General features: G+C 44.3%; 6 protein-coding genes and 2 non-coding genes across 13 annotated transcripts; 3 read left to right on the forward strand and 5 right to left on the reverse strand.

The window, feature by feature from the left end:
* Positions 1-46,740: 46,740 nt before the first annotated feature.
* On the reverse strand, positions 46,741-496,657 carry CFAP61 (cilia and flagella associated protein 61). The gene is made up of 27 exons (XM_040351184.1): positions 496,558-496,657; positions 487,709-487,871; positions 481,600-481,753; positions 475,976-476,052; positions 468,252-468,319; positions 465,442-465,568; positions 459,567-459,699; positions 447,128-447,278; positions 421,045-421,139; positions 411,897-411,980; positions 400,253-400,431; positions 398,647-398,686; positions 390,599-390,738; positions 377,975-378,101; positions 374,130-374,207; positions 353,750-353,956; positions 347,694-347,828; positions 289,909-290,036; positions 245,416-245,517; positions 242,564-242,732; positions 215,748-215,922; positions 184,617-184,909; positions 181,610-181,937; positions 177,013-177,104; positions 167,240-167,445; positions 80,955-81,045; positions 46,741-47,111 (listed from the first exon to the last, which is right to left on the reverse strand). Exons 2-27 carry the CDS (start codon positions 487,849-487,851, stop codon positions 46,911-46,913), a joined length of 3,723 nt encoding a protein of 1,240 aa, XP_040207118.1. The 5' UTR covers positions 487,852-487,871; positions 496,558-496,657; the 3' UTR covers positions 46,741-46,910.
* Positions 496,658-496,972: 315 nt separating this feature from the next.
* On the forward strand, positions 496,973-531,730 carry CRNKL1 (crooked neck pre-mRNA splicing factor 1). Its single transcript, XM_040351185.1, has 14 exons — positions 496,973-497,119; positions 502,130-502,282; positions 506,248-506,339; positions 506,876-507,034; positions 507,138-507,304; positions 508,590-508,768; positions 510,723-510,893; positions 510,995-511,186; positions 512,741-512,800; positions 513,038-513,118; positions 521,089-521,328; positions 524,490-524,591; positions 526,865-527,113; positions 531,430-531,730. Exons 1-14 carry the CDS (start codon positions 497,072-497,074, stop codon positions 531,613-531,615), a joined length of 2,079 nt encoding a protein of 692 aa, XP_040207119.1. The 5' UTR covers positions 496,973-497,071; the 3' UTR covers positions 531,616-531,730.
* Positions 531,731-541,398: 9,668 nt separating this feature from the next.
* MGME1 (mitochondrial genome maintenance exonuclease 1) lies at positions 541,399-560,010 on the reverse strand. 3 transcript variants are annotated; one of them, XM_040351186.1, is made up of 5 exons: positions 559,892-560,010; positions 553,586-554,181; positions 545,486-545,708; positions 544,585-544,717; positions 541,399-542,011 (listed from the first exon to the last, which is right to left on the reverse strand). In XM_040351186.1, exons 2-5 carry the CDS (start codon positions 554,127-554,129, stop codon positions 541,865-541,867), a joined length of 1,047 nt encoding a protein of 348 aa, XP_040207120.1. In that variant the 5' UTR covers positions 554,130-554,181; positions 559,892-560,010; the 3' UTR covers positions 541,399-541,864. The 3 variants fall into 3 exon arrangements, with proteins under 3 accessions (XP_040207120.1, XP_040207121.1, XP_040207122.1); XM_040351187.1 differs by lacking the exon at positions 559,892-560,010 and adding an exon at positions 559,800-559,883; XM_040351188.1 differs by lacking the exon at positions 559,892-560,010 and adding an exon at positions 559,788-559,883.
* A 12,876-nt stretch (positions 560,011-572,886) lies between these two features.
* TRNAF-GAA lies at positions 572,887-572,959 on the forward strand. The gene has a single exon. It is a non-coding gene; the product is annotated as a tRNA-Phe (tRNA).
* Positions 572,960-588,255: 15,296 nt separating this feature from the next.
* Positions 588,256-592,526, forward strand: LOC120935439 (serine/threonine-protein kinase sgk-1-like). Its single transcript, XM_040347514.1, has 3 exons — positions 588,256-588,424; positions 590,593-590,731; positions 592,166-592,526. Exons 1-3 carry the CDS (start codon positions 588,324-588,326, stop codon positions 592,373-592,375), a joined length of 450 nt encoding a protein of 149 aa, XP_040203448.1. The 5' UTR covers positions 588,256-588,323; the 3' UTR covers positions 592,376-592,526.
* A 38,312-nt stretch (positions 592,527-630,838) lies between these two features.
* Positions 630,839-769,845, reverse strand: RRBP1 (ribosome binding protein 1). 4 transcript variants are annotated; one of them, XM_040351189.1, is made up of 24 exons: positions 769,750-769,844; positions 728,376-729,611; positions 707,692-707,840; positions 704,382-704,504; positions 694,911-695,063; positions 690,168-690,286; positions 687,346-687,499; positions 683,234-683,372; positions 679,189-679,376; positions 678,863-678,991; positions 678,112-678,240; positions 674,625-674,717; positions 670,124-670,216; positions 666,487-666,576; positions 665,248-665,337; positions 663,040-663,132; positions 659,627-659,698; positions 657,848-657,943; positions 653,483-653,566; positions 652,189-652,263; positions 648,017-648,085; positions 644,590-644,679; positions 642,171-642,314; positions 630,839-631,340 (listed from the first exon to the last, which is right to left on the reverse strand). In XM_040351189.1, exons 2-24 carry the CDS (start codon positions 729,589-729,591, stop codon positions 631,302-631,304), a joined length of 3,627 nt encoding a protein of 1,208 aa, XP_040207123.1. In that variant the 5' UTR covers positions 729,592-729,611; positions 769,750-769,844; the 3' UTR covers positions 630,839-631,301. The 4 variants fall into 4 exon arrangements, with proteins under 4 accessions (XP_040207123.1, XP_040207124.1, XP_040207126.1 ...); XM_040351190.1 differs by lacking the exon at positions 674,625-674,717 and having other exon boundaries at positions 769,750-769,845; XM_040351192.1 differs by lacking the exon at positions 642,171-642,314 and having other exon boundaries at positions 769,750-769,842.
* A 174,726-nt stretch (positions 769,846-944,571) lies between these two features.
* On the reverse strand, positions 944,572-944,644 carry TRNAF-GAA. Its single transcript has one exon. It is a non-coding gene; the product is annotated as a tRNA-Phe (tRNA).
* Positions 944,645-982,609: 37,965 nt separating this feature from the next.
* SNX5 (sorting nexin 5) lies at positions 982,610-1,060,448 on the reverse strand. Its single transcript, XM_040351194.1, has 13 exons — positions 1,060,278-1,060,448; positions 1,021,230-1,021,334; positions 1,019,753-1,019,863; positions 1,016,717-1,016,838; positions 1,012,019-1,012,142; positions 1,010,413-1,010,508; positions 1,007,524-1,007,629; positions 1,004,695-1,004,770; positions 996,419-996,458; positions 996,228-996,314; positions 995,966-996,125; positions 992,320-992,405; positions 982,610-982,983 (listed from the first exon to the last, which is right to left on the reverse strand). Exons 1-13 carry the CDS (start codon positions 1,060,425-1,060,427, stop codon positions 982,933-982,935), a joined length of 1,314 nt encoding a protein of 437 aa, XP_040207128.1. The 5' UTR covers positions 1,060,428-1,060,448; the 3' UTR covers positions 982,610-982,932.
* Positions 1,060,449-1,084,303: the final 23,855 nt, after the last annotated feature.

The raw sequence follows: 1,084,303 nt of genomic DNA on the forward strand, positions 1-1,084,303 counted from the left end.
CGGTAGGATGGCGCGACTTTGTGTGATGTCAAAATTTTTTTTAAAGGGTGAACCTCCGCTTTAATAATAAGTGTTGTTGTTGTTACTATTATTATTATTATTATTATTATTATTATTATTATTATTATTATTATTAAGTGTTATTGTTATTATTTTTATTATTATTATAATTATTATTAATGATAATAATATTGTATGTGTTATGTTCAAACACTAAACTGCACCAACAAAACCCCTTTTATCAGTTTAGATTCCAAATATGCAGAATCATATTTTTCCAGCTGAATGATTGGAACTTCTACAGGTGAGATCTGGTTGGAAGACAATCACATAGGAATGGTGTAGCGATTAATGCTTGTTGTGTTTGCATGTTGTTAGTTGTATGAGCTGCACTAATTAAATAGTTCCTAATTAAATGACATCTGTCTTTAGATACATCAGTCACAGCATTTCCTGCTGCTCCTGATAGTGAATTTAGGGTACATGAAGTAACAGTACAAACTAATCAGTGATCAGAGTTTTTTGTACCTTTGTATGCTATCAGTTGAATACAAGGCTGGTCATACATGATACAATGATTGGAGAGATGCTAATCTTCAGATAAGGAATAATGCACCAGGGTGGGCTTTTCCTGCCCACTCATTGTTCCACTTGTAAGGACAGATGTAAGATGTTTACTCTCCATCAATTGGGAAACCTCAGGCACCAATGAAAGAATCATTTCTACAACTCCTTAGACAGCTGTGGACATGGCCACATTTCAGTAGTCACAGCCTTTGAATGCACTCTTATTATTTTTAGGGCGTACAAGCGATTTTTGCCTTTGTGAATTCTTCTGTGTGATCCTTTTTTTTCCAGATTAACAAAAAAATGCGAGAAAGAACATTTTGAAAGATTAAACTCTACATATATCTAGCGCCTGTGTACTTTATAGTACCGGTGCTAATTAAAGTGGAGTTCCACCCATAAATATAACATTACATCAGTAGTTTTAAAAAAATGTCATTAGTCGTTTACAATTTTTTTTTTTTTTAGATGCCTTTAAAGTGTTGTTGCTAGGCAGAATAGTTAATCTTCCCACTTCCTGCACCTAGGTGCTTAAAGCGGATGTGCCATGGGAAAAAAATATTAAAAGCCAGCAGCTACAAATACTGCAGCTGCTGACTTTTAATATTAGTACACTTACCTGTCCTGGAGTCCAGCGCCGATCGCATGAAAGAGGATGAGCGATCGCTCGTCTCTCTGCTGCTCCCCCCGCCATCCACGCTGAGGGAACCAGGAAGTGAAGCGCTGCGGCTTCACTGCCCGGTTCCCTACGGCACATGCGCGAGTCGCGCCGCGCCCGCCGATTGGCTCCCGCTGTGTGCTGGGAGCCGAGTGTTCCCAGCACACAACGGGGGGGGGGGGGGGGGGGGGGGCGACGGGATGTGACGGAATGACGGAATGTCCACTTTAGGGTGGAGAACCGCTTTAATGCTTCCTAACCTACACCGCACAGACTCCTGGGAATGTAGTGGGTGTAACTTTCCAGGAGTCTGTGCACTCCCCAGTCTCAAAGAATCATGTGACTTGGACAGCACAGGTGCTGAATCCTGATCTGACACTGCTTTTGCAGCACTGAGCATGTGCGAGAATCTGCAAGGCTGAAATCCAGGAAGTCATACAGTCTGGCTTCATGATGCCCACACTTAAGATGGCCCCAGTCAATTTCTATTTTATAAAGTGTCTAAATGCTGTAACAACCTAACAAAACGGACCTTAGTTTACAGACTAACTTTACTAGAATACATTAAGCTTGTGTATTACAGGGGTATTTATATTTAAAAAGTGAAATTGTGGCCGGAACTCCGCTTTAAATTTAGAGGGAGATCAGAGTGTAGTTAGACTCTGATCCAAATTGTCAAGTGCAAAACAGGGTCTCTGTCTCAGCTTGGCTGTGCTGTAGGCTATTCTGTTGCGCTGGGGTGTTCTTCCAACCCCGGTGCTGCAGGTGGCAGCAGTGGAGTCAAGGTTTGGGTGCTCTTTCCCAGCAGCCAATCAGGAGGGTTTGACCTCGCTGTGCATGCTGGGGAGGGGTATTTATTAGGCAGACGCCATTGGTTCTGGGTCTTCTTCTTCGAGTGTGGCACCCACCTTTAGGGTGACCACATCACGGCGCCCCAGCGTTATGGCCCACCTGGCCGGGGCGTGCGTGCCACGCAGTGTTCCTGGTTTCCCGGAACCATGTTGGCCTGGAGCATCTGAACAGCTACAGGGACCCAGTGAGTGACTGGGTTCCCACCTTTGAGGATCCCAAGCTGTATTGCTGTTCAGTGGAGAGTCCGTCTGAGGAGCGCCATTGAGAGGCTGGTGATCCAAAAGGGCCTGGACAAACCACCGGGGATCAAGGTAGCCGGACACTGAGGGATTGATCACCTGTCAGTTGGTACCTGGGCGACAAGTTGAAGGAGATCCAGGCGTAACTCATCTAAGGAGGATTATCTCCGTAACTACCAAATCAGAGAGGGCCTGTGGCAGGGGTGTCTCTCTGAAGTTCACCAAGGAGGGTCTGTGGCAGAGACTTTTCCCTAAGTTCAAGTTCACCAAGGAGGGTCTGTGGCAGAGACTTTTCCCTAAGTTCAAGTTCACCAAGGAGGGTCTGTGGCAGAGACTTTTCCCTAAGTTCAAGTTCACCAAGGAGGGTCTGTGGCAGAGACTTTATCCTACAAACGTTCGAGTGATACTCCGGCTGCCAGGTCTGTGAGAGAGGCCTGTCTGGGTACACTAAGCCCGCTCCGGCAGGAGTGGCGCAGAGAAGTGTTACATTTGGGAGCAGGACTGTTTCCTTATCCTCACGCCTGAATCTGCTGTTCTCTTTCTTCTTCAACTTTACTTTCCTCACTACAAATTTATTGTTTTTACCCGGCTGGGTAATAAAGAGCACAGCAAAGAGCACCTGTCTGGACATTCCTTAACTTCTACTAAATGCAATACGCATCATTCACCCCTAGGAATTAGGAGGAGCCATGAGGTAAAACAACTGCCCAAAACAACCAGCAGCTCCTCCGGGGGTAATGCTACATATATATTTTAAGTTGGCAAATATCACCCATCACCCTACAAAAACAATCTAGGTGACACTTGTAGCATTTGGAATAGTGTTACCTAGGCAGAAATTAAAACACTACTGTTAGATTGAAAAAATAAAACATTTAAAAATCTTTCAAGCAATTTCTGTATTCTCTAAGGGCTGGATCACATCACAAAAATGCACTGCAGATCCGTTCTGCATGCGTTTCTGCATGCACATTTTTAACGTGTTTTTGTTGCATTGCAGTGCGTTTTTTTTTTTTTTTTGAGGCCAGTTCACACCACATGCAGTCCAGTGCATTTTTGTCTGCATCAAAAATGCATGAAAAGTAAGTTACAGTAAAACTTTGGATTGCAAGCATAATTCGTTCCAGAAACATGCTTGCAATCCAAAGCACTTGTATATCAAAGCATTCTTTTTACAGGGTATAAAACAGAAGAGAGGCGCCTCTAAGTGTAGCAATAAGTTGCTAAATGTTGTACCTTCATTAAATGTAACCATATTGCTACACTTAGAGGCTCCTTTCTTCTCTTTTATACTCTGTTATGACGTGACGCTACTCTTATATCAAGACATTGTTTGTATATCAAGTCAAAATTTATAAAAAAAATTGCTTGTCTTGCAAAACGCTCTCAAACCAAGTTACTCTCAAACCAAGGTTTTACTGTATATGGTTTGCAATGGCATAGTTCACACCAGTGCGGTCAGTTCCAGGGCTTTCCAGTTGCAGAAAAAAAGTAGAACATGCTGCATTTTCCCTGCACTGGACTGTACTGGAACGCAGTAAAAAGCAATAAAAATGCACCGGAAGAAAAAAAGCACCTGGAAAGCATCCGGAAATGCACCGGAAGGCGACAAAAGTCGGAATGAATTTGGGGTGTGTTTTTATGGTGTGAATCTCCTGTTTTTTTTCCACTGTACTAGGGTCTGTTGCATTTTTGATGCATTTTTAAAACATTCCAGTGCATTTCGGTGCATTTTTGATGCATTTTCCTGTGTTTCAGTACAGTCCAGTGCAGGAAAAATGCAGCATGTGCTACTTTTTTTTCTTTCTGGAACTGAAAAAGCCCTGAAACTGACCACACTTGTGTGAACTATGCCATTGGAAACTATAACCTACTTTTCATGCGTTTTTGATGCAGAAAAAAAAAAAATTATACTGCGTGGTGTGAATGGCCCTAAGAAATCACATTTATTTTTACTATTTTACAATTTTTTATTTTTTTTTAAACTATTACAATTTTTTTATTATTACTTTTTGTCCTCTATTTAATTAAAAAAAAAAGTTAAGCAAAAAAAAATATTTTTATTTTATTTTTTATTTATTTTTTTGCCAAAAAATAAAGTTACACCTGAGAATCATAACATCTTGAGGCCCTGGATCCCCCACATATACACACACGTACAAACAAATGTGAACGCACGCATGGGGGGAGACGCTTTTAAATTCTCTGCCTATAGGCTCCTGAGATGTAAATCCGGCCCTGTTGATACAACTGCAAAATCTTCATTTTCTTTGCACTCCTCTATGAAAATATGTCAGCAAGCAGCTTGCAAGGGTGATATACAATGCAGTGATCCAAACATATCAAATCAATAATGCTTTGCTGAACCCATTCACTGTGGTAGTGCCAGATATAATAAACGTGAGCTCCACCCAAAACTACAGTTCACTCATTCGATTGTTTGACCTCAATAATCAATAATAAGTTAGTAAGCACTTGTGGAAATAACTTCCCAATTATGATGGCCTAATGAGAGTCTAGAAGGTTAAAAGAATTTGCATAATACATTTTTGTTTCCATATGCAATCTCTTTCTTAGCAATATCTAACATTAGGCCAGTCCAGGGCATGTTTTTGCATTCTTTAATTGTGACTACTGTTAGAGACTCTTCATTGCCCAAAATGCAAAATTCAGCAGAATATTAAGTTGTTTTGCCTGCAGTATCAGATTTTACCACAAGATGGTGCCAGTGGTAAATTTACTGTCTTTGCAGCAACCAGAAGCTGTTCACCTTTAATAAAACGTCCCGTCATTCTTCGTTCTAAGGAAGAGAAACAGGTGCATTCTGGGAACTCATTCTTCCACGGGCCGGCGGGACCTGACTTATTTGAGTTCTCCTCATTGCAATATTATACAATTTTTACTTGAATAGTTGAATTGTATATGGTGCAGATTTACATCTCATGTAAAAGTATATACAGTAATACTGTACCTCGGATTGCGAGCAACGCAGTTTATGAGCGTTTCCCAATACAAGCTTTTTTTCTAAATGCTGACTGGATTTGCGAGCGTTGTCGGTGTGGTGCATTTCCTTGCCTCAGCCACTCCTCCCCTTCATATGTTCTATGGTTAGCTCCCAACTCCATCCACTAGCTTGATGGAGTGTGGCTGTCACATTATCTCAACCTGAACGCTTGTGAAACGCGTCACGAACCAGTGGCGTCATCTCCCCTCTCTTGCACATCTGCGCTCCGGGCCTCGCTTTGCATCCATGTGAGTTGCCTGTAAATATACTTGCTATTAAAAATTTTTACTTCTCCCCTTGTGTTTTTCTGCTGTGCTGCTGAGGCTGCTGAGTGTGCAAAGAAAAGGACTGATAAACCTATGTCCTCAGTCTCTTTCTGCCTGTAAGGGGTTGCCCTCTTAAGTAGGCTGTATGGGGCCCCGTTAGGGTGACCCCATTTCCAAACTACCATTCAGGGACACCCCCCCTTCCCAAAAATCAGCTTGTGCTGTAACGAATCACAGCACAGTGATTGGACACAAGACGCAGGATTTATGATTTCTCCAATCACAAGCGGGGGGGTGGGGATTGTGCTCCTCCAGGCATTCCCGGCCAGGGCAAGTACTGTCAGTGAGTAAAGCGGTGACGTGGCAGGCTTTTTTGGGGGCATCAGATTGGCCCAGGGGGTAGCTGTGTGAGTTTCATTCCGGGACACTGTATTGTCCTGGAATGAAGGTGCCCGGGACAGACCTGCAAAATGCGGGACTGCCTCGGGCAATCCGGGACACGCGGTCACCCTAGGCCTTGTGATTTCTAACAACAGCCCTGCTGGTGGCACTATGCTCTCCTCCCTGTCTGAGTTTCGGACATGCCGTACAGGGAGTTGCAGAAGGTTGTTGTAATTACAGATCAAGGTTCTATTAAATTCTTATTTTTCGAATCAATACATAAATGAATGAAATGTGGGTTCTTTGACTTGTGCTTTCAGGATCTCCATTGTGCAGTGCATTTATTGAAGTACAGATTGCCCCCCTTGGCACTGCTGAATATAATAGCTGCTCCAGATACATGTGGGTAGGAAAGGCATTTTAGGTAATGTATGTGATTCCACATAACAGAACCGGGCAATGACACATTTCCCTGCTTTCCCCACTTAGTACTCAGCACCTCTCCAAGCCCTGCAGCTTCTGTGATCATCAAAATTCCCAGCTATTACATATTATTATGTAAGTTAGTATTTGTGAAATGAGGGGGAGAGAAGTGTCTGCGCAGCAATTTGACCTGGTTATATGTAATACAACACTCACATGCATTTTCCTGAAGGCTGTCACATTATGGCGCACAACTCTGACATCTGGGATGCTTTTTGTCTGATGATGCATTTTGCAGTTTTGGAAATCAATAGCAGGCTGACGGCTGATTCTCCGTGTGTGCCTTTGTTTTATTTGTGATGCTGTCAATAAAAGTGTGCTGCATTCTGAGATTCCTCGCCTCTATTATCACACTGAGCAGGGAGAATGGGAAGTGTATAAGGTGCTTGGCCCCGGGGCCGCTGGGAGACAAGGAGATCATGTGTTTGGAGGAACTAGTGAAAAAAAAAAACACCTGTGAATTTAGATTTAGATCATATGTATGATAAGATGCCAATTATGATTATTTACATTTTTGTTTTTTTAATTACCTTATTTTCCGGCGTATAAGACGACTCGGTGTATAAGACGACCCCCTAATTTTGCAAGGTAAAAAAGTTTTGGGATATACTCGCCGTATAAGACTACCCCCTTCCTACTAGTCTTTCTGGAAGCTGAGGGTTAGCCAGAACAACCGCTGACAGAAACAACCGCTGACAGAAACAGGCTTTTTTCAAGCCTCACTATGCCATTACATGCCTCACTGTGCCATTACATGCCCCCACTTTGCCATTACATGCCCCCACTGTGCCATTACTTGCCCCCACAGTGCCATCACATTACATGCCCCCACAGTGCCATCACATTACATGCCCCCACAGTGCCATCACATTACATGCCCCCACTGTGCCATCACATTACATGCCCCCACAGTGCCATCACATTACATGCCCCCACAGTGCCATCACATTACTTGCCCCCACAGTGCCATCACTTGCCCACACAGTGCCATCACTTGCCCCCACTTTCCCCCCCACTATGCCATCACTCACGTTTTGCAGGCCGGTGACAGTCTCCGTCTGCTGCGAGCGTCCATGATTTCAAAGCCGCGCCGTCTTCTCAGCGTGTCCTGTGATTGGCGGAACACAAATTTTCCCAGTAGCGCCTCTGTTCTGTGTTCCGCCAATCACGGATGCCTTCTCATCTTGTCCGAGGATGAGAAGGCATCCGTGATAGGCGGAACACAGAACAGAGGCGCTGCTGGGAAGATTTGTGTTCCGCCTATCACAGGACACGCTGAGAAGATGGCGTGGCTTTGAAATCATGAACGATCGCAGCTGCACGGAGACCGTACCCGGCGTATAAGACGACCCCCGACTTTGGATGCATTTTTTTGCATCCAAAAAGTCGTCTTATACGCCGGAAAATACGGTATGTAATATGTAGCAACCCTACCTTAAGCAGCTGTGTCTCTAATACATTTCGTGTTATTACTAGGTTGTAACAGGCCTGAGATAATGTTCACGTTTTCTGGAGGGTTGATTGCTTCAGACTGTTTCTGGAAGGCGGTTCCAGTAATCAGCATCAAGCCCTGTACACACAGCCGGGATTCTCGTCAGGAAAAAAACTTCCTGGCAAGATTTTCTTGATGGTCCGAGTGTACAGACGTACGATTCAAAAGAACAGCTGTTCTTTTGAATGGCACGAACGCGGTGATGTCATCGACTACAACGAGCATGTGCTCGTCACATTCGATGCCGTCGCCGCCATCTTGCTTCACCCTACCTATGCCTTGGAAGCTACCGCGCATGCGTCTAAGTCATTTCGAGCATGTGCGGGTTTCCATGGAGAGGTAAGTATGCACACGCTCGGGTCTCGGAAAACACTGCCGAGAATCACGACGAGAAAATAGAGAGCAGGTTCTCTATTTTTCTCGTCTAGATTCTGGGCAGTTTTCCCGACGAGAAACCTCAAAGCCTCGTACACACGCACGGTATACTCGGAAAGAAAACTCTGCCAGCAGTTTTCTTGCCGAGAAAACCGTGCGTGTGTACGAGGCTTTAGAAGGAATAACTGCTAGGTTATAAATATACACTATATTGTCAAAAGTATGAAGACACCTTCCTTTACACGCACATGAAATTTAATGGCGTCCCAGCAGGGCTGGTGCAAGGATTTTTGACACCCTAGGCGAAAACCTCATTTTGCTGCCCCCCCCCATTGGCTCCACCCCTGACCCCACCCCCTTTGCCCTGCCCATGTATACCCCACCTTTTTAATGAAGCGCCAATTAAATGCAGCCCACCAGCAACCATCGAATGCAGCCTCACCAGTGGCCATCAAGTGCAGCAGTGTACAAAGCAGAATGGTCAAACATTCCCATAGACACACTCCTAAACCTTGTGGACAGCCTTCCCAGAAGAGTTGAAGCTGTTATAACTGCAAAGGGTGAGCCAACTCAATATTGAACACTACAGACTAAGACCCCATACACACTATTAGATTTTCTCCTTTTTTTTTGTCTTCAGATTTACCAAAACCATATAATATGAGGTCAAACCTTAAGAGTTTAAAGTTGTATGCAATCAGGCAGGTCCTTACACTACATGGTTTTGGTAAATCTGAAGACAAAAATCTGCAGAAAATCGAATAGTGTGTCTGGGGCCTTAGATTGGGATGCAATTAAAGTTCATGTGTGTGTAAAGGCAGGCGTCCCAATACTTTTGACAATATATAGCTAGATTCAGTAAGAGTTAGGTCGGCGTATCAGTAGATACGCCGACCTAACTCAGAATCTGCGCCGACCTAGGTTTAAGTGTATTCTCAAACAGAGATACACTTAAACCTATTAAAGATACGACGGCTTGCGCCGTCCTATCTTAGGTTGCAATATTTTGGCTGGCCGCTAGGTGGCGTTTCCATTGCGGTCGGCGTAGAATATGTAAATCACTAGATACGCCTATTCACGAATGTACGCCTGGCCGACGCAGCACAGATACGCAGTTTACGTAAGAGATAGGCCGCCTAAAGTTATTCCATCAAATAGATGGAATAGTAATGTTAAGTATGGCCGCCGTTCCCGTGTCGAAATTCAAAAATGTTGTAGTTTGCGTAAGTCGTCCGTGAATAGGGATTTACGTCGTTTACGTCCACGTCAAAATCAATAGGCGCATGCGCAGTTAAAAAAAAAGGTCAATCACGTCGGGTCAAAGCTCCATTAACATAAAACACGCCCCCTCAGCCGAATTTGAATTAGGCGCGCTTGCGCCCGCCGCATTTACGCTACGCGGCCTTAAGTTAGGAGGCAAGTACTTTGAGATCACAGTACTTGCCTCTATGACTTAAGGCGGCGTAGCGTAAATACGCTAAGCTACGCCGCCTTAAAGTTAAGGCAATATATGTGAATCTAGCTAATAGTGTATATTTGATATAGTCAATCCCTGAACAGTGACATTCGGAGGTAGAGATAAAGTCATACCTCACAACTTTTTGAGATTGGAACGAGGGACACCTATTAGCAAAAGTATGTAGGCATAGGACACACCCCTTGCCACACCCCCTTAAAGGAGAATTATAGAAAAAGAAAGAATAGTTAAACCCACAAGTGCTTTTTTTTTTTTTTACCACTCCTGTTTCTTTTGAAACTTTAAAATGCAGCAATTTAGAAATTGGATGAAAGGTTTAGCACTGTGAAACACTTTTTGAAAGATAAAATAGTACATTTTGTATACAGTACAACTATACAGATCAGACCAAAATGAGGAACAAATATGAAGGAAATAGGGACAGAGGGACTTTGTTCCAAATCAGAGACAGTCCTTCGAAATCAGGGACAGTTGGGAGCTATGCTATGATATTGGGCACACATGGGCCGAAAATTGTCTGAAAAGCAGTTTTGTTCGTCAGGGACCCGCCGACCTTCGACCCATGTGTACAGCTTTTCATCACCCTTCTAGAAACAAGTGGGGGGACAGTGATTCCTGTCTCATTCCTATAAGTCTGACCCTGTGTAACCACGTTTCTTTAAGCCTTGGCCAATGTTCTGAGCAATTAAAACACGTCCCATATTTTCAGGGCATATTTTTATTCACAGCCCAGGGGCCCAACTTATGGTTTTGCACACAGACCCACTGCTTTCAGAAAATGTCCCAGGTGCAGAAACGACGCTCCTTTATATTTATATGGTTCTTTGTGGCAATGTGAATGAGGCCAAATTGCACGTGGCAAGCAATTCTGAACAATAGGAACTTCCTATAGAGTTCTGTGTATACACCTGTCCTAAAGAAACAACTAGAAATGTAAAGGATATTGCAAATAGTTTTTAGGAAACATAACAAAACATATAGTGGGGGCTTCTCAAATCTGACTGCAAAAGTGGAAATATGCTTGAAAAACAGAGGGGCAGATTCACGTAGAAATCTGTTACGCTGCGGCGGCGTAACGTATCCCATTTACGTTACACCGCCGCAGGTTTACAGCGCAAGTGCCTGATTCACAAAGCACTTACCTGTAAACTTGCGGCGGCGTAGCGTAAATCCGCTCGGCGCAAGCCCGCCTAATTCAAATGGGGCGGGCACCATTTAAATTAGGCGCGTTCCCGCGCCGAACGTACTGCGCATGCTCCGTCCCTAAAATTTCCCGACGTGCATTGCGCTAAATGACGTCGCAAGGACGTCATTGGTTTCGACGTTAACGTAAATGGCGTCCAGCGCCATTCACGGACGACTTACGCAAACGACGTGAAATTTAAAAATTCGACGCGGAAACGACGGCCATACTTAACATTGCTTAGACCACCTAGAGGGCATGCTTAGTTTTACGCAACGCATCTCTATGGAAACAACGTAAATTTAGATCGACGGGCAAAGCGGACGTTCGTGAATCGGCGTAACTAGTCATTTGCATATTCTACGCCGACCGCAATGGAATCGCCACCTAGTGGCTGGCCTAGAATTGCAGCCTAAGATCCGACGGTGTAACACAGTTACACCTGTCGGATCTTAGGGCTATCTATGCGTAACTGATTCTATGAATCAGCCACATAGATACGACAATCCTATCTCAGAGATACGATGGTGTATCAGGAGATACGCCGTCGTATCTCTTTTGTGAATCTGGCCCAGAGTGCTTACAACAGACTCATACTTCCTATTACATGTATCCAGCCCGGGGCTTTAAGGTTGGGAGCCAGTACTATACGTGAGAGTGACCCCATTGTCACTGATGTATCAGGCCATCAGCTAAATACATGTGTGCTGTATGTTACCGGTCTGTCTGCGATACGTCTACTATTTAACCACTTCAGCCCTGGAAGATTTGCCCCCTTACTTACCCTTGCCATTTCTGCATCACTTACTACTGACCCCTGAACTCTAAATCACTTACTACTGACCCCCAAAATCTGCATCACTTACTACTATTCATTACTACTACTACTACTCATAGGTGTGCACAGCCTACTGCATTAGGGTGTGCACCCCAAAGCTCAAACACACACTACCAATCACTCACAGTGTTCATTCAGAAAGGGAAGGGGCCCGTAAATTACATATTTAACCACTTCAATACAGGGCATTTTCACCCCCTTCCTGCCCAGACCAATTTTTCGTTTTCAGCGCTGTCGCACTTTGAATGACAATTGCACGGTCGTGCGACGTGGCTCCCAAACAAAATTGACGTCCTTTTTTCCCCCAAATAGAGCTTTCTTTTGGTGGTATTTGATCACCTATGCGCTATAAACAAAAGAAGAGCGACAATTTTGAAAAAAACACAATATCTTTTACTTTTTGATTTAATAAATATCATAATTTAAAAAATAAAATAAAAATGTTTTCCTCAGTTTAGACCGATACGTATTCTTCTACATATTTTTGATTAAAAAAAAATCGCAATAAGCGTATTTGATCGGTTTGCGCAAAAGTTCTAGCGTCTACAAAATAGGGAATAGAATTATGGCATTTTTTTTTTTTTATTTTTTTTTACTAGTAATGGCGGCGATCTGCGACTTTTATTGTGGCCGTGACTTTGCGGCGGACATATCGGACACTTTTGACACATTTTTGGGCCCATTCACATTTACACAGCGATTAGTGCTGTAAAACTGCACTGATTACTGTGTGAATGTGACTGGCAGGGAAGGGGTTAACACTAGGGGGTTAAATATGTTCCCTAAAGTGTGTTCTAACTGTAGGGGGAGGGGGACTCACAAGGGGAGGAGATCGATGTGTGTTCCTCTGTACTGGGAACACACATATCGGTCTCCTCACCGCTGACAGGACATGGATCTGTGTGTTTACACACACAGATCCATGGTCCTGCCGTGATTGCGGGCAATCGCGGGTGCCCGGCGGCCATCGCGTCCGCCGGGCACACGCACCGGGTCCCGAGTAATGCGGCGGGGGCGCACGCCCCCTAGTGGCTGGTAAAGCAAAGACGTCATATGACGTCCAGTCTGAAGGACAAAAAGGTCCCTGCCGACGTCATTTTACTATGACTCGGTAGGGAAGAGGTTGATGGCCCCTTCCCCACTCCTAAAACATCCCAGTAGCAACAGCCTATAGAAGAGGAGGGAAGCTGGCAGCGCTGCAGGGGGGGGGGGAGATGGGAGCCAGGGCAGTAGCGGGAATCTGTGCTGCACAGGGTGATTAGGGTGTGCCTGGGCACACCTGGCACAACATGTGCGCACGCCTATGCTACTACTACTACTACTACTACTACTACTACTACTACTACTACTACTACTACTATCACTACTACTTAGTGTTGCTTCTTACTTACTCTTGATCCCTGAAATCTGAATCACGTACTATTGACCCCCAAAATCGCTCACCCTTGACCCCTAAAGTCTGTTTATTTACCACTGACCTCTGAACCCCAACCCAGGAACTAAAATATCTATGGCCCTGTCCAAACGGACACATAAGAAGTAGCTGGGGGCAGATTTTATTTATTTTTGTTGCAGTGCTACTTAAGAGCAGCTGATAGAGGAATTTATGAATCATGCTGCATAATTATCATAAATCTGTCTCTTTGCTTCTGTTTAGCATTGCCCCGCTGTGAGACACAATTAATACATGTTCCCCTCTGTATGTAGATTAGTATCATACAAAGGTAAATGGTATGCAGTCACCTATATCATCCAATTGTAATTCAGCCGTACAGAGACAGCAGTAATAAAAATAATTTAATCCCCAGCTGAATGACCCTTAGTCTAATACACTGTGTATCCTATATTTTAATTTAAAAAAAAAAACTTGTTTTACATACAAGTGTGGGGGGCGGAAAAGTCTAAGTGGTCCATCAAGACTGCCCTGTTTTTGTACCTTTTTGTCTGAGTATAGATATATATTTCACTTTTTTACATCCTTTGTTACAGCTGAAACAGCCACTTGTAGTCTCCATTGAAAGTGCATGTGACAGTGTGACAATGCAGGAGCAAGGACAAGTACAGAGTGTTGTCACTCCATAACAGAGAGTGTGGACAAGGACCTTCATGGTAGGGTCTGTATGTATTATTTGAAGAAAAAATGCAGATTCAAACAGAATACAAAAAAAACGATTAAAATAAAATTGAATTGACATGTTAAAGTGTACAAAAGATTTTATTAACATGTTTATATACTATTGTAAGGGTGATTACTATAGTGTTACAGCACACAACTATTTTTACTCTATAAGATACATTGACCCCTGCAACCATTATATGCACACCAATACCGATACCACAGTTTTTAGCAAAATATATATTGCTATTCTTTTTAAAAGTGTAAGGCCACCCAAAGCAGAGATTTTTATGGTAGAAGTTGTCTAGCTGACTCTCTTAACCTTCTTGGACCTTGAGGTGCAATCAAAGCATCTCCCTCACTGCACTTGTGTCTCATTGTCTTCCCTGCTGTGGACATTACAAGGGTGTCTCCGTCTCCGAGGTCTTATTTTCCTTTATAATGCAGAGAGGGGAGCAGGTGGAGTAGCTGTGCTCCGAGGCATCAGGAAGACGGATTGGTGATAGGGAGTTTTTTTCACCTCCAGAGTGATACAAGAGATAAAAAAGGAACTGATGGGTCATCCAACTCACCAGCCTGTACCAAAAACATGCCAGCCAAGGATCTTTTTTTTTTTTCAAATATCAATTTTATTCGTTTTTTTTTTCCACAATGAAATACAGAAAAGTACAGAACAACTGTGGTCTCACTAGACCATATCACAAACATGTAGGCTTTGCAATGAGAGTCACATTCCGACTGCATAATCAAGCATCTAGACCATAGGAGGCAAACACAAGGCCCGCGGGCCGGATGCGGCCCTCCAGGCCATTTCATGTGGCTCTCGCACCTCTCCTGCAGCCCTTCTCTGGTCCTCCTTAAGACCTTTACTTTCTGCTTTTAAGCAATGCATCCAGCTTCTTCCCAGCAGCAGCATAAGGAAAGGGGGGTGCACTGTGATGTAAGGAAGAGTGGGGAACTCAACTTCTGATGGTGGGGTGGCTCTTGACATCTATTGTAAGGAGAGGGGAAGGGCTGGACATCTAATCTTACAGATACAACCGGCCCTTTTGAGGGCAATCATAATGCTGATGTGGCCCACGATGAAATCGCGTTTGACACCCCTGATCTAGACTGTCGCCCCAGACAGGTACAGTACCAGGGCACTCCTATAGTTAGACCATAGACAACTCCGTTCCAGGGAGCTAGCACCTGCAATATCAACCTTAGCAATCTATCTCTTGTTTGGTCAAGAGTATGTTGTAGTCGGAATGGCTGCGTCTCTAACCAAAACTCGGCCTCCCAATGACTTATTATAAGACCATCAGTCGAGGAAACCACAGATAGAAAGAGCGAGGAAGCCAAAAAGAAAAGGAAAAATTAGGAGTAAATGGGTCGATGTCGGAAAGTCCATTAAGAGTTCAGCAAGGATTGCCCTTCATCAGAATATATGTATAAGTTCCACAGCCTCCAAGCTTTAGAGTGTTTTTCTTGTTTATTCTGGGCTGTAAGCACTAGGTCCTCCAGATGCTTAATTTCCTCCACTTTACGCAACCACAATCCAACGGATGGAGGCGTGGTTTGTTTCCAGGTAGCCGGAATTCAAGATTTTGCTGCATTAAGCAGGTGCCTCACAATGGATTTCTTGTAAGATCGTGCCGGGACCATGGAAGCGTGAAGCAGGAAGAAAGCTGGGTCTTTTTGAATTGTGTGATCAGTGAACTTTTGTGTGGTCATCTCTATGGTTGTCCAGAAATGGAGCAACAATGGGCATGACCAAAAGATATGGAGAAACATTCCTTTATCTCTTAGGCCGCGTACACACGGTCGGACAAAACAGATGAGAATGGACCGAGGTTTCATCGGTTTAAACCGACCGTGTGTATAGCCCATCGGTCTGTTTTCCTTCGGTCCAAATTTTTAAAACATGCTTCAAAATCGAACCGATGGCCCGCTGCCCGATCGGTCCAAAACGATGGTTAGTACAGAAAGCATCGGTTCAAAACCCGTGCATGCTCAGAATCAAGTCGACGCATGCTTGGAAGCATTGAACTTCATTTTATTCAGCACGTCGTGTGTTTGACGTCACCGCGTTTTGACCCGATCGGTTTTTGGAACGATGGTGTGTACACACATCAGACCATCAGGCCACTTCAGCGGTGAACCGATGGAAATGGCCTGTCGGACCATTCTCATCGGTTTGGAACGACCGCGTGTACAAAGCCTCAGACATTGCCCGCAATTATCTGTTGTGGTAGGGAAGAATTTATGTAGGAGCTGAGGCGTATAGTACCACCTGGTTAGAATCTTATAGTTCGTTTCTTGGATTCTTGTGCAGATGGACGATTTCAGAGAAAATCGAAGGATATTTTGCGTCTGTACGTCAGTAAAAGTCTGTTTTAGGTCCTGTCCCCACGTTCGCAGAAACACCAGGTCGGGTTGTGCAGACGGAGTGTTTAGTAAGCCAAGGATCTTTTATAGCCTTTCTCAACCAGGGTTCTGATGAATACTGGTCAGTGTACATATTTGCCAGCGCACCATGGATCTTCAAATAGTTTCCAAAGGTTTTATTTAAGAGGGATCACATCACAGCAGAGAAGTGAAACGTTTTGTAGGGCGCGCAGAACTCCTTCGTCAGGGCATGTGATCACATTCCTGGGGTAGGAGCAGTAGTGTACTGTGTTTAGTAGTGTACCCCCTAATTTAAATATGACCCACCCCTTCCTGTCAAGGCCACACCCATTTATGTTTAAGACCCACCCTGAAATGTTCAAGTGGGGACACTAGTTCTGAGGGCCTGTGGGTGAGGGGGCAATGTATTCCCTTAATTTGCATAGATTTCCTCTCACTTCCTGTTTGTCTAGTTCTACTTTAAAATGGTGTTTTGGGAAAAAAATGAAAAGCCAGCAGCTACACATACTGCAGCTGCTGGCTTTAAATAAATGGACACTCATCTGTTCTGGAGTCCCTTGATGTTGGCACCGCAGCTGATGTATCCATCAGCTGTCGGGTGCTGCCGCCTCCATTCCCGGTAAGGGGACCCTACTGCGAATGTGTGAGGCCCCACTCCTCTCTCCTATTGGCCCTGCGGCCGGTGGAGTTTGAGGACGGAGCCCCGCGATGACGTCACGGGCCGCTGGCCGTGGCCGGACTCCCAGAAGTAGGAAAGGATACCTGTCAAAGGCAAGTATCCTGTCCCCCCTCCCCCCGAAAGGTGCCAATTGTGGCATCGGAGGGGGGGGGGGGAATCAGATGAGTGGAAGTTCCACTTTAGGGTGGAACTCCTCTTTAAGCACACATTTCTAAAAGTTTTATGGAGAGGACTAAGAAGATATAACCATGCCAGTGTTGGGTAGGAGTCCTGCGTGGCTCCAAAACATTGCACTTTTCTGCTGTGATGTGATTAGTCTTCAAGAAAAAAATGTTTAGACACTATTTCAAGATCCGTGGTGTGCTGGCAAATACTGGTGGTGGTGTGCTGGCAAACACTGATCTGTGATGTTACCAGTCTCCAGCTGGCTGTTGCTGCGGCACCTGCTGTCCCTAAGCCTATTCCAGGAATGTGTGCAATGGGAATATTGACCTAGGCTGATGAATACTGGGGTACCTTCAAAGCTTGCTGTTTAGAGTCGGGTAGGTCCCTCCCCTCAATGTCAAGGGTATCTCTATAATCATGGTAGCTAGAGTACCTCAATAATCAGCCGTTTCTGATCCTCAGATTGTAGCAACTAATGCCAGTTATTACTTTAGCTATCTGTAACAGGGGCATTTATCCCACTGACCACCAATGTAAGGGGCACACTTCCCAATGATCACCAATGTAAGGGGCATGTTTCTCACTGACTCACCAATGCAATAGGCATGCTTCCCACTGATCACCAATGCATTGGGCATGCTTCCCACTGATCACCAATCTAAGGGGCATGCCTCCCACCGATCACCAATCTAAGGGGCATGCTTCCCAATGATCACCAATGTAAGGGGCATGCTTCTCACTGACCACCAATGTAAGGGGAATGCTTCCTACTGATCACCAATGTAAGGGACATGCTTCCCACTGATCACCACTGTAAGAGGCATGCTTCCTACCGATCACCAATGTAAGGGACATGCTTCCCAATGATCAACACTGTAAGAGGCATGCTTCCCACTGACCACCACTGTAAGAGGCATGCTTCCCACTGACCACCACTGTAAGAGGCATGCTTCCTACTGACCACCACTGTAAGAGGCATGCTTCCTACTGATCACCAATGTAAGGGACATGCTTCCCACTGATCACCACTGTAAGAGGCATGCTTCCTACTGATCACCAATGTAAAGGGCATGCTTCCCACTGACCACCAATGTAAGGGGGATGCTTCCTACTGATCACCAATGTAAGGTACATGCTTCCCAATGATCAACACTGTAAGAGGCATGCTTCCCACTGACCACCAATGTAAGGGGCATGCTTCCTACTGATCACCAATGTAAAGGGCATGCTTCCCAATGATCACCACTTTAAGAGGCATGCTTCCTACTGATCACCACTGTAAGGGGCATGTTTCCCACTGATAACCACTTTGGGCACCACTGCAAATTAACATTAACATGGCATACGGCGGACTGGCGTAAGGTTACCCCTCATATAGCAGGGGTAACCTTACGCTTACGGAAACGACGTAAGCGACGACTACGCAACGCAAATTTTTTCGGGAATCGGCGTATCAGGCTCATTTGCATAGTCAAATGAGACCTGAACGTAAACGCCACCTAGCGGTCAGCGTTGTATTGCATTTAGGATCCGACAGTGTAAGTGACTTACACAAGTCGGATCCTAGCCTAATTCCGGCGTATCATGTTTTGCGAATACAAAACAATGATACACCGGCGGGAATTTCGAATTACGCCGGTGTATCAGTAGATACACCGGCGTAACTCTTTTGAGAATCTGGCCCCCTGTCATTCGAAGCATGGGGACAGAAAGGACTTTTTATTTAGACAGGTTTTTATCTGGAAGTCTGTTAATTTTCACTGAAAAATAAAAGAGGATTGCTCAGAGTTGGATTAACTATATGTGGCAAGACTGTGCACAGATGATAGGAAATCTTATTCTCTACATTGTGACATCAAATTTTTGTAAATTCTTTATTTAAAGTATCCAACATCCACAGAGCAGTAAATCACATTAGAAGGATACATACATGAAGTGACCCCAAAAAAGGTCTTAGATAGATAATGCAAAGTGCAGGGGCGACCTATTGGGAACACCTAGAAATACTAAAACCAGCAGAACTTAAAAGGGTTCAGGAATTTTGACTCTGCTGAAAAAAATTTAAGATCATTGAACTTTATTGAACTTTAATGATAAGCAGATACCAGACAAATCTCTACTTGAGTTTTCTTCTTGGATCAATTTCAGAAGGTAAGTTATGCTGGGCCAGTGTCCATAAGTGCAGAACTTAGCACTGACGTGTTCTGCCTTCTGAAATTGTTCCAATAAGAAGCCACAGTACAGATTTGTCAGCTATCCACTGATCTGAGTCTATTTACGCACAGGCAAAATTCCTAAGCCCTGGTGAAGCGGGAGTCAGCTTGGTCTTAAAACGTTTGATTTTTTTTTTCTTTGCTATGAACCAATTTTGTTATTATAAAAACTTTGGACTCTTGTACACTTGTTTGGCGCTCTTATTGGACTTCCCATAAACAAATGTAAGGGGACCCTTTAATGACCATCAATGTATGCAGACATTTCTTCACTGACCACCAATGTGAGGAAACACTACAATTTTCACCCTCTGCCTTTCTTTTTGGCCATTATTATTATCTGTTTAATTAAATTAATAATAATAATAATAATAATAATAATAATAATAATAATAATAATTTTTTAATAATAATCATTTTTTAATAATTTTGTCAAATAGCGTAACCTTCATGTAAATATATTAACATGTTTCCCCTGCTTGAGCAAATTGGATCATCCTTTTTTTTGGAGGGATTTTGCCTTTCTCTGGATCAACTTTGGGTACAGCATTCTGTATATGGATGTTTTTTGTTTATTTATTTTATTTCCAGTGGTTAGACTTTAGCTGTAGATCCGAGCCGGTTCACACAGGGGCGACTCATCAGGCTACTCAGCCGCCTGACAAGTTGCGTCCCGTTTTGTTTAATGGAACCGTTCTAATAGGAGCGACTCAAGTCGCTCTGCCTTAGAAAAAGGTTCTTGTACGACTTTGGGGGCGACTCGGTGCGTCTTGCATTGACTTCAATACAGAAGTCATTTTGCAAGTCGCCTCTGAAGTCGTCTTGAGATCGCCTTGCCGAGTCACCCCCAAAGTCGTGCCGCCCCTTTGTGAACCGGCTCTCAGCATGGGTTCTGTGAGACCTGAAAATAATTTGAAGGATTTCTGCGTAATCTAAAGGTTGAGAAAGGCTGATCTAATGCACAGACATCTTTAGCAGCCTAGCCACTTAAGGACCCATTCACGCCGATATACCTCGGCAGAATGGCACGGCTGAGCACATCCATGTACATGTACGTGGCTCTTTAAGCCCAGCCGTGGGGGCGGGCGCATGCACGCGACCCGGTCCGAAGCTCCGTGACCGTGGCCGCGGGACTCGCGGACCTGATCGCCGCTGGAGTCCCCCGATCGGTCCCCGGAGCTGAAGAACGGGGAGAGCTGTGTGTAAACACAGCTTCCCTGTTCTTCACTGTGGCACTGATTGTGGTTCCCTTTTATAGGGAACCACAATCGATGACATCAGACCTACAGCCACACCCCCTACAGTTAGAAACACAAATGAGGTCATACATAACCCCATCAGCGCCCCCTTGTGGTTAACTCCCAAACTGCAACTGTCATTTTCACAATAAACCATGCATTTTAAATGCATTTTTTGCTGTGAAAATGACAATGGTCCCAAAAATGTGTCAAAATTGTCCGAAGTGTCCGCCATAATGTCGCAGTCACGAAAAAAATCGCTGATCGCCACCATTATTAGTAAAAAAAAAAATTATCAATAAAAATGCAATAAAACTATGCCCTTTTTTGTAAACTCTATAAATTTTGCGCAAACCAATCGATAAACGCTTATTGCGATTTTGTTTACCAAAAATAGGTAGAAGAATACGTATCGGCCTAAACTGAGGAAAAAAAATAATGTTTTATATATTTTTGGGGATATTTATTATAGAAAAAAGTAAAAAATATAGCATTTTTTTTCAAAATTGTCGCTCTATTTTTGTTTATAGCGCAAAAAATAAAAACCGCAGAGGTGATCAAATACCACCAAAAGAAAGCTCTATTTGTGGGTAAAAAAGGACGGCAATTTTGTTTGGAAGCCACGTCGCACGACCGCGCAATTGACTGTTAAAGCGACGCAGTGCCAAATCGCAAAACCTGGCCGGGTCCTTTAGCTGCCTAAAGGTCCAGGTCTTAAGTGGCCATTTCTAATTGTTTTTTTTTTTTTTTTTTACACTTGTTTATGAATACGTTACATTTTTGGCAGTTAAATTCTTCAAGCTCCTTCAAATTTTACGCTAGCGCCCGGCTTTAAGGGAAATGTAGTCACCATTATTTCTCATAAATTGTTTCATCTCATTATTTTTTTTTTCTTCTTCCAAACAGTTATATTAGTTGTCACAAAACAGTTACTTTTACGATGCACAGCAAATCCCTTGAAAAGCAGTAAACAGACCCTTCACCCTAAACTTTGATTTGTCAGTGTGAATGTGAGTACAATTTATTATCTAGCAGCACGTAGAAAATTGTCTCACATAATCATGCACACACACATAGACAACCCCTGTGCTCTCCTTCCCGAGCCCCCCTCCTCCTGCCTTCCAATTTCATTTCTTTTGCGGTTCACCTTACCCCCCTCCCCAGACCCCTCTCTTTTGTTCAGCTCATTAGCATAAAGCTGCAATAGATCTCCCGTTTAAATAATTACATTCATAATAGAATGGAATGAACAGGGAAAAGGGAGAAAGGGAAATTAATAGGCAGAGACAGAGAAATAAGGAATGAATGAATAAAAAAAAAATCCAATGAGGGTCTCTATTGAAAGGGGGCGGGGGGGGAGTACATTAGGAATTTGCTGAACAATACACATTGCAATCTGTTGCCTCTATTCAGACCTTCCTATGAAATGAGAGGTCCAGCCTTAGCCCCAGTCATAGGAAACCTATTTTAAAAAAGCGTAAAGTACATGTAAACTCTAACTCGATGACATTTATTATTCTAATGCACAATTAAAAAAAACAATTTTTTTAGGACATACTGGGCCGGATTCAGAAAGAGATACGACGGCGTTTCTCTGAGTTCCGACGGTCGTATCTATGCGACTGATTCAGAGAATCAGTTACGCATAGATATTCCTAAGATCCGCCAGGTGTAAGTGTTTTACACCGTCGGATCTCAGGCTGCAATTCCAGGCTGGCCGCTAGGTGGCACTTCCGTATTTTTGCGCGAGGAATATGCAAATGAGGATTTACGCCGATTCAGAAACGAACGACCGCCCGGCGTTTTTTTTTTACGTCGTTTGCGTTCGGCTTTTTCCGGCGTATAGTTACCCCTGCTATATGAGGCGTAGCTAATGTTAAGTATGGCCGTCGTTCCCGCGCCGAGTTTTGAAATTTTACGTTGTTTGCGTAAGTCGTTCGCGAATATGGCTGGACGTAATTTACGTTCACGTTGAAACCAATGACGTCCTTGCGATGTAATTTAGAGCAATGCACACTGGGATATTTTACGGACGGCGCATGCGCCGTTCAAACAAAACGTAAAAAACGCGGGGTCAACAAAAATTTAAATAAAACACGCCCCCTACATCTCCATTTGAATTACGCGGCCTTACGCCGCAACACATACGCTACGCCGCTCTAACTAAGGGCGCAAGTTCTTTCTGAATAAAGAACTCGCGCCCAAAGTTAGAGCGGCATAACGTATCTCAGATACGTTACGCCGGGCGGACAGATACGCCAATGTATCTGAATCCAGCCCACTGTTTTCACATGTTGTCATACTTTTTGCCTCTCGGTGTTGCTAATCTCCTGCTTCCCCTTTGCGAACACTTCTTTTCTCCAGCGTCGGTTGCGCGGCTTTTCTCTGAATGGGTTTGCAGTTGGTGACAATAGCAGAACATGCCTATGTGATAAGCGTTGGCATGACTGATTATAACTGTGACAGGGTGACAGCACAGGAGCTCAATTAGAGGAAGAGACAGAGCGTTGCCACCCCATTAACCACTTCAATACCAGGCCATTTCTGGCACTCCTCTCCTACATGTAAAAATCAGCAGACACTAGGGAATAAAGTAGCGGTCATTGCAACTTTTTATCTTGCACGGTATTAGCGCAATAATATTTCAAACGCCTTTTTTTTTTGTTGAAAAAAAAACGGTTTAAAAAAAAAAAAAACAGTAAAGTTAGCTCAATTTTTTTGTATAATGTAAAAGATGATGTTACGCAGAGTAAATAGATACCTAACACCTCACGCTTTAAAATTGCGAACACTCATGGAATGGCGACCAAACTTCGGTAGTTAAAAATCTCCATAGTTGACGCTTTATTTTTTTTTACAGGTTACCAGTTTAGAGTTACAGAGGTGGTCTAGTGTTAGAATTGTTGCTCGTGCTCTAACGCACAAAGCGATACCTCACATGTGTGGTATGAATGGCGTTTACAAAAGTGGCGGGACTTACGTGTGTGTTCGCTTCTGAGCGCGAGCTACCGGGGACAATAGGGTTTGAATTTTTTTTATTATTTTACAATTTTTATTTTTATTTTTGCACTTTATTTTAACATTTACATTTTTTTGATCACTTTTATTCCTATTACGAGGAATGTAAACACCCCTTGTAATAGGAGTCTATCATAAAAGGGTCCTTTTTATGAAGAGATGCCGGTCAATAAGAGCCTACATCTCTCCTCCAGGCTGGAAAGCATGAGATCGAAAAAAAAAATCACCGATTTAATGCTGACAACCGCGATCGTGGCTTTGTTTACATCCGGGAACGCTGGGCGTGACATCATAACGTTGTGCCCGAGCCTCCGCCGGTCATAGAGATGACTGGCGAGCATCTGGTCACCGGAAATCTTTATGATCCTCATCCGGCGCCGGGCGATTTTTTTTTCCGGGTCCTCGATGGCACGGGAGAGCCCGGAGAAGCACCGGATGGTGGCTGGAGGGGGGGGGGAACGTCCCCTCCAGCCGCCTATAAGAACGATCAAGTTTAAAAAACAAAAAACTGCGCCAAATAAAAATTTATAATAAACCCCCTAGTTAAAAAAAGCAGAGATTAGCAGGAAGTCCAAAAAAGTCCTTATGCTCATATGCAGAGGCTACTGATGTAATTTTCAAAACATTCAAAGACATTGGTTCCTTAAGATGTTGCTAGTGCTGAAAAGGTGGATCTTTCAATCACCCGGTGACATGCATACATATCGTGAAGTCCCTCCACCGAGAAAATGAGCCTCTTACCAGATGGCAAGTAACCAGAGCAGTTGGCTATAGCCCAGCCACGGCCTTTGGGTTCCCCAGGGATCACAGGTAAAAAGTCAGCAGCGTCACGACTGGGAGGCTACGCCAGTGACGTCACCACGCTCGGGAGGAGGGCTCCTGTATGCCGGCCGGCATTTACATTTTAAAACACCTGCTGTTTTTAATTCATCCTGCTGTAAGTACATTACTTTTTATTAAATTCTGTTACCCAACGGTATTACGCTATATGCGTCCTTTCTTTTATACAATTCATGCATTGGAGCGATTGATTTCAAAACGGTTGTGACGCTGCTGGCTTTTTACCTGTGATCCCTGGGGAACCCAAAGGCCGTGGCTGGGCTATAGCCAACTGCTTTGGTTACTTGCCATCTGGTAAGAGGCTCATTTTCTCGGTGGAGGGACTTCACGATATGTATGCATGTCACCGGGTGATTGAAAGATCCACCTTTTCAGCACTAGCAACATCTTAAGGAACCAATGTCTTTGAATGTTTTGAAAATTACATCAGTAGCCTCTGCATATGAGCATAAGGACTTTTTTGGACTTCCTGCTAATCTCTGCTTTTTTTAACTAGGGGGTTTATTATTAATTTTTATTTGGCGCAGTTTTTTGTTTTTTATGTTTATTGTGTACTTCGCACGTTAGCTGCTGCCTTAAGATTATTGTGTTGTAGCGCAGTTTTTTGTTTTTCCAAGAACGATCAAGTGGTGGAACTGCCGCTATGATTGTTCTTATCGCCGGATGGAAATAATGATATCTGAATGATGCCTGTCATATGACGTCCTTGGGCTGGAAGTGGTTTTTAAAGGAAGTGCATCCGCAAGGACTATCATGGCAGTATTACCAGGTATTATCTAATAAAAGCTACAGATTTAAAAAAAAATATTGATACAAACTTTTTTTTTAAATGACTTGTAAGAAATGAAATGAGATGTTAGTGATTGGATTAAGAACTGCCCTAATATATCTAAGAAAAAAAAATGGGTGTTTACCCTCGCCAGGAAAAATGATTAATTCAACAGTAGAGAAAAAAAAGACAATGATCCCCACTCAGGGAGAGAGAATCAAAGTCACTTGGCGCGTCCATTAGTCTGAAAGGGGATGGAGTGGACAATGCCTTCACAATGTATCAAGAATTGAGGCATGTGTGCCTGTGACACGTTGATTGTTCTTGTCTTGTGCATGGAACAGGTTGTTGAGGCTTCACAATTTAGATCGTTTACCGGCTCCTCAATCACTATGGAAATTCAAGAACAAACATGGCCACATGCAGGCACAGAACTGCTGGTGCCTCGGCCTCCCTCTCTTGTTCCCTTTCCATGCTTCCCCTGGCTGTTTGTACATTGATGTTATTTCATTTTTCTCCATTCCTAGGACTCTATGTTTGTTCAATGATGTGTGCTCCTAGCGCCTGCTTGTTTAATGTAGGGAGGCAGTGGATTTTTTTTTTTACCCTATTAGCATACAGCTGCAGGTTGGCCCCGAACACCCCCCCACCACCACCGCCGTACTATACACACTCCCTTAAGCCATGTATACTTTATCCAGCTTTATCATCACTTCTGCTTGCAGGCGGCCAGAAGACAAATCAGCATCTTCTTACACATGGCTCCTCTGGGAGGTAGGAAACTCAGGTGTAAAGACAAAAAGATGGTTCAATGTATAAGAAACTCTGCACTATAACACCCAAGAGTACAAAAAAATGACATCAAATTATATTATGGTACAAAAAAATTAGCCACACATACATATAAGAAACTAAGGGCCAAATCCACAAATATCGGGCGCAACTTAAATCTTCCGATTTAAGTTACACCGCCGCAAAATTTCTCCCTAAGTGCCCGATCCACAAAGCACTTACCTTGAAATTTGCGGCGGTGTAACTTAAATGTGTCCGGCGCAAGGCGTGCCGAATCTAATGGGGCGAGTCCCATTTAAATTAGGCGTGCTCCCGTGCCGGACGTACTGCGCATGCTCCGTCGGGTAACTTACCCGACGTGCATTGCGCTAACTGACGTCGCTCCGACGTCATTTGCTTAGACGTTAACGTAAATGGAGTCCAGCGCCATTCACGAACGTCTTACGCAAACGACGTTGAATTTAAATTTTGACGCGGGAACGACGGCCATACTTAACATGGCTTAAGAGAACTAGGGCTCAGCCCTAGTTTTACGCGGCGTAACTCAACGTAAACGACGTAGATTTAGAGCGACGGGCCCGTCGGAACGTTCGTGGGTCGCCGTAAGTGTTCATTTGCATATTCTAGGCCGGCCGCAATGGCCTCGCCACCTAGCGGTCGGCCTAGAATTGCATCCTTAAGATCCGACAGTGTAATTCAATTACATATGTCGGATCTTCTGCCTAACTATGGAAAACTGATTCTGTGGATCAGTTCCATAGTTAGAAACAGGTATACGACGGCGTATCAGTAGATACGCCGTTGTATCTCTTTTGAGGATTTGGCCCTAAAACACATATAGCCAGATTCAGGTATAGTTACGCCGGCGTATCAGTAGTACGTCGTAACTCCGTCGTAACTCTTAATCCGCGCCGTCCTACATTTAAGCGTATGCTCAAACTGAGATACGCTTAAATGTTGCTAAGATACGAGCGGTGTAAGTCTTCCTACGCCGTCGTATCTTAGCTGTCTATTTACGCCGGCCACTAGGGGCGTGTACGCTGATTTACACCTAGAATATGTAAATCAGCGAGATACGCCTATTCACGAACGTACGCTCGCCCGTCGCAGTAAAGATACGCCGTTTACGTAAGGCGTTTTCAGACGTAAAGATAAACCACCAAAAAGATGGCGCAGCCAATGTTAAGTATGGACGTCGGAAACCGCCGTCGAATTTCACGTCGTTTGCGTAAGTCGATTCAGAATAGGGCTGGGCGTAGGTTACGTTCACGTCGAAAGCATTGACTATTTGCGACGTGATTTGGAGCATGCGCACTGGGATACGACCGCGGACGGCGCATGCACCGTTCGTTCAAAACGTCATTTACGTGGGGTCATGCTTTATTTACATAAAACACGCCCACCTCTTCACAATTTGAATTAGGCGCGCTTACGCCGGCACATTTACGCTACGCCGCCGTAACTTAGGACGCAAGTGCTTTGTGAATACAGCACTTGCCTCTCTAACTTGCGGCGGCGTAATGTAAATTACATACGCTACGCCCGCACAACTTTAAGCCGCCGTACATGAATCTGGCCATTATAATGTAGAAAGAGAAAGGGAAGGGTTTTGGGACTTTAAATGAGGCATGTGCATGCACATGAGAAAGTGGAGGGCATCTAGCTGTAAAGCCCTGTACACACGATCGGTTTGTCTGATGAAAAAATAGCGATGGACCGTTTTCATCGGACAAACCGATCGTGTGTGGGCCTCATCAGTTTGTTTTGAATCTGTGCAAAAAAAAAAATAGAACATGTATTAAAATCTTCCTATGGATAAACAACCGATAGAAAAAAACGATCGTCTGCGTGGAAGTCCATCGGTCAAAAATCCACGCATCAGGATCAAGTCGACGCATGCTCGGAAGCATTGAACTTCATTTTTCTTAGCACGTCGTAGTGTTTTACGTCACTGCGTTTGACACGGTCTGATTTTTGACCAATGGTGTGTAGGCAAGTCTGATGAAAGCCAGCTTCATCGGATATCCGCCGAAAAAATCCATTGGATTAGATTCCACCAGATATCCGATCTTGTGTACAGGGCTTAAGGATACATGTTGTACCGTATTTATTGGGGTATAGCGCGCTCCCGCGTATAGCGCGCACCCCTAAAGCTGCCCCGAAATTCCTGTGGAAAAAGGATTTTTGTACTTACAGTTTTAGTGTCTTGCGCGGCGTCCCTCGTCGGGTCCGGCGTCCGTCTGCGGCTTCGGGTGTCCTCTTCGTTGGGTCCGGCGTCCTTCTGCGGCGTCCTCCCCACTCGTTTCCCGCTTTCCCGCGCCAAGTTTGAATACTGCGCCGGCATATACAGAGCGCAGTACACTCGGGCAGGCTCGGCTACTGTCGCGCTCACGTCCTGTACGTCCAGGACGTGAGCACGGGAGGAGCCGAGACTGCCCGACTATACACGAGTGTACTGCGCTCGGTATATGCCGGCTCAGCATTCAAACTCGGCGCGGGAAAGCGGGTATCGGTGTATGTCGCGCACCCACGATTTTGCCCTGATTTTCAGGGCAAAAAAGTGCGCGGTATACGCCGATAAATACGGTAATTCCCATTGGGAGCAACATGTAACCATGGGATTATTAGTTTAAATTCATAACTCCAATCAATTAAATGTAATTGATAAATACAATACACTATATGATATATGATAAATAATATATAATACATGATTTCAACAGAAAGAGACATAATAAATAATAGTCTTATTTAATATTAATGACTAATAAACATGATTGGTACAGGCAAAAGCAAATAATGAATTAATTAGATACACATGCAGGTCCAATAAATATATTGAACAGCGCTATTTATTACAACAGTGCACAACACTAAAGCCGCGTACACACGACCATTTTTCATGTCATGGAAAAAAACTATGTTTTTCTCAACGCGATTCCTCTCAAGCCTGCCTTGCATACACACGATCATGATATAAAATGCTCAAGCTGCAGGGGTAAAGTGCATATAAGTAGATGGTGTCCAAACGGCTCAGCTCCTCGCCTGTCCGTGTTCTCCAGGTAGATCCTCTAGTCTAGATGGTGCCGATCTTCCTGGATGTCCAAGTCCCTCCAGGGAAAAAAACTCTCATAGAGTAGTAGGTTCAAAGTACCAGGGGTTAATTTTATTATTAGTGCAGCCGTGTAACTGGCTTCCACTTAAGGCAGGTTATACAAAAATAAAAATATAATATAAAAGAAACTGGGACCAAGTTCCAATAAAAATGAATAAAAACAAAGCAAAATAAATATAAGTGGGCAGCTATCCAATGATAGCAAGCTTCCCTGCACAGCACTCGAGCCAATATCGAAAGTCAGCGCCAGCCTGGGAACGGCGTGCGTTCCACCAAGTGATCAGCTGGTTGACCAGGAAGTGCGTGCCGGCGTGCGTGTATCCGCTTTACGCACATTTCGTTCTATTACGTCTTCTGAAGCGGGTACACGCATACCGCTACTGATGATTTAAATAGCCGGCGTCATCATGGAAAGAACCCTCCCACTTAACGGTGATAGCCAATCAGGGTTTTAATGAAAATTTTCCCATCCAATCGGGTCAGTTTGGTAAATGTCCCTAGGCGTCTCTAGTTTCCATGGTGAACGCTTGCTTAGACAAACATGGTTAGACAATTCATGCAACAACATCCTGGTTTGCTAGAAGGGGATTGTGTAAACCGAAAGTTTGTATGCAGCCCGTGCAGGCAGTGAATAGTCCCGAATGGTGCAGTCACAGCTGCAATGGGTAGACCAAACGGGGGCAGCATACAGTATGTGTAAGTATGTAAAAATAATAATAAAAAAATAATAATAAAAAAATAATAATAAAAAAACAAATATACTAGTGCGCGGTGTGGGCGGACCATACATGCATTTGTCCAAAAATATATTAGACATCCAGCGTCATCCATAATTCAGTGGACAAGGGTGGTTAAATGATATCCCATAGATGCCATTACCCATGTTGTATACCAAATCAGGGAAGGGGAATTACGTACCCTGACCCAAATGTTTCCACCTGGGGGTCAGTGAGTACACTCAATATGACAGTGATTTAGTGCAAGGGGCATGATTGGTCATAAGTGCGCGTAGAGGGGAGTAAATGTCAAAATTGGGCAAAGAAAGCCATAACTACCCTCATAGGGTGAGCACCCTAGGGGTACAGTAAGTGTGCACGCTAGCTATGAGATAACTCAGAGGGCAGCTGGGTCAATAATATACCATACAATGAAATATGGGGGACAGAATGGGTACAATGACCCATTGCTAGGAACATAAGGAAGAGCAAGGGGCTGTGTGGTGTGGCATATGCATATATGAATCATGAAGCAAGTAGGAGTGGGTTTGTGATCAATGTAGGCAGTACATCTCCCATAAGGAGTGCAAAAACTGGACACACAAGCCTAAAACAATAGAGAGTAGAGCGTCCTAGACAGTATATATACTCTAGGAGGTAATTAATAGAGATGGATTAATATAGGAGAGCCTGCCCTAATACAAGTAGCATCTACATGTAATAGGCCAGCATAGGTAGGTGATGAGGCAGGGTAAGTGTGTAAGGTATCCTCGTATCCCTGGGTAGATAGGGTTAAAATTCTAAGGTGCCCTAATGCTAAGGGTTGGCGAGAAAGCAATTTAGATCAATGTCTTTGTTCAGCCCATAGGGTACAAGTGACCCCAGGCGATAGATCCAGCTGGTCTCGTTTTGGGATATAGCAGTGGTCTTATTTCCGCCCCTCCAGTTGTCTTTTATTATATCAATGACATAGAAAATCAGGCCGGTGGGGTCTTGCTGATGGAATTCTTTAAAGTGGCGTGAGAGGTGGTGTTTAGGAAAACCTGCTTTGATCCTGTTGATGTGTTCCCGGATTCTTATCTTCAAGGGTCGGGTGGTTCTACCCACATATTGCAAGTGGCACGGACACTCGATGACATAGGTCACGTGCGTGGTATCGCAGGTAATGAGTTCCTTGATTTTGTATTCTTTAAAATCATTCCTAGATTTGAAACTCGTTTTTCTTCTCGGTTGCTTTTTACTGACCCTACAACCCAGACATCTCTGGCATTTAAAGAATCCCTTGAGGTCAGGACAGATACTGACTGGTTGAGGTGGATTTATGACATTGTGCACAAGGTGGTGACGAAGAGAGGGGGCACGTCTGTAGATGAAACTTGTTTTTTTACCCAGGACTTTAGTGAGGGCATGATCTTCCTGTAAGATCGGCCAGTACTTTTTAACTATGTGCTCAAAGTCTTTATATTGGGAATTGAAGCCAGTAATGAATGCCACATCAGTTTTATTCTTTTTGTTCTTTCTGTTATGTGACAACATATTATTCCTATCCATATTCAACACTTCATCTTTTAGTTTCACCAGGTGTGCCTCTTTGTACCCTTTCTCTTTAAACCGGTCCACGATTATGTCAGCTTGAGCTTGGAATTCAGTAACAGAACTGCAATTCCTCCGGAGTCGCATCAGTTGCCCTTTTGGTATATTAGCTTTCCACCTAGGGTGGTGGCAGCTGGTAGATGGAATATATCCATTGCGATCCGTGGATTTAAAGTGGGTTCTGGTATGTAATTTCGAGCCCTCCTTGTAGATCTGTAAGTCAAGGTAGTCTATGCATTCTGCATTACATTTTCCAGTGAAGGTGAGACCGTATCTGTTGGTGTTCAGGTTAGATAGAAATTCTTGGAAGGTATCGATCGTTCCATCCCAGAGGATGATAAGATCGTCGATATATCGCCTATACAGTTTAATCTGTGGGATATTCTGGCTGTATACATATTCCTCCTCCCAGCTGTCCATCAGTAGGTTGGCAACACTGGGGGCATAACGAGCCCCCATTGCTACCCCCCTAGTTTGGACATAGTAATTTTTCCGGTACCAAAAATAATTGCACTCCATTGCCATCTTGAGGCCCTCTACAATAAAGTTAATCTGTGCTTGTTTTTGGTTTGTGTTTTGATGTAGGGCTTTTTCTACCCCCAAAACGCCATCTTCCTGAGATATACTGGTGTAAAGAGAATTGACGTCAATGGTGGCCAGGAGTAAATTTTCCGCACCGTCAACCTGTTGCAGTTCGTTAATCAGTTGTAGACTGTCACGAAGGTGGGATCTTCCCAGCTTGACAGTGGGTTGCAGAGAGGTGTCAAGGTACTCTCCCAAACGGGAGAAAATAGAATTAATCCCACTGATTATGGGTCTGCCGGGGGTTTTTTCTAGTCTCTTATGTATATATACTGTCTAGGACGCTCTACTCTCTATTGTTTTAGGCTTGTGTGTCCAGTTTTTGCACTCCTTATGGGAGATGTACTGCCTACATTGATCACAAACCCACTCCTACTTGCTTCATGATTCATATATGCATATGCCACACCACACAGCCCCTTGCTCTTCCTTATGTTCCTAGCAATGGGTCATTGTACCCATTCTGTCCCCCATATTTCATTGTATGGTATATTATTGACCCAGCTGCCCTCTGAGTTATCTCATAGCTAGCGCGCACACTTACTGTACCCCTAGGGTGCTCACCCTATGAGGGTAGTTATGGCTTTCTTTGCCCAATTTTGACATTTACACCCCTCTACGCGCACTTATGACCAATCATGCCCCTTGCACTAAATCACTCTCATATTGAGTGTACTCACTGACCCCCAGGTGGAACCATTTGGGTCAGGGTACGTAATTCCCCTTCCCTGATTTGGTATACAACATGGGTAATGGCATCTATGGGATATCATTTAACCACCCTTGTCCACTGAATTAGGGATGACGCTGGATGTCTAATATATTTTTGGACAAATGCATGTATGGTCCGCCCACACCGCGCACTAGTATATTTGTTTTTTTATTATTATTTTTTTATTATCATTTTTTTATTATTATTTTTACATACTTACACATACTGTATGCTGCCCCCGTTTGGTCTACCCATTGCAGCTGTGACTGCACCATTCGGGACTATTCACTGCCTGCACGGGCTGCATACGAACTTTCGGTTTACACAATCCCCTTCTAGCAAACCAGGATGTTGTTGCATGAATTGTCTAACCATGTTTGTCTAAGCAAGCGTTCACCATGGAAACTAGAGACGCCTAGGGACATTTACCAAACTGACCCGATTGGATGGGAAAATTTCCATTAAAACCCTGATTGGCTATCACCGTTAAGTGGGAGGGTTCTTTCCATGATGACGCCGGCTATTTAAATCATCAGTAGCGGTATGCGTGTACCCGCTTCAGAAGACGTAATAGAAAGAAACGTGCGTAAAGCGGATACACGCACGCCCGCACGCACTTCCTGGTCAACCAGCTGATCACTTGGTGGAACGCACGCCGTTCCCAGGCTGGCGCTGACTTTCGATATTGGCTCGAGTGCTGTGCAGGGAAGCTTGCTATCATTGGATAGCTGCCCACTTATATTTATTTTGCTTTGTTTTTATTCATTTTTATTGGAACTTGGTCCCAGTTTCTTTTATATTATATTTTTATTTTTGTATAACCTGCCTTAAGTGGAAGCCAGTTACACGGCTGCACTAATAATAAAATTAACCCCTGGTACTTTGAACCTACTACTCTATGAGAGTTTTTTTCCCTGGAGGGACTTGGACATCCAGGAAGATCGGCACCATCTAGACTAGAGGATCTACCTGGAGAACACGGACAGGCGAGGAGCTGAGCCATTTGGACACCATCTACTTATATGCACTTTACCCCTGCAGGGGTGAGTGCCTCTGGTGAGTGGGGACCCAGGAGGGGGAGCACCGGACCCACTGCGCAAAGCTACACAACTGTATATTGTGACTACTCACTCTGATTGGAAAACACATGGTCACGAATAACTTTTGATTGATTTTGCATGGACTATTGTTCCTATTTTTATTCACTGGACTACTTACCTAGCATTTGCCTATTTCCATCATTTTGTTATTGGTATTTTTATTTAATTTTTGGATACATTTTCATTTTGCCGGTTTAGACCTATAGCATTACTGCTGATAGGTGGATATTACTAATCATCACCTATTATTGTACATACACTCAACGTTTGGTCACTTTCTATTTAATTTGAATTGCACGTGTTTATGTAATGTTTACCTAATGTGAATGTAACTACATAGTAACACTTGTGACTGGGAGTCACACTCATTTTACTTTATCACTGGTATACCTTCATTTTAATTTACTGCTTTATACATGAGCAGTACACTGAGGCACTATATCGTCACAGACCCACCAGCTATAAGCTCCATAGGGGTCAGATAACAGTTAGTCACATACCAACTTCCTGGTACTCTTAGCCTCCACTAGAGACAGCGCCATCACCCCCACACCTCTACTACACCATATGATTTGACCCCAACGCTAATCGAAGGTCAAAAATACAATTTATATACAGGATCCCAATTCCTTTGACCGTGATGACGTATCTAGACCTCGCCCCTGGATACATCATCTTTCTACATCAACACAGCTAATTGGAACAGTTAGGAATCCGGTGTAAGAAACAACTCAAATAAAATGTATACGGTTTCAAAGACTTCCATGGACCAGAAATGTATACTGAAAATTCGAACCCAAAATATCTATAAAAAATAAGGGCCATAGTTCTGTTTTTAATAGTTTATAGATAGTTGTCTTGGGTTTGAACTTTCAGTATAAATTTGTGGTCCGTGGTAGTCTTTGAAACTTTTTTGAGATGTTGTTAAACTTAATTTACTAGAGACTCCAGACAGAGTGTAATGGGTTTGTAGGTCCAATTTTTTTCAGGTTTTCAGGTGTATATATATATATATATATACTGTATATAGGCACGTATAAGTTGAATTTGTATGTAAGGTAAATTTTCTACGTTTTTTTTTACGTATTCGATAGCATAGGGAAGGGGTAACTGTCCATGCAGTGATATGGGATTGCTGACAGGTCCACTGGACAGTAGGTGGCAGCATGCGGTGGCGTCACGCTGCTTCCATTGGAAGTCCAGTGGAAGTTCACCAAAAAATAAATTTCTAATAATGCCTTGAGCTGACTGGTTATTCTGCGAGGATGCTTTTTTTTTTTTTCATACATACCTTGTTAGCGGTGTTTCATCCCTCGGCTTCCGGGTACGATTCTAGCGGTGCTGGTCGTTCCTAGTTGATTGACGTTCCTCCGACCGGCGCATACTGTGCGTCATGACTTTCCGAAAGAAGCCGAACGTCGCTGCGCAGGCGCAGTATATAGCCGACTCCCCTAATATATCCCCTTTTTTGTAGACGCTATAACGTTTGCGCAAACCAATCTATATATACGCTTATTGCGATTTTTTTACAAAAAAATATGTAGAAGAATAAATATTGTCCTAAACTAAGGAAAAAATTGGGATATTTATTATAGTACAAAGTATTGTGTCAAATTTGTCGCTCTCCTTTTGTTTATAGCACAAAAAATAAAAACCGCAGAAGTGATCATATATCACCAAAATAAAGCTCTATTTGTGGGAAAAAAAGGACATCAATTTTGTTTGGGTACAGCATCGCACGACCGTGCAATTGTCAGTTAACGCGACACAGTGCCGAATCGCAAAAAATGGCCTGTTCATTGGGCAGCCAATTCTTCCGGGGCTGAAGTGGTTAACTGAAGCAACAAAGAAGATGTATAATATAAGCCTAATACACTGAAAGGTGATCAGTGGACAATATCAATCTCTACATAGACACATTAGCTTGATTCATATATTGATATATGGGTACCCAGCAGTTATCCTTGCCACTTGCCTTAGGGAAGACTAATCTATCAAAAAGAAAAATTCACACTGGTTGATTAACTTTCCCCAAATCGATGTATTATAAGCCTGCAAGTTGCACATTGACATCCTGTTCATCTTGCTGAAATGATCTAATAAGACATCAGCGTTCAGTATGGGATGGATTGGAGACTCGGGTGTAATGACTGGGTCCAAGACTTTGGGCCGGATTCAGAAACGAGATACGACGGCGTATCTCCTGATACACCATCGTATCTCTGAGTGCGGGCCGTTGTATCTATGCGCCTGATTCAGAGAATCAGTTACGCATAGATATCCCTAAGATCCGACTGGTGTAAGTGTCTTACACCGTCGTATCTTAGGCTGCATATTCACGCTGGCCGCTAGGTGGCGCTTCTGTATAGTTAGGCGAGGAATAAGCAAATTAGGTATTTACGCCAATTCAGAAACGTACGTCCCGCCGGCGCTTTTTTTTACGTCGTTTACGTTAGGCTTTTTTCGGCGTATAGTTACCCCTGCTATATGAGGCGTAGCTAATGTTAACAGCGCAGGAGTTTCACCTATTACTAATGTTAAGTATGCCCGTCGTTCCCGCGCCGAGTTTTGAAATTTTACGTTGTTTCATGCCCCGTTAAAAAAAAACGTCAAAAACACGGGGTCAAGCGAAATTTAAATAAAACACGCCCCCAACATCCCCATTTGAATTAGGCGGCCTTACGCCGCCACACATACGTTACGCCGCCGTAACTAAGGGCACAAGTTCTTTCTGAATACAGAACTTGCGCCCAAAGTTACAGCGGCGTAACGTATCGGAGATACGTTACGCCGGAAGAAAGATTCTCTCATCTTTCTGAATCCGGCTCCTTGTATACAGCACTCTGGAAAGTTTCAGACCTTTTGGGCTAGATTCAGCATTGATTTACGCCATCGTATCTATAGATACGCCGCGTAAATTCAAAGCTGCGCCGGCGTATCTTCTTTCTGTATTCAGAAAGCAAGATACGCCGACATTAGCCTAAGATCCGACTGGCGTAAGTCTCTTACGCCGTCGTATCTTAGGGTGCATATTTACGCTGCGTAGAATATGCAAATGACCTAGATACGCCGATTCACAAATTTACATACGCCCGGCGCTATTTTTTTACGTCGTTTACTTTAGGCTTTTTCGGCGTAAGGTTGCTCCTGCTATTATGAGGCGTACGCAATGTTAAGTATGGACGTTGTTCCCGCGTCGAATTTTGAATTTTTTACGTCGTTTGCGTAAGTCGTTCGCGAATAGGGCTGATTAAAAATAGGGATGATTAAAAATAGATAAAAATCAATCATATAATGTACCTACATTTCATTTTCGTTTTTTTTATGTTGTTTCCTGCTTCTGTGATGTACAGAGACTCAGAGCCAATACAGGGCAGTGATGGTTTGTAAAACAAAACTGATTGGTGTTGAGGGGTTTTAGACACACAGTAATCACACCTCCTTGATTAGTGACCACAGAGAGAAAGCTCCCATGACCTTTTCCATCAGGAAACAGACAACCAGGAAGTGTTCAGAACAGAGAAGGATTACAGCAACATCAGAGCAAAAACGAACAATGAGGACATGAAACCAGGACTGCAGTAAGGTAAAGGAAGCTATTTAGCTAAAACATTTTTTTCCTTTAGTGACCCTTTAATCCTAGTTATTTTAGTAGAACATTCATACTAAAGCCAACAGAGGAATATCAGCCAGTATGTTGTGTCTAAAAGGAAGGGCCGCGTCTACGTTTCTGGTTAGTACCCTTTATAACTGGGACGTCAATGGAAACCAGCACCACAATGACAACTTGTAAATGACATGAGTTGTCAGTGTCTGTTTATTGATTCTTTTCTCTTGCAACCCTGTTTATACACACAGATGTTTTTCTAGGGTGACAGCAATTTAATCCTCACCTATCTGCGCAATTATGTTTCTTTTTCTGTTCTCCTAAGTAAAGAAGCCCTCTGCAGAGAAGATGACTGCTTTGAACAATGTGAACTATAAGAAAAGGCTGCAAAGCTGCCTGTTAACGACATACCGCAGTATAGAAAGAAAGCAGAACAGAGGATGTCGGTACCTACTCGTTATAATTAAAGGTGAGAATACATGTGTCTGACACTTAGACATCCACCATCATTAAATAATAAGTAAAGGCTAATGATAGGCAGGGGAGCAGGCAACTAAATGTGCATGACACCCCTTTGGATAAGAAATCTTTCTGAAAAAATGAAGCTACTAATTACTGAATTTTCTGGCCAAAATGTAATATTTATAGAATGTAGTTTGAATTTACATACTTGGACGTTTTGGTAAATAGAACATTGAAACTGTGGTTGCCAAAATTATATAATTATTTTTATTTTATTTTTACTTTATATGTGTATAAAAAATGTAGGTCTTACATTTGCATTATTATATGAAATTCACATTATATGTGATTTTTTTTTTATAAAATAAGAATGAATCAAATGTCAGTATTACTCAACAAAAAGGCAAACCATAGATACACTAGTGTCAGTACCACCGCCCACGACTCCTGTATGAACAATGCAAAAATATATCAAATAAGTTCCACCACAGTATAAAAAGATTCTACTTTAGCGCCACAGATCTTGTGATTAAATCACTATCACTAGCCCGTGATTATGTTCACTATTGAGTTCCACACAGTACTTTACAGATTGTATGGACTATAAAAATATATCATATATGTGTTGCATCAACCGTGACAAATATAAAAAATTGTGTACGGAATTTAACTATTTAACAAAATAGTCCCATGTGTCCATGTATAGTCATGCATATATTCATTCATGATGCTGGATTTATTTTCAAGAGTGTTCTGACTCTCCACTGCGTATAAAGTCCTCTATTATTCTTTCAACACATGTATATATCCCTTCACCGACATACATATGCGCTTACCTCATAATTTGACCCAGTAATAAGTCTCATGCGCATGGGGTCTCCTATGCTACAGTTGCGTCATCAAATCACGTGACTTCATCAGGGAAAAGAAATGGCTGCACATCCAGGAATTCCGATTGCCTTTTATTGTTCAAAGTGATAACACCAAAGACACCAACACGAGGTCACATAGACGCGTTTCACACAAACATCTTGTGCTTAATGATTAAGCCCAATATTTTTGTGTGAAACGCGTCGATGTGACCTTGTGTTGGTGTTATCACTTTGAACAATAAAAGGCAATCGGAATTCCTGGATGTGCAGCCATTTCTTTTCTTATGAGTTTCCCATGGAAATGGGCCGGGGTGGCACTCTTTGAGAGATTCCACCTCAGGTAATCATCATACACCTGGAGCAGCGGCTCTTTTTCTTTGTATATTGACTTCATCAGGGGATTACTAGAGAGGCCACTCTATATGTATTACTGCACAGTGCTCTTTTCACTTATCTCTTTGTAGCTCATCCTGAGGTGCAAATAATGGTAACAAAGATAAATCCGCCCTTTCTGTGTTCCCACCACTGCGCTTATGAACAAATAGTGATAATCAAATTGGCAAAAGAGTGAAGCAGCTACTTTTAAAAAATCAAACTGTGAAAAACATATTCTAAAACCCTAAAATTTGTGTAATAAAATATAAGCAGCGCTGTAAACAATGTAAGATGAAATATCCGTTTTCACAGGTATTCAAAAATAATGCTAATGTCCATAAACATCACCATGTGACAAAAGTGAATATGTGCACAAATTCCAAAAAATATATATATATATATGTGTTTAAATATTAATTAAATATAAGTCCATAAAACACATTAAGTAGGTTTGTGAAAAAATAATGAACCGAAAACCGAGTATATTGGTCACAGCAGACCCAAGGTGTCAATTGATCGCTCACCACCTCCCCACTGTTCCTTCCTGGATCTCTGCTTCCTTGATCGGCCTTGATACGTCACACATTCACTTCAGATGGTTGCCGCACAGCCACGCCCCGACATGTTTCGTCATAAAAGGAACGAACCCCATGACTAAGTCTTTTATGACGAAACATGTCGGGCTTGGCTGTGCGGCAACCATCTGAAGTGAACGTGTGACGTATCAAGGCCGATCAAGGAAGCAGAGATCCAGGAAGGAACAGCGGGGAGGTGGTGAGCGATCAGTTGACACCTTGGGTCTGCTGTGACCAATATACTCGGTTTTCGGTTCATCTCTGAACGAGTGTTTGCTGTGCAGTCTATTGCTCTATTTTTTTTAGATTCATGTGAGTGCTATATTTGAAGATTCAAGTGTGTTATTAAACTGATTTTACGGTATCACACTATTTTGAGAACTTATTTTATTTACATGCAGAGCTTTCTGGCAGTGAATTGGTTGGAACTGGAATTATCTGCTATACCTACCAGTGCAGTCTTTTTGTACACGTTTACACGCCGAACACGAGAGTGTAAGGCAATTTGAGTTGCTGAGTTTTGCATCTGACACCGGTGTGGTGGAATATTTGAAGCTATTATCATTATTTTTTCACAAACCTACTTAATGTGTTTTATGGACTTATATTTAATTAATATTTAAACACATTTATATATATTTTTTGGAATTTGTGCACATATTCACTTTTGTCACATGGTGATGTTTATGGACATTAGCATTATTTTTGAATACCTGTGAAAACGGATATTTCATCTTACATTGTTTAAAGCACTGCTTATATTTAATTACACTAATTTTAGGGTTTTAGAATATGTTTTTTACATCCTGCGGTGCACCCTCTTTAAGTGATGTAATGGTTATTTTCTGCCCTGGGGACTGGTCACTTCACCCTGCTTCTTCTGGGACAAGTACCTTCACCTTGTTAATTGTTCTGGGGCCAGTCCCTTCACCGACCCCAGATCTCTAGAAACATCTGAAAGGGTCCTGCTCAGGGATGGACTGGCCATTGGGACTACAGGGAGTTTCCCGGTGGGCCGATGGCTCAGTGGGCCGGCTTCAGTGACAGTGGACCGCCGCCCCCCTCCGCTCCTCTGTCTCTCCCTTCCCGCAGCTCTCACCTCCTCTCCCTCCCCGCAGCGCTCACCTCGGGGGAACAAAGAAGCAGGGGGAGGACCAGAGGAGCAGGGGGGACGATAGAGGAGCATGGGGGAGGGGACAGACAGCTGACTCAACAGCTATGGCCTGGAAGTTTCTCACTCCTGCCTAATCTTGTTCCATAAGGGGGGGCACCAAACTGATTCTTTGCCCCGGGTGAAATAATGTCTAGCTTCCCCACTGGTACTGCCTATAAGAGTACCAGTACCAGCCGTTCTACTCTAATAAAGTAGAACGGCTAGTGGCTAGTGAAGGGGGAGAGGGGGCTTGGGTGGCCAGGGGGGTGCGGGAGTTGTCTGGCCGCCGTGGGAGAGACCTGTCAAAGTGGGCCAGTCTGGATGAAGTCCAGGGCCAAATTTTTGTCCCAGTCCAGCCCTGGTCCTGCTGCTGAAAGTGCCACCTCCACCAATAGCAGGAGTCCACATCCTGCAGACAGTGAGAAGGACCCTGCTGGAGAACAGAGGAAGACTTAGAACATGAATGTCTCTTGACCGTGGCTTCAGGTAGGTCAAAAGGAATTATTTTTTGTTCATCTCCACTTATTTAGCTTTAAATGAAGTGGAGGAAGGATAGAACAAATTTTTTATTGCAGTTTGGGTCTCCATTGGAGATCTTTCATGTACTTGTAAAACTCACATGAAATTAGAATCAACCTAGCAGGGACTTACATGGCAACCTCTCTCCACCTTGCTAAAAAATCTCTTCTATTTATGTTTCAGCTTAGGTTGCCCTTCTGTGACCACACAGGAAGGGAATTATCAATGGAGTCACAGGAAGCAACAAAAACTCTAAAAAGATTCTGGCCCTTCCCCACTCTATACAAAACTGACTTAAACAACTGTTTTAAGTCTACATGTCTTAATGATTCCCACTCTCATTTACTCTTCCCTATGCTTTTCTTTAGCAACGCTTTAGCAAAAACTCAATAGAGATGTGACTTTTCAATCACTCTTCACTTTAATATGACATTCATTTTTACTGCAGCCAAATAAACCATGCAAAAAGCGTGGCAGTATGCTACCCTCAACTCACAAGAATTCAGAGCCAGAGTATCATTGACAAAATGGCTGCTATACTGGATGACAAAATGGCCCTCTTTGAGGCGCTTTGGTCTACATGGATTGGATTCAAAATAACTTACCCTCAAATTTTGATCATCGCCTCCTGAACCGTTGAATTAATTTGCAATTTTTTTCAGATAGCCCTAGGTGACTTAAAGTGACTCCCAGACAACAAATCCCCTTCACTTCCCTATCCCTCTCCTTTTCCTACTTCTACACCCTCCCCGAGGTTCTTTACCTCTTTGCCAACCGATAAATCTTTTTTTAGTTGTGTCCTATTGTCTCCCTCAACCATTACACTTTGCATTGTAAAGTTGAAGAAACCACAACCTTGACCATGTAGCTCTACAAATTGGGGTCTCTATACTATGTTTAAAATGTCAATAAAAATAATTGCACTAGAAAAAAAGTTGTAGGCTAAATCCTGATTTTATGCCGTCATCGAACAGTCTGCAGGTGCTGATCAGCTAAGAGTAGATCTACATTCCATTGAGGTAGGTCTTATGGCATCATGACCTTTATCCAGTCTGGCAATTAAATAGCCTATTGTGTACACATAGATTTCCCTATGTAGGCTCTCCTCCTTGGAAGCGTATGTATTCAGATACATGATGTCCTTGCTGTTACCACACCGAGAGCCCTATTGACAGCGAAAAGACCGCAGACCCTCTATCTATCAGAACCCCCTACATAAGGTACAGAACACTCTGCCTCTGAACATCTCTCTGCCTTTCTGATTACAATTACCTGAGCTTAGTCAGTGAGCTCTTTTGAAGGGTTTGCTTAAATGTCCCATGGTCTAATCAGAAACGTAGACATGATCATGAGCAGAGTGTTCCTAACCTTCTGTAGTGGGTCAGGTTAGAGGGTCTGACTCTGTGAACCAACGAATCTCAGTTGCTGCTCAGTCATTTGACATCGATAATCTGACAAGCAATGTTGCCCAAATATAATAAATATGCCCTACCATTCAGGTGGCTAAGCACTGTATTTTTTTATTATTATTTAGACACATATCTTATTTTCACTATATATTTTTTTCTATGTTTATTATATGCTATTCCATAATGTAACCTACAAAATATAAATCATCTAGTATTATTACGCCCTGTATGTATAACTGAGAAACATAGCTTTGATGTCAAATACATTTGCATTATATTTCTAATATTCACATTTTTTTATTATTACTGTTATCATTTTCTATATTATTTTCATAGTTGTCTGGGTTGGCTAAAATCATATCAGCAGCAGCAGCGTGTTGTATGGTATTGGCTATTGACAAAGTTATTACAAAATATAAATCATCTAGTATTATTAAAGTGGAGTTCCACCCATAAATATAACATTACATCAGTAGTTTTAAAAAAATGTCATTAGTCTTTTACGAAATTTTCTTTTTTTTTAGATGCCTTCAAAGTGTTGTTGCTAGGCAGAATAGTTAATCTTCCCACTTCCTGCACCTAGGTGCTTAAGCTTCCTAACCTACACCGCACAGACTCCTGGGAATGTAGTGGGTGTAACTTTCCAGGAGTCTGTGCACTCCCCAGTCTCAAAGAATCATGTGACTTGGACAGCATAGGTGCTGAAACCTGATCTGACACTGCTTGTGCAGCACTGAGCATGTGCAAGGCTGAAATCCAGGAAGTCATACAGTCTGGCTTCATGATGCCCACACTTAAGATGGCCCCAGTCAGTTTCTATTTTATAAAGTGTCTAAATGCTGTAACAACCTAACAAAACGGACCTTAGTTTACAGGCCAACTTTACTAGAATACATTAAGCTTGTGTATTACAGGGGTATTTATATATAAAAAGTGAAATTGTGGCCGGAACTCCGCTTTAAGCCCTGTATGTATAACTGAGAAACATAGCTTTGATGTCAAGTGAACTTGCATTATATTTATAATATTCAATTTTGTTTTATTATTACTGTAATTGTTTTCTATATTATTTTCATAATTGTCTGGCTTGGTTAAAATCATATCAGCAGCAGATTGTTGTATTGGCTATTGACAAAGCAGACGGTTGGATTTAGGATGATACCATTTATTGGCTAACTAATGGCTTTTGTGGCATGCTGGCCTTGTGTATAAATGATATACAGCATATAGGACACATAGGGGCAGATCCACAAAGAAAGTACGCCGACGTATCTATTGATACGCCGGCGTAATGTCAAAATTCCCGCGTCGTATCTTTGTTTTGAATCCTCAAAACAAGATCCGACGGCATCTGGGTTAGATCCGACAGGCGTACGTCTTCGTACGCCTTCGGATCTTAGATGCAATTTTTTGGCGTCCGCTAGGTGGCGTTCCCGTCGTAATCCACGTCGAGTATGCAAATTAGCCATTTCCGACGATCCACAAACGTACGAACGGCCGTCGCATTTTGTTACGTCGTTTCCGTTCTGCTTTTTACGGCGTATAGTTAAAGCTGCTATCTGGTGGCGTACTCAATATTAAGTATGGCCGTCGTTCCCGCGTATAATTTAGAAAATTCTACGTCGTTTGCGCAAGTCGTCCGTGAATGGGGCTGGACGCTGGACGTTCACGTCGAAAAAAATGACGTCCTGGCGACGTCATTTGGAGCAATGCACCCTGGGAGTTTTGACGGACAGGGCATGCGCAGTTCGTTCGGCGTGGGGACGCGCTTCATTTAAATGAAACACGCCCCCTACTCGCCGCTTTTTAATTCCACGCCCTTACGCCACGAGAGATACACTACGCCGCCGTAACTTACGGTGCAAATTCTTTCAGGATTCAAACCAAAGCCAAGTAAGTTACGGCAGCGTAGCGTATCTCAGATACGCTACGTCTGTGCAGATCTTTGTGGATCTGCCTCACAGTGTATATATATATATCTATATATATAAAACTCAACGTGTGTATGTATGTTCCAGCATCACGTCCAAACGGCTAAAGATATTAACATGAAACTTGGCACACATGTTACTTATATGTCAGCAACAAACATAGGATAGGTGGTTTAACCTCCCTGGCGGTAAACCCGAGCGTGACTCGGGGTTGATTTTTTATGCTAGGATCGGTAACCCCGAGTCACGCTCAGGCTGGACGTGCAGAGTGTGCAGCGGCGCGGCTTACCTTTCGCTGGATCCACAGGCAAGTTACTTACCTTGTCCCTGGATCCAGCGATGCATCCCCGCTGTGTGAGCGAGCGGGACCTCCTCGCTCGATTCACAGTCTCCCCGTGTGCCGCCGATCTCCATTCCCTGCGACGTTACGACGCACGGGAGCGGAGAACGGCGCCAAATTCAAAAAAGTAAACAAACACTTTACATACAGTATACTGTAATCTTATAGATTACAGTACTGTATGTAAAAAATACACACCCCCCTTGTCCCTAGTGGTCTGCCCAGCGCCCTGCATGTACTTTTATAAAAAAAAAAAATGTCATTTCTGCCTAAAAACTGGAGATTGTCCAAAAGTGTCCCTTTATGTCAAAAATGGTTTTAGATCAGCTAGAAAACAGCGATAATAAATTATAATCACTTGCAGAAATGTGCGATAGCGATTTGTGGGGAAATTCGTCATAAAAAAAAAAAAATAATGACAGCGACAATTCTGCAACTGAGCACATTTCAGTGATTTTGAGTTGATTACATTATTGAATAAATTTTATTATAATTATATTATTATTTGTTATAATTATTTATAATTATTTATTATATTATAATTTATAATTTTGTTTTAAAAAAAAAATCATACCCGGGATGCCTATTAGACTCTTGCTTGGTCAGATTTAAGTGAGTTATTTCTAAAAATTACAGGCCTACAGTATAAAACGCCAAATTTCCTTGCAAAATAATTGTACCGCTTTTGGTACGTAATTCCAGACAGAATCATACCGCCAGGGAGGTTAACCCTTACCCACCCCCATTTGCCATGGTCGGGGTTTTTCTTTAAAGTCCCATTCAACTCTATGGGAAATACATGTTACTTCATAACTTCCAAACGGCTGTACATATTTCGATAACACTTGGTCACATGTTACTTATATGTCCACTTAAACTATAGGATAGTTAATTTATCCCTTAACTACCCCCATTTGTGAGGGTCGGGGTTTTTGTTTAAAGTCCCATGCAAATCAATGGGAAATGTATGTTCCCACATAACTTCTGTACGCCTGGGGATATTTCAATAATACCTGGTACACATATTACTTATATGCCAAATAAAAATATATGACACTTAAATTAACCCTTACCTACACCCTTATATAAAAGATGGGTATATTTATATTACTATGATTTTCCTCCCCAAAAGGTTAAGATAGGAAGACCGGGCAACGCCGGGTATTCAGCTAGTATATATATACATATATATATATATATATATATATATATATATATATATATATATATACACACACACACGTGTGTATATATATATATATATATATATATACACACACACACACACATATATATATATATATATATATATATATACACACACACATATACTGTATATATATATATATATATATATATATATATACACACACACATCTGACATACATAGTTTCAATTATATATTAAAGTGTTATTAAACACTCTAAACTTAGACACAATCATAAAGAAGCCATTCAAGTGTGAAAATTCATATGACTACACGTTAACCTGTGCATCTGTTACCTAATCACATACATACATCCAGCCTAAGTATGCTCATTTTATACATCCAATTTCCTCTGCATTTCAGAGAAGGTGGAAAAAGGACACCCAAATCACTCACACACAATACTATACAATAATTGACAGAAAGAAAACACTCATTATCTTTATTAATGTTTGTTTAATTGATTTCTTTCCCGTTTGTATGTACAAGGAAGAATAGGCATTACTGCCCCCAGCAGGACACCATGTAGAACTGCGTGGTAATAAATCATTTATAAGACAATTGTAGATACAGTCAGAAAAATCATGTTTACTCAGAAGCAGAAGACTAAACAATCCCCGGCATGGCAAACATGGACAGGTGGTTACTGTTGTAATTAAGATAATTCAGGACTTTTTTCTCAATGTCCTTTTGATATCCGTTTTGTTGAAGAACACGCTTTAGATATTTTTGCGGGGTTTCTGCAAGGTTCAGTTCATCTTCTGTGACTTTCTGGGCTAGCTGCTTCATCGATAGCTGGTCGTGGACCTAGACAATTGAACAGTATTCATTAGAAAGGTCAGATTAGTGCCTAGCCCAATAATTCTTTCACGATCAGCCCAATTTTTCCATATGTCACAGACTAGAAAAATGCATTTATGGCTTAAAAATGTATGAAAAAACACCAAAACATGATATGCTTTATTAAATCAGAATATCTGAAAAAAAAAAATAGCCAGTTGTCTTTTTATGTTGAATGATATTTGCACAAATGTATACTTTCTGAAAAAATACCTTACACTTAATTTTAATGTTTACAATCATAATGTAATCTACAGTTTTTGTAAATTTGATTAAAGATAAAGATTACACTGTGTTGAGTAAATATATTCTTAAAGGGGTTGTAAAGCTTCGTGTTTTTTCACCTTAATGCATCCTAAAACACCTTGCTGTCTCCGCCCCCCCCCCCCCCCGAGCCCCCGTTTTACATACCTGAGCCCCGAATCTCCGTGGGCGCGATACCGAGTTGCTTTCCCCCAGCTCCTGTGGACTCTTCATTGGATGATTGATAGCAGTGCAGCCATTGGCTCCCACTGCTGTCAATCAAATCAATGACGCAGTGCGGCGGGGGCGGGGCCGAGCGATACACTCAGCGGCTATGGGCGCGGCTTTGCGTGCCCGCAAGCTAACCCCAGAGGGGTTAGTTCTTGTGGGGAGGAGCCACGAGAGCCGCTGGGGGACCCCAGAAGACGAGGATCGGGGACACTCTGTGCAAAACGTACTGCACAGTGGAGGTAAGTATAAGGCCTCGTACACACGGCCGAGTTTCTCGGCAAAAACCAGCAAGAAGCTTGCTGGTTTTTTTTTTTTGCCGAGGAAACCGGTCGTGTGTACACTTTTCAACGAGGAAACCGCCGAGGATCTCGTCGGGCCAAAAAGAAAGCATGTCTTCTTTTTCCCCGACGGCAATGGGAAAATTTGGCTCGCCGAGATCCTCGGCGGCTTCACAAGGAACTCGATGAGCAAAACGATGTGTTTTGCCCGTCGAGTTTCTCGGCCGTGTATACGAGGCCTAACATGTTTGTTTAAAAAAAAAAAAAACTGAACCCATACAATCCCTTTAAGCCTCATACACACAATCCAACTTTATGGCCATAATAATCTGACAGACACGTTGTCGGATAATCCGACCGTGTGTATGCTCCATCAGACAATTATTGGCTGAATTAACGACAACAAAAGTTGGCTGTTCATGCTCACCAATTGTTGGGCAATAAATCTGTTACATCGGTTTATCCGATCGTGTGTACACAAGTCCATCCAACTAAAATCAAAAGTACAACCAATGTGTGTATGCAAAACGAGTTAACGGCCAACGCCCTTCGGACCAAAATCCACGGAAAAGTTGGTTGGAAGTCCGATCGTGTGTACAAGGCTTAAGACTCAAAATCATGTGCTTCTGTAAAACAATGTAAAACTATTATACCCCAAATTTTACATGGGTAACATAAAGAGTTACTGTAAGTGATGTCAGGAGAAATATTCCTTCTATTCTAGCCAACGTGGAGATGCATAATATGTGTGAGCAATCAGCATTTTTAGCTTAATGGGTGGAGGGGGGACTTTTATATTTTTTGTCTGAATTAATTTTATTTTGTAAACACAATTTGTTTTTGTTTTTTCAAAGGGGGGCTACTATGCCTTCTTTGTGATAGTATTCTGTTTGCAACCAGTTCTCTTTGTGGAGACTTGCACTGTGTCCAAGATAGATAGATTCCTGATCTGCCTCCTGCCCAATGGGAGTCAGATACACACTAGCACACACTTCCTCCCAAACGGTGGCTCTGCATGTCCATTCACACACAGAGCCACGGCTTGGCCCTGTCCCCGCCCTCTCCTGATTGGCTGCCTGGCTGCAATTGCACCAACGGTTACCACTGCTGCCTCAGCCAATGAGGAGTGAGAGTCACCGGAGAGCCAATGCTCTCGTGCCCATCGCTGGATCGATATGGGGCTTAGTTAAGTATTAGAAGATTTTTTATAGAATGCAGGAAGGTAAAAAACCTTAAGCCTTTAGAACCACTTTAAGGTGGTATTACGCCTTTCATTTTTTTTTAAGTACTTTTAGCAGCTAGTTTAATCAATTACTGGTATGCAGCTTCTTCATCTTTCAGGCTGGGTTCACACTACTACACTACTTTCATCCTACTTTGCTCTGCTACATCGGTCCTACATTTATCCTACATTGGTCCTACATCCATCCTACTTTCATGAACAGAATACTACTTTGGTCCGACTTCAATGATATTCAATGGGCCTGAAGTAGGATCAATGTAGGACCAAAAGTAGTACAGGGAGCATTTTCAAAGTCGGACCGACTTGTATAGGACGCTACAAGACGCTCTCATAGGGAAACATTGAACACAGAGCAAAGTAGGATGAAAGTAGTGTAGTAGTGTGAACCCAGCCTAATCCTTCCCTATGTTCCAAATTTAAACTGCTGCCGTGACTGCTGCCCCGGGTCTCCTGTTTCAGTGTGGCTCCTTTCTTTTGTAGCATTCTATGGAGTCACCAGGGACTAAAGTTGTTTCTCTCTTCATCAACACAAACACACAGCCTCGTAGCCTATGGTGGCAAGTTTACTGGGGAATGTTTATTTTGTTGTATTCAATGTGTTTAAGTACAGTTTGGCTGTGCTCCTTCTATAAATCACAGGAGTGCAGTTCGTTCTGCATTCCTGTGACGCGTTTTTTAGCAGAAGCCCACTGTTGGTTGATGTCACAAAGTCGCTCCAGGCTCGAGAAATATCGCAACCATATGGTCGGGATCCGCCCACATGCCTGGACCGACACACAGCTCAGCCTTTCAGCAAGATGCTGAGAACGTGAGTCGGCCACTCCCATCCCTCCACAGCCCAGAGCTCCAGTGAGCAAAGGGGGGAGGGGGCAGAGCAGAGAGTCGGTGACTGACAGTCACCAGCTCTCTGCTCGGGGATCTCTGAGAACCGAGTGATTGGTGGTGTTTGATCGCTCAGTTCCCAGCCTTAGAGCCGGTGGGGGACCGATGCTGCATCCACCTAGGTAAGTATGATTCTAAAATAAAAAATAAATCCCAAACTTCTCTTTTAAGTCTCAGGCCTCGTACACACGACCAAGTTTCTCTGCAAAAACCAGCAAGAAACTTGCTGGGAGATATTTTTTTGCCGAGGAAACCGGTCGTGTGTACATTTTCGTTGAGGAAACTGTCGAGAAACTCGACGAGTTCCTCGGTCGTGTGTACGAGGCTTTACACGGATCCATCTTCTCTAAAGTCCATCAATTCCCCCATTCACCATAATAGCGTGGATGCAGAAAGACGATTTTATTTAGGCGCTCTCAAGCAGTGACTGCATCTCATAGGCTGAGTTGTTATTTTGGTGGAGTTACTTTTGATTTAGTATTTATTTTTTGGTATTAATATAAATAATCTGATATCCCTGCCACATGTAAACTATTTCTAACTAGACATACAGCCTTCATATGTTAAAGGGAATCTGTCTCTTAGGCTTAGCCTTGGCTGTAATTTGTCCCACTATTTACATTGACCAGTCGCCCCCCATATTTCTGGGGTGTCAGAATTTTTGGAGCCATTGGCACAGTACACACTAGCACTCAGAGAAGCATTTGCTGTATACAGCCGCTCCTCAATGACTTTCATTTAGAAGTGGGGCAGAACACTGCCCGGGGCCTGCACTTACCCATAGCACTTTATCCAAGCCCATGTGACCTCAATTTAGACAAAGCCACATACTTTCACTGAGCTGATTGTGTAATGTTAAATGTTACAATGCAGACATGAATTGTATTTGGGAGCAACTGTGTAATATAAAACACTAGAAAAATATGCTTTAGGGACGCCTGATTCTATGCAGACGACTGACTACTAATGCTAGAAGTCCAGTTAGTAAAATGGAAGAACTTCTGCTACATGAGGAGGATTTTCACTTTGTGGGGATATGAGAAACTTGGTTTGACAGCTCACATGATTGGCTTGCGACTATCCAGGGGTACTCATAGCTCCCAACTGTCCCTGATTTCGAGGGACTGTCCTGGATTCAGACCAAAGTCCCGCTGTCCCTCTTTCCTCCTCCCTTGTCCCTCATCTCGGTCTGATCTATATAGTTGTATATAAATGGACTATTTATCCTCTAAGAAGTGTTTCCCAGTGCTAAACCTTTCATCCAAATTCTAAATTGCTGCATTTGTCAATTTGAAAAGCTAATATAAAGGAATAGTCACTATACGCTTATTGCGATTTTTTTTTTTTTTACCAAAAAAATGTAGAAGAATATGTATCGGCCTAAACTGAGAAAAAACATAAAAAAAAAAAAAAAATTGGGGTATTTATTATAGCAAAAATTAAAAAATATTGGGCTAGATTCAGTAACACATACGACGGGCTTATCAGTAGATACGCCGTCGCAAGTCTGAATCCCCGCTGTCGCAACTTTAAGCGTATGCTCAAACTGAGATACGCTTAAATGTTGCTAAGATACGACCGGCGTAAGTCTCCTACGCCGTCGTATCTTAGGGTGCATATTTACACTGGCCCGCTAGGTGGCGCTTCCGCTGATTTCTGCGTAGAATATGCAAATGAGCTAGATACGCCGATTCAGAAACGTACGTGCGCCCGGCAGTTTTTTTTTAACATCGTTTACGTAAGGCTTTTTCTGGCGTAAAGTTATGCCTGCTATATGAGGCACAGCCAATGTTAAGTATGGACGTCGGGACAGCTTCGAATTTTACGTTGTTTACGACGTTTGCGTAAGTCGTTCGCGAATAGGGCTTAGCATAAATTATGTTCACGTCGAAAGCAATGACTATTTGCGACGTGATTAGGAGAATGCGCACTGGGATACGTTCATGGACGGCGCATGCGCCGTTAGTTAGAGACGTCATTTACGTGGGGTCATGTTTTATTAACATAAAACACGCCCACCTCTTCACAATTTGAATTAGGCACGCTTACGCCGGCAGATTTACGCTACGCCGCCGTAACTTAGGGCGCAGGTTCTTGGTGAATACAGAACCTGCCTCCCTAAGTTACGGGCGGCGTAGCGTATCTGAGATACGCTACGCCCGCACAAAGTTACGGCGGGCTATCTGAATCTAGCCCATTGTGTTTTTTTTTCAAAATTGTCGCCTTTTTTTGTTTATAGCGCAAAAAATAAAAACCGCAGAGGTGATCAAATACCACTAAAAGAAAGCTCTATTTGTGGGAAAAAAAGGACATCAATTTTGTTTGAGAGCCACGTCGCACGACCGCGCAATTGTCAGTTAAAGCGACGCAGTGCCGAATCACAAAAAGTGCTCTGGTCTTTGACCAGCAATATGGTCCGGGGGTTAAGTGGTTAAGTTAGGGTGACCAGACATCCACGGTTTCAGGGGACAGTCCCTGGATTGAGGACATTGACCAAGTCTGTCCCCGGTTTTGTCCCTGGATTGGATTTGAACAGGGGTTGGGGCAATTTCAAAGACAGTCAGTGCAGAATAAAAAAAAAATATGATTCTGAATTACGACCCCCCCCCCCCCCCCCCACTCCGCCGTTCCTACTAGCTTAGGGGGGATGTATTTTTTTCCATTATCTGTGCCCCTTTCTGATGATCATGTGCTGGTCGGAGTGAAGGGAATATTTCTTCAGTTTCGGGTGCATGCCCATTCAGCTCAGGCCGCATGTTCGTCTACCTTGGCTCAGGCCACCTGCCTGTTTACCTCCTTGCCTTCCCTGGCCGAGTGATCTTCCTCCGCTCCCCACCCAGAGTAAGACTTTACAGGCTGTCAGGCGGGCAGCGGCAGTGACGGGCAGAGAGTCGCTGATTGCCGCCATTACTAGTAAAAAAAAAATATGTCCCCGGATTTAATTTTAAAAATCTGGTCACCTTACCTTAAGTGGTTAATAATACTAATAATAACAATAAAAATTAATTAATAAATAATTACCATATTTTCCGGCGTATAAGATGACTTTTTGCATCTAAAATCATGCCCCAAAAGTCGGGGGTCGTCTTATACGCCGGGTACCTGTCTGTCAGACGGCGGCCATCCATTATTCAAAAGCCGCGCCTCCTCCTCAGACTGTTTCGTGATAGGCGGAACACTAATTTTCCCAGCAGAGCCTCTGTTCAGTGTCCTCTCAGACGAGAGGACTTTCGTGATAGGCGGAACACTGAACAGAGGCTCTGCTGGGAAAATTTGTGTTCCGCCTATCACGGAACAGCCTGAGGAGGAGGCGCGGCTTTTGAATAATGGATGGCCGCCGTCTGACAGACAGGTACCCGGCGTATAAGACGACCCCCGACTTTTGGACGCTTGCAGCCTGAGAAACTCTGCAAACAGGAGAAGGTAGGAAGATCGTCGAGGCAGGCATACTGGCACAGTGAGGCAGGCATACTGGCACAGATAGGCAGGCATAATGGCACAGTGAGGCAGGCATAATGGCACAGTGAGGCAGGCATAATGGCACAGTGAGGCAGGCATACTGGCACAGTGAGGCAGGCATACTGGCACAGTGAGGCAGGCATACTGGCACAGTGAGGCAGGCATACTGGCACAGTGAGGCAGGCATACTGGCACAGTGAGGCATGTATAATGGCACAGTGAGGCATGTATAATGACACAGTGAGGGGTCGTCTTATACAGTGAGTATATCCCAAAACCAGCATTTTAGCTGGAAAATTAGGGGGTCGTCTTATACGCCCAGTCGTCTTATACGCCGGCAAATACGGTAATTATTATTGAATCTTAATGTTAATAGAGTCTGAAAGCAAATGTTCTTTTGTTTACTGAATCTAGTTTGCCTTTAGAAAAGGGTGCATCTGATTGGCTTCTGTGTTGCAGTCAGACATTGATAAATAAGGCTTATCCTTCTCGTAGGAAACTCACAACTCCCTGAGGGGACCTAGGATACCAATGCTGGCCACATTTATAAAATGTGTTTTGATAGGCTGGTGTGAAAATTCCTTATTATAGAGGAGGAAACCTATCCAGAAACAAGTGTAGATCATACAGGGCCAAGAGACTTCATCAGTAAGCAGGATGTGCTGCTAATTGAAATCACAGTACAGATCAGTGCTGTGTTTGCACCCCAGGGCTATGTTTAACATATCTGTAATAAAACATAAAGGAACATCTAATCCGCCTAGTTTAGGAAAATGAGGGATATTTCCACAGAAACAACATCAATGTCCAAATCCATTACTGCCCCTGACACCATTCACAAGGAAAGGACTTGTTTCTGGAAAAGAAGTCATATGCTATAACCAAAAACTGAAAATGTACAGGGATGTGTGATGGGGTGTTTTATGAGAGTTTCTGTGTATACTGTATTTTATTTATTGTGTTCACTTTTGAAAAGTTTTTTTTTTAATTAAAAAAGGTAATTAGTACTGAGGCAGGCTGCTGTGATGTTTTCAGGAAGATATCTACACCACCTTGCCTTGACCCACCAGCTGTGATCTGACTGCACTGCTTAAAAAAGCAAAGAAACATCACTGGGTGTAAAATAAGGTATGTAATAAGAACGGAAAGGTTGTATTTCAAAATATCATTAGCATGTTGATCAGGGGAAAAGCAAAATATAAGCAGATAAAACCTCAACTTTCTGTATCTGGACCAGTGTTCTGACGAGAAATGCCCCCTGTCGAATAATGCCCGCCCGATACTGCGCATGCGTAGTGCTTACGTAGTATGGAGCCGCCGAAAGCCTCCGAACATCGGAATTGCCGATCAGCTGTTGACGGAGCCTGCACACAATAGCCGACATTGTGCCACACGCTCCCGATGCTCGTGCAGGTGGCAGATTTCTTCATAATGGGCGCGTGTGAGGGGCAGATGCATACAGAAGGGGGCGTATTTTGTAATGGTGGGCAATGCTATTTAGTTCGGAGGCTTTCGGCGGCTCCATAATGTGCAAGCGATGCACATGCGCAGTACCGGGTGGGCATTATTCGACATGGGGCATTTCTCGACAGCACACCGGCATATACACTATATTACCAAAAGTATTGGGATGCCTGATTTTACACGCACACAAATTTTAATAGCATCCCAGTCTTGAGTGCATAGGGTTCAATATTGCATTGGCCCACCCTTTGCAGCTTCAACAGCTTCAACTCTTCGGGGAAGGCTGTCCACAAGGTTTAGGAGTGTGTCTATGGGAATGTTTGACTATTCTTCCAGAAGCGCATTTGTGAGGCCAGGCTCTGATGTGGACAAGAACGCCTGGCTCATAGTCTCCACTCTAATTCATCCCAAAGGTGTTCTATCGGGTTGAGGTCAGGACTCTGGAAGAATGGTCAAACATTTCCATAGACACACTCCTAAACCCCGTGGACAGCCTTCCTAAAAGAGTTGAAGCTGATATAGCTGTAAAGGGTGGGCCAACTCAATATTGAGCCCTACAGACTAAGACTGGGATGCCATTAAAGTTCATGTGCGTGTAAAGGCAGGCGTCCCAATACTTTTGGTAATATAGTGTACCTTATGCAGTCCATGAACACCATTACAAAATGCTAAACTAATCTGATTTTAAAAATATGAATTTTGCTCTTTCAATATCAGTAGGCCATTTGTGAATGTGAAGCCTGCCCCATACACTTCTAACAGTCTCCACAGCTTTGTCCTACCCTCATCTCTAGGACTGAGCAGCCATTAGGATGAGTGTCACCTAGTGGTACAAGAGTAAACACTGTCCTTCCTTTGTTGCCGCTGAGTTCATCTGCTCAGTGGGGAGCACAACGCCTGTGTGCAGCCTTGGAAAAAGGACGGCACTCACTCCTAAACTGCTAGAGGGCGATCGTCCTGACAGCTGCTCCATCCTAGGAGAGGACAGGACTGAGCTTTTGAAAACAATAAGAAGCATTGGGGACAGGCTTCACTAACAAGCTCACAAATGGCCTACATGTATGAGAAGAGCATAAATACATATTTGTAAAATTGGATTCATTTAGAATCATGGAATGGTGTTTGTGGACTGTATAGAGTATTTTCTTGTCTTGGACAAGAGCCATTCTAAAAATGTACCCTAAACTGCGCAAGCTTACCTCAGTGTACACAAGCTCAGACATGCAGGGAGAAAGATTTACGGCAGAAGACACCAATAGGGTCACATAAATCCTGCCTGTCATTTTTTTTTTTTTTTTTTTTACATTTAATCTCACTTTAGGTTACCCACTGGTTGCTTCCATGCAAGTGGGTAATGCTATTTTTCATATTAGAAAACCCAGAATGCATTGTAATGGGTGTCATTGACGTCCCCTCTATTAAAAATGTATTTTAAGTTAAAAAAAAAAGTAAATCATTAAAATGTATTGAATACCAGTTTGTTACTTGTAAATATCCCAATAAAAATAAAAATTAGTATTATACTTTACCATACAAAAGGCAATATAGCATTGTACCATTTTCTTAGATACAACTTAATCTTCGTAGTCCTATGGATATGTATTAACTTTGTTTTTTATCTATTCAGCAGATATTTATATAGGGGGAGTCATTTTGATCTTTAAGTACAGTGGAACCTCGGATTATGAGCATAATCCGTTTCAGTAATCCAAAGTACTCGCATATCAAAGCGAGTTTCCCCATTGAAGTCAATGGAAACGAAAATAATTTTTTCCACATTGACTTCAATAACATGCAATACCGCATGCGGCCAGAGGACACCTCGGCTGACCTCGGCAAACCTCGGAAAGACTTAGGCCCCTTTCACACAGGGGCGGATCAGTAATGATCCGCCCCGTGAACCTCTGCTTGCTCAGCAGGGATCGCTCCGTTGATCCCCGCTGAGCCAGCGGATGACAGGGGGGTCCCCGCACACTGTGCAGGGACCGACCTGTCTTTTCTCCGCTCTCCCCTATGGGGGGATCGGATGAACACGGACCGTCTGTCCGTGTTCACCCGATCCGATCCGCCAGACGGATGGAAAGGTAGGTTTTTCCTTCGTCACACTTTGGCGGATCGGAGCGGGTCGGATGTCAGCGGGCATGTCACCGCAGACATCCGCGGCTCCATAGAGGAGCACGGAGCGCCCGTTCAGGTCCGCCCAAAAAATGGCAGGCGGACCTGAACGGCGGCCCGTGTGAAAGAGCCCTTAGTTCCTGAGCTGTCCTCAGGCCTTTTCGTGCATTTCTGCTCTGCTCGCGCCCCCCCGCCTCAGGCCAAACGCGGTACTGCATGGCCTGAATCCTACTAGTTTTGCGAGACAGCACTCGCAAAACGAGTTAAGATTTTTGAAAATGCAGTGCCCGTATTGCAAAATGCTCGTCAATTGCGTTACTCGCAATCCGAGGTTCCACTGTATTACTGCAGATTGAACATAGGATTAATAAGTCTGTAGTGGAACAAAATAGCATTCAACACATTGAGATATACAGTAAAACCTCGGATTGCGAGTAACGCAGTTTAGGAGCGTTTTGCAATATGAGCTGTTTATTTTTTTCCGTTCTAAATCCTGACTCGATTTGCAAGCTTTGTCTCACAAGCCGAGCAGGATTCAAGCCTCTGGGGTGTGCAGTACTGCATGTAGCCAGAGGTGGGGGGGGCAAAGACACTTGGAGACCACTCGTGGACGCTTTGAAGGCCCTTACACACGGGCATGGGCGTTGCTAGGTGCCAAAAAGACCAGGTGCTTCAGCCCGAAGCCAAGCCAACACCGGGGGGGGGGGGTGTGGGCACGGTCAGTAGAGTGGCGCAGGGTGACCTACCTGACACACATACCCTGACCTACGTGAGTTTTTTTTACATAGTTAGTCAGGTTGAAAAAAGGCACAAGTCCATCAAGTTCAACCACAAGAAATAAAACAATAATAATTTTGTACAATCACACACACACACACACTGACATAACCTGCATACACTAACACTGATATGACCTGCATACACTGACCTGACCTGCAAACACTGACCTGCATTCACTGACCTGACTACACTGACCTGACCACGCTGACCTGACTACACTGACCACTGACCTGACTACACTGACCTGACCTGCATACACTGACCTGACTACACTGACCTGACCTGACTACACTGACCTGACTACACTGACCTGACCTGACCACACTGACCTGACCACACTGACCTGACCTGCATACACTGACCTGACCACACTGACCTGACCTACACAATCGCTGACCTGACCTGCATACACTGACCTGACTACACTGACCTGACCTGCATACACAATCACTGACCTGACCTGCATACACTGACCTGACCTACATACACTGACCTGACTACACTGACCTGCCCTGCATACACTGACCTGACCTGCATACACAATCACTGACCTGACCTGCATACACTGACCTGACCTACATACACAATCACTGACCTGACCTGCATACACTGACCTGACCTGACTACACTGACCTGACCACACTGACCTGACCTGCATACACTGACCTGACCTGACTACACTGACCTGACTACACTGACCTGACCTGACTACACTGACCTGACTACACTGACCTGTCCTACATACACTGACCTGACCTACATATATACACAATCACTGACCTACCTCAGCCGTGGTGTGCGGCGCTGGCACGCCCAATGTGACCGTCATAGTGATGCAGCCAGGGAGGCTTAGGAGCCAAGGAGGAGATGAGAGCCGCCGAGCAGGGAGCGGGGATGTAGCGTGGCACAGCGGGCAGCCGTGGTGTGCCCGTCATACATATGCAACCACTGCAGCCAGAGGAGGCTCAGTAGCCGTGGAGAGCTGCCGAACCGATAGGGGATATCGCATGGAGCGCCAGGCGGCATTGTAATTCCCACCTTCTAAGCTTGCGGCGCCTATGATGGACGTCACACGTCCCGTGGTCCCGGATTAGACCAGTGGGACGTCCATCATAAGCGCTGCAGGCTCCATAAGGCGGGACCTGCTGTGTCACTCGGCGGCACTCGGCAACAAAATGGTCCCTGCTCGGCAGGACTTGGGGCTAGTTATTAAATACTTCATGTCCCAGACTCAGGGCTTTTCAGTGACCCATTCGGGGCTCCAGCCTCCCCAGCCCACCCCTAAAGACGCCCCTGCACACGGAAATTGTGTGATGGTAGGCTGTTGTTGGAAAATCTGACTGTTTGTATGCTCCATCGGAAAATTGTTGTCGGATTTTCTGCCAACAAATGTTGGATAGCATGCTTTAAAATTTTCCAACAGCAAATGTGTGTTGTTGCTCAGAAGCAATGCTAACCATAACACATTAGCAGAAGTTGCCCAAAGGGTGGCGCTAAAGAGCTGAAAAACCACGTAGTTTCGTGTTTGTTGGCTGACAATTCTTTGCCGTTTGTATGCAAGACAAGTTCATGGTCAACGCCCTTCGAACAAAAGTCCTACACTTTGCCCGCGGAAAATACGATTGTGTGTACTAGGCTTGAGACACTCGGTTCCTGAGGTGTCTATGTTGCCTTTATGGGGCCTGTAGCTTACACATGTATTTGCAAATGTGTGTAAACGAAACCCCTGTTTTTAACGCATACAGTTAGACAGGACATTTTGGTTGGTTAGCAGGCTGGTTGGTAAGTTGACTTGGGAAATTCTTTGGTTTTGTTTTGCATGAGTTGCCCTTCCAAGTGCTCCTTGCTGCAAAGACCAGTTATAGGTGGGGGCAGTGGCCATTTGTTTGTACTGTGGTGATATTGGTGAGGGGACGCACTGGACACCTTTACTGCCACGGTGCTATATCCTGGGTGTCCAGTGTACCCTTGTGCCTTTAGGGAGGGGTGGGCTCCCTCCAGGCTCACCTGCCCTCTGCCTATTATAATGCATGTGCTTCTACTATGAAGGCTCCCAAAATTTTGACTTAGGACTACAGATACCAGGTTGCCTTGACAAGGCTCTGTAGCTTACGCATGTATTTGCAAACGTGTGTCAGTAAGTTGAGCCAGGAATTTCTTTGGTTTCGTTTTGGAGTAGTGACCCAGGAAGTTACAGAGCTGCAGAAGTGAATTGTGGTGTCACCAACTTATCTATGCAGTATGGCAAGTGTGTGCCCATCCCAATGGAATGGGTGAATCGAATTAGAAATATTTCAGCAAGTGAAACATTTGACTTGATTCACGGGCTGTAATTATTTTTGCCAGCTTTGTCCTTCTGCTGCAATCTCTACTAAAATTAGGTAAACATGTAGAATTTATAGAGATATGGACACGTTGACACAAGCACATTTCATGGAATTTCCGCCGATATTTTTCCTCAATTACTTGAGAACTTTACCGCTGTTGACGCACAATAAAACCATCTAAATCTAATTAAATCAGCAGACAGCCTTAAATGAATCATGTAAAAATCTACAGAAAAAAAATTGCATTAGCACACATTGGAGCCATTGCTGGCCTGACTAAAACCGGCCTGCCATTAAAAGTGACTGGATTAGTGTGGTAAGCAGAGGCAGGATTGCTGCTTTATTGTAAAGGCAATCATTTTCTGCTGAAAAATAAATGGGATGATGCAGCCATTTCTGAGGGGGAGAGAAACAAATGTAATTCATCTTTGTCCTCAGGATAGCAAATGCTCAGCGCTGCATTACAAATGTAGAGATTTGGGATCACGGTCCGTCTAATAAAGGACGCTTGGCTGCTCTGTAAAAATGACTGGGTCCCCGGGGAGGCGGCAGGCTGAACATCAGCATGTACTACCCAGAGGATTCTTCTTGGCTGGCATCAGACATGGAGGCAGCTGGCCCACCAGGCTCACAGCGGGAGTTAAATGTGTTTGGTGGTTGTGGCTATCTGAGAGGATTAGCTGAGGTTCTTGTGTCTGCACATGGGCACCTTCGCTGCTATATTATCGAGGGCTAGAAACAGCATTCCTCCCCCCCTAATCACATAAGAAATGCACCTTTCTGTCACCTCATAAACAACGGACTAATATACATTTGTTATGGCTTGTCAGAATTAATTAAGCATAAGTCTTCTTCAATTATTAGTCATGGCCAATGAATTGTAATAGATTGGTATGGTATTGTCATGGCTGCCAAAGGCAGTACATAGGATTGTTGAAGTTCTTGTGTTAACTTATTCCTACACAGCCCACGATCGATTCCCTCATCCATCCTAACAGCATACATACTGGAATCTACACTGCCAGACGTTGTATTCAAGGAGCCCCAGCACCCGCAGCTGCCTGAATACAATGACTCAGCACCTGTGAGGATACAGTCACTGTTCAGCCAATACATTTCCACCCGACTCAATAAACTTGAAAATCAATTGAGCTTGGTGGAAAATTATAAGACTGTATCAGATGTAGTCACTGTGCTGCCGTGCCATTGTATTCAAGCAGCAAACGGGTGCCGCTACTCCCTGAATATAGTAGCCGGTGTTCTGTCGAGAAGTGCCCGCAATAGTGCCCGGGGGGACCTGCACATGCGCCGAACATAACAGCACAACAGCTGAGTTTACGATCAGCTGTTGTCTTGCATTGCCGAGGCACGTTCATGTAGGTGAGAAGCGGATATTTACATGAAGGGGGCAGATTTTTCAATGATGGGCAGTGCTGGGGACGAAATTTTTAACGACGGGCAAAACAAATCTTTATCTGCTATTCTTCCGGGAAGCTTGTGGGGCGTGTTTAGTCAATTGAATGGCAGCTTTTTCTATAGCAGATAAAGATTTATTTTGCAGATTTGTTTGGCCATCGTTAAAAATTCTGCCCCCAGCACTGCCCATCATTGAAAAATCCACCCCCTTCATGTAAATATCCCCCCCCCCCTCACCTACATGAATGTGCCTCGGCAACGCAAGGCACAATCTGACTGAAAGAATGTCTTCAGTTGGCTATTGTGCGCAGGCGCCGTCTAGCCGACACAACAGCTAATCGTAAACTCAGCTGTTGTGCTGTTACGTACAGCGCATGCGCAGTTCGTCCCGGGCACTATTTGATAGCCAGGCACTTCTCGACAGAACACCAGCAGTAGAGACTCCTCTGGTGCTCGCACGGTCCCCCACTACTCAAATTTTGGGCGGTTCAGCAAGGATTGCCTGAAATGTGACCTGTCTATGGGGGGGCCTTTTGCTTAAAAAGACAGTTGAGGGACATTTTTAAAACCTGTACAAATAGTGAAGTTATTCATGTAAATTTCTGTATATTATCCATATTGTATCCATATTGTAGAAATGCATACTGTTTGCTGCTCTGTGAAATAATTTGCTAAGAATTTTTAAATAAATAATGCTGTCTAAATGTAAAGCAGAACTGCAGCCAAAAATAAAATAAGAATGAATCCTTTTGCTGCCAGGGCTATTTTTTTTTTTTTTTGTTGTTTAACACATTTATTTTATTTTAGGCCTGAAGATTAGTTACAACTGTCAGAAATTATATATTTTCTGAAAGCAAGTGTATCGCCCCCTTGCTTTCAGTATGGGCACTACGCTAAAGTTAGTGGGGAATGGGAGAGTTATTTTGCTCCCATTCACAATTTGTTTAAATTGTGACTTCTGTCGTTTCAGAAATGTCCACTGGGTCAGTCTGTATTCCAGGGATGTGATACCATCCCTGGCTGGCAGTTGACGCCAGAGGGGTTCTGGCAGAGCAAGTTCTCCCCAGCAGCCAATTAGAGGAGTTTTTCCCTCGCGGGGCGTGCTGGGGAGGGGTATATCTGTGACAGGGGTCATGTGTTCTAAAATCTTCGCGGGGTCCCCGTTCCAGGTGCGGCATCCACCTTCAGGGTGCGCGCATCCATGAACCCCGCCGGCGTGGCCCACCTGGCCAAAGTTGCAGACTACTTGGAACCTCATCCGGAGGTACAAGGGGACCCCAGTGACTGGCTGGGTTCCCGGTTCTATTGAAAGGATCCCAGGCTGGGTGCCGTTCGATTGGGGAGTCGGTTTGAGGAGGACCTGGAGGCAGGTTGTCCAACAGAGCCTGAACAAACCAATTGGGGATCCGGTGACCAGAGTACTGACAGGTATGCTTGCTGTCATCTGGTAACCAATGCAGAAATCTACTGGGAGGATTCGCTCCATTTATCCATCTAGCTCAGTTATTGTAATTGGCCTGTGGCAGAGGCCCGAGCTGGGTCTGTGAGAAAGGCCTGTTCCTCCCAGAAATCCTAAGTGACATCTCGGCTGCCAGGCTCTTGAGGGGGGTCTGTCCGGGAGCACTTTACCCACTCTATTTGGAGTGGCGACGAGTTACAACTTGGTACTATACAGAGCAGTACTGACTGCTCAATTCAATATCCAGGCCTGATACTGCAAGGTTCTCTCTCTCTCTCTTCATCAACCTTGTCCTTCCCAATTTATGTTGATGTTGGCCGTGTTGGCCTGGAAAATAAAGCATTGGAAAAAAACCTTTATTCACTGTCTGGACCTTCGCTCACTGTTTTGACTCACTGCTATCACCCCTAGACATACTGCAGGGTAACTTAATACGCCGATCCCAAAACAAATCAGCGGCTCCTCCGGGGGTAGCGCTACACAAGGGATACTGGGCAAAAAAATAGTGGTCGTTCCAAATTTTTATGTCACACAATACGGTTTACCAAGCACAAAATTCCAGTACAAAATATATTAAAGGTATTTTATGCCACAAAAACTCAATGAGGTTAATTTACTAAAGGCAAGTATTCCGTGCACTGCAAGTGCACTCGCAACTGCAGTTGCGCTAGATCTGAGGGGAAGCTCTGAAATGAGGGGAAGCGCTTCTGATTTCTATCATCAAATCATATGTAGGCAAATATTGTGTATTTTTTTTCTTTGCATGCTCCCCTCAGAACTAGAGCAACTGCAGTGCACAGACTATTTGCCTTTAGTAAATATGTACTAATATATTACCCAATGTTTAGGCAATATATAAAATATGAGCTGAGTTGAGCTGAAAGTAAATAGATACCCAACATGTCAAGCTTTAAATGTGCATACACGCGCAAAGCAACAATAAACACTGGTACCTTTCACTTCAGCATGTGCGGCAATATGTAAAATGCGTATGGCAAGTGACAATTTTGTACAAAGAGGCCCCCAACAGGTGCAATTAGGTTCATGTATGTGTGTACATGGGGGAAGGGTGGGCTCCCAATTTTTTATAGTGCTTTTTTACATTTACTGTTAAACTTTGTTTATATCAGATATGTGATATATTATTTTAAAAGGTTCTCTTTAATGAGACATCAGGGGCTTTTAGACCCCTGATATCTCACCTGACTTCCACTGAAGCGAATGGAGCACAGATTGAGCTTCATTCGTTTCTTCCCCGTCCTCAAGGTAAAGTGACACTAGAAACTGCATTTGTCACCCCCCCTCCACACATTGACACCCTAAATGCAGGTTCTGGGCCTACATATGGTACAGAGGTGGCCAGAAAGCATGGTGGGGAAGGGGGCACCAGGGCGGCACACTCCAGGGGTGACAGAAAGTAATTCAGCAGCTGTACAACCACCGGATTGATTTCTTTAGAAAGCCGACAGCCAGCTTGTGGAGTGTGTTGAACCCCCGTTGCTGTCACTGCAGTATGGTAGTGGCAGTAAAAGGGTTAAAAGCTAAAATAACAAAACCAGCTTTTGCAATAGTTACCTTTTAGAGATTTCCCAGGCAATACTTCCTTCTTCCACTACATGTCCTTGGTCTGATGGCCAGCATCATTCAACCTACTTCATTTGAGCCCAAGTCATCCTGAACCAGCCCCAGCTGGTGACTGGACAGAGAAGCAGTGGGAGCGCAACTCAACTCTATGTTACTGCCAGCGGCGGCACGTCCATAGAGGGCGCTGGAGCGCCGCCCCCTCTGGCTCCGCACCGCCACTGAAATAACATACATTCATGCATTACATGAATGTATGTTATTGTTGCCAGCTGCCGCTGGTCTATTCCGGTGGCTGGAAATTGAGCGCTGACCACCTGAATAACGGCAGCTGGTTGGCTGTGCGGAAGTGCCTATCAGAGCCAGCGGCCCTGATAGGCTTTTCGAGTACAGCCCTCGTCTCCCGGATGTCTTATCCAGGGAACGTACGGGGTGCGTTCCTTGGATAAGACTGACGGCCGTCTCAGCCAATCAGGTTCGCCGATTCTGGTTATCGGTAACCTGATTGGCTGAAGCGTCACCAAGGCGGGAGAAGACATCGAGGGACGTCAAAGGATTAAGGTAAGTGCATTTTACAGGGCACAGCAGCGACAATGGGCATAGAGGCGACAAAGGGCACAGTGGCATCAATGGGCACAGTAGTGACAATGGGCACAGTGGCAACAATTAAAGGGCACAGTGACATACACAGTGGCAACAATGGGCACAGTAGTGACAATGGGCACAGTGGCATCAATGGGCACAGTAGTGACAATGGGCACAGTGGCGACAATTAAAGGGCACAGTGGTGACAATTGGCACAGTGGTTTGATGGCATGGCACAGTGGCTGCGTTTGATGGCATGGCACAGTGACTGCATTTGATGGCATGGCACAGTGGTGCGAATTGATGGCATAGTGACTGCATTTGATGGCATGGCACAGTGGTGATAATTGATGGCACAGTGGCTGCGTTTGATGGCATGGCACAGTGACTGCATTTGATGGCATGGCACAATGGTGCGAATTGATGGCATAGTGACTGCATTTAATGGCATGGCACAGTGGTGATAATTGATGGCACAGTGGCTGCGTTTGATGGCATGGCACAGTGGTGACAATTGATGGCATAGTGGCTGCGTTTGATGGCATGGCACAGTGGTGACAATTGATGCCACAGTGGCTGCGTTTGATGGCATGACACAGTGACTGCATTTGATGGCATGGCACAGTGGGGACAATTGATGGCACAGTGGCTGCATTTGATGGGCACAGTGAGGCTGCAATTCAAAAATGTTGAGCACCAGCCGCCACTGGTTACTGCTTTCTTTTCCCATCAACATGCTTCTTCAACATATGAACTGATTGTCTACTTGTGTTGCTTCTTCCTCCTATACCCTCTTTCTCTCACAGAAATAATGAAGTCAGGCAGTCCGGCAACTAGGAATTTAAAGAATTCAGCAGTGGTGGGCCACATATTGCAGATTAGACTAGTCACCTTTTTTTTTTTATATATATATATTAGCATCCAGCAATTTCTGATGTAGCGATCCTATTATAACCAGACAGGTTTTGGAGAGGAACCAAAAATCCTCTCACTAATCCAGTGTGAAACACAGTACCTTCCTAAACAGGCGTTATCTGCATCACAAACCAAGAAAATAAAACATTTATTCGTCATGTTAGGATAGTTGTCATGTTAGGATAGCCATACAAATAATTCCATTATGCTTCTTGGTCGGATTTACATCCAGAACTTCTGGTGTACAGCCGAGATACAATCTAATATCACAGAACTATTTATTCCAAGATGTAAGCAGCTGTTTCTGACTTGTTAGTCATCATCAGTGCAGTGCATAAAAACCATGGCTACACAAAAGTAGAACTAGGAAGGTTATAAAGACGTGATTTTTTTGTGCTAAAATATTATTTTCAGTTAAAAAAAGGATCAAAACTGCACTATTTTAGAGAACTTTCAAAATGACAATAACAATGTTTATTTTGAATTCTAAGAAAAAGAACACATAACTAGACTAGATCTTTGTGGGTGAACCTACTTGCTACCTTATACTCATACCTCCTACGTTTGCCCTGTTTGGGGAGGAGTGTCAATGTAGACCAGGCATATCCAAAGTCAGGCCCGGGGGCCAATTGCGGCCCCCGTTTCCGTTTAATGCGGCCCCACTGGTAATTTGGATATATATCTCTTTTGTAGCCCCCAAAGAATCCCCAAGCGCATTCAGAGGCTGCATTCATGCCAATGGTGAGGCTGCATTCATGTCAATAGTGGGGCTGCATTGATGGCAATAGTGAGACTGCATTCAGAGGCTGCATTCATGGCACTGGTGAGGTTGTATTCATGGCAATGGTGAGGCTGCATTAATTGCAATGGTGGGGCTGCATTGATGGCAATAGTGAGACTGCATTCAGAGGCTGCATTCATGGCACTGGTGAGGTTGTATTCATGGCAATGGTGAGGCTGCATTAATTGCAATGGTGGGGCTGCATTGATGGCAATAGTGAGACTGCATTCAGAGGCTGCATTCATAAAACTGGTGAGGCTGCATTCATGGCACTGGTGAGGTTGTATTCATGGCAATGGTAAGGTTGCATTCATGGCAATGGTGAGGCTGCATTCATGGCAAAGGTGAGGTTGCATTCAGAGGCTGCATTCATGTCGATGGTAAAGCTGCATTAAAGTCAATCATGAGGCTGCATTCATGGCAATAATGAGGCTGCATTCATGGCAATGGTGAGGCTGCATTCATGGCAATGGCGAGGCTGCATTCATGGCAATGGCGAGGCTGCATTGATGGGCACTGACCCTTATTTTGGTTCACAGTTCTTTATTTTTTTTCCTGAAACTTCCCTCTTAAAGGTGGGTGTTATAAGCCTGTGCATGTTATACACCAATAAATATGGTATATCCAAATAAAATGCCCAAGCTCATCCTTAGACTCTTCAACACACACACACAGCCACAAAAGGTAAGAGAATTGTTGTTGGGCAGTGCATTTCATTTTAATGGTTCAAAGAATGTCAGGCAAAATGGTCGGCCCTCACGCATGTTCACTTCATTAAATCTGGCCCTCTTTGAAAAAAGTTTGGACACCCCTGATGTAGACACTTGAATGATTACAGTTTAGTAAATATGTATGTAGTTCTAAAAAAATATGTCTGGGCTTAGGTCAATGTGAGTGATGTTTGTTGATGTCACTGAAGCATAGTTCTAAAGCAGACATACTCCTAAAGTAAACATTATGCATAGTTCTAAAGTAAACATATTCCTAAAGTAAACTTTGGCTTCGATCCAAATTGGAAATACCGTATTTATCGGGGTATTGCGCGCACCCGCGTATAGCGCGCACCCCCAACCTAGAAGGGAAATTTCAGAAAAAAAAAATACTTACAGTTTGAATGCCCCTCGTCGGTGTCTTGCCCGGCGTCCATCGGCGGCCTTGTCTGGTCCGGCGTCCGTCTGCGGCCTCGGTGGTGTCCTCCCACGCTGTCTCTGAGTCGAATCCCCACTTCCCGCACTGTGTTTGAATGCCGCCGCCGACATATACCGAGCGCAGTACACTCGGGCACGCTCGGCCACGCTCGGCTTCTCACACATAAAGGCTAGGAGGCGTCACAGAGCGTGACTGCGAGCGAAGCCGAGCCTGGCCGAATGTACCCGAGTGTACTGCGCTCGGTATATGTCGGCGGCGCAGTTCAAACTCAGTGCGGGAAGCGGGTATCAGCGTATATTGCGCACCCACGATTTTCCCCTTATTTTAAGGGGAAAAAAGTGCAGCTGAATGACAGCTGAATGCTTCGTTAGAAGACTCTCTTTACAGTCATATGTTGAATGTCTACCAATTTCATACTTTTTAAATCCATTTGCCCAGATCTTTTAATTTTTGCCCTTCGTGAGAAATTGTTGATTGTGCTTAAAGAGGAACTGCAATCTGCACACATAATTTGTAATAAAAACATCTTTGTATATTATTTTATATATACTGAGGCTTAATTTTCTGGTATGATGTCCCAGAAAAAAGAAGCACTGTCCATTGGTTGGTGCAGTCATGTGGTCCTCACTTGCCATTGCGAGAATTATGTTGGATTCTCACTTTGGTGCTGTGTATTGCAGTGTATGGTGTACAGACCGCTACATTGGCAGCATAGGGCATAACAGCCTCTGCAGCCAGAGTGGTGGCAAAGATACATAGCATTAGTTCACCTTTTCATTATTCGTGAAATGATGAACTTACCCATTAACAACTCAACATTGATTTCTACAAAAACCTGCTGCGCTGAATCCCTCTTGCTTGTCAATGGACACTTTTTTTAGCATAAAATCCTCATTTACATATGCCAATGCTAATCTTCTGCACACCTCTAGTGAACATTATAAATGTTGCAAAAAATGAACGTAAAAGGCAATAAAAGAGATTTAAAGTGGATGTAAACCCCCAATCTTTTTTTTTTTTGATGTCACAATGTAGAGTATAAGATTCCCTATCATATGTGCCCAGTCATGCCACACAGAGTTAATCCAGCCCTGAGCAATCCTCTTTTAATGTTCAGTGAAAATTAACAGAATTCCACATAAAAACTTGCCAAATTATAAAGTCCATTTCTCTATTCTTGCTTTGTGTTACAGGTTATTTACATATCCTGGTAATATACAATGAACTTTGGATCACCTCATATTATGATAAACATAACATAACATATGATAAACATGTCAAAGCTCTAGATATGTAAATAACCTGTAACACAAAGCAAGAACAGAGAAACGGACTTTATAATTTGGCAAGATTGTATCTGGAATTCTGTTAATTTTCACTGAACATTAAAAGAGGATTGCTCAGCGCTGGATTAACTCTGTGTGGCAAGACTGGGCACAGATGATAGGAAATCTTATACTCTACATTGTAACATCAAAAACAAAAAAAAAATTTTGGCGGTTTAAATCCACTTTAATATTTTTGGATCTGAAATGTTAAAATGAACATGCTCAGGACAAAGCTATCGGCAGACCTGTTTACATATAATGCTTGTTGCAGCATCAGGACCATCCAGCACCACCCAGGGCCTCTGCTGCTTCTTCACCCATCCTACATACAATGCGTAGTGCCAGAGTAACCCATCAGCAGGCATAAGCTGGGTGGTGTGACTATTATTATGCAAATAGTGATTCAGAGAAAGTTTTCAGCTGCTAAATCATGAGCCCAGGGATAGCACCAAACTCTACTTTAGCTAATGCTGTCAGTTGCTCCTGCTGATGTTGGTTATTTGACAGATCCACAGGTTCGGATTTAATCCTTGTTCACAGCCCACTACGGAGAGCATGTTATTCTACATACCCAACTAGTCTCATGGTTTGCTACTGTTGCATTTGCAGTGAGCTTATATTACTCAACAAGCATTAGTTAATCATTTTCTAGTAACTGTATGTAAATTAATATTCATAACAAAAGATGCAAACTACGCTGTTTTTTTTTAAGCTACTATGGGTATCTGCCAAAAACTATAGGCCAACAGTGTTAAGCTGGTCATACACATGGGGATAACCAGGAGAAATCACTTGATTTCCCCATCCATGTTAAATGGCGTGGGAAGACGAATCTGCCGTGCCGGCTATTGTATTCTGACAGCTGGCACCCGCAGCTATCAAAATACCAGAACAGCGCCTCCACCTGAGTAACTGCATGTGCTGTTCATCTGAGAATTTTGCACCCAGCTTCTTTGAAAAAAAAAATTGGTTTAAAAATCAAATTTAGTCAAGCCAGGGGGGGTACGACAAACTAATTTTGGGGGTCATTTACGAATGCAAATTATTTTGCACTACAAGTGCAAATTTCAAGTGCAAAGAGCACTTGAAATTGCACTGAAAGTGCAGTCGCTGTAGATCCGAGGGGGACATGCAAGGAAAATAAAAAACAGCATTTTAGCTTGCACATGATTGGATAATAAAATCTTCAGAGCTTTCCCTTATTTCAGATCTACCCCTCAGATTTACAGCGACTGCACTTCCAAGTGCACTTTCAGTGCAATTTCAAGTGCACTTTGCACTTGTAGTTTGCACTTGTGGATTTGCCTTTCATAAATAACCCCCATTGTTCAAAATGTGTATATTTTGTTACAACAAATCTTACCATAAGAAGGTGAGTATTAATTATCGGATCCTGGGCAGTGTCTAGTCACAAATAGGTAGATTCACAAAGAGCTAGGCTGGCTTATCTACAGATAAGCCAACCTAACTCTGAATCTACGCCGGCGTTTGTTTAAGTGTATTCTCAAACAGAGATACACTTAAACAAAGCTAAGATAGGCCGGCTTGCGCCGTTCTATCTTAGCTTGCAATGTTTCTGTTGGCCGCTAGATGGCGCTTCCATTCACGAACGTACGCCAGGCCTACACCGTCGCATTACGTCGTTTCCGTAAGGGATAGGCCGCCTAAAGTTATTCCACCTATGAGGTGGAATAACAATGTTAAGTATGGCCGCCGTTCCCGCCGCGAGGTTCGATTTAGCCGCAATGCGCACTGGGAATAGTAGTCGCCCGGCGCATGTGCAGTGTCCAAAAACTTCAAATAACGTGAGGTCAAGCCTCATTTCAATACAACACGCCCCCCTCCTAGTCATTTGAATTAGGCCCCCTTACGCCCGCTCGTTTGAGGCTACGCCGCCGTAGATTAGCAGGTAAGTGGTTTGAAAATCACTACTAGCCTAACTAATTTACGGCGGTGTAGCCTAAACAGGCTAGGCTGCACCGTCCTAAATTTAATCCTATGTACGTGAATCTACCTAAAAGTGCTTAGGAAGCTTTGTGCTTCAATGATGCATGCTGGGAGATTGCTATCATCAGGCATTTTCTTTCTAATAATATGTCCAGCCCTCTTTTTTTTATAGGGGACAATCTTTCCTAAAACTTCTGCATCCCTGTCGCCCTCCAGTCTAGCTTCTTTCCTGATTTTTGCATGGCTGCGATCCAGAAGAATATAGGTAATTTTCTCATAAATTCCAAAACAACAGAAATGTATATTCTCAGACAATTAGTTGTATGGGTGTAAAAAAATAAATAGTTTTTCGAATGTCTCAGAATTCAAGCCAAAGGAACAAAAAAAAAAAAAAGGATGGCCTAGCACAGTGCCAGATAGCTAGGTCTGTGCTACTGTATGTCACCTTGTAGTATATTGGTAGGTGAACCTGTTTATTACAATAGAGTTTACATACAGCTCTTATTTTACCACTATAACAATGTTAATCCTGTCCCTTTTGGTCTGGGATTCTATAGTAAGTTTTAGCTTACGGCTTTATAACCAGCATAGGCTAGAGCCAGGCTAGGCATCTGACAGCCACTTGTTAGAGGTCCAGTTGAAGGACAGATTAGAAACTACCAGGGACTAAGACACGAAGTACATAGGCTGACTCTGAGTTCCAGGGCCACACTACGATTTCGACCGGTGAGAATCTGCATTCCAGGCTGGTTGGACAATTGTTGGAGAATCTCACGTTACACGTTACTTGTCTTCAGGTCTCCAACACAGACAGATACTCCACCCAAATCATCATCAGAGGCACCTGCAAGTGAACTATGCTGCAGTATTCATCTAGAAGCATCATTTTTAATAACTACATATACCGGGTATATGTGCACAATTCAACCATAACTCTTGTTGGACCCTTTGTTGATAATACTGTACATTGGATGTATGCAGTGGCGTATCCACGGTATGGCAGCCATGGTACGTGCCATGGGCGCAATGGGGGGTGGGCGCCAAAAAAAACTGCCAACAAAACGCCCAAAAAAATCCCACCCGTCCTCCTGCGGCTGCGGCTGCCTCCCGCACTATAGCCCCGGCACGGCACTTCACCTGAAAATACTTCTACTTAGCTGCTTGGCAGTATGGACTGGAGTGTGACAGGCGCGCCCCCCCATACTTGTTGACGAATGTGACCGGCCACTCGGCCAGGTCGTCATTCGTTTAACTGGAGGAGGCTCCGCCTAAAGCTCCGCCTACCCTCCTCTGCGCGCCCTCATCTTTCCCCCCTAGCAAGCGGGTCGGTGAGTGACGTCTTCTTCTGAGGAGGACCGAGAGGAGACCCGAGAGGAGACCTGCACCATTAGGGGAACCCCCCAGGCAGCAGCACTGCAGCAGCAGCCAGGCCAGGTACCGTACTATAATCAGTGATGTGAAGTCACAACGTACCTAATCTACATATCATGTGCATTTATGAAGTTGTGCCAAGTTCCAACTGCCAGTGCCAAGCAGCCAATCAAATATAATGCTTGCTTGCTCAATATGGATTAAATAAATAGTAATTATACAAAACCATAGATATCAGAAAGTGATTTGTGCAAGTAGTACCTGCTGTTGCACAAATCACTTTATTTATGATATCTATGGCTTTGTATAATTACTATTTATTTTATCCATATTGAGCAAGCAAGCATTATATTTGATTGGCTGCTTGCTTCTGTTTGGGCATGTGCCTGGCACATGGTGACTTGGGCTACTTTGACACTGGGGCGTTGTGCCGTTGGCAGTAAAGTGCCGCTATTTTAGCGGACACTTTACTGTCATTTTGGCGGCGCCAATCGGCCGCTAGCGGGCGCCTCAAATACTTTTTTTAGCGTCCTGCCAGCACACTGCTAGCGGCCCAAAAGGGTTAAAACCATCTGCAAAGTGCCGCTGCAGCGGAATTTTGCTGGCTGTTCAGCGCCGTTGCCCATTGATTTCAATGGGAAGGGGCGCTTTGGAAGCAGTGTGTACACCGTTCCTACAGGACCTCAAAGATGCGGCTAGCAGGACTTTTTTGAGCATCCTGCCAGCGCACTGCTCCAGTGTGAAAGCACTCTGGCTTTCGCATTGGAGTGAGAAGAGAGGCTCTTTCAGGGCGCTTTGCAGGCGCTATTTTGTAGCGCCTGCAAAGCGTCTCAGTGTAAAAGTAACCTAAGACCCCTTTCACACTGAGGCGCTTTGCAGGCGCTATAACGATAAAAATAGTGCCTGCAAAGTGACCTGAAAGAGTGGATCCATTCACTCCAGTGTGAAAGCCCAAGTGCTTTTACACTGGAGCAGTGCGCTGGCAGGACATTAAAAATGTCCTGCAATCAGCATCTTTGAGGCGTTGTTGGAGCGGCTCCTAAGGCGCCCCTGCCCATTGAAATCAAAGCAGCGCTTTACAGGCGTTTTTTTTTAACCCTTTCTCGGCAGCAAGCAGGGGGGGGTTAAATAGCGGCCCTTTTCTTGTCGATGTCCCTGCCCCAGTGTGAAAAGGGGCCTTAAAGTCATCATGATGTGCGTGTGTGCTAAGACAGGGCCGCTGGTGATCCCTCTCTCCCCTTGTACAGTGTCAGAGGCACTGGCGCAGCATTGGCGGAGGACTGTATCCATTACAAGGAAACATCCCCTGCACTGCTGCGTGTCCCTGATCATCACAGTGCCACTGCCAGTGAGTGTGACCTGTATGTGTACCACTGCGCACAGTCACTGTCTGATGTTCCATTCCACTCTGCCTTTCTGCTCAGTGCTGTGCCCGTACACCGCACGATTCCTCTGCATTTATGGGTGCTGATATTACTGCAATTATGGGTGCTGGTAAGGCCGCAATTATGGGTGCTTGTAAGGCCGCAATTGTGGGTGCTGGTATTACAGTATTTATGGGTGCTGGTATTACTATATTTATGGGTGCTGGTATTACTATATTTATGGGTGCTGGTATTACTGCATTTATGGGTGCTGGTATTACTGCATTTATGGGTGCTGGTATTACTGCATTTATGGGTGCTGGTATTACTATATTTATGGGTGCTGGTATTACTATATTTATGGGTGCTGGTATTACTGCATTTATGGGTGCTGGTAAGGCTGCTTTTATGGTTAATGATATTACTGCATTTATGGATGCTGATAAGGCCGTATTTATGGGTGCTGATATTACTGTATTTATGGGTGCTGGTAAGGCCGCGTTTATGGGTGCTGATATTACTGTATTTATGGGTGCTGGTAAGGCCGCGTTTATGGGTGCTGATATTACTGTATTTATGGGTGCTGGTAAGGCTGCATTTATGGGTGCTGATATTACTGTATTTATGGGTGCTGGTAAAGGCCACATTTATGGGTGCTGGTAAGGCCGCATTTATGGGTGCTGGTAAGGCCGCATTTATGGGTGCTGGTAAAGGCTGCATTTATGGGTGCTGATATTACTGTATTTATGAGTGCTGGTAAAGGTCACATTTATGGGTGCTGGTAAAGGCCGCATTTATGGGTGCTGGTAAGGCCGCATTTATGGGTGCTGGTAAGGCCGCATTTATGGGTGCTGGTAAGGCCGCATTTATGGGTGCTGGTAAAGGCCACATTTATGGGTGCTGGTAAAGGCCACATTTATGGGTGCTGGTAAAGGCCACATTTATGGGTGCTGGTAAGGCCGCATTTATGGGTGCTGGTAAGGCCGCATTTATGGGTGCTGGTAAGGCCGCATTTATGGATGCTGATATTACTGCATTTATGGATGCTGATATTACTGCATTTATGGATGCTGATATTACTGCATTTATGGGTGCAGGTAAGGCCGCTTTTATGGGTGCTGATATTACTGCACTCATGTGTGCTGGTAAGGCCGCATTTATGTTTTGACAGGGGCGCAATTTCAGTGCTTGCCATAGGCGCCATTTTCACTAGATACGCCTCTGGATGTATGTACTGCTATTAATGTCCTCTTATATAAAGCTTGCATTGTTTCTATTCTGATGTGCATCTATATACTTATGGTTAATGTTATATGCTGGTTGCACCAGTTCCTCTGCTTCCCATTACTTTGATTAGAATACATGTTAGATTCCCAGGAAGGGAATCCCTTTATCCCCCTTTATTATCAAACCCACTCTGCCACTTAGCAAAAGTTCTAGTTCTCTTATTTACCTACAGGTTTAGTGCAATATCCTGTTTGGGGAGGGCCATTTCTCACAACCCCCCAAAAAAGAGGCCTACAATAAACGGTTGTAGAAAAGTGGACTGGCATCTCCTCGCAGATTGGATATATTGGCTTATGAAAAGGCGTACTCAAATACAGTGGGAATCGAAAGTTTGGGCACGCCAGGTAAAAATTTGTAGTAATGTGCATAACGAAGCCAAGGAAAGATGGAAAAATCTCCAAAAGGCATCAAATTACAGATTAGACATTCTTCTTCTATGTCAAAAAAAGTTAGATTTTATTTCCATCATTTACACTTTCAAAATTACAGAAAACAAAAAAATGGCGTCTGCAAAAGTTTGGGCACCCTGCAGAATTTATAGAATGCACTGCCCCCTTTGCAAAGCTGAGACCTGCCAGTGTCATGGATTGTTCTCAATCATCGTCTGGGAAGACCAGGTGATGTCAATCTCAAAGGTTTTAAATGCCAAGACTCATCTGACCTTGCCCCAACAATCAGCACCATGGGCTCTTCTAAGCAGTTGTCTAGAAAACTGAAAATAGTTGACGCTCACAAAGCTGGAGAAGGCTATAAGAAGATAGCAAAGCGTTTTCAGATGTCAATATCCTCTGTTCGGAATGTAATTAAGAAATGGCAGTCATCAGGAACAGTGCAAGTTAAAGCAAGATCTGGAAGACCAAGAAAAATATCAGACTGAACAGCTCGCAGGATTGTGAGAAAAGCAATTCAAAACCCACGTTTGACTGCACGATCCATCCAGAAAGATCTGGCAGACACTGGAGTTGTGGTACACTATTTCACTATAAAGAGATACTTGTACAAATATGGTCTTCTACGTCCTCACCACAAAAATCTGCGTTTGAACTTTGCAAATGAACATATAGACAAGCCTGATGCATTTTGGAAACAAGTTCTGTGGACCGATGAGGTTAAAATAGAACTTTTTGGCCGGAATGAGCAAAGGTACGTTTGGAGAAGAAAGGGCACAGAATATAATGAAAAGAACCTCTGTCCAACTGTTAAGCCTGGGGGTGGATAAATCACGCTTTGGGGTTGTGTTGCAGTCAGTGGCACATAGAACATTTCACGAGTAGAAGGAAAAATGGATTCAATAAAATGTCAGCAAATTTTGGATGGTAACTTGATGCCATCTGTGAAAAAGCTGAAGTTAAAGAGAGGATGGCTTCTACAAATGGATAATAATCCTAAACACACCTCAAAATCCACAGGGGGTAAACTGAAGGTTTTGCCATGGCCTTCACAATCTCCTGACCTCAACATAATTGAAAATCTATGAATAGACCTTAAGGGCTAGATTCACGTAGATCAGCGGATCTTTAGATCCGCTCGATCTATCTGTTTTAAGATACGATGCCACAAGTTTGAGAGGCAAGTGGGTAATTCACAAACCACTTACCTCCAAACTTGCGGCGGCGGATCGTAAAACCCCCGACGGAATTGAAATTCCGCGGCTAGGGGTAGTGTACTATTTAAATCAGGCGCGTTCCCGCGCCGATTTAAATGAGCATGCGCCGTCCGCGAAATTTCCCGGCGTGCATTGCTCCCACTGACGTCACTAGGACGTCAGTGGTTTCGACGTGAGTGTAACTTGCGACGCGCGGGTTTCTGAATTGGCGTACGCAAACTACGTAAAAAAATTCCAACTCAACGCGGGAACGACGGCTATACTTAACATTGGCTGCGCCTCATAGAAGCAGGGGTAAGTATACGCCGGGAAAACCGCTACGGAAACGTCGTAACAACACTGCGTCGGGTCCGCGGACGTTCGTGAATTCGCGTATCTCGCTGATTTACATATTATTCAGCATAAATCAGCGGGAACGCCCCCCGCGCCATTTTCAAATTGAAAATAAGATCCGACGGTGTTACACAGTGTAACACTGTCGGATCTTAGCCATATCTATGCGTAACTGATTCTATGAATCAGGCGCATAGATACGAACAGTGTAAGTCAGAGATACGACGGTCTATCACGAGATACACCGTCGTATCTCTTTGTGAATCTGACCCTAAAAGAGCAGTGCGTGACAGACAGCCCAGAAATCTCAAAGAACTGGAAGACTTTTGTAAGGAAGAATGGGCAAAGATACCTCAAACAAGAATTGAAAGACTCTTGGCTGGCTACAAAAAGCTTTTACAAGCTGTGATTCTTGCCAAAGGGGGCAGTACAAGATATTAACTCTGCCCAAACTTTTGCAGACGCCATTTTTTTGTTTTCTGTAATTTTGAAAAAGTGTAAATGATGGAAATAAAATCTAACTTTTTTTACATATTATAAGAATGTCTAATCTGTAATTTGATGCCTTTTGGAGATTTTTCCATCGTTCCTTGGCTTCGTTATGCACATTAATACAAATTTTTACCTGTGGTGCCCAAACTTTCGATCCCCACTGTATGGTACCAGCAGGTTTAGAAGAGTTTTAAAGGATTACGTCTGTTACATAACATTAATGAGGTTAGTGCACTGTGGGAGTCACATTATGCATTAAGATTCTATAAATTGCTTTAATGAAAAATGAGTTTCATAACTTTATGTTTGACCATTCAGGGAAAAACAACAGGTTTTCTTTAGTCTCTCTACTTGTTGCCAGCGTGCACTTACTTTTCCTTCACTCTGATTAGTATCAGGAGTTAAAGGAATACTCGGGGTACTTCTATTTTCAACTTGTTCAATTAAAGTGATTCAGAAGGTTAAAATAAAAAATAAAGAAAAAAAGAAAAATAAAGAAAAGAGGTTTTCGAGTAGCTTCGATCATCTCCTTTTTGGGTCTACGGCCGGTGAGCCTGGCTCCTCCCTCCTGCTGAGTGCCCCCATAGCAAGCCTCTTTCTATGGGGGTACTCAAGCAGGCTCGCTGCTCCTGACATTGTTCATTCACACACAGGGCGTGACTGTTATTGACAGCAGCAGGAGCTTCCACTCCAACAACCTTTAGGCCTCATGCTGCTGTTAAACTCAAATTTGTGAGTTTGGGCATTTTTTTGCCCTTAAACTCCCTTCTATGTTATCCTATGTGTCTATGCACACATGGACGTTTTTAGCAGTTTATCAGCAGGGGAGTTTATGGGCTATTGTCTGAACGCCTTAAAATCGCATTCAAGAGCAGTTCTTCTGGCCACAAGGAACGTTGAACGCTCATAAACGCGCATAAACTCTAGGAACATTTAGCACTTCTTCAAGTCTGGCCAATGTAATAAATAAACTCTCAAACTCTGCTAAGCTCACCTAAACTGTTTTATAAAAATTAAGCTTAGGTGAGTTTTGACTGATTTTCTCTTGTCGGGATAAACAGCATTTACAAGAAACCAGTGTGCATGATGCCCTAGCTTCTACAGCATATTTGGTCACTGCCGATGGCTAGATGGTGGGGACAAAAAATATATGCTGCTAGGGGGTAAGTTAAAGTGAGCCTGTTGCTTTGCTTTCCAAATCACAGGTTCACTTTAACCACTTTCTGTTAAAATCAGCATTTTTTTGCTGGAAAATTACTTAACCCCCCCCCCCCCCCCCAAAACATTATATATTTTTCAAAGCAAAGGCCCCAAAAAATAAAATGGCGGTTGTAATTTTTTAAGGAATAATTCACTAAAATATTTTTTAGTGCACAGATACACAATATAAGACCACATTGTTTGGTAAAATATGAAAGATGATGTTGCATTAAATAAGAAGATACCAAGCATGTCAAGGTTTAAAATTGGGCAGGCCTGTGAAATGGCAACAAACTTTTTTGCCTTCCTCTGTGGGTATAGGACAGTGATGGCGAACCTTGGCACCCCAGATGTTTTAGAACTACATTTCCCATGATTCTCCACTACACTGCAGAATGCATGAGCATCATGGCAAATGTAGTTCCAAAACATCTGGGGTGCCAAGGTTTGCCATCACTGTGTATATGGAGGTTTTCGATTTGATTTGTGTGTGGGGCTTTTTTTTTCTCTGTTGGTTGAAGTGGCTGGACTTGTGTCTTTTTTCAATTAGATTAACTGTATGTAACTATATGCATTTGCGCATGATGAGTTGGAGAGGGGGGGTGCTTTAAAAAAAAAAACAGGCAGGTGATCAAACAGAGATTTGTTTAAATGGCTGCTTTGCTAGCTGTACCAGCCAGGAAAACACATCATCAAAACCGGAAGTGGCAATCTCCTAATTGCCTTTTGGCTTCATTAGTGACAGAATGTTCTTCCTCCTCCTCTGTGTGCAGCCGACCCGACCGCTTACACTCCATGACTAAGCCCTGATGGGAATGGCGAAATGCATCAAGGTGTGTAGTGTGGTGGAGACATGTAGGCTGAGGCCGCTCCTTGATATTTGTTAACCTGGACTGGTCAGAAGTAGCAGCAATCCTTTCTTTTTTACATTTACTAGTCCTCTGGATTGGTATCAGGATATGCCTGCATGGTGCACTCCATGTTCGGGGATACAGAGATATACTTTCACCTCTACTTCAAGCGGCGCCAAAAGCAATATAACAGGTCACCAGATATATATATACAGCCTAAGGATGGGAAATGGATTAGGCCCCTTTCACACTGAGGCGTATTTCAGACGTTTTAGCGCTAAAAATAGCGCATAAATAACGCCTGAAATACTCAGTGCCACTGCCTACCAATCAGTTCCCCCTATCATTGCCCATAAGTACCACCCATAAGTGCCACCTATTAGTGCCCATAAGTGTCACCTATCAGTGCCAGCCATCAGTGCCACTTATCAGTGTTGCAAATCAGTGCCCATCAGTCAGTGCCACATGCCAGTACCACCTATCAGTGCCCATCAGCCAGTGTCACATATTAGTGCTGTAAATCAGTGCCCATCAGTCAGTGCCACCTATCAGTGCTGCATATTAGTGCCACCTATCAGTGCTGCATATCAGTGCCCATCAGTCAGTGTCACCTATCAGTGCTGCAAAGATATCATTAGTCTGTATTGTGCTTTGAAAACGGTCACATGACATTAAAAAAAGTATTGGTAATCGTTATTGGCGAGTACTTGAAAAAAAGTATCGGTACTTGCACTCGGTCTTAAAAAAGTGGTATTGGTGCAACCCTAGTTCTAACCCTTTCGTATTCTGTACGAAACAAAAATAAGTTTTGACTACGCATTGACTTTGACTTTGAAGAAGTGGCCACAAGGGCGATGTAGGCCAGCAAATGCTGTTTCTTCTGTTAGAAAGAAGCAGACACGCATTTTACTTATCAGCAATAATAAACACAAGTCATCTGTCTATAACGGTTTATCTCTGCACGTTTTTGAATCCCACAGCAGCAACCATGTATAATTATGTAGGGCTCACACTAATACATTTTGCTTCGGGGCTGGCAAAATCCACAGCAAAGTGGCCAGCCGCAACAAACTGAGAAGTGCCAGACCTTGTTAAGAAAAGAAGGAATTAATGATTTTCTTACTTTCTTCGAAGCCGGGATTTCACGCACCTCTTGCTGGAAATCGATAAAGCGATCATGGTAGATGGCCATGCACCACGCTTCCATGAAGTAGCTGTTGTAAGAGGAAAAAAAAAATTGAGTTATCCAGTGAACCTCTCATTAACAGCTAATAAAGTATTTACCTGTCCCCCTCCCCCCCTTTTTTTTTTTGCTTTTCGTCATTTATAGCTCAGGGCCCATCAGGATCGTTTGTTCATAAAATGCCTCCCCATAACAGCATGGTCAATCAATTTTTTTAATGGATGTTCCTGATGTACAGCCAGCTCTGGTAATTACATTTAAAGTGGCTTAATTCAGAGCTGTGGCAAGGCCCAGTGAAGAATCCTGATTTTATCAGAATTTAAAAGCCTGCAGACCTGTGAGGGACCATGACTCCATTATCCGGCCTCATTTGAGAAAAGCAGATTGTAGGATTAACTGAACTGGTGCATAAACAAATTAAATTTGTGTAGACAATGACACAAATGTTGTTCAGCATTAAGGTCTAAGGATTAATACATGACAGGAAAACAGGCCATCGCAGTGTTGCAGTGCGGAGACTAGATCACTACTCTAATGCCCAAAGTTCTTGTTTTGTCCTAGCAAGCCTCTTTATAAGCATTATAATTCATGTACAAACATGTGTGCCTTTCACTTCATAACTATACGTTTTGTCTTTGGGTCATACATTCTGCTCAACTCTGACAGTGAAATATTAACCGAACGCTGGTGTGCAAACATGAAGCCTAATACTGGAAATATTTATCTTCTGCTTTTAATGACTGCAATTTTGTACCGTTTCTCAGTTAATGGAAAAATGTTATATCAGGATTCAGTGCAATGCTCAAAAACAGTTTATAAAACACCCCCTGTGTTATTTCCGGTGTCATTCCCTGTAATCTATACTCTATTTACATCAAAACATGCTGTTTACACTGTCTGACAACTGTCAACCTGCCACATTAGGCCACACCCACTGCTACATTTGGCCACAGGCAAGTTCACCCAATCCAGATAAAATCGTATTCACTTTTGGGCAGTTTTCCCTAATGTGGGAGGTGGTTTTAAAGGTGGGAGTGCGTTATATTTGCTACAGGTGGAGTCCAATTTTTTTCCTGTCACCCTATAGGACAGAAAGAGTGTTGCAGGATCCACAGGTGAAAATAAAGAGAAAATAAAGAGAAAAAAAGCTTGAAAAAGGGAAGCAAATGCAGTCACCACATCTAAGGCCCCGTACACAGGAGGGGATCTCCGCTGGAAACGGTCCGCCGGACCGTTTCCAGCGGAGATTCCTCCTCCGGATTTGGATCCGATGGCTTGTACTCACCATCGGATCAAAATCCGCGCGGAATTCATCCGCGGTGACGTGTCGCGCCGTCGCCGCGATGACGCGGCGACGTGCGCGACGCTGGAAGGTAAGTACTTCCACGCATGCGTCGAATCATTACGACGCATGCGAGGGAGCGGACGGATTGATCCGGTGAGTCTGTACAGACCACCGGATCAATCCGCTGGACCCGATTCAAGCGGATACATTTCTTAGCATGCTAAGAAATTTATATCCGCTTGAAATCGATCGGGCCGAGAAATGTCCGCGGATAAATATCCGCTAGGCCGTACAGACGACCGTATTTATCCGCTGGAACTGATCCGCGGATGAATTCCAGCGGATAGATCCGGTGGTGTGTACGAGGCCTTAGGAAGAGTAAACTGCAACATTTTGTTCTTTAAATCAGTCTGTACACTTGTTTCAAAAATGTTGAATGCATAGATAGATTTAGAAGGAGGTTAACAAGTTCATCATTGTGTTTTAGGGCCAGTTCCCACTGGAACTGCGGGAAACCCACGTTCTGTGCGCATTTCCTACACCACGTTCAAAAAGCACTGCAGTTTTGATCTGCTGTGGGTGTCAATGTTAGCTTAAAAGAGAAGTATGTTTTTTTTTATTATTATTTAATAATAATCATACTTACCTAGGTGTATCAGTCATCAGTATCAGTATCGGGCATCGATCTGATGCTGCATCTGTCCCCTGGCGCCACTAAAGGCACGTACACACGATCGGATATTCCGACAACAATTGTGTGATGGACGTGTTTTGTCGGATAATCCAACCGTCTGTATGCTCCATCAGACAATTGTCTGAATTTCCGACAGTAAATGTTGGAGTTTCATGCTCTCAAATTGTCCGACAACAAATGTGTTCTGTCAAATTATCCGATCGTGTGTACTCAAGTCTGTTGGACTAAAATCCAAAGTACAAACAAGCATGCCCTGAACAATGCTAACCATAAGACAACATTAGCAGAAGTTGCCCAAAGGGTGGCGTTAAAGAGCAGAAAAAACATGTAGTTTTGTGAAAGTTGGCTGAAAAAGTTCACGGCCAACGCCCTTCGGACAAAAATCCACAGATTTGTCCGACGGAAATCCGATCGTGTGTATGAAGCTTTAGACTGAAAACTAAACAATCTAACACAGCCGATCGCTCAGTTCTCAGAGCTCCCCGAGCAGAGAGCTGATGACTGTCAGTTAGCAGCTCTCGGCTCTGTTGCCTTGCACTCACTGGAGCACTGGGCTGTGAAGGGGGTGGGAGCGACTGGCTTAGGTTCTCAGCGGCTCACTGGGAGGCTGAGCTGAGTGCCTGTCCAGGCATGTGGGTGGATCCGACTCCATTGTTGCGAATTTAAAGTCAATGAACACCGCTCTGAGCAGTTATCCAATAATTACACCTTCCTCGCCAATGATGTCATCCCATCAGCAGGGCAGGGGGCGGGATACCTGGGAGAGAACACACAGGGTGGTAACTGAATCTGCCTTGTGAAAGGTAGGTCTGTGCAGGAGATTGAAAGGGGGCACTGTGATGTAAGAGAGGAAAGGGAAGTCATGACTGCAAGGGGCACTGTAATGTGAAAGAAGTAGAGGTGCACCGAAATGGAAATTTCAGAACCGAAACCAAAAAAAAATAAAAATGTCAGGCCGAAACCGAAAACCGAAAATTACTTTTCTTTTTTTTTTAAATAATAGTATGTTAAAACAGTACAGTCGGATTGCAAACATTTATGGAGCATCCTATCACTGTCCCCCAATTGCCCCAATTACTTTATCACTTTTTTTTGTAGCTTGTCGTTTTACTTTTTTTATTTTTGTATAATTTTCTTATTTTTAATATTATTTTTCTTGTTCTTTACTTTTTAATTACTTATTTTATTAATTTTATTATTATTATTTTTTTTTTTACACTTAACTTTATTGCTATCACACAGGAGAAAATAATTCCCTGTGTGATAGCAATTGGAGGTGACAGGTTCTCTTTATTAACCCTGTCACCTCCAAAAACAGGAGTGCATTGGCGGCAGGGACAGGAGCCAGACTAGGAAGCTGGGGGGAGGAGGGGGACAGAGTGCCGAAGATAGAGCCAGCCGAGGGAGGTGTGGGGGGGAAGGACGGATGGCTGCACAGTGCACACATGTTCTACTAGAAAAGAAAGCAACTCACCGCCCGAATGCTGAAACTGTCTTCACGCTGCTCGCACACAGCCCCGCCTCCTCCTAACCCCACGCTGTGATAGACAGAACACATCTCAGCATTAGACCCGCATTCTGTCTATCACAGCGTGGTTAGGAGCAGGCGGGGCTGTTTGCGAGCAGAGCAGAGACAATTTCAGTGTGTGTTTTACAGCTCTGCAATCCCGAGTTGCACCACTAGTCATTATCGGCAATTTTTAAGTTGTTTCGGCATTTCACGAAAACAGCTATTTTTGGCCGAAATATCGGTGCATCCCTAAAAAGAAGCACAGTGATGTAAAGGGGGCACTGTAATAATTACAATGCCCCTTTATAGAGAAGTCCCCTTTATGTCAAAGTGCCACTTTACAGTGCGGTCCCCTTTACACTAATGAGCATTGTCACCCTACAGGACAGAAAGTGTGTTGCTGGTAGGATCAGCAGGTGAAAATTAAGAGAATGGGCCAGATTCACGTAGGAGTATCTCTGAGTCTGAGGCGTCGTAGCTTGGCGCCTAGAATATGTAAATCAGCTAGATACGCCTATTCACGAACGTACGCCCGGCCGTCGCAGTACAGATACGCCGTTTACGTTAGGCTTTTTCCGGCGTAAAGTTACCCCTGCTATATGAGGCGCAGCCAATGATAAGTATGGACGTCGGGCCAGCGTCGAATTTTCCGTCGATTACGTCGTTTGCGTAAGTCATTCGCGAATAGGGCTGTGGGTCATTTACGTTCACGTCGAAAGTATTGGCTTTTTGTGGGTTAATTTGGAGCATGCGCACTGGGATACTTTCACAGACGGCGCATGCGCCATTCGTAAAAAGCGTCATTTACGTGGGGTCACAATAGATTAACATACAACACGCCCACATGTTCCATATTTGAATTAGGCGGGCTTACGCCGGTCTATTTACGCTACGCCGCCGCAACTTTGCTTCGTGAATACTGCACTTGCCTGTCAAAGTTAGGGAGGCGTAGCGTAAAAAGGATACGTTACGCCCACTCACAAGTACGCGCTCCCTACGTGAATCTGGCCCAATAAATGCAGCAACCACATCTAAGGAAGAGTAAGCTGCAACATTTTGTTCTCTAAATCAGTGAAGTCTGTACACTTGTTCCAAAAATGTTGAATGCATAAATAGATTTCAGAAGGACAAGTTAACAAGCGCAGCCTACATAGTCCACCCACAATACAAAAAATGTCTCCAGGGTTTTATTGTTATTTTCCAATTAAACAATAAATACAGTCATAATTAGATGGATTACAACAAGACTAAAGCCGGTCATAGATGGATCGAAATCTATCTGGTTCAGCAGGGACTGGCCAAATTTTGATTAATCTATAAGTAGGTTGGTCATATAGTCAATCCTTTGCCTGTTTTTTTTTTTTCACCAGATCTGTGCCACTGCGTATAGTCGGTAACACATATCATTGTATTCTGCTGGTGGGGAAGGCTCCCGCTGGCAGAACACAATAGCGCTGCGGGAGTGATTCCCCCATCAACATTGAATGTGTGGATGGGGTAATCTGCACATTTTTTGGGGTTCAATTAGCGAAAATGCATAATGTCCGGCCTGCCTAAGAGCCCTCTACTGTTTTCAGTCAAAGACATATGGAATATAACTTTTGCATTCTTCTGTTTATAAAATGCATATCTCTTTGCAATATTATATTCCATAGAGCAATAAATATTTCCTTTAGTATATAAGAAGATTAATTATTTCTGATTAGCTAAATGAAATTATTCTGAATTGGCCCAGACGCTCAATTTGTAGAGGAGACGTGTTTAATGAGGTTTTCTGTTTCCAGACTTGGAGCTGATTTTTTTTTTTTTGGCATCTTTAGAAGGTAATTCGAACAAAACCTCTACTCAGACCGATCTGTTCGTTTAACACTGAACATCACACAAATTGCTAATGTAGCGCCGGGTTACTTCTAGGTACCGGTGCTGACAAAATTTAAGGGGTGATCAGAGTGTAAGTGACTCTGATTTCAATTTGAATTCTGAAAAGGGTCTCTCTTTCGGCTTGGCTGTGCTGTGTGCCCATTCTGTTGCGGCTCGGGGCGACAGGGGGCAGCAGTGGAGTTGAGGTTTGGGTGCCGTTTGCCAGCAGCCAATGAGGAGAGAGGTTCTCTCGAGGGGCATGCTGGGAAAGGGTACTTCTGGAACAGACGCCATTGAGGCGGGGTCTTCTTCCGTTGTGGCACCCACCTTCAGGGTGTTTACATCTCACGGCCCCCGGCGGAATGGCCTACCAGGCCGGGGTGCGTGTGCCACACGTTGCTCTTGGTTCCGTGACCATGATGGTTTGGAACGTTTAAGTTGTGGCGGGGCCCCAGTGATCTACTGGGTCCCCAAATTCTGAGAAGATCCCAAGCGTTGTTCCTTTGAGGGGAAGCTGTTCGTTGGGGAGTCCGTCTGAGGAGAGCCAAGAGAGGCTGGCGATCCAACAGGGCCTCGACACTCCATCGGTGATCAAGGTAACCGGACACTGAAAGGTTGGATGTTGGTCACCTGTCAGTCGGTACCTAATTGCAAAACTACCTGAGGGAGATACAGGCCCAAAGCATATTAACCTGCCTGGCGGTATTCCCGACTCTGACTCGGGGTTAGATTTTCCTGCTGCGAGCGGTAACCCCGAGTCAGACTCGGGCTTGCCTCGCTAGATCCACAGGCACTGTTTACTTACCTTGTCCCTGGATCCAGCGATGCCACCGCGCTGTGTGAGCGAGCGGGACCTCGCTCGATTCACACAGCGTCCTCCTGTGCCGCCGATCTCCGTTCCCTGCGACGTTACGACGCACGGGAGCGGAGAACGGCGCCAAATTCAAAAACGTAAACAAACACATTACATACAGTATACTGTAATCTTATAGATTACAGTACTGTATGTAAAAAAAACACACACCCCTTGTCCCTAGTGGTCTGTCCTGTGTCCTGCATGTTATTTTATATAATAAAAACGTTTCTTTCTCCCTGCAAACTGTAGATTGTCCATAGCAACCAAAAGTGTCCCTTTATGTCAAAAATAGTTTTAGATCAGCTAGAAAACAGTGATAATAAATTATAATCACTTGCAGAATTGTGCGATAGCGATTTGTGGGGAAATTCGTCATAAAAAAAAAAATAATGACAGCAACAATTCTGCAACTGAGCAAATTTCAGTGATTTTGATTTGATTACATTATTGAATAATTTTTATTATAATTATATTATTATTTGTTATAATTATTTATAATTATTTATTATATTATAATTTATAATTTTGTTTTTAAAAAAATGTCATACCCGGGATGCCTATTAGAATCTTGTTTGGTCAGATTTAAGTGAGTTATTTCTAAAAATTACAGACCTACAATATAAAACGCCAAATTTCCTTGCAAATAATGGTACCGCTTTCAGCATGTTTTTTCTGAAAGAATCATACCGCCAGGGAGGTTAAGGAGAATCGTCTCCGTGATCTACATTACAGGAAGGGTCTGTGGCAGAGACTTTCTTCCCTTAGTATTCCGAGTGATACTCTGGCTGCCAGGTCGGTGTGAGAGGCCTATCCAGGTACACTATACCCACTCCGGCGGGAGTGGCGACGAAAGCAAAGTGTTGTTGGAAGCAGGACTGTTTCTGTATCGTTATGCCTGAATCTGCTGTTTCTTCTGCTCATACATCTTTACTCTGTACCTCAAGTTTTACTGTTTTACCTTGTTGGGTAAATAAAAGCACAAGATAAAAACACCTGCTGTGTGGACATTCCATTTCTACGGCTCTCATCAACTACCCTAGACGGCGGAGTCACAGAGGTAACAGGCCATCCCATTCAATAACCAGCGGCTCCTTCGGGGGTGAGCACTACACTAAATACAACATTCAAAGGCATATACTGTACTCATCTGCAAAGACTTTCTAATTCAGTTTAACCTGCCATGTGATCCAATGTCCTGCTTGTTTTGTAAACTATGCAGCAGTTGAGCAATACAGCCTGATCTAGGACCCTGCCTAGCCTGGGATGACAAGGAAGGAGCAGCAGTACATTAATGAGGTCATCATTCTGCTCTCTCCCAATCTCATCAAAACATACATATTCAGAGGTGTTCTACTTGAAGCAGGGGTGCCAAGTCGCTTACGTGGCCCTTGCTTTTCAAAAGGTTGGGCACCTCTGACTTAAAGCTAATCTTCAGGCAAACTGTTAAACACATTGATAAAAAAACATCTAAGGGGCTGTTTTACCTGCCAAAGTATTCTGTCTGTCCATTGAATTCTGAGATGTCCTGTCCCACTGGGGAGGAGACCTTATATTTCTCTCCTCCAATTCAGAGGTCTCCTCCCTACTATAATACACTCTAATACAGGAGGGGTGTACCTGGCCAGATCACCAGGTGAAAAGCCAAAGAAAAGAAAATGAATGCAGCCATCACATGTAATGATTGGTAAGCTGTGATATATTACATTTTTGGTTTTGGGTTTAACCTCTTCACACTGTCTGTACGCAAATATGCGGCCCCACTGGACTGGGCTTTTTTCCGTGGGGTCAAATATTTGCATATCTCCCTTTGTGCTGGAGGCACGCCGCATGGCACGCTCCTGGCACAGAGGCCGGAGTCTCACCAAGAGCCCTGGGCCACGTTCTAAGGATCAGGACCCAGAACGTCTGATTCCGGGTCACCTGATCGTTGTGATAGCCTCTGATTGGCTGTCACAGTGATCAGTCTCTGAAAACCCACTCTTGTGTTTTCTGTCTCTGTAAATGGATGAGACAGATACATTATTGGCCCGGATTCAAAGATATCTGCACTCTATTTGCGGAGGCGCAGGGCAACGATTTTGCCCTGCGCCCCCGCAAATATTTTGCGCTGCCCTCGATTCACGGAGCGTAAGCGCGCACAATGTAAATGATCCCGCCGGGGGCGGGAATCATTTAAATTAGGCGCGTTCCCGCGCCGATCGTAAATCGCATGCGCCGTCGGGAAACTTTCCCGACGTGCATTGCGGCAAATGACGTCGCAAGGACGTCATTTGCTTCAAAGTGAACGTGAATGGCGTCCAGCGCCATTCACGTATCACTTACGCAAACGGCGTGAAATTCAAATTTCACGACGCGGGAACGGAGGGTATACTTTAGCATTGGCTGCCCCTACTATTAGAAGGGGCAGCCTTACGCTAAAGACGCCGTACGGAAACTCCGTAACTTGCGTATGCAGGGCCCGCGCAACATTGTGAATCGGCGTAAGTATGCAATTTGCATACTATACGCTGACCACAATGGGAGCGCCCCCTAGCGGTCAACGCAAGAATGCAGCCTAAAATCTGCGTGGCATAAGAGCCTTATGCCACACAGATTTTAGGCTGCAGTCGGCGTAACGAGTTCTCTGAATCAGGAGAACTCGTTACGCCGGCGCAAGTCAGCAATTGCGCTGCGTAACTATGGTTACGCAGGCGCAATTGCTTACTGAATCTGGGCCAGTGTATCTTTCTCTGTCCTTGCAGAAATAGAAAAAGAAAAGTTTGTGTAGAAAAAAATAAAATAATAATAATAATTAAATATAATCAAAAATAATAATAATAATAATAATAATAATAATAAAAAAGACAACCTAGATCAAGGTTTGATCTAGGTTAGCCCCAGGGTTAGTGTTTGGGTCAAGGTCAGGGTCAGTATTTTTTGGACAGGATTATTTTTTTCTTTTAATTAGTATCAGTGTCAGTGTGTTTTAGGTAGGATAACAAAAAGGAAAATGCGTAATATGGTTTCTGGGCTGTACTACGGGTACAAACAACAACTAACATACAATTTATTTTGTTTTGTTCTTTGGTGGTAGGTTATGGTAGTAGCAAGAAATATACAGTTAAATTTAAAAAATAATTATTATATTTTTTTTACTATTTTGGGACAGTTTTTCTTAGATATTAAAAAAAGAAATCAGGAGATATCCATTACAATTTACCACCAAATGAAAGCCCAATTTGTCCTAAAACAAAAACAAAACGAGGTATAATTCACCTGTATGCACAAAGTAGTTGTGATGATATGTACAGTTTTACTAATATATGTCAAAGTTGCAAAATTGGGCTTAGTCATTAAAGCGGTGTTCCAGCCGCAAATCTTTTTTTTAAAAGTCAGCAGCTACAAACACTGTAGCTGCTGACTTTTAATAAGGACACTTACCTATCCAGGGCGCCCACAATGTTGCCCCTCCCCCCCCCCTGGCCGATCCATCCATCGTATCGTGTGCTGGCGCCGCCATCCTCACTAAGGGAAATAGGCAGTGGAGACTTGCTGCTTCACTGCCCATTTCCTACTGCGCATGTGCGAGTCGCGCGGCGCTTTGTGAATGACCAGCTGTCTTCTGGGACACACAGGTCCCAGAAGACAGCGTGCCCAAATTTCCTAGAAGACAACGCAAGGAGGAGAAGAATGAAGACTACTATTTTTTTTCAAATGTTTTTTAATGTATTTTAAGGAACGTGTCTATGTATTTTTTTTTTTTTTAGGGTGGACCTCTGCTTTAAGATTTGTTTTACCCTTAAAGTGGTTGTAAACCCACATTTTTGACTTTTGCCTACAGGTAAGCCTATAATAAAACTTACCTGTAGGTATAAAGAATATCTCCTAAACCTGTACGGTTTAGGAGATATTCCCCTCACAATGCGCCACTGATTGCAGTGGCGCATTCGCAGGGGGGATCCTCGGCTGAAGGGCCGGCACGCCGGAATGAAATCTCCCGCGCGCATTCATTGCATAGTAGTCCATTATGTGTCACTTACCTGAAACCGAAGCCTGCGATATCACCGATGTCCTCTCTTCCACGAAGCGTCCATCTTTCACCCTCTTCCTTTCGGGTATCACGGCTCCGGCGCATGCGTGCGGGAGCCGGCAGTCACGGCACGATCTCCTTTAGAAACAGCATGATCGCTGCTTCTAAAGGTTGTCTACGGCGCATGCATCTTAGACATCAGCGCTTGTCTCTTTTGTAAATAACGCCTAAACCGTGGAGGTTTAGGAGATATTTCGAGCACCCAGTGGCATATCTAGGGTATGGCAGCCATGGCGCCATATGAAAGGGGCGCTGTTGAGTGGTTGGGCAGCAAGGCACTTACCAGGGTCTGAGGGTCTCTTCTTCCCTCCTCCTGAGCATAGGCAGGATCTCCTTTTCAGCACCTTTGCTAATGGACAATGGCAGCGCTATCTCTGCTGCGTTCAGGCAAAGCCCTCCCCTGTTCTCCCAGGCTCTCCCATTCCATCTGGTCATGCACAAAGAAGGAGGAGGAACATCAGTTTCTCGCTCTCCTCTGTGAAAACGGAGGCCTTAGGTGATGAAGATTTCCTTGGAGGGCAGAGGAGGGATCAGGGGTCTAATAAACGCCAGATTTCTCCATAAAGAGGATATGTCACTACCTAAGGTATCACAAGGCATGATAAATATTACTCATTTTGTTAGCTGTTTTTTTTGTTAAGGTTATCTGAAAGATGGGTTTCAAATGTTTCGACAGGGGCGCAGTTTCAGTGCTTGCCAAAGGCGCTATTTTCACTAGATACGCCTCTGCGAGCACCTACAGGAAAGCCTTAATTTAGGCTTACCTGTAGGTAAAAGTGGTTGTAAAGGGTTTACAACCACTTTAAGTGATCGGGTTTGTATGTACTTTACCAGTTTTTCCATCACATAAATAAATCTAGTAAACATTGCATTTAGTTTTATTTAGTGAGGGAAGCACCTTATTTAACCACTTGCCTACTGTGCACATACTGCCCAGATGAGATTTTAGCTTCCGGCACTGCGTCGCTTTAACTGACAATTGCGCGGTCATGCGACGTGGCTCCCAAACAAAATTGACGTCCTTTTTTTCCCACAAATAGAGCTTTCTTTTGGTGGTATTTGATCGCCTGTGTGTTTTTTAGTTTTTTTTGGGGCTATAAACAAAAAAAGAGCGTCAATTTTGAAAAAAAAACACTATTTTTTACTTTTTGCTATATTAAATATCCCATTTTTTAAAAAAAATATATATTTTTTTCTCAGTTTAGGCCGATACGTATTCTTCTACATATTTTTGGTAAAAAAAAAAAATCGCAATAACCTGGTTTGCGCAAAAGTTATATTGCCTACAAAATAGGGGACATACCGATTTTTTTAAAATTTTTTTTTTTTACTAGTAATGGCGGGGATCTGCGTTTTTTTTTTTTGGGACTTCGACATTATAGCGGACACATCGGACACTTTTGAAACATTTTTGGGACCATTCACATTTATACAGTGAACAGTGCTATAAATATGCATCGATTACTATATAAATGTGAGTGGCAGGGAAGGGGTTAACCACTAGGCGGCGGGGAAGACTTAAATGTGTATCCTGGGTGTGTTCTAACTGTGGGGGGAGGGGGGTGACTGGGGGAGGTGACCGATCTGTGTCCCTATGTACAAGAGACACAGATCGGTCTCCTCTCTCCCTGACAGGACTTGGAGCTCTGTGTTTACACACGGAGCTCCACGTCCCTGCACAGTTACTGGGCAATCGCGGGTGCCCGGCGGCCATCGCGGCCGCCGGGCACGCGCACTGTGTTCCCAGTGACGCGACGGGAGGCTTTAAAAGACAGGACGTCATATGACGTCTTGTCGGAACAATAGAGCATTCCGCCCGCCGTCATTTGACGGCGGGCGGATGTTAAGTGGTTAAAAAAAAAATAGAATTTGCTTCTAAGTTGAGCAGAGTTTTTAGAAACCAAATTTGCATTTGCATGGATGAGATATAACAAAGGGTAAAATATCTATACAAAATCTCCAGTGATGAATATCATAACGTTAGAGAGTTATCAGCTCATCTCTTTACTCACCTCTTTCTACATCACGGCCTTTTTCCATTATACCTTTCAGGTTTTAAATAGCTCTTACCCTATTGATAGATAACACTTCTCTGCATTCAAAGCTGCAGCACAGACAGGTGTTCTGAAAGGACAGGTGTGCTGAAAATGAACCTGTACTATAGCTTCAATTACGTCTGTAAATCGGACCTCGGTGGTGTACACAACATTCACAGAAGAAAGCAAACACGCTGGAACCCGGGTCCAGTTACCTTGTCTTTTATACTCCTCAATCTCTAAATTCATGTATATAATCCGCAAGTCTAGTTTGTAGACATACATCACATATTCTAAATGTAATTTAGTAAAAGAGGCCTTAAAAGGCTGAAAATAAGAGAGAGTATTACAGCGCTGTGCAAATGAATTGTTTAATGGTGATGTTTTATATCGCAAATAAAAACGGTATATCATGCCGAATCCAGATTATTATAGGAGCGTTTCTGTTGTAGTGACATAAATTATATTTATCTTGTACATACAAAGGGACCATTACATGGGATTTCTGCCCCAGGGAAAGGTTCTTCCAGGCAATCTATTTTTTGCCTATAAAGTTACATTCAATTTGATAAATGTCACACGAGACATAAAAATGTACTCAGGGCCTTTGCAGGATTGTGCACAGCAACACACATCACGTGCACTGCTGCATTGCAATGCCATTCATTTAATACTGGCACCTCAAGGTTAAGGTTATGAATAGGGTTGTTCCGATACCGATACTAGTATTGGTATCGGGACCGATACCGAGCATTTGCGTGAGTACTTGTACTCGCACATATGCTCCCGATACCTGACCCGATACTTGGTCGGTGGTGAGCGGACTCTGGGCGGAGAGGGTGGGCGGCGTCAGTAGGTGGATCGGGCTGCCTCAGTGGGTGGAGCGGTCGAACGGATTCAGTGGGCGGGTCTGGCATCAGTAGGCAGATCGGGCGGAGTGGGCGGGCGGCCTCAGTGGGCGGAGCGGTCGCCATCATCTTGGCACACCCTGCACTTGGCCACAGTAAGCCAGAAGCTGACATCTTGTTACACCCAGCCCATGTAGTTTGGGCTGGGTGTAACAAGATGTCTGCTGATACTTACTCATGCCGAGTGCAGGGTGTACCAAGATGGGCGCTGCAGCATAGAATTTCCTTGTGTCATTTATTGCTGCATTTCAGTGCCTGCCCATAAGTGCCAGCCACCTGTCAGTGCCCATAACTGCCGCCTATCAGTGCCAGCCACCAGTACCATCTAACAGTGCCAGCCACCTATCAGTGTCCATAACTGCCGCTATCAGTGCCAGGCACCTGTCAGTGCCAACAGTGCCCATAACTGCCGCCTATCAGTGCCAGCCACCTGTCAGTGCCATCAGTGTCTATAAGTGCCGCCTATCAGTGCCACCTGTCAGTGCCGCCCATTGGGGCCAGACACCTGTCAGTGCCAGTGCCCATAGGTGTCACCTATCGGTACCCATCAGTGAGTGCCATCTATCAGTCCCCATCAGTCAGTGGCACCTATTAGTGCCCATCAGTCAAACTGTCACATGGCATTAAAAAAAAGTATCGGTAATCGGTATCGGCGAGTACATGAAAAAAAGTATCAGTACTTGTACTTGGTCCTAAAAAAGTGGTATCCGGACAACCCTAGTTATGAACAAGTGTTGCTGTGTGTTACATTAGAAATTTTATGACACATCCATTTTCTGGGACTTTTTGGTGTGTTGGAAGCTTTTTGGTTTCAATCAGCTGCCTTAAAAGAGGAAGTAAACCCTGATGGGTTTTACGTCCTGTTTATTCCCCTGCAAAGTAAAAGCATAATGGGCTAGTATGTATCGCATACTATTCCATGATGTGGCACTTACCTGCAAACAAAGCCTGTGATGTCCCTGCCGGTGGAAGCTCCATCTTCACCCCTATTCCTTTCGGGGCCACAGACTCCGGTTCTGTGACTGGCCAGAGCCGCATGACCTGACCATTCAAACAGCCGGAAAGCACAAACCCAGAAGGAAGACTGGGCAAAGATGGAAGCAACGAAAGTGGTGACAGCTAACTACTGGGGGCTCTGAAAGCTACGGTCCGACATCGTTTACCCCGTTCTCATTGATCCTCAGGGTCCTCCTTTACATTACGAACCTGAGAGCATCAGTCGTGTGGTTCACTCCGCGGTGGCCGACACAACCATGGTTCCGGATGACTGTGGATCTCCCCAGGTTGCTTCCTCACTCCCCTCGTCTCCTCGCCAGTCCGAACGGGGATCTGCACCCTCTACTCATGGCACACATCCTTCCTCTCCTCGCATGGCGGGTTTCGGGGTGCCGCTCGCGGACAGCGACCTTTCATGTACGGCTGGAGATCTCCTTGCCTTGGCCTGGGCCCCGGGACTAGATAGACATCTCGATCAGCCTGGGAACTCTAGGTTAGGTGGTATGATCAACGACGGGTTGATCCCGTACAGGCGTCTACCGGTAGTGACCACCTATCTGGCGGATTCTTTTGTAGCCAGGAAGTCCTATATCTCCCCTAACGTCTATCGCTCTGCGATTTCAGCCTACCGCTCCCTTGTAGACTTGCTACCGGTGGGTAAACATCCATTGGTGTACCAACTGGGAAAGGCGTTTAAGTTTCCACGCCCACCACACCCAAGGTTTCAGCACTCTTGGGAGGTGACCGAGGTCCTGACCACGTGCTCGGACTGGGGGGACAATCTCCCTCTGTCTTGAGGTTATTGTCCTTTAAGCTTACTGTCCTCTCGTGTCTGATTCCGTCAAACGTGTGTCAGGCGTCTCGGCGTTGGACATATCCAGGCGTCGGATCTCGCCTCGGAGAGTCAGGCTTTTCCGTCGTGCGTGGGACAGCGACGGGACTCAATCGGTTTCTACCCGTTCTTCTCCGCGCATCCACAACTGTGCGTGCTCCACTGTATACAGGCTTCTGAGTCCTTGACGGCCCCGCTGCGATCTTCGCATTCTCCCAACTCCTCATTTCCTACGTTAAACCTCAGCTTCCGGATTCCTCGGCTACGTTAGCCAGAGGGCTACGGTCGGTCATGGAAATGGCAGGGTTTGACATAACCCCGTTGGTTGCCCTCTCCTCCATTGGAGCGGTGGCTACTATGGTCGTCACCTCGGCCGGCTCCCTCTAGGACCTACGGCTAGTGGCGGACTGGTCGTCCCGATCATCTTCCGCCAATTCTGCTTCAGACCGGAGGAACACATATCTATGTCAGTTTTGTAGTTGTTTCATTTGTTATCATTTATATATATACATGGTTATAGCTTTGAACTTGCATAAGATATGAGCCTCCTGTCTGATATATAATTCGAGATTTTCCTAGCTTGTGACGGAAAATATTAATTATATGAAGACAGGAGGCGAGTATCTTCCCTCCCGACCCAACCCTATCACGATGTTGTTTCTCTCTTGTGCTAGGCTGTTGAACCACACATCCCGCAAGTCGGAGGCTGTTACGTCCCGGAAGTTCGTTTTTTCGCTATCCCCGTTGGGATTGATGTTCCAGTTTCGATCCACGGGTTTTAGTTCACCGCAGACCGAATATGGAGGCTCCTACTGCGTTCCAGATCCGGAGTCGAGATGCCGTCGGCTGAATCCTGTACCGAAGTTCCAGTTTGTCAGGCCCCGGTGTTTCGAACTGTTTGCTGTTCCAGGTTCCCTGCCGTTTCGCCTCAAGAAAGAGGAAGGTTCTAAGGGGGCAGCCCCTTATATACCGGCTGTCCTGCCTCATGATTGGCAGACCCAGCCTGAGGGCTGCTGGGTATTGTAGTTTTTCTTTTTCTTCAGTTAAAACGTTTTTTGTACTTGAAATCACTGAAATCACTGAAAAAGTTGTATTTCTGCTATGGGCATTACTAAAGAAAGATAATGCATAAGATATGAGCCTCCTGTCTTCATATAATTAATATTTTCCGTCACAAGCTAGGAAAATCTCGAATTGCACCTGCTAATTCCAGGTCTTTCTGACACATTTCGTGGGGCTTGCCCACTCATCAGGAGTATGGTACAAGAGATACCTATAAATGAAAATAATATGTGCAAGGCAAACTTGTTACTGGGCAATGTGTGATATAGATCTTCCTGGTTTTACTAGATACAAAATACAAATTGAAAAATAGAGAACTCCACGCTATGGTAATATATTAAAGAAGCTGCTCCCCTAAAGTGGTGTGAAAACAACTTTAGCAATGTGGGGGGTGTATAATAATAAGGGGAGCGCTAATAGTAGGTGATAGATGAATTCCAAATTCTAGCTTGAAACAATATATTAACTATAAGATCAACAATGCAATAGTGATTTAAAGTGCAAGTGCTTATATAATAACATAAAAAAATAGGTGCAAACAGGTCCAAAAAATGCAGCAATGGTCACTAAATGATAAGCATTGGTAAGTCCATGCATCAAATGGTTGACTTGAGAGTAGACACCATTACCACGGAACAGATATCAAACTGACAACACCCGGTGAGAGGTAGAGGTAAGTGCCTACTTACCAGACCACCATGACCCTTCCTTTGGAAAAAGGATCAGGTGGAGCTTTAGTACAGTTGGTGGCCTAAGGTCTGTACTGGTACCTGGATGGGACTGGCCAAGAATGGACTCTTGTGCAAGTGCAGAGACCTTGGCACTAAGGAATCCAGCGTGTTACAGCTAGATGTGACGTGGAGCACCAGCTGCACTGTGTCTCACTCGCGTGGGTAGGTGTAGCGTGCGTTCCACCGCCTCTCTGTGCCAAATCTGGAAGAAGCTGGACTTGACCAGGAACGCCTAGATGACGTTTCATCTATTGATGTCGTCAGGAATTAGCGCCCCCTTATTATACACCCCCCACAAAATACAAATTACTCAGCACTCAGCCCTACAAGGTAGCAAAGATAACTTGCTTAATATGTTTCAAAGAACAATAAAAATGCAAATAGACTTTTTATTATTGTTGTATGCTGTGCCAAGACAACTCTCCATTGTGCAATCCTCTAACCTGTGGGAGCCCTGACAATTGGACATACATAGTAAAAGTAACATTGAGAGCAGGTTCATCAGGAGGCTAATCCTTTCCTCCAAATGATATAGTAACTAATGCAAGATCCACTGAGTGAAGGCAGAGCAAGACCTCTCCTGTGTGTGCACTAAACAAAGCTAAAACATAAGCCGCTCAATCGATTTATAACTAGCAAGGGAGATGCACAATGGGAGGACCTATTCATTAAGTACAAAATGTCACTGGCAAATGCTGACTGTTATGTTAATGGTATGGTTGTTGGCACAAAACACATTTATACAGTACTTCACATATTATACATTCACATCATTCCCTTCCCTAAAGACGCTCATAATCTAAGGTTCCTATTGTACATTCAGATCAGTCCCTGCCCTCAAGGAGCTTACATGAAAGACCCCCATCTCACATGCATACATACACATACTATGGTCAACTTAAAGTAAGGTGACCAGATTTTTTAAATGAAATCCGGGGACATTTTTTTTTTTTACTAGTAATGGCGGCAATCAGCGACTCTCTGCCCATCGCCGCTGCCGCCTGCCTCACAGCTTGTGAAGTCTTACTCTTCGAGCTCTGGCTACTACTGGGTGGGGAGTGGAGGAAGATCACTGCGCCAGGGAAGGCAAGGAGATAAGGAGGCAGTCGGCTGGCCGGGGCTTGAGCCAAGGCAGAAGAACATGCAAGTGGAGCTGGATGGGCATGCACCCGAAACTGAAGAAATATTCACTCTTTCCCCCGACAAGCACATGATCATCAGGAAGGGGCACAGATAATGGAAAGAAATAGACCCCCCTAAGCTAGTAGGAGCGGCAGAGCGGGGGTGTGTAATTCAGATTTTTTTTTTAGTCTGCACCAACTGTCTTTGAAATTGACCCAGCCTCTGTTCAAATCCGATCCAAGGACAAAATGGGGACAGATTTGGTCCGGAAACAGTGTCCTCAATCCGGGGACTGTCCCTGGAAAACGGGGATGTCTGGTCACCCTAATTTAAAGCCTAGTACACATTAAGCCTAATGTCGGGCAGCATCGGCCGGTTCAATAGAAACCACCCGGCATTCGGCCTGTGTGTACTGCAGCTGGTCCGACAGAAGTTGGCCTTCCGGCTGGCTTCTATCGAAGGGGCATGACCGAAATAGGTCGGCTGATCGGCTCCTAGTCAGCCAGGGTGTTCTGGTGGGAGGGCCATCCCCCTGTAAAAACACAATAGCACAGGAAAAAGAGAAAACAAGTGACATCTCAGAAGGAGCCGCTGTACTACCTATCCTGAGTTAGTACAACGGCTCCTTCTGAGATGTGAGGTAACAAAAATAAAACTGGTATTGTGTACTAGGCTTAGACAGAATCAAATTTACCTATCAGCATGCTTTTGGAATATAGAAGGAAAGCCATGCAAGCACAGGAGGAACATGCAAACTCCAGGTAGTGTCCTGGTTGGAATTCAAACCGAGGACCCCAGTGCTGCAAGGCAAAAATGCAAAACACTAAGCCCCCCTCCTGCCTTAGCTTATTGCTAAGCCCTAGGCCCACAACGCTTTATATGCTATTCTACATACACTATATTACCAAAAGTATTGGGAAGCCTGTCTTTACACACACACACGTGACCTTTAATGGCATCCCAGTCTTAGTCCGTAGGGTTCAATATTGAGTTGGCACACCCTTTGCAGCTATAACAGCTTCAACTCTTCTGGGAAGACTGTCCACAAGTTTTAGGAGTGTGTCTATGGGAATGTTTGGCCATTCTTCCAGAAGCGCATTTGTGAGGTTAGAGATGGCCTGGCTCGCATTTTCAGCTCTAATTTATCCAAAATTTGTTTTAACGGTTTGAGGTCAGGACTCTGTGCAGGCCAGTCAAGTTCCTCTACTCCAAACTCGCTCACCCATGTCTTTATGGACCTTGTTTGTGCAACGGCGCGCAGTCATGTTGGCCATCCCCAAACTGTTCCCACAAACTTGGGATCTTGAAAACAGTAGATTCAATGCATGCTGTGATTGATAACTAAGAGGCCCTGTACACGCGTCCGAGAAACTCGACGAGCAAAACACATCGTTTTTCTCGTCAAGTTTCTCGTTCCGCTGTCAAAAAATTAGTCGAGCCAAATTTCCCCGTTGCCCAACGAGGAAATAGAGAACATGCTCTCTATTTGGCTCGACGAGTTTCCCGACGGGTTTCTCGGTGAAAAGTGTACACACGACCGGTTTTCTCGGAAGAATATGTCTCCCATCAAGTTTCTTGCTGGATTCTGCCAAGAAAACCGGTCGTGTGTACGGGGCCTCACAGTTGCATGTGCTTTCAACTTAACTGTCAAGCAATCAAATAGCTAGGGTCATAACTGATCACATGTGATACACCTTGGCAACAAACAGAGGCTAAGATAGCAGCTTTCATGGTCTTAAAGGATAGGAGCATCTATTCCAATTTAAAGTCCATCTAAAGGACCCTGAGAGGCAACAAGAAGGGGTTAATATAAAAAGAATCCACAAAAAATCGTATTAGTTGCTATGGAATACCACACTTTACAATTTATTGGTGCCTCTTGTGCTTCCATTACTGCCTTGGACACGTGGGTAAAAAGAATACACTGATGCAGGACTCTTTATAGCTCACTGTGTATGATACATGAGAGATCAAGAGATAGCAGGGGGTTTGGAGTGGGCCTCACCCGTGATTATTTTACTTTACAGCGATTTGCATGAGTATTTCGCCCCCTTGGACTTTTTCACATTTTGTAGTCTTTCAACATAGAATTACCAAATATTTTTTATTAGGTCACAATGGTAAAGGGCCAGTTCAGGCTTGCCTGTTACCCTGCAGTAAGATCTCGTTCAAACCTGAGCATATTGGAATCATAGGCAGAATCTCCTGATTCTGCCTGCAATTCCAGAATCACAACAAAAAGTCCAACGTGTTTACAGTGCCATTATTTCTTAATGGCAACCCAAATGCAGTTCGCTATTGCTGAGATTGATGCGCAACAAAACGTACAAAAATCATGGCAAAACGCGTAATGCCAAACACACAAGTAAAAATTTGGTATATGTGCTTCTTTGGACCATTTGGGGAGTGGAGGGAGGCCCATTCAAAATAAATGGCGCCGCTTCAAAAATGAGCCACAAAAAGTGCAAACATTTAAAAGATTAAATATACTTGCAGTGCTGCCCCTATAATTTGATTACAGTGTGCAGTGGAAAGCAAGCGGACTCATCGGCTCAGATTCAGATATAATTGTGTATCTTTAGGCGGACGTAGCGTATCTCCTATGCACTACGCCGCCGTAACTTTGAGAGGCGAGTATGGTATTCAGAAAGATTATGCGCCCGAAGTTATGGCGGCGTAGCGTATAAGGGCCGGCGTAAGCCCGCCTAATTCAAATATGGAAGATGTGGGCATGTTTTATGTAAATTAAGTGTGACCCCACGTAAATTACGTTTTGTAACGAACGGCGCATGCGCCGTCCTTGAAAGTATCCCAGTGCGCATGCTCCAAATTACGCCGCAAAGCTTCATTGGTTTCGACGTGAACGTAACTTACGCAAAGCCCTATTCGTGAACGACTTACGCAAACGATGTAAACGACGCAAAATTCGACGCTGGCCCGATGTCCATACTTAACATTGGCTACGCCTCATAGAGCAGGGGTAACTTTACGCCGGAAAAAGCCTTATGTAAACGACGTAAAAAAATGCGCCGGGCGGACGTACGTTTCTGAATCGGCGTATCTACCTAATTTGCATATTCAACACGGAAGTCTAGGGAAGCGCCCCTAGCGGTCAGCGTAAATATTGCACCCTAAGATACGACGGCGTAGGAGACTTACGCCGCTCGTATCTAGGCAACATTGAGGCGTATCTGATTCTATGAATCAGGCGCCGAGATGCGACGGCCCGCATTCGGAGTTACGTCGGTGTATCTGGAGATACGCCGACGTAACTCCTTTCTGAATCCGGGCCCTAAACTTTATCATCTGGCTAATATACGCTGGATGGAGGAGGATAAAGGTTGCTTTATGAGCAGTGATATGGGTTGGGATTTTTGTATAGGTTATCATTGCTGCAACTGATTTTTTTTTTACTACTTAGTTCTACTCAAAGGAAAAAGCTTTTTGAATCAATATGCCAGTCTTGATAACCTTCTAAAGCTTATGGTGATGTCATCACATCTTGCGTTTCCCCTGCAGGTTCAAAGTCTTGTAGCATCTCCCTAAACACAAGCTCAATGAATGAATGAATCAATGCCACAATCGACATTAGGGTGAACAGACATCCCCGATTTCCGGAATTGTATTCGGATTGAGGACACTGTCCCCGGACCAAGTCTGTTCCCGGTTTTGTCATCGGATTGGATTTGAACAGGGGCTTGGGTCAATTTCAAAGACAGTCAGTGCAGAATAAAAAAAAAATATCTGAATTACACCCTGCCGCTCCTACTAGCTTAGGGGGTGTATTTTTTTTCCATTATCTGTGCCCCTTTCTGATGATCATGTGCTGGTCGGAGCGGAGGGAATATTTCTTCAGTTTCGGGTGTATGCCTCTTCAGCTCCAATCGCATGTTCTTCTGCTTTGGCCAAAGTCCCGGCCAGCTGTCTGCCTGCTTATCTCCTTGCCTTCCCTGCCGGAGTGATCTTCCTCCACTCCCCATGCAGTAGTAGCCAGTACCAGGAGAGTAAGACTTGACAGGCTGTGAGGCGGCGGTGACAGGCAGATAGTCGCTGATTGCCGCTATTACTAGTAAAAAAAAAATATGTCCCGGATTTCATTTTAAAAATCTGGTCACCTTAACCGACATGCAACAACATGAAATATGCATGGTTGTGGTGTTTGGGGTTAATACAGGCGGAGAAGGAGACTACTTATTGCCTCCTCACTGCCTGTCTAACACCCTCTGAAATGCAGTCCGACCTCTGATCAATCTCCAGAGGGCAACGTACATGTAAATGAGCCCTTAGTGCAAGTACACTTTTTTCTGAGACCCCCCATCTTATATTTATTAGTTTTTAATGCAGCGAGATCCCAAATACGGTATCAAGCCCCCTCAACACCACACAATCTATTGTCACAAGATTCTCCATTGGGCCTGCACATGTGTGCTGTTATCTCCCTTCTATCCTATAGTGTACAGATTACTGACTCTCCATAGGGTTCATGGAGAAGGAGGTGCACATGTGTGGGCCCGGTGGAAAGGATTCTGACCAGAGACCGCGCATTGTTGTAGAGGCCTCATAGCCAAACTCTAGCTGGAATGGGGGCTGGTGAGTATAGGACTAGGATTGGCATATGGGGAGGGTCTCAAAAATAAGTGTACCAACACTAAGGGGTAGATCCACATACAAATACATTGGCGCAGCGTATGTGAGATATGCTACGCCGCTGTAACTTACATTAGGCTGGTTAGAATCCCCAAAGAATTTGCGCCGTAAGTTACGGCGGCGTAGTGTATCTCAAGCGGCGTAACGGCGCGGAATTCAAATCGGCGATTAGGGGGCGTGTTTAATTTAAATGAAGCGCGTCCCCGTGCCGAATGAACTGCGCATGCTCCGTTTCTAAATTTCCCGCCGTGCATTGCGCTAAATGACGTCGCAACAACGTAATTTTTTTAACTTAGACGTGAATTACGTCCATCCCGATTCACGGACTTAAGCAAAAAAAATTAAAATTAAAATTTTGCGGGAACGACGGCCATACTTAACATGGCAAGTCTAACTATACGCGACAAAATAGCAGCTTTAACTATAATCCGGAAAAAGCCGACTACAGACGCCGTAAAAAAATGCGTCGGCCACTCGTACGTTTGTGGATCGTCGGAAATAGCTAATTTGCATATCCGGCGCGGAAAAGGACATGAACGCCACCCAGCGGACGCCGAAGTATTGCATCTTAGATCCGAAGGCGTACGAAGACGTACACCTGTCGGATCTAACCCAGAAGCCGTCGTATCTTGTTTTGAGGATTCAAAACAACGATACGACGCGGGAAATTTGAAAGTACGCCGGCGTATCAGTAGATACCCCGGCGTACTGGCTCTGTGGATCTACCCCTAATACTTACTTACAATGGCATATAAAAATGAGTTGGTGATAAAGGTTTAATGGACTATTTAAAGCAACTCCACTACTACGGACATGGCAGGGGTGACATAATGATGGAGCCACTGCAGCCAGTGGTTTTTACTATTGGCCCAAACAGTGCAATGCCCATGCCTACAGTAGCCCAAACTGCATAGACTTTTGGGAAATGTAGACCCTACATCCTGTCCACCGCCATACCACAGAAAGGAGAAGAATGGGACTGGAGTAGTCCACTATATGCAGCTAGAAATGTAAGAGGAATAAAGGGTGTACATTGTCCAGGGGTAGAGGAGGGTACTGGGGGAAACAATTACTCTGATGCTTCTTTGAGCCTTGCTTTAATGAGAGATTTGCTTTAAAGTACAAATCCAGATTAAGTTTTTATTTGAAAGTGTTCAACATAATTGGACAGCAAACCTACATACGGCGTTGAGCTAAGTTAATTGTATAAGTGGCTGGAGAAACAGATGAAAGAAGAATGCTTTTTAAAGACCAGACAAACACAACAAGGCCTTTCACTCCAGGTCACTTCAAGACGCCCAGACAAAATGAAAGGTGACACCTTGTGCTTTGCCAGACTCCGTATGAAAGGGTAAAATGAGCCGCCGATAAGGAGAGCACAGTAACCATGACTTCAGCATGAAGCCCATTTATGTAATGGACAATAAATGACACTTTTGTAAACCTCTCAAATAAAACGTAATGCCGCTTAGCTTGGAAATCAAACAAGAATTCCAAAGGGCAGCAAACTACGACCCAATTAAAGAAGCAAGCTAGAATAACATTACTGATTAGAATAAACATAGAAGGCAGAGGCTGCTAACACACTAAATAAAAGGATGCTGCCAGGACAGGTGTCTCTGGGGAAACCACGTGAAGTCAGATGACACAGGCGAGATACAGAGCCAGATGAAAAGGAAAAAATAGCAGCATGTTTGGGAATGGAAATTACCCATAAACACTACTTTCCAATTTCTTTCAGCCTAGAAGCAAATACATTATTGCTTTGAAGAAAAGATGCTGAATAATACAAATGTATTATAAAATTGAACAATATATTCTGAGTTGTTGGATGCATAAACAGCAGGTACCAGTCCAAGCCCAATGATAGTGCTATATGCACAAAACAGTAGGTACAAATATAAATACCATTAACAACACAATGCAAACAAATATATATACCAATAATAATATAATGCTTTAAATATACCATACCCCTCACAATTCTCACATTTCTAACATAATCTTATAGTAAGTCCAAAATAGAGTAATAATGAGTTAATGAGAACCCAATCCTTGTATGAGTCAGGCCATAAACCCAGAATAAAGTAATAATTCCAGCCAAGATTCTCAATGAGAACCAATTTCATGTATGAACAGGGCCATAAAGCCAGAATAAAGTAATGATGCCAGCCTGGATTCTCAATGAGAACCAATTCTTTTATGAGCCAGGCCATAAGCCCAAAATAGAGGAAAATTGCCAGAAAAAAAAAACAACCCGTCTCCATCCCCCACCCTCTGCGGTGCCACCATCCCCCTCTGCGGTGCCACCATCACCCCCTGCCTCCAATCACCCCCTGCCACTAACACCCCCTGCCTCCAATCTCCCCCTGCCTCCATTGCCCCCTGCCTCCATCCCCCTCTGTGGTGCCACCGCAGCCACCATCACCCCCTGCCTTCAATCTCCATGCGCAGTTCCGAGCCGAACCAATCTCGGCTATTTTTACTGGCACATTTCCGCAACCACTGACATTTATGAACAAGGGAAAAAAGTGCCAGTTTTTACGAACTGTCCATAAAAATACGGATGGTTGGCAACACTGGCTACACCTTTGGTTCACTTTACTGGAAGAAACCACTCAAGCACATTCAATCAGTATTGACATTGGACCCGTGTGCCTTTCTATGTCATACTTTTCTACCATGGCCTCATCCAAACTCCCAGATTAGAGCTGTATGTGAAAATGTGCACATCATTTTGGCTTATTTGAATAAACTGTATGAAGAACGATACTAATATGCAAAGTGAAGGAATGATGCCAGACATTTATGTAAAGTAAAATCAGATAAATTGCTGTGGGTTACTGCTCATAGCACTGTCCATATTATAAACCCATTGATATAATTTATTGAAGGAAGCCGTATGAAACACACTGATAAAATCTAGCACAGTTATAGTTGGATTTATTGTTCATTCAGTATAAAAGAAAATCAAGTTAATTTGTTTAACAGAGTCACCCAGCAGTAAATCCATGCGTCATCTAACTCAAATGGTCCGCAAATTATAATGGCATTAAACCGCTCTAAATAAGACAAAGAAAGATGTGATCGCTCCTAGATATGAATGAGCATCCATATTACTGTAGAACGTAATAAGATTCTTTGTCTTATCACTCGTGGCCAACTTCTTAACGGCGATTACTTTGGAATGGAAAGCCCAGGGTCACCCCCTCGTGATTTCTACTGCTACACCGTTCATGTATGTTCAGTTATATTTAAAGTGATATTAGAGCTGTCCTGCAGATCGAGAGATTGGCCCAGGGGACGGGTCTCTACAGTTTATCTGCTTTTAACAGATCTTAACTGTAAGCTCTCCTACATGTCACTGTGGGATAGGGATTTGCAGATTTCCTGGGACTCCTCAGATCGGCAGGACATCGTCAAAGATTTTAATTAATTCTATCTTGATAGAATCTAATTATAAAATCCTTTTATGTTGGTATTTAGTACCAACTAGGATAGCTCAGGCCTCGTACACACGACCGAGTTTCTCGGCAAAAACCAGCAAGAAACTTGCTGGGAGATATTGTTTTGCCAAGGAAACCGGTCGTGTGTACATTTTCGTCGAGGAAACTGTCGAGAAACTCGACGAGCCAAAAAGAGAGCAAGTTCTTGATTTCCTCGACGGGAATGGAGAAACTTGCCTTGTCGAGTTCCTCGACAGCCTAACAAGGAACTTGACGAGAAAAACTATGTGTTTCGCCTGTCGAGTTCCTCGGTCGTGTGTACGGGGCTTAAGATGCACCTGACTGCCTCTCCGAAATCTTTTCGTCAATGCCAACAGCCAGGAACAATATTTTCATGCAGTGGAAATGCCCCAAGGTGTTCCAGTTTTGGATGAGGAATTTTTAACCTCATACACTCAGTCACAGAAGTCAATCTTTCTAGGACCCCAGAAACAGCCTTGTTTCAGAAATTTGGCTCTGATATCCCAAAATGGGCTTATTTCGTTCCAGAAAAAAAAGCCACAAACATCATGTACAAATATGCAAAACCTGCCAAGTGGCAAACCAGGTTAACGTTTGAGATAAGGCACAACTCCAGGCAAAATAAAACAAGATAACAATGAACAGCCAATTAAAAGGTAAAATGAAAAAAAAAATAGCTTTTTTGCCATACTCCCCTTTAATCAAGAGATTTCCCTGCAGTTTTTTTTCTGCCACCAGATGTCCTCAGTCTGAAAGACAGCATTATTTAACCCACTTCTTTTGAGCCCAGATAGTCCTGGACCTGCTGTAGGCTATGTCTGGACAGTAAAAAAAATAATAAGCAGCACAGTAATGAGCTCATCTTTGTGCCACTCTGCTTTCTCCTCTTATCAGCAAACTGATTGCCAGTGCATGATATGATTGGCTGTTTTTTAGTCCCACACTCCAGCCCTGCTAGCTCAAATGCAGGTATTTACAACACCTTGAAAAAGTATTTAACCCCTTAGAAATTTTCCACATTTTGTCATGTTACTACCAAAAATGTAGATGTATTTTATTGGGATTTTATGTGGCGCATAATTGTGAAGTGGAAGGAAAATGATAAATGGTTTTCAATTTTTTTTACAAATAAATATGTGAAAAGTGTGGCGTGCATTTGTATTCAGCCCCCCTGAGTCAATACTTTGTAAAATCACCTTTCACTGCAATTATAGCTGCAAGTCTTTGTAGGGATGTCTCTACCAGCTTTGCACATCTAGAGAGTGACATTTTTGCCCATTCTTCTTTGCAAAATAGCTCAAGTTATGTCAGATTAGATGGAGATCGTCTGTCAACAGCAATTTGTCAAGACTTTCCACAGATTCTCAATTGGATTTAGGTCTGGACTTTGACTGGGCCATTCTAACACATGAATACGCTTCGATCTAAACCATTCTACTGTAGCTCTGGCTGTATGTTTAGGGTCGTTGTCCTGCTGGAAGATGAACCTCCACCCCTCTCTCAAGTCTTTTGCAGACTCTAAAGCCCTGTACACACGATCGGATATCTGATGGAATCTAATCCGATGGATTTTTTGTTTGGATATCCGATGAAGCTGACTTTCATCATTCTTGCCTACACACCATCGGCCAAAAATCCGACCGTGTCCAACGCAGTGACGTAAAACACTACGACGTGCTGAGAAAAATTAAGTTCAATGCTTTCGAGCATGCATCGACTCGATTCTGAGCATGCGTGGATTTTTGACTGATGGACTTCCACACAGACGATCGTTTTTTTCTATCAGTTTTTTATCCATAGGAACATTTTAAAACACTATTTTTTTTCACCGATGGAAAACAAACCGATCTGGCCCACACACGATCGGTTTTTCCGATGAAAATGGTCCATCAATCTGTTTTCATCAGACAAACTGATCGTGTGTACAGGGCTTAACGTTTTTTTTTCTAAGATTGCCCTGTATTTGGCTCCATCCATCTTCCCATCGACTCTGACCAGCTTTCCTGTCTCTGCTGAAGAAAAGCATCCCCACAACATGATGCTGCCACCACTATGTTTCACGGTGGGGATGGAGTGTTCAGGGTGATGTGCAGTGTTATGTGCCTCTTTGTGTTGGTCGATCATATAAAATCACAATAAAATACATTTACGTTTTTGGTTGGAACATGACACAATGTGGAAAATTTTAAGGGGTATTAATACTTTTTCAAGGCACTGTACATTGCTTGCATTTAAAGTGTACATTTGTTTCTGTATTTTACATTTGCCTAGAGTACAGTTTTAAGTCAAATCATATAATTTTAAAATCATATAAAACCTATATTATATATACTGTGCATTAGTTAGGAAATGTGTATTACACATAAATACCTTTATAAGTAAATGAACATAATGATATAACACTGTATATGTTTTTCTTATTTGGGTGAATGGTCTTTAAAGCATTGTTGCTACGAGGCATAAAACTTTCTTATGAGGACAAGACCTGTTAAAAAATAGGTCATATACCTCATGCCTTTATGTGGCTGCCTGCTAGTTTCTACCATTATGTATATGAAATGTCCTTTATATGACTCTTGTCTTCTATCAATCTTCATACAAGAAGATTCAGAACATTATTTTATACTGGGTAGTTCTGTAATGTCCTCCTCTTTGATTAGAGTCATTTTGATTGCATTATGTTATCTTGAAAATGCCTGCAATTTGTTACCTCCCAAGTTGCCATCTATGTGTTCTCCTCTGGTGTTTAGGATGATGGACCTTAATACTATCTGGAGCAGCCTTAGGATACTTTTTAGTTCAGCATCTCCTCATAAGAGATCATTTATGTGCAGCCCATAGTGAAGAGATTTTTGCCTCTTGTAATCTTAGCACTAGAGGTGTTTAGGACATTTATTTTAAGATAGCATTTCCACATAGACTAATGTGCAATGATGTGCCAATTACAGTCTTTGACCTTTGCAGAGATTTTACAAAACATTAATGATGCCACGGCTCTTTTCTCTATACGGATAACCCAAATGTTCAAAGATTTGGCTTGGAAAAAATCTTGTGGTGCACATAAACCCAAACTCCAAAGGTGATTGTGTGTGCATACATGTATATGTAGTCTATTCCCTCACAGAGATTATAATGTTTTGTAACACTGGTTTTACTATTGTATAGGCAATTTCCCTTACAGGTACATTGGGCCAAATCCTCAAATTTCCTGCCTAAATTAACTTTTCCCATTTAAGTTACACTGACTTAAAATTTCTACCTAAGTGCCCGATCCACAAAGCACTTACCTAGAAATTTCAGGCCGTGTAACTTAAATGTCTCCGGCGCAAGGCGGTCCTCTTCTGCAGGGGGCGATGACAATTTAAATGAGGCGCGCTCGCGCGCCGGCCGTACTGCGCATGCTCGTGACGTCATTTTGCCGACGGGCAGCGCGCGAAATCACGTTATGTCGGGCTTTGTGGATTGCGACGAGACAATAAAGTTGCGTCGGGTAAAAAAAAAGTTATGCGCCGGGAAAAAAAATTCAAAATTTAAAAAAAAACGCGGCGATCGAAAAAAAGATCTGTTTTTACAAGGTGTTAATAGTTTACACTTTGTAAAAGCAGAACTAATTTTACGTATGCAAACGTAAACTTACGCAGAAAACACAAAGCTGAAAAGCTTTGTGGATCTCCGTAAGTCCTCATTTGCATACGCAAAGCAGCATTTCGACTCGAAATGCCCCCAGCGGCGGATGCGGTACTGCATCCTAAGATCCGACAGTGTAAGTCTCTTACAGATGTCGGATCTTCTGCCTATCTTTGGAAAACTGCTTCTGAGGATCAGTTCCAAAGATAGGCACAGGGATACGCAGGCTGAACAGCAGTTCCGCCTGCGTATCCCTTTTGAGGATTTGGCCCAATTTTTTATTTTTTCTTACAAAACATTAAAGTGGATGTAAACCAAAAAAAAAAATTTTTTTTTGATGTCACAATGTAGAGTATAAGATTTCCTATCATCTGTGCCCAGTCTTGCCACACAGAGTTAATCCAGCGCGGAGCAATCCTCTTTTAATGTTCAGTGAAAATTAACAGAATTCCAGATAAAAACTTGCCAAATTATAAAGTCCGTTTCTCTGTTCTTGCTTTGTGTTACGGGTTATTTACATATCCTGGTAATATACAATGAACTTTGGATCACCTCATATTATGATAAACATAACATATGATAAACATGTCCAAGCTCTAGATATGTAAATAACCTGTAACACAAAGCAAGAACAGAGAAACTGACTTTATAATTTGGCAAGTTTTTATCTGGAATTCTGTTAATTTTCACTGAACATTAAAAGAGGATTGCTCAGCGCTGGATTAACTCTGTGTGGCAAGACTGGGCACAGATGATAGGGAATCTTATACTCTACATTGTGACAACAAAAATGTGTTTTGGGTTTACATCCACTTTAATGAGGGTTGAAACTTTCTTTGTAACTCAACAGGAAATGTACTTGTAACCCGGTAATTAAGTTATATGCATGTTTCCAGAAATAGTATAATTATTGTAAAGAAGATTTTCAAATACAAAAAATTACAGGAACTTGAGCCCATTATAAGATCAACTCACTCCATCAGTCTCCTCATGCATCACTAATTTACTAATGGACTTATTAGCCTAGATGTCACACCACTTCCCCAAACTCAATCTATACAAAACAAAGATCATAATATTTCCTCCTCTTCCCAACTTCAACTATCAACCCACATGCCAGGATGCGAGGTGTTATCATGGCTTTCCTTTCAGCCCCACATCCAATCACTGTTCAAAGATTGCCACCTAAACATATGCAACATCTCCAAAATCTGTCTCTTCCAAACCAATGACACCACAAAGCTTATAATTCAGTCCCTGGTAACCTCTTGCCTCGACTACTGCAACTCCCCCCTCATTAGCTTACCTCTACATAGGCTATCTCCCCTTCAGTCATTAACCACTTGCCTACTGTGCACATACACCCCCTTCCTGCCCAGACGAGATTTTAGCTTCCGGCACTGCGTCGCTTTAACTGACAAGTGCGCGGTCATGCGACGTGGTTCCCAAACAAAATTGACGTCCTTTTTTCCCCACAAATAGAGCTTTCTTTTGGTGGTATTTGATCGCCTATGCGGTTTTAATTTTTTGGGCTATAAACAAAAAAAGAGCGTAAATTTTGAAAAAAAACACAATATTTTTTTACTTTTTGCTATAATAAATATCCCATTTTTTTTAAAAAAAAATATATTTTTTTCTCAGTTTAGGCCGATACATATTCTTCTACATATTTTTGGTAAAAAAAAAAAATTCGCAATAACCTGGTTTGCGCAAAAGTTACATTGCCTACAAAATAGGGGACAAAATGATTTTTTTTTTTTTTTACTAGTAATGGCTGGGATCTGCGTTTTTTTTCGGGACTGCGACATAATAGCGGACACATCGGACACTTTTGACACATTTTTGGGACCATTCACATTTATACAGTGAACAGTGCTATAAATATGCATTGATTACTGTATAAATGTGAGTGGCAGGGAAGGGGTTAACCACTAGGGGGCAGGGAAGGGGTTAAATGTGTATCCTGGGTGTGTTCTAACTGTGGGGGGAGGGGGGTGACTGGGGGAGGTGACCGATCTGTGTCCCTATGTACAAGAGACACAGATCGGTCTCCTCTCTCCCTGACAGGACGTGGAGCTCTGTGTTTACACACGGAGCTCCACGTCCCTGCACAGTTACTGGGCAATCGCGGGTGCCCGGCGGCCATCGTGGCCGCCGGGCACGCGCACAGTGTTCCCAGTGACGCGACGGGTGCGCGCGCCCTAGGGGCTTTAAAAGACAGGACGTCATATGACGTCCTGTAGGAACAATAGAGCATTCCGCCCGCCGTCATTTGACGGCGGGCGGATGTTAAGTGGTTAAAGGGGTTGTAAAAGTTTGTTTTTTATTTTATAAAGAGGTTCCTTTAAGCTAGTGCATTGTTGGTTCGCTTACCTTTTCCTGTGATTTCCCTTCTAAATGTTTTTTTTCTTTGTCTGAATTTCTCACTTCCGGGTTCTCCTCAGTAAGCTTGCCCCCATCATCCGAGCCGTAATGGCTGGGGGTTAGTCAGTGACCTCGCCCTGTCCCTTGGTACTATATCCCTATGGGGAAACGCTGTGTTCACAGTGTCTCCCCGTAGGGATGTAGTCCCAAGGGAGGGGGCGAGCACGCTGACTAACCCCCAGCCAGAACGGCTTGGATGAGGGGGGCAAGCTTACAGAGGAGAAACAGGAAGTGAGAAATTCAGACAAAGAAAAAAACATTTAGAAGGGAAATGGAAGGAAAAGGTAAGTGAACCAACAATGCTCTAGCTTAAAGGAACCTATTTAGAAAATAAAAAAAAAACCTTTACAACCCCTTTAATGAATGCTGCTGCCAGACTCATCCACCTTACCAACCGATCAGTGTCTGCTACACCTCTCTGTCAATCCCTCCACTGGCTTCTGTTCACCCAACAAATTAAATTCAAAATACTAACAACTTAGAAAGCCATCCACAGCTTGGCCCCCGGGTACATCACTAAGCTAGTCTAAAAAAAAACAACCAGATCGTTTTATCCATTCCTCTCACGACTTCCTGCTCTCCAGCTCCCTTGTCACCTCTTCCCATGCCAGTCTGGCAACAGCTGGAGGGTCGCCAGTTTGAGTCCCCTGATTTATAGGCAGACTGGTTGCACTGAAGTCAATCGATCAACTTCAGTAAAACCAACATGTCAGGTTTTTTTCATTCGATCACTGCCAGCAGCTATAGCTGCCATCAGTGATCATTGTATTCTGAAGGCTGGGAAACCTCCCACTGTCAGAATACAATAGCTCAGTGGGAGGGAGTCCTCCATCAAACACTGACTGTGTTGATGGGGGAATCGAGCAGTTTTCTTTCCTTCAACCCATGGTTAAAAGGAAAGAAAATTGCATAATGTATGGCCTGCTTAAGCCTTGCTCTACTGACCGGAAACAAGCATACTAAATGTATATCAACTGCAGACGTTTGGGATAAATAAAGCACTAATTGTGAGCCAAGTCTTTTTGTTCACCATTACAAAATGACCACACAAATGCTTTTTAGCTGAATTGGCAAAACCTCCCACGGGCTCATTCGAAAATCTTGTGCAAAGCCTTCCCAGAAGTGTGGTAAAGCCAGAAAACAGTAAGAACAGTTCTAATTGTTGCTCGTGGTTTTAGAATGGGTTGTCCACCAAGGTTTGGGGGTAAAGTACCCAAAGGCCGCGTACACACGGTCGTTCCAAAACGATGAGAATGGACCAAAGTTCAGTTTCATCGGTCCAAACTGACCGTGTGTATGGCCCATCGGTCTGTTGTCCTTCGGTCCAAAATTTTGAAACATGCTTTAAAATCGAACCGATGGACCGATGACTGATCGGTCCAAACCGATGGTTAGTACAGAAAAGCATTGGTTCAAAACCCGCGCATGCTCAGAATCAAGTCGACGCATGCTTGAAAGCATTGAACTTCGTTTTTTTCAGCACGTCGTGTGTTTTATGTCACCGCGTTCTGACCCGATTGGGCCACTTCAGCGGTGAACCGATGGAAACGGCCCATCGGACCATTTTCATCGGTTTGGATCGACCGTGTGTACACGGCCAAAGACTTTTGGTCCTACAGTATATGTGGTTATTGGTGGTCAGCAGTAAGCAATATGGGCCAGATTCAGGTACAATTACGTTGCTCCCCCGCGGCGTAACGTATCTGATTTACATTACACCGCCGCAGGTTTACAGCGTAAGTGCCTGATTCACAAAGCTCTTACCTGTAAACTTGCGGCGGTGTAACATAAATCCGCTCGGCGCAAGCCCGCCTAATTCAAATGGGGCGGGCACCATTTAAATTAGGCGCGTTCCCGCGCGGAACGTTCTGCGCATGCTCCGTGTTAAAATTTCCCGCCGTGCTTTGCGCGAAATTACGGCGCCCTGGCGTTTTTTGGAACGGCGACGTGTGTTACGGCGTTTCGTATTCCCGGACGTCTTACGCAAAAAAAAATAATCGAAATTCGACGCGGGAACGACCGCCATACTTTAACATGGCTGTTCTAAAGATAAGCCATGTTAAAGCAGGTGTAACTTTGCGACGGGAAAAACCAACTAGCGACGACGTACGAAATTGCGGCGAACGCGCAGATCTTCGTGGATCGCCGTAACTAGTCATTTGCATATTCTACGCCGACCGCAATGGAATCGCCACCTAGCGGCCGGCCTAGAATTGCATCCTAAGATCCAACGGTGTAAGTCAATTACACCTGTCAGATCTTAGGGCTATCTATGCGTAACTGATTCTATGAATCAGCCGCATAGTTAGGACGGGCGGATCACAGAGATATGATGGCGTATCAGGAGATACGCCGTCGTATCTCTTCTGTGAATCTGGCCCTATGTTCTGTGTAGGACTTGCCTTATTTAAAAAGAAAAAACGAAAGGTTCCAAAGAAAAACTCTAGGAATACTGAAACTACCGCTAGCATATAAATATACCGCTGTCAGTCACTTCCTACATTATTGTATCCAGGAAACACCTTGGTGCAGTGTGGTTAGTGACATTGACTAATACTGTACCTTAGCCAGCGTAGAGCAAATAATTTCTTTTTAGTGCTATCATAATATACTCCGGTTATTAAATGATGTGACTTTTATTGCCATTTACAAATCCCAGAGCCAAAAGTCGTTTAAATCTTGTGGCTAATGGTGTCATCATAAACCCTTGATCTTGTGATTAATACTTGCTCTTTAATTTATATTCCATAGATCAGAGCAGGATAATTCAGTTTACTTCAGTAATTATCTAAAGACCATTAGGGCTTGCACTGTATTAACTGCTCATTTTCTCCACAATGTCTTGGTATCACGTTGGTAATTTTCCACTCCTTGCGGACCATTTTCCTTTGCACATACAAAATGTTTTTTAACAGGCAGTGTAGATTTATAAAAAAAATACTGTCATGAGAGAGGCTTATTTAAGGTTTAGGGATAACATCAGCGGCTTGTAAAGTCTCAGACAATGCTTTTAAAAGACCACCAGCAGTGAGGAGATAGAAGCAGCAAACACGCTGCCATATGTCACACTTTGTCCTGGGCTGCAATAAAATTTATTGGGATGGACTGAGTAGATAACACAGGAAAAAAGGTTAAAGGTGGTTACTGTTGGTAGTAAAATTCTTTCTATAATTTAACTTAAAGAGATTGCATTTTTGGGTATACCACTGAGCTATGCTCATTTCCATTCTGTTCAGAATGCCACAAACCACATCAAAATCCATTCTATTTTACACTCAGCATGCATCATAAGTACAAATAAAAAATGTCAAAGACTAGGACTTTGTTTAATACCATGGGGCAAAAAAAAGGGACAATATGCATTTTTTCTAATACAACCAATCAGATTTTAGTTTTTACGGTTTTGCGTATTCTCGCCAAAGAAAGGTTACCATTACTGCCCACGTATAGAGTAGTAGATCTCAGTCCCCATTCACATCTAGGCGTTTTGTCGCCTGTAGTGCGACGCCGCTGCCGCCAGAGGGATGAAAAGACATTGCCCTCTATGGAGATGGTTAACATCTCCACGCCTGCCGCCTGCCGCCTGAAAAAAAGTCCCGGACCTTTTTTTCAGGCGGCTTTTGGCGTTCGGGAACCATCTCCATAGAGGGGCACATCTAGGGGCACATCTAGGCGGACAATCGCGGCGTTTTGTCGCCGCAAATCGTGGTACAAAACGCTGCTATTTGCCGCCGCAATTCGCGAGACAAAACGCCGCGAATTTGTCTGCCTAGATGTGAATGGAGCCTAATGCCGCGTACAGACGGTCGTTTTTTGTGATAAAAAAAACGTTGTTTTTGAAAACGTCATTTAAAATGACCGTGTGTGGGGAAAACGTTGTTTTATGTCTTCTGAAAAACGAAAAAAATCTATTTGAACATGCTTGAATTTTTTGTGTCGTTTTTCAAAACGTCGTTTTTTGTGTCAATTAAAATGATAGTGTGTGGGCAAAACGACGTTTAAAACAACGTTTTTAAACCCGCGCATGCTCAGAAGCAAGTTATGCAGCTAGCTTCAATGGAAAAGAGTGCTGAACGTAACCGCGCTTTGGTTTGAACGATGGTTTGTAGGCGACGTCGTTTTTGAAAATGAAGTTTCAAAAACGTAGTTTTATTTCATGATTTAAAACGTCGTTTTTTTTCATCACAAAAAACGACCGTCTGTACGCGGCATAAGTCCTAACTGGATACCATTTATGGTTTATATGGTTTATAAAAAACTTCAATTTTTTTTTGGGGAAAATATTGTTTCCACCTATTTTACATAGTTTTTGCATCTCATTTGGTTTATTTTCTCCAGCCTCCTTGCAGTGACTTTCTGTCTGTAAGCATGTCGATCTTGTGGCAGATGCATGTTATTGCTTAGGGCTGGCTTCCCAATGGGACAACACTGGAACATGTCTGCACATTGGACATCGGCACAGTCAGTTATGTTCTCTATTGAAAGCACATGCAGCAGGGTGACAATGCAGGAAAGCAACTGCAGGACATGGACAGAGCGTTGTCACCATATTACAGGAAGTGCATGAACCTTTTTTTTAAAGGATTGGCAGTAAATATTTTAATAAAGTTGCAGATTTGCATTTATAAACCCACCGTCTCTCTAAAGCCCAACATCACCCATTGCCCCTCCCACCCTTTATTTACTCTTCCTCATCTGTATTTGTTCTATAATTTCCTCTAGTCCATTTTCCTCCACTTAAACTCCTTTCACACAATTGGACCGCTCAGTTTTGACGGCGGACCTGAACGACTACTCCATGCAGTCCTATGGAGCGTCGGATGTCAGCGGAGACATGTCCGCTGACATCCAAATCCGATCCGATCCGCCAAAATCGGACGGATGGCGATACGTCCCCATTCGTCCATGGCGGGTCGGATCGGGTGAGATCTGATGAAAACGGACATGCTGTCCGTTTTCATCAGATCTCCCCAAAGGAGACAGCGGCGTTGCACAAGCCCCTCCCCACTCAGTGAGCAGAGAGGGACTTGTCATCTGCCGGCTCAGCGGAGATCAGCGGAGAGATCTCCCGCTGAGCTGGTGGGAGCCCCCCGTAGCGATGGAGTCCGCCTGTGTGGAAGAGTCCGACCTTATGCCGCGTACACAAGATCGGTCAAACCGATGAGAACGTTCTGATGGACCGTTTTCATCGGTCCAAACCGATCGTGTGTGGGCGCCATTGGTTATATAACCATCGGTTAAAAAAAAGCCAACTTGTTTTAAATTTAACCGATGGATTCCTAACCGATGGGAAAAAAACGATCGTTAGTAGGCACAACCATCGGTTAAAAATCCACGCATGCTCAGAATCAAGTCGACGCATGCTTGGAAGCATTGAACTTCGTTTTCTTCAGCACGTCGTTGTGTTTTACGTCACCGCGTTCTGATACGATCGTTTTTTTAACCGATGGTGTGTAGGCACGACTGACCATCATTCAGCTTCATCTGTTAACCAATGAAAACGGTCCATCAGACCATTCTCATCGGATGGACCGATCGTGTGTACGCGGGATAAGTCCTAACTGTATACCATTTATGGTTTATATGGTTTATAAAAAACTGCCATTTTTTTGGAAAATATTGTTTTCACCTATTTTACATCTCATCTGGTTTATTTTCTCCAGCCTCCTTGCAGTGACTTTTTGTCTGTAAGCATGTCGATCTTGTGGCAGATGCATGTTATTGCTTAGGGCTGGCTTCCCAATGGGACAACACTGGAACATGTCTGCACATTGGACATCGGCACAGTCAGTTATGTTCTCTATTGAAAGCACATGCAGCAGGGTGACAATGCAGGAAAGCAACTGCAGGACAGGGACAGAGCGTTGTCACCATATTACAGGAAGTGCATGAACCTTTTTTTTAAAGGATTGGCAGTAAATATTTTAATAAAGTTGCAGATTTGCATTTATTAACCCCCCCGTCTCTCTAAAGCCCAACATCACCCATTGCCCCTCCCACCCTTTATTCACTCTTCCTCATCTGTATTTGTTCTATAATTTCCTCTAGTCCATTTTTCTCCACTTAAACCCCTTTCACACGATTGGACCGCTCAGGTCCGCCTGTCAGTTTTGACGGCGGACCTGGACGACTACTCCATGCAGTCCTATGGAGCGTCGGATGTCAGCGGAGACATGTCCGCTGACATCCAAATCCGATCTGATCCGCCAAAATCGGACGGATGGCGATACATCCCCATTCGTCCATGGCGGGTCGGATCGGGTGAGATCTGATGAAAACGGACAACTGTCCTTTTTTATCAGATCTCCCCATAGGAGACAGCGGCGTTGCACAAGCCCCTCCCCGCTCAGTGAGCAGAGAGGGACTTGTCATCTGCCGGCTCAGCGGAGATCAGTGGAGAGATCTCCTGCTGAGCCGGCGGGAGCCCCCTGTAGCGACGGAGTCCGCCTGTGTGGAAGAGGCCTTATAGTTTCATCAGATTAAAAAAACAGCACGTTCTGCCAGCAGGTTGTAAAAAGATTGTAAAAAAGCCTCTAAAAGGTAAAATATTCCGGCACTGTATTTGATTCAACAAAATCATCGAACACTAAGGCCCCGTACACACGGTCGGACAAAACCGATGAGAATGGACCGAGGTTCAGTTTCATCGGTCTAAACCGACCGTGTGCATAGCCCATCGGTCTGTTTTCCTTCGGTCCAAAATTTTAAAACATGCTTCAAAACCGAACCGGTGGACCCCTGCCCGATCGGTCCAAACCGATGGTTAGTACAGAAAAGCATCGGTTCAAAACCCGCGCATGCTCAGAATCAAGTCGACGCATGCTTAGAAGCATTGAACTTCGTTTTATTCAGCACGTTGTGTGTTTGACGTCACCGCGTTCTGACCCGATTGGTTTTTGGAACGATGGTGTGTACGCACATCAGACCATCAGGCCACTTCAGCGGTGAACCGATGAAAACGGTCCGTCGGACCACTCTCATCAGTTTGGAATGACCGTGTGTACAAGGCCTTACATAATGTTTTATTTATAGTACAGAAGCTGTTCAATATACTGGCACCTTTTCCAACCAGGGTGCCTTGAGGTTTCTTCAGGGGTGCCTTGGCAAAATGCCAAAAAAATTCCCAAAAATGGTATACAAACCAGCAGGTGGAATAAGCCTGCCTTTTAGTTACACACAGCCAAAGGTTTCATTGTGCACCATTACAACCTTCTAGCTGTTGGCATCCTAAGGACCATTGGCATCAGTTGGTAAGGAGGATGTTAGTCGCCTGCATAGCATCCTTGTCACATTAGCTGAGTGATGGAGCAAAAACAGAGAGAAAAGAAACATTGGAATACTCGTCAGTACCAATTTGCAAAATAGTATTTCCTGTTTGCTGTGGAAGAATAAATCACCTCAAATTTTGGGCATTCTACGTGTGTGGATGTTGCTGCATTATGTAAAACTTTTAGAATGGTGTTTACATTTTAGAATGGGGTGTGTCAAGACTGTCAATCATTTTTAAAGGGTGCCTCAAAATTTTACATAATTTTGAAAGGGTGCCTTGACTATAAAAAGGTTTAGAAACACTGAAATACTGTATAAACATACTGGAGCAGATTCATGTAGATCTGCGGATCTTTAGATCCGCTAGATCTACCTGGTTTGCGATCCGCCGGTGCAATTTAGCGAGGCAAGTGCATGATTCATCAAGCACGTACCCCGCAAACTGCACCGTCGGATCCTAACTCCCCACGGCGGAATGCAAATTCCGCGGCTAGGGGGAGTGTACAATTTAAATCAGGCGCGTTCCTGCGCCGATTTAACTGCGCATGCGCCGGGGCAAAAAAGCCCAGTGTGCATGCTCCAAATGACGTCGCTACGACGTCATTGTTTGCGGCGGGTACGTCATTTGCGGCCATCGGTATTCCAGATCGCGGTACGCAAACGACGTAGAAAATGTAAAAATCGGCGCGGGAACGTCGGCCATACTTAACATTAGCTACCCCTCATAGAAGCAGGGGTAGCTATCCGCCAGAAAAACCCGAACGCAAACGACGTAGAAAACGAGCGACGGGCGGGCGTACGGACGTGAATCGGCGGTTTTCCTCATTTGCATATGCGACGGGTAAAAAATCGCGACGACACCTAGCGGCCGGCGGGAGATTACAGCCTAAGATTCGACTGGTGTAAGTCACTTACACCAGTCGGATCCAAGGGAGATCTATGCGGAACTGATTCTTATGAATCAGTCGCATAGCTCCGACGGTGGGATCTCACAGATCCGACCATCGGGTCTCACAGATACGACGGCGGATCTGGAGATCCGCCGGCGTATCTATTGATGAATCTGCCCCACAGTATGCTGTCTCATGACTCATACTTGCCGATTCTGCATCTGTCCCCCGCCGCCTCTGCACTGAGAACTGAGCCACTGAACACCGCGATGGCTGGGTTCTCTCACCTCCCCAAGCGGAGAGCTGCTGACTGTCAATTAGCAGCTCTCCTGCTCTGCTCGTCCACGCTCACTGGAGCGCTAAGCTGAGTGGCTTAAACTGCCATCAGACCAGGCACCTGGCGGATCCAGACTTCCGAAGTCGGGAGGACGCGTTGCCTGGACTGATCTGTGTGACGTCAGCAGAGAGCAGACTTCAGATCGCTCTCTGCTGAAAACAGGTCAGAGGATTGCACTCCTTTGACCAATAAGAGAAGTACAGCCGAATGAGCTCAGGCTGCACTTCTCCTTTAAGTACTTTATACAGTATTTATATTGGAACCTTACAGGTTTATAGCATATATGATGAAATAGATGGAAAAAGGAAAAGGGGATGCAAAATAGACCATGCAGGACTCCATTGCTGAAGAAAACGCATGTTGAAGCTCGTTTAAAGTTTGTTGCACAACATTTAGACAAGCCTGTGAAATACTGGGAGAATATAGTCTGGTCAGATGAGACCAAAATTGAACCATTTGGATGCCATAATACACACCATGTTTGGCGGTCAAATGGCACTGCACATCACCCCAAAAACACACCCATACCAACAGTGAAGTTTGGAGGTGGGAACATCATGGTGTGGGGCTGGTTTTCAGCATACGGTACTGGCATACTTTACATCATGAAAGGAAGGATGAATGGAAAAACCAAGATATTCTTGATAAAAATCTGCTGCCATCTACCAGAATGACGAAGATGTAACGAGGGTGGGCATTTCAGCAAGACAATAATCCCAAACACAAAGCTAAGGAAACTCATTGGTTTCAAAGAAAGAAAATAAAGCTGCTAAAATGGCCCAGCCAATCACCTGACTTGAATCCAATAGAACCTTCAAGATTTGAAGACTTTTTGTGTGGAAGAATGGGCCAAAATCAAACCTAAGCAATTAATGCAACTAGTTTGTATCAATAAGCGTTTCAAAAGGCATATCTGAACTGAGTGAAATACAGAGACAGAAATCACAATATGACCATTAATAGGATATATCCTTTCTTAGTGCAAGAGTATTGTTACTCTGTTTCCTGGAAAATAAGCCCTACCCCAAAAATAAGACCTAGCTTGATTTTCGGGGATGGCTGCAATATAAGCCCTACCCCGAAAATAAGCCCCAGTCAAAGTCCTATTACAAACCTCTAATCCATTTTGTAAAAAGATTATATAATGTGCAGTGTCTCCTTTCGTAAATTTATTGTGGAAAATAACATTTTTACAGCACTGCTGGATGCTCACGTGACCCGCCAGAGATCTTCTCCTCTCCTCTCGCCTGACATCAGCGGCCCCTCCCTCTGCAGTGCTGAGTGGAGCTGCCGTCAGCGGGTCACGTGAGCGCCCAGTTGCGCTGTCAATGAGGTATTTTTCCACAATAAAGTTACACAAGGAGACACACTATATAATCTTTTTACAGAATGGATTACATAATTTTACAAGGACTTTAACCAAGATTTTGGGATTACAGAATTTGATAATGCTGACTCCTGAGCTGATAGGGGGAGAGAAGACAGGGGACACAGGAACTTCTTTTAAAACATGTTATTGTTTTATGCCAGTTTTCTTTAGAACATAGAGAGGGGTAAATGACACAGCACAGGCACTGTGCTGCCTATCATGCTTTAAGGAATCAGGATATTTTATTTTTTTCCAGAAGAAGATGACATGACTGTATTTGAATAAATGTAGATCACAGGTGTCAAACACAAGGCCCGTGGGCCGAATCCGGCCCACCAGGCCTTTTTTATGTGGCCCTCGCACCTCTCCTGCAGCTGCAGGAGAGCTCCAGCCCTCCTCTGGTCCTCCTCAAGACTCCTACTTTCTGCTTTCAAGCAATGCATCCAGCTTCTTCCTAACAGCAGCATAAGGAAAGGGGGGTGCACTGTGATGTAAGGGAGTGTAGGGGACTCAACTTCTGATGGTGGGGTGGCTCTTGACATCTAATGTAAGGGGAGGGGATGCACTGGACATCTAATCGTACAGATACAACCGGCCCTTTTGAGGACAATCATAATGCTGATGCGGCCCACAATGAAATTGAGTTTGACACCCATGATGTAGATTATTGTACATACCGTTAATAAATAAGACACACCCTGAAAATAAGCCCTAGTGAGTTTTTCGTAGCCAAAATTAATATAAGAACCGGTCTTATTTTCGGGGAAACATGGTAATAGTAGAGTGACATGTATGAACAGGCAGCTTACTTAAGGAATTTTCAAACATCACAGTTCTCACCAGTTCTCACAAGATTAAAATTGTAGGTGGGTTGTCATATTAAATTAGGCATGGTGTAGATAGTACACATATATGTCACCCACAATCTAAGAGCAGTATGACTAAGATTCTCAGAAACTGGTCAATTCAATTGATGAAAAAGAGATAGAAAATTAAAAGAATAAAAAAAAGTGGGAAGAGGAAGTCAAGAGCAGTCAGGGTAACTCCCCCAGGTATAATTTGTCTACTGACATATACGATATCCATGGTTGCCATGTCTTATCTAACCTAGGATTATTGTGGAGGTGCAAGTCATTTTGTCATTATTCATGATTTATTTGAATTTTTGTTTGACATAGTCATGTTACTATCGACTGGTTCCAACAGCGTGCAAAGCTTTCCTGGCAGCTAGAATCATATAGTAAATCAAGTGTGAAATGTTTTTAAGAAGATCTTTATCCTATTTTTGAAAGAGAGCAATATCCAGGGTTCTGATAAGGTTCACACCCATAACTGAACAGATTACAGTAAACACTTTAATCCAGAACCTAGTTACTTTGGGGCACCGCCATCAAACATGCCCCTTCTTGGCCACAATGTCAAACCGTGGGGCCTGTGAGTTCATTTTAGTAATCCTGGACTGGACCATATACCATCTCAATGGTGTCTTGTAATTGAATTCCATCAGGAGTGTATTAATATAAATTTTAGAAAGATTATTGATTGTTTCATGTCACTCTGGTAACTCCCAAGAGATGTTGAGGTCTCTTTCTCAGTTTCCATATAAAAGAGCTTACTATCTGAATCAGCTAAATAGCTATACTATTGAGATACGGCTCTTTACTGGGCTTATCCTTTTACAAAAGCTTTCAAAAGATGACATTGTTAAGGGCCGATTAATTTTTTTATGTTTGTCCCTCAGATAAGAAGCGATCTGGTTATATCGAAACAATTCCGAGCGAGGTAGTTTCAGCAAAGTTTTATAATATTCCAAAGAGTGCAATTTATCTCTTGATGAGAAGTCTCCTATACACAAAAAGCCCTTAGTCTACCACCACTGGAAAATCTATGCAGAGGGTCCCGGAGAAAACTCTGGATTATTTAGCCAGGGAGATAGAAGTGTATGTGCGGTGAACAGAGCTTCTCCCTTGTCCGATGTCTGTCTAGCGAATAGGAAAGCGTAGATCATAAAATAGAGGTATGCAACTAACTAGGGATCCACATCATGGCTGCAAAGGAACCCCTAGAGCATGGTAATGTTTCCATAGCAACCTTTAATTGTTGTAAGTGCTAATTGGGCTATAAGTGCTGCATGATGATAGGCTGATATCCTTGAATCTTAGAAGTATATACCATCAATTTATTGATTCTGAGGCCCTGTACACACGTCTGAGGAACTCGACGGGCAAAACACATCGTTTTGCTCGTCTAGTTCATTGTGAAGCCGCCGAGGATCTCGGCAAGCCAAGTTTCCCCGTTGACTAATGAGGAAATAGAGAACATGTTCTCTATTTGGCCCGACGAGATCCTCGTCGGTTTCCTCGGCCGAAAGTGTACACACGGCCGGGTTTCTCGGCAGAATACAGCTCCGATCGAGTTTTTGGCTGAATTCTGCCGAGAAACTCGGTCTTGTGTACGGGGCCTAAGGTGTTTATTTCCCGAAATGAAGCACAGATTTTTTTCGCTGAAATCTCAGCAAGTCTCACTTGGGCATTGCAAGGAAAAAGTTTCTAAAAAGTAATATGGGGTTATTTACTAATACTGGAGTGTGCAATATCTAATTCAGTTCTGCGTAGAAAGAAACCAATCAGCTTCCAGGTGTTATAGTCAAAGCTTAAAGCTAAAGTTGGAAGCTGATTGGCTACCATGCACAGCACTGGATTCTGAGTGCACCAGTGTTAGTATATCTATCCCATAGTATTCTGCAAAGTATGTTCATCTTGACCGAATTAATCCTGCCGAACCAAGAAAGAGTTGGTCCAGACCACATGTCTATATCCTCCGATAGTTTTCTAAAATAGGTGAGTAGTTTGCAGAGTAAAAAGTATGTAGAGAGGAGGTCAAAATAATCCACAAATAAGGAATAGTTTGAGAGACCCACTGAAATTCAAAGTTGCGTCCCAGCAACGCGACCGTAGATTCAGGTAAATGTAAAGTTTGTTCCTATTTACTGTTAGTATTGAAACCTGCAAAAATGAGGTTAAGACTTTTACTAGATTAGGTGATATCATATGGGGAGCGATTAGAACATCATCTGTGAGCAGTGCACATTCGTGTTCATACTGTCCACAGTGAACGCTCTTGATATCAAGCACGAATGGTGACGATAGCCAATGGTTACATTGTGATCACAAATAAAAGAGGCAATAAGCAGCCCTGTCTCATGCCTCGTATGTCTATTGGGTCCAATTTATAGCCTTTATGGCTGCTCTCTTGCTCCCGCGGGGGTGCGCAGCACTGTGATCGCAGCCTTGCCTTATTTCTAGGACACAACGCGACCCCGATCTCTGTAAAGAGCTGCGTCCACGGCTCTTTAACCATGTGATCGGCTGTGTCCAATCACAGGTAAACACAGAGATGTCGGTAATCGGCTCTCCTCGCCTCACACTGACAGAGTGTGTGGGGAGGAGAGCCGATCAGCGGCATCTTCTCACAGGGGGACATCTAAGAATGTAATCAGGGCACTGATCATCAGTGTCCTGATTACTGTATAGCAATTTGGTGTCACCAATCAGTGCCCACCAGTTCCGGCAATCAGTGCCCACCAGTGGTAGCAATCAGTGCCCACAAGTTCCACCAATCAGTGGCCATTAACAATGCCAGTCAGTGCTGGCTGTCAGTGCCACCTATCAGTGCTGCCCATCAATGCCCATCACTTCTGTTGATCAATGTCCATCAGTGTTGCCCATCAGTGCCACCCATCAATGCCCATCAGTGGCCATCAGTACCGCCTATCTGTGCCGCCTATCAGTGCCCACCAGTGCCACCTTAACAGTGCCCTCCAGTGCTGTCTATTAGTGCCCATCAGTGCCACCTATCAGTGCTCATCAGTGCCACATATCAGTGCCACCTATCAGTGCCCATAAGTGCAGCATATTAGTGCCTCCTCATCAGTGCCACCTAATCAGTGCCCATGTGAAGCCTCATCAGTGTCCATAAGTGCCATCTCATCAATGCCCACCAGTTCAGTCTATCAGTACCCATCAGTGCTGCCTCATCAGTGCACATCAGACATCAGTGAAGGCGGAAAATTATTTAGTTACACAATTTACTGACAGAAACTAATCAAAATCTTTGGTCTTTTTTTGTAAAAAATAAAAAACCCTTTAGTGATTCTATACCACCAAAAGAAAGCTCTATTTATGTGAAAAAAATTGTTTGGGTACAGTGTTACTTGATCGCGTAATTCTCATTCGACAGCGCTGAAAGCTGAAAAATGGCTTGGGCAAGAAGGGGGTGTAAGTGCCATACGCAATACGTGTAAGAAAAGGAGCCAAAACCCATAGGCCCAGATTCTCAAAGGACTTACGACAGCGTAGCGCCAAGTACGCTGTCGTAAGTCCGAATGAGAGCCGTCGTATCTATGCGGCTGATTCTTAGAATCAGTTACGCATAAATTCAGCTAGGATACGAGCGGTGTAAGTCTCTTACGCCGTCGTATCTTAGTTGCATATTTACGCTGGCCGCTAGGTGGCGCTTCCGTAGATTTCCGCGTTGAATATGCAAATTAGCTAGATACGCCGATTCACGAACGTACGTGCGCCCGGCGTAAGCAAGATACGTCGTTTACGTAAGACATACGCCGGCGTAAAGTTACCCCTCATAAAGCAGGGGTAAGTCATGTTAGGTATGGATGTCGGAAACGTACGAACAGCGTCGTGTTTTACGTCGTTTGCGTAAGTCGTCCGTGAATGGGGCTGGACGTAATTTACGATCACGTCGAAAGCATTGACTATTTGCGGCGTCATTTTGAGCATGCGCACTGGGATACATTCACGGACGGCGCATGCGCCGTTCGTTAAAAACGTCAATTACGTCGGGTCACGATACATTAACATAAAACACGTCCACACTAGCCTACTTTGAATTACGCAGGCTTACGCCGGCACAGTTACACTACGCCGCCGTAACTTTGGGCGCAAGTTCTTTGAGAATACAGGACCTGCCTCACTAAGTTACGGCGGCGTAGTGTATCTGAGATATGCTACGCCCGCCTATAGATAGGCGCTTTTTTAAAAATCTGGCCCTTTGTCTCTAACACAAAATACAACTAATAATTACAGGACAAACTGTCAAAAGGTTGCATGGAGGTCTAATGGCAATAACATAACTTGTCTGGTCAAAGGGGAGTCTCATTGTGAGTAGTCTGACTAAATAAGATTCAGTGATCTGCGTATTTGGTCTGACGTTTGTTGAATTTCAGAAAACCTCTAAGCACCTTTTTCCTAATCAACATACAGCTGTTACATGCCCCTGCTCTTTCCCAGCCTGTCTGCAAGGAAACAAAAGCAGGAGGAGCAGGAGTCCTCTGCTGCTAGTCACATGTTAAAAAAAAAACTGCATTTGCAATACAGAGTAAAAATAAATAATTAATATCAATAAACTGTTTTAAATTGTCATACAAATATATATTTGAAATCAAATCTTTATTATTTTATGCCAATAACAGTGTGGGTGGATTTCTGCCAGTCACAGGCTGTGTCACGCCCCTCCAGCCTGTGTCTTACAATAAGAGGGAGGTTAAGCCTCCATCAATCTACATGTAATAACCTACACTACTTTAGTGGCCCCACAAATAAATATAGAGCCATTTTGATAGCCTTAATTAATAAAGGGGCAAGCTTAGGGGCATTTACTCTCAAAGAAGCACAAGTGCTAGTTCAAGAATTTCCAATATTGCCCATCTTTCACCACCTCCCCAAAGTTCATATTGCCCATCTTTCACCACATCCCCAAAGTTCATAAAGGTTTTGACCCACTGTGTGGTAGACCCATAGTTTTGGGCATTGGGTCTCTCAGTGAGCAATTGGTGGATGGACAGTTCCAGCCACTAGTACAAACTTTACCTAGTTATTTGAGAGACACTAATCATTTATTGTCAGCAATGAATAAATTCACTTGGTGTGAGAACTATATCTGGATTACGTGTGACGTTTCCAGTCTATACTCCTACACACCACATACACCTATCTAGTTTTTTTATTAAAAATTGCATTGATTTGTCATCCGAAATTGTACCTTTATTTTGGAGATTCTAGATTATTTATTGACTCACAATTACTTTGTTTCTGATGGGGTTCACTATCTCCAGAGGTGTGGGGCCGCGATGGGGGCGAAATGTACGCCCTCACCGGCTAACCATTTCATGGGTTGGTGGAAGCGGTGCCACAACATTGGAGAGGGAAACCCCTTTAGGAGTCTCCTTGTTGTAAATTTTCTGTATATAGACGATCTTATTTTTGTCTGTAAAAAGGATATTGATTTTGTATCTGTTTTTGTATCTGAATGACAATCAGCGCAATTTTCATTTTACAGGTACCAGTGATCCCAAAGAAATTTCCTTTTTGGGTGTACTATTATGTAGCAATTTGCAGAGTCTCTACCCAGCTATATAGAAAACCATTAGCAGGGAATAGCCTTCTATTGGCTGGATCAGCAATCCACATCACACTATAAAGGGTATCCCAGTGGGACAGTTTCTTAGATTTAGAATTTGTAGTACCCAGTTGGATTTTGAAAAAATAATCTTCTTTAATGTATGAGAGGTTTTTGTTAAGCGGGTATCCAAGATTGTCCCTGGATAGGGCTTATTAGATTGCCCTTAACAAGAAAAGGCACGATCTATTACATGCTTGAAGTTCAAAAATATTAAACATATTGTACAAAAATATTGTCCAATGAATCTGTATGTGCACAGATTTTAGATTATGGCATTGTTTTTGTAGCCAAAAAGGCCAAATCTTTGGGTAATTATCCAGCCCCAAGTCTGTTTCAGCCTGATAATACATGTCCTCAGTCGATTACCTGGTTACATTTTAAAGGGAACTTTAAATGTGGCTCTTCTGAGTGTCTTTGTTGTTCCCATGTGCAGCCGGGTCAGAACTTACACTCTAGTGATGGCAGGATTTTCAAAATCAACATCATTATGTGTGGTGCCTATTCCAAGCAGTACGTGGGAAGAACTATCTGAAGACTCAGATATAGGTTTAGGGAACATTTGAGTGACATAAGGGATAATAAATCCACCAATGTTGCCTATCACTTTAACAACATACACAGTGGAGATCCGTCTCTGGTCAAGGTCCAAATCATAGAAAAAAACACCACGGGAGGATGTTTTCCGCCTCCTCTGTAAGAGAGGTATTTTGAATCTTTAAACTTCAAAGTAGGATACCGAATGGGTTGAATTTCGAATGGGTTGTGACACACTACTATAAGTAGTTGTGGTCACTTTCATTCATCCCATTTGTTAGACATAATCTAGTATTTTTGACTGTCACATTATTATCACATTAGATATATGGCTTTAATAGACTATATGTACATGCACTACATGTTTGAAAACAATATAATAAGATTACAAGATTTTTTTCAGCAGTAATGTATATTTATAAATACAAAAACCCTTTTCTATTTTTCTTATGAATTTTTTCCATAAACATTTTTTACATATGCATTTTCTATGCGACTTTTCTACTATACCCCTTCTCCCTGGGTTTTATAGAGTATCTATAGGTGTGCAGGTGTTCTCTTATGTTATAGGCTATTAATTATTCCCTTGCACATTTGTATTAGATCCCTATATATTTCAAATAGAACAGGGAAGGTGTGGATTTTTGTTTAGACAAATATAATAGTCATTTATATGTAGTCCCCTTTTTTTCCCTTTTGTTATATATAAAAAAAAATACTAAAAAACAGAGTATCAAATATTAAAAAAAACAAAGTTCAAATGATAAAACAGCGCTAAAAGAGTGGTAAAGGAAAGCTCATAAAAAAGCTTAAAAAGGGGAATGTGAAAAATGATGTGTTGGGTGATCATGTAAGAGGTGTTAGTGCACCCTACACCAATCAAATGAGTACACTCAAAGAACTGTGGAATACTCCCCCTTCTGGGGTGCAGGCTTACACAGACAGGAACAACGAACAGCTATTGATCCTTTGAACACATCACTCACAATCCTCAATCACTGTCACGGTTGGTCTCAGGGAGGACACATGAAATTAAAGCAAATAGACACAAACACAAATGATAGTGTAGTAGCCTAAATAGATAACCCCAAATGTGTCAGAGAGTAATCCCCAATAATAATGCCCGTACAGGAATGTACACATGTGAATGAGCCAAATATAGTAAGCAGAAATATCACCGCAGTCACCGCCGTCCTTTGAACACCAGAGGCCGCAAGAGGTACTATGTAGCGTGGTATCGATGGTCAGATCCGGCTAGTCGGCTGTGGAACGCACTTCTGCTTCCTTGTTGCGCTGCTGTAGCCACGCCCTGACGCGTTTCGTCACTTCGTTTTAGTTTTGTGTTTTTCTGAAATGTTTGTCTGGAGCAAGCCAATTAAGCACTTTAACATCACTCAGCTGTATTGTGGACATTTAGGAAACTTGGGGCCAGATTCACAAAAGGGATACGACGGCGTATCTGCCGATACGCCGTCGTATCCCTGTTTCTATCTATGCGACTGATTCATAGAATCAGTTACACACAGATAGGCAGAAGATCCGATAGGTGTAATAGTTTTACACTGTCGGATCTTAAGATGCAATACCGCGGCTGCCGCTGGGGGGAGTTCACGTCGTAAACCAGCGTTGGGTATGCAAATTAGGAGTTACGGCCGATCCACGGCGGTTTTTCACGTTCGATACGTCGCCGCTAGTATAGTTTCCCGTCGCAAAGTTACACTTTTTTTTGGTGCCTTAACTTTAGTCAGCAAGTGTATTGCTGTCTAAAGTATGGCCGTCGTTCCCGCGTCGAAATTTAAAAATCAAGGTCGTTTGTGTAAGCCGTCCGGGAATTACGCTATGCACGTCGCCGTTCAAAAAAATGACGTCGTTTGCGTAAGCCGTCCGGGAAGTACGCTACGCGCGTCGCCGTTCAAAAAAATTACGTCACGGCGCGCAAAGCACGGCGGGAGTTAGGAAACGGAGCATGCACAGTAGGTCCGGCGCGGGAGCGCGCCTAATTTAAATGGCACACGCCCATTTGAATTGGCCCGCCTTGCGCCGGAGGCCACGGGCGTAGGTTTTCATCGCAAGTGCTTGGTGAATCAGGCACTTGCAATGAAAAATTGCAGCGGTGTAACTTATCTAGGATAAGTTACGCCGCCGCGATTCTACGTGAATCTGGCCCTTGGTTGCTAGTGCTTATAGGTTATGACTAAGCAAAGAAATTTTTGAAACGCGTCAACCAGGCTGCACGCTGTGCATCTTGTGATGTTGTTGTGAACTATTTTTGATGTTGGATGTTTTTACACAATAATGCTTTTTCCCTATTTTTTGGAGTGCGGTCATATACTTTGCTATCAGAGGGTGGGGGGGGGGGGAAGCTAGTGTTTTTTTTTTTTTTTTTCCTCTGAGCATGTTTATTAGTTCATCTAAATTTTATTCATTCATTTATAAAACTGATTTTAGATTTTTTTGGGCTCACAAATAATTTTAGATTATATAATGTGGCCCTCGTACCAAAAAGTTGATTTAGGGGTTTTCACATTAGACACTAGAGTATTTTTCCCAAAGTAGCTCAGTAAAGGTGTTAGTTGTGTTTGCTGATACTAACAGCTTCTTATCTATAAATATAATACCCAGCTTTTTAGCTAAACTGGAATTTCCAGTAATAATCTGGTAAAAAAGTCATGCAATCCTGACAGCAAATGATTTTTGCTTCCACATACCACAATTATTTTATCCTCTCGTAAGCTCCCACATTTTTATTTTATATAAATGCTCTCTATTTTTTTTTATCCTTATGAAGAACAATCTATTTCTACCACAATTCAAGCTTCCCTCTGCGAATTTATTCCAGCTCCTAAATTAGCCGTCTAGTCTACACGCAGGAACAGCAAAATGACAGAGGAAATTAAATAAATAACATGAAATATCTGAAATCATCTTAAGTTGTCAAGCGATTTTTATTGATTTAGTTCCACGAGATAGAATTAGTAGTTTGAAGCCTGGCTGCTATTTAATTCCAGTACAAAAGAAACATGCTCGATCTCTTGCTTGCCTTCATATATTCCTCCTCTGCTATTCTGTTGCTGGCTTCATAAAAAGCACACCTATTTACCTCTAATTAGACTGCAAAGTGTACTGAGTTGCATTAGTCCCACTCAGCTGCTCAGTCAATACCATAGTCATTCCCATTTTCCAGTGTTTGGCTGAAAAAAAACCCCTCTCCCACTATTTGAAGGGGCGAACAATAAGAACAAGATGATACATCTTTTATGTAATTGTGGATCTATTTATCCTAGTACATTCCAAAGGCAGGTAGATTTTTTTTAAACAAATGTGCCTTTCTTAATGTGCACATAACATATGCATCTCACATCTAAGCATTATCTGATTAGTAATTATTATTGTGTAAAATCTTTTGTCAAACATATTCATTTCTTTTTTTTCACAATTTTGTTTAAAAAAGGCACTACTCATATTATACAGGATCTGTAGCTATTCTTCTGCCCTAATGTCTCTATTCCCCATTATTGGTTTAGCATTTATTATAATTATCTCATTACACATGCAATTTTATCTTGGCATCTCATTAAAATTGCCATAATTATTTAATCACTTTTAGCCTGATGCAAACAATGGCCCATATAAATTGGGTCTAAGTGAAAAGGCCAGAGGGGTCAAAACATTAGCTGTGCCGTTACTTGGCTGTAAATATCATCTTCGGAGCGTTGCCTGCCTGGGTGAGTGCCGCTACAAGATTATAAGCGGTTAATGTGAATACAAGAGGCAAGGACTAAAAAGTACAGATGGGTCCATTTCATGTCTGAATCTACCTCAATTACTTCTCCTAAATGCTAGTCCCATTCTTGTACTAGGCAATGTTCTCTCCGGTACAAATGGCATGTTATTTCATGACACAATTATCTATTTCGCTATAGGAATTACAAACAAGACTAATGAATATCCCATAGTATAGTAATAATGCTTGTATAATTGGCTGAAGGCATGTTGACTATAAGTGATCTCATTTTAGCTGTCTGAAGACATGAGTTCATGAGTAATAAAGGCTAAGCTTAAAAATATAATAAAAATAATATTACAATATAATATTCAGTTGTTATCTTTTTTGTAGCATGAGACTAGTGCTTATTTTGAAGAAGCTGCCATATCAAATATAAAAGCATCTACAGACTGTTGGAAAGCTGCTGAAGATATGAGGCCGCGTACACACCATCGGTCCAAACCGATGAAAACGGACCGAAGTTCAGTTTCATCGGTCCAATCCGTCCTTGTGTACGCCCCATCGATCTATTGTTCTTCGGACAAAAGTTAGAGAACTTGCTTTAAAATCTAACCGATGGACCGCTGACCGATAGGTCCAAACCGATGGTTAGTACACAAAAGTATCGGTTCAAAACCCGCGCATGCTCAGAATCAGGTCGACGCATGCTTGGAAGCATTGAACTTAGTTTTTTTTCAGCACGTCGTTTGTTTTACGTCACCGCGTTCTGACCCGATCGGTTTTTGGAATGATGGTGTGTACGCACATCAGACCTTCAGTCTGCTTCAGCGGTGAGCTGATGAAAACGGTCTGTCGGACCATTCTCATCGGATGGATCGACCGTGTGTATGCGGCCTGACACTTACCAGTCGAGATTATGCTGGACACATGACTGAGCCCTTCTTGATTTGATTGGAAAACAACAGAGACAGGAAATTACATCATAACAATGGAGCTCCACAAGGGAGAACAATATATCTTACAAGGACACTGCCACCTGGTTGCCGAAAAACACTAATTACAGTATAATATATGAGAGTGGTTGTAGCACCTATGTCTGTACAAACAGCATGTAAAAAACAAAAGTGCAGCGCCTAAGTGATCAAGAATGAATATAAGGCTCCATGCACACTGAAGCTGATAAAAGCTATAAAAAAACGCCAGTAGCTTTGCAGGGAGCCTTTCAACGTTTTTTAGTGTTTTTGCAATAGCTTTAATCAGCGTTTTTCAGTGTAGCTTTTTTTTTAAACTTTTTTTTCAATGGATTAAAAAACGCTAAAAACGCTGGCACCGGCGGTTTTTAGCGTTTTTGAGAGTTTTTCAGCGTTTTGCATATTTGAGCATTTTCTCCTGACAAAAAACGGCACTTTGAACGCAAATTTCAGGCGTTCAGAAAAAAAACAATAAACTCCAAAGCTCATTAACACTAAAAAACGCCCAGGTGTGCATGGGCACATAGGCTAACATAGAGTTCAGTTTATGGGCTTTAAAAAAAAAAGCCAAAACGCCAATACACTGCAGTTTATCAGCTTCAGTGTGCATGGAGCCTAACAATCTTATAAACAACAAAAACAAAGTGAAAAAACTAAGTGTAAACAATATACAAAAACAACCAACAAAAACATGACTTTGAGAAGTGCATAAAGAGTCTCACAAAACATGTGACTCTTCTTAATGGTAATATCACAAATCAAGAGAAATGGGATTTTTAAGGTGCCGACAAAACACAACCGAATAAAGATATATAAAGATATCAACATTTTATTAAGAAAAACATCCTAAAATTCAACATATTGATGTCGAAGTAAGGCCATACTGCGCTGGGAGTATATAAAATAAAATAACATAAAAGCAGCTGACACAATATGCAAGGATAGCACAATAGATTATATAATGGATGGTGTAGCGCTAATAAGAACTGTATTACGGCACAGTGGTGTAGTGGCGGCACAGTGGTGTAGTGAGTAGCACTCTTGCCTAGCAGTAAAAAGGGTTGTTGGTTCGAATCCCGACCACGACACTACCTGCCTGGAGTTTGCATGTTTTCCCTGTGCCTGCGTGGGTTTCCTCTGGGTACTCCCGTTTCCTCCCACACTCCAAACACATGCTGGTAGGTTAATTGGCTTCTGTCTAAAATTGGCCCTAGTATATGAATGTGAGTTAGGGACCTTGGATTGTAAGCTCCTTGAGGGTAGGGACTGATATGAATGTACATTGTATATGTAAAACACTGTGTAAATTGACGGCGCTATATAAGTACCTAAATAATAATATTAAAGTCCAGCATGAACTCTCATTGAGTGCATTAAATAGATTATGAATCAAATCCACTTAAAAGTCTATAATAACAACAGTAATAAATCTTGCAAAATCCACCTGTGAGGACACTGCCACCATCACCCAAACACACTGCCTCTTATCCTCAGGTAGATTATACAGCCTAAGTATTTCTCAATATCCTCAGCAGCATATTGGTTGCACTCACATTTCAGTAAGTTATAACAGGCAAACAGAGGAAACGTCCAGCTTTTTCAACCAGCAAAATGGCTACTGCGTTCCAGCACACAAGTCACGTCACCAGCTCCTTCCTATGCGTTTTGTCATCACATCTGCTAATTTACCCTGCTATTGTGTGAAGATGTCCTGTGTTTACACTTATGATAATGTGTATTGTATAGCAGGTGAGCGAGGAGACGTGACGTCTACCCTGAAAGGTCATATCTATGAGTCACCTAGTCTGGGGAAATGATTAGTTAATTAGCTCATGTTAATTTATATTCTGGTTACCTCCTCTTTAACTGTGTATAAGGTTGTATTCTTGGTTCTAATAAACACTCCATGTTCAGCAGACAAACAAGTATCGTCTCGTTGTGTGCTTGTGAGCAGCTGGAATATCTGATATCTATATCCAGACTGACAGGAAGCGGTATATGACGGAAGCACTCAAGCGGAGTGTGGGACGTTCCATTACAAGCGCCATCTTGAGGTGGGCAGATATATGGCTAATCACATTAAAAAAAAGGGAGGGTAAAACTGCGCTAATGGTGTTTCAATGAAAGGACAATTTGTGAAAAAGTAGTAAAGCTGTGACACAAAAACATGTGATAATCATGTGAACAATGTGAAAATAATATTATAGTCGTGCTAAAATGGTGAATCTAAATGTAAACTAAATAATATGAATATAAGGTTTACCTTGCTGAATATGCAAAATAAAAACAAAAAATACTTCACAGTCCTTTGACATCAAAACCTTTATTATTTGTTCAACTACTCATGTAGTGTACCTCCTAACCTGCCCATGTGGGCTTCAATATATAGGGCGTTCGATTAGGCCACTACAAGTAAGGTTAAAAGAACATATACGTAATATCAGGAAAGGTGTCAAGGAACACTCAGTATCTAGACACTATAGAGAGGTACATAATAGAGACCCTACGGGTACTTCATTTATAGCTATTGACCAACTTAAGTGCCACTGGTGAGGTGGCTCCAAGAGGAGGGCAATTTCCAAACTCGAAATGAGTTGGATTTATAAAGTCAAATGTTTAAAACTGTTGGGTCTCAATGTAGATATCAAGATTAATGCTTTTATTCATAACTCTTAAGTGCATTTAATCGTAATCTATAGGACTATGTACCAACATAGGGTGACTCTATATGATATGGCTTAATTGATATATATACATTTTCTTTAGTACTTTTAATTTATTATTTTTAAGCTGATTTAATTGCAATTAAAAGGACTATGTACAAATAGAGGTCGGGTCAGACTTTGTGTGCCATATTTACTATGCCAAGGGACCTTCCTTTTTTAATTTTTTTTGGGCAATATACTGATATTAGGCATGAATTTGGCTTTTAAATAAATATTATATGGCTTGGTACAAATATTTTTGAATAAATATGTATGTTTATTTATATACATATATATCTTATTTCTTATTTTCTATATTTATGCCTATGATATTTTTGTTTAAATTTAATATCATTACATCTTTTAATATAATTAATTATTATTATGTTATTTAGATGTTGATGAAACATGGTGATACTATATACATCGCCCGAGAACCCCCATATATGAATTGAGGTGGGGTAGATGCAACATTCTATATAGGCCATATAACACCTACTTTGATCGGAGGTCTGTTTTTTCCTTATAGGGCTTTGTATGGAATTTACCATCTTACTATGTTTTTCCTGTGTTTTTTTAAAGTTCTTCATTCCCATATATTTCTCCGTGCTGTTTCAATCAGCCGTTGCGGAGAGATAAAGTTGGGCTCACTAACGGGTTAAGTAGAGGGGAGATCCCTGTGTTGAGGAGTTCCTCCCCTTTGCTTGTGTTTATTGCTCAATGAGGAAGTTTTGGTTTTACCGCCATCTCCCATTGGACGCCATGTAATGAAAGCGAGGCTTGGTTTAGCCTCTCAGTGTATTTCTGTGGTGATGTCGATACGTCGCCCGTGCCCTTTGATAAAGTCATTTGTGACAAAACTGGTCAGGGCGGTGCTACGTACCGACATCACCACGTCCCCACGTGACCCCGGAAGCATGGGTGTACGGAAATTTTTAGCTGTGCCGGCTGTTTTTATGCTGCTGTTTGTTTGCCTGTATCGTTTTTTTTCTCTATGATTATACAGCAATAAACAATATATTTTCTAAAAGATAACACACTATCGCAAATCCTATCTTTTTTAATCTTTATACTACTCGAGGAGTGGTATGTTCAGGAGAGAGTGTCCCTTCCATGCTACGTTTGATATCTGTGAGGATGGAGATGAGATGTTCTGGAGGAGGCTATTAATCTAAACCTGGCAGAGGTATACCTGCCAAGCTCATATGACCTTGTGACCTGAGGTCCAACGGATCTGGTAAGGGTTCTCCCCTCTCCCCTCTTTCACCTGTGGAACACGAGGAAGAATGCATTGCGGTGGTGGTGGATGGCTGTTTGATCCCTTACACTCTTCACTCTTTTTTCCCATTTTTTCCTGTGGGACTGGACTTTATTTATTTATATTTATTTTGCTTGCGGACATTGATTTCCTTTGATATGCTGTGTTGCATATGCAGCGATACCATGGATGTTTAATTCATATCCACTCCTGATTGAATTTAGAGGATATGGGGCAGATCCACGTAGCGTGGCGCATTGTTCCGTCCGGCGTAGTGTATCTCTGATACACTATGCCGCCGTAACTTATAGCGTATTTTCCTTATCCTGAAAGAATTTGCGCCATAAGTTACGGCGGCGTAGTGTAACTTTGGCGGCGTAAGGGCGCGCAATTCAAATGGATGAGATGGGGGCGTGTTTTATGTTAATACGTCTTGACTCAACGTAAATGACATTTTTTTTAACGGCGCATTCGCCGTCCGTGGGGGTATCCCAGTGCGCATGCTCAAAATTAACCTGAAACAAGCCAATGCTTACGACGTGAACGTCATTCTACGCAAAGCCCTATTCGCGAACGACTTACGCAAACAACGTAAAATTTTCAAAATTTGACACGGGAACGACGTCCATACTTAACATAGGATACGCCTCATATAGTAGGGGTAACTATACGCCGAAAAAAGTCTTACGGAAACGACGTAAAAAAATGCGCCGGCCAGACGTACGTTCGTGAATCGCCGTATCTAGCTAATTTGCATACTCACCGCGGAAATCAACGTAAACGCCACCTAGCGGCCAGCGTAAATATGCACCTTAGATCTGACGGTGTACTAAGACATACACCAGTCGGATCTAGCCCAGCTTCAGGCGTATCTTGTTTTGTGGATACGCCAGCGTAACTCCTTTGTGGATCTGGCCCTATGAGTCATTTATATCACTGTTCATATCACTATATATCACTGTTTTTGTGAACATAATTTTGTTTTTATTTTGCATATTCAGGGAAACCTGAAAGAGTCATCCCAGTACCTAATCTTTGGAACCAGTAGATTATCCCGGATTCTCTTATTAGGCCCTCGTGTAGTATCTTCCAACTCCAATGGTTGATATCCCTTCTCCAAGAACTTCAACTTTAAGGCGCCTTTCACACAGACAGATGTTTTGCCGCAGTAAAAAGCATGTAAATGTTCTGTGAAATTCAAGGCTCCAGGCACTGCGATTAGCTGTATTTGTACACTGCGATTACTTGCAGTTACATGCGCCCGCGTTTAGCTGCGGTAGTCATTCCCATAGCAACCCTTTTTATTTTTTTGATTATGATGTGCTTCCCGTTGTTCTTTTTTTTTTCTCACGCTGCTATCCGCAGTTGACACAAAAGACTGATTACCTGCGGTTATGTGCATATAGCTGCGCTAAATCGCTCCTAGACGCATTCAATTCAATTTTTTCTATTCGCACCAAACCGCATGTAACAAAATCGCAGCTAAACGCTGTATGTGAATGGAAAGCATTGTGTGCATTGTGTGCTTTTAGCTGTGGTAGAAAACTAGAAAATCCGCAGCTAAAAGGGAGGAAACAGAAGCCGCTGATGCCCATGGAGAGCAGAGGAAGGGAAAGCTGTCGCTGCTGCATAGCAAGGTCTATAGCCTATTGGGCTCTTACGAGAAGGGAGGTCCTGGTAGAGTCCATCATATACAAAGAGAAGCAAGACTAGGTAGATGTTATTATGATTTTTTTAATAGTTTACCTTCAAAGAAATACTATTAGAGGTTGATCTTGACTGTCATATAAACACCACAGAAATGGCCTAACAGGGACTGATGGCTAGTGTACCAGGCATAACTAAGCACAGGACCCTTCTGCAGTGCGCTCCGCAGCCGCATTGGAGATGTGTGGAGTTGGTCACACTCTCCTACCATGCAAATTGGATGCAGGGAAACTCACATCCACTTTGCATAATGTGAACCCGGCCTAAGAGTCAAACATGTACTCTGGAAAATACCTATACCTTATGAGTGATCACCATAACAGTAACCTCTATACTGCATATGCTTGCGAGTGAAAAAGAAAAGTTATGTTTTAGCTGCCCTGCATTTGTGTTAAAGAATGGTTGACATAACTGCCTAAAGTTACAAGTAAAACTGTGCGCAGTTATAGCCCTAAAGATATTAAATGGCATGACCCAAATTTACCCCAAAACATTCCCCTGACATTACATTTCCCCTTGAATTTGTGCCTCTGTTGAGAACTGCTTTAAATACTCCGTGTGACATTGTCTCTGACCTAATTTTTTTTGCAGGAGTAGCTGCTGGGAGGAGGGATCGGCAGGGTGCCCTAGGTCAGTTTCTATTGGTGTAGTAACTACAATTCCCAAAAGCTTTTTCCCTAAATACAAGTCTGGGCACGCTCTTGTGAATCAAGAAAGCAGCAATGTTTGTTGGACTAGAATTCAATGTATGCATGTGGAGAGAGATGGAGGTGGGCAGAGTTTTGTAGTGCAGCAGGCAGAGCTGACAATGTAGGTGCTCACTGGATTTCTGACAGGATCCCCAGGTATTTTTCTGTACTTGAAGAGTTTTTAAAGGAATAAAACATGGAGAAATGTGCATATATTGTAAAGATGTACTGGATGTGGCTTTTTTGATTACCTGGTATGTCAATATTTAATTTGTAGAGATATTTTTGTACATTTTCTGTGTTCTGCTTTTTTTTGTGCAATCGTTCAAAACAAAGTGTAATAATAAACTATGCAACAAATGATAGTGCTCATTTACACAGGCACAGAGGCCCCTACAGCTAGTGATTTTGCATGTTTTTTTGCACACAGGAGTGCCAAATGTTCAATGCATCAACAAGAGGATTTGTTGTATAGAAAGGCACGGAGCAACGCAGTGGGGGAAGGGCCGCATGACAGGGGGGGACCGTCAGTGCTGATAGGTCAGGGGGAAGTAGGGGATGGGCTGGCCGGGCAGAGGGGGCGTGGTCGGCAGAGGGACAGACGTGGAGGAAGTGACGTGGGTCACTCCTCCATCTTACAGCAGAGGAAAAGCTTGTCTGCTCGGCAGCTCCTCTGAACATGGCGGCGGTAGCGGAGCTAATGGCGCAATTGCGCGCGGCGGCGGCCACAGAGGGGGCCGAGTGGGTGAGACAGCAGGTGGCTGCAGCGTTAGAGGCGCCGGCCGCTGAGGGGGGTAAAACAGCGCGCGCTAGGCGGTCAAAACCGCCTGAGCGGTACAGTCCGGGGCCTTCCCCAGGCACAGACCGGAACGCACGGAGACCCGCCAGGGGCCCTCCAGCTCCATCCCCGCAGCGGTCTACAGCTGGGCCCTCGGGGGGGGCTGGGAGGAATCCGCGTCGCGGACGTTGCGCCGCAGTGGGGGGGTCAGACAGCCCGCCTGGGCCCTCACCACCAGCTCGACGGAGATGCCCGGACAGCGCGGTCGGGACTGCAGGGGACGGTCGTGGCAGTCATGCGACCCAGCGGGTGGAGTCCAGCCAGCGGGCCCGGGGCCACTCTCCTACGGCGGCCAGGGGCCCGGCAGCGAGTGGAGGGAGTTCGGAGCGGAGGATGGGGGCGGCGAGGAGTGAAGGACGTGGTCGGGGAGCGGAGGCCCGGGCCAGTGGGCGCTCACGGAGCCCATCTGCGGAGGTCGCGAGTGGGTCTGGTGTTCCGGGACAGAGGGGTCGGAGTTCAGCGCAACACAGGCCGTCTGCAGCTGCGTCACGACAAGACGGGGACCGGCAGAGAGACTTTTCGCCTGCGCAGAGTGAGGACCGGTCCGAAGGCGAGCTGTCCGGGTCAGAGAGTGATGATGGTCCGGGACATCGAGCAGCGGTGGATTCCATTCCGGCGGCGCGTGGACCTAGTCCAAGGCGGCCTGGTAAGTCACAATCTACTTCAGTTTGTAATTTATTGCAGGATTTGTTAGTACAGAGTGGTGCGGGGGGGGGCTCTGGGAAAGACAGGGCTCAGGAGACGAGGGGGGTTGCCGCGGGCGGGGCACTGTCAGGGGGTGAGGCTCAGGATCTCTGGGCCGGGTTGCGGGACTTGGTTAGGAGGTTTGAACCAGGGGCTGGCAGCACGCCCTCGCCAGCGGTGGCGTGGTCCCCGCTGGGGGGGGGGTCGGGTCAGACGGAGGGGGTTCAGGCAGCAGGCCCGGTGGGGCAGGAGGGCCCGAGCGCGGGGGCGGCGTCGGCAAGCGGAGCGGCGGCTACGAGTGTGGCGGGGGCGCAGGTGGTTGCGCCGGAGGCGGCAAGTGATAAGAGGGAGGTGGTCCGGTTAGCAGATGCCGCGCAGAGCGAAATGTACACTTGCTTTGAGGCGACGTTGGGGGCTCATCTGAAGCCGGAAGTTAGGGAAAAAATTTGGAAGGGGGAGTACGTGGAGATTTTCACGTTACTTCCCCTCGAGAAATTTAATCTAACCCGGGTGAAGCCAGAATTGAATAAGAAGGAGGACGAGGAGCGACGGCGGTATCGTCTGATACCCCGTACGTTTACCAATTGGCTCCAAGCGTTTTCGATCCTGGCATGCGTGGTGGGGGAGAAAGCGCCTGAGCACTGTTCGGGTTTATTTATATACCAGGAGGCTATACGGTCGGCGCACCAGACGTATGGCGGGACGGCGTGGTTGCAGTATGATGAGCAATTCCGTCAACGGATGTCTTTCCGACCGACACTGCGCTGGAACCAGAAGGACATCAACCTGTGGATGACCTTGATGACAGCGGCGCGGGCTCCACAACAGTTTTTTCAGGGAGGGGTCGGGGGTGCTTCTGCCTCAGGACTACCGGCCGAAAAGAGATGGGGCTATTGTTGGCAATTCAATGAAGGGACGTGCAAATACGGCACAAACTGCCGATTTAAGCACACGTGTTCAGGGTGCGGAGGCACCCACGCGTTGGCAAAATGCTTTAAGCGGAACAAAGGTCGTCCCGGCGAGTCTGGGGGAAAAGGGGGTGACTCCGGTGCGGGTGGCAAGGATGCTTCCCTTCCTCAATAGATACCCTGACAGGCGCGCGGCAAAGTTGCTGGAGGAGGGCTTTGCCAGCGGTTTTAGGATTCCATGTTCTCTTTCAGTTGTCCCCCCTGAAGCGAGTAATTTGAGATCGGCGGTGCTGCATTCTGAGGTGGTTTCGGAGAAACTCACCAAAGAAGTTAGTTTGGGTAGGATGGCCGGGCCGTTTGCGACGGCTCCGGTTGATGACTTGGTCGTGTCCCCGCTGGGGGTGGTCCCCAAGAAGGAACCGGGCAAGTTCCGGTTGATACACCATTTATCCTTCCCGAAAGGCGGCTCGGTCAATGACGCCATTGCGCCGGAGGATTGTACGGTGTCCTATACGTCATTTGACGCAGCGGTCTCGTGGGTGCGCAAGTGCGGCCGGGGTGCTCTCATGGCGAAGGCAGATGTGGAATCGGCTTTTCGGTTATTGCCGGTTCACCCTGAAAGCTTTCGGCTGTTGGGATGCAGCTGGGATGGGGCATACTATGTGGATCGTTGTTTGCCCATGGGTTGCTCCATCTCTTGCGCGCTGTTCGAGACGTTTAGCTCCTTTCTGGAGTGGGTGGTGCGAGACGTATCAGGGCTCAGCTCCGTCATTCATTACCTGGATGACTTCTTGTGCATTGGCCAGCCCGGGGCGAACACATGCGCGGTACTGTTGGGCACGCTGCAGTATGTAGCTGATCGGTTCGGGGTTCCGCTGGCGCCGGGGAAGACGGAGGGCCCCACTACCTCCATTGTCTTCTTGGGTATCGTGCTGGATTCAATGAGGATGGAGTGCCGATTACCGGAGGACAAGCTGGAGGCGTTGAAAGCGGAAGTGCGAGGGACCATTGGGCTACGGAAGATTCAGCTGCGCAGTATGCAGTCGCTGCTGGGTAAGTTGAACTTCGCCTGCAGAATTATGCCCATGGGGAGGGTGTTTTGCCGCCGGTTGTCGGGAGCGACAGCTGGCGTGCGGAAGCCCAAGCACTTTGTTACCCTTACGGGGGAGCACAGAGCCGACTTGAGGGTCTGGCAGGAGTTCCTGAGTTCCTTTAATGGCCGTGCGTTGTGGATGTCCGGGCCCGTGAGCAACTTCGACTTGGAGTTGTTCACGGACGCTGCTGGCTCGACAGGGTATGGAGCATTTTGTCAAGGCAGGTGGAGCGCTGAGGCGTGGCCGAGGCAGTGGCAGGAGGCGGGATTCTTGAAGAATCTGGTGCTCCTAGAGCTCTTCCCGATTGTGGTGGCGCTGGAATTGTGGGGTGAGACGCTGCGGAATTCGAAAGTACGTTTCAATTGCGATAACCTGGGGGTGGTGCAGGTAGTGAATCGTATGTCGGCGGGATCCCCGCCGGTGATTTGTTTGCTGCGCCATTTGGTGCTACGTTGCTTGCACTTGAATGTCTACATGTATGCTGTACACTTACCGGGGGTCGAGAACACCTTGGCTGACGCTTTGTCTCGTTTTCAGTGGGACAGGTTCCGGGAGTTGGCACCAGCAGCGGAGCAACGCGGAGTCCCCTGTCCCGCCTGGATGTGGGACATTGTTTTCACAGCGCAGCAGGGTGGATCCAGCGGTCGGTGAGCAAGGCGACATGGTCGGCTTACTCCAAGGTATGGCGAGAATGGGTGGAGCTGGCGTTAGGACTGGGTATCTCCCCGGTGGGGCAGGAGGCAGGCATCGCTGTCCTCTATTTTCTCACGCTGAAAATGGAGCAGGGGGTGTCGGTGTCTGCGATCGATCGGGTTTTGGCAGGCTTGACGTTTTTCTTTAAGTGGCACGGGGTGACGGATTGCACAAAGGAATTTTGGGTGAGGCAGACGGTGAAAGGGTATAGGAAGGGCAGGAAGGCGGCTGATTGCCGCCGGCCGGTGTCGTTTGGGATGCTTCAGAGCCTTTTTCTGCGTTTACCGGTGGTGTGTTCAACGGCGTACGAGTGTGCACTGTTCAAGGCAGCTTTTGCACTGGCCTTTTTCGGAGCATTGAGGGTGAGTGAACTGGTCAGTTCCTCGCGAGGGGTGCAGGGTGGTTTGCTGACTCAGGATGTGGAACTAATCGGGGGAAGTCTAGGAATCTGGGTGCGTAGGTCTAAGACGGACCAAAGGGGAAAAGGAATGCGGCTACAGTTGTGTAGGGTCCCGGGAGCGGATATTTGTCCAGTGCGGGCGGTGGAATCGTTTCGATCCATGCGTCCTGGGGCGGCAGGGTCCTTCTTAATGCATCAAGATGGGTCTGCATTGTCAAAGTTTCAGTTCGTGGCGGTGTTCCGGAGATGTTTGGAAGAGGTGGGGTATGACCCGAAGGATTATTCGGCGCATTCGTTCCGGATCGGGGCGGCTACAGAGGCCGCCCGGGCCGGTTTGGCTGCGGACGTGGTGAAAAAAATCGGGCGGTGGGATTCGGAGAGGTTCAGGATCTACATCCGCCCTCAGTTGATGCAGGAGTGAGTTCAGGGCAGGGGAGTTAGCTGGGGGGCAGTTGTTTTGTACACAGTGAGAGGGCGAATGGGGATTGCTGTTAGAAGTTATATGTGTTTTACTTGATGTTTTTCAGGTGGTGAGCCTTGCCTGGTATGGATACTAGGTCACTCATACGTGCATTGGGGGGCCAGACAGGTGGATGGGCGACCGAACGGCAGGCAACTGGGCATCCCTTTTCAAGAAGCCCTGGTCAGGTGGATTGGGTTCCCGGGGTTGGTGTGGAGCAGGGTCATGCCGGAGGTACTGAAGTTTGTGCGTTTAGATAGGGCTCCGGACGTTCTGGTACTCCATGCAGGCGGGAACGACATGGGTTCTAGGTCCATGCATCAGCTAATACGGGACATAAAGTACGATTTTCTTAGGTTGCGCTCTTTGTTTCCAGACATGATTATTGTCTGGTCGGAGATGGTGGGACGTACGGCGTGGAGATGGGCCTGGTCGGTGGAGAAGGTCAACAAGGCGCGGGTTAAAGTGAACAAGGAGGTGGGGAGGTTTTTTATGCGCAATGGTGGAGTGGTGGTGAGACATAGAGAGTTGGAAGTTGAGACATGGCGTTTTCTGCGTAGAGACGGGGTCCATCTCAACGAGGTGGGCATCGCCCTATGGGTGCTGGGGCTGCAGGAGGGAATCCAGAGGGCCCTGAGGGTGTGGAGGTGCTCGCAAGGGTAAGGCTTTATCCTTGTGAGCGGTGGCGTGTTTTTGGGTCTCGGTAAGACTAAAAGTCTGGCTAGTTGGGGTAAGTTGAAGTTGTACCCATACGTGGTATGGGAGGTTATGGTGTACCTTGTGGTTGGCGGGTGTTAACCAGGAAGGGGTTAAAGGGTTAAGGTCACTGAGGACGGTTACACTGCCTCCGAGTCGGTGTCTTGCGGCTGAGGCCTAGTTTAGAAGTATTTGTCCCAGTGTCCAAGTTCGAGAGGGGTGGTCCTTTTGACCACCAGGGGGTTGTTGATAGGGTTATATAGTATTTAAGAGTTATTTAATACAGTTATTTATATAATGTTATTGGTTTTAATAAATAAGGCCTGATGGCCAATTTTACTCCACAACGTGGTCTTTGGCTTTATTGGGGTTAGCAAGGGGTACAAAAGGGGGTGGTAACATGGTGGTTTAAGGTATTAATTGGTCACTAAGATCGGTCCTTAACATGTCAAGAAAGGCACGGAGCAACGCAGTGGGGGAAGGGCCGCATGACAGGGGGGGACCGTCAGTGCTGATAGGTCAGGGGGAAGTAGGGGATGGGCTGGCCGGGCAGAGGGGGCGTGGTCGGCAGAGGGACAGACGTGGAGGAAGTGACGTGGGTCACTCCTCCATCTTACAGCAGAGGAAAAGCTTCCCACCCACCCTCCCTATTTTTAGGCAGGCTAGTGGGGCGTGTTTTTGGGTCTCGGTAAGACTAAAAGTCTGGCTAGTTGGGGTAAGTTGAAGTTGTACCCATACGTGGTATGGGAGGTTATGGTGTACCTTGTGGTTGGCGGGTGTTAACCAGGAAGGGGTTAAAGGGTTAAGGTCACTGAGGACGGTTACACTGCCTCCGAGTCGGTGTCTTGCGGCTGAGGCCTAGTTTAGAAGTATTTGTCCCAGTGTCCAAGTTCGAGAGGGGTGGTCCTTTTGACCACCAGGGGGTTGTTGATAGGGTTATATAGTATTTAAGAGTTATTTAATACAGTTATTTATATAATGTTATTGGTTTTAATAAATAAGGCCTGATGGCCAATTTTACTCCACAACGTGGTCTTTGGCTTTATTGGGGTTAGCAAGGGGTACAAAAGGGGGTGGTAACATGGTGGTTTAAGGTATTAATTGGTCACTAAGATCGGTCCTTAACATGTCATGATCTTCCTGCACATTCAGGCATTTACATCTGTACAGGGTTTAATGCATGGCCCTGGATACAGTCTGTCTGCTGCTGCCAATGACTGCACAGAACATTTGTCACCCTCGGGAACATGAAAGTACGCAAAGTACGCAAAAAGAAGACCTTTGTACAGGCCTCTACATCGGAGTAAATGAGCCCTAAGAAGATTTCTCTATGACAGCTGAGAAGGAAAATCAGTCAACCTCTAAACCACCTTCTTTGCTTAACACAATGTACACAACTTGACATGAGTCAAGTACTTCAGTTTATGCAGGCCTAGGGATCTATATATCTTTGCTTGCTCTGTCCAGTATATTAGTGCGGGGTTGTATGTACAAACATCTTAAGAATGCATTTTTTTATGCCGAGGCCTGAGCAGAAAAACAGTAGGTCAAACAAAGGTAAACTGGCCTGATATATAATAAATAAAATAAATGGCGCTGCGCTGTTATCTAATGAAAGTTTGATAAATGTGCTAGTAAATGTTCAAAGGAACGCAATACAAAATGATGATGAGCACTGCCAGAGCCCTACAAAAATGACCTCCAGCAGCCAGTGGTGTGAATGTCTCTGACCAAAAAATCAGAAACAGACTTCATGGGGTGGCCTGAGGGCCCGACGTCCTCTAGTGGGCCCAGTGCTCACTGCCCGTCACTGTGAAGCTCGTTTGGCATTTGGCATTGAACGCCAGAATTGGCAGGCACTGGTGCCCCATGCTTTTCACAGATGAGAGCAGGTTCACCATAAGCACATGTGACAGATGTGAAAGGGTCTGGAGAAGCCATAGAGAATGTTATGCTGCCTGCAACATCGTTCAGCATGACCGGTTGGTATTCATTCCCCCCCTCCTGGTGCTGGAGTCACTGTCCCGGGTGCCGTATTTGCTGATCACTTCCTGTATTTACAAGTGTTTCAACAATTTACCACTTCATATTGGCGAACTACTTGATTGTTTTTTGCTTACATGAACTTATTTATTTAGGATGTCTATTCTGTTATGATTATCCATCCATACCAAGTGTGATTATTGTATGGACACATTTTTTACAGAACAAAACATTTTTGCACATTTATGGGATTTATATTGTGTCAGATCTCTTATCTGACTCTGATCTAAGCACTACGATATCTAATCTGTTCACTACAGATGTTGTTTTCAACAACCTTTAGTCACGTACATTGGTTGTCACTTACTTCTTAGCGCTACATTTTTTGTTTTTCAAATTTAATAAGACACCATTCACTAAAATTAGAAGAAAAGCTGTTTAACCTTAAATTGCGTAGAGGGTTCTTTACTGTAAAGCCTCGTACACACGATCAGTCCATCCAATGAGAACGGTCTGATGGACCGTTTTCATCGGTTAACCGATGAAGCTGACTGATGGTCCGTCGCGCCTACACACCATTGGTTAAAAAAACGATCGTGTCAGAACGCGGTGACGTAAAACACAACGACGTGCTGAAAAAAACAAAGTTCAATGCTTCCAAGCATGCGTCGACTTGATTCTGAGCATGCATGGATTTTTAACCGATGGTTGTGCCTACTAACGATCGGTTTTGACCTATCGGTTAGGAATCCATCGGTTAAATTTAAAGCAAGTTGGCTTTTTTTTAACCGATGGTTAAATAACCTATGGGGCCCACACACGATTGGTTTTGACCGATGAAAACGGTCCATCAGACCGTTGTCCTCTGTTTAACCTATCGTGTGTACGAGGCCTAAGAGAGGTAAGAATGTGGATTTCGCTTCCACAGGCAGTGGTTTCAGCGGGGAGCATCGATAATTTAAAAAAACTATTAGATAAGCACCTGAGCGACCACAACATACAGGGATATAAAATGTAATACTGACATTAAAATAATACAGATAGGCTGGACTTGATGGACTTTTGTCTTTTTTTCCAAACTCGCCTACTATGTAACTATGTAAGATGTGCATTCCCAGTAGGCAACTAGCATTTTCAAAAATAGGTCAACTATGGCAGCTTCAGTTGCATACCTGGAATATTTGCCATGTGGGGCACTTCCCTCTCCCCACACTCCTCTATCCACTTGCCATACAGAAGAGTTACCCCTCTTCATGATCAGGTCATTTTTTTGCTTTTTGGCATTATACTTTAACGGACAACTGCCCGGTAATGCAACGCTGTAGATAAACAAAATTTATATCTGTTGTCCCCACAAATAGAGCTTTCTTTTGGTGGTATTTGATCGCCTCTGGGGTTTTATTTTTTTTTCTCTATTTTAAAACAATGAAAAAACAAAAACAAAAAAAACAATACTTTTTACTTTCTGCTATAAAACATAAAAAAATCTAATTTCTTCATAAATTTAGGCCAATATGTATTCTGCTACATATTTTTGGTAAACAAAAATCTGAATAAGCGTATATTAATTTGTTTGTGCAAAAGTTATAGGCCCAGATTCACAGACACTCACGCCGATGTATCTTCTGATACGCCGCGTAAGTGCACGGATGCGCCATCGTATCTCTGCGCCTAATTCTTAATAGAAGATACGCCTGAATTTTGGCCTCATCCGACCGACGTAAGTCTCCTACGCCGTCGTATCTTGGGCGCATATTTACGCTGGCCGCAAGGGGCGCTTCCATTGATTTACACGTCGAATATGTAAATGAGCTAGATATGCCGATTCACAAACGTACTTACGCCTGTCGCAGTAATCTACGCCGTTTACGTAAGGCGTACGTCCGTCGTAAAGTTATTCCACCATATAGGAGGCGCATCCCAAGCAAAGGTATGGACGTCGGAACAGCCGTTGTATTTTACGTTGTTTACGTAAGTCGTATGTGAATGGGGCTGGGCGTAGGTTACGTTCACGTCGTAGGCATTGAGCCGTCGTATCTTAGGGAGTATATGCGACGTGATTCTGAGCATGCGCGCGCATGCGGCGTTCGTTTGGCCCTTCATTTACATGGGGTCATGCTTCATTATAATAGATCACGCCCACTACCTTCCTACTTTGAATTAGGCGGGCTTACGCCGGCCAATTTACGTTACACCGGCGCAAGTTTGGGAGCGAGTGCTTTGTGAATACAGTTCTTGCCTCACTGATTTACGTCGGCGTAGAGCATATGAGATGCGCTACGCCGGTCTAAAGATGGACCGCTCTACGTGAATCTGGCTAATAGAGTCTACAAACTATGGTATATATCCTGTTTTTTTTTTTACTAGTAATCACGGTGATCAGCAAATTATAGCAGGACTGCGATATTGCGGCAGATAATCTGACACTAACTGATACTTTGTGGAAACCAGTAAAACTAATACAGCGATCAATGCTAAACATATGTACTGTCACTGTACTAATGACACTGGCTGGGAAGGGGTTAAACATCTAGAACGTTAAATGTGTGCCTAACTAGTATTTATGTGTTTACTATGTGCTGATCTAAGGGATGTGGTGTATTTTATTCCTGCTTTTTAGGGAAACAAAATCCATCACGTCCCTGATGCCTTGTTTACATAGACAGAGCTCTGTTCTGTGTCGCTCCTCTCCGATCAGCGGGTACCAGTGGACATCCATTGGCCAGCACCCGGTGATCGGCTTATGCTGTGTCTAATCACAGTGTTGGCATGCACGTGTACCCCCTACTCACTAGTGTGAGATCACATACTAGGTACGTGATCCTGCGCAGGAGAGCCACTCTGCCACCTTACTTCTACATGAGGCAGTCGGCAAGCAGCTATACATAAAATTATTTTCAGGAATAATAATGAGATAAAACAAATACTAATAATGAAAACAAAACAAATATTGAAAGTTAAGATTTTGTTTATATGAATGCTGACTATATAATTATGTTTGCATAGAATAAAATTCAAGGTTTTAGTAGTGAAGCACTTAGTTAAACATGAGGATAAAGGCATGCTAATAAATTCAAGGGTTTTATTGTGGGTACATAGTGTATTGTAAAAAAAACATGAGGATAATGGTATTAAAATATAATAGCCACAGACCTTCAATGTACTAAACTATAGTAAAATTGTCCTCTAAACAGAGGTGACTTGAAAAAACGTAGGTATTTTGTGACGCACTAGAGTAGAAGGAGCAGCTGTCAATCATCAGTGTGTGGCCTCTTTCTCTGTGTTTGCTGTGCTGTACTGAGCGGGATGGAGGAATGCACAGAAGGCTTGGAACAGCTCTGCTTTGTTTGAGCCACAATCAGACAAACCAGGAATTTACTAGGAAGGAAGAGTCATGGTACATATTGATACAAATGACAAAGTCAGGCAAGGGATGGAGAGTCCTTAAAAACAAATTCAGGAACGCAGGTGCTATATTAAAGTAATAATCTCTAAGGCCCCGTACACACCATAGAATCCATCCGCAGATAAATCCCAGCAAATGGGTTTCAGCGGATAGATCCTATGGTGTGTACACGCCAGCGGATCTGTTTCCGCGGATATATCTCCCCTGGGATGGATTCCAGCAGATCGAATATTCGCTGACATGCAGAACATATCCATCTGCTGGAGTCCATCCCAACGGATGGATCCGCTGGTCTGTACAGACTCACCGGATCCATCCGTCCGAAGGGATCCCCCGCATGCGTCGTAATGATTCGACGCATGCGTGGAAATCCTTATATGACAGCGTCGCGCACGTCGCCGCGTCATAATCGCGGCGACGGCGCGACACGTCATCGCCAGAGGATTTCGGCGTGGATTTCAATGCGATGGTGAGTACACTCCATCGCATTAAAATCTGCTGAAATCCTCGAGAGGATTTATCCGCGGAAACGGTCCGCTGGACCGTATCCGCGGATAAATCCTCCCGTGTGTATGGGGCCTTAGTTAAAATTCTCGAAAATAATGCCTGTGCCTCAAGCCACACAAGACAGGGAGCAGGAACTTAGAGTGGTGTCAGGACCTGAATCTGACCCTGCAACCTCTGCTGTGTCTGGCAGTATCTCTTCTTGCCGAGTCACCTGAGATGCTGGACAACTCCCTTGACGATTCCTTAGACCAGTGGTTCTCAATTCCTTTCCTCACGATCCACAAACAGGCCAGATTTTAAGTATTACCTTGAGGAGATGCAGACTAAAATACTGAAATCACTGAGCAGCAAATGAGCTCACCTGTGAGCCATTTCAGTTATCTTGCAAACCCGGCCTGTTGGTGGGTCCTGAGGACAGGAGTCAAGAACCACTGCATAGACAATCTTGCCTTGTACCTTTTTATGGTGAACCTTGAACTCTTTGCTTCTCCCATGAACCTCTTATTTAAAGTGGTTGTATACCCAAATGTTACACTTTTACCTACAGGTAAGCCTATAATAAGGCTTACCTGTAGGTAAAATTAATATCTCCTAAACCTGTACAGTTTAGAACAGTGTTTGTCAACTCCAGTCCTCAAGGCGCACCAACAGGTCATGTTTTCAGGATTTCCCTCAGATGAAATGGCTGTGGTAATTACTAAGGCAGTGAAACTGATTAAATCCCCTGTGCAAAATAATGGAAAGCCTGAAAGCATGACCTGTTGGGGCGCCTTGAGTACTGGAGTTGAGAAACACTAGTTTAGAAGATATTCCCTTTGCTTGCAGCCGCTGAAGGTCCGGCAGGTGCTGCCGGACATTGCTGGAAAGACAACTCCAACGCACATGGGAGGGATTGACATCATCATGACTCCGGCCACTCTCAGCGCCAGAGCCTGCGAACCCCAAAGACACTTAGAGGGAAAGATGTCAGCTCCCTTGGCATGGACTGGGCTCCGATACAGGGGGTTTCGTTCTGAGGTAAGTATTTCATAATGAGCTAGTATGCACTGCATACTAGCTTATTATGCCTTTGCCTTGCAGGCTTTTTTTTTTCCTCTTTTTTTATTGTGCGGGTTTACTACAGCTTTAAGCTATGCCTTTACACTTCCTGCTTGCTATTGCTATATATTGTGCTCTCTCCAGCCAGCGTCTTGCTCTTGTAACTCCTGCTGCCCTTCGCTACCACTTTTTACTACCACTCATGACTTTTTGCTTGTTCCTCGACTACGCTTCTACTTGGTAACAACCTGAAAACATTTGTTACCGACCTTTGGCTTGTTCCTTGAGCACGCTTCTGCTTAATCAATATTCTGCAATCACTTGTTGCTGACCTTTGGCTTGTTCCTTGATTACAATTCTGCTTGATCCCTACCTGCTATATCTTCTACTGAAGCCTGGCTTGCTTACATCCTGGTGGGGTGATCCTGGGGACTGTGACCTGGTACTAACACATAGCAAAACCCATCACCACCATCAGGAGCCATGGTGAATACCGGTTAGTGCTTAGACCCTGCACCTCTGATGTGCCTGCGTTATCCACCAGGATGACCTGCTTGAATACCTATCCTACTGGTCAGTGGGAGCCTCTCTACTGCTATAGCTACTGTTCTCCTAGCCTGACCTCTGACCATGACAAGAGGCAAACAAGTGGCTGAGGAACTGGTATAAGAAGGAAGGCTTTGGGTTCATGGAGAACTGGCCTGAGTTTGTGGTCAGCTATTGGCTCTAGAGCATGGATGGACTGCACATAAAGGGGGAGGGTGCTGTTGGGGGAGAAGATGGCCAGAAGGTTGGAGCAACTTTTAAACTAGGATGTAGGGTGGAGGGACCAGAGCAAACCAGATAATAGAGAAACAAAAGTTTCCATGGCTAGCAGGAATGAAAAGGTGTGCAAAGATAAAATGTTTTAGTGTACAAAATAAAAGGCAAATGCTAGACGTCTGGTTAATAAAATGGAAGAACTAGAACTTCTGATACATGAGAAAGATTTTGACTTAATGGGAATATCAGAAAATGGCCTGACAGATCACATGACTGGTTTGCGACTGTCCAGGGGGTATTCCCTGTATTAGAGGGACTGGGTGGGTAGAAGAGTGGGAGGGGAGTGATTTTATAGTAAATATGTCGAATGATATTGTGTGGTGGAGTATTTGTGGTTGGTGTACACTATATGCCTCCTAACATTCAGGGGGAGGAGGAACTTTGCAAGAAATCCTAGTTAAAATAGAGAGGTGGACAGCTACATACATATATATGGTAGATGAGGTTCAATGTAAGAAAATGTAATGTAATACACTAGGGAGCTAAAAAAAAAAAAAAGGCTTGGCAGTTATAAGCTAGAGGGAGAACCTCCTTCGGAATCTAAGATGGAAAAGAATCTGCGGGTCCTAGAAGATCAGAATCAGAAATAGCATGCATTGACAAGCTGCAGCAAGCAAGGCTAGCAGACTATTAGCGTGCATTAAAAGGGTATTTACTCAAGAGATAAAACTATAAATCTACCATTTTACAAAACTCTGGTTCAGCCGCATCTTGAATATACCATCCAGTTCTGGTCACCAATCTTCAGGAAGCATGTGCTTGAACTGGAGATAGTCCAGAGAAGGGCAACAAAGCTAATAAGGGGGCTGGAGGACCTCAGTTAAGAGAAAGAACCACAAACATTAAACGTATTCTCCATGGAAAAGAGATGCTTAAGAGGGGGTATGATAGCGATATACAAATCCTTGAATGGTGACTCTATCATTGGGGGGGAAACATTTTTTAGGTTTCTGAAGAGAACACACAATGAAGTTGGACAAGAAACCGTTCATCCTCAAATTGCGCAAGGGGTTCTTTACTGTTAGAGTAGTGAGGATGTGGAATTGTTATGATATTTTTGGAATCTTCAAGTGATTTATTGAAGGCAAATTTAAATACAGAGAGGATGTGGAACTTTTTTTTCACAGTTGGTGGTGTCAGTGCAGAGTTTAGATAAGTTAAAACAACTTTTAGATGTGTTTCTTTGCAAACACAATGTATAGGGATATGGAAAATAGTAGTCACACACGCATTCTCAGGTTGAACTGGATGGACCGGTGTCTTTATTCAAACTTACAAACTATAAATATAGTTATGATGGAAATGTTAAAGCGGAGGTTTCCGCCGTTTTTTTTTTTAAAGTCAGCAGCTACAAATACGGCAGCTGCTGACTTACCTTTCCAGCGCGCCCGCGATGTCAGCAGCCGAGGCTGAGCAATCGCTCGGTCCTCGGCTGCTTCCGCCACCATCCTCAGTGAGGGAATCAGGCAGTGAAGCCTGACGGCTTCACTGCCTGATTCTCTACTGCGCATGCGCGAGGATCGCGCCTTGCCGTCACTGGTCCCCGGAGGGGAGTGACGTCACAGGCTGGATTCCCCGCAGGGATCAGACCTGGAAGTGGTGCAAATACCTGTCTGAGGCCCCGTACACACGACCGAGGAACTCGACGTGCCAAACACATCGAGTTCCTCGGCGAGTTCAGTGTGGAAGCCGCCGGGGAGCTCGGCGGGCCGACTTTCCTCATTGAACAACGAGGAAATAGAGAACATGTTCTCTTTTCGGCCTGACGAGTTCCTCGACGGGTTCCTCGCTGAAAAGTGTACACACGACCGAGTTTCTCGGCAGAATCCAGCTCCGACCGAGTTTCTGGCTGAATTCTGCAGAGAAACTCGGTCGTGTGTACGGGGCCTCAGATAGGTATCTGCACCCCATCCCCCCTGAAAGGTGCCAAATGTGTCACCGGAGGGGGGGATCCAAAAAGCGGAGGTTCACTTTTTGTGTGAACCTCCGCTTTATTCAGTTTCAATACTTTGATTTTAAAACAAACAAATGACAGAAGAGGAAATCCACCTTACATTGCATTACAGGTATATGTCAATATTCAGCTTGTACATTTCCTGCATCATATAACCTCTTCTTCCTTCTATATATAATATACCATCTCCTGACGTCAAAAGAAAAAAAGAATCTACCTATTATTAATCGTCATTAGTCCACTCCTACTCATACTATCATAATTTGTCATCCTTAGATTACCCCCTTATACCCCTTGGGGCATCTAATTCTCCCGCCGTCGGTGCATCCTCTTGTCCACCTCCGCTTTAAGTGCAAAGAATATAGTTTGAAAGTCAATGGTACAAAATAATCTGCGATTTACTGACACTGTAAGATGATGCTATCTATAATACCAACAATGGCTCCAAAACATATATTGTGCACAAATAATCACACTGACCGGCACATGCTTTACAATCAATCCAATGGGTCACAAAATGTTGTGTCTAACTCCTTGTTGACCTCCGCTGTGCCTTAGACAGTAGTGGAGAAGATTTCCTGACATACACTGAATAATGGAAGTGCATATCAGATATTCCTATGTTTGTTACCAATTTCAGATTATTCAAAAGTAAAGATGCAAGCAGCTGTAAAACCAATTACTGGATAAAGAACTTTTTTTTTCTCTTATATGCGCACAATCCTCTCATCACTTTACATGTAGATAACATTTCTGCACTGAACATAATATGCCTCTGCCTCTCCTAATTCAGATGCTAGCTTTGACCAGGCATTTTCCCCATTCTCTGTTCTACATACCATATTGGCTTTTAATTTTTGTAAAAGTGCTTCTCTAACCATTCACAGTCATTTCTAATCTTACAATAGCTAATGTTTGCTGAAACCTATATCACAACGCATTCACTCCATATAGAAAAGCACTACAGAGCAGCATAACAGTAGAACAATGTCACCTATTTATTAATATTTCAAATGAACATCTCTGTGGTTCCTTTTATGTTTCTTTTGCCGCTCATGACAGTGTTTGTTTCAAGATGCTTTGAAGCATTACTGCTTTCCACAAGGTCAGCGTGCTTGACTGTCAGGAGAGACAAGCACATGAGTAGCTGGGTAATGCATGTTATCACGTCTATCTATTGACTTGTAAGTAGCACTTACAATCCTTGTCCTAGGGAGGTTCAGGCTGATGACACTGGTGACCACAAAAGCGAGACTTAGACACAAAAAGTCCTCTTTCTTTTTCAGCTCTTTGTTAAAGATTTCTTAGAAACATAAAATGATTTCAAAGTGTTTTCTCCTGCCTTATGCCACTTAGCTCCAGACTCTGTTTTAGTTTCTAATGTTTTTTTTAGAGCCAACATGGCTTGCTATAATATCTGTAGTACTTTAAAGAGACAGTTCTTTTTTCAGCATTAATAGGCTTTATTCATGAACTTTTCAATATGACATACACGAACCCACTCTGTCCTCCTGTTTGTAGGCTGAATATAATTCTACAAACTGATCTTATTTCTTCTGTTTACTATGAAGAAATGACGGAAAATGCAAGCAACATGTTTTCTGTAGACGACGAAAGGTCAACATCTAAAGGCCTGTTCAATTTGAGCAGCGCACCATGAGTATTAACACGGAGTTCAGAGTACTGCTGTGATCAGTCAAACAGTGGGGCTGGCCAAGGTGACCAGGGCTTTGAGTGGATTATTTTACCACTGTGGCAAGATCTTAGCTATACAGCGATGCTACTATAGCTTTAACAGCCCACTCGGCTGCTGTGGGGCCCAAGGATGGTAGGCAGGTCTGTTGAATCAAATAATTTGTATGTGCATGTGAACATAACACAGATTAACACAACCATTATCTACACTTAATCCCCATTATTTATACACAGGTCCCCTCCTGGGGTTATCACTTTCACCCTGGATCTGGGTATTCATGTACACCTACCTGCCTTGGACCTGCCTTAATGGATGTTGCTGCCCTTCTGGGCCACCCTATGCCTTCACTATGTGCTGACGGCCTTGATCGTGTGCTGCAGCTGCGCAGATGCAGATGTAAGTTGAACACAAAGGCTCTCCCCCCTATAAAATTTGCTTCTATTTTAATTTCAATTACAGTTATTTTGTCCCCCCCTTCCTCCTATATCCCATTACAATTATCTGTAAATATTTAGACAAACCTATATCCCTTCTCTCTAGATAAATTCCATGGTTTTTGCTCCTGATGAGCGGTTATCAGGTCATGAAACGCGTCGAGCCACCAAACTCTCTCCATTATTTAGTTCCATGGATTAATCTCTATCACCCAATCAATTTTTTTAACTAATCTAGCATTCAATTTGTATTACCTGTTTCTTCCTTTTTTTTCTCCCTATTTTATGTATAGAAGGAATTTTCAGACCATCAAGGCTCTTGTTCTATGTATATATGATGATACCAGCTGTTAATTGTTTATGTATTGTAATTGTTTATTTGACTGTGGATCGCTATGTATTTTGTATCCAAAATGACTCAAAGGTTAATGCTTAGACTTTTTATGAGTTATAAAAAAAAACATAAACATGATTTTCCCAGTCGCTTGACTTCATATTTTTATAATTTACTGCCGTGTGCTTCATTTAAAGTCCCACTACCCATTCTCCCCCTTTTTAACAAATGATAATAGGGATAGAGGCAGTTACCCCTTTGGTTCTAGCCTCATTTAAAGTCCCAAAAACATATTTTTTCTATTGAATAAACAAAGATTCAGTATTGTATCATTAAAGGATTAGTCCACCTTTACAGAAAAAAATATAAGGCTGAAAGTGATTGTAAAGGCTTGTTTCCGATAAAAATAATAAACATGTTATACTTACCTCCTCTGTGCAGTTGGTTTTGCACAGAGCAGCCCGGATCTTCCTCTTCTAGGGCCCCTCTTCTGTGCTCTGGGCCCTTCCCTTCTGTTCAGTGCCCCCACAGTAAGCAGCTTTCTATAGGGGCACCCAAGCTGAGTCATAGCGCCCTGTGTCTATTCAGACACTGAGCCTGGCCCCAGTCCCACTCCCTCTCTTGCCTGATTTGCTAGCTGACTTTGATTGACAGCAGTGGAAGCCAATGGTGCCGCTGCTGTGTCTCAGCCAATCAGGAAGGAGAATCCCGGACGGCTGAGACACTCGTGGACATCGCTGGACAGAGAGGGACCTCAGGAAAATGTTAGGGGGGCTCAGGGGGCTGCTGCACACAGAAGGCTTTTTATCTTAATGCATAGAATGCATTAAGATAAAAACAACTTCTGCCTTTACAACCCCTTGAACCAACACCAGACATCCTAGCCACCTCCTACCTCCCCCAGTGCCCATTGTACTTTCATACATGAATTTTACCTATAGGTACTGTAAATATCTCCTAAATGTGCACCGTTTAGGAGATATTTACTGTACATGCAGCCGGTGACATCACTATTGCATGCGCTCTGAAGGAATGGCTACCCTGGCCATTCCTTCAGAGTCCTGTGCCATAAACGGTAGCTCCAGCCACTTACACAGCTGGAGTCCGCAAACCGACGGAAGACTGCTGGAAGGGCTTCATTCTAAGGTAAGTTTCACATAATATGCTAGTATGTGATGCATAGTAGCACATTATAACTTTGCACTGCAGGTTAAAAAAAAATCGCCGGCAGTTTACTACCACTTTAATTCCCGGGTTGTTAAGCTGCCAGCACCCCCGCAGCCACTCCAGCGGTCTGGAGATTTGAAATCCCAGGTGTTCTCCCTCTTCTTCATCAGTGCTTTTGCAATGGACCAGATAGATTCTGATTAGTCAACATCGTCAATGTGACGGTTGTCAGTTCACCACATGCTGCCCAGCCTTTACATGAGACCACCCCATACATGAGACTACTGCCCCCTCGACCCATCCCCCATCCCAGGCCTGGTTGCAGCCCTGCCAGCTCTCTAAAAGTTAACCCTATATTCCCTCACAGTTTTCCTGAGGCTGAAATCAAACAAGTCTCCTCTGTTTAAACCTAACAAGAGAGGTGAAGTTTGTGGTTCTGCATGAAGCAGTTTTAAAAAGTTTCTATTAGTAACTAGCATTAACAAGTATATAACAATATAAAATCAAATACAGTAAAACCTTGGATTGTGAGCATAATTTGTTGCAGAAACATGCTTGTAATTCAAAGCACTTGTATATCAAAGGGAATTTACCCATAAGAAATAATGGAAACTCAAATGATTCGTTCCACAACCATTTATTCACAGTACCTTCTGTTTATAGTCCATATAAAAAGATTATAGCAATGTGACCAGGTTGTGTAACCATAAAATTTCCATCTACAAATGGAAGCCTCCACAAGGGGATTAGAAGCAAAATCTAGCGGGAGCTATAAAAGAGGGGCCTCTAAGTGTAGTAACAATTTTCTAAATGTTGTACCTTAAATGTAACCATATTTCTACACTTGGAGGCCCCGCTCTTCTCTTTTATACTCAGTTGTGACATGTTGCTACTTGTATATCAAGACATCGCTTGCTTGTATATCAAGTCAAAATGTCTAAAAAAAATTAGCTTGTCTTGCAAAACGCTCTTGCAGTGGGGTTCCAGGTGTGATGAACATTAGGATGAGGATGACAGGGGTAGGTAGATAGCAGCAAAACCGAGTTCTGCTTTAGTTCTGAATGCTTATTCCTGCCAAAAAATGAACTGTATCCTTCCCTACATTTAGTAGAGATGGTGGCTTAGGGTAATTTTTCCCTCATATACTGTACATGCAGAGTAAATGATTATGTAGCTTAATTATATACACAGTTAATGTACTCTTGGGCAGCTTTAGTTCTCAAGTGCTCTGGAATGAACATGATTTTGAATGCTGAGAGCTGCTCTTGCTCTTCTTTGCTGTATTTTAGATGCTTTTAGCCATGATGCATTCAGAGCAGAATAGAAAGGAAAATACTTTAAAGCACAACTTTTTTTCCCAAAAATTATTTCCACTTATATTTAGGCACAAACAACAAATACATTTGTCTAGAGAAATGCTTTATATTAGCAGAAATTGTGTGTGTGGTAGACATACAGGCAGAATGCAACAGAGTCAATTATTATGGATAGCCACTAGTTCAAATGCAGAATGGAAGGTACTCAGAATATAGTATAGTCTAGGACTGCTCAAATGTAGCCTAAAGTGGGGTACACACTATAAGAAAATCAGGTGAACAATCGCCCGATTTTCCTTAATGTTTCACAGCAAGTCGCAACCAAAGAAGGAAATAATGTCAAATTCTTATACGGCAAAGGCTTTTTTTGTATCTTATGGTTCCTGACCTTGCGCAGTCTTTTGTTTCAGATTTCTCTCATACGAAAATCGTACGAAAATGGTACACACTAAATGAAAATCATAGGTTCTGTTCCTGTATGAGAAAAATTGTGGAGTTTGTCGCTTTGGAAATTTTCATTTGGAAAGTCAGAATCGGCTGCCGAAAGTTGTGTACACAGTATCAGAAAATTGTACAATGTTTGCCAGATTTTCTTATAGTGTGTATGTGGCTTTAACAAAATGTTCCACATGAACAACACTTGAAAAGGTTAATTTCTAGAATTACAGACTAATTTATCCAAAAGTAAAACTGAATTTTAAAGTCCAACTGAGCTTTCAGTTTATATCAAGTACATTCCATCGCAGTAGAAATGCCTATCCTATATGCATGCTGCAGAGAAGGACCCTTGCACAGTGTGTGGGAGCAGTGGTCTACCTGCTGAGTCAGACCTTAAGGCTCCATGCACACTAGCATTTTGTATAAACGAAAAAAAAACCCGCTAGAAATAAATGCTGGATGAAAAATGCCGGCTTGCAGTACCGTTTTAGTAGTGTAAGGAGCGTTAGCAATAAAGCCGATGGAGTTTTTTAATAGCATTTAGCGTTTTTTTTTTTCTGCTGGACAAATGCTCCAAAAACTTTTTTTTTCTGCTCCTAGATGCTAAAGATCAAAAAATGCTAATAGCCTAAAGAATTGTGCATGGACACATAGGATGACACTATTTAGCTTTTAGGAGCAGGAAATAAATGCTAATAGCAGCTTCTAGGAGCTAAGAAATGGTAGTGTGCATGGAATCTTAGCTTTGCAATCTGAAAAGCTAAATTTCCCTGCTGACTAAAGTAAAACAAAAAATAGAGGTATTATCTATCTATCTCAGCTGTTTGATAAAAGCTTTTTTATCTACTATGAGGAGAAAAAAATTATTTATACCAATTTTTCCTTTGAATACCTTCTACTGCATCCCACTATTTAGACTCCGCTTGGGGCAATGAAAGTGGAAAAGTCCACGTATCATTTAGGTAATTTATTATATAGTTCAGATCACATCCAACTCAACACAATGTCCTATGAATGCTTGCAAGCTAAAGGATCTGATCTATTTGTTTGAAAACACTCGCAAGAAATGGCTCCAGTGTATACCTGATCTTATGGAGGATAGATGGAACAAAGTTACTGGTACCTGACTTTCTGATATCAGTACTGTGAACAAGCTCACATAGTTCAAATTCATTCACCATCTTCATTATACACCATCCAAGTTATTCCATAAGAGACTTGGAACTTGTGCCAGATGTCCCAGGTATGGTGCTGCATCAGCAGATGTGTTAGGGCCAGTTCACACTGCTGCGAATTCTATTGCAAAGTTGATCCGTTGCGATTGATCAAATTCGCAAGTAATTTTACTAACATGAGTGCCGTTCACATCAATGCGTTGTGGATCTAAGTTGCATTAAAAAAGGGTCCTGTGCGAGTTTGATGCAAATTCAGCTCTATAGACTGGCATTCCCTGAAATCGCGGCCGCGAATCGCTGCAAAATCACGGCAAAATCTCAGGAAAATCGTGAACGCGATTTTGAAGTCGCAGTAGTGTGAACCGGCCCTTAGACATGTTTTGGATTTGTTCACAAATCGTTGTTCAATGTACTGGAATCCCATTTGGGTCTTCAGGACCCAAAGACCCCTGGGGTCTGTATCTTGGGCATTTTCAATTACCGTATTTATCGGCGTATAACGATAATTTTAGGAGGGAAGTTTTAGGAAAAAAACTTTCAACAGCCCCTTTTATATTCCAAAGCCCCCTGCACATTACATACAGATCCCAGCACATTACACATAGATCACATGACAGCACATTACACATAGATCACATGACAGCACATTACACATAGATCACATCCCAGCACATTACACATAGATCACATCCCAGCACATTACACATAGATCACATCCCAGCACATTACATATAGATCACATCCCAGCACATTACACATAGATCACATCCCAGCACATTACACATAGATCACATCCCAGCACATTACACATAGATCACATCCCAGCACATTACACATAGATCACATCCCAGCACATTACACATAGATCACATCCCAGCACATTACATATAGATCACATCCCAGCACATTACACATAGATCACATCCCAGCACATTACACATAGATCACATCCCAGCACATTACACATAGATCACATCCCAGCACATTACATATAGATCACATCCCAGCACTTAGATCACATCCCAGCACATTACATATAGATCACATCCCAGTACATTACATATAGATCACATCCCAGCACTTAGATCACATCCCAGCACATTACACATAGATCACATCCCAGCACATTACACATAGATCACATCCCAGCACATTACATATAGATCACATCCCAGCACATTACATATAGATCACATCCCAGCACTTAGATCACATCCCAGCACATTACATATAGATCACATCCCAGCACATTACATATAGATCACATCCCAGCACTTAGATCACATCCCAGCACATTACATATAGATCACATCCCAGCACATTACATATAGATCACATCCCAGCACTTAGATCACATCCCAGCACATTACACATTTTCAAACTGCCTGTGAGTGCTGTATGGGTGGGGGGGGGGATACTCTGCCCTCCTACCTGCTTCTCCTGTCACAGCATGAGCCGCTCCACTCACCCAGCTTCAGCTTCGGCGCCAGCGTCTGTAGTCCCGACGGATCAGGTCTCCGGGTGTTGATACCCGTTCCGTTCCGTGTTGATCTCCGGGTGTTGGTACAGCGCCGCATTGGGTCCCCACGGATGCCCGCAAAGCCGATCAGGTCGGCATCTAAAAACCACAGTCTCCCGCTCAAACCACACAGTCTCCTCCTCCTCCTCTCCTCCTCCAATCTGAAGCTATACTCGGAGGGGAAGGAGGAGCAAGAAGAGGAGAGAAGAGACTTTTTTTAATCTTCTTAGTACGCCATCGGCTGTCCCATGCGAGGTGGGACGGCCGGCACGACACTCCCGCCCAATCCCCACCCCCCCCCCCATTGTAAACGATAATGACATCGGCATATAACGCGCACCCACGATTTCCCCCTGATTTTAAGGGGGAAAAAGTGCGCGTTATACGCCGATAAATACGGTACTTCATTCTTTCTATTTATACTCACATTATGTTTAGACTCATTCTCTTTCAAGCCAAGACTCATTCTTCTCAATTTGAAAAATGCTGCTCCCTCTAATTCACAAATTTATCAGTGAATTAAGCACTTCTAAAATATAAAATATTTTATATAAGTAGGGCCTGTCCCCAAAAAATTCTAAGATATGGATAATGGCAACCCCAGATGGACGTGTACAGTCCAGTTGTCTGACTCTTTACCATCATGATTATTAGTGTAGTTCTTAAGGGTGCATCAATAGATATATATCTGTCTTTCATTATAGTACAAAGTTAAAGTGTATACCTTGCTGTTTGCTAAAGGGAAAAAGCAGTGTGGTTGTATGTATGTTGTGCAAGACTGGGTGTATGAATGTTAGTGCAATGACTTTATTTTTACCTTCAGGCTCCATGTAGCCTCGACACAACAGTTACTGTGTCTGCAGTTATATCTATGTAGTTATTACAAAAAATAAAATAAACACCTTAAAATAATTATAGAAAACAAGTTTTGTTTTGATTAAAGTATTGATAAAAGGTAAAAACTATTTTTAGTCTTGGATTGAGTGAAGAGAGATTGGATCCCTGTCCATTTTTATTGCGGTCTTTGTTGAGAATTATACTCTCAATTTGTCCTGGTAATGTTTATTACAGAGAGTAAAAGTGAAAAAAATCCCAAATCTTGGGAATAGAGGGGAAATCTCTCCATGGGGACACTAGTTCTGGTCACTTTGGTGACAACCAGGGATTCCTATTGGAAGGATTACCAAACACAAAGGGGGTTATTTAAGAAAGGCAAATCCACTTTGCACTACAAGTGCAAAGTGCACTTGAAATTGCACTGAAAGTGCACTTGGAAGTGCAGTTGCTGTAGATCTGAGGGGGACATGCAAGGAAAATAAAAAACAGCATTTTAGCTTGCACATAATTGGATGATACAATCAGCAGAGCTTCCCCTTATTTCAGATCTACCCCTCAGATTTACAGCGACTGCACTTCCAAGTGCACTTTCAGTGCAATTTCAAGTGCACTTTTAGTGCAAAGTGGATTTGCCTTTAGTAAATAACCCCCAAAGTGTTTTGACTATAGGACAGAAAGTGAAGGTAAATTTCCCCAATGAAAAAAAAATGGCAGGCATTATACCCCTCATTTATGCTATCCAAAATTCCCACAATCTTTTTTCTTTTAGATCTTCTGTAAAAGTTGAATGAACTATTAAGTCTGACTCTGCTATGTAAGGCAAATGTGCCTGCAATCTTATGTATATGCTTCTTACATTACATACTGTGGCCCGGATTCAGAGAGATCGGCGCATCTTTAGATAGGCGTAGCGCATCTCATATGCACTACGCCAACGTAACATTGAGAGGCAAGCTGAGTATTCACAAAGCACTTGCTCCCATATTTACGCCGGCGTAACGTAAATGGGCCGGCGTAAGCCCGCGTAATTCAAAGTAGCAAGGCAGTGGGCGTGTTGTATTATAATGAAGCGTGACCCCATGTAAATGCATGGCCGAACGAACGGCGCATGCGCACGCATGCTCAGAATCACGTCGAATTTACTCCCTAAGATACGCCGGGTCCATTCATGCGACGTGAACGTATCCTACGCCCAGCCCCATTCATGTACGACTTACGTAAACGACGTAAAATACGACGGCTGTTCCGACGTTTCCGACGTCCATACCTTAACATGACTTACCCCTGCTTTATAAGGGATGAACTTACGCCGGACGTACGCCTTACGTAAACGGCGTAGCTTACTGCGACGGGCGCAAGTATGTTCATGAATCGGCGTATCTAGCCAATTTACATATTCGACACGTAAATCAACGGAAGCGCCCCTAGCGGCCAGCGTAAATATGCACCCAAGATACGACGGCGTAGGAGACTTACGTCGGTCGTATCTTGCCAAAATTCAGGCGTATCTGGTTTCCTGAATAAGGGTATAGATACGACGGCGCACATTTGGACTTACGACGGCGTATCTGGAGAAACGTCATCGTAAGTCCTTTCTGAATCCGGGCCTGTATGTTTATATATATATAACCTTTTTGAGGACTCAACCATAAAAAAACAAAAAGGTGGACAAAAGTGCCTCCAATAACATGTACAGTATTTGTATAGTAGCTGTGTGGATTTTCTGTACGGTAAATATGTTTATGTATTACCATTTTTAGGCCTTACCTGTAGAGGTCTTTGATGAGTCCTTCTTGAAATCTAGAACACAGATTGTTCAGCAGTCGTTCATGCTGTCCATACAAGCATATAATGTTGGATGCAGGAAAAGGTTTCAAAGACAGACACGTTATGGTTTCTACCATATTGTATTGATTGATGTGCAGCCGGAAGTAATCACCATTCGCTGCATTTCCTGATACTATTTCTTGTCCCTGAAAAAAGTAATAGCATGCATTAGTAATAAATTATACACGTTTGGACGCTCTATAGTAATGTATGTACAATAAATGCAAAACTATATATGTTCAAAAAATCAGCAACTTCCTGAGAGAAACACACAGTAACTAACAATTTTACAAATAATAAGTTGTGCTAATCATTTAAAAGTTTGAAATAAAAAGAGTAAAAAGTGACAACAAATAAAGTCCATCCAATGTAGTGACATCAGTGTGGCAATGACGAATAATACACCCAAAGAAACGTGATGTGAAAAGAAGAGATGACTTCCACCACTAGATTCACTGCCGCTTACCGACTCCCTATGATCTCCTTTTATGGGAGATCACAAGTGCTTTCGGCTCAATACCCAACCAGGGCCTTTACCATCAAGTGCTTTGAAAAATGATCTGAAACTATTATCGGCAACTTCAGACTGTTCCAAATTGTCCAGGTGCGATTCCACTACAGATTCATCAGTATATATATATATATATATATATATATATATATATATATATATATATATATACACACACATACATACACGCTGCTCAAAAAATTAAAGGAACACTTTGAAAACGTATCAGATCTCAAAAGGCAAAAATCTCATGCTGGATATCTATACTGATATGGACTGGGTAATGTGTTAGGAATGAAAGGATGGCACATCATTTGATGGAAATGAAAATTATCCACCTACAGAGGGCTGAATTCAAAGACACCTCGAAAATCTAAGTGAAAAAATTATGCAGCAAGCTAGTCCATTTTGCTGAAATTTTTATTGCAACAACTCAAAATGGTCCTCAGTAGTTTGTATGGCCTTCAAGTGCTTGTATGCATGCCTGACAACATCAGGGCATGTTCCTAATGAGACGACGAATGGTGTCCTGGGGTATTTTCTCCCAGATCTGGACCAGAGTATCACTGAGCTCTTGAATAGACTGAGGTGCAACCTGGCGGCACCAGATAGACCGAAACATAATGTCCCAGAGGTGTTCTTTTGGATTTAGGTCAGGTGAGCGTGGGTGCCATTCAATGGTATCAATTTCTTCATCCTCCAGGAACTGCTGCATACTCTCACCACATGAGGGTGGGCATTGTCGTGCACCAGGAGGAACCCAGGACCCACTGCACCAGCGTAGGGTCTGACAATGGGTCCAAGGATTTTATCCCGATACCTAATGGCAGTCAGGGTGCCATTATGTAGTATGTGCATCCCTCCATGGATATGCCTCCCCAGACCATCACTGACCCACCACCAAACCGGTCATGCTGAACGATGTTACAGGCAGCATAAAGTTCTCCGCGGCTTCTCCAGACCATTTCACGTATGTCACATATGCTCAGCGTGAACCTGCTTTCATCTGTGAAAAGCATGGGGCACCAATGGCAGACCTGCCAATTCTAGTGTCCAATGGAAAATGCCAATCGAGCTCCACAGTGCCTGGCAGTGAGCACAGAGCACACTAGAGGACGTCGGACCCTCAGGCCACCCCCATGAAGTCTGTTTATGATTGTTTGGTCAGAGACATTTACACCAGTGGCCTGCTGGAGGTAATTTTGAAGGACTCTGGCAGTGCTCATCCCGTTCCTCCTTGCACAAAGGAGCAGATACCGGTCCTGCTGATGGGTTAAGGACCTTCTACGGCTCTGTTCAACTCTCCTAGAGTAACTGCCTGTCTCCTGGAATCTCCTCCATGCTCCACTGTGCTGGGGGACACAGCAAACCTTCTGGCAATGACACGTATTGATGTGACATCCTGGAGGATTTGGACTGCCTGTGCAACCTTTATAGGGTCCAAGTATCGCCTTGTGCTACCAGTAGTGACACTGACCCTAGCCAAACACAAAACTAGTGACAAACAGTCAGAAAATATGAGTAAAAAACCTCCTGTTTTCGAGGTCATCTCATTGTTGCCCATCTAGTGCACCTGTTGTTAATCAGTTTCAGCTGCTTTGCTGTTAATTGAAATAAACAACCCCCTTCTGTATACACCCTTCACCCTCTGCTACTTAACTGACCAGATCAATATAGTAGAAGTTCTGATTCAAAATTGTTCCTTTAGAGGAGGGCCAAATTAAATTTCTTTGAGCTTTCATTGAACCTGCCTGCTTTTAGTATTACAGTTGTAATGTGGAAGAACCTCATACTAAGCATTTTAAGTGCTCAATTCCAACTGAGTTCTCCGCTTGTGATTGGACAGTGCAAGGAGTGTATGTAAATCAGGAAACTTACGTCACATGTTGGATGCGTAAACAAAGACCAGTGTGCATGTCATAATTTCTCTGTGTCAAGCATGCTGCGCCCTAAAAGTACTGGCTGTAAGTGGAGGATTAGGAGGAAGGAGGGAGAGGAGGAGGAGCTGTGGGGGTGAGCTGACCCAACAGGTTTCTATTGGCAGGAGCAGAGACATTGGTAACTAAAGATGCCAGCAGAGAATAAGTGTTTGTGTATACAGTGTGTATGTAAGTGTATTGTGACAGTGCCACTTGATAGAATAGTGGCCCTGCCTGAATAGACAAAGGGGACAAAAGGTTCTCACAAATGCAGAATGAGGAGCATCAGAAATTCAGTTAAGATTGGAGAAAACTAGTCTTTTTGGTTTTCTATTTTTTGGATCAAGAACCAGAGTCCAGGTAAGGTGGAGTTCCTTCCCTCGGCACTGGAGAGTTTATTAAAAAATTAGGAATTGCCCAAAACGCTGTCCACGGTATATAAGTCTCTGTTCACCAAAATGCCTCTTGGAGTTTCTAGGTGTAGGGAAAGGTAGGAGAGAAAGATTCCCGACATTCAAGGGGAGGACTTGGAGGATATGTGGGATCGCCCCTTCAAACACCTGGTCTCTGCTAGAGATCGTCTAATTCAGTTTACATTTTTACACCGCATTTACTACACCCCAGCCAGATTGTCTCGTATCTACCCATCCAGTACTGGACAGTGTTGGTGGTGCAATTTTTTCCCCGGCAGACTCGGAGCACATTTTTTGGACGTGTCCCCACGTCCGGAACTTTTGGACAGGGGTGGTTGAGTGTCTGTCGGGGGTGCTCAGTGTTCCGGTTCCCCTGACGCCGGGGTCTGCCTTATTGGGTTTGTTGAGGAGGTTGTTGCCTCCCTGGCACATCGTACTTTACTGAATATTGGGCTGTTCTATGGCAGGAAAGCTATCCTATTGAAATGGAAGAACTCCACTGCTCCAACGTTATCATTTTGGAAAGGGTTGGTTAACTTCGTAATCCACATGTACAAGGCTACTTACAGGTCAATGGGTTGTGATAAGAAATTTAAGCAGGTTTGGCAGGCTTGGCTAGACTCTTCGGACACGGTGGGTTAGAGTTGTAGTTTAATCTCGAGAGGTTTCCACTACTCCCTGGGGATTCTTCTGAATAGATATGTTTTATAACATGTAGTGTATCTCTGACATGTGAGGATGTTTTCAGTTTATTTTATTTCTTTCTCTACACTTGTGTTACAAGTACCTTGATATGACCTAATCTGAATTAATTGAGCTAATTTTGCTTGGGGTCATTATATTTCCTGGATTGTACTTGGTGCTTTGCTATTTGGCTGCTATGGGTTGGTGGTTGGTCAGGGATGGGGCTGGGGGGGGAGGGTAGGGGGGTATAAGGTGGTAGGTTGTAATTGTTACTTGTTGGTGTGTCGGCCCTGCGTGGCCTCTGTCGGGGTAGGCATGTTGCCTACCTTGTGTTTGTGTTGTTTGTGTAAAAAAAAAAAAAAAAGAATTTATAAAAAAAAAAAAAAGAACCAGAGTCCAGAAGCTTGAAGCAGCTTTGGTAGGGAAGAAACCTCTAATTCTGTTTCCAGGTTTTGCAGGAGACCAGAAGGGTGTGTAGGCAGGTGTTCACAGCACTTATAATCTAGGACCTGGCAACAGTGCAGGTCTCCATCCTCCTGAGGGGTCCACGAGGCTGAAAGTGGGAAGCCAGAGCTGTGCATGTCGGCACAGGCCAGGTGTGGTCTGTGAAGCAACAGACAGAGGTCCTAAGCCTGAGGACTTGAGTATACAGGGTGGGAGCAAAGATTAGCCAGTCTAGAGGACCAAGGCAAAAGGCCTGAGAAGAGATTGTGATAAGATGCCAGGAAGCTTGATAATGTTTTCTTTCATATTTGAAAGAGGAAACCCCTGTGCGGACAACTGTTTGGGTTGAACTTTTCTTTCACTTTAAATAAAAGTGGGTCACCAAGCCTCGAAACTGTGTTTTTGGATTGGACTGAACTCACAGGGATGCTCTACACTTGAGAAATACCCCCTGCCAGCAGTTTGATAGCATTGTTATCCCTCCGTACAGACGTTCGGAAATTCCAACAACAAAACCGTGGATTTTTTTCCGACGGATGTTGGCTCAAACTTGTCTTGCATACACACCGTCGCACAAATGTTGTCGAAAATTTTAACGCCAAGAACGCGGTGACGTACAAGAAGTATGACGGCACTATTAAAGGGAAGTTCAATACCAGTCGTGTTAGTAGTTTGTTCAACAACAAAGAGCACCTGTTCAACAACAAAGAGCACTGAGAACGAAACACATTGGGGCAGATCCACGTAGTGTAACCTTGGTGGCGTAAGGGCGCGTAATTCAAATGGATGAGATGGGGGCGTGTTATATGTTAATACGTCTTGACCCAACGTAAATTACGTTTTTTTTTATTGGCGCATGCCGTGGGGGTATCCCAGTGCGCGTGCTCGAAATTAACCCGCAAAAAGCCAATTTCTTTACGACATGAACGTCATTCTACACAAAGCCCTATTCGCCAACGACTTACGCAAACAACGTAAAATTTTCAAAATTCGACGCGGGAACGACGTCCATACTTAACATAGGATACGCCTCATATAGCAGGGGTATACTATACGCCGAAAAAAGCCTTACGGAAACGACGTAAAAAAATGCGCCGGCCGGACGTACGTTCGTGGATCGCCGTATCTAGCTTATTTGCATACTCAACGCAGAAATCGACGGAAACGCTAACTAGCAGCCAGCGTAAACATGCACCTTAGATCCGACAGTGTTCTAAGACGTACGCCAGTCAGATCTAGCACAGCTTCAGGCGTATCTTGTTTTGTGGATACAAAACAAAGATACGCCGGAGCAAACTAGAAGTTACGCGGCGAATCAATAGATACGCCAGCGTAACTTCTTTGTGGATCTGGCCCATTATGATAGTTACCAGAGAAAGAGAACATATAGAATCTCAGATGTACAAGATTACTGGAGTCACTAAGTGGAGTAACTGGTAGAATATGCAGTATGTCTTAAGTCCATCCACAATGAGATTAATGTGAACACAAATTGCAATAATGCATTTGTGCACAGATATTGCATTGTGAGGCTCCACTTACATTTGGGCAGTGCAAAAAAGCACAAGCCATAACGCACATTAACCCCATTTGCGTCGCCATTTAAATGGGCTTTAATGCTGGGAAGCAGTGTGGTCTGTATATCAAGTGCCCGCTGTCAAAACAGTCACATGATCAGCAGCCTATCCCGCTGGCAGCTATGACCGAGATGTCGGAGACGGCTTGGTCAGCGTGCTGGCAGCACGCAGTGAGCACACTTTCAGCACACTACATGAGGCCGCTGTTTGGTGGTTGGGCATTAAAGCCTACTTTTCCTGCTTCCACATACTGTATAGTCATTATGTGGTTGGCAAGTGTTTAACATGTTGCATGTAGGCAGCCCACTGAAAAAAAAACAGGCTGTCAAAGCACCAATACATTGCAAAAGTTGGCCGAGCCACCAAATTTTTGATACAACACACTATGGTGCATTGTCATTTGTGGCAACAAAGGCCCCATACACACGAGAGAATTTATCCGCGGATACGGTCCAGCGGACCGTTTCCACGGATAAATCCTCTCAAAGATTTCCGCAGATTTCAATGCGATGGAGTGTACACACCATCGCATTGAAATCCGCGCGGAAATCCTCTGGCGATGACGTGTCGCGCCGTCGCCGCGATTATGACGCGGCGACGGGCGCGACGCTGTCATATAAGGAATTCCACGCATGCGTCAAATCATTACGAAGCGTGCGGGGAATCCCTTTGGACGAATGGATCCGGTAAGTCTGTACAGACGAGCGGATCCATCCGTTGGAATGGATTCCAGCAGATGGATTTGTTGTGCATCACAGCAAATATCCAATCTGCTGGAATCCATCCCAGAGGAGATTTCTCCGCGGAAACAGATCCGCTGGCGTGTACACACCATAGGATCTATCCGCAGAAACCCATTTGCTGGGATTTATCTGCGGATGGATTCTATCGTGTGTACGGGGCCATACACTATATGACCAAAAATATTGGGACACCTGCCTTTACACGTACATGAACTTTAATGGTATCCCAGTTTTAGTCTGTAGGGTTCAATATTGAGTTATCCCACCCTTTACAACTTAAACTCTTTTGGGAAGGTTGTCCACAAGGTTTAGGAGTGAGTCTATGGGAATGTTTGACCATTCTTCCAAAAGCGCATTTGTGAGGTCAGGCACTGATGTTGGACGAAAAGGCCTGGCTCGCAGTTTCTGCTCTAATTCATCCCAAAGTGTGTCTATGGGAATGTTTGTCCATTCTTTTCATTTGTGAGGTATATTGATATTGATATTGATATATACACTGATATTGGACAAGAAGGCCTGACTCGCAGTCTCCACTCTAATTCATCCCAAAGGTGTTCTATCAGGTTGAGGTCAGGACTCTGTGCAGGCCAGTCAAGTTTTGGAGTCCAAACTTGCTCATGCATGTCTTTATGGCCCAAATCTTTTGGTTGAGGGGAGTTACGGTGTTGTTTAGGGGTTGGGCTTGGCCCCTTAGTTCCAGTGAAGCAAACTCTTAAAGGAACACTAAAGGCAGAATTTTTTTTTTTTTAAATAATAAACATGTTATACTTACCTCCACTGTGCAGCTCGTTTTGCACAGAGTGGCCCCGAATCCTGTCCTCTGGGGTCCCTTGGTGGCTGTCTCGGCTCCTCCTCGCAAAAGCTTTCTACCTTCATGCAAGCGAGCTTGCATGGTGGAAAGCTTTTGCGAGCGTGCTCCCGTGATACACCGGCGGCCATAGCCGCCGACTGTATCACTTGGCCCTGCCTCCGGGCGCGCCGCGTCATCCGCTGCATAGATATAGATTGATCCCGCAGAAAATCGGAATAGCATTATGGCAGTAACGCACAGATGTAGTTCTGGTCACTATATAGTTCCAAAACATCTTAGGTGTTTGCTCTTTGGAATCCTGATCTCAAACTTCTCTGACTAACTCAGTGCTCCTTAACCTTATTCCAATCACAATACCCTTTAAAAGTATGTAAAATCTTTAGGCACCCCTGACATACATGTTACTTACCATTAAATCTGAGCCCAGGATGATGCACACAACCTCCTTTTGAAATTAACTGCATATCAGAAGCCCCCTTCACATCAAAGGTCTCTCCATCATATCATAGTCCCACATAACATCATCAGCCTCCCCCATCATATGATCCTCTCACTACTTCAGAGCTCCACCCTTGCCATCAGAGGCCCCTCTATACATCAGGGTCCCCATTCACAGACCCCTGATTCCCATCAGAGCCCTACATTATTCCAGCAATATGGAGGAGGATGGGAAGCAGAGCAGGTCTGGATGCAGGTGCATTTCATTCTCTCCTGAATGCTGGGGGCATCTCTGCACTCCGTCTGCCTTGGATCAGGATCATCCGTTGCCATGGTGCGGGTTGGGCACTGTGCATTCTGGCCCAATGGTTGCTACGGCGTTGGTGTTTGGCCTACATCATGGCAGCACATGACACTGATCCAGAGCAAACCACATCCTCTGTTCATGGCACCCCAGGGGGAAAACACTGGACTAACCCACCCTGAATACATTTTTTTCATAAATTCTGTACACCCTGAATACTTTTATATTTGTCCTAGAGGAAAGAAAAAATAATTCCTCGCCTGTCTTATCTGGGTAAAGTGTTTTCCACTGGAAACAAGAAGACAAGACTGGTTTCCGAGGGAAAGATGCACAGCCTCTTTATTAGGTACACCTTGCCTGTACCTGGTTAGACCCTCTTTTGCCTTCAGAACTGCCTTAATTCTTCGTAGCATAGATTCAACAAGGTGTTGGAAACAGGGTCTTGGCAATCTTCTTATAGCCCAGGCCATGTTTTTGTAGAGCAACAATTATTTTTTTCAGATCCTTGCCATGAGGTGCCATGTTGAACTTCCAGTGGCCAGTATGAGAGAGTGAGAGCGATAACACTAAATTTAACACCGAAGGGTGGGACTACAGCGGCGATCCGGAAGTGACGAGTGCGCTCCATCTGTGCGCTCCACTGGCGTCCTATCCAGGAAGGAATTCGGCGTTTCGAGTGTAGATCGAATCTCAGGGGATACGGACACCGGTCGGAACCTACTCACACTTTCCTAACACGTGTATTGTCATCTACTGTACGGTACGTGCATTGAGAGCGGGGATCCTTCTGTGAGGGGACTGCTTTATATATTTTTTTACAAATTAAACGGGTTCGCACTATGTTTGGCATCCTTTTGTATTTTTACATGGAGTTTTAACCTCACTGACCCCCATCTTGGAACGGAAGATCCTGTGTAAAGATACCTTTCAGTGCCCATATTTTCTATCCTTCTGGTGAGTGAATACCCCAAAGGGGAGTGTGCCCCACGCATGGTGACTTGTCTGGGAAAAAGGTGTAGGATCTACTATGGACTATCTGCACATCTAAGATTTACAAACCGGCACCTAACGAATGCACTTTATGTAATTGGACATTATAACCAATATTTAGCGCTGTTTTTCATTTCGAACTTTATTGTTCTGTATATTTGATCTTTTATACAACTAAATTTAACACGCCTGCTCCCCATTCACACCTGAGACCTTGAAACACTAACGAGTCACATGACACCAGGGAGGGAAAATGGCTAATTGGGCCCAATTTGGACCATTTTACTTAGGGGTGTACCAAGTAATTTTGAGGGGACAGCAAATTTACACTGTTATACAAGCTGTACACTCACTACTTTACAATGTAGCAAAGTGTAATTTCTTCAGTATTGTCACGCGAAAAGATAAAATATTTACAAAAATGTGAGGGGTGTACTCACTTTTGTGAGATACTGTACATATATATTATATGAATTACTCCCATCTTGATCAGCAAAGTGTAGTGTACCCTCAGAACACCTGTGACTATAGTGACACCAATAACAATGTCGGAGCTTGTTTTCACAAAGTCTCTCTCAAAGTCTCTCAAATCTTGTGATTTATGGATTACACATTTAAAAAATAGTGTAAAATCCATGCATTTCATACATACTTGTGTTGTACTTAATAATCTAAGGCTGGATTCACACCTATGCATTTTTAGTGCTTTTTGCATTTTGCAGATTTGCACTACAGCCCAATTAACATGGTTTCCTATGGAATACGTTCTGTAGTGCAAATCTGCAAAATGCAAAAAGCACTAAAAATGCATAGGTGTGAATCCAGCCTTACAGTAGGCAACATTTTTATACATGCAATCCAGCAGATTCAGATACTTACATAGTTGGGCTGCAGCATCTTTGCTTGTAATGGACAAGGGAGTGCAGGCTTACTCACATGTAAATAGTGATAACCTCCAGGTACAATTCCACCTATCAGAGAAGAAATCATTACAACAAATATCATAACCTTCTTAGACTTAACAAATTATAATTATTATAAAATGTGGGTATAGCAAACATGTACGACCTTGTTTGTATGCCCAATTAATATAAAGGAATTCTGGCAAGCATGATTTACATTTACACTACTAATTTTAACAAATGATGTAAAGTAAAAAAATAAATAAAAAATAGACATGTTTTATGTCATAAAAAAAATAGTGTTGTATGTTTTGTGCTTTATACACAACCCCCTCTAATGACAACTATACAATATATCAGTATATACCACTATTACTTCACTATTACTGTTAATCTATAGTAAAACTATTTTATTGCCACACTAGCTGAAACCACTGTGGAAATCTTGTAACATAGAGAACTTCCACCTAAGCATTTTTCTAGAATTTATAAACTCAATATATACTTCTGGAGCAAAAATCGAATAACATGTAGTGGGTATGGGAAGTAAATGGGAGGGAGGGCATGCACAGGGCAGAGAACTGGTCCGGGGAGGCTGTTATTTTGCACAGTGCTAAGCACTGCTACCTTGCTGGGATGGGAAACATCCCAGCAAGGTATATGGTTTGTAGGGCATTGTTCCAGAACTCCCAGGCAGCAGCCAGCCAGACAGAGGGCGCATACGTCTCTAAGCCAATACAGCTTGTCAGGGGTCTGAGACTTTAACAGACAGGCAGAGTTTCGAGGAAAGTTTTTGGTAGGTAAACGTATCTCAAAATAGATTTTCGTCATAGTTTTCGTCCATTGACTTAATTAGAATTTTATTTTTGTTTTGTTTTCGTCACTGAAAATATTTTCATCAACCAAATTAACACTGTTTGGTTGCCTTTAAAGGAGTTGTAAAGTCTTGTGGTTTTTCACCTTAATGCATTCTATCCATTAAGATGAAAAACCTTCTGTAGTGCAGCTGCCCCCTAGAGCCCCCCTTTTACTTAACCCGATCTTTCCAGCGATGAGAATGAGCCCAGCAGCTCCAGGCGCTGTCTCAGGTCCTCATTGGACAGATTGATAACAGCGGGAGCCATTGTCTCCCACTGCTGTCAATCAAATCCACGGGAGCCAGTGGGCGGGGCCGAGTCCTGCTGTCTGTGTCAATGGACTCAGCAGCAAGACTCTGGAGCGCACCCACATGGGTGCCCCCTTGGAATGCGGGTCTCTATGGGGGCACTCTACAAAGGAGCCAAAAGCGCTGCCGGGGGACCCCTGAAAAGGAGGATCGGGGCCACTCTGTACAAAACCCTTGCACAGAGGAGGTAAGTAGAACATGTTTGCTATTTAAAAATTACTTTAAGGTGGGATAGCTTGTGGAGTGGCTTATGCCTCTTCATCTGTGATGCCAATCACTTTACATTATAAAAAACTATAACCATTATTACTCGGTAAACACCTATTTGATATTGCAAACACATTGCAGAGATACCATCCTGCAAAAACAACACACAAGAGTGCATATGGGGATCCCTTTGACTTTGGTTGCCAACCTTTTATGTTTTGTGTGCTTTTTCTTTTCTGTGTTCCCAGAGGGTAACACCACTTTAGTGAAAAAAAATTGCAAAAATAAAGAAATAATAATATAGCATATACAACTGCGACACAGATAATATTGTAATTGGATGTTATTAAAAAAATACTTTTCCTTTTTAATCTGCAGCTCTGTAAAATGAAATGCAATATGGCTACCTGGAGGTGTTCTGTACACAGAATGTGTACAGAACGCTCCCCAGATATGTATTTCCTGATTGTGTGATTGGCTCCCAGATTTACCCAGAAGTCTGCACTAAGCTACAAGTCCGAATTCAGGCATCCCCTGCAACAAAAAAATATTTTTGGTGTGATACCCCCAATAGGAAATCATGTCTAAAAGGGATGCTGACTCTGCAATTTTCTTCATTAGAGGCCTGCAGGTGCAGCAGCTGGTTGATAATTATGAAAACACTCCCATTAGATTCACTTTCCACATAAACACAGAGAAACACACATTGATTTCTTCAGACTAACAAAAAGGTAGGAATCTGCTATAAAGTTTGTTAAAATCCCTGCAATGTACATAGATCACCCAGAGGGGAATGTTTTTTTTTTCTCAACAAAAGTGGAGTTACTTTACAAGCCTAGGTAAGCTCAATAGGCTTTGTTTTGTATACCTCAACTTTAAAATTATAAGTGCATATAGGTAGAGAGGAAGGGGTAGGAGAAAAAAAAACACAAACTCAAAAAAAAGGAAGGCAACACAGAGCAGATAAGCCTAATAAATTCAGATTCTATACAATATAATAAATGACATAAACAGTATAGGTTTTTACTTTTACTTGTGACCCCCAAAAGAATTCCATGTAGCTATTTATGAACATTTAGAAGTATTGAGTCTAACATAGCACAAAATGTTCCTCAGAGAATTCTACCTGAATGTGGTTCTTATTCCATTAGGATGAATAAACATTAACTATATGATGAAGGGCATGGCATTAAAAATAGAGAATATAATCATCTTTTAAATGAGGAATGCTATCTACTGTATGTAATGTACGATTCTTCCTAGGAACATTTTTGTAGAGTAACTATTTAGAAAACTATTCAATTGTATTTATTGCCATGATAAGAATGTTTTTCTAGTTAACTAGAATGATTTTACTGAACCTGGGGAAGTTTAGGTCATGAATTTTAGAAAGGTAATCTTAAAGTTAACCATGGCTTAAATGCAGACATAGGTTAGTTTAGATTTCCGGTCAGCTGCTGGTGTAAGGGACACACAAGCCAAGTATTGGGCACCAGGCAGTCTTTAAATTTACTGAATTCAGCAAGATATTTAGGTACAGGTTATTTTTTGCAGCTTTAAAGGTTTAGAATATGGGCTTCTCTATGGTATGTTATTGAATGAAAGCTCAGTCAGTTCTTAGCCTTTCTCTTGGGACAGGCCAATACTGATCTTGCAGTCAGCCATGACACCTTTTTCTAATAGTGAAGAAGGAAAAGAGGTCCCAGGAGCCACGCATCACCCAAAACCCTCATGTAAAGAGTAAGGCCTCGTACACATGACCGAGGAACTCATCGGGCTAAACACATCGTTTTCCTCGTCGAGTTCCTTGTTCGGCTTGTCGAGGAACTCGACAAGCTTGCTTTGCGTACACACTGTCAAGACAAAATCTCCTTGTTCTCAAACGCGGTGACATACAACACATACAACAGCAGGGGAAGTTCGATTCCACTGGCACAACTCTTGGGGCTGGTTTTGCTAATCTCATGTGTTTGCATGTTAAGTAAAAGTTTGGTAAGAGACGATTTGCACTTTTCAGTCTGTTACAGCTTGAAAAATGTGTTATCTCCATTACAAATGCTACTTTTACTCCCGTCTCATACTTTATTCTGAGCAAGCACGGATTTCTTAGCATACACACGCTCGAGTTTCTCGTCGGAAACCAGCCCGACCAGGAACTCGTCGAGCCAATTTGAGACTCCCGTCGAGGAAATTGAGAACTTGCTCTCTTTTTGGCTCGTCGAGTTCCTCGATGAAAAATGTACACACGACCGGTTTCCTCTGCAAAAATCTCTCCCACCAAGTTTCTTGATGGAGTCTGCCAAGGAAACCGATCGTGTGTACGAGGCCTAGAAGCATCCTCAGCCTAGATTCCATCCAGGTCATGCCCCTGATACATTTCACCCTGCCCACGGGGCTAGCCATGGGAATCATCAAAAAAAAATCCAAAAGGTAATCATTTTTTTATATGATTTTTTAGGTTTGCTGTGTGAATGAGAACACACAACAATCATATAGTAAGGTTTTCCCAAACCTGACTGCAAAAAAGTCCTACACCTTAAAGCTTCTACAAGAATATGCTGGAGTTAATCCTGAGTATCCTTTTGAGATTTGCTGGGGGTGGCACATCCAGTGGGGGGGGGGGGGTATTAGTGAATGGCAAAGCAAACGAAGTGGGCTTAGAAATGACTCAAGCACTGCTGTCAGCAACTGCAGTCTCACTAATCTGTACTACCCAGGAAAGTAAACTAAATTTGAGCTAGTTTATTAGGATTTCTCCTATTTATTTAAGTATCCCATCTCAGCTGGATTTTGTACAGGTTTTTTAGCATCACTAGTTTGGCACATAAAAAATAGGCACCAGAACATTAAAGCGGAGCTCCATCCTAAAGTGCAACTCCCGCTGATTGGATCCCTCCCCCTCTCCGGTGTCACATTTGACACCTTTCAGGGGGGAGGGGGGTGCAGATACCTGTCCCAAACATTTTTATTTCCTTGACCTTGATTAGATGTCTGAAGTGAACAAAAGTAAATCAGGCTAGGAACACAGGGGTGGATTTACTAAAACTTGAGAGTGCAAAGTCTGGTGGAGCTCTGCAGAAAAACCAACTGAACAAGCTGAAGTTAGAAACTGATTGGCTACCATGCACAACTGCACCAGATTGTGTACTCTCCAGTTTAGTAAATCAACCCCACAGTGTTGACATCACTCCTTAGTTCATACCTTGAATGACAGGACCTTTGTAAATTGTGATGAGCTTGTCTTGTTCTTGTGTAGGCTCGCTCATTGGTTCCAGTGTTGGGTCAAAGAGAGGCAGCATACAAGCAGCTAGCTGACAGCCAATTTCCTTTGAGCTGAAGTAACTATGAGACCATTCATTTGCATAATACCTATTAGAGTACTTGGTCAATGGTCCTGCTGCTCTTATAGATATGTCGTTTGTGTGAAATGTGGTGTCAATGACCAGCCTCCTGTCATATACTAGACATGCATCATTTATTGCTAGGAAGGCCTGATGATCTACTCCTTTCTGGAAAAAGCTAAATAGCACCTACAGAAAAAAGATATTACAATATTAGATCAATAAGTTGCAGTACTAATTTTAAAGTTATATACAAGTCCACTTAAACATGTAGCACAGGGATATGCAATTAGCGGACCTCCAGCTGTTGCAAAACTACAAGTCCCATCATGTCTCTGGCTCTGGGTGTCATGATTGTGGCTGTCAGAGTCTTGCTATGCCTCATGGGACTTGTAGTTCTGCAACAGCTGTAGGTCCGCTAATTGCATATCCCTGATGTAGCATATACTGTACATAAAGAAAAGAACACAACCTACTTGTCCAGAATTTTACTTACCGTACATTTTTTTCATTCTAGTTTCTGTTATTTAAAATCTTAACCTGGTGTTTTGAGAATATATAATCTAGAGACAGATTTTGCAGGAAAATGTATATAATTCTACCAAATGAAGTCTCTCCATAGTTAGTTTATGGATATATCTGACAGCATAGTTGCCCATGTTTTAAAAAAAAATTCCAGGGACAACTTTCAAAGTTGTGGGAAAAAATAGTGGGAAAAAAAATATGCTTTGAAAGTTGGTGCACCAAGGTAATAGACCCCCTTCCTCGACCTCCATCCTAAAATGATTAGCCTCTCTTTTCTTTCCCCTACAGATGACCCCCAGTTCCTGCACGTGCATAGAGGAGCAGTATCTCAGCACTCTCCTCACCAGCTCATTCAATGCCCCCCCTGACCCAAAACTCAGATGTGCCCCCTAAGGAGGAAGGGCCAAAGGTGAACAGATACAGTACAGACCAAAAGTTTGGACACACCTTCTCATTCAAAGAGTTTTCTTTATTTTCATGACTTTGAAAATTGTAGATTCACACTGAAGGCATCAAAACTATGAATTAACACATGTGGAATTATACATAACAAAAAAGTGTGAAACAACTGAAAATATATTTCATATTCTAGGTTCTTCAAAGTAGCCATCTTTGGCTTTGATTACTGCTTTGCACACTCTTGGCATTCTCTTTATGAGCTTTAAGAGGTAGTCACCTGGCGCAGCACCCCATCACTCTCCTTCTTGGTCAAATAGCCCTTACACAGCCTGGAGGTGTGTTTGGGGTCATTGTCCTAATGGATGGAATAGCATGCCGCTGCAAGATGCTGTGGTAGCCATGCTGGTTCAGTATGCCTTCAATTTTGAATAAATCCCCAACAGTGTCACCAGCAAAGCACCCCCACACCATCACACCTCCTCCTCCATGCTTCATGGTGGGAACCAGGCATGTAGAGTCCATCCGTTCACCTTTTCTGCGTCGCACAAAGACACGGGGGTTGGAACCAAAGATCTCAAGTTTGGACTCATCAGACCAGAGCACAGATTTCCACTGGTCTAATGTCCATTCCTTGTGTTCTTTAGCCCAAACAAGTCTCTTCTGCTTGTTGCCTTTCTTTAGCAGTGGTTTATTGGCAGATATGCTACCATGAAGGCCTGATTCACACAGTCTCCTCTTAACAGTTCTAGAGATGTGTCTGCTGCAAAAGGTGGCTACTTTGAAGAACCTAGAATATGAAATATATTTTCAGTTGTTTCACACTTTTTCATTATATATAATTACACATGTGTTAATTCATAGTTTTGATGCCTTCAGTGTGAATCTACAATTTTCATAGTCATGAAAATAAAGAAAACTCTTTGAATGAGAAGGTGTGTCCAAACTTTTGGTCTGTACTGTATCTGCTCTGAAGACACCCAATTTATAATTTATGTTAGTACTTGGCATGTTCATTTGTGGCCCTCTCTGTTTTGTGGGTTAATACAGTTGCCAGTTAAACACTCTTAGTCCACCCCATGCTCCAAGTTAATTTCGTTTTTACCCTCGTTGAGTATATAGGTTGTGTTTCCATCTTTAAATGCAAAAACAAAAACCCATTAAAAAAATATTTTTTTGAATAAACTAACTTGGATTTTACTTCTTGGTCAGTGGACGCTGCCTGTGGATCTTGGTAAATTTTTTTATTGAAAATTGAAAAAAAAAAAAAAAAAAAAACCCTGACATCCTTTGACCGGTAAGTCTGTCAAATGTACATACCAGCACATTGTGGCAATATCCTGCAGGGGACCTGTTATAATTTATTTTTTTGTGACATTTAACACAACTTTAAGTCAACAAGCTGCCATACTGTCTACACCAAAGGTGTCAAACACAAGGCCCGCGGGCTGAATCCGGCCCCCCAGGCCATTTCATGTGGCCTTCGCGCCTCTTCTGCAGCTGCCAGGGAGATCCAGCCCTCATCTGGTCCTCCTTCAGACCCTTACTTTCTGCTTTCAAGCAATGCATCCAGCTTCTTCCCAGCAGCAGCTGGGGGGTGCACTGTGATGTAAGGGAGAGTGGGAGACTCAGCTTCTGATGGTGGGGTGGCTCTTGACATCTAATGTAAAGAGGAGGAAATGTGCTGGACAACTAATCTTACAGATACAACCGGCCCTTTTGAGGGTAATTATAATGCTGATGCGGCCCACAATGAAATCAAGTTTGACACCCTTGGTCTACACAAACTGTGTCTCAGGCGATATGCCTCTTGCATAAGGAGGCATTTCAAATAGAACACTTACTTAAAATAATGGAACATGTAAATTATTTTAATTCATCCAACTTGTAGAACAATATCCAAGATGTAAAACAATATATATATATAAATGTTAGCTTTGTACTTACAGAACACTGTAGCCTCAGTGGCTTTGTGTCAGTAGTAAATGAAGCACAATGTATAGGGTCAGGATCAGCCCCGTCATTCCACTGTGCCAGCTTGCAGTTGTAGTAGGTAGTAACACCAGCTGCCATCAATGCTTTCTGCACAGTTTCTTCTATCGTGTAGTTGTTAAAACAAGTGATATTCGATGTTAGTGGCGGCTGTACCAAATGAATGCGAACACCACTAATTCCTATTGACAAAAGAGTGCCAACTGTTGCGTATGCATCAAGTGTATTCCCATATACAATCACATTACCTGAAAAATACACAAAAATATAAAAACAATCATTAAAAGGCAGAGAAGGACCACATTGATATAACAGAATTTTTATGATACAGGTTTGCTCTCGGTGACCCTATTATTTATCTGATGTTGGAAGCAAACAGTGTTGCCTAGCAACTCCAAACTAGAAAATCTAAAGAAGAATCTGAACAAAACATCCCACAAAAGTAGAGTGTGCTTAGCCTAGATGAATAGCATTTGGTAATTTCCAAAATAAAAAGAAATATCCTTTTCAAAAAAAAGAGTACAAATTTTCATGGATTGTACTGATAAACAGACCAGTTTAATAGATGCATTTGGATCTATAGAAAGGGTGCAGCTCAACTAGTGTACATTCATTACAAGCAGGATGATTGACACAGCAATGGGCAGTAAGCGCATACTCCCTGCAAAACAATGCAATATGATCATGGTCCTCTCTACAAGAAAGTCACATGTATTATCTTGCACAATATACCGTACTTAAACATACCTGTGCCCCCCCCCCAAAAAAAAACATGCCTATGCTCTACTATTGAGTGAGGTATAGAGATTGGAGTGGCGCTACCTTAATTAATATGTGAATATAAAGTGCAATACTGATAATGTGGGTAATAGATTTATCCTATTTGGTATAGAGTGCACCTGTGCTTATTATATGAAAAAAACAATAAATGCAATGTAGTGATCAAATACAGATGCAATAGTGTACATTAATAAAGTCCTTGTGCTTTGTATGAGTTATTAGCGATATCCAGTCCAAAATGACAGAAAAAACAGGTATAAAAATAAGAAAATATTAAAATAAAATAAAAATAATGAATGAATAAAAATATAATAATATAAATAAATAATTAAAGGTGTTTCGTGCTTTGTGAGCGTCTAGTTCCTCATTTCACACAGTGACCAACTCAAACTGTGCTCCTATGTGGCCCACACTCACAGGATTTTCACCCCCTCTTGGGGTTTACAGCATTCTCAGTGTATGCCACTGTGCAGCACTCTGGCAATGAAACGTCCTGCTGTGATCCTGGTGGTGCTCCCAGTGGTTATCCCATATGGAGGAGAAGAAGGATCCCAAATAGTGTAATAACGTTTTAGAAATTATCAACTTTTATTAAATAGTCAAATGAGTACTCACAATTTAGTAAATTCAGCAGAGCATATCATATACATGCAAAAACGGAAGGGGTGCAGCATGGGTGCAGTGAAGGTAAGGTCTGCAGCTTGGGGATTGATGGTATTGTCAGCCATAGCCGGCCATGCTACAAACTAACAATACCATCAATCCCCAAGCTGCAGACCTTGCCTTCACTGCACCCATGCTGCCATTGTTGGGGACACCCTGAAGATATCTTCCTCCAGGTCACCCTACACGGAATGCCATTGCTGCTAGATACTGCAATACTCGTCCTCTGCAAACGGATAAGTAGCATTTATTTCTATTGTACTGCTCTGGAATTTCCTGCTTCATATATTGCTTCTATCAAGTACTATATTTAAATCTGGCTTATTGAATACTAACCTACTGCTTGGAATTACTTACTGTGTGTTCAATTGTTCACTGTGGAATATCTTAAAGGGACATATACTCTCAACTCAGCTGAGCTATATTTGCCTCTCTTATGCAATTATTACTTGCTTACAGTATTCCTATTTTCTACGTGCTTGACATACGTTGTTAAATGAAATTGGGCTTAGTCCCTAACTTATTTAACATGTTTGCTTTAACTTTTCTATGCTAAGGTTGAGGGTATTTTATACCTGCACCTTTAGTGGCCTAATGCATTCGTTTATGTAAAAGTGATATGATGTAGAGAACCCCCAAACTCCTGTTCTCTGATTGGAGTGACGACTGGGGTCCCGTACTGATAATCACTTGCATAAAGAAGTGCATTGGAATCTTTAACACACTTGTGCTTACTTACATTTATCGTAATCTTTTAACGCTAGCGATTGGAGGCATGTTGTAATACCTCCATCCTTAGTAGCTCAACGCATTCCTATATGTGAGACAGATGATATAGTGAACCCCCAAACTCCTGTTCTCAGATTAGAGTGACGCCTGGGGTCCAATACTGAAATCTCACATAAAATAGAGAGTTGCATTGAAACCTAACATTTCAGTGCATTTCTAACCGCAGTTGTGGTTCACTCCCGTTCACCATAGATTGTGACAGTATGTATTGAAACATATAGAGGATAATAAACTATTATGAAATATTAAGAAATGTAGTAGTGATTGGAAATTAAGGCTTGGTTTGTAAAATATAAAAAAGTGGTCAAAAAAAAAAAGTCTATTTATCTTTCTTTAAAAATAACATACTTGTTATACTTACCTGCCCTGTGCACTGGATTTGCACAAAGCAGCCTCGATCTTCCTCTTCTCGGGTCCCTCTTTGGTGCTCCCCCCTCCTGTTGAGTGCCCCCACAGCAAGCAGCTTGCTATAGGGGCACCCAAGCTGAGTCAAAGCTCTCTGTGTCCATTCAGACATGGAGCTTTGGTTCGGCCCCGCCTCATTTCTCTCCTGCTCGGCTAACTGACTTTGATTGACAGCAGCAGGAGCCAATAGTGCTGCTGCTGTGTCTCAGACAATCAGAAGGAGAGTCCCAGATGGCCAAGGAACTTGTGGACATCGATAAAGAGAGATGAGGCTCAGGTAAGTATTAGGGGTTGCTGGGATGGCTGCTGCACACAGGATTTATTTTTATCTTAATGCATTGAATGCATTAAGATAAAAAACCTTCTGCCTTTATAACCCTTTAAAGGGCGAGGAGAAAAATAAATGATACTCCAGCCAGGAAATGAGGCAGGCTCTATCTGACATATCTGCAGATAGAGCCTGCCTCATTTGCAGCACATTGTGAATAGCTTACAGTGTGCACTGAAATTAGAGTTAACAATTTCAGTACAGGAAAGTAGACTGCACAACTTTTCAAGATGGAAAGTAAATCTATCTATCTATCTATCTATCTATCTATCTATCTATCTATCTATCTATCTATCTATCTATCTATCTATCTATATATATATATATATGTATGTATATATACATACACACACACACACACACAGTGCATCCGAAAAAGTATTCACAGCACTTCACTTTTTCCACATTTGTTATGTTACAACCTTATTCCAAAATGAATTAAATTAATTATTTTCCTTTCCTTCTACAAACAATACCCTATAATGACAACGTGAAAGAAGTGTATTCACAGCCTTTGCCATGACACTTAAAAGTTAGCTCAGGTGCGTCCTGTTTCCACTGATCATCCTTGAGATGTTTCTACAACTTGATTGGAGTCTACCTGTGGGAAATTCAGGTGATTGGACATGATTTGGAGAGGCACACATCTGTCTATATAAGGCCCCACAGTTAAAAGTGCATGTCAGATCACAAACCAAACCATGAAGTCCAAGGAATTGTCTGTAGACCTCCGAGACAGGATTGTATCGAGGCAGAGATCTGGGGTAGAGTGCAGAAAAAATTCTGGAGTATTGAAGGTCCTAAAAATGGAAGATGTTTGGAACCACCAGGACTCTTCCTAGAGCGGGCTGTCCGACCAAACTGAGCAATCAGGGGAGAAGGGCCAGAGGGGGGTGAACCCGATGGTCACTCTGGCATAACTCCAGCATTTCCCTGGGGAGAGAGAAGAACCTTCCAGAACAACAACCATCTATGCAGCACTCCCCCAATCAGGCCTGTATGTCAGAATGGCCAGACAGAAGCCACTCCTCAGTAAAAGGCACATGATAGCCCACCTGGAGTTTACCAAAAGGCATCTGAAGGACTCTCAGACCATGATAAACAAAATTCTCTGGTCTGATGAAACAAAGATTGAACTCTTTGGCCTGAATGGCAAGCATCATGTCTGGAGGAAACCAGGCACCGCTAATCACCAAGCCAATACCATTCCTACAGTGAAGCATGGTGGTGGCAGCATCATGTTGTGGGGATGTTTTTCAGCACCAGGAACTGGGAGACTTGTCAGGATTGACGGAAAGATGAATGCAGCAATGTACAGAGTCATCCTTGATGAAAACCTGTCCCAGAATGCTCAGGACCTCAGACTAGGGAAAAGGTTCATCTCCCAACAGGACAACGACCCTAAGCACACAGCCAAGATAACAAATGAGTGACTACGGGACAACTCTGTGAATGTCATTGAGTTGCCCGGCCAGAGCTCAGACTTGAACCCGATTGAACATCTCTGGAGAGATCTGAAATGGCTGTTAACCGATGCTACCTATACATCCTGGATAGGAGCATGGAGCTTGAGAGGTCCTGCAAAGGAAAATGGGAGAAAGTGCCCAAAATAGGTGTGCCAAACTTGTAGCATCATGCTCAAAAAGACTTGAGGCTGTAATTGGTGCCAAAGGTGCTTCAACAAAGTATTGAGCAGAAGCTGTGAATACTTAAGTTCATGACATTTTTATTTTTTTATTTTTTATTTTTGATAAATTTGTAAAGATTTCAAACAAACGTCTTTCACGTTGTCATTATGGGGTATTGTTTGTAGAATTCTGAGGAAAATAATGAATTTGAATGTATCCGTTTTGGAGTAAGGCTGCAACATTACAAAATGTGGAACGTGAAGCGCTGTGAAATCTTTCCAGATGGACTGTGTGTGTGTGTGTGTATATATATATATATATATATATATATATATATATATACATACATACATACATACATACACACATTCACACATCTGTTTAAAAACATTTATTTAAAATTTAAAATACTGACCCAGAATGAATAAAAATGTCCTTTAAACCTCTCAAGCACCTTGTATTTTCATCAATTTTTTGATACAACTAAACACCACAGAATTTCATAAATAAATATAATACCATCTTTTCAATAAATTATACTGCTTACATTCTGGGAAATAATGCTTTATTCATTAGTGGTAATTATAACCTGGAGAGAGCAATTGAATTCATGATATAAACTGTGAAATTTAGACAATAATTACGGCATTTATAAAGAAAAGAGATTCAGCCTTTTAAATATCTAAGGTTATTAAATGGCACTACAAATCACATACCAAATTACACTCTGCATTAGCACTGGTTACAATCTTTAAGAAAGAAAAAACACGTCAAAGGTATCAGCAAATCTGGAGATATAGATGTATATAAGTGTCCTGCCTGACCATCTCTATCAGTCAAAAAGGCAATTTTTCACAATAATGAATGAGAAAGCTTGGGAATTGTAAAGGGCGGACCAAAACTAAGTTTTGCATGAAGTTTTGAGAGGACTATATCTTTGTATCTGCTGATCTTAACCTGCAGTTTTTACTAATGCCTCATTTACAAAGAAATAGATGTAAATACTACACACTCCCCCACTAAAGAATCTTTGTTCCCCAAAGGAGGGACTGAGTCCAGCAACAAATATCCATAGACTGTTAGATAACTTGAATAGTTAATGGAAGGCAATATTAGGTTAACAGTTACACAAAACCAAATGATTCATATTCAAATAAGAATTGTTCAAGGGAACCTCCCACCATTTGTCAGAGGAAGAGGGATTGCCTTGACCATAGGCCAATATTGGTAGAGAACACCTAGGTGTGTCAGAGGGTGAGCCAGAGTCACCGTCCAATGAGGGTGTAGTGGGAAGGATTGACATATGTTAAGTCCTTTAGGAGTTGCATATAGTCTCCTCTGAACTCTCGTCCAATGAATGATAAGTCAATCTTTTTGGAGGGCAAATTACCCTTTTTGGTATTTGTTCTTTTGGTTCAGATAGCCCTTATTCTGTAGGCTGCTTATCTAGCGCCAAGGGTGGTTGGAAAGTCTCTGTACTTTCAGTTCACAGTGGGATCAAAAGGTCCTGACATGTGTGGTTCATACGTCTGGGGCCTCGGGCCTGAGGGTCCCTAAATTGGTTTCTGCAGAAGAACTGGGTGGGGATGGCATCCATGGATGCAGATGGCCACAACCAGTCCATGTAGACACCTTCCTCATCACTTTTTTCATTTTCCTCTGCAGTAGGGGGAGAAGACTGTGACCTAGCCACTGGTCATTACCTCAAAGAAACTGTCTGCATAGGAGGTGGACTTTATCGCTGTGACACCTGAACACCTTTGGCTAGAGGTAAAAATGAATGTGGTGCCAGATCTTCAGTGGAACCATCTTCCCTTCCAGATGGATCCGATATGCCAGTAACCCAGGTAACTGCCTGCAGATGAAATAAAGCGGAGATCTTCACTAGTCAGCTAATTTATGCTTCCTAGGGATACCCAGATTTCTCGGTAAAACCCAATTACCCAGCTGTAAGCCCTGAACTCTTAGATCAAAGTTTTATTTGGCTGACCTTAAGCATCTAAAGCCGCTAAGATTTTTCATAAGCCATTTGCAAACTCTTTCTTAGGCGATCCACATACCTTGTATGAGATGTCATAGATGTCTGATCCAGCAACCAAGTCAACTGGCAATTGGGCTTTCAAACATGAGCATATATGTGGAGTACCCTGTGGCATAATTTTCGGTGCTGCTGTAAGCATGCACAACCACTTCTCCAGTGTTGTTTCTTCTCTGTGTTGAGGGACCCAAACATGTTAATAAGGGTGCGGTTGACCCTTTCAGGCTGTGGACCCCCTTGTGTATGACAGAGGGTCATTCCGGATGTTTGAACACCTAACAGATCCAATATCTTCTTTAGAAGTCTGCTTTCAAAGTCTCTACCTTGACCAGAATCAATTCTTTAAGGCAGTTCGTAATGAACAAAAAACGTTTCCACCAAGACATTGACTACTGTTAATGATTGTTGGATAAGAAGTCATTACACACTAACTCTATCAGCCCTTGGCTTGGTAGGCAACTCATTGGAGCAGCTTTCTTTGTATGAAAACGTAGACAGGAGTGACAGTAGCTTTCATCTGCAGGTAGCATACAAGGCCAGTAAAATAGGTTTCTCACTATCCTAAGGCCCCGTACACACGATAGAATCCATCCACAGATAAATCCCAGCAAATGGGTTTCTGCGGATAGATCCTATGGTGTGTACACGCCAGCGGATCTGTTTCCGCGGAGAAATCTCCTCTGGGATGGATTCCAGCAGATCGGATATTTGCTGTGCTGCACAACAAATCCATCTGCTGGAATCCATTCCAACGGATGGATCGGCTCGTCTGTACAGACTTACCGGATCCATTCGTCCAAAGGGATTCCCCGCACGCGTCGTAATGATTTGACGCATGCGTGGAATTCCTTATATGACAGCGTCGCGCCCGTCGCCGCGTCATAATCGCGGCGACGGCGCGACACGTCATCGGCAGAGGATTTCCGCGCGGATTTCAATGCGATGGTGTGTACACTCCATCCCATCGAAATCAGCGGAAATCTTTGAGAGGATTTATCCGTGGAAACGGTCCGCTGGACCGTATCTGCGGATAAATCCTCTCGTGTGTACGGGGCCTTAGTTACTATGATCGTCATGAAGGGCAGTCACAAAAAATCTCTATGTTTTTCTAGCAGAAACAGTTGCTACTTGTCTTTGGGATTGTCTGAGGGGCCCCTCCGGTAGCCCGCCCCGTCATGTAACTGTAATTGATTGCATTCTCTATAGACTAGGCATGCTTTCTTTGGAAAGTTATCTAGCAGCATGTTTGAACTCCCACTTTCCAGAGCTTTCAGGGTCAGACTGTAGAGAGGATCTTCCATCTGATCTCTTCCTAAAAAACTTAGGCAGACCTTCCTCTTATTTGAGTGAGGTTACAGTAGAGCTTAAGAACACCTGCAGCAGAGATTCCAATAACTTTAGCCCCTGTCACTTCTTTTCCACGATGCTCAACTCCTTAACACAAAGCATGTACCCAATCTGATGTCAGTTTGGAGCATTCATCTGATGAAGTCTCAGGTCATAGGGGCTCCTTGACAGGGCCTCAGCATCTCTGTTTCCAACCCCTGGGCAATACTTCAGGCTGAAACAAATCACCATGGCTGCTCACAGCTGAACTTGATTGAAGCTCGTAAACATGCCATCTCTCCTGACTACAGTATCTTCTTATCTCTGCCTAGTCACCACAACTTCCCTACTCCTGCCACTGGGCCTTCTGTTGTTGTACCATAAGCTGATACACTTATCACAGCATGAGGTGTACACTCTTGGCTGCTTTGTCACTCTTCAAGACAAGGGCAGTGAGTAGTTTTGCTGATGAGATCTGTATTTGTCCCTACTATCAAGGAAATCTTGCCGGCTTCATGGGGATAGGGGAACACGATTGCTAAAGTGTCAAATATCTCTGACTGCCCAACCACAGAGGGGTCAGAGGCCAGCTTAATAGGAAGATACCTATCAAAAGGGGAAATTCTGAGTTCCAAATCCCCAATTTTCCAGCTCTTCCAATGTCTAGAAGGGTAAGCGTTTTAGATGTTCGTCGTAAAAGTCCAGATACAGGATAGTTACCTGTGCTCTCATGTCCAGAAGGGCCTTTATGTAGATGGCGTCTACTTGAACTGGTACGATGGAACAAGGCTCTACTAACTTATCATGGGTTTTGCTTGGAGCAGTGGGACAACAGGTCCTATGGTCTGTATTTGCGCTCCCTTCTTGGTTGACGTTTGATTTTGCTTAAGTCTCATTTGAGCCTCAGGAGTTTGGTGTGAATTGTTTTCTCATGTCTTTGGATTTATGCCGCATACACACCATCACTTTATGTGATGAAAAAAAACGACATTTTCTGTGAAGTAAAAAACTACGTTTTTGAAACTTCAATTTTCAAAGACGAAGTTGCCTACACACCATAGTTTTTTTACAATGCTCTAGCAAAGCGAGGTTACGTTCACCACGTTTTTCCATTGAAGCTCGCTTCATAACGAGCTTCTGGGCATACGCGGGTGTAAAAACGTTGTTTTAAACATCGTTTTTTGCTACACACGGTCAATTTCTGTGAAGTAAAAAACGACGTTTTGAAAAAACGACACATAAAATTGAAGCATGCTTCAATTTTTGTTGTCGTTTTTTACAAGACATAAAACGACGTTTCCCCCCACACACAGTCATTTAAAGTGACGTTTTTAAAAACGTTGTTTTTTTTCATCACATAAAGTGATGGTGTGTACGCGGCATTTGAGCTAACTGTTGTAAGTGGGCACCCAGTTGACTCCTTTACTAGGGGCTCTCTGGAGTTTCCTGCCAGCCTTCAGGGTACCAAGTTCTGTAGTGCCTTCAAAAATTCCTCTTCTTGGGCATTGTCGAACAAGATGGTATTTGGGGGGGGGGGGGTCTTTCACAACAGCTCAGCATCTGACTCATCATCCTCTGAGAAGCACACTCCCACCTTAGCAGGACACGTGAGGATCTTCTCTATTTGCTTTGTTCTGGTTTTTGAATCTTGGATTTTCTCCTTCAAAAGCTTCTTCCTCCATAACCTTTACCAATTCTGAATAGGTGGGAGAGTGTCTGAAACCTCTCAGAAGAATCTTTAGGATAACAGGATGATTTGTGCAGGCTCTTTATAGAATGCGGTCCAGATGGACCCTTGTCATCATTTCGTAGATCTATCCTTTTTTATGGATGGCAGAGTGCCCCTGATGACGTCAGTGTGACGAAACAATCGTTGGGCGACACGCACATGCATTGCGCATGCGCGGTTTTTCTTCCCCATAGGCGGCCTGACGCCAAACGGAGCTATTTTGCTTTTTACCTCCTTGCAAAGATATTTTTATCACCTCTCGCTGATACGAGAGTTTGTATTTTATACCAAATAAACCCTCTTGATTTTTAAACATCTGCACTATGGAAATCTTTTTCTGTTTCTTTTCCATTGTGGCACATCCACCCCCACTTTGAGTGTGCATTTCAACACCATATGCACCCACCTGTGATACTCCCGGAAGGACCTGTGAGCCGTGGTTGGAGCCATTGAAGGTGTAAGAGACGGAGGATTTTCTCAGCTGCTCTGCATGATAACCTCATCATATAAGCCTGTTTTGACCCCCCTGAGAAGGGCGGTCACAGGCTTTCTGGTAAGCCTTCAATTTTAATATCAGGTGATGGGCTGATTTCACGTTTATCTGGAACTACTCAATACACACTGGATGTTCATAGCCACCTTTTGATTTTTTAACTTTCCTTTCTGGATTTACATCTGCTAATTCATTGGACTCATTGTTTTTCACTGATTATTCACCATTTGAATATTCACCATTTGAATATATTATATGTCATTAGCATATATCCTAAGATTCTCACTTCATTGTTTTTGAATGTCAAGTATTTTTCATTTTTACGTTTATTGATTTACTCTAATTAATTTACTCTAATTTCCAGCACTACACTGTTTTTTACACATCACTGTAAAGGGACATTCTTCCTACTGACCCCTGGTAACTTTATTTCAGCAGGGGTTCCCAGAGAAGTAAAAATTATTTTAAGGTTTCCTTTGGGGGTATAAAATATTAAAGTGGAACTTCACCTAAATAGGGAAGTTCAGCTCCTCCTCCTCCCCCTTCTTCCCTTACATTTGGCACTTTTTTTGGGGGGGGGCGGGTACCTGATTTAGACAGGTACCAGCTCCCCCACTTCCAGTCAGATCATCACCGTTCGGCCCCCCTTCTTCCCTTGCAGCCTTCTGGGACACATCACAGGTTCCAGGAGACTGCGGGACCAATCACAAATCGCAGCATGGCTCGCGCATGCGCAGTTGGAAGCCCGCTGTGAAGCCTTAAGGCTTCACTGCCGATTTTCCTTAGTGGAGATACCAGCCCCTGCACTCAATGCCTTTTGAAGATTTGGCTTGGGTAAGGATAGCACTGGATTCAGGGTCAGGTAAGTGTGCTTATATTAAAAGTCAGCCGCTACAGTATTTGTTCTTGTATATTTTTTGGGGGGAGCCTAGAGCGCTTTCTTAAGAAAGACAAAAAAAACTAAAAAGTCAAGACTAGGTTTATGCAAGAACCCTAATATTCAGTCTTAAAACAATTATGCAAGCCTACTCATGTTAAATCTCCTTGTCTATGTATGCCCATTAGCCTGGAGAGTAGTTACTTAAAGTTGTTAGGTCAGGTGATACACAGAGGTGAAACAAATCCTCCTACATACGTTGTACCTGTTTATCTGCAGTCTTCTCTTTTCAACAGCTATATGTAAAGAAATAATATATACAGTGCCTTTGTTGGTGGGAAGGGAATTTTTTTATTTTTGTATATATGCACTGACCGCTGACACTCAAATAATGGTGTTATACCAATAATAAATTATTAGAAAGAGAGAGTTGTGGTGCTGGTCTATGATTCTTTGCGAGCAGAGAGCTGAAGTTACGCTGCAGAGCTCAGTGAGAAGAGCTTTAAGAGCGGATTGGAGGAGAGAGAAGAGGCATAGGAAGGGACAACCCCCCCCCCCAAAAAAAAAGAAATAGGAGCAAAGCTGAGGCTGTCATCTTTTTTCTCTTGGTTTCAGGAAAACTTGTCAGAAGTGATTTATGTTGATAGCAGAAGAACAAGGCAGCGGATAGAAAAGACACTTATGCCTTGTACACACAAACGGTTTTCCCGGCGGTAAATAGGCCGGCAGGAAAAATGAGGGTAAAACAGAGAACAGGCTCGGTATGCTTTTTCCTCCTCCACACGGCCGGGTTTCCCAACAGGAAAACTGGCATTAGAGCTTTGGTTGGGAAACCCGGCCGTGTGTATGCTCCACCGCAGGTTTTCCCCATAGGGAAACTGCCAGCTTAAAACCGCCGGGATTCCCGGCGGTTTTCCTGTCGGGAAAACTGCGATGGAGCATACACACAGCCGGGATTCCCAGTCATAAGCTCTCATGGCAGGTTTCCTGCGTGTGTACGAGGCATTAGTGCTCTGGATTGAGACAAGTACACACTATAGAGGGATATGCTTTGTTCATATTTCATGTCTGAGGTTTACAGCCACAGTTTGTTGTTGCTGCCTTGTTGTCTTGACAAATAGTTGCTATGTGCCATGTACTACATCCTTATGATTTTGCTGACATTACAGAGTGCAAGAATTCTCACCCAATACATTTCAGTAGCTGTAAAAGTGGGACCACCAATGTGTCAGGTGAAGGGACTTCCTGTTGGGAGACCTATTGTACATTCATCGACAAACTGCCAACTGGTACTTTTGATTATTATTTACCTAGTTAACTTCTACCCCAGGTAAATTGACTATTTCTTTATTTGGTTAATTTCTGATCATATCATGTCTCTTCTTTAGCATGTGATGATCCTGTATATATCTCTCCACTGCTGACATTCCACCAAACACATCGATTTTTTATTTGAATGAAAATGTAACATTTTACCCTTTTCTCTGATTAGGAAAAAAAAGGGTTCATTACATCAATGCAAATCCCACACTTAGTGGGAAATTACAAATAATACACCTCAAAGATGAACAAATACTATAATTAATACTCTGTGCACAGTATAATTAGGCAGCTGGAAAAGGAATACTAAATAGGATCTAATATTATAATAATCTAAAAAGCACTATGTATGAAATAAAAGAGCTTTTTTTCTAATATTGGCAGCCTTCATGACAGCTGCAGACAAAATAATTATTAAAATTTCTCATTTCAACATCTAGTTAACAATTACAGGTGTCACAAAATGCACAGGGTTCATGAAACACCTTCAGCAGAAGTGCCAGCACAGCATGTACAGGGGCAGCATCCGGAGGGCATTTTCTGGTGTCTAGAACTAGCAAAACATCCCAATTTCCAGTGCTGTGCCATCGACATTGGTGTCGCTGGACCATGAAAGCTGATTTGCTGCTGGGTGTCCCCAGATACCCAACTGAACTATCTGAAGGGAAACAATCCACAGGACAAGAAAGTGAGGTCATACAGATGCAGTTGAAAGACTTAAACTATAACTGGAAAAGATTGGTGAGGGGTTAGAACCACTGTAAGGTTTATATTGCTATCTACAGTATGTGATTCACTCTTCCTAATTGTCCTGTCCACCAATGTCACCAAGGAAATAGGATTAAAGGTATATCCAAAATTCTGAGTTGCCACCTGAACAGCAGTAGATAGGAAATCCTTCAATACTGACACTTCTTCTTGTGACAATTGTCTAAAATGAGATTTCCCTCACATTAAAAAGATATCCTCTCACTTTTTGTTGAATCTACAGGACAGCTAGTGAAAAAATCTCCCCAGAGAAACACAGATGGCCAAATTTGTATAAAACTTTCAGAAGAATGCTTGTATTTCTGCCAATAAATACAAAACTTCCTCTGACTGGCCAAGGTAGAGATCGCAACGTCATCTGTCGACCCCTCCACATTTGCCACTCAGAGGTAACCTTGTACTGATAGAAAAAAAAGGCTCCTCCTGAATGGAAGAGAAGCGCTGTACTAAAACAGAAAAAGAAAATAGGGATCTGACACCAACCAGTGACCACAAAGCATGTTTTATTACAAAAATTGTAATGATACAAAAAAGTATAAAAGGAAATGCTAACACGAAAACCTAATCCTGAAACCACTCCAGTACCTTCCCCCCCATACGCCCAGGAAAGGACCAACCCCCCTCCCAATCCCCTCTCCCCCCAACCCAGCACCTGACCCCCACCACCCCCACTAAAATCCCCCAAACAAACTAGGACTCCCACCTGCTGGAGAACTACAAAAGCTTTGACCGCTACAAGGGAGATGGAAAGGTGATAGGTAAGTGTGATGCATTTGCCTATATGTCTCAGTCTAATTCTCCCTGCTTGCCCTGTGTAATTCTGTCCTCGGCTAGCAGGTTATTGACGTGCTAATGTCCCCTCACTATTTCTAAAGGTTAATTGATCTATTGTGTTGTGTGAAGGAGATCTGTGTTTAAGTGGCTTGTGTTAATTATTCTGATTGCTCCAGTGTGGTAATTATCTCTCTATATGCGGGGTCGAGCGGTCTAGTTAATGTATTTAGTACAACTAGTAATCAGCGTCCTTGATGTCATTGTCTAAAGAAAATGTGTTTTCAGCATCGGCTCCTTCGTGTCTGCCTAATCATCTGTATGGAAGCCCCAGTGTGAGGGGGCGGAGATTTGTCATTGTAACAGTTTTGGAAATGACATATAAGCTGTGTGATATAACATTAAAGTCTGTCTTGTTCTAGCAGTAAGCCTGGACTAATGTGTGGCTTAATGGGCGATCTCAGGAATATTCCTCCTAGTGGAATATTGGGTGATGTTCTTATGGAAGAAGGGAATCTTTGACGGGGATATCATTCTAATACCGTCACAATTGGTTGGTAGCAGTGGGATTTTCCCTTCTATTCCCCTTTACACCCGGATTCCAAGCAGACACTGGAAGAACTACTGGAAGTTCGTGGAAGGATTGCTAGCAACAAAACCAAGTGGGTCATCATAGCAGAATTAATGGAGCTAGACCAGGAGGACGGGATTGCAGCAACGCCAGCAGTACAAGAGATGGAGACACCAGTGATTCAGGAGGAGGAATCGCCAGCCAACAAGCTAATGAGAGAGAAGCTAGCATGGTTCGGCCCGAACCCAACGCCGGATGTGGTGCTGAAAGTGATGGACCTGTTAGCGAAGGAGGCTAAACAAATAAGAGACAAACAAATAAGAGACGCAGAACTACAGGAGGCTAAACGAATAAGAGACGCAGAGCTACAGTTAAAACTGGCAGCAGTCCAACAAGCAGCCGCACATCCTCCAAACAGTGAGTACAGCACAGCAGACACAAGGAAGATCCCGTTTAGCGCTTTTAAAGCTTTTGATGAAAAGGACTGTGAGATTGATAACTACCTGGCAGATTTTGAGCGACAATGTAACCTGCACCGAATAGCTAGAGGAGAGTGGGTTGCAATATTGTCAGGCAAACTGTCAGGCAAAGCTTCTGATGCTTTCCGGACCGTGCCAGATCAGGATATCCATAGCTACGCCCGGGTTAAAGAAGCGCTCCTGGCTCGTTATGCAGTAACCCCAGAGTCCCACCGACAGAAGTTCAGGGACTCACGCAAAACCACAAAAGACTCTTACGCGTAATGGGCATGCCAGTTGTCCCTGTCGGCCTCTAACTGGGTTAACAGCAGCCAGGCCACCACCGCAGAGGACATTTTGCAACTAATGCTCCTGGAGCAATTTTACAATCACATCCAGACGGATGTCAAAGATTGGGTGAGAGATCGCAGGCCCATGACTCTACCAGAGGCCGCGAAGTTGGCAGATGAATATGCGGATACTCGCAAGACAAACCAGGTCACACCACGGGTACAACCTCCACGACCAACGGCGCCCTCACACCCACCAGCCGCTAGATACCAACCACCTAACAGACCGATGACATCTAGCCCTCGCTATCCACGCCAGGAGGACAACGAACAACGCTGCTTCCGGTGCAAACAGCTGGGTCACTTCAAGCAGAATTGCCCCATGAACGACAACACCAGGCCAAATTGGTCTCAACCTGGGTACCGCCCACCAGCAGCAGCCCATTGTGTAGACTCGGCTTGGGATCTCCAGGAGCTGGGTCCGGAAGAACCATCGGACACCATTTACGAAGTCCTCATGGTACAATCTGGTATTACGGACAACAGGGAACACCATTGTCAGCTGGTCATGGGCGACAGCCCTGAGCCGGAGGGGCCCTGGAGGGAGCGGGGCAGAAAGAGGCACCGCCGGCTACCCCCCAAGAAGAAGAGGTCCTGGAAGCCGTATAACAAGCTGACCTGGGAGGAGAAGAAGCGACTGGAGGAGAGGGAGTCGCAGCGGGCGTCGCAGATGCGGGCCGAGATGTTCGCCAAGGGCCCACCGGTGGCCCCTTACACCACCACCCAGTTCCTGATGATGAAGGACCACGTGGAGAGCCTGCAGGACATGAGCAAGCAGGAGCTGATCCGTGAGTACATGGAGCTGGAGGAGTGCATAAGCCGCATGGAGGAGGAGAACAACCACCTGAGGTCACAGCAGGCTGACCCCCCCAGGCTCCATGAACTGGAGATGGAGCTGGAGAAGCTCAAAGAGGAGAACTGGCGGCTGCGGAGGGAGCAGAGGGTGGCTGACCCTATGGGGCCCTGATTCCCCCCCCCCGAACTCTGAGCACCGGTGCTACAGCATTTCAACAAATATAACTTTTTCTTTTTATGAATCTCCTGTGACTGTCACTACAGAGCCATAACCTGCCCCTCCCATAGCGGGACACCTAGATGGCGGCGCACAGACCCATTCGCCGTCTTCACACTGACTTCTGGTGACTTTGCAGATCGCACAAAGACTTGGGGACTGACCGGCGTGTGATCTGACGACCCGGTGGCATACCTGAGTCTGAAGCAGTTGCCAAGGGAGGTCAGTCACGCCAAACGGAGTTAACCTCGGACTAAAAGCTCTAAACCCGTCAACCCTACTGGACCAGGGAAGGTCCAACCGGGTTTGCCGTAGCAGGGAGAAAAAGGGGGGCCATTGTGATGCATTTGCCTATATGTCTCAGTCTAATTCTCCCTGCTTGCCCTGTGTAATTCTGTCCTCGGCTAGCAGGTTATTGACGTGCTAATGTCCCCTCACTATTTCTAAAGGTTAATTGATCTATTGTGTTGTGCGAAGGAGATCTGTGTTTAAGTGGCTTGTGTTAATTATTCTGATTGCTCCAGTGTGGTAATTATCTCTCTATATGCGGGGTCGAGCGGTCTAGTTAATGTATTTAGTACAACTAGTAATCAGCGTCCTTGATGTCATTGTCTAAAGAAAATGTGTTTTCAGCATCGGCTCCGTCGTGTCTGCCTAATCATCTGTATGGAAGCCCCAGTGTGAGGGGGCGGAGATTTGTCATTGTAACAGTTTTGGAAATGACATATAAGCTGTGTGATATAACATTAAAGTCTGTCTTGTTCTAGCAGTAAGCCTGGACTAATGTGTGGCTTAATGGGCGATCTCAGGAATATTCCTCCTAGTGGAATATTGGGTGATGTTCTTATGGAAGAAGGGAATCTTTGACGGGGATATCATTCTAATACCGTCACAGTAAGTACCAAGTATACACAATGGGGGAAATGTCTATATCACGTCACCAAGCAAAGTCAGAGCCGATGGAGCACTCAATGTGTCCGTGGACAGCAGGATGGGCTAATACACTCTTAAGCTCTGTACACACGGGCGAGAATCCCGTCGTAAAAAAAACGTTGTTTTTCTCGACGGGATTCTTGTCAAGCTTAACAGGATTCTTAGCTAGCTTTCCTTGCATACACACTGTCAAGCCAAAATCTCGTTGTTCTAAAATGTGGTGACGTACAACACGTACAACGCCAGTATAAAGGGGAAGTTCGACTCCACTGGCGCCACCCTTTGGGCTGCTTTTGCTAATCTCGTGTTACCGCGGGTTAGTAAAAGTTTGGTGAGAGACGGTTCACGCTTTTCAATCTTCGTGCTTTTCAGTCCATTACAGCGTGACGAATGTGCTATCTCCATTATGAACGCTAGTTTTACCAGAAGGTGCGCTGCCGTCTCATACTTGATTCTGACCATGCGCGGGTTTTTAAGACTCAGAAAAGCATACACACAAACGTTTTTCTCGACGTAAACCAGTCAGACGAGAATCACAACAAGAAAATTGAGACACCTGATGAGAAAATAGAGAGCAGGTTTTCTATTTTTCTCAGTTTCATCAGTGTTTACTCAAATATATTAAGCTGGAGTTTTCCAATTGTGGGCCAATGTCAGGTTTATTGCTGTAAAGCCTCGTCTCAGCAAGAAAACTGCTGGCAGAGCTTTTTGCCAAGAAAACCGTTCATGTGTATAGCCCCATACACACTATCAGTTTTCCTGACGGTTTTCTCATCAGGTTTACCAAAACCATGTAGTGCAAGGGCCTGCCTGATTGCATACAAATTGAAACTCTTGAGGTTTGACCTCATATTAGATGGTTTTGGTAAACCTGAAGAGAAAACCGTCAGGAAAACTGATAGTGTGTATGGGGCTTATGGTTTCTTTTTTCTTTTTTAACAGGGAAGTGTGCATGGTTTCTCGTCGAGAAAACTGTCGCGAATCTCGACGAGAAATCATACACACTTCCCTGTTAAAAAAAAAAAAGAAACCATGAACGGTTTTCTTGGCAAAAAGCTCTGCCAGCAGTTTTCTTGCTGAGAAAACCGTGCGTGTGTACAAGGCTTTACAGCAATAAACCTGACATTGGTCCAATAGTTGACCACAATTGGAAAACTCCAGCTTAATATATTTGAGTAAACACTGATGAAACTGTATGAAGAAAGTCTGTGAATAACAGTATTCAAATAAGTAGAAATCTGGCTTGACCCTCGAAATGTGTAATGGACTCTTTGATGTCTTCCCATGCCATGCACACATTGAGTGCGCCATCGGCTATGACTTGGTTGGTGACCTGATATATGCAAATCCAACCATTGTGGTTAGCTGGTACTTACCAATTGCCTTTCTAGGTCTCTTGTAGCAGTCTGAGCTTCTGTAGTTCTTCAGCAGGTGGAAGTCCTAGTTTGCTTGGGAGGTTTTTAGTGGGGGTCGGGTGTTGGGGAGAGAGTGGATTGGGGGGGGGGTTGGACCTTTTTCTGGGTGGGGGGGTCAGTGCATGTGGTGGGGCGGGGCTGGAGTGGTTTCGGGATTGGGTTTTTCGGTTGCCATTTCCTTTATACATTTTTGTATGATTACAATTGTTGCAATAAAATATACTCTGCTTAAAGTTGGTGTCAGATCCCTATTTTCTTTGTTCTGTTTTGGTAAATTTAGCCTTAGGGGACACTCCCCATCATTGGGGTAAGACACCACATTAAGCCATGATTAAGCACTAGCTCAGTGCGAAACGCGTCGGCTGTTCCCCTGTTCCTTTGCTGTGACCTTGTGAAGTGATGTATTTGCTGTTCGTTTGAATAAAAATATAACCTTTTTGATTATTGGCGTGCGGCTATCCATTTCCCTCTTCGTATCTCATGCAAAGACACCACATTACAAGGAGGTGAATATCAGAACCATCTTCTCTTTTTGGGTTCAAGAGAAGCACTCTACCTGACTCTAATTCCGGCAGTAGGCAGGAAGTTGCCTGAAAAAAGTGATACATACAATCGAAAATTCCGACAAGAAAAACGTGGGTTTTTTTGGGTGAGAGATCGCAGGCCCATGACTCTACCAGAGGCCGCGAAGTTGGCAGATGAATATGCGGATACTCGCAAGACAAACCAGGTCACACCACGGGTACAACCTCCACGACCAACGGCGCCCTCACACCCACCAGCCGCTAGATACCAACCACCTAACAGACCGATGACATCTAGCCCTCGCTATCCACGCCAGGAGGACAACGAACAACGCTGCTTCCGGTGCAAACAGCTGGGTCACTTCAAGCAGAATTGCCCCATGAACGACAACACCAGGCCAAATTGGTCTCAACCTGGGTACCGCCCACCAGCAGCAGCCCATTGTGTAGACTCGGCTTGGGATCTCCAGGAGCTGGGTCCGGAAGAACCATCGGACACCATTTACGAAGTCCTCATGGTACAATCTGGTATTACGGACAACAGGGAACACCATTGTCAGCTGGTCATGGGCGACAGCCCTGAGCCGGAGGGGCCCTGGAGGGAGCGGGGCAGAAAGAGGCACCGCCGGCTACCCCCCAAGAAGAAGAGGTCCTGGAAGCCGTATAACAAGCTGACCTGGGAGGAGAAGAAGCGACTGGAGGAGAGGGAGTCGCAGCGGGCGTCGCAGATGCGGGCCGAGATGTTCGCCAAGGGCCCACCGGTGGCCCCTTACACCACCACCCAGTTCCTGATGATGAAGGACCACGTGGAGAGCCTGCAGGACATGAGCAAGCAGGAGCTGATCCGTGAGTACATGGAGCTGGAGGAGTGCATAAGCCGCATGGAGGAGGAGAACAACCACCTGAGGTCACAGCAGGCTGACCCCCCCAGGCTCCATGAACTGGAGATGGAGCTGGAGAAGCTCAAAGAGGAGAACTGGCGGCTGCGGAGGGAGCAGAGGGTGGCTGACCCTATGGGGCCCTGATTCCCCCCCCCCCCGAACTCTGAGCACCGGTGCTACAGCATTTCAACAAATATAACTTTTTCTTTTTATGAATCTCCTGTGACTGTCACTACAGAGCCATAACCTGCCCCTCCCATAGCGGGACACCTAGATGGCGGCGCACAGACCCATTCGCCGTCTTCACACTGACTTCTGGTGACTTTGCAGATCGCACAAAGACTTGGGGACTGACCGGCGTGTGATCTGACGACCCGGTGGCATACCTGAGTCTGAAGCAGTTGCCAAGGGAGGTCAGTCACGCCAAACGGAGTTAACCTCGGACTAAAAGCTCTAAACCCGTCAACCCTACTGGACCAGGGAAGGTCCAACCGGGTTTGCCGTAGCAGGGAGAAAAAGGGGGGCCATTGTGATGCATTTGCCTATATGTCTCAGTCTAATTCTCCCTGCTTGCCCTGTGTAATTCTGTCCTCGGCTAGCAGGTTATTGACGTGCTAATGTCCCCTCACTATTTCTAAAGGTTAATTGATCTATTGTGTTGTGCGAAGGAGATCTGTGTTTAAGTGGCTTGTGTTAATTATTCTGATTGCTCCAGTGTGGTAATTATCTCTCTATATGCGGGGTCGAGCGGTCTAGTTAATGTATTTAGTACAACTAGTAATCAGCGTCCTTGATGTCATTGTCTAAAGAAAATGTGTTTTCAGCATCGGCTCCGTCGTGTCTGCCTAATCATCTGTATGGAAGCCCCAGTGTGAGGGGGCGGAGATTTGTCATTGTAACAGTTTTGGAAATGACATATAAGCTGTGTGATATAACATTAAAGTCTGTCTTGTTCTAGCAGTAAGCCTGGACTAATGTGTGGCTTAATGGGCGATCTCAGGAATATTCCTCCTAGTGGAATATTGGGTGATGTTCTTATGGAAGAAGGGAATCTTTGACGGGGATATCATTCTAATACCGTCACAGTAAGTACCAAGTATACACAATGGGGGAAATGTCTATATCACGTCACCAAGCAAAGTCAGAGCCGATGGAGCACTCAATGTGTCCGTGGACAGCAGGATGGGCTAATACACTCTTAAGCTCTGTACACACGGGCGAGAATCCCGTCGTAAAAAAAACGTTGTTTTTCTCGACGGGATTCTTGTCAAGCTTAACAGGATTCTTAGCTAGCTTTCCTTGCATACACACTGTCAAGCCAAAATCTCGTTGTTCTAAAATGTGGTGACGTACAACACGTACAACGCCAGTATAAAGGGGAAGTTCGACTCCACTGGCGCCACCCTTTGGGCTGCTTTTGCTAATCTCGTGTTACCGCGGGTTAGTAAAAGTTTGGTGAGAGACGGTTCACGCTTTTCAATCTTCGTGCTTTTCAGTCCATTACAGCGTGACGAATGTGCTATCTCCATTATGAACGCTAGTTTTACCAGAAGGTGCGCTGCCGTCTCATACTTGATTCTGACCATGCGCGGGTTTTTAAGACTCAGAAAAGCATACACACAAACGTTTTTCTCGACGTAAACCAGTCAGACGAGAATCACAACAAGAAAATTGAGACACCTGATGAGAAAATAGAGAGCAGGTTCTCTATTTTTCTCAGTTTCATCAGTGTTTACTCAAATATATTAAGCTGGAGTTTTCCAATTGTGGGCCAATGTCAGGTTTATTGCTGTAAAGCCTCGTCTCAGCAAGAAAACTGCTGGCAGAGCTTTTTGCCAAGAAAACCGTTCATGTGTATAGCCCCATACACACTATCAGTTTTCCTGACGGTTTTCTCATCAGGTTTACCAAAACCATGTAGTGCAAGGGCCTGCCTGATTGCATACAAATTGAAACTCTTGAGGTTTGACCTCATATTAGATGGTTTTGGTAAACCTGAAGAGAAAACCGTCAGGAAAACTGATAGTGTGTATGGGGCTTATGGTTTCTTTTTTCTTTTTTAACAGGGAAGTGTGCATGGTTTCTCGTCGAGAAAACTGTCGCGAATCTCGACGAGAAATCATACACACTTCCCTGTTAAAAAAAAAAAAGAAACCATGAACGGTTTTCTTGGCAAAAAGCTCTGCCAGCAGTTTTCTTGCTGAGAAAACCGTGCGTGTGTACAAGGCTTTACAGCAATAAACCTGACATTGGTCCAATAGTTGACCACAATTGGAAAACTCCAGCTTAATATATTTGAGTAAACACTGATGAAACTGTATGAAGAAAGTCTGTGAATAACAGTATTCAAATAAGTAGAAATCTGGCTTGACCCTCGAAATGTGTAATGGACTCTTTGATGTCTTCCCATGCCATGCACACATTGAGTGCGCCATCGGCTATGACTTGGTTGGTGACCTGATATATGCAAATCCAACCATTGTGGTTAGCTGGTACTTACCAATTGCCTTTCTAGGTCTCTTGTAGCAGTCTGAGCTTCTGTAGTTCTTCAGCAGGTGGAAGTCCTAGTTTGCTTGGGAGGTTTTTAGTGGGGGTCGGGTGTTGGGGAGAGAGTGGATTGGGGGGGGGGTTGGACCTTTTTCTGGGTGGGGGGGTCAGTGCATGTGGTGGGGCGGGGCTGGAGTGGTTTCGGGATTGGGTTTTTCGGTTGCCATTTCCTTTATACATTTTTGTATGATTACAATTGTTGCAATAAAATATACTCTGCTTAAAGTTGGTGTCAGATCCCTATTTTCTTTGTTCTGTTTTGGTAAATTTAGCCTTAGGGGACACTCCCCATCATTGGGGTAAGACACCACATTAAGCCATGATTAAGCACTAGCTCAGTGCGAAACGCGTCGGCTGTTCCCCTGTTCCTTTGCTGTGACCGTGTGAAGTGATGTATTTGCTGTTCGTTTGAATAAAAATATAACCTTTTTGATTATTGGCGTGCGGCTATCCATTTCCCTCTTCGTATCTCATGCAAAGACACCACATTACAAGGAGGTGAATATCAGAACCATCTTCTCTTTTTGGGTTCAAGAGAAGCACTCTACCTGACTCTAATTCCGGCAGTAGGCAGGAAGTTGCCTGAAAAAAGTGATACATACAATCGAAAATTCCGACAAGAAAAACGTGGATTTTTTTCAGACGGGATTTTTGACTCAAACTTGTGTTGCATACACACGGTCACACAAATGTTGTCTAAAATTCCAACCATCAAGAACGCAGTGACGTACAACACTACAAGTAAAATTATTCTGAGCACGCGTCTAACTGATTCCGAGAATGCATGTTTTTTTGTGCTTCGGAATTGCATACAGACGATCGGAATTTCCAACAAGAACTTTTCTTGTCGCAAAAATTGAGGACCAGCTCTCAAATTTTTGCTGCTGGAAATTCAGACTGAAAATGTCCGATGGAGCCTACACAGCCGACGGAATTTCCAACCAATAGCTCATATCGAACTTTTCTTGTCGGAATTTCCGATCGTGTGTATGCAGCATTATTATTTGTAGCTAATGCTGCAACCATGCATTGCATACAGTGGCTACATTGTTTAGTAATGGAAATAGTTTGTTTGGACCTGCTTGGCTGAAACAAAGTATTTAAAGTACCGGTACATTGAAATCTGGAATTCTATTTTAAATGGAAAGAAAATAATGGAGCGGATATCTGCTAAATGAATAGAAACAAAAGCATTGGCAGATGAGATTGCAAAGGCATACTTTGCACACCTATTGAGGATTAAATATTTGCCATAATTTATGACATGAAAGAAATATGTAACCAATGTTTTCCAACAACATCAATATATGTATTAACTAATTAAAAATCTTTAACTGACCTGACTATGGCAAACCAACACTGGAAGTGTCAAAAGAGCCTTGAACTAATGCAAAGAACATACATTCAATGCTACTGTCATTCTTGCCTGGAATGCGTGTGCTACTTCACAACAAAGGCAGTTTTCTAAGAAAATAAAGGAGCCGTAATGCCTATAATTATTAATTATGTGGAAAATGCATTGTATGATTCTGCCTTTTACAAAGCTTGATCTGAATGCTATACAGGAGTCCTACACCTCCATCTGAATACTTTGCATTTGCTTAAATGCCCCCCCCCCCAAAAAAAAAAAAAAAAATATGATGCATACAGTACATGCCTGTATACACACTATAAATTCACACTACACTACAAAAAACATCTGAATACCATTTTTCTAATGACATATTTAAATATGCATTATCAAATCAGCTTTTTATTGATACTTTGACTACCCTAAAGTGTACTTCCAGTTTTTTGGAGACTCCACAAATATTCAGGCATGGTCTCTGTTCTTCCACCCTCTAACTTCTAGAACCATCCAGCAAGTCCCAAAAGCCAGGGGAAGGTAGCAGAAACCCAGCCCTTGGAGCTCTGCCAACTACAAACCTGGCTCCTCTGCCTACAAAGAAGCCCAACTAAATGTTCCTACTCTGTAAACTGAGGGTGCTACACACCGTTTTAGTTCTCAATGCTTACCCACCCGTCAAGAATAAATGATTTAGCAAAGACCACAGCAGAGGAGCATGCTCTGCGTTCAGGTATGCAATAACATATGTGGTCATACCTTAACTGTCTACTTGCTTTGGTGGTTGCAAAATAATGGTTAAGAGTATGAAGAAATAATGAAAATGGTAAAGGTCTTGCATTTGATCGATAATGTTCAATAAAAAGAGGTTTATCTGCAGTATTTGAAGAATAAGAAATGTTTGTTTGTGTTACGTCCTCAGAGATGTGGCTAGCCATTGTTAAACAATGCCGTTTCTTATTTTAAATGTTACACAAATACACAGTAAAGTATACAATACTTTAACTAGAGGTTACAGCTTTAAGGGATTTAGTCCATTGACAATGATACAGATCAAAAATATAACAAAAAAATCAAACCTACAAAAATAAACTGTAAAATACAACTGATGTGTTTTCACCACATAAAATGGCAAAGAAGAGATTCAGTAAAACATTTGCAAGTAATAATGTGATATTATAACTTAAAGTGGAGTTCCACCCATTTTTTCATCTTTGGCTGTGCTGCATGCCCTTAGCGCATAGTTTTTACAATGGGCAATATTTCTATTTTTTTTGGCTGGTAAATACCTTTTTTCCCCGTTTTTCTACAGCTTCCTGGTCTTATTAGAGTAGGCGATTAAGCAAGGGTTCCTGGGAGATAGGCATAATGAAATCTCATGTTTTTTGTACCTGTTGTGTGTGGGGAGAGAGAGGAGCTTTCAGAATATTCAACGGCGACGTCAGGGTGGGCGGGACAGAGCGGCTATTGAACACCAGACAATTATTTGTGTATGCGGCTCCGCCCTGACCCCATCCTATTGGCTTACGTTCGATAGCTGCTCTGTCCCGCCCACCCCGACATCGCAGATGAATATTCTGAAAGCTCCTCTGTCTCCCTCCAGCGTGGGCTAGACATTTCTCTCTAAAGTGACAGGTGTGTGACACTGTCTTGTAATCTAACTGTGTGCAGGGAGAGAGAGAGAGGAGCTTTTAGCATTCATTGGCGATGTCAGGGTGGGCAGGACAGAGCAGGCTTGGAACACCAGCCAATTATATGGCGTCTTAAGAAAGGGGGCGGAGCCGCATACACGTAGCGGCCCGCCCTGACCCAATCCTATTGGCTGGCGATAGATAGCTGCTCTGTCCCGCCCACCCCTACACCACCGATGAATATTCTGAAAGCTTCTCTCTCTCCCTGCACATATTGGATTATAAAACAGTGTCGCACAAAAAAGAGCTTCCAGCACCAATATCTTTCTCAATGCTATATTACTTCAGCCAGCAAGAGCTAGACATTGCTGTATAAAGTGACAGGGCAGACTCAGGAAGTCGTTAGTGAACAGAAAAAAAAAACAGCCAGGAATGTCAGAGGTGTAATATTAAGTCATGATTTATAACACCATCAGGATGGTGTCACCCGGTTTCGGACCACACCCCCTAGTGCTGCCGATGCATTCCTTGTCTAATCTGACTTCTCCTTTACTCGCCTGTGTTGTGATTGACAGGCTGCTATAGCATGGGTGCGGGAACATTGCCATAGCAACCTGTCAGGAAGGACGGCCTCCCTGAGCATGTGCGAGATTTGGACAGAAATCCAGGAAATTAACACGAGAGGGCTTCAGATGCCCACAACTAAAATGAAAACTGCCTGCTTCCGAGATCAGTAAGTAAATAACTATTTTTAAAGAAAGTAAAAGCGCAAAAAGTATGACAAGTTAGAAATGTTCATTTACAGGTTTTGACAGTTACAGAGCAGTGTTAAAAAAAAATGTTTGGGGACTGGAACTCCCCTTTAAGTGTGTTTTTGTGTATAATTCAGCACAAGATGAGTTTCCCCCCCTTGTTTTCACCTGCTATGATTCGGGAACTTGGCAATGCATAACCAAAATTTGAAAATATTTTTACATCCAGATAAAACATTTTTTTGTAGATTTGCATATAGTGAATGCCCTGGATAATACTGTTTTTTTAGCCGTACACTGTGTCCAAAGTTAGTAACATCTCTGCAGTTAAGTGCTGATCACTACTGATTTGTAAGTGTGACTTAGGCACTGCACCCAACTACAGAACAACTTTCAAGTATGCAGAGACTTCCCCACTTGTTGGAAAACTGCTCAAGCAGACAATTATTATCTATGGAGCAGAAGAAATGGGAGTGTTCTGACATGTGTTTTGTAACCAACCTATAACTGAATCAAGGATAGAGATGAACTTATCACTTATGCATTTGTACATGGGCCCTGTGATCTTGGAGTTCCTTAAAGATAGGTTCTAACATGCTTTTACATACTCCACTCTTGGTTTGATTAGGGTTTATAATATGCCTTTTCATGGATCTTTCGGCACCCCAGGTCAGGCTTATAAAAACTAAGCCACAGTCTCTGACTGGATGACAGCACTTAAAGTACAAGCCCAGAACAGAGTCCTGCTTTATTAAGGCCACCTAAAACATGCCAGCCCCACCAGCTGGAACCACTGAGACAGAAGTGAGCACTTAAATGACTTGCAGCTTATTGTACTCAAAACATGGTGCCTTTATAGTAGTCTGGTTGCCACCATTTCTCAATATAATTGTTTACTTTAGAGGTGTTATCAGAAGCTGTGGGGTCATTCAATGACAAAACTAGGAATTTTATAATATGTCTATGTATAATCTCTTTGAATACGTTCTAATTAAAAACCTTAAAGAGGAGGTTCGGCCGATTTTTTTTAAAAGCTAGCAGCTACAAATACGGCAGCTGCTGACTTTTAAAAAATGGACACTTACCTGTCCAGCGCGCCCGCGATGTCAGCAGCCGAGGCTGAGCAATCGCTCGGTCCTCGGTGAGGGAATCAGGCAGTGAAGCCTTGTGGCTTCACTGCCTGATTCCCTACTGCGCATGCGAGAGGATCGAGGCGCGCCTTCACTGGTCCCCACTCTCTCCTGGGAACAGTGCTTCCCAGAAGACAGCTGGGGGGGGTGACATCACTGGCTGGATTCCTCGCGGGGATGCGAACCTGGAAAGGGTGCAAATACCTCAGACAGGTATCTGCACCCCCCTCCCCCCTGAAAGGTGCCAAATGTGACACTGGAGGGGGGGAGGGATCCAAAAAGCGGAGGTTCACTTTTTGTGTGAACCTCCGCTTTAACGATTTTATATGGTCTACCTGTGTGCCTTTAAAGTCCACTTCCCTAGTTTCTAGTTTTCCATACAGCCTTTATAGTAGTTTTAAGGAAAATCTGTCAATTGATATACTTTGAGGACAAAATAAATAATATAATGTTACACTGTGAATTTCTGTACAAAGCATACATACTGAACTTTGGAATATGCGAAAAAATATTAAAATTACATACAAATCATGCAGTTTGATATTTCTGAGCAGTACTGTCTAATTTTAAAAGTATTGATGTCTTAGTAGAGTGTACACCCCAGTATCTTTTACAGGCAGATTTACAATTTGAATTCATTAATTAGTACTCCATATTCCACAAAGCTATACAGAGAACACTAACCCATTTACACCAGTCTTTGCTCCACAGGAGCTTACACTCTGAGGCCCCGTACACACGACAGAGGAACTCGACGTGCTTGGCACGTCGAGTTCCTCGTCGAGTTTTGGGATGAAGCCGCCGAGGAGCTCGGCGGGCCGGCTTCTCCCATAGAAGAACGAGGACAACGAGAAAATAGAGAACATGTTCTCTATTTTCTCGTCGAGTTCCTCGGCGGCTCCATCGAGCCAAAAGTGTACACACGACAGAGATTCTCGGCAGAATCCGGGTTTTGACCGAGTTTCTCGGCGAATTCTGCCGAGAAACTCTGTCGTGTGTACGAGGCCTCACACTTCCACTCCTATACATACAAATTGATTCCATACAAGAGGAAAAGAGATGGACAGCCGCACTCTAAAAAAAACCTTTAGCTTGTCTTTAATATAAAAAGGATGAAAAAATGCACTACAAAAAACAGAAAATGGGAATAGCAGTAGATCAGTGCTTATTAATGGCTATCATGCAAATAAAACACACTTCAAATATATGTGATTTCTACCAGAGACACATGACTAACACTAACCATCTCTGCTATTCTCATTTTCTGCTGGTTTTTGTAATGCATTTTTTCATCCTTTTTATATTAAAGACAACCCAAAGGTTTTTTTTGGAGTGCGGCTGTCCATCTCTTATCCTCTACAATTTGCCTTGTGCATTGTCGGCACCCTTGATCTTCTGAATGGTCACTGAATGTTCATCATACCCACCTGGAGCGGTAACTCCCTTTCTCTCCTATACATACAAAGTTCTAACTAGATTCTATGACTTGTTTATTATGATATTGATTTTATATATATATATATATATATATATATATATATATATATATATATATATATATATATATATATATATATATATATATATATATATATATATAGATATATATATATATATATATATATATATATATATATATATATAAATATATATATATATATATATATATATATATATATATATATATATATATATATATATATATATATATATCATAATAAACAAGCTAGGTAAGAAGAACAACAGGTTAAATAAGAAAGTCATTAAGGGCTCATGAATACGACCAGTTTGGCATTTTTGGGCACAATGGAGGTACAGCTTCAATGTACAGCCCGCTGTCAAAAGCCTATAAACATCAATGACAGGCTGAAATATTCAGCAACTATACACACCTGAACACTGTTCCTAACAGTGCGTGTGTTTAGGACCCTATGGGCTAGATTCACATACCTGCGCTTGTTCTTACGGCGGCGCAGCGTATCGTATTTACGATACACCGCCGTAACTTACAGGAGCAAGTGCAGTATTCACAAAGCACTTGCTCCGTAAGTTGCGGCGGCGTAGCGTAAATGGGGCCGGCGTAAGCGCGCGTAATTCAAATGTGGAAGGGGGGCATGTTTTATGTAAATCTATGATGACCTGACGTGATTGACGTTTTGTACGGATGACGAATGCGCCGTCCGTGTACATATCCCAGTTTGCATTGCTCCCAAGTACGCCGCAATGACGTATTGGTTTCGACGTGAACGTAAATTACGTCCAGTCCTATTCGCGAACGACTTACGCAAACTACGTAAAAAAATTAAATTTCGAAGCGGGAACGACGTCCATACTTAACATTGGCTGCGCCTCCTAATAGCAGGAACAACCTTACGCCGAAAAAAAACTAACGTAAATGACATAAATAAATTGCGCCGGCCGTACGTACGTTTGTGAATCGGCGTATCTAAGTAATTTGCATATTCTACGCCGAAAACAACGGAAGCGTCCCTAGCGGCCAACATAATACTGCACACAATTATACGCCGCCGCATTCAAGTTACGTCGGCGGAGGAAGCCTATTTTTTGAGCGTATCTGCCTTTGAGAATCGGCGTAACGATACGCCGGCGCAGATTTGAAATTACGGCAGATACTCTGCCGTAATAGCTACCTGAATCTAGTCCTGTGTGTTTAGGGACGTATGCCCCAAATCCAGAATTCCAACCCCTTATCATTTTTATCTAAAACTTAAATATGCCTCCAGATATACTCTGAAGGGACATAATTATAAAGCAGTGAATGCGACTTTAATGAAACATTCACTACTAGTGGTGAACCAATTACTGTCATTTAAAGCATATGTACCTGAATGTTTCACCTGCAGTGACTGTTGACTACTTCATAAATATGCCCCTAAGCATACAAGCAATAGAACTTTACAGTCTGCACTTTTAAAAGCAAATCAGCAATGGCAGTTCCCATAGTTCTATCCTCCTCATTTCCCTTTAAATAGAAGTTATTTAAAAATTCAGTTGCCCTAAAAGGAAGCGAATCATAAGGAAGCAGGTGATTGCGCAAGACAGAGTAGCTTCAAGGGCAATTTAGATAAACAATGAATCCTAAATGACTCACATTTACTATTTGTCCCTTTATTAGTGTAAATGACTCCCAGCCAAAAAAGACATTATAAAAATGATTTTAAATACTTTGGAAATTATTTTTAAATTACGTATCCTTTCGCTCCGCACAGCTTTTTAGAGTTCATAATGATACATATTTTTTCACATAATTGCAAAGCGTACTTGTTAATTAAATTATTCTTTAATTAGTTAGCTAATGATTTTAGCCATACATTGCTTTCAGAACTTTCAATTCTTGTTTTATAGTAATTATATATAATTAAACTACATCTGGGCTTTTTTTTTTCTCTTGTACATATGCTGATTATTATTATCCCCTCCTTAAAAAAAAAAAAAAATCAACATGCTTTCAATGAAGTAAGAAAACAAGACATGGCAAATACAACATTTTGCAGTGGTTAATTAGACACTAATTATATGCTGAGGAAGAGGGGAAGAATGGTATTCATCGGAAATGCAGAGTTTTGCAAACAAAAATGAGATACTGGAGTGTTTTTCTTACCATCTTGCTTGAGTACATTGTCTTTCAACCAATTTATTGCCTTAAAACAGTCCTCCTCATCTTGCAGAGTAAAAAGGTTTGATGGAATTTTGCCTGTGTACCGCTGTTTGGAGCAATCAGGCACTTCATGGTTTGTCAATAGCTTGTTTAAATCTGCTCCACTGGGACAAGGTATCTATAAAAGAGGACAGTACAAAATTCTGAGTTGTAATACATTTTTTCCTCAATACAATTTATATACAGTAAAAATAATTTGACTTCAGTAGAAAGGTCCCCAGTTGCCAACCTGCCAGCTAGCTGTATGTATAGTGTATGTTGTGAAAAAAATATGCTCACACTATCAAATAAGGCAGCCCCATAAGGATCAAATGCTTGCTTAGTCTAGGGGGAATTTAATACAGGGAATAACTTAGCTTTTTCCTTGGTCCTGAAGGCTTCGTCCTCACTGGTCCCAGTACTGAAAACTGATTCAACAAAACCACTATGCATCTCGAGTCATGTGGCCACGTCCTTACTGACATCATCACATACAATGCAGATCTAGGATCCATCACTGTTTCTGCATTGTACATGATGTTGAGGACCTGCCCATATTCTGGGACTGGAGCGAAGAAGAACATCGTCTGCCTGAGTACCAGATCGATCAAGAAATAACATACGTATTCCTCCTTATTACATTCCTCTACATAAAATGGGATTTAGATCGTTAATATAAAAGGGTATGGTGGAGAGAGCTACATGTAATTTTTTGTGAGCTAACTGGAGTTCAACTTTTAGGCCCTGTACACATGATCGGACAAAACCGATGAAAACGGACTGAAGTTCAGTTTCATCGGTCCAAACCGACCATGTGTGGGCCCCATCGGTCCGTTATCCTTCGGTCGAAAAATTTAGAACTTGCTTTAAAATTGAACCGATGGACGCCTAACCGATCGGTCAAAACCGACGGTTAGTATGCAAAAGCATCGGTTCAAAACCCGCGCATGCTCAGAATCAAGTCGACGCATGCTTGGAAGCATTGAACTTAATTTTTCTCAGCACGTCATTGTGTTTTACGTCACGGCGTTGGACTCGATCGGTTTTTAAACTGATGGTGTGTAGGCACATCAGACCATCAGTCAGCTTCATCGGTTAACCGATGAGAACGGTCCTTCGGACCGTTCTCATCGGATGGACCGACCGTGTGTACAGGGCCTTAGAGAAATGTACAAAAAGTAAGGTTTATGTGGTACAGTTACCAACAGTGTGAGATAAAGCACTTAAAATGGAAGCAATTGTCAGACCTTAAGTGCCTCTTAGTTTGAACTTTCTGTGTTTCTGTGCTGACTTTATGTTTGCTTTTTCAAAGCTTCATCAGACTCAAAAAGTTTACCAAGGTCCAATGTTCCTGAAATCTGGAGGTAGTGTGTTTTTGTTTCAAATGATTGAACATAATTACAATATGTATTCCCTATCGCCCTGGTTCACACTGGGCTGCGGGAGTGAAGCCGTGCGAGTTCAGGCTTCACTCCCGCTGGCAGTCCCGATTTCGGCCGCGATTTAAGAGACATCTGTGCAGGTTTCTGCACAGATGTCAATGTAAATCGCGGCCCAAAATCGCAAAAAGTAGTACAGGAACTACTTTTTGAAATCGGTGCAGCGCCGCAGGTGCCATTGCCGACAATTGCCGCAGATTAGAGATGCGATTTCACATGTGAAATCGCATCTCAAATCGAAGCAAATCGTACCCAGTGTGAACCTGGGCATCCTCTGATTCACTACACACATTTCATTCCAATTTTTTTTCTAAAGGACTGAAACCAAACGTTGGAAGCAAAAATTTAAATGGTGAAAAAAATAGCACCATGAACCTAACTTCTTCCCAACACCCCTACTTATAGCGGTTCTCCAGGAAAAAAAACATTAAAAGTAAGCAGCTACAAATCCTGTAGTTGCTGCCTTTAATAACAGGAGACTTGACTGTCCAAGGATCCAGCACCATCCTCACCCAAGCTAGTTCTTAACTAGCATTCAATGTTCTCGGCACCAGAAATTGTGGTATCCCAGCCGGCTGCCCGCTGCTCATGAGCGAGCTGCGCTGCACTTTGTTAATGGTCCCGTAGTCTTCTGGCACTCGTGATATGTCACATAAGACTGCAGGGAGTGATGGAGGGGGAGAGGAAAACTTTCACCTAGGTGATTCGAGTCAAAACTAGGTATCCGCACTCCACCCTGAAAAAATTACCTGCCAAATGTTGCAGAAGAGGGGGAAGGAGGACTTAAAGCAGAACTTCCCTTTTGGGTGAAGCTCTGCTTTAAAGTGGTTCTAAAGATTTTTTTTAACTTAGCTGGTACCATCTGGAGCAGGGGTGCCCAACCAGTGGCCTGGGGGCCACATGTGGCCAGTGAAGCCTTCTGATGTGGCCCACGACCTCCTGCTCTGGGATGGTGGTTTGGTAAGCCCAGATCGCAGGTTGTGAATGAAGCCGGCAGTAGAGAAAGCAAGCAGCTGCAGAGCCACATAAGCTGATGCTTCCTGTATAGTGCCAGGTCCTGTCACAATCGTTAACAAATGCACTTTGCCTGGGCCAGCAACAGCCAGGGAAAACTGAATGGAAGCTTGTTATTAAAGGTACATGTATTACTTATATTACAGTGTATATATGGACATATCTGTTTCGCAGTGGTTACTGGGCTGCTTTCAAACTAACCTGCAGGTGCAGCGCAGTGCACCTGAAGGTTACCTGCACTAAGCCATAGACTTCTGTTACCTGTGGGTTTGGTGCGCTTTCAGAAATTGCACAACATGCAGGATATAATAGAAGTCTATGGCAAAGTGCAGCTAACCTGCAGAAGAGCCACAGGTGCATGTGGTGCATCAGTGTGAAAGCAGCCTTAGGACCCAGTCAGACCCTCCATTCACCTCTATGTCTATTTACCCCCACTTACCTCCAATCCGATCCGCTAGAAAAAAAAAACAGAAGGGGATCCGTCCCATTCCGTCTGGGCGGATTGAATTGGAGGGCCCAAAGAGTAGTGTGGGCTGTGTCCGTGTCTATTCAGCATATGCAGCGTGGACACAGACCTGTCATCCGCCCATTCCACTCATTTTGGCCCACGACCGGTTACCAAGTCGCTTCAATGGCCCTCGCTCTTCAAAAGGTTGGGCACCCCTGATCTGGAGCATGCTGAACAGATACAATCTCTGGATACATTTTACTTACTGTTGGGCCTACAGAATAGGACATGAAGGAAAATCTCCCCAATTAGATAGAAATAGTTAAAAATTGTTTGGCTTTAGATATGCTTTAAATTTGGAAATTGGTACACAACACTGTGACTGTTGTGGAACATATATAAATCAGTTTGAAAACAGTAAAGTACAACAGGATTAATTATTATTGCAAAAAAAAAAGCAAAATCAGGGGCCAAAGTGCCAACACAGCTAATTCACATTATGTAGACATACTTTATAATCAAATGTAAAAAGAAAAATATAATTAGGAAAACAAAATATAAATAAAATGAAATAAAGTGTGAATGATCATAGCTGTGATCAACAGAAAGACAACTGTTTATTTCCTTACGCAATCATGTTTCCTCTACAGATATTTAAAACTTACCAAACAATATATAAACAATGAATAAACTATGAGCCTCCCAATCCTGCCAAACAATTTATTAAAAGACCACAGTGATTGGGGTCATTTACCGTAAGGCCCCGTACACACGATAGAATCCATCCGCAGATAAATCCCAGCAAATGGGTTTCTGCGGATAGATCCTATGGTGTGTACACGCCAGCGGATCTGTTTCCGCGGAGAAATCTCCTCTGGGATGGATTCCAGCAGATCGGATATTTGCTGTGATGCACAACAAATCCATCTGCTGGAATCCATTCCAACGGATGGATCCGCTCGTCTGTACAGACTTACCGGATCCATTCGTCCAAAGGGATTCCCCGCACGCGTCGTAATGATTTGACGCATGCGTGGAATTCCTTATATGACAGCGTCGCGCCCGTCGCCGCGTCATAATCGCGGCGACGGCGCGACACGTCATCGCCAGAGGATTTCCGCGCGGATTTCAATGCGATGGTGTGTACACTCCATCGCATCGAAATCTGCGGAAATCTTTGAGAGGATTTATCCGTGGAAACGGTCCGCTGGACCGTATCTGCGGATAAATCCTCTCGTGTGTATGGGGCCTAAGTCTAATATTTATAAGTAGTAAAACCAAAACTAAAATGTAAGTTTTTGATTCCTTTAACTTCCCTCCTAAACAATTTTTCCTTAAACTTCCCTCCTAAACTTTCTCTGAATACATGAAACCCTTCTTCACCTCAGTCCACATAGGTTTTCCTCACATAAAATGTATGGTTTTCTAAATCACTTGCCAGCTTTTATTTTAAACATTCAATGACAGAAAGTACAATGTGCCAAAACAACTATTTTCCGAGTGATACAGTGGGGCAAAACAGTATTTAGTCAGCCACCAATTGTACCGGTTCTCCCACTTAACCACTTTCCGACCACGCCATAGACAAAAGACGTCTACAGCGCGGTCGAGTTAATCTGGAAGGATGTCCCTGGGACGTACTCCCAGTATCCTGCTCCCACGCGCCCCCTGGGGTATAACAGATCGCGGAAAATTGTCGCTGATAGCGGTCGTTTACCACGTGATCGCTCCGTCAAATGACGGAGTGATCACTAGTAAACAAACCTGCGTCATGTGATGGAAATACCCTGCAATACTCTGCAATACTCCAATACTCTGCAATACTCCAATACTCTGCAATACTCCGCAATACCCTGCAATACTCCGCAATACTCCAATACCCTGCAATACTTCTCAATACTCCAATACCCTGCAATACTCCAATACCCCGCAATACGCCCCCCCTCCCGCCACCCTCCGGTGCTTCTGCATATGCTGTGTGTGAGAAATAACCTGCTAATATGAAAATTCTGTTAAAAAAAAAGAAAAAGAAAAAAAATCTTGATTTTGCAAAGAATTGTGGGGAAAAAATTACAACTTCAAAAAACTCACCATGCCTCTTTCTAAATACCTTGGAATGTCATCTTCCAAAAAAGGGGACATTTGGGTGGTATTTGTACTTTTCTGGCATGTTAGGGTCTCAAGAATTGAGATAGACCTTCAATACTTCAGGTGTGATCAATTTTCAGATATTGGCACCATAGCTTGTGGACTCTATAACTTTCACAAAGACCAAATAATATACACCAATTTGTACTTATTTTTTAGTGGAGAGACACCCCCGATGATGTGTGAATAACACGAAACGCCGTCGGGTCGCCTCCACTGCCGCCTCATACTATAGAATATGCAAGTTTTTATCCAGATACATGTGAGTACACTTGTTATCTTTTTACAATAAATACCCAGTTTTATACCGGTTTATACTATGTGGCCCTTCTCTTTCCATTTTCTTTCAACTATTTAACCCCTTGCTGAGCTGCAAAGATCCAAGGCTATCCATTTATGATCATACACTGATTGATTACTTCTAGCAAGTTTCTTGGTGATTGCTACTTTGTGTACCCTGTCTGGTACTTGAAGCTTGTTATGACTTGATTGACGTACGTCATTTCAGGTCCACCATCTTCGGTAAGCCTCCATTTACTACCACTGGTGGCGGTGATCACTCACTACACAATTTGTCTTGATGGGATTCTAATCAAGTTCCCTCATTTTGCACGTGGTGTCTACAGATATATGGACTTTGTGTTTACAACCATTGGACTTTATCTTTCACGAGAACTTCTTTATTGCATTTGTTACTTTATTTATGTTCCCATTGTTCCCATGAGGAACTACCATTATAGATATTAATTTGCCATAGCGCTACACAATTTTGTTTCTGTACTTATTTTTACCAAAGATATGTAGCAGTATAAATTTTGGCCAAAATGTATGAAGAAAAATTAAAAATTTTATACATTTTATAACAGAAACAAGAAAAATTCTTTTCTTTTTTTACAGAATTGTCTGTCTTTTTTCTTTTATAGCGCAAAAAATAAAAAACCCAATGGTGATTAAATAATCATTTTGGTACAATGTTGTATGGCTGAGTAATTGTCATTCAAAATGTGAGAGCACCGGAAGCTGAAAATGTATCTGGTTAGGAAGGGGGTTTAAGTGCCCAGTGGTCAAGAGGTTAAAAAGATGAGAGAGGCCTGTAATTGTCATCATAGGTATACCTCAACTATGAGAGACAAAATGTGGAAACAAATCCAGACAATCACATTGTCTGATTTGGAAAGAATTTATTTGCAAATTATGGTGGAAAATAAGTATTTGGTCACCTACAAACAAGCAAGATTTCTGGCTCTCCCAGACCTGTATCTTCTTCTTTAAGAGGCTCCTCTGTCCTCCGCTCATTACCTGTATTAATGGCACCTGTTTGAACTTGTTATTAGTGTAACGGTCACCACCGTTTACGACCTTCCATCCCATCCAAGACAGCTTATCGACACTCCACAATCAGGCAAACGAACACGACCCATAAGAATTCCCCCCAGACATGAGACCCACAGCTCTGTGCTTCTGGTTTCAAATGTAATGCAACTTTAATGGTTCACTCTCAGATTTTATACAGTTTTCAAGGCACAGGAACAATCAAACTGCCCCCCCCCATCACACCATGGGGGGCTTCAATCACATTATTTTACATAATGATATTCAGAGTTAATTATCCCCCAGACGTTGCGTCTCCGACAAGTACATTCCACACATAAACAGTATACATAATGAGAGGGTCTAGGAGCCAGCCTGACTCTTAGTTTCAATCCACAGAAGCAGTCTTAGTTAGCATCTCAACAGCCTCACACAATGGAAGGCCTTTCAAGAGCCAGCCTCATTTAACATGTCACTAGGCTATCCAGAGAGATGAGTCACTATTGACTGGTTGGGTCACAATTCACCAACAACTTGCAATCTCTCAAGATCCTGCAATATGAACTATTATTAATGTCCCATCTCATGTAATACATGAATTATGATTCACTTGCCACCCCATGCCCAAAGGGCACAGGGTGGACTCAGACCCAAGAGTTATCAGTGACGCTGACACAGGAGTATCCCCCATCCTCACAAAGTCTCTGGGTGTCACGGGTCATCCTGTTACAATCAGTATAAAAGACACCTGTCCACAACCTCAAACAGTCACACTCCAAGCTCCACTATGGTGAAGACCAAAGAGCTGTCAAAGGTCACCAGAAACAAAATTGTAGACCTGCACCAGGCTGGGAAGACTGAATCTGCAATAGGCAAGCAGCTTGGTGTGAAGAAATCAACTGTGGGAGCAAAAATTAGAAAATGGAAGACATACAAGACCACTGATAATCTCCCTTGATCTGGGGCTCCACGCAAGATCTCACCCCATGGGGTCAAAATGATCACAAGAACGGTGAGCAAAAATCCCAGAACCACACGGGGGACCTAGTGAATGACCTGCAGAGAGCTGGGACCAACATAACAAAGGCTTCCATCAGTAACACACTACGCCGTCAGGGACTCAGATCCTGCAGTGTCCCCCTGCTTAAGCCAATACATGTCCGGGTCCGTCTGAGGTTTGCTAGAGAGCATTTGGATGATCCAGAAGAGGACTGGGAGAATGTCATATGGTCAGATGAAACCAAAGAAGAACTGTTTGGTAGAAACACAACTCGTCCTGTTTGGAGGAGAGAGAATGCTGAGTTGCAACCAAAGAACACCATACCTACTGTGAAGCATGGGGGTGGCAACATAATGCTTTGGGGCTGTTTCTTTGCAAAGGGAACAGGATGACTAATCCGTGTACATGGAAGATTGAATGAGGCCATGTATCGTGAGATTTTGAGTGCAAACCTAGTCCCATCAGCAAGGGTATTGAAGATGAAACGTGGCTGGGTCTTTCAGCATGGCAATGATCCCAAACACACCGCCCGGGCAATGAAGGAGTGGCTTCGTAAGAAGCATTTCAAGGTCCTGGAGTGGCATAGCCAGTCTCCAGATCTCAACCCCATAGAAAACCTTTGGAAGGAGTTGAAAGTTGGTGTTGCCCAGCGACAGCCCCAAAACATCACTGCTCTAGAGGAGATCTGCATGGGGGAATGGGCCAAGATACCAGCAACAGTGTGTGACAACATTGTGAAGACTTACAGAAAACGTTTGACCTCTGTCATTGCCAACAAAGGATATATAACAAAGTAATAAGATGAACTTTTGATATTGACTAAATACTTATTTCCCACCATAAATTTCAAATAAATTGCAAATTACAGGCCTCTCTCATATTTTGAAGTGGGAGAACTTGCACAATTGGTGGCTGACTAAATACTGTATATCAAACTACTGTAACTACAATTTTGATCAGCCATATATGGAATACATACAATTTCATATTTGAGTACACCAGCCCCCTCTAAAAGTGTATAGGTGAGTGTATAAGTACTGAAAGGCCTATTAAAGTGAACCTGTCAGCCAGTTTACATTTTTTAAAGACTCACCAAAGAAAGGGAACCCAAAAAAAGGCCTAGTGTTACATTAGTAAGCCTCTTCACCTTTCTCTACCCAATGAAAGCACCTTAGTGGCAAAACATGTGCTCTCAATGGGGCTGCTTGATAGACAGGGTCAGTTGAGTCCTTAGAAACAAAGATAAATTATGACCAAGCTTACATAGCTATTACTCATCTAATTTGGCAAGGAAACTTATTGCATGTTTCTGTCTCTCCCCTCTCCCGCCAAGCCATACATAATGGATTGAGCAGGTAAATTACATTCTTCTTAGAGAATAGAACACCTATCAACATAGAAATTGGCTTGACGTCCCTGGCTAAGACCCTCCACAGCTCACCCTAGACAGAATATTGCAAATGTATGTTGAATTATTGCGATATGGTTCAAATAGTTGATTCTGCTTGCTGGCCTAGAACTTCCTTACGATTGTACTTTTGCCTAACGATTGCTATACACCGAAGGAATATTCCTATCTAGTCGTGTCGCAACTTGAAATACAGAAATATTCATTACCTATTATGGATGACCTTGATAGGTATAACTATAAATTACACTACCATCATTTTCATCATTTTTTAGATACTGTTGTTCTACACCCCGTTCTGTGGGGATCACTAGGGTCCAACAGCTCTACAAGAAACCGGATCTGACTCCCGTTGGGGGTGCATTCTCCTCATTGGCTAAATTGTCACCTTTGGGGTCACCATAGGCCTCGTGCAGTTTACAAACCAGACTTGACAGTTTTGGTGAGCTTATATACATTATATACTATGTAAGAATACTATTATCTGTGAAATGTTTTTTATGCCCTGGAACACTAATATATGTAAACAATTTGTTTTGTTTTTTGCATATTATTAGATGAAGATATGAAATAGATGGATGCGGCGCCCCAACGACGCTAATTTATGCGAAACATGTTGGCGACCAGCACCACCCCCATCTAACCAATCATAGCATCTACAAAACTAGCATCTATCAGGGCAAACAATGGATTTTATTTATTGTTTTTATGTATTTAAATAAAATTTGTTATTTTGTTTATAAGAAATTCTCTGTGAATTTACTATCTCACCTACTATAGACACAACGCCCCAACAAAGTCCTATTTATACTGGTGTGGCTAAGACCCAATCAGTTTGTTCTGTTCAAATCCTATCTAGTTAAATTATGACATTTTGAGTACATTTATGATTTTTCTTATGTCTCCAACAAATTGTTGCCTTATGGTATGTTATTTGTTACTACTCTGCTCTGTTTCTCCATTTTATTGTTACCTGAGATGAGGGTGTCTGGATCTGTTGTATGACGTTTTGATAGTCTTGATGAATATTTGTAACACTCTATACCTTTAATAAACTTCTACCTTGATTTTAAAAAAATGGAAGAGGTTTGATTTAGGCAAATTTCTAAATGTTATAGTTTAATTGCGTACTGCAGTTTATAGTGAAAGCCCTGAAAAATCAGAGCTTGCCAAGCCATCCATTTTATTACAGATAAATATGAATTACATAGGTACACATTTAATTTGAAGTTCAACATTTATATCTTCAGTTTGTTTTGTAATTATGCTATGTGTTTTGAGAAAAGATTTCAATTCCGTTCAAGTGAACTGCATACATTTCAAGTTTTTTTGCTGCAGATTCCAATTTGCATTTTTATTTGAGTTACTGACAAAGTATGTCAAAGTATTCCTATGCCCTTAATTAAACATAATACTAGATGTGAGAGTTTGTCTTTTTATGACAATCTAATTTTAGTCACAAAACGAAAACATCTGCAATGTTTGAATAAATTATTGCACGCATCCGTCATTTCAGCGAGAAGGACCGGCGTGTCAACATCGGGAGAAGAAGAGAAGTGAAGAACATGACGTCACAGCACGGAAGAAGAACTCACAGCACGGAAGAAGACGTACAGCACGGAAGAAGGGACCGGACTGCGAGACGAAGAACCGGGGTGCGACGAGTCAACAGCGGAGAGCGGCGAACATAGAAGGAGTCCCCCCGGATAGCGGAGAAGACCCGTCGGGATAGCGGAAGAAGAAGAGCCCCGCCGAAGACGCCGGAGGAAACCCGCCGGGGGGTGGGGGCTTTTTTAAAAGCCACCCCCCCCGGCGGTGGAAGAGAACCAGACGGCGGCCCCCACCCACCCGAAGACGTCAAAGAAGAAGCCCCCCCTGGTAAAAGAGCTAATAAAGAAGACAGGGGGCGGCCTCCGGAGCAGACTAATAAAATATTTTAATACACTGTGTGGTTTATTTGTGTTTTTACCACTTTTCTTGCAGGTGAATGGGTAGGGGTACGATGTACCCCATACTCATTCACTTAGGGTGGGGGGCCGGTATCTGGGGGCCCCCTTATTAAAGGGGGCTCCCAGATTCCGATAAGCCTCCCGCCCGCATACCCCGACAACCAACGGCCAGGGTTGTCGGGAAGGGGCCCTGTCCTCATCAACATGGGGACATGGTGCTCTGAGGTGGGGGGGCCGCAGTGCGCCCCCCTGCCCCAGAGCACCCAACCCCCCCATGTTGAGGGCATGCAGCCTGGTACGGCTCAGGAGGGGGGGGCGCTCGCTCGTCCCCACTCCCTTCCTGGCTGGCCGGGTAGCGTGCTTTGGATACGGGTCTGGTATGGATTGTAGGGGGACCCCCTACGCCGTTTTTTTCGGCGTAGGGGGGCTCTCCTTACAACCCATAACAGACCTAAGGGCCCGGTATGCTCCTGAGGGGGGGACCCATGCCGGATTTTTATTTAAAATCCGGCGGGGACTTCCCCCTCAGGATTCATAACAAACGCCGCACACGTGTAGAATTGGCGGGAATCCAAGTCGGATCTCCCGTCGCTTCTATGACGCGCTTGCTGGGATGTGCTGTCACTATTCCAGTGAGTGCGAGATCTCGGCACCATGTCGCCGAGTATCAGCGCGACGCTGTCGTGCTAAAAGCACAATATCACAAACACCTACTGTAGTACTAAATGTGTAAAAATAAATAAACACCACTGTGCAAATATAATAAAAGTTTATAAATAATGTCCTGTGCATTAATCCTAAATAGTCTTGATCATTTTCACCACTGTGCTCCAAGTGATTTTCACTCCCCATAGGACACCGCACTAACCGATTTCACTTGCCTCTGCGTCTTATGGGGAGTGGAAATCACTTGGAGCACAGTGATGAAAGTGATCTGAAGGCCAAGACTATTTTATGGATTGGAACACTTGAAGCATGCTTTGGATTTATGTACGGGACATTATTTATGAGCTCATAATAATTTTCACAGTGGTAGTTATTTATTCTTACCCATTTAGCACTAGGTAGTTAGTGCTTGGAAAATTAAGTAACATTTTGGGATAAGGAAGAGCTACCTAGGGGTGAATTCTATTTTGCTCTTTTTGGCTACGATTAAGATTTTCTTCTACTGAAATGTATTGAATTTTGCAATAAAAAGAGAAATAGAAGCAGTATATGATTGAAGAAACATATGGTATTAATACACAGTGTACAGATATTCCTCCCTAAATGTCAGGCTGGTATGGCAATGGCCTACCAACATAGTATAACATGGATAGAGAAAAACTTACAGAGAATCCATTTATAACAGGTAATTCATTGTTTGTAATATAGAGATCATACATTCACAAGAAATGCCATAAAGAAAACACCAGGGCAATCAAGTCAGTATTATGCTTTCCAATCCACTGGCATCTTGACAATTCTGTAACCCAAATAGAAGGCCTGGCAAAAAAAAAGGGGGGGGGGGGCAAGGGGAGAAGTTGACCAAGGACTACATTGCTTGTCCAGAGCCTGCAAAAGCCCCCTAAAAAAAAGGGGGAGGGGTTGGGCAGAGACATGGATTATATTTTTATGTTATGGTGGCAGCACACAATTTAGATTAATTATTAGCGTGGGGTATTGGGTTTGAGCATCGCTAACATATTTCCACTGCCGTCTTTGCAGTACAAAAGTGAAGGTATTTAGGGACACAACTAGAAAAAAAATTACAAGAAAAATGTATAAAATAAAAACAACTTAAACCAATCTGAAGCTCTGAACACAATATAATCCTCTGTGCCTATGGAAAACCAATGTGTAATTATTGAATATAATAAGTTGCCGTACACCTCCAATTTGTGCTTTTTGGTATTTGTTTAAAGCGCTGCACCAATTTTAGTATTCATTTGTAACCACTTGCACAAGGAAAGCATATGCAAGGATTTTTTTTTTATTTTGTTTTTTGGTTTCTGTTTAAAGCGCTGGACCAATTTTAGTATTCACAATCTGAAGCTCTGTTTAAAATGAAACCTACATAAAGAAAACATGTAGGAACTAAAGGCTAGGTTTGTCCCAGGTTCCCGTTAATGAATGTTGTTGTAAACCCAACCATCTACTTCACCGGGAAGTCAACGTCTGGGGCATCTAATGTGTTAGAAGCAGATACAGCGCTTGCATTCATAGTTATGCATTAAGTCAGCTCAGTGGCAGCCTAACAAAGGCTGCAGTAAAAAAAAAACAACCCTAATGCACACAAATAGCTTTGTGGCTGTACATGTTGCTCCACAATTATTTGTGTCATAATATGTGAAAAACATGCTTGCCGTTCCTTTTGCACAAAAGTCCAGATGTCTGGAGGCTGTAAAAGCCTACTGTAAATAAACATAATGGGTCAATAAGCATGATACGTGCTATCAAGAACATTGTTTAAGCAACTTTGGTTGCTAGCAAACCATATCTATGTTTATTCAATCTGCACTGTCACACAAGATATATTGGTAATATTTTAGTAATAGAACATACAGCATGTTTAATAATGGTGTTTTTCTCGTCTAAATGTTGTGTCGTATTCCACTACTTAGTCTAAAAACGAAATGTCACCTATCCATCCCTCCTTGGCAGAGATCACGCAAGCAATGGTGGACATACTGCACATCTGGACTTTTAGAGAGGAAAAAAAAAAAAAAATCAGAAAAAAATTGACTTTTTATGTTTTAAACATATAAAAGAGAACAGCGTGCTGTAAATTTTCTTATTATTAAGAGCCCATTCACACCTCCGCGACAAAACGCCCGACGCTCGTGCCGCTGGAGGGGAGAATTCCCATTGCTGTCTATGGAGATGGTTCACATCTCATAGACGCCGTACGCCTGCCGCCTGAAAAAAAGTCCCGGACCCTTTTTTTCAGGCGGCATTGGCGTTCGGCCATACAAAGCAATGGGAAGGCTTTGTTAAAAAAAAAAAAAAAGTTACACACTCGCGGCAAAATACGCCGAGGTGTGCATGCAGCCTTAGTGTTAAGGGTTTACAATCCATGTTTCTGTTTATAGTTATTTATGTACTTATGGGCAGCCCCATTTTGTGCATTGCACACATATTGTAACAATCAGTCTTGACTCTTGAGCCTTTACAAGCTGCTGGACTAGAGGAATAGATTGCTTAAAATTCAGTCTATGCTTGATCAACAGGTCCTCTTTGATTCTGTCTGTCTGCATTTTTCAGAATCACTAATTTGGAATGTAGTGGAACTCTGTTTTGTATCCATTGGAACTATCTCTGTGTTGTTGCCTGCTGTCTTCTCACACCATTTGCCTGTGAACTTTGCTCATAGTCATAGGTGTGCACAGAAAGCCACCTGCTGCCACATGAAGGAGGCTCTGATGGTGGGAGACAGTTGATTGGGGGCATATTATGCTACACTCTAAACACGAGTGTAGTGTAAGGTGACCAGATTTTTAAAATGAAATCCGGGGACATATATTTTTTTTTTTACTAGTAATGGCAACAATCAGCGACTCTCTGCCCGTCGACGCCCGCCTCACAGCCTCTTAAGTCTTACTCTTCGGGCCCTGGATACTACTGGATGGGGAGCGGAGGAAGATCACTCCGCCAGGCCCCCTAGGATTCTCCCCACGTCGCCCCTGTATATCCTCCGCCCTCCCCTCTCGCTGTCCCTGTACCTCAGCCCCCGACTCGGGCCTAGTTCTGGTCGGCGGCCATCTTGGAACACCCATTCAAGCAAAATCACCACCCTCACTCACCTCCCCCTCCAAAGCCTGCTTTTCTGCCTGAAACCAGGTCCTATCGGGTAATCCAGGGGTACGTACCCCCCACCCACAAAGCTATTGATCCAGGGTTTCACCGATCGCCAGCGAGGGATCAGGAAGGAATTTTTTCCCCGGTCGCTGCAGATTGGCACAGCACGCCTGGGGTTTTTTGCCTTCCTCTGGACCAATTGGGGGAGGGAAGACTGAGCGAGTGACGGTTCACTTGCTCATTCTTCCTCCCAGCACCTCCAAAACATCGCTTCCCTGCGTCTTTTCTGTAACCAGGGGTTATCTAAAATACTCTGCAGAAACCATCTGGGAACTAAAACCATTCGCCTCTACACTTCCAGCGGTCACCAAAAAAGCTCTAAAGAATGAGCAACTGTTAAGAATCAATCGACGATTGACAGTAAAAAACAGCACGCAGGTACACCAGCCCAAACGCATATCATGCGCTTTGGTCAACACAAGATCGGCAGTAAAACACTGTCAAGAAATCTATGATTTCATCCTTCAACACGATCTAGATTGCCTCTTCATCACAGAAAGCTGTCTTACAGCACACTGCAACACCATTCTGGGAGAACTGGTGCCAGCAAATTATCGCATTCAAATGCAGAACAGAGTGGGGCAAAGAGGAGGAGGCCTGGCAGTGATCCACAAGACTCATCTCTCGATCACCAAACCAGTCCTTCAAAACTCGCTTCCATTCATGGAATCTCTCACTCTACAGCTGAAAACAAATCCCCAAGAGATGGTCCATATTCTACTCAGCTATAGACCACCAGGCCCACAAATGCACCCCCTCACGTCGTTGACAGAATTCATCTCCTCATACACCCTTAGCATCAAACATCTTTTGGTGCTTGGAGATTTCAACCTCTGGGCCAACTCCTCGCTGGACCCCGTCGCCGACACCTGCATCGACCATCTGGAAGGATTAGGTCTGCAGCAACTAATACTAGGCCCCACTCATGCCTCAGGTCATACGCTCGATCTCATTTTCAAACAAGATTTGGAAATTTACGTCCTGGATAATGAGCCGCTACCATGGACTGATCACCATGCCATTAAATTCAAAATCACCAATAACGCCAGCCCAAAAAAACGACTAAACCGGTGACAACTCACTGGACTAGATCTCAAAAGAAGCTCCACTCGGAACTCTTCAAAACAACACTAGGGAACAAAATAAAAACAATCCAACTAAAACAAACAGCCACAGAAACACTTGACGCCATCAACAAGGCGCTGCTACAGTCAGCTGACTTGGTGGCACCAAAACACAAAACTTGCATCCGGAAAAAACAACTCCAGCTGGTTTAATGACCAGCTGACGTTGCTAAAGCAAGAGCGTAGAAGAGCAGAAGGTGCTTGGAAAAGGAACTCTTGATTTTTCTGAAAAAAAACACACCATTCACAAGACAATAACAAAGAAATACCACAAAGAAATCTTTATAGCCAAAAAAAATCATTTCTCCAACATCATCGCAAATGCCCTAAACCGCCCCCGCAAACTCTTCAAGCTTGTTTAGAAGCCCCCAATTCTGATTCACAAGAATTTTGCAACGAATTATCGGATTATTTCATTAATAAAATTGAAAAAATCCGTGAAAGTATTCAGCAAAATGGAATCGTCACTAACCTTTCCCCAAATCCCAAACCAAATACCCACATAAATCCGCCGCAACCACCAAAATTCACTCTAAAACCCATCTCCATCAATGCCACCAAAAACATCATCGGGACTCTGCGTAACAGCACAGGACCTAATGACATCATTCCCACTAAACTGCTGAAAGAAAGTGCCGATATACTGGCACCAGCTATCACGCAGCTCATAAACCAATCATTTAAGGAGGGCACGGTGCCCTCCTTGCTGAAACAAGGTACAATAAAACCAATTTTAAAAAAACCCACCCTTGACCCCAAAAACCCAAACAACCGGAGGCCCATAACAGGTTTAAATGTTTTCTCCAAGGTAATGGAGAAAGAAGTTGTACAAAAGCTGCAACGGCATTTAGACACCCATAAATTACTCGACACATTTCAATCAGGCTTCCGTCCGGGTCACGGAACAGAAATGGCGCTGCTCAAAATATGGGATGACGCTTTAGAGGCCGCAGACGTAGGAGCATCTTGTCTCCTGATCCTGCTGGACCTAAGTGTGGCTTTCGACACGGTAGACCACGGACTACTACTAGCTAGGCTAACTGAAGTGGCCGGAGTCGCGGAAGGTGATTTACCCTGGTTCTCCTCCTTTTTGGAAAACTGATAACAAACAGTGAAACTGGGATCTTTCACTTCTGGAAAACGTACGGTATCATGCGGAGTCCCTCAGGGATCCCCCTTGTCATCCGTATTGTTCAATATCTATCTTCGCCATCTTTTTGAAATCATCAGTAACCAGAAGCTACTTTACCACTCCTATGCAGACGACACTCAACTGTATTTCCGCATCTGCAACAAAAAGGATCATTCTCTTGGACTAGAGAAATCCCTCTCTCTAATAGATAACTGGATGACATCCAGTTATCTTAAACTCAACGGTTCAAAAACAGAACTTCTCCTGTTTCATGCTAACCGAAAAAGTCACCCCGCGTCAACATGGACTCCCCAGCCCATTCTGGGTAAAACTATCATCCTTAGCACCGAAGTCAAAAGTCTCGGAGTCGTTTTCGACACCTACATGACAATGGATGCACAAATAGGGTCAGTAGTCAGCGGATCGCACCATCTGCTGCGCCTACTACGCAGACTCACCCCCTTTATCCCGAAAGAGGACATGGCAGTCGTGGTGGGAACAATCATCAATTCCAGACTGGACTACGCAAATGCCAAATCACTCGTCTGCAAGTCGTTCAAAATACGGCCGCTCGATTAGTGACCGGCAAAAAACCATGGGAATCAATCTCACCTTCGCTGAGATCCCTTCATTGGTTGCCAGTAAAAGACAGAATCACTTTCAAGGCACTCTGCCTAATGCATAAGTGTATTCAAGGCAACGCCCCCCCCATATTTATGCAAAAAAATAAAAGCCCATAACCCCAATCGCATTCTGCGATCCACCAATCAAAACCTACTCCAGATACCCAAAGCCAGATACAAGTCCAAAGGAGATCGAAGATTTGCAGTCCAGGGACCTCGGCTGTGGAATGCACTACCAACCACCATCCGACTGGAGTCGGACCACTTGGCCTTCAGGAGAAAGATTAAAACCCATCTCTTCTGAGGTCAAGGGGTTCTTTACCCATGAAATAGATAAAGCACCCAGAGGCGATTCAGTTCGCATGTGTTGCGCTTTACAAGTTTCTCACTCACTCAGTGCCCATCAGTGCTGCATTTTAGTACCTCATCAATGCCTATCAGTGCCACCTATCAGTGCCTGTGAGTGCAGTATTTTTTCCGTTTGTTTAGCACAAAATAAAAACTCAGTGGTGATTAAATACCACCAAAAGAAAACTGTGTCTGTTTAAAAAAGAAATGATAAAAAAAACATTGTTTCGGTACAGCATTGCATGACTACGCAATTGTCATTCAAAGTGTGACACAGTGAAAGCTGAAAATTGGCCTGGGCAGAAAGGAGGTGAAAGTACCCTGTATTGAAGTGGTCAAGGAATCCATGCCCGCTTACTTACATCCAGTAGTCGCTATTTCTAAAAAGGCAACTAGACACACTTGTCACATTTTTTAATCCTTTTGGCTGCCAAGATATGTATCACTCAAGCATGGATGAATTGAATTTGTTTAGTGTATATAAATATGCTAACACATTAGGACCTTTAGCACTCCCCTCCCAGACTGACAATGCTGCTGTCTTCTGTGCCTCTGTGTTCATTCATCCAGAGTGGGGGCACTCTAATACAGGTGAAAACAATGGGAAAAAGCCTAGAAAAGAAAACTAGGTCTGCCACCACATCTAATAAATGGTCAGCTGCAATATACAGTATTACATTTAAGGTTTTGTGTTTAATACCGCTTTAACAAAACCTGGGCTACAAGCACTATATCTCTGTAATAGTTTATTTTTATTCCAATTGTCAACATTATCAATCTATCCTTTTTTTCCTTACTTCCCTCTCTCTCGTTCTCTGCCTCTCTCTATTGTTCTCTGTCTCTCTCTCTATCGTTCTCTGCCCCTCTCTCTCTCATTCTCTGCCCCTCTCTCTCATTCCCTGCCTCTCTCTCTCTCCCTCTCTCTCTCATTCCCTGCCTCTCTCTTTCTCTCCCTCTCTCATTCTCTGCCTCTCTCTCTTTCATTCTCTGCCTCTCTCTCTCTTTCGTTCTCTGCCTCGCTCTCTTTCGTCCTCTGCCTCTCTCTCTGCCTCTCTCTCTCATGCTCTCTGCCTCTCTCGCGCTCTCTGCCTCTCTCTTGCGCGCTCTCTCTCATTCTCTGCCTCTCGTTCTCTGCCTCTCTCTCATTCTCTGCCCCTCTCTCGCTCTCTGCCTCTCTCTCTTGTGCTCTCTGCCTCTCTCTCTCTCGCGCTCTCTGTCTCTCTCTCTCGCGTGCTCACTCTCTGATTCTCTGCCTCTCTCTCTCTGCCCTTCTCTCTCTCTCTGCCCCTCTCTCTTGTTCTCTGCCTCTCTCTTGCTCTCGTTCTCTGCCTCTCTCTCGCTCTCTGCCTCTCTCGCTCTCGTTCTCTGCCCCTCTCTCTCTCTCGTTCTCTGCCCCTCTCTCTCTCTCGTTCTCTGCCTCCCTTTCTCTCGTTCTCTGCCTCTCTCTCTTGTTCTCTCTCTCTATTTCTATTTCTTTCTTTCTTACATTCACTTTCTATCCCTTTCTTTCTCTCCCCCCCCCCTTAATTTTTTCTTCCCATCACTTTTTTCCCTCTCTTTCTCCCCCTCTTGGTTTCTCCTTCCTTATCTCCCCCAGCATCTTTTTCATTGTCTATTTTTCTTCTCCAACAGTGGCAATAGTAGAAGCAACATGCTACTTCGAGTCTGGCAGAAATGTAAAAATACACAATATATACAGTCATAATTTTTTTAGAACTATTTAGTTTTTAAGGTACACTTTAAAATATTACTCTTTATATCAACAAGTAAAAGTGAAGAATTAACTGCTTTCACAGACTCATTATCTTTTTTTTAACCGTTAACATTTAATATAACAAAATAAAATTTAACAAAATATCAGCACAAGATTTTCAAGATGCTTTTGGATATTAGAATATTTAAACAATACAATAAATACAATCAAAAAGCTAATGAAGCTCATTAAAATGAACCTAAAATAAACCTAAATTAACTTAGCACATGAAGGAGGCAACAGTTTAGTTATGCAATAGTAACAGACTTGGGTTATCACTAGTGGGTAAAATGAATCATAACCACTTGACCTCCGGAAGATTGACCCCCTGTTCATGACCAGGCCATTTTTTGCGATACACCACTGCGCTACTTTAACTGACAATTGCGCCCAAATAAAATGTATGTAATTTTTTTTCCATAAATAGAGCTTTCTTTTGGTGGTATTTTATCACCTATGTGTTTTTTATTGCTTTTATTGCCCTCTTAAAAGGGTTAACATAGGTACCCTAATGGTACAGGAATTTTACATTTTGCACATTTTCTTTACCTAGCAGTGTTTACATAGGCACAATAGCACTTTAATTTGCACAGCACTGTGATATATATTTTATGTAATTTTTTTATTTATTTTCATAGCTGCATTTAAGATATTCACAATTATGTGCCACTTTGTGTTGGTCTATCACATAAAATCCCAATAAAATACATTTACGTTTTTGGGTGTAACATGACAAAATGTGTAAAATTTCAAGGGGTATAAATACTTTTTCAAGGCATTGTAAAAATACTTTGGTGTGCATGATCTGGGCACAGGTTCACTATAAAAGTCATCTTCACTTTTAGTAAAATCTTTCTTTACAACACACATCCAACCCGGGGATCGAATGCGGCCGTCCTTTTCAGGATAAGCCGTGGCTTTGATCCCGGGAAACGGACGACTTATACCCCCCATCTACACCTCCATCGCATCCCTCACACCGCACCGCCATCTCCCACTTTCCCCCCGCTACCCCCCCCCCCTGCCATCCTCTACCAGCTGGGACCCTCAAAACGCGGCTGCCGCATCCAGGAAAGTCCGCGGCTCCAGCCACTAACACGGAATCAGCTAAAGCAGCCCAAAGGCGAATAGAACTTCCCCTTTAGAGTGCCGTCGTACGTGTTGTACGTCACCGCGCTTTTTTCATCATTTTTAAAAAACGATGGTGTGTGGGCAACGTCATTTTTTTTTCTCTCTTTAAGTGTATTTTGTGCGTGTACTCGAGAGAGGAGCCGGACTGCAGGAGTTGGGAGTAGGCAGGCCTCCCCCAGAGGCAATCTGCCACCTTTCTCCATGCCCCGGGTGGCAATGGTGGGTGTGTGAGGGGGTCCTCCCACACAGCCCACCCTACCTGCTCCGCTTTGAAGCCCAACGGGGCAGAGGGACTCCCTATAAGGGAGTGAGAGGATTTGCCCGCTCAACCAGCCCCGTTAGTCCTTCGCCTCTCTTTTTTAGAGACCGCGTGGTCAAAGTGCGTGCATGTTAACCAAATTTCGAGTGTGTGTAAGTGTGGTGGTTTTTGTGGGAGGGGGGTGGGCGTACTAAGCGCAAGCTTACCTCGCATAGCACACCCACCGGGAGCCGGGCTGAGACCACTAAACTCAATTCACATGTAGCCGAGACCGAACCCCTAGCTGCAGAGGTCGTCGTTTTTAGTGATGTAGTTGGAAAAACTTTGGGGTAGATCCACAAAGAAATTACGCCGGCGTATCTATTTATACGCCGGCGTAATTTCAAAATTCCCGCGTCGTATCTTTGTTTTGAATCCTCAAAACAAGATACGACGGCATCTCGGCTAGATCCGACAGGCGTACGTCTTCGGACGCCGTCGGATCTAAGATGCAATTTTTCGGTGGCCGCTAGGTGGCGTTCCCGTCGTAATCCGCGTCGAGTATGCAAATTAGCTATTTACGGCGATCCACGAACGTACGTCGGCCCGTCGCTTTTTTTTTTGTCGTTTTTGTTCGGCTTTTTCCTGCGTATATTTAAAGCTGCTATACTGAGGCGTACTCAATGTTAAGTATGGCCGTCCTTCCCGCGTAATATTTTGAATTTTTTACGTTGTTTGCGTAAGTCGTTCGCAAATAGGAATTTGCGTAGAATGATGTCACCGTCGTAAGCATTGGCGGGTTCCGGTTTAATTTTGAGCATGCACACTGGTATACCCCCAGGGACGGCGCATGCACAGTTCCAAAAAAACGTTGTTTACGTCGGGTCATGACGTATTAACATAAAACACGCCCCCATTAGAACCATTTGAATTCCACGCCCTTACGCCACAAGAGATACACTACTCCGCCGTAACTTACGGCGCAAATTCGTTGAGGATTCAAACAAAAGCAAAGTAAGTTACAGCGGCGTAGCGTATCTTACATACGCTGCGCCCGGCGCAGCTGTATGTGGATCTACCCCTTTGTTTTTTGGACATGCTGAAAACGCCGTTTTTTTTCATGCCGAAAAATTATCGTGTGTACACGGCATAAGGGAAGCTGTAAAGAACAGCTTCACCTAAAGACAAATAACACTGTTTTCTTGATAGCTTTGGCAGTGCAGTAATTCAGTTTACTTGTCACCAGGATTTATTGAAGTCCACAGAAAAATTAAAAATTTTCGTACACATTACAATCTGCATTTTTTTGCTAAAAAATTACTTTACTACTTAAATGGTGGCTGTTGCTTTTTTTTTTTCATTATATTTTTTTGTTAGTTTCATATTCTCTGGAAAAATTGCAGTAAAATTAGTTTTAATGCACACAAGCAGAATTTAATACCTACTGTTTTGAACAAATATAAAAGATGGAGTTGTGGTGAGTAAATAGACATGAAACATGTAAAGCTTTATGATTGCGCAATCCCGAATAATGACAAACAAAAAAACAAAACAAAAAAAACTGTACCCAAAGTTGTTCATAGACAATGTTTTAAAGTTAAGCATGAATTATTCTTCTCACATGATATTTATGGTGATATCTCACATGTGTGGCATAAATGCTGTTTACATACATATGCGCACCTACATGCCTGTTGTAGAGTTTCTTTAGCATTATTTAACACCTTTTTTCAGTTTAGCTTTTTTTTATTAACCACTTCGTTACCGAGCCTGTTTTTCAGATTCAGTGTTTACGAGACTAAAACAGTTTTTTTTGCTAGAATATTACTTAAAACCCCCAAACATTATATATATTTTTTTTTCTAACACCCTAGAGAATAAAATGGCAGTCATTGCAATACTTTTTGTCACACCGTATTTGCGCAGCGGTCTTACAAGCGCACTTTTTTTGGAAAAAATTCACTTTTTTAAATTAAAAAATAACACAACAATAAATTTGGCCCAATTTTTTTATATATTGTGAAAGATAATGTTACGCCGAGTAAAATGATACCCAACATGTCACGCTTAAAAATTGCGCCCGCTCGTGGCATGGCGTCAAACTTTTACCCTTAAAAATCTTGATAGGCGACGTTTAAAAAATTCTACAGGCTGCATTTTTTGAGTTACAGAGTAGCTCCAGGGCTAGAATTATTGCTCTCGCTCTAACGATCGCGGCGATACCTCACTTGTGTGGTTTGAATACCGTTTTCATATGTCGGCGCTACTCGCGTATACGTTCGCGAGCTCGTCGGGACGGGGCACTTTAAAAAAATATTTTTTTGCTTTTCGCATTTATTTTTAATTATTTTACAATTTTTAACACTGAAATAAAAAAAAATAAAAAAATTATCACTTTTATTCCTATTACAAGGAATGTAAACATCCCTTGTAATAGAAAAAAGCATGACAGGTCCTCTTAAATATGAGATCTGGGGTCAAAAATACCTCAGATCTCATATTTGGGCTTAAATGCAAAAAAAAAAAAAAAAAATTGGAAATGTCATTTTTTCAAATGACAAAAAAAAAAAATGTCTCTTTAAGAGGCTGGGCGGGACTGACGTTTTGACGTCACTTCCGCCCAGCAGAGCTATGGGGGACGGGCGAAGGAGATTTTTCCTTCAGTCTCGTCCCCGCTCAGCTGCCGGATGGTCGCGATCCCCTCCGCCGCTACCGACGGCTCCGGTAAGCGGCGGAGGGCGCGGGACAGCGGTGGGAGGGGGGGGGGCCCTCTCCCGCCACCGATAACGGCGATCTCGCGGTGAATTCGCCGCGGAGACCGCCGTTATCGTGTACAGGACCGTCGGCACTAAAGATGGATACCTCAGTTGTGGCAGCAGCTGCTGCCGTTACTGAGATATCCATCTTTAAAAACAGGACGTCATTTGACTATGGGCCAGTAACGAAGTGGTTAACAACGATCCCCTATGTCAGGGATCCTCAAACTACGGCCCTCCAGCTGTTGTAGAACTACACATCCCATGAGGCATTGTAACACACTGACATTCACAATCATGACTAGGCATGATGGGAATTGTAGTTCCTGAACAACTGGAGGGCTGTAGTTTGAAGACTCATGCCCTATGTGATAGCACTGTTATGCCGCGTACACACCATCACTTTATGTGATGGAAAAAAACTAAATTTTCTGTGAAGTAAAAAACGACGTTTTTGAAACTTCAATTTTCAAAAACGACGTTGCCTACACACCATCTTTTTTTCACAATGCTCTAGCAAAGCGAGGTTACGTTCCACTTTTTTCCATTGAAGCTCGCTTCATAACTAGCTTCTGGGCATGAGCGGGTTTAAAAATGTTGTTTTAAACGTCGTTTTTTGCTACACACGGTCAATTTTTGTGAAAAAAAACTACGTTTTGAAAAACGACACATAAAATTGAAGCATGCTTCAATTTTTTTTTTGTCGTTTTTCACAAGACATAAAACAACGTTTTCTCCCACACACGGTCATTTAAATTGACGTTTTTAAAAATGTCATTTTTTTTCATCACATAAAGTGATGGTGTGTACGCGGCATAAGGTGACTGGCTGTCTTTATGGAGGCATTAGGAGTTTATTAGACCTCGAATATCACCTTTGCCCTCCACTACACCTAATCAAGCAAAGGTCAAACTTGATTAGCTGCTTCCTGGGCCATAGGAGTTGGGGAACTCCAGCTCTGAACCAGGCTCTCTATCCTGATAAAGTTTACTGTAGTTCTGCTCCAAAGATATTATATATGTGGTAATTATGCTATATTACTGATTTTGTCATTGGGAGGGTTTCATCCCCTAGTAGAACAATTCAAGGATAGGAGTATATATAATGGGACTAATGCCCCGTACACACGATCGGTTTTCCTGTTGGAAAACGTCTGATAAGAGCCTTTGCCTTGCAGTGCACCACCATCTGATTTTAGCAGGCAAATTTCCCTACCCCAGTTACTGAACTGTAAAAAGAAATCATCTAAATGCTAGCTTGGCCAAATTGCTAGCACTGGAACTGCTGCCTTTTCAGCTGGTAGACTCTGCCCCCTTTTGTGAATTTGTGGAATGTGCTGTACCTCAGTGGCATCAGACTTTTTCCAACGGAAAAACTGCTGGAAAAAGATAGAGAGCAGGATCTCTTTTTTCCCGTCAGGAAAAAAACTGATCGGAATTTCCGATCGTGTGTACAAATCCCAACGGGCAAAATTCCTACGCATGCTTGGAAACAATTCGACGCATGCTCAGAAGAATTGAACTTCATTTTCTTGGCTCGTTGTAGTCTTTTACGTCCAGTGTTCTTGGCAGTCAAAAGTTCACCGAACTTTTGTGTGGCCGTGTGTATGCAAGGCAGGCTTGAGAGGAATTCCATCGGAAAAACCATCCAACATTTTTACGACGGGAAAACCAAATCGTGTGTACGGGCATAAGAATACCTCTTCAATAGACAGATATACACAACAGTATGTGTTGAAAAGTTTACATGTCTTTATTGCATTGGTTTAAACATTTTTAAACCAATGTAATAAAGGCATGTAATATTTTTAACACATACTGTTTGTGTATATCTGTCTATTGGAGAGGTATTCATAGGGCCAGATTCTCAGAGACTTACGTCGGCGTATCAGTAGATCCACCGTCGTAAGTCCGAATCTGCGCCGTCGTAAATTTAAGCGTATTCTGTAAACCAGATATGCTTAAATTAGGCTAAGATACGAGCGGCGTAAGTCTCCTACGCCGTCGTATCTTAGGGTGCATATTTACGCTGGCCGCTAGGTGGCGCTTCCGTTGAGTTTGGCGTAGAATATGCAAATGACTAGATACGCTGATTCACGAACGTATGTGCGCCCGTCGCAATTAGTTACGCCGTTTACGTTAGAGATACGCCGCCGTAACTTAGGAGGCAAGTGCTTTGTGAATACAGCACTTGCCTCTCTAAGTTGCGGCGGCGTAGCGTAAATACGGTACGCTACACCCGCGCAACGTAGATCGGCCGTACCTGAATCTAGGCCATAGTCCCATTATATAGACTTCTATCTTTGAATTACTGTAGTCCTGGGCTCACTGGAGGAATGGGAGAGCTCAGAGAACACAGCGGGCAGTTACTGTGAGCTTATTTTAACTTATGCCCCGTACACAGGGTCGGAATTTGTGAGATTTTGGTCAGAAATTCCGATCGTGTGTAAGCTCCATCGGACTGTTCCTGTCGGAATTTCCGCCAACAAAAATTTAAGAGCTGGTTCTCAAAATTTCCGACGGAAAAAAATTCCAATCGGAAATTCCGATCGTCTGTAACAATCCGACGTGCAAAATTCCAAAGCATGCTCGGAAACAATTTGACGCATGCTCAGAAGCATTGAACTTCGTTTTCTTGGCTCTTCGTAGTGTTGTACGTCACTGCTTTCTTGATGGTCGAAAGTTCATGTGACCGTGTGTATGCAAGCCAAACTTGAGCGGAATTCCATCGGAAAAACTATCCAAGGTTTTTCCGATGGAAAATCCGATCGTGTGTACGTGGCATTAGACATTTTTATACATTCTATAGAAGACAAGTGGTTAAATAAAGAATGCATATTTATTTATTAGTATAATATAAAATATGATACCCTGTATTGAACTCTTTAATTTTACAATGCTTTCACTGTCTGTATATCCCTATTCAAATAGGACTTGTATTCTTTTGTGGGCTTGCTTCAAAATATGGTTATGGAGCAGAGACTGCCAAACAGCAAAGTTCAAATTCAAGCTCAGGATTAAAAAAGAAAGGTTTTTACTGGCTATAATACCATTTTCGCTAAGCCAAATTTTAAAACACAGTTAAAATACATACAATCCCACAATGGAAAGCTGTGTCTTACCTGGTATTGTTGGCCAGTACAAAGAATGAGATGGTCATAAGGCACTTTTCTGTCATTGGAAACAATCACAAACTTGGCAGCTCTGTCTATGCCAGTCATTTTACCAACCACAACATTAACCCAGGATCGAAGTGACATCAGTGCGTAATCTTTATCATTATAACAGTGGCTGGGAAGAGAGAAAAGCCGTAAATGACATTTTAGCAGCTGACAGCAGGCATTAATTAGACATCTGCCGGTATAGTAGAGGGTCTCTAGTGGTTTAAGCCTGTTGTCTTCACTGAGCGTTCCAAAAGCCTATAGCAAGGGCTTGTTCATAATTCTGCTCAGTGTGGAATAACTGACAGCCGTGAAATAAAACAGTCAATACCTCAAAAAAGGCCACATGCAGCAATTGTTTCTATTCCTACTGATTTCTGATGGGTTTCATAGAAACAGAAATCTTTTAGTTGTAACACTGATTATACACAAATGACAACAAGTTACAGCATTTGCACAAACTTTGTTCTGCTAAGAAGTTAATTTGGCCTAATCTGAATGGGTCCTCATAAACCATTTTAGGGCTAGCATACATGGGATTTTAAAATCAGTTAAGGTCATAGTGTGTACTTTCACCTGTAGCCAGTGGCGGTGCGTCCCTCTCTCCTGCACCCATCAATCAACAATATATAGATTCATGCATTGCATGAATTTATGTATTGTTGCCGCTGCCGCCCACTATTCATACTTTTTCAAGGCACTGTAGCTGCACATGATTGGATAACTGATGGGAATCTTAATTCTTTTTTGTATGAACATTCTCCATCCGTTTATTAATTTCACTTGTATATGTCCATTAAAGTATGCTATCGGCACATAAGTATCTGGTATTTTACGCATTAAATTTGGGACTGTCGAAAGAGTGATCACTTTGACACAGCCGACCAACTTGAACATGTATTGCAATGTATGTGATACAAGAATCCCCCCGCATTTTACACAAAATCACACTTGGCTGTGTATGTGTATATTATATATATATATATATATATATATATATATATATATATATACACACACACAATGTGAGGGGAAACAAGCATTTGATCCCCTGCTGATTTTGTACGTTTGCCCACTGACAAAGAAATGATCAGCTTATAATTTTAATGGTAGGTTTATTTTAACAGTGAGACACAGAATAACAACAAAAATATCCAGAAAAATGCATTTCAAACAAGTTATTTGCATTTTAATAAGTGAAACAAGTATTTGACCCCTTTGCAAAACATGACTTAGTACTGTACTTGGTGGCAAAACCCTTGTTAACAAAAACAGAGGTCAGACGTTTCTTGTAGTTGGCCACGAGGTTTGCACACATCTCAGGAGAGATTTTGTCCCACTCCTCTTTTGGCCCAGTCCATCATCCCTTTGATGCAGTAAAGTTGTCCTATCCCCTTAGCAGAAAAAAAAACCCAAAGCATAATGTTTCCACCTCCACCCATGTTTGACGTTGGGGATGGTGTTCTTGGGGTCATAGGCAGCATTTCTCCTCCTCCAAACATGGGGAGTTGAGTTGATGCCAAAGAGCTTGATTTTGATCTCATTAGATCACAACACTTTTGGGGACTATGTTCCCAGCTGCCTTGAGATCATTGACAAGATTCTCCCTTGTGGTTCTGGGCTGATTCCTTACCCATAGGTGTGCGCAGCCTATTGCATTAGGGTGTGCACCCCAAAGCTCCAACACATATGCATTTGACATATTTACCGGCCTCTTCCCCACTCTCCATCCTGAAACAATGAAGGGGGAGTAAGGGAGCACATGGGGGGCCCGGGCAACAGAAGGAAGAGTAACAGGGAAAGGAGGGGTGGCATATATTATTACCATCCCCTATATTTTCCTCCTGTGGCGCTGAATGTTGACAAAGGAAGAGGAGGAGAAGCCTACTTTCAGCTGCCGCAGGAGGAAAATACAGGAAATCCCACCCCGCCACCTCTCCTGTCCAGGTTCTGAGGGTCAGCAAGGAATGATTGCGGTTTACCTGTCACTTACCCACCATTGACAGGTTGCCAACCTCAGGATTTGGGTGTGCCCAGGCACACCTGGCACACCCCTTGCGCACGCCTATGTCCTTACCGTTCTCATGCTCATTGAAATTCCACAAGGTGAGACCTTGCATGGAACCCCAGACCGAGGGAGATTGACAGATATTTTGTGTTTCTTCCATTTGCGAATAATCACACAAACTGTTGTCATCCTCTCATCAAGCTGCTTGGCGATGGTCTTATAGCCCATTCCAGCCTTGTGTAGGTCTAAAACTTGTCCCTAACATCCTTGGACAGCTCTTTGGTCTTGGCCATGGTGGAGAGATTGGAACCCGATTGATTGCTTCTGTAGACAGGTGCCTTTTATACAGGAAACAAGCTGAGATTAGGAGGACTCTCTTTAAGAGAGTCCTCCTAATCTCAGCTCGCTACCTGTATAGAAGACACCTTGGAGCCAGAAATCTTGCTGATTGATAGGGGATCAAATACAAATTTATAACTTTTTTGAGATGCGGTTTTCTGGATACTTTTGTTGTTATTCTGTCGCTCACTGTTACAATACACTTACCATTAAAATTATAGACTGATCATTTGTCAGTCAGCAAATGTACAAAATCAGCAGGAGATCAAATACCTTTTTCCCTCACTGTACAATGTGTATGTATATATATATATATATATATATATATATATATATATATATATATATATATATATATATATATATATATATATATATATAAAATATGTAAGCTATTTGGGTTTGAGCACAGACACTCTCCATTTGTAATGAGTCCCTGGTCTACTTACAGTCATTTTATACCTACCTGCTGGATAAAAATGCTGTGTTCATACAAGTGGCAGAGGGGTTGTTTCCAGGAAGGCCATGGGTTGAAACCAGAGTGATATTGTTGAACTTGAGATGTGGGCTAAAAAAAAAAAAAAAAGATGCAATTAACTAACCAATACCATTAGAAAAAGTAAACCTGCAACAAACCTAAGCAATTCAAACTGAGTATATGATGAAAAAATATATATAGGCGGCTAAAGTTATATTCTTATGCTGCGTACACACGATCAGAAATTCCGACCAGAAAACCGTGGATTTTTTCCCGACGGAATTTTGGCTCAAACTTGTGTTGCATACACACGGTCACATAAATGTTGTCGGAAATTCCGACCGTGAAGAACGCAGTGACGTACAACACTACGACGAGCCGAAATAAAATTAAGTTCAATGATTCCGAGCATGCGTAGGATTGGTTTCCGAGCATGCGTAGGATTTTTGCACGTCGGAATTGCATACAGACGATCAGAATTTCTGACAAGAACTTTTCCCGTTGGAAAATTTGAGAACCAGCTCTCAAATTTTTGCTTTCGGATATTCCGACAGAAAAAGTCCGATGGGGCCTACACATGGTCGTAATTTCCGACCAAACGCTCACATCGAACTTTTCTTGTCGGAAATTCCGATCGTGTGTACGTGGCATGATTCTATATACTTGACGTTTAGTGAGGCTCAGAGAAAGGACTAGGACAAGTTTTTATTTTACATGAAAAGTCAATATTTGCATATAATTACAGTAAGAGCCGGTTCACACAGGGGCAACACGACTTCCAGCAAGACTTTGGGAGGCAACTTGGACACGACTTCAAGTTGCCTCCAGGACAGTACAGGACAACTTCAAGTCGCCTCCAGGACAGGAGGCTTTCCAGTGGCCAATCAAACAACAATCAGCTCTGTGGGAGGGGGGGGGGGAGGGAGGGGTTTTATATATATATATATATACACATACACCCTAAACCTGAATATTTAAAGTTGGTGCTGCTATAGAGATCTGTGTATATAAATAGAACCACAGAGAATAGCGCACACATACAAAAATAAAAAAGAATTAACTTTTAAATCTTACAAGGCTGCTTAAAAGCATCTAACCTTAAAGAGGTTGTAAAGCTTTGTGTTTTTTCACCTTAATGCATCCTATATATTAAGGTGAAAAAACACCTTGCACTCTCGGCCCCTCCCCAGCTCCCCCTCCCGTTTTACTTACCTGAGCCACGAAACTCCATGGGCGTGATCCTGCAATGGTTTCCCCCAGCTTGAGGCGGCTTGTCATTTCTAGATTGATAGCAGCACAGCCCGCTGCTGTCAATCAAATCAATAATGAGGTGCACCGGGGGGTGGGGGCGAGTGATGCAGTTGGCGACTGTATCACGGGAGCCCGCCCGCAAGCTAACCCCCTTGGGAGAGCGCTTCCCAGGGGGATGGCTGTTGCGGGGAGGAGCCGAAACAGCCGCCGAGGGACCCCAGAAGATGAGGATCGGGGGCCACTCTGTGCAAAATTAACTGCACAGTGGAGGCAAGTATGATACGGTTGTTATTTAAAAAAAAAAAACTTTACAACCCCTATAACCCCCCTGGCGGTATCCCCGAGCGTGACTCGGGGTGAGTTTTTTTTGCTATAATCGGTAACCCCGAGTCACGCTCGGGGTAGCTGTGCAGAGCCTGCAGCGTGCGCTGGCTTACCTTCTCCTGGATCCAGCGATGTCACCGCGCTGTGTGAGCGAGCGGGACCTCGCTCGATTCACACAGCGTCCTCCTGTGCCGCCGATCTCCGTTCCCTGCGACGTTACGACGCACGGGAGCGGAGATCGGCACCAAATTCAAAAAAGTAAACAAACACTATACATACAGTATACTGTAATCTTATAGATTACAGTACTGTATGTAAAAAAAACACACCCCCCTTGTCCCTAGTGGTCTGTCCTGTGTCCTACATGTACTTTTATATAATAAAAACCTTTTTTTCTGCCTGCAAACTGTAGATTGTCCATAGCAACCAAAAGTGTCCCTTTATGTCAAAAATGGTTTTAGATCAGCTAGAAAACAGCGATAATAAATTATAATCACTTGCAGAATTGTGCGATAGCGATTTGTGGGGAAATTCGTCATAAAAAAAAAAAAATTATGACAGCGACAATTTTGCAACTGAGAAAATTTCAGTGATTTTGATTTGATTACATTATTGAATAATTTTTATTAGAATTATATTATTATTTGTTATAATTATTTATAATTATTTATTATATTATAATTTATAATTTTGTTTTTAAAAAAAATGTCATACCCGGGATGCCTATTAGATTCTTGTTTGGTCAGATTTAAGTGAGTTATTCCTAAAAATTACAGTCCTACAGTATTAAATGCCAAATTTCCTTGCAAATAATTGTACCGCTTTTGGTACGTAATTCCAGACAGAATCATGCCGCCAGGGAGGTTAAGGAGTAAATGTGTGGATTTAGTCACATCACATGGCCATACCATGCTTAAGCTCACCACTGCGCCAAAGTACCCCATTTTCAGTTGCTCCTACACTATTCATAAAAAAAGAAAGGTAAATCCCACTTCTTTTAACCATGGGAGATGTGTGCTAGCTGCAGACTACACTGCTTAAACTGCACTATTAAGGGACTCTTCCTAGAGCAACTAACTAGTGGACACTGATAATGAAGTACTAGTGTGGGAGGGTGCTCCACCCCAGGGAGTCTGGTCAGGACAAACAAACAAAGGGTTGGGGAGGAACACCCTAAACCTGAATATCTAAAATTGGTGCTTCTATAGAGACCTACTGTATTTATCTGCGTATAACACGTACAGGCGTATAACACGCACCCTAACTTTAATGCCGCGTACACACGATGATTTTTCGGCATGAAAAAAAATGACGTGGGCTTCACATCGTTTTTCGGCTTCTGAAGGACGACAAAAAAAAAATTCGAACATGCTGCATTTTTTAACGTCGTTTTAAAAAATTTCGTTTTTCGGGGTTGTAAAAAATGATCGTGTGTGGGCTAAAACGACGTTTTAAACCCACGCATGCTCAGAAGCAAGTTATAAGATGGGAGCGCTCGTTCTGGTAAAACTACCGGTCATAATGGAGTAAGCACATTCATCACGCTGTAACAGACGGAAAAGCGCGAATCGTCTTTTACTAACAAGTAACCAGCTAAAAGCAGCCCAAAGGCGAATGGAACTTCCCCTTTAGAGTGCCTTTGTACATGTTGTACGTCACCACGCTTTGTTCATCATTTTTTTAAAACAATGGTGTGTGGGCAACGTCGTTTTTAATGATGAAGTTGGAAAAACGTTGTTTCTTGGACATGCTGGAAAACAAAGTTTTTTTTTCATGACGAAAAATAATCGTGTGTACGCCGCATAAGAGGCAAGTTTCAGGAAAAAAAAAATCCACAGCCCCCTGCGTATAACACGCAGGCACAGTTTACCCTCTATTTTCAGGGTAAAAAAGTGAGTGTTACAGTATATGCCAATAAATACAGTGGGACAGATTTTCAGTGGAGATACGACGGCGTATCTCCAGATACGCCATCGTATCTCTGCGTTGCGCCATCGTATCTATGCGCCTGATCCTTAGAATCAGTTACGCATAGATATCTGTTAGATCCGACAGGTGTAAGTCTCTTACGCCGTTGGATCGTAACTGCATATTTACGCTGGCCGCTAGGTGGCGCTTCCGTCGAATTCCGCGTAGAGTATGCAAATTAGCTATATACGCGAATTCCCGAACGTACGCCCGGCTGATGCAGTAAAGTTACGCCGTTTACGTTAGGCTTTTCCTGGCGTAGTTACCCCTGCTGTATGGTGGCGTAAGTGCGGCGTAACAATGTTAAGTATGGCCGTCGTTCCCGCGTCAAAATTTTAAAAAGTTACGTCGTTTGCGTAAGTCGTCCGTGAATGGGGCTGGACATCATTTACGTTCACGTCGAAACCAATGACGTCCTTGCGGCGTACTTTGGAGCAATGCACACTGGGAAATTCCACGGATGGCGCATGCGCCGTTCGGGAAAAACGTCAATCATGTCGGGTCACAGTACATTTACATAAAACATGCCCCCCTGATCCAAATTTGAATTAGGCGGGCTTACGCCGGCCGATTTATGCTACGCCACCGCAGTTTACGGAGCAAGTGCTTTGAGAGTACAGCACTTGCCCGTCTAAGTTGCGGAGGCGTAACGTAAATCGGATACGTTACGCCGCCGCAAAGATACGCGGTTCTATGTGAATCTAGCCCAGTATATATAAATAGAACCACAGAGAAAAAAAAAATACTAAGACATGGATGAGCAAGTTTGGAGTGGAGGAACTTGACTGGTCTGCCCAAAGTCCTGACCAACCTGATAGAACACCTTTGGGATGAAATAGAGTGGAGACTGCGAGCCAGACCTTCTTGTCCAACATCAGAGCCTGACCTCACAAATGCGCTTCTGGAAGAATGGTCAAACATTCCCATAGACGCACTCCTAAACCTTGTGGACAGTCTTCTGAGAAGAGTTGAAGCTGTTATAGCTGCAAAGGGTGGGCCAACTCAATAGTGAACCCTACAGACATGTAGCTAGATTCAGGATGGAGAGCGCATACTTGGGGCGGCGTAGCTTATGGCATTTAGGCTACGCCACCGTAAGTTCGCGAGGCAAGTACATGATTCACAATGTACTTGCCTGCTAAGTTACGGCGGCGTAGCCTAAAGCGGGCGAGCGCCTAATTCAAAATAGGCTGAGGGGGGCGTGTTTTATGTTAATTAGGCTTGACCCGACGTGATTGACGTTTTTTTGGAACTGCGCATGCGCCGTGCGCCTATATTTCCCAGTGTGCATTGCGGCTAAGTCCGCAGCACGGGCCTATTGATTTAGACGTGGACGTAAACGACGTAAATCCCTATTCACTGACGACTTGCGCAAACTACGTAAAATTTTCGAATTTCAACACGGGAACGGCGGCCATACTTAACATTACTATTCCATCTATTTGATGGAATAACTTTAGGCCGCTAATGCGTTACGTAAACGGCGTATCTGTACTGCGTCGGCCGGGCGTACGTTCGTGAATAGGCGTATCTACTGATTTACATATTCTACGCCGACCGCAATGGAAGCGCCACCTAGCGGTCAGCTTAAAAATTACACTTTAGGATACGAGGGTGTAAGACACTTACGCCACTCGTATCTGAGCCTAATTTAAGCGTATCTGGTTACCAGAATACGCTTAAATTGGCGCGGGCGCACATTCAGACATACGCCAGCCTAAGTCTCTCTGAATCTGGCTATAAGACTGGGATGCCATTGAAGTTCATGTGCGTGTAAAGGTCCCAATACTTTTGACAATATAGTATATTTTGCATATACAGTATGCTGCATTATAGGTACCCTGACCTGTAAATCCAGTCTAAGGATTTCATTTTTGAAGTACTGTATGTAATGTAGAATTTACTTTCTTTGTTTTGTAATGGTCCCCACTGGCTAGTGATTTTATTGCCGCATGCCAGAAAAAAAAAAGCATATTATCTTAACTGAGTGTAATGTAAGTCAATCTATAATGCAGAAAACAGCAAAGCCTGATTTAGCCAATTTAATTAATTAGCTAACAGTTGATAGTCATATAAGAGAATGGAGTTAAGCGCATGTGATGGCTCCTGTAGTTATAACCGCTCTCATATTTCTTGTTTACGTGTCGCTTTTAGAGGAAGGGTTCAAGGCAGGAGAACAATGCTGCTAAAACATTTACTGAGAGCACCTGCATTTTATCAGCAGTGCCTAATTCCAGCAGGGATTTTATCTTGCTGCGGATACAAAAAAGACAGAGAGCTGCTCAAAAGATTCTCTTACCGCAGGAAGGTATTAGGGTATCCAGGGAAATAAGTGAAAACGTTATTGAATTTCATTGCTTGGTGCTACTGAAGGGGATGTACATGGTATGAGAGCTAAATGCCAGTGTCCTTGAAATACAAAAGGTCACAGACGCGGAACGCTTTTGAATCAAATGAAACTGAACATACCTTCTCCAGGATTGATTGTCATATGAAGGTTTCTTATTGTTTAATGTATCACATCTTTCAATATGATGTTATAATAACTTACAGTACATCTTAATGCAGTGAGCAGAGTGTAACTGGAGATGATTTCTTACCATTTGTTTCCCTTAACATTCTACACTGCGTTTAAAGTGTTACTAAACCCACAACAGTAAAATCAGTCTGTATATGCGGTAAAGCATGCTTGTTATACTGTGGAACCTAAGGAGTTAATCTTCTGTACTGTGTAAAATGGCTGTTTGATCCTGTCTTCTCTGATCCTCCCATTCTTCTACTTTTCCCAATCCATCTCCTGATAGTATAGAGCCTTTAAAGCACACTGCACATGCTCAGTTTGGTGTGTATTGCTAGAGAGTTATTTTTTTCTTGGGAGGGTGCATGTGATCAGCACAGGGCCAATCAGCACTACCCAGATAGAGGGTCAAGGGTCCTGCAGCTTCATAGCACAGTCAGAGGAGAATGAAAACTCCTTTTGAACATTGGCACAGGCAGCAAAACAAATGTTACAGGGGTGTCAAGCCTTCTCTATGCTATCCCAAAAACCTAAAAAATATTTTTTTGGGCTGGAGCTACACTTAGGGCTCTTTCACACGTCCGCTCAGTTTTTTAGATCATTTTTTTTTTCATCAGTTGATCCGTTTTTTCATCCGTTTTTCGTCCGTTTTCCGTCCGTTTACATCCGTTTCCGATCCGTTTTTCGTCCGTTAACGTCCGTGTTTCGTCCGGTTTTCCATCCGTTTTTTTTTTTTGGGGGCTTTTTACATATTTTGATGAAAAACGGATGTTAGCGGATTAGATAGTAAACGGATCGTCCGCTAACGTCCATTTTTCGTCCGTTCCGTTTTTTTGAAGGAAGAAAAATAGGGTTTTCTTCCGTTCAAAAAAACGGAGCTTAACGGAGACGGATGTTAACGGACGTTAGCGGATGCTCATCCACTAACGGACGCTAACCCATAGGAAAGCACTGCGGACGTCCAAAAAACGGACGAACGGAACGGACGTGTGAAAGAGCCCTTAAAAAATGTACCTGTTCCGACTTGCATACAAATTAAACTTAAAGGGACACTAAAGGCAAGATTTTTTTTGTTAAAAAATAACAAACATGTTATACTTACCTCCGCTGTGCAGTTTGTTTTGCACAGAGTGGCCCCGATCCGTGTCTTCTGGGGTCCCTCGGCGGCTGTCTCTGGTCCTCCTCGCAAAAGCTTTCCACGTTCATGCGAGCTCCCTCGCAGGGTGGAAGGCTTTTGCGAGCGTGCTCCTGTGTTACAGCGGCGGCCATAGCCGCCGACTGTATCACTCGGTCCCGCCCCCGGCGTGCCGCGTCATCCGCTGTGATTGACAGCAGCGCCAGCCAATGGCTGCGCTGCTATCAATCCGCCCAGCCTAGCCAATCAACGGCCAGGCTGGGAAACAAATAGGTCGACGAGAACGCGCACGGGACTTTCGAGTGGAGAGGTAAGTAAAACGGGGGCTCGGATAGGATGCATTAAGGTAAAAAAACTTTTACCTTCACAACCCCTTTAAGAACAAACCTACAGACCTTATCTTGTTTGTAACACGAGGACCGCATTTATCTTATAGCGAGCAATCAGATTAGTGTTTAATAGCTATACACCTTAGATCAGCCTTTCACAACCAGACTTCAGTGGAACCCTACTTTTTTTCCCAGCGGTTGCTTAGAGGTTCCTTGAGCAGTGGTGGATAGATACCCTCCCTGATTGTGCTTGAGTAGTTTGGCAAAGCTAGGCATGGGACCACTGATTTCATTGTACCAACCACAGATGTAAAAGGTAATTCTTTTCACTGACCCCCAACGTGAGGTGGTCTTTCTCCCACTGACAATCAATGTAAGATAGTCCATCTTCCACTAACCACCAATGCAAGTGGAACATTTTCCTACTGTTTACCAATGTAAGGAGGCATTATACTGACCTCCAATGTAGGGTGACTCTTTTCCACTGGGCATCAATGTAAGGAAGGCGTGCTACACTGATCACCAATATAGGGGAGGCCTTCTCAACGGAATACCAAAATAAATGGACTATACACCGACCAACAAATGTAAGTGGGCCCTTCTCCTATGGATTAAAAATGTAAAGGAAGCCTACCAATATAAGGGGGCTCTTTTTCACATGCAATGTAAGGGGACATTTCTGTCATGTGTAGGGGTCTGTACCCAGGGCCAGGAGAAGGCAGGGATTGGGAGGGCAGCTGCCCCTGGGGCATTCTTTTCAAGTTGGTGGAGGGGCGCTGCGTGGCTGCGAGTTGGCAGCTTTTGCTGCTCTGCGTCATTGAGCTCACATCGGACTCATTACTGCCACCTCTGGCAACTTCCTGAATGTAGAGCCGTCGTGTGTGCTGACTGTATTCTGTAATGTGCTTGGCTGCAGTTTCTCTCTGTCTCAGTGACATGTGGAAAACAAGAGCTGGAAAGGATGGCTAGGGAAGACTTAGATGCTTGCAGTAGACAAGGTAGAATGGGGACGTATTAGTGTTGGCACAAAGATGGTTATTGTGAGCAAATTCTGCCCAAGGTATGAGTGTAATTTTGATATGATCAAAGAGATATCAGCCACTTTAAGAGTGAGTAGTTCTTTTGCCCCGTACACATGATCGGTTTTCCCGTCGGAAAAAAGTCGGATGGTTTTGCCGACGGAATTCATCTCAAGCCTGCCTTGCATACACACGGTCACACAAAAGTTCAGTGAACTTTTGACTGCCAAGAACGCAGTGACGTAAAAGACTACGACGAGCCAAGAAAATGAAGTTCAATGCTTCTGTGCATGCGTTCAATTGTTTCCGAGCATGCCTAGGAATTTTGCGTGTTGGGATTTGTACACACGATCGGAAATTCCGATAAATTTTTTTCCCGACAGGAAAAAAACAATCCTGCTCTCTATCTTTTTCCATTGGAAAAAGTCTGAAGGAGCATACACACGGTCGGGATTCCCAACCAAAAGCTCTCATCAGACTTTTTCCAACCGGAAAACCGAATGTGGGTATGGGGCAGATAGACTAATTTTTCTTTGCTGGAGACAATTTTTCAGAACAGAAGGCTTAGGGGCTTCTAGCACCACAGAGGGTCTGGAATACATTGGCTCAAATTCCAATTACACATCAACCTCAATGCAAAAGGTTTTAGTGATGTCCGGGCGCATTAGAGCAGGACTTTACTAAAAAAAGGCTCCCCTCAAGGCATGGAAGGCTTCAACATCAGAAGGCTCCTACTTGAAGTTGGCATCTTTCTGGGTGAGAGTGGTAATGTGAGAACAAGAATTAAGTACCTGTTGATGAACTGCCAATAGTAGTTAGTGAATTAAAAAAGTGTAGCTGTGTAGCTTTGGGACCGCTGGTCAGGGGCCAGTTGGAGATTGCTGCAACTTCCTCATGGTCCATGGAAAGACCACCCTTAAGTCTAATACACACTAGTATAATTTTGTTTCCGTTCAACCCAGCAAGGCTGAACGAAAAAACAAAATTGACAGCCCAGGAAGAGCCGTTGTACTAACTATGCAATGTTGGTACATCGATGTCCCCTTCTGTGCTATTGTGTTTTAACAGGGGCACTACCCCCCATTAGAACACTCTGGTGCCTGAGAGCGCTGATCAGAGCTGATCGGCAGACCTTTTTCGGTTCCAATGAACAGCCGGCTTCTGTAGGACTGACACACGGGCCAAATGTCATCCGATTTCTATTGAACCAAACAATGCCATGCAACATTCAGCCCGTGTGTATTAGGCTTTAGAGACTGTATAGTCTGGGAAAGACACCTGTGGAAGTTCAAAAAGGCATGTTTCAGCCTTAGTATAAAGTCCATTTTCAAAGAGGTATTGCAAGACTTAATGGACATGAGATCTGTGTGTGGGGGCTGGTCCAAGGAGAAAATTACTATATTGTCCATTATTATTTTTGCACACTCAAATAGGAGATGTCAGAAGATTTTATTGATAAAGTGCTGGAAGACAGCCGTGGCGTCACTTGAAACTAATTAGGCTTTATGCAGTTCATAGATCTATATTAGTGAAGACTCCATGAATGCAGTTGAAGAGCTCTGTAATAATGGGCAGCAAGTAGCAGTTTCTTGATGTTGTTGATGGTAATTAGTCCAATGTAATCAAAATAAGAGTGAAAAGAACCATATTTTATTTTCTACGAAAAAGAACACCGTCCCAGCTGGAGATGTAGTTTCAACATGGCCTTAGTCTTTGGGAGACTGAGAGGATATACCCATCCTCTATGGGCAGTAGAGATCAGACTTAGGTTGATGATGCAATCATAGGTACATTGTGGTGGTAACTGATCCATGTGGTGGGTTGGAATGGTATAGGTGACCTCTGAAATTGCCAAAGGAGAGGCCTTTCTGATGAGGGATGCTGAAAAACAGTTGCCAGCTACAGCAGCAGTACAGGAATTGTGGGACGTTGAGAAGAAGGGGTGAGTAGAAGGGTTCAGCAGGCCCTTATCCAGACATACTGGATGTTGGAGGTCCAGGCTGCTGTGGACACTGTTTAAAGACGAAGTCTCACTGAATTTTTTAAAGTCTTTTTAACCCTTCAGGAGGACCAATAACCCCAATAAAATACATCCTACCATTGCTAAGCAGTGTGGTCATACAGTTTGCCTCCAGCTAGCCAACAAAAGCTGCAAGCAAGGAGGTGGATTTCTGAAAAACAGCACTAGTCCCTGGCAGCAGAGGCTGCTCTGGAGACCAGTGCTGTCATTCACACAAGATTACACAGCCTGTGACACGTTGTGAGCTATCTATGGCTGTTTATAAACGTACACAACCCAACAATTCTCAGTGATCTTCCAATTTTATGAATGAATGAATGATCAGTGCTGCAGGGCTATGTCATACACAGTACTGCCCCAACAACACCTATTGCTTATTGATAAACATGAAGGATAATTCAGTGCTGTGGAAATGTTTGATCTCTCTACTAGGACTGTATTTATTTTAGGGCTGTTACTGATCAAAATGTTTCTGTTCGATTAATCGTTTTGTTTTTTTAATCGATTAATCGACTAACTTTGATTAATTATAACGCACATACAGATCCAACTACTTTTAGCTGATCTCCTTGCAGGCTGATTCCCAGTGCAGCTACCAACAAATGAAAAAATGGATACAAAAAACACACAAAGGCAGCGCTCGATGGGAATAGTATTAAAACTTTTATAGTCTTCAAGTAGGTAACCAAATATTGCACTGGAGATAAAATCGATTGAAGCTACATAAACTGCAAAAATGGTGCGAGTAATACCAAACGGTACCAAAAGCAGTCAAAAACATGTAGCGAAGTATGATACTGGTATAAAAATGTGTACAACGATACCACTGCTGAATCCAGATGAGGATAAGTTAACATCAGTCCGTCGGCATGTAGATGTCCCATGAAGGGAAACTATCACAACTCCCAGTGGATGGTTGTAGAATCCCAGGTTGGTAGAAGGAAGTGATAGAGGGAAGTGTAACAGCCCTTGCATGTGGCAGATAGTAAGGTCCCGCCGGCATGCAGATATGAAGGCACAGCAAAGGAGCCCTTGAGATGGACACGGCAAGCCCTGCCGGTGTCCGTGACGTTACTGGATCTCCGACGGAACTCCCTGAAGGCCCAGAAGCCGGCGGAGAGGTGAGTACCAATCAAAAGAATTTTAATCGATCAAAAAGATTTTGATCGATCAAAAGAATTAAAGATTAATCGATTAATTAAAAGTTAATTTGCACAGCCCTAATTTATTTAAAAGCAGTCATCTATAGTTCACACAATCCTGCAGTACTGAGTTATCTTTCACTATTATGAATGAACAATCGGCACTGTCCATTTATTCACAATAGCAAAAGATCATTGAGTGATGTGGGGCTGTGTGATCTATCTGTGACTGCTTGTAAATATCCATGGCACCCGCAGATAGATCATAGAATGATCTATACTCCTAATGGTAACAGCATATTCAGCTTAGAGAATGGGTTGGGACTCAGTGCTAGCTGCACCTCCCCTCACCTGGACACACATGAATTGGGCTTCAGACTAGGGTGGAGCTACAGTTAGCATTAACATGCAGTAAATAAAAACAGGATTTTCCTCTGTCGATCAGAACAAGACCATGTGCTATATACACTTGATCCCCTGGGGTCTAAATAAAACTTTTTACCAAATGAATTAATAATTATGTAGTTATTAGTAGTTTTTTAGAACCTACAGTAGCATCACTATGTCTTGGAAAATACATTTTTGTCCATGGGCTAAAATAAAACAAAAAGAAAATCTCAGGTAAATAATGGCTGTATTTTTATGTCGAAATATTTTAGTGTGGATTTCTGGTTTAAGTTATTCATTAATGCGTACAGGGGAAGCGCCAGTCCTTGCCATTCACTGGTTGCTCATTACACAGCAACAAAATGTTGTTAGTTTCACATGGTGAATGTCAATGCATTCCCTACCTGAAATACAACTGCACATTTTCCGGGATAATAAAACTGTTGCCATAAAGCAGACAAATACAGATGGCAATGGAACATTCATCCGTGTCGGAAAATAAGATAGATGAAACTTATAACTTGACCTGCGTAATATTATTTACGTAAAAATCACATCAATTATCTGGAAGTTTTTAATGTATTATCGTTATTAGGACTGTTTATCCTGGCCAGTCAATGTATCATGGTTCTAATTAGTTATTTGAAATCTTGTTCAGTAATTAAAGTGGATGCCAACAAAATAATTTTGGTCATCAATCAAGCTTTTCAGGTATCCCTCCAAAACTACCCCCTGACCTGTATTCTGGGTTTTCTTGATGAAGAACTATTTATACCTCATGCCCAAACTGTTCTTTCTCGCCTGTTGTATCTGGCTCATAAATTCATTCTGTTAAACTGGATAGCGCCTCTCCCTGCAACACTTAAGGAGTGGCACATCCAAGTAAATACTACCTTACTCAGGGAAAGGCATATCCTGAAATCAAGAGGTACCCCTTTTAAATTCAATAAACTATGGGACCCCTGGTTACAGGTAATGGGGTTAGCTCCAATAGCCCTAGTCTCTCTGCAAATCCTGCAAGGCCTATAATGTTGTTTGAGGTAAGCTACTGTAGGCATATTCAAGATAGTTGTTGGTATGACCTGCCTGCAAAACAAATGGGTATAACTGTCAGCCTTACATTACAGCGGGAGAGATCGTCGACATCGGAAGAAGAGAAGAGGGAAGAAGACGACGCAGAAGACCGGGACGCTGCTAGTAAAAGAGCTGGAAGAAGATAGTGGAGGAACCCGGCAGAAGGCACCGGAGAGCGGGATAAGACGCTGGAGAGAGCGGAGAAGTCAGAAGAAGACCCCCGAATTCGCCCAATAAATTACTTTAAAAACATGTCTAGTGTTTTTTTTTCTTGACACTTTTTCCCCCAGGTGAATGGGTATAGGGGTACGATGTACCCCATACTTATTCACATAGGGTGGAGGGCCAGGATCTGGGGGCCCCCCTTTAAAGGGGGCTCCCGGATTCCGATAAGCCCCCCCCGCAGACCCCAGCAACCAACAGCTAGGGTTGTTGGGAAGAGGCCCTTGTCCTCATCAACATGGGGAGAAGGTGCTTTGGGATGGGGGGCCGTAGGGCCCCCACCTGCCCCAAAAACCTACCCCCCCCCCATGTTGAGGGCATGTGGTCTGGTACGGTTCAGGAGGGGGGGCGCTCGCTCGTCCCTACCCCCTTTCCTGACTATTGATTTTGGGGGGGGGGGATTTTGGGGGGGGTTTCCCACACCATTTTTTCGGCGTAGGGGGTTCCCCTTAAAATCCATACCAGACCTAAGGGCCTGGTATGCCCCTGGAGGGGGAACCCATGCCAGTTTTATTTAAAATTTGGCATGGAGGGGTTTGCCTAAGAAAACTGGTTTCTCTTCCTGTAAAGTTGCTTCAGTTAAGATAGTGATCCGACTTTGGAGGCAACTTCCATTGAAATCAATGGGCAAAAGTTGCCTAGAAGTCGGATTGAAGTAGTACAGGAACCTTTTCTGAAGTCGGAGCGACTTCAAAAGTGTACATTAAGACGGCTCTCATTCACTTACTTGATTTTCTCATGTCGCGTGACTTGGGGCGACTTGAAGTCGGATCCCAAGTCGCCCCTGTGTGAACCGGCTCTAACAGTGTAAATTTGCTGTCCCCTCAAAATAACTCACACAGCCATTAATGTCTAAACCGCTGGCAACATAAGTGAGTACACCCCTAAGTGAAAATGTCCAAATTGAGCCCAAAGTGTCAATATTTTGAGTGGCCACTATTATTTTCCAGCACTGCCCTAACACTCTTGGGCATGGAGTTCACCAGAGCTTCAAGGTTGCCACTGGAGTCCTCTTCCATTCCTCCATAACAACATCATGGAGCTGGTGGATGTTAGAGACCTTGTGCTCCTCCACCTTCCATTTGAGGATGCCACACAGATGCTTGATAGGGTTTAGGTCAGGAGACATGCTTGGTCAGTCCATCACCTTTACCCTCACCTTCTTTATCAAGGCAGTGGTTGTCTTGGAGGTGTGTTTTGGGTTGTTATGTTGGAATACTGCCCTGTGGCCCAGTCTCCGAAGGGAGGGGGATCATGCTCTGCTTCAGTATGTCACAGTACATGTGGGCATTCATGGTACCTTTCAATGAACTGTAGCTCCCCAGTGCTGGCAGCACTCATGCAGCCCCAGATCATGACACTTCCACCACCATGCTTGATGGTAGGCAAGACACACTTGTCTTTGTACTCCTCACCTGGTTGCCGCCACACACGCTTGACACCATCTTAACCAAATAAGTTTATCTTGGTCTCCTCAGACCACAGGACATGGTTCCAGTAATCTATGTTCTTAGTCTGCTTGTCTTCAACAAACTGTTTGCAGAATTTCTTGTGCATCATCTTTAGAAGAGGCTTCCTTCTGGGACGACAGCCATGCAGACCAATTTGATGCAGTATGCGGTGTATGGTCTGAGCACTGACAAGCTGACCTACCCCTTCAACCTCTGCAGCAATTCTGGCAGCACTCATACGTCTATTTCCCAAAGACAACCTCTGGATATGATGCTGAGCACGTGCACTCAACTTCTTTGGTCGACCATGGCAAGGCCTGTTCTGAGTGGAACCTGTCCTGTTAAACTGCTGTATGGTCTTGGACACCGTGCTACAGCTCAGTTTCACGGTCTTGGCAATCTTCTTATAGCCTATGCCATCTTTATGTAGAGAAACAATTCTATTTTTTCAGACCCTCAGAGAGTTCTTTGCCATGAGGTGACATGTTGAACTTTCAGTGACCAGTATGAGACAGTGAGAGCAAAGTAAGGCTAACGCATTAAGCCTTGAACAAGGCTTTTTGCCGAAACGCGTTAGCCACCACTTCTTTTATATGGTCATGTTGCAATAAAGATTATAGAAGATTTCAAGAGTTGCTGGCATTTGTTTTCTTATGTTTGAGCTACGGCTATTGGATGCAAGTAGGACATCCGAGTTTGAGCAACTGGAGTAGGAGTATCGTTTCCATTATCCTACATGTGGTTTCACAGTTCAGTGTGGTGCTTTCTATGTATGCAGTGTACCAAATTTAACACACCTTCTCCCCATTCTCACCTGAGACCTTGTAACACTAACGTGTCACATGACACTGGGGAGGGAAAAATCGCTAATTGAGCCAAATTTGGACATTTTCACTCAAATGTGCTTTTGGAAAAATGGTCAAACATTCCCATAGACACACTCCTAAACCTTGTGGGCAGCCTTCCCAGAAGAGTTGAAGCTGTTATAGCTGCAAAGGGTGGGCCAACTCAATATTAAACAGATTAAGACTGGGATGCCATTCATGTTGTGTTCATGTGTGTAAAGGCAGGCGTACCAATACTTTTATAACAGCTGAATATAAACAGAACAGAGCTGCTATGAATATGTAGAACATGTAACATATATCCTCAAACTAAATATTTTTACAACCTATCATTACAGCCAGCCCCACTATGTCTTCAGTCTCCAAGAATTGTTCTGTAATATTTTTACCTCTTGACAGCGAACTGTTCTTAAAAATGTATTTAGACTGATAAGACATTACATCAAATTTTATGTGCATATTGATTATATTTCAAGTAAATTAAAACACAATAATTCTTCTCTATAGTAAATCCACAGGTTCTTAAAAGGATAAGGAGTGCCATGACTACAGAGTAATCATAAAAGGTCAGGGACCTTATGTCAGTAGCAGAGTTAAATCAATGTATACTCCATGTGTAATTTACAATTAAGCTAATGCAAGAGGTCACCGAGTAAATATTAAAGTACTGGTGCTGTCAATGGTCTTTCTACTGTGTGATCAGAGCAGTCTCCAGCATAACTCAGTACTAACAGAGAATCCCACTGAAAGCTGAACTCTGGAAAGTTATAAAAGATATACAATATTGCAGGAAGGTATTAAAGAATAAAAAATGGAATGCATTTTTAAAATGCAACCGGTATAAGTAAATTAACTTGACTTTGTATTAGCCTCTTGTAATCCCCCAATACAGCAGCACAGATGGGAGGAGAAGGGCCAGGGGTGGGAATCAGTCATGGGTGTTGCATGCAGATCTACTGATAAGGGATATGGCTAGGAGGAGAGAGTAGAGTGAGCAGAGTGATAACTTTATCAGTCTGCTGCTGTTCTTTCTAAGTCCAGTCAAAAGGATGTGGACGAAGGTGGGGTCTGAATTAGGGTGACCACATTTCCAAACTACCATTCAGGGACACCCTCCCTTCCCAAAAATCAGCTTGTGCTGTAATGAATCACAGCACAGTGATTGGACACAAGAGGCAGGATTTATGATTTCTCCAATCACAAGCAGGGGGCGGGATTGTGCTCCTCCAGGCATTCCCGGCCAGGACAAGTACTGTCAGTGAGTAAAGCGGTGATGTGGCTGCCTTTTTTGGGGGCATCAGATTGGCCTGGGGGGTGGCTGTGTCAGTTTCATCCCAGGACACTGTATTGTCCTGGAATAAATGTGCCCGGGACAGACCTGCAAAATCCAGGACACGTGGTCACCCTAGTCTGAATATATGAACTTGTGTTTTGTATTTTTGTTTTTGTATGTTTTTCTAGTAGAAAAGGGAATGTTCCACCACCTAAAAATTCAAAAGCTTCTATGTGGGTCTCTACTTCTCAAGCCCTCAGCCATTATTATATAATGTATGCACTCAAACTAGACTATCTTTGCAGCTTACTATACAGTATGTCAGCTTTCTAAAATTAATGTTATATGACAGCTTGTGTCATCCAAGTGACTTCTGCATGCCTAGTGACCATAAGGCCGGGTTCACACTGGTACGACAAACACTCCGACATTATGAGCTCATGTCGCATGACGTGTGAAAATCAATGTTTCCCTATGGGAGCCGTCTAAACTGGTCCAACACAAGTCGGTCCGACTTTGAAAAAAGTTCCTCCCTACTTTGGTCCGACTTTGATCCTACTTCAGCCCATTGAATATCATTGAAGTCGGATCAAAGTAGGATCCTTGTCCTAACCATCCGACTTGTGGCATCCGACATGTGATTACAGCAGCAGTAAAAGAAATTTATCTCACTCTGGGATTGTTTCGATTGGTCAAAGAACAAGTCAGACTATCACAAAGTCGGATCAAAGTAGTATCCTGTTCATGAAAGTCAGATGGATGTAGGACCAATGTAGGAGAGATGTAGGACTGAAGTCTCAGAGCAAAGTAGGATGAAAGTCGTAGGACTGTCCTATTGTACCAGTGTGAACCCAGCCTCAAAGATTGCTGATATAGCTGGTGTAACATGCCCCAGGAGGAAGTCATTGGACGAAACGACGTAGGGAGGAACGGTGTGCTGACGCCACTACTATACTCTTCGTTACCATCCGGAAGGCCGGCTCTTTTTATGCTACTTTTATTCTGCCTAACTGTGAGTGCAACTTGTATTTTTAATAAATTGACTGTTTCTACGTTACTACTCTATGTTGGCATCCTTCTTTTCTTTATTGGCCATCCACTGCTGAGAGACTGGAGACCCATCTATCTGAAGGTGGAGTGTACACAGAAACTAATGTTGGGAAACTGTAGGGCTGACACAGCCATACGCGCAAGTGATCTCATTAGAGATCTATGGAGTCGGTAAGCAGATAGATAATAGGAGGTGGAGGCTCTCTTGTCTATCTTGCTATCGGATATTTTCTTCCTGGGATCTCTTTTGTCTGCACATTTCTATAATTTATTTTTTATTTTGGACTCACATGGGATTTGAATTTTTTATGGACTTATTTTTTAATTTCAAGTCACTGATTTTTTCATTATACTGTTATCACTTTGGATTATCATTTTTTTGGCACAGGTGTTGTCACAATATGTTTATAGCTATATTAAAATTAACACATATGTGTTAATTAGCTTATGCAGCGCAGCAAATTCACTTTTATATCGGCACGTGTTTATATCTAACATTTATTGCTGCAGCAGCGTTTTTCACTTTGCAAATTAATTTTTTCAATTTATTAATTTGTATCTATTCTATTTAAGATTTGCGCAGTATTTATCCACAATTTTTGTAACTGCACTTTTGTTTGTACTGAGCAGTCACTGAACTGCAGAGCACATGCACGGGCCTGGCCAGGATGGGCTATCAAGGTAGGGATATCTTGCTGGATTGAGGACAGCTAAATACAAGACAGGAAGGGGGTTGGGAACGTTCTTGTATAGGTGTAACTGCACATTTAGAGGGACTTTAAAAAAGAAAAAAAAAAAGAAAGCTGCTACCAATTTTAAAGTGTAGGCACCTAGAGACGCCTACCTATACCCAATTTCATTGCTGTCTGCAATGCCCAAATACCATGTAGTCCTAAATAGGCAAAGCTCCAACACAGTCCCCCTTCCTCCCAACTCCAATTGACCCATCACTATGAAGGACTCCCCTACTCCAAGGACTCCAATAGGAATATGTGTGAGACAACATGAGAAAGAAATATAAATGTCTAATGTTATGAACTATAAGGCATGTAGAAAAAAATGTCAGGCACTTGTTGGGACATCGTGGAAACATAGACAATGACTGTGGGCACATAACAAGATGGTAGGTGAGTCCTCTGTGGTCAGAACACTGCAAGATTTTTTTCTGCAACTTTATAGAACAATACATTGGTTATGTATAGGCAGTTTTAAATATGTTTATCTAAAGGAGTACAAATGAGGTTGCCACATAAAAAATAAAGCAGGTATGAAACAAAATAGATAACCTCTCTGAAAAGATAATTTTGCTTTGTCCCTCCCTTATGTTCTACATCAATGAGAGCAGACTGAACTAATACAGCATGGCTATTTAAGCCAGTCAATGATATCATCTATCCCCAGTAACAACATAGCATTCCTCCAATCAATTTTCACACATGATGCAGGCTCCATTCACTTGTGTCAAAGGAAGCAAATAACTTTGAAGTGATGAGAGGTTAATGACAACATGGAACAAGTGCTCCACCATAATAATGCCATTTTCTGTCCAGCTTCCCTGCTTAGGACAATGCAATCAGGCTACAAGGAAATGCTTTATCAGCCTGCAGTGGAGGCCACAGATAGCACCATACAATAAAGACCCCCAAAACCATTTATTACTTCTTTGGTCTGTGATCAGCAACTAAGCACTAACTACCTAATTAGTCAACTAATTAGTGGCAGGCAGTGTTGGAAGGCTTCAGATGTCCTCAGATAAATGTAGAGATAAAATGCCTAATTAAACAGCCAGCATTGGACTGGTGATTGCCAGGGAGGACAGATGTACAGGATATTGTGTATTGCTGTGACAGATAACAGAAGTTATCACCGCACTGTCATTATACTTGCTCAGCCTGATAGATCTGCATCCGGTGGTTAGGCGTTTTCATAAATTTTTGAATGCATATCTCATTTTTGCATATTATCACATAATAAATTCTACAGATATACCAAATCCAATATTCACAGGATAACTTTTTTTTTAAATATATACCATTGTACTTTGTAAGAATTATTAAGTAGATGTATGCAAGCTTGGTTAAGATATGAATGTGAATACAGAGATATCATGTTGCAGACTGTTCAGCCGCACAAAGGCCCTTTTGGGAGTTAAAGGCCCTTTACACTTAAATGTGGGCTGGTTGGGTGCCTGTTCTACTGTCAAAATCTATCCCATACTCAGAGATTGACATTTTTTTGTTAGACACTAACCTCCCTGTACTGGTAGTTGCCAAAATAGGAGCTAACCTGGTCAGACCATGCCCCAACTGCATTTTTTTCTAGCCTAAAATCAATCCTCACCACATAGAGCATGGCAATGGCACCTAAACAAGTCTCCTATATGACCTCTTGATCAGAGAAATTAATTACTTACTAACTGATGCGACACCAGACTGTGGTCCATCTATAATCCTTCAATTACTACAAGAGATCCATCCCCTTGAATCCAATTAGGCTCGATTCACACCTATGCATGTTGCTTTTGAGCGTTTTTGCAGGGCTTTCTGCGGTGCTTGCTGCGTTTTGCGACACGCGTTTCTACCGCGATTTTACCGCGATTTGGATTATTTTGTTTATAATTTTTTTTTTTTTTTAGCCGCCAATTTTTTTTTTTTTTTTTTACATTTCCTTTAACAACCAGCTATAAACAGGTAAAAAAAAGCAAATCGCTGCAAAAACGCTACAAAAACGCGGTACTTGCATTTTGAATGCGGGTCCATTGAATTCTATTACACGCAAAGCGCTGCTTTTTGTGTTTTCTTTGTAAAGCACTTTGAGAAGCTACCTTTAGGCTGGCCATACATTATACAACTTTATTGTACAAAATTCCTTTAGATTTACCAAAACCATATAATCAAACCTAAACACTTTCAATTTGTATGCAGTCAGGCAGTCCCTTGCACTACACAGTTGAAGGTAAATCTAAAGGTAATTGAACAAGAAAATTGTATAATGTTTGGCCAGCTTTAAGAGTGCTATATAAAATAAAGTTTATTATTATGATTATTATAGGTAAAACCCCCCAACAGGACACAAGCAGCAACGGAAAAAAAAACCTGATGCACTTTAACCACTTGCCGCCAGCCGCACACAAATATCTGTCTGCAGCATGGCACGGACAGGCAAAAGGACGTACCTGTACGTCCCCTTTAAGAAGTGGTTGTTGCAGGCGCGCCCGCCGTGATCTCCATGAGCAGGCCCGCGGACTCTATCACCGCGGGCTTACCCACCGGGATCGCACGGAGAGATAGAACGGGGAGATTTTAGTGTAAACACAACATCTCCCCATTCTGCCTAGCTGACACTGTCACTGTTCCCTAAAATCTGGAACACGATCAGTGACATGTCACAGCAAGCTACGCCCCCCTACAGTAAGAATCATGCCTAAAGCCTCGTACACACGATCAGTCCATCCGATGAGAACGGTCTGAAGGACAGTTGTCATAGGTTAACACACCATCGGGTTAAAAAAACTATTGTGTCAGAACGCGGTGACGTAAAACACAACGACGTGCTGAAAAAAACGAAGTTCAATGCTTCCAAGCATGCGTCGACTTGATTCAGAGCATGCGTGGATTTTTAACCGATGGTTGTGCCTACTAACGATCGGTTTTGACCTATCGGTTAGGAATCCATCGGTTAAATTTAAAGCAAGTTGGCTTTTTTTTAACCGATGGTTAATTAACCGATGGGGCTCACACATGATCGGTTTTGACCGATGAAAATGGTCCATCAAACCGTTGTCCTCTGGTTAACCTATCGTGTGTACGAGGCCTTAGGGGACACTTAACCCCTACAGCGCCACCTAGTGGTTAACCCCTTCACTGCCAGTGTCATTTTCACAGTAACCAGTGCATTTTTATAGCACTGATCGCTGTAAAAATCACAATGATCCCAAAAATGTGTCAAAAGTGTCTGATGTGTCCGCCATAATGTTGCAGTCACGATAAAAATCGCAGATCGCCGCCATTACTAGTATATAAAAAAATAAAAATAAAAATGCTATACAACTATCCCCTTTTTTGCAGACGCTATAACCGATCAATAAACGCTTATTGCGATTTTTTTTACCAAAAATATGTAGAAGAATACTTATCGGCCTAAACTGAGGAAAAAAAAATTTTATATCTTTTTGGGGGATATTTATTATCGCAAAAAGTAAAAAATATTGCATTTTTTTAATTATCGCTCTATTCTCGTTTATACCGCAAAAAAAAAAAACGCAGAGGTGATCAAATACCACCAAAAGAAAGCTCTATTTGTGGGGGAAAAAAAGGACGTAATTTTTGTTTGGGAGCCACGTCGCACGACCGCACAATTGTCAGTTAAAGCGACGCAGTGCCGAGTCACAAAAAGTGGCCCGGTCATTTAGCAACAAAATGGTCCGGGGCTTAAGTGGTTAACAGCCAACAGAATACATTGTTTCATAGATCCTTCCCTGACATAAAAAAACAGTACACTACATTGTGCATTACAAAAATGGCACTAGTAACTGCAATGCATGAATCCACACAATATTATAATTATTCCTGATCCAACATTACTGCATCATCTTTTTGTTGAATCTAGCTGGGATATGTTTGCTGATCTGTATAAGGTATAGATATTATTTGTGATCTTTCAGCCGAGCTGTACCTTGATTCATCTTCCCAAGAAATACAGAGCCTTTCCTTCCCTATACTTGTATTTCACAAACACTCACTACAATCAGAGCTGCTTGGATACCAATAAATAGTATTGATTTCTTCTCCCTTTTTTCGTGTAGAAAAACCAACCTGCCCCTACAGCAATAGAACTAATAGACCTTAAGTTGTTAATTTAATAAACAGGACTGGATTGCAATTATGTGCCACTGGACAACTTTTTCTTAAGAGACTTGCACTGACTGCAGAGATTTGTTATCACTCAATTTATTACACATCAACCAATATAAATACTTGTATTCCATGCAGGACACAATGCAAATACTTTTCTAAAATAGTGTAAGAAAGATACTACATAAACAAATCTTCTAGTCCTAGGTTGGTCCAGAAATATTTAGACAGAATAAAGGTGGATAAAGCACCTGGATCAGATGACATACACCCATATAGCTAGATTCATAAAGATTTACGCCGGCGTATCAGTAGATATGCCGACGTAACTCTGAATCTGCGCCGTCGTAAGTTTAAGTGTATTCTCAAACTGAGATACACTTAAACCTATCTAACCTACACTTAAATCTATCTACCTATCTAAGATACGATGGCTTGCGCCGTAGTCAATGTTAAGTATGGCCGTCGTTCCCGCGTCAAAATTTGAAAATTTTACGTCGTTTGCGTAAGTCGTCCGTGAATAGGGCTGGACGTAATTTACGTTCACGTCGAAACCAATATGTCCTTGCGGCGTACTTTGGCGCAATGCACACTGGGATATGTACACGGACGGCACATGCGCCGTTCGTAAAGAACGTCAATCACGTCAGGTCACCCCCCATTAACATAAAACACGCCCCCTCATCCTAATTTGAATTAGGCGCACTTACGCCGGCCCCATTTACGCTACGCCGCCGGAAAGTTAGGAGGCAAGTACTTTGTAAATACAGTACTTGCCTATCTAACTTACGGCGGCGTAGCGTAAATACGATACGCTATGCCGCCTTAAAGATGCGGCGGTCTTTATGAATCCAGCTAATAGATCCTAAAAAGAATTGAGCCTTGTCATTTCAAAGCCATTGTTTCCAATTTTTTAAACTCTTTAACCACTTCAGCCCCGGAGCACTTGGCTGCCCAATGACCGAGCCATTTTATGTGATTCGGCAATGCGTCGCTTTAATTGTGCCGTCGTGCGACGTGGCTCCCAAACAAAATGTACTTCCTTTTTGATCACTTATGCAGTTTTTATTTTTTGCGCTATAAACAAAAAAAGAGTGACAATTTTGAAAAAAAAAAAAGCAATATCTTTTACTTTTTGCTATAATAAATATCCCCAAAAATATTTTTCTCAGTTTAGGCCGATATGTATTCTTGTACATATTATTGGTAAAAAAAAATATCGCAATAAGAGTATATTGATTGGTTTGCACAAAAGTTAAATATGTAGATTCAGGTACGTTGGCGTAACTTTGCGGCGGCGTAGCTTAAGGAATTTAAGCTACGCCGCCGTAAGTTAGCGAGGCAAGTACATGATTCACAATGTACTTGCTTGCTAAGTTACGGCGGCGTAGCCTAAAGCGGGCGGGCGTAAGGGCGACGAATTCAAATGTGTGTAAGGGGGGCGTGTTTTAAGTTAATAAGGCTTGACCTTACGTTTTTCACGTTTTTTTTTTACTGCGCATGCGCCGGGTGCCTACATTTCCCAGTGTGCATTGCGGCTAAGTAGGCCGCACGGGCCTATTGATTTCGACGTGGACGTAAACGACGTAAATCGCTATTTGCGGACAACTTACGCAAACAACGTAAACATTTTGAATCTTGAAGCGGGAACGGCGGCCATACTTAAACATTGTTATTCCACCTAATAGATGGAATAACTTTAGGCCTGAAAATGCCTTACGGAAACGGCGTAAATCTACTGCGGTGGCCGGGCGTACGTTCATAAATCGACGTATTTACTAATTTACATATTCTACGCCGACCGCAATGGAAGCGCCACCTAGTGGCCATCCGAAATATTGCAATCTAAGATAGGACGGCGCAAGCCGTCGTATCTTAGATATGTTTAAGCGTTTCTCTGTTTGAGCATACGCTTAAACATAAGTCGGCGTAGATTCTGAGTTAGGTCGGCTTATCTACTGATAAGCCGGCCTAACTCTTACTGAATCTACCTAAAAGCGTCTACAAAATAGGGGATAGATTTATGGCATTTTTATATATATATTTTTTTACTAGTAATGGCGGCGATCTGCAATTTTTATCATGACTGCAACATTATGGCAGACACATCAGACACTTCTGACGCTATTTTGGGACCATTGTAATTTATACAGCGATCAGTGCTATTAAAATGCACTGATTACTGTGTAAATGACACTGGCAGGGAAGGAGTTAACCACTAGGGGGTCAGTGTGTCCTAGGGAGTGATTCTAACTGTGGGGGGGATGGGCTACGAGTGACACAACATTGATCACTGCTCCCGATGACAGGGAGCAGTAGATCAGTGTCCTGTCAAGAGGCAGAACAGGGAAATGCCTTGTTTACACAGGCATCTCCCTGTTCTGCAGCTGCGCGACACGATCGCGGGACACCAGCGGACATCGAGTCCGCGGGTCCCACGTGCACGGTCACAGAGCTTGCGGCAGGGGCACACGTGTGCCGCCGGCGGTGCGCGCACGGCAACAAATTCAAAGGGACGTACAGGTACGTCCCTTTGCGCAGCCACCGGCCATTCTGCCGAGGTAAATGTTTGTGCGGTAAATGCTTCTACTTTTCAAAGGTCCGATATTGTTCTATGTACAATCCTTGTTTTATTGATTGCATGTAATATTCTAATTTTCTGAGATTGTGGATTTGGGATTTTCATGAGCCGTTATCCATAATCATCACAATTATGACAAATCACGGCTTGAACCATCTTGCTTTGCCTGTAATGAGTCTATCCCATATATTAGTTTCACCTTTTAAGTTGCATTTGTGAAATAAATGAACTTTTACACAATATTATCATTTTTCGAGTTCTACCTGTATGTACATAATGTAACTAGGTACTAACATTTATAGGAAAAGTTGATCCGGGGAATATTATAATGCCTCTTGGGGGATCAGAAGGGAATTCCTTGCTGGAACAAATTGGATCATGCCTTGCTGGTTTTTTTTTTGCCTTCCTCTGGATCAACTGTGGGTATAGGATTGTGTATAAAACTTTGTACGATTTTTTTTCACTTTTATTGGTTAAACTAGATGGACTTGTGTCTTTTTTCAACCAGACTAACTATGTAAATATATGTACCGTATTTGCCGGTGTATAAGGCGACCGGGCGTATAAGACAACCCCCAAATTTTACAGTTTAACGATTTTTTGCCTGTACTCACCGTATAAGACGACCACCGCTTCATATTTCTTCCTTCTGGAGCCATATTTTTCTTCATTCTTACTGGAACCATATTCTTCTTCCTTCTTCCTTCTTGCTGGAGCCAATCACATTGCGCAATGTATTCTATTTATAAATACAAAGCCTGCTTGGATTGGCAGAGCCTGTAACATCATCAGCCCACGCCAGACTCTCAGGCCCCGTACACACGGACGGATAATCCACTGAAAACGGTCCGCCCGGAGATTTCTGTCTGATGGTTGTACACACCATCAGACAGAAATCCGTGTGTAAACAATACGCGGGGCGTGGCCGCGCCATCGCCGCGCCGATGACGCGGCGACGTGCACAGCCCTGGAAGTTCAATGCTTCCACGCATGCGTCGAATCAGTACGACGCATGCGAGGGATGGCGGTCGGTCGGACGTGTCCGGTGAGTCTGTACAGACGACCGAACACGTCCGACGGACAGGTTTCCAGTGGACAGATTTCTTAGCATGCTAAGAAATTTTTATCCGCTGGAAACTGTCCAATCCGCGGGACAATTGTCCGCTCGGGCCTACACACGACCGGATCTGTCCGCTGGAACTGGTCCGGCGGACCAGTTTCAGCGGATCGTTCCGGTCGTGTGTACGGGGCCTCAAAGCCAATCCGAGCAGGCTACTGTATGTAGCCTGCTCGGATTGGCAGAGGTTGTTACTCCAATCCGAGCAGGCTCTGTATTCATTTTAATACATCGCTCACCGGGATTGGCTAAGCGGTATATACTGTATGTAGCTTAATACTGTATGTAGCTGAAGCTACATACAGTATTACTGAACATCCAGCAGGCATCCGAGAAGCTGACCCGGCGTATAAGACGACCTCTGCTTTTTGGCCATTTTTTTTAAGTGTAAAAGGTAGTCTTATACGCCAGCAAATACAGTAGTCTTTTCAAAATTCTGGGCATGGCTATTTTGTAGGATGGTTGCACAATGTCATACCCGGTTGGAAAATGACAGTGCCGACCAATCATGATAAAAGGTACAATTCTTCTTGCATTATTATTGTCAGTGGCTTGCCCTACATAACTCACATAGATAGGTGTCTGCTTATTGTGTGATAAGGTAATTGATTTTCTACCACTATATCATGATTTCTTAAAAAAAAAAAAAAAGTGTCTTTACTCTGCTGGTATTTTTTTTTACACCCTTGGTAGTATAACAATTTCAGCTTCAATATGATCCTTCCAACCCCCTTCAGAATACAAATACATTTAATTAGAGACCTCGGACTGCAGCTTGTACCACTTTGGCTGACATTTTCAGCCTCTTGGGAGTTGTACCTTGTCCACTACTTCATCAGTAGAGATAACTAGAGATAAATTGACTGCCTGTCTCCTTTCACTGAAATGAGGATCTTGTTGGGCACCAATCAGCATCTGCACTCAGAAATGTATTTTATGTCCCACTCTTTGAAGGCTGATGTTGATGTCACTTAGAAGACAGGTTCTATTATAGATCTTCCGGTATTATGAAAAGTGTTAGTTTGAATGAGAGACAGAGTCTTACAATACAGCCTCCTGTCTGATAGTCAGGTAAATTAGACCAGTTTGTGACTTTAGCTTGCTACCAATTACATAATACTTCACTTTCTCCTTTAGGATGATATGCATAATTCATTTTTGTGTCATGAAAGACATTGTAAACAATCAGCTATCATTTCTTTAAAAAAGATGTATGGGTTTTTGTTTTGTTTTTTTAGAATCATACTTACCTAGGAGACTGCATCTGTCCCCCGGCGCCTCTAACACTGAGAACTGAGTGATTGAACACAGCCGATCGCTCAGTTCTCACAGCTCCATGCGCAAAGAGCTGATGATTGTCAGTCAGCAGCTCTCTGCTCTGCTCCCTTCTCGCTCACTGCAGTGCTGGGCTGTGGAGGGGTTGGGAGCGGCCGGCTCAGGCTCTTAGCGGCCTGCTGAGAGAGGCTAAGCCGGGTGCCAGACCAGGGATCTTGGCAGATCCTGACTCTATGGTTGTGATGACACTCGAGCCTGGACCGACTCTGACGCCAGCAGAGAGGAGATTTAAGCCCGTTCTGCCGAAAACTGCTGCTCTGCAAATGTTAAAGCGGGGTTTCCACTACATTTTGCATTTTTTAAAAGGATGTTCGTTCATTATTCGTTGTGGCTGTATAAATCGTGTCACTTACTATGTCTAAATGACCTCCCGTTCCGCAGATCCTCAGCAAAGAACACTTTATATTTTCTTGTTCCGATGGATGTCATTTTGCTTGTGGGCATAATGAATCCGACATCAATTACTTCCTGGATTTCTGGATTGACGTATTGTAAAGCGCCGCCCGTCCTGCAGCGCCATGCCGTCAACCAATTGAGTTTCACAGGGGAGGTGCACGGCATCATCTGACTACATTTCCCAGGAGCAATAGCGACGAGAGCCGAGGGAGCTGACGTCAGGATCCTCGGTGGATAGGAAGGCAGATTTCGCGGGACCGCATAGCAACAGGCATTTCAAGGTGGGTAAAAACATTTTTTTTTTTTTTTTTTTAGGTGTAATCTACATTTTTAAGCAAAATTTTTTGATGGAACCTCCACTTTAATGAATAGTGTTATATTGATTTTTTGTCTACAAAGTACAAATTTAAAGTGGTATTAAACCCAAACCCCCAAATGTACTATATTGCAGCTTACCATTTATTAGATATGGTGGCTGCATTCGTTTTCTTTTTTTTAAAGCTTTTTCCTTCTGTTTTTACCTTGTGATCTGGACAGTAACACACTTCCTGTATTAGAGTGTACCCTACTGTGGATGAAGAACACAGGGGGCACCTTTGGTCAGCAGCTTTGTTAATCTGGGGGAGGGGAGTGTTAGATGTACTAGCAGATTTAAATAAACTAACAACTTGAAACCAAAGTTTGGAGACCACTGCTCTATACCATTAAAGTAGCCCTGAGCTGACCTTAATTTTTTCCTAAGTGCTAAAATGCCTGTGTTAGTTCTGAAATGGATTCCTCTGTCCCAGTGGAGCCCACCTAAAACTTAGAAACAAACAGCAGACTTGGACCAGGCTTTAAATGGAGACTTAACATCTACACAAAAAAAGTGTAAACCCTGTTGTCTCTTGGCACTAAACCTTGCCCACGTTATTCAGTTGTCAGAAATGTAGTGGGCAATAGAAGCTCTGACAGTTGAATACCAGAGGTAGGGTCAACAGACTCAGCAGGAAATGTGGCACCTGGTCTTTGGTCTTTCAAGGCCCAGTGGGAATCACCTGAAGTGAGAATGTAGAGCACCAGTGGCTTAATCTGGCCATAGATTGATCGAAATTCAGCTGGTTCAGCTGGTTCAGCAGGGACCCATTCCAGAGAAGTCCATCTAATGATTGACATCTCTCAAACTGACTTTTTGGAAACATTTCCTTTAATTAGCGCTGCAGCCTATCAGTGTATCCTGACAGCAGAGAAGTCCCTGCTGTCAGAATACAATAATACAGTGGTGAGGATTCCTCCATCCACCTTGTGTGTGTGGATTGACAAATCCATTCAGGTTTTCTCAATCTGCCCACTGACTGATCTAAAAAACTGATCCATATATGGCCAGCCTTAGATACTATGCTTTAGGGAACACTTCCGTAGAGAATTCAGTGTTGGTGACAGTGCGGACTGTCCATAGGGGGCACAGAACATGTCCCTTTAAGTGTGTGTGTGTGGGGGGGGGGGGAGGGGCGGAGCGCCGGCCACAGAGGTGCTATGGGAAGCATTACTTAATCGCAATCATGTGATTGCGGGCAAGCAAATCTATCGGCTGTCTTTTAGACTGCCCATGGAGCGCAAAGCTTTGCGCTCTGTGCTCTCCGCACTACCACTCTGTGCTGGATGTGTCCTGTTGAATGAATGAGTGACTTGTATAGCGCTACACATGTGAACTGAATCGCCTCTAGGCACTTTTTGCAGCCAGTGTCTTCCTGGCTGGTGCGGTCATTTACCCCGTAGGATCTCGACAAGCTTTGGACACACATATAAACATATATACTGGGCCAATTTAGACAGGATCCAATTTAACTACCAGCATGTCTTTGAAGTGTTGGTGGTTAGTGAGTGAGTGAGTGAGTGAAAAACTTGTATAGCGCTACACATGCGAACTGAATCGCCTCAAGGTTAGTGATTGGCTGGTCCATAGGACTTAGGGCGGTGCCTTTATCGGACCAGCCAATCACTTCTCGTTTTCTGAGTGACTCATCCTGGCTGGTCTGAAAACAAGGAGAGGATTCGGCCGGTGATCGGGACATCTCACTGAAGCTGCTAGCAGGTAAGATTAAGCAGAGAACACTGTGTTGGGCTCCCAGAACCTGCAGCAGCTGCCTGTGTACTTTGTGTAGTGGATATGGGGGTTAGGAGGAGAGGGGAGTGCAATGAAGGGTTGAGAAGCTTTTAGCACATTCAGGGGACAGTACTGTACATCTGGATGGGGCTGCAAGTGTTAAATATGTGGCAGGTATGAGGGAGGGGCAGCCTGGCACGCAGTGGATAATATTATGCTAGTTGTTCAGGCTGTCCTCTCCTCTCATCCAGCTGAATTTACTCCCAGTCTGAGAGCAGAGATTAGAGCTTCTCCTTGGCAGGGGGATCAGATCATACTGGATGGCATGGTGACATTTTGCTGGGAACACAGGAGGAGGGGAAGACAAGCTTCCTTCACTGTACACTGATCTGTGCTGGATCAGAACACCGACAGGCAGATCTACCATCTCCTGATCATTAAATATCTCCTTCATCGCTGTATCCATCCACCCACCCCATCCACCGCATCCATCCCATCCATCCACCCACCCATCCCATCCATCTACCGCATCCATTCCACCCACCTCATCCACCCACCTCATCCACCCACCGCATCCATCCACCGCATCCATCCACCCACCCTATCCATCCATCGCATCCATCCACCCATTCCATCGATCCGCCACATCCACCCACCCATTCCATCCACCACATCCATCCATCCATCCACTGCATCCTTCTATCCATCCACCCACCCACCGCATCCATCCACCCACATATTCCATCCATCCACTGCATCCATCCACCCTCCCCATCCATCTATCCTATCCATCCACCCACTGCATTTATCTATCCATCCACCCATTCCATCCATCCGCCCACCGCATTCCATCCATCCACCCACCCCATCCATCCATTCCAACCACCCACTGCATCCACCGCATTCATCCCATCCACCAACCCCATCCATCCATTCATCCACCCCATCCATCCAGACAAGCTTCCTTAACTTTACACTGATCTGTGCTGGATCAGAACACTGACAGGCAGATCTACCATCTCCTGATCATTAAATATCTCCTTCCTCGCTACATCCATCCACCCATCCATCCACCATATCCATCTATCCACCGTATCACCCATCCATCCATCCACCGTATCACCCATCCATCCATCCACCTATCTATCCCATCCATCCATCCCATCATCCACCCACCAACCCACCTATTCATCCATGCATTTTCCCACCCATCTATTGACCCACCAACCTACTCACCTACCTGTCCATCCATCCCTGTACACCCCTTCCTGCTGGTTGTGTATATCGTGACTATCCCTCCTCTTTCCTATATGAAAGCAGTTTATTTATTGGTATTGTCCTAAAGCTGACCATACTCTGTCCAATCCCCTTTTTCATCAGGCCATACACGCCATACACAATACACTCTGTGCAATATGCCCACTAATATGTAGTGCAAGAGCCTGCCTTGGTGTGGGGGGGGGTGTGAGTGTGAGGGGGGCCAGTTCTGTTTTGCACCCCGCCTAAAATTTTGACCACCAGCCGCCACTGGTTGGTGAAGTAGAAGCCAAAGAACCTTCTTCTTTAATGATATGGCATTTCCATCTCTATGTGCTCATGCAATTTTACAGACAAGACTGTAGATGTCACCTGTCAGTTCTAATGCTTTAATGGTCATCGCGGTGGCAAAAGACATATCACAAAAACAGACAGTGTGATTTCTACTCATAATAATATTTCCATTTATACCGAATAATTCAGTGTTTCATAATTAATTTCCCTTCCAGCTTCTCAATGGCTAATCAGCTATAATTGAACTCCTAGCGACACTCTGAGACACATTAAAATTACAGTGACATGAAAAAGATACGGATGTAAAAAGACAAAACAGTGATCAGATGAGGGATAGGAGAAAGCAATATTCAAATGTGGCTTTCAAAGAGACAAGGTCTCATTTCAAAGATATCAGCACATTTGCAGCGCAAATAATCCTCTGCACATATGAATGATCAATCAGATTCCTTAATCCGCATAGAGCAATGTCACTTTATTTCATTTCTGTTCCTAGGCTCATGTAATTTTGCTTATCTCTATAGTATTTACATTACATTTCCCCATCTCTTTGAAACTTACTTCCAGTACCGGATGGATTAAGAAGATATTTCCAATCATGGGATTACAAAGGATATTTACCCTTATCAAGAAGCAATTACATTACTTCCACCTGTATACAAAAGGAAGGATTATTTCCAACTGCTAAACTGAGGTGCAGGCAAGATATTGCTGTCAACTTAAATTTAGCTGCTGTTAAAAACCTCACTCCAATTAACAGAGGTCATGTGTAAATTATGGAATATACAATGTCATGTCCAAAACTGACAAAAAAAAAAAGAAGAGACCATGGTCTGTCAATGTTACATAGTTACATAGAAGGTGAAGTTGAAAAAAGACACAAGTCCATCAAGTCCAACCTATGTGTGTGATTACATGTCAGTATTACATTGTATATCCCTGTATGTTGTGGTCGTTCAGGTGCTTATCTAATAGTTTCTTGAAACTATCGATGCTCCCCGCTGAGACCACCGCCTGTGGAAGGGAATTCCACATCCTTGCCGCTCTTACAGTAAAAAACCCTTTACGTAGTTTAACCCCCCTGGCAGTATTCCCGAGTCTGGCTCGGGGTGGAATTTCAGCATCAAAAGCGGTAACCCCGAGCCAGACTCGGGATCGCCTCGCAGCAGCCACAGGCATGGTTTACTTACCTTGTCCCTGGATCCTGCGATGCCGCCGCGCTGTGTGATCGAGCAGTGTCTCCTCGCTCGATTCACAGTGTCCCTGTGTGCCGCCGAGCTCTGTTACCTGCGACGTTACGACGCACGGGGTCGGAGATCGGCGCCAAATTCAAATAAGTAAAAAAAAACAATACATACAGTATACTGTAATCTTACAGATTACAGTACTGCATGTAAAAAATACACACCCCCCTTGTCCCTAGTGGTCTGCCCAGTGTCCTACATGTTCTTTTATATAATAAAAACTGTTCTCTCTGCCTGCAAACTGTAGATTGTCCATAGTAACCAAAAAGTGTCCCTTTATGTCAAAAGCGATAATAAATTATAATCACTTGCAGAATTGAGCGATAGCAATTTGTGGGGAAATTCATCATAAAAAAAAATAAAAGTAATGACAGCGACAATTCTGCAACTGAGCAAATTTTAGTGTTTTTGAGTTGATTACATTATTGAATAATTTTTATTATAATTATATTATTATTTGTTATAATTATTTATTATATTATAATTTATGATTTTGTTTTTCAAACTTTTTCATACCTGAGATGTCTACTAGACTCTTGTTCGGACATATTTAAGTGAGTTATTCCTAAGAATCACAGGCCTACAATGTAAAACGCCAAATTTCCTTGCAAAATAATGGTACCGCTTTCAGCACCTAAAATCTGAAATAATCATACCGCCAGGGAGGTTAAGGTTAAACCTCTTTTCTTCTAATTTTAATGAGTGGCCACTTGTCTTGTTAAACTTCCTTCCGCGAAAAAGTTTTATTCCTATTGTGGGGTCACCAGTACGGTATTTGTAAATTTAAATCATATCTCCTCTCAAGCGGCTCTTCTCCAGAGAAAATAAGTTCAGTGCTCGCAAACTTTCCTCATAACTAATATCCTCCAGAGCCTTTATTAGCTTTGTTGCCCATCTTTGTACTCGCTCCATTTCCAGTACATCCTTCCTGAGGACTGGTGCCAAGAACTGGACAGCATACTCTAGGTTCGGCCGGACCAGAGTCTTGTAGAGTGGGAGATATGTCATTTTATCTCTGGAGTTAAACCCTTTTTGATGCATGACAATAATCTGTTTGCTTTGTTAGCAGCCGCTTGGCATTGTTCATTTAGTGGCTCATTTATAAAGATAGCAGATATCGCTATCTGCTCTCTATTTTATTGCGCTTTGCTAAGCAAATTTCAGTCTGCCCATTTATAAAAACCCAGGCAGCAGAGTGTAGAAACCCCATGGAATTCTCTTTACTTAATGAAGCAGAAAAAGTTTGATTGGAGGATAGCTAGTCATGTGACTGACAGGTCACATGACTGGGATCCTCCTGGCTTAAAAAAATAAATAAAAATACAGTTCATTTTTACTGGCACTCCACTGGCTTTATAAGGGCATTATGACACCTCCTCACTGCCTCACCCTTTTAACCCTTAAAAACCTGCAAATGCTGGTTGCATGGCTGTCACACTAATCTAATAGTTTCAATGAGTTAAGTGTGTGGAACATGTGTGTGGCAAGTAAAGTAAGATCTGAACAATTGTTTGGAGTCAAGGGCTCAGGATGTATTGAGAGAATGTATTGGCCAGAAGATGAATAGCATTTTTAGAGGGAGGGGCCAGTAATTACTTTATTTCAGCCCTTTGTAATCCCCTGTACAACAGCAATCAGACTGGGAATAAAGGGACAGCATTGCAGAACAATCAGGAGACCTGCAGGCTAAATTTAAAAAAAATCATCAAAGTTGGGCATTTTTTACTGAGTTACAATATGAATGGCAAAAGTGGGCCTGCAAAAGTGGGCTATTTAAAACAGAGTTCTGCATAGGCTTATTGCTGAATGGTCTTTTCTGCTTAAAGGGTCACTAAAGGAAAAAAAATAATTGCTGAAATGACTGTTTACAGGGTATAGAGACATAAAAGTTAACTGATTCCTTTTAAAAAAAAATAGATTAAATTCAATCATATAATGTGCCTGTACTTTCACTTTAGTTTTTAAACTGGTTTCATGTTTATGTGAAGTAAAGAGACCCACAGAACAAAAACAAACAAATCCAGGGCAGTGTTTTGTTTTTAAAATTAATCTGATTGGTTCTGAGGAGTTTTAGACACACAGTAATGACAGCTTAGACCACAGTGAGAAGCTTCCATGAGTTTTTTCATAAGGAGCCAGACAAGCAGGAAGTGTGGAGATCACAGCAGAATTACAGCTACTTCAAAGCAAAAACGAACAATGAGGACATGAAACCAGTACTGCAGTAAGGTAAAGAAAGCTATTTAGCTAAAAAAAAAATTTCCTTTAGTGATCCTTTAAGCCACATTTCACAGAAGGTAAAATCAGTCATGTCTCAGCTAAATCAATTTTCCAAAATTGAGCCTGGGTATGGGCATGTACCTTACATCAGCTGCATTTCACGACTGTCAGAATCAGAAATATTATGATGATTATATGAATGGTGCTACTGCGCTACCGGTTACGCCCCATCACGTGGCTTCATCAGAGGTCAACTGATGAAGCCACGTGATGGAGCGTAACCGGTAAGGATCTGATGGACCAGGAAATAGGAAGAGCCTGAACACCGCTGTCACTGCTGCTTTGTTTTTACTTTGATGTAAGTTTCTACAGCTTTATTTATTAAAAATCCCTTGCTGTACTTCACGATGGAGTGTCTCTTTTGATTTTACTGGGGCTCAAATCGAGGAGAGAACTTGTGAGGCTATCTGTACCCGTGGAGACAGACAGTAGCTGGGAATCTATGTGGAGGAACCATCCCTGGACGTACCCACACTCATACAAGTCTGCATATACCTGCCTTAAGGTAAGCGCTCTGTGAGCACAGCACCTAGAAGATTTATACAGAAGATTGTGAAGTTCCTTTAAGATTTGGATTGCACAAGGATCCTCATAACTTATTTTTTGCCATTTTCTGTTCACTTATGTTTGCACTTTGGGACTATTAGCATTTATTGCACATTATTGTCACTTATCACTTATTTTGTCATACATTAGTGGTTTTATCATCTATATTATTTATTTATTGAACTTTATGCGCTGATCACTCTTATCAATATCAGAAATATTATGAACCATGGCCGTCATACTTTCCCTTTAATGTGTCCTTTACTGTTACACTTGACAGAAAGAGACATAGGTTGAGTACGTATCTATCTATCTATCCTTCAAATACATTTACTATCCTCACACATGACTATACAATCATATGTTAGTTAACAAAGTCCTAGCAGCAGGCGAAAAACAATCAGTTTCTTGTCTAATATGGAACTTCTATTTTGTTGGAACAAACGCTTACATTTTTGCATACACTGATTTAATTAAACAGTTATATTCCAAGAATATTGTAAAATGAAGCAGATCTACTTGTGTATCCATGGATACAAGCTTTTCACAATAATTACATAAAAAATTATAAGAAAATTACTTCCCTCTTTAAAGGATTAACAGCTCTTAAACTGCTTCAATCACTCAATTTTTTATGAAAGAAACCTTTGAAATGTACAGCAAATGTGTCTCCATAATTATACAAATTGCCAGTAAATGTTTTTATAGTGCTTTACTTAATTTATTAATTTTTCTGCATGTCAATGGCATACTTATAAATGGCAATTTTCTTCATAGCTTTATTACACTTTAAAGATATTTACAATAAAACAAGTTTTCACTAAAGAACCCCATGGTGGATTATTTATATTTATGATGTCTTCAATGTACAGTATGTGCAGAAAAAAAAAACCTCAGCTATTTCTGCGGATTCACATATTGCAATATATTTTCATAACATATTGTTTGAAAATATGCAGAACTGCATAATAAAATCTAATAGATACAATCTAATAAAAGTGACCTAGTAAAAGATGCTTTTAAAGTGAAATTCAAATTTTAGTTAAAAAGAAAAGGAAAAATAAAACAAATAAAGCGCAACCTATTCTACATCAATTATATTTATTGCAATAATTTGGCAAACTGCTTTGGAAATTTTCATCTCCTTCTCTGGACAATAAAAAAGCTACTTAGGCAAATAACAAAATGTTAGTGCCAAGATATGAGCACTGTTAGAGCCTGCCTCATTGGAACTGTAAGGTCATATTCACAACATCTCATCAACAACTGCAACATAAATTACTCCACAGTGGCTGTAGCAACAGAGATCAATGGCATCCTGTTTTAAAGCTTAGCTACTGCTTGTAAGGTCTACCATACCCAACCAGATTTACCTTGTTTTAGCCTGCAGGAAACAGTCAAAATCTGATCTGGGTATGGCCAGCTTAAAGAGGATGTAAATCCATTCTGTAAATCATTTGTACCTACAGGTAAGCCTATAATAAGGCTTATCTATAGGTACTATGCATATCTCCTAAACCTGCATAGTTTAAGACATATTCACGTTTCATGCAGCCAGTGATGTCACCGGCGCACGTGCTCTGAAGGGACGATATACCCATGCCATCCCTTTAGAGCTCCGTGCCGTGGTCCGTGGTGCTTCATCATGATTGGGCCAATCAGACAGCCGGTGGACGCGAACCTGGGAACGAATACCGGGTGAAGATGAAAGTGTCTGTCAGAACTCACAGCATGATGGTACAGGGCTTCATTCTAAGGTAAGTATTTCATAATGTGCTATTATGTGATCCATACTAGCACATTATGGGGTTGATTTACAAAAATTGGAGAGTGCAAAATCTGGTGCAGCTCTGCATGGTAGCCTATTAGCTTCTAACTTCAGCTTGTTCAGTTAAGCTTTGACAATAAAACATGGACGCTGACTGGTTTCTATGCAGAGCGGCACCAAATTTGGCACGGTTTACTTCTTCTTTAAGGTAGAATGGGGCCTTAAGTGTAAGTAAACCCCCCTATTGTTTTCAGCCAAGGAAGCTGCCATCTTTGCCTCTGTTTATTCTACAACTGCCATGATGCTGCACATGTGATCAGTTATGACACCAGCCATTGGATGGTTTGACAGTTTGGTTGAGAGCACAACCAATGAGAGTGTTACTTTTCCAGGAAAAGGGCCGAAACTGAAACTGTTTTATGGATGGGTTTTACTTCTGCTTTAGGTAAGGCTTTGCCGCTCCCACCCTTTCAATTGGAAATGATACATATTGCAATAGGTACTGAGAAATCACCTCATTTGCATTGTCTCTACTGACATGGCCCCATCAAACATCAATTGCCTACAAGTGCTCCCCCTTATGAAGCGATAGGCAGATGTATAGATTTGGCCAACTATGAAATCACTCTGGATTACTGCAGGAGCATGAAGGTTGTAGTTGTGCCCACCATGAACAACCAATGGGCCCTAGCCTCCTGCCTAGGTGACCTTTTGCGTGATCTTTCTCTAAATAAGTCTTAATAAGTGTTCAAAACAGCGTGATGATAAATCACTGCAGAGTCAGCTCTAAAAGTACCTATTCATACATGCATTGTTTTACATGTAATCTGAGAACAGACATGCCCATGACTTTTGAGGCTGACAGATTCTTTTGAATTTTAAAGGGCTAGTATGATAGATGCAATTACATGTTGTTGACAGCAGACTAACAATACTGAACACCCACATTTGGCCATCTGTCGGCATGGTCATTGTAGCCGGAGTAGGTTACAATGGCAGTGCAAAGTGCATTAACCTATCATAAAATGTAAAAGTAATGGCTGCCATACCGCCATACATTGTTGCAGGATAAAGATCAAGCGTTCTTAATCCTATTGCTGGTTAGTTGGGAGGAGGGGAGCACGGAGTGGCACCTGAATCTACACAAAGGACCTTGTTTGCATGGATGGACTTTTCACTTATGAATGCACCATAATGGACTAATGATTGCACATGCACTTTATAAATGTTTATTTGGCACTTATATTTGATGTATTTGAAGTTTAGTTTTGTTGTTTTGTCATTTATAAGGTCAAAGACCTTACACAATAGCAGAAGCTTCAACTAACATTAAAAAAAATTGGGGGTTGGTGCTGTGTTATTCCTTATCAGTATTGAGCCACTAGGGCTAGTATGTAAATGTAGTGCAAGGCGTAGCTAATACAAAGAACTCATATAGAAGTAAGAACAAACATTGATGCTGATATAATAAATAATAGAAACGGTAGAACCAATGAAGTTGGACTGTAGTTGGTTGAACTGTGCAAACTAGCAAAAATAAATTAATAAATATATGTGCAAACAATCACAATGAGGTATGCAAATTTGCTCACCTCATTGTGGTTGTTTGCACATATATTTATTTATTTTTGCAAGTTTGCACAGTTCGTTTGTGTTGTTTGCACCTTTTTTTGGAAGATTGCACTGTTTGTACTCATTGTACATTTATGTATGCACGTAGCACTTTATCACTACATTGGTTCTACCATTTCTATTATTTATTAGATCAGCATCAATGTTTGTTCTTACTTCTATATGAGTTCTTTGTATTAACTACATTATGCCTTGCACTACATTTACATGCTAGCCCTAGTGGCACGATACTGATAAGGAATAGTGCAGCACCAACCCCCACTTTTTTCTACTGTCTTATGCCACGTACAGACGAGCATACATGTACGATGAAACCGGTCCGCCGGACCGTTTTCACCGTACATGTATGCCCAGGGATTTCTGTATGGTGGCTGTACTCACCATCATACAGAAATCCGCGCGTAAACAATACGCGGGGCGTGTCTGCGCCGTCGCCGCGATGATGACGCGGCGACGTGGGCGGGCCTGCCAGTTAAATGCTTCCACGCATGCGTCGAAGTCATTCGACGCATGCGAGGGATGGCGGGCGCTCGGACATGTACGGTAGGTCTGTACAGACGACCGAACATGTCCGAGGGGACAGGATTCCAGCGGGCTGTTTTAAAACAAGCCCGGAAATATTTGCCCGCTGGGAAAAGGCCCGGCGGGCAAATGTTTACTGGAATCCTGCCCGCTCGGGCCTACACACGACCGAACATGTATGCTGAAACTGGTCCGCGGACCAGTTTCAGCAGACATGTTTGGTCGTCTGTACGGGGCCTTATGGGTATGGTCTGACCCTTTTCCGGTGCCTGCAGCAGCTCCCTTGCTCTCTGTTCACACTTGGTAGCGCAGGAATGAGAATTGAAAGGGGAGAGGCGCTTAGGCCCCCCTTTCCTCATGGGATCATGGCATTAGAAGTAGGATAGGTTATAGGTATAGAATATTCAGGGTTGGTTAAGAAGGATCAGGTGGTACAGGGTTATTAGTTCATGAGGTTAATTTAGGATAGGAGAAAGGTGAAATTCAGGTGAGTTAGCAGGATTGGTCGGCTAAGTCAGGTGATTTAGAGGGTTCTGGAAGGGTGCTCAAGGATTGGTTAAAAGGGTCAGATGACTTTGGAAGAATATGCTGGAAACTGGTATCAGCCTATTTAAAGGGCAGTGAAGTATGGGTTAGCACCAGTTCCAGTCTGAAGATTTCAAGAGCAAGGAAATATATATACAAATGTACATATGTCACCGCGCTGTTCAATAACGTGAAAATAGCAGCCAACACCACAAAATAGATACATTTTGAAAAAATGGAAAAGAAAAAAATAAAGTGTAGCGCTAGAAGAAAAAACCCTATTAAGGGGTCTTTAAATAATGCAAAATATGAAATGTCCATGAAGATGAAGATTTCAAGAGGACTCCTTGCCCTACCCCCCCCCCACCCCCTTTGTCACGGACGATTAATGTGGTGGCTCCCTCCGATGTTTATACGGGAGGAGAGGTTTAAGTAAAGGTTGATTTAAAATACTGAATCAGCTCAAGTCTAAGTGGCTGGGCTGAATATGGCCATTTGTGAGAATATTTGGTTAGAGTTAGGTTTTATATGCAGAAGTTTTGATGTCATAAGTTATGTATTAAAACCAATGGATCAGGCCATGGCCAATACTATTCCAAAAATAAATGAAGTAAATATTTGTGACAGATTGAAATATGTGAGATTTAAATAAAATTATTGTTGTTAAATTTCTATGGTGGTGTGGTTAAAGCGGTTGTGCCATGGGAAAAAAATATTAAAAGCCAGCAGCTACAAATACTGCAGCTGCTGACTTTTAATATTAGGACACTTACCTGTCCTGGAGTCCAGCGCCGATCGCAGCAGAGGACAAGCGATCGCTCCTCTCTCTGCTGCTCCCCCCGCCATCCACGCTGAGGGAACCAGGAAGTGAAGCACTGCAGGTTCACTGCCCGTTCCCTACGGCGCATACGCGAGTCGCGCCGCGCCCGCCGATTGGCTCCCGCTGTGTGCTGGGAGCCGAGTGTTCCCAGCACACAACGGGGGGGCGACGGGATGTGACGGAATGCCCGTCTTTTGCCCGTGAATGCCGGGCCGGAAGTGAGTGCAAATACCTGTCTTTAGACAGGTATCTGCACCCCCCTCCCCCCTGAAAGGTGTCAAATGTGACACCGGAGGAGGGGAGGGTTCCGATCAGCGGGACTTCACTTTAGGGTGGAGAACCGCTTTAATATCTCTATGCATGTTGTGTGGTTTGCATAATGCCTGTGATCCCATAACATATATACTACATTTTGAAACTTCAACTAACGTTGTCATATATGTTTTATTATGTTTTATCAATTAAAAAAAAAAATATTTACATTTTTTTTTTTTACCACTTTGGATGTTTATTTTCACTCACAATTAGTGAATTATACACCTGAGCCCAGATTCACGTAGGGCGGCGTAACTTTGTGTGGGCGTAGCATATCTTATTTACGCTACGCCGCCGCAACTTAGAGAGGCAAGTGCAGTATTCACAAAGCACTTGCGTCCTAAGTTACGGCAGCGTAAATGGGCCGGCGTAAGCGCGCGTATTTCAAAGTAGGCAGGTCGTGGGCGTGTTGTATTTAAATTTAGCGTGACCCCATGTAGATGCATGGCCAAACGAACGGCGCATGTGCGCACATGCTCAGTATCACGTCGAATTTACGCCCTAAGATACGCCGGCTCAATGCCTGTGACGTGAACGTAACTTACGCACAGCCCCATTCACGTACGACTTACGTAAATGACGTAAAAAGATACGCTTGTTCCGACGTCCATACCTTGCAAGGGCTGCGCCACCTAGAGAGCAGCTTTATCTTTACGCCGGCGTATGTCTTACGTAAACGGCGTAACTAATTGCGACGGGCGTACGTACGTTCGTGAATCGGCGTATCTACGACATTTGCATATTCTAGCCGTAAATCAACGTACACACCCCTAGTGGCCAGCGTAAATATGCAGCTAAGATACGACGGCGTAGGAGACTTACGCCGGTCGTATCTTAGCAACAGATAAGCGTATCTCAGATTGAGAATACGCTTATAGATACGACGGCGCCGCATTCGGACTTACGACGGTGTATCTACTGATACGTCGTCGTAAGTCTTTGTGAATCCGGGCCCTTGTGTGGGTACACTCCTTATTTCAATGGCTACCATACGTTATTGCTCTTCGCATTTATCAAATAAAGCAAAACATTGCACTGAACACCAATAACCACAGAAAAAAAGAGAATTATAATGTAAAATTGGTTCATGTAATAACACAAAAATGTGACCAGAACACAAATGATTACATTTTACAGATATTAAAAATATGTGCAAAAATATGTACATAATACCATACAAACAATATTTAATAAAGCATTAAAGAAATGCCAGGCAAGCAATTTTTGAAGTAAGGTAAAACTGTGGCCTCCGATAACAAAAAAAAAAAAGATAAATGTGCTACAGTACTTAATTAAAGTGCATCTTTACTTGCAGCTTTCTCTTTACTCCCCTATAAAGTCTCCCAAATATCTGTCGAGCCTGCCACCGCCTAATGCAGCTTCCTGTGATGGTGTGGCAAGGATGCTGCACTGCTCCTAAATTCAAAGCAGAGTTGCCACTCTTGTCTAGGCTGTGATTTTTTGCAGTACAATGGTATGAAAAAAAGGGGCATGGCTATAAGTATTAACAAGCCTGTGAACGTTCACAGCTTATCACCGCAGGGTTGTAGTCCAAAGGGAGGGGGCGAGCACGCTAACTAACCCCCAGCCAGAATGGCTCGGATGATGGTGGCAAGCTTACTGAGGAGCAACAGGAAGTGAGAAATTCAGACAAAGAAAAAAAACATTTAGAAGGGAAATCGAAGGAAAATGTAAGTGAACCAACAATGTACTAGCTTCTGGCACTTCTCTCCTTCATGTAAAAATCACAATGTTTTTTGCTAGAAAATTAATCAGAACCCCCAAACATTATATATATATTTTTTTAGTAGACACCCTAGGGAATAAAATGGCGTCATTGCAACTTATTTTCTCGCACGGTATTTGCGCAATAATATTTCAAACGCCTTTTTGGGGAAAAAAAAACGGTTTCATGAATTAAAAAACAGCAAAACAGTAAATTTAGCCGAATTTTTTTATATAATGTGAAAGATGATGTTACGCCGAGTAAATAGATACCTAACATGTCACGCTTTAAAATTGCGCACACTCATGGAATGGCGCCAAACTTCGGTATAAAAAAATCTCCATAGGCGACGCTTACATTTTTTTTACAGGTTACTATTTTCAAGTTACAGAGGAGGTCTGGTGCTAACATATGTGGGTGGGACTTACATGCATGTTCGCTTCTGAGCGAGAGCTACTGGGGACAGGGGCGTTTAAAAAATATATATATTATTTTATTTTAATTTTACTTAATCTTTTTTATTTTTACACTTTTTTAAACTTTTTTTTATCACTTTTATTCCTATTACAAGGAATGTAAACATCCCTTGTAATAGGAATCACTGTGACAGGTCCTCTTTATGGAGAGATGTGGGGTCAATAAGACCCCACATCTCTCCTCCAGGCTTGAAAGCATGAGAATGTGAAAAAAAAATTCACCAATCTCATGCCGACAGCCGCGATTGCAGCTTTGTTTACTCCTGGGTACCCGGGCATGACGTCACAACGTCGCACCCGGGCCTCCGACTGTCATAGAGATGACTGAAAATCTCTATCGTCGTAAGCCGGCGCCGGGCGATTCGTTCTCCGGGCCCCAGATGGCGGCGGGAGGGGGTGGGACCCTCACGCTGCCTATAAGAACGATCAAGCAGCGGAACTGCTTCAGGCCTCATTCAGATATCACCGCACAAAGTCAAGGACGTCATATGACGTCCTCGGTGGACAAGTGGTTAAAGGAACCTATTTAGAAAATAAAAAACAAACCTTTACAACCCCTTTAATGCAGAGAATGCAGGATTAAGGTAAAACAAACTTCAGCCTTCAGAACCACTTTAACAAACCAAGGAGGAGCAAATATGATAAGTTCATTGTTAGGACTTACATACATAAAATTTTAATATTATAGGAAAAATCTTACCAAAAAACAAGAGTTTCCAGAAAAGATATTCCAACATCAGAAGCTCCCACCACCACAATGCGTGCATTGACTGTCATTTTTGGCTCAAAGGTGAGCTTTCGGTTGAAATGGTATAAAGCATAACCAGGCTGTAAAGGAAAACAAAAATCATACTGAGATAAAAAAAAGAAGAAAAGAAGCAATAAATGGAAAACTATAAACACAACACAACAGTAACTATCAAATGTAACGGATTTAAAGTTTATCTAAAGCCATTTTTTTTCTTTAATTTATTGGATACAATAGGAATTTAAATTGAAACGTCTCCCAATTTTTGTATGGCTATGATGTTTGGTTTAAACAGCTTTGCCATTTTTACTACGCTAAGTGAACATTTACGTTACAAAGCTAACTTTCAATTCTCAGCTCCTTTTTATAAACTAGTATGAGCTATGTCTGATTTGTTTGAAAATAATGGACTTGCTTTAGGACTAACAGCTTATTTCAGAAGTCTTTACAGTACATCAATCAGAGGTGGAAGCTGGAATCTGCAGCCTAGGAGTCTAACCTTACCAGTGAAAGTCTTTTTGTGCACTATGGAAGCCCTGAATACTAGGCCACTATATTATGCAAGTAACTACGCGCTCCTTTTTTTTTAGATCAAGTCGTTTTTTTATTAAACATTTTTTTTTAAATACAATATAAAATATAAATCAATGTAGGGGCAACCCGAAAGGATGCTCCCTATAGTATTCATTGACTTACATAAATTAAATCAAATTAAATTAAACAAAATCCATTAAAAAAAACATAAATAAATAACGCAAGACATACATTTAGAATAATGAAAATATGATCATAAACATATATTTTGGATCAACATTATCAACTTTTGTTAATAGGGACTACTCATTATAATCTGTGAAACAAAGGTATAGCAGCAACCCTAAGACGACACCTAAAAATCCTATCCAACAAATCTGTTTCTTTCCACCTAAACTATTTAAACCTAAAATCATTTACTTGTATTTTTAGCTTCATTCCTCTGTAAAACTGGATACGCCATTATGTAATAAGTTACTGGGATCTATCCAATAGGAACATATTTTTTTTCTTTTGGGGGGATCCCCTATGTTTATATGTTAACTTCTCATATATACATACACACTCTTTATCAGTGTCAAAAACGGACTTGCTCTTGACCTTTCCTGGTGGCCCATCACTCTAGGGCAAGGGTGTCCCCATTTTTTTCAAAGAGGGCCAGATTTGATGAAGTGAACATGCGTGAGGGCCAACCATTTTGCCTGACATTCTTTGAACCGTTAAAATTCGGTCTAAGTGTGTTCATTCGAGAACTAATACACCGCCCAACAAGAGTTATCTTGTCTTTGTGGCTGTGTGTGGTGACGATGAGCTCAGGCATGTTATTTGTATATATGTATACAGTATATCTTGTGTGGCCCCAATGAATCCTTGAGCGCCGCTCAGGACCAAGGATGAGCTTGGGCATGTTATTTATATATAACAAATTTATCGGCACCCATGAATGCAGCTTAATCAGAGCCCATCTGCAGCCTCACCATTGCCATGAATGCAGCCTTACCATTGCCATCAGTGCAGCCTGATCGATGCCCATCTGCAGCCTCGAGGGGACAGGGAGGGGGCGGGACAAGCGCCAATAGATTACATACAGGAGAATCTCCTGTTTACTCGGCGGCCTCTTTGATACAAAGTCCTGCCTCATATGATAGACAGAACAGTCATCCAATGGCAGTCCAGGAGACGGGACATCCTATTACAGAGGCCGCAGAGTAAACAGGAGATTCTCCTGTATGTAATCTGATGGCACTCGTCCCGCCCCCTCACTGTTCCCACCGAGGCAGCACTAATAAATACGGTATATATCTTTTGTGGCCCTGGGGGCCACAAAAGATATATATATCCAAATTACCAGGGGGGTCACATTAAACGAAACGCGGGCCAAACTTGGCCCGCGGGCCGGACTTTGGACATGCCTGTTATAGGGCCTTACTTGACATTAGTCAGAATTATAAGGCCCCGTACACACGAGAGGATCGATCCGCTGAAATTGATCCGCGGATCGGTTTCAGCGGATAGATCCGCTGGTGTGTACGATCCTGTGGATATTTATCCGCGGATATATTTCGGGCCGACCGATTTCCAGCGGATAAAAATTTCTTAGCATGCTAAGAAATCTATCCGCTGGAATCGGCTCCAGCGGATCGATCCGGTGGTCTGTACAGACTCACCGGATCGATCCATCCAAACACATCCCTCGCATGCGTTGTAATGATTCGACGCATGCGTGGATATCCTTATATGACAGCGTCGCGCACGTCGCCGCGTCATCATCGCGGCGACGGCGCGACACGTCACCGCAGACGGAATTCCGCGGGGATTTTGATCTCCTGGTTAGTACAACCAGGAGATCAAAATCCGCCAGAGGATTTATCCGTGGAAACGGTCCTCCGGATAAATCCTCTCGTGTGTACCCGGCATTAGGGTTGGAACAGATTGTGGAAGTGTGTTATATGCTATGGGATATGGGGCTCCCAAGACACTTAAGATCCTTAAAAATACAATATATGTAGGTAGGGATAAACATATGACCACTAGGGCGCATTTACAAATCTGTATGTGAAATAATATAATCAAAATATGCAAGCAAATGACAATGTGAAATTCATAATATAAATATTGAAGATCACTAGAAAGTATAGAAATGTTGGCAGCTATAGACACATCTTGTAATAACAATTAAAGAGCTAATCTATAACTTAAAAGGATTGTAAATGATAACTTCGTAAAACAAGCCATTCAATTTAAAATAGAAATGAAAGGCAAATTGTTTTTGTATAGATATGAAAAAACATTATAAAAATACCTTTTTTCCCTTTTTTATAAATGATTACATTCCCTCTGTTCTCAGCTGCATAAGAGCTGAGGGAGGAGAAGCAGAAGCACACTGAGCTTCCCAGTGAAAGGCTTTGCAGGGAGGGCATGTTAGAGCCTAAAGTCTGATCATTGGAGAAGAGCAGGCTGAGTTCCCAGCTCAGCTGAAGAACCAACCACAGTTTTCTCTCCTGCTTAATGTGGTCAGTTTTTAATAGGAAAGCACTGGGACTGACAGGAACACCAGGGATTTAACATGAAAGAAGCAACACAAAGAGAACAGGATACTTTCTCAGTTCATGGTACAGGAGGCTCATATCAGGAATTTGAAATGTTGGGGTAGCAAACGCTTTAATAAATAATATTAATACACTACAAATTAGGTTCTAGTATGTTTTGCAATAAACTTTGTTCTTTATCACCAATGCAAGTGTTATGTTTAAAATGTGATTTTCTAAATGGATCTCAAAAATCCTTTTTGTGTAGATAAATGTCCTCAGTTTTGTTTAGATGAATTGTGACATCCAGTGGCCAGATAAGGAACCTTTACAGAATTTTATGGTAAAAGTGATCTTGAATGTTTTTGGAGACAAAAATAATTCAACACTCCGCACCCATACCCTTGCGGTAATGGAAATTCCTGGGTTAATCAGTCTGTTTTGCTCACTGCAAGAATGCTTTCATGCAGGGAAAAACCTCTATTGGTTTTATTAATGCTCTTAACGTATGTGATCTATTGGTATACTAACATATATTTTATAACATCCTGGAAAAAACAACATATTTTAACCACCTTATCACCTTCCACAGAAAACAGACAGCCCTGTACACACGATCGGTTTGTCCAATGAAAACAGACAGTTTTCATTGGACAAACCGATCGTGTGTGGGCCCCATCGGTTTGATTTCCATTGGTGAAAAAAAATAGAACATGTTTTAAATTTTTCCTATGGATAAAAAATCGATAGAAAAATCTGATTGTCTGTATGGAACTCTATCGGTCAAAAATCCACGCATGCTCAGAATCAAGTCGACGCATGATTGGAAGCATTGAACTTCATTTTTTCCGGCTCGTCGTAGTGTTGTACATCACCTCGTTTGGACACGATCTGATTTTTGACTGATGGTGTGTAGGCAAGACTGATGAAAGTCAGCTTCATCGGATATCCAATGAAAAAATCCATCGGATTAGATTCCATCAGATATTCGATCGTGTGTACAGGGCTTTAGAGGTCTACAGCAAACACTTCATCCATCCAATGGCACCAAAATGTTCTTAGGCCTTTTACAAAACGTTCTGCCCATCCTCTCGGTTGTGAGCTGCTATGCTCCTAAAACCCATCTTCCCAGTTTAGGTCTTGCTTTTAGATTTCTTCCTTTAGGCTTAATCTAAGTTTATCGAAGGTTTATATGTTAGTCTTTCGCTGCTTCCCAACTGTGCACACTCCCATGTCTATGAATAATTGGAACCTAGCCAGTCAGAGCCATCCATGGGCTGAGTAATTACTGAAATATCCCATCTCTTTTAATCGATAAAGCATTTCTTGACATTTAAAGACCAACACGGGGACTCTGGAGGTGCGGCACAGCTCAGCCTTTAATGCTTCCCACACACACTTCTGTTTTACTGCATGATTTTGCTAAACATATGTAATATTATGCAATAATATTTGCATTGTGTTGTGGTGCCATTACTTCTCGACGGCGCCCAAAGGCACACATTGGAGGGAAAAAACACTCCTGAGGACGTGCATGGCGCGAAACAGTTGCGAGTCTATTTGTACAATGCCTGAGGTCCTGCCGCCAATCTAATCTAGACTCTACTAATCCATGGGCCAGATCCACAAAGAGCCGGCGTAACGTAAAATTTCCCATTTAAGTTACACTGCCTTAAAATTTCTACCTAAGTGCTCGATCCACAAAGCACTTACCTAGAAATTTTCGGCTGTGTAACTTAAATTCCGCCGGCGCAAATGGGGGCGATTCCCATTTCAATTAGGCGCGCTCCCGCGCCGGCCGTACTGCGCATGCTCGTGACGTCATTTTCCCGACGTTCATAGCGTGAAATTACGTTACGCCGAGCTTTGTGGATCACGTCGGGTCAATAAAGTTGCGTCGGGAAAAAAAAAGATACGGCAGGAAAAAAAAAATTTAAAACAAAAAAAAAAAACGCGTCGCTGGACAGAAGGGTCTACTTTTACAAGGTGTAAACAGTTTACACTTTGTAAAAGCAGCCCTAATTTTACACATGCAACTTAATACTTACGGAGAAAAAACGAAGCGTAAAAGCTTCGTGGATCTTCGTAAGTGCTAATTTGCATACCCGAATCGGCATTTCGACGCGAAATGCCCCCAGCGGCGGATGCGGTACTGCATCCTAAGATCCGGCAATGTAAGTCTCTGATGCCGCGTACACACCATCACTTTCTGCGATGGAAAAAAACGTCATTTTCAAAAACGTCAATTTAATTGACCGTGTGTGGGCAAAAACGTCGTTTTATGTCTTCTAAAAAACGACAGAAAAAAATTGAAGCATGCTTCAATTTTATGTGTCGTTTTTCAAAAGTGCACTTTTTACCTCACAGAAATTGACCGTGTGTAGCAAAAAACGTCGTTTTCTAAGACGTTTTTTCATCTACGCATGCCCAGAAGCTAGCTTCAATGGTAAAACGTGGTGGAACGTAACCTGACTTTGCAAGATCATTGTGAGAAAACGATGGTGTGTATGCAACTTCGTCTTTGAAAATTGAAGTTTCAAAAACGTCATTTTTTACTTCACAGAAAGTGTCGTTTTTTTTCATCACATAAAGTGATGGTGTGTACGGGGCATTACACATGCCGGATCTTCTGTCTATCTCTTGGAAACTGATTCTGTGGATCAGTTCCATAGATAGAAACAGGGATACGACAGCGTATCAGTAGATACGCCGGCGTATCCCTTTTGAGGATCTGGCCCCATGTCTTTATGGACCTTGTTTGGTGCACTGGTCCAAATCATTTGGTGGAGGGGGGATTATGATGCAGGGTTGTTTTTTAGGGGTTGGGCTGGACCCCTAAAATGCAGAGCGTCCTGACTCTCCCGTAGTCCAGGGGGGGGGGCGAGCACAACACTCCACACCAGGGAGAAAGCCTTGCATTACTGTGTGGAGTTAAAGACAGAGTAACAGGAAGTGAGGATTTCTCAAAAAAAATTAGGACATTTAAAAGCCAAATCGAAGGATGAGGTAAGTGAAGCAGGACTGCGCTAAGGTAAAGGAAGCTATTTAGGAAAAAAAAATTGTACCTTTACAACCCCTTTAATGATATGTTTCTGATTGAACCATTTAGATTTGTCACAGGTTTACTTTAAGTAAGTCAGCCAGGGACAACTCACTGGAAGACATGCACTTCAGGACATCACTCAGAGCACCAACGGTACAGAAGCGTGACCTGACAGTCAAGTAATCAAGTACAATGCATCACAATATCAAAGACTGTACAATTTACGTAAGTTCCCTTGTATCAACAAGAGCTGACTTTTTGTTGCTGATACAATAGCTCTAAATCCAACAGCTGTCATGCATGTGAAAGCACCTTTCTCATACATAAGTACACAACCTGGCCCCAGGGAGCAGGAAATTAGGTGGAATGGTCCCATACCAACAACCTTTTCTTCAGGCTGTCAGCACAAATAACTACATATGTTTCCCTGAAGAGTAATCAGGCATACCATATGACAGGACAGTTATAACCGCAATCTGTTTGTCTTTGTATTTCTGACACAGCCTACCTCACTTAGGGTGTAGATCTCTCTGTATGCTGATGAATAATACATTTTCTGTATAAGAAGGGCATGTCAGGGCCCAAACTCTACAGGAATTCAGGAACATAAACCATGGATTCATTTACATAGGCTGTGATAAAATTAGTAATACTGAGAACTAAAGGGAAATTATACAACAGGCACTTAATCAAGTTCCAGAAAACATACAATGTATGTGAATATTGGAAGTGAAAAAAATTGACTTTTTAGGCACCAATTACATAAAGATAAACAGTTTTATTACGAGTTTAATACAAAAATATCATAAAGAAGAAAACAAAAAAGCAATACATTTAAAAATGCAGTATGAATACAGTGACAATTAAAACCCTCCAAAATTGGTCATAGAGGTCAAGACACGTCGCAATGAACGTGTATGACTGGGCTATGATGTAAGACTTTTTAGCTCTACATGTTTCGCAAGAATCGCTTCTTCAGGAGCTAGCGTAATTTCTTATCCAAGAGCATTAAATGTTTAGAGACTGAACGTATTTTAATTGTAGTATGTGATGGGAGCCTTCAATTATAGACTTAGGGGCAGATCCACAAAGAAGTTACGCTTTCGTATCTATTGATACGCCGCGTACCTTCTAGTTTGCTCCGGCGTATCTTTGTTTTGTATCCACAAAACAAGATACGCCTGAAGCTGTGCTAGATCCGACTGGCGTACGTCTTAGTACGCCGTCGGATCTAAGGTGCATATTTACGCTGGCCGCTAGGTGGCGTTTCCGTCGATTTCCGCGTCGAGTATGCAAATTAGCTAGATGCGGCGATCCACGAACGTACGTCCGGCCGGCGCATTTTTTTACGTCGTTTCCGTAAGGCTTTTTTCGGCGTATAGTTACCCCTGCTATATGAGGCGTACTCAATGTTAAGTATGGCCGTCGTTCCCGCGTAGAATTTTGAATTTTTTACGTCGTTTGCGTAAGTTGTTCGCGAATAGGGCTTTGCGTAGAATGACGTTCATGTCGTAACGTCACGGCTTGTTGCGGGTTAATTTCGAGCATGCGCACTGGGATACCCCCACGGACGGCGCATGCGCCGTTAAAAAAAACGTAATTTACGTCGGGTCCAGACGTATTTACATAAAACACGCCCCCATCACATCTATTTGAATTGCGCGCCCTAACGCCGCCAAAGTTACACTACGCCGCAACTTACGGCGCAAATTCTTTCTGGATAAGGAAAATACGCTGTAAGTTACGGCGGCGTAGTGTATCAGAGATTCGCTACGCCGGACGCAACTATGCGCGGAGGTACGTGGATCTGGCCCTTAATGTGTGCTTTAGTGGCAACACGTTACCATCTGGCAGATAATCCAGGATATTGTGAATACTACTGGCAATGGTTATGCCGAGCATACATTAATCAGTAGAAAGAAGCTAATCATAACAGGCTTCTCAGAAGAGAGAACACTAAACTTTTAGGGCACAACAGGCCAGAAAAGGACAAAGATTGTGAACCATCAAAGATAAAAGTAGAAACAAGGATCGTCCAAATAGAAGAGTCCACCGATGGCGATATACCTCCATCCATGGACTCTACTACCTGGACGAGCCTCCTTTCTGCCAGATGGTAACGCGTAATGGATAAGAAATTACGCTAGTTCCTGAAGAAGCGATTGTCACGAAACATGCAGAGCTAAAAAGTCTTACATCATAGTCCAGTCATACACGCTCATTGCGATGTGTCTTGACATCTATGACCAATTTTGGAGGGTTTTAATTGTCACTGTAGTCACACTGCAGTTTTTTATTTATTGCTCTTTTTTATTTTAATTTTAAATTATATATTTTTGTATTAAATTCATAATAAATTGTTTACCTTTATGTAGTTGGTGCCTAAAAAGTAATTTTTTTTTTCACTTCCAATATTAAACTAATATTGGGCACCCACAGTTCCATCCTGTGTTGGTGCTTTGAGAACTTTTAGGCCTCGTACACACGATAGGATAGCCAGAGGACAACGGTCTGAAGGACCGTTTTCATCAGTCCAAACCGATCGTGTGTAGGCCCCATAGGTTATTTAACCTTAGGTTAAAAAAATGAGAACTTGCTTTACAATTTAACCGATGGACGCCTAACCGATAGATCAAAACCGATCGTTAGTATGCAAAAGCATCGGTTAAAAACCTGCGCATGCTCAGAATCAAGTCAACGCATGCTTGGAAGCATTGAACTTCGTTTTTTTCAGCACGTTGTTGTGTTTTACGTCACCTCGTTCTGACACGATCGGTTTTTTAACTGATGGTGTGTACGCACAAAGGACCATCAGTCAGCTTCATAGGTTAACCGATGACAACGGTCCTTCAGACCGTTGTCCTCTGGTTAACCTATCGTGTGTACAAGGCCTTAGATTCATACAATGTAAGTGATCAAAATGTGCCTACAGATGCTAGAAAGTGGCCACCCATGCATGCATGATCCAAAAAGGACTAGTATTACAAAATATTATTGTACATTGGGCGAGTTTGCATGTTTGTGCCTATGAAGAGCAGAGAGGCACTACTGCAGACACCAGCTTGTCACTGGGGAAAGCAATAGCAAACAGCAACGAAATTCCATCTCAGCCAATCAATTCTTCCTCATAGGCTTGATCATCCAGAATCAAGGAAAATCTAGAGATATACAAACATTGCCCAATCTGGCTATTACAGCTCTCTAATGTCTGAAGTAACCTAAAGGGTTCCTAACATGACTAAAATACAAGGGCTGCAATTGCTGGTCTCCTGCTAAAAAATGCTAGTTGCCCGGCTGCATTTGTTTTAAATCTTTTTTAACCACAGAGATGTCAGAGAAATCTTCTAATTCCTTATCTTAGTACTTGTTCTAGGGTAGTGACTCAAAAAGCAGGGTAGCCAAAGCATTACCTTGACAGCCAGGGGACTAGCATTTTAGCATGCAGGGGTCAGAATTGACAGCTCACATACAACTTTTGTGAGTGGTGTACTTTATGACTACTCATTGGGTATGTAATGCGGCAGAAACATATGAGCCAAAAAAAACACTTTTTAGCACACTTTTTTGCTCACAACAGAAATGAAAATCCACATAGAAATACCAAGTTTAAAGGTTTTATTGTGCACTTTTGTTCTTTAGCAGCAACACGTAATACAAAGTCTTCACTTACTGCTCGTACATGAACAACAGAAATTTTATAGCACTTTCGAGCTTTGTTTATAGCTTCCTGTTGGGTAATTCTAAACATTTACCAGCACCCTGGCCTGCTGAACTTCATATGGGGTAATCTTCTAATGACCTTTCCTTAGTAGCACAGCAAAATAGGGCCTCAAGCCCCATGTATTGTCTCGGTTCCCCATTCACAAAGCCTTGTGTGTCAAGTGATTGAAGATTTTAAGGTCAATCCCATTTCACTGGCCCAGTATGACACACCTATAAGGCGTATGTTAATATTTCTATTCCTAGTCAACACTCAATTGAAGCGACTTCAGTTGGATCCATATATATATGAAGGTAGAATAATCTAGAGCACCCTTTTTCAACCAGGGTGCCAAGGCACCCTGGCATGTAGGGGTGCAACGGATCAAAAAACTCACGATTCGGATCGTTCCTCGGATCAGGAGTCACGGATCGGATCATTTTTCGGATCAGCAAAAAAAAATCTCCCACACTGTAATATACACATCCCCCCCCCACTGTAAAATCCACAATCCCCCCCCCCCCCCACTGTAATATCCACACCCCCCCTTACTGTAATGCCGTCACTAGGGTTGGTGTCACCCGGTTCCAAAAAAAAAATGGTGTCACCCCCCCACCCACTATGGTCCCCCACTCAGTACAGACCCCCCCCTCCTCAGTACAGACACCCCCCAGTAGTGCAGACCTCAGACAGTAAACCCCCAGTAGTGCAGACCTCAGACAGTAACCCCCCAATGCAGACCTCAGACAGTAACCCCCCAGTAGTGCAGACCTTAGACAGTAACCCCCCAGTAGTGCAGACCTCAGACAGTAACCTCCCAGTAGTGCAGACCTCAGACAGTAACCCCCCAATGCAGACCTCAGACAGTAACCCCCCAGTAGTGCAGACCTCAGACAGTAACCCCCCAGTAGTGCAGACCTCAGACAGTAACCCCCCAGTAGTGCAGACCTCAGAAAGTAACCCCCCAGTAGTGCAGACCTCAGACAGTAACCCCCTCAGTGCAGACCTCAGACCTGTGTGTCCTTCGACCGCGGGCTCCTCCTCCTCTGTGGGTGTAAACAGAGAGAAGGGCCGCCGCCGGGTGTACCAAGATGGCCGTGGCTCCGAAGCTAGGTCGAAGCCGCGGCCTTTCCTAATGCTATGGTCGCGGCGGAAATCCGCGGATCGCATAGTGTGCCAATCCGAAGGGGGTGACCCGTTCGGATCACGGATCAACGGTGATCCGTTGCACCACTACTGGGATGCCTTGAGTTTTTTCAGGGGTGCCTTGGCAAAATGCCTAAAAATTGATAAAACATTGTATACCAGCCATCAGGTGGATCAAGCCTGCCTTTTAGTTATACAAAGCCTTTCTAGACACTGGCATCCTAACAACCAATGACATCAGTTAATAAAGAGGATGTCTGTTGCCTCCACAGAATCCTTGTTTGACCCTCCTGTGCCCCTTTACCTCAGTACTGGGGTGACATTAGCTAACTGATGGAGAGAAACTGAGGGAGAGGAGAAACATTGGAATATTAGTCAGTACCAGTGTGCATAAGTGAATTTGCTTTGGAAGAATAAATCACCTCTAGTGTTGAGTGTCCTACATGTGGATGTTGGCGCATTATGTAAAACTATTGGAATCGTTTTTTACATTATAGAATGGGGTGCCTTGAGAGTGTCCATAATTTTAAAGGGTGTCTTGAGATTTTCTATCATTTTTAAGGGTGCCTTAACTGAAAAAAGGTTGAGAAACACTGATCTAGAGGACCAACACCATCTCTGTTGTCCAATTCTGTAGGGGAAGAATTGCTCAGCCACACTGGAATGATTCAGTTTCTCCGTGATAAGGCAGTCACCAGGAGTGTCAACATATGTGTAACAAGTTTTAATCATCATGACCTCTTGGCATGCATATTTATCCTTCAATCATTGTCAAGAATTGAGAGAAGACCAATACAGGCCAAATTTAAATTAGGCAGCAGCACACTAACTAATGTACCCATATACACAATTTAGCCAACTTTGTTTGGATTGGTAGACAATCATAAGCCTATGTGGACTACAGTGCATTCATAAAATATTTGGACCCCCTTAACTTTTTAAAATGTTGTTATGTTGCAGCCTGATACTACAGTTGTTTACATTTGTTTTTTTATTCTCATTATTTTACACTCAGTACGCCATAATGACAAAGTGAATATAAAATTATAGAAATGTTTACAAATGCCTTTAAAAGTAAAAACTGATATACGCATTGCCATAAGTATTGAGCCCCTCTGCAACAACACTTGAAATCTAGCTCAGGTGCCTCCCATTTCTCCTGATCGTTACTGAGATGTTTCTACACCTTGACTGGAGTCCATCTGTGGAAAATTATGTAAATTGATTGGACATGATTTGGAAAGGCACATACCTCTATTTAACCACTTGCTTACTGGGCACTTAAACCTCCATCCTGCCCAGACCAATTTTCAGCTTTCAGTGCTGTCGCACTTTGAATGACAATTGCGCGGTCATGCAACACTGTACCCAAATGACATTTTTATAATTTTTCCCCCACAAATAGAGCTTTATTTTGGTGTTATTTGATCACCTCTGCGGTTTTTCTTTTTTGTAAAAATAAAATAAAAAGACAGATTTAAAAAAATATATATTTTTTTTATATTTTGTTATAAAATTTTGCAAACGGGTAATTTTCCTCCTTCATTGATGTACACTGATGAGGATGTACTGGTGGGCACTGATGGGCACCGATAAGGTGGCACTGGTAGGCACTAATAGGCGGCACTGGTGGGCATTGATAGGCAGCACTGGTGGGCACTGAGAGGCGGCACTGATGGGTGGCACTGAAGGGCATTGATAGGTGGCACTGTTGGGCACTGAGAAGTGGCACTGATAGGTGGCACTGATAGCTGGCAGTGATGGGCACTGATAGGTGGCAGCGATGGGCACTGATGAGTGGCAATAATGGGCACTGATCGGTTACACTGACAGGCAGCATTACTAGGTGGCACTGATTGGCATCACAGGTGGGCATTGATAGGTGGCACTGTGGGCACTGATAGGTGGCAAAGGCAGGTGGCACTGGCAGATGGTTTTTATGGGCACTGATGAGGCCGATGTGCCTCCTTCGTCTTCGGGACCGATGTCCCTTGTAAACAAGCCGGTGATCGGCTTTTTTTTCTCCTCTGATGATTACGATCCTTTGTTTACATCATGTGATCAGCTGTCATTGCATTTTTATAGCACTTTTTGCTGTGAAAATGACAATGGTCCCAAAAATGTGTCAAAATTGTCCGATGTGTCCGCCATAATGTCGCAGTCACAAAAAAAATCGCTGATCGATGCCATTAGTAGTAAAGAAAATTATTAATAAAAATGCCATAAAACTATCCCCTATTTTGTAAACGCTATAAATTTTGCGCAAACCCATCGTTAAAAGCTTATTGCGATTTTTTTTTACCAAAAATAAGTAGAAGAATACGTATCGGCCTAAACTGAGGAAAAAAAAAGTTTATTTATTATAGCAAAAAAATATATATATTGCATTTTTTTCAAAATTGTCGCTCTATTTTTGTTTATAGCGCAAAATAAAAACCGCAGAGGTGATCAAATACCACCAAAAGAAAGCTCTATTTGTGAGAAAAAAAGGACGCCAATTTTGTTTGGGAGCCACGTTGCACGACCGCGCAATTGTCAGTTAAGACGACGCAGTGCCGAATCGCAAAAAGGGGCCTGGTCCTTGACCTGCATATTGGTCCGGGGTCTTAAGTGGTTAACATCCTTTAGGTCCTCTAATATGATAGGGGACCTCAAAGACGAATGGAGAGGCTTGGGATGTGAGACAGGGGGCATGCTTGACTTTTACAGAAAAGTCAAGATTTGCATAGAACTTCAGCTGCCTAAATCATTGGATCTACTTTCATTTTGGCCTGCAGATCTCACCAACAGTAACCTGTGCTTTTGATTTTTGTTATATTTTTAGTTTCAATTGCCCTTGTTTGTAAAAGGTTTACTTTAAGCCAACAACAAGCTCCAGTACTAATGTGAGTTCACTGGGGTAGATTCAAGAAGCAATTGCGCCTGTGTAACCATAGGTTACACAGCGCAATTGCTTACTTGCCCCGGCGTAACGAGTGCTCCTGATTCAGGAACCTCGTTACGCCGACTGCAGCCTAAGATCTGCGCGGCATAAGGCTCTTATGCCCGCATATCTTATGCCGCGTACACACCATCGCTTTCTGCGATGGAAAAAAACGTCATTTTCAAAAACGTCAATTTAATTGACCGTGTGTGGGCAAAAACGTCGTTTTATGTCTTCTAAAAAACGACAGAAAAAAATTGAAGCATGCTTCAATTTTATGTGTCGTTTTTGGCCGACGTCGTTTTCTGTGTTCTAAACATTGACCGTGTGTACGTAAAAACGTCGATTTAAGCCCGCGCATGCTCAGAAACAAGTTAGGAGACGGCAGCGCTCATTCATGTAAAACGACTGTTCAGAATGGAATCAGCACATTCGTTAAGGTGTTTTTCAGCTTATAGACAAGAAAATAAAGCGCTTCTTTAACCCCTGCTTTTAACTGCTACCCAGAAATGGACGTTTGTTGCGGCTGATCTTGTTACATAGTTATGACAAGCTTTTAATTAGTTTCTTTCTTGTTTGATAATGTTTATGTTTGTGTTCTGTTATTTAGTTGTATCTTCCATCTTAAACATTTTAAATATATATATTGGTCCACCTTGTGTTTTTTTTTTTTTTTTTTGTCACCAATTTGATTAGTAATCTCTATTTTGTGTTTATTTAGGAGTGTGTGAAGTGTCTGCAACAACCTAATTTTTTAGTTAACTCACCCACAAGCATGTTTTTTTACCTTGTTAATGTTTTCATTATTTATTTTGTAATGGGTCTGCCCACTCAATAATGATCTCTCAAATCTACAATAAAGAAACATGTTGAAATTTGGCTGAAAAATTAACATTTATTTTAGTCTTCCTAAAAATTTCAAAAAAAAAAGGTGGCAACCCAAAAACACAACATAATAAAAACAAAGATGCCAAGGTAGGCAGCACTTTAGAGCATGCTTGATTTTTTCTGAAAACAAGGGTCCCCGAAGCCACAAATACAGCCTGTGAGTCCACATTAAAATTCCATCAGGGGCACTGTATTATTTCTTGGCCTTTTTCTTCCCAGCAGCCTTCCCTGCAGTCTTCCCTGCAGCCTTCCCTGTAGCCCGAGTCCTTGGGGGCTGGGTTCCTGGAGGAGATGAGGTGGCAGGAGCCAGAGCAGCCTCATGAGGTGGAGGAGCAGGAGCAGGTGCAGGAGCAGGAGCAGGAGCAGGAGCAGGAGCAGGAGGAGCAGCAAGGACAGGAGGAGCAATCCGCACAATGTGGGTGTTGTCATCGAGCTGCCCCAGGGATGCCATGGTTATGGCTTGGAAGATGAGGAGTTCGCAGCGCACACGCTGGCTCTGCTCCAGATTGTACATCTTGGCTGCAATGAGCGCTGCGAACCCCTCAACTTCACTGGGTGGCTCTCGGATGGCTGCAGTAGCTTGGCGAAGCAGGCCCTGGGTCTCTTCCTCCATTTGTCGCATACTCCTGAGCCGTTTATTGGGATTGCGGAATGGAGGGATCCGGGAGATGGTATCCCGCCGGCGTGTCTCCTGGGTCCCACTGGGGCCTGCCACCTCCTGGCTCCCAGTGGGCTCTGCCACCTCCTGCCTTGCAGTTGGCCCTGGCTCCTCCTGGCTCCCTGTGGGCCCTGTCTCTTCCTGGCTCCCTGTGGGCCCTGGCTCTTCCTGGCTCCCTGTGGGCCCTGGCTCTTCCTGGCTTGGGTCTGCCTGTGTATCCAAAAAAGGAACATATGTTATTTGTGTTTGTCATTAATCACACACATTTTTACAATCATGAGTGATGCAAATTGAATGTCAATATATATTACACACAGGGTCGCCATCCCTAATTATGTGGCCCCTTAAACACCTTCAGACATGGTCCCCCTGGAATTATGTGGGTTGTTGCAAGCCTAATTTAGTAAATAAGTGGCCTTTTCCCCAAAAATTATTTTATTCAATTTAGTGTCAACTAGATAGTACTCAAAAAGGGTGTCTTCCATCTGGGACCCCTTGCAGGTGTATTGCGTTACTCCCCCCTACTGGCCTATCTGAAAATGCCACCCACTCCTTCATAAACATTATTAATTTGCCCATTTTGACCCCATCATGTTTTCCCACTACTGACTATTGATCCTATCCCTAAACTTACGAGATTCACATAGAATTTAGAACAATAGTAACATACATTTACCATTATTACTATACTTGTCATATACTAACTAAATTCATACAAAAAACACATACCATTCTCCATGGCTCACAATTGGGGTCCTCCAGGAACTCTTCCTCTTCCTCCGAGCTTGCCTGCTCTTGTCTGCAGGGAACACTGGAGGATTGGCTGCTGGGAAGCTGGGAGCTACCTCTTGGGGGAAGGGTAGACATGGATGTCCTGGTCTCAATGTGGTCGTCCAGGAACTGCAGCTGACTATAGTACCACAGGGTTGGTTTGTATATGGAGTCAGCTGCAGCCCCAGACCTCATTGAGGCCAGAACTTGGACCCGTTGGGCCCTGTAGGTGCCCCTGATGGAATTGATTTTGCTTTTCACAGTGGCTGTTGTGGCGTTGGGGACCCTTGTTTTCAGAAAAACAAGCATGCTCTGTCTAGCTTTCTCCCTGGCATCTTTGTTTTTATTTATTGTGCTTTTGGTTTGCCACAGAACAGGATGTTCCTTCCATTTTTGTATGAATTCTGTCAGGAACTCCGCATCCTTGAAGGGATCCATTCTTTCTGCACATGAAACAGAAGCCAAAACATAATGTAATTAAAGCCACTAGCTTACTTCCCCTAACTAGCCCACAAACTCATTCCCTATTCACTATAATAAAGTCGGAATAAAAAACTTACGTCTCGTCGTTAGGAAAGATCGTGATTTACGCCTTCTTCCACAGACTATGCACGCCGTTTACAAACACGTCCCATCCCTTTTACACTACGCACGCGTGACGCTCCGCACGACACCCCGCCCCTGACGTTCGGTATCGTCCTTTCCACGCCCCTTCTCTGTCGTTTGGTGAGTGAGAAAAGATGGACAACATGGAGGTGTATTCTAGCTCAAGCCAGGAGGCAGGCCAGGCCCAACCACGCCGCAGATTCCGCTGCAGAGCCTCCAATATGAGTTTTCATGAAATGGTGGAGATGGTCACCATATTGAGGAGGGAGGACTATGATGCCAAGCATGGGCCCTACATGCATCCCAATAAAGTAAAAGCCCAAATTATGGAGAAGGTCATCCGTAGGCTCCAGCGGAAGTTTGGGAAAACCAGGAGCAGAGAGCACCTGCGCAAAAGGTGGTCGGATTTAAAAAAAAGGGAACCCCACCAACTTTACAGAATTAATAGGGTGATTCGAAGAAGAAGTAAGTTTTTTCCATGTGTATTAATTATTTTGGTGTGTTCTTTGTGCCATTTTTTTTTTTTTCCAGGTTGACCATAAAAAGAATATTATGAATGTGGACGCATGATGCAGTCGTCGTAGTCGTCGTTCATTCGCTGACTTTCAATAATCCAAGACCATATTAATGAGAAATGGCATCATGCCTAGTTTGCATGTGCAAAGGGGAGTTGAAGCACTGTATCTGAACAAAAATCGTAAATTTAGGAATTGTGGGCGAATGAACGACGACTCCTATGACCAATTAGTCGACACAAATATGAAAGTTGTGACATTTTTGGGGCTTAAAAAAAAGGTGTATTCAATTCTGGAATTGATGGAAATGTGTTTCAGCTTATTTTAGAAGAAACGTAAATACCTTGAGATTCACAAAAAGGAGCGTTTGCTACTCCTTTTTTTATTGAACATGTGTACTCAGTAGCACAATTGTTTGTCACAATCACAACCTATGTTGGGTCACACACAGGGGTGAGCAGATCCAGGGGAGACTTGGTTAGCTTACATATCTAAAATTAAAAATTTGGTTAACAGATTTGACATTACTTTGTGAATGGATTAAATACTGGTCTTTTTTCTTGATAATTGTTTAAAAATCAACAATATTGACCTTTTGTTTATAATTTAGTAATTTTTGGGTGTCATTTCAGGCCGCTCGTAATGTTTGAACCTCATGTTTTCCCTTTCTTCAATCTTGTAGGGCACAATGAAGCAGAAAGGCAGGAGGCACAAGCCAATCAAGCCACACCCCCGAGGGATGTAGAGGAAGAGGAACCTGCCTCAACATCCGGTAAAGTAACATCTACCACATTTTCTGTGAATATAGATATAGGCATACAATCTTTTAACACATGTTTTGGTTCCACATTTCAGGAGGAAATCGGGCTGGTCAGGGACTGGACACGTATAGTGCCCAGCTCCTCATCGGCGAGGTTCTCACCTGCAGGGCCCAAGTCGAGGACATACGTCTGGCCTGCCGTGAAATACGCCACAAAGCAAAGACGCTGGAACGGCAGCTTAAAAATTTTATTAATGTTTTGGGGAGGGTTTAATTGTTTGTGTATTTTATTTTTTCCTTGAATTTGAAAAAAAAAAAAAAAAAAAAAAAAAATTGTTGTACTAATCAAAAAAAAGACAAAAAATAAATAAAAAAATGTTATTTTGTACTAATCAAAAAAGACAAAAAAAAATTAAAAATATTATATTTTCTACTAATCAAAAAAGACCAAAAAAAAAATAAAAAAATTATATTTTCTACTAATCAAAAAAGACCAAAAAAAAAAATAAAAAAATTATATTTTCTACTAATCAAAAAAGACCAAAAAAAAAAATAAAAAAATTATATTTTCTACTAATCAAAAAAGACCAAAAAAAAAAATAAAAAAATTATATTTTCTACTAATCAAAAAAGACCAAAAAAAAAAAAATATTATATTTTGTACTAATCAAAAAAGACCAAAAAAAAAAAAAAAAATTATTTGTTGTACTAATCAAAAAGAAAAAAGTAACAAATAAATAACATTTTGGACTCCAAACAATTTGTGTGTAGTTATTGGTATCAATGCAGACTCATTCAATTACTCAGGCATATTTGTAGAGTTATTAAGATTTAACACTCATGGGAATTTATGACATCCCAAACACATGGCTGGATGAGAACCTAGGAAAAAGAAACATTACCCCCCAAAACTTACAAATAAATAAAATCAAAAAAATAAACACTGTTTCATCAAACAAAAAGTAAATTTTATTCTTTAGTCAAGATCAGGCATTTCAATGGCCCCCCTCCCCATAAAATAGTCCACATATGATTGACGCACTGCACGTGCGGTTTGGGGGGCCAAGCCTCTATGGCTAGCCTGATGTCCCGGCTCCGGAGCCACAACATCAGCCTCATCAGGCAATACCGTCAGGTAAGTTTGTGAATTTCGTTTTAAAAAATTGTGCAAAATGCAACAACATAGGATGATGTAATTCCACTTGTATTCCGCCAGGTTTATTGCTGTTAAAAACAATCTGAATCGGCTGGCCATGATTCCAAAGGCATTCTCTACCACACGTCTTGCTCTGGCCAGCCGATAATTAAAAACCCTCCTCTCATGGGTGAGGGTGCGTACGGGAAATGGCCTCATGAGGTGGGGACCCAAACCAAAAGCCTCATCTGCAACAAACACGAAGGGCAGACCCTCTTCGTTCTCCTCCGCAGGTGGCAATCCTAGGTCCTCCAACCGAAGCCGTTGGGCGAACTCCGTCTCCGCAAAGACACCGCCGTCCGACATCCGGCCATTTTTCCCAACATCCACGTACAAGAACTCGTAATTTGCAGAGACCACCGCCATCAAAACAACGCTGTGGAACCCCTTGTAATTGAAGAAATGGGATCCACTATGGGGTGGGGGCACAATGCGGATGTGCTTGCCATCAATGGCTCCTCCGCAGTTCGGAAAGTTCCAACGCTGGGAGAAGTCCGCTGCCACAGTCTGCCATTCCTGTGGCGTGGTGGGGAACTGGATAGAAAGAAAATAAAAAATACATTAAAACAAAGATTTTGAACAGAATATAGCTAAAATTACAAGGGATCCCACCAACAATTCCACAAAAAAGGTTAGTATTAAAAAATAACATGTGAACACTTAAGCATATTAATCACCCCCCTCTGATGTTGAAAAAATATATTTAGGGGGAGTGGGGCTCAAGATGAGTTTCTCACATGAGAAACAACCCCCCAAAAAATATCTAACTAAGAAAAATAATTATTAGTATGTAGTTCAAAAATCTAGGGGGGGGGTTTGGACAATGGAGGCCACAAATAAACGGGGATATAGGGACACACAAAATGCAGCACTACAATGGAGGCTACAAATAAATGGGGATATAGGGACTATGCTAGGTGGGTTTGGCCACAACATAGAATGATGGACAGGTTGGCTAAATTAAATAAACATGTAGGGCTTTACAAATTGTGTAGGACAGCATACATAGAGACAAAGTGAGCATTCTGAGCATATTAGAAAAGTTATTTTTTTTTTTTTTGGGACATAGTTTGACCATTGAAAGAACAACACTTACCTTAACATAGTCCTCCTGAAGAACCTGAATGATGGCCGAACAGGTCTCCGGGATTATGAGGCCCAGAGCCTGGGGGGAGATGCCCGTCGAGAACTTCAAGTCCTGCAGACTTCTCCCTGTTGCAAGGTAGCGCAACGTAGCAACTAGCCTCTGCTCAGCAGTGATGGCTTCCCGCATAACGGTGTCCTGCCTGGTGATATATGGCGACACCAAAGCCAAAAGCTGCTGAAATACGGGGTCAGACATCCTAAGAAAATTCCTGAAATCATCAGGGTTATTTTCTCGGATCTCCCGCAGCAGAGGCATATGAGAGAACTGGTCCCTGCGTAGCAACCAGTTCTTGGTCCACAACCTCCTCCTCACCCTGTTCATGGACCGTCGCTGGGATGCAGCACACATCCTAACAACAAGCACAGCACGATCTCGGCGACGAGTTCGTACCCGCAACATGGCTAGAAAACGGTCGTCAAATCAGATCAGACTAAAAATTACGCCCTGAAGTAAAGAATGGCCTTTGAAGAACGACCTGCTAAACAGCACCGTGCACACAAAACGTAATGCCAAAACAAATACGTCCTTAGTACAAGCACTGTATCACAGATCCGACAACAAATAGACAAACTGTACGACAGAAAACGAAATTTAAAGCACAGTCACTGAAAATCACGAATCGTATCTCACCAAACTTTTACTAACACGCAGCAACACGATATCAGCAAAAGAGGCCGTCTTCCGCATGGAAACGACCCTTTATAGTGACGTCGTGCGTGATTGACGGAACTGCGCTGTGCTAGAGCGTTGTGAAAAAGCGATGGTGTGTATGCTACGTCGTTGTTCAAATTGAAGTTTGAAAAATGACGTTTTTTTAAAGCACATAAAGCGTCGCATTTTTCCATCGCAGAAAGCGATGGTGTTTACGCGGCATTAGGCTGCATTCTTGCGTTGGCCGCTAGGTGGCGTTCCCGTTGTGCTCAGCGTATAGTATGCAAATTGCATACTAACACCGATTCACAACGTTGCGCGAGGCCTGCGTACGCAATTTACGTCGTTTACGTACGGCGGTTTTCGCGCAAGGCTGCCCCTGCTATTAGCAGGGGCAGCCCATGTTACGTATACCCGTCGTTCCCGCGTCGCGAAATTGGAATTTTACATAGTTTGCGTAAGTGAATCGTGAATGGCGCTGGACGCCATTCACGTTCACTTTGAAGCAAATGACGTCCTTGCGACGTTATTTGCCGCAATGCACGTCGGGAAAGTTTCCCGACGGAGCATGCGCTCTACGATCGGCGCGGGAACGCGCCTAATTTAAATGATTCCCGCCCCCTACGGGATCATTTAAATTACCCGCTCTTGCGCCGGGCATTTTGCCGGCGCGCCCGCGCAATTTATGGAGCTTCTGCTCCGTGAATCAAGGGCAGCGGAGCAAATTTGCGGGGGCGCAGGGCAAAAACGTTGCCCTGCGCCTCCGTAAATAATGCGCAATTCTCTTTGAATCCGGCCCACTGTGTATAATGAACTCGCTGAAACTATTGTCTCTCATATATGCTAAAACTGAACCAACCACATACTGCTTTTGAGTGTTGACCTCACATCTTGCTTTTGTCTAGGTAAATAAAAATGCACATTAGCTCCTATTTTTGTATAGCATCCTCTAGAAAGAATATGGAATTCATCTTAATGAGAGAATTATGCATTCTATGAATCCATAATTCAGGACAAACAAATAGCTGTATGTCAATCTGCTCATACCTCGAACATTAATTATGCCAAGGGAAAGAATATCTTATCAACTATTCTTAATAAGCATATTAGCAACATTCTTTTGTTAATGAAGAACAATTTATCTCATAGACGCCTATAAAACAGTGTAAGGTCTAAAAGGTCTTTGCATATATTATCTATGCAGAGGCTTATTTTTTTTTCCACGTGAACAAGACGGGCAAAAATTGCCAGGGTAACAGTTGAGTATTTTAACCTTTAACACTCGCAGTGTTTAAGCAGATAAAAGGCTGCTATCACAAACACATAGTTACAGTTTTTTTTTTTTTTCTCAATAGGCCTAGAAACGAGAATTCTGATAAGTACACTGATGAAGAACACAAGCATTATACAACTTCAGCACGCATTAGCAGAAAACATATGGGGTAATACTTATCAATCATGGCACTAAAGTATCTGCTGGTAATGCTTGACGGCTAATTAAACAAAAAGGCAAAGCGCTAAGGTATTTATCAGCTGTTGTCTGCTTTTTTTCCAAGCCATAATCCCCTACACTGTGTCAACTCATTAATATTGTATAAAGTTTAACCAAATATTTCACAGAATACAAAATGTACTTGCACATGCCTTTGAGGGTGTCAGCTGGATGTAAACATGCTTTCAAGAAGTTGTCCCATTCTTGTTTCTAGTGTTTTACTGTGGCTGTAGTCTATAACGCCACTTTATTTTTGTTTGTTTGTGGCAATAAAGTTTTATATTTTTTACATATATACATAAATATGTTTGACTTAAAGTGGGAGTTCACCCGAAAAAAAAAATTTAACCTTAGATTGATGCTCATTTTGTCTAGGGGAATCTGTTACGGAACCATGAACCAGACGTACAACAAGAGATAAGTGAAAATAAGAAGGCTTTATTGAAAATCAAGCTGTAAAGCAAAAGTCCAACGGATGGTGAAACCAGAGGTCAGGAACCAGAAGAGTAGTCAGACGAAGCCAGGATCAGGAACCAGCAGGGAAGTCAGACGAAGCCAGGATCAGGAACCAGCAGGGAAGTCAGACGAGGCCAGGATCAGGAACCAGCAGAGAAGTCAGACGAAGCCAGGATCAGAAGCAGAAGCAGCAGCAGTCTTAGAAGCATGTGCACACAGGAGGACCAAGCAAGGAACTGAAGTCACAGACCTCCTATATATGTGAGCCAGGTATCCAGCTCCTCCCAGTGGGAAGGAGGAGCCGCAGGGTGGGAGGCTACAAGAGACCTAGAAACCAAGATGGCCGCCAGCACATGTCAAACGAAGGAGACAGGAGAGAGGTAAGACCATGACAGTACCTCCCCCTCAAGGGCCCCTCCTCCGCGGTGCAAAAAACGGTTTCTGAGGGAAGCGTGCGTGGAAGGCTCGGAGCAAGGCAGGAGCATGGACATCTGCGGAGGGAACCCAGGAACGCTCCTCAGGACCATAACCACGCCAGTGGACCAAAAACTGCACCCGACCGCGAACCAGGCGTGAGTCCAGGATATTGCTCACCTCATACTCCTCGTGATTGCCCACTTGGACCGGACGAGGCCGAGGAACCGAGGAAGTGAAGCGATTGCACACCAGTGGCTTCAACAGGGAGACATGAAACACGTTGGAGATCCGCATGCCAGGTGGAAGCGCAAGGGCATAGGCTACCGGGTTTACCCTGCGAAGCACTCGGAAGGGACCAACAAAGCGAGGAGCCAGCTTGGGAGTGGGCACTCGAAGGTTGAGGTTGCGGGTGGACAACCATACACGGTCTCCGACCTGGTAGGAAGGAGCAGGCGCTCGTCTGCGATCAGCCTGGAGTTTCTGGCGCTGCGCAGAGACCTCAAGGGACCTCTGGATCTGTACCCAAGAAGCACGTAGAGCAGAAAGGTGATCCTCCACAGCCGGAATATCCTGGGGAGAGAATGCCTCCGGTAACACGGCAGGTTGGAACCCATAATTGGCCATGAAGGGAGACGTCCCAGAGGAAGAGTTCACAGCCGTGTTCCTGGCAAACTCAGCCCAAGGCAGGAGGTCAACCCAATTGTCCTGGTGATCGGAGACATAGCAACGAAGGAATTGCTCCAAGGCCTGATTGGATCGTTCTGCGGCCCCATTGGACTGAGGGTGGTAGGCCGAGGAGAAGGAGAGATGAATCCCCAACTGGGAGCAAAAGGCGCGCCAGAACCTGGACACAAACTGACTCCCCCGATCCGACACTATCTCTTTGGGCAAACCGTGCAACCGGAAGACCTCCCGGGCAAAAATCGTGGCCAACTCTTGTGCAGAGGGTAACTTCTTGAGAGGAACACAGTGGCACATTTTGGAAAACCGATCCACAATCATGAGAATGACCGTAGGGCCTCGGGATGCAGGGAGGTCCACAATGAAATCCATCCCCAGGTGTGACCATGGGCGCTCCCCGGTGGCTATGGGTTGCAGCAGGCCCAACGGAAGGTGCCGAGGGGACTTACTTTGGGCACAAACGGAGCATGCCGCTACATATGCGGCGATGTCGGAACGTAGGGAAGGCCACCAGAACAGACGTGAAACAGCCCAGGACAGCTGATTCTTACCAGGATGCCCCGCGGTCTTGGAGTTATGGTAGGTTCGCAACAACCGAGTGCGCAACTCCTCAGGCACAAAACATCTGCCGTTGGGTGTCCCAGAGGGAGCACCAGACTGAGCCGCCAAAATCTGCTCACCAAGGGGAGAGGTCAGGCTGGTGCGAATGGCGGCCAGGATCTGATTCGGAGGTATGACCGAAGTCGGTATAGATTCCTCCCTGGACAGCTCGGAGTACTGCCGTGATAAGGCATCCGCCCTGATGTTCTTGGAACCAGGTAGGTAGGAGACCACGTAATTAAAACGTGACAAGAACAGAGCCCATCTGGCCTGACGTGGTGTCAATCTCTTGGCCTCAGAAAGGTAGGTCAGATTCTTGTGGTCCGTCAGGATGAGAACCGGAACCACCGAGCCCTCGAGCAAGTGCCTCCACTCTTTGAGAGCCTGCACTATGGCCAATAACTCCCTGTCACCAATCTGATAGTTGCACTCCGCGGATGACAGTTTCCGGGAGTAAAACCCACAAGGAAGCAGCGGACCCTCTGGTGTCCTACGCTGAGACAGAAGGGCGCCTACTCCCGTCTCGGACGCGTCCACCTCGAGGACAAAGGGCAACCCTGGGTTGGGATGAGACAGAATCGGAGCTGACACAAAGGCGGATTTTAGGGCCTCAAAAGCCCGGATGGCCTCGAGCGGCCAGACCTGGGAATTACTGCCCTTCCTGGTCAGATCCGTGAGAGGCTTGGCCAGCATGGAGAAGTCCCTGATGAACTTCCGATAATAATTGGCGAAGCCCAAAAAACGCTGCAAGGAACGAAGACCACTGGGCTGAGGCCACTGTAAGACAGCCGAAACCTTCTCAGGATCCATGGAGAACCCCTCAGCGGAAATGATGTAACCTAGGAAGGTTACCTGGGATCGGTGAAATTCGCATTTCTCAAGCTTACCGAACAGCTTGTTCTCTCGTAACCGTTGCAAAACTCGTTTGACATCCAGAATGTGGGCCTCCCTGGATTCAGAATATACCAAGATGTCATCCAAATAGACCACCACACACTGCTGCAACAGGTCACGGAAAACATCGTTGATGAATTCCTGAAAGACTGCGGGCGCATTGCACAACCCAAAGGGCATAACCAAGGATTCATAATGACCGGTCCTGGTGTTAAAGGCGGTCTTCCACTCATCGCCCGCCTTGATCCTTACCAGGTTATATGCCGCCCTCAGGTCGAGTTTGGTAAAGACCGTGGCCCCTTTAAGGCGATCGAACAGCTCGGAAATCAAGGGTATCGGGTAAGCGTTCTTGATCGTGATGCGATTGAGACCCCTGTAATCGATGCAAGGCCTCAACTCACCGCCCTTCTTTTTCACAAAGAAAAATCCAGCCCCTGCCGGGGACGAGGATTTGCGAATGTGACCACGGGACAGCGCCTCCATCACGTACTCCTCCATGGCCTCATTCTCCGCAACCGACAGTGGATAGACCTTGCCGCGAGGAGGAACGGCACCAGGTTGTAACTCAATGGCACAATCATATGGGCGGTGCGGAGGTAGGGCAACTGCGCGTACCTTATCGAATACATCCCGGTACTCCTCGTATTCAGGAGGCAACAGAGAGTCCGAGGAAGTACACAGCAACTTGACAGGCCCATGGATGCACTTAGCCCCACACTGTGGTGACCATGAGAGGATCTCGGCCGATCTCCAGTCAAAAGTCGGATTATGCTTCTGGAGCCAGGGGTACCCCAAGACCACCGAGTAGTGTGGAGACGAAATAACTTGGAAGCAGACCGACTCTCTGTGAGCGGCACCAATGGCTACCCCCACTGGAAGGGTCTCATGAGTCACGTGTGACGGTTGGAGGGGTCTGCCGTCTATCGCCTCTAGAGCCAGCGGGGAACCTCGAGCCTGTAGAGGAATGGAATTGGCGGCAGCGAACTCACTATCAATGAAAAAACCACCAGCACCAGAGTCCACCAACGCCTGGGTCGTCACCGAGCCCCCGACCCAGGAGAGGACAACAGTGATCAGTGGTTTATCAACACGGGAAACCGGGGACGAGGAGACTCCACCCAAGATCTGCCCCCAACAGGATCTCAGGTGCGAGCGTCTCCCGGACGGTTCGGACATGCCAACCGAAAATGCCCATCGAGACCACAGTACATGCATCGGCCCTCGCGTCTCCGGAGTACCCTCTCCCCCTCGGACAAGCGAGCAAACCCCAGCTGCGAGGGTTCACCCCCAGACAAGTCAACACCAGGAGGCGTGGGAGGAGAGGGAGGCACGGGTGGGACAGCAAACGTAGGCGCCAAACTGTTAGGAGGCCTCCGCAGGCTCACCTTAAAGGAAGGTCTCTCCCTGAGTCTGGTGTCAATCAAAATCAGGAAAGAAATAAGAGCCTCGAGCTCCACTGGTAGGTCCTTAGCTGCAACCTCATCCTTCAAGGCATCCGAGAGACCATGAGAGAAAGCAGCGACCAGGGCCTCATTATTCCAACCTACCTCTGCTGCAAGGGTACGAAACTCAATGGCGTATTCGGCTACGGATCGTGAACCCTGTCTGACGGACATAAGGAGCTTCGCAGCAGAGGCGGCGCGAGCCGGCACATCGAATACCTTCCGAAGAGAAGCAACAAAACCGGAAAACTCGGCAACCACCGGATTGTTGTTCTCCCATAAAGGACTGGCCCAGGCCAAGGCCTTGTCAGAGAGCAGCGAGATCAAGAACCCCACCTTTGATCTCTCAGTGGGAAAGGCATGTGGCAGCAACTCGAAATAAATGCCCACTTGGTTAAGGAAACCTCGGCACTGAGTTGGCTCTCCCCCAAATCGCTGTGGAAGGGGGGCAGAACCGGACATACCCCGAAACACCGCAGGCGCAACAACAGGTGTCGAGGTAGACTCTGGCGCAACAGTCGGATCGGCCGTAGGAGCGGGCCCAGGAGCGACGACCGACCCATCGGCAACGGGAGCGAAATGAGCCGTGCGTTCAAGCAGGGTTTGCAACGCCACGGCGAACTGACCCAACAGGGACTCCAGCTGATCAAGTCTGGCAACCAGCGTGGGTAGCGAGGATGGCTCTGTACCGTCAAAATTCATGGCTTGGTCCTAATGTTACGGAACCATGAACCAGACGTACAACAAGAGATAAGTGAAAATAAGAAGGCTTTATTGAAAATCAAGCTGTAAAGCAAAAGTCCAACGGATGGTGAAACCAGAGGTCAGGAACCAGAAGAGTAGTCAGACGAAGCCAGGATCAGGAACCAGCAGGGAAGTCAGACGAAGCCAGGATCAGGAACCAGCAGGGAAGTCAGACGAGGCCAGGATCAGGAACCAGCAGAGAAGTCAGACGAAGCCAGGATCAGAAGCAGAAGCAGCAGCAGTCTTAGAAGCATGTGCACACAGGAGGACCAAGCAAGGAACTGAAGTCACAGACCTCCTATATATGTGAGCCAGGTATCCAGCTCCTCCCAGTGGGAAGGAGGAGCCGCAGGGTGGGAGGCTACAAGAGACCTAGAAACCAAGATGGCCGCCAGCACATGTCAAACGAAGGAGACAGGAGAGAGGTAAGACCATGACAGAATCGGGTAGTTTTTTTAAAATCGAAGCAGTACTTACCGTTTTAGAGAGCGATCTTCTCCGCCGCTTCCGGGTATGGTCTTCGGGACTGGGCGTTCCTATTTGATTGATAGCCTTCCGACGGTCGCATACATCGCGTCACGAGTAGCCGAAAGAAGCCGAACGTCGGTGCGGCTCTATACAGGGCGCCTGCGCACCGACGTTTGGCTACTTTCGGAAAATCGTGACGCGACCGTCGGAAGCCTGTCGGAAGCCTGTCAATCAAATAGGAACGCCCAGTCCCGCAGCCCATACCCGGAAGCGGCGGAGAAGATCGCTCTCTAAAACGGTAAGTACGGCTTCGATTTTGAAAAAACTACCCGATTCCCCTTGACAAAATGAGCATCAATCTAATGTTAAAAATTTACTTTTCGGGTGAACCTCCACTTTAAGGCAGGGCTTTTTTTCTCAAAAAAAAGGAGCAGGAACTCCATTCTTCCAAGTCACCTCTTGTGTCCACCCCTACCCACCTCCGAGCACCATTCCTTGGTTCCACCCCCTACCCTCCTTCGAGCACCATTCCTCAGTTCCACCCATAACCCACCTCTGAGCACCATTCCTTGGTTTCACCCCCTTCCCTCCTTCGAGCACCATTCCTCGGTTCCACCCATTACCCACCTCTGAGCACCATTCCTTGGTTCCAACCCCTACCCACCTCCGAGCACCATTCCTTGGTTTCAACCCCTACCCAACTCTGAGCACCATTCCTTGATTCCACCCATTACCCACCTCTGGGCACCATTCCTTGGTTTCACCCCCTACCTTCCTTCAAGCACCATTCCATGGTTCCACCCATTACCCACCTCGGAGCACCATTCTTTGGTTTCACCCCTACCCTCCTTCTCGCACCATTCCTTGGTTCCAACCCCTACCCACCTCCGAGCACCATTCCTTGATTCCACCCCCTACCCACCTCTCAGCAATGGATACAGAACCAAGTATCAATTCATGGTGCTAAGTAATTTGTATGTAATTTGTTAATGATAGGAAGTAAAACACATCCCCTGTAGCCAGCAACAATGGAGCACCCTCAGCAACAATAGACTCTGAACAGCTAGGAAACAATAGACCCCTCCCTCAACAGTTGTTTCCCAGCAACGATTGTCTCCTAGTAGCATAAGAGCCCCCCAGCAACAATAGAACCACCCCTGTAAAAAGAGATCCCCTCAGGCAACAATAGATCCCTCAGCAGCCAGCATCAATAGACCCTCCAATACACCCCAACACTCCTTGGCATTACATATATTCAGAGCTGGAGGTGCCGGAACTGCGTTCCCCCGCATTCCTGCTGAAAAAAAGCCCTGACTTAAGGTAAATAATCCTATCAATAATGTCTTAGGTTGACTTTGCCCATAAAGACAAGCAGAGTCTAAAGAGCTAGTCATTGGCATAGCTCCCAACTGTCCCTGATTCGGAGAAATGTCCCTCTGTCCCTCTTCCCCCCTTATTTGTCCCTCATTTTGGTCTGATCTATATAGTTGTATATAAAATGCACTTTTTATCTTTCAAACAGTGTTTCCCAGTGTTAAACCTTTCATACAATTTCTAAATTGCTGCATTTCTAAATTTTAAAAGCCAATATAAAGTAATAGTAGTGGTAAAAAAAAAAAGCCTTTGTGGATTTAATTAACCTTATTTTTGGTTAACTCTCCTTTAACCACTTGCCAAATGCCACACGCCGATATACATTGGCAGAATGGTACAGGCAGGCAAATGGGCTTACCTGTACGTCCCTTTAAATTTTCCGCCCAGCGCGCGCCCGCGCGCCACGCGTGAGTTCGCCTGCAGGTCCCAGGAACTTGATGTTCCCGGGCGCCCCGGGATTGCGGTCGGCAAAGGCAGAACAGGGAATGCCTTTGTAAACAAGGCATTCCCTTGTTCTGCCTTGTGACATGTCAGGGATCTACTGTTCCCTGTGATCGGGAACAGTGATCACTGACGTGTCACTGGTAGCTCCTCCCCCTAACAGTTAGAATCACTTCCTAGGACACACTTAACCCCTTCAGTGCCACCCAGTGGTTAACCCCATTCACTGCCAGGGTCATTTTTACAGTAATCAGTGCATTTTTATAGTACTGATCGCTGTAAAAATGACAATGGTCCCAAAAATGTGTCAAAAATGTCCGATGTGTCTGCCATAAAGTCGCAGTCACGATAAAAATCGCAGATCGCCACCATTACTAGTAAAAAAAAATGATAATAAAAATGCCATAAAACTATCACCTATTTTGTAGACGCTATAACTTTTGCGCAAACCAATCAATATCTACAAAAACATGTAGAAGAATACATATCGGCCTAAACTGAGAAAAAATTAGCTTTAAAAAAAAAAAAAAATTGGGGATATTTATCATAGCAAAAAGCACAAGATATTGCTCTTTTTTCAAAATGTTCGCTCTATTTTTGTTTATAGCACAAAAAATAAATGTCGCAGAGGTTACCAAATACCACCAAAAGGAAGCTATATATGTGGGAAAAAAGGTAGTCAATTTAAATTTTGTTTGAGAGCCACGTCGCACGACCGCGCAATTGTCAGTTAAAGCGGTGCTGAATCGCAAAAAGTGGCCCGGTCGTTTCGCAGCCAAATGGTCCGGGGCTGAAGTGGCTAAGAGGTGTGGTGGGGGGGTGTCCTAGTATGGTCATTGGTATAGGCTGTAGTCTTCCTGTAGACAATCTTTTCCCTATTGCTAACTACGATGCCTTGTTCTGCACTGCATTTCTGCGTGGTGGCTGTCATCCCAGTAGAGGAGCAGGCTTTGCTTACTTATGTTAGAGCAGCCCCTGATGACTGGTGGTCTGGTGGCTGGTGAGGAAATATTCAAGAAGTAGCAGGAGAGGTGGCTGAAGCTCAGATCTACAAAATAAATGAAGTAAAAGCATCCTTCTTCAAGCAGGGTGCCCAGACAGACACCCCGGGGTGCCAAGAGGTTTCTTCAGTGATGCCTTGGCCAAATGCCAAAAAATTGCCCGAAATGTGTATACAAGCCAGCAGGTGGATCAAGGCTGCCTTTTAGTTTTTTATTGTGCACCATTTTAACCTTCAGCCACCGGCATCCTAACAACCAGTGATGTCATCATTTCCAAACCCCATTTCTAGGGTTTACAGGGAATGGTCCAAAAAAGATAAAATATCCAGTGAGCAGCAGTTGTGTGGGCAAAAATGCCTTGTTAATGTCAGAGGAGAATGGGAAAAACTGGTTTGAGATGATACATAGAAAGGCAACAGTAACTAAAAAAAACACTTGCTACAACCAAGGTATGCAGAATACCATCTCTGAGTGCACAACACATGAAACCTTGAAGCATGGGCTACAGCAGCAGAAGGCCACAACCAGTGCCACTCCTGTCAGCTAAGGACAGGAAACTATAGAAGACTGAAAAACACTGCCTGGTCTGATAAGTCTCGATTTCAGCTGCGACATTCAGATGGTAGGGTCAGAATTTGGCATAAACAACATGAAAGCATGGATCCATCCTGGCTTGTATGAATGGTTCAGGCTGGTGGTGTCATGGTGTGGGGGATATTTTCCTGGCACACTTTGGGCCCCTTCGCACCAATTGAGCATTGTTTAACCACTTCAATACAGGGCTTTTATACCACCTCAATACCAGGCCTATTCTGGCACTTCTCTCCTACATGTACAAATAATCATTCTTTTGCTAGAAAATTACTCAGAACCCCCAAACATTATATACGTTTTTTTAGCAGACACCCTAGGAAATAAAATGACGGTCGTTGCAACTTTTTATCTTGCACAGTATTTGCGTAATAATTTTTCAAATGCCTTTTTTTTGGAAAAAAAATGGTTTCATGAATTAAAGAATAACAAAACCGTACTGTAAGTTAGCCCAAAATAAGTTAGCCCTAAAATATGAAATATGATGTTACGCTGAGTAAATAGATACCTAACATGTCACGCTTTAAAATTGCGCACACTCATGGAATGGTGCCAAACTTCTGTACTTAAAAATCTCCATAGGCGATGCTTTGAAAATTTTTACAGGTTACCAGTTTAGAGTTACAGAGGAGGTCTAGTGCTAGAATTATTGCTCTCACTCTAACACATGTGGCGATACCTCACATATGTGGTTTGAACGGCGTTTACATATGTGGGCGGGACTTACGTGTGCGTTCGCTTCTGAGCACGAGCTACCAGGGACAGGGGCATTTTTAAAAAAAAACATTATTTTATTTATTTTTTTACTTATTTTTTTTTTATTTTTACACTTTTTTTTACATTTTATTTTTTTTGATCACTTTTATTCCTACTACAAGGAATGTAAACATCCCTTGTAATAGCAATAGTGTGTGACAGGTCCTCTTTATGGAGAGATGCAGGGTCAATAAGAACCCACATCTCTCCTCCAGGCTGGAAAGCATGAGATTGTGAAAAAAAAATCACCGATCTCATGCTTACTAGCCCCAATCGCGGATTTGTTTACTACTGGGAACCTGGGCGTGACGTCATCACATCGCGCCTGGGCCTCCGACGGTCATAGAGATGACTGGTGACCAGAGATGACTGGTGACCGGATGGCAGCAGGAGGGGGGGATGTTCCCTCCCGTCGCCTATAAGAACGATCAAGCAGCAGAACTGCCAATATGATCTTTCTTATTGTGCACAGAATCGCCGCCGGCAAATAATGATATCTGAATGATGCCTCTAGCTGCAGGCATCATTCAGATATCCCCCCACAAAGCCCAGGACGTCATATGACATCCACCCAGGATGGGAGATCCCATCTGTGGACGTCATATGGCTATGGGCGGGTACTGAAGTGGTTAAACACCACGGTCTATCTGAGTATTTTTGCTGACCATGTCCATCCCTTTATGACTACAGTGTGCCCATCTTCTGATGGCTCCTTCCAGCAGGATAATGCACCATGTCACAAAGCTCCAATCATCTCAAACTGGTTTCTTGAACATGACAATGAGGTCACTGTACTCCAATGACCTCCACAGACACCAGATGTGGTGGAACGGGATATTCTCATCAACTCTGCAGCAACTTCGTGATGCTATCATGTCAGTATTAAGGATGAGCTCCAGCGTGTTCACATAGTACATGTACAGAGCCCGCCAGGAAGTCTGCACGGCGCTGTGCTAATCACAGCCAGGGAGACATTTCCCGATGCTTGGCTGCAGAGATCGGGAAATGTCTCCCTGGCTGTGATTAGCGCAGCACCGTGCAGACTTCCTGGCGGGCTCTGCACATGTACCATGCGAACACGCTGGAGCTCATTCTTAGTCAGTATGGACCAAAATCTCTGAGGAATGTTTCCAACACCTTGTTGAATCTATGCCAGGAAGAATTAAGGCAGTTCTGAAGGCAAAGGGGGGTCCAACCCAGTGTTCCCAATAAAGTGTCCGGTGAGTGTATAATTTAAATGTGACCTTAAAATAAGCTTATGATAATCATTTTAAGCCAAAGCCAGCAAAATAAGAATATAAAATTATCATCAAATGGTAAAATGTATGGGGAAACACTGAATAGGCCTACTTCAACATCATCATGATTATTCCGCCATGTGATTACTATGTAACACACAACACAAGGCATCTGCTAACATTCTGCTGTCGAATTTGATGTTCTTTTTAATTGTTTTTCGAGATGTCTAGCGCTCAACTGCCTATTTTGCAGTTACATTCCACTCTCATTAAATCTTCTTGCTGCCTTTTATTTCGGAAATGTCATGCTTTCATTTATTTGAATAGCAATTTGTTAACCAGTCTTAGGGTGCTAAAAAAGAAAAGTCTTGTCCTTTACATAAAATGATCACTCAGCCTCTCTACAAATGCCACTAACACCTGTGTGCTGCTGACATCTTGCTTTCAAGGCTAGGTAGGTCATCTTCCTTTTAATTTCACAAAAGCGCAAAAGTGACAAACATCAGGGACATTCCTGCTAACAATGCCATCTGCTGCCTGCCATGGCTGGGCAATAGTCAGGCACTCAAATGAAACGTAAATGGAACAGCACAGGAAACCTGCTGACATTTACACTAAGGAAATTTACTGGCGGCCATCACTTTACATGTAATGTGTTTGCACTGCAGATTTGTGTCATAAATTCAGTGGTCTGAACGTGGAAGCATGATAAACACTGCAGTTAGGTCAAGCATTCAGCCCAGTTATTCAGTAACAGTAATGCATTATCATGAAACAGGTGCTAGAATCAAAACACAACTGAAAATAAAGCTCTGGCCATAGGTAAGAACCCATCATTTAGGCAGATTCAGAGCGAGTTACGCCGGCGTATCAGTAGATACGCCGTTGTAACTCTGAATCTACGCCGGCATTAATTTAAGCGTATTCTGGAAACCAGATCCGCTTAAATTAGGCTAAGATACGAGCGGCGTAGGAGTCTCCTACGCCGTCGTATCTTAAAGTGTAATTTTTAGGCTGGCCGCTAGGTGGCGCTTCCGTTGAGTTTGGCGTAGAATATGTAAATGACTAGATACGCCGATTCACGAACGTACGTGCGCCCGTCGCAGTACAGATACGCCATTTCCGTAAGAGATACGCCGCGTAAAGATAAAGCTGCCCCTAGTTGGCCTAGTCAATGTTAAGTATGGCCGTCGTTCGAAATTTGAAAATGTTACGTCGTTTGCGTAAGTCGTCCGTGAATGGGGCTGGACGTAAATTACGTTCACATTGAAACAAATACGTCCTTGCGGCGTACTTTGGAGCAATGCACACTGGGATATGTACACGGACGGCGCAGGTCAAAAGTAATTAACATAAAACACGCCCCCCCATCCTCATTTAAATTAGGCGCACTTACGCTGCCCGCATTTACGCTACGCCGCCGTAAGTTAGGAGGAAAGTACTTTGTGAATACAGTACTTGCCTCTCTGACTTAAGGCGGCGTAGCGTAAATACGATACGCTACGCCGCCTTAAAGTTGCGGCGGCGTCTCTGAATCTAGGTAATTGTGTCTAGATATGAATTTATTATTAAATTAATAAATGTGTGTGTAAAGAATGCTAGTATAATTACATAAAATTATTTTCCTTGATCGTCATGAAAAATTGTGTACTGTTGATACAATGCACACCAGAACAAAGGCTGTAGTACAAATGTTGACACTGAGCCAAGTAGGCTCTACTGCACATGTGTCAAACACAAGGCCAGAAGGCCGAATTCGGCCCGTCAGGCGATTTTGTGTAGCCCTGGCACCTAGGTTTTTTTTCAGCTGGAACATGGTGGAAACTCAGTTTCGCCAACTCCAACTCTCGCCCTCGGCTCCCCATTCACCAATGTCATTTAACCCCTGAAGCCTGAGATTTGACAGCCTGTGAAAGAGAGCTGAACCCTGCACACTGTGTATAGCACACCCCTAAACTTTGCTCCCTGTATATCAGGAATCAAGTACTCACCGAGACCGAACTGCCGAGGGTGGTTCACCTTTACGACCAAGCGCGCCCGCCCACTGAGTTTTGGAACAGGTGGCGGAAGCACGAGGCGGTACCGGTGCCAGTGGAGAAGCGTTGACCGGTGACGGTTGTAGATGACAGGTGCTTCTGGGTGACTGCAGACGGAAACAGGGACAAACGATACTGAAGCCGGATAACCGGTACTGAAAGAGTCCAAGAAACAAACTGGAAAGTCCGGGGTGCAAGCCAAGGTTCGGGGAGCAGAGAAGACAGCAGATCCGGGTCACAAGCCAAGAGGTTCACGGGCAGGAGAAACAACAACAGAGTCCAGGTCACAAGCCGAGGTCGGGGTCAGAAGAGTTCAATAGAGTGGTGAAGCAATCCGAAGTCAGGTTCCAGGTGAGAGGTGAGTCGGACGGAATTCCAACAGGAAATGGTTTCCAGAGACACAGGTTCAGGAAGTAGCTGACGATAAACCAGCAATCTGTCTACTGACAGGAGCTGGTTTAAATAGGGCAGTCACGCTGGTGATTGGCCCCGAGAGGTCACATGCGTATGCGCACACGCCTAAAGTGCCCAGTTAGCCGCCGGGAAGCCAATCTACTACGCTGGTGTGTTAAAGGAGGAAGTACAGCGCTTTGGCCCTGACAGTGCCCCCCCCCAAGGGGCGGACTCCGGACGCCTAAACTGGCCATCAACTCCGGATGCTCCTGGTGAAAAACACGAATTAGCCGAGGGGCATGCACATTTCTTGAAGGTTCCCATGAGTTGTCTTCTGGAGGGTAGCCCCTCCATTTGATCAGGTATTGGAGTTGTCTCCCCTTTTTTCTACAGTTCAAAATGGCCTCGACCTCAAACTCCTCTTCTCCATCAATCTCCACTGGTGGTGCAGGAAGAGCTGCCCTTCCCTGAAAAGGGTCGGGGATGGTAGGTTTTAGGAGGGAGGCATGAAAAACCGGGTGGATTCTAAAGGGGTTGGGTAATGAAAGTTCAAAAGCTACTTCGTTGATCTTGCGTTTGATTCTAAACGGGCCAATGAATCTCGGACCTAGCTTCCGGGCAGGAACTGGCAACTTCAAATTAGCCGCGGAGAGCCAGACCTCTTCCCCAATTTCAAAAGAGGGACAGTCCTTCCTTCCCTTATCATAGAATTTCTTATAATCCTCTTGGGCTTGCTGCATTACATCCCTGAGTTTCCGAAAGTTAGACTGTAAGGTGGTTATACGTTCCTGGGCAGCTGGGACAGGTATCTCCGGGAGAGGGTCTGGCAGGAAGGCCGGGTGAAAACCGCAATTAGCCCAAAAGGGTGTTTGGTTGGTGGTAGTGTGAACAGAATTATTGTAGGCAAACTCCGAGGTGGGCAATAGAGATGACCAATCATCTTGGGAGGCGGAACAAAAACATCTGAGGTATTGTTCAAGAGTTTGGTTCGTCCTTTCCGTTTGCCCGTTGCTTTGCGGGTGGTAGGCCGATGACAAACATGTTTTGACTTCCAGGGATCTGAAAAGCTCTCTTCAAAATTTAGAGGTAAATTGGACCCCTCTGTCTGAGACAATGGTTTTGGGGACCCCGTGAAGCCTAACGATTTCTTTGAAGAAAATTTTCGCCGTTTCGGCAGCAGAAGGGGTTCCAACCATGGGTAGAAAATGTGCCATTTTAGACAGGCGATCCACGACTACCAGGATTGTCGTGAAGCCCTCCGATGGAGGTAAATCTACGATGAAATCTAGAGCAATATCAGCCCACGGACGTTCTGGAACTGGCAGAGGCTTAAGTAACCCCCAGGTCTTGGTTTTAGGACCCTTGTTGCGTTGACAGATTGCACATGAAGAAATGTAAGTTTTACAGTCTTGTTTCCATTTTGGCCACCAAAAATAACGGGAAAGTAGTTCAGAGGTCTTCCTTGCCCCAAAATGACCGAACCGTGACCTGAAGGCGGTCTTCCATTCATCCCCGACTCGGATTCTAACAAGATTGTAGGCACCCCTCAGATCCAATTTGGAAAACACCTGGGCATCTCGAAATCTCTGAAAAAGCTCTGGTATGAGAGGCAATGGGTACCTATTTTTGATGGTGATCCGGTTAAGTTCTCTGTAGTCGATACAGGGTCGTAACGAGCCGTCTTTCTTTTGAACAAAAAAGATACCTGCCCCCGCTGGAGAAGAAGAAGGTCGGATAAAGTTCTTTTGTAAGTTTTCGTCGATGTATTCCTTAAGAGCCGCAAGCTCGGTTTCAGATAACGGGAAGATGCGGCCGAAAGGTATTTCAGAGCCAGGTAAGAGATCAATCGGGCAATCATAAGGCCGATGGGGAGGGAGAGAGTCAGCCTGCTGTTTATCAAAAACGTCTTTAAATTCATGGTAAACAGAGGGGACGTGAGGTGGAAGTTCAGGTGAGGTTACCACAGTTGAACAGGTGGCTACCGTGGGTGCGCAGCAGTTTTGGGCACAAAAGGAAGATGTAAAGTTGACCTCTTTCTTCAGCCAATCGATGCATGGTTGATGTGTTTGCAACCAGGGAAGTCCTAAAATAATAGGAAAAAGCGGTGAAGGAATGAGATCTAGTCGTAGAAATTCCTGATGACCTGAATCGGTAATGGCTAGAAGAGGCACAGTTTCCTGTGAGACTAGTCCCGATTTAGGAAGAGAGCCATCGGCCAAATGTATTTGCAGGCGTTGATCCTTATTGCGAAGGGGTATGTGGAGTTTAAGGGCTAAATTGGAGTCCAGAAAATTACTGCATGCACCTGAATCAAGGATGGCCGGGAGGCGGATGGTCTTTTCCGGTAGCTGTAAAGAGACGAAGAGTACAAGATGAGTTTGAGAACTATTTGAGACATGAAGGTTGAAAACGGGTTGAATCGGGAACTTACTTATGGGGCAGGTGCGAAGAAAATGACCGGTGGCACCGCAATACAGACACAAGTTATTCTGGCGTCTACGCAGTCTTTCCTCACTGGTGAGAGGAGTTCGAACCAGTCCGAGTTGCATGGGTTCCGGGTCTGGAAGACTGCCGTGTTGAGGAGCCACAGGAGGGGATGCAGCTGGAACTACCCTGGGTGGAACCCAAGCAGGGCGTGAAGTCTGGAAGCGCTCAGTGCGTCGTTCTCGTAAACGTCGGTCTAGCTGGGTGGCGGACTGGATCAAGGCCTCTAACGAAGCGGGAGCCTTGGTTCTTGCCAACTCATCCTTGAGAGTTTCTGAGAGTCCCTGGCGGAATTGGTATTTTAGTGCTGCGTCATTCCAGCCAGTGTCAGCTGACCATTTGCGGAATTCCGCGGTATAATCCTCTACCGGACGCCTCCCCTGGGTTAGATTATGGAGGACGGTCTCAGCAGAAGCCATACGCTGCGGGTCATCATATAACTGAGCCATATGATCAAAGAAAGAGTCCAGTGAATCTAGGATCGGACTTCGTTTTTCCATTAGGCTGTGCGCCCAAGCCTGGGGTTCTTCGGACAAGAGGGAAATAACAAATCCAACTTTCACGGCCTCGGAGAAAAAAGTTCTAGGCTGGAGGTCTAAGTATAAAGTACACGCGTTTTTGAACGCCCGGTATTTTCGGCGTTCGCCAGAAAAACACTCCGGAGGAGGGACCCGAGGTTCCGGGTGGATCAATCCGACAGCTGAACTGGGAATGGACTGTGATGAGGAAGTCCCGACAGCAGATGCAGCAGGTGGGGATGCTACCCCAGGAGACCCAGTTAACTGTTGTAGACGGCCATCGACTTGGACATATCCCTCCTGAAGTTTCTGCACCGCCTCGGTAAGCGCGGACACCTGCTGGCAAAGTGTCTCGAAAGGTGAACGCACCCTGTCGGTCTCGGACATTTTTTTTTGTTTTCGGCTGGTTTATACTATCAGGAATCAAGTACTCACCGAGACCGAACTGCCGAGGGTGGTTCACCTTTACGACCAAGCGCGCCCGCCCACTGAGTTTTGGAACAGGTGGCGGAAGCACGAGGCGGTACCGGTGCCAGTGGAGAAGCGTTGACCGGTGACGGTTGTAGATGACAGGTGCTTCTGGGTGACTGCAGACGGAAACAGGAACAAACGATACTGAAGCCGGATAACCGGTACTGAAAGAGTCCAAGAAACAAACTGGAAAGTCCGGGGTGCAAGCCAAGGTTCGGGGAGCAGAGAAGACAGCAGATCCGGGTCACAAGCCAAGAGGTTCACGGGCAGGAGAAACAACAACAGAGTCCAGGTCACAAGCCGAGGTCGGGGTCAGAAGAGTTCAATAGAGTGGTGAAGCAATCCGAAGTCAGGTTCCAGGTGAGAGGTGAGTCGGACGGAATTCCAACAGGAAATGGTTTCCAGAGACACAGGTTCAGGAAGTAGCTGACGATAAACCAGCAATCTGTCTACTGACAGGAGCTGGTTTAAATAGGGCAGTCACGCTGGTGATTGGCCCCGAGAGGTCACATGCGTATGCGCACACGCCTAAAGTGCCCAGTTAGCCGCCGGGAAGCCAATCTACTACGCTGGTGTGTTAAAGGAGGAAGTACAGCGCTTTGGCCCTGACACTGTATGTAATGCACTCCTCAACCCTGCACTCTGTACACAGTGCACCCTTGAACTCTGCACTTTCTATATAGTTCACTCCTCAAGCCTGCACTCTGTACACAGCACGGCTCTGAACTCTGCACTGTGTGCACAGGGCACCCCTGAAACTGCACTCGGTAGGCAGTGCACCCCTGATCTCTGCACTCTCTATATAGCTCACTCCTGAACCCTGTACTCTGTACACAGTGCACCCTTGAAGGCTGCACTCTCTATATAGCTCACTCCTTAAGGCTGCACTCTGTACACAGCACAGCTCTGAACTCTGCACTGTGTGCATAGGGCACCCCTGAAACTGCATGCGGTAAGTAGCATACCCCTAATCTCTGCACTCTCTTTATAGATCACTCTTCAACCCTGCACTCTGTACACAGTGCACTCTTGAAGGCTGCACTCTCTATACTGCTTACTCCTTAAGCCTGCACTCTGCACACAGCACAGCCCTGAACTCTGCAATGTGTGCAAAGGGCACCCCTAAGACAGCACTTGGTATGTAGCACACACCTGAACTCTGCACGCTGTACATAGCTCACACCTGGTATTTATTGCCCCTTTAAGATCCTTCTACTGTTAGTGCAGTTTGGCCACACCCACCGTTCGATACAGTCCGGCAGGGGGCGTGGTTGAGTTCCTGCACCTATTCTGAGAAATAAAGCGCTGGATAAATGTATATATTCTTACAGATACAAGCGGCCCTTTGAGAGCAACCATAATGCTGATGCGGCCCGCAAAGTTGAGCTTGACATCCTTGCTGTATTGCATTGTACAGCACTGTGGCCCTAACATGTTTCAGGACGATTAAGTTTGCATTTGTTGCGCTATATAAGTTTCTCACTCACTCACTCACTCACTCAGGACCAGTCACACCACTACACTAAAGTAACGCACGTTTCCAGAATTAATATTCCAGCATGTTATGTGTGCAAAGTGCAGGATTGAGATGGGGCTCAGGTAAGTATAAGGGAGGATGGAGCTGTACCCAGAAGGTTTTTTGTCTTAAAGTGATACTAAAGTCTCTTTTTTTTGTTTAAAAACATGTCATTCTTACCTGTCCTATGCAGTGGTTTTGCACAGAGCAGCCCTAATCCTCCTCTTCTGGGGTCCCTCACCAGTGCTCCTGGACCCACCTTCCTGCCGAGTGCTCCACAGCAAGCGGCTTGCTGTGGGGAAACCAGAGCTGAGCTGCAGCTCTGTATCTCCATTCAGATATGAAGCTGTGGCCTGGCCCCACCCCCTCTCTCTCATCACTGACTTTGATTGACAACCAATGGCGCTTCACTGCTGTCTCAGCCAATGAGGAGGGAGAGTCCCAGACAGCCGAGACTCTCGTGCAACATCGCTGGATCGATATGAGGTTTAGGTGGGTATTAGGGGGCTGCTGCACACAGAAAGCTTTTTATCTTCAAGCATAGAATGTGGTGCTGGTGGCAGAGGGGGATGGAGCAGGTGGTGCTGGTGGCAGAGGGGGATGGTGGCAGATGATGATGGAGCAGGTGATGCTGGTGGCAGAGGGGGATAGAGGCAGGCGGTGTTGGTGGCAGAGGGGGATGGAGCAGGTGTGCTGGTGGCACAGGGGGGGGTGGTGTACAGGGTGGTGGTGTCTGCGCTGTGGAAATTATCTAAAAAGGAGGTAGTGCAAAACTCACTGTGTGAGTGAATGAACCATAGGGAATGGTGTGTGTCCTAAAATAAGGTGCGTGGTAAACAAATACAAAACAGAACAGCATGAACTATTGGTATAAACTTGGAAGATGCTCAAATAAGCATCACTTTTTCTGGCAAGGACAGACCACCGGGTGTTTGCAGCAGTGCCCCCTAGCTGTAGTCCCCAATAGCGCAGGAGCTTTCTCTATACACAGATGGCGGCAGGGTGTGATGGTGGCAGTTTGGCAGAGGGGGATAGTGGCAGGTGGTGTTGGTGGCAGAGGGGGGTGGTGGCAGGTGGTGTTGGTGGCAGAGGGGGATGGAGGCATAGGGGATGGTGGCAGAGGGAGATGGAGCAGGTGATGCTGATGGCAGAGGGGGATGGTGGCGGGGGGATAATGGCAGAGGGGGATGGTGGCAGAGGGTGTTGGAGATAGGGGGCGATGGTGGCAGGGGGTGGTGGGGGCAGGGGGTGATGGGGGCGGTTGGTGGCAGGGGGCGATGGTGATAGGTGATGGAGGCAGGAGGTGATTGGACTAAATAATTTGCCCTTATGTTGAAAATAACAAAAATATGTTTTTTTACCTTAATATCTACCTTAAATCACATTGCTATTTCTTTTGTAACTTTTGAGAAATGCCAGGAAAAACTTGCCAGTGCCAGTAAATTTTGGGTGTTGTGTCAGTAAATTTCAATCTGGTAGGTTTGCAACACTTCTTGCTACTATTATTCACTTAAAAACCAACAATTTCAAGATAGCAGATGCCAGACAAGACACGTTTACATTTCTTCAAAAATTGGTTAATCCATAAACAATCATCTAACAGTTAGATACAGCTTTTATTGAGTTAAGATATTCCTATACTATACACTTATAATCCACACAAGGAATAGTATACCAGCTTTAAAAAGGTTAACATTCCTAATGGCACATGCTTGTGGAACCCCTGTGGCAGTGAAAGACAAAACCCATACAAAAATCCTTTTGCCTATCTCTAAAGCGAGCGGATTATGAACTCTCTTGTCTAATGACATTGACATCCACTTGACCTGATGTCTCCACATTCATTACTTTACAAGAAGTCTTGATGTAACCACTGTGTGACCGGTTTGGGACTTAGTGTAAGAAATGAGAAAATTCAAGAGCTTGCTAGCTTCAAAATGCATTCTGCCCCTTTCTCTGGAAAATGTCATGGCCAATAACTATACAACATGCAGATTGTAAGCATTTTTTCTTTATTGCCATTTTTATTTCAATATATGAAAAATTTATATGAAATATAATATTTCCCCTCATAAATACATCACAGGCTAATGTACCCTTCTGCATGTGTCAGAGTCAAGAACTGACCTTTTTCCCCCTGCTAAATGCCACATAGTCTGTATCTATGCACTATGGGCCAGATTCACAGAACAGATACGACGGCGTATCTCCTGATACACCGTCGTATCTCATGTCGTATCTATGCGGCTGATTCATAGAATCAGTTCCGCATAGTTAGCCCTAAGATCCGACAGGTGTAATTGACTTACACCGTCGGATCTTAGGATGCAATACTTCGGCTGCCGCTGGGGGGAGTTTGCGTCGTATTCCAGTGTCGGGTATGCAAATTAGCAGTTACGGCGATCCACAAAGGTTTTTCCCGTTGTTACGTCGGCGCAAGTCTTTTTTTCCCATCGCAAAGTTAGGTGTGCTTTAACATGGTGTAAAATTACTCCACCATGTTAAAGTATGCCCGTCGTTCCCGCGTCGCTTTTGAATTTTTTTTTTTCGGCGTAAGTACGTTACGCACGTCGCGATTCACAAACACATCGGGCCGCCGTAAGTTCGCGCAAAGGCACGTTGGGAAAATTGCGAACAGAGCATGCGCAGAACGTCCGGCGCGGGAGCGCGCCTAATTTAAATGGTACCCGCCCCATTTGAATTGGGCGGGCTTGCGCCGGACGACTTTACGTTACACCGTCGCAAGTTTCCAGGTAAGTGCTTTGAGGATCAGGCACTTACACTGAAAACTTGCGGCGGTGTAACGTAAACGGCTTACATTACACGGCCGCAAATTTTCGTGAATCTGGCCCTATGCCACCATTTAAAGTAGAACTCCAGCCAATCCTTTCTTTCTAGTTATGGACAGAATGAGGACGAGCTGGGACCTCTATCAGGTTTGCCCCAGTTAACAGAAATCACCCCATCTGTCCTAGTTACCGATGTGACCAGAACTGAAATTAAGGGAAAATCTAGAATTTATATTTGTCAAATCTGCAATGGTCAGGCTATCAAAGCGTAATTTGCCCTCACTTTGGGGAGACATATTGTCACTTGTCTTAGTTAATATTCCAATCGCACACCTTCCTGGAAAAACAGCCAATAAGTGCAAAAATGGGTGCTGAAGCGATCGCCAGCTGGGAACTGGAACAACAAATCATACAAACATATTCGCCAGCACAACGCGGATCGTACAAAACGTTCAAAAGTTTAATGCAGTGAAAACATCACAAGGATTCCAACGTTTCGAGGCCGCGCAGGACCTCTTCGTCAGGCAAGTGTCACTTGTGTCTTTGGGACAAGACAAAGGGAAATCTTCCCAGTGGAGAAACAGAGAGGTCCACACTTAGTTGTCACACATCAAAAACTGAAAAAAATTCTCTAGAAACAATGGTCAGCAGATTTAGGGCTAGAGTTGGACAAGATTGGTCCCAGATATGGGAAACAACTAAATCTACTCCACCAATATATTAGTGGTAGACACAAACTTTAAGGTCATGGTGAGATAGTACCTGGTCCCTTCCAGAATCAAACTCTATATTTCAGGCAATTCCACGGTGTGATGTAGGGGTCGTGGCCAGGTGGGAACCTTCTTTCATGTGTGGTGGACCTGTCCTATAGTTGTGCTAGATCTCCGAGCTAATAGTCTCTTCAATCCCCTTCCTAGCCTAACATGCCCTTTTGGAACCTTAAAGTCGAAGTCCATGCTAAAACTAAAATCCCTGCAACTATAGCCACCAACATTCTAACACTAACCTATCTAGCCCTGTAAAGAAAAAATCTGTATACATACCGTTTCTGCAGGCGATCCGACCCCGTCTACAGCGGTGGAAGTACACGTCCGACAACGACTGTGAAATGAATGGGAAGTGACTTCACCCATACACTTACTATGGGGTTTCCATTGTCGGACCTGTCCTCTGTACCCACCCTCACAGTGAAGCAGAGGCTAACACCTCAGTGTGGGATCAGAGCTTTTAGGTCGGATCGCCTGCAGAAAAGGTATGTATACTGATTTTTTCTTTACAGGGCTAGATAGGCTAGTGTTAGAATGTTGGTGGCTATAGATGCAGGGATTTTAGTTTTAACATGGACTTCCACTTTAAGCCCCTATGGCATGGCTTTGACCCGTTACTTCATATTTTAACAGCAGCAAAAAAATCCCAAAGGCCTGGAAAATGGCCAACCTCTCCTTTGGACAGACCAAGTCCAGAATAAATTCAGTCCTAGTGCATGAAAAAAAAAAAACAGAAGCTAAACTCACCAATAAAGTGGATAAATAACTTTCCATTTGGCATCCCTGGACTTCTCATTTTCTCCCCTTGGGATTTGACCATATCCTCCTTGCCCTCTAGAGATGGAAGCAATCTAGCTGGTAACATTGTTTCTAAAGCTTCCAAACTATCACTAACCAGTGATGGCCCGTCCATACAGGGCATAGGGGCACTGTCCCCCCTAATCCCCCTAATCTACATGCAGGGCGCCGGACGCATGTTTTTTTTTTTTTAAGCACATGATTAGAACCGGATGCTCTAATTGGCTTCAAGAAGGGTGAGCTTGGGGTGCAGTGAGCCCACCCACTTGTGTGACAATAGCAAAATAATATTCACTATTGTCTTCCTGATTCTCTTCCTGGCCAATTAAGAAGCGGGTCCTGAGACCAGATTGGCCAAGAGGAGAAGTGACCGTATTGGCCCACGAGGAGGAAGCCACAGAGCAGAAGAAGCTGCCATTAAGCCACCGAAGAGGAGGAGACGCAGGAAGGACCTGGTGGGCGGACAGATGAGCGACAGGGGGGACCAACTGACCGTGGGGAAGTGGTAGGTGTTTGCTGCCCCCCCAAAATGGAGCACCAGTCGCCACTGTTGCTAACTATGCTTACATTTGCTCCTATCCTCCTATTCTAACTACCCTGTGAAAGAAAGATGCGTATACTTTTTATAGCACTTTTTGCTGTGAAAATGACAATGGTCTCAAAAATGTGTCAAAATTGTCCGATGTGTCCGCCATAATGTTGCAGTCACGAAAAAAATCACTGATCGCCACCATTAGTAGTAAAAAAAACAATATTAATAAAAATGTAATACAAATATCCCCTATTTTGTAAATGCTATAAATTGTGCGCAAACCAATCGATAAACGCTTATTGCGATTTTTTTTACCAACAATAGGTAGAAGAATACGTATCGGCCTAAACTGAGGGAAAAAAACGTGTTTTTTATATATATTGGGGGGTATTTATTATAGCAAAAAGTAAAAAATATTGATTTTTTTTCAAAATTGTCACTCTATTTTTGTTTATAGCGTAAAAAATAAAAACCGCAGAGGTGATCAAATACCACCAAAAGAAAGCTCTATTTGTGGGAAAAAAAGGACGCCAATTTTGTTTGGGAGCCACGTCACATGACCGCGCAATTGCCAGTTAAAGCGACGCAGTGCCGAACCGCAAAAAGTGGCAAGGTCCTTAACCTGCCTAATGGTCCGGGTCTTAAGTGGTTAACAGAGCATTTTGTTTCTTATTAAACAATGTTGCTATTATTCACCTTGCTAAAAATACAAAACTGTGAAATATAACAACCACCACTACAGGAAAAATGCATCCAGTTTTATTAAATGCTCTCAATAGCTTATAAATTTATAGCATATTGATGATTATTGTTTGATAAAAATCATTTTGAAACCAGAAATAATGTACCCAAAAGGCCAAGCTGTCAAAGCAGGTCAGTTATTGCTTATAATTATTTCACCTATTGACTCTCGTATCAGTAATTACATAATTACAAAGAACAGATGGATTGCAGAATACTACCAGATGGTGAGGAAGTAAACAGGCTGAAATAGTTTTTTTTTGTAGACTTTATGAAAAAAAGTAAATTGATCTAAATATAGTTTGGCACAGTAGAAATTAGCCAAACTGCAACTTGACAGCACAAAACGCTTTAGGGCAAATCCTGTATTTGTGAAATGTGAGAGTTAACAGTTCTCAACAGCCTAATCGCAGCCGTCAATAAATTATTTTGCATTTGCAAACATCAATGTCTTGTTAAGTACAACAGTTCAGGGAATATTTGTGCACATATCCTGTTAGATGGAAACTGGCAGGTGTTAATTCTGATTCACAAAGGGTTTGCTGCAAAAAAATTCTATACAAAGTGCTTTTAGCAATATATTTTAAAATGCATATAAACAGTAACAATGCACATCTCCATTTTTTCTCTCATTTGGTCCGTTAAATGCACCATTAGATAGGTGACATAAAAAAAAAAAAAAAGACCTGTTGTTCCTGTCAAAAATTCAGAGCTGTTCTTTGTGCTGTGCACTCTGGGCCAGATTCTGGTACAATTGCGGCGGCGCAACGTAACCCGTTTACGTTACACCGCCGCAAGTTTTCAATGTAAGTGCCTGATCCACAAAGCACTTACCTGTAAACTTGCGGCGGTGTATCATAAACACGTCCGGCGCAAGCCCGCCCAATTCAAATGGGGAGTGTACCATTTAAATTAGGCGCGCTCCCGCTCCGGACGTACTGCGCATGCTCAATTTTGAAATTACCACCGTGCTTTGCGCGATGTGACGTCATTTTTTTGAACGGCGACGTGAGTTACAGCGTTTCGTATTCCCGGACGTCTTACGCAAAAAAATTAAAAAATTGAAATTCGAAGCGGGAACGACGGCCATACTTTAACATGGCTCGTGTAAAGTTAAGGCATGTAAAATCATGACTAACTTTGCAACGGGAAAAAATTACTAGCGACGACGTAACGAACGCGAAAACCGGCATGGATCGCTGTAAATGCTTATTAGCATACCCGACGCAGGAAAACGACGCAAACTCCACCCAGCGGCGGCCGAAGTATTGCATCCTAAGATCCGACAGTGTAAGTCAATTACACCTGTCGGATCTTAGGGATATCTATGCGGAACTGATTCTATGAATCAGCCGCATAGATAGGACAAGAGATACGATGGTGTATCAGGAGATACGCCGTCGTATCTATTCTGTGAATCTGGCCCTTAGTCTGTGTCAACTCAAAGAAGTCAAACAGCCTTCCCTAAGGCGGTGTTCTGTAATTTAGTGAAATAAAGTGGGAAAAGCTGACAGCATTACAGTAAAACCTTGGTTTGAGAGTAACTTGGTTTGAGAGCGTTTTGCAAGACAAGCAAAATATTTTAATGAATTTTGCCTTGATATACAAGCGATGTCTTGATATAAGAGTAGCGTCATGTTACAACTGAGTATAAAAAAGAAGAGAGGAGCCTCTAAGTTTTCCATAAATAGCCGAGCTGCGAGACGGCGCTATAGGGCGCCTGCGCAGTCAGCTCTACACGGCGGGCGCAGGCGCCGTATAGCGCCGACTCGCAGCTCAGCTATTTACGGAAAACTGGTGACGCGCCTTGTGCAACATGGGAACTTTTTCACAACAGGTGAATCATCTAACCCAGGGATAGGAACGCCCAGTCCCGCGGGAATCAGAACCCGGAAGCCGGGGAGAAAATCACACTATATTGGTATGTACGGCAAAAAAAAAAAAAAGATCTGCATACTGTAAATGTCGTTCGTATGCTGGATGTAATGTTAGAATTTTTTTTTTAGGGTGAACCCCCGCTTTAATAAAGGTACAACATTTAGAAACGTATTGCTACACTTATGCCGCGTACACACGCATGAAAGAAAACTTTGTTTTTCAGCATGTCTAAAAAACGAAGTTTTCCCAACTTCATCATTAAAACGACGTTGCCTACACGCCATCGTTTTAAAAAAATTATCTAGCAAAGCGCGGTGATGTACAACACGTACGACGGCACTTTAAAGGGGAAGTTCCATTCGCCTTTGGGCTGCTTTAGCTGATTTCGTGTTAGTAAAAGACGATTTGCGCTTTTTTGTCTGTTAATGATGAATGTGATTACTCCATTATGAACGGTAGTTTTACCAGAACGAGCGCTCCCGTCTCATAACTTGCTTCAGAGCATGCGTGGGTTTTTTACGTCGTTTTAGCCCACACACAATCATTTTTTACAACCCGAAAAAACGATGTGCAGCCCACACACGATCATTTTAAATGACTTTTTTTCATGCTGAAAAATGATCGTGTGTACGCGGCATTAGAGGTGCCTCTCTTCTCTTTTATACCCTGTAAAAAAATGCTTTGATATACAAGTGCGTTGGGTTACAAGCATGTTTATAGAATGAATTTTGCTCGCAAACCAAGGTTTTACTGTATTTGAAATTTCAATGATTTAATTAGTAGTGAGTACTTTTTGCTAGGATTAACAGATATTTTCCTGTAAATGCAGGGTCAATACATGGGGAAATGTGCATGTACTGCAGAGAAGTAATGCATTTTTATTATTTTTGGCCTGACATACACTTCAAATCAAACCTTGCACTAAAACGCTGTTAAAACATTGCCATTACAGAAAAACCAGGTTGAGTGTACAAAGAAAAACTATCACAGAAAATGACTGAAAGTAATACTCAGGGGATTATTTATGAAAGGCAAATCCACTTTGCACTACAAGTGCAAACTAGGGGCTAGATTCAGGTAGCCGGGCGCATTGTTACGGCGGCGTAGCGTATCGTATTTACGCTACGCCGCCGTAAATCAGAGAGGCAAGTGCTGTATTCACAAAGCACTTGCCTCCTAAGTTACGGCGGCGTAGCGTAAATGGGGCTGGCGTAAGCGCGCCTAATTCAAATGAGTATGAGGGGGGCGTGTTTTATGTAAATGGGTGGTGACCCGACGCGATTGACGTGTTTTACAAAAAAGTGTACATCGCTGGACAAAGATGGGGCTGCGGTAAGTATCTGCCTTTACAACTTCTTTAAGAGCATCTTTGCACCTAACAACAGTCCCGGTTAGCCTGCATGCAGTATAGGTACAGTATAGGTATGGTCGAGTCTCAGCACAGGTATAGGGTAGATGTGGTTTAGATGCGGTAAAGGGTCGGTATAATGCAGTGTAAGGTTGGTATAGGTGCATTCTAGGTTTAAAAAAGGAGCAGTAAGGGTGTGGTATGAATTGGGCACACTTGGCATCTTGCTCTCAGTGGCTCAGTCTCTGCTAGCAATGTCAATAATGGGCGTTACATTCCTTTAACTCTACCACTAGACCAGTGATTGCAGCTGTTAGGAAAACCTTAAAGTGGATGTAAACCCAATTCATGAAATATGAGCTTGGGCACATATATCTGCAGTATTTTGTTATCTCTCCTTAAAGAGCTAAGTCACATAGCTCTCTCCTGAACCGTTCTTTTGTTATCAACCTGATAACTGCTGACAAATTATCGGACACAATCAGATAAAAGCAGCCTGAAATTTCTATCAGGGAAGGTTGCTATAAATAGATTAGCAGGCAGCTGGCCCTGTTACAAAACACCTCCGAGAGTCTCGGTCTATGATGAGAGGGGGTGTGTGCCTTTCCTCCAATCAGCAATTTTAGCTATCTTGGCTGTATGCCCAGACATCACACTAAACAGGAAGAGAAAATTTCCTAACACATCTGAACTTTCTAAACATTATATAAATGTGAAGACAGCAGATATACATGTAAAACCTATGTAGGGAGATTTGGTCCATCTCTATGCATCATCTGAGGCTGTTCACTTCACTGGGTGTATGGAGGGTTTACATCCACTTTAAGCCTCATACACACGATTCGATTTTTGGCCAACCAAGAGTCAGACTTTTGTCAAAAGGGCGTGTGCCTGAATTTTGTCTCGCATATCAACGACACACTATTGTCGACCAAAAAACACGAACGTAGTGACGTACTACGTGGAGGCTCTTAAGCGCCACCCTTTGGGGACCTTCTGCTAATGTTGTGTTTGGTGAGCATTGATTCTGAGAATGCGTGTTTGGACTTTGAACTTTTGTGTGATGAACTTTTGTACAGATGATATGAAAATCTGACAACATTGGACATTTGTTGGCCGAAAGTTGGACAAAAATTGTCTGAAGGAGCGTACTAACGGTCGAATTTTAGGCCAACAGTCTGTCATCACACAATCCCCTGCCAACAATCGGATCGTGTGTACAAGGCTATATGTCCTACTAGCCAGAACTACATCAGCTAAGGATATGGCTGGGTATGTTAGGACTTCTACAGTTGTGGTAGATCTACTAGTACTACATAATTTTTACCATATGGGATCATCTCCAAATCTGACGGATTTTGCTTTCTATTCTATGGGCGCTTTGGATTATAACAGATACCTCAGGGTAAAAAAGACACTTGGCTAGGTTGGAATTCTCCAGCTACCAGGCTAGTATTTCCCTGTATGGTGTGGCTAGTGATGTGCATGTACAATACAACTGGTGAAATATCTTTTATTTTAAAAGCCTTTTTCATAAAGATTTAGGCTGGGGCCACCCAAGTGCGCATGCTAATTTCAATGCTTGAGGGAAAACAGCCAAGCAACTCTAATGCCGCGTACACACGATCGGTCCATCCGATGAGAACAGACCGATGGACCGTTTTCATCGGTTAACCGATGAAGCTGACTGATGGTCCGTAGCGCCTACACACCATCGGTTAAAAAAAACGATCGTGTCAGAACGCGGTGACGTAAAACACAACGACGTGCTGAAAAAAACGAAGTTCAATGCTTCCAAGCATGCGTCGACTTGATTCTGAGCATGCATGGATTTTTAACCGATGGTTGTGTCTACTAAATTTAAAACAAGTTGGCTTTTTTTTAACCAATGGTTATATAACCGATGGCGCCCACACACGATCGGTTTGGACCGATGAAAACGGTCCATTAGACCATTCTCATCGGTTTAACCGATCATGTGTACGCGGCATTAGGCTCCATGCACACTGGACGCTAAACAAAGTTATAAAAACGGCAGTAGCTTTGCAGGGGGTCTTTTCAACGTTTTTTAACGTTTCTGCAGTAGCGTTTATTAGCTTTTTTTTTTTTACGTTTTTTTTTTTCAATGGATCAAAAAATGCTAAAAAACGCTGGTGAGCTGCAGTGTGGGGCCCAAAAATCAAATGACTTCTTGTTTCTGTTTCACTTTAAATCCATAGGAAAGCTCCTTGCCTTGCTTCCCTCCAAGGACCGGGGAAGTCCAAATATGCTAGATAATGATCAGACTCTGGTGGAAGCGGCCATTCCCTGGGACACATACTAGTTCTGGGGCAGTGATGCTAATCCTAGTTACTAACTCACAGTATCTATCCCACGCATAGGCGAGCGCACAGGGTGTGCCGGATGTGCCTGGGCACACCCTAATCACCCCATGTACATTAGCATTATCGTTCTGTGTCCCAGCAGGAAGATGGAAAAGATCTCCCTCTTACCAGCTCTGCCATGATAGAAGTGTTTATGCAATTCTCTTTCACTGTATCGACAGGGAGATCAATGTGCCGGGGTCATATATATATATGTAGACACACACACACGTGTGTTTGAGCTTTACAGTGCACACCCTAATGCAATAGGCTGCGCACACCTATGATCCCACGTTAGTTGAGCAATGGCTTCATCCATCAGAGCCAAAATAAACTGTGGTTTTGTTTCAGAAGATTCTCTTTAATATTAATCATTCATATCTTCCATCCATGGCTTCCTACCAGTGCAGTAACCTAATGCAACCAATAAAAAAGCATTAATTCTGTTAGATGTTCATAATTAATAAGAACTGAAATCTGGCTGATTGCTGTGTGTTACCACAAACCGCTGTACAGCTTTAAATAAGCGCTTATAAGACAGCGGGGAACAATGGTAAGTTTTTATGCTATTCACTTAGTAGAAAGTTGTTTTAGCCACAATTATCCAATTGTGCAACATCAGGCAGTATGTTAAAGGAGAAGTACAGCCGTTTGGCTGTACTTGTCCTGTGGATCACAGGAGTGCATTTCGTTCTGCACTCCTGTGACCTGTTTTCAGTGGACAGCGGGCTAAAGCGGTCCAGACTCGGGCAAGATTGGAGTCAGGATCTGCCCACATGCCTGGATCGGCAACCGGCTCAGCCTCCCGCCCCCTTCACAACCCAGTGCTCCAGTGAGTAAAGGGTGGACAGGAGCTGTGAGAACTGAGTGATCGGCGGTGTTTGATCGCTCAGTTCTCAGTGTGAAGCCTCGAACACATGACCGTTTTCCTCGATAGAATCCATCAAGAAACTTGGTGGCAGAGCTTTTGGGCCGAGGAAAACGGTCGTGTGTACCATTTTCATCGAGGAAACTGTCGAGGAACTCGACAAGGAAAAAAGAGAACAAGTTCTCTTTTTTCTCGACGGGAGTCTCAATTTCCTTGTCGTGTTCCTCGTCGGGCTGGTTTTCGACGAGAAACACGAGCGTGTGTATGCTAAGAAACCCGCGCATGCTCAGAATAAAGTATGAGACGGGAGCGCACCTTCGGTAAAAGTTGCGTTTGTAATGGAGATAACACATTTTTATAATCTCATGTTACTGCGTGTTAAAAACGATTGTGTGTAGGCTCCAGGGCATTTTTCTCGACGAGAAAAATGGGCATTAAAAATTTAGAACCTGCTCTATTTTTTCTCAACGTTTCTCGACGTTTTTCTCGTCGTTGTTTTTCTCGTCATGAAAAATGGTAGTGTGTAGACTTTAACGACGGGGAAAAAAATACGCATGCTCAGAAGCAAGTTATGAGAAGGGAAATTTGCATAATCAAGCCCAAATGGTGGCGCCATTTGAATGGAACTTCCCCTTTATAGTGGCGTTGTACCTCACCACACTTTGCTTGAGCATTTTTTATCACGATCATGTGTATGCAAGGCAGGCTTGAGGGGAATCACGTTGAGAAAAACTTAGTTTTTTTCCATGACGTGGCATAAGAAAATAGAAGGCTACTTTTCCCTCTTTTGCAACTTTTTTTGTCTTTAACATAATGGGGGTCACAACCCACAATAGGAAGTTTCAAGAGATGGGAGGAGGTGAAGTAGCCCTTGACATTCTGTCTTTCCAGTATTAAAATGCCATAAAGTTTCAGGTCTTATGCCCTGTACACATGATTGGTTCATCCGATGAAAACGGTCTGATGGATTTTTTCATCAGATATCCGATGAAGCGGACTTTCATCAGTCTTGCCTACACACCATCAGTTAAAAAAACTATCGTGTCAGAACGCGGTGACGTAAAACACAACGATGTGCTGAGAAAAATGAAGTTCAATGCTTCCGAGCATGCGTCGACTTGATTCTGAGCATGCGTGGATTTTTAACCAATGGATTTCCCCATAGACAATCGTGTTTTTTTTTTATAGGTTTTTTAACCATCAGATAATTTTAAAACAAGTTCTAAGATGGGGCCCACACACGATCGGTTTGTCTGATGAAAACGGTCCATCAGACCATTTTCATCAGACGAACCGATCGTGTGTACACGGCATTAGAGGGAACTTAGAAGATGACCCTCTGAAGATGATAAAAGGGTATACACATATGATTCAGGGTGTCTGCACTTTTCTACAACTGACATTCAACAGGCATTTAGGGGTGAAGGTTTTGTTCATAAAAACATTTAAACCTTAATGAAATTTGCATTTAGTTTGCTAAAGTATTATAGGTTATAAATAATTGCCATCTAAATATATATATATTATTTCACTTCTCTCATCCTTTGTTTCATATCAGTAATGTTGAACTTCTGTAACCTTTTTGCTGCCACTTGTATATGCATTATGCATGTTTTTTTTTCTGGGCGAGTTCCTTGATGGTGACAACAGTGAACTATTCCCGTGCAATAGTTGTTGGCACGGACCTTTGTAGTTTCCATTGGTAGAGAGCGTGACAAAAAGGACACATGCGAGCAACTGGGAGATAGGAAGAGAGCGTTGTTACCCTATAACAGGAAGAGCCTGAACAAAGACTATTATAGCAGGTATATACAAGTGACCCCGTGATGACAGTGCCCCTGTACTGCAGTATTCATTTTCTTATTTCGACAAACTATGCAATTTCCACAAAGAGGTTTACAAGCTTTTAGTCAGTTTGTACAAACTTTTTACTTAGTGTCAAAATAAATGTTAATGAAAATTACGTCAAAAGCATTTAACTAAGTGCCAAACTTCCTAGAACTTTCTTCTAGGTCACAGGCCAGATGTACAAAACACAACTATGCAAGAGGACTGTATGTAAGGCTGTTTTCAATGTACTTTTACAAGTATCTTAGATGGCACAGTAGGCACAGCTGCAACCAGGCATTTCTGGGGGACTAACAAAGCTCCCTAATCTTTATTACGCCATGAACATTCTGCAGTCTTCAGTTAGCTTAAGACACATATGTCAAATGCAAGGCCCGCAGGCTGAATGCGGACCTCCAGGCCTTGTCATGTGGTCCTCATATCCAGTTTTGCATAATCTAAACTCCATTCCGCCATCTCCAGCTCCCACCTTCCGCTCCGATCCCCACTGTTACTTGTAAACACAGACACCTTCTGTTTTTACAAGGGACAGCTTTGCCCTCAGCGGATCCCGGATCTAACAGATTCCTGCATGCACTCACGGTTGGGCACAGTGGGGACAGATCTCCAGAATTTGAGAGAGAGAATGATGTCACTGCAAGTACATGGGTAGTAAAGCCACCTAAACAGAGAGGTAATAAAGCTGGGCCGGGTAGGTGAAAGAGATGAAGCTTTGTGTGGGGGGGTTTCAAACCCCTAAACCCTGCACTCTGTACATAACGCACCCCTGGAACCTGCATGTTGTACATAACGCACTCCTGGACCCTGCATGTTGTTCAGAATGCACCCCTGGATCCTGCACTCTGTACATAATGCACCCCTGGACAGGGCAATCTGTACATAACGTACCCCTGGACCCTGCATGTTGTACATAATGCACCCCTGGACCATGCACTCTGTACATAAAGCACTCCTGAATTCTGCACTCTGTATATAGCACACCCCTGGACCCTGCACTCTGTACATAACGCACCCCTGGACAGAGCACTCTGTACATAACATACCCCTGGACAGGGCACTCTGTACATAACATACCCCTGGAACTGCATGTTGTACAAAATGCACCCCTGGACCCTGCACTCTGTACATAAAGCACTCCTGAATTCTGCACTCTGTACGTAGAACACCCCTGGACCCTGCACTCGGTAGCGTAGTCCTGAACTCTACACATAATGCATTCATGAACCCTGCACTCTGTACGTAGCTCATCCCAGATACCACCAGCACGTTGAGGGCAGCCATACTGCTGATGCGGCCCACGATGAAATTGAGTTTGACACCCCAGGTGTAAGAGTTCCCACAATAACATTTTTTTTACGTAACCCACTCTAGAACTGCAGTTTGTATTATTTCCAAGCTTACTCTTTAAAGTATATTTAAAATTAACTTTTTTTTAGCTTTGAACAGATTTGTAAATGGTCAGTGACGTTTCTCCAAAGTCAGAGCAAATCCACTCTTGGGAGCTATTGCCCTGAACAGGCGCCCCAGTTGGTAGATTTCTTCTCACGTCCTGTTCTGGGGATTACTGTAAAACTTTGGAATTCCCATAACTGTCACTTTCTGACAATGGTCACCATGACAGAGATGGAGGGTAAATCAGCAGGAACACAGACAGTAATAAAAACCTAACACAGGGTTCAATAATTATCCACTCCATCCTAACCAAACCCATAAGTTTTGGCTTTTTTTGGTGGAGTTCCACCCTTTCTTACACCCACGGCCCCACTGGTAGCCAATACCTGTGCTTGTAATCTTTGGCTATTGTTTTTTTCTTTGTTTAGTTACCTTTTTTATTTATTTAAAATTTCCTCCACTTCACAAGATGTCATATCTTGACCCCCATTGACTTCTGGGATTGATGACATGGACATCCCAGGAGTCAATAGGAGTCAAGATATGATTGGCATCCTATGCTGCCATTGCATTATTTCTGCAATCCACACAGTGAGCTGCACTGTCCTGACTGTACAGGCACGAGACCGGGAGGTGCATGCAGGGTAGCCAGCTCCACCAAATCCCGGAAACAAGTATGAGCGGGCTTCATATGCCCACAGTAGCAATGGCCACTGTCTGCATCCCAGGGACATTGAATAAACAAAGATTTATAGGGCACATCAATGATCACACTAATAACAGTTTACACTTTCGATTGTACTAGCAAAGAAAATAATGGGGGTGCTTTTTTTTTTTTAATTGACAAGGAGACTGGAACTCCGCTTTAAATACAGTTTAACACATACATTCCCCAATAAGAGCCAGAAAATTTACCAAAACAATCACTGGGGTTGATTTACTAAAACTGGTGCAGCTTTACATAGAAACCAATCAGCTTCCAGTTTTGTCAAAGCTTAATTGAACAAGCTGAAGATAGAAGCTGATTGGCTACCATGCACAGCTGCGCTAGATTTTGCACTCCCCAGTTTTAGTAAGTCAACCCCATAGTGTATGCCCAACAGACAAATGTAATAAAATCTGATTACTTTTTTATAGGGCATTTCTCCTAACAGCCCATCTACTAGTAAAACAAAGCAACAAATTATAGCAGTTCTGCCTGTAAGGGTATGAGCACGGGGTTCTGTGTAATTAAGAAGCAACCTATTGAAGCTAAGGCAGTAATTCTATGCCATCTGCCAAACCTTGTAGAGCCTGGCATGGTGCCTGTTGCCTGCTGTAGCTTCTGTTACCCACCTGATCCTTGGAGACCTGCTTTGATGGAGCATTTATGCCAAGCTTTTCCAGAGGATAGACAATCTGTCGTCTTGGTCGCACGGGAACCATGTAATGAAGGGCAGATGTCAGTGAATGGGCACAGGGATTCTTAAACTGAAAGACAGCGATCAACACTTTAGTTTGGAGAATGTCAGCTCTGCGTCTCGCAGATGTTTAACAAACACAGAATTCTTAACAGACTTGGCAAATTGTGAGAGGCGGGTTAGGGAAAATAATAACAAATAAACATACTCCTGGAGCAGCGGAATGAATTTCACATAATACCCATCACTAATGAAGATAATTATGAGAGTAATTACATTACCATCTCAGTGGGAATGACAGATAAACAAGTGGCTTGGTTTATGGCATTTTGTTGTACCAGTATGTTTCCCAGGAGCTCGTTTTCTTAGCACTGTCATAGATCAGCTAAATCCAAACTCCCTTCATTTTGTTATATGCTTGATAACAACTATTCCACATTTGGAATCAGCTGTTACATGAGATGGCGAGCAAATAAAATAGCCCGTGGTTATTGTTCCATAATTACCATTGTTAGAACCCAATGATGCAGGAAAGTAGAAGTGAAGTTGAAAAAGAACATCATAATAAGGAAATACGAGGTGACTTGGATGTCACTGGGTACGGACAAGAGAGAAAACACTTCTAAGGCCTCGTACACGCAACCGAGTTTCTCGGCAAAAACCAGCAAGAAACTTGCTGTTTTTTTTTTTTTTGCAGCGGAAACCAGTTGTGTGTACACTTTTCGACGAGGAAACTGTCAAGGATCCCGTTGAGCCAAAAAGAGAGCATGGCCCATATTCTCTCTAAAAATCCGCGGGCTGCGCTTAAGGCACTTACACTCCGCTGTCCCAACTTACAGGAGCAAGTGTTGTATTCCCCAAACACTTGCTCCGTAAGTTGGGACGGCGGAGTGTAAATGCCCCGGCGTAGCCTGGCGGATCTCCAAGGGGTCGGCTTGTATTCAAATTAAGCGCGCCCCCGATTCTAATGAACTGCGCATGCGCCGGGCTTCAAAAAGCCCAGTGAGCATGCTCCAGTTCTCGGCGGAAAACGTCAATGACGCCGACGTGTGCGTCATTGACGTAAAGTCGTATTCAAGAACGACTTAGTAAAACGACGTACCCGACGAAAAAACACGACGCGGACCCGACGCCATCTGTAACATGGCCTACTTGGGACTTGCGGAAACGTACTCCTCATATAGCAGGAGTAAGTTTCCGCTTGCGCAAACGACGTTAGCGACGGTTACGCGACGCAAACTCGTTCGGGAATCGGCGTAGAAGGATCATTAGCATACGCAAATGAGTCCTTCACGTAAATGCCATCTAGCGGCGGCCGGCGTCATTACATTTAAGATCCGCCAGTGTAAGTGACTTACAGATGGCGGATCTTAAGTGTATCTATGTGAAAATGATTCTAAGAATCAGTCGCATAGATACACGGGCCAAAAAAGGGAGTTACGATGGAGTATCCTGAGATACTCCATCGTAACTTCTATGAGAATATGGCCCCATGTCTTCTTTTTCCTCGACGGCAATGGAGAAATTTGGCTCGCCGAGATCCTCGACAGCCTAACAAGGAACTCGACGAGCAAAACGATGTGTTTCGCCCGTCGAGTTTCTCGGTCGTGTGTACGAGGCTTAATGCCTCGTACACACGAACGGTTTTCCTGTTGGGAAAACTACCATGACAGCTTTTGGCCGGGAAAACTGTCCGTGTGTACGCTCCACCGCAGTTTTCCCAACAGGAAAACCGCCGGGAAAAATTCCAACATGTTCTCTTTTTTCCCACCGGGATTCCCGGCGGTTTTTAAGCCCGCAGTTTACCTATGGGGAAAACCTGTGGTGGAGCATACACACGGACGTGTTTCCCGACCAAAGCTCTCATGGCAGTTTTCCTGCCGGGAAACTGATCGGTTTTCCCGGCGGTAAAAAGCCCCCCCGGGAAAACTGAGAGCTAAACCTCAACCGTGTTGCTGATCCTCACTTCCGGGTGTGTCCAACTCCTGCTCCTCTGCCGCATACTGTTGTTCCTGGCTATACTATACTGCACACAGCAGCAAGCCGTCTCTTGAGTTTCTATCAGAAGAGAGGAAAACTTTGCAACACCAGATGATCTCCACACATAACCTGGTCTGGTGAGCGGACCTATGGTCCTATTTCCATCTGCGTCTCCTTGTATTTGATCATGTTGGCACTGTGGACTTAACTACATTGCTCTGTGACTGTTGCTTCATTCAGCTGACCATCTATTTGCTATGCTGATGAACTTTATCTTCATGCTGCATCTTTGCTAACCTGCTTCCTATTTTTATGACTTAGCTCCACAGTGTCCCTGACCTCTATGAATGCTATACCATGATAGCCTTCTCATATTGGACTATATGTCATTGAGTTGTGAAATTCAGGACACATTAACCTCCCTGGCGGTATGATTCTTTCAGAAAAAACATGCTGAAAGCGGTACCATTATTTGCAAGGAAATTTGGCGTTTTATACTGTAGTGTATAAAATAGTGCAGCGCAAATAATATCTAAGACAATATAATAATAATTTAAATATTGAAGAAAGTCCATATAGTGCACAAGTGAAAAATCCAAATAGTGCTCCAATGTAAAGTGATTAAGTGCAGTTGATCAGAAATTCTGTGATCCACAGGTAAAGAATCCTCCACCGATAAACTAAATAGATAGATGGCCTCTCACCTCAGCCATTCGACCATGGCTAGGTCACAAAGCGTTTTACACCTCCCAGGTGTGAGCAAGAAAACCTTCAAATCCCAATAGGCAGGCAGCTACCAGCAACTCAGCTCAGCCAATATCCAGGTCAGCAGGAGGGTATATGTGAATAAGAGAGGAAACAGACTAGTGCTCTCTGTCTGATAGAACTAGGTATTTATTGAAAAACAGGTAACAACTTACAATTAGTGGCACTCAAAGCCGAGTGTGAAGCATCAATAGCGTGTATCAGAGCTGCAGGCTTCCGATTCTATGATCTGTTCACACACCAGCATGTGAGACGGCGAGCGCGGGTGACGTCACGTAACTCCTCCCTCTTTCGTACGTTACGTCCCAATAGGCGGGACTTCATCAGCATAGGGTGGGGAGTCCCCACCCTATGCTGAGGAAGTCACATGATAGTGACGAATGCGCATGAGTCCACTGAGAGGTATCGGAGGTGACGTTGGCGACAGATTGCCCCTCTTTTTTACATGCTCAATTGTATTTTGGATTATGTGAGTACCCCTGTCTATTTTCTTTGAGAATTAAAATTTTTAAAACGGTATCACACCATCGATGCTTTATTTCTTTGGGGCGAGAAACTGACCAATCTGGGACGAGAACTCCAAGGAGGACCTGCCGTTGTTGGATCAGAGCCCATCGAGTGAACCATCTAATGTGGTTGGATCTATATGCTGTTACCTTACAGCAGTAAGGTAAGGGGACATCCTTACTTACCCTAAAAGGATCACTGGATACCCATTTTCCTCTCACTCCATATTGCGGACCTACACTTGCACTTTTGCTTTCTTGGACTTTTGAAATCTTACTTATACTTTTTGCTAATATTTTTCAAACTCTGTTGATGGACTGTTTATCACCAATATAGGAGTGTCACTTAGCACAGTTACCTGGGATTTTTTTGCACCATTACTTATAGTGTATTTCATCACATTAAGAGGAACCTGTGTAGTTATATGATTTGCACCATTACTGTTATTGTTCACTGATCATTTATATTTATTTTTATGCTGATGCCATTTGGGCTATATTGCTCCTCATTTCAATTACACCTACTTTCATTCCCCTCCCCCACCTGTTTATTCACTTATCCATTCACCACTGATTAGCGCAGCACTACCCTCCCCATTTTCAATTGCTTATGGTTTGATACACCTTCCAGTGCCGCAGCTGTACCTCCACTTCTCATCACTTTCATTTCCCCTCCCCCTTTCTTCCCCTCTCTGTTTCCCCTCCTTTGATAAGCGCGGTAATATCCATTTTTCCACTAATTGTAAGTTGTTACCTGTTTTTCAATAAATACCTAGTTCTATCAGACAGAGAGCACTAGTCTGTTTCCTCTCTTATTCACATATACCCTCCTGCTGACCTGGATATTGGCTGAGCTGAGTTGCTGGTAGCTGCCTGCCTATTGGGATTTGAAGGTTTTCTTGCTCACACCTGGGAGGTGTAAAACGCTTTGTGACCTAGCCATGGTCGAATGGCTGAGGTGAGAGGCCATCTATCTATTTAGTTTATCGGTGGAGGATTCTTTACCTGTGGATCACAGAATTTCTGATCAACTGCACTTAATCACTTTACATTGGAGCACTATTTGGATTTTTCACTTGTGCACTATATGGACTTTCTTCAATATTTAAATTATTATTATATTGTCTTAGATATTATTTGCGCTGCACTATTTTATACACTATTTGACTCTGGGACTTTTTATTTGAATTTATCCTGAGTGCTGGCTTGCAATCTTTTGTTTTTTGTTTATTATTCCAGCGCTGAATTTTTCTTTACATCACAGTTTTATACTGTAGGCCTGTAATTTTTAGGAATAACTCACTTAAATCTGACCAAACCAGAGTTTAATAGGCATCCCGGGTATGACATTTTTTTAAAAACAAAATTATAAATTCTAATATAATAAATAATTATAAATAATTATAACAAATAATAATATAATTATAATAAAAATTATTCAATAATGTAATCAACTAAAAATCACTGAAATTTGCTCAGTTGCAGAATTGTTGCTGTCATTATTTTATTTTTTTATGACGAATTTCCCCACAAATCGCTATCGCACAATTCTGCAAGTGATTATAATTTATTATTGCTGTTTTCTAGCTGATCTAAAACCATTTTTGACATAAAGGGACACTTTTGGTTGCTATGGACAATCTACAGTTTTCAGGCAGAAAGATAGGTTTTTATTATATAAAAGAACATGTAGGGCACTGGACAGACCACTAGGGACAAGGGGGGTGTGTTTTTTTTACATACAGTACTGTAATCTATAAGATTACAGTATACTGTATGTATTGTGTTTGTTTACGTTTTTGAATTTGGTGCCGATCTCCGCTCCCGTGCGTCGTAACATCGCAGGGAACGGAGATCGGCGGCACAGGAGGACGCTGTGTGAATCGAGCGAGGTCCCGCTCGCTCACACAGCGCGGTGGCATTGCTAGATCCAGGAGAAGGTAAGCCAGCGTGCGCTGCAGGCTCTGGCCAGCGTGCGCTGCAGGCTCTGCACAGCTACCCCGAGCGTGACTCGGGGTTACCGATTTTAGCCAAAAAATTCAACCTTGAGTCACGCTCGGGGATACCGCCAGGTGGGTTAACATTCATTGGTCAACCACAGCTTATAACTCATTTATTTATTTAATTACTCTGATATATGTCCTGATTGGACTTGATCAGTTCAGAGGCTGATCATCCAACTAAATGCTGGGTAGTCGGCTGGATAAATTCCAGCTGATTTTCCAGCTTGAGTAATTTTGCATGCATGCATCCCACACGTAGTCAGTGTTTAAATAGAGAACGTTATCTAACTATTTTAATTTTTATATTGGGTGATGGTGATGGGTGTCAAAGTGTCTGAATATATGTGATTGCTAAATTTTTGTATCAATAAACCCCTTTTTTATGCGGCACGGCCCAACATTTGGCATCTTTATCTCCAGGAGGATACATTTCTTTTGTTTTCCCCCGGGGGGGTCTTTTTGTATCGCATACTGTTGTTCCTCCTACTGGCCCATAGGTCACTACAGGGCATATGAGCTTGAGAGAGGAACAAGCGAGTATTTGGCACATCTGGAAGTTTCACATACCCGCATTAGATGGGCATCTGCTAAATAGAAGAATTTTAATACACAAACCCCTGGAAAGTTACTGTAAGTGTATGGCATCTTGTTTTACAGACTGTCTTTATGTTAATTTTGACCCTACGATGGCAGGGTCATACTAGTAAGCAATGATACACTGGCAAAAACACACTTACCTGACTTTCATCAGAGGGTGGGTAGATAGGGTAGTAGAGAGAAGATTTGTGTGATAACCGCAGAATCTCTTTAAGGAAATATTTGCTGAAATGTTTAAATATTGGATTTAATGCATAATGGTGAAGATGTCCATGTTCATCCCGTTGATGGTGGTTGTAGTAGATAAAGTCTTCAATGTTGTAATGGGAACGAATGTATTCTATGTCCTGGATCAATGACAAAACACACACTTGGTGACAGAGGTAAATTGTTCTGTGTCGGCAATAAAAGAAATACAGAGCTAACAATGATGGAGTAATCCATGTGGCTGAATAGTCACAGGGAATTTATCAGTGATAGTTTTCTGTAGTTAAATTTATTTTATTATGAACTCCAGAAGCGACTGTACAGAACAAAAAAAAAAGTTCTTGACATTAGGCAGAGTTTTGTATGTATTATGATGAAAATTCAGATTAAAGTATAATCAATATAGATAACATAAGGAATGCATTAAGTATTAGCTAACATTCCATGCATAAAAATCAGCACTGGACCCAAGTTACTTCCAGGGACTTAAGTTAGTATTGGATTTATTTACTAAAGTTGGAGAGTGCAAAATCAGACTCACTTCTGCATAGAAACCAATCATCTTCTAACCTCAGCTTGTTCAATCAACCACTTACCCTCCAGAAGATTTACCCCCCTTCATGACCAGGCCATTGTTTACGATACGGTATTGCGTTACTTTAACTGACGATTGCGCGGCCGTGACACGCTGTACCCAAATAAAATGTCCCTTTTTTTACCACATATAGCACTTTCTTTTGGCAGCATTTGAACACCTCATTGCTTTTTTTTGAGCTATAAACAAAAAAAGACCAACATTTTGAAAAAAATATATATTTTTTACTTTCTGTTATAAAACATATCCAATGCAAAAAATGTAATTCAGATTTCTTCCCAGTTTAGGCTAATATGTATTCTGCTACATATTTTTGGTAAAAAAAAATCACAATAAGCGTATATTGATTGGTTGGCACAAAAAAATTATACCGTCTACAAACTATGGGATATTTTTTGTATTTTTTTTTTTTTTTTTACTAGTAATCGTGGCAATCATTGACTTATAGTGGGGCCCCGATATTGCGGTGGATAGTCATGACACTATCTGACACTTTTGGGAACCAGTGACACTAATACAGTGATCGGTGCTAAAAAATATGCCCTGTCACTGTACTAATGACACTGGCTGGGGAGGGGTTAAACATCAGGGGTGATCAAAGGGTTACCTTTATGCCTAATCAGTGTTTTCTTACTGTGAGGGAGGTACTTTTACTAGAAGGAGGCATTGGTCCATGTTCCTGCTTTACAGGAACACAGGATCAATGCCTTCCCTACTGACAGAATGGTGATCTACCTTATTTACATAGGCAGACCACCGTTCTGGCTCTCTGCCTAATGATCGGTGGGTGCCAGCGGACATCGAGTCTGCGATACCCGCAGATCAGCTCCTGTCGGTCACTGATGGCGCACATGTGCGCCCTAGACCCGGAAGAGTCGGGAAAGCGTAGTAGGTATGTGATACGGCGCAGAGCAGTATATCTGCAGTGGGTGGTCGGAAACTGGTTAAGCTTTGGCAATAAAACCTGGAAGCTGATTGGTTTCTAAGCAGAAGTGAGCCTGATTTTGCACTCTCTAGCTTTAGACACAATGGAGGTTATTTACGAAAGGCAAATCCACTTTGCACTACAAGTTCTGCTGATTTTATCATCCAATCATGTGCAAGCTAAAATGCTGTTTTTTGCTTTCCTTGCATGTCCCCCTCAGATCTACAGCGACTGCACTTCCAAATACACTTTCAATGCAATTTCAAGTGCACTTTGCACTTGTAGTTTGCCCTTGTAGTGCAAAGTGGGTTTGCCTTTAGTAAATAACCCCCAATGTGCTTATTCTTCCTCTCTCCGCATAAATGTTCTTCTGTCCTAATCACCACCCCATGCAATCAGCCATCCACCTGTCCTCCAATCAGAGATCCTGTGTCATTCTTTGAAGCTGTACTACAGCTTCTATGAATGGTGGATCTGACAGGAAAGGGTTGTCATATTAAAGCTCTCCTGATGCTAACTCCTAACCGCCCCTTAGCTGTTGTAACCTCCGCCACACCTGAGAATTACAGGGGATAGGACAGAGGAAGATTTCTACAGAAAAACAAAGAATCAGCACAAGGGACACATCATACTAACAATAATTTATGTCCCTTGTGTTGATTTTTGTTTTTTGAATTTCAGCCAAACATAGGATTTAACCAGTTTTTTGGCAATCTGTGTCCCTTCAGAGAGATTTTTCCTTTACTTCCTGTCCTGTAAACACAGAATATGAAAGTTCATAGTGAGAAAAACCCCTGTTAGGATGTTGTCAAGGGAACAAATGTCTTTTGGAAGATTTTTTTTTTTAATTCTCCTTCTCTTTCAATTCTGGTGACAATGATCACCATAGAAATAAAGCGACATGTGCCAAACGTATAGTAAACACAAGTCAACATTTTTTTTTTTTTTTACATGCAAGGTCTTCTTAAGTTACTGTAACGGAATGACCCGGGACACCCAGAGACTTTGTGAGGATGGGGGATACTCCTGTGTCAGCGTCACTGATAACTCTCGGGTCTGAGTCCACCCTGTGCCCTTTGGGCATGGGGTGGCAAGTGAATCATAATTAATGTATTACATGAGATGGGACATCACTGATAGTTCGTATTGCAGGATTTTGAGATACTGCAAGATGTTGGTTAATTGTGAGCCAACTAGTCAATAATGACTCATTCTATGATTAGCCCTGACTAGTGACATGCTAATTGAGTCAGGGCCTGGAAGACATTTCATTGTCCTTGTGTAAAGGTGTTAATCCAGGTCTGCTCCCAGACCTCTAATTATGAATGCTAAATACTGTTTATGTGTGGAATGTACTATGCAGAGACGGAACGTCTGCCTAGGGAACTCAGTGTGTGATGGTGTTTTGTTTGTTATGCTGTTAATGAAGGAATGTTTAGTAATTAGCTCAAAGAATGTGATTGAAGCCTTAGTGTGTGATTAGGGGGGTGGGGAGTTGATTGTTCCTTTAATGCCTTGTACTGTATATAAGACTGAAAGAAACCATTAAAGGTATTACATTTGGAACAAGTACAGAGCTGTGTCTCGTCTTGATTCTGGGAAAATGGGATGCCTGCTGATTTGTCTGTGTGTCAGATGAGCTGTCATAGTTGATGGAAGGTCGTAAACGGTGGTGACCGTTACAGTTACTTTTTTTATTTCTTCATAAAAGGTAATGCAAATGCATTGAAAATTCGTAGTTAACGTGTGGAATTACATTTATATGGGCAAAGGCATTTTAAATGCCCTTTGAACACCCATGTACATAAGCTCATGTACAGCAATCTGGACAGGTACAGCATACAAGAGTTATCGCTTGTGAATTTATCAGACAACCTAGTTGTAGGATTAGAATATTCTTTAATAATGTGTTGCAGATTGGCTTATTAGACACCATAGTTCTATAACTGCACATGATGTAAGACTCAAACTATGCACATAAACATATGTACAGTAATCATGGAACAAGATATATACAGCTTTTTTTCCATCCACTTAAATAATACATAATTGGATAATAAACATAATATGTGGCCTGGTCCAAGCTTAGTATCAGAGTGAATACAGTAGTGCTGTGATAGCCACATAAAATGTCAATGGTTTCAATGTTATTATCACTTTAACTGGCAATGGTGTGCTAATGACTTATAAACAAATTTTACGCCTGGCTTCAATTTGAGATAAATCTCCTAGCTGCTAGATGGGTTTTATGTTTGTGAAATCATCTGAGATCCTCTTTATATGAAAATACAGTGAGGCTGATACAAGCAATGAAGGACAATCGCAAGCCTATAAAACATTAAACAACACAGGCGAAGGCTTTTTTTCAGTGGGAATGCGGGGGGGGGGGGTGCAGTTCTGGCACCTCCAGCACTGAATGTATCTAATGACAAGGGGTGTGCTAGAGGGTCCTTTGATGCTGGCTGCTGGAGGATCTATTGCTGCTTGGGGGGGATCTATTGTTGAGGGAGGGGTCTATTGTTGCTGGAAGGGATCTACTGTTGAGGAAGGGGTCTATTGTTGCTGGCTGCTGGAAGGTCTATTAATGCTGGCTGCTGTTGGGAGATCTACTTTTGCTGGTGGTGGTCTATTGTTCCTGAGTTTGATTTGTTGTTAGGGGATCTTTTGTTGCTGGGGGGTCTATTGTTGCCAAAGGGATCTCGTGTTGATGGCTGCAGGGGATCTATTTTACTGCTATTTATATTGGGCCAGATTCAAGAAGCAATTGCGCCTGTGTAACCATAGGTTACACAGCGCAATTGCTTACTTGCTCCGGCGTAGCGAATGCTCCTGATTCAGGAACATCGCTACGCCGACTGCAGCCTAAAATCTGCGTGGCATAAGGCTCTTATGCCACGCAGATTTTAGGCTGCATTCTTGCGTTGGCCGCTAGGGGGCGCTCCCATTGTGATCTGTGTATAGTATGCAAATTGCATACTATCACCGATTCACAACGTTGCGCGAGCCCTGCGTACGCAAATTACGTAGTTTGCGTACGTCGGGTTTCGCGTAAGGTTACACATCCTATTAGCAGGCGCAGCCAATGCTATAGGATACCCACGTTCCCGCGTCGCGATATTTAAAATCTACGTCGTTTGCGTAAGTGAATCGTGAATGGCGCTGGACGCCATTCACGTTCACTTTGAAGCAAATGACGTCCTTGCGAAGTCATTTGCCGCAATGCACGTCGGGAAAGTTTCCCGTCGGAGCATGTGCTCTACGCTCGGCGCGGGAGCGCACCTAATTTAAATGATTCCCGCCCCCGGCGGGATCATTTACATTGCCCGCGCTTACGCCGGGCAATTTTGCCGGCGGGCCCTCGCAATTTACGGAGCTACTGCTCCGTGAATCGAGGGCAGCGCAAAATATTTGCGGGGGCGCAGGGCAAAATCGCTGCCCTGTGCCTCCGCAAATAAAGCGCAAATGTACCTGAATCTGGGCCATTATCCTTAACAAATTCAATACAAATTACTTAGCACTCCAAAATTATACTTGGTTCTGTACTTCTCTAAAAAGGGTGGTATTGGGAGATGGGTACGTGGTGGAACCAAGAGATGGTGTCCATAGATGGGTAGGGGGCGGAGACAAGGGGTGACTTGGAAGAGGGGAGTACCTGCACCTATTCTCTGAGGGAAAAAAAGCTCTGACACAGGCTAACATATGCAAAGACAGTGCAAGAAGCAATGGGGATGTGCAAAGTGTAGTAACTCATAGCAAGAATTAGTTCTTAAGTGGCTGATGTCAGTTTACCTAAAGCAGAACTCTGGCAGTGGCGGTGCGTCCATAGAGGGCACCGGAGCGCCGCCCCCTCTCGCTTCCGCACCGCCACTGATATAATACATAGATTCATGCATTGCATTTATCTATGTATTGCCATCTGAATAACGGCAGCTGGTTGGCTGTGGAAGTGCCTATCAGAGCCAGCGGCTCCTTGGATAAGACTGACAGGCGTCTCAGCCAATCAGGTTCACCGGTTCTGGTTACCGGTAACCTGATTGGCTGAAGCGTCATCGAGGGCGGGAGAAGACATCGAGGGACCATGGAAGGAGGTTGGCCGACCCCAGAAAGGTAAGTGCCGTGCCGGGCGGGGGGGGGGGGCAGCATTTTACAGGGCACAAAGGCGATAATTACTGGGGCACAGTGGCAATAATTACTGGGGCACAGTGGCGATAATTGGCACAGTGGTGACGATTGGCACAGTGGCGACAATTGGCACAGTGGCGACAATTGGCACAGTGGCGACAATTGGCACAGTGGCGACAAAGGGCACAGTGGCGACAATTAAAGGGCACACTGGCGACAATTAAAGGGCACAGTGGCGACAATTGATGGCACAGTGGCGACAATTGATGGGCACAGTGGCTGCGTTTGATGGCATGGCACAGTGGCTGCGTTTGATGGCATGGCACAGTGGTGACAATTGATAGCACAGTGGCTGCGTTTGATGGCATGGCACAGTGGCTGCGTTTGATGGCATGGCACAGTGGTAACAATTGATGGCACAGTGGCTGCGTTTGATGGCATGGCACAGTGGCTGCGTTTGATGGCATGGCACAGTGGCTGCATTTGATGGGCACAGTGGCTGCATTTGATGGGCACAGTGGCTGCATTTGATGGGCACAGTGGCTGCATTTGATGGGCACAGTTTGGCTGCAATTGTTTTTTTTTATTTCTTCGTTTGTTTGCGCCCCCCCCAAAAATTTTGAGCACCAGCCGCCACTGAACTCTGGTGAAAATAAATAAATAAATCAAACTTGCAGAGGGGCTCCCCCAGAACTGCAAGGGCTACATGCTCATTTAATCTAGGGGGGACAGGTAAAGCAACTATACTTTCCTTATGCCTCACCTTCTCTCTATGACACTCCTGATTGTGGCTGGGTGCTCGGTGTCCTTACTTACAGTGCAGGACTGCTGGTCCTGCATTGTACATAATGACGTTAGATAGCCTGAGACCGAGGTAAGTGAAAGGGTTTCAAGGAATGGTCATGCAACTGGGAAGAAGCCTGCAGGAGCGAAGAATAAGGTAAGTAAAGTTGCTTTTCATTTTTAACCTAACCTAAACGAGTATTTAACTTTTGCATTGCCAGAGGGTAAGAGCCCCTCAGCATGAGGATTTTTTTTGCCCAAAGTTCAGAAACACTAATACTGCTCTGTGAACATTGCTTTTTGCTTTGTTTAGTAAGCCTGAAAACACAGTGAAGGGTAAGGCTTGGTAGACACTGTCCTTAGTTCTTCCATTGATGATGGTTTGAATGCATTCTGTAGCAGCATTTTAGGCTGGGTTCACATCTAATGCCAATGCGGCTCCCTGTTCTCCATTTCAGGGATGAATCAGGCCTGTATTTTTGCCTGAATTCGGACCTGGAACGCACAGGACTCTTGTGCAATTCACTCGCCACGCAGATGTGTGAACTGGTTCCATTAACAGCCGGTCACAATCTCCTGCCATGCAAATTGGATGCAGAGAAAAACCGCATCCAATTCGCACTAGTGTGAACCCAGCCTCAAAGTATTCCAGGTATGGATATTTTATACATAGTTACATTGGCCCAGCTTGATTGATGAATCTGGAAGCTGGGAATCATTGAAGTAGACATCATCGCAACTCCAGTGATCTCCACATCTTTCTGGGTCCCATGCTGAAAAGGAGGAGATTGGAAGCTGGGCATGGGAGTTTGTAAACCTCGGAAAAAAAAAAAACTTGCAAGACAAATAATGAGCTAGTATGCATTGAATTCTATCTCATTATGAAATATTTACCTTAGAACGATGCTGGTCACGGCATGGCTACTAAAGAAATGGCACCAGCGGCCCTTCAGTGCGCGTGCGCCGATGTCGGCAGCAGCACATATACGGAATATCTCCTGGACAAACTAACAAGTTTAGGAGATATTCATGGTACCTACAGGTAAGCCTTGTTATAGACTTACCTGTAGGTAAAAGTGGTGTAATTAGTTAAAAAATGCACAGCATTCTCTGAAAGGCACCGGTGCCAAGCAGCCAACTCCTGTGTTCAGAATGCATCGGCCAGCCGCTCACCGCGGGACCCGAAAGCAAGTGGAGATCACTGGAGTAGCAGTGTTTATTTCAGTGATTTACAGCTTCAGATATGGTATATGCATAGTTACATCACTTGTAGCTGGACCAATGTAACTACCGTATTTATCGGGGTATTGCGCGCTCCGGCGTATAGCGCGCACCCCTAAAGTGGACCCGCATTCCTGTGAAAAAAAGATCGGCGGCCTCGTCGGGTCCGGCGTCCGTCTGCGGCTTTCGGTGGTGTCCTCGTCGGGTCCGGCGTCCTTCTGCGGTGTCCTCCCCGCTCGATCTCCGCTTCCCGCGCTGAGTTTGAACTACTGCTCGTCTCCTCTCGCGGTCAGATCCTGTACGTCCAGGACGTGACTGCGAGAGGAGCCGAGTCTGCCCGACTATACACGAGTGTACTGCGCTCGGTATATGCCGGCACAGTAGTTCAAACTCGGCACGGGAAGAGGGTATCGGCGTATATCGCGTACCCACGATTTTGCCCTGAATTTCAGGGCAAAAAAGTGCGCGGTATACGCCGATAAATTGTATAAAATATCCATACCTGGTATTCATCTTTAAGGCTGGGTTCACACTTAGGCACGGAGGGGCTCACAGCAGGGGTCCGGCATGTCCCCATTCAGGTCCGATATCAGTCCGATTTTTTGTCTGAATTCAGACCTGAAATGGACCAGAAGACGCACAGGACTCCTGTGCAATTCGCACCGGAGCCGCCCCGGAGATGTGTGAACCGGCTCAATAGAGAGAAGGTCACAGTCTGCTGACATGCGAATTGGATGCAGGGGAAAACCGCATACAATTCGCACTAGTGTGAACCCAGTCTAAGATCTATTCCAGATTTAGCATCATGTAGAAGGCAAAGTCTCCTCAGGCTCCCTGCAGCGTCCCCTGCTACTGACTCCGTGCACAGACAAGAGGGGAATTGGTTACAGAGCTCATTGACTGTGACTGACCTTGCCAGTGTATGTGTTGCTTGGAACTTAGAAGCACAAAGGACTGGTGGCAATGGCATGGATGTGTCAGATTGACACAGTGAACCACAATTTCGGTATCACTGCTGATCTTCAATCACACAGAACCTCTGTAACTCTGTGTTCTAGTTTGTTATGTGGAAATCAGAAGAACTTTGATTGAAGGGGACTTCTAATCAGAAATGCATAGACAAAGTTGATTAAGTCAACTTGACCTAACCCATGCCATGTTGTGACTTCTGATACACTCTCCTGCGCATACTGGGGTAGATTCACAAAAGAGATATGATGGTGTATCTCCATATACACCGTCGTAGCTCTGAGTCTGGGTGGTCGTATATATGCGCCTGATTTATAGAATCAGTTACGCATAGATTTCTATTAGATCCGACCGTCGGATCTTAACTGCATATTTACGCTGGCCGCTAGGGGCATGTACGCTGATTTACGCCTAGAAATATGTAAATCAGCTAGATACACGAATTCACGAACGTACGCCCGGCCGACGCAGTACAGTTACGCTGTTTACGTTAGGCTTTTCCCGGCGTAAAGTTACCCCTGCTATATGGTGGCGTACATGCGGCGTATCCTGTGTTAAGTATGGACGTCGTTCCCGCGTCGAATTTTGAAAAATTTATGTCGTTTGCGTAAGTCGTCCATGAATGGGCAAAAAATTTACGTCGTTTGCGTAAGTCGTCCATGAACGCCATGCGCCGTTCGTGAAAACCGTCAATCACGTCGGGTCATGGTTAATTTACATAACACACGCCCACCTCTTCACAATTTGAATTCGGCGGGCTTACGCCGGCCTATTTACGCTACGCCCCCGCAACTTTCTTTTGAGAATACGGCACTTGCCTGTAAAAGTTGCGGAGGCGTAACCTAAATAGGATACGTTACGCCCGCACAAAGATACGCCATTCTACCGCCGTGAATCTACCCCATGATCTTTTTTTTTTTTTTTGAAAATTCTTTTTATTAGTTTTTGCACACAAAAACAGTACAGACAGGCAGGCAACATACCCACCACGACAGTGGCCACGCAGGGCCAACACACACAAAACAGAGGTAAAAAACCACCCCCTGCACAACTCCTTAACCCCCTCCCCCCCCCCACCCAATCCCGACCAACACCCTACCCCACAATCCCATCATAAAGGTATTTGTCATAAGTGACATTAAATGCACTCAAGGTACAGCACTTTGCATAACTGGAATCTCGACACTCAGTCCCAGTGACCTAGGAACTTATCCCACCGTTTCTGAATTGTCAAGCCATGCCTGCCAAACTTTATAAAACTTTTTACCACAACCCCTGGATTTGTACGTGGCCTTGTATAAGTGTAATACCGAGTTGATCAGCCCCTTCCAGTATGACACTGTGGGAGCGGCAGTTTTCTTCCAATTTAGCAGGATGGCCTTCCTGCCATAGAACAGTCCTATATTCAATAGGGTACGATGTGCCAAGGAGGGAACAACCTCCTCAATCAACCCAAGAAGGCATACCCTAGCCGTTAGGGGGACTGGAACGCTAAGTACTTCTGTTAAACATTCTACTACCTCCGACCAAAAGGTTTGAATGTGAGGACATTTCCAAAAAATGTGTTCTGAATCCGCTGGAGAGAAAACACATCTCCAGCACTGACTACTAGTTGCAGGATACACACGGGACAATCTGGCAGGAGTATAATAAATGCGGTGCAGAAATTTGAAATGAATTAGATGGTCCCTGGCTGAGACCAGATGTTTAAAGGGGTGATCCCACATATCTTCCCAGTCCTCCCCCTGAATGTCTGGAATCTCCCTCACCCAACGCTCACGGCATCTGGTGACTCCCAGAGGTGTCTTCGCAAACAATGATTTATACACCGTGGATAAGGTTTTGGGCAACTCTTCATTCCCCAGGAGGTTCTCCAGTGCGGAAGGAAGGTATTCTACCCTTCTAACCCCGAACTGCGCCCGAAAGGCATGACGCAGCTGCAGGTACCGAAAGAAGAAGGAGTTTGGCAGACCATGCCTCTCCCTCAGCTGATTAAATGAGATAAGCTCACCCTCTCTAGTGATATGCTCCAACAGCTTAACTCCCCCACAAGCCCAAATCATCGGGTCCGGAAGGGAGCAAAGGTCAGGTAAATTCGGGTTCAGCCACAACGGAGCCGAGGGGGAAACACCCAAATAGGAAGGTGACATCATGGTAGTGGCGGACTCCCATGCTCTAATGGTAGCTTTCATGGAAGTTGTTAAAGGTAAGGAGGATTTTGGTCCTCTATAAAGGGCTAACCGTAGACTCTCATAGGAACCTAATAATGCAGCTTCCAGTCAGGGCCAGATTAAGAACATCATGGGCCTGGTGCTGAGGATTTTGGTGGGGCCTTTTAGGCTGCATTCACACCTCCGCGACAAGTAACGCCGCGTACGCGGCGTATTTTGCCGCGAATAGTGTAACTTTTTTTTTACAAATCCTTCCTATTGCTTTGTATGGCCGAACGCCAATGCCGCCTGAAAAAAAGGGTCCGGGACTTTTTTTCATGCCGCAGGTGTACGGCGTCTATGAGATGTGAACCATCTCATAGACAGCAATGGGAATTCTCCCCTCCAGCGGCACGAGCGGCCGGCGTCGGGCGTTTTGTCGCGGAGGTGTGAATGGGGTGTAATAAATAATAAATAAATGCGTGGGAATGACATGAACGCAGCCCAGCCAAGGCAAGTGACCAAAGGCACAGAACCCAGAAGGAAGACCGGGTGAAGATGGAAGTGTCCAGGCCCCGCCTGATTCATCGCAGCACTGGAGGGCTCAGTCTGAAAATTTAAGTGTACCCTAATGTGCTAATATGCTGTGCATACTTGTACATTGTGGCATAACCTACCCCAGGGCCTCTAAAAAGTAGTAATGTCAGGAAAGTTTACTACCGCTTTATTATCACAGGATCCCAGGAGCCTCTCATGGGGGCCCCCTACTGACCCGGTGGACGGTGGCCCTTGGGCAGTGCCTAAGTGCACAGTTGCCAACATTTAAAAAATATTTTCAGGGCCACTTTTTTATATAAGTGCTATATTTAGAGTAGCTGAGATCCCCGATGTTCCTCTATACATCATAGTAGTAATCACAAAATTAAATGAGTACTAATAATGGGGCAGAACAAATATGAGAACTGATATTTCCTTTAGTTGAACTAACAAAAGTGTGTCCATTCTAGAGCTGGTAACATTGAGGATATTCAGTATAATTTTAAAGAACTGTTTTTGTGGGTAAGCGACATAGGGGAGGAGTATGGACGGTATATAAGTGGGAAGTATGTGCAGGTGAGGGAGAGGAATGTGGAGGGTCTAACAGTGGGCACTATGTACAGGAGAGGAGTACAAAGGGTACGGAAAAAAGCACTATGTACAGGAGAGGAGTGTGAAGGGTATGACAATGGGCAGTATGTACAGGAAGAGTGAGCGGGTTTGACAGAGGGTAGTACGTACCAGAGAGAAGTGTGGAGGGTATGATGGGGCAGTATGTACAGGAGAGGAGTGTGGAGGGTATGACAGTGGGCAGTATGTACAGGAGAGGAATGTAGACGGTATGATAGTGGGCTCTATGTATAGGAGAGGAGTGTGGAGGGTATGACAGTGAACACTATGTATAGGAGAGGAGTGTGGAGGGTATGACAGTGGGCACTATGTATAGGAGAGGAGTGTGGAGGGTATGACAGTGAGCAGTATGTACAGGAGAGGAGTGTGGAGGGTGCGACAGTGGGCACTAAGTACAGGAGAGAAGTGTATGACAGCAGGCACTATGTACAGGAGAGGAGTGTGAAGGGTATGACAGTGGGCGCTATGTATAGGAGAGGAGTGTGGAGGGTATGACAGTGGGCACTATGTACAGGAGAGGAGTGTGTAGGGTATGACAGTGGGTACTATGTATAGGAGAGAAGTGTGGAGAGTATGACAGTGGGCACTATTTACAGGAGAGGAGTGTGGAGAGTATGACAGTGAGCACTATGTACAGGAGTGGAAGGATATTTCGGGACTGAGTAGTGGTTAAGCGGGTCATACATGGATTGAAATTACGCCAATTATGCAGAGACCAGCCATAGTCAATCTATGTATGGGCTAGCTGGTTTTACACAAGTCAATCTATTAATCAACTTGAGTACAACCAGCCTGTTTTTTTTTTTCTTAAAACAATCAGTGCTGCCAGCTAAAGTTAGCAACACTGATCATTGTACTCACTGGCAGAACACAATAACACTGCAGGAGTGATTCCCCCATCCACAGGTCAGCAGGTGAGAGGGTGTGTGGGGACAGGCTGGGGAGAGATACTAGTCAGTGGCTGGGTAGGCACTGGTACTATCAGAGCCAGATACACACAGGTTACATACGCCACGATCGTTAGAGCGAGAACAATAATTCTAGTACTAGACCTCCTCTGTAACTCTAAACATGTAACCTAAAAAAATGTAAAGCATCGCTTAGGATACCAAAAAAAATTGTGCTAACTTAACTAACTAACTGTTTTTTTAATGAATGAAACATTTTTTTTCCAAAAAAACATGTTTGAAAAATTGCTGCGCAAATACCGTGCTAGAGCTGCACAATTAATCGTTAAAAAAATCATGATCTCGATTCAACCCCCCTGACGATCTTCAATGCAGAGTTTGCTGATTCTTTCATATAACAAGTGGAGAGACTTTCAGCTGTCAAAAGAAAATATCTGGGCATCTGCCAAGTTTTTAACAGGAAACATTGGGCCAAATCCTCAAAAGAGATACGACGGAGTAACTGCTGTTACTCCGTCGTATCCCTGGTCCTAACTATGGAACTGATCCACAGAATCAGTTTCCCATAGTTAGGACGAAGATCCGACATGTGTAATTGAATTACACTGTCGGATCTTAGGATGCAGTACCGCATCCACCGCTGGGGGCATTTTGCGTCGAAATGCCGCCTCGGGTATGTAAATTAGGACTTACGGAGATCCACGAAGCTTTTCAGCTTCGTTTTTTCTCCGTAAGTTTTATTTTGCAAAATTAGGGCTGCTTTTACAAGGTGTAAACTGTTTACACCTTGTAAAAACAGACCTTTCTTGCTCGCTACGCAATTTTTTTTACATTTCACATTTTTTTTTTGGCGCCGTATCTTTTTTTTTACCCGACGCAACTTTATTGTCCCGTCGCAATCCACAAAGCCCGACGTAACGTAATTTCGCGCTATGCACGTTGGGAAAATGACGTCACGAGCATGCGCAGTACGGCCAGCGCGGGAGCGCGCCTCATTTAAATGGTAATCGCCCCCTGGAGAAGAGGAACGCCTTGCGCCGGCCCGATTTAAGTTACACCGCTCAAAATTTCTAGGTAAGTGCTTTGTGGATCGGGCACTTAGTTAGAGATTTTTTTTTTTTTTTTTTTTTTTTTCCTAAAGATTTTATTGAAAAAAGACAAGTTTTTACAAGCATCTTCAACATCATCAACAGGAATAAGTCAGTACATACCGACCAAGAAGCTTCAATTGCATGTAGGACATAGGTACATTTAGTGCATTTCAAATAACTCCAATCAGGACTTGCATTAAATAGCATGAACATCAGCAACATATGTAACGTAGGAGTTAGGTACCCTACCCAATAATGAGACTTATGCAAGTTTAGTTAGAGATTTTGCGGCGGTGTAACTTAAATGGAAAAAGTTACGTTGCGCCAGTTTTTTGAGGATTAGGCCCATTGTAACTGACGCTTCCTTCTTAGATCAAAGGGATACACTTCTGTGTGTAAAGAACAAATCTGGGCAGTCTGCAAAGTTTGTAAACAAAATGAAACATTGTAACTAACTAACATTGTAACTAAATGTAACCACTTAAAGTCCAACACTTGTTTCTTAAGTTAGAAAGCAATATTATTTGCTAGAAAATTACTTGGAACTGCCAAACATTATATATATATATTAGCAGAGACTCTAGGGAATACAATGGCTATTGCTGCAATATGTTATGTCACACTGCATTTTCCCACTTCAATGAATAATAAAAACCATAAAAACAAAACAGTGAAGTTAGCCCATTTTTTTGTTTGTTTTTTTTGTTTTAATGTGAAAGATGATGTTACGCCGCAACAATCGTGAGAGAATCGTGATCTATCTTCTAAGCAAAAAAATTGCAATTCTCATTTTAGCCAGAATCGTGCAGCTCTGTAACCCTGCAACATAAAAAGTGCAAAGACCACCATAGAGTAATTTTCTAGCAAAAAACAAATGATGATTTTTACATGTAGTAGAGAAGTGTCAGAATTGACCTGGGTGGCAAGGGGTTAATTACCATGAGTAATATACAAATAATTATTATAAGCACTGTGATCCTATCAGTCTGCTGTAGTGTGTCAGCTTGTATTTATATTGGCCGCTCTGAATGTAGCTTCTGACAGGCTGTGCAAGCAGGCCCGTATCTCCGGAACCATAAATGATAGCTGTCCCATATTGACCAGTTGTGGGGTAGCTCTTCCCATGCCTACCCCCAAATGTGGGGTTTCTGTGACCTCTGGTCATCGAGCTACAACCCCCCAAATTCGATCTTAGAAAAAAAAAAATCTTAAAAAAAAAAAACATTTTTTTTTTTTGGGCAAATGGGCCTATCTTGAGAAAGAGGCCTGGAGCTGCAGCTCCATCAGCCCCATTGTTAATCCGGCCCTGCTTCCAGTACCGTGGCCGTGTCTCCTTCATCAGCCAGCAACCACCGCCTGGCAAACACCATCTGGCCTGCCAGATAGTACTTTTGCCAGTCTGGAAGCGCCAACCCTCCCTGTCCCCATGGCTCCTGAAGAACCTTAATGCTTATTCTAGGTGCCTGCGGCGACCAGATAAACGCCCCAATCAAGCCATTCAGCGTGATGAAATTTTTTTTGGGAATCCACGTGGGAGAGTGACGCAGGAAATATAATAGTACCGGCAGAAACTTCATTTTAAGCAGACTAACTCTACCGATTAATGAAAGGGGTAATTTTTTCCATGCCTGTATCTTCTGTTTCAAAGACACCACTTGCGGGAGGAGATTCAGTGACATGTAGTCAGCTACATTAGCAGTAATTTTCACACCCAGGTAAGTGAGAGAGGAGACCCAAAGTAATGGCAACGTGTCATCCCTCTGCAGCTGGGCCTCCGGGCCCAGAGGAAGGATAGATGACTTGCTCCAGTTCACACGCAGGCCTGAAAAAGAGGCAAACGTGTCCAGGATCCGCAGGGCCACCCGAAGTGACGACCCCGGATCCCGAAGGAACAGGAGCAAATCATCCGCATATAGCGCCACAGATTCCACAATTGAGCCGACCTGAATCCCTCCCACCTCCCCCGATCTCCTGAGTGCCCTGGCAATGGGTTCCATCATCAAGGCAAAGAGGAACGGGGAAAGAGGACACCCCTGTCTTGTGCCCCTACCTATCGTGAAAAACGAGGACACCTTAAAACCCAAACGGACAGCCGTCCGCGGGTTTGCATATAGAAGTCTTATCCATTGGCGGAAACTAGGGCCAAAGCCCATTTCCTCCAACACCGCGTGCATGTATTGCCAATCAACTGAATCGAATGCCTTTTCTATGTCAATGGAGACAATTACCTTGGCCGGAAAATCAGCACTATCCAATTGAATATGCGTGAATAGCCTCCTTAAGTTCGTATCCGTTGACATGCCAGGCATGAAACCCGTTTGATCAATGTCCACTATAGACGATATAACTCTTGCCAACCTCGACGCCAGAACCTTGGTTAGAATTTTTAAATCCATGTTTAATAACGCTATAGGACGATAGGAGGAACAGTCTACTGGATCCTTACCTGGTTTCAGAAGGAGGACCATGTAGGCCTCCATCATGGAGTCTGGCAATGCCCCCCTCTCCCAGCAATGACGAAAGAGCCGGTTAAGTCTAGGTGCCAATTGTGAACCGTACGTCCTATAGAAGCCCGCCGGCAACCCGTCCGGGCCCGGCGCCTTCTGTGGGGGAAAGCCTGTATCGCCGCCTCAATTTCCAGCACCGAGATAGGCTCGTCTAAAGTCACCGCGTCCGAGTCCGACAGTCGCGGTAGAGCCGTATCCCTCAACAATTCGCCCAAGGTAGCAGAATCGTATGCCGGAATGGGTGAGTATAAGGCCGAGTAGTAACTCACAAACTCCTCCAAAATTTTCTCGGGTCGGTGATCAAGTCCCCTCCCTTGCCCCTCACTACCGGGACGCTGACCGTTGTTTTACGGTCCGCCGCTAAGTTGGCCAACAGCTTCCCATTTTTGTCCCCCTCAGCAAAAATATTTTCCGCCTTTTTCCTAACCTCGGTGTGTGCCAAATTTGAAAAATGCAGGGTGAGTGAGCGCCTAGCCTCTAATAGGGAAACATAAGAGGCCTCCGAGGGAGAGTCTGCATGTGTTTTAGCACTCTCCCGCTCTTTGGCCATCAAAGTCTCCCCCTCCTGGTTATGGTACTTCCTGGCAGATTTTATGGCCGAGATACATTCACCCCTCGTCACCGCCTTGAAAGCATCCCAAACCACTGAGGGTTCAGCTGAGTCCTCATTGGTCTCCCAATAGGTAGATATAGCCTTTTGTAAGTGTTCTGATACCTGGTCCTCCGCTAACCATCCCGGGGACAGTCTCCAACCCCCCCCCCTTACGCCACCCTCCGGGAAAGCCAGAGTGGCCAGAAGTGGGTTATGATCCGAGGGGCCCCCGGACAAATATTCCATTGCATACACATGTTGTAAGATAGAGCAATTGCCAAACGCTAGGTCAATCCTAGCTGAGGATCTGTGGGTGGTGGATAGATGAGAGTATGAGGTGACACCAGGGTGTTTCCATCTCCACAACTCCGTCAGACCCGCCATCGACACCCAGGAACTGAGATCCCCCGAGGCCGGCCTAGCAGCATTGGAGGAGTCCAGAACCGAGTCTATAATAGCGTTGTAATCCCCCATAATAATCGTCGGAAGGTGTAAGTGTGGGGCCAATGTTACCAATAGGTCATATAATAATTTCACCTGGAAAGGTGGGGGCAAGTACACATTAACTAACAGGAGTTTATGTGGCGGATACTTCTAAGAGGATTGCCACATATCGGCCCCCAGGGTCTGTAAAGACCTGGTGGATTACACAGGAGAGGGCCTTGCTGATCAATATAGAAACCCCCCTTGAATATGTGGAGTAAGTGGAGTGGACCGCCCTCTGCACCCATTGCCTCCGTAAGGCCAAAATTTTACTCCCCTCCAGATGGGTCTCCTGAAGGAGGACGATATGTGGCTTGACCTGCTTGAGGTATTGGAACATAGCCGCCCTCTTAAATTTGTTGTTTAAACCCCTGACATTCCAGGACAAAATCTTAACACGACTATCCATGACCATCATTAATAACAAAATAAAAAAACCTCAGTAGCGAGGCAGTCATGCAAAAGTAGACAAGCAAAGACATCCTACATGAGATCATAAAAGCATCCAAGTTCCAAGGTGCATTGTGAGAGTAGGTCCCGTGGTGTTGGTCAAACATCCCTCCCCCCCCCTGCTGTTATACCAGAACCCCCAACTAACGAACAAAAAAAGAAAAAAAACAGTCCGGTATGCAGCTTGAGCCCTGTAACAGACAAACCTGGAAGAGTTCCACCTTCCGTGATTATAGTTCGGCATTTAAAGATAAATAAAATCCACGTCTGTCACCAGAGCTCCATTGGCTAATCTAAAAAAAAGAATTTGCAACCGACCGACCTTGAGACAGGAGATTGGTCACTGCAATTGCAGCACCTTGCCGAATGAAGTGTGATGTTTAATCATTGGACTTGCACCACAGCCCCACCGGGTCCCAGTCTTATCAACTGACATGTTAATGTGTCTCAATGGAAAAACTGGGAAAACAAAAACCCCAATGGGAACAGTCAGCGGAGCCGTGTGGCAGCAGCAAAAGATAAACATAAGAGGGAAAAAAGAAAAGAAAAAAAAAAAAACATAAACGGAGCACAAACCAGTCGAGGAACCAACAGATCCAGGCGATTTTGGAAGCCTCAGGGAAGAAGGTCCTCACGGCATCCGGTCCAGCCATTCACAGGCATCCTGCGGACGTTCAAAGAATTTCACCGATCCCTTGTACTGTACTCGAAGACGACTGGGGTAAAGCATGCTGTACTTTAGCTCTTTATCTCTGAGCCGCCGTTTCACATCCGTAAAGGAGCGACGCCTCTTCTGCGTCTCCGCCGAGAAATCGGGGAACAACATTATGCGGGCGTTGTCAAATTTCAGCTCCTTTTGTTGTCTCGCCTCCGTCAGTAGCATGTCTCTGTCCCTATAGTTAAGGAACCGGACCAGAAACGGGCGTGGAGGAGCTCCCGGAGGCCTGGCAGCAGTGGGCACCCTATGTGCCCGCTCCACAACATAGGTTGGGGGACGATCATTTAGTCCCAGAAGCTCCACGAAGAAGCGCTCCGCAAAAGTGGCAGTGTCTCTTCCCTCGGCCCCCTCCGGCAACCCCACCACTCTTACATTATTCCTGCGTTGGCGGTCTTCGGCGTCATCTGCCCTGTGTTGTAGGGACCTGACCATATCCTGCAGCTCTGCAAGTTGTGAATCGTGGGCATGAGAGACATCCTCGACCCCCGAAATGCGGTCCTCAGCTGTAGTTAGCCTGCCCCTGATCTTCTCTAAGTCATGACGGATGAGGTTGCATTCCGTCGCAAGGCTATCTATGCGGCCCATCAGCTCAGTCTTTGAAGCCGCTATGGCCTCCAGGATCGGCCCAGTTATGGCTGCCGTGTCCACCTCGATCTCCTGAGGCAAGGGAGAGGAGGCCACAGGGATCCCCGGGGGAGCGCCTTGCTGCGTCGCCATCTGAACGGTGACCAATTTAGCGCGCGTTACGGAGGAGCTGGGAGACAAGATGGCGTGGGCGGAGCTAATCGCCATGCTGCCTTGCGAGCGGAGCTGCCGCTGCTCATCGGAGGGCTGTGAACTCCGCTTCCCCTGCTTTTTAGAGGACGATGAGGGCATCTGCTTGATCCTCGGTAGTTCCCCCAGCCAAACGCTGCCACCACGATGCGGACCGGTCGATCTAGCCGCCACAATCAGGATAATATACCGGAGGAAAGCCGGAGCTCTGAGAAGACAGGTCTTGCCGCGATCACATCCGGCCACGCCCCCTTACACCATGATCTTTAACTTACTATGTCTGCTGTGCAGCACTCAGAGGCACATTGGGTATGAGAAAAAGAACCAGAAGCAACAGTGTGAGTATGGATGCTGATGTCAGGCTAACGTCATCAAGCACAACCATGCCTTCATAATAACCCAACAAAGGTTTTATTCTTTCCATTTCTATCCAAGAGCTTCACTTAGGGCAGGGGGTCTCCAAACTTTTCAAACAAAGGGCCAGTTTATTGTCCTTCAGACTTTAGGAGGGCCGGATTGTGGCCAGTGGGGGTGGAAAATATCCCTGGCCCAGCATTGGTGAGAATAAATATGGCCTCAGAGTTTGCAGTCAGTAGGATAAGGAGTAGTGCCCCTATTAGTAGGAGTAATTGTATCCCATCATTGGTATCAGTGAAAGAAATTGTGCCCCCTTGTTGATGTCAGTGGGAAGAATAGTGCCTCATATCAGTGGGAGGAATAAAGCCCCAAGGGCCGGATAAAGGCTAGCAAAGGGCCACATCTGGCCCGCAGCCGCAGTTTTGGAGACCTCTGACTTAGGGTAATTACAGGAAGTTCATTAACTGAAAAATATTTGCAGAATTAGAAAAAAAATGATACCTCTTCATTTCTTAGTACTGAAATTCCAATAATCTGACCAGCTACTTCAGCAACAAATGCCTGAACGGGTGTTCCATCCTATTAAAAAAATAAGAGCAAAAGTTGTAGTATGTAAACTCTAATCCACAATTGCTGCAATATTACAATCCATTATTCTCCCACCTATATCATCCCACATTCTTCCACATAGCATAGTAATGGACAACTTTGGGCCTTATTTACAGTGCCTTGCAAAAGTATTCACCCCCCTTGGCATTTTTCATGTTTTGTTGCCTCACAACCTGGAATTAACATGGATTGTTTGAGGATTTGCATAATTTAAATTACAGAGCATGTCCACAACTTTCAAGATGTGTTTTTTTTTTTTATTATTGCAAACAACAAATAGGACAAAATAACAGAAAAAGTCAATGGCCCGGATTCTCAGAGGACTTACGACGGCGTAGCGCCATGTACGCCGTCGTAAGTCCGAATCCGACCCGTCGTATCTATGCGCCAGATTCTTAGAATCAGTTACGCATAGATATCCATTAGATCTGACAGGCGTAAGTCTCTTACGCCGTCGGATCTTAACTGCTTTTTTTTTTTTTAACCGCTAGGTGGCACTTCCGTCGAATTCCGCATCGAGCATGCAAATTAGCTAGATACGCGAATTCACAAACGTACGCACGGCCGACGTAGTAAAGTTACGACGTTTATGTTAGGCCTTTCCCGGCGTATAGTTGCCCCTGCTATATGAGGTGCAGCCAATGTTAAGTATGGCCGTCGTTCCCGCGTCGAAATTTGAAAAAGTTACGTCGTTAGCGTGAATGGGGCTGGACGTCATTTACGTTCACGTCTAAACCAATGACGTCCTTGCGGCGTACTTTGGAGCAATGCACACTGGGAAATTCCACGGACGGCGCATGCGCCGTTCCGCAAAAACGTCAATCACGTTGGGTTACTGTGATAAAACACGCCCCCCTGATCCAAATTTGAATTAGGCAGGCTTACGCCGGCCGATTTACGCTACGCTGCCGCAACTTACGGAACAAGTGTTTTGAGAATACAGCACTTGCCCGTCTAAGTTGCGGCGGCGTAACGTAAATCAGATACGTTACGCCGCCGCAGAGATACGCCGCTGGACGTGAATCTGGGCCAATGTGCATAACTATTTACCCCCCTAAAGTCAATACTTTGTAGAGCCACCTTTTGCGGCTATCACAGCTCCAAGTCGCTTTGGCTACGTCTCTGTGAGCTTTTCACATCTTACCACTGGGATTTTTGCCAATTCCTCCTTGCAAAACTGCTCCAGCTCATTCAAGTTGGATGGTTTGCGCTTGTGAACAGCAATATTTATGTCTGACCACAGATTTTCTATTGGATTGAGGTCTGGGCTTTGACTAGGCCATTCCAATACAGCATTTTCTTTGATGGCCAAAAAGTACATTTTTAGTTTCATCAGATCGGAGCACCTTCCTCCATACATTTTAGGAGTCTCCCACGTGCCTTTTCGCAAACTCAAAACGTGCCATTTTGTTTTTTGTTGAAAGTAATGGCTTTCTTCTGGCCACAATGCCATAAAGCCCAACTCTATGGAGCGTACGGCTTATTGTCATCCTATGTACAGATACTCCAGTCTCTGCTGTGGAACTCTGCAGCTCCTCCAGGGTTACCTTAGGTCTCTGTGCTGCCTCTCTGATTAATGCCCTCCTTGCCGTGAGTCTTGGCAGGTTTGCTGTTGTGCCATGTTCTTTCTATTTGGTTATGATAGATTTGATGGTGCTCCTAGGGATCATCAAAGATTTGGATATTTTTTTATAACCTAACCCTGAAGCCTCGTACACACGACCGAGTTTCTCGGCAAAAAACAGCAAGAAACTTGCTGGGAGATATTTTTTTGCCGAGGAAATCGGTCGTGTGTACATTTTCGTTGAGGAAACTGTCGAGAAACTCGACGAGCCAAAAAGAGAGCATGTTCTCTATTTCCTTGACGGGAATGGAGAAACTAGCCTTGTCGAGTTCCTCGACAGCCTAACAAGGAACTCGACGAGGAAAGCGATGTGTTTCGCCCGTCGAGTTCCTTGGTCGTGTGTACGAGGCCTGACTTGTACTTCTCAACAACATTGTCTCTTACTTGTTTGGAGAGTAAACCCCGCTCACTGTTACAGGGAGGGGGCTAAGGTGGTGGAAGCCAGGTGATTACAAGCATGTTACACTCTAATCACTCTAAATATGGGTGTAACATGTAACATGTTCCCACAGGTGAACCTATCCTTTAAGAACAATTTCTGCCATCTACACCTTCCAAACACAAGAACATTGTAAGGTGCTTTAAATTACAGTTGGGGGATCTTAGTGCCAAAGCTGACAATTGCCAAACCTAGGCACCTTCACATGGGAAGCATGCATAGCAGAGTATAACAATTTATTATAAGGGATGTACATTTTTGCATTGATCTTTGCAGTCTGCAGTGTGACCTGAGTGCCAGAACCGAGTGATGGAATGGAGATGGGGTGTAAGCGTGGTCATTGGAATATGCCCACTGTACAGTAGGAGGCTGGTATGTGTTTGAGCATGGGAGGGGGAGGGGGTTCAGGTTTATTAGTAAAGGTCCATTTTAAAAGTTTACAAGGGATGACAGATTTGCAATATACTTAGGCCTCTTTCACACGGAGCGGACCGTTTTTGTGTCCGCTCCGTGTGTGTCCGTCGGCTCAGCGGGGATCATCCGTAATCCCCGCTGAGCTGTCGGCGGACAGGGCGGTCCCCGCACACTGTGCAGAGACCGCCCTGTCTTTCCTCCGCTCTCCCCTATGGGGAATCGGATGAAGACGGACCGTCTGTCCGTCTTCATCCGATCCGTTTCGCCGGACGGAAGAAAAATAGGGTTTTCTTCCGTCCGAGAAACCGGATCCCGACGGACGCGGATGGTTGCGGACGTTAGCGGATGCTCCATCCGCTAACGGACGCGATCCCATAGGGATGCATTACAAGTCCGTAAACGGACTTGTAATAAACGGACGAACAGTCCGCTAATGTGAAAGGGGCCTTAGGTTCTGTCAACCCACCATTAATATTACATTTACCTAACATGCTCCAGTGCCAAGGTCTCTCTGCCACAGTTTCAAATTCTGCACCTCTGCTTAAAGAGTCACTTAATAATTGTGCAGCATAGTTAGCAGTCCTCCTGCTCTTGGACACTGCACACTCATGCACCCAGCTTTGTGTAAGTTCCAAGTCTCTCTCAAGAGTGGTCAAATGCAGGGCAGTCAAAGTGGTTGTAAGCCCTTACAAACATTGGCCTCAGGTGATACACACAGATGAAACAAATCCTCCTACATACTGTTGGTTGTACCTTTTTATCTCCAGCCCTCTCTTCTCTACATCTGTACAAAGTGCACCACTTACACAGCATTTCTAAGCTTCAGGAGATGGGGATCTGACATAAATTGCACAGCAAAGAGCAGGGAACTGAGTGTAATCTGAGACCTGAGTGAAAGGAAAAGACCCTCTATACAGTCTTAAAGGGAAATGTGCACAGCTAAGTCTGTCAATCACCTGCTGTGTGCTGGAGGTGGGGGGGGCAGGATTGCTTGGTGTCCAGATTACCTGTCAGAAGTGACTCATACAGGTAGCAGAGGAAGGAGAGAGTACACACGATTAACCCTAGGTGCTTTGGATTGAGACAAGCACACACCATAGAAGTATATGTTAAATGACCTATTCAATGCAGAATACAATGAAAAAGGTTGAGGGATTCTGCTTTTACAATAATGGATTATCATGTAATCATTCCGCCATACAGTGCCATGATAACATCCTCAGCCAAGAAAAACTAGAGTTTCTGAATGTTCTCACTCACAGCATCTCTCCGGGCATCATTGTAGATTTTCAGGTCTTTCAATATGCTTTCATGGAGGTGCATCGTTCCTATGAGCTTTTCTACAGCCGGTACGTCACTGGACTTTGCCGCCCTCACCTGTAAAAAGCTGAAAATGAAGGGGAAACACCCATGCAAATGATTAGTTTCTGACTGCATGAAAAAATGTAATTGCAGATTAACTGTACTAATGCAGCCAATTATAAAGCGGGTGCTGCTAGACACGTATTGTTCAATGTAAAAACCCGCAGGAGCTGTTCTTTCAGCACCATTATTCAGAGGCAGGAAGCAACACCGAGAAGCTCTGGGAAATGCAGCTACAATACCATTAGCGCATTAATCCCTCTGGCTTTTCAGTACTTGAGCACACAGTCTGTTTTCTATCTCCGAGAGCACAGAGTAAAGCGCGGCACTGGGATATTATAAAACCCACACTTTCATCCCTTATCAAAACACAAAGAATTCGCTCCAACAAGATTGAGCATTTTACTATATGCATTCAATTTGTAATTATTAAGCTTAAAACATTTCTACCACACTCAACACAAAAAAACAACAAAAAAAAACAACAAAAATAAACATATTTTAGGGAAAAAAAAAAAAAAGTGGGGTTTTTACTTAAAGCAACTCTGGGCTGGATTCAGATACAATGATGTATCTATCCGCCCGGCGTAACGTATCTCAGATACGTTACGCCGCCGTAATTTAGGGCGCAAGTTCTGTATTCAGAAACAACTTGCGCCCTTAGTTACGGCGGCGTAACGTATCTGTGTCGGCGTAAGCCCGCCTAATTCAAATGTGGATGATGTGGGCGTGTTTTATGCATATTAACTGTGACCCCGCGTATTTGACGTTTTGCGCCGTTCGTGAAAAAATCCCAGTGCGCATGCTCAAAATTCCGCCGCAAATCGTCATTGCTTTCGACGTGAACGTAAATTACGTCCAGCCCTATTCGCGAACGACTTACGCAAACGATGTAACATTTTCAAAACTTGACGTGGGAACGACGGCCATACTTAACATACGATACGCCTCATATAGCAGGGGTAACTATACGCTGAAAAAAGCCTAACGTAAACGACGTAAAACGTATGTACTATTGACGTCCAGCAGGATAACATGCCAGTGCGCGCCCGTTGATTGGCTCTTCCTCACTCGCGTCTGACAGACGCGAGTAGAGGAGAGCCGATCGGCGGCTCTCCTGACAGGGGGGTTCGCACTGATTGTTTATCAGCGCAGCCCCCCTCGGATGCCCACACTTGGCCACCAGGGAAGCCGCCAAGACCACCAGGGAAGGGGGCAACATGTGGATGGCCAGGTACATCCCCCATGGCCATCCACATGTAAAAAAAATAAACACAATAGATGCCAATCAATGCCCACAAATGGGCACTGACTGGCAACATGGGCACTGACTGGCAAAAATTAGTAAATAAACAAGTGATGCCCAGCAATGCCATCAGTGCCACCCCTCAGTGTCCATCAGTGCCACCCCTCAGTGTCCATCAGTGCCACCCCTCAGTGCCCATCCATGCCCAGTGCCCATCTGTGCCACCCATAAATACCCATCAGTGCCACCCATAAGTACCCATCAGTGCCGCCTATGAGTGCCCATCAGTGCCGTCCTATGAGTGCCCATCAGTGCCACCTATGAGTGCCCATCAGTGCTGCATACCAGCGCCGCCTATCAGTGCCACCTATCAGTGCCACCTCATCGGTGCCCATCATTGCCACCATATCAGTGCCCGTAATTGAAGAAGAAAACGTACTTATTTACAAAAAAATGAACAGAAAAAGATAAAATTGTCTTTTTTTTGTTGTTGCTCAAAAAATAAAAATCGCAGAGGTGATCAAATACCACCAAAAGAAAGCTCTATTTGTGGGAACAAAATGATAAAAATATTGTTTGGGTACAGTGTAGCATGACCGCGCAATTGTCATTCAAAATGCGTCAGCGCTGAAAGCTGAAAATTGGTCTGGGCACGAAGGGGGTTTAAGTGCCCAGTAATGAAGTGGTTAATGTTTTAAAAACCTGGTATTTGAGTACATTTCATAATTGTATATGTATAAAAAAAAAACAGTAAAAATTTTCTTATTGCATATGTAAATTTTCTGGTTGTGCTGCACAGTGAGCGTACCGTTACATATATTATATACATCTTATATATTGTATGTTAGTTACTTCTGAGTCTTTGCCATGACTTTGTAAGTGACCTGTGCCTTTTTAACAATAGTTCACAGCTCGTCATTTAGCAAGTGACCAAGTTCCATTGAGTAGCATTGAAATACAGCTCAGCTATACAGCAAATAGAAAAGATTGGCCCGGATTCAGAGAGCAATTGCGCCTGCGTAACCATAGTTACGCAGCGTAATTGCTTACTTGCGCCGGCGTAACGAATGCTCCTGATTCAGGAACCTCGTTACGCCGACTGCAGCCGAAGATATGCGTGGCATAAGGCTCTTATGCCCGCATATCTTAGGCTGCATTCTTGCGATGGCCGCTAGGTGGCGTTCCCGTTGTGCTCTGCGTATAGTATGCAAATTGCATACTAACGCCGATTCACAACGTTATGCGAGCCCTGCGTACGCAGTTTGCGTACGGCGGTTTTCGCGTAAGGCTGCCCCTGCTATTAGCAGGGGCAGCCAATGTTACGTATACCCGTCGTTCCCGCGTCGCGAAATTAAAAATTTACGTAGTTTGCGTAAGTGAATCGTGAATGGCGCTGGACGCCATTCACGTTCACTTTGAAGCAAATGACGTCCTTGCGACGTCATTTACCGCAATGCACGTCGGGAAAGTTTCCCAACGGAGCATGCGCTCTACGCTCGGCGGGGGAACGCGCCTAATTTAAATTATTCCCGCCCCCTACGGGATCATTTAAATTGCGCGCGCTTACGCCGGGCATTTTGCCGGAGCGCACACGCAATTTACGGAGCTACTGCTGAATCGCGGGTAGCGCAGAAAATTTGCGGGGCGCAGGGCAAAAACGTTGCCCTGCGCCTCCGTAAAAAAAGCGCAAAAGGTACCTGAATCTATTCTAGCCCATTGTGTGCAAATGTGCTAAGTGTGTGTTTGTGTGTCCCATTGACTAAACATGTGCTTCTTTATTAGCTTTAGGACACGACCACAAAGACAGAATCATCAGTAGACATAATATTAATTAGGCTCGATGTTCTAATCTTTATGATCTGTGCTCATTAATTAAAGCTTTACTCCCATGGCACTGATGGATGTCTGGATTCTATTATCTGTTTGTCTAAGTTCATTACTATTTTATATCTATGTTCTGTATATAAATACATTATTCAAACAAACACATTATTATAAATCATCACCAAAAATATATAAGCAGTTATTTTAGTTTTTTAATTAGACGTCTAATTAAAAAAAACAAAAAACTGCTTATATATTTTTGGTGATGATTTATAATAATGTGTTTGTTTGAATAATGTATTTGTATACAAAATAAATGAAAACACTGGATGCTTTTGGAGTAAACAAATAGCAATTAATTATTTTTGAGTTGAATATTTTAAAGAAAAAGAAGAAAATAAAAAGATCCCCAGATCAGCATGGAGAGGGGTGCAAATTAACCACCAGACCATTTTGGTGGTTAAGGACCAGGCCCCTTTTTGCGATTCGGCACTGTGTTGATTTAATGGACAATTGCGTGGTCATACGACGTGGCTCCCAAACAAAATTGACGTCCTTTTTTCCCCACAAATAGAGCTTTCTTTTGGTGGTATTTAATCACCTCTGCGGTTTTTATTTTTTGCGCTATAAACAAAAATAGAGTGACAATTTTGAAAAAAAAGCAATATTTTTAACTTTTTGCTATAATAAATATCCTCAAAAAATATATAAATGTTTTTTTTCCTCAGTTTAGGCCGATACGTATTCTTCTACATATTTTTGGTTAAAAAAAAAACCAATAAGCGTTTATTGATTAGTTTGCGCATAAGTTATAGCGTTTACAAAATAGGGGAAGGTTTTATGGCATTTTTATTTTTTTACTACTAATGGCGGCGATCAGCGATTTTTATCGTGACTGCGACATTATCGCAGACATATCAGACACTTTTGACACATTTTTGGGACCATTGTCATTTTTGCAGCGACAGTGCTATAAAAATGCACTGATTACTGTAAAAATGACAATGGCAGTGAAGGGGTTAACCTCTAGGGGGCGCTGTAGGGGTTAAGTGTGCCCTAGTGTGTGATTCTTATTGTAGGGGGGCGTGGCTGGGTGTGTGATGTCACTGATCATTGTTCCCTATGACAGGGAACAGACAATCAGTGACAAGCCACTAGGAAGAATGGGGAAAGGTTTGTTTACACTTACCTCTCCCCGTTCTTCAGCTCTGTGACCCGATCGCGGGACACCGGTGGCGATCGGGTCCGCGGGTCCCGCGGGCACGGCTGGGTTCTTAAAGGGGACGTACCTGTACGCCCTTGTGCCCAGCTGTGCCATTCTGTCGACGTATATCGCAGTGCGGCGATCCTTAAGTGGTTAAATACTCATTCTCATAGAAAGCATGCAACTTCCTTATAACAATTCAATGGGTCTGTGAGTTTAACATAGAACTATAGTCAAAGCTTCTTTCTTTTTTTTTGTATAGAGCAAGGGAGGGTTATAACCCCTGTCAGATTTTTTCCTGCCATCTGTGTTACATTGCAGAGATTTCCCTTTACTTCCTGTTCCATAGCCAAACAGGAAATGAGAGGAAATTGTTGAAAATTAAGGGAGTTCCTTGGGGACCCCCAGGTCACCAGAACTAGTGCCCCCATTGGAAGATTTACATGTATATATACATGATCCTGCACTTCCGGGTATGGGACATGAGTGTCTGCCAGCACCCACTGATCGTTCGGTACATAGGCATGTAAACAATGCAGATCATCATTCTGTCAGTAGGGAAGGCAATAATCCTGTGTTTCTGCATAGCAGGAACATGGATCAATGCCTTCCCCTAATGAAAGCACCTCCCACACAGTTAGAAAACACTGGCTAGTCACACAGTTAACCCTTCCATCACTCCTGATGTTTAACCCCTTTCCAGCCAGTGTCATGCGTACAGACAGTGACAGTGCATGTTTTTAGCACTGATCACCAGTGTTAATTTTGACATCAAATTTGGATTTCGTTTTAGTTATAGTCTTTTGACCAAAATGCCATTTGATTTTTAGTCGTATTTTAGTCATGTGAGTTGTTTTAGTTTTAGTCGTATTTTAGTCATCTGAGTTGTTTTAGTTCTAGTCGTATTTTAGTCTACTAAAATCCCCAGTAAATTTAAGTCTATTAAAATCTGATGGGTTTAGTTAAATTTTAATGTATTATTTCTTTAGAACATTATATACAAATCTAATAAGATGTTTATTATTTATGGTATTAAAGGGTTTGTTAAGGTAAAAAAATCTTTCCCTAAATAGCTTCCTTTACCTTAGTGCAGTCCTCCTTCACTTACCTCATTCTTCCATTTTGCTTTTAAATGTCCTTATTTCTTCTGAGAAATCCTCACTTCCTGTTCTTCTGTCTGTAACTCAACACCGTAATGCGAGGCTTTCTCCCTAGTGTGGAGAAAGCCTCTTGAGGGGGGAGGAGGCGAGCAGGAGTGTCAGGACACTCTCTACTTTGCAGATAGAGAAAGGAGCTGTGTGTTAGTGGCCACCCCTCTCCACCAATCCCTATAATGGCTTCCGATCGCCCAGTGTATAAAATATACTAAAATCATCATACAAAAAAATGTATCACTTCCATCAGCTCATTCCCCACAGTTACAACCTCCTTTTATACCATTTGCCCCACCTTATTAGATTGTAAGCTGTTCTGAGCAGGGCCCTCTTAAAGCGGAGGTTCTGCGGCGATTCGTTTTGTTTTCTTTTTGGACCATTATGCCGCGTACACACGACCGTTTTTAATGTCATAGAAAAAACAAAATTTTTCTCAACGTGATTATTGTCAAGCCTGCCTTGCATACACACGATCGTGAAAAAAATGCTCGCGCAAAGTGCAGGGACGTACGTGTTGTACGTCCCTGCACTTTGCTCGAGCATTTTTTTCAACGGCACTATAAAGGGGAAGTTCCATTCGGATGGAGCCACCCTTTGGCTTGGGCTGCTTTTGCTAATTTTGTGTTAGTAAAAGTTTGGTGAGAGACGATTCGCGCTTTTCAGTCTTCGTGCTTTTCAGTCTGTTACAGCGTGACGAATGTGCTATCTTCATTACAAACGCTAGCTTTACCAGACCGAGTGCCGTCAACACTGAGGGTTGCCATCAAAACGAGCGGCGTCGTAGAAAGTTCCCGCCCCGTTGTGATGGCAACGGTAGTAAATCTTGCGGGATTTCGAAGGACGGCTTTCCGCATTGTCTCTTGGGAAGCATGACACTGTGCTCCCAGGAGACATTGCGGAGAGCTCCCAGACAACACTGCGGCACCGGGGAAAAGGAGTAGAGACGCCTACTCCTGCGGGGGGCAAAAAATGGAAGTCAGACTTTAGACTGCTCTATTACAGTAATTAAAAGATAAAAAAAATCTTATGGCAATTGTATATGTATGTTGTGGGATGATGTGGATTGGATAGTGTTGTTATTGTGGGTGAACCTCCGCTTTAACCTTCTTGTATTTTATTGTATTGTAACTGTACTGTCTCCCTTTTATATTGCAAAATGCTGTATAAACTGTTGGCGCTCTATAAATCCTATAGAATAATATTAATAATGCATGTTCTATTCTAGACAGTGAGACCTTTTTTTCCATTTCCAACGATCCCTGAATGTATCCTGACGAAGCTTAATGACGAAACGCGTTGAGGCACAGGGGCTCACTTCTTATCATATATTTTATATATATAAATATATATACATATATATACACACACACCTTTTTAACTCTCTCTATGTTCTTTTTGTACCTTGTACTGTATTTAATAAATATTATTCTAACTAGTTTGTATATTCTCCACTGCTTATTGTGCCTTTAAAGTCCGACATCGGGTTAATTCTGCCCCTTTTTTTCTTTCTACAACATTTTCATACGGATGTGGCCATAGGAGGAGTGCTTTCCTTCTATTTTTAATAATAATAAATCAGATGACAAGCTACAAGACCACATAATTAGACACAGGGCCGGCCCTACCATGGGACCCGATGGTACCATTGTACCAGGCAGCACTTTCAGGGGGGCAGCAAATTGCCGCCCGCACGCCATCCCATTCCGCCAGCTCCGCTCTCCACTGTGGGGCTAATTGCTGCCCGTCCGCTCCTCCCGTTCCGCTCTCCGCTCCACTGTGGGGTTAATCGCATGAATAGAGCCATAACAGGTAATTTTTATACTCCTATATACATGTATAGAGCCATGATAGGTCCACTTTAGTTATCATGATATAAAATAATGGATGTTTGGGCATTTCGGTGGGCGTAATTTTTTTTTTGGGGGGGGGGGGGCAGCATTTCATTCTTGGTACCAGGCAGCACAATGTCTTGGGCCGGCACTGATTAGACATATAGTAGAACTGAAATGTTAATACTGTATATTACTCCAAATGCCCCTCTTGTCTTTTCCCGCTCTTAAAAAAAATACAGATTTCCCAAATAATCATACATTGCACTTTATTTCATATACTAATAGACCTGCAGCAAGCCAATTGGGCATACATGTTATGTACTTCCATAGACGTTTAGGCTACCTAAACTTCAAATCATGACGTAACAATGGGTAGCCTATTAAAGTTGGAACGGATGGCTTATGCTTGTGCGGTATTGCACACAGCTGGCTCAAAGAAAGACTAAAACAACGCCAGAACATAGTGCGTCTACCAGCTGCAGGAATGAATGCGTCTAATGTGGCTCTGCATGTTTAATTACCCAAAGTGCTGGGAAGAGAAAAGGGGGATATAGTTATCATAATCTGAGAACCACTTTAAATGAGGAATTACTCCAGTGTGCGTAAACCAGCCTTTTTCAACCAGGGTGCCAAGGCACCCTTGACAAAATGCCCAAAAATGTTATAGAAACCAGCATGTGGATGAATTCTGTCTTTTAGTTACACAAAACCACATGTTTTCATTGTGCACCATTACAACCTTCTCGCTGCCAGTGTCCTAACGACCAATTGCATAATCAGTTGATAAGGAGGATCACATTACACAAATCTAGTAAATAGTTTAGACACTTTATTGTGATTGGGCATGAATACGTTTGTAATAAATATATACTAACCAATTACAGACTACTTTTTTCTAACATGACAAAAGGTCTAATATTTGTCTATAGTAAACAATTACAGACAGCCACATTTATCAAAGTGTCTATTTTTATTATTCTATTGTATTATTATTTCTATTATTCTATATCTATTATTTTTATTATATCCATTTATTTTCATGCCTGCAGTGAAAATTACTACTATATGATTGGCTGATACAGAGGCAACAAAGATCATTCTTTATTCAGATACTTTGATATTGATACCACGGTTTTATTCAGTACACGGTTTTCTAGTAAAAACAGTTTTCAAATCTGTTCATGTAAAACACATGGAAAAGATCAGCAGCTTATGCCTTGTACACATGATCGGTTTTCCCGGCGGTAAAAAGTCCGCCGGTATAACCGAGGGGAAAACCGAGAACCTGCTCGGTAGCTTTTTCTCCCAACACACGGCCGGTGCATTGCCACGAAATGAGATTTGCCATGGAATGAGATGGTCCGCCTCCATCACATCCTATTGGCTCACTCCTGTCACGTGACATATTTAAACGTCAAGTATTGACGCAAACATCAGTCTCAGCTAGGCTATCATAGGGAGAGGATCTCCTCTCCCTGTGATAGCTGAAGCTGCACGGAGCTGGTGCACGGAGCTCACATGGCCTCTGTGGCCCGATTCCGAGAGCGGAATCGATGTTCTCCTTCATTACACCCCGCAACTACACCCCGCGCCCGCAGCTCTACTCCCCGTCCCCCGTTAAGGCTCAGGGAACGGGACCTAGCGTAGGCTACGTTAGTAGCGTAAACCTGCGCATGCGCATTAGTAAATTTAGCTTACTCGCGCCTGCGTATGGCACATTTAAGAGATTGTAAATACTTTACAACACCAGCCCAGGGAGGTCAGCCCTTAAGCTAAATTTACTACTGCGCATGCGCAGGTTTACGCTACTAACGTAGCCTACGCTAGGTCCCATTCCCTGAGCCTTAACGGGGGACGGGGAGTAGAGCTGCGGGCGCGGGGTGTAGTTGCGGGGTGTAATGAAGGAGAACATCGATTCCGCTCTCGGAATCGGGCCACAGAGGCCATGTACAAATATGTCACGTGACAGGCGTGAGCCAATAGGATGTGATGGAAGCGGACCATCTCATTCCATGGCAAATCTCATTTCGTGGCAATGCACCGGGTTTCCCGACAGGAAAACTGCCATGAGAGCTTTGGTCGGGAAATCCAGCTGTGTTTATGCTCCACTGCAGTGTTTCCCATAGGAAAACTACCGGCTTAAAAATCACCAGGAATCCCGGCGGGAAAAAAGAGAACATGTTCTAATTTTTCCCGCAGGAAAAGTGGAATTGACTTTATTAGGGATTTTAGAGGCTGGAATTCTGCATCTATAATTCCATTCACTTCTGCTAATAAAGCAGAGATAATTTGAACCTTCCATTACTGCCATTGTAACCTACAGTAATGTACACTATATTGCCAAAAGTATTATAATGCAGTGAACTTCAATGGCATCCCAGTCTTAGTCCGTAGGGTTCAATATTGAGTTGGCCCACCCTTTTCAGCTATAACAGCTTCAACTCTTCTGGGAAGGCTGTCCACGAGGTTTAAGAGTGTGTGACTATGACCATTCTTCCAGAAGCGCATTTGTGAGGTCAAGCACTGATGTAGGACGAGAAGGCCTGGCTCGCAGTCTCCGCTCTAATTCATCAGAAGGGTGTTCTATCGGGTTGAGGTCAGGACTCTGCAGGCCAGTCAAGTTCCTCCACCCCAAACTTGCTCATCCATGTCTTAATGGACCTTGTTTTGTGTACTGGGTCCAAATCTTTTGGTGGAGGGTGAGGTTTATGGTGTGGAGTTTTTTTCAGGGTTGGGCTTATTCCCTTATGCTTCGTACACATGATCGAAATTCCGTCGGAGTTAGAAAGAGAACGTGTTCTCTTTTTTTCAGACGGAAACATTTTTTATCGGAAATTTAGTTCGTCTGAATGGAACTCCAACGGAGAAAAAAACATGCATGCTCGGAAACAATTTGACGCATGCTCGGAAGTATTGAACTTAATTTTTATAGACTCGTCGTAGTGTTGTACGTCACCGCGTTTTTGACGGTCGGAATTCGGGGTGTGTGTGTATGCAAGACAGCTTGAACGGAATTCCGTCAGAAAAAAACGAAACTCCGATCATGTGTACAGGGCATTAGTTCCAATAAAGGGAACTCTTAGGGCGTCAGCATACCAAGACATTTTGGACAATTTAATGCTCCCAACTGTGGGGAAACAGTTTGGGGATGGCCCCTTCCTGTTCCAACATGACTACACACCAGTGCACAAAGCACGGTCCATAAATACATGATCTGCTGAAGACCTGCTTCACACCAGCAATCATTAGATCTATGCTTTACAGGCTCCAAAAAAAGATATACAAATTTTTTACCAGCAGAAAAATGTGCATTTATTATTTTTTTTCAAAAAAGTGAACTTATCCTTTATCTATTCCAAAAGATAATGTAGCTTAACATGTATTTGCAAATGTACATAACAAAAACCCTTATGCCCTGTACACACAATCGGTTAATCCGATGAAAACGGTCTGATGGATTTTTTCATCAGATATCCGATCAGTCTTGCCTACACACCATCAGTTAAAAAACCGATCGTGTCAGAACGCGGTGACGTAAAACACAACAAAGTGCTGAGAAAAATGAAGTTCAATGCTTCCGAGCATGCGTCGACTTGATTCTGAGCATGCGTTGATTTTTAACCGATGGACGTGCCCACATAAGATCGTTTTTTTCTATCGTTTTTTTAATCATCAGATAATTTTAAAACAAGTTCCTAGTTTTTTCACCGATGGATAAAAAACCGATGGGGCCCACACACAATCGCATCGTCTGATGAAAACGGTCCATCAGACCATTTTCATCAGACGAACCGATCGTGTGCACACGGCAATAGTTGCCAACAGTCCTGATTTGCCCGAGCCATTCACGGAATTTAGACTCATGTCTCGGTCTGAGCCTGTCTTAGTCAGAATTCCATAAAATAGGCTTTGTCGCGGGGGGGGGGGGGGGGGGTCTGATCCCCCCCAAAAAAGCCACACCGCTTCACCTCCACCTGGTGCGGTGTGAGCATGGTCGGATGGTTGGCAAAGGTGTCATCCCAGGCCGCCCACATAGTAAGCTGGGTGGGCTGGGAGTTGGGACTGGGTGATGAAGGGAGAGGGTGGGTAGTAACAGATAACTTCAGGCACTCTCTCTCTCTCTCTGCAAAGAACCAAGTGTATTATGGCTGAACCTGTATTTAGTAGGCAGCAGGGGCAGTCTCTCTCCCTTTCTCCATCCCTCTTTCTCTCTTCCTTGATCCCTCTTGCTTTTGTTCCTTCTCTCTCCCTTCATCCCTCATTTAATCTTTCTCCATCTCTCTCTTTCCTATTCATTCTCTCTCCCTCATTCCCTCTATTTCTTTCCTTCTCTCTTTCTCCCTCCATCCTTCCTCTATCCCCCTTTCTTTATTTCTTTCTCTCTCCATCCCTTTTTCTTTCTCTCTGCCTCCCCCCATCCCTCTCTCTTCCTCCATCTCTCTTTCTTTCTTCTTTTCCTTTCTTTCTTTCAAAACGGAGCATGCGCAGTACGTTCGGCGCGGGAACGCGCCTAATTTAAATGATACACGCCCCATTTAAATTAGGCGGGCTTGCGCCGGACGGATTTACGCTACACCGCCGCAAGTTTACAGGCAAGTGCTTTGTGAATCAAGCACTTGCCCGTAAAACTTGCGGCGGTGTAAAGTAAATGCAATACGTTACGCCGCCGGAATTCTACCTGAATCTGGCCCACTAAATCCAATTTAGACAAGAGCCAATTAACCTATCAGCATGCCTTCGGAGAGCACAGTGCAGTCATCGTTCAAAACTGCTGCTATCATTTCATGAAGAATCATTACCCTTGTGTATGGGTACCTTAAGATTTGTCCTTTCTGTCTAAAACTGTCACATCTGTGACCAGTATTATTCTAGCCAGAGGTTTCCATCACTCAGTTGTAGTGACTTTAAATGATCAAAAATATATATACTCATTGATCGTCAAAGCCATGACATTGTTATGAATCAACCAAAATCTGACTGATAGTACTAGCATCCATTATTTAGGAGATTGATTCTCTTCCTACTTTCATAACACTAACCATTTAAATAAAGACCGCTCTAATATATAGGGGCCTCCAGCTGGGTGTACTGCTTTATGGATTTTATTAATTAAGTTGCCAGAAAGCTTCAGAAAATAAATGAAAGCAGCCTCACTAGACCCTGGAGCTGTGCACTGACATGAGAAGATATGGTCGCACTATATTCGCAAGACTGCGGCTTTGAAAAGACCGTCATAGATTGGAGAGCTGATTTTCCACTTACTTGATCAAGCCGGCACGGTGGAAAATATAAAGCTCCTGAGGCAAGGTGCACGTACTCAGAGGGATGGCGCGCACAAAGCTTTGCAGCAGAGGAAATTCAGGGGTCAGGTGAGGAACAGTAATGATGCAAAAGTCTTTATCCTGGAGCAATGAAACACAAATCATATTACTGGAATCCATGCATACCATCCACCTGGGAATTAACACTAATTAATTAAAATGTTTCATGCATCAGAGCTCACGGTATTAGCTTGGAATGATTTCATGCACTAGAGGTGGAACAGGCTGGCACCGGGACTTATAAATAAACAATACCATAACATTACATGAGTGACAATATTTTACCTCCATTAATTCTGAGGATAGTTTAATTGCAATGCTTGTTTTTCTCGCATATTTAACGTAATCATTACTGGGAAACAATAAAGTTAAATGAAGGTAAAATTGCAAGAAATGAAAAACTGGAGCCATCCTTCATTTCTTCTAAGAGTGGCTAAAAAATGAAGCATATTAGTGGAGGTCTTATGGGAACACCGCCATATGACTCCAGATTACATCACTTTGTTCTACAAGAAACACTTACTGCAAGGTTAGATAACGAATACAAGTTTAAAGGAACATATAGGGTGTCCTAAAATAGTATCTATACAGTAAAACCTTGGTTTGAGAGTAACTTGGTTTGAGAGTGTTTTGCAAGACAAGCAAAATGTTTTAATACATTTTGACTCGATATACAAGTGATGTCTTGATATAAGAGTAGCGTCATGTCACAACTCAGTAGAAAAGAGGAGAGGCGCCTCTAAGTGTAGAAATATGGTTACATTTAACCACTTAAGGACCGCCTCCTGCACATATACGTTGGCAGAATGGCATGGCTGGGCGCAAGCATGTACCTGTACGTCCTCTTTAAGTGCCCAGCTGTGGGTAGCGGGCGCGCGCCTGCAGCGCGCGCCTGCGACCCAGTCCTAAGCTCCGTGACCGCGTCCGCGGGACCCGATCACCGCTGGAGTCCCGCAATCGGTCCCCGAAGCTGAAGAACGAGGAGAGCTGTGTGTAAACACAGCTTCCCCGTTCTTCACTGTGGCGCTGTCATTGATCGTGTGTTCCCTGATATAGGGAAGCACGATCAATGACGTCACGCGTCCAGCCCTGCCCCCCTACAGTTAGAAACACAGATGAGGTCACACTTAACCCCTTCAGCCCCCCCTAGTGGTTAACTCCCAAACTGCAATTGTCATTTTCACAGGAAACAATGCATTTTTATAGCATTTTTTACTGTGAAAATGACAATGGTCCCAAAAATGTGTCAAAATTGTCCGATGTGTCTGCCATAATGTCGCGGTCACGAAAAAAAACGCTGATCGCCGCCATTAGTAGTAAAAAAAAAATTATTAATAAAAATGCAATAAAACTATCTCCTATTTTGTAAACACTATAAATTTTGCGCAAACCAATCGATAAACGCTTATTGCGTTTCTTTTTTTACCAAAAATAGGTAGAAGAATACGTATCGGCCTAAACTGAGGAACAAAAAGTTCTTTATATATTTTTGGGGGAAATTTATTATAGCAAAAAGGAAAAAATATAGAATTTTTACAAAATTGTCGCTCTATTTTTGTTTATAGCGCAAAAAATAAAAACCGCAGAGGTGATCAAATACCACCAAAAGAAAGCTCTATTTGTGGGAAAAAAAGGACGCCAATTTTGTTTGGGAGCCACGTCGCACGACCGCGCAATTGTCAGTTAAAGCGACGCAGTGTCGAATCGCAAAAACTGGCCGGGTCCTTTACCTGCATTTTGGTCCGGGGCTTAAGTGGTTAATGAAGGTACAACATTTAGCAAACCCACATGGTTGATGATCAAAAGAGGCACATCGAAGTATGCAGGCATCCGGGGTAAAGATGTCCACATAGACCATCCTCCTCACTGCCATTGACGTCATATCTTCCACTCTGCACTCCACGAGCGATTCAAGCCTCACTTTCAGATCGCTCTACTGCAGGGTAGTCTTTACGATCACGATTGCAAACTGACAGCGATGAGAGCTGGCGGTGCGGAGGATGGTACAGCTTTACCCTGGATGCCTGCATACTTAGATGTGCCATGTGAGTTGCTAAATGTTGTACCTCCATTAAATGTGGTAACCATATTGCTACACTTAGGCCCCTTTCACACTGGGGTGGTTTGCAGGCGTTATTGCACTAAAAATAGAGCCTGCAAACTGACCCTAAACAGCGGACTTTCACACTGTAGCGGTGCGCTAGCAGGACCGCTCCAAAAGTCCTGCTAGCAGCATATTTGGAGCAGTGAGAGGAGCGGTGTGTTTACCGCTCCTCCACTGCTCCTTCCCATTGAAAGCAATGAGAAATCGCAGCTATACCGCCGGTATTGCGCCTCTGCAGAGGCGCATTGCGGGCGGTATTAACCGCACCGCTAGCGGCCGAATACCGCCGCAATTCCGACGGTATATCGCCGCTAAAACTAGTGGCGCTATACCGCCACTGCACCGCCCACCCCAGTGTGAAAGAGGCGCCTCTCTTCTCTTTTATACTCTGTAGCTCCTGCTGGATTTTGCTTCTAATCCCCTTGTGGAGGCTTCCATTTGTGGATGGACATTTTATGGTTACACAACCTATCACATTGCTATAATGTTTTTATTTGGACTATAAACTGAAGGACTTATGAATAAATGGTTGTGGAACGAATCATTTGAGTTTCCATTATTTCTTATGGGGAAATTCGCTTTGATATACAAGTGCTTTGGATTACAAGCATGTTTCTGGAACGAATAATGCTCACAATCCAAGGTTTTACTGTATAAAACAAATATAGCTTTTATAGTTAAACTTGAACAATAGGCAAAACAGATAAATACACAGAAAAAATACATATATAAAAGCTGTAATAACTGCCAAAAAATTAGTAGTTCTGTCCATCCAGTCCTAAGATTTTCACCCAGCACAGTACTGCCTAGCAGTGGATGGGAACTGCAGTTTCACTTTCACTCTCAGGCCTCGTACACACGACCGAGTTTCTCAGCAAAAACCAGCAAGAAACTTGCTGGGATTTTTTTTTTGCCGAGGAAACCGGTCGTGTGTACATTTTTCGACGAGGATACTGTCGAGGATCCCGTCGAGTCAAAAAGAGAGCATGTCTTCTTTTTCCTCGACGGGAATGGAGAAACTTGCCTTGTCGAGTTCCTTGACAGCCCAACAAGGAACTCGACGAGGAAAACTATGTGTTTCGCCCGTCGAGTTCCTCGGTCGTGTGTACGAGGCTTCAGGTCTCCTCTCCATCCTGTGACTGGACAGTCATGCTAGTCACAGAAAAAAGAAACAGCATGTCATGGTAGTTCACCTCCTTTATCTCCGGGGACATAGGCACTTCCAGGATTTACCTCTGTGTTGTAACTGTCCAATCACTAATCTACCTGCAGCCAATGCCTCTGCTGCACCCCTGTCTGGTATTTGCTGCACCCACAGCCACGCAAATGCTGCACCTCAGCCTGGTTTCTTCTTTTCGATGGAGACTGGCTGCGCCTCAGCATCTGCTACCCTTGCATCCTCCACTGCACCTTAGCTACAACCCTGCAGCATTCACAGTCTGAACCTCTGCTGTGCTGTCTCTGTACTCACAGCTTCCAGCTGCCCTCTGCTTTGCACCTCTCTGTTGCTCCACTTATCCATTACCAGGCACCAACCCTCCTCCATGTCTGCATCTACCTGTATGGTGACTTGGGGGTAGCCAGCATTTAAGTGGTGGAACATCAGCTACCCCTAAACCAGTGGTCTCCAAAATGCGGCCACGGGCATTTTATCTGGCTCTTGGGGGGGATCATTCTCCCCCACTGTTGCTGACATAGTTCCTGGTACTGACACCAAAATTGGGGCACTATTTCTCCCACTAGCTCCAATAATGGGGCACTATTCCTCCTATTGATTCCAATGATGGGGCACTAATCTCCCATTGACACCAATGATGGGGCACTATTCTTCCCATTGATACTAATGATGGAGCACTATTACTTTTCTTCTCCCACTTGCCACAGTGCGCCCCCCTCCCTAAAGTTTGAAGGACAGTAAACTGGCCCTTTGTTTAAAAAGTTTGGAACCCCTGCTTTAGACTACACTCACAGGAAGTCATCACACAGGGAAGCAGGGTCCACATCTTGATCTATGACATAGTCAGGGCTGCTATCAGGAATTATGGGGCCCCTTACAAATACATACACAGCTTCAGGCAAAATTATAAAAAAGGGGGGTAGCCATCCGGGGCCCTGGGGACCTCTGAGCCCTTTACAAAAAAGAAATAAAAAATATATATGAATTTTTTTTTTTTATATAAAAAAAAAGGGTGGGGGGTTGCCACATGGGGCCCTGGGGACCTCTGGGCCCTTTATTAAAAAAATATATATATATAAAAAAAAATTAATTTTTTATTAAAAAAAAGGGGGGGTTGCCACCCCGGGACCTCTGGACCCTTTAATAATAAAAAAATATATATATATATATATATATATATATATATATATATATATATTTAAAAAAAAGGGGGGTTGCCATCCGGGCCCCTGGGGACCTCCGGGCCCCTTACAGGTATACTGCCTGTACTTCCCTGATGGCGGCCCTGGACATAGTAGACTACTGAACTCATCTCTTGGTCACTCTTTTCTCTCCTCCTATCAGCATAATGCTTTGCTGCAGCACAACTGATTGATTGGCTCCTTGTGTTGCTTCTCCCCCCCACTTTCTCAGCTCTGCTGTACATGGACTCCAAGAAGCTGATACCAAGTCAAATTCTGGTACTTACACTGCTTCCATTTGAAAATATATACGTATAATAAATTATTAATGCATGCAACGCTCCAATAATAATGTATTTTATATCTAAATTTAAATCTCCAGGAGTTCAGCTTTACATGCCTTTTACAGAAAAATTCCAGCCAAAACTTAATTTAGTTTGGAATGGGGAGAGAAGGGTTAGAGCCTCTGTGTCCCTACTGGGGAGATTTTACTTCACTTCTTGTCCCAAAGAAATGACAGGAAGTGACCAGACAATCATCCAATGTTTAGGGAAATCTCACATTTGAAAGCTGTCATCAGAACAGGTGACCCCACCAGAAGATATCCCCTTAATCACAGGTGTCAAACACAAGGCCTGCGGGCTAAATCCGGGCCTCCAGGCCATTTCATGTGGCCCTCGTACCTCTCCTGAGCTCCAGCCCTTCTTTGGGCCTCCTCCAGACCCTGTACTTTCTGCTTTCAAGCAATGCATTCTTCTTCTTCTTCCCAGTAGCAGCATAAGCAGGGCCGCCATCAGGGGGGTACAGGCAGTACACCTGTAAGGGGCCCGGATGGCAACCCCCTTTAATAAAAAAAAAAAAAAAAAATTTAGGGGTCCGGAGGTCCCCAGATGGCAACCCCCTTTTTTTTTTTTTTTTTTTTTATAAAAAAAAATATATATTTTTTTAATATATTTTTACTTAATTTTTTTTTAGGGGTCCGGCGGTTCCCCAGGGGCCCGGAGATTTTTTTATATTTATTTTTCTTTATTTCTTCTTTTTTTGTAAAGGGCCCCCCCGCTTCTCAATTCGCGGCAGCACTACCCCCCCCCCCCCCCCCCCGGTTCTCTGCTCCAGGGGGCCCATGCCTGAAGCTGTGTAAGGGGCCCCATAATTCCTGATGTCGGCGCTGAGCATAAGGAAAGGGGAGTGCACGGTGATGTAAAGGAAGGTAGGGGACTCAACTTATGACGTGGGGTGGCTCTTGACAACTAATGTAAGGGGGGGGGGGATGCGCCGGACATCTAATCTTACAGATACAACCGGCCCTTTTGAAGGCTATCATAATGCTGATGCAGCCCAAAATGAAATTGAGTTTGACACCCCTGCCCTAAATCTTTCTGGCCGATTAGAACCATAAAATGATGGATTTCCTTTCTCTTCCTGTCCTGGTGACAAGACATGGTGGTGAGTGGTTCTTCCCTGACACAGACAAACCCCCCAAAAAATGATGAGGTTCTAATTCTTTTCAATTCTATACAAAACGGAAAAAAAGAAGGCTGCCTTTCTACTTTACATTACATCTGTAACACAGTGTGGTGGTGGATTTACTAAAACTGGAGAGTGCAAAATCTGAACAAGCTGAGGTTTAAAGCTGATTGGTTACAATGCACAGCTACACCAGCTTGTGCACTCTATGGTTTTAGTAAATCAACCCCTTAATGTCATCTTTGCATCCCATTGAGGCTGATTAAGCACAGATCAAATTGTCGTGTCCCCAAGCCACAGCAGCCATGGAATGACAGGCCTGAAACCAGAGGTGACAAAATGCTTGTTGCTTCCCGCTTCATTTACCAGCAAACTGATGTACAGTATGCTGACTTCCCTCTGCTGTATCCGACTACAAGCAGCAACGCCAAAATAAATGGTGGGTGTTTGACACCTGGGATGGGGGGTGTGGGGTGGCAGCACATTTCAGGGTGTGGAAGTGATTGGCTTAACAAGTGTGAACAGAGCCCCAGCCAGGAGTGTGTTTAAAAGCCTATGCTTCCACCAACGTAAGCCCTACATGCAGAGATGTATTATGGCCTAGGCCGACACATCCCACCCTGTGCTCATCCCACCCTGTCCCCCTGTGCTCATACCACCCTGTCCTCATCCCACCCTGTCCCCCTGTCCTCATCCCACCCTGTCCCCCTGTCCTCATCCCACCCTGTCCTCATCCAACCCTGTCCCCCTGTGCTCATCCCACCCTGTCCCCCTGTGCTCATCCCACCCTGTCCCCCCTGTGCTCATCCCACCCTGTCCCCTTGTGCTCATCCCACCCTGTCCCCCTGTCCTCATCCCACCCTGTCCTCATCCCACCCTGTCCCCCTGTGCTCATCCCACCCTGTCCCCCTGTGCTCATCCCACCCTGTCCCCCTGTGCTCATCCCACCCTGTCCCCTTGTGCTCATCCCACCCTGTCCCCCTGTGCTCATCCCACCCTGTCCCCCTGTCCTCATCCCACCCTGTCCCTCTGTCCTCATCCCACTGCGTCCCTCTGTCCTCATCCCATTAAAATGACAGGACGGGTCTTAAAAAGGAAGGGGTGCATCATATATAAAGTAGGGGGTGCGCGAGTTTCACCAGGCCTAGGGCAGCACAAAACCTAAATACACCCATGCCTACATGTGTATCAGTGAAATGGTTAACAACTGATAATCTGCAATATATTAGGTGATAGTATGGAATGAGACTTTCACCAAACATTATCTGGTGTAGAGTCAAAACAGTCATTTAACACATACACCTAGAAGATTCACCTACAAAGAATGTTTGCTGAATATCAGATTTGCTGCTTCATAAACATTACTGTATACTGTCTCATACTGTTTCTCATACTGCTGGCCAGAAACTCATTCACAGTAGTTGTCCAGTGTTCACAGAATAAGTTGTATATGACAAAAACCCCTGATAACGTCTTGGTATGACAAAACCAGATGGGTGGAGCCTGGTCACGTGACATTGCCAGGCACGGAAGTCGGTCAATTTGTCGGTTGGAGACTTTGACACTTCTTGGGGATTGATATGCATGTTATGCTGTGCTGCTTGTGAGTAATTTAATGAGGCTTTGTTTTACCCCTCTGTGCAGCATTGTTTAAATTTGCCACTGTTGGAGAATTCAGGTCCTAAGGATTCTAGCCTATCAGGAAGCAACTCAAGATGCATCGATTGAGATTGATGCTTAATTGAGCGCTGCTGACCATTCTATTTGGGTGGTCCACAACAGGGGGTAAGGCTTGAAGTGCTGTGATACCGGTGGAGGACATCCTCATATGACCCTCTTTGTGAAAAGTGCACTTGTGGTGTGTCTACCAATCCTTGGATTTCATAATGGGATTTTGATAGACTTATTTATTGTGTGAAAGCGTTGCATGTGTACCCCTTTGTATTTGTATTATTTGTTACCAGCAAATTTGTGCTAGCCGCTTTTGCCAACATTGACTGTTTTATTACTCTGAGCGCAGGACAATTTCTCTATTCTACTAATACGTTGGATATACTTACAGGAATAAGGCTGAAAACATGACTTAAAAAGTCAATAGACCTAAAACAAAATAAAGAACAAATGAAAGTAAATTAATGTTTCAAAAAACAAAAAGGGGGACTGCATTGTACTTCATAAATATTATCACAATAAAGGAAACATTTTCTATGCATTTAAAAATCTGATGTTTTAAAGGGGTTGTTGAAACCTACTTAGCACAACTTAAAGCGGAGGTTCACCGGTACAATATACCTTTTCCCCTTAGCTTCATGCTCGTTTTGTCTAGGGGAATCGGCTATTTGTTTTAAAATATGAGCTGTACTTACGGTTTACGAGATGCATCCTCTCTGTCGCTTCCGGGTATGGGCTGCGGGACTGGGCGTTCCTATTTTGAGTCTTCCGAGAGGCTTCCGACGGTCGCATCCATCGCGTCACGATTTTCCGAAAGAAGCCGAACGTCGGTGCGCAGGCGCAGTATAGAGCCGCACCGACGTTCGGCTTCTTTCGGCTACTAGTGACGCGATGAATGCGACCGTCGGAAGCCTCTCGGAAGACTGTCAATCAAGAAGGAACGCCCGCTCCCGAAGACCCATACCCGGTAGCGACGGAGAAGATGCATCTCGTAAACGGGTAAGTACAGCTCATATTTTAAAACAAATAGCCGATTCCCCTAGACAAAACGAGCATGAAGCTAAGGGGATTGTTTAAAAAAATATATTAATGGGTGAACTCCCGCTTTAAAGCCTACTAAATCATGCTATGGGCAAGTTTAAGGCCCCTTTCACATTGAGCTGTTATACCGCATGAAAAAATCATGCCCTGCAGGCTTCAATGTGAAAGCCCGAAGGCTTTCACACTGAAGCGGTGTGGTAGCAGGACCGCTCCAAAAGTCCTGCTAGTCGCATCTTTGGAGCGGTATAGGAGCAGGGTGTTTACCGCTCCTATACCGCGCCTTCCCATTGAAATCAATGGCAAACCGCGGTAATACCGCCCGCTATGCACCTCTGCAGAGGCGCATTGCGGACGGTATTAACCCTATTTCGGCCGCTAGCGGGGGTTAATACCGCACCGCTAGCGCCCGAATATCGCGGTAAATACGACGGTATAGCGGCGCTACAAATAGCACGGCTATACCGTCACCGCGGCTCCACTGCCCAATGTGAAAGCAGCCTAATAGGACAGCCTGCATTCCCATTAGGATCCGTGTTTAACATCCCTAGATTGGAGCTGAGGGATGCCACTGAAAAGGTGCTGGAAGCCAAACACCTCAACTCACAGATGGTGACTGACGTCATTTGATGGCAATCATCTGACAAAGACAAAGCGTTGCAAAAACAATGCGTTGTCATCAAAATCAGCCTCCCTCTGCTCCTAACTGTCGAGGGGGCAAAAAGACAGTTGCTGTCCGTGTAAGGGAAACACATCTTAAAATAAAAAGAGGCCACTAAATAAGAATGTTTATAAAGAGTTTTAAAGAGGCATTTATATATATATATATATATATATATATATATATATATATATATATATATATATGGAGAGAGAGAGAGACACACACACACACACACACACAGAAAAGTACTTTTTCATATAATCAGAGGGTCAATGATCGTGCTCTAGACTTGCCTTGTTTCATGCTTCTCATCAATGCAGAAGAGCTGTATACAGAAGGCAGAGACGTCTCCTCTGTAAATGGGCCAGAAAGGCTGGCTCTGTGCTTCTGTCCTTGGTGTCTCTGGGGTCTTGCAATTCACACCTCTGATGGCATCATCTGTAGTAGATGCTCTGCTATGTGGCAGGCTTTGCTACAATAACAGACATAAAGCACAAGATTAAAAATATCCTTTTTTTTTTGTTTGTTTACTTCAGGCAAGCAGCTAAACAGACAGTTGAGATGCATATTTAACCTCATCAATACATGGCATTTTCACCCCCTTCCTGCCCAGGCCAATTTTTAGTTTTCAGCGCTGTCGCACTTTGAATGACAATTGCGCGGTCATGCAACACTGTACCCAATTTATTTATTTTCCCACAAATAAAGCTTTCCTTCGGTTCTATTTGATCACCTCTGCGGTTCTTATTTTTTGCGCTATAAACAAAAGAAGAGTGATAAGTCTGAGAAAAACACAATGGGCCAGATCCACAAAGAACTGCCTATCTTTAGGCAGGCGTAGCGTATCTCAGATACACTACGCCGCCGTAACTTAGAGCGGAGGTTCCTTATCCGGAAAGAATTTGCGCCGTAAGTTACGGCGGCGTAGTGTAAATGTGTCGGCGTAAGGGCGCGAAATTCAAATGACTAAGATGTGGGCGTGTTTTATGTTAATTCATCTTGACCCCACGTAAATGACGTTTTTTTTGAACGGCGCATGCGCCGTCCGTGGGGGTATCCCAGTCCGCATGCTCGAAATCACGTCGCAAATAGTCAATGCTTTCGACGTGAACGTAATTTACGCAAAGCCCTATTCGCAAACGTTTTACGCAAACGACGGAAAATTTGACGCTGTCCCGACGTCCATACCTAACATTGCGTACACCTCATAGAGGCAGGGGTAACGTTACGCCGAAAAAAGCCTTACGTAAACGGCGTAAAAAAAATGCGCCGGGCGGACGTACGTTTGAAAATCGGCGTATCTAGCTAATTTGCATACTCTACGCGGAAATCAAGGGAAGCGCCACCTAGCGGCCAGCGTAAATATGCACCTAAGATCCGACGGCGTACTGAGACGTACGTCAGTCGGATCTAGCCCACATTCAGGCGTATCTTGTGTTGTGGATACAAAACAAAGATACGACGGCGCATCGTAGAACTTACGCAGCGTATCAATAGATACGCCGCCGTAAGTTCTTTGTGGACCTGGCCCAATATTTTTAACTTTTTGCTATAATAAATATCCCAATTTTAAAGAAAAACATATTTTTTTCTCAGTTTAGGCCGATATGCATTGTTCTACGTATTTTTGTTAAAAAAAAAAAAAAAAAATTGCATAAGTGTATATTGATTGGTTTGCCCAAAAGTTAGTGGGCCAGATTCACGTAGCTCAGCGGATCTATAGATCCGCTCAATCTACGTGAATTAAGATCCGCTCCCGCAAGTTTAGGAGGCAAGTGGCTAATTCACAAACCACTTACCTCCAAACTTGCGACGGCGGATCCTAAATCCCCCGGCGGAATTCGAATTCCGCGGCTAGGGGAGTGTACTATTTAAATCAGGCGCGTTCCCGCGCCGATTTAAATGCGCATGCGCCGTCCGGGGAATTTCCCGGTGTGCATTGCTCCCACTGACGTCACTAGGACGTCAGTGGTTGCGACGTGAGCGGGACTTGCGACGCGCGTGTTCGTGAATCGGCGTACGCAAACGACGTAGGAAAATTCAAATTCGACGCGGGAACGCCGGCTATACTTAACATTGGCTGCGCCTGATAAAAGAAGGGGTAAGTATACGACGGAAAACCGCTACGGAAACGACGTAAGAACACTGCGACGGGTCCGCGTACGTTCGTGAATTTGCGTATCTCGCTGATTTACATATTATTTATCGTAAATCAGCGGGAACGCCCCCGGCGCCATTTTTAAATTGAAAAAAAGATCCGACAGTGTAACACATTGTAACACTGTCGGATCTAGCCCTATCTATGCGTAACTGATTCTATGAATCAGGCGCATAGATAGGACCAGTTTACGTCAGAGATACGATGGTGTATCTGTAGATACACCGTCGTATCTCTTTGTGAATCTGGCCCATAGCGTCTACAAAAAAGGGGATAGATTTATGGCATTTTTTTTTATTTTTACTAGTAATGGCGGCAATCTGAGATTTTCATCGTGACTGTGACGTTGCAGCGGACATAGAGGACACTTTTGACACTATTTTGGGACCATTTACATTTATACAGCGAACAGTGCTATAAATATGCACTAATTACTGTGCAAATGTCACCGGCAGGGACAGGGTTAACACTAGGGGGCACTGAAAGGGGTTAAATGTTTTACATAGGGAGTGATTCTAACTGTAGGGGAAGAGGACTCACAAGGGAAGGGGACTGATCGGTGTTCCTCTGTACGGGGAACACACCATTGGTCTCCTCTCACCTGACAGGATGTGGATCTCTGTGTTTACACACAGAGATCCACATCCCTGACTCTATTACAGGCAATTGCGGGTGCCCGGCGGACATCGTGGACACCAGGCAAGCGCACCGGCTCCTGAGTGATGAGGTGGGCGCTCCCCCCTCAGGAGGCCAGGAAGGGATAGGAGATCCCTCCTGCGGACGTCATTTGACAATGGGCGGGTAGGGAAGTGTTTAAAAAGCTGTTTTACCTACCAAAGTATTGGTATTTCTCACAATTTAGCCCTGCCAGGCAGCATAGCCAGATCAGAGAGCTGCCCTTTTCTATAGTACTGCCCCAACCCTAGGGCTGGACAGTAAAGATTCACCAGCAGGATGATGATGTTGTCACTCTAATCTCTCCTCCTGTCTGCAGATGGGCTCCTAGTTGTTTCCCTCTCTCTCCCTTTCAGAAGTCAGATTTACAAGGGGTTACAAAAGGCAGATACCAAGGCTTTGTTCCAAAAAGTCAATATAGCTCCTTGCACTCCTTTACAGAGATAGCTGTAAAATAGACAGTCCTCAGGAAATTACTTGCATAAAGGAATTCAGCAGTTCATGCAGCACTTGTGAGTCCTTTTTTCTGTAGTACAGGTCATTGCTAGGAAGTCTTGGTTTTGAACATGTCCTCTAAGGCCGGGTACACACGGGCAAACATGTACGATGAAAGCGGTCCGTCGGATCGTTTTCACCGTACATGCCTGCCAGAGGGCTTCCGTACGATGGTTGTACTAACCATCGTACAGAAGTCCGCGCGTAAACAATACGTGGGGCGTGTCCGCGTCGTCGCCGCGACGATGACGCGGAGACGTGGGCGGGCCTGCCATTTAAAGGCTTCCACGCATGCGTCGAAGTCATTCGACGCATGCGAGGGACGGCGGGCGCTCGGACATGTACGGTAGGTCTGTACTGACGACCGTACATGTCCGAGCGGGCAGGATTCCAGCGGACGGTTTTAAAACACGTCCAGGAATATTTGCCCGCTGGGAAAAGGCCCGGCGGGCAAATGTTTGCTGGAATTCGGCCCGCTCGCGCCTACACACGACCGAACATGTATGCTGAAACTGGCCCGCGGACCAGTTTCAGCATACATGTTTGGTCGTGTGTACGGGGCCTAAGAGGTCCCTTTACAAGCAAGGTGCCCCACCGCTGGATTCCAGGAACCGGCTAGTTGCCCTGCCACCAGTGTCCAGCTAAGTGCCAAGTGCTAAGTGCTGAAATTTAGCGACAAGCCATCTGGATTCACCAAGACGCATTAATTCCCATTCTCCAAATCCTTAGGCAGCCGGTATCCCAGTGCTGGGGTACCATGAGCCATCAGGAGATTTAGCACTGGGGTCTTTTGCCAACAATGGCATCCTGATACCAAGGAGTTTTAACACACAGACAAGGACACATCACATCCAGGTAGATTGTATAATCTAGAACAGGGGTCTCCAAACTGCGGCCCGAGGGCCAGATGTGGCCCTTTGCTAGCCTTTATGCGGCCCTTGGGGCACTATTCCTCCCACTGATATGGGGCACTATTGCTCCCACTGATTTGGGGCACTATTCCTCCCACTGATTTGGGGCACTATTCCTCCCACTGATATGGGGAACTATTCCTCCCACTGATATGGGGCACTATTCCTCCCACTGATATGGGGCGCTATTCCTCCCACTGATTTGGGGCACTATTCCTCCCACTGATATGGGGAACTATTCCTCCCACTGATATGGGGCACTATTCCTCCCACTGATATGGGGCGCTATTCCTCCCACTGATTTGGGGCACTATTCCTCCCACTGATATGGGGAACTATTCCTCCCACTGATATGGGGCACTATTCCTCCCACTGATATGGGGCGCTATTCCTCCCACTGATTTGGGGCACTATTCCTCCCACTGATATGGGGCACTATTCCTCCCACTGATTTGGGGCACTATTCTTCCCACTGATATGGGGCACTATTCTTCCCACTGATTTGGGGCACTATTCCTCCCACTGATATGGGGCACTATTTCTTCTACTAATATCAATGATGGGATACTTTTCCTTCTACTGATAGGGGTCCTGCTCCTCCTCCTCCTGACCACCAACTGAGGCCACATTTATTCCCACTGGAGCTGGGTCCGGGACATTTTCTGCCCCCTGACGCTGGCCACAATCCGGCCCTCCTAAAGTCCGAAGGACAATAAAGTGGCCCTTTGTTTGAAAAGTTTGGAGACCCCTGATCTAGAAGCTTGCTGCTTACATTAGTTGCACTGAATAATACCTTCAAATATTATTTTAATGAATGCATAGCTCCAGTAACCTGGCATTACTTTTATATCTGCCCGATATTCAGTTGTAATAGACAATATAAACAACCCATTTACCTGCTGTGCAAAATAAATCCAAAATTTGGGTTGACATCAGAACACTTATAGAGGGGAAATCTTCCAATGGGAGCACTAGATCTGGTAACTCTGGTGACCTGGCAATGACGGTCCCCCCAGCCCCCCCCCCCCCCGTTTTACTTACCTGAGCTTGTTCACCTGCTCGGCTCGTCCCCCGGCATCCTCTTCTCCACTGCTTCTCTGCGTTGATTGGATAGATTGATAGCAGTGCAGCCATTGGCTTGTGCTGCTGTCAATCAAATCCAATGATGCAGCGACTGGCCGAGACATCCACTCTGTGTCTATGGACGCAGAGTGTATGAGACGGGAGCGCGCCCGCAAGGTAACCCACTCAGGAGACAGTTTCCAGAGGGAGTTAGCTATTGCGGTGAGGAGCCGAGACAGCCGCTGAGGGACCCCAAAAGAGGATGATCAGGATCACTCTGTGCAAAACGAACTGCACAGTGGAGGTAAGTATGATATGTTTGCTATTTTTAAGAAAAAAAAGGATGCTTTACAACCCCTTTAAGCAGGGTATACAGCAGGTACCGGATGAATTTCGGTCCATATGTACTGCTGTCTGTTCAATAGAAGCCGGACTAATGACCAGCTTCTGTTGCATGGTCATAATTCAAAACCAGCATTCGACCAGCACTCGCAGCCAATAGCTGCAGCGCTGATCTGTGTATTTTGATGGAGGGAGCTCCCGCTGTCAGAATACAAAGGAAATGCAAGAGAGACCCCTGCATCAACATCACTTTGGTTGATGTGGGGATCTGTGAGTCTTTTTTTCATTCAGCCCCCTGAAAAAAACTCAACGGGCCAGATTCAGAAAGATCAGCGGATCTTTCTGCTGGCGTAATGTATCTCATTTACGTTACGCCGCCACAAGTATTTCAGGCAAGTGCTTTATTCACAAAGCACTTGCCTGTAAAGTTGCGGCGGCGTAGCGTAAATCACTCGGCGGAACTCAAATTCGCCGGGTAGGGGGCGTGTATCATTTAAATGATGCGCGTCCCCGCGCCGAACGAACGGCGCATGCGCCGTCCGTTAAATATTCCAGGGTTCGCAAGGACGTCATTGGTTTCGACGTGAACGTAATTGACGTCCAGCCCTATTCACGAGTTACGCAAACGACGTACAATTTTCAAATTGCAACGCGGGAACGACGGCCATACTTAATATTGGATATGCCACCTAGGGGGCAGCTTTATCTTTATGCCGGCATAGCTCTTACGGAAACGGCGTATCTTTACTGCGACAGGAAAGCGTACGTTCATGAATCGGCGTATCTACTAATTTGCATATTCTACGCCAAACTCAATGGAAGCGCCACCTAGCGGCCAGCGGAAATATTGCACCCTAAGATACGACGGCGCAGGCCGTCGTATCTTAGGCAGGTTTAAGTGTATCTCAGTTTGAGCATACACTTAAACATGCGACGGGCTTAGATTGCAAGTTACGTCGGTGTATCTACTGATACGCCGGCGTAACTCTTTGTGAATCTGGCCCAACATGTACACCCTGCTTTGGCAACCCTAAGCCAGCTACAAAGCAAGTGATGTCTAAACTGGTGAACTGAAAATACCATTATTCTCTTGAAAATATGCATGAAGATCTGTCCAGTCTGCAGAGCATCACACAATTTATGAATACTGCACTGTGACGCGCATCTGATTTGGCAAGTAACCCGATTCCTATAACCGGTATATCACCTGAACGCACCCAAAGCTGGCACAAGCTGATGCAAGATCAGGAGATTCTGACACATTCACACCACAGGGATAAGCAAGCTGACTATAGACATGAGAGGGTGGTCAGACATGCAGGCACCATCTGATCGCCCTCAGGCGTCTGTGCCAGCCAAAGTGTACCTAATTACGACAGCTGCATCGGTACGACCGTTTATGTTTAGGCCTATGGGGAGATTCAAGGGAGGCACACTGCAGACAGCTAATGAGGGCAGAAAACAATTGTGATCAGACAACCTTTTCTTATGTGTTTGATCACTATTTCCCTTCAGTGAACCTCAGTCAGCAGTGTCTGTGGTTGCTTTACAGAACATGTCTTTGGGCGCCTTCAGTGTATGGATACTAAATTATCACATCTGTTTAATGCCAACATCAGTTATTTGGTTGGACAGGTTATAAAATGAACTAGTGATAATCAGTATTGTTCTCTCTTAGTTAAACTGTGTTAGGACAGCCCCTGCCTACTTCTATATGAAATACTATAAAGTAGAATTATAATTATACTTTTTTCATTTTTGATAAAGTAAGGGAGGGTTATAACTCCTGCCAGGTTTTTATTTTGTCATTTGCTTGTGGTGGCTGAGCCATGTTTTTTTTTTTAACTGCCCCGGCTGCCCATCTAAATTCTAACATCACAGCCAGGCGGGGCTGTAAACAAGCTTTGCATAGGGGCATTTTTAACTCGGTTTGCAGAGTTAGGTGGCACTGCCTGTCAAACTTGCACACATAGGTCAATGGGAGCGTGCCGCAACCACAAGCCAAAGCACTGAGCTCTCGGTTGTGGTATTTTAATACAAAATCCTCCTAGAGATTAAAAAAAAAAAAAAAGCAGATATTTAGGAGGTGTCAGGATGGTCTCCTGAACGCCTGGCAGCTGCTTCTATATTGCCTTATGAAAAATGATCCACCGCAGATCTTACTGCATGCACTGTCTAGACCACTGTTTTTCAGTCCAAGCTCCATTTAAAATTCTGCACAATCTTGAGGTACCCCATTCTAAAATTTAACACTAATAGCTAGATTCAGAAAGAGTTAAGCCGGCGTATCAGTAGATACGCCGTCGTGACTCTAAATCTAAGCCGTCGTACATTTAAGTGTATTCTCAAATTGAGATACACTTAAATGTAGCTAAGATACGACGGCATGTGCCGTCGTATCTTAGCTGTCTAGTTCCACCGGCCGCTAGGGATGTGAACGCTGATTTACGCCTGGAATGCGTAAATCAGCGAGATACGGCAATTCACGAACGTACGCTTGCCCGTCGCAGTAAAGATACGCCGTTTACGTAAGGCAATTTCAGGCGTAAAGTTAGTCCAACAAAAAGCTGGCCTAGCTAATGTTAAGTATGGACGTCGTTCCCGCGTAAGTCGTCCGTGAATGGGGCTGGACGTAATTTATGTTCACGTTGAAACCAATAAGTCCTTGCGGCGTACTTTGGAGCAATGCACACTGGTATATGTCCATGGACGGCGCATGCGCCGTTCGTTAAAAACGTCAATCACGTCGGGTCACGATTCATTAACATAAAACACGCCCCCTGTTCCTCATTTGAATTAGGCGCTCTTAGGCCGGCACATTTACGCTACGCCGCCGTAACTTAGGACGCAAGTGCTTTGTGAATACAGCACTTGCCTCTCTAACTTATGGCGGCGTAGCGTAAATACGATGCGCTACGCCGGCTGAAACATATGCCGCCCTACGTGAATCCAGCTATAAATCAATAGTTTTACATATCACAGCAGTATATACACACGTAGGACCCCCAATGTTAGAGGTGATTTATCCCTCCACTTTTGCACATTGGTACTGACTACTATTCCAAACTATCTCTTCCCTCTTAGTTGCTCCCCCTCACCCTGCTTATGTGACCTCAGTGCTGACAGAGAACAGCAGCTAAGGGCTAAACAAGGATGCCATCAGGCGCCCAACATCCTCATTATCAACCTATGGCGTCATCAGTTGTTAGGATGCCAGCAGCTGGCCCACGTGGTGCTAAAGGGTAGACAGCGAAAAGCGTTGACGCACAAGGACTCACTACTATGTACACTATGCATGCTTATTTTTGTTGCGTATTATGTTTTTAACTCTTTACACCTTTTTTGCTTTATGTACCATGTATTGTTATACATAAAATTTATTTTTCTATATATTTCCCACTGTCTATGTTGCCTTTAAAGTCAAACCTTTGTGGCTATCATATGCCCAATGTTTCCTTCTATATTAAATGGTGCTAAAGGGGGTAATTCTGCACAACAAAAACCTGTGGCTTTGTGTAAAAAGCAGACTTGATCATCCCACTAGTTTGTTGAGAATTTTGGGGCAATTTTAGCCCCCTGTAACCACTTAAAGCAGAGTTAAAGCACCCAAAAGTGGAACTTCCGCTTTAAGCACTCCTCGCCCCCTTACATGCCCCATTTGGCATGTCATTTTTTTGGGGGGGGAGTGGGTACCTTCTTTTTAGTGGGACTTCCTGTCCCCCTTCCTCTTCTCGGCCGCCTAGGCGACTATTCCTTTCGCTCTAGGCGGCCCCTCCCTGCCAGCAATCTTCTGGGACTTGTGCCTGGCCAATAGCAGAGTGCATCGCGACTCATGCTTGCGCAGTGCGCGCACGGCCGTTAAGCCTTAAGCTGTCATGGCCGGGTGCCCACAGTTGTTATGACCACGACAGAGGAACGAGTCTCTGGGTGCCCGCATTGCTGCACCATGGGACAGGTAAGTGTCTGTTTATTAAGAGTCAGCAGCTACACTTTTTGTAGCTGCTAACTTTTAATAAACTAAAAAAACGGGTGGAACGCCGCTTTAAGGACCGGACAGATTTAACTTTTTGCTATAATACATGTCCAAAAAAAAAAAAAAATGTCTTCATTAGTTTAGGCCGATTATTTTCCTACACAATTTTGGTAAAAAAAATACCAATAAGCGAATATTGATTGGTATGTATAAAAGTTCAGGTGCGATCAAAGGGTTAGGTGTGTCCTAGAGAGGTGCTTTCTAACTGTGAGCGAGTGAGTGAGAAACTTATATAGCGCAACACATGCGAACTGAATCACCTCTGGGCGCTTAGTATCCTTTCCCTACTGTACTTTTGCCCTCAGTAAAAGATGGGTTTTTAGTTTTTTTCTGAAGGCCAGGTGATTCACCTCCAACCGGATGCTGGTTGGTAGAGCGTTCCATAGTCTAGGTCCTCGGATTCCAAATCTTCGTTCTCCTTTGGACTTGTATCTGGCTTTGGGTATCTGGAGTAACTGTGTGTGGGATAGACTGACAGGGAGTACATAGAGATCGCTGTTTCTGATTACTAGGAACAAACAATCTCTCTGTACTCCCCTAACAGAATGGGGATCTGCCTACGGGTATATCGTTTCACATAAGAGCCGCTCTGCCATAGTATATCTTAAGTGGCTAAGGAACCCGGATGGCACCTCAGGGTGCCATGGAAACCCTGGTTGAAAAAGGCTGGCATACTGCAACACAAGAAAGTCATGTTGCCTCTTGATAGGCATTGCCTTGCCCTGAATGGTGACTCTGAGTGGTGCCTCTCCTGGTTAAAGGAGTTTTTTTTATCTTGACCATACATTTTTCCCCCAAATTTTCTTGGACAATCGGGAACAGGCGCTTTGCCAAGAACCCAGAAGGCACCCTGGTTGAAAAAGGTTGGTCTAGACATGCCTAGTCAAAGGTAAAGATTGTCCAACAGTTAGATTTTTAGCATTTAGTGCTACTAAAGAGTCCTTCATGCTATACAGTGTAGATCAGTGGTCTCAAAGTACCGGCCCGCGGGCCATTTGCGGCCCGCGGACCAGTTATAAATGGCCCGCAGGCAGGTGGTGAGCCGTTGGTATTACAAATTATTACCACCAGATGTGAGCTGGCGCCATCTGGTGGTGGCCGTTGGTATTACAAGTTAAGCATTACAAGTTAAACAGCAATTCTAATGTCATTTTACACTATTTTCACTGCCATCTTCTTCCCTCTAATTAGAACCCCCAAACATTATATATATTTTTTATCCTAACACCCTAGAGAATAAAATGGCGATCGTTGCAATACTTTCTGTTACGCCGTATTTGCGCAGAGGTCTTACAAGCGCACTTTTTTGGGAAAAAATTACACTTTTTTTAATTAAAAAATAAGACAACAGTAAAGTTATCCCATTTTTTTTAAATATTATGAAAGATAATGTTACGCCGAGTAAATTCATACCCAACATGTCACGCTTCAAAATTGCGTCCGCTTGTGGAATGCCGACAAACTTTTTTACCCTTTAAAATCTTCATAGGCGACGTTTAAAACAATCTACAGGTTGCATGTTTTAAGTTACCTTAGGTCTAGTGCTAGAATTATTGCTCTCGCTCTACCAATCGTGGCGATACCTCACATGTGTGGTTTGAACACCGTTTACATATGCGGGCACTGCTCGCGTATGTGTTCGCTTCTGCACGCAAGCTCGTCGGGACGGGGTGCGTTTTCTGGCTCCTAACTTTTTTAGCTGGCTCCTAGATTCCAAGCAAATTTGTCAAACCCTGACTTACACCAGTGCTGGTGGTAATAATGCGCTTGCTGACACCAGTGCTGGGGGTTAATAATGTGTTCGCTGACACCAGTACTGTTGTTTTTGAAGTTTGAAAGTTTGCATGCGGCCCCCCATGGCATATGAAAACTTGTCTTGTGGCCCTCAGGTAATTTGAGTTTGAGACCCCTGGTGTAGATGAACAAATATCCCACAGCGGCTTTTGTATTCTGACAGCTAGGAACAATAGCTGTCAGAATACACAGACAGCAGTTGCAGCTAACTGGATGAACAATTTCAATCAAAGAATGTTGGGCAGGAGGGTGGCGACAGGTCCACCCATGTAGCGAATTTTGTCCAATTTATCAGGAACTGGCCAAAGAAATTGTATAGCGTATGGACAGCTTTAAAACATCTGTTGAAGCAAAAGTTCCTTTAGAACATACAGTCTTAGAGAGAGACTCTAGTGACATCACATGGTGATATTATGAAATTTCCTACAACATATATCACAATACGGAGAGACCACTTAAACACGTACATCTAGATCAGTTTGTGCCTCTGTCATCTCTGATGTGTTGTTTTCATTTGCAGAGGTGATTATTTCATCTTGATTTAGATCCACCTGAAAGGATATGAATATCATAATGAATAAACACGGGAGCTGAACAGGAGTTTAAAACAAAGCATTATAATAGTGGTAGAGGGTAGTGTAATATGCAATATAACCTGCAAAAACATTTCAAATCAATAACTTACAAAAAACGCAAGGGAGATTTTTATATAAAAATAAATGAACTAGGGCTGGGGAAATTAAAGATTAATTCCTCGATTAATCTTAAATTTTTTTGATCGATCAAAATTCTTTTGATCGATCAAAATTCTTGACGTCACCAGACAGCCTGGACGGTGAGACTTACCCTGCTGGATGCGAGCAAACTGCACCCATTGGATTGAGGTACCTTTGCATCTGTGGAGCAGGAGGATGCATCAGGCTCCATCAGGGGAAGGGGGCAAAAATAACCATCGTTTTCCTGTCCTAAGCAGTTTTGTGCAGACAATTCTTTGTGTATCAGCAACATCTGTTCCGTGCGAAAGACTGTTCAGTTCTTCAGGGTATATTGTCATTAAAATGCGATCATGTCTGGCCAAAGTGATGCCTACTTGCCTACTATAAAGTGACAAGTGACTGACAGTCAATATACTAGATACGTTTTATAATTAAAGTTAAACTACCGTAATTTTCTAAGTTTTTCTTAAAGTTTAATAAGAAAAAATTACTTATGTCAGTGCTACAGTTTGAATTTAAAACGTATTTGTGTGAACGTTGAAGTTAAGTCATGGATTGTGGAAGCTAACTAGTGTCGGGTGAGTGTATATAGTGTATACCACATTTACCACTGACTAATGCAGAGTTGCAATGCAAGGAGATCAGCTAAAAGTAGTTGGATCTGTATGTGCGTTATAATTAATTGAAATTAATCGATTAATCGATAAAAAAAAAACGATTAATCGAACACGAAAATTTTAATCTGTAACAGCCCTAAAATGAACGTATCAGAAGAATATTTTTAAGCTGAACTCCTGGCAAACAGCAAAATACACGGTGTAAACTGGTGTGTTTAGTTCTCATGGTAGATGCGTCTGTACAGTGAGTCCACAGCAGACATGAACTATAGTTAAAGCGGAGCTCCAGGCTCCATCAAATACTGTAGCTGCTGACTTTTAATATTAGGACACTTACCTGTCCACGAATCCAGTGGTGTCTTTATCCCAGCCGATTTTTCGGGTGCTTCATTTCTTGTAAGGGAAACCAGCAGTGAAGCCTTGTGGTCTCAGCCAGTTCCCTACTGCACATGAGTGAAGAGCTTTGCACTTTGTGAATGGCCCGGCGGCGGGGGAAGGAGGAGGGAGGCCGAACTTTCGGATGACTCGTGATTGACATTTTTCACGAACGGCGCATGCGCCGTCCGTGGAAATCTCCCAGTGTGCATTGCTCCTAATACGCCGCAAGGACGTATTGGTTTTGACGTGGACGTAAATTACGTCCAGCCCCATTCACGGACGAGTTACGCAAACAACGTAAACATTTTTAATTTCGACACTAGAACGACGGCCATACTTAACATTGGTACGCCGCAGTTATGCCTCATATAGCAGGGGCAACTTTACGCCGGGAAAAGCCTAACGTAAACGGCGTAAATTTACTGCGGTGGCCGTGCATACGTTCGGGAATTCGCGTATCTTGCTGATTTACATATTTTGCGGCGTTAATCTGCATACACGCCCCTAGCGGTCAGCTTAAAAATGCAGTTACGATCCGCCGGCGTAAGAGACTTACGCCTGTCGGATCTAACAGATATCTAGACTTACGCCTGTCGGATCTAACAGATATCTATCCATAGGCGCATAGATACGACCGGCCGGACGCAGAGATATGACGGCGTATCTGGAAATACGCCGTCGTATCTCCTCTAAGAATCCGGTCCTTTGTCTACTGTTGATTGCAGTGTTGTATGAATTTTTGGATGTCATACAGCTTTGGATTTTATCCATTGTTTATTTTGTTTCAATAAATCGCCTATCAGAGTGTGGCGGTCCAGGATCATTTCTTTTTTCCACGGCTCTTAAACTCACTTAGCTTTAATTGCAGTACCTCACTGCAAAGGCCCACTCGTGACCTTCAAATATGGTTCTCCAGCCCTCCCTAAGTTTTCTCACTCTCTCTCAGACTTCCTCCAGCCTTCTTGGACTCGCTGGCCACCTCAGCTTTCCCAGCCTCCAAGACCTTCTTTTGGTCTACCAGGCCTGTTTAGCCGTCCCAATTTTCTCAGTCCTTTGGCAAGAAGCCCCCCACAAGGCATGCAGTCTCTGACAGTAGCAACTAGGTCTCCTGACAGGGGTCTGTCTCCAAGTGGCAGTAACTGCAATAAATCCAACTCCAGCTGCCCAGAGCTATGCTCAGATCTGCCTTATAATGACCATTCACACCTGTGCACTCACACAGGCCGCAAGAGTCAAGCAAAGCCTGGACACCAGATTGAACATTCTGTCCCACGGACTCCCACCCAATACTCTTTGGAACTGTCAAGCTCCTGGCCCTCATCCAGAACTACCAAAGCTTAGAACACTGCTTTCTCCTCTCACTATCAACCTGCCAAAGCTTCTCAAACTGCAGCTTTGAGAATTCAGTGTCACTTTTATGCCCATTTACATAGTGGCAGGGTCTTACACTGTCACAACAGATAAAATAAATAGAAATGGACTGTTTCACCTGCCAAAGGCTTTGTTTTGCTGTCCGTTCAGTAGTAATATTTACACAGCTCTACCTTAGAGCATAGCCCTGCAATTAGGTACCACTTACAGGTCATGTCCCTCCCCCAGATTGTGGCTTAAGGCTCCATTCACACAGGATTCTGCTCGCGATTTCGAATCGCTGCAAAACATGGGACGCGTTTGCAATGCCATTACTTCTTAATGTGTGTGTAAAGGCAGGCATCCCAATACTTTGACAATATATAGCTAGTTTGAGAGAGACTTAGGCCGGCGTATCAGTAGATACGCCAGCCTAAGTCAGAATTTGCGTCGGCGCTAATTTAAGTGTATTCTGGTAACCAGATACGCTTAAATTAGGCTCAGATACGAGCGGCGTAAGTGTCTTACTCCCTCGTATCCTAAAGTGTAATTTTTAGGCTGACCGCTAGGTGGCGCTTCCATTGCGGTCGGCGTAGAATATGTAAATCAGTAGATACGCCTATTCACGAACGTACGCCCGCCCGACGCAGTACAGATACGCTGTTTACGTAACGCATTAGCAGGCCTAAAGTTATTCCATCAAATAGATGGAATAGTAATGTTAAGTATGGCCGCCGTTCCCGCGTCGAAATTCGAAAAATTTACGTCGTTTGCGTAAGTCGTCCGTGAATAGGGATTTACGTCATTTACGTCCACGTCGAAATCAATAGGCCCGTGCGGCGTACGTTGCCGCAATGCACACTGGGAAATGTAGGCGCACTGCGCATGCGCCGTTCCAAAAAAACGTCAAAAACGTCAGGTCAAGCCCCATTAACATAAAACACGCCCCCTCAGCTAAATTTGAATTAGGCGCTATTACGCCCGCCCAGTTTACGCTACACCGCCGTAACTTAGCAGGCAAGTACTTTGAGAATCATGTACTTGCCTCGCTAACTTACGGCGGCGTAGTGTAAACAAGCTACGCTACGCCGCCGCAAAGTTAGGACAACCTGTGTGAATCTAGCTAATAGTGTATATATGATGCAGTCTGTAATTGCCATTAACAAAGAACATGTTTATTTACATTCTTTAATTTATTTTACACCTAAATATTCAATGTAGAGTATGTCTATAACATACAGTTTGCAAAGCATGCTGGCCTTTCTAAGAAGAAAGACCAGCAATGGCTATATACAGGTTGCTAGCCTGTGTATAATTTATGAATCAGAGGGTTCCAAAAAGAGGAGGGGGTCGCCTCTTTGAGCCATTGACAGTAGAGGTCGGCCGATATATCAGCCGATTTTTGGCATTTTTAAATGAATCGGCATAGGCCAATAGTTTTTTTTAAAAAGACGATTTTTCTTCAGCGCGACTTGCAAATAACTTCTGTATCATAGAAGTCAATACAAGTTGCCTGAAGTTTCCTGTGGAGCGACTTGTCTCTGGGCAGCCTTCCAAGTGTGAGAAAAGAGATACAGGTGTCCTTTTATGAAGCGGTGAAATCTATTCACTGCTTCGTTCTCCGGCATTCACGGTGGAGATTTTTCTCCTCTGGTGCCTGTTTATGAAGCGGAGTAGATCGCTTCACCCTTGGAGGAGTGAAGTGATCTTCCAACGCTTCAAACAGCGGAGAACAGCCCCTGATACTGGAATCTCGTGAGACTTTACCAGATTACAGTACCAGAAATTCAATGAAACACCGAGATGGAAGTTAAAAATCTTCCTCCTCAGAACCCCCGGGATTTCCTCTTCACTCCCCGCTTCACCAGCTCTGAGATGGTGAATCAGGGAGTGTGAATTCTAAGGCCCCGTAGACACACGACCGGATCTATCGGATGAAATTGGTCCGACGGACCAGTTTCAGGGGACAGATCTGGTCGTGTGTAGGCCCGAGCGGACATTTGTCCGGCGGAGCGGACAAAAATTGCTTAGCATGCTAACAAATCTGTCCGCTGGAAACCTGTCCGTCGGACGTGTTCAGTCGTCTGTACAGACTCACCAGACACGTCCGACCGACCGCCATCCCTCGCATGCGTCGTACTGATTCGACGCATGCGTGGAAGCTTTAAACTTCAAGGCCGCCCACGTCACCGCGTCATCATCGCCGCGACGGCGCAGCTACGCCCCGCGTATTGTTTACGCGCGGATTTCTGTCTGATGGTGTGTACAACCATCAGACAGAAATCCGGCAGCCGGACGCAGCAGATCTGTCTGCTGAAAACGGTCCGGCGGACCGTTTTCAGCGGACAGATCCGATGGTGTGTACGGGGCCTAACACAGATCACCAGTGAAGCCCTCAGATCACAGCTTCATAAACTGTCCGTTACTGTGTCAGTCTATGAGGATTCTCTGTGTGTGGAGATAATCGGCGGGAGAACAAGTTCAAACACTTCTCCCCCCGATTATCTCTGTTTCATAAACTGTTTATGGGCTGTGATCAGTGGTGATCCCTGGGATCACCGCTCTTCACTGCTTCATAAATGGACACCACAATGTTTCTACTTATCAATGAACTGAACTCCGTGTGTAGAAGTTCTCAGTTTAACCATTTAAAGGCTAAGGCCTGGATTCACAAAGCACTTACGCCGACGTATCTTGAGATACGCCGCGTAAGTGTAAATATGCACCGTCGTATCTGTGCGCCGTGCCCACAAAACTAGATACGCCTGAAAATAGGCTTCATCCGACCGATGTAACTTTCCTACGCCGGCGTATCGTAGGCGCATATTTACGTTGGGCGCATTTGCCGCTCCCATTGATTTTCTATGCACATATGCAAATGAGGGAAATACGCTGATTCACGAACGTACTTGCACCCGGCACATAATATACGCGGTATGTGTAAGTCATACATCCAGCGTAAAGTTAAGCCCCATATATGAGGCGCAAGTCATGCTAAGGTATGGACCAGGGAACACAGCCGTCGTATTTTACGTCGTTTAAGTAGTACGTGAATGTAAAAGGAGGGCACTAATTGGGGCCCTCCTGCTTGAGAGTGTGGCCAGCACACACCTGTAATTATTAAGCGATAGCTAGGCTGCTTAATTATGTACAGTTTACCTTACAGGTGTGTTTGACCCAATAGGAACCCAGGGAAGGTACTGGAAGCCCTCAGGTAGGCCTATAAAGATCCAGCTACTGTGGGGCTCATCCTCTTCCCCCCTGGACCAGATCAACAGGAAATGTGCTCCCTCCCCCCCTCCCCAGTCGCGTGTACCTCTTATGTGGTATGGGTCACCCCGGTATCCGGGGGGGACTATTTGTTGTTAAATAAAATGGTGTTTACTGTCTGCCCGAGTTCTGAATAACTGGGCAGGATGCTTGGTGTTTATTGAGAAGATCTTTATTGAAAAGATGAGTTTAATAAATAAAGTGTTTTTGTTATGATGATTAAACCAATAAAGGTACTGCGGCCAATATATTTGCCAAAAGAGTTAAATGGTGTATGTTTCTTTTATTTACTAGTTATAATAGGTTATTAAGATGGGTGCTGGTGTGTGTGTGGCCTACAGTCTGGGCGTAGGTTACGTTCACGTCGTAGGCAGTGATCCGTCATATCTTAGGGAGTAATTCCGACGTGATTCTGAGCATGTGCACAGGGATACGTCCACGGGACAGCACATGCGCCGTTCGTTTTAAATACTTGTCTGGTGCTCGACCCATCATTTGCATGGGGTAACGCCTCATTAGCATGGTTCACGCCCACTTCCATCTACGACGGCTTACGCCGAGGGAACCCAGCGCAGTTTGGGAGGCAAGTGCTTTGAGAATTCGGTGCTTGCCTCTCTGCGCTACGTCGGTGTAGCGTATATTAGATGCGCTACGCCGGCATAAAGATGTGCCAATGTATGTGAATCCAGGCCTAAATCTTTTCTGACACTTGTTGCTTACAATTAAAAATCCTGTATTTTCTGCTAGAAAATCACTTAGAAACCCCAAACATTATATATATTTTTTTAGCAGAGACCCTAGGAAATAAAATAGCGGTTGTTGCAATATTTTATGTCACACGGTATTTGCGCAGCTGTCTTTCAAACACAATTTTTGGGGAAAAAATACACTTTAATGAATTAAAAAAAAAAAATAAAGTTAGCCCGTTTTTTTTTTTTCTTCGTCCGAAGGTTTTGATTACCCGTTTGTGTGCCTGCTTTCTGATTCCCTTACCGAAGATGGCCAGGGCAGCACCTGAGAGCCGAGGGAGAGATCGGCTTCGGGTGCTGACAGTATTTGTAGCTGCTGACTTTTAATATTTTATTTCGGCGGAACTCCGCTGCTTTCACACTGGAGCGGGCAGGAATTGATAGTAAAACACTGTTCGTTTTAGCGGCACTTTACCAGCATTTTAGCAGCGCTATTCGGCCTCTAGCGGGGCGCTTATAACCCAGCTAGCGGTCGATGAAGAGGTTAAATGCACCCGTGTAGCACCGCTGCAGAATCGCTTTGCAGGCACTTCGGCAGCAGTGCCCATTCATTTCAATGGGCAGGAGTGGTGGAGGAGCGGTATACACCGCTCCAAAGATGCTGCTTGCAGGACTTTTTTTAACATCATGCCAGCGCACCGCCTCAGTGTGAAAGCCCTCGGGCGTTCACACTGAGACTGCAGGGGAGCTGTTTTGCAGGCACTTTGCAGCTGCTATTTTTAACCCAAAAGCGCCTGAAAAACACCCAGTGTGAAAGGGGTCCAACTGTTAGATTTTATGAGATGAAGGGGAATTTTTTTTTTTTTTAATCGGCCTAACATATCGGCCCAAAAAAATCGGCATCATATATCGGCCATCGCCTGCCGCAATTTCAAAATATCTGCAGCGGCCAAAGAAAAACCCATATCCGTCGACCTCTAATTGACAGTCAAAAATCAAACATGATTACCTTATCATATAAAAAAAAAAAAATACAACTTTAAAAAAAATATTTTGCACTTTGAACAAAATAAAAAAAAAAAAAAAAAAACCTCACTACCTTTAGCAAGATGTAGAGCCTACAAGAACATAAGGGACCTAGAGGAGGACTCATGCCGCGTACACACGATCATTTTTCGGCATGAAAAACAACTTTGTTTTTCGGCATGTCCAAAAAACAAGGGGCCAGATTCACAAAAGAGATACGACGGCGTATCTCCTGATACACCGTCGTATCTTTGAGATACGATTGTCGTATCTATGCGCCTGATTCATAGAATCAGTTACGCATAGATAGCCCTAAGATCCGACAGGTGTAATTGACTTACACCGTCGGATCTTAGGCTGCAATTCTAGACCGGCCGCTAGGTGGCGATTCCATTGCGGTCGGCGTAGAATATGCAAATGACTAGTTACGGCGATTCACGAACGTCCGCTTTGCCCGTCGATCTAAATTTACGTAGTTTCCGTAGAGATGCGTCGCGTAAAACTAAGCATGCCCTCTAGGTGGCCTAATCAATGTTAAGTATGGCCGTCGTTCCCGCGTCGAATTTTTAAATTTCACGTCGTTTGCGTAAGTCGTCCGTGAATGGCGCTGGACGCCATTTACGTTAACGTCGAAACCAATGATGTCCTTGCGACGTCATTTAGCGCAATGCACATCGGGTAATTTTACGGACGGAGCATGCGCAGTACGCTCGGCGCGGGAACGCACCTAATTTAAATGGTGCCCGCCCCATTTGAATTATGCGGGCTTGCGTCGAGCGGATTTACTCTACGCCGCCGCAAGTTTACAGGTAAGTGCTTTGTGAATCAGGCACTTACGCTGTAAACCTGCGGCGGTGTAACGTAAATGGGATACGTTACGCCGCCGCAGCGTAACGTAATTCTATGTGAATCTGGCCCAACGTTTTTCCATCTTCATCATTAAAAACGACGTTGCCCACACACCATCGTTTTTAAAAAATGATGAAAAAGCGCGGTGACGTACAACACGTACAACGGCACTCTGAAGGGGAAGTTCTATTCGCCTTTGGGCTGCTTTTAGCTGATTCCGTTTTAGTAAAAGACGATTTGCGCTTTTTTGTCTGTTACAGCGTGATGAATGTGCTTACTCCCTTATGAACGGTAGTTTTACCAGAACGAGCGATCCCGTCTCATAACTTGCTTCTGAGCATGCGTGGTTTTTTTTTTCGTCGTTTTAGCCCATACACGATAATTTTTTACAACCCGAAAAACGATGTTAAAAAATGCAGCTTGTTCAAAAAAATGTTGTCATTTTTCAGAACCTGAAAAATGATGTGAAGCCCACACACAATCATTTTAAATGACGTTTTTAAAAAAACTTCGTTTTTTTTCATGCCGAAAAATGATCGTGTGTACGCGGCATCAGGCTTAGAAGTTTATGTAGCTGTCACATGAAAGGATAGAATCAGAAATGACCTAAATTATGCAAGACAGCTTCTTCTAAATGCTTTTTTATAGGCTCATATTGAAAAGAGGACTAGAACACATGCAGATTTCAGTATGAGATGTATTAATGCAATTATTATTTACCTTCTCATCTGTCTCGTGAACACCAATGACGTCTGACAGCTGCGATAATTTGGATTCTGACCTTTGACTTGCTTGTCTGCTTATTATTACATCTTCTGGAAGACATTCATGATATATACATCAAACAGTGAGAAGCAACTGGTAATGGGTTAAGGATAATTAATTAAGAAGTGATTTCATGTTTACTTTCAGAAATTAATTAAAAAGAAGGCTAGGACATTATGAGTAGCATAGGAGATGCTGGTTTCTATCAACAATTATGGATGATCTATGTGTAATGTTCCCACTACAAACAAGGATAACAACATTTTCTGTGAATTACATACAGTATATCTTTTAGGTGATTAAGCTGTAATGTCTGTCTATTTAAGTAAGGCATATTTAGAAATAGGAGATCTACAGATCTTGCCCAGACAGCTCCAAAAAAAGGCAGGTCTGAATACAAATTAAGATTGTGCACATTATAAGAGAAACCACTCAAGCAGAAAGATAAGAAGCATGTATAATAACAGTAAAATCTTATTACCAGATGGCAGCATTTATATTTACCATAAGGCACTCTTGTGTCAATGACCACATGAAATATTAGAACTAAGAATGTATTGTTTTAAATACATTTTTAACCATTGACTGCCCAAAATTCTACCGTGGGTAGACCCCAGGGCTCAAGTCCTGCGGGAACGCGTGGGAACAGAGTTCCTGCACTTTTTTCGCAGCAGGAACTCAGTTCCCTTTGCAGGACTAGAGCAGCTGAGAGCAGCTGACCTGCCCGAGCCAATCCTTCACTAAGTGGCGATGCCCAGCTCGAGTCACTGTCAGGGGCAGGTGAACCTTAGTAATCCTTTATGTTACTGGCCGCTTCCTGTATATGGATTCATCGGGTAGTGTGCGGGTATTCCGTCACTTCCTCGATGCCGCAATGTCTCCTGGGAACTTTTGTCATTGTTCCCAGGAGACATTGCCGGATTTAGAAAGAACTTGCTTCTTTCTAAATCCCGCGATAACTCGCGGCAGACCTCCGCAATGTCTCCTGGGAACAATGACAAAAGCTCCCAGGAGACATTGCGGCATCGAGGAAGTGACGGAATACCCGCACACTACCCGATGAATCCATATACAGGAAGCGGCCAGTAACATAAAGGATTACTAAGGTATAGTGGATCGAAAAAAACAAAAAAACGTGCGGTTTAGTAATTATGCATATGAGCGTATAATTTTGTATGCCTAAGGCCCCATACACACGAGGGGATCTCCGCTGGAAACGGTCCGCGGGACCATTTCCAGTGGAGATTCCTCCTCCGGATTTGGATCCGATGGCTTGTACTCACCATCGCATCAAAATCCGCGCGGAATTCATCCGCGGTGACGTGTCGCGCCGTTGCCGCGACGATGACGCGGCGACGTGCGCGACGCTGGAAGGTAAGTACTTCCACGCATGCGTCGAATCATTACGACGCATGCGAGGGAGGGGAGCGGACGGATTGATCCGGTGAGTCTGTACAGACCACCGGATCAATCCGCTGGACCCGATTCAAGCGGATAGATTTCTTAGCATGCCCGAGAAATCTCCGCGGATAAATATCCGCTAGGCCGTACAGACGACCGGATTTGTCCGCTGGAACTGATCCGCGGATCAATCCCAGCGGATAGATCCGGTCGTGTGTACGGGGCCTAAGGGCTTGGTCACAAGTGTTTTTCTGCACCAGAAAAATGTCAATCTCCACAAGTTCACACATAACATTGTTTTCTATGTGCCCTATTTACACTTACACACAGCCCTCAGGTGGGCTGTGGTGCAGTAATCTGCAACATGTCTGCATTTTTCTGTTCTGCTCACCTGAAACACTGTTTCCGTCTGAGTTTTTTTGCACCTCAGCTCAGCGCAGTACACAGAAATTAATACTATTTCACCCTGTAACATTTTATTTCAGAAAAATAAAAAAACTGTCTTCTGTGTTTTCAAAACACAAGGCACTGCCAGCAAGAACCAAACACAACTATAGTGGCAGCAGACATTAAATTAGGGCATCTAGGGCAAGGGTCTCAAGCTGGTGTCCCTACAAGTCCCATGAGGCATTGCAAGGCTCATGCCGCATACACGCAATCATTTTTCGGGTTGTAAAAAACAGAATCTGCGGGGGTCTACGTCACTCCCCCCCCCCCCTGCTGTCCAGGAGACAGCAGGGACCAGTGAGGACGCGCAGCGTGACTCGCGCATGCACAGTAGGGAACCGGGAAGTGAAGCTACAACGCTTCACTTTCTGATTCCCTCACTGAGGATGGCGGCAGGGGCAGCTGAGAGCTGAGCGACTGCTCGGCTTTGGCTGCCGACCATGGACAGGTAAGTGTCCATTTATTAAAAGTCTTTTGTATTTGTAGCGGCTGGCTTTTAATATTTTTTTTTTTAGGCAGACCTCTGCTTTAAAGCGGTTGTAAACCGCATAAACTTTTTTTTTTTTTCCCAAACCTGCAATACAAAAGGCATAATAGGCTAGTATGCACCGCATACTAGCCTATTATGAAATACTTACCTCGGAACGAGGTGTGTACCACTTACCTGGTCCACGCCGAGCAGGATGTCATCTTGCTCCGGCGTGTCTTCCGGGTATCGCCGCTCCAGCGCTGTGATTCGCTGGAGCGGCGATGACGTCACTCCCGCGCGTGCGCGCGGGAGATTTAAAATCGTCAGGGTCCGGCGGATGCCGGTCCTTTAGCCGTGGATTCCCCCCTGCGCATGCGCCGGCCGCATTGCGGGGGGAATATCTCCTAAACCGTGCAGGTATAGGAGATATTCTCCTTACCTACAGGTAAGCCTTATTATAGGCTTACCTGTAGGTAAAAGTCCAAATAGTGGGTTTACAACCACTTTAAGTAAAAAAAATTGGATTAATCCTAAAGCCCTGGTTCACATTGATGCTACTTTAAAATCATGCTACTTCACTTGAAGTAGTGCAATTTCAAAGTAGCAAGGTCAGCGCGATTTCAGCTGCTACTTGATAGACATCTGTGCGGCTTCATACACAAATGTCTATTGAAATCGCACCTGAAATCGGCAAAAGTAGTGCAGGAACTACTTTTGCAAATCTGTGTGGCACTGCAAAACCGATTGGAACAGTGCTATTGCCTCCAATAGGCTGCGACTTGTCATGCGATTCGATCTCTCAAATCACACGACAAATCCCTCCAATGTGAACCTAGGCTAAAGCCATAAGAGCCAGAAAGCTGCCCCCTGCACAATTCTTGGTTATCAAGACTGTCTCATGACAAGCACTATCCCAAGGACAAAATAGTTCTAGGGGCCCAGGGGAGTCCGCTGAAATTTTTTCGGGGGGGGCGCTTCCGCAGTGGCGATACACAGTCGCATTTAACCCTTTCTTCAAACGCTAGCAGGGGTTAAAATCACCCTGCTAGCGGCCAAATAGCGCAGCTAAAACAATGGTAAAGCGACGCTTTACCGATAACGCGGCCACCTGGCAGTGTAAAATTGCACTTGAGATAATTTAGCTTCACTCCATGCCCATATAAATATAGCCTAGAGAATGTACAGACCCCCCTTCAGCACAGACCCCCCATTCTGCACAAACCCCTCCATTCAGCACAGATGGACCCCCCTTCAGCACATCCCCCCCATTCAGGACAGACCCCCCCTTCAGCACAGATGGACCCCCATTCAGCACAAACCCCCCCTTCAGCACAGACGGACCCCCCCTCCCCCATCCCATTCAGTACCTCAGATCAGCCATCAGCACGGCATGGGCACAGCAGGTTCCCTCCCCCTGTACACTCTGCTCGCTGTGTCTGTGTGACATCCGGCCTGGGACTGCTCAGACAGCCCAAAGCTGCGAGACACTTCAACACCTTCCTCGGTTTTCCAGGGGGGGGGGTCAATTGCCCCCCTTTGCCCTATGGAGCGGACGCCCATCCTAGGGGCTATAACATTATCAGATGCAGTTCTAAAATGAAGAAGGTTTCTTAGGCACCCATTTAAAATGGTACTCAGTCTAAAAGGGGCCCTATTTTACATACACCACATATGGAAACTTCTACATATTTTTACTAGTGATGGTTTTATTAGCTTTTTTCTTCTTCTTTTTGAAACAATAAATCTATATTTACCTTTTAAAATGTGGGCGGTTAGTTATTCTTTTAGAATAAATCACATTTGGAAGTGGAAAATGAGTCAGCAATGTCTTTTCTTTTTCTTTTATGAAATATCTTTATTGCTAAAAGGTACATTTATTTTGCCATAAGGGTCAATCTATTGAAGCTCGTAATTAAGAAAACTGTTTCATGTAGTTTGAAGCCTGCAGGCATTCAAACATTCAAACATTTCCCATTAGCGGACAGAGGGATTTTCGCTTGACACTGCAGTTTTAGCGGCTGGCTGCTGTATAAACGTCCTTTAATCCTAAAAAGACACTGAGATGTGAGCGCATTACAGTTTATATGAATCGCATTCAGCGTAGAACATTTCTATGAAAATACAAGCAGCTGTTGTATTTTCCATTGAAATGATGTGAAGGATCCCATGCAGAACAGGGTGTAGACACACAAGTGACTCATGTATCTGTGCTTATCAGTCCTTGTACACTTTCCAGGCTCCAATAAAAAGGACTGAGTGACATGCAAGCTGTCCCATTGTTCTTTGTCAGCAATGGCAAGACACACATATCATGAGCCTGTCACTGGTGTCCTTTATCGCTCCAACCTGTACAAGGTTATCAGTTGCTTAGGGCCCTTCCAGCCTGTATGCAATGAACGAAAGGTTACAGGATATAGCGACATCAATTTATTTATTTTTTTGCTCTTAGTAATTACGTTTTAGTCCAGTTTTGCTGGCCTGCTATTAATGTAAAACATTGCGGGACGGATTCAGCAAGAATTTACACCGGCGTATCTATAGATACGCAGCGTAAATTCAAAGCTGCGCCGGCGTATCTTCTTTCTGTATTCAGAAAGCAAGATACGCCGAAATTAGGCTAAGATCCGACTGGCGTAAGTCTCTTATGCCGTCGTATCTTAGGGTGCATATTTACGCTGGCCGCCAGGTGGCGCTTCTGTCGTTTTCGGCGTAGAATATGCAAATGACCTAGATACGCCGATTCACAAACGTACGTGCGCCCGGCGGAATTTTTTTACGTCGTTTGTGTAAGGCTTTTCCGGCGTAACGTTGCTCCTGCTTCTATGAGGCGTACGCAATGTTAAGTATGGACGTCGTTCCCGCGTCGAATTTTTAATTTTTGACGTCGTTTGCGTAAGTCGTTCACGTCGAAAGTAATGACGATTTGCCGACATCATTTGGAGCATGTGCACTGGGATATGTCCACGGACTGCGCATGCGCCGTTCGTTAAAAAACGTCAAAAACGTGGGGTCACTACTATTTTACATAGTACACACCCCCAACTAGCCTATTTTAAATTAGGCGGGCTTACGCCGGCTCAGTTACACTGCGCCGCCGTAAGTTTCAGCGCAAGTTCTATGTGAATACACAACTTGCTGCTCAAACTTACGGCGGCGTAGTGTATCTGAGATACGCTACGCCCGCCTAAAGATAGGCGATTCTCTCTGAATCCGGTCCTGCATTTTTAAACATACATTTTATAATATGGAAGCTGACTGTCAAGCTAATTGTAGCTTTCTACCAATGTGTTGGGCATAGATATTGGCACCAAAAGGATACTTGCTCACAATGTCTACAGTACTTCAAACATAAAAATGTATGTCAGGATTACTATGCACATAGTCAGAACAAAGGAAAATAAATTGATAAATGCAGGTTATTTAAAGTTTTGAGTTATTGCGGCAAGATGACAACGCTATGTCGGGCACCTCAACCCTTGGGTAGTATATATAGAACTGCAAGTATTTGATAGGATTATAATGATGTCATAAATCAAAAAAGAAATTCACAATATAAAACTTACATGATTTATTTAGTACATAGTTAAAAACAGGCCATTCAAAATTTTACTACACATGCCAGTTATATGGTCATAGTTGTGTGTTGAGTGGATGCTCGCAGTGTAGCGTCTGATTCCAACATGTTTCACCTGTAATAGCTTCTTCAGGGGATTTGAAGACCACTACTAGTTAACAAACTACTACAAAGCAAAGACATAAATAAATGGTATTCAAATAATAAAATCATACAGTGCATATCAATACATTTAGTATAATTTCTCTAATATTCGCTCTGTCAACATCATCCTCAGCGTACTAAAGCAATCACCAATGAGCACAAATCAACTGTTCGCACCACTCAGGGAGGAGGGTATCATGTGGCCACAAGAGGCACATATAGTCCAGGCTAAAGTACACAATGTAAAATTGTTAAATCCCAAGTATTACACGGACAAATATATGTCCAGCAAATGGCTGGATCAGCCTGGTTGTATTACCTAATTTATGTGTAGTACACAAAAGGTTAATGCGAGGGCGCCTAAATCTGCAACCACTGCCAATATCCAAGATGGATAGGCTGAAAAAAGAGAACAATACTAATATAACAAAATGTTGCTATTCTGCCAAATAACTAGATATAGCCAATATCAGTTGTATACAGTATATTTTTTAACGATAGGGACACACCTGTCTTCTCTTTTTTCAGCCTACCCATCTTGGATATTGGCAGGGGTGCTGACGGTTGATTTGGTGCTCATTGGTGATTGCTTGGGTAAGCTGAGGATTGTGTTGACAGAGGGAATATTAGAAAAATGTTACCAAATGTATTGATATGTACTGAATGATTTTATTAATTGTATACCATGTATTTATGTTTTTGCTTTGTAGTAGTCTATTGACTAGTAGTGGTTTCCAAATCCCCTGAAGAAGCCATTACAGGCAAAACATGTTGGGATCAGACACTACACTGGGAGCATCCACTCAACACACAACTATGACCATATAAAGATGTGTGGGATGCTAAAAAAAGATACACATACTCACCTCACTGCTGCATCATCAGTCTGAGCTGCAGCTGTCCCCCGTGGGTTCTAACACCAAGAACTGAGCGATCACATGACAGCTGATTGCTCAGTTCTCAGTCTGTTCTAAGAAGAGAAAAGCGACTGTCAGTTACCGCTATCTGCTCTGCTTCTCCCTCACTCGCTAGAGCTTGGGCTGGGGAGGGAGTGGAAGCTGCCGAGTAAGGCATCTGTCTAAATACAGGTGGCATGTGTAGTCTTTTTTTTCAGTAGAATTGCATGTGCATTCTTATTTAAATCTTGGTGTGCTTTGTACATTTCAGATCTGTGCAGTAATCCAGCATGAATCTTTTCCTTTGTGCAAAAGTTTCCAAACATAAAGGCTGCTCTCTCTCCTTGTGCAGGATGACTGGTCTTGTATCCGCCCCCTCCTGTAGTTTTCCGCAGGTAGCCTGTAGCGGAAAGGCCCGTTGGTACCCACCCACAGCTCTCATCAGGCTATGTACAGTAAAGTGATGATGTTATTGCTCATTTTTCAAGGTAATATCTGGGTTTACAAGGGCATTTTGTGCACACAAAAGGGAATTTATATTCTTTGTGGCTATTGAAGAACATTTTAAGTTGAGCAAAAAAATTATAATTTTACGACTGGAGTTTATCTTTAATTATTAAGAATACAAACATTAGATTCAATTAAACCTACATACCAATAATCTGACATTTTAAAAAGAAACCACAAATTATCTTATTAACATTTTACCCAAAACACCCCCTTCTTGTCACCCCATATCACTGTAAGGCTTCTCGCGGAAAAAAAAAAACAGCCGCTTGCGGTAAAAAAAGCATTGTCCTAAATTCAATAATCAGAAAATTAAAAGCTATTTGGAGAGACAGAAGACATTAGGTTTTGAGTATGGAAGAAACCAGCAGGGCCCACAGTGTGTTACCTAGACGAAAAGATCTTTTTAGTACTTTGAAAACGCTATTCTCAAGCGACTAATTCCTGACCCCACGTAGAGTGGCATCCAAATAACTGTAATTATCTCCTGACATAAATGGTATATCGACTGTATAGTTACAATTGATTTTTGCCTAATTATTACTCGTTGTTGTTTAACATGGAGTTCTAAGAGGAAAACAATAACTACCTGTGGACAGTGCAGGGATTAAGGAAATGAAGCTGCTGGGAAGGAAAAATACATGCGGCGATTATTAGAGACTTGAACTTTGAAATTAGTATTTTCTTTGATATTAACATAAAACATCCTGCTGAAACGAGAACTATTGGAAGAGAATGAAATGCAGCAGTCCCACCGGCACCTAGGCTGGTGAGTTGCGACTGCTTTATGGAGAAGATTGAAGGCTTTCGCAGGCAGGCGTTGTTGTAGAGCTCTGTGTAAAAAAAATGGGCTTTTCTATGATGCTCATTTTGCAATGAGGATAATAGACCCGCCGGGCCTGATTTACTTAATTAGGAATCGAAACAAGCAATCAGTGGCGGCTGGTGCTCAAAATTTTTGGGGGGGCGCAAACGAAAAAAATAAATAATTGCAGCCTCACTGTGCCCATCAAATGCAGCCACTGTGCCATCAATTGTCACCACTGTGCCATGCCATCAAACGCAGTCACTATGCCATCAATTCGCACTACTGTGCCATGCCATCAAACGCAGTCACTGTGCCATGCCATCAAACGCAGCCACTGCGGCATCAATTGTCACCACTGTGCCATGCCATCAAACGCAGCCACTGTGCCATCAATTGTCACCACTGTGTCATGCCATCAAACACAGTCACTATGCCATCAATTCGCACTACTGTGCCATGCCATCAAACGCAGTCACTGTGCCATGCCATCAAACGCAGCCACTGTGCCATGCCATCAAATGCAGTCACTGTGCCATCAATTGTCACCACTGTGCCATGACATTAAACGCAGCCACTGTGCCCCTCAATTGTCGCCACTGTGCCAATTGTCACCACTGTGCCCTTTAAATGTCACCACTGTGCCCTTTAATTGTCACCACTGTGCCCATTGTTGCCACTGTGCATGTCACTGTGTCCTTTAATTGTTGCCACTGTGCCCATTGATGCCACTGTGCCCTTTGTCGCCACTGTGCCCTTTGTCACCACTGTACCCATTGATGCCACTGTGCCCTTTGTCACCACTGTACCCATTGTCGCCTCTGTGCCCATTGTCGCCGCTGTGCCCTGTAAAATACCCCCCCGCCCGGCACTTACCTTTCTCCTTCCACGTCCCTCAAAGTCTTCTCCCGCCCTCGAAGACGCTTCAGCCAATTAGGTTACCGATAACCAGAATCGGTGAACCTGATTGGCTGAGACGGCCGTCAGTCTTATCCAAGGAACGCACCTCCCGTACATCCCGAGGATAAGCTTCCGGGAGTCGCTGGCTCTGATAGGCACTTCCGCACAGCCAACCAGCTGCCATTATTCAGGTAGTCGGCACTCACCGTCCGGCCATCTGAATAGTTGCGGCAGCGGCCGGCAACAATAACATAGATTCATGCAATGCATGAATCTATGTTATTCGCCCTCTTACATACTCTCACCGGACACTTTATTAGATACACCTTGATAGTACCGGGTTGGACCTCATTTTTTCTTCAGAACTGCCTTCATCCTTCATGGCATAAATTCAAATAGGTGTTGGAAACATTCTGTAAGCCCTGTACACACGACCGGGATTCCCGGCGGTAAAAAGTCCTGGGGGAAAAACCAAGAACCTGCTCGGTAACTTTCCCCCTGTACACACCAGAGGTTTTCCCGTTGGGAAAACTGCGGTGAGAGCTTTGGCCGGGAATCCCGGCCGTGTGTATGCTCCACCGCAGTGTTTCCCATAGGGAAACTGCCAGGAAAAAGACCGCCGGGAATCACGGCAGCAAAAAAGAGAACATGTTCCAATTTTTCCTGCCAGGATTCCCGGCAGTTTTCCTGACGAGAAAACTGCCATGGAGCATACACAAGGCCAGTTTTCCCGGCAAAAAGCTGTCATGGCAGTTTTCCGGACGGAAAAACTGGTCGTGTGTACGAGGCATCAGAAACTTTGGTCCATATTGACATGATAGCATCACTTTGTCGGCTGCACATCCATGATGCGTATTTCCCATTCCACCACATCCCAAAGTTGCTCTATTGCAGTGGTCCCCAACCTTTTTGGCACCGGGGGCCGGCTGTGTTGAAGAAAATTATGCCAAGGTCCAGTTGGTTGGCACGTGGGGGTAAGCGATTTTTCATGGGATAATTTGTCAGCGCATTATTTCTATTGTTAAAAAGAAGTAATAGATTAAATAGTTCAACTCATCATAATGTAGAATTAGTGGGAGCCCTGAGTGTGTCACTTGCCACGTCGCCTGCGACCAGATGCGGAATGTTACTTGCCACGTCACCTGCCATGTTGCCTGCCACCAGATGTGGATTGTCACTTGCCACGTCACCTGCCATGTTGCCTGTCACTAGATACGGAATGTCACAATCCTATTTAAATGGATCCAATATTCAGTGCACACCACCACCTGCTAAAATGCCTGCTCACCTCAAGGAGGGGTATAAAACTCATAGACAGATCACTCTTTGTGTCCACCACGATCAATCCACTTTACCAATGGTAGTAATTCCTGCAGTCCCCAGACTGCACCTCTGTGTGGGTAATCAGCATTTGAATTGTCTCCAAACACCTCCTTGCTTCATTTGCTTTTTAATAATCAATTCAATTTATATTTCCAGGGGTTAAGGACATGAAACAAAAACACAAGTACCATAGTGTTCTCTGCTTTTAAATTTATTAAAAAAGCCCCCCCTAAAAAGTTACACTTATAAGAAATAACAATAAAAAGAGCATGTATCAAATCACCAGCTCATTCACCGCAGATCTAGACTCACGGTGCTTCACCTGACATCACAGATACGACTCATCCCCTCTAAACGCGTGTCGGCCTCTCATTGGCCTTCATCAGTAAACCCCATTGTGTTGTCCACTTGATAAATATTCACTTGTGCAACAGATGGTTTGGTCTGTCGATCTTTAAATACTTGTTATTCCCTTCCTGTTATGTTAATTACTGTATTCTCTTAAAAGTTTTCAATAAAATTGTTGTGAAAGGAAGTGCAGGGAATATAGCATCCGTCCTCTGTAAACAGGGGGAATGGTAAAGTATACTTTAAAGAACAGACATTGGCAAGTGTCAGGGAATGCTATTTTCACCAAGGGAATGTTCATAACATGTCTAGGTAATGTACTTAAAAGAGAAATACAGCGAAAGCTCATTTAGCTGTACTTCTCCTGGGGATCACAGAAGTGCAGTTCATTCTGCGCTTCTGCGATCTTTTTTCAGCAGACAGCAGGCTGAAGCCCATTGTCAGCTGAAGTCACAGATCCGATCCAGGCTTGGGCAAGATTGCGACAAAGGAGTCTGGATCCGTGAGCTGATGAAAGCCTGAGCCGCCTGCTGCCTCCCCCCTCCACAGCCCAGCGCTCCAGTGAGCGAGAAGGGGGCAGAGAGACAGTTACCAGCTCTCTGCTCACTGAGCTCTGAGAACCGAGTGATTGGTGGTGTGTGATCCCTCAGTTCTCAGTGTTAGAGGCGTTGGGGGACAGATGCAGTATCCACCTAGGTAATTATGATTCTGAAAAAAAAACATACATCTCTTTTAATGAGGTAATGCAAGTAATGTACTTGAATTTATTTAAAAAATGGGGTGAATGTTGCCGTTAATGATAACCAAATTTTGGATAAATGTTTGATAAAATTATGTAGAATTTCCAACCGACTTCTTTATATATACACAACACTTCAATACGATCCAGGCTACCTAGGCTTTAGGTCATTTTCGAAAACATTATTTTTTTTGTTTATGTCCTTTTTTGTTTTTTATACCCAAAACTAACACGCAGACTCTTGATTCAATGAATTGTGAATTTTAATGACAGGCCCACTTTATTAATAGCATTGTTGTCCACAATATTTCAAATACCTTACCACTCATAGGAGGAATTTAAAGGTTTGGTAAATGTGTAAAGAATTTACAATGCTGTGAAAAAGTATTTGCCCCTTTATTTAAATTTTTTTTGCCTAATTATCACACTTAAATGACTAAGATCATCAAACTGTTTTTATTATTACACAAAGATAACCAGAGTAAATACAAAATGCAGTTTTTAAATAATGGTTTCATTTATTAGGGCAAAAAAGCTGTCCAAACCTGCCTGGCTTTATGTAAAAAAGTAATTGCCCCCTAAACATAATAACTGGTTGTGCCACCCTTGGCAGCAACAACTGCAATCAAGCATTTGGGATAACTGGCAATGAGTCTTTAAAAATTTTGTCCCACTCTTCTTTGCAAAATTGTTTTATTTCAGCCACATTGGAGGGCACAAAGAGCCTGTGTAAGGTCATGATAAAGCATCTCATTTGGATTTAAGTCTGGGCTTTGACTAGGCAACTCCAAAACCTAAATTTTGCTTTGTTTAAATCATTTGAAGGTGGACTTGCTGTTGTGTTTCGGATCATTGTCCTGCTGCATAACTCAAGTGCACTTGAGCTTGAGGTCATGAACTGATGGCCGGACATTCTCCTTTATGATCTTCTGGTAGAACTCAAAATTCATGGTTCCATCAATTATGGCAAGTCGTATAGGTCCTGAAGCTGCAAAGCAGCCCCAGACCATCACACTACCACCACCATGTCTGACTGTTGGTATAATGTGCTTGTTATGAAATGCTGTATTACTTTTATGCCAGATGTAACGGGACGCACACCTTCCAAAAAGTTACATTTTTGTTTCATCAGTTCACAGAATATTTGCCTAAAAGTCTTGGGGATAATCAAGATGTTTTTTGGAAAATGTGAGATGATCCTTTGTGTTCTTTTTAGTCAGCAGTGGCTTTGGCCTTGGAACTCTCCCATGGATGCCATTTTTGCCCAATCCCTTTCTTATTGTTGAATCATGAACAATGATCTTACCTGAGGTAAGTTAGGTCTGCAGTTCTTTATAGGTTGTTCTGGGTTTATTTATGACCTCCTGGATGAGTCATCGTCATGCTCTTGGAGTAATTTTATCTCCATTTGTGGATAATGGCTCTCCCCGTGGATCACTGGAGTTCCAAAGCCTTAGAAATGGCTTTGAAACCCCTAATAAAGACTAATGCCGCATACACAAGATAATTTTTCGGCATGAAAAAAAACAAAGTTTTTCCAACTTCATCATTAAAACGACGTTGCCCACACACCATCGTTTTAAAAAAATGCTCTAGCAAAGCGCGGTGACGTACAACACGTACAACGGCACTCTAAAGGGGAAGTTCCATGCGGATGACGCCACCCTTGGGGCTGCTTTAGCTGATTCCGTGTTAGTAAAAGACGATTTGCGCTTTTCTGTCTGTTACAGCGTGATGAATGTGCTTACTCCATTACGAATTGTAGTTTTACCAGAACGAGCGCTCCCGTCTCATAACTTGCTTCTGAGCATGCGCGGGTTTTAACGTCGTTTTAGCCCACACACGATAATTTTTTACAACCCGAAAAACAACATCATTTAAAACGTCGTTAAAAAATGCAGCATGTTCGATTTTTTTTTTCCGTTTTTCAGAACCCCTTAAAATGATGTGAAGCCCACACACGATCATTTTAAATGACGTTTTTTAAAAACTATGTTTTTTTCATGCCGAAAAATGATCATGTGTACGCGGCATGATACATGTTTGTTTCTAATCTGTTCTTGATTTTTTTTTTTTTAGATTGTGGCATGACGTGTGGCTTTTTGTGATCTGTTAGCGTGCTTCACTTTGTCAGACAGCTTCTATTTATGTGATTTCTTGATTCAACAGGTCTGGCAGTAATTAGACCTAGGTGTGGCAAGTACAATTTAACTCAGCTTTCCAAAAAATTGTGGTTAATCACAGTTCATTGATGATTCAGGATGGGAGGGGGCAATTACTTTTTTTACATAGGGCCAGACAGGTTTGAACATTTTTTTCCCCTTAATAAATTAAATAATAATTTAAAAACTGTATCTTGTATTTACTCGGGTTATCTTTATGGAATATTACAATTAGTTTGAAGAGCTGAATCACTTAAGTGTGAGAAATATGCAAAAACATATAAAAATGTATATAAAAATGACAGAAATTCAGATGCAGGGAGGTAAGTGCAAATTCCACAAATTTCTTCTTTTAGAGGAACTACTCTACACATTTTCCTGGGTGTGTTTTGTGTCCTTTCAGTAGTAGCTCTACACAAAAGAAACAAAACTGGCTTTATCACAGGAGGTTTTCTGTGGCTACCTTGCAGCTGTTGGCCTATTGTGCTCGATGGGTAAATGGCTCAGGAACAAATGACTGAGACAGGACTGTGTTCAACGGTTTCCATAATTGGCACCCTAGGTTGTAAATACAAATTATGCATCTAACCCCTTCCCTGCTGAATGTCACACTTCTTCTGTGATTTTGATAACGTCTAGTAATGATAACAGTATATTGGGCTCCACATGCCTGTAGATTGTAATCTTGTAACAAAGTCACAGGAATACATTGGCTTATACTACAAGTCCGTGTTACAGAAAGAATCAGTGTTTAGTCAGAACCTACTAGGTTTAACATTTAATAATTAGATATTATGTTGTGTTGTTACTAATGTTGAGCATTAAGTCACACATTTATAAAGATTTGTTTTTCCTCTTTATTTAGGATTTTTAAGCTTTGCAATAAAAAGCTATCAAAAAAGCTTAAAGTTTAAAGTTTAAAGTGCTTTAAACCCTTCTGTATTCTATCCAAAAATTAAATACAGATTTTGCCTTTTACTGTAAACGTTATTATATGTAGCAAAAAGTTACAAGAAACCTTTAATGAAAATATATAATGGTTTTAATAATTTCAGAGACACTTGATATGAAACAAGTACGTGGAAATGGAGTTCTGCACTGTTCAGTACTGTAGTACTTGAGATGTAGGGTTTGTCCTGGGCTTAGAGGAAGTGAATTGAATGGTCATCAAACAACCCAGAAAAAGATGTGCCATCTGCTGAAGGAATGGGCTTTCTGAGGGGGGTAGCAAGGACTGAAGGGGAGAACTGCAGTAAAGGCAGTTCTAATATTTTTACAAGTGCTGGGCTTAGTTTCTTTTACTTTTTTTTTTAAAGCTGGATCACTGCCTTAACTCTAGAAGTCTACTCCATCTGCTTCTTTAGATTGGTAACTCATAAAGTATTGGTGTAGGTTTTAAAATGACTGCTAACTTGCCCAGTACTGGGAAGCCAATCATATTCATTCAAGACCCAAGCATGTGATGCTATTGGCATGCTGTATTGCAATGTTTCCTGGGGGGTTGGTTAAGGCTGTAATCTCTCTGGGTGCTGTCCTGAAACATACGGTTGGTTACCAGTAAGTCTAACTAAGGTTTCTTTTTTTCGTTGAACTGGATGGACTTACGTCTTTTTTAAACCAGATTCACTATGTAACTACCGTATATATAAGAAGTCTTCATAAATCCCAAAAAGTTATCACGGATCTGCACGTACTTCTTGCATAAGTTGTTGTAAATGTGTAAATGTACATGTATCTACAATCTTAAAGGGATGGCCCCAATTTAACATACATGGGAGGTATACCAAAAAAAATATTTGCTGTACAAAGATAATTTTAGAGCAAGTCTTCAGTTTGGGATTGAACATATAGGGACCAGGCAAGTGCTGTGAACAATCAAAGTGTGTTAATGGTAACAGTAGACATGTTTGGTACAAACCGAAGAGAGCATTTCAGAAGAAGAACCTCATACCAACTGTAAAGTATAGTGGTGGAAATGTTGTTTGGGGTTGTTTTGCTACATCAGGGCTTAAGCAGCTTGCAGTCATCTAGTGAACTGTGAATTCGGCATTGAATTAAAATATGTTTAAAGAGAATTTGAAATAATTTGTCCACAAGCTTCTAAGAGATCATTCAACACAATAATGATCCAAAGCACTCTAGCAAATTTACCAAGAAATGGCTCAGAATTAAAAAAGGAGGATTTGGTCTGGTCTAGCCTAAGCTCTGATTCAAATGTCATTGAAATGTCGTGAAGGGATTAAAAATATGGCAGTTGATGCAAGGAAACCCACAAACTTCTTGCAACTAAAATAATTTTGCATAGAGGACTGATCAAAACGTTGCCATGTCATGGCTGGTGGGCATCTCTGATCATTCAACACAATAATGATCCAAAGCACTCTAGCAAATTTACCAAGAAATGGCTCAGAATTAAAAAAGGGGGATTTGGTCTGGTCTAGCCTAAGCTCTGATTCAAATGTCATTGAAATGTCGTGAAGGGATTAAAAATAGGGCAGTTGATGCAAGGAAACCCACAAACTTCTTGCAACTAAAATAATTTTGCATAGAGGACTGATCAAAACGTTGCCATGTCATGGCTGGTGGGCATCTCTGATCATTCAACACAATAATGATCCAAAGCACTCTAGAAAATTTACCAAGAAATGGCTCAGAATTAAAAAAGGAGGATTTGGTCTGGTCTAGCCTAAGCTCTGATTCAAATGTCATTGAAATGTCGTGAAGGGATTAAAAATAGGGCAGTTGATGCAAGGAAACCCACAAACTTCTTGCAACTAAAATAATTTTGCATAGAGGACTGATCAAAACTTTGCCATGTCATGGCTGGTGGGCATTTCTGCAAAAAGCCTACAAGAAGTAAATTCTGCTAAAGGGTACAATACCAGATTTTGAAGCCAAGGGTGTACTTGCTTTTTCCACTCTACACCATTACATCTATTGATATTTCTCTAATTTTCCTTGAGCTTTTATTTGAATATATTAACTTAAAATTGTAGGCACTGTTGAATGAAGATCAGATGTTTGCTTGTTCAAATACATTACATAAAGTAAACAATTTCGCTGGAGTGTACTTACTTTTCACATGATTGTATATGCAGAACACATGTGATAATAGTTTTCAGAAAATGTATTTTAATTTATTTCACATGTGTTTATTTATTTTTCTGCACATTTACATGTATGGGAAGTTACCCTTACATGTATGGGAAGTTACCCTACACTTCTGCAGTCACTCATTCTAGGAGTGAAATGTCAGTATTGTGTTCAGTTGACAAAATTGTATAAAGGAATTCTCTGTGTAAATTAACTAATGCATTGCACAACACTGGCAGACTGGTGAAAAGTGAGCAAAGTGGGCTGAGTAATACCATCATAAGTGTACAGTTATGCCAGACAATCGGCACTTTCCGAGAACAAAACCGTGGATTTTTTTCCGATGGATGCTGGCTCAAACTTGTCTTGCATACACACGGTCACACGAATGTTATCGGAAAGTCTGAACATCAAGAACGCGGTCACGTACAACGGCACTATTAAAGGGAAGTTTAATACCAGTCGTGTTAGTAGAAGTTTGGTGAGAGACGATTCGTGCTTTTCAGCATTATGCTTTTCAGACCGTTACACTGTGACGAATGAGCTATCTCCATTATGAACGCTAGTTTTACCAGACCGAGTGCTCCCATCTCGTATTTGATTCAGAGCATGTGTGGAATTGTGTGCGTCAGAATTGTCTACACACGCTCGGAATTTACGAGAATGGATTTTGTTGTCGGAAAATTTGAGAACCAGCTCTCAAATTTTTGTTGTCGGAAGTTCCAACAGAAAATGTTCGATGGGGCCTACACAATTTCCGATAAAAAGCTCCCATCGAACATTTGTTGTCGGAAATTCCGATCGTGTGTACGCGGCATTACACTGATATTATTTCCAGCACTTTTGTTTTATATTCAATATGCAAGATAAGAAAATTAGGGTTGGTGTACCCAATCAACAACTAAACTTGAGTTTAGGAGCTCTTGACGTTTTTTTGCCAATGTTCCTAAACTCAACGTCATAAAAGCCTATGTGTCAATGTACACAAAGACTTTTAGCAGAGTTTAGGAGCTGCTGTGGTTAGGTGAGCTTCAATCTGCCTGTCCTGAATGTGGAAATATCGCATTCAGAATAGGAACATTTTGACCGCCAGCCGCAGGAAAACCGAAATTGTGGAAAAACTGTGGCAAAATCGCAGTAAATGTAGGCAGGGTGTGCATAAAGCCTTACTTTGCTAACCACGTGAAAAGCCATAGCAACATGTTTTCTATACAGTGCATGCTTTCAGTGTAGTGTTTGTAATCATGTACAAAAATGCATACAAATAAGTGAAATTGTAAGAACCTTTGAAAGAAGGGCATCATACCTCCCACTGACATCAATGATAGGGTACTATTTGTCCCACTGACAGCAGCAATGGGGCATTATACCTCCCATTACTTACTACAGGTACTAGGTAATATCTTCATTCCAATGGCCACCAAGCCTGAGACATTGTTAACTCACTGATGCCGGGGGGCATTTTGTACTCCCAATGGGAAAGGTCTAGATACCCTAATGTTTTTCGAAAAATTAACTAGCCCTTTGTTTAAAAAGTCTGGGGACCCCTGGTTTTCTTTACCCTGAGAAGCATACAGCTCATATTTGGGCACTTAACCAATACGATAACATCAATGAAAAAGTTTATGATCAAGTAATTATTCTACCATACCTGTGTTTGTAAATCTGGCAAAGCCTTATTTTTCAGAGGAATGTACAGAGCATGGCCATTTCTAACATGAGCTTCAGGGTAAGAGGAGGAATAAACAATGGACTTATTTAGATTATTTATAAATTACATTTTGAAGAAAGAGTGATTTAAATAGCTGGCTTGGACTTTGTTTTTGACTGCTTCCATATTTTTGTATTAAACCTATCCTTCACATCACACGACGCCACTACACCCAAGCCCAGCTGCACGGCACTAGTGCTTAAGCATCTATGCCAGCTCTAATCATCCATCTCTAGCAAGCACCAGCTGCACAATATCAATGCTAAGCATTGCCAACGTTTTATCTTTTCACTACAATGCAGGCACCCTTTTCTGAACATCTAACAGAAATTGGAAGCACAACACACAAATCCCCGAAAAGGTCGAGGTGAAACCCCTTAATAAAACTCATCAGTATCAGTGTTACAAATAAGCTTGCTCATATTTTAATAAAAATACTTTTGTACTATAATAAGGCTGAAAATGCACATTCCCTTTGCCATCAGCAAGCTCACTAGTAAAACCCAAGCTACAAAGGCTTCCCCCAGTCTGAATGCTGTTCTACGTAGAATTGCATGAGGCTGATACCAGGTCAAATTAAGGTACTTACACTGCTTGCGTTAAAAAAAAAAATTGCATTTTCGTTCTCACCATAAATCTTTTTTTATTGTGTCCACTGAATAACACAAAATTGTTTTAGACTGTTGGGTTATACTGCTGCCTACAGTATTAATAAACACTGGCAGCAGAAAATGGCCAGCACAGGATAACACCATCCACAGCCTTCGTGCCTTCATGTTTTATAAGAAAGTAGTACCTAAAGCATGAAAATAAAATCAGAGGGGAGGGATCTGTGTCCCTCCCAGGACTCCAATAAAATAATTTTACAGTGAGTACAGGAATCCCATTTTCTTTCCAGTCCATTGAGGGCCACAAGAGTTTTTAGCGCGCCAGGACTTCAAAAGGCAGCCCAACAGAGAGGTGGGAAACACAGCGACAAGGCTAACAGAGCCAAGAAAAACAACAAAAACTGGGGACTGCCTGCAGTTAACAGAGCTGACTGAAGGATCTAATGCACAGATGTCAACAGAAAAGATGTCAAGAGATAAGATCTGAAGATTTGACTGGCAAAACTTAAAGTGGTTCTAAAGGCAGAAGGAATTTTATCTTAAAGGGGAGTTCCAGCCAATTTGTATGTTTATTAAAAGTCAGCAGCTACAAAAAGTGTAGCTGCTGGCTTTTAATAAACAGTCCCTTATCTGCTCCAGCGCTCCAGCGACGCGCCAGCCGGGGCTCCGCTCCTCTCCCCCCCTCCCCGGCCGGCGTCTTCATTCTCAGTGTGGGCACCCGGCCGTGACAGCTTTCGGCTTCACGGCCGGGCACCCACTGCGCATTCGCGAGCGGCACTGCGCATGCGCGAGCGGCGCGGCCCGGCGCTGTGCCGTGTAATTGGCCAGGAGATCGCCTAGGACCTGTGACGTGTCCTAGGCGATCGCCTACAGCAGCCCCTTCCTGAAGGCGATTAAGCTTAATCGCCTACAGGAAGGAGGAAGTGGGACAGGAAGTCCCACTCTTCCTGAAGCCCCCACTCCCCCCCAAAAAAAATTACATGCCAAATGTGGCATGTAAGGGGGAGAGGAGTGGGTTAAGAGGAAGTTCCAAATTTGGGTGGAACTCCTCTTTAATGCATTCTATGCATTAAGATAAAAACCTTCCGTTCACAGCAACCCGCTTAGCCACCCTAATACCCAAGCCCCATCTCGATCCAGCGATGTTTCATGAGAGCCTTGGCTCTCTCGTGTCTGTTCTATGCATGAAGGTATAAAAAAAACTTGAGCTTTTAGAAGTACTTTTTTTTATAGTCTTTTTTTTTTAGAATGTTTTACATTTATACAACCAATCAGCATTTAACAAAAAATAAAGAAAATAAAAAAATAAAGAAAATAACACCAATGCTAATCCACTATACACATGTTATAATAATATATACAAAAACATGCACTCTTAAGCTTTTATCCCTTCATTGACCATAACAGGAGATATACTGAGCACTGAAAGAATTCTACATAATATCTCACAGTATCACTTGTCAAGCAGCCTCCAAGCTATCAGTTCTAATTTGTCATGTGCAAGGGGAACTTTCAGCTCCACTGCCGAGTTAACCACATTGAGATAAACTAAGAGAAACCCAATAAGGGTGGGGCCAGACCTGGAACCGATATCCACGGTTCCCACGGTTTACATTCGGTATACCCCTATTATGATAGATCTGTTGTTCCATCAGAAGAGTGTCCTTTACCTAAAAATGCCACTCTTCAAATGAAGATATACTAGGGGACAAACCTTTTTATAACAATTCGTTTATGGGCTATAAACAATAATTTACTAATTGGTATTAGAGTCTCAGTTGGAAATAGCTCCCCATCAAGACAACCCAATAAGCAAGTCTTAGGTTCCAAATCAATTTGAGTAAGATAAGCTCCATTAATGGTGGTCACCACCTCCCGCCAGTATATAACTAGTTTGGGGCACTTCCACAACATGTGTAGTAAGTCAGCCGAAGATTGTTAACACTGTGGGCATTTCGGGGTATCTCTCCTGCCCCACTTAAATAGCTTTACCGGAGTCCTAAATTTAGAACCACTTTAATGACAAAAAAATCAAGAAGTACTCACAGATCAACTGGAGTGCACCTTGACACAAAAAGATCGAACTTAATCATTAAGATCATAAGTTTAGATTATGGTCTGCTAGAGTCACATAGATAATTTAGATCAAGAAGCTGGTATACCCTTGCTGAGTCTATTAAGGAGCAAAAGTGCAACAGTCTTCCAGAAAGAAGCAGTGGCTGAGAGATAGACTCTCACTGCTTAAAACACATCCAGAAAATGGTTTCTGAAATGCAGAGAGAACCAGATTTAGATTGCTAGGAATCAATGAAGAGTGAACAAGGAAAGCTACCTGAACAAAGTTCTGAGTCAAGTGAAAGACATACAAGCTTTGGAACAAATTAAACAGGGCAAATTGGTTGTTTAAGTGCTGAGAGCCAAACCCTTGTCCAGATCCCTCTTCGGGAAGCAGAGCATGTCCCACAAGTAACAATTCCTTAGTGCATGTAATAGCAAGTTAAAGTCAGTCAGAATAACACCTTCTTCAGAGCATACATAGAATCTATATCTAATAATGATACTTAGGTGGAACCAGAGAAGTCCAGTGTGTCTGTGTCAAATCTAGCAGGGGGGATGTTAATGACTATCCATTATTCCTCTACTCTCTAAATCACAGAGAAGCTGTGCTGTATGCAGGGCCGATCTGCCCTATACGCACTCTACGCAATATGCGTAGGGCCCTGCAAATGACTCGGGGGGCCCCGATTTTGCTTTGTCGCCGCCGCTGCCATCCGCCGCTGCTGCCGCTAGAGGTCCGCGGCCGGGCACCATCTCCGGCTGGCCACCATTTTCTTGAAGACCGCCACCGTCACCGCCGCTAGAGGTCTGCGGCCGGGCAGAGACAATGTCTCCGCTGGCCGCCATTTTCTTGAAGACCAATGGCACCACTGTCCACTCTGTTCTGTAATGGCGGCAGAGAGAGTCTCTGCTGCTGGGGATTATACCCGATGTAAGGGAGGACTCCGCTGGAAATGCCTGGTGTAAGGGGGGACTCCGCTGGGAACGCCTGCTGTAAGGGGGGACTCCGCTGGGAACGCCTGCTGTAAGGGGGGACTCCGCTGGGAACGCCTGCTGTAAGGGGGGACTCCGCTGGGAACGCCTGGTGTAAGGGGGGACTACGCTGGGAACGCCTGCTGTAAGGGGGGACTCCGCTGGGAACGCCTGGTGTAAGGGGGGACTCCGCTGGGAACGCCTGGTGTAAGGGGGGACTACGCTGGGAACGCCTGGTGTAAGGGAGACTCCGCTGGGAACACCGGTTGTAAGGGGGGACTCCGCTGGGAACGCCTGGTGTAAGGGGGGACTCCGCTGAGGACACATGATGTAAGGAGGGGCTCTGCTGGGAATGCCTGGTGTAAGGAGGGGCTCCACTGAGGACACCTGATGTAACGAAGGGCTCCGCTGGGAATGTCTGGTGTAAGGGGGACTCTGCTGGGATTGCCTGGTGTAAGGGGGACTCCGCTGGGAATGCCTGGTGTAAGAGGGACTCCGCTGGGATTGCCTGGTGTAAGGAGGGACTCCGATGGGAATACCTGATGTAAGGAGGGGCTCCGCTGGGGACACCTGATGTAAGGAGGGGCTCCGCTGGGGACACCTGATGTAAGGAGGGGCTCCGCTGGGAATGCCTGATGTAAGGAGGGGCTCCGGGCTTCCACTGATTCTGCATTATGGTGAGTTGAATGATTTAATTCTGTATTACATTGTAATAATAGAAATAATGCGCTTCAATCATCCTGACACCATAACAACCATGGTTCCGGGATGATTGAAGCGCCAACCCCAGGTGTTTGGAGTATCTTTATCTGCTGATTTGTTAAACTTCCTGGAATACACAGATTTCTATTGTGGTGTTGGATCTGGGCCTGCTGTCTGTCCATCCCTCTTTCTTTCTTTCTTTCTTTCTTTCTTTCTTTCTTTCTTTCTTTCTTTCTTTCTTTCTTTCTTTCTTTCTTTCTTTCTCTCCCTCTTTCTTTCTTTCTTTCTTTCTTTCTTTCTCCCTACATCCCTCATTCATCTCAGACTCTAACCACACACCCTCGCCCATATAAGCCACGCCCACCATTCCGTGTAAACCACTCCCATTTTTCGCTGCCGTAGAGGGCCCCTTAGCAGAATTTTGCTTAGGGCCCCAGGGAGGTCAGAATCGGCACTGGCTGTATGGCACTGACATGGTTATGGAGGCAATGAGCAACAGTCTGGATATGCTTTACTGTCAACCTGTATATATTATTGTAGATAGATTTATAAACCACAGGCAAATGCCTGAACTGTAGTTAGGAACTTTGTGAAAGGTGCATTTGAATTCACTTCTGTTGAGTAACAATCTTCCAAATCTTATTTGTGTGTAGTCTTTCCTGCATTAGAGCCTCATTATTATTATAAGAGAAGGATGAGGTAGGCTTTTTTTTTTTAAACAAAAATAAAAAAAACAATTTCTCTCATTTAGCCTGAGAAACAAAGAAGAGAGCTTCCCAAGAGGTCAACTTGCAAAGTACGGTATATAAAGTACAAGGCGGGCCATAGATGGAGCACATTTCTTTCCTGCAACCACCAGTGTTGACAGGGGGATCCCTCCCACTGAGCTATTGTGCTCTCCCGTTGGGAGAGTCGGGGGAAGCTGCCCTCGCCAGGAGAACCTCAGTGATTATAGCTAGTGGCTATAGCAGCTTCTTGCAATAATCGCAGGTAAAATCCAGCAGGCTGGTTGTACCCAGACGTATAGAATGCCCCCTTGTCCTCTGTGACAACCTTAAAGTGAATAACACCAAGTTCACTGTATGGACCACTTATGTATTTGTACAGGTTGATTATATCCCTCCTTAACCACTTGCCGACCGGATCACGCCAATATACGTTGGCAGAATGGCTCAGCTGGGCAAAACCCTGTATGGGTACGTTGTTCCCTTTAAGAGGTGCCAGTGGTCACGCGCGCCCATTGCTCGGCGGGGGACCTGATATGTAAACACATAAATCCCTGTTCTGTCAGGGGAGAGAAGACATATCGTTTGTTCCTACTAAGTAGGAACAGCAATATGTCTCCTTCCCCAGTCAGTCCTATGCCTATACAATCAATATACGCTTATTGCGATTTTTTTTTTACCAAAAATATGTAGAAGAATATATATTGGCCTAAACTGATGAAGAAATTTGTATTTTAAAAACATTTTTGGGGATATTTATTATAGCAAAAAGCTATATATTTTCAGAACTGACGTTTTTTTAACTTATAGCGCAAAAAATAAAAACCGCAGAGGCGATCAAATATCACCAAAAGAAAGCTCTATTTGTGGGAAAAAAGGACGTAAATTTTGCTTGGGTACAGCATTGCATGACTGCCCAATTTCCAGTTAAATCGACACAGTGCCAAATTGTAAAAAGTATTTAGGAAAGGGGTAAAATCTTCCGGGGCTGAACTGGTTAATCTCCTCTTCTTAAGAGAGAATAAATTCAGTTCCTCCAACCTATTCTCATAGCTGAGATCCTTCATGCCTCTTATCAGTTTGGTTGCTCTTCTCTGCACTTATTCTAGTTCCCCAATATCCTTTTTTTGTGAACTGGTGCCCAAAACTGAACTGTATATTCCAGATGAGGACTGATGATTTGTACTGGGGCAACATTATATCTCTTCCTCTGGCGTCTATATCTGTCGTAATACAAGAAAAGACTTTGCTTGCTTTTTAAACCACAGTTTAATGGCATTGCATGCCAATATTAAGCTTATGATCTACCAGAACACCCAGATCCTTCTCCACTATTGATTCCCCCACATGGCATGGATCTACCAGATCTTGTTGGCTGACTAGAGAGACTTCCAGGATTTAACATATCCAGTATGAATCTACCAGAACACCAAGATTCTTCTCCACTATTGATTGCCCCCATACGGCATGGATCTACCAACCCTCATTGGCTGACTAGAGAGACTTCCAGGATTCAACATATCCAGTATGAATCTACCAGAACACCCAGACTCTTCTTCACTATTGATTCCCCCCACATGGCATGGATCTACCAGCCCTCGTTGGCTGACTAGAGAGACTTCCAGGATTTAACATATCCAGTATCAATCTACTAGAACACCCAGATTCTTCTCCACTATTGATTCCCCCCATCGGCATGGATCTACCAACCCTCATTGGCTGACTAGAGAGACTTCCAGGATTCAACATATCCAGTATGAATCTACCGGAACACCCAGACACTTCTTCACGATTGATTCCCCCTACATGGCATGGATCTACCAGCCCTTGTTGGCTGACTAGAGAGACTTCCAGAATTTAACATATCCAGTATGAATCTACCAGAACACCCAGACTCTTCTCCACTATTGATTCCCCCCACATGGCATGGATCTACCAGCCCTCGTTGGCTGACTAGAGAGACTTTGAGGATTTAACATATCCAGTATAAATCTACCAGAACACCCAGATTCTTCTCCACTATTGATTCTCCAGACACGGCATGGATCTACCAGCCCTCGTTGGCTGACTAGAGAGACTTTGAGGATTTAACATATCCAGTATGAATCTACCAGCATCTGTTGATAGTAAAAGAATCTTCCAAACGAGCAAAGAACAGCAGAGCTGAAGAAAACACGTTCACTCTCCTTAGGACACTAACAAAAAAAAACAGACATGATGGTTGTGGGTGGTGTTTTCCTGTGTTTGCCAACAGTTATTTGTTGCCAGTGTCTCTTTCACCTGTAGGCATCAGTATAACCTGACAATCTAAGAATTCTTGTGCCCCTCAATGCTTCAAAGATCAAGAAAGAGAATACATTTTTTTATGATCAATTAACCAATACAGAGCCTCAATAATTTGTGTATTCTACATCTGCCTAGAGTTCATTTTTTTGGGCTAGCAGATAGTCATACCTTCCTCCAAGGTTTCTTCCTTTTCCTTTATAACATCTTCAGGGTGCGGCTTGCAGAGACCATGGAAAGGTCCCAGGTCAAAGGAATCTTGCAGCAACTGGACGTTGACCTCAGAACTCACACTCATGAAACCCACAGCAGTGCCATGATCCTAGGGAAAGAATCAATAAGACGAATGCTGTTAAGTCTACCTACAAAAACATATTAACGGGGAATTCATGCCTCCACGTGACAAATATCAGTGCAGACGACAGATTCATGTACATGTTGGACACTTCATTCTCAGTGCAGCTGAGCTTTTTTTTAACAGAAACATGTATATTTATCAGATACAAATACAAAACAATATAGCAAGGCACACATTTTACCATATTACAGAAAACAAATTGCAATATACATAAAGGCTCTTTAACAGTGTATACCATACATCCGCAAAGGCATCAGACCGTTAGGTCAGATGAGGTAGAGCTTTAGAGAACAAGAATAAGCGTAATGAGTAAGTGGGGCAGTACTAGGAAGAGGGAGGGGGCAGGGGGGAAGAAGAAGAATGGAAAAAGGAGGAGACAAGGGGGGCAATTAGTATGTGGTGGGTGAGAACAAGAAGGGGGTGGGGGTAAGGGGGGGGTAAAAATTCCTGGATCAGAGCACACGACCAGACTATGTGCATGAAGGTCTTCATGTCACTCAAGCATTTCGGGCAACAGTCAGATTGTGTAGGGTAGATCGTACAGAGTCTCTGAGGGGTATAATATGCTCTATGAAGAAACTTGAGTTGGATATATCTATCCCTAGCAGATATCACCAATGGGATGTACTGTTGAACCCCTTCATCCCAATCTTCTGAGTTGAGGGTAGGTATATCTCTCTGCCAGATGTTAACTAACTGTGTATTTTTACCAGAGTCACCGGCTGAGATTCTGAGGTAAAGGGACGACAAGACCCTATCAGCATTGCTAGAAGTAAGGAAACGCTCCACAGTGTGGGAGGTAACATTTGGGAATTGTGATAGGGCCGCATGATAGCAGATAGCAGACAAACGTCCATGAGAGTAGATGAAACGTGGCTTTTAGTATGTTATATGACAACAAATGACCTTCTGGCATTGTATGTTATATTTTAATTATACAAAAACGAGCCCATACATTGGGATCAGGCACAGAGCAAAAGTGTGGTAATCAAGGATTACCCCAAAGTGGGGCATGTGTGTCGCATACCAGCTTTGTCATCTGACCCGACACTTTGACTGTAGTACACATAGGGGTGGTCATGCTAGCATGTGCCTTCAGGCCTCTAAATACAAAATTGCTTAGGGCCTAGTATGAGCCTAGTATGGCTGTCTCTAGGTTGACTGATGGATTTGTTTTTACCTGTTCAAACCACCAGCGAACCGTCACTAAGAACACTGCCCAATAGTATTGACGAAAACAGGGCAGAGCCAAACCCCACAGTGACAGCGGCATCTGCAGGGTAGATTTCGTTATTCTAGGGGTAGATCCAGCCCAGATGAAGTTGCTGACAATCTGGTCTAGTTTAGCGAAAAAAGAGTCAGGGATAGGGACTGGGGTATTATGAAACACATAAGAACTTAGGAGAAAAGTCCTTTTCTTAAGGTTTATTCTGCCCATCAGGGAGAGTGGTAATGACTTCCCTGCCTGACATTTAAGAGTCATTTGGTGCAACACTGGATACACATTATAAAACAGATAGGAGAGAGTATTCTGAATTTCAATCCCTAAATAGCGGAATTTAAATACCCAAGATAGGGGGGACTTGACTGGGGGAGAGTGGGGGGGGGGGGGTAACTGGGATAGGAAAAACAACATGGACTTGCTCCAATTGATCCTGACCCCTGAGAAAACCCCAAAGCGGTCTATAATTTCTAGAGCCGCATTAAGGTAGCCTAATGCATCAGGTAGATATAGTGGAGCATCATCCGCATATAATGAGATTTTTTTCCCTCAGTGGGCCTACTTGAATACCAGGCACCTGTGGGGAGGGCATAGGCAGTTTTTAGTAAAGCTGAACTATGGGCCAGATTCACAAAAGAGATACAACGGCGTATCTCCTGATACGCCGTCGTATCTCTGAGAGTATCTATGCGGCTGATTCATAGAATCAGTTACGCATAGATAGCCCTAAGATCCGACAGGTGTAATTGACTTACACCGTCGGATCTTAGGATGCAATACTTCGGCCGCCGCTGGGTGGAGTTTGCGTCGTTTTCCAGCGTCGGGTATGCAAATTAGCTTTTACGGCGATCCACGAAGGTACGCGCGTTTGTTACGTCGTCGCTAGTCGGTTTTTCCCGTCGCAAAGTTAGGCCTGCTTTTTCATGGCTTAACTTTAGACGAGCCATGTTAAAGTATGGCCGTCGTTCCCGGGTCGAATTTACATTTTTTTTTTTTTGCGTAAGACGTCCGGGAATACGAAAGTACGTTACGCACGTCGCCATTCAAAACATTACGACAGGCGACGTCATTTCGTGCAAAGCACTGTGGGAAATTTCAAAACGGAGCATGCGCAGTACGTTCGGCGCGGGAACGCGCCTAATTTAAATGGTCCCCGCCCCATTTGAATTAGGCGGGCTTGCGCCGGACGTCTTTACGTTACTCCGCCGCAAGTTTACACTAAAGTGCTTTGTGAATCAAGCACTTACGAGGAAACCTTGCGGCGGTGTAACTTAAAGACGATACGTTACGCCGCCGCAGTTCTCTATGAATCTGGCCCTATGTCTTTAGGAACTACCTGTATACCATATGTGTTAGTAAAGCTATCCAAAGTAGAAGCAGAGATTTTGAATCTGGTTAAAGTCATTTTAAATGGCCAGACCTTATATCCAGTATAAGTTAGACATACTTAGGTTTACCTAAGAGGCTTACAGTATCTACACAATGAAAAGCCAAAATAACTGTACTGATTACAAACGCCATCAGTCTAATAATATATATTAAAGTGGAGGCTAGCTGTAATTGTAGAATAATTACTGTTTCATTTTAAATTTAAAGGTTAATTTCACTCAAACCTGTTAATCTAGTCTTTGGTAGACACTGGAGACTTACACCACCTATGGGTTTCTTGTAATCCTTGAAGAACTCCTGAGATCTCTGCACTTGAGTTAAAAAGGCCTTCACGGCTGCTATGGATATGTGTATCACTTTTTACCTAAAGGATTTGTAAAAGGATTCCCTTTTATTTTATACTATGAAGTGAGGACACCCCAAGATGGACAGAAACAGTTGAAACACTACAAGGAGGGCTGGAAAAGAGACAGCAACTATGGCATGAAAATATACAAGTAGCCAACAGACAACACAGCAGAACACACTATCTATAAATGCAATATCAGATGATCTGAGTGGACAGCCCTTTTAAGTGTAACTCCAGAAACCCCCCAAACAATCTTTTTCTCTATATGGTCGGTGTACCCAATCTTTGTGTTTCAGTTAACAGTTGATTTTGACTGAATCACAGGTTACTTTGTATACCTTTTGGAGACAGATAGATGTTCCTATGAGAATTCTTCCCTTCCAATTCATTGTTTTCATAAAATATTTAGAATTAAAAATTCAGAGCAAGAGCGAAACAGAACATAATGGCTGCTGCAAGTGGGTAGAGCTGGAAATATGTGTGCAGAAACAATTGTACAGTACTGGAGACTCTCGGAGCTAAATTAAATCAGTTTTAAAGTGGTTGTAAACCCTTACATATACCCAGTGAAATGACTGGCCTTCAAAACTGTATGGCGTCGCAAAGGTGAGGCGTACAAAAATAATGCATGGCGCCTACATTGAAACATGGTGGTGGCAGTGTCCTTCTGTGGGGCTGCATGAGTGCTGCTGGTGTACAGTAAATGCATTTCATTGATGGTATCATGAATTCACAGATGTACTTCTCTATATTGAAAGAAAAGCATCATTATACCCTTGGTCGCCGTGCACTTTTCCAACATGACAATGATCCAAAACACACATCTTAGGCCACTGTTGCATTTCTGAAGAAGAACAGGGTGAAAATAATTCAGTGGCCAAGTATGTCTCCTGATCTCTATCGAACACCTATGGGGAATTCTGAAGAGACAAGTTGAGCATCGCTCTCTATCCAGCATCCAGGCTGTAAAGAGGTCGTTCTTGGAGAATGGAAAAAGATAGATGTTGCAATATGTCGCCAACTTGTTTATTCCATGCCATGCTCTCCGGCGCCCCCCCCCCCACATCTGGCCGCATGTGGTATTGCATGCCATTGAAGTCAATGCGGAACTAATTATTTTCATTTCCATTGACTTCAATGGGCAAACTCGCTTTGATATGCGAGTACTTTGGATTACAAGCATTCTCCTGGAACGGATTATGCTCGTAATCCGAGGTTCCACTGTACAGCTTTTTACGTCTTGTTGGCTATTGTAAGTGCAATTCATGGACACACTGGCTACTATCGAGTAGGCCTTGGGGATCAATGAAAAAGTAAGAGGTTATGGTGAGGTAGGCCAAAGAAACCAAGTACCAAGTATCCCTTTTATTAAACCTGTGTGAAGCGCATTAGACCTTCCTAAAATAGAAGTTATCTGCATGTCTCACAAATTCCAGTCCGTGAACTGAAATGCTGATGGCCAAAAAGCCTGAAACAGATGTATGCAGTTTGGAATTCACAGTAATATAATATTGGCCTCTATCTGTGCTATATGTGCTAATTGTCGGTTCTAAATTTACAGTTGGCCCATAATAATAATTTATTTGCATAACTTTACCCACTATCCTAAAATGAGGAATAAACCACTTATTTTAGGGATTTGTAATGGAACTGAGATATGTAGATGTCTTCTGTTTTAAAGAGGCTGTTTTGTGCTGGTTTATTGAATAGCTTTTTGCTTCCTTTTGGCCTACCTCAACATAACCTGTCTGGTTATGGTGCAAGTTCATAGACTCATGCACTGTACACACGATGGACCGTTTTCATTGGACGAACCGATCGTGTGTGGGCCCCATTGTTTTTTTTATCCATCGGTGAAAAAAAATAGAACCAGATTTAAATTTCTCTTATGGTTAAAAAAACGATAGAAAAAAACGATCGTCTGTGTGGAAATCCATCGGTTAAAAATCCACGCATGCTCAGAATCAAGTCGACGCATGCTCGGAAGCATTGAACTTCATTCTTCTCAGCACCTCGTAGTGCTTTACGTCACCGCGTTGGACACGATCGGATTTTTAACCGATGGTGTGTAGGCAAGACTGATGAAAGTCAGCTTCATCGAATATCCGATGAAAAAATCCATGGGATTAGATTCCATCAGACGAACCGATCGTGTGTACAGGGCTTAAGCATTCTGTTAAAGCTCATTCCAATTTTATAGTAAACAAGCAAGCAGCCTGTGAATGTACCCTATCAGCATGGGTGTCCGCTCCATAGGGCAAGGGGGGTCGTTTGCCCCCCCTTGAAATTGCCAGGGAGAGCCAGGAGCAGTGCCGAACTGGCCCTGGGGACAATTTAAGCGGTGACTGCATTGCTCCCCTCCCCTCTAATTAAGAGTGCCTGTCCCTCTTCTTGAATAAAATCCATTTGTCCCCCTTTCTGAAAGGTTTCTCTTTTAGACCTGAAATAAATATACTGTCAATATAGTGTAGTGTTCCAGTCAAGGGAAAGGGGTGCTGTGTAATGTGAAGGGGTCCAGTGATGCAGGATGCTGTGTAATGTAAAGGGGGCCAGTGATGCAGGGTGCTGTGTAATGTAAAGGGGGCCAGTGATGCAGGGTGCTGTGTAATGTAAAGGGGGCCAGTGATGCAGGGTACTGTGTAATGTAAAGGGGGCCAGAGCTGTGGGGTGCTGTGTAATGTAAAGGGGTCCAGAGGTGCAGGGTGCTGTGTAATGTAAAGGGGTCCAGAGCTGTGAGGTGCTGTGTAATGTAAAGGGGACCAGAGCTGTGGGGTGCTGTGTAATGTAAAGGGGTCCAGAGGTGCAGTTGGGGAGAGGGGGTATACGGTAGTGACAAAGAGATATTGAAAGATGCAGGGGACACAGTGGGGTGTTTTTACATTTTAACGTGGGGGGGGCGCTTTTAACCCCCGCTAGCAGTCGAAGAAAGGGTAAAATGCGACTGTGTATCGCCACTGCCGAAGCGCCCCCCCCTGAAAAAATTTCAGCGGATGCCCTTGCCTATCAGTTCAACATTTGTGATATCATCAGCATAAGGCACATGCTGCAGTGATGTCATTATTTCCTAGGGATATGACTGGCTGAAAACTGAGCTACTCTACCGAAAAGGAATATGTTATAATGGACCAAAAATCTGATAAAGATGGCCATCAGAACAAATGTGTAAAATCACTTCCCACATTTATACTATTACATATTTTTATAACCCAAACAAGTAACAATCTGGTTGTAATAGAAACAAATGAAATGTGGAATCCAACCCAAGAATGTTGACTTTATGTCCCTCTCTCGAATAAACTGACTGGTGGTTTGTGCCCAATGTGAACAAAGGCTAGGGTGTAGCAGTTCTTTGGCTATTGTGTAATTTAAGGCCAACACTCAGCAAAGGCTGATTAACCAATCCATATGTGAAAATAGGACTTGCCAGCTTTATACTCGGCAAGAAATACTGGCATCAGCTTTGGCTCACTTGGGCTAATCTATCCAATTTACAACTGTGGTGGCAAGAGTCTACGGTTATTGCCTAAAATGTCTTTTTCTGCCCATTCCAGATCTGGAAGCTTGTGACATGAATCTATTATTTACTGTGTTGCTGTTTGCAATTAGCTAGTAAGCAAATGGATAATTTTCTGTTATAATTAGCTCCAAAACAAAATGCAAAACATATATGGCCAAGAAGTCACTAGTAGGAATGTATTTGGTAGGAAAAAAAAAACATAGAGCAAAAACTACAAAAGCAGCAGTACTGCACATAAATCTTGTAAGTGCTTATAACATAATTTTAGATAATAGAAGTTAAATGCATATACAGTATTAGCCAGATTCAGAAAGACTTACGACGGCGTATTGGTAGATACGCCGTCGTAAGTCTGAATGCGCTCCGTTGTATCTTTAAGCGTATTCTCAAACTGAGATACGCTTCACTGGCCCAGATTCAGAGAGCAATTGCGTCTGCGTAACCATAGTTACGCAGCGCAATTGCTTACTTGCGCAGGCGTAATGACTTCTCCTGATTCAGAGAGCTTGTTACGCCGACTGCAGCCTAAGATATGCGTGGCATAAGGCTCTTATGCCCTCATATCTTAGGCTGAATTCTTACGCAGGCCGCTAGGTGGCGTTTCCGTTGTGGTCAGCGTATAGTATGCAAATTGCATACTAACGCCGATTAACAACGTTACGCGAGCCCTGCGTACGCAGTTTACGTAGTTTGCGTACGTCGGGTTTCGCGTAAGGCTGCACATTCTAAAAGCAGGGGCAGCCAATGCTAAGGATACCCGTCGTTCCCGCGTCGCAAGGTTTAAATTTTACGTCGTTTGCGTAAGTGAATCGTGAATGGTGCTGGATGCCATTCACGTTCACTTTGAAGCAAATGACGTCCTTGCGACGTCATTTGCCGCAATGCACGTCGGGAAAGTTTCCCGACGGAGCATGCGCCCTACGCTCGGCGCGGGAACGTGCCTAATTTAAATGATTCCCGCCCCCTACGGGATCATTTAAATTGCACGCTTACGCCGGGCATTTTGCCGGAGCGCCCACGCAATTTACGGAGCCACTGCTCCGTGAATCGCGGGTAGCGCAGAAAATTTGCGGGGGCGCAGGGCAAAAACGGTGCCCTGCGCCTACGTAAAAAATGCTCAAATGTTACTGAATCTACCCCACTGTTGCTAAGATACGACCGGCGTAAATCTCCTACGCCGTCGTATCTTAGCTGCATATTTACGCTGGCCGCTAGGGGCGTGTACGTGGATTTACGCCTAGAATATGTAAATGAGCAAATGGGATGCGCTACGCCGAACTAAAGAAGCGCCCGTCTCTCTGAATCTGGATATATATGTATAAGCATAGTTATCAATAAGGGCTTGTTACCACTGGGCACTCTGAATCTGCCCTAAACTTTTTAGGATGAATTGCTCTAGGGTGCCTTTAGCTACAGAGGTCAATCATGGCTTGTTTTAAAGAACATTTACTGCTTGTTACACACACATAAATACTTGAATGTTCAAGTACTTACTTAAAGTAAACCTGTCTGTAAGCAGGGTTCAAGTGCCATGTCCAAAACTCTTTCCCTGCAGTTACCAGTTCCAGACAGTGGAATGTACTTCTTACCAAGAAGTGCAATAAGGTGGTGTCAGTGTCTCTTCCTTTGTTGGCCTTTCTGCACAAGAAGCTATGTAACTTCCTCTTTGTGCTGGAATGATGGAGCGGTCAGGTGGCCACTGCTGTGTCGTTACTGCATTTTAACCTCAGGTATGCTGAGACTGCCACTAGAGGGAACTGGTTTGTACGACCCCTATTGACATTTTTGGGAAACTAGTGCCTTGCATGGGTCCTGGATCCCAGTGATACTGCAGTAGCCATCTTAGGTAGAGATGCACCATAAATAGTGCAACATGCGCCATAAAGGGGCTTGGTGCGGGAGTATAGTGAAGGACAGTACCTTTTACTCAGTAAAAAGAGACAGATCTTTGGGGCTGAGCTCCTACCACCCATTCTGTTATGAGGCTGTTAAAGTGTATGCATCTTAACAAGTTGAAAAAAGGTGAATGCAACCACCACATTGTTCTTGGGTTTAGAAACCTTTATAAGCACAAACTCTTGTTCAGCAAAGTACTGTACTGTAGAAAAGGGGTGGGGACAAGGGACAGTGGCTAGGGCTGATCCTCTAAAATTCCCTTCCCCCCAAAAAGGGGCGATTGATGGACTATCTCGGTACTGGGTAAAAAATGACATACATATAAAATAAAATAATAATATATTTTATTGCATAAAATTGTTGAACAAAGAATACATGATAAAAGTTGGAAAAACAGGACCTCAGGGATACCCCCGGGCAATTCTGTTATTACAAATATATAGACTGGTCTATGCCTCGACTAGTTTTGTGGTATAACCGCTTCCTCAAGAGAACCAATCCATAATTAGGTGGTAATGTGTGGTATCAGGCCGCCCAGGTAAAATAACCCCCTGGGGCGGACAAGGGGGATAGTGCGGAGAACTAAAGTAATTGAAAGATAGTGGTATGGATGCCAAACCATCTGTTGGTTCACTGTGATGCGGGGACAGTGAGGCAAGTTGAAGGCGGGAACATCCCAAAGTACTCCTGACCAGGATGGTGTCATAGGTAAAAATAGGTAGTATAGGGTCCATCATTGCAAAGGACTGCCCAGCAAGGGGAGGTCTGTGGGAGTACCCCCTCCAGAGAGTGGTGAGCCTCAATGCTGTAATCCGCATGTAGGAACCATGGGAACACAACCAAGACAACACCATTGCATCATGAATACTGCCAAACCTAGATGCTGCTCCCAGTTTTGAAGGTTGCCTGTTTCAGATGAGGCTGTGTGGGGGACTTTCCAAATGAATGCAACTGTAATGCTGCGTACACACGATAGGTTAGTCTGATGAAAACGGTCTGATGGACCGTTTTCATCAGACCAAACTGATCGTGTGTGGGCCCCATCAGTTATTTATCCATAGGTTAAAAAAACAAGAACTTGTTTTAAAATTATCTGATGGATAAAAAACCTATAGAAAAAAACAATCGTCTGTAGGTACGTCCATCGGTTAAAAATCCACGCATGCTCAGAATGAAGTCGACGCATGCTTGGAAGCATTGAACTTCATTTTTTTTCAGCACGTTGTTGTGTTTTACGTCACCGCGTTCTGACACGATCGTTTTTTTAACTGATGGTGTGTAGTAGGCACGACTGATCATCAGTCAGCTTCATCGGATATCTGATAGAAAAATCCATCAGACCGTTTTCATCAGACTAACCTATCGTGTGTACAGGGCATAAGATATATTCATTTGACATTTTGCCATGCTGGGAATCTCAGCAACAGGAATCATCTGGGATTGACAGCTGCGTGCAGATAGCAGCAACCGGTGAAGCCGTACACTGCAATGATAGGCTGTCGGTGGCCGCAGGTATTCATGCCTGTTCGCACAGTCAGTGATCATTTGTGGTTATCATGGTTGGACACACTTTGTCATTAGGAATAGATTCCTGCCGTGTGGATTACAACGTTCTGTCCCTCTCTCTCTGGTGTGCTCTTTTGTTATCAACCTGTCTACAACACAATACACAGCCATGATCCACTGCATTGCCGAATTGCATGTATTTAGACATGAACTGGTTGTAAAGAGGCTGAAGGAGATCAACTGCAATCAGATGCAACATACAGTATCTCACAAAAGTGAGTACACCCCTCACATTTCAGTAAATATTTTATTATATCTTTTCACGTGACAACACTGAAGAAATTACACTTTGCTACAATGTATAGTAGTGAGTGTACAGATTGTATAAGAGTGTAAATTTCCGGGCCCCTTAAAATAACTCAACACACAGCCATTCATTTCTAAACCGCTGAGTACACCCCTAAGTGAAAATAGACAAATTGGGCCCAAAGTGCTAATATTTTGTGTGGCCACCAATTTTTTCCAGCACTGCCTTAACCCTCTTGGGCATGGAGTTCACCAGAGCTTCACAGGTTGCCACTGGAGTCCTCTTCCACTTCTCCATGACGACATCACAGAGCTGGTAGATGTTAACGAGTCACACAGGGGAGAGAACATTGTGTTCACTTGCAGCCCTGGTCCTCTTCTTCTGGGGTCCCCCGCTTGCACTCCAGGCCCCTCTTCTTCTTCGGGTACCCCCACGGAAAATGGGAAAATGTATAAGAAAGAACCGGGACGGCCGCACTCCAAAAATAAAAAACATATCCATGTTGGTCACACCATGGATATGTCACAGCAAAAAATCAGGAAATAGGGCTAACGCGTTTCACACTCTCATACAGTGCTTATTCATAGCTGATGGCTTATTCAGCTATGAATAAGCACTGCATGAGAGTGTGAAACGCGTTAGCCCTTTTTTTCCTGATTTTTTTCCATGTTGTGACCAGTTTTTATTAAAAGGAACACATTTTTATTTTTGGAGTGCGGCCGTCCCGGTTCTTTCTTATACATTTTTGCATACTATTGCAGTGCCTGCACCCAAGTGTTTGGACTCCACTTTTCAGTTCTCTGGGACCTCTGAGCGGTAAACTTTCTTTCTTTTCCCATACTTCACTTTCCATGGGGGCACCATGCGGGCTCGCTCCCGAGTCCTGCTGCGTCCATTGATATAGACAGCAGGACTCCACCTAGCCCCCTATCAATTTGATTAACAGCAGTGGGAGTCAATGGCTCTGGCTGCTATCAATCTGTCCAATGAGGAGGGAGACAGCAGATGGAGCCGCTGCGTTCATGCACATCGCTGTATTGGATCAGGCTCAGGTAAGAAAAAAACAACATTTAAAAAAAAAATACCTCTCAAAATGTTTATTTAAACTACAGATATAAAGAGGTGAAGCATTGCTATAAAGTGAGATGTCCATCCTACTGCAAACAAAGATAGAAATAATAATTTTGCCACCTACAAATGATTGAATTTCCTGCAAGAAATTACGTCCAATCACTAGAGTGACTTCCTGGCTCTAGAGTGCTCTTCCCGGGCAATCCAAAGAGTATCCACAATTTTCAGGGGGTCCTAAAATATTTTGCTCATCAGGGCTTGATTGAACACAATGTAAATGGACTAGATGTGAGTAAGGATGAGCTCAGGCATGTTTTCAAGTCCATGTGCCCGTGCCCACCAGGAAGCTGACACTCCGCATTGCTAATCACAGGCAGTGAGACATTTCCCGATCCGTGGCTGCACAGATCAGGAAATGTCTCACTACCTGTGATTAGTACTGCAGAGTGTCAGCTTCCTGGCGGGCATGGGCGCGTGGAAGGAAACCTTGTTAAATGGACTGTAGTGTGTTTCTGCAAACCTGAAAATGCACTACAAAATGCATAGGTGTGAACCAGGCCCTAGGGAGATTCACTCTCTTTACTTGTCATATTTGCCATTAACATCCAACGTGAAAGTGAATGAAAATCCCAAATTTTGGGTAATAGAGAAGAAATCTTCCAATGGGGAAACTGGTGACAACCAGGGATTCCCTCACTTTGGAGGGATATCTACTCACTTCCTGTTTTGGCTATGGAACAGGAGGTGAAGGGAATTCTCCCCAGTGGGGGCACCGGTGGAAAAAAAAACTGACAGGGGTTGTAACCCTTTCATTCTCTATCCAAAATGAAAAAAAAATAAGTTATGCCTTTAGTTCTACTTTACTATAGCAGATCTTCAAGGAAGATACAGTAGTTTTGGGCACATTCCACTATTCCAAATAAAAACATAAAAACTGTGGAAGAAGAAGCAGACAGATAAATAAATTACAACAAACAACAGATAATCAAGCTGACCTCACAGACGACGGCATGGTTCTGTTCATCTTGAGCTTTGATTAATTCTGCAAGGAAATATTCTCCATAGGTGGCTTTTAGGGTATCATTGTGACGCATAAAAATTGGCATCATGTCATCATAATCTTCCACCCTGAAAAGAACAAATAAACTTGGTAAATATTTAAAGTGCTTTCTCACACGACAATAAATCTAGGACACCCCAACCAACTCAACATTGGTCGAGTGCCCATTGTACCTATTTATATACAGTATATATACAGTGAGTAAAATAAGTATTAAACACATCACCAAGTGAAAATGTCCAAATTGGGCCCAAAGTGTCAATATTTTGTGTGGCCACCATCATTTTCCAGCACTGCCTTAAACCGTCTTGGGCATGGAGTTCACTAGAGCTTTACAGGTTGCCACTGGAGTCCTCTTCCATGCCTCCATGACGACATCACGGAGCTGGTGGATGTTAGAGACCTTGTGCTCCTACACCTTCCATTTGAGGATGCCCCACAGCTTCTCAATAGGGTTTAGGTCTGGAGTCATGCTTGGCCAGTCCATCACCTTTACTCTCTACTTCTTTAGCAAGGCAGTTGTCATCTTGGAGGCGTGTTTGGGGTTGTTATGTTGGAATACTGCCCTGTGGCCCAGTCTCTGAAGGGAGGGGATCATGCTCGGCTTCAGTATGTCACAGTACATGTTGGCATTTATTGTTCCGTCAATGAACTCTAGCTCCCCAGTGTTGGCAGCACTCATATAGCCCCAGACCATGACACTCCCACCACCATGCTTGACTGTAGGCAAGACACACTTGTCTTTGTACTCCTCACCTAGTTGCCACCACAAATGATTGACACCATCTGAACCAAATACGTTTATCTTGGTCTCATAAGACCACAGGACATGGTTCCAGTAATCCATGTCCTTAGTCTGCTTGTCTTCAGCAAACTGTTTGCCGGCTTTCTTGTGCATCATCTTTAGAAGAGGCTTCCTTCTAGGACAACAGCCATGCAGACCAATTTGATGCAGTGTGTGGCGTATGGTCTGAGCACTGACAGGCTGACCCCCCACCCTTTCAACCTCTGCAGCAACGCTGGCAGCACTCATACATCTATTTCCCAAAGGCAACCTTTGTATATGACGCTGAGCACATGTACTCAACTTCTGTGGTCGACCCTGACGAGGTCTGTTCCGAGTGGAACCTGTCCTAATAAACCACTGTATGGTCTTGACCACCGTGCTGCAGCTCAGTTTCAGGGTCTTGGCAATCTTCTTATAGCCTAGGCCATCTTTATGTAGAGCAACAATTCTTTTTTTCAGATCCTCAGAGAGTTCTTTGCCATGAGGTGCCATGTTGAACTTCCAGTGACCAGTATGAGAGAGTGAGAGGAATAACACCAAATTTAACAAACATGCAACCCATTCACACCTGAGACCTTGTAACACTGATGAGTCACATGAAACCGGGGGAGGGAAAATGGCTAATTGGGACCTTGTAACACTAACATGTCATGTGACATCGGGGAGGGAAAATAGCTAATTCGAGTGTACTCACTTTTGTTGCCAGCGGTTAGACATTAATGGCTGTGTTGAGTTATTTTGAGGGGACAGCAAATTTACACTGTTATACAAGCTGTACACTCACAACTATACATTAAAGCAACGTGTCATTTCTTCAGTGTTGTCACATGAAAAGATATAATAAAATATTTACAAAAAAGTGAGGGGCATACTCACTTTTGTGAGATACTGTATATATACACAATACATTTAATTCTTAAAAAATAGCACCCATGCAGGAAAAGACATGCCTGTAAAGTCTTCATAGTGCATGGGGCAAAAAAGGGGGCAAGGGGGTTCCGTAGATCCTTCATTAGAATGACGCCAGTAATAGTGAGGTGTACAAAGTGATGTTCTATGGCAGCCTTTCTCAGCCTTTTTAACACAGAGTAGATTCTAATAAGTATATAAACAATAATATAATCCCTCTTTTGGCCAAATGTAAAAGTAAAATCGAAATCTGGCGTCGGCTCCCCTTATCGGTAGCAGGGAAATGCAATCTGATCAAGATGTGGTGGATGCCGCAATTACTATATCTATTGCATAACACCACGGTATAGATACATAAGAAATGGTTAAAAAAAATAGAAACATAGGCCCGGATTCACAGAGAGCGGGCGCACATTATGCCGCCGTAGCGCAAACCAATGTACGCTACGCCGACGCAGCGCAGAGAGGCAAGCATGGAATTCAGGAAGCCAGTGCTCCCAATGCTGCGTCGGCGTGGCGTAGGTTTCGAAGGCGCAGGCCGGCGTAGGTGGAAGTGGGCTTGCCCCATGCAAACCCATGCAAATGAGGCATGACCCCATGCAAATGATGGTTTGAGAGCCAGACATGTACGTTAAACGAACTGTGCATGCGTCGTGACGTGGACGCATCCCTGTGCGCATGCTAACAACCACGTTGGAACATCTACCTAAGATACGCCGGATCACTGCATACGCCATGAACGTAACCTACGCCCACCCAGACACACGTCCAACGTAAAATACGCCGGCTTGGCCGGCTTATGTTCCCTGATGCAGACCTTTACATGTCTGCTGCTGAGTTACACCTCCTTTATGGGGCTTAACTTTATGCCGGACGTACAACTTAGGCGCACCTCTCGTAGCCTGCGTCGGGCGCTCGCAGGTTCGTGAATCGCCGTATTTTCCTCATTTGCATATTTGAATGGCTAATCAATGGCAGCGCCACCATGCGTCCGGCGCAAATGTGTGCCCACCCTACGCCGGCGTAGGCAAGTTACGTTGGCAGGTTGAAGCCTGTTTTTAGGCGTGTCTTACTTTGTGGGTCCGGCGCACAGATACGCCGGCGCATATTTGCACTTACGTGGCGCATCTTGAGATACGTTGGCGCAAGTGCTTTGTGAGTCCGGGCCATTGTTTAGAGAACTAATATGAAAGGGAGGTCAGCCCAGGATAAACTTACAAACCTTAGGCCTTGTACTCACGGCAGGACATGTCCGATGAAAACGGTCTGCAGACCGTTTCCATCGGACATGTCTGGCCGGGGACTGCCCGGGGACTTCTGTTCGATGGCTATACACACCATCGAACAGAGGTCCGCGCGTAAACAATACGCGGGGCGTGTCCGCGGTGTCGCCGCGTCGATGACGCGGTGTCGCCGCGACAATGACGCGGCGACGTGGGCGGCCCGCCTTTAAAATGCTTCCACGCATGCGTCGAAGTCATTCGACGCATGCGAGGGATGGCGGGCGGCAGGACATGTACGGTAGGTCTGTACAGACGACCGTACATGTCCGGGCGGACAGGTTTCCAGCGGACTGTTTTAAAGCAAGTCCAGGAAACAGTTGTCCGCTGGAAACCTGTCCGATCCGCCTGAAAATGGTCCGCTCGGGCCAACACACGGCCAAACATGTCTGCTGAAACTGGTCTGCGGACCAGTTTCAGCAGACATGTTTGGTCGTGAGTACGGGGCCTCACAGTTACCAACAAGAGAGGGGGGCATGGCGGTGCCACACCCCCGGAGTTACATCCTGGCAGCACAACTTCAACATCTAGGGGTTAGTGAAGATCCAGGAGGGGGCATGAACGGGGGATGAATGACACTAGGGGCGCCCCATAAGACAGTAGTAGAGGTATTTGAGACAAACTCCTTTGTCAATAGAACCCCCACATTAAAGCTGGCTATAAAGTTATGGAAAGCAGTAAAGCCATTAAAGGGCCAGGGTGGTGTGACAGGATATGCCCCGCTCTGGAATAATAGGAACCTTCGGGAGCTGGCAAAGATATGAAAGATTAAAGAATGGGAAATAAAGGGGAAATGAGAGATGAATATGGTATATCCAAAGACTCGTTTTATAAATATCTACAAATCAGACATGCATTAAATGCGCAGTTTGAGAAACAAGGCCTGTGTCCCGCGATCGGGTCACAGGAGCTGAAGAACGGGGAGAGGTGAGTGTAAACACACCTTCCCCGTTCTTCTGTGTGGCAGTGACACTGATCGTCTGTTCCCTGATATAGGGAACGATGATCAGTGACGTCACACCTACAGCCACGCCCCCCTACAGTAAGAATCACTCCTTTAGGGCACACTTAACCCCTTAGTGCCCCCTAGTGGTTAACCCCTTCACTGCCATTGTCATTTTCACAGTAACCAGTGCGTTTTTATAGCACTTTTCGCTGTGAAAATGACAATGGTCCCAAAAATGTGTCAAAAGTGTCCGATGTGTCCGCCATAATGTCACAGTCATGAAAAAAAAAACACTGATCGCCGCCATTACTAGTAAAAAAATAAATTATTAATAAAAATGCCATAAAACTATCCCCTATTTTGTAAACGCTATAACTTTTGCGCAAACCAATCAATAAACGCTTATTGCGATTTTTTTTACCAAAAATAAGTAGAAGAATACGCATCGGAAAAACTGAGGAAAAAAAATGTTTTTTTATATATTTTTGGGGGATATTTATTATAGCAAAAAATATTGCATTTATTTCAAAATTCTCGCTTTATTTTTGTTTATAGCGCAAAAACAAAAACCGCAGAGGTGATCAAATACCACCAAAAGAAAACTCTATTTGTGGGAAAAAAAGGACGCCAATTTTGTTTGGGAGCCACATCGCACGACCGCGCAATTGTCAGTTAAAGCGACGCAGTGCAGAATCGCAAAAAGGGGCAAGGTCCTTAACCTGCATAATGGTCCGGGTCTTAAGGGGTGATGTGTGCTATGTTTCAAGTATGTAACAAGTAGTGCAATAAAACCAAAGAAGGATGTTAACATTATTGTGTTCTGTTAAAATGTTGTGTTCTGCTGCAGACTACAGTTTTTATGAAAATTTCTGAAACTTTCAAGTAACGTGGGATTGAGTATTACCACCTTGTCATTGTTTGTATGAATTATTTTATGAGCTACAGTGACCTCTAGTGTTGAGATTTATTTTTGAAAATTGGAATGACTAAAATTGGGCACTGGTGGTCATGGTAGCGCTTTACTAAGCAGAACCTGTAATCTATAGAGAACAAAACTGAAACCCACACGGCAGGTTAACAGTTGTTAACAGTAGCGTCTGATTCACACCTCATCACACAGCAATACAGAGCACATAACTCATGTGTGCTGCTGTGCTCTGTATAGGTGCCCTGCAATGCAATGCTTGCTACGTTTTCTTATTTTTCACCTCTATGTTAACACTATGGGGGTTATTTACTAAAGGCAAATCCACTTTGCACTACAAGTGCAAACTACAAGTGCAAAGTGCACTTGAAATTGCACTGAAAGTGCACTTGGAAGTGCAGTCGCTGTAGATCCGAGGGGGACATGCAAGGAAAATAAAAAACAGCATTTTAGCTTGCACATGATTGAATAATAAAATCAGCAGAGCTTCCCCTCATTTCAGATCTACCCCTCAGATTTACAGCGACTGCACTTCCAAGTGCACTTTCAGTGCAATTTCAAGTGCACTTTGCACTCGTAGTTTGCACTTGTAGTGCAAAGTGGATTTGCCTTTCGTAAAGAACCCCCTATGTACTGCAGTGCATTGTAATGTGTTGCAGCACGCTGTAACACACTGCAGTAAAATTATGTCTGCATCATTTTATGTCTATGCACACCAACCCAGAACATTGGTGTGGATGGGTCCTATACAACCAAGCTTTTTGCCCTCTCTTTGTGTTGAGACTGTTTGACAATACTGCCTAATGCATCCCAATGGGGCTGGTGCCAACAGGTATGTACTACAGATAAAATACAGGAAATTCTATCTTTCTTACACACAAAGATATTCAAACTCAATGCATGGTTGGAGTTTTGTCTAACTAACCCTCTAATCTTTTCCTGTTCACTGGGCATGATGCTTACCTGGCTTTCCTGATGAAAAGCTGGGGAGAGTATTTGTGTCTGGGACATATGTACATTGTATATTCTTCAGTAAGTCTCATCTCGGCAATTTTCTTCATAGGCTCAAATGTAGCTGCTAATTCACTAGCTAGATAAAAAAAAAAAAAAAAAAGAAGAAAATGTATATTCCATATACTATATATCCATATTATATATATAAAATGTAATTATTTTGTATTTGAATGGTTAGGTACAATTGCAATAAACGTGGTTACATCATCTGCATGGTATATGTTGCCATCATAAGGTGAAGTACAGTTTTTTTTTGTTTTTTATATATATATATATATATATATATATATATATATATATATATATATATATATATATATATATATTAGTGCTGTCAAACGATTACAATTTTTAATCGCGATTAATCGCATTAATGTCATAGTTAACTCACGATTAATCTATCTAAATTTATGACGAATTTCCCCACAAATATCGCACAATTCTGCAAGTGATTGTAATTTATGATCGCTGTTTTCTAGCTGATCTAAAACCATTTTTGACATAAAGGGACACTTTTGGACAATCTACAGTTTTCAGGCAGAAAGAATAGTTTTTATTTTATAAAAGTACATGTAGGACACTGGGCAGACCACTAGGGACAAGGGGGGTGTGTATTTTTTACATACAGTACTGTAATCTATAAGATTACAGTATACTGTGTGTATTGTGTTTGTTTACTTTTTTGAATTTGGCACCGTTCTCCGCTCCCGTGCATCGTAACGTCGCAGGGAACGGAGATCGGCGGCACACAGACACTGTGAATCGAGCGAGGAGGACCCGCCGAGCGAGGAGGACCCGCCAAGCGAGGAGGACCCACTCGATCACACAGCGGGGTGGCATCGCCAATCACACAGCGGGGTGGCATCGCTGGATCCAGGGACAAGGTGAGTAACTTGCCTGTGAATCCAGCGAGAAGGTAAGCCGCGCCGCGCCGCTGCACACTCTGCACGTCCACCCCGAGCGCTCCCGCGTTAATCGCGCGATAAAAATATTGACGGCGTTAACATGGGTTTGCGTTAACGCCGTTAATATCGCGTTTAACGCACAGCCCTAATATATATATATGGAATACTAGTGAATAAGAGAACCTTGCATTTAATGCTTTGATGCAAGGTCTGCTTTGAGGGGGCTATTTATAAAAAAAAAAAAATCTGAGAGAGGAAAAAAGGAACACAAATTGAGTTACTAGTTGTAACGGAATGGCCCGTGGGACCCAGAGGCTCTTGAAGGATACGGGGTACTCCTAGTTCAGCTTCACCAATGACTCTTGGGTCTAGGGTCATCCTATGTCCACTAGGGGGCATAGGATGACTGAGAAATGATATCATGGATTCCATGAGATGGGACAGTAAGGATAATTCATGTATTGCAGGATATCTTGAAATATCACAAGTTGTTCATTCTGAACACAACAGGTCAATAGAGTGTCTCCTTCAATGTGGAACATAGACTAGTGTTGAGATGTTAATTGATGTTAATCACCTCCAACTACCTGGCTGTAGTGATGAAAGCTTGCTGTGATTGCATTCTATTGTCTATTGTGTTAATTAAGCCTGTCTCCTAAGATATTTCATGGTGCTATGCCAACTAACCCTGTATTGTGTGAAAGTTCTATTGATGCTAATATGTGTTGTGAGTTAACACACTCTAAAGATCAGACATCTGACTTATGTTGACTAAAGGAATGTGTATTGTGTAGCAGGTGAGAATAGCTTATCACGGAGTCAGAAAGTCTGTTTAAGATGTGGATTGAGGGGGACTCGTTAGCACCCATTGTGTGATGTTGGGGGTGGAGTGTGTCATTGTCCCTTTTGATTACTGCAGCATGCTTTTTAACTGTATATAAGAAACCTAAGTTTACCATTAAAGTGTCATTCTGTTTGGAACCAGAGAACAGAGCTGTGTCTTGTTATTCTGGGGGAAAATCCAATGGGTCCTGTCTGCTGGATTGTGGAGTGTCGGAAGCTGTCTTGGGTTGGTGGAATGGAATATTGTAACGGCGTTAACCCCTGACCATTACACTAGTCACTGTGATCAACCAGGTTTCATCTACTAATCTGTAGGCCATAGACCAAAACAAAACTTGAGAGTGGTTTTAACCAATCCATGCTCTAGGGGTCTCCAAACTATGGCCCTCCAGTTGTTCAGAAACTACAATTCCCATCATGCCTAGTCATGCCTGTGAATGTCAGAATTTTACAATGTCTCATGGGAAATGTAGTTCCGCAACAGTTGGAGGGTCGTAGTTTGGAGATCCTTTAATAAAAAAAAAAAGTTCAATTTTAGATATATACTAAAGACTGCCATACATGGCTCAAGTTTTAACTTGAGCAAACATTTAGGACATGGGTGTCCCTGTTGACACCATCCAGCTCAACAAAAGTCCATTTCTCTTTGGAGTTTTGTCAAAGGAGCTAAAAGGAAAATATTTAGCCAAACAGTGAAGTCATCCAATCAGATTAAGCCAATGATCTAGTATTCTGACAGCCGCAGGTACGAGCTATCAGAATACAAAAGCCAGCAGGGGATAGTTGTCCATCCACACCATTTAGCATGGATGGAGAAACAGATCTCTTTTGGTCAGCCTGCACCTTTAAAGTAATTAGATAGGTGAGAAGGTATAATATAATAGGCAATTTTGGCTTTTTTTAGGAAGTGATGGCAAAAATGCTTTGTTCTAGTGAGTCAGAAAAAGTTTTTTAGTGTAATTTCTAAATTAGAAATAGGATGACATTAAAAAAAAAAAAAGTGAAACTTACATAGAGTAACGTTGCTCGGTACGACTAGGCAAATAAAGTGCACATCTGCAACTGCATTAAAAGCAGATCTGTGAATGTAAAAGAAATATCATTATTGGACAAGTTTGTGGTATCCCCCCCCCCCCCCAACATGATACAGAAGCCGTCAGCCAGTACCTTGAGAGCTCTCAACTGTCTATAATACAAGGGCTGAATTGAAAATATTGCACAGACTTTAAGCAGTACAAAAATATGAAAAATAGCGCTCTATAAAACTTCTATATTTAATCTTAAACATTATTTTTTAGATATATTGTTATAAAATGATATAAACTAAACTATCTCAGCTTAGCTCCAGCCTTTGGAACAAGTACGACACACTGCAGTAGGAATATACAGATACAGGATACGAGGGTTGTACCGAAAGTCCTGCAAAAGTGGGCATAGCATTTTTTTATTAACCAACATAGGTCGCTTAAATTTCATATGTAGCAGGGGTATCAAACTGTTGGAGGGTCCTGCCCTATAGTATCTCTTTTTCTTTTTCATTGCAGGTAAAAACATTGGATTCCAAGCAGAAGCAATGTGCTGCCATTGAGTTCCTAATGAAGAAGGTGAGCAGGCTGTCTGACATCCACAGAAGGCTGCAGAATGTTTACAAAGATGATACAATAGACAAAAGCAATGTGTTGTCTTCTTGTGAGAAATGGAGTCATGTCTGGCTGTAATTCTTCTGTTCATCACAGGAGTGCAGTTAATTGCAGTCCTGTGATTCGTTTTCAGCAAGCAGCAGGCTGAAATCAGCTGTCTGCTGACATCAAAGAGCCAGTCCAGGCTTAAGCAAGTTGGCAACAATGGGATCCGCCCACATGCCTGGACTGGCACCCGGCTCAACCTCTCAGCGAGCTGCTGAGAGCCTGAGCCAGCCGCTCCCACCCCTCCACAGCCCAGCCCCTCCAGTGAGCGAGGAGGGGGCAGAGCAGAGTGTGGTGACTGACAGTCGCCAGCTCTCTGCTCGGGGAGCTGTGAGAACCGAGCGATCTGCGAGTTTGATTACTCGGTTCTCAGTGTTAGAGCTGGAGGGGGGACAGATGCAGCATCGGCCTGATGCTGCATCCACCAGCTAAGTATAAATCTATAAAAAGTAGGAAAGATCATTTCTAAAACTAAGCAAAAGCAGTTATGGAACCTGAATAATATATAAGGTATAACTGTAATAGAAAGTGTCTATAACATTGTATGTTCACAGCTACTTTAAAGTGCCACACTGATCAGCCAGACGCAAATTTATTCCAAAATAAGATAAAAGATTTTATTGCAGAACCAATGTGTTTGGCTTTGCAGGCTTAGCAGCCTTAATCAGACACTGTGCTTCTATATCAGGGGTCTCCAAACAGTCTAAACAAAGGGTCAGTTAACTGTCTCAAGTTGAATCCCAATGCGCTAGGTCCTCAGGTTGAATCCCAACCAGGACACTAATTAACTACAGGAGTTTACTTGTAATTGCATGGGTTTCCCCAACACTCCCAAGATTACTTGATAGGTAATTGGCTCCTTTCAAAATTGGCCATCTATGTGTAGGATAGTAAGTAAGGTAGGGACCTTAGATTGTGGCTCTGAGGAAGAGGTTCCACCCTCGTAACACGTAAGCCATGATTGATGCCATCTGGTTCCCCCGGTCATCTGGTCCTGGTCGCAGGCATTTTGAGACATCAATTTCCACTGTTGGAAGGTTGCTAAGTCAGATTTTAAGCTCGTTTGTGAGTAGTCATTTTATCTGTACATTTTATGAATAAAACCTTGCCATTGGTAATGTACAAGGTCGGTGCGCCCTTCTATTCTTTTTTGTTTTAGCCTCAAGAATACCCATTGTTCTGAGGAGGGCAGCAAGACTATAGTCATCCCCTATTTCATTGGAAGGCTCTGGTTGTGCCACTTAGGGACTGGGCTCCCGACCGCAGGAAAAAGTTTGTATTAATGTGAATGTACAATATGTAAAGTACTCTATATTTTCACATATACTGTATATACCTTTAACAGCTTGCCGACCAGCCGCCGTCGTTTTACGGCGGCAGGTCGGCTCCCCTGCGAGAGAGCACGTAGCTATACGTCGGCTCTCATGCAGGCCACTAGGTCCCGCTCTCCCCTGACTCCCGTGCGCGTGCCTGGTGGGCGCGATCGCCGCCGGGCACTCGCGATCGCTCGTTACAGAGCGGGGCCCGGGAGCTGTGTGTGTAAACACACAGCTCCCGGTCCTGTCAGGGAGAGAAATGCTGATCTTCTGTTCATACAACGTTCAAGATCAGTCATTTCCCCTAGTGAGGCCACCCCCCTACAGTTAGAACACACCCAGGGAACATACTTAACCCCTTCCCCGCCCCCTAGTGTTAACCCCTTCACTGCCAGTGGCATTTTTATAGTAATCCAATGCATTTTTATAGCACTGATCGCTATAAAAATGCAAATGGTCCCAAAAATCTGTCAAAAGTGTCCGCCATAATGTCGCAGTACCGGAAAAAAAAATTGATAATCGCCGCCATTACTAGTAAAAAAAAAATATTAATAAAAATGCCATAAAAATACCCCCTATTTTGTAAACGCTATAACTTTTGCGCAAACCAATGAATAAATGCTTATTGCGATTTTTTTTTACGAAAAATATGTAGAAGAATACGAATCGGCCTAAACTGAGGAAAAAAATATGTTTTTTTATATATTTTTGGGGGATATTTATTATAGCAAAATGTAAAAAATATTCATTTTTTTCAAAATTGTCGCTCTATTTTTGTTTATAGCGCAAAAAATAAAAACCGCAGAGGTGATCAAATACCACCAAAAGAAAGCTCTATTTGTGGGAAAAAAAGGACGCCAATTTTGTTTGGGAGCTACGTCGCACGACCGCGCAATTGTCAGTTAAAGCGACGCAGTGCCGAATCGCAAAAAGTGCTCTGGTGTTTGACCAGCAATATGGTCCGGGGGTTAAGTAGTTAATAAATAAATGCATTAAAAAAAAAACACATGAGGTTTTGGTCAACAACTACTCTAAAATGCAAATACTTTAGGAGAGGACTTGGCCTTTAAAATTTCCAGTGATGGAGTTAACATCAGTGGCTGTGTCTGTGTGACTAACAATGGTACATGCCTTTCATATAAGATTTAATTGTGCCATGAATTGTTTATTCTAAGAAAACGAAATTACACAGGAAAATGTCACATAATGCATGATAGGGACAAGTGCTTCAGACATGGAACAAAAGCAAATATTGCAACAGATGTTCCTCTCCCATAGAGACAGTACAATGTGTTCTGTCAAGTGTATACATATGGAGATTAAAAAAGGTGAGCTAGGAGACACTGAAAATAACCCTCTGAAGATCTTTCATGAATTATACATTCTGAGGGTACACATATTTGAATATAGTAATGTTTATCAGATTCAGATTGGTTCTGTCATGTTTTTAGAGGGTTGGTAATTTCCTTTGATACTTCTTTTGCTTAGATTTTGGAAACTCTGTGATGATTTTTTTCTTTCATTAAGCTGCTCCCATAGCAACATTTTTGTTCCTGACTTCACCGATATCAATGCAAGCTAGTTGTTATGGGCCATTTATTCTGTTCTCATTCTGATCTTCCAATTGGCCTCTGAACATGACGATTTTTATAGATCTGATCATGGTGTAAGTTGACTTGTAAAAGAAGTTATAAATGTGAATATCCGACACTAAAGTCAAGAAGCAGGATTATATATTGTATGATTATTTGCAACTTTTATTTATGTTTGTTAACAATATATCACACACCATCTTGGTTTCTCAAAGTGTAGGATGTGTATAGGCTTGAGTAGTAATTCCACAGAACCATCAGAATGCTCATGAAAAGTTTTAGCCAGATTCAGAAAGACTGGCTTAACTTTGAGGCGGCGTAGCGTATCGCATATGCGCTACGCCGCCGTGAGTCAGAGAGGCAAGTGCTGTATTCACAAAGCACTTGCCTCCTAAGTTACGGCGGCGTAGCATAAATGGGCCGGCGTAATCGCGCCTAATTCAAATGAGGAACAGGGGGCGTGTTTTATGTTAATGACTCGTGACCCGACGTGATTGACGTTTTTAACGAACGGCGCATGCGCCGTCCGTGGACATATCCCAGTGTGCATTGCTCCAAAGTACGCCGCAAGGACTTATTGGTTTCGACGTGAACGTAAATTACGTCCAGCCCCATTCATGGACGACTTACGCAAACGACGTAAAAATTTCAAAATTCGACGCGGGAACGACTGCTATACCTAACATTGGCTAGGCCAGCTATTTGTTCGACTAACTTTACGCCTGAAAACGGCTTACGTAAACGGCGTATCTTTACAGCGACGGGAAAGCGTACGTTTGTGAATCGGCGTATCTCGCTGATTTACGCATTCTAGGCGTAAATCAGCGTTCACGTCCCTAGCGCCCGGCGGAACTAGACAGCTAAGATACGACGGCGCAGGCGTATATATATATACACACACACACACTATTTTGCCATTTGGCAAGGAATGCGTTAAGGTAAAAACTGTTTAGGCTTTAGAACCACTTTAAATGAGTTTCTATCAAAAGCCACCTACAGGTCCTTGCGGGTCCAATTTCCATTTCAATGGTCCATCTCAATTCCATATTTGGGCATCAATCTTACCCCTTCCTACCACTCATTATATGTAGCTACTGTAATTATCCTCCCCTCAATAAATCCCTTAATCGTTTGGCAGACACCTGGGATAGGTCTCAAATCTCATGGATCGGCTTCATGCACATGATTAAAATGTCCTTTCTCCCAAAATTACTGTATCTCATTAGATTCGTATCAATCCCTGTTCCGCCCCACATCCTCTGTTCTCTGTAACAACTTATTCTTACGTTTACAAAGCAGCCCAGATCAGCCCAACTAAACACAGGTAAAGTGGCACCCCTATGGACCCTTATTGATGTGCTTGATACTAACCCTATCCCCTTTTCATTTATGCCTTGGATAACCCTCATTGCTCCCCAAACCCCTCAACCTGGTACTGATGCATACTTTACCAGTCTGGGATTCAACAAATATTCCACCTGTTTACTGTCCCCACACCTCCCAATGTTGCCAATATTTAATTGTCCTCTCTCTTTACCCTGAGGCTACAAAAATCAAACCATTGGTGGTACCAAGAGGGCCTCACGACAGTCTGATCTCTTTTGACCACATGGGGCATTCATTCCTTTAAGCCACTTCTGGACATACCTGAGTATCAAAAATTTCATGACTGGTCCACAACCACAACAGTCTTTGGGACAGATCCACAAAGAAATTACATCGGCGTAATTTCAAAATTCCCGCGGCGTATCATTGTTTTGAATCCTCAAAACATGACACGACGGCATCTCGGCTAGATCCGACAGGCGTACGTCTTAGTACGCCGTCGGATCTAAGATGCAATTTTTCGGCGGCCGCTATGTGGCGTTTCCGTCTAAATCCGCGTCGAGTATGCAAATTAGCTATTTGCGGCGATCCACAAACGTATGTCTGGCCGGTGCATTTTTTTCCGTCGTTTGCGTTCGGCTTTTTCCGGCGTATAGTTAAAGCTGCTATACTGAGGCGTACTCAATGTTAAGTATGGCCGTCCTTCCCGCGTACAATTTTGAATTTTTTGCGTTGTTTGCGTAAGTCGTTCGCGAATAGGAATTTGCGTAGAATGACGTCACCGTCGTAAGCATTGGCGGGTTCCGGTTTAATTTCGAGCATGCGCACTGGGATACCCCCAGGGACGGCGCATGCGCAATTCAAAAAAACGTTGTTTACGTCGGGTCACGACGTATTAACATACAACACTTCCCCATCACAGCCATTTGAATTCCGCGCCCTTACGCCGCGAGAGATACACTACGCAAATTCTTTCAGGATTCGAAATAAAAAAGATAAGCTACGGCGGCGTAGCGTATCTTAGATACGCTGCGCCCGGCGCAGATTTATGTGGATCTGCCCCTTTGAGTCTAGATATCGTTCATGCCCCACAACCCAGAGCCTCATCTCCCTGTTATAGTCCTCCATTCAGGGCAATACTAACACGCAAGGCCCAATATATTACTCAAGATAGGAACGTGACTTTGATACTGTCCTAACTGCTGAGGATTGGAGTAATATGTGGAAAGCCCTGTTTATAATGTGATAGCTCTGGAAAATTGTTTAAAGTTATGTCACGGTTGTAGATCACCCCAGCTAGGATCACAAAGTGTCTACCCACTTACTCATTGTTTGTTTCCCGGGGCTGCCCAGACCTGGGAGGCATGAAACATATCTGGTGTATGTGAAGGACTTTTTGCCTATATGCTTCAGTTTAATTCTCCCTGCTAGTAATGCTGTGTGTGTTAGAGGTAAAAGGTGATTTCATGTGTGACTCATTCCTCTGTGTAACAGACTGTTGAAATGTTAATGTCCCTTCCCCAGCCAGCTCCCTATTGTTAAGGGTAATTGATCTATTGTGTGTGTGAAGAAGACCTGTGTTTACCCTTAAGAAATGTGTCTACAGGGTCGGCTCCGAAGTGTCTGCCTATAATCTGTATGGGAGCCCCCACTGTGTGAGGGGGGGCGGAGATTGTCATTGTAACAGTTTGTAACTACATATAAGCTAGGTGTTGTACCATAAAAGTCTCTCTTGTTCCAGCACTAAGCTTGGCTCATGTGTGGATTATTATGGCGATTCCAGGATGGGATGTTCTTTTATGGGAAGAAGGGAATGTTTGACGGGGATATCATTCTACTACCGTCACAGTGGACATTCCCCAGGGTCAAGAAACTGTGGATACGGTATAAACTATTGTCAATATGGTTCTTTATAATAACTTGTGCAAAAATATCTGGGAAGCACTTCTACATAAACTGATAGAAAACATCACCTGATGTGAACGTACACTTATCACTCACATTTTCATGGCAACAAAGCAGTCAATTACAAGGGCGTGGAAGTCACCAACACTTAGTTTCAAAGAGGTAAAGAGTCGTGTACATGGCACGCCTAATAATGACAAAATGAATGGCGATCCTCAATGATACACACAATAAATTTTATCACTCTTGGCAACCTTGGCTCGATCAATTTACATTATCACGGTTGGCCATCCATTTTTTTGGTAATAAAAGTGTCATGGAATTAAGTTTGGTATACACGAGCCTCTAGGGTATTTTCCTCTGGATCCCAACCCTATCCTCCCTTTTTCCTCAGCTCTGCCTGATTTTTTTTCTTTTTCCCCAAGTGCTCTAGCTTTTCTTTTTTTCCCTCACAGCCTCTCCTCTTGGCTGTTTTCTTCAACATACATGTGGTCCTCCTCTCGCACAGCTAGCTGTGCTAGAATCCCTTTGAGTAAGCTTTACCTTGCTCCATGACAGCCATCTATTTATGTTTTATATTTTTTTTGTGACATTACTTTGTAATGTCACAAAAAGTTTCTTAAACCTACCACTTTCAGTTTGTTGGTACAAACGGAAGCCCCACTATTTCGGGGATAGCTCTTCCAATACTATCCCCCATTTTGACAAGGGTTATAACTTTATATGGCATTTCTGTATGTACCATTGTGTATGTGTACAACCTTTTGCTTTTATTCCAATAAAAACCAAGAGAAAGAAAGTAATTTGGGCCCATTCCTTTACCAAACATGCTGCAAAACACACCACACAGTGACAGAAGGTAGTGATTTTAGAAATTTCATGGGTATATACAGGAAAATAAAATGGTTTACCTAAGGATCTCTTGAATGCTCTGTAGTGTAAATTCCTCCTTAGTCACAAAAAGGTGCAAAAACAGTGTGTTCAGGGGCTGCAAATAAGAATGTATAGTTATTAGTAAGATGGATTTTTTTTAAGTTAATTTAGTTAGATGAAACTGTACATATTAAAGTATTAAAATATTCTAAACAAACAGTAAAACACTTTAAATAAGCCCTTATCCAACTTTTATGCCGCGTACACACGATCGTTTTTCTGGTTGTAAAAATTTAGTTTTTTTTTAATGTCATTAAAAACGACCGTGTGTGGGCTTCAGAGCATTTTTCGGGTTCTAAAAAATGGGCAAATTTTTTTCCGAACATGCTCTATTTTTTCACAACGTTTTTAACGTTGACGTTTTTAAGGTTGTAAAAAATGGTGTGGGCTTTAATAACGTGAAAAACCCGTGCATGCTCAGAAGCAAGTTATGAGACGGGAGCGCTCGTTCTGGTAAAACTAGCGTTCGTAATGGAAATAGCACATTCATTACGCTGTAACAGACTGAAAAGCACGAATCGTCTTTTACTAACACGATATCAGCAAAAGCAGCCCCAAGGGTGGCGCCATCCGAATGGAACTTCCCCTTTATAGTGCCGTCGTACGTGTTGTACGTCACCGCGCTTTGCTAGAGCATTTTTTTTCACGATCATGTGTAGGCAAGGCCGTTTTAATGATCGGGTTGAAAAAAACATAGTTTTTTCTAGAGCCTGAAAAACGTAATTTTTTACAAATCGAAAAACGATCGTGTGTACGCGGCATTATATCTTCAAAGTATGCAACAAAGGCGTTAAGAACTTAGCTCCCTGTTCTTTTATTTTAAAGGAGAAGTATAGCGAAAGATCTTTTGGCTACATGTCTCCTTTGGATCACAGGAGCGCACTTAGTTTTTGTTGTGGAAGTTTTTATTAATGTATGCTGTCAGATGTCCCCCAGAGTCAGTTTTGCTGTAATACGCTCATGCGAGCGTATTCACACATACAGACGTTGGTGGAAGACCACTGGCTGCGGAAACCTTCCCGTGGACATGGCAGATCTGTTTGCTCTTAAAGGGATGTTCGTTCATGCCTCACCAAGAGACTGGCCACCTCATGGCGACTGCATTAATGCTCCTAGCAAACAGATCTGCGTACATGGGAACCATAGCATAACCATACAAAAATCAGGGGCAACTGAACCATGATAGAGTAGACTCGCGTCAGCAGTAGCAGTGGGAATGTGCACCCGATCGAGTTCAGAGCCCTGTAAGTAGTGTTCACATTGTGAGACACTTTGGGGGTTATTTTCTAAAGGCAAATCCACTTTGCACTACAAGTGCAGACTACAAGTGCAAAGTGCACTTGAAATTGCACTGAAAGTGTACTTGGAAGTGCAGTCGCTGTAGATCCGAGGGGGACATGCAAGGAAAAAAAAAAAAAAAATTTTTAGCTTGCACATGATTGGATGATAAAATCAGCAGAGCTTCCCCTCATTTCAGATCTACCCCTCAGATTTACAGCGAGTGCACTTTCAGTGCAATCACAAGTGCACTTTGCGCTTGAAGTTTGCACTTGTAGTGCAAAGTGGATTTGCCTTTTCGTAAATAACCCCCAAAGTGTCTCCGACAATAAAGGATTTACCCAGATGTCGGCATGCCAGCTAAAGGAGCCAGCTGCTCTTGCCCCACCACAGTCCGGTACTCCAGTGAGCGGCAGAGCACAGTTCGAAGTACACATCTTCCCCCCACACCAAATCCTCCCTCCTAGCACAAACTGCCCCCCCCAAACAAAAATGTCCCCCCTAGCACAATTCTCCTCCCCCTTCCCCATATCACCTCTTCTAGCACAACCCCCCAATTCCCCCCTCCTAGCACAAATCCACTTCCCCATCCCCCTATCCAACACAAATTGCCCTAAATCACCACTATTTTTACCCCCTGCCACCCCCCAAATTGCCCTTCTCAACATAAATCCCCACTCAATATCCTCACAGCACACCCCCCCCCACATGAAACCACAGTGCCCAGGGCACTCACCCACCCTGCCCACCCCTTCCCAGCTCCGGCTCACTGCAAACTGCAAAGGAGGACATTAAAGCGGAACTTCATTCTTTCAGTCAACATTGACTATTTGAAATCCTTATCCATAGCTCCCAACTGTCACCTGATTTCGAGGGACTTATTTGGAACAATGTCCCTCTGTCCCTCTTTCCTCTTCATCTGTCCCTCATTTTCGTCTGATCTATATAGTTGTATATAAAAAGCACTATTTATCTTTCAAAAAGTGTTTCCCAATGCTTTCATCCAATTTCTAAATTGTTGCATTTGTAAATTTCAAAAGCCAATATAAGGGAATAGCAGTGGTTAAAAAAAACTAATCTTTTTTTGTATAATTCTACTTTAAGGGGGAGCGACAGGGAGTGTGACCTATGCCTACATACAAGTTGGGAGGTATGCTTATGCTGTTAGAATTAGTAGATAGATAAGGAAGTATAACATATTCCCTTGTTTTAACATATATTTTTTTCAGTTACTTCTTGGATCCAGGCCTAGGCAAATTATGTCATACATCCCAGGAGTCTTCAGGAAGGGAGTAGGGTGGGAGGGGTTTTCTCAGCTAAGTACACCCTCCTGCCTGCATATCTGAGCTAAGGGCAAAGGGTTTCCAGGAAGGAAATGCTACATGAATCATCTGCCCTTACTCAAGATGTCCACAGCCAGAAATTCTAGGGGGGGGTGTTTTCCAATGTGAATCCCCAGCAAAATAAAGCATAGAGAGACATTCATGGATGGGGGCAGGGGCGGACTGACCATTGAGTCACTCAGGCACTGCCCCAGGGCCCCATGCCACTAGGGGGCCCCATCAGGGTTGCCAGGGACAGTATGTAAAAATCTATGGGGTAGATTCACGTAGAATGGCGTATGTTTGTGCGGGCGTAATGTATCCTATTTACGTTACGCCTCTGCAACTTTTACAGGCAAGTGCCGTATTCTCAAAAGAAAGTTGCGGGGGCGTAGCGTAAATAGGCCGGCGTAAGCCCGCCTAATTCAAATTGTGAAGAGGTGGGCGTGTGTTATGTAAATTAACCCTGACCCGACGTGATTGACGTTTTTCACGAACGGCGCATGCGCCGTCCGTGGAATTTCCCAGTGTACATTGCTCCAATGTACACCGCAAGGACGTCATTGGTTTCGACGTGAACGTAAATGACGTCCAGCCCCATTCACGGACGACTTACGCAAACAACGTAAATTTTTCAAATTTCATCGCGGGAACAACGGCCATACTTAACATTGGTACGCCGCATATACGCCTCATATAGCAGGGGTAACTTTATGCCGGGAAAAGCCTAACGTAAATGGCGTAACTGTACTGCGTCGGGCAGGCGTACGTTCGTGAATTCGCGTATCTAGCTGATTTACATATTCTAGGCGTAAATCAGCGTACACGCCCCTAGACTTACGCCGGTCGGATCTAATAGAAATCTATGCGCAACTGATTCTATGAATCAGGCGCATAGATACGACCGGCCAGACTCAGAGATACGACGGCATATCTGGAGATACACTGTCGTATCTCCTCTGAGAATCTGGCCCTATGTTTTTTTTACATCTGTCCCTGATATGCCCGAAACCGACATACTTTTGATGTGAAAATCACGATATTTTAGCTGCCCTGCCTCCTGGCGTGGTGGACATCTGTAAGCCCAGGGGCCCCATAATCTTCTATTGCCCGGGGGTCCCATGAGTTGTCTGTCCGCCCCTGGATGGGGGAGTTTGCTTTCAATATTAAAAATGAATTAAATAGCATTTTTGGTTTGTGGTGCTCAGATGCAGTGTAGTTCTGCTTTAAGGGGTCCATTCATAAAATATTTGTTATACGAAGGTCAGAATGAGGATGCCACCTTTTCTTCCAGCCAAACCTGAAAATGTAGCAGTGCACCGCAATTTTTTTTATAGTGTACACTATTAGATTGTAAAAGACCTGGGACACCTTTGAGTAGATTGACGTGGCGGACAGTGGGTGTGGCCAAATTGTGAGTGTTATGCACAGAATGCAAGTATCAGGAATATTTCATGTACAGAATGCATTAGGCAGGAATGTATAATGCATAGTAGGAGTCTAAAGATTAATCTTCACCCTCACCTTCTTCCCAACAAAACATTATTTCTCCCCCTCCCAGAACAACCCCCCCCCCCAAAAAAAAATCTTCTTCCCCCTTGCTTGGCACAAGTCATCCTCCACTATCCCCAAAATCCCCAGTCCTAGAACAATGCCCCCTTCTTTCCCATCCCAGATGTTATCCAAATCTCCTCCTAACACAATTCCTCTTCCCCTACCAGCACAAATCCTCCTTCCCCCAATACCCCTCTCAGAATAAATTCTCTTTCACCCACCAAATCCTTACCCCCGCACAGCCCCCCATTCCATATAACCCCCTCCACCCCCAAAAAAATCCTCTTTTAGTACAAATCTTAATTTTCATTCATGCCTGTATTGTCAGCTCCATCTACTAAACAAAATGCGATCTAGTTTTCTGAAATGCCTCAATGAAGGGTTCCTCCAAAGGTTGCTAGGGGTTTATTGAGCAATGAGCAACTTCTGCCTTTCAGATTAGTAACCACTGACAACAATGGCCCGGATTCTCAAACGAGTTTCGCCGGCGTATCTCCAGATACGCCGTCGTAACTCTGAGTCGGAGCCGTCGTATCTATGCGCCTGATTCTTAGAATCAGTTACGCATAGATTTGTATTAGATCCGACCGGCATAAGTCTCTTACGCCGTCGTATCTTAACTGCATATTTACGCTGGCCGCTAGGGGCGTGTACGCTGATTTACGCCTAGAAATATGTAAATCAGCTAGATACATGAATTCACGAACGTACGCCCGGCCGACGCAGTACAGATACGCCGTTTACGTTAGGATTTTCCCAGCGTAAAGTTACCCTGCTATATGAGGCGTACATGCAGCGTACCAATGTTAAGTATGGACGTCGTTCCCACGACGAATTTTGAATATTTTACGTCGTTTGCGTAAGTCGTCCGTGAATGGTGCTGGAAGTAATTTACGTTCACGTCGAAACCAATACGGCCTTGTGGCGTACTTTGGAGCAATGCACACTGGGATATGTCCACGGACGGCGCATGCGCCGTTCGTAAAAAGCGTCATTTACGTGGGGTCACATAACATTTACATAATACACGCCCAAATCTTCCACATTTGAATTAGGCGGGCTTACGCTGGCCTATTTACACTACGCCGCTGCAACTTACAGAGCAAGTGCTTTGAGAATACTGCACTTGCCCGTCTAAGTTGCGGAGGCGTAACGTAAATAGGATACGTTACGCCCCCGCTCAAAGATACGCCGCTGTACGTGAATCTGGGCCTATATCTTTAGCCATCTGTAAGTGGCGATTCTTCCCAGTTACTACAAATGTAATAAGCATTCTTCCCAATGACCTTTACATAATATAATGTGAGCTGTAGATATAGTAATTATTAGAAAGCGTTTCCTGAAATCAGAAAGTTATTTGTGAAGGTTCCTCCATATTAAAACGTTTGAGAAAGGCTAATATAGAGTTCTTAGAACTAGGTTTCTAAATGCTCATTGGTTATACTCACTGTGCACTCACTGCTCTGCTCATAGTGTTTGTGTATCCAATCCTCCCACTCTGATTGGTCCACCGCATCCCAGCTTGGATAATCCAAGAAAGCAGCATGAGCGATGACGCTGTTCTGATCATCACTGATGGTCACTGCCAGGCTGGATTTCTCCCTGAAATCAGACAAATCATTTTTGCACTTTTGTATTTGGATTGAGTGCTACATTAAATAGTAAGTTTTTCTCGCCATTAGGCACATGTAATATTGTTTCTTTGTCAGCAATTTTCTACTTCAGTTAGTCTGTAACTCACTAGGTAGTAAAGCCAGAATAAGGATAACAACCATAGATGTGCGCAGCCCAGGGCTTTTTTTCTGGGGGAACGTGGGGGAACGCAGTCCCGGCACCTTCAGCAATGAATGTATGCAATAGAAAGGAGTGCTGGGGTGTGCTGGAGGGTCTATTGATGCTGGCTGCTAGGGAATCAATTTTTGTATGGAGGTCTATTGTTGTTGGGTAGGTTTGTTATTGCTGATTGGGGGGGGGGGCGTGTAATGTTGCTGGGGGGGGGGGCAATTGTCACTGGGAGGGGTCTACTGTTGAGGGAGAGGTCTATTGTTGCTGGCTCCTGGAGGGTCTATTGATGCCAGCTGCTGGGGGTCTATTGTTGCTGGGGTGGTATTTTGTTGCAGGGGTCCATTGTTGCTGGGGGGGTCTATTGTTGTGTGGTTGATCTATTGTTGCTGGGGTGAGGTCTATCATTGCTTACTGCACTCTATGTTACTGTCTTTCTTGTTATTAACAAATTCCGTGCAAATCACTTAGTAGCACAAGATGATACTTGGTTCTGTATTCTCTAAAAGAGTTGGTACTGGGAGGTGGGTAGGGGGTAGAACCAATGGACAATGCTCAGGGGTGGGTAGGGAGCAGAAACGAAGGGTAACCCAGAAGGGGGGGAGTTTCTGCACCTATTCCCTGAGGAAAAAAGCCCTGGCGCAGCCTATTGCATTGGGTGTGCACCCCAAAGATCAAACACACATGCCTTTCTCTGCAGCCTCAGCCTCACGAGACTGAATGGCAAATGCTCTGTGCTGAGCGGCTTCCTGTTCATTCACACAAATGAATAAAAACTGTGAGTGAGTGTGTTCACTGTGTTCATTTAGAAAAGGAAGGAGCTGGTAAATTACATATTTACTAGCCCATTCCCCTACTCTCCATCCTGAAACATCCACCGCATGAGCCAGGGGGGAGAGGGGGGGAGCCAGCAGCACTGCGGGCGGGGTCCAACACGACCGGAAACCTGGGCACGTAGTGATTCGGCTGTGTCCAGGCACACCTGACACACCCCCTGTGCATGCCTATGATAACAATCTCAGATCTTGCCCATGTAAAAAAAGCCAGCAATGGCAGCTCCCATATTTTTATCCTTACAGGTTGTCTTTACCACAAAGAAACTGACACTAATTTTATGTCTGTAATTATTCCTTGTGGTCTAAAGCCAGATCTGGCAACTTATCTGCAGTGCACAAAATTCTGGGAATTTAATTATGATGAGAATTAAAGTATTACACATACTTGAATTTATAAATCGCATACTAAACATACATTTTCTTACAGTTGCATGGTGTTTTCTTCATTAAACTGTACACCAAATAGATTATATTCCAGTATGATTATAAATAGAGCAAACAAAGCTCCAATAAACGCCAAAAGGTTTCCTTAGAGCTCCTTTACCTTTAAGCCCCCATTCACACCTAGGCGTTTTGTCGCCTGTAGTGTGACGCCGCAGCAGCCCCGAGACCCAAGAGGGATGATTTAACATGCACCTCTATGGAGATGGTTCACATCTCCACGCCGAACGCCGTACGCCTGCCGCCTGAAAAAAAGTCCCGGACCTTTTTTCAGGCGGCTTTCGGCGTTCGGCATAGGAGATGGGAACCATCTCCATAGAGGGGGTCAAGGCTGCATTCACAATCACGGCGTTTTGTCGCCGCAAATCGCGGTACAAAATGCCGCAATTTGTCGCCGCAATTCGCGGGACAAAACGCCGCGATTTTGTACGCCTAGATGTGAATGCAGCCTAAGGAGAGGTGGGCTTCCTTCAGGCATACCTGCCCTTAATTTATCCATTATTAATTATGTGCTCCAACTTTGGATACTCTCAAAATATATAGAGTTAGGACTGCAGTACATTGGAGTGCCGTGACATGACTTACGCATGTATTTGCAAATGTGTGCAAATTTAAAGTGGCTGTAAAGTCAAAGTTTTTTTTAATCTTATTGTAATCTATGCATTAAGATAAAAAAAAAAAAAAAAAACGTTTTGTGTGCAGCAGCCCCCCTAATACTTACCTGAGTCCATCTCGATCCAGCACAAGAGAATCGGTTATCAGGGACTCTCCCTCCTTATTGGCTCTGAGACGGCAGCATTGCTGTCAAAGTCGGTGAGCCAATGAGGAGTGAGGGGGCGGGGAGGGTCACTGCTCTGTGTCTGAATGGACACAGGGAGCTCCGGCTCGGCTTGGGTGCCCCCACAGCAACTGCATGCTGTGGGGGCACTCAACAGGAGAAGGGGCCAGAAGCACCGAAGAGGGACCTAAGAGGCATCTGGGCTGCTCTGTGCAAAACCACTGCACAGAGCAGGTAGGTATGACATGTTTGTTATTTTTAACAAAAAAAAAGGCTTTATCACTTTAACCTCTTGTTTTAATGTGAACTGTTTAGCCTGGTACACACAGGCCTAATATTGGCCAGTTCAAAAGAAACCAGGCATTCTGACAGAAGCCTAATGAAGTGCCAGCTTCGGTTGAACGGGCATGCTGGAAAACCAAAATCTGATCAGTGCTGGCAGCCATTTCCTGTGAGCGCTAACCGGTGTGTTCTGGCAGGGGGGGCAGTCCCCTAGTAAGGACACAATAGCTCAGCGGGGGAGATCACTGTACTAACATCACATAGTTAGTAGAGCGACCTCCTCCCTAGCGCCTCAGTTTTTTTTTCCGTTTAGCCCCCTGGGTCAAATTAATTAAAACTGACAGTGTGTACTAGGCTTTAGACAGGGTTAATTCGATTTGTTGCAGGCTGGCTGGTAAGTGAGTTGGGAATTTGTTGTTTGTTGTTTTTTGACAAGTGTCGCCCTTCCGTGCGCTCCTTGCTGCAAAGGCCAGTTATAAGTTGGGGCGGTTGCCACCTGTTAGTACTGTTAGAGCTCAATAACCCTTAAAATGCAAGTAAACCCCCCTATCGTTTTCAGCCAAGGAAGCTGCCATCTTTGCCTTTGTTTAATCTACAACTGCCATGATGCTGCACATGTGATCAGTTTAGACACCAGTCATTGGATGGCTTGACAGTTTGGTTGAGAGCACAACCAATGGTAGTGGATGAAAACGGTCTGATGGACCGTTTTCATCAGACGAACTCATCATGTGTGGGCCCCATCAGTTTTTTTCCCCATTGGTGAAAAAACTTAGAACCTGTTTTAAAATGATCTGATGGTTAAAAAAACGATAGAAAAAAATGATCGTCTGTGGGGAAATCCATCGGTTAAAAATTAACGCATGCTCAGAATCAAGTCGACGCATGCTCGGAAGCATTGAACTTCATTTTTCACAGCACGTCGTTGTGTTTTACGTCACCGCGTTCTGACACGATCGTTTTTTTAACCAATGGTGTGTAGGCAAGACTGATGAAAGTCAGCTTCATCGGATATCTGATGAAAAAAATCCATCGGTCCGTTTTCATCGGATGAACCGATCGTGTATACGTGGCATTACATTTCCGGCATGTTTTATGGATGGGTTTACATCCTCTTTAATTATACTATGGTTCGTATTTTTTTTTTAGATTAGATTGTATGTGATGCTTTTGATTTCAAAACATTTGTATCATGTTAAAGTGGAGTTCCACCCATAAATATAACATTACATCAGTAGTTTTAAAAAAAAATCATTAGTCCTTTAAGAAAAAAAATTTTTTTTTAGATGCCTTCAAAGTGTTGTTGCTAGGCAGAATAGTTCATCTTCCCTCTTCCTGCACCTAGGTGCTTAAGCTTCCTAACCTACACCGCACAGACTCCTGGGAATGAAGTGGGTGTAACTTTCCAGGGGTCTGTGCACTCCCCAGTCTTGAAGAATCATGTGACTTGGACAGTACAGGTGCTGAAACCTGATCTGAAAACGATTACATTGCTTGTGCAGCACTGAGCATGTGCGAGATCTGCAAGGCTGAAATCCAGGAAGTCATACAGTCTGGCTTCATGATGCCCACACTTAAGATGGCCCCAGTCAATTTCTATTTTATAAAGTGTCTAAATGCTGTAACAACCTAACAAAACGGACCTTAGTTTACAGACTAACTTTACTAGAATACATTAAGCTTGTGTATTACAGGGGTATTTATATTTAAAAAGTGAAATTGTGGCCGGAGCTCCGCTTTAAATACCTATATCATGTACATCGTGATAGTAAAATGTGAAAAAATCATAATATTTCAAATACCTTTTTTCTCATTGTTTTTTATAAAAGTCATGTGGCTGCTATTTGAAGAGTTATTCTGGGGGGATCTGAGGACTGGGGATGTGGAGTCCTTGTGATGATTGGCAACTGCTGTCAATGTCACATATCAAAAGTAAAAGTAGAGTCCCCGTGCTGTGGGTGGAAATCCCTGGACACTACTTGTGTTGGCACGGCATGAAGCTATCAAGTTAAAAAGGGAGAACTGACAATGCTAGCACAAATCTGTTTCCGTGTCAAACATGGTCAGAAAACAACAGGGAGGGGAACTAGCAGGATCACCAGGTATTTCCTAGTGAACACTGTATGGAGGCCTAGGAAGGTGCAAGTACCAGTCAGTAGGGATGAGCTTCGTATTCGAGTCAATTTCATGTTCGACTCGAACATCGTATGTTCGATCGTTCGTCGAAATACGAACAAAACGGGTCGTTCGTGCCAAATTCGAGTTACGTTTCACAGACCATAATTCACTGCGGCATCGCTGGTTGACGATTGGCCAAGCATGCACTATGACCCGCATGCTTGGCCAATCACAGCGCGCAAAAAACGGAGAGCCATAATTGGCCAATGCCAGGGTGGCTTTGGCCAATTATGGCTCAGGGGGTTTAGTACACGTCCCACACTATAAAAGGCCACCTGCAGGTCGGCCTTGTGTAGTGTGTTGCGGTAGTTAAGAGAGGACAGAGAGAGAGTGTCATTTTTTGCAGGTAGATAGAGCAGGCAGGCAGGCAGGCTAGTCAGTTAATGTTACAGTGTGTAGAGGATATATATACATCCCAGGTGTTGTACATATATTCATACACTGTATAGTTTAGCTAGATCAGTTCTTCCTAATTTACTGGCAGGCAGGTGATTGTGCTAGCTGCAGTATTCTTACGTGGTTTATTGCCTATGTCCTCTGTAGTTTGCACCTAAAGCTACTTGGTGTGTACTGGTTGTGTGCTCTGTAGTTTGCACCTAAAGATTCAGGAGCAGTGATTTTAATGATGCTTAAATAAAAAATAAAATGAAAAATTCCTTAAAATATTATACCTGCTGGGTGTCTATAGTATGCCTGTGAAAACGTCTTTGAGAACCCGGGTCTTGCCCCAGGGAACATGTATCAATGGAAAAAAAGTTTTAAAAACGACCTGGGTTCTCAAAGACGTTTTACGACAATAACTTGCATATTAGGCTTTAAAATGAGCACTTTTGAATTCGAACGTTCGAGTGCCATAGACGTCACTGGGGTTCTAAATGTTCGCGCGAACGTTCGGTCCGTTCGAAGGTTCTGATGCGAACCGAACGGGGGGGGGTGTTCGGCTCATCCCTACCAGTCAGTTTGTAAAAAAAAAAAGGCACATGAACAATCAAAATCCCTCTGATCCATGTTGGAAGTAGACTGCGGCTTTAAAATCCCTGGACCCCTGCAATGGGCAACGAAAGCTAATGGGAAAGGCGTATTGTGTTGGTTTACCTTTTAATTTTTTGTGAAAACGTGCACTAAAATGAATTACCAATTAATTTGTTTAATAAACAACATAAGCCCTAAAACTTTTTAGGTAGTATATTTTTGCTACGCCTATCTTCCTTTTAACCAGTCTGACATGCAATAACAGACACATTAATTATAAGAACTTACAGTAAATATATGACATTCACATTTCCAAATATGCTTTGTGTGGACGATGTTTTGAGCTCAGAAATACCATGAACATCAAGAGATTCTGTCCTCCGGATAGTCACTTCTTGTGTTGTGCCACTTGCTGAAGTCAGGATAGTCATGATGACTGGAGGGGGTTGCGCTGAAATATAATAAAGACAAAGGGGGTTATCCTCAAAAGAGATACTCCGACTTAACTGCTGTTCAGTCTGTGTGTAACTTTGGAAACGATCCTCAAAAGGCTTTTTCCAAAGTTAGACAGAAGATCCGGCATGTGTAATTGAATTACACTGCCGGATCTTAGGATGCAGTACCGCATCCGCCGCTGGGGGCATTTCGAGTCGAAATGCCGTTGCTAGTATGCAAATTAGCACTTAAGGCGATCCACAAAGCTTTCTAGCTTCCTTTTTGCGCCGTAAGTGTTATTTTGCAAGTGTAAAATTAGGGCTCGTTCTACAAAGTGTAAAGTTAGTCACACCTTGTAAAGGCCCATTCCAGCGACGGCATTTGGTATGCTTTCCCGAGGGAGAACTCCACGTCAATTTGTAAAAACAAAACCGGCATGGGTTCCCCCCCAGGAGCATACCAGGCCCTTAGGTCTGGTATGGGTTGTAAGGGAACCCCCCCTACGCCGAAAAATCGACGTAGGGGTCCCCCTACAATCCATACCAGACCCGTATCCAAAGCACGCTACCCGGCCGGCCAGGAAGGGAGTGGGGACGAGCGAGCGCCCCCCCCCCTCCTGAGCCGTGCCAGGCCGCGTGCCCTCAACATGGGGGGGTTGGGTGCTCTGGGGCAGGGGGGCGCACTGCGGGCCCCCCCACCCCAGAGCACCCTGTCCCCATGTTGATGAGGACAGGACCTCTTCCCGACAACCCTTGCCATTGGTTGTCGGGGTCTGCGGGCGGAGGCTTATCGGAATCTGGGAGTCCCCTTTAATAAGGGGGCCCCCAGATACCGGCCCCCCACCCTAAGTGAATGGATATGGGGTACATCGTACCCCTATCCATTCACCTGGAGGCAAAAAGTAAAAGTTAATAAACACACAACACAAGGCTTTTTAAAATATTTTATTATTCTGCTCCGGACGCCCCCCCTGTCTTCGTTATTAGCTCAATTACCAGGGGGGGCTTCTTCTTCCGCTCTCCGGGGGTCTTCTCCGCTCTCCGGGGGGGGTTTCTTCTTCCGCTCTCCGGGGGGGGGCTTCTCCGCTCTCCGGGGGGGGCTTCTCCGGACTCCGGGGGGCTTCTTCCATCTTCTCCCCTCTTCCGCTGTTGACTCGGCGAACCCCGGTTCTTCTGCAGATGTCCGGTGCCTTCTTCTTCAGCGCTGGCTGCCTGCTATGTTTGTGTGTTAGCTCGATTAGTAACAGGCAGCCAGCGCGGTCTTCTGTGGCGTCAGGGTCTTCTCTTCCTTTCTTCCGATGTTGCCTCGTCGCCTGTTGTCGCTGTAATGATGGAAGCGCGCCTTGCATCCCATTTATATAGGCATCACCGTCCCATCATGCTCCGGCAGGTACCCACGTGGTGGGTGCACGTGGGTAGGCACCCACCACGTGGGTACCTGCCGGAGCATGATGGGACGGTGATGCCTATATAAATGGGATGCAAGGCGCGCTTCCATCATTACAGCGACAACAGGCGACGAGGCAACATCGGAAGAAAGGAAGAGAAGACCCTGACGCCACAGAAGACCGCGCTGGCTGCCTGTTAGAAATTGAGCTAACACACAAACATAGCAGGCAGCCAGCGCTGAAGAAGAAGGCACCGGACATCTGCAGAAGAACCGGGGTTCGCCGAGTCAACAGCGGAAGAGGGGAGAAGATGGAAGAAGCCCCCCCCGGAGTCCGGAGAAGCCCCCCCCGGAGTCCGGAGAAGCCCCCCCGGAGAGCGGAGAAGACCCCCGGAGAGTGGAAGACCCCCGGAGAGTGGAAGACCCCCGGAGAGCGGAAGAAGAAGCCCCCCCTGGTAATTGAGCTAATAACGAAGACAGGGGGGGCATCCGGAGCAGAATAATAAAATATTTTAAAAAGCCTTGTGTTGTGTGTTTACTAACTAACTTTTTGCCTACAGGTGAATGGATAGGGGTACGATGTACCCCATATCCATTCACTTAGGGTGGGGGGCCGGTATCTGGGGGCCCCCTTATTTGAGGGGACTCCCAGATTCCGATAAGCCTCCCGCCCGCATACCCCGACAACCAATGGCAAGGGTTGTCGGGAAGAGGTCCTGTCCTCATCAACATGGGGACAGGGTGCTCTGAGGTGGGGGGGCCCGTAGTGCGCCCCCCTGCCCCAGAGCACCCAACCCCCCCATGTTGAGGGCATGCGGCCTGGCACGGCTCAGGAGGGGGGGGGGGCGCTCGCTCGTCCCCACTCCCATTCCTGACCGGCCGGGTAGCGTGCTTTGGATACGGGTCTGGTATGGATTGTAGGGGGACCCCCTACGTCGATTTTTCGGCGTAGGGGGGTCTCCTTACAACCCATAACAGACCTAAGGGCCTGGGGGGTGAACCCATGCCGGTTTTTTCTTTGAAAATTGGCATGGAGTTCTCCCTCTCAGGAATGCATGCCGAGCGACGCTGTAATTTTTTTTTTTTTTTTTCCCGACGCAACTTTTTTAAGCCGTCGCGATCCTCAAAACTCGGCGTAACTTAACTTCGCGCATGCGCAGTACGGCCGGCGCGGGAGCGCGCCTCATTTAAATGGGACTCGCCCCATTTGAATAGGAACGCCTTGCGCCGGCGGAATTTTAGTTACACAGCCTGAAATTTCTAGATAAGTGCTTTGTGGATCAGGCACTTAGGTAGAAACTTTAAGGCAGTGTAACTTAAATGGGATTTTTTAAGTTACGCCAGGTTTTTGTGGATCTGGCCCGTTGTTCTTAGGGTCATAGTCAGCATTTGTCTTCCTCCAAACATGGCAAGTCGAGGTAATGTCAAAGAGCTCAATTTTGGTCGCATCTGACCACAGCACTTTCTCACAATCCTTCTTTGAATCATTTAAATCAGGGGTGGCAAACACAAGGCCCGCGGGACCTTGTAATGTGGCCCGCACAGCAGCCTCCTCATTTTGCCAGGTTGGGATTCCAGCGAGCGAGCGGAGCAGCCAGTCTGAGCACAGGCATTAACATATTCCCCTTACTGTGCCGCTCTGTCTCCGCCTTCGCCCCCGCCTCCAACGCTGCGTCTCAGGCTGCCACTCTGGTCTCTGCCTCCGCCCTGTCTCCGCCTCCACCACTGCCTCCGCTCTTTCTGCAGCCATGTCGGCTTACAATGCTGCTCTGGTGTCCGCCTCCTCCTCCACCCTGTCTCCGCCTCCACCGCCGCCTCCGCTCTTTCTCCAGCCATGTCGGCTTACAATGCCGCTCTGGTCTCCGCCCCGTCTACACCTCCACCCCGCCTCCCCAATCCTTCCAGCCAGCGATGCCGGCTTTTTTGCATGCCATTGTCTGTTCATAGTGGCAGAGATTGCTGGCAGTTTTTTGGGCATTTTTTTCCCCCATCCAGCGGGCTGCGTCCTGTGGCTCTTCTTAATAAACTGTGTGCTGCTATTTTACAGTTATGGTGAAAAAAAAAAGCAAAGTACTGATAACACAGGAGATTTGCCCACAGAGGGATGGTACCACTATAGCCCAATAAAAAAAAAGGTACTATAGCCCAATACAAAGGAAAAGAGCCACCTATACAATGAGGTACCAGAGCTGGTCCAGGTAGGAAGGTAGGAGAGAGTACAGATGTGAGGAATTTTTAGGCGCAATCCTGACCCATGCACTGTGTACTTAGCGCAATCCTGACCCATGCACTGTGTACTTAGCGCAATCCTGACCCATGCACTGTGTACTTAGCGCAATCCTGACCCATGCACTGTATACGTAGCGCAATCCTGACCCCTGCACTGTATACGTAGCGCAATCCTGACCCATGCACTGTATATGTAGCGCAATCCTGACCCATGCACTGTATACGTAGCGCACCCGGCCCTTTGAGGGTAACCATACTGCTGATGCGGCCCCCGATGAATTTGAGTTTGCCACCCCTGATTTAGATGTTCACTGGCAAATTTCAGGCGGGCCTGTGCATGAGCCTTCTTGAGGAGGGGGGCCTTGTGGGGCGCTGCAGGATTTTAATCCACGGCCCCGTATTGTGTTACTAATGGTTTGTTTGGTGACTGTGGTTCCAACTGCCTTGAGATCATTCACAAGCTCCTCCCGTGTAGTTCTGGACTGATCCCTCACTTTTCTCAGGATCATCCTTACCCCATGAGGCGAAATCTTGCATGGAGCTCCAGATTAAGGGTGATTGATGTTTTTTTTTTGTATTTCTTTTTTTTATTTGCGAATAATCGCTCCAACAGTTGTCTTCTTCTCAACAAGCTTCTTGCTGATGGTCTTGTAGCCCATTCCAGCCTTGCGCAGGTCTAGAATCTTGTCCCTAACGTCCTTTGACAGCTCTTTGGTCTTGCTCATGATGGTGAAATTTGAATGAAAGAAAGATTCTGTGGACAGGTGTCTTTTATACACATAACGAGTTGTTGTTAGGAGCACCTTCTTAACCCCCCTGGCAGTATTCCCGAGTCTGACTCGGGGTAAGATTTCTGTACCAAAAGCGGAATCCCCGAGCCAGACTCGGGCTCGCCTCGCTGCAGCCACAGACAAAGTTACTTACCTTGTCCCTGGATCCAGCGATGCCACCCCGCTGTGCGAGCGAGCGGGACCTCGCTCGATTCACACAGTGTCCCTGTGTGCCGCCGAGCTCCGTTCCCTGCGACGTTACAACGCACGGGGGCGGAGAGCGGCGCCAAATTCAAAAAAGTAAACAAACACAATACATACAGTATACTGTAATCTTATAGATTACAGTACTGTATGTAAAAAATACACACCCCCCTTGTCCCTAGTGGTCTGCCCAGTGTCCTACATGTTCTTTTATATAATAAAAACTGTTCTTTCTGCCTGCAAACTGTAGATTGTCCATAGCAACCAAAAGTGTCCCTTTATGTAAAAAGTGATTTTAGAGCAGCTAGAAAACAGCGATAATAAATTATAATCACTTGCAGAATTGTACGATAGCGATTTGTGGGGAAATTTGTCATAAAAAAATAAAAGTAATGACAGCGACAATTCTGCAACTGAGCAAATTTCAGTGATTTTGAGTTGATTATATTATTGAATATTTTTTATTATAATTATATTATTATTTGTTATAATTATTTATAATTATATATTATAATTTATGATTTTGTTTTTCAAACTTTTTCATACCCGGGATGCCTACTAGACTCTTGTTTGGACAGATTTAAGTGAGTAATCCTAAGGATTACAGGCCTACAATGTAAAACACCAAATTTCCTTGCAAAATAATGGTAGCGCTTTCAGCACCTAAAATCTGAAATAATCATACCGCTAGGGAGGTTAAAATGACAGGACAAATCTGTGTACCACATGAGCACACACTGTAGCCATTCTGTGGGAGCCAGAATTATTGTTGGTTGGTAGGAGGATCAAATACTTATTTTTCTCACTGAACTGCAATTCAATTATAACATTTATATTGTGTTTTTTCTGGATTTTTGGTTGATAAAAAGTAAGTTATATCTGGCGATGTATATAAAACTCCAGACTGGTATATATCCTTCAAAAAGGGTAATCAAATGAATCTGTATGGAGGCTGATAGACAGTGCAGATCCTGCAGGCAGTTCTGTCCCCATCCGGATGGGGACAGAACTGCCTGCAGGATCTGCACTGTCTATCAGCCTCCATACAGATTCATTTGATTACCCTGTTTGAAGGATATACTGTATACCAGTCTGGAGTTTTATATACATCGCCAGATATAACTTACTTTTTGGTAAGTGTGTACCCCAGAGGGGGCTCATTTAGTCCCACGCGGTGTCTTTTAAGGAGTTCGGGTGGAAGGTGCTACGCTGTCTGTCCTTTCTTAAAGTGAACCACATCTTTTTATGGGACTTTACCTCTACTGACTGATTTCCTTCACGCAATATTGTTTTATAGTGTATTAGTGGTGCCTTGAGCATTTACACCAGAATTATCACTTTTAGCGCTGTTTGTGATTGTTTTAATTGTGCATTTATGCTCTTTTAATTGTGATCATTTTTTTATCATGTCTTTATTGTTTTAAACGGCTGCTCCCATCATCGTAGTATACAGATTCTCTGTCATCTACGTTCTTTCAGTTATCAGCTTATTGCAATCAGCTTATATCCGGGTTTGGCGCTGGGAGGTGTTCTGTAGGCCTTCAGTACACTTTTTTTGTTTTCAATCATGCTAATTTACCGCAAAAACAAGGAACAGAGGGCACACCCAGGGCTGCTGCAAGAATTTTTGACACCATAGGTGAAACCTCATTTTGCCGCCCCCATTTACTCCACCCCCTTTGACCTGCCCATGTGACAGGAGGTGGCGCTATACAGGAAGCATTGACTTTGCTTTCTCTAGTGCTGGCTCCAGTACTGCGCTGCACATCTAATTACACAGCAGCAGTGCGCCCTAGGCGGCTTCCTAGTTTGCCTAGTGGTAGCACCAGACCTGGGCGCACTAACCTAGCGCATTACCTTTGAGATAGCTTTATTATATTAAAAGAGCAGGGGTGTACTAACAAACAACATCAGCAGCAATAAGGCACATCAAAGTTCATAATGTATTTGAAGCGGCCTGGTCACCTAGACAATTCCCAAGCACAAGAAGACCTTCCAAAAGTCTGCCGCGTTTTGGTGTCAGGTAAACCTGTCAGAAGTAATTCATGCTGATAGCAGAGAAATGAAGCAGCAGACAAAAGTAACACTCAAGCCCTGTACACACGATCGGTCCATCCGATGAGAACGGTCTGATGGACCGTATTCATCGGTTAACCGATGAAGCTGACTGATGGTCAGTCGTACCTACACACCATCGGTTAAAAAACTGTTCAATGCTTCCAAGAATGCGTCGACTTGATTCAGAGCATGCATGGATTCCTAACCGATGGTTAGTAGGCACGACCATCGGTTAAAAATCCACGCATGCTCTGAATCAAGTCGACGCATGCTTGGAAGCATTGAACTTTGTTTTTTTCAGCACGTTGTTGTGTTTTTTACGTCACCGCGTTTTGACACGATCGTTTTTTTAACCGATGGTGTGTAGGCATGACGGACCATCAGTCAGCTTCATCGGTTAACCGATGAAAACGATCCATCGGTCCATTCTCATCGGATGGACTGATCATGTGTACGCGGCATTAGACCCCTTTCACACTGGGGCATTTTTTAGGCGCTTTAGTGTGAAAGCACTCAGGCTTTTACATTAGGATTGCAGATGCAGCTTCTTTCAGGCGCGTTACAGTCGCTTTTTTTAACGCTAAAGCGCCTTAAAAACGCCCCAGTGTGAAAGGGGTCTTACGCTGATGACATTTATCAACTGGATCAACTAAGAAGGAACATGTACTGTGTCCATGATTGTTTGTTGCAACAAAAAAGATACGACACATGGATACAGTGCTGTGAAAGTTTTAAAAATTGTTGCCTTATAGCAATAGTTAGATATTTGTAGCCATTATGGTATCAATAACTAAGCCAGGATAGTGCAATGTTTTTGTAAAAAAGTATGGGGGACCCCATTGGTAGCATAAAGAATAGTACACATGGGCCGAATGTCAGGCCGTTTAATAAAAACCGGCTAACATTTGGCCTGCATCCCATCCATGGGCAGCCGGCTGTGGGGCTTTTGGCTTTACAGCTGGCTACCCACTGCGCATGCGCAAGCGCAAGCTACACTGTGCTTTGTGAATGGTCCCAGAGGACTGCGGGGAGAGAGGGGGAAGATGAACTTCTGCTCAGATTGCTTAGGTGATCGGAGTGGTAGTGGGTACCTGCTAAAATCAGGTACCCCCCCACTGTGCTTCCAAAATTACAGGAGGGGGGATGATGTCTAAAAGCGGAGTTTCAGCCCCTAAAAAAAACAAAAAAACTATTAAAAGTCAGCAGCTACAAACACTGTAGCTGATGACTTTTACTATAAGGACACTTACCTGTCCAGCGATCCTACGGTGTCGCCCCCCCCCCCCCCCCAGCCAATTTGCCCCTTGGCCCGGGTGCAGGCGCTGGCATTGCAAGTTAGGGAAACTGGCAGTGAAGCTGCGCATACGCGAGTCACGCTGCACTTTCTGAATAATTGCGTCATCTTCTGGGGGACACACAGGTTCCAGAAGGCAGCGAGGAGGGGCAGATGCAAATGTGGAAATGATGTACCTCACCGCAATAAGGTAGGACGAAAGTCCAACTGGAGAAGAACAAAAAAAAGTACAAAATGACAAAAAAAAAGACGATATGCTAAAAATAGGGGGGGGGTACTCTATTGATCAAGACCTACTTTCATTTTAGCCTGGAACTCCGCTGTAAAGTGGAACTTTCCCTTTTGGGTGGAGCTCTGCTTTAACTCTCATGAATAGCTTTCCATTGATAGATGGGGGTTACAGATTACCTGTTTAAAAGTTTCCATCTTTTTTATTTATTTTTTGCAAAAATAAGAAACACCAGTGATGATCAAATACCACAAAAAGAAAGCTCTATTTGTGTGAAAAAATTATATAAATGTAATTTGTGTACAGTGTCGCACAACTGCACAATTACCAATTAAAGTAGCGCAGTGCTAAATAGTAAAAAAAACACCCTGCTCATGAAGGGGGTAAAACCTTCTGGAGGTCAAGTGGTTAAAAAAAACACTGAGCCATGTGCATGAGCCCCCATAGTGAAGGTGGTAGATGATAGGGACACAACCTGGGAATGTTCTGGAAATCAGGGTACATCTGATCCCCCCATCTTGTGCAGTCTTACCTTCTTCTCCCGGACTGCAGACAAATAAACAGAGCAGCCCAGTTCCAGGACCGATAGATAGGACGCTCTGGTTACTATAGGAACAGAACCCGACGTCATCTATCCCCAACCAACACAGAAAAGAGAGCAGCGGCTTCTATCTCTCCTAATGTCTTCATTTTGGTCTACGGAAACATGGCCGCCCGCCATACCCCCTTCCAACCTCCTTCAGGGCTGGTTTCGCTAAACTATTTGAGAGTTATATATTAAAAAAAATTAGAAGAAGCACAAAATAAAAAAAATGATGATGTGCTGTTAATCGTTTTATTTTTTCTACACATTCCTAACCCTCATAGCTGCAGCGCTGCAGACATTGTGGGTACACTATTTCCCCTCTAGTGTTGGGATTTGAAACGCATGGGTAGCGTACGCTCCGACGTCAGCACGTTGACTAAGACGTACGGTGGCACGTTCTCCCTGGTTTGGTTTCCTGTCGGTGTTCGGTCTGTAGGGGAGTGTGAGAAGCGGAGGAGTCATGGCGTCCACGGCGGCGGGGAAGCAGCGGATCCCTAAAGTGGCCAAGGTCAGTCCGGGGCCGGCTTGTCACCGCCACACCCCCCCGGATACCTCCATAACCGGAGACCGCGCTGTGCTCCACACATACAGGGAGCTCTCCGCTCGCCTCATAGTCACCTTCTCCTAGGGTTCTAATCTGTATTGGAGAGCGGAGGGTTTCCAACCCACGTGTGTGACAGGACAGTGGATGGTGATAGGGGGAGGGGTGCTCTGATACTATAACACAGGCCTTGGTTGTAGGGTCACTCACTAAGCCTGGCCATAATTATACAACTTTCCTTTAGATTTACCAAAACCATATAATATGAGGTCACTCCTAAACACTTTCAGTTTGTATGCAATCAGGCAGGTCATTGCACTACATAGTTGAAGGTAAATCTGAAGGAAATGAACCGCTTCTGGGCCAGCCGCCGCAGTTGTACTGCGGCAAGCTGTCCCAAGCCCCTCCCCTGTGTGAGCCGTTGTAGCTGTACGTCGGCTCTTTAAGAACGCCTCCAGCGGCGTGCGCACATGTCCGAAGTGTGTTCCCGGAGACGATGCGCCGGGCACCCGCGATTGCTCATTACAGAACGAGAATGGGGGTGTGTGTGTGTGTGTGTGTAAATACACGCATCCCGGTTCTCTCAGGAGCGAGAGGACTGATCCGTGTGTTCATACTATGTTCATGATCAATGTATGATCTCTCTCTTCCCCCTGGTCAGTCCCATCCCCCTACAGTTAGAACACACATTAGGGAACACAGTTAACCCCTTGATTGCCCCCCTAGTGTTAACCCCTTCCCGTGTCATTTATACAGTAAGGCCCCTTTCACATGTACGTATCCTGTGAGGATCTGTACATGTCTTATCCGCTTGCTCAGCGGGGATCGCTCCGTTGATTCCCCGCTAAGCCGGCAGATGACAGGGCGGTCCCTGCACACTGTGCAGGGACCTTCCTGTCAGATCTCTGATCTCACCTATGGGGGGATTGGATGAATACGGACCGTCTGTCCATGTTCACCCGATCCGCTTTGCAGACGGATGGAAAAATAGGATTTTCCTCCGTCTGCAGAATCGGAGCATTGCGGACACCGATGAGAGAACATCCGCTGACACCCGCTATCTCATAGAGATCAATATATGTCCCTTTTTAATCCGTAAACCGATGGATAAAAAAGCGTACATACGGTCCGCATTTGTGAAAGGTCCTAATCAGTGCATTTTTATAGCGCTAATCGCTGTCACTGGTCCCAAAAATGTCAAGTGTCCGATTTGTTCGCCGCAATATCGCAGTCCCTTTAACCACTTCCAGACCGCCGCATGTATATGTACGTCGGCAGAATGGCACGTACAGGCACATTGGCGGACCCCCCCCCCCCCCCCCCCGCTACATGCGGCAGTCGGATTCCCGCGGGGAGCGATCCGGGACGACGGCGCGGCTATTCGTTTATAGCCACCCCGTCGCGATCGCTCCCTGGAGCTGAAGAACGGGGAGAGCCGTATGTAAACACGGCTTCCCCGTGCTTCACTGTGGCGGCTGCATCGATCGAGTGATCCCTTTTATAGGGAGACACGATCAATGACGTCAGTCCTACAGCCACACCCCCTACAGTTGTAAACACACACTAGGTGAACCCTAACTGTCATTTCCACAATAAACAATGCAATTTAAATGCATTTTTTGCTGTGAAAATGATAATGGTCCCAAAAATGTGTCAAAATTGTCCAAAGTGTCCACCATAATGTCGCAGTCACGAAAAAAATCACTGATCACCGCCATTAGTAGTAAAAAATAAATAAATAATAAAACTATCCCCTATTTTGTAAATGCTATAAATTTTGCGCAAACCAATCGATAAACGCTTATTGCGATTTTTTTTTTTTTACCAAAAATAGGTAGAAGAATACATATCGGCCTAAACTGAGGAAAAAATTTTTTTTTTTATATATATATATATATATGTTTTTGGGGGATATTTATTATAGCAAAAAGTAAAAAATATTGCATTTTCTTCAAAATTGTCGCTCTATTTTTGTTTATAGCGCAAAAAAAAATCGCAGAGGTGATCAAATACCACCAAAAGAAAGCTCTATTTGTGGGGAAAAAAGGACGCCAATTTTGTTTGGGAGCCACGTCGCACGACCGCGCAATTGTCTGTTAAAGCGACGCAGTGCCGAATTGTAAAAACCCCTTGGGTCATTTAGCAGCATATTGGTCCGGTCCTTAAGTGGTTAAAAATCGTTGCCATTACTAGTAAAAAAAAAAAATTAAAAATGCCATAAATCTATCCCCTATTTTGTAGACACTATAACTTTTGCGCAAACCAATCAGTATATGCTTATTGCGATTTTTATTTAATTTTTTTTTACCAAAAATATGTGGAAGAATACATATCGGCCTAAACTGAGGAAAAAGTTAGTTTTAAAAAAAATTGGCATATTTATTATAGCAAAAAGTAAAAGATAATGGTTTTTTTTTTTTTTCTAAATTGTCTCTCTTCGTTTGTTTATAGCGCCAAAAAAATAAAAACCGCAGAGGTGATCAAATACCATCAAAATAAAGCTTTATTTGTGGGGAAAAAGGACGTCAATTTTGTTTGGGTGCCACATCACACGACCGCGCAATTGTCACATAAAGTGGCGTAGTGCCGTATCGCAAAAAATGGTCTGGTCATTCAGCAGCCAAATCTTCCGGGGGTGAAGTGGTTAAATTAAATAATTGTATAATGTATGGCCAGCTTAAAGTGGAGTTCCACCCTCAAGTTTTTTTTTTAACCAACTCAGCCCCAGACCATTTGGCTGCCCAAAGACCAGAGCACTTTTTGCGATTTGGCACTGCGTCGCTTTGACAATTGCACAGTGGTGCGACATGGCTCCCAAACAAAATTGACATCCTTTTTTTTTCACACAAATAAAGCTTTCTTTTGGTGGTATTTGATCACCTCTGCGATTTTTATTTTTTGCACTATAAACAAAAATAGAGCGACAATTTTGAAACAAAAAGCTATATTTTTTACTTTTTGCCCCCAAAAATATATATAATTTTTTTTCCTCAGTATAGGCTGATATGTATTCTTCATATTTTTGGTGAAATAAATCGCAATAAGCGTTTGGTTTGCGCAAAAGTTATAGCGTCTACAAAATAGGGGATAGTTTTATGGCATTTTTATAATTAATACATAATATATATATTTTTTTTAATAGTAATGGCAGCGATCATCGATTTTTATCCTGACTGCGAACACTTTTGGCACCATTTTGGGACCATTCACATTTATACAGCGATCAGTACTATAAAAATGTACTGATTACTGTGTAAATATGACTAGCAGTGAAGGGGTTAACCACGAGGGAGCTAGGAAGGGGTTAAGTGTGTCTTAGGGATGTGTGAGGGGTGAGGCTTACTGCGACACGACAGTGATCACTGCTCCCGATGAGAGGGAGCAGACGATCAGTGTTTACACAGGCATCCCCCGTTCTGCAGCTCCGTGACACGCGATCGCGGAACACCGGAGGACATCGAGTCTGCGGGCACGATCCTAGCGGTGCGCCCATTTTCCTGTCCGTGCCATTCTGTCGACATAAATGTTCGCGCAGCTGTCGGCAAGTGGTAAAAGTATTTGTAGCTGTTGACTTTAAATAAGTGCTAGTTCACACCAGATGCAGTTGCGTTTTTTTCTGCAGCAATACAGTCAGTTCCGATCAGCTTCTGCACCGGAAACTGACTGCACTGCTGTGAACTAAAGCCATTGGAATACATGGAAAACAATGTTCATGCATTTTTAGTGCAGAAAAAAGCACACTGAACTGCGTCTGGTGTGAACTAGCACTAAGGACACTTGCCTGTCCAGGGAGCCCGCAATGTCAGCACCCAGGGGCCAATTTGTTCATCGGGTGCAGGCGCCACCATTGCAACTAAGGGAAACTGGCAGTGGAGCCTTCAGGCTTCACAGCCAGACTCCTATTGCGCAAGTTGCGCAGGTATCACCCAGATACCTTTTTTTTTTTTCTTTTTTTTTTTTTTTTTCTTCTTCTTCAGCCTGCGTTTCCCCACATTATAAAAGCCATCATAGCAGCTGTTTAGCCACTTGATTGCTTTTACAGGCAGTAAGAGGGGGCGGCAGCGGGCATTTACCAGATGGTCCCCGGCCCTCTCTATGACCCTCGGAGGCCAAAAGCGATGCAGATTTAAGCACTATTTTTATTTTATTATTTTGCTGGAAAGCCTGAGATCAAATTTTTTTTCATCTCCGGCTTTCCAGCATAGAGGAGAGATGTGAGGACTTATAGACCCCAGATCTTTCATTAAAGAGAACCTGTCATGCCCTATTTCTATTACAAGGGATGTTGACATTCCTTGTAATATGAATACAAGTGATCACTAAATTTAATGGAAAGTGTAAAAAAAAGTGTGTGTGTATGTATATATAATATATAAATATATATATGTATATATAATATATAAATATATATATATAAATTATATAAAGTGCCCACCCCCTTGTGCTCGCACGCAGAAGCGAACACATACGTAGGTTGCGCCCGCATACTTAAAAAACTTTCAAACCACACGTGAGGTATTGCTCTGATCGTTCCAGCAAGACCAATAATTCTTGCACTAGACCTCTTTTGTAACTTTAAACTGGAATCCTGAAAAAAAAAAATGCTGCCTATGGAGATTTTTAAGTACTGTCGTTTGGCACCGTTCCACAAGTGTGTGGAATAATATCTTTCATATTATTAAAAAAAAATGGGGTAAATATTATTATTATTATACAGGATTTATATAGCGCAAACAGTTTGTGCTGCTCTTTAAAACAGGGAAGACAGTACAGTTACAAAGTTACAATACAATTCAATACAGGAGGAATCAGAGGACACGGCTCATTAGAGCTTAGAATCTAGATTTTCTCACATGTTACATTGTCTCTTTGTTTGATTTATTTTGCACTGACAAGATTTATCAGGGAGTCTAATAAAGTTAAAAATGAATCCGTATTTATACATGAATGTCTAACATGTTGCCTTTCTCTGAGCAGGTGAAGAATAAAGCCCCTGCAGAGGTGCAGATAACAGCTGAGCAACTGCTGAGAGAAGCCAAAGAAAGAGAACTTGAGTTACTGCCTCCTCCCCCAAAACAGAAGATCACCGATGAAGAAGAACTTAATGACTACAAATTAAGGAAACGAAAGGTAAATGAGCTGTGTAACCTGTGTGCTTCTTCACCCCGAATGCAAAAAGACATTGCAGCAGCTTATTGGTCACTGACTCAGCAGGATACTCTTATGTTGTTCACTAGCCCAAGCACTAAGGCCCATGTACACATGTTTGTTTCAATAAAATGCAGGAAATGTGTATTGGCACCCCATTGAACTAATAACACAACCGCACTCAAGTGCGCCACAACCCATTAAAAAAGTCATAGTGGCACTCCTGCGTGCTCGAGCATTTGTTTAGACACACAGCTCAGCTTGTCCCTGCCCCCAGCTCTCTGCTCACAGGTTCTGATTGACATAAGCAGGAGCCAATGGCTCCTGCTTCTTTCAGCCAAGCCCCTGGGAGAGGGGAGAAGAGTTGCTGTATATGTGCAGAGCGCTAGACCAAGGTGTTTAGGGGGGGCTGGGAGGGGGAAGCCACTATTTAAAAGTTTTTTTTACTCTAATGCAGAGAATGTATTAAGGTAATAAACTGTCTACCTTTAGAACAACTTTAAAGTGACCGTAAACCCTCTTCTATACCCAGTGAAATGCACAGAGATGAAAAAAAGCTCCCTACATAAATTTTACATGTATATCTGCTGTCTACAACTTTCTAGACTCTTTAGATGGTGTACATCTTGTTGGAAATCGTTCTTCCTGTTTCAGCGGTGGGAGAGGAGTCTGGGCAAACACTGCGTGAAAGCTAATTGGAGGAAAGGTACACACCCCCACTCCACATAGGCAAAGGAATGAAGAAACATGCAGAGCTGTGCTGTGAATTGACAAGCTCTCTGCCTCCCTGACACACATTTCCAGCTTCTTTTATCTCCTGTGTCGGAGAACTTGTCAGAAGTTTTGCTGATAACAGGGCACTTAGTGCTTTGGAGAGAGCTAAGTAAACACTACAGATATGTGCTCAGGTCAGATTTCATGAATGGGGTTTACAACCACTTTAAGCCAAATATGTTGTTGCACATGTCTCGCTAATGCCAAAAAGTCCTATCCCCTTTTGTTTTGTTTTTGTACTCTTTTTTTTTTTTTTTTTTTTTTTTTAGTTGAGCTGCTGTAGTCACTGTAGTAAAAATGTGACGATCAGATGCTTGTCTTTATAGAGTTCCCAAAGGGCCTGCAGTAGAGAGCACCCTTTAAGAGAACTTTTATTGAATTTTTTAATGCAGTCCTGTTTTGATTGTGATCTACAAAACTTTAACTTTTATTGCTTTAAGAGTTAAAGCGTTTAACCCCCAAAAAAAGATCCTGTTCCCTGAAAGCATGTTGTACAGTACCTGAAATACCTGGCTTATCCTGCCTGGCTATACCATCCCCAGTGTAAACTAACCACGATTATCACCTGACACTATGGTCCTTTTTTCTGATTCTGTCATCCGCGGCCCTGCTCTCTTGTGTCTGTCTGCCCGCTTCCCTTGCTCCTGCTGCTCTTATAACTTCTACTAAATCATCTTATCCCCTCTGTACCATAATAACAAGTGTCCCTGTGTCTGCTGATCTGTACCTAATATAAGCGTGGCTCCCAGCACTCAGCTGACTGTCGGCTCTCTGCCCTCTCCCCCCTTCTCCCCCGCTGACTTCACCAGTAGTGCTCGGCCCCGTCCACTGGAACTGTGAGCCGGAAAGAGCATATACCTGACAAGTCAGCTGAGCTCATATAGGTACAGATCTGCAGATTTTTTACATCACACAGACACAGGGAAACTTGTTATTATGGTACAGAGGGGATAAGACGATTTAGTAGAAGTTGGTTAACAACCACTACTAAATTAGAATTTAATTCTACTTTTTTTAATGAGATTCATTTTTTTTTTTTCTTCTGTAAAATCATTTTTGTGACTTGGTAAAGTTTTGAAAATCCATGGAAAGATTCTCTCCTTCAAGTAGGGAGCCACGGTGATATATTCTAGTTTGAAGTCTTTTATTCTGTAAGAAAATTCTGGATACCATTGGCGAATCTGAGCATATTGGCATAATGAAAATGTCATATTTGTTCAGAGGGGACATTGGAACCATTTTCTATTTTTAAATGTATTCACTTATTAAAGTACAACTAAAATTTCACACAGATCAATTCTAAAAGTGGTTTTAAAGGCAGAAGTTTTTTTTTATCAATGTGCATTCGCTCCCAGACCTCCGCTTACTTAAGCCCAATCTCAATCCAGTGATGTGCACAAGAGCCAAGGCTCTCTCACTTCACATTGACTTAGAGACAGCAATCTGTGTGTGAGCACGCCCAAGTGCCCCCATAGAAAGCAAAGAAGAGGAGGATCGGGGCTGCTCTGTACAAAACCATTGCTCAGAGCAGGAAATTATTACATGTATGATATTTACACTGCTCAAAAAAGTTTCAAGGAACATTTTCAAAAACGAGATCTCAATGGGGAAAAATATCATGCAGGATATCTATACTGATATAGACTGGGTAATGTGTTAGGAACAAAAGGATGCCACGTCGTTTGATGGAAATTGAAGTGATCAACCTGCACTTGGCTAGGGTCAGTGTCACTACTGGTAGCACGAGGCGATGCCTGGACCCTATAGAGGTTGCACAGGCAGTCCAACTCCTCCAGGATGGCACATCAATACGTGTCATTGCCAGAAGGTTTGCTGTGTCTCCCAGCACAGTCTTAAGAGCATGGAGGAGATTCCAGGAGACAATGCAGTTGCTCTAGGAGAGCTGGACAGAGCCGTAGAAGGTCCTGAACCCATCAGCAGGACCGGTATCTGCTCCTTTGTGCAAGGAGGAACAGGATGAGCACTGCCAGAGCCCTACAAAATGACCTCCAGCAGGCCACTGGTGTGAATGTCTCTGAACAAGCAATCAGAAACTGACTTTATGAGGGTGGCCTGAGGGCCCGATGTCCTCTTTTGGGCTCTGTACTCACTGCCCGGCACCGTGGAGCTTTATTGGCATTTTCCATTGAACACCAGAATTGGCAGGCACTGGCGCCCTGTGCTTTTCACAGATGAGAGCAGGTTCACCCTGAGCACGTGACAGACGGGGAAGGGTCTGTAATAGCCATAGAAAATGTTATGCTGCCTGAATGATGTAACATTGTTCAGCATGACCGGTTGGTGGTGGGTCTGGGAGGCATATCCATGGAGGGACACACAAACCTCTAGAGGCTAGACAATGGCACCCTGACTGCCATTAGGTATCAGGATGAAATCCTTGGACCCATTGTCAGACCCTTTGCTGGTGCAGTGGGTCCTGGGTTCCTCCTGATGCATGATAATGCCCATCCATCGTCTCATTAGGAGCATGCCCTGATGTTAGGCATGCATACAAGCCCGTGGGCCATACAAACTACTGAGTCAATTTTGAGTTGTTGCAATGAAAGTTCAGCAAAATGGACTAGCTTGCTGCATAATTTGTTTGACTTTGGTTTTTGCGGTGTCTTTGAATTCAGCCCTCTGTAGGTGGATAATTTTCATTTCCATCAAACGATGTGGCATCCTTTTGTTCCTAACACAGAACACGATCTCCAATTAGAGATTGTTTCCCATCGTCTTTTTCTATTGAATATTGGTGGATCATTGGGAACCCACCATGACACTGCTCCAGGAAAACACAGATAAAAGGGAAGTAATTTGCCCCATTTTTTTTTTATGTATTTATTTTTTTACTACCATTAGAACCACTTAAAGTCGAACAGATACCTCTGAATAGAAATGCAAACCAAGTTATCAGCCCAGTCTGCTACCTGTGTTTACATTGGCTGTCTGTCTATGAGCCAGCTGGGTCTAGTGTTGTGCACTGGTGAGCCACATAGACGTCTCTGTGATATAAAAGGCTTGACTAAATGTGACATCAGGTCTATTGAGTCATGTCTGTTGTGAATCGTTTTGGTTGAGTGATTTTTGGCTTATTACAACCATCCAATACACCATATTGTTTAATGCTTTTAAATAACATTTAAAAAGTATGTTTTTGTTTTTCCTTGCAGGCCTTTGAAGATAATATCAGGAAAAACAGAACTGTTATTAGTAATTGGATAAAATACGCACAATGGGAAGAAAGTCTAAAGGAAGTTCAGAGGTATGTACAGTACTGTAAGCCCAAAATAAAGTTGGTACAACGATGGTGCAGTTCTTAGTGGACCCAAGTCAAAACTCTTATAAATTTGGATAGTATTGGGAGAGTCTCAGGTTTTTGTGGTCTTTGTCACTTTCATTTTCTTCCTTCTGTTCCTATGGCAGTAAGAAGTGACACTGAAAGCAATAGAAACCTGAGCGTTGTTCTACCCCATAAGGTTTTATAGAAAACTTTAATGTTTTGGCTAAAGTTTCATAAGATCTGTGTACAGTCTAACACCCTGTGCAGAGAATGACCTAAAAGGAGAAATACCGGTGGAATAAACAGATAACAAGTGCTGGAAGTAAACAAAGCTAAGCCTTGGGATATATACAGCGAGAAACCCTGGAGTATTGTTTGTATGATACTGCAAATAAAATGATTTCCATTAAGTTCCAATTTTAGTTTTTCCATCGTGAAATGATTATTTTGATATTCATGGATCTCAAGACATACTTATCATAGTTGTAAATAGACTTTTTTATATGTCACCTCTATAGGGCAAGATCTATATACGAGCGAGCGTTGGATGTAGATCACAGGAGTATCACACTATGGCTGAAATATGCAGAAATGGAGATGAAGAACCGCCAGGTTAACCATGCCCGAAATATCTGGGATCGAGCTATCATCATCCTACCCCGAGTCAATCAGTTCTGGTATGTAAGCTAGTTTGGCATATAATGAACTGTTTTCACATTGACTTCTCTAGACAGCCTCTTACACAGAACATCTGGGCCAATGTTGATCTTCTCTTAAAAGGTACAAATACACCTACATGGAGGAGTTGCTGGGCAATGTTGCAGGTACCAGGCAGGTATTTGAACGTTGGATGGACTGGCATCCTGAGGAACAAGCATGGCATTCCTACATCAATTTTGAGCTCCGCTACAAGGAAGTGGACAAAGCACGGTCCACTTACGAAAGATATATCCTTTTTTTTTTCAAGACTTGTTTAGCACTCTGTTTAATTATTCCAGTTTTATTGCTGACAGTAATCAGTCTACAGGAATGTGTGTGTGCCTTTGTATCCTCGGTAAATGAAGCAAATCCTCCTACATAAGTTGTATCCGTCTATCTGCAGTCTTCTCTACACCTGTTCAAAGTGTGATACATTTATAAGCTTGTCTAAGGCCTTGTACACACAATAGGATAGCCAGAGGACAACAGTCTGAAGGACCGTTGTCTTAGGTTAACCTATTAAGCTGTCTGATGGTTCGTCGTGCGTACACACCATCAGTTAAAAAACCGATCTTGTCAGAATGCAGTGACGTAAAACACAACAACGTGCTGAAAAAAACGAAGTTCAATGCTTCCAAACATGCGTCGACTTGATTCTGAGCATGCGCGGGTTTTTAACCGATGCTTTTGCATACTAACGATTGGTTTTGACCTATCGGTTACCAGTCCATAGGTTCAATTTTAAAGCAAGTTCTCATTTTTTTTATCCTAAGGTTAAATATTATTCCCCTTAAAAAACCTATGGGGCCTACACACGATCGGTTTGGACTGATGAAAACGGTCCTTCAGACCGTTGTCCTCTGGCAATCCTATCATGTGTACAAGGCCTAAGAGTTCAGAAAAAGGGGGGCAGAGAGCTGAAGTTACTCTGCAGAGCTCAGTCTGGAGAGCTCTGAGAGCTGATTGGTGGGAAGAGTGACACTCCATCAACAGAGCTGAGGTTGTCAATCTGCTGGAGGTCTTTTCCCTGTCACCATTTTTCTCTTGGTGTCATGAAAACAAGTGCACACTATAGAGGGATATGCTTTAATAATTTGTCTGAGGTTAACAGCCATGTTAATTCACAGGAAACTGTTTTCAAAAAGTGACAGTGGGTACAGGGAGAAGATCTCCCACCCGCTGTCGCAGAGCAGGAAGCGCTGGCTACGGGAGGTGGGTGTATAGGAGCATGTTACTTGTTACACCCCAAATATGGGTGTAACAGATAACATGCTCCTGAAGGCGAACGTGACATTTAAAAATCACTAATCCCCGTCAAGTACAGTCTCCTGCATCTTTTACAGTTTTGGTTTAGAGAAGTTGCCTGTATGTTTGTGACTGTAGGCACACTGTATTGTTGCTTAGTAGTGGAAGTAGAAGTATGCTAGTTGGGATTAAACCACGCAAACTCCAGTGAACATCTGTAAATGTTGTGTTTGATTATAAGGACCAAAAGTTATTTTGTACTAGAAATTTCCCTTAACATCCATGCACTTGTCATTGTACACCCTGATGTGAAGAACTGGATCAAGTATGCCCGCTTTGAGGAGAAGCATGGTTACATCGCACATGCAAGGAAGGTGTACGAGAGAGCAGTGGAGTTTTTTGGAGAGGATCATATGGATGAGAATCTTTATGTTGCATTTGCCAAATTTGAGGAAAATCAAAAAGAGGTGATATTCCACTATCTGTCTTTTTAATTTTTCTCTGGTAAGAGAAAAAATGCGTGCAATAACAGATTGCAATGAAAACAACTTTAATAGGGTGTTGCCACCTGCCCTATTTCAGCATTCAACCTATTTTCTCTGAGCCCAGTCTGTTATGGACCCACTCTAAGCTTGTGACTTCAGAATAAAGGAGAAGCATCACAGTGATTCTCATGTGTTTGTACTTTGTACTCCTGTCGGTATGCTCCCAGTCAGCACATAAACTGTGTGGCTCCTTGTACTGCTTCTTCCTCACACTCTAGCCTCCCTCTACAGGGATTGCAAGAGGCTGATATTGGGTCAAATTCAATTTAACTATTATTGAATACAGAAATGCATTTATTTGTGCATTCATCTGCCTAGAGTTCAACATTAAGTACTGTAGTACTATAATTTTATTTTCGTTTTTTAACCAATTCTTGCACCCATAAAACCAGCATGCACTTTTTCAAATAGGTTCTTGCCAATTGACTTCTGGGTATTGTAGGAAAGAACAACATTGGAACCAGTGTTAGTCTTCCAACCGACTCTGATACTTCTATTATAGTACATTACTCTGTTATCCAAGATAAAATCATTTATTAGTGTGGCCTTTTTAATTCTGAAATCCATGCAGATAGATATATATATAAAAAAATCTATGTGTGTGTGTGTAAATACTTAAATGTGTCCTAATATCCGATTCCTGTATATGCCCTGTACAGCAGCGATCAGGTTGGAAGTGGGACCATATGGGCCAGCCAGGATCTGCTGCTGTGCACATGTAAAACCAAACCAAAGAAAATTCCCAGCCCAACTCTCCAGCCAGTCTGCAACCAATCAAATTATCCTGTCTAACAGTTTGCATTAAAAACAAGGGTTTAGTTGGCACACATTTGCAAATACATGCGTAAGCTGTAGAGCCACTCCAAGGCACCCCAGTATTATTTGCAGTCCTAATGCTTGTACATTTATGAGAGTCTACATAGAAGTACATGCATTATAATGGATAGGCAGAGGCAGTTGAGCCTGGAGGTAGTCTACCCCTCCTTAAAGGCACACTGGACATCCAGCACATAGCACAATAGCAGCAAAGGTGTCCAGTGTGTCCCCCATACCAAATTTTACATCAGTAACAAACATCTGGCCACTGCCCTCACCTATAATTGGCCTTCACAGCAAGAAACACATAGAAGGGCAATGTATGCAAAACAAGACCAAAGATAATCTGCAGCTCAACTCGCCAACCAGTCTGCAACCTGCCAAATTATCCTGTCTTAACAGTTTGCGTTAAAAACAGGGGTTTAGTTGGCACAGTCGTGCATGTATTTGCAAATGTGTGCTATGTGCTGGGTGTCCAGTGTGCCCCTGTGCCTTTTAAGGAGGGGTGGGCAACCTCCAGTCTCACCTGCCCTCCATCTATCCCATTATAATGCATGTGCTTCTGCTATGTAGGCTCTCATAAATTTAAAGAGTTAGGACTGCAGATAATATTGGAGGGCCTTGGAATGGCTCTGCATCTTACGCATGTATTTGCAAATGTCTGCTTACTAAACCTGTTTTTAATGCAAACTGTTAGGATAATTTAGTTGCAGTGAATTTTCCTTGGTTTGCTTTGAAGGCCAGGTGTAGGTGGGGGCAGTGGCTAGTTGTTACTGCTGTGCACATGTGCAGATAGGGGAAAATGCTAACGGAAGGCGAGAGCAGAATGATGAACAAATCTGTGTGCTGCTGCTCCTTCACCCTTCAGCAAGCAGGTTGGAGATGTGAACTTGACTAAGATGTAACGATTTACAGCAGAGGTTTAAGGCTCTGGATTTGCTGTCTGGCAGAGGTGCCTTGATCAATGCAAAGGCTGAGTACAATGACCTCCCTTCTCAGACATCCACAAAGTAGAAATATAAAATTACAAATCCACTAAACTGACTTCTTCTTTTTTTAGTCTGAAAGAGTACGAGTCATCTATAAATATGCCCTAGACAGGATCTCAAAGCAACATGCCCAAGAACTGTTCAAGAACTACACCGTTTTTGAAAAAAAATATGGAGACCGAAGGGGGATTGAAGATATCATCGTGAATAAAAGGCGATTTCAGTACGAGGAAGAAGTCAAGGTGAATGGTGTTATGAATTACAAACATGTACAGTGTATTGCTAGATCTTAGTTTGAGTGATATAATATTGGAACTAATCATTGTTACCCTTTTTGTTAAAGGCCAATCCTCATAATTATGATGCTTGGTTTGACTACTTGCGGTTGGTGGAAAGTGATACAGATGCTGACACTGTCCGAGAGGTGTATGAACGCGCGATCGCCAACATCCCACCCACTAAGGAGAAGAGGCACTGGAAAAGATATATATATTTGTGGATTAACTATGCATTGTATGAAGAGCTAGAGGCAAAGGTATAAACAATAGTTATTTTTTTATTGAAGAGCAGAGGGTACTTCTAGTCCCAGGGGTTACATTTATTATAGTTTGGAGTTATTTGGCAGCACATGGAGATTCTGTTGTCGGATCATACATTTCAGCATATATGTGTATTTGAACTGGACCTTCACGTAAAAGTAAAAATACCACTCTCAGTATCTGTAGCTGCTGATGTCATATATTTTTATTAATTTTTTTAAGACTAGAGTTCCTCTTTAACATATCTTATGCATGTTTTTACCTGTAAAAGCCTCCCTTGTGTAGACACACAAAGCCTCAGACTAGTACTAGGCACCACCAACTTGTATGTGATGTAGGTGACCCCAGCTGACTCAGAGCAGTCACTAAAGTGACATTATTTAGTATTCCCCTTCACTCTTCCATCAGCAGCTGCATAAAAGTTTATGTAGGGGAGGAAAAGCCGGCTTGGCACATACAGTATTTAGGCACTCCTAGAAGAGAAGAGGAATGTGACATGCAAGGAGGGGGAAGGCTGTGCTAGAGAATTGTCTCTTCCTGAAATTGTCTGATTCCATAGCATATTTAGAGGCACATTGCAAACGAATAATAATAAAAAAAAAAGTTTACTGAAAAAAAAAAAAAAAAATTTTTTTACTGCAGTTTTTTTTAAGTGTGTGATGGGGTCTCCAAGTATTTTGCCCTCTTGCAACACAGAGGTCTTAAAAGGTAACTTCACCTTAGTGGGGGGGGAAATAGCATTAAATTGCTACACAAGTCATATTGTAATTGAATGTTATTAAAAATATTTCCTTTTCAATCGGCAGCTCTCTAATTTTCTGTAAAATGCAATATGGCTACCTGAAGGAATTCTGTACACAGATGGTGTATAGAGTCCCCCATAAATGTAATTTCCGATTGTGTGATTGGCTTACTAATTATGGATCGTTTTTTGAGGACCGATACCGAATTTTCGGCTGCATTTCAGGCGGACAGTTGATATTGGGTGCAGATATTCTGTAGATTTAAATTTTATTTGTACACTGTCCTTTTAAAAAAAAAATTCTGTCGAACATGCCGACTGGTTGCTCGGGCCTCCCAATGGCACAGTCTCCATACGCCTCTCCTGGAACCTTCCCACTGAGGAAACGTCCCTTGATAAACTCTCTATCATCTACCCTATACACTGAGAATTTCCCATAACTGTAGAACTGTATAAGACTATCGCAGTGTATGAGGTTACGAATAACTAGGGAAATTTAAGAAATGGGAGTTTTCAGAGGACATTAACATTAAACCAGTATCCTATTAATCACTGTTGTGCTTTTCTATTGCAGAGATAACATGACACTGTGGTTCACAAACTATTGGGTGCATGTGTAACATGCTAATAATAGTAATAATGGTGCAAGTGGATCCGATTACGAAAAAAGTCTGATAATTTGCAAATTAATATTCATAAATGTCTGTTATGTTGTATTGATTTTAGACAGTTGTTTATGGTGGGGTTTTTTTGCTCACATTGGAGGCTTACAGATAATTAATTGGTATTTTTAATTATATTTTGACAGGATCCAGAAAGGACCAGACAAGTATATCAAGCCTGCTTAGAATTAATACCACACAAAAAGGTAAAATGAAAGTATAAGCTGTATACATTAAGCCCAAAAACACTCCAGACCTAACATGGTCTTCGCAGTTCAATTAGCGAGTTAAGAGGGTTTAAAGGCACCTATCCATTTAATCAGTGGGTGATGCAGACCCCCAAGTAATGGTACTTCTGGAGTACTGGCTCCACACCCACAGTGGGGTAGTGCAATAGCTTGTTTTGAATTCAGACCTCATTATTATTTTTTCTTCCCTTCCAGTTTACGTTTGCCAAAATCTGGTTAATGTATGCACAGTTTGAGATACGACAGAAAAATCTTCCTATGGCTCGAAAAGCTTTGGTAAGTTTGAGTAAAATTCAGATTCTTTCTGCGCATTTGTTTTCTTTGAACACTGTGAAAGTGAGCTGAACATTATATATGCGATAAATAAAAAAAATCTAATTTAATGAAACTTCAAAATGCACATCTAAAAGTTTTTTCTTACTTTATTGGTTGTAAATTTTTCATTTTTGGTAGAGGGGCTTGCAAAAACACTTTAACCACTTGCTTACTGGGCAGTTATACCCCCTTTGTGCCCAGGCCAATTTTCAGCTTTCGGTGCTGTCGCACTTTGAATGACAATTGCGCGGTCATGCCACACTGTACTTTTTTTTTTTAGACAAAGATTTTTCTTTATCGTACATCACGGGACACAGAGCGGCATATTCATTACTATATGGGTTATATGGAGTACCTTCAGGTGTTGACACTGGCAATCTTCAAACAGGAAATGCCCCTCCCTATATAACCCCCTCCCATAGGAGGAGTACCTCAGTTTTTACGCCAGTGTCTTAGGTGTTAGTCATGGTTTAGCTTGCCTCCGCATCCTTGGGATTAGGTGAGCTAACCGGTTCTGTCCAAAAAAGCCTCAGCGCTAAAGTGGTCAGTAACCGGACCCCAAACCCTTGGGGTATAGCCCATAATGCTTTTCTTTTTAGAGAGCTGGACCCTGGGCCCAGAACTTAGAAACCTTTGGGTGCCTAATGTTTCTGTTGCCAGAGTGCTATATGGGCCCAGGACAGTGGATCCTTCATAGGAACCCAGGGCCTGAAGGTCTAGACATCCCCACCGAGATGGGGGAAGATTGGGCCTCTTGCTTGGCAAAGTCCTGCGGCATGGAGCAGGTAAGTGAGGGGAAAACTTGCGGAACTTGGTTCTTAGCAGGTTTTTTCTGGGGGGTCACAGGGGACATGCCTAAAGTTATGCACTGCATCTGGCAAACTAGTCACATATCATAAAGATAGGATGGCTCTATATGTATATTCCCCATAAGATGTGACCTCCCTTGTAGTGTTGGAAAAGCATTGAGTGGGGCCTGTGTGATATAAAGATATATGTGTGTGTCAGAGAGCTATGCTTACCTGCAAGCCTCCAGGCAATGCTCCATTCAGTCTTCCTCCTCAGTGCCTGCCATGCAGGCAAAACGCTGACCTCCTCGTGTGTTCCAGGCTGCAGGCTGCAGTTTGCTGGAGCAGAGAGGCTCCCCTCCCCCCATACCCCCCCCCCCCCGGCCCTTCCTTGTTTGTTCCATTCAATACTTTGGAACTAGGGAGGAAAGACCAGAACGGCAAGCACGGGGCGCCGAGGACACACAGTGGCCAGAAAGAATATTGCAGTCTTCAGAAAGACTGTTTTTCAAGCCTAGGAATAGGCTGTTTCTTTTCCATCTCATAGTTTTTCTTGCAATACTACTCAGGGGGACAGAATGTTTTTTCTTTCCTAGATTTGAAAAAAAAGATTTTTTTTTTTTTGAAAAAAAAAAAAAAAAAAAAGAAAAAAAAAAAAAAAAGTGTCATCTAGGGGAGAGGAAGCATTTTTTTGTCCCCCAAACAGGTGTTTGGGCATTTAACTATTTATAAGTCCCAGGTACCAATAAGTAGCGGGTGTACCTCGGTATTGTACCATGGCATCAAAGAACAAGGGTACAAGAGGTGGGGATTCCCCCAGAGAGTCTGAGGCCTCGGACAAAGCTATGCCGCTGCTTTCCCCACAGGGAGCCTTGGGGCCATCGGGATCTGGGGCTGGAGCTGACGCGAGTCAGTCCAACCCTAAGATGGTCACGGAGAAGGTATTACTCACCTCTTTAAAAGAGATGCAGAAAAGCATGGGAAAAATGATAGCCGCAGCTATGCGGGGCAGTAAGCGGAATAGATCTCCGTCGCCCGAGCGCGGACCCTCAGAGGAGGAGGTCCTTTCCTCAGGGGAATTGGACGACCTCTTGGACAAGGACCAAGTAGGTTCAGGGATCGAGGATCCGGATACAGAGGAGTCTGGGGCAGTCTCCCTGAGGGAGAGCTGGTGGATTCAAGGATTGTCGGACTTGGTCCATAAGGCATTCAACTTGCCAGTACCAGATCTCCAGGTATCGACGGTTTCAGCTTTGGGCTCACTGAGGGCGCCTCAAAGCAATGCTGTGTTTCCGATCCATCCTCTATTAGAGGGAGTTTTTTTGTTCCAAGATTGGAACAAGCCAGATAAGATCTTCTTACCACCTAAAAGATTCTCTGTCCTATATCCTATGGAAGATAAATTTTCCAAAAGATGGGCTACTCCTGCAGTGGACGCAGCCATCTCATGTGTTAACAAATCGTTAACATGCCCTGTAGAAAGCATACAGGTGTTCAAGGATCCAGTTGATAAGCGCTTGGAAGCACTACTTAAGAACTCCTTCACTACTGCTGGGGCAGTAGTACAGCCAGCTGTGGCTGCGATTGGGGTTGCTCAAGCATTATCGGATCAATTTAAGCAGATGCTTAAACTTATTCCTGCCCAGCAGGCAGAAGAATTTCCGGATGTCCCTAAAGCCATTTGTTTTACGGTAGACGCAATCAAGGATTCTATCCAGCAAGCGTCACGTTTATCGTTATCCCTTATCCATATGAGAAGACTCTTATGGTTAAAAAGCTGGGAGGCTGAGCCCCCATGCAAGAAGCTCCTGGTAGGGTTCCCCTTCCATGGAGGACGACTCTTCGGAGAAGACCTAGATAAATACATTCAGACCATTTCAAACGGCAAGAGTACTCTCTTGCCAACTAAGAAGAAGGTTCAGGGGCCTGCGTTTAAACGACAGTATTCCCCTGGGCAGGGGCCCTCTAATACTAAGCAGTATCAACGGCCTCCTGCAAAAGCAAGCTTCGGCTTCAACAGCAGATCACAAGGACAGGCTGTTAGAGGCAAAAGGCAGTGGTTTCGCAAACCAGCAAAACCAGCCCCCAAGCCAACCTTATGAAGGGGCGCCCCCACCCACGAAGGTGGGGGGAAGGCTGCGACTCTTTTCAGAGATTTGGGAAGCCAGCATTCCCGACGAGTGGGTACGGTCTTCCGTGGCCACAGGCTACAAACTAGATTTCCTAAGGTTTCCTCCTCCTCATTTCCAGGAGTCGAGGATTCCAAACGATCCGGAGAAGGGAGCCGCATTAAGTTCGGCATTAGATCATCTACTTTCCCAGGAGGTAATAGTAGAGGTACCAGTCCTGGAACAGGGGCTAGGTTTCTACTCCAACCTATTCATCATCCCGAAGTCCAATGGAGATGTCAGGCCAATTTTGGACCTAAAGATGGTAAATACATACCTAAAAGATCCGCTCATTTCGGATGGAATCCGTGCGGTCAGCAGCTACCACACTCCAAAAGGACGACTTCATGGCGTCCATAGACATAAAGGATGCCTACCTTCATCTTCCAATTTATCAGCCACATCAAAGATATCTACGCTTCATGGTGGCTTCGCGTCACTTCCAATTCGTGGCGCTTCCCTTCGGGTTGGCTACGGCCCCCCGGGTGTTCACGAAGGTCCTAGCTCCAATCCTAGCCAAACTAAGGATCCAAGGGGTCACGATCCTAGCATACCTGGACGACCTCCTAGTCATAGATCACTCGTCTCCTGGCTTGGAGCGAGCAGTGGCCCTCACGGTCCAATACCTCGAGAGGTTCGGCTGGGTCCTAAATCGAGAAAAGTCAGCTTTCCTGCCCACAAGGCAGTTGGAATATCTCGGCATGAGATTAGACACAGAACAACAAAGAGTGTTTCTACCTCTGAGGAAGGTCAAAGCCATCAAGGAATTAATCCTACTGGTTCTAAGCAAGAAGGAACCGACTATTCGCCTATGTATGAGGTTACTAGGCAAGATGGTGGCCACATTCGAGGCGGTACCATACGCCCAGAGCCACACTCGCATCCTGCAGGCAGCCATCCTGTCAGCATGGAGCAGAAGGCCACAGGCCTTGGATATCCCGTTGCCGCTCTCATCAAGAGTCCGACAAAGTCTGTGTTGGTGGTTAGACCCTCAGAATCTACTGAAGGGGAGGTCTTTCAGCCCAGTGGCTTGGAAGATAGTGACCACAGACGCCAGCCTGACGGGCTGGGGAGCAATTTTGGATGGTTGCACTCGCCAAAGTACTTGGGCAACGCCAGAGAAGCAGTTGCCCATCAACATCTTGGAGCTCAGAGCTGCTCGACTAGCCCTCAGGGCTTGGACGTCAAAATTGCAGGGGTTCCCGGTGAGAATTCAATCAGACAATGCCACGGCCGTGGCATACATAAATCACCAAGGGGGGACCAGGAGTCAAGCCGCTCAGAGAGAGGTGAGCTTGATTCTCCTATGGGCAGAGGCTCATGTGCCCTGCATATCGGCAATATTCATTCCAGGAGTGGACAACTTTCAGGCGGACTTCTTAAGCCGCCAGACTCTATTGCCGGGGGAATGGTCTCTGCATCCACAAACCTTTCAAGCACTCTGCCAAAGATGGGGAGTGCCGGACGTGGATATCATGGCATCGAGACTCAACAAGAAGCTAGACGGGTTCATGTCCCGCTCAAGGGATCCGATGGCCTGCGGAACCGATGCGTTGGTTTACCCTTGGCATCAGTTCAAACTTCTTTATGCGTTTCCCCCGCTCCAGTTACTACCCCGCCTGCTGCGCAGGATCCGGGTGGAGCACATACCAGTCATCCTGGTAGCTCCAGCATGGCCCAGAAGGGCATGGTACTCACTAATCTTAAGGATGGTAGTGGGAGACCCTTGGACTCTTCCTCTACGGCCAGACCTGCTATCGCAAGGTCCGATCCTCCACCCTGCCTTACGGCATCTAAATTTGACGGCCTGGAAGCTGAATCCCTGATTCTCAGGGGTAGAGGTCTGTCTCAGAAAGTAATCTCTACCCTAATCAGAGCCAGGAAACCGGTCTCTAGGGTGATTTATTACAGGGTCTGGAAGGCCTATGTAGGCTGGTGTGAGTTCAAGCGATGGCTTTCTCGCAAATTCACCATTGATAGAGTTTTAAGTTTTCTCCAGCTAGGAGTGGATAAAGGATTGGCATTAAGCACAATCAAAGGACAGATTTCTGCTCTGTCAGTGTGGTTTCAGCGGCCGCTGGCCACCCACTCGCTGGTTAAGACCTTCCTTCAAGGGGTCTTACGTATTAAACCTCCAGTTAAATCCCCGCTTTGCCCGTGGGATTTAAACCTTGTTCTGTCAAGTTTACAGAAACAACCGTTTGAGCCGTTGGCTGAAATTCCTTTGGTTTTACTGACAAGGAAGTTAGTATTTTTGGTCGCCATAGTTTCCGCAAGAAGAGTATCGGAACTGGCGGCCTTATCCTGTAAGGAACCATATCTTATTTTTCACAAGGACAGGGTCGTTCTACGCCCTCATCCTTCCTTCCTACCGAAGGTTATATCCAGTTTTCATTTGAACCAGGATTTGGTATTACCATCCTTCTTCCCTAAACCTACTTCCAGAAAGGAAGGGTTGCTGCATACCTTGGATATCGTCAGGGCCATGAAGGCCTATCTTAAAGCTACAAAGAAGATCCGGAAAACAGATGTGCTGTTCATTCTACCGGATGGGCCCAAGAAGGGGCAGGCAGCTGCAAAGTCCACCATTTCTAGGTGGATTAAGCAATTAATCACTCAGGCCTACGGCTTGAAAGGGTTGCCTCCTCCAGTATCATTAAAGGCTCATTCTACTAGGGCCATGGGCGCCTCCTGGGCAGCACACCACCAGATCTCTATGGCTCAAGTTTGCAAGGCGGCAACCTGGTCTTCTGTCCACACGTTTACAAAATTCTACCAGTTGGACGTAAGAAGGAATACTGATACTGCCTTCGGGCAGGCAGTGCTGCAGGCTGCAGTTTGAGACCCTCGGATTCCGGGGGCTCCTCTTTTTTGAGTTAAATTTAAAATTTAAGATTATTTTTCTCAACTAAGTTGGATTTATTATGATTTGAGTATTTCTCTAAATTAAATCCTTTTGTCTTGGAGATGTTCTCCCTCCCCTCATTGTGAGCATTGCTTTGGGACATCCCATATAGTAATGAATATGCCGCTCTGTGTCCCGTGATGTACGATAAAGAAAAAGGGATTTTTAATACAGCTTACCTGTAAAATCCTTTTCTTGGAGTACATCACGGGACACAGAGCTCCCACCCCTCTTTTTTGGGGACCATTTTGGGAGGCATACTGCTTGCTACAAAACTGAGGTACTCCTCCTATGGGAGGGGGTTATATAGGGAGGGGCATTTCCTGTTTGAAGATTGCCAGTGTCAACACCTGAAGGTACTCCATATAACCCATATAGTAATGAATATGCCGCTCTGTGTCCCGTGATGTACTCCAAGAAAAGGATTTTACAGGTAAGCTGTATTAAAAATCCCTTTATTTTGGTGGTATTAAATCACTGCTGGGTTTTGTATTTATTGCTAAATAAACAAATAGAGAAAATAAAAAAATAAAAAAAAAATTTCTCTTCCGTTCATGGACGGACACAGCAGCCTTTGACCGTAGGGTATTATGTACCTTCCTTCCAGGAGAGATTAGGCAGAAAACAGCACTTTAAGTGTTAAACACTTTCCTCAGTACAGCTCCTTCCAGGGGGCGTGGTCCTCCGGGTATAACCCACACTCTGCCTCAGCAGCTCCAGTTTTTTTCTGCCTAACGTCAGGAGAGACATGGCCTTCTGGAGTCCCTGTACTCTGGAGATTTTTTTTGCGATTTTTTTTTATTTATTTTTTGCTTTTATTTTGGTTTGTTCCTGCATTTTTGAATCCTGGGATTCTACTATCAACTGCCGACTGGGTGACAGGCTGGGTCTTGACTCTTGTAGTCCCCCCATGTTCGGCCATCGAGCGTGTGCCGGCCCTCAGCTCAGCTCTGGGTCGTCCACGTCATGCCCCGTTGCTCCAGGGGTGGCCGGGGAACTACATGTTCCAGGGCACACATATGACCGGTCTCTATGGCCTTGTTACAGTGTGTCTGGCTAACAGCCATGCCGTTTTGCGGACATTGGTTCTGTCAGGAATGCCTCCAGCCGGTGGTCGCAGGACGGGTAAGTAGGCCCCTTGCCCTGGCAGGGTGGTATGGCTGGTGCTTCCCTGGGGAGGTCGAATGAGGGTCCGCCCTGCTTATTTTTTTGTTTAGTTTTTGAACTAAAATTTAGCAAATATTTTTTTCCTGTGCTGGTGAAGAGGCACTGATGTCCCCTGTTAGGATTGCCAGTTACCGTCTCTCCTCACACTGTCATAGCGTGTGAGGAAAGTACTGCCAATAACCGGCAAATCTGTGATCAGTAGTGATTGGACACAGCTGATCACGTGGTAAAGGGCCGCTGTGATTGGCCCTTTACCACAATCTGTAATTGGCCATAGGACACAGCTGTCACAGAACACACCATATGCGTGCATGAGCAGCATGGTTCCGGGGAGGATGTTCCTGACATCCTCCTGGATCAACAGCCACGCTGTAGCTGTCTTTCATCTATAGCGTGGTATGGAAGTGGTTAAAGTGTTTGCCTGTTATCATGGCCCATGTTTGCTGTACCATAACTTTTGTATGGAAATGTTCGCTAAAGATTGCCCTTCACTTCCTGTTCCAGATACAGGAAATGAAAGCAGATCTTCACTAAAGAGGGTGGAATTCCCCTCTTATACAGTTGTCCACATTGGAATATCTACCCTCACACCTTGTTCTGGTGACAACTCCAAAATTTGCGATTCACCATTACTTTCTATTTCAGTGAAAATTGTCATCGCAACAAATAGAATGAATCTTCCCAGCTGGGATCCTAAATACAGTAAAAACTTGACAGGGAGTCTAGGCCTTCTGCACTTTTATTTTTTTAAATGGTTTTGCTTTTTACATATCCGCAATTTTTTTTGGGATGTTTTGGGGGGAGGGGGAAGGGGATTTGGTACCCAGTTTTATCAGATTATTTTAACTTTTAGACAGCACCTTCTGAATTATAGTCAACGCCTCTGTTCTTTCTCCGCTGTAGGGCACATCCATTGGCAAAGCACCAAAACTGAAGCTGTTTAAAGGCTATATAGAACTGGAGTTGCAGCTTCGAGAATTTGATAGATGTAGAAAGCTGTATGAAAAGTTTTTGGAATTCACACCTGAAAACTGCACAACGTGGATTAAATTTGCAGAACTGGAAACTATTCTGGGTGATGTTGACAGAGCCCGTGCTGTGTACGAGCTTGCAATTGGACAGCCACGTCTTGATATGCCTGAAGTAAGTCAGTGTTTTTCAGGGGGGTTTTTTTGTCTAGGAATGCATACTTTTGTATTTCTGAAAATGCTGCAAGAAAATATTTTTACCATGTTTAAAAAAAAAAAAAAAAAGTCTCTAGTACTTTAAGACAAAAGTCCGTTAGTGGCCTTTTCCGAACCAAGCCATTCTCCCATGGCCAAGTGGCACATGGACCTTTTTAAAGTGTTACTAAACACAGGACGCTGCATTCACTATATCTGGTCTCCCACAGTACACAGAACATGGAAATTCAATAATTTTAGCAAATATAAACTGCTATACTCATCAGCAGTATATAGTAGTCTTGTAACTTCTATCCGTGTCTGGCCAAGCCCTGGTTAAAGATTGCAGGAGGAGTTTTTATTCCCCTCTAATTTTCCTTTGAGGCTTCATGACTCCTGACTTTCTGTCTGGACAGTGCCGATTGGCCCTGTGCCGATCAAATGCACCCTCTCAAAAAATACACACCAAACTGAGCATGTGCAGAGTGCCTCCTAGGTCTCTATTCTAGTAGGCAGATGGACTGGGGAAAGTAAAAGGGGAGGATCAAATGGCCTTTTTAAACAATGCAGGGGATTAACCCCCTTGGGTTTCACAGTGAGTATAACAAGCATGCTTTACTGCATATACAGACTTATTTTACTATTGTGGGTTAAGTAACACTTTAAGACTGAAGTCAAATCCAGACTTCGCAACATATTTTTCAATTACAAACTGACAGCAAAATGAAAAAGTTCCAGGTTGTAAAAATTTTTTTTTTAAAGTCAGCAATATTTAATACAAGGACACTTATCTGTCCAGGTATCCCGCGATTTCGGCACCCCTAGCCGGGTTATCAATCGGCTTTGGGTGCAGGCGCCGGCATCTTCCTACTGTGCATGTCTTGCTTTCTGAATGGCCTGTGTCTCCCAGAAGGCAGCCGGGAGAAGGAGGAGCTGGACATTTTTGTACCTGGTTTGGATAGGTTTTCCTATGTGCCAAATGTGGCAGTGGAGGGTACAAACAAGCAAAGCTTCCCCTTTTGGGTGGAGCTCCACTTTTACTGATTCTATGCCAAAAAGTGAGAACACCTGGCACCCATGGATCACACACTTCTTACCAGCATAGTTTGATCAGCGCTTGATTGACCTCTCTCTTGTTGAGCCTGATGACTTCCGATTGCAACCCCCTGATAAATTCCATTAACTTCCCCCACCCTCCCTCCCTGCATTCCACCATCTCCAGTTTAAAAAATAAAATATTACTTCAAACCATCTGGATTATGGTTATTAGTGACAATGCAAAAACTACAAATAAAGACAAATTGTACTTTTGTTCAAGTCTCTTTAATAAAATATATTGAAAGAAAACAAAAGTCCATCTTTAGTGTTTTTAGAAAAAAGGCATCGCATTGGTCTGACCATCAGACATGCGATGCATTTAGGCAAGCTTCACAATGGTGCTCTTTATGTGCAATCATATGATGAAAATGTATTTGAAATAAATCTGTGCAAGTATATTTAAAACACCAATACCAGCAAAAGTATAAAATGATTGAAATAGGTTGAATTCAAGGCGATCAATGGACAGCTGCCTCTACTAATTGCGTCCAGCTGGAGTGGAGCAAGAAAGTATAGAGAAGATAGCAGAGTTGGCGCTAGTCCCTTGAGGCCCTATGGAGCATTATTGTACAATTAGTACAGTGGTTTGAACAGGCACATTGGCACTTTGGATCATAAAGTACATTTGGTACATTACGAAGGTACATTTGCACCCTGCACCTCATACTAGGACCCCCTTTTTGGGGAGTACCTGGCTCCATAGGGCCTCAAGGGACTAGCGCCAACTCTATCTTCTCAATAATGTGAAAATGCCAATATGATAAATTTTTGCCTTTTTAGATGGAAACGGTTGTGTTTTTTCAAAAATGATTTAAAAATCATTTTTGCAAAGTATTAAAAGTCATTTGCAATATGTGCCCCATTATTTCATGTTTTTATTCCATATATAGACTTGTAGATGCTCGCTCTCATGCCCTGGCACAGAGCATCCTGCACCCAGTTGCCCATCACAGCCTCAACTCAATTTGCCTTATGTCTTATAGCATCAGTTCACATCACAATACTTGTATTAAATAAAAATGTTGGGACTTTATATGAGACGACTGCTGAAGAGTTTGTGTGTCTCCATCCCTGAGTTCTAATGAAAAGAGGGGGATGGGAGAATGGGGGAATGTTGGGGCTTTGTGTGAAGCACAATATGTAACCTAATATGTATTACCTATATGTAAACCCTTAAAAGCATTCAAAACCCCAGTGTTTTTGAATGCTTTAGATGTTTTAAAATGGCGGTTAAACCGGAAGTGATGTCAGGCTATCTCTTCCAGGTGACCATAGTGGAAAGCCGATCAAAGCCGGTCCCAGCATTGTACGGCCAGCCGGCGGATGGCCAGCTTGCTCGGGCCTCCTGGTGGGACTGGAGAGCCCGAGCAGGGCGGCGGGAGGAAGTCCCCCTCCTGCTGCTTGTAAGAGAAGTCCAGCGGCTAGTTAGCCACTAGGATTGCTTTTACACCTCGCTCTCAAAAAAAAAAAAAAAAAAAAAACAGTCCCGGGGTGATGCCTGAGGCTGCAAGCATTATCCCAGTATAACCACTGAAAGCCCAGTAACGTACGGATATGTCGCTGGCCTGGAAGTGGCTATATAGCCACCTGACCATCACACCTGTATGATTTTATTGGATTCCGAAACAACCTTCAACCCTCCTTACAGCTTTAACAGCTCCCACCCTTCAAGGAAGACTTCCCAGTGTGTATGTGGGAATTTGTATCTGTTCATCCAGAAATAATTTGTATGGTCCCAAAGGTATTCAATAGGGTTAAAGTCAGGGCTTGGTTGAGGCCACTCAAGTATTTCCACACCAAACTTGATAAATGAGGTCTTTATGAAGCTGGCTTTGTGTACAGGGACATGGTCAGGTTGGAACAGAAAATGGCCTTCCCACAGGAGTTGGGCGCACACATTTGTCAAAATTCTTTCACAAGCTGTAGCATTAATAGTACCCTTCACTGGAAAAAACTGAACGCAAACGTTTGGAGGGCTGTTCTCCGCGTAATGTAGTATTCATGGCTTGGTTGCTCCATTGCTTTGTCTTCTCTCTTTTGCAGGTTCTTTGGAAATCATACATTGACTTTGAAATAGAACAGGAAGAGTTTGATAAAACAAGAAATTTATATAGAAGACTTCTGCAGAGAACACAACATGTTAAGGTACATCATTTGTATAAAATAGTCATTGGCAAAGTTTTGATTTACTGTAAAAATCCAAACGGGATTAGATAAATAAAAAAGAAAACTTAATAGATGTACCTTGGGCTTTTTTTTTTATTTATTTTTTTCATTGTTTTTGCTTAACCTCTTAACTTTTTGTCTCCTTCCTCCCTAAGATTTCTATGCTGATTTTATATTGTCATATCAATTGTATAAGGATTTGCACTTCAACCACCAGATTTACTGTTACAAGGCAGCGATGCTGCGCAGAATTGTGTGTGTAACATATGTGATTCTGCACTTCTGGGTAGGGGGGCATTGCTTCTGCTGTGATTTGTCACAGCAGAAGGCGATCAGCGCTAGCAACCGCTGATCATCTTAAAAAAACGCACTTTTATATACAAGGCAGTTCCATTCGGACAGGGGGGGGGGGTTGGGTTGATGATGGTGATGGATTTTCGTTGCCTGCAAGGGAAAGAAAATCCATCACATCCCTTAGTAAAACCACCTCACACAAACACTGGCTTGGCACATATTTAAAGTGTGTGAGAACTATAGGCAAAACTTGTATGGAGCAAGGGGGGTTATAACCCCTGTCATATTTTTTAGCCATCTGTGTTCCATCGTGGAGATTTTCCTTCACTTCCTGTACCAAAGCCAAACAGGAAGTGAGAAAATCCCAGCAAATTAAGGACATTCCTTGGGGACCCCCAGGTCACCAGTACTAGTGTCCCCATTGGAAGATTTACCCTCTATTACTTAAAGCGGTTGTAAACCCTCCTATCTTTTTCAGCCAAGGAAGCTGCCATCTTGGCCTTTGTTCAATCTTCAACTGCCATGAAGCTGCACATGTGATCAGTTATGACACCAGCCATTGGATGGTTTGACAGTTTGGTTGAGAGCACAACCAATGTGCAGTTAGCATTCCCGGCATGCCGGGAATGTTAACAGTTTTTTTAAGTGTTACATCGATGGGTTTACAACCGCTTTAACCCAAAATTTGGTATTTTCTTTTACTTTCAATGATCATGATAGAGAGGGTGAATCTCCCAAACAAGGGCACAGACAGCAATACAAATTGACAGGTGTTCTAATCCCTTTGGACATCCAAAACTGAAAAATAAATGTTGCCTTTAGTTATACTTTAACCCTTTGATTACCCTAGATGTTTACCCCTTCCCAGCTAGTGTGATTAGTACAGTTACAGTGCATATTTGTAGCACTGATCACTGTATTCGTGTCTCTGGTTTCCATAAAATGTCAGAATGTCCGCCGCCATAACGCAGTCCTGCTAAAAGTCACTGACCGCCGCCATTACTAGTATAAAAAATAAAAATTCCAGTATATATCCCATAGTTTGTAGACACTATAACTTATCCGCAAGCCGATCAGTATATGCTTATTGAGATTTGTTTTACCAGACATGTAGCAGAATACATATTGGCCTAAATTTATGATTTTTTTTATATGTTGCATATGTTTTGTAGCCGGAAGTAAAAATATAGCTCCCCGAAAAAAAAAATTGTCAGTCGCACAAAAAATAAACGCAGCGGTGATCAAATGCCACCAAAAGAAAGCTCTATTTGTAGGGGGGAAAAATGCATATATTTAATTTGTGTACTGCACTGCATGATCGGGCAATTGATAACGGAGTGCCATATCACAAAAATTGCCTGGTCATGAAGGGGGTAAATCTTTCGGAGGTCAAGTGGTTAATGCCCTAAAGAATTTATTTTTATTTTTTTCCTTCTTCCTGAAAAAGCACTACGTTACATTATTGCGGTATCATAAATGACTGGGTTGAATTAATAGACCCATAGTGTAAATGTAAAAATTACTGGTGTGTGAGCTAAACTGGTTTACAAGTAAATGCTTCCAACATAAATGTTTGTATTTTACCTGGTGAACCTGAAATGATCACCCCATGAGATTACTATAATGAATTTTGAAGTGTCCCAAGCCATGTGATTTTTCTTCTATGTACATGCCTAAAGAAACTAGCAGCAATAATAACTTTAATCACTGAAATGATGATGCAGGGACCAATGTAGGGCCATATGACAACCTACATGGGGGAGAGTCTTCTGTTACAACCATGGGTTGGAGATGAAAATCGCCCCCTTTAGGGTCTGCACACAAGTGCATGAGACCCTTCCCAACAGCCAGCAGTCTGTTGGATAGGATTTTCCTACCTATACATATTTCTATAAGATGGCAAGATGTAATATTTGGATGTCTGGTTATAAAATTTAATTCTCTCCTCGCTTCCCCAGGTTTGGATCAGCTTTGCGCAGTTTGAATTGACAACTGGAGCTGAGGAGACGCTGGTTAAATGCAGACAAATCTATGAGGAGGCGAACAAGACTATGAGGAACTGTGAAGAGAAAGAAGAGAGATTGATGCTACTTGAGTCCTGGAGGAGCTTTGAGGAGGAATTTGGCCCTGAGAGTACACAGGAGAGGGTAGCCAAGCTGATGCCAGAGAGAGTCAAGAAGAGGAGAAAACTCCAAGCAGAGGATGGGGTAAGACTCCTTAAAACTTTTCCTATCTTAGCAGGGGAAGGGCGATAGATTGACTAGGCCTATTATTATTGAAACCCAGTAGTGCAATGACTATGGTGCTGCAGTTCTTCTGTCGGTACCAGTGGCGGCCCGTCCCTAGGGACGCACGGGCGCCGCCCCCCCTCCCACAGTCACACAAAAAAAAAACGGGCCCTTTAAGAACTTTTATTCGGCTAAAATGTCATTTTGACATTTTAACCGCAGTTCTGGCGGCCGTCTATAGAGGGCTCTGCAGCGCCACCCCCTCTCGCAAATAACACACATTCGTGCATAAATGCACGAATGTATGTTATTGGTTGGTTGCCAGCTGCCTTGTCTATTCATATAACCGGACGTGGGACGCCGGTTACCCGAATAGTGGCAGCTGGTTGGCTGAGGGGAACTGCCTATCAAAGCCAGCGGCTCTGATAGGCTTTTCTCCGACTCTCAGATGTCTATATTTGGAGCGCAAGCAATCTGCGCTCCTTGCATAAGACAAACGCCGTTTCAGCCAATCAGGTTCCCGGATTCTGGTTATCAGGAACCTGATTGGCTGAAGCTTCACCACAGCGGCAGAAGACATCGAGGGAGCACATGGAATCCTCAGGTAAGTGCTTTTTACAGGGAAAGGGGCACAGTGACATCATGGGGCACAGTGGTGACAAAGGGCACAGAGACATCTGGCACAGTGGTGACAAAGGGCACAGAGGTGACAATTGGCACAGAGGTGACAATTGGCACAGTGGCATCATGGGGCACAGTGGTGACAAAGGGCACAGAGGTGACAATTGGCACAGTGGCATCATGGGGCACAGTGGTGAGTGGCATCATGGGGCACAGTGGTGACAAAGGGCACAGAGGTGACAATTGGCACAGTGGCATCATGGGGCACAGTGGTGACAAAGGGCACAGAGGTGACAATTGGCACAGTGGCATCTTGGGGCACAGTGGTGAGTGACAATGGGCACAGTGGCATCATGGGGCACAGTGGTGACAATGGGCACAGTGGCATCATGGGGCACAGTGGTGACAATTGGCACAGTGGCAACAATTGAGGGGCACAGTGGCTGCGTTTGATGACATGGCACAGTGGTGACAATTGATGGAACAGTGGCTGCGTTTGATGGCATGGCACAGTGGTGACAATTGATGGCACAGTAGCTGCGTTTGATGGCATGGCACAGTGGTGACAATTGATGGCACAGTTGCTGTGTTGCATGGCACAGTGGTGACAATTGATGGCACAGTTGCTGTTTGGGATGGCACAGTGGTGACAATTGATGGCACAGTGACTGCATTTGATGGCATGGCACAGTGGTGACAATTGATGGCACAGTTGCTGTGTTGCATGGCACAGTGGTGACAATTGATGGGACAGTTGCTGTGTTTGATGGCATGGCACAGTGGTGACAATTGATGGCACAGTGGCTGCATTTGGTGACATGGCACAGTGGCTGCGTTTGATGGCACAGTGGCTGCATGTGATGGGCACAGTGAGGCTGCAATTTTATTTGTTTTCCGTTTGCGCCCCCCCCAAAAGATTTGAGCACCAGCTGCCACTGGTCAGTACTTTACCCTCTGACAGGTGGTGATTTCCTATGCTTACTGGGTTTTAAAGCTTTGCAGGTCAAGGGAGCTTGTCTCACAATTAACCACAATACATCTGATCCATACATCTGATGTCACAGGTGCCTGCCCCTGTGAGACTTCCAAAAACAAAGACTGTGCCACTGCCATTACCAAAAACCTTTCAAAAGTGGCATTTGCCCTTCAGTCTAGTTGGGTGAACAACAATCCGTTATTTTATTAATATTGATGTGAGATAAAATATGATGTTGGGATGGAGGAACCCACAAAACTGCCACCTAAATAGGTACACTGGGTAAATTTGGATAAGTTTATATGAAATATTTCACAATAAGGAAATGTATACTACTACCCCCTGTCTTTTGGTTTTACAACCTGGATTTAAAATATATTTTTGGGACTTTGTACCATGTAAGGTACACAACATGCCTAAACATTTGAAGGTGTAAAATGTTTTATTATGACATAAATAATCAAATTACACAGAAATGTACATTGGTGTCCATAAATAATGAAGTCTCTTGGGGTATGTCTCTATTAGCTTAAAGCAGAACAAGGCATACCATGAATAACCACTTGTAGACCAGTAACGTACCTGGTTGATGCCTGCAGCTGGTACTGTTTTTTTAGAGCCCACAGTCGGCTCTCTTGTGAAAGCAATCCTAGTGGATAATTAGCCGATGGATTACCTTTACAAGCAGTTGGAGGGGATGTCCCGCCGCCTTCTGTGGCCTTTACCAGGATCTCCTATTCCACCAGAAGTCCCCATCAACCAGCTGGTGCTACCGCTGGCTGATTAGAGTGCCAAAGACCGGATCAGCTTTGTTTGGCTATGGTGACCCGGTGATCTGGCATCACTTCCGGTTTACCCTGGATGTCAACACCACCATTTTAAAAAATCAAGAGCATTCGAACACACCAATTGTGGTGTGTTCAAATGCTTTTAACCACTTCCCACCTGCCCGACGACTTTTTACGGACACAATGTGGCTCTTAATTGCCGGGAGGCCGTCTATATACGGCCTCCAGCCACTGGTGGGCGCGTGAGCACACCGCCTCACTCAGGTGCTGATGGGCGTTCCGGGCGGCCACGATGTCCGCCAGGCACCCGCGATCGGCAGTCACAGGGATCTCTGTGTGTAAACACAGAGATCCACGTCCTGTCAGGGAGAGGTGACCGATGGTGCATCCCTTGTATATAGGGATAACCATCGGTCACCTCCCCCAGTCAGTCCCCTCCCCCCACAGTAAGAATCGCCTAGCAGGGCACACGTTAACCCCTTCCTCGCCCCCTAGTGTTAACCCCCTTCCCTGCCAGTCACATTTATACATTAATCAGTGCATATTTATAGCACTGTTCGCTGTATAAATGTGAATGGTCCCAAAAGTGTCCGATGTGTCCGCCGTAATATCGCAGTCATAATTCTATTCCCTATTTTGTAGGCGCTATAATGTTTGCGCAAACCAATCACTATACGCTTATTGGGATTTTTAACTTTTACCAAAAATATGTAGAATACGTATCGGCCCATTTTTTTTTTAATTGGATATTTATTATAGCAAAAAGTAAAAAATAGTTTTTTTTAAAAAAAATTTACGCTTTATTTTTGTTTATATCGCAAAAAATAAAAACGGCAGAGATGATCAAATATCACCAAAATAAAGCTCTATTTGTGGGAAAAAAGGACGTCAGTTTTATTTGGGAGCCACGTCGCATGGCCGCGCAATTGTCATTCAAAGCGTGACAGTGCTGAAAGCTGAAATTTCGCCTGGGCAGGAGGGGGTATATGTGCCCAGTAAGCAAGTGGTTAAGGGCAGAAGATCTCTCCATAAAGATTACCTGTCACATGCCTATTGCTGACACAAATAATGTTTACATTCCCTGTCACAGCAATAAAGGTGATCAAAACATTTTTTTTAAAGAAATGGTGTAAAAATAAAAGTATTCTTGTTTCCTTATGATTATGCGCAAAGGAGAATTTGCACATCGGTCTCGCACGCAAACAGCGATCATCCCACACATGGGAGGTATTACTGTCAGATCATGGGCAGTAATTCTAGCACCAGGCCTCCTGTGTACATCTAAAACGGTGACCTGTAAAGGCTTTTTAAAGCAACGCCTATGGATAGTATAATTTACGACGATTGTTGCTGTCGCACAGGCTTGTGCAGTTTTAAAACGTGACCTGTTTGGTACCTATTTATTTGGTGTTACATCTTTTTTATATTTTACCAAACAATTGGGTTATGTATTGTGTTTTGTTGCATTAAAATGAAAAGTATTTTTTTCCATAATTTTTTGGACATAAATTGCAAAACCCACCATATTATTCTCTAGGGCCTCTGCTTTAAAAAAATATTTAATGTTTGGGGGTTTGAAGTAATCTTCTAGCAAAAATTCTGACTTTTACAAAAAAAGTCCAGAAAATACTTCCCACAAGTCACTGATTTCTTTGCTCCTAGCAACAACCTGCTGCATGAACCAGATTTGAAGTTACCCTGTTGCTGGGCCCTGCATGGGTTTGTTACCCTGTTGCTGGGCCCTGCATGGGTTTGTTACCCTGTTGCTGGGCCCTGCATGGGTTTGTTACCCTGTTGCTGGGCCCTGCATGGGTTAAACAAAAAAAACACTAGGTTTCCCCACTGGGGTATGTGGTTGGAAAAGTAACTGGTATTAATAGTAAACTCTCTTGTTCATTTCCCCTTTCTAGTCAGATGCTGGCTGGGAGGAGTACTACGATTACATCTTTCCTGAGGATGCTGCCAATCAGCCCAATCTTAAACTTCTCGCCATGGCCAAGCTTTGGAAGAAACAGCAGAAAGATGATGATGACGAGGAGGAGGAGGAGGAGGAAGAACAAGATCCCGACAAAGACATTGATGAGAGTACTTCATGACACAACATTTTACAAACTATTATATATTTTTTTTTATATATATATAACTGTCCTTCATTCTTGTACATACTTGTCAGATTGGACATATTTGCTAATTAAACATTTTGGAAATGGACAATGCTTACTTTTCAGTTTATTACCAGATCAATAATAATTTTTTGCTTTCAGTCAAGTTTTGTGATCAAAGTTGTATTTTTCTCTGATGGTGGATGCTCCGCATTCCAGAGAGCGGCGACTACTGCATTGCATCATTACACTGAGTACAGGGAGTTTGTAATGATGTCCTCTCAAGAAGGTGGGTTCATGATTCCTTGCATTCACTGTATGTCCTCTGTCTCAAACTAATGATAAAAATCAATCAGTTTGGGTGCAGTGATGCATGACCGTGCAATTGTCAAAGTGAAACAACACTGAAAGCTGAAAATAGGCCTGGGCAGGCAAGGGGTGAAAGCGCCCCGTAGGCAAGTGGTTAAAGGAGCTCAGCAATGACTGCTTACACTTTCGCACAGGGCAGGTTTCCAACATAAGTAGTGGTTGATAAAAACCAACTTCCTGTATTATTTTTTCAGTCATTTGTTGCTGCACAGGACAGGGCCTTTCTGTTTTAACGCAGGTAAGTCCACTACGCAAATGCATCAGTGAATGCAAGATTTCCAATGAACCTGCAGAATTCCTGCTTATAGCTAAATCACCTATTGCAGTGATATGCAATTAGCGGACCTCCCGATACCACTTTTTTTAGGACCGAGTACAAGTACCGATACTTTTTTTTATGTACTCGCCAATACCGAATACCGATACTTTTTTTTAAATGTGTCCCCAAATGCAGCCATGTCCCCCCACATACGCAGCCATGTCCCCCCACATACGCAGCCATGTCCCCCCACATACGCAGCCATGTCCCCCCACATACGCAGCCATGTCCCCCCACATACGCAGCCATGTCCCCCCACATACGCAGCCATGTCCCCCCACATACGCAGCCATGTCCCCCCACATACGCAGCCATGTCCCCCCACATACGCAGCCATGTCCCCCCACATACGCAGCCATGTCCCCCCACATACGCAGCCATGTCCCCCCACATACGCAGCCATGTCCCCCCACATACCCAGCCATGTCCCCCCACATATCCAGCCATGTCCCCCCACATGCAGCCATGTCCCCCCCCCCCCACATGCAGCCATGTCCCCCCCCCCCCCACATGCAGCCATGTCCCCCCCCCCACATGCAGCCATGTCCCCCCCCCCATATGCAGCCATGTCCCCCCCCCCCCACATGCAGCCATGTCCCCCCCCCACATGCAGCCATGTCCCCCCCCCCCACATGCAGCCATGTCCCCCCCCCACATGCAGCCATGTCCCCCCCCCCACATGCAGCCATGTCCCCCCCCCCCACATGCAGCCATGTCCCCCGTACCTACTGTGATGCCGCCACCGCCGCGTTAATCACCGCGCGGGGAATATTACAGCCAACGTTCGTTTGAATAGCTGTTTTCCCCGCCGCGCTGTGTATAGAGATACTCCCCCTTGCTCGCGATTGGACAGATCCGTCCAAGGGGGACTGTCTATGCGCGGCGGGGAAAACAGCTATTCAAACGAACGCTGGCTGTAATGTTCCCCGCGCCGCGGTGATTAACGCGGGGGGGGGGGGGGGAGTATTCTATTTTAGTATCGGCAGTATTAGCGGGAGTACGAGTACTCCCGCTTAGACCCCATTCACATCTAGTCGTTTTTACGCCTGTAGCGCTACGCCTCTGCCGCCAGAGGGCTGGAAATACATGTCCCTCTATGGAGATGGTTCACATCTCCACGCCGGACGCCTGTCGCCTGCGGCGTGAAAAAAGGTCCCGGACCTTTTTTTCAGGCGTCTTCGAGCGTTCGGCTAGGAGATGGCAATCATCTCCATAGAGGGGTCATCTTGGGGCACATCTAGGCGGACAATACCCGCGTTTTGTCGCCGCAAATCGCGGTACAAAACGCCGCTATTTGTACCGCGATTTGCGGCGACAAAACGCCGCGATTTCGTCCGTCTAGATGTGAATGCAGCCTAATACTCGGTATCGGTCCCGATACCAGTATCGGGACAACCCTACTCCAGCTGTTGAAAAACTACAAGTCCCATCATGCCTCTGCCTGTCATGCTTGTGGCTTGCTATGCCTCATGGGTCTTGTAGTTCTGCAACAGCTGAAGGTCCGCTAATTGCATATCCCTGACCTATTGTATCCAGAGTAGAGCTCATCAATATAAAAGAACCGCTACCAATGTGAGCCGCTACAGCAATTTAGAGAAACAATACAATTTACAATAAATCACAGAAGCCGGTATAAACGCAAAACACATTTTTCAATGGACAACTTGGCTCAACTTAAAATCTGCAGCTGGGCCTAGATATAAATACTGCCAATTCCCTCCACCATCCCTGTTATGTTATAACAATCAGAATTCAGCTCCAGTCATAATTTGGATGGATGTTGGCTCTCTCATGTTCTCTCTCCCTGTACAATACTTTATCTTGGTCTCCTATGAAGAAGCGTCATCTCCTAGGTCTACACTGAAGTCCATGGAACAGAACTTCATATGTACAGTACAGGGGCTCCTGGAAGAGAAATGCCATCTCACTTGGGTTACAATATAAGAACCTGGTTATTGTCCGAGCTGAGGTCTGTTTTTCACTATTTTTTACTCACTTCTATCTGGCTGTTATGAGGCAGATTTCGTAATCTGCCTAGTTCCTGGTCCTAGGACCCCATTGCCTCCTGGCAAATATTGCAAAGGTTAAGACAAAATAGAAAGAAAAAATAACCACTCAGTAGTATTCAAAGAGCCTCCTCACTGAAACCAAACCATGGGTGCCGGCAATGCAATGGTAATACGAAGGGAACTTGGACAGCCGCACTCCAAAAACGTTCCTTTTAACCACTTCCTTACTGGGCACATATACCCCTTCCTGACCAGGTGAAATTTCAGCTTGTGGCACTGCGTCACTAACTGACAATTGCGCGGTCGTGCGACGTGGCTCCCAAACAAAATTGACGTCCTTTTTTCCCCACAAATAGAGCTTTCTTTTGGTGGTATTTGATCGCCTCTGCGATTTTTTTATTTTTTGCGCTATAAACAAAAATAGAGCGACAATTTTGAAAAAAAAAACAATATTTTTTACTTGTTGCTATAATAAATAGCCCAATTTTTAAAAAAAAAATTTTCTCAGTCTAGGCGATACGTATTCTTCTACATATTTTTTTTGGGGGGGGGGGGGGAATCGCAAGAAGCGTCTGGTTTGCGCAAAAGTTATTGCGCTTACAAAATAGGGGACAGAATTATTATTTTTTTTTACTACTAATTGCGGCGATCAGCATTTTTTTCGTGACTGCGACGTTATGGCGGACACATCGGACACTTTTGACGCCATTCACATTTATACAGCGATCAGTGCTATAAATATGCACTAATTACTGTATAAATGTGACTGGCATTGAAGGGGTTAACACTAGGGGGTGAGAAAGGGGTTAAATGTGTACCCTAAATTGTGTTCTAACTGTAGGTGGAGGGGGGTGACCGATCTATGTCCCTATGTACAAGGGACACAGATCGGTCTCCTCTCTCCCCTGACAGGACGTGGAGCTCTGTGTTTACACACAGAGCTCCACGTCTTGTCCCTGTATCCGCCGATCGCGAGTCCCTGGCGGACATCACGGCCGCCAGGCACTCGCATCGGCATTTCTCAGCGATGCAGCGAGCACGCGCGTGCCGCCGTCGGACGCGCCCGAGCCGCTGGATGCGCGCGTAGGCTGTGTTTTTACGGCCTGTTAGAGATTGAGAACCACCCCGCGGCCGTATAAAGTCGTACGGCCGTCGGGTAGTGGTTAAAAAAAAAATAGTGAAAATGGTAATCCCTGTTTTTTATTATAATTTTAATAATCAATGGATACCACAATATACATTTCCACACCTCATCGCATCATATTACGCACATTATCACCCCTTTCCTTTATTTTTATGTTTTAGGTCACATCCACATATTCTTTTTTCACTGGTGGTGTAGTGAGTAGCACTTTCGCCTAGCAGCAAAAGGGTCGCTGGTTCGAATCCTGACCACGACACCATCTGCCTGGAGTTTGCATGTTCTCCCTGTGTGGGTTTCCTCCGGGTACTCCGGTTTCCTCCCACACTCCAAAGACATGCTGGTAGGTAAATTGGATCTTGTCCAAATTGGCCCAGTATATCTGTGTGTATGACTGTGTGTTCCAAGCGTGTCACGATCCTACGGGGTAAGATGACTGCACCAGCCAAGAAGATACTGGCTGTAAAAAGCGCCCAGAGGCGATTCAGTTCGCATGAGTAGCGCTATACAAGTAAGTCATTCATTCACTATATTTGTGCATTTGTCACATGACATTTGCGGAGATCACTTCATCACAATACTTAAAATCTCATTCATACAACATATTAAGACACAATTCACATTTATTACCACACTATTTATTTGTTTATAACATCCAAACAAAAAAAATATATATAGATTTGCAGGAAGTGTATGGGTGTGTTGAGGTTTTCCAATCGCATGTCTTGATTCACCTGGGTTCACAGGAGACACTAGTTTACTGCTCATTCACTAGGTCTCCAATTATCATCCCGCTGATCATGTGACCATTGAGGTGAAGTATATATTCTCAATATTCATTTGGTGTGTGTACTAGCTATGACTAAGCACTGAAGCTACAGTGCGAAACGCGTTCTTTTGTTCCAATTTTTGCTGTGGCATGATTATTTTGTAATCGATTTTAATAAAAGGAACGTTTTTGGAGTGCGGCTTTCCAAGTTCCCTTCGTATTTTTGCGCCTCCTGGCAAATGATGCCCAGAGACTTCTGGGAAATGTGTCATTACTGTGCCTAAAAAATCACCCAGCATGCACCTCTCCCTGAAAACCAGAAAGAAAAAGGAACTGGGCTTCACATGCCCACACATATGATGGCTACGGCCACAACATGAGCTGGCAGATATAAGGCAAGTGTTTGCAATGATTTCTGGAACGATTGAGGAGCTATTAATATTAATGTGATTAATTTTAGCTTGAAAAAAAAAAATTATGCCCAGAACCCTACTTTAAAAAAGAACTGCAGTCTGCTCACATAATTTGTAATAAAAACATCTTTGCCATTCTAAAGCTTCCCTCCAACCACTTTGCATAATATTTTATATATACTGGGCTAGATTCAGAGAGGAGATACGCTGGCGTATCTCCTGATACGACCGGCCGGCCTTGGAGATACGACGGCGTATCTATGCGCCTGATTCATAGAATCAGTTACGCATAGATATGCCTAAGATCCGCCAGGTGTAAGTGACTAACACCGTCGGATCTTGGGCTGCAATTTCAGGCCGGCCGCTAGGTGGCGCTTCCATATACTTCCGCAAGGAATATGCAAATTAGGTATATACGGCGATTCAGAAACGTACGTTCCGCCGGCGCATTTTTTTACGTTTGGCATTTTTCGGCGTATAGTTACCACTGCTATATGAGGCGTAGCTAATGTTAAGTATGGCCGTCATTCCCGCGCAGAGTTTTAAATTTTTACGTTGTTTGCGTAAGTCAATTCACAATTGAGCTTGGCGTAAGTTACACTCACGTCGCTTTCATTGACAAATAGCGACGTGATTTGGAGCATGCGCACTGGGATTCAGTCGCGGCCGGCGCATGCGCAGTTCGTTCGCCACGGGTACGTGCTTGATTTAAATTTGACACGCCCCCTATCCGCAGAATTTGAATTCCGCCAGGGGATTTACGCTACGCCGGCTCAACTTTACAGGCAAGTGCTTTGTGAATAAAGCACTTGCCTGATAAACTTGCACCGGCGTAACGTAAATGAGATACGTTACGCCAGCAGAAAGATCCGCTGATCTTTCTGAATCTGGCCCACTGTGATTCTGTACTTGTCAAATATGCTGCAGAAATCTCCCTCCACTAGTTGTGGCTGCAGCCATTTTAACTCTGGGCAGCTGAAGCTGCTGTCTGTTCACTTCCTGGATTTACACAGAGACATACCTCCAGCTTTCATTGGCCCTCTGACTCATCCCCCTCCCTTGCTGGTTAACTCTCACAAGAGTGGGAGAGAGCTGTGCATGTCATAAGCCTAGGCTAATGACCAGACAAGAAACAAGAAGTGGGCTGTATAAGGTATTTACCGACAAAAAAAATATTTTACTATCTAAAGTTAAAACAACAAGGGCAGAAGATTTAATAGATAGAAATATGAAAAACTGACTGAAGGTCCGCTTTAAGTACTTATACTCGAATATATACGGTACCTTTTGAGGACAAGCCGAGTATTTCAGGCCTTTTTTTTTGGGCTGAAAATGACCCCCTCGGCTTATACTCGAGTCAGTACCTTGCCCATTGCAGAATCCGATCTGTGACATAAACGGCGGCGGCTGTGCAGTTTTAAAAAAAAAAATCACGCTCCTCCTTGTGCTGTTCCGTGATAGGCGAAACACTCGGTTTCCCAGAAAACACTGTGTGCAGTGTTCCGCCTATCACGATCGCCCTCTCGTTCGTGATAGAGAGGGCGATCGTTGGGGGGTTCTGCCTATCACGGAACAGCACAAGGAGGAGCATGATTTTTTTTAATACTGCACGGCAACCGTCTGTCGCAGAGCTTTTCTTTTTTTTTTGCAGGAAATTTATATAAATATTTAAGCTAATGTTTAAAAGAGTGAGAGGAAGGTCAGCAGGCTCTATATGCATATATGAAATCATTATTAACCACCAACGAACCGCCTGCCGTCATTATACAACGCTACTTTGAAGAGGAATACCGTTATGGTAGCAGCTAGCTACCATAACCCCGGTACCGTACCTTCAAGAGCAGGCAGTCCTCTTCCAGATAAGTGGTCTCTGCGGTGGATTCGCCGCAAGATCACTTTTAACCGGTGGCAGGAGAGGGGTCCCCATCCTGCCGTCGGCAGCATCGGAGGTAATCGGATCCTCTCACGTCAGTGGCCTGGAGACAAGCGAGTGGAAGATGGCCCCTACCCATCTCCATACCACTGCAGGGCGGAAGTGACGTCAAAATGTCACTTCCGTCCAATGCTCTTAAAAGGGCCGTTTTTTTAATTGTATTTTAGTGTAAATATGACATCTGAGGTCTTTTTGACCCCAGTTCTCATATTTAAGAGGACCTGTCATGCTTTTTTTCCTATTACAAGGAATGTTTACATCCCTTGTAATAGGAATAAAAGTGACCCAAATTATTATTATTTTTTTTTAAAACCCAGTAAAAAAAAAAAAAAAAAGTAAAATAAATAACAAAACATTTTTTGTTTTGTTTTTCCCAAAAAAGTGCACAAAGACCTCTGCGACAAAGTATTGCAACAACCGCCATTTTATTCTCTAGGGTGCTAGAAAAAAAATATATATAATATTTGGGAGTTCTAAGTAATTTTCTAGCAAAAACAAAAACAAAACTGTTATTAACTTGTAAACACCAAATCTTAGAAAGAGGCTCGGTCATTAACTGTTTTTCCACTTCTTGGTTGAGTGAGGTATTAGTGATGTAGCCTTGGTACAGCATCCTTGGAAGGCTATATCACCAGTGCTTCTAAGAAATTTCATCTGTAAATATCAAAATATCCAGAGATTTTGGAAGAAAGGCATATTTACCCTTTTAGATGATTTGCACCGTCGCATGCTCCAGGAGGCTATTCAAAATAAAATACCCTCCATGGGTGTGGGGCTTTTAAGGCAAAACAATCACAACATTTGAAAAAATTATTACATAAATGTATTAGATTTTAGGTTAAAAGCTATGGGAACACATTTCACCATATATTGTCCAAAAAGAACCGTAAAAAACAATGCAGTTAATACAGTTCAGAGATGTGTGTGTTCTGCTCCAGGAGGCAGACCCAGAGTTCCAGGAAGTAAAAGGAGCTGGAATTGTCTGCCAATAGTGTATATGACCAATGTGAGAGAAAAATAAGGTATGCCAAGTATAAAAAGAAAGCAATTGTATAAAGATTTGTTTTGTAGATTGCCAGTACTAAACATTTCTAAAGGTGCCATTGTTGTAATTTTTAAGATAAGGGTGACGTTCCTCTTTAAAGGGGCTGTAAAGGTTCGTTTTTTTTTTTTTTTTCTAAATAGTTTTTTTTAAGCTAGTGCATTGTTGGTTCACTTACCTTTTCCTTCAATTTCCCTTCTAAATGTTTTTTTTCTTTGTCTGAATTTCTCACTTCCTTTTCCTCCTCAGTAAGCTGTTCTGGCTGACTAACCACTGCTCGGATGACGGGGGCAAGCTTACTGAGGAGAAACAGGAAGTGAGAAATTCAGACAAAGAAAAAAAACATTTAGAAGGGAAATTGAAGGAAAAGGTAAGTGAACCAACAATGCGCTAGCTTAACAACTTCCCGACCGCCGCATGTATATGTACGTCCACAGAATAGCACGTACAGGCAAATGGGCGTACATATACGTCCTTGCCTTCTAGCGGGTGGGGGGTCCGATCGGGCCCCCCCCCCCCCCGCTACATGCGGCGGTCGGGTTCCCTCGGGGAGCGATCCGGGACGACGGCGCGGCTATTTGTTTATAGCCGCTCCGTCGCGATCGCTCCCCGGAGCTGAAGAACATGTGTAAACACGGCTTTCCCGTGCTTCACTGTGGCGGCGTATCGATCGAGTGATCCCTTATATATGGGAGACTCGATCGATGACGTCAGTCCTACAGCCACACCCCCCTACTGTTGTAAACACACACTAGGTGTACCCTAACTCCTACAGCGCCACCTGTGGTTAACTCCCAAACTGCAACTGTCATTTTCACAATAAACAATGCAATTTAAATGCAATTTTTGCTGTGAAAATGACAATGGTCCCAAAAATGTGTCAAAATTGTCCGAAGTGTCCGCCATAATGTCGCAGTCATGAAAAAAAATCGCTGATTGCCGCCAATATTAGTAAAAAAAAAAAAAATAATAAAAATGCAATAAAACTATCCCCTATTTTGGAAACGCTATAAATTTTGCGCAAACCAATCGATAAACACTTATTGCGATTTTATTTTTACCAAAAATATGTAGAAGAATACGTATCGGCCTAAACTGAGGAAAAAAAAATGTTTTATATATGTTTTGGGGGGATATTTATTATAGCAAAAAGTAAAAAATATTGCATTTTTTTCAAAATTGTCGCTTTATTTTTGTTTATAGCGCAAAAAATAAAAACCGCAGAGGTGATCAAATACCACAAAAACAAGCTCTATTTGTGGGGAAAAAAGGACGCCAATTTTGTTTGGGAGCCACGTAGCACGACCGCGCAATTGTCTGTTAAAGCGACGCAGTGCCGAATCGCAAAACCTGGCCTGGGCATTTAGCTGCAAAATGGTCCGGTGCTTAAGTGGTTAAAGGGGTTGTAAAGGTTCGTGTTTTTTTTTTCTAAATAGTTATTTTTAAGCTAGTGCATCATTGGTTCACTAATCTTTTCCTTCAATTTCCCTTCAAATTTTTTTTTTCCTTTGTCTGAATTTCTCACTTCCTGTTCATCCTCAGTAAGCTGTTCTGGCTGACTAACCACCGCTCAGATGATGGTGGAAAGCTTACTGAGGAGAAACAGGTGAGTGAGAAATTCAGACAAAGAAAAAAAAACATTCAGAAGGGAAATTGAAGGAAAAGGTAAGTGAACCAACAATGCACTAGCTTAAAGTACCAATTTAGAAAATAAAAAAAATAACCTTTACAACCCCTTTAAGCGATAAATTATTCTCATCTGAATTTTCACTGTTAAATAACTGTAAATGCAGCCTAAACCTGGCCTTAAGCCCTTATATGTTTTCTCAATCTCCTTAAAGTCCAACTCAAGGAATTAAGAAAAAAAAGCAGGGTCCCTCCAGTGCTGTGATCAGTCCCTTGCAGCCTGCTCTGTAAGCTGCGATTGGATCCGTTTGCATGCCAACCTCAACGTACAAGCCAGGGATATTAGCCCTGTATTGTATGAAATGACACTGAGGCTCTGCCCACAGATCAGAGCTTTGGGCAGAGGAAGAGAGCACCTGAGTAGGGTTAAAAGTGTGCACCCCTACACATACTGAGCATTTAACCAATGCAGGGCCCCACTGCTTTTCTAAAGTTGGGCTTTAAAAGCATCACATGATGGTAATTCATTTATAAACGAGCGACAGCTCTCTAAATTACACCCGTTATGTAGCTAAAAGTCACTGTAATCTCAAGTGTCCAGCACAGAGAACATCCATCATTTCTATTGTTTTTCCTCCTTTTTCTCCTTATATTCTTCCAGACGCAACAGCCACTTGTCCCAGTAATGCGTGCACAGCTCAGGGTCCATAAAATGTGCGTGTGCAGGGGATCCATCTTTATAGGCCACCACTACCAAACCACAATCAACCTGAAAGACAAAACGGTTCGTTTAGAACCTCGGTTTATATAAAATACATATACTAAAGCATATTTGGTTATTGGATTTGTATTTAGTTTATGCTGCTAGAAAAGTAATACAGATGAGGTCACATTTTAATTGCTAACTTTTGTAAATATTAATTTAAAGTGATATTCCATTCAGTTCCCAGAGGTTGTGATAGCCAATTACACAGGACTACACAAATGACAGATTTTTTTGTTGCACAGTTATCCAACCACCTGTTTTTCTACATTGAGGTAGTTCTATAGTTTGCCCCTAGTTGAATTGTAGCTCATTGACCTTTATGATATACATACATGTAGAAACAAAAATAAGCCTGGGTGTTATATTAACCTCTTGACCACCGCCCCATGTCAAAAAGACGTCCTCTTTTTTAAAGTTGAATATCTCGATAACGGCAGCAGCTGCTGCCACAACCGAGACATTCATCTTTTCAGGGGGCGGTGGTGTACACGATAACGGCGGTCTCCGCGGCGGATTCGCCGCGAGATCGCCGTTATCGGTGGCGGGAGAGGGGCCCCCCCCCCCTCCCGCCGCTCTCCCGCTCCCTCCGCCGCTTACCGGAGCCGTCGGTAGCGGCGGAGGGGATCGGATGTGTCCGGCAGCTGAGCGGGGACGGGACTGAAGGAGAAATCTCCTTCACCCGTCCTCATAGCTCTGCTGGGCGGAAGTGACGTCAAAACGTCAGTCCCGCCCAGCCTCTTAAAGAAACATTTTTTTTTTTGTCATTTGAAAAAATGACATTTTTTTATTTATTTTTTATTTTTTGCATTTAAGTCTAATTATGAGATCTGAGGTCTTTTTGACCCCAGATCTCATATTTAAGAGGACCTGTCATGCTTTTTTCTATTACAAGGGATGTTTACATTCCTTGTAATAGGAATAAAAGTGATCAATTTTTTTTTTTTTTTTTTTCAGTGTAAAAAATTATAAAACTAAATAAAAATAAATAAGAAAACCAAAAAAAAATTTTTTAAAGCGCCCCGTCCCGACGAGCTCGCGCGCAGAAGCAAACGCATACGCGAGTAGCGCCCGCATATGAAAACGGTATTCAAACCACACAAGTGAGGTATCGCCGCGATCGTTAGAGTGAGAGCAATAATTCTAGCCCTAGACCTACTCTGCAACTCAAAAAATGCAACCTGTAGAATTTTTTAAACGTCGCCTATCGAGATTTTTAAGGGTAAAAGTTTGACGCCATGCCACGAGCGGGCGCAATTTTTAAGCGTGACATGTTGGGTATCATTTTACTCGGCGTAACATTATCTTTCACAATATATAAAAAAATTGGGCAAAATGTATTGTTGTCTTATTTTTTAATTCAAAAAAGTGATTTTTATCCAAAAAAAGTGCGCTTGTAAGACCGCTGCGCAAATACGGTGTGACAAAAAGTATTGCAATGACTGCCATTTTATTCCCTAGGATGTCTGCTAAAAAAAAATATATAATGTTTGGGGGTTCTGATTAATTTTCTAGCAAAAAAATTGTGATTTTCACATGAAGGAGAGAAGTGCCAGAATTTACCTGGTGGGCAAGTGGTTAATTTTGGCAACAAAACACACAGTAGGGCTTATTTTCGGGGTAGGTCTTATGTAATGTGCTGTCTTCTCTCCCCCTGCCTGACAGGAATCCTCAGTGTGAACGAAGTTAAAATGCTTGTAAAATCCTATAATCTACTCTATTACAGTAGTATATAATGTACAATGTGTGCGTTTCTGTAATATAATTGTGGCAAATATGTTCGTTAAAGCGCCGTTCTGTGCTTCTGTGACTCGCTGGAGCTCTCTTCCCCGCAATTATATTACAGAGACACACACATTGTACATTATATACTACTGTAATAGTGGAATAGTGGATTATAGGATTTTACAAGAATTTTTAACTAGGGCTTATATTGCAGCCCTCCTGGAAAATAACACTAGGTCTTATTTTCAGGGAAATGCGGTATATATTCTTTTTTTTAATAACAAACATGTTATACTTACCTGTTCTGAGCTATAGAATTGCACAGAGTGCCCTTGATCCTCCTCTTCTGGGGTCCCCTCCTGGCGTCTCCTCTTCTTGGTGTGCCACCATAGGAAGTCGCTTCCTATAGTGGCACTCCTGCAGGATAAATCCCAAGCTGTGCTGCCTGCATCCATCCATAGACACAAATAGAGCAGGTTGACCCCACCCCGCCACGGAATCTGACTGACCGCAGAAAGAACCAATGGCACCTGCTGCCCTGGCAAAGCCTGTAAGAGTGGAGTGAGCCGCTGCGGACAGGCACAGTGCTGGATCGAGTGAGGATTTATATGTTTGGTAATACGAATACCTAAACATTTTTTACCTTACTGCAGAAAATGCATTAAAAGGTAAACAATATTTAGGCTTTAGAACCACTTAAATTTTGCTTTGTAAAGAGTTTTCAGATCTCAAATTGTAAAGTCTACAATTTTCAAGAAGCGAGGTGTGCAGAAAATGTCATATAGAGAGCATAGAAGTGTTGGGTTGGTTTCAGAATGTCTCAGAAACACATAAAAGTATTGAGAAGTACCTACTTGAAAGTTATAATTGGCATCATGATTAAGAGCGCCAACATAGGCAGCAACCTGCAGTGGATTGTCAAAGGTTCTCTGTATGTGTGTCTTCTGCTTCTCTGAGGTTTTCCATTCTATTATGCAAAGTCTTCCCCTGCAACAAATTAATACATGACATTTCATTTTTACTGGAATGCACTAGAAAGGTTTAGAATAAAATAAATAAACCAACATCTTGTATATATAGCACCAACAGGCAATAGTGTGTCCATTCTGATGATAGGTGGGATTGTTGTTGACAGAATGCATATTATAGGAACCCTATGAACAATCTGCTCCAGCTGGATGTCCCTTATCCTCAAATCACAGAGACCGCCTAATAAGAGTTCTACTGAGCTACAATGTAGTTGGGCTGAACGTCTCGAGATTTGCCTTCCATACCGACAGAACGGTGATTTGCCTTGTTTACATAGGAAGTTCACCGTTCTGCCAGTTCACTGAACAATCAGTGGGTGCTGGCGGACAACGGGTCCGTGGGACCCGCTGATAAGCTCCTGCTGTGTAGAATCACAGCAGCTTGCACCCAATACCTGGAAGTGCAGGGTCATGTGTATATATATACACACACACACACACACACACACACACACACACACATCTAAAATCGCACAGAGAACAGCAGAGCTGAAGACAACACATACACTCTCTGATAGTCATAGGCTAAAAACTGAGGCACGTTGGTTGTGGCCAGGGTTGTTCTGTGCTATCCAAGAGCTTTTTTGATGCCAGTGTGCATGTCTCCTGTAGGCAACACTATAACCCAACAGTCTAAAACATATTTAAATCCAAGACTTTTTTGCTAGTCTACATAGTAATAGTTTAAACAGTTTTTTTTTCCCCCAACAGTAATATATTTTCTCACCTATAATGAGCAACACAATCTACGATGCCCAAGTACTTTAGCTCAGAGTGTTGAACTGTACTTTCCAGTGTCCTCAACTCTGAAACTTCAGAGAGGACATGATCCACACTGGCCAGGTACCCCAACATCTTATCAGTATCTTCTGGTCTTTGAATGCTGTCATCTCTAGATACAAGCAGATCCTCCAGCCTTGCATGGAACAACTTTCCCTGTGAGAAAACAGCTGGAGAACAATTGGAGAAATGTTAGGACTGTGATAACGTAGTGAAAGATTCAAATCACAAACATTTGGATGTTAATAAAAACAAGATTATGATTTTCCACAACATGTTAAAGGGGTTGTAAACCTTTGTGTTTTTTTACCTTAATGCATTAAGGTAAAAAAACACCTTGCAGTGTCCGACCCCCCAGCCCCCCCCACCCATTTTACTTACCTGAGCCCCGGATTTCCGTGGGCGCATCCCCGCCATCCTCTCCTTGGAGTCCCGGCTTTGATTGGATAGATTGATAGCAGCGCAGCCATTGGCTCCCACTGCTGTCAATCAAATCCAATGACGTGGGGGGGCGGGGCTGAATCATACACTCAGCATCTATGAACGCTGAGTGTATGACACAGGAGCGCACCCGCAAGGTAATCCCCTCGGGAGAGAAGAGAGCTTCCCAGAGGGGGTTATCTAATGTGGGGAGGAGCCGAGAGAGCCGCCGTGGGACCCCAGAACAGGCGGATCGGGGTCACTCTGTGCAAAACTAACTGCACAGTGGAGTTACGCAAGTATAACATATTTGTTATATAAAATAAAATACAAAACAACACAGGAACCTTTAGTGTCACTTTAACTTGTTTTCAAAGTATTTATATAGATTTCAACAAATACGCAGCTCCTTGTTCATTTTTGATCACACCTAGCGTCTGGATTGCTTTTACAAGTGGCGGGAGGAGGTCCCCCACTGCCTTCCCAGGTTCTCCCATTCCACCGGGGAACCCGGGATTGCAGCTGGCTGACCATAGAGCTGATCGGGGACTGGAACACCGAGTATTTTGTCACTTCAGGTTCCCCTGGTTGTAAACAAACCATTAGTGGTTTGTAAAAAGCATGAAATCATACTTATCTTATTATGAAGTGAAGCTTTTAGAGGGCAGAGGAGTAAAGAGGATCTGTCACGTCTACTGCTAACACAAAGCATGATTACATTCATTGCAATAAAAAAAAATTAAAACAGAGTAAATATATATATATATATATTTTTTTTTTTAAAGCGCCCCCATGCTCACGCGTATAACCACAAACATCAGATCATGTGCGATATTTTTTGTACCAGACTTCCTGTGTAAATCTAAAGTGATAACCTGTAAAGGCTTTTAAAAGGGACACCTATATATAATATAATTTACATAGTTTGCTGCCGTTTCATACTGTATGAGCTACACACAGACATAAAACCCCTTCCTCACAACCAACAACAGCTGAAATGTGTGACCATTTTATGTCTACGTTAAGGCATCAGAACCACCATAAATCAGGCAGGCTATTTTTCTCCTTACCCCCTGAAAAATGCTTTTAAATCAGAACTCCAGGCTAACAACTATATAAAGAGTTTAGGTGGCACACTAGTTCAGCAATACAGCGTCACCTCTCCCCCTCCATAACTATGACCAAGCACTAGATTTAGTGTGAAACGCGTCAGCTGCCCAGGTTTTTTGTTTTGTTTGCTGTGACTTGTAGTGCCGTTTTTAATTCAATAAAGGCAACCATTGTTCAGAGTGCGGCTGTCCAGAAACATCCTTTCTTTATCGTACATCACGGGACACAGAGCGGCATTCATTACTATATGGGTTATATGGAGTACCTTCAGGTGTAGACACTGGCAATCTCAAACAGGAAATGCCCCTCCCTATATAACCCCCTCCCATAGGAGGAGTACCTCAGTTTTTACGCCAGTGTCTTAGGTGTTAGTCATGGTTTAGCTTGCCTCCGCATCCTTGGGATTAGGTGAGCTACCGGTTCTGTCCAAAAAAGCCTCAGCGCTAAAGTGGTCAGTAACCGGACCCCAAACCCTTGGGGTATAGCCCATAATGCTTTTCTTTTTAGAGAGCTGGACCCTGGGCCCAGAACTTAGAAACCTTTGGGTACCTAAAGTTTTCTGTTGCCAGGGTGCTATATGGGCCCAGGACAGTGGATCCTTCATAGGAACCCAGGGCCTGAAGGTCTAGACATCCCCACGGAGATGGGGGAAGATTGGGCCTCTTGCTTGGCAAAGTCCTGCGGCATGGAGCAGGTAAGTGAGGGGAAAACTTGCGGAACTTGGTTCTTAGCAGGTTTTTTTCTGGGGGGTCACAGGGGACATGCCTAAAGTTATGCACTGCATCTGGCAAACTAGTCACATATCATAAAGATAGGATGGCTCTCTATGTATTATTCCCCATAAGATGTGACCTCCCTTGTAGTGTTGGAAAAGCATTGAGTGGGGCCTGTGTTATATAAAAATATATGTGTGTGTCAGAGAGCTTTGCTTACCTGCAGGCCTCCAGGCGATGCTCCATTCAGTCTTCCTCCTCAGAGCCTGCAAGCAGGCAAAACGCTGACCTCCTCATGGTTCCAGGCTGCAGGCTGCAGTTTGCTGGAACAGAGAGGTCCCTTCCTCCCAAAATCCCCCCCCCTCCCCCTGTCGGGAGGGGCATTTCCTGTTTGAGGTTGCTGGGGGGGAAGGGCGGGTCAGTGGCTAAAGGAAGGGGCGGCCCTTCCTTGTTTGTTCCATCAATACTTTGGAACTGAGGAGAAAGACCAGAGCGGTAGCACGGGGCGCCGAGGACACACAGTGGCCAGAAAGGATATTGCAGTCTCCAGAGGACTGTTTTGTCAAGCCTAGAAATAGGCTGTTTCTTTTCCATCTCATAGTTTTTCTTTGCAATACTACTCAGGGGGACAGAATGTTTTTTCTTTCCTGGATTTGAAACAAAAACGAAAAAAAAAAAAAAAAAAAAAAAAAAAAAAAAAGTCATCTAGGGGAGAGGAAGCATTTTTTTTTATCCCCCAAACAGGTGTTTGGACAATTAACTTTTATAGTTCCAAATACCAATAGGTAGCAGGTGTACCTCGGTATTGTACCATGGTATGCCGCTGTTTTCCCTACAGGGAGCCTTGGGGCCATCGGGATCTGGGGCTGGAGCTGACGCGGGTCAGTCCAACCCTAAGATGGTCACGGAGGAGGTATTACTCACCTCTTTAAAAGAGATGCAGAAAAGCATGGGAAAAATGATATCCGCAGCTATGCGGGGCAGTAAGCGGAATAGATCTCCGTCGCCCGAGCGCGGACCCTCAGAAGAGGAGGTCCTTTCCTCAGGGGAATTGGACGACCTCTTGGACACGGACCAAGTAGGTTCAGGGATCGAAGACCCGGATACAGAGGAGTCTGGGGCAGTCTCCCTGAGGGAGAGCTGGTGGATTCAAGGATTGTCGGACTTGGTCCATAGGACATTCAACTTGCCAGTACCAGATCTCCAGGTATCGACGGTTTCAGCTTTGGGCTCACTGAGGGCGCCTCAAAGCAATGCTGTGTTTCCGATCCATCCTCTATTAGAGGGAATTTTGTTCCAAGATTGGAACAAGCCAGATCTTCTTACCACCTAAAAGGTTCTCTGTCCTATATCCTATGGAAGAAAAATTTTCCAAAAGATGGGCTACTCCTGCAGTGGACGCAGCCATCTCATGTGTTAACAGATCGTTAACATGCCCTGTAGAAAACATACAGGTGTTCAAGGATCCAGTTGATAAGCGCTTGGAAGCACTACTTAAGAACTCCTTCACTACTGCAGGGGCAGTAGTACAGCCAGCTGTGGCTGCGATTGGGGTCGCTCAAGCATTATCGGATCAATTTAAGCAGATGCTTAAACTTATTCCGGCCCAGCAGGCAGAAAAATTTTCGGATGTCCCTAAGGCCATATGTTTTACGGTAGACGCAATCAAGGATTCTATCCAGCAAGCGTCACGTTTATCGTTATCCCTTATCCATATGAGAAGACTCTTATGGTTAAAAAGCTGGGAGGCTGAGCCCCCATGCAAGAAGCTCCTGGTAGGGTTCCCCTTCCATGGAGGACGACTCTTCGGAGAAGACCTAGATAAATACATTCAGACCATTTCAAACGGCAAGAGTACTCTCTTGCCAACTAAGAAGAAGGTTCAGGGACCTGCGTTTAAACGACAGTATTCCCCTGGGCAGGGGCCCTCTAATGCCAAGCAGTATCGACGGCCTCCTGCAAAAGCAAACTTCGGCTTCAACAGCAGATCACAAGGACAGGCTGTTAGAGGCAAAAGGCAGTGGTTTCGCAAACCAGCAAAACCAGCCCCCAAGCCAACCTTATGAAGGGGCGCCCCCACCCACGAAGGTGGGGGGAAGGCTGCGACTCTTTTCAGAGATTTGGGAAGCCAGCATTCCCGACGAGTGGGTACGGTCTTCCGTGGCCACAGGCTACAAATTAGATTTCCTAAGGTTTCCTCCTCCTCATTTCCAGAAGTCGAGGATTCCAAACGATCCGGAAAAGGGAGCCGCATTAAGATCGGCATTAGATCATCTACTTTCCCAGGAAGTAATAGTAGAGGTACCAGTCCTGGAACAGGGGCTGGGTTTCTACTCCAACCTATTCATCATCCCAAAATCCAATGGAGATGTCAGGCCAATTTTGGACCTAAAGATGGTAAATGCATATCTAAAGATCCGCTCATTTCGGATGGAATCCGTGCGGTCAGCAGCTGCCACACTCCAGAAGGACGACTTCATGGCGTCCATAGACATAAAGGATGCCTACCTTCATGTTCCAATTTATCAGCCACATCAAAGATATCTACGCTTCATGGTGGCTTCGCGTCACTTCCAATTCGTGGCGCTTCCCTTCGGGTTGGCTACGGCCCCCCGGGTGTTCACGAAGGTCCTAGCTCCAATCCTAGCCAAACTAAGGATCCAAGGGGTCACGATCCTAGCATACCTGGACGACCTCCTAGTCATAGATCACTCGTCTCCCGTCTTGGAGCGAGCAGTGGCCCTCACGGTCCAATACCTCGAGAGGTTCGGCTGGGTCCTAAATCGAGAAAAGTCAGCTTTCCAGCCCACAAAGCAGTTGGAATATCTCGGCATGAGATTAGACACAGAACAACAAGGAGTGTTCCTACCTCTGAGGAAGGTAAAAGCCATCAAGGAATTAATCCTACTGGTTCTAAGCAAGAAAGAACCGACTATTCGCCTATGTATGAGGTTACTAGGCAAGATGGTGGCCACATTCGAGGCGGTACCATACGCCCAGAGCCACACTCGCATCCTACAGGCAGCCATCCTGTCAGCATGGAGCAGAAGGCCACAGGCCTTGGATATCCCGTTGCCGCTCTCATCAAGAGTCCGACAAAGTCTGTGTTGGTGGTTAGACCCTCAGAATCTACTGAAGGGGAGGTCTTTCAGCCCAGTGGCTTGAAAGATAGTGACCACAGACGCCAGCCTGACGGGCTGGGGAGCAATTTTGGATGGTTGCACTCGCCAGGGTACTTGGGCAAAGCCAGAGAAGCAGTTGCCCATCAACATCTTGGAGCTCAGAGCTGCTCGACTAGCCCTCAGGGCTTGGACGTCAAAATTGCAGGGGTTCCCGGTGAGAATTCAATCAGACAATGCCACGGCCGTGGCATACATAAATCACCAAGGGGGAACCAGGAGTCAAGCCGCTCAGAGAGAGGTGAGCTTGATTCTTCTATGGGCAGAGGCTCATGTGCCCTGCATATCGGCAATATTCATTCCAGGAGTGGACAACTTTCAGGCGGACTTCTTAAGCCGCCAGACTCTATGGCCGGGGGAATGGTCTCTGCATCCACTAATCTTTCAAGCACTCTGCCAAAGATGGGGAGTGCCGGACGTGGATATCATGGCATCGAGACTCAACAAGAAACTAGACAGGTTCATGTCCCGCTCAAGGGATCCGATGGCCTGCGGAACCGATGCGTTGGTTTGCCCTTGGCATCAGTTCAAACTTCTTTATGCGTTTCCCCCGCTCCAGTTACTACCCCGCCTGCTGCGCAGGATCCGGGTGGAGCACATACCAGTCATCCTGGTAGCTCTAGCATGGCCCAGAAGGGCATGGTACTCACTAATCTTAAGGATGGTAGTGGGAGACCCTTGGACTCTTCCTCTACGGCCAGACCTGCTATCGCAAGGTCCGATCCTCCACCCTGCCTTACGGCATCTAAATTTGACGGCCTGGAAGCTGAATCCCTGATTCTCAGGGGTAGAGGTCTGTCTCAGAAAGTAATCTCTACCCTAATCAGAGCCAGGAAACCGGTCTCTAGGGTGATTTATTACAGGGTCTGGAAGGCCTATGTAGGCTGGTGTGAGTCCAAGCGATGGCTTTCTCGCAAAATTACCATCGATAGAGTATTAAGTTTTCTCCAGCTAGGAGTGGATAAAGGATTGGCATTAAGCACAATCAAAGGACAGATTTCTGCTCTGTCAGTGTGGTTTCAGCGGCCGCTGGCCACCCACTCGCTGGTTAAGACCTTCCTTCAAGGGGTCTTACGTATTAGACCTCCAGTTAAATCCCCGCTTTGTCCGTGGGATTTAAATCTTGTTCTGTCAAGTTTACAGAAACAACCGTTTGAGCCGTTGGCTGATATTCCTTTGGTTCTACTGACAAGGAAGTTAGTATTTTTGGTTGCCATAGTTTCCGCAAGAAGAGTTTCGGAGCTGGCAGCCTTATCCTGTAAGGAACCATATCTTGTTTTTCATAAGGACAGGGTCGTTCTCCGCCCTCATCCTTCCTTCCGAAGGTCATATCCAGTTTTCATTTGAACCAGGATTTGGTATTACCATCCTTCTTCCCTAAACCTACTTCCAGAAAGGAAGGGTTGCTGCATACCTTGGATATTGTCAGGGCCATGAAGGCCTATCTTAAAGCTACAAAGAAGATCCGGAAGACAGATGTGCTGTTCATTCTACCGGATGGGCCCAAGAAGGGGCAGGCAGCTGCAAAGTCCACCATTTCTAGGTGGATTAAGCAATTAATCACTCAGGCCTACGGCTTGAAAGGGTTGCCTCCTCCAGTATCATTAAAGGCTCATTCTACTAGAGCCATGGGCGCCTCCTGGGCAGCACACCACCAGATCTCTATGGCTCAAGTTTGCAAGGCGGCAACCTGGTCTTCTGTCCACACGTTTACAAAATTCTACAAGTTGGACGTAAGAAGGAATACTGATACTGCCTTCGGGCAGGCAGTGCTGCAGGCTGCAGTTTGAGACCCTCGGATTCCGGGGGCTCCTCTTGTTCGAGTTAAATTTAAAAATTTTATTTTTCTCAACTAAGTTGGATTTATTATGATTTGAGTATATCTCTAAATTAAATCCTTTTGTCTTGGAGATGTTCTCCCTCCCCTCATTGTAAGCATTGCTTTGGGACATCCCATATAGTAATGAATGCCGCTCTGTGTCCCGTGATGTACGATAAAGAAAAAGAGATTTTTAATACAGCTTACCTGTAAAATCTTTTTCTTGGAGTACATCACGGGACACAGAGCTCCCACCCCTCTTTTTTGAGGACCATTTTGGGAGGCATACTGCTTGCTACAAAACTGAGGTACTCCTCCTATGGGAGGGGGTTATATAGGGAGGGGCATTTCCTGTTTGAGATTGCCAGTGTCTACACCTGAAGGTACTCCATATAACCCATATAGTAATGAATGCCGCTCTGTGTCCCGTGATGTACTCCAAGAAAAAGATTTTACAGGTAAGCTGTATTAAAAATCTCTTTTTTGTTTCTGTCTTACCTCTCCCCCTCCAACCTGAGCACTGGGCAATGAATCAGCATCATGCCCTCTAACCAATGGGCAGGAAACAGTAGAGCAGAACCAGAGAAGTAGTAATGTGGAACAGCTGTGTATTGAATTTGAGGCGTTTAAATGACAAGGGGGTTGCACAGAACTACAAATCCTTTAGCAGGTAAAACAGTAAATATACATGTAAATAAGTTGTATATTTAGCCGTTTGCCTGAAGTTCCTATTTAACATACACAGGAATCTTATCTAAAAAGACAATTAGGATGTTCTTCAGATTTGGAAAGACAGGAATACATACCCGCTGTGTACTCAATGAACCCTTCTTCTCCTAGTTCCATTATCATTCTTTGCTTCCACCTTTCCAAATAAAAGGCTTGCTCCATTGGCATGGTCTGTTGAAGGATACGGGTGACACTTGGCAGTCTGTCGTTTGCCATCTGATCTCTGGCTGGTAAGGCAATTCTCACTGGTATACTGGGGTCCGTCTTCTCCGCAGACAGTATCACTTTGTTGGAATTTAACATCAATGAACGATTCTGGGGCGCCCTAGTTTCAGGTTCTTGTGATGATGCCTTTGATTTTACCACTTTACCATACAAGAAGCTGTCTTCTTCAAATATCCTCTCTGGAGTCTGACAACTAGTCTTAGAGGATGTAACCGTCCGAACTAGATTAGCGTACTTCTCCTGGTCAATGTCTCCATAGCCATTTACTTTCTTTTTCTTGCTGTGTGCGGTGCAGGAGGTAGACAGGAAAGCTGGATTGTGCCCATACTGGAACAGAACATTTGGCAGCGTTCTGCAATTTCTGCATATTAGATGCAGCGTCTTCATTGTCAGCATCACAAATAATTCAGCTTTTGTTCTCCAAAATGGGACAATTATAAGGACATACCTATCGAGAAATGAATACAATTTACAGGAAACTCAAATTCATGAAAAAAAAATCATACAATACCCACAAGAGGATACAATATTCTGAATAAGGAAACTAATGTTGCTACATTTAGCATTGGCATGATTTGCGTAAAAAAATTAGACTAGCCCCCAACCTAGCCAAGCTTACTTACCTCTTCCAAACGGGATGAACTTCCCTTTGTTTACAGCCTTGATGTCCATTCAAGTCTCCATAGACCTGAATGGGGGCTAGTCATGCTCCTTATTGATTGAAGAGCTCTAGATCTCACTAAGCAGGACCTCTATAGAGAGGCGACTACTTCCTCACAGAGAATTATGCCCAGTACACGATCCGAAAATCGGACAACAGATCGTCAGTTTTTTTGCATGCTAGTCGTATATCGAACCTGAAGAGTTTACGAAAATTCTCATACGACAGAATAAAAAAAAAAAAATCCGAAGCGATGTCATGTGTTGTAATGTATTTGTATTGTATTTTCGGATGACAACTGTACTGATTAAATGAAAATCATACAATCTGGTATTGTTTGAGAAAAATGTTCGTGCATGTCCGATAAAATAATAATCGGATGAACTGTCGTGATCGGCTCTCGAAAGCTCTGTACTAACGATCCGATTATCGTACGATCGCGCTGAAAGTGGTATTTTGCATCCGATTTTCGGATCGTGTACACAAGGCATAAGGGCCCTCCTCTACGGCATTCTGGCAGAAAACAATAGGGTTGTCCCGACACCGGTATCGGGACCGATACCGAGTATTTGCGGGAGTACTTGTACTCCCGCAAATGCCCCCGATACCTGAATAGAATACTTGCCCCCCGCAAACCGCGTTAATCACCGTGCGGGGAACATTACAGCTTTCGTTTGAATAGCTGTATCCCTGCCGCGTATAGACACTCCCCCTTGCGCGGGATTAGACAGATGATCTGTCCAATCCCGAGCAAGGGGGAGTGTCTATACACAGCGCGGCGGGGATACAGCTATTCAAACGAAAGCTGTAATGTTCCCCGCACGCTGATTAACGCAGCAGCGGCGGCGGCATCATCATCCAGGTATGGGGGACAGGGCTGCAATATGTGGGGGGACAGGGCTGCAATATGTGGGGGGACAGGGCTGCATTATGTGGGGGGACAGGGCTGCAATATGTGGGGGGACAGGGCTGCAATATGTGGGGGGACAGGGCTGCAATATGTGGGGGGACAGGGCTGCAATATGTGGGGGGACAGGGCTGCAATATGTGGGGGGACAGGGCTGCAATATGTGGGGGGACAGGGCTGCAATATGTGGGGGGACAGGGCTGCAATATGTGGGGGGACAGGGCTGCAATATGTGGGGGGACAGGGCTGCAATATGTGGGGGGACAGGGCTGCAATATGTGGGGGGACAGGGCTGCAATATGTGGGGGGACAGGGCTGCAATATGTGGGGGGACAGGGCTGCAATATGTGGGGGGACAGGGCTGCAATATGTGGGGGGACAGGGCTGCAATATGTGGGGGGACAGGGCTGCAATATGTGGGGGGACAGGGCTGCAATATGTGGGGGGACATGGCTGCAATATGTGGGGGGACATGGCTGCAATATGTGGGGGGACATGGCTGCAATATGTGGGGGGACACGGCTGCAATATGTGGGGGGACACGGCTGCAATATGTGGGGGGACACGGCTGCAATATGTGGGGGGACACGGCTGCAATATGTGGGGGGACACGGCTGCAATATGTGGGGGGACACGGCTGCAATATGTGGGGGGACACGGCTGCAATATGTGGGGGGACACGGCTGCAATATGTGGGGGGACACGGCTGCAATATGTGGGGGGACACGGCTGCATATATGTGGGGGGACACGGCTGCATATATGTGGGGGGACACGGCTGCATATGTGGGGGGACACGGCTGCATATGTGGGGGGACACGGCTGCATATGTGGGGGGACACGGCTGCATATGTGGGGGGACACGGCTGCATATGTGGGGGGACACGGCTGCATATGTGGGGGGACACGGCTGCATATGTGGGGGGACACGGCTGCATATGTGGGGGGACACGGCTGCATATGTGGGGGGACACGGCTGCATATGTGGGGGGACACGGCTGCATATGTGGGGGGACATGGCTGCATATGGGGACACATTTAAAAAAAAGTATCGGTATTCGGTATCGGCGAGTACATGAAAAAAAGTATCGGTACTTGTACTCGGTCCTAAGAAAAATGGTATCGGGACAACCCTAGAAAACAAACTGTCATTTTCTGTACTGAAAGAGAATACCTTAAGAGGAATTAAAAACTAGAGCAGACAGAATCTGGAACAACTGTGCATGGCAACCAATCAGCTTCTATCTCCAGTTTGTTTAGCCACTAGCCGCCGCAGTTATACGGCGGCAGGTCGGCTCGGCTGCACGAAATCATGTAGCTATACTTCATTTCGCATTCCAGCCATTAGAAGGGAGCGTGCGCGCCCCCTGCTGCCGACGCGTGTGCCCAGGGGGCGCGATCACTGCCGGGGACCCGCGATCGCTCGTTACAGAGCGAGAACCGGGAGCTGTGTGTGTAAACACACAGCTCCCGGTCCTGTCAGGGGGAGAAATTACTGTTAGTCTGTTCATACAATGTATGAACAGCGATCTGTCATTTCCCCAAGTCAGTCCCACCCCCCCCCCCTTCCGTTAGAACACACCCAGGGAACATACTTAACCCCTTCCCCGCCCCCTAGTGTTAACCCCTTCCCTGCCAGTGGCATTTTTACAGTAATCAATGCATTTTTATAGCACTGATCACTAAAAAAATGCCAATGGTCCCAAAAATGTGTCAAAAGTGCCCGAAGTGTCCGCCATAATGTCGCAGTAGCGATAAAAATCGCTGATCGCCGCCATTACCAGTAAAAAAAATAATATTAATAAAAATGCCATAAAACTATCCCCTATTTTGTAGACGCTAAAATTTTTACGCTTATTGCAATTTTTTTTACGAAAAATATGTAGAAGAATACGTATCGGCCTAAACTGAGGAAAAAAAATTATTTTTTTGGGGGGGATATTTATTATAGCAAAAAATATAATATTTTTTTCACAATTGTCGCTTTATTTTAGTTTATAGCACAAAAAATTAAAAACGCAGAGGTGATCAAATACCACCAAAAGAAAGCTCCATTTGTGGGGAAAAAAAGGACGCCAATTTTGTTTGGGAGCCACGTCGCACGACCGCGCAATTGTCAGTTAAAGCGACGCAGTGCCGAATCGCAAAAAGTGGCCCGGTCATTGACCAGCAAAATGGTCCGGGGCTGAAGTGGTTAGCTTAGCTTTGAAAATGAAAACGAGAAGCTGATTGGTCTCCATGTACAGCTGCTCCAGATTTTGTCTGTTCCACATTTGATAAATTCCCTTCATCGTATACATGGATAAGTATTTAGTTGATTCACCCTGACAATTTAGTCAGGTTTTAAACTATGAAATGGTAAAAATGATCTGGGGTATTGCATCCAGGGTAGTATCTAACAGGGGTTCACCTTATCAGAAAAAAAATATATATATATTAGGACCCTTTAAAGTGGTTGTAAACCCTTTGAAACAAGTTTATGCTACAGGTAAGTCTATATTAAGGCTTACATGTAGCTACCAAGGATATCTACTAAACCTGTAAATTTTAGGAGATATCTCCTGTATGTGCCAATGTAATCGGCACATGCGCACTGGGGCAAACTGAAGCAATGGCACCCAGGTGTCGTTGCTTCAGTCTGTGTGCCATTATCAGCGGCTCCCACGCGCATGTGCGGGAGTGACGTCATCACGGCTCTGGCCAATCACAGCGCCAGAACTGCGATACCCGGAAACAAGCCACAGGCTACATGTCGGAGGCCGGAAGAGGAGACGAGGACCGTGGCGGGGGCTTCGATGTGAGGTATGTAATACATAATGAGCTAGTATGCTATGCATACTAGCTCATTATGCCTTTGTCTTGCAGGATTTTTAATTCAGGGTGAAAGCACTCGGCTTTCACACTGGGATTGCAGATGAGGCTTTTACAGGTTAGTGCAGGGGTCTCCAAACTTTCTAAACAAGGGGCCAGATTACTGTTCTTCAGACTTAAAGCGGGGGTTCACCCCAAAAAAAAAAAAATTTGTAACATTACATCTAGCAGAGCCAGCATAGTAAGGGCATTTACATTCGGCTGTTTTATTTTTTTTCTCCGTACATACCTTTATATTCTGTTTTTGTCCAGGGCTTCCAGGTTCCGATGACTGCGGGACTGGGCGTTCCTATCCTTCCGTTCGATGATTGACGGCTTGTAAAACAGGTGACCTGTCACACAACGCGCGTCACCAGATGTCGGGAAATAGCCGAGCTGCGAGTCAGCACTATACGGCGCCTGCGCAGTCAGCTCTACACGGCGGACGCAGGCGCCGTATAGTGCCGACTCGCAGCTCGGCTATTTCCGGAAATCTGGTGACGCGCGTTGTGCGACAGGTCACCTGTTTCACAAGCCGTCAATCATCGATCGAACCGAAGGATAGGAACGCGCAGTCATCGGAACCCTGAGGCAGGGATAGGAACGCCCAGTCCCGGAGTCATCAGAACGCGGAAGCCCTGGACCAAATCAGAATATAAAAGGTAAGTACGGAGAAAAAAAAAAGAAAAAAAAACCCGCCGAAAGTATATGCCCTTACTATGCTGGCTCTGATGTTAAAAATTTGTTTTTAGGGTGAACCTCCACTTTAACGGGGGCCGGACTGTGGCCATTGGGAGTAGAAAAGGTCCTGATTATCAGTGGGAATAAACAATGCCCCATCATTGGTGTCATTAAGCCCCATTGCTAGTAACTTTGGGAGGAATTGTGTCCCATCGTTTGTCTCATTGGGAGGAATTGTGTCCCATCGTTTGTCTCATTGGGAGGAATTGTGTCCCATCGTTTGTCTCATTGGGAGGAATTGTGTCCCATCGTTTGTCCCATTGGGAGGAATTGTGTCCCATCGTTTGTCCCATTGGGAGGAATTGTGCACCATCAGTGGGTCGAATTATGTCCCATTGTTGGTATAAGTGTTTGAAAATAGTGCCCCAAGGGCCGGATCAAAGCAAGCAAAGGGCCGCATCTGGCCCCCGGGCCGCAGTTTGGAGACCACTGGGTTAGTGCTAAAGCGCCTGAAAAACACCTCCAGTGTGAAAGGGGTCTAATGCAAGACAAAATGCACACGAATGCAAGAAAACGCATGCCAACAACACGTCATAAAAAGCAACGTACTGCACATGTCTTAACAGATGCGTTGTGGTGTGAATGAGCCCTGAAGTATAATTGCGCCATAATCAAGTCACCACGCCCCCTGAAGCTGTGCCTGGGCATTGGGTGACAGCGCTTGGTTCAGGTATCAGCAATAGAATTACACGGAAATGTGTCCAGCAATGAAGAGGCGCTTCTAATCACTGAGGTGTGAATGAGCCCCAATGATGACAGTCCTCTGTGAGAAGACCCGGGGCTCCTGATAGGACAAAGGTCACATGACACAAACAAAGCCCGCCCTGTCCCTACCTGGCACAGTCACTATGACAACTGTTGCCCCCATCCCCCTGGAGGTGCTCTATGTGACCCACCACAGGCTCTACCTAGTCTTCCATGTTCTAGTATCCAGCAGCTTCTATTCTCCGCTGCCCTAAGCCCCATTCCTCGCTCACTGGCCCGCAGACAACTTCCTCACCTTCCGCTCACAGCCTCTGAGTTCAGACTACACACATGTGCAACAACCAGCGAGAATAGACCATCTTGCTGTACGGAGCTCCTCCGGACAGCGCCACCTGCTGGTCAGCCTGGAGTAACGCAGCTGTCCCTGTATGAGGGGGAAGACAGCAGTCATGCTTTGGAAGTTGCTCAGGACAAATATCTGCGATACCACTGTTAGGTAATGTTTAAATTATATATGCTACTTTTAAACCTTCCTGTGCTGCCACAATTATTTGGGGGAAAATCAATAAACATGCTGAAAAAGAAAGTGCAGGTTCTATGGAAAAGGTCGCATGGCACGCCTTTATTTACAAGGCTTTATAATAGAACACAAAGCAAAACTTTGTTTTATTTTTCATTTGACCCCATCAGGTTTTTTTCTTTTTATGCCACTGAGAGATTTCCATTCACTTACCACTAGGCAAACTAGACAGCCGCCTAGGGCACACTGTTTCCTAGGGGCCCCCGGCCATCAGTGTTCCTACGCTCCCACGCAACTTACAGGAGCAAGTGCAGTATTCACAAAGCACTTGCTCCGTAAGTTGCGGCGGCGTAGCGTAAATGGGGCCGGCGTAAGCGCGCGTAATTCAAATGTGGAAGAGGGGCGTGTTTTATGTAAATTTATGATGACCTGACGTGATTGACGTTTTGTACGCATGCGCCGTCCGTGTACATATCCCAGTGTGCATTGCTCCCAAGTACTGCGCAACGACGTATTGGTTTCGACGTGAACGTAAATTACATCCAGCCCTATTCGCAAACGACTTACGCAAACAACGTAAAAAAAATCCAAAATTCGAAGCGGGAACGAAGTCCATAATTAACATTGCGTGCGCCTCATAGAAGCAGGAACAACGTAGGGCGCACGTACATTTGTGAATCGGCGTAACTAGGTAATTTGCATACTCTACGCCGAAAACAACGGAAGCGCCCCTAGCGGCCAACGTAAGAATGCACACAATTATACGCCGACGCATTCAAGTTACGTCGGCGGAGGAAGCCTATTTTTTCTACGTATCTGCCTTGGAGAATCGGCGTAAATATACAGATTTGAAATTATGGCAGCGTATCTGGAGATACGCCGCCGTAAATGCTACGTGAATCTACCCCACTGGGGTAGATTCAGGTAGCTTTGCGCTTTTCTTACGGAGGCGCAGCGTACCATTTTGCCGCTGGGCCTCCGTAAATTACCTGCACTATGCTTGATTCACGGAGCAGTAGCTCCGTAATTTGCGTGAGCGCTCCGGAAAACTGCCCGGCGTAAGCGCGCGTAATTTAAATGATCCCATAGGGGGCGTGGATCATTTAAATTAGGCGCGATCCCGCGCCGAGTGTAGTGCGCATGCTCCGTCGAGAAACTTTCCCGACGTGCATTGCAGCAAATGACGTCGCAAGGACGTCATTTGCTTCAAAGTGAACGTAAATGGCGTCCAGCACCATTCACGATTCACTTACGCAAACGACGTTAAATTTTACATTTGCGACGCGGGAACGACAGGTATACGTAGCATTGGCTGCCCCTGCTAATAGCAGGAGCAGCCTTACGCAGAACCCGACGAACGGAAACAACGTAAACTGCGTACGCAGGGCTCGCGTAGGGTTGTGAATCGGCGTTAGTATGCAATTTGCATACTATACGCTGACCACTACGGGAACGCCCCCTAGCGGCCATCGTAAGAATGCAGCCTACGATACGACGGCATAAGGAGCCTTATGCCAGTCATATCTTAGGCTGCAGTCGGCGTATCGAGGTTCCTGAATCAGGAGCATTCGAGACGCCGGCGCAAGTAAGCAATTGCGCTGCGTAACTATGGTTACGCAGACGCAATTGCTACCTGAATCTACCCCCACTGTGTTTTAACCACTTCCCGATCGCCTTACGACTATATACGGCGGCACTTTAAAGATTGATATCTCGGTAACGGCAGCAGCTGCTGCCACAACCGAGATATCCATCTTTAGTGTGAGCGGTCCTGTAAAAGATAACGGTGGTCTCCGTGGCGGATTCGCCACGAGATCACCGTTATCGGCAGCGGGAGAGGGGCCCCCCCTCCCGCCGCTCTCCCGCGCCCTCCGCCGCTTACCGGAGCCATTGGTAGCGGCGGAGGCGATCGTGTCCTTCAGCCTGCTGTGTGGGGATGCGAGTGAGGGCAAGATGGCCCCCACCCGTCCCCATAGCATAGCAGGGCGGAAGTGTCGTAAAAACGTCAGTCCCGCCCATGCGTCTTAAAGGCAAATTTTTTTGTTGTCATTTTTTCAAATGACAAAATTTCCATTTTTTTTTTTTTTTTGCATTTAAGTCTAAATATGAGATCTGAGGTCTTTTTGACCCCAGATCTCATATTTAAGAGGACCTGTCATGCTTTCTTCTATTACAAGGGATGTTTACATTCCTTGTAATAGGAATAAAAGTGATCATTTTTTTTTTCCAGTGTAAAAAATAATAAAATAAACAAAAATAAATAAGAAAAAAAATTTAAAATGTAAAGCGCCCCGTCCCGACGAGCTTGTGTGCAGAAGCGAACGCATACGTGAGTAGCGTCCGCATATGAAAACAGTGTTCAAACCACACAAGGGAGGTATCGCCGCGATCGTTAGAGCAAGAGCAATAATTATAGCGCTAGACCTGTTCTGTAGCTCAAAAAATGCAACCTATAGAATTTTTTAAACGTCGCCTATCGAGATTTTTAAGGATAAAAGTTTGACGCCATGCTACAAGCGGGCGCAATTTTTAAGCGTGACATGTTGGGTATCATTTTACTCGGCGTAACATTATCCTTCACAAATATAAAAAAATTGGGCCAAATTCATTGCGGTCTTATTTTTTAATTAAAAAAAGTGAATTTTGCTGGTGGAAATTCCGCTCGTGTGTATAGGGCATTAGTGTTATGGGGACTTCCGTAAAATTTTAGACTTCCTTTAACTTTTCTATCCTGGTGTTGATGGTCACAATCAGGCCCGTCGGAAGAAGACAGGCAAAGCAAGCAACTGCTTGGGGCCCCGAGCTGGACTGGGGCCCCAGCAGCCGCAGCTTCCTTTAAATGTTGCAGCCTGAAGCGTGGCCAAGCTCCTCTTGCTTCCTCCTGCAGTCCGGCCGGGTACCATAACCGCGCGGTACTGGAGATTTAGTTTCCTGTTCCCGGCCAGACTGACATGAAGTGCACACACTGAGTGCTCACTTCCTTTCAGTCCAGCCCGGAAACAGCAAACTGAATCTCCTGTACCGTGCCGACACTAACATTTTCCATGACCGTCCCTCATCATGACATACAAAATTCTGTACAATCCACCCCCCCCCCCACTTTGAAAAAATAAATAAAAGTCAGTAGCCAGCCCGGCCCCCCCCCCCCCCCCCGCTTCTCTGCTTGGGGCCCCCAAATTCCTTCAAACTGCCCTGGTCACAATACAGAGGATGGAACTCTATTCTGATCAGATATGTCTGCCTGTCCATGCCTCTCTTACATATTTATCCTCACTTCCTGTCTGGGGAACACATTGACACTGCAAAATCATTTAATGGCACAGACCAGTCGCGGGCAACCAGAAAATTACAGGGGGCCTCAAGTGCTGCCCTCGACACCTTCAGAGGGCCACACAATAGCAGGACATTTTTGTACCTCATCACCCCCAGCATTGGTGTGAATGAGTGCAATAATATGCCCAAGGTGTCAATACAATATACCCCCCCCCCCCCCCACATTATTAGTGGCAGTGCAATGTAACCTTCCCTGCACTGGTGGTTTGTGGCAGGATTTAACCCCCACTTCTGCATTGTGGATTGGCAGTAAATACCACCCCCCCTCCCCCTGGTTTGTGGGTTGGCAGTGAAACTTAACCCCCCCTCCCCCATACACACTTCCACACCACTCTCTCTCTCCCCAGGTTGGGATTTTGCTTGTACTGTGGGCAGAGATAACTCAGCATAGTCTCTCTCTCATTCAGTCTTGGGTCCTGGAGTACAGTACACAGCGCATTCCAGGACCTGGATGCCTGCTGCCACTTTGCTTTCTTTATGGTGCCCAATAGCCTACGGGCCGCACACAGATGGCCAGAGGGACGCTTTTTGGACACCAGGGGCATTAACTGTTCACACTACATGCATCGAGCTGTACTAAGAATCCTTGACCAATGCAGTCCTAAGGCATAGACAGAATGATTTATCCCGACTTCAATTCCCACATGCTGAAAAAAACTAGGGCATGCAATACTTTTTTACTTTTATTTTTTGAATAAAGATCTATGAAATGTCACTTTGTGACATTTCAATAAAGTTAAAATGCGATGCATCATTTATGATGTATCAGCATCACTCTCGTTCGCAGTGCATATCAGCAGCCGTGGTGTAATGTAGTCTCCGGAGTGAAGTAACTTCTTTAACAGAGCTTGGGATAGAAGTAAAACCAGACTGAGGTTCTGACCCCTCTTAAATTGAAAAAAGAAAACTATACATACTATACATATGTACACTTTAGGGTTCATTCACACAGATTTTTATAGGCATTTTATGCACCTAATGTAAATTTCTGGGTGCTTTCCTGCTCAAGATGCACCATGCAGCCTGTCATACAAGTGAGCCACACTTATATAAACACCAATGCCTCCTTGTGTTGGGAAAATACTTCAGACCTTAATGTGCTTCTTCTTGAGCCACACCTTTGTTGCCCTGGCCGTGTGCTTTGGGTCATTGTCATGCTGGAATACCCATCCATGACCCATTTTTAATGCCATGGCTGAGAGGAGTTTCTCAGCCAAGATTTGATGGTACCTGGCGCCGTCCATCGTCCCCTTTGATGCGGTGAAGCTGTCCTGTCCAATTGGCAGAAAAACACTCCCAAAGCATAATGCTTCCACCTCCATGTTTGCCGGTGGGCAGGGGCGTACCTAGAGCATTTGGCACCCGGGGCGGATCCTACATCTGGCACCCCCCCCCCCCCCCAACGTTTACCTGAAAAAACCCTGAAAAAAACATTGGAAAATAAGTTATTAACTTACTTAAACCTATTTCAATTATTTATAACATTTACTGAACAGATAATACATGTCTACATTCTGCACACTGTAAATCGCACATGTCTACATTCTGCACACTAAGTCGCACGTGTCTACATTCTGCACACTGTAAGTCGCACGTGTCTACATTCTGCACACTGTAAGTCGCACGTGTCTACATTTTGCACACTAAATCGCACGTGTCTACATTTTGCACACTGTAAATCGCACGTGTCTACATTTTGCACACTAAATCGCACGTGTCTACATTTTGCACACTAAATCGCACGTGTCTACATTTTGCACACTAAATCGCACGTGTCTACATTTTGCACACTAAATCGCACGTGTTTACATTTTGCACACTAAATCGCACGTGTCTAAATTCTGCACACTGTAAATCGCATGTGTCTAAATTCTGCACACTAAGTCGCACGTGTCTAAATTCTGCACACTGTAAGTCGCACATGCCTACATTCTGCAACCCTCCCAATCAGGTCAGCTACAGTGTTACACTATACACATGGCAGGGGGTTGCGGACACAGTAATCACCCCCCCCCCCCCCAATCAGGGCCGTCTTAATAGCATCATGGGCCAAGGAACAGCTGCTTTGGGTAAAAAAGCAGGGGCCCCCATGCAACTGGGGCCCCTGGGCAGTGCCCAGTGTGCCCTCTCATTAAGACAGCCCTGGGGCAGCTACATACAGTGCTAGTACACATGGCAGGGGGTGGCGGACACAGTAATCACCCCCCCCCAAATCAGGTCAGCTACCTACAGTGCTAGTACACATGGCAGGGGGTGGCAGACGCAGCAATCACCCCCCCCCCCCCCAATCAGGTCAGCTACATACAGTGCTAGTACACATGGCAGGGGGTGGCAGAAACAGTAATCACCCCCCGCCCCAAATCAGGTCAGCTACATACAGTGCTAGTACACATGGCAGGGGGTGGCAGACAGTAATCACCCCCACCCCAACCCCCCCCAAATCAGGTCAGCTACATACAGTGCTAGTACACATGGCAGGGGGTGGTGGACACAGCAATCACCCCCCCCCCAAATCAGGTCAGCTACATACAGTGCTAGTACACATGACAGGGGGTGGCGGACACAGCAATCACCCCCACCCCCCCAAATCAGGTCAGCTACATACAGTGCTAGTACACATGGCAGGGGGTGGTGGACACAGCAATCACCCCCCCCCCCCAAATCAGGTCAGCTACATACAGTGCTAGTACACATGGCAGGGGGTGGTGGACACAGCAATCACCCCCCCCCCCAAATCAGGTCAGCTACATACAGTGCTAGTACACATGGCAGGGGGTGGCAGACGCAGCAATCACCCCCCCCCCCAATCAGGTCAGCTACATACAGTGCTAGTACACATGGCAGGGGGTGGCGGACACAGCAATCACCCCCCCCCCCCAATCAGGTCAGCTACATACAGTGCTAGTACACATGGCAGGGGGTGGCAGACGCAGCAATCACCCCCCCCCCCCAATCAGGTCAGCTACATACAGTGCTAGTACACATGGCAGGGGGTGGCGGACACAGCAATCACCCCCCCCCCCCCAATCAGGTCAGCTACATACAGTGCTAGTACACATGGCAGGGGGTGGCAGAAACAGTAATCACCCCCCCCCCCCAAATCAGGTCAGCTACATACAGTGCTAGTACACATGGCAGGGGGTGGCGGACACAGTAATCACCCCCCCCCAAATCAGGTCAGCTACCTACAGTGCTAGTACACATGGCAGGGGGTGGCAGACGCAGCAATCACCCCCCCCCCCCCCAATCAGGTCAGCTACATACAGTGCTAGTACACATGGCAGGGGGTGGCAGAAACAGTAATCACCCCCCGCCCCAAATCAGGTCAGCTACATACAGTGCTAGTACACATGGCAGGGGGTGGCAGACAGTAATCACCCCCACCCCAACCCCCCCCAAATCAGGTCAGCTACATACAGTGCTAGTACACATGGCAGGGGGTGGTGGACACAGCAATCCCCCCCCCCCCTCAAATCAGGTCAGCACATGGTGGCAAAGCAGACACACACACACACTCCTCCAGGCTCTTCTTCTTACAACCCCCCCCCCTCACCACTGTTGTGCCTCAGGCTCTCAGACTCTGCCTCTGCTAGGGAGTAACTTGGGAGGTCCGGATTAGATCCCTGATCCTGCCTGTGTCTCTGTGTGTGATAGCAGCAGCTGAGCCGCCCCAGCGGAGAGAGATGACAGACACAGGCTGATACCGCAGTGGTGGGTGGAGGCGGAGCTATCAGGAGGGAATTCAGTCAATGAATGAGTGGACGATCTGGACTAGTCCATTGCGGCCGCGGCGATGGGGGTGTTCTAAAAAACACCTAAAGTAAAATGGAGCAGCCAGAGCCAGCAGGGATGCCCTTAGGGTGATTGGACAGTGTGACCCGACTCGGGTGCGGAGCGCACCCCATATAGCGAAGTAACTCGGCCACTGACACCCCCCAATGTGTGGTACCTGGGGCGGTCCGCCCCCCCCGCACCGCTATTGGTACGCCCCTGCCGGTGGGGATGGTGTTCTTGGTCTCATAGGTAGTATTCCTCCTCCTCCATACACGGCGAGTTGAGTTTATGACAAAGAGCTAGATTTTGGTCTCATCTGACCACAACACTTTCACCCAGTTCTTCTCTGAATCATTCAGATGTTCATTAGCAAACATCATATGGGCCTGTACATATGCTTACTTGAGCAGGCTCTGCAGGATTTCAGTCCTTCACGGTATAGTGTGTTACCAATTGTTTTCTTGGTGACTATGGTCCCAGCTTCCTTGAGATCATTGACAAGATTCTTCTGTGTAGTTCTGGGCTGATTCCTCACCGTTCTCATGATCATTGAAACCCCACAAGGTGAGATCTTGCATGGAGCCCCAAATCGATGGAGATTGACAGCTATTTTGTGTTTCTTCCATTTGCAAATAATTGCACCAACTGTTGTCACCCTCTCACCAAGCTGCTTGGCCATGGTCTTGTAGCCCATTCCAGCCTTGTGTAGGTCTACAGTCTTGTCCCTGACATCCTTGGACAGCACTTTGGCCGTGGTGAAGAGATTGGAATCTGTTTGATTACTTCTGTGGACAGGTGTCTTTTATACAGGTAACAAGCTGAGATTAGGAGCACTCCCTTTAAAAGAGTGCTCCTAATCTCAGCTCGTTACCTGTATAGAAGACACCCGGGAGCCAGAATTATTGCTTAGTTGTAGCGCTACCCCCGGAGGAGCCGCTGATCAGATTTGGGATTGGCGTATTTAAGTTACCTCTGTGATGTGTCTAGGGGTGATGATGGCAATGAGAGCAGTCAGGGCCGGATTAACAATGGGGCTGATGGAGCTGCAGCTCCAGGCCCCTTTCTCAAGATAGGCCCATTTGCCCATTTTTTTCTAAGATCGAATTTGGGGGGTTGTAGCTCGATGACCAGAGGTCACAGAAACCCCACATTTGGGGGTAGGCATGGGAAGAGCTACCCCACAACTGGTTAAAATATGGGACGGCTATCATCCATGGTTCCGGAGATACAGGCCTGCTTGCACAGCCTGTCAGAAGCTACATTCAGAGCGGCCAATATAAATACAAGCTGACACACTGCAGCAAACTGATAGGATCACAGTGCTTATAATAATTATTTGTATATTACTCATGGTAATTAACCCCTTGCCACCCAGGCCAATTCTGACACTTCTCTACTACATGTAAAAATCATCATTTGTTTTTTGCTAGAAAATTACTCTATGGTGGTGTTTGCACTTTTTATGTTGCAGGGTACAGAGCTGCACGATTCTGGCTAAAATGAGAATTGCATTTTTTTTGCTTAGAAGATAGATCACGATTCTCTCATGATTGTTGCGGCGTAACATCATCTTTCTCATTAAAAAAAAAAAAAAAAAAAATGGGCTAACTTCACTGTTTTGTTTTTATGGTTTTTATTATTCATTGAAATGGGCAAAAGCAGTGTGAAATAAAATATTGCAGCAATTGCCATTGTATTCCCTAGAGTCTCTCTCTGCTAAAATATATATAATGTTTGGGGCTTCCAAGTAATTTTCTAGCAAATAATATTGCTTTCTAACTTAAGAAACAAGTGTTGGACTTTAAGTGGTTACATTTAGTTACAATGTTAGTTGGTTACAATGTTTCATTTTGTTTACAAACTTCGCAGACTGCCCAGATTTGTTCTTTACACACAGAAGTTTATCCCTTTGATCTAAGAAGGAAGTGTTAGTTACAATGTTTCCTTTTAAAAACTTGGCAGACTGCCCAGATATTTTCTTTTGACAGCTGTCCACTTATTATATGAAAGAATCGGCAAACTCTGCATTGGAGATCGTCAGGGGGGTTGAATCGAGATCACAATTTTTTTAACGATTAATTGTGCAGCTCTAGCACGGTATTTGCGCAGCAATTTTTCAAACATGTTTTTTTGGAAAAAAATGTTTCATTCATTAAAAAAACACTAGTTAGTTAAGTTGGCACAATTTTTTTTGGTATCCTAAGCGATGCTTTACATTTTTTTAGGTTACATGTTTAGAGTTACAGAGGAGGTCTAGTACTAGAATTATTGTTCTCGCTCTAACGATCGTGGCATATGTAACCTGTGTGTATCTGGCTCTGATACTACCAGTGCCTACCCAGCCACTGACTAGTATCTCTCCCCAGCCTGTCCCCACACACCCTCTCACCTGCTGACCTGTGGATGGGGGAATCACTCCTGCAGTGTTATTGTGTTCTGCCAGTGCGTACAATGATCAGTGTTGCTAACTTTAGCTGGCAGCACTGATTGTTTTAAGAAAAAAAAACAGGCTGGTTGTACTCAAGTTGATTAATAGATTGACTTGTGTAAAACCAGCTAGCCCATACATAGATTGACTATGGCTGGTCTCTGCATAATTGGCGTAATTTCAATCCATGTATGACCCGCTTAACCACTACGCAGTCCCTAAATATCCTTCCACTTCTGTACATAGTGCTCACTGTCATACTCTCCACACTCCTCTCCTGTACATAGTGCCTACTGTCATACTCTCCACACTTCTCTCCTATACATAGTGCCCACTGTCATACCCTACACACTCCTCTCCTGTACATAGTGCCCACTGTCATACCCTCCACACTCCTCTCCTATACATAGCGCCCACTGTCATACCCTTCACACTCCTCTCCTGTACATAGTGCCTGCTGTCATACACTTCTCTCCTGTACTTAGTGCCCACTGTCGCACCCTCCACACTCCTCTCCTGTACATACTGCTCACTGTCATACCCTCCACACTCCTCTCCTATACATACTGCTCACTGTCATACCCTCCACACTCCTCTCCTATACATAGAGCCCACTATCATACCGTCTACATTCCTCTCCTGTACATATTGCCCACTGTCATACCCTCCACACTCCTCTCCTGTACATACTGCCCCATCATACCCTCCACACTTCTCTCTGGTACGTACTACCCTCTGTCATACCCCCACACTCTTCGTGTACATACTGCCCATTGTCATACCCTTCACACTCCTCTCCTGTACATAGTGCCTTTTTCCGTACCCTTTGTACTCCTCTCCTGTACATAGTGCCCACTGTTAGACCCTCCACATTCCTCTCCCTCACCTGCACATACTTCCCACTTATATACCGTTCATACTCCTCCCCTATGTCGCTTACCCACAAAAACAGTTCTTCAAAATTATACTGAATATCCTCAATGTTACCAGCTCTAGAATGGACACACTTTTGTTAGTTCAACTAAAGGAAATCTCAGGGCTCATATTTGTTCTGCCCCATTATTAGTACTCATTTAATTTTGTGATTACTACTATGATGTATAGAGGAACATAGGGGATCTCAGCTACTCTAAATATAGCACTTATATAAAAAAGTGACCCTGAAAATTTTTAAATGTTGGCAACTGTGCACTTAGGCACTGCCCAAGGGCCACCGTCCACCGGGTCACTAGGGGGCCCCATGAGAGGCTCCTGGGATCCTGTGATAATAAAGCGGTAGTAAACTTTCCTGACATTACTACTTTTTAGAGGCCCTGGGGTAGGTTATGCCACAACGTACAAGTATGCACAGCATATTAGCACATTAGTGTACACTTCAATTCATCCAGTGCTGCGATGAATCAGGCGGGGCCCGGGCACTTCCATCTTCACCCGGTCTTCCTTCTAGGTTCTGTGCCTTTGGTCACTTGCCTTGGCTGGGCTGCGTTCATGTCATTCCCACACATTTATTTATTATTTATTACACCCCATTCACACCTCCGCGACAAAACGCCCGACGCCGGCCGCTCGTGCCGCTGGAGGGGAGAATTCCCATTGCTGTCTATGAGATGGTTCACATCTCATAGACGCCGTACACCTGCGGCATGAAAAAAAGTCCCGGACCCTTTTTTTCAGGCGGCATTGGCGTTCGGCCATACAAAGCAATAGGAAGGATTTGTAAAAAAAAAGTTACACTATTCGCGGCAAAATACGCTGCGTACGCGGCGTTACTTGTCGCGGAGGTGTGAATGCAGCCTAAAAGGCCCCACCAAAATCCTCAGCACCAGGCCCATGATGTTCTTAATCTGGCCCTGAGAGCAGTAACGGAATGTCCAGGCTGTTGGTTGACGTTTTTCAATGCTTTATTTCTGGTCCAACACGACCAACAGTCAACTTGAGGTAGACAGCATAGGTTGGTGAAAGAAAGATAAACTTTGCAGACCCAGGTTATGGATAGGGAAACAGTCCTGCCTCCAATAATTGTAATTGTCACGTCGCCACTCCAGCCGGAGTGGGTAAAGTGCCCCTGGACAGACCTCTCTCACAGGCCTGGCAGCCAGAGCGTCACCTAGAACTTCTAGGGAGGAACAAGTCTCTGCCACAGACTTGGCTCTAGTAGAATTAAGATTGTAGGATGAGACCTCAGCCACAGGCCTAGCACTTGAAAGTTTGGATGATAGAGCGAATCCTCCCAGTGTATCACTTGGGGTCACCGACTGACAGTTTGCCACATACAACCTGTCAGTGTCCGGTACCCAGATCCCCGATGGTTCGTTCAAGCCCTGTTGGATCACCTGCCTCCGGGTTCACCTCAGACCGATCCCCCAACGAACAGCACAACTCGCTTGGGATCTTCTCAATAGAGATGGGGGACCCAGTAAATCACTGGGGCCCCTGTAAGGCATCAGATGCTCCGAGCCGTGAGGGCCCAGAGTCAGGAACTCCGCGTAGCACATGCGCCCCGGCCTGGTAGGCCATATCGCCAGGGGCCGTGATGTGCGCACACCCTGAAGGTGGGTGCCGCACCTGGAACCAGGAACCCGCAAAGAACCCCGAGCAATGGCCTCTGCCACAGAAATACTCCTCCCAGCATGCTCCGTGAGGGAAAACGAATTGGCTGCTGGGGAGAAGCGGCTCCGCCTGGACCCCTCAGGCGCCACCTACCGTCCAGAGATGAAACGGCATCTCCGGAGAACAGAATGACCCAGAGAACAGTTCAGGGCTGGCGACAGCCGAATTTAGATAAATCAACACAGATGAGAGCAAATAAGTCTCTCATCTAACTAAATTTAACATAGCACCTGTACTGATAAGTACACAGGTGCTACACAGTGATAGGGGATTAAATACTTATTTCACTCATTAAAATGCAAATCAATTTATAACTTTTTTTAAATGTGGTTTTCTGGATATTTTTGTTGTTATGCTGTCTCCCACTGATAAAATAAACTATTAAAATTATAGACTGATAATTTTTTTGTCAGTGGGCAAACATACACAATCAGCAGGGGATCAAATAATTGTTTTCTTCCTTCTTGTGTGCAGCACCTGCAGCTCCTTCGGCAGAGGAAAGCACCCAGAAATGTATTGCCAAGTTCATGAAACAAATGAATAAAGTGCAGCGCTCAAAAATCCACAATATCCCACCTCTAAGCAAGCTCAATGTCTAATTAATAAAATATATGCCCCTTAACTTGCCAAAATAGCTCAGTTGGGAGAGCGTTAGATTGAAGATCTAAAGGGCCCTGGTTCAAATCCAGGTTTTGGCAGCTGTTGACGCATTCCCAGGCGTTCGAGGAGGTAGACTCAATCTGTATTCGTCATATAGAGAGTAATATATGGAGACCTGATGAGCGATCAATTTGCCTATGAAACCATGACCATTTCTAAACGTTTATTGTAATAAACTTTTTTTTTAATGGAAAACACAATGATGTATGTTTTGGGCCCCTTTCACACGGTGTGAAGTCGGCAGTGTTTTGACATCTGTCCACCGGGCAGAAACTGAAGGAAACCTCCTAGCAATTGGGACACCTCAGCTAAGGATGATCCCAAATGGAGGATGATATTGCTAAATTAAACACTCAATAGGATAGGAATGGCAATCGATCTCTGGTAATGATATCTACAGTGAATATAATAAACCACCAGTAAAAAGTCTTTGAAAAAATGCAAAAGTGATAAAGAATTGTGGAAATGATGTGAGGAATTTGTGTTGCTTGATTGACACAATGAGGTGAGCACAGTTCATAAGAGATTAACTTCACAGAAAACTTCAATAGGTGATCATGCAATCAGTCCTGATGATAAATGCAGCCTCCACCATTAAGTTTCACCCGATGTGCTCTACTGAGGGAATGAGGGGAAAAGGGGAAAAGGACTGTTTTAAGGCCCCCCTTTTCCTTATGGGATTCCTGGCAGGGGAAGTTTCAAGGTTTCTGGGGATAGTTTGAGCGGGAACAGCAGGGATTGGTTTTTGAAAGCTGTTGCTAAGGGAAAAAACTAAAGCTAGAATTGGCTGGTAGGGCCCTTAGGCGGGAAAGGCAGGGATTGGTCTAGTTAGCCAGGTTACTGGGGAAAATTCAGGAATTTTAGGGTACCTGATAGGTCAGCTAAGGTCATATGACAGGTAGGAACATTCTAGAAGCTGTGAGCAGGCCTATTTAAGGAGCTGTTGGAAGGGGTCCGGGGCCAGCCGTTCCTGAGGAGGACCTTTCAGCAGAGCTTACCACCCACCCTCCCTTGTCGCGGCAAAAAACTATGTGGATAAATCTCTTTGTGGTAACAAAGGGGATGGTTATTAAAGTCTTTTTTATTACAGCTCTAATAAAATGACATTTTAAAACAAGCTGATTGGCCCCTTACTTGTAGAAGTGCCTGCCCGGCACTAGGACTGCAAGTGTGACGTGTACACTCGATCGCACAGAGAGTCGTGTGACTGGACGTTCCGATCGTGACTGCAGGGACTGCAAGCGGGATCAGCTGGGGAGCAGAATGTCAGACCTGCGCCTCCGACATACTGTATGTTTCGTGGAAATCCACGTCATCAGGGGGTCAGTCCCTGCAGTCACGATCGGAACGTCCAGTCACACGGCTCTCTGTGCGATCGAGTCTACACGTCACACTTGCAGTCCTAGTGCCGGGCAGGCACTTCTACAAGTAAGGGGCCAATCAGCTTGTTTTAAAATGTCATTTTATTAAAGCGGTATTATACTATAGCCCTTTTTTCGTTTTTTGTGGATGTTATCTGGGATATCACGAGTACCAGTATCGTGGGAGTGACAGCGTTTGGTGTATAGTGTGCAGGCACTGAAACCTGCTCTGCCCTTCAGACCTTCTTTTTCATTAAAGTGGTCAACAATATCTGGTAAGCGCATTCCCTCAGTAGAGCACATCGGGTGAAACTTAATGGTGGAGGCTGCATTTATCATCAGGACTGATTGCATGATCACCTATTGAAGTTTTCTGTGAAGTTAATCTCTTATGAACTGTGCTCACCTCATTGTGTCAATCAAGCAACACAAATTCCTCACATCATTTCCACAATTCTTTATCACTTTTGCATTTTTTCAAGGACTTTTTAATGGTGGTTTATTATATTCACTGTAGATATCATTACCAGAGATCGATTGCCATTCCTATCCTATTGAGTGTTTAATTTAGCACTATCATCCTCCATTTGGGATCATCCTTAGCTGAGGTGTCCCAATTGCTAGGAGGTTTCACATAGGCGATTCACCTTACTAGCGCCCTCTTTCACATTTTTTATCCACGGCACAGTATATATTTATATATTTTGTTCTCAGAGGAGCAGCTTTGCATATAAAGTATTTTTATATTATGTAATTATTCATTAATATTGCTTAATTCATTGGCGCGGAAACACACCCCACTTTTAGAAACTGAAGGTGCACAGGAGAAGACCCCTGTCAGCTCTATGGGCAGCCGGGTGTAAAACAAACTCTGCTATCAGGTATTGTTAAATTTGGAACGCTACACTTTATTCATTTATTGGACTATCTAGACGGCAGGGGTAGACAACCTTAGAGACAAGGAGATCTACCTAACAACATGGGAGAAGTCAGAGATCACAGGGTGCAATATCGTCCACTCACCACCTGATTTAAACCTAGAATTGTTGTACCACCGCATCACAATCACCACCTCACTAGCTGTAAAACATACCCGGATTGCTTTTCAGTGGAGCAACAGTGCCTTCTACACTTGTGAATGAGCCCTTAGTTGGATTTGGTGGCAGAGCCTTTAGGGCTCATTCACACGTATGGTCGGAGGACAGTAAAATCCTGCAGTTGAGTCGCAGTTTTACTGCCGTCAAGCTGTACCCCCTTCAGCTGCAAAAGCCTAGGGTGTACAGATGCTGCAGCAGGAATTATACTCCCTGTCACTTTCAGTGGGCACTACCGCCCGCCAAACACAACCTATTCAAGTAAATAAGGCTACTCTGCAAGCGCCCAGCAACTACATACTTGTGTGGGGTCCAAGGGGTTAAAACGGGTGGTGAGGAGGCGATGCAACACCTCCTAACCCCCCACTTTAATCCCTTGGTCGCTGAACTGTACAATATTGCAGGGCGCTTGCAGAGTTGCCTCATACATTAGAATAGGTCACACTTGGCTTGCTATACCTGCCAAGCGTGACAGGGTATATAATTCCTGCAGCAGCTACAACAGGTGTACACCCCTGGCCACTATAGCTAAAAAGGTGCATTTTTGGGGTAGTAACCACTCTGGATAATACTAGCAGGGATAAGAGACGGAGTGCAGTTGATATCACTCCGCCTTATACTAAGGTGACCAGATTTTTTAAATGAAATCTGGGGACATCTTTTTTTTTTTTACTAGTAATGACGGCAATAAGCGACTCTCTGCCCGTCGTTGCCGCCGCCCGCCTCACAGCCTGTTAAGTCTTACTCTCTGGGCCCCAGCTACTACTGGGTGAGGAGCGGAGGAAGATCACTCCGCCAGGGAAGACAAGAAGATAAACAGGCGGGTGGCTGGCCAGGACTTGAGCCAAGGCAGAAGAACATGCAAGCTGAGCTGAATGGGCATGCACCGAAACTGAAGAAATAGTCCCTTCACTCTAACCAGCACATGGTCATCAGAAAGGGGCTCAGATGATGGAAACAAAATACATTTTTTTTTATTCTGCACTGTCTTTGAAATTGCCCCAGCCATTGTTCAAATCCAATCCAGGGACAAAACTGGGGACAGACTTGGTCCGAGGACAGTCCCCGGAAACCGGGGATGTCTGGTCACCCTAGTTTAGGTAGAACTTCCAGTCCTTCCCAGCAATGCACAGCTTCTGCAGACAGGTTTACTCCCAACCTCCTTCACACCCTCTATCAGCACTTCCTGTCCTTTAAGCTGATTTCCTGGGAGTTCTTAACCCCCTGTGTGCCTGAAAGCCAGGGGTCAGAAGGGGAGGCTCTCCTGAATCCTACACCACTGCTTTAAAGGGACCAGACTCCAAAAATTGGCGCAACATAGCGCAACCCTGGCGTCCTGTACAATATATATATATATATATATATATATATATATATATATATATATATATATATATATATATATATATATATAGCCGGATTCAGGTAGAGCGGCGCTTCTTTAGGTCGGCGTAGCTCATCCCATTTGCACTACGCCGACGTAAGATAGTGAGGCAAGTACTGTATTCACAAAGCACTTGCCTCCTAAGTTACGTCGGCGTAGCGCAAATGGCCCGGCGTAACCCCGCCTAATTCAAATTAGGCAGGTAGGGGGCGTGCTCCATGTAAATTTGCCGTGACCCCATGTAAATGAGGGCCGTTGGTATGGCGCATGCGTGCGCATGCTCAGAATCACATCGCAAAGACTCCTTGCGTTCAACGTAAAATACGACGGCTGTTCCGTTGTCTATACCTTGCATGGGCTGCGCCATCTTTTTGGTGGTTTATCTTTACGCCTGAAAAACGCCTTACGTAAACAGTGTATCGGGCGCAAGTACGTTCGTGAATAGGCGTATCTTGCTAATTTACATATTCTAGGCGTAAATCAGTGTACACGCCCCTAGCGGCCAGCGTAAATATGCAGCTAAGATACGACGGCGTAGGAGACTTACGCCGGTCGTATCTTAGCAACAAAGAAGCGTATCTCAGTTTGAGAATACGCTTATAGATACGACAACGCCGCATTCGGACTTACGATGGCATATCTACTGATATGCCGTCGTAAGTGTTTCTGAATCTGGTTATTAGTGTTTGGGAGATCTAAGTAATTGTCTTGAAAAAAATACGGATTTAAACTTGTAAATAACAAATGTCAGAAAAAGCCAAGGTCAGCAAGTGGATAAAAAAAAAAACCCTATTTACTGATTGATTCATCTCAATGTGTTTTGAGCAGCCCTAATGACAACTGTCTATGTCATTGGAAATAACCCCAAAATCAGGCTTATATAAAAGCCTCATCTGTGTTAGGAGCTCCACAGATTTATCTATGTATTGGATTTCATACGTGCAGAGTGAATACTAAGCTCTCTTATTTTGAAAATTTGAAAATCACTGTGGATATTGTTAGTTTGAATCTGATTGGCTGAGGGGAGGCACTGGCAGTTGGAAGCGGAACTCTGGCTGTTCTGATGGTATCCTAGCAACGATGATGTCTTAGCTCAGTCAATGTAAAGCAGCTCTGCATCTGCGGAAGAGCGGTGGGAGGGGGGGTCCCTCTCCCGCCGCAGATAACGGTGATCCCACGGCGAATCCGCTGCAGAGACCACCATTATCGTTTACAGGAGCGCTGCCTGAAGAGATGGATATGTCGGTTGTGGCAGCTGCTGCTGCCGTTACCGAGATATCCCTCTTCAAACTAAGGAGGTATATAGCCGTGCGGCCGTCCTTAAGTGGTTAATCTCTAGGGTCACTGTTAAAATATGGGAGATCTAAGTAATTTTCTTGAAAAAAATACTGATTTAAACTTGTAAACAGTTATATTTAGAATTACGATTGCCCTGGGGTGGTAATCAAACACCCCTTAGTATAAAGGTGCCACATCCTTGATAATGTAGATATGTAGAAAAAGACCGTGAAGTCTGAGACTAAGAAAGAGTGGACTTTGTAGGCACCAGATTTAAAAAAATATAAATATTTTAATTTGAACAGTACAAAAGCACAAAAACACTAAACAATTGCTCAAAAGATAATGAAAGAAAAAGAAAACAAAAAATATACAATAAGATACACAGAGAACTCAATTCATATCCCTTTCTGAAGACACCGCTGATAGCCACAGGGCTGGATGTATAAAATACACAATGAGCGCTGGGTGGCGTTGTAACTTCGAGAGGTGGTACAGGATGAGTTTTGATAAAATCTTATCAAAACTCATCCTGTACCACCTCTCGAAGTTACAACGCCACCCAGCGCTCATTGTGTATTTTATACATCCAGCCCTGTGGCTATCAGCGGTGTCTTCAGAAAGGGATAGGAATTGAGTTCTCTGTGTATCTTATTGTATATTTTTTGTTTTCTTTTTCTTTCATTATCTTTTGAGCAATTGTTTAGTGTTTTTGTGCTTTTGTACTGTTCAAATTAAAATATTTATATTTTTTTAAATCTGGTGCCTACAAAGTCCACTCTTTCTTAGTCTCAGACTTCACGGTCTTTTTCTACATATCTACATTAAACTTGTAAACAACAAATGTCAGAAAAAGCCAGCATGTGGTTAAAAAAACCCTATTTAATGATTCATCTCAATGTGTTTTGAGCAGCCCTAATGACAATGGTCTATGTCATTGGAAATGACCCCAAAATCAGGCTTATATAAAAGCCTCATCTGTGTTAGGAGCTCCACAGATATATCTATGTATTGGATTTCATACATGCAGAGTGAATACTAAGCTCTCTTATTTTGAAAATTTGAAAATCACTCTGGAAATTGTCAGTTTGAATCTGATTGGCTGAGGGGAGGCTCTGGCAGTTGGAATCGGAACTCTGGCTGTTCTGATGGTATCCTAGCAACGATGATGTCATAGCACTATACACGTTTCTCACTCACAGCTCAGTCAATATAAGCAATCTGCAGCTGGATTGAGTCAGTTTGATTTTGCTAGAGGTGGTAAACACATCGCTTTTCTAGTGCTCTGTGCATTTCATTACAATATATTATTATGAAGTGGCAAAGGAGAAGACACACTTTCAGATTTCATCCATATAAGATCAGGGATGAGATTACTTGGAAATTCATCCAAGAGCAATATTCTATGGATGATTTGGATAAGCCCACTTTATTACATAGTGGGTTAAAGGTGGAGACACCTCAACACCCCAAAAATGGGGAAACTAAGCATAGGAACTCTGATGAGGGGAGGGATTCTGAAGAGAGAACGAGTTCCAGAGAGGAGAATGCCAAAGGAAAAAGGCAAAAGCTAAATTTAAAATATCATCCATATCAGAGGAGACATGAGGTTACTTGTAAAATCCTCCAAGGGGGACCTTCTGTGGATGATTTGGATGAGCCCATTTTATTAGGTGGTGGGTTAAGGGTGGGGACACGTCAACACCCCAAAAAAAGGAAAAACAAACATGGGAACTATGATGAGAGGAAGAATTCTGGGGAGAGTTCCAGAGAGGAGAGTGACAAGACCAGAGGAAAGAAGCAAAAGAGAGATAATGAATCTGACCAATCAGCTGATAAAGAAAGGACAGCAAAAAAGGGAAGATATACTGCTATAGTGCCCAAGAGGAACAACAAGAGACCAGCATCAGATGAGATTTTCCCTGCACCTCCAAATAAGAAACAGTTGACCATCACAGATGAGACAATAAAATATAACACGATAGAGAAGAGTGACAAGACCAGAGGAAAGAAGAAGAAGAGAGATAACGAATCTGACCAATCAGCTGATAAAGAAAGGACGGCAAAAAAGGGAAGATATACTGCTATAGTGCCCAAGAGGAACAACAAGAGACCAGCATCAGATGAGATTTCCCCTGCACCTCCAAATAAGAAACAGGTGACCTTCGCAGATGAGACAATAAAATATAACATGATAGAGAAGAGTGAGAAGACCAGAGGAAAGAAGAAGAAGAGAGATAATGAAACTGACCAATCAGCTGATAAAGAAAGGACGGCCAAAAAGGGAAGATATACTGCTATAGTGCCCAAGAGGAACAACAAGAGACCAGCATCAGATGAGATTTTCCCTGCACCTCCAAATAAGAAACAGATGACCATTGAAGATGAGACAAGTAAGAATGATGAAAACAATTACATAAAATATAACACAATTGTCACTGTTTAGATATTTTATGAGGGCTAAAACCATAGTTAGGCCAGTGCAGGGGGGCATTACCATATCCACTTTCTGTTATAAATGAGCCCCTTAGAGCGTGTTTCTGTTAGAAAGCAGCCACAAGCTGAGTAGAAAAGCCTGTCCCCTGCCAACAGCTGTAGAGTAGGACCCCCACCTTGCCTTTAGAAAAGGGAATGTTACCCTCTCTTTGCTGAAGCACAAAATCTAATGCTATACTCAGCTGAATAAATGGGTTTGGGTGAGCTGCAGCTATAGATAGATCTGTCCTCCTATATTGGATCAGGCATATGAATGTGTATGACCACCCCTGCAGTTCTCCCTGATATGATAATATTCCTTTAACCCTTTTTCTGCCACAACAATTTTCTCACACATGGTAAATCACATTTTTGGGCCTAAGGATTAAAGTGGACCTGTACTTCAAAAGTGAAGATTTGTTACATTATAGGGAACATCTAGAAATAGTAATTGCACCCAAGTAGTACCCAGAAAGAGTTAGCATTTCTCTGGAGTTAGGGGGGCTATAATATGTGGGGGGGGCTGTAATATGTGAGGATTTAACTTATGATCTTTCATACTGGCCCACTTTGTTCAGAAAATGCCCCTGGGACAACCCGTCTCTTCTAGCCATGGCTGGCTGGAATCTAATGGCAGGGAAGTTTTATGGTCCCGGGCTCCCAGGAGCAGGTTTTCCCAATTTAGAAAGGTGTAGTGGATGGGTGGTTTTACATCTACCAATTCTGAATGGTATAGAAGTGGTTGGGCCTCTTTATAACCACCCTGATTTCTTGTACAATATGCAGCAAATCGGGCAGAATTATTTTAAAACCAGTTTACTGCTTCTATTGGAGTCTTGAACTTGTTTGACCCTTCGACTGCCATGATGTACAGGTCATATCCTCGCAGGTCATAGGGTTAAGTCATCTACTGTAGATACTGACATTATAAATATTTCACAAATGAAAACATGCTGCAATCTATTTAGTAACATGAAGCTATTTCACTTTATTTGGCCAAACTACTTCGCACCTGGGAGTCATAGTAAACAGTAATATCTCTTTTCCATGTGTTTTCCACCATTGTCATTTAGTGTTTTGTGAAGTAGGTGTTCTATTGCTATAAGGTAATAACATGTCATAATTTATTTTTATCTTGTAGTCAACGAGGCAATCAGCAAGCCAATCAACAAGGCAGTCAGCGAGCCAATCAACAAGGCAGTCAGTGAGCCAATCAATGAGGCTGTCAGCGAGCCAGTCAACCAGGCTGTCAGCGAGCCAATCAACGAGGCAGTCAGTGAGCCAATCAACGAGGCAGTCAGTGAGACAGTCCACGAGGTTGTCAGTGAGCCAATTAACGAGGCAGTCAGTGAGACAGTCCACAAGGATGTCAGTGAGCCAATCAACCAGGCTGTCAGCGAGCCAATCAACAAGGAAGTTAGTGAGGGAGGCAACAAGGCAGTCAGGGATGTGCCCGGAACCAACGTGGGATGCAGTCCACCTGCCGACCTTAACCTTGACAGCTTTATCTTTCATAACATTCTTGGTCAAGGTAACTACGGAAAAGTAAGTAATCAAAGATATATGAACAGCAGGTTTAATGTATTGCATGTTGGTGGTTATTAATATTGTCAGTGGTCTAACAGTAGGCTGTAGGTGGAGGTCACACCACTGTATTCCTTACCACTTCCCATTTACACTACACACACTGAGCTGTGATACTCAATGAGAAACTGAAATCTATTTTTTTATTATTTATATCTTTAGCTGACAATTGCGTGGTCATGCGATCATGTTCCCAAACAAAATTGGCGTCCTTTTTTACCCACAAATACAGCTTTGTTTTGGTGGTATTTGATCACCTCTGCCGTTTTTATTTTTTGCGCTATAAACAAAAAAAGACCAATTGAAAACATGTATACTTTTTTAACTTTCTGCTATAACACATACCAAAAAAAGATATATATAAAAACAAATTTATTCACCAGTTTAGGCTGATATGTATTCTTCTACATATTTTTGGTAAAAAAAAATCGCAATAGGCGTATATTGATTGGTTTGCGCAAAAGTTATTGCTTCTACAAACTACGATGTAGCTTTAGGGTATTTTTACAGTTTTCAATGGTAATGGCGTCAATCTGCGATTTTTAGCAGGACTGCAACATTGCAGCGGACAAATCTGACCCCAAATGACACTTTTTGGGGACCAGTGATATTATTACATTGATCAGTGCTATAAGATTTGCACAGATCAATGTAAAAATGACACTGTCAGGAAAGTGGTTAACACTAGGGGTAATCAAGGGGTTAACTGTGTTCCCTGGGTATGTTCTAATTGTAGTGGGGATGGGCTTGCTGGAACATGACAGAGATCACCATTCCCGATCACTGGGAACAGTAGATCTCTATCATGTCATCTGGCAGAATGGGGAACCGCCTTGTTTACAGTTCCCCTGCTCTGCCTCTCCTCACTGCGACCGCGGGTTGCCAGCGGACATAGAATCCGCAGTACCCACGGGCACGCCCGCTTATCCTCCTTGCACGGACCGATGCACAGGTACGTCGGTTCGTGCAGGAGAGGCGACCTGCCGCAGTATATCTGTGTGAGCAGGTCGGCAAGTGTTTAAAGAAGGAACAATAAAGTTATTTTACACCATTGTTAAAAAAAATTGCATGCCAACGCACATCATCTCAAATGTGTTTAGTGTGTATTAACCAGTTCCCGACCCCCGCATGTACATATACGTCCACAATATGGCACGTACAGGCACATGGGCGTACATGTACGTCCTTGCCTATTAGCGGGTGGGGGGTCCGATCGGGACCCCCCCCCGCTACATGCGGAGGTCGGGTCCGCTCGGGGAGCGATCCGGGACCACGGCGCGGCTATTTGTTTATAGCCGCTCCGTCGCGATCGCTCCCCGGAGCTGAAGAACGGGGAGAGCCGTGTGTAAACACGGCTTCCCCGTGCTTCACTGTGTCGGCGCATCGATCGCGTCATTCCCTTTATAGGGAAGACACGATCGATGACGTCATTCCTACAGCCACACCCCCCTACAGTTGTAAACACACACTAGGTGCACCCTAACTCCTACAGCGCCCCCCTGTGGTTAACTCCCAAACTGCAACTGTCATTTTCACAATAAAGAATGCAATTTAAATGCATTTTTTGCTGTGAAAATGACAATGGTCCCAAAAATGTGTCAAAATTGTCCGAAGTGTCCGCCATAATGTTGCAGTCACGAAAAAAATTGCTGATCGCCGCCATTAGTAGTAAAAAAAAAAAAATTAATAAAAATGCAATAAAACTATCCCCTATTTTGTAAACGCTATAAATTTTGCGCAAACCAATCGATAAACGCTTATTGCGATTTTTTTTACTAAAAATAGGTAGAAGAATACGTATCGGCCTAAACTGAGGGAAAAAAATGTTTTTATATATGTTTTTGGGGGATATTTATTACAGCAAAAAGTAAAAAATATTGCATTTTTTTCAAAATTGTCGCTCTATTTTTGTTTATAGCGCAAAAACTAAAAACCGCAGATGTGATCAAATACCACCAAAAGAAAGCTCTATTTGTGGGGGGAAAAAGGACGCCAATTTTGTTTGGGAGCCACGTCGCACGACCGCACAATTGTCTGTTAAAGCGACGCAGTCCCGAACTGTAAAAACACCTTGGGTCTTTAGGCTGCATATTAGTCCGGGGCTTAACTGGTTAAATGAATGCAAAGCGAGTGGAGTGCATCTAGCCTAAATCATGTTGGTGGTGTACTGCCTGTCGGAGGTGTAATACACAAAAAGCAGTTTGACACAATTACAAATCCGTTGGTAGAGAAGGCAATAAGCTAATGTGTACTTAAACTGTATTTAGCAGATTGTAAAGAGTTTGGCTTCAGAGCTTCATAGCCTTTACCCTCAATATAAGAATTCTGAACACAGACTTAAGTGCGAGTGCTGGCTGTAGTTTTCGCTAGGTTTGCTAAAAGCCTATTTAAAGCTATCTCCATTCACTAAGTTAGTGACTAACAGCCAAAACCACTTACAACTTGCTAAAAGCCTGCTGAGTTCATGCTCTATATACTTGTGTTTTCAAGCTAAGACTAATGCCCCGTACACACCATCACTTTATGTGATGAAAAAAAATGACGTTTTTAAAAACGTCACTTTAATTGACCGTGTGTGGGGGAAAACTTTGTTTTATGTCTTCTAAAAAACGACCAAAAAAAATTGAAGCATGCTTCAATTTTATGTGTCGTTTTTCAAAACGTCAACTTTTACTTCACAGAAATTGACCGTGTGTAGCAAAAACGTCGTTTAAAACGACGTTTTTTCACCCGCGCATGCCCAGAAGCTACTTATGAAGCAAGCTTCAATGGAAAAACGTGGTGAACGTAACCTCGCTTTGCTAGAACATTGTGAGAAAAACGATGGTGTGTAGGCAACTTTGTCTTTGAAAATTGAAGTTTCAAAAACGTCATTTTTTACTTCACAGAAAATGTCGTTTTTTTTCATCACATAAAGTGATGGTGTGTACGGGGCATTACAATTGTAGCCAGGCTGGGGGTTGCTACTGGGGACCCAGAGGTAACCTTTTCAGAACCTGGTGCTGAATTAGCTCTAATCATTTGTGTCCTATGTTTTTTTTATTATTTTAGGTCGCCCTGGCATCCCATCCTGCCACAGACCAGAAACTGGCAGTCAAGGTGGTAAAGAAAAGGCAATTATTAAAAGAAGATCCTAAAAGTGTCCTTATAGAGAGACAAATACTTGAAGCAGTTGGAGAGAGTCTGTTTTGTACACACGCCTATGGAACCTTCCAATCAGAAGTAAGTGTCACATTTCTATCAATCACTCATCAAATCACATGCATTTGATCTCCAAGTCCAGCACACACCTAGAAAGAAATCCCCAAACCAGAAAAACATTAGAGATGGTCCGGCTTCTCAGAGGCTCGGACATGGGAGAATTATGGCGGCTGCCATTGTAGAATGGTGGAAAGTCTAGTTCTCTCCCTGCCTGTCTTGCTCTTACTTTGGCTTTTCTGTCACTGAATTGGATCAGGTTTAGCCCCCGTACTTCTCTCATGACAGAGTCACTGTAATGGTAGCCTGGTAGAACATTTTTGCATGTTATGTGGCTCTGTATATTGCTTACCCAATAAGGAAAGATGCATATATTTAACCACTTAAGCCCCGGACCTTTAGGCAGCTAAATGCCCAGGCCAGGTTTTGCGATTCGGCACTGCGTCGCTTTAACAGACAATTGCGCGGTCGTGCGACGTGGCTCCCAAAAAAAAATCGACGTCCTTTTTTCCCACAAATAGAGCTTTCTATTGGTGGTATTTGATCACCTCTGCAGTTTTTATTTTTTGCGCTATAAACAAAAATAGAGCGACAATTTTGAAAAAAAATCAATATTTTTTACTTTTTGCTATAATAAATATCCCCCAAAAACATATATAAAAATGTATTTTTTCCTCAATTTAGGTCGATACGTATTCTTCTACCTATTTTTGGTAAAAAAATCGCAATAAGCGTTTATCGATTGGTTTGCGCAAAATTTATAGCGTTTACAAAATAGGGGATAGTTTTATTGCATTTTTATTATTATTATTTTTTTTACTACTAATGGCGGCATCAGCGATTTTCTTTGGTGACTGCGACATTATGGCGGACAATTTTGACACATTTGTGGGACCATTGGCATTTTCACAGCAAAAAATGCATTTAAATTGCATTGTTTATTGTGAAAATGACAGTTGCAGTTTGGGAGTTAGCCACAGGGGGCGCTGAAGGAGTTCAGCTTCACCTAGTGTGTGTTTACAACTGTAGGGGGGGTGTGGTTGTAGGTCTGACGTCATCGATCGTGTCTCCCTATAAAAGGGATCACTCGATCGATGCAGCCGCCACAGTGAAGCACAGGGGAAGCCGTGTTTACATACGGCTCTCCCCGTTCTTCAGCTCCGGGGAGCGATCGCGAGGGGGCGGCTAGAAACTAATAGCCGCGCCCTCATCCCGGATCGCTACCTGAGGCTTACCGACCGCCGCATGTACCGGGGGGGTCCCGATTCGAGCCCCGACCCCCGACAAGGCAGCAACGTGCGGGCACATCATTCTGCCTGTCCGTGCCATTTTGCCGACGTATAATTAAATGCGGCGGTCGTTAAGCGGTTAAAGTTCCTACCAAAAAATTGTATTCTGACTGTAATGTGAACTTACATTTAAAGTGTAAAATGTAAACCCAACAGTGACCATCTCTTGTTTGTTCCCACTTGGTCTAATAAATATACAAATCAAAGTATTTTGTTATATCTGTTCATTAAGAGCAGACAAATACCTGTTGATCCTGCCAGAAATCTAGTGCTGTCCTTTGTTATCATAAGCCCTATATTTCTGCATTTCTGACAAAACACAATCCTCACATCCACTTTCCCTTTTTGAACTTATATATTTCTTTGTCTTTTACAGGAAAATCTTTTCTTCGTTATGGAGTACATGAGAGGAGGAGAACTATCCGACCAGATCAAGTCTTCTGCTCCATTATCAACTGCTGCAATAAGGTAAGTATCACAAAGGTATGATCTAAGGATGTATTCACACCTGCGCCACGCAACGTGTTTATTTTTCCCTTTTTTACATGTTTTTTGTGCAACAGCACAAGGCAGCCTATTCATTTGTATGAGCTGCCCTACTTGTGCTAAATGTGCCAAAGTAACTCATGGACTTTTTTGGGCAGTGAGCCTCATGCCCTTTTGCAATGTAAATTTTGGTGCATTTTTTCAGGTAACTGCTACCTGCGTTTGAGATGCCATTAACCACTTCAGCCCCGGAAGGATTTGCCCCCTTCCTGACCAGGCCACTTTTTGCGATATGGCACTGTGACGCTTTAACTGACAATTGCGCGATCATGCGAAGTTGTACCCAAACAAAATCAATGTCCATTTTTTTTACACAAATAGAGCTTTCTTTTGGTGGTATTTGATCACCTCTGCGTTTTTTTGTTTTCACTATAAACAAGAAAAGAGCGTAAATTTTGAAAAAAAAAACAATATTTTTTACTTTTAGCTATAATAAATATCCCCCCAAAATATAAAAATTCTTCCTCAGTTTAGATCGATTTTATTATATTTTTTTTTTACTACTAATGGTGGCGATCAGCGATTTTTATTGGGAATGCAACATTGCGGTGGACAGATCAGACACTTTTGACACTTTTTTTGCGACCATTGACATTTATACAGCAATCAGAGCTAAAAATAGCCACTGATTACTGTATAAATGTCACATGCAGGGAAGAGGTTAAAACTAGGGGCAATCAAGGGGTTAAATGTGTGTCCTAGGGAGTGATTATAACTGTGGGGGGATGGGACTGCCTGAAAGAGGAGACCGATCGTTGTTCATACTTAGTATGAACAATAGATCGCTCTCCTCCCCCCTGACAGAGCGGAGATCTGTCTTTTTATACTGACAGACCTCCATTCTGTCTCTCAGGAGCGACCCACTGGTGCCTGGTGAACATCGCAGCCGCCGGGCACGAGAATCGACTCCTTTGTCACGCCCCCCCAAGTAGTCTTAAAGTGGCTAACGTATACCCAGGCGAGCAAACCTGCCGCAGTATACCCACGTGGTTAAGAATTAATGGCACCACAAGTGTGATATGCATTTTGCCACGTTTTTCACGTACAGTGACAAATCTCTATGGGCTGGTTTAGGACCAACAAATGTATTATTACCCCAAAAACTGAACAGTGCCCATCATTCAGTCAGTTCCTCTGACTTGCACGGCTTGGAAGAAATCATCTATTAATCATTTATTTACTTATTCTGTGAGATGTGTGATATTAACAGACCTTTTCTCTTTTTTTACAGATTTATTGCTGCTGAACTTCTCTGCGCTCTGCAAGATCTGCACGGACGTGGTATCATTCATAGGTAAGTGTTTCCATCATGATTTTACATCCATATTCACCATTTCTTATTAAAAGACAACACCACCCAACACTGGTACTCTAGTTGTGGATGGGTGTACAAGGGTTAAATTGCCCTCTGCCAGTTCTGTCCCCTGCTGCTGAAGCTTTTGTGCATCTACTGTAAGTAAGGAAGCCTCACTTCCCCATACTACATATATTTTAATTAAATATAACATCAAGCTAAGAATCTCTCTTATTATAACTGCAGTAATTAACCACTTGCTTACTGGGCACATAAACCCCCTTCGTTCCCAGGCGAAATTTCAGCTCACGGCACTGCGCCGCTTTAACTGACATTTGCGAGGTCGTGCGACGTGGCTCCCAAACAAAATTGACATCCTTTTTTCCCCACAAATAGAGCTTTATTTTGGTGGTATTTGATCACCTCTGCGGTTTTTATTTTTTGCGCTATAAACAAAAAAAGAGCGACAATTTAAAAAAAATATATATATATTTTACTTGTTGCTATAATAAATATCCCAACTTTTTTTTAAAAAAAACTATTTTTTTTCTCAGTTAAGGCCGATACGTATTTTTCGACGTATTTTTGTAAAAAAAAAAAAGAAAATCGCAATAAGCGACTGGTTTGCGCAAAAGTTATAGCGCCTACAAAATAGGGGACAGAATTATGATTTTTTTTTTTTTTTTTTACTAGTAATGGCGGCGATCTGCGATTTTTATTGGGACTGCGATATTGCGGCTGACGTATCGGACACTTTTGACACAAATTTGGCGCCATTCACATTTATACAGCGATCAGTGCTATAAAAATGCACTAATTACTGTATAAATGTGACTGGCAGTGAAGGGGTTAACACTAGGTGGTGAGGAAGGGGTTAAATGTGTATCCTAGGTGTGTTCTAACTGTGTGGGGGGAGGGGGGTGACTGGGGGAGGTGACCGATGCTGTGTCTCTATGTACAAGAGACACAGATCGGTCTCCTCTCCTCTGACAGCACGTGGAGCTCTGTGTTTACACACAGAGCTCCACGTCCCTGCTGTCTTACCGATGACCGCGTGTACCCGGCGGACATCACGGCCGCCAGGTACACGCATCGGCTTCCCAGCTATGCGCCGGGACAGTGTTTACCTGCTGCGCGCCCCCCAGTGGCGCGTGCGGGTAATGCTTTTAAATGACGTCCAAAGACGTCCAGTTGGCACTTGAGAGCCGCGCTGTTGACGTCTTTTGTCAATAGCGCGGGTCTCAAGTGGTTAAAGATGTTCCCTTCTAACACGTCCCATTCAGCAGCCCCACAAAACTGGCCACAGATGTAAAGATTGCTCGGGGCCTCATCAATAGAACCAATAGAAGAAACAATATTCAGGCACACTTTGTCAATTCACAATGTGTCTATAACCAGAGCTTTTTTTCTCAGAAAATAGGTGCAGGAACTCAACCACGACCCCGTTCAGATTTCACAAACAGTAGAAGGGTCTTAAAGGGGCATTAAATACCAGAATTGCATTACATACAGAGTGCAGAGTTCAGGGGGTTACAAAGCTGTCACTTGTAAACACAGAAACCAGACTTCTGTGTTTACAAGTGATTGTGGTGAGCAGGCACCAAAGGGTCTGAGCCAGAGGTGGTGGAACTGAGTTCCCCCAGGTTCCCCCTGAAAAAAAGCCCTGTCTATAACTATATTATTACATGTGGATAGAAACACTCCCCAGGTTGTCTCACTCTAATGCGTATCGCCCCCTAGTGGGACTTAAACATGCCCCACTAGAAGGGCAAAATGTGACAGAGGAAGACAGCCTATGGAGTTTTTCTGCTCCCTTGTTTTCAATAAAGATTTTAAAGTATTGCAGAATAACAGACCGGGACGTGACATGGTTTATTCAACTGCAATAAGCTGGGAACTGAGCCCATGAGGTTCATGCTGAGATTCATAAAGTGGTGCAGAAAGTTAGTAGGTGATCTAACCCGTTGGCACCCATTTAATACTGACCTATTAGGTTTTAAACATTTGACTAGGCCATCAAGGCCCAAACAAATTCTATACTATATGCCTTCACAGTTTACTGTATTACAATGTTGTGTAATATGTGCAGCAACTTTTTTTTATGTTCTTAATTAATAAAATAAAAAATTTATTGATCTGTAAATATAATGCTCTCTTTTCTTTTACAGAGACTTGAAACCCGCCAACATACTGCTTGACGGCACCGGCCATGTAAAACTCGCAGACTTTGGCCTTTCTATAGTTGATGTGTTTGGATCCAAGAAAGTGTATAGTTATTGCGGTAGTGAAGACTATATGGCACCAGAGGTAAGTATCTACCACCCTTCATTTGCCCTTTTAACACTTCAATCTTTATATTATTACCCTATTTCCCCGAAAATAAGACCTAGCGTTATTTTTGGGGATGGCTGCAATATAAGCGCTACCCCGAAAAAAAAACCCCTTAGTTAAAGTCGTCGTAAAAACGTAATCCGTTTTGTAAAAAGATAATATAATGTGCATTGTGTCTCCTTTTTGTAACTTTGTTTTGGAAAATACCTTACTTACAGTGCCGCTGGGTGCTCACGTGACCGGCTGGAGATCTTCTCCTCTCCAACGTCAGTGGTCCCTTCCTCTGCAGTGCTCAGAGTGGAGAAGAGCTACGGCGGGTCACTGTGCTGGCTATCATGCTTTAAAGGATCAGGATATTTTTTTTTCTTTTTGGGGTTACAACCACTCTAAGATGACATGACTGTATTTGAATAAATGTAGATTATTGTACATGCCGTAAAGAAATAAGACATGACCTGAAAATAAGCCCTAGTGTGATTTTTGTAGCCAAAATTAATATAAGACCCGGTCTTATTTTCAGGGGAAACACAGTGGGGCAGATCCACAAAGAAATTACGCCGGCGTATCTATTGATACGCCGGCGTAATTTCAAAATTCCTGCGTCGTATCTTTGTTTTTGAATCCTCAAAACAAGATACGACGGCATCTTGGCTAGATCCGACAGGCGTACGTCTTAGTACACCGTCGGAACTAAGCTGCAATTTTTCGGCGGCCGCTAGGTGGCGTTTCCGTCGAATTCCGCTTCAAGTATGCAAATTAGCTATTTACGGCAATCCACGAACGTATGTCCGGCCGGCGCATTTTTTTACGTTGTTTTCGTTCGGCTTTTTCCGGCGTATAGTTAAAGCTGCTATTATGAGGCGTACTCAATGTTAAGTATGGCCGTCGTTCCCGCGTACAATTTTGAATTTTTTGCGTAAGTAAGAATAGGAATTTGCGTAGAATGACGTCACCATCGCAAGCATTGGCTGGTTCCGGTTTAATTTCGAGCATGCGCACTGGGATACCCCCACGGACAGCGCATGCGCAGTACAAAAAAAACGTTGTTTACGTCGGGTCACAACGTATTTACATAAAACACGCCCCCATTAAATCCATTTGAATTCCGCGCCCCTAACACCGCGAGAGATACACTACGCCGCCGTAACTTATGGCGCGGATTCTTTGTGGATAAAAAAAAATAATAAGTTACGGCGGCGTAGCGTATCTTAGATACGCTGCGCCCGGCGCAAAGGTACGAGGATCTGCCCCAGTATGTTTATGATTTCATGACAAGAAGCCTAAAAGAAAGACAGGGGCCACACCGTGACCTGTAATTTCTATCAACTATTTATTACCTATTATTACTGCTCTGTGTATGGCTGATCATGTGCTTTATTTTAAAGTTACCCTTACTCTTTGTTTTATCAGATTCACCAAAGAAAACCCTACGATGCTACGGTCGACTATTATGCACTTGGTGTTATCCTGTTTGAAATGGCCACAGGAGAAGAAGCAGAATTAGCCAAATGCAGGAAATCACTCTATCCAAAGAACATTGACCCTGACCTTCGAGATGTCATTGAGAAAGTAAGTATAGATAGTCTAGAATTAGAATTATCCAAGAGCTATAGGTCCTGAGCGTTGTTTATTAAAAAGGCTCTTCTGCATTGAAGAGGGAAGCTTGCAGAAAGTTCTCTAGCATGTAGTACATTACCAGATCCTGTATGTCGGCTACCTGGTCCCCCACTGTGCTCTGTGATTCCTTTCACCAGCCCCCACATCATTACTATTTGCTATAGTGATGTAGGGGTTCGAGTCAGGAAGCACAGACGGGGTATCTGACTTCTGGAAGTGTGAAATACAGATTTTATGGCAGGATATTCACCACACAGGAGGTCAGCATTACATCTGAACTACCCATGTGACATCATGAAAACATGAGCTGTTGGAGGAACTCCTAGACCGGTTCAGGAATGCTACCTTAGATCCTTCCAGAAGACATATCTTAATTTAAAACGACACTAAGAAATTAAAATATGACTATTGAGTATTTTTTTTTTTTTAAATGCCCGAAACTAAACTGACTGATTTATCATTTTCTATTATTGACAATCTACTGTATGCTAAATATATCTTTTTCATTACAGCTTCTTAAAAAAAATCCAAAAGTTCGCGGGACTGCAGTAAAAAGACTGCGAGAACACCCCTTCTTCAGATCAATTGAGTGGAAGAAGCTGGAGAAAGGAAAGGTTACCCCACCATTGTGGATGCCAGAAGTAAGTCCATTGGAAGTGCAATTAATATTATGTGTGCACATACAAGGAGATCATTTCACTGCTATTTATTATTTATAAAATTTCATTATAAGTTCATAGAAGAAACAAAATATCAGTTATAATGGTAACATTAGGTAGTGTAGTGTTACATATGAAAATCCATCTCCTGGTTGGTATGTCCTGTATTTAGGGTTGTCCCGATACCACTTTTTTAGGACTGAGTACAAGTACCGATACTTTTTTTCAAATACTCGCCGATACCGAATACCGATACTTTTTTTTAAATGTGTCCCCGAATGCAACCATGTCCCCCCACAAATGCAGCCATGTCCCCCCACAAATGCAGCCATGTCCCCCCACAGATGCAGCCATGTCCCCCCATATACAGCCATGTCCCCCCATATCCAGCCATGTCCCCCCAGATCCAGCCATGTCCCCCCATATCCAGCCATGTCCCCCCATATGCAGCCATGTCCCCCCCATATCCAGCCATGTCCCCCCCATATGCAGCCATGTCCCCCCCATATGCAGCCATGTCCCCCCCATATGCAGCCATGTCCCCCCCATATGCAGCCATGTCCCCCCCATATGCAGCCATGTCCCCCCCATATCCAGCCATGTCCCCCCCATATCCAGCCATGTGCCCCCCATATGCAGCCATGTCCCCACAGATGCAGCCATGTCCCCACAGATGCAGCCAATCTATGCCCCCCCCCATATGCAGCCATGTCCCCCCCATATATGCAGCCATGTCCCCCCCATATCCAGCCATGTCCCCCCCATATGCAGCCATGTCCCCACAGATGCAGCCATGTCCCCCCATATGCAGCCAATCTATGTCCCCCCCATATCCAGCCATGTCCCCCCCATATCCAGCCATGTCCCCCCCATATCCAGCCATGTCCCCCCCATATGCAGCCATGTCCCCCCCATATGCAGCCATGTCCCCCATATGCAGCCAATCTATGTCCCCCCCCATATCCAGCCATGTCCCCCCCATATATGCAGCCATGTCCCCCTTACCTGCATGCTGCTGCGCCGCCTCTTGGTTAATACGGGCGGGGAACATTACAACTTTCATTTGAATAGCTGTAGTGATTCGCGCCGCGCCACGTATAGACACTCCCCCTTGCTCGGGATTGGACAGTTCACCCGAGCAAGGGGGAGTGTCTATACGCGGCGCGGCAGGAAACACTACAGCTATTCAAATGAAAGCTGTAATGTTCCCCGCCCGTATTAACCAAGCGGGGATGTGGCGTAGCGGCGGGATGCGGCGTGGCGGCTGCGGCGGCGAGCGAGTATCGGATCTGACATCGGGGGCATTTGCGGGAGTACAAGTACTCCCGCAAATACTCAGAATACTCAGAAATACTAGTATCGGTATCGGGACAACCCTACCTGTATTGAATGATAGGTCTGATTTATGTATTTTCTTGTTGCAGTGCCCAGAAAAAGACACAAATGAGCAAATAGGAGTGAAGGAACTGATTTGCTACAGAGGAAAGAACGAGAAGAAAATTGCAAATGCGAAACAGAGATTGTTTGATGGCTTCAGCTTCATAAGCAGGAAATGGAAAAAAGATGCTGAACAGGAAATGAAAGAATGAAGCGGCTGACTTTTGAGAAACACTCACTAGTCCAAGAGTCCTGTACTGTCTTCAGCCGGGCCAGTCCTTTGCTGGTCTTCGGATCCCCGGCATTACCATCTAGACTTGCTGTATAGGGCAGGTTAGGGTGGTATAGGGCGGGTTAGGGTGATATAGGGCAAATTGGGGTGGTATGGGGCAGGTTAGGGTCATATAGGGCAGATTGGGGTGTTATAGGGCAGGTTAGGGTAATATAGGGCAGTTTGGGGTGGTATAGGGCAGGTTAGGGTGCATTTGGGCATCTATGTGGTGGTATAGGGCAGATAGGGTGATATGGGGCAGGTTAGGGTTATATAGGTCAGTTTGGGGTAGTATAGGGCAGGTTGGGTTGGTATAGAGCAGGTTAGGGATGTATAGGGCAGATTGGGGTGGTATAGGCCAGGTTGGGGTGGTATAGGGCAGGTTTGGGTGGTATAGGGCAGGTTGGGGTGGTATAGGGCAGATTGGGTTAATATAGGGCAGTTTGGGGTGCTATAGGGCAGGTTAGGGTGCTTTAGGGCAGATTGGGGGGTATGGGGTAGATTAGGGTGGTATAGGGCAGTTTGGGGTGGTATAGGGCAGATTGGGGTGGTATGAGGCAGGTTAGAGTATTATAGGGTATTTTGGGGTGCTATAGGGCAGGTTAGGGTCGTATAGGGCAGATTGGGGTGGTATAGGGCAGGTTGGGTTAATATAGGGAAGTTTGGGGTGGTATAGGGCAGGTGAGGGTGCTTTAGGGCAGATTGGGGTGGTAAAGGGCAGATTGGGTGGTATGGGGCAGGTGGGTAATGTAGGGTAGTTTGGGGTGGTATAGGGTAGGTTAGGAAGATATGGGGCAGATTGGGGTGGTATAGGGCAGGTGAGGGTGCTTTAGGGAAGATTGGGGTGGTATAGGGTAGGTTAGGGTGGTATAGAGCGGTTTGGGGTGGTATGGGGCAGGTTAGGGTAATATAGGGAAGTTTGGGGTGGTATAGAGCAGGTTAGGGTGCTTTAATGTATATATGTGGTGGTATAGGGCAGACTAGGGTGGTATAGGGCAGATTTGGGTGATATGGGGCAGGTTAGGGTTATAAAGGTCAGTTTGGGGTGATATAGGGCAGTTTGGGGTGATATAGGGCAGTTTGGGGTGATATAGGGCAGGTTGGGGTGATATAAGGCAGGTTGGGGTGATATAGGGCAGGTTAGGGTAATATAGGACAGGTTAGGGATGTATAGAACAGATTGGGGTGGTATAGGGCAGGTTATGGTAATGTAGGGCAGTTTGGGGTGGTATAGGGCAGGTTAGGGTGCTTTAGGGCAGATTGGGGGGTATGGGGTAGGTTAGGGTGGTATAGGGCAGTTTGGGGTTGTATAGGGCAGGTTTGGGTGGTATAGGGCAGGTTGGGGTGGTATAGGGCAGGTTTGGGTGGTATAGGGCAGGTTGGGGTGGTATAGGGCAGATTGGGTTAATATAGGGCAGTTTGGGGTGCTATAGGGCAGGTTAGGGTGCTTTAGGGCAGATTGGGGGGTATGGGGTAGATTAGGGTGGTATAGGGCAGTTTGGGGTGGTATAGGGCAGATTGGGGTGGTATGAGGCAGGTTAGAGTATTATAGGGTAGTTTGGGGTGCGATAGGGCAGGTTAGGGTCGTATAGGGCAGATTGGGGTGGTATAGGGCAGGTTGGGTTAATATAGGGAAGTTTGGGGTGGTATAGGGCAGGTGAGGGTGCTTTAGGGCAGATTGGGGTGGTAAAGGGCAGATTGGGTGGTATGGGGCAGGTGGGTAATGTAGGGTAGTTTGGGGTAGTATAGGGTAGGTTAGGATGATATGGGGCAGATTGGGGTGGTATAGGGCAGGTGAGGGTGCTTTAGGGAAGATTGGGGTGGTATAGGGTAGGTTAGGGTGGTATAGAGCGGTTTGGGGTGGTATGGGGCAGGTTAGGGTAATATAGGGAAGTTTGGGGTGGTATAGAGCAGGTTAGGGTGCTTTAATGTATATATGTGGTGGTATAGGGCAGACTAGGGTGGTATAGGGCAGATTTGGGTGATATGGGGCAGGTTAGGGTTATAAAGGTCAGTTTGGGTGGTATAGGGCAGTTTGGGGTGATATAGGGCAGTTTGGGGTGATATAGGGCAGGTTGGGGTGGTATAAGGCAGGTTGGGGTGATATAGGGCAGGTTAGGGTAATATAGGACAGGTTAGGGATGTATAGAACAGATTGGGGTGGTATAGGGCAGGTTATGGTAATATAGGGCAGTTTGGGGTGGTATAGGGCAGGTGAGGGTGCTTTAGGGCAGATTGGGGGGTATGGGGTAGGTTAGGGTGGTATAGGGCAGTTTGGGGTGGTATAGGGCAGATTGGGGTGGTATGAGGCAGGTTAGAGTATTATAGGGTAGTTTGGGGTGCTATAAGGCAGGTTAGGGTCGTATAGGGCAGATTGGGGTGGTATAGGCCAGGTTGGGGTGGTATAGGGCAGGTTGGGGTGGTATAGGGCAGGTTGGGTTAATATAGGGAAGTTTGGGGTGGTATAGGGCAGGTGAGGGTGCTTTAGAGCAGATTGGGGTGGTAAAGGGCAGATTGGGTGGTATGGGGCAGGTGGGTAATGTAGGGTAGTTTGGGGTGGTATAGGGTAGGTTAGGATGATATGGGGCAGATTGGGGTGGTATCGGGCAGGTGAGGGTGCTTTAGGGAAGATTGGGGTGGTATAGGGTAGGTTAGGGTGGTATAGAGCAGTTTGGGTGGTATGGGGCAGGTTAGGGTAATATAGGGCCGTTTGGGGTGGTATAGAGCAGATAAGGGTGCTTTAAGGTATATATGTGGTGGTATAGGGCAGACTAGGGTGGTATAGGGCAGATTTGGGTGATATGGGGCAGGTTAGGGTTATATAGGTCAGTTTGGGTGGTATAGGGCAGTTTGGGGTGATATAGGGCAGGTTGGGGTGATATAAGGCAGGTTGGGGTGATATAGGGTAGGTTAGGGTAATATAGGACAGGTTAGGGATGTATAGAACAGATTGGGGTGGTATAGGACAGGTTAGGGTAATATAGGGCAGTTTGGGGTGGTATATGGCAGGTTAGGGTGCTTTAGGGCAGATTGGGGGTATGGGGTAGGTTAGGGTGGTATAGGGCAGTTTGGGGTGGTATAGGGCAGATTGGGGTGGTATGAGGCAGGCTAGAGTATAATAGGGTAGTTTGGGGTGCTATAGGGCAGGTTAGGGTCGTATAGGGCAGATTGGGGTGGTATAGGCCAGGTTGGGGTGGTATAGGGCAGGTAGGGTGGTATAGGGCAGGTTGGGTTAATATAGGGCAGTTTGGGGTGGTATAGGGCAGGTGAGGGTGCTTTAGGGCAGATTGGAGTGGTATAGGGCAGATAGGGGTGGTATAGGGCAGGTGAGGGTGCTTTAGTTGTTGTTTTATTGTTCTCTCCCTCTCTATTCTCTCTCTATTGTTCTTCTCTTTTTTACTGTATTCTATTCTGCAATGTTGTATTGTTGTATTTTTTCATGCTTGCTTTTCAGGCATGTCATTTTTTTATACTTTACTGTTTTCAGGTACGCCATTCAGCTGTTGCGCAGATTTATTTATCTTGACAGCAACATCGTTTGCTCCCACGATACATAAAGCCGTGACTCCAGTGCTGTAGGAGGTGATTTCACCACCACAGTTAAAAAAAGAGCATATATGCTGAAGCATGGGGGCAGCAGGGGCGGAGGAGGGATTTTGCTCCTAATGCCATGTACATACGGTCGAAATTCCGACGGAGGCTTGCCCGTGGAAAAGTCAGACCGTGTGTTCGCGGCATAACTTTTTTGCGGGAGGATGCCCCCATGCTTTGGCATATATATATATTTTAGGCACAGGTTGCGTTAAATTTTTTTTTTTACTATGTTTTTTTGGTATTTGATTTGCAGGTATGGTATGATCTTACTGTAATGTTACTTTGTTTTAATGTTAACCATCATTTGCTTAGCAGGTACATCATTCAGTTGCAGCGCGGATTTATTTATCTTGACAGCAACGGCGTTTGCTCCCACGATACATAAAGCCATGACTCCGACGCTGTAGGAGGTGATTTCACTACCACAGTTAAAAAAAGAGCATATATGCCGAAGCATAGGGGCAGCAGGGGCGGAGAAGCGGTTTTGCTCCTAATGCCGCGTACATACGGTCGAAATTCAGACGGAGGCTTGCCCGTGGAAAAGTCCGACCGTGTGTACGCGGCATAACTTTTTTGCGGGAGGATGCCCCCATGCTTCGGCATATATATATTTTAGGCACAGATTGCGTTAAAAAATGTTTTATTTTTTAATATGTTTTTTTTTGGTATTTGCTTTCCAGGTATGGTATGGTAAGGTCTTACTGTTATACTGTAATGTTACTTTGTTTTAATTTTAACCATCATTAACTTAGCAGGTATGCCATTTAGTTGCAGCGCGTATTTATTTATCTTGACAGCAACAGCGTTTGCTCCCACGATACATAAAGCCGTGACTCCAACACTGTAGAAGGTGATTTCACCACCACAGTTGAAAAAAAGAAAGAGCATATATGCCAAAGCATGGGGGCAGCAGGGGCGGAGGAGCGATTTTGCTCCTAATGCCGCGTACATAGGGTTGAAATTCCGACGAAGGCTTGCTCGTGGAAAAGTCAGACCGTGTGTACGCGGCATAACTTTTTATGCCGCGTACATATGGTCGAAATTCCGACGGAGGCTTGCCCGTGGAAAAATCCGACCGTGTGTTTGGGGCATAACTTTTTTGCGGGAGGATGCCCCCATGCTTTGGCATATATATATTTTAGGCACAGGTTGCGTTAAATTTTTTTTTATTTTTTACTATGTTTTTTTGGTATTTGCTTTGCAGGTATGGTATGATCTTACTGTTATACTGTAATGTTACTTTGTTTTAATGTTAACCATCATTTGATTAGCAGGTACGTCATTCAGTTGCAGCATGGATTTATTTATCTTGACAGCAACAGCGTTTGCTCCCACGATACATAAAGCCGTGACTCCGACGCTGTAGGAGGTGATTTCACCACCACAGTTAAAAAAAGAGCATATATGCCGAAGCATGGGGGCAGCAGGGGCGGAGGAGCGATTTTGCTCCTAATGCCGTGTACATACGGTCGAAAATTCCGACGTCGGCTTGCCCGTGGAAAAGTCCGACCGTGTGTACGCGGCATAACTTTTTTGCGGGAGGATGCCCCCATGCTTCGGCATATATATATATTTTAGGCACAGATTGCGTTAAAATTTTTTTTATTTTTTAATATGTTTTTTTTTTGGTATTTGCTCTGCAGGTATGGTATGGTAAGGTCTTACTGTTATACTGTAATGTTACTTTGTTTTAATGTTAACCATCATTTACTTAGCAGGTATGCCATTTAGTTGCAGCGCGTATTTATTTATCTTGACAGCAACATCGTTTGCTCCCACGATACATAAAGCCGTGACTCCAACACTGTAGAAGGTGATTATACCACCACAGTTGAAAAAGAGAAAGAGCATATATGCCGAATCATGGGGGCAGCAGGGGCGGAGGAGCGATTTTGCTCCTAATGCCGCGTACATAGGGTTGAAATTCCGACGAAGGCGTGCCCGTGGAAAAGTCAGACCGTGTGTACGCGGCATAACTTTTTAATGCCGCGTACATACGGTCGAAATTCCGATGGAGGCTTGCCCATGGAAAAGTCAGACCGTGTGTATGGATGCCCCCATGCTTCGGCATATATAAATGGTGCATGTATGCCCATCATTAGAAGTGGGTGGATGAAGGGAAGTATTATAATGGTGGGCATACCCACCGATCAATCTCTTTTTTTCGTTCAGCCAATAGGCTGCATGAAAAAAAAGATTACAATACATGTCCAACAAGGACCATCAAAGTACTGGTATGTTGCTGGACTTTGAATGATTATACCAGAATGATGCCTGCAGGTTTAGGTATCATCTTGGTATAATTCTTTTCCACCAGCGGTCAGGTTTCATGTAAAAGCAATCCTAGCGGCTAATTAGCCTCTAGACTTTTACAAGCATTGGGAGGGAATTCCCCCCCCCCCCCGGATATAAACAGCGATATTGGGAAATTGGGAAAGCATTTTATCACACCGATCTTAGTGTGGTCAGATGCTTTGAGGGCAGAGGAAAGATCTAGGGTCTAATAGACCCCAATTTTTTCAAAAAAAGAGTACCTGTCACTAACTATTGCTATCATAGGGGATATTTACATTCCCTGAGATAACAATAAAAAATGGTAAAAAAAAAAAAAAAAATGGAAGGAACAGTTTAAAAATAAAATAAAAAATATAAAAAAATAATAAAAAAAAATAAAAAAAAGCACCCCTGTGCAGGGGAGCTCTTGCACAAAGGCGAACGCAAGCGTCGGTCTGGAGTCATATGTAAACAGCAATTGCACCATGCATGTGAGGTATCACCGCAAAGGTCAGATCAAGGGCAGTAATTTTAGCAGTAGACCTCCTCTGTAAATCTAATGTGGTAACTTGTAAAGGCTTTTAAAAATGTATGTAGTTTATCGTCACTGCACGTTTGTGCGCAATTTTAAAGCACGTTGTGTTTGGTATCCATGTACTCACCCTAAGATCATATTTTTTATTTCATCAAACATTTGGGCAATATAGTGTGTTTTAGTGCATTAAAATGAAATGTGTATTTTTTCCCCCGAAAAAAAATAGTATGAAAAATCGCTGCGCAAATACTGTGTGGAAGAAGAAAAAATGCAACACCCACCATCTTAATCTGTAGGGCCTTTGCTTTAAAAAAATATATAATGTTTGGGGGTTCAACTTAATTTTCTTGCAAAAAAAAATGTTTTCATGTAAACAAAAAGTGTCAGAAAGGGCTTTGTCTTCAAGTGGTTAGAAGAGTGGGTGATGTGTGACATAAGCTTCTAAATGTTGTGCATAAAATGCCAGGACAGTTAAACCCCCCCCCCCCCCTCCAATGACCCCATTTTGGAAAGTAGACACCCCAAGCTATTTCCTGAGAGGCATGTTGAGTCCATGGAATATTTTATATTTTGACACAAGTTGCGGGAAAAAAATACATTTTTCTTTACTTTCTTCATTTTCAAAAACAAATGAGAGCTGTAAAATACTCACCATGCCTCTCAGCAAAAAGCTTGGGGTGTATACTTTCCAAAAGGTCCCAAAAGGGAAAAAATATTCAATGGGCTCAGCGTGCCTCTCAGCAAATAGCTTGGGGTGTTTTTTTTCTTCCAAAATGGGGTCATTTGGGGGGGGGGTTCGTGCCAACTTGGCATTTTATGGCCTTCAAAAATGTGATAGGTTGTGATAGGCAGTGAGGAGTGAAATCAAAAATGTATGCCCTTAGAAATCTTGAAGGCGGTGCTTGGTTTTCGGGGTCCCGTACGTGGCTAGGCTCCCAAAAAGTCCCACACATGTGGTATCCCCGAACCCAGGAGAAGCAGCAGAATGTATTTTGGGGTGTAATTCCACATATGCCAATGGCATGTGTGAGCAATATATCATTTAGTGACAACTTTGTGCAAAAAAAAAAAGTTTGTAATTTTTCCGCAACTTGTGTGCAAAATATAAAATATTCCATGGACTCAACATGCCTCTCAGCAAATAACTTGGGGTGTCTACTTTTCAAAATGGGGTCATTTGGGGGGGTTTTGTGCTATTTGGGCATTCTATGGCCTTCGAAACTTTGATAGGTAGTGAGGAGTGAAATCAAAAATGTTCGCCCTTAGAAATCCTGAAGGCGGTGCTTGGTTTTTGGGGCCCCATACGCGGCTAGGCTCCCAAAAAGTCCCACACATGTGGTATCCCCGTACTCAGGAGAAGCAGCAAAATGCATTTTGGGGTGCAATTTCACATATAACCATGGCATGTGTGAGCAATATATCATTTAGTGACAACTTTTTGTCATTATTCAATCACTTGGGAAAAATATCATTTGTTTCTAAATTTTCGGTCTTTTTCTGTATATAACGCAAAAAATTAAAATCGCAGAGGCAATCAAATACCATCAAACGAAAGCTCTATTTGTGGGAAAAAAAGAACACAAGTTCTGTTTGGGTACAACATTGCATGACCACGCAATTACCAGTTAAAGCAGCGCAGTGCCAAATTGTAAAAACACCTCAGGATCCTTAACCTGCATAATGGTCCGGGTCTTAAGTGGTTAACAAAGGTTGTATTCTCAATGTTAATATTTTAGTCAGTATTTTAATGTCTATATTTAATTATACTATTGGCCTGTATGAAGAGCATCATTTTGGATCCTTCATTTCTTTATGTATAAGGGTTATATGTAGGGTTGTCCCGATACCACTTTTTTAGGACTGAGTACAAGTACCGATACTTTTTTTTATGTACTCGCCGATACCGAATACCGATACCTTTTTTTAAATGTGTCCCCAAATGCAGCCATGTTCCCCCACATATGCAGCCATGTCCCCCCACATGCAGCCATGTCCCCAACATATGCAGCCATGTCCCCCCACATATCCAGCCATGTCCCCCCACATATCCAGCCATGTCCCCCATATACGCAGCCATGTCCCTCGTATATCCAGCCATGTCCCCCGTTTATCCAGCCATGTCCCCTGTATATCCAGCCATGTCCCCTGTATATCCAGCCATGTCCCCTGTATATCCAGCCATGTCCCCTGTATATCCAGCCATGTCCCCCGTATATCCAGCCATGTCCCCCGTATATCCAGCCATGTCCCCCGTATATCCAGCCATGTCCCCCGTATATCCAGCCATGTCCCCCGTATATCCAGCCATGTCCCCTGTATATCCAGCCATGTCCCCCGTATATCCAGCCATGTCCCCCGTATATCCAGCGATGTCCCCCGTATATCCAGCGATGTCCCCCGTATATCCAGCCATGTCCCCCGTATATCCAGCCATGTCCCCCGTATATCCAGCCATGTCCCCCGTATATCCAGCCATGTCCCCCGTATATCCAGCCATGTCCCCCGTATATCCAGCCATGTCCCCCGTACCTACTGTTATGATGCTGCCGCCGCCGCTGCCGCGTTAATCACCGCGGCGCGGGGAACATTACAGCCAGCGTTCGTTTGAATAGCTGTTTTCCCCGCTGCGCTGTGTATAGAGACACTCCCCCTTGCTCGCGATTGGACAGATCCGTCCAAGGGGGAGTGTCTATGCGCGGCGGGGAAAACAGCTATTCAAACGAACGCTGGCTGTAATGTTCCCCGCGCCGTGGTGATTAATGCGGCAGCGGCGGTGGCGGTAGCGAAGGCGGGGTCGGCGGCCGCGGGGGGGCGGATGGGGGTGGGGGGAAAGTATTCTATTTTAGTATCGGCGGTATTAGCGGGAGTACGAGTACTCCCGCTAATACTCGGTATCGGTCCCGATACCGATACTGGTATCGGTATAGGGACAACCCTAATTATATGTGCCTGTCTCATTGAATCTGGAAGAGTCCTTTTTGACAACCTATTTGTGAATATTTCTGCAAATTTTGGGGCCAAGAATTGCCCGTATTTTATATAATATTCAACAGGGATTCCATCGTATCTGTGGGACCTGAACTTCCTGGCTAGAGCACCGGATCACTGCAGTGGAGTTGGGGGTAACAATTTGCTTCTCTCATCATTCAGATATCGGCTCTTTCAGCCGGCGATTCCCTACACCAGTGATGGTGAACCTTGGCACCCCAGATGTTTTGGAACTACATTTTCCATATTGCTCATGCACTCTACAGTATAGTTGAGCATCAAGGGAAATGTAGTTCCAAAACAGTTCGCCATCTCTGCCCTACACCATAAGAACAATCATATCGGCTGGTCAATCAGGTTGATCGTTCTTACGGGCGGCGAGAGGGGATGTCCCCCCTCCCGCCACCCTCTGGTACTTCTACCGACTCACCGCTGCCATCGGTGAGTCGGAGAACGGATCTGCCGGCCCTGGATGTTTACCATAGAGATTTACGGCGGACCAGGTGGTCGCCGGAGTCTCTATGATCATTAGGAGGCCGGGCACAATGTTATAACGTCACGCTCGGCCTCTGCATTCAAACAAACGGCGCCACCTCGGCTGGGATGCTGAGATCGTTTTTTTATTATTATTTCAGCTGTCTCAGCCTAGAGGTGAGATGTGGGGTCCTATTGACCCCATATCTTACTTTAAAGAGGACCGATCATTCCAATATTCCTATTACAATGGACGTCTGCATTCCTTGTAATAGGAATAACATTTTAATTTTTTTTAAATGCCCCTGTCCCCATGTGCTCGCACGCAAAAGCGAATGCATATGTAAGTCACATAATAAACGGTGTTCAAACCACACATGTGAGGTGTCACCGCAAACGTGAGACGGAGAGCAATTATTCTAGCCCTAGACCTATAACTCAAACATGTAACCAGTAAACAATTTTAAAGCATCGCTTATGGGGATTTTTAAGTACAGAAGTTTAGCGCCATTCCACGAGCATGTGCAATTTTTAAGTGTGACATGTTAGGTATCTATTTACTCTGCATAGATTCATCTTTCACATTATGCATTATTTATAGCAAAACAAATATGATTTTTACATGAGAGAAATGTCAGAATTGGCCTGGGTGACAAGTGGTTAAAGGCTAAGTACACCTTTAACCACTTGAGGACCTCCGCACGACGATATACGCCGACAGAATGGCACCGGTGGGCACATGGGTGTATATGTACGCCCCTGCCTTCCCGCGGGTGGGGGGTCTGATCTAAGCCCCCCCCCCCCCCGGTGCCTGTGGTGCTCCGTTTCGGTCCAGTAGCGACCCGGGATGAGGGGGCGGCCATTGGTTTCTGCCCACCCCCTCATGATCGCTCCTGGCGAATGAGATGCTTGTGCCAGTCTTTTCGTCTGGATCGCCGAGGAGAGAAGACATCCAAGTAAGTTGCACACAAGCACTACACTGACACCAGTACACATAGGCACACAATCCCCCCCCCAGTCACCCCCAGATCACCCCCCTTTAGGTCCAGGGTAGCCCCCTTCCCCTCTAATAAAGGTTTAATCCCTTGATCGCCCCCCCCCCCCAGTTAACCCTTTCAGCCCCTATCGCTAGTGTCACTAAGCGATCGTTTTTCTGATCGCTGTGGTGCCGCTGGTGCCGCTAGGTAGCCAGTTATGTTTTTTAGGTTCGCCGCCAGGTTTTTATAGCATCAGGTATCCCCCATATATTATCTAATAAAGGTTTTAACCCCCTGATTGCCCCTAGAGTTAACCCTTTCATCAGTGATCACTGTATAAGTGTCACTGGTGACGCTGGTTAGCCAGTTAGTTATTTAGGTTTCCCTGTCAGGTTTTTATATAGCGTCAGGTTCCCCCATATATTAACTAATAAAGGTTTTAACCCCCTGATTGCCCCTAGATTTAACCCTTTCACCAGTGATCACCGTATAAGTGTTACGGTGACGCTGGTTCGTTAGTTTGCTTTTTATAGCATCAGGGCACCCGCTGTATATAACCCAATAAAGGTTTAACCCCCTGATTGCCCGGCGGGTGATATCAAGTGCCAGTAACGCTAACACCCACACACAAAGCGTACACCTCCCTTAGTGGTATAGTATCTGAACAGATCAATATCTGATCATATCTATACTAGTGTACCCAGCAGTTTAGGGTTCCAAAAAATGCATCCTTGGTGGGATCAGCCCAGATACCTGCTAGCACCTGCGTTTTGCCTCACCGCCCAGCCCAGCCCAGCCTAGCCCACCCAAGTGCAGTATCGATCGATCACTGTCACTTACAAAACACAACACACATAACTGCAGCGTTCGCAGAGACAGGCTTGATCCCTGAGCTAACAGTTGTTTTTGGTAGCGTTTTATACATTTGCTGACAGGTCAGGTGCTTTTTTTACCTGTGAATCCTTACTAGTGTATCACAAAATTTAGAGCCCAAAATGGCAATGTACACTAGTAAAGAGGCCTACGAGTTTCTGAGCATGACAGATAGTGAAGAGGAGGTCACGCATCTGTCAGCTTACAGATTACATAGGGGGCGCTGGCAAGATTGTGTGGGACTTGGTGTCGCCCTTATTCGGAAAGGGGTACTATTTGTATGTGGACAATTATTACACGAGCGTGCCACTTTTTAGTCACTTGTTTGATCATCAGATTGGAGCATGTGGCACCGTGCGACCTAATCGCCGGGGCTTTCCCTAGTGGCTTGTAGAATCCCGTCTTAGGCTGGGGAGAGAGACTGCTTAAGGTGTAATAATTTGCTCGCTGTGAAGTGGAGGGACAATAAGAATGTTTTCGTTCTTACCTCCCTTCACGCAGACACGACAGCAGGGCTCAAGTCCTGCGGGAACACGTGGGAATGGAGTTCCTGCACTTTTTTCACAGCAGGAACTCAGTTCCCTTTGCAGGACTAGAGCAGCCGAGCCGCCCGAGCCAATCCTTCACTAAGCGGCGATGCCCAGCTCGAGTCACTGTCAGGGGCAGGCGAACCTTAATAATCCTTTTTGTTACTGCCCGTTTCCTGTACATGGATTCATCGGGTAGTGTGCGGGTATTCCGTCACTTCCTCGATGCCGCAATGGGAGCTTTTGTCATTGTTCCCAGGAGACATTGCGGAGGTCTCCCGTGAGTTATCATGGGATTTAGAAAGAACTTGCTTCCATCCATATACAGGAAGCGGCCAGTAACATAAAGGATTACTAAGGTACAGTGGATCAAAAAAAATAAACATGCAGTTTAGTAATTATGCATATGAGCGTATCATTTTTATTTATATTTTAGTGGGGGAGTGGATCTTGGTGGGAGTTCCCACACTTTTTTCCCCAGGACTTGACCCCTGCACGACAGTCCAAATTCGTGTGGTGGCTGGTGTTATGGAGAAACCCCTCTGTGTCCCCGAATATAACCAAAATATGGGAGGTGTGGACCTCAACGACCAGTTGTTGGCGCTGTATCATATTGCCCGTACGGCAAGACGCTGGTACGAAAAAGTGTCTCTATACTTATTTCAATTGGCTTTGCTGAATGCTTATGTGCTATACAGAGCTTCAGGACAGACTGGATCCTTCCTTCAATTCCAGGATGAGATCGTTACACAACTCCTGTAACCAGCCGGTTCTGCACCTCACCATTCCCAACCAAATGCAGTAAGCCGACTGCATGAGAGGCATTTTCCGTATGTTCTCGAGAGTACCCGTACCCAACGAGCCCCCCAAAGAAAATGTCATGTCTGTAGAAAGCGCAGATATAGGCGTGACCAACGCTGTATCTTGGCCTAGGCCAACAAGGCCAGGCCTAGGGCAGCACTTTGCAGGGGGGCAGCATGAAAAGAGTCCCCATCGGCTTATTAGGTGGACTGGGCCACAAGACAAATCGGTCTGGTGCCCCCATAAAGCGGCCGCACTACTGCCGGTATGATGGTGCAGACACAAGGGACACTGACATGTTCACCTATACCTGGCAGGTAGGTAGTAAGACTCTCCTGCAATCCTTTGCTTGTGTCAGTTGTACATATTAAGGAATCTTAATTTTATTTTTTTCTGTTGATTACTGATGAACGTTTATTTACTGACACACACTGGACTGGCATGCACTGACCTACACTAAGGCTCCATTCACATCTAGGCAGACAAATTTGCGGCGTTTTGTCCCGCGAATTGTGGCGGCAAATAGCAGCGTTTTGTACCGCGTTTTGCGGCGACAAAACGCCGCGATTGTCCGCCTAGATGTGCCCCTCTATGGAGATGGTTCCCGAACGCCAAAAGCCGCCTGAAAAAAAGGTCCGGGACCTTTTTTCAGGCGGCAGTTGTTCGGCGTGGAGATGTGAACCATCTCCATAGAGTGCAATGTCTTTTCATCCCTCTGGCAGCAGCGGCGTCGCACTACAGGCGACAAAACGCCTAGATGTGAATGGGGACTTACAGAGGACGTCCAGATGTACATAAACTGACCGCTCCATGCTTTAGAGAGATGCACACAGACAGACAACCAAATTAGGAGAGAGTAGATCGCACACACAGATTATAGGAAGAGGCCTACTACAAACATACATCCAACATTAGAAAAATGATGACTAGCATCCAGTAGGGTAGCTTAGTGTAGTTAGTGTAGGTCCTGCCCTAGAAGAGTCTACCTTGCCGTGGTGGGCAGGCTTGGAATCTCTTGTTCAAAAGTGTGTCAGCAAATGGGCGAGAGGATCACTAGATCTTCACTTCTGGCCAATTGATTTTACCAAAGGACTCTTGGTTTATTCAGAGTATATATAGTTGGAAAAGGAAAAAATGTGTATAGATCCATAATTATACTTTCATAAAACACACAATAAAAAATTGGTATATTTACATTTGAATTGCTTCCTCTTTTATTTAATCCTTTCATGACCACTTGGATGCACAGGCCACATTTGTAAGGCTGGAAGGGGCTCTATGGCTACTTCTTCCACTTCTGGTGTGTGTAGGGATGTTTAACCACTAGCCGACCAGCCGCCGCAGTTATACGGCGGCAGGACGGCTCGGCTGCGCGAAATCACGTAGCTATACATCATTTCGCATTGCAGCCAATAGGGGCGACTCCCCCTTCAGTTAGAACACACACAGGGAACATAATTAACCCCTTCCTCGCCCCCTAGTGACATCACCTTCCCTGCATTTTTATAGTAATCAATGCATTTTTATAGCAATGATCGCTATAAAAATGCCAATGGTCCCAAAAATGTGTCAAAATTGTCCGAAGTGTCCGCCATAAGCTTGCAGTACCGATAAAAATCGCTGATCGTCGCCATTACTAGTAAAAAAATAATAATAATAAAAATGCCATAAAACTATCCCCTATTTTGTAGACACTATAACTTTTGCGCAAACCAATCAATAAACGCTTATTCCGATTTTTTTTTAAGAAAAATATGTAGAAGAATACGCATCGGCCTAAACTGAGGAAAAAAATTGTTTTTTGATATATTTTTGGGGATATTTATTACAGCAAAAAGTAAAAATTTTTCATTTTTTTCAAAATTGTCGCTCTATTTTTGTTTTTTATAGCGCAAAAAATACAAATGCAGAGGTGATCAAATACCACCAAAAGAAAGCTCTATTTGTGGGAAAAAAAGGACGCCAATTTTGTTTGGGAGCCACGTCACATGACCGCGCAATTGTCAGTTAAAGGGACGCAGTGCTGAATCGCAAAAAGTGGCCCCGTCATTGACCAGCAATATGGTCCAGGGCTGAAATGGTTAATAGGTGTTTATGTATTAACATGTGTCCTAACCATGTATATATGTATGTACTGACAAGCCCCTTATGTGACAGTAGTGACAACAAGATCCTCTCAATGGAGACATCAGGGATCTTCTAGCTTCACCCCAAGAACAGGATATACAATTAAATCCTGTAATGAAACATTCCTCTTAAAGCGGGGGTTCACCCTAAAAATTTTTTTTTTTTCTAGCATGCCATCCAGCATACTAGCGCGAGCTACAGTATGCCTTTATTTTATTTTTTGGCGCCGTACTCACAGTTTAATCCCGTAGTTAAGTTTCAGACTCCCCGCGGGGAATGGGCGTTCCTATGCAGAGGGAACGTGATTGACGGCCGGCTATGGCACGTCACGCTTCCCGAAAATTGCCGAAATAGGACTTGGCTCTTCACGGCGCCTGCGCAGTCAGCTCCAATGTCTGTGCACAGGCGCCGTATAGCGCCGTGAAGAGCCGAGTCCTACTCCGGCTATTTTCGGGAAGCGTGGCGCGCCATAGCCGGCCGTCAATCACGTTTCCTCTGCATAGGAACGCCCATTCCCTGCGGGGACTCTGAAAAGTAACTACGGGATTAAACTGTACGGCGGCAAAAAAATAAATAAAGGCATACTGTAGCTCGCGCTAGTATGCTGGATGGCATGCTAGAAACTTTTTTTTTAGGGTGAACCACCGCTTTAACTAGGAAAAGATATCAAGTTCTCAGGGTATTTTATATACATTTTTAATAAATGTTATATTCCTACACATTCTCCTCACAAAATATATAGGGAATTCTTTCCTGTTATCCAGGGCTAGAGGATCTGCTTTATTCAGAAAAAGTGTTTTTCTGCCCTCACAATCTGTACTTTAGTATTAAGCCTTTCTCTAGTCTCCAATATAATTGTAAAATTCTCAATTTTAAAATCTCTTGCTTCTTAAAGTGGAGTTCCACCCTATTTTTCAACTCCTCTTCATCCCCTGCTGCTCAGTCCCCTTAAACGAATTTGGCGTATATATAAAAAAAAAAAAACTCACTGTTTTATTAGGTTTATAATTCTCCCTGAACTCTCCTCCCCCCTCCGCAAAGCCTCCTGGGAGATGTTTGGCATGAATCCTAGAAGGCAGCCGATTTCCCTAAGCCACGCCCTCCCGTTTTTCTCATTGGCCAGTCATTCCTAGAGGGGGCGGCTCATGTCCTGTCCTCCCTGTTACCATGGAGCCGGACGCTAGTGAGTGAAGCTCCACTAGCCACTTCACAGTAGCACACGCAACCCCTCAGTATTTTTCTAAAAGTCCCGCGATTCGCGGCCCCCCCCCTTCTTTTAATGTCACTCAATCGCGGCACTAACGCCCCCTCCCCCTTCTCTGTTCTCTGTATTTTTTTTAAAAGTCCCGCGATTCGCGGCACTAACGCCCCCCCCCTTCTCAGATCTCAGTAGTTTTTTAAAAGTCCCGCGATCGCGGCACCCAAAACCCCACCCCCCTCTCAGTATTTTTTTAATGTCCAGCGATCGGCGGCAAACACCCCCCTCCCCCCCTTCTCAGTGTCTTCTATGATGGTTGATCGGCGGTCCCCCCCCCCGCTTCTCAGTGTTTATGTCCGATGGCAGTGTATGATGGGTGCCGCCGATCGCCCAGTGTATGTTGGGCGATCGGCGCCCCCCCGCTTCTCAAGTTAGAGTGTGCGATGGCAGTGTATGTTGGGCGATCGGTGCCCACCCGCTTCTCAAGTTATAGTTTGCGATGGCAGTGTATGTTGGGCGATCGGTGCCCCCCCCGCTTCTCAAGTTATAGTGTGCGATGGCAGTGTATGTTGGGCGATCGGCGCCCCCCCGCTTATCAAGTTATAGTGTGCGATGGCAGTGTATGTTGGGCGATCGGTGCCCACCCGCTTCTCAAGTTATAGTGTGCGATGTCAGTGTCATTTATATTCGGCGATCGGCAATGTCATTTAATGTAATTTACTTTCAGCGATCGGCGGCATGAAATTTTATAAGTTGTCATTGTCATATATATGCGATCAACGGCACCCCCCTCCCCTGCTGCTCAGTACCCTTAAACGAATTTGGCGTATATATTTTTTTAAAAAACTCAGTTTTATTAGGTTTATAATTCTCCTCCCGCCGCGGCGGAGCCCTGAACTCGTCCTCCCCCCTCCGCAATGCCTCCTGGGAGATGTTTGGCATGAATCCCAGAAGGCAGCCGATTTCCCTAAGCCACGCCCTCCCGTTTTTCTCATTGGCCAGTCATTCCTAGAGGGGGCGGCTCATGTCCTGTCCTCCCTGTTACCATGGAGCCGGACGCTAGTGAGTGAAGCTCCACTAGCCACTTCACAGTAGCACACGCAACCCCTCAGTATTTTTCTAAAAGTACCGCGATTCGCGACACCCCCCCTTCTTTTAATGTCACTCAATCGCGGCACTAACGCCCCCCTCCCCCTTCTCTGTTCTCTGTATTTTTTTTTAAAAGTCCCGCAATTCGCGGCAGCCGCTGCCCCCCCCCCCTTCTCAGATTTTTTTAATGTCCTGCAATCGCGGCACTAACGCCCCCCTCCCCCTTCTCTGTATTTTTTTAAAAAGTCCCGCGATTCACGGCACTAACGCCCCCCCTTCTCAGATCTCAGTAGTTTTTTAAAAGTCCCGCGATCGCGTCACCCAAAACCCCACCCCACCCTCTTAGTATTTTTTTTAATGTCGATCGGCGGAACACTCTGCCCCCCCCCCCACGCTTCTCAGTACTTTTATGTCCAGCGATCGGTGGCACGCGTCGCCCCCCCCCACCCCCCCCCTCCCACACGCTTCTCAGTATTTTTTATGTCCGCCAGACACCCTCCCCTAGTTAGTATCTTTTTATGTCCGGCGATGGCAGTGTATGTTGGGCGATCGTCCCCTGCTTCTCAGTATCTTCTCTGATGGCTGATCGGCAGCCCCCCTTCTCAGTGTCTTCTATGATGGGCGATCGGCGGCAAACACCCCCTCCCCCCCTTCTCAGTGTCTTCTATGATGGTTGATCGGCGGTTCCCCCCCCCGCTTTTCTCTGCAGCACTCCCCCTCAGTGTCTTCTATGATGGCCGATCGGCAGAACCCCCCCCCTGCTTCTCAGTGTTTATGTCCGATGGCAGTGTATGTTGGGCAATCGGCGGCACCCATCATGTCTACTGTCTTTTATGTTGGGCGATCGGCTTCTTAAGTTATAGTGTGCGATGGCAGTGTATGTTGGGCGATCGGCGCGCCCCCCCGCTTCTCAAGTTAGAGTGTGCGATGGCAGTGTATGTTGGGCGATCGGCGCCCACCCGCTTCTCAAGTTATAGTGTGCGATGTCAGTGTCATTTATATTCGGCGATCGGCAATGTCATTGAATGTAATTTACTTTCAGCGATCGGCGGCATGAAGTTTTATAAGTTGTCATTGCGATGTCATTGTCATATATATGCGATCAACGGCACCCCCTCCCCCCCCCGCTTGTGAACCTTTTAATGCACGATGTCATTGATTGTCATTTACTTTCAGCGATCGACGGCAGATGTCATTGTTTTTTATTATCAACTTTTAATGTCATTTACTTTCAGCGATCGGCAATCCCTATCCCCTCCACATATCAACTTTTAATGGGTTATTTCAGGAGAGGTTTGCATAAGGGGCGGCAACTTCGTCTGACACTCCCGTTGCTATGGAAACTTGACTGAAACCTATTACATTGCGTGTGCAGCACTGAGCATGTGCGAGATCTGCAAGGCTGAAATCCAGGAAGTCATACAGTCTGGCTTCATGATGCACACACTTAAGATGGCCCCAGTCAATTTCTATTTTATAAAGTATCTGAATTCTGTAACAACCTAACAAAACAGACCTTCGTTTACAGACTAACTTTACTAGACTACATTAAGCTTGTGTATTAGAGGGGTATTTATATTTAAAAAGTGAAATTGTGGGTGGAACTCCACTTTAACCACTTAACCTCCGGACCATATTGCTGCCCAAAGACCAGAGCACTTTTTGCGATTCGGGACCGCGTCGCTTTAACTGACAATTGCGCGGTCGTGAGCCGTGAGGTAACACGCCGCCCAAAAATCCAGCAGCTCCAATGGGGGTAATGCTACAAATATTTTGCTACATTTTACGGAATTACACTATGTGCCTTCCTTTTCCTTCTTCTGTTTATTTGAATGGTTTGACCGAGAGTTGGTTTTGATTACAGTTTGACATCCATCATCTTAAATCACCCCTCTGGAGGCCGTGTTCGTATAGTGAGCCTGAATCATCTTTGGTACATCATATTACAAAGCCAGATTGACTCAATAGGTGTACACCTACGTGAGTTCAATCTCTCTAGTAAGAGACTTGTGCTATTGGTGGTGGATCTTCTATCAACGTTTTTCACTAGATTTTGATGCACAATTTTGATTTGATTAATTGTCACTAATTATTGGACTTTTACACGTTCTAGACAGGACTCATCGTGGGCTTTTTCACGACTCATGGACTTTTACACGTTCTAGACGTTCATCTTTACAGGACTTTTTTTTCACATTGTTTCATCCATGGACATTTATATGTGATCTAATTATTGAGTTTAATGTCACTTCATATATTTAATTTCTTCACACAAATGTAATATTGTTCACTTATTAGCTCTGCACTTTCCTTACACACTTATTTATTACTACATATGATTCCTACTCTTCTGCTTGTAAAAACTATGAGACTATGGTCAAAATCAAATGCTATACAGTATATCATACAGTCAGTGACTAGAATTAACATAGGAATGTATGGTTCTCTAAGCTTCCATAACATACAGTGCCTTGATAAAGTATTCATACCCCTTGACATTGTCCACATTTTGTCACGTTACAACTGTGACGGTATTAAAATGATATCCCCGTCAAGCATTCCCTTCTCCCCATACAAGAACATCCCCTCCTGGAATCGCCATAATAAGCCACACATGCCAAGGCTTAATGCTGGAACAAGAGACTTTAATGACACAAAAACTCAGCTTATATGTGGTTACAACCTGTTAGGAACGCCCCCCCTCACACAGTGGGGTTTCCCATACAGATTATAGGAGACAAGTCGGAGCCGACCATGCAGACACATTTCTTTAGATAAAGACATCAGTGGAGTTAATTACCACACTGAAGCAATCAGAATAATTAACATACCACTTCTCTAATCATTTAGCCTGATGATACAATACACATCTTTTAAGGGTAAACACAGATCTTCTTCACACAACACAATAGATCAATTAACGTTTAGAATAGTGAGGGGACATTAGCACTTCAATAACCTGTCAGGCCCCGTACACACGACAGAGGAACTCGACGTGCTTGGCACGTCGAGTTCCTCGTCGAGTTTTGGGATGAAGCCGCCGAGGAGCTCGGCGGGCCGCCTTCTCCCATAGAACAACGCGGACAACGAGAAAATAGAGAACATGTTCTCTATTTTCTCGTCGAGTTCCTCGGCGGCTCCATCGAGCCAAAACTGTACAGACGACAGAGTTTCTCGGCAGAATCCGGGTTTTGACCGAGTTTCTCGGTGAATTCTGCCGAGAAACTCTGTCGTGTGTACGAGGCCTCAGAGGAATGAATCACACATGAAATTCCTTTCTACCTCTACAGACATGGCTAGCAGGGAGCATTAAACTGAGACATATAGGCAAATGCATCACAACAACCATAACATTTTTGTCCATTTTTCTTTGCAAAATAGCTCAAGCTCTGTCAGATTGGATGGAGAGCGTCTGTGAAAAGCAATTTTCAAGTCTTGCCACAGATTCTCCATTGGATTTAGGTCTGGACTTTGACTGGGCCATTCTAACACATGAATATGCTTGGATCTAAACCAGAGGTCTCCAAACTGTGGCCCGAGGGCTAGCCTTTATCTGACCCTTGGGCCACTATTCCTCCCACTAATATGAGGCCCTATTCCTCTCACTGACACCAACAATGGAGCACTATTTTCTTCTACCAATACCAATGATAGGATACTATTCCTCTTAGTAATAAAGCACACTACTCCTCCTCCTATTGACCACCAACCCTGAGGCCATTTTTATTCTCACTGATGCCAGGCCCTGGATACTTTCTGCCCCCACTGGGCACAATCTGGCCCTCCTAAAGGAAAAAAAATGTCCCTTTGTTTGAAAAGTTTGAAGACCCCCGATCTAAACCATTCCATTGTAGCTCTGGCTGTTTGTTTAGGCTAGTTGTCCTGTTGGAAGGTGAACCTCTGCCCCCAATCTCAAGTCTTTTGCAGACTCGAACAGGTTTTCTTCTTTGGCTCCATCCATCATCCCATCAACTATGACCAGCTTCCCTGTCCTGGCTGAAGAAAATCATCCCCACAACATAATGCTGTCACCACCATGTTTCACAGTGGGGATGGTGTGTTCAGGGTGATATGCAATATTAGTTTTCTGCCACACACAGCGTTTGTTTTTAGGCCAAAAAGTTCAATTTTGGTCTCATCTGACCAGAGCACCTTCTTCCACATGTTTGCAGTGTCCCCCACATGGCATCTCGCAAATTGGAAACAGGACTTTTTATGGCTTTCTTTCAACAATGGCTTTCTTCTTGCCACTCTTTCATAAAGGCCAGGTTTGTAGAGTACACAATAGTATACTATATACTATATATTCTTCCACCTGAGCTGTGGATCTCTGCAGCTCCTCCAGAGTTACCATGGGCCTCTTGGCTGCTTGTCTGATTAATGCTCTACTTGCCTGGCCTGCCAGTTTAGGTGGACGGCCATGTCTTGGTAGGTTTGCAGTTGTGCCATACTCTTTCCATTTTCAGATGATGGATTGAGCAGTGCTTCGTGAGATGTTCAAAGCTTGGGATATTTTTTTATAACCTAACTAAACTTCTCCACAACTTTATCCCTGACCTGTCTGGTGTGTTCCTTGGCCTTCATGATGCCGTTTGTTCACTAAGGCCCCATACAGACGACCGAACATGTCTGCTGAAACTGGTCCGCGGAATGTGATGTCACATGGGTTGAGGTCACATGGTGGCATTGCCCTATATAAGTCAATGCCCACCGCTCAGACTGCATTTCAGCGCGGGACCTCGTGTCAACATCGAATGGAAGAGAAGGGAGAAGAAAGCAGAAAGAAAGCCATGAAAGAAAGCCATGTCCCCCGGAGGAGACAGGCAGAAGAGGGAACAGAGAAGAAAGCGGAAAGAAAGCCCTGGCTCCACGGGGGAGACAGGCAGAAGAGGGAACAGAGAAGAAAGCGGAAAGAAAGCCCTGGCTCCGCGGGGGAGACAGGCAGAAGAGGCAACGCCAAGACAGCAGAGAAAAGACCGAGGGCTTGGCGCACCCCCGGCAGAAGACGAGGAACAAGACCGGAGCCCTGGCAGAAGGCACCGGAAAGACCGGGGGATAGGCTCCATCCCCCGGCAGAAGTCGCCGAAGTCCGGATGCCCCCCCCTAATGTAAAAGAGCTTAAAGGGGTTGGGGGGCCCCGGCGGAAGGCACTGGATAAGACCGAGGGATGGCGCCCTCCCCCGGCAGAAATCGGCGAAGCCCAGGGTCCCGGCGGAAGAGAGAAAATCGGGAGAGAAGACACCCCCCTTCTAAAAGAGCTTAAAGAAGAAAGGGGGGGGGGCTCCGGAGCTGACTAATAAATTATTTTATAAATCTGATTGATTGATTGATTGATTGATTGATTTATTGGATTTGTAATGCGCCAAATACTGACCCGTCAGGGAAGCGTCTAAGCGCAGAAGACATACCTGTAAATAGATAAATCAAGTCAGGGAAAGAAAATAGAAGGAAAAGAAAAAAGGAGAGCACAAAAAAAGCAAACTACCAAGGAACAACAGGGAAAACTAACGTGACTCAGCCTGCTTTTCCCTCAAAAAACCAAGTTTTTATCCTTTTACGAAAGGCCATAATGGAGGGGAGAGACCGGATAGAAACAGGGAGACTATTCCATAGGGCCGTTGCTCTCACAAATCTGTGTGGTGTGTTTTTTTTTACGTTACATTTTCCCCCAGGTGAATGGGTAGGGGTACGATGTACCCCATACTCATTCACATAGGGTGGGGGGCCGGCATCTGGGGGCCCCCTTATTAAAGGTGGCTCTCAGATTCCGATAACCCCCTGCCCGCATACCCCGACAACCAACGGCAAGGGTTGTCGGGAAGAGGCTCTTGTCCCTATCGACATGGGGACAAGAGTGCTTTGGGGTGCGGGGGCAGTGCCCCCCTCCCTCAAAGCACACACTCCCCCATGTTGAGGGCATGCGGTCTGGTACGGCTCAGGAGGGGGGGGGGGCGCTCGCTCGTTCCCCACCCCCATTCCTGTCCGGCCAGACTGCGTGCTTGGGATGAGGGCTTGGTCTGGATCTGGGGGGAACCCCGCGCTGGTTTTCGGCGCGGGTCTAACCCCTTACGTTCCAGACCAAGCCTAAGAGCCTGGTATGCACCTGGAGGGGAACTCGCGCCGGTTTTTGCTTTGAAATTCGGCGCAGAGTTCCCCTTCATGGTCAGCGCAGGCTGAAAACAGGTTGGAGATTCCTGTGCGCCGCGTCATGCACAGGAATTACAACTACGCCGCTTGGTATTTACCAAGATTTTCTCGAAGTACTGACAAGGCGCACGGGAATCTCCGAAATTTCTCTGTATGCATGCCCAGTATGCAAATGAACCTCCCGAGGTTCAGGCGTACTGTGTAAGCGTACAGAGATCGGTTTTCAAAAGTTACTTTCAATTTCAATTCGGCCCGCAACACACATTCAAACACATGTCACTACACTTCCCCCGCAGCACCCCACCTCCCCCCTAATAAACTCCCGCCCAAATCCCCGCTATTTACATTTCAATATGCCGTGCGCCAGGTCTATAGTAGTGCTCAATGTACCCTCTCCTGGGCGCACTGAGCACTTTAGTAAATAAAGATATACGCTGCACTGACAGCGTATTTCTTTAGTAAATGTCAAAAACACTTTTACTCTTTACCCTTCTGTGACACTAGGGGGCGCTAGTTGCAATGGTTACTCCCGTTTCTACAATAACTCGAGAAAGCAAAACATCAGAAAACAGTTAAAAGAGAAGTTTGTTTTTGAGATTCATACTTACCTAGGTGGATGCAGCACTCTGACTGGCTGGGCAATCATCTGGGACCCAGATAATTGCCAAGAGGAAGGGGGGAGAGGTGAACTTCCTTCCAGCGCCGCGGTGCCCCGGGAGGAAGTGGGAGGTGAAACCCTTTAAAAAGAGGGTTTGCCCCCCCCCCCAAAAAAAATGACATGACAAATGTGGCATATCAAGGGGTCACCTTCCCTTAACGCAAAAGTTCAATTTTTGGGTGGAACTCCGCTTTAAATCAATAAAATTAAAAGTCACCATAAAGTGTCCTGTGCAGTACTTCTATCCTTTATAGTCCCCGATATGTTTTTCTTTTTCCTTCTTTCACATATGATATCAATACATGTAGGTGTGTGCTGTGTACCTGTATTCAGCCTTGTATTGCCCTCTGAAACCGCATGTGATTCGGATAGGAATCGCACCGCATTCCTGTTCAAATCACTTGCGATTCTTTGCAGTGTGATTTGAGCCCACTTGTATGGGTTCAAATCCCACCGCAAGCATATCCGTTTCAGGTTTTGGAGAATTTGTACTCATGCAAATGCTTAGTATCGGCACCGATATCGGTATCAGTGCAACCCTAATACCCTAATAGTCACAACAGGAAGTGAGAGGAAACGAAGGTAGTGGGTCTTCGGGCCAAACCTGAAGTCTAGGTGGAAGATGTGTAGACATAAGGGCCCAGATTCAAGAAGCAATTGCGCCCGTGTAACCATAGGTTACACGGCGCAATTGCTTACTTGCTCCGGTGTAACGAGTGCTCCTGATTCAGGAACCTCGTTACACCGACTGCAGCCTAAAATCTGCGCGGCATAAGGCTCTTATGCCACGCAGATTTTAGGCTGCATTCTTGCGTGGGTCGCTAGGGGGCGCTCCCATTGTGATAAGTGTGTAGTATGCAAATTGCATACTACCACTGATTCACAAACTTGCGCGGGCCCTTCGCAAGCCAGGTACGGAGTTTCCATACGGCAACTTTAGCGCAAGGCTGCCCCTTCTAATAGTAGGGGCAGCCAATGCTAAAGTATAGCCGCCGCTCCCGCGACGTGAAATTTGAATTTCACGTCGTTTGCGTAAGTGATTCGTGAATGGCGCTGGACGCCATTCACGTTCACTTTGAAGCAAATGACGTCCTTGCGACGTCATTTGCCGCAATGCACGTCGGGAAAGTTTCCAGACGGAGCATGCGCTGTACGCTCGGCGCGGGAGCGCGCCTAATTTAAATGATTCCCGCCCCCGGCGGGATCATTTACATTGCACGCGCTTACGCCGGGCAATTTTGCCGGCGCGCCCTCGCAATTTACGGAGCTACTGCTCCGTGAATCGAGGGCAGCACAAAATATTTGCGGGGGCGCAGGGCAAAATCGTTGCCCTGCTCCCCCGCAAATATCGCGCAAATGTACCTGAATCTGGGCCAAGGTTCCTTCCTCTCCTGCCTTGGTGGGGGGTCTCTCAGGAGAGCACTCATTGGTTGGCTTTCCCTAGTAATGAGAGGAGCAGGGTCTGCTGAGCTTGTTGGATAAGTGGACCTGAATGCGTTTTTTACCCCCATCAGAAGTCTTGCGTCCTGGGGGGTCCTTTCTCTTCAGGAGGGTACTATAAGACATACCCTAAAGCCTCGTACACACGATCGGATTATCCGACAGGAATTGTGTGATGACAGGCGTTGGACAAAACTCCAAAGTACAAGCACGCATGCTCAGAAGCAATACTCACCATACCACATTAGCAGAAGTTGCCCAAAGGGTGGCTGAAAAAACACGTAGTTTTGCGTTTGTTGGCCAACAATTCTTTGCCGATTGTATGCAATACAAGTTCCTGGCCAACGGCCTTCAGACAAAGATCCTACGCTTTGTCTGCAGAAAATCTGACTGTGTGTATGAGGCTTAAAGGAGTTGTAAATGACATTTTTTTTCACCTTAATGCGATCTATGCATTAAGGTGAAAAAACAAAAAAACATTGCATAATGCCGCCCCCCCGATCCCCCGTTATACTTACCTGACCCCTCGAAAGTCCCGCGCTCGGTCCCGAGATCCTCTTTGGCGCTCAGCCTGGCCGCTGATTGGCTAGAGCGGATGGGATTGAGAGCAGCGCAGCCATTGGCTGGCGCTGCTGTCAATCACATCCAGTGACGCAGCGCACCGAGGGGCTGGGCCGAGTGATACAGCGAGCCGCTATGGCCGCTTGCTGTATCATGGAAGCGCGCCTGCAATTAGTGACCACCATGCGAGCTCTCTCACATGACTGTGGTTACTAATTGCGGGAAGGACCAGAGACAGCCGCCGAGGGACCCCAGAAGACGTGGTGGCATTGCTGGGCATCACAGATTTAAGGTGTTTCAAAATGGTGCCAATCAGTGCCCATTTGTGGGCAATGATTGGCACATACTTGGTATAAATTTGCATATGTGGATGGCCATGGGGGATGTACCTGGCCATCGACATGCTTGGGGCTTCCCTTGTGGTCCGGTGTGGGCATCTGTGGGGGGGGGGGGTTGCGCTGATAAACAATCAGCGCAAAACCCACCTGTCAGGAGAGCCGCCAATCGGCTCTCCTCTACTCGCGTCTGTCAGACGCGAGTGAAGAAAAGCCGATCAACGGCTCTTCCTGTTTACATCGTGATCAGGCGTGATTGGACATGGCTGATCACATGGTAAAGAGCCTCCGCCGGAGGCTCTTTACCGAGATCGGAGATGCAGGGTGTCAGACTGACACCCCGCATCACCGATTGCCACGCTGCGCATCAATAGACGTCCAGTCGGGATAACAGAACCACTTCCCGGACGTCAATTTGCTATTGACTGGGCGGGAAGTAGTTAAAGTGGTAGTAAACCCTACTTTGTTATTTTTACCTATAGTAAGGCTTACCTGTAGGTAAAATGAATATCTCCTTAAATTGATAAAAAAAAATAAAAAAATGTATTGATAAAAAGTAAAATGAATATCTCCTAAACGTGCGCTCTGAAGGTCTGGCTTAACATGCCGGACCTTCAAAGTTTCTTTCCGGAACCGAGGGTCATCGCGGCTCTGGCCACTCACAGCACCGGAGCCCACAAACCCGCAAGAAAGGCTGGGGGAACATGTCAGCCCTCTCAGTGGAAGGGCTTTGTTCTGAGGTAAGTATTTCATAACGTGCTAGTATGCGATGCATACTAGCACATTATGTCATTGTCTTGCAGGGTTTTTTTTTCAGCTGTTTACTACCATTTAAAATAAAATGATAGACTCACAATAAAGTGTTTATACCGATTCATTGGGATGTGGAACTGAAGATACAGTATGTGTAATCACTCTATAGTTCTAATATGTGTGATGTTTTCATGTTTTTTTTTTTTTGCACTTATAAGTATAAATACACTTGCTGCGCAGTACAAGAATGATTGATTTGTTTATTTCCTTAATGACACTTTAAGGAGCGTGGGTGAATTTGAGTGCATCACCCCCCAACCCAGTCTCCCATCCCATCACCCCTCAACCCAATCTCCCAGAATTACTTTTTGTAGTGCAGTTTCCTCCAAACCCCCCCTCCCAAGACTGGAAACCGCTTGGCACCTCGATTAGGTGCTTCCTTCTGCCAGGGGCGTCTTTAAGGCAGGGTAAAAGAGGCAGCTGCACTGGGCCCTGTCATTGTTGTGGGGCTCAAAGCAGCTGCCTCCTACTTGCCAACTATCCCAGTTTAAATTCCCTTGTCGCTTGAAGTTTTAGTCCTTTGCTGTGTCCTGATATCTCAGTGTGAAGTGCTGCTACTAATGCTGCCCAGCTCTGCCCTATTGTTGTGTACATATGACTAAACTGCAGACCATGGCCTAGATTCAGGTACGGCCGATCTACGTTGCGCGGGCGTAGCTTACCGTATTTACGCTACGCCGCCGCAACTTAGAGAGGCAAGTGCTGTATTCACAAAGCACTTGCCTCCTAAGTTACGGCGGCGTAGCGTAAATGGGCCGGCGTAAGCGCGCATAATTCAAAGTAGGCTGTAGGGGGCGTGTTGTATTTAAATGAGGCTTGACCCCATGTAGATGCATGGCCGAACGAACGGAGCATGCGCGCGCATGCTCAGTATCACATCGTATTTACGGCCAAAGATACGTTGGCTCAATGCCTGTGACGTGAACGTAATTTACGCACAGCCCTATTCGCGTACGACTTACGCAAACGACATAAAAAGATACGCTTGTTCCGACGTCCATACTTTGCATGGGATGCGCCACCTAGAGACCAGCTTTATCTTTACGCCGGCGTATCTCTAACGTAAACGGCGTAACTAATTGCGACGGGCGCACGTAGGTTCGTGAATCGGCGTATCTAGTAATTTGCATATTCTACGCCAAACTCAACGGAAGCACCACCTAGCGGCCAGCGTAAATATGCACCCTAAGATACGACGGCGTAGGAGACTTACGCCGCTCGTATCTTAGCCTAATTTAAGCGTATCTGGTTTCCAGAATACGCTTAAATTTACGACGGCGCAGATTCGGACTTACGACGGCGTATCTACTGATACGCCAACGTAAATCTCTGAGAATCTGGCTGTAACGGAATGACCCAGGACAAACAGAGACTTTGTAAGGATGAGGGGTACTCCTGTACCGGCGTCACCAAGGAGTCTTATGTCTAGGGTCACCTTATGTCCGATAGGGCCATAGGGTGACTGAGAAATTATATCCTAAATTACAGGACATTACCGATAGCTCATATTGCAATTGGAGATATTGCAAATTGTTAATTGTGACCCAACCAGTCAATAGTAACTAATTTCTATGATTAGCCCTGGCTAGTGAGTTGTTAATTGAGTCAGGCTTCTGGAAGACCTTTCATTGTGTGATAACACTGCTTAAAGCCTATTGATGCTCAGAGGTGTGAATACCTTTCTGTCAAGCTGTATGCGGAGACAGAACGTCTGTCGAAAGATGTGGTTTGAGAAGAAATCATTGTGTGATGGTGTTTTGTTTGAATTCTGTTAATGAAGGAATGTGCAGTGATTAGGTCATGATAATTATAGCCCGGCGCCGAGATGTCTAGAATGTTTAGCAATTAGCCATCTAAAGGTGTATTGAAGCCCCCCAGGGTGTGGGTGGAGAGTTTGATTGTTCCTGTTGAAAACTGTATAAAAGCTGAGAGTGAACCATTAAAAGATGTCTTCATTTTGAAACCAGAAAGCACAGAGCTGTGTCTCGTCTTATTCTGGGAAATGGGATGGATCGGGTCCTGTTGGTTGGAGTGTCGATAAGCTGTCTTGGGTGGAATGGAATATCGTGAACGAATTTAACCCCTGTCCCATTTGGAGTTTCGTTACACTGGCCCTAAGTGTTTACATGTTATTATCGGTGGCATTCATATGTAAATAACGGTGGCATTCATATATAAGTAAAGGCGCCATTCATATGTATATCATGCCCCTCAGCAGTGAAGAAATTATGTGCTGTAACCTCTAGCAACCAGTGAGCAGTATTACTGTACAGTAATCTCTAGCAACCAATCAGCAAGAAGAAATCATGTGCTGTAACCTCTAGCAACTAATCAGTGACCTGTAATGTGTGCTGTAACCTCTAGCAACCAGTCGCAATCACTGCCTGATCTGATACAATAAATATCAGCTAGACTTAAAATCTCAGCTAGACTTAAAATCAGTTTACTGTATGTCTCAGAGCAGGTGGAGAGCAAAATTGCCCAGGGTCCAATCAACATTAAAGGTGGTCCTGCCTTCCGCCAAAGAGTGCCTCCTGCCCTCCAAACCGTTCCGAGCAGACCTTTCTACCAGACCTTTTTACCCCAATCATCGTACACAGACAAGATGTGAGGGAAAATCAAAAGCAATGACTGTTTATTGAAACTCAGACACATACTTTATACCCCACAGGAGGATATTCCCCTCCTGATCATATTAACCTTAATAATGCAAACTGTAAACAGGAATATAATTACCATAGCCAACGACAACCAACATATACTAGAAGCATTAAATTAACCACTTCCATACAGGGCACGTATACACCTTCCCGCCCAAGCCAATTTTCAGCTTTCAGCACTGTCGCACTTTGAATGGCAATTGCGCGGTCGTGCTACACTGTACCCAAACAAAATTGGCGTCCTTTTTTCCCCACAAATAGAGCTTTCTTTTGGTGGTATTTGATCACCTCTGCGATTTTTTTTTTTGCGCAACAACTAAAAAAAGACTGGAAATTTTGAAAAAAAATTACGTTTTTATTTTTTTCTGTAAATTTTTTTGTAAATAAGTAAGTTTTCTCTTTCAATTATGGGCACTGATATGGCGGCACTGATGGGCACAGATGAGATGGCACTGATGGACATCGATGAGGTAGTACTGACGGGCACAGATGAGGTGGTACTGATTGGCGGCGCTGGTATGCGGCACTGATGGGCGCTGATATGCGGCACTGATGGGCACTCATAGGCGGCACTGATGGGCACATGGGCGGCACTGATGGGCACACATAGGCGGCACTGATGGGCACTCATGGGTGGCACTGATGGGCACTCATGGGTGGCACAGATGGGCACTGTGGGGTGGCACTGATGGACACTGTGGGGTGGCACTGATGGACACTGTGGGGTGGCACTGATGGACACTGTGGGGTGGCACTGATGGACACTGTGGGGCGGCACTGATGGACACTGTGGGGCGGCACTGATGGACACTGTGGGGCGGCACTGATGGACACTGTGGGGCGGCACTGTTTTCCTTTTGTTGCCAGTCAGTGCCCATTTGTGGGCACTGATTGGCATCTTTATTTTTTTTTCCAGACTTATTTTTTTTTTTTTCAAACTTTTTTTTTTTTTTTTTTTAGACTTTTTTTTTGCCCCGTTTTTTTTCTTCCTGCCCTTCCCTGGTGGTCCAGGATGGGCTTCCCTGGTGGTCCATGTGGCGATCCGAGGGGGGGCTGCACTGATAAACAATCAGCGCGACCCCCCCCCCCGTCAGGAGAGCCGCCGATCGGCTCTCCTCTACTCGCGTCTGTCAGACGCGAGTGAGGAAGAGCCATCGACGGCTCTTCCTGTTTACATCGTGATCAGCCGTGATTCGACAAGGCTGATCACGTGGTAAAGAGTCTCCGTGAGAGACTCTTTACCGAGATCAGTGTTGCGGGGTGTCTGACTGACACCCCGCAACAACGATCGCCGCGATGCGCGCCTCCGAGGGCGCGCAGCGGCTCAGAATCTTGAGGACGTCATATGACGTCCGGTCAGGATTCTACAACCACTTTGCCGCCGTCAATATGTCATTGGCGGGCGGCAAGTGGTTAAACAACTAGCCACCCAGACAATGTTGTGAATAATCAAAGATCTCACTACAGGTCATACTTCCGGTGCTCCAAGGTCACAACATAGTACAATGATGATACAATTGGACAAAGACACATAACACCTTAAACAGATTATATCAGGAGACCTCAAGAATCAGGTTGCCTTTGAGCTGATGACATTAACATCCGCTTCCTAGGCCTCGTACACACGACCGGATCTATCCGCTGGGATTGATCCGCGGATCAGTTCCAGCAGACAAATCCGGTCGTGTGTAGGCCCGAGCGGACATTTTTCGGCGGAGATTTCTCCAGCCGACGGATTTCCAGCGGATAAAAATTTCTTCGCATGCTAAGAAATCTATCCGCTGGAATCCAGTCCAGTGGATTGATCCGGTCGTCTGTACAGACTCACCGGATCAATCCGTCCGCTCTCCTCCCTCGCATGCGTCGTAATGATTCGACGCATGCGTGGAAGTACCTACCTTCCAGCATTGCGCACGTCGCCGCGTCATCGTCGCGGCGACGGCTCGACACGTCACTGCGGATGGATTCCGTGCGGGTTTCGATCTGATGGTGAGTACAGCCATCAGATCCAAATCCGCCAGAGGATTTATCCGCTGGGAACGGTCAGGCGGACCGTTTCCAGCGGATATCCTCTGGTGTGTACGGGGCCCTAGAGTTTCTGTGTTTTGGGGAGACAAGAAACCTGAATCAGAAACAAGACCACTCCAAGGGTCCCCCAGGCATTCACCTCCCAAAGAGTGGTGTTCCCTTAAAAGCCAGAGCCTATAGATTTCTTAAGGGATATTGTTGATAAATATTTCTGTCCCATTTGAAGTAATCTAAACCACGCTTTCAGCATCCATTAAGTAGTTGCCCCATCATTTTCTTGGTCACCCTATGCCCCCAATAGACCCATTGTACACAGAGGGGCCTTGGGAACTGAAAAAGGAGTTTCCCGACCTCTCTAAGGTAAGCTGGGTTCCACGATCCCACCGCCCAAAGTGACTTCCGTCACATTTTCCATCTTCCCCCTTTCACCCATCCCCTCCTAGGCTGTCCATTTCAGGGCATTCTTCCATCTTCCACCTCCCACCTATTCCCTCCCAGGCTGCCCTTTTCAGGGCTGTCTTCCATCTCCCACCCCTACTCACCCCAGGTTGCCTTTTTCTGGGCAGTTGTCCATCTCCCCACCCGCTCCCAGACTACCAATTTTCAGGGCAGTCTTCCATCTCCCACCCCTTCTTCACTCAGGCTGCCCTTTTCAGGGCAGTCTTTCAACTTCCCCCCGTCAGGAGCCTGTAAACATCCTGGTTTTGGTATGATGCATCACTATCTGTCTGTCCACCTGAAAGTTGATTGTTGTGGCCAATCTCTGGGTGGAGACCAATCCTGATTTAAAGTGGAGGTTCACCCGGAAATTGCTATTTTTAACCTTAGATTGATGCTCATTTAGTCTAGGGGAATCAGCTAGTTTTTTTTTAAATCGAACCTGTACTTACCTTTTTAGAGAGCGATCTTCTCCGCTGCTTCCGGGTATGGGCTGCGGGACTGGGCGTTCCTATTTTGACAGTCTTCTGAAAGGCTTCCGACGGTCGCATCCATCGCGTCGCGATTTTCCGAAAGTAGCCAAACGTCGGTGCGCAGGCGCCGTATAGAGCCGCACCGACGTTCGGCTTCTTTCGGCTACTCGTAACGCGATGGATGCGACCGTCGGAAAGCCTTTCGGAAGACTGTCAATCAAAATAGGAACGCCCAGTCCCGAAGACCATACCCAGAAGCAGCGGAGAAGATCGCTCTCTAAAACGGTAAGTACAGGTTCGATTTGAGTCCCCTAGACTAAATGAGCATCAATCTAAGGTTAAAAAAATGTTTTACGGTGAACTCCCGCTTTAAGCCATCCAAGCCTGCAGTCTCATGCATGCGATATTGTGTTTCTTACATGTGTTCCAAGCTCACGGTTTGTCTACTCTTCTTTGCTAGATTGGATTCTACGTTGACAACCTTGGATCAGATATCGACTACTCTCTGAACACTGACTGCCTTTTGACCAAGGATGTGACCCCAACTATTGTGAACCTTGCCTGCCTTAAAACTAGACTGACATTCAACCACTCTGCCTGTCTGCCAACTGCAAGTACCTGCTCACTATGCTCAGTTTGCGCTTGCCCCGGCAATGAGGCTTGGCATTATAGCATTGTGTATCTGTCCTGGGAGCAACCAAGTACCGGTAGGTCTGCTTGCCTTAATACGGTAGTGCTTGACCACCTGCGTTAAGGGTAAACGCAATACCCCCCACCCACCTCTTCCTCACCCAGGCTGCCCTTTTCAGGAGCATGTAAACACTTCTGTTCTTTGACAGCCACTGGTCTCATTCCAGCATCCTGGTTTTGGCAATGATGCATCCCTGTCTGTCCATCTGCAAATTAATTGTTGTGGCCAGTCTCTTAAACCTGATTTAAGCCATTCAAGCGTGCAGTCTCATGCTTGTGATATTGCATTTGTTCCACGTGTTTTAAGCTCACCGGTTGTCTCTGTTAGATTGGATTCCACGTTGTCGACCTTGGATAGGATCTCAACTACTCTCTGTCTTTTGACTACAGGTGTGACCCTTGCCTGTCTTGAACCTGAACTCTGATTCAATCACTCTGCCTGTCTGTCAACCGCAAGTACCTGTTTGCCTTGCTCACTTCACTCCTGTCCCGGCATGGTAGCCAGGCACTATAGCATTGTATACAAGTCCTGGGGGCAACCGAGTACTGGTAGGCCTGCTTGCCTTTTAGGAAAGGAGGCTGCTATAGGCGAAGAACACAGATGCTAGAAGACCTGCGTTAGGGGTAAGCATGACAGTACCCCCAACTCTCCCCTGTACACCTTTGTCACTACTGTACTATTCAACACCCTCTTAACATCGTAAAACTGTGTTACACTTGAACCCCCATCTCTCCTCTATACTTTGTCACCACTGCCCCCCTTTTCACTTTTTCATCACAAGTCATTTCTCCAATGCCAGTGTAAACGTAACTTCTGCCATCCTGTCTGTGTGCACAGTCTTGACTGTATGAGGGGGGGGGGGGGGCGGCTGGACCCCTTTTTACGGAGGACAGATAGCAGGGACTGATGGGGTGAGCTGAAAAACTTTTAACCAGAGGCAAAGGGTATGGAGTACATATTAAGGAGATTTACTACAACTGGGACACTCAGAATCTGGTGCAGCTGTGCATAGTAAGCAATCAGCTAACTTTAGCTTGTTCTATGAGGCTTGGGCATTAAAACTTGGAAGCCGATTGGTTTCTATGCAGAGCAGCGCTCTCCAGTATTAGTAAATAACCTCCAAATGTTGGCGGTGGCAGTGGTCAGAAAAATCTTATGTACAGAACAGGGCACCACTGCTTCCTCCCATCCCTAAATTATTCTTCTATTGCCCTACCTCCCCATTTCACTCATTTTACCCCTGTACACCTTTGTCACCACTAAACCCACCTCACCTCTTTACACCTTTGTCACCCCTATACAACCTCTACTTACCCATATACACCTCCCCTCATCTCTGAACACCTTTTTCACCCCTTTACCCCTTTCTCACCACTGTACTATCAACCTCCCATTTCACCCCTACAAATTTCCGTCACTGCTCTACTCCGCCTCTCCATTTCCCCCTTACACCTTTCTCACCACAACCCTGTACCTTTCAGCAGTGTATAAAGGCCGCTGTTCTTTGGCAGCTGCTGATCTCATTCCAGCATTCTGGTTTTGGCTATAATGCATCCCTGTCTGTCCACCTGCAAGGTCCATAAAGACATGAATGAGTGAGTTCAGTGTGGAGGGACTTGACTGGCCTGCAAAGAGTCCTGACCTCAACCCAATAGAATACATTCGGGATGAAATAGAGCGGAGACTGCAAGCCAGGCCTTCTTGTCCAACATCAGTGCCTGACCTCACAAATGTGCTTCTGGAAGAATGGTCAAACATTCCCATAGACACACTCCTAAATCTTGTGGGAAATCTTCCCAGAAGAGTTGAAGCTGTTATAGCTGCAAAGGGTGGGTCAACTCAATATTGAACCCTACGGACTAATGCCGCATACACACCATCACTTTATGTGATGATAAAAAACGACGTTTTTAAAAGCGTCACTTTAAATGACCGTGTGTGGGGGAAAACGTTGTTTTATGTCTTGTGAAAAACGACAAAAAAAAATTGAAGCATGCTTCAATTTTATGTGTCGTTTTTCAAAACGTCATTTTTTACTTCACAGAAATTGACCGTGTGTAGCAAAAAACGACGTTTTTACACCCACGCATGCCCAGAAGCTAGTTGTGAAGCGAGCTTCAATGGAAAAACGTGATGAACGTAACCTCGCTTTGCTAGAGCATTGTGAAAAAACGATGGTGTGTAGGCAACTTTGTCTTTGAAAATTGAAGTTTCAAAAACGTTGTTTTTTACTGCACAGAAAATGTCGTTTTTTTTCATCACATAAAGTGATGGTGTGTATGCGGCATTAGACTGGTATGCCGTTAAAGTTAATGTGCGAGTAAAGACAGGCGTCCCAATATTTTTGGTAATATAGTGTATATACATACACACATAACAGACACAGACAACATATACACACACAGACACACACACAGACAAAAATATATCCGCTGGTCCAATAAAATACAAATGAATGTTCATGGCTATATCAATATTTTATTGGCATTTAGGCAACCAACAATTCACATGACTTTTATACTGGAGACCAGTTACAGTATGGCATCTTCTTCATATAAATTGCCAGGTTTATGTCCATTCATTCTTCGCTCACTCCACAAAAATATATATATTTAATAAATTGCACCGATTCCTATAGCAGAGTACGCAGTCTGTCCCTTTTTTTTTTATTCCTAGTAATCTCTTCAGGCTGTCAGTCGAAAAGGTGGAAATGTTGGTATGGCGTACTGACACAGTCAGTGGTTTTATATTGGAATGTCATTTTTGTTAAAAAAAAAAAAAAAGTATGCCATTATAAGTAAGACATTAACTTCAGGAGGCTTTTGGCTCACCAAATTATTTTTGGAATCTCAGGAAAGGAATGTTTAAGGCATTGTGGTTTAAAAATAAAAATAAAGCCCTAACCGAAAAGTTATTTAGGATCAAACGGATGTTCCACTATTGATGGTTGGGTCTTGGTCCTAGAAAACAAAAACAATTATAGAGTTAACAAATGTTTTTTTTTTTAGCATTCACTGTAATCAGAGCTTTTTTTCTCAGAAAATAGGTGCAGGAACTCAACCACGACCCTGTTCAGCTTTCACAAACAGTAGAAGGGTCTTAAAGGGGCATTAAATACCAGGATTGCATTACATACAAAGTGCAGAGTTCAGGGGGTTACATACAGAGTGTAGAGCTGTCACTTGTAAACACAGAAACTGGACTTCTGTGTTTACAAGTGATTGTGGTGAGCAGGCATCAAAGGGTCTGAGCCAGAGTCTGAGTTCCCCCAAGTTCCCCCAGAAAAAAAGCCCTGACTGTAATTCAGTTACTATACAAGATCTTCTATGTCATCTGTTCTCAGCCATTTCACACAAGGTAATTTTAAGTGCAAGCTTAGCGTAAAGTGGACCTAGACTTAAGTCGATCATACATGGTTCGATTCTCGTTCCGTTCAGCAGGGACCGGCCAAGATTCGAACCATGTATGGGCAGACTAATTGTACCCAAGATGGTCAGTCAATCAGATCGGAGGACATAATAGCTGCGCGTTTGGTTGCAGGAATGGAAATAGTACTGTCTATGGTCAGCTTAAAGTGGATGTAAACCCGATTCATGAAATTTGAGCTGTGCACATATATCTGCAGTAGGGATGAGCTTTGTATTCGAGTCGAACTCATGTTCGACTCGAACATCGACGAATTACAAATGTTTTGGGCCGTTCGCGCCAAATTCGAGTTGCGTTTCAAGGCCCATAATTCACTGCGGCATCGCAGTGCATTGCTGGCTGATGATTAGCCAAGCATGCACTATGACCCGCATGCTTGGCCAATCACAGCTTGCAAAAAACGGAGAGCCATAATTGGCCAAAGCCAGGGTGGCTTTGGCCAATTATGGCTCAGGGGGTTTAGTACACGCCCCACACTATAAAAGGCCGCCTGCAGGTCGGCCTTGTGTAGTGTGTTGCAGTGGTTAAAAGAGAGAAGACAGAGAGAGAGAGAGAGAGAGAGAGAGAGTCATTTTTAGTAGGTAGATAGAGCAGGCAGGCAGGCTAGTCCGTTAAAGTTACAGTGAGTAGAGGATATATATGCATCCCAGGTGTTGTGTGTGTATATATATATATATATATATTTATACATTGTATAGTTTAGCTAGATCAGTTCTTCCTAATTTACTGGCAGGCAGGTGATTGTGCTAGCTGCAGTATTCTCACGTGGTGTATTGCCTGTGTCCTCTGCAGTGTGCACCATAAAGCAACGTGGTGTGTACTGCCTTTGTCCTCTGTAGTGTGCACCTAAAGCTACGTGGTGTGTGTACTGCCCGTGTCCTCTGCAGTGTGCACCTAAAGCTACGTGGTGTGTGTACTGTCTGTGTCTGTGCTATTTTTCTCAATGATTTTCATCCATATTGCAGGGACCAGACATTACATTAAAGCCGCAAGCAGTTTTAAATTACTTTTTTCTTATAGTAATCTCATTTTGTGCAGGGACAGTTCTAAACACGTGCCACTTCACAGGCATACTATAGACACCCAGCAGGTACGATATTTAAAAGGAATTTTTCATTTTTTTTATTTAAGCATCATTAAAATCACTGCTCCAGAAAAAAATACATGTTCCCTGGGGCAAGACCTGGGTTCTCAAAGACGTTTTACGACAATAACTTGCATATTAGGCTTTAAAATGAGCACTTTTGAATTAGAACGTTCGAGTCCCATAGACGTCAATGGGGTTCTAAATGTTCACGCGAACGGTCGGTCTGTTTGAAGGTTCTGGTGCGAACCGAATGGGGGGGGGAGTTCGGCTCATCCCTAATCTGCAGTATTTTGTTATCTCTAAGTCACGTAGCTCTCTCCTGAACCGTTTCTCTGTTATCAGCCTGATAACTCCTGACAAATTAGACAAAAGCAGCCTGAATCTTCTGTCAGGGGAGGTTTCTAAAATAAATTAGCAGAGAGCTGGCCCTATTACAAAACAGTTCTGAGGTTCTCTGCCTATGATGAGAGAGGGCGTGTGCCTTTCCTGAAATCAGCAATGTTGGCTATCTTGGCTGTATGCCCAGACATCACACCCTGTGTTAACCACTTAAGGACCGGACCAATATGCTGCCTAAAGACCCAAGGGGTTTTTACCGTTCGGGACTGCGTCGCTTTAACAGACAATTGCGCGGTCGTGCGACGTGGCTCCCAAACAAAATTGGCGTCCTTTTTTCCCCACAAATAGAGCTTTCTTTTGGTGGTATTTGATCACCTCTGCGGTTTTTATTTTTTAAGCTATAAACAAAAATAGAGCGACAATTTTGAAAAAAAATGCAATATTTTTTACTTTTTGCTATAATAAATATCCCCCAAAAACATATATAAAATTTATTTTTTCCTCAGTTTAGGCCGATACGTATTCTTCTACCTATTTTTGGTAAAAAAAAAAAAATCGCAATAATCGTTTATCGGTTGGTTTGCGCAAAATTTATAGCGTTTACAAAATAGGGGATAGTTTTATTGCATTTTTTTTTTTTTACTACTAATGGCGGCGATCAGCGATTTTTTTCGTGACTGCGACATTATGGCGGACACTTCGGACAATTTTGACACATTTTTGGGACCATTGGCATTTTCACAGCAAAAAATGCATTTAAATTGCATTCTTTATTGTGAAAATGACAGTTGCAGTTTGGGAGTTAAACACAGGGGGCGCTGAAACATTTAGGGTTCACTTTGTGTGCGTTTACAACTGTAGGGGGGTGTGGCTGTAGGACTGACATCATCGATCGAGTCTCCCTAATAAAAGGGATCACTCGATCGATGCGCCGCCATAGTGAAGCACGGGGAAGCCGTGTTTACATACGGCTCTCCCCGATCTTCAGCTCCAGGGAGCGATCGCGACGGGGCGGCTATAAACGAATAGCTGCGCCATCGTCCCGGATCGCTCCCCGAGGCTTACCGACCGCCGCATGTACCGGGGGGGTTCCGATCGGACCCCCGACCCACGTCAAGCAGAGGACGTACCGGTACGTACATGTGCCTGTCCGTGCCATTCTGCTGACGTATATGTACATGAGGAGGTCGGCAAGTGGTTAAACAGGAAGAGAAAATCCCCTACTGCCCCGTACACACGATCAGTTTTCCAGGCGGTAAAAAGTCAGCCGGGAAAACTGAGGGGGAAAAGCCGAGAACCTGCTCGGTAGCTCTTTCCCCCTACACACGGCCGGTTTTCCTGGCAGGAAAACTGCCATGAGAGCTTTGGCTGGGAATCCTGGCCGTGTGTATGCTCCACCGCAGTGTTTCCCATAGGAAAACTGCTGTGAAAAAGTTTGCCGGGAATCCAGTCATGTTCTCATTTTTCCTGCCGGGATTCTCGGCGGTTTTCCTGTCAGGAAAACTGCCGTGGAGCATACACACGGCAAGTTTTCCCAGCCAAAAACTGTCATGGTAGTTTTCCCGACAAGAAAACTGGTCGTGTGTACGAGGCATAACACGATCTGAACTTTCTAAACAGTATATAAATGTGAAGACAGCAGATATACATGTAAAACCTATATAGGGAGATTTGGTTCATCCCTGTGCATCATCTGAGGCTGTTCACTTCACTGGGTGTATGGGGGGGTTTACATCCACTTTAAGGCAACCGTATCCTTTAAACAGTACAATAAAAACAAGTCAGTTTTGAATGACATATTGCTTACAGTAAGGATTCTAAAAGCTGATCTTTTGCCTAGACCCACTTTGTCATTAATTCTGCAAAAATGTGTAACTGCGAGGCAGCCGCCATAACCTGGTAAATCTTCATGTTCCTGAACCCGAGGGTTCCTGCTAATGAATCCCTGTTAGACAGCCAACGTGAGATTTTAAGTCTAGGTCCACTTAAATGACGGATTAGTGTTTAACATTCACAAGCGTTTTTATTAAGTATCACTGCTTTATCAAACTCTCTTATAAAACCATTTAAACATACTGTAGATGATAGGAAGACATACAAGAAGGAAATTAGGGACAGACACAGGAATACTAAGGAGAGCACATGCATAATATTTCCAGCCAATCCTAATTAAATATTCAGAACAAAATGGTTCTAAATTATATATATATATATATATATATATATATATATAAAAAATTTTTTATCTAATTTTATTTTTTATTTTTTCCCCAGGGCCCCGGATGGCATCCTCCCCTTTTTTTAATATTTTTTTTGTATATTTATTTCATTTCTTTATTTTTATTAAAGGGCCCAGAGGTCCCCAGGTGGCAACCCCCCCCTTTTTTTTTGTATAAAAACATTTATTTCATTTGTTTAATTTTTTATTTTTATTAAAGGGCCCAGAGGTCCCCGGATGGCTACCCCCCCTTTTATATATATATATATATATATATATATATATATATATATATATATATATATTTGTAAGGGGCCCAGAGGTCCCAAGGGCAACCCCCCCTTTTTTTTGTTCATCAGCACCCAAAGCCCCCCAACCTCAATTTGGGGCGGCAGAACCCCCCCGCTTTTCAATTAGCACCCCCCGCCCCGGTTCTCTGCTCCAGGGGGACCATGCCTGAAGCTGCCTGTGGCCCCATAATTCCTGATGGCTGCCCTGTCCATTAGTGATTTTTTAAATATCTTGCCACGTCTTTGAACTTTCTACAAAATTTGACTTCTCCAAAAAGAGTCAATTCCCTATCACAGTTCTCTCTCCTGGCAAACGGTGGCCCTCGCCTATTCGAGTGTCTAATTATTCTTTGTTCTTGCCTAGCAACTTCACTTCAATACTCCAGTCATCCTCCTATGCAACATTGTAATGTAGCTTCCAAGGAAGGCGTGAAGGGGAATACTATACAGCAGTGGTCATCAACTCTGTCTTCGGGGCCCGCTAACAGGCCAGATTTTATGCATTACCTTGGGGAGAAGCAGACTAGAATACTGCAATCACTGAGCAGCAAATGATTATCACATGTGATGTATTTCAGTTATCTTGCAAACCTGGCCTGTTAGTGGGCCCTTAGGATGGGGTTGATGACCACTGCTATACAGTGTCATCTGAGTGACCGATTTGGAGTCTGCTGGGGCTACTAACATCAAATCAAAGATGGCAGTACCCAGCAAAAGTCACAGGGCTTTTGGACGTCTACACGAAGGAGGCTTTCAGGTACTGTAAATACCAAGCCAAAAATGCATTAATGCATCTGCAATCTTATCAGATGATTTTTGTTCAAAATATCGGCCTTGTGACAGAGTCTCTTTAAAGCGGAACTAAGCTGTCTGAGCATCAAACTGAAAATGTTATTTAATTTTAATTTTTTTATTCTTTTTATTAATTTTGCACAAAACATTACAAACAGTGCCTGCAGGCCAGTCAAGTTCCTCTGCCCCAAACTCGCTCATCCATGTCTTTATAGACCTTTCTTTGTGCACTGGTCCAAATCATTTGGTGGAAGGGGGATTATGGTGTGGGGTTGTTTTTCAGGGGTTGGGCTTGGCCCCTTAGTTCCAGTGAAGGGAACTCTTAAGCGTCAGCATACCAAGACATGTTGGACAATTTCATGCTCCCAAATTTGTGGTAAAAGTTTGGGGATTACCCCTTCCTGTTCCAACATGACTGCACACCAGTGCACAAAGCAAGGTCCATAAAGACTTGGAAATCCGGGGTGGAGGAACTTGACTTGCCTGCACAGAGTTCTGACCTCAACCCGATAGAACACCTTTGGGATGCATTAAAGCAGAGACTGTGAGCCAGGCCTTCTCGTCCAACTTCAATGGCTGACCTCAGAAATGCGCTTCTGGAAGAATGGTCAAACATTTCCACAGACACACTCCTAATTCTTGTGGACAGCCTTCCCAGAAGAGTTGAAGTTGTTATAGGTGTAAAGGGTGGGCCAACTCAATATTGAACCCTATGGACTAAAACTGGGATGCCTTTAAAGTTCATGTGCGTGTAAAGGCAGGCGTCCCAATACTTATGGTAATATAGTGTAACCACACAGAGCGCTCCACATCCCAAAAATAAATCAGGATATACACCTATCCCGCCTGCAAACATCAAGGTATTTAAAGGACAAACACCACACATTTTTTCAGGTTTCCTGAAAAGGCGGCATCACATATTCGCAGAGCAAATCATACCAGCAACTTACTTGATTTGTTGTAACAGCTTAACCACATCCATACCAGCCCATTGTAAAATGACGTCCACAAAGGACCTCTAACGATCCGGGTGGACGTCATATGACGTCCTGGGCTTTGTGGGGGGATATCTGAATGATGCCTGCAGCTAGAGGCATCATTCAGATATCCTTCTCTTCTGCCGGCGATTCTGCACAACGTAAGATCATGATCATAGCGGCGGTTCCGCCGTTAGATCGTTCTTACAGGCGGCGGGAGGGGACATCCCGCCATCCGGTGCTTCTCCGGGCTCTCCCGTGCCATCGGGGGCCCGGAGAACGAATGGTCACCAGTCATCTCTATGACCGTCGGAGGACCCGGGCGCGATGTGATGACATCACGCCCGGGTCCCCGTAAGTAAACAAAGCTGCTAAGCAACACTGATCATGAGATCGGTGAATTTTTTTTCACCGATTTCATGCTTTCCAGCCTGGAGGAGAGATGTGGGGTCTTATTGACCCCGCATCTCTCCATAAAGAGTACCTGTCACACACATTCCTATTACAAGGGATGTTTACATTCCTTGTAATAGGAATAAAAGTGATAATAAAAAAAATAAAATGAAAAAAAAAGTGTAAAAAAATAAATAAATATGTAAAAAAAAGAACTAAAAAAAAAATTTAACGCCCCTGTCCCCAGTAGCTCGCGCGCAGAAGCGAACGCACATGCAAGTCCCGCCGACATATGTAAACGCCGTTTAAACCACATATGTCAGGTATCGCCGCGTGCGTTAGAGTGCCAGCAACAATTCTAGCACTAGATCTCCTCTGTAAATCTAAACTGGTAACCTGTAAAAAATTTCAAAGCGTTGCCTATGGAGATTTTTAAGTACCGAAGTTTGGCGCCATTCCATGAGTGTGCGCAATTTTAAAGCGTGACATGTTAGGTATCTATTTACTCGGTGTAACATCATCTTTCATATTTTACAAAACAATTGGGCTAACTACTGTTTTGTTATTTTTTTAATTCATGAAACAATTTTTTTCCAAAAAAAAGGCGTTTGAAAAATTATTGCGCAAATACTGTGCAAGATAAAACATTTCAATGGCCGTCGTTTTATTCCCTAGGGTGTCTGCTAAAAAAACATATATAATGTTTGGGGGTTCTGCGTAATTTTCTAGCAAAAAAATGATGATTTGTACATGTAGGAGAGAAGTGCCAGAATAGGCCCGGTATGGAGGTGTGTACCGTGTTTCCCCGAAAATAAGCCCGGGTCTTATATTAATTTTGGCAACAAAAGACCCAGTAGGGCTTATTTTCGGGGTAGGTCTTAATATATTCGCTCTATCCCTGTCTGTCAGGAATCCACAGTTTGAAGAAACTTAAAATGCCCAAATTCTTTCTTTTACAGCAGTAGCACACAATACAGAATGTGTGTGCTTCTGCAATCCAACAGTGCTGAACACCTCAGCCTTCCTCCACCTCTCCCAGCGAGGGACCCCAGCCCCCTCCCTCTGCAATGCTCGAAGCAGGGAAGAGGGCACACCAGCATGTGAGGGGAAAAAAACTGTAAATACCAGAGTATCCATGCTGCATACAACACACATGTTGATTTCAGAGGCTCTGCACTGTAGATCCAGTGACACGCCGAAGCTCTGTGAAGGGAGGGGGACCAAGCTCCCCGCAGATAGGCAGGAGAAGAGACCGGAGTATCCGTGCTGCATACCGCACACGTTGATTCCAGAGGCTCCGCACTGTACAGTGCTTTCAATTACCCGCCAAAGCTCTGTGAAGGGAGGGGGGCCCAAGATCCCACGCAGACAGGCAGGAGAAGAGACCGAAGTATCCGTGCTGCATACCGCACACGTTGATTCCAGGGGCTCCGCACCGTACAGTGCTTTTAATTACCCGCCGAAGCTCTGTGAAGGGAGGGGGGCCAAGATCCCACGCAGACAGGCGGGAGAAGAGGAGACCAGCGGGGAGATCAGCTGAGCGCCGCTCTGCATTAAAGGGCACCTGACACCGCTACAGACACACAGCACACTGCCGTAACAGGATTATACCGTGTTTCCTCAAAAATCAACTCGAACTAGGGCTTATTTTCGGGGTAGGGCTTATATTGCAGCCCTCCTGGAAAATAGCGCTAGGTCTTATTTTCGGGTAGGTCTTATTTTTGGGGAAACACGGTATAACAGCCCTGTATGGAAGTGGTTAAAAAATAGTAATCACAGCAAATAAGCGGTTAATCCGAAACCGTTAGAGAAGACTCAACCCACCCTCCCCACACTTCATCAAATTGTTGAGGTGCCCCTCTATTTGCATAGGTTGTCTTATAAAAGGGGAGAGCCCTATTTACCAGCGCCATTTAGGCCGCCAAGGACAGCGCCACAGCTTTCTTACAGGAAACATTTAATTCATTTTTATTATTCAAAGCAAACTCACCCATCCATATACACCTCCATGCTTTATTTTGTTAAGAAATCACTTTGAAAAACACTCCCCTAGCATTTCTAGCCACAGTAATCTTGAGTAAAGCTAGATGATTCATGTGGTATTTTACTTCCAGCAATCCATCTGCCCTTAGCTTAAGCATGCAAGCAGGAGGGTGTGCTTGGCTGAGAAAGTCCCTCCTCCAGATGAAAGAAAACAAAATGCCCATGAAGGCTCCTGGGATGTATGGAAACATTTTGACCTAAGCCTCAAACCAGGAAGCAACTGAAAAAATGTAAAAAAAATACTAAATATACTTTCCTATCTATTTACCAAAAATTGAGAAAGTTTAGTTCCGCTTTAATTCCATTAAGGGACATAAACAATGGAAGCCTGCTTATTTATCTGAGTACAATTGTTATTATTTTTTTTAAAGGGAATGTTCTGCTTTCAATAAAACATCCCTTCGCTTGTATATCTGTGATAAACTATAGAGGGTATTTATTCAAACTCTTCCCCCACCATCAGGAATTTTAAATAGACAGTAGAAGCGGCACTGTTGGAACGTCCTATTGTCAATCAGGCTGAGTGGTTCTGTTCTAATTTTCTATGCTGCCCAAGCCAAGATAATGGCAGGGGATTGAAGACAATCTTCACTGTTCAGTATAATGCTCCTTTTACACTAGCGGTTCGATCGGGTCCACCTGTCCATTTTTCAGGCAGATCCATTCAGACCCTGCCTCTAACAAACCTATGAGGGCTTCACAGAACCGCTATATTTATACTGAGATTAAATTACACACAGGTGGACTCTATTTACTAACTAGGTGACTTCTGAAGACACTTCTATGGAGCGGTGAGTGTAAACGGACATGTTTCCATTTTTGCCCGCTTACATTCAATTCAATTAGCTGAAAAAAGACAGATGAGGAGCCATTCCCCTTCTATCTAGCGCACAGGTGTCAAACACAAGGCCCGCGGGCCGAATCTGTCCCTCCAGGCCATTTTATATGCCCCGCCCACCTCTTCTGCAGCTGCCGGAGAGCTCCAGCTCTCCCCTGGTCCTACTTTCTGCTTTCAAGCAATGCATCCCCAGCAGCAGCAAAAGGAAAGGGGAGTGCACTGTGAGGTAAGGGGGAGTAGGAGACTGAACTTCTGATGGTGGGGTGGCTCTTGACATTTAACGCAAGGGGAGGGGATGCGCTGACATCTAATCTTACAGATACAACCGGCCCTTTTGAGGGAAATCATGATGCTGATGCGGCCCACGATGAAATGGAGTTTGACACCCTTGGTCTAGCGAATCGGATGGCAGTCAGGTGTAAATGGACAGGCGGTCCATTTACATCTGACCGCCCATAGAGAACGGGCTGTGTGCGCGCTGCATAAGTGGAGCGGACAAGGACCAGAAATCCGCCTGCTTAGCATGGATCAGCGGACAGATTCCCTAATGAGCAAGTGGACTTCTGGTGGAGACCTAATGCCGCATACACACAACCGTTTTTCATGAGGCGAAAAATGGCATTTTTTAAATTGGTCGTGAAAATCGGTTGTCTGTATGCTCCAGAGCATTTTTCTCAACGTGAAAAATTACTGTTAAAAATTTAGAACCTGCTCTTTTTTCTCGTCGCTTTTCACGTCGTGAAAAACGGTCGTGTGTACGCTTTAACGAGGGGGGAAAAAACAAGCATGCTCAGAAGCAAGTTATGAGACGGGGAAATTAGCAAAAGCAGCCCAAAGGGTGGTGCTATTCGAAAGGGAACTTCCCCTTTATAGTGCCGTCGTACGTGTTGTACGTCACCGTGCTGTGCTCAAGCATTTTTTTTTCACGAACGTGTGTATGCAAGGCAAGCTTGAGAGGAATCATGTCGAGAAAAACTTAATTTTTTTCCATGACATGAATAACGGTCGTGTGTACGCGGCATAAGAGTACCGATGGATGTTTTCCCTTCCTACAATATTAGGAAATGTAGAAAACCCGTTTACAATTCTTTTAATCAGATATCTGCAGCAGATTCCTTACCAAGTCAGATCCTTATGTATGAAGTGCCCATATTTGCAGTGACACAGAAATTGATTAAAATGTACCTGGTATTCATGCACAGTAGAATCTTCCATTTTGTACACTGAACCAATATTTAGATGAAACTTGTGATGCGAGTGTATAATCATCAGAGTGTGTGCAGGGAAGCAGCAGAGCAGTAGCTTTAGTTATCATAGTTAGTGATTTATTAGGTTTATAAAGGAAGTTGAAGAGACAGGGTTAACAGCGAGAAAGGTGAGTTAGTACCGTCACTTTGAGTTGGCTTTGCAGCAGTTTATTGTGCTCTTTTTCCTTAGCAAGTTGTTCCTGAGCAGCCTTGAAGAGTTGTAATAGTTTGTTAGCAGCTTGACCTAAGTCCCGTGTTAGTTTTTTTTCCTTGTCAAGTCTTTCCTACAATATTTCCAGCGAAGGATAGGTTAGGTTTAAATATATATGAAAAAAAGCCTTAAAGATTAAACTAAATTTAGAAGAAAAGTAAGCTACTGTATAGAATGTAATATATCTGAGACTTTTACAGGATGAGTGAATTGTAACATGTAGCATTGTACCATAAAGTTCATATTCTGTGTTGGTCTATAACAGGGGTCTCCAAACTGTGGCCCGAGGGCCAGATGTGGCCCTTTGCTAGCCTTTATCCGGCCCTTTGGGACGCTATTGCTCCCACTGACACCAACAATGGTGGACTATTTCTTCCACTGATACCAATCATGGGATACTATTCCTCCTCCTAATAGGGGCACTACTCCTCCTCCTATTGACCACCAACCCTGGGGCAAAAATTTATTGTCCGTGATGCCCGGCCCAGGACATTTTCTGTCCACGCTGGCCACAATCCAGTCTGAAGGACAATAAACTGGCCCTTTTTTTCAAAAGTTTGCAGACCCTTGGTCTATAACATAAAATCTCAATAAAATACATTTAAAGTTTTTGGTTGTAACATTACAAAAATGTGGAAAATTTCAAGGGGTATGAATACTTTTTCAAGGCATTGCAACTACACAGTGTTGCGCTAGGGCAAATGATACCAATTATTAGCAAATGTTGGCACTTTAGAGACTAAAGCCTCATACACACGATCGGATTATCCGATGGGAATTGTGTGATGACAGGCTGTTGGCGAAAAATCCAACCGTTTTTGTACGCTCCATCGGACAATTGTTGTCGGATTTGACGCGGACAAATGTGGGATAGCATGCTTTAAAATTGTCCGCCAACAAATGTGTGTTGTCGGATTATCCGATTGTGTGTAGGTTTAGGAGATATTTACAGTAGCTACAGGTAAGCCTTATTATAGGCTGTTATTTGACTAAGCCTTATTATAGGCTTACCTGTAGGTACAAGTGGTGTAACTAGGTTTTCAACCACTTTAGGGTGATAAAGTACACCGAGCGCCACCTCTTTAATGCAGGGGTTGACAAATTTGCTTGGAATCTAGGAGCCAGCTAAAAAAGTTAGGAGCCAGAAAACGCACCCCGTCCCGACGAGTTTGCGCGCAGAAGCGAACACATACGTGAATAGCGCCCGCATATGTAAACGGTGTTCAAACCACACATGTGAGGTATCGCCGCGATTGGTAGAGCGAGAGCAATAATTCTTGCCCTAGACCTCCTCTATAACTCAAAACATGCAACCTGTAGATTTTTTTAAACGTCGCCTATGGAGATTTTAAAGGGTAAAAGTTTGTCGGCATTCCACGAGCGGACGCAATTTTGAAGCGTGACATGTTGGGTATGAATTTACTTGGCGTAACATTATCTTTCATAATATAAAAAAAAAAATGGGGATAACTTTACTGTTGTCTTATTTTTTAATGAAAAAAAGTGTAATTTTTTCCCAAAAAAGTGCGCTTGTAAGACCGCTGCGCAAATACGGCGTGACAGAAAGTATTGCAACGATCGCCATTTTATTCTCTAGGGTGTTAGGATAAAGAATATATATAATGTTTGGGGGTTCTAATTAGAGGGAAGAAGATGGCAGTGAAAATAGTGAAAAATTACATTAGAATTGCTGTTTAACGTGTAATGCTTAACTTGTAATACCAACGGCCACCACCAGATGGCGCCAGCTCACATCTGGTGGTAATAACTTGTAATACCAACGGCTCACCACCAGGTGGCGCCAGCCCACCTTCCAAGCCAAGTCGCCAGGACACTATTTCTAGTCGCCCAGGCGCCTGGGATTTGTCGATCCCTGCTTTAATGAGTATTGAAAATATACTTCATGGTACATTCGACTAGTCAGTCGTCTTCTCCTGTTGTCAGAGAAAGCAGAAGGTGACAGACAAAGACAAAGTAATGTTTCCAGTACACTGTTTTTGCCACATCATCTCTCTAGACAATCGGAGATCTGTCACTGTAAACCACTACCATTGGCCTCTGGCCACATCTATGGCCTGGACTTTGCAACACAAGACGCAGATCCCAAAGAAAAGGCGGGTATTAGATTTATGGTCTTCTGCAAGGTCACTCCACAGATTGTCTTGCAGATCTTCTAAGGGGTTAATATTTTGTCAGCTACAGACCTGGCTCAAATGTGGGCACTTGAACTAATGCTCAACCCAATAATATCATCTGAATGCTTGGTGACTTGAACTCCTTTTGCAAAACCGAGAAATAATATATTTTAATGAAGTAAAAATGCTACAAATCACTCAATTTGTGCCAACCTTCATTTGCTGTGCTTCTTCTGGGCCTGTTGAGCTTTCTTCTGCACTTTTCAGTTTCTCCAGCTCTTGCTGCAAACTGTACATGGATTTCTGTTCATAGAAGCATACACAAGATAGGGTGATTACCAGGGGGAAAAAAAACATTTCTCCAATATATGCATAAGTTCCATGTTCTGTCTCTTTAATAATGCTGCAAGTACAGAAATACTTGATTGATCTGCCAGAAATACAGTAAACTCCTAACTTCCTGTGCATTCTGTTGCACTGCACTGAAATATTTATGCCGCGTACACACGACCTTTTTTCGGGTTGTAAAACAATATGGGGCAGATCCTCAAAGCCATTACGCCAATTTTGCAGGTCGTATCTTTTGGTTGGTATCCACCAATCAGATACCACGGCATCTGTCTTAGATCCGACAGGCGTACGCCTTAGTACGCCGTCGGATCTAAGATGCAATTTTCCGGCGGCCGCTGGGTGGCGTTTCAGTCCTTTTCCGCGTCGAGTATGCAAATTAGCCATTTCCGACGATCCACGAACGTACGAGCGTCCGTCGCATTTTCTTACGTCGTTTTTTTTCCGGCTTTTTCCGGCGTATAGTTAAAGTTGCTATTTGGTGGCGTACTCAATGTTAAGTATGGCCGTCGTTCCCGCGTATAATTTTAAATATTCTACGTCGTTTGCGTAAGTCGTCCGTGAATGGGGCTGGATGCCATTTACGTTCACGTCAAACCAATGACGTCCTTGCGACGTCATTTAGCGGGAAATTCAGGGATGGCGCATGCGCAGTTCGTTCAGCGCGGGGACGCGCTTCATTTAAATGAAACACGCCCCCTACTCGCCGCATTTGAATTCCGCGCCGTTACGCCGTGAGAGATACACTACGCCGCCGTAACTTACGGCGCAAATTCTTTATGGATTCGAACCAAAGCCAGGTAAGGTACGGCGGCGTAGCGTATCTCAGATACGCTGCGCCGGGGAAGATCTTTGTGGATCTGCCCCTATGTTTTTAAAGGTCTAGAAAAAACAAAGTTTTTTTCAACCCGATCATTAAAACTGCCTTGCCTACACACGATCGTGGAAAAAAATGCTCTAGCAAAGCGCGGTGACGTACAACGCGTACGACGGCACTATAAAGGGGAAGTTCCATTCGGATGGCGCCACCCTTGGGGCTGCTTTTGCTGATTTAGTGTTAGTAAAAGACGATTCGTGCTTTTTAGTCTGTCACAGCGTGATGAATGTGCTTACTCCATTACGAACGCTAGTTTTACCAGAACGAGCGCTCCCGTCTCATAAATTGCTTCTGAGCATGCAGGTTTTTTTCACGTCGTTAAAGCCCACACACGACCATTTTTTACAATGTTAAAAACGTTGTGAAAAATTAGAGTTCGAAATTTTTAATGGCCATTTTTTACATAGTGAAAAATGCTCTGGAGCCCACACACACGATCGTTTTTAATGACATTTAAAAAAAAACGTAATTTTTTACAACCCGAAAAACGGTCGTGTGTACGTGGCATAAGCGTTATTAAGTGTTATCAGCCCTACCCAGTTCACATATGTGGACAATAGAACCCCTCACAAGAAATGCAAATAAAAAACAAATTTTGGGCTTTATTTATTTTTTATTTTTAGTCATTTATTTTTAAATTAAAATGTATTAATTTTCTTATTTACATTTTTCTTAATTTTTAGTTTTTGTAATACATTTCTTTACCGGTAGCTTCCAAGCCCTTCAGTCTCTTTTTGAGACAATTTATTAGAGACACACACACTTTGTATTAATTAATATATGGTAGGTAGTGTGACAGACCTAACCAAGAATAGGGGCTTCTGGAGAGGACCAGGAGCAAGCCTCTTACACACTGACTATAACCTAGCATGAGAGCAGATCATTCTCTAATGATGGACCACCACTTAATGCACACTGAGAACGTGGTTTGGATTACTATAGGATAGTAATATTTATCCACAATATCTCCCAGAAAATATATAAAGACTATTCCTGGTTTGTTTGATTCTGAACTGTACACGTTCATTGAAATAGCTGGGCACATTGACCTCTGTTTCATGTTCTTCAATGTAGGAGCAAACAGTCTGCTACCGAGGTCTCCTGCTATAGTCTGTTACCTACTAGGCTGATGAGGGGGAGATCACTGTTTGTATAGTTAATTGTGGGTGAGTGAGTGAGTGAATAACTTGTATAGCGCTACAAATGCAAACTAAATCGCCTTATGGCGCTTATTCCATCCGGTGTCGTTTTTATCCTTCAAAAGAGGTGGGTCTTAAGTTTTTTCCTGAAGGCCCAATGGTTTTCTTCCATGCGGATGTTCGTTGGTACTGAGGTCTCCTGCTATAGTCTGTTACCTACTAGGCCACTGGTTCTCAACTCCTGTCCTGAGGGCCCACTAACAGGCCAGATTTGAAGTATTACAGTACCTTGGGGAGATGCAGACTAGAATACTGCAATCACTGGGCAGCAAATTATATCACCTGTGATGTATTTCAGTTATCTTGCAAACCTGTTGAGAACCACTGTACTAGGCTGAGGAGGGGGGAGATCACTCTTGGTATTGTTAATTGTGCCAATTGGAACACCTTTTGTCTCTCTTAGCAAACCCTTGCGGGATGTGTTTATACTTGTGATAATGGGTCCTTTGTATTCACTGTTGTAGGGGCCGAATAGTCTAGTCATCCAGGTGACCAATTAAGGTAATGTTTCTAATATGTCAGTTGTTGTAATTATGTTTTGAAAAAAAAAAGTTTTTGTTTCCGTTATAAAAATGTGTAAATAAGAACGTTTTCTTCTTCACTAATGAGCACTGATAAGGCTGCACTGACGGGCATTGATAAGGCGGCACTGATGATGAGGCACTAATATGCAGCACTGATGGGCATTGATGGGCATTCATAGGTGGCACTGATAGGACACACTAATGGGCACTGAAAGGCTGCACTGATGGGCACTGATTGATGGCTCTGATAGGCAGCACTGATGAGGAGGAACTGGTAGGCATTACTGATAGCCACTGATTGGCACCTCTAATGGGTACTGATTGGCAAACCTTGTGGTCATAGGTGGGCATACCTGGTGGACCTGGGTGGGCAGGGCAGCACTGATAATCAATCGGCGCAGACCCCCCTGTCAGGAGAGCTGCCGATCGTCTCTCCTCTACTCGCATCTGTCAGCGCGAGTGGAGTAAAAGCTGATACACTGCTCTTCCTGTTTATGCTGTGATTGGACCCAGCTGACCACATGGTAAAGAGCTTACGTCAGAGACTCTTTACCGAGATTGGTGATGCGTTGGGTCAGACTGTCATATGACGTCCAGTCAGGATAACTTTGCGCACATCATTCTGCTATATGGCGGGTGGGAAGTGTTTATTATATTTAAAACTGTGATTTAATGTATTTAAAAGTAATTACCTCTTCCAGGTCTGCTGAGATGGTCTGCTCATCAGTCTGTTCATCCAAACTTGGTTGTGGAGCCTTCAGCTGGTTATAAAACAAATATATACAGACTATTGTAGTAACTTATTTAAAAAAACAAACAACAACAAAAAAAATAAAGATAAATACAATGCTCCAGTACAATAAAGAAATAATTGCAACTTTAGGATGCATAAGTATTCCTGGAAAACTAAACAATATATCCACTAAAAAAGAAGGCCAGGTAATGCAGCTAGCTCAGGTAAGGGGAAGTGTGAAACTGTCAAAGCATAAATAGAACAAGTCTTCTATCAGATCTCCATAGTGCTGTAGAATAGTTTGATGTTTAGTAAGAATTAACAGTAAATTACTCATTTTGAAGCCTAAATTAGCAAACAGATAGGATAGTTATAATGGCAATCACATCTCCCTGCCTTGGGCAGCAGCTCGCATACTGCTGACAGAACTACAGACCAGAGTTGTAGAAACTGAAGTTTAGCTCCATTTGGAGCGAAAGAAGTCAGTGGAGGAGTTTGTGTAGGTTGGAGCCAATTCAATAAAACTACATTAAAGACCTGAACCTGTAGAGTGGCTGCTCTTTTCCTACACTGGGTTGGCTGCAAAGAGGCACCAAGGGCGGAGGAAGCTGGGAAGGTGAGTGCCTTAAGTGGGGTCATATTGTTATCAGAGTACAGGTTAAGCCAAAGATATTGACCTATAATCCTGTGAAAGATTTCAAGCACTGACCCTGCAGCTGCCCACAGTTGTGATTACAAAGGACTTGTATACCCTTGCTGCATCCCGACTCATATTACTTTTCATTCTTTGTAATCTTTATTTTTTAATACATGCCCCAAAGAGCACCCATGTAGTAATACAATGACACTCTATTACAGTTAACTGTACAAAAACTAAATTCCAGGTATAGATTTATTTTTTGAAACTCTTTATATCAACTAGGTTGTATTCAATCATGACTGGGACAAAGGGGAAGGGGGTATTGCATGCATAAGTGAATTAAGTGAATTAGGATGCAGTCTTCAGGTACACGAGCTTGTGTCCCTGAAGACGTCACGACTGACGAAACATGTTGGGCGGGTCTTGGGAGTCAGAAGGAGAGCTGGATGTTTACTGAGTGCAGTGATCTTTGCTCTTGGCTGTGATAAGCTTATCTTCATTGTAGTGCTGCTGACTTTCTGTACAAAGTGATGCCATCTGCAACACTATGTGAGTGTGATTTTATTTAATACACTTTTCCTTGCATATATTGGAAGCATTATAATTGGAGGGCTGAATGGATGGATTATTAGAAATTGACATTTTTCACCATTTTTTTGATTTATTTACAGTTTTATTATATATATATATATATATATATATATATATATATATATATATATATATATATATATATATATATACACATACATACAGGGCTTTTTCTCAGAAAATAGGTGCAGGAACTCAACCACGACCCGTTCAGATTTCACAAACAGTAGAAGGGTCTTAAAGGTGCATCAAATACCAGGATTGCATTACATACAGAGTGCAGAGTTCAGGGGGGTTACACACAGAGTGCAGAGCTGTCACTTGTAAACACAGAAACCAGACTTCTGTGTTTACAAGTGATTGTGGTGAGCAGGCACCAAAGGGTCTGAGCCAGAGGTGGTGGAACCGAGTTCCCCCAAGTTCCCCCTGAAAAAAAGCCATATATATATATATATATATATATATATATATATATATATATATATATATATATATATATATATATATATATAGAGAGAGAGATAGAGTTTTTTTCCCCAGCGGGGACGTGGGGAAATGCAGTTCCGGCACCTCAAGCACTGACTGTATGTAATGGCAAGAAGTGCTGGGGTGTGCTGCAGGGTTTATTGATGCTTGCTACTGGGAGATCTATTCTAGCTGGAGAGGATCTATTTTTTTTTCATGGGGCTTTATTTTTCGCTGAGGGAGCTCTAGTGTTGCTGGTGGGGGACCTATTGTTGCTGGGAGTGGGTCTTATATTCCTGGGAGGTCAGTTGCTGGAGAGATCTACTGTTGAGGGAGGGGTCTATTGTTGCTGGCTGCCGGAGAGTCTATTGATCCTGGGTGCGGGGATATCTGTTTGTTGCTTCTGCCGGAGAGTCTATTGTTGCTGGGGGGGGGGGGGAGATTTTGTGGTGGGTGGTCCATTGTTGTTAGGGGGGGTCTATTATTGCTGGCTGCAGGGGATCTATTTTACTGCTTTTCATGTTATAATTACTAAATTCTATATAAATTACTTAGCACCACAAAATGCTAGCTGGTACTGTATTGTCTGAAAGCGCAGTACTGTGAGGTGGGTAGGGGATGGAACCAAGGAATGGTGCTCGAAGGTGGGTATTGGGGGAGAAAAGGAGTGATTCAAAAAAGGGGAAGTTCCTGCACCTATTCTGTGAATAAGACGGCCATATATATCACACACACACACACACACACACACACACACACACAATTTACGATCATACACTGATTGTGGGAAATATAGACACTGTTGATTATTTATATTAATACACGCATATCATCATTTATTTACGGTTTCTTTGAAATGAATACCAGATATTCCCCGACTGGATGAGGCGGAGCAGTGACTTCACAATCGCCATCCTCTCCATCTCATCTAGTCAGAGAACACCTTGCATTCATTGAGAAAAATGTAAGGTGTACTGTGCCAAGTGAGTAACACCCTGTGGTTACTATGCAGCAGGACAGCCGCAGCCACAGGACACAGAAGACAGTGGTGATTATTGTAGTAGCACCACCAACCACTACAGTCATTCTCCCCTTCCACGTCGGGCCCTCAGGTATGGCATGTTCATAAAGAAAGATAAAAGCTTGGCACCAAAGCATTTTGAGGTAAAATCATGTGACCTTTATTTTTAATCCATCAAGACATAAAATAATCAATGCCTACAGAAAAATAATCTTGCTATGGGTATTGATTCTTTGTCTTGATGGAATAATAATAACGGTCATGTGATTTTACCTCAAAATGCTTCGGTGCCAAACTTTTATTTTTAGAAGAAGGGAGTTACCGCTCAGGTGTGGTTGATGAACCTCTTCACCGAATCCAAAGCCATGGGTGCTGCCAATGCATAGGATAATGCAAGGATAAGAAGAACGGTTTGGACAGCCGCACTCCAAAAAATTGTTCCTTTATTGTAAAATCAAATCACAAAAAATACATGCCACAGCAAAAAAACAGATACAAGCTAACGTGTTTCACTGTAACTCAGTGCTTAATCATAGCTTCAAATACATGATTAAGCAATGCGCCTCTGCAGATTACCGCGGTTTCCCATTGTTTTAAATGGGAAGGAGCGCTCCTCTCACCGCTCCAAAGATGCTGCTTGCAGGAGATTTTTTTCTCTCCTGCCAGCGCATCGCCTCAGTGTGAAAGCCCTCGGGCTTTCACATTGAGAAGGCTGGGCAGGAGTTTTTCAGGCGCTATTTTTAGTGATATACCGCCTGAAAAACTCCTCAGTGTGAAAGGGGTCTAAAGGAACAATTTTTTGGAGTGCGGCTGTCCAAACCTTTCTTCTTATTCTTGGACTTTTATTTTTCGTTAGACATTGGACGATATGTAGAGCAGGTGTCCTGGCACAAGCATTTGATCCTCATCCTTTTAGATCAGGGGTTTCAAACTGGTGGCCCTCCAGCTGTTGTGAAACTACAAGTCCCATCATGCTTCTGCCTGTGGCAGTCATGCTTTTAACTGTCAGTCTTGCAATGGGACTTTCGCAACAGCTGGAGGGCCACCAGTTTGAGACCCCTGTTCTAGATACTACATATGAGTTGCAGCGATGCGGTTTGTTTCTTTTACATGGCATATAGAGATAGATAGATAGATAGATAGATAGATATATTTATACTTACATTCGTCTAAGCTGGACATGTAACTATGCAATAAAATCTATACATGGAGTCTAGCTATCCCCTAATTAGCATTACAGTGGAAATGATTTTTTTAGGACTCATCCTTTTGTCTAACTTTGTAAATTATTATCATTTTCTGAGTTTCACACAAACCAGAAGAATAAGGTTTAACAATCTAAATAATAGTGCTTAGCAGCAGACAGGGCAGCATAGGCAAAACAAACAGCACTTGGGCGTAAGGTGTCACTAACCTGATGATCTTGTACACCATGGGACTCTTTCTCATCATGCACATGATTCTGCATTTCACTTAACTGCTGTCTGAGCTGAAAAAGAGAAATTGCATTTAACTATCAAAATTTCTCAAGCAGAGACATTTGCTGGAATTCCATCTAACACACATAAAGGACACAACCCACCCCAATGTTTGTAGGGAGCTATAACTGACACTTTATTAGATCATAGGTGATCCAGTCAGCTGTAACTGCTGTTGTGGATGTTTCATAGAACTGCAATAGCACTCAAGGAATGCTAAAATGCTAAAATGACCTCTCGAGCAATATGATCATGTGTGAAAAAATTTGGCCAATTGTGTTTGGTGTGAAAGGGCCCTTATGGCTTGTACACACGATCCAAATATTGTACGAGGAACAATTGTACAATAAAATCTGATCGTTAGTACAGAGCTTTCGAGAGCCGATCACGACAATTCATCCGATATTATTCGATCGGACAAGCACGATACCAGATCATCCGATTTTCGTTTACTCAGTATATTTGTCATCCGAAAATACAAATACATTACAACACGACATCACTTCCAATTTTTTTTTTCTGTCGTACGAGAATTTTCGTGACTTTAGTAACCTATTCAATTTCTACTTGCAACTATTAAGCGAAAAAAGTCGGAAGGATCTGTCGTCCGATTTTCGGATCGTGTGTACGGGCCATAAGTGTCAGTGGAAGTATAAATACCAGTTATTGGCAGTTACTGGAAGTGAGTCAGTTAGTGGTAGTGTGGCCACAGGGCCGCCATCAGGAATTTTACACAGCTTCGGTCATGAGCCACCTGGAGTAGAGAACTAGGGGGGAGGGGATGGGGTGCTACCGCCACAAATTGAGAAGCGGTGGGAGTGTCGCAAATTGAGAAGCAGGGGGGGGGAGTGTAACAAGTTAAGAAGTAGGGGGGGGCGCTGCAAATGGAGAAGCTGGGGGGGCTGCCACCGCAAATTAAGGTTGAATATAGGGGGATGCCATCCGGGGGCCCTGGGGACCACCGGGCCCCTTAGAGGTTAGGGGGAGCTTTGGGTGCTGACGAAAAAAAATAAAAAAAAGGGGGATGCCATCCGGGCCCCTTAGAGGTTGGGCGGCCCTCTGTGGCTGTTTAATCTGTCCAGAAAAAAAAGCAAGGTATAATCCACTAGAATACACCAAGTAGTTGTGATGTATACAGTTATACCAACACATGGCAAAGCTGCAAAATTGGGTCTGGGCATTAAGGTTTGTTTTGACCCTGGGCATTAAGGGGTTAATTATTAAAATTACCAACGAAAGCTCTTTGCTTTGTTTTCTGGCTTCTACTTTTGTGGCATCCAGATGTTCTTGTGATTCTGACAAAAGCTGTCTCAGCTGCAATAAAGGAAGTCAGATACTCATATTAGCATTTATTATCTAAAGCCTTGCATAATGCTACAAATAAATCACACTTATTTGCATACAGTCAATATCCATGCACCTGTTTGCAAACACAGCTTTCAATCAGATTCTTTGCTAGCTCCATACACAAAGGCTCTATTCATGTAAATCAGCTGTATTCAGCACAAAACTTTGCAACATTTTATTGGAATAGGTTATTGAGGTCATTCACAAATATGATATTGATGCAAGATGATGGCTTCTGTACAGGGGGGGACTGACCATTGAGTCACTCGGGCACTGCCCGAGGGCCCCATGCCCCTAGGGGGCCCCATCAGGGTTGCCAGGCTCAGTAAAACCAGGGACAGTATGTAAAAATCTATGTTTTTTTAGATCTGTCCCTGATATGTCCGAAACCGACATTCTTTTGATGTGAAAATCCCGAGATTTTAGCTGCCCCGCCTCTGCACTGCCTCCTGGCGTGGTGGCCATCTGTAAGCCTAGGGGCCCCATAATCTTCTATTGCCCGGGGGCCCCATAATCTTCTATTGCCCGGGGGTCTCATGAGTTGTCAGTCCGCCCCTGCTTCTGTACAGTAATGCTTAGGAAGGGTTGGTAATAGGCTCAGGGTTGGTGATGGGGATAGGCTCAGATGTAGGGGATGGTGTTAGGCTCAGGTAATCACCAATTTAGGAATGTCTACTGCTGTGCTAAAAAAAAAAAAAAAATAGTATGTAGCAGGGCTGGGACAATTGGGTGGGGGGCAGAAGGGACACGAGCCCTGGATGTATCAAATGAATAAGGAGAGAGCGTTGCAGCATGACCATCACAAGAGTGGAGTGACACTGCAGTGCTGCTAAAGTCTGCCCTGATGCCCAACGCTTTATGCCAAAGCATAGTAGTGCTCAGTGGTTACTAGTTCAGCAGGGAACAGCCAAACTTCAATCCATGAATGGCCATTCCTGCTCGACAGAAGATCTAACAAATCGAACAGAGATACTGGAAAATATTTGTTGATCAGTGTATTCTGACAGCGGAGGAGTCCCACAGTCAGAACACAAAGGGGATGATTTACTAAACTGGAGAGTGCAAAATCTGGTGCAGCTTTGCATGGTAGCCAATCAGCTTCTACCTTTAGCTTGTTCGGTTAGGCCCCTTTCACATGGGGCAGTGGAGGTGCGGTGACGGTATAGCCGCGCGATTTTTAGCCGTTGTATTTACCGCGATATTCGGTCGCTAGGGGTGCGGTTTTAACCCCCGCTAGCGGCCAAAAAAGGGTTAATACTGCCCGCAATGCGCCTCTGTAGAGGCGCATTGCGGGCAGTATTACCGCGGTTTCCCATTGATTTCAATGGGAAGGAGCAGTATAGGAGCGGTAAACACCCCGCTCCTATACCGCTTCAAAGATGCGGCTAGCAGGACTTTTGGAGCGGTCCTGCTAGCGCACCGCTTCAGTGTGAAAGCCTTCGGGCTTTCACATTGAAGCCTGCAGGGCACGTTTTTTTCAGGCGGTACAGCAGCGCTATTTTTAACGCTGAACCACCTGAAAAACAGGTCAGTGTGAAAGGGGTCTTAAGCTTTGACAAAAAAGCTGGAAGGTTTCTATGCAAAGCTGCACCAAATTTCGCACTCTCCAGTTTTAGTAAATCAACTCGTGTCTCAGAGGGGGATTTCTTCCATCCATTTTGCTGAATGTAAAAAATAAAAAAAAAAACACAAGTAATCTAAGGCCAGCCTTAAAGTGGTATTAAACCCAAAAGCAAACATTTATTATATTGCAGCTCATCAATTCTTAGATGTGATGGCTGTAGTAGTTTTCTTTTTTAGGATTTATTTTCCTTATGTTCACCTGGTGATCCTGCTAGTTGCAAAAGAACAAGCAATCTTGCAGATGTACCAGTTAGAGGGATGAGACTTTCCATTTACCACGGACAGGGATGCTTATAATGATCTGCTTTTATTTATGTAAAACCTTTATCCCAAAAGGGAAAAAAACTGTTGTAATTGCCTAAAAAAGCGTTAGCTGGAGTTTGGCTTCAATTTATTAATGTATTCTAAATCTGCTAGTACATCTTACAATGCTTCTGTCCAAAGGTGTCTCCTGTGCTCCTTCATCCAGAGTGGGGGCACTCTAGGAGGTGTGTCACTGGCCAGATCGCCAGATGAAAACAGAGGGGAAAAAAGACACACAAAAGAAAACAAATGCAGCCATCGCATCTATTGATCGGCAAGCTGCAATATATTACATTTTTGGTTCTGGGTTTAATACCACGTTAATGATCCGAGTGATCTCACGCCCGACGAGTGTGTTAGTCCTGGCCTGCCCCGCCCCTCTGACATTACGTCATTCCCAGGCCAGGAAGAGGGAGCCACTCTGTGGTAGCTGGACAGATGTAAGGTAGGTCAATTAAAACGGACTACTTGAAAGCAGCAGGCTGAGGAAAGGCATTACATTCAATGCAATCAGATTCAGAGCGCCATTTCTGGATATGTAGCTTTGTACAGTGACCAGATTAACTCATTGGGGGGTGTGGGAGGATGAAGGGGTTAATAAACATAGCCACTTAGATAGTAATACAGCATGAAGGGGTTTATTAAAACTTTCACTGGCCACTGGTGCATTAGTGGCCAGTGACAGTATTAATTAACCCTTCGAGCTGCATTAGTGGCCAGAGACAGTATTGATTAACCCTTCGAGCTGCATTAGTGGCCAGTGACAGTATTAACCCTTTGTGCTGCATTAGTGGCCAGAGACAGTATTGATTAACCCTTCGAGCTGCATTAGTGGCCAGAGACAGTATTGATTAACCCTTCGAGCTGCATTAGTGGCCAGAGACAGTATTGATTAACCCTTCGAGCTGCATTAGTGGCCAATGACAGTATTAATTAACCCTTTGTGCTGCATTAGTGGCCAGAGACAGTATTGATTAACCCTTCGAGCTGCATTAGTGGCCATAGACAGTATTAATTAACCCTTCGAGCTGCATTAGTGGCCAGAGACAGTATTGATTAACCCTTCGAGCTGCATTAGTGGCCAGTGACAGTATTAACCCTTTGTGCTGCATTAGTGGCCAGAGACAGTATTGATTAACCCTTCGAGCTGCATTAGTGGCCAGAGACAGTATTGATTAACCCTTCGAGCTGCATTAGTGGCCAGAGACAGTATTGATTAACCCTTCGAGCTGCATTAGTGGCCAATGACAGTATTAATTAACCCTTTGTGCTGCATTAGTGGCCAGAGACAGTATTGATTAACCCTTCGAGCTGCATTAGTGGCCATAGACAGTATTGATTAACCCTTCGAGCTGCATTAGTGGCCAGTGACAGTATTAATTAACCCTTTGTGCTGCATTAGTGGCCAGGTACAGTATTGATTAACCCTTTGAGCTGCATTAGTGGCCAGAGACAGTATTGATTAACCCTTCGAGCTGCATTAGTGGGCAGTGACAGTATTAACCCTTTGTGCTGCATTAGTGGCCAAAGACAGTATTGATTAACCCTTTGAGCTGCATTAGTGGCCAGAGACAGTATTGATTAACCCTTCGAGCTGCATTAGTGGCCAGTGACAGTATTGATTAAGCCTTTGAGCTGCATTAGTGGCCTGTGGCAGTATTAATTAACCCGCTGTGCTGCATTAGTGGCCATATTAATTAACCCTTTGAGCTGCATTAGTGGCCAGTGGCAAAGTTCATTAACCCTTTGTGCTGCATTAGTGGCCAGTGGCAGTGTTCATGGGGAGTGGGGTTTTAATCAGTACTGCTACTGACCAACAATGCACGAAGAAGGTCAAGGGGCAACCAGTGCAGAGGGGTAGCATAACACCATTGACAACCAATGAGGTATTTGGCATTTTAACCCTGGGCACCAGATCTTATCCCTGCACTGACTGATATGTAAGAACCAGTGACAAATACCTTACTCTTGTGTAATATATCCATGTGCTGAAAATACAAAATGCATTCGAAATGCATTCGATGCCCATGTTAAAATACATACACCAATTTTAGGAGCCAAAAGTCAACACACAAACCTACATCAATGTATATATTAGCATAATGCAAAAGTCATTGACTGCAAAGTAACTGATAGACGCCAGGAACCAGCAGTTTTAACCTTCTATAGCAAATTAGAGTTTCAAACGTTAAAGGCCTGATACTAAATATGATGTGTAAGATTCATCTAAACGCATGGCCTAGCTGTTCCCCATTCCCAATGATGTAGGAACCCTTATATTATATACAGGGACAGATTCATGACCAGCTACAAGACACGTACAATTTCCACCTCTTTGGAATAAGTCTGACAATCTGTGCTAGAAGTGTTCATCTGGGTCTCCAGCTGTGCCTCCATTAAAGCAATGCATTCCTTGAGCTGAAATATAGAGAGACAATTATTATTATTATTATAATATAAAAAGGGAGACAATACAGTTATAATACAATAAAATACAAGAGGATTAAAGTGGTTTTAAACCCTTACAGACCACTTTAACCTACAGTTAAGCCTAGATTAAGGCTTACCTGTAGGTGCAACAAATATCTTCCAAACCTACACGGTTTAGGAGATATTTGCAAAAGAAAAGGCACCGATGTCTACGGCGCATGGGTCGTGGACAACGGCGCACAAGCGCACTGAGTGTGCCGCTTCTAACGGCGATCATGCCGTTAGTGACGGCACCCATGCACAGGAGTGACATCATTGCGGCTCCAGCCAGTCACAGTGCCGGACCTGCGATATGCGAAAGTCACTCCTGAAGAGATGGTGCCGCCGGGGGAGGGCAACGAGCACCGCTACGGGGGCTTTGATCTTAGGTAAGTACTTCATAATGAGCTAGTATGCTATGCCTATGCTATATGCTATATGCTATATGCTATGCTATGCTATAGGACCTTAAACAAACTGTGCACAGTATATAAACTATATGTATTTGGGGGGGGGGGGGGGATCTGTGTTTCTTGGCCTGCTGAAGGGCTTGAGCCCCGAAACTGTAGCCAAACTAACTTTTTTATTCTGTCTGCTGGACATTTAACCACTTGCCTTTTTCTGACATTTGTTGCTTACAAGTTGAATTCAGTATTTTTTGCTAGACAATTACTTAGAACCCCCAAACACACACACACACACACACACACACACACACACACACACACATACATATGTGTGTGTATGTATTAGCAGAGGCCCTAAAGAATAAAATGACAGTTGTTGAATTATGTCACACACCCAGGAATATAATATCATATTTTTTGACCAAAGATACAGCCATTTTGGAAAAGAGTGAAGGCCCTTGTCTACACCCTTTTAGAAATGAAAACCCCATTAGATCCATCGGTGTACTTGCTGGGTGTCCCCCCCCCCCACACAGAATGCCTAGGACTGCCAAGGAAGTTACTTCTGCATATCCCTACTGCCACCAGATGTCTAATTGCTTTATATTGGAGGTGGAACCACAATAGCCAATACAATCTCGATTTCAGTAAGTCTAACTTATGGAAGTGTTTACAGCAAAAATGAAAAATAGTATTGCATTGTTCAAACGTATATGGGATCCCGGGGTCCACATAGACACTTCCCCTTAATAGACGGGCAATCCGGCTCAGAAATTGACCCAGGCTAGTTGTCTGGCTCGCTCCTGCTCATCTTAAGACCCCCATACACACGCTATACAACATTTGTTGTCCGATTTCCAAAACCACGTAATGCAAGGGCCTGCCTGATTGCATACAAATTAAAGCTCTTAAGGTTTGACCTCATACTATATGGTTTTGGTAAATCTCAAGGAAAAATCTAAAGAAAATTGGGCTTCATGCTCATCTCCCCTTCTTGTTTACTCACGTCTCAAATGGGTCATCTATGCTAATATGTATTGCAAGCTGCATTGAGATATTTGTCACACTAGAATCTTCTTAAAAAACAATGTATCATTTCAATGATGGGGCACTGTTTTTTTATTGACTTGGAAAGTCCTCCTTTTCTATGAACTCTTGTTATAATGTTGGCATAGTATAGCACACAAGCAACAGTGACATTTTCTAATATAAAGAGTAATAATACCTGATCCGTGCTTTGGACATCTAATTTCAGTCTTTCCACTGCTTCTTCCAAGGTCTTTATTTGGATTTGTGACTATAGAAAACAAGTTATTAATAAATATACATTATACAGTAAAAGTAGTGTAAAGATTCTCACAAATTAACCCAATGAGGCTTCAATTGACTGTACTAAGGTAAGAGAAATACATGAAAGATGATCAAAAGCCAACCATTTAGACAATTGGAGGTATCTATTAGCCGGATTCAGGTAGGGGAGTGTATCTTTAAGGCGGCGCAGCGTATCGTATTTACGATACGCCGCCTTAAGTCAGAGAGGCAAGTACTGTATTCACAAAGTACTTGCCTCCTAACTTACGGCGGCGTAGCGTAAATGGGGCCACGTAAGCGCGCCCAATTCAAATGAGGGGGCGTGTTTATGTTAATGGAGGGTGACGTGACGTGATTGACGTTTTTACGAACGGCGCATGCGCCGTCTGTGTACATATTCCAGTGTGCGTTGCTCCAAAGTATGCCGCAAGGACGTATTGATTTCGACGTGAACGTAAATTACGTCCAGCCCTATTCATGGACGACTTACGCAAATGACGTAAAATTTTCAAATTTCGACGTGGGAACGACGGCCATACTTAACATTGACTACGCCTCCTAGGGGGCAGCTTTATATTTACGTGGCGTATCTCTTACGGAAATGGCGTATCTTTACTGCACGTACTTTCGTGAATCAGCGTATCTAGTCATATACATATTCTACGCCGAACTCAACGGAAGCGGCACCTAGCGGCCAGCCTAAAAATTACACTTTAACCACTTAACCCCCGGACCATATTGCTGGTCAAAGACCAGAGCACTTTTTGCGATTCGGGACTGCGCCGCTTTAACTGACAATTGCGCGGTCGTGCGACGTGGCTCCCAAACAAAATTGGCGTCCTTTTTTTCCCACAAATAGAGCTTTCTTTTGGTGGTATTTTATCACCTCTGCGGTTTTTATTTTTTGCGCTATAAACAAAAATAGAGCGACAATTTTGAAAAAAAATAATATTTTTTACATTTTGCTGTAATAAATATCCCCCAAAAATATATAAAAAAACATTTTTTTCCCTCAGTTTAGGCCGATACGTATTCTTCTACCTATTTTTCGTAAAAAAAAAATCGCAATATGCGTTTATTGATTGGTTTGCGCAAAAGTTATAGCGTTTACAAAATAGGGGGTATTTTTATGGCATTTTTATTAATATATTTTTTTTACTAGTAATGGCGGCGATCAGCGATTTTTTTTCGGTACTGCGACATTATGGCGGACACTTGACACATTTTTAGGACCATTGGCATTTTTATAGCGATCAGTGCTATAAAAATGCATTGGATTACTATAAAAATGCCACTGGCAGTGAAGGGGTTAACACTAGGGGGCGGGGAAGGGGTTAAGTATGTCCCTGTGTGTTCTTACTGTGGGGGGGGGTGGCCTCACTAGGGGAAACACTGATCCTCTGTTCATACATTGTATGAACAGAAGATCAGCATTTCCCCTGCTGACAGGACCGAGAGCTGTGTGTTTACACACACAGCTCCCGGTCCCCGCTCTGTAACGAGCAATCGTGGGTGCCCGGCGGCGATCGAGCCCGCCGGGCACACGCACGGGAGTCGGGGGCCTCCGGCGGCGTGCACGCGCCCCTAGTGGCCGCTCGAGGAGCGGACGTATAGCTACGGGCTCTCGCCCAGAAGAGCCGACCTGCCGCCGTATAATGACGGTGGCTGGTCAGCTAGTAGTTAAGATAAGACGGCGTAGGAGACTTACGCCGCTCGTATCTTAGCCTAATTTAAGCGTACCTGGTTTCCAGAATACGCTTAAATTAACGCCGGCGTAGATTAAGAGTTACGACGGCGTATCTACTGATACGCCGGCATAACTCTCTATGAATCTGGCTATATATGTATTGCTATGTTAAACAGGCCTAATCCAAATTAGGTGAAGTGTAAAGTACAAAGGTGCGTAGCATCCATAGTAACCACACCTTTCTTTGGTTAGTGCAGAACTATGGCAGCTGTTTATAGACAGCCAAAAAGTGACCGATAGTGGCCTCTGACTCCTATTTGGAAGATATCTCTTGATGTTTTATGGCAGTGACACCAGGATAAGAAATCAGGATGTGGAAATCACGAGACTGGAGAGCACAGCCAGAAAAACAAAACAACTTACAAAGGTTGTAATATTTCCGTAGTCTACTAAAAAATGTTTTTATTGCAGAGTCTCTTATTGAACAGATTTCCATCACTTCCTGACTTTCTAATTCCCTGTCACTATGACACAACCCAAGAGAAAATACCTTAACCACTTCAATACCAGCACCTTCCCCCCTTCCTGCCCAGGTCAATTTTCAGCTTTTAGTGCGGTCACACTTTGCATGACCCGGTCATGCAACACTGCACACAATTATTTTTTTTTACATTTTTTCACACAAATAAAAAACTTTCTTTTGGTGGTATTTAATCACCACTGGGTTTTAAATGTTTTGCTAAAAAAGACCGAAAATTAGAAAAAAATGGTTTTTCGTCGTTTGTCAGACAACTTTGTAAAGAAGTCATTTTTCTCCTTCACTGATGTGCGCTGATGTGGCAGCACTGAAGGGCATTAATGAGGCAGCACTGAAGGGCATTAATGAGGCAGCACTGAAGGGCAGTCATGAGGTGGCACGAATATACAGCAATGCTACCGATCGGCTCTCTTCTCCTCACACTCTGTCAGTGTGAGGCAAGGAGAGCCTATAGCTGCCATTTGCTTGTTTACATGTGATCAGACACAGCTGATCACATGGGTAAAGAGCCGCGTCATCGCAAGTGTGTGAGCCTGGGACAATGTAATATGACGGCGTCCCAGAACAAGAGAGCATCCCACCCGCCGTCATTTGTCTATACGGCGAGCAGCAGGCAGTTAAAGTGGTTCTAAAGGTAGAAGTTGTTTTACCTTAATGCATTCTCTTCATTAAGGTAAAAAACATTCTCTGTGCAGCTTCCCCCCCTAGCCCCCACTTATACATGAACCTGATATTGATCCAGTGATGTGCGTGAGGGCATCAGATCTCTCCCTCCTCATAGGCTTAGACACAGCAGCAGGAGACATTCCCTACTGTCAATCACAGTTAGTGAGGAGGGAGCCGTGACGCGGCCAAGGTACACTTTGTGCGTCTATGGACTTTAAAGTCTATACCTTAAAATGACAACATAATGAATGTTAATATATCTTGTGCCACGTCCCCTGTCTGGTCTTTATGACGTGTCATGTCCAGACACTCATCCTTAGGATTTTTCGTTAATGCTGCTACTACCGGTAGTTTAAAGGAAAAACTGTCTTGAAAGAAACATGGAGGCTACTTTGGATTCCTCCTGAAGATGCCAATTTAGTGCAGCTGCACTCACCTTTGTGAGCGACTCCTCAGATGCCTCTAGCTTTGCTTTCCAAACCTGCTCCTCCTCTTCAACACTCTTCTGCAGGTCCTTCAGCATCCCTTCCTAAGACAATGAAAAGTCAGAAGCCAATATTAGACCAGTGTATGCGTTTTATAGGGTACAGAAAAGAAGAGGGGTCGAAGGGGGATGTTTTCACAAATCAATTTGAACAGTGGGGGTCGGTGATAGATGAACTCCACCTAACAAGGCAGGAACACATCAGTAAATAGTCACAAACATCAATGAAGAAATTCCTAAAAGGGTGTCATGTACACTCTTTAGAATTCTGTTGGGGCGCAGCACTGAAAGTGTTGGTGCTTGCATCCGATTCATGTACCTGTCAGAGAAAGTCTTTGCACAGAAGTCGGATGGAGTGACCAAAGTGAACACTCCTTCCTCAGTGCACTCATACGTGTTTTCTTTCCCTGGCTACTGTGCCCATTGGTCTGACGGGCCCGTGACTGAGGAGTTTTGTTTTAGCGCTCGGGGCAGCCTAATGGGGAACTGGGAGACTAGTTTGCCATCAGGTGCGCTTTGCTTTTGATTGACAGCACACGGCAGTGGGCGGATCCATAGCCACTTAATTTCAATAAAAGGCTTTCGAAACCACCCACTGCCTTTTGCCGTTAAATCAAATGTAAAGTGGATCTGATGAGAAACTAGTCTTTCCCATCAGGCTCCAAACACCCGGTGACAAACCATTTCCCAAACATGGGCATTTGGGTAATGACATCACCTTTGTATACATTTAGCTTTTGGCCAGGGAATCTCCTAACTGACAGCTAAATGGGGCTGGGGGTACAGCCTTGTGGGGGCATCTGCCACATACATAACAGTTTCCCAGCATGGGCACGGCCTGCTTTAAGCACTGTGAGGCCAGAGGGCCTGGTCATGGTTTCACACAATTACTACTTTTTACTCTTCACACTTTTTATTTAAACCCATGTTCGTCACTTTTTGTATTTTTATGTTTGTACACGGTTTTTGCACATGTGACTGGTAGGGTGTAGGTCGTCAGGCCTGCCCTGAAAGTCTTGGGAGGGGGTGGACATGGCCTTCTGGCTTAGTTTGCCCGCTCTCATGGGGTCTCCCTTTTGAGGGAGCCCCACCAATTACTTGGGTGGGTCTGTTTCGGCAGACCCTCCAGAGAAAGGGGTCCGTCTGATTTTGGCTAGATGGACCAAGTGTAAAATACCCCAGTCCCCGTCTGCAGCCTAACGCCCCGGGTGATGATTTTAGAGGGCTTGTGTACACCAATTGCACGTTTTTGTGTTTCACTCTTTGGGCCAGATCCACAGTGAGAGTACGCCGGCGTATCTACTGATACGCCGGCGTACTTTCAAATTTCCGGCGTCGTATCTTTAGTTTGAATCCTCAAACCAAGATACGACGGCATCTGGGTTTGATCCGACAGGCGTACGGCTTCGTACGCCTTCGGATCGTAGATGCAATACTTTGGCGTCCGCTGGGTGGAGTTTGCGTCGTTTTCCGCGTTGGGTATGCAAATTAGCTATTTCCGACGAACCACGAACATACGCACGGCCGTCACATTCTCTTAAGTCGTCTCTAGTCGGCTTTTTCCGGTGTATAGTTAGATTTGCCATGTTAAGTATGGCCGTCGTTCCCGCATCGAAATCTGAATTTTTTCTTTTTTTTGCGCAAGTCGTCCGTGAATCGGGATGGACGCAAGTCACGTCTAAGTTTAAAAAATGACATCCTTGCGACGTCATTTCGCGCAATGCACGGCGGGAAATTTAGAAATGGAGCATGCGCAGTTCATTCGGCGCGGGGACGCGCTTCATTTAAATGAATCACGCCCCCTAATCGCCGATTTGAATTCCGCCGCCAGAGATACACTACGCCGCCGTAACTTACGGCGCAAATTCGTTGTGGATTTGAAACAAAGCCAAGTAAGTTACGGCGGTGTAGCGTATCTTAGATACGCTGCGCCGGTGCCGATCTATGTGGATATGGCCCTTTATGTGTGAGTATTCACACGCCATGGACCATCTGTGCCCCTGTTAGGGAGATTCGCCATAAAGACATGGATGAGCGAGTTTGGGGTTGAGGAATTTGACTGTCCTCCACATATTCAGGAATGATGTGTGCATGTGTGGTACGGCATAAGAAGTATCCTACGTTGATAATAAGCATAATTAGAGAGACAGTACAACTCACCGTCTCAGCCAGGATGGTCCTGTATTGATCACATTCTGCTTGCAAGGAGACCTGTGCGTCTTCTGCTTCTTTTAGTTTAAGCAATGAATCCTGAAAACCAGATGAGACAAGAGACCTTAACACAAAATGTAACTGCATTTCAGTTCAAAATCTTAGCAGCTAGCTAAATTTGTTGGCCGATTTGTTGGTGACTTGCAGTAGTATCCAGCATAGTGCTACTGTATAGAGAAGGCTTTTTCTACCAGGGTTCCTCTAGAGATGGATTGGGGTTCCTTGAGGAATTTCTGCCTCTTAGATAAGTTCCTACTGACAGCACTGATCTTTTTAGATATCTGTAAGAGAGCAATTCTTCGCAAAGAACACCCCGGAGCACTAGTAGACTAAAATGGTATTAATTTAGTTAGACTAAAATGTTTTAGTCGACTAAATTAAAACTGGTCGGACCCCATTCTGTGCAATGGAACTGTTCTAAATCGGTGAAATTTGAGTCACTCCGACCTTAAAAAAAAAAGTTTCTGCACTACTATTGGCCTGACTTTGGTATGACTTGCATTGACTTCTGTTAAAGCGGTTGTATACCCTCATATCCTACTTGCACCTACAGGTAAGCCTTCATTATGGCTTACCTGTAGGTGTTTGCAATATCTCCTTAACCTACATGGTTAAAGAGATATTTGCAGAAAAGCGGGCACCGATGTCTACAGCGTATACGCGCCGTAGACAATGGCGCAGGTGCACTGAGCGCGCCGGCTCTTGAATGGTAGAGTGCCGGAAATGTGCGCATGCGCAGGAGTGATGTCGTCGCTGCTCCGGCCAGTCACAGCGCCGATACCCAAAGTCACTCCGGGAATCATGGTGGCGACAGAGGACGTGTCCGAGGATCGCTGCGTGGGCTTCGATCTGAATGAATGAATGAATGAATGAAAAACGTATAAAGCGCGGCGCATGCGAACTGAATCGCTTCTGGGCGATCTAAGGTAAGTAATTGATAATGAGCTAGTATATATGCTAGTCATACTAGCTCATTAGGCCTTTGCCTTGCAGTTTTTTTTTGGGGGGGTATACAACCGCTTTAAAGAAGTCGCAGACAGGTGAACCCGGGCTAACTTCTCTCACAATCAGAAATAAGATGTTGGTCTGTGAGTCACTGCAAAGAGGGGGGACTACAGTTTTCCAGCAAAACATTGCTTCTTGCTTCATTTATGACCAGATCAATAGCCTTGCAAATAAAACACTTACAGATGAATCTGTCTGGTCTGCTGGCTGGCTCAGCTGCTTCAGCAAGTCGGATGACTTTTCTCTGAACTCCTGAAGCCACTCACTGTACAGCTGAAAGTGGAAAGACAACAGTCAGTAACAATCAAAATACCGTGGCTGTTCATGATCCAAGATTATTTAGTAAAGCTGGTGATACACAGAGTAAATTTCAGCCAGTTCCTGATAAACCAGCTTAAATTCAATCTGCGGGTGGCGTTGTTGCCACCAGTCCGCCAGCCACCTTTGATCTGAAAAATAAGGGAGCCGGGCAGAAAATTGTGGTCCAATCAGATGCAGCCACTGTTTGGGCATTCTGACAGCTGCATGTGCCGCACACAATAGCCAGCAATGGAAGATTCATCCATCCACATTGTTTGGTAGGATGGTGGAACCAACAGAATACTAAAGGCCCGTACACAGGATCGGATTTTCCAACAACACATGCGTGATGGAAGGGTTTTGTCAGATAATCCGACCGTTTGTATGCTCCATCGGACAATTGTTGTCGGAATTTCTGACAACAAATGTTTTATAACATGCTCACAAAGTTTCCGACAACAAATGTGTTCCGTCGGATTATCCGATCCTGTGTACACAAGTCCGTTGCAATAGAATCCAAAGTACAAACATGCATGCTCGGAACCAAGGCTAACCATAGCATAACATTAGCAGTTGCCCAAAGGTTGGCGGTAAAGAGCCAAAAAAAAACACAATGGGCCAGATTCATAAAGACTTACGACGGGCGTATCAGTAGATACGCCGTCGTAAGTCTGAATCCGCGCCGTCGCAAAGCATAAGCGTATGCTCAAACTGAAATACGCCTAAATGTTGCTAAGATACGAGCGGCGTTAATCTCCTACGCCGTCGTATCTTAGGGTGCATATTTACGCTGGCCGCTAGGTGGCGCTTCCGTTGATTTCTGCTTAGAATAAGCAAATGAGCTAGATACGCCGATTCAGAAACGTACGTGCGCCCGGCGGATTTTTTTACGTCAATTGCGTAAGGCTTTTTCCGGCGTAAAGTTGCCCCTGCTATATGAGGCGTAGCCAATGTTAAGTATGGACGTCGGGACAGCGTAGAATTTTCCGTCGTTTACATCGTTTGCGTAAGTCGTTCGCGAATAGGGCTTTGCGTAAGTTACGTTCACATCGAAAGCATTGACTATTTGCGGCGTAATTAGGAGCATGCGCACTGGGATACGTTCACGGACGGCGCATGCGTCGATCGTAAAAAGCGTCATTTACGTGGGGTCACGATGATTTTACATAAAACACGCCCACATCTTACACATTTGAATTAGGCGGGCTTACGCCGGCCAATTTACGCTACGCCGCCGCAACTTACGGAGCAAGTGCTTTGTGAATACTGCACTTGCCTGTCAAAGTTGCGGAGGCGTAGCGTAAATAGGATACGCTACGCCCGCACAGAGTTACGTGCTCCCTACCTGAATCTAGCCCGTAGTTTCATGTATGTTGGCTGAAAAAGTTCTGCCGTTCACGGTCACGGCCAACGGCCTTCGCACAAAATTCCACGGATTTGTCCGATGGAACTCTGATCGTGTGTATGAGGCTTAACAGTGTAGGGTCAGCCATAGACAAACAGCAATATGCAAAGAGCTGAAAACTAACAGCAACCAGAGTTCACCACTCAGAGACCTGTAACCAGTTAAGTGCTATAAGCCACCAGGTTGTTATAAGCAACAGCGCAACTTTCTTTTAAGAAAGCATTTTATTGAAGAAACCAAAGTCCTGAAGAAACCAAAGTCCTGATATGTTATTCAGTAACAGAATATGCAAAAGTCGGGAATAAATGGGTATAAACATGAAACCGCATTGTCACACATTAACCGCTTCCCGACAGTATAACTCATATATATGGCGGCAAGGCAGATCTGCTGCCCAGGATCATATACCTAGTACATGATCCTGCACCTCTGAGTCTGGATGCATGCCGCCGCCCCGCTCCCACTGTGATTATACACTGATCTATGGGGGTACAGTGGACTCCATGTCTAGCTGCACCTGACGATCATTAGGCAGAGAACCTGAATGGCGATCTGCCTATGTAAACAAGGCAGATTGCCGTTCTTTCAGTAGGGAAGGCATAGATCAAGGCTCCTCAAACTACGGCCCTCCAGCTGTTGCGGAACTACACATCCCATGAGGCATTGCAAGACTCTGACATTCACAGACTTGACTAGGCATGATGGGAATTGTAGTCCCTGAACAACTGGAGGGTCGTAGTTTGAAGACCCATGGCATAGATCTTGTGTTCCTGCTAAGCACCTCCCACACAGTACACAAGCACTGGCAAGGCACACAGTTAACCCTTTGATTTCCCCTGAGGTTAACCCCTTCCCAGCAAGTACAGTGACAGTGCGTATTTTTAGCACTGATAACTGGATTAGTGTCACCGATCCCAAAAAGTGTCAGTTTGTGTCCGATTTGTCTGCCGCAATATCGCAGTCCCACTAGAAGTCGAATGCATATTGGCCTAAATATATGAAGAAATTCTATTTTTTTTTTTATTTGATATGTTTTATAGCAGAAAGTAAAAAAAATTTTTTTTTTTAAAAATTGTTGGTCTTCTTTTGTTTATAGCGCCAAAAATAAACCCAGAGATGATCCAATACCACCAAAAGAAAGCTATTTGTGAAAAAAAAAAAAAAAAAAACATACATTTTATTTGGGTACAGCGTCGCACGAACGCGCAATTGTCAGTTAAAGTAACGCAGTGTCGTATCGCAAAAAATGGCTTGGTCACGAAGGGGGTAAATCTTCCGGAGGTCAGGTGGTTAAAGAATACAATGTTTTTAGAGGGCATCCTCTAAAATTCATAGCTTATTCTATAGAGATGGAGAATCACTCAGCATTTTCATTCACTACCATCTAGCACAGTAGATGTCCAATTCAGGACTATAGTTTTTCAAGCATAAAATAGTAATAGTGGTATAAAAGACCAGCACTGCTTTGGATGCAGCTTTATTTTATACTGTATACATTATCTTTCGTTGATTAACCACTTAAGGACCGCCTCCTGCACATATACGGTCAGCAGAATGGCACGGCTGGGCACAGGCATGTACCTGTATGTCGCCTTTAAGAGCCCAGCCTGAAGAGACCCGGCGGCCTGAAGCTACATGCCCCCGGGACACGATCGCCGCCGGTGTCCCACGATCGGTCACAAGAGCTGAAGAACGGGGAGAGGTGTGTGTAAACACACCTTCCCCGTTCTTCTCTGTGGCAGTGACACCGATCGTCTGTTCCCCAATATAGGGGACGATCAGTGACGTCACGCCTACAGTCACACCCCCCTACAGTAAGAACCACTCCCTTAGCGCCACCTAGTGGTTAACCCCTTCACTACCATTGTTATTTTCACAGTAATCAGTGCATTTTTATAGCACTTTTCGCTGTGAAAATGACAATGGTCCCAAAAATGTGTCAAAAGTGTCCGATGTGTCTGCCATAATGTCGCAGTCACGAAAAAAAAAAAAAAAACACTGATCGCCGCCACTAGTAAAAAAAAAAGATTAATAAAAATGTCATAAACTATCCCCTGTTTTGTAAACGCTATAACTTTTGCGCAAACCAGTACAAAAAGGCAACCATATCCATACCTGGTGTGACTCCACAGTAACTTGTGGGAACAGCGACATGAGTGTTTCTTTCGTGTGACTCTGAACTCCGCTGAGCTGCTGTGACAGGTCTTCCTGGAAAGAAAACACACATTCCAGAAATTTTAGAAGAAGTACAGACAAATTTTGTCAAAGAAGATGAGTCTGATGTTATTTAGCAGCATAAAATTAGGCAAAATAAACATGATCCTAAACATTATATAAATACAGATGCAAGGAAAAAAAAAAAAGACATTATAGCAACAGGTGTGTAGTATGAAGCTGGAGGTGAACTCAAGCAAGGCAACACAGCAAGTTCACTCAACTGACTTTTTTTCGTTCAATTACTGCTGGAGGCTACAGCCACCAGCAATGATCATTGTATTCTGATGGCTGGGAAACCTCCTGCTGTCAGAATACAATAGCACAGCGGGAAGGATTACCCTATCATCACTGACTGTATTGATGGGGGAATTGAGCAATTTCCAATGGTTGAAGACAAGAAAATTGCTTAATTTATGTCCTGCCTAAGAATGAAGAGATTAAGCACTGTGTAAACTCTAAGGTGCGACTTGACGCTTTCTCAGGGCAGAGAACTATTTTGCCTTTTCCTGGCTGGGTACCTAAGTGGCCAATCACCAAGCATCAGTCCTGTTACATGGGGGGGAGTTAGTCACATGCTCCTTGTTTATTCCCGACTTGTTCATTTCCCGACTTAGTTGGGGTAGGCAGTACATTATGGTGGAGGTGGGTCAGCCACGCCCCCTGACCATTGACCTCTGGGAGCCAGCCTTCTGACCTTTGACCTCTGGGAGAGGTCCTTATTTCAATTCCGGAGTCCTAGCCTTATTCTTCAAGGGGAAACCCTAACCCTAGCCCCAACCTCAACCCCAACCTCAACCCCAACCCTTTGCAACTATAACAGCTTCAACTCTCATGGGAAGGCTGTTCACAAGGTTTAGGAGTGTGTCTGAGAACGTTTGACCATTCTTCCAGAAGCGCATTTGGGTTGAGGTCAGGACTCAGGCCAGTCAAGTTCCCCCACCCCAAACTTGCTCATCCATGTCTTTACGGACCTTGCTTTGTGTACTGCACACACCAGATGCAGCGCCGCTTGCCACCCATAGCCTGCCACCAGATGCAGTGCTGCTGTCACTCCCTCTGCATGAACCACGTGCGTAGAAGGAAAGGAGTGGCATCATTATCTGGAAAGTAAAGATCACACCAGTCCCTGCTGCTTCCTGCTGGGTGCCGGAGAAGGAGGAGGTGCCGAGGTGGGCGGGGACAGCAGTGCTGCACTAGGCGCAGGCCTTGCTCCCGGTCTCGCTATCTGAAAATAAATTGTCACTGGTTGCAAAATGCCAGGCAGCGCTGGCTCTAGCAACCAGTTCCGGAAATGTAGTTATTAGTTAGTAGGGGGTGGCTGTGTCCTCTATTTCATTCCGGGACATTGTATTGTCCCGGAATGAAGGTGCCGGCACCCAGGACAGACATGTCAATTGCCGGACAGTGCCGGGCAATCCGGGACACGTGGGCACCCTAGTGTACTAGGCTTAAGTCAAAGCCAAGCATCAAAGAAATTTACAGTTCTCAGTGCATAATAAAGGGGAGGAAAACCAGAGTGAATTATGGCTCTTCAGCACTTCACTATGGGGTATTCTGCACTTTGTTCACATATTCTAATAGGAAACTTACACAAGACACTCAGAACATGGAACCAAACATTGAAGATTGTTGTGCCTACTAACAAATGCTCATTAATATATCTTTTGTGGCAAGGAAAGCCATCCAACATAAAATGGATTTACCACGATCCTCCCATTATCTCATTGTTTGTAGATAAATTGCTTCATGTTTTCCGTATGGAATGGGTAGGGGCCTCCATACACAAGATAACACATATTTACAATTTTTGGTTTTGGTTTTTAAGAAACCTTTATTCAGACTTTTTCCATACTGATACCCAACAAACTATGGGCCAGATTCAGAGAGAACCTACGCCGACGTATCTGTTGATACGCCACGTAAGTCCATGGATGTGCCGTCGTATCAATGCGCCGTATTCTTGAAACCAGATACGCCTGAATTCTGGCTCCATCCGACCGACGTAAGTCTCCTACGCCGTCGTATCTTGGGTGCATATTTACGCTGGCTGCTAGGGGCGCTTCCATTGATTTACGCGTCGAATATGTAAATGACCTAGATACGCCGATTCACAAACGTTCTTGCGCCCGTCGCAGTAAGCTACACCGTTTACGCAAGGTGTACGTCCGGCGTATAGTTATCCCTCATAAAGCAGGGGTAAGTCATGTTAGGGTATGGACGCCAGAACAGCCGTCGGATTTTACGTTGTTTGCGTAAGTCGTACGTGAATGGGGCTGGGCGTAGGTTACGTTCACGTTGTACGCATTGAGCCGTCGTTTCTTAGGGAGTTTATGCCACGTGATTCTGAGCATGCGCCGTTCGGCCATTCATTTACATGGGGTCACGGTTAATTTTAATACAACATGCCCACTACCTTCCAAATTTGAATTAGGCGGGCTTACGCCGGCCCATTTACGCCGTAACTTAGGGAGCAAGTGCTTTGTGAATACTGCTCTTGCCTCTCAGAGTTACGTCGGCGTAGCGCATATGAGATGCTCTACGCCCGCTCAACGATAGGGCCAGATTCAGGTAGCTCGGCCTATGCTTCCAATATACTCAATGGCATCGAACTAGACTATTAACAAATGACTCTCCAAATAATCTTCTGCCCCTCACCTAAATGATATTTTCTGATCTACAGTATTAGCGAGGCTTTTCCTCTTTCTTCAAAGTGCTTGATAATAGACCAACCGCTCTCCTCCCAACACCCACTGCTTAGTGTCAACTACTGGACTCAGTGGGCTCAATTCAGTAAAGCCATTGCATGCAGTATTTGGGTCAGGTGACACATTCTTCACAAATATCACAAATGTGATAATGAAAATGAAAATTCACTATCTCTTTAAGTGATATTTAACTGAAAAAGCAAAAACACTTGGTGAATACAGCATATAATAAATAAATGCATGCATTAAATAAGTTGAGGTCCAAGCATGCAAAATTAGAGGAATGTATGAACTTTCAGTTGGATGTTAACCACTTGGGTGGACGTCATATGACGTCCTGGGCTTCCCGGCCGTCTAGGGGGCACACGCCCGTGGCATCGCTCGGGGCGCATGCCTGATGGACGTGATGTCCGCTGGGCACCCGCAATCACGGCAGGACCGTGGATCTGTGTGTGTAAACACACAGATCCACGGTACTGTCAGGTGAGGAGACCGATGTGTGTTCCCAGTACAGAGGAACACACATTGGTTTCCTCCCCTTGCGAGTCCCCTCCCCCTACAGTTAGAATCACTCACTAGGGAACATATTTAACCCCTTCAGCGCCCCCTAGTGTTAACCCCTTACCTGCCAGTCACATTTACACAGTAATCAGTGCAGTTTTATAGCACTAATCGCTGTTTAAATGTGAATGGTCCCAAAAATGTGTCAAAAGTGTCCGATATGTCCGTCGCAATGTCACGGTCACAATAAAAAAACGCAGATCACCGCCATTACTAGTAAAAAAAAAAAAATGCAATAAATCTATCCCCTATTTTGTAGACGCTATAACTTTTGCGCAAACTTATTGCAATTTTTTTATTTACCAAAAATATGTCGAATAATACGTATCGGTCTAATCTGTGGATTTTTTTTTTTCTATCGATTTTTTGGGGATATTTATTATAGCAAAAAGTAGAAAATATTGCATTTTTTTCAAAATTGACGCTCTATTTTTGTTTATAGCGCAAAAAAATTAAACCACAGAGGTGATGAAATACCACCAAAAAATAGCTCTATTTGTGGGGGGGAGGGAGAACAATTTTGTTTGGGAGCCACGTTGCACGACCACGCAATTGTCAGTTAAAGCGGCGCAGTGCCGAATCGCAAAAAGTGCTCTGGTAAGGAAGGAGGTAAATTCTTCCGGGGCTGAATTGGTTAAGGAACCGCCACCTGCCGCTTCCTTAACAACCATGACTCACCTGCTGTCAGCAGGATTCCCTAGCGCATGCCGTATTTTAGTAGTTTTTTTTTTGTGTATTCCAAAATATTTTAGGAAAACACTATGAGCTATTTTACCGATGATCGACGTTTTTACAGCCACTTTTCTGAGCGTTTTTTTGCAGCTTAAAAACAGCTCTCCATGGCCTCATACGCTACCTTATTTTAAACATGGACAGGCGTTTTTAAGCTGTAAAAAAGGCTAAAAAAAAGTGTCTAAAAACGTCCATGGAAATGAAGCCTAAAAGTGGTAGATAATGTTTCGTGAATTGAGCTCAGTAACACTATCTCAATCTCGAAGTGTACTACCAGAAAAAATACTGGTATTGTTTCAACATTATGCTGCCCAAATATTGCAGCCATTTTATTGTTAACTGCATTCTCATGCCAAAAATAAACTAAAAAAAAAAAAAGTTTGTGCTCCACACAATTTTACCTTTGCTTTCTTCTCTGAATTTACTTTCTCTTCACATTTTTTTTCTGCCAAACCCAAAGCATCCATAGCCTGCCAATTCTTCTCTCGAAGATCCTACAAGTTACAGTTTCACAATGATCAGTTAAACCTCTGGAATCAGCCATGAAAGATTGTGCTGCCAAAGTTCAAGTCAAGCAGGGCAGCTCAATCCTCATGTGTATGTAACCAATTTCACTATCCAAATATGAGCAGTCCTTTCAGGAAGTGCTGTCCTCTCCAGAATCGGATTCTGAAAAGCTCACATAATGTTTGACAGATGTACAATATAAAGCAATGACGGGAGGATTGTATAAGAGCCTTTCTGGAACAAGATCAGTGAAATGTTTCATTTTCAACATGCCTGACAAGGAAAGTAAATGTGTCAGGCAGCCGTCCAAGGCCTGGCTAAAACAATACAAAGGGCCATATTCTCAAAGAATTTACGCCGGCGTATCAGCAGATACGCCGACGTAAGTCCGATTCTAAGGCCGTCCTATGTTTAAGTGTATTCTCAAACTGAGATACACTTAAACATGCCTAAGATATGACGGCCTGCGCCGTTGTATCTTAGGCTGCAATATCTACGCTGACCGCTAGGTGGCGTTTCCTTTGCGTTCAGCGTAGAATATGCAAATGACTAGTCACGCCGATTCTCCAACGTACGCTTGCCCGTTGTAGTGATTTTACGTCGTTTCCGTAAGCTATACACGGCGTAAAGATAAACATGCCCCCTAGGTGGCGTACTCAATGTTAAGTATGGCCGTCGTTCCCGCGTCAAAATTTGAAAATTTAACGTCGTTTGCGCAAGTCGTCCGTGAATGGCGATGGACGCCATTTACGTTACCGTCAAAACAAATGACGTCCGTGAGACGTCATTTAGCGCAATGCACGTCGGGTAATTTACCCGACGGAGCATGCGCATTACGATCGGCGCGGGAGCGCGCCTAATTTAAATGATCCACCCCACCTACCAGGATCATTTGAATTAGGAGTGCTTGCGCGGGTGGACTTTACGCTACGCCGCCGCAAGTTTACAGGTAAGTGGTTTGGGAATCAGGCACTTGCCAGTTAAACTTGCGGCGGAGTAACGTAAAGGACATACGTTACGCCGCCGGAGATCTCTAAGAATATGGCCCAAAGTTACCGCCTGCATCAGAAATGTCTTGCTTTACCATTTTTGATCTATTATTGCTCTGGATATATTGTTACCTAAAACCTATATATATATATATATATATATATATATATATATATATATATATATATATATATATATATATATATATATATATATATATATATACACACACACACACATACATACATACATACACACATATATATATATATATATACACACAAAAAATATACATTACACATTTTTTTTAAATAACTATATATATATATATATATATATAATGTTTTTACATTTACACAACAGACAGACAATGGGAATGCAAAAGCAACTACAACACAACTGAGAGTATACATTTGACTTGTTACTGGGCCTGATACCTGTGTGCATGACCAGCAACAATATTTCAGTGCGATATAAAGACAAATTATTACTTTGCCCTGATTGCACAAAGTAAAAGATTTGGTTTTAAGGATAAGTTCCCCTTTTAACAAAAAATAATAAATGCACATTTTTTTTTTTTTGCAGGTTTATTATTTTTTGTTTCTGGAGGCTCTAAAGCATTCCACAATCAGCAGATCGCTGGTGCCATGCAGGTCTCCTGCAGACCTGTCGTTGAATCTGTGTGCCCGTACCTCAAGCAGCTATAATCTGACAGGAAGATTCAATAAACGACCACAGCGCTCCACAGCACTGTGGTAGTTCATTGAAGATTACAATCCAACAGCCCCAAAAGGCTGTCGGGACTTGTAGTGAAAATAAAGTGCAGCGCCTTTTACCCAACAATATGAAGCGCTCTCCACCGCCATATGGTGTTTCGGGTCCACCTTAGCTGGTAAGGGTATTTCACCTTTTCCTTTATTCGGATGTGAGTTGCACCTCTGAGGGCGATTGCACATATGGTGACACCGGAAGGAATCAGACTCCATCTCCTGTGCAGATTCTGACGTTTTTACCGTAGTTGGATGGACATTACCATTTTATATTTTGTATTATATGGGACTTTGGTATATCATCACTAGCACTAGTTATCTTTGTGGATACCACATTTTCTCATAGTTACACGTTGTGTATGTTAGTGATTTGGCATCACTTATTTTCACATATTAGCACTCCCATACATGGAGAGTGCTTCATATTGTTGTTAGGTAAAAGGCGCTGCACTTTACAATTTGTTTACAATTTTTCCTTTGGTGTGCTGGCAGCCTTCACAGATATTACACATTGGAGGAGCGCAGTATATTTTAAATATTTTTTGTCGGGACTTGTAGTTTTACATTTAAAGAGGACTGTGAATGAGTGATGCGGCCGGGTCGGTGGTGCCCTGCAGTTGTTTTTAAAATTAGGACAGCTAGCGGGGGGGGGGGATCCCCACTAGCTGTCAGAGCAGGAGCCTGTCTGTTCATGTTATATGTTACACCCTGAATATGGCTTGGCCCGCGACCCACGGCTGGGTAGATGTAAACGACGTGCCGGTACGTCGATCTGCCCAGCCGTGCCATTCTGCCGACGTATATCGTCGTGCGGCGGTCGTTAAGTGGTTAAGAAAGGTCAGGATCCCTCCAGGCATACCTGCTCCTAATCTATCCATTCTTATATGTGCTCCTACTATGAAGGCTCTGGAAATTTATAGTAATCTGTTAGACAGGACCTTTTCGGTTGTTTTGCAGGCTGGTTGGTAAGGGGGGGGGGGGGGGAATAAGGCCAGCAGCACTGCGGGGCATCCAACATGGGGAAAGCCCAGGCAGTAGGGGGAAGCGGCACTACATATAGTGATTAGGGCAGTGGCTCTCAACCTGGGGGTCGGGACCCCCTCGGGGTCGAATGATGATTTGCCAGGGGTCACCAAATCCTGGGCTGTTCCTGAAGCCCGCACCGCTCTCTCCCAGACTTTTTGCGGCTGTCTCTGGAGCCTGTGGCCGCCCAGCTGGGCTGTCTCTGGAGCCTGTGGCAGCCCAATCATCCTCTTCACAGCCACCCACTGAGTTCACGTCAAGGCTGGGGGGCAGACACTAGAGGTCAGCTGACTGGTGAGGAATGTGAAGTGGGAGGGGCTGAAGGAGACCCCATCTCCTGATTTCAGCATAGGTGTCACTGCTACGCGGGTTAGGGGCGAAAATGACTTGCCTTGTCTTGGGTGCTGACAACCCATGCTACGAAAATAATTTTACTGTTAGGGGTCCCCACAACTTGGGAAATTTTATCAAGGGGTCACGGCACTAGAAGGTCGAGAACCACTGGATTAGGGTGTTCCCAGGTACACCTGGCACACCCCCTGAGCACGCCTATGCTGTGCTCACACTTTAACCCTCTTGTATGAGAAAATAAACTCACATTATTTTTATTTTTCTGTTGTTCGATTGTTTCCTTCAGTTCAGCTGATTCCTTTTCCAGTAAGGAAATCTGAGTATCTTTGTCTTGAAGTTTAGAATGTAACTGTGCAATTTCAGATTCTTTACTTTCCTGCAAGACAAAAGAAAAAAAAGTAACATTACAACAACTACTATATATATATGACCTGTAAAATAAAATAATAAAACCCTTAAACACAAGGTAGAATATCCCAATAATGCTTATTCTGAGTCCCAGATTTTAGAAAGTATTCACCAACCTGTATCTGGTTGTCTGTCTCGGTGTGCACCCCAAAGCTAAAACACTAATGCCTTTCTCTGCAGCCTCAGCTGCACTGGGCAGTGAATGAAGGAGAAGTGCTCTGTGCTGAGCGGCTTCCTGTTCATTCACAAACTGAAGCATAGTAAATGCTTACTATGCCTCCGTTATGAATAAACACAGTGAGCGAGTGTGTTCATTTAGATAAAGCCGGTAAATCACCAGCAATTGACAGATTTACTAGCCTCTTCCCCCGCTCTCCATCCTGAAACAGCAGTAGTGCAGTGGGGGAGACGAGGGGAGGAATAAAGCCAGCAGCACTGCGGGGCAGCCACCATGGGGAATGCCCAGGCAGTAGGGGGAATCGGCACTACATATAGTGATTAGTGTGTGCCCAGGTACACCTGGCACACCCCCTGAGCACGCCTATGCTGTGATCATACTTTAACCCTCTTGTATGAGAAAATAAACTCACATTATTTTTATTTTCATGTTGTTCGATTGTTTCCTTCAGTTCAATCGATTCCTTTTCCAGTAAGGAAATCTGAGTATCTTTTTCTTGAAGTTTGGAATGTAGCTGTGCAATTTCAGATTCTTTCGTTTCCTGCAAGACAAAAGAAAAAGGGAACATTACCACAACTACTATATATATATATATATATATATATATATATATATATATATATATATATCTCTATCTATCTAACCTGTAAAATAAAAGAAATCAAACCCTAAAACACAAGATAGAACATCCTAATAAAGCTTATTCTGAGTCCCAGATTTTAGACCGTATTCACTAACCTTTATCTGGTTGTCTGTCTCGGTGTCATTACTCTGTCCTGCTTCCAGAAGAGCTTCAATGGATTTTATCCTCTCCAAAAGCTGGATGTTCTCACCAGAGACCTCTTTAAGTTTTTGGTTTAGTCTGTCCGCTTCCTCTGATTTCTGCTTTCCTTCATTTTCATAAGACATCAGTTTAGTCTGAAGATCTATTTAAAAAGTCAGAAAAAAAAAGGGAGATCCTCATTCCCAAATTGTCTCTAACTAGTTGTATACATTTCACACAGAAATCGTTCGGCTCAGCAGGAACGATTCTTCTCCAGATCAGTAAAGATACCTTCATATACAGTAAAACCTTAGTTTGAGAGCTTTTTGCAAAACAAGCAAAACATTTTGACTTGATATACAGTACAAGCGATGGCTTGATATACAAGTAGCATCATGAGTATAAAAGAGAAGAGAGGTGCCTCTAAGTGTAGCAATATGGTTACATTTAATGAAGGTACAACATTTAGAAACTCTCATGGTTGTTGATTAAAAGAGGCACATCTAAGTATGAAGGCATCCGGAGTAAAACTGTCCACATAAACCATCCTCCAACCATAGGTGTGCGCACAGGGTGTGCCAGGTGTGCCCAGGCACACCCTAATCACCCTGTGCAGCACAGATTCCCCCTACTGCCTTGGTTCCCCCACTCCTTCCCCTTGCAGCGCTGCTGGCTTCCCTACTCTCCTCTCCCTCTGTCTGTTGCTGCAGGGATGTTTTAGGATGAGTGGGGGAAGGGGCCGGTAAATATGTAACTTCCCGGGCCCATTCCCTTTTATCGTGAGTGATCGGTAGTATGTGTTTGAGCTTTGGGGTGCACACCCTAATGCAATAGGCTGCGCACACCTATGCCTCCAACCTTGTGGACAGCCTTCACAGACAGGGATGGACTGGCCATTGGGACTACAGGGAGTTTCCCGGTGGGCCGATGGCTCAGTGGGCCGGCTTCAGTGACAGCGGACCGCTGCCCCCCTCCACTCCTCTGTCTCTCCCTTCCCCCAGCGTTCACCTCCTCTCCCTCCCCGCAGCGCTCACCTAGGGGGAACAAAGAAGCAGGGGAGGACCAGAGGAGCATGGGGGAGGGGACAGACAGCTGACTCAACAGCTATGGCCTGGGAGTTTCTCACTTCTGCCTAATCTTGTCCCATAAGGGGGAGCACCGAACTGATTCCTTGCCCCGGGTGAAATAATGTGTAGCTTCCCCACTGGTACTGCCTATAAGAGTGCCAGTACCAGTCGTTCTACTCTAATAAAGTAGAACGGCTAATGGCTAGTGAAGGGGGAGAGGGGGCTTGGGTGGCCGGAGGGGGGTGGGGGGGGGTGCGGGAGTTGTCCAGCCTCCATGGGAGAGACCTGTCAAAGTGGGCCAGTCTGGATGAAGTCCAGGGCCAAATTTTTGTCCCAGTCCAGCCCTGTTCACAGAAGAGTTGAAGCTGTAATAGCTGCAAGGGGTGGCCCAACTCAATATCGAACCCTACGCACTAAAGAAATTCTGCCAGCAAAAGACTGATGGAGCTTACACACGGTCGGAATTTCCGATGAAAAGCTCACATCAGACTTTTTCTGGCAGAAATTCTGCTTGTGTGTACAGGGCATTAGTCACGTCATCTCATTGTGAATCACAATCACTGGCAACAAAACACATCAATACAACACCCTGATTATGTAACAATACCCAAAGCACTTTTACGAGTACGTGGATTAAATGAACATCAACCTAATCTAATCAACTTCCCAGTTATGTAAAGAACACACACAGCTATTAACACCCAAACACATTGGTTTTTGTTTTAATTCATTTGATTCATTCTGTATAAGATAGGTTTGAATGTACAGTAAATCGAAACGGATAATCACAGAAAACGGTGACAAGTATTTAACATCTAATATGAAATTAGTATTTATTAAGTAACACACTTTTTAATTAAAGCCCAAGTTTAGTTAAAAAAAGAAATAAGCACATGATAAAGTGCTTACAATCAATACAAAGCGTCCTCTGTGCTGCTGACTGCGGTTTTAGTTGAAATACTCTGATTTCCGACACCCCTTTATTCCTGCAGCCATAATCTTTTGGTGCTGCGGGTGTTTAAGCAAGCCAAAGAACCTGACATGGGTGCCGGCTATGCCCGCCTATTCTGCTCCCCTGCTCCACTCACAGAAGCTGTACTAAGGCAGTACTTTTACAAACCCCAAACGTCAGGCCGCTATGGCGGCAAGAAGTTTTGTGCTGGCACCTGGGGTGCCGTCCAAATTCTACCTACACGATACATACACGACACCCCCCACACACTACGTATCCCGGGCTCCGCTTGCCCATCTGGATTTAGCCCATAGAGTGCTGCTCATCAAACAGTGTTATATGGACAGTAAGTGGAACCATAAAATAACTTCATCTAGAGGGCTCGCTGGTGGAGCATGGAAGGGTGCAATGCGTGTCGCTGCCTTGACTACGTGTCTCGCACGTATGCGCTTTGTCAAAGGCGCTCCATCGGCGGGCTTTGTCCAGACCCTCGGCTCCAAGCCTGTCCACTATTCGCAGCAACACCATTGCCTGGCCCTGGACACAGCTGAGGTTCGGTCCCCATCAGCAGCTATCAGTGCATCACCATTCATCCCAGCATGGTTCTTGGTGACCTTCCATGCTCCACCAGTGAGCCCTCCGGATGAAGTTATTCCCCCCAGCCTGTGGGCTTGTAGTGGTATCATTGACTTTTTATTACTAATAATTGTGTTTATGACCATTTTACTCCTCAAATAAATCATTGAATTTATGGTTCCAATTTACTGTCCATATAATATTGCTCATCAGTTTCTTTCATCAATGCTACATTTTCCCTAATGTTCAAGCAGGTTCACAGAATTTGGTTTGTCACATCACATCACATCACAGGACCCAATGGTTTGATAGCGCTTCAGGTTTTATGTATTTTTTCTGCGCTTGCCCATCTGCAGGCCCGGGACCGACACAGCGGGTGGCGTGGGGTAAAGGGGAGGGAAGAGAGTATATTGCCTTTAGTAAATCAACCTCCCCATAAATTAAACAGTATGGCCCAGATTCATAAAGAAGTTACGTCGGCGTATCTCCAGATACCCCGTCGTAACTCCGAATGCGGGCCGTCGCATCTCGGCGCCTGATTTATAGAATCAGATAGATACGCCTCAATGTTGCCTAGAAACGAGCGGTGTAAGTCTCCTACGCTTTCGTATCTTAGGGTGCATATTTACGCTGACCGCTAGGGGCGCTTCCATAGATTTTCGCGTAGAATATGCAAATGAGATAGATACGCCGATTCAGAAACGTACGTTCGCCCGGCGCATTAATTTGAGTCGTTTACGTAAGGCTTTTTTCCGGCGTAAAGTTACCCCTGCTATATGAGGCGTAGCCAATGTTAAGTATGGACGTCGGGCCAGCGTCGAATTTTGCGTAGTTTACGTTGTTTGCATAAGTCGTACGCGAATAGGGCTGTGCGTAAGTTACGTTCACGTCTAAAGCAATGACTATTTGCGGCGTAATTTGGAGCATGCGCACTGGGATACTTTCACGGACGGCACATGCGCCGTTCGTTAGGAACGTCAATTACGTGGGGTCACGATTAATTAGCATACAACACGCCCCCTACCAGCCTATTTTGAATTAGGCGGGCTTACGCCGGCCCATATACGCTACGCCGCCGTAACTTCGGGCGCAAGTTCTTTCTGAATACGGGACTTGCCTCTCAAAGTAACAACGGCATAGCGTATACGAGATACGCTACGCCCGCCTAAAGATAGGCATTTGTTTCTGAATCTAGCCCTATGTTTTTAGCATCACTTAATTTAGCCTTTGCTACTTTTTTTCAATAAATAGAGAACTGCATGCGGACAATGTCCTTGACAGTCTATGAAAAAAACATATCTATAAGAATTAAGATAGCTGGATCTGCGTCTCCCTCCAGGACGATAACTGTGAGCGCCGCACATATTTGCTTATTACATTTCAAAATGCAGAGATGTGAATGTAGCCTATAGAATGTCTGCTCACCCGACAGATTTTTCTGTTCGTCTTTTCCCTTTTCTGCATCGGCCAGAAGATTTTTGTAACTGTTCTGGGATTTCCGCAGCTCCTCACTCACTTCATCCAACCGTTTTTGTAAGGTAGTTTCACTATCTTGTTGTAAATTCTAAGAAGAAAAGAGAGTAGAAATATAAATATATAAAACATACACACAATATTACCCTAAAAAGATACCAAAGTCTACATTAACATTGTTTATGGTCACAAAAGCCAAGCAATTTTGGATGCTGCAGGTCCACATTTTATAGCAGCAGATTTATTTACAGATAACATAAATTAACCCCTTGGCGAGACATCACACAAATACACGGCCCCACTGCACTGGGCTTTTTGCATATTTGCGTACCTCCCTTTGTGCTGGAAGCATGCTGCATGGCACGCTCCCAGCACAGCGTCCGGGGTCTCACAGAGAGCCCTGGGCCCCGTTCTAATGTTTGCCACCCGGAACGTCCGATTTTGGGTCACCTAATCGCTGTGATAGCCTCCGATTAGCTATCTGAGTGACTGATCACTGTAAAGCCCGCCCCGTGTAGAAAATAAAATAATAATAAAAAATAAAAATAAAAACTAGATCAAGGTTTGATCTAGGTCAGGGGTCTCCAAACTTTCTAAACAAAGGGCCAGCTTACCCTCTTTCAAACTTTAGGTGGGCCGGACTGTGGAAAATGGGAGTAGAGAAGGTCTCGAGGTCAGTAAAGAAAAAAAATAGTGCCCCATCATTTGTTTCAGTGGAAGCAATTGTGCCTCATCATTGGTGTCAATGGGGGAAATTGAGAGGAATAGGGCCCCATTGTTGGTGTCATTGGGAAGAATAGTGCCCCATCATTGGGTGTCATTGGGCCCCCCATTGTTGGCATCATTGGGAAAAATTGTGCCCCCTGCATTGGTATTAGTGGGAGGAATTGTGTCCCTTCATTGGTGTCAGTGGGGAGCAATTATGGCCCCAAGGGCCGGATAAAAGCAAGCAATGGGCCGCATATGGCCCCTTGGCCGCAGTTTGGAGACCACTGATCTAGGTCAATGCCAGGGTAGGGTTTGGGTCAAGGTCAGGGTCAATGGTCAATGTCCGGGTCAGTATTTTTTGGACAGGATTTTTTTTTAAATAAGTATCACTGTCATTTAGTGTCAGTGGGCCAGATTCATGAAGCACTTACACCGTTTTTTGGATAGATGCACGGCGTAAGTGCAGATTTGCGCCGGCGGATCGCTGCGCCTTACCCAGAGAACCAGATTACGCCTCCAAATAGACTTCATCGCCTCGGTGTAACCTTTCCACGCCGGCGCGGCGTTGGCGCAGATTTACGCTGGTCGGATCTGGCGCGGCCATGGTTTTTGTGTTTTAAATATGCAAATTAGGTTTTTGGGCCGATTCATCAACTTAAGCTTGACCGGCGCAGGCTACTCCCGGTGAGCGGAGCTGAAATTTCCGGTGCAAAGTTACACCTCATAAAAGCAGGGGTAACTTTGCACCAGACTTGCAGAGGTCAGCTGGAGAGCAGCTAAAGCAGCAGCGTTACAAACGACCTGAGCAACAACACTTGCTGGACAACACATAGAGGCGGTCCCCATGTTGGGAGAGGCCCTCAATAATTACAGCCCTCTCCTCTGGGCTGAAATTGGTCATCCGCCCACCTGAGGATTCCTCATCAGCCATAACTGCCCCACCACAATGCAAACGACCTAGCTTGGAAAAAAAAAAACTTCAGTACATTTGCACCTGCAGGGCGGAAGTCTGGGCTGATTCATGGACTGGGCTTTGGTAGTGGGTCGGCGTAGCTCAGGGATCACGCCGGGGCGCAGTTCTGAGCATGTGCAGATTGGGGCATTTACCCCTGGATGTCACTGAGCATGTGCGGTCTAAGATGCGCCCCGGCGTGACCCCTGCGCCACGGTCGGCACTTCATTAGCATAGGGTGACTCCCAGTTGGCCTTACCCCGCCTTACGCCGTCTAAAATCCGCCCCGCTGGGGCATCGTAGACAAAAAAAGTTTCTTGAATCACCTAACTGCCTCTCCGCGCTGGACCGGTGTAGTCTAAAAATGATGCACCACGCCGGTGCAAATCTGCACCATTGTTCATGAATCTGGCCCCGTGTCTGCGTGTTTTAGGTAGAATTTAAAAAAAATAAGCAAAATGCGCACTATTGTTTCTGGGCTGTTCAGGTACAAACAACGACTAACATACACCTATGTGGTATTGCTGCGATCGTTAGGAGCAGGAGAACTTGTTTTGGGTTGTTCTTTAGTGGTAAGTTATGGCAGTAGCTAAAAATATACAGCTAAATAAAATAAAAAACTGGGTTTTTTTTTTTTTTTTTTACTATTTTGGGACAGTTTTCCTTTTGATAATAATAATAAAAAAAAAAAAAAAAAAAAATCAGGAGATATCTATTACCATATGTACGGTTTTACTAACAAATGTCAAAGTTGCAGAATTGGTCATTAAGATTTGTTTTATCCTTAGGCTGCGTGAAGGAATTAAAAAAAAATAAAGATTCAAACATTTTAAGTGCATAATTAACATGCTCCACTTTTATGTGCTATTAGGCCTCATACACACGGACGGACTGTCCGCCGGACCGTTTTCAGCGGACATGTCCGCCCGGAGATTTCTGTCTGATGGTTGTACACACCATCAAACAGAAATCCGCGCTTACACGATACGCGATGACGTGGCCGCGCCGATGACGCTGGCGACGTGCGCGGCCCTGGAAGTTCAAAAGCTTCCACACATGCGTCAAATCACTTCGACGCATGCGAGGGATGGAGGCCGATCGGACCTGTCCGGTGAGTCTGTACAGACGACCGAACATGTCCGACGGACAGGCTTCCAGCGGACATGTTTCTTAGCATGCTAAGAAACATTTGTCCGCTGGAAACCTGTCCGATCCGCCGGAAAATTGACCGGTCGGACGTACAGACGACCGAACATGTCTGCTGAAACTGGTCAGCGGACCAGTTTTAGCGGACATGTTCGGTCGTGTGTACGGGGCCTTACAGTTGCAACAGAATATTTACTGCCCCAATTTCTTTATGTTTCTCTACCTTCAAAATGTTACATTTAAAAAAAAAAAAAAAAACGGTGCACGTTTAGGAGATATTCATTTTACATACAGGTACGCCTTTAATATAGGCTTCACCTGTAGATGAAAATTTCAAAGCAGACTTTACTACCACTTTAAAAAGGGACAAACACTTTATTAGAAATTGTTTTATTTATTGATTATTATACAGTAATGCTTTGTGAGGTTTTATTTTGTGACACTAAAATATAAAAATAACACTTAAAGTGGAGTTCCACCCATAAATATAACATTACATCAGTAGTTTTAAAAAAATGTCATTAGTCCTTTAAGAATTTTTTTATTTTTTTTTTAGATGCCTTCAAAGTGTTGTTGCTAGGCAGAATAGTTAATCTTCCCTCTTCCTGCACCTAGGTGCTTAAGCTTCACCGCACAGACTCCTGGGAATGTAGTGGGTGTAACTTTCCAGGAGTCTGTGCACTCCCCAGTCTCGAAGAATCATGTGACTTGGACAGTACAGGTGCTGAAACCTGATCTGAAACCTATTACATTGCTTGTGCAGCACTGAGCATGTGCGAGATCTGCAAGGCTGAAATCCAGGAAGTCATACAGTCTGGCTTCATGATGCCCACACTTAAGATGGCCCCAGTCAATTTCTATTTTATAAAGTGTCTAAATGCTGTAACAACCTAACAAAACGGACCTTAGTTTACAGACTAACTTTACTAGAATACATTAAGCTTGTGTATTACAGGGGTATTTATATTTAAAAAGTGAAATTGTGGCCGGAACTCCGCTTTAAATATAAAATAAATGTAAACAGCGTGGTGCTTGAAAACATGGCACTGCCCATCACCATACCGCATGACTGGTACACAACAGATACCAGCCTGCACACAAAATGTATGTAGGCTATAGTGAACAAAGGAAACAAGTCCCCTTTAAATCTTTCCAAAGACTGGCTTTGTGGTTCTGAAAAAAATGCAATCTGAATACTGTGAAGGTCTGTTTTACAATAAAGTAATATATACTGTATATATAATTTTTTTTTTTTTACCTGTAGCTGGGAGACCTGTTTCTCATATGCAGAGACTTTTCCATCCAGGCTCTTCCTCCGCTGCTCCTCTTGCTGCAGAACTTCTGTCTTCTCTGTGAGCTCTTTGGTCAATTTGCTGCACTCCTGACGAAGCTTAGCCAGCTCGGCATTTTGCCTACAAGTACTGGTGGTTACTATTCGTGCTTTATTATTACACATATATAATATATAACTGGGCATTCAGTATGCAGACAAGAGAGTCAGTTCAACAATTTTAAATCACCAAAATGAATGGAAAGTCAAGACTCTAGATTGTCTGCAGATTGGAAATGAAACAAACAAGCACATCCATGAATATATCGGAAACTAATAGGGAAAAGGTGAATGGTGTCTATGGCCAGGAAACCTATTTGCAAAAACATGGACTTTCTGTCCCCTGGGGGATACAAAAGAGGAGGATGGGTTGGACGGTAATCAATTTATGCCATGCTTCTACGCATTTTTGAAAATACTCCAACTTACCGTATTTATTCGAGTATAACGCGCAAAATTTTATACCCAAAAAAAAGATCAAAGTTTGGGTGCGCGTTATACTCGAGGACTTTGTCCCCCCCGCCGCTACCGCCGCCGCTGCTACCGCCGCCGCCACCGAAGCCACCAACGCCACTACAACGTTAATCACGCGGCGCGGGGGAACATTAGACAGCTTTCGTTTGAATAGCTGTTTTCCCTGCCGCGCGTAGACACTCCCCCTTGGACGGATCTGTCCAATCGCGAGCAAGGGGGAGTGTCTATGCGTGGCAGGGAAAACAGCTGTTCAAACGAACGCTGTCTGTAATGTTCCCGCGTGCCGCACGCTCAGCCTATCAGCGGCCGCAGCAATGTCCCGTCGCGGCCGCTGATAGGCTGAGCGCACTGTGAGTCACCGACCCCCAGGAAGTGGAAGAGACCGGGACCGGAGAACGGGACGGCGATATCGGAACAACGGGGGATCGTAGGCAGGTAAGTGAAAGTTTATTTTGCATAGTTTTACAGCCCGGGCACAGCGGGGGTTAAAAGTTTTAGCTTAGAGAACTCCTTTTTAAAGGTAAGGGCACATGGCTGGACATACAAGGGGCATGGCTGGACATACAGGGGGCATGGCTGGACATACAGGGGGCATGGCTGGACATACAAGGGGCATGGCTGGACATACAAGGGGCATGGCTGGACATACAAGGGGCATGGCTGGACATACAGGGGGCATGGCTGGACATACAGGGGGCATGGCTGGACATACAGGGGGCATGGCTGGACATACAGGGGGCATGGCTGGACATACAGGGGGCATGGCTGGACATACAGGGGGCATGGCTGGACATAAATGATTTTTGGCAATTACAATGATTTTATACCGATTTTTAATTGAAAATTAGGGGTGCGCGTTATACACGGGTGCGCGTTATACTCGAATAAATACGGTAACTGCCTACTTTTATTAGTATATTAAAAATACATTTATTGTATTACATTAACTCCGTTCATCTAATGCCCTGTACACACGATCGGTTCGTCTGATGAAAACGGACCGATGGACCGTTTTCATCGGACAAACCGATCGTGTGTGAGCCCCATCAGTTTTTTTCCCCCGTTGGTGAAAAAAATAAATAGAACCCGTTTTAAAACTTTCTGATGGTTAAAAAACAATCGTCTGTGTGGAACTCCATCGGATAAAAATCCACGCATGCTCAGAATCATGTCGACGCATGCTTGGAAGCATTGAACTTCAATTTTCTCAGCACGTCGTAGTGTTTTACGTCACCGCGTTGAACACGATCGGATTTTTAACCAATGGTGTGTAGGCAAGACTGATGAAAGTCAGCTTCATCGGATATCCAACGAAAAAATCCATCGGTTTGTTTTCATCAGATGAACCGATCGTGTGTACAGGGCATAAGACTTCCAACTAACCAGTAAAATTAAAGGATAAACAATATGTTTGCCTTATACATCAGAATTTCAAAACAGATTTTATGCTCATGGTTACAGCATAAACAGCTAAGTTGTGCCTAAAGAAAATGTATTAGGACAAGGATAAGGAAAACTGAAAAAAAAATCAGCATAATATAACAAATGTGCAGCGTTTAAATAGCTATACTCCTAATAAGCATACAGTATATGACATATAAAAATCCTGCATTGTAAATAAAAAAACAAAATTAAATAAATAAAAAAGATAAATAAAATATAAGCATATAATGGAAAAAAATATGGGCCGGATTCAGAAAGCACTTACGCCGACGTATCTTTATATACGCCGCGTAAGTACACAGATGCGCCGTCGTATCTATGCGCCCGATTCTTAAAGCTAGATACGCCTGAATTGTTTCAGTACTGAAACATTATGGCAGACACTTCGGACACTTTTTTTTTTTTTTTTAAGTGTATTTTGTGCGTGTACTCGAGAGAGGAGCCGGACTGCAGGAGTTGGGAGTAGGCAGGCCTCCCCCAGAGGCAATCTGCCATCTTTCTCCATGCCCCGGGTGGCAATGGCAGGTGTGTGAGGGGGTCCTCCCACACAGCCCGCCCTACCTGCTCCACTTTGGTCCCTAAACAGTGTGCAGAGACAGACCTGTCATCTGCCTGATCAGCGGGGATCGACGGAGCGATCACTGCTGAGCAAAGCGGAGCCCGCACACGGACAGCCCCATGTGAAATGGCCCTAAGAATAAACCCACATAACCCATCTTGTTTTTAACCTGGGGACTGCCTGTATACAGTAGTATCACAGACCATTAATGAATGTTTTTTTAAGGTTACAAATCTAATGGAGGACAATACGAGATTTATATTAGAGCACCTACTTGCTTTCAGTTTGGCTGGTTGCTTGGTTTAGTGCATCTCTTAGAATAGAATTTTCCTGCTGCAGACGAGCGAGTTGTGCTTTAGGACCGTTCTCAAGCTCCTCTTGAAGTCCACGAACCTGTTTGGGGACAAAACCAGAAGGGTGGAAGTTAACAAAAAGAAAACCTAGTGCTCAAGACACGGTAATACCCCTCTGGATTTTTGAAGACAGACCACGTAATATGATAAAAATGTGTTTATTATGAACATACAATAAAATTGTAGTAGCAAAGGGGTAGATGATAAAGGGGTATATATATATATATATATATATATATATATATATATATATATATATATATATTACACACACACACACACACACACACACACACACACACACACACACACACACATATATATATATATATATATATATACACACACACATATAAAATGACAAGTAAACTCAATACAACCTTGGCATGGATCTTGGCTGCCCTATAAACATTGTTGGACTAGTGAGAATACATACTAGGAAATTACGCCCAACATGTTTTGGACCGTGTAGTCCTTCTTCAGAGGCTTATTGTCATTTGAAAGGTTGGAAGTAAATACAATACACAGAGTAAAAAAAGTGTACAAAAAAAAAAATGTGTGTAGCTATATTCTTATGGTGTCTGTTGCCCCTACGACACTTTACTCAGATCACTGTCAAAGCCTAAATATGCTGGCAAGAGTGCCATCTGCAGGGTTCAGTAAAGCCTACAAAGCAGCCAACCCCCTCATACACACACACACACACACACACACACACACACACACACTCTCAAGGGCTGAATATTGTAAGCTGTAGGTATGTTGACCTTTCTTGCTATGCAGGTCTCCATATAATACCTTCATCTATATCTAGAGAAACAGACCATTGTACGTCATTGCTGCTTTTGAACACACCCAAAATTGAAAAGAAGGGTGGAGAATTTCAAGAAATTAGACTTCAATCATGTCTGGAATCTGCTCTATGGCCTAAAGCATCAGTTAAGAGATAGCTGCAAGCATTAACTACTAAGGCTGGGTTCACACATGTGCTGTGCGAATTGAAGCTCCGTTTTCACAGCCAATTGACAAGTACCTTATATACTCAAGTATAAGCCGAGTATGTGCTGAAAATGCCCCCCTCGGCTTATACTCGAGTCACCTTTTTGCGCCTGATCTCCCGGACTTTGGGGACCTGGTACTGGCCAGGTGACCTACGCCTGGGGAGCACCGATTTTTCAAAGCCGGGCACCCCTTCCCATGTTAAACATCATTTCTCCGTTGATTTTGGGGACCCGGTACCGGCCGGTCATAGGATCCCTGGACCCAGAACTTGGCACGCATTTCTCCCCTACAAGTGTGCAAAGTTTGATGTCTAGGGGACCTAGGCTGGGGAGCACCGATTTTTCAAAGCCGGGCACCCCTTCCATAGACTCCCATGTTAAACGTCAGTCTAGTCATGGGCACAGAGAGGCATGGGCACAGTGGGGCAAAGTGAGGCACAGTGAGGCACAGTGAGGCATGCAGATGGACACCCTAGGCTTATACTCGATTCAATACGTTTTCACAGTTTTTTGTAATAATATTAGGTGCCTCGGCTTATATTCGGGTCGGCTTATACTCGAGTATATTGTTGTTCAGCGTAGTTGTTCAGCGTTTCAGGTCAGTTTTTGATCAGGATCAGGTCAGGATTTTATTCTGCTCACAACTGAATGACATGTGCGATTCAGAAGCATTCTCATAGAAGTCAATGAGCCTGAATTTGCACCTGAAACAGACCGCACTGCTCAGAAACCTGACAGGTCCTTTGCAATTTGCACTGAATCTGCCCTCCGGCTGCAGCAGACATATGTGAACCGGCACAATAGAAAGCAACATTCTTTCACATGTCATGTGAATTGCATGTGGTTCAAAACACATCCAATGCGCATATGTATAACCAGGGCTGGACTGGGACAAAAATTTGGCCCTGGACTTCATCCAGACTGGCCCACTTTGACAGGTCACTCCCACAGCGGCCGGACAACTCCTGCACCCCCCCCACGGGCCACTCAAGCCCCCTCTCCCCCTTCACTAGCCACTAGCCATTCTAGTTTATTAGAGTAGAACGGCTGGTACTGGTACTCTTATAGGCAGTACCAGTGGGGAAGCTAGACATTATTTCTCCCGGGGCAAAGAATCAGTTCAGTGCCCCCCCCTTATGGGACAAGAATAGGCAGAAGTGAGAAACTCTCAGGCCATAGCTGTTGAGTCAGCTGTCTGTCCCCTCCCCCCTGCTCCTCTGGTCCTCCCCCCTGCTTCTCTGTTCCCCCCAGGTGAGCGCTGCGGGGAGGGAGAGGAGGTGAGCGCTGCGGGAAGGGAGAGACAGAGGAGCGGAGGGGGGCGGCGGTCCGCTGTCACTGAAGCCGGCCCACTAAGCCATTGGCCCACCGGGAAACTCCCTGTAGTCCCAATGGCCAGTCCATCCCTGTGTATAACTCAACTGGCCCTCTCAGGCCCCGTACACACGGCCGAGGAACTCGACGTGCAAAGCACGTCGAGTTCCTCGTCGAGTTTTGGGATGAAGCCGCCGAGGAGCTCGGCGGGCCGCCTTCTCCCATAGAACAACGAGAAAATAGAGAACATGTTCTCTATTTTCTCGTCGAGCTCCTCGGCGGCTCCATCGAGCCAAAACTGTACAGACGACAGAGTTTCTCGGCAGAATCCGGGTTTTGACCGAGTTTCTCAGTGAATTCTGCCGAGAAACTCTGTCGTGTGTACGGGGCCTAACAGTTGTAAATTCCAAGGCAATTCATCACTTATCTACAAAACCATACTTGAGTTTTTGCATTCTATTTTTTTTACCTTGACTGTTACAATTCAAAATGTATCAAATTTTTCTGTAATCAAGGTTATATATAATTTTGTTAGTCTACTTCATCATGGAACTTTATACGGCAATGCAGACTGACAATGTACTAAAGTTCTGTGCTCTGACATTTATTACTATGAAGGATCAAAAATAAACTTTGTCACAAGGGTGGCCAATTTTCTACATGAATGTACATTGTAACGGGCAAAAAGTGTGTTCTGTAAGGAATTGTTGGTGTTCAGGGTGTGGATCCACATGTGCTTTTACATGCATTTGAAAAGCATCTGTGGCACATTTTTTGGCATTATTTATTTATTTATTTTTACATGTTGCATTTACATTCAGTGCATTTAGGCGTGTCCAATTGTGTTCCATTTCAGAAAAAAATGCAGCATGCTATACTTTTAAACACACATGGGTGTGCCGGAATGGTTTAAATAGCCCCTTTCAAATACTTTCACTTTTCCTGCATGTGCGTTCAACTGAATATGGTGTAAATGAGCTCTAAAGAGTCCAAATTAGCAAAAGAAACATAGGGCCAGATTCACAGAGGAGATACGACGGCGTATCTCCTGATACACCGTCGTATCTATGCGGCCGATTCATAGAATCAGTTCCGCATAGATAGCCCTAAGATCCGACAGGTGTAATTGACTTACACTGTCGGATCTTAGGATGCAATACTTCAGCCGCCGCTGGGGGGAGTTTGCGTCGTATTCCAGCGTCGGGATTGCAAATTAGCAGTTACGGCGATCCACAAAGGTTTTTCCCGTCGTTACGTCGCCACAACTTTTTTTTCCCCGTCGCAAAGTTAGGTGTGCTTTAACATGGTGTAAAATTACTCCACCGTGTTAAAGTATACCCATCGTTCCCACGTCGCTTTTGAATTTTTTTTTTTTCGGCGTAAGTACGTTACGCACGTCGCGATTCACAAACACGTCGGGCCGCCGTAAGTTTGTGTAAAGCACGTCGGGAAAATTGCGAACGGAGCATGCGCAGAACGTCCGGCGCGGGAGTGCGCCTAATTTAAATGGTACCCGCCCCATTTGAATTGGGCGGGCTTGCGCCGGACGACTTTACGTTACACCGCCGCAAGTTTCCAGGTAAGTGCTTTGAGGATCAGGCACTTACACTGAAAACTTGCGGCGGTGTAACGTAAACGGGTTACGTTACACGGCCGCAAGTTTTCGTAAATCTGGCCCCAAGAGCTCAATTAATTAAGGAGTTTTAAATGACAACTATACGCTCTGTGCAATAATACTGCACAGAGCAGTATCCTCTTTAACAAAGGCTAGCAATTTAACGAAGGCTAGTAATTTAACAAAGGCTAGTAATTTAATGAAGGCTAGCAATTTAATGAAGGCTAGCAATTTAATGAAGGCTAGCAATTTAATGAAGGCTAGCGATTTAACGAAGGTTTGTGCTGAACCGGACAAGATTCGAACCATTAAAGGGCAAGCTGATAATACATATCTATTGATCAACTTGTGCACAGCCAGCCTGTCGAATTTGCTTACGATTATCGCAAGCGGCTGCCATAGCTGCTAGCAATAATCACTGTCACTGCTGGGAGAAGACAATTGCTCGACAACAGGGATTCCCCTGTCAACACTGTCTGCGTTGATGGGGGAATCATGTGAATTTCTTTCTTGCAAGCATTGGTTGCAGGAAAGAAACTTGCACTGTCTATGGGCTGCCTAAAACATGAAGTACAGAACTCATAAGAACTTAATAAAAAACAAAAAAACTCAAATATCCATTAAGCTCTTTCTCTAAATGTTTTCTCTAGTTACCTTTCCTGTACTCCAGATTGTGCCCCACCTCTAGTTATCAGCCCCGTCTTTGTATTCTGTAATCTTTGCATTTCTACATTTACCTTTCCTTGTAGCTGCTGGATTTCATCCACATGGTCCTTATAACTGGCCTGCATTCTGGCTTGCAACGCATTAATCTCCTGGTCTCGAGACAAGATCTGCTCCTTCAGCTTGGATTCAGCGCTGTTTGCCTTCGTCTTCTCAGCTGCCAAATCCTGCAAAGTAACATATAAAAACATTAAAAATAAATATTCCAGAGAGATCCAACATTGTGCACACAAAGAGGATTACATCATCCTTATCAGACGCAATAAAGAGAACACACTGCTAAGAAAAACACAATGAAGCTAATGACTACATTATTATTAATGTACTCATCATTGGTAAGAGATGGAGACATAAATTAAGTTTGGCATTTCCTCTCTTCTCCGCAAAATTTCACATTGGTGAAAGCGCCAGTAATGGAGGTGATCTGTTCTGTGTGAGAGGCCTGGGATCAGTAATAAGCAGTGGAGGTTGGTGTATAGAATCAGAGGCCGATCAGAAGCGGATATAGAAGATACCACTAAACTCTAATTTAAAAAACAATTCTATTCAAGCAAGTATCCTTAACTCAAAAAAGTACCTCCTTTCACTCTCAGCCTCCTCCAGATCTCCAAATTCTATTTTTTTTTTTTTTGGAATTTGGAATCACCCTAATCACCCTGTGCTGCGCAGATTCCCCTTGCTGCTTGGCTGCAGAGAAAGGGACTGGGGAATCTCTGTCCTCAGTCCCTTTCTCTGTATCTAAAGTGAGACATCAGGGGTCTGTTTAGACCCCTAATATTTCACCAAAGTCCCCCAATGGGGCTCAAATTTTTTTCCCATATATATATATATATATATATATATATATATCTCTATCTATCTATCTATCTATCTATCTATCTATCTATCTATCTATCTATCTATCTATATATATATATATATATATATATATATATATATATATATAAAAATATTTAAAAAAAAAAAAAAAAAAAAATTACTGATACCAATCTTTGCCCTACTGACACCTCCACTGCTCTACAACACCAACCTCTGCCCTACTGCCCTATATATTTACATCCACGCATGTGTGTTTGAGCTTTGGGGTGCACACCCTAATTCAAAAGGCTGCGCACACCTATTGTCTCACTGTATGTAAAGGCCCGTATACACGATTGGATTTTCTGACAGGAATTGTGTGATGGCAGGCTGTTGTCGGAAAATCCAACCGTTTGTATGCTCCATCGGACAATTGTACAAAGTACAAACACGCATGCTCAGAAGCAATGATAACCATGAGACAACATTAGCAGAAGTTGCCCAAAGGGTGGCGCTAAAGATCTGAAAAAACACGTTTGTTGGCCGACAATTCTTTGCCGTTTGTATGCAAGACAAGTGCCAACGCCCTTCGGACAAAAGTCCTACGTTTTGTCCGCGTAAAATCTAATCGTGTGTACCAGGCTTAGGAATACAGCCACCCTGTTTTGCTCTCCCCTAAAATGGACTATGGGATAGAGATTATGGACTATGGGATTTGCACTGTGCCTAGGGCAGAGCACACGATGGCAACTAATGTGCGCTTACAAATGGCGAAAACTGAAAGGTTCAGGAGCTCTTGGGGGACATTACAAGGAGGCAAAAAACATAGTAAGAAATCATTTTGTGAAAAATAGATTTGAGGGCCAATTTCCCTTTTGGATTAATAAAGTATTCTGTAATGGATTTGTGTGGATTATTTTTAGAGAATAAGGCCCCTTTCACACGTGCTGGATCTGGTTTTTCTCAGCAAGGGATCCATTTGCTGACCCCCTAAAGAGCTGAGCGGAGCAGCCAGATGACCCATGTCTGCTCTGCTTATACAGTTGCAGACTCTGGGCGTGTTAGACTTGCTAAAAAAAAATAAAAAAATTGTACACAGGGCCCGTCAAGCACATGAAGTCCTTCTGCCGGGATCCCCCGTCCCAGTACAAGTCAATTCAGCGCTGATTAACTGCAGCTGCATTGCTGAGTACACAGAGAAGGTCCAGGTAGCAGGAGCTGTAAAAAATAAAAAGCAGTCTGGCAATGTTTATCAACAACCTCGCTCAGCTGCTAATACAGAAAGATACAAAGTACAAAGAAACATTGTTTCATTCTGTATCTTTCTGTTTATTCATCTACAGATCAAAAGGATGAACTTTGATCTGCAGATGAAGTCAGTTAAAAAACCTGACAAGTAAAATGTTCCATTGTTGAACCCTTTATTAATCCTTAGTTTAAGCTAATCAGTCATAATTAACTCCTTATTCTCCTTCTCTATTGCTGGCAGGGAAATATGGATAGGTGGACAGAGCAAAGTGAGCAGAGGAATGACCTTATCAGAGTCCTGCTTTAACTTCACTGTCCAGTCAGCAGGATGTGGATGTATTCTTGACCAGGCTGTCCTGCTGCTTTAGTGCAGGCTAAGGAACTGGCTATGCTATCTGGTAAAGGAACCTGGATAACAAACCTTTGTGTTTGTGTGTGGCTTTAGAGGGTTACAAACACTTTGGATGGGAAAAAAAACAAAAACATTATATGCAGACCGCCGCACGCAGATATACGTCGGCAGAATGGCACGGGCAGGCAAAAAGACGCATATATACGTCCCCTTTGAGAAGCAGCATTGTGGACACGCGCCCGCCGCAAGCTCAGTGACTCCGACCGCGGGTCCCGCGGAGCTTGCATACCTGCGATCGTGTCACGGTGAGGGAGAAGGGAAATGCTTAGGTAAACAAGCATTTCCCCAGTCTTCCTAGTAACAGGACAATGAACACAGCTTCCTGTAATCGGAAGCGGTGATCACTGTCCTGTCACACACAGCCCATCCCCCCTACAGTTAGAAGCACTCCCTAGGGCACACTTAACCCATACAGCGCCACCTAGTGGTTAATCTGTTCACTGCCAGTGTCATTTTCACAGTAATCAGTGCATTTTTATAGCAAAAATGACAATGGTCCCAAAAATGTGTCAAAAGTGTCCAATGTGCCCGCCATAATGTGGCAGTCACAATAAAAATCGTTGATCGCTGCTATTACTAGTAAAAAAATTAAAATTATTAATAAAAATGCCATAAAACTATCCCCTATTTTGTAGACGCTATAACTTTTGTGCAAACCAATTAAACGCTTATTGCGATTTTCGTTTACCAAAAATATGTAGAAGAATACGTATCGAACTAAACCAGGGGTCTCCAAACTGCGGCCCGAGGGCCCTTTGCTAGCCCTTATCTGGCCCTTGGGGCACTATTCCTCCAACTGACACCAACAAGGGGGCACTATTTCTTCTACTGATATCAATGATGGGATACTATTCCTCCTACTGATAGGGGCCCTACTCCTCCTTCTACTGACCACCAACCCTGAGGCCACATTTATTCTCACTGGTGCTAGGCCCGGGACATTTTCTGTCCCCGCTGGCCACAATCTGGCCCTCCTAAAGTCTGAAGGACAATAAACTGGCCCTTTGTTTGAAAAGTTTGGAGACCCCTGGACTAAACTGAGGAAAACATTTTATTTTTTTATATATTTTTGGGGGATATTTATTATAGCAAAATGTTAAAGATATAGTTAAAATTGTCGCTCTATTTTTGTTTATAGCACACACAAAAAAAAAAAAAAAAACGCAGAGGTGATAAAATACCACCAAAAGAAAGCTCTATTTGTGGGAAAAAAAGGACGTCAATTTTGTTTGGGATGCCACGTTGCACGGCCGCGCAATTGCCAGTTAAAGCGACTCAGTGCCGAATCGCAAAAAGTGGCCTGGTCTTTGACCAGCAAAATGGTCCGGGGCTTGAGGCTGGATTCACACCTATGCATTTTTAGTGCTTTTTGCAGTTTTCAGATTTGCACTACAGTCCATTTAACATGATTTCCTATGGAACACGTTCTGTAGAGCAAATCTGCAAAATGCAAAAAGCACTAAAAAAATGCGTAGGCGTGAATCCAGCGGTTAAATGTGTATTTAGCTGCCACTCTACAGGATAACTATAATAAAATGTGAAATAAATCAGCTTCTTTCAAGGCATAGTGAAATTTAGCTATACGTCTATGAATATACAGTATGTAATAAAGTGTCTGGTTTGGGGTCATTTGTTTTCGTATGCCCACTAGATGTCCCTATTCCCAGCAATTTTCATGATACAGATGTCTTCACAAGCTGCCAAGCAAAGGTCATTTGAGAACACATATTGCATCCAACCCATAGATTCCACGTAACTGCATTTTTGCACATTGATTGAAGGACAAACATGTTGTCTATTCCATCATACAAAATACAAGAAAACACGTTTAGATTCTCTTCTATAGACACAATTATAGCATAGTGACAATGGCGTTGTTTTGTTATACTCCGTGTTACATCAGGATGAAGTTTAAAAGAAACTGTGATTTAAAAAAAAAAAAAAAAATGTATCTTGCTACAGCAGCTGCATATTACAATGTGGAATGTTACTGTACAATGGAAAAAGAAATCTGTTCTCTACACGAATTTGACTTATACAGAGCCAGCCTGCAGATTGCATTATGCTTGATCGCTCGCAGTCAACTTCTTAAAATGCAAAACAGTGATATGGGAGAGGTGATGTGAAATGGCCATAAGCTCCCCAGAGGGCAACGTAAGCCTGGCTTTAACCACTTCAGCCCCGGACCAAAATGCAGGTAAAGGACCAGGCCCTTTTTGCGATTCGGGACTGCGTCGCTTTAACTGACAATTGCGCGGTCGTGCGACGTGGCTCCCAAACAAAATTAGCATCCTATTTTTCCCACAAATAGAGCTTTCTTTTGGTAGTATTTGATCACCTCTGCAGTTTTTATTTTTTGTGCTATAAACAAAAATAGAGCGACAATTTTGAAAAAAATTAAATATTTTTTACTTTTTGCTATAATAAATATCCCCCAAAAATATATAAAAAAAAAAATTTCCTCAGTTTAGGTCGATAAGTATTCTTCTACATATTTGTGGTAAAAAAATAAAAAAAAAATCGCAATAAGCGTTTATCGGTTGGTTTGCGCAAAATTTATAGCGTTTACAAAATAGGGGATAGTTTTATTGCATTTTTCTTAACAATTTTTTTTTTTTACTACTAATGGCGATCAGCGATTTTTTCCATGACTGCGACATTATAGCGGACACTTAGCACAATTTTGACACATTTTTGGAACCATTGTCATTTTCACAGCAAAAAATGCATTTAAAATGCATTCTTTATTGTGGAAATGATAGTTGCAGTTTGGGAGTTAACCACAGAGGGCGCTGAAGGGGTTAGGTTTTACCTAGTGTGTGTTTACAACTGTAGGGGGGTGTGGCTGTAGGAGTGACATCATCGATTGTGTCTCCCTATAAAGGGGATGACACGATCGATGCAGCCGCCACAGTGAAGCACGGGGAAGCCGTGTTTACACGCGGCTCTCCCCGTTCTTCAGTTCCGGGGACCGATCGCGGGACCCCAGCGGCGATCGGGTCCGCGGGTCCCGGTGCTTCGGACCGGGTCGCGCGCGACCCACGGCTGGGTAGATGTACAGGACGTACCGGTACGTCCATCTGCCCAGCCGTGCCATTCTGTGGACGTATATTTACAGGAGGCGGTCCTTAAGTGGTTAAAGGAGTAATTTTTTTTCCCGTTCAACCGCCAGGCTGAATGAAAAAACTGATCTGATTCCAAGGTGGTTGGGGGAATCCTTCCTGCTCTGTCTTTGTATTCCGCAGCGGAAGACTTCTCCACTTTTAGAATACACTGATCAGCGCAGCAGGCAACACCGTGCAGGGCTGATCGAGTGGAAATTTTCCAACAGGGTGGTTGTACAGAAGTCGATCGGTTGATTGAACGGCTGTTTTAACCACAGTGCCCATGCTTGGATTATAATTTCGCCGGGCCCTGCTGAACCAGCCGAATTTCGATCCATGTATGTGCAGTTTAGCATATTTACTTTAGTGTCCCCTCTGCACCGGCACATACTCCCCTTTCATTCACCCCCTGCTCTCGTTTAGCCACTGGGAGCAGGGAAGTAAACCCTAAATAGCACTAGCATAGTCTAGTCAGAGCTTAGGCCGGCATACACAGTTCTAATCTCGGCCGGTTCAGCAGGAGATTCGACCCGTTAATGGGCAGGCTGAATGTATCAAGTTGATCAACTTGGGTACAACCAGCTCGCCAGATTCTCTTGCAATTATCGCTAGCAGCTGCTATAGCCACTGTCGATAATCACAGTCTTCTCCCGGTAGTGACAGCTTCCACCGCCCGCGCCAGAAGACAATTGCTCGGCAGGAGGGATTCCCCTGTCAGCACTGTCTGTGTCGATAGGGGAATCGTGCAAATTTGTTTCCTGCAACCTACGGTGCAGGAAAGAAATTTGCACCGTGTATGACCGGCCTTACTTAGCACCACTGCAGGAGAGGATGGGAAGGGAGTTGCATTCTCCCCCATGCCTGGGGGCATCAGCTGATTTCATTGCACCACGCAGCTGAACTGAGCCGTGGGGGAAACAAATGTTTTCTGTAAAAGAAATATGGAACCCAATCCTGCCGATTTGTTTTTATAGATGCGTGTTAATATTAACCACTTCGTTACCGGGCCTATTTTGGCACTTTTCTCCTTTATGTAAAAATCACAATTTTTTTGCTAGAAAATTAATCAGAACCCCCAAACATTATATATTTTTTTTAGCAGACACGCTAGGGAATAAAATGGCGGTCATTGCAACTTTTTTTCTCGCATGGTATTTGCGCAATAATTTTTCAAACGCCTTTTTTTAGGGAAAAAAACAGTTTCATGAATTAAAAAATAACAAAACAGTAAAGTTAGCCCAATTTTTTTGTATAATGTGAAAGACGATGTTACGCCGAGTAAATAGATACCTAACATGTCACGCTTTAAAATTGCGCACACTCAAGGAATGGCGCCAAACTTCGGTACTTAAAAATCTCCATAGGCAACGCTTTAATTTTTTTTACAGGTTACTATTTTTGAGTTACAGAGTAGGTCTAGTGCTAGAATTGTTGCACACGCTCCGACGCACGCGATGATACCTCACATGTGGGGTTTGAACGGTGTTTACATATGTGGGCGGGACTTGCATGTGCGTTCGCTTCTGCACGCGAGCGACCGAGACAGGGGCGTTTTAAATTTTTTTTTTATTATTTTATTTTACTTCATTTTTTTATTTTTACACTTTTTTTGACATTTTGTTTTTTTGATCACTTTTATTCCTATTACAAGGAATGTAAACATCCCTTGTAATATGAATCACTGTGACAGGTCCTCTTTATGGAGAGATGTGGGGTCAATAAGACCCCACATCTCTCCTACAGGCTTACAAGCATGAAATCGGTGAAAAAAATTTCACCGATTACATGCCGACAGCCGCGATAGCGGCTTTGTTTACTTCCGGGTACCGGGCGTGACGTCATAACGTCGCGCCCGGCCCTCCGACGGTCATAGAGATGACTGTGACCGTCTGGTCACCAGTCATCTCTATGGTTCACCAACGAGCGCCGGCCGATTCACTCTCCGGGCCCCCGATGGCACGGGAGAGCCCGGAGAAGCACCGGATGGCGGCGGGAGGGGGGGGGGACGTCCCCTCCCGCTGCCTAGAAGAACGATCGAGTGGCGGAACCGCTGCTTTGATCGTTCTTCTGGTGCACAGAATCGCCAGCTGAAGACAGCGATATCTGAATGATGCCTGCAGCTGCTCAAAGTGGAGGATGTCCTACGGATCTGAAGTGGTTAAATCACAGAATAGGACTTTAAAGCCTAAATATTAGTTACATTCAAATAAAAAAGGGGAAGTACTTACATTTAATATAAAGTGTCCCTTGTGTTGGTGCTGGCTGTCCCAATTGAAATCCCCCGCTGCTGCGGGGTTAATACAGCCTCTGGACCTGTCGTGGGCACTCATTCAGAGTGCCAACAATACCTACCCCCTTTTGCCCCACCCATTCATAAAAGATATAATATAGCTTTTACAATACTTTGTTTGAACCAGCTTGGTCCAAGTTGGGCGACGCTTAAAACTCCATACGAATGTGGGAAACCTTACCAACTGGTAATTCGGTCACCCAGCATTCACTCACCACCAAAATATTCATTTGTGGGCATTTTAAACTCTTGATTGTACCATGCAACATTTTCACCTTTAAAGCTTAACACTCGAACAACAGCTGTAAAATCCAGGAGCAGCAACGTCACCCATAGGCTCCTATGGCCCATCCATTGTCTGTGGTCCCTCCTCTCCCCTTCAGCTGCCGCTGGCTGACACAGGGAAGCTGGATCACATAGCTGGACCAGAGTGAGCTGAAAATAGGTTAAGTTGTTTTAAAAAGGTTAGGAAAGGAAGGGAAGGGAGTATTTTTTTAAGAAAAGTTGGCCTTAGCTGGAATTCTACTTTAAATGTTTTATTAGCATGTTGATAAGGGGACAAAAGAGGAGCCAGGGAAGGCAAAATGTACGTGGATTAAAGTTCAACTTTAAAGCCTACATTCTGGCATATATATGACGTTCCTATGTGGTCATTTTAGGATGTTGGCTCTAAAAAAAAAAAAAAAAGACAAAGGTATATTTAAGATTGCTTTTGCGTGTTTTACGCAATGACACTGATTGCATTGTACACAAAAATGTTAACAACTTGCTGAATGACAGCTACAACGCGGTCGGTGATGCAGTCATATAACGACTTTGCATGATCGTGGCCGCAGCTGGACACTGATACTGCTAATCACAGATTGACAATCAGCGCCTCTTTACCATGTGATCAGCTGTGTCCAATCACAGCTGAACATGGAGGTAAACAGATTCCAGTTATCGGCACTCCTTTTCTCATGCGGACAGCATGAGGAGAGGAGAAGAGAGCCGATAACCAGCTTCTCTAAAAGGGACATCTACACTGATAATCAGAGCACTCATTATCATTGTCCTGATTATCAGTGCAGTCCCACCAGTTCCCACAAGTGCTGCCAATCTTTGCCCACCAGTGCCTCCTCATCAGGGTAACCTGCCAGTGCCGCCTACCAGCGCTCATCAGTGCTGCCCATCAGCGCACATCAGTGTAGGAGAAAAATTACTTATTTGCAAAATTTTATAACAAAACTATAAAACAATGTTTTGTTTTTTTGTCTTTTTTTGTTTATTTAGCAAAAAATAAAATACCCAGTGGTGATTAAATACCCCCAAAAGAAAGCTCTATTTGTGTGAAAAAAAAATGATAAAAATGTTGTTTAGGTAAAGTGTTGCATTACCGCGCAATTGTCATTCAAAGTTTGACAGCGCTGAAAGCTGAAAATTGGCCTGGGCAGGAAGAGGGTAAAAGTGCCCAAGGATTCCCCCACATGTCAACTTGAATATTGCTTTCTTTTGATGATTAACTGATGATACTTTTCTTTATAGACCTGTGAGTGTATCCTGGGTTTAATGCAGCAGAAAATCAGTCAAGGTTTAGATGATCTTTGTGACTGTAAAGGACAGGAGGTGTTTCCAGGCCACCAGCTGAACCCACCTTATTCATCTCCCGCAGTCTATTTTTAGCCGCCGCTGCATCTTCTTGTTCTGCTGACAGTAATTTTTCCTTCTCTTCCAACTGCTTTTTCAGAGCTGCAACTGGATCTCCTTTCTGAGAGGCCTGAAAAAGTGATCACAAAAAATATGTACTGTTCATCTGTTGTTGGCTATTATTTTATTCACACAATATGTCACGTCAAACTGGGGAATCCTTGAAAGTAAAGCTGGCCATACATATATAGATTGGGTGAATTGTAACAGATTCCTTAATCCACGCTATACAGCATGGATGGACGAAAGTACCACCCTTCGGCTATTGTATCCCATGTGTGTTGTATTTTGACAACCAGCCCCACCAGCTGTCAAAATGCCCAAAGAGTGCCAGCCCAACTGGATACTGATAATTAATCACCCAGCTTCTTTGATTTTTCAATCAAGGGATGTTGGGTGGGAGGCGGCTAATGGGGCCAAGCACAGAGTGAAATTTGGCTGGCGAGCTTAATGTTAGGCCATACCCACCTCAGCGTTATCTAGGCATAACCTCAGATGAGGTTCATGTGGCTGAAAGCCTACTAAAAGATATACCGGGAAAACCCTTTGACTAAAGATGACCATCAATGGAATCAAATTTGGTCAGTTCAGCAGGGACCAGCCAAATTTTGATGCATCCATTTGAAGGAAGTTGATTGTAATGCCTTGTACACACGACCGGTTTTCCCAACGAGAAAACTGCAATTTTTTAGATTGGTCGGGAAAACTGGTCATGTGTATGCTACATAGCAGTTTTCCCGACGAGAAAACTGCCCGCAAAAAAAAAAAAATCGAAACCTGCTCTATTTTTTCCCCGTCAGTCTTTTTCTCGTCGCGAAAACCGCTCGTGAGGGGAAAAAACATGCTTGCTCAGAATAAAGTTATGAGACGGGAGCGCTCATTCTGGTAAAACTAGCGTTCGTAATGGAGATAGCACATTTGTCACGCTGTAACGGACTGAAAAGCACAAGGCTGAAAAGCGCAAATCGTCTCTCATCAAACTTTTACTAACATGAGGATCAGCAAAAGCAGCCTATAGGGTGGCGCCATTTGAATGGAACGTCCCCTTTATGCGACAGGGGAGGAGGTTGGGGTTGGGCTGGGGGAGTGGCGGCAAAGGAGGAGGTTGGGCTGAGCGAGTGAGGGCAGAGGATGAGGTTGGGCTGGGGGAGTGGCAGCAGAGGAGGAGGTTGGGCTGGGGGAGTGGTGGCAGAGGAGGAGGTTGGAGTGGAGGAGGTTCCCGCTCTGTGCAGCTGCCACCGCCAGATTTCTATGAAGGATTTGTGCCTGTTCCAGTGACAGCTAACCCACCCTGGTGTGCTGCAGATTCCTCCACTGACATCATCTGGAGGAGGAGCCGCAAGACTGGGGGGAATTGTCTGCAGGAATGCAAAACCCAAAGGTGTGTGTTAGGAGAGAGGTATGAGGGGGGGGGGGGGAAAGTGATCAGAGTGGAGAGATTTAGGGCGAGTGAGGAAAGGCTTTGACGGGGACACAGAAGTGAGGAAAGGCTTTGACGGGGACACAGAAGTGAGGAAAGGCTTTGACGGGGACACAGACGTGAGAAAAGGCTCTGACGGGGACACAGAAGTGAGAAAAGGCTCTGACGGGGACACAGAAGTGAGGAAAGGCTCTGACGGAGACACAGAAGTGAGGAAAGGCTCTGACGGGGACACAGAAGTGAGGAAAGGCTCTGACGGGGGACACAGAAGTGAGGAAAGGCTCTGACAGGGACACAGAAGTGAGGAAAGGTTCTGACAGGGACACAGAAGTAAGGAAAGGTTCTGACAGGGACACAGAAGTGAGGAAAGGCTCTGACAGGGACACAGAAGTGAGGAAAGGCTCTGACGGGGACACAGAAGTGAGGAAAGGCTTTGACGGGGACACAGAAGTGAGGAAAGGCTTTGACGGGGACACAGAAGTGAGGAAAGGCTCTGACAGAGACACAGAAGTGAGGAAAGGCTCTGACAGAGACACAGAAGTGAGGAAAGGCTCTGACAGAGACACAGAAGTGAGGAAAGGCTCTGACAGAGACACAGAAGTGAGGAAAGGCTCTGACAGAGACACAGAAGTGAGGAAAGGCTCTGGCAGGGACACAGAAGTGAGGAAAGGCTCTGACAGAGACACAGAAGTGAGGAAAGGCTTTGACGGGGACACAGAAGTGAGGAAAGGCTCTGACAGGGACACAGAAGTGAGGAAAGGTTATGACGCAATTATTAAAATTTGTATTAATTTATTTCGAAATAATAATATTTTTCCAGCCCGCGAATATTTATAAAATCTACAATGTGGCCCTCGGGCTAAAATGTTTGGAGACCCCTGCTCTAGACCGATACCTGCCAATTAAGCCATTTTAGTATCCCCCCATGATCCAGTCCACTGCTTGCATCCGGTACTGAAGCAGGGTGCTCTGATGTTTGCGGGGAGCTTAATAGACCATCCCACCCACCACAATCTGTTTGTAGTACATACAGAAGCACAGAGTACCTGTGATGACATCACTGGATCTAAAAAACTGTGTAATGAAAAGCTGAGAGGTTTTATTTAAAGTGGTTGAAAACCTCAGACATAAAATGTGAACAAAGCATATCCCTTTATAGCGTGTACTTGTCTCAATTAAGAGTACCAAGTGTCATTTCTGTCTGCTGCTTTGTTCCTCTGCTATCAGCATGAATCGCTTCTGACAAGTTTTCCTGACACCAAAAGAAAAATGGTGACGGGGAGGGACCTCCAGCTGATTGACAGCCTCAGCTCAGTTCCTGTGTGCTGTGTGGAGGGGGTTGTGTCCCTTTCCCTCCAATCAGCTCTCCTCACTGAGCTCTGCAGAGTGTAACTTCATCTCTCTGCCCCTTTTTCTGAAATCTATAACTTTAGCACCTTGAACTGATGCAGAGAAGAGAAGACTGCAAATAGGCAAATACAATTTATGTAGGAGGATTGGTTTCATCTCTGTGAATCACCTGAGGATAGTCCCTTCACTGGGTGTATGTGAGGGTTTACAACTACTTTAAAAATGTCCATTGCCCAGGTGGTTATGGAGTTCCGACAAGACAAGACCCTTGTTTTTTTTTCTGTTAGATGGCTACAAGCAAAAATTATCAGACACACACGATCAAGTATGTGTAATTTTATGCTTGGTTATCCTCCGTCACCAATAAATCCACAGGGAGCATTTTGATGTATACAACACAGTAGAGAAAAGGGAGGTCATGCAGCAATTTACCATAAAAGATTTACATTAAATTCAAATGAACATAAAAGAAGGGAAGACGTCTTACCGTATGCCAAGTATCCTGCTTGATGCCATTTTTCTCAATCAGGATCTCAATAAGCTTCTGTGATTCTCCCTCACTGAAGGCCATACTGCTGATGGTGGACACTATTGTCTTGTATGGAAGATACAGGGCGCCATCCAAGTCATTGGAAACTGCATAAAAAAAAATGTATTAATAATAATTATAATATTTAATTTTTTTTTTTAACAAAATCGAAATGAACATCCACAAATAAAAAAGCCCACTACCCAAACCGGTACATTGTAGACCAACTCTCATGCTTTCTGAACTACTGCCATAGTGCTGATCTATAAGGATATAGATGCCTCCTGCATGTATCCTTACCTGTCAAATGTCTCCCCTCTGTCTGTTATGAGACCTGAAAAACTGCAGATTTTGTGGGTGGATCTGTTGTCTGGAGCTCTGTGGGTGGAGTCATGATGTCAGTATACTCCCTGCCCATCTCTACACTCCCCTTGTCAACATGCATTTTTTCCTGTGTACCGTATTTATCGGCGTATGCCGCGCACTTTTTTGCCCTGAAAATCAGGGCAAAATCGCGGGTGCGCGATATACGCTGATACCCGCGCTGTGTTTGAACCACTGCGCCGGCATATACCGAGCGCAGTACACTCGGGTATAGTCGGGCAGGCTCGGCTCCTCTCGCGGTCACGTCCTGTGCGTCCTGTACATCCTTTACGTGAGAGGAGCCGAGCCTGCCCGACTATACCCGAGTGTACTGTGCTCGGTATATGTCGGCGCAGTGGTTCAAACACAGCGCGGGAAACGTGGATCGAGCAGGGAGGACACCACGATGGCCGCAGAAGGACGACGGACCGGACAAGGCCGCCGATGGACGACGGCCAGGACGCGATGGACGACGGGCAAGACACCGACGAGGGGCATCCAAACGAAGTATTTTTTTTTCCAGGAATTTTCCTTCAAGTTCGGGGGTGCGCGCTATACGCCGGGGTGCGTTATAGCAAGATAAATATGGTATTTCTTACACTGAACTTCTGCTATGATCACCAACATCCAGTCAAAACCCAGAAAAGTCACCACATGACTTCAGAATGCCCAAACATGCTAATGTGTGGAGCAGCCAATCCTGGGAGAGCTGAAGAAGAAAGGAGAAGGGGATCTGAAGAACATAGAATGCCTCGCTCAGGCTCCTGCATGACATGAAATCCTATACTGTACAAGGTGCAAGGCTTAATAAAAACATTATATATATATATATATATATATATATATATATATATATATATATACACACACACACATCAGATTTACATCCACTTTAACCACTTAAGCCCCGGACCATTTGGCTGGCCAAAAACCAGAACACTTTTTGCGATTCGACACTGTCGCTTTAACTGATAATTGCGCAGTCGTGCGACGTGGTTCCCAAATAAAATTGACGTAATTTTTTCCCCACAAATAGAGCTTTCTTTTGGTGGTATTTGATCATCTCTGCAGTTTTTATCTTTTGAGCTATAAACAAAAATAGAGCGACAATCCTATTGCCCTTGATCCCAGCATTTGTATACTAGGAAAGTTAAAACACTAGCGGTGTTGGTTTCGGCCATCAGATTTCAATTTATTACAAGAAAACGAATTGCACAGCATTGGCTATCCCCACATTTACTGAATGAAAGAACTAGGATAACAACCAACATAGAGGAAAAGACTAGTGTGCCCATAGGTGCTGCGCCCAAAAATTCTTAAAACTATAGGATAATCTCTAACATTACAACACCTACTCCCATGACCCTGCCCCGACCATATTTAAATTGCTACATCATTTATTAGAATGCTTTATAATACAGTTCTGTGAGATCATTGAATACTTGCTGTATGTATCGTACACACGACTGTTTTTCATGATGAGAAAAATGCAATTTTGTGTGTAGGCTCCAGAGCATTTTTCCCTCGACGAGAAAAATGGGCATTAAAAATTTAGAACCTGCTCTATTTTTTTCTCAGCGTTTTTCACGTCATGAAAAATGGTCGTGTGTAGGCTTTAACGAGGGGGCAAAAAACGCGCATGCTCAGAAGCTATGAGACGGGAAATTAGCATAATCAGCCCAAAGGGTGGCGCCATTCGAATGGAACTTTCCCTTTATAGTGCCGTCGTACGTGTTGTAGGTCACCGTGCTTTGCTGGAGCATTTTTTTATCACGATCGTGTGTATGCAAGGCAGGCTTGAGAGGAATCACGTCGAGAAAAACTTTGTTTTTTTCCATGACATGAATAACGGTCTAGTGTACGCGGCATTAGTCATTGTTAACAATGTTTCATTTGATTGTTTTTTATGAGTTATTAGAATGAGTTTTATTATATATTAGTGGAGGGTAGTAGGGGGTGCAACGGATCAAAAAAACTCACGGATCGGATCGATCCTCGGATCAGGAGTCACGGATCGGATCAGTAAAAAAAAAAAAAAAAAAAAAAAAAAAACACAAGACAAACAAAAGTTTTGTCTTTTTACATTTTTATTAATATTTTTTTTTTTTTTTTACTACTAATGGCGGCGATCAGCGATTTTTTTTCGTGACCGCGACATTATGGCGGACACATCGGACAATTTTACAGTGGGAAAAATGGCTATACACACAGTGTTACTGTTTACTATGGTGGGGGCAATGTTGGCTATGACTATTATTACAGTGGCAAAAATGGTAATTACAGTGTTACTGTTTTACTAGACCGAGTACATCAGTACAATGAGTTGGCTAATGGCTATTAAGCCATTAGCCAACTCACTGTACTGATGTACTCGGTCCGTCTCCAGGTTACATGCAGAGTCAGCGGCGCAGCGCGCTCTTGCAAAATAGAAAAAATCCACGAGCAGAGGGAGGGGTGATGACGTCAGCGCGCACCGCCGCCGAGTGTACCAAGATGGTCGACCGCTCCGGAGCTAGGCCGAAGCCGCGGTCTTTCCTAAGACAGAACAGGTCGACCCGTTCGGATCGCGGATCGAGCACGATCCGTTGCACCCCTAGAGGGTAGTGAGGTGGTTTATACAATTGAATTGGCACACTATAATTTGTGATATAAAAACACAGGGCCAGATTCAGGTACAATTACGTTGCACCCCCGCGGCGTAACGTATCTGATTTACGTTACATCGCCGCAGGTTTACAGCGTAAGTGCCTGATTCACAAAGCTCTTACCTGTAAACTTGCGGCGGTGTAACGTAAATCCGCTCGGCGCAAACCCGCCCAATTCAAATGGGGCGGGCACCATTTAAATTAGGCGCGTTCCCGCTCCGAACGTTCTGCGCATGCTCCGTGTTCAAATTTCCCGACGTGCTTTGCGTGAAATTAGGGCGCCCCAACGTTTTCTTTTAACTGCGACGTGCGTTACGGCGTTTCGTATTCCCGGACGTCTTACGAAAAAAAAAAAATTTTTAATTCGACGCGGGAACGACGGCCATACTTTAACATGGCTGATCTAAAGATAAGCCATGTTAAAGCAGGTGTAACTTTGCGACAGGTAAAAACGACTAGCGACGACGTACGAGATTGCGACGAACGAGCGGATCTTCATGGATCGCCGTAACTAGTCATTTGCATATTCTACAGCGACCGCAATGGAATCGCCACCTAGCGGCCGACCTAGAATTGCATCCTAAGATCCGACGGTGTAATTCAATTACACCTGTCGGATCTTAGGGCTTCTATGAATCAGTCGCATAGTTAGGACGGGCGGATCACAGAGATACGCCGTCGTATCAGGAGATACGCCGTCGTATCTCTTCTGTGAATCTGGCCCACAGTGACTTAGTGTTAGGGTGAAGGGTATTATTGCAGAGTATTTGGTATATTTCCCTCTTATTTCTGTTCTAGAAGAGAAGTACATTGATTCTGGGGCGCGTGAACAGCTGTTCTTCCCTCCTGCGGCCTGGAAAGACACACTCCCTCTACAGCTGTGTGAATTGGCAGTGCGACTCTTTGCAATAGCCATGACACAGCGGAGAAGCAGCAAGGGGTAGGAACAAGGCTGCATAGAGACTCTGGCCCACCAATGAAAAGTGCTGGGATTACAGCAGCCCACAAGAGATCAGTGGCGCCACAATAAAATCAACATGACATAGGACATTTCATTTTAGTAGCGTCAAAAGTCCTGACACTTTTCATAAATGATGCAGATTATGCCTTTTCTACAGAAGCACTCGGACTTTGGCACGATAATGCAGAACTCCAGACAAAAATAAGGTAAAAAACTTAAATGGACAATTAAAAGACAAAAAAAATATGGCCCGGAGTCACAAAGCACTTGCGCCAACGTATCTCGAGATACGCCGCGTAAGTGCAAATATGCGCCGTCGTATCTGTGCGCCGTGCCCACAAAACTAGATACGCCTGAAAATAGGCTTCATCCGACCGACGTAACTTGCCTACGCCGGGGTAGGCCTCGTACACACGACCGGATCTATCCGCTGGGATTGATCCGCGGATCAGTTCCAGCAGACAAATCTGGTCGTGTGTAGGCCCGAGCGGACATTTTTCGGCTGAGATTTCTCCAGCCGACGGATTTCCAGCGGATAAAAATTTCTTAGCATGCTAAGAAATCTATCCGCTGGAATCCAGTCCAGCAGACTGATCCGGTCGTCTGTACAGACTCACCGGATCAGTCTGTCCGCTCCCCTCCCTCGCATGTGTCGTAATGATTCGACGCATGCGTGGAAGTAGTTGCCTTCCAGCGTCACGCACCTCATCGTCACCGCGGATGTATTGCGCGCGGATTTCGATCTGATGGTGTGTACAGCCATCAGATCCAAATCCGCCAGAGGATTTATCCGCTGGAAACGGTCCGGCGGACCATTTCCAGCGGATATCCTCTGGTGTGTACGAGGCCGTAGAGTGGGCGCATATTTACACTGGACGTATTTGGCGCTCCCATTGATTTTCTATTCAAATATGGAGATGAGGGAGATACGGCGATTCACGAACGTACGTGCGCCCGGCGCATGCTATGTACGCGGTTTGCGTAAATGTCGTACGTCCGGCGTAAAGTTATGCCCCATAAAGGAGGTGTAACTCAGCAGCAGACATGCAAAGGTCTGCACCAGGGAACTCAAGCCGTCATATTTTACGTTGTTTAGGTTGGACGTGAATATGGCTGGGCGTAGGTTACGTTCACGCCGTAGGCAGTGATCCGTCGTATCTTAGGGAGTAGATCCGACGTGATTCTGAGCATGCGCACTGGGATGCGTCCACGGGACGGCGCATTATACGTATCGGTCTGAGACTCTGCCCATCATTTGCATGGGGTCACGCCTCATTTGCATGGCTCACGCCCACTTGCACATACGCCGGCTTACACCTAGAAAACCCAGCGCAGATTTGGCAGCACTGGCTTTGTGAATCCAGTGCTTGCCTCTCTGGGCTGTGTCGGCGTAGCGTAAAGAAGATACACTACGGCGGCATAAATATGCGCCGCTGTTTGTGAATCCGGGCCTATGTCTTTTGCTACAATATTCAGCTTTAATCATGAGATTACTCCTGCAATACCTTTTCCTGCCACAAGATGTCCCTAGTCTGATGGCACGGGTCATCCCAAACCTGACCCAGCCTGTGATTGAACAGTGAAAGGAGAAGCAGCACAGTGAGGTGCACAACTTTGTCACTTTGCTCTCTCCTCTTACTGACATGCTCCTTCTACTCCTTTTTTAGTCTGTTTTCAGTTTTGCAGAAACACACTACAATCCATTTTACATGGTTTTATGGGTCATGTTCACATTTGTGCATTTTATGGAAAGGGCCAGGAACTTGTTTTTGGGTCCACAGACTTCAATGGATAAAAAAAAAAAAAAAATGTGTATTGAAAAACGCATAACGCACCTAGAATATGCAAACTGGTGTGAATCAGGCCTTAGGATGGATTCACACCTATGCATTTTTTGTGCTTTTTGAATTTTGCCGATTTGCATAACAGAACATGTTCCGTAGGAAACCATGTTAAATGGCTCTTTGCCTGCGAAATGCACTAAAAAGGTATAGGTGTGAATCACGATCGGGCTTTTTCCCAGCCAAATCACATCAGAATGCTGACGGAATTCCATCTAAAGTCCGATGGAATGAATCAGAATTTCCAATGAAAAAACTCAGATGGTGCTACACACGATCGGAAAATCCAATGGAAAAAGTCCATCAGACTTTTTCCATCGGAAAGGCCAATCGTGTGTACGGGGCATTATGCCCCGTACACACGATCGGTCAATCCGATGAGAACGGTCTGATGGATTTTTCCATCAGTTAACCGATGAAGCTGACTGATGGTCAGTCGTGCCTACACACCATCAGTTAAAAAAACGATCGTGTCAGAACGCGGTGATTTTTTACCGATGGACGTGCCTACACACCATTGTTTTTTTTCTATCGGTTAGGTATCCATCGGTTAACCCCTTAACGCCCGCCGCACGACTATATACGTCCGCAAAATGGCACGAACAGGCAGATGGGCGTATATATACGTCCCTGCCTTCTAGCGGGTGGGGGGTCCGATTGGGACCCCCCCCCCCCCGCTGCGTGCGGCGTGCGGATTCCCGCGGGGAGCGATCCGGGGACGACGGCGCGGCTATTAATTTATAGCCGCTCCGTCGCGATCGCTCCCCGGAGCTGAAGAACGGGGAGAGCCGTGTGTAAACACGGCTTCCCTGTGCTTCACTGTGGCGGCGTATCGATCGAGTGATCCTTTTTATAAGGGAGACTCGATCGATGACGTCAGTCCTACAGCCACACCCCCTACAGTTGTAAACACACACTAGGTGAACCCTAACTCCTACAGCGCCCCCTGTGGTTAACTCCCAAACTGCAACTGTCATTTTCACAATAAACAATGCAATTTAAATGCATTTTTTGCTGTGAAAAGGACAATGGTCCCAAAAATGTTTCAAAATTGTCCGAAGTGTCCGCCATAATGTCGCAGTCACGAAAAAAAAAAAAAAAAAAAAAAAAAAAAAATCGCTGATCGCCGCCAATAGTAGTAAAAAAAAAATTAATAAAAATGCAATAAAACTATCCCCTATTTTGTAAATGCTATAAATTTTGCGCAAACCAATCGATAAACGCTTATTGCGATTTTTTTGACCAAAAATAGGTAGAAGAATACGTATCGGCCTAAACTGAGGAAAAAAAAAATGTTTATATATGTTTTTGGGGGATATTTATTATAGCAAAAAGTAAAAAATATTGAATTTTTTTCAAAATTGTCGCTTTATTTTTGTTTATAGCGCAAAAAATAAAAACCGCAGAGGTGATAAAATACCACCAAAAGAAAGCTCTATTTGTGGGGAAAAAAGGACGCCAATTTTGTTTGGGAGCCACGTCACACGACCGCGCAATTGTCTGTTAAAGCAACGCAGTGCCGAATCGCAAAACCTGGCCTGGGCATTTAGCTGCAAAATGGTCCGGGGCCTAAGTGGTTAATATTAAAACAAGTTTCACATTTTTTAACCGATGGATAAATAACTGATGGGGCCTACACACGATCGGTTTGGTCTGATGAAAACGGTCCATCAGACCGTTCTCATCGGATTGACCGATCGTGTGTACGCGGCATTAGGCTCTGTTCACACTTTTTCGTATTGGAATCCTGGGCAGAATCACGCAAATCTGCAAATTTCAAAATGGCAGCAAAATGTGCGGCGTGCTTGCGGTGCAATTATTCTTCCTTGTTAAATTTGTTTATTGGTTTTGAACAAAGCAGAACAGAAGAAGGAGCTTCTAAGTGCAGCATTATAAAACTTTTAATGACAAAGAGCGGTTAAAAACACTTATAAGATATTTAACCGCTCTTTGTCATTAAAAGTTTTAGAATACTGCACTTAGAAGCGCCTTCTTTTCTGCTTTGTTTTACTAGAGTGAGCTTCCCTCTCTTGAAGTGCTGCTGAGGTGCATTATCTGACTACATCTGCATACTCCCAATTTCCATCAAGGCCATTTATGTGTTTTGGAGAAAGTCCTCTTGTCACCCAGAGCGCTCTACCAACAACCAACAGATACAGTATATTGGTACAGAAGTGGTTGGAAAAGCATCCGCTTACAAGAACGTAGAAAATGGCAGTAAGAACTATTGGTACAACAGTAGAAGGGGTGCGATTATTCTTAACAAAAGTGCACGAAAGCTGCAGAAAACTATGCAATGCCAAAAGCACCTAGTTCAGTGGCAAAATACGCTGGGCTGGATTCAGGTAGAATTGCACATTTTTTACGGAGGCGCAGGGCAACGTTTTTGCCCTGCGCCCCCGCAAATTTGCTGCGCTGCCCTTGATTCACGGAGCAGTAGCTCCGTAAATTGCGTGGGCGCGCCGGCAAAATGCCAGGCGCAAGCGCGCGCAATTTAAATGATCCCGTAGGGGGCGGGAATCATTTAAATTAGGCGCGTTCCCACGCCGATCGTAGAGCGCATGCTCCGTCGGGAAAGTTTCCCGACGTGCATTGCGGCAAATGACGTCGCAAGGACGTCATTTGCTTCAAAGTGAACGTGAATGGCGTCCAGCGCCATTCACGATTCACTTACGCAAACTACGTAATTTTCAAATTTCGCGACGCGGGAACGACGGGTATACGTAACATTGGCTGCCCCTGCTAATAGCAGGGGCAGCCTTACGCAAAAACCGCCGTACGGAAACAACGTAAATTGCGTACGCAGGGCTCGCGCAACGTTGTGAATCGGCGTTAGTATGCAATTTGCATACTATACGCTGAGCACAACGGGAACGCCACCTAGCGGCCATCGCAAGAATGCAGCCTAAGATATCCGGGCATAAGAGCCTTATGCCGCGCATATCTTAGGCTGCAGTCGGCGTAACGAGGTTCCTGAATCAGGAGCATTCGTTACGCCGGGGCAAGTAAGCAATTGCGCTGTGTAACCTATGGTTACACAGGCGCAATTGCTTCTTGAATCCAGCCCACTGGTACTAATGCCGCGTACACACGATCAGATTTTCCGTCAGAAAAACCTTGGATGGTTTTTCCCGACGGAATTCCGCTCAAGCTTGGCTTGCATACACACGGTCACACAAAAGTTCACTGAACTTTCGTCCGTAAAGAACGCGGTGACGTACAACACTACGATGAGCCAAGGAAATTAAGTTCAATGCTTCCGAGCATGCATTGAATTGTCTCCGAGCATGCGTTGGAATTTTGCACGTCGGAATTGCTACAGACGATCTGATTTTACGATTTAAATTTTTTTCCAATCGGAAAATTTGAGAACCAGCTCTGAATCTTTTCCTGGCGGAAATTCGACAGCAAAAGTCAGGTTGGAATTTCCCTTTAAAAGCTCACATCAAAATTTGCTGGCGGAATTTCTGATCGTGTGTATGGGACATTACATTGCTTGTAGAAATGAAGAAAAAAATTTTTTTTTTTTTGGGGGGGGGGGGGGGGGGGGGGACTTGTGAGGGTTATAAACCCTGTTAGTTTTTTAACCATCTGTATCATATTAGGGCTACTTTGCTTCACTTTCTGACTCAAAGCTAAAGCTTTTTACGGTTCTGGACCTGGCTGCACAGTGGATCCCCTACACCCACATAATTGGGGGGGGGGGGCATTTTGGCATCTTTGCACTGGGCACAGTCCTGGCACTGGAGACAAAGCACAAAGAACAGAGAGCTGGAGCCACATTCTTCGATCTCTGTACCTGTCCCGTCCCCATCTCAGCTTAGAGCAGAAGAGAGGAGAAAGGTACTAACCAGGCAGGCACAGCTCGTGTAGTGAATCACTGCACGGGCAGATAGATGGATGTGTGCTGTATCATGACAGCTCACATTCCATACAATAAGGCTGGATTCACACCTATGCATTTTTAGTGCTTTTTGCATTTTTGGAGATTTGCACTACAGAACGTGTTCCATAGGAAGCTGTAAATGGACTGTAGTACAAATCTGCAAAATGCAAAGAACACTCAAAATTTCATAGGTGTGAATCCAACCTTAGATTATATCCTGTCGAGCACACTCAGGACTGTGCTGCTCTACAAGAGAATGTTTTCACATTCCTACGGACAACGCTTCTATTTGTCTATTCCCCCGCTTGATATAACACATCAGTAAGGCCTGGTTCTCACTAGTGCAATTTCAGATGTGACTTGAGTCGCACAGAATCTCATGACAATGGAAATCACATGTTTATTAGTGCCCTTTCACATCAATGCGGCAATTCTGAAAGAGGGTCCTGTACCAGGTTAATTTCCAGTGCAATTTTGGCCCCGCAGACTTCAATGGAAACCAAAATGCATCAATATGCGATTTGATGCATTTTTTATGCAATTTCAGTGCTGTTTCACCCCATCACAGCAAATATGCTTATCATTAAGCCAAAACCAAGAATGCAGAGGCATAAAAATTGCATCAAAATCGCGCCAAAAACACAACCATGCCGCACGAAGTAATTGCACTAAAAAAATTAATAAAAAAAAAACTGATCAAATCGCAGCCGCAGCAGTGTGTGAACTTAGCCTAAATCTCACTCTGGAAAGAAGAGACTTCCTGAGTATCATAGGCCTCTGGAGACATGCGACTAGGCTATGGGGTATCTGCACTTCAGCTATAAAAGCAGAATATAGTCTGCTCCAAGCATAGGCCTTGAGGTTTTGCTAAGCCCTGGTGCCAGAAACTTACTTTTCCACCACTGGTAAACCAGCAGAAGCAGAAAAACGAACGCTCACGCATCATTACCAACCAAAGTATAATAAGAGCTATACTAGATGAGCTATTCCTACACCACCATTCCGATTCAAAACTGCACACGAAGATAGCTTGCATTAACAGACATTTCTGATCTCGAACATACGTCTCAGTGAATATAACCCCATGACTAAGTTCAACAAACTGCATAAAGCCCATCTCAGAGGGGAACATAAATCCTCCCTTGCAGTGGGGCGGTCCTTTACTACAAGGGTTAAATGTAGAAGATGCACCAAAACTTTGGTGGCTGAAACATAGCAGCCGAAAATGGCTTTAACCACTTCCTTACTGGGCACTTAAACCCCCTTCCTGCCCAGAGGACTTTTTGCGATTCGGCACTGCGTCGCTTTAACGGACAATTGCGCGGTCGTGCGACGTGGCTCCCAAACAAAATTGACGTCCTTTTTTTTTAATCCTCAGTCTAGGCCGATACGTATTCTACATATTTTTAGTAAAAAATAAAAAATCGCAATAAGCGACTAGTTTGCGCAAAAGTTATAGCGCCTACAAAATAAGGGACAGAATTATTATTTTTTATTATTTATTTTTTTACTAGTAATGGCGGCGATCTGCGATTTTTATTGCGACTGCGACATTATGGCGGACACATCGGACACTTTTGACACAATTCACATTTATACTGCGATCAGTGCTATAAATATGCACTAATTACTGTATAAATGTGACTGGCAGGGAAGGGGTTAACACTAGGGGGTGAGGAAGGGGTTAAATGTGTACCCTATATAGTGTTCTAACTGTGGGGGAAGGGGGGTGACCGATCGGTGTCCCTATGTACAAGAGACACAGATCAGTCTCCTCTCTCCCTGACAGCACGCTGTCATTGTGAGAGCCGGCAATGAGAAATGATCTCATATGTTTACATATGAGATCATCTCTCATTGGCCGCACAGATCGCCTAGCAAACGGCCACTCCGATTGGCCGTTCACGGCGATCTGTGATTGGCTGTGTCCAAGGGACACGGCCAGCACAGAAGTTCGGGGAACACGGAAAGGGGCGGACGTCAAATATCGGCGCCCCAGAGAAGTAGAACCACCCTGCGGCCGTATATAGTCGTACGGCCGTCGGCAAGTGGTTAATCAGGTGCTTAAAAAAAAAAAATTAATAAAACACGCCGCTGTAATTCAGGAGCCCAGCGTCCTGAAAGGGGCCGGACGCATGAATTGGGGGTGGATAGATTTATGATAGTCATATAGGGGGTAGCGTGGAGAAAGGTGGTGGAGCCCGGGCACCCCTAATGGACAGACCGCCACTGGTTTCAGTTTCGGCCAAGTGTATCTGGAATTTTCAGTTTCGCCACCAAAGTTTTCATTTGGTGCACCTCTAGTTAAATGCCCATGCAGCAAGTCCCACCTACAGCGGGCGCTCTCCTTGGCTCCCATGCATTTTGGTAGTGTACCGTTCCTCTGCGTCCTCGTGTTCATGGGCTCTGTATTGGTCTTGATAATGTCAGAGAACCTGCAACCGCTGGAGAACAGGGAGAAGAGGCTGCAGGGAGTTCCGCCGGAATTGTTTTTTTTTTTTTTTTTTTTAAAGTCAGCAACTACAAATACTGCAGCTGCTGACTTTTAACATATGGACACTTACCTGTCCTGGGCACCCGCAATAATGGCACCCTGAAGCCGATCTGTCCCTCGGCTCTCGGGTGAAGTTGCCGCCATCTTCGGTAATGGAATCAGTAAGTGAAGCTTGCAGCTTCACTTCCCGGTTCCCTACTGTGCATGCGCGTGTCGCACTGCACGATCCCACTGTCCCTGCTGTCTTCTGGGACCTGTGTGTCTCCCAGAAGACAGCAGGGGGGGCGGAGGAGGCGTCAGACGTGGTGTAGGTCGCCTTGATTACACAGGTATCTGCTCCCCCCCCGAAGGTGCCAAATGTGATACCAGAGGCGGGGGAGGGGGGATTCCGAAAAGCGGAAGTTCCATTTTTGGGTCTGGTAAGCAAAACTGTGGTCCCCTAGAGTTCTTTGGAGTTGAGCCTTAGGCACAGTCAGCTTTCTGTCAGGCTGCACAATGCAGTGTTTTGACTAAATGGGCCTTGCTTGTTTAGCTGACGAGGCAAGTTAAAAAACCATAAATTACCTCACACGCAGGCAGATACAGGAGCCATCCACAGAAAAGAGTTGCCAGGCAATTACTAGTTTGGAAATATTACACTGCATATTTTTCATGGCATTTTCTTTAATGAAAGGCTTCTATGTTGTTTCATACAGTCACACACTATGAATTATTGTCTACTTAACACTTGAAATGTTATCCGCCGGTCCACACAAAGCAATCCAGGAAGTACAGCAAAAATAAATATCAGAATTGAACCAGTTTGAGTATTCGTCATATCTCCCAAGCTTTACTTTGAGAATAAAGGTCAGGGTGTGGCTCTTGGCCTTTACTAAATTTTACTTACAGGTCATGCTATTCTGTATTAATTTTTTTTTTTAAACGTGAATTTATAGGGCCAGATTCACAAAGAGATACGACGGTGTATCTACAGATACACCATCGTATCTCTGACTTACACTGGTCCTATCTATGCGCCTGATTCATAGAATCAGATACGCATAGATAGGGCTAAGATCTGACAGGTGTAACTGTGTTACACTGTCGGATCTTTTTTTCAATTTAAAAATGGCGCCGGGGGCGTTCCCGCTGATTTACCTTGAATAATATGTAAATCAGCGAGATACGCAAATTCACGAACGTACGCGGACCCGACGCAGTCTTCTTACGACGTTTCCGTAGCGGCGTACCCGTCGTATACTTACCCCTGCTTTTATCAGGCGCAGCCAATGTTAAGTATAGCCGGCGTTCCCGCGTCGAATTTGAATTTTTTAACGTCGTTTGCGTAAGTCGTTCTAGAATACAGATGGACGTCGTTTACGTAAGCGTCGAAACCACTGATGTCCTAGCGACGTCAGTGGGAGCAATGCACGCCGGGAAATTCCCCGGACGGCGCATGCGCATTTAAATCGGCGCGGGAACGCGCCTGAATTAAAGTTGTACACTGCCCCTAGCCGCGGAATTTGAATTCCGCCGGGGGATTTAGGATCCGCCGCCGCAAGTTTGGAGGTAAGTGGTTTGTGAATTAGCCACTTGCCTCTCAAACTTGCGGGAGCGGATCTTAAATCACGTAGATCGAGCGGATCTATAGATCTGCTGATCTACGTGAATCTGGCCCATAATCTTTTTAATCGTTTTTTTTTTTTTATAAAAGTAAAATAGATGAACTTAAAGTGGAATTTTACATAAAATATAAAACAGCCAGGCTTTTTATTGCACACTATGGGGGTTATATACAAAAGGCAAATCCACTTTGCACTACAAGTGCAAACTACAAGTACAAAGTGCATTGGAAAATTGCACTTGGAAGTGCAGTCGCTGTAGATCTGAGGGGGGCATGCAAGGAAAATAAAAAACAGAATTGTGGCTTGCAGATGATTGAATAAAATCAGCAGCGCTTCCCCTCATTTCAGATCTACCCCTCAGATTTACACTGCACTTCCAATTGCACTTTTAGTGCAATTTCAAGTGCACTTTCAAGTGGATTTTCCTTTCATAAATAACCCCCTATGTCTCTGCTGCAGTAAAGGACTCTTACGTCATGTTCGCAATCTGCGTGCCAACGTACACTGATCTGCACATGCGCAGCTGAGTACACAATTTCAGCATGCGTCAGGATAAACGAAAACCTGACACAGCCAATCAAAATGTCTGAAGATCCCAAAGCTGGAAAATGTTCAGATGAAGAAGTTGGCACAGACAAGGGAACTCATGGACATTGCATCACAAGTATATTTTCACTTTAAGCTCATATTAGAACACCTGCGCAATGTTAATTAACAACAAGCTCAGTGCAGCTACACTCTCTTGGCCAGATTCAGAGAGCTTTACGCCGGTGTATCAGTAGATACGCCGTCGTAACTCTGAATCTAAGCCGTCGTACATTTAAGTGTATTCTCAAATTGAGATACACTTAAATGTATCTTAGCTGTCTAGTTCCGCCGGCCGCTAGGGGCGTGAACGCTGATTTACGACTAGAATGCGTAAATCAGCGAGATATGCCTATTCACGAACGTACGCTTGCCCGTCGCAGTAAAGATACGCCGTTTACTTAAGGCGTTTTCAGGCGTAAAGTTAGTCGAACAAATAGCTGGCCTAGCCAATGTTAAGTATGGACGTTGTTCCCGTCGTTTGCGCAAGTCATCCGTGAATGGGGCTGGACGTAATTTACGTTCACGTCGAAACCAATACGTCCTTGCGGCGTACTTTGGAGCAATGCACACTGGGATATGTCCACGGACGGTGCATGCGCCGTTCGTTAAAAACATCAATCACGTCGGGTCATGGTTTATTTACATAAAACACGCCCACCTCTTCACAATTTGAATTCGGCGCGCTTACGCCGGCCCATTTACGCTACGCCGCTGTAACTTAGGAGGCAAGTGGTTTGTGAATACAGCACTTGCCTCTCCGACTTACAGCGGCGTAGCGTAAATACGATACGCCGGCTGAAACATACGCCGCCCTACGTGAATCAAGCTATCTCAATGTAGATGCATTTATTTGTAAAAGACAAATGGTATAAAGGGCTTGAGGGCCCTTTCACACGGGTAGACCGTTGAGGTGTGCCTGTCAATTTTTTAGGCGGACCTGAACGGGAGCCATGGATGTCAGTGGCGACATGCCCGCTGACATCCGACCCATTAGCACAACATATGTAAACGTTCGTTATATGCATCAGCGAGTTTGCGGTGCCGATTTTTGGACATTTTGGTGCTTTGGCAGCTCATTCATTTGGCTAGACTTCAATGCTTGTTTTGAATTTTGAAGACGCTTTTACTGATTGTTTAGAATATGTAAATACTTCAGTGTGCATAGCCTGAGCACAGGTTCTCTTTAGACATCCAGGGCTGGCTGTTCCTGAACTCTTCAATGACAATGAGATTATGGCCAAGGCATTTTTAATGTCCTACAATACCCTAAGGAGCGATTGTAATAACAGCCAATTATCTTAGGGCAAATATAGATCAAGATGAGCTACATAAAGACCAAATTCTTCTGTGGTTTAAAATTCTACCAAAATAGATTTTGCATTAAGGCTCATGGCTTTAGATTAGTAAAAAGAATAGCTTTCTTATTCGCCATCGGCGTCCCACACAGGTAATCAACATCTGCAAGTGCCACAGTAAAAGTGAGCCTGTCACTCAGGTTCTCTTTATAGCCCATCTCCTCTGCTACCAATACTTCCCGTGCTTCCTGTTGACCCTCCAGAGTCTGGAGTAGAAATCCCCCAGTCAGAGGTCACATGCTTTCCCAAACTCAGAACATTTGAAAACATTGGTCATACTATATTAGTATATGATTGGATTTTATGAACATTGGGGGTTATTTACGAAAGGAAAATCCACTTTGCACTACAAGTTCAAACTACAAGTGCAAAGTACACTTGAAATTGCACTTGGAAATGCAGTCGCTGTAAATCTGAGGGGTAGATCCAAAATGAGGGGAAGCTCTGCTGATTTTATTATCCAATCATGTGCAAGCTAAAATACTGTTTATTTTCCTTGCATGTCTCCCTCAGATCCACAGCGACTGCACTTCCAGGTGCACTTTCAGTGCAATTTCAAGTGCACATTGCCCTTGTAGTGCAAATTGAATTTGCCTTTAGTAAATAACCCCCATTGTGTCAATTCTCACCTTTAGTCTAGGTTCACATTTGTGCAATTGCATGTGATGTCTGTGCAATGCGAGTTCAGCCATACAGTTGAATGGCTAAACTCCCATTGAATTCATACAAAAAAGGTGCAGGGACTTTTTCCCCCGCACTGGAATCGAATTGCATGAGTGTTCTCACACTGCGCTCTGTGAACCGATCTGGAGGTGTCATTAACATAGAATTGACACCCGCAGCGGTTTGCAGAGGGCAGTGTGAACGGTTCCCGCATCGCATATGTGTGAATATAGGCTTAAAGTCCCTAGTCTCTCTTTACATGTGCATAAAAAAATTGGGATGTGGTGCTGGAGATCATAAATCATTTCATTCAGGACTGGATATTGAAAATAACGAATATACAACAAATCAGAATATACGAAAGGAATTCTAAAAACAAATTCTTTTAACATAACAAATATTACGAAACAAAATTATTAAAACTTAACCAAATCAGAAACAATATTAAAAAAAAAAAAAAAAAAAATTCTGTCATGTACATCTCGACTCCTGGCATCGAAAATCCTTTGCCACTTATTGCACTTCAGTGCACTGCACTACTTTTATGGAAAAAAACACTAGGGATGAAATCATAATGCTAACATTATCAGTCCTAAGTGGATATATATATATATATATCTCCAGAGAGAATAAGTTCTGTGCTCATAATCTTTCCTCATAACTAAGGTCCTCCAGTGACTCTTTATTATTATTTTTAATAATAATTATTATTATTATTATTATTATTATTATTATTTATTAGTTTTGTTTCCCTTCTCTGGACTCTCTCCAGTTCGGGCACATCCCAGAACTGGACAGCATACTCCAGGTGCAGCCGGACCAGAGTCTTGCAGAGTGGGAGAATTATCGCTTTATCTCTGGAGTTAATACCCTTTTTAATCCATGCCAATATTCTGTTTGCTTTGTTAGCAGCAGCTTGGCATTGCATGCCATTACTGAGCCTATCATCTTCTAGGACCCCAAGGTTCTTTTCCATCCTTGATTGCCCAGAGGTTCTCCCCCTAGCGAGTAGATTGCAGAAATATTTTAGCACCCAAATGCATTATCTTACATTTTTCAACATTAATCCGCATTTGCCATGTAGTTGCCCACCCCATTATTTTATAACAAAAACCTGGCTGGGAATAAAACCCTACTACACTCAAAACCAAAAAAAAAATTTGCGCAACCGTCATTATATCTAAACTTTAATCCACCAAAGTCAAAAGAAAAGAACTATATCTTATAAGTAAAAAAAGCTAAAAGTAAAAAAAAAAAGCAAATACACCTTACCAGGCAGTTATAAAAATAAAAACAGATACACAGTCAACGGAACTGTTTTAATCTTTGCTCTCTATCTCTACTGTTCTGTCCCTAGAAAGCAGAGGATACAATTTCCTGGGTATCAAAAACAATAATCTGTTCCAGACAATGTCTCTGTACAGTAATTAAACCCTCTGGCTATTCATCTCCCTCCCCGTCTGATACTCGGAGCACTCACAGCACAAAGGGTCCCAACTGTACTACAGAGATCACCAGTTCATTGCCTGTATCTCCATTGGCAGTATGTCTCACACAGATGCAGAAAACCTAAAAGTGCCACGTTACAATGTATAAAAACGATCAGAAAACATTCAAAAATATATACAACCTAAAAAATTCCTGCAATTCCTGTAGTACAGGGATATGCAATTAGCAGACCTCCAGCTGTTGTAAAACTACAAGTCCCACCAAAAAAAAAAAATGTGCTGAAAAACTGGGCTTATACTCGAGTATATACGGTAGTACCGTATTTTCCGGCGTATAAGACGACTTTCTGGATGCAAAAAAATGCATCCAAAGTCGGGAGTCGTCTTATACGCCGGGTACGGTCTCAGTACTCACTTTTTTTCCCCAGCGCTGACAGTCTAACATGCTGTGATCGCGAGCGTGTATTGATTTCAAAGCCGCGCCTGTTCTGTGATAGGAGGAACAAAAATCTTCCCAGCAGCGCCTCTGTTCTTTGTTCCTCCTATCACAGATGCCTTCTCATCCTCGGACGAGATGAGAAGACGTCCGTGATAGGCGGAAAACATAACAGAGGCGCTGCTGGGAAGATTTTTGTTCCTCCTATCACAGAACACTCTGCAGTGAAGGCGCGGCTTTGAAATCAATACACGCTCGCGATCGCAGCATGTTAGACTGTCACCGCTGGGGAAAAAAAGTGAGTGTTATTGCACTGGGGGGGGGGGGGGGGGGGCAACAAGTTCAGGCAATGTGGGGGCATGTAATGGCACAGTGGCAATGTGGGGGCATGTAATGGCACAGTGGCAATGTGGGGGCATGTAATGGCACAGTGGCAATGTGGGGGCATGTAATGGCACAATGGCAATGTGGGGGCATGTAATGGCACAATGGCACAGTCTGGGCATGTAATGTAATGGCACAGTGAGGAATGTAATGTAATGGCACAGTGAGATTTGAAAAAGCCTGTTTCTGTCAGCGGTTCTGGCTCCCCCTCAGCTTCCAGAAAGACTAGAAGGAAGGGGGTAGTCTTATACAGTGAGTATATCCCAAAATCAAATTTTTTCCTGGAAAATTAGGGGGTCGTCTTATACGCCGGGTCGTCTTATACGCCGGAAAATACGGTAGTAGTAATAATAATAATAATTATTATAGTAATTATTATTAAAAATAATAACAAGCGCCTTGAGGCGATTCAGTTTGCATTTGTAGCGCTATACAAGATATTCACTCACTCATCATGCCTCTGGGTGTCATGCTTGTGGCTGTCAGTCTTGCTATGCCTCATGGGACTTGTAGTTCTGCAACAGCTGGAGGTCCACTAATTTCTTATCCCTGCTATAGTATGCAAAAAGTGCCATACACATTCAGTGTTGATGGGGGGGGGGGGGGGGAGAAATACCTCTCGTGGAGCTATTGTGTTCTTCTGGGGGGGGAGCTAACCCTGCCATAAGAACACAGTGGTTATTAACCGGTTAACGCCCGCCGCATGTATATGTACGTCCACAGAATGGCACGTACAGGCATATGGGCGTACATGTACGTCCCTGCCTTTCAGCGGGTCGGGGGTCTGATCGGGACCCCCCCGGTACATGCGGCGGTTGGAAACCCGTGGGGAGCGATCCGGGACGAGGGCGCGGCTAGAAACGTTTCTAGCCGCCCCCTCGCGATCGCTCCCCGGAGCTGAAGAACGGGGAGAGCCGTATGTAAACATGGCTTCCCCGTGCTTCACTGTGGCGGCTGCATCAATCGAGTCATCCCTTTTATAGGGAGACACAATCGATGACGTCAGCCCTACAGCCACACCCCCTACAGTTGTAAACACACACTAGGTGAACCCTAACTCCTTCAGCGCCCCCTGTGGTTAACTCCCAAACTGCAACTGTCATTTTCACAATAAACAATGCAATTTAAATGCATTTTTTGCTGTGAAAATGACAATGGTCCCAAAAATGTGTCAAAATTGTCCGAAGTGTCCGCCATAATGTCGCAGTCGCAAAAAAAAAAAAAAAAAAAAAATCGCTGATCGCCGCCATTAGTAGTAAAAAAAACAAAAAAAAAAAACTATACCCTATTTTGTAAACGCTATACATTTTGCACAAACCAATCGATAAACGCTTATTGCGATTTTTTTTACCAAAAAGAGGTAGAAGAATACGTATCGGCCTAAACTGAGGAAAAAAAAAAAGTTATATATGTTTTTGGGGGATATTTATTATAGCAAAAAGTAAAAAATATTGATTTTTTTTTTCAAAATTGTCGCTCTATTTTTGTTTATAGCGCAAAATATAAAAACTGCAGAGGTGATCAAATACCACCAAAAGAAAGCTCTATTTGTGGGAAAAAAATGACGTCAATTTTGTTTGGGAGCCACGTCGCACGACCGCGCAATTGTCTGTTAAAGCGACGCAGTGCCGAATCGCAAAACCTGGCCTGGCCTGGGCTTAAGTGGTTAATTGCATCCTAAAAATCCCACATGCTGGTTATACCCAGGTCAATTGATGGATTGACTTGGGTACAATGAGCCTGCCCATACATGGTTCGAATCTCAGCCAGTTCCTGCTGAACAGGTTGAAATTCGAACCATCTATGGCCTGCTTAAAACTAGCTCCGAAGGTAGTAAGCCCAACAAGGAAATCAACAGCAACATTTTTACAAGTGTCAAAAAAAAAAATATAGCCAAAAAGTCTAATCAGGATGTTCAGCCCATTTGCAGACAGAACATCACTGACATTTAAAATATCATACAATGTCACCAACCTGGCTCGGCTTTCTTCTTTGGCACGTTCTTCTTTTTTGGAGCAGGTTCAGGTTTTTGCTCTTCACGGCTCACAACAGCTTCGGTTTTTTTGGTGGTTGGTGGACTTGACTGCGTTTTAGTAGACTGGGAGTTAGAGGCCGATTGGCTTGACTGCACTTTATCAGAATGAGAATTGGTCGCTGGGGTGTTTGACTGACCTTTAGCAGACTGAGGGTTGGAGTTTGGTGGGCTTGATTTCGTTTTAGCAGACTGAGAGTTGGTGCTTGGTTGGCTTGACTGAGCTTTAGTAGACTGAGCGTTGGTGCTTGGTTGGCTTGACTGAACTTTAGCAGGCTGAAGGTTGGCGCTTGGTTGGCTTGACTGAGCTTTAGCAGGCTGAAGGTTGGCATTGGGTTGGCTTGACTGAGCTTTGGCAGACTGAGTATTGGTGACTGGTTGGCTTGACTGTGTTTTGGCAGGCTGAGAATTGTTGACTGATGGACCTGATTGAGATTTAGCAGACTGAGCACTGGTGGCAGGTGGACTGGACTGGGTTTTACCAGAGTGAGTGCTAGTGACTGCTGCATTTGACTGAGTTTTACCAGAGTGGCTGCCGCTTGCTGGTGGGTTGGACTGAGATTTTGGAGAGATGGAGTGAGTTTTAGGTGGATGGGATGAGGAACTTGGCTGAGATCCAACATGAGAAACTGCTGCCACATGCACTACCTTTAAAGAAGCCTCGGAAACAGGAGCCTGCTTTGAGACAGGCTTGGTCACGGCCACCACTGGACTCTGGGATGGTTCCACCTTTTGGGCCTTCTTGTCTTGCTTTTTCTTCTTGTCCTTAGGAGAAGGTGCCATTTTCACTTGAGCTGGGACCACAGCTGGTATTTTAGGGGTTTCTTGAACCTTCACCTCCTCTACTTCAACTTCAGGCTCCGATTCATCTTTTTTCTGCTCATTTTCTGAAGAAGTTTCCTGTTCGGGTATTTTACCATTTGGTTTATCATCCTTTTTCTTAGACTTTCCTTTCTTCTCAGGGATTTTATCCTTCCTCTTCTTTTCAATTTTCGGTTGTTGGCCCTTCTCCAGCTCTCTGCGTTGTTTAGCTAACGCTTCATCATAGGAGGTCTCCTTCATGGAAAAAGTAGATACCAGGAAAATGCCAATGGCCGATATCACCATGAAACCTCCAAACACCATCGCGCCTAAAGTCTGAGGGTCGTACAAATCCATCTTGATTTTTTTCTAGATGTCTAAATAAAAAAGTAGGTACAAGTTAGTGAAACATTTATGTAGGGGAAAAAAAAAAAAAAAAAAAAAACACTTTAATGAAAGATATAGCTGTATAATTCCCTACCCACTCTAACCATAAAACAGCCAGCTTGTCGGTTTACATATATTTACAAAAAAACAGTCAAAGAAATCTTTATATGCATAGCAGGAAAAAAATGTACTCTAATGAAGGTAATTTCCAGAATAGGATTTAATTATTTATTGTACTCAGGAAGTACTCTGCATATTTTGCATGTTAAAAAAAGCATCTGATTACTTTTGCACCAAAACAAGTGAGGCATGATAGTCAGAATTTTCATTATGAGTTGTACTCAGAGTTTTTTTCCCCCTTCATTCTTTACGGAGACCTTGGAAAATTAAAGCGTATCTAAATCCAAAAACAAATATTTCATATACAGTGGAACCTCAGTTAACGAGTAACGCGGTTAACAAGAATTTTGAAAGACGAGCAACTTTTTAAAAAAAATTCTGACTCGGTTTGTGAGTGTTGTCTCACAATACAAGCTAATGGGGCCTGCAGTACCGCATTTGGCCTGAGGTGGAACATTCCATAAAGTCCAGAAATATAGTCAGAGCTCGGAGCCGTGCCAACAAAACATTAGTATATTAGAATATTGTATAATACACTGGCTGCTCAAGTAAGCAGATACCTGCTTGGTCATCTTAATTTCAGGCCATTTTAAGTTCCAAATAAGCCTGAACTGCGGCGATCCCTTTCTCCGAAAATTAATTTAGGGTATCATGGGCATCTAACCAGCACTGCCACACCTTCTCAAAATTTCTAGGACAGCCCCTACTGAGATACGTAGCTTTATAGAGTGGTTGTACCTTATTAACAATGTCCTTTCAGTAGGACACTGTAGGGGGTTCAGGCTTTTTCCAGCATAGCAAGATGGCTTTTCGTGCGTAAAACAGAGAAAGGGATAACAGGGTCCTTTGGGCCCTACACAGCGCCACCTCCTCCACTAGTTTATATACTCAAGATGTGAAACTTCTATGAATTCTGTATTTTATTGTTTACAGCACCACCCACCCAACCAGTCCTGAGGAAGAGATATTTTTAGCGAAACGCATTGACTTGTGAGTATGAATAGCTTATGGACACTAAATATAGAGGACTCATGTTTACAAGTTATTATCAAGCCATTACTGGGTTGGGTAATACTGAATGTCAGACATATGGTAGTCTAGTGGTGTTGTTAATTGTCCTTTCACCCTTTTATGGAGATTTTAATTACCGGTATGTATTAATAAAATATGTGCTTTTGAAGTTTAAATTTCCTCTTGTTGTGCCGATAAAATACGCCTTTTTTTTTGGTAACAAGTTGTTTGTTTCAAAGATTTTTTGTCTATGCAAAATAAAATATATATATATATATATATATATATATATATATATATATATATATATATATATATATATATATATATATATATATATATATATATATATATATATATATATATATATATATATATATATATATATATATATATATAGGGTTAGCTCGGTAGCGGGGTGTGTGACCTCCTGAGTGGGTTCACTACACACTGAATTATACAGAGAGGCAGCCGTGGGTGGTTGAAAAACAAGGGTTATGGTTTATTCTTCCATATTGCTGGAAACAAGTGCAAGCATCAAAACAGCATAAACAAAATAAAACATAAAATAAACCCTGGCCACTTGGGCCGTCTACCTTCACAACACAGAAACCTACCTATGGAGTCTTGCACAGCCTACTGCTGGGCAGACACTGCTGGTCTACCAGCAGAAAACAATAGTCTTTTTGATTTTCTTATTACACAGCAAAAAAATCAACAACCACTTCACCTTCAGAAGTCTTCCTCAGCTCACTGCTCTCCTTAACTCAACAAGCCTCAGGATGCAGCATTCAGTAGTAATCCTCTGGACAACTTATATAGGCCTTAATTGCCTCATTCTGAACAGCTCAAGCTATTGAACGTCCTGAAAAAATGAAATAACGATTGTACACGAAGACATGAGTCACTTACTGAGAAGAGTGGAAGAAACCGAAGAAAAACTGGATAGCCAAGCAGCTGAGGTGTCAGAGTTAAAAATGCAAATGAAGGAACTACAAATAGAACAAAGGAATCTGAGGTATCGTTTGGAAGATCAAGAAAACCGGAACCGGAGAAAAAATTTGCGGATCCGGGGTCTACCAGACCTGGAAGGAGAAGACCTCCAAGTAAAACTCGATAAACTATTCGGCCCCATTCTGTGTAAAACGGAAACGGAAAAAATCAAATTTGAAAGATTTCATCGGATCAGAAAACCGACTGAATTGGCAGCCGGAATTCCCAGAGACGTGATCGCAAGATTTCACAATTTCCAAGATAAAGAACAGATATGGCAGCGTCTTAAAACTATCAGGCCGGTTACATTCAATGAGACTGAATTACAGATTTTTCCGGACCTCGCCACCGAGACCCTCTCTAGAAGGAGATTATTAAAACCATTACTCGAACATTTAAAAGCACATGGTATCCAATATTCCTGGGGTTACCTGTAAGAGACTAGATATTCCATTGATAGAGATACCTGGATGGAATGAACCACAAGAGAAGACATCACCTATACCAGGTCATCAGACATGGAACCTCATCCCAGGAAACAAAAGAGGAAGATAATCAGGAAAAAATCCACATAAGATGATTAGGGGGGGAGATGGGGGGGCGGGGGGGGGGGGGTTAGGGGGGGATGGGGGGGGACTGGCTGGTGTGGGCCTGGGGGGTTCGGGGGTCCTGGGGCTACTCTAGGGGGGGAGTATCTCCGGTCTTCAGTACTAGAAATAAGCTGCCTGTTGTGGCTTTGCTCTGATGCCTATTGGAAATCCTATCCATGTAAGATGACGAGTGACATGACTCAACTGTTAGAACTATGGGAACCTTAAAAATACTCTCATATAATGTAAGGGGATTAAATTCCACGTTAAAAAGGGGTAATATTTTAAGAGAAATCAAACATCTTAAAGCAGACATAGTACTCATACAAGAGACACATATCTCGCAGGAGTCAAACCTTAAAATAAGTTCTCCGGAATATCCACTATGGTTTTATGGAGACTCACCGACTAAATTAGCAAAGGGGGTTGCCATAGGGTTTGCTAAGGAAGTTAGATTCGTCCTGGCAGAGAGAAAAGTGGATCCCGAGGGGCGGTATCTCCTACTTAGAGGAAAAATAAACGAAGTGGACTATTCTATTGCAAACATTTACTGCCCAAATAAGAACTCCATGAGATTTCTTAGGGGGGTCATTGAGATGTTTATGGACTTTAGGATAGGCAAGGTAGTTGTGGCGGGTGACATGAATCTCTGCTTGGATCCGGACCTCGATTCTACGTCCCGTGCACAGCGGACTGGAGATGTACAAAGAAAATTACTTAAAAAAAAATTACATCAACTCCAATTGATAGACGTTTGGAGAATTCAGCATCCGAAAATACGAGATTATTCATTCTACTCCGCTGTGCACGGGACGTACTCTAGGATCGATTTTTTCTTAGTGGATCATAGCTCACTGGATGTAGTGACAAGTTCGGGAATTGGGATAACGACCCTGTCGGATCATGCGCCAGTTTCAATCAACTTAAAAAACGAGGGAACCCCTAAAAGTAACACCAAATGGAGACTTAATGAGGATTTAATACAGGACGAAGAGGTTGTAGTAAGGATAAAACAGGAATTGGAATGGTACTTTAAGACAAACTGTTCCGAACATATGTCGGAATCATTAGTTTGGGAGGCTCACAAGGCCTATATCAGGGGCATACTGATCGCAATAGGATCAGCGAAAAAAAAAGAAACTAAAAAAAAATATGATGAGCTATATAAAACTATCTTGGATCTTGAACAGATCCATAAACTAACAGGAGAGCAGGAAGCGGATCGTACCATTATCTTAAAAAGAGAGGAATTAAGAGATCTCATTGAATATGATAACAGAGCGGCATCCTTCAGACGTAAGAAAGAGAAATATCAATTGGGGGACTTGTCCGGTAAATACCTAGCAAAAAGGTTTCAAAACAAATTTAAGAGCAATTATATAGAAAATATTCAAACAGGCAAAGGGAGTAAGGTATATACAACATCAGAAATAGCAAGAGAATTTCAAGAATACTATGGGAAGTTATACTCGATATCGCAAGGGGATACCTCAGAAAAAACAAAAAGGAGAAGTGTTAATATAAAAAAATTCTTAAGTAACACATGTTTAAATAAAATACCAGAGGACAAAATTAGTTTTCTAGAAGAACCTATAACGGAAATGGAAATCCGTAATAATTTAAAGGAGTTACCAAAGGGGAAAAGCCCAGGCCCCGATGGGCTAACAACTGCATACTATCAAAAGTTCAGTGACATTCTTGTTCCCAGGATGTGCTCCTATATAAATGGTATTGGTTTAAATTGGGATATCCGTCAAGAGGCTTTGGAAGCTGCAATTACAGTAATCCCTAAGATAGGTAAAGATCCCTCCTTATGTTCTAGTTTTAGACCCATCTCGCTATTAAATGCAGATGTAAAATTGTTTGCCAAAATCCTAGCAGGGAGAATGAAAATAATCATGAAAGATTTAGTACATACTGACCAAGTAGGTTTTGTCCCCGGGAGGGAAGGTAGGGACAACAGCATCAGAACACTTCTGTTGACACAGATAATAAAAGATAGTAAATCCCCAGGTCTACTCCTGTCTATAGATGCCGAAAAGGCTTTCGACAGGGTAGACTGGGGATTTCTATTGAACACATTGGAATTTATCGGGATCGGTCCAAAAATGATGGGGTGGATAAGCGCTCTGTATAAACATCCAACGGCAAGAGTTAAGGTGAACGGGACATTGTCAGGGTCATTCGAAATGTTCAATGGGACTAGACAGGGGTGCCCCCTGTCCCCTCTCTTATTCATTTTATCTTTGGAACCATTGCTGGCCGGGATTAGAAATAACCCCGACATCAGGGGGATTCAAACAAATGATGGGGAACATAAACTCGCAGCGTTCGCCGACGATATCTTATTATTTATAACGAATCCAACTATAACACTCCCGAATCTATTAAAAACCCTCAAATTGTACGGAGATGTATCCAATTTTAAAATCAATCCTCTAAAATCAGAAATTCTTAATATTAGCGTGAACGCACAGGATATACGGAGATATAAGCAAGAGTTCCCATTTATCTGGAAAGATACCGAGATAAAATATTTGGGAGTCAATATTACTTCATCCCCTGACTTAATTTACCTGCAGAATTATATACCATTATTAAATGATATTAAAAAAGACCTAAAGAGAATTGCACAGAGACAAAGATCCCTACTAGGGAGAATAAACTGTTTTAAAATGTTTACACTCCCTAAGATACTATATATAATGCAAATGTTACCAATTGCATTACCGGGTGTCTATTTTAAAATACTAAAACAGTTACTAAATAGGTTCATATGGCGAAACAAAAAGGTGCGCATAAGTATGGAGGTGTTAACTAGAGATAAGGAACATGGTGGTCTGGGGGTACCGGATATTTACACATATTATAGGGCTATACACATGGCACGGGTGATCGATTGGGTCAGAGATAACAAAGAGAAAAGGTGGGTGAGAATAGAAAGTTGCTCAAATAAGTCACGGTTAGGAAAAGAGATTTGGATACCGCCACATTTTAGACAAATAAATCCGCACATGCACAAAATCACATTAGCATCCACGTTTATATGGGATAGGGCACATAAAAAACATAGATGGGACTATAATTCCCCACTAATCCCTCTATATGACACACATTTTTTTATACCAGGGAAAATGGACCTGTTTGGTAATTGGATTAAAAAACCACATGCACAATTAAAAGACATATTAAAAGATGGCAAAATTCTTACCTACCAGGAACTAAGTAAAAAAAAAGATTTGTTTGAGTTGAACAGGTGGCGATACCTGCAGCTGACGCATTTTGTGGATTCCCTCCCCTCCCCCCTGAGATCAGATAGACACTTGCTTCCTTTGGAGCGCCTGTGTTTAGCCCCAGGGGGAAGGGGCGCGATTTCCGCAATTTATAAAATACTGATGGGATTAAAAGACCCCGGCCTCCCTCCTTATATTAATAAATGGGAAGAGGAATTGGGAACGGGTAAAACCGAGATAGAGGTCAGGAAAATATTAGAAAGGACCCATACGACCTCATTTAATTGTGCACTGATCGAAATGAATTTCAAGTGTTTAGCACGATGGTATATAACACCGGCCATAGCACACCATTATCAAGACGACACCTCTAAAAATTGCTGGAGGGGCTGTCTTGAAGTGGGAACTATGTCACATATATGGTGGACCTGCCCAAAAATTAAAACATACTGGAATAATATATTATTGGTAATTGAGGAGATAACCGGAATTAAAATACCTCCCGATCCATGGGTCTGCCTGTTCCATGGGACAGAAATGTCAACTAAACAGTACATGAGAACTTTACTTCCTCACGTACTAGATGTAGCAAAGAGTCTGATTCCCAAACAATGGAAGGACCCTATGAGCCCGACAGAGAAGAGTTGGTTTTGCAGAATCAATGACATATATTATGCTGAACAGCTCAGGTATATGGGAGAGGAAGGAGAAGGCGGATTTAAACGAAAATGGCAGGACTGGGCTAACTTTAAACTTACACCAAGGTATATTGACAGGATGATATGATGATTTGACATAGAGTAGGAAGATTATCGGGCAAAGAGTGACTCAATAGGAGACTGATTTCCGGAGGTAGGGGAGGGTGGGAAGGCGGGGAGAAGGGTCGGGGGTGACTTGAGGGTGGGATGAGGGTTTGTTTGGCTCGGGGAAACTAATGTATCTATTTTTGTACTTAAGTATTTTTTTTTTTTTTCCCTTCCTCTCCTTTTGTATATTAACTGATATATATTAAAAAAAAAAAAAAAAAAAAAAAAGGGGAAGAAAATGAAATGAATAGATAAATAAATTTTCCAACCATGATGCGAACTAAGGAGACTGCGAAATGAACGCAAATTGATTGAATATCCTGATAGTTCTCTGAGGCGGAAACAGAAAAAAAAAAAAAAAAAAAAAGCTATTGAACGTCCTTAAACCTTTCTGGCTACCTCTGCAGCCGACACCTGATAGTAATTGGTGAATTTTCGAAACAAGGCAGAAATGTATCTCCCGTCTGTGACAACACCCCCAGATTTACCAGGCTTCCTGTCACAATAATATTATATATATATATATATATATATATATATATATATATATATATATATATATATATATATATATATATATATATATATATATATATATATATATATATATATATATATATATATATATATATATATATATATATATATAATAAAAAAACAAAACACACACACACACACACAAAAGTTTTTTTCTTTGGGTGAGCAGGTCAAAATAAAAGTAGAAAAAAAAAAAAAACATGGCAAAAAAATGCAGCCACTGCAGGACCAAGCAAGCCAATTATATATATATATATTATATATATATATATATATATATATATAATTTGTGTTCTTAAGTTTTAAATCCACAGCTCTTCGCTATAAAAATGAAAGATAGCTAAAGCTACAAGGATCGAGTTTTATGCACTTTTCCATCAACATACTTTTTTTTTTTTTTTTTACAACATTCCCAGTCGAGGAGCTGTATCAGCTTTTCCAGTTTGCATACTTTTTTTTTTCCTGGACAGCAGCGTGTTGGCCTATACGGGAAACCCAGGAAATTTTCCTGACAATGAAACAGTGGAGGCTCTGTGCCTTGTCTGCAGACAGACCTTCGTGGCAGACATGTCTGCCAACACCGTGGCTCTTTTAGCAAGCAGCCAAAACAGACACAGCCTATTTTACATAGGACCCTAACTGCCACTCAAATATTTTGCAGGAAAAATAGAATCCGGTATCCTTTAGAATTTTAGATGGTTCCTTCAGACAAGTGTAAAAACAGCTAAAACGTGCAGTATGAACCTGGGGGGGAGAAAATGGTTGCAATATGGAGCAGGGTAAATGATGCATGTAATTTGCTTGATGAGCGGCGATTAACCACTTCAGCCCCGGACCATTTTGCTGGCCAAAGACCAGAGCACTTTTTGTGATTCGGCACTGCGTCGCTTTAGCGGACAATTGCGCAACCAAACAAGATCGATGTCCTTTTTTCCCCACAAATAGAGCTTTCTTTTGGGGGTATTTGAGCACCTCTGCGTTTTTTTGTTTTTTTTGCGCTTTTAAACAAAAATAGAGCATCAATTTTGAAAAAAAAAAATGAAATATTTTTTACTTTTTGCTATAATAAAATATCCCCAGAAAAATATCTATAAAAAAAACGTAATTTTTCCACAGTTTAGTATGATACGTATTCTTCTACATATTTTTGTTAAAAAAAAAAAAAAAAAAAAACAATCGCAATAAGCGTATATTGATTGGTTTGCGTAAAAGTTATAGCGTCTGCAATATAGGGGGTGGTTTTATGGCATGCTTCTTTTTTTTTTTTGATTTTACTAGTAATGGTGGCGATTTTTATCATGACTGCAACTTTATGGCGGGCACATCGGACACTTTTGACACATTTTTGGGACTATTGTCATTTTTACAGCCATCAGTGCTATAAAAGTACAGGGGTTAACCACTAGGTGGCACTGAAGGTATTGTGTCCTAGGGAGTTATTTTAACTGTTAGAGGGCATGACTACGAGTGACACATCACTGATTGCTGCTCCCGATGAGAGGGAGCAGACGATCAGCGACAGTGTCACTAGACAGAACAGGAAATGCACGTTTACACTTGCCTCTACCCGTTCTGCAGCTCTGTGACCCGATCGCGGGAAGGGGCACGCATGCCACCGGCGGGAATTTCAAAGTGATGGAAATATACGTTATTTTGCCCAGGCGTGCCATTCTGCCAACGTAAATCTGCAATCATTAACACATCATCTTTAACCACTTGAGACCCGCGCTATTGACAAAAGACGTCAACAGCGCGGCTCTCAAGTGCCAAGTGGACGTCTTTAGATGTCCTTTTATGTGCATTACACGCCGGGTACACGCGATCGGCAGGAACACAGCAGGTGACAGCAGGGACGTGGAGCTCTGTGTGTAAACACAGAGCTCCACGTGCTGTCAGAGGAGAGGAGACCGATCTGTGTCTCTTGTACATAGGGACACAGCATCGGTCACCTCCCCCAGTCACCCCCCTCCCCCGACACAGTTAGAACACACCCAGGATACACATTTAACCCCTTCCTCACCCCCTAGTGTTAACCCCTTCCCTGCCAGTCACATGTATACAGTAATTAGTGCATTTTATAGCACTGATCGCTGTATAAAATGTAAATGGTCCCAAATTTGTGTCAAAAGTGTCCGATATTTCCGCCGCAATATCGCAGTCCCAATAAAAATCGCAGATCGCCGCCATTACTAGTAAAAAAAAAACATAATTCTGTTCCCCATTTTGTAGGCGCTATAACTTTTGCGCAAACCAGTTTTTTTTTTTTTTTTTTACAAAAATACGTTGAAAAATCGGCCTTAACTGAGAAAAAAAATAGTTTTTTTTTTTTAAATTGGGATATTTATTATAGCAACAAGTAAAAAATATATATATTTTTTTTAAATTGTCGCTCTTTTTTTGTTTATAGCGCAAAAAATAAAAACCGCAGAGGTGATCAAATACCACCAAAATAAAGCTCTATTTGTGGGGAAAAAAGGACGTCAATTCTGTTTTAGAGCCACGTCGCACGACCACGCAAATGCCAGTTAATTGGTCGCACACTAGAACTCCAACTTAGTTTGATGTCACCTTTATTGTCATAAAAGGGTCAGACAAATACAGGCAGCAGTTTACACATTTCACAAGTGATAGCCATCGTGAACAAGCAAGCTATCACTTGTGAAACACGTCAACTGCTGACTGTATTTATCTGACCCTTTTATGACAATAAAGATGACATCAAGCTAAGTTGGAGTTCCAGTGTGCGACCAATTCCTTGTTTCATTGACAGAAAGCATGCAGACAAGAGGAGAAGCCAAAGCGACAAGAGGGATGGGCTCAGAACTGTACCGTTTCTCTTTTTCACTGTTCAATCACAGGACCACCTGGGCTCAGAGAAAGCAATGTGAATAATGCAGACTGGAAAAGGCAAGTATAAAAGGAGTGACTGGCTTTAGAGGCTGCTCCCAAGATGATTTGTTCCTCCATATTTGGTGGGAATGCCCAAAGTTTGTAGATGCTGAATAAAAGGTATATAATTTGCTCTACTCGTTAACGGCACAAACCTTAAAAAGAAACAAGAGGCCCTACTGGGCCGCCCATTTTTAGAAGCTTCACGATGCATACGGAAATTATTGTCTTTTGTATTTTTGGAGGCCCGCATCGCAAAAGCTAAATCATGGAGGTCCCCTGTGATACTGTTCAACCTGATTAAGGCCAAGCTTTCCTGGATAATGATCAACGAGGAACTCTCATCCATCTTTAATGCTAAAATTCCACAGTTCGAAAACATCTGGGAACTTTGGATTAACTAATGCCTTGTACACACGGTCGGACTTTTGACCATGCAAAAGTCCGCCGTGAGTTCGTCGGAAGTCTGACGGAAAGAAAGAGAACAAGTACAAGAGAAGAAGGAACGCCCGCTCCCGAAGACCCATACCCGGAAGCGACGGAGAAGATGCATCTCGTAAACGGTAAGTACAGCTCATATTTTAAAACCAATAGCCGATTCCCCTAGACAAAACGAGCAGGAATCTAAGGCTAAAATAGAAACAAAAACCGAATTGGGTGAACTCCCGCTTTAAGCCATACTATAATTTTATCTTTTCATTTCTAGTAGCTTTATATGTGACTGCATGTTAGTCCCATTGAGGACTTCCCTTTTACTTGGGTCTGTGGACTCAAAGTCCAATAACCGTGAATTAACTGACCTATCTGTTCCAGAGAGAATATAGTTGGTGGTGTTGTGCATTATTTTATGTACAAGTGTTCTACATGCAATGTACAGGTATAAAATAACTTTTGCTCTCCAATAGGGAGGACAAACCTGCATGGATTAATCTTTACTATATTGTTATCTTGATGATTGTATTGTTTGCTATTATAGAGCTTGACTGTTGTCATCTTCCTGATGAAGCGGGCATGTACATGTGAAACACGTTGAAGTCACAGCTAACAATTCATCCTCTGATGAGTGATGACATATACTTGCTATGTTTATGTGCAATGCTGTTGTATTTTCCAAATACTACACATAGCTACATAGCACAAATACTACTACATAGCGCTTTTCAATTTTACGAAGCATAAGAGTTCAGGTGCTTGCAAAGGCTACTCTCCATCTGCTTATCTATTTTTTTTTTTTATTTCAAACATTATATAGTGTCAACAGTTCATGCAGTATTTTTACATACTGTAAATTCATATAAGTTCCCGCCCTCAAGGAGCTTATAATCCAAGTTCCCTTTCTAACATGCATACATACACACACACACACACACACACACACACACACACACACACACACACACACATACATACTATGGCCGGTTTGGATGGAAGCCAAATAACCTACCTGCATATCTTTGGAGTGTGGGAGGAAACCCATGCAACACACAGGAAGAACATAAAATCTGGCCAGGTTTCGAACCAAGGATCCCTGTGCTGCAAGACAAAGTGCTTTCCACTGAGCAACTCTGCTGCCCACAGAGCTGGAATGCAACATGCCAAAACCTGTACACCAAATGCTTCAGCCTCAAAACCATCATGCTATGAACTACTGACTAGTAAATACCATGGTCACTTTAGAAAAAGTGAGGGTAGAGTGGCAAGATGGAAGCCTTTTCTTACGAAGAAAAACATCCAAGCCTGGCTAAATTTTGCAAAAACACATCTGAAGTCTCCCAAAAGCATGTGGGAAAATGTGTTATGGTCTGATGAACTTTTTGGCCATAATTCCAAAAGATATGTTTGGCGCAAAAACAACACTGCACATCACCAAAAGAACACCATACCCACCGTGAAGCATGGTGGTGGCAGCATCCTACTTTGGGGCTGTTATTCTTAAGCTTGAACAGGGGCCATAGTCAGGGTAGAGGGAATTATGAACAGTTCCAAATCCCAGTCAATATTGGCACAAAACTAGGCTTGTGCAATTCGTTTCGTAACAAATTGAAATTCGGACGAATTTAGCAACTGTTGGAGGTTCGGAAGCATTCAAATATCTGAACAAAGCAATTACGAATAAAACTGAATCCAAAATAAATTATATCGCAAATAGCGAATGCCCGAATGCATTCGGCATAATTCGTTGTTGTCTTAATGCGGTCTAATTCAACAGCAAGTCGACTTGTTGTGATCCCAACCACACATCCAACAAAAACACTCTCTGCTCTGCTCTCTGCTCCTCCCTCACCGTGCTGAACTCCCTCTGAAAATGGTGTACAGGGGCGGTGTATAGCCGCATGTCAAAAATGAAAGTAAAATATGAGATTTCGAATCGTTACAAATAACCGCAATGTATTTAGAAAAGTACAAATCCATTCGAAGCACGTTAGGCAGCGCCATTGTGAGAGAGACACGGAAAATTACGAATCAACGAACCAAAAAAAAAGTTACGAATCAACGAAAAAAAATGTACTCTACCAAAAGTACGAATTATAAATCAACTAAAAATAAGGCTTACATTAATACGAATCATTCCGATTCAACGAAAAATTACGCTTGCGTAAATACGAATTAGTCCGAACACGAAAAATCCCATTTAGCAAAATTACGAATCAACAGGACGGAAAAGAAACTAAACTAAACTAAAAATTTTCCTCTGTGCACAAGTCTACACAAAACCTTCCGGCTTCTGCTAGAAAGCTGAACATGAAGAGGAACTTCATCTTTCAGCATGACAACGACCCAAAGCATACATCCAAATCAACAAAGGAATGGCTTCACCAGAACAAGATTAACATTTTGGAATGGCCCAGCCAGAGCCCAGACCTGAATCCCATTGAAATCTGTGGGGTGATCTGAAGAGGGCTGTGAACAGGAGATGCCCTCACAATCTGACAGATTTGGAGTGTTTTTGAAGAAGAGTGGGCAAATATTGCCAAGTCAAGCTGTGCCATGCTGATAGTCTCATACCCAAAAAGACTGAGTGCTGTAATAAAATCAAAAGGTGCTTCAATAAAGTATTAATTTAAGGGTGTGCACACTTATGCAACCATATTATTGAAATTTGTTCTTCCCTTCGCCTAAAAGATTTCAGTTTGTTGTACAGTTTATAGGTCACATTAAAAAAGGTGGAAAAAGTTCTGTTTATTTTTACATCACAGAAACCTGACATTTTAACAGGGGTGTGTAGACTTATTTCGAGTGTAAAAATTTGCAAAAGACCAGAAAGGATTTGTACAAAAATTATAACCGTTCTTGGTTACTGTTAAAGGGGTTGTAAAGGTTTGTTTTTAATTTTCTAAATAGGTTCCTTTAACCAGTTCCCGACCTCCTCATGTACATTTAAGTCGGCAGAATGGCACGGACAGGCACATCCACGTACCTGTACGTCCTCTGCTAGACGTGGGTGGGGGGTCCGATCGGGACCCCCCCCCCCCCGGTACATGCGGACGTCGCGATCGCTCCCCGGAGCTGAAGAACGGGGAGAGCCGTGTGTAAACACGGCTTCCCTGTGCTTCACTGTGGCGGCGCATCGATCGTGTGATCCCTTTTAAAGTGAAGACTCGATCGATGATGTCAGTCCTACAGCCACACCCCCCTACACTAGTAAACACACACTAGGTGATCCCTAAATGTTACAGCGCCCCCTGTGTTTAACTCCCAAACTGCAACTGTAATTTTCACAATAAAGAATGAAAATTAAATGCATTTTTTGCTGTGAAAATGACAATGGTCCCAAAAATGTGTCAAAATTGTCCGAAGTGTCCGCCATAATGTCGCAGTCACGAAAAAAAAAAAATCGCTGATCGCCGCCATTACTAGTAAAAAAAAATAAAAAAAATAAAAATGCAAAAAAACTATCCCCTATTTTGTAAACGCTATAAATTTTGCGCAAACCAACCGATAAACGATTATTGCGATTTTTTTTACCAAAAATAGGTAGAAGAATACGTATCGGCCTAAACTGAGGAAAAAAAAAATTTATATATGTTTTTGGGGGATATTTATTACAGCAAAAAGTAAAAAATATTGCATTTTTTTTTAAATTGTCGCTCTATTTTTGTTTATAGCGCAAAAAATAAAAACCGCAGAGGTGATCAAATACCACCAAAAGAAAGCTCTATTTGTGGGGAAAAAAGGACGCCAATTTTGTTTGGGAGCCACGTCGCACGACCGCGCAATTGTCTGTTAAAGCGACGCAGTCCCGAACTGTAAAAACCCCTTGGGTCTTTAGCCAGCATATTGGTCCGGGGCTTAAGTGGTTAAAGGGGTTTAAATAGCTTCCTTTACCTTAGTGCAGTCCTCCTTCACTTGAGGGTCGTGCTCGCCCCCTCCCTTGGACTACAGAAGAGTCAGGACGCTCTCTACATTGCGGATAGAGAAAGAAGCTGTGCGTTAGTGGGCGTCCTGACTCTCCTGTAGTCCAAGGGAGGGGGCGAGCACGACGCTCCACACCAGGGAGAAAGCCCTGCATTACTGTGTGCAGTTACAGACAGAAGAACAGGAAGTGAGGATTTCTCAGAAGAAATAAGGACATTTAAAAGAAAAATGGAAGGAGGTCTGCACTAAGGTAAAGGAAGCTATTTAGGGGGGGGGGGGGGGAATTGTACCTTTACAAACCCTTTAAGCTAGTGCATGGTTGGTTCACTTACCTTTTCCTTCGATTTCCCTTCTAAATGTTTTTTCTTTGTCTGAATTTCTCACTTCCTTTTTCTCCTCAGTAAGCTTGCTCCCATCAGAGCATGCTGACTAACCCCCAGCCAACCCAGCTTGGATGATGGGGGCAAGCTTACTGAGGAGAAACAGGAAGTGAGAAATTCAGACAAAGAAAAAAAAAACGTTTAGAAGGGAAATCAAAGGAAAGGGTAAGTGAACCAAAAATGCACTAGGTTAAAGGAACCTATTTAGAAAATAAAAAACAAACCTTTACAACCCCTTTAACTAAAATATAAAGACCACGCTATAAAAAGTGGCCTCTAACGGAATGTTTGTTGAATTATAAAGCTTGAAAGCAGAAGTTTAACTCAGTAACCAACCTTGGCCATCACAGGAGGGCCAAAAGCACTCAGATCTCACTGCCAGGTCTTCAGACAGCCATACAGACTAGACAGGACGAATCCCTGCCTCACACCACCCTAAACCTTTCATTAAAAAAAAAATGAAAATAAAAATTATAGAGCTGTGGTCAAAATGTCCAACTAAACATTCATAGAAAATATTATGTAAAAATCCCATTACATATAGGCACTAAATCACATCCACCAGACCATTTGCAGACAGTCACAGAAGGGTCTCTGTGTGAGGCAAATTTTTGGGCCCTCGGTCAAATACTGCCCAAGTAAAAACACGTATTCACTGTGTATGGATTGAGAACTCCTTAGAAGGGAGCCGCATTCGGGTCGGTCTGACCACACGAGGGGAATTCATATGACCCACATCTACTCTAAATTGGTCAGACAGCCCCCAAACTGCACAAGAGATACATCTGCCAAGAAACAATGAAATGCAATCATTTGTAAGCGTTCACTCACAGCAAAACTTGTACGGCAATGCAAAATGCTGTAACATATGTTGCAGTGTATTTTCACATATGCTGTTCTGCAGCACTGAAGAATCCCATTTTATTGCAGTGAATGTTAAGCCCTGTACAGACGCTCGGTTTTCTCGGTGGTAAAACGTCCGCCGAGAAAACCGAGGGGAAAGCCGAGAACCCGGCAGGAAAACTGCCATGGAGCTTTGGCCGGGAATCCCGGCCGTGTGTATGCTCCATCGGCACTGCCTCACAGTGTTTCCCATAGGGAAGTAGTAGATCTGGCGGGAAAAAAAAAAACATTGGGAATCCCAATGGGAAAATAGAGAGCAGGTTCTCCAATTTTCGCGCCGGGATTCCCGGCTGTTTTCCTGACTGGAAAACTGCGAGGAAGCATACACACGTCTGGTTTTCCCGGCCAAAAGCTCTCCAGGCAGTTTTCCTGCCGGGAAACACGGTCGCGTGTACGAGGCTTTATACTTGGTCAATGCCAAAACATGAAGCATGCAGGTTTTTTTTTCTGAATGCATTGTAACCCCAGCAAGGTTTGAAGTCGCAATGGGTTTCATTATTAAAGGATAAAACCAGCTTTTGCTGCAATATTCACCTCTAATCCAGAGATTTCTCCAGCAGTATATACGTATGACCAGCATTGTACAACCCAGGTCATCCCGGAGCCTGTGACTACACAGTGAAAAGAGGAGGAAGCACAATGATAAGCTCATCTCTTTCACTCTGCTACACTCCTTTAACTACAGTATACCCAATTGGCTCCTTGTACTGCTTCTTCCTCCCCTAGTCTGAGCTCTGCTGTTCAGAGGCTGCAAGACGCAGGTACCAAGTAAAGTTCAGGTACATACAATACTTGCATTTAAAAATACTTTTAATGATGTGTTAAAGCTAAATTCAGGCAGGTAGGCACCCCCTACTACAGTGATCTCCGCTAGCTTCTAGGTCCCATGCCAAGCGGCTGCCCTGCTGCTTAGTGAACACCGAAGGATGCACACCATTAAAGCCTCGTACGCATGATCGTATTTTCTGCGGACAAAGCGTAGAACTTTTGCCCGAAGGACTTTGGCCAGGAACTTGTATTGCACACAAACGGCAAACAATCGTCGGCCACCAAACATAAATCTACGTGTTTTTTCAGCTCTTTAGTGCCACCCTTTGGGCAACTTCTGCCAATGTTGTGTTATGGTGAGCATTGCTTCTGAGCATGCGTGTTTGTACTTTGGAGTTTTGTCCGACAGACTTGTGTACAACACACAATTGTTGGTGGACACTTTTAAAGCCTGCTATCCCACATTGGTCCGTGGAAAATCCAACAACAATTGTCCGATGGCGCATACAAACGGTCGGATTTTCCGGCAACAGCCTTTCGTCACACAATTCCCGTTGGATAATCCGATCGAGTGTACGAGGCTTTAGAGTACACTTTGAATTTTCTTAATGAATGCAAAGCATTCTCTGATTGGATAAGATGGAGAAATAGGGCGGTGGCATCAGACTTGGATTTTAAACCTAGTATTAATTATAATGTACAGTATTTCCTAATCCCTAGAGCAGTAGAGTCGTCCCCAAATTTCTTTTGTCATAGCTTTTACATATGTAGGGCCAGATTCTCGTACATCCTCGTATCTTCGCACGGCGTAATGTATCCGATTACGTTACGCCTCCGCAACTTAGCAGGGCAAGTGCTGTATTCTCAAAGCACTTGCTCCGTAAGTTGCGGCGGCGGTGATTGACGTTTTTCCCGAACGGCACATGCGCCGTCCGTGGAATTTCCCAGTGTGCATTGCTCCAAAGTATGCCGCAAGGACGTCATTGGTTTCGACGTGAATGTAAATGACGTCCAGCCCCATTCACGGACGACTTACGCAAACGACGTAACTTTTTCAAATTTTGACGCGGGAACGACGGCCATACTTAACATTGGTACGCCGCACTTACGCCACCATATAGCAGGGGTAACTATACGTCGGCCGGGCGTACGTTCGGGAATTCACGTATCTAGCTAATTTGCCTACTCGACATGGAATTCGACGGAAGCCCCCCCTTAGCGGCCAGCCTAAATGTGCATTTACGATACGACGGTGTAACACAGTTACGCCAGTCGGATCTACGGGCAATCTATGCGTAACTGATTCTAAGAATCAGGCGCATAGATACGACCGCGCAACTTACTTAGAGATACGACGGCGTATCTGGAGCTACGCCGGCGTATCTCGTTTCAGAATCTGGGCCGTAGTGTGCATGCTGGCCTCCAGTACAAAACAGACTGATCCTACAGAATCCCCAACCCTACAGGAGCCAAACACAAACTGAAGTATTAATGATGTGTCAGAAACAAGACTATAAAGCGTTGCCTACAATAATGTGGACCTTTGTCTTTTACGATCGTGGTGCTGCACTTGTACTGTGCATTGCAGATAATTAAGGGGTCCTCCGAGACTGAGGCAGCATTCGATTTAATTAGTTACCTAGCATTGTAAGCAGTCTCAGAGTGGAACTGCTAGCATCAGAAAAGCGCACAAAGCAAAGCTAACCTGGATTTATATTTATACCCGGTTACCATCTGTACCATTAACCTTAGAAGATGTGATTTATGGGAAATTGTCGGCTATATGGTGCTGCCTCCTACAGTTGCCATATTTTCCCCATGCTGTAGGCAAATTCTCACGTCTATAATACAGGCAGCTGTAAATTCAGGAACTTTGCATTCTGTATGAATAGGATCCAGGTTGGGGCTAAACATTTATTTTCTCCTATACGGTTTTTAAAAGGGATACTGATCATGTATGTAAATCATAACACACATACATTAACCAGCACCACTTAAAATAATCATTTGCAATACACTTCTCCATTATCTAGCTTTACAGCCGGCAGCTATAGCCACAGACTATCACTCGGCACCGCCCCCCGGCGTGCTGAGTCATTGGATGTGATTGACAGCAGCTCAAGCCAATGGCTGCGCTGCTATCAATCCATCCAAAGGTGGGGGCGCCAAAGCTCCAAAGTGCTCCCCTACCTCCTCCTTGTCTATGTCCAGAGGCAGAGCGCATGTAGTGGATTCTGCGGTTCCCCATCCCGCTTGCTCTCTTCGCTGGCAACTGACAAGAGCGCATACCTCCCGCTGTCCCCGGAATCCGGGGGTACCACAGCGGAGCCTATTACAGGAACACGTTTCGGCACCAGGCTCCACTAATTAATTCTGTCCGGTGTGCATGTAGCAGTCTCCTGTCTGCCCTGCCCCCTCTGCGTGTGTCGACTCTTCTCCCATAGGCGGTGTGATGAGAGGCTTCTGGGTTGGCCGGAGCTGCTGCCAATCATTCCGTGCACTCCCAGAAATGCTCTCCGAATGCCACCCTCCAAGTAACCAAAGATGCCACATATGCCCTGCCCCCTGTAATGTGCTTCTGCTCCCAGCGCACCCGAGTTACAGGGATCTATTGGACAAGTACTGATCTATGGGGACGCCTGATGTGGGGGGCACCTGCTGTGGGGGGGGCAACTGCTGGGGGACACCTGCTGGGAGGCTCTGATGGGGGACATCTTCTATGGGGGACACCTGCTGGGGGACACTAATGAAGACTTCTTAGGGGAGCATCTCTGTGTTTGAGTCGCAGGTTAGGATGAAGGAAAAAAGCTGGGACAGCCGCACTCCAAAAAAACTCCTCCTTTAATTAAAAATCACAAAATACATGCCACAGCAAAAAACAGCACAACAAAAGAAAAGCTGACGTTTCGCACTATGCCTTAGTGCTTCTATGAAGAAGCACTAAGGCATAGTGCGAAACGTCAGCTTTTCTTTTGCCGATTGCGCGACGCTGTCATATAAGGAATTCCACGCATGCGTTGAATCATTACGACGCATGCGGGGGATCCCTTCGGACGGATGGATTCGGTGAGTCTGTACAGACCAGCGGATCCATCTGTTGGGATGGACTCCAGCAGATGGATATGTTGTGCATGTCAGCAAATATTCGATCTGCTGGAATCCATCCCAGGGGAGATATATCCGCGGAAAAAGATCCGCTGGCGTGTACACACCAAAGGGTCTATCCGCTGAAACCCATTTGCTGGGATTTATCTGCGGATGGATTCTATGGTGTGTACGGGGCCCTTACAGAAAAACATTTCATTGGTGGGTGTCAAGTGGGGCCCCTTTTCACCTCCTGCTTGAGTCTGTCTTGTTCCCCTGGGCCATATTCCCGTAGATTTTGGGCGGGCGTCGCGTAAGCCATTTACACTCCGCCGCCCCAACCTACAGGAGCAAGTGCTGTATTCCCCAAACACTTGCTCCGTAGTTTGGGGCGGCGTAGTGTAATTGGCCCGGCGTATCCCCGCGTAACTCCAAGGGGGCGGCTTGTATTTAAATTAAGCGCGCCCCCGATTCGAACGAACTGCGCATGCGCCGGGCTTAAAATTTTCTCTGCGGAAAACGTCAATGACGCCGACGTGTGCGTCATTGACGTAAAGTCGTATTCAAGAACGACTTACGGAAATGACGTACCCGACGGGAAAAGACGACGCGGACCCAACGCCATACTTAACATGGCGTACGTGGGACTGGCGTAAGGTTACCCCTCATATAGCAGGGGTAACCTTACGCAAACGACGGTTAGGCGACGCAAATTCGTTCGGGAATCGGCGTATCAGGCTCATTTGCATAAACAAATGAGACCTGAACGTAAACGCCACCTAGAGGCCGGCTGGGTAATTACATTTAAGATCCGACAGTGTAAGTGACTTACACATGTCGGATCTTAAGCATATCTATGCGAAAATGATTCTAAGAATCACTCGCATAGATACGCGGGCCAAAAAACAGAGATACGATGGAGTATCCTGAGATACTCCATCGTAACTATACTCAGAATATGGCCCATTGTTTTTATATTGGTTGACTCTACTTAACTCCGTCTGATATTGCCGACTTCCATTTGTGTTTGTACTCATGACTCTGGTTTGTGAAGTCATGCCTTCTGGGGATTTAATTGAATATTTTCTTTGACTAAACTTGTAATTATGATTTGTTCTTCATGTTACTCCTAATTATTCAGAACAGGTTGAGGTTTAATTATTACTGGAAAATAAATATTTGTACATTTCTTAATTGGTTAGTAAGGTTTAGATTATTAAAAAAAAAAAAAATCTATTACCAGAGATTAAAACTAACAGAAGAATTTTCTTTATGCTGTTCAGTGATAGCTGTTTGCAGGCAATCTTGGGTGGTACATGGTTCTATGTGTCTGACATACAGAAAGCTCCTAGGGGGACATCCTACAAATCCATATAGTAACACCATCACAAAACACTTATACATATTTGGCAGACATTCCTATTAGTTCAGGCATGGAGTTTATGGAGTACTCTATATCTTAGAAAAAAAAAATAGGTAACAACAACAGTCATGCCGCTTACACATGGTTATTTTTCGGCATGAAAAAAACGTTGTTTTTAAAAAATTTAATTTAAAATGATTGTGTGGGCTTCACATCATTTTTCTGGTTCTGAAAAACTAAAAAAAAAACAATTCGAACATGCTGCATTTTTTAACGACGTTTTAACCACTTAAGCCCCGGACCAATATGCAGCCTAAAGACCCAAGGTGTTTTTACAGTTCGGGACTGCGTCGCTTTAACAGACAATTGCGCGGTCGTGCGACGTGGCTCCCAAACAAAATTGGCGTCCTTTTTTCCCCACAAATAGAGCTTTCTTTTGGTGGTATTTGATCACATCTGCGGTTTTTAGTTTTTGCGCTATAAACAAAAATAGAGCGACAATTTTGAAAAAAAAGCAATATTTTTTACTTTTTGCTGTAATAAATATCCCCCAAAAACATATATAAAAACATTTTTTTTCCTCAGTTTAGGCCGATACGTATTCTTCTACCTATTTTTAGTAAAAAAAAAATCGCAATAAGCGTTTATCGATTGGTTTGCGCAAAATTTATAGTGTTTACAAAATAGGGGATAGTTTTATTGCATTTTTATTTTTTATTTTTTTTTTACTACTAATGGCGGCGATCAGCAATTTTTTTCGTGACTGCGACATTATGGCGGACACTTCGGACAATTTTGACACATTTTTGGGACCATTGTCATTTTCACAGCAAAAAATGCATTTAAATTGCATTCTTTATTGTGAAAATGACAGTTGCAGTTTGGGAGTTAACCACAGGTGGCGCTGTAGGAGTTAGGGTGCACCTAGTATGTGTTTACAACTGTTTGGGGGTGTGGCTGTAGGAATGACGTCATCGATCGTGTCTTCCCTATAAAGGGAATGACGCGATCGATGCGCCGCCATAGTGAAGGACGGGGAAGCCGTGTTTACACACGGCTCTCCTCGTTCTTCAGCTCCGGGGAGCGATCGCGACGGAGCGGCTATAAACAAATAGCCGCGCCGTGGTCCCGGATCGCTCCCCGAGCGGACCCGACCTCCGCATGTAGCGGGGGGGGTCCCGATCGGACCCCCCACCCGCTAATAGGCGAGGACGTACCTATACGCCCATGTGCCTGTACGTGCCATATTGTGGACGTATATGTACATGGGGTGGTCCTTAAGTGGTTAAACTATGTTGTTTTTCGGGTTGTAAAAAATGTGTGGGCTAAAACGACGTTAAAAACCCGCGCATGCTCAGAAGTAAGTTATGAGACGGGAGCGCTAGTTCTGGTAAAACTACAGTTCATAATAGAGTAAGCACATTCATCACGCTGTAACAGACAAAAAAGCGCAAATCGTCTTTTACTAACACGGAATCAGCTAAAGCAGCCCCAAGGGTGGCGTCATCCGCATGGAACTTCCCCTTTAGAGTGCCGTCGTACGTGTTGTACATCACCGCGCTTTGCTAGAGCATTTTTTTTTAAACGATGGTGTGTGGGCAACGTCGTTTTAATGATGAAGTTGGAAAAACGTTGTTTTTTCTACATGCTGAAAATTGTTTTTTTTCATGTCGAAAAATGATCGTGTGTACGCGGCATAAGGGGCCAGGTTTATTTTCAGGCGACTGACCCCGTCTATATCTAGAGGGCGTATTGGAGCTCCTCTTTTGGGCTGCAGCTGACTGTATTTGCATGGCTGCCCATTAGGGTCCCCTTGATGTCTATTTGACATAGTGTCATATTTGCATGCCATTTTAAAGTTCTAACTAGGGGTGCAACGGATCGTCATTGATCCGTGATCCGAACCGAAAAAGATTGATCCGAACCGCACACACGTGATCCGAGGATTGTTTTCTAAAAAAAATAATAATAATAATAATTTGCGCATGTTCAGTCCACACACAGCGTGGTCATGGCGAACGGAGGAGCTTGAATGCCCCGCGTCATTTAAATCCCCTGTATGGGAGCATTTTGGCTTCCCTGTCAAATATAATGATGAAGGAAAGAGGTTAGTGGATAAAACCGTGACGGTGTGTAGGCACTGTGGCACAAGAATGCCATATGACAGTGGGAACACATCAAGTATTGTCACTAGGGGTGCAACTGATCCGTACGGATCAGCACCTTCGGGTCGGGACACACAGCGATCCACGGGCCTCCCGGTCCATAGGAAAGGCCGCGGCTTCGGCCTAGCTATCGAAGCGGGGGCCATCAAGGTCCACCCGGCGCGGGGGATGCAGGCTGCTCCTCGGAAGTTTGTGGGCACTTGAGCTCAATATGTCATTGACTCCTAACAGCCCAGCGATGAGCTCCATGCTGCACCTTGAGGAATCCACACGGGGTGCCGCTGCTGCCGCCGCACCGGGCGTCCTGCTGCTTGCCAGAGAAGAGAGAGGAGGCGATCGGGGGGATCTGTATGGACTGAGCACATAGGGGGGGATTTTCACTAGACACTCAGCCCGCCGATCAATGACACTAAAGGGATCTGATGATTGGGATAGTTCAGGTCACAGTAGGGAACTGATGACACCACTTTCGTACATGGGGCTGCGACTTCCACTTGGCTGCACATATAAGTATTGCAAGATGCAGTTATTTCAACACAAAACAGAGCTTATACGCTTAAATACAGTATTTGTAAATCTGACGGACTGTTTAAATGTGAAAATCAGAGGTGTTCTGTCACATTAGCAATAAACAGTCAGTCGGATTTCCAAACACTGTATTTAAAGAGGAGTTCCACCCAAATTTGGAACTTCCTCTCAATCCACTCCTCTCCCCCTTACATGCCACATTTGGCATGTAATTTTTTTGGGGGGGGAGTGGGGGCTTCAGCACGAGTGGGACTTCCTGTCCCACTTCCTCCTTCCTGTAGGCGACTAAGCTTAGTCGCCTTCAGGAAGTGGCTGCTGTAGGCGATCGCCTAGGACACGTCACAGGTCCTAGGCGATCTCCTGGCCAATTACACGGCGCGGCGCCGGGCCGCGCCGCTCGCGCATGCGCAGTGCCGCGCCGCTCGCGCTCGCGCATGCGCAGTGGGTGCCCGGCCGTGAAGCCGAAAGCTGTCACGGCCGGGTGCCCACACTGAAGATGAAGACGCCCGCCGGGGAGGGGGGGAGAGGAGCGGAGCCCCGGCCGGCGCGTCGCTGGAGCGCTGGAGCAGGTAAGTGCCTGTTTATTAAAAGCCAGCAGCAACACTTTTTGTTGCTGCTGACTTTTAATAAACATACAAATGGCTGGAACTCCCCTTTAAGCATATAAGCTCCGTTTTGTGTTGAGAAAAACTGTGAAATCTAAAACTCTGGTGGGTGTAACAAGATTTGTCGTTTTTTTTTTTTTTTGCTGATCCGAAAATGATCCGATCCGTGACTCCTGATCCGAGGATCGATCCGATCCGTGAGTTTTTTGATCCGTTGCACCCCTAGTTCTAACCATATATGCTGGTCTTGTGGGCAGAAAGGCTTTTGCACTTTGATTAACACACCCAGTGCCGATCCTGACCTCCCTGGGGCCCTAAGCAAAATTACATGTCACATTAAAGTTGAGAAGCGGGGGGGCTGCAAAAAATGACATGTCACTGCCGACGGGGGTGTTCTGCTGTCGGAAATGACATCTTACATTAAACTGATAAGCGGAGGGTGCTGACTTCTTACCTCTTCTCCCATGCAGCCAGCAAGTTGAGAAGCGGGGTGAGGGGCTGAAAATGACTTCTCACCAGGCGGGGCCTCTAGTAATTTGGGGGGCCCTCCGCAGCTTTGCAGGGCCCTAAGCGGCTTGCATAGTGAGCCTATAGGGCGGATCGGCCCTGAACACACCTGTCTGCTATATTATAGTCAAACTTTGTCCTGGCTGGCTTTTGTCTGTCCTTCCCTCTGTGATGTTGGGCCTATGGTGCCCCTATGCCCACCCTACACATTGATGGGTGTACTTTCCATCTTGGTGAGTGAACGTTTACCCTCTATATTTTTCTGGGTCCTGAAGAAGCCATTTTTTTGGGTGAAACGCGTTGATTTTACAGCCACTAGGAAAGCCCTACTCATCTACACTAGACTGATACTATCTGAGTCTGTATATGAGTATTTATCTGATTGTTAATGCCATTGAGAGGGGTTCACTTCCTTTCAACTTATGGGATACAATTTTAGTGTTTGTATTCTTCTTTTTAAACATTGTAAAAAATAAAGACTATATTTTATCTTCTTGGTTTCTCGTCTTTGATGCTGTGCCCCAATACTGCCTATTTATAGGTAACAGGAATATTTGCCAGTGGCTACCCATCTTTTTCTATATTATATTGGGACAAGGCTTGTAAAGCCCCATACACACGATGGGAATTTCCGATGGAAAAGTCAGACGGACTTTTTCCATCGGAAATTTCCGACCGTGTGTATGCCCCATCGAGGTGCTACCCTTCACCCACATTAGGCAACATTTGATTGAATCTTTGAAGAAGTCATATTAATCGATATCCAACTTAAAGGAGTTGTAAAGGCAAATGTTTTTTCACCTTAATGCAATCTATGCATCAAGGTTAAAAAACTTCAGTGTATACTACCCCCCCCCCCCAACCCCCGTTTTACTTACCTGACCCGTTGAAAGTCCCGCGCTCGGTCCGGAGATCCTCTTCGCCGCTCAGCATGGCCGCTGATTGGCTAGAGAGGATGGATTGAGAGCAGCGCAGCCATTGGCTGGCGCTGCTGTCAATTACATCCAGTGATGTGACGTGGCGCGCCGAGGGGCGGGGTCGAGTGATACAGTGAGCGGCTATGGCCGCTCGCTATATCACGGGAGCCCGCCCGCAATTACTCACCACCATGCGAGCTCTCTCGCATGACTGTGGTCAGTATTTGAGGGGAGGACCAGAGACAGCCGCCGAGGGACCCCAGAAGACGTGGATCGGGGCCACTCTGTGCAAAATGAACTGCACAGTGGAGGTAAGTATAACATGTTTGTTATTTTAAAGAAAAAAAAAATGTTTTCCTTTACTAACCCTTTAAGCCTGGGCCATGCCATTCTAGCTGAATGGACAGGAAGTCTTTGTTGCACTGACAGTACAGAAGTGTCTTGTTAATACAACAATTGTCTGTAACGTCACACTGATCCTGTGACTGGCTCCACAGGGACTTGATCTAATTATGTCATTACAATTAGATTAGAAGTACTGGGTGTCCATGCTCTTCCTTAGTTATGCAGGCCATACATTATGTAACTAATAAAAAGGGAGAGGCGCATTATTTTTTTCTTCATGGCCATGCATTCTGTCTTTGTGAATAAGCCCTCAAGGCTTAAAGGCAGATAAGACAGACGAGCACAGAAAATGGTGTAATGTTGGTGTCAGGAATCTTTTTTTAACCATATATATATATATATATATATATATATATATATATATATATATATATATATATATATATATATATATATATATATATATATATATATATATATATATATATATATATATATATATATATATATATCCTGTGTACTTTTCAGTACAGGTGCTATGTCAAATCTAGTTGGGGGATGAGAGAGTTACCTTGCTCTCATCCGTGTTGTTTTTCTAAATTGGGTTCTGGGCTGTCTTGTGGTGTCAGCCTGTGCTCCAGAGATGTAGTTCCATCTCTGGGTGGCAGGTGGCACCAGAGGGGTCCAGGCAGAGGCGCCTTTCCCCAGCAGCCAATTGGAGGAGTGTTTCCCTCACGGGGCATGCTGGGGGAGGGTATTTCTGTGACGGACGCTACATATACATACACACACACATATACACACACATATATACATAGAGGCACATCTCATAAAATTACAATATAATCTAAAGCCTCGTACACACAATCAGTTTTCCCGATGGGAAAACTGTGAGGAGAGCTTTTGGTCGGGAATCCCAGCTGTGTGTATGCTCCCTGAAGTTTTTTCCAAAAGGAAAACTGCCCAAAAACCGCCCAAAAAAATAAATAAATAAGAGAAGCAGTGTATAGAATAATTCTTGCAGAAAAGACTTCAGGTGTCTCTTCTGCGATAAAACAGACCTCATGCGCAGCTCAGCTTAAATCAGCGGCATGGTCACTGTGTGCCAGGATGCATGCACGGGAGGAGATACATCATCCTGTGCCAGCCAATGCCTGAAAACTGGCACCCAAAGAGAAGATGCTGGTGCCAGCGAGAGACCTGGACCTTTAGAGAGAAGGCAAGTAGTAATAATGCTTTAATGCGTCTCTGAATTCTTTAATACATCCCGAAATGCATTTTCTTAAAGCGGAGGTCCCACTAAAAAAAATTATATTAATGTAATTAATTAATTATAAATATTAAGTCAGCAGCTACAAATACTGCAGCTGCTGACTGTTAATATATGGACACTTACCTGTCCAGGGTTCCCGGCGGTTGTCGGCAGCCGAAGCTGAACCGTCGCTCGCGGATCGGCTGCTGCCGCCGCCATACTCGGTAAAGGAATCAGGAAGTGAAGCGTTGCGGCTTCACTTCCCAGTTCCCTACTGCTGCATGTCTTCACTGGTCCCTGCTGTGTTCTGGGAGCTGTGCATCTCCCAGAAGACAGCGGGGGTACAGAGTAGAGAGAGTGGGTAACCGCTCAAAGAGAACCAGGTAATCTGATTCCTGTGGTCCGAGCCAAGGGTGCAGGCAGTGCAATCAAAATGCAGGTTAGGATGAAGGAAAAAAGCTGGGACAGCCGCACTCCAAAAAAACTCCTCCTTTAATTAAAAATCACAAAATACATGCCACAGCAAAAAACAGCACAACAAAAGAAAAGCTGACGTTTCGCACTATGCCTTAGTGCTTCTTCATAGCTGGGGTACAGAGTAGGTGCCGGAAGTGGCGTAGATCACTGAGGTGATCTATGCCAGAAAGTGGGAGCAAATACCTGTATGTGACAGGTATCTGCTCCCCCCTTCCCCTTGAAAGGTTCCAAATGTGACACCTGGAGGGGGGAGGGTTCCAAAAAGTGGAAGTTCCATTTTTGGGTGGAACTCCACTATAAGTGTAAGCATGTCAGTCCTGCTTCAGAGCTGATGTGGCAACAAGTGACATGCTGGTAGGAGAAGAGAGCAGAGTGAAAGAGATGAGCTCATCATTGCTGCTTCTCCTTTCACTGTCCATTCACAGGTTGGAGGAGATTCATGACCTGTAAATATTCCTTAGCTGCAACAAATCAGGTCTTCTGCCCTGTGTCATTAGGTTACAGACAGACAAAAATGGGGGGCAAATGGTATTTTACCTTTAGCAGTAACTTTCTATTCTCCTGCAGAAAAATATCTGATAAAAATGTTATAGACTCCAAAATTATGATATCATTAAACTGGTGTAATAAAGATTTTATATGGCCCCACCCCTGACTCCACCCCCTTTCCCCTAACCATATGACAGGAGGCAGCGCTATACAGGAAGCATCGGCTTCCTCCAACACTGGCTCCAGTGCTGCGATGCGTCTCTAATTACACTACCAGTCAGACGAAGCAGCTGCCTGGGACTGAGTTAGTTACATGCTGCAGTCTTCAGAGCATGCAGACTCAGAGGGAAACCAGTGTCCGGGCACCCCTAGGCAGCAGTGCGCCCTAGGCGGCTGCCTAGTTTGCCTAGTGGTAGCACCGGCCCTGATGGCAGCGGACACCTGCACTGATCGTATATGACTGCAGCGATGCACAACTCTACCATTACTGAATAGTAGGCCTGAGAACTGAGCTGCAGCACGGTGGCCAGGACAATACATTGGTAAAACAGGACAGGTTCCACTCAGAACAGGCTTTGCCATGGTCAACCAAAGTAGTTGAGTGCACATGCTCAGCGTCATATACAGAGGTTGTCTTTGGGAAATAGACGCATGAGTGCTGCCAGTTATGTGCAGAGGTTGAAGGGGTGGGGGGTCAGCCTGTCAGTGCTCAGACCATACGCCGCACACTGCATCAAATTGCATGGCTGTCGTCCCAGAAGGAAGCCTCTTCTAAAGATGATGCACAAGAAAGCCCGCAAACAGTTTACTGAAGACAAGCAGACTAAAAATACGGATTACTGGAACCATGTCCTGTGGTCTGATGAGACCAAGATAAAGATGGTGTCAATCGTGTGTGGCGGCAACCAGGTGAGGAGTACAAAGACAAGTGTGTCTTGCCTACAGTCAAGTATGGTGGTGGAAGTGTCATGGTCTGGGGCTGTATGAGTGCTGCCTGCATTGGGGAGCTACAGGTCATTGAGGGAACCATGAATGCCAACATGTACTGTGACATACTAAAGCCGAGCATGATCCCACCCCTCAGAGACTGGGCCACAGGGCAGAATTCCAACATAATAATGACCCCCAAACATAAACTCACCTCCAAGACAACCACTGCCTTTCCGAAGAAGCTGAGGGTAAAAGGTGATGCACTGGTCTCTAGACCTAAACCCTATTGATCATCTGTGGGGCATCCTGAAACGGAAGGTGGAGGAGCGCAAGGTCTCCAACATCCACCAGCTCCGTCATGTCCTCATGGAGGAGTAGAAGAGGACTCCATTGGTAACCTGTGAAGCTCTGGTGAACTCCATGCCCAAGAGGGTTAAGGCAGTGCTGGAAAATAATGGCGGCCACACAAAATATTGACACTTTGGGCCCAATTTGGACATTTTCACTTAGGGGGTGTACTCACTTTTGTTGTCAGCGCTTTAGACATTAATGGCTGTGTGTTGAGTTATTTTGAGGGGACAGCAAATTTACACGGTTATACAAGCTGTACACTCACTACTTTACATTGTAGCAAAGTGTCATTTCCTCAGTGTTGTCACATGAAAAGATATTATAAAATATATGTTCAAAAATGTGAGGGGTGTACTTACTTTTGTGAGATACTGTATATGCATATACTGTATTTCTACGTCCAACTACATGCACAGTGATGAAACACTGATAGTGACTGAGTTCCTTATTCTATGCCAATGCTTTCCAAAAATGTTACTGACTCATCCCTCTATGGACAGGAGGAATTTCGCAACAGCTTCGTCCGCTTCCCATAGTTCTCCATTTTCCAGATCTATCTTAACCGAGAATCAGTATTATTGGCTAGTTATGGCTCAGGGAGGCCACCGATGGCTATTTTTATTGCAATTAGTCCACATCTGCCTGGAGCTCACTTTTGAAAAACTGCTATAACATAATAATACACTATATTACCAAAAGTATAGGGACGCCTGCCTTTACACGCACATGAGCTTTAATGGCATCCCAGTCTTAGTCCGCAGGGTTCAATATTGGGTTGGCCGACCCTTTGCAGCTATAACAGCTTCAACTCTTCTGGGAAGGCTGTATACAAGGTTTAGGAGAGTGTCTATGGGAATGTTTGACCATTCTTCCAGAAGTGCATTTGTGAGGTCAGATTAGAAGGCCTGGGCTCACAGTCTTCACTCCAATTCATCCCAAAGATGTGCTATACTTACTCATCCATGTCTTTATGGACCTTGCTTTGTGCACTGGTCCAAATCATTAGGGAGGGATTATGGTGTGCAGGGTCAGATTCCAGACAAGGCCAACAAGGCCAGGCCTCGGGGCGGCAGTGGGTGCAGGGGCGGCACTGCGGCTGAGAGGAGAGGACACTTTTACTTTCATTTCGGGAGTTCCCCCCTGTCATGCGGATGGTGAGAGGAGAAAAACAGAGGGAAGAGGAGGTGAGATAGTTCTTGGCAGCAGCAACCCCCCCTCCCGGTTCTCAATTTCATTTTCGGCAGCAGCACTCCCCAATGCTCAATGTCATTTTTGTCAGCAACCCGTACCCCCCACCCCCCACTTCTCAGTGTCCGGCAAGAAATTTGCCCGTGGATAATGCCCCCCCTGTACTGGGCGGCATTGAAGGACCTGGCCTTGGGGCGGCAAAGGGAGTAAATCCGGGCCTGATGGTGTGGGGTTGTTTTTTCAGGTGTTGGGCTTGGCCCCTTAGTTCCAGTGAGAGGAACTCTTAAGGTGTCAGCGTACCAAGACATTTTGGACAATTTTATTCTCCCAACTTTGTAGGAACAGTTTGGGGATGGTCCCTTCCTGTTCCAACATGACTGCGCAACAGTACACAAACAAGGTCCATAAAGACATGGATGTGCGAGTTTGGGATGGAGGAACTTGGCTGGCCTGCACAGAGTCCTGACCTCAGCCTGATAAAACACCTTTGGGTGAGACTGGGAGCCAGGCCTTCTCGTATACATCAGTGCCTGACCTCACAAATGCGCTTCTGGTAGAATGGTCAAACATTTCCATAGATAATCCTAAACCTTGTGGACAGCCTTGCCAGAAGGATCGAAGCGGTTATAGCTGCAAAGGAAGGGCCAACTCAATATTGAACCCTACGGACCAAGATTGGGATGCCATTATAGTTCATGTAAAGGCAGGTGTCCCAATACTTTTGGTAATAAATAGGCAGATTCATAAAGCCTTACGACGGCGTATCAGTAGATACGCCGTCGTAAGTCTGAATCTGCGCCGTCGTATCTTTAAGCGTATACTCAAAATGAGATACGCTTGTCTGTTGCTAAGATACGACCGGCGTAAGTCTCCTACGCCGTCGTATCTTAGCTGCATATTTACGCTGGCCGCTAGGGGCGTGTACGTCGATTTACGCAGAGAATATGTAAGTGAGCAAGATACGCCTATTCACGAACGTACGTAAGGCGTTTTTCAGGCGTAAAGATAAACCACCAAAAAGATGGCGCAGCCAATGTTAAGTATGGACGTCGGGACAGCGGTCGAATTTCACGTTGTTTACGTAAGCCGATTCAGAATGGGGCTGGGCGTAGGTTACGTTCACGTCGAAAGCATTGACTATTTGACGTGATTTTGAGCATGCGCACTGGGATACGTCCACGGACGGCGAATGCGCCGTTCGTTAGGCGCGTCATTTACGTGGGGTCACGATTCATTACCATACACCACGCCCACTACAGCCTACTTTGAATTACGCGCGCTTACGCCGGCCCATTTACACTACGCCGCCGTAACTTAGGACGCAAGTTCTTTGTGAATACTGTACTTGCCTCTCTAACTTACGGCGGCGTAGCGTATATGAGATGCGCTACGCCCGCCTAAAGTTAGGCACATCTACCTGAATCTGGTTAATAGTGTATATTATAAGGCCGTGAATTGGGCATATGTATGCGTATGCCCATGAGGAGGGCCATTTTTGTCTACGCATCTACATGCAGGCAGTCCCATTCATATCTACTGGGACGCGTCCATTGCATGGACACAGCTGCTAGTCCCAACTGGACAGGCGTGTGGGTTCATGTCCCCAATCCCACACTATCTGTGCACGGCTGTCAAATTGGGACCAGCGGCTGTGTTCGTACGGCTGCTACATCCCAATAGACATGAACAGCTCTGCCTGCATGTAGATGCATTGAACACCTGGAAAAAATGGCCCTTTGCACGTGTGTGCGAATAGGTATTCCCGTGTGACTGAGGCCACGGTCTTAACTCCTAGCACTTGCTGACCCTTTACTACAACCTGACCCAGTTCCAGACATGAAACATGACGCTGTATCAGCTGCAAGGACCACATAGAATTGTTTTGCCTCTTGTAAAGACTAAAGTCCCGTACACACAATAAAAAAAAAAAAATCGTACAAAAGATACGGCTTTCGAAACAATCGTATGATAATCTGATCATTAGTACACAGCTTTCGAGAGCCAATCACGACAGTTCATCCAATATTAACCAATGGGACATGCACAAAAAAAAAGAAAAAATCTCGTACGATACCAGATGGTACAAATTTTCGTTTAATTAGTAGTACAGGTGTGGTTAGAATATACAATACAAATATACTACATTACATCACTTCTGAATTTTTATTCTATTGTATGAGAATTTTTGTACCGTATATACTTAGGACCTAATTTTACCACAAAAAAAACTGGGAAAACGTATTGACTCGAATATAAGCCTAGGGTGAGAATGCAGCAGCTACTGTAAGCGGAAAAGAGGGTCAACAATCCCCATTTGCACGCCTCACTGTGCCCATTGCAGTCTCACTGTGCCATACCTCACTGTGCCATACGGTACTCACTGTGCCCATTGTAGTCTCACTGTGCCATAACTCACTGTGCCCATTGCAGTCTCACTGTGCCATACGGTACTCACTGTGCACATTGCAGTCTCACTGTGCCATACGGTACTCACTGTGCACATTGCAGTCTCACTGTGCCATACCTCACTGTCCCCAATGCAGTCTCACTGTGCCATACGGTACTCACTGTGCCCATTGCAGTCTCACTGTGCCATACCTCACTGTGCCCATTGCAGTCTTACTGTGCCATACGGTACTCACTGTGTACATTGCAGTCTCACTGTGCCATACGGTACTCACTGTGCCCATTGTAGTCTCACTGTGCCATACCTCACTGTGCCCTTTGCAGTCTCACTGTGCCATACCTCACTGTCCCCAATGCAGTCTCACTGTGCCATACGGTACTCACTGTGCCCATTGCAGTCTCACTGTGCCATACCTCACTGTGCCATTTGCAGTCTCACTGTGCCATACGGTACTCACTGTGCACATTGCAGTCTCACTGTGCCATACCTCACTGTCCCCAATGCAGTCTCACTGTGCCATACGGTACTCACTGTGCCCATTGCAGTCTCACTGTGCCATACCTCACTGTGCCCATTGCAGTCTTACTGTGCCATACGGTACTCACTGTGCACATTGCAGTCTCACTGTGCCATACGGTACTCACTGTGCCCATTGCAGTCTCACTGTGCCATACCTCACTGTGCCCATTGCAGTCTTACTGTGCCATACGGTACTCACTGTGCCCATTGTAGTCTCACTGTGCCATACCTCACTGTGCCCTTTGCAGTCTCACTGTGCCATACGGTACTCACTGTGCACATTGCAGTCTCACTGTGCCATACCTCACTGTCCCCAATGCAGTCTCACTGTGCCATACCTCACTGTGCCCATTGCAGTCTCACTGTGCCATACGGTACTCACTGTGCCCATTGCAGTCTCACTGTGCCCATTGCAGTCTCACTGTGCCATACCTCACTGTGCCCATTGCAGTCTCACTGTGCCATACGGTACTCACTGTGCACATTGCAGTCTCACTGTGCCATACCTCACTGTGCCCATTGCAGTCTCACTGTGCCATACGGTACTCACTGTGCCCGCAGCCCGAGTACCTGAATATTTGACAGGCGTCCATTTTTTAAAAGTCGCGGCTTCCTCCTGGCGTTGCTTTCTGTGCTCCGCCTATCATGGAGGTCCTCATCCTCGTACTCAGTTTCCCAGCAGACACTGTGTTCAGTGTTCCGCCAATCACAGACATTCTTTCGTCTTTGGACAAGAGGACGTCTGTGATTGGCGGAACACTCAACACAGTGTCTGCTGGGAAACTGAGTCCGAGGATGAGAGGACCTCTGTGATAGGCGGAAAACAGTGTCAAATGCTCATCACGGAACGGAACGCCAGGAAGAAGCAGCGACTTTTGAAAAAAAATGGATGCCTGTCAAGAATGCAGGTACACTGACTCGAGTATAAGCCGAGGGGGGTATTTTCAGCCCTAAAAAAAGAAGGGCTGAAAAACTTGGCTTATACTCAAACTTCATTTTTGGTCTGAGATTAGCATAAAAAAATAAACAGGACGATAATTTTTCCGATAATCTTATCGTGTGTACCAGGCATTAGGGCTTGTGCGATGGAACACATATTACTAGATTTGCCTTTTTAAATACAACAGTAACCAAATCAATCTTGATATTAGTCTCTGGCAACCCCTTGAACAGCAGCACTCAGACTGGCACAGGTAGGGCCTTCACTGTGATACAGACAGTAAAACCTTGCATATTGCTGACTGTCTAACACTGGGAGCTTCCTGCCGGGAGAAAAAGGCAAAGTGATGAGGTCATCAGTGTGCGGCTACTCATTCCTTGTCCAATTACAGGCTGTCTAGGAACCTAAGGCCAGGGACTAGTACACAGCTGCAGGGAGTGCAGGACTTGGCTATACTTCCTGCTGGTTATTGCACCCGCGTTTAGCTGCGTTTGCGTCTATAAGTGTTTAGTTAAGAAACATCATAAGACCCCCCCCCCATAGCTAAAAAAAATAAATAAAAAAACAGTATTATTTGACCATTTCAGCCATTTTGTGAGACCAGAGTGAGTAGCAGCAGCTGAGAGAGCAGCAGTGTATTTATCGTGTCACTTGCCACATCACCTGCCACAAGTTGTGAATTGTCCACTTGCCACGTCACCTACCACAAGTTGTGAATTGTCCACTTGCCACGTCACCTGCCACAAGTTGTGAATTGTCCACTTGCCACGTCACCTGCCACAAGTTGTGGATTGTCCACTAGCCACATCACCTGGCCACGTCACCTGCCACAAGTTGTGGATTGTCCACTTGCCACGTCACCTGCCACACATTGTGGATTGTCCACAATGCAATGCAAGTAATTACATTATATATTTATTTTATTTGTGGTTTTTCATAATTTGCCATAATTTTTTAGATTTCTAATGTAAAAAAAATAGGTCACCTTTAAAAACGCTTATAAACTAAAACGCTGCAAAATGCCGGTACCGCGTTTAGCATCTGAAACGTGGAAAACTTTTGCGTCTGAACCCATTTTTTTGCTTATGGAAAAACAAGGTTAAACGCAACTTTCTAAAAACAAGACTGTGTGCATGGACACATAGGATAACATTGAATGCGTTGAGGGGCAGTTGAAAAAAAGTGTCCAACTGCCTCTGAACGCGCGTTTAACATCGTCTCGTGTGCATCGGGCCTTAGGGTGGACATTCCATTTATGCAGAGTGTGCAACTGCACAAGGGCCCTCTAGGACTTGAAGGCCAGTTTAATACTAGATGTGGGTCAGCTCCACCATGTGAAAACCAAGATTGAGAATAGAGAGGCATTCTTCGTGACCTCCCTGTTTTACTGGCTTGTTATAATATTCCAAACACCACCATCACTTCCTGCCTGAGCGGCACCGAGACACATAATGCTTTCCCACTTCCTGTTGACATTGTGTCAACTTGAAATGAAAGGGATGTCTATTATCTGACCCTTCTTGCAAATTATGAACCACGAAAGAGCTCAGGGTATCGCAAAGGTTACTATTTATCTGCTTCTATCTAAACACAATAAATTATACAGGGTGTCCCAAAAGTCGCCATACAATTGTAGCTACATTATATTTACAAATCTTCATGGCAAAATATTAATAATTAAAAATATTAAATATAATATAAAATATAATATGAATTATTTTTCTATGTCTTTTTCTTGCATAGGAGTTCTTATGGGGACAACATTGGCCACTGGGAAACATGCGAAAGGGGCATTGACAAAAAACAAAAAAAATGCACAAAAAATACACAGGTTTCACATGCAAAAAAAATTGAGATCTACGAGACCACCATCTCAAACTACGAGACCACCATCTCAAACTACGAGACCACCATCTCAAACACTTTGGGGAGTTCTGCTCAAAAAAAACGTGGTTTTTATTGAACCATATATTTTTTTTTTTGTATTGTATATTAATGTTTTTATGATGTCTTACTATTAAAATATTTTACATTATAATTTGCCATTATATACCATATGTTATTTGAGCACCGCCACAATCCCACTTCCTCCTTATATTCATATCTATCTTTTAGGGATGAGGTGCGTTCTATTCCAGAATCTTTTGGATCGTTTCTCCTTTCTACCAAACTATTCCTAAAGCTAAGCACTGGGATAAATAAATCTTGTCAAAATCTGTACTCCATCCTAAATCTTGGGGTGCATTGTGCATTTCTTCCTGATCTGTGCGGCAATCCCCTTTTTCCCTGTGTAGGAGCTTCCTGTAATGAAGACCGGTCACTGCTGCTCACTCTACTTGTGCAGGGTGACTGGTCTTGTCTCCGCCCCCTCCTGTAGTTTTCTGCAGGCAGCCTGCAGTGGGTGGAGCCTTCTGAGCCCCTCCCCCATCAAGGGATTTGGAGCATACAGAGTGGATTTAGTTTTTGTGGCTATTGAGGAATATATATATATATATATATATATATATATATATATATATATATATATATATATACACACACACACACATACACACACATACACAGTTCAGATTTAAAAATGTCCCCTTCCCACTCCTGCATGGCCTATGTAAAAAAATATCTGTATACTTAGTATACTCTGCTCCAGGCATATGACCCCACAGCTCTGGCTGCCCTGTGTCATGAAGTGCTTGACAACAACTGAAAATTCTGGGAGCGGTGACATCACCTGTAGGCTCCCACAGCCCAGCCATTGTTGGTGCTCCCTTGCAGCTGCCACTCACTGACAGGGGGGAGCAAGAACTGTGGACATTTTTTAAGAATAGGTAGTGTTATTAGTGTTATCAAGTCATAGATGGTGCAACCAGTTTGCCCATAGGTGGATCAAGTTTTGGCCAGTCCCGCTCCCCACTGAACCAGCTGAGAATTGATCCATGGCTAGCTTTAGGCAGGATTCCCCTTTATGGCTGGGTTTATGCTCTCCACCATCTTTTAGAAAAATGATCCACAGTGGATACAGTTTCAGAGGGCAGCAGAGCAGTGATACCGCTACCTCGTTAATCCCTGAGTTTTTTTTTTTTAAAGCTTAACGGAAATTTTGCAAGCATATGGCTTGCAGTCTCATTGACTTCAATGGCCAAGTTTATCTCCTGTCAAACCAAATAGAATTTGTGTGGCATGTGTAGGATCCCCCTCTGTCTGCCTCCTAGGAAGAGGAACAAGAACAAGAAATGGAAACGGAAGAGGAACAGGGACAAGAAATGGAAACGGAAGAGGAACAGGAACAAGAAATGGAAACGGAAGAGGAACAGGAACAAGAAATGGAAACGGAAGAGGAACAGGAACAAGAAATGGAAACGGAAGAGGAACAGGAACAAGAAAAGGAAACGGAAGAGGAACAGGAACAAGAAAAGGAAACGGAAGAGGAACAGGAACAAGAAAAGGAAACGGAAGAGGAACAGGAACAAGAAAAGGAAACGGAAGAGGAACAGGAACAAGAAAAGGAAACGGAAGAGGAACAAGAAAAGGAAACGGAAGAGGAACAAGAAAAGGAAACGGAAGAGGAACAAGAAAAGGAAACGGAAGAGGAACAAGAAAAGGAAACGGAAGAGGAACAAGAAAAGGAAACGGAAGAGGAACAAGAAAAGGAAACGGAAGAGGAACAAGAAAAGGAAACGGAAGAGGAACAGGAACAAGAAAAGGAAACGGAAGAGGAACAGGAACAAGAAAAGGAAACGGAAGAGGAACAGGAACAAGAAATGGAAACGGAAGAGGAACAAGAAATGGAAACGGAGGAGGAACAAGAAAAGGAAACGGAAGAGGAACAAGAAAAGGAAACGGAAGAGGAACAGGAACAAGAAATGGAAACGGAAGAGGAACAGGAAATGGAAACGGAAGAGGAACAGGAACAAGAAAAGGAAACGGAAGAGGAACAAGAAAAGGAAACGGAAGAGGAACAAGAAAAGGAAACGGAAGAGGAACAGGAACAAGAAAAGGAAAAGGAACAGGAACAGGAACAAGAAAAGGAAACGGAAGAGGAAGAGGAACAGGAAACGGAAGAGGAACAGGAAACGGAAGAGGAACAAGAAAAGGAAACGGAAGAGGAAGAAGAAAAGGAAACGGAAGAGGAACAGGAACAAGAAAAGGAAACGGAAGAGGAACAGGAACAAGAAAAGGAAACGGAAGAGGAACAGGAAACGGAAGAGGAACAGGAAACGGATAGAGGAACAGGAAACGGAAGAGGAACAGGAAACGGAAGAGGAACGGGAAACGGAAGAGGAAACGGAAGAGGAAGAGGAACAGGAAACGGAAGAGGAAGAAGAAAAGGAAACGGAAGAGGAAGAAGAAAAGGAAACGGAAGAGGAAGAAGAAAAGGAAACGGAAGAGGAAAAGGGAAGAAAAAGGAAAAGGGGAAACAGAAGAGGAAGAAGAAAGGGAAGAAAAATTAAACAGAAGAGGAAGAAGAAGGAAAAGAAAAGGGGAAACAGAAGAGGAAGAAGAAAAGGAAGAACATTTGAAACAGAAGAGGAAGAAGAAGAAAAAGAAGAAGAAGAAAAAAAGGAAACAGAAAAGGAAGACAAAGAAAATGAAGAAAAAACGGAAGAGGAAGAAGAAAAAGGAAACAGAAGAGAAAGAAGAAGAAAAGGAAAAAGAAGAGTAAGAAAGAAGAAGAGTAAGAAAAAAGAAGAGGCTGCTTGTCTAGATCGTCCCATGTAGTGTAATGCAGGCCATCCTATGAGATTGCTCTGATCCTGGCAGTACACCGCTAGATGGGATCAGCAGACGTGTCGCTCTGATCAGATGTGGACACGTAAGCCTCTAGTATAGAGAGCTCCCATCAAACTTTCCATCAGCAGCCCCTGCACAGCCCCATCCACCGGGATCTCCTCTCTCTCTCCCCGGGATCTCCTCTCTCCTCGGGATCCCCTCTCTCCTCGGGATCCCCTCTCTCTCTCCCCGGGATCTCCTCTCTCCCCGGGAGAAGAGAAGAGATCACAGATGTGATCACACAGATCTGCTCATAACAATCTATACATTATATAATCTCAGGCTCAGCGATCCGGACATTGCACTTCTCTGGCTGTGTGGACTGACACCCCCCATACAAAGTCCATACATGATCACCGATCACATCCACTACAGACGCTCAGATGAAAGTCTCCTCCACACTGTAAAGATCACACGGATTACACATTACAACTCCTAGCAATAGAGATCCTCCGCACAGCAATGGAAGATCTGCAATCACCAGCCCTGGAAATCCTTGCTGGACTTTGTAGTCCTCCTCCCTCCCTGTCTGCCCAATAAAGTACCGAGGGAAAGTTCCCAGCAGCTGCTTCATAGAGATCACCTGGGGAGTCAGATCCTATGTATTCTATAGGAATGTGATCCAGCTGTGATAGGAGCGATCAGAGTGCTCAGGCAGGCTGGCTGGCTGTGTATTGCAGATAGTTGCGGTAGGTAGGGGTGACTTACCTGCCCAGGGATCGGATGCTTGCTCTGACAGTGCTCTGCTCGGATCCTCCTGGCACACACTCCGCTCTAAGCCGGCTCAGCCTCTTTGCTGACTCTCTGGAGTCGTGGCACTTTTCTTTTCATTGGCTTTTTTTTTCAATGAAACTTTATTGCTAACGTCAGCAAACAAGAGTGTGGTCATCATTGTCAGATGTGAGCTGTACTGTACAGAGACCGCCTAGGCTGAAATGGATTCTTCTACATACTGTACAGACAAGGAGAGATCTGGGAGCACAGAGGATCTCGCACCATAGATACATTTATTAGATATGTTTAGTCATCCTACTGGGTTATCTGCCAATAAAAAGCCAGATGAATAAAGTCAGTGCGCCAAAGATGCAGCATGTGGGACTTTTTGGTGCGCTTTCAGAAAATGCAGAACAAAAAAATTGAAATCTATAGGACTGCAGCTATAACTGCGGGTAAAATGTAGGAAGACCCCCTTTACATTACACAGCCCCACACCTCTGGACCCCTTTACATTACACAGCCCCCACACCTCTGGACCCCTTTACATTACACAGCCCCCACACCTCTGGACCCCTTTACATTACACAGACCCCACACCTCTGGACCCCTTTACATTACACAGACCCCACACCTCTGGACCCCTTTACATTACACAGACCCCACACCTATGGACCCCTTTACATTACACAGACCCCACACCTCTGGACCCCTTTACATTACACAGTCCCCACACCTCTGAACCCGTTCACATTACACAGACCCCACACCTCTGGACCAGTTCACATTACACAGCCCCCACACCTCTGGACCCCTTTACATTACACAGACCCCACACATCTGGACCCCTTTACATTACACAGCCCCCACACCTCTGGACCCCTTTACATTACACAGCCCCCACACCTCTGGACCCCTTTACATTACACAGACCCCACACCTCTGGACCCCTTTACATTACACAGACCCCACACCTCTGGACCCCTTTACATTACACAGACCCCACACCTATGGACCCCTTTACATTACACAGACCCCACACCTATGGACCCCTTTACATTACACAGTCCCCACACCTCTGGACCCGTTCACATTACACAGACCCCACACCTCTGGACCAGTTCACATTACACAGCCCCCACACCTCTGGACCCCTTTACATTACACAGACCCCACACATCTGGACCCCTTTACATTACACAGACCCCACACCTCTGGACCCCTTTACATTACACAGACCCCACACCTCTGGACCCCTTTAAATTACACAGACCCCACACCTCTGGACCCCTTTACATTACACAGCCCCCACACCTCTGGACCCGTTCACATTACACAGACCCCACACCTCTGGACCAGTTCACATTACACAGACCCCACACCTCTGGACCCGTTCACATTACACAGACCCCACACCTCTGGACCCGTTCACATTACACAGACCCCACACCTCTGGACCCCTTTACATTACACAGACCCCACACCTCTGGACCCCTTTACATTACACAGACCCCACACCTCTGGACCCCTTTACATTACACAGACACCACACCTCTGGACCCCTTTACATTACACAGCCCCAACACCTCTAGACCCCTTTATATTACACAGCCCCCACACCTCTGGGCCCCTTCACATTACATAGCCCCCATACCTCTGGACCCCATTTACCTTATACAGCCCCCACACCTCTGGATCCCTTTACATTACATTGCTCACAAACACCTCTGGACCCCTTTGCAGTATACAGCCCCTACACCTCTGCACTCCTTTACATTGCAGCGCCCTCCCCACACCTCTGGACCCCTTTACATTACACAGCCCCCACACCTCTGGATCCCTTTACATTACATTGCCACCCAACACCTCTGGCCCCCTTTACAGTACACAGCCCCCACACCTCTGCACTCCTTTACATTACACAGACCCCACACCTCTGGATCTGTTCACATTACACAGAACACAGCACCTCTGGACCCCTTCATATTACACAACCCCCACACCCCTGGACCCCTTTACATTACACAGCCCTCCCCACACCTCTGGAGCCCTTTACATAACACAGCCCCCACACCTCTGGACCTTTTTACATTACATAGCTCCTTACCCCCCTCCCGCAGCTCTACCCCTTCATACCCTATTCAGGCATGCAGGGTAGGAGACACAGCAAAGCGGAGCAGGAGGCAGAATGAGCTTTTTTGCAGCTAAACAAAAGAAGAGAGACAAGTTTGAAAAAAACACAATATTTTGTTCTTTTTGCTATTATAAATATCCCAATTTTTTTTTTAAAACAATTTTTTTCCTCAGTTTAGGCTGATACGTATTCTTCTACATAAAAGCGCAATAAGTGTATATTGATTAGTTTGCGCAAAAGTTATAGCAGCTACAAATTAGGGGATAGATTTATAGCATTTTTATTATTTATCTATTTTTTACTAGTAATGGCGGCGATCTGCGATTTTTATCATGACTGCGATATTGCAGCGGACACATTGGACACTTTTGACACATTTTTGGGACCATGCACATTTATACAGCGATCCGTGCTATAAAAATGCATTGATTTCTGTATAAATGTGACTGGCAGGGAAGGGGTTTGTAACGGACACATGCATGCTGCCGAGACAGTTAAAATCTTTGTGCAGGGGGACTACAAGGAACTGCATGGCTTGTCACAAGTGGATGTACCACATTGTATTCTGAGCTCAAAGGGTTAATTGGACAAGTCTCTTTCATTGCTGGAATGCTAATGTTCCCTTTGCATACCTAATGAACCCTCTTTTGTGTGCAGGTAAACAGCCCCCCTGTGAGGTGTATGCTGATGGGGATTATGTGTGAGTGATAATTGTTTTAAAGGTTAATTGAATTCTATGTGCCTGGCCAGGAAATGTTAAGTGGGGTGAGGTGCCGAAGCGGCTAGAAACTGGCCAAGTGATTAATTCAAGGAGATGTCATTGTTTCAGGGGGTCTGTGTTGAAGCCCCCTACTGGGAAAAGGGGAGGGCGGAAACTGTCATTGTTCTTGTAACAGTTGTAACCAGATATAAGCAGGTGAAATATGCCAAATAAAGTCAGTCTACTTGACCCTTCAAACGTAGCACGTCTCGTTTCTTGGAAGGGCATTCAATGGGATATACCGGCGGTACCTGCATATCGCAGCTTGCCAGGGAAAAGGACGTCTCAAACGGCTGAGACCCTCACTACCAGTGGGTAGCCGTTACATTGGTTGGCAGTAGTGGGATGGTCCTTTTATCCAAAGAGCAAGTTCTGAATGGAGTCGCAGTACGCCAGGCTGAAAAGATCCACACTGAAAGATCTATTGGAGATTCGTGGTAGGAGCGCCAGCAACAGACCACGGAGGGAGCTGATAGCTGAACTGCTGGAGCTGGACGAAATGGATGGATCCATGGAAGGAACGGAGCCCCTTGCACCGGTCAGCGAAGAAGATGTAATTACTGGGATTGTACAGCGGAGATTATCCTTGTATCCAGAAACGTCCGTGGAACTAATCAACCAGCTGTTCCGGGAAGCAAGGGAAGAAATACAAACGAAGAGGGGACAAGAACTGGAACTGGTAAGAGCGAGACAGCCCATTACACCTGCAGTTCCTACCCCCCCACCCGCTGCTACAGGAAAGAAAATACCGTTCACTGCATTTAAAGCTTTTGTAGAAAGTGAGGAGGAAATCGATGGATATTTGGCGGACTTTGAGAGACAGTGCTCACTACACCAGGTACCACCAGACCAATGGGTCACTATTTTGTCGGGGAAACTGTCGGGCAAAGCCAACGAAGCCTTTCGGGCTCTCGCTCCAGAGGATATTTTACAATATCAGCAAGTTAAAAAGGCGCTGCTAACCCGATATGCCGTAACGCCAGAAGCCTACCGCCGGCGCTTCCGGGAGTCCAAGAAGATGGCTGTGGACTCCCACATGGAATGGGCCAACCAGTTACAAAGGGTGGCATCCCTTTGGGTCCAAGGGTGCAAGGCCAACACCGGGGAGGAAGTATTGCAGCTGTTCCTAATGGAACATTTCTTCCAAGACCTGGCCGCAGACATACAAGACTGGGTACGAGATCGCCGTCCCGCTAACTTAAACGAGGCGGCTCGGCTAGCAGATGAGTACGCGGAGACAAGGAAAGTAAGCCAGGGTACGACGCGGCTGGCTCAGAAGGTAGAACCGCGTACTCCAACCGTCACCCCACGCCCAGAGTTTCGGGCTCCAGTCCCACCACGTCCTCAGGGGCCTAGCAACTACCCCCGGGATTCGCCTAGGGTGACGTGCCATCACTGCAGCGACACGGGACATATTGCTCGTTATTGCCCTTTGAGAGCTACAAATAACAACTGGAGACGCACAACACCCAACACAGAGGTCACTCCATCACGTCCCTCTGCGGCCCACTGCCTGGAGACCGAGGGGGGCCCTGAGGAATGTCTGGGAATTTGGTATGAGGCAGACCCAATACAAGCGGCCTCTCCGGATAACCGTCAGCATCACCGTCAGGAGGTACGAGTGAATGGACAAGTAGCACAAGGCTTAAGAGATTCCGGGACTACTATCACTCTGATTCAAAAACATCTGGTAAAGCCAGAGAACGTGTCCACTCGCACAGTTGCCGTCCGGGTCGCAGGGGGTGCTGTATTTCGCGTACCCACCACCCGTGTGCACTTAGACTGGGGAGCCGGGTCAGGAAAGACCACAGTTGGTATCATGGACAACCTACCTGCCGAGGTGGTGCTGGGCAACGACATTGGCCCTCTGACTTCGGCTTATTTACCTACACCTGCTGCTGCTTGTCCCGGGACCACCCGCGTTGCTGGAATCAACCCGCTTGCTGCTGAGAACCGGGTAAGACTACCTTCCCCGACATGTACTGTAGATCCGGCACAATATCACAGTCTAAAATGGGAATGTGACAAGTTGGCCAGTGAGAAATCAGAGATGCAACGACACTATGTCACGTATTATGAGATGTCCCGTGGCTTGAACATTGAAATGCACAAACAGGCGGAAATTGTCAAAAGATTAAATGGGATTTGCATCCAGGTGGTGCCGTATCTGTCCCAAGAGCATCAGCAACAGGTTTTGGGAGCCATTGAGAGAGCAAAGCAAGTGACTGTTCCAGAATTGAATTCTATTCTTCACCGTCACCATCAGCTACCGACCTGGTAAGCCAATGGGAAGGCCGACGGACTGTCCAGGCAAACGGAACTTTTACCCTAACAGCAGACCGGACATCCCCAAGTTGATCCGAAAAGGATCAATCCGGGTCTGCCGGAGTGTTCCACAAAGGGGGAGTAGTGTAACGGACACATGCATGCTGCCGAGACAGTTAAAATCTTCGTGCAGGGGGACTACAAGGAACTGCATGGCTTGTCACAAGTGGATGTACCACATTGTATTCTGAGCTCAAAGGGTTAATTGGACAAGTCTCTTTCATTGCTGGAATGCTAATGTTCCCTTTGCATACCTAATGAACCCTCTTTTGTGTGCAGGTAAACAGCCCCCCTGTGAGGTGTATGCTGATGGGGATTATGTGTGAGTGATAATTGTTTTAAAGGTTAATTGAATTCTATGTGCCTGGCCAGGAAATGTTAAGTGGGGTGAGGTGCCGAAGCGGCTAGAAACTGGCCAAGTGATTAATTCAAGGAGATGTCATTGTTTCAGGGGGTCTGTGTTGAAGCCCCCTACTGGGAAAAGGGGAGGGCGGAAACTGTCATTGTTCTTGTAACAGTTGTAACCAGATATAAGCAGGTGAAATATGCCAAATAAAGTCAGTCTACTTGACCCTTCAAACGTAGCACGTCTCGTTTCTTGGAAGGGCGTTCAATGGGATATACCGGCGGTACCTGCATATCGCAGCTTGCCAGGGAAAAGGACGTCTCAAACGGCTGAGACCCTCACTACCAGTGGGTAGCCGTTACAGGGTTAACACTAGGGGGCGATCAAGGGGTTAATGTGTTCCCTAGGGAGTGATTCTTACTGTGGGGGGGAGGGGACTGACTGGGGGAGGTGACCGATCGGTGTCCCTATGTACAAGGGAAACACTATCAGTCTCCTCTCCCTGACAGGACATGGATCTGTGTGTTTAGACACACAGATCCACAGTCCTGCTCAGTTACTGTGCAATCGCGGGTGTCCGGCTGACATCGCAGCCGTCGGGCATGCGCATCGGGTTCCCAGTGATGCGGCGGGCGCGCGCACGCCGCCTAGTGGCTCGGGAAGGCGCAACGTCATATGACATCTGCCCAGAACGAGAGAGTCTTTGTCCCGCCATCATATGACGGCGGGCGGTAGACAAGCAGTTAAGGTGGGCGTGGCAGGGTGTGTGTCCTATACCTACATAGTTTTGCTAATAGGTGTCCCTCATTCTCATCTCAGAATGTTGGGAGGTATGGACATTGTGGTTTGTTGTGTATGGGACTACATAGCCAGTCAGGGTGCCCATGCTCACCGTGTCCACAGCCAAAAGCGCTTACAATGAGCACATGAACTGGACCACAGGAGCAATGGAAGAAGGTGGTCTAGTCTGATAAATCATGTTTTCTTTTACATCATGTGGATGGCCAGGTGCAAATGTGTCACTCACCAGGGGAAGAGATGGCACCAGAATGCAGTATGGGGAGAAGGCATGTCGGAGGAGGCAGTGTGATGCTTTGGGAAATGTTCTGCTGGAAAACCTTGGGTCCTGCCATCCATGTGGATGTTACTTGACACATACTGCATACCTACACATTGTTGCTGACCCTTTCATGGGAACTGTATTTCCTTGTAGCAGTGGCCTCTTTCAGCAGAACAATACCCCCTATTACACTGCAAAAATGGTTCAAGGATGGTTTGAGGACACACTGAGTTTGAGGTGCTGACTTGGCCTCTGAATTCTCTAGATCTCAATCCATCCAGCATTTGTGGGATATGCTGGAAAAGTCCATGGAGGCCCCACCTCACAATTTACAAGACTTAAAGTGGTTGTAAACCCACTTTTTTCACTTTTGCCTACAGGTAAGCCTATAATAAGGCTTACCTGTAGGTATAAAGAATATCTCCTAAACCTGTACGGTTTAGGAGATATTCCCCTCGCAATGCGCCACTGATTGCAGCGGCGCATGCGCAGGGGGGATCCTCGGCTGACCCATGCCGAAAAGGAAATCTCCCGTGCGCATGCGTGGGAGTGACGTCATCGCCGCTCCAGCCAATCACAGCGCTGGAGCGGCGATACCCGGAAGACACGCCGAGGCTCGGCGTGGACCAGGTAAGTTACCTACCTCGTTCCGAGGTAAGTATTTCATAATGAGATAATATGCGGTGCATATTAGCTCATTATGGCTTTTTCCTTGCAGGTGTAAAAAAAAAAAAAAAATTATATGCGGGTTTACAACCGCTTTAAAGGATCTACTGACAGCTTGAGGCAGATACCACAGCATACCAGAGCTGCATGATTCTGGCTAAAATTAAAATCACAATTTTTTCGCTTAGAATAAAGATCACGATTCTCGCAGTGTACCATCTTCTTTCACATTATGCAAAAAAATTGGGCTAACTTTGCTGTTTAGTTTTTTCTTAATTCATTAAAGTGTATTTTTTTTGAAAAAATTGTGTTTGAAAAACCTCTGTGCAAATACAGTGTGACATAAAATATTGTAACAACTACCATTTTATTCTCTAGTGTCTGCTAAAAAAAAAACTATATATCATGTTTGGATGTTTCAAGTAATTTTCTAGCAGAAAATAATGATTTTTTAGTTGTAAGCAACAAATGTCAGAAAAGGTTTGGTCTTTAAATTCCTTCATCTACACGCCTCACTTTATGTGATGAAAAAAAACGACGTTTTTAAAAACGTCACTTTAAATGACCGTGTGTGGGGGAAAACGTCGTTTTATGTCTTCTGAAAAACGACAAAAAAAAATTGAAGCATGCTTCAATTTTATGTGTCGTTTTTCAAAACGTCGTTTTTTACTTCACAGAAATTGACAGTGTGTAGCAAAAAACGTCGTTTAAAAAGACGTTTTTACACCCGCGCATGCCCAGAAGCTAGTTATTAAGCGAGCTTCAATGGAAAAACGTGGTGAACGTAACCTCGCTTTGCTAGAGCATTGTGAGAAAAACAATGGTGTGTAGGCAACTTCGTCTTTGAAAATTGAAGTTTCAAAAACGTTGTTTTTTACTTCACAGAAAATGTCGTTTTTTTTCATCACATAAAGTGATGGTGTGTACGGGGCATAAGAACGAAAAGATACCTGTAGGTAGATTCAGGTACAATGGAATAAAGTTACGGCGGCGTAGCTTAGCATGTTTAGGCTACGCCGCCGTAAGTTAGCTAGGCAAGTAATGATTCTCAATGTACTTGCCTGCTAATATACGGTGGCGTAGCCTAAAGCGGGCGGGCGTAAGGGCGCCGAATTCAAATCTGTGTTAGGGGGGCGTGTTTAATGGTAATAAGGCTTGACCTTACGTTTTTTAAGTTTTTTTGTTACTGTGCATGCGCCGGGCGCCTACATTTCCCAGTGTGCATTGCGGCTAAGTACGCCGCACGGGCCTATTGATTTCGACGTGGACATAAACTACGTAAATCCTGATTCGCGGACGACTTACGCAAACAACGTAAAAATTTCGAATTTCGTGGCGGGAACGGCGGCCATACTTAACATTACTATTCCACTAGGGCCTAGCTCTAACTTTACGCGGCCTATCTCTTACGCAAACGGCGTAAAAGTACTGCGTCGGCCGGGCGTACGTTCGTGAATCGGTGTATCCCCTCATTTACATATTCTTCGCCGACCGTAATGGAAGCGCCACCTAGCGGCCATCCAAAATATTGCAATCTAAGATAGGACGGCGCAAGCCGTCGTATCTTAGATATGTTTAAGCGTATCTCTGTTTGAGCATATGCTTAAACATAAGTCGGCGTAGATTCTGAGTTAGGTCGACTTATCTACTGATAAGTCGGCCTAACTCTACCTGAATCTACCTATTTGTTTCTACTTAATTGTGTGTTGTATTAAAACTTGGCAGGCTGTCTGGATTTTGTTTTTCCTGGACTGTGAGAACTCTCTGCATTTGTTAGAAAGATCGTGACATGCTGTTTTAAAGATCGGGAAGAGAAAAAGATTGCGATTTCGATTCTTCACGATTAATCGCGCAGCTCTACAGCATACCTTCAAACGTCTAGTTGCATACATGTCTCAATGGGTGGTGTATTTTGGCGGGAAAGGGGGCTGTTTTGGTAGCAAAAGGGGAATCTACTTAATATTAGGTGGGTGGTCACAAAGTTATGACTGATCAGTGTATGTAGTCCCAAAACATTTTTTTTCAGTATTGGATAAAGTGGGGATTGATAAAACCCATGCCAATGAGGCAAAGTGAGGCAACTGCCTAAAATATCACTCTGTGGGGGGATTGCCACCAAGGCCTGAGTATGCATACTCCATCCTCACTGTTGCTCAGTAACCTTGCCTTTTTTACACAGGGTAGTGTTACTGGGCTAGGTGCTAGGACCATGGCAGCTGGGAAGCACAGCATTATTGGTTGTTATGGTACAGGCAGTTGAAGCGTAAATTATGCCCCTTAAAAGCCTGAAGGTGCTACTTTCCTTTTGGGCCCAGCCTGTGAAAAAGTCACACAAATGAATTTACTTTCTTAATTTTCCAAACAATTGTAGAAAAAAATTATAACTTCAAAAAACACATAATGCAGCAAATACCTCGGGCTGTCTACTTTCCAGAAAGGGGACATTTTGGGGGTATTAGTACTGTCCTGACATTTTAGGGCTCAAGAAATGAACATCAGGGTTGATACATTTAAAATATATACAGTATACCATAGTTTGTAGACTCTAACTTTCACAAAGACTAAATAATATACACTGTTATGCTCTTAAAGGGGTTGTAAAGGTAAAAAAAATTTCCCTAAATAGCTTCCTTTACCTTAGTGCAGTCCTCCTTCACTTACCTCATCCTTCCATTTTGCTTTTAAATGACCTTATTTCTTCTGAAAAAATGCTCACTTCCTGTTCTTCTGTCTGTAACTACACACCGTAATGCAAAGCTTTCTCCCTGGTGTGGAGAAAGCCTCTTGAGGGGGCGAGCAGGAGTGTCAGGACGCCCACTAACACACAGCTCCTTTCTCTATCTGCAAAGTAGAGAGTGTCCTGACACTCCTGCTCTCCCCCTCCCCCCTCAAGAGGCTTTCTCCACACCAGGGAGAAAGCCTCGCATTCAGGGCCGGATTCCAGACAAGGCCAACAAGGCCAGGCCTTGGGGCGGCAGTGGGTGCAGGGGCGGCACTGCGGCTGAGAGGAGAGAACACTTTCACTTTTATTTCGGGAGTTCCCCCCTGTCATGTCACGGATGATGAGAGGAGATCAAACAGAGGGAAGAGGAGGTGAGATGGCTCTCAATGTAATTTTCGGCAGCAGCAACCCCCCCCCCCCCTGGTTCTCAATGTCAGTTTTGGCAGCAGCACCACCCAAGGACCCGGCCTTGGGGCGGCAAAGGGAGTAAATCTGGGCCTGCTCGCATTACGGTGTGTAGTTACAGACAGAAGAACAGGAAATTAGGATTTCTTAGAAGAAATAAGGACATTTAAAAGCAAAATCGAAGGATGAGGTAAGTGAAGGAGGACTGCACTAAAGTAAAGGAAGCTATTTAGGGACATTTATTTTTTACCTTTACAACCCCTTTAATATCAGCCCTTTTCCCCCCTTCGGTTTAGGGAGCGATGCACCTACTGGACTAATTTACCTCTGAATGTATTAGGTCGTATTAATATTCTTAAAATGTTTTTTTCTTCCCAAATTCCCTTATGTTTTCCGTAACTGCTCTATGTGGTTGAAAAAATCCTCTTAAAAAAAAAAGACAGCCGTATCAGCTATTTCCTATAGGCAGGCACTATTCCGCGTTTAGCAAGGTCTACCCTTTAGCTCCCGGTGAGTTGTGGTGGTTAGCACTCCCTAACAATCAAGTCTACTTCTGGGCTCCTATACTTGTTATGGCCCGTGGTGGTTTGTGGGCTCCAGAGCAAATGCAGTGGTATGTCTGGAGGCAGTTCTTTTGGGGTCACTTACGGAACAGGAAAATCTGATTCATCAAGGACAGATGGCCTACCCATCCCTCCCACTAGAGTGACATTGAAGGGGTGGGCAGCTGCTAGAGCACATTTCATTAAACTTGATCATTGGTCTCCCTACCAACCTCTTTGGGGCAATAGCTCCCTCCCTTACCTAAAAATGCTCTCTGACCCACAGAACTGGGCCAAATTCAGCATCCGGGAGTTGAGAGATGTCATGCCTATTAGAACCCTTTTATCATTTGTGGAACTGTCTGCCAAATTTAGACTACCCCACTGGATGTATTTCAGATATTTCCAGCTACAACATGCTTTACGTTCTCAATTCTCGGACCCTCCTATGCTTGAGACTGACCCGACTGAGGACCTTCTAGCGCAGGAGTCCTTGAATAAACCCATGTCTACACTTTATTTGGCTCTCCTCAGTACAGTGTCACCTAAGATGGATAGGCTTTGGGAACAATGGCATACTGATATCCCTGCACTAGATAGGGAAGCCTGGGAAGACTGATTCGAGAATAGCTCTAAGCTAATAATAGCCTCCAGTAGAGCTGGAATCAGTATTGCCCCATCACATACCCCCCCACACAGTATTGCCCCATCACATATCCCCCCACACAGTATTGCCCCATTACATACCCCCCCACACACAGTATTGCCCCCTTAACATGACCCCCATCATATACCCCCAAACAGTATTGCCCCCTTTACATGACCCCCATCACATATCCCCCCACACAGTATTGCCCCATCACAACCCCCCCCCCCACACACAGTATTGCCCCCTTTACATGGCCCCCATCACATACCCCCCTCACAGTATTTCCCCATCACAAATCACCCCCACAGCACTGCCCCCGCTGCCCATCCTTAACATTTCCATATATTTTCCTCTCTTCCCTCTCCACTCCTACCTTTCACAGAGCGCAGAGCAGGAGGCGGGACAATCATGAACTGAAGGCGCAGCAGCACTGGGCAGGGTGAGGAAATGCCGGGTTGACTTTTCGGCGAACTGGTGAATGGCTGCTAGGACCGCCTCCTAGCAGCCAATCTCCTCCTGTCTAACATGACAGGCAGGCAGCTACCTCTCTGGTCCCACCCCCAGTCCAGAATGGGCCCGCCTCCCGCTGTCCGCTCCTCTACTCTGCTAATGATAGCGGAGGAGGCTGGGGACAAAAGCGGTGACTAAATGGAGCGATAGCTGCGGTCCGGCAAGAGCAACAGCTCGGGCCGGATGCGGACCGCTGGCCGCCATTTAGTGATGCCCGCCCTAGAGAATAAAATGATGGTTGTTGCAATATTTTATTTTCGCAGCGGTCTTTCAAGTTCAATTTTTTAGCCCAATTTTCTTTTGTATAATGTGAAAGATAATGTTTTGTCGTGAGAATCGTGATCTTTATTCTAAGCAAAAAAATCGTGATTCTCAATTTGGCCAGAATCGTGCAGCTCTGGCCTCCAGAGATAAACAAATTCAGATTCCATTTAGCAGAGGGTACTTATTTCTATATGTTCTGGACATGTCCTTGGATGGCACAGTTTTGGACGGCAGTTTTTGATTATATCAATACCCGTTTACAGCTGTCTCTCCCCCGTACCCCTGAATTGGCACTGCTGGGTATCCACAACAATGAGCAAAGTCTCAAATACACCAAGCTGTTACTATCATATTTGTTGTACTATGCAAAGACAGAAATACTCTTTAAGTGGGCTTCCGCCTCCCACCATATCCTCTTGGAAATCAATCGTAAATGGGGTTTTGCCAATGTGCAAATTGACATTTATTAATAGGAACTGCTCCAGTAAATATGAAAAAATCTGCCAGCCATGGTTGGATGATTAATTGTTCTGTCTATAAGGCGATGGATTTCCTTTTACTTTCCTTTGTGTTGGCGATTGTTGAATGTATGTTCTCCCAGAATATTAGGCACTATATTGAAATTTTTTTTTTCTTAGATAATAGCTCCTTCTTTTCTTCAGAAAGCGTAACCCTGGATACCTGTTGTTTGTGTATCACTTATGTTTTTTAACCACTTGCTTACTGGGCACATAAACCCCCTTAATTCCCAGGCGAAATTTCAGCTTACGGCACTGCGTTGCTTTAACTGACATTTGCGCGGTCGTGCAACGTGGCTCCCAAACAAAATTGACGTCCTTTTTTTCCCACAAATAGCGCTTTATTTTGGTGGTATTTGATCACCTCTGCGGTTTTTATTTGTTGCACTATAAACAAAAAAAGAGCGACAATTTAAAAAAAATATATATATTTTTTACTTGTTGCTATAATAAATATCCCAATTTTTTTAAAAAAAAAAAATATTTTTTTTCTCAGTTAAGGCCGATACGTATTTTTCGACGTATTTTTGTAAAAAAAAAAAAAATCGCAATAAGCGACTGGTTTGCGCAAAAGTTATAGCGCCTACAAAATAGGGGACAGAATTATGATTTTTTTTTATTATTTTTTTTTTTACTAGTAATGGCGGCGATCTGCGATTTTTATTGGGACTGCGATATTGCGACGGACGTATCGGACACTTTTGACACAAATTTGGCGCCATTCACATTTATATATAAATGTGACTGGCAGTGAAGGGGTTAACACTAGGGGGTGAGGAAGGGGCTAAATGTGTATCCTAGGTGTGGGGGGAGGGGGGTGACTGGGGGAGGTGACCGATGCTGTGTCTCTATGTACAAGAGACACAGATCGGTCTCCTCTCCTCTGACAGCACGTGGAGCTCTGTGTTTACACACAGAGCTCCACGTCCCTGCTGTCTTACTGACGATCGCGTGTACCCGGCGGACATCGCGGCCGCCAGGTACACGCATCGGCTTCCCAGCTATGCGCCGGGACAGTGTTTGCCCGCTGTGCGCCACCCAGTGGCGCGCGCAGGTAATGCTTTCAAATGACGTCCAAAGACGTCCAGTTGGCACCTGAGAGCCGCGCTGTTGACGTCTTTTGTCAAGGGCGCGGGTCTCAAGTGGTTAATAAAGAGTAATTCTGTTTGTTAAAAAAAAAAATTATAATAATATACACTGATTTATTATTTTTTACACAAAGAAATGTAGCAGAATACATTTGGCCTATTTGTATAAAGAAACCCCATGATTACGCTAAGAGGGCGGAGTGAGATGCTTTGAAGGGCGTGGCCTCCTTGAAGCCCGGGCTAAGGCTGTCATACACCTCCTCACAGGGGTTTGCTGTGATGTGAGACTTTTAAGACTTCCCTATAAAGAAAGATTGTTTATGTGCAGCATTTTATAAAAGAAACACGTTTTTATTCAAAATGTTCAGTCTTTTCCCTTTATATAGGGGCAAAAAATACCACCAAAGAAAGCTCTGTCCCAAAATATTATATTAATTGGGGGTACTACAATAAGAAACTTGCAAGAGGGTCCAACATTATGATTCTGCAGGACCAGCTTCTGATCATGCATGACCAGCGTGACAGCCAATCACAGTGGTCATGTGATCGTCCAATACTTCCAACCCCCGGGTGTAAAGACCCTGTTAAAGGGACCTTAGGGCTGGGCTGGAGGGGCTTAACCAGCTCCCTCCCGACCTATAGACAAATGACAGCTGGGCAGGATACATGCCGTTCTAGGTGGACGTCATATGAGGTCCTCCCTGGAAGGGACCTTGCGCACACCATGGCCCACGCTGTGGCGCAATCTGTCATCAGCTGTGCCCACTGGACACAGCAGATGACCGATCAGTATCGGCTGTTGCTGATACCATGTGATCGCTGTGACCAATCACAGCAGATCACATGACAATTGTACACAATGGATGACTTTTATTCATGCCATATATTGTGTACTATTGTGTTGATCTCTGTGATTGGTCACAAAGATGACATGGTCAATTTACAGTCCATCTGTACCATATGATTAGCTGTGACCAATCACAGCTAACCACAATAGTGAACACTGAATGGTTCGATTTCATTCAGTAAAAATGGTTGCTTATAACAGTGAAATTCACTGGTATAAGCAATGTTAGTGTGTAAAAAAAAAACACCTGATCGCCTCTGCATAGTAGTACAATGTTAATATGGTAACACTGTGTTGGTTCAGTCCAGTCACAGTGTGGTAATTACAATTGTAAAAAATAAAAAAAACACCAGTCAGTGTCCCTGATCACCGTCATCCCAGTTATATGATGACATTTGCTGCACTGGTACATTGGTATGTAAAAAAAAAAAGCATTAGGAAAAAATATTTTATTTCATTTATTTAATTTTCCAAGACAATTGTGACAAAAAATTACAACTTAAAAAAACTTGCCACGCCTCTTACTAAATACCTTGGACTGTCTACTTTGTGTATGTATGTATATGTGTGTACCATAGATTGTGGACTCTATGGGGTAGATTCACGTACGGGCGCCTAAAATTAGGACGGCCTAGCCTACTTTTTTTAGGCTACATGCCTTAAATTATTTAGGTTGAGCCTAGGTTCACACTGCTGCGAATTCAAAATCGCGGTAAAATGCGCGATTTTACCGCGATTTCGTGGCTGCGATTTTGCAGCGATTTCGGCCGCAATTTAATGTAAATCGCGGCCCGAAATTGCAAAAAGTAGTACAGGAACTACTTTTTGAAATCGCAGATGCGGCGTCGCACTGATTAGGACAGTGCCATTGCCGACAATTGCCGCCGATTTGAGATGCGATTTGACATGTCAAATCGCATCTCAAATCGTTCCAAATCGTACCCAGTGTGAACCAGGGCTGAAAGTGATTCTCAAACCACTTACCTTCAAATTTTAGGCGGCGTAGCCTAAAACGAGCGGGCGTAAGCGCGCCTAATTCAAATGACTTGGAGGGGGACGTGTATTATTGAAATGAGGCTTGACCTCACGTTTTTTGACGTTTTTTACACTGCGCATGCGCCGGGCGACTACATTTCCCAGTGCGCATTGCGGCTAAGTAGGCCGTACGGGCCTATTGATTTTGACGCGTACGTAAACGACGTAAATCCCGATTCGTGGACGACTTGCGCAAACGACGTAAAAAATTCGAACCTCGCGGCGGGAACGAAGGCCATACTTAACATTGTTATTCCACCTCATAGGTGGAATAACTTTAGGCGGCCTATCGCGTACGGAAACGACGTAACTCGATGGTGTAGGCCCGGCGTACGCTCGTAAATCGTCGGGAATCGGCGTAGCCCCTCATTTACATAATCTAGTCCGGCCGCAATGGCAGCGCCATCTAGCGGGCAAAAGAAACATTGCAGCCTAAGATAGAATGGCGCAAGCCAGCCTATCTTAGGTATGTTTAAGTGTATCTCTGTTAGAGAATACACTTAAACATAGGCCGGCTTAGATTCAGAGTTAGGTCGGCTTATCTGTAGATAAGCGGGCCTAACTCTTTGTGAATCTACCTATATAACTTTTCTACAGACTAAATAATTTGGGTTATTTTCACCATTTTTTTTTAGCAGAAATACAGTTTGGCCTACATCTATGAAGAAATATTATTTATTTGAACATTTATAATAGGATAGGTATAACAGAAACAAAGAAAAACACGTGTTTTTTTTTTTTCCCAAAATGTTCGCTATTTTTTTTGTTTATTTAGCACAAAATTAAAAAAACCCAGTTGTGAATAAATACCACCAAAAGAAAACTCTATTTGTGTGAAAAAAATGCTAAAAATGTAATATGGGTACAGTGTTGTATGACCATGCTACTGCCATTCAAAGTGTGACAAGTGCTGAAAATTGGCCTGGGCAGGAAGTGAGTGAAAGTGCCTGGTATTGAAGTAGCTATTATTATTATTATTATTATTATTATTACTACCTCACTAACCGATCCGTGACTGCTGCTTCTCTCTGCCAATCCCTTCCCTGGCTTCCCCTACCCCACCGTATAAAATTTACAATGCTAACCACAACATACAAAGCCATCCACAACATCGCCCCCAGCTACATCATCAGCCTCATCTACAGATATCGCCCAAATCATCCCCTGTGCTCCTCCCAGGACCTCCTGCTTTCTACTTTACTTGTTACCTCCTCCCATGTTTGCCTTCAGGACTTCTCCAGAGCCTTCCCCATCCTCTGGAACTCCCTGCCCCAGTGTGTCCAATCAGCCCCTAACAGGGATGGACTGGCCAAAGGGACTACAGGGAGTTTCCCGGTGGGCCGATGGCTCTGTGGGTTTTTTAAAACAGAGATGCTGCTTGGAGGACTTTTTGTAACGCCCTGGCAGCGCCCCAGTGTGAAAGCACTCAGGCTTTCACACTGGGACTGCAGCGGAAGCGTTTTTCATTCGCTTTACAGGCGCTATTTTTAGCCCAAAAGCGCCTAAAAAATGCCTGTGTAAAAAGGGGTCCTACACTCACCCCCTCTCTTTTACACTCACTCTCTTTTTCTTACACTCACCCTCTCTTTCTCTCTCTCTCTCTCTCTTTCTTACCCTCTCATGATATACAATAATGGATGTAGGGGCCTTTTGGTGGGCGTGATTTTTCGGGGGGGGGGGGGGGGGGGGGCAGCATTTTATTGAATTAAAGTGGGCCAGTCTGGATGAAGTCCAGGGCCAAATTTTTGTCCCAGTCCAGCCCTGGCCCCTAACCTCTCTACCTTTAGAAAATCCCTGAAAAATCATTTATTCAGGGAAGCCTATCCCACACGACCTAACAACTGCCCCCGAGCCGCCCCCATCAAATCATTCCCCACAGCTATTACCTTTTGTACCACCATCCCCTCCCTTTAGAATGTAAAGAGGTTGTAAAGGTAGAATTTTTTTTCCTAAATAGCTTCCTTTACCTTAGTGCAGTCCTCCTTTACTTACCTCATCCTTCCATTTTGCTTTTAAATGTCCTTATGTCTTCTGAGAAATCCTCACTTCCTGTTCTTCTGTCTGTAACTCCACACAGTAATGCAAGGCTTTCTTCCTGGTGTGGAGTGTCGTGCTTGCCCCCTCCCTTGGACTACAGGAGAGTCAGGACGCTCTCTACATTGCAGATAGAGAAAGGAGCTGTGTGTTAGTGGGCATCCTGACTCTCCTGTAGTCCAAGGGAGGGGGCGAGCACGACACTCCACACCAGGGAAAAAGCCTTGCATTACTGTGTGGAGTTACAGACAGAAGAACAGGAAGTGTGGATTTCTCAGAAGAAATAAGGACATTTAAAAGCAAAATCGAAGGATGAGGTAAGTGAAGGAGGATTGCACTGAGGTAAAGGAAGCTATTTAGGAAAACATTTTTTTTACCTTTACAACCCCTTAAGTTCTACGAGCAAGGCACTCCTGTCCCTTCTGTATTGAACTGTACTGTAATTGTGCTGTCCCCCCTCTACATTGTAAAGCGATGCGTAATTTAGGATGAATTAGAGCAGAGACTGTGAGCCGGACATTCTCGTCTACATCAGTGCCGGATCTCCACAAATGTGCTTCTGGAAGAATGGTCAAACATTCCCATAGACACTCCTAAATATTGTGGACAGTCTTCCCAGAAGAGTTGAAGCTGTTATACTTGCAAAGGGTGGGCCAACTCAATATTGAACTCTATGGACTAAGACTAGGATGTCATTAAAGTTAATTTGCGTGTAAAGGCAGGTGTCCCAATACTTTTGATTATATAATGTATATATATATATATATAGGGCCAAATTCTCAGTGGAGATACGACAGTGTATCTCCAGATACGCCGTCGTATCTCTGAGTTGCGCCGTCGTATCTATGCGCCTGATTCATAGAATCAGTTACGCATTGATTTCCCTTAGATCCGACAGGCGTAAGTCTCTTACGCCGTCGGATCGTAACTGCATATTTACGCTGGCCGCTAGGGGCGCGTACGCTGATTTACACGTCGAAATATGTAAATCAGCTAGATACGCAAATTCACGAACGTACGCCCGGCCGACGCAGTACAGTTACGCCGTTTACGTTAGGCTTTTACCGGCGTATAGTTACCCCTGCTATATGGTGGTGTAAGTGCGGCGTACCAATGTTAAGTATGGCCGTCGTTCCCGCATTGAAATTTGAAAAAGTTACGTCATTTGCGTAAGTCGTCCGTGAATAGGGCTGGACGTCATTTACGTTCACGTCGAAACCAATGACGTCCTTGCGGCGTATTAGGAGCAATGCACACTGGGAAATTCCACGGACAGCGCATGACGGGAAATACGTCAATCACATCGGGTCACAGAACATTAACATAAAACACGCCCCCCTGTCCCACATTTGAATTAGGCAGGCTTACGCCGGCCGATTTACGCTACGCCGCCGCAACTTACGGAGCAAGTGCTTTGAGAAAACAGCACTTGCCCGTCTAAGTTGCGAAGGCGTAACGTAAATCGGATACGTTACGCCGCCGCAAATATACGCGGATCTACGTGAATCTACCCCATAGTGTATATATCAGTGCATTAAAAGTCCCAAAAACATAAACTATATATGTCCCATATATATACGCGCCACTAGATAGATGATAGGTGATCCCACAATTTCTGTGCATTACACCTGAAAGGGGTCCGATGGTCCCCAGGCCCCCCCCCCCCCGCTTATTATCTTGCGTCAGGAGAGAAGAGATTACACTTTTTTCGTCAGCACCCCCCCCCCCCCCCCCCCCCCCCAGTTCTCTGCTCCAGGGAGGCCTCCCCCAAAGCTGTGCAAGGGGCCCCAAATTTTGTGATGGCTGCCCTACATACAGATAACTCAGCAAAGAGAAGGAGCCTTTTTCTTATTCAATAGGTTTATTCAATTTTTATCAGATATTCATACAAACTTTCGAGGTTGCGTAGAGTAATATGCTACACATCGGTTTATAGCATCTATATAGGCCATGGTATAGAAATGTAGAAGCAAAATACCTCACAACATAAAACAAACAAATTACATATTAGGTCATAAACAAAACAGGAGATTCTCCACAAGGTTGGTACGAGGGTAAATGTCCAAAGTAGAAAGAATCAAAATAATCAGACATGGGGAGAGGGCAGAGGGGTAAAAGTGGTTGGTGCCAGAAAGTAAGGTAGTCTGAGGGAACGACAGGCAATGACCCTTTTTACAGGCAAAGCAGCTGCGTGTCAAAGCCAGAGGGCAACAATGGTTAACCCAAGGCTTGACCATTTTGGTCCTAGCATCGGAAAGTCTTTCCATGTAACATGACTTGAGCAATTCCAGATCTGGTAGAATCTCAGCTTATCAGTTTTTAGAAGGGAGAATATAGTGCCCCCTATGGTGAGGAGGCTCTGACTAGTATTTGGTAATAAGGTGGGAATGGTGTGGGGGGTCCTTTTTCTCCCAGGTTAAATCTGGCCTGGTTTACCAGGGTTCTCCCAAGTAGTGTATTTAGGTTTTATGCTGCCCTAGGCCTGACTAAACTTGTGCACCTCCTACTTTAAATATGACCCACCCCTTCCTGTAAAGGCCACACCCCTTGCTGTTTAAGACCGCCCTGACATTTTCAAGTGGAGACACTAGTTCTGAGGGCCTGGGGGGGGGGGGGGGGTTGCGGCAATGGATTTGCTTAAAGGGTTCACAAACATGTTATACTTACCTCCACTGTGCAGTTTGTTTTGCAATGGATTGCGGCAATGGATTTGCTTAAAGGGTTCACAAACATGTTATACTTACCTCCACTGTGCAGTTCGTTTTGCACAGAGTGGCCCCGATCCACGTCTTCTGGGGTCCCTCGACGGCTGTCTCTGGTCCTCCCCGCAAGAACTCACTACATGCACACTCGCATGGTGATGAGTCCTTGCGGGCGCGCTCCCGTGATACAGCGAGCGGCCATAGCCGCTCACTGTATCACTCGGTCCCGGCCCTCGGCGCGTCACTGACAGCAGCGCAGCCAATGGCTGCGCTGCTCTCAATCCATCCGCTCTAGCCAATGGCGAGTGAAGAGGATCTCGGGACCGAGCGCGGGACTTTCGAGGGGTCAGGTAAGTAAAACGGGGGCTCGGGGGGGGGGGGCGGCATCATCAGATGTTTTTTCACCTTAATGCATAGATTGCATTAAGGTGAAAAAATGTTTTCCTTTACAACTACTTTAATTTGCATAGATTTCCTCTCACTTCCTGTTTGGCTTCCCTGTCCACTGTTGCAGAATGCCGGCTGCCCCCTAACGGAAGCAGTGTGGCCGCTTTATGAGGGCGCTAGACTAATTTGCCTCTCAGCCCAGTCCGCCCCATAAGACTGGCGCTACACTAACAGTGGAAACTCTTTCTGTGCTGCCCCCCTGCAAAGTGCTGCCCTAGGCCTGGGCCTTGTCGGCCTAGGCCAGGATACAGCGTTGGTTCTAATGCCTTTCTGATTTGAATGGGGCTGCATTTGTATGGCCTGGGAGGTGCAAGGAGCTTGCGGACATGTGCCCCTTAGGGGGGCATCAAAATACTTTTGGGTTGTACCAAACCATGGTGGTTCACTGGCTCTAGGTTATGTCACATTATGCTTTCTTGCACTATGCCCTTGAGTGAGCCTTTTGGCCTGCTAGGGCAGTTTTTATACTGGACAAAGGGATCACTGTGTATTGCACATGGCACTTTTTTTTCTGTGTGTCGCATATTTGTTCATGAACACTTACACTGCACGTGTTTGGTGTTTTATTCGTGTGTTTTTGCACAGAGACTGGTGGTTCAGGTCATCAGAGTGCCAGCCCTGAAGTCAGGTACAGATTCTGTGGCCTTCGGGTCTTTAGCCTCTTCCCATCCAGAAGGGTCTTTCATCGGAAAAGCCATTCACCAAATACTTCATTGCCTGGCTTCAGCTTTGACTTGGGATCAGCCTCTTGCAGTCCCTATACAGAAGCATAGAGTGCAAGAGGAAGAAGAATTACAAGGAGCCAATCAAGTATTGGCAAGAAGAATGCTGATAGGAGGAGAAAGCTGAGTGACAGTTAGAAGAACTCATCACTGTTCAACTTCTTCTTACACTGCAGTCACAGGCAGGGCTGATCCTAGGCAGGTGCATGGGGTGCAGTGCACCCAGGTGCCACAAAGGTGGGGGCACTGAAACACCAGAGTGCTCCCCTCCCTCCTCCTCTCCTTGTCCATGTCCAGAGCCAGTCACAGCCGCCGTCCCTATGTTTTCTGCCCAAGCCCGTCCCCCCTCCCTCCTCCTGTCAGAGGAGGAGAGCGAAGCAGCGGCTGTCTCTGTGTGGAGAGAAACCAGCCATGCAGTGACGTCGCTGGGGGGCGGTCCCTGCCTAACGTGTTCTCTTTGTCCGTGTTAGGGGAGCACCTCTGTGTTTGAGTCATTGCCATAGAAACATTTGTAAAGGGGAGGAGTTGGTAAGATGACCACTCCCATGTGGGGACGCCAGAAATATTTCTGCACCCAGGCGTCTGTGACCCTAGGATCGGCCCTGGTCACAGGGGCAAGTACAGGACTCAGGGGAAGTGGGTTGAAGGATGCTGGTCATCAGACTGAGGACATCTAGTGGCAGGAAAAAGTACTGGGGAAGTCTCTGGTTTGTAGCTGAATACTGCAGTAAATGCTGTTTTTATTTTATATTTTAAGGTTATAATCATTTTTATCTTAGCAGTAAGTTGGGGAGCACAGTGTAAGGGTAAGATTTAATGTTAGGTATAGGTCATAGGTTGAGTGATTAGGTGTGAATGTGAAAATTACATTTGTTTTTGATGTTGAAAACTCGGTGTTGAGCGCTAATACTACTGGAACTACTCTCTCCTATGCCACAGCCACATGCTAATTTTAAGTGGACCGCACAATAGATGCTGTATGTGGTTAGCTTTCCTGCCTTGCAGAGCTGTGGTTATGGATCCAATTCTTACTGCCCCACTCACAGAACCAGGTAGTCCTGCATTGTACATGATGACAACTGAGAGGTGGACACAACAAAACTGGTCAGAGATGGGTGCGGGAAACTGGTCATCAAAACTGAAGTCAGCAGACAGGAACACTGGGGGCCTGAGGAATAAGGCAATTATTCCTTTGTATTATGCCGCGTACACACGATCATTTTTCGGCATTAAAAAAACGTCGTTTAAAAAAAATGTCATTTAAAATGATTGTGTGTGGGCTTCACATAATTTTTCGGCTTTTGAAAAACAATTTTTTTTTTTCCGAGCATGCTGCATTTTTTAACGACGTTTTAAACAATGTTGTTTTTCGGGTTGTAAAAAATGATCGCGTGGGCTAAAACGACGTGAAAAACTCGCGCATGCTTAGAAGCAAGTTATGAGATGGGAGCACTCGTTCTGTTAAAACTACAGTTCATAATGGAGTAAGCACATTCATCACTCTGAAACAGACGGAAAAGCGTGAATCGTCTTTTACTAACGTGGAATCAGCTAAAGCAGCCCCAAGGGTGGCGTCATTCGCATGGAACTTCCCCTTTATAGTGCCGTCGTATGTGTTGTACGTCACCGCGCTTTGCTAGAGCATTTTTTAAAAATGATGGTGTGTGGGCAACGTCGTTTTAATGATGAAGTTGGAAAAACGTAGTTTTTTCTACATGCTGAAAAACGATGGTTTTTTTCATGCCGAAAAATGATCGTGTGTACGCGGCATTAGAATACACTAGGGGTGCAACGGATTACAGTTGATCCGTGATCCGAACGGGTCACCCCCTTCGGATCGGAACACACTGTGATCCGCGGATTGCCACGGCTCCAGAGCTAGGCCGAAGCCGCGGCCTTTCCTAATGTTACTGCGGCGGGTCCGGAGCTAGGCCGAAGCCGCAGCCTTTGCTAATGTTATGGCCGCGGCTTCGGCCTACCTCCGGAGCCGCGACCATAACGCTAGGAAAGGTCGCGGCTTCGGCCTAGCTCCGGAGCCGCCTCCGTAACATTAGGAAAGGCCGCGGCTTCGGCCTAGCTCCGGAGCCGCGGCCATCTTGGTACACCCGGCGGCGGCTCTCCTCTGCTCTGTTTACACCCACAGAGGAGGAGCCCGCACTCGTGGGACACACCACTCGGGGAGTGTCTGTCGGTACTAGCTGGGGGGGGGGGGGGTCACTGTACTGAGAGGAGGGGAGTCACTGTACTGAGAGAATGGGGGTCACTGTACTAAGAGAAGGGGGGTGACTGTACTGAGAGGAGGGGGGTCACTGTACTGAGAAAAGGGGGGTCACTGTACTGAGAGAAGGGGGGTCACTGTACTGAGAGAAGGGGGGGTCACTGTACTGAGAGATGGGGGGTCACTGTACTGAGAGGAGGGGGGGTCACTGTACTGAGAGGAGGGGGGTCACTGTACTGAGTGGAGGGGGGGTCACTGTACTGAGAGGAGGGGGGGGTCACTGTACTGAGAGAAGGGGGGGTGTCTGCACCGAGGGGGTACTATAGTTGGTGGGGGGGGGGGACATGTGGATATTACAGTGGGGGATATATATTTTTTTTTTGCCGATCCGAAAAATGATCCGATCCGTGACTCCTGATCCGAGGAACGATCCGAACCGTGAGTTTTTTGATCCGTTGCACCCCTAGAATACACCATTGGTAAATTAGTAATATATTCTTTATCAGCTAGGCTGGAACCAATGTTACTACTTACTATATTTATGTACCTGTATGTCTGGAGATGAGCTTTAATCAATCCATCATGTCTACCCTTCAGCTATAACTTAACCATTAGTTCCACTCTAAAGCTTATTGCAACCATTGATATTTTCAGGTGGAGCTGTCTTGGTAATTGAAGCTATTGGGTGTGTGCAGATAGAATGAATGAAGCTGTTGGGTGTAATTAATGGTTTGAATAAAGCTTTCAGGCCGACAAAAGATATGTTTTGCATATATGCTGATAGGCATTTGTTTATTGGAAATTGTCACATCAAAATGAAAGAACCTATTCGATTATTTCCAGCACATCATCCACCCAATATAAGCAGTCAGTGAGTGCACCATTGTGTGCTTGTGATATAACCCAACTGTTGGTCAGTATCTACAACTCATAACCATTGACTGGTATTGACTAGTTTCACGGCTGAAATCTGCTTCTTCAGGACAGGGCTATTACATGGAAAACAAAGATTGCTTAATTAGTGGTCTAGTTCATCTGAGAATACATTTAAAACCCTCACTATATTACCAAAAGTATTGGGACGCCTGCCTTTACATGCACTTGAACTTTAATGGCATCCCAGTCTTATGCTGGCCATACACTATACGAAAAATCGGCCAAACCCATTTTCGAAAAACGAAAAGGTTCGGCCGTGAGCGCAAATGATGGTGCCCTCATGTAATGACCGATAAATCGTTCAGTGGACATAAATAAATAATTTTTTTGTTCGTTTTTTTTACATATACCAGACAGTTCGGACGGGAAACACATTATCCTTTCAATTTATCGTTCGTTCTGCAGAAAATTTCCAAACTTGTCCTTCGTTTTTTCAGCTCAAAAAAGTCCAAATGATTATCGATTTTGTGCCCATTAACCACTTAAGACCCAGACCTTTATGCAGGTAAAGGACCTGGCCAGTTTTTGCGATTCGGCACTGCGTCGATTTAACTGACAATTGCGCGGTCGTGCTATGTGGCTCCCAAACAAAATTGGCGTCCTTTTTTTCCCCACAAATAGAGCTTTCTTTTGGTGGTATTTGATCACCTCTTTTATTTTTTGCGCTAGAGCAAAAATTTTTAAAAAAATTCAATATTTTTTACTTTTTGCTATAATAAATATCCCCCAAAAAGATATAAAAAAAATGTTCTCCTCAGTTTAGGCCGATACGTATTCTTCTACCTATTTTTGGTAAAAAAAATCGCAATAAGCGTTTATCGATTGGTTTGCGCAAAATTTATAGCGTTTACAAAATAGGAGATAGTTTTATTGCATTTTTATTAATTATTTATTTTTTTACTACTAATGGCGGCGATCAGCGATTTTTTTCGTGACTGCGACATTATGGTGGACACATCGGACAATTTTGACACATTTTTGGGACCATTGTCATTTTCACAGCAAAAAATGCTATAAAAATGCATTGTTTACTGTGAAAATGACAGTGCAGTTTAGGAGTTAGGAGTTAACCACTAGGGGGCGCTGTGGGGGTTAGGTGTGACCTCATATGTGTTTCTAAAAATTCAATATTTTTTACTTTTTGCTATAATAAATATCCCCCAAAAAGATCTAAAAAAAAATGTTCTCCTCAGTTTAGGCCGATACGTATTCTTCTACCTATTTTTGGTAAAAAAAATCGCAATAAGCGTTTATCGATTGGTTTGCGCAAAATTTATAGTGTTTACAAAATAAGGGATAGTTTTATTGCATTTTTATTAATAATTTTTTTTTTTACTACTAATGGCGGCGATCAGCGATTTTTTTCGTGAACGCGACATTATGGTGGACACATCAGACAATTTTGACACATTTTTGGGACAATTGTCATTTTCACAGCAAAAAATGCTATATACAGTAAATGCATTGTTTACTGTGAAAATGACAATTGCAGTTTGGGAGTTAACCACTAGAAGCTGCCACTGTGAACGGGGAAGGCGTGTTTACACACAGCTCTCCCCATTCTTCAGCTCCGGGGACCGATCGCGGGACTCCAAGAGGACATACAGGTACGAGCTTGTACCCAGCCATGCCATTCTGCCAACGTATATCTGCAGGAGGCGGTCCTTAAATGGTCAACTGGCCGAAAAACGAACAAACTGTCTAAATGACTGAATTTCGGTCGATTTTTCATATAGTGTATGGCCAGCATTAGTCTGTAGGGTTCAATATTGAGTTGGCCCACCTTTTGCAGGTATAACAGCTTCAACTTATATATGGCAAGGCTGTCCACAAGGTTTAGGAGTGTCTATAGGAATGTTTGACCATTCTTCCAGAAGCGCATTTGTGAGGTCAGGCACTGATGTATACAAGAAGGACTGTCTCGCAGACTCTGCTCGAATTCATCCCAAAGGTGTTTTATCGGGTTGAGGTCAGGACTCTGTGCAGGCCAGTCAAGTTCCTCCACCCCAAACTCGCTTATCCATGTTTGTATGGACCTTGCTTTGAACAGGAAGAGGCCATCCCCAAACTGTTCCCACAAAGTTGGGAGCATCAAAATGGCCAAGCCCAACCCCTGAAAACGACTCCACACCACAATCCCCTCTCCACCAAATGATTTGGACCAGTGCACAAAGCAGGGTCCATAAAGACATGGATGAGCGAGTTTGGGGTGGAGGAACTTAAATGGCCTGCACAGAGTCCTGACCTCAACCCGATAGAACACCTTTGGGATAATTTAGAATAGAGACTCTGGCCTTCTCATCCACATCAGTGCCTGACTTCACAAATGTGCTTTATAAGAAAGGTCAAACATTCCCCTAGACACACTCTTAAAGCGGGGGTTCACCCGCACATGACACTTTTTACCCTTAGATGGATGCTCGTTTTGTCTAGGGGAATCGGCTAGTTGTTTTAAAATATGAGCTGTACTTACCGTTTTAGAGATGCATCTTCTCCGCCGCTTCCGGGTATGGGCTGCGGGACTGGGCGTTCCTATTTTGATTGACAGTCTTCCGAGAGGCTTCCGACGGTCGCATCCATTGCGTCACGATTTTCCGAAAGAAGCCGAACGTCGGTGCGCAGGCACAGTATAGAGCGGCACCGACGTTCGGCTTCTTTCGGCTACTAGTGACGCGATGGTTGCGACCGTCAGAAGCCTCTCGGAAGACTGTCAATCAAGAAGGAACGCCCGCTCCCGAAGACCCATACCCGGAAGCGACGGAGAAGATGCATCTCGAAAACGGGTAAGTACGGCTCATATTTTAAAACAACTAGCCAATTCCCCTAGGCAAAACGAGCATGAAGCTAAGGGGATTGTTTGAAAAAACAGTTTTATGGGTGAACTCCCGCTTTAAACCTTGTGGACAGCCTTCTCAGAAGAGTTGAAGTTGTTATAGCTGCAATGCGTTTAAAGGCAGGCGTCCCAGTACTTTTGGTAATATAGTGTACATATACACTGACTGCAAACTATAGTGTAGCCAGGATTCAACAATAAAAGATGCTTACAAACAGTATATGCATAGGATTAGACTTCAAATTCAGGGCTGTCATAACATGCACCCGCTGAGCGAATCCCCCACAAAACATGTGCGACGTGCCTGTGGGGCATGTGTTAAGCATGACAGTGTGTGGCAAGCAAATTTGGACCCATTAGTGTATATCTGACTGTAATCTGTAATCAGCCTGTCAACTCATCTATGGCAGCTCAATTAGCAAGGGGGGGGGGGGGGGTCATAAGTGCATCTTGTTTGAGTACACCAATCCTTTAAAATTGATCTAAACCCTACCTGAACTATTAGCTAGATTCAGGTACATGTGTGTATCTTTGTGGCGGCGTAGCGTATCGTATTTACGCTACGCCGCCGTAAGTCAGAGAGGCAAGTGCTGTATTCACAAAGCACTTGCCTCCTAAGTTACTGCGGCGTATCGTAAATGGGGCCGGCGTAAGCGCGCCTAATTCAAATGAGGATGAGGGGGCGTGTTTTATGTAAATAGTGGTGACCCGACGTGATTGACGTTTTTTACGAACGGCGCATACATATCCCAGTGTGCATTGCTCCAAAGTACGCCGCAAGGACGTATTGGTTTAGACGTGAACGTAAATTACGCAAACGACGTAAACATTTCAAATTTCGACGCGGGAACGACGGCCATACTTAAAATTGACTAGGCCAGCTATTTGTTCGACTGACTTTACGGCGGAAAAAGCCATGCGTAAACGACGTAAAAAAATGCGCCGGGCGCACGTACGTTCGTGAATCAGCGCATCTAGTCATTTACATAGTCTACGCCGAACTCAACGGAAGCGCCACCTAGCGGCCAGAGGAATAATTGCACCCGAAGATACGACGGCGTAGGAGACTTACGCCGCTCGTATCTTAGCCTAATTTAAGCGTATCTGGTTTCCAGAAAACGCTTAAATTTAGGACGGCGTAGATTCAGAGTTACGTCGGCGTATCTACTGATACGCTGGCGTAAAGCTTACTAAATCCAGCTATATATATCCATTATAAAACATTATATCCATGATATAAACATATATAAAACATTGGGGTAGATTCAGGTAGCAATTGCGTCTGCGTAACCATAGTTACGCAGCGCAATTGCTTAGTTGCGCCGGCGTATCGAGTGCTCCTGATTCAGAGAGCTTGATACGCCGACTGCAGCCTAAGATATGACTGGCATAAGGCTCTTATGCCATCGTATCGTAGGCTGCATTCTTACACTGGCCGCTAGGTGGCGTTCCCTTAGTGGTCAGCGCATAGTATGCAAATTGCATACTAACGCCGATTCACAACCCTACGCGAGCCCTCCCTACGCAGTTTACGTCGTTTACGTTCGTCGGGTTCCGCGTAAGGCTGCTCCTGCTATTAGCAGGGGCAGCCAATGCTACGTATACCCGTCGTTCCCGCATTGCGAATTAAAAATTTAACGTTGTTTGCGTAAGTGAATCGTGAATGGCGCTGGACGCCATTTACGTTCACTTTGAAGCAAATGATGTCCTTGCGACGTCATTTGCCGCAATGCACGTCGGGAAAGTTTCCCGACGGAGCATGCGCACTACGTTCGGCGCGGGAACGCGCCTAATTTAAATGATCCACGCCCCCTACGGGATCATTTAAATTACGTAGCTACTGCTTCATGAATGAAGCGTAGTGCAGATAATTTGCGTAGGCACAGGGTAAAAACGGTACGCTGCGCCTCCATAAGAAGTGCGCAGCGGTACCTGAATCTACCCCAGTGTGTATCATACTTGTGGTTTACATGCACTAGCTCTGGCATTGACTGCACATTATTGTCCTGAACCAGCATTTGGAGACAATGGTGGACCATGCCTGCAGAATCTGTGTTGGCAAAGTGGCTTTTATTTTCCTTTGCGGAGCAGATGACAAGGGGACAACGCACGGAAAATGCACGTAGCTAGCACGTCAGTGTCCTTGGAAGACAATTATTTATTTACAAAGGAACATAATGTAAAAAAGCAAGACTGACATTTTGGTGACTCGCAAGTCCCCTTTATCAAGGTGCAATAACAAGAAAATAAATGTGATTTATCTTAATATACCCATACCTGACCAATGGTACAAGCTAAACTGCCCATTGGACCCCCCTGCAACACTGAAACTCCTTATGCCGCGTACACACGGTCGGAATTACCGATGGAAAAAGTCGGACGGATTTATTTCATCGGATATTCCGACCGTGTGTATGCCCCAACGGACTTTTTCCCCTCAGATATTCCGACGGAGTTAGAACACATTCTCTTTTTTTCCGACGGAAAAAAATTCAATCGGAAATTCTGTTCGTCTGTATGTAATTATGACGGAGAAAAAACACTCATGCTTGGAAACAATTCGATGCATGCTCGGAAGAATTGAACTTCATTTTTCTAGGCTCGTCGTAGTGTTGTACGTCACCGCGTTTTTGACGGTCAGAATTTGGTGTGTGCGTATGTATGCAAGACAGCTTGAACAAAATTCCGTCGGAAAAACCCGTCGGAGTTTATTCCGATGGAAAAAACGGTCGTGTGTACGCAGCATTAGTGTGCCCAAACCCTTGATCAACAAACAGCTGTAAAAAAAGTAACCCTAAATTAAGATTTAGGCGTGACCCTAAATTCATATTTCTTTTTCTAAAATAAAATAAATGCAATATGTTTAATATACTGTAAGTAGAATGAACCTTTTATCGTTCTCCCTTTGTTTCATCTCACAAATGCAAGCTTTTTTCTGCTATTCACAGACTTCCTGTTCAAGGGTGGTTACGTTCATTCTCTATGCCCCCTTGTGTACAGTCAGGTCCATAAATATTGGGACATGGACACAATTCTAATCTTTTTGGTTCTATACACCACCACAATGGATTTGAAATTAAGCAAACAAGGTGTGCTTTAACTGCAGACTTTCATCTTTAATTTGAGGGTATTTACACCCAAATCAGATGAACAGTGTAGGAATTACAACAGTTTGTATATGTGCCTCCCACTTTTTAAGGTACTAAAAGTAATGTGACAGATTACAATCATAAATCAAACTTTCACTTTTTAATACTTGGTTGCAAATCCTTTGCAGTCAATTACAGCCTGAAGTGTGGAACGCGATGACATCACCAGACGCTGGGTTTCATCCCTGGTGATGCTCTGCCAGGCCAAGTGAAATGCATGCTCAATCGGATTCAGGTCAGGTGATTGACTTGGCCATTGCATAACATTCCACTTTGTTCCCTTAAAAAACTCTTTGGTTGCTTTCGCAGTATGCTTCGGGTCATTGTCTATCTGCACTATGAAGCGCCGTCCAATGAGTTCTGAAGAATTTGTCTGAATATGAGCCAATAATAATATTGCCCAAAACACTTCAGAATTCATCCTGCTGCTTTTGTCAGCAGTCACATCATCAATAAATACAAGAGAACCAGTTCCATTGGCAGCCATACATGCCAACGCCATGACACTACCACCACCATGCTTCACTGATGAGGTGGTATGCTTTGGATCATGAGCAGTTTCTTTGCTTTTCCATACTCTTCTCTTCCCATCACTCTGGTACAAGTTGATCTTGGTCTCATCTGTCCATAGGATGTTGTTCCAGAACTGTGAAAGCTTTTTTTAGATGTTGTTTGGCAAACTCTAATCTGACCTTCCTGTTTTTGAGGCTCACCAATGGTTTACATCTGGTGGTGAACCCTCTGTATCCACTCTGGTGAAGTCTTCTCTTGATTGTTGACTTTGACACACAGACACCTACCTCTTGGAGAGTGTTCTTGATCTGGCCAACTGTTGTGAAGGGTGTTTTCTTCACCAGGGAAAGAATTCTTCGCTCATCCACCACAGTTGTTTTCCGTGGTCTTCCGGGTCTTTTGGTGTTTCTGAGCTCACCAGTGTGTTCTTTCTTTTTAAGGATGTTCCAAACAGTTGATTTGGCCACACCTAATGTTTTTGCCATCTCTCTGATGGGTTTGTTTGTTTTTTTCAGCCTAATGATGGCTTGCTTCACTGATAGTGACAGCTCTTTGGATCTCATATTGACAGCAACATATTTCAAATGCAAATAGCACACTTGAAATTAACCTTTTATCTGCTCCTTATAAATGGGATAATGAGGGAATAATACACACCTGGCCATGGAACAGCTGAGCAGCCAATTTTCCCATTACTTTTGATCCCTTAAAAACTGGGAGGCACATATACAAACTGTTGTAATTCCTACACCGTTCACCTGATTTGGATGTAAATACCCTCAAATTAAAGATGCAAGTCTGCAGTTAAAGCAAATTGTGTTTGTTTAATTTCAAATCCATTGTGGTGGTGTATAGAGCCAAAAATATTAGAATTGTGTCCATGTCCCAATATTTATGCACCTGACTGTATGTGAACGTCATCCTTCCCAGCTTGCCCCAGAGATGGACTACACATTTTCATGCAAAAACATAAAATTCTATAAGAATTGTAGTACACATTGATCGGATCATGTGACCAGAAATAATGGAAATAATGGCAGTTTAGTGTCACAAACATGGACGTGCTGCTTCACCATGCATCTGGTCGCTAAGTGACCCTAAATTTTAGCACACCTGTTTAACCTGTTGATCAACCGGAACAAAGATATCTCTTATGCCTTTCTTGTAGATATATTTTAGATGTCGACCATGGTCCCTGTTGATCTCCAGCTATTTGCAGAGGCGCACGGGGAGCGTGCGAAGGGGAGGACGTCTATTGACGGCCTCCTGGCAATTCAGGTCCGCGCTGTAGCCGTCATTCGGCTATAGTGTGGATGCCAAGTGGTTAATAACAGCATCCAGACAGACCTGAAAAAAAAGGAAAATAAGTCAAGATTTTATATATTTTATACATAATGTGTGTAGCGTGGTCATTCTGCCAGAGTCCAGTGGCAGGTCTTTCCCCGCTGGAACTTTACCTACGCCTGTAAATATGTTGGATACCTTTACACAAGTTATGCATTGCGGGACTACAAGTAGCAGGAGATATGGACTCCATTGTCTCGTAGGAGAAATGGACTACATTTCCCGCAATGCTTTGCCCTCCAGGAGGATGTGACATTTAGCTCGGACCGTTGAGGGAGGTTACTTAAGGAAGGGGAGTGGCGCTCTTTCACTCTCTCGGGACCGGCCTTCTCTCCTGTGCGGAGCTGCAGACGGAGACAGCTGTGCGTTTAGGCCCGAAGCCTGGGCCTAGATTTGCTGAGAGACCAACTATCCGGACAGAAGCAAGATCCCAGAACCACGCCAGTGCTCCCAGAGTTGAAGAGGCAGCCCAGCTGACAACTGTAGCAGTGGAACGCTCTCGTCCGGGATCCTGTGTGCCGTGGAACAGCAGCTCATCAGCGCATCCTGATCCCCGAGGAGAAATCGGGCGGTTCGGCCCGTTGGGTGAGAGAGCACTTGCTCGGGCATCTAAATCCCTAGTCATCATAGACATCCTGTTGTGTGATTCCTTTTCTTAACCGCTACCTGTGGATTACAATTTAACGTGCACCTACCAGCCGCCACAAAACATTGACTACTTAGAGAGACTGCCCGTTAGGGGCGCTCGAGAGTATAAACTGACTTTGAATTTAGGCGAATGGTACCATTCTTAGGTTCAGAATATCTTACTAATCTACTTTAATTGCTGATTCTTGCAAGGGCCCTTGCGAATCAGGTCGAGTTACTGCTGATTGGTTGTGTTGTGTTAAATTCCTATGACTGTTATTTCAGAGTTTCTTACAGTAAACTTACCCCTTCTATTTCCAAGTTTATTCACTGTGTGGAGTATGTTTTCTTTCTTGCTCAAAGGGATCGTACCATTTCAGTAAGTAATTTACTGTTATTTGTTATTGCATATTTTGGTTCAGCTGTGACTCCAGCCCAGCAAGGGTCACCATACCTCATTACCAAACTTCTGATGTGTCAAGGGAGGGTTCGAGCTATTTAAACAGGGGTGGATTGAAACAAAGAGAGTAGATCCCAAATCAATCAGCGGCTCCTTCGGGTGTAGCGCTACACATGTTTTTGATATTTATGTTTTTTTTGGCTCTACTCTACTCTTTTTAACATGAAAATGTATTTTGCATTCTTATTATTCTCAGTTAAAGCTTAAAGTGTTACTAAACCCACAACAGTAAAATCAGTCTGTATATGCAGTAAAGCATGCTTGTTATACTCACTGTGGAACCTAAGGGGTTAATCCTCTGCATTGTGTAAAAAGGCTGCTTGATCTTGTATGCACAGATCCTGCTTTTCTTCCATTCACTTCAAAACATGTCCGATTAATACAGAGCCTTTGGAGTCAGGCTGCACATGCTCAGTTTGGTGTGTATTACTAGAGATGTTATTTTTTTTTCTTCGCAGAGTGAGAGTGCATGTGATCAGTACAGGGCCAATCATCACTGACCAGACAGAAGGTCTGGTGCCCTCCAGCCTCATAGGACAGCTCAGTGCAGTATGAAATCTCCTACAAGCTTCACCAGGAACAGATAGAAGTCACAAGACTGCTATATACTGCTGATGAGAAAAGGTATTTATCAGTTTATGTTTACTAAAACAATTGCATTTCCATGTTCTGTGTACTGTGGGAGACCAGATATAGTGAATGCAGGGTCCTGGGTTTAGTAACACTTTAAGTTCAGTCAAAAAAGGTTTAAAATAAAAAAACTATGAATGGAGGATGGGCAGATTTCATGGGTCTGTCCCTGATTTGGAACAAAGTCCCTCTTTCCTTCTCATTTGTCCCTCATATTGGTCCACAAGTCAGTACTTGTATTCCTCATCCACATATATATAATTTTTCTTATTTTTTCTTACATCTACTTATTATAATTGCTCATTGGGAGAACTGCAAGCGCTGTTTTTTTGCACAGTAGTTTGTGTACACGTTTTTCAATTTTTCACTCCTTTATTTTGAACAGCAGCAGCTTTTATATATATTTGTATGGTTTAATTGGTTCTTTGGCACGGGTGATTTAATTTCTACATAAACAGTAAGCTAATTAAACAGTAAGATAATTAATAACTAGTCACATAGACAGGCCTATGTGTCAGTAGTGTTGAGCAGAATATGCCATATTCGATTTCGCGATATATCTCGAATATATATTCGAATATTCGAGATATATTCGCTAAATTCGAATATTCGTGATATTTTAGCGAAATTAATTGATTGCGATTTTTCGCTATTGCGAATGCGAAAATAATTGCGATTTTTTTTAATAACTGCGGTATGAGCGCTCTGATTGGCTTAGAATATTCGTGATATTTTATCGAAATATCGCAACATGCGAATGCGATATTTATTGCGGAATTTCGAGATATGCTTGAGGAGTTCTCTGATTGGCTCAGAATATTCGTGATATTTTATCGAAATATCGCAACATGCGAATGCGATATTTATTGCGGAATTTCGAGATATGCTTGAGGAGTTCTCTGATTGGCTCAGAATATTCGTGATATTTTATCGAAATATCGCAACATGCGAATGCGATATTTATTGCGCAATTTCGAGATATGCTGGAGGAGCGCTCTGATTGGCTCAGAATATTCCTGATATTTTATCGAAATATCGCAACATGCGAATGCGAAATTGATTGCAGATATTTCGAAAACTGCTGTAGCAGCACTCTGAAATCGAATATGTATGATATTTTAACCGAAATACATATTGCGATTTTTCGATCGCGCATGCGCAATTGCGCGAACAACACGCGACCATTTCCTGGAGCCTTGCCAGTTTCCAACTTATGATCGCAGCGCAATATTACAGCAACATGGTTGGAAGCAATTTCACTAAGTCTGAGGAAAAGTTGCTGATTTGTGTAAGTATTTTGACCACTGTTATTTCATCATCTTCAACTGCATTTAAGTCTAGTTTAAAAGTTAGTATATATGATCAGATATTAGTATTTAACCAAAAATGTGTCTCCTGCTTTTACAAAACTACAAGTCCCAGCCCAGCCCAGCATTTTAGTCTAGTTTAAAAGTTAGTATATATGATCATATATTAGTATTTCACAAAAAATGTGTCTCCTGCTTTTACAAAACTACAAGTCCCAGCCAGGCCCGGACTGGGACAAAAAATAGGCCCGGGCATTTTAGACTGAGCAGCCCGGGGGGGGGGGGGGGCGACACGCGGCGGGGGTTAATGATGGAATGCCCGCACAGAGAGAGAGACTGCTCCACATTTGTGGCACAGAGAGAGAAATCACTCCACATTGCTGGAACAGAGAGAAATCGTTGGACATTTCCCATTGTTGTACTGAAGTCAGTTGATAGATCGGAGTCTGTATAACCAGTCTGCACATTGATAGATTGAAATTTCTGCTGAACTGGCAGAATTTCAATCTATCTATGATGGCCTAAGTCCACCAGTCTCTGAGTTTAATAATATCCTCAAATCTTCTGAAAGGGGTTCTCAACTTAGGTTTAGAAATTCACTTTGAACTCCACCTTATTTCCAGAACTCTCATTATGTATTAGATGTGCAAAGAATAAGGTGAGAGAACATCTAATACCTATAAAGAGTAATGAAAATAAGGTGGAGTACAAAGTGAAATATCTGGAGGGACTGGCTGAGGTTAAAACAGGCAGGGAGGAAATTAGGCATCACCTCCTTACTGTCTGTCAAATGCCTCTGAAAAGTGACATGAGAATTGATATATTTTCAGTGAAGTATCTGTGAGTGCAAGCCTTTTGGCTCACACTGGTGCTCAACATTTTTTTGGGGGGAAGCAATCAAACTGAACAAAAACATCAAATGCAGCCACTGTGCCCCATTATATGCAGCCACTGTGCCCCATCAAATGCAGCCACTGTGCCCCATCATATGCAGCCACTGTGCCCCATTATATGCAGCCACTGTGCCCCATCAAATGCAGCCACTGTGCCCCATCATATGCAGCCACTGTGCCCCATTATATGCAGCCACTGTGCCCCATTAAATGCAGCCACTGTGCCCATCAAATGCAGCCACTTTGTCCCATCAAATGCAGCCATTGTGCCCCATCAAATGCAGCCACTGTGCCCCATCAAATGCAGCCACTGTGCCCCATCAAATGCAGCCACTGTGCCCCATCAAATGCAGCCACTGTGCTATATCAAATGCAGCCACTGTGCTACATCAAATGCAGCCACTGTGCCCCATCAAATGCAGCCACTGTGCCCCATCAAATGCAGCCACTGTGCCCCATCAAATGCAGCCACTGTGCCCCATCAAATGCAGCCACTGTGCCCCATCAAATGCAGCCACTGTGCCCCATCAAATGCAGCCACTGTGCCCCATCAAATGCAGCCACTGTGCTATATCAAATGCAGCCACTGTGCTATATCAAATGCAGCCACTGTGCTATATCAAATGCAGCCACTGTGCTACATCAAATGCAGCCACTGTGCCCCATCAAATGCAGCCACTGTGCCCCATCAAATGCAGCCACTGTGCCCCATCAAATGCAGCCACTGTGCCCCATCAAATGCAGCCACTGTGCCCCATCAAATGCAGCCACTGTGCCCCATCAAATGCAGCCACTGTGCTATATCAAATGCAGCCACTGTGCCCCATCAAATGCAGCCACTGTGCTATATCAAATGCAGCCACTGTGCTACATCAAATGCAGCCACTGTGCCCCATCAAATGCAGCCACTGTGCCCCATCAAATGCAGCCACTGTGCCCCATCAAATGCAACCACTGTGCCCCATCAAATGCAGCCACTGTGCCCCATCAAATGCAGCCACTGTGCCCCATCAAATGCAGCCACTGTGCCCCATCAAATGCAGCCACTGTGCCCCATCAAATGCAGCCACTGTGCCCCATCAAATGCAGCCACTTTGTCCCATCAAATGCAGCCACTTTGTCCCATCAAATGCAGCCACTGTGCCCCATCAAATGCAGCCACTGTGCCCCATCAAATGCAGCCACTGTGCCCCATCAAATGCAGCCACTGTGCCCCATCAAATGCAGCCACTGTGCCCCATCAAATGCAGCCACTTTGTCCCATCAAATGCAGGCCAGCAGGCCATTTGGGTATTTTTTTCAACTGCCCCTGAACACATTTAATGTTATCCTATGTGTCCATGCACACATTCGTATTTTTTTGCGTTTTAAAGCAGTTGGGTTTAGGCTCGTTTTTTCAGAAGCAAAATTTTGGGTTCAGACGCAAAAGTTTTAGCGTTTCAGACGCAAATCGCGGCAAATCGCTGCTAAACACGGCAAAACGCGGTACCGGCGTTTTGCCGCGATTTCGTTTATAGGCGTTTTTAAATGTGACCTATTTTTTTACATTAGAAATCTCAAAAATGTGGGAAAATTATGAAAAACCATAAAAAAACATTAAAAAATGTAATTGCTTGCATTGCATTGTGGACAATCCACAACTTGTGGCAGGTGACGTGGCCAGGTGACGTGGCCAGTGGACAATCCACAACTTGTGGCCAGGTGACGTGGCCAGTGGACAATCCACAACTTGTGGCAGGTGACGTGGCCAGGTGATTTGGCAAGTGGATAATCCACTTGTGGCAGGTGACGTGACAAGTGGACAATCCACAACTTGTGGCAGGTGTCGTGGTCAGGTGACGTGGCAAGTGGACAATCCACAACTTGTGGCAGGTGACGTGGCCAGTTGACGTGGCAGGTGACGTGGCCAGGTGATGTGGCAGGTGACATGGCCAGGTGACATGGCAAGTGGACAATCCACAACTTGTGGCAGGTGACGTGGCCAGGTGACGTGGCCAGTGGACAATCCACAACTTGTGGCAGGTGACGTGGCCAGGTGATTTGGCAAGTGGATAATCCACTTGTGGCAGGTGACGTGACAAGTGGACAATCCACAACTTGTGGCAGGTGTCGTGGTCAGGTGACGTGGCAGGTGACGTGGCCAGGTGATGTGGCAGGTGACGTGGCCAGGTGATTTGGCAAGTGGATAATCCACTTGTGGCAGGTGACGTGACAAGTGGACAATCCACAACTTGTGGCAGGTGACATGGCCAGTTGACGTGGCAGGTGACGTGGCCAGGTGATGTGGCAGGTGACGTGGCCAGGTGACATGGCAAGTGGACAATCCACAACTTGTGGCAGGTGGCGTGGCCAGGTGACATGGCAGATGACGTGGCCAGTGGACAATACACAACTTGTGGCAGGTGACGTGGCCAGGTGATGTGGCAGGTGACGTGGCCAGGTGATGTGGCCAGGTGACATGGCAAGTGGACAATCCACAACTTGTGGCAGGTGAGGTGGCCAGGTGACGTGGCCAGTGGACAATCCACAACGTGTGGCAGGTGGCGTGGCCAGGTGACATGGCAGATGAAGTGATAAGTGGATAATACACAACTTGAGGCAGGTGACGTGGCAAGTGGACAATCCACAACTTGTGGCAGGTGACGTGGCCAGTTGACGGGGCAGGTGACGTGGCCAGTGGACATTCCACAACTTGTGGCCGGTGACGTGGCCAGGTGATGTGGCAGGTGACGTGGCCAGGTGACGTGGCAGGTGACGTGGCCAGGTGACAAGGCCAGTGGACAATCCACAACTTGTGGAAGGTGACGTGGCCAGGTGACGTGGCCAGTGGACAATCCACAACTTGTGGCAGGTGGCGTGGCCAGGTGACATGGCAAGTGGACAATACACAACTTGAAGCAGGTGACGTGGCAAGTGGACAATCCACAACTTGTGGTAAGTGACGTGGCCTGGTCACGTGGCCAGTGGACAATCCACAACTTGTGGCAGGTGACGTGGCAGGTGATGTGGCCAGGTGACGTGGCAGGTGACGTGGCCAGGTGACATGGCAGGTGACGTGGCCAGGTGACGTGGCCAGTGCACAATCCACAACTTGTGGCAGGTGACGTGGCCAGGTGATTTGGCAAGTGCATAATCCACTTGTGGCAGGTGACGTGGCAAGTGGACAATCCACAACTTGTGGCAGGTGTCGTGGTCAGGTGACGTGGCAAGTGGACAATCCACAACTTGTGGCAGGTGACGTGGCCAGTTGACGTGGCAGGTGACGTAGCCAGTGGACAATCCACAACTTGTGGCAGGTGATGTGGCCAGGTGATGTGGCAGGTGATGTGGCCAGGTGACGTGGCAGGTGACGTGGCCAGGTGACATGGCAAGTGGACAATCCACAACTTGTGGCAGGTGACGTGGCCAGTGGACAATCCACAACTTGTGGCAGGTGGCGCCCTCGGCCAGCTCAGTGGCCTTTTTGCAGGACATTAGAGCAGCCCAGGGGGCAAATGCATTCTTGCAACCCAGCCCAGTCCGCCCCAAGGGCCTTGGTACACCTCTGGGTAGAAGTGACATGCGGGCCGCCGCGGGCCGTTCGCGGGCCGCGACCGGCCCGCGGGCCGCTGCGGGCATTCACGGGCCACTACCGGCCCGCGGGCCGCCGCGGCCCACCGGGCATATGCCCGGTATGCCCTATGGCCAGTCCGGGCCTGGTCCCAGCATGCCTGGACAGCTGCAGACACCCTGGTTGGCAAATGTGTATTTAGGCACTTTTCCTTGTTATTTAGCATAATGAATTTAAAAAATTTTTGGACATAGGACGTATGCGAATGTCCTGACTTCAGTGTCCTCAAGGCCCAAGGACGTTCGAATACATATTGCCCTTTAGATGTTGCAGAACTACAACTTCCAGCATGCCTGGGAATGCTGGCACTTCTAGTATTGTAAGTTCTGCAGGCCCCCATTTTTCAGGCCTTTATGCACGGGTCTCTAAACTGTGGCACCCTAGATGCAGCAAAAGTAAAATTCTTAGCATGCACTGACAGACCGTGGCTGATGGGAGTAGTAGTTTTGCAACAGCTGGAGGTGGACTGGTCTTGAAACCCAGAGTTAGGTAACAAACCCGTAGTGTTTTGCAACCATTCTGCCTCCAGCTGGTTATTTTCTGTTGAAAAGCCTGTGGCGTGCAAAACACAACCCAAAAACTCCACCCGGTGCAAGGAAAAATTTGCACACACCTAAAGAGTGACATCACAAAAAACTGCGACGGTTGCATACGTCAGTGGTCCTCCGAAAAGGTCCCGTCTCTGACCCCCCGGGGCGTTAGGCTCCTAGGCTCCTGACAGGGAAAAGAGTTACTGTGGTCCATACAGCCGAAGCCATATGGACCCATCTCGGTCCAAGCAGCGCAATCAACACGCGAACAACACGCGACCATTTCCTGGAGCCTTGCCAGTTTCCAACTTATGATCGCAGCGCAATCACACAGCAACATGGTTGGAAGCAATTTCACTAAGTCTGAGGAAAAGTTGCTGATTTGTGTAAGTATTTTGACCACTGTTATTTCATCATCTTCAACTGCATTTAAGTCTAGTTTAAAAGTTAGTATATATGATCAGATATTAGTATTTAACCAAAAATGTGTCTCCTGCTTTTACAAAACTACAAGTCCCAGCCCAGCCCAGCATTTTAGTCTAGTTTAAAAGTTAGTATATATGATCATATATTAGTATTTCACAAAAAATGTGTCTCCTGCTTTTACAAAACTACAAGTCCCAGCATGCCTGGACAGCTGCAGACACCCTGGTTGGCAAATGTGTATTTAGGCACTTTTCCTTGTTATTTAGCATAATGAATTTAAAACATTTTTGGACATAGGACGTATGCGAACGTCCTGACTTCAGTGTCCTCAAGGCCCAAGGACGTTCGAATACATATTGCCCTTTAGATGTTGCAGAACTACAACTTCCAGCATGCCTGGGAATGCTGGCACTTCTAGTATTGTAAGTTCTGCAGGCCCCCATTTTTCAGGCCTTTATGCACGGGTCTCTAAACTGTGGCACCCTAGATGCAGCAAAAGTAAAATTCTTAGCATGCACTGACAGACCGTGGCTGATGGGAGTAGTAGTTTTGCAACAGCTGGAGGTGGACTGGTCTTGAAACCCAGAGTTAAGTAACAAACACGTAGTGTTTTGCAACCATTCTGCCTCCAGCTGTTTTTTTCCTGTTGAAAAGCCTGTGGCGTGCAAAACACAACCCAAAAACTCCACCCGGATGCAGTGAAAAATGTGCACACACCTAAAGAGTGACATCACAAAAAACTGCGACGGGTACATACGTCAGTGGTCCTCCGAAAAAGGTCCCGTCTCTGACCCCCCGGGGCGTTAGGCTCCTGACAGGGAAAAGAGTTAGCAACGCATATCTCCCCTATACGTGTATCCTGTGTTGTTAATAATATATTCATAATTATGCAAATGATAATGGCTGCTATATTTATGCAAAAAAGGTGGCGACCGAAATGGCAGGATATAAAATCTTTCATGTTACCCCTGTCATTGATTAATAAGGCGAGAATGCTTCCAATTGTTGAATAGCATACATTTACGTCATATATCCATAAGGCTGTCAACAGAAGTATTACAATATACTTTGTTCTTCATCTTGCAGAAGTTCCTGGAAACAGGATACGATGAGCTGCGGAGGCAGCCAGAGAAAAGGGCTGTGGTCAGCGCCCTAATCGCTGACTTTGGCGGCCAACATGACCACAAGGCAATTGTTAAGAAGTGGTCTGACCTGAAAAGGCGCCAAATGGTTCAGGTCAGACGTCTTCGGGCTAAATATCATCCAGGTAAGTTATTGTTGACAGTTATGTTTTTTTTTTAAAAAGTGTATTTTGTGCGTGAACTCGAAAGAGAGAGGAGCCGGCCTGCAGGAGTTGGGAGGCCTCCCCCAGAGGCAATCTGCCACCTTTCTCCATGCCCCGGTTGGCAATGGCGGGTGTGAGGGGGTCCTCCCAACCCAACCTCGCATAGCACACCCACCAGGGGCGGGGCTGAGACCACCAAACTCAATTCACAGGTAGCCGAGAGCGGGATCCGAACCCCTAGCTGCAGAGGTGAATCACTTGTCAGTGCAGTGGCAATCGTGTGGAGCCACCGCAGCTCCTTTGGTGACAGTTATGTAAGGTCATATGTAATTCATGTAAGGTCAGATGTTGTTAACCAAGATGCCATGTTGTGCTAACATATATCACCACCGGCCAAGGTATTCATAGTACTGTTGAAAAAAGACATGGGACAGCAGACAGGAACACAGAAGTTATGTGGGAACATAATTTTCCCATTGCTTTGCATGGGACTTTAAAGAAAAACCCCGACCATGGCAAGTGGGGGTGGGTAAGGTTTAAACCACCTATCCTATGTTTGTGGCTGACATATAAGTAACCTGTGTGCCAAGTTTCATATAAATATCTTTAGCCGTTTGTACGTGATGCTGGAACATACATACATACATACATACATACATACATACATTTATGCACACACACACGTTGAGTTTTATATATATAGATTACCACTAAATTCCTGTGTTAGGAGTGGGGTTGTTATAGTAATCCCGTGTGCTCCATCAGGCCCTTTTTTTAACATGAGATGGTCTGAACAAAACAAAGGAGACAAAAACAGCTCATTTTAACATGGTTGCATCCCAGCTCACGCTCAGTCCCCTGTAGTGCCCACAAGACCCTTTAATATAACATTGTCCCATTGGTTAACTGTCTATATAAATCAATTTGTATTCATATACAATACAGCAGAGTACACAGAATTTGCATACGTCATTAGAAAACATTTTTATAATATATGAACATTGTGTTATTATAGGAGCTCCAATGCCAGTTATCCGCGCCAAGCGCAGAAGGCGCCAGGCCGATGAGGAGGAGGAGGATGCGGCAGAGGAGGATGCGGCAGAGGAGGAGATGCATGAGGAGGAGCAGCCAGGGCCCTCCCACTCCCCAACCCCAGCTCCTGCTGAGGAGCAAGCTGAGGAGCTTCCCCCCCCCACCACCCCAACTTCTCAAGCAGAAGAGCAGGAGGAAGAGAGCGGTCCTGTGAGCCTCGTTCAGGAAGGTAAATATGTGCACAATGATTAATAACATTTCAACAATAAAATGTAGATATAAAAATGGACAACACATAAAGCGCACCTGTCAGATTGTAGAACCATAATATGGTATTGATGCTAGAAGTATACAGGTAGTGCATAATTATTAGGCAAGTTGTATTTTTGAGGATTCATTTTATTATTGAACAACAACCATGTTCTCAATGAACCCCAAAAACTCATTAATATCAAAGCTGAATTTTTTTGGAAGTATTTTTTAGTTTGTTTTTAGTGTTAGTTATTTTCGGGGGATATCTGTGTGTGCAGGTGACTACTATTACTGTGCAGAATTTTTAGGCAACTTAACCAAAAAATAAATATATACCCATTTCAATGATTTATTTTTAAAAGTGAAACCAATATAACATCTCAACATTCACAAATACACATTTCTGACATTTAAAAACAAAACTAAAACAAATCAGTGACCAATATAGCCACCTTTCTTTGCAAGGACACTCGAAAGCCTGACATCCATGGATTCTGTCAGTGTTTTGATCTGTTCACCATCAACATTGCGTGCAGCAGCAACCACAGCCTCCCAGACACTGTTCAGAGAGGTGTACTGTTTTCCCTCCTTGTAAATCCCACATTTGATGATGGACCACAGGTTCTCAATGGGGTTCAGATCAGGTGAACAAGGAGGCCATGTCATTACTTTTTTTTATTTAATACCCTTTCTTGCCAGCCACGCTGTGGAGTACTTTGACACGTGTGATGGAGCATTGTCCTGCATGAAAATCATGTTTTTCTTGAAGGATGGTGACTTTTTCCTGTACCACTGCTTGAAGAAGGTCTCTTCCATAATCTGGCAGTAGGACTGGGAATTGAGCTTGACTCCATCCTCAATCCGAAAAGGCCCCACAAGCTCATCTTTGATGATACCAGCCCAAACCAGTACTCCACCACCACCTTGCTGGCGTCTGAGTCGGACTGGAGCTCCCTGCACTTTACCAATCCAGCCACGGGCTCTTCCATCTGGCCCATCAAGACTCACTCTCATTTCAGCAGTCCATAAAACCTTAGAAAAATCTTTCTTGAGATATTTATTGGCACAGTCTTGACGTTGCAGCTTGTGTGTCTTGTTCAGTGGTCATCGTCTTTCAGCCTTTCTTACCTTGGCCATGTCTCTGGGTATTGCACACCTTGTGCTTTTGGGCACCCCAGTGATGTTGCAGCTCTGAAATATGGCCAATCTTGTGGCAAGTGGCATCTTGGCAGCTGCACGCTTAACTTTTCTCAGTTCATGGGCAGTTATTTTGCACCTTTGTTTTTCCACACGCTTCTTTTGTTTGATGATCACGCTTCAGAAGCTTTGCAACTTTAAGAGTGCTGCATCCCTCTGCTAGATATCTCTCTATTTTGGACTTTTCAGAGTCTGTCAAATCCTTCTTTTGGCCCATTTTGACAAAGAAAAGGAAATTTACTAATAATTATGCACACCTGATATAGAGTGTTGATGTCATTAGACCACACACCTTCTCATTACAGAGTTGTACATTACCTAATATGCCTAATCTGTAGTAGGCTTTCGAGCCTATACAACTTGGAGTAAGACAACATGCATAAAGAGGATGATGTGGTCCAAATACTCATTTGCCTAATAATTCTGCACTCCCGGGATGTGTTAGACACATAACAAGTGTATACACATGATAATGATTGATTAATAAGCAAAAAAAATTTTTTATTTATTTGGTAACGTTATTTTAAATCCAAATTTTTTTTTTATTATATCCTAACAGTATCAGGAAAGATGAGGAGGCAGACCGCGCTCATAAAGACAACCCACCAGAGGATCCAGGCAAATCAGCGCCAGATCCGCTACCTTATTCAGCAAAATGTGCTGCTGGAGCAGCAGCAATTAAAAAATATAGAGAAGCTGGAGCGCCTTCAGAAGCTCAATCAGAGTTATATCTGAAATTATGTTTTTATTAATAAATATTATTTTTTGGAAATGTTTCATTTCTTTTTGAGATAGATTTGTAGGTTTTTCAACACATCTAACTTAACATCAAACAAATCAACATCAACACATTTAACTTCATAATAAGCAAAAACATTTTATACTATTATTTTATTTAACAGTAACCTAGGACAAACTAAAGCACACGACACAGACACGACGAACACAAAATAAACAGTTGAAAAATGAACATAACAAAAGCAACAATATATATATATATACAAAGAGAGAGAGAGGGAGAGCAAGAAAGAGAGAGAATGCAGATGAGCTCTTGCAGACAGCCCAATGGTTGCAGTATAAATGCCGCAAAACAGTGTTTAACATAAGGTTCATTGTTATAGTTACACTTGCTGTTTAGATCCGGTCTGGTAGCTTGTAGCGGAGGCTGTTGGTGGATCCGCTGTGCCAGAGAGGTCATGAAGCTTTACTCAGCATGGAGGCAGCAGCAGGAGTATTAAAATATAATATAACTAGACAATGCATTTCCTGAGGAAAATGCGAGTGGGAATGCTGAATAGCTTAATTGGTGAGCCCCTTGCCAAAGACATTCACCATAACCACTACACTATCTTTAGGACACACAGCTTCTTTCTCTATCTGCAAAGTATAGCGTATGCTGACTTCCTGGTCGCCCCTCCCCCCTCAATAGGTTTCCCCTCCCCCCCAGGTCAGTGAGGAGGAATATTGCACTGAGGTCAGGAAAGTGATTTATAGAAAGAAATAACATTACAAACGCTTTTAATTCACAGATCTAATACATGATTTAAGCCTCCAAACAAAGCTTAATAAATCCTCAAACGTACATGCAATTGATACAACGACTACACCGTTTGAAATACACGGCCCTTGTAAACGCATCGATATGAAATTTATGTAGATAAACTTAAAAATGTGGCCATGTCTGCGATTTAGAAAAGAGCGTCTTTGTGAGTTCTGCAGCAACATTTTTTAGATAATTTAACATGAGAGTCTATGAGACATAATTTCTGGCTGTTGCTCCAATAACTAAAACTAAAATACGTATCGCAGACTTGATCACATTGCCATAAACCAGACAAGCATAGCTACGTTTTGATATAAAAATTGTGTATGAAAAGTAGATCTTGTGGGCGTGAGACCAATTTGTTTCCCCTTTTTGTAAAGATATTTTTAATTACAAAGATCTAGAATGTTAAGGTCACATGACAGACTCTAAATCCCCTCCATAGGATTACATTATAACCTATCGCATTTTTGTGAAAAATTCGCAAAACGTAAATTGCGTTTTCACCAAAAAATTGTAAACGATAACGATCTGAAAAGTCATAGCCGGATAGCTAAATATTTTGTGACCGCTTTACAGTTTTTTCAGTGTCTGTAAGTGAAAGTATGAAGTAGCTGAAACTTTTGGCAGGGCATGTGAATTCAAAGGGGAAAAGGATGTTCTCATTGACTTCATTGTTAAAAAAACGGTCTTAAAAGCTAAAAATTTATAAAAGTGTAAAAAGTAGGAAAAAACTTGAACAAGTCCCATCATTTGCTGAAAGAGACGAACATTTTTACAGTTGAATGGTCTCAATAGCTGAAAGTATGCCGAAGTTACGCAGAACCAAAAAACGTAAGGAATAATAAGATTACTAAATTTACGGATATCAATACTGGAAATGTTTATTAAAGCATTCACACTAATTAAGATTAATACATTTACGGGTATCCATACTGGGAATGCTTATTAAAGCATTCCCACTAAGTATCACACAGGCATGATTTACAAGCAGTAGTGGTAATAGTAATACATAGCATAAAAACACTTGGGGAATACTTTACAGCATCAGTAGTGGTCATAGTAGTCAATAGTGTACCAAAAAATTGGGACACAGGTGTCTTGACTGAGCTGTAATAGTAGTAGTAGACATTGACAATACAGTGTCAAATCACTCGGGCAAGAGGTGCCATGATGAACAGCAGTCTTAATAAGAGTATATAGGGTGTGAAATAACTGCTGACATAGGTGTCTTGACTGGGCAGCAGAAGCAGCAGTAGTAGTATTAACAGTAGTAGTTGATACAGAGTCATATCACATGGGCAGGAGGTGCCATGATGAACAGCAGTAGGAATAGGAGTATATAGAGTGTCAAATAACTGCTGACATAGGTGTCTTGACTGGGCAGCAGCAGCAGAAGCAGCAGTAGTATTAACAGTAGTAGTTGATACAGAGTCATATCACATGGGCAGGAGGTGCCATGATGAACAGCAGTAGGAATAGGAGTATATAGAGTGTCAAATAACTGCTGACATAGGTGTCTTGACTGGGCAGCAGCAGCAGCAGAAGCAGCAGCAGTAGTATTAACAGTAGTAGTTGATACAGAGTCATATCACATGGGCTGGAGTTGCCATGATGTACAGCAGTCTTAATAAGAGTATATAGAGTGTGAAATAACTGCTGACATAGGTGTATTGACTGGGCGGCAGCAGCAGCAGAAGCAGCAGTAGTAGTATTAACAGTAGTAGTTGATACAGAGTCATATCACATGGGCAGGAGTTGCCATGAAGTACAGCAGTCTTAATAAGAGTATATAGAGTGTTAAACAACTGCTGACATAGGTGTATTGACTGGGCGGCAGCAGCAGCTGAAGCAGCAGTAGTAGTATTAACAGTAGTAGTTGATACAGAGTCATATCACATGGGCTGGAGTTGCCATGATGTACAGCAGTCTTAATAAGAGTATATAGAGTGTGAAATAACTGCTGACATAGGTGTATTGACTGGGCGGCAGCAGCAGCAGAAGCAGCAGTAGTAGTATTAACAGTAGTAGTTGATACAGAGTCATATCACATGGGCAGGAGTTGCCATGAAGTACAGCAGTCTTAATAAGAGTATATAGAGTGTTAAACAACTGCTGACATAGGTGTATTGACTGGGCGGCAGCAGCAGCTGAAGCAGCAGTAGTAGTATTAACAGTAGTAGTTGATACAGAGTCATATCACATGGGCAGGAGTTGCCATGATGTACAGCAGTCTTAATAAGAGTATATAGAGTGTGAAATAACTGCTGAGATAGGTGTATTGACTGGGCGGCAGCAGCAGCAGCAGAAGCAGCAGTAGTAGTAGTATTAACAGTAGTAGTTGATACAGAGTCATATCACATGGGCAGGAGGTGCCATGATGAACAGCAGTAGGAATAAGAGTATATAGAGTGTTAAACAACTGCTGACATAGGTGTATTGACTGGGCGGCAGCAGCAGCTGAAGCAGCAGTAGTAGTATTAACAGTAGTAGTTGATACAGAGTCATATCACATGGGCAGGAGTTGCCATGATGTACAGCAGTCTTAATAAGAGTATATAGGGTGTGAAATAACTTCTGACATAATTGTCTTGACTGATCCAAAGGAGTCATGGGAGAAAATCATGTGGTCAGATGAGACTATAATATAATTTTTTGATCATAATTTCACTAACCGTGTTCGGAGGAAGAATAATGATGAGTACCATGCCAAGAACGCCATCCCTAATGTGAAGCATGGGGGTGGTAGCATCATGCTTTGGTGGTGTTTTTCTGCACATGGGACAGGGTGACTGCACTGTATTAAGGAGAGGATGACCGGGGCCATGTATTGCAAGATTTTGGGCAACAACCTCCTTCCCTGAGTTAGAGCTTTGAAGATGGGTCGAGGCTGGGTCTTCCAACATGAGAATGACCCAAAGCACACAGCCAGGATAACCAAGGATTGGCTCTGTAAGGAGCATATCAAGGTTCTGGCGTGGCCTAGCCAGTCTCCAGACCTAAACCCAATAGAGAATCTTTGGAGGGAGCTCAAACTCCGTGTTTCTCAGCGATAGCCCAGAAACATGACTGATGTAGAGAAGATCTGTGTGGAGGAGTGGGCCAAAATCCCTCCTCCAGTGTGTGCAAAGCTGGTGTAAAACTACAAGAAATGTTTGACCGCTGTAATTGCAAAGAAAGCCTACTGTACCAAATATTAACATTGATTTTCTCTGATGTTGAAATAGTTATATTCAGCACTGTAAATACATCAGGTCCGGGGCTTCATCAGGGAATGCATGGCAAGGGACCCTTCAGCGCCCTGAACCGACGACGGGTGCCAGAAAGTCACCGCCGATCCAGGACTCATTCATCTTTATGAATGTGAGTCTGTCCACGGAGTCTGTGGACAGACGGGTCCTCTTGTCCGTGACCACCCCACCTGCCGCGCTGAATGTCCGCTCAGATAGTACGCTGGAGGGGGGGCAAGACAATAACTCCAGCGCATACTGAGCGAGCTCGCGGCAGGTGTCCAATCTGGCAACCCAGTACTCCATGGGGTCGTCGGTGCTCATACTGTCAGAAGCACCGACGGACGCCATGTAGTCTGCCACCATGTGGGCCAGCCGCTGGTGGTGACTGCTGCTGCTGCTGCTGGTGGTGGTACTGGGTCGCTCGGTTTGGAAGAACATCCTCATCTCTTCCATTAGGTCCCCTGCTCGGCTGCAGCTGGGTGCAGCCACCTGCTGGGTGAGATGAGGGGGGACAACTGGAGGCCGGGGAGTTGCCTGCTCCAACCGTCTGACAATGGCTGCCTGCAGTTCCTCCATCCGGTGCTGCCTCCGGCTGGCTGGGATGAACTGCTCCAGTTTCCCCTTGCACCTGGGATCCAAAAGGGTGGCCATCCAGAAATCATCCCTCGTCTTGATGGTCTTAACCCGGGGGTCCCTCCTGAGGCATCTCAGCATGTGGGCAGCCATGGGGAAGAGCACAGCCCGCTGTGACTCCTCAATGCTGGCCAGGTGAATGAGGTGCGACTCTTCATCCCTGAGGCGCTGCTGGTCAAACTCAGACATGCCCAACCCCCGGACTATCGGTGCCCCCAACACCGGCTCTCCCTCCTGACCAGGCCCTGACTCCGGGACGACACCAGCAACCACCTCCTCCTCCTCTTCATCATCATCCTCCTCCTCCTCCTCCTCCTCCTGGTCCTGGCCCTGGTCTCGGTGGAGCATTGCTGACTCCTCCTGCTCCACCAAGGCACTCTCCCCAGCCTCGAGCAGGCGATCTAGTGTCCTCTCCAGCATGAACAGTATTGGCAGCACGCTATTGAGGCCAATTTGCTCACTGCTGACCATCTTGGTCGCCTGCTCGAAGGAGGACAACACTTGGCAGACCTGGTTTATCTGCCCCCACTGCGCACAGGCGATGAAAGGGAGTTGTGGTGAAGCCCTCTCAGTGCCTAGTTCCATCAGGTACTCCCTCACCGCCCTTTGCTGCTCCCACAACCTCTTCAGCATGTGGAGGGTGGAGTTCCACCGCGTCACACTGTCCACAATCAGCCTGTGAAGGGGCAGATTGTACTTCCGCTGCAATTTGGACAGGGACGCGGTAGCGGTTGGGGAGCGCCTGAAGTGGCTGGCAATCCTACGCGCCTTTGCCACAATGTCACTCAACCCTGGATAAGTGCGCAGGAACTTCTGCACCACCAGGTTGAGGACATGTGCCAGACAGGGCACGTGCGTCAGACTGCCAGCATGGAGGGCGGCGAGTAGGTTGCTGCCGTTATCGCAGACAACCATACCTGGCTGGAGCCTTCGGGGTGTCAGCCACTTCTGGACCTGAGCTTGAAGTGCTTTCAGCACTTCTTCTGCAGTGTGTCTCCGGTCCCCTAAACTAACAAGCTGGAGCACGGCCTGACAGCGCACGTGCCCCACACTTGAGTAGCTACGGGGGCGCTTGCTGGGAGGCTCAGCAGCTGCGGAGACAGTGGCTTGAGGGAGACCAGCAGTTCTCCCCTGGACACCCCGGGGCGGCACCACAAGATCGGTTGCCGACGATCCCTCACCGACGCCTCGGAGGGAAACCCAATGGGCCGTGAAGCTGATGTAGCGTCCCTGCCCATGCCTGCTGGTCCAGCCATCCATTGTCAGATGAACCCTGTCGCTGACAGCGTGATCCAGCGACAGGGTTACATTCTGCACAATGTGCTGGTGTAGGGCAGGGACACCAGTCCTGGCAAAGAAATGGCGGCTGGGGACACGCCATTGGGGTTGGGCCTGCTCCAACATCTGCCTGAAGGGGTTGCTGTCAACTATGTTGAAGGGCAGCAGATGTTGGGCAATAACCCTTGCCAGGAGCCCATTGAGGGAACGCACACGTCGGTCTCCAGGGGGGAAGGGAGTGGTGCGGTCAAAGGCGTCTGAAATCGACGCCTGGCGCCGGACGGCAGTGCGGGACACAGACGTGGAGGGTGCTGTGGAAGTAGAGGTCTGGCTGCCGGTACCAGTACCTCTACTAGAGGGAGCGGGGGGGCATGACCTGCTGGAAACAGATGAAGATGTGGCAGGGGCTGCTGTACCCTGCTCACTTGTGGTGGTGGCGCTGCTACCACCACCACGCTTCATCTCGTCATACAACGCCCAGTGGTTTATCCTCAGGTGCTGGTTCAGGGCTGTGGTACCCACCCGAGCCAAACACTTCCCTCTCTTCACCCTCACTTTACAAATCCGGCAGATGGCCACGGTAGGGTTGTCTGCCACCAGGGTAAAGAAATTCCAGACAGGTGACTTCAGCACCGCCCTCCTGTCAGATGGGGTGACGCTTACTTGCACCTGCTGGGATTCGGTGCGCACAGGTGGAGCTGCCTGCTGCTGCTGCTGCTGCTCCTCCTCCTGACACCTCCTGCTGCCATCACCAGTGGAGACCCTTATGATGGTCTCCCTGGTGGTGACCTGGCGCACCGTTTCACCAGGGTGCCTACCTTCCCCGTCGTCACTGACGTAGTGAGCCGACGCGTCAGATGGCAACCATGATGGGTCACCCTCTTCGCCCCCAGAGATGTCAGACCAAGGGCTGAGATGTGTTGGTCTGAGGGAACCACGTGACATGGAGCCTCTAGCCTGGCTCCGCTGTCCCCTCACCCACGCCTGGGTCTGACTAGGTGCTGCTGTTTCCTGCACCAAAACAGCAGCACCAGTTTGAAGGGATGTCTCTGGGATACTGCCAGCAGGTATCCCATCCTCCTCATCCATCCCTTCAAAAAGGTCCTGACCATCAGGACAGAGCTGGAGGTCTGCCTGATGCATGGCCTCCCCCAAGAGATCCCTATCACTGTCGCTGTCGAACAGTAAGATGCTGGACTCTTGGGGGCTGGGGGGGGGTAGTACAGGCAACGGTGTAATGGTGGTACTACTGTGAGTCGGGACCGACGACTCAGTGGCACTGCTGTGCCCCATGTAGTCCACCACTACTTGAGCCTGAGATGGCAATATCGGGCGGCTGCCCGATGGGAAGAACTCCCGGATCAGGCGTACTCCCCTTGCACCCGATCCTCTACCACTAGTAGGGGCACGAGAGGTACCCCGTGCTGGCAGCGATCCAGCACTGGGAGTAACTCCCCTACCCCTGCTGCCACGGCCACGGATGCCGCTCATTATTGCTGATATGTGTGTGGGGGGGGTAAACTTTATTGGGGGGGGAAAATGTGAACAAAATGTGTTTTTGTGTTTTTTTTACAAGACAGGCACGCAGACAAAGACGTACACAGACAGCTACTAAACTATAAGAAAAGTAGTACACCAGACAAGGACTACAAAATTAAAGAAAAAAAAAAAAGCACTAAACAAACACTAACTTTTTTTTTTTTTTTTTTTTTTAAACACAAAACACAGACACTAAACACACACTAAGCTAAGCTAGATGAAATAAATGTACACTAACAGTGTGTACACTTACTACACAAAATTTAACTAAACTGAACACAAAACTTAGCTTTTATAAAAGCTCTTTAGGGAAAACTAAACAAAATTTGAACTGAGATGCCTATCAAATATCACTGAACAGCGAACCTGCAAGATCTAACAGTAACACAAGATGAACAAAACTTAGCTTTTAGAAAAGCTCTTTTATAAAGCTCAGCAAAATGTGTTCTGAAATCTCTTGCAAATATAACTGAACAGGGAGGATTGCAGGATCAAACAGTAACACAAATGAAAAAAACAGCACAAAACAGCACAAAACGTAGCTTTGAAAAAAGCTCTTGGGTCTATTGCTTTGAAAAAAGCAGTTGATATACTGGAAAAGATCCACTGGAATCACTAAATAGCAATGCTGGTGATGATCTAAATCAATCAAGAACAAAGACACAGGAAACCAGGAACACAGAAACAGCCTCCACACTCTATAGCCAGCTTCTGAATCTGCAATGAAATGGTGCTGGGAGTGAGCTTATATAATGTCCATGCAGGCAGGTTCCTATTGGTTGCTAACCTGTGACGAGTGTGGAAGGAGAACTCTGATTGGCTCTGATGCAAAAGGGCGGAGCAAATAATCGCGCAATATTCCTATTGCCGAATATTCGCATTGCGAATATTCGGCAATATAAAATGATCGCTTCAGCTACTCGGCCCAATGGCTCTAATCATACCAGCAATGCTTTCAGACGTCTATGGAGATCACTAGGATGTGATCTGTTTTAAAAATGAAACTGTAAAAATCGCTCTGATGCGGAAGATCGGGGCGAGGAAAATAATCGCGCGATATTGCGTTTGCCGAATAATCGCATTGCGATCTTTCTGGAAAATTCAATGAACGCTTCAGCTACTCGGCCCAGGGTCTCTAATGATACCAGCAATGCTTTTAGACGTCGATGGAGATATCTAGGATGTGATCTGATTAAAAAAAAAAATTGTAAAAAATCGAATATTCGGAATTGCGAATATTCACCGCGAATTTCGAAATATAGCGCGATTTCTCGAATATGCTATATTCGAGTCGAATATTCGCAATGCGAATATTCGTGAGCAACACTATGTGTCAGTGCCCACCCAGACAGTTTGGTACCTGTATTCAAAAAGACCCAGGGCTGTCCACATCTCATTAACCAGCTTTCTTTTCACATATATCTTCTCACTGAGTTCCAAGTTGGCAGAGATCATCATGGCTTTCTTGACTGTGAAAGGGGTTGTAAAGGTTTGTTTTTTATTTTCTAAATAGGTTCCTTTAAAGGGGTTGGAAAGGTAAATGTTTTTTTACCTTAATGCATCCTATGCATTAAGGTGAAAAAACATCCGACGGTACCGCCCCCCCCCCCCCGAACCCCCGTTTTACTTACCTCACCCCTCGAAAGTCCCGCGCGGGTCCCCGTGATCCTCTTTGGTTCCCAGCCTGGCCGTTGATTGGCTAGGCTGGACTAATTGATAGCAGCGCAGCCATTGGCTGGCGCTGCTTTCAATCACATCCGATGACGCAGCGCGCCCAGGGGCGGGGCCGAGTGATACAGTCAGCGGCTATGCCCGCCGATGTATCACGGGAGCGCGCTCGTAAAAGCTTTCCACCATGCAAGCTCGCTCGCATGAAGGTGGAAAGCTTTTGCGAGGAGGAGCCGAGACAGTCGCCGAGGGACCCCAGAAGACAGGGTTCGGGGACACTCTGTGCAAAACGAGCTGCACAGTGGAGGTAAGTATAACATGTTTGTTATTTAAAAAAAAAAACATTTTTGCCTTTAGTGTTCCTTTAAGCTAGTGCAATGTTGGTTCACTTACCTTTTCCTTTGATTTCCCTTTTAAATGTTTTTTTTCTTTTTCTGAATTTCTCACTTCTTGTTTCTCCTCAGTAAGCTTGCCCCCATCATCAGAGCTGTGGTTAGTCAGCCAGAACAGCTTACTGAACAGCTTACTGAGGAGGAACGGGAAGTGAGAAATTCAGACAAAGAAAACAAAGAAAAAAACATTTAGCGAAATGGAAGGAAAAGGTAAGTGAACCAAGAATGCACTAGCTTAAAGGAACCTATTTAGAAAATAAAAAATGAACCTTTACAACCCCTTTAATCGTGGTAATGTCATCTTGCATTATATAATAGGATATCTTCCCGAATGCTTGTAGCTCCCTCAAATGCCAGGGTCCATAATCAGTAGGCAAGAGGCTACCCTTCAGCCCCCTCCAAAAGCCCCTGTCCTGGTTGGCTCGGTCACACCCTGTATATAAAATATCTATGTACTTACCTTTTTAATCTTGTTTAGTCACGTGATTTAGCAGCTCTGGTTTCCCTGTGTCAGAGAGCAGGTGCTCCAGGGGAGAGGAGGGAGAGCAGACAATGGATGGTAGCCTATGTGTGATGTCATAACTCCAGGAATTTACAGCTGTTGTTGAGCGCTCCCTTATATAGGGGAGCTGGAGCTTCTGAATCAGATTATAAAAAAGTAAGTACACAGATCTTTTTTATATAGCGTATGCAGGATAGGTAGGAGAAAGGGGGGGGGGGATATTTTTGGGAAGAGTAAGTGTTAACCTTTACTACCACTTTAAAAACTATAATGACTACTTGCCCATGAGAAAATGATTTCTCCTTACAAGGAAATTCTAACTTACAGATGTTCATTATTTATATATTTTAAAAAAACTGTGGCATTCCATAGTTATGTGTAATATTAAACTTTTATTTCAGAGTTTTATGTGGCTGAAAAATGCAGCTTCAGTGAAATGGTTAAAACATGTCTTCCATATCTGATTCTTTTGGTGCTTCAGACCGCAATTACTCTGGCCCTCCTTCCTCTATAAATTCCTTCTTCTTTTTTTTTTTTTTAAATCCGATGTGTATAAATGAATGTCTTTTTATTAAAGGCATAGCCTACCTTTTGCAAAAATGGAATAAAAACACCCCTAATATACAAGAAAATTGCATTCATTAAATGTTTGCAATTATGTCTGCAGAACATTACAACCATAATCAGTGCATTGAGAGTGCAATGCACAGGCCCCTGCCTTCTTTGCATCACAGCCCTAGCTTTATATTGAGATTGAGATATGGACCTACTGTTTTGGGGCTCAAGGTAGAAATCAATGGATTACAGATGCTGTGACTTTACCACACTTGTGTGCCATTGAGATATGTGAGTCCCTCTGCTGCAATGACAAATCAGATTTGTAGTTTATCTATTCACAGATCCCTGTGCATTGTATTTAAAGAGACAATACACTGGGGTTGATTTACTAAATCTGGAGTGTAAAAAATCTGGTGCAGCTGTGCGCGGTAGCCAATCGGTTTCTAACTTCAGCTTGTTCAAGTAGGCTTTGACTGAAAAACCTGGAAGCTGATTGGTTTCTATGCAGAGCTTCACCAGATTTTGCACTCTCTGGCCCCAGTGTTTGCACTTAGCACGTTTTCAGCTTGAAGTTGCACTTAGATGAATTTATCATATATGTACTTTTTATATTTATGCACTTTATGATTTAAAGAGAAAGGGCACTCACTTCTAAACTATTTTCCAGACTACAGATCTCTGTAAATGGATCTGTGAATGGATGACATTGGTGTCCAAATACTTGACAGCCCAGTCCGAAGCACCCTGCGATTTTGGGTAAGTGGGGGGTGGTTTGAGGCTGGGTTGGGGAGGGCTTGGGGAATGTGACCATGTTTTAACTCGATATGGAAGATTTATGAGTGTAGAAGAAATCTTTGCGCCAATCCGCCTCACTGATGTCATTCCCCAGATCCCCTGACCAAGCTGAAGTATATTTGGGGAGAGAACCATGAGTGTGGCCTAATATCAGTTTGTAGATCAGAGAAAGAGTGTGGCGGGGGGTTTCCGGGAGTGAGCAAAGCTGTTCGAAGTCTGTCAAGGGCCTATGGACCTGTCCCGAGTCGTGAAGCTGCTTGCAGTAGGCTGTCAAATGCATACCTGTAAGCCAGGTCACTCTAGGGAGCGTGGAGGCTTTGTTCGACACAAAGGACCCCAAGGATACGTTAACAAATTGTTGTGCTGTGGGCCATGAATCCCTATTGTATTCATTGATCAGCTGTGTGAGTCTGCCCTCTGGGAGGGCTGGGTTATCAAATAAGGGAGTCAGAGGGCCCGGATCAGTGGTTAGAGCGTAAACCGCCTTCTTTCGGTACCAGATCGCCAAGGTGTCTCTGGTGAGGGGGGATAGCTCAGAGAGAGATCCGAGCAACCTATCGTGTCCCCTTAGGTCAACTGGGGACAGATCCTGTTCTATTAAAGTGGTAATTTTATGCAATGGTCGAGGGAACCACTCCAGAAGCCGCGAAAATACCACCGCTGAATGGTAGAGTTCAAAATCAGGGAGACCCGTTCCACCATTAGTGATGGGAGAGCAGAGGAGTTTGTGTTTCAATCTCGGACGGTTCCCCCTCCACACAAACCTTATGGCCATTGAGCAAAGCGTACGAAAGAAGGGTGACCATGTTTTAAGTTACAACCTAAATAAAGGTGTTATATGCAACATCATTAGAAAGGTTAACTTATGCCGCGTACACACGATCGGATTTTCTGTCGGAAAAACCTTGGATGGTTTTTCCGACGGAATTCCACTCAAGCTGGGCTTGCATACACACACGGTCACACAAAAGTTCTCTGAACTTTCGTCAGTCAAGAACGCGGTGACGTACAACACTATGATGAGCCGAGAAAATGAAGTTCATTTGCGTCGGAATTTTGCGCTTCGGAATTGCTACCAGGTCTCAATCTTTTGTTGGCAGAAATTCTGACAGCAAAAGTCCGATGGAGCATACACACGTTAGGAATTTCCATTCAAAAGCTCACATCGGACCTTTGCAGTCAGAATTTCCGATCGTGTGTACGGGGCATAAGTCTTTAAATTGAAACCATCATTAATGCATGTATTTAAAAATGAAAGTAGACCTAAACTCATAAAGACAGTAAAGATTTGCTGTCTTATAGGGATCATCTAGACTTGTTTATTATGCCTAAGCAATACCCAGAAAATGATTCACATTTTGTTTTTAATTCCTCCCAAAAAATGGCACAGCAAATCGTGTGCCTAGGAGCTCCTAATATCTGCAGTGTGTGATCTAAGGCATTGCTGCTTCTAACTGCTGGACTCAGGAAATAAGATAAATTATGTCACCAAAGTTCAGCTCACTGTTCTGCTTGCTGAAGAGGAAACTGGACATGAGGACCTACCATGCAAGCATCTCCCTGCTTCTGCTTCATCCATTCTTTGGGTCTGAGCTTTCCCCACCTCTCCTGCTCCTTCTTGAATATTTCTCCACTGGATATCTCTGACATGAGTAAGCAAAGCCTTGATCCCTTATCAAGGTGGCCACCTCCAAACAGAGGCATGGTGCAGAACAAGGCATTCTAGGTGGCTAACTGGGAAAAGATTAGCTGCCAACAGGCAATACTGATGACTAGTTTATTGCCCTATGCCTGCCTTTTATCGGCACAGCTTTCATGGGTCAGGTCACCTTCAACATGTGTAAGTATGTGAATTTGTCTTTGACTTTCTGGTATCCCTCAGACCTTAAGAGGGATGGGTAACACAAGAAGAAATCATGCTCAGCTGCATTTATATCTGCTGACAGCATACCTCCCAACTTTTAAACTTCAAAATGAGGGAGACTTGAGGATGGAAGTGACTTGCAGTACTCGCAGAGCGCCATGACAAAATGTGGGTGTGGCCAACCTCTTGAAAGGCAGCCGGTCACAAGTCACAAGTCATGCCGACTGCCATATAGAGCCATGGATGTGGCTTTCGGAGACCCTAGACACCCTGCACAAGCCGTGGGCAAATGCCTCTGGTGCCTGCACTAGTGTGTCGCCGCTGAGCTAGTCCCTGGAGCCAATTGCCGAAACTTGCTCTGGGACTCAGGCTTGATTCACTGGGATTCCAGGGTTTACATCAAATCCCAGGAAGGTCCCAGCAAATCCAGGATGGTTCGGAGGTATGTGACATTGACCCTGTGGAGAGTGAGCAGAAAGACCCGATCACTGTGCTGCTTCCCCTTCATTTTTCAATCAGTAGGCTAATTACATATTCATTTCACTGTGTATTTTCTAAATGCTGTGATGCTTAATGAAATAATAAAAATACATGTAAAAGTGCTACATTGCACATTAAATAATGCGCTAAAGAAATGGTAAAGGGGACATGGATAGTGTGTCAGGTCACCTGCGGTCAAGTGACAGATGCACACCGTTGGGGTCAGGAGTGCGTCGCTAAGGTAGTAGACCCTACGGCTGACTGCTGTAGACGGAACACTGGGTGGCTAATGAAGGCAGGTCCACTGGAGCACTAACAGGGATCCCACAGGGAGCTAGAGCCTAAGATTCCCCAGGGCGCGGAGTCTAATATCCAGCAGGTGTTCAACAGAGCCTCTAGCGGTGAGGATGGACTGTTCTGAAACTGGATCCAGGTCGCGGCCCCCAGAGTCCCCCAGCTCACGCTCACAGTAGGCTATAGAGGATAGAGGGGAAGCAGCAGCTCAGGATACAAGAGATAGTAAGGTTTGGGCGACTAGCAGACAAGGATAAACCAAGGACACAAGCAGACAGGGATAGTCGATAGTCGAGAACAAGCCAAGATCGGTATACCAGAGACAGACGTAGCACACGGCAAGCAGGAACTCAAATACACAATGGCTTAACAAACACTGTTGATCAGCACAGCTGGCTTGCAGTGCACAGGTTAATATAGAGTTCTCTCATAGTGCCTGGGGTGGAGCCATGCTTAGAGGAGAGATTACTTAAGCATCCAGGTGAGAGTGGCTAGCCCCTAAACACATGGAGGAGGTAAGCTGACAGACAAACATTACTGCATAACCATGACAGTGTGAAACTGGCCTAAATAAGACCCATCTCATGCCCACTCTCCTTTTGTAAATGCATAATTAGTAATACACCTAAAATGCTTACATGATCATGACCATAACCATTGCTCTGTATCCAAATTGTCCCTTGTCATCTGACCAAATGCCCAAGTGTTTGGCTACACAATCTTTGCTAATAGAATAAGCTAATATGATAAAATAATCACATTTGTATCCATTTGGGCATGTGACTGCCAGTTGTGGGTTTCAGAGCTCCCAGATTCAGACTCCCAGGGCATTTCCTAAAATGTATACATTTAAAAGAGTGGCGTGATTATGGTTGGGGAAATTGTTTTTAAGATACCCTTCCTGTGGACTCAAATCTCAAACAATGTCATCAACTTTCTCATCTGTCATCTGTGAAATACAAAGCAACACCCCTCTATATAATAGAAATGAGGAGAGGAAAGTGTTTGCAGTGTGAACCAGGAGGACACCCTAAGGGGCAGGCATGTCCAAACTTCGGCCCGCAGGCCAATCATGGACCGCATTCCAGACGGCCTGCCTGGTCATTTTGACATGTATGTCTTTTGTGGCCCCCAACGAATCCCCGGGCACCGGGGGCCATGAAAGAAATACATACTGGCTGCCTTGGAGGAGGCGGGACAAGCGCCGTGCATACAGGAGTACTTCCTGTTTACACGGCGACCTGTGTAAAAGGAAGTCCCATCTCATGTGCTGCCATTGGACGACTGTTCTGTCCATCACAGGAGGTGGGACTTTCGATTTAAGAGGCCGCTGATAAAACAGGAAATTCTCCTGTATGTCTGTTGGCCCTCGTCCCGCCCCCTCCCTGTCTCCTCCAATGCTGCAGACGAATGAATCAGGCTGCAATGGTGAGTCTGCATTCAGGGGAAGGGGGTTGCTGCATTCATGGCAAGGCGGTGCTGCATTCAGGGCAAGGGGGTGTTGCATTAATGGCAAGGGGGTGTTGCATTCAGGACAACAGGGGTGTTGCATTCAGGACAACAGGGGTGCTGCATTCAGGGCAACGGGGGTGTTGCATTCAGGGCAACGGGGGTGTTGCATTCAGGGCAACGGGGGTGTTGCAGTCAGGGCAACGGGGGTGTTGCACTCAGGGCAACGGGGGTGTTGCACTCAGGGCAACGGGGGTGTTGCATTCAGGGCAACGGGGGTGTTGCATTCAGGGCAACGGTGGTGTTGCATTCAGGGCAACGGTGGTGTTGCATTCAGGGCAACGGGGGTGCTGCATTCAGGGAAATGGGGGTGCTGCATTTATGGCATTTGTGAGGCTGTATTGATGGGCAGTGTGACCCTTATTTTGATTCACAGTTCTTTATTTAAAATTTAAGATTTCTCTTCACCACACAGCCACAAAGGAAAGAGAATTCTTGTTGGGCAGTGTATTAGTGCTCGACCGAGCACACTTAGACCAAATTTTAATGGTTCACAGAATGTCAGGCAAAATGGCGGGCCCTCACACATGTTCACTTCATCATATCTGGCCCTCTTTGAAAAAAGTTTGGACACCCCTGGCCTAGGGTGACAGTGCTGCTCCTCCATAGATACAATGCAGAGAGTGAGGCCCTGTACACACGATCAGTCCATCCGATGACAACGGTCCGAAGGACCGTTGTCATCGGTTAACCGATGAAGCTGACTGATGGTCTGATGTGCCTACACACCATCGGCTAAAAAAACGCTCATGTCAGAACGCGGTGATGTAAAACACAACGACGTGCTGAAAAAAAACAAAGTTCAATGCTTTCAAGCATGCGTCGACTTGATTCTGGGCATGCGCGGGTTTTTAACCGATGCTTTTGTATACTAACGATCGGTTTTGACCTATCGGTTAGGCGTCCATCGGTTACATTTTAAAGCAAGTTCTCATTTTTTTGACAGAAGGTTAACTGACCGATGGGGCCCACACACGATCAGTTTGGACCGATGAAAAGGTCCTTCAGTCCGTTTTCATCAGTTTTGACCGATCGCGTGTACGCGGCCTGAGAGTTGTCAGCATAGGACAGTAAGTGTGTTATTGCCACAATGACTCAGGAAAAATCAGGAAAAAAGGATACTAATGCAAAAACTGGTTTTAAAAATGATATATATATTTTTTTGTTGCTCAATTTAAAGTAACCAACTATACAAATGATGCAGATGCTTGGTCTTTTGTGTCCTTTATTGGCAATTGTTACACTGGCAAAAATCATTTTAGTTGCAAAATTTGACCCAAAGCTTGCAAGAGAACAAACGTAGCAAATACTACCGATGTCAAGCTGACCTTGAGCCTTGTGGAAGACACAAAAAAGTAATTATCGTGCAATATTTATTAAAAACCTAGCTGACAGCAAAGTTCAGAATATTCTGAATTCTGCTACATAGAAATGCTAGAAATCTTAAGAATAAAATGCCACTTTTATAGTACAATGTATAAACACGGAAAGTAAAACTAAGGTAACTGGGGTCATGTATAAACTAGATAGGATAAAGGTACACAGAGCATTTCATCATGTTTTGCTCTTGTGTAAAGACATTTCACTTTTGTGTACTTATGTTTGTCTAGGTTTACCTAAGAATTTAAGCCCATGGGATAAATTCAATTGATCCCTTATGTATGAATGAAATGATGAATGAATGTACAATATGAATAAAAATGAACAAAATGTATGAATAAAATAAAATTTATGAAAATGATCCCCTATGTTTTGTACCAAAAGACCCAGCCTTAAAATAAAACTATAGCTAAAATATTTTTTTATCATTGTGGATAGAGTAAAGGAGCGTTATAACCCCTGTCAGTTTTTTGCCATCTGTGTCCCATCAGGAAGATTTCCCTTCACTTCCTGTCCCATAACTTAAACAAAAAGTGAGATTTCCCTCTATTCCTGTTCTGGTGACAAACCCATTATTTGGGATTTTGTTTTGCTTTCCTTTTTTTATCATAAGTAGGAAATAGAGAGAGTGAATCCCTAACAGAGGCTCAGGAAGCAAAAACCTGACAGGTGTTTTAATCCCTCCCCACTCTCTCCAAATGTAAAGAAAAATAAAATCTAGAGCCCCTCAATAGACTACTAGTTTTAGGTAAATTTGGCTTTTGTTATCTTTGTAACCAAGGAGAGCAGTTATTGTTTGGTAGTGTCTGTTCGAGGTTCTACTGGGGCAGGCTCAGCTTCTTTCCCCTGCAGCCCATTGAGCTATGGGATATAGTGGGCAAAAGAGCTTTCACTCTGGCCTGCATCTTCATGCTGGTTTAACCAATCCCTGGCCAGGAGAGTGAGTGACCAGCAGGGGACAGAGAGGGGTATAAATACGCTGGGGCCTGGAACAGCTTCCTTTTGTTCCTGGGGGAGTAAGACCCAGCCTGAGAGCTGAGGCATCCCTGGAAGATCAGCTGCAACAAGCAAGAATCCTTTTTGGGGTCCCAGCTCCTGCTAGGGGTTGGGGGATCTCTGGCCTAGCCTCCTTAACACATGCAGAGGGCTCATCTGAGGAATTAAGTACAAAAGCTGACTGATACTGCAGGTGGCAACACTACCCCACCTCCACCTAAGAAGTGTACTTGAGTCATCTCCATCAGATTATCCCCTGCAACTATTACCCTCTAGATCGGGGACAGGTGACTGGTAGATCACAGGCTGGACTTGCTGACACACCATTCCAGAGCATCAAACAGAGTGCATTGAAGGGGGACTACTTGTAAAATTGGAGCTGTAGTAGGGCGCAAGAGCCACGTAAGCCGATGCCTCCTCTGTAGTGCTGGCTTCTGTCCCATGTGGAGTGATACTAACTGCACTCCACCTCTTATCCTGGCTAGTGGTCTCCAGAGTGGTGCCAGCAGCAGGAAAGAAAAGATCTTCATGTCAGTGTGAAGCAATACACTGGGCATAATAGTATAAGGCTGCATTCACACTGATGTGCTGTGGTTTACGCACACTGGCTTTCTGATAAAATCCCTGCGTGCTTGTGAGGTCACTCCCACATATGTAAACAGTGGACCAGATTCAAGAAGCTATTGCGCCCGCGCAACCATAGGTTGCGCGGCGCAATAGCTGTTTTGCTCCCGCGTAGCGAATGCCCCTGATTCAGGAACATCGCTACGCGGACTGCAGCCTAGGATATGACAGGCATAAGCCTCCTTATGCCTTCATATCTTAGGCTGCATTCTTGCGTTGGCCACTAGGGGGCGCGGCCATTGTGATCGGCGTATAGTATGCAAATAGCATACTATCACCGATTCACAAAACTTGCCCGGGCCCAGCGCACGCCAGGTACGGAGTTTCCGTACGGCGGCTTTAGCGTAAGGCTGCCCCTTCTCATAGTAGGGGCAGCCAATGCTAAAGTATAGCCGCCCTTCCCGCTCGTGAAATTTGAATTTCACGTCGTTTACGTAAGTGATTCGTGAATGGCGCTGGACGCCATTCACGTTCACTTAGAAGCAAATGACGTCCTTGCGACGTCATTTGCCGCAATGCACGTCGGGAAAGTTTCCCGACGGAGCATGCGCTGTTCGCTCGGCGCGGGAGCGCGCCTAATTTAAATGATTCCCGCCCCCGGCGGGATCATTTACATTAGGCGCCCTTACTCAGGGCAAATTAGCATAGCGCCCGCGCAATTTACGTGAATCGCGGGCAAATCGAAATATTTGCGTGGGCGCAGAGCAAAAATCGTTGCCCTTTGCCCACGCAAATATTGCGCGGCTCTACCTGAATCTGGGCCAGTTTTTGCACCACATATGTGAGGTATCGCCATGAACGTCTGAGAGAGCAATAATTTTAGCACTTTACCTCTGTAACTCTAACCAGGTAACCTGTAGACATTTTTAAAGTGTCGCCTATGGAGACGTTTATGTACCGTAGTTTGGCATCATTCCACAAGCACCTGCAATTTTAAAGCATGATATTTTAGGTATCTTTTTACTTGGCTTAACATTATCTTTCATATTAAACAAAAAAAATTGCGGTATATATGTTTATTATAAGTATATTTTATCCAAGAAAAACCGCTGCACAAAAACCATGTGGCATAAACAATTGCAACAACTGCCATTTTATTCTCTATGGTCTCTGCTAAAAAAAATGTATAATGTTTGAGAGTTCTAAGTAATTTGCTAGCAAAAAATACAGATTTTTACTTGTATACAACAAATGTCAAAAAAAGGCTGGGTCCTTAAAGGGGTTGTAAAGGTTCGTGTTTTTTCACCTTAATGCATCCTATGCTAGCCATGGATTTTAGGATAGTGCAGACTGAAATTAGATCAAATTGCTCAAAGGTAATCTGTTTCAGCTGCTCTCATGACATATACAGATTGCTGCATGACCATGCAGCACTTTGTGTCGAGTAATTTATTACTTAACATGCTTGTATTATGCACACTATGGCTGTATTCTTCTATGTTCTTAGCAGAGGTACTCTGCAAATCTTACAGATTTGTAACATAAGATGTGTCAAAAGCACTTCCTCCTGCAAGCAACATGGGATATTAAATGTTTAGCATGGGTTTCTCCCTGGGCGTTAAAGATTCCTATTGTTCATAGCTTTGCATATGTGAACATTATGAAATATTAGTCAGTCGAGTTCCTTTAAAGCAATTCTAAAATAAACAATGGCAAGTCTATGGGTGGATCCACAACTTAGCAAAAGTGCAATAGACTGTGAAAAATAATATTATGTTGTTAGGATAAATATATTAATATTGGATGCCTAATTCTACCTGGTCACAAGATGCCTAATCTGCCTAGATACATCGTGAGAAATTTTAATTTATTAGGCCTCCTTTTCTTTAATCTGTCCAATCAGCTCATTGGGCCAGATTCACGTAGAATTGCGGCGGCGTTACGTATCGTAAGCCCGCGTAATTCAAAGGGGCGTGTGCCATTTATATTAGGCGCGCTCCTGCGCCGGATCTACTGCGCATGCTCTGTTTTGAAATTCCCGCCGCGCTTTGCGCGAAGTGACGTCATTTTTTTCGAACGGCGACGACGTGCGACGTGCGTAGCGTACTTTCGTATTCCCGGACGTTTTACGCAAGACAAAAAAAATGTAAATTTCGACACGGGAACGACGGCCATACTTTAAACAGCACATACGTGTGCTGTCTAAAGTTAGGGCAGGTCAAACGACGACTAAAATTGCGTCGGGAAACTAGAGTAGCGGCGACGTAGTGAACGCGAAAAACCGCCGTGGATCGCCGTAACTGCTAATTTGCATACCCGACGCTGGAATACGACGCGAACTCCACCCAGCGGCGGCCGCGGTATTGCATCCTAAGATCCGACAGTGTAAAACAATTACACCTGTCGGATCTAAGGGCTATCTATGCGTAACTGATTCTATGAATCAGTCGCATAGATACTCTGAGAGATACAACGGAGTATCTGAGATAGTCAGGGCCTCTGATATGGGGGTACAACCAGCCCTCCTGTACCAGGCTCCGGCCCCATCAGTTCAACAGGGTATGCAGGGCCAGAGAATATACTTTTTTCATTTTCTTTTGGCACAGATGGAGTAATACTGTGGGTCATCGCAGGCCCTGATACTTGCTTGTGTTATTGCTGGTCCTGACACTAATGTTGAGGGACATTGCTGGTCCTGACACCAATGCTGAGGGCAATTGCTGGTCCTGACACCAATGCTGAGGGCCATTGCTGGTCCTGACACCAATGCTGGTGTTTATTGCTGGTCCTGACACCAATGCTGAGGGCCATTGCTGGTCCTGACGCCAATGTTGGTGTTTATTGCTGGTCCTGACACCAATGCTGAGGGCCATTGCTGGTCCTGACACCAATGCTGAGGGCCATTGCTGGTCCTGACGCCAATGTTGGTGTTTATTGCTGGTCCTGACACCAATGCTGAGGGCCATTGCTGGTCCTGACACCAATGCTGGTGGTTATTGCTGGTCCTGACACCAATGCTGGTGGTTATTGCTGGTCCTGACACCAATGCTGGTGGTTATTGCTGGTCCTGACACCAATGCTGGTGGTTATTGTTGGTCCTGACACCAATGCTGAGGGCCATTGCTGGTCCTGACACCAATGCTGATGGTTATTGCTGGTCCTGACACCAATGTTGAGGGCCATTGCTGGTCCTCACACCAATGCTGGTGGTTATTGCTGGTCCTGACACCAATGCTGAGGGCCATTGCTGGTCCTGACACCAATGCTGGTGTTTATTGCTGGTCCTGACACCAATGCTGAGGGCCATTGCTGGTCCTGACACCAATGCTGGTGTTTTTTGCTGGTCCTGACACCAATGCTGAGGGCCATTGCTGGTCCTGACACCAATGCTGGTGTTTATTGCTGGTCCTGACACCAATGCTGAGGGCCATTGCTGGTCCTGACACCAATGCTGGTGTTTTTTGCTGGTCCTGACACCAATGCTGAGGGCCATTGCTGGTCCTGACGCCAATGTTGGTGTTTATTGCTGGTCCTGACACCAATGCTGAGGGCCATTGCTGGTCCTGACACCAATGCTGGTGGTTATTGCTGGTCCTGACACCAATGCTGGTGGTTATTGCTGGTCCTGACACCAATGCTGAGGGCCATTGCTGGTCCTGACGCCAATGTTGGTGTTTATTGCTGGTCCTGACACCAATGCTGAGGGCCATTGCTGGTCCTGACACCAATGCTGGTGGTTATTGCTGGTCCTGACACCAATGCTGGTGGTTATTGCTGGTCCTGACACCAATGCTGGTGGTTATTGCTGGTCCTGACACCAATGCTGGTGGTTATTGTTGGTCCTGACACCAATGCTGAGGGCCATTGCTGGTCCTGACACCAATGCTGAGGGCCATTGCTGGTCCTGACACCAATGTTGGTGTTTATTGCTGGTTCTGACTCCAATGCTGATGGCCATTGCTGGTCCTGACACCAATACTGGTGGTTATTGCTGGTCCTGACACCAATGCTGATGGCCATTGCTGATCCTGACACTAATGGTGAGGGCCATTGCTGGTCCCGACACCAATGCTGGTGGCCATTGCTGATCTTCACACCAATGCTGATGGTTATTGCTGTCCCTGAGACTAATATTATGTGTAATTGCTGTCCCTGTCATTAATGGTGTCGGTTAATGCTGGCCCTGACACCAGTGCTGTGGAATACCAGCCCTGTCAGGTAGGCTGTATGTGGCTCCATGTTTTCTGAAGGTGGCCCTGTATATAGTAGGCATGCAGTAAATTGTACGGAAATAAACTCATAAGTACCGTATGTCATGCACTGGCACTCATATTTCACAATTGGAATAATTGACACAAACTCCATCTTTTTCTCTTCTGTAACATGTTTTATTTGTATTTTCTTAATATTTAATACAAATTAATTATACAAGAAAAAAAAATACAGCACTGATATGACTTAGAATTAGGTAAATGATAATTCAAGAATATAGGTAAAAGTTTGTATTCATGAAATGTCCAGATTTTCAAATTCATTTAATACAAAGACAACAAATTGTTTTAAAATGTCGCAGTAAATCATCAAGTAAAGGTTTTTTGGTCTCGTATGCCATACTAATAAATACAACATTTATAACGTTTTTTTTTATTTCAATTCAGCTAAGATCGGACAGTTTTTTGTATAAGTTGATATTTTCTTTTTCAATGGATTCAGTAGCCATTGGAGGCAATGTGATCATTCAACCAAATACATAAGAACAACTTCAAAGTTGTGCATTAGCATGATACTGCTGATAGTGTTCCAATCATGGCTTTTGAAACAAATTACAGTGCCTAGAATATACTACATACAGTAGGTCCCAGGGTCCAACAACTGCACCACTGAGTGATCATTTGCAACCATTGTAAATCTCTGCAATTTGTTCCACAAGGTCCCAATGATGTATCCTGGTCTAGGCCAACAAGGTCCAGGCTTAGGGCAGCACGGACAGTGTCCCCGCCAGCTTGCGCTACACTGTTAGGCAAATTAGTTTAGCGCCCCCATAAATCGGCCGCACTGCTTCCAGTATGTGGGCGGTTGGCATTCTGCAACTGTAGGGGGCGTTGCTTCAAATTTTTTACCATCCCTGTTCCATTGCAGAGATTTTCCTTCACTTCCTGTCCCATAGCCAATCAGGAAGTGAGAGGAAATCTATGCAAATTAAGGGAATCCATTGCCCCCCCCCCCCCCCAGGCCATCAGAACTAGTGTCCCCACTTGAAAATTTCAGGGTGGGTCTTAAACCGCAAGGGGTGTGGCCTTGAGAGGAAGGGGTGGGTCATACTTAAATAAGGGGGTGCACGAGTTTAGTCAGGCCTAGGGCAGCACAAAACGTAAATACATCCCTGCAAGGTCCAACTACTTTAGTTTGCTAAAGGTGCCCACAATCCGTCCTCTCTGTTTATGATATTTACTTGTGTCATTCCAACAATTTTTCAAGTGCTTTGCAATTGCTTGAAAGGGTACATAGACCATTTACATCTGTCCCACTCCTATCCCCCAGGCTTCCAAAAGTCATCGTCTGACCTAAACCAGATTGTCATATATATAGCTGCTTGCATGTTACATAAGCATCCTGAAGGATCCAGGTCATTAATCATTGTAACCCCCCCCCCCACCCCCCACACACACACACACACTCTGCCCACTCCTGCTTCCCTGCCGAAGACCTGCTGTCAATTTGACTGTTGAAATCCTGGTTTACAAACAAGAGACAGTCAACGGGGGTCCTACATAAATTATCATAAAGTTGTTATAAATTACACTGTTGCAGCTCAGTTAGTGCAGAATGGAAGCTGTGTACTGAACTAGAACTTTGGAACTACATTGAACAAGGCTGCCCAGTACAACCTAAAGCATATGGTTTGAACAAGCCCTCAATCTTTTGTGATAGACCCATAGCTGAAATATAAAAATTGGTCTGGTCCATTATGAATACCATAAGGAGGGACTTGAAGAAAGATGGGCTGCATGGTCGAGTCGCCAGAAGAAAGCCATTACTACGCATATGCCACAAAGTATCCCGCTTACAATACGCCAAACAGCACAGAGACAAGCCTCAAACCTTCTGGCACAAAGTCATTTGGAGTAATGAGACCAACATTGAGCTTTTTGGCCACAACCATAAACACTACGGGGCAGATCCACGTACAGCGGCGCATATTACCGCCGGGCGTAGCGTATCTAAGATACACTACGCCGCCGTAACTTACTTTTTTTCGAATCCTCAAAGAATTTGCGCCGTAAGTTACGGCGGCGTAGTGTATCTTTGGCGGCGTAAGGGCGCGGAATTCAATTCGATGTGATGGGGGCGTGTTTTATGAAAATACGTCGTGACCCGACGTAAACAAAGTTTTTTTTGAACGGCGCATGCGCCGTCCGTGGGGGTATCCCAGTGCGCATGCTCGAAATTAACCCGCAACAAGCCGTGACGTTACGACGTGAACGTCATTCTACGCAAATCCCTATTCGCGAACGACTTACGCAAACGACGTAAAAAATTCAAAATGCGAGGCGGGAACGACGGCCATACTTAACATTGAGTACGCCACCATATAGCAGGGGTAACTATACGCCGGAAAAAGCCGAACGCAAACGACGTAAAAAAATTCGCCGGCCAGACGTACGTTCGTGGATCGCCGTAACTAGCTAATTTGCATACTCGACGCGGAATTTAAAGGAAACGCCACCTAGCGGCCGCCGAAAAAATGCACCTAAGATCCGACAGCGTACTAAGACGTACGACTGTCGGATCGATCCGAGATGCAGTCGTACCTTGTTTTGTAGATACAAAACAAAGATACGACGTGCAAAATTTGGAATTACGCAGCGTAACAAGAGATACGCCGGCGTAATTCTTTTGTGGATCTGCCCCTACATTTGGAGAGGAGTCAACAAGGCAAGTCAACCTATGATGAAAGGTACACCATTCCTACTGTGAAACACGGAGGTGGATCGCTGATGTTTTGGGGATGTGAGAGTTACAAAGGCACAAAAAATTTGGTCAAAATTGAGGGCAAGATGCGGGGGGGGGGGGGGGGTTGGGTTCCATACCCATTTTGCTTGGGGCCCCCAGATTCCTTCAAACGGTTCTGCTTGCAAGTACCTAGAAGTAGGCCAGAAACAGTCTCTATAGTGTCCTTAGCACTTGTATACTGTCTTATATAGATAGATTTTTTTGGGCTGGAGGGCATATTCTATCCCTTTCCTCTACAGCCTTAGGCTGGCCATACACAGTTTGAATCTTGGCCAGTTCAAACAAGCAGATTGGAACCATTAATGGCTCGGCTGAATGTACCAAGTTGATCGGTCACTTGCGATTATCGCTAGCAGCTGCTATAGCTGATAGCAATAATCGCTATCTTATCCCGGCTGGGGCGGAGCACACAGTCCCAATCCCAGTCTAAAATAAGGTATGTAATAAAAAACAGGAAGAAAATATAAGCAGATTAAATTGCAGCTTTAGTGTTACTAAACCCAGGACCCTGCATTCACTATAGTGTGCCTTCTACAGTACACAGAACATGGAAATGCAATTCTTTTAGTAAATATGAATTGTTAAATACCTTTTCTTATCAGCAGTATATAGCAGTTTTGTGACTTCTATCAGTGTCTGGCTGAGCACTGGTTAAAGCTTGTAGGACGAGTTTTCATTCTCCTCTGACTATCCTATGAGGCTGCATGACCCCTGACCCTCTAGACCAGGGATCCTAAAACTACGGCCCTCCAGCTGTTGCGGAACTACACGTCCCATGAGGCATTGTAAAACCCTGACATTCACAGACATGGCTAGGCATGATGGGAATTGTAGTTCCTGAACAACTGGAGTGCCGCAGTTTGAAGACCCCTGCTCTAGACAGTGCTGATTGGCCCTGTGCTGATCACATGCACCCTCCCTTGCAATACACACCAAACTGAGCATGTGCAGAGTGCTTGCAAGGCCCTGTTCTATCAGCAGATAGATTGGGGACAGTACTGTGGAGGATTAACCCCTTAGGTTCCACAGTGAATATAACAAGCATGCTTTACTGTATATACAGACTGATTTTACTGTTGTGGGTTTAGTAACACTTTAAAGTGATACTAAAGTCTTGCTTTATTTTTTTATTTTTTAAATAACAAACATGTTATACTTACCTGCTCTGTGCAGTGGTTTTGAACAAAGCAGCCCCGATTCGGCGCTCCTGGCCCCTCCCTCCTGTTGAGTGCCCCCACAGCAAGAGGCTTCCTGTATCCATTCAGACACGGATCTGCGGCCCCACCAATTCTCTTCTCATTTGCTCATTTGACTTTGATAGACAGCAGCAGGAGCCAATAGCGCTTCTTTGCTGTCTCAACCAATGAGGAGGGAGAGTCTCTTGTGCAACATTGCTTGATAGAGATGGGGCTCAGATAAGTATTAGCGGGGCCGAGGGAGGCTGCTGCACACAGAGGATTTTTACACGCTCCACCCCCCCCCCCCGGTTGGTCACAAGCCCCGTACTTACCCCATCTATCGCTTCCTCCAGGCAGGTAGCGGTGGCTTCACCCTGTGTCTCCTCCTCCTCGGCTTCAGGGTGCCTTCCCCTGCGTCTCCTCCTCGCCGGCCAATAGGATCGCTTCTCCTCTTGGCCAATTGGCCAATTCTCGATCGGCCGGGAGGAAAGTCAGAAAGACAATAGAGCATATTAATTTGCTATTGTCACACAACTGGGTGGGCTTAGGGTGTAGTGCTCTGCGCCCTAAGCCCACCCTTTTTTAAAGCCAATTAGAGCCTCAGGCCCTAATCATGTGCTTCTAAAAAGAAAAAAAGAAAACATTGTAATCCATGAATTCAGCGCCCTGCATGTTGATTAGGGGCCGGACGCATGAATCTAGGGCGGCGGAGCCCCTGTGCCCCGTATGATCAGGTCACCATTGGCAATCTCTGAATACAATTACACCAGTAGAAGATGGATTCTGATTGGTTTCTTTGGATTACAACATTTACCAATTACTTAAAACTTATTGCTTAAAGGGGTTGTAAAGCTTTGTGTTTTTTCACCTTAGAGCATCCTATGGATTAAGGTGAAAAAACACCTTGCACTTCCCGGCCCCCCTGAGCCCCCGTTTTACTTACCTGAACCCCTAATCTTCGTGGGCACAATCACGCTGCTGTCAATAAAATCAATGATGCGGCGAGCCGGGGGGGTGGGGCCGAGTGATACAGTCTCACACAGGATCGCGCCCGCAAGCTAACCCCTATGGAGAGCGCTTTCCAGAAGGGGGTTAGCTCTTGCGGGGAGGAGCCAAGACAGCCATCGAGTGACCCCAGAAGACGAGGATCGGGGCCACTCTGTGCAAAACAAACTGCACAGTGGAGGTATGTATGTATGGTATGTTTCTTATTAAAAAAATAAAATAAAAATTAAGGGCCAGATTCTCGTAGATCCGCATATCTTTGCGCGGGCCTAACGTATCCGATTTACGTTACGCCTCCGCAACTTAGAAGGGCAAGTGCTGTATTCTCAAAGCACTTGCTCCGTAAGTTGCGGCGGCGTAGCGTAAAAAGGCCGGCGTAAGCCCGTCTAATTCAAATTTGGAACAGGGGGGCGTGTTTTATGTTAATAACGTGTGACCTGACGTGATTGACGTTTTTCACGAACGGCGCATGCGCCATCCGTGGAATATCCCAGTGTGCATTGCTCCAAAGCACGCTGCAAGGACGTATTGGTTTCGACGTGAACATAAATGACGTCCAGCCCCATTCACATATATATATACTCGCCAGCACACCAGGAATCATAACGTCCAAAGATTTAATGCATATCTATTATGTCAAAAAGAGCAAAGTTTCGAGGCCACGCAGGACCTCTTCGTTTTTTTTTTTTTTTTTTTTTTTTTTTTTTTTTTTTTTTTTTTTTGCCTGACGAAGAGGTCCTGCGTGGCCTCGAAACTTTGCTCTTTTTGACATAATAGATATGCATTAAATCTTTGGACGTTATGATTCCTGGTGTGCTGGCGAGTATATATATATATGATTTGCTTTCCGGTTCCCAGCCGGTGATCGTTTCAGCACCCTTTTACTACTTGGCCATTTTGCCGGAAGGTGTGCAATCGGAATATTTTTGAGACAGCCCCATTCACAGACGACTTACGCAAACGACGTAAAAAATTTAAAATTAGACGCGGGAACGACGTCCATACTTAACATTGGTACGCCGCATGTACGCCACCATATAGCAGGGGTAACATTACGCGGGGAAAAGCCTAACGTAAACGGCGTATCTGTACTGCGTCGGCCGGGCGTACGTTCGTGAATTTGCGTATCTAGCTGATTTACATATTTCTAAACGTAAATCAGCGTACACGCCCCTAGCGGCCAGCGTAAATATGCAGTTACGATCCGACGGCGTAAGAGACTTATGCCAGTCGGATCTAAGGGAAATCTATGCGTAACTGATTCTATGAATCAGGCGCATAGATACAACGGCGCAACTCAGAGATACGACGGCGTATCTGGAGATACGCCGTCGTATCTCTTTTGAGAATCTGGCCCTAAACCTTTACAACCCCTTTAAAAAATCTAAAGCTGTACCACTTGACTTCACTTTCTTTAACTGTTTGTGGTTTTTGTATGCAAGGCTTATAGCATGCATCTTACAGTACAACAGGCTGCAATATCAAGATAAAAAAACAGGATAAGGAACCTTATTAAAAAACAAAACAAAAAAAAAAAATTATTTTAAAGTTTGTCACATAGCTAAAAAAATGAAGGGCCAGATTCACAGCGGAGATACGACGGAGTATCTCAGATACTCCGTCGTATCTCTCAGAGTATCTATGCGACTGATTCATAGAATCAGTTACGCATAGCTATCCCTAAGATCCGACAGGTGTAATTGTTTTACACTGTCGGATCTTAGGATGCAGTACCGCGGCCGCCGCTGGGGGGAGTTTGCGACGTAAACCAGCGTCGGGTATGCAAATTAGGAGTTACGGCGATCCACAACGGTTTTTCGCGTTCGCTACGTCGCCGCTAGTCTAGTTTCCCGTCGCAAAGTTAGTCGTCGTTTTTGGTGCCTTAACTTTAGTCAGCAAACGTATTGCTGTCTAAAGTATGGCCATCGTTTCCGCGTCGAAATTTAAAATTTCACGTCGTTTGTGTAACACGTCCGGGAATACGGAATTACGCTATGCGCGTCGCCGTTCGAAAAAATGACGTCACTTCGCGCAAAGCACGGCGGGAGTTACGAAACGGAGCATGCGCAGTAGGTCCGGCGCGGGAGCGCGCCTAATTTAAATAGCACACGCCCATTTAAATTACGCAGGCTTACGCCGGAGGCCGCCGGCGTAGTTTTCATCGCAAGTGCTTTGTTAATCAGGCACTTGCGATGAAAACTTGCGCCGGTGTAACGTATCTACGATACGTTACGCCGCCGCAATTCTACCTGAATCTGGCCCAAAGATCCTTAATCTTGTGTGAAGCTTTGTGAATTGAACCTAATGTCCTTTCAGCAAGCTGGCTAATTGGTTGTACTGCAGATATGAAACTCATATATAGCTTCTAAAAAATGATCTATTTCTCAGTAGGGTTGTCCCGATACCGATACCAGTATCGGTATCGGGACCGATACCGAGTATTTGTGGGAGTACTCGTACTCCCGCAAATACTCCCGATACTGAAATAGAATACTTGTTCCCCCCCCGCAAACCCGTCGCCGCAAACCCGCCGCCGTTAATCAGCGTGCGGGGAACATTACATCTTTCGTTTGAATAGCTGTATCCCCGCCGCGTATAGACACTCCCCCTTGCGCGGGATTGGACGGATGATCTGTCCAATCCCGCGCATGGGGGAGTGTCTGTACGCGGCGGGGATACAGCTATTCAAACGAAAGCTGTAATGTTCCCCGCACGCTGATTAACGGCGGCACGTGCGGCATCATCAAGGTATGTAGGACATGGCTGAATTATGTGGGGGACATGGCTGCATTATGTGGGGGACATGGCTGGAATATGTGGGGGACATGGCTGGAATATGTGGGGGACATGGCTGGAACATGTGGGGGACATGGCTGGAATATGTGGGGGACATGGCTGAAATATGTGGGGGACATGGCTGGAATATGTGGGGGACATGGCTGCATTATGTGGGGGACATGGCTGCAATATGTGGGGGACATGGCTGCAATATGTGGGGGACATGGCTGCAATATGTGGGGGACATGGCTGCAATATGTGGGGGACATGGCTGGAATATGTGGGGGACATGGCTGGAATATGTGGGGGACATGGCTGCATTATGTGGGGGACATGGCTGGAATATGTGGGGGACATGGCTGGAATATGTGGGGGACATGGCTGGAATATGTGGGGGACATGGCTGCATATGTGGGGGGACATGGCTGCATTATGTGGGGGACATGGCTGGAATATGTGGGGGACATGGCTGGAATATGTGGGGGACATGGCTGCATATGTAGGGGGACATGGCTGCATATGTGGGGGACATGGCTGGAATATGTGGGGGACATGGCTGCATATGTGGGGGACATGGCTGGAATATGTGGGGGACATGGCTGCATTATGTGGGGGACATGGCTGGAATATGTGGGGGACATGGCTGGAATATGTGGGGGGACATGGCTGCATATGTGGGGGGACATGGCTGCATTTGGGGACACATTTAAAAAAAGTATCGGTATTCGGTATCGGCGAGTACATAAAAAAAAGTATCGGTACTTGTACTCAGTCCTAAAAAAGTGGTATCGGGACAACCCTATTTCTCAGCATAACGTCTGGTCTGGCACAAAATAAAAGTCTGGTAACAGCAAGCCTTTTCTGTGTGATATCAGTGATATACACAGGCAGAATATAGTCAACTGAGGAGGAGGAAGTCAAAATGGCTTAAGCAGCAATCTCAATTACAATAAAGTTATTAATTTGTTTAACACTGCGTACCACGTGCGTGATGACATTTGAACAGATCAAGAGATTTAGCTTTTTTTTGTAGATAATAGCAGCTAAATCCTTTGATTCATGTAGGATTATGTGAGCTTGCTCAGGGAAAAGTAAATGCCACATATACTAGGCTGAGTCGCTTCTGAATCAAGACACAGTTAATGTAAAGGGTGAATAAAATTCTCTTTTAAGTCTCTTCATATAGCAACATTTTCTTTAAAGGGGTTGTAAAGGTTCGTTTTTTATTTTCTAAATAGGTTGCTTTAAGCTAGTGCATTGTTGGTTCACTTACCTTTTCCTTCCATTTCCCTTCTAAATGTTTTTTTTCTTTGTCTGAATTTCTCACTTCCTGCTTCTCCTCAGTAAACTTGACACCATCATCCGAGCGGTGGTTAGTCAGCCAGCACAGCTTACTGAACAGCTTACTGAGGAGGAACAGGAAGTGAGAAATTCAAAGAAAACAAAAAAAAAAAAATATTTAGAAATCGAAGGAAAAGGTAAGTGAGCCAACAATGCACTAGCTTAAAGGAACCTATTTAGAAAATAAAATAAAAAGCTTTATTGGCAGCTTAGTGGTGGCTACAAAAGGTCCAGATGAACCTCTGATTTGATGACCCAATATAATGCCTTCATTTAGGACTGTCTGAGGTTGACGACAATGGGAGAATGAAAAAATTCTCTGTACCAATTTTTGAGAAAAGGCAAGGAAGTACCTTGTGCATACCTCCCAACCTGCACGGATTCTGCGGGACTATCCCGCACAGACTGCATCTTCCCGCAGTCCCGCAAACTGGTTAATTTTCCCGCACAGGAAGCTGTGCAAGAAGGGGGAGCACGGAAGGAGGAGGAAAAGGTCTGAGGGGAGACATGCTACAATGACTGGAGCGGTGCGCCCCCCCCGCTCAACAACTCCGATCCGCGTCAACCCCCCCGCTCAACAACTCCGATCCGCGTCAACCCCCCCGCTCAACAACTTCAATCCGCAAGGGCACCCCCCCCGCTCAACAACTTTGATCCGCGGCAACCCCCCCCCGCTCAACAACTTTAATGAAAAATTCAAAGAATGTCCCGCAGTGGATTTTTTAAATGTTGGGAGGTATGCCTTGTGGGTACAACTCAACACCCAATTCATTGTAACAGCTTCTGATGCTTCCAATGGTGGACACTGGACAGTTGTCACCCTGAGACCAAAAGGCATGGAGACCTGGTCATCTTCAAAAGCTTGGGTTTCAACTTTATTTATTCTGCAACTTGGCCAATACATACAGTCACACAGGGAACAGGCTGCACATGCTCAGTTTGGTGTGTATTTCTAGAGAGTTTTTTTTTTCTTGGGAGAGTGCATGTGATCAGCACAGGGCCAAACAGAGGGTCAGGGGTCCTGCATTCTCAGAGGATAATTGTGGTAGAATGAAAACTCCTCCTACAAGCTTTAACCAGACACTGATAGAAAGTCACAAGACTGCTCTAACTGCTGATGAGAAAGGGTATTTAGCAGTTTATATTTACTAAAGTAATTGCATTTCCATGTTCTGTGTACTGTGGGAGACCAGATACAGTGAATGCAGGGTCCTAGGTTTAGTAACACTTTAATTACACATTTGTGCTAGATGCTAGCATGTGTGCGGCGTGAGTGTCACATTGAGCTGCACATTGCTACTTTACTGACTAAAAAACTCACCAAGAACAGCAAACTAGTAGTGTATTGAGGCTAATACCCCTTTCACACTGAGGCAGTTTTCAGGCTTTTCGCCTGAAAACTGCCTCCCATGCCGTCCGAGTGTGAAAGCCTGAGTGCTATTACACTGGGGCGGTGCGCTTGCGGGACATTAGAAAAAGTCCTGCAAGCAGCATCTTTAGGGCGGTTTGGGAGCGCTGTGTTCATTGCATTGGAATGGGCAGTGCTTCCGAAGCGCCTGAAAAGCGATTCGGAAGCGACACAACACTGGCATTTTTAACCCCTTCTTTGGGGTTAAAAGTGCCCTGCTAGTGGCCGAAAAAGTTTACCGCAAACGCACGGGCGGCGCCAGTGTGAAAGGGGTCTAAAAGAAATGTATAGTGTTTTTTAATTTATTTAGTTAAAATATGTAATGTTTTATATGAATATTTTGTATTTTATCTACATCCTGGAAGGTGAAACTAGCAATCTGTGGACTTGGGATCTGGTTAGTTTTCTTGTAAAGTAAAACTGTTTACAGAGCTCAATAGCTGAAGATGAAATTTACACACAATGTAAAGACTGTAAACAATGACCCCCGGCTGCAGTTACATTTTAAAGGGAAACCAAAGTCAATACTTTTTTTAGTGTTGAAAGAGTGGAGAAGGATTACAACAAGTGTTAGTTCTTAAGGCTGTCTGTGCCTTTATCAGGGAAATTCATGCTATTTGTCCTGTTTACCAGTATCATTGAAAGTGAAATTAAAAGAAAATTCAAAATATTGGGTTGAAACCAAAACAGTAGTAGAGGGAAAATCTTTCAATGGTGACCTCAGTGACACCCAGGTTTTCCCTCACTTTGGAGGGATTTCCTCTCACTACTGGTTTTGTCTATGGGACAGGAAGTAAAGTGAAATCTCCCCTATGTGACAAGATGGCAAACAAAAAAAAACAAAAAAAAACAGAGAGGGGTTATAACCTTTCCTTACTCTATTCAAAATAATAATAATTAAAAAGTTTTGTCTTTAGTTCTAATTTATTGAAAGAAAGTGATTGAAAGCAAACAGCTTCTGCTCTTTACAAAACCCATAATTCTCTGAGAATCCACCATCATTGGTGCACTCTGAGGCCCAGATTCTCGTAGGAGTTACGCCGGCGTATCTCCAGATACGCCGTCGTAACATTGAGTGTGAGGCGTCATATCTATGCGCAAATCTAAAAAGCATGAACCGAGATAATCATACCAGCTCAAGCTTCAACAATAGTCCACAAAATAATTAGTGAAAAAAAAGGAAATAAACCCAAAAATTGCTGAATAAATATGTAGACACAGTCCCAGATGCAGTGATAAAAGAAAGTCCCAAAGTGTTGGATGAATCCACAACGTTGTGATGAATAACAGACAGGAGACCTCCACCAACGAGTAACACTGACTCTTACCACAAAACAATTTAAAAACAGCAACAACGATATCCACTCTCCACTGGGGAAACAGAATCAATCATCCATCCACTGGTGGTCCTCTTTATCAGCAGCCCGGATTAACACTCCAGAGTATGTGAAAAGATCAGAAGGGACTCATAGCATAATACTGTATGGTGGTTTATTTAAAAAAGAAGTATTGCACTTACATTAGTCCAATAAAGATAGGCATATAAAAACACAGCCGGCCGGTCTGTGTATGAAGCGTGTGCCCAGGATTTCCGGGTCCTCACATGTGTAACGCGGTGACAGCGGATGTCACTTCGCTATACACCGTTATACCCCATGATCTTGGTCTTCATGCGGTTTCTCACTATCTAAATAAGGATAGTGGCCTTGATACCATACAAATTGCCTTCATAATGGAACTTTTAGAGTTCGCAGCCACACATAACTATTTCTGGCATGATGGTAAATTTTACCAACAGAGTCGCGGGGTGGCTATGGGAGCGAAATATGCTCCCAGCCTCGCAAACCTATTTATGGCCTTATGGGAGGAGGATGTCGTCTGTGTTCAGTCTAGGCCCCAGATTTTGCTGTGGGCCAGATACATCGACGACATCCTCCTCCTATGGGATGGTACTGAAAATGACCTGTCACAATTCATTAATTCATTGAACATCAATGGGCGTGGGATCTTTCTGACGTATGAGGCCAGTCAGATCCAGATTAGCTTCTTGGATTTAGTAATTTCTGTCGAGGAGGGTAGTTTTGTAACTACCACATATTTCAAAACAACAGAGAGGAATTCGTATATCTCCAAAGATAGCTGTCATTATTCTTCCTGGTTAGACTCCATACCAAAGAGTCAATACCTCCAAATAAAAAGGAACTGCACAAAGCAGTTCTCCTTTGTCAAGCAGGCCAGTATTCTAACAGAACGATTTGCTTCAAAGGGGTACTGCTGTGAAGCCCTGTCTAACACATTAGATCAAGTGGCGAACTTGGACAGAGTTGCTTTACTGGAGGATAAACCTCGGAATGACTCTGTCAGGTTTAAATGTCCATTTGTCACTGATTTTTCATGTCAACATGCAAGTGTTAAACATATTTTTTTCGAAATATTGGCATATTTTAAAAAGTGACAATGTCCTCAACGGATTACTACCTGAAAGACCTCAGGTGGTTTTCAGGGGACTTCCCTCTTTGAGAGATAAATTGGCCCCCAACATACTAAATCCTCCTAGGATGCTTTCAATGTTTTCATCAGGCCTAACAGGATTTTTTAAGTGTGGCAGGTGCCAGAGTTGTGGTTTGAATGGGCAAACCACTAAAAGGACCACTGAGTTCAGTTCCAGCTGTACTCAGAAAAATTTCTGTATCAAGCCTTTCATCACTTGTTCTACAGTGGGTGTTATCTATTTGTTAATGTGCCCGTGTGGTCTCCAATATGTGGGCAGGACCAAACGCCCCCTCCACATAAGATTAAACGAGCACATTGCAAATATACGGAGTGGCTTTACAGAGCACTCTGTGTCCAAACATTATTTGCTTTCTCACGATAAGGACCGAAGAAATACGGTATTCTTGGGTATTGATAAATTTACTGCCCATTGGAGGGGGAGTGACCTGGTGAGAAACATCTCCAGGTCAGAAATGGCCTGGATTCACAAATTAAAATGTTACACCCCCCATGGGTTGAACATTGAAGTAGATGTGAACTGCTTCATAGACAATTCATAATTTACTTACCTGCTATATATGTTCTAGAATATTCGTCATGATCAGCAATTTCAGAATGTGTGATCTATAGATTCTGTACTCTTAGGTGTAGTGACATTAACATTTTTTACCACCTGGTGATGCACTATATTTGAATGAATATTGTTTTTAATGTTTTTATTGTTAATGACTCAAGATGGATCTGTCTAGTTGATTTCATGAGCTTTTGGATGTATACATTCTCCAGTTATTTTATTCACAGCCCTAATTGGTTGTTTTATATATATATATACCGCCTTGCTTTTAGCAGGGACGGTTTATTATAATATTGCTCTATGTTTCCCTTTTCATTGTTATTTTTTTGTACATTTCTGCTGTGTGCGCCCCAATAAAGCGCAATACAGTAGTGTGAATGGATCATCATAGGAGTGACATCTCTTGTGATGATTTATTCTGTAAGATTGGCTGTTTTGCTCCAATTGGTGACACTGTACTGGCAGTCACTGGCTGTTTTCCATCAACAAAGATGGAGGATGTGCGTCTGGCGTTGGGTCCATCTCGGAGTATAGCCCCTCCTCTTTTTTCTATTTAGCGCGGTGACTCGAAGCACCTCATCCTGTGAACAAGTCTGTGTTGAGACGAAACGTCGGGAGGCGGCGCTTTGACGTCACCGCGTTACACATGTGAGGACCCGGAAATCCTGGGCACACGCTTCATACAAAGACTGGCCGGCTGTGTTTTTATATGCCTATCTTTATTGGACTAATGTAAGTGCAATACTTCTTTTTTAAATAAACCACCATACAGTATTATGCTATGAGTTCCTTCTGATCTTTTCACATACTCTGGAGTGTTAATCCGGGCTGCTGATAAAGAGGACCACCACAGTGGATGGATGATTGATTCTGTTTCCCCAGTGGAGAGTGGATATCGTTGTTGCTGTTTTTAAATTGTTTTGTGGTAAGAGTCAGTGTTACTCGTTGGTGGAGGTCTCCTGTCTGTTATTCATCACAACGTTGTGGATTCATCCAACACTTTGGGACTTTCTTTTATCACTGCATCTGGGACTGTGTCTACATATTTATTCAGCAATTTTTTGGGTTTATTTCCTTTTTTTTCACTAATTATTTTGTGGACTATTGTTAAAGCTTGAGCTGGTATGATTATCTCGGTTCATGCTTTTTAGATTTGCACGTAATTATTCACTTGTCATTATATGGATATTCACTTGCAATTGTCAATCACTTAGCGCGACTCCTTTTTTGTTTTATGTTTGTTTGATGTTGTATGACATTTGAGACGCAGCTGTTACACATTTATTTACTTTGGTATGCGCAATATTTTTTCTGTTTTTTTGTCGTATCTATGCGCCTGATTCTTAGAATCAGTTACGCATAGATTTGTCTTAGATCCGACTGGCGTAAGTCTCTTACGCCGTCGTATCTAAGTTGCATATTTACGCTGGCCGCTAGGTGGCGCTTCCGTCGATTTACGCATTGAATATGGTAATGAGCTAGTTACGCCGATTCTCAAACGTATGTGCGCCCGGCGCATTTTTTTACGTAGTTTCCGTAAGGCTTTTTTGGGCGTAAAGTTACCCCTGCTCTATGAGGCGTACATGAGGCGTACCAATGTTAGGTATGGACGTCGGAACAGCGTAAAATTTTTCACGTTTTACATCGTTTGCGTAAGTCGTCCGTGAATGGGTAAGTTACGTTCACGTAGTCTAGGCATTGAGGGGGCACAATTTAATTTGAAAAATCGACGTGATACTGAGTATGCGCGCGCATGCGCCATTCGATAAAAGCATCATTTACGTGGGGTCACAAAACATTTACATACAACACGCCCCCTACCAGCCTAGTTTGAATTAGGCGGGCTTACGCCGTTTCAGATACACTACGCCGCCGTAACTTAGAGCGGAAGATGTTTCAGAATACGGGACCTGCCGCTCTAAGTTACGGCGGCGTAGTGTATCTGAGATACGCTACACCCGCCTAAAGATAGGCGTTTTTCTGAGAATCTGGGCCTGAGTTTATATTTATGTTAAAAGAATTTCTCTTGAAAGCTAAATACCTGTTAGTGTAGGAAAAAATGGAAACGATTACCTGTAACTATGAATTGGCTTTGGGTAAAGAAAGGGTTTCCAGGGCCACCTGTGTACTTATGTAAACTCTGTTTCCTGTAAATTCAGAAGAAGTATTTACACTTTCAGGGACAGAGAGATTGCTCTTTACACTCAGTTTCCCAACTGTGAGGAACATGGTATTTCAAACAGCTGGATGCCAGGCAAACAAAGTACGCTGCAGTTTTGCTGACAACTTGCTGTCTGTGGTTGTGTACCGCAGGGATCATCATCTGGTACAAATATGTCAAGAACTTCTTGTAGTGGGGACGTTGCCGACGTGCTGCAGTCCAACCCGTATTTCAACCTTTTGTTTTGCAGCTGTGATCTTGTATTGCCCCTTGGATGAAAGGCGCTTATATCAGTGAAACATGAGCCTGCTATAAAGATCAGATCCATTATGTGGCTGGCCAATTTTTCTTTACATTTTTCATTACACTTTCACTGTCTTTTTGTTTAAGTCTAAACTCTTTCTTTGAAATAAAAAAATGTCTCTAAAGCCCTGTACACACGATCGGATATCTGATGGAATCTAATCCGATGGATTTATTTTGTCGGATATCCGATGAAGCTGACTTTCATCAGTCTTGCCTACACGCCATCGGTCAAAAATCCGACCGTGTCCAAGGCGGTGACGTAAAACACTACGACGTGCTGAGAAAAATTAAGTTCAATGGGCCTGATCCACAAAAACCCGGCGTAACTTAATTTTTCCCGTTTAAGTTACACCGCCGCAAAATCTCTACCTAAGTGCCCGATCCACAAAGCACTTACCTAGAAATTTTGAACGGTGTAACTTAAATCCGTCCGGCGCAAGGCGTTCCTAATCAAATGGGGCGAGTCCCATTTAAATTAGGCGCGCTCCCGCGCCGGACGTACTGCGCATGCTCCCGACGCGATTTTCCCGACGTGCATTGCGCAAAATTACGTTACGCCGAGTTTTGTGAATCGTGCCGGGTAAAAAAAGTTGCGTCGGGAAAAAAAAGAGATGCGGCGGGAAAAAAATTTAAAAAAAAATTTGACAGCGTAGCGGGAAAGAAGGGTCTACTTTTACATGGTGTACTAACTTTACGCTTTGTAAAAGCAGCCCTAATTTTGCGACGGCAAACTAATACTTACGGAGAAAAAACGAAGCGTAAAAGCTTCGTGGATCTCCGTAAGTGCTAATTTGCATACCCGACGCTGGATTTCGATGAGAAATGCCCCCAGCGGCGGCTGCGGTACTGCATCCTAAGATCCGACAGAGTAAGTCCCTTACACATGTCGGATCTTCTGCCTATCTATGAGAAACTGATTCTGTGGATCAGTTCCATAGATAGAAACAGGGATACGACGGCGTATCAGTAGATACGCCGGCGTATCCCTTTTGTGGATCAGGCCCAATGCTTCCGAGCATGCGTCGACTTGATTCTGAGCATGCGTGAATTTTCACACAGACGATCGTTTTTTTATCCATAGGAAATTTTTAAAACATGTTCTATTTTTTCCGATAGAAAACAAACCTATGGGGCCCACACACGATCGGTTTGTCCGATGAAAACGGTCCATCGGTCGGTTTTCATCAGAAAAAACGATCGTGTGTACAGGGCTTTACATTTTTTTAAACTCTTATTTCCATGTGAGTGAAAGGGCATGCAAACCCAATCATTTTCTGTTTCAAAAGTAAAAATTACCAATGATCAATATTGTTCACAATTATCCTGTGACATAGTGAAAATAGGGGATGGTATCAAAAAATGAATACTGCATAAAATGCCATATCCCCAAAATCGTCGCCGAAGGGGAGGCTCTTCTCCAGCAACCCCCCTCCAAAATCCAGTGGCCCTAAAGGGGTTAGTGCTACATCTACATCTCCATGGCCATTAAAACATTTTCCTTACAGAGAACATCTCACTAATGGGTATCTGTAACCAGGGCTTTTTTTCTCAGAGAATAGGTGCTGGAACTCCCCCCTTCTCGGTTACCCTACGTTTCTGCTCCCTACCCACCTCTGAGCATTGTCCATTGGTTCTACCCCCTACCCACCTCCCAGTACCAGCCTTTTTAGAGAATACAGAACCAAATATCATCTTGTGCTACTTAGTGATTCGCACGGAATTTGTTAATAAGAAAGAAAGTAAAATAGAGTGCAGCAAGCAACAATAGACCCCCCAGCAAAGATAGACCTCACCCCAGAAGCAATAGATCAACCACACAACATCAGACCCCCCCAGCAACAATGGACCCCCAGCAACAAAATACCACCCCAGCAACAATAGACCCCCAGCAGCTGGCATCAATAGACCCTTCAGGAGCCAGCAACAATAGACCCCTCCCAGTAACAATAGACCCCCCCCCAGCAACAATGGACCCCCAGCAACAAAATACCACCCCAGCAACAATAGACCCCTAGCAGCCGGCATCAATAGACCCTCCAGGAGCCAGCAACAATAGACCTCTCCCTCAACAGTAGACCCCTCCCAGTAACAATTGACCCACCCCAACAACAACATACCAACATACCACCAGCAACAATAGACCTCCATACAAAAATGTATTCCATAGCAGCCAGCATCAATAGACCCTCCAGCACACCCTAGCACTCCTTGCTATTACATACATTCATTGCTGAAGGTGCCGGAACTGCGTTCTAGGGCTGCAACTAACGATTATTTTCATAATCGATTAGTTGGCCGATTTATTGTTTTGATTAATCGACTAATCAGATAATCTTAAAAAAAAAAAGTGTGGTGTACAATTTAGTTTAATATGTAAAAAAAAAAAAAAAAAGGCAAATTATTCTTAAATATCCATATGCTGTGGTAAATATAAATAACCAACTACAATTATAATGCCTTCTATTACCTCCACTTTCTCTGGGTTCAGATGCTGATCTTCCCTGCACCGTGTCTTTAAAGTGATATATATATATATATTTTTTTTTTAAACAAACTTGTTATACTCACCTGCTCTGTGTAATGGTTTTGCACAGAGCCCCCCAGATCCTCCACTTCTGGGGTCCCTCACCGATGCTTCTGGCTCCTCCTGCCTTCAGAGTGCCTCAATAGCAAGCTGCAAAGTATAGTATAGAGCGCCCGCTATAGCAAGGTAAATAAACTTCTGCCTTTAGAACCACTCACTTCCAGGACTACATGTCCCATGAGGCATTGCTCCTCAGACTTTCACATTCACAAATTCTCAGGCACTTGGTGACATGTATGGATGGTGTACTGAGCTGTATGTGTGCTGCACTGTATTTCCTGATATGTAAACAAATAATGCATACTATATGCAGGCCAACTAATCAACTGGCCGATTAATCGATTATGAAAATAGTTGACAACTATTTTCATAATCGATTAGTTGTCGATTAATCGATTAGTTGTTTCGGCCCTACTGCATTTCCCCACGTTCCCCCAGAAAAAAAGCCCTGTCTGTAACATTCTCCACTCTTAAATTGCTCTAGCTTAGTCTTACCTCTCACTTGCTATTTCACTACTTACTTGTATTTTCTCCCTGTCCTGAGCTTCAAATTGAGTGGGCACGGGCTCAAAAAACTGTCCTATAACGAACAAAGATGCTGCCATGTCAAGCAAAAAGAGGCACCTAAAAGACAGTCGCCTTTTTCTTCTGGGGACCAAAAAGTCAGCTATAACCTGCAAAATACCGTATACACAATGGCATCTTCTTTTGTAATCATTCCCTTGAAATGTGCACATTATTCAAGTAAAGTTAAAGGGTTTGTAAAGGATTTTTTTTTATCTTAATAGCTTCCTTTACCCTAATGCAGTGCTGTTTTCATGTCCTCATTATTCGTTTTTGCTCTCAAGTTGCTGTAATTCTTCTCTGATCTCCACACTTCCTAGTTGTCTGTTTCCTGATGACCACAGTACTGGGAGCTTACTCTCTGTGGTCACTAATCAAGGAGGTGTGATTACTGTGTGTCTAAAACCCCACAGCACCAATCAGTTTCGTTTTCCAAACCATCACTGCCCTGTATTGGCTCTGTATGCTCTGTACATCACAGAAGCAGGAAACAACATGCAAAAACGAAACTAGAAACTGTAGGTACATTATATGATTGATTTTTATCTATTTTTAATATTTTTTAAAAGGAATCAGTTAACTATTATGGGCCATATTCTTGTACATATCCGGCGGCGTAACGTATGTCCTTTATGTTACTCCGCCGCAAGTTTAACGGGCAAGTGCCTGATTCCCAAACCACTTACCTGTAAACTTGCGGCGGCGTCGCGTAAAGTCCACCCGCGCAAGCACTCCTAATTCAAATGATCCTGGTAGGGGGCGTGGATCATTTAAATTAGGCGCGCTCCCGCACCGATCGTAATGCGCATGCTCCGTCGGGTAAATTACCCGACGTGCATTGCGCTAAATGACGTCTCACGGACGTCATTTGTTTTGACGGTAACGTAAATGGCGTCCAGCGCCATTCACGGACGACTTACGCAAACGACGTTAAATTTTCAAATTTCGACGCGGGAACAACGGCCATACTTAACATTGAGTACGCCACCTAGGGGGCATGTTTATCTTTACGCCGCGTATCGCTTACGGAAACAACGTAAAATCACTATGACGGGCAAGCGTACGTTCGAGAATCGGCGTGACTAGTCATTTGCATATTCTACACTGACCTCAAAGGAAACGCCACCTAGCGGTCAGCGTAGATATTGCACCCTAAGATACAACGGCGCTGGCCGTCGTATCTTAGGCATGTTTAAGTGTATCTCAGTTTGAGAATACACTTAAACATAGGACGGCCTTAAATTCGGACTTACGTCGGAGTATCTGCTGATACGCCGGCGTAATTCTACGAGAATATGGCCCTATGTCTCTATACCCTGTAAACAGTCATTTCAGCAAAAAATATAAATTCCTTTACAACTCCATTAATAGAACTCCTGTTCACTGAACAGTTTCTGAAAATAATGTAGACTTTGCATAGAGATCCTTTGGTTGGGTGAAGCAGTTCCTATGCTGGCATCATTTATTATAACTCAAGGACAGTCAGAGCAATTCTTTCCAATATTTGAACTTTCTGTGTGTTTGCTTAGCTTTGTTTTCTGCGTTGCAGTAACCACATAGGTTTAATTTGTAAATGTCCCTATGAACATGCAAACATTTCGATCCTACTGCTTTCTTTCTCTGCGTATCCTGTTTGCATAGGTCTTCTCAGCTCCAAGAGTAAACTGTGACCTGGAGCAGCTGGTAAAACAATTGACATTTGCAGGGTAATGCTCCTTTAGGCTGCATTCACACTATAATGCGGCGTATTTTGCCGCGACAAATTGCGGCGTATTGTACCGCGATTTGCCGCGACAAAACGAGTCGTTTTTAACCTTTTTTTTTTTTTTTTTTACAAAACATTGTACATTGTTGTCTATGCCGAACGCCGAAAGCCGCCTGTTTTGGGGACTTGTTTTGGGCTTCAGGCGTAAGGCGTTTCGGCGTTCGGCGTGGAGATGTGAACCATCTCCATAGACATCAATGTTGAATCACCCCTCCAGCGGCACGAGCGTCGGGCGTAAATACGCCAAGGTGTGAATGCAGCCTAACTACACTAAATTAAAAAATCTAATTACCTAAAAGATGAGTCAACTTACAAATGGCCTTTTAGAAAATAGTTATTAATAGCAAGCATCTAATATAGCAAAAGTTCCCATTCCTGTACAAGCAGTAAGAATTTCAACACTGTAATTACTTTCTTCCCACAGAGATGAGCTGGCCATAGATACTAAAGGGCAGGTGCCTGCAGCCCATTCCCCAAACATTAACTTTGAGCTGTTGAGCCTATGGGGAGAGGCTGTGAAGGAATGCTGCAGATGTATTTTTTCAAAAAAAGTATAGTTTTTTTTGTATTTTTTTTATTTTATTAACTATCATCTGGACGAATATTTAAAATTCTGGTAAATATAAATTATTGCATATTAAAATTAAGCATTTTTCTATTCGGCCATTAGATGGAGCTCAACTCTTCTTTTTACATGTTCAGTTATTGCAGCTGCTAACAGTGCTGCAGGACACCTTTTGTTTACAGAAATAAGTAACCCATCACAGCAGTGACTCATGTCAGAGTTCAAGGTTTCCTTCTGACAAAGGGAGCTGCAAAGAAAGCTACTATGCTATGAAGTCTTTTTAGCTAACCCATAGTGCTTTGCAAATCATTTATGTGTGTGTGTGTGTATATATATATATATTAATATATATATATATATATATATATATATATATATATATATATATATATATATAATGGGCCAGATTCACAGAGATCTGCGGCGGCGTAGCGTATCGTCTTTACGTTACACCGCCGCAAGTTTTCAGCGCAAGTGCCTGATTCACCAAGCACTTGCGTGTAAACTTACGGCGGTGTAACGTAAAGCCGTCCGGCGCAAGCCCGCCTAACTCAAATGGGGCGTGTACCATTTAAATTAGTCGCGTTCCCGCGCCGAACGTTCTGCGCATGCTCCGCTTGGAAATTTCCCGCCGTGCTTTGCGCGAAATTACGGCGCCCCGACGTGTTTTTTGAACGGCGACGTGCGTAACGTACTTTCGTATTCCCGGACGTCTTACGCAAAAAAAAAAAAATTTAAAATTCGACGCGGGTACGACGGCCATACTTTAACATGGCTGTTCTAAATCTAAGCCTTGAAATAGCAGGCCTAAGTTTGCGACGGGAAAAGCCGACTAGCGACGACGTAAGATAATGCGACAAACGTGTGTACCTTCGTGGATCGCCGTAAACAGCTAATTTGCATACCCGACGCTGGAAAACGACGCAAACTCCACCCAGCGGCCGCTGGAAAATTACACCTAAGATCCGAAGGCGTATGAAGCCGTACGCCTGTCAGATCTTAGCCAAAAGCCGTCGTATCTTTAAAGATACGACGCAGCAAATTTGAAAGTACGCCGGAGTATCAGCAGATACTCCGGCGTACTTTTTCTGTGAATCAGGCCTATTTTGTGCGTGTGTATATACAGTATATATATATATATATATATACATATATATATATATATATATATATATATATATATATATATATATACTGTGTGTGTGTGTATATACAGTATATATATATATATATATATACATATATATATATATATATATATATATATATATATATATATACTGTGTGTGTGTATATATATATATATATATATACACACATACAGTGCCTTGAAGAAGTATTCCTACCCCATTGACATTTTCCACATTTTGTCACGTTACAACCAAAAATGTAAATATATTTTATTGGGATAGATCAATACAAAGTGGCACATAATTGTGAAGTGGAAAGAAAATGATAAAATATTTTCAATTTTTTTTGCAAATACATAACTGAAAAGTGAATTTAAAAAAATATATACATATACACACATGCACACAAATACAGTGCCCCTTGAAATTTTCCACATTGTCATGTTACAACCAAAAACGTACATGTATTTTATTGGGATTTTTATGTGATAGACCAACACAAAGTGGCACATAATTGTCAAGTGGAAAGAAAATGATAAATGGTTTTCAAAATCTTTTACAAATAAATATTTGAAAAGTGTGGCGTGCCTTTGTATTCTGCCCTCTTTACTCTGATACCCCCAACTAAAATCTAGTGGAACCAATTGCCTTCAGAAGTGAGCTAATTAGTAAATAGAGTCCACCTGTGTGTAATTTAATCTCAGTATAAATATTGCTGTTCTGTGAAGTTCTCTGAGGTTTGTTAGAGAACCTTAGTGAACAAACAGCATCATGAAGGCCAAGAAATACACCTACCAGGTCAGGGATAAAGTTGTGGAGAAGTTTAAAGCAGGGTTAGGTTATAAAAAAATATCCCAAGCTTTGAACATCTGCCGGAGCTCTGTTCAATCCATCATCTGAAATTGGAAAGAGTATGGCACAACTGCAAAACTACCAAGACATGGCCGCCCACCTAAACTGACAGGCCAGGCAAGGAGAGTATTAATCAGAGAAGCAGCCAAGAGGCCTATGGTAACTCTGGAGGAGCTGCAGAGATCCACAACTCAGGTGGGAGAATCTGTCCACAGGACAACTATTGGGCCACGTACACACGGTCGGTCAAAACCGATGAGAATGGACCGAGGTTCAGTTTAATCGGTCCAAACCGACCGTGTGTACGGCCCATCGGTCTTTGGTCCTTCGGACCAAAATTTTAAAACTTGCTTTAAAATCAAACCGATGGACCGCTGACCGATCGGTCCAAACCGATGGTTAGTACACAAAAGCATCGGTTCAAAACCCGCGCATGCTCAGAATCAAGTCGACACATGCTTGGAAGCATTGAACTTCCTTTTTTTCAGCACGACGTGTGTTTTACTTCACCGCGTTCTGACCCGATCGGATTTTGAACTGATGGTGTGTACACACATCAGACCATCAGGCCACTTCAGCGGTGGACCGATGAAAACGGTTGGTCGGACCATTCTCATCGGATGAACTGGTCGTGTGTACGTGGCCTTAGTCATGCACTCCACAAATCTGGCCTTTATGAAAGAGTAGCAAGCCATTAGAAGTCCCATTTGCAGTTTGCAAAAAGCCATGTGGGGGACACAGTAAACATGCGAAAGAAGGTGTTCTGGTCAGATGAGACTAAAATTGTACTTTTTGGCCTAAAAGTAAATGCTAGGGGGCAGATTCACAGAAGAAGTACGCCGGCGTATCTACTGATACGCCGGTGTAGTTTCAAATTTCCTGCGTCGTATCTTTAGTTTGTATTCTTAAACCAAGATACGACGGCATTTGGGTAAGATCCGACAGGCGTACAGCTTCGTACGCCTTCGGATCTTAGATGCAATACTTCGGCGCCCGCTGGGTGGAGTTTGCGTCGTTTTCAGCGTCGGGTATGCAAATTAGCTATTTCCGTCGATCCACGAATGTACGCGTGGTCGTCGCATTCTCTTACGTCGTCTGTAGTCGGCTTTTTCCGGCGTAAAGTTAAAGCTGCTATTTTGTGGCGTATAGATAGACATGCCATGTTAAAGTATGGCCGTCGTTCCCGCGTCAAAATTTTCTTTCCTTTTTTTTGCGTAAGTCGTCCGTGAATAGGAATGGACGTAAGTCACGTCGAGGTTCTAATAAAGACGTCGCTGCGACGTAATTTCACGCAAAGCACGGCGGAAAATTTCGAGACGGATCATGCGCAGTACGTTCGGCGTGGGAACGTGCCTAATTTAAATGATCCACGCCCCCTACCCAGATCATTTGAATTAGGCGGGCTTGCGCCGGTGGAATTTACGCTACGCCGCCACAACTTTACAGGCAAGTGCTTTGTGAATCAAGCACTTGCCCTGAACACACCATCCCCACCATTAAACATGGTGGTGGCAGCATCATGTTGTGGGGATGCTTTTCTTTAGCAGGGACAGGGAAGCTGGCCAGAATTGATGGCAAGATGGATGGAGCCAAATACAGGGCAATCTTTTAAGAAAACCTGTTATGCCGCATACACACGATCGGTTCGTCTGATGAAAGCGGTCTGATGGACCGTTTTCATCAGACGAACCGATCGTGTGTGGGCCCCATCGTTTTTTTTATCCATCGGTGAAAAAACTAGGCACTTGTTTTAAAATGATCTGATGGTTAAAAAACCGATAGAAAAAAACGATCGCCTGTGGGGAAATCCATCGGTTAAAAATCAACGCATTCACAGAATCAAGTCGACGCATTCTCCGAAGCATTGAACTTCATTTTTCTCAGCACGTCGTTGTGTTTTACGTCACCGCGTTCTGACACGATTGGTTTTTTAACTGATGGTGTGTAGGCAAGACTGATGAAAGTCAGCTTCATCGGATATCTGATGAAAAAATCCATCAGACCGTTTTCATCGGATGAACCGATCGTGTGTACAGGGCATAAGAGTCTGCAAAAGACTTGAGACTGGGTCAGAGGTTCACCTTCCAGCAGGACAACGACCGTAAACATACAGCCAGAGCGTCAATAGAATAGTTTAGATCAGGGGTTTCAAACTGGCTGCCTTCTAGCTGTTGCCAAACTACAAGTCCCATGAGGCATTGCAAGACCGACAGTTACAAGCATGTAGACTTGTAGTATTGCAACAGCTGGAGGGCCGCCAGTTTGAGACCCCTGGTTTAGATCAAAACATATTCATGTGTTAGAATGGGCCTGTCAAAGTCCAGACCTAAATCCAATTGAGAATCTGTGGCAAGACTTGAAAATTCCTGTTCACAGATGCTCTCCATCCAATCTGACAGAGCTTGAGCTATTTTGCAAAGAAGAATGGGCAAAAATGTCACTCTCTAGATGTGTGTAGCACTACCCCCCCCCCCCCCCCGGAGGAGCTGCTTAAGTTTGTTCAGCCCGTTACTCTGCCTCCCAACCCTAATAACAGCCTCAGCCCCTTCTGGCACACCTGGCAATAGTGTAAGTGCAATAACCAATGAGAAATTGTCTGGGAAATGGCTGTAGAAGTACTGGCAATCTTGCCAGTAGAAGAAATGGCCGCCATAGGCACATCATGTGACAGGTGGATCCCCCTGCTGGCCTATAAAAGGCTGCCACTGTCTGACCCAAATTGCTGGATTGTCGTCAGCTTCCTGTGTCTGTTTACCTTGAAACCCCTGGCTTGACTTCTGCTTCTGGCTTGACCTGTGATCCTGATTATCTCTTCGCTCTAACCTTGGCTTGGCTGACTATTCTTCGATCCACTGCCCACTGTTTATGACCCGGCTTGCTCCTGTTTGCTCTTGGACTGTCTCCCGGTATATGACCTCTGCCCTGGCTGTGAACCCTGCTCCTGGTTTATCCTGCAACCGCCTACTCAGGACTTCTTCTTGCACGGCTACTGACATCGCTACCCAGCCACATTCCGCTTACCAGCCTGTTGCAGCACTACTGGCAACCGATGCACCTTTGGGCACCGTATCCCCTGTATCACTCCCAGGGGGGCGTTGCACTCAGCCGCAAGGGGCGCCCTCTCTGCCACTCAGGCCTCACATCAGAGACTTGACAGAAACGAACACACATTATGATAAAACACTTTACTGAAATATTTTTGTGGAAAAGTAACAAACAGTAACAATATATATGTTCAAGGAATGCAATAGAGAGCAATAACTGCAATAACTGAGGTTATGAGCAACATAGCTCAATACTATATTCAGGCTGCTTTCAGGGGATTCATAACCCCAGGAGCAGAGGCACACTCAAATGGCAAATAAATCACAATATGGCAATCCATATCAGATTGGTTATCTTTAGGTTGGCTCTATGAGTCCAGGCAGGAGAGCAGAGGAATGACCCTCTTTGTGTCAGGCCTCTCTCTTCAGTCAAAAGAAAATACGGAAACTGCGCTGTAAACCAACATGTAAATAAAAACTGTGTAAATTATCTTAAAATATAAACAATATAAATACCACACTAAGGGCCAGATTCAGGTACAAGTGCGGCGGCGTAATGGATCGTAGATACGTTACACCGCCGCAAGTTTTCATCGCAAGTGTCTGATTCACAAAGCACTTGCGATGAAAACTACGCCGGCGGGAATGACGGCCATACTTTAGACAGCAATACGTTTGCTGACTAAAGTTAAAGCGGAGTTCCGGCCACAATTTCACTTTTTAAATATAAGTACCCCTGTAATACACAAGCCTAATGTATTCTAGTAAAGTTAGTCTGTAAACTAAGGTCCGTTTTGTTAGGTTGTTACAGCATTTAGACACTTTATAAAATAGAAATTGACTGGGGCCATCTTAAGTGTGGGCATCATGAAGCCAGACTGTATGACTTCCTGGATTTCAGCCTTGCACATGCTCAGTGCTGCACAAGCAGTGTCAGATCAGGTGTCCAAGTCACATGATTCTTTGAGACTGGGGAGTGCACAGACTCCTGGAAAGTTACACCTACTACATTCCCAGGAGTCTGTGCGGTGTAGGTTAGGAAGCTTAAGCACCTAGGTGCAGGAAGTGGGAAGATTAACTATTCTGCCTAGCAACAACACTTTGAAGGCATCTAAAAAAAAAATTTTTTCGTAAAGGACTAATGAAATTTTTTTAAAACTACTGATGTAAAGTTATATTTATGGGTGAAACTCCACTTTAAGGCACCAAAAACGACGACTAACTTTGCGACGGGAAACTAGACTAGCGGCGACGTAGTGAACGCAAAAAAACGTTGTGGATCGCCGTAACTCCTAATTTGCATACCCGACTCTGGTTTACGACGCAAACTCCCCCCAGCGGCGGCCGCGGTACTGCATCCTAAGATCCGACAGTGTAAAACAATTACACCTGTCGGATCTTAGGGCTATCTATGCGTAACTGATTCTATGAATCAGTCGCATAGATACTCTGAGAGATACGACGGAGTATCTGAGATACTCCGTCGTATCTCCACTGTGAATCTGGCCCTAAGTGCATAAGTGTAAATGTACCCATATGATTTTATATTAGATGATATAAAAGTCCAATTGCCAACAACTAAATGGCAGCAAAAAGGGAAAAAGAAAGTCCTGATATGCTTCAAACAAGAGTGATTCCACAATAACAGAAACGTGAAGAAAAGCCTATGCTGGCACCAATAACACACGTGTCCCTTCACCAGAAGTACAAGCCTGCTTACCAGAACACAGGCTAAAATAGGCCTGGAAGTCAAACACACTCTGGACTGGAATAGGTTGTTAGGAAGATGGACACGGGAAATCCGAACGGATTCAAATCGATCTCCTGAATTTTGACGGCTGGAGGGTGGATGGAAGTAATTCGAACGAGTGGAAACGATCACCTCACTCACAGCAGGTATCTCGTACAGTACCGAGGGAAGAAATACTTGCATAGCATAATATTGTATGCACAGAGTTTAATGTAAAAAGAATCAGATATACTTACAAAAGCATCTGAATAAAATCACGTATAAAAACAAACAGCCGGCTGGCAAGCAGACACCCGTCCTATGGGCGAAGACGTCAGCACGTCAACTTCCCGATGATCGTTTCATCGCACAAAGACGTCTCCTGTCCCCTGACACCACAGGCCCAACTTTAAACACTTTATTTAAATCAACATGCAATGGCTTAACCTCCTACATAAGCTGTCCCACACCCACTGCATATACTGAGCCCTAAATATGCGTGTGTCCGGTGGCACTAGCAGCCAGGGCCATCTTTTCCATTGGGCACGCTGGGCAGTTGCCCGGGGGCCCCGCTTGCCTGGGGGGCCCCACCGGCTGCCCAGCAACCCCAGTAAAAAATTATGAAGAGTGACGGGTTAGAACTGCCCATGCCCAGTTCGCGGAAATCACAGAGAAGATCCGGTCCTCCACGAGTGCGGGGGGTTGCTGATGTAAGGGGGGAGTGAATGCAAAAATGTAAGGGGGCACTGATATAAAGGTTCCCCCTCCTACATTAGTGACCCCCCTTACCTTCGTGTATTTAATCTAAGGAAGGTGGTCTCTGGTCACCAGAGTACCCCCCACATCAGAGTCTGCAGGATTCCCCCTTACAATGCAAGGGGGAACTCAGTCTGCGGACCCTGATGTAAGTGTACATAAGAGTTCCCTTTCACTGTAAGGGGGAATCCTGCAGACTCTGATGTAAGAGGAAACTCTGTGCTGGCTGGGTTATAGTAACCTGACCTTCATGTCAATGAAGACATTTTTTTTTGTTTTACTTTTGTTTAACTTAAACACATTTCTAATAGCACTAGCTATATGTTTATAGTTTAAATACTGACATTTGCATTGTTGGGCACTGAAAACTGTAATTTTAGGTACTTTTTTTGCAGTGGCAGTAAATGTGGTTCTGCCAGTAAATTTTATGATTTTTGTCAGTAATTCTCGTGCGTAATTGTGTAGACAGGGCCCCAGTGCACTGTATTGCCCGGGGGCCTATAATGCTCTTAAGATGACACTGCTAGCAGCTTCAGTCCTTTTGAAGAAAAGATAAGACTTTGAGATGACTAACAGCAATGATGTCCGTATACAATGTCCCTGTTTCCTGCAAATGGGCAAAAGCCCTCTCAACCAACCCTGTGGTCAAGGCCTAAATGAACGTCCTGGAACAGCAGGCTCCTCTGGTTACCCGACTGGTCACCTCACACTGGAACGCTTCACCGTTGGTGCAGGTGCCCCTGGATGTGAACTCACCTAGGAGGCAGTACCTCTTCCTTAGGTCTGATCTCTTCCTCTGCCTCCTGCTGTCTCAATTCTCCTCAGGAAATCAAAATGGAGTCTCTCCTTTCATGCTCTCAAAAGCATGCTGGTCTTTTGTAGTTCCATACAGTTCAATCTGAATGGGAAACCTTAGTCCTGGAACTACAATTCCCTTTGCTTTGCTCCCTGATGGTAATCACTCTGCTGACAGGATGTGATGATACAGAGTCTTAGCTGGCGAAACAGTCTCATTGCAACGATGTTGCAGAGTGTCTTTTGATACTTGCAGGTAAGATAGCTAGCTCCCTGCTACATCTGCAAAGCTGGTAGAGACATACCCAAAAAGACTGCAATTGTAGGGAAAGGTGGTTCTACAAAGTATTGACTATAGGGGGCTGATAACAAATGCACGCCACACTTTTCACATATTTATTTTTAAGATATTTTGAAAATGATTTATCATTTTCCTTTCACTTCACAAGTGGCACTTTGTGTTGGACTATCACATAAAATCCCAATAAAATACATGGTTTTAACATGATAAAAAGTGTAACATTTCAAGGGGTATGATCTCTCTCTCTCTCTCTCTCTCTCTCTTTCTCTCTCTCTCTTTCTCTCTCTCTCTCTCTCTCTCTCTCTCTCATCAATACATTTGACCTAAAACATTTTAGTTTTCCTTTAACTTATAATCAAGAACTGTCCTGTATTGGCATGTTCAGGGCATAGTAAGGCTTCATTTACATGACTATATGCACTGCATTCAGATCCGTAACAAAATCCCAAAAATTGCATCCTAGGACATACGTATACGTGTATGTCAAATGCAGGGCATTGGAAAAAAACAGGACAATTTTACACATGTACTGTATTAATTTATTATTACACAAAAAAAAAACATGCATAATAGGAGCAGTAACATGTTTATGCCCATTTGAATGTAGCCCTAAACGCTGAGAACACTATGCTCTGAACGGGTTTGGTATTGGGGTATCCAATTTTTAGTAGCACTGCAAAGGTGTGGTTTTTAACATGTGGGATGTATTGTCTGCCTGAATGGCAATGGAAAATGATATTGCTGGACTCTCTATTACTATTATCATTATTATTATTATTACTACTTCATTACCTGTTTAACAAAGAGTTAACAAAGTATTTTCTAGTTTAATAGGGCCTTTTTCTGAGTGGTGTGAAATTTATCAGCAGCATTTGTTATAAACTAAAGGGTTCAAGGACCCCTTGACCAATGTTGTTAAACAGCCTTGCAGATATACTATCAGACTTCAGAATGGTGAATCAATAGTTCAAAACAACAAAAAACGTACTGAATTTGAGCTTGATTAGGAACTCGGTCACCACGATAAAGGGGGACCTTTGTGTACTGAAAACATTTGGCTTCTTAACAAGTCCTGAGTAATTTTTTGCAAAGATATTGCTTGAAGTGATGTTTTTTTATTCTACTTTTTTATTTAAAAGCAACCTCATACCCTGGACTTCTAAATGGCTGAGGAGATATATATGCAGGATGGTTATATACTAGACACTGTGGAGAATTTTTCTCACTTCCTGTTCTAGGGAAAGGTGGTCACTGTTATAGGAAGCGAGGGGAAAAGTAAAAATCAGTGTGGCCCTAGCGGGATGATTTCTACCACTTTGAGACAATATTTCTCTGACAATGACACCAGAGAGATGTCCGAGAGTGTTTTATGGGAAGCACACAAGGTGGAAGCCAGGGGTGTGTTTATTGCCCAGGCGACGTCCTTAAAAAACAGTTGCAAGTGGACATGTCTGACTTATTGGCCCGTACAGCTGAACTGTCTCATAGACCTTAATTTAAAGGTGATCCCCACGACAGTAGACAATTGATAGACCTGAGGAGGCAAGTGAAACATCTGTTGGACGTACAGACACAACGTAAAATTAGGGTGGTGTCGGTGGCTAACAAATTTTACAAACAAGGCAACACAAGTGGTTGGCTCTTAGCCAGTGTTTTTGGGTGAGATCATCCACAAAGATAAGGTAGGTTTTACCCCAGGTAGGGATAATTCCCAGTGGGCTATTTCCCCTATTCACTGGCTCACCATGCACTGCACTCCTTGCCTTGTCCTATCCACTGATGCCGAAAAGGCATTTGACAGGATTGGCTGGCTTTTTAAGTCAATGGTCCTACAATGGCTGCAAAAATGTGGTGAGAATGGTGATAAAATGCCGGCTTGGTTTTCTGCTCTTTATGTAAGCCCTAAGACCCAGGTGAAAGTTAATCGTGTCCTTTTCCAGCCGTTTGCCCTCTATCATCACTGCTGATTGTTTTGGTGATGAAAGCCCTTTAATGCAAAGTAAGAGCCAACCCAAGGGTGCAAGTAGGCAATATGGAACACAAGCTTGCAGCCTTCGTGGATGATGTCCTTTTTTTTGTCACTGAGCCCCACGTATGCTTACCTAATTTGATGTCTGAGTTGAAGAGGTTTCAGGTACTCTCCAATTTTAAAGTTAGCTTAGGAAAATACGTAATTGTGCCCCTGAATACCCCGTGGCAAGAGCGTAACACCCTGGAATGATCATTCCCCTTTAAATGGTAAACTGATCCTATTATTTACTTGGGTATTAAACTTCCTGTGGATATTCAGGAACTTTACTTACCTAATTTCCCACCTCTTTTATGCGCAATCTAGGAAGATCTTAAAAAACTGGGATAAAACACAGATTACTTGTTGGGCAGAGTAAATAAATAAAAAATTAGGGTTCTCCCCTAGTTTCATTTTTTTCTTTCCAATGGTTATAGTGTTACCCAAGACTTATTTTTAGCAGGCACATTGCAAATTTCTGTTTGACAATCATCTTTTGCGGCAAGCCGAAGATAGCGGTGGTTTGTGATTGCCAGACCTCATGATTTATTATTATGCAACGGCTCTGACATACTGTACATTTTTATTTGTAATTTCCATTTGCATTATAAGTTATGGGTACCGCTAGAAAAGATCGGAATCTGTCAGGACAGCTCTGATAGAGTTTTGGTGATTCCACCTCCCATTGACTCACTCCACCTTGGCAGTTTGGCACAAGTTGAATAAGTTATGGTTTAGCACTCTTCACCTCTTTGCTTTCCACCTTGGGGGGTTTTCCTTGGTTTCAGACCCTGGGATGGTGCTGCAGATGTGAGATGTTTTTCGTTTTCACAAGGCTTGAATCCTAAAGTGGTTGTGAAGGCAGAAGGTTCTTTATCTAAATGCATTCTGTGCATTGAGACAAAAAGCCTTCTATTTGCAGCAGCCCCCCTCAGCCCCCCTAATACTTACCTGAGCCCCATCTAGATTCATCGATGTTGTAGGAGTGTCTCGGCTGCCCGGGACTCCCCTCCTCATTGGCTGTGACAGCAGTGTGGTACCATTGGCTCCCGCTGCTGTCAATCAAAGTCAGTCAGCCAATGAGGAGAGAAAGGGGATGGGGCCAGGCCATGGCTCCGTGTCTGAATGGACACATGGAGCTGTGGCTCGGCTCAGGTGCCCCCATAGCAAGTTGATTGCTGTGAGGGCACTCAACGGGAGGGAGGGGTCAGGAGCACCGAAGAGGGACCCGAGAAGAGGAGGATCTGGGCTGCTCTGTGCAAATCCACTGCACATAGTAGGTAAGTGTAATATGTAATAACTAAAAAAACAAGACTTTACAATCACAATTGCTTTAAGCCCCTATACAAATTTCGGAAGACATAGGGCGTTACCTCGCTAGCTGATTGGAAACACCTGCAGATGCAAAACTTCTTCCAGGGCTGAGGGTCAAGACCTGCTTTAGGGATTTGAGGTTCATAAATAATGTTTGCCTTCCTAGTCCATTATCCGGGTTCTACAAACTGTTGTTGGACCTTTCCTCCCATACGACCCTGTATTATATGAGAGTGGGAGACCCCTTCCTGAACCTATGGTTGGGAAAATTTCTAAATTGGCGCACACCTCCTCTGTGTGCTCCAAGATCCAAGGCTCCTGTTATAAATGTTTGACATGCTGGTATAGGGTTCCAGATAAATTGTCCCAAATGTACCCCTCTGTGCCTGCATGTTGTTGGCAAGGCTGCAAACAGGAAGGTACATTCTACAATTTTGGTTGGACTGATTCCTTATTAAGCCATTCTGGACAGATATACAGAACCTTATAGTGAAAGTCACGCAAAAACCAATTGGTGGATGATCCCTTTCCTCTACTGTCCCTTAATTGGTGGATGATCCCTTCCTTCTAAGATCGGTATTACCCCACCTTCTTAATCCTTTCAAAAGCCTTTTACATGTGTATTGGCAATATTCTGCTGTCCCGATGGTTAGGAACTGGTTGTTAAAGGTACAAGATATACAACAGGCAGAGGAGTAGAGATACCAGGGTATGCATATGTTTTCACAGTTTTACAAAACTTGGGCTTTATGGGTGGAGTTCACATCCTCTGATACATGCAAACAATTGCTATTATGATACTGCTAGGTTTTCTATGATAGCTATTCTCCACTTAACTTGTGAAGTTAACAGGCTAGGTTTGCTGACCTATTCTCTTCCTTTTTTTCTCCAGTTGCCCCTATTTTTCTCCTCCCTGGGAGGAGCAATGGGGATCCGTGTTTGCCCCCTCCCCCCATTTTCTCATTTTCCTTAGCTCTTTTATTGCCCCTCAGTTTAGGTTTCATTGAGTGCATCCATAGCGCTGGGAGATTTCATAACCCTTAAATTTTTGCATCATTGATTAATATATTTTTTTATACCATTTGGAATGGATATTTACTGTACATTGATTGTAAGGGTTGCTGTTTTCAAGGGAACTATGAGGATATAGACCTAGGCCCCGTACACACGAGAGGATCTATCCGCTGGAATTTATCCGCGGACCGGCGGTTTCAGCGGATAGATCCCCTGGTGTGTACGCTCCAGCGGATATTTTTCCGCGGATATTTTTCGGCCCGATGGATTTCCAGCGGATCAAAATTTCTTGACATGCTAAGAAATCGATCCGCTGGAATCCAGTCCAGCGGATTGATCCGATGGTCTGTACAGACTCACCGGATCAATCCGTCCGAATCCATCCCTCGCATGCGTCGTAATGATTCGACGCATGCGTGGAAGTCCTTATATTACAGCGTCGCGCACGTCGCCGCGTCATCATCGCGGCGATGGCATGACACGTCACTGCGGAGGGAATTCCGCGGGGATTTTGATCTCATACAACCATGTACAACCATGAGATCAAAATCCGCCAGAGGATTTATCCGCGGAAACGTTCCTCCGGACCGTTTCCGCGGATCGATCCTCTCGTGTGTACTAGGCACTAGAGTCGGTTCACACAGCAGCGGCACGACTTCAGGGGCGACTCTGCAAGTCGTCCTGAGGACGACTTCAGAGGCGATTTACAAAACGACTTCTGTATAGAGCCGCCCCCGAAGTCGTACAGGAACCTTTTTCTAAGTCGGAGCGACTTGCGTCGCTCCTATTAGAACGGTTCCATTGCATTGAATGGGACGCGACACGCTGAGCCGCCTGTCATGTCGCCCCAGTGTGAACCAGGTCTTATGGGTTTGTCAATTTCTCCTGTATTGTGTAATTAATGGCCTTTGTTTACTCAAAAACCTCAACTGTTTTGTTTTTATGACTTTGTATAAATAAAGATTTTGCAAAAGAAAAGAAAAAATTAAATTAGGGGAGATTTTAACAGGGACAAGTTTTGACTGGAATTTTACTTGCATAGTATGGTTACCTTAGACTGACTTTTGCTGTAATAGATTGATCTTCTTGAAAAGGTATTTTGCTGCCTTCTTTTTTAATGTTAACATGAGTTAAGAGACATCCTTTGAAAGTAAAATCTCTGAGGTAGGGTCTGATTTCTAAAGAGGATATTAAAAATGTTAACAATTTATGAATGGAGCATACTTTCACTGCACCACATGGCAATATATTGCAGCTTCTGAGTAATGTAAACAGGCAACCATTGAAATGCCTGCCTGCCATCTCAAAGTTTTATCTCTGAAAACTTAATTAGAAACAGCAGAATTCAATTCCGTTGTGCATTTTTTTCTGCTTTGTCAGAGTTTCACAGAAGTTCAGAATATGTGGCGGTCTGTGTAAGAGTAAAACTGTACTTTTTATGTTAAAAGAGAGTTATAGAAGAGGAATCCAAGAAGTGTGTTGATGATGAAATTAAGTAAAAAGATGATACACCAGAAAATAATCTCAACCACAACTCATAAATTCATATATTGTCTATGCACAAAAATAGCTACTTAAAGCAGTATTAACCACTTAAGGACCGGAAGACTTTACTCCCTTAATAACCAGGCCATTTTTTGCGATATGGCACTGCGTCGCTTTAACTGCTTGCCGACCAGTGCACGACGATATACGTCGACAGCATGGTTCGGATAGACAGATAGACGCACCTGTACGTCCCCTTTAAGATCGTGGCATTGTGGACGCTTCGTGAGCCCGACTACAGGTCCCGCGGACTCGATCACAGTGGGGATACCCGTGATCGTCTCACGGTGAGTTAGAATGGGGAGATGCTGATGTAAACAAGCATCTCCCCGCTCTGCCTAGTGACAATGACAGTGATCACTGCTTCCTGTAATCGGATCACTGTCTTGTCATGTGTAGCCCATCCCCACATCAGTAAGAATCACTCACTAGGGCACACTTAACCCCTACAGCGCCACCTAGTGGTTAACCCCTTCACTGTCAGTGGCATTTTCACAGTAATCAGTGCATTTTTTTAGTTAGGGCCCAGGATGCCCAAAAGTGACCAAAATATTTTTCCCAAAATAAGCAATCAGCAATCTGTACCTTTCAGAGTAGCTTTACATATAACAAATACCGTGCCAGTTGAGGCAACAGGATTCCTATAATGTCCACTAAGAGCAGCTCTTCAGGACACTCTTTAGGAGTGATGTTCCTTCCCCATGTGCTTCAGCAAGTTCCATCTTCACTTCTCCTGGGTGTAACTTCCAGCAAGGCAATAAGCCTTAGGCCCCGTACACACGACCGGATCTATCCGCTGATATTTGTCCGCCGGACAGTTCCAGCGGATCGATCCGGTCGTGTGTAGGCCCGAGACAATTGTCCGGCGGATCGGACAGTTTCCAGCGGACCAAAATTGGTTAGCATGCTAACCAATTTGTCCGCTGGAAATCTATCTGTCGGACGTGTTCGGTCGTCTGTACAGACTCACCGGACACGTCCGACCGACCGCCATCCCCCGCATGCGTCGTACTGAATCAACGCATGCGTGGATGCTTTGAACTTCAAGGCCGCCCATGTAACGGCGTCATCGGCGCGGCCACGCCCCGCGTATTGTTTACGCGCAGATTTATGTCTGATGGTGTGTACAACCATCAGACAGAAATCCGGCAGCCGGACGCATCGGATCTGTCTGCTGAAAACGGTCCGGCGGACCGTTTTCAGAGGATAGATCCGATGGTGTGTACGGGGCCTTACAGGTCCATTTTCAGTTTCATCTTATCCAGGCAGCAGACCTGGAAGGCAGAAACCTCCAACACAGCCTCCTCTTCTGGAAACAGCCCAGGAGACCAGGACATTTCTTAATTGTCACCCAAATATTCCCCACTTCCCCCCAGCATGCATCCTCGTGGTTGGCCATGGAGACACAAATTTTCATAACTCTGAATTATTGTATCTTTTTGTTATATTGCCAAGGCCACACCTTAAAAGATCACTAAAGATTTTTTTAAATAACAAACATGTTATACTTACCTCCACTGTGCAGCTCGTTTTGAACCTGGTCTTCTGGGGTCCCTCGGCGGCTGTCTCGGCTCCCCCCGCAAGGACTCAACACCTTCATGCGAGCTCGCTCGCATGGTGTTGAGTGCTTGCGGGCGCGCTCCCGTGATACAGCCGGCAGCCATAGCCGCTCACTGTATCATTTGGACTCGCCCCCCGGTGCACCGCGTTATTGCATGTGATTGATAGCAGCGCAAGCCAATGGCTGCGCTGCTTTCAATCAACCAATGAATGAGCCTGGAAGATGGCCGAGAAGCCTGCTCGTTCATGGCGTGAGTATTTCGAGGGGTCAGGTAAGTAATCGTGGGGGGGGGGGGCTGGGCACAAAGGGGTGAAAAAACACCTTTACAACCCCTTAAACAGCAGGCAAAAATATACAATAGACTAAGCTTAGTGAAAGTTGGTGAAAAGTAGAACTATAACAATTCAAGCTTAAAGTGATTGTTAAAGAGGAAGTAAACCCCGGGCAATTTTTCTTATTTTTTAAATTTCGAAATACTATAGCTAATTACACATTAAAGCGGAGGTTCACCCTAAAAAACAAGTTTCTACCATGCCATGCAGCATACTAGCGTGAGCTACAGTATGCCTTTATTTATTTATTTTTGTGCCGTACTCACAGTTTAATCCCTTAGTTAAATTTCAGACTCCCCGCGGGGAATGGGCGTTCCTATGCAGAGGGAACATGATTGACGGCTGGCTATGGCGCGTCACGCTTCCCGAAAATAGCCGGAGTAGGACTCGGCTCTTCACGTCGCTATACGGCGCCTGCGCACAAACTAGGAGATGACTGCACAGGCGCCGTGAAGAGCCAAGTCCTATTTCGGCTATTTTTGGGAAGCGTGACGCGCCATAGCCGGCCGTCAATCATGTTCCCCTCTGCATAGGAACGCCTACTGAAACTTAACTAATGGATTAAACTGTGAGTACGGCGCAAAAAAAATAAAATAAAGGCATACTGTAGCTCGCGCTAGTATGCAGGATGGCATGGTAGAAAAAAAAAAAATTTAGGGTGAACCCCCGCTTTAAGACATTAAAATCACCATAAAACGAGGTCGGGAAATACCTCATTTTTGGTCTTTATTAGATCTCTATTTCCGTGTACTGGCCGGTATTGCGATCACATGACTGGCCAGCTTTCTCCTTTCCTCCTCTGAGAGATACAGCGGGTGGGGCTGAGATTCCTCTGCTGATGTCAGTCTGGAGGGGAGGAGGAGAGGAGGAGAGATTTATAGATAATTCACAGAGGGGGACACTGCAATAGGAGGCAGTGCTGATGGTGTTATGAGAGCAGCAGGAGGGGGAGGGGAGGCTCACACACAGACAGACAGGGGAGGGGGACACAGGAGCAAAGAGGAGGGCAGATAGGCTGCTGATGACAGAGGCACTTAAACTGACCACGGTGTCTGGTCTCAGCAGCCATGATACACCGTGGCCAGTTTACAGAAGGGTGGGGAGAAACTGGCAGGATCTGCCAGGTTTTTTAGGTGTTACAGGGGGCCAAATGACACAGGACAAGCACTGTGTCATATAACATGCTTTAAGGGAACAGGACCCTTTTTTTGGGGTTAACAAACGCTTTAAGCTGACTATAGCCTAACAACAGTGCTAAATTTAAAATATAAACATGCCTGCTCAGGGCAGGGCTCCTACAGTTATAAGGTATGAAGGTTTAAAAAAAAGTCCAACTATGCCATTTAAAACAACATAAAAAGCTAATGCACCCAGAATCCACATAAGCCTCCCAATATAGTTTTGGTAAATAATAACACATTAATCAAAGAATTTAAAGTTACATTTACATTATTCCAGTGCTTGGTGAGGACCATTACCTGCACCCGTCTATCATGTTGCAGGTTACTGAGATCAATGGATGATGGCATCCTCGATTGGTCCATCTGTGAACCTGCTAAGAACAGATCTGATTTCCCATGCATAATGTTCAAAGCAACTGTACACTTCTAAATTGAGAAATTGTCCAAAAGCTGAACAGTTCTCAGCTGCCGACTACTGCTAAATACATCTCTGTGTCCAGCTATAGCAGTTGGTATGTAAATGTTCTCTTCTTGTTGTAATGGTAAGCTTTTAAATCAATTTCAATACATTTTAAATATGACTACCTTGATGTAAAACGTCAAGTTACAAAGCTCCACATCACGTGATATCACATTGCCAGCTAGTTGGAAAATCTCCAGTTTGCTCATCTATGGCTAGCATAATGTTGGCCATACTGAGGTACAATATATTATCAAAAGTATTGGGACGTCTGCCTTTAAATGCACATGAACTTTAATGGCATCCCTGTTCTATCGGGTTGAGATCAGGACAGTCAAGTTCCTCCTCCCCAAACTTGCTCATCCATGTCTTTATGGATCTTGTTTGTGCACTGGCATATTGGAACATGAAAGGACCACCCTCAAACTGTTACCACAAAGTTAAAGGGTCACTAAAGGAATTTTATTGTTTTAGCTAAATAGCTTCCTTTACCTTACTGCAGTCCTGGTTTCATGTCCTCATTGTTCGTTTTTGCTTTGATGTTGCTGTAATTCCTCTCTGTTCTGGACATTTCCTGGTTGTCTGTTTCCTGATCACCACAGTACTGGGACTAATCAATGAGGTGTGATTACTGGGTGTCTAAAACCCCTCAGCACCAATCCAGTTTCGTTTTACAAACCATCACTGCCCTCTATTGGCTCTCTGGCTCTGTACATCAGAGAGACAGGAAGCAACAGGCAAAAACTAAACTAAACTGTAGGTACATTATATGATTGATTTTTATCTATTTTTAATCATTTTTAAAAGGAATCAGTTAACTATTATGTCTCTATACCCTGTAAACAGTCATTTCAGCAAAAAAAGAAAAATTCCTTTACAACTCCTTTTAAGAGCATTAAATTGTCCAAAATGTCTTGGTATGCTGATGCCTTAGGCTGCATTCACACCTGACGCTTAAAGATGCTAGAGGGGAAAAATAACATTATTCTCTATGGAGATGGTTCACATCTCCAACGCAAAACGCCGAACGCCGAAAGAACGCCGAACGCCTGAATTTCAAACAAGTCCCGGACCCTTTTTTGACGCACGAATCGGGTGGCTTGGGCGTTTTACATTGATGCCAATGACCTGTACAAAACCGCGGGGAAAAACGCTGTGTTTTGTCGCGGCAAATCGGGGGGAAAAACGCTGCAATTTGTCGCGGCAAATCGCTGTAAAAAACGCTGCAAATCGCCTACGCCTAGGTGTGAATGCAGCCTTAAAGGGGTTGCAAAGGTAAAAAAAAAAATCCCTAATCAGCTTCCTTTACCTTAGTGCAGTCCTCCTCACTGACCTCATCCTTCCATTTTGTTTTTAAATGTCCTTATTTCTTCTGAGAAATCCTCACTTCCTGTTCTTCTGTCTGTAACTCCACACAGTAATGCAAGGCTTTCTCCCTGGTGTGGAGAAAGCCTCTTGAGGGGGGAGGGGGTGAGCAGGCAAGTCAGGACACTCTTTACTTTGCAGATAGAGAAATAAGCTGTGTGTTAGTGGGCATCCTGACACTCCTGCTCGCCCCCTCCCCCCTCAGGAGGCTTTCTCCACACCAGGGAGAAAGCCTTGCATTACTGTGTGTAGTTACAGACAGAAGAACAGGAAGTGAGGATTTCTCAGAAGAAATAAGGACATTTAAAGCGGGGGTTCACCCGTACAAAATACTTTTTCCCCTTAGATGGATGCTCGTTTTGTCTAGGGGAATCGGCTAGTTGTTTTAAAATATGAGCTGTACTTACCGTTTACGAGATGCATCTTCTCCGCCGCTTCCGGGTATGGGCTGCGGGACTGGGCGTTCCTATTTTGATTGACAGTCTTCCGAGAGGCTTCCGACGGTCGCATCCATCGCGTCACGATTTTCCGAAAGAAGCCGAACGTCGGTGCGCAGGCGCAGTATAGAGCCGCACCGACGTTCGGCTTCTTTCGGCTACTAGTGACGCGATGGATGCGACCGTCGGAAGCCTCTCGGAAGACTGTCAATCAAGAGGGAACGCCCGCTCCCGAAGACCCATACCCGGAAGCGACGGAGAAGATGCATCTCGAAAACGGTAAGTACGGCTCATATTTTAAAACAACTAGCCGATTCCCCTAGACCGAACGAGCAGGAATCTAAGGGGAAAAATAGTTTTATGGGTGAACTCCCGCTTTAAGAGCAAAATGGAAGGATGAGGTAAGTGAAGGAGCACTGCACTAAGGTAAAGCAAGCTATTTAGGGATTTTTTTTTTAACCTTTACAACCCCTTTAAGGCCCCGTACACACGACCAAACATGTATGCTGAAACTGGTCCGCGGGCCAGTTTCAGCATACATGTTCAGTCGTGTGTAGGCGCGAGCGGGCCGAATTCCAGCAAACATTTGCCCGCCGGGCCTTTTCCCAGCAGACAAATATTCCTGGACGTGTTTTAAAACCGTCCGCTGGAATCCTGCCCGCTCGGACATGTACGGTCGTCAGTACAGACCTACCGTACATGTCCGAGCGCCCGCCGTCCCTCGCATGCGTCGAATGACTTCGACGCATGCGTGGAAGCCTTTAAATGGCAGGCCCACCCACGTCGCCGGGGATGACGCGGACACGCCCCGCGTAATGTTTACGCGCGGACTTCTGTACGATGGTTAGTACAACCATCGTACAGAAGCCCTCTGGCAGGCATGTACGGTGAAAACGGTCCGACGGACCGGTTTCACCGTACATGTTTGCTCGTTAGTGCCCGGCCTAAGAGTTCCCTTCACTTGAACTAAGGGGCCAAGCTCAACCACTGAAAAACAACCCCCCATTATAATCCCCCCTCCACCAAATTATTTGAATCAGTGCACAAAGCAAGGTCCATAAAAACATGGATGAGAGAATTTGGGGTGAAGGAACTTGACTGGCCTGACTCAACCCGATAGAACATCTTTGGGATGAATTAGAGCGGAGACTGTAAGCCAGGCGTTCTCCACCACATCAGTGACTGACTTCACAAATGCTCTTCTGGAAGAATGGTCAAACATTCCCATAGACACACTCCTAAACCTTGTGGACAGCCTCCTCAAAAGAGTTGAAGCTGTTATAGCTGCAAAGGGTGGGCCAACTCAATATTGAACCCTACGGACTAAGACTGGGATGCCATTAAAGTTCATGTGCGTGTAAAGGCAGGTGTCCCAATACTTTTGGCAATATAGTGTGTTTGCATGATAGTTTCAATGAAACAATTGTATTTTTCAGACATTAAATACAACAAATATAAGACATAATAATGAAACAACCATTTCAATTGAAAAGTAATGATCGGTCTTTGATGACAAACATATAGGCCCAGATCCACAAAGAAGTTACGTTGGCGTATCTATTGATATGCCGCGAAACTTCTAGGATGCCCCATCGTATCTTTGTTTTGTATCCACAAAACAAGATACAACTGAATGGGGGCTAGATCCGACTGACGTACGTCTTTGTACGCCGTCGGATCTTAGGTGCATATTTACGCTGGCCGCTAGGTGGCGCTTCCGTTGATTTCCGCGTAGAGTATGCAAATTAGCTAGATAGGTCGATTCTCAGAACGTACGTCCGGCCGGCGCATTTTTTTCCGTCGTTTACGTAAGGCTTTTTTCGGCGTAACGTTACCCCTGGGTCTATGAGGCATACGCAATGTTAAGTATGGACGTCAGGACAGCGTCAAATTTTCCATCGTTTACGTTGTTTGCGTAAAACTTTCGCGAATAGGGCTTTGCGTAAATTACGTTCACGTCGAAAGCATTGACTATTTGCTACGTGATTTCGAGCATGCGCACTGGGATACCCCCACGGACGGCGCATGCGCCATTCCAAAAAAACACCATTTACGTGGGGTCGAATTGAATTAACATAAAACACGCCCACATCTTTGTCATTTGAATTCCGCGCCCTTACGCCGACACATTTACGCTACGCCGCCGCAACTGCACTTGCCTCTCAAAGTAGCGGCGGCGTAGCGTAACTACGATACGCTACGCCTGCTTAAAATTACGCCGATCTACGTGGATCTGGCCCATAAAATTTAGTCAAACTGATCTTTTTTCACTGTTATTTTGAGCAATCAATTTTCAACCATAGATTGCTTGAAATGTAAGAATTCATGACCGACTGGTCATTTATTAGTACCTGTATGGCCAATATAGAACAACTGGCAGATATGTGGGGTTACTGATGAGTGGAACTGTAATGGTTAGCAGCTGTCCAAAACTTAGATAAGCAAAGATCAAGAGGCTTTATTTTCTGCTACAGGCTCAGATATTGGAAAAAAAAAAAAAAAAAAATTCTTCCAAAAGGGTGTAATAAAATGCAAAAGAAAAATGTAAAAAGAAATATGATTTACAGGAAGCCAGTTTCGGAGATACATATGTGGTTTTGCTGCTCTCATTTTACATTTCAGCTGCTCTCATCTGCTCTTGCAGTGAACTGGAATAACCTCTTTTCCCTGTTCATTCATCTGGACAGTATTGGAAGCACGGTCTCCACAGGTCTCAGAATACTTAGTGCTTCAGGTAGAACACTCAAAAAGAAAGCACTTCATAGAGAAGAAATTAAAGGGTTTGTAAAGGATTTTTTTTTTTTTTATCGTAATAGCTTCCTTTACCTTAATGCAGTGCTGTTTTCATGTCCTCATTGTTCGTTTTTTTGCTCTCAAGTTGCTGTAATTCTTCTCTGATCTCCACACTTCCTGGTTGTCTGTTTCCTGATAACCACCACAGTACTGGGAGCTTTCTCTCTGTGGTCACTAATCAAGGAGGTGTGATTACTGTGTATCTAAAACCCCACAGCACCAATCAGTTTCGTTTTCCAAACCATCACTGCCCTGTATTGGCTCTGTGGCTCTGTACATCACAGAAGCAGGAAACAACATGCAAAAACGAAACTAAAAACTAAAGGTACATTATATGATTGATTTTTATCTATTTTTAATCATTTTTAAAAGGAATCAGTTAACTATTATGGGCCAGATCCACATACACTACGCCGCCATACCTTACCTGGCGTATATTCGAATCCTCAGCGAGTTCGCGCTGTAAGTTACGGCGGTGTAGTGTATTTCTGGCGGCGGATTTCAAATTGGGCGGGTTTCATTTAAATGAAGCGCGTCGCCGCGCCGAATGAACTGCGCATGCATCATCCCGAAATTTCCCGCCGTGCATTGCGCTAAATGACGTCGCTAGGACGTCATTTTTTGAACTTAGACGTGAGTTACGTCCATCCCTATTCACGGACGACTTACGCAAAAAAAAAATTCAAATTTCGACGCGGGAACGACGGCCATACTTAACATAGCAAGTCTATCTATACGCCGCAAAATACCAGCTTTAACTATACGCCGGAAAAAGACGATTACAGACGACGTTAGAAAATGCGACGGAAAACTACGCAAACTCCACACAGCAGGTGTCGAAGTATTGCATCTAAGATCCGAAGGCATACGAAGCCGTACGCCTGTCGGATCTTACACAGATTCCGTCGTATCTTGGTTTGAGGATTCAAACTAAAGATACGACGCGGGAAATTTGAAAGTACGCCGGCGTATCAGTAGATACGCCGGCGTACTTTGTCTGTGGATCTGCTCATTTAGTCTAGGGGAATCGGCTAGTTGTTTTAAAATCCGAGCATTACTTACCGTTGTAGAGGGCGATCTTCTCCGCCACTTCCGGGTATGGGTCTTCGGGACTGGGCGTTCCTTCTTGATTGACAGTCTTCCGACAGGCTTCCGAAAGGCTTCCGACGGTCGCATCCATCGCGTCACGATTTTCCGAAAGTAGCCGAACGTCGGTGCGCAGGCGCAGTATAGAGCCGCACCGACGTTCGGCTTCTTTCGACTACTCGTGACGCGATGGATGCGACCGTCGGAAGCCTTTCGGAAGCCTGTCGGAAGACTGTCAATCAAGAAGGAACGCCCACTCTTGAAGACCCATACCCGGAAGTGGCGGAGAAGATCGCTCTCTACAGTGGTAAGTAATGCTCGGATTTTAAAACAACTAGCCGATTCCCCTAGACTAAATGAGCATCAATCTAAGGGTAAAAGAGCAATAAACATCATTTATCGGTGAACTCCCGCTTTAAGTATGTCAACAAGGTTACTTTATAATGAACACACAAAGTGTATCTCTAGAAAAAAATACTTTTTGTTTGATAAATCACCAAAGGGCAGAAAAATTTATTTTTTCTTATTTTTTTTATTTTTTTGCGGTCTGTGTCCAATTGGGCAGATTTTCCTTAAAGTGGATGTAAACCCGATTTTTATTTATTTTTTGATGTCACAATGTACAGTATAAGATTTCCTATCTTGCCACACAGAGTTAATGCAGCTCTGAGCAATCCTATATTTTCCAGTGAAATAAAACGGACTTACAGAGAAAAACCTTAGTCCGTTCCACCCCCTTGATGTAAGTGACAAGTTATTAACATATCTCACGCACTAGCCTGGAGACAGGCATTATTTTTTAATTACCACCCCCACTCCTTTTCTGAAGTCATGTGGTTAATTTTCTGGATTTTGATTGGATGTTAGTGATCATAGCAGAATTTAGTGTAAGGAATACACAGGAACAAATGCATGACGACAAGGGGAGTGTAGAGGAGGGAGGGGAGTCTACTGACATCACAACTCCACCCACAGAGCTCCAGACAACAGATCCACCCACAGAATCTGCAGTTTTTCCGTTCTTATAACAGAAAGAGGGGAAACATTTGACAGGTAAGGGCATCTATATCCTTGTAGATCAGCACTATGGCAGTAGTTTAGAAAGGATGAGAGTGGGTTTACATCCACTTTAACTTCCTGTAAAGGAAACACAACAGGAAGTAGCAAGATATCTCTCCAAAGAGATTATGGTAACAGCTGTAAAATGCTTGACATTCCATTACTTTCCATCTCAGTGGAAATGGACACCATGTCAAATAGTGAGGGTGAAACTTTCCAGCGGGGACACAGACTGCATGCTGTGCCTTGAAAAAGTATTTATACCCCTTGAAATTTTCCACAACCTAAAAATATCTCACGGAACACTGTTCAATCCGTCATGCGAAAATGGAAAGAGTATGGCACAACTGAAAACCTACCAAGACATGGCCGTCCACCTAAACTGACAGGCCGGGCAAGGAGAGTATTAATCAGAAAAGCAGCCAACAGGCCCATGATAACTCTGGAGGAGCTGCAGAGATCCACAACTCAGTTGGGAGAATCTGTCCACAGGACAACTATTAGTCGTCACTCCACAAATCTGGTCTTTATGGAAGAGTGGCAAGAATGCAATTGTTGAAAGAAATCCATAAGTCCCATTTGCAGTTTGTGAGAAGCCATGTGGGAGACACAGCAAACAAGTGGAAGAAGGTGCTCTTGTCAGATGAGACCAAAATTGAACTTTTTGGCCTAAAAGCAAAATGCTATGTGTGGTGGAAAACGAATACGGCACATCACCCTGAACACACCATCCCCACTGTGAAACATGATGGTGACGCCTTTATGTTGTAGGGATGCTTTTCTTCAGCAGTGACAGGAAGCTTGCCAAAGTTGATGGGAAGATGGATGAAGCAAAATACAGGGCAATCTTAAAAGAAAACCTGTGTGCAAAAATCTTGAGACTGGGGCAGAGATTCACCTTCCAGCAGGAGAACGACCCTAAACATACAGCCCTAGTTACAATGGAATGGTTTAGATCCAAGCATATTCATGTGTTAGAGGGCCCAGTCAAAGTCCAGACCTAAAACCAATTGAGAATCTGTGGCAAGACTTGAAAATTGCTGTTCACAGACACTCTCCATCTAATCTGACAGAGCTTGAGCTATTTTACAAAGATGAATGGGCAAAAATGTCACTCTCTAGATGTGCAAAGCTGGTAGAGACATCCCCAAAAATACATGCAGCTGTAATGGCAGTGAAAGGTGGTTCTACAAAGTATTGACTCAGGGGGGCGCCATACAAATGCACGCCACACTTTCACATATTTATTTATAAAATTAAATGAAGAACATTTATTATTTTCCTTCCACTGCACAATTATGTGCCACTTTGTGTTGATCTATCACATAAAATCTCAACAAAATACATTTACGTTTTTGGTTGTAACGTGACACCATGTGGAAATTTTCAAGGGGTATGATTACTTTTTCATGGCACTGTATATAACTTGGGAAAGGAAAGGAGTAGCCATTTAGGCTCTCCTTTCTTATGGGACCACGGCAGAGGCAACTAGTGCTTTAATATATGGGGTCATCTGGAGGTCAGTGGCAGGTCAGAAAGGTATGGCAGTTCAGCGCTTTTAATCAAGTGAGCTGAAATCATCTGGGTCAGGTTTTCTGGGAGGTAGTGAGTTTAGGACAGGGATTGGTTAGTGGAAAGCAGGTGACCCAGTGGAAGGTTCTGGTACCAGGTGCAAGGCTATTTAAGGCCCAGTCCCAGGTGGGCCTGTGTCCGTGTCAGCCCAAATCCTAGCTGAAGGAGCTCCCCAGGATCCATGATGGAAGACCTACTGCACCAGCTGATTACCAGAGCGGAACATGCAGGCGGAGAAGAGTGGATTCGCCACTGTCTTTCCCTACCTTTGGAGCAGCATGCGGTCGGCGAGAGCAGCGGCACCCCGGACCCCACAGCAGTCCCGTGCGGAGCAGGAGAGTCGCAGCAGCAGCCATGCCTGTCGGAAGAAGGACGCCCATGGTCTGCAGCGTCGGAGGTCACGTGGTTGGAGGGCGGAACAGAGGAAGACGGAGCCGGCGCCAGGACAAGCAAGAGGAGGCGTTCTCAGCGGAGGAGCTTCACCCCATCTCCTCCCAGGGCTGTCGACGGAGGCCCGAATGTTTCTCCTTCTCTTTGCAGGTACCAGAAGTCCGGTCCGGCAGCGCCCCCTGGTGGCCGCGGTCAGAGAGGCAGGAGCGCGGCGACACCTGGAAGAGAACAGTCACCTCAACCCGCAGGGTCAGGAAGCAGCCAAGCACGCAGAGGAGGCAGGGGAGGTCGCAAGGCTCCTTGCCTGCCTGCCTACCCGCAAAGTCAACAGGCTTCCAGCATTCCGGTGCGCTGTGAGTCGTCATCAGCAGCCCCTGGAGCGCGTCCGGCGCAAGTGGCAGAGGGTGAGTGCATTTCTGCATCCCATTTTTCTGCACTATCTAAGTCCGTGGAACAATTGGTAGCCTTAATGAGGGCACAAATGGTCCCTCCGGTGGTTAGCAGGGAGGCTGGGGTCTGGTCTTTAGACCCAGCACCTGTGTTCAAACCTATGATTGAAAAAACTAAGGAATGTAGTGATGTTGTTAAATGTGATAAAGTGACTAAAGAATGTATGCCATGTCTCATGTCACCATTAGGTTTTCACTTATCCCTAAGTATGAAAGAGAAAATATGGAGGGAGGAGTATATTGATTTGAATACAATTCTCCGCCCTGTCAGGGATAATGCCAGGTATGAAAAAAAGGAGGAGAAAGTAGAGGATCGTAGACCTGTAATTAAGTCATTCTATGGCTGGTTGCAAGCTTTTGTTATTTACGCCTGTATTCTATGCGAGAAGTACCCTGAGAAGAGTTCACTCTTATTCCAACATATTGATATTATTTTGGAAGCCTATAGGGGTTTTAGTGGTTCAGTCTGGCTGGCCTATGACGAGGCTTTCAGACAAAAATTGGCAGTTCAACCTTCACTGCTATGGGGGTCAAAGGACGTCGGCCTCTGGCTCAATTTGTTTTTACCACAGAGGCAGCCTTTTGTGTGCCCAAGCGCAGTGTCATCACCTCAGGCATCTTCTGCAACCAATTATAAGAAGGGCCTGTGTTTTGCGTTCAATGATTCCCAGTGCAGATGGTTAAGCACGTGCAAATACAAGCACGAATGTGCATTTTGTGCAGGGAATCACCCTGTATCGAAATGCTTTCGGAAATTACAAACATCCGCCAGAGATGGGTTTCCCAAAAGCGGTTACCCCGGTGACACTACAAAATATTCTCCCATGGCTACAGGTCTACCCAAACCGACAGATGGCTTCTCTACTAACTGAGTTTTTTTCGGAGGGTTTCAGCATACCATGCTTTGAAGGGAGCGGGTGTGTGATGGTCGGTAATTTAAAATCGGTCAATGAAGCACCAGGGGTAGTAAGGGCAAAGCTGCTAAAGGAAGTTCAGGCGGGGAGGATGGAAGGTCCCTTTGAGCACCCCCCCTTTTTGAACTTTGAACTAGAATTTCCCCGTTGGGGTTGGTTCCTAAAAAAGAACCTTTGGAATTTAGTTTAATACATCACCTTTCTTTTCCTTTTGGCAGCTCATTGAATGACCAGATTGACCCGGAGGATATTTCCGCGTCTTATGCTTCATTCGAGTTGGCAGTAGATAAGCTTCGCTGTTTAGGAAGTAATGCGCTGCTGGCCAAAGCAGATATCCAATCTGCTTTTAGGTTGCTCCCACTTAACCCAAGTGGGTTTAACTCTTTGGGTATTCATTTTGAAGACCAATTTTATTTTGATAAGGCATTGCCTATGGGCTGTTCTATTTCCTGTTATTATTTCGAGGCATTTGCAACATTTTTGGAATGGGTAGTGAGTAAGGTCGCAGGTTCTGGACAATTAATCCACTATCTGGATGACTTTCTGTTTTTAGGCCCGGCAGATTCCGCCGAGTGCTCCACCCTTTTGGATTCTTTTCAGGAAGTATGCGGGCATTTTGGGGTCCCCCTGGCCCGGGAGAAAACGGTTCCTCCTTCTACCTGCATAATTTTCTTAGGCATTACCTTGGATTCTGCTAATATGGAATGCAGGTTACCAGAGGACAAAGTCTATAGGCTATCCCAAGCGTTAAAATTGTTCCTGAGAAGGAATAAGGTAGCGTTAAGGGAAATGCAATCGTTATTAGGCCAGCTGGCATTTGCATCCAGGGTACTGCCTATGGGTAGGGTCTTTTCAAGGAGGCTGTACTCAGCCATAACAGGTTTAAAGAACCCAGCTGCCCATATCAGGTTAACTGCAGATATCAAGCAAGATTTGTTGGTTTGGGATAAATTCTTGGAGTATTTTAATGGTAAGATTGACCCGGAGGATATTTCCGCGTCTTATGCTTCATTCGAGTTGGCAGTAGATAAGCTTCGCTGTTTAGGAAGTAATGCGCTGCTGGCCAAAGCAGATATCCAATCTGCTTTTAGGTTGCTCCCACTTAACCCAAGTGGGTTTAACTCTTTGGGTATTCATTTTGAAGACCAATTTTATTTTGATAAGGCATTGCCTATGGGCTGTTCTATTTCCTGTTATTATTTCGAGGCATTTGCAACATTTTTGGAATGGGTAGTGAGTAAGGTCGCAGGTTCTGGACAATTAATCCACTATCTGGATGACTTTCTGTTTTTAGGCCCGGCAGATTCCGCCGAGTGCTCCACCCTTTTGGATTCTTTTCAGGAAGTATGCGGGCATTTTGGGGTCCCCCTGGCCCGGGAGAAAACGGTTCCTCCTTCTACCTGCATAATTTTCTTAGGCATTACCTTGGATTCTGCTAATATGGAATGCAGGTTACCAGAGGACAAAGTCTATAGGCTATCCCAAGCGTTAAAATTGTTCCTGAGAAGGAATAAGGTAGCGTTAAGGGAAATGCAATCGTTATTAGGCCAGCTGGCATTTGCATCCAGGGTACTGCCTATGGGTAGGGTCTTTTCAAGGAGGCTGTACTCAGCCATAACAGGTTTAAAGAACCCAGCTGCCCATATCAGGTTAACTGCAGATATCAAGCAAGATTTGTTGGTTTGGGATAAATTCTTGGAGTATTTTAATGGTAAGACTTTGTGGCAACAGGATTTTATTCTGGACTAGCTGAATACCCGGCGTTGCCCGGTCTTCCTATCTTAACCTTTTGGGGAGGAAAATCATAGTAATATAAATATACCCATCTTTTATATAAGGGTGTAGGTAAGGGTTAATTTACCTGTCATATATTTTTATTTGGCATATAAGTAATATGTGTACCAGGTATTATTGAAATATCTCCAGGCGTACAGAAGTTATGTGGGAACATACATTTCCCATTGATTTGCATGGGACTTTAAACAAAAACCCCGACCCTCACAAATGGGGGTAGTTAAGGGATAAATTAACTATCCTATAGTTTAAGTGGACATATAAGTAACATGTGACCAAGTGTTATCGAAATATCTACAGCCGTTTGGAAGTTATGAAGTAACATGTATTTCCCATAGAGTTGAATGGGACTTTAAAGAAAAACCCCGACCATGGCAAATGGGGGTGGGTAAGGGTTAAACCACCTATCCTATGTTTGTTGCTGACATATAAGTAACATGTGTGCCAAGTTTCATGTTAATATCTTTAGCCGTTTGGACGTGATGCTGGAACATACATACATACATACATACATACATACACACACACACATGCAGGAGACAGATGCGGCAGGTTCAGTAGGCTTTGGGTCCATTTGGGGAAATCACTGGTGCGTAGAGACCTGGCCGGCCAGGTGGGTCTCGCTTGGTTTCACAAAGAACATAGTTTTGCTCGAACTATTTCCGGTAATTGTGGCATTAGAAATTTGGGGGGACAGGTTTGCTAGTAGAAGGATTTTGGTCAGTACGGATAACAAGGGGGTTTTGTTCACAGTAAATACGTTATCATCAAAATCCCCCCCAGTAGTGGCTTACCTTCGACACCTGGTCTTCCTCTGCTTGAAATGGAACATCTGGTTGAAAGCAAAATACATTCCTGGCAAAACCAATAATACTGCTGATGCTCTTTCTCGCTTGCAGATGGACTGATTTCGCAAGTTACTTCCAGGTGCAGATCCAGTGGGGGTGCCTTGCCCATCCCATCTATGGTTCCTGATTTAGTGTTGCAATGTTTCAAGAATTTCCGTGGCTCTCGCTACATGGAAGAGTTATGTCTCCTCCTGGTTCTTATGGACAACCTTCCTGGCTGCTTCCGGGCTACCGGTATCAGAGTGTTTAGAGGAGTTAGTGTTGCTATTTCTGGGTTCTCTGATTCAGAGGCGGCTGTCATGGTCTTATATTAGTAAGACCCTATCTGGCGTTTCCTTCTTTTTGCGCCTTCGCGGCCTGCCACCCTGCAATAGTTTCTTTGCGGTGAGGCAGGTGGTGAAGGGTTACAGGAGAATTCACTCCAGAAGGGACGCAAGGTCACCTGTTACCCCAGATATGATGTCACAGATCTGCAGGGCAACCGTTGCGGTCTGTTTCTCAGCATATGAGGCCGCTTTATTTAAGACTATTTTTGTCATCACATTTTTTGGTGCTTTCAGCATTTCTGAGCTACTCTCGGCTTCTAGGAGTGATGTCTCGGGAATCTTATTGTCAGAGGTATCTTTCCTGGAAGAGAGTGTGAGATTATTTGTAAGGTGCAGCAAGACGGATCCTTTGGGGGTTGGTACATGGATTTCGTTAAAAAGGTACGTGGTTCCGGATATTTGCCCATGGTCAAATTTAAAAGAATACCTGAGGATCCGTCCGCCAAGTTTGGGTGTCCTTTTTGTACACATGGATGGTTCCCCGGTTTCTATCTACCAATTTTCCTCTGTCTTGAAGAAGTGCGTCTCGCACAGCCATCTCGACAAGGTGAAAATAACATCTCATTCATTTAGGATCGGAGCGGCGACTGAGGCCGCTAGGATTGGGCTTGAAGAAAGTATGATAAAGAAAATTGGGAGATGGAAGTCTAATGCTTTTAAGTCATATATCCGCCCTAATTAATCTATTTCAGGTTGTCAGGTGGATTATAGGCCATTCTTTTGTGTTCTGGGCACAGAAAAGAGCAGCAGATAGACCTTACTCCGAAAATCTGGGTTTGGATCCGACAACCTTCAGCATTAACTGGTATGGTCGCAGAGGAATGGTTTGGGAGGATTTGATCTTTGAGTTGGGCAGGTTATACGCAGTTCCCCCCCCCCCCAGACATTCTGATTGTACATATTGGGGGCAACGACATAGGGAAGCTGAAAACATTGGATTTGATTAATAATTTGAAAGATACGTTTAATTTTTTGAGGACAGCTTCACCTAATACAGTTTTTATATTTTCAGAAGTGATTCCGCGTTTGCGCTGGTTGGATTCGTTGGTCTTTAGACCACTGGAGAAAGTTCGAAAACGGCTTAATAGAGCTATGGAAAAATGTTTGTCCCCTAATCTGGGTTTCTCATTTAGGCATTCCGAGCTGGAGGGTGGTTGGCAGGGCCTGTATAGGACAGATGGGGTACATCTGTCCGACATAGGCCTTGATATGTTCAATATGAATTTGCAAACATGCATTGAGGCGGCCGCGGTCTGGGGTGTTGGGGACAGAAGTGAGGGGGCGGTCCCCTCTCCTTCTGTCGGTGGGGAGAGTTAAGAATTTCTCAAGCATGTTGGTAATTCAGCTCGAGTCTCAGTGGCTGGGTTGAGGATGGTTATGGAAAAGTTAATTGGTGAATGGATTTACATTTATAAGCTATGAGTTGATTTATATTACAGTGGTGATTTATTAAACCAATGAATCAGGCCGTGGCCAAAATTATTCCAAATAAAAATTATTTGTTATGTCGAAGGGTTAATAAAACTTTTGAAATGAAATTGTTGTCCGCTGTTTTATTCCTCTCTGCATGTTTGCCCGGGGCTTGCATTATGCATGTGGTCCCATGGGAAAGGAAAGGAGTAGCCATTTAGGTACTCCTTTCTTATGGGACCACGGCAGAGGCAACTAGTGCTTTAATATATGGGGTCATCTGGAGGTCAGTGGCAGGTCAGAAAGGTATGGCAGTTCAGCGCTTTTAATCAAGTGAGCTGAAATCAGCTGGGTCAAGTTTTCTGGGAGGTAGTGAGTTTAGGACAGGGATTGGTTAGTGGAAAGCAGGTGACCCAGTGGAAGGTTCTGGTACCAGGTGCAAGGCTATCTCTCTCCTTCATGTGAAAATCACAATTTTTTTGCTAGAAAATTAATCAGAACCCCCAAACATTATATATTTTTTTTTAGCAGACATCCTAGGGAATAAAATGGCAGTCATTGCAATACTTTTTGTCACACCGTATTTGCGCAGCGGTCTTACAAGCGCACTTTTTTTGGATAAAAATCACTTTTTTGAATTAAAAAATAAGACAACAATACATTTTGCCCAATTTTTTTATATATTGTGAAAGATAATGTTACGCCGAGTAAAATGATACCCAACATGTCACGCTTAAAAATTGCGCCCGCTCGTGGCATGGCATCAAACTTTTACCCTTAAAAATCTCGATAGGCGACGTTTAAAAAATTCTACAGGTTGCATTTTTTGAGTTGCAGAGTAGGTCTAGGGCTAGAATTATTGCTCTCACTCTAACGATCGCGGCGATACCTCACTTGTGTGGTTTGAATACCGTTTTCATATGTGGGCGCTACTCGCGTATGCGTTTGCTTCTGCGCGCGAGCTCGTCGGGATGGGGCGCTTTAAAAAAAAAATTTTGGGTTTTCTTATTTATTTTTATTTAGTTTTATCATTTTTTACACTGAAATAAAAAAAAAAAAATTGATCACTTTTATTCCTATTACAAGGAATGTAAACATCCCTTGTAATAGAAAAAAGCATGAAAGGTCCTCCTTAAATATGAGATCTGGGGTCAAAAAGACCTCAGATCTCATATTTAGACTTAAATGCAAAAAAAATAAAAAAAATAAAAAAATGTCATTTTTTCAAATGACAAAAAAAAAAATGTTTCTTTAAGAGGCTGGGCGGGACTGACGTTTTGACGTCACTTCCGCCCAGCAGAGCTATGAGGACGGGTGAAGGAGATTTCTCCTTCAGTCCCGTCCCCGCTCAGCTGCCGGACACATCCGATCCCCTCCGCCGCTACCGACGGCTCCGGTAAGCGGCGGAGGGCGCGGGAGAGCGGCGGGAGGGGGGGGGGCCCTCTCCCGCCACCGATAACGGCGATCTCGCGGCGAATCCGCCGCGGAGACCGCCGTTATCGTGTACACCACCGCCCCCTGAAAAGATGAATATCTGGGTTGTGGCAGCAGCTGCTGCCGTTATCGAGATATTCAACTTTAAAAACAGGACGTCTTTTTGACATGGGGCGGTGGTCAAGTGGTTAAGGAGCTCCCCGCCCTTCGCCCCCCCCCCCCCCCCCCCGTCGCGGCCGATTCATGTGGTGGCTCCCTCAGGTAGGTCGCCTGTGGGGAGAGTTAAGAATTTCTCAAGCATGTTGGTAATTCAGCTCGAGTCTCAGTGGCTGGGTTGAGGATGGTTATGGAAAAGTTAATTGGTGAATGGATTTACATTTATAAGCTATGAGTTGATTTATATTACAGAGGTGATTTATTAAACCAATGAATCAGGCCGTGGCCAAAATTATTCCAAATAAAAAGAGAGATTCAGTTTAAGTATAAGTTCTGCAATTGCTGACGTGTTTTAAATGTGCATGTTTTGAGCTGTAACCTTGATGTTAACTACCTAGTAACCTAACCTGGTAAAAGCACAATGCCAGAAATGTCCAAAGTCCTAGGTCAGTGATAGAAAGATCAGGATGTCAGCTCTGAGACCTGCAAAGAAGTATCAGAAACATTTGCCCCTCTTCCTATTCTGATACGGTTATATCCGCTACGGATAAACTCATCCAATTGACATATTTACATAGAATGTATTACACCCGGCCACTTTATTAGGTACACCTGTTCAATTACTTGGTAACACAAATTTGCTAATCAGCCAGTCACATGGCAGCAACTCAATGCATTTGGGCATCTAGACGTGGTGAAGACAACTTGCTGAAGTTCAAACTGAGCATTACAATGGGGAAAAAAGGGGATTAAAGTGACTTTCAACATGGCATGGTTGTTGATGTCAGACGGGCTGGTCTGAGTATTTCAAAAACTGCTGATCTACTGGGATTTTCACGCACAACCATCTCTAGGGAGGTAAAGGAGGAGAAGTGGCTGTCAGAAAAGCTATACAGAGTGATCAGTGCTTGTACCTCCCCCCACCGCCTCACCGATCACCTGGTCACCTGATCACCGATCATCTTTTGACTAAAATGCCATTTTAGTTTTAGTCGTATTTCCCTCATCTGAATTGTATTAGTTGTAGTCCTATTTTAGTCCTTCAGAAGTCACCTAAATAGTAAAAAGAGTCCCTCTGTGTTATTTAATTTCAGTATAAATACTGCTGTTCTGTGAAGCACTCAGAGGTTGGTTGGAGAACCTTAGTGAACAAACAGCATCATGAAGGCCAAGGAACACGCCAGACAGGTCAGGGATAAAGTTGTGGAGAAGTTTAGTTAGGTTATAAAAAAATATCCCAAGCTTTGAACATCTCACGAAGCACTGCTCAATCCATCATCTGAAAATGGAAAGAGTATGGCACAACTGCAAACCTACCAAGTCATGGCCGCCCACCTAAACTGACAGGCCAGGCAAGTAGAGCATTAATCAGACAAGCAGCCAAGAGGCCCATGGTAACTCTGGAGGAGCTGCAGAGATCCACAGCTCAGGTGGGAGAATCTGTCCACAGGACAACTATTAGTTGTGTACTCTACAAATCTGGCCTTTATGAAAGAGTGGCAAGAAGAAAGCCATTGTTGAAAGAAAGCCATAAAAAGTCCTGTTTCCAATTTGCGAGATGCCATGTGGGGGACACTGCAAACATGTGGAAGAAGGTGCTCTGGTCAGATGGGACCAAAATTTAACTTTTTGGCCTAAAAGCAAACGCTTTGTGTGGCAGAAAAACGAATATTGCATATCACCCTGAACACACCGTGAAACATGGTGGTGACAGCATCATGTTGTGGGGTGATTTTCTTCAGCCAGGACAGGGAAGCTGGTCATAGTTGATGGGATGATGGATGGAGCCAAATACTGGGCAATCTTAGAAGAAAACCTGGTAGAGTCTGCAAAAGACTTGAGATTGGGGGCAGAGGTTCACCTTCCAACAGGACAACTAGCCTAAACAAACAGCCAGAGCTACAATGGAATGGTTTAGATCAGGGGTCTCCAAACTTTTCAAACAAAGGGACATTTTTTTTCCTTTAGGAGGGCCAGATTGTGCCCAGTGGGGGCAGAAAGTATCTCAAACCTGGCATCAGTGAGAATAAAAATGGCCTCAGGGTTGGTGGTCAATAGGAGGAGGAGTAGTGCCCTTTATTACTAAGAGGAATAGTATCCTATCATTGGTATTGGTAGAAGAAAATAGTGCTCCATTGTTGGTGTCAGTGAGAGGAATAGGGTCTCATATTAGTGGGAGGAATTGTGGCCCAAGGGTCAGATAATAAAGGCTAGCCCTCGGGCCACAGTTTGGAGACCTCTGGTTTAGATCCAAGCATATTCATGTTAGAATGTCCCAGTCAAAGTCCAGACCTAAATCCAATGGAGAATCTGTGGCAAGACTTGAAAATTGCTTTTCACAGACGCTCTCCATCCAATCTGACAGAGCTTGAGCTATTTTGCAAAGAAAAATGGACAAAAAATGTTATGGTTGTAACGTGACAAAATGTGGACAATGTCAAGGGGTATGAATACTTTATCAAGGCACTGTATGTTATGGAAGCTTAGAGAACCATACATTCCTATGTTAATTCTAGTCACTGACTGTATGATATACTGTATAGCATTTGATTTTGACCATAGTCTCATGGTTTTTACAAGCAGAAGACTAGGAATCATACGTAGTAATAAATAAGTGTGTAAGGAAAGTGCAGAGCTAATAAGTGAACAATATTACATTTGTGTGAAGAAATTAAATATATGAAGTGACATTAAACTCAATAATTAGATCACATATAAATGTCCATGGATGAAACAATGTGAAAAAAAAGTCCTGTAAAGATGAACGTCTAGAACGTGTAAAAGTCCATGAGTCGTATAAAAGCCCACGATGAGTCCTGTCTAGAACGTGTAAAAGTCCAATAATTAGTGACAATTAATGAAATCAAAATTGTGCATCAAAATCTAGTGAAAAACGTTAATAGAAGATCCACCACCAATAGCACAAGTCTCTTACCAGAGAGATTGAACTCAAGTAGGTGTACACCTATTGAGTCAATCTGGCTTTGTAATATGATGTACCAAAGATGATTCAGGCTCACTATACGAACACGGCCTCCAGAGGGGTGATTTAAGATGATGGATGTCAAACTGTAATCAAAACCAACTCTCCGTCAAACCATTCAAATAAACAGAAGAAGGAAAAGGAAGGCACATAGTGTAATTTCGTAAAATGTAGCAAAATATTTGTAGCATTACCCCCATTGGAGCTGCTGGATTTTTGGGCGGCGTGTTACCTCACGGCTCCTCCGAAATTCCTAGGGGTGAATGATGCGTATTGCAAGTAGTAGAAGTTAAGGAATGTCCAGACAGGTGCTCTTTGCTGTGCTCTTTATTACCCAGCCGGGTAAAAACAGTAAACTTGTGGTGAGGAAAGTAAAGCTGAAGAAGATAGGAGAATAGCAGATTCAGGCGTAATGATAGGAAACAGTCCTGCTCCCAAACGTAACACTTCTTTTCACCACTCCCGCCGGAGTGGGTTTAATGTACCCGGACAGGCCTCTCTCACTGACCTGGCAGCCTGGAGTATCACTCGGACAATTGTAGGAATAAGTCTTTGCCACAGACCCTCTTTGATGAACCTGGGAGAAAGTCTCTGCCACAGACCCCTCTCAATGAGCCTCAGAATCAGAGGCGTCGTTAGGGTGGGGCTTGGGGGGCTGGAGCCCCGAATGGGTCCCCGAAAAGCCCCGAGTCTATGCAGCATTGCAGTAAATTGTTAGCCCCGAGTGTCTGGCGAAAAGTGGCAGAGTGCGGCCAAGTGCCGCCAGCGCCGAGCCACTGGCCATTCCGGGCGCCGGTCATTAGTCCCACCCCTAAGCCAGCTTCTCAATGGCTCCCTAGTTACCTGTCATGAAGTTCCAACTTCTTGGGGGACGAGGCAATGCCGAGGGAGCAGCGCCGGCTGGCCGTGATTGGTCGGTGACAGGCCCGCCCCCAGGGGTGGACTGACCATTCAGGCTCTCAGGCTGAGTACACGTGGGCCGAGGCAAGTAGAGGGAACTATGGATCCGGACTGGACAGGATGGATTCGGCCGTGGGATGCATGGCATGAACGGGCTGCTGGTCCTGAGAGGAGAGAGGGACCGAGAGAGCCCGGGAAGGAGGACACTTCCTGGACTGAATTAATTGCTGACTGTAATGGTGGGAGGAGGGACAGGCGAGCAGCGAAGAACTGGAGTGTGACAGCCCGCCTACACGAAGAAGGGTGAGTCCACTCTGAGAGGAAACCTGTGTATATGTGTGCGGGATCTGTACTGTACTTAAAAAATAAAAAAGTTGTAAAATGCCAAGTCCTACAGTATGCATTGCTCCCTTGTGTCATGCTTTCTTTATTGAATGCCATGCTACAATCTGGGGAGACTTCACTTACAATCCTTTCCTTTGCTGTAACAATTTTATGAAGCATTCCTGTTCTGTATAATGGTGGGAGTGGGACATACATAGCAGACATACTGATCAACCCACCCTCTTTCTCTCAACCTCCCTCTACCTACACCCCTCCCTCACTACCCCCCACTTCCTTACACCCCTCTCTCACTACCCCCCCACTTCCTACACCCTCTCTCTCCCCCCCCCCACTTCCTACACCCCTCTCTCACTACCCCCCCACTTCCTACACCCCTCTCTCACTACCCCCCCCACTTCCTACACCCCTCCCTCACTACCCCCCACTTCCTTACACCACTCTCTCACTACCCCCCACTTCCTACACCCTCTCTCTCCTACACCCCTCTCTCACTACCCCCCCACTTCCTACACCCCTCTCTCACTACCCCCCACTTCCTACACCCATCTCTCACTACCCCCCACTTCCTACACCCATCTCTCACTACCCCCCACTTCCTACACCCCTCTCTCACTACCCTCCACTTCCTACACCCCTCTCTCACTACCCCCCACTTCCTTACACCCCTCTCTCACTACCCCCCCACTTCCTACACCCTCTCTCTACCCCCCCCCACTTCCTACACCCCTCTCTCACTACCCCCCCCCCACTTCCTACACCCCTCTCTCACTACCCCCCCCCCCACTTCCTACACCCCTCTCTCACTACCCCCCCCACTTCCTACACCCTCTCTCTACCCCCCACTTCCTACACCCCTCTCTCACTACCCCCCACTTCCTACACCCCTCTCTCACTACCCCCCCCACTTCCTACACCCCTCCCTCACTACCCCCCACTTCCTTACACCACTCTCTCACTACCCCCCACTTCCTACACCCTCTCTCTACCCCCCCACTTCCTACACCCCTCTCTCACTACCCCCCCCCCCCCCACTTCCTACACCCCTCTCTCACTACCCCCCACTTCCTACACCCCTCTCTCACTACCCCCCACTTCCTACACCCATCTCTCACTACCCCCCACTTCCTACACCCCTCTCTCACTACCCTCCACTTCCTACACCCCTCTCTCACTACCCCCCACTTCCTACACCCTCTCTCTACCCCCCCCCCACTTCCTACACCCCTCTCTCACTACCCCCCCCCCCCACTTCCTACACCCCTCTCTCACTACCCCCCCCCCCCACTTCCTACACCCCTCCCTCACTACCCCCCCCCCCCACTTCCTACACCCCTCCCTCACTACGCCCCACTTCCTTACACCCCTCTCTCACTACCCCCCCACTTCCTACACCCTCTCTCTCCTACTTTCCCATCTCCCTATCTCTTACTCCATCCTAGACATAGTGTATGTACGACAGGTCAGTGGGTCAGGTCAGTGTATGTAGGACAGGTCAGTGGGTCAGGTCAGTGTATGTAGGACAGGTCAGTGTAGGCAGGTTAGTGTTTGTAGAACAGGTCAGTGGGTCAGGCCAGTGTATGTAAGACAGGTCACTGTATGTAGGACAGGTCAGTGTAGGCGGGTTAGTGTATGTAGGACAGGTCAGTGTATGTAGGACAGGTCAGTGGGTCAGGTCAGTGTAGGCAGGTTAGTGTATGTAGGACAGGTCAGTGTATGTAGGACAGGTCAGTGGGTCAGGCCAGTGTATGTAGGACAGGTCACTGTATGTAGGACAGGTCAGTGTAGGCAGGTCAGTGTATGTAGGACAGGTCAGTGGGTCAGGTCAGTGTATGTAGGACAGGTCACTGTATGTAGGACAGGTCAGTGTAGGCAGGTTAGTGTATGTAGGACAGGTCAGTGGGTCAGGTCAGTGTATGTAGGACAGGTCAGGTCAGTGTATGTAGGACAGGTCACTGTATGTAGGACAGGTCAGTGTAGGCAGGTTAGTGTTTGTAGGACAGGTCAGTGGGTCAGGCCAGTGTATGTAGGACAGGTCACTGTATGCAGGACAGGTCAGTGTATGTAGGACAGGTCAGTGGGTCAGGTCAGTATGTAGGACAGGTCGCTGTATGTAGGACAGGTCAGTGTAGGCAGGTTAGTGTTTGTAGGACAGGTCAGTGGGTCAGGCCAGTGTATGTAAGACAGGTCACTGTATGTAGGACAGGTCAGTGTAGGCAGGTTAGTGTATGTAGGACAGGTCAGTGGGTCAGGTCAGTGTATGTAGGACAGGTCAGTGGGTCAGGTCAGTGTATGTAGGACAGGTCACTGTATGTAGGACAGGTCAGTGTAGGCAGGTTAGTGTTTGTAGGACAGGTCAGTGGGTCAGGCCAGTGTATGTAGGACAGGTCACTGTATGTAGGACAGGGCAGTGTGGGCAGGTCAGTGTATGTAGGACAGGTTAGTGGGTCAGGTCAGTGTATGTAGGACAGGTCAGTGTAGGCAGGTTAGTGTTTGTAGGACAGGCCAGTGTATGTAGGACAGGTCACTGTATGTAGGACAGGTCAGTGTAGGCAGGTTAGTGTTTGTAGGACAGGTCAGTGGGTCAGGTCACTGTATGTAGGACAGGTCACTGTATGTAGGACAGGTCAGTGTAGGCAGGTTAGTGTATGTAGGACAGGTCAGTGGGTCATGTCAGTGTTTGTAGGTCAGGCCAGTGTATGTGGGTCAGGCCAGTGTATGTAGGACAGGTCAGTGGGTCAGGTCAGTGCATGCAGGTCAGTGTATGTAGGTTATGTCAGTGTGTGTACACACACACACACACACACACGTACGTACGTCAGGGTATGTGTGTCAGGTAGGTCACCCCGCACCACTCCACCGACCGCGCCCGAACCCCCCCCCCCCCCCGCGTTGCCTGGTCTTTTTGGCACCTAGCAACACCCCTGCTCAGAATATACCTCTGTGTGGTCTGCCACAGGTCCGTGCGACCACACAGCGGCAAATTAAAGGGGACGTAAATATACGCCCATCTGCGCAGCCGTAACATTCCGTCAACGTAGGAACTTAATAGTCACCAAAGGCAGGAGTTTTTTTTTTACACAATCGACAAAGTCAGTGAGGCTCCGGATCGAGCACGCACAAGTGCCCCATAGCAGGCAAGGGGAGGAGCCAGGAGCACCGACGGGGGACCTCAGAAGAGGAGAATCAGGGCTGCTCTGTGAAAACCATTACGCAGAACAGATAAGTATAACACGTTTATTATTTTAATGAACAAATTGTAAAGCTTTACAGTCACTTTAACTACTTGCCGACCTGCCGCTGTCGTTTTACGGCGGCAGGTTGGCTCCCCTGCGCGAGAGCCCGTAGCTCTACGTCGGCTCTCTCGCAGGATACTAGGGCTCGCCCCCGAGTCCCGTGCCCGGCGGGCGCGATCGCCGCCGGGCACCCGCAATTGCTCGTTATAGATCGGAGACCGGGAGCTGTGTGTAGACACACAGCTCCCGGGCCTGTCAGGGGGGGGAAATGCTGATCCTCTGTTCAGAACTTCATACAATGTATAAACAGAAGATCAGTGTTTCCCCTAGTGAGGCCACCCCCCCACAGTAAGAACACACCCAGGGACATACTTAACCCCTTCCCCACTCCCTAGTGTTAACCCCTTTACTGCCAGTGGCATTTTTATAGTAATCCAATGCATTTTTATAGCACTGATCGCTATAAAAATGCCAATGGTCCCAAAAATGTGTCAAAAGTGTCCGATGTGTCCGCTATAATGTCGCAGTACCGAAAAAAAATCGCTGATCGCCGCTATTACTAGTAAAAATAAAATATTAATACAAATGCCTTAAAAATACCCCCTATTTTGTAAACGCTAAAACTTTTGCGCAAACCAATCAATAAACGCTTATTGCGATTTTGTTTTTTACGAAAAATATGTAGAAGAATACGTATCGGCCTAAGCTGAGGAAAAAAATTTTTTTTGATATATTTTTGGGGGATATTTATTACAGCAAAAAGTAAAAAATATTCATTTTTTTCAAAATTGTCGCTCTATTTTTGTTTATAGCGCAAAAAATAAAAACCGCAGAGGTGATCAAATACCACCAAAAGAAAGCTATATTTGTGGGAAAAAAAGGACGCCAATTTTGTTTGGGAGCCACGTCGCACGACCGCGCAATTGTCAGTTAAAGCGACGCAGTCCCGAATCGCAAAAAGTGCTCTGGTCTTTGGGCAGCAATATGGTCCGGGGGTTAAGTGGTTGAAGTGGAGTTCCACCCACAATTTCACTTTTTAAATATAAATACCCCTGTGATACACAAGCTTAATGTAGTCTAGTAAAGTTAGTCTGTAAACTAAGATCCGTTTTGTTAGGTTGTTACAACATTCAGATACTTTATAAAATAGAAATTGACTGGGGACATCTTAAGTGTGGGCATCATGAAGCCAGACTGTATGACTTCCTGGATTTCAGGATTGCAGATCTTGCACATGCTCAGTGCTGCACAAGCAATGTAATAGGTTTCAGTCAAGTTTCCATAGCAACGGGAGTGTCAGACGAAGTTGCCGCCCCTAATGCAAACCTCTCCTGAAATAACCCATTAAAAGTTGATATGTGGAGGGGATAGGGATTGCCGATCGCTGAAAGTAAATGACATTAAAAGTTGATAATAAAAAACAATGACATCTGCCGTCGATCGCTGAAAGTAAATGACAATCAATGACATCGCGCATTAAAAGGGGGGGAGGGGGTGCCGTTGATCGCATATATATGACAATGACATCGCAATGACAACTTATAAAACTTCATGCCGCCGATCGCTGAAAGTAAATTACATTCAATGATATTGCCGATCGCCGAATATAAATGACACTGACATCGCACACTATAACTTGAGAAGCGGGTGGGCGCCGATTGCCCAACATACACTGCCATCGCACACTCTAACTTGAGAAGCGGGGGGGGGCGCCGATCGCCTAACATACACTGCCATCAGACACTATAACTTGAGAAGCCGATCGCCCAACATAAAAGACAATAGACATGTTGGGTGCCGCCGATCGCCCAACATATACCGCCGATCAACCATCATAGAAGACACTGAGAAGGGGGAGGGGGGTGTTTGCCGCCGATCGCCCATCATAGAAAACACTGAGAAGGGGGGCTGCCGATCAGCCATCAGAGAAGATACTGAGAAGCAGGGGACGATCGCCCAACATACACTGCCGATCGGCGGACATAAAAAAATACTGAGAAGCGTGTGGGGGGGGGGGGGGGGGCGGCGTGTGCCACCGATTGACGGACATTAAAAAAATACTGAGAAGGGGGGGCGTCTGCCGCCGATTGCCGGACATAAAAGTACTGAGAAGCGTGGGGGGGAGGCGGAGTGTGCCGCCGATTGCTGGACATTAAAAAAAATACTGAGAGGGGGGTGGGGTTTTGGGTGCCGCGATCGCGGGACTTTTAATAAACTACTGAGATCTGAGAAGGGGGGGGGGGGCGTTAGTGCCGCGAATCGCAGGACTTTTGAAAAAAAATAGCGAGAACAGAGAAGGGGGAAGGGGGGGCGTTAGTGCCGCAATTGCAGGACATTAAAAAAATATGAGAAGGGGGGGTCCGTGGCTGCCGGGACTTTTAAAAAAAATACAGAGAACAGAGAAGGGGGGGGGGCGTTAGTGCCGCGATTGAGTGACATTAACCACTTAAGCCCCGGACCAATATGCAGCCTAAAGACCCAAGGTGTTTTTACAGTTCGGGACTGCGTCGCTTTAACAGACAATTGCGCGGTCGTGCGACGTGGCTCCCAAACAAAATTGGCGTCCTTTTTTCCCCACAAATAGAGCTTTCTTTTGGTGGTATTTGATCACATCTGCGGTTTTTCGTTTTTGCGCTATAAACAAAAATAGAGCGACAATTTTGAAAAAAAAGCAATATTTTTTACTTTTTGCTGTAATAAATATCCCCCAAAAACATATATAAAAACATTTTTTTTCCTCAGTTTAGGCCGATACGTATTCTTCTACCTATTTTTAGTAAAAAAAATCGCAATAAGCGTTTATCGATTGGTTTGCGCAAAATTTATAGTGTTTACAAAATAGGGGATAGTTTTATTGCATTTTTTTTTTTTATTTTTTTTTTACTACTAATGGCGGCGATCAGCAATTTTTTTCGTGACTGCGACATTATGGCGGACACTTCGGACAATTTTGACACATTTTTGGGACCATTGTCATTTTCACAGCAAAAAATGCATTTAAATTGCATTCTTTATTGTGAAAATGACAGTTGCAGTTTGGGAGTTAACCACAGGTGGCGCTGTAGGAGTTAGGGTGCACCTAGTATGTGTTTACAACTGTTTGGGGGTGTGGCTGTAGGAATGACGTCATCGATCGTGTCTTCCCTATAAAGGGAATGACGCGATCGATGCGCCGCCATAGTGAAGGACGGGGAAGCCGTGTTTACACACGGCTCTCCTCGTTCTTCAGCTCCGGGGAGCGATCGCGACGGAGCGGCTATAAACAAATAGCCGCGCCGTGGTCCCGGATCGCTCCCCGAGCGGACCCGACCTCCGCATGTAGCGGGGGGGTCCCGATCGGACCCCCCACCCGCTAATAGGCGAGGACGTACCTATACGCCCATGTGCCTGTACGTGCCATATTGTGGACGTATATGTACATGGGGTGGTCCTTAAGTGGTTAAAAGAAGGGGGGTGCTGCGAATGGCGGGACTTTTAGAAAAATACTAAGGGGTTGCGTGTGCTACTGTGAAGTGGCTAGTGGAGCTTCACTCACTAGCGTCCGGCTCCATGGTAACAGGGAGGACAGGACATGAGCCGCCCCTCTAGGAATGACTGGCCAATGAGAAAAACGGGAGGGCGTGGCTTAGGGAAATCGGCTGCCTTCTGGTATTCATGCCAAACATCTCCCAGGAGGCATTGCGGAGGGGGGAGGACGAGTTCAGGGCTCCGCCGCGGCGGGAGGAGAATTATAAACCTAATAAAACTGTGAGGTTTTTTTTTTTAATATATACGCCAAATTCGTTTAAGGGGACTGAGCAGCAGGGGATGAAGAGGAGTTGAAAAATAGGGTGGAACTCCACTTTAAGAAGCAAGAGATTTTAAAATTGAGAATTTTACAATTATATTGGAGACTAGAGAAAGGCTTAATACTAAAGTACAGATTGTGAGGGCAGAAAAACACTTTTTCTGAATAAAGCAGATCCTCTAGCCCTGGATAACAGAAAAGAATTGCCTATATATTTTGTGAGGAGAATGTGTAGGAATATAACATTTATTAAAAATGTACAGGCATACCCCTCTTTAACCACTTCCATACAGGGCACGTATACACCTTCCCGCCCAAGCCAATTTTCAGCTTTCAGCACTGTCGCACTTTGAATGGCAATTGCGCGTTCATGCTACACTGTACCCAAACAAAATTGGCGTCCTTTTTTCCCCACAAATAGAGCTTTCTTTTGGTGGTATTTGATCACCTCTGCGATTTTTTTTTTTTGCGCAACAACTAAAAAAAGACTGAAAATTTTGAAAAAAAATATTTTTTTATTTTTTTATGTAATTTTTTTTGTAAATAAGTAAGTTTTCTCTTTCAATTGCGGGCACTGATATGGCGGCACTGATGGGCACCGATGAGATGGCACTGATGGACATCGATGAGGTAGTACTGACGGGCACAGATGAGGTGGCACTGATTGGCGGCGCTTGTATGCGGCACTGATGGGCACACATAGGCGGCACTGATGGGCACACATAGGCGGCACTGATGGGCACACATAGGCGGCACTGATGGGCACTCATGGGCGGCACTGATGGGCACTCATGGGCGGCACTGGGCACTTATAGGCGGCACAGATGGGCACTCATGGGCGGCACTTATGGGTGGCACTGATGGCTAGTTATGGGTGGCACAGATGGGCACTGGGCATGGATGGGCACTGTAGGGTGGCACTGATGGACACTGTAGGGTGGCACTGATGGACAATGTGGGGTGGCACTGATGGACACTGGGGCGGCACTGATTTACCTATGTTGCCAGTCAGTGCCCATTTGTGGGCACTGATTGGCATCTTTATTTTTTTTTGTTTTTTTTTTTTTTTTTTTTTACAGCTTTTTTTTTTTTTTTTTTACAGACTTTTTTTTTTTTATATGCCCTTCCCTGGTGGTCCAGGGTGGGCTTCCCTGGTGGTCCATGTGGCGATCCGAGGGGGGGCTGCGCTGATAAACAATCAGCGCGAACCCCCCCTGTCAGGAGAGTCGCCGATAGGCTCTCCTCTACTCGCGTCTGTCAGACGCGAGTGAGGAAGAGCCGACAATGGCTCTTCCTGTTTACATCGTGATCAGCCGTGATTCGACACGGCTGATCACGTGGTAAAGAGTCTCCGTGAGAGACTCTTTACCGAGATCGGTTTTGCGGGGTGTCAGACTGACACCCCGCAACAACGATCGCCGCGATGGGCGCCCCCGGGGGCGCGCAGCGGCTCAGAATCCTGAGGACGTCATATGACGTCCAGTCAGGATTCTACAACCACTTTGCCGACGTCAATTTGTCATTGGCGGGCGGCAAGTGGTTAAGTACACTCACTTTACATACACTCGCGAGTAAGGACATACCTGCAAGTGTATGTAAAGTGCCTTACAAGTACTGTACAGACATTTTGCAGTCGCAGTAGAAGGAGCTGAAGCTCAGAGAGTATAGCCCACCCTGTTCCAGTGTGCCCCTGACACCTCCACTACAGCCCCTGAGATCTCAACTACAGCTCCTGACACCCCCACTACAGTCCCTGACCCCCCACTACACCCTAGAAGTGAAGAAATGTATTGTTTCACTTTAAGTACATTTTCGTTTTACATACATGCTCTGGTCCCATTGTGTACTTAAAAGTGGGGTATGCCTGTATATAAAATACCCTGAGAACTTGATATCTTTTCCTAGTTAAGAGGAATGTTTCATTACAGGATTTAATTGTATATCCTGTTCTTGGGGTGAAGCTAGAAGATCCCTGATGTCTCCATTGAGAGGATCTTGTTGTCACTACTGTCACATAAGGGGCTTGTCAGTACATACATATATACATGGTTAAGACACATGTTAATACATAAACACCTATTAACCATTTCAGCCCTGGACCATATTGCTGGTCAATGACAGGGCCACTTTTTGCGATTCGGCACTGTGTCCCTTTAACTGACAATTGCCCGGTCATGCGACGTGGCTCCCAAACAAAATTGGCGTCTTTTTTTCCCCACAAATAGAGCTTTCTTTTGGTGGTATTTGATCACCTCTGCATTTTGTATTGTTTGCGCTATAAACAAAAATAAAGCGACAATTTTGAAAAAAATGAATATTTTTTACTTTTTGCTGTAATAAATATCCCCCAAAAATATATCAAAAAACTATTTTTTTCCTCAGTTTAGGCCGATACGTATTCTTCTACATATTTTTCTTAAAAAAAAATCGGAATAAGCGTTTATTGATTGGTTTGTGCAAAAGTTATAGCGTTTACAAAATAGGGGATAGTTTTATGGCATTTTTATTAATATTTTTTTTTTACTAGCAATGGCGGCGATCAGCGATTTTTATCGGTACTGCAAGCTTATGGCGGACACTTCGGACAATTTTGACACATTTTTGGGACCATTGGCATTTTTATTTCTATAAAAATGCCACTGGCAGGGAAGGTGATAACACTAGGGGGCGAGGAAGGGGTTAATTATGTTCCCTGTGTGTGTTCTAACTGAAGGGGGGTCGCCCCTATTGGCTGCAATGCGAAATGATGTATAGCTACTTTATTTCGCGCAGCCGAGTCGTCCTGCCGCCGTATAACTGCGGCGGCTGGTCGGCTAGTGGTTAAACATCCCTACACACACCAGAAGTGGAGGAAGTAGCCATAGAGCCCCTTCCAGCCTTACAAATGTGGTCTGTGCATCTAAGTGGTCATGAAAGGATTAAATAAAAGAGGAAGCAATTCAAATGTAAATATACCAATTTTTTTTGTGTGTTTTATGAAAGTATAATTATGGATCTATACACATTTTTTCCTTTTCCAACTATATATACTCTGAATAAACCAAGAGTCCTTTGGTAAAATCAATTGGCCAGAAGTGAAGATCTAGTGATCCTCTCGCCCATTTGCTGACACACTTTTGAACAAGAGATTCCAAGCCTGCCCACCACGGCAAGGTAGACTCTTCTAGGGCAGGACCTACACTAACTACACTAAGCTACCCTACTGGATGCTAGTCATCATTTTTCTAATGTTGGATGTATGTTTGTAGTAGGCCTCTTCCTATAATCTGTGTGTGCGATCTACTCTCTCCTAATTTGGTTGTCTGTCTGTGTGCATCTCTCTAAAGCATGGAGCGGTCAGTTTATGTACATCTGGACGTCCTCTGTTAGTGTAGGTCAGTGCATGCCAGTCCAGTGTGTGTCAGTAAATAAACATTCATCAGTAATCAACAGAAAAAAATAAAATTAGGATTCCTTAATATGTACAACTGACACAAGCAAAGGATTGCAGGAGAGTCTTACTACCCACCTGCCAGGTATAGGTGAACATGTCAATGTCCCTTGTGTCTGCACATTCATACCGGCAGTAGTGCGGCCGCTTTATGGGGGCACCAGACCGATTTTTCTTGTGGCCCAGTCCACCTAATAAGCCGATGGGGACTCTTTTCATGCTGCCCCCCTGCAAAGTGCTGCCCTAGGCCTGGCCTTGTTGGCCTAGGCCAAGATACAGCGTTGGTCACACCTATATCCGCACTTTCTACAGACATGACATTTTCTTTGGGGGGCTCGTTGGGTACGGGTACTCTCGAGAACATACGGAAAATGCCTCTCATGCAGTCGGCTTACTGCATTTGGTTGGGAATAGTGAGGTGCAGAACCGCCTGGTTACAGGAGTTGTGTAACGATCTCATCCTGGAATTGAAGGAAGGATCCAGTCCGTCCTGAAGCTCTGTATAGCACATAAGCATTCAGAAAAGCCAATTGAAATAAGTATAGAGACACATTTTTGTACCAGCGTCTCGCCGTACGGGCAATATGATACAGCGCCAACAATTGGTCGTTGAGGTCCACCCCTCCCATATTTTGGTTATATTTGTGGACACAGAGGGGTTTCTCCATAACACCAGCCACCACACGAATTTGGACTGTCGTGCAGGGGTCAAGTCCTGGGGAAAAAAGTGTGGGAACTCCCACCCAAGATCCACTCCCCCACTAAAATATAAATAAAAATGATACGCTCATATGCATAATTACTAAACTGCATGTTTATTTTTTTCGATCCACTGTACCTTAGTAATCCTTTATGTTACTGGCCGCTTCCTGTATATGGATGGAAGCAAGTTCTTTCTAAATCCCATGATAACTCACGGGAGACCTCCGCAATGTCTCCTGGGAACAATGACAAAAGCTCCCAGGAGACATTGCGGCATCGAGGAAGTGACGGAATACCCGCACACTACCCGATGAATCCATGTACAGGAAGCAGCCAGTAACAAAAAGGATTACTAAGGTTCGCCTGCCCCTGACAGTGACTCGAGCTGGGCATCGCCGCTTAGTGAAGGATTGGCTCGGGCGGCTCGGCTGCTCTAGTCCTGCAAAGGGAACTGAGTTCCTGCTGTGAAAAAAGTGCAGGAACTCCATTCCCACGTGTTCCCACAGGACTTGAGCCCTGCTGTCGTGTCTGCGCGAAGGGAGGTAAGAACGAAAACATTCTTATTGTCCCTCCACTTCACAGCGAGCAAATTATTACACCTTAAGCAGTCTCTCTCCCCCAGCCTAAGACAGGATTCTACAAGCCACTAGGGAAAGCCCCGGCCATTAGGTCGCACAGTGCCACATGCTCCAATCTGATGATCAAACAAGTGACTAAAAAGTGGCACGCCCGTGTAATAATTGTCCACATACAAATAGTACCCCTTTCCGAATAAGGGTGACACCAAGTCCCACACAATCTTGCCAGCGCCCCCTATGTAATCTGACAGATGCGTGACCTCCTCTTCACTATCTGTCATGCTCAGAAACTCGTAGGCCTCTTTACTAGTGTACATTTGCTTTGCCATTTTGGGCTCTAAATTTTGTGATACACTAGTAAGGATTCACAGGTAAAAAAAGCACCTGACCTGTCAGCAAATGTATAAAACGCTACCAAAAACAACTGTTAGCTCAGGGATCAAGCCTGTCTCTGCGAACGCTGCAGTTATGTGTGTTATGTTTTGTAAGTGACAGTGATCGATCGATACTGCACTTGGGTGGGCTGGGCTGGGCGGAGGGGCAAAACGCAGGTTCTAGCAGGTATCTGGGCTGATCCCGCTAAGAATGCATTTTTTGGAACCCTAAACTGCTGGGTACACTAGTATAGATCTGATCAGATATTGATCTGTTCAGATACTATACCACTAAGGGAGGTGTATGCTTTGTGTGTGGGTGTTAGCGTTACTGGCACTTGATATCACCCGCCGGGCAATCAGGGGGTTAAATCTTTATTGGGTTATATACAGTGGGTGCCCTGATGCTATAAAAAGTAACTAACCAACCAGCGTCACCGTAACACTTATACGGTGATCACTGGTGAAAGGGTTAAATCTAGGGGCAATCAGGGGGTTAAAACCTTTATTAGGTAATATATGGGGGAACCTGACGCTATATAAAAACCTGACAGGGAAACCTAAATAACTAACTGGCTAACCAGCGTCACCAATGACACTTATACAGTGATCACTGGTGAAAGGGTTAACTCTAGGGGCAATCAGGGGGTTAAAACCTTTATTAGATAATATATGGGGGATACCTGATGCTATAAAAACCTGGAGGCGAACCTAAAAAACATAACTGGCTACCTAGCGGCACCAGCGGCACCACAGAACAAAAACGATTGCTTAGTGACACTAGCGATAGGGGGTGAAAGGGTTAACTGGGGGGGGGGGGCGATCAAGGGATTAAACCTTTATTAGGGGGGAAGGGGGCTACCCTGGACCTAAAGGGGGGTGATCGGGGGGGTGATCTGGGGGTGACTAGGGGGGGTGGATTGTGTGCCTATGTGTACTGCTTGTGTGCAACTTACTTGGATGTCTTCTCTCCTCGGCGATCCAGACGAAAAGACCGCCACAAGCATCTCATTCGCCAGGAGCGATCGTGAGGGGGTGGGCAGAAACCAATGGCCGCCCCCTCATCCTGGGTCGCTACTGGACCGAAACGGAGCACCACAGGCACCGGGGGGGCTTATTTGCTATAAATAATGCATAATGTGAAAGATGAATCTATGCAGAGTAAATAGATACCTAACATGTCACACTTCAAAATTGCACATGCTCGTGGAATGACGCCAAACTTCTGTACTTAAAAATCCCCATAAGCGATGCTTTAAAATTGTTTACTGGTTACATGTTTGAGTTATAGGTCTAGGGCTAGAATAATTGCTCTCGGTCTCACGTTTGCGGCGACACCTCACATGTGTGGTTTGAACACCGTTTAATATGTGACTTACATATGCATTCGCTTTTGCGTGCGAGCACATGGGGACAGGGGCATTTAAAAAACAAAACAAATGTTATTCCTATTACAAGGAATGCAGACGTCCATTGTAATAGGAATATTGGAATGATCAGTCCTCTTTAAAGTAAGATATGGGGTCAATAGGCTGAGACAGCTGAAATAATAATAAAAAAACGATCTCAGCTTCCCAGCCGAGGTGGCGCCGTTTGTTTGAATGCAGAGGCCGAGCGTGACGTTATAACATTGTGCCCGGCCTCCTAATGATCATAGAGACTCCGGCGACCACCTGGTCCGCCGTAAATCTCTATGGTAAACATCCAGGGCCGGCAGATCCGTTCTCTGACTCACCGATGGCAGCGGTGAGTCGGTAGAAGTACCAGAGGGTGGCGGGAGGGGGGACATCCCCTCTCGCCGCCCGTAAGAACGATCAACCTGATTGACCAGCCGATATGATTGTTCTTATGGTGTGTAGGGAATCGCCGGCTGAAAGAGCCGATATCTGAATGATGAGAGAAGCAAATTGTTACCCCAACTCCACTGCAGTGATCCGGTGCTCTAGCCAGGAAGTTCAGGCCCCACAGATACGATGGAATCCCTGTTGAATTTTTTATAAAATACGGGCAATTCTTGGCCCCAACATTAGCAGAAATATTCACAAATAGGTTGTCAAAAGAGACTCTTCCAGATTCAATGAGACAGGCACATATAACCCTTATACATAAAGAAATGAAGGATCCAAAATTATGCTCTTCATACAGGCAAATAGTATAATTAAATATAGACATTAAAATACTGACTAAAATATTAACATCGAGAATACAACCTTTGTTAACCACTTAAGACCCGGACCATTATGCAGGTTAAGGATCCTGAGGTGTTTTTACAATTTGGCACTGCGCTGCTTTAACTGGTAATTGCGTGGTCATGCAATGTTGTACCCAAACAGAATTTGTGTTCTTTTTTTCCCACAAATAGAGCTTTCGTTTGATGGTATTTGATTGCCTCTGCGATTTTAATTTTTTGCGTTATATACAGAAAAAGACCGAAAATTTGGAAACAAATGATATTTTCTACTTTTTTTTTTTATAAGAAAAATCGAATAAACTCAATTTTAGTCATACATTTAGGCCAAAATGTATTCAGTCACATGTTTTTAGTAAAAAAAATGTCAATAAGCGTATATTTATTGGTTTTTCGTAAAAGTTATAGCGTCTACAAACTAGGGTACATTTTCTGGAATTTACACAGCTCTTAATTTATGACTGCCTATCTCATTTCTTGAGGTGCTAAAATGGCAGGGCAGTAGAACACCCCCCAAATGACCCCATTTTGGAATGTAGACACCCCAAGGAAATTGCTGAGAGACATGTTGAGCCCATTGAATTTTTTTTTTCCCAAGTGATTGAATAATGACAAAAAGTTTTTACAAAAAGTTGTCACTAAATGATATATTGCTCACACATGCCATGGTTATATGTGGAATTGCACCCCAAAATGCATTTTGCTGCTTCTCCTGAGTACGGGGATACCACATGTGTGGGACTTTTTGGGAGCCTAGCCGCGTATGGGGCCCCAAAAACCAAGCACCGCCTTCAGGATTTCTAAGGGCGAAAATTTTTGATTTCACTCCTCACTACCTATCACAGTTTCGAAGGCCATAAAATGCCCAAATAGCACAAAACCCCCCCAAAGGACCCCATTTTGGAAAGTAGACACCCCAAGTTATTTGCTGAGAGGCATGTTGAGTCCATGGAATATTTTATATTTTGCACACAAGTTGCAGAAAAATTACAAACTTTTTTTTTTTTGCACAAAGTTGTCACTAAGTTATATATTGCTCACACATGCCATGGGCATATGTGGAATTACACCCCAAAATACATTCTGCTGCTTCTCCTGGGTTCGGGGATACCACAAGTGTGGGATTTTTGGGAGCCTAGCCACGTACGGGACCCCGAAAACCAAGCACCGCCTTCAAGATTTCTAAGGGCATACATTTTTGATTTCACTCCTCACTGCCTATCACAACCTATCACATTTTTGAAGGCCATAAAATGCCAAGATGGCACAAACCCCCCCCCCCCCCCCCCAAATGACCCCATTTTGGAAGAAAAAAAACACCCCAAGCTATTTGCTGAGAGGCACGCTGAGCCCATTGAATATTTTTTTTTTCCCACATCTGTGGGACCTTTTGGAAAGTATACACCCCAAGCTTTTTGCTGAGAGGCATGGTGAGTATTTTACAGCTCTCATTTGTTTTTGAAAATGAAGAAAGTAAAGAAAAATGTATTTTTTTCCCGCAACTTGTGTCAAAATATAAAATATTCCATTGACTAAACATGCCTCTCAGGAAATAGCTTGGGGTGTCTACTTTCCAAAATGGGGTCATTGGAGGGAGGGGGGGGGGGGGTTGAACTGTCCTGGCATTTTATGCACAACATTTAGAAGCTTATGTCACACATCACCCACTCTTCTAACCACTTTTTTTAAAGCAAAGGCCCTACAGATTAAAATGGTGGGTGTTGCATTTTTTCTTCTTCCACACAGAATTTGCGCAGCGATTTTTCATACAATTTTTTTTAGGGAAATAATACACATTTCATTTTAATGCACTATATTGCCCAAATGTTTGATGAAATAAAAAATATGATCTTAGGGTGAGTACATGGATACCAAACACAACGTGCTTTAAAATTGCGCACAAACGTGCAGTGACGATAAACTACATACATTTTTAAAAGCCTTTACAGGTTACCACATTAGATTTACAGAGGAGGTCTACTGCTACAATTACTGCCCTCGATCTGACCTTTGCGGTGATACCTCACATGCATTGTGCAATTGCTGTTTACATATGACTCCAGACCGACGCTTGCGTTCGCCTTTGTGCAAGAGCCCCCCTGCACAGGGGTGCTTTTTTTTCTTTTTTTTTATTATTTATTTTTCTTTTTTATTTTATTTTTAAACTGTTCCATTTTGTTGTTTTTTTTTTCCATTTTTTATTGTTATCTCAGGGAATGTAAATATCCCCTATGATAGCAATAGTTAGTGACAGGTACTCTTTTTTTGAAAAAATTGGGGTCTATTAGACCCTAGATCTTTCCTCTGCCCTCAAAGCATCTGACCACACCAAGATCGGTGTGATAAAATGCTTTCCCAATTTCCCAATATCGCTGTTTATATCCGGGGGGGGGGGTGGGGGGAATTCCCTCCCAATGCTTGTAAAAGCAGTCTAGAGGCTAATTAGCCGCTAGGATTGCTTTTACATGAAACCTGACCGCTGGTGGAAAAGAATTATACCAAGATGATACCTAAACCCGCAGGCATCATTCTGGTATAATCATTCAAAGTCCAGCAACATACCAGTACGTTGATGGTCCTTGTTGGACATGTATTGTAATCTTTTTTTTCATGCAGCCTATTGGCTGAACGAAAAAAAAGAGATTGATCGGTGGGTATGCCCACCATTATAATACTTTCCTTCATCCACCCACTTCTAATGATGGGCATACATGCACCATTTATATATGCCGAAGCATGGGGGCATCCTCCCGCAAAAAAGTTATGCCGCGTACACACGGTCGGACTTTTCCACCGCCAAGCCTCCGTCGGAATTTCGACCGTATGTACACGGCATTAGGAGCAAAATCACTCCTCCGCCCCTGCTGCCCCCATGCTTCGGCATATATGCTCTTTTTTTAACTGTGGTGGTGAAATCACCTCCTACAGCGTAGGAGTCACGGCTTTATGTATCGTGGGAGCAAACGCTGTTGCTGTCAAGATAAATAAATCCGTGCTGCAACTGAATGACGTACCTGCTAATCAAATGATGGTTAACATTAAAACAAAGTAACATTACAGTATAACAGTAAGATCATACCATACCTGCAAAGCAAATACCAAAAAAAACATAGTAAAAAATACAAATAAATTGAACGCAACCTGTGCCTAAAATATATACAGGTGGTTCTCAAAAAATTAGCATATTGTGATAAAGTTCATTATTTTCTGTAATGTACTAATAAACATTAGACTTTCATATATTTTAGATTCATTACACACAACTGAAGTAGTTCAAACCTTTTTATTGTTTTAAAATTGATGATTTTGGCATACAGCTCATGAAAACCCAAAATTCCTATCTCAAAAAATTAGCATATCATGAAAAGGTTCTCTAAATAAGCTCTTAACCTAATCATCTGAATCAACTAATTAACTCTAAACACCTGCAAAAGATTCCTGAGGCTTTAAAAAACTCCCAGCCTGGTTCATTACTCCAAACCGCAATCATGGGTAAGACTGCCGACCTGACTGCTGTCCAGAAGGCCATCATTGACACCACCCTCAAGCAAGAGGGTAAGACACAGAAAGAAATTTCTGAACGAATAGGCTGTTCCCAGAGTGCTGTATCAAGGCACCTCAGTGGGAAGTCTGTGGGAAGGAAAAAGTGTGGCAGAAAACGCTGCACAACGAGAAGAGGTGACCGGACCCTGAGGAAGATTGTGGAGAAGGACCGATTCCAGACCTTGGGGGACCTGCGGAAGCAGTGGACTGAGTCTGGAGTAGAAACATCCAGAGCCACCGTGTACAGGCGTGTGCAGGAAATGGGCTACAGGTGCCGCATTCCCCAGGTCAAGCCACTTTTGAACCAGAAACAGCGGCAGAAGCGCCTGACCTGGACTACAGAGAAGCAACACTCGACTGTTGTTCAGTGGTCCAAAGTACTTTTTTCGGATGAAAGCAAATTTTGCATGTCATTCGGTAATCAAGGTGCCAGAGTCTGGAGGAAGACTGGGGAGAGGGAAATGCCAAAATGCCTGAAGTCCAGTGTCAAGTACCCACAGTCAGTGATGGTCTGCCATGTCAGCTGCTGGTGTTGGTCCACTGTGTTTTATCAAGGGCAGGGTGAATGCAGCTAGCTATCAGGAGATTTTGGAGCACTTCATGCTTCCATCTGCTGAAAAGCTTTATGGAGATGAAGATTTCATTTTTCAGCATGACCTGGCACCTGCTCACAGTGCCAAAACCACTGGTAAATGGTTTACTGACCATGGTATTACTGTGCTCAATTGGCCTGCCAACTCTCCTGACCTGAACCCCATAGAGAATCTGTGGGATATTGGGAAGAGAAAGTTGAGAGACGCAAGACCCAACACTCTGGATGAGCTTAAGACCGCTACCGAAGCATCCTGGGCCTCCATAACACCTCGGCAGTGCCACAGGCTGATTGCCTCCATGCCACGCCGCATTGAAGCAGTCATTTCTGCAAAAGGATTCCCGACCAAGTATTGAGTGCATAACTCAACATAATTATTTGAAGGTTGACTTTTTTTTAAATTAAAAACACTTTTCTTTTATTGGTCGGATGAAATATGCTAATTTTTTGAGATAGGAATTTGGGGTTTTCATGAGCTGTATGCCAAAATCATCAATATTAAAACAATAAAAAGGCTTGAACTACTTCAGTTGTGTGTAATGAATCTAAAATATATGAAAGTCTAATGTCTATCAGTACATTACAGAAAATAATGAACTTTATCACAATATGCAAATTTTTTGAGAACCACCTGTATATGCCAAAGCATGGGGGCATCCTCCCGCAAAAAAGTTATGCCGCGAACACACGGTCGGATTTTTCCACGAGCAAGCCTCCGTCGGAATTTCGACCATATGTACGCGGCATAAAAAGTTATGCTGCGTACACACGGTCTGACTTTTCCACGAGCAAGCCTTCGTCGGAATTTCAACCCTATGTACACGGCATTAGGAGCAAAATCGCTCCTCCGCCCCTGCTGCCCCCATGCTTTGGCATATATGCTCTTTCTTTTTTTCAACTGTGGTGGTGAAATCACCTTCTACAGTGTTGGAGTCACGGCTTTATGTATCGTGGGAGCAAACGCTGTTGCTGTCAAGATAAATAAATACGCGCTGCAACTAAATGGCATACCTGCTAAGTAAATGATGGTTAACATTAAAACAAAGTAACATTACAGTATAACAGTAAGACCTTACCATACCATACCTGCAAAGCAAATACAAAAAAAAAAACATATTAAAAAATAAAAAAATTTTTAACGCAATCTGTGCCTAAAATATATATATGCCGAAGCATGGGGGCATCCTCCCACAAAAAAGTTATGCCGCGTACACACGGTCGGACTTTTCCACGGGCAAGCCTCCATCAGAATTTCGACAGTATGTACACGGCATTAGGAGCAAAATCGCTCCTCCGCCCCTGCTGCCCCCATGCTTTGGCATATATGCTCTTTTTTTAACTGTGGTGGTGAAATCACCTCCTACAGCGTCGGAGTCACGGCTTTATGTATCGTGGGAGCAAACGCTGTTGCTGTCAAGATAAATAAATCCGCGCTGCAACTGAATGACGTACCTGCTAATCAAATGATGGTTAACATTAAAACAAAGTAACATTACAGTATAACAGTAAGATCATACCATACCTGCAAATCAAATACCAAAAAAACATAGTAAAAAATAAAAAAAAATTTAACGCAACCTGTGCCTAAAATATATATATGCCAAAGCATGGGGGCATCCTCCCGCAAAAAAGTTATGCCGCGAACACACGGTCTGACTTTTCCACGAGCAAGCCTTCGTCGGAATTTCAACCCTATGTACGCGGCATTAGGAGCAAAATCGCTCCTCCGCCCCTGCTGCCCCCATGCTTTGGCATATATGCTCTTTTTTTAACTGTGGTGGTGAAATCACCTCCTACAGCACTGGAGTCACGGCTTTATGTATCGTGGGAGCAAACGATGTTGCTGTCAAGATAAATAAATCTGCACAACAGCTGAATGGCGTACCTGAAAACAGTAAAGTATAAAAAAATTACATGCCTGAAAAGCAAGCATGAAAAAACATAACAACAACACAACATTGCAGAATAGAATACAGTAAAAAAGAGCAGAACAATAGAGAGAGAATAGAGAACAATAAAACAACAACTAAAGCACCCTCACCTGCCCTATACCACCCCTATCTGCCCTATACCACTCCAATCTGCCCTAAAGCACCCTCACCTGCCCTATACCACCCCAAACTGCCCTATATTAACCCAACCTGCTCTATACCACCCCTACCTGCCCTATACCACCCCAACCTGGCCTATACCACCCCAATCTGCCCTATACGACCCTAACCTGCCCTATAGCACCCCAAACTACCCTATAATACTCTAACCTGCCTCATACCACCCCAATCTGCCCTATACCACCCCAAACTGCCCTATACCACCCTAACCTACCCCATACCCCCCAATATGCCCTAAAGCACCCTAACCTGCTCTATACCACCCCAAACGGCCCTATATTACCCTAACCTGCCCCATACCACCCCAAACTGCTCTATACCACCCTAACCTACCCTATACCACCCCAAACTACCCTACATTACCCACCTGCCCCATACTACCCAATCTGCCCTTTACCACCCCAATCTGCCCTAAAGCACCCTCACCTGCCCTATACCACCCCAAACTGCCCTATATTAACCCAACCTGCCCTATACCACCCCTACCTGCCCTATACCATCACAAACTGGCCTATACCACCCCAATCTGCCCTATACGACCCTATACCCTACATTACCCACCTGCCCCATACTACCCAATCTGCCCTTTACCACCCCAATCTGCCCTAAAGCACCCTCACCTGCCCTATACCACCCCAAACTGCCCTATATTAACCCAACCTGCCCTATACCACCCCTACCTGCCCTATACCACCCCAACCTGGCCTATACCACCCCAATCTGCCCTATACGACCCTAACCTGCCCTATAGCACCCCAAACTACCCTATAATACTCTAACCTGCCTCATACCACCCCAATCTGCCCTATACCACCCCAAACTGCCCTATACCACCCTAACCTACCCCATACCCCCCAATATGCCCTAAAGCACCCTAACCTGCTCTATACCACCCCAAACTGCCCTATATTACCCTAACCTGTCCTATACCACCCCAATCTGTTCTATACATCCCTAACCTGTCCTATATTACCCTAACCTGCCCTATATCACCCCAACCTGCCTTATATCACCCCAACCTGCCCTATATCACCCCAACCTGCCCTATATCACCCCAAACTGCCCTATGCCACCCAAACTGACCTATATAACCCTAACCTGCCCCATATCACCCAAATCTGCCCTATACCACCCTAGTCTGCCCTATACCACCACATATATACCTTAAAGCACCCTAACCTGCTCTATACCACCCCAAACTTCCCTATGTTACCCTAACCTACCCTATACCACCCCAATCTTCCCTAAAGCACCCTCACCTGCCCTATACCACCCCAATCTGCCCCATATCATCCTAACCTACCCTATACCACCCCAAACTACCCTACATTACCCACCTGCCCCATACCACCCAATCTGCCCTTTACCACCCCAATCTGCCCTAAAGCACCCTCACCTGCCCTATACCACCCCAAACTGCCCTATATTAACCCAACCTGCCCTATACCACCCCAACCTGCCCTATACCACCACAAACTGGCCTATACCACCCCAATCTGCCCTATACGACCCTAACCTGCCCTATAGCACCCCAAACTACCCTATTATACTCTAACCTGCCTCATACCACCCCAATCTGCCCTATACCACCCCAAACTGCCCTATACCACCCTAACCTACCCCATACCCCCAATCTGCCCTAAAGAACCCTAACCTGCCATATACCACTCCAAACTGCCCTATATTACCCTAACCTGTCCTATACCACCCCAATCTGTTCTATACATCCCTAACCTGTCCTATATTACCCTAACCTGCCCTATATCACCCCAACCTGCCTTATATCACCCCAACCTGCCCTATATCACCCCAACCTGCCCTATATCACCCAAAACTGCCCTATACCACCCAAACTGACCTATATAACCCTAACCTGCCCCATATCACCCAAATCTGCCCTATACCACCCTAGTCTGCCCTATACCACCCTAGTCTGCCCTATACCACCACATATATACCTTAAAGCACCCTTATCTGCTCTATACCACCCCAAACGGCCCTATATTACCCTAACCTGCCCCATACCACCCCAAACTGCTCTATACCACCCTAACCTACCCTATACAAACCCCAATCTTCCCTAAAGCACCCTCACATGCCCTATACCACCCCAATCTGCCCCATATCATCCTAACCTACCCTATACCACCCCAAACTACCCTACATTACCCACCTGCCCCATACCACCCAATCTGCCCTTTACCACCCCAATCTGCCCTAAAGCACCCTCACCTGCCCTATACCACCCCAAACTTCCCTATATTAACCCAACCTGCCCTATACCACCCCAACCTGCCCTATACCACCCCAACCTGGCCTATACCACCCCAATCTGCCCTATACGACCCTAACCTGCCCTATAGCACCCCAAACTACCCTATAATACTCTAACCTGCCTCATACCACCCCAATCTGCCCTATACCACCCCAAACTGCCCTATACCACCCTAACCTACCCCATACCCCCCAATCTGCCCTAAAGCACCCTAACCTGCCCTATACCACCCCAAACTGTCCTATATTACCCTAACCTGCCCTATACCACCCCAATCTGTTCTATACATCCCTAACCTGTCCTATATTACCCTAACCTGCCCTATATCACCCAACCTGCCTTATATCACCCCAACCTGCCCTATATCACCCCAAACTGCCCTATACCACCCAAACTGACCTATATAACCCTAACCTGCCCCATATCACCCAAATCTGCCCTATTCCACCCTAGTCTGCCCTATACCACCACATATATACATTAAAGCACCCTAACCTGCTCTATACCACCCCAAACTTCCCTATGTTACCCTAACCTACCCTATACCACCCCAATCTTCCCTAAAGCACCCTCACCTGCCCTATACCACCCCAATCTGCCCCATATCATCCTAACCTACCCTATACCACCCCAAACTACCCTACATTACCCACCTGCCCCATACCACCCAATCTGCCCTTTACCACCCCAATCTGCCCTAAAGCACCCTCACCTGCCCTATACCACCCCAAACTTCCCTATATTAACCCAACCTGCCCTATACCACCCCAACCTGCCTTATACCACCCCAACCTGGCCTATACCACCCCAATCTGCCCTATACGACCCTAACCTGCCCTATAGCACCCCAAACTACCCTATAATACTCTAACCTGCCTCATACCACCCCAATCTGCCCTATACCACCCCAAACTGCCCTATACCACCCTAATCTACCCCATACCCCCCAATCTGCCCCATATCATCCTAACCTACCCTATACCACCCCAAACTACCCTACATTACCCACCTGCCCCATACCACCCAATCTGCCCTTTACCACCCCAATCTGCCCTAAAGCACCCTCACCTGCCCTATACCACCCCAAACTTCCCTATATTAACCCAACCTGCCCTATACCACCCCAACCTGCCTTATACCACCCCAACCTGGCCTATACCACCCCAATCTGCCCTATACGACCCTAACCTGCCCTATAGCACCCCAAACTACCCTATAATACTCTAACCTGCCTCATACCACCCCAATCTGCCCTATACCACCCCAAACTGCCCTATACCACCCTAATCTACCCCATACCCCCCAATCTGCCCTAAAGCACCCTAACCTACCCTATACCACCCCAAACTACCCTACATTACCCACCTGCCCCATACCACCCAATCTGCCCTTTACCACCCCAATCTGCCCTAAAGCACCCTCACCTGCCCTATACCACCCCAAACTTCCCTATATTAACCCAACCTGCCCTATACCACCCCAACCTGCCTTATACCACCCCAACCTGGCCTATACCACCCCAATCTGCCCTATACGACTCTAACCTGCCCTATAGCACCCCAAACTACCCTATAATACTCTAACCTGCCTCATACCACCCCAATCTGCCCTATACCACCCCAAACTGCCCTATACCACCCTAATCTACCCCATACCCCCCAATCTGCCCTAAAGCACCCTAACCTGCCCTATACCACCCCAAACTGCCCTATATTAACCCAACCTGCCCTATACCACCCCAACCTGCCCTATACCATCCAAACCTGCCCTATACCACCCCAACCTGGCCTATACCACCCCAATCTGCCCTATACATCCCTAACCTGCTCTATACCAACCCAACCTGCCCTATACTACCCCAAACTGACCTATATAACCCTAACCTGCCCCATATCACCCCTATCTGCCCTATACCACCCTAGCCTGCCCTATACCACCACATAGATGCCCTAATGCACCCTAACCTGCCCTATACCACCCCAAACTGCCCTATATTACCCTAACCTGCCCTATAACACCCCAATCTGCCCTATATGACCCTAACCTGCCCCATACCACCCCAATTTGCCCTATATCACCCTAACCTGCCCTATACCACCCTAACCTGCCCTATACAGGCTCCCTAAGTCTAGATGGTAATGCCGGGGATCCGAAGACCAGCAAAGGACTGGCCCGGCTGAAGACAGTACAGGACTCTTGGACTAGTGAGTGTTTCTCAAAAGTCAGCCGCTTCATTCTTTCATTTCCTGTTCAGCATCTTTTTTCCATTTCCTGCTTATGAAGCTGAAGCCATCAAATAATCTCTGTTTCGCCTTTGCAATTTTCTTCTCGTTCTTTCCTCTGTAGCGAATCAGTGTCTTCACTCCTATTTGCTCATTTGTGTCTTTTTCTGGGCACTGCAACAAGAAAATACATAAATCAGACCTATCATTCAATACCGGTAGGGCTGTCCCGATACCGATACTAGTATCGGTATCGGGACCGATTCCGAGTATTTGCGGGAGTACTTGTACTCCCGCAAATGCCCCCGATGTCAGATCTGATACTCGCTCGCCGCCGCAGCCGCCACGCCGCATCCCGCCGCTACGCCGCATCCCCGCTTGGTTAATACGGGCGGGGAACATTACAGCTTTCATTTGAATAGCTGTAGTGTTTCCTGCCGCGCCGCGTATAGACACTCCCCCTTGCTTGGGTGAACTGTCCAATCCCGAGCAAGGGGGAGTGTCTATACGTGGCGCGGCGCGAATCACTACAGCTATTCAAATGCAAGTTGTAATGTTCCCCGCCCGTATTAACCAAGAGGCGGCGCGGCGGCGCAGCAGCATGCAGGTAAGGGGGACATGGCTGCATATATGGGGGGGACATGGCTGGATATGGGGGAGGACATAGATTGGCTGCATATGGGGGGACATGGCTGCATATGGGGGAACATGGCTGAATATGGGGGGGACATGGATTGGCTGCATATGGGGGGGGGGCATGGCTGGATATGGGGGGGACATGGCTGCATATGGGGGGGACATGGATTGGCTGCATATGGGGGGGTACATGGATTGGCTGCATATGGGGGGGACATGGCTGGATATGGGGGGGACATGGCTGCATATGGGGGGGACATGGTTGCATATGGGGGGGACATGGCTGCATATGGGGGGGACATGGCTGCATATGGGGGGACATGGCTGCATCTGGGGGGGACATGGCTGGATATGGGGGGGACATGGCTGGATATGGGGGGGACATGGCTGGATATGGGGGGGGGGACATGGCTGGATATGGGGGGGACATGGCTGCATATGGGGGGGACATGGCTGCATATGGGGGGACATGGCTGGATATGGGGGGGACATGGCTGGATATGGGGGGGGACATGGCTGCATATGGGGGGACATGGCTGGATATGGGGGGGACATGGCTGGATCTGGGGGGACATGGCTGCATATGGGCGGGACATGGCTGCATCTGTGGGGGGACATGGCTGCATTTGTGGGGGGACATGGCTGCATTTGGGGACACATTAAAAAAAAAGTATCGGTATTCGGTATCGGCGAGTACTTGAAAAAAGTATCGGTACTTGTACTCAGTCCTAAAAAAGTGGTATCGGGACAACCCTAAATACAGGACATACCAACCAGGAGATGCATTTTCATATGTAACACTACACTACCTAATGTTACCATTATAACTGATATTTTGTTTCTTCTATGAACTTATAATGATATTTTATAATAATAAATAGCAGTGAAATGATCTCCTTGTATGTGCACACATAATAATAATTGTACTTCCAATGGACTTACTTCTGGCATCCACAATGGTGGGGTAACCTTTCCTTCCTCCAGCTTCTTCCACTCAATTGATCTGAAGAAGGGGTGTTCTCGCAGTCTTTTTACTGCCGTCCCGCGAACTTTTGGATTTTTTTTAAGAAGCTGTAATGAAAAAGATATATTTAGCATACAGTAGATTGTCAATAATAGAAATTGATAAATCAGTCAGTTTAGTTTCGGGCATTTAAAAAAAAAAAAAAAATACTCAATAGTCATATTTTAATTTCTTAGTGTCGTTTTAAATTAAGATATGTCTTCTGGAAGGATCTAAGGTAGCATTCCTGAACCGGTCTAGGAGTTCCTCCAACAGCTCATGTTTTCATGATGTCACATGGGTAGTTCAGATGTAATGCTGACCTCCTGTGTGGTGAATATCCTGCCATAAAATCTGTATTTCACTTCCAGAAGTCAGATACCCCGTCTGTGCTTCCTGACTCGAACCCCTACATCACTATAGCAAATAGTAATGATGTGGGGGCTGGTGAAAGGAATCACAGAGCACAGTGGGGGACCAGGTAGCCGACATACAGGATCTGGTAATGTACTACATGCTAGAGAACTTTCTGCAAGCTTCCCTCTTCAATGCAGAAGAGCCTTTTTAATAAACAACGCTCAGGACCTATAGCTCTTGAATAATTCTAATTCTAGACTATCTATACTTACTTTCTCAATGACATCTCGAAGGTCAGGGTCAATGTTCTTTGGATAGAGTGAGTTCTTGCATCCGGCTAATTCTGCTTTTGCTCCTGTGGCCATTTGAAACAGGATAACACCAAGTGCATAATAGTCGACCGTAGCATCGTAGGGTTTTCCATGGTGAATCTGATAAAACAAAGAGTAAGGGTAACTTTAAAATAAAGCACATGATCAGCCATACACAGAGCAGTTATAATAGGTAATAAATAGTTGATAGAAATTACAGGTCACGGTGTGGCCCCTGTCTTTCTTTTAGGCTTCTTGTCATGAAATCATAAACATACTGGGGCAGATCCTCGTACCTTTGCGCTGGGCGCAGCGTATCTAAGATACGCTACGCCGCCGTAACTTATCTTTTTTTTTTATCGACAAAGAACCTGCGCCGTACGATACGGCGGGGTAGTGTATCTCTCGCGGTGTAAGGGCGCGGAATTCAAATGGATGTAATGGGGGTGTGTTTTATGTAAATACGTTGTGACCCGACGTAAACAACGTTTTTTTTGTACTGTGCATGCACCGTCCGTGGGGGTATCCCAGTGCGCATGCTCGAAATTAAACCGGAACCAGCCAATGCTTGCGACGGTGACGTCATTCTACGCAAATTCCTATTCGCGAACGACTTACGCAAAAAATTCAAAATTGTACGCGGGAGCGATGGCCATACATAACATTGAGTACGCCTCATAATAGCAGCTTTAACTATATGCCGGAAAAAGCCGAACGCAAACAACGTAAAAAAATGCGCCGGCCGGACGTACGTTCGTGGATTGCCGTAAATAGCTAATTTGCATACTCGACGCGGATTTCGACGGAAACGCCACCCAGCGGCCGCCGAAAAATTGCAGCTTAGATCCGACGGCGTACTAAGACGTACGCCTGTCGGATCTAGCCGAGATGCCGTTGTATCTTGTTTTGAGGATTCAAAACAAAGATACGACGCAGGAATTTTGAAATTACGCCGGCGTATCAATAGATACGCCGGCGTAATTTCTAGGGTTGTCCCGATACCAGTATCGGTATCGGGACCGATACCGAGTATTTGCGGGAGTACTTGTACTCCCGCAAATGCCCCGATGCCTGAATAGAATACTTGCCCCCCCCACCACCGCCGCAGCCGCCGCGTTAATCAGCGTGCGGGGAACATTACAGGCAGCTTTTGTTTGAATAGCTGTATTCCCCGCCGTGTATAGACACTCCCCCTTGCTCGGGATTGGACAGATCCGTCCAATCCCGAGCAAGGGGGAGTGTCTATACACGGTGCGGCAAGGAATGGACAGCTATTCAAACGAAAGTTGCCTGTAATGTTCCCCGCACGCTGATTAATGCGGCAGCGGCGGCGGCATCATCATCTACTAGGTATGGGGGACATGACTGCAATATATGGGGGGACATGGCTGGATATATGTGGGGGGACATGGCTGCAATATGTGGGGGGACATGGCTGGATATATGGGGGGGGGACATGTCTGGATATATGTGGGGGGATATGGCTGCAATATATGGGGGACATGGCTGCAATATGTGGGGGGACATGGCTGGATATATGTGGGGGGACATGGCTGGATATATGTGGGGGGACATGGCTGGATATATGTGGGGGGACACGGCTGGATATATGTGGGGGGACATGGCTGGATATATGTGGGGGGGACATGGCTGCAATATGTGGGGGGACATGGCTCGATATATGTGGGGGGACATGGCTGGATGTATGTGGGGGGACATGGCTGGATATATGTGGGGGGACATGGCTGGATATATGTGGGGGGACATGGCTGGATATATGTGGGGGGGACATGGCTGGATATATGTTGGGGGATATGGCTGGATATATGTGGGGGGACACGGCTGGATATATATGGGGGGACACGGCTGGATATATGTGGGGGGACATGGCTGGATATATGTGGGGGGACATGGCTGGATATATGTGGAGGGACATGGCTGGATATATGTGGGGGGACATGGCTGGATATATGTGGGGGGACATGGCTGGATATATGTGGGGGGACATGGCTGCAATATGTGGGGGGACATGGCTGGATATATGTGGGGGGATATGGCTGGATATATGTGGGGGGATATGGCTGGATATATGTGGGGGGACACGGCTGGATATATGTGGGGGGACATGGCTGCAATATGTGGGGGGACATGGCTGCATTTGGGGACACATTTAAAAAAAAAGTATCGGTATTCGGTATCGGCGAGTACATGAAAAAAAGTATCTGTACTTATACTCGGTCCTAAAAAAGTGGTATCGGGACAACCCTAGTAATTTCTTTGTGGATCTGCCCCACTGTGTTTCCCCGAAAATAAGACCGGGTCTTATATTAATTTTGGCTACAAAAATCACACTAGGGCTTATTTTCAGGGGATGTCTTATTTCTTTACGGCATGTACAATAATCTACATTTATTCAAATACAGTCATGTCATCATGACGATCTTAGAGTGGTTGTAACCCCAAAAAGAAAAAAAAATATCCTGATCCTTTAAAGCATGATAGCCAGCACAGTGACCCGCCGTAGCTCTTCTCCACTCTGAGCACTGCAGAGGAAGGGACCACTGACGTTGGAGAGGAGAAGATCTCCAGCCGGTCACGTGAGCACCCAGCGGCACTGTAAGTAAGGTATTTTCCAAAACAAAGTTACAAAAAGGAGACACAATGCACATTATATAATCTTTTTACAAAACGGATTACGTTTTTACGACGACTTTAACTAGGGTTTTTTTTTTCGGGGTAGGGCTTATATTGCAGCCATCCCCAAAAATAACGCTAGGTCTTATTTTCGGGGAAATAGGGTAATAATATAAAGATTGAAGTGTTAAAAGGGCAAATGAAGGGTGGTAGATACTTACCTCTGGTGCCATATACTCTTTAGTACCGACATAACTATGCACTTTCTTGGATCCAAACACATCAACTATAGAAAGGCCAAAGTCTGCGAGTTTTACATGGCCGGTGCCGTCAAGCAGTATGTTGTCGGGTTTCAAGTCTCTGTTAAAGAAAAGAGAGCATTATATTTACAGATCAATACATTTTTATTTTACTAATTAAGAACATAAAAAAAAAGTTGCTGCACATATTACACAACATTGTAATACAGTAAACTGTGAAGGCATTTATAGGTAGATTCAGTAAGAGTTAGGCCGGCTTATCAGTAGATAAGCCGGCCTAACTCAGAATCTACGCCGACGTATGTTTAAGCGTATGCTCAAACAGAGATACGCTTAAACATATCTAAGATACGACGGCTTGCGCCGTCCTATCTTAGATTGCAATTTTTCGGATGGCCGCTAGGTGGTGCTTCCATTGCGGCCGGCGTAGATTATGTAAATGAGTTTGTACGCCGATTCACGAACGTACGCCCGGCCGCCGCAGTCGATTTACACCGTTTCCGTAAGGCCTTTATAGGCCTAAAGTTATTCCACCTATTAGGTGGAATAACAATGTTAAAGTATGGCCGCCGTTCCCGCCGCGAGGTTCGAATTTTTTACATCGTTTGCGCAAGTCGTCCGCAAATCGGGAGTTACGTCGTTTACGTCCACGTCTAAATCAATAGGTCCGTACGGCGTACTTAGCCGCAATGCGCACTGGGAAATGTAGGCGCATGCGCAGTGAGAAAAAAATGTCAAAAACGTGAGGTCAAGCCTCATTACCATTAAACACGCCCCCCCCCCAACCCATTTGAATTAGGTGCCCTTACGCCCGCTCGTTTTAGGCTACGCCGCCGTATATTAGCAGGCAAGTATATAGAGAATCATTACTAGCCTAGCTAATTTACGGCGGCGTAGCCTAAACAGGCTACGCTACGCCGCCGTAACTTTAAGCCATTGTACCTGAATCTACCTAATAGTATAGAATTTGTTTGGGCCTTGATGGCATAGTCAAATTTTTAAAACCTAATAGGTCAGTATTAAATGGGTGCCAACGGGTTAGATCACCTACTAACTATCTGCACCACTTTATGAATCTCAGCATGAACCTCATGGGCTCAGTTCCCAGCTTATTGCAGTTGAATAAACCATGTCACGTCCCAGTCTGTCATTCTGCAATACTTTAAAATCTTTATTGAAAACAAGGGAGCAGAAAAACTCCATAGGCTGTCTTCCTCTGTCACATTTTGCCCTTCTAGTGGGGCATGTTTAAGTCCCACTAGGGGGCGATACGCATTAGAATGAGACAACCTGGGGAGTGTTTCTATCCACATGTAATAATATAGTTATAGACACATTGTGAATTGACAAAGTGTGCCTGAATATTGTTTCTTCTATTGGTTCTATTGATGAGGCCCCGAGCAATCTTTACATCTGTGGCCAGTTTTGTGGGGCTGCTGAATGGGACGTGTTAGAAGGGAACATCTTTAATTACTGCAGTTATAATAAGAGAGATTCTTAGCTTGATGTTATATTTAATTAAAATATATGTAGTATGGGGAAGTGAGGCTTCCTTACTTACAGTAGATGCACAAAAGCTTCAGCAGCAGGGGACAGAACTGGCAGAGGGCAATTTAACCCTTGTACACCCATCCACAACTAGAGTACCAGTGTTGGGTGGTGTTGTCTTTTAATAAGAAATGGTGAATATGGATGTAAAATCATGATGGAAACACTTACCTATGAATGATACCACGTCCGTGCAGATCTTGCAGAGCGCAGAGAAGTTCAGCAGCAATAAATCTGTAAAAAAAGAGAAAAGGTCTGTTAATATCACACATCTCACAGAATAAGTAAATAAATGATTAATAGATGATTTCTTCCAAGCCGTGCAAGTCAGAGGAACTGACTGAATGATGGGCACTGTTCAGTTTTTGGGGTAATAATATATTTGTTGGTCCTAAACCAGCCCATAGAGATTTGTCACTGTACGTGAAAAACGTGGCAAAATGCATATTACACTTGTGGTGCCATTAATTCTTAACCACGCGGGTATACTGCGGCAGGTTTGCTCGCCTGGGTATACGTTAGCCACTTTAAGACTACTTGGGGTGGCGTGACAAAGGGGTTGATTCTCATGCCCGGCGGCTGCGATGTTCACCAGGCACCAGTGGGTCGCTTCTGAGAGACAGAATGGAGGTCTGTCAGTGTAAAAAGACAGATCTCCGCTCTGTCAGGGGGGAGGAGAGCGATCTATTGTTCATACTAAGTATGAACAACGATCGGTCTCCTCTTTCAGGCAGTCCCATCCCCCCACAGTTATAATCACTCCCTAGGACACACATTTAACCCCTTGATTGCCCCTAGTTTTAACCTCTTCCCTGCATGTGACATTTATACAGTTATCAGTGGCTATTTTTAGCTCTGATTGCTGTATAAATGTCAATGGTCGCAAAAAAGGTGTCTGATCTGTCCACCGCAATGTCGCATTCCCAATAAAAATCGCTGATCGCTACCATTAGTAGTAAAAAAAAAATATAATAAAAATTACATAAATCTACCGCCTATTTTGAAGACTCTTTTGCGCAAACCAATCAATATACGCTTATTGCGATTTTTTTTTTTTTTTTTACCAAAAATATGTAGAATAATACATATCGATCTAAACTGAGGAAGATTTTTTTTTTTATATATATATATTGGGGGGATATTTATTATAGCTAAAAGTAAAAAATATTTTTTTTTTTTTCAAAATTTACGCTCTTTTCTTGTTTATAGTGATAACAAAAAAACGCAGAGGTGATCAAATACCACCAAAAGAAAGCTCTATTTGTGTAAAAAAAATGGACATTGATTTTGTTTGGGTACAACTTCGCATGATCGCGCAATTGTCAGTTAAAGCGTCACAGTGCCATATCGCAAAAAGTGGCCTGGTCAGGAAGGGGGCAAATCCTTCCGGGGCTGAAGTGGTTAATGGCATCTCAAACGCAGGTAGCAGTTACCTGAAAAAATGCACCAAAATTTACATTGCAAAAGGGCATGAGGCTCACTGCCCAAAAAAGTCCATGAGTTACTTTGGCACATTTAGCACAAGTAGGGCAGCTCATACAAATGAATAGGCTGCCTTGTGCTGTTGCACAAAAAACATGTAAAAAAGGGAAAAATAAACACGTTGCGTGGCGCAGGTGTGAATACATCCTTAGATCATACCTTTGTGATACTTACCTTATTGCAGCAGTTGATAATGGAGCAGAAGACTTGATCTTTTCGGATAGTTCTCCTCCTCTCATGTACTCCATAACGAAGAAAAGATTTTCCTGTAAAAGACAAAGAAATATATAAGTTCAAAAAGGGAAAGTGGATGTGAGGATTGTGTTTTGTCAGAAATGCAGAAATATAGGGCTTATGATAACAAAGGACAGCACTAGATTTCTGGCAGGATCAACAGGTATTTGTCTGCTCTTAATGAACAGATATAACAAAATACTTTGATTTGTATATTTATTATACCAAGTGGGAACAAACAAGAGATGGTCACTGTTGGGTTTACATTTTACACTTTAAATGTAAGTTCACATTAAAGTCAGAATACAATTTTTTGGTAGGAACTTTAACCGCTTAACGACCGCCGCATGTAATTATACGTCGGCAAAATGGCACGGACAGGCAGAACGACGTTCCCGCACGTTGCTGCCTTGTCGGGGGTCGGGAGTCCGATCGGGACCCCCCCGGTACATGCGGCGGTCGGTAAGCCTCAGGGAGCGATCCGGGATGAGGGCGCGGCTATCCGTTTCTAGCCGCCGCCTCGCGATCGCTCCCCGGATCTGAGGAACAGGGAGAGCCGTATGTAAACACGGCTTCCCTGTGCTTCACTGTGGCGGCTGCATCGATCGTGTGATCCCTTTTATAGGGAGACACGATTGATGACGTCAGACCTACAACCACACCCCCCCTACAGTTGTAAACACACACTAGGTGAAGCTGAACTCCTTCAGCGCCCCCTGTGGTTAACTCCCAAACTGCAACTGTCATTTTCACAATAAACAATGCAATTTAAATGCATTTTTTGCTGTGAAAATGCCAATGGTCCCAAAAATGTGTCAAAATTGTCCAAAGTGTCCGCCATAATGTCGCAGTCACGGAAAAAAATCGCTGATCGCCGCCATTAGTAGTAAAAAAATATATAATAATAAAAATGTAATAAAACTATCCCCTATTTTGTAAACGCTATAAATTTTGCGCAAACCAATCGATAAACGCTTATTGCGATTTTTTTACCAAAAATAGGTAGAAGAATACGTATCGGCCTAAACTGAGGAAAAAAAAAATTTGATATATGTTTTTGGGGGATATTTATAGCAAAAAGTAAAAAATATTGCATTTTTTTCAAAATTGTCGCTCTATTTTTGTTTATAGCGCAAAAAATAAAAACCGCAGAGGTGATCAAATACCACCAATAGAAAGGTCTATTTGTGGGAAAAAAGGACATCAATTTTGTTTGGGAGCCACGTCGCATGACCGCGCAATTGTCTGTTAAAGCGACGCAGTGCCGAATCGCAAAACCTGGCCTGGGCATTTAGCTGCCTAAAGGTCCGGGGCTTAAGTGGTTAAATATATGCATCTTTCCTTATTGGGTAAGCAATATACAGAGCCACATAACATGCAAAAATGTTCTACCAGGCTACCATTACAGTGACTCTGTCATGAGAGAAGTACGGGGGCTAAACCTGATCCAAGTCAGTGACAGAAAAGCCAAAGTAAGAGCAAGACAGGCAGGGAGAGAACTAGACTTTCCACCATGGGATAGCAAGCCGGAACATTTGACCATAAGATAAATAAATAACTTAAATAATTTAAATAAATAAATAACAGACACTCCTCTGGGGTATTACGGCCGCGGCTGCTTTATTATAGGTTTTAACATTACAATTTATTCAAATCATTGAACTTTATTCCAAAATTTAACTTAAAACAACCTAACCACTACGGCTCAGGCTGCATTGATCATAAGAATTAAAAACATCCATTTGTAAACTTCAAACATAACTTATAACATACCCTTGTCCCTCCTTGCAATATATATGACAAAACATTCCTATGTATATAATTGCAAAGGTGACACACCACCTCATAATATCGGCTCGCGACAAAAGTTAAACAAAAGGGAGGGGGGGGGGGGGAACACCACAGCTCCTATCCTCTGAGGCGAATTGATTCCGGTCACTCCGAGCCTGCCTTATATAGCCCTAAAAACAGCTGGCTAGAACTGGATGATACCAGCTGTGCAGTCACCCCTCAAAAAAGACCGGGAAACTCACGTGTACTTACTCCAAAGTACACGTGAGCCCCAGGTGCAGACTAAAACTGCCTAGCTCCCCCAGAGATAGGGGAACTTGAAACTGCCACTGACTTGTTTCTTAGTCCTGCTGCCATCCCATGAGGAAAGGGGGGATTGAAACCGTTTTCCCCCCTTTTCTTACATTCTACAATGGCAGCCGCCATAATTCTCCCATGTCCGAGCCTCTGAGAAGCTGGACCATCTCTAATGTTTTTCTGGTTTGGGGATTTCTTTCTAGGTGTGTGCTGGACTTGGAGATCAAATGGATGTGATTTGATGAGTGATTGATAGAAATGTGACACTTACTTCTGATTGGAAGGTTCCATAGGCGTGTGTACAAAACAGACTCTCTCCAACTGCTTCAAGTATTTGTCTCTCTATAAGGACACTTTTAGGATCTTCTTTTAATAATTGCCTTTTCTTTACCACCTTGACTGCCAGTTTCTGGTCTGTGGCAGGATGGGATGCCAGGGCGACCTAAAATAATAAAAAAACATAGGACACAAATGATTAGAGCTAATTCAGCACCAGGTTCTGAAAAGGTTACCTCTGGGTCCCCAGCAGCAACCCCCAGCCTGGCTACAATTGTTAGTCTTAGCTTGAAAACACAAGTATATAGAGCATGAACTCAGCAGGCTTTTAGCAAGTTGTAAGTGGTTTTGGCTGTTAGTCACTAACTTAGTGAATGGAGATAGCTTTAAATAGGCTTTTAGCAAACCTAGCGAAAAACTACAGCCAGCACTCGCTCTTAAGTCTGTGTTCAGAATTCTTATATTGAGGGTAAAGGCTATGAAGCTCTGAAGCCAAACTCTTTACAATCTGCTAAATACAGTTTAAGTACACATTAGCTTATTGCCTTATCTACCAACGGATTTGTAATTGTGTCAAACTGCTTTTTGTGTATTACACCTCCGACAGACAGTACACCACCAACATGATTTAGGCTAGATGCACTCCACTCGCTTTGCATTCATTTAATACACACTAAACACATTTGAGATGATGTGCGTTGGCATGCAATTTTTTTTAACAATGGTGTAAAATAACTTTATTGTTCCTTCTTTAAACACTTGCCGACCTGCTCACACAGATATACTGCGGCAGGTCGCCTCTCCTGCACAACCCGACGTACCTGTGCATCGGTCCGTGGAGGATAAGGAGGATAAGCAGGCGTGCCTGCGGGTACTGCGGATTCTATGTCCGCTGGCAACCCGCGATCGCAGTGAGGAGAGGCAGAGCGGGGAACTGTAAACAAGGCAGTTTCCCATTCTGCCAGGTGACATGACAGAGATCTACTGTTCCCAGTGATTGGGAATGGCGATCTCTGTCATGTTCCAGCAAGCCCATCCCCACTACAATTAGAACACACCCAGGGAACACAGTTAACCCCTTGATTACCCCTGGTGTTAACCTCTTTCCTGACAGTGTCATTTTTACATTGATCTGTGCAAATCTTATAGCACTGATCAATGTAATAATGTCACTGGTCCCCAAAAAGTGTCATTTGGGGTCAGATTTGTCCGCCGCAATGTTGCAGTCCTGCTAAAAATCGCAGATTGACGCCATTACCATTGAAAGATGTAAAAAGACCCTAAAGCTACCTCGTAGTTTGTAGAAGCAATAACTTTTGCGCAAACCAATCAATATACGCCTATTGCGATTTTTTTTTATCAAAAATATGTAGAAGAATACATATCAGCCTGAACTGATGAATACATTTGTTTTTATATATATATTTTTTTGGTATGTGTTATAGCAGAAAGTTAAAAAAGTATATATCTTTTCAATTGGTCTTTTTTTGTTTATAGCGCAAAAAATAAAACCCGCAGAGGTGATCAAATACCACCAAAACAAAGCTGTATTTGTGGGTAAAAAAGGACATCAATTTTGTTTGGGAACATGATCGCATGACCACGCAATTGTCAGCTAAAGATATAAATAATAAAAAAATTGATTTCCGTTTCTCATTGAGTATCACAGCTCAGTGTGTGTAGTGTAAATGGGAAGTGGTAAGGAATACAGTGGTGTGACCTCCACCTACAGCCTACTGTTAGACCACTGACAATATTAATAACCACCAACATGCAATACATTAAGCCTGCTGTTCATATATCTTTGATTACTTACTTTTCCGTAGTTACCTTGACCAAGAATCTTATGAAAGATAAAGCTGTCAAGGTTAGGGTCGGCAGGTGGACTGCATCCCACGTTGGTTCCGGGCACATCCCTGACTGCCTTGTTGCCTCCCTCACTAACTTCCTTGTTGATTGGCTCGCTGACAGCCTGGTTGATTGGCTCACTGACATCCTCGTGGACTGTCTCACTGACTGCCTCGTTGATTGGCTCGCTGACAGCCTTGTGGACTATCTCACTGACTGCCTCGTTGATTGGCTCGCTGACAGCCTGGTTGACTGGCTTGCGGACTGCCTCGTTGATTGGCTTGCTGATTCCCCCGTTGACTACAAGATAAAAATAAATTATGACATGTTATTACCTTATAGCAATAGAACACCTACTTCACAAAACACTAAATGACAATGGTGGAAAACACATGGAAAAGAGATATTACTGTTTACTATGACTCCCAGGTGCGAAGTAGTTTGGCCAAATAAAGTGAAATAGCTTCATGTTACTAAATAGATTGCAGCATGTTTTCATTTGTGAAAGATTTATAACGTCAGTATCTACAGTAGATGACTTAACCCTATGACCTGCGAGGATATGACCTGTACATCATGGCAGTCGAAGGGTCAAACAAGTTCAAGACTCCAATAGAAGCAGTAAACTGGTTTTAAAATAATTCTGCCCGATTTGCTGCATATTGTACAAGAAATCAGGGTGGTTATAAAGAGGCCCAATCACTTCTATACCATCCAGATTCGGTAGATGTAAAACCACCCATCCACTACACCTTTCTAAATTGGGGAAACCTGCTCCTGGGAGCCCGGGACCATAAAACTTCCCTGCCATTAGATTCCAGCCAGCCATGGCTAGAAGAGACGGGTTGTCCCAGGGGCATTTTCTGAACAAAGTGGGCCAGTATGAAAGATCATAAGTTAAATCCTCACATATTACAGCCCCCCCCCCACATATTATAGCCCCCCTAACTCCAGAGAAATGCTAAATCTTTCTGGGTACTACTTGGGTGCAATTACTATTTCTAGATGTTCCCTATAATGTAACAAATCTTCACTTTTGAAGTACAGGTCCACTTTAATCCTTAGGCCCAAAAATGTGATTTACCATGTGTGAGAAAATTGTTGTGGCAGAAAAAGGGTTAAAGGAATATTATCATATCAGGGAGAACTGCAGGGGTGGTCATACACATTCATATGCCTGATCCAATATAGGAGGACAGATCTATCTATAGCTGCAGCTCACCCAAACCCATTTATTCAGCTGAGTATAGCATTAGATTTTGTGCTTCAGCAATGAGAGGGTAACATTCCCTTTTCTAAAGGCAAGGTGGGGGTCCTACTCTACAGCTGTTGGCAGGGGACAGGCTTTTCTACTCAGCTTGTGGCTGCTTTCTAACAGAAACACGCTCTAAGGGGCTCATTTATAACAGAAAGTGGATATGGTAATGCCCCCCTGCACTGGCCTAACTATGGTTTTAGCCCTCATAAAATATCTAAACAGTGACAATTGTGTTATATTTTATGTAATTGTTCTCATTATTCTTACTTGTCTCATCTTTAATGATCATCTGTTTCTTATTTGGAGGTGCAGGGGAAATCTCATCTGATGCTGGTCTCTTGTTGTTCCTCTTGGGCACTATAGCAGTATATCTTCCCTTTTTGGCCGTCCTTTCTTTATCAGCTGATTGGTCAGATTCATTATCTCTCTTCTTCTTCTTTCCTCTGGTCTTGTCACTCTTCTCTATCGTGTTATATTTTATTGTCTCATCTGCGAAAGTCACCTGTTTCTTATTTGGAGGTGCAGGGGAAATCTCATCTGATGCTGGTCTCTTGTTGTTCCTCTTGGGCACTATAGCAGTATATCTTCCCTTTTTTGCCGTCCTTTCTTTATCAGCTGATTGGTCAGATTCATTATCTCTCTTCTTCTTCTTTCCTCTGGTCTGGTCACTCTTCTCTATCGTGTTATATTTTATTGTCTCATCTGCGATGGTCAACTGTTTCTTATTTGGAGGTGCAGGGGAAATCTCATCTGATGCTGGTCTCTTGTTGTTCCTCTTGGGCACTATAGCAGTATATCTTCCCTTTTTTGCTGTCCTTTCTTTATCAGCTGATTGGTCAGATTCATTATCTCTCTTTTGCTTCTTTCCTCTGGTCTTGTCACTCTCCTCTCTGAAACTCTTTCTCTCCCCAGAATTCTTCCTCTCATCAGAGTTCCCATGTTTGTTTTTCCTTTTTTTGGGGTGTTGACGTGTCCCCGCCCTTAACCCACCACCTAATAAAATGGGCTCATCCAAATCATCCACAGAAGGTCCCCCTTGGAGGATTTTACAAGTAACCTCATGTCTCCTCTGATATGGATGATATTTTAAATTTAGCTTTTGCCTTTTTCCTTTGGCATTCTCCTCTCTGGAACTCTTTCTCTCTTCAGAATCCCTCCCCTCATCAGAGTTCCTATGCTTAGTTTCCCCATTTTTGGGGTGTTGAGGTGTCTCCACCTTTATCCCACTATGTAATAAAGTGGGCTTATCCAAATCATCCATAGAATATTGCTCTTGGATGAATTTCCAAGTAATCTCATCCCTGATCTTATATGGATGAAATCTGAAAGTATGTCTTCTCCTTTGCCACTTCATAATAATATATTGTAATGAAATGCACAGAGCACTAGAAAAGCGATGCGTTTACCACCTCTAGCAAAATCAAACTGACTCAATCCCGCTGCGGATTGCTTATATTGACTGAGCTGTGAGTGTGTGAGTGAGAAACGTGTATAGTGCTATGACATCATCGTTGCTAGGATACCATCAGATAAGCCAGATGTTGTTTACAAGAATACCAACTGCCAATTCCTCCCCTCAGCCAATCAGATTCAAACTGACGATTTCCACAGTGATTTTCAAATTTTAGCTTAGTATTCACTCTGCACGTATGAAATCCAATACATAGATAAATCTGTGGAGCTCCTAACACAGATGAGGCTTTTATATAAGCCTGATTTTGGGGTCATTTCCAATGACATAGACCATTGTCATTAGGGCTGCTCAAAACACATTGAGATGAATCATTAAATAGGGTTTTTTTAACCACATGCTGACCTTGGCTTTTTCTGACATTTGTTGTTTACAAGTTTAAATCAGTATTTTTTTCAAGAAAATTACTTAGATCTCCCAAATATATTTTAACAGTGACCCTAGAGATTAACCACTTAACCACTTAAGCCCCGGACCTTTAGGCAGCTAAATGCCCAGGCCAGGTTTTGCGATTCGGCACTGCGTCACTTTAACAGACAATTGCGCGGTCGTGCGACGTGGCTCCCAAACAAAATTGGCGTCCTTTTTTCCCCACAAATAGAGCTTTCTTTTGGTGGTATTTGATCACCTCGGCGGTTTTTATTTTTTGCGCTATAAACAAAAATAGAGCGACAATTTTGAAAAAAATTCAATATTTTTTACTTTTTGCTATAATAAATATCCCCCAAAAACATATATAAACATGTTTTCCTCAGTTTAGGTCGATACGTATTCTTCTACCTATTTTTGGTAAAAAAATCGCAATAAGCGTTTATCGATTGGTTTGCGCAAGATTTATAGTGTTTACAAAATAGGGGATAGTTTTATTGCATTTTTATTAATTTTTTTTTTTTACTACTAATGGCGGCGATCAGCGATTTTTTTTTCGTGACTGCGATATTATGGCGGACACTTCGGACAATTTTGACACATTTTTGGGACCATTGTCATTTTCACAGCAAAAAATGCATTTAAATTGCATTTTTTATTGTAAAAATTACAGTTGCAGTTTGGGAGTTAACCACAGGTGGCGCTGTAGGATTTAGTGTACACTTAGTGTGTGTTTACAACTGTAGGGGGGTGTGGCTGTAGGACTGACGTCATTGATCGTGTCTCCCCTATAAAGGGGATGACACGATCGATGCAGCGCCATAGTGAAGCACGGGGAAGCCGTGTTTACATACTGTTCTCCCCGTTCTTCAGCTCCGGGGAGCGATCGCGACGGAGCGGCTATAAACGAATAGCTGCGCCGTCATCCCGGATCGCTCCCCGAGGGAACCCGACCGCCGCATGTAGCGGGGGGGGGGGTCCCGATCGGACCCCCGACCCGCGGAAAGGCAAGGACGTACATGTACGCCCATTTGCCTGTACGTGCCATTCTGTGGACGTACATATACATGCGGCGGTCGGAAGGTGGTTTAGGACGGCCGCACGGCTATATACCTCCTTAGTTTGAAGAGGGATATCTCGGTAACGGCAGCAGCAGCTGCCACAACCGAGATATCCATCTATTCGGCCAGCGGTCCTATAAACGATAATGGTGGTCTCTGCAGCGGATTCGCTGTGGGATCACCGTTATCTGCGGCGGGAGAGGGGCCCCCCCTCCCACCGCTCTCCCGCAGCTGCAGAGCTGCTTTACATTAACTGAGCTAAGACATCATCGTTGCTAGGATACCATCAGAACAGCCAGAGTTCCGATTCCAACTGCCAGAGCCTCCCCTCAGCCAATCAGATTCAAACTGACAATTTCCACAGTGATTTTCAAATTTTCAAAATAAGAGAGCTTAGTATTCACTCTGCACGTATGAAATCCAATACATAGATAAATCTGTGGAGCTCCTAACACAGATGAGGCTTTTATATAAGCCTGATTTTGGGGTAATTTCCAATGACATAGACAGTTGTCATTAGGGCTGCTCAAAACACATTGGGCCGGATTCAAGTAGATTTGCGCATTTATTACGGAGGCGCAGGGCAACGATTTTGCCCTGCGCCCCCGCAATTTTTTTGCGCTGCCCTCGATTCACGGAGCAGAAGCTCCGTAAATTGCGTGGGCGCGCCGGCAAAATGCCCGGCGCAAGCGCGCGCAATTTAAATGCTCCCGTAGGGGGTGGGAATCATTTAAATTAGGCGCGTTCCCGCGCCGAGCTTAGAGCGCATGCATGCATTGCGGAAAATGACGTCGCAAGGACTTCATTTGCTTCAAAGTGAACGTGAATGGCGTCCAGCGCCATTCACGATTCACTTACGCAAACTACGTAAATTTTAAATTTCGCGACGTGGGAACGACGGGTATATGTAACATTGGCTGCCCCTGCTAATAGCAGGGGCAGCCTTACGCAAAAACCGCCGTACGGAAACAACGTAAATTGCGTACGCAAGGCTCGCGCAACGTTGTGAATCGGTGTTAGTATGCAATTTGCATACTATACGCTGAGCACAACGGGAACGCCACCTAGCGGTCATCGCAAGAATGCAGCCTAAGATATGCGGGCATAAGAGCCTTATGCCACGCATATCTTAGGCTGCAGTCGGCGTAACAAGGTTCCTGAATCAGGAGCACTCGTTACGCCGGGGCAAGTAAGCAATTGCGCTGTGTAACCTATGGTTACACAGGCGCAATTGCTTCTTGAATCCACCCCATTGAGATGAATCAATCAGTAAATAGGGTTTTTTTTTTTATCCACTTGCTGACCTTGGCTTTTTCTGACATTTGTTGTTTACAGTCAAGTTTAAATCAGTATTTTTTTCAAGACAATTACTTAGATCTCCCAAACACTAATAGCCAGATTCAGAAACACTTACGACGGCATATCAGTAGATACGCTATCGTAAGTCTGAATGCGGCGTTGTCGTATCTATAAGCGTATTCTCAAACTGAGATACGCTTCTCTGTTGCTAAGATACGACCGGCGTAAGTCTCCTACGCCGTCGTATCTTAGCTGCATATTTACGCTGGCCGCTAGGGGCGTGTACGCTGATTTACGCCTAGAATATGTAAATTAGCAAGATACGCCTATTCACGAACGTACTTGCGCCCGATACGCTGTTTACGTAAGGCGTTTTTCAGGCGTAAAGATAAACCACCAAAAAGATGGCGCAGCCCATGCAAGGTATAGACGACGGAACAGCCGTCGTATTTTACGTCGAATGTAGGGAGTCTTTGCGACGTGATTCTGAGCATGCGCACGCATGCGCCATACCATAGCCCTCATTTACATGAGGTCACGGTGAATTTACATGGAGCATGCCCCCTACCTGCCTAATTTGAATTAGGCGGGGTTACGCCGGGCCATTTGCGCTACGCCGACGTAACTTAGGAGGCAAGTGCTTTGTGAATACAGTACTTGCCTCACTATCTTACGTCGGCATAGTGCAAATGGGATGAGCTAAGCCGACCTAAAGAAGCGCCGCTCTACCTGAATCCGGCTATATATATATATATATATATATATATATATATATATATATTGTACAGGACGCCAGGGTTGCGCTATGTTGCGCCAATTTTTGGAGTCTGGTCCCTTTAAAGCAGTGGTGTAGGATTCAGGAGAGCCTCCCCTTCTGACCCCTGGCTTTCAGGCACACAGGGGGTTAAGAACTCCCAGGAAATCAGCTTAAAGGACAGGAAGTGCTGATAGAGGGTGTGAAGGAGGTTGGGAGTAAACCTGTCTGCAGAAGCTGTGCATTGCTGGGAAGGACTGGAAGTTCTACCTAAACTAGGGTGACCAGACATCCCCGGTTTCCGGGGACAGTCCCCGGATTGAGGACACTGTCCCCGGACCAAGTCTGTCCCCAGTTTTGTCCCTGGATTGGATTTGAACAATGGCTGGGGCAATTTCAAAGACAGTGCAGAATAAAAAAAAAATTATTTTGTTTCCATCATCTGAGCCCTTTTCTGATGATCATGTGCTGGTTAGAGTGAAGGGACTATTTCTTCAGTTTCGGGTGCATGCCCATTCAGCTCAGCTTGCATGTTCTTCTGCCTTGGCTCAAGTCCTGGCCAGCCACCCGCCTGTTTATCTCCTTGTCTTCCCTGGCGGAGTGATCTTCCTCCGCTCCTCACCCTGTAGTAGCTGGGGCCCAGAGAGTAAGACTTAACAGGCTGTGAGGCGGGCGGCGGCAACGACGGGCAGAGAGTCGCTTATTGCCGTCATTACTAGCAAAAAAAAAAAAAAGATGTCCCCAGATTTCATTTTAAAAATCTGGTCACCGTAGTATAAGGCGGAGTGATATCAACTGCACTCCGCCTCTTATCCCTGCTAGTATTATCCAGAGTGGTTACTACCCCAAAAATGCACCTTTTTAGCTATAGTGGCCAGGGGTGTACACCTGTTGTAGCTGCTGCAGGAATTATATGCCCTGTCACGCTTGGCAGGTATAGCAAGCCAAGCGTGACCTATTCAAGTGTATGAGGCAACTCTGCAAGCGCCCTGCAATATTGTACAGTTCAGCGACCAAGGGATTAAAGTGGGGGGTTAGGAGGTGTTGCATCGCCTCCTCACCACCCGTTTTAACCCCTTGGACCCCACACAAGTATGTAGTTGCTGGGCGCTTGCAGAATAGCCTTATTTACTTGAATAGGTTGCGTTTGGCGGGCGGTAGTGCCCACTGAAAGTGACAGGGAGTATAATGGGAAAGCAGATGGAACATACCCTTAATACTTTAAATAAATAAGAAACAACAGACAACTTGTTGGATGATAAAGGCCGCGAGTGTTTATTATTGGTTTCAAAGGTAAATAGTTAAATAAATAAATAATTTAAATATTTACATAAATAAATAACTTTAAAATAAGCCTTACAGCTAACCTAGCCACTACAGCCCAGGCTGCCAATAAAAAATTACCCAGCTTACGTAAAGACCATAGCACCAGCTGATAAACATATTTATTATTATAACACATATTCATGTAACATAAATAAAAGCTAGTCCCCCTTTGATAAACAAAGGTGACCCTACCACATAACAAACACTGCGACAAAGTTATATGTGTGAATAAAGGGGAGGGGGGGGGGGGTGGGGAGAGAACACCACAGCTCCTAAGTCTTCTGAGGCGAATGAGCCTGAGCTGGACGGAACCCCGTTTAAATAGCCCAGAACCAGGTAGGTTCTGGTCAGTTCAAACCGGATTTTCCTGGGCTTTCTACCCCAGCTGCAGAGGTCATCTGTCGGGCAATGAGCCCGCCAAAATTCCCCTGCAGTAAGAGGTCAACTGCAGGGCAACAGAGCCCGCCAATTCTCCTGAGGGAAAACTGTTCCCTCAGGGAAATTGGACCCATAAGGGTCCATCGCTTTCCCATGAGGAAAAGGGGGGCAAAGGCTGCCTTCCCCCTTTTCCTATCATTCCTGCTGCAGCATGTGTACACCCTAGGCTTTTGCAGCTGAAGGGGGTACAGCTTGACGGCAGTAAAACTGCGGCTCAACTGCAGGATTTTACTTCCCTCCGACCATACGTGTGAATGAGCCCTAAAGGCTCCGCCACCAAATCCAACTAAGGGCTCATTCACAAGTGTAGAAGGCACTGTTGCTCCACTGAAAAGCAATCCGGGTATGTTTTACAGCTAGTGAGGTGGTGATTGCGATGCGGTGGTACAACAATTCTAGGTTTAAATCAGGTGGTGAGTGGACGATATTGCACCCTGTGATCTCTGACTTCTCCCATGTTGTTAGGTAGATCTCCTTGTCTCTAAGGTTGTCTACCCCTGCCGTCTAGATAGTCCAATAAATGAATAAAGTGTAGCGTTCCAAATTCCACAATACCTGATAGCAGAGTTTGTTTTACACCCGGCTGCCCATAGAGCTGACAGGGGTCTTCTCCTGTGCACCTTCAGTTTCTGCCCGGTGGACAGATGTCAAAACACTGCCGACTTCACACCGTGTGAAAGGGGCCCAAAACATACATCATTGTGTTTTCCATTAAAAAAAAAAAGTTTATTACAATAAACGTTTAGAAAAGGTCATGGTTTCATAGGCAAATTGATCGCTCATCAGGTCTCCATATATCACTCTCTATATGACTAATACAGATTGAGTCTACCTCCTCGAACGCCTGGGAATGCGTCAACAGCTGCCAAAACCTGGATTTGAACCAGGGCCCTTTAGATCTTCAATCTAACGCTCTCCCAACTGAGCTATTTTGGCAAGTTAAGGGGCATATATTTTATTAATTAGACATTGAGTTTGCTTAGAGGTGGGATATTGTGGATTTTTGAGCGCTGCACTTTATTAATTTGTTTCATGAACTTGGCAATACATTTCTGGGTGCTTTCCTCTGCCGAAGGAGCTGCAGGTGCTGCATACAAGAAGGAAGAAAACAATTATTTGATCCCCTGCTGATTGTGTATGTTTGCCCACTGACAAAAAAATGATCAGTCTATAATTTTAATAGTTTATTTTATCAGTGAGAGACAGCATAACAACAAAAATATCCAGAAAAACGCATTTCAAAAAAGTTATAAATTGATTTGCATTTTAATGAGTGAAATAAGTATTTAATCCCCTATCACTGCGTAGCACCTGTGTACTCATCAGTACAGGTGCTATGTTAAATTTAGTTAGATGAGAGACTTATTTGCTGAGATGCGCTACGCCGGCATAAAGATGCGCCGATCTACGTGAATCTGGGCCTCTATGTTCACTCTTCTGGATGTGTACAATTTAGATTTTCTGTGGACAGCAGACAAAGACATTAGTCTGTCCTGATCCTGTAGAAGAATTACTTTTGTATAATTTGGTAAATTGTCTGCTACTGCTACAGCATATGCTAGGGACAGACAACTGTGCCAAAACTATGCACTTAATTTTTCATGGAGAGGAAACTTGACAGGATGTCCCAGGGAGCCACCTGGAAGCCTTCTGCGATGATCATCTGCATTGTACAGTAAAGTCATCTCAGGCTTTCAGATATTCTGCTTCCTAAATGCACATGGATTTCCAAATGCAAACACACATACGACAGTAAATCCAGGCCAAGTCTTGAGTAATCGTTCTGCTAAGCACCCTGTTGTTTGCAGATGTTAATAAAACCAGAGTAAGGTTCTGGAAAAAAATTACTAAGGCCCATATTCTCTCTAAATGTCCGTGGGCGGCGCGTAAGGCATTTACACTCCGCCGCCCCAAACTACAGGAGCAAGTGCTGTATTCCCCAAACACTTGCTCCGTAGTTTGGGGCGGCGGAGTGTAAATGGCCCGGCGTAGCCACGCGTATCTTCAAGGGGGCGGCTTCTATTCAAATTAAGCGCGCCCCCGATTCTAAGTAACTGCGCATGCGCCGGCCTTAAAAAAGCCCAGTGCGCATGCTCCAGTTCTCGGCGGAAAACATCAATGACGCCGACGTGTGCGTCATTGACGTAAAGTCGTATTCAAGAACGACTTAGGGAAACGACGTAGCCGACGGAAAAACACGACGCGGACCCGACGCTATCCGTAACATGGCCTACTTACTCCTCATATAGCAGGAGTAAGTTTCCGCTTACCCAAACGACGTTAGCGACGGGTACGCGACGCGAAATCGTTCGGGAAATCGGCGTAGCAGGCTCATTTGCATAAACAAATGAGACCTTCACGTAAATGCCATCTAGCGGCGGGCGGCGTAATTACATTTAAGATCCGACAGTGTAAGTGACTTACACATGGCGGATCTTAAAGCGGAGGTTCACCCATGGAGAACACATTTTCCCCTTCGCTTCATGCTCGTTTTGTCTAGGGGAATCGGCTATTTGTTTTAAAATATGATCCGTACTTACCCGTTTACGAGATGCATCTTCTCCGCCGCTTCCGGGTATGGGCTGCGGGACTGGGCGTTCCTTCTTGATTGACAGTCTTCCGAGAGGCTTCCGACGGTCGCATCCATCGCGTCACGATTTTCCGAAAGAAGCCGAACGTCGGTGCGCAGGCGCAGTATAGAGCCGCACCGACGTTCGGCTACGAGTGACGCGATGGATGCGACCGTCGGAAGCCTCTCGGAAGACTGTCAATCAAGAAGGAACGCCCGGGTAAGTACGGATCATATTTTAAAACAAATAGCCGATTCCCCTAGACACAACGAGCAGGAATCTAAGGGGAAAATATAAAAAAAGGAATTGGGTGAACTCCCGCTTTAAGTGTATCTATGCGAAAATGATTCCAAGAATCAGTCGCATAGATACACGGGCCAAAAAAGAGAGATACGATGGAGTATCCTGAGATACTCCATCGTAACTTCTCTCAGAATATGGCCCTAAGAATGTACAAACCTGGCTTATAATACAACAGTTCATTTATTGTACTACTCAGGCCGCGTACACACGGTCGGACAAAACCGATGAGAATGGACCGAGGTTCAGTTTCATCGGTCCAAACCGACTGTGTGTATAGCCCATCGGTCTGTTGTGTATAGCCCATCGGTCTGTTGTCCTTCGGTCCAAAATTTTAAAACATGCTTTAAAATCGAACCGATGGCCCGCTTCCCGATCGGTCCAAACCGATGGTTAGTACAGAAAACATCGGTTCAAAACCCACGCATGCTCAGAATCAAGTCGACGCATGCTTGGAAGCATTGAACTTTGTTTTATTCAGCACGTCATGTGTTTGACGTCACCGCGTTCTGACCCGATCAGTTTTTGGAACGATGGTGTGTACGTACATCAGACCATCAGGCCACTTCAGCGGTGAACCGATGGAAATGGCCCGTCAGACCATTCTCATCGGTTTGGAACGACCGTGTGTACGCGGCCTCAGAAAATGAGAGAACGATCAAGCCTGCAAAGATTCAACTATGGTCAGTCCAACTATTTGAATTTTTGATGAAGGGTGGGGAGTTACAAGAGTACCAGGCTATCCAGACGGTTCTCATTCCCAGGTTTGGACATACCAGTTTTTACACCCAGCTTGGCTATCAAAGAAGTGGATCCACAATCCAAGTTGGGACACACTTTCTGGCACCCTGGTAAGAGCTGGCATTGTGCCTCCCTCTCACATGTCCACATTTGGTGCTACACTGCTCCTGTACAACACAGAAAATTCCCTTGGCTTTGAGGGGAATCTATTTACCCAAGCAGTACACCATCTGGGCACATGGATGTTGGCTCATGGGTCTAGGCCAACGCTGTATACTGGCCTAGGCCAACAAGGCCCAGGCTTAGGGCAGCACTTTGCAGGAGGGCGGCATAGAAAGTATCTCCTCCGGCTTGCGCTACATTGTTAGGCAAATTAGTCTAGCGCCCCTATAAAGTAGCTGTACTGCTTCGAGTATGCGGGTGGTTGGCATTCCGCAACTGTGGGGGGGGGGGGGGGTGCAGCTTCTAATTTTGACTGTCCTATCATCCTTGACCACAATCCTTCCTCACTGTGCTATATGTTTTCTGCTGCATCATTGGCATGGTTGTATCTTCTTAGTCTTCTCCATAAAATGATCAGAAATTTGTGCTTAGAACTATAGGTAACAGTTTTTTTTTAATTTTGGATAGTGTAAGGGAGGGTTATAGCCCCTGTCAGTGTATTTTTTACCATCCCTGTCCCATTGCAGAGATTTCCCTTCACTTCCTGCCCCATAGCCAAACAGGAAGTGAAAGGAAATCTATGCAAATTAAGGGAATCGGTTGCCCCCCCCCCACTCGAACATTACAGGGCGGGTCTTAAACAGCAAGGGGTGTGGCCTTGACAGGAAGGGGTGGGTCATATTTAAATTAGGGGGTGCACAAGTTTAGTCAGGCATAGGGCAGCACAAAACCTAAATACACTACTGGTCTAGGCTGTAGTAGTTTGAGGCTTTATGTGGCAGATGCAGAGTGGAGACTGTTCACTGCCTCCTAGAGAGGAGATCCCTTAAAGTTAATTTAAACCTAACACCAACAATTTTATATTGTTCAGCTTACCAGTATTTAGATTTGGTGGGTGCATTCGTTTTCATTTTTCAGGATAAAAATATTGTCATAAAGTACAGAAAATATCTGTTGATCCTGCCAGATATGCAATGTCCTTGTCACTTTCTGTGAGATAAAAAGAAATTGCAAACACAATCTTTCTTCAGTGAAGTACTGGTCCCGTCAATCCACCATGTAATGGAGATAAACAAAGGCAGACATGTTTGAGGTCCAGCTAGGGTGACAACCATGTTCCATGACAACCATGCAGAAATTAGTGTAGACACAAAGGAACAGGGCATGTGTTAATTGCAGGTTTACCAGGTGAAGAAAAGCGCAAAGAAGCCTAAAAAAAAGAAAACAAATGCAGCCACTACATCTAAGAACTGATAAGTAGTGATTCAGATGAGTCAAATGCCCAAGGTTTGGATATGGAGTAAGTTTGTGAATTTGTACTTAATTTGAACCCCATTGAAGTTTTTGTGAAAAAGAACTGCCATTTTCTAGGTAATAGGGTCTGTCATACAAAAGGCAAAAGAAGCACAAATGGAATTGCCCTGGGAACGTGTGCCAAAGTAAAAATAGTTTTAATCTGTATGTATGTAGCCGGCTGGGATTGGCAGAGGTTGTTCCTCCAATCCGAGCAGGCTCTGTATTCTTTAATAGAATACATCGCTTGCTGGGATTGGCTCAGCGGTGTATACTGCATGTTTGCAGTATTACCGCACATTCACAGAGCATCCAGAGGGCTGACATCCAGCCCCTGGCGTATAAGACGACCCCTGCTTTTTGGACGTTTTTTTTGTGTAAAAGGTTGTCTTATACGTCAGCAAATACGGTTAGAAAAGATAATAATAGTACATACATCCAAACAGGTATTATCAGCAAAAAGCACAACAAGAGTTCTGGTGGAAGTGTTCCTGTATACCCGGGTATATACAGTTGTTAAAAACAGATACCTCTAGATGAATGTTGCAGAAAAAGTCCAGTTGCAGGGGCCCCTGAGGATGATCACAATGTGGCATTCATCTTGGTCTTGGAGACTTGAAGACAATATTTCTGGTGATGAGGAGACATTCCGGCCATTGTCCAACCAGCCTGGAATGCAGAAACTGTCATGTGGCACTAGCACTCAGTGTCAGCCTTTTTACTCTGCATCTTAGTCCCTAGTAGCTCTAATGTATCATGCAACTGGACCTCTAACTACCAGAAGCGGCCGTTGGATGCCTAACCTGGCTCTAGCCTATGCTGATTATTGAGATCTGAGCAAAAAGTAGCTAAATAATCCGAGACCAGAAGGGACAGGGTTAACCAGACTAACAAGAGCTGCAAAAAACTCTATTGTTATAAACTGATATAAACTGATTGTTAGAAATGAACAGATATACTTCACTCACCAGGTGTTAAGTGTATACTTACCATATATACATCCAGAAGTTATGGGTAACAATATTAAACTATTAATATAGGAACACTTGCCTAATAATCCCTGCTTCTGGTCTGGAATACCAACAGTTCTTCTATGGGAACATGTGGTCTCAGCTCCTTTCTCTCACCCCACTTCCTCCTTGTGGGGTTTCCAAGCCAGCCTTTCAAAGACAGGAAGCATGGATGCATATATACAGTATAACTCTGTAATAGCTAGCTTATTCACAAATTCAAACGGTAGAGGGCAGAAGATCCATACAATGGGAAAAACCACAAGCTGACAATGGCCTATAAGCAATGTAGCTGAATTTAATAAATGGTCTTACCATTCCAGATTCAAAGTTGGTGCTAATCTGCAGCTGACCACAGCTATTATGGAACTATTTCCAGTTATTAAAGCGGACCTTCAGTCATTTATTCAACTTTCCATATATTAAAACTTCTGCCCTTGTTGTTTTAACTTTGGATCGTAAAACATTTTTTTTTCTGCCAGTACATACCTTATACATCCCACTTCCTGTTTCTTCTCTGGTCCTTAGTCTAGGCTTGTGATATCATGCACAGCTCTCTCCCTCACTCTCGTGAGAGTTTGTCAGGAAAGGAGGGGGGATGAGTCATAAGAGGGCCAGTGAGAGCTGCAGAGCTGGAGGTGTGACGCTGTGTGTCTGTGTAAATCCAGGAAGTGAACAGGCAGCAGCTTTAGCTGCCCACAGTTAAAATGGTTGAAGCCAGACTCAGTGGAGGGAGATTTCTGCAGCATATTTGGCAAGTACAAAATCACAGTATATATAAAATATTATGCAAAGTGGTTGGAGGGAAGCTTCAGAATGGCAAAGATATTTTTATTACAAATTATGTGAGCAGACTGCAGTTCCTCTTTAAGAAGTTTTTAGGGTAAACTGACAAATAATAAAGAAACGTCACCCTGCATAGCGTATGCCTTTGTGAATATGTATTGGATTCCCCCTACAAAGCTGAGTCAGTATTGTCCAGGCCTGCACACCCTGTTTCTTTGGCAGAATTCCTTCTCTCCAGCAGTCATTCTCAACATAAGCTAAAAAATGTCAAATAATTGGAAATGACCCAATAACAACAGTGGTCAGTTGGCAACCTTGGTCAGCTTGATTCACGCCATGCATGGATCTGGCACAAGGAAACCATGAGATCGTCTAAGCCAGGGGTCTCAAACTTAAATTACCTGAGGGCCACAAGACAAGTTTTCATATGCCATGAGGGGCCGCATGCAAACTTTCAAACTTCAAAAACAACAGTACTGGTGTCAGCGAACACATTATTAACCCCCAGCACTGGTGTCAGCGAGCGCATTATTACCACCAGCACTGGTGTCAGAGAGCGCATTATTACCACCAGCACTGGTGTAAGTCAGGGTTTGACAAATTTGCTTGGAATCTCGGAGCCAGCTAAAAAAGTTAGGAGCCAGAAAACGCACCCTGTCCCGACGAGCTTGCGCGCAGAAGCGAACACATACGTGAGCAGCGCCCGCATATGTAAACGGTGTTCAAACCACACATGTGAGGTATCGCCGCGATTGGTAGAGTGAGAGCAATAATTCTAGCTCCTCTGTAACTTAAAACATGCAACCTGTAGATTTTTTTAAACGTCGCCTATGAAGATTTTAAAGGGTAAAAAAGTTTGTCGGCATTCCACAAGCGGACACAATTTTGAAGCGTGACATGTTGGGTATGAATTTACTCGGCGTAACATTATCTTTCATAATATTAAAAAAAATGGGGATAACTTTACTGTTGTCTTATTTTTTAATTAAAAAAAGTGTAATTTTTTCCCAAAAAAGTGCGCTTGTAAGACCGCTGCGCAAATACGGCGAAACAGAAAGTATTGCAACAATCGCTATTTTATTCTCTAGGGTGTTAGGATAAAAAATATATATAATGTTTGGGGGTTCTAATTAGAGGGAAGAATATGGCAGTGAAAATAGTGTAAAATGACATTAGAATTGCTGTTTAACTTGTAATGCTTAACTTGTAATACCAAGGGCCACCACCAGATGGCGCCAGCTCACATCTGGTGGTAATAACTTGTAATACCAACGGCTCACCACCAGATGGGGCCAGCTAAAAAAAAAAAAAAAAAAAAAAATTTTTTTTTTTTTTTTTTGCTCCCCTCACTTCCACCCTGCCTGGGGGCCATTTATAACTGGTCCGCGGGCCGCAAATGGCCCGCGGGCCGGTACTTTGAGACCACTGGTCTAAGCAAACTAACACTGACTGTATTCCTGGCAGAGGGGAAGGTGGTGGTGGTGGGGGGTTTGCATAGATATGTCTGGAATGCAAAGCATATAGTGCTGAAAAAAAACATTATTTTCATAGCAATACATGCTGTAATCAGAACCAGGGATTTATTCTCAGGGTTTCATTGTATAGCAAAATACCAGGTGAAAATGAATTGCTTCAGCCCAGGTTCACACTGGGCTGCGGGAGTGAAGCCATGCGAGTTCAGCTGAACTCGCACGATTTCACTCCCGCTGGCAGTCCCGATTTCGGCCGCAGGTTTCTGCACAGATGTCAATGTAAATCGCGGCCCGAAATCGCAAAAAGTAGTACAGGAACTACTTTTTGAAATCGGTGCAGCGCCGCAGATGCGGCGTCGCACCGATTAGGACGGTACCATTGTCGACAATTGCCGGCAAATGCCGCCGATTTGAGATGCGATTTGACATGTGAAATCGCATCTCAAATCGTACCAAATCGTACCCAGTGTGAACCTGGGCTCGGAGTGACATGTTCTCCCGAGAAATGCATGTGTGTATTAGGCCCCGTACACACGACCAAACATGTATGCTGAAACTGGTCCGCGGGCCAGTTTCAGCATACATGTTCGATCGTGTGTAGGCTCGAGCGGGCCGAATTCCAGCAAACATTTGCCCGTCGGGCCTTTTCCCAGCGGGCAATTATTCCTGGACGTGTTTTAAAACCGTCCGCTGGAATCCTGCCCGCTCGGACATGTACGGTCGTCAGTACAGACCTACCGTACATGTCCAGGCGCCCGCCGTCCCTCGCATGCGTCGAATGACTTTGACGCATGCGTGGAAGCCTTTAAATGGCAGGCCCGCCCACGTCTCCGCGTATTGTTTACGCGCGGACTTCTGTACGATGGTGTGTACAACCATCGTACAGAAGCCCTCTGGCAGACATGTACGGTGAAAACGGTCCGACGGACCGCTTTCACCGTACATGTTTGTTCGTGTGTACCCGGCCTAAGATTTTGTGTTTTGTGCTTTACCATCTCTTCCCATGGGGTTTGGATCTGTATCAGGGCATTACATTTTTTCAACAAAAGCACTGTCCTTTGCAGCTGAGACACAGCTACCAAAAAATACAAAAATACCAGTAATGCCGCTTACACACGGCCGGACTTTCCAATGGGAAAAACTCAGTTGGAATTTCCGACAGAAAAATAGAGAACCTGCTCTCTAAGTCCGTTGGAAATTCCGGCAGAAAAGTCAGATGGGGCATACACACGCGTGTACGTGGCATTAGGCTCGATTCACATCTATGCAAGTTGCGTTTGAGCGTTTCTGCAGTTCTTTCTGCTGTGCTTTCCACAATTTCAGACATACGTTTTTGACTCGTTTTGCATTTTTTTTTTCTTTTTACTTGGCCAATTTGTTGTTGGGCAGATTAAATAATACAAAATGCATCAAAAATCCACTAAAAAGCCAATACGCATTTAGGTTGGATTCACACCTATGCACTTTTAGTGCTTTATTTTCCCCCAAATTCTTTAATGGCCTTTGCTTCACAATTCTTTCAAGGCTGTGGTTATTCCTGTTGCTTGTAGGGGTGTTGAATACAATCACAGCATTGATACATCGCAATTCAGACGTTCACGATTCGGTATTGATGCTGAGAGTCGGCTGAATCGATCTCCAATTACATCCGGCGCTCCGTGCGGTGCTCTGCCTCTTCTGGAGAAACACAGAGGCAGAGCCCCCTTCCCCGCCCACAGAGATGGACACCGAAGCAGAAAGTCAGCTGATGAGCTGCCAGCCAGTAGAGTGCAGGGGGAGGAGCTCGAGGAGGCCCCGTGTCAGGAGAGGCTTCACTAGAGGCACCGGAAGGGAGAAGAGAGGCAGAGACACGCTGAGCATGGAGAAGGTCAAATCAACACTGAGAGCTGTATCACTGATCCCATCCCTCTGCCACTGATCCCACCCCCCCACCACCATCCCTCTGCCCCTGATCCCACCATCCTTCTGCCACAGATACCATCCATCCCTCTGCTACTGATCCAATCCCCCCACCACCATCCCTCTGCCCCTGATCCCAACCATCCCACTATCCCTCTGCCCCTGATCCCATCCATCCCTTTGCCCCTGATCCCATCCATCCCACCATCCCTCTGCTCCTGAGCCCATCCATCCCATTATCCCTTTTCCCCAGATTCCATCCGTCCCACCATCCATTTGCCCCTGATCCCATCCATCCCTCTGCCCCTGATCCCATCTGTCCCACCATCCCTCTGCCCCTGATCACATCCATCCCTCTGCCCCTGATCCCATCCATCCCTCTGCCCCTGATCCTATCCATCAGACCATCTCTCTACCCCTGATCCCATCCATCCCACCATCCCTCTGCCCCTTATCCCATCCATCCCACCATCTGTCTGCCCCAGATCCCATCCATCCCGCTATACCTCTGCCCCAATCCCATCCATCCCACCATCCCTCTGCCACTGATCCCATCCATCCCACCATCCCTCTGGCCCTGATCCCATTCATCCCATTATCAATCTGTCCCTGATCCCATCCATCCCTCTGCCCCTGATCCCATCCATCCCTCTGCCCCTGATCCCAAACACTTCCCGCCATCCCTCTGCCCCGTTCCTATCCATCCCATAATACATCACTAGTATGCAATGTGATTGTGCAATCAAAGACATTTACTTAGTAGCACAATAGAAATACAAAGAAACACAGTGCAAATTACCTTAAAGGGTCACTAAAGGAAAAATTTTTTTTGCTGAAATGACTGTTTATTGGGTATAGAGACATACAAGTTAACTGATTGCTTTTAAAAATGATTAAAATTTGAATTTAATCTATCATATAATGTGCCTCTAGATTCACTTTCGGTTTTAAAGGACATACATTAAGTTCCGGGTGAGAGGTGAGTCGGGAAGACTCACAGAACAGAAACAAACAAATCCAGGGCAGTGTTTTGTTTTTAAAATTAATCTGATTGGTTCTGAGGAGTTTTAGACACACAGTAATGACAGCTTAGACCACCGTGAAAATCTCCCAGTATGATGGTTATAAGGAAACAGGCAACCAGGAAGTGTGGAGATCAGAGCAGAATTACAGCTACTTCAAAGCAAAAACAAACAATGAGGACATGAAACCAGTACTGCAGTAAGGTAAAGGAAGCTATTTAGCTAAAAAAAAAAAATCCTTTAGTGACCCTTTAATTCCTTGAGGCCTATGTGAACAGGCAGCAGAGAAGTAGGGGACTGACACTTAATAGAACTATATCTGACCACTCCCCTCTATCTCCTCAGCCCACAGGCACTTAAAATCGACTACTGACAAACATTCAGCAAACCATTGTATTCAGGTTTGCTGGCTCCTTTAAATAGAGTTCCAGGGAAATGTGAGCAGACCCCTTATGCTAAATAATATTAGTCTCTTAGTAAGATGAGGAAAGGACAAAAAGGGGTTAATGATAACTCTGTGGAATCCGGCAAATCTTCAGCTAGCACTCAAGTATGATGAAGGTAATCATTTTTTGGTGGTGGAACAGAGTAAATTTAGCTGTTGTGTAAACAACTCCTTGTAATTTAAAACTTTTCTTGTACAACTCCTCGTAATTTAAAACTTTTCTTGTTTAAATTACAAGCACCTGGTCACCATATATATTGCTTCAATAATATTGTATCCAATAGGGTCACAGAGAACAGGGATGTGAGTGAAGCACAGATGTCTGCATATAGTGTCTGTGGGTAATAAAGAACTTGCTTCCTGTGGGACTACAAGTGTCATAAATGTGGGCAAAGACAATGATGTCTATATGCAGTGTTTATGGTGCTGGCAACGAAGCATATGATGATGATTTCAGGCTCTCTCTCTGGGTCCTGGCTCAGGGAATGGCGTCTGATCCCCCGATCACACCGCACAACGGCCTACCCAAATCTGAAGTGCAGGTAACGCTGAACGATCTGGATCAACCACCGGACCACGACAGCTAGAGAGCGATGCTGTCCACAGATGTTCCTTTGGTTGCAGCTGTATGATTCCCTTCTATGCAGGCTGTAACTCGGCAACAGCTCACACTAGCACAGGGCTCCTGCTGGCAGATCCAGGCAACTGTATAACCCTTAAGCATGTGCTTCAACCAATATAACCCTTTGCAGAAACTCCTTATTGGGGTGGCGTGATCCCAGCAATCTCCTTGCGTGAGGACTCCTCTACCCTGCTCATCCTCTGCCATTTTTTACTTCCACCTCTATCTCCACTCCCTTGTTTTACTCTATACTTCTTCTTCCCCCTTTGTTCCCCCTCTGGTCTGGTTAGCTTTCAGAGGTCCCACATTTGCCCTTTTAAACTTGGGTCTTCGTTAAGCCCCCCCCTCCCCCCATTTGCTCATGGGCAGGAGAAGTTTAGATTCTTGGTTCTGGCGTCCCATACTGGCATTGACTACATACCTTACAAGGCCTCTTGGGGGTCGCTCACCTGGATTACTCACAGTACTAGACTTTTATATTAGTTTGTTGCCGATGGGCATTGGTAGCTCTTTTACAGTCACACCTTATTGCGTATGGGATTTGTACTCCTTCGCAGCTGTGCTCCATCCTTTAATCCTTTTATTTTTTTCGTTTTTATACAGTATATATTCTTTTTTTTTTCAGGTGTCTTTTTCGTTGCCCTCTCTCCTTGGGGACCATCCTGAGTGCGGTGGTCTCCTTTCATAGGTACGTATACCATACTATTTTTATATATTAATAGCCAAGTACACCAACACAGGATGGTGCTGTGGGTGTACACTGTTAGATAACACAGTGCCATGTCCTAATCATGGAGCATATGTATTTTTTGGATAGAAGAAACATGGACTTTGTAGGCACCACTAATAAAAACAAAGTTTATTTATAACAATTCACATATAGATTATAAAAACCTATAATAACTTTACTGTAGCAGACTACAATTGGAACTTGATATCTCCAATTACATTCGCTTGAATCAGGTTTGCAGAACCTGGAGACCCCAATGGTAAGTAATACGGCTGGAGTAACTGGGTAGTGATAATGAAAAAGCTCTACATGTTTCGCGTAGACCGCTTATTCAGGAGCTTATATACATTTTTCTAAATAGAATAGAAAGGCATCAAGTTAATATATATATACATCAAATATAATGCTTAAATAATATTCATAGAAAAAATAGAAGGACTGTGTCTGAAAACGGTGTGCATTAGTGAGCTGTGGGCAAATGCAGGGACATACCTGGTGCCTATAAACATAGAAGAGGCAGTAGAATACACACCATAAATTTGTTGATTCTGAATATATATAGGGAGAAAAGGGATCAGGAACACCACCAAAAGCTACTGCTACTGTGTACATAATAGGGGGTAGACGTGGGCCATACCAACGGCAACAAAGACCAATAGTCACAAAACAATTGGTCTTTGTTGCCGTTGCTATTGCCACGTCTACCCCCTATTATGTACACAGTTACAGTAGCTTTTGGTGGTGGGCCTCATCCCCTTTATATATATATATATATATATATATATATATATATATATATATATATATATATATACTGTATTCCGAAAACCCTTTCTCCCTATATACTGTATATTCCTGAATCAACACATTTATGGTGTGTATCCTACTGTCTCCTCTATGTTTAAATGTGTTTTAAATGTAGAGCTGAAATTGAATTGAAATCTTGATGGACATTTAAAAAGAACATGAATATAACAAGAGAGTTTTGGCCAGGAAATAAATTGTGCTTTACTTTTCCCTTACGTAACTAGCATTATCTTACTTACCTAACTTTATGTAAATAATTTAATCTATTTGTGACACTCCAAATATTTACTTAGAAGGTGGTAAAGGAAAAGTTTTCGCACAGAAGAATCCAGTTTACTCTAAATGGCATGCTGTGTAACCTTGACAATAAAATGTTTTTGGAATAATGTCATTTAAAGCTTGTTTTTATCAACACAGGCTCAACACAAAAGCCCATAGGCAACAGTTGTTTTCCGTGCACCCTGTTCTCACCATACATGTGCAGTGGTGTGATGCATGTTTGCCTTTTTATCCAGTGCAACCCACGAAGAGCGTGCAGCGTCACAACACGCTGTGGTGCATACAGTATATCATTGAATAAAGTGTCGTTTTGTGACACTTCAATAAAGTTAAAAACAAATGGGCAGATTCAGATACGGCCGCGCAAATGTAAGGCGGCGTAGCCTAGCGTGTTTACGCTACGTCGCCTTAAGTAAGAGAGGCAAGTACTGTATTCTCAAAGTACTTGCCTCCTTACTTAGGGCGGCGTAGCGTAAATGCGGCGGGCGTAAGGGCGCCTAATTCAAATGACTTGGAGGGGGGCGTGTTTGATGGTAATGAGGCTTGACCTCACGTTTTTGAAGTTTTTTTTTCACTGCGCATGCACCGGGCGACTACATTTCCCAGTGTGCATTGCGGTTACGTACGCCGCACGGGCCTATTGATTTCGACGTGGACGTAAACTACGTAAATCCCGATTCGCGGACGACTTACGCAAACGACGTAAAAAAATTAAATCTCGCGGCGGCCATACTTTAACATTGTTATTCCACCTAATAGGTGGAATAACTTTAGGCCTACTAAGGCCTTACGGAAACGGCGTAAATCGACTGCGGCGGCCGGGCGTACGTTCGTGAATCGGCGTATCAACTAATTTACATATTCTACGCCGACCGCAATGGAAGCGCCACCTAGCGGCCATCCAAAATATTGCAATCTAAGATAGGACGGCGCAAGCCGTCGTATCTTAGATATGTTTAAGCGTATCTCTGTTTGAGCATACGCTTAAACATACGTCGGCGTAGATTCTGAGTTAGGTCGACTTATCTACTGATAAGTCGGCCTAACTCTACCTGAATCTACCTAAAAGTAAACAGTGGGATGTGTTGTAGCAACTTCATCATAACAGCATCACAACACCCCTTGCTGCTCCTACACAACGCACATCAGCAAACATGCGTTTTTGACTGTGGGCTGGTGTGAACGAGTCCTTAGTCTGTCTTTTTGAGTATCCTCGAATTATCCTTTGCAGACTCAGCCAGGGCTGTAAAGTTGTTTCCCATAGCAACAAATCAGATATCTGCTGTCACCTTTCCATTGCAAATTAGAAAACAAATCCTATTGGTTTCAGCCCACCAGTCCAGTTTTCCTTTCCTCCGCCTATTGGTCCTTAACTGTGATGGTTGGCCTTACTAACCAATAGTAAGGTACAGGAGATGGGAAGGGTAACCAGTGCTAATTACCAATAATTACACTGCTTTGCAATTTGGCAGGTGGCTAAGGGAACCTGGAGATATTTGTGAATCAGTGTTAGACTGGGTTCACACTATTGCGAATTGGATGCGGGTAGTGTGAACTCAGCCTTAGGGAATGTTCATATTACCCGCATGCTAAAAAGATCTGTTTTAGTATGTGGGCTGCTTGCCAGTGAGGGGGCTGGGGTAATGTGCTGTTTACATTCTTCTAAACTTTATTGGAAGAGCACAAAGTATACACTCCATTAAGGTTTCTGCACAGCAGCACAGTGGTCTTCGGTGCCATCTAGTGTGCAGCAGAAAATGTGACATGTTTGCATTTAATACACTGCACATTACAGCAGTGGTGTTTTGTGAACGTGGCATATAGAAAGCAACAGTTTTTTTTATGTGCTCTTGTGTTGACTGGTGAAAAATAATGCAAAAAACACTGGTCATGGCACATTGTTTGAATGGACCCTAAAGCCGGGTACACCCGGGCTAAATGTTGAAAGACAACGGCTGGTTAAAAAAAAAAAAAAGGGTTGAATGAAAAAAGTCAGCTTCATTCAGAGCCACTGTACTAACCATGTGAGGTTAGTCCAGCGATCTCCCCTCCTGAGCTGTTGTGTTCTGACAGGAGGACAGGCATTGGCTGAAAGTGCTGATCGGGGAGTTGGTCAGATTCTGGTTTTCCTGCATGCATGTCCCACAGAAGTCGGCCGGGTTCTGTCGGCCAGACCCACATACACACGGGCCGAACTGGCTGTTGTCTCCCGACATTTGGGCCATGTGTACCCGGCTTTAGTGGTGCTTTACTATCTGTTTTCCACCAAAGGTACACTTTCATTTTTCCTTTTATTTCTTTATTTAACCCTGGTAATTCTGACGATAACAAACTTGTTGTCCTAGGGTGACGGTAACAGTGTTGTTCCATTAGGACAGGACTACAAAAAAAACCTCCCATTCTCCTAATTTTTATTACATGGAGCCTGTGTTCCAATTGTGTTGTCACCCTGTCACATGAATTTTGAATGGCGATTACCATTACGTTTTTAACACATTATGCAGACATGGTCCACTGTTACTGCCAGTGGCAGCCCGTCTATCTTGGGCCACCCCCTATATGGTTAATGGATAGATTCATGCACAGTATGACTCTATCCACGGGCGCTGCCGCAACCCCCTATTCAGGCATCTGGCCCCTTTCAGGGCACCGGACACCTGAATTTATGCGGCGGGGGTGTTTTTTTGAAGCACTTGATTTGAGCCATAGGCTCTTATAGGCTTCAAAATAGGGTGGGCTCAGAGCATTGCACCATGAGCCCACCCAGGTGTTACAACAGAAAATGAATATTTGCTCAATCCAGCCAATCAGAAGCGGGTCTGAAACCTGTTTTCCGATTGTTCGTAAAGAGAAGACTCCCTATCGGCCGCAGAGGAGCCAGGAGGAAACGTAAGCCGCTGATGCCTGTGAAGAGAAGAGGAAGGGAAAGTCGTTGCCGAGCATGGGAAGCCGCCGGTGAAGCGCTGCATAATCGCTGAGTAAGTGCACCAGACCCGCCCACCAACCGACCAATGGGTACTGTTTGCCACCCCCCAAAGAAAAATTACCACTGGCCGCTACTGGTTACTGCCCTAAGACATACCATGCAGCCAGTGCTGGGGTACATGTAGATGGCAAGTGGCTACAGGAAATCAGTAGTGCGAAGGTACAACAAAGGATGAAAAAAATGTGAAAAATTGTATTTTACAAGTCTGGGGTTCGTGAATCAGCTATTTGACTGGAGACCCCCATGCAGCTCCGGTCTGATGGACCTTTGGGCAGTGTGGACTAGAGCTTGGGGTCTTCCCCCTCCCATTTCTCCTTTCTTCTCCCCGCTTTTCTTCCTCATGGCTGAGCTATGTGCGTGACAGATTTTAACCATGCACTACTAGTTGCAGAGGACGGGTCCCCTCCCCCCGTGGGGTGGGGAGCAATCTTCCTATTATAATCGTGGAGCAACTTTTGGGCCCCACGGCTCCATGTTAACTATTATGTGACCACTATGGTGTTGTGAGTTGAGAAAGCGCTGGAAGTCTCTTTGTTGGATATTGTTAAAGCGGTGGTTCACCCTGCAGAACAACATTGTAGCATACAATTCGGCAATGTAGCGCGAGCTACAGTATGCCGGTCTTAATTTTTGTATCGCCGTACTCACAGTGTAATCGTACATAGTAGATTCCGTCTGCCGCGTGGAATGGGCGTTCCTTTCAAGAGGGAGGGTGATTGACGGCCGGCTCTGGCGCGTCACGCTCCCCGAAGACAGCCGGAGTAGGTCTCGGCTCTTCACGGCGCCTGCGCACAGACTATGCGCAGGCGCCGTGAAGAGCCAAGCCTATTTCGGCTATTTCCGGAGAAGCGTGACGCGCCAGAGCCGGCCGTCAATCACCTTCCGTCTGGATTGGAACGCCCATTCCCCGTGGGCAGTCGGAATCTACGATGTACGATTACACTGTGAGTACGGCGATAAAAAAATTAAGACCGGCATACTGTAGCTCGCGCTACAATGCCGAATTTTAGGCTAGAAGAAAAAAAATAAAAAATTTATTTTATAGGGTGAACCCCCGCTTTAATGACTTAGCAGGGCTTGGGCGCACTCTCACAAGCTCGCAAGTACATACCTTAGCGATGCCTGAGAGTGACGATTTTGAGAGCTACCTCTCCAGTTAATGTAGGGCCCGGGGCCTTTTGCCTTTTCATCTATATTGACGATCAGATTGGATTAAAAAAAAAGTATTTTAAACACATCTATTTTTTTACAGGTTATGCAGTATAAGGCCGAGTACTCACGAGCAGACATGTCCGATGAAACCGGTCCGCGGACCGTTTTCATCGGACATGTCTGCCCGGGGACTTCTGTTCGATGGCTGTACACACCATCGAACAGAATTCCGCGCGTAAACAATACGCGGGGCGTGTCCGCAGGGTCGCCGCGTCGATGACGCGGTGTCGCCGCGACAATGACGCGGCGACGTGGGCGGGCCTGCCTTTTAAATGCTTCCACGCATGCGTCAAAGTCATTCGACTTATGCGAGGGATGGCAGGCGGCCGGACATGTACGGTAGGTCTGTACAGACGACCGTACATGTCGGGGGGACAGGTTTCCAGCTGGAAACCTGTCCGATCCGCCCGAAAATGGTCCGCTCGGGCCTACACACGGCCAAACATGTCTGCTGAAACTGGTCCGCGGACCAGTTTCAGCAGACATGTTTGGTCGTAAATACGGGGCCTAAGAGATAAGAGAAAAGGGATGCAGCATTTTTAAAAACACTTAGGCTTCATTTCCACTGGCGTTTTTACAGCCACTTTTCTGAGCGTTTTTTACAGCTTAAAAACGCCTGTCCATGTTATTCTATGGCATCATGCCCACATAGGCGTTTTTGAGCTGCAAATGGCATAGGCGTTTTCGAGCTGTAAAAAAAACGCAGGGCCAGGGCGTTCTGAAGCTCCAGAGTAGAGCTGTAAAAACGCCAGACGTTAAAAAACGCGCGAAAACGCTCAAACACGCTACCGCGGCATTTTTTTTTTTTTTTTTTTACAAAATAAACATGGACAGGCGTTTTTAAGCTGTAAAAAAGGCTAACAACAGTGGCTGTAAAAACGCCAGTGGAAATGAAGCCTTATAGTTAATGTCCATGCGCACTGGCCTAAAAATGTGCTGCTTCTACAGGAGTTTTGTGTTTTGTCTGTAGAAGCAGCTCAATGTAATTCTATGGGCCAGATTCTCAAAGGCGTTACGACGGCGCAACACCATTAGCGCCGTCGTAACACCTCATCTGGCCCCGGGTATCTATGCGACTGATTCTCAGAATCAGTTGCGCATAGGTACCCATTAGATCTGACAAGCGTAAGGCTGTTACGCTGTCAGATCTTAAAAGTAATTTTTTTTCCCGCCGCTAGGTGTCGCATCGTCGCTTTTCCCCGTCGTCTATGCAAATGAGGTAAGTACGGCGATTCCCGAACATACGCGAGGTCGACGCAGCGAATTAACGTCGTTTGCGTAGCGTACCCGACGCGTAAGGTTGCCCCTGCTAATTAGCAGGCGCAACCAATGTTAACTATGGCCGTCGTTCCCGCGTCGAATTGAATAAAAATTACGTCGTTTGCGTAAGACGTCCGTGAATGGCGCTGGACGCCATTTACGTATACATCTAGGCAAATGACGTTGGGGCGACGTCATTTAGCGCAATGCACGTCGGGTAATTTACCCGACGGAGCATGCGCAGTACGCTCGGCGCGGGAGCGCGCCTAATTTAAATGGTGCCCGCCCCATTTGAATTGGGCGGGCTTGCGCCGAGCAATCTAACGCTACACCGCCGCAAGTTTACAGGTAAGTGTTCTGAGAATCAGGATTTAAACCTGTAGACCTGCGGCAGTGTAACGTAGAGCTCATACATTACGCTGCCCAGGAGCAGCGCTAATGTATGAGAATCTGGGCCTATGTGTCCAAAAAAAGTTTTGTCCAGGGTAGTATAAGATGACAAAATACATCACAACCTATTTATGGTGTCTGCTGAGTTTTAATTGAATGGTACGCCAGTGGAAATATCTATTGCTTGCTATACAGTACACTGCAATTTTCTTTCTTTCAATCAGGTTCAACCACAAATGAGTTTTGGTTTTACACAACCAAATTAAAAACTTGTCAAGTAAATCAATTGAAAACATTTTTTCAAGAGATATTGAGGTGGTCTCAATAATCTTCACTTCAATTTACATTATTTGTTCACTGGCAACAATTCAAGGTTGAAAATTACCTATTGTATGGCCAACTTAATAAAGGCAAAACCAGACAAAAAATCCAACTTGTACAGTATCGGTTCATAGCTACTATAAACATAGTGAAAGTGTTAAATGTATGCAACCACTTTTTTCACACAACTTCATTCAACACAAGTGTTATGGTAGTCAATGTTAAAATGGAGGTTCACCCCAAAAGTTAATTTTTAACATTATATTAATGCTCATTTTGTCAAGGGGAATCGGGTGTTTTTTTTTAAATGGAAGCAGTACTTACCGTTTTAGAGAGTGATCTTCTCCGCCGCTTCCGGGTATGGGCTGCGGGACTGGGCGTTCCTATTTGATTGACAGGCTTCCGACGGTCGCATACATCGCGTCACAATTTTCCAAAAGTAGCCGAACGTCGGTGTGCAGGCGCCGTATAGAGCCGCACCGACGTTCGGCTTCTTTCGGCTACTTGTGACGCGATGTATGCGACCGTCGGAAGCCTGTCCATCAAATAGGAACGCCCAGTCCCGAAGACCATACCCGGAAGCGGCGGAGAAGATCTATCTCTAAAACGGTAAGTACTGCTTCAATTGAAAAAAAAAAACACCCGATTGCCCTTGACAAAATGAGCATCAATCTAATGTTAAAAAAAAAATTTGGGTGAACTCCCGCTTTAAAGCAGAATTCCACTCTTAAATTTTTCTATCCCATTTGCTTCTGCTTGTGTTTCTCTTTGATGTTCTCTCCCACCCCACCATGCGTCTCTGAATTTTTATTGAAGGGTCATAGGGTATTACATTTCTGTCTGTAGATTCCCATTCTCCCATAAAACCCACTAGTTATGGGGGGTATTAATCACTGCTGCCTTGTCCTATCTGGTGCATGCAACTTCAATACACCAGTTTTATCTGGTTAAGAAAAAAAAGTAGCTACAGAGCCCACACCCTTCTTGTGAGACTCCATTCCATGAGACTCCTCTGCAGCTACTGTTATGTAGACCAGACCATAAGAAATCCTTTGCAGATACTGCTATGTAGACCAGATTCTGTTTTAAACCTCAAGTGAAGGTAAAATGGGTATGTAGCACTCCAGGAGGCAATGCCCTTAGTTTGTAATAATGTACATTTCATTAGTCAGTCTTTAGGTAAAAACAAAGTTGAACCACGGTAAGGGGGTGATTTAAAAAGAGGCAGCCATCCTCACAGTGTGTCCAGCAACTCCCCGCTCAGTGAGCAGAGAGGGACCTGTCATCTGCCAGCTCAGCGGAGATCAGCGAAGAGATGGAGTAATGGAGTCCGTCTTGTCTGAATGAGGCCTTAGAGGGACGCCCCCCCCTGTTTCTTTTATATGTTTTAAACCTCAGGCAACACTTTATGACCAGGTGTCCATCTTCTGTTAATTGGTAAACAAAACCTGTTTTCCTCCGTCGTCGTGTAACCATAAAACAGCCCCTCCCTTATCTTTTGTCCTGTAGTCCATATATACTGTATGCCTTCTCAGTAAAAGCAGACATAATACGAATGCATAACCTGCCTCTCATGTATAGTTAATATGATGTCTCCAGATCATCTAAGAGCGCTGTTGGGAGACCTTAAAGAAGGTTGGTTCGTCCAGAAGAACGAATATTTCCTTTCAGTGTCAGAGATAGAGTGAGGGAAAATCTCCTCAAGGGGGGTCACAGACAGAAACCCTAACAGGAATATTAACTCTTTATCAATCTACCCATAATTATTGCATAATCAAACTGGAACAGAATGTTTGACGTTTGTGGCCCACTTCACTGCTTCACACATGACATTTCCAAAACTATTTAAAAGATTTCATCATTGGAACAGTGAAGTGTAGTATCAACCTAAACTACACTACCCTTCATGACATTAGGCAGTGAATTATTTGTCTTTTTTTTTGTAACCTCTACTCATCCACCCACTTCTTCCCATATGTCTGATAATAAGAATACATAAGACTGGGGGAGGCCCTGTACTGCTGTCCTATCCCATTCAATGATCCTATTGTGTGTTTCATATTCCAACATCAGACAAAGCAAATCACAGCATTCCATGTCTCCAGACCATACACAGTGACTGTTTTCCCTGGCTGCCAGCCTAATTACTATACTGCACCCTATTTCAGGAAGAACAGACCATGTTATATATATTTTATGACACATTATAATTTGCCTGTAAGTGTTTTCTTTAGATGCTATAAAATGCAAAAACAGTTACTTTTGCAATAAAGATCATGAAAAATAATACCGGTATGTATTTATACAGTTCTCTCATTTGCTGCTCAGATATATTTTATGCAAAGCTGACCACACAATCAGTCATTCAAAGGAAAATATTTAAATTGCTTTTAGTGGAATTCTCAACAGCCAAAACTTCAACTGCAAAAGCTCTACAAAGCAAAGTATGACCTACTGATAAGCTGATAATATTTGTCACTGTTAAAATTTTGAAAAAAAGGGCACAAGCGTGATATTCACGGACCCTCGGTTTTGTAGCTAGCAATGTAGAGTTGCACAGAAACAGAGGAGAGGGTGGCTTGTGTCCTACTGTACTCCAAGATATAGAATTTTCAGATATGTCAAAATTGCTTTTATCCTAATTTTCAAAGTACAGGATACAGGCCTGATATTCATAGATCACAGGAGGTCCCCAAGCAATGAATAAGACTTCAACTTCACAGTGCAGCTATAAACAACTTTCAGCTGAAGGCTACATCTGCAGAAGATTGGACATCCACCTGGTAGAGAAAAAAAAAGAAAGCAGAGTTGGCGCTGGTCCTTTGGGGGCCTTATGAAGCCAGATGCTCCCTAAAAAAAGGCTCTTATTATAAGGTGCAGTATGCAAAATACACAATGTGCTAGATACTCCTCCTCAATTTAGGCCTATATGTATTCTTCTACCTATTTTCGGTAAAAAAATCGCAATAAGCGTTTATCGATTGGTTTGTGCAAAATTTATAGCGTTTACAAAATAGGTGATAGTTTTATTGCATTTTTATAAAAAAAAATGTTTTACTACTAATGGCGGCGATCAGCGTTTTTTTTCGTGACTGCGACATTATGGCGGACACTTCGGACAATTTTGACACATTTTTGGGACCATTGTCATTTTCACAGCAAAAAATGCATTTAAATTGCATTGTTTATTGTGAAAATTACAGTTGCAGTTTGGGAGTTAACCACAGGGGGCGCTGTAGGAGTTGGGGTTCACCTAGTGTGTGTTTACATCTGATGGGGGGTGTGGCTGTAGGACTGACGTCATCGATCGAGTCTCCCTATAAAAGGGATCACTCGATCGATGCAGCCGCCACAGTAAAGCACAGGGAAGCCGTGTTTACAAACGGCTCTCCCCGTTCTTCAGCTCCAGGGAGCGATCGCGACGGGGCGGCTATAAACGAAAGCCGCGCCGTCGTCCCGGATCGCTCCCCGCGGGTTACCGACCACCGCATGTACCAGGGGGGGGGGTCCCGATCGGACCCCCGTCACCGCGGAAAGGCGGGGACGTACATGTACGCCCATATGCCTGTACGTGCCATTCTGTGGACGTACATGTACATGCGGCGGGCGTTAACCAGTTATGCTTCATCGATTAAGCGAAAATAAAAACATAAATATGCATAAATTGAATTAAAATCTTAAATTAAAACAAGGAATTGGTATACTATCTAAATGGCCCCTACAATATATCTGTATAATTAAATTAGAGGTGTCTTGGGTGGAAGATAATTTTTAAAATCCTAAAAAAAGTCCTACACGAATTCCTAAAAAAAAAAAAAATCCCCAAATAATTCCGTTATTAAAAAACCTTTTGAATTGGGTTAAATGTAAAATACGTGTGACATTTAAAAATTGGCTAGGAAACAGTTAAGATCTAGATCTATGTTCATGTGGGCTGGAGAGTGTCTAGCTGAAAAATCTACCGGGTTTCATTCTGAGATACTTTGATCTTTTTATTTTCTCCTCTCCAGTGTCCCTTAATCTTATCAATTCCATAGAAGATCATACATGTGGGGTCCCGGTTGTGGTAATCTCTAAAATGTCTGGAAACACTATGTTTGTTAAACCCATTTTTAATCCTGGTTATGTGTTCCCTTATTCTGATGTGTAACTCTTTTGTGGTTCTGCCCACATATTGCTTCCGGCATGGACACTCAATAACATAAGTTACATGGGTGCTTTTACATGTAATTAATTCATTTATGTTATGTTCAGATCCATTTGCAGAAGAGGTGAACTTCACTTGTTTCCTATTCGTTTTCTTGCCTACCCTGCACGGTAAGCATGTGCCAAATTTGAAAAATCCTTTAAGGTGCTTGAAGATTTTAATTTGCTTCGGAGGGTCCAGGGCATTATGAACAAGCCTATTTCTTAGATTCGGTGCCCTTCTATAGATAAAGGAGGGTCTAGTGCACAGGTGTCAAACAAGGCCTGTCGGCCGAATCTGGCCCTCCAGGCCATTTCATCTGGCCCTCACACCTCTCCTGCAGCTGAAAGAGAGCTTCAGCCCTCCTCTGGTCCTACTCTAGACCCCTACTTTCTGCTTTCAAGCAATGCATCCAGCTTCTTCCCAGCAGCAGCATAAGGAAAGGGGGTGCACTGTGATGTAAGGGAGAGTGGGGGACTCAACTTCTGATGGTGGGGTGGATCTTGACATCTAATGTAAAGGGGAGCGGATATGCTGGATATCTAATCTTACAAATACAACTGGCTCTTTTGAGGGCAATCATAATGCTGATGCGGCCCACTATGAAATTGAGTTCGACACCCTGGTCTATTGGGTATGATGGTTTTCAACACACCGTCAGATTGCAGAATAGGCCAATGTTTTTTTATTATGGTTTCTAGAGATTTGTGTTGTATATTATATCCTGTTAAAAAAGCCATGTCAATACATTTGTTTTTAGATGTCTTCTTTTTTGATGTACCTTCTATCATTGAATTTTTATTAATTTTCTTCATGTTTTCTTTCAGTGTCAGCAGCTCATTTCTCTTATATCCCTTTTCTACAAATTTGTTTATAATAGTGTCTGTCTGAATCTCATAATCATTAATATTACTACAATTGCGATAAATTCTCATCAACTGCCACTTTGGAATGTTGCCTATCCACTGCCTGTGGTGGCAACTATTTGTTGGTATGTATCCATTACAATCTGTTTTTTTTTTAAAAAAAGGTCCTGGTATTAATAGTACCATTATTTCTGAACAGTTGGAGATCTAGGTAATCAATGGACTGTTTATTCCAAGTTCCTGCAAAAGTCATGCCGCATGCATTTTGGTTTATTTCATCAAAGAAACTTTGCAATTCATCTTCCGATCCTCTCCAAACAATAATAATGTCATCGATATGCCTACGGTATAACCTCAAGTTCTTACTTGCCACACTGTAGATTTGTTCTTCCTCCCAATGATTTAAAAAGATGTTTGCTACGCTGGGGGCATACTTAGCCCCCATCGCTACACCTTTGATTTGCGTGAAGAATTCTCCAATTGAGGAATTAAAAAACGTTGAGGTGGATGAAAATGACATACTAGTAACGATAGATATAAATATAGTGCAAGAAGATGGACTACAGAGTGCAGATAGGGCGTTATACAAATACACAGATATGAAAGATGAACAAATTAAATATATCAGTGAGTGGCTAAAGCTAGCTATGAGCCACAATTATTTTTGGCATAAGGGAGAATTCTTCAAGCAAATCCAAGGTGTAGCGATGGGGGCTAAGTATGCCCCCAGCATAGAAAACATATTTTTAAATCATTGGGAGGAAGAACAAATCTACAATCTGTGGAAAGGAAGAACTTGAGGTTATACCGTAGGTATATTGATGACATTATTATTGTTTGGAGAAGATTGGAAGATGAATTGCAAAGTTTTTTTTGATGAGATAAACCAAAATGCATACGGCATTACTTTTTCAGGAACTTGGAATAAACAGTGCATTGATTACCTAGATCTCCAACTGTTCAGAAATAATGGTACTACTAATACCAGGACCTTTTTTTTAAAAAACAGATCGTAATGGGTACATACCAACAAATAGTTGCCACCACAGGCAGTGGATAGGCAACATTCCAAAGGGGCAGTTGATGAGCATTTATCACAATTGTAGTAATATCAATGATTATGAGATTCAGGCAGACACTATTATAAACAAAATTTGTAGAAAAGGGATATAAGAGAAATGAGCTGCTGACACTGAAAGAAAACGTGAAGAAAATGAATAGAAATTCAATGATAGAAGGTACATAAAAAAAGAAGACATCTAAAAACAAACGTATTGACATGGCATTTTTAACAGGATATAATATACAGCACAAATCTCTAGAAACCATAATAAAAAAAAACATTGGCCTATTCTGCAATCTGACCAAAGTGTTGAAAACCATCATACTCACTAGACCCTCCTTTATCTATAGAAGGCACCGAATCTAAGAAATAGGCTTGTTCATAATGCCCTGGACCCTCCGAAGCAAATTAAAATCTTCAAGCACCTTAAAGGATTTTTCAAATGTGGCACATGCTTACCGTGCAGGGTAAGCAAGAAAACGAATAGGAAACAAGTGAAGTTCACCTCTTCAGCAAATGGATCTGAACATAACATAAATGAATTAATTAATTACACGTAAAAGCACCCATGTAACTTATGTTATTGAGTGTCCATGCCTGAAGCAATATGTGGGCAGAACCACAAAAGAGTTACACATCAGAATAAGGGAACACATAACCAATATTAAAAATGGGTTTAACAAACATAGTGTTTCCAGACATTTTAGAGATTACCACAACCGGGACCCCACATGTATGATCTTCTATGGAATTGATAAGATTAAGGGACACTGGAGAGGAGAAAATAAAAAGATCAAAGTATCTCAGAATGAAACCCGGTGGATTTTTCAGCTAGACACTCTCCAGCCCACATGAACATAGATCTAGATCTTAACCGTTTCCTAGCCAATTTTTAAATTTCACACATATTTTAGATTTAACCCAATTCCAAAAGGTTTTTTAATAAAGGAATTTTTGGGGGATTTTTTTTTTTTTTAAGATTTTAAAAATTATCTTCCACCCAAGACACCTCTAATTTAATTATACAGATATATTGTAGGGGCCATTTAGATAGTATACCAATTCCTTGTTTTAATTTAAGATTTTAATTCAATTTATGCATATTTCTGGTTTTATTTTCGCTTAATCGATGAAGCATAAGGAACTAAAATAGTCTAGTTTAGAGAAGTATTATGGCACATATATATGTTAATATATTTTTTTAACCTATTCTGAGTTTGTTGTTATACGTTTTTATTATAGATTTAGGTCTCCAAAAAGTAACTAAAAAGGTCGCTGGGTTAATATTATTAATCCTGTTACAGTTAGTGAGACTTCTGTCTTCAAAATCCCACCAAACATAGCCGCCGTCCGACTATTGCTGGTCTACGATCATCAATAACATACCCAAAATGGCGGACGACCTTTTTGGGCTTCGGTCTCCAATATCACACCAAAAACAGCGTCAGACAGGTCACGGTCTGCTATAAAAAGGAAGTGAAGGTGACGAAATGGGTCGAACATGCCAGGAACGTCACATCGCTTCCAGGCATCAGACTATATTGTCAACATTATATGCCCTACTGTGTTTGTCTACATGTGAGTACCCATTTTTTTGTTTATTTTAATAAAGCATAAAAACGATAATACACTATTTGGGGCTCCTTTTCTCTCCTATGCATGGGTATTGCTGGATTAACAACATCAGCGCAGGGGGACGAGTAATGGCCAGAGGGCTACACAGTGGCCTATACTGTGAAGGCACAGGACCCTAAGAAGGGGTGAAAAAGTTGGTGAGTGCGGGCCGTATAAGAGCACGGATTGCAGTGATCATGGAACATAATAAGAGAACAAAGCACTTCTAAAATCACTCAGCACTTGGCAATAAGGATATGTCTATTTCCTATAAGGACATTATATTGCACAATTTTATATGTAAAGGGATAACATAGGCACCTCAATGAAATAGGGATTTCAGGTTATGTCTGCACATTTTCTATATTTAGCAGTGTTTGCACAAGCACACTAGCACTTTGGTTTGCATAGCACTGTGGTATATTTATTATTTATATACATATTTTTTTTTTTTTCAAAAAGTTGTATTTTATGGTATACCTTTGTGTAAATATTTCAGTAGTTTACACAGGCACACTGGCACTTAGGAGTATCTAGCACTTTGTGTACATAGTGCAATTTTTGCACACTGTTTTTTGCATACTGCACCTTATAATAGGAGCCTTTTTTTTAGGGAGCATCTGGCTTCATAAGGCCCCAAAGGACCAGCGCCAACTCTGCTTTCTTTTTTCTTCTCAAAACTTTCTTGCTCCACTTAGGTGAAAGCAATTGGCAGAGGCAGCTGTCCACCGATCGCCTTTAATTATACCTAGTCCAATTTAAAACACGTTTGCTGTCAATGGTGTTTTTAAATATACTTGCGCAGGTTTATTTTTAATACATATACACCTGGTAGAACTTTGAAAAGGTATGAACAGAAGACCAGAATTTGGCCCTACAAAGCTAGGCAACAGAGGCTTGATATGCGAAAGTTCAGGAAACTCCCATCAATCTGGTTGGATAAGCATGTAATAGTGCAGGAGGAGCCCCTTTCTTTTAGAGTGTAAGCTTTTGAGATAAGTTGTCTTATCCATCTATCGATGGTGAATTTTGAGACAGTATATGCCTTGTGAGGTCCCAAGAGAAGGACAAAAGGGAGACTATTGTCTTCCTGATAGAAGCTGTAGATTTGAGGTGGACTCTGATGGCTCTGAACATGTTCAGGCAGTGAAGAGTAGTTCCCTTTGGGTGCTTTGTAGTAGTGCACAAAAAAAAAGGGGGGACTGGCTCTTCACAAGAAAGAACAGCTAGCTCAGAGACAAGTCTGACAGACCTTATAGCCACCAAGAAGGCTACTTTGCTAGAGAGGTCATCCATGGGGATTTTCCTGATAGGTTCACAAGGTGGTTTCTGCAGGGTAGAGAGAATCAGGTTAGGGTCCCACAGGGTGCTTTAAAGGGAGATCTGATTTCTCTTGTTCAATATTTTTATTGAGTTTTACAAGAAAAAACAAAATATAATAGCGACATATTACGAGATACATATATAACAAGTAAAGACATATCTATATTTACAGAAAGAGATTTTTTCACGGCTCCAGGTGAGCCCCGTAAGCAATCAAGGACGGTTGGATTACCAAGGTGCTGGCAATGCTTGTAGCAATGGCGAAATGAAGGAGAAAATTGGACAGCCGCACTCCAAAATGACTTAAAAAAGTTGTCTTTTATTTTCAACTGTACACACACAGTCACTGCAACCACAAAAACAGAACAGCCGACGTGTTTCACACTCGTAGCTAGTGCTTAATCATGGCTGCCATGATTAAGCACTAGCTACGAGTGTGAAACGCGTCGGCTGTTCTGTTTTTGTGGTTGCAGTGACTGTGTGTGTACAGTTGAAAATAAAAGACAACTTTTTTTAAGTCATTTTGGAGTGCGGCTGTCCAATTTTCTCCTTCATTTCGCCATATCTATATTTACGTAACTCTACATAACTCAAAACTAACAGGAGAGTAATAAGAAAACTTCATAAATATCACATAGATGGATAACAAATATAAGGACCCAATTATGGGTCAAACATTTTTGAGGGTAAAATTCCATAAAGCATGCCTCCTGACCACTCATCCACCCCAAATGGGCTCAGGGAGGTCTGATTTGAGCAACACCTTGAAAAAAGGATTTCATAAGGGAGAACAAGGCCATAGATTTATGGAAAAGAATGGACAATGCCGAATTCTGTCCTTTCAGAGTAAGGCCAAATTCTGTTAAAGACCTGATTTTAGGAAAGCCACAATGCCAGGAACGGAGTCATCTCTGTGATTCAAGTGCTTGTATTAATACCAGGCAAAGAAGCATCTCCAAGTCCAATAATAAATCTTTTTTGAAAGTTACTTTTTATGCTTTTAGCAAAGTAGGAATGACAGACTCAGAGACCCCTCTGTCCCTTAACCACTTCAGCCCCGGACCATTTGGGTGGTCAAAGACCAGGCCACTTTTTGCGATTCGGCACTTCGTCACTTTAATGGACAATTGGGCGGTCGTGCGACGTGGCTCCCAAACAAAATTGACGTCCTTTTTTCCCCACAAATAGAGCTTTCTTTTGGTGGTATTTGATCACCTCTGCAGTTTTTATTTTTGCGCTATAAACAAAAATAGAGCGACAATTTTGAAAAAAATGCAATATTTTTTACTTTTTGCTATAATAAATATCCCCAAAAATATATAAAAAAACTGTTTTTCCTCAGTTTAGGCCAATACGTATTCTTCTACATATTTTTGGTAAAAAAAAAAAAAAAATGCAAAAAGCGTTTGATTGGTTTGCGCAAAAGTTATAGCGTTTACAAAATAGGGGATAGTTTTATGGCATTTTTATAAAAACATTTTTTATCAATAATGGCGGCGATCAGCGACATTATGGCGGACACATCAGACACTTTTGACACATTTTTGGGACCATTGTCATTTTCACAGCGAACAGTGCTATTAAAATGCATGGGTTACTGTAAAAATTACACTGGCAGTGAATAATGGGTTAACCACTAGCGCTGTAGGGGTTAAGTGTTCCCTGCCTTGTGTTTCTAACTGCAGGGGGGATGGGCTCTGTCACATGACACTGATCTCCGTTCCGAGTACACGGAGCTGAGATCAGTGTCATTCTCACTAGGCAGAGTTTACACAAGCATCTCCCCGCTCTATACCTCCGTGAGACGATCGCGGGGATTCCCGTGGCAATCGAGTCCACGGGACCCGCGGTCTGACTCACGGGGAAGGTGGCAGGCATTTAAAGGGCCACGTACAGGTACGTGATAATGCCTGTCCTTGCCATTCTGCCAACGTATATAAACAGTGGGTGGTCCTTAAGCGGTTAAAGGAGTTATAAAGGCAGAAGGTTTTTTTTATCCTAATGCATTCTATGCATTAAAGGGGTTGTAAAGCTTCCAGTTTTTTACACCTTATTGCATCCTATGCATGAAGGTGAAAACATCCGATGTTTACAAGCCCCCTAGCCCCCAGTTTACTTACCTGAGCCCTCGAAAGTCCCACGTCGTGAACGTGCTGGCTTCTCGGCTTTTTATTGAATGATTGATAGCAGCGCAGCCATTGGCTCCCGCTGCTGTCAATCAAATCAATGACACGTCGCGCTGGGGCAGAGTTATACACTTGGCGGCTATGGCCGCCACTGTATCACACGGGAGCGTGCCCGCATGCTAACCCTCTTGGGAGAGAGCTTCCCAGAAGGGGGTTAGCTCTTGCGGGGAGGAGCCGAGACAGCCGTCGAGGGACCCCAGAAGATGAGGATCGGGCCACTCTGTGCAAAACAAACTGCACAGTGGAGGTAAGTATGACATATTTGTTATTTAAAAAACAAAAAACCTTTACTAACCCTTTACGATAAAGAAAAACCTTCTGCATATAGCAGTCCCCCCAGCACCCCCTAATTACTTACCTGAGCCCCTTCTCTCTTCAGCATTGTCCAGGAATGTCTAAGTCTGGGAAACTCCTCCTTATTGGCTGAGACACAGCAGTGGTGCCATTGGCTCCTGTGGCTGTCAATAAAAGTCAGTCAGCCAATCAGGGAAGAGAGGAGGCAGAGCCGGGTCAGGGATTTGTGTCTGAATGGATATACGGAGCTCTGACTCGGTTTGCGTGCCCCCATAGGAAGCTGCTGCCTGAGGGGCACTCGATAGGAGGGAGGGGCCAGGAGCAGCAAAGAGGGACCCGAGAAGAGAAGGATTCCGGGCTGCTCTGTGCAAAACCAACTGCACAAAAGAGGCAAGTATAACATGTTTATTTTATAAAAAAAAAAAATAGACTTTACAATCGCTTTAAGCCATGCCGTTAAAGCCCATGACCGAGAAGTAGGATAAAGTATATCTGTGTAACGTGTTATTGTGGGCCAGTTCAGTGCAATGAGGACCATTGGCTTCTACTCTTGGTCTATTTTGTGGAGCAGTTAAGGCAGAATTCACACTGGAGTCAAGGCATAGTTTAGCCTAACCTGGATCTAAAGAATTATCATAGAATCTGATGCCAATGCTAGAGGATCCTTGGTTCTGGCCATGAATGGAGGTAATTTGTGGCTGAATCTGGAGACCAGGATATCCACATCTGGAATCCTCCCATCTATGACAGACCAGGCTGAAGATGTCAGGGTGCAGGCCCCATTCCTCTTGGTCCAGGCAGTGACAGCTGAGTTAATCCGGCTTCCAGTTATCCACTTCTGGGATGTGGACAACAAAGCACTGGACAGTGTTGCTCTACCTATGAGAGGATGTTGCATGATGTTGATTCTATCAATACTAGGAATCATTCCAGTAGGTGGCAACTCAGACTTACATTATGCCAGCTGCCCCCACCTGGCATGGAAAAAGAACATACCCAAAGGTCAATTCCTTAGGCTAAAAAGGAATTGTTCCAAGCATCAGGATTATGCACTCCGCAGCCAAACATTGTTTAACAAATTCAGAGAAAAAGACTATCCAGATGACCTCCTCCAAGAAGCTTTGGAATCTTGCTGGGATGATTGTTCCAATGATAGAATTTATGATTTCTTGGCCATTATTCAGAGAAAATGAATAACACAAAAACTTTTCTTCCACTCATGGTTAGTGTTTGAGCTTTTTGGCCACAACCATAAATGCTTCATTTGGAGAGAAGTCAACAAGGCCTATAATGAAAAGGTACACCTTTCCTACTGTGAAACACCGAGGTGGATCGCTGATGTTTTGGCTACAAAGGCAACAGTTGCATTCATCAGCCAGGAAGCTGCGCATGGGACGTACTTGTATATTCCAACATGATAATAACCCAAAACAAAAGGCCAAGTCGAACTGTCATTGGCTACAGCAAAATAAAGTGACGGTTCTGTAATGGCCATCTCAGTCTCCTGACCTCAATATTATTGGGCCACTGTTACGGTCCCTACCGTGTCAAGCAGACGGCAAGGCGTGGTCGTGCCCCAAGTGGCTCTGGGTGGTATTGAACCTGGGACCTCTCTGTTGCTGCTTCGGTTCTTTACTGCTGAGCCACTCCTCAGTTTGGTATTCTGCTTGCTTTCCAGCTAAGGTGGTTCTGAATGATGTGCTGATCACCTTTCTCTGGATCTCCTTGCAATCTGCACCTGTCTCTCCTGGTCCAGCTGAGTCAGGTTACCCAATCAACTAGGGTATAAAACACTGCCTCACTCTAAGGAATTTGTCAGTTCATTGTGATTGTTCTGTCATTGCCAAAGGTTCCTGTGTACCTGTATCCCTTTGTTTCAGCTACAAGACTGACTCCGGCTTCTGACCCTGGCTATGTTTATCGTGTATTCTGAATTCTGGAATCCCTGACCACCCTTTGGCAAATTCCTGTCAAGCCCCCATGCACAGACTCACAGCCCAGGTAGCTGCTTACTTTGTTACCGTGGTTTGTGTGTATTTGTAAGGGTGAGCATACAACTCTGCAATATGGACTCCAGCCAAGGTAAGCCCTTACAGCCACTCTGGGGAGATCTAAAACATGCCGTTCATGCAAGACAGCCCAAGAATTTACAGGAACTGGCAGCTTTTTGCCAAGAGGAATGGGCAGCTTTACCATCTGAGAAGATAAAGAGCCTCATCAACAAAAGACTTCAAGCTGTCATTGACGTTAAAAGGGGCAATACATCGTAATTAAGAACTGGGGTATGTAAACTTTTGATCAGGGTAGTTTCTGTTGTGATTATGATTTAAAAAGAGTAAACACAGTTGATTGATAATACATGGCTTCAGCCAAACACTAACCATGAGTAGAAAATACGTTTTTGTGTTATCATTCATATTCTCTGAAAAATGGCCAAGAAATCATAAATTCTGCCAGGGTATGTAAACTTATGAGCACAACTGTATCTCCTAAATGTGTACCGTCCACTAGTTTACAGTTATGAGTTTCGTCTTTATGCTGGAGCGGATGCACAGTTTCACTTCTTTCTTGGGAGTTTCTGTTAAGCCATCTGTCTCACATTAAGAAAGTTTCAGACATATGTGGAGTATTGACTGCATGTCATTTATTTCTACTCTTTCTTCCAGTCTTCATTTCTTAAAAATATTTGCATGGTACATTTGCTTTAACTGGCAAATCACTTTACAGGAGACAAAAAAAGAAACGTACAATTTACTACACATACAGTGATTGCTACAACTTTTTTTCTCTCTGGAAAGTCATTAAAAAATCTAGCTGGTGTTCAAATGACCACTTTAATATTTCCATGTGCCTGCCATTGTCTAATACAGCGAGACTTTCTTTGTCTGGATTCTTCAAAAGATAAAGTAACCAATGACCCCTGCATTTCCTGAGTATTTCATTACAGAGAAAAACCTGGCACTGCATTCACCCCTGTTATTTGTCATATGTTGTTATAAAATAAGTGTACTCAGCCCACCTAACTGCTAACACAGTAGTATGGGCACTTGAAAAGCAGCCCAAGGCAAAACCTTGATATTTATTCACTAAAGTCAATGAACAGCCCATTTGTTTTAGTTTTCTAGCCAGTCCCTATCATCCAGCTGGGTTTACTGTCTCCGTTATGCCTTCATTAAATAAGGCTCATAGTCTTCATTGACTTTAGTTTGTTTGAATTAAATCAATGCTGCCATCTAATGGACATTCTGTTTAACTGCACCATTTCCATTCAATTCAGTAAGTTAGAATAGCTGGTTAGTTTTGACTCATGCAAGCCTCCGTATTTTTATCCCATGAGGCTTTGCAGCATCTCCAGGCCTTTCTCTTCCATTTTCTCCTTGGAAGCAAGCACATGTCTGCTGAGTTCTATCCCACGTCGGCCATACCGATCGATCTCCAGTACATTTATCTTTGTGTCTCTAGCTAGGTAGTTAGGGATGCCCTAATTGTATTAATATTTACAAATCATACATGTTTTGTATCTGTTTCAGTTTTACTCTATCTTGTACTAATAAAAGTTCAAAACGATTCTGCGCCTACTGGAATGCATTGGTATGAGAGGAGTTAACAGTATGTCCGAATACACCTCAGTAACGTGTAGTGAGAGGCATAACAGTCTCATACGGCCCCCTTATGTACTACTTTACAAAGCTTACCAATATGTATATGTGCAATATATGATGTGCTGGATATTAAAGATGTTGTAAAGGAGGTCTTTTTTTTTTCTTAATGCATTCTTTGCAATAAGATAAAAAAAAAAACACCTTCTGTTTGCAGCAGCCCCCCAATACTTACACAAGCCCCCTCTCTATCCAGCGATGTCTACAAGTCCCTCGGCCGTCCGCAATTTTCCCTTCTGATTGTCTGAGACACAGCAGCAGCAGCAGTGCCATTGGCTTACTGACTTTGACAGCAGTGGGAGCCAATCAGGGAAGAGAGGGAGTGGAATCAAACCACTCGGCTTGGGTCCCCCCAAAGCAAGCTGCTTGCTGTGGGGGCACTCGACAGGAGGGAGGGGCCAGGAGCAGCAAAGTGACCTGAGAAGAGGAGGACCCAGGCTGCTCTGTGCAAACTCACTGCACAGAGCAGGCAAGAATGACTTTTTTTGGATGACTTTACAATCACTTTATGTTACATACACTTTACTACAATGTTCCTTGGTACCACATGTATTTAGGGACACTGTACTCTATTTTAAATGCATCACAATACTACTATACCGTTTCTTCCCAAAGCTTCATGCATGTTAATATATACATGCACACACATACAGTGTTCAAAATAATAGCAACCCCAACATTACTAACCAGATTAATCACGGTTTTTGGTATAAATTATATTTCTACATTGTAAACCCGCCATATACCGAGTGAAGTGAACAGCCTCAAATACACAGGGATGAAACAAATCTCCCTATACAAGTTTTACATGTATATCTTCTGTCTTCACCTTGATATATGGTTTAAAAAGTGCACGTCCTGATAGAATTTTCACCTCCTGATTCCCCTGTAGGAGATCATTTCTAGATGTGGAGAACGCTGATTGGAAGAAAGGTCCACACCCCCTCCCCACACATGCAGAGAAAGTGGCGTGTTCAAAATAGCAGCGTGAAGTTCAATTAGTGAGGTCATTCTGTCTGTGAAAAAACAGGTGGCCCTTATTAAAAGGACAAAGACAGCAAATGTTATACATGCTGCGTATAGTGCATTTATCTCTAAAACTTTGTTCAAAAAGTTTATTGGAGAGGGGAAATGTAAAAGTGGATAAAACCAATAGGCTGCCAGCTAAAATGATCTCAAATGCCACTTTAAAATGGCAACCAAAACCAGAAAGATGTGGAAGAAAACTGAAAACTACCATTTAACCACTTAACCCCCGGACCATATTGCTGCCCAAAGACCAGACCACTTTTTGCGATTCGGGACTGCGCCGCTTTAACTGACAATTGCGCCGTCGTGCGACGTGGCTCCCAAACAAAATTGACGTCCTTTTTTCCCCACAAATAGAGCTTTCTTTTGGTGGTATTTGATCACCTCTGCGGTTTTTATTTTTTGCGCTATAAACAAAAATAGAGCGACAATTTTGAAAAAAAAATAATATTTTTTACTTTTTGCTGTAATAAATATCCCCCAAAAATATATAAAAAAAACATTTTTTTCCCTCAGTTTAGGCCGATAAGTATTCTACATATTTTCCGTAAAAAAAAAAAAAAAAAAAAAAAAAAAAAAAAAATCGCAAAAAGCGTTTGATTGGTTTGCGCAAAAGTTATAGCGTTTACAAAATAGGGGGTATTTTTATTAATATATTTTTTTTTACTAGTAATGGCGGCGATCAGCGATTTTTTTTTTCGGTACTGCGACATTATGGCGGACACTTCGGGCATATTTTTGGGACCATTGGCATTTTTATAGCGATCAGTGCTATAAAAATGCATTGGATTACTATAAAAATGCCACTGGTAGTGAAGGGGTTAACACTAGGGGGCGGGGAAGGGGTTAAGTATGTCCCTGGGTGTGTTCTTACTGTGGGGGGGGGGGGGTGTGGCCTCACTAGGGGAAACACTGATCCTCTGTTCATACATTGTACAGCTCCCGGTCCCCGCTCTGTAACGAGCAATCGCGGGTGACCGGCGGCAATCGAGCCCGCCGGGCACACGCACGGGGGCGAGCGCCTCCGGCGGCGCGCACGCGCCCCTAGTGGCCGCTCAAAGAGCCGCCGTACAGCTACGGGCTCTTGCCCAGGAGAGCCGACCGGCCGCCGTATAATGACGGTGGCTGGTCGGCTAGTAGTTAAATGGATCAAAGAATAGCCAAAGTGTGTTAAGTCAGCCTCCAAATATAATATATCTAGATATCTACACTGCTCAAAAAAAACGAAAGGAACACTTTTGAATCAGAACTCCTGGGATATTGATCTCGTCAGTTAAGTAGCAGAGGGGGAGGGGTGTATACAGAGGGGGTTGTTAATTTCAATTAACAGCAAAGCAGCTGAAACTGAGGAGCACTAGATGGGCAACAATGAGACGACCTCCAAAACGGGAATGGTTTTTCAGGAGGTGTCCGACATATTTTTTCCCCTACTCATCTTTCGACTGTTTTTCACTAGTTTTGCATTTGGCTAGGGTCAGTGTCACTACTGGTAGCACGAGGCGATACTTGGACCCTAAAAAGATTGCACAGGCAGTCCAACTCCTCCAGGATGGCACATCAATACGTGTCATTGCCAGGAGGTTTGCCGTGTCCCCTAGCACTGTCTCAAGAGCATAGAGGAGATTCCAGGAGACGTTACTCTAGGAGAGCTGAACAGAGTCGTAGAAGGTCCTTCACCCATCAGCAGGACCGGTATCTGCTCCTTTGTGCAAGAAGGAACAGGATGAGCACTGCCAGAGCCCTACAAAATGACCTCCAGCAGGCCACTGGTGTGATTGTCTCTGACCAAACAATCATAAACAGACTTCATGGGGGTGGACTGAGAGCCCGACGTCCTCCAGTGTGCTCTGTGCTCACTGCCAGGCACTGTGGAGCTCGATTGGCATTTTCCATTGAACACCAGAACTGGCAGGGCCACGGGCGTCAGCCAGGAGAAGAGAAAACCTCCGGCGAGTCTGCAAAAAGGGTGTAATCATTCTGCAAGGTGGATTAAAAAAAAAAAAAAAATGTCAAACTAATTTTACTAGAGCTTATTATTGCAGCCCTCCCCAAGAATCATGCTAGGTCTTATCGGGGTAGGTCTTATTTTCGGGGAAACACGGTATATACATACATACATACATACATACATACACACACACACACACACACACACACACACACACACTTCATGGTTGCTATGCATGTATTACTAGTTGCACATTTAATTTGTACCCAATTAAAATAAAGCTATATGGCAAGTGAAACAGTGAACAGTGAATAAAAAAAACAGAATATTTATAACTGAATTGGGTCAATTAACCATGCTCGATTATATTGGATTTTTTTTTTACACTTTTCAGTTTCCAGACAAAAAGTAAGAAAACATAAAAGATATAGCTCAAAACAGTGTATGTATTTATATTAATATATACAATGAAGCAAAATTTATTTCAACAAAAATTCTGCAAATAAGAAATAATTTGAAAATAGATGCTGAAGCTCATTACCAAAAGACTAAAGATTTTTTTTGTTTGTTTTAAGAGACATACATTTAAACATTTCCAAAGATATTAACAAAATATATCCATTTTAGATCATGATAATCTTTCATCTTTTTAAAGATCATGAGTGAAAATACAGCTGCTCTTCTTGCCGATGTATCTCAGCCTTTCCGAAGTGCGATCAGTGCTTTCAGGTCAAATCATCCCATTAGGTTTAGCTGTTCTTGAAAAGGTCAATGCAGCTTTGTAGTAATGAGATGTTATTCTGTTAAAATCAGAAAAAAAAGACAGTACTAGTTACACACATTGCATCAAAAACAGTATTTGTAGAATGAATACACCTTTGATACAAGCTGATCTGTTAGCATGAAAAAAGGCTTATGCAATTAAGAGTTGCAAGACAAAAAAAATATATATTATTCATAAACAGCAAGCATCTACAACTGGGCCAGCACTGAAGACGCAAATGGGCGGTGTTGAAACTTCTTCTCCAAAGGCCCACAGTTCATAAAAGATGAGCATAGTGCTGCCGATCACTGCCTATTCAGAATATAAAAATCCTGGGTTAAAAAAAATAAAAAAAAATAAAAAAAAGTTTCATTTTAAAACCCTACACTAGGTAGCAGTAACGTTTACCCTTGCAGTGGGGCATCGTTACACTGCAAGGGTTAAAGCTGAAGTTTAGTAAAAATGTACCTTTAGGGATACAGCACTATATAACATTAGGCACGTGTATGGCAGGCACGCAGTGCAAATTTCCAGATTAGGAGATGCTTAACCTTAACAGCACTGGAGATGACGTGTCCCCTTTACAGCCTCCTGATATTACCCTGAATTACTAAGGGTTTTAAACAGAAGCAGGTGCTTTCATCTTCTCCAAGTATTCCTTCTGGGTTTGGACACTTCAACCACTGCAGTGGCTGGACCGAAAGGCTGACACTCTGATGCATGTTTAGCTCAGTGTTTACTTACAGTGACAGGGAGGGAGAAGCAGTTACAAAAGAGATAAATAGGGTCTCTTCCGTCATATAAATCCTACGTAATAATCAAAGTTAAGCGCAACACTCCCACTAAATAAAACCATTTGATATATTGTTTTTACAATTTGTTAGTTAGTCTATTCGCACTCCATGCAAAATGCTGCGAAAACAAAAAACTGAAATATAATAATGCAAATCAGTCCTGCACCCAACCGTGCACAATAAGTGACCATCTCTTCACTTCCTCTCGTGACTTGTGCTCATCCACCACCAGGTGAAAACCCCGCTCACCTCCAACACCCTCAAAACACCTTATGTCCTCCAACTGGTTTGATTTAAAAAACAAGATACAGAAATGTGTTTTTCTGGATATTTTTGTGGTTATCCTCACTCCCACACTTAAAAAATAAGCCTACCATTAAAATGATAGACTGATCATTTGCCAGTAGGCACATTTTCAAAATCAGCAGGATCGAATACATTTTCCCCCCTTGCTGTACCTCTCTGGATGGAGACTGATTCCACACCAGCTTGTATATCCATGTATATGGGTCAAAAGGGCAGCATCATAGTGCTCTCCATTTAAAAAAAGATTATCCCCCTCTGAATATTATTATTATACAGGATTTATATAGCGCCAACAGTTTACGCAGCGCTTTACAACATCAGGGAAGACATTATAGTTACAATACAATTTAATACATGAATGATCAGAGGGCCCTGCTCATTAGAGCTTACAATCTAGAAGGGAGGGCGAAGTGGAACAGAGGGTAGTAGATGTGGGGGGTGATCAGGTGGGCAAAGTTAAAATACAGTTGTTAGATGTGGGTAGGATAGGCTTCTCTGAAGAGGAGGGTTTTCAGGGATCCTCGAAAAGCTAAAAGAGAAGGAGATAGACGGATAGTTTGGGGTAAGGAGTTCCATAGGCTTGGAGAGGCTCTGGAAAAGTCCTGTAGACGAGCATGGGAGGAGGTGATGGGAGAGCTAGAGAGCAGGAGGTCTTGAGAAGAACGAAGAGAGAGAATAAAAACACTTACAGGAAAAACAATACAATGGGCTTTAAAATCTGTCCGCCAGACAGCTCACAACTTACCCCATACACCGGTGGTGGTGTGATGTCAATGGCTCGGCTCCTGGAGAAAAACGAGCCTGTGACGTCACGCCACCACCGTTGTATGAGTAAAGTGGTTTACCTGGCTGGTGGTCCGATTTCTACTTTAAGTGCTTTGAAATAGTGGGGGGGGGGGGGGGGGGGGTAATCTTTTTTAAGTGGAGGGCACTATGGTGTTGCCTTTTGTCCCATATAAATACATGGTGGATATCATACGAGCTGGTGTGGAATCATAAGCCTCCATCCAGAGTCCAGGAGGTATGCCATTTTTGGAATCAAAACCAGTTGGAGGACACAGTTGAGTGTGTTTTGGAGGGTGTTGGAGGTGAGTAGGGTTTTCACCTGGTGGTGGATGGGCACAAGTCACGAGAAGACGTGAAGAGATTGACATTTATGATGCACTGTTGGGTGCAGGACTAATTTGCATTATTATATTTCATTTTTGTTTTCACAGTATTTTGCATGGAGTGCAATTCACGAATGGACTAGATTTGATAATGTTTTCACATCATTTGAGTTTTATGTAGTGGGACTGTTGCGCTTCACTTTAATTTGATTAGATTTGTGGTATAAGGTGGAGTGGAATCACCTTTTAGGCCCCATACACACGATAGAATCCATCCGCTGAAAAATCCCAGCGAATGGGTTTCAGCGGATAGATCCTATGGTGTGTACACTCCAGCGGATCTGTTTCCGCGGATATTTCTCCCCTGGGATGGATTCCAGCAGATCGAATATTTGCTGACATGCTAAACAAATCTATCTGCTGGAATCCATCCCAACGGATGGATCCGCTGGTCTGTATAGACTCACCGGATCCATCCGTCCGAAGGGATCCCCCGCATGCGTCGTAATGATTCGACGCATGCGTGGAATTCCTTATATGACAGCGTTGCGCACGTCGCCGCGTCATAATCGCGGCGACGGCACGACACGTTATTGCCAGAGGATTTCGGCGCGGATTTCAATGCGATGGTGAGTACACTCCATCGCAGAGAAATCCGCTGAAATCCTCGAGAGGATTTATCCGCGGAAACGGTCTGCTGGACCGTATTCGCGGATAAATCCTCTCGTGTGTATGGGGCCTAAGTGTTATAGCAACACAGTAGTTTATATATTTAGGCCAACTGTCAGCTGCTTTTCAATGTTTAAGTTTAATTCCGCTTTAACAAGCATTTACACTTGCAGGGCAGGGGGACCTCACTGCAAGGCTGCTTTTTAAAATAGTGGTTCATTATGACAGTTTTCTAACATACAATGACTAAAGCCCTGTACACACGGCCCGGATTCTCGTCAGGGAAAGAAAAAAAATTTTCCTGACGAGATTCCTGGCAAGAATCTCTTGCTTTCCAAGTGTACAGACGTACGATTCAAAAGAAGCGCCGTTCTTTTGAATGGCACGATCGCGGTGACGTCATCGACGAGCATGCGCTTGTCACAATCGATTGCTGTCGCCGCCATCTTGCTTCAGCCTACCTATGCCTTGGAAGCTACATGTGTCAAAGTAATTTTGAGCATGCGCAGGTTTCCATGGAGACAGGTAAGTATATACACGCTCGGGTTTCTCGGCAGGAGAAAAATAGTTTCTCGTCTAGATTCTGGGCAATTTTCTTGCCGAGAAACCTGAAAGCCTTGTACACCCGCACGGTTTACTCGGCAAGAAAGCTCTTGCCGAGAAAACCATGCGTGTGTGTACGAGGCTTAAATGTTTGAAGTGCTGGCGCACCACCTCAAAAGGTCAAATAAATCAAAAGGTTAACATTTTATCATTTTAATTGCTCAAATCTTCATGAAAAAGGTTTAATATTTTGATTTCTGAATGAATGTGTTTGGCACTCCTACATCTCAACTATTTCTGAGTTATGAATATCCTGCTTTTGAAGGCCAGCTTGTCTGTGTGAGTAGCAGAGACTGAAGCCTACAAAACTTCCAAACAGGAATCAACTAAAACACATTTTCCCACTACACAATATAAAGGGGTATCGGTATGAACTAGGGGTCCGCTAGTAATTGTGACAGCTAGTACACAGGTTCAGCATGCGTTTTATTTTGAAAGGTCCTTCATTACCCATCATGTCTGACAAAAGGCACAGGCGTCTTCTCCAAGTGCTGTCAAGAGAATGACCGATGTATAAAAACTCTTTGAAGTGGCAAATTTAGAGGCCACTATAAAATTATTCCATTATTGCACATACCCCATTTCTTCTACTAATGTGACTGAATGCAAGCCGACACTTGGTTAATGCATGTGCAGGTGGACCAGTATGTCTTTGTTTGTTTACAACTGCCATAGTGTTCAAGCACGTCTGTTGCAAGACCCAGGCTGTTTGAGCTTTGAGGTTTAAAATGTTCAGCCAATGCTTGATGCTACATTTTCAAAATGTATTGGTATGAACCCTGGCATTCCTTTCCCAAAACTCCAGCAACAGGTCCCCTCAGTTCCCAGACATTTACAGAGTCGTTAAATGGCAAAGCAAGATACTCATTGCGCAATGCCATTAAAACGCGTTTAACCACTCGCCGCCCGCCATATAGCAAAATGACGGCAGCAAAGTGATTTCAATATCCTGACTGGACGTCAGTCTGACACCCCGCAACACCGATCTAGTCGGAGACTCTTTACCACGTGATCAGCCGTGACACGAGTAGAGGAGAGCAGATCGGCTGCTCCTCTGACAGGGGGGGGGGTTTGTGCTGATCGATTATCAGCGCAGCCCCCCCGAGGATGCCCACACTGGACCACCAGGGATGCCACCCTAGACCACAAGGGATGCAAATCAGAACTGAATAATGGATGCCAATCAGCGCCCACAATGAGCATTACTGATTGGCAGGCATTATTGTTTGGCACTCATTGGCATCCATTAGTACACATTACCGCCTATCCGTGCCCATCCATGCCGCCTATCTGTGCCCATCCATATCAGTGCCCATCAGTGCAGTACCATCAGTGAAGTAGAAAACGTACTTATTTACAAAGTTTTGTAACTGAAAAAAAAAAAAAAAAAATCGAAATTTCGGTCATTCTTTATTTCTTTTGGCAGAAAATAAAAAATCCCAGAGGTGATTAAATACCACCAAAAGAAAGCTCGATTTGTGGGAACAAAATTATAAAAATTTAGTTTGGGTACAGTGTAGCATGACCGCGCAATTGTCATTCAACAGTGCTGAAAGCTGAAAATTGGTCTGTGCAGGAGGGTGTATAAGTGCCCTGTATGGAAGTGGTTAATACAAAAATCAAATACAGTAAGGAAAATAAGTATTTGAACACCCTGCTATTTTGCAAGTTCTCCCACTTGGAAATCATGGAGGGGTCTGAAATTGTCATCGTAGGTGCATGTCCACTGTGAGAGACATAATCAAAAAAAAAAATTCCAGAAATCACAATTTATGATTTTTTTAACTATTTATTTCTATGATACAGCTGCAAATAAGTATTTGAACACCTGTCTATCAGCTAGAATTCTGACCCTCAAAGACCTGTTAGTCTGCCTTAAAAATGTCCACCTCCACTCCATTTATTATCCTAAATTAGATGCACCTGTTTGAGGTCATTAGCTGCATAAAGACACCTGTCCACCCCATACAATCAGTAAGAATCCAACTAACATGGCCAAGACCAAAGAGCTGTCCAAAGACACTAGAGACAAAATTGTACACCTCCACAAGGCTGGAAAGGGCTACGGGGAAATTGCCAAGCAGCTTGGTGAAAAAAGGTCCACTGTTGGAGCAATCATTAGAAAATGGAAGAAGCTAAACATGACTGTCAATCTCCCTCGGACTGGGGCTCCATACAAAATCTCACCTCGTGGGGTCTCAATGATCCTAAGAAAGGTGAGAAATCAGCCCAGGACTACACGGGAGGAGCTGGTCAATGAACTGAAAAGAGCTGGGACCACCGTTTCCAAGGTTACTGTTGGTAATACACTAAGACGTCATGGTTTGAAATCATGCATGGCACGGAAGGTTCCCCTGCTTAAACCAGCACATGTCAAGGCCTGTCTTAAGTTTGCCAATGACCATTTGGATGATCCAGAGGAGTCATGGGAGAAAGTCATGTGGTCAGATGAGACCAAAATAGAACTTTTTGGTCATAATTCCACTAACCGTGTTTGGAGGAAGAAGAATGATGAGTACCATCCCAAGAACACCATCCCTACTGTGAAGCATGGGGGTGGTAGCATCATGCTTTGGGGGTGTTTTTCTGCACATGGGACAGGGCGACTGCACTGTATTAAGGAGAGGATGACCGGGGCCATGTATTGCGAGATTTTGGGCAACAACCTCCTTCCCTCAGTTAGAGCTTTGAAGATGGGTCGAGGCTGGGTCTTCCAACATGACAATGACCCGAAGCACACAGCCAGGATAACCAAGGAGTGGCTCTGTAAGAAGCATATCAAGGTTCTGGCGTGGCCTAGCCAGTCTCCAGACCTAAACCCAATAGAGAATCTTTGGAGGGAGCTCAAACTCCGTGTTTCTCAGCGACAGCCCAGAAACCTGACTGATCTAGAGAAGATCTGTGTGGAGGAGTGGGCCAAAATCCCTCCTCCAGTGTGTGCAAACCTGGTGAAAAACTACAAGAAACGTTTGACCTCTGTAATTGCAAACAAAGGCTACTGTACCAAATATTAACATTGATTTTCTCAGGTGTTCAAATACTTATTTGCAGCTGTATCAGACAAATAAATAGTTAAAAAAATCATACATTGTGATTTCTGGATTTTTTTTTTTGATTATGGCTCTCACAGTGGACATGCACCTACGATAACAATTTCAGACCCCTCCATGATTTCCAAGTGGGAGAACTTGCAAAATAGCAGGGTGTTCAAATACTTATTTTCATCACTGTAATTCCACTCACATTTAAAAGTGCCTTATAGTTCTGGCACCCGGCCTGTATAGCAGGTGATTAATATGGGTAATCGGCCCTTTCATGGAAACCGCTGCTCAGGGCATTCTGCTTGATTCCCGGGTAGTTTTGGAAAGACGGAAGTATTGCGATAATGCAGTAAAACCTCAACGTTTTGTTTCAGCCTATCACAGAGCCATCATCACTCACATTTAAAAGTGCCTTATAGTCCAGGCACCCGGCGTGTATAGCAGGTGATTAATATGGGTAATCGACCCTTTCATTAAAAACCGTTGCTCACGCCATTCTGCTTGATTCCCGGGTAGTTTCGTAAGGAACTTCCTGATGATGGATCCGATAGGCCTAAACAAAACATTGAGGTTTTACTGCATCATCGCGATACTTTCGTTCTTACGAAACTACCAGGGAATCAAGCAGAATGCCGCGAGCGGCGGTTTCCATGAAAGGGCCTATTACCCATATTAATCACCTGCTATACACGCCGGGTGCCAGAACTATAAGACACTTATAAATGTGAGTGGAATCATTTCATTTGTATTAAATAAACTTGTTTTAATGGCATTGCGCAATGAGGATCTTCCTTTGTCATTTCCATCCATCCATCCATCCATATGAGGTTTATTTCTACATGAGATGTAATTTCAACAGACTTCTACAGGGGTACCCCCACACGCTTAAGAGACCATACTAGAGATAGGAGGTCAACATCTAGGGGAGAGTGCACATCTATGTGGGGCAACCAGTCTGAGCACATTTGCACAAGAGACGTCAATTAAGCAAGAGTACTTTATACCATCATCTAAGACCCGGTTCACACTGGGGCGACACGACAGGCGGCTCAGCCGCCTGATGTGTCGCGTCCCATTCAATGCAATGGAACCGTTCTAATAGGAGCGACGCAAGTCGCTCCGACTTAGAAAAAGTTTCTTGTACGACTTCGGGGGCGGCTTGGGGCGACCTGCATTGACTTCTATACAGAAGTCGTTTTGCAAATCGCCTCTGAAGTCGTCCTCGGGACGACTTGCAGAGTCGCCCCCCAAAGTCGTGCCGCTGCTGTGTGAACCGACTAACGGGATTGTATTCGTTAAATTCATATATACACACAAAACAACTAACACTAAGCACAGTAAATTGTCCGCTGGAAATCTGTCTGCTAGCCTGTACACACGATCGGATCGGTCCGCGGACCAGTTTCAGCGGACAGATCCGGTCGTGTGTATGAGGCCTTAGAGATAGATCTTCTCCGCCGCTTCCGGGTATGGTCTTCGGGACTGGGCGTTCCTATTTGATTGACAGGCTTCCGACAGTCGCATACATCGCGTCACGATGAGCCGAAAGAAGCCGAACGTCGGTGCTGCTCTATACGGCGCCTGCGCACCGACGTTCGGCTACTTTCGGAAAATCGTGACGCGATGTATGTGACCGTCGGAAGCCTGTCAATCAAATAGGAACGCCCAGTCCCGCAGCCCATACCCGGAAGCGGCGGAGAAGATCGCGCTCTAAAAACGGTAAGTACTGCTTCGATTTTTAAAAAAAACACCCGATTCCCCTTGACAAAATGAGCATCAATCTAATGTTAAAAATTAACTTTTCGGGTGAACCTCCACTTTAAGGTTTTATTATTTTTTCTGTGAAAAGCATATATTGATTGGTTTGGGCAAAAGTTATAGCATCTACAAAAACTATGGGATATTTGTATTATTTTTTTAAAATTATTTTTACCAGTAGTAGTGTCGGCGATCAGCGACTTATAGCAGGACTGCGATATTGCGGTGCACATTGACACTGATACTTTTTAGGGACCAGTGACTTGAATAGTGATCAGTGCTAAAAATATATATGTCACTGTACTAATGACACTGGCTGGAAAGGAGTTAACTTCAGGGCAAACAAAAGGGTTAACTGTGTGCCTGACCAGTGTTTTTCTAAACTGTGGGAGGTGCCTTTACTAGGGGAAGACATGGATCCTAGTCCCCGTTTTGCAGAGACACAGGATCTATGCCTCCCCCCGTCAGAACTGCAATCTGCCTTGTTTACATAGGCAGATTGCATTTCTGTCACTGTGGCCGATAATCACCCACCCAGAAGAGCAGGAACACACACACACACACACACACACACACACACACACACACACACACATGCGTGATTCTGCACACAGTGGCTGCCCTGTAGCAGTAAAACTGCTATAGGGTGGTCAGCAAGTGGTTAAAAATCTGATACATTTTCCATTTTCTGTTGTGAATAAAACAGGGTTCATGCGATTTGCAAATCATTGCATTTTGTTTTTATGTAGATTTTACACAGTGATGCAACTTTGAAATTGTGGTCCTGCCAAAAATTCAGTGCAGTCCTGTGCATTCTGAAATTTTATTTCAAGCTGTCCCACCTTCCTGCCCAGATTACCTCTGTATTACTATTAAATACACCCCCCCCCCATGTTATGGAGAGGGGTACTGTAGAATTAACATGCTTCATGTCCTGGGGGGCACAGATACAGTACAGCGAGGGAGTGCTGTCACAGGACAGGAAGTTTTACTCTAGATAAGGCTCTATAGTTTCTTTGATATGATACTTTGCATTGTTTTGCGACTACAGTGTTTACAAGAATAAGGTATTATATGGGTGGTGGTAACAAACCTTGGCATGCTTAATTTCTAGTTCGGTCATTTCTACAAGGTTTTTCCGAAAGGCAGACACTCTCTTCTTCTTGAAGCCAATAAGCTCTGCAAAACAAGGTCATTGTAAACATCAAAAAAAAAAAAGCACACAAAACAATGTAGGCATTTAATCTTTAGAATATTAGAATGCAGGGGACTCCTGTGTAGAAAAGAGCTGTAGATCAAACACACTGCTTATATGGTGTTTTCAGATGTATACCAATTATAGGACACATTAGATCTTTGCTTTATAACCAACTGTTCTCAGGTAGGCGCTTACCAGATTCCACAAAATGATTAAAAACCTGAAAATATTTAGAATTAAAGGAGGTTGTAACCCCCCCAAAAAAAAAAAAAAAAAGTTATTTTTCTTTTAGGCTGGGTTCACACCGGAGCAGCTCACAGCAGCGGTCTGGTGTGTCCCTGTTCGCCGTTTCAGGTCCGATTTCCATCAGACCAGAAGACGCAGAGGACACCTGTGAAATTCACTCCAGAGATGTGTGAACCGACTCCATAGAGAGCCATCACAATCTCCCGATATGCATATTGGATGCTGGTTAAATCCGCATCCAATTTGCGTGTGAACCCAGCCTAAAAATGTATTTAGCTGCAGAATTTAAACCCTTTTAAAAGGTTTATGTCGGGAGGCAGGATGGGGCTTAAGATTACGTGACATCCAATCACGGCAGTCACTTGATCCGAATTCAAGGAGTGATCAAGAGCTGTTGGGCGAAAACTGTGCACACTCTTGACTCGGGTGCATTAGCAACAATTCACGCAAATATGCGGCCCCTTAGGATCAAGCGCAGAGAGGATGCATATGTGCATACAGCCTTGGAATTAAAAAAAAAAAAAAAAAAAACAGACATTGTGTAGTTTTGCTTGTTTTAGCAGGAGGGGCTGGTAGTAATTGTAAGCGGGGCCTTCAGTAATTTTTTCATCTATTAAATCTTCTGCCTTTGTTTTAACTTTGGATAGTAAAACATTTTTTCTGCCAGTAAATAAAATACTTTATACAGTCTAATTCCTGTTTCTTGTCTGGTCATTAACCTAGGCTTATGATATCATACACGGCTCTCTCCAACTCTCGTGAGAGTTTGCCAGGGAGGGGGGGGGGGGGGGAATCAGCTGTGTGTGCGCGCAAATCCAGGAAGTGAACAGGCAGCAGCTTCAGCTGCCCACAGTTAAAATGGATGTAGCCAGACATTGTGGAAGGAGATTTCTGCAGCATATTTGGCAAGTACGGAATCATAGTATATATAAACTATGCAAAGTGGTTGGAGGGAATCTTCAGAATGGCAAAGATGATTTTATTGCAGACTGCAGTTCCTTGTTCACTACAAAAATAGTTGTAAAGGTATGTTTATGTGAGCTGGTCATACAAGTCAATGGACATGCAAAAGTCGTAAAAAAGATCTGAGACCGGTCCAACTCACTAAATAAATGCAAAAGCATATCAAACTGATCTCCAAAGCCATTTGCTCCCGAAGAACGCTGCATCTGCCCAATAAAGAATATTATGCAAACAGTGAATTTGGACTCTTTCACCGTACTCCTTTGACACTCAAAGTGAAAGTTTGTACCTCGGTATGAACATCAAGCTAGAGGAACGGTCTGCAGGAGCCTAGGATTGCACCTGTAATTCCAGATCAAATGCACATTTTTTTTGCAGAAGGTAGACTTAAAGTGGTTGTAAACCCTTTACAACCACTTTAACCTACAGGCAAGTCTAAATTAAAAAGAAGAAAGATATGGACAGCCGCACTCCAATTTCTTAAAAAGGTATCAGCATACAGTGGCAAAAACATCTGACGCGTTTCGCATTGGATATCAATGCTTAATCATAGCTACAAATGAAAATAAAAAGTGGCTTTTTATTTTCATTTGTAGCTATGATTAAGCATTGATATCCAATGCGAGAAAGCGTCAGCAGTTGTTCCCACTGTCTGCCGATACCTGTAGTGCATTTTTCCTTTACCCAATAAAGGGCACGTCTTTTTAAGAAATTGGAGTGCGGCTGTCCATATCTTTCTTCTTTTGCATATCCCGTGCATTGCCGGCACCCATTGGTTTCTGAGTGGACATTGATTGTTCTAGTGTGCTCACCTGAAGCGGCAGCCTTCCTACCTGTAAGTCTAAATTAAGGCTTACCTGTAGGTGCTTGAAATGGCTCCCAGGCCTGCACGGTCTAGGAGATATTTGCAAATCACTGTACGGCAATTTCTTCTGCGCATGTGCCGGAGTTAGAAAGGGCACGCTGTGCCTTTTCTATCTCGGGTCATGTCGTTAAAGGCAGCTCCTGCGAGCAAGTGATGTCACACGACTCCAGCCAGTCACAGAGCCAGAGTTTGCGGCCCCGGAAGGAAGAGGGGTGGAGAAAGCTCGCTACTAGCGAGTAAGATTGGGACATCACAGGCTTTTCCTGCAGGTGTCACATAATGGTCTACAGTGCGATGCATAGTAGCCCATTATGCTTTACCTTTGCAGGGAAACAAAGAGGAAGTAACACCCATCAGGGTTTACTTCCTCCTTAAAGTGGTTGTAAACCCATTCTGATAACTTTTCTTTATGTGGACACTTGCAGGCTTTATAAACATTTGCATTAGAAGATTGTCTCCTTACCTGCCTTCCTTGCAAGATATATGTATAATTGTGGCTCATGACGTAGCCCACGCATGCGCCGTTTGTAAAAACTTTCCGGCTGGCTGAGACCCGGCCGGACAAATGCAGCGTCTATACCGGGCTGCGTAATTTCCTATTGTCGACGTCAGCCCCGAGATCCCGCGATGCCAGCAACAGGATCTATCTCTGATTCGCTCAACGTTTGTTTCCATAGTAACTGGATACTAAGACGAGGCTTGGACACTGCAATTAGTGCGCATGCGCGAGATTACGGGGAGAGAAATGTAACACGGGCGGAAATTACTAGGAATACAGACACGGAAGCCCACAGTGGTAATGGCGACAGCTATAACAGAGCAGCAGCATTACAAAACTCAGTCTTTTTACAGTAAGAACGATTTTTGGGCTTACTCTTGGTGCCCATTTTTTCTCAATACACATGTAAATTGTAATATTGCTTAAATCGTATTTTTTTTTATGAGTTTACAACCGCTTTAAGCTGGGAACATCGGGGCTGAAAATAAATCGAAAAACTGTCAGTTCGACAGGAACCAGACAACTTTTCGGCTCATGTGTACAGCTTTTTGTTCTAGAGAAGCTGGTCTTATCAATGCTGGCAGCCAAAACAAAAAGGCACAGAACACAAAAAAGTCACAGCATTGCTTGCGTTAGTATGGCAATTTGTCTGTACAACGACCATCTATACTGGATGTACTTTAGGTCGAAATGTACGAATACTGGTTATATGCATCTTCTGCCTTGTCAATAAAAACGTATTGAAAGAAAATATAACAGTCTACTTTTGTAAATCGCAATTTCTCTTTTCACAGATGCCCACATGTATTCCCTTGTCAGTAACTTAAGAGAACTTCACCTATTCTGTCAATAAAACTTTTTCTACATATTTCCTGCCAGAAGCCAGGGAGAATGTAGACGTCACAGATGGAGTTAGTGAAGTATGCAGAGCGGGGTAGGACATGGAAGCTGAAGCAGCACTCATCTACCTTGCTTTCCAGACTCCGAGAGCTTCTCAAATTTCTGGCAGCACTCTTGCTGATGCAATTCGGCTTGCTTCACGTCTTTGCTTTTTAACCGAGCTTTATCGAGAGCTTTATTGGAATTTTCATATTCCACCTGACTTTTTGTCCTCCTGTGCAAAAGGTCCTGTAAGAGGAATTGAACACAAAAATCCACTTCTATTAATCATCATTATCCTGCAATTTTTCTTTTAACATTACAGAAAATTCTGGAATAGAAATGAATTACCTTGGCTGCCTCAATATTAAGCACGTAGTATCTTAAGAGCTCAGAAAGTTTTAAGTCTTCATCTGATGAAACCCTTGCTTCTACTTTCTGCAGACAGATTGTGACAACACACACAAAAAGTCACAAAAAATACAATTGGAGACACTTGGCATTATGCAAAAAAAAAAAAACACACAACCACCACAACTTACTTTGAGCTTTTCAAATAACTCTGCAAGTTTAAGTAAGGATCTGGAAAGAAAGCACATGTGACATTAGTACTGATAACTAAAAACATTTCATTGAAATAAGTGTGACCACCTGTTCTTAACCTTAAAGTCAACTCATCACAAAAGACGGCATCAATTTGAAAAAAGGCAAAATAAAAGGTTAGGTTAGTCGGCATACACTGATCAGCTATAACTTTATGACCAAGCAACCATGTAATATGGAGTAGGTCCCCCTTTTGCCACCAAAACAGCACTGACCCAATCGAGGCCTAGACACCATTAGACCTCTGAAGGAATGCTGTGGTATCTGGCAGCAAGCCATCAGTGGCAGATCCTTTAAGTGCTGTGGGGCCATCATGGATCAAGCTAATTTTTCCCAGCACATCCCATGGATGCTTGGCTTTGCCTTCAAATTTTCCAGATCTCAACCCAGTCAACACCTCAAATTCATGGTTGTGTTCCTCAAACCATTCTAGAACTTTTTTTTAGTGTGGCAGGGTGCATTGTCTTTCTGAAATAAGCCACTGCCACCAGGGAATACGGTTTCCATGAAGAAGTATACTTGGTTAGCAACAATGTTTAGTTAAATGGTACGTGTCAAAGCAACAGCCATGTGAATTGAATGGAAGGACCAAGGATACCCAGCAAAACATTGCCCAAAGAATCCTCCAGCTTCTGCCAGCTTGCCTTATTCCCATACTGCATCCTGGTGCCATCTCTTCCCCAGATAAGTCACACACACACACACACACCTGGCCATCCACATAATGTAAAAGAAAAGTTGCTGCATCAGACCAGGCCACCCATTTCCTTTGCTCCATGGACCAGTTCTGATGCTCACATACCCATTGTAGGCGCTTTTGGCTGTGGACACAGTCAGCATGGGCGGGCACCCTGACAGATCTGTGGCTACGCTGCCCCAATATGCATCAAAGTGCAGTGCTCTTATTTTTTTATCAGGAAATCGGTCCACACGAACCACATACATAGAACAAAAAATAACAAAAGTTCACAACTCAAGGCACATGTGCAGAGCATACAGACTATCAATGACAACGTTGCATAGACTATTTCAGGTATACATATACTGGGGGTATATAGCAAACATGTTGGGGCGATGGCGTAAATTGCCCCAATTGTCAGGGCTTGAAGGAGGATAGTATAAATCCATCCCCTCGGGAGTACCATGCCACCCGGTCGTCGGAGTTGGGGTAACATGGCCCGGCGACCAGTTTTTTCAAAGCATAGAACAAATTTGGAGCAAAGAAAAGGTGGAGAAAGAGTGCGCCCGTGGGCACATAGAGCTCAGTAGAGTGAGGAGGAAGGGGTAATAAGCGGTCTCAGGGGGGAGAGGAGAGTAGGGGGCAGTCACAAAAGGGGGGGGGGATTCGCAAGCACGGACCCACGCCATCAGCCGAGAGCCGTCATTCATCGCATCAGATAATCTAAGGGGATCTCTAGATCCCATATAGTGAATCGTCAATTAGTCTGGTTTTCCCATCTGAGGGCCTGGCCCTCCGTTGAGTACTTGAACATGTTCCATGATTTTCACGTCTTGGAGTAGGATTCGTTCCCATCTTGGCTTGTGAGGATAAGGTCCTCCATTTGGTTGATGTCCTTGACCTTCCTAAGCCACATGCCGATGGTCGGTGGACGCTGAGATTTCCACAGGAGTGGAATGCATGCCTTTGCTGCGTCTAGTAGGTGTCTGATGACCGTTTTTTGTAGATATTGGCCGGGGTGTCAGAGGAAGTATGCCGATCGTCCGGGACCGATCCGTCAGTAAATTTCTGGACTATTCTGCGGACTTTCCCCCCAGTAGGACTGTAACCCTGGACAAGTCCAGAAAATGTGGAGAAGAGTGCCCCTTTCTTTTTGGCATCTCCAACACATATCTGAAGTGGAAGGGAAAAACTTGTGTAATAATGCAGTCCTGTACCACCGTGTGAGAATTTTGTAATTAGTCTCCTGTATTTTGGAGCACAAAGAGGACTTATGTGTAAATTTAAGGATATACTATCGCTTGCTGGCGGAGAAGTGGCAATTTAGATCTCTCTCCTACTTGGCTAGGCTCGGAGGCTGGAAGTCCCCTGTCGGTGTTATGAGCATGTTATATGTCAAAGAAAGTGCATGTGGTAGCGCACCTGTTCAGAGTTCCTCCAGAGTCGTAACAGGGTGGATATCAGGAGTCGGGGGTGTCAAAGATTTGAGAAAGTGGCTAAGCTGAAGTGCCCTCAGAAAGTCCAGTCGGAACTGGCCCTCCGGGTCAGAGAGCTCCCCAATTGTTTTCCATCTTCCCCTGCCACTGAAGTGAGAGGCAAGGTAAAGTCCCGCCTCCCTCAGGTCCCAAAAACTCCCGTCATCGATGCCTGGCCCGAACTGGGGGTTCCCCAGTATGGGCCATAGAATAGAGTGTCGGGAGAAAAGGGGAGATCTGGATGCAAGTTGTGCACACACCTTTACAGTGGTACCTATCAGCGGATGTCGTTTAAGGTTGGAAGGTAGGGCTGAGTAACACCAAGGGGCCCCCTGGAGGTGAACTGCAGTCTGTGCTTTCTCCAATAGCGCCCAAAGTTTGGAATCCCTGTGCCGAAACCTAATGCAGTGCTCATTTTTAATGCTTTCAACACATCAACTGCAAGGACAACATGTCGACTTTCAGATGCAACTTAGGATTAGGTTACAGAATGTGTTTAGGGTTAGGATAAGGGGGGAAGAGATTGGGCCATTTTAGATTTTCGGTCACATTTTGAACTAAGAGTTCGACAAGTGGCAATTTGATTGGGAGGAATAAGCCTTCAAGTCATAGTCTACACCACATTTCTGCGTTCTACTAGTCATTCAAAAAATGCAACCCATAGCGTGCCATGTCCATTGGAGCAACTTTCTTGATATGGGGGGCCTCAACTGCAGCCCACATCATCATTAAAAAGGCCAAATATAAAATTCAGTGAATGTTTAATTGTCAGAGATAACAGCCACCAACAGGATATAAGCAAAGACTGTAGACATAATACAGGAGATGGCCAGAGACTGTGGACATAGTATAGGGCAGTGATGGCAAACCCTCCAATTCTGCTGTCCAAAAGGTGCCCCCTGTGCCCCTTCATCCAGAGCAGAGGCACTCTAAATACAGTGTGTTACTGGCCAGATCACCAGGTGAAAACATGCTTGAAAAAAAAAAATATGATAAAACAAATACATTGAATGATTGGCACGTTTCAATATAATACATTTTTAGTTACGGGTTTACTACCGCTTTGGGCTCAAATTTAAAAATAAAGCCCAACTAAGGCCCCTTTCAGACGTCCGCTCCGCCTGTCCGTTATTACAAGTCCGTTAACGGACTTGTAATACATCCCTATGGGATCGCGTCCGTTAGCGGATGGAGCATCCGCTAACGTCGGGATCCGGTTTTCGGACGGAAGAAAACACTATTTTTCTTCCGTCCGGTGGAACGGAAATGGATGCAGACGGACAGACGGTCCGTCTGCATCCGGTTCCCCATAGGGCAGAGTGGAGCTGAGACAGGGCGATCTCTGCACTGTGTGCGGGGACCGCCCTATCCGCCGACAGCTCAGCGGGGATCCCCGCTGAGCCGACGGAGACACACAGAGCGGACCCAGAAACGGTCCGCTCCGTGTGAAAGAGCCCTAACCGTGAAATGAGAAGGTCACACAAAATTAAACTAACAGTCAAGCGAATGTTCTCTTATCAAGATTGAAAGTGTGCAATCTGTCACATGAATAGCAATATTTCAATAAAAAAAAATATATATTTATTTTTTCTGAATATAATTTTATGACAGCTGTGTTCATGACTGCAACTACAACTAATGCATTATTGGCGTGGTAGTTACATTTTTACAAAGGACACGTCTTCAAAGTTTTCAACACTATTTGTTCTGCATCGGACTTTGCATCTCCCGTGGGCGATCACACAGCATTTCTATTTTTTTCTGATTAAGCAGATTGGATATTTACAATAGACTGTACATTGACATTTCTCACAATTCCAATACTGCCACTTGGCTTCAGCTTCTCTGACCTGGAGGAAATACACGTGTAGGTCAGAACTTCACTGGCTATTTACTATATCCAGGTCAGAGGATAGGTATGACAGATTTTAAAAGTCACTATAGCATGGGCGTGACTGCCATGATTTTGGGGCAAAGCACCACAAACCCATCTACCTGTCTATTTCAATAGTCGATTGTTTTTTTTTATAGTTGTAGTGCAAGGAAAGCAGACAGGGCCCATCATATTCCTCCATTCACATAAACCGAATGGAGGAATCCTTCCCTGCGGAGACAAAAAAAAAAATGTTTGCTAGAAAAATTACTTAGAACCCCAAATATTATATATATTTTTGTTCTTCTAACACACTTGAGAATAAAATAGTGGTCATTGCTATACTTTGTCACACCGTATTTGTGCAGTAGTCATACAGGGGTACTTTTTTGGGAAGAAATACACTTTTTTGAATTAAAAAAATAAGACAACAGTAAAGTTAGCCCAATTTTTTTTTAGATTGTGAAAGATGTTAAGCCGAGTAAATTGATACCCAACATGTCACGCTTCAAAATTGCGCCTGCTCGTGGAATGGCAAATTTTTTTTACCCTTTAAAATCTCCTTAGGCGACGTTTAAATTCTACAGGTTGCAGGTTTTAAGTTACAGAGGAGGTCTAGGGCTAGAATTATTGCTCTAGCATGACAGGTCCTCTTAAATATGAGATCTGGGGTCAAAAACACCTCAGGTCTCATATTTACACTAAAATGCAATAATAAAAAAAAAAATATGTTTCTCAAATGACAAAATACAATGGCCGTTTGACTTGGAGACGAATGGGGGCCATCTTCCCCTCACTCGTCTCCATGTTAAGCTAGAGACAGGTTTGGATCGCCTCCACTACAGACGGCCACAGTAAGCGGTGGAGGGATCCGGAGCGCCGCGGGAGGGGCACTCCCTCCGCCGATGAAAGTAATTTTGGGGCGAATTCGCCCCAGAGACCACTTTTATCTGAAAGAGAACCGCCAGCTCTTGAAGAGGATACTGGGTTATGGTAGCTATCTGCTACCATAACAACGGTATTCCTCTTCAAAGACAGGATGTTTATAGTCGTCCGGCGAAAAACAAGTGGTTAAAAAACCCAATCTGACTCCGTTTGGTTTTCACACCAGGTCTGTATGAAAGGACAACTGGAAAGTTGGTTGGTTGCGACGTGGTGGAACCCACTGCTGTAATAGGGCCCATCATATTCCTCCATCCACATAAACTGAATGGAGGAATACTTCCCTGCGGAGACACTATTCTCACAGCAGAACCTGCCGCCGTCATAATAAACTGATCAGCAGACGCTGCCTCTGATGGGTGGAAAATTGTCCAACAGTTTGATAAACTTCTGTTGAGAGACTAGCAACTTCTGCCAAGCAGGGGAGCTCCTACACTGTTAAAGTGGTTGTAAACCCTAGTGTTTTTTTTCACCTTAATGCATCCTATGATGATTTTTTTTGTTTTTCACTTTTGCTTATAACAGGACAAAAAGAGGGTGAATCTCCCCAATAGGGGCACAGATGGCAATAAAAAACCTGACAGGTGTTCCAATCCTTCACTTCATCCAACACGAACATTTTTACCTTCAGTTTTAAGACCCCCAATTCCCCAAAAATTGAAGTGCTGTTCAAAAATCTACAGAAAAAACAGAATGCAATGATTTGCAAATCTAAAACCCATATTTTATTCACAAAAGAAAGAAATAGAAACCATATCAAATGTTTTAACTGATCGTTAATGGTGCCTTTCCAGATGTGCAAACTGGCCATTCCATACGCACTAATGCACCCCCATATCAGAGATTTAGGCTTTTGAACTAAGTGCTGAAAAGCCATAAGGACCCTCTCCTCTTTAATATGGAGAACACACCACCTATGATCAAAAAAATAAATACAAATTAAAATCTAATTCTATTCATCCGCAAACAAAAAACAGTTTTCCCACTTTGCAACAGACCATTTTAAAACAAGCTTTGGTCCAGAGAAGATGGCAGCATTTCTGCATGATGTTCAGATATGGCTTCTTTGCACGATAGAACTTTAATTCGTATTTTTTTATGGCTCGGCAAACTGGACAGTGATCTTCAGAGGCGTTCCTGAACCCATGTAGTGATGGCCATCACAGAATCATGCCCTTTTTAAACGCAGTGTAACCTGAGGGCCCAATCATCAGGGGCATCCAATACCGTGTTCCAACCTTACTCCATGAGCACAGTGGTTTCTCCAGGTTCTCAATCGTTTGATATTATATACTGTAAAATGATTATATATTTAAAGTCTTTGCAATTTTAGCTTGATCAACATTCTGAAATGGTTCAACAATTTTAAGATGCAGCTTTTCAGAATGATGAACATCTGACCACCTTTACTTCTGAGACTATCCCTCCAAGATGGCTCTTTTTATACCCAATCATCTTCCTGACCTGTAGGCAATTAACCTAATTAGTTGCATAATTGTTCTTCCAGCTTTTTTCAAACTTTGCCAGCTTTTTGTTGCCCTGTCCCAACTTTGACACAAGTTGCTGCCATCAATTTCAATTTTTGTCTTAAAATGGTACCTTTTCTCAGTTTAAAGGTTTGATAGGTTTTCCATTTGCTATTGTGAATCAAATATGGTTTAGGATATTTTAAAACCACTGCATTCCGTTTTATGTGAATTTTATACAGTGTCCCAACTTTTTTGCAATTGGGGTTCGAAGTTTATGAATAAAGTCGCATTACTTGTGTTTTTTTTATTATATAGGATTTATATAGTGCCAAAAGTTTACACAGCGCTTTACCATATAAAAAGGGAGACAATACAACAATTCAGTACAAGAGGGTTAGAGGGGCCCTACTCCAGCGAGCTTACAATCTAATAGGGAGGGCCTGGTGAAACAAAAGGCAGCAACTGAGATATGAACTGATGAGGGAGATAGAAGATTTGGTTGTTAGCTGAAGGCAGGATAGACCTCCCTGAAGAGATGAGTTTTCAGGGATCGCCTAAAAGTGGACAAAGTAGGACACAGGTGTCAAACACAAGGTCCGCGGGCCGAATTCGGCCCTCCAGGCCATTTCATGTGGCCCTCGCACCTCTCAGACCCCCTACTTTCTGCTTTCAAGCAATGCATCCAGCTTCTTCCCAGCAGCAGCATAAGGAAAGGGGGGTACACTGATGTAAGGGAGAGTGGGGGACTCAACTCCTGATGGTGGGGTGGCTTTTGACATTAATGTAAGGGGAGGGGATGAGCTGGACATCTAATCTCTCAGATACAACCAGTCCTTTTGAGAACAATCATAATGCTTATGCGGCCCACAATGAAATTTGAGTTTCACACCCCTGACGTAAAAGAGAACTGGACAGATTGGGGTAGTGAGTTCCAGAGAATCGAAGAGGACGGTTTGGGTGATCTAGCTCTGGGCAGAGTTGTAAATGGCTTTGTAGGTTATTGTTTTGAATTTTATTCATTGGGCAATGGAAAGCCAGTGGAGGGATTAGCAGAGAGGAGTGGCGAACACTGAACTGTTGATAAGGTGGATGAGTCTGGCAGCAGCATTCATGATAGACTGAAGAGGGGATAGCTTGCAGAGAGGTAGGCCAATGAGGAGGGAGTAACAATAGTCAAGGCGAGAGATAACAAGGGAGTGAATGAGTTTCTTAGTGGTTTCAAGGGTTAGAATTATCCGATTAAATAAAAAAAATAAAAAAAACATTTAAATTTCACCCCAACACCCAAAATGTTGTAATTTTCTTAACAATGGTACTTAGCTGCTTCCTTGCACTGAACCAGATTGATTAACAGTTGGAAGACCGCAAGCTCCCCAATCTGTTTGAACTCACTGAATGTAGGCAAATGCGCTAAATTCCTTCCACGTTTATATTTCTATAATTTTGTGTCCTGTGCTTGGTGTCATTATAAAATAGCCTCAATCACACAGTAAACAACCAGACAAATTGTTCATATTATCACAGCATTTTTATGGCAATGCTAGGCCACACTTAAAAAGCTAAACCAAAAACAACACTGCCCCCCTGTGGTGCATTCTAGATGACAGACATTCCTTTGCTCACTAAAGAACTTTGAACATTGGGCGCACTAGATGAGACCATTGTGAGAGTTATGGGCCTCTGCTGAATGGAATGCGTTTATCCAACAAAGGGGAAGTCATTAAAACGACTTCCTACTCCACATTCTTTTCCGCCCACAGCTGACAGTTGCACTTACTTTCTAAGTGGTGTGCTCTCCGATTCAGCCACAGAGACCATGGCAGCCGAAACATGGATGTGATCATCAGCAACATCTGCAAAGAAAGCAGGAAGCAATAATAGAAAGGCATAGAGGGTCATGGCACTACTGGTAGACAATAAAGGCAAGGAACGAGCAACTCCCAGTGCAGCAATAAAGCAATCTCACTTTTTATCATCGTTTCTTAGCAAAACTAGAAACATTTAAAAGCTTTGTTATACTGGACAAAAAAAAAAAGAAGGATTGTCAGAATCTTGGAAATAGGAATGTACTCACTGACCAAACTACAGTATATCGCTGCACCAAGAGCAGTGACATCTCTGCATCTCATGTTTTTTTTTACAATATGATGTGTAGTTAACAGAATCATTTATTCTACCTAGCAGTTATTTGTTAAATGGGATTAGACTTCGACTAAGGAAATGTTTCCCCGGACATGTTCGGTCGTCTGTACGGCCGACCGGACCGGATTCCCGGCCTAGCGGACAGGTTTCAAGCGGACAAATGTTTCTTAGCATGCTATGAAACATGTCTGCTGGAAGCCTGTCCGGTCGTCTGTACGACTCACCGGACATGTCCGCTCGGCCAAAAGCCCTCGCATGCGTCGAAGTGATTCGACGCATGCGTGGAAGCATTGACCTTCCAGGGTTGCGCACGTCGCGGCCACGTCACGGCGTTCGCTGTCCGCAGGGATTTTGGTCTGATGGTGTGTACAACCATCAGACCAAAATCTCTGAGCGGACATGTCCCATGAAAACGGCATGCGGACCGTTTCCATCGGACAGGTCCGCTCGTCTGTACGCGGCCTTACAGATACCATAGACCACCATTTACACAAACAGGTAATAGTCTGCAGTGCTGATCTGTGTATTCTGACAGTGGGGGGGGGGGGGGGGAGCCTCCCCCGCTGTCCGAATACAACAACTCAGCAGGGAGAATTCCCCAATCCACCTGTTGCATGGATGGAGAAATTTGCATTTTTTTTTCCATTCTGAATTTAAAAAAAAGTCTGACCCATGAATGGCCAGCTTTAATGTCAGAAGCCACTTTAAAAACAGAACTAGAAAATTACCTAGAACCCTCAGACATACAATTTTCTGAAAAAAACAAGGCCCTGGAGAATAAAAACGGCGGCTGTTACAATTTTTGTACATCATACAATATTTGCACAGCTGTTTATCAAATGCAGGAAAAGATACACTTGGGGAACTTCAGTGCACACAAATGCCCAATTATTTTTGGTAAAATTTAACAGATATGATGTTTAGTAAAAAAAACTGCACATGCCCATGAAATGGCCACAAACGACAGTACCAAAAACTGTCCATAAGTGACTTCAAAGGCTTTTACGGGATATCAGTTTAGAGTCATCATAAATATTGGCCCTACAATTATTGCTTTAACATGTTCGCAGCTATGTGAATGACCGCTCTGAAACCATAAAAGATTAAATCCTCGTCCCTTAAACACTTGCTGCTCAGTGATTGCAGTATTCTAGTCTGCATCTCCCCAAGGTAATACAGAAAGAACCTGGCCCGTTAGTGGGTCCTGAGGACAGGAGTTGATGACCACTGCATTAGATCACTTCAGCAGCCCTATTCATGAACTGTATAGACTGCAAGGTGTGCAAGTAATGCATGAACCTCCCCGTCCTCACAAATAGTCCCCCCACTTTAGGTGACCTTGGACTCTCAAGCTGAAGTGTCCAGCTCAGACAAATCAAGTAAAGCCAACATTTGAGTCAAAGTTTTCTTAAATATATTTGTACAATATTATTTTAAGACGGAATGTTCAGATTCTTCAATAAGCTCTGATGTAACTGGTTCTCAAAGCAAACACAACACACCATAGTGGCAGTTAGAGAAGAAAAAAAAAAAAAAAAAAGCCAAGCGAAACCGCAAATCACCAAGCTGTTACCTTTCTGGTCAACTCCTTGGGCAAGTAAATCTGCCAACATGCTGTGGCTGCTATGAGGAGTGCTCTGCAGGGCGCGTCATCCTACAAACCGCCCAAGGTGTCCTGAGCCAACTCACAAGGTATCCAATGCAACAATCCAAGAAAACAAAATCAAGGGCACGCACGGCAGGCAACAAATAAAAACACATCCGAACTAATGTTTCTCGTGCAAAGTGCACTCTTTTTCAAGGCAGTCATATTTAAGTGCCTAAAAAATACATGCGCTTTGCTCGAAGAAACTTAATTAGCTGAATGCTTTATTTGGTTTTAGCCTTTTGAATTTATGATTACATAGAGACCCGCCATAAAGGCCTGGGGTTTTTTTTTTTTTTACTTGGATTGCTGTACTGGACACCTACTTACCTGAAACACAAAGACCCACTACTGTGATTTTACAGAGGCCAGAAGTGTAATCTCTTCAATATGCACTATCCGAGTGCCCTCCAGAGGAACGAATGGCAAGTATCGCAACTCTATTTTACTTGGACTTGTGGAACTGTTACAAAGCGTATAAGTGGGCACTTGGGAATGTAGGAAAAGCAGCGGCATACAGAGGCACCCATAAAGCAAGTCCACCCCCTGTAGGTGGCACTGGCATGGCACCAGAGCTGCCTTTCTAGATAGAAGACCACATTATCCCGCTGAGGGAAGGAATAACAGACTTCGGTGTAGCAAATGGCTACACAGAAGTTCAGGAGTTACTTCAAATCAAGTTCGAATAAAAACCATGCCCCTTCTATTCAAACAGATTCCTTGCAACAAAAACGCATCGTTCTTGTCCATTCAAATATGCTATGAGCGCAGCTTGCAAATCCATACACGGCATGAGAATTCTGCAAAAAGTATACAAACTTTTATGGGATCTTGTCATTTTCTCAGCCTTAAAACTGGAATCCTTGATCCTATTGTGATAATTCACAAGAAAGATTTTTTCTTGCTCAAAGAATTCATCAACTTCCTGTGCAGAGGAAAAAGTGATGAGAGATGAGGTTAGGAGGTAGGAAAGGATTACACCATAGAAGAGTCATTGTGTAAGAACTATGCAATCAACATGGAGAAAGACACCGAGACAGATATACACACAGTCATGTTACAACCAAAAATGTAAATGTATTTTATTGGGATATTTATGTGATAAACCAACACAAAGTGGCACATATTTGTGAAGTGGAAGATACATGCTTTTCAGAATCTTTTACAAATATATGAAAAAAGTGTGGCTTGCATTTGTATTCAGCCCCCTTTACTCTGATACCCCTAACTAAAATCTAGTGGAACCAATTGCCTTCAGAAGTAATCTAATTAGTAAACAGAGTCCACCTGTGTGTAATCTCAGAATAAATACAGCTGTTCCTTAAAGCCCTCATAGCTTTGTTAGAGAACCTTAAAGCGGGGGTTCACCCTATAAAATAAAAAACAAATTTTTTTTTTCTTCTAGCCTAAAATTCGGCATTGTAGCGCGAGCTACAGTATGCCGGTCTTAATTTTTTTATCGCCGTACTCACTGTTAATATCGTACATAGTAGATTCCGACTGCCCACAGGGAATGGGCGTTCCAATCCAGACGGAAGGTGATTGACGGTCGGCTCTGGCGCGTCACGCTTCTCCGGAAATAGCCGAAATAGGCTTGGCTCTTCACGGCGCCTGCGCATAGTCTGTGCGCAGGCGCCGTGAAGACCCGAGACCTACTCCGGCTGTCTTCGGGGAGCGTGACGTGCCAGAGCCGGCCGTCAATCACCCTCCCTCTTGAAAGGAACGCCCATTCCCCGCGGGCAGTCAGAATCTACTATGTACGATATAACAGTGAGTACGGGAATAAAAAAATTAAGACCGGCATACTGTAGCTCGCGCTACAATGCCGAATTTAATGCTGAAATGTTGTTCTGCAGGGTGAACCACCGCTTTAATGAACAAATAAAATCAGGAAGGCCAAGGAACACACCAGACAGGTCAGGGATAAAAAGGTGTGAAGAATTTTAAAGCAGGGATTGGCATTAAAAAAAAAAAAATATCCAAAGCTTTGAACATCTTACAGAGCACTGTTTAATCAATCAAAAAAAAAAATACTTACCTTCACTGTGCAGTTCGTTTTGCACAGAGTGGCCCCGATCCATGTCTTCTGGGGTCCCTCGGCGGGTGTCTCTGGTCCTCCCCGCAATTAGTCACCACAGTCATGCGAGAGCTCGCATGGTGGTCACTAATTGCGGGCTGTGTCACTCGGCCCCGCCCCTCAGCGCACTGCGTCACTGGATGTGATTGACAGCAGCGCCAGCCAATGGCTGCGCTGCTCTCAATCCATCCGCTCTAGCCAATCAGTGGCCAGGCTGAGTGGCGAAGAGGATATCGGGACCGTGCGGGACTTTCGAGGGGACAGGCAAGTATAACCGGGGCTCGGCAGCATCAGATGTTTTTCACCTTAATGCATAGATTGCATTAAGGTGAAAAAACATTTTCCTTTACAACTCATTTAAGGTCTGGAGACTGGCTAGGCTACTCCATGACCTTACTGCGCTGCTTCTTCTTGAGCCACCCCTTTGTTGCCTTGGCAGTATGTTTTGGGTCATTGTCATGCTGGACGACCCATCTTCAGTGTTCTGGCTGAGAGAAGCAGCTTCTCATCCAAGATTTTACAATACATGACCCTGTCCATTGGCTTCTCAATGCAGCAAAGTCGGCCTGTACCTTTAGCAGAAAAACAGCCCCAAAGCATAATGTTTCTGCCTCTGTGCTCGACTTTAGGGATGGTGTTCTTTGGGTCATAGTCAGCATTATTCTTCCTCCAAACACAGCGAGTCACGTTAATGCCAAAGAGCTCAATTTCGGTCTCATCTGGCCACAACACTTTCATTCCTTCTCTGCATTATTTAGATGTTCATTGACAAACTTCAGATGGGCCTGTACATGGGCCTTCGAGGAGAGGGACCTTGCGGGTGCTGTAGGATTTCAATCCATTGCAGTGTATTGTGTTATCAATTGTTTGTGTGGTGACTATGGTCCCAACTGCCTTGAGATCACTCACAAGCTCCTCCCATGTAGTTCTAGGCTGATCCCTCACTTTTCTCATGATCATCCTTACCCCATGAGGAAAAATCTTGCATGTAGCTCCAGACCGAGTGTAATTGATAGTCAATTTGTATTTCTTCCATTTACAAATAAAAGCTCCACCAGTTGTCTCATTCTAACCAAGCTTCTTGCTTATGGTTTTATAGCCCAATCCAGCCTTGTGCAGGTCTACAATGTCTACAGGTCACTGATGTCTTGACAGCTTTGGTCTTGCCCATGATGGTGAGGTTTAAATCGAAGAAAGATTCTGGGGACAGGTGCATTTTATACACATAACAAGTTGTCGTTGGGCGCACCTTCTTAAATTGACAGGACTAATCTGCGTACCACATGAGCACCTACTGTAGCCAGTCTGTGGGAGCCAGAATTGCTGTTGGTTGGTAGGAGGATCAAATACTTATTTTACTCACTGAACTGCAACTCAAATTTAGAACGTTTGTATCAAGCGTTTGTTCTGGATTAGAGAGACACGCCAACCAGGATGGTGTGCGCGATTCTGTGTCCCTCATTTAAAATACACCAATAACAATTATAGACCCTTAATTTCTTTGTAAGTGGGCAAACCTATAAAATCTGCAGGGGCATCAAATAATTATTTACCCCACTGTAGATACACACACACACACACACACATAAATATAAAATATTGAAAGATATGAAGCCTCTAGGGACCCCCACCTTTACTCCGGAGAGAAGAACTTCATCAGCACTCTTCACCATACTTCGGAAGAATCCACCAAACATCTCTTTAGTGTTTTTCCGCCTTACACTTAACTAAAATCAGAAAGATCGTGCATTAGCTACCACATCCTTAAAAACAAAACAGATCTCAAAATGTGCGATTAGCATTGCTTTATCCATAGCATCCAAGTAAAGCTCAACTTCTGACCTACATAGAATGGATGGACGGTCAACACAGAACATTTTCATTCCTGTATGTGATTATATATTTAAAAAAAAAAAAAAAAAAACACAGGTACAAAAGACATACGCTAAAAGCTTTGAGGAAGTGTGATGACTACACACCATGTTCTTTTGTTTCTGTTTGATGGAGTGTTTCAAATTTAATCAAGATTTTTATTTTTTTTTAGCAAAGCAAACAAGCTCCTTTTGAATCCTGCAAACTTTTCCGGAGGCTTAACAGGAAGGGAAATGCAAACTGGCTCCAGTGTCCCATGTTTTTATTGTGGGTGCGTTTGTAGATTTTACAACAGTTGAAGTATATTTTGGTCTGGTAGGGTGCCCCATCTATACATTTTCAGAATATGGAAGAAGAGATGATCTAGAGGTCTAGGAGGGTTTTTTCAATGTATACGTCCAAATTATGGGAAAGCCTTTCAACTATGCATCTTAGGTGCGTATTTAGCTGCAGTGTTAATTTTGGCAGCAACCTTTGATTTAGTCTTAGGACTAAAATACCATTTTATAGTTTTAGTCCAGTATAATTTTAGTCAACCAAAATCTAATGGGTGTAATTAAATTGTAATGCATTAGTTAACATTTCTCTACAATTTCCAAACGCATATACTGCTGAAGTGAAAAATCAAATAGGTTATTATTTATGGTATTGAGGTACGAAATTGCACTACAGACCAATGTTAATTTTGAAGTCAAATTTCAATCAATGCCCTGTACACACGATCGGTCCATCCGATGAGAACGGTCTGAAGGACCGTTCATCAGTTAACCGATGAAGCTGACTGATGACCTACACACCATCAGTTAAAAAAACTGATCGTGTCAGAATGCGGTGACGTAAAACACAACGACGTGCTAAAAAAAAAAAAGAAGAAGAAGTTCAATGCTTCCAAGCATGCATCAACTTGATTCGGAGCATGCGTGGATTTTTAACCGATGGAAGTGCCTACAAACGATCGTTTTTTTTCTATCGGTTAGGTATCCATCGGTTAAATTTAAAACAAGATTGCTTTTTTTTAATCTATGGATAAATAACTGATGGGGCCCACACACGATCGGTTTGGTCCGATGAAAACGGTCCATCAGAACGTTCTCATCGGTTTGACTGATCGTGTGTCTTTTGATTAAAATGCAATTTTAGTCAACTAAAATATTATTCATTTAGGTCGACTAAAATGTTTTAGTCTAAGAAATTAACACTGGTTTAGCCGCTTTACTCTTTCTTAAAAAAAAAAAAAAAAAAAAGGGGGTTGTGACACTACATAACTGAATGAGAAAACTGCAACTAAATGGAAAAATATCAGCAATCAAACAGCTGTGTCAGCGTCCAGGCCTCGGCCTCTACACAGGAAGGAAGGGTGCTTACATCTTGGTCGTATTCCAGGAATATATGGAAGTTTCGGTCTTTGCTCAAGATGGGATGAGAGGCAATTCTCTGAAGAAAAACTTCATGGACAGACACAGTTTTCTTAAAAACTGCCAGATATTCCCTGGAAGCACAAGGGAACAAAGTTACAGAATGCAAGGTGACATTGAACAAGTGTACAATTCATTATTGCAGCCAAGTAGAACAATACTGTTCACAAATTCTCAGATTTGTGCAGATTTCGTATAAAGCAAATTCATTTTCCCAAACAGAAAAAAAAATCACAGCATAAAAACGCTGGCAGTCGTGTTGTCCTCCTGCACACATCTGGCACACCAGCCTTTGTGTTCCACTCTGCGAGCCCAGGACACTTTAATCCTCGGGGATTATCTGTATGCAATATAAACCCTGGACACAGCTCCACATACACAGCGTTACGATGGAGGAGCATCGTCTGCCAAGCTGCTAAAAACAATTATTTCCTGCCAATAACCACAGCTGCTAGCCAAAATTGTTAAAGGAAAATAAACCATTTAAAAATCTGTTGAATGGATGTGTAGTTATTACAGTTTATTAGATTTTGTTTACCAAAAAAAGCCAAAATGTCCTAAAGTGCAACTTGATGGAAAGAAACAGCAGCTTAGACTCTGACCCCCTCAGAAGCGGTTATTACACCATCCATTTCAGGTTTGACAGTCCGGCTGGGGACACGAGCAACTACGACAAAGTTATCATTCACAGCGTGCCTTGAATGTAACTTTTGGGAAACCATTATAGGAACACTGAGCATAAAGCTACAGAGTTTATAGTCAGGGGTTGGGCTTTGACAGTTATGTACAAAGGGAGTTCTATTATTTTAGATAGGAATTCACGTAACCCTAGATGTGCTATATTTGATGTGCAAGATGTGCAATACTGGATCTAAAAAAAAAAACACAAACACCGGTGAAGTGCAGAATTTCAATGTTTAAATTCGTATTCAGACTGCTTTGAAAAAAAAAAAAAAAAAAAAAAAAAGAAGACTTGGATTTACATGTCTAAAAGTGCACAAGAAAGCTTAAAGAGGAAGTAAACCCTCAAAAAAAAACAAAAACAAACACTAGCTCATTGGGAAGAACTTCCCTGAGATTGAAGTCCCCGCAGCGTCACCTCCTCTGTCGCCGCCATGATTACCCGGGGTGACTTCCGGATATCGCTGCTCCGGCGCTGTGACTGGCTGGAGCAAAGATGATGTCACTCGCGCAGGTGCCGCCACTAACGGCCGATCACCGTTAAAAAGCGGCACGCTCAGTTTGCCTGTGCCTGATGTCTACGGCCATTTGTTGCACCTACAGGTAGGCTTACCTGTAGGTTAAAATGGTTGCAATGGGTTTGCAACCACTTTAACCACTTCCCGCCCGGCCTATAGCCGATTTACGTCCGGGAAGTGGTTTTGAAATCCTGACTGGACGTTCCAGAACGTCCTGCAGGATTTCATGCCACGCGCGCCCGTGGGGGCGCGCAGCGCGGCGATCGGTGATGCGAGGTGTCAGTCTGACACCCTGCATCTCCGATCTCGGTAAAGAGCCTCCGGCGGAAACTCTTTACCACGTGATCAGCCGTGTCCAATCACGGCTGCTCACGATGTAAACAGGAAGAGCCGTTGATGGCTCTTCCTCACTCGCGTCTGACAGACGCGAGTAAAGGAGAGCCGATCGGCGGCTCTCCTGACAGGGGGGGTTCGCGCTGATTGTTTATCAGCGCAGCCCCCCCTCGGATCGCCACACTGGACCACCAGGGAAGCCCACCCTGGACCACCAGGGTGGGCCAAACAAAAAAATAAAAGCCTGTAAAAAAAAAAAAATTATGCCAATTAGTGCCCACAAATGGGCACTGACTGGCAACATGAGAATCAGTGCTGCCCCACAGTGTCCATCAGTGCCACCCCACAGTGCCCATCCATGCCCAGTGCCCACCTATCTGTGCCACCCATAAGTATCCATCAGTGCCACCCATAAGTGCCACCCATCAGTGCCGCCTATGTGTGCCCATCAGTGCCGCCTATGTGTGCCCATCAGTGCCGCCTATGTGTGCCCATCAGTGCCGCCTATGTGTGCCCATCAGTGCCGCCTATGTGTGCCCATCAGTGCCGCCTATGTGTGCCCATCAGTGCCGCCTATGTGTGCCCATCAGTGCCGCCTATGTGTGCCCATCAGTGCCGCCAATCAGTGCCACCTCATCTGTGCCCATCATTACTACCTCATCGATGTCCATCAGTGCCATCTCATCGGTGCCCATCAGTGCCGCCATATCAGTGCCCGCAATTGAAAGAAAACTTACTTATTTACAAAAAAGTTTAACAGAAAAAAATAAAAACGTAATTTTTTTTCAAAATTTTCTGTCTTTTTTTAGTTGTTGCGGCGCAAAAAAAATAAATAAAAAAAAACGTAGAGGTGATCAAATACCACCAAAAGAAAGCTCTATTTGTGGGGAAAAAAGGACGCCAATTTTGTTTGGGTACAGTGTAGCATGACCGCGCAATTGCCATTCAAAGTGCGACAGTGCTGAAAGCTGAAAATTGGCTTGGGCGGGAAGGTGTGTAAGTGCCTGGTATGGAAGTGGTTAAGAAGTTCAGGGTTTTTTTTTTTTAGGAATCATACTCAACTAGGTGGATGCAGCATTGGTCCGATGCTGCATCTTTCTCCCCGCCAGCTCCAAGAGCTGAGAGCCAGTGACTGTCAGTCACCGGCTCTCTGCTCTGCCTCCCCCCATGCTCAATGGAGTGCCGAGCTGTGGAGGGAGCGGGAGTGTCTGGCTCTGCCTCAGCAGTTTGCCGGGAGGCTGGGCCAGGTGCCGATCCAGGGTGGTGGAAGGACACAGACCATATTGTCGCGATCATGCCCCAGCCTGATGACGTCAACCGACAGCAGGCTTCAGCCCAAGTTTGCTGAAAACAGGTCACAGGAGTGCAGAACGGACTGCACTCCTGTGACGCACAGGAGAAGTACAGCCAAATGAGATTTGGCTGTACATCTCCTTTAAGCCAGCCATAGACAGTTTGAATCGCAGACATTTCAGCAAGGACTGGCCAAGATTTGAAACATGTATGGGTAGATTGTACAAGCTTGTTGTCGGATTTTTAGGATGCTGCATTCCTGGCAAGGATGGCTCCTTGCAGGGAGGACACAATAGCTCCATGGAAGGGATTTTCTCATTAACACTGACTGTTGAGGAATCAATTTTCTTTCCTGCAACCAAGAAAATTGTATCTATGGCCTGCCTTTGATTTCTGTGCGTGTCCAAGCATCGCTTCACAGGGCCTCTACTTTGGGCGTTTCACAAGAACAGAAGAATCGTATAAATGACTAACACTAATCAAAGCGTTAGATGAAAGAAGGTCACTTGTCCAAGTGGCAACCCGCAACTGTAAGAGAATATGCATATTATGCTGGGACCATAGTGACTCAGAGCCTCTTTACCAACAAAACCTCCTGACAGTTTTGGTTGGACAAAATTTCATAAAATCATGCTTGTGCGAGGAAACATTCTTAATCCCAGTCTTGAATTCAATGAATAAAAATTGAGTTTAGACAGCCAATTTAATACCGATGGAAAGAATATACTAATATGTGAATCACCTACTTAGATATATTCTGGGACTTTAGTGGTAGAATCTGTTTGAGTCTCTACCACTCTCATCAGGCCATAACAATGGTCCCAAACTGCAGTAACTGGGTCCTCAGTTAAAGGGGTTGTAAAGACAATTTTTTTCTCTCCCTAAATAGCTTCCTTTACCTTGGGGCAGTCCTCCTTCACTTACCTCATCCTTCGATTTTGCTTTTAAATGTCCTTATTTCTTCTGAGAAATCCTCACTTCCTGTTCTTCTGTCTGTAACTCCACACAGTAATGCAAGGCTTTCTCCCTGGTGTGGAGAAAGCCTCCTGAGGGGGGAGGGGCTGAGCAGGAGTGTCAGGACACCCACTAACACACAGCTCCTTTCTCTATCTGCAAAGTAATTAGGGTCCCGACTTGCCTGCTCGCCCCCTCAAGAGGCTTTCTCCACACCAGGGAGAAAGCCTTGCATTACTGTGTGTAGTTACAGACAGAAGAACAGGAAGTGAGGATTTCTCAGAAGAAATAAGGACATTTAAAAGAAAAATCGAAGGATGAGGTAAGTGAAGGAGGACTGCACTAAGGTAAAGAAAGCAATTTAGGGAAAAATGTTTTTACCTTTTACGACCCCTTTAAGCCAGACACTTTACAATCCAATTTCACAATTTTCTTCAGATCTAATAATGTAGTACAAAAGCCGCTCTTGTCTAATATAGAATAGATTGTTTAGGTGACATTCCAGAAAAGTAAAAATCCGTTACCGCTTTGAAAGGAAGGAGAGCGAGAGCACTTGGCTGAAAAAAAATTGCTACCTTGCCCTAACCTTTTTGAAAATAGAACCAAAGAAAAAAAAAGCCCTTGGTGTTATCAGCATTTTTCCGATAAAAAAAAAAAAAAAGGAGCTGAAAAACGCATGCGATTTTTACTGGTTATGGGGTTTGCGTTCTTACTGCATTTTCAATGCATTTCTGTGGAGGAGTTGCTTTTTTTTTAGCTGACTGAAAATGCAGCAAGCAAGATTTTTAACACCACAGTGGAAGCACAAAAGCACCAGTGAGAATTCAGATTCATTATATTAAAAAGTCGAATACAAAGACAGTACATACGCCTCCAATTCCTGTTTCATTTTGGCAAATTCATCCTTTGTCATAGAGCCTTCTCCTTCACCCAGCTTCTGCATTTTGTCCCTGGGCCCATCGAAGTCAGGTTTTGCAGGTGCAGGTGGAATCTAGATAGGAAGAACATTTTTGAAGTGGAGGAATGTGAAATATTACTGTAAACTTGTCAAGATATAAGCCTTATTTGGCTTACTCTGTCAGAAGAAAGCCAACAGGGTGATATATCTGTACATAAAGCCATAAATAAAGTAGCTAGAAAACTTTAATGCACACCTGTAAATTACCTGTTCTTCCCATATGCTCCTTTTCTGGATATAAAGTAAACAATCGGCTTGTGCATCTTTTTCTTTGAGCTACCTGCGTATTAAACCCCACATGAGGCGTGGGGTGCATTCATACCTGCAAATGCATCTGCACTCCAATTGGATGCAAGAAACGCTGAAGGGGTTCCCGTGATTACCTGCGGGAAGCAGCCCCAGGATGCCAACTCCTGCAGCTAAATTGCAGCTACGCGCATGTAATCTCTCATGCATGCATGTTCGGCTCCAGACGCAGACAGTTCATGTCCAGGGACGACCACTCCATGCGAGTGGCCATGATGTGCTGCACGAGACGGCAGCCTCCCACTGCTTTTTCTCTCTGGGAGTCTGTGCTAGCCCAGCTCCTCTGCCCTTTCCACCATCACCCTACATAATCTTAACTTTACTGAGCTTCTAATGATAATAAAGTGTCACTTGAGTGACAGTTCTGACTCTGCTGGTGTTGTTGACATCACATCCAAGATGACAGAGCCCAACACCTGCAAGGCCTCCACCTATTACACCTTTTGGACGAGACAAAGGGTTTTACAGGTAAAGAAGCCCGAAATTGTAAAATGAACATATATTCGAATAAAAAGACAGTTGTTGAAACTAAAGGTCTGGCAAAAGGGTCGCTTTAACCACTTAAAGGGGTTGTAAAGGTTCGTCTTTTATTTTCTAAATTGGTTCCTTTAAGCTAGTGCATTGTTGGTTCACTAACCTTTTCTTTCGATTTCCCTTCTAAATGTTTCTTTTCTTTGTTTGAATTTCTCACTTCCTGTTTCTCCTCAGTAAGCTTTCCACCATCATCCGAGCGGTGGAAATTCATTTAGAACAGCTTACTGAACACCTTACCGAGGAGGAAAAGGAAGTGAGAAATTCAGACAAAGAAAACAAAGAAAGAAAGCATTTAGAAGGAAAAGGTAAGTGAACCAACATAGCATAAAGTAACCTATTTAGAAAATAAAAAACAAACCTTTACAACCCCTTTAAGGACAGTGTCCTGTACATATACGTCGGCAGAATGGCACGGACAGACAAATCTACGCAAAATATATGTCAGTTTAAATTTGCCGCCGGTGGCGCACGCACCCCTGCCGCGACCCCCGTGATTGCGCCCGCGGGACCCGTGGACTCTATGTCCGCCGGTGTCCCGCGATCGCGCGTCACGGAGCTGCAGAACGGGGGATGCCTGTGTAAACAAGCATCTCCCCGTTCTGCCTAGTGACAGGACACGATAGTCTGCTCCCTCTCATCGGGAGCAGCGATCAGTGTCATGTCAAGGTAAGCCACCGCCCCTAACAGTTAGAATAACTCCCTAAGACACACGTAACCCCTTCCTAGCCCCTAGTGGTTAACGCCTTCACTGCCAATCACATTTACACATTATTTAGTGCATTTTTATAGCACTGATCGCTGTATAAATGTGAATGACCCCACAATAGTGCCAAAAGTGTCCTCTATAATGTCGCAGTCACACAAAAAAAAAAAAAAAAAAAAAACACACTAGTAAAAAAAAAATATTAATAAAAATGCCATAAAAACTATCCCCTATTTTGTAGACGCTATAACTTTTGTGCAAACCAATCAAACACTTATTGCCATTTTTTTTTACCAAAAATATGTAGAACAATACGTAGCGGCCCAAATTAAGGGAAACACTTTATATATTTTTGGGGGGGATTTTATAGCAAAAAAATAGTATTTTTTTCCAAAATTGTCACTCTATTTTTTGTTTATAGCGAAAAAAATCAAAACCGCAGAGGTGATCAAATAACACCAAAAAGAAACTTTGTGGGGGGAAAAAAAAAAAAAAATGTAAATTTTGTTTGGGAGCCACGTCGCACAATTGTCAGTTAAAGCGACGCAGTGCCGAATCGCAAAAAGTGCTCTGGTCTTTGGGCAGCCAAATGGTCCAGGGCTGAAGTGGTTAAAGAGGGGTGCGATACAAGGTGGGAGGCTTATGGCCAAGAGGAGGCAGCAGAAGAAAAGGCGCCAACTGCAATCCAAGTAGTCCAAAAGGTAATCCTAAATTACATTTCCACCTTCTGCCTATACATCCTGCAACAATATATTGCAGTATATTATTTTATTGCCAAAGATTCTCATCTTAGAGTTGAAAGAGGTCATTTGATAGGAGCTGCGGTGGCTCAACGCGATTGGCACTGCGCTGACAAGCCATTCACCTCTGCAGCTAGAGGTTCGGATCCCGGTCTCGGCTTCATGTGAATTGAGTTTGGTGGTCTCAGCCCGGCTCCCGGTGGGTGTGCTATGCGAGGTAAGCCTGTGCTTAGTACGCCCACCCCCCTCCCACAAAAACCACCACACCTACACACGCACTCTAAATTGGGTTAACATGCACATTGACCACGCGGTCTCTAAAGAGAGGCAAAGGACTAATGGGGCTGGTTGAGCGGGCTAATTCTCTCACTCCCTTATAGGGAGTCCCTCTGCCCCGTTGGGCTTCAAAGCGGAGCAGGTAGGGCGGGCTGTGTGGGAGGACCCCCTCACACACCCGCCATTGCCACCCGGGGCATGGAGAAAGGTGGCAGATTGCCTCTGGGGGAGGCCTGCCTACTCCCAACTCCTGCAGTCCAGCTCCTCTCTCGAGCACACGCACAAAATACACTTTAAAAAAAAAAAAAAAAAAAAAAAAAAAAGAAAGAGGTCATTTGCCAGGGGAGATGATTAGTAAGACTGCATGCAGCAAATGTAAAATACCCACAATAATGCCAGCATACTCCTCGTTCTCCGTAAGAGAGTCATGTAACCAGTTGAAGTCATCGTGCTGGCGGGTCACAGAGAACTCTGGGTTCTGGAAAATGTTCAGGGTAGTCTACAAAATAAATTGTAAAATTGTATTATAATACAGTACACACACTTTCCATATTGTTTTATGCTAAAGCAGTAGAATGTCTTATATGGAAGTTAAAATGGTAAGGTCAGGCTTTTGCAAGGTCTAGTGTGTTTAGCTGGTCATAATCAATACAACCTGTTGGGCACAATGTCCATTGGGCTTCACAAAACTATGCCATGCCAAATAATTAGATCTGCATGAAAGCCAGGAAACCAACATTACTGAAGATGACCAATAACAGACTCCTGTTTTCCCTTCATCCTGGATTTTTTGTCGGTTGATTTTGCCCAATTGCATAAGGCACAGGTGAATGACATCACCCTAGGGCAGTCGCAAATGGGGGGGACACTTTTATAGGCACAGCTTCATGGACAGCACGGACTGTCAGTAGATAATACCAGTGGCAGCGCATCCATAGTAGGCGCAGGAGCGCCGCCCCCTCTCTCCTGCACCCGTCACTCAATAGATAGATACATTGCATGAATCTAGCTATTGTCGCTGCTGCCAACTACTCAGATGTCCGGCACCCTGTTGAGCACCTGCCATCTGAATTACAGCGGTGGGTGTGTTTTGGAAGTGCCTGATTAGAGCCTTAGGCTCTAATAGGCTTTCTGATTAGAGCCTGTGGGCTCAGATACAGACCTAGCCTGTAGGCTCTAATCGGCTTCCGAATGGTTAAAACAGAGGGCGCACGGCTGTGCGTTCCCTGTATAAACAATACTGTGTTAGGGAATCCCTTCCCTAACACCGACCCGCCTCTCAGCCAATCAGGTGCACCGGGTCTGGTTACTGGTCACCTGAATGGCTGAAGCGACAGGCGCTGTGATTGGACGTCCAATCATAGAAGAGATGACAGAGGACGGGAGAAGACATCAATGACTCAAATTGGCTGCGTTTGATGGGAACACACTGGCTGCGTTTGATGGGCACAGTGGCTGCAATTGATGTTTTTTCTTTTTCAGTTTGTTTGCGCCCCCAAAAAAATCTTGAGCACCAGCCGCCACTGATAAATACACACGTGGTCTGCATCAGATTTCAGAGCACAGTAATGTAAATCAATGCAGACCATTGTGCTGAACCCCATGAAGTGCTTACTACTGCTTTTATTTACAACAGAACTATATGCAGGCTGCATGAATATCATGTACATCTACAGCAATACAAGTTAGGACACAGCTTTAGAGATATATTCAGACATATTCAAGGGCCTTTAGCATATGTCCCAGGTACACAAGGCAACATGCAAAAATAAAAAATAAATTACACACCACATAATTAAAAATAAAATCAAAAAGCCAACCTCCTCACCGTGTGTTTTTGTTCCTAAAAGTCACTTTAATCTCACCTTTGTGTGGACGGTGAATTTCACTTTATCTCGTTCGCTGATTGCATCTGGAATGTCAATCTGTAGCGATGCATCCATGTTCAGATCCACAGATACAGACCTAGCCTAATGGCAAATCAATGGATACATGATTAGAATTAAAAGCCAAATATTATAAAAAATTAACATTCACAGAATAAAGTCATTTTAAAAACGTATGTAATGTTACTTTATGTAAGCAATAGTACGACTTTAAAAAAAGTCATGCGTGTCGATTATGAAGAATTGCTCAATAAGCGCGCTTACAGCATTTTTAAAGGTGTATTTAATAAAAATAAGTTGCAAATTTCTTTATATTGAAAAGTATAAAACATCAGTACAATAAAAACCACAATTAGCAGTAAAACAGTAACAAAGTATATGAAAAAAAAAAAAAATTGCCTCATAAGATGTTTGGACGCATTTTTGTTGTGTTTTTAAGCGCTTTAAAAGCATGAAGAAAGCTTGTCAAAACGCCCATGAAAGTGTTTTTCTAGCGTGAAGTGATGTAGAGGAAATGCATCTACTTTGAGGCGTGTTTAGGTTGTTGTGCGATCGAAATTATGATTTCTCTGGGTGATGGATTCATATACTTTCATCTGACGTTTGGCTTGGTCCAGGATTGATGACTTTGCCCACAAATGAAGGCAGCTGCTCTGTACACATAGGAAGTGACTGGAGCTCTGTCCTAGTTCTTTATAATTTCCCAGTGCATTGTGGGATAAAGGGAACCCCCACTGCCTCTCCCCCAGCACCAAGCTAACACTTTATAAATGCTTCACTATTGCACTGTAAATGTGGTAGGTGCAGTTAAAGGCAGGTTTTTTTTTTTTTTTCTCTTAAAAGCGGGGGTTCACCCGTACATGACACTATTTCCCCCTAGATGTATGCTCGTTTTGTCTAGGGGAATCAGCTAGTTGTTTTAAAATATGAGCTGTACTTACCGTTTACGAGATGCATCTTCTCCGCCGCTTCCGGGTATGGGCTGCGGGACTGGGCGTTCCTATTTTGATTGACAGTCTTCCGAGAGGCTTCCGACGGTCGCATCCATCGCGTCACGATTTTCCGAAAGAAGCCGAACGTCGGTGCGCAGGCGCAGTATAGAGCCGCACAGACGTTCGGCTTCTTTCGGCTACTAGTGACGCGATGGATGCGACCGTCTGAAGCCTCTCGGAAGACTGTCAATCAAGAAGGAACGCCCACTCCCGAAGACCCATACCCGGAAGCGACGGAGAAGATGCATCTCGAAAACGGTAAGTACAGCTCATATTTTAAAACAACTAGCCGATTCCCCTAGACAAAACGAGCAGGAAGCTAAGGGGAGAAATTATAAAGACAGTCCATAGGGGACTGATAACAATCAATAAAGATATGCAGTGAATTCAAAATTAGTGAAATAACCCAAAACTGATAATAAATCCAAAAATAAAAGTCCAAATATATAAATCAAAGTTTGGATAAATCAATCTAGTGTGCCAGTGATAAACAAAACTTCTGCACTTCGGGCATCAATGTGGACAATCTTGATAACTCTTTGCTTAGCCTGGGCTCGCAGTGCGCTTACCTCCAGACACTAGGTCATGCGTGTCAACGAAATCCTCCCAAAACTGGAACAGAATCCAAACAGTGGGTAACACGTGTTGCACGGAATCTTCCCAGTGCTGAGATAGAATCGAGGGGCGTTCTCTGTATCAAATACCAGTATAGGTCCAGGCGCAGCGAAGTCGACTCCACAGGATAGCCACAAGGTGTATCAGGAGCAAATGTAAAAATAAAAAGCTCTCATGGTGAAGTATGCAAGCACTTTAAAATTTAATAAAGGTAAAAATGTGCTTACATTGAAAAAACGAATAAAACGCCAAACAGCGGCACTTCCGGTGGACGGTCAGGGTGTCACGTCACTTCCGGTCACATCTAGCCTTATGCATTACGTCACGACACGTGACTTCATCGGAGGTTACTCCGATGAAGTCACGTGTCGTGACGTAATGCATAAGGTTAGATGTGACCGGAAGTGACGTGACACCCTGACCGTCCACCGGAAGTGCCGCTGTTTGGCGTTTTATTCGTTTTTTCAATGTAAGCACATTTTTACCTTTATTAAATTTTAAAGTGCTTGCATACTTCACCATGAGAGCTTTTTATTTTTACATTTGCTCCTGATACACCTTGTGGCTATCCTGTGGAGTCGACTTCGCTGCGCCTGGACCTATACTGGTATTTGATACAGAGAACGCCCCTCGATTCTATCTCAGCACTGGGAAGATTCCGTGCAACACGTGTTACCCACTGTTTGGATTCTGTTCCAGTTTTGGGAGGATTTCGTTGACACGCATGACCTAGTGTCTGGAGGTAAGCGCACTGCGAGCCCAGGCTAAGCAAAGAGTTATCAAGATTGTCCACATTGATGCCCGAAGTGCAGAAGTTTTGTTTATCACTGGCACACTAGATTGATTTATCCAAACTTTGATTTATATATTTGGACTTTTATTTTTGGATTTATTATCAGTTTTGGGTTATTTCACTAATTTTGAATTCACTGCATATCTTTATTGATTGTTATCAGTCCCCTATGGACTGTCTTTATATTCACTTTTAGATTTTCAGTTTGCGCTCATCATTCTTTATTCAGACCTTTATTTGTTGTTAGCACATTTTAGATTTGAGCAGCATTTTGTTTTTCACTGGTCACTTTTAATTTTCACTGTTGGCTAGCGCTTTAGTCACCCACTTGTCTAAGGGGAGAAATTGTTTTATGGGTGAACTCCCGCTTTAAGGATTCTATGCATGAAGTCAAAAAAGCCTTTACGTATAGCAGCCTTCCCAGAACTCCCTTAACTACTCTCTCCAGTAATGTCCATGAGTGCTCTAGCGTAGTGTTTCTCAACTCCAGTCCTCAAGGCGCCCCAACAGGTCATGTTTTCAGGCTTTCCATTATTTTGCACAGGTGATTTGATCAGTTTCACTGCCTTATGAAATGGCTGTGGTAATTACTAAGGCAGTGAAACTGATCAAATCACCTGTGCAAAATAATGGAAAGCCTGAAAACATGACCTGTTGGGGCGCCTTGAGGACTGGAGTTGAGAAACACTGCTCTAGCCATCCATGAATCTCCCCCCGATTGGCTAAGACACGGCAGCGGCGCCATTGGCTCCTGAAGCTGTCAAAGTCAGCCAGCCAATCAGGGGAGAAAGGGGGCGGGGCTCCGTCTGAATGGACACACAGAGCTCTGACTCGGCTTGGGTACCCCCATAGAGAGCTGCTGGCTATGAGAGTACTCAATAGGAGGGAGGGGCCATGAGCAGCAAAGAGGGACCCGAGAAGAGGAGGATCCAGGCTGCTTTATGCAAAACCAACTGCACAGGAGGTGGCAAGTATAACATTTTTAAAATAACAGACTTTACAATGACGTTATGTTACAGTGTGCTAGCATTGAAATGAATGGCGATAGCCCATAAGGGCTGATGCCTCCTAAAAGCATCATGCTATCTAAATTTTAAAACGCAATGCCAATGCACCTGTATGCATTGCACAGCGTGGTGCCCATTGTAATATTTATGGTCGGTATTGAAAAAAGGCCGTTATGAGGCTTTAAAAACACTGCTTATAACAACGCATAAACACAGGGTATTGATGCACCTGTGAGCAAGCCCCAAGGGCTCCTTCACACTGCCACAAGGGACCGGCACAGCATGCAAGAGTGTACAAAATCATTCCCGGCAGACACAGACTGCATACATCTGCCCATAGAAAGCACTTATAGGATGTGGCATACACCTGAAATTTATTGGTGTGTGTATATATACACACACACACACACACACACACACACACACACACCCCCCCCATCTAGAGCCACTAAATGCAGAAGAAAAAAAAAAGTATTTTAAAATTTGAGTAACTAGAATTTTCAGTCTAAAAAGGGGTTGTAAAGGCAGAAGGTTTTTCATATTCATGCATTATATGCATGAAGATAAAAAGCTTTCTGTGTGCAGCAGCCCACCTAATACTTACCTGAGCCCCATCTGTCCATGAGTCCCTCGGCCATCCGGGACTCTCCCTCCCGGTTGGCTGAGACAACAGCGGCACCATTGGCTCCCATTGCTGTCAACTAACGTCAGTTAGCCAATCAGGAGGTGGTGGGGCAAAAACCGCAGCTCCATGTCTGGACACATGGAGCTGCAGCTTGGATTGGGTGCCCCCATAGCAAGCTGCTTGCTGTGGGGGCACTCGACAGGAGCACAGAAGAGGGACCCGAGAAGAGGAGGATCTGGGCTGCTCTGTGCAAATCCACTGCATAGAGGAGGCAAATATGAGAGATTTTTTATATATTTTTTATATATATTTTTTATATATATATATATAAATAAAAAGGAGACTTTACAAACACTTTAAAACACAGGTTTTAAGACACAAACTCATTTAAAATGTATTCCTCAATAGCCACTAAGGATATAAATCCACTGAGAACAAAATGTCTTTGCAAACCCTGTTACTACCATATAAGAGTGATGGTGACATCACAGTACTGCACACAATCTGTTGGGAGGTCCCGACAGGTTTCCTACTGCAGAAAACTACATGAGGGGGAACATACAAGACCAGTCACTGTGCACATGCAGAGAGCAGCAGTGACCAGTCTTTATGACAGGTAGCGCCTGCACAAAGTTTTAGGCTGTATTACACCAGATATACAAGAAACACAACACGTCCCACATGTAATTAACATTTGCTTATTCCACAGTACAATGCTTACAAGATTGTCTTAAACAGTATATAGGGTTCATTTATCAATGTTTTCACCCAAGAGTCCCAACTCTCAAAGATCCACTCATTTTACAAAATAAAATTAGAAAAAATGCTTTAAAGCGGTAGTAAACCGCCATGTTTTTTTGCAACCTGCAAGGTAAAACCATAATGCGATAGCATGCATCGCATACTAGCACATTATGTGAAACTTACCTGAAAACAAAGCCCTCCAGCACCGCACCGTCACCGCTGAGAGGGTTTCAATCTTCACCTGGTCTTTTTCCGGGTTCATGGACTCCGGCTGTGTAAGTGACCGGAGCCGCAATGATGTCACCGCCGCTTACAACGCATGACTATGAAGGAACAGCCCGCGCATGAGCCGGTGACGTCATTGCCTGCATGTACAGTAAATATCTGCAAAACAGTGCATGTTTAGGAGATATTTACAGTACCTTATTATAAGCTTACCTATAGGTAAATGTCAGAGATAGGAGTTTACTCCCACACTATATATATATATATATATATATATATATATATATATATATATATATATATATATATATATATATATATATATATATCACATACATACATACATACATACACACACAGTTACTGATTACAATGTTCATGTTCGATTAAATCGACTTTTTTTTAAATCGATCGACTAATTTCGATTAACACACACATTTTTCGGATCACCATCATATATAGTCCCCACTGTAATATCCACAGACATCTCCCCACTGTAATATGGTCCACATCTCCCCCACTGTATAGGGAGATTAGTGCTTGCTTAGTCTTACCAGAGAAGCCGTCCGAACACGAGCAGTTGAGGCGGGGTGATGATGTCAGCATGCCGCTCTAGGCTCACCTAGGCCGCCGGAAGGACTAAAATGGCCGCCGCTCCGGGAGCTAGGCCGAAACCGCAGCCTTTCCTATGGCCAAGGCAGCAGCGGAGCTCCGCGGATGATGTGGTGTGCCGATCCGCATATGGTGACCCGTTCAGATCATGGATCATTTACGATTCGTTGTACCACTAGTACCGATCAAAAGATTTTGATCGATCAAAAAAATAAACAATTAAGATTAACTACTTGCCAACCAGCCGCCGTATAACTATACGGCGGCAGGTCGGCTCCCCTGTGCGAGAGCACGTAGCTCTACGTCACCTCGCGAAGCGGCCACAAGGGGCGCGCGTCCCCCGCTGGTCCCGGCGGGTGCGATCACTGCCGGGCGATCGCTCGTTACAGAGCGAGGACCGGGAGCTGTGTTTGTAAACACACAGCTCCCGGTCCTGTCGGGGAGAAATGCCTGACCGTCTGTTCATACAATGTATGAACAGCGATCAGTCATTTCCCCATGTCAGTCCACCCCCCCCCTACAGTTAGAACACACCCAGGGAACATACTTAACCCCTTCCCCACCCCCTAGTGTTAACCCCTTCCCTGCCAGTGGCATTTTTATAGTACTGATCTCTATAAAAATGCCAATGGTCCCAAAAATGTGCCAAAAGTGTCCGCCATAATGTCGCAGTACCGGGAAAAAAATAAAAAAATAAAAAAAATCGCTGATCGCCGCCATTACTAGTAAAAAAAAACTATTAATAAAAATGCCATAAAACTACCCCCTATTTTGTAAATGCTATAACTTTTGCGCAAACCAAACACTTATTGCTTTTTTTTTTTACGAAAAATATGTAGAAGAATACGTATCGGCCTAAACTGAGGGAATTTTTTTTTTTTTTTTTTTTTTTATATATACATTTTTGGGGGATATTTATTATAGCAAAAGGTAAAAAAAAAAAGTTTTTTTAAAATTGTCGCTCTTTTTGTTTATAGCGCAAAAACTAAAAACCGCAGAGGTGATCAAATACCACCAAATGAAAGCTCTATTTGTGGGGAAAAAAAAGGAATGACGCCAATTTTGTTTGGAAGCCACGTCGCACGACCACGCAATTGTCAGTTAAAGCGACGCAGTGCCGAATCGCAAAAAGTGCTCTGGTCTTTGACCAGCAATATGGTCCCGTGGTTAATCAAGGAATTAATCGTTAATTTCCGCAGCTACATACATACAACACACACACACTTTACAATGGTTTGGTAAAGATCTGCAGGGAACCGAATGGGAAACAGGAAATAAAAAGCTATAATTCATGTCAACTACTACACACAGACTAGCAGACAAAGCAGAACTGTCAGTCGGGGTTCATTGAAAGTCATCTTCCTCTTTAACAAAGTCTAGAACCATGAAAAAGAAACTGCTGAATCTGGGAAAAAAAATAGATAAGCTGAAATGTATCAACATCCTGAGATAATGGCAGGAAACGAAAAGAAGAATAACAGATTCCCATAGGTGCACTCTACAATATCTAGTAGAAATGCAGATTCCACTTTACCTTGGGTGGGGTTAGCCAGTCAGTTGCTAGGCCTGCGGCATGCAATAGCAGTCTATGGTCAATGACTAATTAGAACTTTGATTCAATGTAACTACTGGGCTGCACTGAGAAAAGAAGGTCTGCCATTACTGACCAATGTCTGACAATGCTAGTTTCCTGGCTGTCCTTTGCTTCAATATTGGTGCCCTCGTTTTGCTACACCGATTTGTAACTAAAAATCATAAGGGGGTGGATTCAAGAAGCAATTGCGCCTGTGTAACCATAGGTTACACAGCGCAATTGCTTACTTGCCCCGGCGTAACGAGTGCTCCTGATTCAGGAACCTCGTTACGCCGACTGCAGCCTAAGATCTGCGTGGCATAAGGCTCTTATGCCCGCATATCTTAGGCTGCATTCTTGCGATGGCCGCTAGGTGGCGTTCCCGTTGTGCTCAGCGTATAGTATGCAAATTGCATACTAACACCGATTCACAACGTTGCGCGAGCCCTGCGTACGCAATTTACGTAGTTTCCGTACGGCGGTTTTTGCGTAAGGCTACCCCTGCTATTAGCAGGGGCAGCCAATGTTACGTATACCCGTCGTTCCCGCGTCGCAAAATTTGAATTTTACGTAGTTTGCGTAAGTGCTTCGTGAATGGCGCTGGACGCCATTCACGTTCACTTTGAAGCAAATGACGTCCTTGCGACGTCATTTGCCGCAATGCACGTCGGGAAAGTTTCCCGACGGAGCATGCGCTCTACGATCGGCACGGGAGCGCGCCTAATTTAAATGATTCCCGCCCCCTACGGGATCATTTAAATTGCGCGTGCTTGCGCCGGGCATTTTGCCGGCGCGCCCGCGCAATTTACGGAGCTTCTGCTCCGTGAATCGAGGGCAGCGCAAAAAAATTGCGGGGGCGCAGGGCAAAATCGTTGCCCTGCACCTCCGTAATAAATGCGCAAATCTACTTGAATCCGGGCCACGGACTTTTTGGGGTTCTTGACAGTGAAATTTTTAAAAGCAATTTGTCCCTCTGTTTGGCTCCATTCACACTGAGCGATTTGGGATCTCAAAACACACTGCAAATCGCAAAACTCAGGTCCTATTTACTTTTCAATGGCACCTAAAACTCAGTGCAATTTCGCCGTGATTGTCGCACGATTCAAGCAGCAAATCTCATCACGGGAAGCTTGCCCAAAAAGAAGCAGACGCTTCTATTGGGTGACAAGCTTCACGCGATGCCATTTGCAGCAATAAATCAGTCGACAAAACCGCCCTACATTTTGAGTGCCATTGAAAATAATGGCACCTGAACCTGCGTTTTGCACTCACGGGCAGAATCGCAGCAATTCTGCCTGAGATTCCAAAAAATGCCAAGTGTGAATGGAGCCCAAGATTAATCAGCTTTTAGGATTGAGGGGTAACATTTCTAGCGGCAATCGCTTTTAGGCTGGGATCACACCATTTTGCAGTTACTTTTCAGATTAGCAAAAAACACACTACAGTACATTAACATGATTACCAAAGGATTGTGTTCACATCGGTGCGGTTTAAACCGGTGCATTTTTTGGAAAGGTTGGGGACTTTGCCGATTTCTCCCTTATGACAGACACCTCCACCCAAAAAATAAAAAATAAAACCAAAAACGTGCCAAACGTGTGAAAAAACAAACCGTGCCACAAAACGCACCAGGAAAAGGCATTAATGGCAACCTGCATAGGTGTAAACCTAGCCTTAAAAACTAATAAACTTTTACAAAAAATAAATAAAAAATACTCCTGTAAGTGCAAGGTAGTGTCATAATGTGTTGTTTCATAACAATGAAATACTTACCTTAGATCGAAAAGCCCTCCAGTGGCAAGCGGTGTCTTGTCACATTCGGCTCCCCATCACAGATTGCTCCGGAAGTGACTTTCCATCGCCGCCATCTTGCTACACCCCACACCATTGCACAGTAATGATAGAGTGTGAAGGGGGCAAGCGGACATCTTGTTACACCCACCGGAGTTTTAGATTTCACAGTTATTTTTAACACAAAACGGAGCTTATAGATGTTTAAATACAGTATTTGTAAATCCGACTGACTGTTTACATGTTAAACGTGAAAATCAGAGGTGTTCTGTCACATTAGCCATGGTAGGTCAGCAGGTTTGCTGCTGCTTTAAAAATGTAACATGTAAACCAGGGGTGCCCAACCTTTTGAAGAGCAAGGGCCACTTTAGCGACTTGGTAATTGGTCGCAGGCCACAATATGGGGCCTCCGATCCACCCATATGAAAGGGGACAGATACCCTCCTCTTTTTTATGAGGATCAAATTGGAGGTAGGTGGGTGTTAAATTGCTTTCACACTGATGCGCTGTACACCTGTGGCTTTCCTGGGGGTTAGCTGCACTTTGCCATAGACTTCTATTATATCCTGCAGATGTGGAGAACTGTCTGAAAGCTCACCAAACCTGCAGGTTAAAACAGAGTGCATTTGGGATCACTCCTCTTGTGGCAGGAGCCAGCGCTATACAGGTAACATCAGCTTATACGCCTCTGCTGAGCAGCCACTTGCTTCCTCTACTGCGGTCTTCATTCACAACACTGATACTCTGGGATGGCGGGTTGGAAAACTGCAAACTGGGCTTGCCAACCCACCATCACAGAGAAGGAGGTCGTGGGCCACATCAGAGGGCTCTGCGGGCCACATGTGGCCCCCAGGCCACTGGTTGGGCACCCCTGATGTAAACAGTCCGTCGGATTTCCAAATACTGTAATTAAGCATATAAGCTCCATTTTGTGTTGAAAATAACTGTGAAATCTAAAACTCCGGTGGGTGTAACAAGATGTCCGCTTGCCCCCTTCACACTCTTTCATTACTGTGCAATAATGGCGGTGACGAAAAGTCACTTCCGGAGAAATCTGTGATGGGGAGCCGAATGTGACAACACACCGTCACTGGTTACAGGGCTTCCATCTTCACCCGGTCTGCCTTCTAGGTTCGCAGGCTGTGGGCATTTGAGAGATCGAACCACGATGATGGCACGCGCACAGGAGTCACGGCTGTGGCATGGAGCACCGAGGTCCCGTCAGAATGCATGCGCCTGTGACGTCACTAGCTGCATAAAACAAGAGAATATCTCCCAAAACAGTGCCCAATTAGGAGATATTTCTTGTACCTGCAGGTTAAGCTTTATTTTAGACCTACCTGTAGGTAGGCGCGTATCAGCGGTGTTTACTAAAGCTTTAATTCAATCGCTGAGCTTCGCTACAAATAACTGAAGGACGATTATTTGTAGCAGAGCACAACCCAATGATGTAGCAAATGCCCAGGGACTATAATAGCAAGTCAACTCCTAGCTACAAATTGGTAACTGCTGGCATTAGCGTTGATGCACTAAAAGGTACACTGGGCTGCCATAAGAATGAATGGCGCAACAGCACAATAAGGACACTAGTTTTAAAGCGACTTAGGAAAGGGGGAATGATGCAGGCAAGCGTCTGCAAAAAAAAAAAAAAACTCTCTCTCTCTCTCTCTCTCTCTCTCTCATATAGAGAGAGAGAGAAACGATTAAAATTTGTAATCGCATTAATGTCATAGTTAACTCACGATTAATCTATCTAATTTATGACGAATTTCCCCACAAATATCGCACAATTCTGCAAGTGATTATAATTTATTATCGCTGTTTTCTAGCTGATCTAAAACCATTTTTGACATAAAAGGACACTTTTGGAGAATCTACATTTTTCAGGCACAAAGAACACAAAGAACAGTTTTTATTTTATAAAAGTACATGTAGGACACTGGGCAGACCACTAGGGACAAGGGGGGTGTGTATTTTTTACATACAGTACTGTCACCTATAAGATTACAGTATACTGTGTGTATTGTGTTTGTTTACTTTTTTGAATTTGGCGCCGTTCTCCGCTCCCGTGCGTCGTAACGTCGCAGGGAACGGAGATCGGCAGCACACAGACACTGTAAATCGAGCGAGGAGGACCCGCCGAGCGAGGAGGACCCGCTCGATCACACAGCGGGGTGGCATCGCCGATCACACAGCGGGGTGGCATCGCTGGATCCAGGGACAAGGTGAGTAACTTGCCTGTGAATCCAGCGAGAAGGTAAGCCGCGCCGCTGCACACTCTGCACGTCCACCCCGAGCTCTCCCGCGTTAATCGCGCGATAAAAATATTGACGGCGTTAACATGGGTTTGCGTTAACGCCGTTAATATCGCGTTTAACGCACAGCCCATATTATATATATATATATATACACACATATATACACACACACACACACACAATGTTTACAGGAGTGATGACAGGTCCCCTTTACCCTTCTGATAATCGCAATGAATATTAGTAGGCTGTGCTGGGTCACTTGATAGTGAGAGCAATAACCTGCGGGTTAGCTGGGGAGGAGGCTGTGACTATTAACCACATGATCAGCCCAATTCATGCTGCAAAGGGATAAACAATGTAATGCTTTAACAAGGATCTTCATTTCAAATGAATTCTAGAAACAAGCTCCATTTACAGACTTAGAAACAAATACACCATAAATTGTTACAGTGACTAGAACAGGATCTTGCAGCTATGCCAAGAGTGCAAATATAAAACCGGTTTGTTCCCATGTAGGACAGTTTACCGCTTCCTGCAGATGAAGCATATAAAGTAAATGAGCAATAAAGTTAGAATCAAGAAGTGTATACAATAAAAGACCAGCAAAACCCTGGGCTTGTTCTGCCCTCAACTATAATGATAGGAGTTTATAAAATATATAAACAGCAGCCACACAAAAAAAAAAAAAAAAAAGGCCCTCACTGATGCCCTTGTTGGACCACCTTCGCCCTGGTCATTTCTGGCACATACCACAGGGTCTCCTGAAGGGTCACAAGCATGTTAAATGCAACTATACAATATCTAGCCATTCCTCAAAGTTGATACTCTTCAGTTTTATCTGAAAAGACATTACACCACAGTAAAGGATCTAGGACAGGATGGACAGCTTTTTCTAGTCATCAGTCAGTGCTGGTCTTAAACAGAGGTCAGCTGTGCTCTATGTAAAAAACGGCGGCACAGATCTGTAGTGCCACAAGGGCACAAGTCATCGATAGATAAAAAAAAACACACGCCACCAAATTGTAATTTATATGTTAACCAAATATATACATATTATACTGGATTTATATAGTGCCAACTGTTTGCGCAGCACTTTATAGCATGAGGACAGTACAGGAGGAATGAGAGGGCCCTGTTCGTTAGAGCTTACAATCTAGGTATATATTGCAGTATAAGAAACCTTAGGGCTCATTTATCTGTGTGTATTGCATGAACAGGGGTTACCTTGCACTTTAACGTGCATTGCATTAGGGCAGCCCGCCACAACACGTGGTCGTGCATTACCACGCATTGCAACGCAGGTACGTTGAGGGTGTCATTTAGAACATTGGCATCCAAGTTAGCCTTACTGTGTAAAACAGGGGATCTCTACCTAATACATATAAGGGACCACTGGGGCCGTGGGGGGGGGGGGGGGGGGGGGGGGGGGGGGGGGGGCGGGGGGGGGGGGGGAATTTAATAGGGGACCGTCTTATTTTATGACAAAACAGAATGATCAGAGATCACAAATCATACAGCCGACACCCAGGACATGCCGTTCCTGGGTGCCAGGCAGGTGTCTTTTTCCTGTATTTAGCCCTGCTGTCGACAGGCAGCAGGGTTTACTTATTTTATGCCCCTCAACGGAGGCCAGGCCACAAGTCCTTGTCCTTGTCCAGGGCACACAGGGGGGGGGGGGGGGGGTGTCATAGAGCATGGGGAATCAGATGCAGGCAGCAGGACAAGGAGGATGATCGGTGAGGCGGTAGAGGGAATGGAATACAGGAACGATGCCTTGAGTCACTCCATGCAGAAGCTGAAAAATGTTTTTTCTCCCCCTCTTCCTCCAACCAGCTTTCAGCTGCTGTAGGGAGACACACAGGGCATCATCATCCTCGTTTACCCCCCCCCCAAAAAAAAAGTTAATCATCCTCACTTTCCTGCTGGCTGCATCTGGCCCCTTGCAGCAAACAGGACACGGTGAGCGGATGATCGTTGGACAGCCTCCGGACCGCTGTCATACACATAGCTGGACGTAACATGAAACGGCTGCCCATGCATGTATGGGCAAGGGACTGTGTAAATGAATGTGTGCAATTGTATATATAAATGACTAGCCTTGCCTTATTGTCAAGCGAGTTTTACCTCAAGACAAAATTTAAATACCGATTTTTTTTTTTAATCAGCACAAGTAGATTGGGACCCCTTGGTCCCATGGACAAGTAACTTAGAACAATTTCCACACCCCTGAATTCACAAAAGTTTATGCCTTATTAACAACTGTTACTGGGGAGAAATCATGGCCTGGTCTAAAAAGTTGGAATCCCTACTCTTTGAACCACTAGGTGGATTCACACCGATTTTATCTAGACCAGGTGGCTTGGTCAACAAATCGATGCTGGTGACTTCCAAGAAGAGATTCCTTAACCACTTGACCACCAGGCCTATTCTGGCACTTCTCTCCTTCATGTGAAAATCACAATTTTTTTGCTAGAAAATTAATCAGAACCCCCAAACATTATATATTTTTTTTTAGCAGACATCCTAGGGAATAAAATGGCAGTCATTGCAATACTTTTTGTCACACCGTATTTGCGCAGCGGTCTTACAAGCGCACTTTTTTTTTTATAAAAAATCACTTTTTTGAATTAAAAAATAAGACAACAATACATTTTGCCCAATTTTTTTATATATTGTGAAAGATAATGTTACGCCGAGTAAAATGATACCCAACATGTCACGCTTAAAAATTGCGCCCGCTCGTGGCATGGCGTCAAACTTTTACCCTTAAAAATCTCGATAGGCGACGTTTAAAAAATTCTACAGGTTGCATTTTTTGAGTTGCAGAGTCGGTCTAGGGCTACAATTATTGCTCTCGCTCTAACGATCGCGGCGATACCTCACTTGTGTGGTTTGAATACCGTTTTCATATGCGGGCGCTACTCGCGTATGCGTTTGCTTCTGCGCGCGAGCTCGTCGGGATGGGGCGCTTTAAAAAAAAAATTTTTTGTTTTCTTATTTATTTTTATTTAGTTTTATAATTTTTTACACTGAAATAAAAAAATAAAAAAATTGATCACTTTTATTCCTATTACAAGGAATGTAAACATCCCTTGTAATAGAAAAAAGCATGACAGGTCCTCTTAAATATGAGATCTGGGGTCAAAAAGACCTCAGATCTCATATTTTTTCAAATGACAAAAAAAAAAATGTTTCTTTAAGAGGCTGGGCGGGACTGACGTTTTGAAGTCACTTCCGCCCAGCAGAGCTATGAGGACGGGTGAAGGAGATTTCTCCTTCAGTCCCATCCCCGCTCAGCTGCCGGACACATCCGATCCCCTCCGCAGCTACCGACGGCTCCGGTAAGCGGCGGAGGGCGCGGGAGAGCGGCGGCCCCTCTCCCGCCACCGATAACGGCGATCTCGCGGCGAATCCGCCGCGGAGACCGCCGTTATCGTGTACACCACCGCCCCCTGAAAAGATGAATATCTCGGTTGTGGCAGCAGCTGCTGCCGTTATCGAGATATTCAACTTTAAAAACAGGACGTCTTTTTGACATGGGGCGGTGGTCAAGTGGTTAAATGCCTCTGTTCAGAAAAAGGAGAACAATCTGCAACAAGGTGGATGTCAGCGCCAACTTGTCCACTGACACCCGTCAACACGGGCCTGAATGTCAGGCGACAATGTGGGCAGTTCAATGAAAACCCGCCAACATCTGGCCTGTGTGTATGGCAGCAGGTCCAACAGAAGCCGACAAAACCAGCAGCAGCCGACCGACCCCTGCTCAGCGCTGACTGGAGTATTCTGGTGGGGGGGGGGGGGCACCCCCCCCCCCCCCCGTCAAAACACAATAGCTCAGCAGGGGAAATTACTGTGCAAACATCGGATTGTTAGTACAGCGGCTCAGACCCGAGCTATTATTTTTTTTCCCTTCGACTTTACATGCATATGGTGGTCAGGTGACTGACAGGCTGATGCAGCCTTTCTGCTTTGGGCCTGCGTTTTACTGGAGATGATCCATGTGCCTTTCGCCAAGTTGCGTAAAGTGCCCCCCTCGCTATGTATCCTGGGCTCAATGGGCCTGGGACCAGCGTAGCGGGTGCCGCAGGGTAATCTTGTTCTTGAACCCGGAAGTGATGTGTGTGGTGTTTATGACGTCACTTCCGGAACCGCGTTCAGTTTCCCTGGCCGACAAAGCCAGGAAAGAATGTAACGCGATCACCATTACATTCAGGGGACCACAGGGGAGACATGCACATATACGCACGTACAAATGTAAAACGCATGCATTGGGGCACTTACGAATAAAAACAAAAAAAAAAAGTCAACTGTGATACACGTTACAGATCCCCACGAAACAAACTGGCTCCTAACTTTAAGATGGCTCTTAGATTCAAAACAAATGTGTCAAGCCCTGCAATAAAGCAAGTATTTCTGGCACTTGGAATTCGTTATTGGTCATTCTTCTATTGTTAAAGAGAAACTTCACCCTCCCAATCAACATTGGTTATTTGTAATCCTCATGCGGATACAGTAGAAGGGTCTTAAAGGGGCATTAAATACCAGAATTGTATTATATACAGAGTGCAGAGTTCAGGGGGTTACAAAGCAGTCACTTGTAAACACAGAAACCAGACTTCTGTGTTTACAAGTGATTGTGGTGAGCAGGCACCAAAGGGTCTGAGCCAGAGGTGGTGGAACCGAGTTCCCCCAAGTGACCCCTGAAAAAAAGCCCTGGATATGCTTTCCTATCATAGTTACTGGTTTTAAAACCATTTTCTTTACATTTCTTCAGTTACTTATATGGTTTCTTGCCTAGGCAAATGGGAGGTCCTACATCCCAGGAGTCTTCAGGAGGGGTTCTCTCAACTAAGCACACCCTACTGCATGTATGCTTGAGCCAAGGGCAGATGGATTCCAGAAAGTAAATGCCACATGAATCATCTGCCCTTACTCAAGATGGCCATGGCCAGAAAAGCTAGCGGGTGTTTTTCAATTGATTTCTCAACAAAACAAAAAGATGGAGACCAGGATGGATGGGGGAGTTTGCTTGGAATGTTAAAAAGTGATAGTAAACGGTTACACCACTTGTACCTACAGGTAAGCCTATGATAAGGCGTACCTGTAGGTGCTGCAAGTATCTCCTAAACTTACACAGTTTAGGAGATTTTCAGAGTGCACGCAGCCAACGTCACTGATGCATGCACTCTGAAGGTCCAGCTTACAGTGTCAGACCTTCATAGCCCGTGCTGTAAACAGCGGCATACGCAGGAGTGATGTCATCACTCCCCTGGCCACTGTATCCAGTGGCAGCAAGCCCAGAAGGAAGACCAGGGGAACATGTCAGCCCTCTCAGTGGTGACATTGCATCGCCGAAGTGCTTCGTTCTAAAGGCTAGTCTCTCGTAATCTGCGATGACATTACTTTTTTAACCACATGCGTTTTACTACAGCTTTATTTAACCAATTTCATACAGGGCATTTTCACCCCTTTCATGCCCAGACCAATTTTTATAAACAAAAGGGCTACAATTTAAAAAAACAAAAAAAACAAAAAAAAAAAAACACATATATTTTTACTTTGCGATTTAATATCACAATAGAAAAAAAAAAAAAACACGTTTGCTCAGTTTAGACCGATACGTATTCTTCTACATTTTTTTTTACCAAAAATAAGCGCAATAAGCGTATATTGATTGGTTTGCACAAAAGTTATAGCGTCTACAAAATAGGGGATAGATTTATGGCATTTTTTCTTTTTTTTACTAGTAATGGCGGCGATCGCGATTTTTATTGTGACAGTGACATTATGGCGGACACATCGGACACTTTTATACAGCGATTAGCGCTATTAAAATGCACCGATTACTGTGTAAATGTGACTGGCAAGGAAGGGGTTAACACACGTCACAGTCAAAAAAAAAAAAAAAAAAAACGCGCTGATCGCCGGCATTACTAGTTAAAAAAAAAAATGCCATAAATCTATCTCCTATTTTGTAGCCGCTATAAAACTGAAGGGGTTAATATGTTCCCTTCTAACTGTAGGGGGATGGGAACTCGCAAGGGGAGGAGGCCTAGGTGTGTTCCTCTGTACTGGGAACACACATCGGTCTCCTCACTGCTGACAGGAGGTGGATCTGTGTGTTTACACACACAGATCCGCACTCCTGCCGTGATCGCCGGCAATCGCGGGTGCCCGGTGGACATTGTGGCCGCCGGGCACGTGCATCGGGTCGAGAGCGCACGCTAAAGGACGTCATATGACATCCACCCGAAGGGAGGGTTCCTGCCGGCGCCATTTTAGGATGGCCCGGTATGGAAGGGGTTTAAAAAAATAATAATTTAAAAACACACACACACACACACACACACACACACCATATTATAAAATACTTACCTTAAAATGAAGCACTCCATCAGCATGCTGTCGCTGCCAACAGGGCTTCTAACTTCCACAAGTCTTCCATCCGGGTTTGCGGCTGTGTGAGTGGCAGGAGCTGTGATGGCATCACTCCCACGCATGCGCGCGGGAGCCCTCGGTCACGACACCTTCAGAGCGCATGCGCCGGTGATGTCACCTGCTGCATCCAGGGTAAATATCTCCTAAACAGTGCATGTTTAGGAGAGATTTTACCTACAGGCAAGCCTCATTAATAAGCCTACCTATAGGAAAAAACAAACAACAATCAAAAAGCGGAATTTACTACCGCTTTAAAAAATGATTTAAAATAGTGTTTTCAGTTTGCGATACTCAGATGCAGCGACGATCCACTTGCACTCCTACATGGCCTGCCTGTTGAAAGGCATACAGAAATCTGTACAATTGCTAGTTATGAGGAAGTGCATGGTCACCTATAGATAAGCGCTTTCATGACCACAGGATGAGGCCTAAGAAAAAAAAAAAAAAAAAAAAACCACACACAGAAAAAACTACGACTTTGATGCTATCCCTCATAAATTTTTCATATGAACACAGCACTTTGTCATTTGCATCTCACTGGGGAAATAGTTAACTCATTGACAACAGAAGTACAAGGCCAAGAAGATCTCATCTCAGCAGTTATTACCATACGGTTTATCCTCTGCTCCAAATAGGAGCAGTGCTCACTTTCTACTGATATCTTCCAGGCAATGATCTACACTTTTCTCTTTCTGGATTATAAATTGGGTAATTCCAGCTCTGATTGCAACCTTTTACCCAATGAATGTTCTCTGTAACCGAAGAAGCAGCTCAGTTTAGGTTACAAGATCCACTTTCTACAGTCCAGTTTACTGTAAGGCACAAAGACTCGCCGGGATCGTTTACAGTGAGATGGTGAAATTAAAATTGCCAACGCTATACTTGAACTGAAAATGCATTACTTTTGTGATATTGTCCCCATTTACCTGCTAATGCATTTTTACCTAAAACCCAAGAACCTCACTGCCTTAACAATTTTGACACCCAGCAGGTGCAACAATGCCACTTTTTGCCCTCTGTCTTTTTTTTTTTTGTGAAAACACACCACACTGCCACAGCAAAGCTACTGAATATTGCCCCCGACCATAGCTTACATAATTAAAACTACAAGTGTCATAGCAACACAATATGGTTCCAGGACAGAAGGAGGGAGGAGCAGCACAAGATTAAACAGAAAAAAAAAAAAATAATAATAAAGTAGGATTTTGTACCAAAAATCTTTCTTGCAGTCCATTGAGGGACACAGAAGTAATTAAGTTGGGTTATATGGCCATCTACAGGCAGAACGGACACTGGGGGAAAAAAAAAAAAAAAAATTGTAGGCCAGCCCAGGATAACCCCTTTTTACAAGTAACATGCCTCTGTTTTGTAGCAAGCAGTACCAAAAGGACCAAGGATCATAAACCGAGTGTGGGACCCGTGTCCCTCAATGAGCTCCAAGAAAAGTATTTTACAGCAATCACAAATCCTATTTCTTTCCTAGTCCATAAAAGACACAGAAAGTTATTAACTGTTTAATATGTTTATTTCCTATAATTGACAGCGCCATGGGGGGGGGGCTGTGGATTGGATAGGGTTGGGACTTTACATGAGGCATATGATAGAACTACCATAGGCCTCCATCCCTGTAAATGGATAGAAGGATGGGGGGGGGGGGCGGGGGGAGAGGTTTTGGGACTTTAAATGAGATGCGTTTTTAGCAGTATGTGATTAAAAAAAAAATATATATAATATAAATATATTTTATAGGTTGATGTGGTCCGCCTTTAGTTTGGTGGTATTTTGGTTTGGTGGGCATGTTTGATTTCACTCTTGCTTTTTTTTTGTTTTTCCAGTGCTCTTTTTTGCTAGACCAACTATAGGTAGGGGCACTCCTGTGCTCCTATTTAGAAGACTAAGATTCATAGTTAGGACTGCAGCTCACACAGGTATGTGCAAATACATGCAACTAAACCTCTGTTTTTAATGCATACAGCTAGACAGGTTAATTTGGTTTAGTGCTTCTTTGGTTGGTAACTTTGAGCCTGGCTATCATGGAATTTTTTTTTTATAATATATATATACACACACATATACATACATACATACATACATACATACATACATACATACATACATACATACATACATACATATATATATACACACACACTGCTAAAAACGCATCTCATTTAAAGTCCCAAAACCTCCCCTCCCTTCTATCCTCTGGCTAACCTGTATGCCCATTTGATTTGACCAGTGGCGGTGCGTCCATAGAGGGCGCAGGAGCTCCGCCCCCTCTCGCTTCTGCACTGCCACTGAAAAACAATACATAGATTCATGCATTGCTTTCTGATTACAGCCTGAGGGCTGTAATCGGCTTCCAAATAGTTAACCAGGTTCAGCGGTAACCCGATTGGCTGAAGCGACATCGAGGGCGGGACTACTTCGAGGGATCGTGGTGGAGGATCCGAGGATGGCTGACCAAGAAAGGCAAGTGCCAGGCGGGGGGGCGCAAACTGGCAACAATGGCATGGCACAGTGGCTGCGTTTGGCATGGCACAGTGGCGACAATTGATGGGCACAGTGGCGACAATTGATGGGCACAGTGGCGACAATTGATGGGCACAGTGGCGACAATTGATGGGCACAGTGGCTGCGTTTGATGGGCACAGCGAGGCTGCTTTTTTTTTTGTTTGCACCCCCCCAAAAAAATTTGAGCACCAGCCGCCACTGCTGATCTGTATACTACCTGTGGTGCCGATTTATATACTACCTGTGGTGCCGATTTATATACTACCTGTGGTGCCGATTTATATACTACCTGTGGTGCCGATTTATATACCATCGATACTAGAGAGTCTGGTGCTGTATACTCTTTTCTGTGATGCCGAGCTGTATACTCCTGAGTGGGTGGAAACAATACAGGGGACAGAGTGGGTGTATTCTACAAGGAGTGGGGCCAAAAGAAGGGCAAGGTCTGGCGCCCCCTATCCTAAAACTTTACCAGCCGCCACTGGATTTGACACTGAATAAATCCAACCCACATGGCATCTGCTTCCAAATTCAAGCTCAGAGACCAAATGACAAAAAAAAAAAAAAAAAAAAAAAAAAGTTTAGTGAAGGAAAAGACAGGGAATCCCTCACTGAATCTCAAGCGCATCCGCATGTCTTCCACATTGTTATCCAGCTTTACAAGTGTAACATGGGTTATTCCTGATTTCCCCATAAAACATGATGAACCATGTGAGGACGGACAAAACCACGATATAGAGGTTCTTACTTGGATTCACATGAACACTTGCAACTTCTAATCTAGATGATGCTAGGCACCTAATAAACCCCAAAATATGGAAACTGTGACGTCTTACAAAAGGAGAAAACTTCCTAAGGGTATTAGGTCTTTGGCAATCAATGCGACACTTCCTCTGACATAGCAGTAGGTCTCCGATAACATGGCAAACTATCAAGGAAACTGTCAGGAATCTCGTGTACACTGCAGCACTCTATGGCTACTTTTTGTCTATTTGAGATTGACCAGCTTTAGTTGCAATGAGGATTTCCAACACATGACCAAGCACTGGCATTCAAACATTTATTTTCAATGCCAAACTCCTGATAGCTTATCAGCTGCTGCCAGTGGGCAAACCCAAGAACCACAACGTAGGAGTGTCACAGTCTGTTGTAGGACTAGAATTGATACCTAGCACTTTTTGGACTTTGTTCCTCAGTGTAAGACCAGGTCTTCCACTAGTGACCAAAAACACCACCATACACTACAGTAAATCTACAGTTATCCTTGCTTCCTCTTTTCAACTCTGCCCAAACCAATGTGGAAGCATACAGTGCACATTTAAAGTCACTAGAGGAAAACACAAAAATGATTCACCTAGAGCTTGAGAACAGCTGGTCTAATACAGAAATACCCTGGAAATAATTTTCATGCCTCGGTAACCCCTGCTAACATTACTACATCTCTAGCTTACGGCACATTTGCATGGTCAGCAAGTTGTAAATATAATGCATAAAATAAAGAATGTAGTGTATCTAGCATGTCTAACACCGAGACTTTAATACTCCCCATCCTCCAGAAGAAAAAAATGTTTCTGTATTAAATAGAACAAATATTAGAAATTATCAGAAAAGAAACAGGTGAAATTGTAATGCCCCCTACATTGGTGGTCAATAAAGTTCCTTTTAAGGCTCCATGTACACAGACTATGAAAGCCAGGCGCGGGAAAAAAAAAAAAAAAAAATACACTGCAGAAAAAATAAATCGCACCGCAATTTTGGTTGTCTGTCGGATAAAACGTTCCAAGGAAGGTTGAAGCTCCCCTAACCGCAGAAGCTCCTAAACTCTGGTAATGGACGCACAGGCTTTTATGGAGTTAAAGCGGAACTTCAGTCATTTTTTCATCTTCCCATCTATTAAATCTTCTGCCCTTGTTGTTTTAACTTTGGATAACTTTGGATAGTAAAACATTTTTTTTCTGCCAGTAAATACCTTATACAGCCCACTTTGTTTTTTGTCTGGTCATTAGCCAAGGCTTTTTGACATGCACAGCTCTCCCCCTCACTCTTGAGAGTTTGTCGGGGGGGGGGGGGGGGGGGAGGGGCAATGAGAGCTGCAGAGCTACACGTCTGTAAATCCAGAAAGTGAACAGGCAGCAGCTTCAGCTGCCCACAGTTAAAATGGTTGCAGCCAGACTCAGTGGAAGGAGATTTCTGCAGCATATTTGGCATATACAGAATCACAGTATATATAAAATATGCAAAGTGGTTGGAGGGAAGCTTCAGAATGGCAAAGATGTTTTAATAACAAATTATGTGAGCAGACTGCAGTTCCTCTAAGTGTAGGAGCTCCTAAAAGGCAAGTTTATGAGCTGTAGTGTACATGAAGCCTTAAATTGGTAGTTGGCGTTGAGGGCCAATGGGAGAAGGACCCCTTATGTTAGGCGCCTTTCCCACAGGTGGACCAGTTGGGTCTGCCGGTCAGTTTTTTTAGGTGGACCTATAGAGGGCAATGGATGGTCTATTGACACCAGCCGATGTCCAATCCGATCCACCAACAAAAAAAAAAAAAAATAGACGGATGGGGGGGGGGGGGGGGGGGGGGTAAATCGGATAACAGCCAGATGTAAAATGGGCAGGCGATCCGTTTACATCCCACCGTCCATACAGGAAAGCAGGCTGTGTCTGTGTCGTCCTCTACCTGTTCAGCGGAGAGATCCCACCCTGAGCAGGCAGATCCGCTGGCGGAGAGTGACAGTGTGAAAGGGGCCTTAATGTTAAAGCGGTGTTCTGCAAAAGAAAAAAGAAATAAAATTACAGATACTGCAGCTGCTAGGACACTTACCTGTCCTTGAGTCCAGCGTTGTCGGGAGCCGCAGCTGATGTTTTCATCAGCTGTCGGGTGCTGCCTCCACCATTGTGGGTAAGGGTACCCGGCAGTGCAGCCTTTCGCTTCACGCCGGGAACCCTACTGCGCATGTGCGAGGCTCGCTATTCTCTCCTACTGGCCCGGCGGCCGGGGGAGCCCCAGCCGTAACGTCAACACCCGTAGCTCAGGCTCCCGGAAGTTGGAAAGGATACCTGTCAGATGGGTATTCTGTCCCCCCTCCCCCCGAAAGGTGCCAATTGTGGCACCAGAGGGAAGGAGGAATCAGATATCTGAAAATTTTGACCAAGAAGTTTTCCATTTCAAAATGTTCCCATCACGGTGGTTGAAAACGAATGGCGACTTGACCCCACAAAACGATTATAAAATCGAAGGATTGAAGCAAGACTCTGTTTTTGTATGGCCTGCATATACAGTGCCTTGCGAAAGTATTTGGCCCCCTTGAACTTTGCGACCTTTTGCCACATTTCAGGCTTCAAACATAAAGACATAAAACTATTTTTTTTTTGAAGAATCAACAAGTGGGACACAATCATGAAGTGGAACGAAATTTATCGGATATTTCAAACTTTTACAAATAAAAACTGAAAAATTGGGCATGCAAAATTATTCAGCCCCTTTACTTTCAGTGCAGCAAACTCTCTCCAGAAGTTCAGTGAGGATCTCTGAATGATCCAATGTTGACCTAAATGTCTAATGATGATAAATAGAATCCACCTGTGTGTAATCAAGTCTCTGTATAAATGCACCTGCACTGTGATAGTCTCAGAGGTCCGTTTAAAGCGCAGAGAGCATCATGAAGAACAAGGAACACACCAGGCAGGTCCGAGATACTGTTGTGGAGAAGTTTAAAGCCGGATTTGGATACAAAAATAATTCCCAAACTTTAAACATCCCAAGGAGCACTGTGCAAGTGATAATATTGAAATGGGAGTATCAGACCACTGCAAATCTACGAAGACCTGGCCGTCCCTCTAAACTTTCAGCTCATACAAGAAGACTGATCAGAGATGCAGCCAAGAGGCCCATGATCACTCTGGATGATCTACAGCTGAGGTGGGAGACTCTGTCCATAGGACAACAATCAGTATACTGCACAAATCTGGCCTTTATGGAAGAGTGGCAAGAAGAAAGCCATTTCTTAAAGATATCCATAAAAAGTGTCGATTAAAGTTTGCCACAAGCCACCTGGGAGACACACCAAACATGTGGAAAAAGGTGCTCTGGTCAGATGAAACCAAAATCAAACTTTTTGGCAACTACGCAAAACGTTATGTTTGGCGTAAAAGCAACACAGCTCATCACCCTGAACACACCATCCCCACTGTCAAACATGGTGGTGGCACCATCATGGTTTGGGCCTGCTTTTCTTCAGCAGGGACAGGGAAGATGGCTAAAATTGATGGGAAGATGGATGGAGCCAAATACAGGACCATTCTGGAAGAAAACCTGATGGAGTCTGCAAAAGACCTGAGACTGGGACGGAGATTTGTCTTCCAACAAGACCAAAACATAAAGCAAAATCTACAATGGAATGGTTCACAAATAAACATATCCAGGTGTTAGAATGGCCAAGTCAAAGTCCAGACCTGAATCCAATCGAGAATCTGTGGAAAGAACTGAAAACTGCTGTTCACAAACGCTCTCCGTCCAACCTCACTGAGCTCGAGCGGTTTTGCAAGGAGGAATGGGCAAAAATTTCAGTCTCTCGATGTGCAAAACTGATAGAGACATACCCCAAGCTACTTACAGCTGTAATCGCAGAAAAAGGTGGCGCTACAAAGTATTAACTTAAGGGGGCTGAATAATTTTGCACGCCCAATTTTTCTGTTTTTTATTTGTTAAAAAAGTTTGAAATATCCAATAAATTTCGCTCCACTTCATGATTGTGTCCCACTTGTTGTTGATTCTTCAAAAAAAATTACAGTTTTATATCTTTACGTTTGAATCCTGAAATGTGGCAAAAGGTCGCAAAGTTCAAGGGGGCCGAATACTTTCGCAAGGCACTGTAGTTGGTTTTTTATATTTACCACTGCATAGAGATATTTAAGAAAAATTGCCTTTTATTTTAAACTTTACATATTAAGTAATTTATATACCACTTTTTTTCTTTTAAAGTTATTAACCGACAGGGCTTTTTTTCAGGGGGAACTTGGGGGAACTCAGTTCCACCACCTCTGGCTCAGACCCCTTGGTGACTGCTCACCACAATCACTTGTAGACACAGAAGTCTGGTTTTTGTGTTTACAAGTGACAGCTCTGCACTCTGTGTGTAACCCCCTGAACTCTGCACCCTTTAAGACCCTCCTACTGTTTGTGAAATCTGACCAGGGTCATGGTTGGGTTCCTGCACCTATTTTCTGAGAAAAAAAGCTCTGTTAACCGATATATCAAAAAACAGCTATGCTTTACAAAAATACAAAATAAAAACAAAATGAACTCATCACAATTGTGATTCCAAGCAACAAACAAAAAATCGGACCTGGTTCACACCTATGCGTTTTTTTGGTGCTTTTTGCAGACACGCACTACGGCTCATTTTAACCTGGAAAGGGTCAGGGACTTTGTTAAATGCAAAACAGTGCTTTTTTTTTGGTTCCACAGACTTCAATGGAGAAGACACAGAAAAGCTGTAGTGCGTTTTTTACAGCAAACCCCAAAGATAGGCTTTACTAAAGATCACAGAGGTTTGTAGTGCCACAGAGTATGGCTCGGCCCCACCTCCATGCTCTGCCCCCACTTTCTGCCATTGACAGCAGCGAGAGAGACCGCAAACCCGTAGTTGCATGAAAGAAATTTGCACCGTCTATGGCCTGCCTAAGGCTGGATTCACACCTATGCATTTTTAGTGCATTCTGCGCTACAGAACTTGTTCCATAGGAAACCATATTAAATGGACTGTAGTGCAAATCTGTAAAAAAAACACTAAAACTGCATAGGTGTGAATCCAGCCTAAAGGGCTCATTCACATAAGCAACCATGCTGAAATTAAAGCTTCTGGCGTGCACTGGGGAGGATGCAGTGCTGAAGCACCGACAATGCATTGAACGGTTTTGCTTCTTTTTTTGCTAGAGCTTTGCTCTGTATAATGAATATTGTATCTATAATTATGCCTACAAGTCTTCACATGACCAGTGAGTAAAAGGCGGAAGACAATTTACCAGGCCACACCTAGTTACAGTCTTCAAAGTAAGAGCAATCTGTTCCCAACATATAAAATAGATGAAGATTAGAGCCATAAACAGACATTTCATATGTAGGCATCGTTGCACTCCTGTAACCCAAAGATTTTAACACAACTGTTTTAGTACAACTAAAAATCTTGAGAAACTTTTGTAATGGAATTTCAGGCCCAATGAACATGGAATTGGAATCTGAAAACATAATTTTACACTCACTCCAAAGCCAAAACTTTGGAACTGGATGTCTCAACCCTGGACTTCCCAAATAAATATTACCAGTCAACCCACCAGTGCTCATTGAACAAACTAAAGTATCATTGGTTGCAGACTCAAAGCCATTCCCCCCACCCCCTTATAGGACAAGGTGGTTTGCATTTTTTGAGTTTCGTCAGACAATATCTTCCCTGTTTAAATGTGCGAGGGGGGGACCCCTCAGGACCAGGTCTGGGAGGGACACAGTGAGCACGCTCCACCGCAAAATACGGGGACAGCAGGGCCGCAGGCAGCATCGAACGAAAGAGCTCCTCCGCAAACTGAGCCGGGGCACGACCCTCCACACCCTCCGGCAAACCCACGATCCGGAGGTTGTTGCGGCGGCTTCTATTCTCGGCGGCTTCCGCGCGGTACTCGAGAGCCTTAACCCTCGACTGCAGGGCCCTAATAGAGGAATCGTGGCCCGACACAGTGTCCTCCACCTCGCTCACTCGGTGTTCCACCTCTGATACCCGTGACCGGATTTTGTCAAAGTCCTGTCTGATGAGGCTCACGTCCAGTTGGACTTCCTCTATCTTGTTAGTCAGGGCCTCCTGGCACGACGTAATAGCCGCCATCACTTCAGGGATGCCAGGGGGGGACTGAGCCGGGCCCTCCTCGTGGTCCGTCTGCGACACCATACTGCATAGGCGCGCAGGAGACGGCGGGTAGTCAGCGCTCTGAACAGTATCCTCCGGGATATAGGCAGGAAACTTCAGTTTCTTGGGCTTCTTCTGGCTCCCAAAGGCTTTGGGCGGCATTCAGAGCACCGCGGGGCCCCGCAAGGAGACAGGAGATATAAAACGGATCACACTCCAGGAGAGCTCAGGAAGCACGTCTGCTCAGTCCGCCATCTTGGCCACGCCCCCCATATCTTCCCTGTTTAGGGCTCATGCACTCAGGTGATTTGCAGGCACAACAAATACACCCCTCCTGCATAAAAGTTTAGTGCCCTGGTAAAGGTATGGAGAATAACTACACGTCACAGGGGTATCGCCTTAAAGCGGAGCTCCAGCCCACCCCCCACCAAAAAATGTAAAGTCAGCAGCTACTGTACTACTGACTTTTGTTTCAATCTTTTTACTCAGAATTACAGTAAAACCTAATGCAATACAAAAGAGTGCAAAACGGCTCTGTCAATAGAAACCGTGAAACAAGAAGTCAATGACGACATGTTTTAAGGGCAAGGAATCCACAGGGTTTGACAAATTTGTTCGGAATCTAGCAGCCAGCTAAAAAAGTTAGGAGCCAGAAAACGCGCCCGCTCGCGCGCAGAAGCGAACACATATGTGAGTAGTGCTCGCATATATAAACGGTATTCGCACATGTGAATTATCGCCGCGATCGTTAGTGCAAGAGCAATAATTCTAGCCCTAGACCTCCTCTGCAACTCAAAACATGCAACCTGCACCTCTGGACCCATTTACATTACACAGCACCCCTTTACATTACACTGCACCTCTAGACCCCTTTGCATTTTACAGCACCCTGCACCCCTTTACATTACACAGCGCCCTGTACCTCTGGACCCCTTTACATTACACAGCACCCTGTACCTCTGGACCCCTTTACATTACACAGCGCCCTGTACCTCTGGACCCCTTTACATTACACAGCGCCCTGTACCTCTGGACCCCTTTACATTACACAGCACCCTGTACCTCTGGACCCCTTTACATTACACAGCGCCCTGTACCTCTGGACCCCTTTACATTACACAGCGCCCTGTACCCCTTTACATTACACAGCACCCTGCACCCCTTTACATTACCCTGCACCTCTGGACCCTACAGTACAGACCCCCGCTACAGTGCATACCACCCTACAGTGCCTGTCATGGACGAAGCAGGCCACTAGGTGGCGCTAGCAGCGCATCAGCACGCAATTGCGGCAATTCGGCACACACGCGGCACTTCGGCGCACGCACTATTGCGGCACTTCGGCACACGTGCCAACGCCATTTTGGCACCAGTTCAGGCTATTTAATGGGGCTCATCCTGCAGCCTCTTGCTGCTCGGTCTTCAGCGGTTCCCGTTACCCACCTGACACCTGTTACCCAATAAACTTCAGTTCCTGTGAACCAGGCTTGTCTCTGATCACACTGACCTCTGGCTTGTCTGACCTTGTCTCTGCCTTCTCCTTCAAACTGATTGCTGCCCCCTGTTGCTGATCCGGCCTGAACCACGACTTCCCTTTTGCTTCTCCTCTGTACCTGATCCGCCCGCCTGTGTCTGACCCGGCCTGCCTGACCCTGCTTGTACCAGCACTACAGTACACCTCCCTCCTGCTGTTGATCCCGGCTTCCTGCACCAAGCTCCGGCTACCCGTCATCCTGCTGATCCTGGCTTCCTGCACCAAGCTCCGGCTACCTGTCATCCTGCTGCTCCCGGCATCACTGACATCTCCCTGGAGTCTACAGGAGTCCACCTCAGTTCCTGCACAGCGTTCCTGCCAGGCGCTTGTGCGACTTTGTACTCCCGTGCTCCTGTCCACACTACCAGGGGTTCCGGAGTCAGAGGAGCAAGAGTAGCCGCTCCCTGCACGTCAGGCTCCATCACCAGGTACGTGACATTCCCCTTTTGGGGGGAGCTCTGCTTTAAGCCTTGCTGCCCTCTCAGACCTTGGATTTCCTGAAGCCACAACAAAATACGAACAAAAGAGGGCGCTGCATAGTGCATTATCCCACAGCATTTATTAAAAAGCAATAGTCATAAAATATACTTAAAACAGTTAAATTTAAAATCGCTTGCCGAGCTACTTATTTGTGGTCCATGGTACAACTCACTAGAGTACAGGGGGACCTCACCGGGGTCCTTACTGGCTGAAGGCTGCACCTTCTTCAGAGCCAAAAAGTATCTGCAGGAAAATTGGGCTTAAAGCATAAAAGATGGACATGGATGTCCATATATACAATATGATACTTGTACCATGTGATCCGGTGCAGGCAAACCCACCGTTTGCGACCTGTGCTTGGAATGTCATTAACCTATTGACATTTGCTGCACATCACAAAAGTAGTGCGTTTTGAACGCGGTGTGGAAAAAGAATGCACAGAACATGCGTTTCCTGCACCGTGTTCTGGTGTGAACCGGCTCTTAAATCCTAGGAGATATATATATATATATATAACCGATACCAGTATCGATACCGAGTATTAGCGCAAATACCCCCGATGCCAAAATAGAATACTTCTCCCCCCCCCCCGCAACCGCCGCCGTCGTGTGTCGCAAAGCCGCTGCCGCGTTAATCACCGCGGCGCGGGGAACATTACAGTCAGCTTTCGTTTGAATAGCTGTTTTCCCGCCGCGCATAGACACTCCCCTTTGGATGGATCTGTCCAATCGCGAGCAAGGGGGAGTGTCTCTATACACAGAGCGGCGGTGAAAACAGCTATTCAAACGAAAGCTGACTAATGTTCCCTGTGCGGTGATTAACGCGGAAGCGGCATCATTTAGGTACGGGGGACATGGCTGCATGTGGGGGGACATGGCTGCATATATGTTTTGGGGACATGGCTGCATATATGTTTTGGGGACATGGCTGCATATATGTTTTGGGGACATGGCTGCATATATGTTTTGGGGACATGGCTGCATATATGTTTTGGGGACATGGCTGCATATATGTTTTGGGACACATTTAAAAAAAAAGTATCGGTACTTGTACTCAGTCCTAAAAAAGTGGTATCGGGACAACCCTAATATTATATATATCATCTTAATGCACAGGTAGAGACTGCAGTGTACAGAGTGCACATCAGACAGTGTGGAATACATGTCCTGTACATACACATTATACCGTAGGGGTTAGGTTAAATGGTATACTTGCCATCCCCCCCCCCCCAATTTTGCTTAGGTGAGGGTGACATCCTCCTTCCAGCAAGATCTGGGGAAGGTCGAGTACCCCAAATCTCTGAATTGCTGTATAACCATTGATGTGCATCTGTTGCAGTTCCAAAGAAGTAGGATTACAAATGTGGTATATGAATTTGCTACTTGGGGCAAAATTCTCAATAATGAAATAGGATTTAGCACTAACATTATAGTACTAGGGCAGGACGCAAAAAAAAAAAAAAAGAATCCACATCAGCATCAAAGTCTATAAGGAATCCTCTGACAACCATGTGCAATAATACCAAGAACAGAAAATGACTGGCGGAGAATCTGGATAATACTCTGCCAGATAAAGAAACAATTTGAATACCGGTAGTCCTACAGGGAATAAGTATTTTAGGGTGAAAATCTCATGTTCTCACTACTTTTTCAGGGTCCTGAGGGGAGAGCAGCAAAATAAGCATATAATGAAGGTCACCCCATCAGTCTTCACTCAGACTGTGTCCCAAACAAAGGAAGACATTTGGGACACAACCTTGCCTTTTTTTGTCAGTCCAGAAATCATAACCAGAGCTGTGACCCCTAACCCAATACTTTAGACCAGGGGTGGGCAATTATTTTTTCGATGGGGCCACATGAGAAACTAAAAATATTTTGGAGGGCCGGGCCAAAAGGCTAAACTCAATACTGCATAAAATCAATTGTATTTCTTTATAAAAAGCAGTAAATATCATTGTTGGAAAACTGGGGGACAGAGGCTGGGGACATGGCACAGGAGGGGGACAGAGGCTGGGGACATGGCACAGGAGGGGGACAGAGGCTGGGCACATGACACAGGAGGGGGACAGAGGCTGGGCACATGACACAGGAGGGGGACAGAGGCTGGGCACATGACACAGGAGGGGGACAGAGGCTGGGGACATGGCACAGGAGGGGGACAGAGGCTGGGGACATGGCACAGGAGGGGGACAGAGGCTGGGGACATGGCACAGGAGGGGGACAGAGGCTGGGGACATGGCACAGGAGAGGGACAGAGGCTGGGGACATGGCACAGGAGGGGGACAGAGGCTGGGGACATGGCACAGGAGGGGGACAGAGGCTGGGGACATGGCACAGGAGGGGGACAGAGGCTGGGGACATGACACAGGAGGGGGACAGAGGCTGGGGACATGACACAGGAGGGGGATAGAGGCTGGGGACATGACACAGGAGGGGGACAGAGGCTGGGGACATGGCACAGGAGGGGGACAGAGGCTGGGGACATGGCACAGGAGGGGGACAGAGGCTGGGGACATGGCACAGGAGGGGGACAGAGGCTGGGGACATGGCACAGGAGGGGGACAGAGGCTGGGGACATGGCACAGGAGGGGGACAGAGGCTGGGGACATGGCACAGGAGGGGGACAGAGGCTGGGGACATGGCACAGGAGGGGGACAGAGGCTGGGGACATGGAACAGGAGGGGGACAGAGGCTGGGGACATGGCACAGGAGGGGGACAGAGGCTGGGGACATGGCACAGGAGGGGGACAGAGGCTGGGGACATGGCACAGGAGGGGGACAGAGGCTGGGGACATGGCACAGGAGGGGGACAGAGGCTGGGGACATGGCACAGGAGGGGGACAGAGGCTGGGGACATGACAGGAGGGGGACAGAGGCTGGGGACATGACACAGGAGGGGGACAGAGGCTGGGGACATGACACAGGAGGGGGACAGAGGCTGGGGACATGACACAGGAGGGGGACAGAGGCTGGGGACATGACACAGGAGGGGGACAGAGGCTGGGGACATGACACAGGAGGGGGACAGAGGCTGGGGACATGACACAGGAGGGGGACAGAGGCTGGGGACATGACACAGGAGGGGGACAGAGGCTGGGGACATGACACAGGAGGGAGACAGACGCTGGGGACATGACACAGGAGGGGGACAGACGCTGGGGACATGACACAGGAGGGGGACAGACGCTGGGGACATGACACAGGAGGGGGACAGACGCTGGGGACATGACACAGGAGGGGGACAGACGCTGGGGACATGACACAGGAGGGGGACAGACGCTGGGGACAGGCAGCCACTGTTTAATCAATAACAATTGATTAAACAGTGGCTGCATGTGATGGCACAGTGGCTGCCTGTGATGGCACAGTGGTTGCGTTTGATGGGAACAGTGGCTGCGTGTAATTGGCACAGTGGCTGCGTGTAATTGGCACAGTGGCTGCGTGTGATTGGCACAGTGGCTGCGTGTGATTGGCACAGTGGCTGCGTGTGATTGGCACAGTGGCTGCGTTTGATGGGAACAGTGGCTGCGTGTAATTGGCACAGTGGCTGCGTGTAATTGGCACAGTGGCTGCGTGTGATTGGCACAGTGGCTGCGTGTGATTGGCACAGTGGCTGTGTTTGGGAACAGTGGCAACAATTGATTGCACAGTGGCTGCGTGTGATGGGCACAGTGGCTGCGTTTGATGGGAACAGTGGCTGCGTGTGATGGGCACAGTGGCTGCGTGTGATGGGCACAGTGGCTGCGTGTGATGGGCACAGTGGCTGCGTGTGATGGGCACAGTGGCTGCGTGTGATGGGCACAGTGGCTGCGTGTGATGGGCACAGTGGCTGCGTGTGATGGGCACAGTGGCTGAATGTGTTGGCACAAGTGGCTGAATGTGTTGGCACAAGTGGCTGAATGTGTTGGCACAAGTGGCTGAATGTGTTGGCACAAGTGGCTGTATGTGTTGGCACAAGTGGCTGCGTGTGATGGGCACAGTGACCCCTCCCGGCCCTGCCTACTGTTATCACCGCTGACCGCAGCGGGGAACATTACAGACAGCGTTCGTTTGAACAGCTGTTTTCCCCGCTGCGCATAGACACTCCCCCTTGGACGGATCTGTCCAATCGCGAGCAAGGGGGAGTGTCTATGTGACTCCCCCTTGCTCGCGATTGGACAGATCCGTCCAAGGGGAAGTGTCTATGCCATAGACACTCCCCCTTGGACGGATCTGTCCAATCGCGAGCAAGGGGGAGTGTCTATGTGACTCCCCCTTGCTCGCGATTGGACAGATCCGTCCAAGGGGAAGTGTCTATGCGCGGCAGGGAAAACAGCTGTTCAAACGAACGCTGTCTGTAATGTTCCCTGCCGCGGTGATTAACGTGGCAGCGGCAGCGGGGGTGGGCCGGATTAAAAGGTCCGCCGGGCCGTATACGGCCCGCGGGCCGTAGTTTGCCCAGGTCTGCTTTAGACAGAGAATGGTGTGGGACTTCATCAGTACAGAGCCCTCATCGAGAGGAAAGAGAAAAGTTATTTTTAGAGCGGCAACTAGATTAACACACCTAATTCTACCGTGCACTGGTCTTCGGAGACATTTAGCTAGATTCAGATAGAGAGAGTTACGGCTGCGTATCAGTAGATACGCCGTCGTAACTCTGAATCTATGCCATCGTAAATTTAAGCGTATTCTGGAAACCAGATACACTTAAATTAGGCTAAGATACGAGTGGCGTAAGTCTCCTACGCCGTCGTATCTTAGGGTGCATATTTACACTGGCCGCTAGGTGGCGCTTCCGTTGTTTTCCGCGTCGAATATGCAAATGAGCAAGATATGCCAATTCACGAACGTACATGTGCCCGTCGCAATTAGTTACACCGTTTACGTAAGAGATACGCCGGCGTAAAGATAAAGCTGCTCCCTAGGTGGCGCAGCCCATGTAAGGTATGGACGTCGGAACAAGCCTATCTTTTTACGTCGTTTGCGCAAGTCGTACGCGAATAGGGCTGTGCGTAAGTTACGTTCACGTCGTAGGCAGTGTTCGACGTATCTTAGGCATTCTATCCGACGCATGCGCACTGGGATATTTTCCTAAAACACACCCACCTCTTCCTCATTTGAATTAGGCTCGCTTACGCCTGCACATTTACGCTACGCCGCAACTTAGTTACACCCTGCCTGCGGGCCATTTATAACTGGTCCGCGGGCCGCAAATGGCCCGCGGGCCGGTACTTTGAGACCACTGATCTACAGCATATAAAGTTTGGCAGATAAACCTGACTGTAGTGACTATCCTTAAGGTGGATGTAAACCCGAATTTTTTTTTTTTTCTTGCTGTCACAATGTAGAGTAAATGATTTCCCATCATCTGTGCCCAGTCTTGCCACAAAGAGTTAGGCTGCAGCGTCGGTCGTTTTTTCTGGCGTTTTGTCGCGCGTATTCATGCTTATTTGCGCGTTTGCATACAGTGTCGTCCGACGTTTTTTTGTACTTCGACTTTTTTTATTTTAGCCAATAGGAAAAATCATCATTACATCACTTGTTGCTATGTTGGTAGATTTTTTTTTATCTTCTGCCTGCGTGAAAAGTTCTATTGATTAAATCGAAGAAACGCCCGTAGCAAACGCTCGTTGTCGCGCTAGTCGCTTGAATCAATCGTTTCCATTACTTTCTATTGGAAATGGAAACGCTCAAAAACGACCAAACCCGCCCCGATACGCGCGACAAAAAAGGGTCCGGAACTTGTTTGAGCTTCAGTCGTTCGGCGTCAGGCGTATTGGCGTGGAGATGTGAACCATCTCCATAGGGAATAATGTATTTCTTCCCCTCTAGCGTTTTTGAACGTCGCGCTTCAGGCGACAAAACACTCAGGTGTGAATGCAGCCTTAATCCAGCTCTGAGCAATCCTCTTTTCTTTTTTCAGTGAAATAAACGGACAAACAGAAAAAAAGCTTTTGTCCGTTCCTCCCCCTTGCTGTGAGTGACAGGTTATTTCCATATCTCATGCACTAGCCTTGAGACAGGCATTATTTTTTAATTCCCACCCCCACTCCTTTTCTGAAGTCATGTGGTTACTTTTCTGGATTTTGACTGGATGTTAGTGATCATAGCAGAAATTAGTGTAAGGAATACACCGGAAAAAAAGCATGTTGACAAGGGGAGTATAGAGGAGGGCGGTGAGTCTGCTGACATCATGACTCCACCCACAGAGCTCCAGACAACAGACCCACCCACAGAATCTGCAGTTTTTCAGTTCACAACAGACAGAGGGGAGACATTTGACAGGTGAGGATACATGTATATCCTTATAGATAACCACTATGGCAGTAGTTTAGAAAGGATGGGAGTGGGTTTACATCCACTTTAAGTCTTGGGGAAGCTCAGTGGTGGCTATACACTGTAGTACCCCCCCTCACCAGCTGTCACCCCATTTCCCGTACAACAAAAACCTCCCAGGGCTGAAATGGTTAACCACTTCGTATCCGGGCAAATTCTGACACTTTACTCCTACATGCAACAACCTACTTTTTTGCTACAAAATTGCTTAGAACCCACACACACGTGTGTGTGTGTGTGTGTGTGTGTGTGTGTGTGTGTGTGTGTGTGTGTGTGTGTGTGTGTGTGTGTGTGTGTGTGTGTGTTCTAAGCAATTTTGTGGCAAAAAAAGTAGGTTACATGTAGGAGCAAAAACATGTTTTTTTTGCAAAGGCCCCATAGAATAAAATGGTGCATGTTGCAATTTTTTTTTTATGTCACATAGCATTTGCGCAGTGGTTTTTCAAATGCAATTTTTTTGGGAAAAAAAACAAAAACACTATTTTCTCCATTTTTGTTTTTTTTAATTATGTGAAAGATGTTACACTGAGTAAATAGACACCCAACATGTCAAGTTTTAAAATGGTGTCTGCCCTTGGAATGGCGGCAAGCTAGGGTGCTTAAAATTCTACATAGGCGTCACTTTAAACGCCTTTACAGGTTACCTGCGCTAGAATTACAGGTCTGGTGCTAGAATTATTACTCTCGCTCTGATGTTTGACAATACCTCATGTGTGGTGCGATCACCGTTTACATACGTGTGCGGGAGTAACGTATGCGTTTGCATTTTGGCATAAGCACAGGGGAATGGGGGCGCTTTAAGGCCCCTTTCACACAGACACCTCCACTTGCTCAGCAGGGATCGCTCCATTCAGCAGGCGGATGAAAGATTTGTCTCCACTCACTGCGCAGAGCGGAGACGTAACCAGTCCCACTCTCCCCTATGGGGGAAATCAGGTGAAAATGGACCGCCTCTCCGTTTTCACCCAAACATACCCGATCCGCCAGACCAAAGGAAAATGGAATCACATCTGATGAGACAGCCTGTGTGAAAGGGGCTTTATTTTTATTAACTTTATTGCCATTACATGTGTTGTGACAGAATCTCTTTATGGAGAGATCTGGGGTCTATTAGACCCCAAATCTCTCCTCTAGCCTCCAATATAGCCGATCAGACACAGATCAGTCTGATCGGCTGCCAATGGCAAAGTAAACAAAAGAGGCAGAACCAGAAGGGACGACGCACTCAATGCGCCAAGTTTCCGGTGTCAAATAGAAAGGAACGTCATTTCCTCCCTCTGTTCCGTGCAGCCGATGTCGCATCGCTCCCGGGCTCCGTGATTGGACGGTAGAGCCAGGGAGAGGTGTGGGACCCGCTTCCACCACCCACAGAAATTATTGATTATTTAGCTAATTGAACCACTTCTGCTACAATCAGAATCGCTGGCTGACATTTTTAATACCAGGATACCTGTTTTGGGGGGATTTTTGCAAATATTTTATAATATCTTTTTATGTGACAAAACTGAAGAAATGACACTTTGCTACAATGTAAAGTAGTGAGTGTTTACCTTTAAAAAAAAAGTAGTGAGTGTACAGCGTTTATAACAGTGTCAATTTGCTGTTCCCTCAAAACACAGCCATTAATGTATAAACCGTTGGCAACAAAAGTGAGTACACCCCTAATTGAAAATGTCCAAATTCGGCACAAAAGCGTCAATATTTTGTGTGGCCACCATTATTTTCCAGCGCTGCCTTAACCACTTAATGACCGCCTCCTGCACATTAACGTCAGCAGAATGGCACGGCTGGGCACATGCACGTACAGGTACGTCCTGTGCTAGTGCCCAGCCGTGGGTCGCGGGCACGCGCCCGCGTCCCGGTCCGAAGCTCCGGGACCCGATCGCCGCTGGAGTCCCGTGATCGGTCCCGGAGCTGAAAAACGGGGAGAGCTGTGTGTAAACACAGCTTCCCTGTTCTTCACTGTGGCAGCGTCATCGATCATGTGATCCCTTTTATAGGGATACACAATCGATGACGTCACAACTACAGCCACACCCCCCTACAGTTAGAAACACATATTAGGTCATACATAACCACTTCAGCGCCCCCTTGTGCAATTGTCAATTTCACAGTAAACAATGCATTTTAAATGCATTTTTTGCTGTGAAAATGACAATGGTCCCAAAAAAGTGTCAAAATTGTCCGAAGTGTCCGCCATAATGTCGCAGTCACAAAAAAAAAAAAAAGGGAGCGCTGATCGCCACCATTAGTAGTAAAAAAAAAAAAAAAAATGCAATAAAACTATCCCCTATTTTGTAAACGCTATAAATTTAGCGCAAACCAACCGATAAACGCTTATTGCGATTTTTTTTACCAAAAATAGGTAGAAGAATACGTATCGGCCTAAACTGAGGGAAAAAAAATATGTTTTTTTATATATTTTTGGGGGGATATTTATTATAGCAAAAGGCTCTATTTTTGTTTATAGCGCAAAAAATAAAAACCGCAGAGGTGATCAAATACCACCAAAAGAAAGCTCTATTTGTGTGAAAAAAAGGACGCAAATTTTGTTTGGGAGCCACATCGCACGACCGCGCAATTGTCTGTTAAAGCGACGCAATGCCGAATCGCAAAACCTGGCCGGGTCCTTTAGCTGCCTAAAGATCCGGGTCTTAAAAAAGTCTCTCGATGTCGGCACTGCAGCTGATGTTCCCATCAGCTGTCGTGTGCTGCCGTCGGCATTGTGGGTAAGGGAACCCAGCAGCGTAACGTTTCGGCTTCACGCCGGGAACACTACTGTGCATGCGCGAGGCCCCGCTCCTCTCTCCTATTAGTCCGGCGGCCAGGGGAGGAGGAGGGAGTCCCACGGTGGCGTCACTGCCGTGTCACGGCCGCAGCCGGACTCCCAGAAGTGGGAAAGGATACCTGTCTTTGACAGGTATCCTGCCCCCCCCCTCCCCCCAAAAAGGTGCCAATTATGGTTGACCATGGTGAGGCCTGTTCTGAGTGGAACCTGTCCTGTTAAACCACTGTATGGTCTTGGGCACCGTGCTGCAGCTCAGTTTCAGGGTCTTGGTAATCTTCTTATAGCCTAGGCCGTCTTCATGTAGTGATCAGTATGAGAGAGTGAGAGCGATAACACCAAATTTAACACACCTGCTCCCCATTCACACCTGAGACCTTCTAACACTAACAAGTCACATGACTCTGGGGGAGGGAAAATTGCTAATTGGGCCCAATTTGGGGGTGTATTCACTTTTGTTTTGTGGCGGTTTAGACATTAATGGCTGTGTGTTGAGTTATTTTGAGGGGACAGCACATTTACACTGTTATACAAGCTGTACACTCACTACTTTTACATTGTAGAAAAGTGTAATTTCTTCAGTGTTGTCACATGAAGAGATATTTGCAAATAATCAATGTCTGACCCTTACCCTGCCTATATGTCACTACTAGTCCAGCCTCTGACATCTCCCCCTCCTATAGAAAGTTACATGCTGTCACCCCCCCTCTGTATAACACCCAGCAAGATGTCTGTGTGTACAGAGCCTGGAACCAGGAAGTGTCTGCTCTGTACTACATGACGTTCCCACTACTGACGGGTAACCCGCACATACAAATGTCCAGCCTCTACCTTGCCGCTATCGTCTCCCTCCACCGTCAGAGTAGCCATGCTGCAGCGGGAGACCTCTTTGCGCCTCCCCGGGATAGCCGCCTTCTCACTGGGACGCTTCCTGACTCCACCGGCACCCAACTCCGCACAGGCCACACCCACATCTTCCATCTGACACGCCCATACAACTTAGCAACCACGCCCCTCCATGAAAACCCACGGGCTGCTATATAGCCACGCCTTCGAATATGCGCCGAATACCTTTTTATGTAACCCCCTCCGTCACCTGACCACGCCCACTTTGTTTTCTTTTTGTTATTTATTTATTTATTTATAATGCTTGCCGCCAGACCTCGCCCACACCGTTATTCTTCGCCTCTAAGATAGACCACGCCCACACTGACAATCTACTACGCCCATACGACAGATCACGCCCACACTTGCATTCTCCGCCCATGCTGTCAGACCTCGCCCACACGTGTGATCCTTTCTACACTAACATTCTCCGCCTATATCTCAGGCCCCCGCCCACACATACATTCTCCGCCTATATCTCAGGCCCCTGCCCACACTGACATTCTCCGACCATATCTCAGGCCCCCGCCCACACATACATTCTCCCCTGTATCTCAGGCCCCGCCCACACTGACATTCTCCGCCTATATCTCAGGCCTCCGCCCACACTGACATTCTCCACTTATATCTAAGGCCTCGCCCACACTGATATTCTACGCCCGTATCTCAGGCCCCGCCCACACTGACGTTCTCCACATATATCTAAGGACCCGCCCACACTAATATTTTACGCCCATATCTCAGGTCCCGCCCACACTGATATTCTACGCCCGTATTTCAGGCCCCGCCCACACTGATATTCTACGCCCGTATCTCAGGCCCCGCCCACACTGATATTCTACGCCCGTATCTCAGGCCCCGCCCACACTGACATTCTCCGCCAACATAACTGGGCGTTGATCACCTTGTCACGTTCTGTTTAGTTCCAGAAAGACTCCAAAGCAGCTTCACTGAGCGCTGAACTGGAACCTGCCATTGTCTATGAATTATTATACCTAATGTAAAGCTAAAAGCAAAACTTTTTGTTTATTCTGGATAGAGTAAGGGAAAGTTATCCATGTCAGTTTATTTTTGTCACCTGTGTCCCCATTTGGGAGATTTCCACTCATTTCCTGTCTCATAGCCAAAACAGGAAGTGCAAGGAACTCCAAGGTGGGGATATGCCTGGTTGTCACCAGAACTGGTGTCCTATTTGGAAGATTTCCCCTCTATTCCTGTTCTGGGGATAACCTACATTTGGGATTTATTTTTTATCTTCACTTTTGTTGATAACAGGATAAATAGAGAGGGTGAATCTTCCGAATGGAGGCACAGATAGCAATATAAACCTGACATGCGTTCTGATCCCTCTCCACTCTATCCAAAACCCAAGATAAAAAGCTTGCCTTTAGTTATACGGACAACATCTCACAGTAAATTTACATCATGACTTTGTCATTAAAGTTCCCCTTTACAGAAAATCTGTAAGGTAAAATTACACTGGACCCCCAGTGTTGGCACATCCCCCTCCAAGTGAAATTTACTGGCACCAACTTTTTACTGACAAAAATCATGAAATTTACTGACAGAGCCACATTTTTTTTACTGGCACTGCAAAAAAGTACCTAAAGTAAAAGTACCTACTCCAGATCTTTCCCATCTCTGAAAACCGCAGATGGGTCAAAAGTTCGGGAAATCTCGTACACGCTCAGCTGGGCGGCGCATGCGCAATAACGTCATGGCGCTGCCTGGCGCCGATTTTGAATAGAAGTCAGTCTACTTGTTTATAGCAGTGCTGCGGCGGCACCTCTTGCACTCGCAACAGCAGAGGAGGAGCCAGGGGGGGGGGTGAGGAGAGTGACACTGTGTGCGGGGGGATAGCAAAAAGGGGGCAGAGGAGGACATTACGGGGGGGGGGGTGGTGGTGGTGTGAAGCCATGCAGGGGGCAGAGGAGGACACTGATGTGCTGCTCTGTGGAGAGGTTAAAGGGGCACAGGAGGAGGACACACTGATGTAGAAAGGTAATATGAAGGTGGACAGAGGAGAAAGCTACTGTGAGGGGGTGAGGACACTACCTTGTCCGCAGCCACTGTCCACTTTCTGTATCATGACCACCTCCTGTATTATGTCTGTCTGCAGCCTCTGTCCGTCTCCTGTATCACATCCAGAGCCTCTGTCCACCTTCTGTATCACGTCCACAGCCTCTGTCCACCTTCTGTATCATGTCCACAGCCTCTGTCCACCTCCTGTATCATGTCCACCTTCTGTATCATGTCCACAGCCTCTGTCCACCTCCTGTATGACATCCACCTCCTGTATCATGTCCGCAGCCTCTGTCCACCTCCTGTATCACGTCCACAGCCCCTGTCCACCTCCTGTATCACGTCCACAGCCTCTGTCCACCTCCTTTATCATGTCCGCAGCCTCTGTCCACCTCCTGTATCACGTCCACAGCCTCTGTCCACCTCCTTTATCATGTCCGCAGCCTCTGTCCACCTCCTGTATCATGTCCGCAGCCTCTGTCCACCTCCTGTATCATGTCCGCACCCTCTGTCCACCTCCTGTATCACGTCCACAGCCCCTGTCCACCTCCTGTATCACGTCCACAGCCTCTGTCCACCTCCTTTATCATGTCCGCAGCCTCTGTCCACCTCCTGTATCACGTCCACAGCCTCTGTCCACCTCCTGTATCACGTCCACAGCCTCTGTCCACCTCCTTTATCATGTCCGCAGCCTCTGTCCACCTCCTGTATCACGTCCACAGCCTCTGTCCACCTCCTGTATCACATCCACCTCCTGTATCACGTCCACAGCCTCTGTCCACCTCCTTTATCATGTCCTCAGCCTCTGTCCACTTCCTGTTTCATGTCCGCAGCCTCTGTCCACTTCCTGTATCATGTCCGCAGCCTCTGTCCACCTCCTGTATCACATCCACCTCCTGTATCACGTCCACAGCCTCTGTCCATCTCCTGTATCATGTCCGCAGCCTCTGTCCACCTCCTGTATCACGTCCACAGCCTCTGTCCACCTCCTTTATCATGTCCGCAGCCTCTGTCCACCTCCTGTATCACGTCCACAGCCTCTGTCCACCTCCTGTATCACATCCACCTCCTGTATCACGTCCACAGCCTCTGTCCACCTCCTGTATCATGTCCGCAGCCTCTGTCCACCTCCTGTATCACATCCACCTCCTGTATCACGTCTACAGCCTCTGTCCACCTCCTTTATCATGTCCTCAGCCTCTTTCCACTTCCTGTATCATGTCCGCAGCTTCTGTCCACCTCCTGTATCATGTCCACAGCCTCTGTCCACCTCCTGTATCACATCCACCTCCTGTATCACGTCCACAGCCTCTGTCCATCTCCTGTATCATGTCCGCAGCCTCTGTCCACCTCCTGTATCACGTCCACCTCCTGTATCACGTCTACAGCCTCTGTCCACTTCCTGTATCATGTCCGCAGCCTCTGTCCACTTCCTGTATCATGTCCGCAGCCTCTGTCCACCTCCTGCATCATGTCCGCAGCCTCTGACCATCTCTTTTATTATGTCTGCAGTCTCTGAGAGGGAGTCTAGAGAGGAGTCAAGAGTGGAAGCGCCGCTGGGATGCGGATCATAGGAGGAGTCAGACATGTGTGGACTGTGAAGAGGAGACTATAGAATAAAACCAGAGCCGCCAAGCTGGAGTCATCTGACTGAGCCCTGCGCGATGCACCTGAGAGGAAGTCATTGTCATGCTGGAAGACTCATCCACGACCCATCTTCAGTGTTCTGGCTGAGGAAGAAGGTTCTCATTCAAGATTTCACAATACATGACCCTGTCCATTGGCCCCTCAATGCGGCAAAGTCGGCCTGTACCATTAGCAGAGAAACCGCCCCAAAGCAAAATGTTTCCACCTCCATGCTTGACTGTAGGGGTGGTGTAGAGCTACATTTTGGTCTCATCTGACCACAGCACTTTCTCCCATTCCTTCTCTGAATAATTTAGATGTTCATTGGCAAACTTTAGACAGGCCTGTCCTTGGGGCCCATGCAAGGGGTCATAGAGCGCCCAGAGCCTGTTTGTATACTTTCCCAGAATCTGCTGCTGCTGCAAACATCCACTTTTACACATTAATTTGAAATTGCTACTGTAGGCAGTTATGTGATGGGGGTTGTGTAAAAGACCTGCACAGACGTATGGGCCTAAACGGAAGTAGTGTGCATTTAGAGTATATGTATGTGTAGCACCCTCTAGTGTGCTAAAAGTGTAGTGATTAGGTTTTTGTTAGTGTAGGTACATTTACAGGCTTGGCTGGCAGCCAAGTCAGTCTTTTTGTTTGAGTTGGGTTGGGAGTAGGGTTGCACTGATACCAAGTACCAATACCAGTACTCGCCGATACCGATTACTGATACTTTTTTTTAATGTCATGTGGCAGTGGCACTAATATGCAGCACTGATGACGCGTGGACTGAGTTTTTTTTTTTTTTTTTTGACAATTATTTTTTTTGACAATTTTTTACAATGCTTTCTCTTTATTTTTATTTTTTTTGGGGGGGATTGGACGGTGTCAGTGTGTTTTTAAACACTGTTTACAATGCTCAGCTATGAATGGACAGAGTCAACAATCACTGAAAAAGAAGGTACCGGTAAATTACAGATTTACCGGTTCCTTCCTCCGCTCCTCATCCTGACAGATCAAGGACAAAAGGGGGCGGAGGAGCACAGAGGGGGACCGGAGCAGATCACGGAGGGGGACCGGAGTGAAGGATGGGGGGGTTCAGGAGCGGAGCACGGAGGGGGACCGGAGCAGAGCACGGAGGGGGACCCAGAGTGAAGGACGGGGGGGGGTTCAGAAGCGGAGCACGGAGGGGGACCGGAGCGGAGCACGGAGGTGGACCGGAGCAGAGCACGGAGGGGGACCGGAGGAGCCTTGAGGAGCATGGAGGACGATACAGAGGGGCAGGGCTGTCTTTTCCATTGGGCACGCTGGGAAGTTGCCTGGGGGCCCCACTTGTCTGGGGGGGCCCCATCGGCTGCCCAGCAACCCCAGTAAAAATAATGGTGGAGAGCAGCGGGTCAGAACTGTATAACTGTATCGTGTCTACAGTCTCTGAGGAAGAGTCTGAAGAGGAGTCAAGAGTGGGAGCGCCTCCGGGATGGGGGTCACGGGAGAAGTCAGACATGAGGAGACAGTAGGATAAAACCAGAGCAGCCAAGCTGGAGCCATCTGACTGAGCCGTGCATGTTGCACCTGAGAGGAGATCAGTGATAGCGCCGCCAGGCCAGTCTAAGGGGCAGGTGGTTGCTGATGTAAGGGGGGAGTGAATACAAAAATATTAGTGACCCCCCCTTACCTTAGTGTATTTACGGAAGGTGGTCTCTGGTCACCAGAGTGCCCCACACATCAGAGTTCCTGGTGCTCCCCTTTACATCAGAGTCTGCATGATTCCCCCTTACAGTGCAAGGACCCTGATGTAAGTGGGAACTCTGATGTAAAGAGAAAGCAGTGAACTCTGATATAAGGTAGTCTCTGGTCACCAGAGTCCCCCTCCACATCAGAGTTCCCCCTTACATCATGATCTGCAGGGTTCCCCTTTACATAAGAGTTCCCTTTCACTGTAAGGAATCCTGCAGACTCTGATGTAAGAGGAAACTCTGAGAAGGCTGGGTTATAGTAACCTAACCTTCATGTCAATGAAGAAATTTGTAAAACTGTAATTTTAGGTACTTTTTTTTTGCAGTGCCAGTAAAATAAATGTGGTTCTGCCAGTAAATTTCATGATTTTTGTCAGTAAATTCTTGTGCACGATTGTGTAGACAGGGCCCCAATGCCCTGTATTGCCCGGGGGTCTATAATTCTCTTAAGATGCCACTGCAGAGGGGGACTGAAGGAGGATAGGGGGACAGTCAGGGGTGATTGGTGCGGCGGTGGGGGGAGTTCCAAGCACCGATCCCCATGCATAGATTTCAATAAAGCAGCTGAAAGCCACAGAAGGGAGAGGAGGAGAAACAGCTGTTAGCTGCTCTATTGAAATCCATACAGAGAGATCGGTGCTTGTAACTCCCCCACCGCAATCACCCCTGACTGCCCAGGTATTATATCAAGCATCTGAGCATTTGCCCGAGTACAAGTACTCGGGAAAATGCTCGGTATCGGCACTGATACCAATACTAGTATTGTATCGGTGCAACCCTAGTTGGGAGTGATTCAGGCAGAGCTGAGTGACTCACAGGCAGCATCACTGAGAGCTCCCACTTCTTTCCAGGACATTCTGCAACCTTCTGGAAAGGAAGGAGGAGAGAGGAGGTGGTGCTGTCTGGAGTATTCTGAGGAGCCCTGACCAATCCCCAATCTGGATTGGCAGGGGGAAGGCCTCTTTAAAGCGGTTGTAAACCGCATATATAATTTTTTTTTTTTTTTTTAACTGCAAGGCAAAATGCATAATCAGCTAGTATGCACCGCATAATAGCTGATTATGAAATACTTACCTCAAAACGAGGTGAACAACACTTACCTGGTTCACGCCGAGCGAGATGTCATCTTGCTCCGGCGTGTCTTCCGGGTATCGCCGCTCCAGCGCTGTGATTGGCTGGAGCGGCGCCGCTCCAGCGCTGTGATTGGCTGGAGCGGCGATGACGTCACTCCCGCGCATGCGCGCGGGAGATTTAAAATCGGCAAGGTCCGGCGGCTGCCGGATCTTCCGCCGTGGATCCCCCCTGCGCATGCGCCGCCCGCATTGCGAGGGGAATATCTCCTAAACCGTACAGGTTTAGGAGATATTCTTTTTACCTACAGGTAAGCCTTGTTATAGGCTTACCTGTAGGTAAAAGTGCAAATTTAAGGTTTACAACCGCTTTAAATACTCAAGGTCAGCCAAGCTGGGGGAGGTGCAGTTCGGGTGGAAACTGGAGATGGAGTGTATGGCTTTTGTGACCTTTGAGGGAGCTCCCAGTCTGGGGGGGGGGGGGGTGACCTTGGGCCAGGTGCAGACAGGACCCTCTCAACACACAAGGAGGTGTTCTGGACAGGTGGCATGGGTGCAAGGAGTGGACAGCAAGAGAGCACTGCCGGGCAAGTCTCCAGGAGGAATAACAATTTACAGCCAGGAGGGCTGGTGAGTAACACACAGTGAGTAGGACTGGCAGAGTGCAGTCTGGGATGGGTGCAGAGCCAGAGGAGAGGTGAGGACTGTAGTTGGACTGTAGTGGAGAGAGGCAGCTGCAGCCAGGAGGGCTGAAAGGGCCTGAAGATGTGGTGCTGGGAACAGTAGCCACCTGGACAGCTAGCACTAAGACTACCTACATATTTCTGCTACACCAAAGGGGCCCACGGTCCCTGCCTGCAAAGGGCATTCACTTTGGGCCTGACTGGGTCAGTGTCAGGCCTGAAAATCAGTGCTAGCTCAGTCCTGGGAGTGATAGTCTGCAAGCAAGTTTGTGCTGAAGGAGGTGTATATAGTTCTCAAGTCCCTATATCTGTTTCTACAATCAACTGGGCATCTCATAATTACCCTATCCCCATCCAAGTTGAATTCCTCTAATAAAAATAACAAAAACAAGTGCAAGGACTGTTCTCTGTCTGAGGAGTGACTGAAAATGTTGTGCCTGGCTGGGCAGGGTGACAGACGGACCACAACTACCAGCAGTCTTTACGGGGGTACCGCTACATATGCATGCCTGCAGGTACTTTACACAACCAGTATTGCATACCAACATATGGCCACATCTTCAAACTGATATCTGTGGACGGCTGTAGACAGTACTTACACAGGCTCTGGAAGCTGTACGTCCCCTTTAAAGCTATGTGCATGAGTCATAATGTAGAATATCATCCAACAGTCTGGCATCCAATATTTGCATGATCATGGCTCTGTATACAAGTACGGTATTTATTTCCTATAGTAATCAGCTCCATCTAATGGCCATAATGCAGTATTTTCCAGGTTCACACATTCAACCTGGAGATAAAAAAAAAGTCTACTAACAATCAATTTTGCCCTCTTTCGCACATAATGAATGTACATGCAGTTTCATAAGGGTTTCTAGGCATTTTACTATATGCTGCGAGTCCATTCCTCTTCTTGGCTTTCCCTTTTTTTTCCTCCAAGATATCAAAAGTAGTATTACTTCCTCTGTTTGGGGTGGAGCATTTCCTTTCTCTTTCCCCCGTGACTTTCTAAAAGCCCAGACATGAATTATTGAGCACCCTCGACTGGTCTAATAGCGTGTTTGATTGTTTCACTGAGATTAGACAATTAAACCCCTTATGGTTTTGGGCGGACACATTGTACTTTTGGGTAGTTTTGCTTTTCAGGATATAGCTTACTTGACAGGATGTTATCTACTCCCGGATAACATAAGCAGACTGAACTGCAGTTAGCAAAGGCTGTAACCTGGCGGGGGATGCACACTGGCAGCATTTGATGGGCACAGTAGTGGCAATTGATGGGCACACTGGCAACAATTGATAGACACAGTAGCTGCAATTGATGGGCACACTGGCAGCAATTGATGGGCACACTGACAGAAATTGATGGGCATAGTGTCAGCAGTTGATGGGCACACTGGCGGCAATTGATGGGCACACTGGCAGCATTTGATGGGTACAGTGGCTGCATTTGATGGCACAGTGGCTGCACTTGATGAACCAGTGGCTGCGTTTGACGGCACAGTGGCAGCAATTGATGTTTTTCTTTTTTCAGTTAGTTTGAACACCTAGTTCACGCCCCCCCCCCCCCCCCTTTTTTTTCTGTTCTTTTCTTTGTTTACTGTGATTGTATACAGTCATCTTCAGACATTGGTGTTGATTTACTAAAATTGGAAAATTTACACTCTGGTGCAGCTGTGCACGGTAGCCAACAAGTTCTAACTTCAGATTGTTCAGTAGCTTTGACAATGAAACCTGGAGGCTGATTGATTTCTATGTAGACCTGAACCAGATTTTGCACTCTCCAGTTTTAGTAAATCTCCCCCCCCCCCCATTGTTTTTTATTTCCTTTCTCTTTTTTGCATCATACGTTTCAATTTTTGTACTCTCCTGTAATTTCTTAAAATGGGATTCCACCCGTGATTTTTTTTTTTAAGTCAGCAGACAAACACTGTAGCTGCTGACTTTTAATAAGGACATTTACCTGTTCTAGGCGCCTGCCATGTAACCCCCCGAGGCCAGTCGCTCGATCCAAGCAGCTCCCAGCGCCGCCATCCTTACTGAGGTAAACGGGCAGTGGAGCCTTGCGGCTTCCACGCCCGTTTCCTACTGCGCATGCGCGAGTCTCGCGGTGCTTTTGTGAATGGGCGGCTGCTTTCTGGGATACACAAGTTCCCAGAAGGCAGTGCGCACCATTCCCCAGAAGACACCGCGGGGAGGACGAGGAAGAAGACCTGCCGCGGTGGATGAAGAGGCAGATTAGGAAGATCCGCATTGCAACAGCTATTTCTGGTAAATAAAAATATTTATTTTTTTAGATTTTCTGTAAAAAAAAAAATGTCACTTTAAGAAATATTTCAATAAAATAATATGGGGAAAAAAAAGGACAAATAGCTCTGCAAATTTTTTATAAATATATTTATATATGTGTACATATTCTATTTAATAACTGAACAATGAATAGGGCTACATTCACATAAGTAGCCAGAGCGGGTGCCTGCATAAATATTTTGATTCTTGACAGTGGAGCACAACATGCTGCATGCACACCATGGGGCAGATCCACAAAGATCTGCGCCGGGCGCAGCGTATCTAAGATACACTACGCTGCTGTAACTTACTTTGCTTTGGTTTGAATCCACAACGAATCCGCGCCATAAGTTACGGCGCCGTAGTGTATCTCTCGCGCTTTTGTGAATGGGCGGCTGCTTTCTGGGATACACAAGTTCCCAGAAGGCAGTGCGCACCATTCCCCAGAAGACACTGCTGGGAGGACGAGGAAGAAGACCTGCCGCGGTGGATGAAGAGGCAGATTAGGAAGATCCGCATTGCAACCGCTATTTCTGGTAAATAATTTTTTTTTTTTTTTTATGATTTTCTGTAAAAAAAAAATGTCAGGGTGGAATTCCACTTTAAGAAATATTTCAATAAAATAATATGGGGAAAAAAAAGGACAAATAGCTCTGCAAATTTTTTATAAATATATTTATATATGTGTACATATTCTTTTTAATAACTGAACAATGAATAGGGCTACATTCACATAAGTAGCCAGAGCGGGTGCCTGCATAAATATTTTGATTCTTGACAGTGGAGCACAACATGCTGCATGCACACCATGGGGCAGATCCACAAAGATCTGCGCCGGGCGCAGCGTATCTAAGATACACTACGCCGCTGTAACTTACTTTGCTTTGGTTTGAATCCACAACAAATCCGCGCCATAAGTTACGGCGGCGTAGTGTATCTCTCGCGGCGTAAGGGCGCCTAATTCAAATGGCTGTGATGGGGGCGTGTTTTATGTTAATACGTCGGGACCCGACGTAAACAACCTTTTTGTTTTTTAACTGCGCATGCGCCGTCCCTGGGGGTATCCCAGTGCGCGTGCTCGAAATTAAACCGGAACCCGCCAATGCTTACGACGGTGACGTCATACTACGCAAATTATTCGCGAACGACTTACGCAAACGACGTAATAAATTCAAAATTGTACGCGGGAAGGACGGCCATACTTAACATTGAGTACGCCTCAGTATAGCAGCTTTAACTATACGCCGGAAAAAGCCGAAACGCAAACGACGGAAAGAAAAGCGACGGGCCGATGTACGTTCGTGGATCGCCGTAAATAGCTCATTTGCATACTCAACGCGGATTTCGACGGGAACGCCACCTAGCGGCCACCGAAAAATTGCATCTTGGATCCGAAGGCGTAAGAAGACGTACGCCTGTGGAATCTAGCCGAGATGCCGTCGTATCTTGTTTTGAGGATTCAAAACAAAGATACGACGCGGGAATTTTGAAATTACGCCGGCGTATCAATAGATACGCCGGCGTAATTTCTTTGTGGATCTACCCCCATGTGTGTGAATGACAGCTGCTGTCAGCGGCAACTTGGTACAAATCAGTAGCTAGCAGTGCCACTGTTCGCATATAACTGCTTATTCCAATGGTTACATGCAAATAGAGCCTCTGACCGACCCAAGGTGCAGACAGTGTGCATTCAGATATAGCATTTCTACTGTAAATGCCAATTAGCAGATTGTATGTGGCCAGACCACAGAGCGCAACTGCGTCCAGAGACAGAGCCACCTCTGACCGCAGCAAACTATCTGCCTCTGGTCACCCATGTGAATGTAGCGTAAAGCCTCATACACACGATCGGACTTCAAACAAACGTTTCCGTGGATTTTTGTTTGAAGGGCGTTGGCCGTGAACTTGGTATGCATACACACGACAGGACTTTTTCAGCAAACGTTCCCGAAATCACGTGGTTCTTCAGCTCTTTTCTGCTCGTTACCGCCACCCTTTGGTCAACTCCTGCTATTGTTGGTTGATTTTAACATTGGTTCTGAGCATACTTTGTACAAAAGTCTGATGGACTTCTGTACACACGATAGGACTTTGCACCGTAGGACTTTTGTTGCCGAAAAGTTTGTCCGTTTGCAGAGCGAACATTTGTCCAATGAAAACCGAAAAAGTTTGTCCAATGGAGCGTACACATGGTCGGATTGTTTTGAAAACCTGGAAATTTACAAGTTTGTTGTCAAAAAGTCAGACGGTGTGTATGGGGCTTTAGACTTATCCACCTACGCATTTCAGGAAGCAAATAATTCCACTAACTGTTCCTACTCGTTAGTCTAGTTTGGTCACATACATGCTTTATGCCAACAACAACAACAGGTGTGATACTGGGAAATATTGAGAAATACTTGATATCTTTAAAACAGCAATGTTGTCTAAATGGAAAGTGACAAATGTTACACTGGGTGGTGTTCTGACCCCCCAAGGATGAATAAGACCAAACTCACGTCCCCCTCCTCCTGTGCACCACTATGTGGGCTATAGTGTGAGGGGAAAAAGTATTTGATCCCCTGCTGATTTTGAATGTTTGCCCACTGACAGAGAAATGATCAGTCTATAATTTTAACCACTTAAGACCCGGACCTTTAGGCAGCTAAAGGACCCAGACAGTTTTTGCGATTCGGCACTGCTTTGCTTTAACTGACAATTGCGCTGTCGTGCGATGTGACTCCCAAACAAAATTGGCGTCCTTTTTTTCCCACAAATAGAGCTTTCTTTTGGTGGTATTTGATCACCTCTGCGGTTTTTATTTTTTGCGCTGTAAACAAAAATAAAGCGACAATTTTGAAAAAAAATGATTTTTTTTTTACCTTTTTCTATAATAAATATCCCCCAAAAATATATAAAACATTATTTTCTTTCCTCAGTTTAGACCGATACGTATTCTTCTACCTATTTTTGGTAAAAAAAAATCGCAATAAGCTTTTATCGATTGGTTTGCGCAAAATTTATAGCGTTTACAAAAAAGGGGATAGTTTTATTGCATTTTTATAAAAAAAAATTGTTTTACTACTAATGGCGGCGATTAGCGATTTTTTTCGTGACTGCGACATTATGGCGGACACTTCGGACAATTTTGACACATTTTTGGGACCATTGTCATTTTCACAGCAAAAAATGACAGCGCCACAGTTTACACACAGCTCTCCCCGTTCTTCAGCACCGGGGACCGATCGCGGGACTCCAGCGGCGATCGGGTCCGCGAGTCCCGCGGCCACAGAGCTTCGCACCGGGTCGCGTGCGACCCCACGGCTGGGCTTAAAGAGCCACGTACATGTAAGTGGATGTGCCCAGCCGTGCCATTCTGCCGACGTATATCGGCGTGAATGGGTCCTTAAGTGGTTAATGGTCGGTTTATTTGAACAGTGAGAGAAAAAATAGCAACAAAAAGATCCAGAAAAACGCATTTAAAAAAAGTTTTAAATTGATTTGCATTTTAATGAGTGAATTAATTATTTGACCCCTTCGCAAAACATGACTTAATAGTTGGTGGCAAAACCCTTGTTGGCAATCACAGAGGTCAGACGTTTCTTGTAGTTGACCACCAGGTTTGTACACATCTCAGGAGGGATTTTGTCCCACTCCTCTTTGCAGATCTTCCCCAAGTCTTTAGGCCCCTTTCACACTGGGGCGGGAGCCGCGGTGGTGGTATAGCGCCGCTATACCGTCGGATTTGCTGTGGGATTTTGGCCGCTAGCGGTATTAACCCCCGCTACCGGCCGATAAAGGGTTAATACCGCCCGCAATGCGCCTCTGCAGAGGCGCATTGTGGGCGGTAGTGCCGCAGTTTCCCATTGTTTTAAAATGGGAAGGAGCGGTGAAGGAGCGGTATACACGCCACTCCTCTCACCGCTCCAAAGATGCTGCTGGCAGGAGATTTTTTCCCGCCAACGCATCGCCTCAGTGTGAAAGCCTGAGGGCTTTCACATTGAGTATGCAGTGCAGGAGTTTTTCAGGCGGTATAGCAGTGCTATTTTTAGCGCTGTACCGCCTGAAAAAGGTGTGAAAGGGGTCTTAAGGTTTCAAGGCTGGCTTTTGGCAACTCGAACCTTCAGCTCCCTCCACATATTTTCTATGGGATTAAGGTCTGGAGACTGGCTAGGCCACTCCAGGACCTTAATGTGCTTCTTCAAAAAAGTTATAAATTGATTTGCATTTTAATGAGTGAAATAAGTATTTGATCCCCTATCAATCAGCAAGATTTCTGGCTCCCAGGTGTCTTCTATACAGGTAACGAGATGAGATTAGGAGCACTCCCTTAAAAAAACTGAACAGGTCACATTCTTATCATTGTGCTGCAAATATTGTAACTAATCACAGGACAATATCATAACGGCAGTAGAATAAACACAAATTGCTCAGTAGTACAGTCCTAAAGGGAAATGCAAGATGCAACTCAGCAGTAACCAATCAAATTTCATTTTTCAACTGTAAATACAATTGCTCTTCTTTTAGGCTGGGTTCACACTGCTGCGAATTCTATTGCGAATTTGAGCCGTTGCGATTTCTCAAATTCGCAAGTCATTAAAATTACATTGTTTTCCATTAGTGCCGTTCACGAGTGCGGTGTGAATCTAAGCTGCGGGAAAAAAGGGTCCTGTGCGAGTTTGATCCGTGTGGGATGCAAATTCAGCTCTATAGACTGGCATTCCCTGAAATTGCGGTAAAATCGCGCGATTTTGAATTCGCAGCAGTGTGAAACTAGCCACTTCTCGCTGATGTTTTTACCAAACTGAAAGTAGGGGCGTGGTTCAAGTTTGTGGCTACGATGGGTCTGAAGCAAATCCTGTGGCTTTCAGATTTGTGGTTCCAGCAAATTGTTGTGTAGATCCACCTTAGATCAATATATATATAAAAAAAAAAAAAACATAATGGCCCGCATTCACAAAACACATACGCTGCGTAAGTGTAAATGTGCGCCGTCGTATCTATGCGCCGTGCCCATAGAACTAGATATGCCTGAAAATAGGCTTCCTCCGACCGACGTAACATTCCTACGCCGGCGTATCTTGGGCGCAAATTTACGCTGGCCGCAAGGGGCGCTCCCATTGATTTACGCATCGAATATGTAAATGACTGAGATACGCCGATTCACGAACGTACTTGCGCCCGTCGCAGTAATATACGCCGTTTGTAAACGGGGGGGAACTAATGCGCACAACCAAACTAACCAAACTGACCATGGGCAAATATACTCAATTAAAATAAATAAAATATGTGTAAAGCAGCAGCCACTACTAAAACGGTGCTCACGCACCCAAAGACATATGTAAGACAGGGGGTGTAATGGCGCTTGCTAATGGGAAGTTAATAAATGATACAGTGCAAAAGACAACGCACAGTGACGTATAAATACTAAACAATATTAATCAATAAACGTGTTCCACTCTTGAAGGCCCTTGGTAACATCCACAACTGAGATGTAAAGGGTGGAAAAAGTGGTAATAATGGGTAAAATCGAAGCTACAATGAAATAATCATAATCATTGAAAAAATAGGTGTTGAATCCAATCCTAATAAATTCCAGTGCTACCACAAAAACAAATAAAAATGGTGAGAAGAGTGAATAGTGATGACCTAGAAGTGGTCCAAATGATCCAAATGACACAAAATGAGACTCCTCTGTGTTTAAGAAAAAAATTAGTGCTCCAAAAAATTAAGTGCAAGATGAGCATAAATATATAAATAAATAAATAAATATTCAAGCATTAATCAATAAATATGAAAAAAATTATTTCCAATAGATAAAAATGTTCAAAGTGAATAAACACTAAATATATATAGTTCAAAAAAAGGTGTTCAAAGTGAATTCCAGAAACTTGCTGAAAAAATTCCAAACGTGCAAAAAAACAGTGTGTAAAAGGGTGAAAGTATTCAAGTGATTAGTTCCACAGTTTCCCCGAGATGTAAAGAGTTGCTGTAATCACCACACTCTCCTCCAGTGTAGCTATGCAGGCACAAGATAGAAAATGCTAGCCTCTCACCTCAGAACAGGTCAAGCAAGCCTGTTAAAATATGGATGCAGCCCAGCAGCACACACTCTGAGTTCAGGAGAGCTCTGTTTGCTCCAATCCTTCAGACCTCTGTTACGTCCAGATCCCTCTCAATACGTTTACGTAAGGCGTACGTCCGGCGGAAAGTTATTCCACATATAGAAGGCGCATTCCCATGCAAAGGTATGGACCACGGAACAGCCGTCGTATTTTACGTCGTTTACGTAGTACTACGTGAATAGGGCTGGGCGTAGGTTACGTTCAGTGATTCGACGTATCTTAGGCGTTCGTTCCGACGTGATTCTGAGCATGCGCACTGGGAAGCGTCTACGGGACGGCGCATGAGCCGTTCGTTCGGCCCGTCATTTGCATGGGGTCACGGTTCATTTAAATGCATCACGCCCACTTCCACCTACTTTGAATTAGGCCGGCTTACGCCTAGGAATTGACATTACGCCGGCGCAACGTTGGGAGCAAGTGCTTTGTGAATACTGGGCTTGCCTCTCTGTGTTACGTCGGCGTAGAGCATATGAGATGCGCTACGCCGGCATAAAGATGCGCTCAGGTATGTGAATCCAGGCCAATGTGCTTTACACTGCACTCTGTGAACCACTGCAGGTGTCTATATAAAGTTAATGACACCCCCAAATTGGTTCACAGAACACAGTGCGAACTATAGGATTGTGGATGAAATCGTATCGCATTGATCTGAACACCCATGCGATTCGATTCCAGTGCAGACAAAAAAAAGCACCATTATGATGCAAATGCAATGCAATTTCAGACATACAAACTGTATTGCTGAATTTGCAACGCACAGACATCGCATGTGATGTGCACAAAATACGGTGCAAATCTAATTTGGCCTATACCTGCTGAATCAGGTGATGGGAACCATGTTATGGAAAAAGTGTGGACGGCTATTGTCAACCTGCTGAAAATGCTAGTTGCCTGGTTATACATACAAAACAAGTCAGAAATCAGCATCTTCATGAATTTCCGTGGTGACTCAGAAGCTATTGAAACTAGAGAGTCAGAATCATGTTTTCAGCAGGCATTCAACAATGGCAGCTTCCATATTTTTCTCATGACACCTTTCCTTTAAAGGAAACTTGTAGAGGGAAATACACTACAAATACTTTTTTTTTTTTTTGTAACCTTTAGCAGTATTCAGAATAATTTCCGCTATGTCCTGTAGAGGGCAGCAAAGAACATCTGCAAATGTGTACAAGTCTTAGACCCCATTCACATCTAGGCGTTTTTACGCCTGTAGCGCTACGCCTCTGCCGCCAGAGGGCTGGAAATACATGTCCCTCTATGGAGATGGTTCACATCTCCACGCCGAACGCCGGACGCCTGTCGCCTGCGGCGTGAAAAAAGGTCCCGGACCTTTTTTTCAGGCGTCTTCGAGCGTTCGGCTAGGAGATGGCAATCATCTCCATAGAGGGGGTCATCTTGGGGCACATCTAGGCGGACAATACCCGCGTTTTGTCGCCGCAAATCGCGGTACAAAACGCCGCTATTTTTACCGCGATTTGCGGTGACAAAACGCCGCGATTTCGTCCGTCTAGATGTGAATGCAGCCTTATAGGTAGATTCAGGTAGAGTTAGGCCGACTTATCAGTAGATAAGTCGACCTAACTCAGAATCTACGCCGACTTATGTTTAAGCGTATGCTCAAACAGAGATACGCTTAAACATAATTAAGATACGACGGCTTGCGCCGTCCTATCTTAGATTGCAATATTTCTGCTGGCCGCTAGGTGGCGCTTCCATTGCGGTCGGCGTAGAATATGTAAATGAGTTGATACGCCGATTCACGAACGTACGCCCGGCCGCCACAGTCGATTTACGCCGTTTCCGTAAGGCATTAGCAGGCCTAAAGTTATTCCACCTATTAGGTGGAATAACAATGTTAAAGTATGGCCGCCGTCCCCGCCGCGAGATTCGAATTTTTTACGTCGTTTGCGTAAGTCGTCCGCGAATTGGGATTTACATCGTTTAAGTCCACGTCAAAATCAATAGGCCCGTGCGGCGTACGTAGCCGCAATGCACACTGGGAAATGTAGGCGCCCGGCGCATGCGCAGTATACAAAAAACGTAAAAAACGTGAGGTCAAGCCTCATTAACATTAAACACGCCCCCCCAACACATTTGAATTAGGTGCCCTTACGCGCGCCGATTTAGGCTACGCCGTCGTAACTTAGCAGGCAAGTACATTGTGAATCATGTACTTGCCTAGTTAACTTACGGCGGCGTAGCTTAAATTCCTTAAAGCGGATCTCCTACGCCAGATAAGTTTTTTTTTTTTATTGGCTATGTAAAACTTAAATTACCTTAACCTCTGCAACTCATGTGTCCTGTCTCCGCCGGCCGCTCCGCCGCTTTGCAGTGTGAAATAATACGTTATATTCCCCCTTCCGGTGTAGGCACCATTTTAACTGTGGGAATAAGCCCACAGCACGGCACTTCCTTTTCCAGGTGGATGCTGATGTCCCAGCATCCACCGCTAGATCTCGCGCATGCGCGCGAGCAACGGGGACCATCGGCTTTGGCGTGTGTTGCCATGAAATCGCGCGATATTTTGTCTAACATGGGAAGAATACGATATCAACGGAGCTATGAAACGAGCTCCCAGAAATCACTGCGCGGGACAGGAAACGAAGAGAAACCCGAGCAAAAACCCGAGGAAGGCAGACCGGAAGACCATCTAGTTTTATGGTACTGTGATTATTATTTTTTTTTAAATATCGGTTTCTGCATAGTTTTGGAGTATTATTAATTATGCGATCATGTTAAATTTTTGGTGGAGATCCGCTTTAAGCTACGCCGCCGCAAAGTTGCGGCATTCTACCTGAATCTACCTATTTGATTTTTAAACCCTCATGCCGTGTACACACGACCGTTTTTCATGACGAGAAAATGCAATTTTTTAAATTGGTCATTAAAAACAATAGTGTGTGGGCTCCAGAGCATTTTTCTCGACGTGAAAAATGGACATTAAAAATTTAGAACATGTTCTAATTTTTCTCGTCGTTTTTCACATTGTGAAAAACAGTCGTGTGTAGGCTTTAACGACGGGGGAAAAAACGTGCATGCTCAGAAGCAAGTTATGAGACGGGAGCACGCGTTCTGGTAAAACTAGCGTTTGTAATGGAGATAACACATTCGTCACGCTGTAACGGACCGGAAAACACGAAGACTGAAAAGCGCGAATCGTCTCTCACCAAACTTTTACTAACACAAAATCAGCAAAAGCAGCCCAAAGGGTGGCGCCATCCGAATGGAACTTCCTCTCTATAGTGCCGTCGTACGTGTTGTACCTCACCGCGCTTTGCTCAAGCAATTTTTTTCATGATCGTGTATATGCAAGGCAGGCTTGACAAGAATCACGTTGAGAAAAATGTATTTTTTTTCCATGACATTAAAGGGTTTGTAAAGGATTTTTTTTTTATCTTAATAGCTTCCTTTACCTTAATGCAGTGCTGTTTTCATGTCCTCATTGTTCGTTTTTGCTCTCAAGTTGTTGTAATTCTTCTCTGATCTCCACACTTCCTGGTTGTCTGTTTCCTGATGACCACAGTACTGGGAGCTTTCTCTCTGTGGTCACTAATCAAGGAGGTGTGTCTAAAACCCCTCAGCACCAATCAGTTTCCTTTTCAAAACCATCACTGCCCTGTATTGGCTCTGTACATCACAGAAGCAGGAAACAACATGCAAAAAAAAAATAGAAACTGTAGGTACATTATATGATTGATTTTTATCTATTTTTAAAAGGAATCAGTTAACTATTATGTCTCTATACCCTGTAAACAGTCATTTCAGCAACAAAAAAAAAAATTCCTTTACAACTCCTTTAAAAACGGTCGTGTGTACGCGGCATTAGGCCACTTTCACACATGTGGACCGTATGTCCGCTTTTTCATCCATCCGTTTACGGATAAAAAAGGGACATACATAATCCCTATGAGATAGTTGGTGTCAGCGGATGAATCCATCCGCCGACACCCGATCTCATCGGTGTCCGCAATGCTCCGCCTGCAGAGCGGATTGGGTCCACACGGACAGATGGTCCGTGTTCATTGGATCCCCCCCATAGGGGAGAGCAGAGATCTGACAGGGCGGTCCCTGCACAGTTGTGCAGGGACCACCCTGTCATCTGCCGGCTCAGCGGGAACCAATGGAGCGATCCCCGCTGAGCAAGCGGATACACATATAAGGAGCCTCACGGGATCCCTACATGTGAAAGGGGCCTAACAGAGCTAAATTTAGTACCACAAAAGGCGCAAGGTGCTGTATAATGGGATTATGGCACGTAGGGGGGTCAGATGAGCATGCACTAATAAAGGAAGCCTTTAGCACAGATATACAGTACTATGCAAAAATTGTAGGCAGGTGTGAACAAATGCTGAAAATAAGGAATACTTACAGAAATAGAAGTGTTTATAGTTTATTTTTATCAATTAACAAAATGGGGAGAGTTATGGACAGAATAGAAAATGAAATCAATATTTGGTGTGACCACCTTTTGCAAAACAGCATCAATTCTTCTAGGTGCACTGTCACACGGTTTTTGAAGGAACTCAGCAGGTAGGTTGTTACAAACATCTTGGAGAACTAACCACACCTTCTATGGATGTAGGCTGCCTCAAATCCTTCGGTCTCTTCATGTAATCCCAGACAGAGTGGATGAAGTTGAGATCAGGGCTCTGTGAGGGCCAAGCCATCACTTCCAGGACTCCTTGTTCTTCTTTACACCGAAGATAGTTCTTAAAGCGGAGTTCCGGCCTCAATTTCACTTTTTAAATATAAATACCCCTGTAATACACAAGCTTAATGTATTCTAGTAAAGTTAGTCTGTAAACTAAGGTCCGTTTTGTTAGGTTGTTACAGAATTTAGACACTTTATAAAATAGAAATTGACTGGGGCCATCTTAAGTGTGGGCATCATGAAGCCAGACTGTATGACTTCCTGGATTTCAGCCTTGCAGATCTCGAACATGCTCAGTGCTGCACAAGCAGTGTCAGATCAGGTTTCAGCACCTGTGCTGTCCAAGTCACATGATTATTTGAGACTGGGGAGTGCACAGACTCCTGGAAAGTTACACCCACTACATTCCCAGGAGTCTGTGCGGTGTAGGTTAGGAAGCATTAAGCACCTAGGTGCAGGAAGTGGGAAGATTAACTATTCTACCTAGCAACAACACTTTGAAGGCATCTAAAAAAAAAAAAAAAAAATTCGTAAAGGACTAATGACATTTTTTTTAAAACTACTGATGTAATGTTATATTTATGGGTGGAACTCCACTTTAATGGCATTGGCTGTATGTTTGAGGTCATTGTCCTTCTGCAGAATACATTTGGGGCCAATCACACGCCTCCCTGATGGTATGGCATGATGGACAAGTATCTGCCTGTATTTCTCAGCATTAAAGACACCATTGCTCCTGACCAAACCTACAACTCCATTTGCAGAAATGCAGCCCAAAACTTGCAAGGAACCTCCAAAATGCTTCAAATAAGCCCAACAAGCATATGCGCAGATTGGGGGGAAATGCAATTCCATAGACAGAGTTAAAGGATCACTAAAGGAATTTTTTTTTTTTTGCTGAAATGACTGTTTACAGGGTATAGAGACATAAAAGTTAACTGATTAATTTTAAAAATGATTAAAAATAGATTCAATCAAATAATGTGCCTGTAGTTTCACTTTCGTTTTTAAACTGGTTTCATGTTTATGTGAAGTAAAGAGACCCACAGAACAAAAACAAACAAATCCAGGGCAGTGTTTTGTTTTTTAAATGAATCTGATTGGTTCTGTTAAGTTTTAGACACACAGTAATGACAGCTTAGACCACCGTGAAAAGCTCCCAGTACTGTGGTTATAAGGAAACAGACAACCAGAAAGTGTGGAGATCAGAGCAGAATTACAGCAACATCAAAAACGAGCAATGAGGACATGAAACCAGTACTGCAGTAAGGTAAAGGAAGCTATTTAGCTAAAAAAAAAAAATCCTTTAGTGACCCTTTAATAATGCGGATAATGGACTCCCAATATTGGGCGATAGCAGGGCAAGTTCACAAAATGTGTATGGCGACGTCTTCTGCAGTTCAAAGGAGAGTTCGGATCCATTTTAAGAACATTCCCTTTAACCGATTGCCGACCACTGCACGACTATTTACGTAGGCAGAATGGCACAGCTGCGCATATGGATGTACCTGTACGTCCCCTTTAAAACGCAGCATTGCAGGCACGCGTGCACCGCCAGCGTGAGCTCCGTGAGTGTGACCGCGCGTCACGCGGACTCGATGTTTGTGATCGTGTCCCGGAGCTGCAGAATAGGGAGATGCCTATGTAAACAAGGCATTTCCTTGTTCTGCCTAGTGCCAGGACAGTGATCAACTGCTCCCTGTGATCGGGAGCAGTGATCACTGTCGTGTCACTCGTAGCCCAGCCCCCCCACATTTAGAATCACTCCCTAGGACACACCTCTTTCCTCGCCCCCTAGTGGTTAACCCCTTCACTGCTATTTACACAGTAATCAGTGCATTTTTATAGCACTGATCGCTGTATAATTGACAATGGTCCCAAAATAGAAGTGTCCTATTGCCGGCCACAGCACTGTCACAATCGGTGCAACGACGACTTTGTGGCACCGCACCAACTTCCAAAAGTAGTTCCTGCACTGCTTTTGGCAACTTCGAGGGCGACTTCAACAGATATCTGTGCATAAACCCGCACAGATGTCTTTCAAATTGCCCCAGAACTCGTACTGAAATTCGGGTTTGAAATCATGCAAGTTCCACTGAAGGCGCATGATTTCAAACCCACGTTCAATGTAAACAAGGGCCAAGTCCCTTTTCACACTTATGCAATGTGGATCTGCTGAGGGTGTCAATGTTATTTTAAGGACACCCCGAAACATTGAAAATGGCAGTGCGATTGCCAGAATCGCATGGGTTCAAATACCCATGCAATGCGATTCAGGTGCCGAAGAAAAAAGGGGTTCTGCACCATTTTAGTGCGAATGCGATTTCAGCCATACAAACTGTATAGCTAAAATCGCACCGCACAGACATTGCATGTGATGTGCACAGGAATCCGATGCAGACTGCAGGGGCACTGTAATATAAAGGAGACTGCATTGTAATTACAGTGCCCCTGTAGAGCACAGTCCCCTTTATATCACAGTGCCCCAATTACAGAGCAGTCCCAGTTACATTAATTAAAGGGGACTGCATTATAAATGGGCACTGTAATGTAAAGGGAGGCTGTTATGTGAAGGGGAACTGATGACACTGTGGGACTGCTTTAATGGGGGAACTGTGATGTAAAGGGGGACTGTGCTGTAAAGAGGGGTTGTGGTGTGAAGGGGGCCGAGGACAGACTTTTTGAATATCCCAACCCCCGACTCGTCTACCACAACCACCATCCTCCCCTATGTGCGCCCCGCCGGTCCCTAGGAAAATTGGCTGCCATGAAACCGGTCCCTGGTGTCAAAAATATTGGGGACCGCTGTGTTAATGGATCGTGCACAGGAAAAAACAGAAGTCTGAAAACAATAGTAATGCTGCGTAAACACGGTCGATGTGAGCTTTTGGTCGAATATTCCGATTGTGTGTAGGCTCCATCGGACATTTGCTGTCGGAATTTCCGACAAGAAAAGTTTGAGAGCTGGTTCTCAATTTTTCCCGACAGCAAAAGTTCTTGTCGGAAATTCCGACCGCCTGTATGCAATTCCGACGCACAAAAATCCTACGCATGCTCGGAATCATTAAACTTAATTTTTCTCGGCTTGTCGTAGTGCTGTACGTCACCGCGTTCTTGAAGTTTGGAATTTCCGACAACATTTGTGAGACCGTGTGCAAGACAAGTTTGAGCCCAAATTCCGTCGTAAAAAAAATCCACGGTTTTGTTGTCAGAATTTCCGATGGCATAAGACTCTACTGTTTAAAAAAAAAAAAAAGAGCCATGGTATAGTTGACACGATTCATGTAAAAGAAGGATACAGATGGACAGATGGAGCTTACTATCTCTTATGGTGGCTACACACATTCGATACGGATCAATGCACCCCAAAAGTGGTTCACACGTGCAGCTGTGCCATGTCTCCCAACATGACAAGGTGGTGGCCAAGAGACGTTTGTGCACCTTCACATACAAAATGTAGTTATTTATACAGATTTGAAGGGGTTGTAAAGGAATTATTTTTCCCCCCCTAAATAGCTTCCTTTACCTCAGTGCAGTCCTCCTTCACTTACCTCATCCTTACATTTTGCTTTTAAATGTTCTTATTTCTTCTGAGAAATCCTCACTTCCTGTTCTTCTGTCTGTAACTCCACACAGTAATGCAAGGCTTTCTCCCTGGTGTGGAGAAAGCCTCTTGAGGGGGGAGGGGGCGAGCAGGCAAGTCAGGACGCTCTCTACTATACAGATAGAGAAAGGAGCTGTGTGTTAGTGGGCGTCCTGACACTCCTGCTCGCCCCCTCACCCCTCAAGAGGCTTTCTCC

This window comes from Rana temporaria, chromosome 4 (genome assembly GCF_905171775.1).
Source record: "Rana temporaria chromosome 4, aRanTem1.1, whole genome shotgun sequence".
NCBI classification, from domain to species: domain Eukaryota; kingdom Metazoa; phylum Chordata; class Amphibia; order Anura; family Ranidae; genus Rana; species Rana temporaria.

Excerpts from the sequence above, each read along its gene's own strand:
- CFAP61 (XM_040351184.1), bottom strand. The coding sequence starts at position 487,851 with ATGACTATCCTGACTTCAGCAAGTGGCACAACACAAGAAGTGACTATC. Across the intron at positions 447,279-459,566 it reads ACCATGCCGTCGTCTGTGAG|GATCATGGCACTGCTGTGGG; the intron begins GTCAGCTTGATT and ends TTCTTTCCCTAG. Across the intron at positions 398,687-400,252 it reads GATGAGAAGCATGAAACAAG|GTCTATTGACTTTTTAAGTC; the intron begins GCAAGTCTAGAG and ends ATTTTGTTTTAG.
- CRNKL1 (XM_040351185.1), top strand. The coding sequence starts at position 497,072 with ATGGCGTCCACGGCGGCGGGGAAGCAGCGGATCCCTAAAGTGGCCAAG. Across the intron at positions 502,283-506,247 it reads ACAAATTAAGGAAACGAAAG|GCCTTTGAAGATAATATCAG; the intron begins GTAAATGAGCTG and ends TTTTCCTTGCAG. Across the intron at positions 524,592-526,864 it reads AGAGAACACAACATGTTAAG|GTTTGGATCAGCTTTGCGCA; the intron begins GTACATCATTTG and ends TCGCTTCCCCAG.
- MGME1 (XM_040351186.1), bottom strand. The coding sequence starts at position 554,129 with ATGCTGACAATGAAGACGCTGCATCTAATATGCAGAAATTGCAGAACG. Across the intron at positions 545,709-553,585 it reads GTTCATTGAGTACACAGCGG|CTGTTTTCTCACAGGGAAAG; the intron begins GTATGTATTCCT and ends ATTGTTCTCCAG. Across the intron at positions 544,718-545,485 it reads GATTGTGTTGCTCATTATAG|GGGAAGACTTTGCATAATAG; the intron begins GTGAGAAAATAT and ends AATTTGTTGCAG.
- LOC120935439 (XM_040347514.1), top strand. The coding sequence starts at position 588,324 with ATGTGTGATATTAACAGACCTTTTCTCTTTTTTTACAGATTTATTGCT. Across the intron at positions 588,425-590,592 it reads GGACGTGGTATCATTCATAG|AGACTTGAAACCCGCCAACA; the intron begins GTAAGTGTTTCC and ends TTTCTTTTACAG. Across the intron at positions 590,732-592,165 it reads AAGACTATATGGCACCAGAG|ATTCACCAAAGAAAACCCTA; the intron begins GTAAGTATCTAC and ends TTGTTTTATCAG.
- RRBP1 (XM_040351189.1), bottom strand. The coding sequence starts at position 729,591 with ATGGATTTGTACGACCCTCAGACTTTAGGCGCGATGGTGTTTGGAGGT. Across the intron at positions 670,217-674,624 it reads ATTCAGAGAAGAAAGCAAAG|GAAGACCTGTCACAGCAGCT; the intron begins GTAAAATTGTGT and ends TTTTCTTTCCAG. Across the intron at positions 663,133-665,247 it reads GGACCATCCTGGCTGAGACG|GAAGGGATGCTGAAGGACCT; the intron begins GTGAGTTGTACT and ends TCATTGTCTTAG.
- SNX5 (XM_040351194.1), bottom strand. The coding sequence starts at position 1,060,427 with ATGGAAGATGTGGGTGTGGCCTGTGCGGAGTTGGGTGCCGGTGGAGTC. Across the intron at positions 996,459-1,004,694 it reads GAGAGCACACCACTTAGAAA|ATCCTTACTTAAACTTGCAG; the intron begins GTAAGTGCAACT and ends CTTTCTTTCCAG. Across the intron at positions 992,406-995,965 it reads CTCGGAGTCTGGAAAGCAAG|AGCTTATTGGCTTCAAGAAG; the intron begins GTAGATGAGTGC and ends CTTGTTTTGCAG.